Here is a 1,153,433-nt window from a genome sequence, read left to right as displayed (position 1 = left end):
TAAAGAGCTGACCAAACTCCACACCCGAGAAACAAATAACCCAGTGAAGAAATGGGCAGAAAACATGAATAGACACTTCTCTAAAGAAGACATCCAGATGGCCAACAGGCACATGAAAAGATGCTCAACGTCGCTCCTCATCAGGGAAATACAAATCAAAACCACACTCAGATATCACCTCACGCCAGTCAGAGTGGCCAAAATGAACAAATCAGGAGACTATAGATGCTGGAGAGGATGTGGAGAAACGGGATCCCTCTTGCACTGTTGGTGGGAATGCAAATTGGTGCAGCCGCTCTGGAAAACAGTGTGGAGGTTCCTCAGAAAATTAAAAATAGACCTACCCTATGACCCAGCAATAGCACTGCTAGGAATTTACCCAAGGGATACAGGAGTACTGATGCATAGGGGCACTTGTACCCCAATGTTTATAGCAGCACTCTCATCAATAGCCAAATTATGGAAAGAGCCTAAATGTCCATCAACTGATGAATGGATAAAGGAATTGTGTTTTATATACACAATGGAGTACTACGTGGCAATGAGAAAGAATGAAATATGGCCCTTTGTAGCAACGTGGATGGAACTGGAGAATGTGATGCTAAGTGAAATAAGCCATACAGAGAAAGACAGTTACCATATGTTTTCACTCTTATGTGGATCCTGAGAAACTTAACAGAAACCCATGGGGGAGGGGACGGAAAAAAAAGAGGTTAGAGTGGGAGAGAGCCAAAGCATAAGAGACTGTTAAAAACTGAGAACAAACTGAGGGTTGATGGGGGGGTGGGAGGGAGGGGAGGGTGGGTGATGGGTATTGAGGAGGGCACCTTTTGGGGATGAGCACTGGGTGTTGTATGGAAACCGATTTGACAATAAATTTCATATATTGAAGAAAAAAAAAGCAGTACTTGATTTACCTTCAAAAAAAACAAACAACAAAAAGAAAAAAACAAAATCCAGTAATACAGAGATAATATTCAGAGCAAGTTAGTGCATTGCCAAGACTACAAACTCAGTACAGTCAAGGAGGCAGAATCTTAGGCAGGCAATAGGAGCATCAGCTGTAATATTGTCATTTAGAAAATGGGGGTAAAAGGGTGCCTGGGTGGCTTAGTCAGTTTAGTGTCAAACTTCGGCTCAGGTCATGATCTCAGAGTTCATGGGTTCGAGCCCCACATCAGGCTCTGTGCTGACAGCTCAGAGCCTGGAACGTGCTTCAGATCCTGTCTCTCCTTCTGTCTCTGTCACTCCCCTACTCATGCTTTGTCTCTCAAAAATAAATAAACGTTAAAAATTTTTTAAAAATGGAGTAAGAATAGCTATCCCATCTGATACTAAAAATCAAATGTCTATGGCTATGGCCATTTAAGTATTAGTCAGAGGCAGATTTTGCTTCTCATGGATAACTAATGAATTTCAGTGCACATTTATGACTGGCCTTAAGGTATCTTAAGGTGTTGCTTGGATTCTGTCAGTAATGATCAAAGATAGTGATCACAGGTTCAACTCAATTTTCAAGCAAGTGCCTATAATTTCTTTTTTGTACAAGGGAAGAAATAACCAACTCTCTTCAGAAACATGTTTTTATTATATTCAGGTAATCCTGGCTCCTCTAAATCTTATAATCCTCATAATTATCATCTTTTCAATTACTGTGTTTTATATTTCTAGAAAAATAATTTCTCCAACCTTAATCTCAATAAATATAGCAATAGCAGAAAAAATTGTATTTTGTCAGTCCAAAGAAAAATCAACAATGAGCTCAGTTGTATTATGATTAAAAGTTCCATGTACACATATGTATTTTATGGCTACATAGTGCTTCCAAATGCTATATTCCATGTCCCCATATTTTAACTACTGCCAACATAAATATTTTTTTAAATACTGCTAAAGAAATATCATTATCAACCTTACAAAAATAAAAAATTCTTATAAAGGAATGACATAAATATATCGCAACAAACTAGATAACATAGGTGTAATGGACAGATTCCTATCAAGACACAAATATACCAAAACAAAAACAAGTCAAAATAGAAAATCTGAATAGACCTATAGCAAGTAAAGAAATTGTGTTCAGAGTTTTAAAAACTGCCAACAAAGAAAAGTTCAGGTAGATGGCCTGATCTAATGAATTATACCAAAAATTTAAAGAATTGATGCCAACTTTTCAGAAACTCCACAAAAAAATGGAAGAAAAGGAAATAAATTCCTATTCATTCTGTAAGGTCAGTATTATAATACTAGAGCCAGAAAAACAAATCACAAGAAAATTATAGGCTGATATTTCTTTTGAATATAGTCTCAAAAATCAATACAACACTAGCAAACTAAAAATATCAACATATAAAAGGGATTACCCACTCTGACCAAGTGGAATTTATCCCAGTCTTGTAAAGTTGGCTTAACATCCAAAAATGAGGAGCACCTGGGTGGTGCAGTCATTTGAGCACCTGACCCTTGATTTCAGCTCAGGTCATGATCTCAGGATCATTGAATCAAGTCCATTGTAGGGCTCTGTGCTGAGTGTGGAGCCTTCTTAAGATTCTCTCTTCTCTCAAGAAACAACAGATGTTGACAAGAATGCAGAGAAAGGGGAACCCTTTTGCACTGTTGGTGGGAATGCAAACTGGTGCAGCCATTCTAGAAAACAGTATGGAGATTCCTCAAAAAATTAAAAAGAGAACTACCCTATGACCCAGTAATTGCAATTTATCCAAAGGATACAAAATTCTTATTTGAGGGGGCACAGGTACCCCAATATTTATAGCAGCACTATCAACAATAGCTAAATTATGGAAAGGGTCCAAATGTCCATCAACTGATGAATGGATAAAGAAGATGTGGTATATATATATATATATATATATATATATATATATATATATATATGCAATGAAATACTACTCCGTGATGGAAAAGAATGAAATCTTGCCATTTGCAACAATGTGGATGTAACAAGAGTGTATTATGCTAAGTGAAATAATTCAGTCAGAGAAAGACAAATATGATTTCACTCATATGTGGAATTTGAAAAGCACAACAGATGAACATAGAGTAAGGGAAAGAAAAATATAAACATAGAAGGATGCAAACCATAAGAGACTCTTAAATACAGAGAACAAACAGGGTTGCTGGAGGAGAGGTGGGGGGGGGATGGTTAAATGGCTGATGGGCATTAAGGAGGTAATTTTTGGGGATGAGCACTGGGTGCCATATGTAAGAGACGAATCACTGGTTTCTACTCCTGAAGCCAAGACTGCACTGTATGTTAACTAAGTTGAATTTAAATAAAACAAAATTCCTATGAAAATCTCAGTGTAATTGCATAAATTGACAAGCTGATCCTAGAGTTCATATGGAAATATGAGGCACCCAAAATGGCCAAAATTATCTTGAAAAGGGAAGACATAGTTTGGGGGGGTGCACATACTTCATGATATCAGAATTTATAAAGCTGTAGTAATAAAGACAATACAATAAACATAAATCAATGGAATATACTTGTAATTCCAGATATAAATACTTACATCTATGGTAAATTAATTTTGAATAAAGGTACTTAAAATGAAATGGAAAATAGTCTTTAAAAAAATGGTGCAGGACAACAAAATATTCACATTCAAAGGAAAGAAGTTCAAACCCTTCCTCACACCATACACAAAAAATTAACTCAAAAAGGACTATAGATTTAAATGTAAGTACTAAAGCTTATAAAGCTCTTAGAAGAAAATTTAAGTCTGCCTATTGGATTAGCAAAGCTGTTGTAGATATAACAACAAAAGCACAAGATAAATTGAGCATAAAAATTAGTTTACGTACTTCAAAGTCACATTTAAGATACTTCCAAGTGAAAAGACAACTCAAATGGAGACAATACTTTCAAATCATGTCTGATAAGAAATTAACATCTATAATATATAAAGAACTCTTAAAAGTCAATAATAAAAAGATTCTTGTTTTATTATTAGGAGTAAAAAATAAGTGAAAAAGCAGGAGGAGTCAAATGTTTAAATTTGGATTTTAAACTCATTACAATCAATGAAAAGATACAGGGTATATCTAGGAAGTGGGTGGGTGCAAATGTAGGATAGAGGGAAAGGTGCTTAATGCTCAGAAGGTAAAGAAGCAAAAGACCAAAGCAGTCATCCATATGGGTGGTCAAGACACAGGGATATGAATAGAGAGAAGTGTAGTGAACCAGAAACCCAAGTTGTTCAGTGCATAAGTGGAAGCAACAAACAGAATTTTAAGAGAATTCCAGAAAGATGAGGTAGTAGTTCTAACTATCAATATTACATAAATAATTAAGCACTTGGATTTAAATCATTGCTTTGTCATTATTTGATTGTGTAGTCTATGACAAATTATTCAAAATCCCTATTCCTCTTTTTATTTCTTTATTTGTAAAACTGGTAATTATAGCACTTATTTCATAAAGTTATTAGGAGAATTAAATGAAATAATGAATATGAAGTACTTGGCACATACTGCATTCTTAAGACGTGTTAGCTACTTATTGATTAATATGTGATTAATGTATTGATCTAAATAATTTTTGCAATAGAAATTCCTGAACATCGCTTAGGTAGGAAAGGAAAACTAATTGAAAGACTAAGTATTGGACGTTTATTTTGTCTGCTAGCCTCTGAACTTTTTATTGTTGGGCATCTGCCATTGTGTGACTTGTGGTGAGAGGTAGGATTTACCTCTGAAATTAAAAAAAAAATCCCCTCCTCAAGTCTTGGTAACCAGCATGCATATGCAGGCCCTATATTAGGAAATCAGATATATAATCAAATAATCTCACTTGGGGCTTTAATCTGGGTAAGAAAGACAGATTGACAGTTGAGAAACCATTCTAGTGGGTACAGCAACAACATTAGGTGATAGAAGTGTTAGAGGTGGCATCTAGTGTCCACATGCATCTTTTTCAGACTCTTTGTGTGGTTTGGTTGGGCTTATCTTGACAGTCTTCCCAATTTCACTTCCCAATATTTACTTTACTCTCTTGGCTTTATTTACTCACACTGTCTCTATATAAATGGCAGAAAGTATAACCATTGCTCCTTATATCTCCACATTTGTCAATGGGGGCAGTTTAATACTTCCTTCTTTGGTTACAAGACCAAAATTGGGGAAAGACTGTAATTTTCCTAGGTTGTGACAAGGTCCATCCTTTGATTAATTAACTGTAACCATAGTGATGAAGAAAACCAATTGACTTAGATCAGACCAGATATTAAACTCCAGACCAACGAGCACAAAGCCAAGGATGGTGACTGTCTCTAAAAAATACACAGAATGTGCTATAAGAAAGATGGTTAGAATCGGGGGTCAGGGAGAACACAGGGAATAAAAAGAAAAGTGTTAGGAGAGTTAGAAACATCCACTATAATTTAGGTATGTACAAAGAAGCAAGACAATAACATATCTGAGATAGGACTTTGGAAGAGATCTATTAAATAGTTTTTATCACAACTTACGTATCTACACAATGTTTGGGAACACCATATGATCACAGGGTATCAAATAAGTGATGAGAAAGAATGAGGAAGGATGTTAGGAAGGAAGATATTTTTATAGTTTATCTGAGGGCCTAAACTAAGGGAAAATCAATAGAATATAAAGGAAGGGCTAAATTAAAGGCTATTTTTAAAACCATAAGTAAAAACTTGATGGATAATTGATTCAAATTGGTAAAGGTGATTTCAAAGCTGATAACAAATACATTTATAATATTTATCAGAAACTTGTAACATAAATAGAGAATCTGATATTGTATATGTTGGTTTGGGAGGTTCATCTAATGGAGTTTGGGGGAGCAAATGCATAATATTTTTAATAAATTTCTCAAGAATTTCTACGAATACAAAGATTTTACTTTATTATCTCCTGTTTTCATTTCTACTTCTTCAAAAGTATGTAAGTGGAAATATCAATACATGAATTAATATATAAATATATGGCAACATTTCTATTTTACTGACTTTCCTCTGATACATCAGGTAAGTATAACCTATAATTTGGGGAATTCTTGCCTAATGCAAAAAAAATATATTTGAAATAGAACACACTCATTTTTCCAGTGAGCAAGCTGCTACCTGCAGGCAAATTATGCACTTTTAGACATTGCATCAAACAATAAGGCCATGGGAGTAAAGTAATGCTTCTGATACTAAATGTATTCTCATATTCTGTAAAATTGATTTGCCTTTCCAAAGCAGCTGACAACTTGGCAATAGTTTATTTACTGTAAATATCAGGTACTGAGTATATCTCCATGCTACTGACCTTCTATTCAAGATGCCTAGCTTCTTGGGGCACCGGGATGGCTCAGTTGGTAAGTGTCCCACTTCAGCTCAGGTCATGATCTCACAGTTGGTGAGTTCGAGCCCCGCATCGGGCTCTGTACTGACAGCTCGGAGACTGGAGACTGCATCGGATTCTGTGTCTCCCTCTCTGCTCCTCCCCCACTCACACTCTGTCTCTCTCTCAAAAATAAACATTAAAAAAATTTTTAAAAAGTTGCCTACCTTCTTAAGATTCTTACTAGCACTGATAAGAAATCAGAGATATGTGGAGAAATTTTTAGCTTTTTCTATTGAAATACATAGATATAGAAACTACTTAATGCATTTGTTCCCTTTTAGGGAAATATATCTAAAATGATTGCAAACAAGGGTTCAAATAGATTAAAAAGATTTTTAGTATAATTTGTTGTCAAGTTAGCTAACATACAATGTATACAGTGTGCTCTTGGCTTCAGGAGTAGATTCCCATGATCCATCACATATACAACACCCAGTGTTCATCCCAACATGTGCCCTCATCAATGCCCATCACCCATTTTCCCCTCCCCCCCGCTCCTTTCCCATCAACCCTGTTTGTTCTCTGTATTTAATAGTCTCTTATGGCTTGCCTCCCTCTAAGTTTGAAACTATTTTTCCCCTTCCTTCCCCCATGGTCTTCTGTTAAGTTTCTCAAGTTACACATATGGGTGAAATAATATGGTATCTGTCTTTCTCTGACTTATTTTGCTTAGCATAATACCCTCCAGTCCCATCTATGGTGGAGATGGCAAGATTTCATTCTCTCACATTGCCAAGTAGTATTCCACTGTATATATAAACATCCATTCATCAGTTGATGGACATTTGGGCTCTTTCCATGAATGGGCTATCGTTGATAGTGCTGCTATAAACATAGGGGTACATGTGCCCCTCTGAACCAGCACTCCTTTGGATATATTCCTAGTAGTGCTATTGCTGGATCGAAGGGTAATTCTATTTTTAATTATTTGAGGAACCTCCATTCTGTTTTCCAGAGCGGCACCAGGTTGCATTCCCACCAACAGTATAAGAGACTTCCCATTTTTCCACATCCTTGCCAACATCTATTGTTTCCTGAGTTGTTGATTTTAGCTACTCTGACTGGTGTGAGGTGATATGTCATTGTGGTTTTTATTTGTATTTCCCTGATGATGAGGTGTTTTGAGCATCTTTCCATGTGTCTATTGGCCATCTGGATGTCTTTGGAGAAATGTCTATTCATGTCTTCTGCCCATTTCTTCACTGGATTATTTGTTTTTTGAGTGTTGAGTTTGTAAATTCTTGATAGGTTTTGGATACTAACCCTTTATCCAATATGTCATTTACAGATAACTTCTCCCATTCTGTTGGTTGCCTTTTAGTTTTGTTGATTGTTTCCTTTGCCATGCAGAAGATTTTTATCTTGATAAGGTCCCAGTAGTTCATTTTTGCTTTTATTTCCCTTGCCTTTGGGGATGTGTCAAGAAGATTTTGACTTAATAAATAAAGGTTTTGTAATCATGTTTTTAGAATCACTCAAGATATGTCTGTCATATTAGTTTGTAGGGTATGCAGTGATCTGGACTCAGTGACTTGCTTCTAAGGAATATAGTATAGAAAGGGAAAAGTAATAACTATACAGTGAAGAAACCTGAAAAACACTACCTTATCCTAGTTGAATTATGAAAACAACATGATACCCAAATAGAAGTACATTGTATAAGATCCTATAAAATACTTGATTAGTACACTTCAGAAGTGCAAAGTTCTGAGAAACACGGAAAAACTAAAAAAACAAAACAAAACAACCAAACAAAACTGAAGAAACAATGAGAAGGATGATAAAAATACACCAGTCTAGATTGGAGCCTGGAATATGAAAGAAAATATTAATGAAAAAGTTATGAAATATAAATAAAATGTATAGTTAATTAATAGTATTTTCCCTATGTTAATTTCTTAGTTTTGATAAATATAAAACAGTTATATATGATGATAGCTTTGGCAAATTTGGATGAAAAGCATACAGGAACCCTTCATTATCTTTATATTTTCTATAAATCTAAAATTATTTAAATATTTATTAAATATCAAAAACTTTAAATTATTTTTCATATCCTATTTATGTCAGAAAGTGAATGGATAAATAACTGTGTGTGTAACCTCTTCTAGTCCAATTTCAAGTATCAATAATTCCTTTGGGGCAGAAATTCATATAATTCATATAATTAATACACATATGGATTTTAATGACATGCAGTTTGTCATGTGCAGAGCAGTTTCTTTTACATTCTTGCTTATTTTAATATGAGATCCAAATGACAATTCACAAAGACTCAATATGTTTTGTATCTGGAAGAGACCGTGGAGACTGATGTTACACCATGGTATTATGAAGCTCTGGGAAAGATCTTGAGATCTTTTCAATATCACAGTTATCAGGAGTGATAGACAAGAACCCAAATTTCCTGGCTCATGGTGTGGCATTCTTTCCTTTTATGCACTCTAATAAATGTTTGCATAGCTTAGTATTACCCTGTGTTTTTGTGTTTGTTTGTACTTGGTCTGATTTTTTAAAGACCCACACACTTAAATTTTAACTTATATACAGTGTTTCTCAAGTGTGGTACATGGACCCCTAGTGAATACAAACATAGTATAGCATCCTCTAAGTATTTGAGTTTGAAACACTAGATTTTATAATAAATTTTATTAATCAGTAATTATTATTAATTTTTTTAATATTCGACTTACCATTACGAGCTACAGCATATATCCATCATCTTGGGTAATAAATTTGCTAATGAATAAAGTTTATATGCATCTGGGATTCTGATGGATCTCTGGCTGATTGAACCTTACCTACCCATGCATAATGATGAGTTTATATTGTACTCCTATCAAATATTTTCTAAAAATACTTTCTAGAAATAAAAATGAATAAAAGAAGTGTTGATAAATACTAAGTAGTCATTAAGAATAATTTAATATAATTTGAGTATTTAAGGACTTTTATAACCTATAAAAATTATGTTTATTTTAATTCCAGTATAATTAACATATATTATTAGTTTCAGGTGTACAATATCATGATTCAACAACACCATGCTAAGAGCTCATCATGATAGGTACACCCTTAATCCCCTTCACCTATTTTACCCAGCTCCCACCTATCTCTCCTCTGGTAACCATCAATTCTCTATCACTAAGAATCCAGGGTTTTTTAGGAGATTTTCTTTCTTTCTTTTTTTTTTTTGTAGATTTTTGTGTTTTTTATTTAAGTTCCAGTTAGCATACAGTGTGATATTAGTTTCAAGTGTGCAATTCAGTGATTCATCACTCATATATAATACCTGGTGCTCATCACAAGTGTACTCCTTAATCCCCATCACCTATTTAACCTATACCCCCACCCACCTCCCATCTGGTATCATCAGTTTGTTCTATATAGTTAAGAGTCTCCTGTTTGGTTTGCTTCTCTCTCTCTCCTTCCCTCTCTCTTTTCCCCCTCCATGCTCATTTTGTTTCTTAAATTGCACATATGAGTGAAATCATATGGTATTTGTCTTTCTCTGGTTGTCTTATTTGACTTTATATTATACTCTCCAGATCTATCCATGTTGTTGAAAATGGCAAGATTTCATTCTTTTCTATGGCTGAATAACAACTCATTGTGTGTGTGTGTGTGTGTGTATACACACATACACAATGAGTTGTGTGTGTGTATACGCACATACACAATGAGTTGTGTATGTGCGTATACACACACACACACACACACACACACACACACCATCTTCTTTATCCATTCATCTATCAGTGGATACTTGAGTTGTTTCAGTAATTTGGCTAAGGTAAATAATGCTGCAATAAACATATAGCTGCATGTATCTTTTCAAATTAGTGTTTTCATATTCTGTGGGTAAATAGCCAGTAGTGGAATTATTGGATCATATGGTGATTCTGTTTTTAATTTTTTTGAGAAACCTCCATACTGTTTTTCACAGTGGCGGCACCAGTTTGCATTCCCACCAATAGTGTACAAGTGTTTCTGTTTCTCCACATCCTTGCCTACACTTATTTCTTGTATTGTTGACTTTAGCTATTCTAAAGGGTGTGAGATAATATCTCATTGTGATTTTGATTTGGTCTTCCTTGATAATAAGTGATGTTGATCTCTTTTCATGTATCTTTTGGCCATCTATATATCTTCACTGGAGAAATATCTGTTCATGTTTTCTGCCTATTTTTTCAATTGAATTATTTGAGGATTTTTTTTGGTGTTGAGTTATATAAGTTCTTTATGTATCTGGAATACTAACCCTTTCTCACATATGTAATTTGTAAATATCTTCTCCCATTCAATAGGTTGTCTTTTAGTTGTGTTGTTTGTTTCCTTTGTTGTGCAGAAGCTTCTTATTCTGGTGTGGTCCCAAAAATTTATTTTTGCTTTTGTTTTTCTTGCCTCAGGAGGCATATCCAGAAAAAGTATTGTTATGGCCATTATCAGAGAAATTACTGCCTGTGCGTTCCTCTAAGATTTTTATGGTTTTAGGTCTCACTTTTAGGTCCCTAATCCATTTGGAGTTTATTTTTGTGTGGTGTAAGAAAGAGGTCTAGTTTCATTCCTTTGCATGTAGCTATCCAGTTTTCCCAGCACCATTTGTTGAAGAGACGGTCTTTCCCATAGTATATTCCTTCCTTTTTGTTAAAGATTAATTGAGCATATAGTCATGGGTTTATTTCTGCGTTCTCCATTCTGTTCTATTGATCTATGTATCAATTTTTGTGCCAGTACCATATTATCTTCATTACTACAGCTTTGTAGTATATCTTGAAATCTGGAATTGTGATACCTCCAGCTTTGTTGTTTCTCAACATTGCTTTGGCTATTTAGGATTCTTATGTGTTTCCATACAAATTTTAGTAGTATTTGTTCTAGTTGTGTGAAAAGTGTTGTTGGTATTTTGATACAGATTGCACTAAATCTGTAGATTGTTCTGCATAGTATGGACGTTTTAACAGTATTGGTTCTTCCACCTCATTAGCATGGAATATATTCCATTTCCTTGTGTTTTCTTCAATTTCTCTCATCAATGTTTTATAGTTTTTAAATACAGGTCCTTCACCTCCTTGGTTAATTTTATTCTTATGTATTTTCTTTTTGTGAAATTGTAGATGAGACTGCTTCTTAATTTATATTTCTGCTACTGTATTATTAGTGTAAAAATATAACAGGTTATTGTATCCTGTGTCTTTACTGAATTCAGTGTTAAATTCTGGTAGGTTTTTAGTGGGATGTTTAGGGCTTTCTATATATATTATCATGTCATCTGCAAGTAGTAAAAGTTTTATTTCTTGACTACTAATATGGATATCTATTATTTCTTTTTCTTGTCTGATTGCTGTGACTAGGACTTCCAACACTGTTTAATAGAAGGGGTGAGAGTGAACACCCTTCTCTTGTTCCTGATCTTAGAGGAAAATCTTTCATTTTTTTTTTTACCAGTTAGTATGATGTTAGCTGTGGGTTTTTTTTAATTATATTGAGGTATGTTCCCTCCAAACCTCCTATGTTGAGTGGTTTTATTGTGAATGAATGTTGTACTTTGTCAAATACTTTTTTCTTTTTCTGCAACTATTGAGATGATATGGTTTTTGTCCTTTCTTATTAATGTGATATATATCATGTTGGTTAGAGTAGCATTTTTTATTTTTTTAAACATTTATTTATTTTCGAAGAGAGAGACAGAGCACTAGTGAAGGAGGGGCAGAGAAACAGAGAGAGACACAGAATCCAAAGCAGGCTCCAGGATCTGAGTCGTCAGCACACAGTCCGATGTGGGGCTCGAACCCACAAACCATGAGATCATGACCTGAGCCAAAGTGTGACACTTAACTGACTGAGAAACCCAGGCCCCCCTACAGTAGTATTTTTAAAGGCAAATTTTTCTGCAACATATCTACAAACTACAGAATCATATTCAATTAAAAGTTCAAATATTTGCCTGCAGGTCTGTAGTATCTATTTTTTCATTGTTACTGTTGCTGTTTTTTCTTATCATGGATAGAATTTTTTTATTATATGGCTTTCTATATATAATGTATTTCTTGGCTGAATCACACATTGTCAAATTTTAAATAGGGAAACTTTATTTTTTTTAATTTTTTTTAGCGTCTATTTATTTTTGAGACAGAGAGAGACAGAGCATGAATGGGGGAGGATCACAGAGAGAGGGAGACACAGAATCTGAAACAGGCTCCAGGCTCTGAACTGTCAGCACAGAGCCAGACCTGGGGCTCGAACTCACGGACTGTGAGATCATGACCTGAACTGAAGTCAGATGTTTAACCGACTGAGCCACCCAGGCACCCTAAAAAGGGCAACTTCAATAATTATAGGTCATCAGGTTAGTATAAAATCCATGAAAGCAAATCAATGCATGCTATGAAACAAAACTGAAGTTTTGGTATCAGATAACCTGAATGACCTCAAGAGATACTTCATTCTGTTTCAAAGATTCACATCTTTTAGTTCTATTTTGCAGGCGTTTATAATCTAGTTCACCATGTAACATAAAAAGATATTCAAAAATAGTAAACTACTGCCTAACATCCTGTACATAAATTTTGTTACCTACAGAGAAATACAGAATTGAGAAATTCTAAACATACTCATATTTTCTACAGAGAAAGGGCAATGTGAAAGTCTGCATCCATTTACTAAGAAATATGCAGAAAATGAAGCTTCCTTTCCAATTTTCATATGATTTGTGTATAAAAGGAGATGATCTCGATGAAAAAGATAAGGCTAACCTATATTTTACATAAATATGTTCACATTCTCCTAAGGTTTCCCCTCTGAGATTTAATTTAAAAAGAAATATCTATATAGACACTTGTTAAATGTATTCCAATTTGTATGTAAGCATTTTTTCCATGCATACAACAACAATGCAGACAAAAGGATATTTTAAAAAAATCTGAACTATAAAAACAAATACTTTAATAGCAAATACACACAGTCAATAAATGGAATTAATAGGTTAAGTGTAAGAATACAAACTTATAAGTTACTTTTATACCATTAAGAAAATAATAGGAAATTATACTTATTCTGCAATATATTTGAGATGCAAAAAAAAGAAACTTCTTATAGCGAAAGGTTTAGACATTTTCAACAGTTTAATGGTTTAATAATTATCTACATTTCCTATCAGTAATCTTTTAGAAATAATTCCAAAAACTTCTAAGCAATGAAATTCATCCAAAAACTAAATAGGAATAGATAATTGTATTATACTGTCAATAAAATGATTATTTTAATAAAACGTTGTAAGCAAAAACTTAATAATAGAGGAATTTTTTAGAGTGAAAATAATCTTTTATATACATGAAGGCATTAGATATAAACTGACACTGTAATTTCTTAGCAATTAAATGCCACCCAAGGAAATAAAAAGCTATTGGGCAATTGCCTAAATATACCAATTGACTAGGCTGACATACTTAGATGCCTTATGCCTGTTTGCATGAGGCAAAGTAAATGCTACACCAGTAAAATAAGGAATAATTGCATTACTCACACTGCCATATTGCTCATTTAATGTGCAAAGATACTGGTTACAGAACAACAGCATGTTGGAAGAGGCAATCCAGAAAGTTAATTGGGCATGTATGAGGTAGAGAAAATGACATTTGAGGGAAAGTTACAGGATATTTAAGTAACATGTACTCTGAAAATTATAAAACATTGATGGCAGAATTTGAAGTTGACACAAATGAAAAGATATTTCATGTTCATGGATTCATGCTCATGATGCTGGAAAAACTGGACAGCTACATACAAAAGAATGAAACTGGACTACTTTCTTACATCATACAAAACAAAAATAAATGCAAAATGAATTAAAGACCTTAATGTGAGACCTGATACAATAAAACTTCTAGAAGAAAACATAGGCAGTATTTGTTTTTTATATCAGCCCTAGCCACACTTTCCTAGATGTGTTTCTTCGGGCAATGGAAACCAAAGCAAAATTAAACTATTTGGACTACATCAAAATAGAAAGCTTTTGCAAAGAGACTATCAATAAAAGGATAAGGCAACCTAATAAATTGGAAAAGATATTTGCAAAGGAGATATCCAATAATGGATTAATATCTAAATATATAAAGAGTATATACAATTCAACATTAATAAAATCCCATTTAAAAATTATCAGAGGACCTGAATAGACATTTCTCCAAAGAAGATATACAGATGGCCAACAGACACATGAAAAGATGCTAAATGTCAGTAAACATGAGGAAAATGCAAATCAAAACCACAATGAGACATTACCTCATAGTTGCCAGAATGGCTAGTATTAAAAAGAAGAAATAACAAATGTTGGCAAGGAGGTAGAAAAAGAAACCCTCATGCACTGTTGGTATAAATGCAAATGAGTGCAGCAATTGTGGAAAACTGTATGGAGGTTTCTCAAAAAATTAAAAACTAGAATTTCCATATGATCCAGTATTTCCACTACTAGGTATTTACTCAAAGAATACAAAAATACTAATACATTTGGCTATTATTTACAATAGCCAAATTACAGAAGCAACCCATGTCCATTGATAGATGAATGGATTAAGACAACATAGTATGCACATACAATGGAATAATCATAAAAAAATGAAATCCTGACATCTGTAACAACATGAATAGATCTAGAGGATATAGTGCTAAATGAAATAAGTTAAAGATAAATACCATATAATTTCATTCATATATAGAATTTAAGAAACAAAATAAATGAACAAAGAAAAAGGCAAAAAAAAAACAACAACAACAGACTCTTAAATATAGAAACAAAATAGTGGTTGCCAGAAAAGAGTGTCTCAGGGACCAGTGAAATAGATAAAGGGGATTAAGCATACACTTATCATAATAAACACTGCGTAATATATAAAATTGTTGAATCTTTATATTGTACCCTTGAAACTAATATAATACTTTGTTAATTATATAAAAAATAGCTCTAAGCAGTAAAAGTATTATGTTAGTAGAGATAAAGATTTTCATTTCAGATCTATCCCAGTGGGCTTCTAGCTTAACAAAGGTGACCTACATTGGAAATCAATCTGTCAACACACAATAAATAAGACATTTAAGATAAATACAAGCAAGTTTAAATTAATTTGATTTTCAAAAAAAAATTTATTGGCCCTAAAAATTCAATATATTTCCAATATGAATTTAATAAATTCAGTACTTGTATAAATGTCCAAATATTTTATTTTATTATAAAAGTATAATTATGAATATGGTTTAGCTGTTATTTCACTAAATATAGGAAATATTGGTTTTCAAGGCTAATCACATACAAGATGATATTAAATGATGACACAGATTACAAGATACAAGATACTGGTTACAGATACAAGATACTAAAATGATACAAGATTTTGAGAATAAAATGGATAACCAAGGACCTGCATTTTCTGATTCTTCTTCCCATAATCTCATTAAAATAAAAAAGATACTAAGAAAAGAAGAATAACTTTATAGCCATTTCATCCCCCAAATTATGAACCTTAAAATTATGAAGAATTTTAGAAGATATAAAGTGTATGGAATCATAGTGAGGGCAAATTGAAATAGAACTAAAGAATTTACAAACCTATTTATCAAAATACAGAATCTTCAAAATGTTCTTATAATGTTACAGGTATTACTGGATGGTAGAAGGAGAAGGCATAAGTCAGGTGGCTCGGTAATTAGAATATTACTTAAAGGGATATAGAAATTGGTATTTGCCTCCAGGATAAAACAGCAAATAGAGCTTGTAAACCATAGTTAAATAACATTACACTACACAGAGTTGAAAGCATCGTGCACTGATAAAAGGAGAGGTAAGTGTGTAAATGTCTAGGTTTCTCTCCCCATCAATGTACTCATTCAGAGTGCTTGAAATTAGAAGTGTTATCATCAGAAGACACTTCAACAGTGACTTCAGGAAGGTAAAATTAAAGTCCAGGAAAAATGAAGAACAAATCTGCATTACAATCATCACATAGATAAATTACATTGGTGGGGAGAAACCTTGAAATATAAACTATGATAAAACAAATTAAATTTACACCAGAATTTAAAAACAAATCATGACCATCATGAAATTATTTGGAACCAGAGAGACTGAATTGCATCCCCCTCCTTATCCCTGCTTAGGAGAAAATGAAGGGGTGCTCTGTGGAGAGATGATGCCTGCTATTTAAAATAAAGACCTCCTCCTTTTTAAATATTTGGCACATATGTAGTAGCTGTCATTGCTGGTGCTCTGCTCTCATTTGTTTACCTAACTAGTATACAGATCTCCCCGTTGCTCTGTCAGCTGTTGGTAGCTCGTAGCTTAACCTAGTCTCCTGCTTCCTCACTCTGTTTGAGAACATTCCTTTAATAAATCTGGTTTTAGGAAACCTGACCTAAGACAGTATCTATGTGTACCAATTATTTCCTTACATTTGTATGTGGTCTTGTTTTAGAGATGAGGAATCAAGTGATCCCTGTGAACTTGGTATAAAATTATGTATTTGAAGGCAATATATTTGAGTAATTACTCAATATATTTGAGTAATAATTTTAATATTCAATCACACACCCTAAGTGTTAGAACTAATATATAGTAAAAAGTCCAATGAGGGTTTAGCTAGAGAAGGAAATTATTCTCCTAATTTTACCCAGATACCCAAGTCTTTTTTATTCATCTCTAAGTTCAAACATAGTGTCCCATATTTTGTAAAGTAATATTTTCTGAAAATGATAACTAAAACCTACAACACTACCCTGCGTGGGGTTCAAAATAGATAAGGCAGTGCCTGTCATGACAACATTACTTCCATTTCTTCTTATTCTAGTCCTAATATCATGCCCCATAGTAAACCATTTCTATTAAAAATTTAGAATTATGTGAGTTTATGTAGGAGTAGAATCTCTATTATAAAAAGGGAAAGTGAGTTATTTTTCATTTGCATTCATGAAAAAATAATACTATGTTCCCTGCACTGCAGCCTATGTCAGAATATTTTGAGACATCTCTGCTAAAATAGAATATGATTTTTTTTGCTTGAATCTACCTTGATATACACAGTATAAACGTGTGTCTCCCTGCTCTAAGTCTTTCAAGAATCCATTAAAGAAATAAAAGTCCATTAAAGAAAAGGAAAGTGTTTAAGTCATTCAAATACATGACAAAACAGATAAAAGGAGATTAAGTCTAAAGGTGTGATGGTCCAACAATAGATAAAGTAGGGAAAGAGCCCAAATGTCCATTGACTGATGAATGGATAAAGAAGAGGTAGCGCATATATACAATGAAATATTACTTGGCAATCAAAAACAATGAAATCTTGCCATTTGCAACAATGTGGACGGAACTAGAGTGTATTATTCTAAGAAAAATTAGAGAATGACAAATATAATAAGACTTCACTCATATAGGAATTTAAGATACAAAACAGATGAAGATGTGGGAAGGGAAGCAAAGTAATATAAAAACAGGGAGGGGGCAAAATAGACTCCTAAACACAGGGAACAAACTGAGGGTTACTGGAGGGGTGTTGGATGGGGATATGGGCTAAGTGGGCAAAGGGCATTAAGGAAGACACTTGTTGGGATGAGCACTGGGTGTTATATGTAGGGGATGAATCACTGGATTGTATTCTTGAAATCATTGCACTATATGCTAACTAACTTAGATGTATATTTAAAAATAAATAAAAAAATACATACATACATACAAAATAAATGTGTGATGGTCTTTGGCTATTTTTAAAATAAAATTTGTAGTGGGCATGCAAAGGCAAATATATAGTTTTTAAATATGGAAAACTTAGTAAAAAGAGAAAACTTAGATTCTAGGTATAAAGGGACTATGGTGCAAAGGCATGAATGTAAGGCTGACCAAAGGAAACAGACACAGCAAATAAGCATGTATTGCAGATAAAAGACAAGAGACACATAGGCGTCAAATAGATAATAATCAGAGAATATTGACAAGAGCCAATGGAAAATAAGAGATGACTTTGGAAGATTAATATAAGAGATTTTAAGTAATACATTAGTAATTTTAGGCTAGGCAGAGAGGTACAGTGTCTATGTTTAATTATTCCAGATCTTTGTTACTATTTCTGACTTTAAAATGGTAGTATTTTAAATTAAACAAAATGTAGTTTTTTTAAGTTTAAATAAAATGTACCCTATTATACCTTTATTTTTTTAATAGGAATGTTTTGTGCCTTATGAAACACTGATTTGAAGATACACTTGAGTAATTATTTTAAGTCAAGGGCTTTTATTTTATTTTATTTTTTTAAATGTAGAAATATTTAATTTGAAGATGAAATTAGAAAAAAAAGATTACCAACAGAATAAAAAATACTTAGAAGAAAAGTAACCTTATCTTGGAACATATACCTATTAAAAATTTCTTTTTTTTTAATATATGAAATTTATTGTCAAATTGGTTTCCGTACAACACCCAGTGCTCATCCCAAAAGATGCCCTCCTCAATGCCCGTCACCCACTCTCCCCTCCCTCCCACCCCCCATCAACCCTCAGTTAGTCAAGGACTTTTAAACATACATAAAATTATTCTAATGATTTGTGATCTCAAAAGTACTTAATAATGGCTTCCTCCCCTTCTGAGCAGGAATATTAATTTTGTTAAAGAATAGCTTTGCTATGTGTGCACTTACTGGTTTAGTAATCTTAGGGAACAGTTTAGCAAAGTTACTATTAGTTATACTGTTTTTGAAATCAATGATTGTTTTGTAAGAGCCCATATTTTTTTAGAGGAATTACTGAAGATTTTACAAGTCCAAGAAATAACAACCATGAAAAAAACGAGAAAAATATGACTGAATAGAGGATATAAATAGCATTAAAAAATCAGATTGGGCAAGTAAGTTGTCTGTTATTAACATTAGAAAATGGAAAGATGGAACTGGAAAGGTAGGAGAAATACTGAATTGAAGGACAAAACACTATGCTCTTCAACTTGAAAAAATCTGATATTAATTGTAATGTCTAATCATAGAAGGATAAAATATCAATACAAATGGCCATTGCCCCACAGCTTTGCAGTGATGAGTTCTGTAAAGTGACAGCAACAAAGTAAAAAAACCATTTTACCAGTATGACTTAAATAAACAAACAAAAGACTTTAAGGCCATCATTTTGAGAGTGAATCAGCGAATGAAATTATGACGGTGAAACATGGTGAATAGGATGTGAATGGAATAGAAGAAAGAGCATTAAATTAAAATGACTTTTAAAATTGTGCAGGATAAAAATAGTGACAAATACTTGTACTGATAAGCTAAAGCATTTCTGCTTATAGTCTTCTTAGATTGTGTCATTGAAGAGAAGACAAAAAGTGTATTTTTTAGTTAATATTTTTATCAGGAAAAACTGTGTTTTTTTGGCCAAGCTGCAATTTTTCCCTGTGTAGCATAAGATGAACACAATTTGATATGACTTTTCTAAAACATTTAAATTATTATTAAAATGTACAGGACTTGACATTTTATATATGTTTTTGTCTTCTAGGATAATTTTAATTTGTCTCAAGTAGAAGGAAATTAATTCTAAAATGTAATTAAACTAAATGATAGAAATCTACTTCTTTTATTTTTCTCAAAGCATATTCCCTTTAAGTGAACCCAAGTATTTATGTAATTACCCACTTCCATTATGTTACTATTTATATACCTAGTCTCTACATTGAAAAGTATGTGTTTCTGAATGAAAGAAAAAACATAGTAACATGAATCTGTTAGCTCAAAATAGATTTTTCTATTGAAGTGCAATTGGCATATAATATCGTATTAAGTTCAGGTGTACATCACAGTGATTTAACATTACCTTACATTACAAAATGATTCCTATAAGTCTAGTTAACATCTCCCACCATAAAAAGTTATTATTTCAATATTAATGACTGTGTTCTCTATGCTGTACATTAGATCCCTGTGATTTACTATTTTTTATAATGAAGTTCATAACTCTTAATCACCTTTAACTATTTCACCTCCCCCCAAACACTCCCCACTCAGGTAATCAACAGTGTGTTTCCTATATCTATGAGTCTGTTTCTGTTTTGTTGGTTTTGTTTTTTAGATTTTAGACATCAGTGAAATTAACTGGTGTTTGACTTATTTCACCTAGCATACCTCCTAGGTCCATTCATGTTGTTACAAATGACAAGATTTCATTTTTTTATGTCTAGTAATATTATATATATATATGTATATATATATGTGTGTGTGTGTGTGTGTATGATGTATACATATACATATATATATACATATATATACATATATACATATACTTATATATATCTTCTTTATCCATTAATCCGATGATGTACAACTAGATTGTTTCATCTTGACTGTTGTAAATACTGCAACGAACACAGAGTCATATATATCTCTTCAGATTGGTGTTTTTGTTTACTTCAGATAAATATCAAGTAGAATTGTTTTATTGTATGGCATATCTGTTTTTAATTTTTTAAGGAACCTCTACAATGTCTTTGGTACTGGCTGCACCAATTTATATCCCCATTCTTTTCTTCACATCCTAGCCAATTCTTTTTCTTTTTCTTTTTGATAATTGCTAGTATGACAGTTGTGAGATGATACGTCTCTGTGATTTTTATTTGCATTTAGAACATAGTTTAATTTCAGGGAGTACAATACCTCCAGCTTTATTTTTTTTTCTCAAGATTCTTTAGCTATTTGGGATCTTTTGTGCATCCATACATATTATAGGATTATTTGTTCTAGTTTTGTGAAAAATCCCATTGGAATTTTGATAGGAATTGCATGGAATTTGTAGATACTTTGAGTAGTATGAAAATTTTAACAATATTAATTCTTCCAACCCATGAGCATGATATACTTTTCCATTTATTTGTGTCTTCTTCAATTTCTTTTATCAGTGTCTTATAGTTTTCAGAGCACAGGTTTTTCACCTCCTTGATTAAATGTATTCCATAGGTATTTTTATGCAATTGTAAATGGGACTGTTGTCTTAATTTCTCTTTCTGATAGCTCATTATTAGTATATAGGAACAACCAATTTATGTTAACTTTGTGTCCTGCTATTTTACTGAATTTATTTATTCTAATAGTTTTTTAGCGGGTTTTTAAGGGAGATTATATATAGTATCGTGTCTTCTGCAGATAGTGACAGTTTTACTTCTTCTTTTCCAGTGTGGATGTCTTTTATTTCTTTACTAATTGCTATGGATAGAACTTCCAATACTAGGTTGAATGAAAGTGACAAGACATTCCTGTTTTGTTCCTGATCTTACAGGCAAAGCTTTCAGCTTTTTATCACTGAGTACAATGTTGGCTATGGGTTTGTCATGTATGGCCTTTTTATGTCAAGGCACATTCCTTCTAAACCTACTTTGTTGAGAGTTTTATTATAAATGAATGTTGAATTTTGTCAAATGCTTTTTCTGCATCTTTTGAGGTAATCATATGATTTTTATCTTTCATTTTATTAATGTGGTTTATCACATTGACTTTCTGTTGAGACATCTTGGAATCTCTGGAATAAATCCCACTTGCTAAGTGTATGATTCTTTTATTTTATTCTTGAATTTTGTTCGCCAATATTCAGGAGTTTTGCATCTATGTTTATTGAGGATAGTTGCCTCTAAATTTCTTTCTTTCTTTCTTTCTTTTTTTTTTTTTTTTTGTCATATCTTTGTCTGGTTTCAGTATCAGAGCTTTGCTGTCTTAGTAAAATGGATTTAAAAGCCTTTCTTCCCCTTAACTTTTGGAGTAATTTGAGGATAGGTACTAAATCTTCCCTAAATGTGTGGTAGAATTCATCTGTGAAACCATCCAGTCCTGGACTTTGTTTAGGGCGAGTTTTTAAATCACTGTTTTTATTTCATTAATTATAATTGGTATATTCAGATTTCCTATTTCTTCATGATTTAGGCAAAGAAGTTTGTGTGTTTATAGGAATTTACATTTTTCTTTCTTTCTCGTCCAATTTGTTGGTATAATTTCTCGCCCAATTTGTTGGTATAATTCTTTGTAGTAATATCTTATGATTCTTTGTATTTCTATGGTGTCAGTTACAAATTCTCTCTCATTTTGGATTTTATTTATTTGGTCACTCTCACTCACACATGTGCTTTCTCTCTTTCTTAAGTCTATCTAGAGGTTTAATTTTGTTTATCTTGCTTTGAAAAAAACAGCTTTTGTTTTCATAGATTTTTTTTCGATTGTATTTTAAATCTTTATTTCATTTGTTTCTGCTCTGATCTTTTTTAGTTCCTTTTTTCTACTACATTTGAACTTTGTTTATTCTTTTATTTTTATTTTTTTTAATTTTTTTGTTTATTCTTTTAAATTACTTTAGGTATAATGTTGGGTTGTTTATTTGGTATTTTTCATTGTTTCTTGTGGTAGGTCTGTATTGTTATGAACCTCCCTCTTAGAACTGCTTTTGCTGCATCACGTAGATTTTGGACCATTGTGTTTCAATTTTCACTTGTCTCAAGGTATTATTTAATTTCCTTTTATTTCTTCATTGACCCATAGTTGTTTATTTCAGTTTAGTCTTAACATGTTTAGTTTCCATATTTGTGTTTTTTCTAGATTTCTTCTTGTAATAGATTTCTAGTTTCACACAATTGTGGTTGTTAAAGGTATCTGTTATAATTTCAATTTTCTAGAATTTATTGAGACTTATTTTGTTGCCTAATATGTGATCCATCCTGGAGAATGTTCTATGTGTACTTGAAAACGATGTCTATTCTGTTGCTTTTTGATGGAATGTTCTGTATATATTTATCCATCTGGTGTAATGTATCACATAAGGCCAATGTTTCCTTATTGATTTTCTGGATTGACCAGTTTATCATTACATAATGTCTTTATTTGGATTTTTGTGCTTTTTTTTACAGTCTTTGTTTTAAAATTTTTTTAAACGTTTTGAGATAGAGAGAGACAAAGCACGAACGGGGGAGGGTCAGAGAGAGGGAGACAAAGAATCCGAAACAGGCTCCAGGCTCTGAGCTGTCAGCACAGAGCCCAACGCGGGGCTCGAACTCACGGACCGCGAGATCATGACCTGAGCCGAAGTCGGCCGCTTAACCGACTGAGCCACCCAGGCGCCCCCAGTCTTTGTTTTAAAGACTATTTTGTGTGATATGAATATTGTTACTCCACCTTTCTTTTTGTTCCCATATGCATGCAATATTTATTTTCAGTCTGTGTGTGTCTTTGGATCTGAGGTGAGTCACTTACTTGTAGGGAGCATATCCATCCAGGCTCCATATGTCTTTTGATTGGAGCATTTAGTCCATTCATATTTAAAGTAATTATTGATAAATATGCACTTATTGCTATTTTGTTCACTGTTTTATGGTTGTTTTGTAGATCTCTATTCTTTTATTCTTTTCTTGATCTCTTCCGTCATGGTTTGACGGTTGTATTTAGTGTTATTTTTGGGTTCTTTTCTTTTTGTCTATCTACTGTATGTCTTTGCTATTTGGGTGTCATTTAGTTCATCTGTATGGATCTCTATATATACCAGTCTATTTTAAGCTTATAGTTGTTTAAGTTGGAACACATCCTAAAAGCACTACAACTTTTTTTCTCTGCTCACATTTTATGTTTTAGGTGTGTTAGTGTCATCTTTTAATTTTGTGTATGCCTTAACTATTTATCATAGTTGTAGTTGATATTACTATTTTGTCTTTTAATCTCATTCTAAATTTTAAGTGGGTAATTTACTGTCTTTCCTATGTATTTTCCTCTACTAGTTATATTTTTTCTTTCATTAATTTTATTATTTCTAGTTATGGCATTTTCTTTTCCACTTAAAGAAGACTAACATTTCTTTTAAAGCTAGTTTAGTAGTGATAAAATCTGGCTTTTACTTATCTGAGAAACTATCTCACTTTTAATTCTAAATTATAAACTTGCTATGTAGATTACTTTTGGTTGTAAGATTTCCATCTTTAGCATTTTAAATCTATTTTTCTATTCTCTTCTGACATGAAAAGTTTCTACTGAAAAATCAGCCAGGAGTCATAGGGTTTCCCTTTTATGCAACTCTCTTTCTCCTGTTGCCTTTAAGATTTTCTCTTCATCCTTAACTCTTGCCATTTTAAGTATATAATATGGCTTGGAGTTGGATCTTTTAGGGTACATCTTGCCCCTATCAGTGCCTCTTAGACCGGGATGTTTGTTTCTTTCCCCATGTTAATAAAGTTTTCTGTTATTTTTTCAAACAAATTTTCTGCCACTTTCTATCTACTCTTTGTGGAATCCCTGTAATGCAAATGTTAGTATGCTTGGTGTTGTCCTAGAGAACCCTTAACCTTTCCTTATTTTTTTAAATTATTTTTTTTTCCCTGTTCATCTTAGGTGTTTTCCAGTAGCCTGTCTTTCAGACTGATGATTCATCTGCATTTTCTAAGGTGCTGCTGATTCCCTCTAGTGTGTTTTTTTTTCAGTTATTGTATTCTTCAACTCTGATTGGTTCTTTTTATATTTTCAATGTCTTTGTTGAAGTTCTGTCTGAGTTCATTCATTCTCTCAAGTCCAATGAGTACTTTATGATCATTATTTTGAACGTTTTTTTCTTTTTCTGAATGTTCTTTATTTTATTTTTTAATTTACATCCAAGTTAGCATATAGTACAAAGATTATTTCAGGAGTAGATTCCTTAATGTCCCTTGCCCTCTTAGCCCATCCTGCCCCACAACCCCTCCAGTAACCCTCTGTTCTCCATATTTAAAAGTCTCACATTTTGTCTCCCTCCCTTTTTTTATATTATATTTGCTTCCCTTCCCTTAGGTTCATCTGTTTTCTATTTTAAAGTCCTCATATGAGTGAAGTCATATGATATTTGACCTTCTCTGACTAATTTCGCTTAGCATAATACCCTCTAGTCCCATCCATGTAGTTGCAAATGACAAGATTTTATACTTTTTGATTCCTGAGTAATACTCCATTGTGTTTGTGTGTGTGTGTGTGTGTGTGTGTGTGTATATATATATATATATATATATCTCACATCATCTTTATCCATTCATCCATCAATGGACATTTGGGCTCTTTCTATACTTTGGCTATTGTTGATAGTGCCGCTATCAACATTGGGGTGCATGTATCTCTTCGAAACAGCATACCTGTATCCCTTGGATAAATACCTAGTAGTGCAATTGCTGGGTCATAGGGTAGTTCTATTTTGAATTTTTTTGAGGAGCCTCTATACTGTTTTCCAAGGTGGCTGAACTAGCTTGCATTCCCACCAGCAATGCAAAAGAGATCTTCTCTCTCCACATCCTCGCCAACATCTGTTGTTGCCTGAGTTGTTAATGCTAGCCATTCTGACAGCAGTGAGGTGGTATCTCATTGTGGTTTTGATTTGTATTTCACTGATGATGAGTGATGTTGAGCATTTTTTCATGTGTCAGTTGGCCATCTGGATGTCTTTGGAGAATTGTCTATTCATGTCTTTTGCCCATTTCTTCACTGGATTGTTTTTTGGCTGTTGAGTTTGATAAATTCTTTATACATTTTAGATACTAATCCTTTATCTGATATGTCGTTTGCAAACATCTTATCCCACTCTGTCAGTTGCCTTTTAGTTTTTCTGATTGTTTCCTTTCCTGTGCACAAGTTTTTATTTTGATGAGGTACCAATAGTTCATTTTTGCTTTTGTTTCCCTTGCTTCCAGAGACATGTTGAGTAAGAAGTTGCCATGGCCAAGGTCAAAGAGGTTTTTGCCTGCTTTCTCCACTAGGATTTTGATGGCCTCCTCTCTTTCATTTAGATCTTTAATGCATTTGGGGTTTATTTTTCTGTATGGTGTAAGAAAGTGGTCCAGGTTCATTCTTCTGCATTTCTCTGCCCAGTTTTCCCAGCACCACTTGCTAAAGAGACTGTCTTTATTCCATTGGATATTCTTTCCTGCTTTGTCAAAGATTAGTTGGCAAAACATTTGTGGGTCCATTTCTGGGTTCTCTATTCTGTTCCATTGATCTGAGTGTCTGTTTCTGTGCCAGTACCATACTGTATTAATGATTACAGCTTTGTAGTATAGCTTGAAGTCTGGGATTGTGATGCCTCCTGCTTTGGTTTTCTTTTTCAAAATTGCTTTGGCTATTCGGGGTCTTTTCTGCTTGCATACAAATTTTAGGATTATTTGTTTGAGCTCTGTGAAGAATGCTGGTGTTATTTTGATAAGGATTGCATTGAATATGTAGATTGCTTTGGGTAGTATTGACATTTTAGCAATATTTGTTCTTCCTATCCAGGATCATGGAATCTTTTTCCATTTTTTTTTTGTGTGTCTTCTTCCATTTCTTTCATAAGCTTTCTATAGTTTTCAGTGTATAGATTTTTCACCTCTTTGGTTAGATTTATTCCTAGCTATTTTATGGTTTTTGGTGCAATTGTAAATGGGATTGATTCCTTGATTTTTCTTTCTGTTGCTTCATTGTTGGTGTATAGGAATGCAACTGATTTCTTTGCATTGATTTTATATCCTGCAATTTTGTTGAATTCATGAATCAGTGCTAGCAGTTTTTTGGTGGAAGCTTTTGGGTTTTCCATATAAAGTATCATGTCATCTGCAAAGAGTGAAAGTTTGACCACCTTCTGGCCAATTTGGATGCCTTTTATTTCTTTGTGTTGTCTGACAGCTGAGGCTAAGACTTCCAGTATTATGTTGAATAACAGTGGCGAGAGTGGACATCCCTGTCATGTTCCTGACCTTAGGGGGAAAGCTGTCAGTTTTCCCCATTGAGGAGGTTATTAGTATTGGGTCTTTTGTATATGGATTTTATGATCTTGAGGTATGATGTTTCTATCCCTACTTTCTTGAGGGTTTTTATCAAGAAAGGATGCTGTATTTTGTCAAATGATTTCTCTGCATCTATTGAGAGTATCATATGGTTCATGGTCTTTCTTTTATTGATGTGATGGATCACACTGATGTTTTGCAGATATTGAGCCAGCCCTGCATCCCAGGTATAAATTCCACTTGGTCGTGGTGAAAAATTTTTTAATGTATTGTTGGATCCACTTGGCTAATATGTTATTGAGGACTTTTGCATCCATGTTCATTAGGGGAATTGGTATATAGTTCTCCTTTTTAGTGGGGTCTTTGTCTGTTTTGGAATCAATGTAAATCTGGCTTCATAGAAAGAGTTTGGAAGTTTTCCTTCCATTTCTATTTTTTGGAACAGCTTCAAGAGAATAGGTGTTAACTCTTCCTTAAATGTTTGGTAGAATTCTTCTGGAAAGTTATCTGGCCCTGGACTCTTGTGTTTTGGGAGATTTTTGATTACTCATTCTATTTCTGTACTGGTTATGGGTCTGTTCAAATTTTCTATTTCTTCCTGTTTCAGTTTTGGTAGTTTATATGTATCTAGGAATTTGTCCATTTCTTCCAGATTTCCCATTTTATTGGCATATAATTGCTCAAAATATTCTCTTATTATTGTTTTTATTTCTGCTGTGTTGGCTGTGATTCTCCTTTCATTCTTGATTTTATTAATTTTGGTCCTTTCCTTTTTCTTTTTTATCAAAGTGGCTAGTGGTTTATCAATTTTGTGAATTCTTTCAAAGAACCAGCTTCTGGTTTCATTGATCTGTTCAACTGGTTGCTTCGGTTTTGGTAGCATTTATTTCTGCTCTAATCATTCTTATTTCCTGTCTTCGGCTGGTTTTGGTTTTATTTGGTGTTTTTTTTCCAGCTCTTTAAGGTGTATTGTTAGGTTGTGTATCTGAGACCTTTCTTCCTTCTGTAGGAAGGCCTGGATTCCTATATACTTTCCTTCTATGAATGCCTTTGCTGCATCCCAGAGGTTTTGGGTTGTGGTGTTATCATTTTCATTGGCTTCTGTGCACTTTTTAATTTTCTCTTTAACTTCTTGGTTAGCCCATTCATTCTTTAGTAGGATGTTCTTTAGTCTCCAAGTATTTGTTACCTTTCCAAATTTTTTCTCGTGGTTGATTTTGAGTTTCATAGTGTTGTGGTCTGAAAATATGCACACTATGATCTTGTTCTTTCTGTACTTGTTGAAGGCTAATTTGTGTCCCAGTATATGGTCTATTCTGAAGAACATTCCATGTGCACTGGAGAAGAATGTATATTCTGCTGCTTTAGGATGAAATGTTCTGAATATATCTGTTAAGTCCATCTGGGCCAGTGTGTCATTCAAAGCCATTGTTTCCTTGTTGATTTTCTGTTTTTATGATCTGTCCATTGCTGCAAGTGGGGTGTTGAAGTCCCCTACTATTATGGTATTATTATCAATGAGTTTCTTTATGCTTGTGATTAATTGATTTATATATTTGTGTGCTTCCACATTTGGAGGAAAAATGTGTACAATTGTTAGGTCTTCTTGGTGGATAGATCCCTGAATTATGATATAATGCCCTTCTTCTTCTCTTGATACAATCTTTATTTTAAAGTCTAGATTGTCTGATAGAAGTATGGCCACTCCAGCTTTCTTTTGTCGACAATTAGCATGATATATGATTCTCCATCCCCTTAAATTCAATCTGAAGGTGTCTTTAGGTCTAAAGTGGGTCTCTTGTAAATAGCACATATGAATCTTGTTTTCTTATCTATTCTGTTACCCTATGTCTTTTGATTAGAGCATTTAGTCCATTGACGCTTAGAGTGAGTACTGAAAGATATAAATTTATGAATCAGTCCTAGCAGTTTCTTGGTGGAGTTTTTTGGGTTTTCCATATAAAGTGTCATGTCATCTGTAAAGAGTGAAAGTTTGATCTTTTCCTGGCCGATTTGGATGCATTTAATTTCTTTGTGTTGTCTGATGGCTGAGGCTAAGACTTCCAGTATTATGTTGAATAACAGTGGTGAAAGTGGACATCCCTGTCTTGTCCAAACTCTCTCTATGAAGCCAGAATTACATTGATTCCAAAACCAAAGACCCCACTAAAAAGGAGAACTATCTACCAATTCCCCTGATGAACGTGGATGCAAAAATCCTCAACAAGATATTAGCCAAGTGGATCCAACAATACATTAAAAAAAATTTCACCACAACCGAGTGGGATTTATACCTGGGATGCAGGGCTTGTTCAATATCTGCAAAACATCAATGTGATTCATCACATCAATGAAAGAAAAGCCACAAACCGTATGATCCTCTCAATAGATGCAGAGAAAGCATTTGACAAAATACAGCATCCTTTCTTGATAAAAAACACTCAAGAAAGTAGATAGAAGGATCATATCTCAAGATCATAAAAGCCATATATGAAAGACCCAATGCTAATATTATCCTCAATGGGAAAAAACTGAGAGCTTTCCCCCTAAGGTCAGGAACTTTCAACTCTTAATGACTTTGATTGCTTATCTCTGTTAATTTATTTTCCCCCTGAGATTTTGTTTTATTATTTTATTTAAAGCACTTTCCTCTATCTCCTCATTTTCTTTGACTTTCTGTGTTTGTTCATATGAATTTGATGGAACAATGACCTCTCCCAAAGTTGAAGGAGTGGTTTAGTCTAAGAAAATCACCTGTGTTTATGGTATGTGCCTAGAATCTTTGGCTGTCTGATGCTGTGTGGGCTTCAGCCATGTAGTCCCAGGACATTCTGCTCTGGGACCACCCTTACTGGATGGCTGAGGATGGAACAGGTGTGGCCGGGGGTCCCAGGGCACTCTGTGCCAAAGCCCCCTGATGGAATAGCTGGAGCTACAGCAGTCACAGGTATGGAACTCTGCGCAGAGGAATCCTGGTAGGACAGGTGGAGCTAGAGTGAACACGAACCAGGGGTTCCCATGGTGCTTTGTGCTGGAATTGCCCTGGAGCTGCAGTGGACTTGGGCTGGGTGGGTGCTCTTCATTGGTACCACCTTGACAGGACAGCCAGGGCTCAAGCAAACATTTTCCAGAGTGCCTTGGGTGCTCCTCACCAGCTCTGCCTTGGCACAACTGCTAGAACCAGAATGGGCTCATTCTGGGAGTTCTCAGGCACTCTATGCCCGGGTTACCCTAGCTAGATGGGCTGGAACTGGAGCAAGAGCTAGTACATACCAGCCCTCCTAGGGCATTTTATATTACAGCTGTCATACTTAGGCCACCTTGATGAAATGACTGGCTTCAGTGAGCATGGGCTGGGGGTGTCCCAGGTCACACTGTGCTGGCACCACGTTTGTGGGACAGCTAGAACTGGAGCAGTAATGGGGAGTGGGCTGCCTTTGGGGATGGCTAGAGCTGGTGGTGGCTAGGGGCCTAGGGCTTGCTGAAGTGGCCCTAGCAGGCCACCTAGAGAGCCTGGATCCTGCTCTCATCTGTACAATCTAGGTGGAAAGGGAACATGAACATTTTCTTGCCAATGCGTCTGACTCCAGAGAGAGTTGCAGCAGTTCTCCCACAGTTTTGTAGATGCTCTGAGGTTGTAAATGAATTTCCTTTACTTATAATCTAGTGACCCTTTAAACTGCTGGAATTTCTCTGTTTTTTTTTTCTGGGGATGGGGGTGTTCTTTGATGTGCCCCAGGGCTGCATACCCCTCATTAATATCCATCCCTACTGCAGGCCCTAGCATTGGAGGGTGTGGCTCCCATCTTTATCATATGTCCATCTCCCATACACTTCTCTGTTTGATCTTTCTATTTTTATTGTACAGAAGCTATTTAATTAGCCCTTAGTTATTCTTCATGAAGAATCGCTCTGTCTGTAAGTGTAGATGCAGTGGGTCCACAGGAGGAGGTGAGTTAGGGTCTTTCTATACCACCATCTTTGACCACCTCCTCTGTCAAAGCAGAAGATTTCTGTCAGCACGAAGAAAAGGCTGTCTGTAATTTTGCAGTCTTGCCATAAAATGACCACAAAATTTATATTTTGCATAAACTTCATATTTATTGTTTAAACTTTATAAACATTTAGAAGGTTCAGAAATAAGGTTCACAAGGAAACTTCATCAAGAATTAAAAACCTGTTTTTCAACAAAGAGGACCATATACATGTGAATAACTCTGTGTGGTCTGCATACCACTGAGGAAAAGTATCATTGAAACTTCCTTTATCACCTCAACTTTAACAGTTATTTTTTTTTCTAATTTGACAGTTTCAATAAATGTAAAGATGGTCACTGTACATATCCTAAATATGCAACTATAAAGCAGGAATTATGTATGGATTATAAATAATTGAACATTAAAACTTGGGTAAGAAGTCTATCTTGTAGGGACCATCTGATAATATGACCAATAATTTTGTGCATTTGCTCTCATCATTAAAGTCTCTCCACCTTCTCTTTAGGTTCCCAGGGAAGGCAAAAAATGATCACTGGAGAGGAACATAGACTATAAGAACTTAAAAATTGACTTAAAATTTGAAATTTGGTAGCCTGTAAGTTCCAGTCAGATTGTTCATTACATAGTTGGAATAGTTTAGTGTTTTTATATACAATTTTAATATACTTAAGTAAATTAAGTCATTTAACAAAATACTTATTGACTACTTAATTGGATCCAACTTTCTTATAGACATTCGAAGTATTGTGGGGATGAAGATATCTACTGTTACAGAACCTAATAGTCTAGAAGAGAGCAATCAATTTTAACAAATAATTCATCATATGATTTCAGAGAGTAATGAAGAAAATTTAAAAGAATAAGTTACATGGAGAGAAGTATATTAGAAGCTAATTTCAATTGGCTCGTCGGTAGTCTTTTCTGAGGAGATATTTCTAAAACAAGGCCTGGAGAGGCTAGCCATGTGAAGCAACATGGCACTACAGGCCAAGAGAGGGTCAAGGGCAAAGACCCAAATGCATGAATGAACTCATTGTGTTCTTTTAATGAAAAGAAAGACAATAGATTTACAGTATGCTGAGCTAAAGGCACAGTGTTACCAAAGAAAGAGACAAAAGTCGAGAGGGGAACATGTTTGTTTGTTGTTTGTTTTGCTAAAAATCATCTTTAAATGCCTATGAAGTATAGTAGATCTTGTATAAGAATTATTTCATCAGCATATGATTTTTAATCTAGATGTTTGTGACTGTCATCACAGCTTAAATCTTGGACCCACTAAGTCATTTATAAGACTCTTTCCTTCGATTCTTCTTCTCATAAAACAAAAACATCATGTTCAGTCCAGGGATTTTCAGTACTCCAGAAGCTCCATGTGGCCTAAGAACATGATGCCACAATGTTAAGGTAGGGTGAAGAGAAAGCAGCATTACCAAAAGATCACAACACAAGGATGATAACATTATTAAAGTAAATAATATTTACAATTATCATTTTTGAAAACAGCTTCCAAGGTTTGTCACCCTATCTCACTTAGAACATATGGAGTATTTTTCATTGTAAATCTAGTTTATATAGACTCAACAGATAAAAATAACCACGTTAAAATTGTAGTGCATATAGACATATATTTCCCACTTGTGCAAACATTTATAACATTTTCTATCCACCGAGGAGATACATTTAAATCCTTAAACTTATGTCCAAATATATGTATCAACCTATAAATTACATGTTTGTATGTGCCTTTAAATTCTTTAATACATTGAAGAAGTTAAAATTATTATAAATCCTGTACTTAATGTTTTAGATTTAATTTTGTTTCTGCAAATTAAATAATGTAAATTAACATATATCACAAAGAATTGACAATAAGTGCCATGTTCTTTTATTTAAGCTTATTTATTTGAGAGAGAGAGAGAGAAGGAGAAAGCATGCGCAGGGGAGGGGCAGAGAGAGAGAGGGAGAGAGAGAATCCCAAGTAGGCTTCATGCTGTCAGCACAGAGCCTCACACAGGGCTCAAAATCACAAACCATGAGATCATGACCTGAGCCAAAATCAAGAGTCAGATGCTCAACTGACTGAGCCACCCAGGCACCCCTAAGTGCTATGTTCTTAAACACAGGCACAGTCCTTGACATTGTGGAATTTCTAGTAAATTCTTACTAAATCATTCAGCTGGGGAAAAAAAAAAACTAAAAAAAAAAGATCAAGTGAAACTACAATGTCCATATGATATTGAGGCAAATCCCTGGTGACTTGTAGGGGGAACCTTAGTATTTTACATTCTTCTGTGAGAAAACAGTAAGAAGTGGTTTAAAATCATTGGGAATCCTGCCTAGTGGCCTAGCATCCTGGAAATTCACTGGAATTATTTTACTGAACTAGATAAACCCTAAAAAGGCATTTGGAATGGCAAGTCCAGATCCAAAAGCTCATCACAAAGCAACTAAACATGTGCTATTAGAACACACAGTCTACAGAATCAAATGCTTAGGTAGGGCACTCTAACATAGCATTTGTAGATATATGAATTAATTTCATTTTCAAATTATTTAAAATTTTGTTCCATTGGATAATTAATTGAATTTATAAATACATATATTTAGTATGAATAGACATATTAATCAAAAGCAGAATTACTAAGAAACAGCATTTTATAAGCAGATAAGAGTAAATGCTAGTCATGGTTTCAATTTATAATACACAGACATCTTTGCTCTAATTCTAGAAGGACCATTCAGAATGCCATTTGGGGAGCATTAGTGTGAAATACAAAACAGATGAAGAAAACAAAACATCCCAGATATATATATTAGAATATGCCTAATGTTACACCTAATTTAATTTAGAAAACAAAAGTTATGGAGAACTTATACACAAAGGAAAGAGTAATTTGTTGCACAAATCATGTTAAGGCAAAGGTTATCTGTAGGAGTATGTGGGTATTCTGTGAGATGCCATATTTTCCAGAAAATGTACACATTATAATTTATTTAACAACTTTATAGCAATCCAGTATTGTTTACATTAGGCATTTTTAAGAAATATTTTATATACTACTCTTCTTTCAAAATGAACAGAAAAGCAATTAATAATTCGTGCTTAACATCTGCACATATTTCTTTTCCAAGAAATGCATTGTTTAGTGAAAAAACAATATGAAAAAAGCATGTTCTTGTATCATTAAAACAAATTACATAGAATGCCTGGGCATGACTTTCAGTGACTTTTTTATTTCTAGAAGCCCTAGTGGAATATTTTTTCCTTCTCATTTATTACTATAATTAATAATATTTGAAGTGTTTATAAAGTATTTCTCCAGGGGAATACAAAACATGTTAGTATTTTTCATATCTACTCCTTGAAGCAGAAACATTCCTTAATAATTTAAAAAATTAATCATATACAACATATACTTTATTCAAGGTCACTAGGGTGAATTAGTGTTAAAAAACCAGGATTAGAACCAAGCTTTTCCATGAAGTGTCTCTTCATTATACAACCATATGACATTTTCCTCTCATTGAACTCTGTAAAGGAATGTAGCAAATCTTGTGAATGAAAGAATTGGCACTATAATATTGTGACCTTGAAAACATTATTTTACTATCAGAAAAGTAAAGTCAAATCAAACTCTTGTCACATATCAGAGGTTCACTATGAAATATAGAAGTAAAATGAATTGAAAACACTAAATATATTGAAAATGTTTTATCTTAGTTTCTATACCTAGTGCCAATGAGCAGTCAGGCTTTGAATTGGAATCAGTCTAGCAAGAGGGACTACAGGCAGACACAAACCACCACTCTCTTTCCATGTGTTCAATTTCCAGTTAAATCAGGAATTTCTGGTAACACCGAAGGAACAAGAACAATTAATGCAGAAATCAGTCTCTGTTACCTGTATTACTAGTATGAACACTGAAACTGAATTTGTGGGTAGGCAAAGGGAATAATACTGATTCTTAAACTTAATTGTCCCCAGATAAAAAGCAACTAGAGGCTAGATACTAACCTTTTAGTTGATAAATTGAGGCTGAGAAACATGAACAATTGTTCATAAATTGCCGATCATGATCATCAGTATAATTCACAACTGATATATTCAAATAATTTTATGTCTGTTTTTGCCTTTAGCAATTTGTAAATGGCCCATGGAAATTTCTCAAATTATCTGATTGTGCAACCTAAATTAATTTAAAAAAAAACAGGCATGTATGGTTAATTTATTATAGTGTTAACAGCATTAAAGAATTTAAAGTGCTAGTGAAGGGTGAAACATTTTTAATTAGAATGACTTACATGGAAACAACATATAAGTAACAGAGTAAGTTAAAATACAGAATTCTATTGAATCAAAGGAGCTACTCCCATCACAAGTGCTGGTAAAGATATAGTTCTCAGAAGTAAATTTCACAATTAAAACTCAAGGGAATAATTATATTTTTATATCTACCCTAATCTGCAGGATTTTAGACAAATAAGTATAGTAAGAGAATGGCTTGTGAAAAATTAAGTGCAATTAAAGAGTGAAATACATTGCTCTAAACAATTTAGACAACAAAAAAGTAAATTTGCTCCTCTGGTGATCACAAAGTTTCAAAGCACCATAATTTTCAAAGTGCTTTTGTCAGCTGAATCATATGCTTGTCTTTTCATTGTTGAATGAAAAATACATGTCCCCCCAGTTCTCTCTTATCCCATTATTATGTTTTTAGAAATTAGAATCATGTGGATTTCAGATTATAATATCATAATGGAATAGGCATTTGCATTTCTAAATTTGCACTCTCAAAGTTTGAGCAGCTGATCACCATTTGACAAAGCATGCACCATCCCTGATTATTTCACCATAAATCTAATGCCAGGCAAACAGATGTATGAGGCTATTTTGTTGCATAACCAGACATACGTTGTTATAACAGATGACCCACATACACAGTTTTGTTTATATGTAGGACATGCCCTAACCACAGCATTTGCAAATTTTCTATGCACTTACATCAACAAAAGAAATGTTTAAAAAGAAGTTTTACTCATAGCATGGAAAAGGGAAAGAGCTATTGACCTTATAAAATTGCAGTGTCTAGACAATGTCATATTTTTGAGAATGAATTTCCTATATTACAAATTTTACCTAATATTTAAAGAACGTTATATGATACATTGATAGCAAAAATATGTTGTTTGAAATCTCTTCCTATACACACACACACGCGTGTGTGTGTGTGTGTGTGTGTATTTGGGTTGCATAATGAAGTAATTTGAGAAGTTCCCATGAAAAATTCTATGGGGCCACTTATAAATAAATAAAACAAAAACATTACTTAAATTCTTATTTTTAAGTTAATTTTGAGACAGACAGTAAAAGCATAGGAGGGGCAGAGAGAGAGAAGAGAGAATCCCAAGCAAACCCAGCTCTGTCAGTGCAGAATCAGACTTGGAGCTTAATCTCATAAGATCATGAACTGAGCCAAAATAGAGTCAAAGATTTAACCAATTATGCCTGCTGGCCATGCCTAACATTATTTAATTCTTATGATACTTCAAAGATTTTTAAAAATAAGACCACCTGTAAATATCGCTTTTAATACAATTTCAAAAGGAAGGTGCACACAATACTTTCAGTGTGTGTGTGTGTGTGTGTAGTGACAAATTATATTTATTTCTGTATCTTTTGTGTTTTAGTTTCCATTTCCTTTTTTGTTTCTTTTTTCAATATAATTTATTATCAAATTGGCTAACATACGGTGTGTAAGGTGTGCTCCTAGTTTTGGGAGTAAATTCCCATTATTCATCACCTACTTAGAACACCCAGTGCTCATCCCAACAAATGCTCTCCTCAATGTCCATCACCCATTTTCCCATTCCCTCACCCCCCATCCACCCTCAGTTTGTTCTCTGTATTTAAGAGTCTCTTATGGTTTCCCTCCCTCCCTCCCTCTCTGTTTGTAACCATTTTTCCCTTTCCTTCACCCATGTTCTCCTGCTGTTTCTCAAGTTCCACACATGAGTGAAAATATATATCTGTCTTTCTCTGACGTTTTTCACTCAGCGTAATACCCACCAGTTCCATCCACATTGCTGCAAATGGCATGATTTCATTCTTTCTCATTGCCAAGTAGTATTCCATTGTATATATAAACCACACCTTTTTTTATCCATTCATCAGTTGATGGATATTTGGGCTCTTTCCATAATTTGGCTATTGTTGATAGTGCTGCTATTAACATTGGGGTGTTTCATGGGAGTGCCCCTATGAATCAGCACTCCTGTATCCTATGGATAAAGTCCGAGTAGTGCTATTGCTGGGTCCTATGGTAGTTCTATTTTTAATTGTTTGAGGAACCTCCACACATTTTCCAGAGCGGCTGCACCAGTTTGCATTCCCACCAACAGTGCAAGAGGGTACCTGTTTCTCCACATCCACGCCAGCATCTGTTGTTTCCTGGGTTGTTACTTTTAGCCACACTGGCCAGTATGATGTGGTATCTCAGTGTGGTTTCGATTTGTATTTCCTCATAATGAGTGACACTGAACATCTTTTCATGTGTCTGTTGGCCATCTGGATGACTTCTTTGGAAAAGTATCTATTCATGTCTTCTGCCCATTTCTTCAAAGGATTATTTGTTTTTTGGGTGTTGAGTTTGGTAAGTTCTTTATAGATTTTGGTTACTAACCCTTTGTCTGATGTCATTTGCAAATATCCTTCCCATTCCATTGGTTGCCTTTTAGTTTTTCTTTGCAGTGCAGAAGCTTTTTATCTTTATGAGGTCCCAAAAGTTCATTTTTGCTTTTAATTCCCTTGCCTTTGGAGATGTGTTGAGCAAGAAATTGCTGTGGCTGAGGTAACAGCATTTGGGTTATCTGAGATTTGGATGGGTTCCTGTCTCACATGGAGGTCTTTCATTCATTTTCAGTTTATTTTTGTGTATGGTGTAAGAAAATGGTCTAGTTGCATTCTTCTACATGTTGCTGTCTAGCTCTCCCAGCACCATTTGCTAAAGAGACTGTCTTCTTTCCACTGGATACTTTTTCCTGCTTTGTCAAAGATTAGTTGGCCATATATTTGTGGGTCTAATTCTGGGTTCTCTATTCTCTTCTATTCCATTGGTCTATGTGTCTACAGCTTTGTAGTAGAGGCTAAGGTCTGGGATTGTGATCCCTCCCACTTTGGTTTTCTTTTTCAACATTACTTTGGCTATTCAGGGTCTTTTGTGGTTCCATACAAATTTTAAGATTGTTCTAGCTTTGGGAAGAATGTTGGTGCAATTTTAATTAGGATTGCATTGAATGTGTAGATTGCTTTGGATATTATTGACATTTTAATGATATTTATCCTTCCAATCCATGAGCATGGAATGTTTTCCATTTCTTTGTCTCTTCTTCAATTTCTTTCATAAGTTTGTTACAGTTTTCAGCATATAGAGCTTTTATATCTTTGGTTAGGTTTATTCCTACGTATTTTATGGTTCTTGGTGCAATTGGAAATGGGATCAATTTCTTGTTTCTTTTTCTGTTGCTTCATTATTGGTGTATAGAAATGTAACTGATTTCTGTACATTGATTTGTATCCTGTGACTTTGCTGAATTCATGTATCAGTTCTAGCAGCCTTTTAGTTGAGACTTTAGGGTTTTCCATGTAGCGTATCATGTCTTCTGCAAAAAGTGAAAGTTTCAGCTTTTCTTTGCCAATTTTCATGCCTTTTATTTCATTTTGTTGTCTTATTACTGATTCTAGGACTTCCAACTTCAAGTCAAACAACACTGTGAGAGTGGACATCCCTGTCGTGTTCCTGATCTCAGGGTGAAAGCTCTGTTTTTCCCCATTTAGGATGACATTGACTGTGGGCTTTTCATATATGCCTTTTATGATGTTTAGATATGTTCCTTCTATCCTGACTTTCTTGAGGGTTTTTATTATTAAAGGATGCTCTATAAGGGCACCTGGATGGCTCAGTTGGTTAAATGGCCAACCTCAGCTCAGGTCATGATCTTGTAGTCTGTGAGTTTGAGCCTCACGGCCCAGAGCCTGGAGCCTGCTTCAGATTCTGTGTCTTCCTCTCTCTGCCTTTCCCCCACTTGCAGTCTCTCTCTCTTTCTCTCTCTCTCTCTCTCAAAAACAAATAAACATTAAAATTAAAAAATAAAAACATGCTGTATTTTGTCAAGTGTTTTTTTCTGCATCTATTGACAGGATCATATGGTTATTATCCTTTCTTTTATTAATGTAATGTATCACATTGATAGATATGAAATATTGAACCAGCCCTGCAGCCCAGGAATGAGTCCCATTTGATCATGGTGAATAATTCTTTTAATATGCTGTTGAATTCAATTTGCTAGTATCTTATTGATAATTTTTGCATCCTTGTTCATCAGGGATATTGGCCTGTAGTTCTTTTTTGTGCTGTCTCCATCTGGTTTGGGAATCAAGGTAATGCTGGCTTCATAGAATGAGTCTGGAAGTTTTCCTTCCACTTGTATTTTTTGGACAAACTTGAGAGGATAGGAATTAATTCTGTTTTAAATATCTGGTAGAATTCCCTGAGAAGGCATCTGGCCCAGGACTCTTATTTGTTGGGTGATTTTGATAACTGATTCAATTTCTTCATTAGTTATGCATCTGTTCAAATTTTCTATTTTTTCCTCTTTGAGTTTTGGTAGTCTGTGGGTGTCTAGGAATTTTTCCATTTCATCCAGATTGCCCAGTTTGTTGGCATATAATTTTTCATAGTATTCTCTGATAATTGCTTCTATTTCTGAGGGATTGGTTGTGATAAATCCATTTTCATTTGTGAGATTATCTATTTACTTCCTTTCTCTTTTTTTTTTTTTTTTGAGAAGTCTGGGTAGGGGGTTATCCATTTTGCACACTTTTTCAAAAATCCAGCTCTTAGTTTCATTGATCTCTCCTACTGTTTTTTTTTTTTTGATTCTATATTGTTGATGTCTGCTCTGATCATTATTATTTCTCTTCTGCTAGCATTGGGGTTTCTTTGTTGTTCTGCTTCTAGTTCCTTTAGGTGTGCTGTTTGATTTTGTATTTCTTGAGATAGGCCTTGCAATATGTTTTCCTCTTAGGACTGTCTTTGCTGAATCCTGAAGGGTTTGGACAGCCATGTTTTCATTTTCATTTGTTTCTGTATATTTTTTAATTTTTTTTCTTTAATTGCCTGGTTGACCCATTCATTCTTTAGTAGGATGTTTTTTAACCTCCATGCACTTGGAGGTTTTCCAAAAATTTTCCTGTGGTTGATTTCATGTCTCATAACATTGTGATCTGAAAATGTGCACGGTAGGATCTCAATTCTTTTATATTTATAGAGGGTGTTTTGTGACCCAGTATATGATCTTCTTGGAGAATGTTCCATGCGCACTCAAGAAGAATGTGTATTCTGTTGCTTTAGAATGAAAAGTTCTGAGTATACCTTCAAGTCCATCTCGTCCAGTGTATCATTCATGGCCATTGTTTCTTTATTGATTTTCTGTTTTGATTATCCGTCCATTACTGTAGGTGGAGTATTAAAGTTCCCTGCAATTACAACCTTCTTATCAATAAGATTGTTTATGTTTGCGATAATTGTTTTATATATTTGGGTGTCTCCAAATTGGTGCATAAACATTTATTAACCTTAGCTCTTCTTGATGGACAGACCCATAAGTTATGACATAATGCCCTTCTTCATCTCTTTTACAGACTTTCGTTTAAAATCTAGTTTATCTGCTATAATAAGACTACTTCAGGTTTCTTTTGACTTCCAGTAGCATGAAAGATGATTTTCCATCCCCTCACTTTCAATCTGAAGGTGTCCTCAGGTCTAAAATGGGTCTCTTGTGAATAGCAAATAGATGGGTCTTGTTTTTTATCCATTCTGACGCCCTATGTCTTTTGATTGGAGCAGTTAGTCCATCTACATTGTGTTATTATTTAAACACATGGATTTAGAGTCACTGTATTATCTGTAGGTTTCATACTTGTAGTGATGTCTCTGGTCCTTTGTGGTCTTTGCAACATTCCACTCACAGAATACCACTTAGGATCTCTTGTAGGGCTGGTTTAGTTTTTATTTGTCTGGGAATACCTTTATTGCTCCTTCTATTCTGAATGATAGCCTTGCTGGATAACAGATTCTTGGCTGCATATTTTTCCTATTCAGCACATTGAATATTTCCTGCCACTCCTGGCTTGCCAAGTTTCAGTAGATAGGTCTGCTACCACCCTCATGTGTCCACCCTTGCAGGTTAAGGCCTGTTTGTCCCTAGATGCTTTCAGAATTGTCTCTTTATGTTTGTATTTTTCCAGTTTCACTATGATATATCATGCAGAGGATTGATTCAAGTTACGTCTGAAGGGAGTTCTCTGTGACTCCTGGATTTCAATGTCTGTTTCCTTCCCCAGATTGGGGAAGTTCTCAGCTATGATTTGTTCAAGTATACCTTCCACCCCTTTCTCTCTCTTCTTCTTCTGGAACTCCTATGACACATATTATTGCATTTCATTGAATCACTTAGTTCTCTAATTCTCCCCTCATGGTCCAGATTTTTTTCATCTTTTTTCTCAGCTTCATCTTTTCTATAATTTTATGTTCTATTTCACTTATTTTCCCCTCTGCCTCTTCAATCCTTGTTGTCACCACCTCTAGTTTATTTTGTGCCTCCTTTATAGCATTTTTTAATTCATCATGACTATTTTTTAGTTCCTTCATCTCTGCAGCAATAGATTCTCTGCTGTCTTCTATGCTTTTTTTAAGACCAGCAATCAATCTTATGATCATTATACTAAATTATTCTTCATTTATATTGTTTATATGTTTTGATCAATTCTTTAGCTGTCATTTTTCCTGTAATTTCTTTTGAGGAGAATTCTTCTGTTTCATCATTTTGGCTAGTTTTCTGTCCCTGTGTTTTAAAAGCTTGTCATGTGCCCTGCACTTGAGAGCACAACTATATTAAAGAGGGGTCATACACGGTCCAGGGCCTGGTCCTTCAGGAGGTGTTTCTGGAGTGTGTTACTTGCTCTCTGTTGTTGTGACTTTGGTTGCTTCATCTCCCTACTTGTAATGATGTTTTGGACCCTCCACCAGGTCCATTGGTGTACCCCTGGAAAAGAAAAAAAACCAACTGACAGAAAAACAAACCCACTACAGCAAAACAATCGGGTTTGGGCATTGCTGACGGAATAGTTCTTATCCCATACAAAGAGAAATGTGACAGGGGTTGGGAAAAAAAGAAAGGGAGGGGAAGGGAAGGGAAGGGAAGGGAAGGGAAAGGAGGGGAAGGGAAGGGAAGGGAAGGGAAAGAAGGGGAAGGGAAGGGAAGGGAATTGACAAGACATACTCTATGGTTTATCCGGGGGGGGGGGATAAACAAGGATATACAGAACAGGTATAAGGAGAGTAGATTAAATATGTCTGCTTAAACAAACCAACAACCAGAATAACTAGGCTAGAGGAGGGAAGAAATAAGAAGGAAAAAAGGAAGAGAAAAAAAAAAAACGACATACATACATATATATATATGTGCGCGCGTGTGTGTGTGTGTGTGTGTGTGTATGTGTGTATATATATATATATATATATATATATATATAAAATAAGAATTGTTCAACAATTAAATCAGCTCATGCAAAACCACTGGGTGCCTTGGAACCAGGGTGGAAGCACTGGTCTGGAGGAGGGGCTGTCTGGTTCTTCAATGTCAATCCCACTCCAGTAGATAGGCAGTTACCAGGCACGGAGGCATGTGGTTTGGTGTAGGCGGGTCCCACCTCCACTGTGGGCCTGCTGTCCCTTCCCTGAGGCCTCACCTTGTTGGTGATGGGGAGAAAAATGGCAACACCCCAGGTCTCCTCCACAGACCAGGTGTCCCAAAACACTCTGTTCCGCCTGTCCTCACAGTGCTGCAGGCACGAATGAGGCAGTTTTTTCCCCACTCCACAAAATCCCACACCTCCCTGGTGCTTGGCTGGAATTTAAACCCCAATTTCTTAAAGGGTCCCGCTCTGGTTGCCCCAGTTCCAGGAAGAGCCACCCTTCTTCACAGTGCATGTTGGCTGTTTGTCTTGCTCCACTGACTTTTCCACTCCCTAGCACTCAGATGGGATTTAAGCCCGATGTCTTGAAGGGTCTCGCTCCATGTGCCCCAGTACCAGGGGGAGTGCTGTTCCCTGCCACTGATATCCCTGCCTCTGGCTGGCAGATGCAGGCAGTCTTTGTCCTTTGAAAGGTTATATACCTTCCTCCCACAGCCCTCCAGGGAAGGGATTGCTTTCTCCCACTGCAGACTGCACCTCTTAACAAGTTACCAGCCCAGGACTGGCTCCCCTCCTTCCCAGGAGCACAAACTAGGCAGCCGACCCCAGTCTGGAGGAAGCCCTGCTGTTAGAGACTGGATCTTTGTCCATCCCCATTGGTCCATGGTTTTTCTCTTGTCCTGATAAAGTCCTATGCTTGCCCAGCCTCTCTTTCTCTTCCTCTTGTCTCTCTGCAGAAGATGATCCCTCCCCTCCATGCCTACATGGCCCATTTTATCTATCCCAGTTTGCAATCACGCACCTATGGCCTGTAGGTTGTCCCTGTGGGTCCCTAGAGATGTCTTTGTCACTCTGTTGCCTGGACTCTTGGAATTCAAAGTCCTTTAGCCTCAACACTGCTGTGTTTGAAGGACAAGGGAACTTCGGGTCTTCTCGAGCATGTTGGATTTCCGATATTTACAATTTTTATATCCTCTTGTTTTGATGATCCTTTTTTCCTTAAATAATACCATTTTTTTCTCCACAATTTTTCTTTTAATATCTATCATTTCTGATAGAAGTGTTGCTACGCCAGCTTTTTTCACTTCTATTTGCATGGGATATCTTTTCCCATCCCTTCTCTATTAGTCTGTATATGTTGTTAGTTCTGAAGTGAGTCTCCAGTAGGCAACATATAGATCTTTTTTTTTAACCCAGTCACCAGTGTCTTTTTTACTAGACCACTTAGTCCATTTACATTTAAGTAATTATTGATAAGTATGTACTTATTTTCTTAATTGTTTTCTGGATATTTTTATACTTGTCCTCTGTTCCTCTATTATCTTGATCTTTCCTTGTGATTAATGACTTGTGTAATGTTACATTGAATTCTTTTATTTTTTGTATATATTTTTTTAAATATAATTTATTGTCAAATTGGCTAACATACAGTGTATACAGTGTGCTCTTGGTTTTGGGCATAGTTTCCCGTGGTTCATCATTTACATACAACATCCAGTGCTCATCCCAACAAGTGCCCAACTCAATGCCCATCACCCATTTTCCCCTCTCCCCTGCCCCCCTATCAACCCTCAGTTTGTTCTCTGTGTTTAAGACTCTCTTATGGTTTGCCTCCCTCCCTCCCTCTGTTTGTAATTACTTTTTTCCCCTTCCCTTCCCCCATGGTCTTCCATTGTTTCTCAAGTTCCACATATGAGTGAAAATACAGGATATCTATATTTCTCTGACTGACTTATTTCACTCAGCATAATACCCTCCAGATCCATCCCCGTTGCTGCAAATGGCATGGTTTCATTCTTTTTCATTGCCAAGTAGCATTCCGTTGTATATATAAACCACATCTTAATCCAATCATCAGTTGATGGACATTTAGGCTCTTTCCATAATTTGGCTTTTGTTGAAAATGCTTCTATAAGCATTGGGGCACATGTGCCTCTATGAGTCAGCACTCCTGTATCCTTTGGATAAATTCCTAGTAATGCTGTTGCTGGGTCATAGGGTAGATCTATTTTTCATTTTGTGAGGAACCTCCACAGTTTTCCAGAGTGGCTGTACCAGTTTGCATTCCCACCAGCAGTGCAAGACAGTTCCCATTTCTTCGTTTCTGGTTACCTTGATTTCATCAATAATATCCTATGTTCATCATAGTGTATATTAAGTTTATGATCATTTATGTTGAAAATATTCTAAAAGCACTACATTTGTATTCCTCTCATGTCATAGTTTACATATTTTTATTTTGCATATTCTTTGATAATTTTTGTAGACATAATTAATTTTACTACTTTTTTCTCTTAAACCTCATACTGGCTTTGTAAGGCTTTATAAGTGACTGAGCTACTACCTTTACTGTATATTTGCTTTCACCAGTGAAATTTTTCTTTTAATAATATTCTTCTAATTATGGCCTTTACTTTTCCACTTGAAGTCCCCTTAACATTTCTTATAAGGCCTGTTTAGTGGTGATGAACTCTTAGCTTTAGTTTGGGAAACTTTTTGTCTCTTCAATTCTAAATGATAACTTGCCATGCAGAATACTCTTATTGTAAGGTTTTTTGTTTTCCTTTTAGCATTTGGAATATATCATGTCAGTCCCCTCTATTCTGCAAAGTTTCTGTTGAAATATCAGCTGATAATGGGAACTTGGGTGGCTCAATCAGTTAAGCAGCTGACTTTGGCTCAGGTCATGATCTCGCAGTTTGTGGGTTTGAGCCCCGCGTCAGGCTCTATACTGACAGCTTAGAGCCGAGAGCCTGCCTCAGATTCTGTGTCTCCTCTCTCTGCCACTCCCTGTTCACACTCTCTTTCTCTCTCAAAAATAAACATTTTTTTTTTTAAAAAAGAAGTATCAACTGATAGCCTTATGGGATTTCCTTATATGTAACCATTTGCTTTTCTCCTGCTGCTTTTAATACTCTCCTTTTATCTTTTTTTAAAATTTTTTCAATGTTTTTTTTTTTTATTTTTGAGAGAGAGAGAGAGAGATAACAAGTGGGGATCACCAAAGATAGAGGGAAACACAGAATCTGAAGCAGGTTCCAGGCTCTGAGCTGTCAGCACAGAGACAGATGCAGGGCTTAATTCACAAGCTGGAAGATAATGACCAGAGCCAAAGTCAGACACTCAACTGAGCCACCCAGGCAGCTCAACCCTTTATCTTCAATTTTTGTCATTTTAATCATGTGTCTTGCTGTGGCCCACCTTGGATTCATCTTGTTTGGGACTCTCTGTTCATTTCAAACCTATGTCTGTTTCCTTCTCCATGTTAGGAAAGTTTTCAGCTATTATTTCTTTAAATGTGTTTTCCTCCCCTTTTTCTTCTCCTTCTGGGACCCCTATAATGTAAATGTTATTACCATTAATGTTGTTGCAGAGATCCCTTAACCTAACCTTTTTTTTTTTCTTTTTTGCCATTCAGCTTGGTTGCTTTCCACTACCTTTACAGATTGCTGATACATTCTTCTTTTTCCTCTAATCTGCTTTTGATTCTCTCTAGTGTATTTTTATTTCATTTATTTTATTCTTCATCTGTGACTGGGTGTTTTTTATATTTTCTATTTCTTCGTTGAATTTCTCAGATCATCCACTCTTCTCTCAAGTCCTGTAAGTATCTTTATGACCATTACTTTGAACTCTTTATCAGGTAGATGGTTTGTCTCAATTTAAGTTAGCTTCTTCTGGGGGTTTAATTGTTGTTGTTGTTTTAATGTATTCTTCTATCTCTTCGTTTTGTTTAAGTCTTTGTATTTCATATATTAGATAGGTCAGCTATGTCTCATTGTGTCAAAAGTAGTGGCCTTATGAAGTAGGTATTCTGTGGTGCTCAGTAGTGCAACTCCCATCCCCCACTATATGTTACCAGAACTAGGTGTTCCAGTGGTGTCCTCTTTATGGGCTGCATGTGCCCTCCTTTTGTGGATGGGCCAAAACTGTTGTAGTTGCATCAATAGGCAGAGCCTTCCCTCAGCCTGGCTGTCTGCAATGACTATCCATGACTTTTGTTGATGTACTGGCTGAGACGTCCAGTTGCAGCCACTGCAAGCATGCTGGTGAGTGGGGTTATCTCCCCACTCTTTGGGGTAAAATTCACTCTGAAGAATTAGTGGTCCTGACTAAGGGTGTCTGCCATGTGTGGAAGAGTGGGAGCTGCTTTGGAAGGGAACCTACTTAGTAGAATGGATTGGGTGGGGCCAGTCTACAAAAGAATGCCAGTGTAGGGCAACATGCTAGCAAAGTAGACCGAGGATGTCAGACCTGGCTTCTGCTAGTTTCTGGCCAGCCAGGGCAAGAAAAATGGCTCTTTCCAGCACTTCTATTCCCAAAGAAATCTCCTGTAGATCCTATCCTACAATTAGTCAACAAATCTTCATATGCAATTCTGATGCTTTTCAAACTATAGCTTCTGTGCTAAGTCTCAGATTGAGGAATATAGCATGTTGGCCTTTAAAAGGAGATTTCATTCCCTCTGTGTCCCTGAAGTTAAGTATCAAAGATTTTCAAAGCCAGTTTTTATGGGGGCTCATCTGTCTGGTATATGTTCTTAGGGTTAGTGATGGCTTGGGACACAGTTTGATCCCCTTGTTTTCCGTTCCTGTGATATCCCTCCCGGCTGTGGTCACTGCCCAAGATTTTGATGCCTGAGTGCATTTCTGACCCCCCTACCCTTCTTGATGTTGGTTTCTCTTTACATCTTTACCTGTGAAAGATTTGTTCTCTTAGTCTTCAGGTTGTTTTCAGAGTGAGTTGCAATACATTGTAGTTGTTACCTCTGTATCTTTGAGAAGAGGTAAGCTCAGGATCCTCTTACTCTGTCAGTTTTCTGTCTCTCCCTAGCCTTTTGTGTGTGTGAGTTTGTGTATATTGAAACTTGTGACTGATTCTTCTTAACCTAAAAATTTAAATGTTAATCTCATTCAGAAACACCTTCACAGAAGCATCCAGAATAATATTTGGCTGAATATCTGGTCCTGCCATCGCCCAACCGAATTTACACATAAAATTAACCATTAAAATATGTTTACATAATGTGCTATAAATATTGAAAATATGAGACAATGGTTTCTATTTGTACACAAGAATGTAATGGCAGGTTGTGGATATGATTGTAAGCTAAGATGACTTTCTAACTCTGGGCCTACCTCCTCTCCCGTCAGTCCTTTCTGTGGACAAAAGCACCACCTTTAATTCTGCAGGTATTTTGTTTTGTCAACATCTATATGATGCACTAACTCTTCAGTTACCTGTATGTTTGTGGATATGCTGCCCAAATTTTCTGGCCTGAATGGCTTCATTTGTAGGGAGATCATTCCATAAACCCCAAATTCTGTGCTCTTTATAATCTCTAAAGGAAGATGCAGATGTCACCTTTTATTATTATGAGAGCTATTATGGATAGAATATAAAAACCACACTAAAAAGATAATGAATTTTTACTCTGCCTTTACTAATTTATTGCTCATGAGAATAATACTTGGCCAAGTTACTTAATATCTCTATTTCCCATGTACAAAGAGTAGAAGAAAAGAACCTACTTTACAGTGTTAGCATAGAGATTAATTAATGTATATAACAGTTCTAGCACAGGGCCTGACATTTAGTAAAAGGATTGATTATGTAAATATATTTTAATAGGAGACTCTAGGAAGACTGTCTTTTTAACTATAGGTTCCTATCTCCAGAACTTTCTCATTTTAATACACACACACACACACACGTATGAAAATATAGACCCCATAATAATATAAATTGTTTCCTAATGAAACCAAATGAGGAAAAAAAAACAATATTTTTATTTCATTTTCTTTTTAGATGCATGTGAGCTCTCACATAATGTTCCCATTCAATACCACCAATTGTTTTCAAACTTAGAAGATGATGACTAAAGTTTCAGGTTATAATAATATCTCAGCTCTCATAGAATAGTACAGGCTTTGCACATATTTCAAATGTCTTGGTTTCTTGAGCAAACAGATACTAAATCTGTCACTAGACTCGAAATCAAGTCGTCAGCTGTTGGCCCCACTCCAGTATATAATGGAACAAATTCCAGACCTCTCCCAGAGTAATTCTTATTTGCAGTCCAGAGACATAAGGCTGCTGTAGTTAGATGTTAATAAAAGATCTCAATGCAGTAGAGCAAAGTACAGTAGGAGCAAATCTTTTATAAGCCAAATGGGCCAGTGATCTGTCGTCTGGCAGCAGCTATAAGGAGAAAAAGAGAGAATAGAATTATAAAGCGTAGTTATACTTACATATTACAGAAAATATTTTCATATTTTCAGAGGATTTTAGGCAAACTGTAGTTAGATACAATTATAAAGTATACAATATATAAAAATGAAAAAATTGAATTCAAGAATACGGCGAAAACTCTGTTCTCTCAATCCAATTAAGCCAATTTTTCTCTTCTGTAATGAACTTACAACTTCCATCATTTATTATTTCCATTAAAAGAGGAGTCTGATCTCATTAGGTCAACATATAATTTAGAATTTAAGTCTTCTAAATTGAATCCTTATATTACATGTTTACTTAAGCCAGGTGTATGTTGATGTGAGCAATAGCATGTAGAAGATAATAGTCATCATTACTTGAACTAATTCCCCCAGGGTAATTGTACTGGTGACCACATGGTTGAGGTAATGTTTGTGGTTGGCAGTAGCCAGTTAAATTAACTAAATACAATTCTTTTCTAACTTGAACAATTTCACTCAGGATTAAAGTTAATTTTTTTCTATATTAAACTGTTGTATCAGGAAAATACAGATAAAATATCAACCTTCATTAAATTAAAAAAAGCTGCTAAGAAGACAGCCCAAATCTATGTGCATTATCTTAGAAAATGTTTACATATTTTATTTTCATAGTTGTATAGATATGCATAGTCCCAATTTTCTATCTACAAAAACTGACTTTTGTTTAAATTAATATGTATACATATGTATATATATATACATATATATGTGTATATATATATATACTTGGAGTCCTAATGGGCACAAGGTTGTATCACTGTCATTCTCCATAGTGCTTGAATATTTATGGATGGCTCAAATTGTTATTACCCATTCAAAAAGTGCAGATCATTGTTGAAATGATTGATATCTAGGGGGTCTATACCAGGATATTAAACCTATTATCAATGAAAAAATAAGCAGTTAATTATGGAAAGCATGAACAATATGAAGGAATTTGATGTTAAAAAATAATACTTCATAAATGGAAAACACAAACATTAATGTAAAAAAAGAAATATAATCAGGACTGAATTTCTCTTTAAGATCTAGAGCTCAATATATGTTGGTTAACATTAACATATAAACAATAAAGAAATGTAGAGATAAAAATATTTTCTACAGAAATGATATCATGAACTATGGCAGACTAGGGCATTCAAGGAACCAGTCTCTCCACTGAAACAATTAAAAGTGACAAAGACTGACATTTAATTTTTTGGAACTCTATAATATAATCCAAAACTTTCATCAACCAAAGGATTGCTTAATGAAGTAAAGGACAGCTGATTTTTGAAAGAGATTGTTGTCACATTTTGCTCATCTGCCTACCATCTCCCATATATGGCCCAGCATGGTCATGCATGGTAGTCAGTGTTTCTGATGCAGCTTGCTGGTTCCAGAGGGCTAATATGGACCTTGTTGTTAAATACTATCATTGTTCATTTTGATATGCTTGTGGTTCCCTCAGGAACTAGCACAGAGACTGGCGTTTTTTGCCTCCTCCTCCCACCCATTCCAGATTGGAGTGACTTTCCTGGGAGCCACATATGTTGTAACATTTAAAGATACATACTATCCATGCCCACATGGAACAGGAGACAGCAAACAGTAAATGTGGAAGAAAACCTCAAAGATAACTGAACATATATTTAACATGCATGGTTTTATTTACATAAAAAGTTCTTATGAGGTAGGGACTATCTTACATCAAAATCACCTCCATTTGAAGGATGAGGAAGTCAAGGTAAAGAGATTCAATAAATTGCCTAGAGAACTGGAATTTGACCTCATTGACTTTGACCCCAAAACATGTGTTCGTATAAATATTGACATAAACAGTGCACTTCAATGGTTGTTGAGAAAACATTTGTAGGCCAAGAAATAAATGTCAAGCAGGTTGATTCAGAAAAAAACCCAAATTTCGAAAAAGGGATCTCAAAGTATTGTACAATGATCAAAAACAAAAGCCTCACAAGAGAAGCAAAATTTCACCAATATTCAAATAAGAAATTAAGGAAATAATATCTTAATAGCACTTATTTTCTAACATTTTCTATTTATAATTTATAAATTTATAATGTATAAATTTATAAAGTGTTGTTTTATTGAATATAAACACCAGGAGGGCATAGACTATTCTGTTTTGTTCCCTGATATTTCCAAGTGTAAAGAATGCTGATGCCTGGCATATGGTAGACATTACAGTGTAGTCTGGATTGGGTTTAAAATATTGTCTTTGTTCCTGTACAAGGGCTAATATGAAATGTAAAATTATAACCAGGGAAAAAGTGTTTCATATAACAAATGTTAGCACAAGTAAGAAATTTCAAGCAAAATATGAAGTCATCTCTGATTAGAAAGGGCACTCTTAGTTTTTGCCTTGTATTATAAGCTTGAGAAATTGTGAAAGTTATTTTGAATAAAGTGACCAAGTTTAAAGGTTGAGTTTACTCTGCAATATTCAGTTTTTTTTATATATATATATGAAATTTATTGACAAATTGGTTTCCATACAACACCCAGTGCTCATCCCAATATTCAGTTTTTATATGAATCTGAACATCTGGTGTTATATAAATATATACAGTATAGATCATATATAGAATATCAGATAAGACTCTGTTAAATAAAATTATTACCAAAATTAAAGATAGGTCAACTTAGCAAATTTTATAAGATAAATATTAAAGAAAGTTACTAAACATCTGTGATTATATATGATAATAGAATAACTATTCTGAACAATTACATGCAAGCATATAGGCTAACATAGAAAAAATGGATACACTCCTAGAAACACACAGTCTTCCAAGACTCAATCAAAAAGAAAGAAAATCTGAACAGACCAATTATTAGAAAGGAGATTGTATCAGTAATCAAAAACTTTCTAATTAACAAAAATGCAAGACCAGATGGCTTCATTGGTAAAAATACCAAACATTCAAAGAATATCAATTCTATTCAAACTTTTCCAAAAAAATAGGTGACAACACCTTCAAACTCACTTTGCAAGGCCAGCCTTACTCTAATAGTTAAGACAACAATACCCAAAAGAAATTATAGGCCAATATCCTTGAGGAACATAAATGCAAAAATATTCACAAAATATTAACAAACTGAGTTCAATACATTAAAAGGCTCACACATCGTGAAGTAGGATTTATTCCAGTGTTGTAAGGATGGTTCAACATCCATCTATCAATGTGTGTCACCACAGTAATAAAATGAAGAATAAAAAATCTTATGATCATCTCAATAGATGCAGAAAAAGCATAGACAAAATTTAACATCCATTTATAATATTTTAAAAAATCCTCTGAAGTGGGTATAAAATGTATCTCAAAATAAAAAGGCCATATATGATAAACTCACAGCTAATATCACACTCAACAGTACAAAGCTGAAAGCTTTTCCTCTAAGATTAAGAACAGGACAGGTACCTATTCTCATCACTTTTATTCAACATTGTCTTGGAAGTCCCAACCAGAAAATTAGGCAAGAAAAAGAAAGAAAAGTCATAAAAAAATCATAACTGAAGACATAAAACTTTCACTATTTGCATATGATGTATTATATATAAAAAGCTAATTCTAACAACTTTTTTGGTAGCATCTTTAAACAAATTTAGTAAACTTTCAGGATACAAGATTAATATACAAAAATCTGTTGCATTTCTATATACCAGTAATCACAGAAACTAAGAAAATAATTCCATTTATAATTTCATCAAAAATAAAATAATAAACTTAAGGAAGTGAAAAACCTGTTCACTGAAAACTAAGATATTAACAAAAGAAATTTAAAAAAATCAAAAAACACCCCATGTTCATAGACTGGAAGTAATGTTGTTAAAATGTCCATACAACACAAAGTAACCTACCACTTCAGTGCAATCACTGTCCAAACTCCAAAGGCATTCATCAAAGAAAAAGACAAACAATCTTAAATTTGCATGGAACCATAACAGACCCCAAATAGTCAAACAATCTTGAGAAGGAAGAAAAGCTAGAGGCATCACGCTCTCTGATTTCAAAATATATTACAAAGTTACATTAATCGAAACAGTATGGGATTGGCCTAAAAACAGATAAAGAGATTAATGGAACAGAATAGAGAACCCAGAAATAAATCCATGCATATATGGTCAATTGATTTCTGACAAAGGAACAAAGAATATACAATGGAGAAAAGACAGGCTCTCTTTAATTTTTTTTAATTTTAAGTTTTTTAAAGAACATGAGCAGGGGAGAGGGGCAGAGGGGGAGAGAGAGAAACAAGGAGAATCTTAAAGAGTTTCTATGCTCAGTGCAGAGCCTGATGTGGGGTTCAATCCCACAACCCTAGGATCCTGTCTTGAGCCAAAATCCAGACTCAGATGCTCAACTGACTGAGCCACCCAGGCACCCCTTTCCTAAATTAACTTTTTTAAATTTTATTTTAGAGACTTCACCAGCAGGGGTGAGAAGCACAGGAGAGAGAATGAGAATAAGACAGTCTCTTTAATAAATAATGTTGGGAAAACCAGAGAGTCATATTCAAAAGAGTGACACTGGACCACTATCTTACACCACACAAAAAAATTAACTGAAAATTAATTTAAAACCTGAACATAAGACCTGAAACCCTAAAACTGCTAGAAAAAAAAAACAGGTGATAATCTCCTTGACATTGGTCTTGGCAATTATTTTTAGATTTGATACCAAAATCAAAGGCAACAAAAGTAAAAATAAATAAGTGGGATTATATCCCACAAAAACTTCTTTACAGCAAAGTAAACCATCCTCAAAATGAAAAGGCAACATGCTGAATAGCAGAAAACATGCAAATCACATATCAGGTAAGGGCTTAATATCCAAAATATATAAGGAATTTCTACAATAACATAACAAAATAAAAGAACAAAATAATCTGATTAAAATATGGACAGAAGATCTGAATAGACATTTTCCAAAGAAAACAAATAGATAGCCAACAAATAAAGAATATTCAAATGTCTAGTCATCATGGAAATGCAAACCAAAACCACAATGAGATATTACCCACACCTGTTTATGGCTATTATCAAAGAGACAAGAAATAACAAGTGTTTGTAAGGATATGTAGAAAAGGACCTCTGGTGACCTATTTGTGGGAATATAGATAGTTCCAGCCACTATGGAAAACAGTATGGAGTTCCTCAGAGGATTGAAAATAGAACCACCAATGATTCATCAATTCTACTTATGGATTTTTATACAAATAAATACTAAAGCAAAAGATACTGCACACCCATATTCATTGCACCATTGTTTACAGTAGCCAAGGCATGGAAACAACATAAGTGTCTATTGATGGAGGAATGATAAAGAAATTTTGTGTGTGTGTGTGTGCGCAATATTATTCAACCATGAAAAAGAAGGTAATCTTGTCATTTGTCATAAAATAGATGAACCTTGAGGGCATTATGCTAAGTGAAATAAAGAAATAGCATATGATCTCACTTATATGTAGAATCTTAAAACTGAGCTTAGATACAGAAAACAGATTATTGATTCTCAGAGGTGGTAAGCAAGGGGGGACAAAATGTGTGAAAGGGGTTAAAAGTTACAAAATTCCAGTTACAAAATGAATAAGTCATGGGGATGTGACATACAACATGGTGACTATAGATAATAATATTGTACTACATATTTGAAAATCATAAAAGTTGCTAAGAGAGTAAATCTTAAAAGTTCTCACCACAGAAAAAAATGTTTTATCTATGTATGATAACAAATGTTAACTGGAGTTATTGTGGTTATTTTACAGTATATACAGCTACAAATAATATAATGTATGTTAATTCACCTCAATTTAACAAAAAGCCCCCTAACACAGTTGTCATATATATATATATACACATACACACACACACACATATATATATATATACATACACACATATATGTAGACATATAGACATGTAGACATATATATATATAGACATATATATATAGACATGTATATATATATATATATATACATACACACATATATGTAGACATATAGACATGTAGACATATATGTCTGTATGTAAGTATATATTTGCTTTGGGTGTATTATACACATACATATACACATACGCCAGGCACCCCTGAAGTATATTTTTCTTGATGGAATAATACAAATAGAATTTCAAATGGAGAGAACATTGGAATTGATGCTAAGCAGATGTGATAATGTATGGTATATTCAATAAAAGAAAAGTTTTATTATCCAAATTAGCAATATTTAATTCATCCTTTCACCCAATATTTATAGACACCCAAGGAGGTGTGACAGGTCATACCATAGTGACACAATTAAGACAATGCTTCTCCATTTATATCTACTAGTGACTGCTATATATTCCTATGAGTAGAAATGAATTTATTTTCCTAATGTTGATAACCTGTTTTTATTATATATGAAAATACAATTAATAGCTTTATATATTCAAACATTCCACTCTGGAAAAATAATAGTCTGCATAGGCATTCATTTAATTATTCCATTAAAGTGAAAGCATTAAGCATTTAGATACACAGTATGGTCGAAATACAAGCGATCTACAAAAAGAAAAAATATGACTCTTCCTCTCAGAATAAGTTGTTAGTCTCTATGTTGAAGTATTTTTCCAACTGTAAAAACTAATGAACATTCATATTCTACATCATTTGGTTCCTTCTAATTCATCAGGAGCAAAATGGTGGCATTACACAATTTTGCTTTTAACCATACTCTCAAAAGGACCTTTCAAATATAATTGAAAATGTATTCAAAACCTGAAGGCTTAATTTTTGTAAAAAAAAATGGATATACTTAGAGATTTTAACTGAATTAATTTGGTAATAGGAATGAGGTCCATGGCTCTGATATTTAGTAGTTGTGTGAATTTAGGCAAGTTATTAAGCCTCTCTAAGCTCAATTTACCCATTTTAAACAAGGGAAATAATTCCTAACACTCAGGACTGTGGTAAGATTCAGTATGGTGATCATGTACAATCCTCAGACTGAAGCATAACTGCTAGTCTCCACAAATGCCAACTATTATTATTATTTTCTTAGTCTGTTTTTAGCGGAAGATATCTTTCAAATGGTAGTAGTAAGACTTCAATTATTGAAATGGTAATTATATGTCATACTTACAAAACATACTTGCTTTCAAAAATTGACTCTCCAAAGGGCGCCTGGGTGGCGCAGTCAGTTAAGCGTCCGACTTCAGCCAGGTCACGATCTCGCGGTCCGGGAGTTCGAGCCCCGTGTCAGGCTCTGGGCTGATGGCTCAGAGCCTGGAGCCTGTTTCAGATTCTGTGTCTCCCTCTCTCTCTGCCCCTCCCCCATTCATGCTCTGTCTCTCTCTGTCCCAAAAATAAATGTTGAAAAAAAAAATTAAAAAAAAAATTGACTCTCCAAAACATTATTAAAAGCAAAACAATTACTCCATGTACCCACAACCAAGTAAACATGGAGGTTTAAGGAAAATTAAAAAAAAAAAAAAATTAAGGGGCAGTTGTCACCAAGATGGTGAAGTAAGAGACCCATCCTTGGTGTCCCTGGGTGGCTCCATTGGTTAAGTGTCCAACTCTTGATTTCAGCTCAGGTCATGACCTTAAGGTTCATGAGTTCAAGCCCCGTGGCAGGCTCTATGCTGACAGAATGGAGCCTGCTGGAAATTCTTTTTCCCTCTCTGGCCCTCCCCTGCTCATGCTATCTCTCTCAAAACAAATAAATATTAAAAAAAGAGAGAGAGACCTATCCTTCATTTCCCCACAAACATCAATTGTTCCCACGAACATCAATAGTTAGCAATCCATAAACCAAAACAGCTCTGGGAGACATGAGAAATCTACTTTAAAATCTTCAACACAGTGGAACAAAAACCCTAAGAATAACTGCATAAAAAAGTAAGAACTCCTTTATTTTGCCTGAATCATCTCACCCTGAGGCCAGCATAGCTGAGTATAAAGACAGGATTCTTAGGTTTCAAAGAGTGTCTCTCACCTAGAAAGGAAGAATGGGGTTTCCTCAGCCTTTTAGGGCACCACATTTCATGTAAATCTCAGTAAAGCTGAGATTCAGAGATATAGGAACAAGGAAAAAGAAGGTGGGGATACCAGTATCAGCCATGCAGTGGGAGTGACTGTAATTCTCAATGACCTGTTATGCAAAGAACCCCAAAGCTGTCAACACTAAAGGCAGCAATGGTTACCATAACTGGTCCAACACCCCCATACAGAGTTCATGGGGTTTTACCCCACAGGTATTCACATTCCAGACATTAGCCACCTGCATCCCTCCTCCTGCCGGTGATCTACACTTAAAGCCAGCCAAGGCCTCTGTAGCTGTATGAGAGCAAGACTGCAGCCTATACCCCCACATCTTCCCCCTATCACTGTGCTTGGAGCTAGCCTTTCCAGCTGTGTACTTGCATGCCCCTAACCTCATTCATCATTAGCTACTACTGCCGTGTGCATGCTGCTGACAAGATGTTATAGCCATGGAAGTGCATGCTGACAGCCAAATCCCCACAGCCGCTTGTGAGCCTGGATTTGGCCCTTTCCCTAGCTTGCACCTCTGGGCTTGTATACAACTAGCACTCCCAACCATGCACCTGCCCAACTGTAGCCCAAACCCCAACAGTAGCTTTCAGTGCTGTGTGCTCAGGGCCAGATCATGGAGTCACAATAGTAGATGCCAACAGCCAGAGCACCCACAGCTGCTTGTAGGCCAGGCCCTGGTCCTGACTCCTATCCTAGGCCTTTTCCACTGAGTTTACCTGCAGCTAGTCCCTCCAGCTGTGCATATCCCTGGTCCTTTTACTAGTCTCCACTGGTGTGCATGCACCCATGGGGAGACCTTATAGCAATAACAGAACATGCCATTAGCCAGCATCCCTGCAGCTGCTTGTGGTCCTTGCTCTGGTCCAGTCACCTGTCTGTGGTCTGTACTGCTGGGCTTTCAATTAGCCCCTCTTAGCTGTCCAGGTACACCCCACTGGCCTTCTTCCTATCAGTGGCTTCCACTGCTATGTGCACCTAGGATGAGACCCTGCAGCCACAAGAATGCATACAACATCCTGGGCCCCTGCATCTGACCGTGCATTTTTAGTTGGCTCTGGCCCTTGCTGCTGGCTTCAGCCCACACCACTGTGTGTGCATCCACAACTGGCCCCTACCACTATACAGATACCTTCCACTGACCTGTGCAGTTGAGTGTTGTATACACCACCCACTCTGACACTACGACTGCCTGCTGGGCTCTCTAGCCATTAGACCTAGAAGTGCCACCCAGGATCCCAACAGCTCTAGCAGCCACTGAAGATCCCTTACAGTGCTCGCCAAAGACCATGAGGTTGTTGATGTTGTAGACTTCAATGGTCTGAACTAATGATATATCAAGCTCCTCTGGACCTGGAGCCACCACACACCCCTGTACTTGGCATTCTGTACCACTAGGCCTGCTTTCAAAACATGCTCCAGTGTTTCCCTACTATATATGAAGGTATTTCCTTACCAAACTCAGTCCACACTGTCTGGAAGAGGGGACTCCTTCATATGTGCATAAATCTATGCAAGGCTGTATGGATCACAAAGAATCAGAAAAACATGATACCATCAAATCAATGCACACTTCCAGTAAATAACCCCAATGAAATGGAGATACAGGAATTATCTGATGAAGAATTCAAATTGTTCTAAAGATACTCAGAAAGTTACAAGAGAACATAGGTAAATTAATGAAATCAGGAAAACAATACAAAAATTTTTTAATAAAGAGGAAAAAAAACCCCACAAACTGGACCTGAAGAATACAGTGACTGAATTGAAGAATTCAACAGAAAACTTCAACATCATACTGGACCAAGTAGAAATATCTATCAGTGGGTTCAAACACAAATCATTTGAAATTAGCCAGCAGTAGAGCAAAAAGAAAATGAATGAAAGGAAAAGAAGGAAGTCTATGGGACTTACACCATTAAAAGAAGCAATCTAAAAAAGGAAGCAATCTGTATATTTTTAGAGTCCTAGAAAGAGAAGAAAGGGAGAAAGTAGCAAAAAACCTATTTAAAGTAAATAACAGATGAGAGCTTATCAAACTCCTGGAGAGATTTGGATATCCAAGTTCATGAAGCTAGTAACTCCATGATTTCAATCCAAAATGCTCTCCATAAACATCATAATAAAAATCAAAGACATTGGGGAGCCTGGGTGGCTCAGTCAGTTAAGCATCTGACTCTGTTTCAGCTCAGGTCAGTATCTCATGGTTTCGTGAGTTTGAGCCCAGCATCAGGCTCTGTGCTGACAGTGCAGAGCCTGCTTGGGATTCTCTCTCTACCTCCCTCCCTCTCTCTGCCCCTCCCCTGCTCACACTTTCTCTCTCTCAAAATAAACTTAATTTTTTTTTTGAAAAACAAGAGTTTTAAAAACATCAAGAAAAAAACCACTCTCTCACTTAAGGAAACCCCTAGAAAGCTATCAGCAGTTTTCTCAGCACTGACTTTGCCAGCCAACTGAGAATGGGTTGATATATTCAAGTGCTGAAAGAATACTGTCAACCAAGAATATTTTACCCAGGAAAGATGTCCTCCAGATGAAGGCAGATAGACTTTCAAAACTACCATTGAAGGAGTTCAGCAATATATCTACCTCACAAGAAGTGCTGAAAGAAGTCCTTCAAGCTGAAACAAAAGGGCACTAAATAGTAACATGAAAACACATGAAAATATACAACCCATAAGTAAAAATAACTATCTGTGTAGTCAGATATAGAATACTCTAATATCATAATGTGGTGTGTTAACCACTTAAATATAGCTACAATTATTCAATAGATACACAGTATAAAAATATGTAAATTGTGATATCAAAACCATTTTTGTATGCAAAGTTAAGTAGATATGAGCTTAATGTTGACTGTTCTATCAAGAAGTTTTAGGTTAACCACAAAACAAAAACCCTTAGTAAATACAAACATGATAAAAAAAGAACAAAACACAGCTACAGAAAAGCATCAATTTACAAAGAAAGATTGTAACAAATGAACTACAAAATAGCCAAAAAATAATTACAAGATGGAATTAGTAAGTCCTTACCTATTGATAATTACCTTAAATGGTTTAATCCTCTAATCAAAAGACAAAAAGTGTCTGGATTAAACAAAACAAAACAAAAAAAAAAAACAATAACCACTTTATGCTGTCTAAAAGAGACTCATTTCATCTTCAATGACACAGGCTCCAAGTAAAGAAATGGGAAAGTATACTCCATACAAATTGGTATCAAAAGAGCAGGGGATACTATATTAATATTAGAAAAGATAGACTGTAATCTAAAATTTGTAATGAGACATAAGGTCATTATATAATGACAAAGAAGTCAGTTCATCAAAAGGATACAACAACTGTATATGCACCCTACATTGGAACACCTAAATATATTGAGCAAATATTAACAGGTCTGAAGGGAGTAATGGAAAACAGGATGCATCAGTAGGGGACTTCAGTATCCCACTTTCAACAATGGATAGATTGGACAGAAATAAAACATTGGACTTGAACTATAATTTAGGTCAAATGGGCTTAACAGAAATGTACAACACATGCCATCCAACAGCAGAATACATGATCCTTTGTGAACATGAAACATTCTCTAGGTTTGATCATATGTTAGGCCACAAAATAAGTGTTCTCAAATATCAAAGATTGAATCCTATAGCAGATATCTTTTTTTCTCTGATCACCATAATACAAAAGTAAATATCAATAGCAGGGGAAGGCTGGGAAATTCACAAATACATGAAATTAAGCAACACATTCCTGAACAACCAAAGAATCAAGGATATTCAAAAGAGAAAGTTTTTTAAAAATCTAGAAAGAGGAATGTCTGGGTGCCTCAGTTAGTTAAGTGCCCAACTCTTGATTTCAGCTCAGGTCATGATCTCGCCATTTGTGAGATAGAGCCCCATGTCAGCTACTGACAGCTCAGAGGGGATTCTCTCCTGCCCCCTCTCTCTCAAAATACACATTTGAAAAAATCTAGAAAGAAAAAAGATGGACAACGTACCAAAATGCAGCAAGCAGTGCTGAGAGGGAAGTCTATAAAGGCCTCCACTAAGAAAGAAACATCTCAAAAAACAACCAAATTTTACAACCCAAAGAATTAGAAAAACAAGACCAGGCTAAGCCCAAAGTTAGCAGAAGAGTTGAACAGACATTTCTCTAAACAAGACAGACATACAAATGGCCAACAAGCACATTAAAAAATACTCAACATTGCTAATCACTTTATTACTGTTAGCATAGCCATTATGAAAAAGATAAGAGATAATAATTGCTGATGCGGAGAAAAAGGAATCCTTGTGCACTCCTAGTAGGAATGTAAATTGATACAGCCACTATGGAATACAGTATAGAGATTCCTAAAAGATTTTTTTAAAAATAAAAAAAAAAACTAAAAATAGAACTACCATGATAAAACAATCCTACTTTTAGGTATATATCCAAAGAAGATAAAATGATTTCTTGAAGCCATCTGTGTATTCCCATATACATTGCCACATTATTCACCATAGCCAAGGCGTGGAAATTAAAATAAAATAAATAAATTAAAATAAATTAAGCCACTAAAATAAAATATAAAATCATGAAAAATCTGGTTTAGTTTATTTGGTTCAAACAATTTTAAAGACTTTAAAAAAGTAATTAGAGCTTGAATTCCCCCACTAAAACATATCATGTAATTTTAAAATAAGATATGCAAGAACTATCAGTACTATTATTTAATAATATTACTTACATTCTCATCATATTCTATAACATTATGTATGCTTTTATATTAAGAGAGGAAAACTAAAATTTATCATTGTTGGTGGTCTACTCTAAACTATTCTTTTACAGTTCTTGCAACAGAGGTTAAAAAATCAATGTGACATGAAGAACTTAAACATTTGTCTCCTACTGGGCTGTGAAAGAAAGACCTTTGCTATATGTTTATATTTATTTTTATCTCACCCTTTTGAAACTTCTGCTTTTATTTGTTTTATATTGTGAAACTTTTTAAAACAGAGTACATTGATGTAATTCATAAATATGCATACATTTAGAAAGATGAATACTGAAAAAAAATTAACTGATAGGAATGCATGCTTTAAAATTTAAAACTCTGGACTAAATAATTGTACATTTATTTCTAGAAAAAAAATTTTTTTAAAGTGGATGGTTATGTTTTGTTCCCTCTTTATCTCAGTTTTATTGCCATTTTTCTCTAGCTCCCAGCTAAGGTTTATATTCTATACCACAGAGGATTGAGAAAATCTCTTTAGTGGAGAGACCGAGCATTACTTTATTGAGCTATGGTCTACAGTTCAAACAGACTCGTCAAACTTTCGACGTCCCAATCTATAGTTTTAGTATACTTTTTGTTTAGAGACTTCATCCATTTTAGATTAGAAACTAACCTGCATATCTATGTTTTGGTTCAATAACTTACTCTTTGTAGGAAGCAAAGCTGTTTTCAACAAGAGGAGATTCTGCAGAATCAATGCCTTCATCTTTGTTTCTCCAATTTATGAAGAGATATTCAGCAGGTATGTTTAGGCAGAAGGAGGTACAGTGGCATGGAGGCACTCCTATTTCCTCCTAAAATTTTTAAACAAAGAAGATCCACTTTTATTTAGTATTAGGAACTCCATATAAGATTTTGTTTTTTAAAAATGATGTCACCCTAGAAAATGATATAACACTTGCCCTAGTTTTATAAAATAGAGCTTTACCTCAATAGGCAACTCTAACTTGACTCTATATTTATTTTTTTTCTATTTCATATAAGTAATAAATTTTCTAAATTTATATATTATTCTTCATTTAACATTAAAATACTTTATTATACATTCTAAAAAGTGTATTCCCTGAGTTCAAAAATTGTTAATATGTACAAATCTAGCCCACATTTTGGATAGTTTATGTGGAACAAATCTAGCCAAATGTTTACTTGTCTACAGTAAACCTAAACTATTTTCTTATATCCATGGCTGATAACCACAGAAGTAATAAATGCACATAATACATTTCTTCATACAAAAAAAATTAGTATATAATGCTAAATGTTTTTTGAGTGTCATAAATTTATTTTCAAAGTTCTCTAGAAAATGTTTTTTTTTTTTTTTCTTGAACACGATAGGTTTAAATTCAAGGCCAAACATATAGGGTAAATTCTAGAGACAAAAGACATACTTTTCAGTTTTTTTATATCATGAAAATATTAAAATATATCTAATTATCACAGAAATTATCCACCTTCAGAAACTGTTTTCAATATTTATATGTATTTTCTCTGCCTCTTCTTGCTGCTACTGAACATTGGCCACCTCTTCTAAGAGGGAAAACTACATAGCCTTGTGGGACTCCTCTTGTTATCCCCATTTTATACATTAGCAAACTCAGGAAACAAGAATGAGAAGAAGTTCACTAAGAATATAACAACCAGAAACTATAATAACTGATATGATGCAAAGCCAGACTGTCCAGTTCAATGATAAAAATTTTCTATTATAGCAAAATGACTCTTATATTGCTAGTTCAATAAAATGTTTGTATTCGTAAATATCTAGTAGGTATTTTCCTACCTTATACCTACAACTAAATAGTATTTTCAGACAGAAAATAATATTCAGTAAAAATATTACAATGTTTGAAAATATTAGTGGGAAAAAATAAAATATTAGTGGGTGATATGTGTAATTCTGAAGTCTGAGTCACCAGAAAAGATGATAATATTTTATACAGTAAAGGTGTCAGGTTTCTGAAAAATTACACTGGACAATACCAGGCTTATGGATATATTCTACATTTCTCTATTCATTGTCTTTAAAAAATTAATTCTATGAAATATATCATACCTACAAAGAATATACAAAATAAAGATATAATTACAAGAATATCAAGTAAAAAAGACTCAGGCATCTATCATAGAGATTAAGAAATCAAACAATATCTATGAGATATAAATCTATAGATTTATAGATATCTATAAATATCTATATTTATGTTCCATCCTATGAAAATTCTATTTCTCTCCACATAGTTTATTGTTATTCTAAAGATTCTTATTTCTTTGAATTTCTTTTAGGTTTGCCAACTATGTATGTACTCCTAAATAATGGTTTTTATTTATGTATAACTTGGCACTTCTATAAACTGAATATTACTGTATATTTTTTCTAATTCCTTTATTAATTCAACATGACTTTTCTGAGATTAAGACCTGTTCATGTATTGCTGTACTTCACATTATATTCTATTATGCCTTTATTTAATGTTCCCCTCCTAGTAGACATTTACATTGCTTTCATTATATTTGTGATTTAAAACAATGCATTATTTATGTTTCTTAATATATATTTTTCAGAAGTACACCAGGAGATATCTTTAGGTGTACTTTTGAAAAATGTATATCTTTATAAATATATATCGATTATATATCTTTACTTGATATTCTAGAATTTCTAGGTGGTTGGTATGTACATCTCTAAATTTGTCAGTTTTCTAAAGGAATTGTGTCAGTTTATCCTCACATTAGTAGCAGTTGAGCATTCATGTTGTTCCAATATTCATTTAAATTTGGTAATATCAGACTTTTAAACTTTTGTTACTCTTGCAGGTTTATATATTATCTTATTATGACTTTAATTTGAATTTTCCTGACTATTAAAGATATTTAACAGCTTTTCATATATTCACGGGTCATCAATGTTTTATCTACTGTGAAATACCTACTTATGTATGTTTTTTTCTTATTTTCCATTTGCTTCTTTATCCAGTTCTTAATGATTGATTTTTAAAGAAATTCTTATAATATTTTAGATAATAAGCTCTTACCAGACATAAGAGTTGAAAATATCTTCTCACAATTGTCTTATGGTATCCTTCAACAGAAATTCTTATTTCTTACAAACATGTTACTTTCTTTAGTTTTTTTTTTTTCTTGAATTAAAGACTGTCCAGCTTATATGTTTGGTATAATAGTGTGTGATATAAATCTCCATATCCCTCCAAGTGCTCCAGCTTTGTCTAAAAGTTTTGTCACCTCTCTGAAGTTACAAATTAATAAATGTATAAAGTAGATGCCACAGTAATATATTCCTGAGTCATTCCTAATAAATAAATTTCTTACCCTCTTCTCACTAACCTCCTTCTCATAAACTACTGTCACCATTCTCCTTTTCTTCCTTGCTAATATCTTCATGGAATAGTTTATTCTCAGTTCCCTACCGGTCACCATGCTTTTTTTTTTTTTTTAAGCTTATTTATTTTGGTGGGGGGAGGTCAGAGAAGGAGAGACAGAGAATCCTAGGCAGGCTGTGCACCACCAGCACAGACCCTGATGTGGGGCTTGAACTCATGAACCATGAAATCATGACTTGAGCAGAAACCAGGAGTTGCATGCTCAATTGACTGAGCCACCCAGGTGCTCCACCATGCTTTCTTTAAAATCTGAAAGTTTGCTTCAGCTCTCAGTACTTTACTAGGTTTGTAAAACTCACTAATCAACTACTAGAATTTAACAAATATATTAGCCTTTTCTTGGAACCCCAACTTTTTCAGGCACTATTAAGACCTTCCTCCATGGAGGAATCACAGCTTAAGGTGTCCATTATGGGGAGTCTTTCTTCATTGTTCCTGTTTTATCTCTATGTCTTTAAAACTGTCCTGTACCTATATCTCTGGTCCTTTTTCCTCTATTCAAATCTTAGATGTAGTTATTTTGCAGGGATCATTCTTTGTCCTTTTTTTCTCTCATTGAACATTGCAATTTCTTTGGAAATTTTCTTTACTTATTTGATTTCATCTGTCAACTTTTGTGGTTAGATCATATGGAGAAGCTCTTGGCACATACCAAGCCATAAAAAAGTACTTAATAAATAAATGAATAAATATTGAATATATCTATCTCCAGCCCAGACTACCCTCTTTCACTAAAAGCAAACATCTCTATCTTCCCAGTTGAATTTCCAAAAAGATACTACACAAAACTATCAAACTAGTCAACAAACTGAATGTCATAACCCCCTACCTCCTTTTCTCATATCTTAGCTGCTGTAACAATTATTATATTTGGTCACATGAAATCAGAACTTAGAAATCAGTACTAGAACACACTAGTACTCATGGCAGCTATACATTAGACTATTTTATATTAAAATAAATTTATTTAATTCTCCAAAGAGCCCATTATTTAATTTCCTGAACTTCAAGAAAGCTGAAAAAGTAGCCAGCTTGAAAAGTTTTTAACATTCTTTATCAAGGATTAAACACTGGCGTATATGACTCTAGCATATAAATAATTACCATGAAATATTTACATGAATTTACAATTTAACCATTACATTATTTTAATACAATACACTTTATTGCACATATTTTTTACTAAAAGACCAAAACAGGATATAAATATTTTCAACTTTGAGGAGTTGCAACACTTACTCTATATTTTAATAACAGAAAAACATTTTCAAAGTAACCATTTTAAGAGTTTTGTTACAATTTCTCAGTTATTGTAGATGTATTTTTCTAATAGTCTGGAATCAAGAAAAGAGTACTAGAGATAAGCACTTAGTAAATATGTTTATTGAATTGTCTCCTACAAGAAGCGTTCATTCACATTTTCTTTTTTTCTTTACCTACTAAGAAACAATATGTATACAAGCAATTTTCATTAATACACAAAATTACCCCACACATTTAATTAAGATATTCTTTTCCAACAAAAATATTTTTGCAGAAACGAATTTCCTAACAATTATTTTTTGCAGAACTTGTTATTCATCAGCATGTGCAACAATTTATTTTAGAAGCATACTAGTTAGAATTTTTTATTTGGCCTAGAGACCTTCTCAAACATCTTTTATGTGATTAATTCCTATTAATGCAATAGGTCGTTGGATTATCTCTCAGATCAAACATGTTCCTAAATGAAAATTGTTATAAGGTTTTTATTCATCATTTCCACATCATATGATTAACATCCTAAATTTATTCTTATCTCTAGTCTGAACCTTCTTTGATTTCTCAGCTTTGAGTGTACTGTATAACACATAATATGTTCCCAATAAAATTTTAATAATTTAAACTGAAACCACTAAATCTGGCTTTTCTCTTTTCTATGTTTCTAACCTTTCTGGCACATTAACAAAATGAAAGACACAAACATACAATCATCTCTTAGATTCTGAAAAAGAATTGACAAAATTGAACACCTTTCATAATAAAAACTCTCAACAAAGTGACTAATATACCTAATAAAGGTCATATATGAAAACCCACAGCTAATATAATAAAAGTGAAAAACTGAACACTTTTCAGTATGTACACATTGTGACTTTTATTCAACATACTAGAAGTTTTAGCCAAAGCCATAAGGCAAAATAAATTAAAGAAAGAAAGAGAAAGAAAGAAAGAAAGAAAGAAAGAAAGAAAGAAAGGAGAGGAGCTCAGATAGCAGAGTAGTAGGACGACCCTAGGCTTGTCTCATCCCTTTGACACAGCTAGATAAATGTCAAATCATTTGAATACCCAAGAAATCAACCTGAGGACTGACAGAACAAACTGCACAACTAGAGGGAGACAGGAGGCCACATCATGGGAAGTAGGAGGTGTGGAGACGTGGTTTGCAGGAGGAACTGATTGTGGGTGCTTTGGAGGGGAGCGAGCTCTGGACATGGAGCACAGAGGGAATCACACAGGGAAAACACTTCCCCAATGCCACTGACTGGGAAAATGAGAGGGGCTGATTTCTGTGAGTTTTTATAACCAACAGAGCTGAAAAACTGGAGTTTTATAGGTCCACGACATGGTCTTTATAGAGCCCTGAGGGCACTGGAGTGCTCCTGTAGAGAAGGTAGGCAGGTATCCTGAGGGCAGAAGGTGCCACCTGAGGAGCAGCTGAGAAGCGATGGGAGAGAGCTTTTGGAGCACATCTAAAAGAGGTAGCATTGCCTTTCTGGGGACAAAGGAGCTTGCAGGCACGATTTTCCTCCCCAGCCCTTCAGCATAGGTGAAAAGACACCTGGGCACTGGCTCTTTGGTGCACTTTGCTCTAACACCCACACTCCGGCACTGTGGAGTGACTTCCCTTCTGGGTCAAACCTGCATCAATCCCAGTACAGCAAAACCTTTACCCAGAAGACCAGCGGGTACTTGCCATACTAGGTCCCTAAAGTTTGGAGGGACCAAACTGGCCTGGTTCCTCCAGGCCACACAGCTGGCCTGGTTTTTAAAACACAGCTGGCCTGGTTAGGTCAGAGCCTAAAGTCCACTGTGCTCCTCCAGCAGGAAAGTAACCTGGACACAGTGTGAAAATCAACAATCTGAAAAAAAAAAAAAAAACAACAAAAAACAAAAAAACTAGAGTGTTCAAGGGAAATTGCTCTTCTGGGAAGTCTTCTCTGACAGTAGCAAGAAGGAAATCCCCTCCCCAGGGACAAAGGAGCTATCTAGCACCATTTCCCTCCCCTGCCCTCAGCAGAAACTAACTTTAGTAAACATCACAGCACCAAGACTGGCTGCCTAATCTGCTTTCACAAAGCCCTGCCCCTGTGCTCTCAACTGGAACTGCTTTTTGTAAGCAAGTGTGGTGGAGAGCAAGTGCAGTGGTCCCCTCCCCCAGAAGACCAGCACAAACTCCTGCACATACCATGTCTACTACCACAGAGATCTGCAAAGCTTCTGATTCAGTGGAAAAAGCATCAGACTTTATCAAGCAGACCAGAGCACACCTAGTTAAAACTCACCACACTCTGGCCAAGGTCTCAACACTCCCCACTGCAGGCAAAGAGAAATTCTGCGGAGGACTGACCTGAGGGATAGAGCAGCATTAACACAGCAGCAGAGTCCATGCAGCACACACCAGAGACACTTCCCGAAGTGCCCAGCCTTGGACATTATATGTCCTTTTTTTCATAAAGCCATTACTCTTAGCAGGAAACGTAACAAGCCTCTCTAACACACAGAAGAGACCTACACGAAATGCCAAGATGGAGGAATTCATCCCAAAAGAAAAAGACAAGAAAGGGTCATGGCCAGGGATCTAATCAAAACAAATATAAGTATTATGCCTGATCTAGAATTTAAAGCAACAATCATAAGGATACTAGCTGGTCTTGAGAAAAGCATAGATGACATCAGAGATACTCTTACTACAGGCAATAAAAGACTTGAAATCAATCAGACCAAAATAAAAGGGCAATAACTAAGATTCAAAACTGATTGATTGGAGTGACCACAAGAATGGAAGAATCAGAAGAACAAATATGGAATATAGAAGATAGAATTATGGAAAGAAATGAAGCTGGTCAAAAGAGGGGAAGAAAAATCTTGGATCGTGAAAGTAGACTTAGGGAACTCAGTGACTCCATAAAACATAATAACATTTGTATCATAGGAGTCCCAGAAGAGACCAAAAAGGGGGTGGAAGGTTTATTTGAGAACATTCTAGCTGAAATATTCCCTAATCTGGGGAAGGAAATAGCCTTCCAAATCCAAGAGATGGAGAGAACTCCCGTTAAAATCAGCAAAAACAGGCCAACACCAAGACATGCTGTATTTAAATTTGCAAAATAGAGTTAAAGAAAAAGTCTTAAAAGCAGCAAGACAACAGAAGTCCCTAACTTACCAGGAAAGACAAATAAGGTCAGCAGAAAGTCTCTCCAGAAAGGAGTGGCATGATATATCAATGTACAGAATGGGAAAAATCTGCAGCCAAGAATATTCTATCCAACAAGGCTGTCATTCAGAACAGAAGGAGAGAAAAACAGTTTCTCAAACAAAAACTAAAGAAGTTTGTGACCACTAAACCCACCCTGCAAGAAATATTAAAGGTGACTCTTTGGGAAAGAAAGACCAGAAGTGACAACAATTGGAAAAGAACACAGAAAAAATGACAAGTAATAAAATGGCACTAAATTCATGACTATCAGTAATTATTCTGAATGTAAATGGACTAAATGCTCTAATCAAAAGATATAGGGTGTCAGGATGGATTAAATAAAAACACCCATCTGTATGCTGCCTACGAGAGGCTCATTTTAGACCTAAAGACACCTGCAGATTGAAAGTGAGGAGACTGAAAAACATTTACCATGCAAATGGACATCAAAAGAAAGTCCAAGTAACAATACTTATATCAGACAAGCTAGATTTTAACCAAAAACTGTCACAAAAGATGAAGAAGGGTACTATGTCATAATAAAGAATTCTATCCAACAAGATCTAACAACTATAAATATTATGCCACCGAATTGGGAGCATCCAAATATATAAAATAATAACAAACATATAGAAACTCATTTATTATGATAAAATAATAGTAGGGGACCTTAACACCCCACTTTTGGCAATGGACAGATCATCTAAGCATAAAATCAACAAGGAAACAGTGGCTTTGAGCAACACACTGGACCAGATAGACTTAACAGGTATATTCAAGCATTTCATCCTAAGGCAGCAGAATACACATTCTATTCAAGTGCACGTGGGACATTCTCCAGAACAGATCACATACTAGGTTGCAAATCAGGCCTCAACAAGTATAAAATGGTTGAGATAATACCATGAATATCTTTCTGACCACAACGTTATAAGACTTGAAGTCAATGACAAGAAAAAAATTAGATCACAAATACATGGAGGTTAAAGAACATCCTATTAAAGAATGAATGAGTCAACCAAGATATTAAAGAAGAAATCAAAATATACATGGAAACAAATGAAAACAAAAAATACAATGGTCCAAAACCTTTAGAAAGCTTCAAATGTGGTCATAAGAGGGAAGTATATAACACTACAGGCCTATATCAAGAAACAAAAAAAATCTCAAATACGTTGCATATTTGGGATAGAAAAAGAATAAAAAATGAAACCTAAACCCAGCGGAAGAAGGAGAATAATAAAGGTGAGAGAGCAAGGGTGCCTGGGTAGCTCAGTCAGTTAAGCATCTGACTCTTGATTTTGGCTCAGGTCATAATCTTGTGATCTTGAGATTGAGCCCCACATTGGGCTCTGCGTTGAGCATGGAGCTTGCTTGGAATTCTCTCTCCCTCTGCCTCTTTCCTTCACTCGCTCTTGCACATTCTCTCTCTCTCTCTCTCTCTCTCTCTCTCTCTCTCTCAAAATAAATAAACATTTATTAAAAAAAGGTGAGAATATGGTGTAGAATAAAAAACATTAAAAAATAGATCAATGAAACCATGAGTTGACTCTGAAAAATTAACAATAATTACTTAATTAATAATTATGATAAACCTATAGCCAGACTTATAAAAAAAGAAGAGAAAGGAACCAAATAGACAAAATCATGAATGAAAGAGGAGAGATCATAACCAACACCACAAAAATACAAACAATTATAAGAGAATATTATGAAAAATTATATGCCAACAAATTGAGCAATATGGAATAAATGGATAAATTCCTAGAAACATATAAATTACCAAAACTGAAACAGGAAGAAATAGAAAACTTGAACAGACACATAACAAGCAAACAAATTGAATCAAAAATAAAAATTAAAAAATGTCCCAAAATACCAAAGTCCAGGGCCAGATGGCTTCTAGGGAATTCTGCCAAACATTTAAAGAAGAGTTAAAACCTATTCTTCTCAAGTTATTCCATAAAGTAGAAATGGAAGGAAAAGTTCCAAACTCACTCTATGAGGCTAGAATTACCCTGATACTAAAACCAAAGACTCCAACCAAAAAGAGAACTATGGGCCAATATCCCAGATAAACGTAGATGTGAAAATCCTCAACAAAATACATTCAAATTGATCCCACAGTACATTAAAAAAATGTTCACCACAATCAAGTTGGATTTATTCCTGGGTTGTAAGGGTGGTTCAATATTTGCAAATAAATCAACATGATACACTAAAATAAGAAAACAAAAGATAAGATTATATGATCATCTTAATAGATGCAGGAAAACATTTGACAAAGTACACCATTCATTCTTGATAAAAACTCTCAACAAAGTAGGGATAGAGGGAGCATACCTCACCATCATAAAGGCCATATATGAAAAAAACATAGCTAATATCATCCATAATGGGGGAAAACAGATCTTTTCTTCTATGGTCAGGAACAATACAGGGATTTCTACCCTCACCATTACTATTTAACACAGTACTAGAAGTCTTAGCCTCAGCTATCAGAAAACCAAAAGAAATAAGAGGAACTCAACTTGGCAAAGAAGAAGTCAAACTTTCACTATTTGCAGATGACATGATACTCTATGTAGAAAACCCAAAAGACTCCACCAAAAAATTGCCAGAACTAATACATGAATTTAGCAAAGCCACAGGATATAAAATCAAGGTACAGAAATCAGTTTTCAATTGTATACACTGATAATGAAGCTGCAGAAAGAGAAATCAAGAAATCAATCCCATTTACAGTTGCACCAAAAACCTTAAGATACCTAATAAACCTAACAAAAGAGGCAGAAAACCAATACTATGAAAGCTATAAAACACTAATGAAATTGAATACTACACAAAGAAATGGAAAGATATTTCACGTTCATATATTGGAAGAAATATTGTTAAAATATCTTTACTACCCAAAGCAATCTACACATTCAATGCAATCCCTATCAAAATACCACCAGCATTTTTCACAGAGTCAGAACAAAAAATTCTAACATTTATATGGAACCACACAAGACCCTGAATAACCAAAGAAATCTTTAAAAAGAAAAAAAACTGGAGATACAACAATTACAGACTTCAAGTTATATTACAAATTGTAGTAATCAAAACAGTATTGTAGTAACACAAAAATAGATACAATGATCAATGGAACACACTAGAAAACCCAGAAATAAATCCACAATTATATGGTCAATTAATCTTCAACAAAGGAGGAAAGAAGCCAATGAGAAAAAGTCTCTTCAACAAATAGTGTTGGGAAAATTGGACAACTACATGTAAAGAATGAAACAGAACCACTTTCTTACACCATACACAAAAATAAACTCAAAATAGATTGCGGACTGACATGTGAGACTTGAAACCATAAAAATATTAGAAGAAAGCAAAAGCAGTAATTTCTCGGACATTGGCCATCACACTATCTTTCTAGATATGTCTTCTGAATCAAGGAAAACACAGCAAAAATAAACTATAGATGCTACATCCAAACAAAAAGTTTCTGCACAGCAAAGAAAACAACCAACAAAACTAAAATACAACCTACTGAATGGGAGAAGATATTTGCAAATATTATGTCCAATAAAGGGTTAGTATCCAAAATACATAAAGAATTCATAAAACTCAACACCAAAAAAAAAAAAAACACTCCACAAATAATCCAATTTACAAACTAGCAGAAGACATGAACACACATTTCTCTAAAGACTACAGATAACCAACAAGCACATGAAAAGATGCTCAACTTCATAGATCATCAGGGAAATGCAAATCAAAACCACAATGAGCTATCACCTCACTTCAGAATGGCTAAACTCAAGAAATAACTAGTGTTGGAAGGATGTAAAGAAAAAAAAAACTGCACTGTTTGTGGGAGTGCAAACTGATGCAGCCACTGTGGAAAACAGAATGGAGGTTTCTCAAAAAAATTAAAATAGAACTATCCTATTATCTAGTAGTCACATAGGGTACTTATCCAAAAAATACAAAAATGCTAATTTGAAAGGATACATGCAGCACTTTTTTTTATTGTATAATTATTTACAAAGTCTAATTATGGAAGCAACCTAAGTGCCCATCAATAGATGAATGGCTAAAGTAGAAGTGTTATATTTTTTCAGCCATAAAAAAAGAATGCAATCTTTCCACTTGCAATAACATGGATGAATCTGGAGAGTGTGATGCTAAGTGAAATAAGCCAGAGAAAGACAAATACCATATGATTTCACTTATATGTGGAATTTAAGAAACAAAGCAGATTAACCAGGAAAATAAAAAAAAGAAAGAAAGACAAACCAAAAAGCAGACTCTTAACTGTAGAGAACAAACAGATGGTTGCCAGAGGGGAGGTGGGTGGAGGGATGGATGAAATAGGAGGAGGGGATTATGAGTACACTTATCTTGATGAGCACTGAGTGATGTACAGAATTTTTGAATCACGATATTGTACACCTAAAATATAATGCTATATGCTAACTACACTGGAATTCAAATTTTAAAAAATAAATAATAAAAAGATAGCACAGCATACTAGATTTTGTAGGATGCTGACAATAATATTAGGGTAATATTTATAATTTCTTCGTAAAAAACATATCTTAATTCAATTAGCTCAGTTTCTACCTTAAGAAACTTAAAAAAAAGAAGAGATAGTCAACTATACTAAACAGCAAAAATAATAATAATGATCAAAGAGAAAAAATTCTAAAAAATGAAAAATAATAGAAATAATATGGAAATCACAGTGTGCTTTTTTGTGGGAAGAACGAAAACTTAATGAACCTTGGTTCATATCTGAACCAAAAAATAAAAAATGAAACACAAATTATTTCAGGAATAGGAGTGGTGATATTACTACATATTCAATGGATAGTAAATGGAAGGTAAGTACAACTATGCCTATGAAATTAAATCATACAGATGAATGAACAAATGTCTTATAACACAAACATTCAAAGCTCATTCTAGAAAGCTAAACAAAGAAATGACAAAACACTGCTGAAAAAAAATTAAAGATGACCTAAATAAAAATATACACCTCAATGGATTAGAAGATTAGATGGATTACATGGATTAGAAGATTTATTAATATTAAGATATAAATTCTTTCCAAATTTATCTATTGATTCAGTGCATTCCAGTGAAAATGCAAGTAAACTTATTGGTAAAATTTGATAACCTGTTTCTAAAATCCATATGAAATGAAAAGGATTTAGAATAGTCAAAAATTTTTTTGATAAAAAACAAAAAAGTTAAAGCACTAATAGTGATCAAGACAATGTATTGAATTAAAAATGACGAATAAAACAATGAAATATATAAAAGAGCCTAGAAAAAGACCTTCATATTTATACACAACTTATTTCTACAAAGATTCAGAGGTAATTCAGTGAAGGGCTGTCTTTTCAACAAACTTTCCTGAAACAAATACCCAAATCCAAGAATGAATAAATAAATCACCAAATAGTAAAAATAACTCAAAATGGAGCATAGGCCTAACTGTAAAACCTATAAAACTATAAAACTTTTAGAGGAAAACATAGGAGAAATTCTTTGCAAAATTGAGTAGGCAAAAAATTTTTAAATATTACACTGAAAACACCACAAAAGAACAAATTGCTAAATCTGAATTTCTCAAAATTAAAAATTTCTGTTCTTCAGAAGACTAATAAAAGAATGAAATGACGAGCCACATACTAAAAGAAAATATTTTAAAATCAGAAAAAGCACTTCCTGGAAAGTAGCTGGAGAGAAAGAGAAAGAGTGAAAACACTCACAAGGGAGTGAATAAGAAATCTATTTCCGAAAACCACTGACAGGGGGAAAAATCCTAATACCATTAGGATTCTATAAACAGTGGAGTTCAGAGTCAGAAACTCCAGAGCTCAGTACCTGGCTCTGCAATGGTGAGGGAAAAGGGTAAATTCCCACGCAGGCAGCAGAGGCTGAGGGGTCCATGTGCCACATGGGGAGAAGTGGTTTCCCTGCTTGGAGAGCATTTGGTAGAGCCCATACAACCTCCCCACAGGCAAAAGTCCTAGCAGACCCTGGAGAAGTGCCAAATTTGCTGGTATTGGGACAAAGAGGCCAGAGTGTGGTGAAACCTGGCACCAACTGTGTGTTGTGATTTGCCATAATCTCTGAACCTTGGCTGCTGCACGATCACATGAACGATTTCTGGGGCAAGCCAGTACCTGGCCACTGCTCAGTGAGACCCCCGCCTAGAGAGTCAGCAGGGGTCCAAGCCACAGGCTTCTCTTAAGTCAGGGGTTTTGAAACACAGTCCCATCTGAGATAAAACTCTGGAGGGAGGTGCCACCTGGCAGGCTGATGGCTTGGACACGGACAGGGTAGAGGCAGGGAGTGGAATGAAGCCTGAAACAAGGGATGGGTGTTGATTGTGGGTTAGTAAGAGGGCAAAGTTCCTCTGCCAGAGAGTCTAGAAAGCTGGGTGAAGCCATTTCTGCCTCTCCCACACACAATCATACATACTCATGAGCAGTGTGCCACCTATCCACCTCAGTAAGCTAAGCATTGCCACCTAGTGGAGAACGGAGCCATCACACAAAGTCCTGCCCAACTGTACCCTCCAAGCACATCCCCTAGAAGAGGAGCACAAGTCTCTCTGCCTGCTTAGTGTATGGACTATAGAGTGCTTCATAGTTTGAGTTCCAGGGGAACCTGGATATAAATTCACTTTGTTTGCCTTCTGTTAGCTGGTTCATCTATTCGGTTTTTGTTTTTGTTTTTGTTTGTTTAAGTTTTTGTTTTTTGTTTTTGGCTTCTGTCTTTGAATTTTTTTTTCTTTTTGTTTTCCTTCTTTTCTTTTTCTCGGATATAGAAAGAAAAAAATTTATTTTACTTTTTTTAATTTAAAAAAATTACTATGTTTTTAATTAATTTGTAAAATTTTTATTCTATTTCACTTTCTTCATTTTATTCTATTATATACTTTTTTTTATTTTTAAAATTTTTAGAACCTCTCTTTTCCTTCCCTTTTTGTTCTTTTCTTTCCCTGTTTTCTCTATTCTATCAAGTTTGTTTCAAGCAAGCATATCAAAAACACACCTAGGATCTAGCTTACTTTGATTTTGTTGTTTTTAATTCTTAATTTTTATTTTTTTCTTCCTCCAAAATTACAAAACAAAGGAATTTATACCAAATGAAAGAATAGGAAGATATGACAGCCGCAGGAATAACCATAGGATCCTCTCAATAGATGCTGAAAAAGCATTTGACAAAATACAGAATCTTTTCCTGATAAAAACACTCAAGAAAGTAGAAATAAGGATCATACCTCAAGATCACAAAGGCCATATATGAAAGACTCACTGCTAATATCATCTTCAATGGAGAAAAATTCAGAGCTTTCCCTCTAAGGTCAGGAACACGATAAGGATGTCCACTCTCACCACTGTTACTCAACATAGTGTTGGAAGTCCTAGCCTCAACAATCAGACAACACAAAGAAATAAAGGCATCCAAATCAGCAAGGAGGAAGTTAAACTTTCACTCTTCTCAGATGACATAACACTCTATGTGGAAAACCCAAAAGACTCCACCAAAAAACTGCTAGAACTGATCAATGAATTCAGCAAAGTCGCACAATATAAAATCAATGCACAGAAATTGGTTGCATTTCTATACACCAATAATGAAGCAACAGAAAGAGAAATCAAGGAACCAATCCAATTTACAATTGCACCAAAAACCATTAAATACCTAAAAATAAACCTAACCAAAGGGGTGAAAAATCTACACACTGAAAACTATAGAAAGCTTATGAAAGAAATTGAAGAATACACAAAAAAATGGAAAAATAGTCTGTGCTCATGGATTGGAAGAACAAATTTTGTTAAAATGTTGATACTACCAAAACAAATCTACATATTCAATGCAATCCCTATCAAAACGACATCAGCATTCTTTTCAGAGCTAAAACCAACAATCCTTAAATTTGTATGGAACCATAAAAGATGCTGAATAGCCAAAGCAATCCTGAGGAAGAAAACCAAAGCTGGAGGCATTGCAATTCCGGACTTCAAGATGTATCATAAAGGGGTAATCACTAAGACAGTATGGTACTGGCACAAGAACAGATACATAGATCCATGGAACAGAATAGAGAACCCAGAAATGGAACCACAAACTTATAGCCAACTAACCTTTGGCAAAGAAGGAAAGAGTATCCAATGGAAAAAAAGAAAGTCTCTTTAGCAAATGGTGCTGGGAGAAGTGGACAGAAACATACAGAAGAATGAACCTGGACCACTTTCTTACACCATACACAAAATAAACTCAAAATGGATGAAAGACCTAAATGTAAGATAGGAAGCCATCAAAATCCTAGAGGAGAAAACTGACAGCAACCTCTTTGACCTCAGCCACAGCAACTTGTTACTTGACATGTCTCCAGAAGCAAGGGAAACAAAAGCAAGAATAAACTATTGGGGGGCGCCTGGGTGGCGCAGTCGGTTAAGCGTCCGACTTCAGCCAGGTCACGATCTCGCGGTCCGTGAGTTCGAGCCCCGCGTCGGGCTCTGGGCTGATGGCTCAGAGCCTGGAGCCTGTTTCCCATTCTGTGTCTCCCTCTCTCTCTGGCCCTCCCCCGTTCATGCTCTGTCTCTCTCTCTGTCCCAAAAATAAATAAACGTTGAAAAAAAATTTTTTAAAAAAAAGAATAAACTATTGGGACCTCAACAAGATAAAGACCTTTCTGCACTGTAAACAATCAACAAAACTAAAAGGCAAATGACAGAATATGAGAAGATATTTGCAAATGACATATTAAAGTGTTAGTATCCAAAATCTGTAAAGAACTTATTAAACTCGACACCCAAAAAACAAATAATCTAGTGAAGAAATGGGAAGAAGACATGAATAGACATTTTCCCAAAGAAGACATCCAGATGGCTAACACATGAAAAAAACCTCAACTCACTCATTATCAGGGAAATACAAATCAAAATCACAATAGGATACCACCTCACACCTGTCAGAATGGCTAACATTAACAACTCAGGCAACCACAGATGTTGTTGAGGATGTGGAGAAAAAGGAACCCTTTTGCACTGCTGGTAGGAATGCAAACTGGTGCAGCCACTCTGGAAAACAATATGAAGGTTCCTAAATAATTAAAAAATAGAATTACCTTATGACCTAGCAACTGCATGACTAGGATTTATCCAAAGGATACAGGTGTGCTATTTCAAAGGGCCACATGCACCCCAATGTTTATAGTAGCGCTATCAACAATAGCCAAAGTATGAAAAGAGCCCAAATGTCCATCAACTGATGAATGGATAAAGAAGATGTGGTATATATATATACAATGGAATATTACTCGGTAATCAAAAAAAAAAAAAAAGGAAATCTTCCCATTTGCAACAACATGGATGGAACTAGAGTATATTATGCTAAGCAAAGTAAGTCAGTCACAGAAAGACAAATATCATATGACTTCACTCATATTTGGAATTTAAGATACAAAACAGATGAACATAAAGGGGGGGAAGCAAAAATAATATAAAAATAGGGAAGGGGACAAACCATAAGAGAACATAAGGGGACAAAACATAAGAGACTCTTTTTTTTAAATTTTTTTAATGTTTATTTATTTTTGAGACAGAGAGAGACAGAGCATGAGCAGGGAAGGGGCAGAGAGAGAGGGAGACACAGAATGTGAAGCAGGCTCCAGGCTCTGAGCTGTCAGCACAGAGCTCGATGCAGGGCTCGAACTCACGAACTGTGAGATCATGACCTGAGCTGAAGTCAGACGCTTAACTGACTGAGCCACCCAGGCGCCCCCACAAGAGACTCTTAAATACAGAGAACAAACTGAGGGTTGCTGGAGGGGCTTGGGGTGGGGAGATAGGCTAAATGGGTGATGGGCATTAAGGAGGACACGTGTTGGGATGAGCACTGGGTATTTATTATGTGTAAGTGATGAATCACTAAATTCTATTCCTGAAATCATTATTATACTATATGTTAACTAACTTGGATGTAAATTAAAATAATAATAATAATAGTAAATTAAAAATATATATAAAGTCACATAAAATAAAATACAGGGTATCAAACTGAAGTGAAAAAAAAAAGAATTGTCAAACTCAATAACAGGAAATCAACCCAATTTTTAAAATAGACAATATATTTAAACACTTTACCAAAGGTAAAGTTTATATACATATATATATATATATATATATAATATATAAACATATATATGTGTGTGTACATATGTATATATGAAGATGCCCAGCTTATTCATTAGAGAACTAAAAATTACAACCATGAGATACATACTTATTAGAATTGCTAAAATTAAAAAGACAGACCATACCAGTTTTCCAGTTTTGTTAAGAAGGTAAAATAACTCAAATTCTCATACACTTTTGTGGGAATAAGTTATTACAACAAGTTTGGAAACAAATTTCCTGAAATGTTAAACATACATCTATTATATGATGCAACTATTATACTCCTAAGTATTTACCTAAGAGGAAAAAAACCTGTATGTCCATGCAAAGAGCCAAGCACAAGTGTTCATAAGATCTTCACAAAATGGCCAAAGCCAAAATTTCACTGCAAAATGGGCAGCTGCTTCTATTATTCTTTTCTTATCTGTCTTACATCTACAATTACTTTTTACTCTTGAAAGTGATTCTAGATTCTAGAAAATGTAGGATATGTTATCATTTTACATTTATGCTTTCAAATGGTTACTACCCTACACTAACAGAGGTTGAATTTTATGTTCTTTTAATTTTTATTGACTGGAAAAATATACTACATTAAGAAATTGCCTTCAGTTTTTCAAAATACAGTTCAAATATATTTATATATAACTCTTTTTCAACATTCCCTACTTAGTGCCCCTTTGTCTTCCCCCTCCAGTGTTTCCTGTCTTCCAGAAGGATATTAGTTTGTGAAGAGTGAGTAAAGAAGTTGTCTAATGCTTTCAGCTATTTTAATAAAAACTAGCTTTTAAACTTTTTTGTATTTATTACCAGTTGTTGAGTTGTCCCATCTTTTTAGTGTAGTATAATTGCATATCATAGGGGGCATCACTTATTTTAAGGGCAAATGCTAAAATGGAGTGTGTCTGTGGCTGACAATGTAACAGAAATAACAGTGTGAATATTACCTTATACACAGTGCCTGCACTCAACTTTCAAGTGAACTGAAAGAAAAGAGTAAAGATCTATTTTATTAGCTTTGGCTTCTCCCAACAATTTTGTGTTTTATTTTATATAAAATCATAATTTTAGTCAGTATGATGTCCACATTTTGGGGACCAAAGAGTTATTTTAAGGTTTCTAATATGCCTTGTTCTGATTTCTGCCAATTTTGAGCCTTAAGAGTATTAATATGGAAAGGATAAAGAAAGCTGAGAAATGGGGATTGTGTAAAAATTCAGTGTAGTATTGTGTACCTCTATACTGAAATATATGCTTTTTAAAAATTATATGCATGTGTGCATTTACTTATTTTAAGTAAAAAACAAAGCATCTTAAAATTTAAGTTAGTGAAAAGTTACTAGAGTGAATTTATAACTGATGCAGGACACTGTTGATAAGTTGAGAAAAATGTTTCCAATTTTTCCCTTTCTCTTTATTCTATTTATTTCTGCCAAACACACACAAATTAGATCCCTAAGTATATTTAGCAGATTTGTCTTTGATCATAAACTCTGAAAATCTATATAACTTTTCTCTTTGAATTAAAACTAAACTTTGATTGATTGAAGACAGCTAACTAGGTTCATTAGCATTTCAGACAAAGCAGTTTAAATGCCTAAAGTAATCTGTGTTATTCTAAATACTACCACTGAACGTTGCAAAATCACACGTGATGCTAGATTAAGGAATTGCTGTAAGAGTGCTGATTAAATGACAATTTCAAAGAAGATTATCAAAAGCTCTCCTCATTCCCATGTTTAATATTTTTAGGGAAGATATCAAATAGAAAACCAGGCTTATTAATTTTCATTTTTTATTATATGTTTTATACACCATAAGAACTTAGGTCCATTATCATAAAATGCACTGATGTAACTTATACATTTTCTTCCCAAATTCTAATGACTGAAGTAGTCACTTTTTTTGTTTTTACATTTTTCTCAGAATGAATAAAAGACAAAACAAATATAAAGAACATAAAAATTTCTCTGTAATTTATTGATAGTATAATATTATAGATTATCATCTATTAGCCACTTATTGGTCATTGATTCTGCAGCATGCAGTGGAAACAATTTTTCTAGTTAAGTTAAATGAAAATGAAGAGCTAAAAATAAAGCAAATACTTCACACATAAGTCATATTAACTTTAAATGACTTGAAGAAAATAAGCTAAACTAATTTAATATCTGTTTCTTTCCAATATAGAATATATTTCCTCCAATTCTCTTCCCTTGGGATTTAACAGACAGATTTAATACATGGAGCTCTTATTAACAGAACACCATATTATGGCATTGGGAAAACCTGAACATATATTTCCCATAATTTTTCTTTCAGTTGCGACTTAACTTCAGCGAGCTTCACTTTGCACATGAGTCAAAACTGGTTCACATGCATTATCTCTGACAGATTTCTAATGATTTTGATATTGCCCAAAGTTTATTGGCCTATTATTTAGGAGGCTGGTGGTTAGTATCAGAAATACAAGAGGAATAATATAAGTCACAGAAGGGGAGGAGTTGTATAACTCATTCAGTTTAAAAAAATGATCAGATAGCCACAGCTGAGGCTGAGGAAAACTGACTCAATTTATAAATCCTCCTAAGACTATCTTTTACTTCCCCGTATTTATCATTCCCTAAGCCTCATATTCATTAAATACAAAGAGGCTTTATTCATCTAATAGGCATCAGGCCTGCCAATAACTCCAACTTTTTAATAGTAGACCTTCACCTATCACAAAAGATTGTCATAAATTTGTTAGTAAGATAATTTATTCAGAATAATGTATCTCCCAGGTTCTTCATGTTGGAAGTTTTTATTGTAGGTGATGATTTCCAGAATTAGTTAATTTGATGCCCAAATCAAAGAGGCATATTGTTTCCACCTTTATTATTTTCCACTTCAACCCTATTGGCTTGTCTACTCAGTCTGACATGAGCTTTTATTAGATGATGTCTCCTACAGCTCCAGGTATCCTTTCTTAGGCAGCAATATCTAAGGGAAAAGCCATTTCTTCTCATGTATTTCTTTTAATCCCAGAAACAAACCATTCCCAGAAACTTTCAGAGGCTTTCACCTCAGGTTTAACTGGACAAAATTGAGTCCATATAACTTACCTACCAATGTGAGAAGGTGAAGTTTTGGGCACCAAGTTAAGTAATTCTGGATAAAAAATATGTGGTATATGCATAGAATGAAATATTGGCCATAGGAACAAATGAAATCTTGCCATTAATGACAGCACAGATGAACACAGAGGGTATTATGCTAAGTGAAATAAGTTAGAAAAAGACAAATACAATATAATTTCACTTATGAGTAATCTAAGAAACAAAACAAAAAAGCAGAATCAGATGCATAAATATTGAGAACAAATTGGTGTTTGCTAGAGAGGAGGGGAATGAAGGGACAGGCAGAATGAGTGAAGGGGAGTGGGAGATATAGGTTTCCAGTTATGGAATTAATAAGTCATGGAGATAAAAATGTACAGCATAGGGGATATAGTCAATGGTATTGCAAAAGAAATTTATGGTAACAGATAGTAGCTATACTTGTGGTTAGAATCATATAACATATAGAGTTGTTGAATCACTGTGTTGTACACCTGAAACTAATGTAACATTGTGTGTCAACTACACTTCAGTGAAAAAGAATATTTATAGCAGTTTTATTCTAATAGCCCAAATCAGAAACAACACTACACCCTATTAACATGTGAGTGGATGAACAATTTGTAGTATTTTTCGAAAAGGACAAACTAATGTAATAAGTAACAACATGGATGAATCTCAAAAACATTAACCTGTGTGAAAGAAGCTAGATTCAAAAAGCACACCATGTTATTCTACTTATGGAAAATTCTAGGAAAGGCAAAAATTAATTTATAATGACAAAAGAGATCAGATTTGCTTGGGGCTGTGCATGAATTTAACCACAAAGGACTGGAAAGAACTTTGGGGGATAGTGGAAATATTTTATATTTTGACTGCACTGATGATGTATATATCTGTCAAAACCCATTGAAATGCACACTTAAAATTGGCAAATTTATAATTTGTAATAAAGTTCATTTCCAAGAAACTTAATAAACTTAATAAAGTTCATTTCCAAGAAAAATCTATATACTTGTGCTGAAGTTCTATATAACTTTTCAGATGGTACTGTAAGTTGTTTCAATCTTATAACCCTTTGCTGAAGGCTACAATTACTCCAATGTATTGATATTTTCTTATCAAGTCTGAAGCTAGCTACTTCTTAGAGCTCAAGTCATGTGCTCAGTATCTGATTAAATCAAGTACTTTTCTCTTTTATAATAAGTGCTAAGTTTTCAGTCTAGCTAATGGGGTACTCACTGCCTTCCCAAAACCTGCATCATACAGATGCTTTCTCTCAGAAGTAAGTGACATAGACTTAACTGACATAGACTTAAATGAAATATTTTGGCTTAGGAGACATTAAGAAGTTTAAAAACTGGGGGCACCTATATGACTCAGTAGGTTAAGTGTCTGACTCAACTTTGGCTCAGGTTATGATCTCATGTTTCATGGGTTCGAGCCCCGCATCAGACTCTGTGCTGATGGTGCAGAACCTCTTTGAAATTTTCTCTTCTTCTCCCCCTTTCTCTGCCATTCCTTTGCTCACTCTCTCACTTTCTCTGCCTCTCAAAATAAATAAATAAACATTAAAAAAATAAGTTTAAAAAATAAAACCCTGTGATGGATAGAGACACAATAGGCACTCAGGAATGCCTAGAAGTTAGTGAAATTTACAGAGCTCCTTCATCAATGACTGTGTGTGTGTGTGTGTGTGTGTGAGCTGGAGTATTTTTTAGCTGTTGTTGTTGTTTTCTTTCCTGAACTTGAACACTGCAGACTGACTATCTCTGCTTTTTAAGACACATGGCTGCTGAATTTGTCAAAACAAATGGCAAATCTTACTGTCACTGTTATTGAGAGTTAGTATTGATGCTCTCTTTGTAATAACACTCCAACGTTCATAAAGGTTAACTTGTTTCAAGTTAATTCGCTGCTTACTTGCTGATGTAAGTCCCTGGATCCATGGCAGAAAAACTACTGGCCTTGAGGAATAAAGGACCAGAACTTTACCACCCCACAGAGGCCATCAAGTTGGTTTGAAGATGACTTGGCTTTCTAATTAGCCTAGCAAATTTTTTAGCAAAACACTTTTTTCAGGTCACACAAATGATTTTACTCACCTTTCTTTGTGTATTATAGACCTTGACCTCCTTTGTAGAAAGAACAGAGTACTCCTGCACATCACAAAACACAAACTGGACCCCCCTCATACAATCCCCAAGCACTGAGATAACATTTGTAGCTGGCATAAAATCAACAAATGTTGCACTCCCTTTGCTGATTAACTTCACTAAGCCCCTTTAAAAATCCATAGGCCAGGCAGAAAACTCTGAGTTGTTTTTTGGAAAAGAGATCATGTACTTCGCTGGCCTCCACAATAAAGCTCAAATTCCTTTCTAGTCAAAACTGAGCTCTTGAGCATTGTCCTTTCTAGTGACAAGTGGCTGAACTTGGGGTTGGTAACATCTTCAGCCCTAATTGAAAAAAATCTCAAGGAAGGACCTCTGTGGCCTAGCATAATTCACATAACCACCTATGGTCCCATTTACTCTGGCCAGGGACCATGAGGTCTTGACTTATACAGTATCCCCAGTGATAGTTTTGAGGATACCAGGGTTGAAAAATTAAAAAGAGTATGCTACAAAAGAAGTAAAAACTACTGGGGAAACTTTTATATAGGCTCATGGCAATAAGTATATTGCCATATATTAATATTCATCCAAGTAAGCCTTTATTTATCTAGGTAAGACAAAAAAGATGGGCCCCTTATTCAATTTTGCCAAAATAATAGGAAAATATTTATAAACCTATGCTCAGAAAATTACAAGCATAACAATGAAATAATATTTAAATACATTTTACATATTTAATATAAAATTAATATTTCTAAGTAAAATTTTAAAATAAAAACATTCAGATTTTAATCATATTAGAAATGAAATAGTGAACAACATAAAATAAAACTAACAATCTGGGAAAGCTGTAGAGTAAGTAGAAGTATCTGAAGGAAATGTTCCAGTATGAATATTGGATTGGGAAAAATCGAGAGAATTAGGATCCATTTTCAACTAAACCACTGGTTTACTTGTTCTTCCACACTTTCAATCTCTGGCAATGCTTCGTATTCCAAATACTAAAGAACTTGGAGTGCATAATCTTCAGGATCCCTATTATTGAGATGCTGTGGTTGTCCCCATGCCCCATGATACTTTCTTCACACAAGTAAGGTTACAAAATAGAATGTACTCAGAGTTATTTCTGAAGATTCCTACTAATGTGTTGAAACAGGTTAAAAACATAATATTTTGATTAGATATTCTCTTATAAACAGAAAGAGGCAAGATCAAATTTCTATTCTAAAATACTGTTCAAGGTCCACATTACTACAACTTACTTTTCCATATTCCCCACATCACTTACTGTGCTGAGTGATAGATAGATTTGGTCTATCACTATCTAGAGTATAATTCCACACAATTTGAACAATCAAAAAATCCCTCATCAATAAACCTTTATTATTTTTTAATATTCCAGCAATATTTTGGATTGGTTAGATTAAAGGACTTGTATTGTATCACTTAACTAACTTCTGCATACCATTATTCTTTTATTAAGCAATGAATATGAGAAACGTACCTTTATTGGAACTATAATAGCAATATGAAATGTTGAAAAACTTTTGCTAAAAATTGGATAATGTCATTATTTTAAACACTATACCTTTAGGCAAAAAAAAAATCCATTAGAGATATGTTTCTGTAAGTTTTGGGTTTTATTTTTCCCCAAGTATCTCTAAGAAAACATAATACAGGGGTGCTTGGATGGCTCAGTCGGTTAAGCCTCTGACTCTTGATTTGGCTCAGGTCATGATCTCAGTTGTGAGATCAAGCCCCACATCGGGCTCTGCTTGGGCATGGACATGCAGCCTACTTAAGATGCTTTCTCTTTCCGTCTCCCTCTGCCCCTCCACCTCTCAACTCTCCCTCTCTGAAAGAAAGAAAGAAAGAAAGAAAGAAAGAAAGAAAGAAAGAAAAAAGAAGGAAAGAAAGAAAACAAGAAAACATAACCCAAAGAAATTTAAAACAAGTGTGTTTTTTTAGTAGCAATGTGTTTTTGGTATGTTAAATATTCATATCCTTTCTGGAATGTGCAAAGATATAGTAAATATATGCTAACTATATACAAATCATATATTTTGGCATTTATGGAGAAGTTATTTTCTAAACATATATGTAAATTCAAAATATTTTCTGATTCTAATTTAAAGAATGGAAACCCCATAGTTTTAAATAAATGCATTATGAGCTTTATTTTAATTGTACTTTTCAATCTTGATCATATACCAGCTAAAATAAAGCTTATGATTGTATTTTTAAAACACATTAAAGTATAAAGTACCTGTCACTTTAAAATCTTCCATCAAATCCATGAATACAATTCTGATTTCATATATTTAATTCTACATTATATTTGGGTTAAACATAGAGAAAATTATCAACTTTAATATCCATTAATTTATTCTCCGTCACCTAGTATTGGCTTTTGTCATTCAATCTTTACCCAATTATTTCAAACAGAATTCCCCTGAGTTAAGCATTTTTATAAAGAATAGTGATTTTTAAAATAATCAACATTAAAAATACTATTTGTTGACCCTAAATGAATCATTATAGTAGATATCAAATTTTCAATCTGCTTCCCCCAAATGTTTCCAGCATAACATAGCATTTTAAAAAAGATGTCAGAGGAGCACCTGGGTGGCTCAGTCTGTTGAGCGACCGACTTTGCTTCAGGTCATGATCTCACAGTTTGTGAGTTTGAGCCCCGCATTGGGCTCTGTGCTGATGGCTCAGAGCCTGGAACCTGCTTCTGATTCTGTGTCTCCCTCTCTCTCTGCCCCTCCCCCACTCATGCTCCGTCTCTCTCTGTCTCAGAAATAAACATTAAAAAAAAAAAGATGTCAGTGAAAAATCAATAGATCAAAAACTTTGTTTACAAACAACTCCCCAGTAAGCAACTTATAATCGGAAAACACAACAATCTTTAAATGAATGACTAAAGGCAGTATTTCTAACCTGTTACGTTGCTGTTTGAGGGGCATATTCCTCCTACTGGTCTAAGTCAAAAAGTCAGCTCTTAGCTAATATGACTCATTTTCTCATAGTTGGAAGGAAACCTTTTAAATTGCAGGGCAATTTTCTTTGGTAGTTGGTATTTATGGTGTTTACGGATGATACTTTTTTTTTTTTTTTACAGATGGTACTTTAACATTTAATTTTAAATGTTCTGATTACCCAGAAATTACTACTACCTATGAAAAGCAAAGCATAGGGGTGCCTGGGTGGCTCAGTCAGTTAAGCATCCGACTCTTGATTTCAGTTCAGATCATGATCTCACAAGCACACGCATGATTTTTCTCTCAAAATAAGTAAATCAACTTAAAAAAAATAAAAACACAGCATACAAAAGTTCATGTAAATAATTAGATGTTTGGATCAGTGTTCTATGAGACAGGGGTTTAGAGGATAGCACCCTAGTGATTAAGCATGAGTGTTGTAATCGGGGAAAATCGAGGACTCTTTGATCTTCCAATAACCAATAATTTGCATAGCAATTTACATAGCTAAATTGTGAAAATCTTTCTTTGAAGTTGGTAACCAAATACTTGAACAAAATTTTGTTTCCCTATTATATCCAGTTTTACAAGTTAGCAGGTTTGACTGTGTATTTTAAAATATATATACAGAAATATAGTGAGTTAAAGAAATTTGATTCTGTCTTACATAAAGAAAAACTAGAAGGATGTAGTCCAAGGGAAACTCTGTTGAGTAATTAACTCTCTGCTCTATAGCCAAAGGCCTGACTTCCATTCCAAAGATCACTACACAATTCAAGATAAATTCTGAAGATCCAGTCATCAAGTAACAAGTCTACAGGCCAGAAGAAAGAAGTTACAAGTGGAGATACTCCAAGTTGAGCTGTAGAACTTGGTTGAAACCAGCAAAATGTTTCTTATTAATGATAATATAATGACCTACAACATCCCCTAGTACTACAGAATTGATGGTCATACATCTGAAGATTGTTTTCTTTGCAATGATATAAAAATGACAATCTTTATGTATCGAATAATTACAACACAACTTGACTCATTATCTTATGATATCTTGTATTAGAGACTAAAATCTAAACAAAGTCTTTATTTCTTTCATAGCTAAATTGTTTTGGTTGTCTCCCAGTTCATTTGACAAAACGTTATCTTTACCATTATGAAATAAAATGTCTGTGGAATGACTATATCTTGGCTGCCATGTAATGAGCCATTTTGATCTGTAACTTCAAGACTTACCTCTTAACAAAAATTTTCATGTCTTATAAATTATAATATGTAGTTTATATTTTGTGTTTACACACTTGATTTTGGTGGACTAAGATTATTAGTTTGGAACTTTCTTGGAACACTAAAATTAACTCAATCTCAGCAGTAGTGAATTCAGTTCAAATGAAGAGATTTTCATTGTCTACCTTATACTTTTTGTCACCTACAGCAAGTTTATTGTGCCTCCCAAGATGGGTAATGAGATTCTGACACTATTTCTTCTATTTACCTGACATGCCACCATTATTATTAGAAGAAAGAATTTCTGAAATTTCCTTCTTTATTGTGCTTAAATTTTGTTCTATTTGCCCTCAGGTTGTCAGAAATACCTGGAACTTTTGGCCTTTAGATTCTTCATAATGTCTTTCATTTATGGTGAAATTATGAGAATCCTGTGTTTATATTTTTCTTTTCCTTTTTTTAAAATTTATTTTTGACAGAAAGAGTGGGGGGAGGGGAAGAGAGAGAGGGAGACACAGAATCTGAAGAAGGTTCTGAGTTTTCAGATCTCTGAGTTGTCAGCACAGAGGCCTGATGCAGGGCTCGAACTCATGAACCATGAGATCATGATCTGAGCTAAAGTTGGACACTTAACTGACCCACCCAAATGCCCTGCTATGTTTATATTTTTAAATAATCTTTTCAGGTAGGTTTTCAAAATGACATCATTAAACACTTGTGCTTGAGTTTTACCTTGCTGGAAAAACCATATGATCCAGTAATTCTATAATAGTATTTCATGTAAAACAAGAATGAATTTCTCAATTTTATTATCTGATATGTTTATTGACAGAATGTGAAGAAGCTACACTACTTCATTTTTAAATTATTTTCTCATGATATATGTGGATCTATTTCTGGATTCAATACTGTTCATTTGACTTATTTTTCTACTCTTATTCCAAAATCATACCTAAATTGATTATTACAGCTTTATAGTAAGTTTCAACAAGTAGCATATACATCTCAAATTTGTTATTTTTTCGAAATGGCTTTACTACACTAGATCCTTGAATTCTCATATACATTTTAGAATTATCTTATCAATTTCTGTCAAAAAATCTTGCTAGTATTAGTTTTATTTTAAATCCAGTATAGTTAACATAAAGTTTTATGTTAACTTTAGGTATACAATATCGTGATTCAAAAATTCTGTACATCACTCAGTGATCATCATGATAAGTGTACTCTTAATCCCCTTCACCTATTTCACCCTTCCCCCCCACCCCTCCACCCTCTGGTAACTATCAGTTTGTTCTTCAGAGTGGAGTCTGATTTTTTATTTGTATCTTTTTTTTATTTGTTTGTTTTGCTTCTTAAATTCCATATATGAGTGAAATCATATGGCATTTTACTCTGAATGACTTATTTCACTTAGCATTATACTCTCGATCCATCCATGTTGTTGTAAATGGCAAGATTTTATTCTTTTTTGTGGCTGAGTAATATTCCATTGTGTATATATACTACAACTTTATCCATTCATCAGTTGGTGGACATTTGGGCTTCTTCCATAATTTGGCTATTATAAAAATGCTGAAAAAAACATAAGGGTGCATATATCTTTTTGAATAATATTTTCATATTCTTTAGGTAAATATCCAATAGTGGAATTACTGAATTATATGGTAATTCTATTTTTAAGTTTTTGAGGAAACTTCATACTATTTTCCATAATTGCTGTACCAGTTTGCATTCCCACCAACTGTGCAAGAGGGTGTCTTCTCCAAATTCTCACCAACACTTGCTGTTTCTTGTGTTTTTGAGTTGGGCATTATGACAGGTATGAAATGATATCTCATTGTGGTTTTGTTTTGCCTTTCCCTGATAACCAATGATGTTGAGCATCTTTTCATGTGTCTGTTGGCCATCTGTTTGTCTTCTTTGGAAAAATATCTGTTGATGTTTTCTGCTCACTTTTATTTAATTATTTTTTGTTTTGCCTATTTTTAAACTGGATTATTTGGTGTTTTTTGGTGTTGAGTTGTATAACCTATACATTTTGGATAATAACTCTTTATTGGATATGTCATTTGCAAATATATTCTCTCCTTCAGTACATTGTCTTTTAGTTTTGTTAATTTTGATCTCATCCCAATAGTTTGTTTGTGGTTTTTTTCCCCCCAAGCCTGGGGAAATATATCTAGAAAAATTTTGCTATGACAAATGTCAGAGAAATTACTGCCTGTGCTCTTTTCTAGGATATTTATGTTTTCAGGTCTCACATTTGAGTCTGTAATCCTTTTTGAGTTTATTCTTGTGAATGGTGTAAGGAAGTGGTCCTGTCATTCCTTTGCATGTTGGTCTCCATTTTTCCCAACATCATTTGTTGAACAGTCTTTTTCCCATTGCATATTTCTGCCTCCTTTATCAAAGATTAATTGACCATAAATCATGGGTTTATTTCTGGGTTCTATATTCTATTCCATTCATCTAATGTATCTGTTTTTGTTCCAGTACCATACTGGTTTGATTACTGAAGCTTTGCAGTATCTCTTCCTATCTGGGATTATGATACCTCCAGTTTTGTTCTTCTTTTTCAAGACTGCCTCGGTTATTAGGAGTCTTCCATGGTTCCATACAAATTTGAGGATTATTTGTTCCAGTTCTGTGAAAAGTGCTCTTGGTGTTTGGGCAGAAAGTGCATTAAATCTGTAGGTAATTTGGTTCATATAGACATTTTGACAATATTTGTACTTTCAACCCATGAGCATGGCATATCTTTCCATTTGTTTGTGTCATCTTCAATTTAGTTCATCAATATTTTATTCTTTTCAGAGCACAGGTTTTTCACCTTATCAGTTCAGTTTATTCCTAAGCATTTTATTATTTTTAATGCAATTATAGTTGGGATTGTTTTCTTAATTTCTATTTATGATGTTTTATTATTAGTATATAGAAATGCAATGAATTTCTGTACATTGATTTTGTATCCTGTAACTTTACTCAGTTCACTTATCAGCAATCTGTGGGTGGATTGAATTTAAGGTTTTTAATATACATATTGTGTCATCTGCAAATAGTGAAAGTTTAACTTCTTCCTTATGAATTTGGAAGTGTTTCACTTCTTCTTATCTGATAGCTGTCGAGAGGATTTGCACATTAATAAACGTGGTGTAAGTGGACATCCTTGTTTTCATCCTGATTCTAGAGGAAAATATCTCAGTTTTTCCCCATTGAGTATAATGTTAGCTATGGGTTTTTCATACATGGTCTTTACTATGTTAAGGTATGTTCCCTCTAAACATACTTTGTTGAGGGTTATTATCATGAATGGATGTTGTACTTTGTGAAATGCTTTTTCTGCATCCATTAAAATGATCATATGGTTTTTATCCTTTCTCTTACTGATGTGATATATTACAGCTGAATTGCAACTATGTTTTTTAAATGTTTATTCTTGAGAGAGAGAAAGAGAGAGAGAACGAGAGAGAGAACAGGAGCAGAGGAAGGGGAGAGAGAGAGGGAGACAGAATTCAGCAGGCTCCATGCTGTCAGCAGAGAGCCCAACACAGGGCTTGAACTCATTAACTGTGAGATAATGACCTGAGCTGAAATCAAGAGTCTGATGCTTAACCCAGTTGCCCCTGAATTGTAAATATTAAATCACCCCTACAACTCAGGAATAAATCCCAATTGACTGTGGTAAATTATTTTTTTCAATATTGTTAAATATTGTTTATTATTGTTGGATTCGGTTTGCTAGTATTTTGTTGAGAATTTTTGCATCTACATTCATAAGAGATATTGGCCTCTACTATCTATCTCTCTATCTATCTATCTATCTATCTATGTAGTGTCTTTATTTGGTTTGGGTATCAGGGTAATGCTGGCCTCATAGAATGAATTTTGAAACTTTCCTTCTTTCTCTAATATTTGGAATAGTTTGAGAAGAAAGTGTATTAATTCTTTAAATGTTTGGAAGGATTTATTTGTAAAGCCATCTGGCCCTGGACTTTTATTTGTTGGGAGACTTGATTTGATTCAATTTCTTTGCTGGTAATCGGTATGTTCAAATTTTCCATTTCTTCCTGATCTAGTCTGAAAAGATTATGTTTCTTGGAATTTATCCAGATCTTCTAGGTGGTCCAATTTGTTGGCATATAAATTTTTTTAATAATATCCCTCTCTCTCCCTCCCTCCTTTTTCTTTTTTTATATGATTCTGGCTAAGTTGTATCTATTTTGTTGATCTTTTCAAAGAACCAGATTCTGGTGTCATCGATCTATTCTACTGTTTTTTCATTTCCTCTTTTATTTATTTCTGTTGAAATCTTTATTCCTTCTTCTTGTTTGGGGTTTTGTTTTTCTTTTTTCTAGCTCCCTTAGTTGTAAGGTTGGGTTTTTCCTGATATATTTCATGTTTCTTCAGATATGCCTGTATTGTTATAAAATTCCCCCTTGGGGCGCCTGGGTGGCGCAGTCGGTTAAGCGTCCGACTTCAGCCAGGTCACGATCTCGCGGTCCGTGAGTTCGAGCCCCGCGTCGGGCTCTGGGCTGATGGCTCAGAGCCTGGAGCCTGTTTCCGATTCTGTGTCTCCCTCTCTCACTGCCCCTCGCCCGTTCATGCTCTGTCTCTCTCTGTCCCAAAAATAAATAAACGTTGAAAAAAAAAAATTTAAAAAAAAAAAAAAAAAAATTCCCCCTTAAAACAACTTTTGCTGCATCCCAAAGGATATGGACAATTATTTTTTCATTTTCATTTGTTTCCATTTGTTTTTTATTTCTTCCTTGATTTCTTGATAGATCTATTCATTGTCTAGTAGAATGTTACTGAACTCACATGTATTTGTGTTCTTTCCAGATTTTTTTCTGTGTTGATTTTAGTTTCATAGTATTGTGGTCAGAAGAGATGCATGGTATAACTTCCATCTTTATGAAATTGTTGAGACTTGTTTTATGATGTTATATGTGATCTATTCTGGAGAGTGTTCCCTGTGCACTTGAAAAGAATATGTATTCTACTCTTTTAGGATGGCATTTTCTGGATATATCTGTTATATCCATCTGGTCCAGTGTGTAATTCATTGATATAAGTGGAGGCCTCCTATTATTGTACTCCTATCAATTACTTCCTTTATGTTTGTTATTAGCTGCTTTGTGTATTTAGGTGCTTTCATATTGGGTGCATAAATATTTATAATTGTTATACCTTCTAGTTTAATTGCTCCCTTTATAATTATATGGTGTTCTTTGTCTCTTGTTACAGTTTTTGTTTTAAAGTCTATTTTGTCTAATGTAAGTACTGCTACCCGAGCTTTCTTTTCATTCCATTTGCATGATAAATGCTTTTCCATCCCTCCACTTTCAGTCTGCATGTTTCTTTAGGGCAGAAATGTGTCTTTTGTAGGCAGCATATAGATGAGTCTTGATTTTTTATCCATTCTATCACCAGACGTCTTGACTGATGTTTTGTTCATTTACATTCTAAGTATTTATTTATTGGTATGTCCATCCTTTTGCCATTTTGTTACTTTTTTGTGGTTTTTTTGGTAGTTCTCTGTTCCCTTCTGCTCTTGTTCCCTTTCTCCCCTATGTTTAAGGTTTATGATGTCACACTTGACATCTTTCTATTTTGTGAATCTCTTGACTAGTTTTTATAGATATACTTAATTTTTACTGCTTTTGCATCTCCTTTTCTGCTTCTGCTTATGGTCTTTCCTCTCCACTCAGAGTCCCCTTTACCATTTCTTGTAGAGCTCATTTAGTGTTCATGGATTCCTTTAAATTTATTTGTCTAGGAAACTATCTCTCCTTCTTATCTGAAGATAGCCTTGCTGGATAAGTTATTCATGGATGCTTTTTTTTTTCTTTCATCACTTTGAATATGTCATGCTAGTCTTTTCTAGACTGCACAGTTTCTGCTGAAAAATCAGCCAATAGCTTTATGGGTTTCCCTTGTATATAACAGTTTTCTCTTGCTGCTTTTAAAATTCTGTCTTTATTTCTACCTTTTCCCATTTAATTACTACATATTTTGGTGTGGACTTCCTTAGATTGATTTTGTGTGACTCTCTGGGCCTCCTGGATCTATATTTCTGATTCCCTTTCTAGACTTTGTACAATTTTCAGCTATTATTTTATCAAATAAATCTTCTTCTGTCATTATGTCCTTCTATTCCCTGAGAAGCTTTTGTTGGTAGCCCTGCAGTTAGACCAGATATCTGCCCTCAGCCCACTTCTGGGGCCACAGTTGGACTGGTGTGTGTATGTTATCATTCCCTCTTCCTTAGGCAGGTGTCACTTTGGAGTAGTGGTAGACCCTGTCAGGGCTGCTTTCACACTAACTGGTTTGTGACACCACTTTGCCCAGGGCATATTGGAGGTGGCATGGCCACAGCAGAACACAGGGGCAGGGTCACAGTGTTAGCAAGATTTTTGTTGGTCTGCTTTGGGAGGGAACATAGAGGCCTGGCTGGAGGAGGTACAATGCAGGGGTGGGGTACGCTATTAGCAACTTAGGTAGAGAGTGTTGTTACTGTACTGCTTCCTGCAGGTGTCCCGGGGGGGGGGGTGGTGAACAGAGGAAGGAAATAGTGCCCAGCAGCTCCTTTGTTCTTGGAGAAGTTTCCCAAGGATCCCTCCCCATTCAGGGCAAGCTCTGAGATTAGTAAATGACTCTCCTTCCAGGCATTTTTCAAACTGCTACTTCTATGTTGTACCTCAGTAGGGTTGTTTGCTGTGCTGTCTCTTTAAGGGCAGGGACTCCACCCTCCTGGCTATTCTAGACCAGATGCCTGCTGATTTTTTAAAAAATCCCAAGTGTTAAGCCCCACTAATTATTGGGCCCATCTGGTTTCCAAAGCTAAATGTATTGATGTATTGGGATTCAACTTCTCTGTGCAGGTTCCTGCGCCTGGGGTGCCTGGGGTGCCTGGGGTGAGAGTCTGTTTCTTTCCCGTCTATACACCTTCATAGTTCCTCCCTCCAGGATAGTCCCAAGGTTTGTTTAACTTTGGACCACATAGCCATCCTTCTTACCCTCTTTGATGTGGCCTCTTCTCTACATTTAGCTGTGTGGAGTCCGTTCGGCCAGCCTTTGGATAACTTTCTGGGTTATTTACACCGTGTGGGTGTTAGATTCTAGCTGTATCCATGGGATCAGGTGAAGCTTAGGGTCCTTCTACTCTGCCATCTCCCCTGAAACTCTCTTGCTGGTATTTTAAATGTGATAATTATGTTAAATCTATAGATCCTTTTAGATATAATTAAGATTGTAAACATTATTGACCATCCCAATCTATGAAATTGTATTGCAATTTTACTTGTTTATTACTAATGTAGAAATATGAATTTGACATTTATATTGAATATGCATTTTTAAATCATTAAATGAATTTATTAATTGTTTTTAAAAATATTTATGCATCTTTATATACATAAATCATGTTTCTGTGAATAAAAATGGTGTTAAATTTCCTTTTCGAGGTTTATTCCTTTTATTTTATTATGTGTCTTTTTCTTGCCTTCTTGCACTATTGTACTGACTAGGACCTGCAGTACAGTATGCAATAGAAAATATGAAAGTAGACATTGTTGCCTTAGTACGAATCTTGTGGGAAAGCAATCAATAGATCAGAATTAAGTATACTGTTACCTGTGGGAGTTTAGTATGTCTTATCAGATTGTAAAAATTCTTTTCTATATTTTTGAGATATTTTTAAATTAATAATCATAGTTAAATTTTGCCAAATGTTTACTTCCTTGTCTATTGAGGTGGCAATATAGTTTTCCTCTTCATCATTTTAGTGAAGTAAATTATATTGTTTTATTATAGAAGGTTAGACTATCCACTCATTCTTGTGATAAACCACACACAAACACCATTTGTCTGCCATTATCATTCTTTTATAATCTTATAAGTTTGGAGTATCAATGTTAAACTTTTTTCATAAAATAGTCATAAAGTTTCTCTCTTCCTTTATTTTTTAAAGGATTGTTATTATATCATTATTTATCTTTTTGACATTTGGAAAGATTTTTCAATGAAGCAATCTGTTGCTTGAGTTCTCTTTGTGGAAAGAAATTTTTTCTTTTAATTTTGAAATAATTACACATTCACGGAAAGTAGCAAAAATAGTAGGGGGGGTCTCATATACTTTTTAATCTAATTTCCCCCAGTGGATAGAATTTTCATAACTATAATGCAACATAAAAACCAGAAAATTGGAACAATGTGGATATATGGTTCTATGACATTTTATCATATCTGTGTATGTGTACACATATAATGACAATCCTATTTCATTATACAACGTAGAAACCTATTTGATTACCACAAAGATCTCCCCCGTGCTACCCCTTTATTATTACACCTACCCAATTGCTCCCCACCACCATTAATAACCTCTGTAAACCACTAATCTTTCTTGCAACTCTATAATTTTGTTATTTCAATAATATTATGTAAATAGAATCATATAGTATATGACGTTTTCAGATTGACTTTACTTTAATCCACATAATGCCTTTGAGATTATTGAAAATTATTGTATGGATCAGTAGTTTTTTTCTTTTTGTTATTGAGCAGTGTTTCATGCAAGGGAAACAAACAAAGTGAGCCCTTGATTACCCCAAATATTTTCCCAGGGTCAATTCAGGCTATACTGCTCAGAGTAGAAATCCAAAGACTGGAGTCTCACTGAATAGGGGAAATGATATTGGAGTTCAGAGAGGCTGAGGTGGGCAGAATTTGCAGCAAAGCACAAAATCAGCACAGAAGTCATGTCTAGTCTTTGGATGAGTGATGAATGTACATGCCTGATTTAACATTCTCTATGCGTGGAGAAATAAATAGGCAAAAAAATTCCAAGAGTCTACAAATTTCTAATAGTAGTCTGGTTCCCATTACATGGAATGTAGAGATGTCATTATACAGGACATCACATAAAGTTCCAAAAGGGTTACACCTTAGTAAAGTAAAAAGGTAAAATTAGAGCCTGAACAATAGTAATATGAATTCAGATTAACAAACAAAACTAAAACTCAAGCTTTAAAAAGATGAAACTGATTCTCAAAAGGTGTCTTAAAAGTTAAGAGTTTTGGGGTGCCTGGGTGGCTCAGTCAGTTAAGCGTCCGACTTTGGCTCAGGTCATGATCTTGCAGTCCGTGAGTTTGAGCCCCGTGTCAGGCTCTGTGCTGACAGCTCAGAGCCTGGAGCCTGTTCAGATTCTGTGTCTTCCTCTCTCTGACCCTCCCCTGTTCATGCTCTGTGTCTCTCTGTCTCAAAAATAAATACAGGTTAAAAAAAATTAAAAAACAAAAGTTAAGATTTTTGATTCTCAAAAAATTCAAATGTCCTTTTAAAAATACAAAAATAAACCTCTAGTTTTCATATGTAAAAAATTAATACAGAACTCAAATCATATATGAAAGAAACATTACAGCTCATATCAATAGAACATAAAGGACTTTAAGAGAATACTATGAACAAACATACACAAATTTGAAAGACTAGAATAAAAAATTTCCTAGAAACATACAACCTATAAAGCTAAATTATAAAGAAATAAAAAATCTCAATGAACAAATTACTAGAAAGGGAGATTAAATCAATATACAAAAGTCTCCCTACAAACGAAAGTCCAGAATCAGACAGATTCACCAGAGAATTCTAACAGCCACTTAGGAAAATTAATGCTAATCTTTATCAATCTCTTCTAAAAAGAAAAAGAGGAAACCCATTTCAAAAATTGTTTTAAGAGGCCAGCATTACCTTGATACCAAAACCAGATAAGGATATCACAAGAAAAGAAAATACAGGCCAATATCCCTAATGAACACAGAAGCAAAATATTCAACAAAATGTTAGCAAACCTTAAGACTGAAAGCAATCTAAAAATTTAATGCAAAATACCAAGAACATTTTTTATAGAACTGCAACAATTAAAACTTCAAAAAAATTTTTAAATATTTATTTATTTTTGAGAGAGAGTGAGTGTGAATGGGGAAGTGTCATAGGGGGGCAAGACACAGCATCTGAAGAAACTCTGGGCTCTGAACTGTCAGCACAGAGCCTGATGGGGGGCTTGAACTCATGAACCATGAGATCATGACCTGAGCTTAAGTCAGACTGAGCCACCCAAGTGTCCCTATAACTAGAAAAATTAAACCTAAAATTTGTATGAAACAACATGAGCAGGGGTGGCAATAGTTATATCAGACCAAAGATACTTTAAAACAAAGATTGTAACAAGAGACAAAAAAAGGATGCTACATATGGATAAAGGGAATAATCCAAGAAGACATAACATTGTAAATATATATTCACCCCAAATGAGAACACCCAAATACATAAAGCAACTATTAACATACATTAAGAACAAAATTAGTAGTAATACAGTAATAGTAGAGTAATTGAATACCTGACTTACATCAAGGGAAAAATCATCGAAACAGAAAATTAAAAAGGTAACAGAGGTTTTGAATGGCACATTGGACCAGATGGATCTAATATATATATATATATATATATATTCAGAACATTCCATCTGAAAACAGTGGAATACACATTTTCAAGTGCACATGGAATGTTTTCCAGATTAGATCATATGTTAGGCTATAAATATTTTTTAAAACAAAATCTAAAATTTGAAATCACACAAACAACTTTTCCAACCATGATGCTATGAAACTAGAAATCAACCACAAGAAAAAATATGAAAAGAACACAAATACATGAAAGTTCAGTAGCATGCTACTACATAATGAATAGGCCAACCAGGAAATCAAAGAAGAAATTTAAAAATACATGGAGACAAATGAAAATGAATACACTACAGTCCAAAATCTTTGGGATAGAAAAAGCTATTCTAAAAGAGAAGTTTATAGCAATACAGGCCTATTTCAAAAAGCAAGAGAATTCTCAAACAACCTAACCTTACCACTAAAGGAGCTAGAAAAAGGAGAACAAACAAAACCTGAGAGCTTTTCCTCTAAGATCATGATGAAGATGGAGCTATCTTCTCTCGCATTTTTATTCAATACAGTATGGAAAGTCCTAGCCACAGCAAACACACAAGAAAATGAAATAAGAAGAAAATTAAGTAAAACACACAGAAAACACATAAGCATGTTGGTATGGGAGAAGTAAAACTTTCACTATTTGCAAACTAACATGATAGTGTCATGGACCCTAAAGACTCCACCAAAAAACACTAGAACTGATAAATTCAGTAAAGTCACAGGATACAAAATCAATATATAGAAATATGTTGCATTTTTATACCCAAATAATGAAGTAGCTGAAGGAGAAATTAATAAAAAATCCTATTTATAAATGCACCAAAAATAATACAATACTTAGGTATAAACTCAACCAAGAAGATGAAAGACCTGTATTCCAAAAATGATAAAAATTCATGAAATAAATTGAAGACACTACAAGGAGATGGAAAGAAATTCAATGCTCATGATTGGGAGAACAAATATTATTAAAATATACTACCCAGAGTCCGTTAAGCTGCTGAACAGGATCCTGGCTGAGTAGCCTCCCAGAACCCAGCACCCTACAGCCAGGCCAGCCCTCTCAATGGGTCTCTTGCCTTTCCCACTGCCTTTGGTGGCTACAAAAGCAATGCCCCGTATGGCGGCAAGGGTGGTCTGCCAGATGCTGGGGCAGGGACAACAATCTAAAAATCATTATTAGCTTCACACCCAGCATGGAGCCCAATGTGGAGCTTGAACTCATGACCATGAGATCAAGACCTGAGCTGATATCAAGAGTTCTATGCTTAACCCGCTGAGCTACCCAGGCATCCCAAGGGCTCTCTAAGACCCATGGGGACAACCTGGCAGACCACAGGTGCATTACTACCAACGAACTGGGAGAGATAAAATGGCTGCATAGACACAAAGGGGAGGGATCCCCTTCTGTGGATAGACACAGGGAAGAGAAAAAGAAGTTGGGGAAGCATATGACTCTATTTGGACAAGAGAAAAACCTAAGACCAGTACAGAGAAAGATCCAATCTCTAACTGTGGGGCTTTCTCCGGACTGGGGCCAGCTGCCTCGTTTGCACACCTGGGGAGGAGGGGAGCCAGTCCCTGGCTTGGGAACTAGTTCAGAGGTGTAGCCCACAGTGGGAGAAAGTGATCCTTTCCTTTGAGTGCTGTGGGAAAAAGGTATATAACCATTCAAAAGCCAAAGACTGCCTGCTCCAGCCAGCCAGAGACCATATACGGGCAGCACCAAGGAGCACTTTCTCAGAACCCGAGCGCGCTAAGTGGGACCCTTTAAGACATCAGGGTTTATATCCCAGCCCAGCACCAAGGAGGCACGGGAGTCTGTGGATAATGAAAAACTGCCTCATTCACACCCTCAGCACTGAGGGAACACTGCAAGGACACTGCGAGGAACAGAGTGGTTTGAGACACCCAGTCCGTGGAGGAGAGAATGGGGTATCACCATTTTTCTCCCCATCACCAACAAGGTGGGGTCTCTGGGGACAGACAGCACACCGGCAGTGGAGGTGGGACCCACCTACACCAAACCATGCCTCTCAGTGCCTAGTAACTGTAACTGTATATCCACCAGAGATTGACGCTGACCAACCAGACAGCCCCTCCTCCAGACCAGCGCTGTCATTGGTTCCAAGACACCTAGTGGTTTGCATTTTCTAATTTAATACATGGACAATTCTTATTATATACATTTTTTCTTCCTTTTCAACTTCTTATTTCTTCCCTCCTCTCGTCTGGTTATTCTGGTTGTTGGTTTGTTTAAGCAGACATATTTAATCTATTCTCTTTATACCTGGTCTATATCTCCTTCTTTATTTTCCTCACTCTATATCTGAATTAAGACCTATAGTTTCTCTGCCTGGTCAATTTTCTTTTATTTTCTTTCCCCTGCCCTGTTGTTTTGTTGTAGCTGGTGTTTTTAGTGTTTTGTTTTTGTTTTTGTTTTTTGTTTTTCTTTTCCAGGGCTACTTCAATGAACAAATCAAAGCATACCTGGTGGAGGGTCCAAAACATCACTAAAAGTAGGGAAATAAGCAACCAGAATCACAACAAGAGAGACCAAGTAACACACTCCAAAAAACACCTCTTGAAGGGCCAGGCCCTGGGAAGTGTATGACCCCTCTTTAATATAGTAGTGCTCACAGGTTCAGGACACATAACAAGCTATTAAAACAAATACGGGACAGAAAAATAGCCAAAATGACGAAATGAAAGAACACTCCTCAAAAGAAATTCCATGAGGAAGTAACAGCTAAAGAATTGATCAAAACAGACATAAACAATACAACTGAACAAGGATTTAAAATAAAAGTCATAAGATTAATCACGAGGTTTGAAAAAAGCAAAGAAGACAACAGAGAATCTATTGCTGCAGAGATCAAGGAATGAAAAAATAGTCATGAGTTAAAAAATGGCTGTGAGGAGTTTCAAATTAAACTAGAGGTGGTGACAGCAAGGATTGAAGAGGCAAGGGGAGAATAAGTGAAATAGAAGAAAATTATGGAAAAAGATGAAGCTGAGAAAAAGAGAGATAAAAAAAAATTCTAGACTATGAGGGGGGAATTAGAGAACTAAGTGATTCAGTTGACAGAATAATATCTGTATTATAGGAGTTCCAGAAGAAGAGAGAGATAAAGGGGTGGAAGGTTTCTTGAACAATTCATAGCTGAGAACTTCCACAATCTAGGGAAGGAAACAGACATTGAAATCTAGGAGGCACAGAGAACTCCCTTAAGATGTTACTCGAATCAATCCTCTGCACGACATTTCATAGTGAAACTGGCAAAATACAAACATAAAAAGACAATTCTGAAAGCATCTAGGGACAAACGGGCCTTAATCTACAAGGGTTGACACATCATGGTGGTAGCAAACCTATCTACTGAAACTTGGCAAGCCAGAAGGGAGTGGCAGGAAATATTCAAAGTGCTGAATAGGAAAAATATGCAGCCAAGAATCCTTTATCCAGCAAGGCTGTCATTCAGAATTGAAGGAGTGATAAAGGTTTTCCCAGAAAAATAAAAACTGAAGGAATTCATCACCACTAAACCAGCCCTACAAGTGATCCTAAGATGGACACTGCGAGTGGAATGTTGCAAAGACCACAAAGGACCAGAGACATCATTACAAGCATGAAACCTACAGATAACACAATGACTCTAAATCCATATCTTTCAATAATAACACTGAATGTAAATGGACTAAATGCTACAATCAAAACACACAGGGCATCAGAATGGATAAAAAATAAGACCCATCAATTTGCTATCTACAGCAAACCCATTTTAGATCTAAAGACACCTTCAGATTGAAAATGAGGGGATGGAGAACCATCTGTCATGCTACTGGAAGTCAAAAGAAAGCTGGAGCTGCCATACTTGTATCAGACAAATGAGATTTTAAACTAAAGTCTGTAAAAGAGATGAAGAAGGGCATTATATCATAACTTACAGGGTCCTTCCATCAAGGAGAGCTAACATTAATAAATGTTTATGCACCCAATTCGGAGAAACACAAATATATTAAACAATTAATCACAAACATAAGCAATCTTATTGGTAAGAAGGTGATAAATGCAGGGGACTTTAATACTCCACTTACAACAATGGACAGGTCATCAATACAGAAAACCAATAAAGGAACAATGGCCCTGAATGATACGCCAGACCAGATGGACTTGATAGATAATATTTAGAACGTTTCATCCTAAAGCAGCAGAATACACATTCTTCTCGAGTGCACATGGAACATTCTCTAAGATACATCACATACTGGGTCACAAAACAGCCCTCAATAAATATAAAAGAATTAAGATCATACCATGCACATTTTCAGATCACAATGCTTTGAAACTTTAAATCAACCACAGGAGAAAGTTCAGAAAACCTCCAAGAGCTGGAGGTTAAAGAACATCCTACTAAAGAATGAATGGGTCAACCAGGCAATTAAGGAAGAATTTAAAAAAATATATGGAAACAAATGGAAATGAAAACACAACGATCAAAACACTTTGGGATGTAGCAAAGGCAGTTCTAAGAGGAAAATACATTGCAATCTAGGTCTATCTGAAGAAACAAGAAAAATCCCAAATACAAAATCTAACAAGCACACCTAAAGGAATTAGAAGCAGGACAGCAAAGAAACCCCAACACTAGCAGAAGAAGAGAAATAATAAAGATCAGAGCAGAAACAACCAATATAGAATCCAAAAAAGAAAAACAGAACATATCAATGAAACTAAGAGCTGATTTTTTTTGAAAAATAAACAAAATTGATAAACCCCTAGCCAGATTTCTCAAAAAGAAAAGAGGACCCAAATACATAAAATCATGAATGAAATTGTACTTATCACAACCAATCCCTCAGAGATACAAACAATTATCAGAGAATACTATGAAATTATATGCCAAAAAACTGGACAACCTGTAAGAAATGGACAAATTCTTAGACACCCACACACTACAAAAACTCAAACAGGAAGAAATAGAAAATTTGAACAGACCCATAACCAGTGAAGAAATTGAATCAGTTATCAAAAATTTCCCAACAAATAAGAGTCCTGGGCCAGATGGCTACCCAGTTAATACCTATCTTTCTCAAGCTGTTCCAAAAATAGAAACTGAAGGAAAGCTTCTGAACTCATTCTAGGGAGCCAGCATTACCTTGATTCCCAAACCAGACAGAGACCTCTCAAAAAAAAGAATTAGAGGGTAATATCCCTGATTAACATGAATGCAAACATTCTCAACAAGATACTAGCAAATTGAATTCAACAGCATATTAAAAGAATTTTCCACCATTATCATGTGGGATTCATTCCTGGGCTGCAGGGCTGGCTCAATATTTGCAAATCAATCAATGTGATATATCACATTAATAAAAGAAAGGATAAGAACCATATGATCCTGTCAATAGATGAAGAAAAAGCATTTGACAAAATATAGCATTCTTTCTTAACAAAAACTCTCAAGAAAGTCTGGATAGAAGAAACATACCTAAACATCATAAAAGCCATATATGAAAAGCCCACAGCTAATATTATCCTCAATGGGGAAAAACTGAGAGCTTTCCCCCTGAAATCAGGAACATGTCAGGGATGTCCACTCTCACCACTGTTGTTTAACATAGTGTTGGAAGTCCTAGCATCAGCAATCAGACAACAAAATAAAATCAAAGGCATCAAAACTGGCAAAGAAGAAGTTGAGCTTTCACTTCTCACAGATGACATGATACTCTACATGGAAAACCCAAAAGACTCCACCAAAAAGATGCTAGAACTGATACATGAATTCAGCAAAGTCACAGGATACAAAATCAATGTACAGAAATTGGTTCCATTTCTATATACCAATAATGAAGCAACAGAAAGAGAAATCAAGAAATTGATCCCATTGCACCCAGAACCATAAAATACCTGGGAATAAACCTAATCAAAGTTGTAAAATATCTGTATGCTGAAACCTATAGAAAACTTACGAAGGAAATTGAAGAAGACACAAAGAAATGGAAAAACATTCCATGCTCATGGATTGGAAGAATAAATACTATCAAAATGTCAATACTACCCAATGCAATCTATACATGCAATGCAATCCCAATAAAAATTGCACCAGCATTCTTCTCAACGCTAGAACAAACAATCTAAAATTCATATGGAACCACAAAAGACCTCAAATAGCCAAAGTAATATTGAAAAAGAAAACCAAAGTGGGAGACATCACAATCTCAGACTTTAGCCTCTACTACAAGGCTGTAATCATCAGAACAATATGGTATTGGCATAAAAACAGATACATAGACCAATCGAATAGAATAGAGGACCCAGAATTGGACCCACTAATGTATGGCCAACTAATCTTTGACAAAGCAGGAAAGAGCATCCAATGGAAAAGACAGTCTCTTTAACAAATGGTGCTGAGAGAACTGAGCAGCAACATGCAGAAGAATTAAACTAGATCGCTTTCTTACACCATACAAAAAATACTTAAAATGGATGAAAGACCTAAATTTGAGACCATCAAACCCTAGAGGAAAAAGCAGGCAAAAACCTCTTTGACCTCAGCCACAGCAATTTCTTGCTCAACACATCTACAAAAGCAAAGGAATTAAAAGCAAAAATGAGCTATTGGGACCTCATCAAGATAAAAAGCTTATGCACTGCAATGAAAGCAATCAACAAAATTAAAAGGCAACCAATGGAATGGGAAAGATATTTGCATATGACATATCAGATATAGGGTTAGTAACCAAAATCTATAAAGAACTTACCAAACTCAACACCCAAAAGCAAATAATCCAGTGAAGAAATGGGCAGAAGGCATGAATAGACACTTTCCAAAGAAGACATCCAGATGGCCAAGAGACACATGAAAAGATGCTCAATATCACTCATCGTCAGGGAAATAAAAATCAAAGCCACACTGAGATATCACCTCACACTGGTCAGTGTGGCTAAAATTAACAACCCAGGAAACAATAGATGCTCATGAAGATGTGGAGAGACAGAAACCCTCATGCACTGTTGGTGGGAATGCAAACTGGTGCAGCCACTCTGGAAAACAGTGTGGAGGTTTCTCAAAAATTTAAAAAGTAGAATGACCCTATGACCCAGCAATAGCACTCCTGGGAATTTATCCAAAGGTTACAGGAGTGCTGATTCATAGGGGCACATGTACCCCAATGTTTACAGCAGCACTTTCAACAATAACCAAATTATGGAAAGAGCCTAAATGTTCATTAACTGATGAATGGATAAAGAGGATGTGGTTTATATATACAATGGAATACTACCTGGCAATAAGAAAGAATGAAATCATGACATTTGCAACAGCATGGATGGAAGTGGAAGGTATTATGCTAAGTGAAATAAGTCAGAGAAAGATATCATATGTTTTCACTCATATGTGGAACTTGATAAACTTAACAGAAGACCTTGGGGGAAGGCAAAAAATGGTTACAAACAGACAGGGTGAGAGGCAAACCATAAGAGAGTCTTAAATACAGAGAACAGACTGAAGGATGATGGGGGGATGGGAAAGAGGAGAAAATGGGTGATGGAAATTGAGGAGGGCACTTGTTGGGATGAGCACTGGATGTTGTATGTAAGTGATGAACCACAGGAGTCTACCCCCAGAACCAAGAGCACATTGTATGCACTGTATGTTAGCCAATTTGACAATAAATTATATTTAAAAAATAATAAAATAAATAAATAAATGAATAAATAATAAAATAAAATAAAATAAAATATACAAAGTCATCTTCATATTTAGTGCAATCCCTATCAAAATACCAAGATCATTTTCTACAGAATTAGTACAAATAATCCTAAAATTTGTATGGAGCCACAAAAGACTGAATCACTACCTAATCTTGTAAAAGAAGAACAAAACTGGAGGTATCACAATCCCAGATTTCAACATATACCACAAAGCTATAGTAATGAAAATAGTGTGGTACTGGCACAAAACCAACATGTAGATAAATTCAACAGAATTGAGAGACAAGAAATAAACCCATGATTTTATGGCCAAATAATCTATGACAAAGGAGGCAAGATTATGCAATGGGAAAAAGACAGTATCTTTAAGAAATGATACTGGGAATACTGGACAGCCATATTCAGAAGAATTAAACTGGACCACATTCTTGCATGATACACAAAAATAAACTCAAAATGGATTAAAGCCCTAAGTGGGATACCTGAAACCATAAAATTTCTAGAAGAACACATGGGCAGTATTCTCTCTGACATCAGCCATAAAAACATTTTTCTAGATATGCCTCCTTTGGCAAGGAAAACAAAAGCAAAATTAAGTTATTGGGACTATAGCAAAATAAAAGTCTTTTGCATTATGAAGAAAACTATCAAAAAAAAAGACAACCTACCAAATGGGAGAAGATAATTGCAAATGATACATCTGGTAAGAGGTTAATATCCAAAATATATAAGAATTTATACAACTCAACACCCAAAAAACAAATACTCCAATTAAAAAATAGACATGGGACATGAATATTCTCCAAAGACAATTCTCCAAAGACATATAAATGGCCAACAGACACATGAAAAGACATATAAATGGCCAATACTCAATGTCACCATTTACCAGAGAAATGCAAACTAAACCTCACTAATGTCACCTCACAGCCATCAGAATTGTTAAAATCTAAAAGACAACAAAATAAAAAATGTTGGCATGGATGGTGAGGGGGAATCCTTGTGCACTATTGGTGGGAATGTAGGCTGATGTAAGCACTGTGGAAAACAGTATGGAGGTTCCCCCAAAAATTAAAAATAGAATCATATGACCCATCTATTCCACTATCAGTTATTTATACAAAGAAAACACTAACTTGAAAAGATGTATCCACCCCTATATTTATTGAAGCATTAATTACAACAGACAAATTATGGAAGCAAACTAAGTGTCTATTGACAGATGAATAGAGAAAGAAGTGGTGGGTATATGTACAATGGAGTATTACTCAGCCATAAAAAAGAATACAATCTTGATATTTGCAACAACATTGATAGAGTTAGAGGATATAGACTGAATAAGTCTGACAGAGAAAAATAAATACCATGATTTTACTCTTTTGAGGAATTTAAGAAACAAAACAAACAAAGAAAAAAAGACAAGCAAAAAACCAGACTCTTAATTATAGAGAACAAATTGGTGGTTGCTGATGGGAAGGTTTGAAGAGATGGGTGAAATAGGTGAAGAATACACTTACGATGATGAGCATTAAGTAATGTATAGAATTGCTGAATCATTTTATTGTGCACCTAAAAACTAATATAACAATATATGTTAATTATACTTCAATAAAGAAGTTAGCAAATAAAACTCAACAATACATTAAAAAAGGTCATACACAATGATCAAGTAAAAACTATTTCAGAGATATAGGAATGGTTCAACTTCCCAAAATCAATCAGTGGGGTACACCACATTAACAAAATGAAGGATAATAATCATATGGCCATCTCAATAGATACAGAAAAGTCATGGACAATATTCAATATCCATTTATGATAGAAAGTGGTCCTAGGGGGAATATAATAATAATGGCTATAATGACAATCTCACAGCTAACATCACACTCTAAGATTAAGAGAAGGCAAGGATGTATACTTCTGCCTCTTTATTCAACGTAGCATTAGACACCCTAGCCAGAGCATTTAAGCAAGAAAAAAAAAAGACATCCTAATTGGAAAGGTAGAGGTAAAACCATCACTCTTTGCTAAACACGTTATACATCCAAAAACCCACAAGATTTCACTAAAAAAAGTTAGAACTAGTAAATAAATTCATTAAAATGCAGGATACAAAATAAATATACAAAAATATGTTGTGTTTATGCACACCAATACTTATCTATAAGAGATAATATGAAACAATTACACTTACAATTCCATCAAAAATAACAAAATGTCTAGGAATAAATTTAGCTAAGCAGATGAAAGACCTATATGCTATAAATCATAAGACATTAGGGAAAGAAATGGAAGAAGACATGAATAAATAGAAAGATATTCCATATTCATGATTGAAATAATTACTATTGTTAAAATTTCCATATTATATATAAAATGTCCATATAATCTACAGATTCAATGCAGTCCCCATCAAAACACCATCAACATTTTTCACAGAAATAGCATCTGAAATTGTGAGGAACCACAAAATCCTCCAAACAGCAAAATAATTTTGAGAATAAAGACAAAGCAGGATGATCATGCTGCCATATTTCAAACTATATTACAAAGCTGTAATAACCAAAAGAGTATGGTATTGGCATAAAAACAGATGCACAGATCAATAGAACAAAATAGAGACCCCAGATGATGCAAACATGTTTGAGTAATGTACAACAAAGTTGCCATTATACAGTATTTTACACCATACATAAAAATTCACTCAAAATGGATTAAAAACTTGAACATAGGACTTGAAACCATAAAACTCCAAGAAGAAAACAGGTAAGAAGCTACTTGACATCACTCTTGATGATGATTTTTTGGATCTGACATGTAAAGGAAAAACAACAATGGCAAAAATAAACAAGTAAGACTATATCAAAATAAAAAGTTTCTGCACAGCAGAGGAAACAAACAAATTGAAAGGCAATCCAATGAATGGGAGAAAATATTTGAAATCAGGTATTTTATAATGGTTAATATTCAAAAGATATAAAGAACTTACACAACTCAACAGAAAAGAAATAATTCCATTAAAAATGGGTAGAATATTTGAAAGACATTTTTCCAAAGAAAACATATGGCAAACAGACATGTGAAAAGATATTTAAAGTCTCTAATCTTATCAGAGAAGTACAAATCAAAACTACAACAGGATATGACATCACACCTGTTAAAATGGCCTTATTAAAAAGACAACAAATAAGTGTTGACAAAAATGTGGAGAAAAGGGAGCACTTGTGCACTTTTGGTGGAAATGTAAATTACTGCAAGTCACTGTGAAAAAAAGAATGGAATTCCCAAAAATTTTAGAAATGGAACTACCATATGATCCAGCAATTCCATTTATGGGTGTTTGTTTGAAGAAAATGAAAACACTAACTCAAAAAGATGCACAACTCACATGTTAACTGCAACAATACTTACAATAGCCAAGATATGGAAACTATCTAAGTGTCCATCAATATATGAATGGGGGAAAAACGTTTTGAACGTGACACAACTTTTTTTGTATATATACACACACACAGACACATGTATACACACACACACACACACACACTAGAATATTATTTAACCATAAAAAATGAAATATTGCCATTTGTGACACCACAGTTGGAACTTGAGGACATTATGCTTAGTGAGATAAATCAGAAAAAGATAAATGCTCTAGGATTTCACTTCCATGTGTAAACTAGAAAATTAAAACCAGGCTCATAATAGAATGAGCTTATTGGTGGTTGCTAGAGACAGGGGATGGGAGTGAGTAAAATGGGTAAAGGGTTTAAAAAGAAAAAAAAACTTCCAGGTATAAAATAAATTAAGTCATAAGGTTGTTATATAAAGCACAATGTCTATAGTTAATAATACTGTATTGCATATTTGAAAATTGCTAGAAGAGTAAATCCTAAAAGTTCCAGTCACAAGAAAAAATAGTGTACCTCTGTATGGTGATGGATACTAACTAGACTTATTGCAGTGATCATATTACAATATATGCAAATACCAAATTATTATGATTTACATCTAAAACAATTATAATGCTATATGTGAATTATACCTCCATAAAATGTTAACAACAATGTCTGGTATCTAGCCAAAATGTAAGAAGCATAAAAAAGTCAAGAAAATATGATTCATAACTACAGGAAAAACCTATCAATATTAGTAGAAACAAATTATAGAAATGATAAAATTAGCAGATAAGGAGTATAAGACCACTATTATAAACTTTATAAATATGCTCGAGGAGAAATGAACCTGAAAAACAATTAAAAATTATGAGAAAAGGGGTACCTGAGTGGCTCAGTCCATTAAGAATCTGACTCTTGATTTTGGCCCAGGTCATGATCTCATGGTAGGTAGGATTGAGCCCTGCATCCGGGTCTGCATTGTGCAGTGCAGAGCCTGCTTGGGATTCTCTGTCTCCCTATCTCTCTGCCCCTCCCCCACTTGTTCTCAAAGAAATTTTTTTAAATGATTAGAAAACATTCTTAAAAATCAATATCAGACTTGGATTTACAGAACAGACATAGAAGAAAAGACCAGAGACCTTGAAGACATAGCAATGACTTAAAAAATAAAAAGGAAAGACAAAATCGATAGAATAAAGTAACAAATGAAGCAATATTAAGTGGCATAATATACATTTAATTGAAATATGAAAAAGAGGAGTGGGAGAAACAAAAACTTATAGAAACAATGGCAAATATTTTCCAAATTTGATAAAAATGATAAACTCAAAGATCCAAGAAATTCTTATGTATTTAAACAGAAGAAATGTAAAGAAAAACCACACTAAGACACATAATAACCAAATTGTCAAAATCCAACAATAAAGATGAAAATCTCAAAAGAACCATAGGAGAAAAAGATATATACAGAACAATAAAAAAAAATGACAATAGATTCTCATCTAAAATTCTCCTGACCAAGACACAAGGGAAAAAAACCTATGGAGTGTGCACATCCATCCATAGTTAGCAAAAATTTGTTTCAAAAAGCTTAATAAAATCAAGATACTTTTCAGACCAGTAGAAACTCAAAGAATTCATCACTAGGAGGAATAAATTATAAAATATTTTAAAGAAAGTTATTTAGCTAGAGGAATAATTATACGAGGTAAAAACAATTTATGCAAAAGATTACATACTGACCAAAAATAGTACTATGAGCAATTTTTTTACTCAGCTAATATATTTTAAAAATAAGCTTATATTTTATGGGGCGCCTGGGTGGCGCAGTCGGTTAAGCATCCGACTTCAGCCAGGTCATGATCTCGCGGTCCGGGAGTTTGAGCCCCGCGTCAGGCTCTGGGCTGATGGCTCAGAGCCTGGAGCCTGTTTCCGATTCTGTGTCTCCCTCTCTCTCTGCCCCTCCCCCCGTTCATGCTCTGTCTCTCTCTGTCCCAAAAATAAATAAACGTTGAAAAAAAAAATTAAAAAAAAAATAAGCTTATATTTTAATAATAAGTTTAGCATAACATATAGAGTTGGCAAACCAGTATTTTGTACACCTGAAACTAAGGTAATATTCTGTATCAACTGTATTTCAATTAAATACATAATAATCAATAGTGAAGATAAAATGGAATCTTAAACAAAATGAAATTTATCCAAACGAAGACAAGCAAAGAGAGAAGGGGAAACAAAATATAAAATACATGGCAAAATGTTGACTGAAATTAATCATAGTAGTTATATTAATGTAAATTGACTAAACATTACATTAACAGAAAGATATTATCAGGTAGGAAATCTACTTCAAATATAAAGAAACTTTAAAAATAAAAAGATAATAAAAAGTATACAAAAACTAAACATAAGACAACCAGAATGACATCATTCATTTCAGAAATTTACTTTAAGTTAAAGAATATTAACAGTCATAAAGAGAATGTTTCCATAATGATATAATGGTTGTTTTATAAAGAAGACATAATAATTATAAATATGAATGCATGTAATAACAGAGCTATAAAATGTATAAATTATAAATACTATATAACTGAAAGGGGAAATCCAGCAATGAAGAATCATAGTTGGAGGTTTTAATACTCCTCTCTCCATGAGGTAGAGAAAAAGTAGACTTAAAAAAAAATTAAGTAATGAGACCAAAAATTACTTAAAAACCTTATCAACTGACTTGACCTTAGTTACATTTATATAGTACATGTTCCTTTCTAGAGCACATATATTCAACAAGATAGACAGTATTATAATCCATAAAATGAGTGTCAATATATTTAAATGATTTAAATGATATAAAACACAGGCATACCTTGGGGGATATTATGGGTTTGATTCAGACCATCATAAACAAGCAAATATCTCAAAAAAGCAAGTCAAATGATTTTTTGTGTTTTCCCAATGAATATAAGAGCTATTTTCACACTGTATTGCAGTCGAATAAGTGTGAAACTTTATTATGTCTGAAAATACAATGTACATACCTTAATTGAAAATTACTTTATTGCTAAACAATGCTAACCATCATTTGTGCTTTTAGCAAGTCATAGTCTTCATACTGATGGAAGGTTTTGCCTCAATGTTGATGGCTGCTGGCTGATTAGAGTTGAGTTGCTCAAGTTGGGGTGGCTGTGACAATTTATTAAAATAAGACAACAATGTAGTTTGTTGAATTAGTTAACTCTTCCTTTCATGAATGATTCTCTGTAGCATGCAATGCCAATTAATGGTGTTTTATCCATAGTAGAACTTCTCTAAATATTGGAGGCAATCCTCTCAAACCCTGCTTCTATTTTATCAGCTAAGTTTATGTAATATTCTAAATCTTTTATTGTCATGTCAATAATCTTCACAAAATCTTCACCGGGAATAGATTTCATCTCAAGAAACTGCTGTCGTTGCCCATCCATAAATAGGAACTCCTTGTTCATTCAAGTTTTATTATGACATTGCAGCAACTCAGTCCCATTTTCAGGCTCCATGTCTATCTAATTCTAGTTCTCTTGCCATTTATACAACACCTGAGTTACTTCAGTACTGAAGTATTAAATCCCTCACAGTCATCCATGAGGGTTGGAATCAACTTTTTCCAAATTCTTATTAATGTTTATATTTGGACTTCTTCCCATGAAAAACACATGTACTTCTTTTCTTTTCTTTTCTTTTCTTTTCTTTTCTTTTCTTTTCTTTTTTTTTTTTTTTTTGAGAGAGAGAGAGAGAGCACAAGCAGGAAAGAGACAGAGAGAGAAGGAGAGAAAGGATACCAAGCAGGCTCCATGCTGCCAGCACAGAGCCCAACATGGGGCTCGAACCCACAAACCATGAGATCATGACCTGAACTGAAATCAAGAGTCAGATACTTAACCAAATGAGCCACCCAGGCACCCTAAGTCACACACATGTTCTGAATGGTCTCTAGAATGGTGTATCCTTTCTAGAAGTTTTCCAACATGCTTTGCCCAGATCCATCAGAGGAATCATCTATGGCAGCTAGAGCCTTACAATATGTGTTTCTTTTTTTTAAATTTTTTTTAATGTTTATTTTTGAGACAGAGAGAGACAGAGCACGAACGGGGGAGGGGCAGAGAGAGAGGGAGACACAGAATCGGAAGCAGGCTCCAGGCTCTGAGCCATCAGCCCAGAGCCCAACGCGGGGCTCGAACTCACGGACTGCGAGATCCTGACCTGAGCTGAAGTCGGACACTTAACCAACTGAGCCACCCAGGCGCCCCAAAATGTGTTTCTTAAATAATGACTTGAGAGTTGAAATTACCTCTTGATCCATGGCTGCAGAATGAATGTTGTGCTAGCAGGCATGAAAACAACATTCATCTCATTATATCTCTAACAGAGCTCTTGGGTACCAGGTTCATGGTCAATGAACAATAGAATTTTGAAATAAATCTTTTTTTTCTGAGTAGTAGATCTCAATTGTGGGCTTAAAATATTCAGTAAACCATATTGTAAATGGATGTGCTGTCATCCAGACTTTATAGTTCCATTTATTGAGCACAGGCAGAGTAGATTTAGCATAATTCTTAAGAGCCCTACGATTTTCAGAATGGTAAATGATCAGTCTTCAACTTAAAGTCACCAGCCGCATTATCCTCTAACAAGAAAATCAGCCTGTCCCTTGAAGCTCTGAAGCCAGGCAGTGAATTTTCCTCCTTAGCTATGAAAGCCCTAGATGGCATCTCCTTCTAAGGAAAACTGTTTCATCTACATTGAAAATATGTTGTTTAGTGTAGCCATTTTCATTAATTATCTTAACTAGGTCTGGATAACTTACTGCAGCTTCTACATCCGTACTCGCTGCTTCACTTTGAACTTCTGTATTATGGAGATGGATTTTTTTCCTTAAACTTCATGAACAAACCTCTGCCAGTTGCAAACATTTCTTCTACACCTACCTTACCTCTTTCAAGTTTTGTAGAACTGAAGAGAATTACGTTGTTATCTGGATTAGACCATGGCTTTTTTCTTTTTTTAATTTTTTTTTCAATGTTTATTTATTTTTGGGACAGAGAGAGACAGAGCATGAACGGGCGAGGGGCAGAGAGAGAGGGAGACACAGAATCAGAAACAGGCTCCAGGCTCTGAGCCATCAGCCCAGAGCCCGACGCGGGGCTCGAACTCACGGACCGCGAGATCGTGACCTGGCTGAAGTCGGACGCTTAACCGACTGCACCACCCAGGCGCCCCTGGATTAAGCCATGGCTTAAAGGAGTTTTGTGGCTGGTTTGACCTTCTATCCAATCTTCTAAAAGTTTCTTCCTATCAATAAGGCTATTTTGCTTTCTTGTCACTTATTTGTTCACTGGAGTAACACTTTTAATTTACTTCAAGAACTTTTTCTTTGCATTTCCAATTTGGCTAACTGGTGCAAGAGGACTGGCTTTTGGATGACCTTCCTTACTAAGCTTAATTATTTCTAGCTTTGGCTTGAAGTGAGAGATGTGAGACTCATCTTTTCACTTGAACACTGAGAGTCCATTGTAGACTTATTAATGGGCGTAATTCCAATACTGATATGTATCATGGAATAGAGAGGCCCAAAGAGAAGAGAAATCGGGGAAAGGCTGGTCGGTGGAATATTCAGAACACACACATTTATCAACTAAGCTAACTGTCTCATAAGGGTATAGTTGTGGAGCCTCAAAACACAATAATCACATCCAGGATCACCAATTGTAAGTCAGCATAATAAATATAATAATAATGAAAAGTAAACTATTGCATAATTTACCAAAATGTGATACAGAGACACAAAGTGATCAACTACTTTTGGAAAAATGATGCTAATAGACTTGTTTGACACACAGTTGCCATAAACTTCCAATTTTTAAAAAATTAGTATCTTCAAAGCTCAAGAAAGTGAAATAGAATAAAATGAAGTAACCCCGCATTAAAGTATAAATCAAAACCAGAAATATATATGGAAAATATATATGGAAAACAAATATTTGGAATTTAAATAACATACCTCTAAATAATTTGTTTCCAAAAAAGTCTAAGGAAATTTAGAAAATATTTTAAAATAAATTAAAATAAAGATAGAACATATCAAAAGGTGGGTGAATAGTCATGCTTAGAGAGAAATCTATACCAATTAATACTTATATTAAAAAACAAGAAAGCTAAAACTCAATGATCTCAATATCTACCTTGAAAAACTAGAAAAAGAAGAGCAATTATACAAAAAGTGAACAGATGGAAGGAAATAATAAAATAAGGAGCATAAATTAGTGGAATAGAGAAAAATCAATGGAGAAAAATCAATGAAACTGAAAGCTATTTGTTCGAAAAGATTAGTAAAATTGATAAGCTTCTAGACAGTCTTATCAAACATACAAAAGTTTTCCCAGTAGTGTCACATGAATGTAGTTAGTTGACTGAAGGTCATATATGTTATTTGATTTTACATAAATTGACAAGGTAACTTATTAAGTCTATCTTTCATCCAGCATATCACATTTTGTGAAAGAAATGTCAAGAACAGGTTTGAGGAGATATAAAATCCAGCAACAACCAAATAGTTGCTGAAATTGGTGGTTTTGAGCATTACAAACAACAGGTGTTGGGTGGAAATAGTAGTTCTCCCTAGACACATTCAAGCTGGCTGAGTTGCAGATGTATTAGACCTGCTGCATGACTAGTGAGAGCATGAATAATACAAGTGCATGAAAACTGGGTATTGTATGTAAGTGATGAATCACTGAACTCTACTCCTGAGACCAATATTGTACTGTATGTTAACTAATTACATAAATTTAAATTAAAAAAAACAAGTGCATAAAAACTAGAAAGAACAAATATGAGCCCCCAAATAAGAGAATTCAGAGTTTTCTGAATTCTTATTGCACACTATTTGATAGTCTTTTGTGGTAGTATTGCACTTACAGTAAAATAGCTTGTATACAGAACATCACCGTGAGGGGAGAACAATTATTTATTTTATATTTCCCAGAGCATCCATATCTAACAAAGGTTTACAGTTTGTTACTAAAGATTTATTAAACAATGAATCATTATTAGAAGGAAAAAAAGAGAGGTAAGAAGAGAAATAACGAGAACAGGAGAAAGGGAAGGAAGAAAAAAATAGGATAATTTGACAGTTAGTTATCCTCAACAGAAAAGCTCAGGCAAAGCTGGATGTTTCTTTTGATTTGTCATTAAGGTCATAGAAGAAGTGAATGGAATGTTACAAGACTATGGTTCACAAATTGTACTGTGGAAAGCGTTGCTACTTAAAAACTGACCCTTGCAACATTGCCAGTCGACACCTGTGTGTTTTTGGAATATGATGAGATGAAGTTCAAAAAAGGAGAGTAAGCATGTAGGAATATTGATATTAATTGAGTAGGTTAATTTTATGTCTTTTGAATCTAAATATAAAAACTGGGAACCAGGTTCCTGGGTGGCTCAGTCTGTTAAGCGTCCAACTTGATTCTAGCTGAAGTTAAGACCTCACGGTTATTGACATTGAGCCCCATGTGGAGCTCTGCACTGACAGTGCAGAGCCTACTTGGAATTTTTTCTTTCTCCCTCTCTCTCTGCCCCTCCCCCTGCTCTCTCTCTGTCTCTCTCTCTCTCAAAATAAATAAACTTTTAAACAAATTCTGAACTCATATTTTGTATGTCTTTATTTATATTGTATTTTATGAAAGTATCAGTTTATACAAAATAGATTTTTTTCCTGTTATTATAGAAATAATAGTCTCCCCAAAATATTTTGTCCTGTAAGTATTCCATGATAAAATGAGTTCAGGAAATATTTCATTGTATTTTTCTTACATTTTTACAGGGCACTTTGAAAGGTTAAAACCTATAAAAAATAAAGCTGCCTCTTTAGTTTTGTCAACCCATTATTTTTTAAGCCTTTTTGAACTCAGAATTATTTTCATAATAGTACTATTGAGGTCCTGGGGAAAGAGGGCTTTGAGAAAGACACTGAGAATTATATGATATGAGAGCTATGAGGAAGTTGTGACATTTTAATGATCATGTCAAAATGTTAACTTCCAAATTTCTAACCACACTGAAAAAAGTTTCAGTTATTTATGAGAACTCAGTTGATGTGTAATTAACTGGTGATTTTATCAAATTTTCTATTGCCAGAAATCAAGTGATTCTCCTTTCAAACAATAAAGTTGCATATCATATATAGTTAAATTACATGCCATACATTTTGAATGACAAGTGTAAAGTGAAGTAATAGGTTTAAATAATAATCACCTTAAAACTTAAAAATTGAAAATGAAGTTGATGCCTGAATAGCACCAGAGTTTGGAGTGTCTAACACTAATTCATGTGTAACATTTGACTCCCCAAAAATTTAACTGCTAATAGCCTACTGTGGACTGGAATCCTTACCAATAACATAAACAGTCATTTTAACATGTCTTGTGTCTTACTTGTATTAAATACTATATTCTAACAATAAAGTAAGCTAGAGAAAAGTAAATGTTATTAGGAAAATCATAAAGAAGAGAAAATACATTTACAGTACTATACTGTATTTATTGAAAAAAATCCACATATATGTGGATCTGTGTAGTTCAAACCCATGTTGTTCAAGGATCAGCTATAGCTTACTGACTTTTTTTTTCTCTTTTTGAGAGAGAGAAAGAGAGAGAGAGAGCAAGGGAGCATGAATAGGGGAGGGACAGAGAGAGAGGGAGAGAGAGAATCTTACGCAGGCTCCATGCCTAGTGGGGAGCTTGATGTAGCGCTCAATCTCAGGAGATCATGACCTGAGCTGAAATCAAGAGTCAGACGCTTAACCAACTGAGCAATGCAGGTGCCCCAGTTATTGCTTCTTAAATAAATTTTTATCTGGATAATAAGTTTAAAATACAAACTTTCTAGTAATAATCTGTATTCTATCATTTATAATTTAAAATATAATTTTATTTATTCATATTTAAATATTTTATTATATTTTATATTTTAAAATAATTTTAAATAGTCATCACTCAGCTTTCATATGAAATAATTTTTCTAATTTCCTTTGAACAAACCATTTTAAGATCCTTAATACCTACGCTAGCAATAATTAACATCCCTGAGGATAGCATCTTTATTTATTTGATGATTTTTACCCTATATGTTCTGGACAGTTAATCACTAGAAAATCATTTCAATGCCCATTTTTTTTAGATCAAATATATATACAGTTAGAGAAGAATAAATTTAATCAAAGGTATAACATAATCTTCCATAACTTCTGAAACATCCAAAATGTAAAACTATCAGAAATCTTTTTTACCCTCACAATTTTCTTTTCTTTCATGAGATAAACTTTAAAATAAGAGTTATAAAGCCTGTTGGAAAATTGCCAAATACAATTAATTAGCAATGGTAGATGTCACATAATTGAAAACAATATTTTAATTTGACCCACTAACCAAACAAAAATCAGTTTCTTCCTCTCATTTTTTTATTTTATCCATAAGATTATTATCCTTTGTGGAGAGATTTTATTTCTTTTCATATTTGCTTGAATTTGGTAATGGCATTAGAAAAGAGAACTCACTCTCATCATAAAATGTGTTATGTTTATAAAATATTCTGTGGTCATTTATGAATTTGAAGATTCATTAAAGTCAGCTTAGGTTCCTGTATATGATATTCCAATTTCAGAAACAATGACTTATGCCTAAATGGATTAAGCAATCCTGGTAAAATTTGAAATTTGCCCAAGGAAGGGAAAGATTTCAGAAACTTGGGAGTAAAAATAGCTTTAACATTATCAATTCAGTCTTTTGAAGAAGAAAAGGTAAAAATAAGAATTATTCTCCTTACTACCTTCTTTGGCCACCCTTGAAAGAGGATACTGACAAATAGGCAGATGTCTATGTAATATCCAAGTGCAAGAACAAGAAAAAGCAGATACAATTGTTTTCAAATATTTGAAGTGTTAGATTCATCCTATATAGTTATAAATCTAAGACCAATGAATACATACTAAAGAATAGATCCCATGATTTTATTAAATACTGTCAAAGCTCTAATAAATTCTTGAGAATTGGAAGTCTTTTTCACATCATAATAGAAAATGTAACATCTAAGTAAATTGATACCTACAGTCAATCTGGCAACAAATAACTCAAATGTACATTTTATGTTCTTAATTTATTAAAAGCAAAATTTTCTTACAAACCTATAGTGAAAAAAAAAAGAATTTTTGTAACTACTTCCAGTTTTTAAGGAGCTGTTTATTTAAGTCATTATTCTTTGGCCTCTGGATTTGATAGAAGAGATGCTATCAGAGATTTGATATTCTGAAAGACTGATTGACTATAATGTATACATTATTGCTTCATAATTGAAGGAAAGGTTTTTTTTTTTTTCCTTTTCCCTGGGATCCAAATTACCAAAAGGAGTGTTTTCCCCCACTTCTGCAGTAGAAACATAGTTTTGCCTGTGAGAAATACAAGATGTGGATACATTTTTTTTCTTTTTCAAATCTCAGAAAACAAATCCCATTTTATATAATTATGCCATGAGCCACAATTTGCATTAATATGTATTTAGAAACTGTAGGCCATAATGATGACATGTGCAGAATTTGGACTCAGACTTAATCAAATCCTGGTTCCATGAGCCATTAATAAAAGTGTTGAAGTCATATACAATAATTATACATAGAAATTACAAAGTTCATACCAGTTACAGATATTTGACATCTTTATTGACAGTCCTAATATGGAGATCAAGTAAGATAATGTATAACAAAACTGTACAAATCATAGTGTATTATATGAAGTTTTTTGTACTATTGTTTTGCCATTAATATTGCCAATATTTATCAATGTTGTGCTAAAGGCCTTATATGTGCTTATCATTTCAGCACCCTGTTATTTTACACAGAATTTCCATATTATGTGATATATATACATACATATGTAATCTTGTTATCTCTTATATAGAAGAATGCATTTGAGGATTGAGGGCCTGCTTCATTTTAATATTAATTATTTTGCTTTATTTGCATTTCCCATAATTGTATACTGCTGGGCTTGAAATAGAGTTAATTCAATATTAGCTAATGTTTCAATAAAGAATTGTTTTAATTCTTTAATTGTTTTTAATTGTTTTAATAAAGAATAATAAAATATTGAGTATAAAGTATAAGTATGTAAGTATTGAGTATAATGTGACAACTATCAAGTTGATTAACACATCTATCACTTCAAATAGTTACCATGTGTGTGTTTACATGTGTGTGCTGAGAAAGATCTACTTTTAGCAAGTTTCTTGTATACAGTATTATTAACTATAATCACCACTCTGCTCTAATAGAGCCCCAGAAGTTATTCATTTTACAGCTGAAATTTGTACCCTTTGGCAAACATATCCTCAACCCCAACTCTGGGCAACTACTATTCTATTATCTGATTCTGTGAATTTTACTTTTTTTAGATTCTACATATAAATGACCATTTACATATGAGTATTTGTTTTTCTCTGTTTGGTATATTTCACTTAATATAATATCCTCTAGGTTCAATGGAAATGGCAGAATTTCCTTCCTTTTTAACACTGAATAATATTCCATCATATATGACATTGTCTTATCCATTCATTTATCAATGAACGTTTAGGTTGTTTCCATAGCTTGGCTACTGTGAATAATGCTGTAAGGTATATGGGAATACAGACTTTTTTGATACTGATTTCACTTTCTTTGTATATACCCGCAAATGGGATTGTTGGAAATATATGGGAGTTTTATTTTTAATTTCTTGATGAATCTCCATACATTTCCATAATGGCTGTACCCATTTACATTTCCACCAATAGTGTACAAGAGTTTTCTTTTTCAGTGGAGAAGCTTTTTAGTTTAATGCGTTCCCACTTGTTTATTTTTATTTTTGTTGCTTTATGCTTTGGGTGTCAAATTCAATAACTGCCAAAACTAATGTCAAAGAGCTTTTCCCCTATGTTTTCTTCTAGAAGTTTTAGGGCTTCAGGTCTTACATTTTAAGTTTTAATCCATTTTGAGTATGGTATAATCCATTTTTTGTATGGAATAAGGTATTTAATTTCATTCTCTGCACGTGGATATTCAGTTATCCTTGAACAATTTATTGAAGAGACTGTCATTGCTTTATTGGGTATTCTTAGCATCCTTTTCAAAGATTAACTGAATATGAATAGATTTATTTCTGGGTTCTTAATTCTGTTTCCCTGATCTCTATGTGTCTGTTTTTATGCCAGTACCATGCAGTTTTGACTACTATAGCTTTGTAATACTTTGAAAATCAGGAAGTATGATGCCTCCAGTTTTCTTCATGTTTATCAAGATTGTTTTGGCTACTTGAGATTTTGTGTGTGTGTGTGGTTCCATATTAATTTTAGGATTCTTTTCTATTTACATGAAAAATGCCATTTAAATTTTGATAGGAATTGCATTGAATGTGTAGATTGCTTTGGGTCGTGTGAATGTTTTACCAACACTTTCAATCCATGAACACAGAATATTTTCTCATTTGTTTGAGTCTTTCAACTTCTCTCAACAATATTTAAAAATTTTCAGTGAAGAGATCTTTCACATTCTTGGTTAAATCTCTCCCTCAGTATTTTATTATTTTTAGTGCAATTGTAAAAGGGGTTATTTTCCTCATTTCTTTTTTAATTGTTCGTTGTGTATAGAAATGCAACTGATTTTATATATTGATTTTATATCCTGAAACTTTGACAAATTTATTTTCATTTTGACCATTCTTTAGTGGTGCCTTTAGTGTGTTTTATATATAAGAACATATCATCTACAAAAGGAGACAAATTTAACTTCTTCCTTTCTAATTAGATACCTTTTATTTCTTTTCTTGTGAAATTTCTCTGGCTATGACTTCCAAACTTCTATTGAATAGAAATGGTGAAATTAGGCACCTTTGTCTTGTTCTTGATCTTACAGGAAAAACTTTCAGCTTTTTACCATTGATTATTATGTTAGCTGTGGGTTCATCATATATAGAATTTATTATGTTGAGGTACATCCCTTATATACTAATTTGTTTACAGTTTTTATCATGAGTGGATATTGATTTTTGTGAAATGTTTTTTTTCTGTATCTGTTGAGATGACTATATGTTTTTATCCTTTATTCCGTTAATGTGGCACATCATGTTTATTGTTTTGTATATATTTAACCATCCTTGCATCCCAGGGATAAATCCTATTTGATCACTGTGTATGATTCTTTTAATATGCTGTTGAATTTGGTTTAATAGCATTTTGTTGAGAATTGTTTTATCTACGTTCACCAGTGATACTAGCCTGTAATGTCCTTTTTTTTTTTTTTTTTAATACCCTTCTCTGGCTTTCATATGAGGGTAATGCTGGAATGATAAAATGAATTTTTGAGTATTTATACATCTTCAATTTTTTTGGAAAAGTTTGAAAAGGATAGACAAATTTTCTTTAAGTGATTAGGGGAACTCACTCAAGAAGGCAACTTGTTCTGGGTTTTTCTTTGTTGGGAGGTTTTTGATTACTGCTTCAATATTCTTACTCATTACTGGTCTGTTAAGGTTTTCTATTTCTTCATGATTCAGTCATAGAAGGTTGTAGGTTTCTGGGAATGCATCAATATCTTTTAGGTTTTCTAATTTGTTGGCATACAATTGTCATAGTAGTCTCTTATAATCCTTTGTATTTCTGTAGTTTCAGTTACAATATCTCCTCTCTCATTTATCATCCTGTCCTTTTATTTGTTGTAAGTCTTGCTAAAGATCTGTTGATATGTTTATGTTTTCAAGCAACCAACTCTTAATTTTGTTCATCTTTTCTACCATCTTGCTAGTACCTATTTCATATATTTATGCTCTAATTTTTGCATTTCTTCTTCTGCTAAGTTTGGGCTTAGTGTGTTATTCTTTTCTAGATCCTTGGGATGAGTTAGTTTTTTTATTTGAGGTTTTTCATTTTTGTTAATATAGGCATTTATCACTATAAAGTTCATAAATCTGCTTTTTTCTGAATCATAAGATCTGGTATTTGTATTTTTATTTTTGTTTACCTCAAAACTTTGTATTTCCCTTTGGATTTCTTCCTTGATACATTGGTTATTTAGAAGTGTGGTGTTTAATTTGCCCTTATTTATGAATTTTCCTGTTACTGATTTATAGCTTTATACCATAGTGGACAGAGAAGATACTTGTATGATTTCCAACTTAAATTTGTTAAGACTTTTTCTATGGCCCAATATATAGTCTATCTTGCAGGATGTTTGGTATGTACTTGAGAAGAATGTGTAGTCCACTGTGTTGAATAGACTGTTCTGTATATGTCTGATAGGTCCATTTGGTCTGTAGGGTCATTGAAGTCCAATGTTTCCTTACTGATTTTCTGTTGGGAAGATCCAATCATTTATGAAAGTGGGATATTGAAGGTACCTCTTATTGTACTGCAATATATTTCTCTCTTTAGTTCTCATAATGGTTTAATATATTTAGGTGCTTTAATGGTGTATGCATCTATATTTATAATTGTTCTATCCCCTTGATAAATTAATCTATTTATCATTATATAGTTACCTTCTTTGTCTTATTAATTTTGACTGAACTTCTATTTCATTTGATATGTGTAGCCACCCTTGCTCTCTTTTCATTACCATATTCATCCCTTGATTTTCAGCCTATACATGTTCTTAAAGTTTATATGAGTCTCTTGTATTGTTGTAACAAAAAGAAATTGTAACAAAATAATATTGTTATATACTTTTTTTTAATCCATTAATCCAATCTGTGGATTTTAATAGCATGCATGTAACCAGATTTGCCAGTTAGGTGTGGCTCTCCCTAGGTCCCTAGAAAAGCTCAAAACTGGGGGAAAACTAGATAGGCAGCATTAATCCCAGACTGCAGTTTAGAGGGGCTGGAACCAAGTCACAGGGCTGCTTTATAATCTGCATTCAGACCAAAGCCAGCAGTCCTACCTCCAAAGGCTCAGATGAGTGTGTCTCCTTGTGAATTTCTGAGTAGGCAAGACCACTTCAGAACTACAACTGGGTGGGAATAGAGCTGAGTTACAGGCCCATTTCAGAATCTGCAATTGGATTGAACCAAGGTCAGAGGCTTGCCTCAGAGCTTGGATAGGTGTGTCTCCTGCCTGGACTTGGACTGGCAGAACCAGAAGTTAAGAAGGGTTGGAGCTGGGTAACAGGTCAGCTTAGGGTCCACAGCCAAGAACCAGATCTTGGCCTGTTACCCAGGGCATGGGTGAACGGCACCAGTGGCAGGACCAAAGCCAAATGGGGCTGTAGCCTAGTCCACAGAGTGACAGAGCTGTGTCTGTATCTGGGCCTACAGTTAGTGTGTCTGTCACCTGGTCTCCTTCCTCAAAATACTGCCACTTCACTGTTGTCACTGTCTCAAATGTTTTCTAAGTATTTGTCTTGAAGCTTATAATAAAAACTAGAAAAAGTTACAGTGTAATCTAAGCCAATACATAATAAGTTCCAAATGTCTGCAGTTATAATTAATTAGGTTTTAGGGTTATTTTTTAATTTTTTAATGTTTATTTATTTTTGAGACAGAGAGAGACAGACTGCGAGCTGGGAGGGGCAGAGAAAGAGGGAGACACGAATCTGAAGCAGGCTCCAGGCTGTGAGCTGTCAGCACAGAGCCCCATGTCAGGCTCAAACTCACAAACCACGAGATTATGACCTGAGCTGATGTTGGCTACTCAACTGACTGAACCATCCAGGTGCCCTAGTTTTAAGTAAGTAAAATATTCATGGACAAAATGGAACTTTACTCTCTGAATGAAATATTTAGTTTGTATAATGAAATTCCTTTTCTTTTTTATTTCTCATCTTATAGTCTCTTTAGATAACTAAAATTATGTCAGCAGCAGATATAAATTTTAGCCATAAAATCAGATTTTTTTTTGCAAAAAGGTAAATAGATATTTCAAATTTGTGGCTTTAGCAGCCACACAAAGCATTCAAAAAATCTGTGTTCCTTAGATGTGAACAGATTCAAGTAAGCATATGCTTCCCTGAATAGCCCTGCGAGGGAGTCTGGGTCTTCTACTAAAATGGGATTACCATTTGGAGCAGGTGGAGACTGCTATCATTTTAGGCTCCTTTCCTTTCCAGCACCTTTCAGTAATAAGAAATAGGTGAGACCAATATACCTTCCTTATATAAGCGTCTCAATTCTTATTTGAAGGTCCTTGACCAAGTAAGACAAACCATCTTAATATGTGCTCGTTTCTTAGAGAACAACGTCCTTAATCTGCATTTTCAATGAAATGAAAACATCTACTAAAAAATAACCAGCCATCGAGGGAGGGGTCTAAGATGGTGGAGTAGGTAGACCCTGAACTTACCTCCTTCTACGGACATACCAAATCTATACCTACACACAGAGCAATTCCTCCTAAATTAGAACTGGGGGATGATTGAATGCCTTCTGTTTAACAAAGGATACGGGACCACACAGAACAGCAGGAGAGATGGAGACACAGTAACAATAGAAACCCCAACCCAATGCTGGAAATACAGTAGGGAGAGTTATCACTGAGTGTTATCTAGGCAGATTTGCCTGCCTTGAGGCACAGGAAAGGAAAAAAAAAAAGGAGCCAGAGTTTAAAAGGAAACTAAACTATAAGTGAACTAACCCTAAAGCATCCACCAAACAGTTTCATGTTTGACACCTGGAACTCTCTCCAAAGTCAAAAGTGTTGGTGAATATTACTGTTTACATCTCCTCTATACCTTGATAGTACAGATGGAAGCAGGATCTGGTGCTCTAGCTGGTCTGTTGCCTCAGCAAGCCTTGGGTCCCTAGCCTACACTAGCTTCAGCTATCCACCCAAAGAAGCACATCTGTCCACACCCACCTTAGCTGGAGCCATCCCACCAGGCAGCCCAAATGTGGTACACACAAGGACACACCAAAGCCTATGCCAACTACAAATCCAGCCATCTAACCAAAGTTGCTGAGGCCAAAAGCACCCATGACACCCCCGCTGTACCCACTTCTGCTCCAGCTGTCTTGCTAGGGAACTGCTGCACAGAGAGCCCCAGGAGCACCTGGCCAGGTCCTGCCACTCTACCATGGTGCTACCTGTGTGAAGTGCCCCAGAACCCTAATCCCATGTAAGCAAGCCTCAGATGGCCAACTAAATCTACCAGGCATACACAGTCTACACAGGGGATGTTCATACAAAATGCTACTCCTTCAAGACTAGGAGAATACTCATGGAAACAGACACAGAAATCAAACAAAGTGAGAAGACAAGAATATGCTCTAAATAAAAGAACAAAACAAACATCAGAAAAGGAACTAAACAACATGGATATAAGCATTACACCTGATAAAGAGTTCAAAGTAATGTGAAAAAGATGCCCATTGGACTAGAAAGAAAAATGAATAAAATCAGTGAGGACTTCAACAAAAACACAGAAAGCATAAAAAAGAGCCAATCAGTTCTGAATAATACAATAGCTGGAAAAGAAGAATACTCTACAGGGAATCAACAGCAGATTAGAGGATATAGAAGGAAAGATAACCAATCTAGAAGATAGGGTAATGGAAATCACCTAACTGAACAGCAAAATAATAATAAAAATAATAATAATAATAAATGATTTTTTTAAAATATGAAGATAGATTAAGGAACCACTGATAAATAAAGAATACTAACATTTGAACTGTGGGGGTCCCAGAAGGAAGAGATAAAGGGTAGAAAACTTATTTGAGGAAATAACAGCTGAAAACTTCCCTAGCCTTAGGAAAGAAGCAGACAACTGGGTCCAGGAATCACAGAGACACCCAAACAAGATAAATCCAAGGTCTACACAAAAACAAATAGTAATTAAAATGTCAAAATTAAAGGTAAAGGGAGAAATTCAAAAGTAGCAAGAGAAAAGCAACTAAATTGCAAGACCCGTAGCTGATTTTTCAGCAAATTTTTCAGGCCAGAAAGGAGTAAAATGATATATTCAAAGTATTAAAAAGAAAAAATTGCAACCAAGAATACTCTACCCAGCAAAGTCATCGTGCAGAATTGAAGGAGAGAGAGTTCACCAGAAAAAATATAAAGCAGTTTATCACCCCTAAACTGGCCATATAAAAAATATATAAGGGACTTACTGAAATAGAAAAATAAAAGGCCATACCAGAAGAAAATTATGAAAGAAAAATATTTCATGGGTAAAAGCAAACATATAGTAAAGGTAATATATCAATCACTTTAAAAGATAATATGAAGGTTAAAAGACAAAAGTAAAATAAAAAATGTTAAAAATTAGAGAACTTACAAATAAAGAGACTAAAACACATTACGTCATATACATATAACTGAGGCGGGGGAGTAAAAAGGTAGTGCTTTTAGAATGTGTCTGAACTTAAGTGACTATCAACTTAATATAGACTCCTATATTCTTAGGATGTTTTATGTGAACCTCATGGCAACCACAAACCAAAGAGCTTTAGTAGATACACACACAAAAAATAAAATAAATAAAGAGAAAAGAATCCAAGAATAACACTAAAGAAAATTATCAAACCACATAGGAATGGAACAAGAAAAGAATAAAACAAGACAAACCACAAAAACAACCAGGAAACAACAAAATGGCAAGAAGTACATACCTATCAATAATTAGTTTAAATGTAAGTAGTCTATGTTCCAATCAAAAGACATAGGATGACTGAATGGATAAAAAGAAGACCCATCTTTACAACCTACCAGAGACCTAAGTTCAGACATAAAGATACATACAGATTAGAAAATGAAGTGATAAAAAATTATTCCATGCAAATAGAAATGGAATATAAAAGCTGGCAAAGAATTACTTATATCAAACAACATAGATGTTAAAACAAAGATTATAGCGAGAGCCAAAAAAGTGCACTATATAATGATCTAAGTATCAATTCAGTAAGAGGATAAAGCAATTTCAAATATCTATGCACCCAACAGGGCAGTACTTAGATATATAAAGCAAATATTAAGAAACATAAAGGGAGAAAATGACTTTGATACAATAATAGGGGATTTTAACACTCCACTTGTATCAATCAAATGATTCTCCAGACAAAAAATTCAATAAGGAAACATTGACCTTAAATGACACATTAAACCAGATGAACATAACAGATATATACAGAACTTTCCATGCAAAACAGAAGAACCCACATTCTTCTCAAGTACACATGGAACATTCTCTAGGATAGATCACATGTTAATTCACAAAACAAATCTCACCAAATTTAAGAAGACTGAAATCATATCAAGCATAATTCCTTACCACAACAGTATGGAAGAAAGAAAGAAAGAAAGAAAGAAAGAAAGAAAGAAAGAGAACATACACAAATATGTGGAAGTTAAACAATATGTTACTAAATGACTAAAGTGTCAATGAAGAAGGCAAAGAGGAAATCAAAATACTTGGAGAAATATGAAAGTGGAAAAACATTGGCTTAAAATTGGGAGGACACAGGAAAAAAAGTTCTAAGAGGGAAGTTTATAGTGATACACACCTACCTCAAGAGACAAAAAAAGTCAGATAAATAATCTAATTCTAAACCTAAAGGAAGTAGATAAGAACAATCAAAGCCCAAAGCTAATAGAGGAAGGATAATAGTAAAAGTCAGAGTGGAACTAAATGAAATAGAGAAAGAATAAGAGAAAAAAATTCAATGAAACCAAAAACTGCCACTCTAAAGAAAAACAAAATTGGTAAATCTTTACCTAGACTCATGAAGGGAAAAAAATACACAAATAAATAAGGTCAGAAATAAAACAGAAGTAATAACTGACATCACAGAAATACAAAGAATTATAAGAGACTCAAATGAATAATTATATGCCAACAAATTAGACAACCTAAAAGAATGAATAAACTCTTAGAAACATAATTTTCCAAAACTTAGGAAGAAATAGAAAATTTGAATGGATGGGTTACTAGTAATTAAACTGAACTGACAATCAAAAAATTCCCAGCAATCAAAAGTCCAGGCCCACATGGCTTCACAGGTGAATTATACAAAACATTTAAGAAGAACAAGTATCTACCCTTCTCGAATTATTCTTATAATAAAAGAGAAAGGAAAGCTTTCAAACTCATTCTACAAACCCAGTATTACCCTGTTACCAAAGTCAGACAAAGTCACTACAAAAAGAAAATTACCAGCCAATATCTCTACTGATTATAGGCAGTAAAAATCCTCAACAAAATATTAACAAACTAATTTAACAATATATTAAAATGTTCATTCATTATAATCAAGTGGGATTTATTCCAGGATGCAAGGATAGTTCAATAACCACAAATCAGTCAATATGATAAGCCACATTGACAAAATGAATGTTAAAAACCATATGTTCATTTCAATAGATTCAGAAAAAGCATTTGACAAAATACAACATCTATTTATGATTTTAAAAATCTCAACAAGAAACAGACACCTTCTTGTACTGTTGGTGGGAATGCCAACTGGTGCAGCTGCTCTGGAAAACAGTGTGGAGTTTCCTCAAAAAATTAAAAATAGAATTACCCTATGACCAAGAAATACACTACTAGGAATTTATCCAATGGATACAGGAGTGCTGATTCATAGGGGCATATGTACCCCAATGTTTATAACAGCACTATCAATAATAACCAAATTATGGAAAGCCCAAATGTCCATCAACTGATAAATGGAAAAAGAAGACATGGTTTATATATACAATGAAAAACTACTTGGCAATGAGAAAGAATGAAATCTTGCCATTTGCAACAACATGGATGGAACTGGAGCATATTATGCTAAGTGAAGTAAGTCAGTCAGAGAAAGACAGATTTCATATGTTTTCACTCATAGTTGGAACTAGAGAAACTTAACAGAAGACCATGGAGGAAGGGAAGGAGAAAAAATAGTTTCAAACAGAGAGGGAGCCAAACCATAAGAAACTCTTAAATATAGAGAACAAACTGATGGTTAAAGCAAGGTGGGGGGAGAGGGGGAGGGGAAAATGGGTGATGAGCATTGAGGAGGGCACTAGTTGGGATGAACATATGTTGTATATAAGTGATGAATCACGGGAATCTACTCCTGAAGCCAAGAGCACACTGTATACACTGTATGTTAGCTAACTTAACAACAAATTATATAATAAATAAATAAATAAATAACAGAGAATATTGGAGTATGGGGAAAAATTAATAAAATATAATAAAATAAAATAAAATAAAATAAAATAAAATAAAAATCTCAAAGTGGATTTAGAGAAATCATACCTAAGAATAATAAAGGCCAAATATGAGAAACCCACAACTAATATCAGACTCAATAGTGAAAAACTGAAAGCTCCTCCTCTAAATTCAGGAAAAAGACAAGGATGTCCACTTGAGCCACTTTTATTTGACATAATTCCGGAAGTTCCAGCCTCAACAATCAGACAAGATAAAAAAGGCACCCATATTGGTAAATAAGAAGTAAAACTGTCACTATTTGAAGGTTACATAATAAAAAACCTGTTAGAACTAATAAATGAGTTCAGTAAAGTTGGAGGATACAAAATTAACATACAGAAATCCATTGCATTTGTACATTAATAAAATAGCAGAAAAAGAAATTAAGAAAATCTCACTAACAATTGCATCAAAAGGAGGCATAAGTCTTATACTCTGAAACTGTTAAACTTTAAGAAATTGAAGATAACACAAACAAATGGAAAGATATACCATACTCATTGAAGAATATTGTTAAAATATGCATACTTTCCAAAACAACCTACAGATTCAGTGTAACTCTTATGAAAATACCAATGGCATTTTTCATAGAATTAGAGCAAACAAGCCTAAAATTTCTATGGAACTACAAAAGACCCCAAATAGCCAAAGCAATCTTGAGAAAGAAAAAGAAAGGTTGAGGTATTGCAATCCCCAATTTCAAATATATTACAAAGCTATAGTAATGAAAACTATATGGTACTGCTACAAAAATAGACTCATAGATAATTAGAACAGGATAGAGAGCCAAGAAATAAACTTAAACACCTACATGGTTAATTAATCTATGACAAAGGAGGCAAGAATGTACAATAAGGAAAAGATAATCTCTTCAACAAACAGTGCTGGGAAAATTGGACAGTTACATGCATGAGAACAAAATTGGACCACTTTCTTATGTCATAGACAAAAATAAGTTTAAATTGGATTAAAGACCTAAGTTTGAGACCCGAAACCATAAAATTCCTAGAAGAAAACATAGGCAGTAATCTCTTAGATATTAACTTTAGCAATACTTCTGGTATGTCTACTCAGGCAAAGGCAACAAAAGCAAAAATAAACAACTGGAACTATATCAGACTGAAAAGCTTTTGCACAGTAAAGAAAACCATCAACAAAACAAAAAGACAACCTGCTAAATGGGAGAAGATATTTGCAAATGATAACAGATAAAGAATTAATATCCAAAGTATATAAAGAACTCATACAACCCAACACTCAAAAAAAAACTCAAGTAATCTAATTAAAAATGGGCAGAGGACCTGAATAGATATTTTTCCAAAGAAGACATACAGATGACCAACAGACACATGAAAAGACGCTCAACATCGCTTATCAGTGGGGAAATGCAAATCAATACCATAGTGAAATATCACCTCACATCAGTTATAATGGCTAGTGTCAAAAGAAAAGAAATAAGAATTTTTAAAAAAAAAGAAATAAGATTCAGCGATGATGTGGAGAAAAGGGAACCTTCATATGCTGTTGGTAAAATGTAAATTGGTACAGCCACTATGGAAAAGAACATGAAAGCACCACAAAGAATTAAAAATGGAAATACTATATTAATCGGTCATTTTACTGCTGGGTTCTTATCTGAAGAAAATAAAAAAAATAATTCTAAACTATATGTGGACTCCTATGATTATTGCAACATAATTGACAATAGCCAAGATACATTGGTGACCTAAGTGTCTATTGATAGATGAATGGATAAGTCAGGATGTGTATGCATGATGAATTTTACTCAGCCACAAAGAAAAGAATGAACTTTTGCCATTTATGACAATATGGATGGACCTACAGATTATTATGCTAAGTGAAATAAGTCAGAGAAGGACAAATATCACATGATTTTACTTACTTTTTGGATAAAAACAACCAAACAGAAACAGACTAATAAATACAGAGATCAAAACTAGTAGTGGTGGTTGGGATCTGTGAAATAGATGAAGGGTATTAAGAGATGCAAACTTTCAGTTATAAAATAAGTAAGTCATGCTGATGAATATATAGCATAGGAAATATAGTTAGTAATATGTTAATAAGAGTACAGAGTAACAGAGAGTAACTACACTTATCATGGTGAGCATGCCTAATGTGCAGAATTATCAAATCACTATCTTGTAGTCCTGAAACAAACATTGTATATCAATGATACATCAATAAAATAAAAATTAAAAATCATGCAAACAGTATTTAAAAATAAAAAAACAGCCACAGCTAAAATAAAAACTGGAATAGAACTCTGCACAGACAGAAAACATCTTAAATATCTGCTTATTCTTATAACAAAGTGTTCATTTTTTCTTAAGAGGGATGTTAGTAATGCAGATAACTAGTTAGATAAGTTATGGGTTGTCTGTAGCATTTGTCAGTGGCCCCTTTAATGGTCACCGTAGATGAATTCAGTCACATGGCTACAGAACACAACATTAATTTCTGCTGCCTTGAGGGTCAGCTTCAGATAAAGTTATAAAATTGGTAGTTTATCGTTAGCCCCTGTGCATGTAAGTGCCTCTTTTTTCCCTTCCGTTATTCTGGAAGATCTCCCTATTCCTTTCCTATGTACTCTTACACATAATTTTCAGTAACTACTAAAAAGTAAACAAAACAAATAATTTCTGCCAACGTGATCATCGATGAGGCTTATGTTCCTATCCCTTTCAAAGTGTATTTGTTTATTACTTGTAAAATGTAAGTAAAATACTTTTTAAGACTAAAGTCTATTTCTTTCAAATAAATATATTAATAACATTTTTATTATCAATTTCTGAGATTTGAGGAAACAGTTTTGGGCACAAAAACATTCTGAATATGCACAAAACCACACTCCATATTTCTTCTATTCATAAATCAAGGCCTAACTATAAATTGCACTCTATGTCTCCAAACAGACTATTTATAGTTTTAAAAAAATCCAAATTCAGAGGATATGGAATCCCCTAAATGGTAAACATCTTTTAAAATTGGTATCTTTGTGAACAAATTATTTTCCTTTGTAATTTATATTTTGTAATACACACCTCATACAACTGGAGGAGATTAGGGTGACTTACAGACTGAGCTAAGTCCATGAGCTGACGTGAGAAAGGAATGATACCGGGAAATTGACATATGTTAGTGAAGTCCAAGAGGCATTTTGCTTTCAGAGCATTCTGGAAGTGGTTAGCAGAGACTGAGCATAGGACCATCGACTAGACAAAAAGCAGTCTCCTTCCTATCTCTGAAGTAGCTAGAGTACAAAGGAGGAACTTTGGCCTGAAGGGACAGCACTGAAATTAGCTGAGGGATAGAGTATGGACTTGTTCATAAGAAATAAGGTAAAAGCCAAATACTAAGAACTTTGGTCAGAATCAATAGGTTCTAAATTTCCACTCCTGTCCATGATGTAATGCTGGGGAGCCAGATTTACGTTTCAGTCTTAAACAATAATATATAGGACGAATATAGGAAGCAACAGCTTTCAGATATTGGACAAGTAGCACAAGAAAATTGTCCCTGAGAGAAGCTGCAGGGCTTGATGTCTCATGATTCACTAATTTCTGTTCACTTATATGTGTGCTTTAATATATTTATGTTTTATGTTTAAAGTCTGTTGTTTGGTATAGTAATCTCTTTTGTGGTATTTTAGCTGCTGATAGTCCCACCCAGTATATTTTACATCTAATGCAGTGTACTGGGCATCTCTAGAAGTTTAATTTGAGCCTTTCTTCTATCTTCCATATATATTTGTCATGCTTAAGATTTATGCTTCCTTCTTGACATAAGGATATTCATACATATTTAACATCCATGTGTACTAATCCTATCAAGTGTGTTATTCTGGGTCTGTTTTTATTATATATCTTCCTCTTCATTGTGTGTTATATTTTCCTCCTTTCTTGAACGTCTATAGTTTTGTATTGCCTGTCAGACATCGCAATTATTATACTTCTGAGTGATAGACTATTTCATTTTGGAAAAAAATAAGTTGGAGGAATTATAATAACTAATTTTAAGATAATATAAAAGTACAATATTCAACAGAATACAGTATTTGTTTAAAAATAGACACATAGAGGGGCTCCTGGGTGGCTCAGTAGGTTAAGCATCTGACTTCAGTTCAGGTCATGATCTTGTGGTTTGTGAGTTCAAGCCCATCATCAGGTTCTGCGCTCACAGCTGAGAGCCTGAAGCCTGCTTCGTGTTCTGTGTCTCCCTCTCTCTCTACTACTCCCCCACTCGTGCTCTGTCACTCTCTCGCTCAAAAATAAATAAACCTCAAAAAAATAGACATAACAGAAAAATGGGACAAAATCATGAGTCTGAAAATTGATACATAGACAGCTGGTACAATAACTTTTTAAAGGTAGCAAAGACAAATTTTAATAAATTATGTCCAAAAAGGACCATATTATAAGAAAAAGAGGGAAATTGGAAATCTAATGTTAAACAAAGAACCTCAACTCTTTACTTACATATTGTGTAATAATTAACTTCTTATGTATCACAGACTTAATATAAGTGCTAAAACTATTAAACTTCTAAAAGAAAACATGAAAAAACTTGGTGATTTTAGGCAAACATTTCTTTTTTCTTAAATTTTTAAATGTTTATTCATTTTGAGAGAGAGAGAAACAGAGCATGAGTGGAGGAGGGGCAGAGAGAGGGACACACAGAATATAAAGCAGGCCCCAGCCTCTCTACTGTCAGCACAGAGCCTGACGCAGGCCCAAACTCATGAACCACAAGATCATAACCTGGATGCTCAACCAACTGAGCCGCCTAGGTGCCCCTAGGCAAAACATTTCTGATACAATAGTATATATATAAAGCGTAAAAGGAAATTTTATGAACTGATCTTGATCAAAATTAAAAATTTCTGCTCTTCGGGGCACCTGGGTGGCTCAGTCGGTTAAGCGTCCGACTTCAGCCAGGTCACGATCTCGCGGTCCGTGAGTTCGAGCCCCGCGTCAGGCTCTGGGCTGATGGCTCAGAGCTGATGGCTCAGAGCCTGGAGCCTGTTTCCGATTCTGTGTCTCCCTCTCTCTGCCCCTCCCCCGTTCATGCTCTGTCTCTCTCTGTCCCAAAAATAAATAAACGTTGAAAAAAAAAATTAAAAAAAAAATTTCTGCTCTTCAAATGCTAAGTTAATGAAAAATAAAAGTTAAAACATAAAATTAGACAAAATATTTTCAAGACATATCTATCTGATAAACAACTTATATCCTAAATATAAAGAAGGGTTATAACTCAGTTATCAAATGACAGACTAATTTCAAAATGAACAAAAGATTTGAAAAAAAATTCCCAAAGATCTGAGGATGGCAAATATGCAAATGGAGAGAGCTACTCACCATTTGTCATTAGGGAAATACAAATAAAATGCAAATGAGGACTACAATGAAAAGCCACCGTATACCCACCAGAATGCATAAATTTCAAAGCTTGACCATGCAAAGTGCTGACAAAGAGGTGGAGGAACTGAAACTGTCATAGAGGAAATATAATATGTTACAATCCCTTTGAAAAAATTTAATAGTTTCTTTAAACATTACCACATGAGGAAAAGAGTAACTGTGTAGTGCAGGAACCTGACAAACACTGCCTCAGTCATTTGACCAAACTTAACATTTTTAGTGCTAAAGTGAATTGAGAGCATATATCATTGATATGAATATGATGAGAATGGACCTTTAGTGATGTGGTATTTTACCCAAGCCATAGCTCCTGTGTAATCACAAGAAAAACACTAGACAAATCCAAATTAAAAGACATTCTACAAAATACCTGACCAATAAGCCTCAAGACTGTGAAGAACATGAAAAACAAAAAGTCCAAAACACTGTCACATTCTAGAAAAGATTAAGGAGAGTGATAACTAAATGTAATGTGGTAGCCTGTATAGAATTCTGGAACAAAATAAGACATTAGATAAAAACCAAGGAAATTAGAATAAAGCCTTTACTTTAGTAAATAACAACATATATTCCTTTTCTTTCTTTGTGACAAGTGTACCATAGTTATGTATTACATGAGCAATAAAGAAAACTAAATGAAGTGAACACAGGAATCCTCTCTACTTTGTCATATTTTCCAGAAATCTAAACTATTCTAAAATAAAAACTATTAAATAGAAAAGTTAGTATATGACCTAGCATATGACTCCTAGGTAGTTACCCAAGAGAAATAAAAGCATATATCTAAGGAATGCCATTAGGTGAATATTCATAGCATCCTTACTTCCAATAGGCAAAAATTGGAAACAAACCAAATATTAATTTAAAAATGAAATATAAAAATATTGTTTTATGTTTATATAATGGAATACTACTCAGTGATACAAAGGAATGAAACATTCATATACACAACATGAATCCAGAACATGCATTGCATAATTCCATTTTTTAAAAATTCTGGAAAATTCAAAATAATCTATAATGACATCAAACTATTCAGTTTGAACAGGGCATGTCAGATACATTACACAGGGGAAACAACAAAACTTTTCAGGGTGATGCAAATGTTTATTACCTTGATAGTGGTAATGTTTTCATTGATGTATAAATATGTCAAAACTCATCAAACTATATACAATATATGAGCAGATTATATTTCAATTATACCTCCATAAAGCTATGAACAATAAAAGACACAGTAAGTGTTCATTATTTTATCCAGGTCTTTTACACTCATTCTTTGGCCATTTGTGGCAGACTAATGACTCCCCAAATGATATTAAGTCCTGGAAATGTTAATTTATTTGTAAAAGTGTCTTTGCAGATGTTAAGGTCTACTATCTTAAGATGGGAAGTTATCTTATTTTATTATTTTGAGCCCTAAATACAATCATATATACCCATCTGTAAGGGAGGCAGAGGGAAATTTGAGAGAGACAAAAAAAGATGAGGCAATGTGACCATGGAGGCAGACATCTAAATGATGGAGCCTCAGGCAAAGCATGAGAAGCTGAAAGAAACAAGGAACAAAGCATCCACTAGCCTCCAGAGAGAGAGCTTGCCTTGATATAGATTCAGAAACTGATGTTGGAATTCTGGTATCCAGAACTGTGAGAGAATAATTTTCTGTTATTTAAAGCCATCAAGTTTGTGATAATACATTACAGCAGCCACAGGAAACACATATAGTTAAACATTTTCAAAGATTTCGATACGCTTTATGTTCAGAAATGTTTATTTGCTTCTGTTATTTTTTGTTGTGGGTTCTTTTTAAAAAGTCACCTTCCCAGCCTTCTCTTTTGAATTTAAACTTTGAAATTTAAACTATGAAGCCTACTGCCCCACAGTTTTCCCATCTCAGTTGATACCAAATCCGTCGATACAATTACTTATGCCAAAATTTTACCAGCATCCTACGCTCTTCTCTTCTCCTCACAACCAATACCCAGTGTGTAGGGGAATCTAGTTAGCTCTACCTTCAAAGTATAACCACAATCCAACCACATATTACTATATCTACCACTACTATAGATAGAACTATATAACTATAGATAGAACTAGATCTACTGTATCTACTGAAACTAATTCTGGTCTCAGTAGAATTAGTAAAATAACCTCCAGCTTTTCTTTCTTCTATCCTTACTCTTCTCTAGTAAGACAGAAATAATTATTATCTTCTTAAAACATGAGCAAGATCAGGGGCACCTGGGTGGCTCAGTCGGTTAAGCATCCAACTTCAGCTCAGGTCATGATCTCACAGTTTGTGGGTTCAAGCCCCACGTTGGGCTCTGTGCTTACAGCTCAGAGCCTGGAGCCTGCTTCAGATTCTGGGTCTCCCTCTCTCTCCGCCCCTTCCGCACTCATGCTCTGTCTCTCTCTGTGTCAAAAATAAATGAAACATTAAAAAATAAAAAATACAAAACCATGAACAAGATCAAGTCAGTCATTTGCTTAAAATGTTTCTCAATTTCCCTTAAAGTAAAAGCAATGTCTTTAACATGGCTTACCTAGAAGGCCCTATTTGATCTGGCTTTCCTTTCTTTTTTCTAACCTCCTCCCTATTGTTCTTCCATCCTTCCTTTATTAAATCCCAGCCACAATGATCACCTAGCTGAACTAAAATACCCTGCTTGATGCTTTTGCTCTATTTTGTTGTTGTTGTTTTTTAAATTTTTTAAATTTTTTAAATTTTTATTCATTTTTGAGAGACAGAGCATGAGCAGGGGAGGGGCAGAGAGATACAGATTCCAAAGCAGGCTCAAGTCTCCAAGTTGTTGGGGAGACACAGAAACCAAAGCAGGCTTAAGGCTCCAGGCTGTCAGCACAGAGCCCAACACGGGGATAGATCCCACGATCCACGAGATCATGACCTGAGCCAAAGTTGGGCGCTTAACTGACTGAGCCATCCAGGCACTACTCTATTTGTTTTACCTGGAATGCCCTGGGCCTTCATGGAGTTCCAAGTTTGTGCTAAAGTTTCAAATTTACAGTGCAATCTATCCAGACCACTCTATTTAATAAAACAAACATCCCCACAGCTGCCATGCCTTATTCCCCTTACCTTACTCTTCTTGTTATTTTCCCATAACACTTAGAACCTTTTTATAAGTTTCCTAATTTTACTTATTCAGTACATGTATTGCTCATTCTCACTGATACTGGAAGGTAAGATCCTTGAATACAATATTTTTTGGTCTCTTTTTCACTGATGTATCTCAAGTGTGCAGAACAATGAATGCATCAGAATGGGCACTCAAATACTTATTGGATGAGTAACTTAACAAATATGTTAATTACCATTAAAGTTAAACTGGTTTTCTGTAATTTATTCTCCTTTGAATAAAGTATTATGACAAATGAAGGATCTGACAATATTTCTTGAGTGTGAATTTGTAAAAAATTAATTTTCCTATAGTTCTGGTCAATTTATATACAAATGAACAATCTTATTACTGAACACAATGTTATTTGTATGGATGTCACTTCAAATTATGTGAAAGAAGAAAAGATTTTGTTATTCTGTTGTTTGAATATTTGAACCCAAATTCTCTTCAAACTTTCTAAAATATGTCACATTAGCAAAATTGTTCATACTTTCAAGTCGAAGGACTAGAGCAGCAACTTGCTAAACAATAGTGTGAAGATGTGAAACAACCAATAAACTTCCAAAAAGTTTTTCTTCACTAAAGGAAATATCCTAAAATATTGGAAAACCTGCTGACCTCACTTTCTTACACCATTTACAAAAATGAATTCAAAGTGGATTAAGGACCCGAATGTGAGACCGGAAACCACAAAAAATCCAGAAGAAAGCACAGAAAGTAAATAATTTCTCTGATACTGGCCATTGTAATATTTTTCTTGATGTGTCTTCTGAGGCAAGAGAAACAAAGGAAAAATAAGCTATTGGGACTACATCAAAATTAAAAGTTCCTGCACAGAAAAGCAAATAATCAACAAAAAAAAAGGCAACCGACAGAATGGCAGAAGATATTTACAAATGACACATCACATGGACATCTATAAAGAACTTGTAAAACTCAACACACAAAAACAAACCATTCAGTTAAGAAATGGGCAGAAGACATGAATAGACATTTTTCCAAAGAAGACACACAGATGACTAATGAACACATGAAAGATGCTCAACACCACTCATCATCAGGGAGATACAAATCAAAACCATGATGAGATACCAACTCACACCTGTCAGAATGGCTAAAAATAACAGTATAGGAAACAACAGATGTTGGCAAGGATGCTTACACTTTTGGTGGGAATAAAAACTGGTACAGCCACTCCAAAAAACAGTAAGGAGGTTACTCAAAAGGTAAAAATAGAACTACTCTAAACCAGCAATTGCACTGCTAGGCATTTACCCAAAGGATACAAAAATATTGACTAAAAAGAATACAAGCACCCTGGTATTTATAACAGCATTACCAACAATAGCCATATTATAAAAAGAGCCAAAACATCCATGGACTGATGAATGGATAAATAAGATGTGGTGTATATATCTATTATGGAATATTTTTCAGCCATCAAAAAGAACAAAATCTTGCCATTTGCAGCAACATAGATCGAGCTAGACTGTATTATGATAAAATAAGTCAGAGAAAGACAAATACCTGATGGTTTCACTCATGTGGAATTTAAGAAACAAAACAGATGAACACAGGGGGAGGGAAACAAAAGAGAGGGAAGAAAACCATAAGAGACTTTTAACTATAGAGAATAAACTAAGGGTTCCTGGAGAGGAGATGGACATTAAGGAGGGCACTGGTTGTGATAAGCAGTGGGTGTTAACTGTAAGTGATGAATCACTAAATTCTACTCTTGAAATCAATATTACACTATATGTTAATTAACTAGGATTTAAATAAAAACTTAATATATATATATATATATATATATACATATATAAAGAACTTATATAAATAAACACCAAAAAATAATCCAATTAAAAAATGGGCAGAAGACATAAACATACATTTCTCTAAAGACAGATGGTCAATAACACATGGAAAGATTCTTAACAATACTAATCTTCATGGGAAAGCAAATTAAAAACACAGTAAGATATCACCTCACACCTGTCAGAATGGCTAAAATAAAAAACACAAGAAACAATAGGTGTTGGCACGATATGGAGAAAACGGAACTCTCGTGCACTGTTGGTGGGAATGCAAACTGGTGCAACCACTGTGGAAAACAAGTATAGAGTTTCCTCAAAAAGTTAAAAATAGAGGGGCACCTGGGTGGCTCAGTCAGTTAAGTGTTCGACTTTGGCTCAGGTCATGATCTCATGGTTTGTGAGTTGGAGCCCTGCATCAGGCTCTGTGCTGACAGCTCAGATTTTGTGTCTCCTTTGCTCTCTGCCCCTCCCCCATGCATTCTCTCTCTCTCTCTCTCTCTCTCTCTCTCTCTCTCTCCCTCTCTCTCAAAAATAAACATTTATTTTTTTTTAAAAAGTTAAAAATAGAATTACCATTGCCCTACTGAGTATTTACCCAAAGAATACAAAAACACTAATTCAGAAAATATATGCAGCCCTATGTTTAGGCAGCATTAATTACAATAGCCAAATTCTGGAAGCATTCCAAGTATCCATCAATAGATGAATGGCTAAAGAAGATGTGATGCACACACACACACACACACACACACTGAAACATTTCTTGGCCATAAAAAAATAATGAAATTTTGCCATTTGCAACAACATAGATGGATCTAGATAGTATAATGCTAAGTGAAAAAAGTTAATCATAGAAAGAAAAATACAATATGATTTAACTCATATGTGGCATTTAAAAAACAAATGAACAAAGAAGAAAAGAGACAAACCTACAACAGACTCTTAACTCTAGAGATCAAACTGATGGTTACCAGAGGAAGGTCAGTGGAGGAATGGATGAAGTAAGTGATGGAGATTAAGACTACACTTATGACGATGAGCACTGAGTAACCTATAGAATTGCTGAATCACTATATTGTACCCCTGAAGCTAATATAACACTATAGGTTAACTACACTGGAATTAACATAAAATAAAAATTTTTAATTAAAAAAATAAAATAAAGGAAATCTGCTGACCTCTTAAACAATTGCATGACCACTTAGTTGACACAAATACAGACTGAAATTTAAACTCCCCCAGGGAGAACTATTGGAATTAAATAGCAAGTGTATTTTCATGACAGTGAGAAATTGTTCTCAACATTCTGACAAGTATATTTGGAACAAAGACAGAAGAACACAGTACAGTGCACTTCAAAGTTTTATAGTAATTCAATATGAAATTACTAGGCATTTATAAATATTATTCTGCTTGTGAACTAACAGACCTAATTAAAAGTTGTGGGACTGAATAACATGCTACTTTCCATTGAGTTTTTATATTTTAGGTTTTCATATACAATTCATAAGGTATTTTTTAAAAATGTTTCAAAAAGGACTATGGAGGCATTATAATCCTTTATAAGTCAGGTTGCTATCACTGGAAATTCCAGGCTACAAAAGTTTCCTCAAGGTTTTGGACTGGAAATATAAATCATATTTTTACTTCCTTCTGTACTGCATAGTACCTATATGGAGCCAAATACATAGTTGATACTTAATAAATATTTATTAAATAATGAAAGAGTAATGATAGTTACCTTGACATATAACTGAATTTCTTAACCTTAATAATACCTTGCATGAATTCTTGAAAAATGAGATTTTTTTTTTCCAAATAGCTGCTTTTTAAGTGCCTATTGCTTTAGGGCAGTTCTACTTAAGCTACCATTCACATCAGCACACTGATTAATCCCATTAACACTCCATCTATCCTTTTGCTGAAATGGTATTTCTCTTTTATCAAACATATAAAGGCAATTACAGTAAATGGCTCTATCCATTTATATCAGTGATTTTACACATTGTTCAAACCGTATTAAATAAGGTGCCATCTCAATATTTAACATTTCAATAAATTTTAGGACAAATAGACTTACTGTAACTTGAAAGTAGAGGTGAAATCTCTTGATATTTAATCTTCAATGTCTTTTTCCTAAGAATGAGAGTTATAAAAAAAAATGATAAACATTGTTTAGTGCTGGATTGAGCCATATGCACCAAAACTTCATATTTTTCCTGGAATCTCAGAATAAAAACTTATTGGAAATAAAGCCATTGCATATGTAATTATTTCAGTTAACATGAGGTTTCTACTGGAGTAAGGTGGGCCCTTACCAATATGACTGCTGTCTGCTATCGTTCTAAGGGGAAAAAAGACACAAAGACACATGCACAATGGAGACAACTATGTGAAGACAGAGGGAGTGTGGAGTGATGCATCTACAAGCCAAAAAAAAAGAGCAAGAATTGCCTGCAACTACCAGAAGGTAGGATGAGACAAGTAATCATCCTCCTCTAAAGCTTCAGAAAGTGACAGCACCTTCATTCTGGACTTCCAGCCTCCAGAACCAAGAGAATAAATTTCCTTTGTTCTAAACAAACCCAGTTTGTGGTACTTTGTTAGGGAAACCCCAGGAGACTAACACACTTAGTTTTTGCTTAATCAATTTATGTGCAATATAAAAATCTATAATTTACGTGGCCAATTCTACACCCCCTTCTACAATCCCCAAGTCAATGAGAAACTGGATGTTTTAACACTTTCTATTTCAAGAAACATGGCATACATTTTGGAAATGTCTGTGACTACATTTCAGTGATTAGTCACTTCAAATCTGTGACACTAAGGAAATTTATTTTATTTAGGAAAACAGGTATATCTTTAAATGTTTATATAGAAATACTTCCATATAAGAATATTCATATATATAAAACAATTCAAATTTTAATTAAAAAATATTTGAAAAACTTTTCCTTTTAGCATTTACTAGTCACAGAGACTGAGACACTCTGAAGGTAATGAACTGTCAATAAGTGGCTTAAAAATTGAAAATTCCAATTCTGGATTTAGGGTTTTAATGCAATATTTTACACAATAGGCTCTTATGTTAAGAAGTGGGCATATATCTGTACACTATTTTCATATTTTTCCAATATTTATTTCATCCTTCCCCAAATAATGCAGTCATCCCACCTATAAGTCACTTTCCTCCCCTCAAAAACTATGTTTCAGCCTAGACAGCTAGCTTTGAAAAAATGGGTAAAATATGTTGCCAGACATTATCCTAGTCATGAAAATGTCTTTTTTAATATACTCACTCCATAAAAATAGAGAGAAAATGAATTCTACTTTAATAAGATAAACTGGTTGTGTGTGTGTGTGTGTGTTTAAGAAACACTGAACAAAAGAGTTTGCTCTCTGCTCTGAACAGAACAGAAATATTGATTTTCCATCACTCAATCCAGAAGATCCAACAGTGCTGGAGAATTTATAGGCCATAGAGGGGAAACTAGATGATTATAGCTATACTACAACTTGCATTGTGTTAACTAATAATTACTAATTTCCCAGCATTACCTCTAGTTATGCAGGAAATCATGTTTTTATTGTCCTTCCTTAGCTAATAACTAGGTATTTTGAAATGATCTGTGTTTTGTACATTAAAAAATCATCTATGTGTCCTTATGTTTATTTTTGTCCTATCAATACACATCTCTGCTACTTCTCAAAGTCTGGACAAAAGAGGCAGTACAATATGCTAAGAAATATGATGAGAGAGTGAATTAGTGAGGACTGGAACTAGAATCCCTGTGGGCTTAAAGACGAAAAACATCCAGGTTGTCATCTTATAGTAATTTTTCCTTTTTATATTTTATCCATGGATAGTATTCATCCAGTACTCCAAAAAGTTTAAAAAACTTTATTATAGTGTTTAAAAAACACTATAATACATTATTTCTGTTCACAATCTTATATCCTTAACTCATTTTTAAGCAATTTTAAATCAGGTTGAATAACAAGTTATACTTAGCTACATATTTGGTTGTTCGTATTTGGCACAATGACTTTAGACAAGTAGTGAGGAACTCAGAGTCACATAATTCATGCTTTTCTAGTTTATCTCTGATTGATTATGACTTGTACTTTTCTTGGATCTCTTTTAAAATAACACTGAAATTAAACTAATGCTGTGTACAATTCCTTCCCTTAGGATACTATCTATAACCAGAACAAAAAACATTGAGCTGGATTAAGATTTTATTTTAGGTACGAAATTGAAATTAGATATAAGTTAAGTAATATATGAGAAAGTGCTATGTGTAAAATTATAGAGTGGTATTTTAGAATTCCCCTGGAAAGCCATCCGGCCCTGGACTCTTGTTTGTTGGGAGAGTTTTGATTACTAATTCAATTTCTTTACTGGTTATGGGTTTGTTCAAATTTTCTATTTCTTCATAAGGTGCTAACTGTAAAAGTTCATTTTAGTAATGATTTCAAATACAAAATACATTAAACCTGTAATTAAAAAAATATTCTTTGGAATGTGTTGGTTTATCAGCAATTTTCAGGATCTGATATTCATAACCATTAATTAATGAGTTTGTTGATATATGTTATAATTGTCAAATTAATAAAACCTTGTCTATTAAATATGTATGTGCTTTTCTAAACTTTATTTTAGTTGATGCAAAACACTTCATTGGATATACTCTTGGTAAAGCCTACTAGAATCTGAAGCAATTCTTTCTACAGAAATGTTTGCTTTTGTTTTTAATCTTGAACCAATACCTCTCCTGTACAATAGAACTTAAGTCTCTACATATTAAGAAAATTTTACAGAGGAAATTTGTTAAGTGGTAATATAGTATTCTGTATTTTGATTCTGTTGCTATTAAACACATATTTGCTTTAACAGTGCCTTTCTTTTATGCTGGACTCATAGAATAAATATAGGTTGAAGTTTTTACCTAGTGAAAAGTCACACTTCTCCTAATACAATTGTCTCTATATAGTGCAAGTGTACCTCAGTCTAGGAGTCTTAAAACTCAGTGACTTGAGGGAGGGGCCAAGATGGAGAGCAGCATGGAAGGTTTTTTTGCCTCTCTCTTTCCTGAAATGCAGCTAGATCAACACCAAACCATCTTGCACACCTAGGAAACTTACCTGAGGATTAGCACAATAATCTGCACAACCTGAACCACAGAACTCGGCAGGTACGTGGCACGGAGAGGTGAATTGGGAGTGAGAAAAGCCGTGGAGAGAGAAAAGAGAGAGGGCGGAGAGCACAGGAAAAGCACTCCCCATTGAAAGCAGCTGGAGAGAAAGAGAGTGGAAACACATGCAAAGGGACTGAATGAAAAAGGGAGAAAGGAGAGGGTTTAAATTCCATTAAGATTCTAAATAACAGGGGAGCACAGCTCAGTACCTGGTGGTGCTCTGCTGGGAAGGGCGAATCTGTAGGAGCAGACAGCAAGGTCTGAAGTGTCCCCAGGCCACATGGGGAGTGGCAGTTACCCTTCGCCACAGGCAAAGGTCCCAGCAGACCCCCGGAGAAGAGCCACTTTCACTGGTGTTGAAACAAGGACATTAAGGGTGAAGCCTCGTGCCAGATGTGTGTCATGATTTACCATAATCTCTGAAACAATGCTGCTACACAATCACACAACTTTTTAGGGGTGGGTTGGCACCCGACCTGCAGTCTCTGGGCATCCACAGCAGCAGAGTCACAGGAACATTCCTGGGGGCAGACAAGCACCCAGCCACTGCTCAGCGAGACCCTCCCCCAGGAGGGTCTGAGTGGGTCAAAGCTGCAGAGCCCTCAGAAGAGAGGGGTTTGGAAACACAATCCCATGTGAGATAAAACTCAGGAAGAAGGTGCCACCTGGCAGGCTGATAGCTTGGTCAGAGACAGTTTGGTAGCAGGAAATGGACGGAAGTTGGAGACAAAGGAGGGTTGCTTGATTGCCGGTCTTCAAGAGCACAGAGTTCTGATACCAGGGAGGAAGTAGTTGGTGACGCCATTTCACTTCTCCGGCCCAAGAGCATACACCACAAAGGATCCACCGCAGTGAGCTAAGCAATGCCATCTAGTGGAGAATAGAGCCGTTACACCAAGCCCTGCCCAACTGAGCGGACTGCACTCTAGATGAGCACCATGAGTCTCTCCACCTGCTTAGTTTACGAACTATAAAGTGCTTCACAGTTTGACTCCTAGGGGAAACTGGATGTAATTTCAATCATATTTCATTCTCTTCACTGGTCTATCTAATCAACTTTTTTCTTTTTCTTTCCTTTTCTTATTATTGAATACAGAAAGAGAAAAAATTATTTTTACTTTCTGTTTATATAAAAAAAGATTTTTCTTTAATTTTTTCTACTCTATTTTTTACTTTTTTGTAATTTTTTTCAATTTTACTTTACTTTCATCATTTCATTTCATCCTATTTTGTTGCATTCATTTTTTTAATTTGCAAACATTTTCCCTTACTCCCCCCCATTTTTTTCTTTTTGTTTCTTTCCCTTTTTTTTCTCTATTCTGTCAAGCTTCTTTCAACAACCAGACCAAAACACACCCAGGATCTAGCATCCTTTACTTGATTTTTTTGTGTTGTTTTTAATTTTTTAAATTTTTACTATTTTTTTATTTTATTAAGTATATTTTTCCCTTCAAATGAAATGAAGGAATTCATCCTAAAAGAAAGAATAGGAAGAAATGACAGTCAGGGCTTACTCAACACAGACACAAGCAGGATATCTGGACAAGAATATAGAATCATGATAATAAAAATACTAGCTGGGGTTGAGAAAAGCATAGAATCCTTTTCTGCAGAGTTAAAACAAGAAAAATCTAGTCAGGACAAAATTAAAAATGCTATAACTGTGATGCAATCTTGAATGGATACTATGGAAGTAAGGATGGATGTAGCAGAGCAGTAAAGCAGATATAGAGGACAAACTTATGGAGAATAATGAAGCAGGAAAAAAGAGGGAACCTAAGGCAAAAGAGCTTGATATAAGAATTAGAGAACTCAGTGACTCAGTAAAAGGGAATAACATCTGAATCATAGAGGTCTCAGAAAAGGAAGAGAGAACAAGGGGTAGAAGGGTTATGTGAGCAAATCATAGCTGAAAACTTTCCTAACCTGGGGAAAGACACAGACATCAAAATTCAGAAAGTACAGAGAACCTCCATTAGATTCAACAAAAACAGACCATCAACAAGGTAAATATCATAGTCAAATCCACAAAAGACACAAGCCCACGAGGAAAGGATCATGAAAGCAACCAAGGGAAAAAAAAAAAGTCCTTAACCTACAAGGGAAGACAGATCAGGTTCTCAGCAGACCTGTCCACAGAAACTTGGCAGCCAGAAAGGAATGGCAGGATATATTCAATGTGCTACATCAGAAAAATATGCAGCTAAGAATTCTTTATCCAGCAAGGCTGTCATTCAAAATAAAAGGAGAGAGAAAAAGTTTCCCAGACAAACAGAAATTAAAGGAGTTCATGACTACTAAACCAGCAATGCAAGAAATTTTAAGTGGGACTCTCTGAGAGGAGAAAAGATGAAACAAAGCAAAAAGACCAAAAACAACAATGACTAGAAAGTACCAGAGAATGCCACCAGAAATACCAACTCTACAGGCAACAAAATGGCAATAAATTCATATATTTCAGTGCTCACTCTAAATATCAATGGACTAAATGCTCCAAATCAAAAGATGTAGGGTAACAGAATGCATAAGAAAACAAAATCCATCTATATGCTCTTGACAAGAGACCCATTTTAGACCTAAAGACACCTTCAGATTGAAAGTAAGGGGATGGAGAACCATCTATCATACTAATGGTTGCCAAAAGAAAGCTGGAGTAGCCATACTTAGATCAGACAATCTAGATTTTAAAATAAAGACTGTAACAAGAGATAAAGAAGAGCATTATATCATAATTTAGGGGTCTATCCACCAAGAAGATCTAACTATTGTAAAATTTATGCTCCCAAAGTGGAAGCACATAAATATGTAAATCAATTAATCACAAACATAAATAAACTCATTGATAATAATACCACGACAGTAGGAAACTTCACTACCCCACTTACAGCAATAGACATATCATTTAAACAGAAAATCAATATGGGGCGCCTGGGTGGCGCAGTCGGTTAAGCGTCCGACTTCAGCCAGGTCATGATCTCGCGGTCCGTGAGTGCGAGCCCCGCGTCGGGCTCTGGGCTGATGGCTCGGAGCCTGGAGCCTGTTTCCGATTCTGTGTCTCCCTCTCTCTCTGCCCCTCCCCCGTTCATGCTCTGTCTCTCTCTGTCCCAAAAATAAATAAACGTTGAAAAAAAAATTTAAATAAAAAAAAAAAACAAACAGAAAATCAATAAGGAAACAAAGGCTTCGAATGGCACACTGGACCAGATGGACTTAACAGATATATTCAGAAAATTTCATCATAAAACAGCATCATACACATTGTTCTCGACTGCACATGGAAAATTCTCCAGAATAGATCACATACTGGGACACAAATCAGCCCTCAACAAGTACAGAAAGATGGAGATCATACCGTGCCTATTTCAGACCACAACACTATGTAACTCGAAATCAACTACAAGAAAAAATTTGGAAAGACAACAAATACTTGGAGACTAAAGAACATCCAACTGAAGAATGAATGGGCTAACTAAGAAAGTAAAGAGTAAATTAAAAAGTATGTGGAAGCCAATGAAAATGAAAACACAACCCAAAACCTCTGGTGTGCAGCAAAGACATCATAAGAGGGAAGTAGATAGTAACCAAGGCCTTCCTAAATAAGGAAGAAAGATCTCAGATACAGAACCTAACCTTACACCTTAAAGAGCTGGGAAAAGAACAGTAAATAAAACCAAAACCAGAATAAGAGGGGAAATAATAAAGATTAGAGCAGAAATCAATGCTATCAACAACAACAACAACAACAACAACAAAACAGTAGAACAGATCCATGAAACCAGGAGCTGGTTCTTTGAAAGAATTAACAAAACCGATAAACTCCTAGCCAATTTAATCAAAAAGAAAATGGAAAGGACACAAATAAATAAAATCAAGAATTAAAGAGAGGAGATCAGAAACAACACTGCATAAATAAAAACAATAATAAGAGAATGTTAGGAGCAATTATATGCCAATAAATTGGGCAATCTGGAAGAAATGGACAAATTCCTAGAAATATATAAATGACCAAAACTGAAACAGGAAGAAATAGAAAATTTGAACAGATCCATAACCAGTAAAGAAATCAAATTAAAATAAAAAATCTGCCAACAAACAAGAGTCCAGAGTTGGGATGGCTTTCCAGGGGAATTCTACCAAACATATAAAGAAGAGTAAACACCTATTCTTTTGAAGCTGTTACAAAAAATAGAAAGAGAAGGAAAACTTCCATACTCATTCTATGAAGCCAGCATTACCTTGATTCCAAAACCAGATAAAGATCACAATAAAAGGAGAAATACAGATCAATTTCCCTGATGAACAAGGACGCAAAAATCCGAAACAAGATATTAGCCAATTGGATCCAAAAATGCATTTAAAGAATATTCACCACAACCAAGTGGGTTTATACCTGGGATTCAGGGCTGGTTCAATGTCTGCAAAAAAATCAGTGTGATACATCACACCAATGAAAGAAAGGACAAGAACCATATGGTCCTCTCAATAGATGCAGAGAAAGCATTTGACAAAATATAACATCCTTTCTTGAAAAAAAACCCTCAAGAAAGTAGGGATAGAAGGATCATATCTCAAGATAACAAAGGCCATATATGAAAGACCCAGCACTCATATCATCCTCAATGGGGAAAAACTGAGAGCTTTCCTCCTAAGGTCAGGAACATGACAGGAACATGACAGGAATGTCCACTGCCGCCACCTTTATTCAACATAGTATTGGAAGTCCTAGCCTCAGCAATCAGACAACACAAAGGAATAAAAGGAATCAGCAAGGAGGAAATCAAACTTTCACTCTTTGCAGATGACATGATACTCTACATGGAAAACCCAAAAGCTTCTACCAAATAACTGCTAGAACTGACTCATGAATTCAGCAAAGTCGGAGGATATAAAATAAATGCACATAAATTTGTTGCATTCCTATACACCAATAATGAAGCAACAAAAAGAGAAATCAAGGAATCTATCCCATTTACAATTACACCAAAAACCATAAAATACCTAGGATAAACCCAACCAAAGAGGTAAAAAATCCACACACTGAAAACTATAGAAAGCTTGTAAAAGAAATTGAAGAAGACACAAAAAGATGGAAAAACATTACATGCCCATGGCTTGGAAGAACAAATATTGTTAAAATGTTTATACTACCCAAAGTAATCTACATATTCAATGCAAACCCTATCAAAATAACACCAGCATTCTTCACAGAGCTAGAACAAACAATCCTAAAAGTTGTATGGAACCAGAAAAGACCCTGAATAGTCAAAGTAATCCTGAAAAAGAAAACCAAAGCTGGAGGTATCACAATCCCAGACTTCAAGCTATGCTACAAAGCTATAACTATCAAGACAGTATGGTACTGGCGCAAGAACAGACACTCAGATCAAGGGAACAGAATAGAGAGCCCAGAAATGGACCCACAAACGTATGGCCAACTAATCTTTGAAAAAAGCAGGAAAGAATATCCAATGGAATAAAGACAGTCTCTTTAGCAAATGGTGGGAGAACTGGTCAGCGACATGTGGCAAAATGAACCTGGACCACTTTCTTACACCATACACAAAAATAAACTCAAAACGGATGAAAGACCTAAACATAAGACAGGTAGTCATCATAATCCTAGAGAAGAAAGCAGGTAAAAACCTCTTTGACCTCAGTTGCAGCAACTTCTTACTCAACACATCTCTGGAGGCAAGGGAAACAAAAGCAAAAATGAATTAGTGGGACCTCATCAAAATGAAAAACTTCTGACAGCAAAGGAAATGATCAGAAAAACTAAAAGGCAACCGGCGGAATGGGAGAAGATATTTGCAAAGGTCATATCAGATAGAGGGTTAATATCCAAGATCTATAAAGAACTTATCAAACTCAACACCCAAAAAACAAATAATCCAGTGAAGAAATGGGCAAAAGACATGAATAGACACTTCTTCAAAGAATACATCCAGATGGCTAATAGACACATGAGAAAATGCTCAACATCACCCATCATATGGGAAATACAAATCAAAAGCATAATGAATTACCACCTCACACCAGTCAGAAGGGCTAAACTGAACAACTCAGACAGCAACAGATGTTGGCAAAGATGCAGAGAGAGAGGATCTCTTTTACACCACTGGTGGGAATGCAAACTGGTGCAGCCACTCTGAAAAACAGTGTGGAGTTCCTCAAAAAATTAAAAATAGAACTACCCTACAAGCCAGCAATGGCACTGCTAGGTATGTGTCCAAGAAACACAAGTGTGCTGTGTTGAAGGGGCACATGTACCCCAATGTTTATAGAAGTGCTATCAACGATAGCCAAAATATGAAAAGAGCCCAGATGTCCATCAACAGATGAATGGATAAAGAAGATGTGGTATATATACAATGGAGTATTACTTGGCAATCAAAAAAAAAAAAGAAATCTTGCCATTTGCAACTATGTGGAAGGAACTAGAGGGTATTATGCTAAGGGAAATTAGTTAGACAGGGAAAGACCAATATCACGTGATTTCACTCATATGTGGAATTTAAGATCCAAACAGATGCACGTAATGGAAGAAAAGCAAAAATTATATAAAAACAAGGAGGGCAAGAAAACATAAGAGACTCTTAAATACAATGAACAAACTGAGGGTTGCTGGAGAAGTGTTGGGTGGTGGTATTGGCCAAATGGATGAGGTGCATTAAGGAAGACACTTGTTTGGATGAACAATAGGGTTATACATAGGGGACAAATCACTGGAATCTACTCCTGAAATCATTGCACTATATGCTAACTTGCATGTGAATTAAAAAATAAAAATAATAAATAAATAAATAAATAAATAAATAATTGTTTTAAATTGGTGACATATATATTATATATAATATGACAATACATTTCTAACCATTTCCAGTTGTTCATAACTTTAGAATACAAAAGGATAGTATATTATTGAAGAAATACCCAATTATGTTATAACTGGAAGTCCCAAACATATTATTTACTTATCCATGTGGTTTCTAAAAGATGTAAATATACTTTCAGTAGCCATGGTCAGTGCTAGAGTAACCATGAGAAGTTCGATTATTCCATTTTAAGTAAGGAATCTTCAAAGGATGTTTCAGGAGATAAACTTTATGTGTTTAAAATTTTAGCCTTTGAAGGAGACTTGATCCCTGTCCTTGGAAAGGATAACACAGTATTTTGTAAAGTGTGCAGTAAAATTTCTCTTGATTTAACAGATCATTTTTTGCCTCAAACAGTCCATGAATTAACTCTTTTAGAATACTCATCATGTTTGTTTAGATAGAATCAAACTCAATAGATTATTTTTTGGCAATGGTAAACATAAAGCAAGCAACTATCATAAAATTAGAAACTTCCAGGCAATAGTTTTAAAATTTTAAGAAAAATATATTTATGCAAATTTGATTACTAAAGAACATGTTTTAAGTGCATATATATATTTACTTCAAGACCATACAATTTAGGACTTAATTAGGACATAATTAGATTCAGTTTGTTTGCAGGTTTATTTGATAGAAAACTCAGTGTTATAAACTTTTTTAGTTTTCACAAACTAAGAGATTTGACTATTTAGTAAGAAGCTGGGATTCCTTCAAGGAAAAAGTAGTCTCTAGAACAAGCCCATTTTTATACATTAGGTTCTAGCCATTAATCTCCTACAAAGCTGACTGTAGCAATTCTCATTAGATTTCCTCCCTATCCCATGGACTTGATAATTTGCAAAGGTTAAATTGAATCACAATCCCTTGCCCATAGTTTCATCCAATCTACTCTTTTTCTGTCATAACAGTGCTTTTCCAACTAATTAGGTCATTACTCTGCTTCCTATTTTTAATTTGTGGATAATATTCTGCCTTTCCTTGGCAAGTTACACCTGTTTCCCATTATCAATGCCTTCTCTCCCTATACCTAGAGTAATATTACCTCCACTGGCTGACCCAGAATCCTCCATGGATTTCTTACCTGATGTCAACTCTATAATTAGACATAGACTTACTGTATACCTTTATACTTGCTCTTACTCTACATTTTAAATATCAGTGCTTATACCTCAGAACTCTAAAGTTGCTTTGCATTGGACCAATGACATCCCTACCGAATTTTCATTTACCAGGGCTTGTCCAACATAGTGCTGACATAAGATCTGCAAGATCTTGAATGAGAGGCTATTCTTATGGCTGTGTATAAATTGATATTTCTTTAAATTTATCTGTCATTAACGTTGATCATAAACCAACTCTACCTATTGTATCAGGAACTTTGCAGGAGAATGATTTTTTTATTAATATTGTGTTCCCAGAAATGCCTACTACAGGGGTTATAAACATTCAAACCAGCAAAATATAGAAAGTGACTACTGTATGTTAGATGTCTGGGGAGCTGTCCTATGGAGTGAGACTACTGGGTGGATACAGGAGTCTATTAAATTGTTAAGGTTCTTAATCATATGACAATGTAACAATAAGCAATAGGGAACTACATAAAGATTTTTAAAATATATGAATAATGTCACAGAGTTTATGATTTAGAAATTATCTGTGAAGAATGGATTGGAAATGGAAGAAGGAAATAGAAGAGGCTCTTGGAGAAAAGGCTGGAAAACACCTAAGAAGGTTGACAATAATAGATGACCACTTTTATAGACCAAGACCAACAGACAGGGATTAACAGAAAATCATAAGTATAGGGATGACTATGTCACTAAATCACAGATTTGAAAAATCAACTTAATTTGGACTTCCTAAATATGTTTCCTGAGGCTACTGATTGTTTCCTTGCCTTAATTAGAATTAGTTTACAAAGAAGAATATGGCTGAATTTGCAGGTGGGAGGAGACAGTAACTCTAGTTCTAGCAAGAGAGGACTGGGAAGGGCAATGAACCAGGCAGAGGCTAACAAATTTTATCTTTAAATGCAGAAGAATATAAAAGGTGGAAAAGATGTAAGGGTGAGAAATTATGATGGAAACAGTCTATCATATAATTGTTTTGATATTCTGTTGAATTTAAAATATTCTAAGACTTTCAGTTAAAGGGCTAGTGGAAAATTGACATCTTGAATATGGAACCTTGAATAAAAGTGTGGATTAGAGACAATGTGTCACTAATACAACAGAGAATTTCAAGAAGAGAGAGGCACCATTATCTCTTGAGCTGGAAAGATTAAATAAGATGAATACTGAAAATATGCCACTGATTTGGCAATTAGGAGGTCATTAGTGATCTTAAATGCTATTTCAATGATGTGCTAGGGTAGATAGTAGACTGCATTGAATAATGGTAAGTGATGAAGTGGATATAGTTGACTCATTCAAGTAGTTTGGCAATGAACACATAGAAAATAGTTTTATACCTGCTTCCCCAAAGAAATAAAGTTTGCAGATTTTTTAAACTGTCTTTTAAACTTAGGAAACTCAAGAAAGTTAATGTGCTAATATAAAAAGTAAGTGAAAAGCAGTTTATTTTCACATTTAATGAGCTTGGAAGTTGCCCCTCTATCATAAGAAAAAGTAAAAAGCTGAACAGACAAAAATCAGCAACTCTTCTTGCAACAATAAGACAGGGAAGGACACAGGGCAAACCACTGAACCCCACAAAACTGGAGAGACAAGCAAATACAAGGAGTTGTGGCTTGCCAGAGCAGAGACTCATGAGACCACTGTGGAATTCAGTGGTATTGCAGGAAAACCTGAACTGTAATTGACAAAGTGCTGGAGATTCAGTATGGACAATGCTTGAGAGTTAAAAAAAAAAAAAAAAAAAAAAGCAAACAAGCAACAACAACAACAACAACAAAATTCGAGAATCCAGTCATATGGTTGCTCTATAATACTGAGATATACTTTCAGGAGGTCAACCAGATTCCTGCAGCATATGTTAGATTTAAAAAATTCCCTCATTCTTCTAGCAGGAGGAGGGGGAAAGGAATCATTTTGAAATATGCCAGAGCACTATGTTCTTGACAAACCTATTCTCAATGGAAACTAGTTAACCAGAGCCTAACCTGTTGGGGTATTATCAGAATCTAACTGACCTGTGGAAAGGAAATACCCAACTTCAGCCAGTTCTAGTCATCTCACTCACCTAAGTGGGAAGGAAAAAACTGAGAAACACTTGTGAAGTTTACAAACCAGAGGCATAGGACACTAAAAGACTGAAACCATAATAGAGAACTAAGGAATGCTTCACCTCTCTTCACATCTCACATCTACATTACTAGAGACCCACTTATAACAATTCCTTTCACCCACTAGATCATGTCTGGCTATCAAGAAAAAATGACAAGGCATACCAAAAGGCAAAAAAAAAATTAAAAGACAGAACAATTATCAGAATGAGACATGGCAGGGATGCTGTGCTGGGTTTGATCCACAAACACTCGGGTGGCGGATGACCGATTACTCACAGAAAGGAGAGGGCGAGGGGGCCAAGTGGTGATGGCCCCGAGAAAAACTCATCTCCAGTTTTTATTGAGGATCTTATCAGTACATTTCAAGGGGTTCAGAGGAAAGGAATGTGTGGTTTCATATACAGGAACGAAGCACCCTCATAGATTATCAGGGGAACAATACAATCAGGGTAGTGATGCACAGGCATACATGACAGGGGCAGTGTATATGTCATAGGAAGGGGATTGTTTTACTACCTTAAATTAAGCATTTACATAGGGGGAAAACATGCTGATCCACAGGCAAGTTCAGGCTGTCTTCAGTCTTGACATTTCAAAGGAGACCTGGTTTTCCTGATCTGTTTTGCTGCTTCTCAACCAAAACATTTCTTTCTTAAATCTCAGCCAGCCAAGCTCTATGAGCTCCCACAATGTTGGAATTTAAAACCACTATGATTAATATGCTAAAGGCTCTAAAGGAGAAAGTAGACAGCATGTAAGAACAGATTTACAATGTAAGCAGAGAGATGAAAATCCCAAAGGTGGAGGGGGGACTGTTGGAGAGAAAGAAAACACTATAACCTAACAACAACAACAAAAAAATGCCTTTGATAGATCCATTAGTAGACTGGACACACCTGAAGAAAGAATCTCTAAAGTAGAGAACAGATCATTAGAATCCTTGAAAATTAAAAATCAAAGAGAACAAAAAATAGAAAAAAAAAAAGAAGAAAAGAATATCCAGGGACTATGGGACAACTAATAAAGATGTAGTATACATGGATGTGAATGCCAAAGGAGAAGAGATAATGAAGCAATTATGACTGAGAATTTTCCCAAACAAACGTCCAACACCAAATCTCAGACTCAGGAATCTCAAAGAACACCAAGCAGGATAAATACAAAAACCCTGTACTGAGGTATCTCATCTTTAAACTATATAAAATCAAAAATAAAGAAAATTCTTGAAAGAGGCCAGAGGGAAAAAAATACCTTACCTGTGTAGGAACAAAGATAAGAATTACACCTGACTTTTCCTCGGAAACCAAACAAGCAAGAAAAGAGTAAAGTGAAATATTTAAAGTCTTGAAAGAAAAAAAATAAGAACACCAACCTAGTATTATGTCCCCTGTAAAATTATACTTCAAAATGAAGAAGAAACAAAAACTTTCTCAAACAAAAATTGAGGGACTTTATTCCCAGTAGATCTGCCTTGCAAGAAACAGAAGTTCTTCAGAGAAATAATATATAATAATGATACAGATCAAAAACTTACATTTTAATAAAGAACATTGAAGAAGGAATAAGTAAAGGTAAATTAAAAACTTGTATTTTTCTTATTCATAATTGAACAAGAAAGTATTCAAAACAATAATAGCAACATTTTTATCAGGTATGCTTATATATGTATCTTGTATATTTGTGTTTACTAACAGGCTTATGCATGTTCACACATAAGTGAAATGAATGATAGCAATTACACAAGAGATAGGAGACAGGAATTAGGATCATTTTGTTATTATAAGAGACTCAAACTACACATGAAGTGGTACAATGTTATTTAAAAGGCAACTTGGATTAGTTGTAAATCTATACTGCAAATTCTAAGGCAACCACTAAAAAAACATTTAAGAAATACAAGAGGCAAAACCGATATGCTAAGAAAGAAGAAAAAATTGAATCATTTAAAACATTCAATTAAAACCAGAACAGGTAGAAAAAATAGCAGAAGACAAAAATAGTAACAAAGAACAAAAGCACCAAAAGGAAAGCACTAATAAATATGGTACATATTAACCCAGCTATATCAGTAATCACGCTGAATGTCAGTGGTTTAAATGCACCAATTAAAAGACAGGGATAGAGTGGATCAGAAATACCCCAACTATATGTTATTTACAAAAAAATAATAATTTAAATATAAAAGCCCATATAGAGTAAAGTAAATAAATTGAGAAAAACATATCATGCTAACATTATTCAAAAGAAAACAGGAGTAGCTTTATTAATTTCAGACAGAGCAGACCTCAAAGTAAAGAAAGTTATCAGGAATAATGTAGGGCATTACGAAATGATAAAGACGTTAATTCTCCAAGAAGATATAATAATTTTTAACATGTAAACACCTAACAGCAGAGCATCAAATAATGTGACAAAAATACTAATAGAACCACAAAGATAAATAGATGAATGAACAATCATAGATGGAGACTTCAACACCTCTCTATCAGAAATGGATAGATCCAGCAGGCAGAAAACCAGTAAGCACATAATTGCACTCAACATCACCATCAATTAACTGGATTGAATTGACATCTATAGACTATTTTATCCCAGAAAAGCAGAATACACATTCTTTTGAAGCTCTCATGAAATATTCAAAATAGACCACAGACTGAAATATTCATTAACAAATTTAAAATAATATAAATCCTATAATGCCTGTTCTCAGACCACAATGGAATTACTAGAAATCAATAGCAGAATGTTAAATGGAAAATCTCCAAACACATAAGGATTACACGGTATAATTCTAAAAACAAATGAATTGAAGAAGAAATCCCAAGTTAAATTTTAAAATGTTTTTAACTAAATGAAAATGAAAACAACTTATCAAAATGTGTGGAATGTAGTGAATACAGGACTTAGAGGAAAATGTATAGGATTGAATGCAAATATTAGAAGTGAACTTCTAAAATCAATATTTTACTTTTACACCTTAGGAAACTAGAAAATGAAAGGCAAAGAAACAATAAGCATTAAAATAGAAATCAATGAAATTGAAAACAGGAAATCAATAGAGAGAAATCAACAAAACCAAGAGCTAGTTCTTTGAAAAGATCAATAAAATCAGTAAGCCTCTATCCAGGTTAAATAAGAAAGAAAAAAGAGAAAACACAAATTAGCAATATCCAAAATGAAAGAGAAAACAACTGAAAACTCCATGGAAATTAAAAGAACAGAAAAGGAATACTATGAACAACTCTATGCCCACAGATTTGGTACCCTAAGTAAAACAGACCAATTTCTTAAAAAAACCAAAACTGCCAAAACTCAGAAAAGAATAGATGATCTTAATAGTCCTGTATATGTTAAAGAATTTAATCAATAATTAAAACCCTTTTAAAAGAGAAAGTACCATCCACTGATGGGTTCACTAATTCCACCAAATATTTAAGGAAGAATTGTACCAATTCTCTACATAATCTTTTTTGAAGATAGAAACTGAGGGAATGCTTCCTAACCCAATTTTTGAGGCCAGCATTACCTTCTATGAAAACTAGATAAAGATAAGAAAACTATATACCAATATCTCATGATTATAGAAAAAAATCTCAAGAAAATATTAGCAAATCAAATCTCAGCAAGTATAAAAACAATTATGCACCATGGCCAAGAGGGACTTATCTCAGATACGCAAGACTGGTTTCACATGAGAAAGCAATTAATGTAACTCATAATATTAACAGACTAAAAAAGAAAACTTATATGACTCTATCATTGGATGCAGGAAAGTCATTTGACAATATCCATCACAGAGCTTTCATGACAAAAGCTCTCAGGATACTCAAAATAGAGGGGAACCTCCTTGAATTGATAAAGCATATCTACAAAACCCTACAGCTAACATTATATTTAATGGTGAGAAATTGAAGATTTCCCAGTAAGATCAGGAACAAAACAAGAACATCCCCTCTCACCACTCCTTTTCAACGTCATACTGTAAGTCCTTGTTAATGCAATAAGACATTAAAAGGAATTAGAAAAGGAATTAAAAGGAATACAAAGTGGGAAAAAAGACATAAAGCGGTTTTTGTTCACAGAAGACATGAACATCTACAGAAAAATCTAAAAGAAAAAAACAGCTAAAACTGAGGAGACATTATAGCAAGGTTTCAGGAAACAAGGTTAATATACAGGAGTTAACTGCTTTCCTATTTACCAGCAATTAATAAGTGAAATGTGAAAATAGAAGCAAAATACAACTTACAATTGCATCGAAAAACCTGAAGTACCTAGGCATAAATCTACCAACATATGTAGAGAGCTATGCAAAGAAAATTACGAAACTCTGGTGAATGAAATCAAAGAACTGAATAAATGGAGAGAAAAATCCATGTTTGTGGATTGGAAGACCATATATTGTCAAGATATCGGTTCCTCCCAACTTAATCTATAGATTCAATGTAATCCCAATTAAATCACAGCAAGCCAGTTGGTGGTTATAAGCAAACTGATCCAGAAGTTTATGATGAGAGGCAAAAGACCCAGAATAGCCAACACAATATTGAGGAAGCACGGAATTGGAAGACTGACACCACCTGACTTCAAGGTTTAGTATAAACTACAGCAATAGAGTTATTATGGTATTGGTGAAATACCATATCAGTGGAATCCAGAAATGGACCTCGATAAGCATAGTCAACTGATCTTTGACAAGAAGCAGAAACGAAACAATAAAAATAGTCTCTTCTACAAATGGTGCTAGAACAACTGGACATCCACATGCAAGAAAATAAGTCTAGACATACATCTTTGACCCTTCATAAAAATTATCTGTAAGTAGATCAGAGATATAGATGTAAAAGGCAAACTATAAAAATCCTAGAAAATAACAGGAGAAAGTGTAGATAATATTGGGTATGGTGATGCCTTTTTAGATATAAAACTAAAGACACAACCCATGAAGAAACAATTAATAATATGGACTTGATTAATTAAAAACTTCTGCTCTGTGAATAATGACACCAAGATAATTAACAGACAAACCACATAGTGGAAGAAAATATTTCCAGAGACACATTTGATGAAAACTGTTATCCAAAAATACAAAGACCTTTTAAAGAACTCAATAATAAGAAAACAAATAACCCAAATACAAAATGAGCCAAAGACCTTAGCAGATACCAAAAAAACATTTTTGGGTGGCAAATAAGCATACACAAATTGTTCCACATAATATGTTTTTAGGGAAATAAAAATTAAAACAATGACATACCACTGTACATTTTAGTAGAATGGCAAAAATTCAGAACACTGACAATACCAAAACAGGGAAGCAATTAAAATGTCCTCCAGTAGGTGAATGGATAAAGAAAATAACACATCCAGACAATGGAATATTAATAAGAACTAAAAAGAAATGAACTATCAAGTCATGAAAATACATGAAGGAAACTTCAATTTATATTACCAAGTGAAGGAAATCAAGATGACAATTCTATATACTGTATTTTAGCTATACAACTTTTTACACTAGGGAAACATGGAGACAGTAAAAAGATCAGTGGTTTCCTGAAGTTATGGGTGAGATAATAAATAAATAATAATAACAACAACAACAATAATAATAATAATAATAGGTGGAGCACAGAGGCTTGTTATATAGCAGAGAAAATACTCTATGATTATATAATGGTGGATATATATCCTTACACATAGTCCAAATCCACAGAATATACAAACCTAGAATAAATCCTAGGGTAAACTATGGACTTGAGTCAGTGCAGGTTCCTGGTAAAAAATGTACCATTATGGTGAATGATGTTAATAATGTCTATGCAGGTATGGAGACAGGAAGTATATGGGACATCACTATACGTCCCTCTGAATTTTGTTGTAAGTCTACAATTGGTCTTAAAAAATAAAGGCTTATTTAGAAAAATAGTGAAAAAATGAGACTAAAGAAAATCAAAATATAATGGGCAAGGTTTAAAATGTAGGAGAGAAAAATCAAGAGTACAGAAGATACCTATACATTGTAGGTGGGGATACAAACTGGTACAATTTTTCAAAAAAGAAATTATCAATAAGAATCAGAAATATGTTCTTAACCGATGTAGAAATCATGAAATTTATATTATACTATACTAAGTAAATTTTATATGTTATAGGATTCTCTCATAAATATATAATCAGATATGATAAAAGAAATATATATATATAAACATATATGTATACTCATTTTGCAAATGTTGATAAATTGGTAACAATTTAAGAGTGTCATAATTAAATAAGTATATATGTAGTATATAAATATATATGGTGTAATAAGTATATATCAGAAGAAAGAAAAGATGGTGGTGCAGTAGAAGGTCTCTAGCCTCCCCTTATCCTATGAATACAACTAGATAACTACCAAAATTATCCTAAATACCCCCAAAGTCTATGTGAAGACTTTCAGAACAAACTCCACAACTAAAGGTAGAGAAGAGGCCACATAGAAGAAGATAGGAAGTGCAGAGATGTGGTTTGAGAGAGAAATCGATCATGGCCACTGTGTGGGAAAGGACTCATGGTCACAGAGACGTGCAGGAAACATACTAGCACACAGGGGATCACACAGGGAAGACATTCCCCATAGAAATTGGGTTGTAAAGCAAGAGTGGCTGAATTTCATGAGTTCTTGCAACCAGTGGGGCTTAAAGCCTGGAATTCTAAAGGTTGCTGAGTGTGGCTCAGGAAGAGTCCAAAGGCATTGTGACTACTCTAGGAGAGAAGGTAGTGCAAACATGCCACAGACATATAGTGTGGAAACAACAATATGAAAAGCACCTGAGGTAAAAAGTGGGAGGTTATTTTCTCATCTTGGAGCATGTCCTGGAGAGGCAGCATTCATGGAGAGACACCTCTAGGAACATAGAAACTGGCAGGTGCCATTTCCCTCCCCTGCCCCTCAGTGTAAACACAGGACCATCTGTGGGAAACAGTGCAGCACTGATACTCATTACCTAATTTGCTTACAGCAAGCCCTGTCCCCTCTTCCCAGTCACACTTGCCTCAGTCTCAGTGCAGTGCGCACCCTCCCACAGAAGACTGGCCCAAATCCCTGCTCACACCACATCTCCAATCCAGGAGTTTAGTAGTAAGTTGCAGCGCCAATGGCAAGAAGCCTCATTTCACAAGCAGACCAGTGCACACCTAGTTAAAACTCACCACATTCATGGGGCACCTGGTGGCTCAGTTAGTGAAGCATCCAACTTTGGCTCAGGTCATGATCTCATGGTTCGTGAGTTTGAGCCCCATGTTGGGCTCTGTGCTGACAGTACAGAGCCTGGAACCTGCTTTGAATTCTGTATCTCCAGCTTTCTCTGCCCCTCTCCTGCTTGTTCTCTCTCTCTCTCTCTCTCTCTCTCTCTCTCTCTCTCAAAAATAAGTAAACATTTTTAAAAAATTTTTAAAAACTCACCACATTCAGGCCAGGGACCAAACACTGCCCACAACTGGCAAAGAGAGTCTCAGCATACAAGTAACCTGAAAGAAAAAATGGCCAGGACCTCAATAGCAGAGCAGCAGCAGGCCCTAGGGAAGAGGGACACTACACTGTAGGACTTCTGTTTCATAAGGCCATTACCCTCATGAACAGGAGAAATAGCCGACTTTCCTAACACACAGAAGCAGGCATAGAGACTTAGAAAAAATTAAAGACAAAGGAATTTTTCCCAGATAAAAGAATAGGACAAGGACAATGCCAGATATCTAAAGGAAACAAATATAAGTAAAATTCCTAACAGAGAATTTAAAGTAATGATCATAAAGATACTTGCTGGACTTGAAAAAAGAGTGAAAGACATGAGTGAGACAAATAACACAAAGATGAGGTATAAAATAGCATAGAAAAGGGCTCAATAAACAAACTAAGAAATACACTAAGTGAAATGATCAGTAGGCTGGAAGAAGCAGAATGAATTAATGACCTGGAAGACAGAGTAATGAAAAGATGGGGCACCTGGATAGCTCAGTTGGTTAAGTGTCCGACTTTGGCTCAGGTCATGATCTCACAGTTCTTGAGTTTGAGACCCTAATCAGACTCTGTGCTGACAGCTCAGAGCCTGGAGCCTGCTTGAATTCTGTGTGTGTGTGTGTGTGTGTGTGTGTGTGTGTGTGTCTGCCCCTTCCCTGCTCATGCGCTCTCTCTCTCTCTCTCTCAAAAATAAACAAACATTTAAAAAAATTTAAAAGACACAGTGATGGAAAGAAATAAAGCTAAACAAAAGAAAGAAAAAAGAACTATAAAAAAGGATTAGACTTAGAGAACTCAGTAACTTCATCAAACATGATAACATATATAATACAAGAGTTCCAAAAGAAAAAAAGAGAAGAAGGAAAGAAAATTTACTTGAAGAAAAAAATTGCAGCATTTCCCAAATCTAGAGAAGGAAACAAATATCCAGACAACTGCAAACAAAATCAACAAAAGCAGAGCCACACCTAGACATACAGTAATTAAAATGGCAAAATATAACAATAAAGGAAAAATTTTTAAAGCAAAACCACAAAAGAAGACAGATACATAAAATGGAAACCCCTTAAGGTTATCAGGGTACTTTTTAGCAGAAACTTTCCAAGCCAGAAAAGATGGGCATAACATATTCAAAGTGCTAAATGGGAAAAAAATCTGCAGCCAAGAATAATCTATCCAGCAAGACTATCATTCAGAATAGAAGGAGAAATAAAGAGTGTCCCGGACAAAAAAAACTAAAGGAGTTCATGACCAATAAACTAGCTCTGCAAGAAATACTAAAGGGCAATCTGTGTGCTGAGAGACCAAAAGTGACAGTATGAAGGCAGAAAATGCAAAAACAGTAACAATGAGTAATTTTGGGAAAGTGTAAATCAAGTAACTCACAAAATAGAAGGATGTAAAATATGACACCATATATGTAATATGTGGGGAGGAGAGGAGTAAATAATGGATTCAAACTGAAATGAACAACAACTTAACATAGACTGCCATATACAGAAGATGGTATATACAAACTTAATGGTAGCCACAAATCAAAAAACACTAATAAACATGCAAACAATAAAGAGAAAGAAATCCAAATATATCAATAAAAAAACCCATAAAAACATGAAAGAGTGAAAGACAAGAAAGGAGCAGCAAAAATCTTGAGAAACAACTACAAAACAGGTAATAAAATGGCAATATCTATCTATAATTACTTTGAATGTAAATACACTAAACATTATAATCAAAAGACATATAGTGAAAGAATGAATAAAAAACAAAACCCATCTATATGCTGCCTACAAGAGACTCATTTTACATCTAAAGACACCTGCAGATTGAAAGTGAGGGAATGGTTAAGCATGTATCATGTAAATGGATGTCAAAAGAAAGCCAGAGTAGCAATACTTATATTGGACAAAATAGACCTTAAAACAAAGACTGTAACAAGAGACAAAGAGGGATAGTATATAATAAAGGACAATCCAACAAGAAGATATAACCATAGCAAATATTTATGCACCCAACATGGTAGTACCCAAAAACATAAAAGAGTTAATAACAAACATAAAGGAACTGATCAATAATAATACAATAATAGTAGGGGACTTCAACACCTTACTGACATCAAGAGACAGATCATCCAAACAGAAAAACAATAAGGACACAACGGCTTTGAATGACACACTGGACCAGATGGAGTTAACAGTTATATTCAGAACATTCTATCCTAAAACAGCAGAATATACATTCTTTTCAAGTGCACATGGGACATTCTGCAGAATAGATGACATATTAGACCTTAAAACGAGCCTCAACAATTTCAAAAATATTGAGACCATATACCATGCATCTTTTCTGACCACAACACTATGAAACTAGAAGTCAACCACCAGAAAAGGTCTGGAAACATCATAAATGCATAGAGGTTAAATAGCATGCTACTAAACAATGAATGGGTCATTTAGGAAATAAAATAAGAAATAAAAAAGTTCATGGAATATAGTGAAAATGAAAACGCAATGGTCCAAAACCTTTGGGATGCAGAGAAATTTTCTTGGAGAAGAAATAAGAAATAAGAAATTTTCTTGGAGAAGAAAAAAATGATAACAAAACTAAAAAAGACAGATCAATAAAACCAGATTATCAATGGAATAGATAGCCTCTAGACAAACTTATGAAGTAAAAAAGAGAAATGACTCAAATAAAATTACAAATAACAAAAATAACAACCACCATCACAGAAATACAAACAATTATAAAAGAATACTGTGAAAAACTATATGCCAACAAATTGGACAGCCTAGAAGAAATAGAAAAATTCCTCAAAACATAACCAATGAAACTGAAACAGGAAGAAATAGAAAATGTGAAGAAACTGATTACCACCAAAGAAATTGAATCAGTAATTTAAAAACTCCCAACAAAGAAAAGTCTAGGGCCAGATGGCTTTATAGATGATTTCTACCAAACATTTAAGAAAGAGCTAATGCCTATTCTCAAACTATTCCAAAAAGATAGAAAAGGAAAACCTCCAATTCATTCCATGAGGACAACATTATACAGACTCCAAAAACAGATAAAGACAGCACCAAAAAAGAAAACTACAGGCCAATACCTCTAATGAATATACATCCAAAAATTCTTAAAAAATTAGCAAACTGAATCCAACAATGCATTCAAAAAATCATTCACCATGATCAAGTCGACTTATTCCTGGATTGCAAGTGCAGTTCAATGTTCACAAATCAATTAATGTGATATTTCTCTCACATCAGTAAGAGAAAGGATAAAACCATATGATAATTTCAATAGGTGCAGAAAAAGCATTAGACAAGGTACAACATTAATTCATGCTTAAAATCCTCAACAAAGTAGGTTTATAGGTAACATATCTCAATGTAATAAATTCCATTTATGAAAATACACAGCTAACATCATTCTCAATGGGGAAAAACTGAGACCTCTTCCCCTAAGGTCAGGAATAAGACAAGGATGCCACTCTCACCACTTTTATTCAAAATAGTACTGGAAGTCGTAGCCACAGGAGGCAGACAAGAAGTAATAAAAGGCATCCAAGTCAGTAAAGAAGAAGCAAAACTTTCAATATTTGCAGACGACATGGTATAATATATGAAAAACCCTAAAGACCCCACCCAGAAACTACTAGAATGTATAAATGAATTCAGTAAAGTCACAGAATACAAAATCAATATACAGAAATCTGTTGCATTCCTATATACTAATAATGAAGCAGAAGAAAAATAAATTAAGAAAACAATTCCATTTATAATTGCATCAAAAATAATAAAGGGATAAATCTAATCAAAGAGGCAGAAGACCTGTCCTCTGAAAACTTAAATGCTGATGAAAGAAATTAAAGGTAACACAAAGAAATGGAAAGATATTCCTTGCTCATGGAATGGAAGAACAAATATCAAAATGTCTATAGTATCCAAAGCAATCTGTATATCCAATGCAACCCCTATCAAAACACAAGCAGCAGTTTTCACAGACCTAGAACAAATAATCCTAAAATTTGTATGGAAACACAAAGGATCCTGAATAGCCATAGCACTCCTGTAAAAGAAGAACAAAACTGGAGGTATCACAATCCCAGATTTCAAGATACACTACACAACTCTAGTAATGAAAACAGCATGGTGCTGACACAAAAATAGACACATACACAATGGAACAGAATAAAGAGCACAGAAATAAAACATGGTTATATGGTCAATTAATATTCTAAGAAGGAGGCACAAATATGCAATGGGAAAAAGACCATCTCTTTGACAAATGGTGTTTGGAAAACTGGACAGCTACATGGAAAAGAAGCATACTGGACGATTTTATTACCGCATTCACAAAATAAACTCAAAATGGATTAAAGACCTAAATGTGATACCTGAAACCATAAAAGCCCTAGAAGAAAGCACAGGCAGTAATTTCTGACATTAACCATAGCAACCCTTTTTAGACATGTCTTCTGAGGCAAGGAATACAAAAGTAAAAATAAACTATTGGGACTACATCATAATAAAAAGCTTCTGTGTAGCTAAGGGAAAAATCAACAAAACTAAAAGGCAACCTACTGAATGTGAGAAGATTTTTGCAAATAATATATCTGATACAGGACAAGCACCCAAAAAATATAAAGAAGTTATGTAATTTATATAATCCCAAAACAAATAATCCAGTTTTAAAAAAAAAAAGGCAGAAGACATGAACAGACTGCTCTAAAGAAAACCTACAGATGGCCAACAGATACATGAAAGTATGCTCAATGTCACAAACCATGAGGGTAATGCAAATCAAAACTGCAATGAGATATCACTTCATACCTGTTAGAATGACTAAAATCAAAAGCACAGTAAACAAGTTTTGGCAAGTATGTGGATTAAAGGAATACTCGTGAATTGTTGGTGGTAATGGAAACTGGTGCAGCAACTGTGGAAAACAGTATTGAGGTTCCTCAGAAAATAATAAATAGAATTAACATATGATCCAATAATTCCACTATGGGGTATTCACCCAAAGAATATGGAAATACTAATTTGAAGATATATGCACACCTGTGTTTACTGCAGCATTATTTACAATAATATGAAAGCAGCCCAAGCATCCATCAATAAATGGATAAAGAAATATATACATATAACTGAGCCATAATAAAACTGAAATCTTGCCATTTACAACAACATAAATGGATCTGGAGAGTTTAATGCTAAGTAAAATAAATCAGTCAGTGAAAGACAAATACCATATGATTTCACTCATATGTGGAATTTAAGAAACATAACACAGGAATGAAGAAAAAAGAGACAAACCAAAAAAAACAGGCTCAAGTATAAAAGAACAAATTAATGGTTACCAGAGGGGAGGTGGGGGGGGGGTGAAATTGGTGAAGGGGATTAAGAGTACACTTGTCTTGAGCACTGAGTAATGCATAGAATTGCTGAATCACTGTATTATGTATCTGGAACTAACATACCACTGTACCCTAATTCTACTGGAATCAAAATATTTTAAAAATCAATATACAAAAAAATCTATGCAAAAAATATACAAAAAAAAGCTGGAAGTTTGGTATAATTTTAAAAACATAAATAAAAAGTAGAATATAAAATTCTAGAGGGCTATTTCTATAATTTTGTAAAAGGGAAATATTTAGAATAATTATAACCATGCAGATGATTTACAAATGCAACTATGACTGGAAAGCAACATATCAGAATTATTACACTGAATCAACCTGGGAGTAGTAAGTGAATAAAATGTGCATTTGATTTTGAAAGGATTACTTTGGATGTAGCATGGATAGAGCTTAAAAAGATATAACCACACACACAAATAGAATAGTTAAGAGGCTATTACACAAATATTGGAGGTTGCTAGGAACAGTATGCTGGTCGTGAAAATGGAGAAAAGTGGAAAGATCCTCAAAATATTTGAAAGTTAAATCAGTGGGATTTTAAGTGGGGGTGAGTGAGTTCAGGCTGTCAATTTCAACTCATAAGCATTTTTCTCCCTTGAATAACAAGAACATTGGAGCCAGTAGTGATTGCTTCCCCCCGCGCCACCCACCTTTTTTACCCCATGTGTCTTACTTAAGCACTCAGCATTGGTCAAAATGTTTGCCACGTTGTCCATGGTAGGACTTGAGGACAGCACCTCTTCAATATCTGCTTTTCTTCTCCATCAGTCTCACTGGCTTTTCTCTTGCTGAACTTATAAATATTGCAGTTTTTATTATCATAATGCTAAGCCTCCCTCTTTTTATGCAATACACTCTAATCAACAGCTTTAAAAGTTTTTGACTGTGGTTGAATGTAAAAACTAAATTTTGCATTGTGACTTAGCATACATGTATGATTTATATTAAATTGAAACAAAAGTATTTTTGAAATGTTTACCTGAACTATGTGCAATGCTGATATTTTGCATTTTGTACTATTTTATTTCATTGTTTTCAAACGAAGTTTTGATTCCTCTAAATTTATTCATGGACCACAAAGAGGTCTTTGCCCATGATTCCATATCACTATTTGACACGTGCTTATCCACAACAATGACTTCAGTTTTATCTATTAGCTGATTAAACACATATGAATCTATTGTAAAAATCTCTTTTCAAAATACAAAATCATAAACTCTTTTTTTAACTACCCTGGAACATTTTTAATTATCCTAAAACATACATTTCAAACTCAAAGTGACTGAAATTGAGCCTATGAAATTTCCCTTCAGATCTACTCCACCTCCAGAAATTCTTATCTGTGAAAATGCAGTAACATATACACATTGTGCAAGCCAGGAACTGAGGTACATTCTTATGGCATCTCTCTCACTCTTCTCTATATGCAACCAATCTCCAGTCCCTGTCCATTCTATTTAATATTTCTGAAGTCATGTTCAAGAAGGATATCCACTGAAGATAACTTTAGCCCTATAAATTTTCTCTGAATTACTGCTATGATATCTTGTCTTCTTGATTAGACCAGAGCAATCTCTTTACCATACCACATCTAGACGCATTTTTTGAAACGTAAAATATTTCTGGTGTTTTCCCATTTTTATAAGACTTAAATAGTTCCATATTCCTAGTAGAATTTCATTAAAATGGGTATAATACCCTTTGTGATCCTATATATATATATTTGTCTTTCCTGACACTTACACTTTGCCTTAAATTATTCTTCCATCCATGGCAGAATTCTAAAGATGTTAATGTCTCACTTAAAATGCTATGTCTTCCAATCCTCAAATACTGATCCTTTAGATTTAGGGTAAAAGCAACTGGTTTTATTTTTTTTTTTTAATTTTTTTTTCAACGTTTATTTATTTTTGGGACAGAGAGAGACAGAGCATGAACGGGGGAGGGGTAGAGAGAGAGGGAGACACAGAATCGGAAACAGGCTCCAGGCTCTGAGCCATCAGCCCAGAGCCTGACGCGGGGCTCGAACTCACGGACCGCGAGATCGTGACCTGGCTGAAGTCGGACGCTTAACCGACTGCGCCACCCAGGCGCCCCAAAAGCAACTGGTTTTAAAAGACTTTCCCATTCCCTGTAGAGTGGGTGAGAGATAATTCTAAAAGTTGCCATCTTGCACTTAATTTCTAACATAAAATTAATAATATAGAAAATTAATTGCTTGTTTAATCATCTCTTACTTAATACATAGGCCCACTGAAGTAAGGGATATTTCTTGTTCATCACTGAAACTTCAGTACATGACAATGAATTGCTGGCACAAAAAGAAGAAAACAATCTTTAAAAGTTTGATGATTGAGGGGTGCCTGGGTGGCTCAGTTGGTTGGGTGTCTGACTTGAGCTCAGGTCATGATCTCACAGAACATGAGTTTGAGCCCCACCTCAGGCTCCGTGCTGACAGCTCAGAGCCTGGAGCCTGCTTCGGACTCTGTGTCTCCTTCTCTTTCTGCCCCACCCCCCCCGGCCATACTCTGTCTCTCTGAAAAATAAATAAACATTAAAAAAAATGTAAGGTTTGATGATTGAATGAATTAACACATATTCAAATTTACGATACAGATGGAATCAGTGCCTACCTTTTTTCCCTACTTTTCATTAAAATACTCATGATGGAGTGATTCAGTATGGCGTCTAATTGAAATATCATTTAGATACCCACTTACACAATCAAAGGATGCAAAAACAGGGAAATATATGTACATTAAGTATGTATATATAGAGGTATATAGCTATACTCACACATATAATAAAATTGATCAGTTCATATAAGATACAGTGCAAATGAGATTGCATTTTAAAAAATAATAAGAACACCAGAGGTCAGCTCACAAAAGATTATGTACATGAAAATAAAGATAGAATTTACTATAATCATAGAACATTACCCCATCTGAGAGGGCACATATTGGAGGGTGGGTCAAGCATCCATATTAAAGACATCATGTTCTTTCTTAATTTTGGTTATTGTGGTTTTCAGTTATAGAATTTCTATTTGGTTCTTATTATACTCTAATTATCTGAAAATCTCAATGTTGCTTGTATTTCATTGTGCATATTAAGCACAATTATTTTAATGTCTTTCTGAAAACTTCATTATCTGGCTCCCCTGTGGTTCTGTTTCAATTATCTATTGTTTGCTATGGTTTAGAATCACATTGCCTTATCTCTTGATGTGTCTGGTTAGTTTTGATTGAGTGGTGGCTATTGTACATAAAAATTGCAGAAATAATTTCAGGCCTTGGATAATGTTATTTTCTTTCACAGAGAACTTGCTTTGCATTTGCCAGGTGCCTGGGGAGAATCAATCTGAGGAAAATACAATCCAATTCAGGGATTCAGATGATCTTAAATTGAGCTATAGTCTCTGTTAGATTATTTTTACTTCTGATTTATCCTTACTCGTAGGGTGCAACTTCTGTCTCCACTCACAGAAAGTATGTTCATTCACATATATTACTTTACAGGTATTAAACTTTAATAACATCTGACCACTAGTAATTTGGGATTGTCAGAACTGTTCCCCAAATTTTCAGATTGTCAGTACAGTCCCTTTCAAAATGGACAAACGTCTCCAGAGTAAAAGACCCAAATGATGTGTTCATGTCCCTGGGTCTCTAACATCTCCTAGATTTTGATCCAGTATTTCTTCACTATCTTGATATCTTCCCATACTTTCATGCAGCTATGGCCATAGTCTAAGTCTTGGTTTAGATCTATATTTATGCCACTTTGTCACTTGCTCTGAGAAAATGAGTAGTCTACTTATTATAGTTAACCAATACTTGGAATACAGTTACCAATACAAGGTATTGTATATACCACTTGTATATACCAATACAAGGTATTACAGTTAACCAATACAAGGAACAGTAATCCTTGATCTAAACTTAAGTAAAATTTTCCTATGGACATCCTCTAAGAATTGAGTTGACTCTACTTTCCTATAGAGCATCTTTACATTTGCTTTTACCAGATGCTTCTTGACTTGGGATATATTTTCATCTTAACTTCTCAGCTTGGGGCTTTCTGTCTCACTCAGATAAATTTGCAATCTAAACATATTTAAGATTTAGGCTCTTGGTTACAAATCCATAGGTAAAATATTTTTTTCTGACCTAGAGTCTAAACAGAAATATAGAAAAGTCTTACTTCTCTACCAGTGGTAAATTCCTACTGTTTTAAGGTTTTGGTTCCCTTCCATTACCTTCTATACAACCAAACAAGGTCTTGTTTTGTCTCTCAAAGATGTTATAAACCAAACTCCTTAGATATCAAACTGAAAACCCTCTGGAATGGCCTTAGGATCACTTTAGGTATTCAACCACTCATATTTTGATTTCACCTATTATTATTATTTGTTTTTAGACTCAGAGTTTTGTTTAGTTTCTGGGATGCTCAAGTGGTCACTTAAAAATACATGAGATAAATTTTATTCAGAGTCTATCTATATTTTGTAACAGCAGCCTTTTCATATTAATTTGTCTGATTCATTGTTAGAACTAGAAGTCTATTAAAAATGTTTATGTATAATACTAGTTTTAGTATAAAATAGAAGTCAACTGTTAATATGAATAGACACAAAGAACCACAAGTTAAAAAAAATCAAAATAGCACTGAAATATCAGAACATAAGACAACAGTCTTTCAATGAGAAATCATATTGAAAAGTTAATATTGATCAATGGATGCTATGACTGATCAACAATATTAACAGGGTCAAACATGAAACCTGTTATAATAGATTGACCCCAACTCTCTTAAGATTCGCCACTATAAAATCTTAGAGTTTATCAATTTAGAAACTTCATATTCATTCTTTTGTGGAAATTTCTGAGAGGAGTCCATTATTCTGCCCCCTAATCCCACACTGTTGCTGCTAGTTCTCACACTATCCAATTATCATAGGTACATTTATCCCTCCATCCATTTAGAGGGACATCTCCAGGGTTTTTACTAACCCATCACTAAGTAAGCCTATCAGACAAGTTCTCTTTTTCTTTAGTTTCTCAGAATAAAAAGGTGGTATTAGAAGTGAAGTCTGAGAGTGTCCTTGACACTGTCTACTTAAATTGTGGTGTTTTAATGCATTCCTCCTGATCAGAGAAGGACCAATTGCATTTTATTATACAGGAATACATTTTTCTCCACAGAGATAACCAGTCAATGGGAGCAGGAAAAAGTTTCTTCTTAGCCACTAAAGTTTTTTTATGCAAATGCTGTTAAGTCATGAGAATTTGTTGTTGTTTGTGTATATACATCTAGGCAGTACAGTTGTAAACTACAAAGAAGGACTCTGCCCATGCCCATCTAAGCATTAACATGAATGCAAAATAATTCATATCTCTCTGTTAGTAAACATCAATCTTATATAGAACCACTCTAATTTAAGATGAATAAATCATTACCAATAACAGAGAAAAGGAGAGAACATTCTGTAATGTAATAATAAAAAGGGAGAATTTCTTTAAAGATTGACAGACAAATTATACATTTTTAAGTTTTTTTCTAGGAAGCTAAATATTTGGAATGCATCTACTTTGTACAGCTATAATACAAATACAAGATGTAGCTGCTGTGAAACATGAGATTAAAGATTAGATTAAATGACAATGGACTGAGTGACTCAAGGTACAGAAGTAAAAAAGGATTCCAATAAAGACAGAAAACAAAATAAAAACTATCTAAAATATTAGAATAAAATTCCCCAGTAAGAGTCCCTAGAAAGGAGATTCAACATTGCAGAGAAATGAGTGACAAAAGCTTCCTCAGAATCCAGAGAAAATGAAATATAGATGAAAGTAAAATAGATGATAAATAAGAAGGGCTGAGAATGGAGACCCAACCCATAATTTATAGGTACTGCTGGGGAAGACAGGCAAACAAACAGAAGTAATGAGCATGAGTATAATCATTAAACACACACACACACACACACACACACACGCGCACACACACACTGTTCCTGTGAAAGAAAATCTGTCTGCAGATCTTTTTGCTCTTAATATTATGAGAGAGAAACAAATTTAACCCATGATTAAATGATAGGTTTACATAAAAATAGAGATGTCTTAGGAGTGACTAATTGGATTAAGATTCCAACTCTTGATTTTGGCTCAGGTCATAATCTCATGGTTTTTGAGATCAAGACCCACACCAGGCTCTAAGCTGACAGAAGGAAGCCTGCTTGGTATTCTCTCCCTCTCTCTCTGCCCCTCACCCCACACTCTCTCAAAATAAATATATAAGCTTTAAATAAAATAAATAGAAATGCCATTAGTATATTTTTAAATAGAAAAAAGATCTCTTTATCATGGAAAATATGCATACTTAATTCATTGATAAGGAAAATTAAAATAGAATTTCAAACCTTAGCTAACATGTGTATTATATGTCTCATTGTTTTCTAAGCACTTTGTAGTTATCAATTCTTATTAAGGTTACATACAAAGCTGACCCTTGAACAACATGGGTTTGAACTCCATGAGTCTATTTAAATGAGTATTTATTTTTTATTCTAATTCAGTATACTTAATATACAGTGTTATATTAGTTTCAGGTGTGCAATATAGTAATTCAACAATTCTATGCCTTACTCAGTGCTCATCATGATAAATGTACTCTTAATTTATCTATTAAGATACCTATGTCACCCATTTCCCCCACCCACCTTTCCTCTGGTAACCACCAGTTTGTTCTTAAGAGTCTGTTTTTTGGTTTGGGTCTTTTTTTTTGTTGTTTCTTTGTTTTATTTCTTAAAATCCACATATGAGTTAAATCATATGTTATCTGTCTTTCTTGGACTAATTTTACTTAGCACTTAGCATTATACTCTCTACATCCATCCATGCTGCTGTACATGGTAAGATTTATTCCTTTTTTATGGCTCAGTAATATTCCATTGTATATAAATATCACTTCTTATCTATTTATGCATCAGTGGATACTGGGGCTGCTTCCATAATTTGGCTACTGTAAATAATGCTGCAGTAAACAAAGTGGTACATATATCCTTTTGAACTAGCATTTTGTATTCTTTACGTAAATAGTCAGTGATTGAATACTGGATCATATAGTAATTCTATTTTTAATTTTTTGAGGAATGTCCATACTGTTTTTCACAGAGGCTGCACCAGTTTCCATTGCCACCAATAGTGCACAAGGGTTCCTTTTAATTCATATCCTCACCACACTTGTTTCTTTCATTTTTTTTATTTTAGCCATTCTGATAGGTATGAGGTGATATCTCATTGTGGTTTTAATTGCGTTTCCCTAATCATGAGTGATACTGAGCATCTTTTGATGTGTCTGTTGGCTATCTGTATGTCTTTTTTAGAGAAATGTCTGTTTGTTCATGCCTCCTGCCATTTTTAACTTGGATTATTTGATTTTTGTGGTATTGTAGAAGTTCTTTATATATTTTGGATGCTAACACTTTATTGGATATGTCACTTGCAAATATGTTCTCTCATTCAGTGGCTGTCTTTTAGTTTTATGATTCTTTCCTTTGCTATGCAGAAGTATTTTTTGTTATGATGTTGTCCCAATAGTTTATTTTTGCTTTTGTTTCCTTTGCCTCAGAATACATATCTAACAACAGGTTGCTATGGTCAATGTCAGAGAAATTACTGCCTGTGTTTTCTTCTAGGATTTTTATGTTTCAGGTCTCACATTTAGGTCTTTAATCCACTTTGACTTTATTTTTGTGAATGGTGTCGTAAAGTTGTCCAGTATGCTTCTTTTGCATGTAGCTGTCCAGATTTCCAAACACCACTTGTTGAAGAGATGGTCTTTTTCCCATTGCATATTCTTGCCTCTTTTGTTAAAGATTAAAATTGACCATACAATCATGGGTTTATTTTTGGGCTTTCTATCCTGTTCCATTAATCTGTGTGTGTATTTTGTACCAGCACCATGTTGTTTTCATTACTACAGCTTTGTAGTATTTGTTGAAATCAGGGATTGTGATACCTCCAGTTTTGTTCTTTTTCAAGATTACTTTGGCTATTTGGGGTCTCTTGTGTTTCCATACAAATTTTAGGATTATTTTAGGATAATTTTAGGATTATTTTAGATCTGTGAAAAATGCTGTTGGCATTTTGATAGGGATTGCATTAAATCTGTAGATTACTTTGGGTAGGGGGACATTTAACAATATTTGTTTTTCCAATCCATGAGCATGGAGTATCTTTCTATTTGTTTGTGTCATCTTCGATTTCTGTCATCAATGTTTTATAGTTTTCAGAATACAGGTCTTTAACCTGCTTGGTTAAGATTATTCTTGGAGCACCTGGGTGGCTCAGTTGGTTGAGCGTCCGACTTCAGCTCGGGTCATGATCTCACAGTCTGTGAGTTTGAGCCCCGCGTCGGGCTCTGTGCTGACAGCTCAGAGCCTGGGGCCTGTTTCAGGTTCTGTGTCTTCCTCTCTCTCTGACCCTCCCCCGTTCATGCTCTGTCTCTCTCTGTCTCAAAAATAAATAAAACGTTAAAAAAATTTTTTTAAAAAGATTATTCTTGGGTATTTTATTATTTTTGGTGAAATTATAAATGGGATTTCTTTCTTAATTTCTCCTTCTGCTTCTTCATTATTAGTGTGTAGAAATTCAATGGAGTTCTCTATTGATTTTGTATCCTGAAACCTTACTGAATCCATTAATCAGTTCTACTAGTTTCTTGGTGGAATACTATCTTTATGGTTTTCTATATACACTATATATCATTTGAGAATAGTTAAAATTTTACTTCTTCCTTACCAATGCTTTTTATTGTTTTTTTTTCTTGTCAGATTGACATGGCTATGACTTCCATTACCCTGTTGAACAAAAATGGTGAGAGTGGATATTCCTGTCTGCTCTTGATCTTGGAGGAAAAGCTCTCAATTTTTCCCCATTGAGAATAATGTTAGCTGTGGGTTTTTCACATATGGTCTTTATCACATTGAGATATGTTCCTTGTAAATCTACTTTGTTGACAGTTTTTATTATGAATGAATGTTGTACTTTGTCAAATGCTTTTTCTGCATCTACTGAAATAATCACATAGTTTTTATCTTTCTCTTGTTGATGTGATATATCACATTGATAGATTTTTCAGTATTGAACCACTTGTGCATCCCAGTGAATTTTTTTAAGAGAGAGAGCATGAGCAGGGGAGAGATGCAGAGAGAGAGAGAGAGAGAGAGAGAGAGAGAGAGAATCTCAAGCAGGTTCCATGGTTGGCACAGAACCCAGTGCTGGGCTTAATCCAATGGTTCTGGGAGCTGAAATTAAAAGTCCCATGGGCAATGAACTGAGCCACTCAGGTATCCCATGGTGAATAGTTTTTTTAAGATAAACTCAGATTTGGTTTGCTACTATTTTGTTAAGGATTTTTGCATCTAAATTTAGGGATAGTGGCCTGTAGTTCTCTTGTTTGTAGTGTCTTTTTCTGGTTTTGGAATCAGAGTAATGCTGGCCTGATAGAATAAATTTGGAAGCTTTCCTTCATCTTCTATTTTTTGGACTAGTTTGTGAAGAATAGGTTTTAAATGCTTAATTTTTTAAATGAAAGTATTGGAAATATTTGAAGTTTCGTAACAATGTAAAAAAACCTGACAGATGTACTAATAGACTAGAAATACTGAGAAATTTAAGAAAAAGGTATGTCATGAATGTATATTGTACATAAATACTAGTCTATTTTATCATTTATTTTCCTGAAACATACACAAATCCATTACAAAAAGTTAAAATATATCAAAACTTATGCACACAAACACAAACTGTACACGGCACCACTTGCAGTCAAGAGAAATATAAACAAACACCCAGTATTAAATAACTGCATAAAATTAACTGTAGTACATAGTGTACTACTATAATAATTCCATAGCTACATCTTGTTGCTATTACAGTAAGCTCAAGTGTTGCAAGTTTCTGCTTAAAACACCGTGTGATGCTAATCATTTCCATGTGAGCAGTTCATCTCCTCCACAAATTGCATGTCACAGTAAAAAGTTATCTCTCCTGGTTCTTGTGTATTTTTCATCACATTTAGTGCAATGCCTTAAAACTTGGAAAATACCATGAGACCCATACAAAGCATCACTAGTTATGTTGGAAGTGCTCCCACGAAATAGAGAAAAGTCATGTCACTACAAGAAAAAGCTGAATTGCTTCTTATGTACTGTAGACTGAAGTCTGTCACTGTGGTTGCCCACCATTTCAAGATAAATGAATCCAGCATAAGGACAACTGTATAAAACAAAAAGAAAATTTATGAAGCCATCATTGGATCTACACCAGCAGGCCTGAAAACCTTGCACTTTTTTCAAAATACATTTTTATGTCATATTTAAAAAAGCAGAGTTTATGTAAGCACAAGACTGTTATAAGAAAGACATACCTATAGATTCTAAATGATTCAAAAAAAAAGAAAGAAAGAAAGATGAAGGTAAAAGATCTAAACTGCAGAACTGAATGCCAACAAAGGATGTTTTGATAATTTTAGAAAGAGGGTTGGCTTTAAAAAAAGTCAAAATAACACAAGAAGCAACTTCTGCCCACCAAGAGGCAACAGATGTTAGTTCCCAGACACCATTAAGAAAATCATTGAGAAGAAAGGATATGTCTGCCTAAACAATTTTTAATGCAGATAAAAGTGCACTATTCTGGAAATAAAATGCCACAAAGAACATTTATTAGTAAGAAAAAGCAGCAAGCACCAAGATTTAAGGCAGTAAGGGATAGGCTAACTCCACTGAAAAGTGCAAATGTGATGAAGTTTATGATTAGGACTGCCCTTATCTATAAAGTTGCTAACCTCCAGTCTTGAAAGGAAAAGATAAATACCACCTGCCAGTGTTTGGTTGTACAAGGCCTGAACAATAAAAACACTTTTTCTGAGTTGGTTCCATCAGTGCTTTGTCCTTGAAGTCAGGAAGTACTTTGTCATTAAGGGACTGTCTTTGGAACTTCTTTTGACATTGAGCAGTGTCCCTGGCCACCCAGAACCCCATGAGTTTAATATCAAAGGTACCAACGTGGCCTCCTTGCCAACAAACACAAGGTCTCTAATTCAGTCTATAAACTAGGGAGTCATAAGGACTTTTAATTCTCATTAGACATGGTATTCTATGGAAAGGAAGATCAATGCTACGAAGGAACCCTGATGGAGAAAACATTGTGAAAGTCAGGAAAGATTATACCATCACAGATACCATCATTGTTATAGAAAAAGCCATAATAGCCATTACACCTAAAACAAGAAATTCCTACTGGAGAAAATCTGTGTCTAGATATTGTACATGATTTCACAGGATTTACAACAGAGTCAATCAGGGAAATCATGAAAGAGATTGTGTATATGTCAAAAAAAAAGTTAGGGGGTGAGGGTTTCAAGATATTGATCTTGAAGAAAGTCAAGAGCTAAAAGATACCATACCAGAGGAATTAACCGAAGACAACTTGCTGGAGTTGAGTGCTTTTGAGCCAATGCCAGATGATGGATGAAGAAGAAGACCTAGAAGTGGTGTCAGAAAACAAATTAATATTATTCAAGCAGAAGGTTCTGATTATTTAAGCCTTATGAGGTGAACCATTCTATGGGACAGACACTGAAACTAAAGCAAACAGCAAAAGAATTGGTATTGTACAGAAATATTTTAGAGAAATGAAAAAGCAAAAAAGCCAGATAGAAATTACAATGTTTTTTTTTTTCAGAAAGTTACACAGAGTGTGTCTTCCTTTCCTGCCTGCCCTTCCACCTCCTTTATGACTTCAGTCTCTGTGCTCCTGCCACTCCTGAGACAGTAAAACCAACCCCTCCTTTTCTTCCTCCTCAACCTATGAGGAGGTCAATGTGAAGATGCCAAGGATGAAGACCTTTATGATGATCCACTTGCAAGTAATGAACAGTAATTTTCCTACGGATTCGTCATGTGGAATCATGGCAGAACTTTTATGGAAGTGGGTAGCCTATCCTTATGTAGGCATACTTAATATGAAAGTATAGTATATTCACCTTCTTACCATTTTATAACTTTGCTTTCAAAGAATTACCTTATACAGTTTGTCTGTCATGTAACTAGAGAATCTGCCTATCTGACTCCCAACACAGTCGAGTGATTTGTTTAATGTAATAACGTTTCCAACACTGTATTATGAATATGACTAGTACTACATGCCATAAAACTTTTTTAACAATTCATGTATTAGGCTAGACTACCGTGATGCAAGAATATTGATTATGCTAAGGTATAATAAAGCAATTATATTCCTGTTTCTTCATTATCAATGCATGAGTCATTATGCCTGAAAATAAATACGAATTTCTTTTTCACATTACATTTTCATTTTTGGTGTCTGTTTTTAGTAATACATATAACATCTACAGTGCTTTATATCCTATAACACAATATTCATATAGGTACTGACAATGTATCTTATAACCAGATTATGTAAATTTAGTTTTGATCAATACAATACAGTATTATAAGTGTATTTTCTCTTCCTTATGAGTTCTTAATATTTTATTTTCTCTAGATTGCTTTATTGTAAGAATACAGTATATAGTACATGTAACATACATAGTATGTATCAGTTGACTATGTTATTGGTAAGGCTTATCGTCAATGATAGCTATTAATAGTTAAGTTTTGGGGGAGTCAAAAGTTGTATGTGGATTTTACACTGTCCAATATGTTTGCATTCTTATTCCCTGAAGTGTTCAAGAGTCAGCTATAATTTTATTTCTCACAAGAACCCTACAAAGTGGGTGTTATTATTCCCTTATTGTACAGAAATGGATTAACTAAGTATCCATTTTCACACAGCCAGGAAGCCAGAATTGGAAGTAAGCAAAATATTTCCAGAAACTGTGTACTTAATTACTGTTGTATATCATCTAAATTTTTTAAATATGTTGAGATATATATAAAATAAATTTTAATGACAAGATAGTAAAACGAATATGTTTGTTTAAAGAGTAAACAAAAAAAAGATTTTAGTTTCCTAATAAGCAGACCCAGATTGAGATAAATATATAGGTAGATAAATATATATATAATAGATAGATAGATGATATAGATATAGATATAGATATAGATATAGATATAGATATAAATGATATAGATATAGGTATAGGTATAGATATAAAACTTCCCCAAGGGATACAGGAGTACTGATGCATAGGGGCACTTGTACCCCAATGTTCATAGCAGCACTCTCAACAATAGCCAAATTATGGAAAGAGCCTAAATGTCCATCAACTGATGAATGGATAAAGAAATTGTGGTTTATATACACAATGGAATACTACATGGCAATGAGAAAAAATGAAATATGGCCTTTTGTAGCAACGTGGATGGAACTGGAGAGTGTGATGCTAAGTGAAATAAGCCATACAGAGAAAGACAGATACCATATGGTTTCACTCTTATGTGGATCCTGAGAAACTTAACAGGAACCCATGGGGGAGGGGAAGGAAAAAAAAAAAAAAAAAAAAAAAAGGACGTTAGAGTGGGAGAGAGCCAAAGCATAAGAGACTGTTAAAAACTGAGAACAAACTGAGGGTTGATGGGGGGTGGGAGGCAGGGGCGGGTGGGTGATGGGTATTGAGGAGGGCACCTTTTGGGATGAGCACTGGGTGTTGTATGGAAACCAATTTGTCAATAAACTTCATATAAAAAAAAATGCAAAAAAAAATAAAAATAAAAATAAAACTTCCTATTTATATTTTAGTAAGGTCTCTTATCTTCTAAAGCAAAAATATAACTCGGCATATGAAATTTATTGGCATATTAATAATGTATTCATTCTTCACAATGCTTTATCACTTGTCTTTCAAAGAATTATTTTACCATACTTAATGTCTCTCGTGTAATTGGAAAATCTGCATATCAGCCTACCATCACAGGTAAGTGATTTTTAATGTGATGATGTTACATTTTTTAATGTTTATTTATTTTTGAGAGAGAGAGAGTGTGTGTGTACGGGGCAGGGGCAGAGAGAGAGGGAGACAGAGGATCTGAAGAGGGCTCTGTGCTAGGAGTGGAGAGCCCAACGCAGGGCTTCAACCCATGAACTGTGAGATCATGATCTGAGCGGAAATCAAGAGTCAGACGCTGAACCAACTGAGCCACCAAGGCGCCTCCTTTTTAAGTCTATAGTTATGACTTGTTTACATCTTGGTCACAACATGGAGAGAGCTTTTTAGTGGATGGAGTCAGAACTAGAAAATGAAGTGAAAGATGGAGAGCCCTGGAGTCCCAAGGCTGCTTTTGAAACACTGGATTCTGTCATATGTGAAATCAGTTGCGTCTTTGTACTTCCAAATTGATACATTTAAAATGTAACATAGTTGGGCACCTGAGTGGCTCAGTTGGTTAAGCATCTGACTTCAGCTCAGGTCATGATTTCACAGTCGTGGGATCAAGTAGGCTCTGTGCTGATAGCTGGAGCCTGCTTGAGATTCTCTCTCTCTCTCTCTCTCTCTCTCTCTCTCTCAATAAATATATAAACATTAAAAAAATATTAGTAATGAGTGGTTCACAGAGAAAGAAATGACTCTGACTGGCCCACCTACAGCTACAAATACTTTTCTGAACCAATCACTATCCTGGTGTGTGGGAATCACAGAGCCATCCCTGTGGCAGCGAAGATAGACTATACAGTAAGCCCCACAAGTAAAGCAGGAAGCTTTCACAAAGGGAAGGAAAGAACAGCAAACAGAAACAGTAAAAGATGTCCACAACTGCTCATAAGTACCAAAATGGTATAAAAGTTTTTAAATAGAAATAATGAGCAAAACTCATGAAAAAATAAAGTAAAATTGGAATATTAACATGAGAAAGGAATTCAAATAAAAAGCACAAATGTTAGTAACATTTATTCCGATGAAGGTTAAATTTATAATGAAAACATAAACTGTATAGGCCTCGGTTAAATAATATAGCAAGAAATATAGACTGGACTATTTAAAAAAATGGATAGAAATGCAATTAGAATGTAAAAACTAGGGGTGCCTGGGTAGCTCAGTCAGTTAAGTATCCAATTTTGGCTCAGGTCACAATTTCAAGGTTCTTGAGTTTGAGATCCATATCCGACTCTGTGCTGACAGTATGGAGCCTGTTTGGGATTCTCTCTCTCTCTCCCTTTCTCTTTCCACCCCTCCCCCACTTGTGCACACTATCTCTCTCTCGGGGGCTCTCAAAATAAATAAATACTTAAAAAAATAAAAGAATGTAAAAACTAAAAACACAGTAGTCACTTTATGGCACATCATGTACAAACATAAAGACCAGGAGGATTGTATAAAATAAACAATAAGGAAACATGTTAATATGTATTTTGAGCTTCTTTACCTAACATACAATATATGTTTTTAATTTTCCATAAGACATTTTTAGAAATTGGTCATAACCTGAAACACACAAAAGCAGTCTCCAAATTTCCAAAACAAATTTTACTGGCTAGAATTACACATTAATGACAAATATTTACATTTGAAAAGTTTCAAACACTTGAAAATGTAAAAATCCTCCCAAATTAATTAGTGGGCAAAATAAGATACTAAGGTTACTTCTAACTCCTGGTTTCTAGGCTTTGATGGTTTGAAAAATAGTCATATAGGTATATTAAGTGAATAAGGCACATTATTTTTAAATTAAGTGAAAGCATTGTTTATTCATGTTTAAAACTGATGGCCAAATCAGTAGATAAAAATGTTAAACAATTGTTTTAAACTTAATCTACTCTAATGAACTTAATTGTGCATTTTTAAAGCTCCAACTCATTTTATTCCATATCATGACTTCCAATATGTAAAATAACCTACTTCTTCATATTTAGCTTTTTCAAAAAAATTGATGTTCATTAAAAAGTATCATGTGTAATGAAAAGGTCAGTAAAGCTTGATTCAAAAGGATGTATTCATTAGGACTATATTCTAATTGAATTTTATGGTAACAACATAAAAATGGAAAAATTTTTATCTTACCCTATTTCTAACTTTAACACACTTAAGTTAATCTTTACTCTTAGATACTGATACTATTTTTCTCTCAGATAGCTCTAACTTCCTAAATACACTTAATTTCCCAAATGAATTTGACAAACTCTGTAACTACTAGAGGGCAGTAAAGTCTTTTATATGCCCAGGAGATTACCAGTACAATTAGTCCCTTGGGAAACCACATGGGGTAAGTGTATGATGCAACTTGCAGCTTTATTTATGCTTAGTAGTAAAATCTATTCAAGGAATCAATTTGGTTCTAATATTTGCACTTTAAACAAAACCCAATCACTTGATCCACCCAATCAATAAACACTAATTAGCAAGCCAACCATTGTAATTAGGTTACAAATTATTTAAAGTAGTGTATTCCTTTTTAAGTATCAGATATTAACTCTCTTCCTGTGACACTCTACTCAAATTGTTTTAGGACTTTCTTTGAAATGGTCATTGGAAAGTAAACAATTGCCTCATTTAAGATGACATGACAAATATTTACTATAAAATTATGTATCTAGAAAACTTTTTAACATTTAATTACTCATGGGAGAGAAATACCAAAAATAGAATTTTAGTGCTCTGAGGAATATATGTAAAAAAGATTTAGTTGCCTAGCAACAACACCCCCCCCCAAAAAAAAATAGAAGAGGAGAAACTTTGTATACTGTTTAGCTATTTTTTTTAAATGTTATTCCTGTCGTGCAGCGTATTAGATCAGCGTGCCTTGTGAACAGGATTTTAACAGTCAGGAGATGTGACTGTGTTTAAGATTCCTTTTTCCAGTCACTAGTTCATTGTCAGCGGCAGCTACAGAGCAGCTTTATGTGCATTCAGAGACCGCCAGGAAATTAGTTCTGCATGACTGAGTCAGCACTGTAGCTCAGAGAACGGAGATCACCCATTTCCTTAAGCAATTGTTTATTCCTTGTTGTGATAACAATATTAAATATTATAATTCCTGTGAAAAAAATAGTTACTCCATTATAAATCATGTACAAACCAAGTCACCCCTAAAAAAGTGACCCACACTATAGACCTAAGGTTTAAATGTAATTTGCTGGGCTTTTCTTTGCTTTTTGTTGCATTCCAAAGTGCTTGATAGCTGTTGATAGCTTATTTAGTGTCTTCAAACCTTCTTCTAAACTACATGAGGCAATGAAGTAAAATGTCAGTGAAATAAATTCAGAGAAAATGAACATTTAGAACAAGCAGTAGCTAAAATTAAATTGATCTTTAAAATTAAGACAAATGTTTTTGTTTCTATGGTTTTCAAAGAAAAAAATAGCATGGCATTAAAATTTTCCTCTCTGTACTAATTAGTCAGTAGGCTATATCCCAGAGTAAGTTCACTTCTCCCACTGTGCTTCACTACTAGCCCATTCCTGTCCACATGTACCCTGCACATTCCCAAATCACTCATTTTTGTCCGCTCTGTAACAATGCAAGATAAAATATTCCTATACTCAGTCCTGTGGATTAGATCCTATTTCCAGATGAAACTCCAATTTATGTATCTAAATGCTTTTGCATATTCTTTGAGATTGAGAAGGATTCTTTTTCCCGTTACCACACACAATACATGCAAATGAAAGCCTGCAAATAGTTTTAGGGCTTTTAAACTACATTTCTTAATCCCATATCAAAATATTATATATATATATATTAAATATATGTAATATGTATATATAATATATATTACATATAATACACATATAATATATAACATATAATATGTATATATGTGTAATTATATTCTACATAATATATATACTTATAATATATATATAACCCCAAAATATTATACACTTCTGCTTGTGCACGCACATGACTTTGAATTTGGATAAAATATCCTTGCTTGAACCCAAAGGTGTAGCTCATTTAGAATTTAAGGCCTAAGAGTTTTCTGGGGGGGAATTTCTAGGTATTGTAAAGCAGGATTCCTATTTTAGCTTCCTCAGTGTACACTAAATATATATTTATGTTTCTTTTTAGAATTTCAACAAAATTATTAGCTGTCACTTTTCAGACCTAGGAAACTAGTCTGAAACTATAATCTAGAAAATGGCCAAGAAATTCAATTCAACAGAAACTTATTAAGCACTTACTCAATGGCTAGAACTTTGCAATGGTAAAAATACAGAAGTGCATGACACAATTCTTATCCTGAACCTTGTTCCTTTAACAACATGAAAGATACCAATTTTCCCATCTGTCATAATTTTTAGTTGAAAAATATAAGAACATGTCAAGCAAAACCAATTTGAAAAATTTTGTAATAGCATAAAGAATAGAACAGACTTCTGCATAACCATATTTTTCAAATTGATGCAATTCCATCTTTTTTTATTTTTTTTTTAGTCAAGTTCTATTTTATGATGGAACAACAGGTTCCTAAATCAGGGGAATCAAGAGATGTAATATTGATTTTGCCTAGTCATGAGTACTCACAAGTAACGGGGAATATGGTTTACTGCAAACTGTTTGCTCTAATGTTAGAAATAAAGTACTTTAAGAAATAAATTTTAAATAATATATGAGCCCAAGGAAGAGAGAAAAATCCTGGTAAGACCAGTTGTTTAATTTGAGCTTGATAAGTGACAAAGTTGCACGAAGCTACTGGGTAGCAATCACAAGACAAGTTGCAGCCAATACCCAACTAATGAACTGGAAGAGATTAGTGAGTAACAATCAAAATCAGAAAAGGAGATATGGTTATGTAAAAAGAAGTAAAATTCAGAGCCAATAGAGTTTTGCAATTTGTGCCACTTGGTAAAGAGCTGAGTCCTAATTTTTGGTTCATGCTCTGAGAGCATCTAAAGGACGCCCCCTGAATATATCAGAAATGAAGTTAAATTTTGAACAACTAAAGGACATCACAATTCACTTAGTGAAAAATATTACACTTTTTCAAAAATATTAGGGCCAGGCCACAAAAGAATGCAAAAAAAAAAATACCTGACAAGTCAAATTACCCAAGTTTGTAATGATAGTGTTGGGATGTGCAAAAAGAAATGATACCATCAAGCTTATTCCACATTTTACCTAGAATACCTGCTTATACATATAAAGCCTGAATGTGAAGGTAGGAAGGGAATACTTCTGATATTCTTTAACTCCTAACACATGCACAGTGGTGATCTACAAATGTCATCAGGGATGTCCTTAGTAGGTATGCAGGTCATGTCCTGCATGAGGACACTTGTCTGAGGTGGTGATTGTGGGCTGAAATCCGCCTTTATTCTGCTCTTGAAGGTATAGGTCCTGGCACTGGGCTAGATCAGTCTGGAAAGAAAGGGTACCTTTTTTAGACCTATTTTGTTTCACTCTATGATCAGGGAGGATGGCAAAAGCCTGTGCTCACTGGTAAAAATTTTTCTATTCACTTGTGTTTTCTTGACCCCCTCCTGCCATTATGTAATAAACAGATATTAGCACATTGTACTAAGATAATTTTTTTGGTATTTATTATAAGAAGAGGCATTGATACATAATCTGTCCTTTCATAACTTGTTCAATTTTATATTTTTTACACTGAAATTATTTTTAAAAATTTTTAAAGCAAAACCTGTTTAGGTAGCTCTAACATAATAATTTATCCATAAAAATAATTGTTTTTTTCTAATAATAAAAAGTTGGTTCTACTTTATATCTTTAATAGATATGAAAATAAATACTTTTATTTTTACTTTGTTTTAAAGTTAATATTTTATTTGTTTAAAAAAAACTAGTCAAATTGTAAGAATGAGGATTTCCATATTAGCTACAAAGTTTTATTTTCTGGGGAAGACTTGCGTAAGTCTTAGAAAAGGGAAAGAAAAATATCAATTAATGCATATGCAATGTAATGCAGTGTTATTTCATATCACCAACCAGTTGATGTACTGAATAGAGGCATTATGCTAAGAACTGCTCACAATTTCAACTTTAAAATGGCTCTAAGCTCATTAGAAACTGACAATCTGTTGTCATAAGTAATCTCTGCAAGGCAACTGTGTGACAAGACTTGCAAACATATTTACTTCCAAAAACATAATCCAAATTCTAAGATTTTAGAGCTCTGCCTGACAATGTAAAGATTCTAGGGATAATAAGATGGGAATTTTATTGAAAGAAAGGTAAAATAATGGGTCAGGGTGTCTGCAGCAAGTGGAGGTTGATTAAGAGTTGGATTATTAAAGAAATAAGAGACCATAAAAGATGGAAAAATAAAGAGAAAAAGTATCTTCACCTACAGGAGTGGACCCAGAAAAAGCCCCCTTTTCTCACTTGAGTGCTATCTTAACTTAATTGTGTTTCATCTCTAGTCATTACTCTCCACCAACATCTGTTACAAGAAAGCTCAGCAGATAATGATGACTTACAATTCTATCCTGATCTTTTGCTATGCTTTGGTTGTTAACAAAAATACAACCCATACTTAGAGACTCACTCATGTACCTCTTGTCTCTCTAGGAGTGAGAATTGTTAATAAGATAATCCCTTGTTAGGTGGTACTCCCTGATTCCTACCACAGTCATTCTAGTCTTCTGATGACTTCTTTTAGAGAATGGGATCAGGAAGTTCACAAAAGATAGTGAAAGCAATGAAAATTCAGTGACCAAGCTCAAATGTGCTCAGATCTCCAGGAAACTTACTATCTGTAGGAGCCTATGTTTTGGCCCAGAATCATTCCTATGGCCATTTGAGTTTATTACAATATTGCACAATGCAACAACTGCTACATAGTAACGACACATGCATTTCATTTACAGCAAAGGGAACACATAACACCTTCGGAGAACATACACAAATACAGCAAGTAGAAAATGAGCACAATATTGAAGTTATGAAAAAGGAAGGACGCCTTCATCTCTGACTCCAAAAAAGAAAATAAGGAATATACTGATGTTACTACGCTTATTCATGAAAGAAAAAACTAAATGGACATTTGTCATTGAAAGTATGTTGGACGTGTTTGGAAGTATTGTTTGAATTTGGTTACATAGAAATCAGTGGATTCAGTTATATAATTTGCATATCTGTAGGATTACACTTTTCGTAGATCAGCTATGTAATGGGGTGCTTCATGGGTGGATATTTACTTGCTTGATTTATATTTGTAAAGATCTACTGTTATTCCAAATTAGAGATTTGGTTTTACAGATGTGTAATCGTGGAAGTCAATACAATAGTATTAAACAAATGAAGTGAGACTTGCAATAGACCTTCAAGTGTATAAGATTCTTAAAGTTTTTTGGTAACCATCTCCATTTTGAAAGACCATATCTCATATAGTTTGTTCATATTTTTTAGAACTAAAAATACTAACAGAATCATATATTACCCAGTTATTTTGCTGTCCATTAGGTTCCTAGATGTTCAAAATAAAAAATTTTTCTTCCCCTAGCAGATTCTTAATACTCCATCTGGAAATTCTTGTAAGTTTTCATCCACTATCTGACTGAACTGTAGAAATAATCCCTTGTTTTGTCTTTGGTAGGTGCAATAATGGACATGTGATAGACTCATAACCCTTGAAGGTAATGGTGTGAAACTGCTCCAAAACTGGCTAGAGAAATAGAGACCCCACTTCAGCTCTGATCTCTTGATGGTTGCAAATCATATACTTTCCCTATCAGAGTGAAACAGACCCGCAAAGAATATTCCTTAGTTTTTACTCTAAGGAAAATTTTGAAATATATTTAAACAGTAACTTTCTAGCCAAATAAATATTTTTGCATGCAAAACTGCTCAAATCTAAATAATGAATGATCATGAGCACATCAGAATTTTTATTCGAATCATAAAACTTATAATAGCAATAGCTTACCTAACTCTCTCTCTCTCTCTCTCTCTCTCTCTCTCTCTCTCTAAATCTCACTAAGCACTATGCAATGTGTTTTACATATATTTCAAGGCCCTGCCAGATAAGCCAGCAAGGTTGGTGTCCCTATTGTATCTCTATTTTAGATACATATAAAATTACTATCTTGCTAAGTAGCTTGCTCAGATTCAGTCAGAGTATATGTATGCTCCATCTTGAGGAAACCTTATTTTTTGAATTGCATAGTGACTTCATATCATATTTTTGCCTTAGTTGAAATTTTATAGAGTTTAAAGTAAGTCTGATTGTTAGCATGGACTGATTCTTAGAAAACAATAATAAATTGCTGTCATTCGGTCACAAAATTCTTAGATATATGAACATTTGAATCATTTTTCCTTTGTGAGAGGTTAGTTGAAGAAAACTTATATGGCAGATTCCAGTGTATGTTGTCTGCATATCCAGGGAAAATCTGATTTCTTTCTCACCCTAGCAATTATAACTTAATGTTTTATTTTCAAGTTATTATATCCAATAACTGCTACATTTCTTGTTTTCAAACAGCCACATTTCACTTTTAACTATTTGTTTTCTAAGGGCCATGCAGGAAGTTACAATATCTGTGATCTAACTACTTTTTCACTCTCTCATGAGATGGACTGAAGGAACACATATACATCAAAAAACTGCCAACCAACAGAACATAAGAGTAGTATTTTTCTATATGCCAGAAAGATTTCAAGTGAGTGAAGATATTATAGTGCATCTCTATTTTCTTAGAGGCACTCTCATTTATCCTCATAACACTAACCTTTACAGAGTTAAAAATATGAAGGCATTGAAAAAATATTGGAATGAATGATAAAAAAGATGATTTAGAAAGCCCTTTGGAGAAACAAAATTTTATACTGTGCATAAGAAACAGAAATATGAATTGAAAAGTGGAGAGGGCCGTGAATAAGTCTACAGAAGAATAGGTGCACGAGACAAAATAAAAACTCTTGGAAGTGGATAAATTATTAGGAAGAGCTTTCATAGCACATCTCCAACTCCACATAAAGATCCCCCCCCCAAAAAAGTGGAGAAAAAGACTCATGAGATATTGTTGGGATACCTAAGGACCCTTTGTATGAAACCTGTATTTTTTGGCTATTAATTTCAGCTATGTCAGGAGAATAAGCAACTCAAAATTTTGAATCAGAAACATTTAGGGAATAAATTATATAATAATAAATTGTTTCTATGTATAATGGTTAAAAGGGCCTGTTTTTGAGTGACACAAATATGGGTTTGAATCTTGGTAACACTCTTAAATTACTTAAGCCTTCTGAACCCAGTTTTCTTATCTTAACATGGAAGCAATAACATTTACCTCATGAATGATGTTACAGATTGAATAATTAACTAGAAAATGCCAAGGGAATTATCGCACAAAAGAATAATGAAGAGCAAAGCTAGCATCCCACACCATCTTGGCTCCATGTGGCACAGCCAATCCATCCTTTTTTCAATATTTTTCTCCCTTGTGAAGTCCTATGATAAGACATCAACTGTGATTCATGCTGCCTTCTCATGAGGACTTCATGGGCAACCAGTATCCATGAATATGCACAGATTGACTAAAAGTAGGTAGGGGAGAGGTTTTGGAGAGAATAAGTAGGCCTGATAGACCGGTCATTTGTAGCTATTTGGCACCCAGAGAAATCTACTAACATGACATGCAATGATGGCACAAGTAGGTGGCCAAAGGGAGTGAAGCAAAGGTGCCAGACAAGAGTTTTGAGACACTGCTGAGTGGATAACTTGGTGAAAAGTTGAGGAGCTATAGTAGAAGTGAAGGCAGAACAGGAAGGATTGTCACAAGTAGTCTGAAATTTTAGAAATAAATCTAGGAATGAACATTTTATTTTTACGGTTAAATATATAGCAACACTGCAATTACAAAACTATATATAACACTACCCCCCTCCAAAAATGGATATTGTTTGTTGTGGGGATTTATTAGCAAAGACTATGGTGCCGGACAAATGTCCATCATTGCTCCCATTCCAAAAAAATGGAATATATTCATATATGAATTATTTCTACACTCAGAACAAGGTCATCCACATCTATAGTTACAGACACCAGAGCATAAAAATGACAAGTTGGGCAGAAATGAAAAAATGTATATACAGGAGAATAAAAGTTAAATTATAATTTTAAAAGGGAGAGAAGTGAAAACAGAAATTCTGCATTAAAACTAAAGTGGTTATTTAAGAGACTTGAGTGACCCATCATTTCTATAATATTACTGTAAAGATGAATTTTCATCTCAGCAACACAACTTGGAACTCTTTATCCTGCTTTAGACTATGCAAAATTATGAAGTGAACAAACCGACTTTTCACTCCAACTTAGAGTCTTCACCTTCATCTGGGTAATCAGTGTTTTTACTTCCTACCAAAGTTTCTAATCAGTATTGAAAACCACCTAAAATGTCACTTCTTATAATCTTTAAATTAAGTAACAGAAATCAAAGTCTGTTTTAGGTCAAGTTCCCTAGAAGAGCCTGAAACAGAGATTTTTACACCTGTGATGTATAGAAGGCTTATTCTCAGAAACAGTCGGTGAGAGAGTGAATGGTGCTGCATCAGGAAAGGGGAGACGTGAAGGAAGGATGTAGTTTTGGTGGAAGTCTAGTCTCAGCCTGATCCCATGGGAGCTCTAGAATATAAATTGCATTACAGAGTCTTTCCCATGAGGCAAGGGCTTTTGTAGCCTAGTGCCAGTCAGTCATTTTCTGGCCTCCCAGTGAGTGAGGCAGCTCCAAAAACTAAAGGGAATGCCCCAGGGAAGGCTGCTGAAAGTTAAACTCTGACCAAAGCCTGCAGCTGCATTAAAAAGGATCTGCAGGAATCTGGGTGAGAATCCAATAGTGTCAGCTAGAGCCATTACCAAAATAATCTTAAAAATTATCAAAAGTGATTCTTTTAAAATTAAAATGAAATAATTTTTGTGTGGCTTAGAAAGGGAGGGGCAATGGGTGAGGGGAAAGAAGCAGGTTTTCAGTATCCTTAACGTTATCTTTCCAGGTTCTAACCTTGACTTCTCAATAGTATGACTTGACACTGTTTGATAAACATTTGGTAATCCAAGCAAAGACAAGGGGTCTAGTCTTCAGATTTTCTGGCTTATCTGGCCCTTGTCTATGTGAATTATTTTTCAGGTTTCTGCACATAGACATAGATGTTATATCTTTTAATAGTACATATTATTCTTGAATCTTCTAACTATCCTGAAGAATATGTGGGGCAAGTATTTATTATTATTTTACAAACACACAAACCAAGATCTAGGAAAGCTATTGTGTAATGGTATTCACACAAGCCCCACATGGAAATTCCAAAACCTGAAGCCAGATCCTTGCATTGTAATTAATTCAATACTCTTCTTGCATTTCTACAACCTCCATTTCAAAGATGTTTCAACTTTCCAAACCAAGTATTTTTTAAGAAACTTCTGTTGTCTAAATATGTCAAAAACTGATCCTTTTAGCAGAGAGAGTTAAGATGGTGGAGTAGTAGGGGCACCCTGAGCTTGTCTTGTCCATCGAACATAACTACATAGGCATCAAATCATTTTGAACGCCTAGGAAATCCATATGAGATTTCAGAGAACAATCTGCATAATTAGAGAGAGAGAATGCAGCAGGTACAAGATGCAGAGATGAGAATTGGGGGAGAGAAACACCACAGGGCCACAGAGGGGAGCGAGCCCTTTTCATGTAGAGAGGACAAAGAGAGAAAGAAAGAAGGGGAGAGAGGGTATTCACCGGGTTCCTGCAATAAAAGCACTACCCCAAAACCATTGACTGGAGAATCTAGAGAAACTATCACAAGTTTTTACAAACAGTGAAGCTCAAATTCTGAGGTTTTAGAAGTCCATGACATTCACTGGAGTCAAGCCAGACAGGCAGTGGTGCTCCTGTGGAAAAGGAGGTTGCAGCTGACAGCGTGGTGTAGGGATCCCCTGGGTTGCACTTAGAGAGAACATCACCCTTCTTGTGGTACATTTGGAAGAAAGTATATTGCCTCTCCAAGGACAAAAGACCTGGTGGGGTCATTGAGCAGCCCCTCGACAACAAGAGATGGAAGCATGCCCAGAGGGCAGATAACCTTGTCTCAACTTTTCTCTGTGCCTCAACTTAAACTCCAAGTACCTTCAAGACTGTGCAACTGCTTTTCTGGGACAACATGGCACCAGACACAGCACTGCAAGCCTCTCTGGAGATGGGGAACAGGTCCACATTGTGCAGGGTCCTTTAAGATTTGGAGCTTTGAATCCCAGCTGTGCACCAGAGATACAACACAGGAGAACTGTGGTGTCAGGCAGGTTGAGGGGAGGAATCTGATGGAAGCCTGGGACACAAGAGGGGAGATTGTTTGCTTTTCTATGAGGGTTTTGCAAACAGCAACAGTGCAAACTCCCCGTCCCGGGGAGGAGAGAGTGGAGTGATGCCATCTTCCCCCACCCACCAGCACAGTGAGAGTTCAGTGAGCAACATAGCGCCCCAGTGAAGGCTCAAACAGCTTACACCAAACCACCTGCACCCTTCAGGGGCATCTTTACCAGGGAGGTTTGACTGTAAGCTAGCACAGAGGATCTCTCTCCCAAAGGATCAGCACAGGCCCCCTGCATTCACCAAGTCCACTAATCATAGAGTGGTCCAAAACATCAACTTCAGTTCTGGTAGAAATAGGCCCAGGCTTTCCTTTTTTTCCCCTTAGAATCAAGCTTATGGATTTTTTTTTTGTTTTTTTTTTTTCTTTTCATTTTCTTTTCTGTTTTTTTTTAGATCCATCTTCTTTTTTTCTTTCTTTTTCTTTGGAATCAGGCTTTTATACTTTTTTGTTTGTCTGTTATGTTGTTTTGTTCCTTTTTCTCTTACTGGGATCAAGCTATTTTTTTAATCAGGCTTATTTTAACAAATGTATCAAAGCATACCTAGTTAAAAAGGTCAAACACTCCCCACTGCAAACAAGGAGAAACTCTGCAGAACACTGACCTGTGGAAAGAACAGCCAAAACCCAACAGCAGATTCACATAGCATACACCAAAAACACTTCCTGAAGTGCCAGGCCCTGCACAGTGTATCACCTCTTATTGTTTTTTCCTTTATAAGTTTTATGTATTTATTTGAGAAAGGAGGGATGGGCAGAGAAAGACTTCCAAGAGACTTCCCAACGTGGGGAACTCATGAACCATGAGATCAAGACTTGAGCCAAAACCAAAAGTAAGTAAAACCAACCAACTGAGCCACCTAGGCACTCCTGACTTCTTCTTAATATAGCTATTATTCTCAGGAGCAAGGAACATGATAAGGCTTCATAAGATGCAAAAGACAGAAACCTAGACAAAATGATAAATGGAGGAATTCTCCCCAGAAGAATGATCAAGAAGAAATCACAGCCAGGGGTGTACTCAAAAGACATATAAGCAATATATCAGTACAAGAATTTATAACTACAGTCATAAAAATACTACCCGAGCTTGAATAAAGCATAAAAAACAACAGAGAAACCCTTGCTGCAGAGATAAAAGATCTAAAAATGAATTAGGCTAAAACAAAAAATTTTGTAACTGAGATGCAAAACTGACTGGATGTAATCACAGTGAGGATGGAGGAGCAGAGTAATGAATAGGTGATATAGAAAATGAAATTATGGAAAATAATGAAATTGAAGAGTGAAAGAAAACTATTAGATCATGAATGTACACTTGGGTAACTCAGTTATTCCATTAAGCGAAACAATATCCATATCATAGGAGTCCCAGAAGAAGAAGAGCAGGAAAAAGGTGCAGAAGGCTTATTTGAATAAATTATAGCTGAACATCCCTAATATGGGGAAGGAAACAGGCATTCAAGTCCAAAAGGCACAGATAACTCACCTCAAAATCAACAAAAACAGGTCAACACCAAGACATGAGATGGTGAAACTGGGAAAATACAAGGATAGAGAGAATTCCGAAAGCACTAGGGATAAAAGTCCTTAACCTGCAAGGGTACACATATAGGTTTAGCAACAGACCTGTCCAAAGAAACTTGGCAGGCCAGAAGGGAGAGGCATGATATATTCAATGTGCTAAATGGGAAAAATATGCAGCCAAGAATCGTATATCCAACAAAGATGTCATACAGAATAAAAGGAGAGATAAAGAATTTTTAGTGAAAACTAAAAGGAGTTTGAAACCATCAAACAAGCCCTGCAAGAAATATTAAAGGGGGCTTTTACAGCAGGAAAGAGAGACCAAATGCAACAAATACTAGAAAGGAATACAGACAATCTGCAGGAACAGTGACTTTACATGAAATACAATGGCATCAAATTCAGATCCCTCCCTAATCACTCTGAATGTAATTGGACTAAATGCTCCAATCAAAATACATAGGGAATCAGAATGGATATTTTAAAAAAAAGGCAAGACCCATCTCTTGCCTACAGGAGACTCTTTTTAGACCTAAAGACACCTGCAGATTGAAAGTGATGAACATCTATCAGGTTCAGGGATTCCAGAAGAAAGCTGGAGTATCCATGCTTATGCCAGACAAACTAGCTTTTAAACCAAAGACTGTAACAAGACATGAAAAGGGCATTAAATTACAATTAAGGGGTCTATACATCAAAAATATCTTGGGGTGCCTGAGTGGCTCAGTTGGTTGATCATTCAATTTTGGCTCAGGTCATGATCTTGCAGTCTCTGAGTTTGAGCCCCATATCCGGTTCTGTTCTGACAGCTCAGAGCCTGGAGCCTGCTTCAAATTCTGTGACTCCCCATCTCTCTGCCCCTCCCCTGCCACTTTCTCTCTAAGAAATAAATAAACATTATATATATATATATATATATATATATATATATATATATATGGGGCACCTGGGTGGCTCAGTCAGATGAGCATCTTTCTCTTTCTCTCTAATAAATAAACATTATATATATATATATGGGGCACCTGGGTGGCTCAGTCAGTTGAGCATCAGACTTCGGCTCAGGTCATGATCTCACAGTTCGTGAGTTCCAGTCCCAACTCTGTGCTGACAGCTCAGAGCCTGGAGCTGCTTTGGATTCTGTGTCTCCCTCTCTTCCTGCCCCTCCCCTGCTCTCTTCTCTCTCTCTCAAAAATAAATAAATGATAAAAAAATTTTAAAAAGAAGATCTAACAACTATAAATATTTATGCCCCCAACTGGAGAGAGCACTTAAATATATACATCATTAAAAATAGAAAAAGAAACTCATTAATAATAATACAATAATAGTAGGGGACTTTACCATCCCACTTACATCAATGGACAGATCATCTAGGCAGAAAATCAATAAGGAAGCAAGGCTTTGAAAGATACACTAGACAAGATGGATTTAAAAGATACCTTCAGAACATCTCATCCTAAAGCAGCAGAATATACATTCTTCTCAAGTGCACATTGAACATTCTCCAAAATAGATCACATACTGGGTCACAAATCAGGCCTCAACAAGTACAAAAAAACTGAGATCATACAATGCATATTTTTGGACCACAACACTATGAAACTTGAAGTCAACTAATGGAAAAAAATGGAAACACCACAAATACATGGAAAATAAAGAACATCTCATGAAAGAATGAATGGCTTAACCAGGAAATTAAAGAGGAAAGAAAAAATTACATGGAAGCAAATGAAAATGAAAACAAGACAGTCTAAAACTTTTGCGATGCACCAACACCAGTCCTAAGAAATAAGTATGTAGGAATACAGGTCTTCCTCAAGAAGCAAGAAAAGTCTCACATACACAACCTAAGTTCACGCCTAAAGGATCTGGAAAATTAATAGCAAATAAAGCCTAAAGCCAGCTGAAAAAGGGAAATAATAAATATTAGAGAAGAAATAAATGATATAGGATTTAAAAGAAACCAGAACAACAGATCAATGATACTAGGAGCTCATTATTTGAAAGAATGAATAAAATTGATAACCCCCTAGCCAGACTTATCAAAAAGGAAAGAGAGGATGCAAATAGATAAAACCATGAATGAAAGAGGAGAGATCTCAACCAACTCCACAGAAATACAAAAAATTATAATAGAATACTATGAAAAGTTATATGAAACAAATTGGGCAACCTGAAAGAAATGGATAAATTACTAGAAACATACAACCTACCAAAACTGAAACTTGAAGAAATAGAAAATGTGAACTGATCCATAATCAACAAAAGTCTGGACAAAAGTCCAGAGCCAGATGGCTTCCCAGGGGAATTCTACCAAACATTTAAAGAAGAGTTAATACTCATACTTCTCGAACTGTTCCAAAAACTAGAAGTAGAAACAACTTCCAAACGCATTCCATGTGTCCAGCATTACCCTGATTCCAAAACCAGTCAAAGATCCCACCAAAAAGGGTAATTACAGACCAATACTCCTGATGAATATGGATGCAAGGCTCTCAACAAGATTCTAGCAAATCGGCTCCCACAGTACCTTAATAGAATTATTCACCACAATTAAGTGGGATTATTTCTAGGCTTCAGAGGTGGCTCAATATTTGCAAACCAATCAATGTGTTACATGACATAATGAAAGGAAGGTTAACCATAATATCCTTTTAATAGATGCAAAAAAACCATTTTGACAACATATAGTATTCTTTCTTGATATAAACCTTCAAGAAAGTAGGGATAGAAGGAACATACCTCAATATCATAAAGGCCGTATATGAAAGACTCACAGCTAATATCATCCACAATGGGGAAAGTTGGAGAGCTTTTCCCCCAAGGTCAGGAAAGTGACAAGGATGTCAACTCTAAACACTGTTGTTCAACATAGTACTGGAAGTACTGGAAGTCCTAGCTTCATAAATCAGAAAACAAAAAATAATAAATAAATAAATAAATAAATAAATAAATAAATAGACAGATAGATAGATAAAAGGCATCCAAATTGTCAAGAAGTCAAACCTTCACTATTTGCAGATGACATGATACTCCATGTAGAAAACCAGAAAATCTCCACCAAAAAATTACAAAAACTGATACATGAATTTAACAAAGTCACAGAATATAAAATCAATGTACAGAAATCAGTTGCATTTCTATACACCAATACTAAAGCAGCAGAAAAAGAAATCAAAGAATTGATCCCATTTACAATTCCACCAAAAACTATAAGATACCAAGAAATAAATCTAACCAAAAAGGAAAAGATCTATACTCTGAAAATTATAGATCACTTATGAAAGAAATTGAAGAGGACACAAAGAAATGGAAAAACATTCCACGCTCATGGATTGGAAAAGCATATATTTTTAAAATGTTGATAGACCCAAAGCAAACTGCACATTCAGTGCAATCCCTACCAAAATAGCACCACCATTTTTCACAGAGCCAGAACAAACAATCCTAAAATTTGTATGGAACCAGAAAAGACCCAGAACAGTCAAAGTAATGTTGAAAAGAAAACCAAAGCTAGAGGCATCACAATTCCCAACTTCAAACTATATCCCAAAGCTGTAATCATCAGGAAAGTATGATGATGGCACAAAAACAGACGCATAGATCAATGGAACAGAATAGAGACCCCAGAAATAGACCCACAGCTATATGGTCAACTCATCCTTAACAAAGTAGGAAAGAATATCCAAGGGAACAAAGACAGTCGCTTCAACAAATGGTGTCAGGAAAATTGGACAGAAGAATGCATCTGGAAGACTTTATTAAACAATAACAAAAATAAATTCAAAAAGGATGAAGACCTAAATGTGAGATATGAAATTGTCAAAATCCTAGAGGAGAATACAGTCAACAACTTCTTTGACCCCAGCTAGATCAACTTCTTAACTGCATGCGTTATCAAAGGTAAGGGAAGCAAAAGCAAAAATGAACTATTGGGATTTCATCACAATAAAAACCTCCTGCACAGCAAAAGGAATAATCAGCAAAACTAAAAGCAACCTATTTAATGGCAGAAGATATTTGCAAGTGACATATGGTATGGATAAAAGGGCTAGTATCCAAAATCTATAAAGAACTTATTAAACTCAACTCCCCAAAAATAAATAATCCACTTAAGAAATGGGGAGAAGAAATGAGTAGACATTTTTCCAAAGAAGACATACAAATGGCTAACAGACACATGAAAAATGCTCAACATTACTCATCATCAGGGAAATGGAAATCAAAACCATGATGAGATACCGTATCACACCTGTCAGAATGGATAAAATTAACAACTCAGGAATCAACAGATGTTGGTATGGATGCGGAGAAAGAGGAAAATACTTACACTGTTAATGAGAATACAAACTGGTGCAAACACTCTGGAAAACAGTATGAGTTTCCTCAAAAAGTTAAAAATAGAACTACTCTATGAGTTAGCAATTGCACTACTAGGTATTTACCCAAAGGATATAAAAATATTGATTCGAAGGGGCACATGCACACCGATGTTTATAGCAATACTATCAACAACAAAAGCCAAACTATAGAAAGAGTCCAAATGCTCATCAACTGACAAATGAATAAATATATGGTAACAATATATACAATGGAATATTACTCAGCCATAAAAACAAGGAAATCTTGCCATTTGCAATGACATGGATGGAATTAGAGTGTGTTATGCTAAGTGAAATAAGTCAGTCAGAGAGACAAATATCATATTATTTTACTCATATGTGGAATGTTTTTTAAATTTTTAATGTTTACTTATTTTCAGAGAGTGAAAGAGAGAGAGAGAGAGCACCAGCAGAGGAAGGGCAGAGAGAGAGGGAGACACAAAATCTGAAGCAGGCTCTAGGCTCTGAGCTGTCAGCACAGAGCCCGAGGTAGAGCTCAAATTCATGAACCACGAGATCATGACCTGAGCTGAAGTTGCTTAACCAACTGAGCCACCCAGGCACCCTTCATATGTGGAATTTAAGAAACAAAACAGATGAACACAGGATAAGGGAAGGAAAAATAAAATAAGATAAAAACTGACAGAGAGGCAAACCATAAGGGACTCTTAACAATAGAAAACAAATCGAGGGTTGCTGGAGGGGAGTTGGTTGGGGCATGGGTTAAATGGGTGATGGGAATTAAGGAGGGCACTTGTTGTAATGAGCACTGGGAGTTATATGTAAGTGATGAATCACTAAATTCTATTCCTGAAATGAATTTTTAAAAATAATGATTGTTTTAAATAACACCTAGATAACTCTAGATAGATAACTGTAGTGAAATAAAAAGACAAAGTACCTAGAATCAAATCAACATTTAAAATCTGCATTTATTATTTGTTATCTACATGACCATTAGTTAATGCTCAGCTTTAGTTTTTCCACTGAAAAATTAGAGGTAGAAATAACATCTACACCCTAAGGTTGGTTGAAGTATATTGGCAAGAGATAAAATACTTGCATATTGTAAAATACTATAAGGTACTATCATTATCATCAACATTATATGCAAAAGACTAGATATTCTTGTCAGACACAGTTATTTCCAGATAACCATTACACCGAGCCTTTAGATCTTGCATTATTCAGAACATTTTAAGATTCAAGATAATAATACTCCAGATCTAGGTTTATCATCAGACAATGTCTTGTTCATCTTAGTTATAGCCAAACAGGACTCTTCTTTCATCATCTGGGGCTTAAGGCCACTTTAATGCCACTTAACCCACTGAGACTCAAAGTATGTGCTGAACTTTCTTGATGAATTTTCCTCCTTATTTATTTATTTATTTATTTATTGAGGTAAGTGCATCATTTGCTGCCTAACGAGCATAGTTTGGTGGTGCCATTTAACTCCATTTTTTCTGAAGAAAATGTTCACATTCTGCTGTTTCATTTTTCCTGTGACCTCAATTAAAACTGAAAATAGAACTCATAACCATAGTTTTTGGTCATAAAGTATGGATATCTATAAGAATTTTTCTTCAAATCAAAGCAATAAATTTTGAGGTTTTTAAAATGCAAACACCACCATATTTGCAATGCAAGCCTATTATAAATTATTTTCCCCCATGATAGTGAGTTAGAGGTTTTAAAAACTAGATTAGATAGTGCGACATTTCTGCCCTTAATCTCTCCACCAGCAGCTCTAGAGATTAGTAAATAGTTATTCCAGCATTCTGAACTGTTTCTAATCATTATCACAAGCCCTTATTGGCTCTAAATATCCTTAAGTGTGGTAACATATTTAAAATACAGAAATATAGGGGCGCCTGGGTGGCGCAGTCGGTTAAGCGTCAGACTTCAGCCAGGTCACGATCTCGCGGTCCGTGAGTTCGAGCCCCGCGTCAGGCTCTGGGCGGATGGCTCGGAGCCTGGAGCCTGTTTCCGATTCTGTGTCTCCCTCTCTCTCTGCCCCTCCCCCGTTCATGCTCTGTCTCTCTCTGTCCCAAAAATAAATAAAAACGTTGAAAAAAAATTAAAAAAAAATACAGAAATATAGGGGTGCCTGGGTGGCAGTCAGTCAAGCAACCAACTCTTGATTTCAGCTCAGGTCATGATCTCATGGTTCGTGAGTTTGAGCCCCACACCGGCTGTACACTGTCAGCAGAGTCTGCTTCAGATCTTCTGTCTTCCTCTCTCTCTGCCCCTTCCCCACTGGCGCTCTCTCTCTCTCTCTCTCTCTCTCAAAAATAAACAAACATTAAAAGATAATAATATAATAGAATACAGAAATATATTTTGACAAATTGTCCTATTCATAAAGTATTTGAATTCAAACACAGTATTAAAAAGTAATCTAAAGCAATCAATCTCAAATTATTTTAACCAAAATAAAATGTACGTTTTGGCTTAAAGAAAGTAACTAGAATAGTCAAATATCTGAATATAATAAAATTGATAGTAGAGGAAATATTTTACCCCCACATATATAAAAATAGCCATTTGAAATGGACATAATCTCTCTATTGTTTCCCTATTTGTCTGAAGCGGACTCAACAGTGGGTGGCTGTGTAATAATGTAAATGACTAAAGATGGCTTAAGTGCCTGCCATCTTAAATGTTATGATTGATAATTCAAACTGCAGTGTAACACATCACTCAGCTTTAGTGAAACAGAGACACAGAGAGAGAGATGGAGAAACAGAGCAGGACACACACACACACACACACACACACACACACACAGAAGGAGATGTGCAGGCAGACACCGAGACATAGGCTCCCATGCACATTCTCACACACATGGCAGAGAGAGACACACAGAGAGAGAGAGAGGGAGACAGAGACTTTCAATGAGATCAAATAATCTTTTTGTCATAATATTTTAGTCACTTGAATTTCTGCTGGAATAATTCTAAATATTGCAGCAAAGAGACTAATTCTGTGCAGGATAACTCTGTAAGAACTTTTAAATATTTCAAGTTGATGCTTAGAATCTAGCTTTTATCTGCCCTCCTCATCCATACTCGAGGAGATGATTTAAGAGTGCATTTATATTAGTTTGTTAAATCCTAAGAACAACACAAAGATATCCTAGTGATCTTAGAATCTCCTCTTCTGCTACTAGTTTTTCAGGCTTCCATGATTATCGTATCTTGAGGGGAAGAATATTACTTCCCCTATAGCCTAAACTAAGTCCTTTGTTTTAGTTTGAAATCAGCAAACACAAAACAAGAATTCTATATGAGATTAGGCTTATACTGGTATAGTAGCATTTTTTTAAGTATCATGTCAAACCATAAGATAAAAAATAGTACATTAGGTCAAGCAGAGAATTTTCCTCTCTATCCAATTATTTGCAGTGCAGACTCTTATCAACCTATAGTCACAGAATAGGGTAATTATTCTTTTTTTTTTCTAACATGCGATGATCACACATTCAGGTGTATTTTGGACTTGCTAAAGTCCAAATTGACTCTTAATAAGGACAGTATACTAGAACAACTATTTAATGATGTAGTTGTTTCCATCATCAAGACATGCTATTAAACCTATAAAATCCCTAGTGGATATTTCTAATTGGTTTGCAGGTCTCAAATGAATACCATTGTATATTTTGATTATTTCCATAAATCAGTAGAAAGAAAAGTTTCAAATGAGGTGACAAGTATTAACTCCTCTAGTTTCCTGGAATAAAATAACCTAAACATTAATTCTTCTAAATTAAAAGCTAAATGAATATGAATATAATGGCATCACAGGTGGAATACCTAGACAGGAAGAGACAAGCTTCTTGGTACTCAGTTATTTTCTATGGGTCCAATAAATTATTACTAACATTCCCCCATCCTAATCTCTTTCAATCAGTGTTTATCCAATAAAGGAAAATTTTCTTATCTATTAATGGATATTGTATATTCTGGGAGGTAATCCCCCCTTTACTTAGGCAATAATACTACTATTCATACAAATGGCACATGAAAGTTAAAAAGAATATTTTCACTACAGTGTGCTCAACATGGACATACCACTCCATTTTGTTCAGACTTCTATTTGGAGAAATGCACTTTCATGTCAATTATAAACCCATGCTTTATCTTCCAATGGGAGATCAAATCCCACACCCAGAAAGTGTATCTCAATTGGCTTTGGGCAACGCATTTTCCACCATGAAGTTTGGAGACTTATGTTACATTTGTAATATTGTTTGTGTCTTTTTAAAACATAGATTATAAACATTTTGACAGATCATGGCTTCGTTGACAATTCTACCAAACAGAATAACTCAATTCCTCTTTTTTTTTTATTAATTCCTCATATTTAAGTCTCCATTCTGTTTTATAAAATCTATAAGATAATCACCTATTCAGAGTCATTTAAGGATTGCATTTATACCACATTTTGTTATTGAAACATCAAAGGAGTTATCTCTTACTTGGTGGTTCTTGATCAATCATTAAGTTTCAATGTATATCACACAGTTGATATAGGGGTTTGTTAGTTTCCCTTTTTACTTTTTTAAGTTTTTTTTTCTTTTTTTTTTTTTTGGAGAAAGAGAGAGAGGGAGTGGAAGAGAGAGACAGAAGAAAAGAGAGAATCTCACGCAGGTTCCACACTGTTAGCACAGAGCCCAATGCAGCACTTGAACCCACGAACCATGAGATCATGACCTGAGCTTAAATCAAGAGTTGGACACTTAACTGACTAAGCCACCCAAGTGCCCCAATTTTCTCTTAGTTTTTTAAAATTTATTTATTACATTCTATCCGTTGTTCTTCTTCAAATTCTCTGCATCGGCAAACATTTAATCTTATGTCTACATGTGGTTTTTCAAAACATGGATTATTGTTTTGTATGTTTGTATTTTTAATTTTCATAAAGACTAGTGTGTTATATAGTTAATTCTCAGATTTTTCACGAAGCACTATGTTTTTAAGATTTGCCTATGTTCCCACCTGGACTTCAAATCAGTTGCTTCTAACTGTAGTACAATATGGCATGCACATTTATTATTTATTCCTGTGTAATGGACATGCAAAATGCTTCCAACTTCTCACTTCTACAAATAACTTCCTGAAAGTAACAGACACATACATAATTCCCTATGGATCTGTATAAAAGTTAATCTGGGACTTATATTGAGGAAGGCAATCTACAGTTCCACCAGAGACACCTCACCATTCTCGAATCCAATACAATCACCAATTCTTCCCACTTTGGGTTAGGTTAAGAGAGGTATAGTGCAATCATAAGGTTTTTTAAAGTTTTTATTTAAATTCCAGTTAGTTAACATACAGTGTAATATTAGTTTCAGGTATAAAATATAGTGATTCAACACTTCCATACAACACCCAGTGCTCATCACAAGTACCTTAATCTTCATCACTTATTGACCCCATTCCAAATTACTCAAATTACCATAAACTTGGCAGATTTGACAGCACAAATCTATTACTTTACCTTTCTGGAGGTCAGAACTCTGACAGATGTCTTACTGAGCTACAATCAAGTCATCATCAGGACTGTGAGCAGGGCTGAATTCCTTTTTAAAGGCTTTTGATAGGTATGTTTCCTTACCTTTTCTAGCTTCTAGAGGCTACCTACATTCCTTGGTCCGTGGTCCCCCTTCCACTATTTTCAAAGCCCACAAAGGTGAATAGAGTTCTTGTCACATGCAATCACTCCAACCTCCTTCAGAGTCACATCTTCTCTGATTTGGCTGCCTCCTTCTTCCACTTTCAAGTACCCTTCTGCTGCATTGGGCAAATGTGATAATTGAAGCTAATCTTTCCATTGCAAATTCATCTGATGAGCATCCTTAATTCCACTATAGCCTAAAATATTCATGGGGTCTGGGGATTAGGACATGGGCATCTTTGGGATGTCATTATTCTGACTATCATACCTGTTACATACCTGAAGCTGATATTTCACAGAGTTTATAGCATGTGCTGCAAAATATTGTTGATCCCCATCAATATTCATTAATTCAGCAAGTTTTATTTTAGACTATTACATGATGAGTACTTGATATGCAGCACAAAGCAAAATAAACATGTTATTTTCCCACCCTCTTGAATCTATTGCCTACAACAATTCTCTGCTAAAACAAAACAAAACAAAACAAAACAAAACAAAACAACAAAATTGTATAAATGATTAATTATTGACTGATTATTCTCTCTGGTATATATCTTTGTGTTTAACTTCAAAGAATGCCTGATATTAAGTTTATAATTGGTAAATAGTATTTAAAGCAAATCTTTTTTACCAAACTATATTTCTCCATTTAACTGAGAATACAAACTACGAATAGTAAAAGTTTTTTCTCTATGTGTCAACCAAGAAGATCAAAAGATACCTGATAGATTATAAATGGACACTATATTTTGTTAGAAATGCTACATCTCCTTGATCTCTCTGAATTCTCTTTTAGATTCTTAAGCTTTAGCACTTCTTTTAGTAAATTGGAAATAAACTGTAAAATTTAGTACTTGGAAACAACCTGTAGTCTCGTTCTGAAATTTAAAGGTAGCATTTAATTTCATTCAACTATGAGTTTCCACAGAGATCCCTTTCCTCATTACAATACAAATAAATGACAAATTCTTTCAATGAAGCTTCTAAACTAAGAATTTGTTTTAATATATGTAGGCTATTAGACTAGGTAGTTAGGGGACAAAGATAAATATAACAAAAATAATTTAAATTGCTTCAAAATGAAAGGGTATGGGGTGCCTGTGGCTCAGTCAGTTAAGCCTCTGACTGTGGCTTAGATCATGATCTCAGTTCATGAGTTCAAGCCCCACATTGGGCTTTGTGCTGAAAGCTCAGAGCCTGGAGCCTGCTTTGGATTCTGTGTCTCCCTCTCTCTCTACTCCTCTCTGACTCATGCTCTGTCACTCAAAAACAAACATTAAAAAAAAATGGAAGGGTATATTATTAGGTAGCTATTATATATACAACCACGAAATCTCAATGACATACAAAAACAAGTATTTATTTCTCATATGAGGATCAATTTTAAGCTATGATTCCAGATGGGCTGGCTCCTCACAGTCTATCCATCTCTGGTCTACTTAATATGTTTTCAAGCAGAGGCCTGAAATGAAGGGACAGCAACTACCTAGGGGATGCTCTTCTCATGGCAATGACAGAAAAACAAGATGCAAGCCCCACTGTGTATGCACATTCCAAATTTTGCTTGCATCATGACTGCTATAATCCATTGGTCACAGCAAATCACATGGTCAAACCCAGAGTCAAGGGCTATATTCAACCTATCCTGGACCAAAAGGACTCATGGCCAAATCCAACATATGTTGAAACAGGACCACATTCCACCTAAAGGGGGAGTAGGAGAAAAGTAAATAGTGAAAAAAAAACTATTAACGATTTTGAAACAAATACTCAGAAACATCATTCTTACATGTTTTATTAGGCATAGGGAAATGAAAACATGTATTTATCCCTGGAAATATATAAGGTCTGTGACATCATTCTTTAACATAAGATAAGGAACTTCTTGATTATTCAGAATTCCTTGTTTAAATGTGTTTGATTGCCAAAACAAAATATCATAAACTGAAATTACTGGATTATATGATGTATTTTTTTTAATTATTTGAGGAACATCTATATTGTCTTCCAGTGTCTGCACCACTTTGCATTCCCAGCAATTGGGCATGAGAGTTCCTCCGCATCATTGCCAACATTTGTTATCTTGAGTGTTTGTTTTTTTGTGTTTTTTCTCAAATCTTTATTTAAATTCCAAGTAAAGTTAACATATAGTGTAATATTGTTTTCTGGAGTGGAATTTAGTGATTCATCTCTTACATATAATACCCTGTGCTCAACAGAACAAGTACCCTTCCTAATACCCTTTCACCCATTTGGCCCACCCCCCACCCACCTCCCTCCATCAACCCTCAGTTTGCTCTCTATTATAAAGAGTCTCTTAAGGTCTGTTTCCCTCTCTCTCTTTTTCCCCCTTCCCATATGTTCATCTGTTTTCTTTCTTAAATTCCACATATGAATGAAATCATATGGTATTTGTCTTTCTCCTACTGACATCTTTCACTTAGCATAATACACTCTAGCTCCCACCATGTAGTTGCAAATGGCAAGATTTCATTCCTTTTGATGGCTGAGTAATATTTCATCGTAAATATATACCACATCTTCTTTATCCATTAATCAGCCAATGGACATTTGGTCTCTTTCCATACTTCGGCTATTATTGAGATGCTGCTATCAACAGCAGGGTACATGTGTCCCTTGAACTCTGTATTTTTGTATCCTTTGGGTAAATACCTAGTAGTGCAATTCCTGGTTCATAGGGTAGTTCTATTTTTAATTTTTTGAGGAACCTCATACTGTTTTCCAGAATGGCTGCACTAGTTTGCATTCCCACCAAAAGTGTAAGAGGGTTCCTCTTTCTCTGCATCATCACCAACACCTGTTGTTTCTTGTGTTGTTAATTTTAGCCAGTCTGACAGCTGTGAGGTAGTATCTGATCATGGTTTTGATTTGTATTTCCCTGATGATGAGTAATGTTGAACATTTTTTTCATGTGTCTGTTAGCCATCTTGATGTCTTCTTTGGAAAAATGTCTACTCTTCTGTCCATTCCTTTTTAATGTTTATTTATTTTTGAGAGACAGAGAGACAAAGTGTGAGCATCGGAGGGGCAGAAAGAGAGGGAGACACAGAATCCGAGGCAGGCTCCAGGCTCTGAGCTGTCAGCATGGAGCCTGACACGAGGCTCAAACCCACGAAGAGCAAGATCATGACTTGAGCTGAAGTCGGACGCTTAACCGGCTGAGCCACCCAGGCGCCCCTATTCTGTCCATTTCTTAACTGGATTATTTATTTTTGAACTGTTGAGTGTGGTAAGTTCTTTATACATTTTGGATACTAGCCCTTTATCCATCCAATAGGTCATTTTCAAATAACTTCTGCCATACTTTATGTTGCCTTTTAGTTTTGCTGATTGTTTCCTTCACTCTGCAGAAGGTTTTTTTTTTATTTTTTTTTTAAATTTTTTTTTCAACGTTTTTATTTATTTTTGGGACAGAGAGAGACAGAGCATGAACGGGGGAGGGGCAGAGAGAGAGGGAGACACAGAATCGGAAACAGGCTCCAGGCTCCGAGCCATCAGCCCAGAGCCTGACGCGGGGCTCGAACTCATGGACCGCGAAATCGTGACCTGGCTGAAGTCGGACGCTCAACCGACTGCGCCACCCAGGCGCCCCTCTGCAGAAGGTTTTTATCTTAATGAAGCTCCAATATTTCATTTTTGCTTTTTCTTCCCTTGCTTCTGGTGACATGTCTGGTAAGAAGTTGCTTTGGCCAAGATCAAAGAGATTGCTGCCTGTGTTCTCCTGCAGGAGAGTTCTTGAGAGTTTTTATCAAGAAAGGATGCTATATGTTGTTAAATGATTTTTCTGTATCTGTTGAGAGAATCATATGGTTCTTATCCTTTCTTTATTAATGTGGTGTATCAGATTGATTGCTTTGCTAATATTGAACAAACCCTGCAGCCTAGGAGTAATCCCACTTGATTGTGGTCAATAATTCTTTTAATGTACTGTGGTATTCGATTTGCTACTATCTTGTTCAGAATATTTGCATTCATGTTCATCAGGAATACTGGCCTGTAATTTTTCTTTTTAGTGAGATCTTTGTTTGCTTTTGGAATCAAAGTAATACTGGACACATAGAATGAGTTTGGGAGTTTTCCTTCCATTTCCACTTTTTGAAACAGTTTGAGAAGTATAGGTATTAGCTCTTCTTTAAATGTTTGGTAGAATTCCCCTGGGAAGGCATCTGGCCATGGACTTTTGTTTTTTTTGGGGAGATTTTTGATTACTGCTTCAATCTGTTTGCTGGTTATGGGTCTGTTTAAATTTTCTAATTCTTTCAGTGTTGGTAATTTATGTGTTTCTAGAAATTTTTCCATTTCTTCCAGATTGCCCCATTTGTTGAATATAATTTTTCATAATATTCTCTTATAATTGTATTTCTATGGTGTTGGTTGTTATGTCTCCTCTTTCATTCATGATTTTATTTATTTACTTGCTTTCTCTTTTCTTTTTGATACATCTGGCTAGGGGGTTGTCAATTTTATTAATGTTTTCAAAGAACCAGCTCCTAGTTTTGTTGATCTGTTCTGATTTTTTTGTTTCTATATTGTTTACTTATTCTCTAATCTTTCTTATTTCCCTTATTCTGCTGGCTTTAGGCTTTATTTGCTTTTCCTTTTCTAGCTCCTTTAGGTTTAAGGTTACGTTGCAGATTTGAGACTTTTGTTGCTTCTTGAGGAAGACCTGTATTCTCTTTCTTCTTAGGACTGGCTTTGCTGCATCTAAAGTTTTGGACTGTTATGTTTTCATTTTCATTTACTTACATGTACTTTCTTAGTTTTTCTTTAATTTCCTGGCTAAACCATTCATTCTTTAGTAGGATGTTCTTTAACCTCCATGTATTTGTGATCTTTCCAAAATTTTTCTTGTGGGTTGACTTCAAGTTTCATGGTGTTGTGGTCTGAAGATAGGCATGGTGTGATCTCAATTTTTACATACTTGCTGAGGGTGATTTGCAACCTGCTATGTGACCTAGTCTGGAGAATGTTCCATGTGCACTAAAGAAGAATGTTTAATTCTGCTGCTTCAGGATGAAATGTTCTGAATATATCTGTTAAGTCCATCTAGCCCAGTGTGTCATTCAAAGCCGTCGTTTCCTGGTTGATTTTTTGCTTAGCTGATCTGTCCATTGATGTAAATGCGATGTTATTGTATTATTATCAGTGAGTTTCTTTCTGTTTGTTATTAATGATTTATATTTGGGTGCTCCCTTCCAGTTGGGGGCATAAATATTTACAATTGTTAGATCTTATTGATGGATAGACCACTTAATTTTAATTTAATGCCCTTTTTCATGTCCTGTCATCATCTTTGGTTTAAAATCTAGTTTGTTTGCATAAGCATGGATACTCCGGTTTTCTTCTGGAATCCCTTTGCATGCTAGATGGTTCTCCACCCCCTCACTTTCAATCTGCAGGCGTCTTTAGGCCTATAATGAGTCTATCATAGGCAGCATATTGATGGGTCTTTTTTTATCCATTCTGATACCTTTTGTCCTTTGATTGGAGTATTTAGTCGCTTTACATTCATAGTGATTATTGATAAATATGAATTTAATGCTTTTGTGTTGCCTATAGAGTTGGTATTTCTTGTGATTCTCTCTATTCTTTTCTAGTCTTTGTTGCTTTTGGTCCTTTTTTCCCCACTCAAAGAGTCTCCTTTAGTATTTCATGTATGGAAGGTTTAGTGGTCATCAACCCCTTTAGTATTTGTTTGTCTGAGAAACGATTTCTTTTATTCTGAATGACAGCATTTCTGGATAAAGTTTTCTTACCTGCATATTTTTTCCCATTCAGCACATTGAATATATAATGCCACTACCTCCTGGCTTGCCAACTTTCTGTGTACAGTTTTTCTGCAAACCTGATGTCTTTTCTTTTAGGTTAAAGACTTTTCTCCCCAGCTGCTTTCATGATTCTTTCCTTGTCGTGTATTTTGTGATTTTGATGATGATATATTTTGTTGATGGCCAGCTTTTATTGAATTTAATAGGAATTCTCTTTGCTTCTTGGAATTTGACATCTGTTTCCTTTCTCTAGATTAGGAAAATTTTCAGCTACAATTTTCTCAAATAAACTTTCTGCCCCTTTTTCTCTCTCTTCATCTTCTGGGACTCCTATGATATGAATGTTATTATGCTTTAAAGGGTCATTGAGTTCCCTATGTCTACATTTATGATCAATCAATACCTTTCACTCTTCTTTTCAGCTTCATTATTTTCCTTAATTTTATCTTCTATATCACTGATTTGCTTCTCTGCTTTAAACATCCTCTTTGTCATGGCATCCATTTGGTTTAACATCTCGGTTATAGTTTTTTAATTTTAGCCTATTTTATAGTTCTCTTATCTCTACAATAAGGGATTCTTTAGTGTCTTCTATGTTTCTTTTTCAAGACCAGCTACTATCCTTATAGTTGTTGTTTTAAATTCTAGTTCAGACATGTTACTTATATCTGTATTGATTAAATCCATGGCCATTACTTCTTTCTATTCTTTTATTCAGGGTGGATTCCTCCATTTTGTCATATTGTCAAGATCAAAATAAAAAGGAAACTACATCCTAGGTATGTCTTGGGCTGCTTTTTAAATGAAGCCATGTATATATAATAAAAACATTCCCTTTTCTGTATCATAAGAAGAAAAAAAAAGAAAGCTAGATCCTATTTTCCCTAGTGCTGAAGCTTTGAAGTACTCTATGATTAGTAGACTTTGTGTGCATAAGGGGTTTGTACTGGTCTTCTTGGGGTGGGGCCTGTTGCACTGATTCTCAGGACTGACTTGCCTAATGGAGATGCACCTACAGGTCACGGGGCAGCATGACTTGGTATAAGTGGCTCTGGCCTCCACTGGTTGGCACTGTTTTGCTCACTAAAGTGTGTCAGTGCTGATGGGGAGGGCAAAAACGGCATCACCCCACTCTCTCTTTCCAGGATGTTGGAGTTTGTGCCCATGACTCTTCAGGAAGCCCTCACAGAAAAGCAAGCAATCACCTCTCTTGTGTGCCCAGCTTCCACCATATCCTTGCCTTCATCCTGCTTACATCTGAGCTGTCTGCTTGCCAGGTGGCACAGCACTCTTGTGTTTTATCTCAGGCATGGGCTGGGTTTCAAAACTCCAAATTTTAGAGATCCATCCACATGGCACGCTCCACACTGATCCTCTGGTAGAGGATCTCACTGTGCTGTGGCTGGAGCCATGCTGTCCCAGAAATTAGTTGTGTAATCATGCAGCCGTTCATAGTTTATGGTAAAGTGCAGCAGAAAGCCAGTACCAAGGTTCACTGCCCTCTGCAAGCATCCTCATTTCTATGTTAATGAACGGGGCAACTCAATGGTACCCACTGGGTCTTTTGCCCCCAGAGAAGCCACGCCGCCTCTCCCCAATTCACTCTTAGAAGAACTGCTTCTCCCCATACAAGCCAGGGGATCTTCAGACGACACTGACAGCTCCCAGGTCTTCACTCTCTTTCCTCCCTGGAGCATCATTAAGCCTGCTAGGTGTGACCCTAGTGATGGGGCAGACCTCTGAAATGTCAGAGTCTGTGCTCTGCAGTTTATAAAAGCTTGCAGTATTCATTCCCTCTCCTTTACCTAGTCAATGGTTTGGGGGAAGTGTTTTTCTTGTACAATTTCCCATGTGCACTTTCACTCTCTCTCTCTTTCTTTCTCTCTTGCTCTTCTCTCTGCGATCAGGGTTCCCTCCCCATTGCAGCACCCACAGGTTTTCTTATCCCAAATCAACTCTCAGCGGCTCCTACCTTCCATGATGTGGCAGTTTGTTCACCTGTAGTTATGCATTTTTGCTAAGTTCTCAAATCGATTTCTTGGGTATTCAGAGTGATTTGATGTTTATCTAGCTGTGTTTGAGAGACAAGGCAGGCCTAGAGTCTCCCTATTCCTCCACCACCTTAAGTCCTCCTCCTTTATGTTTTTAATTTTACCCAAAGAAAACAAAACACTAATTTGAAAAGATATATGCACCCCTATATTTATTGAAGCATTATTTATAATAGCCAATATATGGAATCAGCCCAAATGGCTATCCATAGATGAATGGATAAAGAAGATGTGATAAACAGGAACACCTGACTGGTTCAATCAGTAAAGCATACCATTCTTGATTTCAGGGTTTTAAGTTCAAAGCCCATGTTGGATGTAGAGATTACTTAAAAATAAAAATATTTGTAAAAAGGAAGATGTGGGGCATCTGTGTGGCTCACTCCGTTAAGCATCAGACTATTGGTTTTGGTTCAGATCATTATCTCACAGTTTGTGAGTTAGAGCTCCATACCAGGATCTATGCTGCCAGTGTGGAGCCTGCTTAGGATTCTCTCTCCCTCTTTCTCTGCCCCTCTTCCACTCACTCTCTCTGTCTCTATCTCAAAAATAAATAAACTTAAAAAATTTTTAAAAAGGAAGATGTGATATACAGATATAGATATATAATGGAATATTACTCAGCCATTAAAAAGAATGAAATCTTGTCATTTGCAACATAGATGGACTTAGAGAATATAATGCCAAGTGCAATAAATCAGTCAGAGAAAGACAAACACTATATGATTTTACCCATATGCAGATTTTAAGACACAAAACCAATACAAAAGAAGAAGAAAGAAACTAAAAAATGGACTCTTAAAATCAGAGAACTGATGGTTGCAGAAAGAAGGTGGTTAGGGGATGGGTGAAATAGATCAATACACTTGTATTGATCACTGAGTGATGTATAGAATTGCTGTATCATATTGTACATCTGAAACTAATATAACACTGTGTGTTAATTATACTTCAATTTAAAAAAGAGTGAAAAATTATGTGTCATAAGCTGGGTTGCTTAAACAACAGAAATTTATTTTCTCACAGTTCTGCAGCCTAGAAGTCTGAGAACAGAACCCAGAATGGCCAGGTTCTGGTGAGGGGTCTCTCCCTGCTTTGCAGATGGCTATTTTCTTGCTGTGTTCTCACATGAAGGAGAAAACCAAGCTCTGGTTTCCTTCTCTCCTTATAAGGACACTAATTTGATTATGAGGAGCCCAAGGTCATTACTTCATCCAAATCTAGTTATTCTCAGGGTGCCTGGGTGGCTCAGTAGATTAAGTGTCTGACATTGGCTCAGGTCATGATCTCATGGTTCGTGGGTTCGAGCCCCACATCGGGCTTTTTGCTGACAGCTCAGAGCCTGAAGCGTGCTTCGGACTCTGTGTCTCCCTCTCCCTCTGCTCCTCCCCCACTCATGCTCTGTCTCTCTATCTCTCTCTCTCTCTCAAAAATAAACATTAAAAAAATTTAACCTAGTTATTCTCAAAGGCTTCATTCAAAATACTGTCACATTGGGGTTAGGGATTCAAAATATAAATCTGGTGGAGGGGAATATAAATATGGTGGAGGGGACACAAACATTCAGTCTATAGCAATCCCTTAGAGAAATCTAGAGAAATAGGTATCCCCTGCTTTCCAAAAGTTGATATTAGGCCATTCCACTGTTAAGAAATATTTTCATTAGTTTTTTGCTAGCAAAAATAAATATGCAGAAGATTTTCACCTATCTGAAAAAAAAAAGTTACCATACTAATGTAGGTCTTTTGTAAAAGCAAAATGTCATAATGAAGAAAACTGTACTTAAGAAAACTACGTATGCCTTACTCCTTTGACCCAGCAATCCCACTTCTAACCATTTATCCATGGAAATATATCTCTACCTATGGTATGAAAAGTCACAACAGAAGATTATTTATTGTGGCATTATTTGTGTTACCAATATTGGAAATAATCTCAATGCCTACACATAGCTAATTAATTAAATAAACTGATATTCATGCAACCAGGTACTATGTAGGTAGATGTTTTAAAAAAGAATGAGTAATAGTCCATTGTATGTGTGTGTATATATCACATCTTTTTTAATCTATTTATAAAAAAGAAAGCAAGGACATGGATGGAGATAGAAAGTATTATGCTAAGCAAAAGAAGTCAGTCAAGGAAAGACAAATACCGTATGATTTCACTCATATGTGAAATTTAAGAAACAAAACAGATAAATATAGGGGGGAAAGAGAGAAGAGAGGGGCAAACCAGAAAACAGACTCTTAACTCTAAAGAACAAACTGAGGGTTACAGGAAGGTGGGGGCAATGGGTTAAATGGGTGATGGGTATTAAGGAGGGCACTTACTGTGATGAGCACTGGGTTTTTTATGTAAGTAATGAATCACTAAACTCTACCCCTGAAGCTAACATTATCCTATATGTGAACTAACTGGAATTTAAATAAAAACTTGAAAAAGGAAAACAAAGAATGAGCAAGAGCTCTATGAAGTGATGTAGAATGATATCCAGGATACATCACTAATTTTTAAAAAAAAACAAATTCAAAAAAGTTTACATGACATGTTACTTTTTGTGTAACAAAGAAGGAGAAATTAGATTATATGTGCACATTTGCTTAATTTTGAAAAAGGAAATACAGGAAGGATAAATCAGAAATTAGTGTAATCGGTTATGATGTAGGCAGTTTGTGAGAATGAAATGGAAGGGACGGGAAAAAGAATGAAATATCTTTGATTCATTCATTATATAGTGAATTTTTAACCATGTTGAAATTTTATATGTTAAAAACATTAAATCAACAAAGAATTTGGGTAAAAGGGTAAACATTTAAAATGTAATAGAAACAAAGCCAAATAAACCTAACTACATATAAATTGACATCATACATAGAAGTAACTTTGTACACAAGTACAGATTTTTTTCAATTTTCAATGGGGTTACATCCTGATAAACCCATTGTAAATTGAAGATTCATTTAGTATACCTAGCCTACTGCATATCACCGTTTAGCACAACCTACCTTAAATGTGCTCAGAACATTTACATTAGCCTACAGTTGGGAAAAATAATCTAACACAAAGCCTATTTTATAATAAAGTGTTGAATAATTAATGTAATTTATTGAGTGCTATAATGAAAGTGAAAAACAGAGGATTGTATGGACACAGAATGGTTCTAATTGTATTGGTTGTTTACCCTTATGGTCACATGCCTGACTGGGAGTTGTGGGTCACTGCTGCTGAACCCCATCATGAAAAATATCTCACTGTATGTTACTAACTTTGGAAGAGTTCAAAACTGAAAATTCAACATGAAGCTCCTATTGAATATATATTGTTTTTGCAGCATCATTATGTTGAAAACTTGTAAGTTTAACCATCATAAGTCAGGTACCATCTGTAATGTGCACAAATACTTTTGGCCACATTTCTCTTACTATACAAGTTTAAGGAAACTAGTCTAAGGGCAAAATGAACTACAGAAATATTTGAACCATACTTAGTGAGTGGGCAGTTGTGTTTTAATTCTAAAACCACTTTGTAAAGAAACTAGAGTGAACGAATAAATATATAATATTGTTTAGAAAAAAAGGTTCTCAATATGAAAGAGAGATATAAAAATGAAAAGTAGTAAGGAGAGAAAGAACACAGTAAATGGCCTTGGACTTGGAAATATCAACATGAATAATGACTTTGCCCACTCTGATCACTAAAATGGTATATAAGTAATGATATGTCAATAGCAATAAACACATTTAGTGCTCATATTTTGCTCATGAAATGCCTTTCACCAAAAAAGGGGTGTAGGGACAGAGAAGAATTACTGGATCAATGGCAGATTTCAGGACTGGGTTGTGAAAACTGCAAGGTAAGGTAAGCCTGGAATAACTTGTTGCTATGAAAAGAGTAAGGAAGTACTCAAAACTTGAAGAGGATATATCACAAGATAGAAGCTAGTTTGGAAGTGTTTCTGTTTGGAATACTTCGAGCATCAAAAATAATAATGTCAGTAATGGAGTATCACACACCAAATGTGTGTGTGTGTGTGTGTGTGTGTGTGTTGAGTTTTCAGAGATACTCAAAAAATACAATGGAGGGGTAAGAAGAAGCTGTTCTTTTTAAAAAATTTTTGTAAATGTTTATTTATTTTTGAGAGACAAAGAGACAGAGCATCAGTGTGGGAGAGGCAGAGAGAGAGGAAGGCACAGAATCTGAAGCAGGCTCCAGGCTCCGAGCCATCAGCACAGAGCCCGATGTGGGGCTTGAACCCATGAACCATGAGATCATGATCTGAGCCAAAGTCAGATGCTTAACTGACTGAGCCACTCAGGTACCCTGAGAAGCTGTTTTTTTACAGAAAAATGATGAAAATTAGAAGAAATGACAGATTAAAATCACCTTTAGAAACATTAAAATAATAAATGATATAGAAAGGAGTCACCAGTTGATACTAAAACCATTAGGTGAATGATTGTTGGGAAATAGGATATTCACATCATTTCAAAGATTTAATATTAATATATAACTTATTAATTAAAAGGAGAAAAAGATACCTTAGCAATGGAAAAATCTGTCAGACACCTCAATCAAGCCTTTGAAATTAAAACTTCTAATAATAGAACCTCCTGACCTTATGTGCCTCCTGCTGTGATCTACTGAAAAGAACACATTACCTATTTAATGTTATTTCCAGAGAATATTTAATCTGAATATCATAAGGTATTCATTAGACAAATTCATATTGAGAGACATTCTGTAAAACAGTTTGTCTGTTGTGTGTGTGTTTTTTTTAATACCAACATCATGAAAGGCACAAAAGGAAAGGAATGGCTCTTCTAGATAAAAAGAGTTTTTACAACTAAACTCAGTGCTTTAAATTGCCTTAAATTCTGGATATTTTTTAATTATTAGAAATATGGAATTATTAAAAAATAGAATATATGTTAGATTTCTGTATCTCTGTTTAATATTTTCTTCTGGCAATGAGGTGATATTATATGACTATCCTATCATTATTAAGCATTGTATATTACATATAATATAATATTTATAAATAACTGAAGTCTTAATAATGTCTGCATGTGGTCAATAAAAGGCATTTATTTAGGCTCTATTATATACTAAGTCAATAATTGCCACAAGGGAATTTGGTAGCATGTGAAAACCTCTATGCTTGAAAGTTAAGAAATTAGCTCATCAGGAAACAACAGGTAATAATATAGATAATATTTTAAAATGTCAAAATCCATGGTACAAATCAGTGCTTCTTAAAAACCATTATATACCTGGGGTGCTTGGGTGGCTCAGTCGGTTAAGCGTCCGACTTCAGCCCAGGTCATGATCCTGTCATTTGTGGGTTGGAGCCCTGCGTCAGGCTCTGTGCTGACAGCTCGGAACCTGGAGCCTGCTTCGGATTCTGTGTGTGTGCGTGTCTTTCTCTGTCCCTCCCCTGCTTGCACTCTGTCTCTCTGTCTCCAAAAACTAAATAAATATTAAAACAATTTTTATGTATCTATGAATCACCAAAAATCTTATTAAAATGCAGCCTCCGATTAGTTAGGTCTAGAATGGGATCTGAGGTCTCTAATAAACTCTGGTCTTTGGATCACAATTTAAGAAGTGAGTATACACTGTAAGAGCTATAGAAGACAGAAAGCATTAAGAATTAGAGAAATTAAGAGAAATAAATTTTGATATCTTAACTCTTTATCAAGAAATGAAGGGTGAAGAAAAATAAAGTTGTTTATAATAGCACTATTCATTTGTTCACTCCTTACCCTGGGTATTTTCTCAGCATCTAGCATATAAAAGACAGTGTGCAACAGTGAGGGCAGTGTTTGGATCATTTAACATAAAGTTTCTTATATAGAGGAGGAGCTCAGTGAATATATTTGCTAAACTCATTTTAATTTATGGGTAGAAAAGACCCTGAAAAAAGAATTATAGAGAGAAATTATCATGATCATGATGAAGTTGTGGGTTGGTAAAATAAGTAGTCCTAGGGCGCCTGGGTGGCTCAGTCGGTTAAGGAGCCGACTTCGGCTCAGGTCACGATCTTGCGGTCCGTGAGTTCGAGCCCCGTGTCGAGCTCTGTGCTGACCGCTCAGAGCCTGGAGCCTGTTTCGGATTCTGTGTCTCCCTCTCTCTCTGACCCTCCCCCGTTCATGCTCTGTCTCTCTCTGTCTCAAAAATAAATAAACGTTAAAAAAAAAATAAGTAGTCCTGACTCAAGAGACGCATAACTGTACCCGGATGATACGGTGAAGAAATATTATGGATCATCTTAAAAGACCAGCAAAAAAGGGTACATTTGATATAGTTAAAATTTCCTGAATAGGAAAATGACGTTCTAAAACTAATGTTTTACAACAATTACTTTGGCAACAAAAAGTACTCTTGATTGGAGAAGGGCAACGTGGAAGCCAGTTGAAAGCTGTTGCATAATCCGAAGCAATCATTTCTCCTTCTAATTTCTCAATCTTCTCCTGACTTCAATCATTTACCTTGCCATTTTCTCTTTTGTCTATATCATAAGTTCCGGAAACAAAGTTATTCTAACTCCAGGACAGTAGGGCATTGGTAAATGTGAGAACCTGGTTATCTTTTAATTTCCCATGTCAAAGTTCTTATATTCGCAAGTGAGTTTTTTTAACCTTTAAGAAGATTTCTTTTCAAGTTGACTTTTAGAAAACTTTATCTAAGCTAAGGCACTATGTTAATCATTTTAATCTAGTTCTTTCTTGAATCATTGATAAACTTTAATTAGGTAGACAATTATTGATGTTAGCTTGCTAGGCACAAACATTTAAAAGTCTCCGTGTACTACATTTAAAACTATTAGTAAATATTCACATGCATATTGTGAATAATTTCTCTCTGTCCATGCCTTTCATTTTCATTTTCTTACTGCTATCTTTTGATAAATAAAATTTATCATTTTTTTATGAATGATGATCCACTTTTCATCTATATCTAATAAACTTGAAAGTTGCCTAGAAAAGTTCGGAAAATAAATGAAAAAGATGAAATTTTAATTACCAGATAAAAACTATATTATAAAGTTAAACAATTTAAACACGTTGGTTTCTCCAAGAGATTCAAGAATATATAAATATTTAGAAACAGAAATGTAGCATTTTAGATATTTCAGGATCCACACACAGTCCTGGAAATAAGTAATAAGGAATATTAGTTATTTATTACTATATAACAAATTATCACAAATTTGGCACTTTAAAAAACACAAATAAATTATTTCATAGTTTCTACGAGTGAAGAGGCTGGGTACGTGTTATTGGGTTCTGTGTTCAGGATTTCCAAAAAGCTAACTCAAACTGTAGCCTGCTGCATTAACTATCTTACTGTTAATGGCCATCTTCCGAGTTCACTGGTTGTTGTAGAATTCAATGCCTTGCAGTTACTGGACTGAGGTTGTTCAGTTGTTGTTCCTGATATATGGTCCTCTTCACAAGATGGCAAATTGTTAACTCAAGGACAATAGGATAATATTTCTCTTCTTTGAGTCTTTCTGCCTTCTTCTACTTCTCACCTCTAGACTTTTTCAAAGGGCTCACTTGAGTCACAAACATCCAGAATGATCTTTTTGATTAACTTAATTGATTAGGAACCCTAATTATGGCCACAAAATACCATCACCTGCTTATGACCTACCATAATCATTGGAGTACTTTCTCATCATATTCATAGAGCTCACTCACAATCAAGGGTTGGGATTGTATAGGACATGTATATGAGGAAGCTGTGTGGGGAGGAGGGGAAATCAAATAATTAAAGAGTTAGAAGAAAATAATGGTGAATATTTAGTCCACCTTATTCTGGGGGGAAAAAAAGGAAAAATCATTTAAAAAGAGGACAATGTATTTGTTTACAAAATACTTCTTAATTATCTTAATTTAAATGATAAAAATATTTTTACATTTATCATCTAAATTGTTCATATGCAAATATCCCTAAGAAAAATAATTTCAATGGGAAAATGGAATGATTATATGTATAAGAATCTTAAAACATCAGACAAGCCCATATTCATATTGATTTAATTCTGCTATATTCTGTGCTAAATACATGCTATCAATTAATATCCACAAGAGTTTGTGATGAGATAATATTATACCAGCTATGAATTGAATTGTGTCCCCTCCAAAAAGGTATGTTGGAGTTCTAACCCCCCAGTACTTCAGAATGTACACTTGTTTGGAGATAGTGTCTTTATATAGTTAATCAAGCTAAAATTAAATCATTAGAGTGGGCCTTAATCCAATGTGACCAGTAGACTTATAAAAAGGGGAAATTTGACACAGATACACACACACACACACACACACACACACACACACACATACACACACACAGAAGATGTGAATAGACACAGTGAAAACAACCATCTATAAACCAAAGAGAGAGGTTTCAAACAGATCCTTCCCTCTTGGCCCCTTGAAAGGAACCAATTCTGTTGGCATCTAGATTTCAAATTTCTAGACTTCCAAACTATAAGAAGATAAACTTCTGTTTGTAAGCTAACCATTTGTAGTGTTTTGCCACAACACTCATAGCAAATAAATAAGATACCTTTTATGCATAAAGCAAAATGATGCCTTAGATTAATCAACTTGTCCAAGGGAATACATCCAATGATACCAGAGCTTGTTCTCAAACTCAGCTTTCTGTGATGAAGGCCATGTCCTCAACCATTCTACTACACTAAAGATATATAAAGAGTCAATGCATGAAAATAGTTCTACATAGAAAACAAAAGAAACAGTACTTAAATAAGCAATATATCTTGATGAGGGAACATAAGGCAGGCTGAAGTCAAAGTACAAGCTGGCACCCCTCCCAACTCCCAGGTGGGATATGTGTAATATTCCTCAGACACTCCTCACTACCCAAAAACAAGGGAAAAGAAAGAAACAAATGGTTAACTGATGGAGGTCACAGTCATGTAGGACATTAGTCTACATTGGTTTACAAATGTCTTGGTAAATTACAAGAAAAAGGCAATCTTATCAATAGCCTAATATCCAGAAACCTGTAGACTCAGTTTCCTGGAGCCTCAACATCACCCCTCCATAGTGATATGGGGAACAAAGGCAAGAAGAAAATGGCAGGTAAAATTAAATTTCCATGTAACCTGCTGCCCATTGACAGCTACTTGAGACTGGCAGGAACTCCCTATTGTCTTACTCTTAATGCTTTGCTAGAGGGAAAAACAACATTAGCTTGACAATAGCTTGGACTCAAGTACCCTATTAGTCTTCTTTAGTATATGAAAATCTCTTTGAAAATTTCCCCTTGAATTTACCTCCCCCAACTCCCAAGTCTATAACCAGTCTCTCCACAGGGTCCAGGGAAGCTCTTCCTGACCATGGGTCCTATCCCTGTGCTTTAATAAAATCACCTTTTTGCACCAAAGTATTCTTTCTTGGCCATTGGCTATGGACACCACCCCACCATCACCCCAAAACTTCATTATATCTTACTTGCTTATCAATACAAAAATATTTTTAATAATAAGTACTGCAGTGGGAGATGGTTTACTGAGTTTCTCACTCTTGCCTGTTGTTATTTGGTGTGTGAATTAACACAAACTCATTCATGAACTTTGATGACTTGGCAAAATAAATATACAGACATTCTTAAAAATTGTTATCATTTTTACTAATAAATAATTTATCCACAATTTAATTAGAAATGTTATCCACAATTTAATTAGAATTGCAGAAAGTTTGATCCTTACAATATGTCTTATAGTACAAAAATATTAGAAACATTCAAAATGATGAATAGGAGAATGTTTAAATAGACTATAAAACTTTCATATGATGGATTTTACATAGTCATTAAAAGTAATGATGGAAAAAAAGTGATGATTAATAAAATGTTTTTTAAACATTTTTAAAAGTTTTTGTTGAAAAGTTTCAAATATCATGGCAAAGATTGAGAAAGGGACATCAGCAAGAAGGCAGAATAAGAGTTTTCTATGGACATCCCACCACCAGGGCATCAATTTTAACAATCACCACAGATGATACATGGGAGTCCAGGAATCTAGCAAAGTAGTTCTAGCATATCATTAGAGCAAAATTTGAGAATTTATACATTGAATAGAGTAAGAATAGTTTCAGTTTACCCACATCATGTCATCCAAGGTAGCAGAGCTAAGTGCCAGGAGGGATTTTTCCCTGCCCATGATTTTTCTCATGGGTAAAAAATGAGACTGAGTGTATGGCCAGCTTCCTCACCTGTGCAGGATGTTGCCCACAGGCCTACATATTCCTCATCCCACCCAGAATACTGAGATGACCTACAAAGATAAGTCTCAAGGCTCCCATGCTTACACCACTCATCCACAATCCTCTACCCCATCATGGCCAGATCCCAGCATATACTTCTACAGACAGAAAGTATGAGCCCTTGCAGTCGACTATCAAGTAAACACAGAAAGCTTCCCAATTCTGTGGGATTGAGAAAAGATGCACAAACTTGAGGACTTCAAGGAACTCTCCTGGGGAAAACAAATGGAAGGTTTTCACACTCATTTGTTTAACAGGATTGAGGGAAAGCATACAATAGTAAAAATCACCCCCCATACAAGAGGAAACAAGAAGTACAGAGAAAGCACAGCCATAGAAAATGTCTGAAAATGCCTAAGAATCCCTAACTAAACTAACTGGTGAAAATATTTCTCCCCTAAGCCAGTCAGTAAAATTTGAAGGAAATGAATGATTCTTCAAATGTAAAGAGAACAATGCAAAACTTCAACAAATATTAAAAACCAAGGAAATATGGTACCACCAAAGGAACAAAATAATTTTCAGGTAATTAACACACAAAAATTGGAGATCTACTAATTGCCTGACAAAGAATTCAAAATAATTGTTTTAGGGGCACCTGGGTGGCTCAGTCAGTTAAGTGTCTGACTGAGGCTCAGGTCATGATCTCACAGTTCATGAGATCAAGCCCCTCATCAGGCTTTGTTCTGACAGCTCAGAGCCGGGACCCTACTTCAGATTCTGTATCTTCCTCTCTCTCTGCCCCTCCCCCATTCGTGTTTTGTCTCTCTCTGTCTCTCAAATATAAATAAAACTATTAATTTTTTTAAAACCTAAAATAAGAGGTGTTGGAAGATGGCGGCGTAGGAGGACGCTGGGCTCACCGCGCGTCCTGCTGATCACTTAGATTCCACCTACACCTGCTTAAATAACCCAGAAAACCGCCAGACGATTAGCAGAACGGAGTCTCCAGAGCCAAGCGCAGACGAGAGGCCCACAGAAGAGGGTAGGAAGGGCGGTGAGGCGGTGCACGCTCCACGGACTGGCGGGAGGGAGCCGGGGCGGAGGGGCGGCTCGCCAGCCAAGCAGAGCCCCCGAGTCCCGCTGGCAAAAGCGGAGGGGCCTGACGGACTATGTTCCGACAGCAAGCGCGACTTAGCATCTGGGAGGTCATAAGTTAACAGCTCTGCTCAGAAAGCGGGAAGGCTGGAGGACAAAGGGAGGGAGAGCTGCGGAGCCCCCGGACGACAGAGCTCAGTTTGGCGGGGAACAAAGGCGCTCGCCAGCGCCATCTCCCCCGCCCATCCCCCAGCCAAAATCCCAAAGGGAACCGGTTCCGGCCAGGGAAATTGCTTGCTCCGCGCAAACACCCAACTCTGTGCTTCTGCGGAGCCAAACCTCCTGCAGCGGATCTGACTCCCTCCGGCTGCCACAGGGCCCCTCCTGAAGTGGATCACCTAAGGAGAAGCGAGCTAAGCCTGCCCCCCCTGCCGCCGTGCACCTTGCCTTCTCACCCCAGCTAATACGCCAGATCCCCAGCATCACAAGCCTGGCAGTGTGCAAGTAGCCCAGACGGGCCACGCCACCCCACAGTGAATCCCGCCCCTAGGAGAGGGGAAGAGAAGGCACACACCAGTCTGACTGTGGCCCCAGCGGTGGGCTGGGGGCAGACATCAGGACTGACTGCGGCCCCGCCCACCAACTCCAGTTATACACCACAGCACAGGGGAAGTGCCCTGCAGGTCCTCACCACACCAGGGACTATCCAAAATGACCAAGCGGAAGAATTCCCCTCAGAAGAATCTCCAGGAAATAACAACAGCTAATGAGCTGATCAAAAAGGATTTAAATAATATAACAGAAAGTGAATTTAGAATAATAGTCATAAAATTAATCGCGGGGCTTGAAAACAGTATACAGGACAGCAGAGAATCTCTTGCTACAGAGATCAAGGGACTAAGGAACAGTCACGAGGAGCTGAAAAACGCTTTAAATGAAATGCAAAACAAAATGCAAACCACCACGGCTCGGATGGAAGAGGCAGAGGAGAGAATAGGTGAACTAGAAGATAAAGTTATGGAAAAAGAGGAAGCTGAGAAAAAGAGAGATAAAAAAATCCAGGAGTATGAGGGGAAAATTAGAGAACTAAGTGATACACTAAAAAGAAATAATATACGCATAATTGGTATCCCAGAGGAGGAAGAAAGAGGGAAAGGTGCTGAAGGGGTACTTGAAGAAATAATAGCTGAGAACTTCCCTGAACTGGGGAAGGAAAAAGGCATTGAAATCCAAGAGGCACAGAGAACTCCCTTCAGACGTAACTTGAATCGATCTTCTGCACGCCATATCATAGTGAAACTGGCAAAATACAAGGATAAAGAGAAAATTCTGAAAGCAGCAAGGGGTAAACGTGCCCTCACATATAAAGGGAGACCTATAAGACTTGTGACTGATCTCTCTTTTGAAACTTGGCAGGCCAGAAAGAATTGGCACGAGATTTTCAGGGTGCTAGACAGCAAAAATATGCAGCCGAGAATCCTTTATCCAGCAAGTCTGTCATTTAGAATAGAAGGAGAGATAAAGGTCTTCCCAAACAAACAAAAACTGAAGGAATTTGTCACCACTAAACCAGCCCTACAAGAGATCCTAAGGGGGATCCTGTGAGACAAAGTACCAGAGACATCGCTACAAGCATGAAACCTACAGACATCACAATGACTCTAAACCCATATCTTTCTATAATAACACTGAATGTAAATGGACTAAATGTGCCAAACAAAATACATAGGGTATCAGAATGGATAAAAAAACAAGACCCATCTATTTGCTGTCTACAAGAGACTCATTTTAGACCTGAGGACACCTTTAGATTGAGAGTGAGGGGATGGAGAACTATTTATCATGCTACTGGAAGCCAAAAGAAAGCTGGAGTAGCCATACTTATATCAGACAAACTAGACTTTAAATTAAAGGCTGTAACAAGAGATGAAGAAGGACATTATATAATAGTTACAGGGTCTATCCATCAGGAAGAGCTAACAATTATAAATGTCTATGCGCCGAATACCGGAGCCCCCAAATATATAAAACAATTACTCATAAACAGAAGCAACCTTATTGATAAGAATGTGGTAATTGCTGGGGACTTTAACACCCCACTTACAGAAATGGATAGATCATCTAGACACACGGTCAATAAAGAAACAAGGGCCCTGAATGAGACATTGGATCAGATGGACTTGACAGATATATTTAGAACTCTGCATCCCAAAGCAACAGAATATACTTTCTTCTCGAGTGCACATGGAACATTCTCCAAGATAGATCATATACTGGGTCACAAAACAGCCCTTCATAAGTTTACAAGAATTGAAATTATACCATGCATACTTTCAGACCACAATGCTATGAAGCTTGAAATCAACCACAGGAAAAAGTCTGGAAAACCTCCAAAAGCATGGAGGTTAAAGAACACCCTACTAACGAATGAGTGGGTCAACCAGGCAATTAGAGAAGAAATCAAAAAATATATGGAAACAAACGAAAATGAAAATACAACAATCCAAACGCTTTGGGACGCAGCGAAGGCAGTCCTGAGAGGAAAATACATTGCAATCCAGGCCTATCTCAAGAAACAAGAAAAATCCCAAATACAAAATCTAACAGCACACCTAAAGGAAATAGAAGCAGAACAGCAAAGGCAGCCTAAACCCAGCAGAAGAAGAGAAATAATAAAGATCAGAGCAGAAATAAACAATATAGAATCTAAAAAAACTGTAGAGCAGATCAACGAAACCAAGAGTTGGTTTTTTGAAAAAATAAACAAAATTGACAAACCGCTAGCCAGGCTTCTCAAAAAGAAAAGGGAGATGACCCAAATAGATAAAATCATGAATGAAAATGGAATGATTACAACCAATCCCTCAGAGATACAAACAATTATCAGGGAATACTATGAAAAATTATATGCCAACAAATTGGACAACCTGGAAGAAATGGACAAATTCCTGAACACCCACACTCTTCCAAAACTCAATCAGGAGGAAATAGAAAGCTTGAACAGACCCATAACCAGTGAAGAAATTGAATCGGTTATCAAAAATCTCCCAACAAATAAGAGTCCAGGACCAGATGGCTTCCCAGGGGAGTTCTACCAGACGTTTAAAGCAGAGATAATACCTATCCTTCTCAAGCTATTCCAAGAAATAGAAAGGGAAGGAAAACTTCCAGACTCATTCTATGAAGCCAGTTTTACTTTGATTCCTAAACCAGACAGAGACCCAGTAAAAAAAGAGAACTACAGGCCAATATCCCTGATGAATATGGATGCCAAAATTCTCAGTAAGATACTAGCAAATTGAATTCAACAGCATATAAAAAGAATTATTCACCATGATCAAGTGGGATTCATTCCTGGGATGCAGGGCTGGTTCAACATTCGCAAATCAATCAACGTGATACATCACATTAACAAAAAAAAAGAGAAGAACCATATGATCCTGTCAATCGATGCAGAAAAGGCCTTTGACAAAATCCAGCACCCTTTCTTAATAAAAACCCTTGAGAAAGTCGGGATAGAAGGAACATACTCAAAGATCATAAAAGCCATTTATGAAAAGCCCACAGCTAACATCATCCTCAACGGGGAAAAACTGAGAGCTTTTTCCCTGAGATCAGGAACACGACAGGGATGCCCACTCTCACCGCTGTTGTTTAACATAGTGCTGGAAGTTCTAGCATCAGCAATCAGACAACAAAAGGAAATCAAAGGCATCAAAATTGGCAAAGATGAAGTCAAGCTTTCGCTTTTTGCAGATGACATGATATTATACATGGAAAATCCGATAGACTCCACCAAAAGTCTGCTAAAACTGATACATGAATTCAGCAAAGTCGCAGGATACAAAATCAATGTACAGAAATCAGTTGCATTCTTATACACTAACAATGAAGCAACAGAAAGACAAATAAAGAAAATGATCCCATTCACAATTGCACCAAGAAGCATAAAATACCTAGGAATAAATCTAACCAAAGATGTAAAGGATCTGTATGCTGAAAACTATAGAAAGCTTATGAAGGTAATTGAAGAAGATTTAAAGAAATGGAAAGACATTCCCTGCTCATGGATTGGAAAAATAAATATTGTCAAAATGTCAATACTACCCAAAGCTATCTACACATTCAATGCAATCCCAATCAAAATTGCACCAGCATTCTTCTCAAAATTAGAACAAGCAATCCTAAAATTCATATGGAACCACAAAAGGCCCCGAATAGCCAAAGGAATTCTGAAGAAGAAGACCAAAGCAGGAGGCATCACAATCCCAGACTTCAGCCTCTACTACAAAGCTGTAATCATCAAGACAGCATGGTATTGGCACAAAAACAGACGCACAGACCAATGGAATAGAATAGATACCCCAGAACTAGACCCACAAACGTATGGCCAACTCATCTTTGACAAAGCAGGAAAGAACATCCAATGGAAAAAAGACAGCCTCTTTAACAAATGGTGCTGGGAGAACTGGACAGCAACATGCAGAAGGTTGAAACTAGACCACTTTCTCACACCATTTACAAAAATAAACTCAAAATGGATAAAGGACCTAAATGTGAGACAGGAAACCATCAAAACCTTAGAGGAGAAAGCAGGAAAAGACCTCTCTGACCTCAGCCGTAGCAATCTCTTACTCGACACATCCCCAAAGGCAAGGGAATTAAAAGCAAAAGTGAATTACTGGGACCTTATGAAGATAAAAAGCTTCTGCACAGCAAAGGAAACAACCAACAAAACTAAAAGGCAACCAACGGAATGGGAAAAGATATTTGCAAATGACATATCGGACAAAGGGCTAGTATCTAAAATCTATAAAGAGCTCACCAAACTCCACACCCGAAAAACAAATAACCCAGTGAAGAAATGGGCAGAAAACATGAATAGACACTTCTCTAAAGAAGACATCCAGATGGCCAACAGGCACATGAAAAGATGTTCAGCATCGCTCCTTATCAGGGAAATACAAATCAAAACCACACTCAGGTATCACCTCACGCCACTCAGAGTGGCCAAAATGAACAAATCAGGAGACTATAGATGCTGGCGAGGATGTGGAGAAACGGGAACCCTCTTGCACTGTTGGTGGGAATGCAAATTGGTGCAGCCGCTCTGGAAAGCAGTGTGGAGGTTCCTCAGAAAATTAAAAATAGACCTACCCTATGACCCAGCAATAGCACTGCTAGGAATTTATCCAAGGGATACAGGAGTACTGATGCATAGGGGCACTTGTACCCCAATGTTCATAGCAGCACTCTCAACAATAGCCAAATTATGGAAAGAGCCTAAATGTCCATCAACTGATGAATGGATAAAGAAATTGTGGTTTATATACACAATGGAATACTACGTGGCAATGAGAAAAAATGAAATATGGCCTTTTGTAGCAACGTGGATGGAACTGGAGAGTGTGATGCTAAGTGAAATAAGCCATACAGAGAAAGACAGATACCATATGGTTTCACTCTTATGTGGATCCTGAGAAACTTAACAGGAACCCATGGGGGAGGGGAAGGAAAAAAAAAAAAGAGGTTAGAATGGGAGAGAGCCAAAGCATAAGAGACTGTTACAAACTGAGAACAAACTGAGGGTTGATGGGGGGTGGGAGGGAGGGGAGGGTGGGTGATGGGTATTGAGGAGGGCACCTTTTGGGATGAGCACTGGGTGTTGTATGGAAACCAATTTGTCAATAAATTTCATATAAAAAAACCCTAAAATAATAGTTTTTAAGATCAGTGAGCTTCAAGAGGACAAAGGCAACTCAATAAATTTAGAAAAATAATACATAAACAATGAGTTTCAACAGAGAGATAGAAATCATAAAAAATAACCAAACAGAAATTCTAGAGCTAAAGAATTAGTGTAACTAATACAAAATGCAATAGATAATCATAGAAAACTTTATCAGGCAGAAGAAAGAATATGTAGACTCAATGACAGATTATTTGAAATAATCCATTCAAAGGAGAAAAAAGTGAAGAACTACATGAGTTATGCGAACAAGCAAGTGAACAATATACACATTATGAGAGTCCCAGGAGGAGGAGAGAGAGAGAGAGAGAGAGAGAAAAGGGGGCAGAAAACTCATTTAAGAAAATGATGGCTGAGAAGACTCCTGGGGAAGAGGACAGAGTAGGAGGATCCTAAGCTCACTCATCCCATAGATACAACTAGATAATACCCACATTAGTATAAATAACCCAGAAAATGAAGATTGGCAGAACAGACTCTCCACAGCTAAATGTAGAGAAGAAGCCACATTGAATAGGGTAGGAAAGGTGACATACAGTTGGGAGCACAACAGACCTATGTGACTATCCATGGGAGGGAGGAATGCCACAGGCACAGAGAGGACAGAGGAGCAGACGCACCCAAGCCAGACACCGCAGACAGAAGCGACCTGCACAGGGAAAATGAATCCCAACAATGTTTGGCTTTGAAAACCAGAACAGCCCAACAGCCAGCCCAACTTTAATAATCAGCAGTTCCATGGGGCACCTGGGTGGCTCAGTCGGTTGAGCGTCCAACTTCGACTCAGGTCATGATCTCACTGGGTTTGTGAGTTCGAGCCCCACATAGGGCTCTGTGCTGACAGCTCAGAGCCTGGAGCCTGTTTCAGATTCTATGTCTCCTTCTCTCTCTGACCCTCCCCATTCATGCTCTGTCTCTCTCTGTCCCCAAAATAAATAAACTTTAAAAAAAATAAAAATAAAAATTAGCAGTTCCAGCTCTGGGAGAGCCAGGAGATATTAGTCCCAGCCCTTAAAGAGACAGCTGTATCAGTCTCATTGAGAAACAGCATAGAAGCAACAGATTGAAAGAACACCCAGGGTACACTAGAAAGACATTTATTTACTAATTTCAGAGCATATGCCCGAAGGGCAGGGATCTTTGAGAAACATCTCCAAGAACAAAAGAGTTGGTTTTGGCAGATACCATTTCCCTCCCCCCAGCCCCCAGCCTAGATACACAGACAACTTCTGGAACCAGCTCAGGACAACACTCTCCACCTAGCTAACTAACCATTTGTGCCACACCCTCATGCTTCTGCACATCAGCCCTGTACAACCCAGCAGGCCTCCCCAGGAGTTTTGGGCCACTGTAGCTCTCCTCCCAGTGACCTTCACAGATCAGGCTGGCACTGAGTGCCCACCCCTGCATTTTACTATGGACCCACTCCCTGCAAACCAACAGGTCTCTGCAGGATTTTTCCAGACATCTGCAAGTCCTCTTCCATAGCAGACCAGCAGAGACCCTGCCAGCACTACACACCCTGCCCCTATGTTCTCCTGCAGACCTGCCCACTCCAATATGTTCTTGGAGTATTGGACACATCCAAAGCTGTGCCACAAGGTTGGCAGTGTACAAACAGCCCTGACAGGAGTCAACACCACTCCAAAGTGACCCCTTCCCTGGAGAGGAGAAGATAACCACACTTACCAGTGCAACTGCTGCATCACCAATGGGCTGGGGTCAGACAACTGGCCCACCAAGGAAAGATGCTCAGGGGAGAACGCAGGGAAAGTGCCCTGGAACTCAGTGCTACTGCATTTCTGGCAAATGCCCAGTCTGACTCAACTCAAGCCCAAGGAGGCCCAAGACAGGCCCACTAATACACAGGGAAAAATCCTGCCCACAACAAGCAGAGGGTCATTGCAGATGATGGGACTGAGGGAAAGAAGCAGCCCAGCCACAATAGCAGGCTACACACAAAAACATAAGACATCCCTGAAGGGTCAATTTCTGGTGAACAGGGGATATTGCACTGCAGGGCACTACAGGACCCGTTTGTTGTAAGACCACTACTTTCAAGTGCAGGAGATGTAGAAGTCTTTATTACCACATAGAAACAGACACATAGAATTACACAAAATGAGGAGACACAAAAATATGTCCCAAACGAAAGAACAGGACAAACCACAGAAAAGACACAAATGAAATGGAAATAAGTAATATGCCTGATAAATAACTTAAAACAATGGATATAAAGATCCTCACTGGACCTGAGAAAAGAGTGGAGAACCTTAGTGAGACCCTTAACAAAGAGATAGAAAATATAAAAAAAAGAAAGAAAACAAATCACATATAAAAACTAAGTGACTGAAATTAAAAATGTGCTAGATGGAATAAATAATAGATAAGAAAAGAAAAACAAAAGAATGGATCTGAAGAGGACAAGGGGCTGAATTTCATGAGTTGTAACAACCAGCAGGACTTAAAATCTATAATTAAAAAAAAATCAATGGGCTCTTCTCTGGGAGAGTCAGAGGAGACGGAGTCCCTTTCTTTAAAGAGCACAACAAACAGCCAGTGGAGATACAGCATAGGGGCAGCAATTTGAAAGGCACCTGGGGCATATGGGAGGGAGAGTTATTTACTAATCTCAGAGTTTCCCATTTGGAAAGAAATTGCTGGGTAACTCCTCCAGGAAAAAGGAACTGAGAAGCACCATTTCCCTCTTTCATAGTCCTCCTGCCCTCCAGCTTAAACACAGGGCCATCTGTGGGACTGAATACCTAACTTGCTAGCACTGCCCCTCTGCTGTCCATGCTGTGCTTTTGCCAATACACCCCTTTGGACAACCTGTCTCAGTTCAGGCACTGCAGGGCCCCTCTGCAGAGGAACCATGGTACAAATCTTGCTAGCATTACCACCACACTGCACCATACCCATCAATTCCCCCAGCTCTGCTTCTCTAATATACTATTGACCAAGAGTCCATACTGGTCCATGCCATAGGCCTGGCAGTGCGCAAGGAGACCCTACAGCGTTCATATCCACTCCAAAGTGACTCTTGTCCTGGAGAGAGGGAAGGATAACTACACATACCAGTCCAACTGCTCCATCAGCAGTGGGCTGGGGACAGACAACTGGTATGACTACAGGTCCTTCCCACTAAGGAAAGCTACTCAGGGGAAAACACAGGGAAAGTTTTCTGCAGTTTAGTGCTACTGCATTTCTGGCAAATACCTGGTCTGACTCAACTCAAGCCCAAGTTACCCTAGACTGACCAATTAACATCACAGGGAACAAATCCTACCAGAAAAGGCAAAGAGAGCCATTGAAGATGACTGGACTGAGGGAAAAAGCAGGTCAGCCATAATACCAGGGCACATGGACCACACATAGGAGGCACCCCTGAAGGGCCAGGTTCTGATGACCAGGGTACGGTGTACTACAGGGCACTATAGGCTCCTTTTGTCATATGACCACTACTTTTAAGTGCAGGAGATGTCTTTCCTACCACATAGAAAGAGACCTATAGAGTTACACAAGATGAGACATAGAAATATGTCCCAAATGAAAGAATAACACAAAATCACAGCAAAGACATAAGTGAAACGGAGGTAAGTAATATGCCTGATAGAGAATTTAAAGTAATGGTGATAAAGACACTGGACTTGACAAAAAAGTGGAGGTCATTAGTAATATCCTTAATAATAAAATAAAGAAAAACCAATCAGAGACGAAGAACACAATAAATAAAAATATACTACATGGAATAAGTAGTAGACTGGACGAAGTAGAAGAAAAAAAATCAGTGACCTGGAGGATGAGCAATGGAAAGAAATCAATCTGAGGAGGTGAGAGGAAAAAAATATGAAAAATGTGACTCCACTTAGGGAAAGCAGCAACACCATGAAGTGTAATAACATTTACATTGTAGGGATCCCAGATGGAGAAGAAAGAGAAAAGGGGGCAGAAAATTTATTTGATGAAATAATAGCTGAAGATTTCCTGAATCTGGGGAAGGAAACAAAAATCCAGATCCAGGAGACAGAGATCCCCCAACAAAATCAAGCAGAGGAGGTTCACACCAAAACGCCTAGTAATAAAGATGTGAAAAGTAGTGATAGCAACAGAATTTTAAAAGCAGCAGTTACATATAAGGGAAAAGAAAAGAAAAGAAAAGAAAGCAGTTACATATAAGGGAAATCTCATAAGGCTATGACCAGATTTTTCAGCAGAAATTTTGCAGGCCAGAAGGAAGTGATATATATATATTCAAAGTGATGAAAGAAAAAAAACATGGCAGCAAAGAATATCCTATCCAGCAAATACTCTATTGATTCAAACTAGAAGGAGAGATAAAGAGTTTCCCAGACAAACAAAAGTTAAAGGAATTCATGATCACTAAACTAGACCTACAGAAATGTTAAAGTGGACTACTTGAGTTGAAAGACTTTAAACAATAGTAATGAAAGAAGGAGGCACAAAGTAGTACAAACATGTATATCTGTAAAATCAGTCAAGGGACTCTCAAAATAAAAGAATGCAAAGTATGATACCATATACCTAAAACATGGAAAGGAGAGGAGTAAAAAACAGGTTCAAACTTAAGTGACCATCAACTTAATATAGATGCCTATATACAGAAGATGTTATATACAAACCTAATTGTAGCCACAAATCAACAACCAATAATATATATGCAAATATAAAGAAAAAGGAGTCTAAATATGTCACTATAGAAAGCCAATTGTTGATAAGAAAGGAGAGAAACATAAAGACCAAAAACTACAAAAGAAACTATAAAACAAGTGACAAAATGACAATAAGTTCATAACTATCAACAATTACTTTGCATGTAAATGGACTAAACATCCCAATCAAAAGACATAGGGTGACAAAATGGACTTAAAAAAAGGCAAGACCCACCTATATGTTACCTACAAGAGACTCATTTCAAACCTAAAGTCACATGAAGATTGAAAGTGAAGGAATGGAGAAGCATTTATCAGGCAAATGTATGTAAAAAGAAATCTGGGGTAGCACCACTTATATTGGACAAAACAGACTTAACAACAGACAAGGAAGGATGTAATATAATCATAAAGAGGACAATCCAACAAGAAGATGCAACAATTGTGAAAACTTAAACACTCAACGTGGTGGCTTAAATACCTAAATACTTATAGGTGTTAGTAACAAACATAAAGAAAGTAATCAATAGTAATACAGTAATAGTAGAGGAATTTATCATCCTGCTTATATATCAACAGACAGATCATCCAAACAGAAAATCAATAAGGAAGTAGTGGCTTTGAATGACATATTGGATCAGATGGATTTAACAGATCTATTAAGAACATCCCATCCTAAAACAGCAGAATATACATTCTTTACAAGTGCACACAGAACATTGTCCACAAAAGATCACATGTTGGGCCACAAGTCTCAACAAGTCTCAACAAGTTCAAAAATAATGAAACCATCCTATGCATATTTTCTGACCACAATGCTATGAAACTAGAAATCAATCACAAGAAAAAATCTGGAAACAGCACAAATACATGGAAGTTAGATAACATGCTACTAAACAATAAATGGGTCAATCACAAAAGAGGAAATCAAAAAATACATGGAGATAGGGGCACCTATATGGCACAGCTGGTTAAGCGTCTGACTCTTGGTTTTGGCTCAGGTCATGATATCATGGTTCATGAGTTCAAGCCCTGCATCAGGCTCTGTGCTGACAGTGCAGAGCCTGCTTGTGATTCTCTCTCTTGTTCTCTCTCTCTCTCTCTCTCTCTGCCCCTCCCTGGCTCTCTGTCTCAAAATAAAGAAATAAACTAATACATGGAGATAAATGAAAATGAACACACAATAGTCCAGTATTTTGGGGATGCAGAAAAAAGTGGTTCTAAGAGGAAAGTTTATAGCAATACAGCCTACATCAAGAAGCAAGAAAAATTTCAAAAAAATAACCTAACCTTACACATAAAGAACTAGAAAAAAAAAGAACAAACAAAGATCAATGAAACCAGGAGCTGGCTCATTGAAAAGATCAATAAAATTGATAAACCTTTAGCCAGACTTGTCAAAAAAAAAAAGTAAAAGGGTAAAATATACAAAAGCAGAAGTGAAAGAAGAGAAAAAACAACTGACACAACAGAAATATAAAAGATTATAAGATAGTACTATGAAAAATTATATGCTAACAAATTGAACAACCTAGAAGAAATGGACAAATTACTAGAAACACAACCTTCCAAAACTGAACCAGGAAGAAGTACAAAATGTGAACATTCTGTCCAATAAGGTTGCATCAGTAATTAAAAACCTCACAACAAAGAAAAGTCCAAGAGCAGATGGCTTCACAAGTAAATTCTAACAAACACTTAGAGAGGAATTAAAACATATTTTCAAACTATTCCAAAACAACAATATAAGAAGTAAAACTTCCAAATTTATTCTATGAGGCCTGCATTCCTTGATACTCAAACTGGATAATAACACTACAAAAAAAAAAGAGAGAGAGAAAAATGGGCCAATATCTCTCATGAACATAGATGTAAAAATCCTCAAAAAATATTAGCAAACCAAATCCAACATTACATTAAAAATCATCAAGGCACCTGTGTGGTTCAGTCAGTTAAGCATCTGACTCTGGCTCAGGTCATGATCCTGTGGTTTGTGGATTCGAGCCCCACATTGGCCTCTGTGCTGAAAGCTCAGAGCCTTGAGCCTGCTTCAGAATCTGTGTCTCCCTCGCTTTCTGCCCCTCCCCCACTAATGCTATGTCTCTCTCAAAAATAAACACTAAAAATTTTTTAAAAACTTCACCACAATAAAGTGAGATTTGCTCTTAAGATGCCAGACAGGGTGGTTCAATATTTGTAAATCAATCACGGTGATAGTTCACATCAATAAGAAAAAGCATAAAAGGCATATGATCATTTCATAAGGTGCAGAAAAGGCTTTTGATAAAGGACATTCGTTCATGATAAAAAAAAACCCTCAACAAAGTAGGTTTACAAGGAACATACCTCAACATAATGAAGGCCATATATGAAAAACCCACAGATAACATCATACTCAATGAGAAAAAACTGAGAGCTTTCCCTCTAAGATCAGGAACAGGTCAAGGATGTCCACTCTCATGACTTTTATTCACCATAGTCCTGAAGTCCTAGTCACAGAAATCAGACATAAAAAATGAATAAAAAGCATCCAAATGGGTAAAAGAAGAATAAAATTTCACTATTTGCAAATAACATGATACTATTTGTAGAAAACACTTAAACATTGCAAGAAAAAAAACAACTGCTAGAGCTGATCAAATGAACTCTGTAATGTTGCAGGATACAAAAATCAATCTACAGAAATCTGTTGCATTTCTACACACTATTAATAAAGCATCAGGAGAAATTAAGAAAAGAATCTCATTTATAACTATACCAAAAATAATAAAATATCTAGGAATAAACTTAAGCAAGAAGGTGAAAGACTTGTATTCTAAAAACTATAAAGCATTGATAAAAAGAAACTGAAGATTACAAAAACAAATAGAAAGATATTCCATGCTTATGGACTGGAAGAACCAAATATCCATACTACACAAAGAAATCTACAGATTTAATGCAATTTCTATCAAAATATCAACATCATTTTTCACACAATTAGAATAAAAATCCTGACATTCGGGAGAGTTAAGATGGCAGAGAGGCATGGAGACCTCGAGTTTGTCTAGTCCCTGAAACACAGCTAGATCAGCACCAAACAATTTTGAACACCTAGGAAACTGACCTGAGGATTAACACAACAATCTGCCATAATTTAAGCCACAGAACTCAGCAGGTACATGGTGCGGAGAGGTGAACTGGGGGAGAGAAAAGTCACAGTAGGCAGGGAGCTGTTATACAGAGAGAGGACAGAGAAAGAGAAAGGGTGAGATTGCAGTGTAGCGGGATCATGAAAGAAAAGCACCCCTCCCCCACAAAGTAGCTAGAGAGAAAGAGAGAGCAAAAGTGAAAAAACTTTCAGGGGACAGAACAAGAAATCTGTTTCCTCAAACCACTGACTGGAAGAAAGGAGAGGGTTTCAATACCACCAAGATTCTATAAACAGTGGAGCGCACAGTCTGAAGTTTCAGAGCTCAGTGACTGGTGGTGCTCTGGTGAGGAAGTAGGGTGAATCCCCAGAAGCAGACAGCAGGGTCTCAGAGGTCCATGTGACAAGGGGAGAAGTGGTTCCCCTTCTTGGAGTGCATTTGGTAGAGGTCATAGGCTTCCCCACAGGCAAAGGTCCCAGCGGACCCCAGAGAGCAGCCATATTTGCTGTTATTGGAACGAAGATGCCAGAGAGCGGTGAAACCTGGCTCTGCTTGTGTTGTGTGTTGTGGTTTGCCATAACCTCTGAACCTCTGCCACTATGTGATTGCATGAACATTTTCTGGGGCAAGCTGGCACCCAGCCATTGCTCTGTGAGACCCTTCCCCAGAGAGTCTGGGGTTGTGAAACACAATCCATCTGAGATAAAACTCTGGAGGGAGGTGCCGCCTGGCAGGTGGACAGCTTGGACATGGACATGGTAGAGATGGTGAGTGAATAGAGGCCTGAGACAAAGGAGGAGTGCTTGATCGTGGGTCAGGGAGAGTGCAAATTTCCTATGACAAAGACTCAGAAGCTAGATGAAGTCATTTCCACCTCTCATGAGCACCACACTGATCCACCCCAGTAAGATAAGTAGTGTCACCTAGTGGAGAACGGAGCCATTACACCAAGCCCTGCCCAACTGCACCCTACAAGCACATCCCCTATAAGACCAACACAAGTCAACCCACCTGCTTGGTATCCAAGCTATAGAAAGCTTCACAGTTTCAGTTCAAGGGGAAGCTGGATATAACTTCATTCAGGTTTCATTGTTTGCTGGTTCACTTATTAGTTCATCTTCTTCACTTCTGTTTTTGTTTAAACTGTTTTTTTTCTTTCTTTCTTTTCTCCCTCATTCTTGGATACAGAAAGAGAAAAATTTGTTTTTATGTTTTTACTTTATTTTTTATTTTTAAAATTTTTAATTCTATTTAATTTTATTTATTTCATTTTATTCTATTTTATTATATATATATATTTTTAATTTTAAAATTTTTCTTACCTTTTTTTTCCCTTTCCCCCCTCCTTTTTCTCTGTCAAACTCCTTTCAACAAGCTGACCAAAACACACCTAGGATCTAGCTTCTTTATTTGATTTTGTGTTTTGTTTTTAATTTTTTTAATTTTTATTCTTTATTATTTTTTCTGCCTACAAAATGAAAAATGAAGGAATTCACCCCAAAAGAAAAAACAGGAAGAAGTGAAAGCCTGGGGCTTAATCAACACAGACATAAGCAAGATGCCTGCACTAGCATTTAGAACCATGATAATAAGAATACTAACTGGGGTTGAAAAAAGGATCAAGGAAATAAAATCTAGTCAGGATGAAATTAAAAATGCTATAACCTAAATGCAATGTTGAATGGATGCCATGACAGCAAGGATGGATGAAGCAGAAAAGCAAATCAGCAATTTAGAAGATAAAATTATGGAAAATAATGAAACAGAAAAAAAAGAGGAAAACAAAGGCAAAAGATCATGATACAAGACTTAGAGAACTAATTGACTTATAAAAAGGAATAGCATATGAATCATAGGAGTCCCAGAAGGTGAAGAGAGAGAAAAAGGGAAGAAGGTTTATGTGAGCAAATTATAGTGGAAAACTTTCCTAATCTGGGGAAGGACACAGACTTTCAAATCCAAGAAGCATAGAGAACTCCCATTATATTCAACAAAACTCAATTACCAACAGGCATATCATAATCAAATTCACAAAATATGCAGACAAGGAAAGAATTACAAAAGCTTCAAGGAAAAAAATCCTTAACCTATAAGGGAAGACAGACCAGGTTTGCAGCAGACCTATCCACAGAAAATTTGCAGGACAGAAAGGAATGGCAGGATATATTCAACATGCTAAACGGGAAACATATGCCACAAAGAATTATTTATCTAGCAAGGCTGTCATTTTAAAAAGAAGGAGAGTTAAAGTTTCCCAGACAAACAAAGACTAAAGGAATTCCTGACCACTAAACCAGCACTACAAGTAATTTTAAGGGGGAATCCTTTGAGTTGAGAAAAGACAAAGCAAAACGAAAAGACCAAAAGCAACAAAGACTACAAAGGACCAGAGAGCATCATCAGAAACAACAATGCAACAGGCAACACAATGGCGCTAAATTCATATCTTTTAGTACTCACTCTAAATGTCAATGGACTAAATGCTCCAATCAAGAGACATAGGGTATTAGAATGGATAAGAAAACAAGACCCACCTATATGTTGCTTACAAGAGACTCATTTTAGACCTAAACACACCTGTACATTGAAAGTAAAGGGATGGAGAACAATCTGTCATGTTAATGGTCATCAAAAGAAAGTTGGTGTAGCCATACTTATATCACACAATCTATTTTTTAAAATAAAGACTGTAACAAGAGGAGCACATGGATGGTTCAGTCAGTTGAGCATCAGACTTCAGCTCAGGTCATGATCTCATGGTTCATGAGTTCCAGCCCCACATTGGGCTCACTGCTTTCAGCCTGTCAGCACGGAGCCCACTTCAGATCCTCTCTCCCCCTCTCTCTGCCCCTCCCCTGCTTGTGCTTTCCTAAAAATAAATAAATATTTAAAAAAGAAAAAAAATACTGTAACAAGAGATGAAGAAGGACATTATATCATAATTAAGGGGTCTATCTACCAAGATCTACAATTATAACTATAGATTATAACTATTGTTGTTAGATAACTAACAATTATAACTATTAGAATGATGAAAGATCTAAATGTAAGACAAGAAGCCATCCAAATCCTAGAGGATAAAACAGACAACAACCTCTTTGACCTCAGCCACAGCAACTTCTTACTTGACATGTCTCCAGAGACAAGGGAAGCAAAAGCAAAAATGAACTACTGGGACCTCATCAAGATAAAAAGTTTCTGCACAGTGAAAGAACAATCAGCAAAACTAAAAGGCAACTGACAGAATGGGAGAAATTTGCAAATGACATATCAGATAAAGGGTTAGTATCCAAAATCTATAACGAACTTATCAAACTTAACACCCAAAAAACAAATAATCTAGTGAAGAAATGGGCAGAAGACATAAATACACACTTTCCCCAAGAAGATACCCAGAACAGACACATGAAAATGCTCAACCTCACTCATCATCAGGGAAATACAAATCAAAACCACAGTGAGATACCACCTCACACCTGTTAGAATGACTAACATTAATAACTCAGGAAACGACAGATGTTGGTGAGGATATGAAGAGAGAGGATCTCTTTTGCACTGCTGGTGGGAATGCAAACTGGTGCAGCTATTCTGGAAAACCTATGGAGGTTCCTCAAAAAATTAAAAATTAAAAATTAAAATAGAACTACCCTACAACCCATCAGTTGCACTACTAGGTATTTATCCAAAGGATACAGGAGTGCTGTTTTAAAGAAGCACATGTACCCCAATGTTTATAGCAGTGCTGTTGGCAATAGCCAAACTATGGAAAGAGCCCAATGTCTACTGACTGATGAATGGGAAAATAAGTGGTAATATAGATATAAAAATACATAATAAATATATATATAGGTAAATGTATTTATATATATGTATATGTGTGTGTATATATACATGAATATTACTCAGCCATCAAAAAGAATGAAATCTTGCCATTTGCAACAACATGGATGGAACTAGAATGTATTATACTAAGCTAAATAAGTCAGCTAGAGAAAGGCAAATACCACATGATTTCATTCATGTAGAATTTAAGATACAAAACAGATGAACATAAAGGAAGGGACAAGGAAGCAAAAATAATATAAAAACAGAGAGGGAGGCAAACCATATGAGAACAAAGAACAAACCGAGAGTTGCTGGCTGGTGTTGGGTGGGGGGATGGGCTAAAGGGGTGAGCAGAATTAAGGAGGACACTTGTTTGGATGAGCACACTTATATGTAAGTGATGAATCGACAAATTTTATTCTGAAATTATTATTACACTATATGTTAACTAACTTGGATTTTAACAAAAGAAAAGAAAGAAAGAGGAAAAAAAAACAAATAATCCTAATATTTGTATGGAATCACAAAAGACATCTGAATAGTCAAAGCAGTCTAGGAAAGGAAAAATGAAACTGGAGGTATCACAGTCCCAAATATCAAGATATACTACAAGCTGTAGCAATGAAAACAGTTATGGTACTGTCAGAAAAATAGATCAATAGGACAGAATAGAGGCCAGAAATAAACTCACAATTATATGGTCAATTAATATTTGGAAAAGGGGGCAAGTATATGCAATGGGAAAGAGTTTCTTCAACAAATGGTTTTGGGAAAACTGAAAAAAAGAATAAAATTGGACTACTTTCTTAAACCATACACAAAAATAAACTCAAAATTGATTGAGGATCTAAATATGAGACCTGAAACCATAAAAATCCTAGAGGAGAGCACAGGCAGTAATTTCTCTGTTATTGACCAAAGAAACATTTTTCTAGATATGTCCCCTGAGGCAAGAGAAATAAAAGCAGAAATTAATTATTGAGGCTACAGCCAAATAAAAATCTTCTGCACAGAAAAAAACAACAAAAAACAAAAAAACCATCAACAAAACGAATAGACAACACACTCAATGGGAGAAGATACTTGCAAATGGGATATCTGATAAAGAGTTGGTATGCAAAATATATAACAAATTTATACAACTCAACACCCCCCCAAAAAAACCAAATAATTCAATTTAAAAATGAGCAGAAGACATGAACAGACATTTCTCGAAAGAAACATACAGATGGCCAGCACACACATGAAAAGATGTTCAACATCAACCAACACCTGGGAAATGAAAATCAAAATACAATGAGATATCACCTCACATCTGTCAGAATGGCTAAAATCAAAAATACAGTAAACAACAGGTATTGGCGAGAATATGGAGAAAAAGGAACTCTTATGTACTGTTTGTGGAAATGCAAACTTGTACAGGCACTGTGAAAAACAGTAGGGAATTTCCTTAAATACTAAATAGAGAATTACTATATGATGTAGTAATCCACTACTGGGTATTTATCCAAAGAGTATGAAAACATTAGTTCACAAAGATATGTGCACCCCTATGTTTATTGAAGCATTATTTACAATAGCCAAATTATGGAAGCAAACAATGTGCCTTTCTATAGGTGAATGGAAAAAGAAATGGTATATATATATATTCAATTGCCTCTTACTCAGCCATAAGAAAGAATATCCCAGACAAACAAAAGCCGAGGGGTTTGTCACCACTAGACCTACCTTACAAAGTTGCTAAAGGGAATTCTTCAAGGTGAAATAAAAGGGCACTAGTTTCATGAAAATGTGAAAACATAAAATTCACTAGTAAAAGTAAATGTATGTTGAAAATAGATCCCTCTAATGATGTAATGGTAGTATCTAAACTCTAAACTCTTGGCTAAAGGTTAAAAGGTAAAAGTATTACCAATAATTATAGTTACATTAATTTCTTAATTGATGCATAATATAAACCTATAAATGTGACATCAACACCAAAATGGAATAGGGTAAGTAAAACAGTAGAGATTTTGTATACAATTAAAATGAAATAATATTATCTTAAAATAAACTACTATAACTATAAGATGCTTTATGTAGGCCTCATTGTGACCACAAAGAAAAAGCTAATAGTAGATTTACAAGTAGAAAAAAGTCAACACACACCACTATAGAAAATTATCAAATCACAAAGAAAGGCAGCAAAAGAGGAAAAAAGAAACTAAAAAACAACTAGAAAACAATTAACAAGAGAGCAGTAGGAAGTCCTTATCTTTCAATAATGCTTTAAATTTAAATGCATTAAATTCTCCAAAAACAACAACAGCAACAACAGTGACTGGGGCATCTGAGTGGCTCAGTCAGTTGAGCATCTGGCTCTTGATTTCGGCTCAGGTCATGATCTCAGGGTCGTGGGACAGATCCCTGTGTGGGCTCCATGCTGAGTGTAGAGCCCACTTAGGATTCTCTATCTCCCTCTCCCCCTCTCCCCCACTCAAATGCTCTCTCTCTCTTTCTAAAGAAAAAAAATTAAGTGACTGAATGACATGTAAAATAAATAAATAAATAAATAACATGATCCAACAGTATGCTGCCTACAAGAAACTTATTTTAGCTTTAAGAACACACAAACTGAAAGTGAAGAGATGGAAAAAGATATTCCATGCAAATGGAAACCAAAAGAGGGCAGCTGTAACTACTTATATCAAACTGAATAAACTTTGAGTTTAAAGCTCTAACAAGACACACATAAGGTCATTATACAATAAAGGGTTTAATTCACCAAGAGGATATAACAATTATAAATACATGTGTACCCTACACTGAAACACTTAAATATATTAAAGATCATTAATATTTATGAAGGAAGAAATAGACAACAATGTAATCATAGTAGGGGACTTCAATACGTCATATTCAACAATTGATAGATAATCTAGACAGAAAATCAATTAGGAAACATTGGACTTGAATTATTCTTTTAAAAAAACTTTTTTACATTTATTTATTTTTGAGAGACAGAGTGAGACAGAGCATGAGTGGAGGAGGGTCAGAGAGAGGAGACACAGAATCTGAAGCAGGCTTCAGGCTCTGAGCAAGCGTTCAGCACAGAGCCCAATGCGGGGCTCGAACCCACGAACAGTAAAATTATGACCTGAGTCAAAGTCAGACACTTAACCGACAGAGTCACCCAGGAGCCCTGGACCTGAATTATTATTTAGAACAAATGGACTTAACAGACAAATACAAAATATCGCATTCAACAACAGAAAAATACACATTTTTCTCAAGTGAACACAAAACATTCTCCAGGACAGACCATGTTAGGTCACAAAACAAATCTTAATAAATTTAAGAAGATTGAATTCAGATCTTGCATCTTTTCCAACCACACTGATATAAAACTAGGCATTTCTATACCTAATGATGATGTGTCAGAATGAGAAATTAAGAAAACGATCTCCTTTACAATAGCATTAAAACCAATAAAATACTGACTAATAAATTTGACCAATGAGCTGCAAGACCTGTACACTGAAAATTATCAAACATTAAGGAAGACAATTGAAGAAGACATTAATAAATTGAAAGATAGCCCATATTCATGTATTGAAAGAATTAAAATTGTTAAAATGTCTGTACTACCTAAAAGGATCTACAAATTCAATGCAATTCCTATGAAAATTCCAAAGATACATTTTTACAGAAATAGAAAAGGGAATCCTAAAATTCACATGCAACCAAATAGTCAAAACAATCTTGAGAAAGGATAAAGCTGGAGGCATCACACTTCTTGACTTCAAACTATATTATAAAGCTATAGTAATCAAAGCATTATGGTACTAGTATAAAAACAAAATGATATAGTCAAATTTAGCAAATGTTAAATTTTGCAACCTATTTCAGATTATTTTACAAAGAAATAAAATTTAACAGATGCAGTTTTAAAACACTTTTACCACTATCCTTTCTTCTTTACTCCTTATCCAAGTTAACCCCTATCTTGAAACTTTTTTGTTTGTTTTCTTATGTGTTTTTTTCTTATTATTCTATGATTACTATATGATTTTTAATTTTTTTAAAGTTTACATAAATGGTTTCATACAGTAGCATTAGTTTTCCCTTGATTTAAAAAACCATGCTAAAAATGTTATATACGTGATGACACAATTGTGTATACATACTTAAATGGACTTATGCACATCAACAATGTGGATAATTTTAAATACAAATTTTATTTTATTTTATTTTTTTTATTTATTTATTTTTTTTTAAATTTTTTTTTTCAACGTTTATTTATTTTTGGTACAGAGAGAGACAGAGCATGAACGGGGGAGGGGCAGAGAGAGAGGGAGACACAGAATCGGAAACAGGCTCCAGGCTCTGAGCCATCAGCCCAGAGCCTGACGCGGGGCTCGAACTCACGGACCGCGAGATCGTGACCTGGCTGAAGTCGGATGCTTAACCGACTGCGCCACCCAGGCGCCCCTAAATACAAATTTTATTGTGTTATGAGTATTTTCTTCATCAAGCTATTAACATTTTTAAAAAATGCTATATTCCTTATGAAATTATATATATATATATATATATATATATATAATTGCATATTTACATGTAATCTGTAGGTGTCTTTAAGTCTAAAATGAGTCTTGTAGCAGCATATTAATGAGTCTTGCTTTTTTATCCATTCTGACACCCTATGTCTTTTGATTAAAGCATTTAGTCCATTTACATCCAAAGTAATTGTTGACAGATATGTATTTGTTGCCATTTTATTAGTTGTTGTTTCTGAAGATTTTCTCTGATCTTTTCTTGTCTCTGTCACTTTTGCTCTTTGCACTCAAAGAGTGCAAATAATTTCATATGCAAATAATGTGTATAATTTCATAAGAAGCATTCATAAATCAATGAAAATATATAAGCTGAGAGACTTATTCAACTATTAGTATTATGTAGGTGAGAGTGGGGTCTAAAACTTTTAGTCTCTACAAAGTGTTTAATATATAAGCCAAAGTTATTTAAACATGTATGCAATCTGTATGGACATATGTTAGATCATAATTCATTTGAAGGAAAAAATTAAAATAAAGCACATTAGTCCACTAGAGATATAAAAAATTACAAAGAAAGAAAATATCAGCATAAATATAAAGAAGCAAAGGATGAACATAAAATAAAATTTATGTTCAGGAAAAAATGACACTGAAATACCTGACCTTTGTTAATAAGGCAGTAAAATTCTTTGAAATTGTCAAGCCATGAACAGAGATTGGAATAATAAAGTAAAATGTGCTTAATTATCATGGTATTTGTTAAAATGACATAGTGAGTCCTATGATAAAAACTCAGATGACTATTAGTAAAGTAAAACCTACAGCAATGACCAAGGACAGCTTCAAGAACTCAAGAAGTCCAGAAAGCAGCTATTAGAGCAGAGGACATGTCCTGGAAATCCTGGATATTTTTATTTGTTTCTTTGTAACCTCAAATTTGGTTCATATAGTTCCCACTGACTTTATATTTCATCAACAATCCCTCTCACCTAAACTTTCTTCTTTGTTCCTGAGTTTTGGCTTCCAAAACATTGCATATTTCTATGGCAAAAATTGATCAACCTTGTACTGCTGCTTCTCAGGATTGATATACAGGCTATGAAACATAATGCCTCATGCTTTAATTTTACTTGTAGATTTCAGGTAATTAAGTAGTTGTACACCGAAAGGGCATCGATACAATCATATCAAATAAAAATAGACTGTAAGGCTTTTCAGCATTGGAATAGGTGTTTGCTGCTAATATTTATGTGATGATAAAGAGAAAATAACCCTGGACTTAGATTCAAAAGATTTCAATTTGCTTTTGAGTGATTCTATTTGTGCATTGGATTAGACATATTAATATGGAATATTAGTCAAACTTTCTGCATTTCAGTTTAGGTACTTATTTAAAAAAATTAATATTTACTTATTTTTGACAGAAAAAGAGAGAGAGTGGGGGAGAGACAGAGAGAGAGGGAGACACAGAATCTGAAGCAGGTTTCAGGCTCCAAGCTATAAGCACAGAGCCCAACATGTGGCTCCAACCAACGAACTACAAGATCATGACCTGAGCTGCAAAGTCAAATGCTTAACCTACTAAACCAGTCAGGCGCCCCTCAGTTTAGACATTTGTAACAGGGTTGGACAAACTTCTCTAAAGAATCAGATAGTAAATATTTTAGGTTTTCTGAGTTATACTTCTCTTTCAGGAACACTTAACTCTGCCCTTGTACTCCAAAGAAGCCATAAATAATACATAAATGACTGACATGGCTGTGATCCAATAAAATTTTATTTACACAAGCAAGTCGTTGGCCAGATTTAGCCCAGAGGCCATTGTTTGCCAAATCCAGACCTATGAAGCAGGCAGAATAACGCCAGTCCTAGCTCTTTCACAGGTTTGATATAAGTGATCAAATACACCACAATGGACTCCTTTGTAAACTATAAATTGCTATTCTCTTGCATGATGTTATTATTGGTAATTTTTTATAAACTTAGAATTCATGCTGTGAGATATTTTTATGTTAAAATATAATATGATCTTTCAATACCACAGCAAATAATTTCATTCACATCCATGAACAATTTGATTATAAAATCTGCTCTATATTATTGAAATACAAAATCCTAGAATTTTAAATATATCTTTATGTGTAAAATTTTGATTCTTCATCTATGAAAAGTGTATGGCATAAAAACACTGCTATATTTTATTTGATTAATGAACATATATGAAAATGTAGGATTAAATTATAAAGGCAAATAATATTGATGATACCAAATTAAAAGTATATAACATGACACACTTTTTTATGGTGCTACCTTAAAAAGATAGAATATTCGGAACTGGATTTCCATCAAGAGTCCTAAGAGATGATGCTATACATTTAAATAGATTTTAATTCATTCTAAATTATAATTGAAATACAAAGCACATGAGATGACCACATTAAAGAGTCGTTGTTGAGCAAGACGGAGCTTGATGGCAGTTTTGCTGTCTGCTTGGGAATGCTGAGCAGAGACAATGGCACTTCTGCTAGGAAATCTGGAAGAGCACATTTTATGGACATCTCTGAGGAGCAATTAAATTAACTGAATTCAATTAAAAATTGGCTTGATATCAAGAGGATATGAACTTAGCCAGGAGAATAGAGATATGTAATAATTTTTTTTTAACCCTAGACTTTGAGGTAAGAGGTAGAGCATTGCACTGATTCTTTCAGATGCTATCTAGAATGAGATTTTGTTGTTACTATGATTGCAAATCATGTTAATAAGCAAGGATCTTTAGGGATTATTTCCAGGTCACTATTTCAAAGGCTACACTAAGGAACTGAGTATGAACCTAGTCAAAGTATTTAGTTAGAAATCTCTTAGACACCAGTGAAATTATTCTGATTACAATTTGTTTGACAGAAGCTGGATATGTCTTAAATTGCCTATGTGATATGTTGAAAGCCACATATACTTTTGTAAGTCAATCATTTTGATCTAGTTTATTATCATGATTTATGTATTTTTTCTGCTTTACTGCTCCCTGTATTAGCCTCATCAAAGAGCGTGCATGTGCGCGTGCGCGCGCGCGCGCACACACACACACACACACACACACACACACACACACACAAAACCATAATCTATGAAGACTTTGCCAAGAAGATTGTCATTCTATTATAAACATCTAAGTGAGTAGATTAAAAGGATTGCGGATTATCCATTTTTCTTAAATTGTTTAAACATTTTTTTATTTTATTTTTTGAGAGACAGAACGTTAGCAGGGGAGGGGCAGAGAAAGAGGGAGACACAGAATCCAAAGCAGGCTCCAGGCTCTGAGCAGTCAGCAGAGCCAGATGCTGGGCTCAAACCCACAAACGCAAAATGGTGAACTGGGCTGCAGTTGGACGCTTAACTGACTGAGCCACCCATGTGCCCAGGATTATCTATTTTTCTAATGCAAATTTTACTACTAAATAATGGTTTGGACACCGAGGACTATCAAAGGGAGAGTATGTGTCTCTTCCTAGGCATTTTTATATTTATCTATTAAATACATGCTAATATTTGACTTTGATTTGTGGACTGAGTAGAAAGGCTTGCTTATAGTGTAGACAATAATAAACTATATGATTTAATAATATATATTAAATATTATTAAAATAATATAGATGATAAATTATTATAATTCATTTCTGGATATATTAAATATATATTATGTATAGAAAAATGGTGTTGAGTTACCACTAAGACTGCAGCAACAAAATACATTTTTCACTACAGTTTGCCATGTGCTGTTTACTGTGCTAAGCATTTTAGTTGCAATTTTCCACTTACCGCATCACAACAACTTTATGAAACAGGTATTATTACTATCTCCATATATTTGAGGAACTGGGGATAATAATCAGTACTTAACACTCCTTACTATTAATGAACAAGTCTATAAGGTGAACATTATTTTCCTCATTTTACTGATAAAAAAAATAGATTCAGAAGTTAAGAAACTCAAATAGGTGGTAGTATTACAAATTAAACCCAGTATTCTTATTTCAGAATTAGCTCCCTTAGCCAATACAATACGCAAAATATAATTATCAATATCAGTATCATAGTTAATAACAATTTAGCTATATAAGACTGAAATTATTTTTACAGCTGGTACTGGAACATTGCTTGGGAAGGAAATAATCTTTTTTTGGAAAAACACATTGGTGAGCTGCTTGGAGGTAAGATTTGAATACATGGGTACGGGGAAGTGATTGCAAACAAGATAATTTTTCAGTCATTGTTTCTGGAAAGGAGGAAAAAAAAGATGGAAGAGGAAGATGGCTACATAATTAAAAGGATTTTTTTAATACAAATGTCTAATGTATAATGTCAGATTATGTATTGCGTAGTTTGTAATATAATGACTCCACAGATGTGAAATTAGGGTTTTAAAGCATTCTTATTAAGACTTGGGAGACAGAAAAGACTTCCAATAACATCAGAATGATCTATCTATCTATCTATCTACTCTACCTAATTTACTAAGCAGATTGCCTACATTGACTGGCTCATTTTCATTACTAGGGGGTGCATTCAAATATTTCCTTATCATATATAGGTTTCGAATTTTTTTAAATCTTATCTGGTAACAGTATCTCTCATATAATTTTACAACTGAACAGGTTGAGAAAAGATGGAAATGAAATACCTGTGTTAAAAAGAAAGTAAATTAAAATACTAAAACTGTCAAATATAAGATGTAGGAATTTGATTAAAATTTAGATTTGTTAAATCTAAAATCTTGTTCCATTCCATATTCCAAAGGACATGAGGAGAATATACAAAGAATTAAAACTTATTTTGATACATTATACCAGATCTGATACACTTTGCAGGTCTCAACATCAATTTTCTTTACATAATGGGCGAGATAACCTGATTCTAAAAGTCTTATTGAATTTCAATGGAATTCTAAGATTTTGTGAACTCCATGGGTATTGATACGAGAATTTGATACCTTGGCTACACAGTGATTATTTCTGAAAGCTCAGAAGTGTAAGAAGAATTGCCTGACCATTTGTATAATGTTCTCTTCAAAAATTTCCATGAGTCCTTTTCTAATTTTGCATTAAAGTAATTGATAAACTTAACAATTTTAAAAAAAATAGAAATATTGGTTATTGTATCAGACTCTTAGACCTAATAATTGCTTGGAAAGAGTAATGTAATTTAGTAGCACATAATAAGGACCACAAAAACACCACTTAATACCTTTTAAAAGTGTCAATAACTAATAACAGCCAGAATTTAATATTAAATTAATATTATTATTTATTTAATTTATTAAATATAAACTCCTATGAATTGTTTTCAATGATTATTTCAATCTGTTTTTTACTGTAAACACATGGCAGAAATTTAATTTTCCAATTACTACAGTTTTATTATGGAAGCATTCAATTATACTACCAAAGGCATATTCTTTGAGTGTTTTTCAGGAGGTTATGAGTAATTTGACATTAGCTAGAAATGTTCATCTCAGAATAAAACTTTACATTCAAAGTTTCTTATAGCAAAGTTTTTAATCACATGGATTGAAAAACATAAAAATTAGTAACATATCTTGGATCCATTCTTGTGCAACCCTTGAAAATAAGATAATCATTAAATAATCAAAGATGAAAAATAAGTTTAAAGATTATAGTACCACTTTCTTAGATGCAGGAAAATTTAAACAGATATTTTGATAGTTTACTATTTCTTCCATTTTCACAGAAATAAGACTAAATTTAAGTTTAAAATGCCAACATTGTTCCTGAAAATTTTGATTATATAAAAAAATTTGATTATATAAAATTATTCAACATAATTAGGAATATATCTGCATGTGCATTACGTCACTAATAAATACATGCTATAGTCACAAATAAAATTTACAAATTTAGGTATATTTACTGCTTAAAAACATAATTCATACCTTATCATGTCAGTAATTTTTTGAAATGAATTTACATATGTTTAGAATTTACTGATAATCAGACTCCAAAGATTATGACCTAAATGTTACTATCTCTAGAAAACTGTTTAATATAAATATTTTTCTATAGAAAGTTTTTTGTTTGTTTGTTTGTATTTTTTGGCTCTTCATGGAAGGAAAAAAATATATAACCAAATAAGCTTAAATAATTATATCTTAGCAGTTAAACCATAACATAGTGTAGGTAGGTATATTAGCTCTTTTGAACTTTTCTCTGCAGACTTCTAGGAATATTTGATTGGTCAAAACTTTCCTTTGCCTTGACAGCAGGAAAGGCAAAACGGATTTGTACTCATCCTTATATCCCGAGTGCTTGGCTCATATTTATTACATAAATATGCTTGTAGAAGTGCCAAGAGTTACCATTCACCGAGGTCCTTCTCATTTTTTTCCATCATATTTGGCACTTCTCATGTTACGCCTAATCTTCTGGACAATGATATAAAGTAAGTGGTATTGACTTAATAACTAATTTTTCAAAATATTAAGTCTGGGTGGCTCAGTCAGTTAAGCATCTGACTCTTGATTTTGGCTCAGGTCATGATCTCACTGTTCCTGGGTTTGAGCCCCACATCGGGCTCTGTTCTGTCAGTGCAGAGCCTGCTTGGGTTTCTCTCTCTCTCTCTCTCTCTCTCTGCCCCTCCTCTGCTCATATACATACTCTCTCTCAAAGTAAATAAACTTGAAAAATTTTTAAAAAATAAAATACTGAGACTCAGATGTGAAGTGATTTGTCCATGTCTACCCAGTCATTAGGAGGCCAAGTCAGAATTCAAACTTTAGTCTGTCTCAAAATCTATGCTGCAGCACTAATACATTTTGGTTATCTTTGTACTGTGGGCCATGATAACCTTTGAATTATTTACAATACTTCATATTTGCTGTTGGAACAAAGATACAACAAACATTCTTCTTAAATAGATGCATTAATAAATTTTACTGGTTCTATGAATAGCCCTCTTTTACTTCCACGAATTTCCTCCAAAATTTTAATTAATTAATTTCAAAGTGCACCCATCAAAACTGTCAGCAGTTAAAGATGTTCAATATCTCTAAGCCTAGATAAGACAGGTCACCAGCATTAGTTCACATTGTGTGAAAGTTGCCCACTCTCAGCAGCTATAATGCCAGTCCCAGTGCAGAAAGATAAATAATTATCAAGCAAGAGAAGATAATGCTATATATTTTGTGTTGATGCGATCTAATACAATAATAACATGTACTCTGGAGAATTAGATGAATAACTATGTCACTCAGGAATTAAGGTAAAAAATATCAAAATAAAAATCATTTTGGGAATGGTAAGCCTTGACCATAAAAACCTAGCTTCTTATCTCAGCTCTGCCATTGCCCAGCTAGGTAACATTGGATAATTCACTGTTGATGCCTGTGTCTCAGTATCCTTATTTGTATAATGAGGACCTTGAACTACACCATTCTCTTCCAAACTTGTCTGATCATAACAATCACTTGTGGTCATGGTTACAAATATAGCTTGGAAAGCCAAGAGAATCAGAATCATTGAGGAATGGTCTCAGGAGTGTGTGTTTCAATGAACATCACCGTTGCCAATGATGACGGGGCAAGTTTCAGAAACGTAGGAGTGAAGTGTTTCTAGTGTTGCTTACAGTTACGAAGATCTGTAATTCTATTTTATAATTCTGTGACAAAGTTTTATGTGGAAAATGTAGAGTAAATAAAGCAAATGATTTATCATTGCCAATATTTGTGCTTAATCTAGATTTTTTCCAGTTTATAAGTTACTTTCTTGAAGAAAATAAAATGTAGCTTCATTTATATTCTGTTGTTACTGGAGACTCTAAATGAGAACCCTGAGAAGAATGAAATTTTGAGTAAAAGAAAGTTGCATGTGTGAAGCATGAAATTCTTCATATGTTTAATGTCTTTGTTTATTCAGAAGGTAATCATTGTTCAGTTAGGATGCTTCATTTTTAGCTACAGGGAAACTAAGCTGGTACGGATCTGCATTTTTATATCTTAATGGTAGATTAACATTAAGTTTTTACTAGTTCTCATTCAGTTTGATTCAAAAGAGGCACAGAGGGAAAAGATTAATATAAGCCCCTCCTGCTTCCTATAAATAAACAATTTTCTCTTTCCTGTAAGGAAAATATGAAGATACATTGAGATAACTGATATCAAATTAGCAGTTTGTTTTTCTAAGTCACTCAATCATTTCTTTATAGTTGTAAGGATTACAATGTCACCTAAGTATTGTGACTACAATCTGGATAGCATCAACTCCAAAGCAATACAGGGATGCAGAGAAATTGTTTCAGATGTTGACACCGAAAGAGTCAATTAAGGTTGTTAGGAGGCTTTAAAAAAAAAGAATATTGTGAGAATTGTTTACCAATTTTTCCCTTAGTAGAGCAACTAAGATCATGGAAAGACTGTCGATATGAAAATGCCAAATTTGCCAGAGATTTAACCTCCATAGCAAAATTAAAAGATAACTTATTTTTTAAATGGCTTCTATATAAATTGGAACTGTCAAATTCTTCATGATATTAAAAATCAGGATATATAAAGATAGTTTATCAAATTGCTTTCCAAACAACTTTGAAGGTTTTTTTATAGATCATCTTATCTTTAAGGAAATATATTTTTAAATTATTTAAAAAAAAATCACCCAAAATGGATAATCTACATAACTCCTCTTAATTAAGGCCAAAATTCTGAGAGACAGTCAGTTGCATCACTAGGAACCCTCAAATTTAGTTAAAATTTTGTAAGGACAAAGATTAAAAACAAAGATGCCCACATAAATAAAGATAAAACAAAAAGGTTTAAATATGTAATAATAACAGTAAGTGTGAAAAGAACTTTATGTTCATGGCACAGAGTGTTTAATGATAAAGAAGACAGAGGGAAAGCAACTTTATTCAATTCCTATTTTGATCTCATCTTCTACCAAAAAAGAATGATCCTTCACCTTGAAAGTATGGTCCAGTGATGTTTGAGAGAAATGATACTCGAGAATCCTATCAAGAAAATAGTAAAAGGAATCTTAGATTCTTTATGTCAAATGTCCTGGTCTAGAAAAATTGCATCAGCGTATATGTAAGGAAAGTATAAAAGTTCTTATGAGACCATTTTCAATGATTTTTGGAAAATCTTGGAAAGGAAGTGGGCACAGGGAAGACGCAGTACTAGATGGTAGATATTGACTTTATTTTAAAAGGGAGATAGAACTTATTTCTAGAAATCATAGTTTAATGAATTCAATACTGATCCCTAGAAAAATTATTGAAGAAATCATTTAATAGGTGGTTTGTGAATATATAAAAAACAAAATGGTCATAAATAGAACCAGCTTGGATATACTAAGCTCTGCTAGGGACATTACAAGAGAAGAATGTTATAGACATAATACATATGCTTCTTATTCCAAAATATTTGGCATAATCTGGCATATTCCTGTTAAGGGAGGATTAGCATAGGCTGCTACTCTCTCTCTCTCTCTGTCACTCTCTCTCACACACACAAATAAAGATTCAATTGTATGTATGTATAAATAAATAATAACTAACTAAATCCATCTAAGTACTGTGATTGACTGTCACTTCAGCATGAGCCAGCAGTATGCAGATTCACTACTAGATGCCCTTATCCAAATCCAGTCATTTTTCCTATATCTAACCACTGATGAATTTTATTGATTTTGCCTCTAACTGTCTTTTGGATACTCTTTCTCCATTTTCACTAATGCCATAATTCTCACTTACATAGCCTCCTAATTTGTTTCTTCACATCCATTCTGACTGTCGTCAAATCATTCCTCATACTGAAGTGAGAATGAACTGTTGAAAATGTAAGTCTGAGTGGGGCGCCTTGGTGTCTCAGCTGGTTAAGCATCAGCTCAGGTTGTGATCTCACAGTTTGTGGGCTGGAGACTCGCATCTGGCTGTCTGTTGTCAGTGCAGATCCCATTTTGGATCCTCTGTTCCCCTCTCTCTCTGCCCCTCCTCCACTTGTGCTCTCTCTCAAAAATAAACATTTAAAAAACCACATAAATCTTAGTGACTTACTTCTTTGTGTGCAATCCTTTAATCAATACTGCTATTGAGATAAAGACTCACTGATTTTCATCCTAATCTTTACCAACAAATTCATCAATTGCCACTGACCCTTTCATTCTTTTCATTCCGCTCAGCTTTTCTTTCTTTTTCTAGAAGGTGTGCTGCTTCCTCCTGCCTCAGTATCTTTGCGTTCTCTATTCCCCTTGCCTAGAATGATTGCTAATCTCTTATTGTCCTGAAGATCTCTGCTCATATGTCACTTCTTAGCTAAACGTTCTCTGCCCTCTCACAGCAAGTTTCCTATTTCGCTTCTCCCACCACATACCTTCCGCACCTCTCATAACATCATATCTTTATCCTCTGAGACATCTGACACATTTGCAGTTATAATTAAGTAGTGGCTAGCTGTTAATTTAGCTATCGCTACCAATAGAGGCAATCATCACAAGGGCAGGGATTATTCCTATTATTACTCTCTCAAATGTCTTACAATATGTCTTATATGGAGTATGTCCTTAGTAATTGTGTGTTAAATACATCAGTGATTAGTTCATTTCTGGGAGTTAAAAGCCTTTTGTTTGCATCCTTGTAACTACAGAGTTTGGCCAAGTAGATAGATATTCAATGAATGTTTATTCATTTGAAGTGAACAAATAGATTTTTTTTTGGTATGTACACTGGAAAGTTAAAGTATAGAATACTTTCAACAATTAAGGCAACAAAGGACTGTGACAAACTGAGGCAAACTCAGTGGAAAACAGATATAAAGACTGGAGATTCTGGAGATCATGTCACATGAGAAATGTCTGAAGGAAATAAGGTGTTTGGTCCAGAAAAGAGAGGATTCCAGCTGGGTTGTGATATAAATATATGTTACACAGCTATTAAAATATATATGACACAAGTGGGCATAATTAATATTAAAATGTGGAATTTATCATGTTGCAAGTTTCAACCAACTCCTTCACTAAATATCTATTAAGCACTTCCAATGTGCCTTGCACGATTTAGGCAAGGTTATATAGTAATGAAGTTATAGACCAACGAGGAAAGCAAATAAAGAGCAATTAAAAATTAAAAATTAGCAAGTACTATAAAACAGACAAATAATTATCTTGAAAGAGAATATAAGAGAAACGGCCATAGATTGGTGGTTTAAAAAAGAAAGCTTCCTTAGAGAATTTTCAAAATGTAATCTGAGGAATGAGAAAAGGACAGCCAATAAAAATTATCCCAATAGCAGGAGAAGGGAAGTCTATTCCTTGCATAGGTTGGTTTCAAGGAAGGAAAAAAATTGCTGTCTTTCAGACACAGAAAGAAGATTAATGTAGCTTGAGCATCATAAGTAAGCAGAAGGGTGATTCGGGATGAAAGGGAAAAAGGAATCAGATGATGTAGGACATTGCAAGCCATGATTAAGGGATTGGATTTATTATATGTGCTGTGAGTAATAACCAGGGTTTCAAAAAATGAAACAAAAACATTTTCAAAATTTTTGAAAGGACACATTTTTTGCCTTGAGCAAAACTGATTGGAAGTAAATTAACAAAGAATATTTGATACCAGGTAGGAGGTTATTACATTGGGCTAGGCAAAAACCACAGATTTTAGAAAAGAAAGACTGTGATGAAAAAGAAAAGAATGTTTGATTTGAGATATATATGTTTGAGGTGTGTTATCGGTTTAATTGTGCCACCCCCCAATTCATATGTTGTCTCTCTACCTTTAGTATATCAGAATGTGATTGTGGAGTTAAAGTCTTTAAAAATTTTTTTTAATGTTTATTTATTTTTGAGACAGAGCATGAGTAGGGGAGGGTCAGAGCATGAGCAGGGGAGAGTCAGAGAGAGAGGAAGACACAGAATCTGAAGTAGGATCCAGGCTCTGAGCTGTCAGCACAGAGCCCGACACGGGGCTCGAACTCACAGACTGAAAGATCATGACCTCAGCCGAAGTCAGATGCTTAACCAACTGAGCCACCCAGGCACCCCAGAGTTAAAGTCTTTAAAAAGGTAATTAAGTTAAAATGAGGTGTGGCCCCCAATCCAATCTGACTGATGATGTCCTTATTAAAAAAATGGAGATTGGGACATACAGAGACACCAGAGGTAGAACAGGCATAGTGGGACCACCATGAGAAAAAATAGCAAGAGTGTGGCCATCTGCACAGAGAGAATCAGTCATTCTGTCATGTTGATCTTAGGCGTGCAGTCTCCAGAACTGTGAGAAAATAAATGTCTGTTGTTTAAGCTGCCCAGGCTGTGATATTTTGTCATGGTGGCCCTAGCAAACGAATACAAAGTGGAACAGACAACACTTATGAAAGGATTGAATGTGGGAGTGATTAAAAAAAAAATGAGGCAGCAAGCAAAATTCCCATGTTTGCAGTATAAATAACTGTGTGGAGAATGGTGCTATTTCCTGTGATGGGAAGACTAAGGAAGAATACATTTCTCTGGAATAGTCAGTTTTGTTTTGATTACTTAAAATCTGAGATGACTATGAGACATTTTTAGTAGAGATATCAATTAGACAATTGACTACATAGGAATCTAGAGGATCAAAAGAGATTTCCTAGCTAAATAAGTATATGTGTGTGTGCCTGTGTGTTTGTATGTAAGAATGCATGCACATATACATTCATTTTATTATTCATTTATATATTTATGTATTTATTTTTAATTTAACTCCAGTATAGCTAATATAGAGTTATATCGTTTCAGGTGTACAATATAGTGATTCAACAATTCTATGCATTACTCAGTGCTCGTCATGATAAGTATACTCTTTAATCCCCTTCAGTGAATCCCCCTACCTATCTCCATTCTGGTAATTTGTTCTCCAGAGTTAAGAGTCTGTTTTTTGGTTTGTCTTTTTTTTCCTTTGTTCATTTGTATTGTTTCTTAAATTCCATACATGAGTGAAATTATATGGTATTTGTCTTCCTCTGACTTATTTCACTTAGCATTATACTCTCTAGCGCCATTCATGTCATTGCAAATGGCAAGATCTCATTCCTTTTTATGGCTGAATAATATTCCATTTCCAAAGAAGACATAACAGATGGCCAACAGACACATGAAAAGGGGCTCAACATTACTCATCAGGAAAATGCAAATAAAAACTACAATGAGATATATCACCTCCCAACTGTCAGATTGGCTAAAATAAACACACACACACACACACACACACACACACACACACGAAACAACTAGTGTTGGCAAATATGTGGAGAAAACAAATTCTTCTGCACTGTTGGTAACAAAACCAACTAGTGCATCCACTGTGGAAAACACTGTGGAGGATCTTCAAAAAATTAAAAATAGAACTACCATATGATCCAGTAAATACTAATTCAAATAGATATATTTGAAATCACTAATTCAAATAGATATATTCATCCTTATGTTTATTTTACGGCAGCATTATTTACAATTGCAAAATTATGGAAGCAACCCAAGTGTTCATGGATAGATGAATGAATAAAGATGTGGTATATATATATATATATATATATATATATACACACCATATATATATGTGATATGTATATATATATATACACACCATGTATATATGTGGTATATATATACACACCACATATATATATACCACATATATATATTATATATAATGTGTGTATAACATATACATTATATATATAATGGAATATTACTTACTCATATATACATTCTTCTAGTAACATATGGTATTAGAGGATGTATTAGATCACCAAGGGAGAGATGGGAGAGAAATTAGGGAATTAGATCTAACATTTATCTCTAAGTAACTGGCATTTCATATAGAAGAAAACCAGCAGGAGACTGGGAAGTCAGTGCTAGGAAGGTATGATAAAACAGAAATCAAGATGGAAAGAGTGGCTTTAAAAATGTAAGGCATAACAAGCAAAATAGTGCTAAAAGTTGGAGTAAAATGAAAAAAAATTATCTATCAACTTGGTAACATAAAAGCCTTTAGTGACCTTGTTCAGAAACTTTTCAGTGGAACACTGAGGGTGGAAGCCAAATTAGAATGAATTGAGAAATGAGAAGGAAGTGAGGAAACAAAGTGAAGTGATAGGCTGCTTTTTGAAGATTAGTTATGAAGAGGAAATGACAAATAGGGAATGTTATTAAAATTGTTTTAGGATGGCCACAGTGCTTTAAAATACCTTTTAAATACCATATTGATAAAAATGATCCAGAAGAGAGGGAAAAATTTTCATTGTGCAAGAGAATCAATAGAAATAAGACCTGAGATACTTATACATGGGGATGGCTTTTCAGATATGAGCAGTATCTCCTTAGAGGATAGAAGAAAGGAGAAAATGGGAGAAGGCACAGGTTTAATGAATTTATTATGTAAGATGAGGGAGTTCCCATATGATCACATCTGTTTTATCAATGAAGAATAAAGAAAGCTATCAGAATTGAAGAATTGGAGGAAAGCTTTAAATATCAAGTAAAAATTATAAAATATTCATAGGGTATAATAGGAGAGTGAGCTTATAATTGAAAGTTTTGAGTTACAGCCTGTGTGGTGAGACCATTTGAACCTGGTGATTATGAATGCATAGGGTGATTATGAATGCATCAGATTACCTAAGGGTGTGAATTTCTTCACCACTGTTCTGTTTCATGGGTGCTGGCTCAGAGACAGTATGCGTGGTAATTCAGCCATGAAAATGTGAAGAGAAAGCTGAAGGTTATAAGTAAATTATTTTAATAATGGGCATGGAATCCATGGGGGTATGCATTAGTTATCTATTGTTGTATAACAAATTATCCCTAAACTTAGCAATGGGAAATGTAAATATTTGGTATCATATAGTTCCTATAGATCAGGAAGCCAGGAGCAGCTTAGCTGAGTGGTTCTCATTCAAGGTGTCTCCAAAGCTACTCCCAAGGTATTGGCCAGGAGATCTCAGACTTGACTGGGGAAACTTCTACTTCTGAGTTCACTCACATAGCTATTGTCAGGTCTTGGAAGATGTGCTTCTAATCAAACTCCCATGGGTTTGGTTGTCTCTGTAAGGCTGTCTCACAGCAGGACAAGTGGCATATCTCAGAGTGAGTGCTATTTGGAGAGTGAAAGATGGAGGACAGTCATTTCATACCCTACACTTGGTAGTGACATCCTATCACTGCTGCCTACTCCCTGGAAGCAAGTTTCTAAATCTAGCTCACACTCAAGGGGAGATGGTTATACAAAGGCATGAATGACAGGAAGTAGGGATCACTGGGGGACATGTGAGAGGCTGCCTGCTACAGGGTAAGAGGAGGGAAGAAAAGGTAGGAGAAGAAATTAGTTGGAATGGATTAAAGATCTGAATATTGTGGGGCGCCTGGGTGGCGCAGTCGGTTAAGCGTCCGACTTCAGCCAGGTCACGATCTCACGGTCCGGGAGTTCGAGCCCCGCGTCAGGCTCTGGGCTGATGGCTCAGAGCCTGGAGCCTGTTTCCGATTCTGTGTCTCCCTCTCTCTCTGCCCCTCCCCCGTTCATGCTCTGTCTCTCTCTGTCCCAAAAATAAATAAACGTTGAAAAAAAAAAAAAAAGATCTGAATATTGTGGAAGACTTGGCTCCTTATGGTTATCAAGAAGGTGAGTTTACAAAAGTAGAAGATTGTATGTACAAAATCGAAACAATACTGGAAGTGGAACAGTCATTATTTATGATCTCTTTAGTTGAAGACTAAAGGAAAATGTGGCTGAGTTGGTATAAAAGAAAATACAGAAACGGAACTGAAAAGACAGTGTGACATATAAGCCATCTACATGGATGCTGAAAACATGAGAAGACTAGAAATTGGATGGAGAGGGAAGCTTAGCCAGCAGCTAAAGGACTGTATGAATAAAAAGTAAAATTTGAAGTCATTAAAAAGATAGCAAGGAGGAAGAGGTGAGGCTGCCAAAGGGAAATTACATAACCTCTAAGGAAAAAAAAAAGGTATTAAAGTGAGATTAGAAGTAAATATTTGAACCCAGCAATGGAGATCAAGGACACTGATCCCATCTACCCATAATCCCTAGTTAATCAGAGTGTGGAAGAAGCATGCATGTAACTGGCTTCCTCTTGGCATGGTTGCAAGAGATGCCATGTCTTCACAAAAATAGTAGGTTTCAGTCAACAGAAGGTACAAAAAGAACATTCTGCATAAAGGTGTGTTGGAATAGAAGAGCAAGGAGATCTAGATGGCAAAGAGGGAGAATCTGGCAGAAAGAAAAAGAGTGGGTCAGAAGTGGTAAGGAACAGAGCTGGAGAGACACAAGAGTTCAGAAATAATAGGTAATCAACTGACCTTAATCTCTGGTGTTGATTAAGGTCAACAGATATGCTGGTACTCACAACTTTAGTTCTTGTCATCAGTTTTAGTAGGGTTGGAACGCAATCTGAGGAAAAAAAATGATCACAGTGAGGGAAGAATAAGAATGTAATGGGTTGTCTTTCCACTGGCAGATGACAGCAAGGAAGGAAGGGCAAAGCTGGTAAAACTATAGAGATCTTACAAATTATGGTAGAGTAGAGCATTTCCAATATTTGGAACAATTTTGATTCTTCCTAGCCTAGGATTTTGTTGCATTTTTCTCTCATTGCTTCCATGTCTTGTGAGATACCTTGTTTAATTTAGAAAATATCAAGAAGAACCATAGAAAGTCCTTGGTCATGCTCTTCCTTTCCTATGAGGAAAATGAAGTCCAGAGAGTGCACAGCTTCTTGTCTATAACTGTCTATATAACCAGTGTCAGCTTCAGGGGTAAAAATGAAGAATCTTTATTTATGGTTCATTTGAAATCCTAAAAATTAAAGATAATAGCATAAACATAGCAACTTTATACAAAAAAGTAGATAAAAATAACTGACAAGGAAAGAATTTGGGGTAAATTCCTATTTAACTGCAAACATGTATTTTGAGCTTTTAAAGTCCCTATTTTCCAAGATACTTCTATAACACACAAATGTGACATTATGTGGTACCTACCCATGGCATTTCTTGAATCACAAATGAAGCCTTTGGAATTGATGGTCAAAAACTTTTTAACAATGTGAGTGTTTTACATGTGTCATAGTAGAGGAAAAGAATGGTAAAAATGGAAACTTGATACAAATGAGTTCTTTGATAAAAAGTACTCTGGCTATGCCTGGCATGGGGCAAGTTTGGACTAACCAGCCCAGGATAACCATCAGTTCATGTATCCGTTTGCTCTACTATACCCTTCTACTTTTTAGTACTTTTGTTATGTATTTTCTATTTGGGGGATGCCCAATTAGAAGGGGATGCCTTTTTTTTTTTTAGATAGAAAACCGAGAAGAATCAGCTTAGTTCCTGAGAAACTTCATTATTTAATAAGAAGAAAGAAGAAGAGGAGGAAGAGGAGGAGGAGAAAGAATGAGAAGTTCTTTCAGTTCATAGTAAATATGCTAATTTTAAGTGTAAAGTAAGTACTTACCCATTTAATCATGTAATATTTTGATCATTTTATTAACACAAAATAAAGCATTAGTTGATTAGAGTAAATAATAAGGTAGTTAAGGTTCATATTTCTGAAGTTGTTACATTAATTTCCTTTTATTGTGAAATTAGTTGTCAAAAATCTGTGTGTGTGTGCATGTGTGTGTGTGTTGGAGACATTAAGTATTGAAAAGTTAGAACATATTGAAAAAGAATAATCGATAAACTTATTTATGCTTCTTAAAGCCTTACTGAAGAAAAGTTATAAAACTTAAAAGTGGTAATATAGTAATACCACAAGGAGCATGAGAGAAAGGCATGACGGGGAAGAAAGCCCTTTCTAAAACTAGGTAAGCATATTCAAAACATATTCTTATCATTTCAGTCTGAGAATTATGCAGGTGATACTGAAGTTTAAGAAAGGATCCTGGAGGATGGGATTCTTTTTTTTCAAAGGTAGAAGAACTAAACAGTAAAAAAATAAAGGCAATATAAGTAAAAGAGAGATACATTATACTTAGAAATCTCATTTCCCTGAAGTAATCTTTAAAAACATATAAATAATAGAAAAGATAAATTTGAAAGACTTTACATGCCTGGGCCAATTTAAAATACAAGTTTATATTTTGATGTGTTAATACTGGCTTTTCAATTGTCCTTTCAAAAGTTGAGAAGGAAACTTAAGTGAAAATTAGTTTATACAATTAATCTGGTAGTTTTGGGGTGAGAACACTTCATACTAAAGAGAAATATAAAGGAGTATAGTGAAACCATCCTCCCAAATACATATATAATAATGGAAATATATGTGAACATATTATATACATGTGTGTATGTGTGCACTTACATATAATACATGCTTATATATACACATGTACATGAAACATGTGTGTTAAATATGGATCTGTTTGTATCCATACAGACATACACAGATACACACAGGGATTGGTGAGAAGCAAATGAAGGCTGATAATTACAATGTGAAATGGTGATTTTTTAAAATGCATTAAAGCATAAAAACAAACCAATCTCAATAGGGAGGAAAGGACACAGAGAGCCTAGTGTGTAAACTGCCGCTCTTTTCATTGTTGGGTCAATGTGTCAACGGTGCTTTCACATGGAACATAGTGCAGACGTGAATCAGGACGGCTCTTCCTTGGTCTGCCTTTGGAATTGTGCTGTTGTTAGGTCCATAGACCAGATTCTCCATATAGGGTTCTTTTTGTGATTCTTGATTATGACCCCCTGAGGAAGTCAGACCAGCCTGGGGTTACTGGAGATGGTGTCTTGCTTGGCATATTTATCATCCGCAAATCATCTGCTATAAATATACCTCAGCGGGATCATCATCAGGCTGGCTCAGTAGCCTGCAATTTATGAAGGTTATGGGAAACAGTGTGAAGGGTGAAGTGCTTTATTAAGGGTGGCTTTCTCCCTGACCCAGTCCCGTGTTCTACTTGAATGTAAATGACCCTGGGAATGAGTGCTCCTTTCCATCTAGGATTAAGTCTTTTAAAATTATCCCTTTCAGCTATTATTCTCATGTCACTATATCATGACTTCAAGATTTTCTAAGAAACATCAGAATCACAGTGTTCAAAGATAATGTGAGAAATTACTAGGTGCAAGATAGACATAGATCTAAAACTCACATTGTTTTCTTTTTATGTACAAATCATGCAAAACATTCTCCTTTTTTTTTCCATTTTTTAAACATGTCATTAATCTCTATTTTTGCTTCTCATAACAGAACTGACCAAAATGTCTTGCAACTATCATAATTATAATCTCTATGGAAGTTGAAATAAAGGAAATGTAATTCTTTGTATTACTGAATGTTTTTAAAAGAAAACGTGTTTGCTTAAGACACAATGTTTAGGATTACGCCCTAGACATAAACCTTATTTTCCTTTCACCTTCCCTTAAATGAATAAAAAATATTGTAATGAACCAAAAATTACACAAAACCAAAATGCCACAAAGGCTGCTCTCTCAGCCAGTGAATGTTCCTGGAACATGGTTAAAGCTTGTTGGATGGGGAATGATTAACTGTTTCCCTTACAGGATGTTATTCTGAACACTTGTCCTAGAAGAGAAAGCCTTGAAGAGGGTCACCCTATTAATATGTATTAAGAAGTAAAGGGCCAATTTTAATATTTCAAGCAACTCCAGTGAATAAAATATCATTGGCACCTTTCTATTTTCACTATAGTCCTATTTTAAAATAATGTTATTGGCGCTCCATTTGCCCCAGGGGAGAGGAACAACAAGAGGAAGAAAAATGCAGAAAGAGTACAGAGAGAAGATGATGGAAATTTGTTTTATTCAACTTCACCTGCCGCTCAAGCCACTCACCCTTAGGAAGACTCAGACACTTCATAGGAATTACCCATTCTAGTCTCCCCCACCGAATCACCACACTATTTTGCCACTTGTTTTGCAAACTACCAACTGCGTTTACAAGTAGAAACATAATCAGTAGGCGAATGACCTTTTGCAGCATTGTATCTGAAGCTAGTTCATCAAACACTTGTCAGCCAACCGTCCAGCGGGCCAAATAAATAAAGGTGGGGAGTGGTGGAAATTTATCCTTTTTGTTGCTGCTAAATCGAGAATCCGGTAGCTTTTCCTCCCCCTTTCCCTCGTTTTTTTTTTTTTTTTTCGTTTTTTTTTCTACCACTGTCCACAAACCTGTTACTAGGGAAACTTAAAGAAGAATCAGACACATTAAGAAAACAAAAGTTAAGACCCCCCCAAAACCATGATCCCATTGCCATGCAGAAAGCAATGCAAGATGCCCAACCTCGGTCGCCGCACCGCGGTCCTGACAAAGCCTGTATCTAGCCAGAACAAACAAGATGTTAATTGCAGCCTCGCTGAGAAAAACTAGTATTGTTCCAGCCGGAGACACGCAGCATTTCGGGAACTGAGATGTGCCCCGTCCGCTGAGGACTGGATCAATTCATCTGAACCCCCGCGATGAAACGACAGCTCTTCGGCTGCGACAGGTCCGCGCTGAAAGAAAGACAGAGACGATCAAGTCCAGTATTTACTTCCCAACACTCAGAGTCGCCTTCCAATCCTCCGCAACCCCCTAGCTTCGCCTCCCAGTGAGTTTCCCTTACAGTTGGTCGCCGCCAGCCCCAGCGGTGGGAACTGAGGGCGCAAAAACCTCCCAGACGCAGAAAATACCGCTTTCGGGACGTGCTTGGTTTTGAGTAGCCGTGACGTGCAGGCTTACCGCGGCCCTGGCTGGAGCACCGCGGAGCCCCCCTCCCGCCCGCTTGTCTCCCGCCCTCCCGCCGGGCCTCCCTCCTTTCCCACCCCGCCGCTTCCCTCCTCTTCTCTCACGCACACCCACCCGCGCCCCCGGGAGGCAAGAACTACGGGAAGGCACAGCGGCCGCGTAGCGCTCGTCGAGCCTCTGGCCGGCCGCCTGGCGCACCGTATCGGTGCTGGCGCCGGGCGCGGGGCGCGGGGCGCGCGGCGCCCGGGGACGCGCGCGCGCAAGAGCACGAGGGAGTTGGCGCGCACGCGCACCCCGGGGACGCGCACCCCCTCCTTGGCGCGCGCTCCGGGGAGAGCGAGCGCCGCGCGCCGGCGCGCACACCCGAGACAGAGCTTTACTATCTCTCTTCCTCTCGCGCCCCTCCTCGCTGGGCATTCAAACAGCTTTCCGACATCACCAGCCAAGGATTTTTTTCCCCCCTCTCCTTAGTCGCGGTCCGTCCATCAGTACCTGCGGGGGGAGGGGGAGGAGGAGGAGGAGGGAGGAAAGCGGAAAGAGGAAAGAGCATAAGCTTGAGCCTTCCGATCCGACTACGAATACTCCTGTAATAAACCCACCGCCCCAACAAATCTGCCTTAGCAGCCGCTGCTGCCGCCGGTCACTTCTCGTCTCAGCGCTTTCTTTGCTTCTTGGCTCATCGGTTTGTTGGGGGTAGATTTGATAAAAACAAATCCTTGCTTTTAAGCCACTTGCATATTTTTGTTTCTTTAGAGTCTCTCTACGGGGGGCTCCCCCCTCCCTCGGTTGGAGGTTGGATTCAGTTGGCTACGGCGTCAGGCTCCGGGGTCCTGGGGGCTTTTTTTCTCCCACCCCTCCCCTCTTTGATTTTTCTCCCCCATCTTTTGCTTCTCTTAAGTGTGCATTTAAAAAAAAATAAAATAAATCCTGATTTTTGAAGCTGAGCCGGGGAAAATGGGCAACGGTGATTGGGACCGAAGGGGAGTCTCTCCGTCACTGTTGCTGGGACGCGTGCCTGTGCTGGTGTCTTAGAGCAAGAGCCTCCCTGAGCTTTCGGAGTGGAAGGTAAGGAAGGGGGTCCAGGGGTCACCTTCCCTCTGCCAGGGGTCGCCACCGAGGAGCTTTCGTCTAGGTGTTTGCGGAGGGAGGACAAGGAAAGGAAAGGCTGTTGCTGGCAGATGGAGGGGCTACGACCAAACCCGACTGTCTGCATTTACTTAAACGCCGCAGTTGAAAAGTTAGAGAAGTCTGTTTTTCAAGAGATGTGCATGGTCGGAAGGAACAGGCAAGGAGACCTAGAAAAACTGACGGTTGTGTGTGATTGGGGTGATTTTATGAGGAGAAATTTTTAGGTTAGAAGGAAGTTAAGATAAGGGGAGGCAGTGGGTCTTCTATTGGGGAAAAAATTTAGTGGAGTGATGGCGCCGTCTATGTTCGGCTAAACTAAAGTGTCACCCAGAAAATCAGTTTGGAGAATAGCTAAACTAAATGCCGGTTTGCTTCTTAGCAGGACACAAATAAATAAATAAATACAGTATCCTTGAGGTCTTGGTAGCCATCCCTTAGACACCCCCACCCCATTCTTTCTTTCTTAAAAAAGGGAAATACAATTGTTTGAACTGGCCCTGCAGTCGGGGACGGGGGTGGGGGGGGGCGGCAGAGTTCAGTGATTCATTTTTGATTCTTTAGTATAAAACAAGGCTCTGTACACCAAGGCTTAAGGATTAAAATAAAGAGCATTATATTGAGGGGGCTCTCTTGAGCAAGCTTGAAAGTGAAATCAGAGCTATTTCCTCACTCTTTCTAATCCTTGATGAGCACAGCAATGCAGACATGCACTGTCAAATAAATGGAAGCAAAAGTACTGGATTTCATTAGGAAAAGAAATACGACCTCTTTTTGAGTTACCGATTATAAAATGAAGCCCCTTTCATGGATGGAATTCCTAATTTAGACACTTATTGTCACATTGGCTCTCAACGCCTACACTCTATCCTGAAGAACACTGCGCAGACCTGCATTGCCTGCAAAGTGCAACAGCAAAAAAAAGAGGAAATTATTTCCAGAATTTCCTGCAACTTTCCCAATTTTTTAACCTTTACGTGCTCATTGGCTTTATTTTCTCAAAAAGAAAATGCATTATTCATTGAGCTATATGCTTGAAACGGAGAACACTGTTTTGATAGTCCCAGCAGTTCTGATGTTATTTTAAACTGCTGCTATATAGAGATTTAGAGTTGGGGCTGTTTTCTCCTATATCAAGACATAGAATTTGAATTATGATCTGGAAAATGCAGATCTATCTTCAGGGACTTCGGTCACTGGTATTTGTGTGCATGCGTTGGTGTGTGTTATGCAATGGGAAGGAAGAGGGTTTTATCCTTTGGTTCCGAGAGGACCCAGGCAAAGACACGAAAACTCTTAACTGTCTATATGTCTGTATGTCTGTCTCTGTTTACAGAACAGTGGAAGAGACTGCAGCCTAAAGACTTTTATAATTAACTTGGCATCACTTTTCTCAGCTCAAAGGCTAAACAAAAAAAAGCAGTGTCATTTATTCTAAGAAATAACTTCTTAAAGGTTAAAGCTGAAAAAAATTCAAGTTATTTTTGGATAACAACTTACAGAGGTAAATATAACCAGGATTACTTTATTATGCAAGGCCAGGTTAAAAAAACATAAAGAAAAGGAGCTTTGGAGCTGTTGTTGGAAAGGGAGCAATTCAGTAACTGAAATCTGCTAGGAAAGAAAATGCTAATGTCTTTTATCTACCATGTATAAATCTTAAATTACAGTAACTAGAGTTAAATCTTAAATAACTCTAGATAAAATAGCCCTAATTAAAAAAAAAAAATTAAAAGGCTGAAGCCAGCTGTGGTTCTGGGATTTTTCACCGACATCGCCTTTGGATACAGATACTAATACAGTGATCCACTTTATGTATCCCAAGAGGGCATGTCACATTGAAATGACTGTCTTAAATCTTGGTTCTCAGAGGTGATGTTGAACAACAAGTCTTCCCTATGTATCTACCCATCTATGCCCTTTCTCAGATAATGGGCTTAAAATTCTATTAATCCAAATGAATGTTGGTGTTTTTGCACAGGAATTCCCATCAGTTCACACGATGGTCCCTGCAAAGACAAGTATGGGTATTTGGGAGATGATGTTTCATCTGCAACAAATTATCATTTGTGCTTTTAAAATTGTGGCCATCCTTTATCAAAATTGCTTTTCATATTCAAGGTAAAAGAAGTAATGTGATGACAGCTGTTCCCAGATTATCAGATTAGATTGTGTGTGATGATGTTTTCTTTGGGCCGACTGAGGGAGAGAAAAGGTTGTATAGGTTGGTTAAAAAGATTTCAAAAATTAAAAACTTAGGTTATGATATTATTTAAAAGGTATGTTTTCCTCCTCTTTCAATAGAATCATAATGTACTGGGAGGAAATCCTGGTAGATAAATTACAGCATTCCTGTTAATAATCTATTAAATATTATTTTTAAAGTGAATGTAGAAAATTTGGTCATTGTGAATGACCACGTGAGGGCGCTGTTCACACAGCCACCGATAATTTCCTAGCATTATAAAATAAAAAATTACCTGCCCTTCTTTTAAAAAGGGTTTTTTACTGAAATCTTGAAAACAGCTGGCTGTAATATTGGAAGGAGTTTCTTTCTTCAATGCGTGTAGACTCCTACTTGCATTTTACTTTCATTGCCATTTTTACAGGCCAAATGACATAGGATGAAGGCTGTTCGTAACCTGCTGATTTATATATTTTCCACCTATCTCCTGGTTATGTTTGGATTTAATGCTGCCCAAGACTTCTGGTGTTCAACTTTGGTGAAGGGAGTCATTTATGGATCGTATTCTGTAAGTGAAATGTTTCCCAAAAACTTTACAAACTGCACTTGGACGCTGGAAAATCCAGATCCAACCAAATATAGCATTTACCTGAAATTTTCCAAAAAGGACCTTAGCTGCTCTAACTTTTCCCTCTTGGCTTATCAGTTTGATCATTTTTCCCATGAAAAAATAAAGGATCTTTTAAGAAAGAATCATTCTATAATGCAACTCTGCGATTCCAAGAATGCTTTCGTTTTTCTACAATATGATAAAAATTTTATTCAGATACGTCGGGTGTTTCCAACTGATTTCCCAGGATTACAGAAAAAAGGGGAAGAAGATCAGAAATCTTTTTTTGAGTTTTTGGTATTGAACAAGGTGAGCCCAAGCCAGTTTGGTTGCCATGTATTATGCACTTGGTTGGAGAGCTGCTTAAAATCAGAAAATGGGAGAACAGAATCATGTGGGATCATGTATACAAAATGCACCTGCCCTCAGCATTTGGGAGAGTGGGGGATCGACGACCAGTCGCTGGTTTTGTTAAATAACGTGGTGTTACCCCTGAATGAGCAGACCGAGGGCTGCCTGACCCAGGAGCTGCAAACCACCCAGGTCTGCAATCTTACCAGGGAGGCCAAGCGACCGCCCAAAGAAGGTAAGTGCCCAGCAGAGAGGGAGAGATGGGAGGGAGGGGCGTTTGGAGATGGCATTAAGATGTGATGTTTCAACACACAGGCTTAATCATTGCTCTTTAACTCTATCATCTTTGGAGTCATTTGGTTTGTGATCTTCACTAATATAGGTCTCTTAAGCTAATTTTGGGTTTCAAGATTTTTGAGACAGGGTGGTGAGGATGGGATAGCTCTCATCAATATGCCCTGGTAGTGTGTCTGGAATATTCAGGAGGAAAGAGAGGCAAAAACGTGGGGCCAGTTAGCCCTGGAGGTTGTTGAGGGGGGAGGTTCTTTATTGGCTGCAGCCTCTTGGGGAGACCAAGATATATACTCGCGCTCTCTCACGCACACACCTGTGAAATGAATTTGTAGGATTTCTACCTTTTGCTAGAGCCCTGCAAAAAAGTAACCTTCACTTCCTCTAGCCTTTGCCCTGTCTCACTGTCTCAAGCAGGACCCCTTTAGTTGCACTGCCCTAAGTTGGGGAAGCAGGACAAAATGGTGACACAAATTCAATAGCAAGTCTGTTTGGACCAAATGACTTTCTGACACCTGAAGACAAGGGTATCCCCCTCCCCCACAGGCCCGATATTAAAAAAAGAAAATGCATTGCACAATACATCCTGTGTGCTTGCTCTTTCGTGGGTCAAGGAAACCCCACTGGAAGCGCAAACTCTGGGGTCTCCTGGCTGTGAAGTCACTTGGAGGCAAGGGTGAAGGGCAGAATTAAAACACATGCTGATCCTGTAAAACATGATAGCCCTCTTGTGTGATTTTTTTTTTTTTTTTTTTGCTCTTCTGGGTCCCCTCTTGGTATACATGAGGAGAGTGGGAGCGTGTCAGAGATGAGCTAGATGGAAAAAATAGTGCAACGGAAATGCAGAGGAAAAAGAGAAAGTACAGGAGTGATTTTCAGCTTTCACCCAATCCCCAGTGGGGGAGCTACCGGAGGATTTCAGATTGTGGATTATGTTTAATAACGCAAGAAAGCGGACATATTTTGAGAAAATGACTTTTCCTGTTTGGAAGGTTAACGGATGTGTTCCATTCGTTTGAGGACAGGCTGATACATATTCGCTCTCACTCTCTGATCCTGCAACTAGAGAGTGTGTTGATTTTTTATGCAGGAAATGTTTTCTGATCTCCACAAAGATCCCTGTCTGTGGAAAGGGACAGCCAAGCTCCAGTCCCTCTTTCCTCCCCCTCCCCCAACAGAAGTTGTCTTTGTGGCCAATATAAAATTGACACGTTGTTGGAGAATTTTCTTTAAGAGTAGCCAAGGCTTTGTAAGGGGGGAGGAGGGAGGGAAAGAGAGAAGGGTTTAACTAGCTAAATGCAATTTCTCTGCTGAAAGCAATTTGGGGGCTGGGGATTTATGGAGGAGCAGTGGTACAAGGGGAAAAGATGTGTTAGAAAATAAATGCAGACTAATGGCAATGAGAGAGGGTTGAAAACCTTTAAGATTTCTACAGGTCAGTGTTTCACTAACAGCTGTGGCTGAAGAAAACAAAGTGGTTTTAAATTACAGGAGTTCTTTTCTCTAGTAAAAATCCCAGAGAAGCACTTGCAACTGCAGGGATGGTATTTAACACCATTTAAAACTAATTAGTGTCCCCTAGAATAAGAAGCTACAGTACACACACAAAATGTGATGCTACAAGCTGGCTAATAAGACAATTATCACCAGAAACTAGTATTTGTTTTATTGTTGTTTTAATATAATCCAGAGAATCTGATTTTTCAATGGTTAAATTCCTATCTTGAAACTGACTGCTGATGACAAATGGAAAGTGAAGCCAGTTTTGCAGGCTTTTTTTGGTTAATGTCAGCAAGTGACACAAAGTTGTGTGCACATTAAGCATGATTTTGAGAGATTTTGCTGGTCATGATCATGAGATATGAGTTGAGACAGTGCCGGGATTTATAGAAGTTGGACAAGATAGCCATTTGTTCTGTAAATGAGTAAGAATATGAGTGATTTTAGACATTCGATGTATAAATCATGTGGGAGCACATCTATTTCTTTGGGCTAATTAGCTGGCAAAATGAGAAAGGAATAGCTCCACAGACAAATAAGTGATTGTGTTAAAATTATCATGTTAATAAAACTGAACTAGCAAAAGTTTATATAATAGGCGAATATATGCTGTATCAGTAAAATTGCACAGCCTGTATTCTCTTTATTCTAAATTTGTGTTCTTTAATTGTTTAGGTATTCTGAGTCAGAAAGGTAAGGATAAGTAATTCCTGATGACATAATTGTAGCTGATGCATTTATAAGTAATTCTTATAAAATATATACGGCACTCCTTACCTCATTCAAAGAAGCCCTTTTTGGCTATGCTGTGTTGTAGGAAAGGAATGTGAAAATCTGCAGACTCTTAATTTAGTAAAATTTATACAAATTGTATTAAATCTTAAATATTTTATATAAATGATATATAAAATCTTAGAATTATTTAATATCATTTCAAGTAAATTGCCACTTCATGATATTCACAAGGTTAGAGGTTAGCAATTACATATAGTTGTGCTACTCATGTCTAGTTTTATTCCAAAATGTCTTTGCTTTACTTAGTAACATGTAATCCCAGCCTTTGAAATGAGGTTTTAAAAATTCTACTTAGATTTTCTATTAATGTATGATTTCCATTTTCTATAGAAAAGACTGTCCTGTAAGTCATCAAAGGAATAAATACAAAATTATTCTCCACAGTGTTTTACTTCTCTTTTATTCACTGTAATAAATACTGAAAACCTTGAGTAGAAATCTCTTCCACATTCATTGCATCATAGAAATGGCGCACATTGGACAGAAGAGTCTTTACATGCAGTAGATGCAGTTCTAGGTTGTTTAGTGTGGTGCTGATGGGGATGGTAATGGAGTACCAAATGCTCAATGTTTTGAATGCATCCATTGAAATCACAAAATCATATCTAGTTAGTATTGAGGGAACTATAGGCTCACAGGACTGGAATGTTGATTTTGTTGACATTGGATTTCTACTAAAATGTTTGTTAATAATACACTCACGTACTGAAGAATTTCATAGCCAGAAAACAGCAAGAAGAAAACTATCTCTGTTTTTAGTGACACCAACAATTACAAATGTTATTGTGATTACATTATAGAAGTGAATAATTGGATTGATGCTTTATTAACGTGTTAAATATTAGTACATTTAGGTCTCTTTTAAGATCACGTTTGATATATTTGAGGGTGATAGGTGATTATAAAAACTTAGTTGCCATTCCCCAATTTTTATATGAAAATTTGAAAACAAAGTAAATCAATAAAATGAAGCCTTTAAAAAATAATGATGTCTTACTTTAGGCAATATAAAAAAAACTGTCTATATATAATGTATATAACCTTTTGTAAAGGAAACTCAAGTGACATTGCTGTTTACCTGGTTTTCAGATACTGGCATTTATTCATGAGGTCTTTACTATGTTTTATAGTATATATATAATATATATACACACACACACACACACACACACACCATAGATGATTCTGGACCTCAGAGCTAAAATAGAAAATAGATGTGATATAGGATACTACTTCATACTATGTCACCTAAAATAAGCAATTAAAACAGTTTTGGCGGAAAAATTCTCCACCAGTGTATCTAAATAACATAATAAGCCTTAATGGAACCTTTGTTTCCTACTTACATCAATGGTGCTACTTATGGGAAGGGAAATTGGGATCTCTGTATAGATTCCAGGAAATCTGAACACACATACTCATTTGTCTCTCCACTCTGCTGTGCTAATCCTTGATATTCTGTCACTCAAGGGAAGTCTCACTATGTGACTGTGTAAAGTCTAGCCTGGGTTGTGTCTCTAGAGCAATTTGTGTCTCTAGCAGTGTAAGTGTTCTCGTTTCTTTCTACTTTTGCTCTTTTTGTCCTTATTACTGTTCAGCTACCTTTCACCTTCCTCTTTATTGTACTTGGATCTTACTTCCTTTTAAATGACTGCCATGATCCCACACTCTGTGAGAATGTAGAAAGGCATATTGAGTCTGTTGTTCCTTGAACACACAGAGCCTGAAAGTTTGCTCTGCCCCTTGGCTGCATCCCATCATACTTTGCATGTGCTGTACTTCTGTTCTAGCATTTATCATATTACAGTGTATTTTCCGCTTGTATTTCCATGTCCCACCACTAGATTTGGGAATGCTGCAAGCATAAAGACTGGGTCTTCAGTTGTCAATGACAGTCTTCTTTCTTTTTTTAATTTTTATTTTTGAGAGAGAGAGAGAGAGAGAGAGAGAGAACAAGAAGGGAAGGGGTATAGAGAGAGGGAGACACAGAATCCTTGAGCTGTCAGCACAGAGCCTGTTGCGGGGTTTGAACCCACGAACTGTGAGATCATGACCTGAGCCCAAGTCGGATGCTTAACTGACTGTGCCACCAAGGTGCCCCTCTATGACAGTCTTAATAGAGCTTCAGTAAATATTGGTTGAAATGAATGTTAAAGGAACAGCAACAAAAAGATCTCAATAGGAAAGATAGTAATACTTTGATTACCATCAAAAGAATAAAAATACATCGTTTGGAGAAAGTGGCCACCTTTTGCTTCTTGTATGTTTAGGGTAAGATGGCTACCTTTTATATAATTTCCAATTCCATTAATGAATTATTTATATCAGCTTCTGATCTCAAAATATTATTTAATAACATTTTTAAAAACAACTAAACAATGGAATCATTAAGAAATACTCTTAATTATATATATGTGTAAATATATATTAAAAGATTCATGATCCATATAACTTTCTTTACATGACTATCTACAAAAGAAAATTGGCCAGTTTCTATCTGTTAAACTGTCTTCATTTCTCTCTATGTTCTTTCTTCTGGCTCTTGCATTACTGCTACAGTAATGACATTTCCCAAATCCTTTCTTGCACAGTTTGAAGACAAACACGCAACATCTTTCCAAGAAAGATGAAAAGAGTATTTGCATGTCAAGTTTAGTGCTTCTTGTTATTTACTCCTGTTTAATAATCTGTAAATGTAGTAATAGTAGAATACTACTAAAATTGTAGGCCTGATTAAGTAAAGTGCCATAATTCTTACTTCTGCCATTTTAGAATCTTGACAATTTAGGAAGTAGCTCATACATATAATATTTAATGAAAGAAAATTCCATTATATGGCAACATATTTTTTGTAGACAAATTCAAATATTAACATGAAAATTTGTGTCTGTACACATATGTCCCATTCATTCACACATTTGCCAAGATGTATGTTTCAGTGGGTTTTTTGATAGCTGTAGATAAATGTACTGTAGGTTAGTTTTCTTCCAATATAGACAAGGGAATTTTACTTTACTTAGAGTTCAGCTTTATGCACTACTTTGACTTCATTTCCCAATAGAAGCAATTTTATTGTTAAACTGAATGCTTTTATAAAATATAGCATTGTTTAGAATCACTCTGGTATATATTATCTAAAGCCATCTGGCCATTGGGTCTGAAATCATTGTTCATTCAAAACTAAATTTTTCTTACTTTCTCAAAATAACATTGCTGGGTTTTAAATTTTTTTTAATGTCTGTTTTTGAGAGAGAGAGAACCAGCAGCAGAGGGGCAGAGAGAGAGGGAGACACAGAATCAGAAGCAGGCTCCAAGCTCTGAGCTGTCAGCACAGAGCCCCATGTGGGGCTCAAACCCATGAACTGTGAGATCATGACCTGAGCTGAAGTCGGGCTCTCAACCAACTGAGCCACCCAGGTGCCCTAATTAAAATCCTGAATTAGAGAGAGCTGAGTTTGAATCTTTTCTTCTACATTTTAACTGTATTACTCTGTATTACTACTTTCCCCTTCTCAGATTAGGTTAGTCATGCTTATTTTTCAAGGTACAGGAGAACAGGAAATGACATCATGTATTGAATTTTAAAAACCTAATAAAATTAATGGCTTGGAATATTTTAGTTCCTGTCAGCCCTGTGGAAGTTTCTTCCCAAATCAATTAACTAATAAAAATCAGAGAGGTATGCAATTTTTCTAAGTATATCACTTCATTGAAATGAAGGGTATATTTTAGTGTAAGGTACACTTGAGACCCTAGAGTGACTCAGCTGCCTTGGAGCATCTGACAAGTGACTGAGCTTGACTCATCAATCTTCTGTAGTAGAGTGTTGAATTAAATGAGACTGCACATGTAAAAACACTTTAGTCCATTGCTCAAGTTACATTAGGCCCTCCATTCAGTTTTTGAATATCTTTTTTATTCTTATCTTTTGGCTATAAATGATAGAGAATTGATAATAAATAATGAAACAGATTGCCATTTAATTATTTGAACTTGTTTAGGAATTTAGGGCATTTAACAAAGGATCATTAAGCATCTTGAATGTATGTCTATTTTGTATTAGTTACAGAAAAGGTAGCATCTCAGTACCTATGTGTTGATGGAGGCATGACTAATACATCAAATAGATCAAACTAGTGGTGTGTGAGTCATCCTAAGCCTAGGAAGATGTCCTTTGGATATCATTGCTGATAGCCTGCAAATCCATTTAAATTAAACAGTTTCATGATTATTTTGCTCTTTGCTGTGTTATGCAAAATTAAGTTCATGTTTTAAAATGTATGCTGAACAGAAATTATCTTGAAATATTAGTCCATATTAAACCATTTGGAAAAAAGTAGGACTATTTTGTATTTTTTTCCACTGGATTATGATCACATACCAGTAAATTCCAGGTTTTTCCCCCAAAGGCTTGTATACTGAGATATTGAGAAGAAAACAAAATTCTTTAGTACTTATTTAAAGATTCTGATATTTTCTTAAAGGAAAATTACAAAATGTCATCTATAAGACTTCATAAAATACTAAGTGCTCTGTGTTCAATTATCTTTCAACTATCATTCAGGAATTTTGCTCACTTGCAGAGAATAACCTAGCTATCTATCTGCTAAAGGTTAGTAAGTAATGTATTTCTACTGTACACAGTATAATAAATAACATTCACGATGAATACATTAATATGGAGCTGTTTCTCTCAAAATTAATTAGGTAAATAGGAGTCTTTTCTGAAATCTGATGCTTGCTGATAAAGCATTTTGTCCATAGCCACATCCGTCCCCATCACATAATCATTAATGCTTAGAACATGTTATAAAATATTAAGGTAAAATGGTTATTGTTTGGTTTCTACCATGTTAAATGAAATAATTTACCTGGATATTATCAAATTATTTTTCCTAGATAATAAGTTTCATTGGGGAGAGTTGTTTGGGAAAACAGAACAAATATATGCATGGAAAAGACATTAGAACACTGACAGAACCAGATTATAATACAGTTGACCTTTGAATACCAAGGGATTTGAGGACACAGTTGAAAATCTGCGTTATAACTTTTGACTCTCCCAAAACTTAGCTACTAATAGTCTGTTATTCACAGGAAGCCTTACCGATTACATAAACAGTTGTCTTACACATTGTGTGTGTGTGTGTGTGTGTGTATGTGTATGTATTGTGTGTATGTGTGTATATGTATATGTGTGTGTATATATATATATATATACACGCTATATTCTTACATAAACAATCGATTAACATGTTTTGTTTATGTATATGTATATATATGTGTCTATATATATATACACATACTATATTCTGAAAGCAAGCTAGAATATGCTATATTCTTACATAAACAATCGATTAACATGTTTTGTTTATGTATATGTATATATATATGTGTCTATATATATATACACATACTATATTATGAAAGCAAGCTAGAAAAAAGAAAATGTTATTCAAGAAAATCATGAGAGAATACATTTATAATACTGTAATATATTTATATAAATATCTGTACATAAGTGGACTCGTACAATTCAAGCCCATGTTGTTCAAGGGTCGGCTGATTTAGAATGCAACTTAAATGTGCTTAAGCAGAATAAAAAGCATTAAAATAGTTGGGGAATCAACCAGAGAAGGCTACATTGATGAAATTACTTTTTAGCAATAAATATGTTAAGGTGATAGAAATATCACAGAAATATTATCTTGCCTGGGTAATTTATACTGGGTGGGTATTATAAAGTTTTTCTTTCATGATATTTCTGCTGTTCCTCCCTTTTAAGGTAATTTTTAAACTTCTGATAATTTTTAAACATTAATTTCTATGCTTGCATATCTAAACAATAATTTGTTCTCTAATAAACATTATTAAAGAGAAGCTTTACTTACATATCACTCCTCAGAAAATAAGTAAAGCATTATAATAAGCAATTTATAAATTTAAAGAAGATAGTAACACGTAACATTGAGAAAGTGCTTTCCAGTTTGCCAAGCTCTGTTGCATATATTATTTTATTTGGGGAGTAATTGTGTGAAGCACATATTCTTTGCCCCATTGATATGTGTTGGTATATAGAACACCTTAAAGAATGGTTTTTCGTTCTCTAAAAATCTTAATACAAATTGGTTCAAATGAAAAACTAGAGAATTTCTGAGCTATGGGTTTTCTCAGTGTTTCTGGAGTACTTGAATGTGAATCACAAATTCTCAGATATATGAGGGACTTTAGGCATTATATAGTCCCAATCTTAACCTGATTAATGGATTCCCAATCTGCAAACATATTATGGGAACATTATTTCAGCTGAACTTAAATCTTCTTGGAATATACATTTAATATCATTTCTATAACATAACAGAGGCATGGTCACTTAGGACTGTTTGATAGTTCTACTGTTTTTTTTTTTTTTTTTTATCTTTTATCCAGCCAGGACAATAATCAGAGTATACTTCGCTATACTACTTAATACAGAGTAGTGTTTGCAAATTAAAGCTTTCATTCATTAGTTTTTTGTTCTATTTGGTATATATTATGTAAACAATGTGTTGATCTCAAAAAATGATTTTCAGTCTAAGCTCATTACGTTAAAGAGCAGTGTGTTTAAAGTTGAGTCTGTCTGGATTTACCAAGATGATTTAGCAATATCTATCTTGGATTTTCATTTCATTATCATTTTCTAGGGAAATCTGTGTTTTTTGTTTGTTTGTTTGTTTTTAAGAAATAGCCTATCTTACATTTTTAGTTATTTATGCTACATTGAGAAATAGTGTTGAGGGTAGGAAAAGAGAGAGGGTAGCATTCCCTCTTCCCGTTGAAAGTCACAGCTTCAGTCAGGCTTACCCTTTGAGCTCTGGCAGCCACTCTCTCTTCTCAGCCTTTTAGCCTGTGGTGTAGTAATGGCTCCCCGCTGTTTCTACCCCTGAGTGCTATACTCCCTCTCTCTCTGGTTTCTCCAAGCACTATCCATGCCTTACTGTCTTTGCAAATTACCTTAATTAAGGACACTATCTGTTTCTTACTGGAACTCTGACTAGTATAGGGGTGTATAATTTTAGTGGTGGAGTGATTTCTGATTTCTTAAAAAAATTTTTTTTAATGTTTTTATTTATTTTTGAAGGAGAGAGACACAGAGCATGAGCAGGGGAGAAGCAGAGAGAGAGGGAGACACAGAATTTGAAGAGGCCCCACGCTCTAAGCTGTCAGCACAGAGCCCGATGCGGGGCTCGAACTCACACACTTTGAGATCATGACCTTAGCTGAAGTCAGGCACGACTGAGCCACCCAGGCGCCCCAGTGATTTCTGATTTCTTATGAGATTGGTTAGAAACCAACATTTTAAGTTTCGATCCTTTATTTATTCACTCGTTAATTAACTAATTCAATCCTTTTATTGTGCTAAAGATCTTACATAATTATTAGCCTTTTTGTAGATTAGCTTATAGACCAGCCCAAGTAAACAGGGAAATACGTAATAAAAAGAATTTAAACAATTGAGGGGCTCCTGGGTAGCTCAGTCGGTTAAGCATCCAACTCTTGGTTTCAGCTCAGGTCATGATGTTGCAGTTCATGAGTTTGAGCTCCACATCAGGCTCTGTGCTAACAGAATGGAGCCTGCTTGGGATTCTCTCTCTCCTTCTCTCTCTGCCCCTCCCCTGATCATACATACTCTCTCTCTCTCTCTCAAAATAAATACATTTAAAAGAATATAGGTATTAAAAAAAGAAGTGAGTTAATGAAAACTAAAATCAGTTGGCCATATTTTTTTTAGCTTAGTTTAAATGGCATTTTTTACACTTAAATTTAGGCTCCATTGAATTTAGGCTCTCGAAATGTTTTTATATATTTACTTGTTGGTTTGTTGATTGCTTAGCTAATTCTTAAACTACATAATATATATACATTCATATACATCCTGTATGCATTTTCAGTGTTGATGTGACTTGAGAATATTTAAACTGGCCTGAATATTCAAAAAAGTTTTGTGAATTGATAATTGAAAACAAGTAACTTCAGAGCTCCCATATAAAACTTAAAAAATACTGACAGATTAAGATTTTGCTCTAATTTTATATCATTATGATGTAAATGGAAATGGAAATGGTGGAAAATGTAAAATGAAAATAGAATTTCAGTTGCTAACTAATCCAAGTTTCATTTTGCCTATTGATTTCATTATCCCTCTCAAAGCAAACCAAGAAGAAAACACACAAAAAGCATTTTTTTCTTTCTTTGTTTCATTACAAAAAATGGATTGAGGCAGCTAAGTTTGCCCTTGTAGTCTCATCTAAGAATTATAGTTTTTTACTTTTACTCTGTGTTAGTCTTTTTGTTGCCTTTCACGTCAAAGAAGGATCCCAAGAGGGGAAAAAAGAAGTAATTTCCAAAAATTATGTGCCAACAATTATGTTGAAACAGAGCTTTATGATTTTTCTGAATAAATAATACATAACGAATATTTATTGTATACTGGATGCTTTTGGAAATGTTTCTTCTTTTGTAGCTGTTCATAATAATTGTAATGTGAAAAAGGGCACCTTGGGAAGAGAAAAATCTGTTTACTTTATGTAATCTTTCTACATAAATCTGGCAAACTTTCAAAGATATGCTTCTGCCCTGTAGGCTGAGAAATTTGAATTTACTTTGGCTTCTCAGAGAGGTCAGCTTTCTTTATAGATATGTCAGGCTGTGGTCAGCTCTCTTTGGCTGGCCTTGGTTTTTGTAACTTATAGGGCAAACAGTATGTATTTTTTAATACATGTGCCTGAGAAATTAATCAAGCACACTGACTTTTTTTTTTAATTTCTCAGTAGGCTTTACTTTCAAATATGATGAAGTAAATAGCTGCAAAGCTTCATTGTCCATTTGCATAACAGAGAACATTTTAATCCTTTTGTGTAATATATTAAAATTTTTAAAATTTAAGAAATTTTAAAAACCTATGGCTTTTTTCTGTTTTAGTGATTCCCTGGAATTTTCTGATGACCATGTTTTGGTGTTCAACTGGTGATAAGGGCATAAATGAGTTCCAGGCATAATAAATATGTGTGCTTGCCTCTGGCCTCTGCATCAGGAGACCACAGAAACCACAGAAATGAAACAGAGAGAGTTTGGAAGCAGAATAGAAAGAAGTTGATCCACCAAGTAGTAAGAACTGATAAAGGTGAAAGAAACAAGTACATGTAGTCTGTGAATTAATACAACCTTTTTTTTCCCCCTAGAACTGGAACATTTTTTCTAAATAAAAGCCAATATATAAAAATGATTTAAAAAAATGGAGCTGTTTTGTTTGAAGTGGACAGGAGGCCTAGAACCCTGCCTAATCAGTCTCCTTTCTTTCTGTGTTGGCCCCAGAAGCAATTCTGCTTTAAAAACGCACTATAGAACTATAAATTTTAGAAGTCTCTATGTAGAACCACATGTGAGAAATTAATGGTAGAAACTTTCTTCCTCCGAGAAACTAAAATTTTTAGTGTTTTGGTCACTAAGAATGTGTAAGAGCTATCATTTTTTTTTACTGAATTTTGCTTAAAACAAAATTTATAATTTGTCTAGGATCCATATGTCTATGGCCCATTTATCTGTGCTTAATTTTTCTCCATCCCCTGCTGTTCCCTTTCAACCTGGTAAAGTTTGCCTGGGCCAAACCAAACCTCAGGCAGGCCCTCAGCCTATTCCCTCATGCCTTTTAGACATCTTTGATGCTTTGTGCGGAGTGTCTTATAAATGGACTCTGTTATTTTTCTGCCATGTCTCATCCAATCTGATGGTCATTTGCTCAATCTTCTGCCAGCTGTTAGTGTCTCTGCCTTTGCTTTGCAGAGACCTTGGTGTAATAAAGCCATGCTGTGTTTGACTAAAGGTGAGATTCCCCACCCTTTCTCTTCTTTCTGTCACACTCTTTGTATGATGCCTTTTTAGTGCCTATCATGTAAACATTCTTTTCAGAGTTTCTCTGGAATCAGTTAGTCCTGTGGCTCCAAGTAGGACCTCAGGATGAATGCCACAGTTCTTCATTTTTCCTTCTGGTCATCCGGATTCCAAACCTCTTCTATTGAAGGTTCCCAACCCTCCTGCAAATTTGCTTATTCCAACTATGCATGCCTCTTGCTCACATTCTAGTTTGCCTAGATAAAAATGGATATTATTTTAAAATTCTTTTGTATCTTTAACTTTAATTGATAAGTATTCAGAAGCCCCAATTTTAAATCTGTATCAGTGTAATACATTTGGTGCTATTCATTCTGACACTCTTATTGTTTTGTGAATCCCTAAATAGTTCAGTTGCAAACTCTAACTTCTTGGAATAAACTAAAGATACTGGGATAGTGAAAATTATTTTGAGTTCCTTTGATTGTTCACATATAATGGATATCCATAACTGAAAATAGCTTATATTAAAATTTTTTTTAAAAATTTCTTTTAATGTTTATTTATTTTTGAGAGAGAGAGAGAGAGAGTGCACACTAGCAGAGGAGGGGCAGACAGAGAGGGAGACACAGAATCTGAAGCAGGCTCCAGGCCCTGAGCTGTCAGCTTGGAGCCTGATGTGGGGCTTGAATTCACAAAATATGAGATCATGACCTGAACTGAAGTCAGACACTTAACCGACTGAGCCACCCAGGTGCCCTGAAAACAGCTTATTAAAACAACCAGTTTATTAGCTTTGACATTCTATAGATATGAGTGGATAATTGAAATGTTATTAAGGCTCTTCATAATTCCAGCCTTCTACCGTTCTGGGCACATAAGGAATCATGTTTCTGGCCCACTTGTGGTTGGGTGAAAAAGGGCACAAAAGTCTCTTTACTTCTGGCATGGAGACCTGTACTTAGAGAGAAGAGGCACCCTTGTCATCATCCTGATTCCTTGACTGTCTAAAATGAGAGGAGGCCCCTGCCTTTGCCCTTGCTGATCTGTGATTGTCGTGAAGCACAAGCAAGGAAGAACTTTTTTGTTATGAGACACTGGGAACTTGGGGTTTGTCTTTGTTACTACAGCCTAAGATAACATATATAACTGATGCAATGTCCAGTTAGAGAGGATAGGGGAATAGTTGTGCTGATTGGTGTTGCTAAAAGGTAATTAGGCACATTGGTGACATATGTTGTAATTCAAATGTAATGACATGGTGGCCATGTCTGTCAGTGATATTTTGAGAGGAAGAACTCACCTGCACATTCCACAATGTACCCTGGGCAGCTGTATTTGAATTTATTGCTGGTAACAATATGGAATTCATTTTAGGTATTACTTATCAATATGTTACTGTTTTAGCCTAATTTAACCTAATTATGTGTTAGCCTAATTAAAATTAATACTAAAATAACTCCAATAATTGTAAATTTATAAGAGACCATTCTTTCAGTATTCATCTGAAAAGTTGTTAGGTTTGGGGTGCCTGGGTGGTTGAGTTGGTTGCTCAGTTGAGTTGGTTGGATTTTGGCTCAGGTCATGCATGATCTCATGGTTCTTGATTCGAGCCCCACATCGGGCTCCGTGCTGACAGTATGGAGTCTGCTTGGGATTCTCTCTCTATCCCTGTGTCCCTTCCCCACTCTCTCTCAAAATAAATAAACGTAAAAAAAAGTCATTTAGAAAAAAATTAAAAGTTCTTAGGTTTTTTTTTACATTTTCAAACATACCCAGATTGAAGAGGGTATTGTGGTCTTTTGCTGAGTCATAATTATCACAGAACTAAGTAGAAAGAATTCATGTTAGCATGGTAGTTCTTGCTGAAAAGTAAAACTTGTCCTGCTGTCTGCCCCTTCCCTTCTTTTTCCCTTCCTCCCTGTTTTTCTCTTCCTCCTATGTTACTTTTATTTTTTCAGATACATAAACTATGATTTATATATGTTGATCTAGATACGTCACTGCAATAATTTGCACAGACTCTGCTATCGATATATGTGTTGGTGTTTTCGGTAAAAACAAATATTTCTGTGGTAGTTGATAGGGAGCTTGTAATCACTTAGTAAGCACGGCTTCATTAATCTTAACAATTTTCTTGCGAGTTTAATTACGGAGCAATAATTAACCTTTCCTTTGGGTAGGTGGGTTTTGTCACATTGAGAAGTATTCTTACAGGAGACAGGAGAGGAAAAGTAGGCTGCTGTGAGTTCCCTAGTGGGGAGTGAAGAGTTCTTCCCAGTATTAGTGTGCACAGGCAAGTTTTGCTCTACTGCTCTGCTGTGCCTTACATTATTTTTCTGGCTTTTCCATTCTCAAGAAGTTTGGATTATGGTATGCTCATTAATTATAAGAGACGCACTTCAGGATTCAAAGAGGGGTATAGAAGCCATTGAGCAACTGAGAAATTAAAACAGAAGCAAAACAAAAGCTTTCTGTTTTCTTTTTTTCAATCATATATTATGCTGTGAAGAAAATCCAGGGATGAAGTGAATTGTCCATTCACTTCTCACATGTCTACGTTGATATGTAGCACACACACATACACGTACTCACTTATATATGAATTTATGATATTAAGTGATCACATGGCATTAAATGATCACAAGCATTGTATATATTATATTTGAAAAGGTAAACATTTTTCAGTAGTTTGAGAATATATTGCCCCTTCAGCTACATTTACTAACTAAATATGTACTGAAAATAAATCTAGCTACATTGACTCATATGAAGATCAATGGAATGATAAGAAATAAAAATGCCTTTTTCAGGGACACCTGGGTGGCTCAGTCGGTTAGGTGTCCAGACTCTTGATTTTGGTTCAGATCATGGTCTCACAGTTAGTAAGATAGAGCCCTGCATCAGGCTCTGTGCTATTAGCACAGATTCTCTCTCTTCTTCCTGTCTCTGCCCTTTGCCCGCACGTACAAGTGCACACTCTGTCTCAAATAAACAAATAAACTTAAAAAAATTCTTAAAAAAATACCTTTGCAATGGAAGCTTTAAACTTTAATCTGTTCAAAAACCCAGTTGGAGTGTTTTTAATAAATACATTCAGAGCAGTATTCTGTGGATCTTGGATATCAGAAATTAAAGTTTTACTTAGGATTTAAGAGTAAATGATTTGCCAAGCAGGTTTATAAAGTTAAAAACAAATGTCAAATTCAAAAGTAAATGATTTCCTTTTACATTTCTGAAAATTCACGTGCATCATGTTATAACAAATTAATATTCTTTTAAATTCTCTTTACTCAGTTTTTATTTTCTTCCTCTGTGACTTTGTTACCTACTAGGTCCCGCCCATCCTACAACCATAAATTCAGTTTCAAATTTTAGGTATTTCCTCATAGAAGGTAATTTCATAGTGGTTGGGTCAGACCTCCTGACCCATTTTCTCTGCTTTTGACTTTGTTGTCCTGAGAATATTACATACTTCTCTCACCCTCGGTTTCTTTGTCTGTGAAGAGATGATTATTATGGCGAGATGACTGAGCGCTTGAATGAGGTAATTAATGTAAAATACTGAGCATGATATTTGGACTGTGTAGTAGTGACTCAGTAAATGTTAACTTGCATTAATTGGACAGTTTCGGAACCCTTTACTGCATTAGGTTTCTTTAATACAACAAATAAAATTTTATTCATGATAAAAAGTAATCAATTTATTTCATTGACCTCAAGAAATGAAAATGCCTTCTGGATCATTTAGTCTCTAGAAATGTACAGTGTCTTTAATCCTTTATTCCCTCTGAATACTCATGTTCCTGAGAAAAACAGTCTGAGTTAAGCTACCATGTCTCTTTTCCTTTACTCCTCATTTTAAAAATGAACCACTTTGTTCACAACATCATCACTTTTCCTTTTAACATGGACCGGTCAGTGATATTTACAGATTGTCTGACAAAGGGTAATTCCTCAACTGACTTTTTCCTAAAGACCCGATCCACATTAATCAGAAAGCAGTGTTGATTTTTGTCCTCCTAAGCAACTTCATCTTCTGGATATTTTCCTGAAAATATTTATATCCCTTTCGTTTAGTCCTTTCTCTATAATATTATGGTTTAAATGAATTTGCATTTTATTGGTAAGTCAAGTTGAAGTCTATATTCTGATTTCTCTCTAAGGATTGATATACACATTAAAATGAAACAAAGTATAATTTGTCTTGGCCTGCTGCGAATCCCTTTTTCCTTCTAAGCAGTCTTAGATCTCCTGGAAAAATGCCTTACTTGTTGCTTGCTTTTTAAACATTTGTTTTAAGGCCCAATATAAGAACATATCAATGAAATAGAAATCCAGACTATATATTTCAAAGATCATACTTTTTTTTACTTCCAGTTTTATCAAACTTTTACTTTTGCCATTACAAATGAGAATTAACAATGTGACATTAGATTTTCTAGAGTTCTTTGTGTCTGACGAGCACTTAGATCAGAAGACTAACTGCCTTCTGGAGGAGATTTGCCATTACTGTCTGAGTAACTTCAGACAAGTCATGTCACCTCTAGGGAGAGCCTCAGTTTTCTTGCATGTAAGAATGAAAATGGCTGTCTGAAACTCCCAGGATTGCATGGAGAGTAAAACTACTCTACATGAAGGCCATTTAGAAAAGGGGCAGCAGCCTCCAAAAATGTTGTTATTACTGTCAGCAGTAACTTGTAAAACTGAATAGGTCTATCAGTTTAGTTCATTGACATGTACATATGTGAAATAATGGTTCTGTCCTATGATGATAAATATCACAAATTGTTGGATAGATTGTTGGGCTTGATATTTTTAGGTACGATTGTGATATTCCATCCTTGGGAAAATGCTCTATTCCTTTGGTTTTTCTTTTCTCTTCTCTTCTCTTCTCTTCTCTTCTCTTCTCTTCTCTTCTTTTCTTTTCTTCTTTCTTTTTTCCTGTATCAGTGGAAGCAATAATAAGTTTCAGCTTCACCTTCAAACATTTCAGTTTGATTCCCTGCCCTGCATTCCGCTAGCTTTATGACCTTTGGCAGTTTGCTCATGTTTGCGAACCACATTTTGGGCATCTGTAAAATAGACATCATCTCTATGCTATTTTTTTAAATGTAGTCTGTACAGAAAACAATATTAGGACTAAGGGGTGAATAGAGTGGGAGTGGTTATTCTCTTAATTCAGCTTAAGTAATTGAAAGCAGTAAGTTTTAGATTGCCCAAAGTAAATTAAAGTATGACTTCAGTTGTATTCAGCTCTAGCTTTCCTCATCTGTAAATGAAAGTTAGAAATACAGTGAATCATTTCATAGTAAGATTCCACTCTTATGTCAATCAGAGAAACAATCTGAAAATAAACACATCTTTTCTTCCCTTCTGTTTCTTTGTAAAGTCAAGTGTTAGCATTAGAGGAGAATGAATACAGATAAATGCTGGCCAAAAAGAAACTGGGATAAATTAGAATCTTACAGAACTACTTTATTTTCCTCTAGGGGGCAAAGGCTACATATAAATAAGGGTTTCTGTGCCATATCAAGTTGTGAAAAACTAAATGTATTAATCTTGAAGGAATACAAATTAGGTAAAATTTGCATCATGTAAAATATGGAAACATGTTAATAGAGCTTATTTATTTCATGGAGTGTTTTTGTATCTGTTCTAAAAGACTACAGATTGGAATTTATCCTTTATAGGTCATAGGTGGGTATGTTTCAGAGGACCAATGAATTCTAGCAGCCAGCCGTGCAATAGTTCTATGGGATTACTCATCAGATTTAGTAGGTAAAATGCCTGCAGGTTACTTTCTACTTAGAATAATTCATCAACTTATGAGGAGTTTTGACAAAACTAACACTTGGTAAACACTTTTTAAAAACACTCAGTGTTGTGCTTTTCACCAAATATAGCAGAATTAATAGGTGGAACGATATTCAGATTTTTTAAGAGAAACTTTGCCTAATTTGACTTGTATCAGCCTAAATATTTATTTTGACTTACAGCTTTCTACAACTGGCATAGAACAATTTAACCCCTAATGTTATAAACTTTTCTGTTAACCTAATATTGGTGGGGAATGGCTACTTTAGAAATCCATTAATAGAAATTTACCACAGATGGTGGATATTGCTGTGAGCAATTGTATAAGGAAGTCACTTAGCAAGGGAGGCTGAGTGATAAGGCCCAGTATCACATTGAGAAGGGGAAGAGCTGAATTTGAGTCCTCTTAATCCTAACACTATACCACCACTCTGTAAAGGTAAATTCAGTCTAATATTTTCCAGTAATTCAAATGGTGCTTAACTCATGCAATCCTTTGTAACTGCAAGATGGTTTAAAGGAGTGTAAAGGTTTATTTTAAACTCTCCAAAATACATTTCCTTATGTGTACTTAGTGCTGTTAATGCTCCTTCCAACTCTTAGTCTTTCCAAACTGTAGCCTGTGTGTATGTAGATCCTCACTAATAAAGGAGCTTTCTTCTTTAACCAAGTCCATTACTCAAGACCTCTTCAATCTAATCTCTCCCAGGGAATTTCCAAGTGATTAAAACAGGAGTATTGATTTTGACCTGCTCTGAGACATACAATGCTTATAAAATACTTTTTATTACTCATAAATACACATTTTTTGAATCTTTATGTTTGCAATTAATGTAAATATTCATTTTGATTAGAATTTAGTCTGCTTTTAATATTTTCTTGCATAAAAATATGAATTTCTTAGGTTTCAAGTGTATAGGTGGTAAAGACTTTGGTTTAATTACCTTGAACTTCACTTAGCACCACATTAACACAATGAGGTGCTTAATCTTTACTGTAATTACCATCATAGAAGATCAAAATAAAATTAGAATTACAATGATCTTTTCTTGTTTAAGTTAATGATTTTAAGTTGGTAAGATGCCATTTACATTAGATAAAAATAGTTTATAGTTACATTAAGCATCTCTAATACTGGAAAATACAGCATACTTATTAAAAGAAACAGAGGTGAAAAGTTCATTCCCTACTTCAGGGAATATTTTGTTTAATCTTTGTCTTTAAATTAATTTTGATAAGTTCTTTTTGATTCTCAACTTTTATTTGCTTGGGCATTAAAATGAATACTGTTCTATTGGGAAAAAGAATAAATCCTGATCTGTTCTTACTAAATCATTCTTCGGAATTTTCTTACTTGTGATAACACTCAAGTCCTGAATCAAATCAAGCTGATGCCAGCTTTTCTTTTTGAATGATAGGGATTCAATGTTTTGGAGATGTAAGGCTTTCTTGAGAGGAAGTAATCAAAACAAAATGCTTTTTCTTCATAAAAAGAACAGCTATTCCATTTATTCTAAGGAGGAATTCAGTGACGTTCTTTAGGTCAACGTCAGTCATAAAACAAAAAGAGGAAAAGATAACTGAAAAATAATTATCTGAAAAGGGGATGTATATTAGAAGATTTAGGATTTAGTTCCATTTTCTCTTCATTTATTTTATATATTCTTGAATTCCTTTCACACTTGTATGTGCTAGGAGAACATATTCTTCAATAAATAGAATTTTAGTTTGTGTTTCCTAATGATTCTTGTACATATTATATTTTTATTACAACACAAATATATCTCATGCTCTGTCAGCCACAATAATTATTTTACACTTTATAGTTTTTAAAGGTATTGTATTTGAATTATTGCAGAATTTTTATACCATGCTAATTTTGTAGCAGAACTTTAGGTACACGATTGAAAATATTCTAGCATTTGCGTAATTTAACAGATTAAGAAGAAGAATTTAGAAAAACATTACTGGGCAATTCACTTGTTTTGAACATCTGGTTAACAGCTGGAATAATGAAAGTTAACACAGCAGTAACCATCTTTTACGCTGATCCCCCATGCACACACAAACACTAGGAAGGATTAACTACTATTAATTCTTGCTTTCTTTTGCTATAAGGATTTGCTTAAAAAAGGAAAAGAAGGTTTGAGAATTCTTAATTGTACAATAGCAGCTGGAATTTATATGCAAAATGTGAATAACACTGATTAAAATCACATTTCATTAATATTTCATCAATATAAATTGAAAAAGCAACCTACCTCTTGACAGTTGACACAGATATTTATTATAGAATTTCTTTGTAATTCATATAAACACATTTTAGGCAATAAATAGCATTACAATAATAGTGTCATATTTATACAGTGTTAATGTTGACTTGATAAAGACTGGGCACACACCTTTTAAGATGTTTAATGTATTTGTTAGATCAAAAATTTCGTATATGCAATATATAAGTATCTATAATATATTTTAATACTGCAAGTTTTTACCTTTTTAAATGAACCTTTTTTTATGTACTAATTATTCTATTTCCATTTAGAATGTTGATAACTTTGGGATGCTTTCAGTTAAAAATGTTAAGTGAGCTTGCCTGCTCATATACCAGTGAAAAAGTTGATTTTCTAATTTAACTTAAAAAATAAATAATCATTTTATCAGAAATAAGTGCAAAACATCAGAACTTGAGGTAGTGAATTATCCTTTCAAGTTCCTCAAAATCACTCAAATGGATACCCCTCCCTTTGAAATTTTACTCCCATATATCTAAATTTCTAGCCATATGTAAGGCATTGTTAATTGAGTGAAACAAAGATAAAAATGAAATTTGTGTTAAGTAAAATGTAATGTCTCATCTCTAACTAAAAGCTTCAGTAGCATAGCAAGATATATTGTTTTATAGTTACTCTTACAGTAATTCTAGTTTTTAAGCCCTTGTCAAGGAATAGGATTGAGTTTACCATGTGCTTCTTCTCGTTAGCAAATAGTTAACTTAGTTTGTGGCATACAATGGTTGTAGAGGCAAATACATGATTTACAGGAGATAAGGTCAATAATTTGTTGAAAGCAAATCATGATTCTTGGTGTTTTCTATTTTTGACTGAGATTCTTTTGCAAAAGTTAAATCATATGAAGATGAAGTTTGTATATAATAGTTCACATATATGTAACTATTAGCATATACATAGTACCTCAGGGTTCTGTAGTATCCTAAGTTCAACTATTTTATATACCAAAATGTTTGCTTTAGAACTTTATTTTCCAAGAAGTGTCTTTAGGTATGGTATGGTATGACATGAGTTAGAAATGGTAAACAGGTTGCATACATTAAGTTCTTGGCCTTGAAATTAGAATCTTGCAATAGAAATAATGAATATATTTGACATACACCCAAAGTGAGAAGAGTATTTAAGATTTTTCCAATTATTGGGAGAAGCAAAAACTATAGGTGGTCAAAAATAAAAGATCAGTATGGCCATGGCCATTAGAATTTAGATGGGCTTTCAAAGATTGAGAAGAAATTAATTTACGTGAAGGAAATAGCTCTAACAGAGGTTACAGAAGGAAATGTTTATGGACTCTTGTAGAGATTGGATTTATAAGAAGTATGGGTGCACAAGGACTTAGGTGGGACAGAGAGAGTTCTTTATTTAGGCTAGGCACTTTGGACTTTTATCTGAGGGCAGTGGGAAACTTTAGAAGGAATTTGATGATGGCATGGTGGAAGGCAGGCAAGAAGTTATCAGGAAGGAGTAGAGGTTGAATGAAGTGTAAGCTAGTGGAACTAGCCTATCTGGGAAGGGATATAGGGCAATAGACATCTTGAGAGGACTAGTTTTGGGGCTTATGCTGTAATCTGGAGGTAATGTGGCTAAAACAGTAGTAATTGGAAAGCAATGATGAAAAGCATTGTGATCACTCCAAGATATTTAAAATAGCATGAGGTGATAAATTTTCAAATGAAGCACCACAAGGGAAAAAGAAAAGGTCTGAGTTAGGATGATTGTGGTTTGGGCCCAAGATAGGAATTTGCAAAGAGGAGCTGGTTCAAGTTGAGTCAAGTATGGTTCAGAAAAGAGGAGTCTGATGGTTTGGCAGAAAATTCAATTGGCAATGTCCTGTGAACAAGCAAACAAACTTTTTCATATTATAGCTCTGTCACTTAATAGCTATGGGACTTGCTACATAAATAATTAAATAAGTGTAAGGAGCTTAGAATAGTTCTTTTAATGTAATGAGTGCTTTATAATTTTGGAGAAAAAATAGTAAATAATTGGAGAAAGTAGCCCAAGTTCATTTTCAGAAGAAAAATTTGTTCCATATAATGAAGAATGACAATAACCAAGGAATGAGATTGAAATCCACAGGACAGGCCAAGATCATTGGGAGCCTTCAAGAGTACTCAGGTGGTGAGAGGTAACAACAGGATCCTGAGGCTTAACAGTCTTTGGTGAGGATTTTAAAGCTGTTGTCATAGGACATATATCTTGGAAGTTGTATTTTTTTCCCAAAGCGTTGTAAAATCTAATGTTGGAAGTCAAAATAGTGCTGTGTAAGGCAGGAAAAAAGCCAAGAATAGTAAAAATATAAAAATGATTTATATGTTGTTATATATGTTACATATAATGTTAGAATATAAAATTTACTCATTATAGAAAATTTACATCATAATGTATGTAAAAATATCATTTTTAGTCTTGTCAAAAATCTTACATATTTACATTAATGTAAATGGAATTCAAAGGAATCATGAAAATAGTGCTTATTGTCTTTCTTTATTGACTCTTATTTCACCTATTAACTATAAGATCACTATTCTAGAACTAATCACTTGTAGGAAAAATTGAAAAGAGAAAAAATTAATCACTGAAATTTTGGGAATTGATATTATTTATATCATGAAAAAAGTTTCCTTTCTTTTCAGATATGATATAATCTTGTTTGTCAAATAGACAATATTCATTATATCCATTTCATCAGCTTTTAACAAGTTATACAAAACAATAAAAACTAAAATAGATAAAAATGTTTTAAACAACTTTTATTTTCTTTTAACTTGCCTCTGTTATCCCAATTTATTTTTCAAATTTTCATAAGTAGGAAGATTATTTAGCTTTTTAACAGAATTTTGATGATTTTTTTTGTAAAAAATAGATTATAGTTTGTGAATATCTACATAGAACTTTACCATTTCTCCATCAGTTTTATTTTGAAAAGGTGTTGGAACTCATATGTGGAATGTGAGAAATTTAACAGAAGACCATGGGGGAAGAGAAGGGGAAAAAAAATAGTTACAGAGAGGGAGGCAAATCATGAGACTCTTAAATACAGAGAACAAACTGAGTGTTTGAAGGTATGTGGTGGGGGTGGGGAGAATGAATGATGGGCATTGGGGATGGCACTTGTTGGATGGGTACTGGGTGTTGTATATAAGTGATGAATCATGGGACTCTACTCCCGAAGCCAAGAGCACACTGTATGTTAGCACACTGAACATACACTGTATGTTAGTTAATTTGACAATAAATTATATTTAAAAATACATAAATAAATACAAGTTTAAAATTTAAAAAATAAAAATAAAATGAAAAACTGCTGGAAGTAGATTTGGAATCAAATTTTGGGATCAAATTTCTTTCTTATTAGAATTTTAAAATGTATGCTTTACCAAAAATTTGCCTAATGAATTATGCAGAAACACAAATCACATTTTAATATTTGGAAAAAAAATGATATATTTATGAGTCACTTTAGGAATTTTTTAACTTGAGGTTGATAGGATTAAATTGCCATCCAAGCCCATGCAACCAGTTTTGTGCCTTTTAAGTTGCCTGTGTTTGCTCAGATTTGCCATTAATATCCATATATGTTCTGCTTGTAGAAGGAAGTGCTTGTAGGAATTCAGAGTTATGAAAGAAACGTTTTGGCTTTAAAGAAAATAGGATTCAGAATTGCCTACTTGAAATTTTTGCCATCATTCTTTGTAAGTCATTAATGGCTTTGAATAGAAATACTTTTAAAATAGAAATTCTGCAGCTATCAATGAGCAAATTGCCTTGATTTCAACATGAATTAAATATGAAGAGCTGAACAGAGTATTTGGCCCTTCACAATTTCTTCTTCATCTAGAAACTTCATTATCAAATATGTGAAAGCCAAAGATGATTAAAATATTTTAGTATACTACAGATGTGTTCCTTAGAGTTAACATTATCTATAAATTACAAGTAGCCTAACCAAAACATCCGCAGTGTGGCAGTTTCTGTGCAATTTAATTTTCAGTAAAAGCATTAGAGTCAATAGGAAAATCACCCGGTCAGCAAAAGGAATGTAGAAATTTCATTCATGGGATAAAAGGATTATTTTAAAATGGAGCACAATATGCTGAATTGTATTTGTCATTTTGGTAATGATCACCATTGTTATTTGTCCTAACTTATTTCCCCTGTGCTCTATATTTATAAAATAGAATAATCACATTTTTTCATAATTTACAATATTTGTTACTGCATAAAGCTGATGGGCTATCATTCTCAAAATGTGTATTTTTTGAGTAATATGAGAATGTTTGAGGTATGTTTGATATTTAGGACAAAATATCTATCCTAATTGGTTCCATGTTGTTCTGCCTAAATGAGAAAGCTGAGGACAAGAGGTTCAGCGTGTTGCTCAAGGACTCCCTGTAGCAGAATGGTGGTCTGCTCAGAGGCAGTTATCTCCAGAGCATGTGCCTTTCACCACTGCATTGCCTGCCTCCAAAGATTTGTTAAAAAACTATGTAGAAGAGGGCATGTGAGAGAGTATTTTGGGGTGAAGACGGTGTGGTTGCTAGTGAATAAGTTGGAAGAGCTTCCTCACATTCCTACTATATCTCTTTAAAAATTTCTTTCTGGTCGTTGTCCGGGGGCACATCTCTTAGTTTTTGGTGTTCACGTGCCTAGTTGTGGATCAGATTAGATCCTTTAAGTCAAGGGATAACTTCCCTTCCACTTTCACCAGATAGGTATCACATCTGCCCTCTCTACTGACCAGGATACTTTAGGGAACTCTCTGTCCTGTGTGTGGGGTGAGGAATGAAATACCCCTTTCTACCAACACTTTACATGGTATTCCTGAGTTCCCTGTAGTTGGTATTTAGAGGGTTATGGTGGTTTCATTTCATTGCTGAAAACGAGAGTTAGTATTTCCCTTTATATTTGTTTGATGTGCCCTTTGGGTTTCAAGGATTGAGAAAGGTTAAGAAAGATGCTGATCCTCTGCAGTCTTTAACTGCAGTCCAAAATATTGTTCTCAAAAGCACTTTCTCAAAAGCATATTAATATTATAAGACCTTAGTATAACTTATATACCTCTGAGGATAAAAACATAACAGTATCTATTGCACAGAGCTATGTTGAAGTTTAAGGAAGCAGACAAACATGTGCAAAGTGTTTAACCAAGTACCACATACCATAATAATGATCTGATAGTGTTTGGCTGTCATGAACATATTATCATCATATAGCTGGAGCTTTGGCCTGGGGTGGGGTGGGCAAATATCAAATATATTTTTTTGTTTGGATTTCACCTTAAATTTTGAATGAATTCAAATTAAGAACTCTATAAATACTTTATTCTTAATGTAATACTTGGTGAAATAATTCCAGTAATTTATATTTAATATTTAAAGTGGAATTTACTATCAGAATATTCATGGAGTGAGCTTTGACATTATGATAAGCTGCAGTAATATTGATATAAATTTATATCACAGAAGCATCAATATTTTAGTGTCTAATTTCTGTGTTCCAGAATTTAGCAAGGCAGCATGATTCTTAGAAGTTTAATGTCAAAAGATAAATAAACATATTCTTAGGTTTGATACAGTGTCATTTAATTACTTATGGATGTATCCAGCCCAGCTGGAATATACTCAGAGGTTTTATTTACCCCTGACCTTAGATGAGATGCTTACTTTCTGTGAGTCTCATGTTTTGCGTTATTAAAATATCTCACAGATAAGTTCTAGAACCATAAGCGAGCAGATCTGGAGAAATGTTTTGATGTATCAGCATAGTGTTTAAAGCATTTTTACTTTAAGTGCTTTCAGTCAGGGCATGCGGTCACCAGTTCTCTTCACATTCTGCCACTCAGTATTAGCTTAGAAGCAGCTGTTTCATACATTTATGTGAGGTGTGTGACCACCGAAGGAATTGGGATTTTTGACTTCTAGACTTATATCTCTTAAGTCTCTTCCAGGTTTAAAGTTTTTGTGTATCCATGAGACTGTTCCTCTTTAGTAGAGAGTTGAAAAACCACTTGTCCCATCCATTATATTCTTCAGTGGATACCTGTAACTGTCTTATTCCCCTTGCAAGGAGCGACTGTTTCTGTTTTGATCACAGGTCTCAGAGAATAAGATACTGTGTTTTTTTTTAAACACTTGATACTTTTCAGTCTGTAAAGAAATTTCAAGAAAAAATATGTATTATTAATTCATTATTAAGAAAGTAGCAAATTTAGATTTTATTATATATTCTCAATTTTGTCATTTGCTATTTTCATTTTATTATATAGCATAAGCTGTTTTCATTTCCTCTTAGAATAATTTTTGAACACTTAACTTACTTTGAACTTGATAAACATGATTGAATGACTACTCCCCAAAAAAGTAATGATGAATAAAAGATCTTGACATGAAAGTTACAGAATTTTAGTAGGCTAATGATCAAGATAATGAGGTAATTTAAAGGGAAGTGGCCTGGACTCTGAGAAAAAGATATTAGATCCAAGTTAATATTATTTTTACTGTTTTACAAATATCAAGTTGACTGACTACTGTCAACAGGTCTGCTTGGACCTTTTAGAGCTGTGGTTCAGTGGCTCTAATGGATTATTGTATTGTCATACTGCTTTATAACCAATGACAGGCCTTCGTATACAATTGGTCCTATTTTTTCTTTCCTCAGGGAGAAAAGTAATATAACTGATATATGAGGAGCAAACTTGGTCTCATTAGCTGAGAACAGCTTATAGTCTTAGAATGACTCATTACTTAAAAGGAGGGCTTTGAAAAAGCTTCAATGTGATTATCTGCTCCTAGTGCATTAATACTAAAAATTTACTACTATGAATTTTTAAGCAAAACACATCAAACTACATGGTGATTTCACATGCTTACAAAACTGGATTTACGTGTGAAAATATGAATTCATAAGTCATTCTGTGCTTAAAGTCATCAGTGCTATATCCTCTGTTTAAACGAAGGATTATAACAGACTCATAAAATAAACTTTAGAAAACTTGTCAATATGAATTTATATCATAGAACCTTAGAGAGTCAGCCAAACAATTCTTAGAATTAATATGTGTTCCAGATAAATATTTAAATCAATATGATAAAAATTGTATTCACAATGGCTATAATAGCAAAATTTTATGACTATAGCTACAGAAAACCTTAGTAAAAGTTTTTTAGGAATATTTGAAAAAAAGTACAACACTTTGGTAAAGAATACAATTTTTTAATGTAGAGACATATTTTCTTAGAGATATATGTATGGATTATAAATATGTCAGTTTTTCAAAGTCAAATTATCATTTCAGTGAATTTTTTAATGGAAAGTTTTGAAGTTTTTATTCTAATAGTTTTTACACTAAGACCTCTGAGGGGAACTCAATTATTAAGTGATTATAAAACTATAAGTAAAGGTATCAGTATTTACCCAAGAAATAACATATCAGTGAGATTTAATTTAAAGCCCTAGGAACCCTAGGATAAATTGGAAGTTAGTATTTGATAAGGCAAATATCATAAACAAATACAGATGGAATTAAGTATTCAACCCACAGAATTGGAGGTCTGTTTAGAAAACTACAACTCAAGTTTAAATTTCTTCTTCTAAATCTTATGCTAAAAGGGAAAAATAAACGTCTGGATTGGTAAAATGCGTTGTGTTAAATATGAATGTATAATTTTAAAATTTGGAAGAAAATATTGACATTTAAATAATTTAAATAATTTCAGGATATTTAGCCGTAGGGGAAAAAAATAGATGAAAATGCAAATGAAATACTACCAAAAAATAAAAAAAGGAAATGACAATACATATCAGACAATGTTATAATTAAATTTAAAAGCCAAATTCCAAATGGGAAAAATATTTACAAAAAAAATTCCAATAGTAGATTGATGTCCTTACTGCATAAACAGCTTTTATAAATCAAATCTCTGCTTTTCACTGTGCTTGGAAAGCAATATTTTAAAATAATAATGATTTAACCACAAGAGAAGTAATGAAAGAATAAAGGATATGAGTAGAAAGCAAATCAAAAAATAAATTGTGAATGACCTCTATATTAGGATACTGAACATCATTGGTAATGAAATACAACTCAAACAGCAGTTAGAATGCCTGATTACACTATCAGTTTTTTAATCTATCAAATCAGAAAAATTTTAAGAGGATAATTGTGATAACAAGAGTGAAATCATGGGTGCCTTTTGTTAGAATACAGTTGGTAGAAAAAAACATGTAAAAAGAAATAATGCAATATATACATATACCAAGAGCTTTAAACCAATAATTCTGCATCCTGAGAATACAACTGAATTTTCAGAACAATCTTTATGTACTGTTTTTGCATAATTTTTATATGTGTCAGTGCTTGGGAAGATTCCATGTGCCTGATAAGAAGTAAATGATTAATTCAGTTATGATATGTTTTTATGAAATGAGTATTGAAATTCATGGTTTTGAATATTTAATGACAGACATGACCATGATGTAATGTTAAGTTAAAAAAATGTGAATATATAAGCCAAAGTTTGGTTTTAAATTATGCATTTATCTGTAGACCACATAGAAGCACAGCTACATGTTAATAGTGTTAACTCTAGTAGGACTGTGGGTTGGTTTCATTTGCTTCCTAATGTTGGTTTCTAATATTTTTTGCAGTGAGTATAAGGAACATATAGGAAAGTACTATATAATCATATTAAAGCTTTCCAATCTCAGAAGGTATTATTTATTGCTGAAATGTATTATAATAAAAATGCAAAGTCAAAGTAACAAACCACAGAAATCGTAGCCATTTAAGCGCAAAAGGCTTGATAGGATTAGGTTGTCACACATTTGAAGAGCACTGCAGAGCAGCCTTCATGTAGCTGCTCTCCTTTGATGTCCTGACTGGGGCTGGCGTATCTAAGGTGGCTTTACTCACAACAGCTGGGTACCTTGGCTCTTCTCCACGTGACCTCAATCTCTGGTAAACTAGGTTGGATTTCTTTGCAGAGTGGTGTCTCAGGAAGAGCAATAGCAGAAGCTCCAAGGCTTCCTTGTGCCTACTATTCCAAACTGCATGTTGTTATTTCTACTATATTTTCTTTGTCAAAATAAATAACAAGGCCAGCCGAGCTTCAAAAGGTGGGGAAATAGACACTTGATGGGGAGAGCTGCAAGATATTGTTGCCACGTTTCAATCAACTATACTGTGTCATTGGCTTTGGCCAATGGGACATTGAGAAATGCTTGCAATTAAAACTAGCCTCCTGGAAACTGAAAGTCCATAGGACAGAGGACCCAGCATTTTAGGTATCCCAGTTGTACCCAGCCATCCTTGCCATCCCAGCTATGTTCCCATATATGTGATCACCCAGCCTGAGCTGAAGATCAGAAGAATCACCTGGATAATCCACATAATCAAATTACAGTGGGTTTAAGTCACTAAGTACTGTGTAACATAAACTGATGATTCCCTTTGCTACAATTCAGAGAACAGGGAATTACCAGATCAGTATTGGCTCAAAACTGTGCAGCCACTGTTAGAGGCAAAAACTGAAGCCCTATCTTCTGACAACCATCATTAATGAACCAATGCCATGATAGACAAAATGCTTTCATGGGCATCCTTATGGCAAAGATCATCTCTCTTCCAAATCTTACAGGATGGTGTCTAATAAGTTGAAACTAAATTATATCAAGAACTCTACTTACAAGAAAGTCTGAGTACTCCAAAATCATTAGTACAGGAACTTATATTATGAAGGTATGTATTGTGATTTATAAAATATGTATTTCGTCTTCTACACCATTCTTGGCACAGAGATTCAAAAGCCCTTGGGATTTCCTATACACTTATATCTTTTTTTGTCAATGAAGTGACTTTTGGAAAGCCTTTAGGTAACCCAAGGAGGGGGGCTGCTTGCCAGGTGAGCCAATTATGTGATTAGTGGGTTAAAACTTTAATTACACGCCCCCCTCCACAACCTCAGGGGAGCAGAGGAGGGCTGGAGGCAACAGCCAATGATTTAATCAGCCATGCCTGTATAATGAAGCCTTCCTAAAAGTCCAAAAGGACAGGATTCAGAGAGCTTTCAGGTTGATGAACATGTGGAGGTGCTGGTAGATTGGTGTGTCTGTAGAAGATACAGAAACCCTGCTTCCCATAGCTTGTCCTATGCTTTTCTTCCATCTTGCTGTTCCTGAGTTATATCCTTTCATAATAAACCAGTAATCTAGTATGTGAAAAGTTTCTGAGTTCTGTGAGCTGCTCTAGCAAATTATCAAACCTGAGATGGGGGTCTTGGTAACCTCTGATTTATAACCAGTTAGTCAGAAGTACAGATAGCAACCTGGGCTTGTGATTGGCATCTCAAATTTGTGTCTGGGGGCAGTCTTATGGGACTGAACCCTTAACCTGTGGGATTTGATGCTGTCTCTGGGTTAACAGTGTTAGAATTGAGTCAAATTGTAAGACACCTAGCTGGTGTCCCAAGAATTGCTTGTTGGTATGGGGGAACCCCCCACCCCTCCCACTCCGTTGGAATTGGTAGCAGAAGCTATTAGGTGTAATCTGCCATATCTACCACAGTATGCATATGTTCTTTTTTTCCTTTTGTAATTGTTTTCACTTTTATGAATTTTAAAACTATAATTTTCTATACAGTTTGATAAATATATCAACACTCATTATTGTTTTGATATAGAAAAGCCTGTAATATGTCTTTATTTTGTTTTTAAAGTTTATTTATTTTGAGAGAGGGAAAGCGTGTGCGCACATGTGCATGAGCAGGGGAGGGGCAAAGAGAGAGGGAAAGACAGAATCCCAAGCAGGCTCAGAGCCATCAGCGCAGAGCCTGATGTGGGGCTTGAACCCACAAATCACGATCATGACCTGAGCTAAGATCAAGAGTGGGCCACCCATGTGCCCCTGTAATCTGTCTTTAAATTCATGATTGATTAACTCAAATACCAAACAACATTGTGCTTATTCTCTAGGGCCAAAGTTCCCTGCAATTTTCTTAAGTTTGAAATGCTGAGAAAGGCTCATTTTTACTCACTCTATCCCCGTTGTCTGCCTAGCTAACTATTGCCAGATTCCTTTATATACCTGAGGGCACACATATAAGCTACTCCTTCTACTAGGATCTCTAGTCCCTTCTTCCTACTTCCAAAGTATAATTAACTTATACTCATCCTCCCGTTCCCAGCCTAAATATCACTTTCTGAGGGAGACTTTCATTTACTCTCTGAACTTTGTCTGGGTCTCCTGTTGTAGGGTTGCATAATACTGTATCTTTTTTCCCTATGAGATGGTGGAAAAGGGAAGGTACATTAATTTTAGAAGAGAAATACCTACCAAAGGGGCTAGCACTAAGAAAATATTTAATAAAATTTAGCTAAATGAATGGATAAGGCCTGTTTGTATTCTGAGGAGTTTGAACCTTCCTATCTGCCTTTGTCAGTGAAAGCCTCTGCTGCCTAGTGTACAAGGACATGGGGTTTCTGAGTTGAGCTTGCCTTGGAATGGGGTCATTGCCTGTGCTTTAGAGAATGTGATGGTTAATAGTATGTGTCAACTTGGCTAGCCAGTGACAGCCAGTTTTTGGTCAAAACACCTGCCTTGATGTTGCTGTGAAGGTGTTTTTTTAGAGGTGATTAATATTGAAATCACAGATTACTTTCCATAATGTGATTGGGCCTCATCCCATCAGTTTAGGCTTTCCGAGAGAAGCTTGAAGTCTCCTGAAGAAGGGATTCCGCCTCCAGATCATCTTCAGAATGGAGATGCAGCATCCATTCTTCCTGGTTGTCCAGCCAGACATGCCCTGCACGTTTCACACTTGCCACCTCCACAGTCCCATGAATTGATTCCTTAAACTGCATCTCTCAGTGTCTCTTGCTCTCTTCTTCTGCACACACACCCATCCTACTAGTTCTGTTTTTCTGGAGAACCCTGGATAATACAGAGAGAGCAAGTGGAAAGAAGCAAGGGGACCCTTGCTTGGATTTCTACTTACTATTAGCTATTTTAATCCTCATAGAAACCCTGGGAAGTGAGTTTACTTATTACCATTTAACAGAAGAAAAACTCAGTCCCAAAGAAGGGAAGATGTGCAGCAGTATACAGCAAGAAGCCGTCCTGAGAATGCAGCCATATGTGTCCGTCTTCAGACACTACTAATCTCAGATTATCTTGCTGCCTGCCCTCCCAGAGAGGAATTGACTATGGACCCTTGATTAGCCAGAGAGGGCAGCTGACCTGAAAGAAGAGTGGCTCTGGAATAGAAGAGGGCAAAGGATAAACTCTTAAATGTTACTGGGACCCTAACGTGACTCACTTGGGTTTTACTAACAGACTTTTGCCTGTTACTGCCCTGGATTTCAGAGATGACAAAACATTTTCTATACCTTTATTATTTTTTTTCACCCATTGGTGAACCTGGGAAAGGTTTTTTTCTTTTTCTTTTTTTTCCCTTGCTTTCAAATTTATTGTCTCATTCCTCTGAAGCAGGTCCCACATCTGATATTTCATTTCAGCTGGCCTACAACAAATCTTTACACTTCAAATGTAGGGTGTTTAGGAGCTTTCTACCTCCTGTTCTACTCTGCCTTTAGTAGGAACAATTGTCTGAAGAGTTGCCAGCATCCAAGTAGCCTTGGGGAAGGAAATGTAAGATAACTGGACTCTTCATACTCTAAAATAAGGGACACACTTCAAAGCTCAAAGACAAAGTTATTTCTTTTTTTTTTTTAATTTTTTTTTCAACGTTTATTTATTTTTGGGACAGAGAGAGACAGAGCATGAACGGGCGAGGGGCAGAGAGAGAGGGAGACACAGAATCGGAAACAGGCTCCAGGCTCTGAGCCATCAGCCCAGAGCCCGACGCGGGGCTCGAACTCACGGGCCGCGAGATCGTGACCTGGCTGAAGTCGGACGCTTAACCGACTGCGCCACCCAGGCGCCCCAAGACAAAGTTATTTCTAAACATCTCCATTATCTTGATGTTTCCTGGAAAGCATCTTCTATCTATTTTTGGAACCATTGACTATCATGACCATAAGACACCTACCAGAGGCAGACTCTCTTAGGATGTCTGGGGGTTGGCATCTTATTTATATATAGAAGAGAAGGGTTTTCTGATATGAATGGGCTTTCTTTGATTTTTGTTTGGAATTCTGTAAAATATTTTATTTTATTTTATTTCATTTTATTTTATTTTAGCATTGTTTAATGTTTATTTTTGAGAGAGAGAGAGAGCAAGAGCAAGTGTGAGCAGGGGAGGAGGAGAAAGAGAGGGAGACACAGAATCTGAAGTAGGCCACAGGCTCAAAGCTGTCAGCACAGAGCCTGACATGGGGCTCAAACCCATGAACCGTGAGACCATGACCTGAGCCAAGGTCAGACGCTTAACCAATTGAGCCACCCAGATGCCCTATTCTGTCACAAAATTTAGATGAAAATATGCAGTAGGTGCAGAATAACATGATTATAAAAGCAGAATAATTTTAGAAGATGAGAGACATTGTAAGATTTGGTAGAAAGGACTGGTTTTTTTTCCCACTGAAATAGAAATAAAAAAACAATGGCTATAAATTAAGAACTACCATTATACAAATATGTACAAATAAATACTTGGTGTCACAGAGGGAACTCAAGTAAAAATCTTATTTTTGTATTTTTGAGAAGCTTACCATCTATTAGGAATGAAAAAGCAAATACAAAGGACTAGCATTTAAATGCATCTTGAGAGAGCTATGATCGCAATGCAGCTCTTGGTTTATTGCACAAGGGGAAAAATGCTTTCAAGGTTTGGTGGTGTATGAAAGACCTTGAAGGACACCTGTGATTTCAGCGTATTTAGTTAAGAGAAACTTCTGGGTGGTGGTACAGCTGTTCAAGGGAACAGAGGTACAAAGAACAGAAGGGAGAAGAGAACTTCATTCATTGGCACCAGACATGAAAATAGTAGCTCAGGTGAGGAACCAATGCCAGAATGAAGTAAAAAAGGCAACATTAAAAGCCAAGTATTTTTAGTTTCAAAAAACATATGCTTTACCAAAACTGTTGGTTAGAGCAGAGGAACATTCTCAGGGTTCATAGGATTATTTAGGTTTTGCCCGGGGCAGAAAGTATGGGTCAAGAATAAGAGAGAAGGAAATTTAGTTTGAAATGAACATCTTGGACTCTGTGTAAGAAGATGTCCTCATTCTGGTTAATTTTGCAAATGTTAAAATTTAATATATATCTCAGACCTAACTTTAATGCTGTTTAGTTGTAAGCAATTGATATTGTCAGGTAAAACTTCTGAACCCATGGTTAGGAGATGCTGGGGTAGCCAGAGTAACATAACCTCCATCCTCCGTAGTCTGGACCATTGACATTCCCTCTTCCAAGCTTACATCTTAAAGCTGGTAGTGACTTCAGAAAAGAAGAGGAAATAATAGATGTGAATAATTAATAAAATATTGCTATGAAATTTGAGTTCAGGCTTAAGACAAATAACCAAAATAAAGTATAATGAATGAAATAGGTACACAAAAGATTTAAGGTAAGAGATAGAAAAGAAAAAGAAAAAGAAAATTTGTAATCGGACTTAGAATCTGAAATACAGGGGCGCCTGGGTGGCGCAGTCGGTTAAGCGTCCGACTTCAGCCAGGTCACGATCTCACGGTCCGTGAGTTCGAGCCCCGCGTCAGGCTCTGGGCTGATGGCTCAGAGCCTGGAGCCTGTTTCCGATTCTGTGTCTCCCTCTCTCTCTGCCCCTCGCCCGTTCATGCTCTGTCTCTCTCTGTCCCAAAAATAAATAAACGTTGAAAAAAAAAATTTTTATAAAAAAAAAAAAAAAGAATCTGAAATACAGTATTTAGAGGCTGCCTGGCTGGCTGAGTCTGTAGAGCATGGGACTCTTGTCTCAGGGTTGAGTTCAAGCCCCAGGTTGGGAATAGAGCTTACTCAAAAAAAAAACAAAAAAACAAAAAAAACCATATATATATATATATGTATATATATATATATATATATATACACATACACACACACACACACACACACACATATACAGTATTGGGAGCTAAGAAATAAAGTTAAAAGTTAAAAATTAAAAAAAAAATCAAAGTGAAGTAAAAGGCCAAAACATGCATATAAGGTGGGGAGAGTGAAACAATGCATAGGAAAAATTGAAAACCTAGCTGAAGTGAGATTAGGAACAGAAAGAAACATCAGGAGAAAAGGGATAGAGACAAAGAGAAACTCTGCAGAGATACCAGCGTGGTGGGCTTTCCAGACAGCAACTTCTCTGGTGTATTTTCTCCTAAAGGCACACCCAGACACCTTCCTTGTGGAAAGGCTCTTAGTGACCTAGCCCTTACCTTGTACCCATTTCTTTCTAGAGGAGGAACTTTAGGTGAGGTCTTCATCACTTTGTTATTTGAAACCTTCTGTAACCACCCAAACCCAAAATAAGTAGTAATTAAAGAACCTGTTGTTTTATAAGTCAGCGCTTCTCTTTGATGATTTTCTTTATTTTTCTGGATTCATCCTAATTTAAAACTTAATGTAAAGAATTGTAAAAAGGTGCATTCTCTTTGCCAACTCACCATTTTGTTTTCCACTGGCCAAAACATGTTTATTTTCTTTCTCCCATTTTAGCATTTGTATGAAAATACTTTGTACATATTTATTCAAAATATTTTGACCTAAATAGTACACTCCTTTAAAATTATTTTCCAACATTTTGTTGTTTGTTCCCTAAATGAAAGTGTGCCATTTTTATGGACGGTGTTATTTTCTAGAATGCTAATGCTGTAATGAAACTGTAATAAAACTAACTCATAGCCAAAGAACTGCTGTTTAAGCACCTACCTATGTTGTGAATCTCTTTCAGGCTATATTATTATGCACTTGCTTTTGTTTTCTATTTCTGTAGTCTTCCATTCCCAGCTAGACCATAAAATCCCCCAGGACAGGGACAGTACCTTCCCACTTTTATGTCCTCCATAGCTCTTGGTATAGCGCTGAGTACAACGTGCTTTTTAATGTATGTGCGTTGAATTAATGATACAGTGCTTATGAGCTAATAACTTGAAACATGTGACATCTTTAAATTACTAAGGATTTTGAGTTTAGTAAACCTGCACTTAAATCGAAATAGCTTCCTCAAAAGGACAAGTTTTTTCTAAATTCTGATAGTTCCTAATTCAGTTTGCAAAAGTGATGTAGTTACTCAGAAGCCAAGCATTTCAGAATATTGTTTATTCAAATTGCATTTTGCTCTTTAATTCTAGAAATCTTAAATAAGTCCTATTTAGGGCACATCTTTTCTTGCTGGCAAAGAGTATACGTAAAGGGTATACATTAAGTTTTGGCAAGAATGCTTACTTTATATTAGCAAGGCTCTGTTGTTTCTTTTATTCAGATATTTGTATTGCTTAAAAGTCTAACAACAAACCAAAGCAGTGTGTGTATTAATTACATGAAATTGAAAGTTTATTTTTTGATGCTGCATACAGATTTGTTAAATAATAAAAGATGTGCTGTCCTCAGTGCGTTTCTCCTGGCTTTGATTCTGTACAAATCTTTAATAACTCTCAGTTTTCTTAAGAATTATTTTTTTAAGTTATTTTCTTCTTGTATGTACAGGCTCTCAGAATCTTTTTCATGGGACGCTGCTACTTTTTACTTTTTATGCCTTTTTCCTCAACTTGAATATTTCAAGGGAATTTACTAATATAAATGGTTACATAAGAAGATGTATCCAGGGACACCTGGGTGGCTCAGTGGGTTGAGCAACCGACTTCAGCTCAGGTCATGATCTCGCGGTTCGTGGGTTTGAGCCCCACGTCGAGCTCTGTGATGACACCTCAGAGCCTGGAGCCTGCTTCCATTCTGTGTCTCCTTCTCTGTCTGCCCCTCCCCTACTTGTGCTCTGTCTCTTCTCTAAATTAAATAAACATTAAAAAAATTTTTTTTAAAGATGCATCCAAAGAGTTTTCCTTTTCCTTATTCACTTACATAACAATTAAAAGAAAATGTGATCATGAGGTATAATACTGAAAAAAAATATTGATAATCTATCCATTAATAAAACAATCATAGAAAATGGCATCTTGTCTCCTTAGATCATGCTGAATCAAAAAAAGGACCAAAGTATATTTGCTCCTGAATGATCTTTGCTTTTTATTTTCTTCACCAATTTCTTTCTTTTTCTTTCTTTCTTTCTTTCTTTCTTTCTTTCTTTCTTTCTTTCTTTCTTTCTTTCTTTCTTTCTTTCTTTCTTTCTTCCTTTCTTTCTTTCTTAACATTTATTCATTTTTGAGAGTGAGAGAGACAGAGCCTGAGCAGGGGAGGGGCAGAGAGAGAGGGAGACAGAATCCAAAGCAGGCTCCAGGCTCTGAGCTGTCAGCACAGGGCCCGACGCAGGGCTCGAACTCATGGATTGCGAGATTATGACCCGAGCCAAAGTCAGATGCTCACCCGACTGAGCCACCCAGGCGCCCCTTTTCTTCACCAATTTCAAACATACTCTGTTATTTACATGTAGGTAGAAGCTTTAGAATACAGGCCAGGGCTCTGCCCATAGTGTATTTTGTTTGCCTGCCAGTGTTTCAAAAATCAAGTTAACTTCACATACAGCTCTGGATTATTAATTTTTCTGGAAAAAAAATCAAAAGATTCAAAAACACTAGATAAGCATTCCCACAATGATTTGCCTAGAGCCTGGAGCCTGTATTCCCTTTAGAGGGGCCATATTCCCCTCCATTGCATAACAAGCCCACCACTGTCCGTAGTAGAACCTGTAGGCATGGCCACTCTGCATCCCCTGTGATCCCTGCTGTAGAACATATAAAAGTACATAGAAAAGTATATAGAATAAAGTATATAGAATATAGAAATATATAAATAGTATAAAGTATATATGATTATATAAATAATATAAAGTATATAGAATTCTATAAAGTATATAGAATAAAACTGTAGTTTAAAACAGGAAGGGTTGAATTCATTTGGACTATGAGTGTGCCTAGAGGAACAGTAAGTGGAGTAAAAGAAAATTAGGGAATATATCCAGGGTCAGACCATTATTTTAAGAATTCTTGCCTGTTGGATCTAACAAGTTTTGATTCTATCCTTTGTATGAATTTCTCATTATTATGATTTTTAATATGCAAGATTATTAGTATTGTAAAAATTTTAACACTCTATTAATTCCAATATTCAATTAAAATCTATAATTGGCAAATTAAAATGATAATGTTAATAACAAAATCAAAGGAAAATTATAATAAAAAAAATTTCAAAAGGCTATTATTTCCAGTTTTCTGGTGACTTACTTGACAGGTGTTTTGGTGTTAGGCATACAAATGCAAGTAATAGCTTTTCTCAACTCCATTTCTTTTAAATTTATATCTCAGTGTAATTCATTATTTAGAGTTTTACATTTCCTTTGAACCTTCCTTAAATATTTATCCCGGGATTCTTTAATTTTCAAATTGTAGAGGAGGCATTTGTATAAAATTAAATATTTGTTAGATTACTATAAAAATATTCAAGTCTAGACAAAAAAATCCCTGAGATTGATAGTAGAGTAGTTTGGGTAACATTTGCTGTTGAAACAAATTCCAGAGTTTTAGTGGCTGAACACATAAAATTTTATTTTTTGCTCATGTAACACTTCATGAAGGAGTTCTTGGTTTGTGGGTGTCTTTCCTTCAGGAGGTGATACTGGGATTCAGATTTCTTCCTTACAGCTCTGCATCCTCTAGGGATATGGTACTTCTTGCATCCAACCAGAGAAAGGGGAAAGCTTGCAGAGAAGGCACACCTGTGTCTTATGGACTAGAATTGCCACTTGTGCTCACATTGTTATTGGCAAAAATTAGTCAACCCTATCTTCCAGCATTAATGAATCCTTCCATTTGAAAGCTAAGTCTGTACTGGTTACAGTGGCTCTGATAATTAAGGAGTCAACATTTTCAGTAGAGAAACTAGTAAACAAACAAAAAAAAAACTTCAGGATACATACAAAAGCCATCATCAAAACACTTAAAGAAATGCTATAACAAATAATGAAAAATAATCTTGGTAGGTATATTGTTGTCAAATAAGTATAGAAGAAGGAAAACAGAATGAAACAAAGAGAAAAATCTCTTCATGTAGCTGCTGGCATTGGTATATTTTCTTTGTATACATATCTGTTCAGGTCCTTAGCACATTTTTTAATTTGGTTATTGATTGATTGCTATTGAATTGAGTTCCTTATATATTTTGGATATTGAGTCCTTATCAGATGCATAGTTTGCAAATATTTTCTCCCATTTTTTTTTTTTTTTTGCTTGCCTTTTCACTCTGTTGATTGTTTCCTTTGGTGTGCTTATTAGTTTGAGTCAATCTCACTTGTCTGTTTTTGCTTTTGTTGCCTGTGCTTTAGGTGTCATATCTAAAATAGGCATTGCCCACACCAATGCTAAGAAGCTTTCCCCTGTTTTCTTCTATTGGTTTTCAGTTTCAGATCTTAACGTTTAAGTCTTTAATCCATTTTGAGTTGATTTTTTTATGTATGGTGTGAGATAAGGGTCCAGTTTCTTTTCTTTTTTTTTTTTTTTTTTTTTTTGCATGTGGTTATCCGGTTTTCCCAACATTATTTATTGAAGGATCTATCCTTTTCCCATTGTTTATTCTTGGCACCCTTGTCAAGATCCATTGACTGTAGATGTGTGTTATTTTTTATTCTCTCTTTCCCATTGGTCAATATATCTGTCTTTATGCCAGTACCATACTGGTTTCTTTACTATAACTTTGTAATGTATTTTGAAATCAGGAGTACAGTGCTTCCAGCTCTGTTCTTCCTTAACATTGTTTGGGCTATTCTGGATCTTTTGTGGCTCCATCTGAATTTTGACATTGTTTTTTTCTGTTTCTGTAAAGAATGCCATTGAGATTTTGACAGGGATTACATTGAATATGTAGAGCACTGTATGTAGTATGGACATTTTAACAATATTCTTTCAATTCATGAACATGGAATATCTTTGCATTTATTTATGTTTTTTTTAAATTTCCTTCATTAATGTTTTATAATTTTCAGTATATAAGTCATTCAGCTCTTTGGTTAAGTTTCTTCCTAAGTACTTTAAACTTTTTATTTGCTAATGTGATTGGAATTTTTTTCTCTTAATTTCCATTTCAGATACTTCGTTAGTGAGGATGTAGAGAAAAGGAAACCCTTGTACACTGTTGGTGGGAATGTAAATTGGTACAGCCATTATGGAAAACTACTTGGAAGTTCTTCAAAAAATAAATAAATAAAATAGAACTACCACATGATCCAACAATACCACTTGTGGGATTGTTGAAATTAGTATCTTTGAGATATCCATTGTTTCCGAAACAACCGAAATGTCTTTGGCAGATCACGGATAAGAAAATGTGGACTGTATACACAATGAATATTATTATGAGTATTATATATTCCTTCTTAAAAAAGAAGGAAATCTTGCCATTTGTGACAGCATGGGTGAACCTTGAGGACAGTATGTTAAATTAAATAAGCTAGACACAGAAAGACAAATACTATGTGATCTCACTTATGTGTGGGATCTGAAAAAGTGGAATTAATAAAAGCAGAGAGCAGAATGCTGGGAAGTGTGGGGAATGCTGGCAGTTGTTGCTTAAAGAGTACAAAGTTTCAGTTATATAGGATGAATAAGTTCTGGAGATTTAATGTACAGAATGGTAACTATAGTTAATATGGTATTATATACTTGAAATTTGCTATGAGATTGATCTTACATGGTCTTATTATACACAAAAATTGTAACTATGTGAAGTGATGGATATTTTAATTAGCTTGATTGTGGTAGTCATTTCACAACATATACATATATATTAAATCATGACATTGTATGCTTTATATACAATCTTTATTTGTTGATTTTACCTCAATAAAGCTGGGGGAAAAAAGGAAAAACAATAACCTAGAGAACAGAAAAAAAAAGAAGGGGGAAAGGGAGAGGCAGTAAAAATAGGCTTATAGAAACTAAGCTAAAGGGGAGAATGGGAGAACAAAAGAGCCCAACAGTGGACAGGGTGCAGAAAGGAAGGTTTTGAAATATGTGTGGAGGGCAAGTGAAGCTATGTTCTTTGGTAGTGGGCTGTAAAGCATTCTGGACTCTTAGTGTATTTGAAATGTGGTAGAGGTGGTTAAGCCTCCTGAGAGTGCTTCAGCTGCTTTAATCCTAAACCCTTCAAGGCTCTACTCTGAATGGACTATCTAGAGCAACTCAACAGGGTAGAAATTAATCTCTAAGCCTAGGGATCAGGAACCAGAAGAACTAAATGAAATCATTTGCAATTGGACTCATGGTTAGGTCACTGATCCTCTGAAGTATACATTCATATACCTTTTAACAGGTAAATAACAACAATGACAACAGTAACAGCATTATATATGTTACTATATGTATGTAACATATATATATATATATATATATAATACATGTTATATAATTATAATTATAATATAATATATATACATGAATGACTTGGAAATTAAACCAAATGCTGCTAAATTTACTTCCTATTTCAAAATTGTGGGATTGTAGGGTTACTCTCAGGGGCCTCAGACCTATTACACCATAACTTACACAGAGTGTAAGAGATCAGTTTATCAATTATAATGGAAAATAGCATAGAGGTTAAGAGTGATTTCAACAGGATATTTTTAAGTCATCTAAAAGGAAAGAGACCCAAGGCTATGAGATAAATGCTTCTGTTTTCTTATCATATTTTGCAGCCCTTTTTGCTTACCTGTAATAATTGCAATAAGTTGAATATCCTTTGAAATCTCTAAACTAGTCCATTGAAGAGTGCTATTTCTGTCTTTCCTATTTTCTTACTCTATTATCCAATTAAGGTTCAGTTCTCAAATTATGTGACATTATTATTTTATCAGAAGTATATGTTATCTGGGTGATGGAGGTGGAAACATATTAGGACATTTTTACAACTACTGTTTTTTTTGTTTGTTTGTTTGTTTTGTTTTATGTTTTCTTTTTTCTAAGACAAAATCTCTTCAGTGAATTATGTCACTATTCTAAAACATTAAACATCCCAAATCTGTTGATATGCAATAAATTGAAATTAAAATCTTTCTTTTAATGAGGTTGAATTTATAGCCATTCAACCCTTTTAACATTTGGATATTTAGATGGAGGAAATAAGTTTCTGATTAGGCTAAAGTAGTCATAGTGGTTGGTACTAAAGATTCCTCAGTTTATCAGAGGATATTTTCAAGCTGCTTTGAGCATTGATTTATTTAATTAAGAAAAATTCTCATCTTGGTGATCTGATTTTTGAGATATAGTAAAAACCATAATGATAATAATCTCATGTAATTGGCAGACATTCTCTTCATAGTATCTGAAATCTCCTAATCACCCCACAGTTTGGGGGTAATGTTGTTTCCATAATTCTTAAGGAAAAACTGAGTCATTCCAGAATAAGTGACTTCCTAAATTAATGCAGGTGGATCTGGAGTTAGAACCAAGAATTGTCTGTACCTAGAACCTAAATTTTCCCAGTGATACCACTCTAATTCCTAGTCTCAAAACAATAGTCACATTGCAAATGAGTTCATTATTGGGTGGGTAAAATAGTGACATTAACTAAAAAGGAAGTATCTATGATATATTTGGTATGCAAAATTCTAAAAACAAAGAAATGTGTTTCCAAAGAACTTTTTTGGAGAGAATAAGTTAAGTGCAATCTCTTGGCACATAAGTGAGAAAATTCCAATTTCTTGGAACATTTATATAGGTGGAAAAACACATTTCATGACTGCTACGTTTATAACCACAGAATCAAAGACTGTCAGAAAAGAAAACAACTCTGCATTTTCTCTATTATTATTTTTTAAATAAATTTCCACGTTGAGTTACTGTTCACTCTATTAGTCTGGGTTCTCCAGAGAAACAGAACCAATATAATATATAATATAATATATGAATTTTATATAGAATAAGGAATTGGCTCGTGCAGTTCTGGAAGTTGAGAAGGCCAAGCATCTGGAGTCAGCAAGGAGGAGAGCAGATGGTGTAAGTTCCAGTTGGAGTCTGAGTCCAAGAGCAGGAGGGGAAAATGTCCAAGTTTAGAGACAGTAAGGCAGAGAGAAAAAATTCTCTCTTGCTCTGCTGTTTTTTTTTTGTTTTGTTTTGTTTTGTTTTGTTTTTTTAATTTAGGCTTTCCATGGATTGGATGAAGCCCACTAACATTGGAGAAGGCAATCTGCTTCACTTATTCTACTGATTCAAATGTTACTCTCATCCAGAAATACCTTCACAGACACACCCAGAGCAACGTTTAACTAAGTATCTGGGCACCCTGTGACCCAGTCAAATCGACACATAAAATTAACTATCAAAATTTCTAGAAAAATTTGCATCAGTACTTGTCTTTGAGTCATTGTTAACCTAATATGGTTATAGAACTATATTAAACATTAAAATGTGTCATAACTATAATTAGCCATCTAGTTTTCAAAGCAAATAAAGGATGGATTGCTGTATATCTATCACCACTTTTACTTAAAGAATGATTTTCTTTCTCAAAATTTATTATTTTTCTTTGTTTTTTTTCTTTTTAAACCACAAATCCAAGATCAGAGAATTCATTATAGAAGTACACTAGATTCAGATTGGCCTTATAGCCAAGTAAATAATAGTAATTATAACACAACAATAACAACAGCAACAACAACAACAATAATCAGGCCATGATCAAACTAGGCACATATACTTTTTCTCCCCATAGTCTTCTTTCTTTTTTTTTCCCCAAGTTTTTATTTAAATTCCAGTTATTTAAGTACAGTGTGATATTAGTTTCAGGTGTAGATATGAGTTATTCATCATTTACATACAACACCCAGTACTCATCACAAGTGCCTTCCTTAATCCCCATCACCCATTTAACCCTACATGCTCCAAACCCCCACCCCTCCAGCAACCCTCAATTTGTTCTCTGTAATTAAAAGTCTGTTTTCTGGTTTGACTCTCTGTCTCTCTTTTCTTCCCCCATATTCATCTGACGAGTACCATATTTTTAAGCTGGTCCTAGGAAGCTATGTATTTACCCTGTCTAGTATTACAGCTGGATTGAAGTGTTGGTTCTAGGTGAGGAAGAAATAGGTGCTAGTAATATAAAAAGCTAGAGGAGGCTAGCAGGTCAAATACTAGGAGGTTACTGGTCAGTCAAGCAAGGGAAGTTGCATTGTTAGGGCTTACCATGAAACCAAGGATTTAGGGAAGAAATCACTGGACATTGTGGTTGGGAACCAGTGGCAAATGGTATCTTTCTGTTCAACACTTAACAGGTAAATCTGTTTCCTGAACCCATTATGGGTCACATATACCCTTACTGACCTTTTATCATCTTAACAAGAATCACTTGAAAGTGATTAATTCAAAAACTTTGAAGATAAAGAAGTACTTCAAGTGTGCCATTCATGAAGTCTGTTTTACTTGAAGTCATTTTATCTTATTTTGTTTCACCCGCAACTCGGGAATATCCTTGAAGACAAAAGCTGTTATTATATAAATGATGACAATAATCAGGGTGGCTTGAAGACAGAAATTAAACTTAAGAAAATAAATTTAGAAAAATAACTTTAATGTTTTATTTACATTGATAACTTTCTTTCAGCTGTGCAATGTACTACCTAATTGGCAGAAAAAAAAAGTTTAGAAACTCACTTCCTATCATGTATCAGAAGTATTAATGAGTTATTAGTAATAAACATTTATAATAGTAAACAGTTATAAACTATAATAAACAATATAATAATACACAATTAGAATCTCTCAAGAAATTTATGTATGTGGTCTTAGTGACAGTGGGACTTTTATCATAAAAAGCAAAGGAAGAAATCCTAACAAAATAGTTGCATATATTTGATCCCACAAATTAAAATTGTTGGAGTATACCAGTCACCTTAAGTGGAATAAATGACAGATGACACATAAGTAGTTGACTCAGTGGTTTCTAAAAATCAAATATGTGACATTAGAGAGACAGAGTTCGAGCAGGGGAGGGACAGAGAGAGAGGGAGAGGGAGACACCGAATCCAAAGAAGCAGTTTCCAGAGAGACAGAGTTCGAGCAGGGGAGGGACAGAGAGAGAGAGGGAGAGGGAGACACAGAATCCAAAGAAGCAGTTTCCAGGTTCTGAGCTGTTAGCACAAGAGCCCGAAGCGAGGCTGGAACTCACCATCTGTGAAATCATGATCTGAGCTGAAGTCTGCTTAATTGAGCCACCCAGCTGCCCCATAAATATCTTTAAATAAAAATACCCAAAGCTGATTAGAATAAGTCTTAAGCTACACATTGCTGAAATCATGCAAACTGCTTTACCTGTACATTTTTAAATGAGTTGGTTCACAGTTCTTCTCTCTGTAATTTATCTTAAAAAATAATCTGAGTTATTAATGTTTTTATGATGGTGGTATTTATAATATACTGCTTTGGAAACCAAGTTCCCAAACATTGGGCAATAATTAAATTATGATATACCATAAGGCAATATACAGCCATCAAAAAGGTGATTTCAAAAACTTTTATTGACATGGAGATTTGTTTGCATCATTGTTATTAAGTTTTAAAAAGCAGAATAACAGGGGACTCTGGGTCGCTCAATTGGTTGAGGTTCTGACTCTGATTTCGACTCAGGTCATAATCCCAGGGTCATTGGATCAAACCCCATGTAGGGCTCCATTCTGAACATTGAGCCTGCTTAATATTCTTTCTTTCTCTCCTTCTGATCCTCTCCCCTGCTTGCACTCCCTCTCTGATAGATAGATAGATAAAATTTTTAAAGAATAAAAAGCAGAATAACAAAAATATATCTGTATTAGACCAACATAGTGATTACTTTAGACTGTGGAATTATGAGTAATTTTTCTTTTACATGTTTTATGTTTATAAAGTTTTCTACAGTGACTCTGAATTACTTCATATTAAGTAAATGTTTGTAGTAAGGCTATTGAGAGGGTTACTGGATTCAAGATTAATTTTGTGGCCTGGAAGCTGGAGTTATATTTATATTCAGGGCTTTTGGTTTCCATTTAGAGTGAGATTTGGCCCCAACTGAGGGTCATGAGCAGAGGAGTGATATTATCTATCCTATGTTTATAAACACTTTCCAGAATTTACCTTTAAGGTAATATTTTTCTGTTTGTGAAAACATTTGTCTTCTACAAGGCAGAGCTAATGCAATGACCTGTATGTAGTAGGCAGGTACAGAACTGGGTAAGGGTGCCAGGTGTACATGTAAGGGAATGCCTACACTGTACAAGTGGTGAGGATACCAATACAGTGTTTGGAGGGGAAATCTGCTTCCCAGCTCTGAATGATTGCTGTTATTTGGAAATGAGACAAGCATTACCTGATCACACGTATTACCAAGAAAAGCTAAAAATTAGATTTTCAGATGAATTAAAATTTTTGCAACATGTGGCAATACAGATGTGGAATTAAGTCCAGTTCTGGACTGTTAGTTTTAACTCTTTATCTTGTTATCATTCACAGTGTCTTGCAATTGTTTGTAATGTTACAGTATCATTTCTTGATAGCCCTCATGTCTGCCCTCCAGTTTTCTCTGTCACTCTGGCTTTAATCTACTTCCTTTATCTACCTGTCTTATTTATTGATATGGTTTGTTCCTGAGCCCCTACACAATGCCTTTCCTTACTGTTTGCTTCTTACTTTTAATTCCACTGCATTATTTGTTGCAGTTCACATTAAATCAGTTAAATAAAAAAGAAGAAATTTCATTTTTTTACAATAATGTTGTTAGCTCAGAGGCAAGAAAAAAAAAGGTGTAAAAAAGACGTATTTTTTAGACCCTCAACAACCTGAAATACAGAATATGGCCATTTCTTAAGATGTGATCTTATATTTCATAATAGGGTCATCGAAATCTGAATTGAGATGTCTGGCCTACTTTTAATTAGGCCCTTTCTTTTAATATAGCCTTTATTAAGAGGGACTTGATTTCCTTTGGGAGAAAAATGAGAGCAATATGATATAAATTACAATAATGAGAGATTCTAATGTGAATATAGGGAAATTTTCCAGAAAAAAATTGAGGATGTGTTTACAATAGACAAGAGACCAGTTATACATAAATAGTTATTTTTTGGAGTAGAGCTGATGCCATATACCATATAGTCATATAGTTTTAATTTTAGGCTAATATTTATCATTAAAATCACCATAAAATTCTCTTTTTAATAATTGTTTTTTTAAAATAGAAGACTATAATTTTAAAAATAAAGAGTATACTTCAAAAATATAGAAGTATGGAACGAAGGAATGTTGGACTTGGTTACCCAATCATAGGCTGGGATGACATGTTGGACAAATGGGATGAAAATATGTGAAGAAAGAGACCATGTTTTACTCTTTCACTCCACTTGAACACAAATGTTCACACCCATCAGTGAAAGACTAAACAGAAACTGACCTCGGATGAAAGACCTTCACATACTTGAATATTGAATGTCTCTGGTCTGAAAGTTGGATTTGTATTTTTGGGAATCCCATTAATTGAACACCCCTGCATAGGTAGGCAGTGTCCAGTCAACTTATTCAGTGCTTTACTTCTACAAAAGTTAAGGAGTAAACTTCCAGTATTAAGAATCCAAATACAAGGGTGAGAAGGGAACTCAGAGGACATGAAGAATTTCAGAGACAAAAGAAAATGTCAAAACCATAAATTATTATTTTGAAAGAAATAAAATAATATATTGCATCTCTGAAACAAAATGAGAAATATAAAAAAAATTCAAGAAACAAGAAATAACTCTTAGGAATTAAAAATATGAGAAGCAAATAAAATTTCAGTATATAAAGTAGAAATATGAAGGTAAAGGTGATAGAAAGTAGAAAAAGTATAAAGATAGGCAGTGAGAAAAAATAATGAAAAATGCATAGAATCAATAAGATGTAATATCTGATAGCAGTTCCAAAAATAGAAAGGTAGCATGGTCAAAAAAAGTGAATAATTAATTTTTTTTAGACATGAAGAGTAAAGGACATGGTATTCAGATTTGGTCTCAATTTCCTGGCACACTAAATTTTGGGGGGTGTAGATGACAGGCATATCATTATTCACATTCCTGAACTTTGTGAATAAAGGAAAGATCTTAACAGTTCCCAGAAAAACAGGTAGCACATAGGCAAGTAGGGATACTAGGGACTTACGGCGTCATTTCATGAAGACATTGTAAGCTAGGTATAAAATAAATTCCTTAAAGTTTTCAGGTAATGATTTTTTGTTGAGAATTCTATACCTAGCCAAATAATAATCCAATATAAAAGTTGACTATAGACACCCTCAGTTCAAAACATTGCAAAAATTCCCCCCCCCCCAGTATTCTTTCTCACAAAGCATCTAAGTGGTATAAAGTGATGTGTAAACCATCACCAGAGGAAGATGTGAGATCCAGAAAACAGAGAATTCAGGGAGAGATAAAGAGACTTTCCAGACTAATGAAAAAGGGTGGTGCTATATGGTAATCTGTATCACAAGCCTAGCAAGCAGCCAACCAAGAAAGAAACCCCTAGAAGGGATGGCTCCAAGAGAAAAAGAATACCTTAGATATTGGAACAAACCTAAACTGTACAGAATTCCAACTTGAAATTTTGAGACCTAGCTCAAATGTAATTTTCCTCAACCCAGAAACAAATTAATAAACCCTCATCTTTTGCATGTATTTACTAATTCATTATAGTTGCCCCTATAACATTGGATGACTTTAGAGTGCTTCTTTGTGTGCACACCTAATCCTCAGGATTCTAAGTCAGTAGAAATAGAAGTTTCATTTTATTTATCCTGACATCTGCAAGATATCTGGCCACTACTATATCTGGTATCATAGGTCTTAAAATTTGGCTACATGTTGGAGAGTATGTATTTGGAAAGTCTTTGGCTGTAATTCCAACTTCAGAAAATGTTTTCCTGTGAAATATTTAAATAGAGCTCATTTTATATTCAGTAAACTAATTATAATAGCAAACTCTTTAATATAAGGCAGATTCTATCTTATGGTGGTGACTCAAAATTGAAAATGTTAATAGTTTTCAAGTAGCATATATGTAGTATATGTATATATAAGATATATATGTATAATATAGGTATGTGTATATGGATAAAACTTTCCAAAGAAAAACATGTGATGTAAAATTTAAATGTCTTTAACTAGTAGTCCGTAAGTACTACTACTGATAGAATCTTATTTTTCTCTGAATCCAAGTTGATATTCAGGATCTTTTTCATGTATTTAGACTTATAGAAATTTTGCCATATGTATATGGCATGATATAATGCATATGTTACTGTGTATAAGCATATATGTAACCCCAAACTACTAAAAGTCATTGAATGTCCGTAATATTTCAGAAAGTATATACTTTTTTAAAATCATTTTTTAATTTTTAGAAATAGCTTTTTTGGATGAAGTTATATCCTCCTGAGAACTGGAATCTTTTTAATGAAAGGATATATTACCTGTGGTTCTTATATAAACTACAAATAACTCCTGAAAATTGGGACTGAATAAATAAACAAACTTAGTGTGTGATAGGTACAAATTGGATACTTGGAGAGTACAAGAATTGAGATGTAATTAAAGATACATTAAAAGTAGAAGAGGATAAATTTAAAGTTGTTACTCAGATATATAAGAATTGCTATGTACAAGGTGGAAATGTAACATTTCTGTGCCCCTAATTATAAGGATAAAGAACTTTTAAAAAAAAATTTTGTAAAACGATTATTGTGGAAGATTGTAGGAATTTTTCTTCTCTAGGTCTTTGAATGTAACATATATTTTCAACCATGTATGTTTGTGAAAAGTAGTGCTTAAGCACAAGTGAGCTAGATAAATTCTTGTCAAAGAAAACAAACAGTAATTATACGTTGTTTCTATATTGTTGATGAAAGTCTGCACATTATTACCCAGCATTCATTTATTGATTCATGAGTAATTAACACATACTGTATTGTGTAATTATTGTATACCACTTCCCATGAATCTTATTTTTCGGAGAAGATGTTGACTACGTAACTTACACGAATCACTACACAAGGAGCAATTTCAATAAATTCTGGGAGGGAAGAAGAGAGTGTTGTGAAAATGAAAATGTAATTTGCTTGATTTTTGTGTAGAGAACACCTGGAAGTTCTCAAGCTCATTTTTTACCTGTACTAGCATTTATAAAGTGGCTTTTTTGAGGTACATTGTTCACTAAGGTATACTTAAGTTCTAGTGTAAGAACAGTGTAAATTTTCACCATTCCTGCCAAATACATGCAGATAGAAATATATCCTTATCTCTATTTGGCCCTTGGGGAAATTGAGTCAAGGGGAGATTGAGTAACTTGTCAAGGAAAATTAAGTTGTGAAAGCTGGAGCTCTTAACATCTGGGCACTATTCACAGGACCAAGTTGCCAGGCTTGGTTTACAGAGAGAGAAAGAACCTAAGAAATCCAACTCCAACCTCATCATTTTGCAGATGATAAAATTTAGATCAACGAACTCTCCTAGTCTCAGAAAAGTACAGTAGCTGAACTAGTACACAGGTGACTTGATTCAAAACTTTATGTTGTCTTTACTCCTTGACCTTATGCTCTGATCAATAAGGTTAACTTTATTTTTTTGTCTTTTTAAGATTTTATTTTTTAAGTAATTTCTATATCCAACATGGGGCTTGAATTTACAACCCTGAGATTAAAAGTTGCACGATCCACTGACTGAGCCAGCCAGGTGCTCTAGTAAGGTTAACTTTAGCTTAAGTCTAAGTTTTAAAAGTTTTACTTGCTCTGTAAGATATTCCATACTCTAAGAGGTTATGATTTTCTCTTGACTTACTTATGCTTAATTGGGTCGAATACTTGATATTCACCAAAACATGAAAGATCTCAAAAAGGTAAAATCCCAAAGATATTCAGTCTGAGTCATGATTTTATCTTTCTCCTCAGGCTGGAATTTCTGTTGGAGAGAAAGAGAGCACACACAACCTCACCTTTTCCAATTTGTTCTTTCCAAAATGTCAAGATATTTCATACTCACTTAAGTTTATAGCTTATATTATCCATTCCACTGATTTTTATGCAATCACATGCTTCACGGTATGATTATAGCAATACATCTTATGTTTCTGTCTTGATTTTCTATGAAAGGCCTATCCTAAATTTATGTCCCTAATAACTCCCAATAAAGACAATTATATGGTGGGTGTTTATATAGACAGGATGCACTGGATATATGCATTCTGTGTTTAACTTTTTAAAAAACTTTTTCTCTAAGTATTATGTATCCATTCTTTAAGAATTTTAAAAACATAATTGTTATCACTCATCTGAGTTTTATATTACTTTTTTTTTAAGAGAGAGAAAAAATAAAGCAAGCAGGGGAGGGTCAGAGAGAGAAGGAGAGAGAGAGTCTCAAGCAGGCTCCACGCTCAGCACAGAGCTCAATGCAGGGCCCAATCTCACGACTATGAGATCATGACCTGAGTCCAAACCAAGAGTCGAATGCTGGATGCTTAACCAACTGAGCCACCCAGGCACCCCTACATTCTTTTATTAACATCCTGTCGTTAGTTGTGGGTTAGACACTAGTGCAAGGAAATATATACTACTTCCTCTTAACAAAAATATGTATTTGTTAATATTAGGGCTAATGTCAATCTAGTTGGCAATCTCTACCTGACCAATAGCAGGGAAAAACAACAAGGAAAAAGACAGGTTTTATGGGATCTGAAACCCTAATCAATTTTTTTTTTTAATTTTTTTTTTCAACGTTTATTTATTTTGGGACAGAAAGAGACAGAGCATGAATGGGGGAGGGGCAGAGAGAGAGGGAGACACAGAATGGGAAACAGCCTCCAGGCTCTGAGCCATCAGCCCAGAGCCTGACGCGGGGCTTGAACTCACGGACCGCGAGATCGTGACCTGGCTGAAGTCGGACGCTTAACCGACTGCGCCACCCAGGCGCCCCTACCCTAATCAATTTTAAAGTCCCTTTTAAAAAGAAAGAATGCAAAAATATAGGTATAAATAGAATATTTAAGACAAGCATCATAAGAAGATGCAAATTTTAAAAACTGATAACTATCACAAACATTATGAAATATAAAACACTTTCTTAAAAATGTTAGTAATTAAATGACTGAGATAGCTCTTTAAAAATTTTTTTCCTAAAATTTTGACTGCATACTTTTTGTTTGTTTGTTTTTGGAGAGAGAGCATGAGTTGGGGAGAGAGGCAGAGGTAATGAGAGAGAGAATCCCAAGCAGACTCCATGCTCAGCACAGAGCCCAACATGGGGCTTGATCTCATGATTGGGAGATCATGACCTGAGCTGAAATTAAGAGTTGGATACTTAACTGGCTGAGCCACCCAGGCATTCCTGACTGCATACTTTTTAATCACTTCTTCATAAGACATCAATTTTATATTTTTTTCCCTAAGAAAGAAAGTTAATTCAGTCTTCTCTCTGGCATGTATTTTATTACTGATAGTTGAGATGACTACATACAGCTTTGCACAAAAACATATTTGCTGTTTGTGGTACTTCCATAGGTTTTTGTGCTCTAAAAACTCATGTGTTCTGATATATTCTATTTCATACAATCCTAAACTGTAAGAGAGAAGAGAGAGAGTATGGTATGTTTATTAAATAAACACAGCAGAGAACTTCTGTTTTGACTAGGCATTGATGAGAACCAAATCTCTACTTTGAGTTTTATGTAGGCCTGATGAGTGGAATAATTTCCCACAGAACTCATTTCATGCTCTGTACGTAGTTTTTTCTCCTGTACATAGTTTTTTCTCCTCCCCTACCATATACTTCCACTGCTGGGCATGGTAGGAGATGTTCTTATTGTGATAAAACCTTCTTGTCACAAAGCTGTAAATTGATCAGTAGGAGGGCTCCAGGAATCCATTCTTACCTTGGGAAGGATAGCAATAATGGATTGATTATATATGGAAATGACTATGCCTCCATAAACAGATCCCACAAAACCCAAACTAAATGGATTTATAACTCACCTTTACCATATAGCCTGATCTCCAATTGCCCATAGACATTGTGTTGACACACAACAGAGAGGACAATGTGATAAGAGATAAACTTGTCATGGAAAGAGACAATGGTCTTTATTGATTGCAATAGAAATATTTTATGTATGTAGATTTTACAAAAATAAATTACCATATAAACAATTGCTTGGTTCTCTCACAGAGCCATACTAGATTCCAGAAAATGAGGGGCCCCTGAAGTTTAAGATTCTCTGAGTTCATTGCACTGAACCTCTGGCCTTAGAAAGCTTAGAATCAAATTTGCAATCCACCTTTATCAGTAGAAGGAACTGATTTGAATATATTTCTGAAATCTAATATTTTCTCTGGTATTTAATTCTTCCATTAATGATTTCCCATTGTCATGACTGTTGCTTATTTTATTTTGTCCCAATGTATATATATGTTTTTTGTATTGGAGTCCCAGCAAACACCTTCCAGGTGTTTCCGTGAGGAAAGTTTAAGGAAGGGCTTATTTGCAGAAATGTGGGTCAAAGTTCAGGTAAGTCCCAGGGACTAGCAACAGTGGGAAGTTGTCTACTACCCCAAGGCTGACAGGGAAAATGGAGGAATTTGAACTTTGAAACCTGAAAGAGCAGTGGACTAAGCAAGCCCCCAGTCCCAAACACCTGAGGACTCCTGGAGGTGCCTCCCAACTGGCGGCTGCAAATAGGTAGCTAATCGGGAAGGGCCGCTGGGTGCTGTCGTTCGCAGGAACAAAGCAGAGCAGATGATGTGTACAGAGGGGTAACAAACCAAGATGAACCAGCACATGTTCCATATACCCTTAAAATAAGATTTGGAATTATGTAGATGACTATTTGATTACCTGGATACATGCTTGTATGAATTTCTAACATTATGAGAAATCTCCTTACCACTAATTAAAACTCCATAAAAAAGAAAGGAAAAGTGCTGTAAGGGTTTTGTTTGGTTGGTTTTATTGCTTGTTCTGTTTTTTGATAATGGGGGCTAAAGGAAACAGAACGATTAGAAAAAGTCTATATAGTGCTGTAAAATCCTATAGTTATGTAGTACTTAGGGATTTATTGCTAAACATGTTTGTGAAGGGTACATGTTGTCAAAGGGGGCTGAGTTGTAGTTTAAGCACAAAACAAATTATCTTGCAAACAAAAGTTCAGAAATTTCCTTGCCTCCAGTATTCACAGCCTGCCAACAGCATTTGCCTGCCTCCTCACCATGTTATTTTGCCATTCCTGATCGTTATAGTTAAACCCCTTGTAACGATAGCCCCTGACTTCCCAGAATACTCCTTAGACTTCTTGGCATAGTTCCTGTCCGGTGTGTCTGTGGGAACAACGTATGAGGGTGTGACAATACAGCCCTTCTCAGTGAGTGAGAGGTGGCGTTTCCCTTCTTCCCTGGAGTTCTTGGATGCTGCAATCTGAAATGAAGTAGGTGATTAACAAGGCTACAAATGGTAGCCTTTACGTGCTACTGAGCTGATAGGAGTAACCGGCAGGACTGACTGGTGTTTGCAGGGGGGGTGGGGGGGGGAAGGTCTGTCCTTAAAACTATGGGGAAATATCACCATGTCCCTTTGTTAGTTTCTGTGGTTTTGAGGCAGGAAAGCACAACTTAACATATGTTGAGGGGCTACCAATTTTCTCCCCTCAAAATTCAAATTGCAAAAAGAATAACTCCTTTCTGTGTGATATAATACTAGGTTTATTCCTGTCAGGATGAATGTTTCTGCCCATTGGTATGCTCTCCATAAACAGGGTCAAATTCCTTTATATTTTAAGTATACATAAAAGTTAAGAAGAAAAGTTTACATTTCTAACCCTAGAATAATTCTAGTTTATCTATTTTCATGAGGTTATGGATAGAAGGTAGAATTTTGATTTAGAAAAGCTTGGCTTTGATTCATTTTACTAGTTCTGTGAAATTCAGCTTAACCTGGAAGTCTGCCTTTCCTCATTCATAATATGAGGTGGAAAAACAGCTACCTCATATAAGGAATAAATACATGTACATGGGTTAAATTAATTATAACTTGGTATCTAGCATATGGTTGGCACCCCAAATGTTAACAGTTACCTTCTTTCATCTTTTCTCCATGCTTTATTGTTTTATGTTTATTTTCTTACTTACTTTATACACAACCTACACTGGATTAGATTTTTCTGAAGGAAGGGAAGAAATTATTCAAAGAAGTTTTTAAAAATGCAAATAATCTTATAAAATGACTAGGACATTTTCGAGACAACTAGTTACCTTATCCAACAATGCCATATAATTTTACACATTTTAAGGATTTCATAAATGTTTGCCAAAAATACTTTCACTGATTTTATTTCATTTGTTATTCAGACGTTAGGATAAAGTAGATTAAAATACATACAGGTTTACGTAGAATCACATGCCCATTTTAGTTCTTGGGGCATCAGTCAGGTATTTGATTGACTATTAACAAAACTGAATGAGTTTTATAGGATACATGACTTTTTTCCTTAATTAACTGCCTGAATTCTGGTAGACCTAGTTAGTGGTAGGTTTCTCATCATGTTTTCTTTTTTCTTTCTCAAAATAGCTGCTGAGTTGGTAAGAGTGCTAAGTCGCAGCTGCATGAACATACCAGAACCTTGAAACAAAGACCTGGCATTTGGTCGATTGATGGATGAGTGTGCAGTGTCTGAGTTTTATCCCTCTCAGGGAAATTCTAAAACTGATGTGACTGTGGCTAGCAACAACTTACACACACTGTTGGAAGCTTCTTTATTACCAAGTGTGTCAATTAGTGGACTCCCAGATTGAAGACATTTAAATGTATTTAAATTTATAATTTGTTATGCACCCACCTAAGTGCAAATTATTTCAAATGCATTGATTCTTTAATTGCCACTCTCTTATCCAACACTTTTAGGTACAATGGCAGTCATTGCAAAGACATTAATTTAATTCATATTTTCAAATCATTAAAATAAAATTGTAGGTCTACATTTCAAATGCAGATTATTTCAGTACATAACTAGTTACAATAGGTATTAATGTTGACAACTAAATAATAATAGTAAATACTTCAAGTGCCAATTTCTGTTCCTACTCTGCTTGAGAGTACTGTACTAAACCTTAATTTAAGGAACCATGATTTATAAATATCTAAATAAATTTAGCTTCCATTTAAAAAAATACACATCTGGATTGCTTATAAATTTTATTCATTTTTTAAAAAAAATTTGTTTGTTTATTTTTAAGAGTGAGAGAGACAGAGTGTGATCGGGGAGGGGCAGAGAGAGAGGGAGACACAGAATCCAAAGAAGGCTCCAAGCTCCAAGATGTCAGCACAGAGCCGGATGCAGGCTCAAACTCACGAAACGTGAGATCGTGACCTGAGTCAAAGTCGGACATGCAACTGACTGAGCCACCCAGGCGCCCCATGGATTGCTTATAAATTTTAAATGCATTCTTTTCCTAACGGATACTGATGAATTCAATGAAAGAAGCTAGATCTTAATTCACAAACGTATCTTTAGTGTATAGTGGATTGACAAAAGAATGACTCTATTTGCACAATTATACAACTGTGTATACACACATTCATATACACAAAATCTATGGTAAATTAATTTCAATATTTAGAGCATATTATATGTATGAAAGAAAGAAGATTTAATATCTATTGCTAAAAATAATTTCAAATATATCCCTAGGAAATTTAAAACAGGATACACATTTTCTAACATTTGAAGTAACTGCAAAATCTCTTGAAATCAGTTTTTAGAGTCCATTAACTTTGATGTCATTTAAAAGGCTGTTTACATATGGAATAACTACTTTGATTATTCTCTAGGAAGTTAATTTGGTGTTTAAAGCAATGAAATCTGCTTCTTCCACAAAAATTGTAAATGGAAAACAAAGAACAGTAGTATAGCAAGCCGAGATACTGAAAAAATAGATGTAACTCAAAGCACATGTGCTCCTGTTTCCCACTCTCTCTCCTTCCTTCCTTCCTTCCTTCCCTCCCTTTCTTTCTTTCTTTCTTTCTTTCTTTCTTTCTTTCTTTCTTTCTTTCCTGTTTTAAGAAGTGAGACAATACTTTTAAATACTGCCTATGTTACACCATTTCTGCACCTTGGTGAAAGAGAAAGGAAGGAAGGAAGGAAGGAAGGAAGGAAGGAAGGAAGGAAGAAAGAAAGTAGAAAAGAAAAGAAAAAGAAAAAGAAAAAGAAAAAGAAAAAGAAAAGTAAAATATACCAGGGGTTACTTAAACCTGTGCTCTAGCTACCCAAAAGCCCATGAAATACTCATTCACCAGCAGTGGTCCTTAACTAATAGTAAAATCAAACCAGCAAGGGAAGCCTTAGGGATATTTTGAAGTGGTTGTTTGAGACTAATATTGTCTGTTGGAGGTCGTTGAACATTTCATTGCTGTGTTGTGTTAGTACAGTTTTGAAATTGATAAAATTTTGAAACTCAATATCATTGTTTTAAAGTTTGCCTTTTGACTCTCCTACTTTGAGCTGTGGGAAAATGATTTTTCCTACTGCAAAGGGGGTTGTGAAGAGAAATTAAAGTGGTAGCTATTAGTGTAGAGAGAGTTGCCTCCTTAAAAATGCCCATAATGAAATAATGTTTTCAAAAGAGCTCTTAAAGTCACACACGTAAAAACATACACTGGACTTCTATGACTATTTGGCTCTATAGAATCAACTTAAGGAAGCACAGAAGCTGAAAATAGACAGCATGCTCAATTTAAGGGTAACTGTGAGCTTAAGGAAAGAAATAATAGTGGGAAAATGCTTAAAGTCAAATTTTTCCTAATAAAAATCTCTACTCTGGCAAGTTCAATGGATGATACAGTTCATTGACCACATTTTTCTCAATATGTCCCTATAATTCCAGCTGCAGGTTTTAGGCTTATGAAAATTAATTGCACAACAAAGAGAGTGAATAAAATGAATTGTCAGACTTGGGATATGGCCATCTATTGAAACATACCCAAGTGTATCATGAATCTAGTGAAGAGAACATTGCATTGCCATATATTTTAGACATGGTTTTCCACATGTAAGAAATTTCAAATTATTGAAAATATATTACTAGAACCTTCTATGTTATGTAACATACCAGTTAACTGGAACGTGGCATATCACTTTTCTCTGATTCCTTAGGAAGAATTTTAGAATTGCTTACAAGTAAGTAATGCATGTCTTATATTCTTAGTGTTTTTTTTTCTCTCATGTGAACTGGTCTTTCATTTCCATGCATATTTATGGCTATGAATTACCAAAACATTTTTTTTCATCCTGAACTTATGATATCAGCAGGACTGGATGTTCTATACTAATTGACAAATTAGATGGATATTAATCACCAGGAACACATGGCATCTACCCCTAAATTTGGAAAGTACTCAAAAGTATCATTTGCAGATTTGGGATTGTCGACAAAATGGACAGTTTTTCTTTGCACAAGGCATGATGCCAGGGACTTGGTGAATTGACATATTGAACCCTATTTATAAGAAAGTATAAAGGATATGAATATCATTCCCTAACTTATGTGGTAGGGCATATATATCCATTTGGAGTCATCATCCATTAAAATGGGATAAACCTGACATCAGTGAATTTCTGATATGACCTTTCTCCCTCAGTTGCTTGAGATTTATCCAAGTTCAGGGGAAAATAATACCAAAGCGTTGTCATGGAAGTGGGGAAGGGGAAAATACGTGTGGGAGAGCTAATTCATCTTGTTTTCAAGTTCTCTGCCTAGGCACAAAGGTGTCTGCTGAGATGTCCATCATCCCATATGGCCCTCAATTATTTTTCCTATAGGTAACTTGAGAGGCATTCTCTTAAGGTCTGGTGCTCTCTCCCTTTTCATGATTGACAATAATTTTGTTGTTTCCAGGCTACCTTGGGGGAAGGAAATAGGTACTTTGTGCTTTCCAAAATCCCAACACCTGCTCACTCCCCCTATCTCTGGATTCTATCTTGTAACCACTCTCTCCTTGCTTCCCAGGCCAGCGTTCCTGTCTCTGGAGAAACTTCAGTCTATTAAACTTCATTCTTCTAGGGGCACCTGGGTGGCTCCGTCAGTTAAGCATCTGACTTTGGCTCAGGTCATGAACTCGCCATTCTGGAGTTCAAGCCCACGTTGGGCTCTGTGCTGACAACTCAGAGCCTGGAGCCTGTTTCAGATTCTGTGTCTCCCTCTCTGCCCCTTCCCCACTTTCACTTTGTCTCTCTCTCTCTCTCTCAAAAATAAACATTTAAAAAAATTAAAAAAAAACAACAACTTCATTCTTCTAAACTGGGTTTATGTCCTGGACTCCTCTCTATATCCCTATGAGTTTAGGCTTTTAGAAACCAAAGTCAGGAATACTCCTTTTTTTCTGTGTTGGGCTATTTTATATCTCTTGTTATGAGGCAATAGACACAGTGTAGCCTACTCTCAGTGCTGTCCAATAAAACCTGTTGTGATGAAGGAAATATTCTATATCTATGTTATTCAATATGGTAGCTATTAGCCACATGCACTTAGAATGTAGCTAGTGTGACTGATAAACTGAAGTTTTATTTTTATTTAGTTTTAACTAATTTAAATTTAAGTTGCCCCATGTGGCTAATGGCTACTGTATTGGATAGCATGAGTAGCTGCTTGGAAGTAGAAAAATGACAAAGGGGAGAAATATGAGGCTTTTAAAAAATGACTATAGTTACAAAATATGAAGTCCTAAAATCATATCTGGGAAGTACCATATGGCATGTTGAATTTGAATTTTATTCATTGTAACTGAGATTGCCTGCAAGAAAAAAAAGTTTTAACTTTCAGTGAAAGATTTCTTCTGGGTAAATTTTCAGTCTTTCATGAGAACTCTCACCTTCTCTTTCCAAGATGGCATCAGGATGTAAAAGAAAGCCCATGGATATGTCTTCTGGTAATGGGGAAGGGACTGCTTGATTGCACACCATTCTCTGGGTCTCTTTTGGCCTGCTAAAGACTGAGGTTTGTTTGGCAGTTATGATATTTTGGCAATGGCTTAACCCCTGTATTATAGTCCATTATATATAGGACTCCTGGTCTGTTCTTCATGACTCTTGCTGTGGGTGTCCTCTCCCATTTTGACCATAAGGTTGAGAAGATGGCTCTGTCATATAGTACAGATGAATATCTCTGAGAGTCCAGATAGTTTCTGCATAATTTATCAGTGCTTTGGATTCTGTAGATGCAAAATAGCTGTCTATGCTATATAAAATGTAGTAGGGAGAAGGAGCCAAATGCTCAGATATTCTTGGATTCTCCATTTACACATCTGGAATTTCTGTTGTGGATTTTCTCAGCCCCTTGCTGTATTTAGCTGAGGCCCAAAGTGGTAGTTTCTTTTCAGATTCTGTTTATCTGAGTCTCCCCTACGTCCCCTCTGAAGGCTTTCCATTCCTCTTCCTGCCTGGGCAGAACTGCTCTCAAATCCTGTTATCAGTGGTTTACAGTAAGCTTTTATGATCCAAATTATCCAATCTTACATTGAAATATTTAAAAGGAACTTTTAGAATTTCTCATTTTCTCTTTAAGCAAAGCCTGGCTTTTATGATTATTGTGTCACTTTGGAATCAGTTGCCTATCTTTGAAGTTAAAAAGTAAATACTGATTTTTCCCTGCATTAAAAATACAAAGGATATATGCAATAGTATTAATAATGCCGTCTATGAGTTTGAGGTTTTAAATTTTTTATACTTTGCCGTGCTCTTGAAAATTGATATTTGTCACTTTTTTTATCCTAACAAAATAAAATCTAAATGGGGAAATTATGAATTTTCACACAACTCATTTAAAGTAAAATACAAATCGCAACTGAATTAATGAAAGTGGATAAAGAAACTCTTGGATATGTTATATTGCTCTGGCAGAGCAAAAACTCCTCATGAACTTCTTTTAAAGACATTTAAATTTATAAGATAACAAGAGTAAAATATTTCATATTATATGGAAAATTCTGATTATAAACATCTAGGTAATTTTTGTCCTAATGATGGTGAGTAATTAATGAACAGTTTCCAATCTGACTCCAAATAGTTGAACATTGAATTGTTTTAGAGATCATAAAGTGGATAGGTCCCTTAGTCTAGAAAATTTGCCATTATTTGTATATTATAGAAGATCTATATGAAGCAAAGTTAGTCAAATTATAGTTAACATTGCTTGTAAAATTGCTCTAAAGAAAGCCTGGAAAGCCCCAGATCCTTTTGATTAATCAAAGGGATCTTTCATTCTCCTGTTAAGTGATTCCATTGTGTAAATCTCTTGTAGTGTGGTTCTTCTTACTCTTGGATAATTATCACCTCTTCTCTTTAGTTGGATTACTTAGTAGGAGAAAAATAAAAAGACCTGAGGTGACCACAAAGAATACCATGAAGTTACTCTGATTGAGGGATGGATCAAACCTTGAGATCAAATGTTCAACCATGATTTTATGTTAAAAAAATACAGCATTAATATTTCTATCTCAAAATTAACAACAGTCTTTTTTGATGGGAGCATCATTATTGAGTTATACTGATAAAGGCAAATTTCGTAAAATCACTTCCATTTTAATTAACAAGTTTCTTCATGGTTCATTTTAGAATGGGCCTTTGAAAAAAGGATTCAGATATTTTTGAAGTTAGAAATTTTGACATATGGTCTGCTTTTGATCATCTTTTATTGATACCCTTGTTTATCCTAATCTAAGTGGCAGCTGACTTTTTCTCTTTAAGCATGTGAACTACCATTCAATTACATTATTTGTTCTTTTAAAAGCACATGAAATACCTTTCCATTCTGGTTTGCTTTGTTCTCTCATGTATTTTTGTTTAGAAGGCTAAGTCCTTTATAATAACATTCTTTCATGTTGATTATATATATTGTTTCGTTAATCTTTTTTTTTCTCTTTAGTTTTTTGAGCAGTTTTAGGTTTACAACAAAACTGAGAGGGAGGCACAGAGATTTCTTATTAACCCACTGCACCTATAGATGCATAGCCTCCCCCATTGTCAACATCCCCCACAAGACTGATGCATTTGTTATGATTAATGAGCCTATATTGACACATCATAATCACCCAATGTACTTCGTTTACATTGCATTTCATTCTTGGTGCTGTACATTCTATGGGTTTAGACAAGTGTACGATGACATGTATCCATCATTATGGTATCATAGAGAATATTTTTACTGGCTTAAAAATCTTCTCGGGCACCTGGGTGGCGCAGTCGGTTAAGCGTCTGACTTCAGCCAGGTCACGATCTCGCGGTCCGTGAGTTCGAGCCCCGCGTCAGGCTCTGGGCTGATGGCTCGGAGCCTGGAGCCTGTTTCCGATTCTGTGTCTCCCTCTCTCTCTGCCCCTCCCCCGTTCATGCTCTGTCTCTCTCTGTCCCAAAAATAAATAAAAAACGTTGAAAAAAAAAAGAAAAAAAAATCTTCTGCCTATCCCTTCCTTCCCCTACCAGTGCTGGCAACCACTGACCTTTCTAGTGTCTTCATAGTTTGTTCCTTTGCCAGATGTTGTACAGTTAGTCATACAGTATGTAGCTTTGTCATATTGGCATCTTTCACTTAATGCATTTAAGTTTTATCCATGTCTTTTCATGTCATCATAGCTCATTTCTTTTTAGTGCTGAATAATATTACATTACCTGGATGTACCACACTTTACTCACCCACTAAAGGATATCTTGGTTGCTTCCGAGTTTGGGCATTTATGAGTAAAGCTGCTGTAAACATCTGTGTGCAGGTTTTTATGGGGACTTAAGTTTTCAACATCTTTCAGTAAGTACCAAGGAATACAGTTGTTGGATTGTGTAGTAAGAGTATGTTTAGTTTCATAAGAAACTGCCAAATTGTGTTCTAAAGTTGCTGAGCCATTACATTCCTAGCAGCAATGAATCAAAATTCCTGTTGCATTACATCCTCATCAGTATTTGGTGTTGTGAGTGTTCTGGATTTTGGCCATTCTAGTAGGTGCATACTGGTTATTTTATTAATAATTTCAGTCATTCTAATAGAATGATTTAGAGTTTTGTTTCAGTGTAATGGTGTTCACTGTTAAGAAATTAAGGATTCCATCATCCCCTGTCTTTCTTGTCTTCTATTCAGTGAAAAATACTGTACAGCACTGTTACTCATTCTTTTTTTTTAAATATTTATTTATTTTTGAAGGAGAGAGAGAGACAGTGTGAGTGGGGGAGGGGCGGAGAGAGAGGGAGACACAGAATCCGAAGCAGGCTCCAGACCCTGAGCTGTCAGCACAGAGCCTGACGTGGACTTGAACTCGCAAACCGCGAGATCATGACCTGAGCCGAAGTCGGACGCTCAACCGACTGTGTTACTCATTCTTGTAGTGGGCAATGCCATTGCTTGCCACCTGTCATTTAATCTTTAACATTTGGTAAGACAAACACCTTTCAGAATTTTCCATATTTCCCTAATTCCTAGACACATGACTAGTTCTTTCCTATTGAATATTTTCAAAGGCCATATAATTTGCAGTCAGAGAAACTTGAGGTTGAATTCTGGCTCCACCAATTAATATTCAAATATTGTGCAGATTATTTATAATGTGAACTTGAATTTATTTTTCTTTATCTGTAAAATTGGATTAATAATATAATACCTATTCTTCAGGGTTATTACAAAGATCAAGTGCATATTTGGGATTATAGATAGACATGGGTATAGATATATATTGATATAGATTATTAAGCATAAAATAGTGTAGCTATTATAAAATATCATGATTGCAATTTGTGTTGGATTTGTAACTAACAAATGGATTAAAAATTACATTTTAATTTTACTTAATTGTCTTCTAATTTAGAACAGTTTCGAATTGAGTGCTTTTTATTTGACTGGTAGTGAGAAAAACTGGGAAAGGTCAGCAAAACAAAGAAAAGCAAGTCTTAGAGAAAGTTTAAATGAGGCAGTAATCATTTATGAATATGAAAAATTGTAACACAAAAAAATAGAAACCAATGAAAAAAGACCAAAAAGAGCTTAAATTGCACCATGAAGAACTGAAATGAGTTTTTCACAAGAAATAGAAAACTTCCATTCATAGATAAAATTGTCTATTAATTGCTCTATTTTGTTAGTTTATTTAATCATCTTAGCTCATTTGCTTCATTTATTTCATTCATTTTTTCAGTCTTCTCGTTTATTTCATCTGACAGCATTGTTGTACCACATGGCAGACATAAATAATCATTCTTACCTTTCTGAGGAATAGTGATGGGCACAGGGGTATTAACAAAACTCTGGAAATAGAGAGAAATGGGATGAAAATACGTTTGAGAGAGGATGGTAGGAAAGAAAATAGGAGGGGTATTTTGGGTTTGGGTAAGGTTCAGTAGATGTAATCTGCATTTATCACGTCCAGGTAAAACAAAGCAAGAAGGACACAGGTAAACGGCATAGGATCAAAGATATTGTCTCAGACCTGTTGAGTCAGAATCTTGTGTAGATAGGTCTGAACACATGTTATATATGCAAAGCTTTCTAGGGGATTCTGATGTTTATCTAGTGCTCTTTGTACTTCAACAAAAGAATCTCTAACTTTTCAGTATTCTTTTTCTTCCCAGAAAAAAAATTAATAAATACAAAATAATTGTTTTAAAAAGAAGCATTTATTTATAATAAAACATTTCCTTACACACTACATGTTTTGGACCACAAATCCTGAAAAGTTGAGTCTTATAACATGAAGAAACGTAAGTTTTCCCATATTTAAAAGCAACTAGGGAAAGTTATTTGAATGAACGGTTTATAATTTGCAAATACTTCAGGCTAATAAATCTTTTTAGATGGTATATCTGCTTGTATAAATTACTGCTATATAGAGAAAAAAATAATGATACAAATGAGATAATTCTAAGAGTAAATCCAATCAATTTGTTTCTAGGAATTTTCAGAAATCAGTATTTCAAAAACTTTTATAAAACCAGATGGATATTCTTGAGATGTAATGATTCATTTTGAATACTGACATAAGGGAATGAACTTCAGAGTTTGATAAGAGTTTCAATATTTGGGATAATTTTATTAGAAGCTGAAAATGTTGGGACGCCTGGGTGGCTCAGTTAGTTGAGCCTCCGACTTCGGCTCAGGTCATGATCTCACGGTCTGTGGGTTCGAGCCCTGCGTCAGGCTCTGTGCTGACAGCTCAGAGCCTGGAGCCTGCTTCAGATTCTTTGTCTCCCTCTCTCTCTGACCCTCCCCCATTCATGCTCTGTCTCTCTCTGTCTCAAAAATAAATAAACATTAAACAAAAAATTAAAAAAAAAAAAAAGAAAATGTATTGTCTGCAGTAGCTGGTGGTGTTAAATCATATTTGTTTTTTTTTAATGTTTATTTATTTTTGAGAGATAGAGAGTACGAGCAGGGGAAGGAAACAGATAGGGGGAGACACAGAATCTGAAGCAGGCTCTATGCTCTGAGCTGTCAGCATAGAATTCAATGTGGAGCTTGAACCCAAGAACTGCAAGATCATGGCCTAAGCCGAAGTTGGACGTTCAACCAACTGAGCCACCCAGGCACCCCAGATTACATTTGTTTCTAATCAGAAAATCTCTTAACATCCCAAAAGTTCCTTTCAATTAAATGGGCATCTTTCATTTGGAGACCCAAATCAGATCTGCTGGCATGGACACAATCACAAAAATAATACAAACCCCATAAATCAGCTTTAGACTGAAAAAGCCCATCAGCACCCAGAGCAGTTTTAGCAGGACAGCGTGACCAAGAGGATGCTTATTATGACCAGCGGTCCAGTGGCCTCCTACCCTGTGCCCAGCTTTACACTGTCTTCCTAGATCTGGGACATGGAAAAATAGGAGACACCTGAATCCCCCTCTGCAGAGGGAGGTGGAGTCAGCATTTCCAGCAGAGGGCAGTCTTCAGCACTTGCACATGTGAGGTGCCTCTTGTTTTTAAAGGCATCTCCACTCTTAACTCTGTGACTCACATTGTTCCTTTATCCCTTAATGGGAAAGATGTCCACTAGCCATTAATAGGAAATCTGTAAAATGCACAAATTCATACATACACAAACAAACCATGGATTAGAGGAGATGAAAAGGTAAAAGAAAGAGCAAATAAACATGGTATGATTACCATAATGTAGTCAGATATTTATATAAAGAACACAAAGGCCTATACAGCTGTGTGGGTCAGAGAGCGGGGACAAAGCATGGTCCTGAATGTGGGCTTTAATGTGGAGATGCAGCAAAAGTTCAAATACAAAATAATTGTGCTTAAGGCAAATTTCAATAGGCCTTTCATAAATATTCCACCAAATAGTAAAACTTTGAATTGTGAGTAACTTGTTCTGTGAGTGTTCTGCAAGACTAGCAAACTGCAAGACTAATACATTTTAACCTGATAAACGAGCAATGTCTTGCAATACGAGTAGTTTGTGATGCCGAATGTCGCATGATCACAACAGAGCCAATGGTTCTTGAAATTCTCTTTGGTATACAAATCCTTTGGATTACAAGCATGTTTCCTGAATGAATTAATGTTCGCAAACCAAGGTTTTACTGTACTTCTTAAAGGCAAACAATACATGGTTTTTTTTCCTCAACTAGATCTATTTTCAAAACACTTGTTTTTTCCTTACTGCAGTCAATATAAAAAGAGATTAAAAAGAAAGTGTGTGCTGAGTTGGATTCAATTTAGTGTTTCCCAATCATAGGAAAGTATAAAAGAGATTTGGTGTAATTTTTCTTCTGTAACTTCTGCCATTGAAACCAATGAATTACAGTCAGTGTTACTTTGTTTTTAATGTGTTTGTTTTTTTCCCCATCCAACAACATCTAAATAGTTTCAGTGTAAGAAAAACAAATAGAAAAACCTTTTATAAATCAATTGTTGGGGCACCTGGGTGGCTCAGTCGGTTAAGCGTCCGACTTCAGCTCAGGTCACGATCTCGCGGTCCGTGAGTTCGAGCCCCGCATCGGGTTCTGGGCTGATGGCTCGGAGCCTGGAGCCTGCTTCAGATTCTGTGTCTCCCTCTCTCTCTGCCCCTCCCACGTTCATGCTCTGTCTCTCTCTGCCTCAAAAATAAATAAACGTTAAAAAAAATAAAAAAAAAATTAAAAAAAATAAATCGTTAGTTATCATGGAATTGGGGAACATTTGTATCTTTTCCTTCTTCAGAACTACAAGAAATAGTTCTAACATCTTTTAAATTTAGTCCAGGTATTCTATAGATCAGATCACAGAAAGGTGTAGGTATCCTAATTGATACCTTCCATTATACTGAAGAAGCATGAAAAGCATTTCGAAATAATTGGAATAACCAATGGAATTTACCATTATGAAACTGTCATTTATTTTTGTCGGTAAGAGAATGGCCTCTGAGACAAATTTTACGGTGCTGAAAGGGGACAATATATTAAAAATAAGAAATCAGTTCTGCTACTTGGATATTTCACAGCCAATAACTGTAAGGTAATTTTAGATTAATGCTTTGGTCAAGGTTGACAAATAAACATGAATTTCTGTTAGTTCCCTCCAGCCTTTCGAACAACAGTCATCCATCTTCACTCAGAAGTTATTCCCTACCTGGCCCAAATGAGGACCCACAGTCATACTCAGTAAAGGGCTCCAGGCTGAATTGGCACGTGAGATGAAACCTATTCACCGTCCTCATATTAATATATATGTGTGTATATATGCATATATATACACACACACACACATATAATAAAATAGTTTAATCAGAGAAGAAAAACCTTTTGTATGCAAGGTGCTTGTGAATATGATTTTAGCTCTGCCTCATCTCAAATTAAGAGAATATCTCCTCGAAACTTGCTTATATTATTTAATGATCTCATTTTTACCACATGTTGGTTCAGAACCCTTGATTGACAGCTTGCAAAACAACAGGTTCATTTTTCTCCTGTGCTTTCAAAGCCATTTGAATTGGCTGTTCATTATCATTGCTCTGCCTCAAAAAAGGAAATCAGAAGTTTCCCAGATCAAATGCCACAGACACATAGCAACAGGACAATCCTCCTTTTTCACATTTATTGTCCCAATGTCTTTAAAGATAGAAATAGTGCTTATAAACACTTGAGGTCTTTATTTTGTGTTAATTTTTTTCTGAACTATAGGAAGCAAAAGAGGCTAGGGAAAATTGATTTCTGGTTTGACAAGATTGATAGTCTTAGAGTCTGTAACATTTAATTTTGGATATAGTCTTTAAGTGAATGTATTCAATCCATCAAATTATATTTCAACTTCATGATGATTTGAATGTTGATGAGGTAGTGTGCAGTCCCTCTGCTCCACAGAATAGAGCAGGAACAGCCCAGGAAGGGATCTGAGGCTAAGAAAGAAAACCAGTGAACTGCTTTCTGCCAGATGTTGGACTCTCTTAATATTACAATCTCATTAATAAGAATGAGAATAAGAATATATAAAGCTCATATGAAGCTGAGATAATCTATAATCAGCCAAGATAAAAGAACCAATAAATATCTAATAGTAATATTTTGGTCTTTTGGAACCACTCAGAATGGTTTCTGTTTTCCTAATTGGACTCTGGCTGATGCACTTGACTGAATTATAAAACATGTGGGATTTACTTTTATTTTCTGGATACATTTATATGTGATTAGAACCTGCCATTTGTATCACTTTTGGCCATTATTTCACAGAGTATTGAAAATAGACCTGTGATTTTGAAATATTTTAAACTTGGGGTCTTAGCAATATTATTGAACACGTTTTTTAGGTAGCCATGAGGTTTTTATTTATTTACTTAAAACATTTTTAACATTTTTGATTCATTTTTGAGAGACAGAGACAGAGTACAGGTGGGGGAGGGGCAGAGACACAGGGAGAGACAGAATTTGAAGCAGGCTTCAAGTTCGGAGCTGTCAGCACAGAGCCCAATGCAGGGCTCTAACTCAGGAACCATGAGATTATGAGCTAAAGTCAGATGCTTAACTGAATGAGCTAGCCACGTGCCCCAGTAGCCATAAGGTTTTTAAAAATAATCCAAAGAACTGAATAAATGCAGTAAGCAGTTATATTTACAATTCAGTATTGTCAGTTATTTTTAAATGTATAAAAAATAATTTGGATTGATGATTGGTTAGAAAGATTAATAATGGATAGATATTTAGAAGATAAGTATAGTAAAATATTAATAGTAGAATCAAGGTACTAGCTATGAAATTGTTTACTAGAAGTTTCTTTCAGCTTCGCTATAGGTTTGAAAATGTTCCAAATAAAATTTTGAAAAAATATACAATTTTATGGATTCTAAAACAATTTTTTTGACATTCAAAATGAATGATTCAGAGTTCTTAATATTTTTGCTCTTCCTGATTTGGTATAAATTAACAAGAAAACAAGCTTAAATACAATTTAAATAGTCTCTCCCATAAACTATCATTATTGTGTATCATCCAAAGACTATAACTTCAAAATTTTAGGAGCATCATCTTATAGTCATGAGGGCCAGAATCAGACATGAAATGTAAAAAATATTATTATTATTCACTTTACTAATTTCCTAAAATAAATTATGATTATAATTAGGAACCTTTCCTATTGCAAAGATTTAATTGACATTTTAACAAAATGCCTAAAATATTAAATACAAGGAGCCTCATGCATTGAGATTAGTATATTGTCCTTGAAATACTCTATTAAAGGAGGCCTTTGCATGAAGCTTATAAGTAGAGTATCATCAATATACAAGTCCCTAATACCTGTTAATAATCTATTTGATCATTTATATTTTTCCATTGAGTAGCATTTCATTATTTTCGGTGTAAATTATTATAAAGCACTGTCTGCATTTACTTTTTTTAAGTTGGCATACAATTGACATATGACATTGTGTAAATTTAAAGTGTGCAACGTATTGATTTGATCCATTTATATTGCAATATGGTTGCCATTGTAGGGTTAACTAATACCTCTTTAGTGTCACGTGATTATCAACTCTTCTAGTGGTGGGAACTCTAAAGATCTAGTCAGTTAGCAAGGTTAATGTTAATAATATATGTTATATATATATAATGTTAATAATGTATATATTATATATATATAACAGTTATATATATATATTCCTCCATTCATATTCATCCATTGATAGATTCGTTTTTTTCCATCCATTGACTATGGTGAGTTGGATTTCATTTCCTTTGGATACCTGGAAGTGGGATTGCTGGATCATGTGGCATTTCTATTTCCAAAATCTATAAAGAACTCACCAAACTCTACACCCAAAAAACCAATAATCCAGTGAAGAAATGGGCAGAAGACATGAATATACACTTTTCCAAAGAGGACATCCAGATAGCCAACAGACACATGAAAAGATGTTCAATGTCACTCATCATCAGGGAAATACAAATCAAAACTACAATGAGATATCACCTCACACCAGTCAGAGTGGCTAAAATGAACAAATCGGGAGACTATAGGTGCTGGAGAGGATGTGGAGAAACGGGAACCCTCTTGCACTGCTGGTGTGAAGGCAAACTGGTGCAGCTGCTCTGGAAAATAGTATGGAGGTTCCTCAAAAAAAATTAAAAATAGAGCAATTTTTAATTTTTTTTGAGGAACCTCCACACTGCTCTCTATATGTAGGATTTAATTTAAATGTATTCCAAGGTTTTTTTTGTATAAGATATAAGAAAGAGATTGCCTGAAATATTGAGGTGAACATAGTATTATTGAAGCATCAGGGTTATTAACCTCATATATATTTTTGTTGTTGTAAAAGTGTTTGCTCTGTTTTTAGATTTGGGGCATTTAGAGAATAATGCCAACCTGATTATCATTCTCAAGTGAGCTTTCAAGAGTTCATTAAAAGTGAGGAAGAGAACAGCATGCTCTAGGAAGCAGCTATTTTTAACAGCACCAAATTTGAATTCACCTACTTTAAAGCTTTTCATTGTTTTTACAAAATATTTCTATCAATAATTTTTAGATTACAAGTCTGGTGAGGTCATAGTTTGTAGTCTCATATCGCAATGATCTGACATTTTTGCCTCCTGACAGAATTAATGAAAAACAAATTATTTCACCTAAAGAGCAGTCTAAATAGAGAAGCTGAGTGTACAGGTTTGCTCTAAACAAACAAGCAAAAAACCAAAGTGTCCAATTTATTTGGGAGCCCACAAGTATGTATACTTAGTGCATTGAATTGATAAATGGCTGCCAAGTATTTTTGCCATTTGAAAATGTAACTTTATTAAAAGTGAAAGTTTAAAATTCCACTAAAAAATAAAATCCTATAACATAAGGTACAATCTGGTTTTAAATATAAGTGAAAAAAAATTAGAAAAAAGCCCACCAGGCCTTGAAAAATATTACATCTGCTTAGTTAATTTAGCTATATCATAAACAATATGTTTTTAAATGTATGTACAACTCTAAATATATTAGTATAAATTAAAGAAACACTGGAAAAATATTTTTACGACCACAAATGCATTTAAGAATTCTTACTAGACAAAATAATGCTACATGTTGACCTATCCTGTCTGGAATAGTTTACAGATCTCTCGGATATTGTTTACCTTATCTAGAATGTTCTTGGTCCAGCAACTCTTCACTCTTTGGTACCAGCTTAGCTGTACCACTTCCCTATACGTGAAGACTGGCTTAGTTCTGTTACCACCACTCCAAGCACATTTCTCTTATAACACTAACTACTATGTTTACTTGTATATTTACCAGAATCCAGGATCAAATTGGACAGGGATTGATTTGTCTAATGCTCATTTATTGCTGTTTGCGGCCTCCCATGTTCAATGAATTGGCATAGGTGACTTATTCGCTGAAGCCCTCCTCTCTAAGGATCATTCTAACATAAATCAGCATTTCAGTGGTCTTGATAGGGAGCAGACTAATTTCAAGGACTCCTCTTCTTAATTTTTTCATAATGTGTGTGTTTATTTGAAGAATCATGATGGAATCAATCTAGGCTAATTATTCTAGATCTCTGTGTCAGCCAGATGGATATATTGAAGGTTTCCATTGAAGAACATTTAATGAAGCGGCTATTTAGAGGTGTGGGCAAAGGTTCTGACTACCAGCCTAAGATTGGAAGCACTCAAGGACTAGCATTAAAGAAAAATAGCTGGATAGCAGTTGAAATGGTGAAATAAGTTTTTGAGGAGTAATTGCAATAAAGGAAGTAAGACCTCAGTATAGAACTGGGCTCCATTTAGAATGCAGCATGGAATTTGTAGCTAAGAAGCAAGGTGGCTGTCAGTGGATGGAAAATTACTGAGAGGGAGAAGGGATACTTAGCTAATCTGACTCAACAAGATTTTTGCTGAAGGTAGGCTAGGGTTATCAGATATCACCTGGGGCACCTGGCATGAGGAATTTGATCAGATATTAAGGTGATCAGGGTTGAGGGGTTCTCTGTAAACTGAGATGCAGGAAAATTGGCCAATGCAAAAATAGACACCAAAGTCCAGAGGCTAAGGCCTAGTTGAGAAGAGGGTTCAGAGGAGTCTGACTACAGTTTGATTAGGGAGACAATCTCTCACTAGCAACAGTGAAGCTGTTACTACCCCTAGACCCTAAGGAGCAAAAGGAAGGCACATTATAGGAACTAGGACTTACAAAGTGCAGCCATTACTAAAATTGTGACCCAGTAAGGAGGGAGCTGGACATAGGGAGGATTGGGTAGTGAAGATTAAATACCCCAATTGATCAACCAACAGGAGATCGGTAAGCAAGGAAGTCCAAGTGTATAGGTTAATCTCTTGGACATAGAGCAAAGCAGAGGAGGGTAAATGGAGACTGTGGGGATCAATGGAAAATAATCAGCACATGGCCTAACTGGCAGGTACCCTTAGACAACTTATTCATTTTCTCTTTTCTCATAAATAAAATGAGGGTTGATGGGGGGTGGGGGGGGAGGGGAGGGTGGGTGATGGGTATTGAGGAGGGCACCTTTTGGGATGAGCACTGGGTGTTGTATGGAAACCAATTTGACAATAAACTTCATATATTGAAAAAAAAATGTGAACACTAAAACCTAATTCCTAAGTGCTAGATTAAAAGAAAGAAAAGATGTAAGCCATATTACACTACATTAGTATATTAGTCCCCATCATTTCCTTATTCCTGGTGTTTTGGGTATGAACCAAAACAATTACATCTCTCAGGTTCTAAACTTTGAGCTTTCTTCTGATTTGAGAGTTAATTATAAATTGAATATATCAAGAATGAGCTGAAGAAGTAAAAGATACGGCAATGTCGTTAAAATGAAAACATTTACCTTGGTGGATGTAAAATTTTGTTATACCTAGCCTACAAGGAAGAAAAGCTTGCAAGTAATAGAGGTGATTGTATGTGTACAGCAGATATGTATATCTCTATGTTTGTGTGGCAGAAGTGTTTGAATATATGCTGTGAGCAAGATTGGCTATGATCATATTTTGGCTCTGCTGCTTACTGGCTTTATGACCTTGGGCAAATTACTTAGTATCTCTGTGCTTAATTTTCACATCTATGTAATGGGGATAACAATATTATTTGTTGTAGGATAATACGAGATATATAACTTAAGGCCTGAGAACATGTAATAAGTGTTAATATTACAACAGGTATATGTAATTTTTAATGCATATATAGTGTTATATCCACCCATAATTTCAATTGTATTTATAGTTGTTTTGAGCAAAGGATTTGCTTACAGTGACTATACCAGTGACAAAAAGCTTATCTGTTTGTTTCTGTATACCTTATTTGACCTGATCATCTATTAGATTTTATTATAACTTGTCTTGAAATAAAGCCCAAATAGAGTTCAAATCACATCTTCTTGAATTGATCATGTTCTGTAGATATTTTCCTTCCTAGTACAATGTCTGCATTATATGTGTATAACTTAAGAAACTCTTTTAATTAAATATTTTCTGTTAGAATGAGGTAAAATCATTTGTGTATCTGTGCATATGTGTGTATGTGTTGTGTATTTGGAATAGAAAATATTTCAAATATATGTATAATTTATTATAACAAATCATACTCAGTGAAAACACAAATGAGTTTATTTTTACCCATGTATCAGTTGCTTCCAATTTGAGTGTTCAATTAATATAATCCAATCAAACGAGCTAAAGATTAAAATATAATTTCATGTGTGAGCTGAATTGAGTAATTACACTTATAAATTATTAAGAAATAATCTTTGTTCTCATTCAAAATAAGTTCATCAGGTCATTATAATCATATTAACTAGTACAGTAAATGGAAGAATAAAATGAATTATTCTTAGGTGAATTATTTTTAGGAAGAACGCCAGCACTGTAAGACTATAAGAGACTAGTTACTCTGACCCTCCCACCCTCAACCCCACCTTCACCCTGATTAGAGAATGGGCCTTCCCAGGGCTTGAGGAGGAATGGCCACAGGTAGGGCTGACACAGTGTAGGACAACCAGATTAAGTCAATTATGTGTGGAGATAACAGGAAAGTTAGAAAGCCTCAGGGGCAAAGAATCTGTGCAAGTGGAGAGGTGTGCAGAGATGCTGGAAAGTCAAGTCACACAGAGAAGCAGAGGCAAAGAACCAACGCAGCCTTGGAGATTGAGCAAGGACCAAAGAGACAAAGAATATTTGGAGATTTTCTAGTTAGTTTGAGGCCAGTGGTACCTTCTCTACTGGAGATCCATGAGATTTTTATGCAAATATTCAAGGCTGATTTATGTTTCCTGTCCTGAGGTACATTTCATTACCTGGCATCCTTACTCTAACAGAATTAAAGAGTAAGGGAGCCATCTCTCTGTTTCTTTCTCTCTGACAGAGAGACAGAGACAGAGAAATAAAATCCAAGCTAGATTATATTCATTTTTCTCCTTCTGATTATACAAGAAATTAAAACATTTTCATGGGCCCCTAAGTCATGTGCCTCCTGTGCCCAGTGGCAAAGTCCACCCTGACCTGAGCTGTCCAGTATATTCCTATCCCCTGTTCTCCTTTCCCTACCAAAGTAAATGACATTCTTTAAGAGATTTCTAAAGGGCTCAGTTCATGGACACATACAATCTATAAAATTAACAGAAGTTTGGATCATCTTACACTGTTGGGTCTTTAAAACACACAAACTAAAGATACTTCTAATTAAAGTGGTCTAGAATTTAAAAGATCTCAACCCTGACATCTGCTGAATATTAAAAAAAATATTTTGAATTATTTCAAGAATGGCTAATTAAGAACAAGATAATGACTTGCTGTTGATATATATCAGATTTGAAGCTTCATTGGATTTAATTTTTTAAACAGTTTTGTCTTACGGAAAATTAAGTGAATATTTCATACTTGCAAATGATATCTTATGAACTTCTGAAAGTGAACCTTTTTTTTAGAGTTTGATTAATGTCAATCCCTATTTCCAATCTGTATCTAATGTCATTTTCCTGCTTACTAGCATTGAAATCAGAAAAAAAAAATCATTATAACTCACTGGTTGACACATACACTGGGGTTCTGATGAAAGGAAATGCATTTCACATGCACTCTCTTAGCAAGGATTTGTTTAAAATGTGGGTTGTTCTACTTTAAAGCTCAATGCTCTGGACATTTTGAACCTTTTGCTTCATTAACTGCATTCATTCTAAAATACCTTTCAATTTAAAACAGGAGATAATTGTAATACCTTGAAGCAAATGAGATGTTATTGCAATAATTAAATCCAAAATGAGATGCAGATACTTTAGACCTGCCGCTGTTTCAGCTAGTTAATAGCGAATAACATTTCCATTGGTCACACTGATTTCTTTCTTTTCCAGTTGAGATGGAGTACTGCATACTAATCGCATTCTAATGTGTTTTACAAGAGGTAAAGTGTGTATTAAGCTCTATCACACTATTTTAAGTTAATTTAACTTCACAAAAATTATAACAATTATATGACAAGATGCTCTCATCCCGTACAAATATGCATCACATTTAAGAAAATAATTTCACATAACAATAAGTTTCCTTGAAAACCAAGTGCATGTTTTTCCATTAACGAAACTTTGGTAGAATCAGGGGGCTTTTTATCAGTTCTCTCAAGCTTCAGAAACTTTCAGTGTTTAAGATATGCCTCAGCATTTCAGCTGGAGGTGCAGTGCTTGTTGACATGGTAGGACATGTGGATGGCTATGGAAGAGGAGAGAGCAGCTGTTTTCTTCAAATAGTGTGATTTGGGGGGTGCGGGAGCGAGAGGAATATCATTTCTGTCAAGGACACAACTATATTAAAATATTAAACTGGGATACATTATTTGTGTCAAACTACATACGCAAAGGGAAGTTTCTGTTTATAGAAATGACCTAGATATATGATATCTCTTAAAGAACTACTTCAGGTAGATGGATTTCTTTTCTGGTGAAGATTATTATGCTCTTTGGTATCAGAAACTGCAAATCACTGTTTTTCCTGCCCTTCATTTTTGTCCTTAATTATGCTGTTCCTTATTGCTTTTCTCTTTCTTTTGTCTTAAATTTTACTTTTAAATAATAATAATAATAATAATAATAATAACAACAACGTGTATTAACACATACTGAACACTCACTGAGTGCTGGACACTGTGCTTAATGCTTTGAAAGATTACTGTACTTAATCCTCACAATAAACATATAAAATGGATGATCCTATCTATATTATAAACAAAAATAAAGGTGTAAGTAGTGTGTTTTAAAAAGTATTTTGAATATATCTTTTAATCTACGCTCTTACCAGAAGAACGAAGGAAGCCTGGAAGCCATTTTCTTCCCCTGATTTTCTTCGAATGTTGTTAAATGCTTCTATTCCAAAGCTGGTGCTGTGGGCTTCTGTTTTCTTGCCCTCTCGTTCGCCACGCTTGCACCTGTACTGCCACATATTTTATTCTGGGTGGTCCTCAGTATTTTATTCCTGCCTTTACTTTTGTATTGAGTTTGGCATTTTTCAATGACTAGTGCCTTATGTTATTTGGGTTTATCTGATCCCTCTCCTGGTTGCTGATGTGCTTTTGCTGAGTGTTTAAAGAAGAACCAGCTTCTGTTTCCTACATCTACACTATTTTTATAATATTTCTGTTTTAAGGGAGAACCTTCTCCCCTCCTGCCATAAGGAGCTTGAGTGGGTTGATGGAAAACAGTACTAGTACCAGACCCTGGCCCTGAAAGCGTGCATCTCTAGTGACCTTCCTCAAGGTAATTCCTTTGCAGAAATCACTCATGATTAAAGGGTCGAGCTGGCTCCTACTCTTGTTTCAGAGCCTTAGACTTGGGGATAACTATATGTCCAGCGTTTCTCGTCATTTCCTTACGTTAGGTTCAGCAGGGCTACATGAAAATTGAACTCCTTAACTTGTGCATGGGTAGTTTTACATCTTTCTGAGAGCTTGTATCCCACAACAATTTTTTTGCGGGGGGAGAACCCTTTCCTTCCTTCTCCCTTTCCATTTCTTGAACTAACTAAATAAAGGACTTTGGTGGGGGAAAGAAAACTATGCCATTTTCCCATTCCCATTATCCCCTTTCACCCCTCAAACTGCTCTGACTTGAACCGCAGTAAATCTCCATATATGTCTCTGTATTCTTTGTTTTTCTACCCAGGTCAGTCTCTTCATCGTCATGCAATGAGGGCAATTGTTGCTATCTTTGTCTTTCCAGATCCCAGATCCACAACTCAAGACCTTATTTTTTTCCTCCTGTTAAGTGTGACCTGCTTGTATTCCTCTCTCTCTCTCTCTCTCTCTCTCTCTCTCTCTCTCTTTCTCTCTCTCTCTCCTTTCCCCTTTAGAATGCTGTTTAACTATAATTTCTAATCCCTCTTTTACAATACAGCTTTTAAAAACAGCACATAAAATAATTTCTGATTTGTATGAGTTTTTATGGTTAGTTCAAAACAATTTACAAAATTAGCAAATAATGACAGTTATGGAAATGCCAGTCCTCTGAAGGTTTAATTCAAAATGAAATGGGAGCTAAATGTGCTTCTCATATTCCCTGAGAGTGCCTCTTGACTTTCTGCATGGGTGTTCCTCTGCCAGCCTCTGGTTTTTATCTGGGTCTTAACCAGCCCAGCAAAACAGTAAGATTTTTAGCTCCAGGAAGAGTGGGGTTGAGGTGGCTCCTGGGTCAGCTGTTAGCCCACCTTGGCCTGAGAGTGCTTGCTGGCCCACTTTTCATTCTCTGTAGCCACTCTAATTGATTAATACACACTCATGGCTTCAATCACCATCAATTTATATCTGCATAGTTACTCATCACATGACCCAAAGAAACATGTTTCTTGCCCCTAGTAGGCTAAACCTAATTAGCATGAAAATGTTTTGTGAGCTAAGCACTGTGAAAATACCTTACCTACCTAGGATGAGGTAGGCTTTTAGGGAAACATAATTTGTTGGGAAGGCATAATTGTAATTTGACTGTACCTTAAAGATTCTATCTGTTCTTGGCTTGAAATATGCTATGGAAACAAAGACAACTTGAGGGTGAGTATTCTTAAAAAGTAAGAATCAAAACTCGAAAAATAATGTCTGAGGCCCAAAATATTATTAATAAATTTATTGACTTCCAAAGTACACTAAAATTTTTATGAAACAGAAGTTGAGCAGAGGCTTAATTTATGTGTGGAACATCATTATTTTGCAACTTATCTGAGTTCAGCAGAGATAAAAATCCTTTAATAAATAAAGAGGCAGCAGTTTTTGGTGACTATGAATAAGAAGGCAAAAGGCATAGATATATTAGCAATTTTGGTCTTGATTTACACCACAGGCATTTCAATAGCTACTATTTCAATTTCATTTTTATTTTTTTTTATTTTTGCATTTTAATAGCTTTGCTTCTAATACTAGAATGCAAATATGATTTTTTGCCTGTGGCATGTTTTATTCCTACCTCATAAAAATCACTAGGAATTTACATTCTGATAATATACCCTACACTTTTCAGAAATAGGGAGTAGAAGGAATGTAGGGATAAAAGCGAGAAGGTAAGAAAAGGAATCTTGGGAAAATGAGGGCAGAGATAAAGACAAAGAAATAGAAACATAGGAAGAAGGATTAGGAAAAAGGAGACCCAGAGAGAGACAAGAAAAAACATTGAAAACCATGAAAGAGAAGTTCAGTAAATTATGGATTTGGATATTTGAATGGATTTTGTTTTGTTTTCTCCCATTTACTTTGATAATAAACATTCTTGACTTCTATCACTACTATTTGGAATGCTCACTATGTAATTAAGAACACTTCTTTCTTCCATGGATGTAGCTTGCCAGCTCTAATTTTCAGACTTCAAAATTTTAATGTTTTTAAAACAAATCTGATTGAATATGGATGATTTTGCTAATGAGTGAAATTAATTTTTGTATAAATTTATTTTGGAACTGTACAGATTTTGGTCAATTTATTACATGTTCTTAAATACCTCTTGACATTCAAACACTGGCAGAAAATCTTTTTTGTTTCGTTTTGTTTTTGATTTGGGATTATTAGGGCTTCCTTGTGCTAAAATAGTTGAAGGTTATACTTTGAATCCGCAGATATTTTATATTTCTCAGTCTTTTCTTTCAAATCAAACTTAGTTTATGGTCTAATTAGGGATACATATGATAGGAACAACAATAAAATGACACCTTGATAGAACAAAAAGGCTCAATAAAAAGGTAAACGGATTAGACACTTATCCATAATTTTCAATTTTTGTGAGCAAATCATTCAAAGGATGTTGTTCTGAATCAGATAATCAGAGTCCACCGTTTGCCTGCCTGCTCCCACTGTAAACACTGCCTAACTCATATTTGAAAGATTCCAATTTCCTTTTCACTTGTATCCAGGAGTTCATGTTTTTAAATGCCTAGGTATATTTTGTATGGTAATAAAATCATTCTAGAGCAATTTTGTCCAGTAGGTCTTGACCTCTGTTCTGTTTCTGCCTTTCAGTCTTTCTAACTGTCCATTGCTTTCTGAATCAAATAGAAAATTTTAACCCCACCTTAATGTTTTCATTTGCTTTGCCAACTTTGCTTCTACTTTCATTTCCCACTGTGATTCTTTCATGTCTACCCTCTTGTTAACAGATTGCCTTCTTTTTACCCCTATGTGATAACTTCCCATCTAGTATCTTTTCTCCAGACTGAACACTCTTAGAGTAACAAAAGGCAGCTAGCTCCTCTTTTGGTTACTCACATAGCTTCTCTACTTTTTTTCTTTTTTTTTTTTTGGTAATGTGTAAGAGAGATGGGGTAAGTAAAGTTCAGGCATGAAGTCCTTGAGGAGATGAGAGAGAATGGCATCTAGTTCACCAGGGAAAAGGTCAGGCCGCAGGGACATATCTTTCCATTTTTAAGTCCAAGTTAGAATTGAATTTTTATTTCTAGAAATTTGAAATATCTCTTACCCCAGGATGATTTATCTATGTGTATTTATATATATAGTTAATAATAAATACTGTGTAATTGTTATATATGTATTAGTAAGTTTATTATAAAATTTATAATGATCACTTAATTAAAATAACATATTATTAATTATATGTATTATTATATATTATTATACATTTAAAATATAAATAGTATATATTTTCACAGAAGTATCATTATGGAGTAATTTTTATTAATTTAAAGTGGTAAATATTTGCTAACTGATGTTTTAAAATAGTGTTTTCTTTGGCTACATACAATCTAAACACGATGTACATATGTTCTTATGTATAAAATGTAAACAGTTCCTTGGGAATTTCTGTAAAAAAATTGCTGCCTTGGTGGTTTTAATTTGTACTTCAGACACTAATTTCTAATATCTTTTGAATTAAAACATTATATGTTATTTTCAAAATTTATTGACCATTTATCACTGTAGTCTTTGGATAATCTAGGCAACATTTTTCATTTCAAAAGATAAGAACATTTAAAAGAAAACCTGTCCACACAATTAAGAAGTTATTTAATTATGCAAAGGGTTTTTATGTCAAGACATTATTGTATATATTATGGTTTTCATTCTCTTCAAGTCGTATGGCATTATTGACAGTGTTTACAAAAGTTTTATCACCACATGGTGGTAATAGGATGGCTGGTGCACAGGTGTGCGACTAACTACACTGAGGTTCAGTTGTTTATTTTACCTCATGGATAATATGGGAAAAATGATGAAAAATATTGGCAAAGTAGGAAAACACAGCTTGGTTGAATGTTCTGTGTACCACAATATTATTGGCATGTTGAAAAACTGTTTTGAAGGTGTGTCAATTTAAAATGTACATGTAATCAGGATGAAGAGGAGAATACTGAAAAGTTTATAAAAAGGCAGGCTTGTAAGGGTGTAAATATTATAGCTTGTTTAGGAATAACAAAGAGTCATTCAAAGAGATGGGGAAATATGAAAATATTATGGAGGTTTTTTTTTTGAGTTGTAAATAGCTCCTATTATGATGCAGTGAAGGTTTGAAATATATAGACTTTGGAACTAGATCTGAATTTTCTTTTTTCTAATACTCCCAGCTTTGTAATCTTTGGAAAGCAAATTCTCAGAGATTAAGTATTCTCATCTGTAAAATGAAGTTAACACGACCCACGTCGCATTCTAGGTTTTAAGGAAAATCAAATGAGTTGATGCATACAAAGTATGTTAGCAATGCACACTCAGTAGTGGTTATCTTTATCATCATTATAGTTTTGCATTAAATCATTGTCTTTTGTTTCTTACAAAATATCAAGACTCTGAGCCGTTTCTTGCATGGCAAAGGGCAGGCACTAGAGAGAAACTATAGTCCATTAAGAAAATAATTGCAGAGTACTTTAACATTAATAATGATTATAGTTCTATACATTGTTATTGCAGGAGAGACTCGAATGGATTACCAGGAGGTGTAATAGTTTCTATAAGCCTATAGTTGGTAGTTCTCCAGATTCTTTAGCACACATGTGCTCTTTATTTTTACCTTGCTTCCATACCCCTTCTATGTAGGGGTTTATAAAGAACAAGTTTACTGATGTTTATCAAGCACCAATTGTCTGTGAGATCTTTTCACTTACTTTTTCTTGGTTACTTCCCACAATAATGTTTTTTAGTTGGCAATTTTAGATCCTTTTAAATAAATGGACTGCTGGGATTGGAGAAGGTAGTGAGTTTCCCCCAGTCATAGGACTAATAAGTGGTGTACCTGTCCTGGAACTCATTCTCATTGCATAGCCCATTCTTCCACTAATCTTGCATGCTGTTTCAAAGATTACTTTTTATCCATCCTTCTAAATTTATAAAAGGAAGAGAAGAAATGACTTAGTAAGTATGTGGGTAGTTAGTGTACTTTGTTTCAAGCATTCCTCTTGGTGCTTTACATATATCATGTTAAACCTCACCAGGACAGCTCTCAACCTTTTGATGTATCCATGAGGACACTATTGGCTACAATTAGCAGAAAATTGTGTAATAAAAAAATGGAAGCTTGTTTATATAACAGTATGTCCAAAAGTAAGAAGAGTGGCTATCAGGTTGACAACCTGTAGGATCACCTATTCTTTACGGCACGTTTTTGTTGAGGAGGACTGACAGTTTGGGATTTAGACCATTATGAGTTCCAGCCAAGTCCCAACCTCCCAACAAGACTGGTATTATCGAGATTAAAAAAAATAATAATAAACTGAGGTTCAGCTAGGTCAAAAGAACTGTTCATGGTTACACAAATCATAATTGGTAATCTTGGCATCCAAATCCAGGTTTTTCTCATTTTCAAATCTGTGCTTTTTCTGGGGAACATACCACCATTCCTCCATTTGCTTTGGGAATACCTGCAGTTGATCTATCCATCTGCTTCCATTAATGTACAGAGTATATTTTTCACTTGCTCATTTTCTGTATATATATATGTATATGTATATATACAATATATATATACACGTATATATGTATATATATGTATGTATATATATGTGTGTGTATGTGTGTGTATATACACACATGTCATTTTATGTGAAGATATATAAAATATTATATAGATATATTAATATATATTGTTATAGGGAGAGTATGAATATAAATTATGTAGTATAATCTAGTTGACTAGATTTGAAATATTATTATCCTACCTGATCTGCTGCAACTTCTTAATATGTCCATGTTCGTCATGAAAGAACCCTGAAGATAATAAAAATATGAAGTTGTGGAGCTAGTTATGCTGGTCCTATAATGCAAATTGTTTTTCTACATTTATTTTTCAGTGGTAAAATTTTTATCACAGTTTAGTTTTGCTTTCTTTTCTAGAGGTACAGTGGAGCCAACTCATACCAGCTCACAGAGCTAGCATTTTTTTCCCCAAGTACACATTCAGTGACATCCCATTGGTAGCTTGAAAATCACTCATGGTAGGAGTATCTATACCACAGAAATTAGCAAATACTACATATTAGAGCTTCCTCTTTCCTTCCTTACCCATCTTCTGTCTTCTGCTGGCCTAGGAGAAACTTTTTCAAACTCATCACTGCTTTTAACTCTTACACTAGGAAGTCTGCTGAAGTATTTGAAAGGTTTGTGAAGAGTGCATCTAAGCAAAATATTTTACCCTCCTGTTCTCTAGAGATAAGCTCTGACTTTTGCAAGTTATTTACTTTCTCTGAGCCTGTAAACTTAAGATTTAAATATTTTTCTTTATTGTAGGATTTATTAATTTTCTCATGCTCTTTATTTCCATGAGGAGACCTTGTGATAGAGCTGGCTTCATTTCTCTCTTAGGTGCTTATCTTTCTACATAGGATATTCAGCAGTTTTCAAGTTCTACCCAAGAATGTTTTGTTTGAAAAGGCCCTCTTTAAAAAAAAAAACTGCCACTATATTTTATAACATATTTATAGATAAATTGCTTCAATTCGCCTTGAACAACCTTTCAATAAAGGACAATCTTAAAGGGAAATTTTTATTTCTGCCATATCAACAGTTTTAAATGTTAAGTATGCACAGCTCTTAAGAAAGTCCTTATAGCAATAGATCTGTACATAATTCATAGCATTTTATACTAATTTGAAATTTGGAGTCCCTGTTATAGATGCTATTATTGCCAACTCACATTATACTCAATAAAAGCCTTCACATTAAAAAATGATATATTTTGGAATGCCACATCGTAAAAAATTCTGGTCTACAAATATCTTAGATTTCCAAAATGATGAAAATAAAGGTTATTTTATGGAAAGTCTTTCTGAATCGGTAAGATAAATAATGAGTTTTAGTATAGATAGGTGAAGTGCAAAGTAATGCAGTTAGGAAAAAGTGATTCTCTTAGCATTCCACTTAGGTCTAAGAGAGGTCTTGTACTGGGAAAGGACTGAAAACATCCAGTTTTTTTTTTGTTTGTTTTTGTCTTTTTAAGAGAAATTGATACATTTCTATTGATTAGAGAGGTCTTCACATCACTAGCCATATTTAATGAGGATATTAGAAGTAGTCTAATTTTTTCCTCATGATTTTATGAATTAATAAAGTCAACATGTCTATCTGCCGTGTCATAGAAACTTCATTGCTATGTCTCAAGAAGAAGTATGGAGAATTGCATTGGACCGATGATTTGATCAAGAAAATGTGAAGTGAGGGATGGATGTGAGTGAAAGTAATTGTAAGGAGTTATATATTTCATTCCATTCCAGAGGCCTGGAAAGAAGGAATAATTAAAGTATAAAAATTCCTCAGTGGAATGGTGTGATGAACATTGGCTCATTCAGTGAATTGAAATAAGTTAGAATGAGGAGGAACTTCCTACAACCACTTGAATCTGTGAGCAGTAAACTTTGGGAAATTTTTACTTAAAGAGAGGATAAGGGCAGCAAACAGCGCCAATAAAACTTCTAAGACAATTCAGCCTGTCTTAAATGTTTAACTTGTTTTAAATGTTAATAGTGTCTAAAATGATTAAGGAAATGTATTTAGAGATAGTTGAACCATGTATGTCACTGGTTCTCAAGTGTTCATGTTCCTCAGAATCACAGCAACACTTGCTCAAGATGGATATTTCTAAGCAGCACCACAGATCTGAAATGGAATTTCTGGTGATTAGGACCCAGGAATCTAAATTTTAACAGACACCAGATGATGCATCTGAGTATGGGCCACTTCAGGAAATCCTACCTTCCATTGGTGTTTGGAAAGTACATCCTAGTATAGTTTTTGAAAAAATGATTGTCTCCTGCTAATATATGTTCTGGTGCCTCTGTCAGCTCCAGTTACAATGATTTACCACCGACTCACTGAACAAGTCCTATGCTGTTTAAGCCTTTTGCCTTTTCTCAAGTTGTTCCTTCTTGCAGACATTCCCTTCTCTCTGTATTTACTTATTAAGGTCATATTCATCTTTCAAGACCCCTTCACTTTCCCTCCTCTGGGTAATTTTCCCCAGTTCACTCAGTCAAAATCTCTCTCTCAACCCTGTGTTTCCATAAGGCATTGAACATATTATTGCATTTATCATAGTGTATCTTGCATTTACATAGAGTCCTTTACCTATCGTGTAAGTGCTTATCTATCAACTAGAGCAGAGGTTGGCAAATTATGGTCTGTGGACAAATTCAAGCCCACGGCCAGCCCACAGCCTATGTGGGAACATAGCCATGTTCATTCAGTTAAACATTGTTTAAGATGGCTTCTGTGCTATAACAGCTGAATTGAGTGGTGGGAGCAGGGACAAATGGTTCTCAACACCTAAGATATTGACCATCTGGTTCTTTACAGTTTGCCAATCCCTGAATTAGAATGTGTGCCGTATTAATATGTGCTAATTATGTATTAGCATTTAATAGAATACTTTGTGGGGATTTGGTATCCTGTAAGTTATATAAAATAATTGGTGAAATAATGAAGGAATAGTTGGGAAATATATGTTTAGTATGCTAATAAAGGTAATATAAATTCTTCCCCCATTCTTGCCTTTGAGTCCCTGTTTTTTTTTTTTTTATGTTTATTTGTTTTTGAGAGAGACAGAGACAGAGTGCATGTGGGGAGGGGTGGAGAGAGAGACACACACAGAATCCGAAGCAGTCTCCAGGCTCTGAGCTGTCAGCACAGAGCCTGACATGGGTCTCGAACTCCTGAACCATGAGATCATGACCTCAGCCGAAGTCAGACGCTTAACCCACTGAGGCACCCAGGCACCCATGAGTCATGTTTTTGATATTATGCAGTTCTCCAGTAGAACTTTCTGAGATGATGGAAAGTGTTCTCCATCTATGCTGTCTAGTGCAGTAATGGCCACTAGGCCACATGGGTGTTGAGCACTTGACATGTAACTTGTGTGACCAGATAAATGAATTTTAATTTAATTTGAATTAATATAAAATTAATTAAAGTATAATAACCAGTAGATACCATATTGGACAATTTAGATAGAGAAAAAAATAGATTTATAAATTATTCCACCTAAAGACAAATAGCATGCAATGAGAGTGAGATGGGAGAAAGAGAAAAAAATCATTTAATAAAATCTGGAAGAGCTCTGATGCCTCTGTTTTGTTAATAGTTATGCATTGGAAAGATATGTAATCCCTGGTCATATTTTGGCTAAGCACTCTAAGGTTTGAATATAAAAAATTAGAATTCAATTACAAAAGTTAGACTAAAATCTTTATAGCTATAAGCTCTTCGGTTTCCAATTTTTTTCTCATGATCTTTCTGTATTTGCATTGATAAACTGGCATCAATTCAAAGAGTAAATGGTACCGATATACAAGTAAGTGAAAAATGAAAAATGTATAAATTCTACATGTGGGGTGGTTTGCGTATGCTGACTTTGGGTATGGAGTAGCCCTAAGGGACAGACAGAAGGGAGGGAGAATCTGGCTTTGGGCTTGGAATGCATTATCACTGGTAGTGAAGAAATGGAGGACTTTGTGTTTCCCCAATTATTTGTATAGTTAACATTGCTCCACTTGTGAACTTTAATTAAGCTTCTTGTGCATATGCACATATTTGACAAGGATGTCACAGCTGTGGACAAGTGCAAATTCAAGGAATTGATTGTGAATTGGTGTGTTTAAGCCTATACACCTGCTTTGGGGCAGAGACAAGAGACTTATCTAGCATATGATGAAATAGAGTAGGGGGTGGTTGGGAAGTTGTTTCTGGTGTTACCTTGCAGAATCTGAGAGCAATAAAACACACATCGAATAATTTGTTTCACGGACTTCTTAGAATTGTCCTGTCAACCAGTGTAGACAAAGCCCAGATTAGCAAGATGATAAGTACCTTTTTCTTTGTGGTGGTCATTTTAGTGTCTTAAGTAGTTATTTTAATGTGGTGTTCAAGCTTTCTTAGAATTTTTTGCTCTTTAAAATGGATGATACATCCACCTAAATTATCAAATTATCACCTCAATCTTAGTATATCTATAGCAATACATGTAATTTCTTTATATAAATATTATTTATGATAGAGAGAGGGATATTATACACATACATATATACATATATATATACGTATATATATATATATATATATATATATATATATATATACACACACACATATATATACACACACACACACACACACACACACATATGTATACATAGATATCTTGTGTATATATTTAAAATAAAGTACTCTGGTCTCCTCTGAATTGCCTAAGCAGAACAGAGGAAGGAGAGAATGTGTTTTTTTAAATAATTAATTAATTAATTTACTTTGGCAAAAAATATTTTAAGACCATATTTCCTGAAGAGATAGCAACTTCTAATATTAGGTGAATTCTTCCTCTTCCAATGCAAAGATCTTTAAATTGGGGAGGGGAGAAAAAGGACAACTGAATAAATTTTAGAAGTGTAGAGTATACATCTCTTTAACTTACGGTATTTAATTTGTTGATATAACTACACAGTAGAATTTTTTCAAATATTTTTCTTTGCTCCCATTTATGAAATTGCTTTCTTCATTCTTTGCATGTGCATTTGTACAGCTGTTACTACATCATCACCAGGGTTGTTTTTTTGAGTTATATAATGCAGGCTTACAATATTATCACTTCCTACCAAATTATTTGAAATGCAGCACTTTTTAAATCTGTGTGTGATTTTATTCTAAGCCCCGAGTATTCACTTCCATAAAGCAAGGATTTAAAACATTGATCCTGAGGTTCATTGGTGCCAGAAAACATTATTGCTATTTAAAAGGTGAGGTTATACTGCCTTGAATATGAATGAATTTGTGTTAAAATTTTTTCCCTCTTTTTAAACAATCATCTATCAGATGACTTCTATACATCCCAAACCATCATTGCTTGAGGTAATTTCAGGCTGATGTATAGTCCCAAATAGCACTTTATTTTGAAAAATAAAATGATGAGATATTGCCCCTAATATGAGGCACTATGTGAGGGCTAAAATATAAATCAACTCTTTGTTTCCCAGGGGATACTTTTAGGGAGTGACCCCATCTTGTCTATCTACATTTAATTGTTAAATATGGTCTACATTAATTGTTAAATTGTTTAGACATGAGGCTAAGAAAGCAAACAAAAATGGCAAGGAAAGAATTTATAAGTTCCAGGGAGAAAAATGTGTGCAACTAAAGGCTTCTGAAGGCATGGTGCTCTCTGGATGGCAACTCTGGGGCCTTCCAAGTCTTCCATATGGCAGCAGTCTTTTGGTGAATTTTTTCCTGTGGACACAGCTGTATTCAAATAACAATGTTTGTGGATATTAAACATTCTGTCATGTAATCAACTTATGTTGTTCTGATTTTATGCTCAGCTGGCAAACTTCTGATAATTCAGCTTCCCATGTAGTTTTCTTGTGAGAAGATAATGTGAAGATTTGACTTGTGAAAAGATAACATGTTACATGGAGTAACATGGTAGACCCCATATGGATGGTTAGACCCTATTTTTGCCTCCATGACTTTCTCTTTTGTCTGTTTTTCCAAAGTTGAGCAGCAGTCCGTTAACAGGTGTTTTATTTTTTGAATTTTATGTATTTTTCTTGAGAGAGAAAGAGAGCACGAGTGGGGGGGGGGCAGAGGGAGAGGGAGGGAGAGAAAATTCCAAACAGGTCCTGCAATGTCAGTGCAGAGCCCCACGTGGGGCTCGAATGCACAAACCATGAGGTCATGCATGACCTGAGCTAAAATCAAGAGTTGGACTCTTAACCAACTGAGCCACTCAGGCACCCCTAACAGGTGCTTTCGGTCTTCAAATGTTAATATATTCAGTGAAGTTACAGCCAAGGTCTGCCAATCTGCTAAACATTTGAATCCATTAAGATGACTTTTTATGACTTCTATCTTATCTGTTAGTTGACAGTTTGACAGTTTAACTCTCCAGAGAGTAGTCTTATTTTCCACTTGGACTAGGAATTTGTAATCCTTGATGAGGAGTGATTGTAAATTGTGTTCTCTTTCACATAAAAAAATTGTGGAACTTACCTATAAGAAAGTCAGATGATGTTGCTATTGTTTAAGTTCACTCAGGAGCAGGGAGAGTGATCACATTCCATCAGTACTTATGAACTGGATATACCTTAGAACTAAGACACATATAATTGTAGGATTGCTGAGATAAACTACAACATATACTCTTAAATATTAACACTCATTTTTTTATATATGAAATTTATTGACAAATTGGTTTCTATACAACACCCAGTGCTCATCCCAAAAGGTGCCCTCCTCAATACCCATCACTCACCCTCCCCTCCCTCCCACCCCCCATCATTAACACTCATTTTTTAAAGAAACATTTATTAAATTCCTACTATGTTCTAGTTGAGGTGTTATGTGATGAATATATAAATAAATAAAAACCAAGTTGCTCCCCATCTATAGCAGTGGTTCTCAACTAGAGATTATTTGGATATGTTTGGAGAGATGATTGGACATCAGATCTCAAAGGAGGTACTGACTTCTAGTGTCATACCATTAAGGGATGTTGTTAAACATTCCACAATACACAGGACAGCCCTCCATATCAAAGAAATATCCAGTCTAGTTGTGCTGAGGTTGAGAAAACTTGACCTATATGTTAAAACAAATGTAAATAATTTTTTTTTGCATGACATGATAGTGTTTCTAGTAGAGGTAGATACGGCATATTAGGGGAGCAGCCATATTGGAAATGTTTTTATCCAATTGACATATTTTTAAAAAGTTTATTTATTTATTTTGAGAGAGAAAGAGAGCTTGACAGTCAGGGGAGGGTCAGAGACAGAGGGAGAGGGAGAATCCCAAGCAGGCTTCACGCTGTCAGCCCACAGACCATGAGATCATGACCTGAGCTGAAATCAAGAGTCGGACGCTTAATTGACTGAGTCATCCAGGCACCCTCACTGATATTTTTCAATACATTGTTTATAACATACTGCTCCAGGAAATGTTGAAGTCTCTGCAAGTATTTTCAAAAATCATATAGATGTCATGTTATCACATTAAGAAGTCCAGATTCCATACACTGATTCCTTTTAGCTTTTATTGCACAGATTCCAAATTCCTGACTAGAAACAGATTTTAACTGTAGCATAGAGAATATGAAATTAATTTAGAGGTTCACTGGACTTTTATTGACTTTTGGGAATAATCAAAATATAGGTCAACTATAGGTTAGTTGTCTAAATCTCAATAGTTTATTGTCCTATTGTCTGAGGTATCTAACTTAATAAAGTCTTGCTTGTGGTAAAAATAAAATTTTCTACTTTCCGTATACTAGCAGCACCTTTTAAAATAATAATAAATCCACTCCATAAACAAAAAATCCCCACAAAATTATATTTGAAGTAAGCAAAAATAGATAAGTACCATAAAATTTTAATCTGAAATTTGATTTTAATTTAATTTCAATCTGCCAAAATAAGAGAATTGACTACTGAATTTGTGCATCCTCTAGATTTATGATCTTGGCATATCCAGGCTAATGCATGTAACAAATAAGCACACATAAATAAGAGTGGATTGTCTGTAAAAAACTCATGTTGCTTGATGAATTCTGAGGAAGAGCCTTTCTCCTTCTTCTCTATTTCTTTAAGTTCTGTTGTTAGGAAAAAAAATCCAAGAGCCATTTACTTAATTTATCAAGAAAGTTCCTTTTTTTTTCATTTTTTAAACATTCATTTTTAAGAATGAGAGAGACAGAGCATGAATGGGGGAGGGGCAGAGAGAGTGGGAGACACAGAATGAGAAGCAGGCTTCAAGCTCTGAGCTGTTAGCAGAGTCCCATGTAGGGCTGAACTCATGGACTGTGAGATCATGACCTGACGCTTAACCGACTGAGCCACTCAGGCGCCCCAACGGTGTCATCAAGAAAATTCTTAAGCAGTTTGTTAGGCATGAGGAATAGAAACAAGAACAAGACATGGTCTGTACACTTAACAGAAATATAATTACAAACAATATAACAAAAGCACCCATATAGCCACCATATATACCAGAATTTCCAATGCTCTCTCTTTTTTTTAAGTTTATTCATTTATTATTTCTGAGAGAGAGAGAGAGACAGCACACAAGCAGGGGAGGGGCAGAGAGAGAGGGAGACACAGAATCAGAAACAGGCTCTAGGCTCTGAGCCAACAGCACAGAGCCCGTCCTAGGGCTTGTACCCACGAGCTATGAGATCATGACCTGAGCCAAAGTCGGATGCTCAACCGACTGAGCCACTCGGGTGCCCTTTTCCAATGCTGTCTTAATGCGTAATGATTTGACCTATAGTCTCCATGAATATATTTATATTTGTCAGACCTGTGGCTGTGCTACTGGGAGCCAGAGAATTGTGCTGTCAATCACCGTTAGGAGCAAAAGACATCTTCATAGATTAGGAAGGGGTTGGGATATTCTAGGCAGAAGAAATGAGACATTCAAGAGCACTGCAGTATGAATATGCATCACAGGTTTCACAGAAGAGTATATCTGTGCCTCTGAGGCAAAGATTGGGTTTCACTTTAGAATTTAAAGGATGCTGTAGGATATATTGAAAATTTTAGGGCTTATTCCGTATGCAATTTAGATTCCTAAGTTTTTAAAGAAATGGGAATGATGATCAGAGTTTTGCTTTAGAAAGACAATTCAGACAGAAGTTCATTTGATGGATTAGATAGAAGAAAAATAGAATGATGGAAGTTAATTAGGGGGCTACTGTGGTAGACTCTATGCCAGAGATCTGAACTAAGCCAGAAGGTGATATTACCCAGAAGGGTATGGTTTTCAACAGTGTTTACACCACAAATTGAATGGAATTGGTGGCCAATTGGATGTCAGAAGTAAGAAAAAAACAAGAACATGAGAGTGGTGTGATGGTTCTAGCCTGGGTGACATGGAGAATGTAGACTACGAAATTATAAGGATGGCTTTTAGTTGCCTGTGTCACATTTAGGGAGCAGGTGGGAAGACCAATCTGATTTTAGGGGAGAAAATAGATTAGGAGAGCAGGATTTAAGAATTATTAGCCACTACAGATGTTGGTTCCAATTCTGAGAGGGAGTGAGGCTGAATGAGCACAGGGCACAGAGTGAAAAAGGGGACAGTTGACAGAAGTTAAAGGGGACAGTTGAGGAAAGGAGCCAAGAGTCTGAAATTAATTAAGTTGATTAAAGAAATACACATTCTGGGAAAGTGTTGTCATAATAGTCAAGAAGGAAACAGAGGAAGGCTGGAGGATTAACAGCAGTGTTAAAATTGGCAGAAGATCTAAGAAAGAAAGACTATGAAAGAATTCTGCCTATCCATTTGGCAACTAGGAAACTACGAATAATATTGACTATAATTTTTTCTATAACATTTGTGGTTAAAAGCTAGAGTGTGGGGTTAGGGTAAATGCTGGAGGGTTGTTGTGTATTTGATTAGTTCTGGCAAAGATTATTTATCAAACATCGTATGCTATCAAACATTATATTTTCTTCCATGACTTTTTTTTTATCATCCTAGAGAACTTGTTTACATCCAAAGGTATGTACACCCACATAAAAAAAAAAAAAAAGAAGAGGGATATGGAAAAGGACTTTATCAATTATTTTACCTACCTATTCAATTTAGGGAGAAGAAAATTAGAATAAAAAAGGTTAAGTGTCTGGGGCGCCTGGGTGGCTCAGTGGGTTAATCATCTGACTCTTGATCTCGGCTCGGGTCATGATCTCATAGTTTGTGAGATCAAGCCCCACATTGGACTCCACGCTGACAGCGTGGAGCCTGCTTAGGTTTCTCTCTCTCTCTCTCTCTCTCTCTCTCTCTCTCTCTCCCTCTCTCTCTCTGCCCCTCCCCAGCTCTCTCTGTCTCTCTCAAAATATAAATAAACTTAAAAAAAAAAAAAGTTGAGTCTCTTGCCCAATATGTGCACATAATAAGTTATAAACCTGAATCTGGGATTGCTCTGCTGATTCCTGGTCTGCTGAATTATCCATTACTCTGTGAACAGAAAGATAGAGGTCATTTCTGTGCAGAGAAAAACAAATGAGCTATGTCATTGAAGAAATGTTCTGCATGGTTTGCTGCCATCTGTCTTCAAGCTCGATCTGGACTCCCAGGAATTGAAACTGCTGAGCTGCATTTACACGGACCATGTGACAGGGCGTGGAAAATCTTTTTTTTGTGTGGAGTTTGGTTATTTCCATATATGGAATATGGCAGATACAAAATGTGTAGGACAAGATTAAGACCTAGAGCTATGGAGTTTTTGAGGACTGACTTTGATTTCCTGTTATGTAAGATTCTGGACCTTTATGTCGTCTTGTTAGACTTGCTGTGTTTTATGTGTGTTAAAACTCTGTTGGAGTAAAATGATAAACATTGATTTCAAAGGGAAAAATGATAAAGCATACAGAGCACTAGGAAGGAAGTCAGGTAACCTGGAATTTACCCCAAGTGGGATTGATACGTTGTGCCTCTGGATACTTCGCTCTTTCTGAGCCTCAGTTTTTTATTGGACTTGGTCAGGGTTTGAAATTGGAGGTCTTTTGGAGTCCCTTGAAGACTTGTTTGGTCAAGCCCCCATAGCTTTTGGAATTTTAATGTTCTCAACCAGAAATGCTTCTTCTATGATACCTTAAGTCCTCTTGTAATATGCCATGACCTCTGTAAGCATTTGGGTTTATGTCTAGGTCTCTTTCAGTTTGGCCATTCAGTGATTCTATAATAGAAAAAATCAGAGTTAGCAGCTTCGTGGAGCCAAGTTTTCAAAGTATTAATTTACTGTGTTGAACCTGTCAAAACAAATGTACTGAAGCTATATCTATGCAACAGCAACAACAACAACAACAAAAACAAATGTAAACCTAGAACGGTTTTCCTGGCTTCTTATTTGTTGCTTATGATGACATAGTTGCAAACTCCTGGGAAAAAAAAAAAGTAACCTTTAGGTTAAAGAAATGTGTATCATTGAATGTAATTAAGGTAATTCAAAGATTATCAGAGGAATTGCACTAAGATGTGATCAATAGGATGTTCTTTCTTAGTTGATTGTGTTTAAACAGCCTTTCCAAATTACTTTCAATACCCTTCTGTAAACTCTGCAGAAAAAGCAAAAGCAGTATACATGGAAATCTGTGATGGTATACTGTAATTGAATTCACTCTTTCCAAAAGTCACCTTTTCGACTAAGGCACGCTTTTCATTATAAGGAGTCACTACAATTCTATATTTTCTTTCACTGGGACTTTCTCAATTTAATACTAAAGGGCTCATAATATTTGTTTTATATATGGAACATTGGGACTTTATATTCTATAGAGACATTCCTTGAAAATCCAAATGTCACATGAAAAACTAGAAAGTTGGTGCTAGGAATTATTTGTGTGAATTCACTTACATGTACTTCATCCAGCCAGTTGACAACAGGTCTATCTGAGTGATAAAATGGTTGTCATCTCAGTCAGATGACAAAAAGCAATTCTCTAGAATCCAACTGAACTCCTTCACCAAAGAGGACTGCTGAACTTTTAATAGTTTTTGAAAATGAAATAATCAGGCATTTGTTTGTCAGAAGCTTAATATAAATTTATTTTGTCTGATTTTATCTGGGCATTTTTATTGAATTTTACTTGATTTAATTTTTCTGACTTTCTACGAGAATGGCTTTTTCCTTGTAAGTTTCATTCAAATTGACATTTTGATGGTTTAACACATTAATGAAATTCCTAGAAGATAGGCTATGTTCTTTGAAAAATAAAATATTGACAGAGAACACTAAAGGGACATTTTAAAGTACATTTTTATTTCCTTTTCAGCTTGATAACATATTTGCTGCTGCTTGGTAGTTCCCTAAGCCATACTTTCTACTACATGTCCAGATGATATTTGACAATGTTGCAGTACATCTTTCTGAATCTAGATTTATGTATGCAGATTGAGTTCTTGGCAATCTGTGAATACCACACAACCCTCATCTCCCAGTCTAGCAATATGGGACCAAAAAAAAAAAAAATCCTTTCTGAAACCATGAAGGGATCTTTTCCACAACCACTGAATCTTCCAGACCACACAGAGTCTAATTAGGTGCATGAAGTATTTTATTTTACAAAAAAAATCCCAGATGTGTACATATAAATACTTTCATAGTATGTATGTGCCAGGCACTCTTCTAAATATATATTTATCTATATATAGATGCATCTATATATATGTAACTATATCTATGTCTACATATTTCATTTAATGTGTCTTAGGTAGCATCCCTATAATATAGGGACCATTGTTAGCCCTATTTTACAGATGAGGAAATTGAGGCACAAAGTCACAAAGCCAGCAAGAGAAGGCAGAGCCAAGGCATAACAAGATAGCTTGCCCCCCCCAACTTGCTAAACCTAATCTAACCAATAAACAGTGCCGTGTAGCTCTAACATAAATAGGCAAAATAGTATGTAGGAGGGTATTTCTCGGCCAGACAGTATAATTATCAGAAATTCTTACTCAAGCCACAATTCTGCAATGTATTATTTTTTCTCATTAAGAAGACATACATAAGCTCTTTCCCTTTCCATTAGTGAGCAACAGAATAAGCCACTCTGATATAGGCAAGAAATTCAGAGAATGTAAGCAAGGAATCAAAACATTAAAGTAGTAAGTAAATTGAGAAAATTTTTTGCTTTGTAATCAAGTAAAAACAAAACAAAACAGGGTGGTACTGGTCTATCCACAGGAGTTCTTGTCCCTCTGCCTGGTTTCCCTGCTCTGAGCCCATGCTTTTAGATGGCAGAGCTGCTGTGAAAGCTCTTCTTGTTAGCTTTGCTGGTGTCACAGATGCTAAGTCTAGATGTCAAGGCCTGGAGGAGAACTTTTGAATAAGTAATCAGGAAAATACAGAGTCCCCTTTGGAAAGTGTAACCCTGAACTTAAAATCCTTCTAAATGCTCAGGTTGTCATAAAAAGTATTATCTAAGTATCAAAATGTTTCTGTTATTAATTATAAACATTATTTATCCTAATATTTTATTAACCGTGATTATACTAAGGAAGTGATATGCCACCTGATCTTGTGATTATACTAAGGAAGTGATATGCCATCTGATCTTTCATCCCAATAACAGAGATCAGAGTGCCCTATCTCGTGTTGTAGAGCATGATGGAAACTGGATAGAAGGCCAGAGCAGGAGGAAACCAAACGACCAGTATGCAGCAGACCCTGGAAGGATTTCTCTGGCTCTTATAGATCTATAGCCTGAATTTTGTATGGGCTTTTTGTGCTCGAGGGCAGGCAGCTAAGGGCACTGAGCCAGGCTGGGGTCATGAAGAATCCCTGAGAATCTCTTTCCCATGCTAACTACTTACAGAATCAGAGCCAAAGTTTCAATTATTGTTGTGTGGTTGTTGCAATTACTGTTGCTATTATGGTGGCACTTTTCAGAACAGTTAACATCAGTGCTGTGCTGAGGGAAGCACAGTCAGATAATGGCTTTTCTCCTTGCTTTATTGATTCTCCATTTACAAATACACATTTTTTTCCCTATATTCTTACAGTATGGATCTACTTTTAGAAGCCAAAAATCTATTGTGCCAAGTTATAAACTGGTAAAGCACTGTTCTCAGCTCTGGGAATACAAAGATGAATAAGAAACTGCTTTTGCCTTGAGTTTACAATCTAGTAGCAAAAGAATGTTTGAAAAATAAGGCAATTGGTATTTGAAAATAAGGCCGCATTTTATTCCATTTGTTTATTTGTCTGTCTCTATGATTAAATAGTGAGATATGGGAAAATGGGCCAGTGTCCTATTCATCTTTATATGTCCAGTGCCTGCACATTTACAAGTCTTTCCAAAACTAAATCAGGTGAACATCTAAGTTCCTATGTTCAGTTAAATGTACAGTAAATTCATATTTAAATTTTTAGTGAATTGTTAGCCATAAGTAATCATGTGACCTCACACAAGTCTTTTTAGTTCTCTAAACTAGACCCATTCATCATAAGAGGCCAGTGTACCGTACCATCATAAGACAGAAAATGAAGTTAATTCCTTAAAAGAGTTAACTTCCTATTCATGTATAATATCTGCAGTGCTACACAGAATCTACACACCATTATGTCTCTTTCCTCTAGAAATTTACATTTTAAGATGGGATTATGACACCCAGCAAAGATCCAAATATAGATGATGGTTCAGGCACTGTGGACCTAGAAGAAAGAATTAGAAAATACAGACGCATAAATATTAAATGATCCACATGGAAGAAATTTCACATGCAATTGACTCTTAGCTATTAAAGGATTATGGATTATAAAGTTATCTTTTATTCTCCCCAGTTTACTTCTTGCTTTTGGCCACTATTTGGCTTACCATTGTAGCGGGTGAGCAGGAAACAAGGAGGTAAAACTCAAAAGTCAATTCCATATATTTCAACAACTCAGTTATAAAGAGAAGTAGTAGCAGAAGAAGCTAAAACTAATGGTTTAAATGAAACTTTTAAATTATATTCGCTTTCATTGATGTGTAAGCATTCTTGTTTTCAGTTAGTCATAAATCTGTAGGTAGCATTTACTCCAGATGTTAATCTACAGATTGAGACAGTGCACTGCTCTCTAGCACTGCTGCTTGCTTTGATATCATTCGTAGCCCTCCGGGTTATGTAGAAAGAAGAAAAAAAATCTTTATTCAGAAAAGCACGGAAAAACTTCTTTGGGGAGAAAACAAGAAGGAATTCATGATCTTTCTGAACTACAGCCAAATAACGAGTAAGTCAAATGCGTTGTTTCAGCAAGTTACTACAGGTCTATTATATGTTGTATTTTTCTTATCAAAAATAAATTTAACTGCATTGGGGTTTGATTTAAATTATTTCTATTTAAAATATTTTTTAAAGTTTATTTATTTATTTTTGAGAGCGCGAAAGAGCACAAGTAGGGAAGGGGCAGAGAGAGAGGGGGAGACACAGGATCTAAAGTAGGCTCCCGGCTTTGAGCTGTCAGCACAGAGCCTGATGGGGGGCTCAAACTCACGAACTGTGAGATCATGACCTGAGCTGAAGTTAGGCACTTAACCAATTGAGCCACCCAGGTGGCCCTGATTTAAATTATTTCTACTTGAGTTTTTTACAGGAATATCAATGCTGCTTTGATGCAATACCGTAAACCAAAATATAGCTATACTTCAGTGCATACCTTAGGCTCTCTTTCAAGATGTCAAAATGAGTACTACAGGCCAAGTCACACAAAAAAGCTATTGAAAAAAAAAAGCTTAAATTATTAATCTGTGACATTAGGATATCATCTACAATGCTGACACTTATGTTAGAAAGCTCCAAGGTTAGAACATAAATGTTTTGAAAGACCCTATCCTTCAAATAAATACATTTTGTACTTTCTAGTACAGCTTATAAATATACAAACTCATAATTTTATAGACATTTTAGATTACTGAGATTTTAGCTACAAACATAGTTTATAACATACACTGACATATGCCTAAACCAAATTATTTTTAATTGCAGTAAAACAATGAATCACATTATCTTAATTACTTTTACGATGTAAAATTATATTTAATTTCAGGGATGAGGAAGAAATTAGATATATTTGGATATTACAAATTTATAGACATGTGGATTAAATTATTGTTATGTATCAAAATTTATCACTGTTTATAAATTTAATGGGCTTAATTACATTAAATAATTATTCCTTAACAATTTAAATACATGTATTTACATGTATGTGTGTGTAGATAGATAGATACCTACATACATATATCGATTCAATGTTTTCAGGTTGCTTTTCTAAGATTTTGTTGTTTAATGAAGTGAAAATACATGACTTGTACCTACATGGGTATATTTAGCTTATCTACTCATGAACGTACTATATTGTTATAAATCAACTTAATTTTATCATTCCTTATAATAGTCAAATAATTGCTTATTATTGGTCATTTGAAAACAATTTTCTAGTCTTAGAATTTTGTTCAGTTCAATTATTCGAAACATTTTAATGTTAACTATTTTTGAAAGAAAGTTCTTTTCTAGTTATAAAAGCTATAACTCGAATTTCAGAAATAAATAAAGAAGATAAAAGCCCATGCTCTCATATGCCCATTTATAAAATTGTGGTGTGGCACCAGGGAGATGATGAGTAACATAGGAACCAAGGAGAGGTCTGAAGAATTGGAAAGCAAGAAGTTCAGGATAACTTTGCAGAGTGGTCCGCTGAGGAAGAGTAGGAAGCAGGTTGAAGGGCAGGAGATCTGTGTGGGGAAAGCGGACTGTGAGATTCCACTTTCACTGTATATCACATTTTTTGTGAAATCTGGGGCTCCCGCCCATAGATTTGGATTCACATGGTTTGTGGTGAGTCCTAGTGGGTATTACTTGAAAACCCCAGATATTTTTCATATGCATCAGGGCTAAGAAAAATCATTCATGGCTTTCAAATTTTGGAGAGCATCAAAATCATCTGCAAAGCTGGTTAAAACACAGATTACTGGACCTCACCCCAGAGTTTCTGATTCAGTCGGGCTGTGGCTGTACCTAGATTTCGCATTTCTTTTTTGTTTTTTAAGTTTATTTCTTTATTTTGACAGAGACGGGGGAGGGGGAAGGGAGAGGGAGAGGGACAGAGATACAGAGACAAAGAGAGACAGAGAGGAAGAGCAGGAGTGAGGGAGTGGCAGAGGGGGAGAGACAGAATCCCAAGCAGGCTCCGCACCATTGACTCAGAGCCAGGGCAGGGCTCAAACCCATGAACCATGAGATCGTGACCTGAGCTGAGATCAAGAGTAGGACACTTAACCTACTGAGCCACCCAAGTGCCCCAATTTTGCATTTCTCATATCATCTCAGGTTATGATGATGCTGTTGATCTGGGGACCCTACTCTGAGAATCACTACCCACTGTCCCATGAGAATTTTGGTTTTAAGATGTAAGAGTGATGTTCAGTAATTAGGGTACTTTCTCAAATCCTTCATAAAAGAAGTTAGTATCATAAATAGATATGTAAACACACACTTGAAAATAAAACAAAGTTTATAGAAATGTTTTTGTGCTACAAAGTAGTTAAGAGGAAGAATGGGATATGCAAAAGGAACTATTAATGATGCCATGTATCAGAGAAATATAAAATATGTAGGGATATAAAAGATATCTCCTCCACGTCCTCAAGACAGAGTGATTTTGAGCATTTCACTTTTGATCATTCCTTTTCTATTTTCCCTTTTTGAGCACTGCAAACCTACAAATTCTCCTCTGTCATTTCTTACTGTCTGTTCTTAACTAGGCATTCACATTCAAAAATTCGCATTTTGCCCCTTTATCTTGACTGGACGTTATCCATGCTGGGGATATCTTTTGGCAAAGGTAACACTTGGTGGTATTTTAGCTTATCAAGAAGACCAAGGAATTAAAGGATATGGAGTTCTGTGGGTTTTGAAAACCCGAGGGACAGAGGATGAAAATACTGTGGTGAGTGATAGGAAATTATTCCTCTTACCATAGCAATGTGGGTTAAGGTTTGGGCATGAGTGGAATGAGAAAATAGAAGAAAACATTGAATGAAACTGTGAAAAGTTTCAAGTTCACGAAACTTTTAAAAGGCCATACATATTGCATATTAAAAATAAACTCAGCGTGATGTTAATGTAGAAGAAAAACAGATTCTGTAAGAACATTGAGAAGTATCCTGAATACTGGAGGATGGTAATGCAAATGGGTAGAGGTGCATATAACCAGATTACAGGAATGTTCAAGGCTTTAAAAGGGGGCTCCTAAGCCATCTAGCCAGATAGTGTGTCTGTCTTGCAGAGACAACGGGAAGAGTGAAGAGACTGGACTGCCATTTTAACAAAACATTTGAAAAAAGGTCAATTCTTAAATTTGAAAGAGTTTATAGGAATTTGGTATAGGAAAATCTGGGTTTTGGTTCTGAGTAGGTCTGTTTAAGGAAATTTTGAGGGTCAGTTTATCTTGCCACCTGCGAGAGCTCCTACTTCTGCTAGGAAGTTCAGCACTTGAATGAGCAGAATGAAGTGATAAAAATACAGAGATCACACAAGGGCAATACTAGTTGTGAAAATGACCAATACTGCTACAGAGATCCAAGAGAAATTTCAAAAATTGTGAGAGATTATATCACTGGCCATGTCACTCCTAATCCAATATCATTAGTTTCCCATTGCAAATAAAAAATAAAGATTAAAGAAGTAAATCTTCATAACTCCACCCTGATCTTCTTCAGCTCCTACCTCATTCACCATTCTGTATCAAGCCATCTGGGACTCATTTCAGTTTCTAAGAATTTATCTTGACCTTTCCTTCCTCATGGTCTTTGTTGTCTGCACCTTTAATACTATCCACTTCACCTCTCTCTTGAACCCTCTTTAGCTAGGGCCACTGGTTACAAGCTCCATGAACACCTCCTTTATAACACTTCCCATACCTGTGATTATTTACTCAGTGTCTTTTCCCCTTCTAGCCTGCTGTCTCCAAGAAGCAGTTGAGTCTGTATTATTCACTGCTCTTTATGGCATGTCTATTACATACATAGCATATGATAAAAAATATATTAGTTGAATGAATGATCAAGTTTGAGAATCAAATTTTAGAATTAAGGTGATTAATTAAAATATGGAAAATAGATAGTTGAATCTCAGACATGTCTGACATGAAAAATAGGCTTACCCCAGTTTCTGAAAGCCTGTTCAGTGCTCAGAATTTATGACTTTTCTGTGATGGAGGATAAAATGATAATTTGATGGAATATGAGGGGAATCAAACTGCATTACCTTTACAAGCTGTGTAAATATATATAGTAGAGAAAAAAACAAAATATAGTGTTAGAAATTAGTGATAGAAAACATATCTATTACTTTTATTGAACAGATATTTGGAAAATACCAAGGAGGTTGTGATGATTTTACAGTATAATTGTGCCTCTATTAAAATACATTGGAAACTAAAGATTTGTCTAATGAAATTAATTACAAATTTTGGATCTTTGTACCATGCTCAGTATTGAGATTATAACAGAATAAGAAGGGGTAAATTTTACCTCCAAGCTTATTCCCTGGAAGGGTTCTAACCTGGAAAGTAGGCCCTATCACCGTGCCTTTCATGAAACTGTTATTCAGTGGACGCTTACAGCATTAGACTGATTTAATTTATAGAGAAAAAGAACTAGAGGTTGCATAAGCCCATATTAGAGCCAAATTCTTAAAACCTACTTTTTTTCCCCCAAATTTCTGTCTTAAAACAGATGAATGCTTCAGTTTTGGTGAAACATTTTGAGTGAACGATTTGCAACCCACATAACAGAGCAACCACTCAGTTCTCCTCTTCTCCCCAAAAGTATTTTATTACAATTGTTCTCTCTGAATTTTGCATTTTGGGTAGAAAGATGTGACTTTAAATAGCTTATCAATGTTTTATGGTGAAATAGACCCATTTAAATTTGAAATTATTATTATGGTAATAACAAGGATTAAGGATTACTAGAATCATTATTATCCTTTTTTTTAAAGTTTATTTGTTTTGAGAGACAGAGAGAAAGAGGGAGAGAGTAAGCACAAGTTGTGGAGGGGCAGAGACAGAATGAGAGGGAGAGAATCCTAAGCAGGCCTCATGCTCAGTCATGCTTAGCACGGAGCCCAATGTGGGGCTTGAATTCACTGTGAGATCGTGACTTGAGCTGAGATCAAGAGTCAGATGCTTAACTGAGTGAGCCATCCAGGTGCCTCACATTATTATTCTTCTTATCAGAGTAATAAGAAGTTGAAATATAATTTCTGAAAAACTTAACCATATAAATAAAGGTGAATATATCTATGAAAATAAAAATATATGGAACTGTAGTAGTTTGAACCCCCCTCATCTGCAGTTGCTGATATCAATTGGTAGCAAGGCTGTTGCCTCACAATTTGAGTGGCTCTACTAATTGGATCTTATTGAATGCATATATATTACTCTTCTGTGTAAATACTAATAAGATTAATTTAATACTGACCCTAAAATAAAGACCTCTGGATGGATAAATACCAGGGAGGGGCTGGGACAGGGAAGACTTGAAAAGTCCTCAAAATAAGACCAGGATGCTTTGTAGAGGGCCTGTGCACTTAGGTGACTAAGGAAGAATAAAGATTGAATTGTGTAAAAATAAAAGGCTGGATATCAGATAAATCATTTTAATTGTTTAGTTAATATTGCATCTTTGAATTCATTTACATTCCTAAGGGGAATGGTCAAATTTTTGAAAATTACTGTTGTAGTCAATTTTATTAGTATTTTAATACTAATAGTAATTGTAATTTTTTTAGTATTACTATTAAAGAAGTCCCAACACTCAGAGGCACCCATTGCTAATAGTTGTTATGTTTTCTGTCAGTCTGCCTCTTTCTTTTAAAAGCATTCTTGTGTTATTCATGTTTTATTACTCCAGGCCTTTCAATAGGAATATTCTTCCTTAATACAATATAATAAGCATTTTCCTATATAATAGGAAATCTTACACATGATTATGATACATGGTAGTCTGTGAACAAATAATAATTTGTTTAATATTTTAAAAAATTGGTCATTTTTTTAACACTTCAGTGTAAATGTGATAATGAGTATCTTCATTCTTGAGGCTTTATGTGTGCCTGGATTATTATTGCTTATAACTGAAATTACTGTATGAAGAGTTATGAATACTCTTGTAAGTGTAAGAGTTGTAGCAAATAATTTTCCCTCCACCAGGAGCCAGCTCCCCATAACCCTCAGAGCATTGAATAGAGTATTTTGTAATATGTTATTTACTAGGGAAAAATATAAAAATATTATTTTTCATTTATTTAATTAAAAGTGATGTAGCACATTTTCCACATATTTAAAAGTCATTTATTGTTTCTCAGTGAAATTTCTATTATTATTTGTTTATAAATCTCCATTTTAAATATAAGGTGCTGTGTCTTAATAATAAGTCTTTAGATCCTTAGGGTTGGCGTCAGCATTTGAAATCAGGTATTCAGTGTTGTAAAATACAAGTTCTTGCTACTTTCTGCGTATGCAATATGGATGTTACTGCTGGCACTAGATGGAAGGCAGGAGTGGGAGGATTGCAGAGATCCATGGTAGGAAACTGAGGTCCCTGAAATAAGAGGATTCAAACACAGATTGTCCTCCTTTGATGATCTAGTAGTAATTTCAGTGGTCAGTAATCAGCTCAGCTTACTATAAAGAAAGACTCTTTCAAAGAAACATCAAATTGGAAATCTCCAAAATGTTTAACGAATGCTTCCTATGAGCCAGGCACTACTTTAGAAGTTAGTGGTAAAAATAGTACACATTCATCAATTACTTCTATAATCTGCAGGTGGATGGAGAAAAATAAAAGAGAAAAGGGACAGTGTAGCTGGAGAGAATGGAATAAAGTTCTAATAGAGTGCTCACTATGGCCTCACTAAGAAAGTGCTATGTGAGCAGGGATCTGAACGAAAACGAAAACAAAAACAAAAACAAAAAATGAGCAGCCATGCAGTTATTTTGGAGTAAACAGTTCCCATGAGGAGAGATAGTAAATGGAAAGATATAAAACAAGAGCATTGCTGTCAATTTAGAGGAAGAGCAGCCGGCCACTTTGACTTGTACAAACTGAGCAGATGAAGTCTGAGTGGTAAGGAGAGGACCAGAGCTTGTATCATCGCACAGGCCATTGTGAGAACTTTGGCTCTCAGAGTGAGATGGGGAATCATCAGAGGGTTTTGTGTAGCAGTGTCACATTTTCTGTCAAATATTTTAAGTGGATCACCTTGGCCCCTAGGCTGAGAACAGTTGGAGAACAACAGTGGAAGCTGGGAGACCACTTAGGAGGGACACAGTTAGAAGGCTATTCCCATAACCCAGGATAAAAATGACAGTGTGCCTGAGCCGAATGAAGGTAGTAACTGTGGTAGTAGGGAGAAGGCCGTGGAGGTGGTGACAAGTTATTAGAATCTGGCTATGTTTTGAGGGAAGAGCCAACAGGATTTCATGAATGTTTAGACATGGAGTATGAAGGTTGGAGAGTATTCAACAAGGCTGATTCTGAGTTTTTGGCCTGAGCAGCTATAAGAATGGAGTTGCTGTTGGGGCGCCTGGGTGGCGCAGTCGGTTAAGCGTCCGACTTCAGCCAGGTCACGATCTCGCGGTCCGGGAGTTCGAGCCCCGCGTCGGGCTCTGGGCTGATGGCTCGGAGCCTGGAGCCTGTTTCCGATTCTGTGTCTCCCTCTCTCTCTGCCCCTCCCCCGTTCATGCTCTGTCTCTCTCTGTCCCAAAAATAAATAAACGTTGAAAAAAAAAATTTAAAAAAAAAAAAAAGAATGGAGTTGCTGTTTACTAAGATGAGACAGACCATGGGAGAAGCAGGGTTTTTTTTTTTAATGTTTATTTATTTTGAGAGAAAGAGACAGAGACAGAGAGAGAGAGAGAGAGAAGAGGAGGGGCAGAGAGAGAGGAAGAATCCCAAGCAGTCTCCACACTCAGAGAGAACCCGACATGGGCTCGATCTCATGACCATGAGATCACAACTTAAGCTGATGTCAAGAGTCAAATGCTTAACCAACTGAGCCACCCAGGTGCCACAAGTTTTGCAGTATTGATTTGATTAATTTGATTTGGCTTATAATAAACCTGAGATTTGTAGTTCACATTCAAATAAAGGCATCATATATGCTAGTCTGGAGTTCAAGAGAGATCCAAGTTGAGACAAAAATATGGAAGTTATCAGTGGATACTTAAAAGTAATAAAATTGTATGATCTTACCAGAAAGTGGTTGTAGATAGAGATCTGAAAACTATAACCTGAAGAGGTCTGGTTACTCCAACATTAACCTTTTGAGACATGAAGAGGATATAGCAGACTGAATGGACTAATGGGCATGAGCAAATGTTTCAAATTCTGCTGTCAGGCAAGTAATGAGGACAGATCACTAACTGATGACTTAACAACATGGTGGTCATTGATGATCCTGCTGAGAGTTCTTCACTTCTGTACAGTTTAAAAGGGCAGAAATCTGCATGACATAAATGGATTAGGTTTAAGGGTGAATAGGAAGAGAGTGATCGGAAGCAATAAATAAAGGCACCTCTTCCTAGGAACTTTATTGGAAAGCGGAGCAGACAAATGAATTGGTTATTGGCAGGGTATGTTTTATAGGTCAGGTGGTAGTTTTATTTGGATTTGTTTTTAAAATGAGAGAAAGTTTAACATGCTTTAATATGCTGATGATAATTAAACTGAAGAGAGGAAAATTTCACGACATAAGGAGCCAAGAGGATAAAAGCCTGCCTTTATGTAGGTGAGAGAGGGATGGGTTGTGGTGCACAATTGGAGTACCTTTCTTCAGACAGAAGGGAGATGAAAGAAACCAGAGTCTTAGGTATGGATACAGATAGATGGTACATATGCAGATCAGAGCACTTGGAAAATCTTTTCTGCTTGCTTATATCTGGTAGTTATAAACTCAGCTGTGAGTGGGGATGGGTGGTGTTGAAGGTCAAGAAAGAAAGGAGAGATGGAATCGTTGGCCAGGAAAGTGAATTTTCCTTTTTTTTTTAAATTTTTTTTTCAACGTTTTTTATTTATTTTTGGGACAGAGAGAGACAGAGCATGAACGGGGGAGGGGCAGAGAGAGAGGGAGACACAGAATCGGAAACAGGCTCCAGGCTCTGAGCCATCAGCCCAGAGCCTGACGTGGGGCTCGAACTCCCGGACCGCGAGATCGTGACCTGGCTGAAGTCGGACGCTTAACTGACTGCGCCACCCAGGCGCCCCGAATTTTCCTTTCTTAACTCTGACTTAGTTTTTAAAAATCTATAGTACTGGCATACAATTTACATAATGTTTACATATTAAATACTAGGTTGATGATTAATAGACATTAAGCCATTTCATGTAGTTCACTGTAGTTTAAGCTATCAGTAGTCCTTTACTTTCATGATCTCACCTGGTTGGTTATAACTAACTTTCTTTGCTTTTGTTCAACTTTCTGTATTGCAAAAAAAGATTGTAGCTTGTTAAGGAAGCTGTTCATTTGGAATTTTCAAGTAGAAAACAGTATTCATCCATACAGCCAAAACCAATAGTAGATTAATGCCACTTATGGGCTTACTTTTTATTATTGTGCTTCACTTTATTGTGTTTTGCAAATATTGTGTGTTTTACAAACTGAAGGTCTGTGGCAACCCTGCATTAAGCAAATCTATCCGTGTCATTTTTCCAGCAGCATCTGCTCACTTTGTGTCTCTCTATCACATTTTGGTGATTCTCTCAATATTTCAAATTTTTTTCATAAATATTATATTTGTTATGATCTGTGATTCGTGATCTTTGATGTTACTATCGTAATTGTTTTGGGGCACCATGAACGGCAGCCATATGAGACGGCGAACTCACTTGATCAGTGTTCTGTGAGCTCCACTGTCTGTCTGTTCCTCATTTCTCCCTCTCTTATGGCCTCCCTGTTCCCTGACACAAAACAATACTGCAATTAGGTCGATAACCTACAAAGGCCTCTAAATGTTCAAGTGAAAGGAAGAGTGCACATCTCTCATTTCAAATCAAAAGCTGGAAATGATTAAGCTCAGGTGTGTCGAAAGCCGAGCTAGCCTGAAAGCTAAGTATCCTGCATCAAACCTTAAGCCAAGTTGGCGAATGCAAAAGAGGAGTTCTTGAGGGAAATGAGAAATGCTACTACTCCACTGAGCACAGGAATAATAAGGAAATGAAATAGATTTGTTGCTGATATGGAAAAAGTTTTAGTGGTCTGGATAGAAGATGAAACCAGCTACGACATTCCCTTAAGCCAAAGCCTAATATAGAGCAGGGCCCTAACTCTCTTTAATTCTGTGAAGTCTGAGAAAGGTGAGGCAGATTCGGAAGAAAACTGTGAAGCAAGCCTAAGTTGGATCATGAAGTTTAAGGAAAGAAGCTGTCTCCATGACATCATAGTGCAAGATGATGCAGCAAGTGCTAATGTAGATGCTGCAGCAAGTTATCCAGAAGATCGCTAAACAACAGATTTTCAATGTAGACAAAATAGCCTTCTATTGTAAGAAGATGCCATCTACGACTTACATAGCTAGAAAGGAGAAGACAGTGTCTGGCTTCAAAGCTTCAAATGACAAGCTGACTCTCTTGCTAGGGGCTAATGCAGCTGGTGAAGTTAAGTTGAAGCCCGTGTTCATTTGCCATTCTAAAAACTGTAGGGCCCTTAGGAGTTAGGCTAAATCTACTCTTCTCAGGCTGTATAAATGGAATAACAATACCTGAGTGACAGCACCTATCTCTACAAACATAGTATACTAAATATTTTAAGCCAAATGTTGAGAACTACTGCTCAGAAAAAAAAAGGATTCCTTTCAAAGTATGACTGCACATAACAATGCACCTGGTCCCCCAAGGGCTCTGATGGAGATGTACAATGGAATTAATGTTTTCATGCCTGTTAACACAACAACCATTCTGCAGCCGTGGATCAGGGGGTGATTTTCCTTCAAGTCTAATTATTTAAGGTATATATTTTGTAAGGCTTTAGCTGCCACAGATAGTGCTTCCTCTGACGGATCTGGGCAAAATCAATTGAAAATCTTCTGGAAAGGATTCAGCATTCTAGATGCCATTAAGAACATGAGTGTTTCATGGGAAGAGCTTCAAATATCAACGCGAGCAGGAGTTTAGAAGTTGATTCCAGCCTTCATGGATGACTTGAGGTGTTCCAGACGTCAGTGGAGGAAGTAAACACAGATGTGGAAATAGCAAGAGAGCCAGAATTAGAAGCAGAGCCTGAAGACATGACTGAATGACTGCAATCTCATGATCAATCTTGAACAGATGAGGAGTTGCTTCTCATGGATGAGCAAAGAAAGTGGTTTCTTGAGATGGAAACTACTCCTGGAGAAGATGCTGTGAAGATTGTTGAAATGACAACAAAGGATTTAGAATATTGCATAAACTTAGTTGATAAAGCTGTGACAGAGTTTAGAGAATTGACTACAATTTGGAAAGAAGTTCTGTGGGTAAAATGCTATCAAATGACATTGCATGCTACAGAGAAATGCTTGTAAAATGAAGAGTTAATTGACAAGGCTAACTTCAGTGTTGTCTTATTTTAAGAAATTGCTACAGCCCCCACCTTCATCAGTCAGTGGCCATCAACTTCCAGGCAACACCTCCCACCACCAAAAAGATTATGAATCGCTGAAATTCATGATGGTTAACATTTTCTTAGCAATAAAAATTTTTGAAATTAAAGGGGCGCCTGGGTGGCTCAGTCGGTTGGGCGGCCGACTTCGGCTCAGGTCACGATCTCACGGTCTGTGAGTTCGAGCCCCGTGTCCGGCTCTGGGCTGATGGCTCGGAGCCTGGAGCCTTCTTCCGATTCTGTGTCTCCCTCTTTCTCTGCCCCTCCCCCGTTCATGCTCTGTCTCTCTCTGTCTCAAAAATAAATAAACGTTAAAAAAAATTAAAAAAAAAAAAGAAATTAAGAACATTGTTTTTTCAATGCTATTGCATACTCAACAGACTACGGTATAGTATAAACCTAACTTTTATATGTACTGAGAAACCAAAAAATTTATTTGACTTACTTTATTGCAATATTTGCTTTATTTCAGCATTCTGGAACCTAACCCACAATGTCTGTGAGGTATGCCTGTATTCAAATGTAGTAGATCTACACAAAGCATTCAGGTACCTATATTTTATCAGTTACTGTGCATTGATGAGGCCAATATAATGTTTTCTGCATGACTTGTTTTCTGTTAATCAATAAAGAATTCCTTTCAAAACAAATTTTAGTGAGTGAAAGTCTTTGCTACTTATAGTAATACATAGTGGTATGTGTTTGAGCCAGCTTTTCTTTTTTTAAAAAAAATTGTTTTGCATTTATTTATTTTTGAGAGACAGAGAGAGATAGAGCATAAGTGGGAGAGGGGCAGAGAGAGAAGGAGACACAGAATCCGAAGCAGGCTCTAGGCTCTGAGGTGTCAGCACAGAGCCCGACTCGGGGCTCGAACCCACAAACCGCAAGATCATGACCTGAGCCAAAGTCGGATGCTCAACCGACTGAGCCACCCAGGCACGCTGAGCCAGCTTTTCAAAGGGCTCTGGGTATACTAATTCATTAAGTGATTACTAGAAAATGAATAACAAAAAAACAAAACAAAATAGATAAGTAAAACACCTTTTAGAAAAGCTTAACTTGTATTATTAACTTCAGGTGGGGATAGCAGAAGGGTGGGTTTAGAATTGGATACAGTGTTTTAAAAACATTCAAGTTGGCCAGTGAAAGTGTATCCTAAATTTCTTGGGAACCATGGCATTACATGAGCCACAGTATCAGTGGTAATTTTTACGTGTACTTTTTTTTTTTTAAAAACGTGTAAGCAATAGTTGCAAAGTTATATTTTCACATATTATGTTCTAAGACATAATATTTACTTGTATCCATATGTTTTGGAAAACTGGCTTCATTGTATTCAGAAAGACATCAGTAATTTTTATAGAATTTAAATTGGAATACAATCTTTCTTTCATTTCTATTCCCATAAAAAGATTGAGTTTGTGGGAACTGAAACATAACCCGAGAGGCTGTTAGAAGCCAAGTAAATCCTTCATACAACCCCACCTGTGCTGTCGTGCAAATGATGATGCATCTTAGCTGAGGGAATTAGCAAATTGATCTGGATTATTACTATCTATCTATCTATCTATATAGATATATATGTATTTTGGTTTTCTCAGAAATACTGTTTTTAGCTACATCTGACAGATTATGAAACTGAGGCAGAAAAGACAAAATAACCTCCCCAACCTCCCCAAGTTGGTATAGTTGAAAGAGAACAGAGAAAAAGGGTAGTTCTTGTTTAATGGGTATAGATTTTCAGCAGGTGGTGTCGCTCTTATTTGAACACAAGCAGCCTAGCTTTCTTTACCCCTAGGTCGTACTGGCTTTTCCATCCAAATACATGGAAAGGTAATCCAATATCACACTGGCTTATTGAGGGAGCATGTTGAATTCATGTTCTTAATTCCTTAGATCCTAAAAATGTTTATTTCTGATGAAATGTTCTTTTACATATTCTTTTCTATCTTCCATTTTTACACTCTTTTCCATATAATATTTTAGCTAAGTTGAAAATTCTCCAGTCATCATTTAGAAGTGATTATGTTCCATTAGTAAGAAGGGGAACATGAGAACATTCATAAAAATTTTGAACCCAGATTTCTTCATCAAAAGTCCAATTTAAAAAGCTGATTATGCATGTATCTTACATGAAGAATTTAGCCTAAAAATGAAGAAAGCAACAAGCAATACTTCCTCTGAAATAAGAGTTGTAAGAGTCAGTGATGTCTTTTCACAGGCTACCGTTGCCTTGCAACTGACTTGTGGAGAAATCCTGGGAAATAAATTGCTTGTGTGTTATTTTTTCAGTCTTATCATAAATCATTGCTAATGAGGAGCTTCTTCATGATGTAAAATAGTTTAAATTCAGCATACATTGTAGATTTTCCAAATTCTAATTAAACATACTCTTTATGTACTATATAGCAACATCAATGTCTGAATGAAGATTCAAGGCTTTCCAATAACAGGTGATACACATTTGAAAATAAATCTGACTTTTTCCTACTTTCCCTGGATTTTCTCTCTGGCAAAGGAGAAAGAGAAAATAAAAACACCATCTCTACCGTTCATTCTCAGAAATATGGTTTTCTTTGAAAAATAAGTTGGTATAGTTGAAAGAGAACAGAGAAAAAGGGTAGTTCTTGTTTAATGGGTATAGATTTTCAGAATTCAAAGATGAAATTGTTCTAGAGATGTTTCACACCAGTATGAATATATTTGATACTACTAACTGGACACTTGAAAATAGTTAAGACGGTAAATGTTATGTGTATCTTCACTACAATAAAAGGTATTTTAAACAGTCAGTATGTATCCATCCATCCTTCTACAGGATTTTTGTGCATCACATACATATATATCATATATATACATATATATCTCGTATATACATGTATATAATATATATATATATATACATATATTTGTCCATGTGTGTTTAGAAATGGATTTAGAACATACCTATTAATAATATAAACCTGTTTTTTCCCCAGTGAGGTCTTATTATTTATTTTGTGTCCCTAGCTGGCCTTTTGCATTTCGCAATATAACACAGCTCTTCTATTCTTTTTTTTATAGTTTGTAGTACAGGTGATGTTGCTGATAATGTCACAGTTATTGACAGCACAGCATTGGTCAGTCACTGCCGTTCTTCTACTGATGGACCTTTTTATTATAAAAAGTGCTACAGTGAACAACTGTACAAACTTTCTCACAGATATATTCCTGTAATTGGAATTCACAATCACAGATATGTATACTTATATTTTTCTGTGTCTTTTTATTTTTTTTTATTTTTAAAAAAAATATTTTTTTCAACGTTTATTTATTTTGGGGACAGAGAGAGACCGAGCATGAACGGGGGAGGGGCAGAGAGAGAGGGAGACACAGAATCGGAAACAGGCTCCAGACTCTGAGCCATCAGCCCAGAGCCCGACGCGAGGCTCAAACTCACGGACCGCGAGATCGTGACCTGGCTGAAGTCGGACGCTTAACCGACTGCGCCACCCAGGCGCCCCATCTGTGTCTTTTTTTTTTTTTTTTAAATTAGTCCTGCAAATTAACCTTCATAAAACTTGAGAATGTCCTTTCTGGTATTGCCTTGCCAGCACTGGATAATATCAATTTAATTTATCTAAAAAATTAACAATATGTGCTAATGTAATTTTAATGCGTTGTATTATTGTTTTAATTTACCTTTATTTGATTACTAGTGAGATAATTTTTTCCTATGTTTATTAGTGATTTGTATTTTTTCTGAATACCTCTTGTTCATATCCCTAGATAACTGCTCCCTTTTTATTATGATTATTTATGTATTTTTATTTTTTAACTTTATTAATTTATATTGAGAGGAAGCAGGCAGAGAGAGAGAGAAAATCCCAATCAGGCTCCGTGCTGTCAGTGCCGAGCGCAATGCGGGGTTGGATCCCACAGACCGTGAGATCATGACCTGAATCAAAATCAAGAGTCAGATGTTCAACCTACTGAGGCAACCAGGCACCCCTGCCTCTTCTTATTGATTTATAAGAACCAATTTGACAATAAACTTTATATATTGAAAAAAAAAACCCTTTCTGTAACTTTGTTAAGGAAGTATCTGACTATAGGAATGGTTATATTTAAAAAAAAAATTAATGATTACTTATTTTTGACAGAGAGAGAGAGAGAGAGAGAGAGAGAGAGAGAGCATGAGCAGGGGAGGGGCAGAGAGAGAGGGAGACACAGAATCCAAAGCAGGCTCCAGGCTTGGAGCTGTCAGCACAGAGCCTGAAGTGGGGCTCAAACTCACAGACCAGGAGATTACGACCTCAGCTGAAAGTTGGACACTCAACTGACTGAGCCACCCAGGTGCCCCTAGAAATGGTTATATTTTTTATATAATCAGATAGATGAATAGATCTCAGTCCACAGTGCTTTGTGACATGAATGCTTTCTCGGCGGCCCTCTAGCACTCTTTCTGGTTGTAGAAGTATTCTTTTTCACTCTTCCTTTCTAGTAGAGCATTTTATTATTTATCCTTGGCTTTCTCTCTTTTATTTGTTCATCTTTTCTTTTAAAGGTTTTTCCAGACTCTCCAAAAGCATTCATTTGATTTGTTTTGCAATTTTTTGACTCTCTAACCCTTTTAAGCTAACATTTACATTTTATTTAGTACTCGTTGAAGACAATTTGATTTTCATATACTTTAATATTTCACTCTATGTTCTTGGTCCCAGAGTCCATTTTTTCCCCCTACTGTATTGTTGAATTGGCTGTTTTTGGGTGGTTGTATCTTTTGGACAGAATATATCTGTCAAAAAAACAACAGGCTTAAAGTCATCTTATTGCTTCCGTGACTCACTACCTTGTTAAGGCTGCATATACTAGTGATGGTTTACATGATATAAATTAAATAAATGGTTTATGCACTGTGAATTAAATTATATACTCACATATAATATGTAAATTTATTTATATATATGTGTATATATATTTATATATATATATATATATTTGAAAAAATGCTTTGGGTATGAAAATAGTCTATCTGAATTAAGGCTCTGGTTGTGTGGACAGAAAAATAGGCTCATGTAAATATGACGCTCAGCATTGCTTCTCAGAGAGCAGTGAATCATCCGTACATGTATGGGGAGCAGCAAAAACAGTGAAATCACTCAAAGGCAAACATTTATATAACATTCATATTCATGGCAGAATTTGTGGTAATGGACCCATTGATTAAGAACTCCTTGTTGTGGGAGATAACATTTTTAAAAAGAAGGGTTATTAAAACTGCCAGATTCCATTGCGTAATAAACAAGATTATTGTCCACAAACCCAGGGAAGCTGAAACAGAGCACTTTAAACCTAGACCTTTTTTTGGTATCACTTTCTGAATCTCTACCCTGATGGGCTGTTGAAGTAACACTGGAGTAGCACACTTCTTAAGAATTCTAAACAAGGCTCAGGCTTAAGAGATTTTGGTCTTGGGGTCTAAAAACATAACTAAAGGACCTGGTACAGAAACCCTAAAGACTTCATTTTTCTGAACCATGTCAGCAGAATCGAGCTTTCTTGAGAGAAACCATTTTCTTTTTTTTTTTTTTTAATGTTTATTTATTTTTGAGAGAGACAGAGACAGAGCATGAGCAGGGGAGGGGCAGAGAGAGGGAGACAGAATCTGAAACGCTCCAGGCTCTGAGCTGTCAGCCCAGAGCCTAATGTGGGGCTCAAACTCACATACTGTGAGATACGACGTGAGCCTAAGTCAGATGCTCAACTGACTGAGCCACCCAAGGGCCTGGAGAAATCATTTTCAACAGGCACAGACCATAAGAAAAAGCTTGAAACTGATTGATAACTAACAGAATGATTGCTAGAAAACACCTTTCTGTCAGCACTGAGTACTTGCTGGATAAATATATATATATATATATATATATATATATATATATATATATATATATATATATGTTTTAAACAGAACATTTAAATCTAATCACTAATGAAATGTAAGTACTAAATAAAATAAAAGAATCATCATTATTTATTCCCCATGCTTGAGAATTCAGTCCTCCCCTTTATTTCTCTTCCAAATACTAATTTTAGTTTTTTTTTTTAAGTGACTGTCATTGGATTAAACTTAAGCCTTTAGAAAATAGAAGCTTCTGCTACATGCTTTTCTTTAAACACAGCCTCTAGTGAATTCAATCTTTTGACATTATTTGGCTTTCCAATCCAGTGAGAAGTAACTTTATTTTAAATAAAGGAGGAAGTCTACTTACCCTTATGGAAAAAAAATCGTTGTAGTGGTCTGCAGTCAGATGGCATGCCTTTTAATCAATTTTTCTTTTTATCCATTAGAACCTATAGAATCCTTTCTCACGCAGCAGAGGGAATCTTCTAGAATTGACTCAGAATCTGAATATACCATTTCCATATACTTCAGCATATCTCAGAAATGTACATAGAATCATTTCAATAAATTGCATTTGCAAATTGGTATTCATCATGGAGTAGAGAAGAAGGTTGATATGAAAGTGTGAAATGGGAGAACTTTATGGGAGGTTATGAAACCTAGAAATAGAATTATCTAGTTGAGTTTCTTGGCAACCGAATGCCTGCAGCCTTTGTATTACCATTTGTCAGAATTTGTCACTAGCGACATTACTGTTTCATGGGTAATATTGCATGTAAATGAGTCCCATATTGTAATGTTGAATAGAAGTGGTCAAATAACTGCATCACGATTAAGTGCTATGTCAGCATTAATCTGTCCAGTGACACTGGTTGTTAGGAAAAAAGTGTTGTTACATTTCACAAGTCACCATGGTTTAATCACTGTGGTTACCTATTCTAACATTTTCATAGCAGCAATTGTGAAATAATTGCAAGATACCCAAAAAAAGGACTCTGGTACTTGGAGTCAAAAACCGTGACCACTGACAAATAAATTGGAATGGTATATTGGGCAGCATGTCTACACATCTGTAAGGATACCGGGAGACATATAGAACCCTGTATATGACACAAGCTTCTGAAGCACAATCTGAATCAATAAAAACTTAGATTGTTTATAATAACAGAGGAGATAACTATTGTAGTGTACTTGAATTCTTGGATAATTGGTGACCCATGTACAACATCTGTATGCAAATCAGGATATTCAATTAATGAGCACCTACCTAGTGTCCATACTGGATAATTGAAAACAAATTCCATTAAAATTTCAGCATTAGAAATTAGAAAACTGTATTAGAAAACTGGGGTTATTAAAAGTCAGCAATCAACATTGCTGCCTGAAACATCAGTATCCACATATTTTATGGTTAAGAAAAAGTTTTGCTTTAAAAGGTGGCAATCTTTAGAATATTTTATACTTAAGTTAGTGTTAAAGCAAGGGTCTTTCATTAAACATTGCAATTTCTTGTAATCGCTGAATTGTTATAAAAGCTTTTGTAGGTTTCTGAACTACACAACACTGGGCACATGGTTTCAATCTATGTGACTAGGGGGTAGGATGGATTTGCGGAAGACGGTAAGTCAAAATGAGTCATATGCATTATTGGCTTCACGAGAACAGTGTTTTTGTATTCCTATTCTTTTTTTAGTGTTTTTTTTTACATTCATTTATTTTTGAGAGAGAGAGAGAGAGAGTGTGAGCAGGGGAGGGGCAGAGAGAGAGGAAGACACAGAATCAGAAGCAGGCTTCAGGCTCTGAGCTGTCAGCTCAGAGCCCAACGCGGGGATTGAACCCACGAAGAATGGGATCATGACCTGAGCTGAAGTCAGACGCTTAACTGACTGAGCCACCCAGGTGCCCCATTTTTTTAAATGTTTTTTTTTTTACATTTATTTATTTTTGAGAGAGAGAGACAGAGCGTGAGCCGGGGAGGGGAAGAGAGAAAGGGAGACACAGAATCGGATTGTATTCCTATTCTTTACAGCCCATGAATAAATGAATCCATAAATTAGAATACATTAGCCCTTATTTTTCCACATTATCAAATGTAGTTTTTCTATGTATTTGCACTGAAGCAAAATATTAACAAGAAATTGGTCAATTAGTTTTTAATTTTATCTTGCTTACAACTTGGTTCAAAACATTTTTTTCTTTCTGGCATTTATCAACAGTTTCTTTATTCTTCAAGCCTTCCATTCATCTCTGCCTTTTTAAAAAAAATTTTTAATGTTTATTTATTTTTGAGAGAGAGAGAGAGAGGGAGAGAAAGAAAGAGAGCATGAGCGGGGAAGGAGCAGAGAGGGAGACAGAATCCAAAGCTGGCTCCAGGCTCTAAGCTGTCAGCACAGAGCCCGACGTGGGCCTCAAACTCACAAACTGTGAAATCATGACTTGAGCTGAAGTCAGATGCTTGACAGGCTGAGCCACCCAGGAGCCCCATCTCTGCCTTATTTTTAACAACCTCTTTTGCTGTGCGTTTTAAAACCTACCATTGACCAGCAGATGGAGTGGGGGTAGAGGCTGGGCTGAGGAGAGAGGTATGGGTTGGTGGAAGATGTGTGTAATATGGGTCAGAAAAGCAATACACTTTTAAAGCATTTAACTGAAATGTTGCAGCTATCAGACATCAGCCTTTAATACCCAAATTTAGCTACTTGTCTAAATTGCATATGCCTAACTTCAAGAAGTATGTACATTCCTGTTTCCATGTATTTTTGAGAGTCCCAAGGAGCTCTTAATTTTCTGACTCATCTGCCCTAAGTTGCTCAGACTGTTGTCCCACTTTGCTGAGGGTTGTTTCTTGTCCCTCAAGTGCAGCTTCCCTCCCCTAGTATGGCTCTTCTCCACTTGACAAGTTGCCCTTCTAAGCCTGTCACTCAGAGCATGGCTAAATCCAAGATTGACTATCTCCCAGTACTTACTGAAAATGCCAGACACAGGTAAGAATGACTACAACTCAGTTTTAGATGTAACTGCTTTCAGGCTCCATAAGACAAAATGTGGTCCCTTGTTGAGCAAGGGTCCCTTGCTTTGCCTTCAACCATGTTTCATAGGCCAGTTTAACTCCCCTCAATAAGGCTGTCCTTAACCAGGTCACTCCCAAACAGTTTATGAGCACCTATCCCCACCCTATCCCACTGCCCTTAATATGCCAAAGCTTAGCAGAGGAAAGCAAGTTTGCACCTCATTTCCCTTTTGCCCAGTCACAGCCAGCCCTCATATTCAAATAAAATGAAATAAAATAAAACGGCAGACTTGTAAGTTCATGGAGACAGGAAGAAACCTATCTAAAAATATATCATTATGCAAAATGGTTGTCTCCTAGGTATTATAACACATTTACATAACCAAAAAGCTTATTAAATTTTCTCCCATATCAAGGAAGCATTTTGCACTCAAATAATTCAAAATGCAACCTGTAGAGAAATAAGAAAAGCTGATGGTTTAAAAAGGAAAACAGAAATATATCCTATCTTTATTCCCTCATCTGTAGCCATTGTCAAAATTGGGAGTCCATTCACTGCTAGAAAATCCCATTTCATATGTAGAGAGAACATAAATGGAAGAAGACATACCTCAATTACTTTAAGTATTAAGTACATATGATTATTTATAGAGGACAAACTTTGTGTGTGACACTATTGTAAATCCTCTGTCTACAATAACATAAAGTGCCCTGAGGATGTAATGTAGTAATATGAATGACTGGGTACTAATTATATATTTCCTGTAATTCTGTGTTAATTCAATTCAATTATCATTAGCTGACTATCCCACATTAGCCTGTACCAGATACTGTTGAAAATACAGACATTTATAACAAAGGTTCTAGCTTTTCAGAAATCTATGATTTAATTTTAAGGGTAAAAATTTGTGCATGAAAATTTGAAGTGATAAAGCAAGTAATATATAAATAAATTGCAAGGCAATGCATTATAAGTATTATAAGAAATTAAAATTGGGATATGGAATCAGCTCACTAAGAGATTTTAAGAATTGGTGTAGCCCTAAAAAAGTAATAGCTTTTCAGTTATGGTAGAATATTCCTGAAATATGAAGGCATGAATTGGCAAGTCTCAGAAATATATAGACTAAATAAAGGAAATATGTGAAATGAGAATATGGACCCAGCTGATGGACACTCCTGAGTGTCAAACTGAGCTTTTTCAGTTAAGTTCAACAAGCAACATTTAAGTTCTTACTGCAGAGGGTGTAGGCACGTACATTACACGTTTGATTCTTTTGGGTTGATAAAGTCACGTTTTAGTGAGTAAACCTGGTATAGACTTGCAAAATATTTTGATGACGGGAGAAATTGGGAGCAAATTAACTTCAAAGATTCAGGTAGGCCTTGGGCCATAAGAGAATGGAGTTGGCTTTGGAAATCTTTAAGGAGCTTCTGATGGAAAGTCAAGTAATTTTATTCAGTTTTAGCAGAGTTAGTGTTTGAAGTAGGACACAAGAAACAGAGGTACCTGTGGAAGATGTGAACAGGGTGAGCCTGAATAGATGACAACACATCATCAGCATTTTCATCCGGAACAGTTACTATGGAAAAGGCACCACCTTAGGTGGTGAGGATTGAGTGAAGCATAATACACTATACATTAATTATGGGAGAACAGAATTTGTACACAAAAATGTCAATGACAGTGTAAGGCTAGTATAGTGAAAGTAAAGAAAAATCATTTTCCTAACCTGGTACATTTTAAAAATGGTATGCAATTGACAAAAATAAATAGCCTGGTGCTGGTTGGAGGGGCTCATGAATCCATGCAATGGCCTGAAAAATTTGGTTTGAGGTCTTGGAAGGGTACCAACTTGGAAAGTTTTGCTAGACTATTAGAGATGCAATTTTCAAAAAGCTCAAGGTCATTTTAAAGTGGGATTTAAAAATAAACTGGATGTTATATGTAAGCAATGAATCACTAAATTCTGCTCCTGAAACCAATATTACACTATATGTTAACTAACTAGAATTTAAATAAAAACTTGAAAAAAAAAAGAAATTAAATCACCTTAAATAGAAGGACTTTGGGAATCAGAAAGGCTATATTATTTGTTTGAGGTAACAGCTGAAAATACGAAGTGAGTATAAATCCAGGGGAAATGTGAGTTCTATAAAAGAACAAGTCCCTGGGGGAAAATCTTAGTGTCATATTGTGGTTTGGGTCACTCATTTTGTTAGGAAGCAAGTTTAACTTTTCTCTGGAAGTCAAAGATTAAAGCAAAGGATAAACAATTTATAAAGTGCTTTCAAGTACAATGTGTATTTGATCCTCTTGTTAATCGTGAGATATGCAGGATAGACAGTGTTATCCCCATGTTGGATTAGTAAAATTAGACTTCCATTGGTCTGTGAACACTTTCCCTCTCTGCCAGCCCTCTGGTTAGAGAAGGATCTTGAACACCAGGAAGTGAGAAGGGCAGAGAATTTGGATAAAGGTTATCATCAAATGTAATGTAGAGGCCTGAGGCCTTCCTCTCTCCCATTCACTCCCATCACAGGCTGCATTCATACTACTATACTACTCACAGCTCTGTGCCTGTGCTGTGGGCTCTGAAAGCAAGCACTGTGTTTTATTTGTATTATTTCCTTCTCAGCATTTAACATAACACCTGATAGGAGATCAGTAAATTTTTATTGTATCTCACTATCTGCGAAGTATTGTTCCAGGAGAATTGAGGAGTAAGAAGTGTATAAAATAGAAAATATGGTTCCTGAGCTCAGAAATCTCATAATCTAAATCTAGAGGAAAATCTCTTCATTTAATATTAGAATGCTTACATGTGGGGTGTTACTTGTGAGAGGAGAATAAGGAAGCTGAGGGAAATTTGAAAAACCACCATTTGAGAATTTGTAGATGTGAACATGGATGGTCTCATTGAGATGCAGAGCAGAAAATTGAGGACTGAGTCCTGAGTCCATGTGATCATGGAAGGAGACATGGGGTGACATCATGACAAGAGCAGCCATCCAAACAGGCAGAGTATTGAAGGTATGGAAGAAAAACTAGACAAGTTGACTCTAATGGTGTCAAACAGGAAGAGAATCCTTGGAGCATGGGATATGTACATGTCTGCCTGTATGAGTTTGTGTGAGTGAGTGTGGCTGCATGTGTTTGTGGTTAAACAGATCTATAAACATTTTTGCATTTGACACAAATGAGTGGGAGCAGAAGCCAGTTTGTAGGCACTAAGGAGAGAAGAACTGAGAGTCTTGGAATGTCTACGTAAATGAGCGGTAGGATCAAGTACATGTTGATGGTAGAGGATGATCTTTCATCCAGGTTATTTATAGATATGATTATCTTTAAATTTTTTTTTTGTTTTGTTTTCAACGTTTATTTATTTTTGGGACAGAGAGAGACAGAGCATGAACGGGGGAGGGGCAGAGAGAGAGGGAGACACAGAATCGGAAACAGGCTCCAGGCTCTGAGCCATCAGCCCAGAGCCTGACGCGGGGCTCGAACTCACGGACCGCGAGATCGTGACCTGGCTGAAGTCGGACGCTTAACCGACTGCGCCACCCAGGCGCCCCTATAGATATGATTATCTTAAAAGATATAAAGGAAGGAGACAGACAAATAAGACAAAATATATGCTGCCGTTGATAAGGATAGGTTAAAGTCCACCTCAGGAGGAGGAGACACTGGCCAGGTGTCTAGGAAGTTTTGGCCTGGCTACGCAGAATGGGATGGCTCCATTTTTTGACATTTGAAAGAAGGATAAGAGAGAGGATAGGATAAGGATACAATAAAGAATGTATCTACTGATTGAAGTAGAGAGCAGCTCTAGGAAGGAGCTAATGATAGATTCGATGGTCTATCTGGATTTTTCTTGGAGAATTAGATGGTGGGGTTGCCTGCCAAAGATGAGGTGGATGTAGACCTGAAAGAAAGAAAGTTCAGTTGAGAAGAGCCATGCTGGGGGAGTTGATCATGAAAGATGAAAAAAAGATAATGGGAGTTTGAAGGGAGCAGAGATCAGCCCAGGGAAAATTGAACACTCAGTATTTGAAGGAAGGAGGGAAGAAAAACACAAGGGGGGAAAGATTCAAAATCTTTATGATAGAGAAGAGAAGAGCAGGAACTAAGTGCTTTGTTTGTTAGGCAGTGGAAAGGTTGCAGGAAGGGGAAATATTTTTCTGAAGAATTTACTCAGAACGTTTGCCTTATAACATTGCATCAAAGACTTTCTATTTTCTGATAAACAGTGTTTTGTTGTTTTGTGTCAACCCTCAGAGGGAGACATGCTCCATTTATTTAGCTTTCCACTAAAATAAAATTTTTTTAAAAAATAAGCACTTTAAAGGAAGATGATTCTCAGGTAGAGGAAAACCCTTCTGCCTTTTTCCAAGTCCTTTTAGAAAGAGCTTTTAGAAAACATTGATATATGTGTTCTCTAAGTCTAGAGTTCCGATTAATGGGCATGTTGGCATGTTTCCGCTTCCTTCACCTGCTGGCTAACTCAGCTCTGGGAAATCTCTTCAGGTCAAATTAAGGGTAGAGGACAGAGTACTAATGCCCCAGGAGATGGCTGTATATAACTTCCATTTAAATGCCACCAATGAAAAAATTGCCTTGGTATAATTTAAAACATTTGGTTAAGGAGAGAGTTACTCTATAATTAAATAACACTGCTTCCTTCCTATCCACCCCATGGGTATGAGAGTTAAGAACTAAAACAATTTAATAAGATAATATTTCAAGTGCATACAGTACTTCCCTTTCCATATGCAGAGCACTTTAAATCCAAGGGGAATGGTGTGTGCAGAGCAATATAGAAAGCTAGGCTTGTGGAAGAAAGGGATTGCCTAAATAAATACACAAAGTAGCAAAAGCAAAGTCTCCTTGTTTTCAAAATCTGTTTGATAGAATGGCCATGGCTTATTTTCCTGTAGTGCAGGTGCTCACTTTACTGCAGGCCATATTCAGTACCCCCCAAAAAAAAATCACTGAGGATATACACAGGCTTCCTGTGCTACACAGAGACCAGATGGGAGCTTGGGGTTGTTTCGTTTATCATATGGCCTCTAATGTTGGAGGAAGTTGCCTCAAGGAACAGAGATTGTTTAATTCCAAAACCCTTGGTATTCTAATAGTTGCAAATATACTGTTTCTGCACAGAACACATTTTTACGTTCATGGAGTGATTAAAATTGTTTGGGTATAGTTTTTATCATAGTGTGATGATGGGCATTTAATTACATAACATGTGCCTTCCATTGGTGAAATATCATGGGGCATTCAGCCAAGTTCATGGGATTGTTACCAACTTCATCTCTCATGTCTATAGCTTGCCTTAATATCCCCAAATGGCTGTTGTGTAACTTCTGGTTCTTCTCACACCTTTACACTCTCTTCTTCACACTCCCAGGTTCCTACTGTCTGGGAAGTTAGAAACCGTTTGTTGAGGATTACTTCAGCTTCTTTCCAGTTTGGCCATCTGTATAGTGTATATAGTCATCCCTCCCTTTCTTTGTTCTTTATCAAAGAAGTATGCAACCTCTTTCAGGCATAATCTCTTTTGACCAGAACCCTGCCCTGGCCTTAATAAGAGTCCTGTTTCTCCACCTGCCCAGATGTGTGAGTATTTTCTCTCCTGATTTCCCCATTGCTGTGTTTTCTTCACCTCTCTCAACTTTATATGAACTCTTCATCTGCTTGCACTTTGAAAAAAAAGATTGACTTCATTCTTGGACATTGCCTTTTTCTAAGCAGAGCCTCTGAATTTAGTGCCTGAATCTTGGCAGTTTCCTTATCTCCACCCAATTGCTGTAACTAATTCTTAGTCTAATATTCATTCTCCATTTATTTGAAAATAAAATGCCTTTAGTTTCTAAATCTGTGGCTTTGGCCAACTTAATTATCAGGGCTTTAATCACACACAGTTTCATTTCCCCAGTGCTGTGCCCCTTCATTTTCCCATACGCTCCTGAAATTTCCTTCTCACCTTACAGCTTTCTCTGCAAGCCCTGAAGATGCTTGAGACTCTCCTGTTGTCATAAGGAAAAGAGAAAAAAATAAAATAATCTTATTTTAATATTTTTCCTCCTTCAAAATGACACCCTGTCACTCCTTATCTCCCTAAAAACTCCTGGAGGCTTACCACCAATGTTTCAGTCCCTAGAAGTCTGCCTTTCATGGTTATTACTTAGGGACCATTGACATATCAATGACCTCTAAAGTGATTGATTTTAGCATATGTTTTTAGTGTTTATACCCTTGTTACTTGATTCTACTTGAAGCTTTGACAGAAACTCCTCATTATATCCTCTGATGTTTAGAATGTGTGCCCCTTTTCCATCACTAATGGGACTCACCCTGGGCACATGCACCTTGATGTTTATAGCAGCATTATCAACAACAGCCAAATTATGGAAAGAGCCTAAAGGTCCATGAACTGAGGAATGAATAAAGAAGACATGGTATATATATACACAATGGAGTATTAGTCATGAAAAAGAATGAGATCTTGCCATTTGCAATGATGTGGATTTAGCTACAGTGTATTTATGCTAAGTGAGATAAGTCAGTCAGAGAAAGACAAATACCATATTATTTCACTCATACATGGATTTAAGAAACAAAACAGATGAGCATAGGGGAAGGAAAAAAAAGAGGCAGGCAAAACATAAGAGATTCCTAACTATAGAGAACAAATTGGAAGTTGCAGGAGGGGAGGTGGGTGGGAGGATGGGGGTGATGAGTATTAAGGAGGGCACTTGTTGTGATGAGCACTGTTATATGTAAGTGATGAATCACTGAATTCTACTCCTGAAACCAATGTTACACTATATGTTAGCTAATTAGAATTTAAATAAAAACTTGAAACATAAAGAAAAAAAAAATATATATGGGCTGTGGAGCCTTACAGACCTATTGTCCCATTCTGGCCTCTGATACTGGGTGACCGACCTTACGAGAACTATTTAATTCTTTCAACGCTCATTTATTCATCTTTGGGATAAATCTGTCCTCACAGATTTGCTGTTAGCATTAGGGGTAAAGGAACCAAAAAAAAAAGGTTAGTGATAATATATCAAGTCTTAGCAAGTTAATGAACTCAGTAAGGAGTTACTGCTACACCAGTTCCTGACCACTAACTCTTCTGTTACCATCATTGTCACCACCGTCATTGCCATCACCATCACTGTATAACAGTTATCATCACCATCATCATCATCACCTTAATTATCAGCCATCAAGGTTCTCTTTTGTCAGGTTTTCACTCATTTATTCCTTTTTTGACACATCTGCTGCCATCATTAGTGACACAACAACTCTCATAGTGTTGAACATAGCTTCATTGTATCACTTTCTTCCAGTAGTAACCCATTTCTTAGTACTGTGTCAATTCTTTTATCTGTGATTTGTTCTACCTTCTAAAATATTATCCTATACACCTCATGTGTAAGCCCAAAGGATTTCACACGCTTTCAGTTTTATACACTTTAATTTTTGTTGTCCAGTCAGTACAAAATGTTATTTGCCTATGCTTCCTACACATGCACTCCAGCTGAATTACTGTCTCCTTCTTAAAACAGTTTTACATCCCTCATTTAGGAATGAATAATTAAATATTCCTCCTGCTATGTTTATTCAGAACTTTTTACAGCTTTATGGCATATATGTTACTCTGCTTTGTAGTATAATGAGCTGTTTATGCGTGTACTTGACCACCTTTCTCCCAGTCCTGAAAGCTGCTGAGGGAAACTGCATTGCTCCATTTAGTTTTGAATTACAGCCAGCTTTATCCCTCAAACAGGGTGATTTCTGAGACTGACAGTTTTACATATACCTGCCTGCAAATATTTTATGCACATGATTTCAAGGGTATTTAAATATAGGAAGTGTCCAGAATATGAAATTCTGGGCCATGGACTCTTGTGGGCTTGAAGAACCTGCAGGATTATCCCGTTAGAAGAGGCACCCATGATAAAATATCATAAAACAGGCAACCTGCCTTGACAATTTACTTACCTGCTGAGAAAATAATAGATACTGAATTATAGAAAATCTGGATAATTTAAACATATGTTATTTAATGGCTTGTGGCCTGCTTATTGTTATGTAGAGTGCATAGTTATTCACAGCCAATAAAAAAACTTTCATTTTTCTATACATTTGAGGAAAATGAAAAGAAAATATAACTGTCAATAATCTAAAATATTTAAATTAATTTGCTATTCATTTATGAGTAAATAAAATTTACCTATTACTGTGATTTTTTTTGTTTTAGTTATTTTATTCACTTCTTGAAAGATAATGCACATACCCTTACCTAACAAGCCTTATCTTTACCTTACATGTCCTAATTTTATATAAAATGGCTCTCATGAAATCTTTAGATCAAATTGATTCTTTTGTTCCCAAGATGTTTCTAAAAAAGTATTTCCTTAATGTTTTATTCCTTAAACACAATACAACTTAAATATAGAATGTTTCTTATATTAATGAAAATCCTCTCAATATGTAAAAAATAACTTTTCTTTCCAGAAAAATCAAAGAAATTAGGTCAACTGAGAGATGAAAAATGAGGGCTATCGTTAAAGAAAATGAATGTTAATAGCACAAATTATTTCATTACATTATTTTATGTTATAAAATTTAACCTAAAAAATCATAAATTTTTATTCATTAACTAAAATCATGTCTTAATTGTTTGAAATTATTTCTTTTTCTTCAGTTTGGGTACTATCCTATACCTTTGGTTTCATCTAGTCAAAGTGTTTTTATTGGAAAATTATATTTAATGACATAATTTGCTAGCTAGGGCATTATTTTTTATTAAATCTTGATTAAAAGCAAAATATATGTTTTATTAGTGTACTAATAATTTTAATCTTGATTAAAAGCAATTCAGTGCATTTGAGCGTCATATGATGTATATGAATAGCATCTCATTATATAAGTCATTTATTGGTTGAAAATCACCCAGTTCTTTATGTCATCAAAGTTGAAGGGAAAATTTGGTATTTGAGTTATCTCTGAGAATGGCAGTTACACACACACACACACACACACACACACACACACGTACACATATCTCAAGGACATTTCTCCCCTAGGGGTGGTTGTCATATGCTTTAGTAATGAAGATTAAATTCCTACTAGTTAGTTTGGATAGGCCTTTTCCTAACAGAGAAGCTAAAATATATTAAAAGCTAATTAGGAATGTATCGGAGGTTAATTTTCCATGTTAATAAACCTTATTAAAATAAGTAATTCAGAAAGTATCAAAAGATTGTTTTGGGCAGAACTAAATATAATGATGCTACCAAGTATTGTTTCCTAAAAATAAAGTAGAAGCTAGAAAAAGCAAGTCAAGGGAAAAACTCAAGTCCAGCTCATCTTACTTTTGTCAGAAGGAAAACAACAAACATAATGTCCACACAACTCTATTAAATAGTGGCTGCTGGCAAAGGATCTGTGAAGTAGCAGCTGTCCATGCAGGTGGACTGCATCCCTTTTAGAATTCTAGCTAGAAAAAATCATGCCATTTGCCAGGATAAATTTTCCCTCAGCAAAATGTAACTGGGTATGAATTCTAGCTAGATTCAATGTCCAATTACTGAGCCTACCACAGGACATTAGAATAGCAGCATGTCCAGTTCTCTGAATAAATGTGTCAGCTGCATCCAACGTGCAATTTAGATATATGGCATATAGTAGGAACCAAGAGGAAATATTCAAATACTATAATTTTTCTTTTTGCCAAACTTACTATTTCTAAAATATATTAGCATCCTTTTGAATCTTGCCTTCTAGCTAAATAGCTTGGGTTATTTCCATGCTGGAAAAATAGAGTTGATTCCAAGGACACCCTTTCCTCCTGCCTCCTACAGTGGGTGTTCTCACGCCTCCTTGGTGATCCTATGGGACAGAGCAGCTGCTGCAGCAGCGAACAGCAGTATAGTTCCTGCACTCCCGGTTCAGCTCACGTGCCCTGTCAGGGCAGTGTAGCCTGTCCTCCCCATCGCCACTTGAGAGACAGCAGGGAGAGGAGAAACCAGAGGCAGGCAGTGCCCTAAATATTCTCAGACAAGATGCTTTATTTACATATTTGTACAAGTTCCCTAAACGTTTTCTTTGTTGGTTTCCCTCTTTTGACTCTGCACAGGTTTGCAGTTAGTAACTTCTTGTGGGCAGTCTCTGGCATGCCTAGTTAGTCTCAGACCTGAATATCTGCTGGTATTTCTTCCTATACATGCCTGTGTAGCACAGGTTGTACTTTAGTATCCTTGGCAGCTGAGTTCTGTACCTGTGTGGTCTTTGCTTGGTTTTCTCCCACGATCCGCATTCTAGAGAAGCCATTCATTTTCTGTCCTTCATATAGACTATAGTCGGTGCTGTACTGGCCTATTTTCTCATTGCTCTCTTGTTTAGGTTCTGTTACTGTTTGAGGGGAGTGCAAACTTGTTTTTCCTCAGATTAAGTATTTTAAATCTGAAAATGCTAATGTATTTTACTGCCAGATTTTTTGCTCATCAGTGTACTTTTTTGTCTTCCAAAATCATTGAAAATGGAAAATATTCTTATGATGCCAATTAGATAATGCGTGTGTCAAGTTTGCATATATCAGGGAGGTATTGTACATGACCATTACATTGCCTGATATTTTTACATAAGAATGACAGATTTTTTGGGGCGCCTGGGTGGCTCAGTCAGTTGAGCGACCGACTTCGACTCAGGTCATGATCTCACTGGGTTTGTGAGTTCGAGCCCCGAGTTGGGCTCTGTGCTACCAGCTCAGAGCCTGGAGCCTGCTTCTGATTCTGTGTCTCCCTCTCTCTCTGACCCTCCCCCACTCATGCTCTGTCTCTCTCTGCCTCAGAAATAAATAAACATTAAAAAAATTAAAAAAAAAGAATGACAGATTTTCATTGTTATTCATATAGTGACTTAATCATGAAACCACTTAATAATTTAATTTAATTTAATTTAATTTAATTTAATTTAATTTTGAGAGAGGTGCAAGTGGATGGGGGAGGGGCAGGGAGAGAGGGAGAGAGAGAATCTTTTTTTTTTTTAATTTTTTTTAATGTTTATTTATTTTTGAGAGAGACAGAGACGGAGTGTGAACAGGGGAGGGGCAGAGAGAGGGAGACACAGAATCCGAAACAGGCTCCAGGCTCTGAGCTGTCAGCACAGAGCCCAACGCGGGGCTCGAACTCACAAGCCATGAGATCATGACCTGAGCCAAAGTCGGACACTTAACCGACTGAGCCACCCAGGTGCCCCAAAGGAGAGAGAGAATCTTAAGCAGGGGCCATGACACTGAGAGGAGTTTCATGATATACACGCACACACATGCTTATTTAAGTGTGAAATACCATTTTAACTGTTGTGTTTTAATCATCCAAAAGAATAAACTATTCTCATTTTATTTATTTGATGTCCTGTTGGTAGACATTTATATTGCTCATTGATTTGTCCTTCTACAAATATGTTAGCATGAACATTTTCTTAACCTCTCTTTTAACACATATTGAAGGATTTCTTCCTTCTAGTGAAATTACTGGATGCTATGGAATATACATTTTATTTTATTTTTTTTTATATATGAAATTTATTGACAAATTGGTTTCCATACAACACCCAGTGCTCATCCCAAAAGGTGCCCTCCTCAATACCCATCACTCACCCTCCCCTCCCTCCCACCCCCCATCAACCCTCAGTTTGTTCTCAGTTTTTAACAGTCTCTTATGCTTTGGCTCTCTCCCACTCTAACGTCTTTTTTTTTTTCCCCTTCCCCTCCCTCATGGTCTTCTGTTAAGTTTCTCAGGATCCACATAAGAGTGAAAATATATGGTATCTGTCTTTCTCTGTATGGCTTATTTCACTTAGCATCACACTCTCCAGTTCCAGCCACGTTGCTACAAAAGGCCATATTTCATTTTTTCTCATTGCCACGTAGTATTCCATTGTGTATATAAACCACAATTTCTTTATCCATTCATCAGTTGATGGACATTTAGGCTCTTTCCATAATTTGGCTATTGTTGAGAGTGCTGCTACGAACATTGGGGTACAAGTGCCCCTATGCATCAGTACTCCTGTATCCCTTGGGTAGATTCCTAGCAGTGCTATTGCTGGGTCATAGGGTAGGTCTATTTTTAATTTTCTGAGGAACCTCCACACTGCTTTCCAGAGCGGCTGCACCAATTTGCATTCCCACCAACAGTGCAAGAGGGTTCCCGTTTCTCCACATCCTCTCCAGCATCTATAGTCTCCTGATTTGTTCATTTTGGCCACTCTGACTGGCGTGAGGTGATACCTGTGGAATATACATTTTAAATATTAACTAGATGTTATTAGAAATGATATCAGATATTCATATATTGTTTTTGACTTTAATGAAAATGTATCTGAACATTGACTGTTAATCTCACTTTAGATTTGTTTGTTTTGGAAGAGGAGATACTTCTTTCTTCAGTTGAGGAAGTTACTCTTTTTTTTTTTAATTTTTTAAATGTTTATTTATTTTTGAGAGAGAGAGAGAGAGAGAGAGAGAGAGAGAGAGAGAGACGAGACAGAACACGAGTAGGGGAGGGGCAGAGAGAGAGGGAGACACAGAATCTGAAGCAGGCTCCAGGCTCGGAGCCATCAGCACAGAGCCTGATGCAGGGCCCCAACTCACAAACCATGAGATCATGGCCTGAGCCGAAGTCAGAAGCCTAACCGACTGAGCCACCCAGGCACCCCAGAAGTTATTCTTTTTTTAAAAAAGTTAATATTTTTAGACACAAACAGGCATTGGCTTTATAAAATTTGTCGCCCAATTGTCCTCTCATATGATTCTTACAATCAGTATTTAACACTAATGCAAAATCTTTTTTTCCACAAGATCTTCTAGTTCTATTGAATGAAGTTGTGGAGCAAGTAAAAGATAAAATGGTTTAAGTGGGTGAAGGGCATTAAGGAGGGAACTTTTTGGGATGACCACTGGGTGTCATATGTAAGAAATGAATCATTGGGTATACTACTCCTGAAGCTAAGACTACACTGTATGTTAACGAACTTGAATTTAAATAAATAAAAATAAATAATTAATTAAAAAAATAAAAAATAGAAATGCCGTTTGACCCAGGAATTCTGCTGAATAGTTCAAAAAGATATATGTACATCCCTATGTTTATTTCAGTGTTATTTACTATATAGCAAGCTATGGGAGCAACTCAAGTGTCCACTGATAGGTGAATAAAGATGTGGTATATGTTTATAATGGAATATTACTCAGCCATAAAAAAGGAATGAATTGTGCCATTTGTGACCACAGGGATTGGCCTGGAGGATATAATGCTAAGTGAAATAAGTCAGACAAAGACAAGTTTCAATTCTATGTGAAACCTAAAGAACAAGACAAATGAGGAAACAGAACGGAAAGAGACTCAGAAGACAAAGAACAAATTGATGGTTGTGGGGGATGGAGAGGGATGGGGATAGATTAAATAATGGAGGGGATTAAGAGGTACGGATTTCCAGTTATATAATTAATAAGTCATAGAATGAAAAGTACATGTTGCATGGTGACAGATGGTAACTACAGTTAGCATGGTGAGCATTGTGCCATGTATAGAACAGTCAAATCACAATATTGTACACCTGAAACTAATATAGCATTGTATGTCAACTATACTTCAGTAATACAATTTTTTTATTTAAAAAATTTTTTTTAATGTTTTATTTATTTTTAAGACAGAGGGAGACAGAGCATGAGTGGGGATGGGGCAGAGAGAGAGACACAGAATCTGAAGCAGGCTCCAGGCTCTGAGCTGTCAGCACAGAGCCCAATGCAGGGCTCGAACTCACAAACTGTGAGATCATGACCTGGGCCGAAGTCAGATGCTCAACCAACTGAGCCACACAGGCGCCCCAGTAATACAATTTAAAAAAAAATCTGTTCTTTAAAATTTTGTTCCATTCTTTGCTTTAATAACATTATTCTTGTATCACCAAAATGTTCTTCCAGTAATTCCTCATTACATTTTGATTAGAATTGAATTCATTGACTAATTTAGGTCAATTAACATCTAAATATTTCAGCATGTTACATTGCTTCATTTATTCATGTCTTTTTTTTTATGTCTTTCAATATAAATGTGTAATTTCATTTGCAAAATGTTTCACATTTTGGTAAGCTTTATTCCAGTGTATTTTATAAAATTTTATTCCTCAGTTTTTCTTGCTAAAATTTATATTCAATTACTGCTGTTTAATAGAATGTTATTAAATTTAACGTGCTGACCTTTTATCCAGCAACTTTTTGAACTCTCATTATTCTAATAGTTCATCTATAGATTCTCTGGGTTCACATCATGATCATAAATACCTATTTTCTGCAAAATCTGTTAATTTTGACTCTGCTTTATGAATCCCATACCCTTTCGTTACTTTTAAAACCTTTCTGCTCTGGGCCACCTAGCTGGCTCAATTGGTTAAGTGTCTGACTTTGGCTGAGTTTGAGCTCCACGTTGGGCTCTGTGCTGATAGGCCAGAGCCTGGATCCTGCTTCTGATTCTGAGTCTCCATCTCTCTCTCTGCCCCTCTCCCCCTTCCTCTCTGTCTCTCTCTCAAAAATAAATAAACATTTTAAAAAAATTTAAAAACAAAAACCTTTCTGGCCTAAGAGGGCTTCTAGCATAATGTTGAAAAGCAGAAGTAATAGTAGTTATTCATGCATTGGTTCTCATGGAATGCTTATAAATTTATACCATTAAAAGATGATATTTATTTTAGATTTGTCTGTTTGGGGAAGATGGAAAACTATTTTTAATAGATTAAAGAAGTTACTTTCTACTCTTATTTTTTATATTCTTTGTAATCATGAGTAGGCATTGAAGTTTATCAAATATGTTTTTACATCTACTGACATTGATCATATTTTCTGTCCTTTATGTGATTAAATTGCATTGGTAGGTTTTCTAAATATGGACCGTCATTGCAAAAACCCTTCTTGTCTGTGATATATAAATATTTTAAATATACAACTAGAGCAGAAGGTTGGGTTAATTATGCTCCATAGTTCACAGTGTGTTATCATTACTGATCCCTGCAAGGTTCTTGTCTTTAATTCATTTTTATTTATAAGTTTGACAAGCTTATAATTTTATTTACATCGTATGCTTTGTATACTCCTAAGATCAAGGTTATACATGTTTCATAAAATTGGATACCTTTGGATTTTTTTCTATACTATTAGTGTATAAGGATTATCCATTTGTTGTAATTATGAAAAAAAAAATCCCTGTCAATCCTTCTGGACTAGGTACTTGTTTTTATTCCTTGGTCAATTCTGATCATTTATATATTTTCTTATATGCTTACACATTTCTTGAAAAGTATTGTTTCTTTTAGGTTTTCAAATCTAGTGACATATTTTAATCACAACTTCTATATTTTATTTTATTTTATTTTATTTTATTTTATTTTATTTTATTTTATTTTATTTTATTAAGTTTATTTATTTTGAGAAAGAGAGTGAGAGTGCAAGCAGGGGAGAGGCAGAGAGGGAGAAAGAGAATCCCAAGCAGTGCTGACAGTGCTGAGTCCCATGCAGGGCTCAAACTCATGTACAGTGAGATCATGACCTGAGCTGAAACCAAGAGTCAGACACTTAACCACTTGAGACCCCCAAGCGCCCCACAACTTCTATATTTTAAAATCATGAATTTATATGTCATTATCTCTGTTTTACATTTTTATGTTACGTGAGCTTTTATTTTGTTTGTTCAGTCTTGCCAGATATTTTGGGGATTCTTTTAAAAAAAAAACAGGAAACTACTTTAATTGACCATATCAATCATGTTTTTTATTTGTTAGTTTCTGTCTCATCTATTTACTTTTTTCTCTTCATTGTTTCCTCTACATTTCTTGTGTTTATTATGCTTTTCTTTTTTAGCTTATTCCATTGAAAGCTCAGATTATTTATTTTCAATTTTTCCATTATTTTTTTGAGGAACATTTTTTAGAGGTACTGGACTAGCTGCTTCCTACATAGTGTGAGCTTTTAAAAGGACCATCCACATACTAATCATTATTTTATAGAGACTATGCCAATTTATACATATAATAGCTCCACATATGAAACCACATGGTTTTTGATACCACATCGTTCCTAGATCTGGAATTATAGATCTTATAAGAAATTTGCAGTGTAATGAACAAATATAATATGTTATTATTACATTAATGTGACTGCCAAGTTTTCTTAGGTAAGGCTAGTTTGAACATAATTTTATGTTTACTTGATTAATGTTTTCTTGATGGTTTTAAAAACTGTTTCTCTTACAGACTATTGTTAACAAGTACATGAAGTGATTCCAATCAGTAGTCATTACATTTTTTAACATTTCCTGTCCCATTCCTCTTTACGTACTTCATAGTCACAAGTCGTACTTGAATGGTCTATTTTTTTTCAATAATTATTTTTTTTTTATTTTGGGGAGAGAGAGATGGAGAGAGGGAACGTGTGGGGACATGAGGAGAGAGAGAGAGAATTATATATATACATATTATATATATGTGTTTGTGTATATATATATATATGTTTATTTAGAGAGAGAGAGAGAGAGAGAGAGAGAGAGAGAGAGCGAGAGAGAGCAGGGGAGGGGCAGAGAGAGGGGGAGAGAGAGTCTTAACCAGGCTCTTACACCCAGCATGGATCCTGGACTCAGAGCCCATCTCCCCACTGTGAGATCATGATCTGAGCTGAAATCAAGAGTCAGATGTTCAAACAACTAAGCCACCCAGGGGCCCCTTGAACAATCTTCAAAAGAGATGTATCTTTATAAAAAAAAATGTTACAGCTTATTCATGATGCAAATATATCCTATCTGCTAATGATAAATACACAATTCAACTACTGATGTAGAATCAACTCAAAGACATCTGATTAAAGGAAAAAATAACCCATTTGTAATGCACTGGTTTATAACACATGGTTCCCAAGATAAACTGTATCAACACACTCTTCTTCAGGTTTCTCACATATATTTTGACTACACATGGTCATATTTCCTAATGCCAGGTGAAGTACATTCTCTCTGTATTATTTATTTTCTCTGTGACTCTAAACTGTCTTTAAAATAGAAACTTTTTGGGGCGCCTGGGTGGCGCAGTCGGTTGGGCGTCCGACTTCAGCCAGGTCACGATCTCGCGGTCCGTGAGTTCGAGCCCCGCGTCGGGCTCTGGGCTGATGGCTCAGAGCCTGGAGCCTGTTTCCAATTCTGTGTCTCCCTCTCTCTCTGCCCCTCCCCCGTTCATGCTCTGTCTCTCTCTGTCCCAAAAATAAATAAACGTTGAAAAAAAAAATAGAAACTTTTTTAAAGGCTTATTTTTAGCTCTTTAGGTGTATGTTTCTAAAGCATCAGTTATTTGTTTTAGTATCTACGCATCATTGATGTAGAAATAATCAGAGTATGTCAGCCCATTTTTCACATTTTATGAATTAGACTAAATAACATTACAATACTGACTTAATTGCAGTTAAATCAGGAAGTTGCCACTAAAGAGATTTCATGGGCAAAGTTGTACACAATTGCTCCCTTTAAAATAATGGTGTAATATAACTTTTTGCAGAAAAACAAGTGGGTTTTTTTAATTAAAAATTTTAAACTTATATATTTATACTGACAAATTTATTATAAAAATAAATGGCTGTTTTATTTTATATGTGAAAATATTGTAGGTGTTGACAATAAAGAAAAAGAAATAAAATTGCAAAATTTTAGTAAATACAGCAGTTCCATCATGAAGCATATAACATGAAACAAAAGAAAAAGTATTAAAATGTTTTGCTTATTATATTTTAGGATTTCTACCTCACACTAAATTATTTTTCTAGAGATAACAATTGAATTTATTCTAGAATATTTCAAATTAGTTTTATTTTATGTAAATATCCTTTATGTGAAAGAAGGTAAAGAGATGTGTTTTCATTGTCAACACTTAAAAAGCTTCATCTAATTAAACTAAAAACGAATATATAAAACACACATGCCAGTTTTTTGTCTCCATTCTAAATGAAAGCATTTGTATGTAAATACAGTAAAATAACATAATATGTTCCATAAATAAGCTTACAGAAGATATTTCAAGCCTATATTAAGAACTCTAGAATAAAAGTTCGTAATTCATTTCTATTGATAAAAATTTTAATCTAATATAATCACAGCATTATTGTTTTGGGGAATATTAAATGTTCAAAATTAAGTTTCTTTAAATTTATTTTGCTGTATTTAGGAAATGAAACTGTGACAAAAATTTTGAAATTGTATTTATTAAAAAGTTCAAGAGAATTGTAGCTATCACTTAGGTAAGAACTTATTTCTAAACTTTTTCTCCTCGTACTCAAGAGAGATGAAACTGAGAATGCACCATTGAAAGAATGCCCTAAATTTTTAATGATTTCCTATTGAAATTAACTGAAGCTCAATCATTAAAAACATGGCATGACATCTCTTTATGCTTTCAATATTTTGAATTACTCTGGCTGTTGTTCATTTTCAACTGACAATCACTGTCTTTATCATCTAATAGAATGAGAAAAAGAAATCTGCATGCTTTGTTTTCTGCTGTTTTATACACAAACCTCAGTAATTGGATTCTGAGACTCCATGCTCATTTTTATCCCAGGGCTCTTATTGATAATTTGGCCAGTGAAACAGGCACTCTGGAAGGAATATATTAAGGGAACAACAACACTGTCTGATAAGTGTTTGCCAGAATCACTGATGTCGTAATTTTAGTAATGAATATCTCTGTCTTTGAGGTATGAAGTTGAGAATATGTAGACCCTTTTCTCATCCATCCCTGTATGTATTATCTGTTGCCTTTTTGCCTCCTATTAACATCTGCAATGTATTGTGTGCCTAAAAAAAAGGAAAAAATAACCAAAATGAACTAAAGTTTTTTCATAAAATAGTTGGTAGTCTTTGATATATTTTTACTTGATCCATAACCCTAACATCATACCCGCAAGCAATTTAGATGAAATAATTAATTTTCTGCCCACATGGGAACTTGTTACCAAACTGGGCTGGAGGTTATTTGCAAGGAGGACTTCCGTTCTGTTCTTCCTGTCATGAAGATATACCTTCATTGTGTTTCTAAAAGAACACATAAAGGTTTGACCTCAATTTTGAGACTGTAATGTAACATTATTCTGTAGATCTCATTTTATTATAATTAGATGAGTGTTTATCAAATATTATCAACCTGTTAACTATAAATAAGAGGAAGCTGAAGTTCCAAGAAGCTGAGGTTAGAAGTAGGGCTGGTGCTGGAACCCATATGTTGTGATCCCTGAGAATGGGCATGGGGTAGTGGCTTCATGGGGAGAGCTGAGTTCTTCCTGTGGTCAGACACACCTGGCTTCAAATCCTTGATTCATTGCTTTGTGACATTGGGGAATTCATTCCGTCAGCAATTATTTGTGTAAGAGTTCCTTATTAGGCACTAAAAAGTTAGTTACTCCTTCTGAGCTCCCTATTAGCATTCATCTAAATTTAGAGATGGGTTATGTACAGTGTGACTAGCCAGCATGGATGGTCAGTAAATGCAATTTCTGTCTCGTGGTCCACAAACACTAAAGTTTCTTTTACATTGATCAAGTGAAGAGTACAGCCATTAGTGGATCATGGTGAATTATCTTAATGTTTCATTTATATTTTTATTATATAAACTTTTACTTTGAAATGTTTCAGTTTTCATATATCAGATTTTGGTGACTTCAAACACAAAGTAATTGAGCACAGATTTTTTTTCCTTAAGGAGTTGAAAAGTGAGCAGTAATAAAAATCAAATATCCAATATATGCACATATTTAAAAAAATTTTTAATGTTCATTTATTTTTGAGAGAGAGAGAGTAAGGGAGGGGCAGAGAGAGGGGGAGACACAGAATCCAAAGCACGCTTCATCCAGGCTTTGAGCTGCAGCACAGAGCCCCAAATGGGGCTTGAACTCACAGACCGTGAGATCATGACCTGAGCTGAAGCTGGACACTCAACCGTCTGAGCCACCCAGGTGCCCCTATAATTTGATTTGATTCACCATTTTCTGAACATCTCTAATGTGTCAGAGACCACGCTGCATTCTAAAGGGGATATATAAAAGACATGTGACTATGCTTATATACAGATTACATTCTAATTGAAAATATTTAAATGTGCGTATCTGATTGTATTTTAAAGGCTAATGTGATAGCAGTTCTATTCATCCACTTCTCCAATAAATATTGTTTTGGTTCTTAATCTGAGTCTAGGTTCTGAGAATACAGCAGTAAATGAAACAAAGCCTCTCTACTCAGTGAGCTTACATTCTAACAAGGAAAGGCAGACAATAAACAAGCATGTTAATAATATTGTAGTTTCAGTTGCCCTGTAGAAAAATACAGCAGCATAAAGAGATTTAGAATGGCATGTCCTGGGCGTGCTAGGCTAGAAAGGATGGGTGAGGAAGGAGTTCTCTGATCACCTTGACTCCTATTGGCAAGGGATGTGAGAGATTGTAGCACAGAAAAAAATAAGTAGAATTTGAGGGAAAAGAGGTTATTTTCCAGGCACAGTTGATCAGACTGTATGGGTTTTGAGTCTTGATAGAGGAGTGTGGCCTTCAAAGAGAGTGGGAAGCCCTTACCAGCTCTGTTTATTGCTTGTTTCTATTTATAAGCAGAGGACTACTATGAGGAGAGTTGTACTTAGGGATGGAATATTGCTCCACGGGTACTTTGTGGGAGGAATTGGAATAGCAGAGAACCCAGCTCAGGTAAACCGGTTAAGAAGTGATAGCAACTCCCTAGGTAAGTGAGTAGTGAGGTTGTAATGGAGAAAACTGATGTGAATCATTGCAGAAGCAAAACTGAAAATGTTCACAGCCTAATGTGTGTGCAAGAAGAGGTAGATGGTAGGAATAAAGGCTGGGAGAACTGGAGTTTCTTCTGAAGTTTTGAACCAGGGTGAGTGAAGGCATGGTGAAGCCGTTAAGGCAGATACGGACGGTGGATAGAGGAGCATGTTTTGGGAGTTTTTAGATTTAGTAATTTTAGATTTGAGCTTTTGAGGTAATGATAGAGCTCTCTATTTGAGATATCCAGGAATCCTGTGCAACTATGGGCCAAATTTTAAAAGAAATTGTGAAATTCAAGGTGCAGATTTGGGAATGAAGATGTTCAGCATAAAAAAAAAAGCCTATCTGGAACATATGATTTTTAAAAATTCCAGGAATTAATTATCATATTAGTAATCAGTTCTGAGAGATCTTTACGTCTGTCACTTGCATTAATGGGAAAAGTAAGATACTTAAACTGAATAAAAATAAAATACAAAAATAAAAATGCAATTCAATAGTGTTGGCAAAAATAGCCATATGCAACTTAGTAATTATAAACACTATATAAGTAGTTGCTTATAGGATGTTAAAAGTTTTTCATTCATTGTCTCAATTTTTTTCTCAACAACAGTCTGTAGATTCAATATTACCATTATTCTTATGTAACAGAGAAGGAGGTTGAGGTTTAAAGACACGATGTAGATTTCCTGAAGTTACCCAGTTTGTATCTGGCAGAATCAGGACTCAAGTCTGGCTCCTCCTACTACTGTGTAGCATTGCCACTCCCACCACCAAAACGCAGATTCTGTCTTGTGCCTGTGCTGGACTCACAGAATTGATACTGTTCTAAACACTCCCAGCTCAGAATCTAGAGACACCAGTGAAACTGATACCACCTCTTTGTACTGCTGTGCGGTTCATGAACCTTGACAAAACCCACTATTAGTGCACAGTGAGGTCATTTGTGTTCACTAATGCATCCCTTCATTCAACACACATTGACCTCTGCTGTGCTTTGGGCGCTGGATTAATTCTAGAGATCAAAAAATGAGGGAAAGTGAATCCTTTCCTCACTTGCTTGGCATTCAGTGAAAGGTACAGTAAACAGGCAGGCAGCTGTGAATAGTTTGTGAAAACTTATGTTATGAGAAGTCTGTGGCACTAGGAGAACTCGGGAAGAGCATGTGGGTTCAGGGAAGACTAAAGTGATGTCTAAACTAAAACCAGAAGTGTGAGCTGGGATGAATTGGGTTCGCTGAAGAGGCAGCAAAGCATGAAGATCCAGATGTGAGGTAGAGGAGGAAAGAAAGGCTGTGGAAAGGCCTACTGAGAGATATGTGTTTTGAAACTTAAATGGTAAGGGGAGTGGTTCGCATGTAAACTCCAAGAGGTATAGTGGGGAACACAATGGAAAGCCTTGATATCATCTAAACTGCACGTAAAACCATAAAATTATATTCAGAGCATTATCTTTAAAGAAGACAGAGTGATGCCTAATACATGTCAGGTTTTTATCATTTTTTAAGTTTATAAACCTTATTACTAAGTTTTAATTTTTATGGACCTTGGGCGAACTAAGGATTTCCTGAATGAGTGAGGTAGCCCTGTGTTTCTTTATATGATAATCTGTTAAGTCACAGGTTCCAAGAAAGGGGCAGAGAAGTAGTGTACAGGGTAGGGTAAGAGTTGGATTCAATAATTCTGATAAACTATTTCTGTGCACTTTGGAGCCTTCTCAGGTGGAATAATGCTGGGTTTCCACTTCGCCTTCTTTTCTTTTTGGGGGGTACAACATCTCTGAAGTTTTAGGTGAATTTATTTTAATATAGGTCTCCTCAGGATTGCTTCCAGGAATATATGAGTTTAGCTCTAACAACCCCCAAATTAAAGTCGATTAATCCCCCTCCCATTTTTTTAATACTTATACACATTTTCAGATATTTTAATTACAGAGAAAGATTATGGGCACTGGGCATGCAGTGGCATGCAGCCTTTTTATGTTTATTACTATTTTTTACTGACACTTCTGTTCAGGAAAAGGTAGTGGTTCAGTAACATTTGTTTCTGAGAAACATTTCTCAAGATTGGAAATACAATAGGAGGCCTAGAAATTCATCCCAGTTGGCCCCCAAAATGTGTTATTTTGAAACAAGTAGAAATTACAATAGTAACATTTTGTCAATGAGTCTATTTATCACAGCAGCAAACACCTTTCTTGCAAAAACCTGTCAGGATTCAACAAATATATTCCAGACAGGAAGCAAAATCCTGCTCTATAAATGTGCCCTTATCCTGTAAGGTTTTAAGAGGAGGAGTTCTGGAAGAGAATAAGGCAAGAGGCATTTTCAGTTGTTTAAGAGAGTAACTGAGCAAAAGACATAGGAGTTCTAGGAATGGGGAGAGGCTCATGATTACTGCCTTGCCTCTAATGTAGGAATAAGAGGGGCGCCTGGGTGGCTCATTTGGTTAAGCATCTGACTTCGGCTCAGGTCATAATCTCGCGGTTTGTGGATTTGAGCCCACATCACACTCTGTGCTGACAGTTCAGAACCTGGAGCCTGCTTCGGATTCTGTGTCTACCTCTTTCTCTGCCCACCCCCCCCCCCCGCCCCGCTTGTGCTCGCTCTCTCAAAAATAAACATTAAAAAAAAAAAGGAATAAAGTAGGAATAAGAAACTTTCTTTGTGAGGGTTAATTAAGTCACATAAACCCTTACTTACATATCTTTCACAGCTAATTGCTCGTGGCAGGGAGAGTGGGGGGGATGTGTTAGTTTCTTTTCCTGAACCCACTTCAACTCCAGCCTGCGGTTGTCAGTGGCTCCATCCAGATGACCTGGGGTGGGGCTGGGTGGGGGCGGGCAGTGATCAGCAGGAGTCCAAATGAGTAAGGGACCAGGCAGGGGAAGCTAGTGCTGTCTTGCATTTCCTTGACTTGAGAGAACACTACCTGTTGCCCCAGGAGGCTGGAATGTGCTGCCTCTGTGCATCTGGTGACATTTATAGGCCCCAGGTCTCCCTGCAAGTCACTGAGATGGCTTTGGGGAGTGAAAGCCAGACAGTGTTTTCTTTTAGGGAGAAGACAGTAGGACTAAAATAGGAACTTCAACTCCTTTGTGCAAATATCCAAAAGACAGCATCTAACCAGGAAAAAATTGATGGCATACTCTTTAACAGTAGCCCCCAAGTCTTCTACTTACCCTTCATGTCCAAGGTTTAATGAATTAATGTTTATGAAACACTCAGAACAATGGCTGTCATAGAGTGGGAACTATGTAACTGTTTCAAATAAAATAAAAATAAGGAATACAAGGCTTCTTCAAGATTTCAACAATACATAAAAACAGTTATACTCCATTTTGTGCCTTATATCTTATCTTACGTGCCCTAGCGACAACCTTCTCCACTTCGGCCACCACCAGTTGGGACCTAACCATGAGAACCTTTCTCTCTTCTGTCCCACAGTTCATTTTGAATCCAGGCAACCTAGATGACAAAAGAGTTTTTCATTTACTTTTCATTTGTTTCTACTAAAGAAATACCTAGCTGATTTATTATAAAAACAGTTTATCCATAGAGTATTTATTGAATAATATATTGTTGTTTTGAGTGGTATTATAAGTAAAAATTTGGAAGTCAGTGTTGAATTGGGCTGCGTCACTCCAGCATGCTTTAATGTGGCCAAGTATTTTTCTTACGTGCATTAGTGTATACAGAGTGCATATTCAATGATGATCTGGAGATTGAAGCAAACACGGACTCATTGTTCTTCTGATAGCTTCTGTTTATACCACTCCCCCATTTAGTGGCCATTTCACTGCTTAATAGTACTTCAGTTTTAGTTGGATGCAAAAAAATAGGGGGGTAAGGGACTGAGACTTGACATTTTATTCCTGATTGGAAACTCTATTAAGAGCCTTAGTGCCAAAAGTCATGCAAAGAAAAAATTGCTTGCAAAATTAAGTCAGTCATGCTCTTCTTAACCCTCAGCGATAGACAACTGAAGAAGGATTACATATAATGATCTTTAAAAGTGGGATATAGTTTCACCTGCCTGGAGTGGCTAAAAAATAGACCAGGAACTTGAAGACTGGGCATGGATGCAGCAGTTGACCTCTCTGGCTTTCTTTCAAGTCCCTTGATTCCATAATTTGAATGCATAATTTCACATGCATTTATTCAGAAATATGTGCACCCAGACTACTTTCTGCTAAATGCAGACTCCCACTCTTAAACATTGGAGAGAGAAGCCTGTTAGCTGACATTTGCATAGGATGGCAACGTGTGGGAGAGAGAACTGCCAATCATTTCTGCCAACATCATTCTCAAGGGGAGTCTAAACGAAGCTAGCATGGTCCAATTAAAAGAAGCAATTATGAATAATGGAAAGTAAACAAATCTAAGAAAAATGATAGTGCCGGTTATAGTGGGTACTCACAATGAAAGGCTGTAGTCTTAAGTGTCACCTTTGTTTCTAAAGCTATTAATCTACTTTGATTTTCTTGCAGGTTTTCATATGAAATAATAAAAAAGAAATTGTTAATCTTCGTTTCATAACTAAGTAAAATTCACAATAGTGGAACAATTAAAAACCTCTTTACAGAGCTTTAATTAGGTCAAATTTCTACTTGGCCTTTGGGTTAGGAAAAATATATAAAGTATTACATTGTGACCCATTTAGCTGCTTGATTATAGAAAATATTGCAAAACAGACTAGTGGACCTACATAATTTTTCCTAAGGTTAAATATAATATGTGAAATCTGTTTTTGTGCTGTAATACAATCCAACTATTACAAAAAGTAGACTTTGATAAGCTGCATCTTTATGCCTTGCCGTATGTGCAGGGGAAATTGAACCTTGCATTGTAATGGCTTGTAAGTGTGTTTTCTTATCTCTGAAAGCATAGTGGTATTTTTACCACACAAACAAACTTTGTGTTAAATTAATTGACCCTCATTCACTTGCACAGTGATGCAATTAACAAATAGCTGCAGACATCAACATTTTGATTGCATTTCCGAAATACAAAAAAAATATCCCTGCCTCCAAGTTCTGGCTGGAATGTAGAAATAATGTTTTTCCAAGTTATTTTCCTTTTCTGAATATCTCTATGGTTGGGTCGTGCAAGATAAATGTATGTTAGACAGCCAAAGTACAAACTCATAGTACCCCCCAGTGATAACCAGAATGATCAGTGATAAAAGGCACAGGAGCAAGGGGAAAATGTCTTTGGACACATGGAAAATGGTAGCAAGTGGCTGAAAAAGAAACTCAAGACTTTTTAATACTGAAAAATTGCTAATGGTACCAAAGTGAATAAGGAGCAGAATAAGGAATAGAGGTGAATTAATTGATCTCTTCAGGAGCTAAGAAAACCACTAAAGGTAAGAATGATATGCTAATATATATCTATGGAAGAGATTTTGAACCATCTCTTAAAGGTGTTTACAGCTGACTCCCAATGGAGAGGAGGTGATGATCCAGAAGCCTCGTGCAGAAATGTACACAGTCCGCTTGAAAAATTCTAAATCGAAAGCTGAAGCTAAATTTTGATTTAGCTGATGTCAGGAGCATGCTGAAAAATGCTCTCTTGATAAGCAAGGTAAAGCAAAATCATCCTGATCTAGTAAGCTAGCACATGCTTAAAGTGGTGAAGCAACAAAGCCTGTTGATGTCAGTTTCAGTAGTTACAAGGCTCCAAGTGTGAGTTTACCCATTCCTGTCTGTGGAACTGGCCATTTAGCCCATCATGGCCATCACATCAGGCATCCTGAAGTAGATGCTATTTCATTAGCATCACTTACTGCCAGCAAATGACATAGTCTTGGAGCAGAGCCGAGCTACTGGCATGAGAGTTGTGCTAGTGATTCTGGGCTGGATTTCCCCAGGGAATGTGTGACAGCTACCTAGTCTAGTGTTTGGTGAGAGGTGCTATGAGAGACAGATGGAAAAGCTTCATATTCCACATGTTGTTGGGCAAAACTAGGTCTTCTTCAATCCCTTTATTACTACAGAAAGACAATTCCTTGTAGCTTGTTCATGCATGTGCATGCATTCTAACTTAATTCTACCAGCAATGCCTTGTCATGCCCACTTTCCAAATGAAAAACTTGAGGCAATTTGCAGCTATGAAGCAGAGGTATATTTAGAATACTAACCACATGCAGATAGTGACTGTATCCACAGACTTGAACACGTTCTATGTTTTGTGGGTTTGTTTTCAACTCTTGCAGTGTCACGTAGCAGAGCTTAGGTTAGTCATCAAAATATTTTTAATTCAGGCAGTTTCAATTGTTTGCTTTTTTATTTTTGCAGAACAGTTGTGATGAGTTTGTACAAAACACCTACATATCATTTCTTACTAACCCAACCTGCATATTTATCAGTTTTTCCCATTGCAGAAAATACCAGAATTACATACTTCTATATCCAAAATACTACCAACCACCTCCCCCCTTTTTTTTCCGTCCTGATGCGGGACTGCCATCTGGTGGAACAGGAAGGCACTTCTGGATTGGACCTAACCAAAATTGTATAATCATGGTTTCTCTTTTAGGTTTCCAACGATTCAGCATAGCAAATGGGAACCCTGATTCTGGTCTCAAATGGAAATAAGGTTGCAGTGAAGAAAGGAGGCAATGATGATTATTACAGCAGCTGAAAGTCTCAGAGCTACACTGATTATAATGGGTTGTGAATTAGCAAGAAGAGATCACTGAATTTTATTAGTCAAGATTTAAAAAAAAAACGTGTGTGTGTGTATTTACAAACAATGTATACATATACGTGCATTTTAAATACATATACATCATGTGTACATGTATGTGTGTGTGTATGTGTGCGTGTATGTGTGTGTATCAGACAAGGTAAGGAAAAAATTGCAACAGAAACAAAGTGGCCCTAAAAGTTAGAGCAGAGATGGTAGAGCCACCTTTCTCCCCTTACATTCCCCAAAATATGTACACCTCATGTTCATTCTCTAGAGCCCCTAACAGGGTCACACACTGCCGATGAGACACTGCCTGGGCAATATTGGGTCTCTGAAGATCTAGAAGATTCAGTGATTGCTGTGCTGCAGCTCTATTACTCTTAGGGATAATGTCTTCTTTGCAGAAGACTTACTCTGACCAACCATGAAATACTGCTGGAGGAAATATTTATCGGTATTTGACATACTGTTCTTGAAGTAAAATTAGTGTGAATTATCAGTGGGAAGAAAGCAGAGTTGGTGCCCAGGTATTTTTCTGAATAATATGTCTACCTCTGTCTTCCTAGTTTTCAGGAAGAGGGCTTCTCATGTGCCAAAAACTGTGCCAAATTCATCTAAACTCATCACAGACATTAAAAATAACTTACTTTATTTTTTATATGAGGCACAGAGAGGCTAAGAACTTCCTCAGTCAGACAGCATTCATTTATGTCACAGATGGTGCTTTCCCCACAACTCTTTACATATGAAGGAGGAAATAAGAGGGAGAGTCTACTGACTTTTTACTTTCCCGACTTCTTATTCTGTGCCTGTGACAGAAGTAACATTTTTGAAGGAGATAAAGTCCCAGGGTAGACACTTTCCTAGCCTAGAGAGCAGTTTTCTTTTGAGTATGTTTGCTTCTTTGAAAAGAATGTCTTTGAAGTTGACAAATTCTGTTGTCTGAAAGAAAAGAATGTATGCATGTTTTTCATCTGGAGGAAAGTCGAAATGGTTGTGTGAAATTACATAACTAGACTCACTGTTAGAGCTGGGGTTGAGGTATCATCCTGAATAACTGCAGGGATCCCTAGACTCAGGGTGGAATCCATCCCTACAATATCTGCAAGTCCGATCTCAAACATCTGCAGAATTAAGAATGGGACTATTCTCTTTGTCCAGATGTTTCTTCTGTTCGTAATACTCAAACTATACACATAAACCTAGAGGTAAATATCATGAGGAACCGATCAGAGCCTCTTGTTTGACTGATAGGTATATGGTCTGTTTGTCATTTTGAAAAGTGAGCTGTGGAGGATTTAGTGACTTGTTGTCCTTGGATGTTCCTGGGGGATGACTGAACCTCAAGCAGAGGAGTTTAAATTACTTGAAACCCGTGGACAAGTGAAAGATGGATCAGAAAAGAGGATAGAACATCAGATGATAAAAGACATCAGAAGGGAAATATGACAACATATTCAATGCATAATGGCTTGACAGTACATGTTTGTGGAGTGATTTAAAAAATGCATAAGTGTATTAGTTATATAGCAGAGTAAGAACTGCATTTCTAATTTCATGCAAAAAGTTATTTTAAGACTTCAAATTTTGCACTTCAACTTTTTAATGGATTTTTTTCTGCTGTATTATACATCCTCTTGACATTCTAAGCACAGTATTTTTTAAAATTATTTTGAAATAGTTTTGGATTCACAAGAAGTTGCAAAAATAGTACAGAAGAGTTCCTAGCTTCCCCCAATGATAAAATCTTATATAACCAGAATACATTATCAAAACAAGGAAAGTGACTTGGTTCACTACTAACTACAGACCTTGTTTGTATTTCACCATTAAGCAGTTTCTTCCAAAACGGTATTTAACATGTCTTAGGTTTTACTTGCAGTATTGATTATTTTATTGTGATTAATAATTTTGTCTTAATTATCTTATTAATTTATTTAATATCAGATAGCTGCTCTGTAATATGTATTCAGAACTCAAAAATTTACTTGAAAGTTGGAATTCTTTTTTTTTTTTTTTTTTTATTTATTTATTTTTGGGACAGAGAGAGACAGAGCATGAACGGGGGAGGGGCAGAGAGAGAGGGAGACACAGAATCGGAAACAGGCTCCAGGCTCCGAGCCATCAGCCCAGAGCCTGACGCGGGGCTCGAACTCCCGGACCGCGAGATCGTGACCTGGCTGAAGTCGGACGCTTAACCGACTGCGCCACCCAGGCGCCCCGAAAGTTGGAATTCTTAAGCAAAACCTTGCTATCTGCATTTGTATTTTGCTTTTGTTTTTATTTGTGTTGTTCTCAAGTAAATGGGTAATATAACCTGCCATTGCATGAATTCTTGTGGAGTTTAATATGGTTGCTCATCTGCAAAGTTAAGACTTGCAGCAAAGTCTCAGGTAGCTGTCATCCAAGTGGTTCCTTGTCTGCAGTAAAATCATAATTTTCACTGTTTCTATCAGTATCTTCTGACTTACGAGCTTATAAATTTCTGCTCTGCCAAACTCAGTTATCTTTTAGACTTTGTCCTTCTCTTTATTCAACCATGTAAGTTACAGGCATGGTGTCACTGGAAGACATCGGTATCGCTTAGAACATCACTATTATAGATCAGTGAAATTAAGTTGCTCCTTTTCAATTGAAAATATTAAGAACAAAATGTTATATTTGTGCAACATTTTATAGTTTCAAAATACTGACATGTCCATTATTTTCCTTGATCCCATGCATCAACCCTATGAAATAGGCAGGGTTTTTTATCTCCTCTTAAACTTTGTGGGTCACGAGAACTAAAGATCAGATGCAAAAGAGAGAGAGAGAGAGAGAGAGAGAGAGAGAGAGAGAGAGAGAAAATCCTGGATTTAGCCAGGAAGACGTATTTGTGCCAGATAAATCAATAGAGGGAATTTAATATGGTCATTAGGATTAGATAGAACAGCTGAATGAACAAGTAGAGGAAAGTGAAGCAATCCTAAGGTTAATAATCCCCACATGCTGTCTCCATGCCTAATGCTGGAGGGACAGAGAAGAGGCGCTGTTGCTGAATCCTAGGAAACAGTGGCACCTTGTTAGACCAGTGCTACCCATTGGCCAAACTTCACTGGAAGCATAATGGCAAGGAAGCCAGGGAAACAGTTTTACACCCACAGGTGTTACAAGCAACAGAAGAGAGGTGTCAGGAATTTATCTGAGAGCCAGTGTATTAAATAGTGTTGTGCTGGGCATACTCATTTTTAATAGAAATACTACGTGATGGCACGTTGCTGAGCACAAAGGATAAAGATGAAATGGACTGTATCTCTGCTGTGAAGAAATTTTCGGTTTTATAAGGGAAGACCTTCATGTAAACAATGACCACTATCATTGTTACTGCTGCTCTCATATTTGCTACCATGTAACATTTATTGAGTACTACTTCTATGCCAGGAACTCAATTATTTCAGAATAGTTTCTCATTTAACTCTTTGAATTAAGCTTATTATCACTCCCATTTTACAGATAATAAAATTGAGACTTTAAGAGGTCAAGGGTCACAAGGCCGAATAGCCAAGAGTCTGATACAGACTTTCCAACTCTAAAATCCATGCTCCTTTCCCTGCTCTGTGTTGCTTCCTTAGGTATAACAAGTGTTCAAAGTTCTAGGATTACTTCTATATCTAGGACATAGTGTAAGTACAAAAGAAGAAGTGACCAATTTGCCCAGGGGGCAGAGGAGACTTAGAAGAGACTATACACTCAAACGAACTTGCGGTAAGAGTGAGGGTTCTTCAGGTGAACCAAAAGGCGATCACAGAGTAGAGCACAGCAGCAGTATCAATACTGTATAACGTTTTCTAAGAGTCTGGTAAATATGGCTACAGGTAGGTAATATAGAACTATTAGTGCACAGTTTGAGAGGAGGAATTATGAAAAGAGAACAGTCAAGGGAAATAAGAATCATGGCAGGAGACATGTCATACTCTGGAGACACTTCATACAAAAGAAAGTGAGCAATTGTTGATGATTGTGTGGTGGGAGAGTCCTAGCCGGTTTTACTTTAGGAATACTACCCTGCCTGCAGAGTTAGATGGCTACTATGATATGTTTGCATAGCACACGGTCACTGTTTAGGACACTGAGTGAATATTAGGAGGATGCCCTAAAAAAATGAACTTGAGTTGAAATGTTATCCTAATAAAGTAGAAGTGCCACCAGCTCCATCCAACCACTTAGCATTTTTTCTCAACTTCTCAATTATTGAAAATCGATGTTCTGGAAAGAGGTTGGTGATATCTGAGCAGACTTCAGCTATAAATGCTTCATTGGGCCCTTTATTAATTTACTTTAAAATTAAAGGCATCTGTTTATATACACAATGGAATACTACGTGGCAATGAGAAAAAATGAAATATGGCCTTTTGTAGCAACGTGGATGGAACTGGAGAGTGTGATGCTAAGTGAAATAAGCCATACAGAGAAAGACAGATACCATATGGTTTCACTCTTATGTGGATCCTGAGAAACTTAACAGGAACCCATGGGGGAGGGGAAGGAAAAAAAAAAAAAAAAAAAAAGGACGTTAGAGTGGGAGAGAGCCAAAGCATAAGAGACTGTTAAAAACTGAGAACAAACTGAGGGTTGATGGGGGGTGGGAGGGAGGGGCGGGTGGGTGATGGGTATTGAGGAGGGCACCTTTTGGGATGAGCACTGGGTGTTGTATGGAAACCAATTTGTCAATAAACTTCATATAAAAAAAAAATAAATAAAATTAAAGGCATCTGAATAAATGTAGTTACATAGCTTTACACTTTACCATAAAACTTTCCCATATATTTTCTCATATAATCCTCAAATCATTGTATGAGTCTAGTAGCATAGCTGTATTTGCTACAATTTGAAGATGATGGAAGTGAAGAGCAGCAAGGTGAAACTTTTGCCACAGATCTACTAAATAGCAGAGCCAAGACCATCAACTGCCCTATTTGTTCAATCCAGTGTTACTTTTGCGTATTTTCATGGTTTTCTTGGTAAGTCAAATTATCTCTTGTTACTCTGTCATAGTTATGCTATGTCTATATTTAAAGGAATTAAACTACCTTATAACAATTTTTCTGTATATTGTGTTTTCCTTTCATATCCACATACCATTTATTATTTCTCAGTAATAGACTTTGTGATAGATTTAATTTTTTTCCACTGGCAATAGTCTACCTCTCAGAAATGTCACCTGTCAAGTATATCAATTCCTTCAGTAAACAGAAAGCTATTTAATACTTTTATATGAGCTTTAAACTTAGCTTCACCTGGTTTTCCATTATGTTGCAAGGTGCTTTAGAGGTAGAAATGCACTTTTGGTCTGCTCACTAACAGGTGAAAAATTATTTTCCTGCCTTCTTCGATTTTACTTTCTTGTCAGCACTCACTTGAGTTATACATCATCTGCATTAAATGGGGCTGGCTTTGTCTCAACAGCGCAGAAAGAATTCTTAATATTGGAATAGTCCATGTCCTTTTCTTGTTCTCTTTTCCTTCACAGAGTTTAGTAGTGTTCATTTTATTCACTTGAATGTCAACATTCTCTAGGTTACTGTCATGTTTTGTAATTAAAGCAGTCTAGATGGATGGAGTTGAGTAGAGAAGTGGCTGAATTTAATTATGGTTAATAAGCATATGACAAGGGGATGAAATACCATCTGATTCTCATAGAGCTTCATCACCACTGTTTATTTAATAAAAAATTTAGTATTGAAGATGGGGGTGGGGAGAGGGGAAAATGGGTGATGGGTACTGAGGAGGGCACTTGTTGGGATGAGCACTGGGTGTTGTGTGTAAGCGATGAACCACATGAATCTACCCCCAAAACCAAGAGCACACTGCAATGCACTGTATTTTAGCCAGTTTGATAATAAATTATATTAAAAAAAGAACTTATATTCGAAATTGCCTTGCACCTGATAAAAGAAAAAAACAGAAATCCTTAAATGACAATGTAGTTTCATTAGTATTATCTTCTAACTTGTCAATAGGCTTATTTCAGAGGAAAGAGTTAAAATTGTCAGTATCATGATTCTAAAATGAATATTCATTTATGTCTTTCCACACTGTGGTCATGTGCATGTATATACAGTGATTCATGAATGTGCAGGTAATGAATAGAAAATGTTGCTTTAAAAAGAGTAAAGGGATTATGAATATATGTGTGTGTATGAAATACAAATACATGCCATATTAGTATGATGAATATGGACAATACAAAATGTTAAAGAAGTTAGTTGATGATGATTTTTCTTTCTTTTTTTCCTCCTTTGGTTGCTTTAGTTTCTATGGAAATTGACTATTTCAGAAAATTCAGTTTCCTACTGGGAAAAATTGAATGCTGGGCAGTGTACAGACACTGCAGATTCTCAAGTTAGAAGATTTGGGCTTTACATCTAGCTCTGCGATTAGCTAGCTGGCTGGTTTTGAATGAGGAAACTATGCCTCATTGTCCACATGTGTAAGACTGTGATCATGTCTTCCCAATCTGAAGTGGTTTCTCGAAGATAAATTAAAATATAGCCCAAAAGAGGTTTCGATGAACAAGGTAAAAATATTATTCAAATTATGTGTTGGAAATGATTCTTTTATGTTTAAATCAGGTAAATTAGAAGTCAGTTAAATGTGACAATATACCTTTGTAGCCAAGCCAAGAATATTAACATTATGTTCATGAACAAATTTGTGTGATGGTTTGGAAGGCCCAGAAGGACAAGTTCTAGGAATGAAATCAGAGTCCATACTCTGAAAGATCAAAGCGGGTTTGGACAAGTGGTCAACAAGAGCAGGATTAGTATAACCAGAGAAATAATCTTTGTAAAGAAAGAATTTGGTAAAAAGAGGAATATTGCTTTCCTCCCTTTATCACCTCTAGGCCCTAGAATCTTGGCTAGAAGTGTTATATAAGGTGTTCCAGGGGCGCCTGGGTGTCTCAGTCGGTTAAGCGTCCGACTTAGGCTCGGGTCATGATCTCGTGTTTCATGAGTTCAAGCCCTGCATCGGGCTCTGTGCTGACAGCTCAAAGCCTGGAGCCTGCTTCGGATTCTGTGTCTCCCCCCTCTCTCTGTCCCTCCCCTGCTTGGGCTCTCTATGTCTCTCAAAAAAAGAATAAATGTTAAAAAAATTTTTTAAAGTGTTCCTGAATCAGGTGTTTCTAAAGATTATTTTACAAAAAAATATTTTAAATGTCTGTGTAATGGTGAAAGTGATCGACTTCATTCCAGTCTCAGTAATTGATGCGGGAGTACAGCTTATTGTTTGTGAACCTGTGTGTGTCTTCCTCTCTGAGGAGATAGCACAGAGTAACCTATGAGCAGGAGAGATGAATTCTGGTTCATTGAGTATCCTTACCAGTGACTAGCAGTGCTCCTGTCCTGAAAACTAGAATGCCCAGTCTCGTTTCAGGGCTCTTATTGCTAAGTTATGGGAGGTGTCTAGCTTCTTTTTAAGTGGTCTTTAAATTCTGAGTGAGGCCTTGCTTTTCTTTCCCTGTGATCCAGAGTGACGGTTGCCCTGTGGTTCTACAGCCCTCCATCTCTGTGACCTGAATTGTGTCACGTCTGTGTCTGTGCTGTCCTGGCAGCTTTATTTGCTCTGCACAATCAACGTTTCCTCTCACTGTCAAGAGCCCTGGCATTTTAAACCCCTTTTGGCAGAAGCAGTTTAAGCTTGGAAACTGCACTGTAAATATATCTCTTGTTGGGCAGAAACAAGGATACTCTGATGATGCTATTTTCCATCAATAGTCACCAACAACCGCTCGCCCTTACTCCCACCCCTTACCCTTGCAGTAGCTCAGATGCAGCACTCCTTGCTCTCTGCTCTCCTTTTATGCATCCATGGCATTTAGGAGGACAGGTCAGATTTTCAAATGGTCTACACGAAGCTCCAAGACCACCAGTGTGGGGAGGAGAGAAACAAAAGTGAAAATACCTCCCTGTATAGTCCATTATAAGGGTCCCCACAGGCTCTCAGCTGAGGTTACCGCTGTCATCCTGTTCTAGTGTACTTCTTCCTCTCATCCTCTCCCTCTGTTTAGGCCCAGGACAGCTCCAAAAAAGCCCTTTTTCTGATCTTAAAATGTTAATACAGGAATTTCGCATAGAATACTCTTACATTAATAACTAGGATACTTAGCACCCCAGATAGAAGTGTTTACATTTAGAAGCCTAAGAAAACACCTAGACTTACCCCATGTGTGTAAGACCTATATCACTGAAACGAGCCAACAAAATAATCCCTGCACAAATACAGTTCTTTACCTCCCCGAAGCACATTTCCAGCCATTTTAGATAGCTGCTTCTTTTCATTTATTCGTTTCTGTTCCCTCATTTCTTGTTATCAAGCATTCAGGATTATTCCTGCTGTTTTTTTCTATTTTCTTTAAAATATTTGGCTTAATGGTTCAGTTGAGGATCTTTAATAAGCCCAAGGCAAGACTTTATGGATACTTACTTATAACTAAGTAGAGGGAGACAGCACAGGTGTTTGTGCAATGGGTCTTCTAGGCCTTTTTCATATCCTGGTAATATGCTGCTGAGGCACTCCACCCTTGTGGATTGATAGCTGGATTTTGATCTTTAAAATTTACTATATCTTTTGATTTGTTTGTGTGTGTGTCTGTGTGCACGCACGCACGCATTATATACAATATCTATAGCCATGGATTATCCCTTTATCTGCATAAGACAGTATGAATTACTTTCTTACCTCTATGCATGCATTTGTTCTTAGGACATTCATAATTTTCTTCAAGGTTATACTCTGTCTTTTAAATTTTTAATTGGATAAAATTATCACCCTATTTACAAATTAGTTTATGTTAGGTACCATCTCATTCATCATTGATAATCCTTCCTATTTTAAATCTGGTAACTATGTACAGTTAGTGTTACTTAACCGCCCTACCATCCATGACAGAGTGAGCCTTTCCACTTCTGCTTTCTCAAGATGCATGTAAAGCTGTCTCATTAGGACTCTAAGTATTAAAAATTGCCTGTGCAATTTGGGACTTGTATGTGAGAAGCAGTATTTCAGCTTAAATATCTTGTTTCTTACTTTCTACAATATAACCAAACCAACATTGGGACTCCTAGATGGTAAAATTGCTTATGTATATTAGCAAATTTTATGTATCCTTTAAATTTGGAAATGACTCAAAGCTATAGCCAAAGCATATGTGGCTATCAAGATATAATCCCTTAAGGGAGAGCCATGTGACGTTAACTTATCTTAATATTTTGATAATGTGTGTGCACATGTGTCTGTGTTATTTCATACTAATCCATAAATATAGATTAATAAAATATTAGATTTATTAAAGCTGTGGAATCAGTTTGAAATGCAAGCCAATTCATTTTATTCTTCTATAAAACGAGATGCAATGCAGGGAAGAAATTTATGCTGTGGTAATAGCTGCAGCATATTGAGCTCATATCATGTATCACTTTATATGTTCATCTACTTAATATTCACAACAACCCTATAAAGCAAGCACTATTATTATTTTCACTTTACATATAAGGTGAGGCCTGAAGAAATGAAGTAGTTTACTCAAGATGTGGCAATTAGCATGTCTACAACCTGGTGGTCTATTTTGGTGGCTTTATTTCCTTTGTAGTTTTGAAGGACGTAAGTACTACAGTGATGTACCATATCCCTGTTAGGGATGCAACTCAGTAAGAGGCTGAACCAAGGATTGGAAGCTCTTCTCCAACCATTAATCCTCTCTGAGAGGTCTGTGTGCAGAAAGGATCACAAAGGTATTGGAGTTCTGTCGCTTAAATCTGGCTTGATCTTGTCCTCTATATGTCTGTTAACTGTGCTCAGATAATTTAAAAATTTTAATATTGGGCACTATTGGAGTCCTAAGATAGCAGAATATCATATTTCCTCCTTCAATTCACATGGATCAACAAGACTGTTCATGATTTCCTAGGAAGTTCTATGATTTTTTTTAATAAAATCTGTTATTCCTTTTTTTTATATTTATTTATTTTGAGAAAAAGAGAGAGAGAGAGAGCAAGCAGGGGAGGGTTGGGGTAGGGAGAGAAAGGGAGAGGGAGAGATAGAGAGAGAAAGAAACCCAAGCAGGCTCCTCACCGTCAGCACAGAGTCAGATGCGCCACTTAAACTAATGACTTGAGCCAAAAGTTAGACACTTAACCAACTGAGCCACCCAAGTGCCCCTAAATTCTGTTATTCTTAATTATTTTTGCTAATTTTGAGAATATGTAATTTATTGACTAAAGCCATAGGTACATAAGTGGAGCCCAGTAATGAGAATTTTTGGTAATATGTTCATGAAAGTGAAAGTGAATGCACGTATAGTATTTAAAACTCCAGGCCCCCTGAACTGTCAGGTGTGTTCAGTGATATCATCTATTAGCTGTTCTTTCATGCGTATGCCATTGGAAACTCGTCACTTTAACAATCACAGATCTTAAGTCCTGTAATCAGCCAATGGCATTTCAAAAGAAGACAGATGAAAATAGGAAGTTAAAGTTATCTTTTATAAACTATGGGGAAATTATTGTAGAGAGAAAAAAATATATCTTGAAATAAAGTATATAGTATAGAAAAGCACAGAGGTCCAAAACAAAGAAGATATTTTCTTTCCAAACAAAGATTGGTAAGACATGCAAGAAGCTAAAAGTTGCTATGAAAAACAGGAGCAATTATATATGTCTTCTTAAAATAATCAGATGCAAAGATACAGTGATAAAAATGCAAATCGTAAAATACTCTTAGCCAGCTAGAGGTCAAATCAATGTTTTTCCTCAAATCAAAACATCAGAATTTTTCCTCAGTCAAGTTTTAATTTTTAAAGGTTGAATATTTATGGGGAATCTAAAAGCTGAAATTATTACAAGTCCTTGGAAAAAGGTTAAGATTTAAGTATTAGGTAAACATCAGATGTTCATGAATGAACTTGAAGGTGTCCATGAACACCTTGAATTAAAATGCAAAGCATTCTGAAGGGAAATTTTTCATCAAATTTCCAACAGAGTCCAAAAATTCTTAATAATTATTTTCATAGAGCAGTATTTTTCTTTGTCTTTTCGTTTTTAAAAACCTATCCATGAAGTAGACAGGCTCATAGGCTTTATACTTAATGTGTGTTAATGGCTTTATATAAAGTCATAGAATGTTAGATTCATAGAATTTCAGGCTCCGTCCTCATGAATCTCTTCTGGTTTTGCTGCCAAGTAAATGATAAGCCTGTGCTTAAGAATCACTGGTGTGAAAGTGTAAAAAGAAGCTTTGGAGCCAAGGAGATTTGAGTTCAAAGCTTCCTCTGCTACTTGGTCAGGTTTCATAAGCTTCTTGAATCTTACTGTTCTTCACTTGTAATAATGATAATTATATATCATAGGGTTGTAGTGGATTAAATGATGAAATACATATATATATACATATATATATAAGATATACATGACATATACATGTCATATACCATTTGGCATCTAGGTAGAACTCCCTGTTAGTCCAAGATATTTTATTCTGTGTTTTACCACCTATTAGAATATTCTTCTATATACTATATTATTGAATAGAATCTGTCTAGATATCATTTTCCTTCAGTTTTTTTGAAGGCTTGTATTCATACAAATCTAAACCCTATTTTGCCTGACAACACCTCCATTCTTTGTATTCTCATTATCTTTGCCATTCTTTTGAGAATTATTCATCTGTTTTATACCAGAGTGTCTATAGTCATTCTGCTGCTAGCCTTTCCAAGTGAATTCTGAGAATTTCCTATTTTGTCTGAAAGTTTTGGTTAAGCACTTGCTGAATGCAGATATTCTGGGAATATGTTTGGCCCATCTTTGAGGTTCACTGCTTAGGACTCAGGTTGTCTTGGTGACAGTTCTACGATTAGGACACAAATTCAGGAAACTGAAATGAAATGTTTGCTTCTGTAACTTCTGATACAATCAGTCCAGGGAATGCCTTTGCCCATTCATAACAATTTAAGCACAATTCTTTCTGTAAGTGAAATAAAATAGGGTGAGTTGCCAGAAACTAGGGTGAGATTTCTTAGGTACCTATTTGTAGGTAGCCTCTGTAGAGGAAAAATAGTTAGAAGAAAAAGAAAAAAAATATGTAATACTGTATCTGTGCTATATATCCTGCTTTGTAAAATTAAGAGAAGAGAATCTCACAGGTGATGATAAAAGCTGTTTGAAAAATATTTCCAGAGACATAAAGAATATCTGTTTCCCTAATTTCCTTAGGATTTGTTTGGGAGAAAACATTCTATGACTGGAATGTCTACTTCTCTTTACCTCAAGGCCTATCTAGCAGCTGAAGTAAGCCAGCATGTACAAATGAATGAGCCATGAAGATACCCCTTATATTTATCGTTTCTGTACTTATCTCTTCTACACATCTGCATTAAGTGTCTAGTATCAGTCAAACATCATGATGGAAGCATCTGGTACATAGAGGAGAAGAACCACATGACTCCTACTCTCTCACTGTCTAATAAGAGGAGACAGACATATGAACAAATAAGTTGTGGACAACAAATTGTGTGCAGAGATGTTCAGTGCTTCCTGAGGCTATATAACGGAAAGCTTTCTAGGAGTCTTATCAGGTGAAGAGCTGGGCCAGAGTAGGACATTTCAAGCACAAAAAGCTATACTTACAGAATTGAAGAGAGATACCTGCACACACTGACACCTATAAGCCATCAGGTCCCACTGGAGAGTAGGGCTCTTGGTCCTTAGGAGTCATTTCCCCATTTTACAGAAGTGAGAATGGAGGTTCAAAATAGTTAAGGGCTTGTCGTAGAGGCTCCTATTTAATAAACTAAAACACTGACCTGGGCTGAAGGCTTCCTGCTCCTGATCTACCAAATGCTTCTGCTTGCTTTGGCTATCTAAAGACAAGGAATCCTTCCTTTCATCAAGACCTGCTCCTGAGATTTGTATTTGAGTTTTCCTTCATTCATTTATGCTTTCACCTCTGTTGGACAGTAAACATTAAACAGGGAAGCTGAGGGGTGCCTGGGTGGCTCAGTTGGTTAAGCGTCTGACTTTGGCTCAGGTCATGATCTTGTGGTTTGTGAATTCGAGCCCTGTGTCGGGCTCTGTGCTGACAGTTCAGAGCCTGGAGCCTGCTTTGGATTCTGTGTCTCCCTCTCTCTGCTCCTCCCCACTCGTGCTCTGTCTCCCTCTCTCTCAAGAATAAACATCAAATTATTTAAAAAAAATTTTTTTTTCAACGTTTATTTATTTTTGGGACAGAGAGAGACAGAGCATGAACGGGGGAGGGGCAGAGAGAGAGGGAGTCACAGAGTCGGAAACAGGCTCCAGGCTCTGAGCCATCAGCCCAGAGCCCGACGCGGGGCTCGAACTCACGGACCGCGAGATCGTGACCTGGCTGAAGTCGGACACTTAACCGACTGCGCCACCCAGGCGCCCCTCAAATTATTTTTAAAACAGGGAAACTGAAATCAATGTAATATATTTGCTTCCTTAGTAAATCATATAAAATCATTTCAGGTTGACTGGTTCTAACTAGTCACCAATGAATATACCTATGTGCCTTTTCTATTCTTACCATGCTTTCCTTTTTCCTACTTGTACTTTCTTATTGTGATGTTCCCATTGTTCTGATTTCTAGTGTGAAGCAATTCTCTACAAGATGCACTTTAAAGTTAAAGAACATCTTCCTGTTATGCCCTCCTCAGTGACAGACTTACTTTGCAAGTCCAGGGATGGGAGGTTTAAATAAAATTTAAAATAAACTCGTTAAAATGGATGGTTTATTGAAAAACAACTATACATAAGTTTATGGAAGTGTATTTTCGAGTTCAGCAAATATTCATGTATTCACAAGCCTTCTGTGCTTCAAGTCTGTTCTAGGTCTTCATCTAGAGGATTAGAAGATGAATAAAACATTGTGCTCACCTCTATAGGGCTCTCAGATTAGTAGGGGAGGCAAACATTTAAGGTAATGATTTGAACACCGAATACAGAATGCAATCATGGAAGCACATTTAAAATACAGAGATGGAACTGAAGAAAGAGCAACTCTGTCTAGAGACTAAGGATAAGTTTCCTGGAGAAACAAACCTCAAAATTGTATTTGAAAAGCTGCAGGGAGTTTTCTAGGAGGAACAAGATAGTGGGAATGGGATATTCAAAGTAGAAAGAATATTCTGTGCAAAGACGTTCATGGGCGAAAGCTTTAGACACCCACCTGACTGCTTAGATGTCCCTCTGGGCTGTGGGAAGGCTACAGAGGGGTTAGAGCTAGGAAGATAATTGAACAGACTCACATAATAGAAAAAAAATGAATACTTTTTCATTTTAAAGAATATAGTGATGGTATAAAGGGAGGGGAAAGGAGTGCAAATTTAGGAAAGAAGACTAGTGAGGAAATTGTTACAGAATCCAAAAATAGGTGATAAAATATTAAAACAGAAACACACAAATTTAGTGCCATAGAGAATAGAGGAGAAAATTATTTAGGAGGGGGAAATCTTACTAGAAACTAGTGGCTCATTGGATTTGAGTAGTGAGGAAGACAGGCCAAAATTACTTGTAGGTTTTGTGCCTTGGAGGAAGAATAAGAAGTGGTACCACCTACCAAGACAGGGAATGTACTATTGTACAAAAATACAATATAATGTAATAAATATAATAAATGTGATATGATATGATACAATATAATGTAATATTCAATTCCAGGTAGTCATAACATTTATAGAGAAAACTAAAGCAGAGAAGCAAATAAAGGGAGGTCTTACACTGACAGTGCTATTTTAGATAAGATATCACCTCTGAGAAGGTGGTATTTAATTGGAGAAATGAATGAAGCAGACACCTGCACGAAGATCTAGAAGAACATTTTAAGCAGAGTGAACATTGACTACAAACACTGTGAAATAGAAATGGTTTTGGCATGGAATGGAGAGAGTCAAAGTGGGGAAGTGGGGTCAGAAATGAGTTTCAGAGAGATAGGAAGTGACCTTGCAGTAGAGAAGAGTTTGGATTTTCGCCATTTGAAATGGAAATCCTGAAGAGTTTGACCATCAGAGTGACAAGCTCTGATTTGTATCTTTAAAAGGTCATCCTGGCTGCTGGGCATAGAGAATTAAATGCAAGAGGCAAGAGTAGATACAGAGAGACTAGTGAAAAAGGTACATCAGCACTGTAGGAGGGAAATCATGGTGTCTTGGACTAGGGGGATGGTGAGAAATTGAGAAGTGTGTATTTTGATATATGGATATACGGATGGATTCAATTCAATGTGTGGAAAAAGAAGATCAAGGAGGAATACTAGATTTTTGGCCTGAGCCGTTAAGGTGTGGGAACAGCAAAGTTGTGGGGGAATACGGAGGAGGGAAAATTGAGTTCGTTTTTGGATATGTTTAGCTTGTGATGCCTTTTGGACATTTGGTTGGGTGGGTGGTTGCATATCTTCCTGTGGAGTTAGGAAAGAGTTCCAACTGGAGATAACATGGGAATCCTCAGCATACCTGCCATTGAGATCACCTAGATTAGAGGAGGACAGAGGATGAAAATGGGCAGAAAAGCATGAGCCTGGAGGCATACTACATAATCAGGATCAGGAGGACACTAGCAAGGGGAGTGTGAAGAAACAGGAAGAGATTTGGGGAATCTTAGCCATGAATTTCAGTGATAAACATTTTAGCAGGAAGAGGGTATGGACCAACAATGTCAATTGCTATTGACATGTCAGAGAAGTTAAACACTGTTAATGCAGAGTTTTAAAAACTAACATGATTCTTCCATTTTTTATTAAAGATTTTGTTTTTAATTTTTAGAGAGAGAAAGTGCGACCAGGGGACAAGGGCAGAAGGAGAAGGAGAGAGAATACTAGGCAGGCTCCATGCTTAGCGCAGAGTCTGATGTAGAGCTCAATCCCATGACTCTGGGATCATGACCTGAAACAAAATCAAGAGAGAGGCTCAACTGACTGAGCCACCCAGGTGCCCCGTCAGGGTTCCGTCTTTGTACTAGCTCAAAAATTATGAGTTAAGACTAGTTTATATGAAATTATTGTACAAAAGGAAGAATATCATTGCAGGTGCAAGTAGCTGTCATGGGAGCATAAGAGGTATGTCTAAATGGGAGAAGGGGGAGGGAAGAATGAGCAGCTGACTTTAGAGCCAGACATGCCTTTGGCCAAGTAGGATTGCTTATATCCCACAAACTGTTTAATATAAATACTTTATTCTGAGACGGAAGCAAAAAGGATTGTGTGCTGCAGATGAGATCATAATCAAATTTAATTTCAGTTTTGTCTAGCTCCATTGGTCCATGTTTATAGACATAATTAATATATATAGCATTAATTTAATTATTTTTCTTGCTTGTTTCCCATGTGTATAATGGAAAAAACTTGGTCTGTTCCTCTGCCCTGTGTTATTTCCAGGAGTTCCCAGGGCCTGTGTTCATCGAATGTTCTGTTCTTAACAGAAATGTTTCTCTCCCCTGCTTAGTGTCATGCTTTATTCTTAGAGGCTGTAAGCATCACTCTCCTTCAGATTGGGATTTCAAACAGATTTCAAAATCAGAAGAAAGAGAGTTTTTATCCTATCCCTTCCATTTTTGGCCTCCCCAATAATTATTAACCAAGAGCACAGTGTTCACCCTTTCTTTGTTAAGCTGAAGAAGGATACTCACATGGAATACATAAATCCACTCCTCTCCAGTCTGTCCCATTAGGTTGACAAATATGTCCAGACATGTCTGAACCACAGCAGAGGACACAGCCTATGATTAAGTTGGACCTTTTGACACATAGATTATGGGATTTACCAGAGATTGAAAGCACACAATAATGAAACAGATTTTAAAAAATGAAGAGTATTTTAGAGCCTCAGGCAAGGAAAGGAGATAATCCAACTCCTTTATTTCTTCCACTCGAAGAAATTGAAATCAAATAAATTTAACCGATACATCTAAGGACACAAAGCTCAATTTTGTAGAACTCAGACATGTACCCAAGTCTCCAAATCTCGGACTATTTTTCTTTCCAATAAAGTAAGATACACACACACACACACACACACACACACACACATACAGAAATGCCATGGTAACTGAATATTGAATACGGTTTAAGTCCATTGAGTAGTTAGATTAATTTTACTATACTCTTGGAAACAAGAGGACTATTTGAGATGGGAAGCAAACATGGCAATGTGTGGATGTGTCATATTATGGATGCAGACAGAAAAGTAGGACGCTTGGTTAATTTCTCTTTGTGTTACAAATTGCAAATTGTATTCACTTGTAATGTGGTAGTTTTGACCACATATGCTTAGAGGATGGGGAACTCAGTAAATGTTAACAAGGAATGTAACATCTTAATATTCAATTTCTGAATGTTCATGAATCTTGTGGAGAAAATCATAGTATAACAAAAAAGCTCATAGTGATGTGTATTTACTGAAACAACTGGTCAACTGAAATGAAAATCTCTAATTGAACTAATTATTTGATTAATGAACCAACTTACTCAGTTAAACCTATGGTTTGTGTAAAGTATGTTAGTTTTCAGAATTGGTGTTAATGGATGAGAATTAGATTTTCTAGGTAGATGGTTACATAAATACAGTCTCTATCAATCCAGTCTGGGTTTCACATTCCCACCACAGACTTTACCTTTTAAAATCTTCTGTTTAATTCAATCCCCTTGTTAAAAGCCTTTTCCTTTATTTTCCAAAGAATGAATTTCAAGCTTCTTTATGTGGCAGTCAGGGTCCTCTCCATCTATCTACCTCAATTTTGTCTCTCTAGTGCTGTCTCTTATTCTCTTTTCTAGCCATAATCTTTTCCCCTTCTTTTTAATATTCTATCATATACCTTTTATTGGACAACTGTCCCCAAATTATTTTGCCCATAAATATGACAGACTTAATCACCTCTAGGCCTTTATGTTTATCTCCCTTATTGAAATGCCCTTGTCATCTTTCTTTACTCATTGAAATCCTATGACTTCTTCAAAGACACAGATCAAATGTCAACCTACCTGAGAATCCAGCAACTACGTATTGACTCCAATAGAGCTCATGGTCTCTGTATTCATAGGACCTTCCAGGGTACTCAATTGTCCCTTTTCCTATCCAGAATGCCATAGTTCATTCATTCCCCAAAGCAGCCAATTCAAATCTCACTACTTTTTTCAACCCTTAAATGCTACTACTGTACTGCTCACTCAACTAACTCAATGAAACCAGTTGCTGGGTGTGAACTCTACCAGATTATACCCTTCAACCTCCAAATATATCCGTGTCCTCACTTCTCTCTCTCCCAAAAAGCAGTGTCACCTTCCAAATCTTACACCTGTGTTCTCAGTTGCTTTCCTTTCCTCACCTGGGATTTTGCCATATTTCTCTCTCATACCTTTGATATCCTCTTTTCCACTGTCTCCTTCCTGTCATCTTACACTTCGATTGTTTTGCTCTTGTTCATTTTAAACAACAGTGTTTTTCAATATTTCTGCCTCTCTTTCAAACAATTGCCACATGGCTCATTGTTTGTTTTTTATTTAATGAGCAAGTGTATGAAAATGTTAGTTGATACACATGAATTTACTTTTGTTTATTCTTCAATTCCATGCATTCAAGTTTTAACTTCCATTGCACTACTGAGATGGTTCTGAAGTCCAAATAAATGTTCTTCATCTCCATTCTCAGTTTCTTCACTGTTCTCCAGTACCACTGAGTACTTGTTCTTTCGTGAAATATGACGTTTGGATTTAAGGGTATGGGTCTTCCAGTAATCTCTCCTATATATATTTTTTTTTTTACTTTTTTTCCTTGTCTGTTAGGAGCTCAAGTTCTATTTGGACAGATCATACCCTTCATGAAATCACGTCAGTGGCTTTCCATTACATGCATAACAAACTTCATGGCCTGTCCCAGTCTTCATACAACATAACTTTAATATAACTTTTTTAGCAGAGACACCAGAAGGCCTCCAAAATATCACATACATTCATACCTTCAGGCCTTGGATTATGCTGTTGCTTTCTGTCTAGAATGCTGTTCACACTTTGCAACTTGAGAAAGTCATGCATATCTTGGAAATCATCTCCCAAATGTCATTCCTACTGTGTCACTTGCTTCCTCTGATTATTACATGGAAAATTAGTAACTGCCTCTGTGTTGCCTTTAGGACTATTTATGTGCATTAAAGTTTTGCAGTAATAGTACATCATATATTGACAGTATTTTGAAAACTTTTTTTCTGTTTTCCACTGCACTATTTCCTCAATTAGGTTAGGGTCTACATTAATTTTTGCGCTCACTGTGCTTAGCACAGTGTAAGTGATCACTAAGTATTGATTTATCTGATGATAGTCTTTCCTTCATCAAAGCTGTTGGTGAGGGAAATTCTATAATATTCCTTCATATGACATTCATATAGAAGCAATTAATGAAAGAAATTGAATTAAAAATAGTTTCTCTGCAATTTAAATGGTGATTTGCAGTAATTAGGGGGAATTATTTATTATCATAATTATTGCAACAAAATTAAATATTTTAAATCAATATTTTAAAGTACAATATTTCTCAATGTTTATTTTGCATGGTAGATCATTCCCAATTCAATTAGTACTAACTGTAGCTCTTGTTTTTTCATCTTTAATAATTTTTAATCTTTGACTTTTCTCTGATTTCTCATTCTGTTTTAGTGGGTAGACCATGATTCTGAAAAAGTGCCATCTTAAAATGAGTCTATACTCTGAATGCACACTCTACAAAATAGAATGTGAACATTTTGTAAATTCTTCATCTCCCCAAAACATTGATCACTTATTTAATAGCTTGTTTCTTTTCTCAGTCTATTTTACTTTATTTATGTTATTGAACTCCATCCTGTTAACGAATGTAATTGAATGGTTAAGAAAGCCTCATATGGGCGCTGGAGGGAGGCCGAGATGGCTGATGAGATCACCAAGGCTCACGTCACCTGGCCTGATGGCGACACGATCTTCTGGAAAGATCATTCACAAGGAAATCCCAGGCAAAATCATTTTTGAAGATGACCAGTGTCTTGCTTTCCATGACATTTCCCCTCAAGCACCAACACATTTTCTGGTGATACCCAAGAAACATATATCCCAGATTTCTGTAGCAGAAGATGATGATGAAAGTCTTCTTGGACATTTAATGATTGTTGGCAAAAAATGTGCTGCTGATCTGGGCCTAAAGAAGGGTTATCGAATGGTGATGAATGAAGGTTCAGAAGGGGGACAGTCTGTCTATCATGTTCATCTCCATGTTCTTGGAGGTCGGCAGATGAATTGGCCTCCTGGTTAAGCATGTTTTAGGGATAATTTTCCCTTCTCTAGGCAATGGTCAATATTTGCAAGTTCCAATATGTTAAATAGTATATTTGTTTTTACCTGTGTATGGAGAGATTGAGGGAATAATTTTAAAAGCCCATACATAATGAAAGATAATGTTTCATGGTTAAGAAAGAAAGAAAGAAAGAAAGAAAGAAAGAAAGAAAAAGAAAAAACCTCACGTGGAGCAAATTCCATCTTATTTTACACTAACCCATGAAAGAACTTCCCCTTCCACAAGGGATATTCTGGAATTCTCATTCACTGAAGGCCTTGAGACCAGAAATAAAAGTTCATATTATCTGTGGCCATTGAACTATCGGGGGGTGGGGGGAGGGGGTGTATGGAGCCCATCTTCACCAACCAGATCATACTGTTCAGTTGGCAGGGACTGTCTTATGTGACTGAATAAGGAACTTCTGTGCCAGATCTTACCACAGTGCCTGTATATCACAGACGTTTGTAAATGAAGGAATGATGGCCATGGTGTTTATTTTCCACACTTAAACTCATATTTCCTGTGTAGTTGTAGAATTCTTTTGTCTCTATCTCTTTTTTTTGTTGTTGTTGTTGTTTATTTATTTATTTTGAGAGAGAAAGAGAGCATAAGCAAGGAGGGGAAGAAAGACGGGTCGGGGAGAGAGCCAAGCAGGCTCTGCACTGTCAGCATGGATCCCAACACGGGGCTTGAACTCACAAACTATGAGATCGTGACCTGAGCCGAAGTCAAGAGTGGGATGCTTAACCTACTGAGCCACCCAGGTGTCCCATGTAGGTTTAGGATTCTAAGAGTGTTTGCAAATTCCATGTTTATGATTGATACATTTAAGGTATTAAGGTTTAGATGAATTACTTTTTAATTCCTGGAATTTGCTTTTTTCCTTTTAAAAATATACAGACATCATGCCATTGTCTATAAGCAAATATAAATAAGACATCCAGCTGATTACACTTGTTAACTTTTAATCTAAAAAGTTAGGCTCATGTAGTCACAGCCCACATTCTACTTTTATAGTCAGTCAGGCACTTACCCATTTACCAGATGTTCAGAAATAAATACCTACTGAATGTGTGAACTCCAGGACAGGCTTTTCATATTTATAGATTATGATTTTGGATGTACACACCTGAGCTCATACTTTTTTTTTCAAACAACTTTATAATAGTATTAACATTTAAAATGTTAAAAAAAACCCTCATAATTCTAGAATCTAGTACTTTTGGCATCAGTGTTCTATGTTCCATTCCAGATAACTTTTATAACACAAAGTTGGAATCTTAGCAGATATACAATTTTGTGTATTCACATATTGCCAAACAGAATTGTTTATGTTGCTAAAATATTTAAAATTTTTATTTTAATTGCAATTATTATAGTCTAGAGATTTGTTATTCTAACATTTACACAATACTCTCATTATTGTTTACTTACAAAATACTCATGTTTATTGTAGAGATATAAATCAACAAGCAGCCTGAAGTAAAAAAGGAAAAGTACTTACAATTCCATTTCCCAGAGACAATAACTGTTACTACATTAGAATATATCTTGAAAATTTTAAATATCTAGCTGTCTTCCTTTCTAACTGTACAAACATGTGCATGTAAATCTGTTATGTGTATTTTTTAAATATGGCCATATAATACAAAATAAGAATATAAAAATTATAATCAGAAATTTTATAATAGTACATTTTGACCAATCTTCACATCTGTAAGTCAGAGTTATCTACATAATATTTCCTGTTTGGAATATATAATAGTTTTTTTTTTCAACGTTTATTTATTTTTGGGACAGAGAGAGACAGAGCATGAACGGGGGAGGGGCAGAGAGAGAGGGAGACACAGAATCGGAAACAGGCTCCAGGCTCTGAGCCATCAGCCCAGAGCCTGACGCGGGGCTCGAACTCACGGTCCGCGAGATCGTGACCTGGCTGAAGTCGGACGCTTAACCGACTGTGCCACCCAGGCGCCCCTGGAATATATAATAGTTTTAAAGTAGTCTCTGTTATTGCACTTTTATAATATATTTAATTCATTGCATAATATGGTGACCATCTATATCATTATGCAGTTGTCTTTGTAATTACTCAGAATAAACTTTTAAAACGATGTTAAATGTATGCTTATTTTTAATGCTTTGATATTTATTGACAGGAAACATCAAGAAAGGTTTATACAGAGTTCTATTCTAACATCAATGATATAACACAAGTTAGCCTTTTTGACCTTTTTTTAGAATAAAACACCATTTCAGGTGTTTAATTTAGTGATTCAACACTTACATACAACAGCCAGTGCTCATCACAAGTGCCCTCCTTAGTACCCATCACCTATTTAACCCATCCCCCACCCAACTCCCCTCTGGTAACCATCAGTTTGTTCCCTGTACTTAAAGAATCTATTTCTTGGTTTGCCTCTTTCTTTTTTCCCCTATGTTCATCTGTTTTGTTTCTTAAATTCCATACATGAGTGAAATCATATAGCATTTGTCTTTATATGACTTACTTGGCTTAACATAGTGCCCTCTAGATTCATCCATGTCATTGAAAATGGCAAGATTACATTCTTTACTATGACTGAGTAATATTGTATATTATAGATATAGATATTGATATAGATGATATAGATATAGATATATGCATGCCACATCTTCTTTATCCATTCATCAGTTGATGGACATTTGGTCTCTTCCTATAATTTGGCTATTGTAGATAATGCTGCTATGAACATTGGGATGCATGTGCCCCTTCTAATTAATATTTTTGTATCCTTTGGGTAAATACCTAGTAGTGCATTTGCTGGGTCATAGGGTAGTTCTATTTTAACTTTTTGAGGAACCTCCATACTGTTTTCCAGGGTGACTGCTCCAGTTTGCATTCCCACCAACAGTGCAAGAGAGTTCCCCTTTCTCCACATGCTCACCAACACCTCTTGTTTCTTGTGTTGTTGATTTTAGCATTTTGACAGGTATGAGATGATATCTCAATAGAAAAACTCTTTAGCTTGAGTTGCTGAATTTGCTTAAACATGTTATAAAATACATCAAATAAAACTTACTTTTGGGTATAAACAATGAGATAATGGTTACATTGAAAATGTTTCTTTCATATCACATTGAAATAGTTATAAACTTGCCTTAGCCTGACGGTCAGTGATATATTCTGTTTGTCACTTGATCATAAATTTCAAAATAAAAATAGAGACAGTGTGATAATGATGCACAGGCAGCAGCATCCCCATTACCAGTATCTCATAGACAGAGTTCTTTCAGATTACAGCATTTAAAAATGTTTATGTAGATTTCACTTAAGTTCAGAAATCTGTGAAACATTAAGAAAATCAACTAGAGGTTTTTTTGTTTTGTTCTGTTTTTGTTTTTGTTTTATTCTAGGAGATACTCTGCCACTCTGTAACTGGAAACACTGAAATAGCTCAGTGGTTAAACTTGTCATTAGCTAATAGTTCAGTTGCGTGGACTGAGAGCTATGAAAACATTTATTTATTTATTTATTTTTATTTATTTATTTTTAATTTTTTTTTCAACGTTTATTTATTTTTCGGATAGAGAGAGACAGAGCATGAACGGGGGAGGGGCAGAGAGAGAGAGGGAGACACAGAATCGGAAACAGGCTCCAGGCTCCGAGCCATCAGCCCAGAGCCTGACGCGGGGCTCGAACTCACGGACCGCGAAATCGTGACCTGGCTGAAGTCAGACGCTTAGCCGACTGCGCCACCCAGGCGCCCCAAAAACATTTATTAAGTATGCTACTTCCCATTTGCTTTTCCTTGACTTCAGTATCTAGTCACAATAACTTTTTTGTGCTTTTAAGAAAGCTCTAAAATATTTGTAAAATTAGTTCAATAAGAGTATTTCAAGGTCAGATGGATCTAATTTCCTTTTTATCCCTGCAAAAATAGAGCCAAATAAAATTAAATCAGGCTCCGTGGATTCCAGTATGGTAGTTTCTGACCTGACATTTAGTGGTGTCAAAAGGGAGAAGTGCCTGTTTTGGTGATATTATTCATCACCTTGTCAGCTGGATCCAAAGTAAGGGATTTGGCTTCTAGTTCAGATAATGTCATTGGAACAGTTCTCTCGGTCCCACAGGCTTGTTACCAATATACTCTGGTGAGAGAAAAATACCACACATTTCAAGACCTTTCATTTGCTACTCCTAACTAGCATATACATTTAAGATTTTTTCAGTGCTAGTTCATTTTCAGTACGATGCAGATTGTATCTTTTTTATTCTCCAAATAGTCCTTATTTTGCATATAAGTACTAAATGCTATGAATGGATAAAATGGAATATCAAGTTAGACTTCAGCTGTAATAATTATATGTGTCATAGTATCTCTCAGCATGCATTAACATCCATGAGATACTATACAAGATAACTCATATGAAGTACATGCCATATTTATTCAATGGAGAATATCATCTGGAAGGAAGAGGAGAAAGGGAAGGATGTAACAGAGGAGATGAGAAGGAGACAAAGGAGAGAAAAAATATGAATGTTTAGTGAATAAAAGAAGGTCCTCACATAGGTAGCTGTTATCAGAGAATTAACTACAGCAGCATTTTTCCATGTGTGATGCAAAGACAACCTGGAATAAGTAACATTGTGTGCTTGCTAAAAGTTGAACTTCCCCTATGTTACTCCATACCTGCTAAGTCTGATTCCCTTGAGATGAGGCTCAAGGATCTGTATTTTTCATGAGCACCAGAAATGATCTTGTACCAATGATGTTTGAAATCTGTTGAATTAAACTGTAAAGTTAATTGAAAATTCTGACCTGTGGCCTGATTGAAAAAATTGTATTGGCTTAGAAAACCTATTAATATATTATGGCTTGTCATTAAGCATTAAGAAGAGTATAGAACACAGAACACTCTAAGAAAATAAACTTTTTATGGGGAACACACTGGAAAGCAGAAGTTCCTAAGGATTTATTCACCCTGTTCTGTTCACTACTTTTGGAAAGTACATCCTTAAAACGCCAGCAACATAATTTTAGGATATGATGAATTTTTACTTACAGAGTGATTTTATTTCAAGAGAATCTACATGATGAGTGTAATTAATGTTTAAGTAACACAATAATTAAGCTGTATACGTATAGCCTCTCTCTGAATTACTGAAACATAAAAATTGTTTTAAGAATTTGAATACCAACACTGTTTGCATGCCAACATATTTGCTATAAATCTTTTGATGTTAAAACATATTTTGTTCAGGCAAATATTGTAAATACAATCCGAATAATAGATGATGGTGCTTGATCATTGTTAATAGTGATTTTCCTTAAATTAAAAAATACTTTTGGGGTCATATTTTAATTATGACTTCTGAGAGTATAATCCTATTTCTCTATTTATATAATTTAAATAAATTTTCTTACTTAGGGAAAGAAATTAACATAAAAAAGCAAGAGATGAATTCCCAGTCTCAAAGGTCAAATGCTAATTTTGGATATTCTTCATTTAAAAAAAATATTACCAATATCAGTGTTGAAAATATTGATTATTAATGAAAAAACACATTTCCTATGGACCTCTTTTTGACAAGTACATTTTAATCTGTATTAAAAACATATTAATCTCTGCCTCTTTTTCCCTCTAATGTTTGAAGTTGAATTGCAACACGAGGATATTATGCAAATCAAGACAATTCTTTTCAAAGCTTTGAAAATTTAATGTCAAAAAATACATATTTTAGCATATATTATTTAGTGAAAAGTTCATTTTTATTTTTTCTGCAAAAGTGCTCTAAGCCTTGGAGTAAGAGAATTTCGTGGGTCCCTGGTTATACCATATGTTTTAGAAGTTTTAGCTTCCTCATGGGTATCCAAGGATGTTAATATTTGACTGTTTTCTAGCATTGAATCAATTTCATTTTCATTCTGTTATTATAGTTATTATCTTATGTAGGAGCATAAATTGAAAATCATTCCAAAGATCAATGATCGACAACCATCTTACTTAAGCTGTGTTGGGAAACTGATTCCTGTGAGAAGTAAGACTGAAGTCTGGAAAAATCAGTTGATTTTCTCAGACACTTTGATTCAGAGAAAATCAAATGATTTTTCTAGACTTCAGCTTTCTCCTTTGAGAAGAAGTGGTCCAATTGGGGTAGATGATTTTGAATGTTTTTGCAGGTGGCACAACATACACAAGGTGAGAAGACAAAAATGTGTGGTGATGAGATAGACAATGATTAGATCACAATGAAATTAGGTGAATGGATATTAAGAAATGATAATTAAGTAAATATGAAAAAGTCTAAATATGAAACATGCTTAGGACAGAAATAAAATAGGTAGAGTGATAACAATAAAAAACAAAGGAATTATGAAAGTATCTTTAAAAGTATAAGGAAATAATGTCTCAGTCAGTTGTGTCCAACTCTTGATTTCGGCTCAGGTCATGATCCCAGGGTCATGGGACCAAGCCCCATGTTGGGCTCCAACGTCCATGTTGGGCTCTGTGCTGAGCGTGAAACCTACTTAAGATTCTCTCTCTCTCTCTCTCTCTCTCTCTCTCTCTCTCTTTCTCTCTCTCTCTCTCTCTCTCTGCCCCTCTTCCCCACTTGTGCTCGCTGTCTCTCAAAAAATAAAAAATAAAAAGTATAAGGAAATAGATTCTGGTAAAAGGATCAGGTAAAAAAGAAAGAATAGTAGTACTTTCCACTAAACTTGTATGTGAGTAGTTAGAAAGCACATTAATAAAATGATATTTTAAAATGTGCTTTTTTAGCACATCTGCTTTAGGAATTTTAAGTATGTTTTGAAAATTTTTTAACAAAAATAACAATGTGACTTCATTTTGTAGTTTTTTACCCTTTTCTTTTTATGAGGACTATTTTAAATATAAAGATATCTTCCAAATTGATAAAAAACAAATATCTCCATTTAACCTCACATGGCCAATAGATATATAATGCATGAATATACTACTCTACCTTAATATCAACTTGACAGTTATATCTACTTCCGTTCTTTTGAACTGTGCTCTTTTATTTATATAATAGCAATTTGGGATAATTTTAATTCTAGCCTCTTGCATTTGCTGTGTATTGGAAACCTGTTGAGTTTTTTACATCTGTATGTGAACAGACAAATTACCTAAGTTCATATATGGCATAAATCTATATGAAATGGACCTGACTAGGGTTTGTATTTCCTGTTTATCATTATTATTGTTGTTATCATTATTGTTAGCGTTGGACTTTTCAGCATGCCACATCAGTTCATTTTTTTAAACAGTTGCTTATGGAGCATCAGAATGGACAAGGCACTTTCCTGTATGCTATGGCATAAATGTGATATAATGTAGATATAGAGAGAGATAGAGGATGGTAGATAAATAGACACATAAAAAACTGATATAGGGGGGCGCCTGGGTGGCGCAGTCGGTTAAGCGTCCGACTTCAGCCAGGTCACGATCTCGCGGTCCGTGAGTTCGAGCCCCGCGTCAGGCTCTGGGCTGATGGCTCGGAGCCTGGAGCCTGTTTCCGATTCTGTGTCTCCCTCTCTCTCTGCCCCTCCCCCGTTCATGCTCTGTCTCTCTCTGTCCCAAAAATAAATAAACATTGAAAAAAAAAATTTAAAAAAAAAAAAAAAAAAAAAAACTGATATAGGGGCACCTGGGTGGCTCAGTCGGTTAAGCGTCCGACTTCGGCTCAGGTCATGATCTCGCAGTCCATGGGTTCGAGCCCCGCATCGGGCTCTGTGTTGACAGCTCAAAGCCTGGAGCCTGTTTCAGATTCTGTGGCTCCCTCTTTCTCTTACCCTCCCTGGTTCATGCTCTCTCTCTCTGTCTCAAAAATAAAATAAATGTTAAAAAAATTTAAAAAATAAACTGATATAATATTAATTATATAAATGTTATTTGAGTCATTGAGTCAGTGAATATGAATTTAGTTAGGAAGAGATAATATTTAGTTGTAGTAGATAAAGATTATAATGGGGAAGTTAGAATTGTTTCGCTAGTGCTTTTATGGATTGTAAGATTTGAACATGTGCCAAGAGGTGCAGAGGGAAAGACATGAATGAAAGTATGAGTTTACAATGTGTAAAGTATTTTGGGGGGACACTGAATAAATTAGTAGACTAACCTAGATATTGCAGAAACCTTATATGAGTAGTGGTGTATACTACCATATAATTGGTTGGGACCCAATTATTAAGATTCTTAAATACCAGACAAGTAGACTTTGAAATTTTTCCTGTGGGTAGCAGAAAGCTTATAGATAATAGAAACATTTACATTATTAAATATGCTTGAGAGTAGCATCTGCCTTAATTCTTATTTCTGATTTAACTGTTAAAAAAGAACATGTACTTTGTAAACATGTGTTTCAGACAGTTTAAATACTTTTGTATATTAGATTATTTTATTAATTTCCAATGGGAGTAGAAGAATTTCAAGTACTTTGATAGTACTTTATAGATAATAGTAGCACTGTCATAGTTCTTTTTCCTTTGTGTCTTGCCTAATGTGACCAGTTCCTTTGGGAATGATTATACACATCAGTGTGGCCTGTATAATACGTTAAGGCTTATCCTCATTGCAGTCATTTATTAGGTGCTTAATTGTGAATGTTGCTCCCACCAGGCGATGTACAAAGATTGCTATATAGGGGTTCTTTAAGAATTGAGTCCAAGGAATCTAATTGCTCTTAGCTCCTCAATATAGAACACCACTTTTGTATTCACTGGGCTAAATTGTGCTTGGTGTAGTGTCAGCTAAATATACTAAATAGCCACAGTTATACATAGGCTTCCAAACATAACAGATACTCAACCTGACAATACCATGTAATAGCAGAGATGTAAACTCACATTAACTTAGAGCATGCAGGAACCAGACAGTGAAAAGAATTTGACTTGCCATGAATAATGGAATGTTTTATTTTTTTCACAACTGTTATCCTGTCCTTCAGGCCCTTTGGCTCAGATGCTTTGAGTGTTCAATACAGAGTTTGAGTTAGAACTTAAATTTCAGTTCTTAATCTTTTCCCCTGTTTATGGTGTTCACAAACTAAATACTGAATCTGGGCACATGGGCCTTATTTAGTTGTAAATCTTTATATCAGGTAATTATAGCATTGGTCTAATTAGCCAGCAGGCTAAATTTGTCAAAGTAAACTGAACTTGCCTAAAATTTATGAAAGAAGTAAAAGAGAATTCTGTGTAATTTTATTGATATAGGAGATCCTTCTTATCAACTTCCCAAAGAGAATATTTAGTTTCTTTGTATTTATTAATCCAGAAATACTCTTAGTACTGAACGTTTATCTTTCAAGATACCTACATATGACTAATTTGATTATCAAGAATACATATATATGTGTGTATATAGTCCCTGTTTGAGATAGTAGGTCCATGAAAACTCTTGAATTGTGAAATTCAGCCAAAGAGGAAAACACTCATGGGCCTTAAACACATTTTGTGTATATAATTGCAAAAAATAGACATAGGTTAAAGATATACAACCAAGAATCTTCCACAAAATCTTAATATTTGCATTGCTTTACATATTTCCTAAAATGATGTAATAATTTGGTTGATATATGTTATGCTATATTCTGACTTTCAAAAATATAATGCACAATATTTGTCATACTCAAATTGATATATTCATTCACCACACTCTTAAAATCATTTTATATACTGTGTTTTAGAACAGAATTAAGCTTTTCAGCTGTAAAATGTTATCCTCCTCAGAATAAAGAACTTCTAAAATCTTTTGTAGTTTCTCTGAAATAATAATGGCCCACCATGTCATAATTTTAGGCTATAAAAGTGCTTTGGAACAAAATATTTTAAAAATAGGATATGGTAACAGGAGAAAATTACCTTTTGACATTATAGTTTATCTAATACAATTAAGTCTTTAAAATAGGATCCATTCATGTTTTTCAGCTTCCTTTTCTATTTATTGGAGCATGTGTGCTTTGGTTTTAATCTGATTGTGATAAAACTGTATATTCTGAAAGAAAATATTTGATAGTATAGGCAGATATAGGGAGGAAGCCTTCCAGCATCTTTTCTTCTGTTTTTAGCTCTGAAAGGTCTCAGAGAAATCAAACAAGGATCCATCCTTGGACAAAATGAATAAAATCAGAGATCAAATAAAATTACAGACAGTGAACAAAAGCTTCCACTTGAAAGTACACAACATTAGTTGGTATTATATAAGGGGAAAATAATGTTATTTCATTGATTTTAAATTTGAAAACTAAATTAAATTGACTTTGAATAACTAATTTAGGTACTCTTTAATATCCCAAGATGTGTTAAATCTGAAATAAACCTAGAAATATTTAGTTTAGAACAAATAGTCAGTGATTATTGAAATAAAAGTTACGATTATTTATTATCATGAAAACTATTAAGAATCTGTATTGTTATGACACTGTTAAAGGAAGAGTTATTAGAAAACATAACAGTATTAATATCTAATTATATAAAATTGATTTGTAATTAGCTCTACAGGAGTGCAAAAATAATACCTGCTGTATTAATGACAACCAGATTAAAGAGGAAAGCTTTTTTCTCCTTGCTCTAATTAGTTTGGTTTACGCATTCTTATTTATGAAATAAATGTATTATTTATTTTCCTCTAAATGTTTATGGCTCTCAAGCTACCTTTTCTACTTCATGAAAGGTTCAGTTGTGTTGTCATTACTTTGCCTTAAAATTATTAATGTAATCACACAAAGGGTATGGCAAATGAGAGAAAGAAAGGGGAAAAAAAAAAAAAAAACAGACCCAACCCTAAACCAGTGTGTGAATTATTTGTAAATGTTGTTTGGTGCTCCCTTTCTTTATTCCCTTTAATTGTGTACCTCAGTCCCCTTTCAGTGTTTTGAGCCTTCAGGGTGACTGGCTGTATTAGCACCCTCACCTCCACTACACCCAGCCCTCTCTCCTCAGCCCAGACCTGAGCTTTCACTTCTCATGACTCCAGTACCTCACCTAAACTCAGCTCTGTTGAATACCATTCCATATGTCTTTCTAAATTTCCTGTTGGCAGCTCACTATTCTGATGTGAAACTGCTAAATGCCATCCTCTCAAATATTATTTGGGAAGTATGTAGAGGAAATTTCCTAACCCAAAGAGACTTGTTAAGATAAGCCTTGGCTTTAATCTTCTCAACACCCAAGATCTTCTAAAATACGTATTTGGATTCCATATCTTCCTTCCCTGCTGGACTAAAATTTCTGAGTGTAGAACATCTGTTTTATGCACCTTTGTGTTCCTTCGAGGCTGATCCAGTAACATTGCCATGTGCTTGGCCACTGTTGGTATTTTATAAATATTTGTTGAATAAAAGAGTGGAAGAAAAACTCAGTAGCTAGTATTAGTATCTCAATATTTCAGTAACTTGATACAAAGTTTATTCAGTTATTACTGAATTATTATTATTATTAAGTTATTATTCAGTTATTAATAAACACAGTTTATTCAGCTTTGAGGTATTTAATGGTCAAAAGGTACTTTTTCCATTTGTCCTTCTATGTGTGAAATGTGTGATTTTGTATTTCACATTCCTTCCTTATAAGGCATTAGTTTTATTATCCTAGCTAGCTCCCCCATCCTCCCCACATCTGAATACTCTTTTCCAGCTGGTACTCCTGTACAGTATAAAAAGTATGTTGTAGAACTGCTTCTAGAATGCTTGAAGAGTACTTGTAAGTTAAAGCATTACAAACATTGTGTTTAAATAATACATAGTTGACATGCCCAGCAACATCCAAAATACTTCTGTAAAATGGGCCTTCTAATAATCCTTAAGATAGTTATAAGTTTTAGTAAAAGTGTTTGTATGGTAACTGGGATAGTGCCAGCTTCCATGGTAGGCCCTAAATAAATTGTAGCTATGCTTATATTTCATGCTGATTTTCAAGAGAAATGCATTTGCGAGTAGCAGAGAGGCAATTAAAAGAATAATTATGATACATGTAGGAAAGTTATATGGGAGAACTTTGAGAAAAAAAATGTGGTTTCACAATTTTTGTTGCCATGTGCCTGTTCATTACTGTAAAATAACTGTTGTGCTGGTAGTTTAAATGTTTAGTGTCATGATATGTCTCTTTGGCTGGAGTTAAGGAGGTTAGAAAAGAAAATGAGTCACGGAATTATTCTCTCCCTCTCTCTTTTTCTTTTCTAAAGTAGCCAAACTGAGGGAATAGAACAGCTTTTTGCATCTGGGACCAATTCCTTCTCCTTTGCTGTTACATGAGAGAGAAGCTCACAGACCAGAGACTTCAGAGGAGAAAAAAATGCAGAGTAAATGCATGGCCCTCAGCCTTCTCCATCTGCATACTCTTTGCAATCTGGGTGGAAACAAGCACTGACTTGTTTAGATGCAGTTTAGGAATTAGAGGCAGTTTATTGGCTCATCCCTGTAGTGTCACCACACCTTCATGTAGAACCTGAAGCCCCGCGCCCCTTCCTTTAATGAGGATTGAAGGAGCCTGGACTGGGACTGATGAACATCCAACGGTATGAATGGCCCACAGCAGATCCTCAAGTCCCTCCTGACTCCTCTTTCCTTTCCCAGAGCCCTGCCCAAGCCGTTGTGCTGTGTGAAAGCGCTGATGGAGAACTTCAACGACGTGCAACACAAGAGAGGAATATTTTAACTTAGACTCATTGGCACAACTAGTGTGAAAGCTTTACTGGAAAAGACGAAAAGGTTCAAGTCTTTGCTATGTCCCACCAGCTATGTAAATCTCGGTCCCTCAAAACTTTTTTGAATCTCATTTTTCTCCCATAGAAATATAGATTTAATTATTTGTCACTTGCAGCTCTAATTATCTGCTGTTCCATAATGAACTATCAAGTCTTCTTATCCTCAGGCAGATAGACCCAAGAAATGTTATGATATTTTGCTAATACAAAAAATTGAAGTACAGAAAATTCAAGGACAAGAAAGCCTCTCCATTCTTTATTTAATCTTCAAACTTTCTCTTTCAAATTCTTAAAGAAAACCAACTCTCTGAGGAGAGATACATTTCAAAGAAATCTACAGTGTTTCTATGAAAGATTGATAAGTGCATGTTTCAGTATATAAAACATTTGAACTTAGAAGGAACAGTGCTCATGGCAGATGCTTCTTTATCGAGAAATTTCACAGCTGTCATCTGTTGTAGCAATGATGATTGAATGAGTGGAATATTGTTTATTCCACTAAGGAAATTATCCAGCCTTCAGTATATAAAGACTTCTTTCATTTTTCTCACCTTTATATCTGAAAGCAATGGAACACACCCATCTTTACTTGTAACCAGCTGCTTTTTACTGGTGAGATGTGCTCTCCCTGACACGCACCCCCTTATAAATCCGGCTTTCACCCGTTTCCCTCCATTAAACTACTCATCCCCATTGCAACGACCATCTAACTGCCTGACCATTTTTCACCTCTCTTCTCCCCAATCTCTGTACTATATGGTGCTTTCTCTGCCCTTCTTCCGCTCTACATGCTTCTTTGAACTCCTTTGCACTGTCTTGCACGTACCCTCCATTCTTTGCCTTCGTGATTAGCCTGCTTTCTTGTGTATACAACCAGATTGCACCCTCAGAAGATGGCTCTTTATATTAACTGTCCTTGGTGTATTCATTCACTCTTATAAATTGAATTTAGTTAGCACCTCTAGGGCCGTGACTCCCAAATCTCTACACGTAGTGCTGACATCGTCCATATATTTCCAGCTGCTGTTAGCTATTTCTGCCTGAGGTACCATTGGGCCCCTCAAAGTCTCAAGTCCCAAGGCAAAAGTCACTGTTTGCCCATGGAGATTTATTTCTTCTTTCTTTTTCTGTTAATAGACATCGGCTTTGAAATTATAAAGCAAAATTTTACTTTCTCATTCCCTTTTGCTTCTTGTTTGTTTTGTGCTATAGAGTTTTCCTTCATGAGGGCATCTTTTGGGATGAGCACTGGGTGTTGTATGGAAACCAATTTGACAATAAATTTCATATATTAAAAAAAAGAAAAAAGAGAATTTTCCTTCATGACTTTTTTTCAAAGTCACTATGTTCTTTTTTCCCTACTGTCACCATCCAACTTTTATTACCTTTATGTTAGCCTGAGCTATTGGAATACTCTTAGAGTTGGCTCCGCCTCATATCTTTTCTTATCCCAATCCATCTACATCTCTTCTAGGATAGAGTTATTAAATATTCATATTGATTGTGTAATTTTTCTTCAAAATACTTTCCTTTGCCTTCTGCATTCACCTAGAATTTAAGGCCTTACACAGAAAAGCTGATCTAACTAACTCCCAACATTCACCCTTCTGTTAATTTAATTTAACCCAATCAATTGTAGCACGACTATACACCTCTCTATATCTTGCTCATGTTTTTCTTTATGAATCTCTTCCTTCATTCCCATTACAATAGTTTATTAAAATAATTCTCCCTTTTTTCCTTCATTCCCCATTCCTCCCTTCCCTCCTCCCTTCCTTCCTTTCCTTTTTTTTCTCCTCCCTATTTTTTAAATTCATTTGCTTATCCTTTTATTTCCTCATATGTACACCTATTTGACGAAAAAAGATTGAGCACTTATTTCATTGTGTGCCTGGCATAATTTTGGATGTAGAGAATAGAATGTTAGAGTAAAACAAAGACCATACATGCCCTGTTATTATCTCTTACAGTTGAGACAAAGACATAGATGATGACCAAATAGTCACCTCCATTGTGGTCAGTACTGAAAAAATGCAGTACAGTAGAATGTGGAGCTGTCCTTTAGAGGCTGCTCTCTTGTTCCAGTCTCCCATCAAATGTCACCTTCTTCAGGAATCCCTTTCCAATTACTTGGCCAGGATATAAATTTTTTTTATGCCCATAAGAGCACAAACTTCATTAAGACAAGGATTTTTTTTTCATTTTTGGTTTAGTTTTTATATTCTAAGCACCTTAAGAAGAAGTAATAGTGAATGCTTTATAAATATTAATCAAATGAATAGATGATTGAAGCTTTTAGTTCTTTGTTTTTACCTTGTCTTAGGGCACTTATATTACCATGCTTGATGCAACATTTATTTGTACATTGATTTTTATCCTCCTTTTGTCTATAAGCACCCAAAAGGGACATATTTTACTTATATTTTTACTTATATATATTTACTTATATATATATTTTACTTATATATATTTACTTATATTTCTAATCTGTCCCAATGTACAATACTCTGAAGTGTTTATTGAATTGACTAAACACTATTCATTCAAAACTATCTTAATTAGGTGTCCCTGGGTGGTCAGTCAGTGAAGCATCTGACTTTGGGTCAGGTTGTGGTCTTATGGTTTGTGAGTTCCGAGCTGTGCATCGGGCTCTCTGCTGTCAGTGCAGAGCCTATTTTGGATCATCTGTCCCCCTTTCTCTCTTTGCCCCTCCCTTACTCATTCTCTCTCTCAAAAATAAGCATTAAAAATGATCTTTATTATTTTTTTATTATTTAGATACAAATATTAGTCAAATAATCTTGCCATGTATTGATAGTGGTCTCATTTTGCCATCTGATAACATATTTTTCAGTGGCATGACTTAACGGCCTGACCCATTTATTCATTTCTAAAAATTATACATGTTGAGTGAAATGGACCATGCGTATAATCTGCATCTTATGTTTTAAAAATATTTACAAAATCCAGCATAGCATCATATAAGCTGAAAGGGCTAGGAAAATAATTACTAATATTAATAAACTCAAATGACAGCAAAACCTCATCATTTTATTTCAACTTTTGTTGCATGAGTGAAGTTATTTATAAATTCCTGGCATTTATTAAGAAACAAAAGAATTTAGTTCCATGATGCAATTGGATATTTGAAAAAGCTGCAGATAATGCCAATATTATGTATGCATCTGACACTGTTCTTGAGACAGATATTAATCCATTTAATATTTTACAACAACCATCGGAAACGGCACTGTTACTCTTCACGTTTATAGATGGAGAACCTGAAGCACCCAAGAGTTTATGTAAATTGTCTAACATCAGAGAGCTAGTGAATTCAGTAATTCTGATTCCAAATTCTGTGCCCTGAAGACTGTTGCTGATATACTAGCTCTCCTAGATATGTATGTGCCTGTGACATGAGAAAAAGGAATGCTGAAGACATTTAGAAAATAAAGAGAAGAGAAACTAATCTCAAGTATGTTCCTAAATATGTTAAATGCAACTTACTAGACAGCTTCTTATGTAACCAATCCCATCATCCCCAAAGTGATAAATAATGAAATTAAGAAGAAGGCATAAAAAGAGGAAATTAAGGGAGAAATGAAATAATTATTTATAACTTGATACACACTATTTTAGAATTATCTGAACACAATGATCAAAAGTAGCCTGGTGAGATCTTTTTGATATTAGAGAATGTAGCTCCTTTTTGACTGTTTCCTTCTTTTCTCATATTTTGTTCCATTTGAAATATCCGTTATTTAATATATATGAGATGCATTGTCTTAATAAGAGCAGTTTAAAAGCTTTCTCCAAATAGAGTTATTGTGTCATCTGAAGGCTGATATTCCTATTGTTTTTCTTATAAAAATTCAAAAGCTGCCATTCAGGGTCCATCTGATGTCTATTTGAACCACCAGATCTCATCCTGAAGGAATAATTCATCATGCAGACTTAAAAAAAAATGTTTCTTGCATAAAGTTTCAGTTTCAGAGCCTTGGACTATACCTTAAGAAACTCTATAGTGATCTTCAGATGTAAGAATTGTCATCCAACCATTTTATGAGACATTTCATTTTAGACTCTGGTTAAATGGGTCTCTGGTGATTATAGTTAGTGACTGTTGGAAGAGGCTATGCCGCCACTAAGTAAGGAGTCTTTGGAAGTATCGTTTCCTTTTATATCCTACAAGAAAGCTTTAGGCACAAATATAATTGCTACTGTCCAGTAATTTATAGTAACTGAAGAGATCCTCCACAGCAGCAAAGGCAGGCAAGTTTTGTTTATTCACATGGTGGAGTATTATGTAGCCAGTAAAAGGCGCTATCATGTTAGTTGAGAGGCTGACAACACAAAATTCTAGAGTCAATAAGATCATGATTCTGAAAAGTTGTGCACAGGAAGAAAATAGAGCAAATCAAGTATGGATACTTTGTATGTTTAGTTTTTTTTTTTTAATTTTGAGTGAGAAATTGTTGCTTTATAATAAAAAAAAATGGATTTACTTCAAAATGTTATAGCAAGTTCTCCCATCTTACTCTTTACTAGTTTACAGGTTAGATACAGAGAAAGATAAGTAGATACCAATATTCTATGATTTATTTAATAGTGGAAATACTTATTACAGTAATGCAGAAGAAAATATGTTTTCCTTTCTGTGCTCTTGTCCTTGTTTTTTTTTTTTTTCTTGAGACACTTATAATAAATAATGATGAGCATTTTTTTTTCCTGTCATGGAAATGTCTAGTTGTACATGGGAAGATTTTCTTACTACTACTCATATTTTGGTTAGTCTTTATACAAAACTGTTCAGGCGTGGTATGGTCTGTTAGATGATGCACATAGAAGTCTGAAAGATATTTGGAATATGTGAGTCATGTTATGATATAGGAAATAGAACCTAGTTGCTTTACAAAACTAAGTAATCCTTACCTCTTGCATAACAATCTTTCTCACACTTAGAAGTTTCTTCAGTGAGTTCTGTTAGTGGTAAGCTCTCTTAGGTTTCAAATAAAAATGTCAGTAATTTCTTCATTCCTGTATGATCATTTACTTAGATATTCGATTCTATGTTATTTTTCCCTTAAAACTAAATATTTTTACTCCATGACCCTCTGAGTCCTGTTGTTTCTGTGTTGTCTAACGGTTATTCCTTTATAGTATTTTTTTCTGACAGCTTTTAATATTCTTCAAATTGTCCTGGTGTGAAGTTTTACTGCTGGGTGCCTAGCTGTGGAATCTATGTATTTGTCTGACTGTGGTAGGTTATGCCTACTACATCTGAGATCTTTCATCAGTTATGAGAAATTTGTATCCTTTTTTACCTTGAACATGCCGGGTCCTGCATTGTATCATTTTTCCCACTGTGAAATCTCCTGTTAGAGCTAGGTGGAACTTATATATTCTCCACATCTCTTACACTTTCTTTTGTATTTCCATTTCTTTATATTTCTGTGAAGAATTTTGAGCCATTCTTCAGTTCTATCTTCTAAGTCATTTACTTTCATATTGTGATTAATCTATCATTTTATACCGTCTTTTGCATCTTTATTTTCAATGACTATGTTTTTTTCTTTCTATAACTTTCTTTAAAATCACCTTTATGGGGCACCTGGTGGCTCGGTTGGTTGAGTGTTCTACTTCAGCTCGGGTCATGAGTTTGAGACCCGCATCAGACTCTCCAGTGACAGCTCAGAGCCTGGGGCCTCCCTCTCTCTCTGCCCCTCCCCCACTCACGCTCGCTCTCTCTCTCTCTCTCTCTCTCTCTCCCCCCCATCTGTCAAAAATAAATAAACATTAAAATAAGTAAACAAATCACCTTTATTGAGTATAATTTACATAAAATAAACTTAACTAATTTAAAGTGTACAATTCACTAGATTTTGATATGTATATACAGTCATGCAAACACTACTCTCATGGAGCACATTTCTGTCAGTTCTTTTTGCTTTACTGTCCAATATTTCTCATCTTTTTTGATAGGATATTATTTCTTTCACATATGTTTGTTCATTATTTGTATTTTTAGCTATTTAAATGTGTTTATCTTATGATACGCATCCAGTTACTTTTATAATGTGAACCTCTTGTGGTCTAATTATGATTTAATTTTTGGTTTGGTTTGTTTTTGATAAATTATGCCTATGGTAGTTTTGCTTCTTGTGTGCTTAATAAATGTGCACTGTGAGTGCATATTTTTGCACATTTTCATCTGATGATGAAATGACCTTTATTGTATGTTCTTTAAGGGAAGATTTGCATTTGCTTTTCCTAGATGTTCCACAGGTATCCAAGACTACTTAAAAGTTTTGTTGCGTGGCATTTCACATTTAAACAGAATTTTCCTACATGTAAGGGAATACATACATATATACATAATATGTCATATGCAAATAAAACATGATAATGAAATTAATACATTTATTCTGTCCCCATAGATTAAGAAACAGAACTTCATATTAACACTTCTTACAATAATTTCTTAGGACCTAACTATGTGTTCTGGTCAGTTTTTTCCCTGATTTTTGTGCCAGCAAAATTTTCTTATGCGGAAACTATTCATTTATATATTCAGCACATAGCTACTGGATGCCCATTATGTGCCAGATACAATCCTAAGTACTAGGAACACAGAACTGGCAAACCAGAGAAAATCCTCTGCCCTTAAAGAGTTCACATTCTAGTGGAAACAGGACAATAGTTTAAAAGAGTAACTAACACATAGTAATTCTGATTGTGATAAATGCTTTGGAGGGAAAAAAACAATTAAGGAAAGAGTGTAGATAGTGTTAGTGAGGGCAAGAATCATACTTTGAAAAAGGGAATCAAGGAAGGCCTCTCTGTGAAGAAAAACCTGAAGTTGAGGAAGTGAGTAGTGAAGTTATATGGAAGAATAGTCGAGGTAGAGGGAACAGTAAAAACAAAAGCCCTAAAGTGGAAGGATATGCACAAGGAAAGCAAGGGAGTCAATGTGGCTGGAACCAAGCAATTATGGAGACACAGGTGAACTCAGAGCTGTAACAGCAGCCAGACCGTGCAGACACTGGAAGAAATTTGGCTACGGTTAAAAATGGAACTGGGAGCTTTCGGAGTGCTTTGAGAAGATAAGTGATGTCATCTGATTTGTTTTTAAAGGGATCTACCTGGTTGCTGTTTTGAGATATACTGGAATTGCTCAAAGATAAAGCAGGAAGAACTTCCAGGAGGCTATTGTCGTTACCCAGATGACAGTGGTGGTGGTTTGATCAGAAGTGACACAAGTGGAGGTGGTGATATGTAGACAGATTCTAGATATCTGTTTAAGGTACAACCAACAGGATTTGTTGATGGACTGGTTGTGGGCTGTGAAAGAGAAGAGTCAAGAATGTTTTTGGTCTGAACAATTGCAAGGATGGATTTACCTACCATTAGCTACCATAGGGAAGATAATAGGATAAGCAGAATTTGGAGAGGAAGGTCAGTTTTGGAGATGTTAGGCTGGAGATGCCTATAAGACATCCTAGTGGAAATTTCAGATAGAGCAGTAGCTCAGGATAGAGGTCAGGACTGGAGCTATATATTTAGGTGGCATCAATATATAGATTCTGTGTAAAGCTCTGACATTGGATGAGCTCCTTAATGTGGTATGGCTATAAAAGTATGGCTATGTTTGATTCTGGGAGATGAAGAGAAACCAGAAAAGTGGATTGAAATTGAGCAGACAATTGAGCAGGAAAACCAGGTGAGTGTAGTATCCTAGAAGTGAGTACAGCGATGGAGTGATCAAGAGAACTAAGTGATGTGGACAGCATCACACCGAGGACTATAAGTTAACCATAGGATTTGTCATTTGGTGGACAAGTTTGAGGCTAATTGGAGTGAGTTCAAGAGAGAATGAGAAGAAAGAGAAGTGATTCCTTTTTTTTAGCAAAACAAGAAAATGGGGCCATAGCTAGGAAGAAAAGTTGGGATGGAAGAGGGTATTTTTTAGACGGTGAAAATAATAGCATGTTTGTAGAGGGGGAAAATGCTGATACAGGAAAGAAAAGGGAAACTCCTGGGGCTTTGCTCTGAAATGGATGTGAAGGCATGGATCTAATGCAGCATAAGTGGAGTTGCTGGCCTTTGCTAAGTGCCCAGAGTCACTTGGGTTTAAAAAGGATGTTTGTTTTAAGCTGTTTCGTGGGTGGGTTTTCTTTTCTTATATAGTCTACAAGATTGTCAGAAAAGTCCATATATTTTTACAAATGTAATGCATCCTCTTTGTCAGTGTAGCAAAAGTGCCCCACGTGGTCCAGCCACAATGGCCTTTCGTTTCTGAAAGTATCATGCTTCCCTTTACCCAGAACCTTTGCACGTGTTGTTACACTTGCCTTCAAGGGCACCCACTCTGTGGTTTCATTCAGACCTTCAAAGCACTTCGCGCAGATATAACTTCGTCACTTTTTACCATTAGGATTTAATCAGTCTTTACCATTAGGCTTTAATGGTGTGAGCCTGGGTCCGTATCTCTTAAATATAGAGAGTACACAGGATACTGTGTAGCCAACAATGACATTCATCATTTATGGATTGACAAGCATATTATGAAATGAATATATTTTATTCCAAAAATGTACTCAATTTATAATTATATGATACAAAGTAAATAACTCAGGTGCTTTCGTTATTCAGTTTGTCTGCCTAGGTGGTATATAGATTAAGTAGATAACTGTAATTAGTCTGTGCTGTCTAGATAATATAGTTTAGTGAGAAAAATGTAATCCCCCTAAAGCAGCAAGTAGTTTACATTGGAAGAAGATTTTCTAGCACTATGTTCAAAAGAAAAGAATGATTCATACAGAAAATGGTATTTAGCCATCCAAAACTAAGCTTAAATTTAACAACTTTTAATTGTGCTTCTACAATTTAGAGACAGCACTACCTCCAATGTATATAATATTTACTCACTAAAATAAAATGTTCACTGGTCTCTAGAAACATGTTTTTAGCAGGGCATGTTGATGTTGAGTTTGAAGTTTGGGCAGTACTATGGCAGCAAAGGGTTTGGAAATCAAATGTAAACAAAATAAAACTGAATCAGTGGCTCCATGTAGATTCAAATGCATATACAATCAAGAAAATGAGGTTTAAATATGTGTGGCTAAAATATTTTATTGACACTCAAAAATCAAAAGACTTTCAATAATAATTAAAACCTAGTAGCATAAACTATTGCATCAAATGAGGAAGCAAATAAAATGAGTGTTTGGTCCTAACTCTTGCTACTTCTGTGATTAGCAAAGTTTGGGAAATACAGACCTCGATTCTGAAATGAAGGAGGGATACTGCAGACCACATCATTTTACATGTGCCCACTGGATGACGAGATTACAAGAGAGCAATGGAAATTGCAAGTATGAAGTTCTACAGAAAGACATTGCCTACTATTACCCTATAATTTTTAAAGTTTCCATCAATAAATGTGCAGCCTCAAGGTCCATATTATCCCTTTTGTTGATGTCCCAAGTAGCTCATAGTTCAGGTAGAACAGACCAGGTTTTATGGACCTTTCAAATAACTGTTACAAGGTCATTGCTGCCGTACCAAAATAAAATTTAGTCCTAACAGTTTCTGTCATAAAAGGAGTGGAGAATTTTATGATACAAAGTCAAGGGAATGAAGGAATTAAGGTGGGATGATGAATTGTATAAAGATGCTTGGATCTTTAATGTAATACTCTATGTTATTTTAGCATTAATAGAAGCAAGAAAAGAAAACATATATTCTGCAACTTGGAACAATATAGAATTAATTTAGTATTTTAGAAATAATTTATGTTTTTTTCAAAGATGTGGTAATTTTGGCAAGTTGAGTGTTGTGGTGCATTAGGCGCCAGGTTTAATTCTTTGACTTATTTCGGCTCAAAGTGAAGAGCATCAAAATTCCAAAATCACCTTGCTTATTTGTCACATCTTGTTGGAAGTTAATAAACTGAGAGTATGAGAAAATATCAATTATTTAGCGTGATCTTAATAGGGCTGTATTAATATCAAATATCCTATTTTTGTTGAATATAAAACAGGAAAAACTTTTATTGACAAATATATTTAGTAACTTCAGGTACTCCTTTCTTAGGATCTGCATTTGAATTGAAGGGTAATCAAAAGAGCTTACTCAAAAGTCAGATGATTCAGGTTAATTGTTATTAATTTTCTATATTCATATTTAAATGACTGTCACATAACAGAAGTCCTATTTTGCACATTGTTTAAAATAGAAAATAATGTTCTGAATGGAAATTTACTACTGTTAGAAGATGAAATGAGGTCATCTCATATGAGATCTAACATAATGAGAAGAATGAGTATTTGAAAAGCTACCTCTGCTTTTCAGACCTATGGAGTTTAAAAAATTATCAGTGAGTAGAATTATACCTTGTTTAAGAGAAGGAAGAAACAGCTAAGATCTTACTATCACAGCAGATGTAATAAGAGCTCTCTAAACTCCCACCTTCAAACAAAATAGTGGTAGATAAGGCTTGTTTTAAAGAAAATCTCGATTTCTTGTGAGTCATAAGTACTTCCATAATCAGAGCCAGCTAACAGTATCTATTAACAAGTGTTATTTTTGACATTTTCAGATGTATGATGGTATAGCAACTGAAAATACCTTGCTCTTTACTGTCGCATGGACCAAAAAAAAATGCTAGATAAAAATGAAAAAAAAAAATCAAAGTAAGCAAAGATTCATATTCAGAATTGGAATTTATAATGCAAACCAGCTTCTCCTCTAATCTAATCTTTTGGTTCAAGCTACAAATTCGTTGTCTAAAGGAACTTCTGGCATACTTCTCTTGGGTACATGTTATTTACTTTAACAGATGTAGCATTAATGTCTTTCAGTTTAAATGAAAACAACTGGTATGTTAAAATTTAAAAAAGTAAAGTGAGTTCCCTTCCTGAATTATCTTAATTTCATTGACAATTCTTGTGCCCAGGTGGCCAGAAATTACATATGTAAAAATACCACAGAACTGAAAATGTCAGTTTGGGCAGAATGACTTTCCTTGACAGGAAAGGCATATTAGAGAGGGGCACTTTTGAAAACGTTGTAAAGACACAGTAGGAACAATGGTGATGAACTAGGTATGAATATGAACAGGACAATGGAATACTACGTGGCAATGAGAAAAAATGAAATATGGCCTTTTGTAGCAACGTGGATGGAACTGGAGAGTGTTAAGTGAAATAAGTCATACAGAGAAAGACAGATACCATATGGTTTCACTCTTATGTGGATCCTGAGAAACTTAACAGAAGACCATGGGGGAGGGGAAGGGGAAAAAAAAAGTTGGAGAGGGGAGGCAAACCATAAGAGACTCTTAAAAACTGATAATAGGGGATCCTGGGTGGCTCAGTCGGCTAAGCGTCCGACTTCAGCTCAGGTCATGATCTCGTGGTTTGCGAGTTCGAGCCCCGCCTCTGGCTCTGCGCTGACAGCTCAGAGCCTGGAGCCTGCTTCAGATTCTGTGTCTCCCTTTCCCTCTGCTCCTCCCCTGCTCATTCTCTGACTCTATCTTTCAATAATAAACATTAAAAAAAATTACAAACTGAGAATAAACTGAGGGTTGATGGGGGGGTGGGAGGGAGAGGAAAGTGAGTGATGGGCATTGAGGAAGGCACCTGTTGGGATGAGCACTGGGTGTTGTATGGAAACCAATTTGAAAATAAATTTCATATTAAAAAAATAAAAAAATGAAAATAGGTAAAATTAAGAAAAAAAAAAGGACAAAGATACCAAAGATGACCACAAGGTTTCTTTCTCATTTACTCAATGGAAAAATGATGAATGTTAAAGAAGACAGAAGGAAAGACTGGTTTTTAAAATGTTTGAATATGCTGAATTTGAAGCATTCCAGACTTTTATGGAATATTTAGGTGCAAGGTTATTCAGCAGTTGAAAAAAATGAGTATAGAACTCAAGAGGGAAAACTGGGGTGTGTTTATTAGATTACTGAAAACTGATTTTCTGTCTATGGGATATGCAGGTCTATCTTCTTAAGGTTTCAGAGTCATTGAATACAGATAGTATTGAATAGAGCAGTGGATGAGAGATCTCTTAGGCAGAGCCTGTGAGCTGAGGCAAGAAGACAGTCAAATGTGAAACACTGAGAAAAACATTAGCTGAGAAAGTCATCCGAGACCTAAGAAGAGAATACGGAGAAAAAGGTAGACTTGAAAGTCAAGGGGGAAATCATTTTAAGAAGAAATAAATAGTCAAAAGGATCAGCTTGTTCAGGAAACCAAATGAAAAGAAAAATAAGTTGTGCCCTAAAGTTTGGGGAAATTAGTTATCTTAATTATATCCTAAATTACATTTTCTCACCTCAAATGGAATGCCTATCCACCCATCGTTAGAGTGCCAAACTCTCAGACCACACATAAATTTTAACTCCCACCCTATTTAACTCTTTTGACTCACCCCACAGTGTTCTGAGCCCGAATGCACTTACGAGACTTACAGAGTCAATGATGACATTGCTAACAGGATTATTGGCAATAATTAAGTATGAACTTAGCAGCTACCTATTTTTTCAAAGTTCTAATATTAAGGAATTTAAATCAGAATATTTCATTTTAATTGCCTATATATTAAGACATATATTCTAAGTTGGACTTTGTATCCAAAGTATACAGAATCTACTAGGATTGAACAAAATTAACATTAAAATCCCTAAGGTTATTTGACTTAAATAAAATTGTTAAAAATCCCAAAATATTCTGAAAATATTTTATTTTTTATTTTTTTATCAAGTATAATCAATATACTGTGTTATATTAGTTTCAGGTGTACAATATAATTATTCAACAATTCTATACTTCTCTCAGTGCTCATCAAGATAAATGTGCTCTTAATACCATTTTTCTGTTTCACTCATTCCCTGCACTTCCCCTCTGACAACCACCAGTTTGTTCGCTATATTTGAGAGTAAGTTTGTTGTCTCTTCTTTTCTTTGTTCATTTCTTTTGTTTCTTAAATTCCACATGAGTGAAATGATATGATATTTGTCTTTCTCTGATTTATTTCAGTAGGCATTATATACCTTAGGTCCATCCATGTTGCAGGAGGCAAGATTTCATTCTTTTTTTTATGCCTAATTAATATTCCATTGTATGAATACAGTATATTTTCTTTTTCCACTCATCTACTGATGGGACACTTGGGTTGCTTCCATATTTTGGTCATTGTAAATAGTGTTGCAATAGACATAGAGGTGCATATATCTTTTCAAATTAGTATTTTCATTTTCTTCTTTTTCAAGTACCCAGTAGTGGAATTACTGTATCATATGGTAATTCCATTTTTAATTTTTTTGAGAACCTCATAATGTTCTCCACAGTGGCTGCACCAGTTTCATTCCCACCTACAATGCACAAAGATTCCTTTTTCTCCACATCCTCCTCAACACTTATTTCTTGTTTTTTTTTTTTTTTTTTTTTTAGCCATCCTGACAGGTGTAAAGTAATATCTCATCGTGTATTTAATTTGCATTTCTCTGATGATTAGTGATGTTAGGTATATTTTCATGTGTCTGTTGGCCATCAGTATGTCTTCTTTGGAAAAATGTATATTCAGATCGTCTGTAATTTTTAATCAGATTATTTGGGTTTTTGGTATTGAATTCTATCAGTCCTTTATTTATTTTGGATATTAACCCCTTATTGGATATATCATTTGTGGATATGTTCTCCCATTTATTAATTTGCCTTTTCGTTTTGTTGATGGTTTCTTTTGCTGTGCAAAGCTTTTTATTTGGTATAGTCCCAATAGGTTCATTTTGATTTTGTTTCCCTTGCCTGAGGAGACATATCTAAAGAAATGTTTCTAGGGCCAATGTCAAAGAAATTACTGCCTATGTTTTCTTCTAGGAATTTTATGGTTTCAGGACTCACATTTAGGGCTTTAATCTATTTTGAGTTTATTTTTGTGTATGATGTAAGAAAGTGGTCCAGTTTCATTCTTTTGCACATAGTTGTCCAGTTTCCCAACAATAGTTATTGAAGAGACTGTGTTTTTCCATTGTGTATTCTTGTCTATTTTTTCATAGGTTAATTGACCATGAAAATGTGGGTTTATTTCTGGACTCTATTCTGTTCTATTGATCTGTGTGTCTGTTTTTGTGTCAGTACCATACTGTTTTGATTACTACAGCTTTTGGTATCTCTTGAAATATGAGATTGTGACACCTCTGGTTTGTTTGTTATTTTTTTAAGACTGCTTTGGCTATTCAGTGTATTTTGTAACTCCATACAAATTGTAGGATAATTTTTTTCTAGTTCTGTGAAAAATGCTGTTGGTATTTTGATAGGGATGGTGTTCAATCTGTAGTGTGGTTATTTCAAATAATATTTGTTTTTCCAAACCATGATGATGGGATATGTTCCCATTTGTTTGTGTTGTTTTCAAGTTCTTTTTTTTTTTTAATTTTTTTATGATTTATTTATTTTTGAGGGAGAGAGACAGTGTGGGCAGGGAAGGGACAGAGAGAGAGGGAGACACAGAATCCAAAGACATGCTCCAGGCTCTGAGCTAGCTGTCAGCACAAAGCCCGATGCGGGACTCAAACCCACAAACTGTGAGATCATGACATGAGCCAAAGTCAGACACTTAACTGGCACCCCATACCTTCAAGTTCTTTCAACAATTTATAGTTTTCAGAATACAAATCTTTCACCTCCTTGGTTAAGTTTATTCCCCTTTTTGGTGCAATTGTAAATGAGAGTTTTCTTCATTTCTCTTTCTGCTACTTCATTATTAGTGTACAAAAACACAACTGATTTATATATATTAATATTCTATTCTGTGACCTTACTGAATTTATTTATCAGTTCTAATAGTTTTGTGATGGAGCCTTTATTTCTATATATGGTATCATGCCATTTGCAAATAGTGAATTTACTTCTTCCTTACTGACTTGGATGCCTTTTATTTATTTTTTCTTGTCTGATTGCTGTGGCTAGGACTTGGAGCCAGTACTGTGTTGAACAAAAGTGATGAGAGTGGACATCCCTGTCTTGTTCCTCATCTTAGAGGAAAAGCTTTCAGTTTTTTATCATTGAGTATGATGTCATCTGTGGGTTTTTCATTTATGGCTTTTATTATGTTGACATATGTTCTCTCTAAGCCTACTTTGAGGTTTTGTTTTTTTTTTTTATTAAGAATGGATATTATACTTTGTCCAATGCTTTTTCTACATCTATTGGTAATGATCATATGGTTTTATTCTGTCTCTTGTTAATGTGATGTATCACATTGATTGATCTGTGACTGTTTAAGCACTTTACATCCTTGGAACAATCCCACTTGCTTGTGGTGAATGATTTTTTTAATGTATTGTTGGATTCAGTTTGCTAATATTTTGTTGAGAAATTTTGCATCTATGTTCATCAGAGATATTGGCCAGTAATTATCTTTTTCTGTAGTATCTTTTCCTGGTTTGGTTATCAGGGTAATGCTGGCCTCATAGAATGGATTTGGAAGATCTCATTCTTCTTTTATATATTTTTTTTTGGAATAATTTGAGAAGCATAGTTATTAGCTCTTCTTTAAATCGGTAGAATTCACTCATGAAGCCATCTGATCCTGGACTTTTCTTTGTTGGGAGCTTTTTGATTACTGATTCATTTTCATTTTGGGTAATCAGTCTGTTCAAATTTTCCATTTCTTTCTGCTTTAGTTTCGGTAGGTTATATGTTTCTAGGAACTTATCCATTTTTTCTAAGGGGTCCAATTTGTTGGCATATAATTTTTCAGAATACTATCTTACAATTATTTGTATTTCTGTGGTGTTGATTGTTATTTTCCTCCATTTCTGATACTACTTGTTTGAGTCCTCTCTTTTCTATTTTTAATGAGTTTGGCTAACAGTTTCTCAATTCTGCTCTTTTCAAAGAGTCAGCTCCTAATTTCCTTGATTTATTCTATTATTTTTTTTTTGTCTCTGTTTCATTTATTTCTGCTCTAATCTTTATGATTTCCTTCCTTCTAATGGCTTTGGGCTTTATTTGTTCTTTAGCTCTTTTAGGTGTAAAACTAGACTTTTTATTTGAAGTATTTTCTGCTTCTTGAAAAGCTATAATCTTCCCTCTTAGAACCACTTTTGCTACATACTAAAGATTTTGGACTGGTTTGTTCTTATTTTCATTTGTCTCCATGTATTTTTTGATTTCCCCTTGGATTTCTTGGTTGACCCATTCATTGTTTAGTAGCATGTTCTTTAACCTCCATGTATTTGTGTTCCTTTCAGATTTTTTCTTGTAATTGATTTCTAGTTGTATACCATTGTGTTTGGAAAATATGCATGATATGATTTCAGTCTTTTTGAATTTATTGAAACTTGTTTTGTAACTAAATATGTGGTCAATTCTGGAGACTATTCCATGTGCATTTGGAAAGATTGTGTATTCTACTACTTTAGATGGAATATTCTGAATATATCTGTTAGATCTTTTGATTAGAGCAATTCATCCATTTGCATTTAAAGTAGTTATTGATGGCTATGTATTTATTGCCATTTTGTTACTTTGTTTCACAGTTGTTTTTTTTTTTTGTAGTTCTTCTCTGTCACTTTCTTCTCTTGCTCTTTTTTTTTCCTTATGGTATGTTGGCTGTTTTTAGTGGTATGCTTGTATTTCTTTCTCTTTATTTTTTGTACATACATTACAGGTTTTTGATTTGTGGTTACCATTAGGCTCATATATAATATCTTATGCATATAGCAGTCTATATTAAGTTGATGATTGCTTAAATTTGAACCCATTATAAAAGCACTAAATTTTGACTGTCCCCATGTTTTATGTGCATGCTGTCATATTCTAAATCCTTTTATTTTGTGAATCCCTTCACTGATTTTTATAGATATAATTGATTTTACTGTTTTGTGCTTTAACCTCCATACTGGTTTAGTACTTGATTAATCTATTACTTTTATTATGTTTATTTTTACTTGTGAAATTTTTTCCTTTCCTAATTTCTCACTCCTGCTTATGGCCTTTTCACTCAAATAATTTCCTTGTAAGGCTGGTTTAGTGGAGATTAATTCCATTAACTTTTGTTTAGGAAACTCTTTATATCTCCTTCTATCCTACATGATAGCCTTGCTGGATAGAATATTCTTGGTTGCAGGATTTTTCCTTTCAGAATTTGAAATATATCATGTCACTGCCTTCTGGCCTGCAAAATTTCTGCTGAAAAATCAGCTGATAGCCTTATGGGTTTCTCTTGTGTATAATTGTTTTGTTTCTCCTTCCTGCTTTTAAAATTCTCTCTTTATCACTACTTTTTGTAATTTTAAATATTAGGTGTCTTGATGTGAACCTTCTTGGGTTGATTTTGTTGGGGGCTCTCTGTGCCTCTTGGATCTGAACGTCTGTTTCCTTCCCCAGGTTAGGGAAGTTTTCAGCTATTATTTCTTCAAACAAATTTTCTGCCCCATTTTGTCTCTCTTCTTCTGGGATCTTTATAATGTGAGTGATATTAACTTTATGATTTCACTGAGTTGCCTTATCCTATTCTCAGTTTTTATTACCCTTTTTTTCTTTTTGCTGTTCTGCTTAGTTGCTTTCCATTACTATTTTCCAGCTCACTGATCTGTTCTTCTGCAAACCCCTGATCTAGTTTTGATTCTCTCCAGTATATTTTTAATTTCTGTTACTGAGTTCTTCATGTCTGATTCATTCTTTTTTTTATATTTTCCATCTCTTTATGGCGTTACTTTGGATCCTTTATCAGCCATATTGTTTATCTCCATTTCATTTAGCTCTTTTGCTGTGGTTTTGTCCTGTTCTTTCATTTGGGACATATTTCTCTGTCCCTCATTTAATGTCTCTGTATTTGTTTCTATATTTTAGGAAGTCAGTTATGTCTCCTGATCTTGAAAATAGTGGCCTTATGAAGAAGTTGTCCTGTGGTGCCCTGTAGCACAACACCCTCTGTTCACTAGAATCTAATGCTTCGTCGGTATTTCCTATGTGGATGTGTGCCTTATTGTTGTAGCTTAGCCTCATTTGCCTTCAATTCAGTTGGCTGCAATGACCCATTCTGCCTGTTATCAGCTGGGTTTAGCACCTGAGCTGGTAAGGAGCCAGTGTGGGGCTGCTGTGGGCTTGTATTTGAATGGTATTAGCAGTCAGTCCAGATGCGTGCCCCTAGCCTGTTAACTGGGCTGCTGGGGCTGCAGTTGAATTGGTGTGTGTGGTTATTTTCCCCTCTTCCCAGTGCAGATATCACTTTGGTGTGGCGCCAGCCCCTGCTGGGACTGCTTGCAGGATAAGACCAAGCAGGAGCCAGTTTAGAAGGACTCTGGCCATGGGGGGCATGTTGAGTGGGGTGGATCCATAGGAGAACACAAAGGTGGGGTGCACCATGTTAGCAAGGTACCTGGAGAGTGTTTGTGTTCCTTCCCCCCAAGTGTTTAGCTATCTAGGCTCTGCAGGGGAGTGAGAAATGGCACCAGCCAGCTCTTTTGTTCTTAGAGAAGTTTCCTAAAGCTCCCTGCCTCTTCAACACATGCTCTGAGATTAGTAAATAAATCTCCTTCATGTATATCCCAGGCACTTTTCAAACTGCTGCTCCAGCGCTATATCTCGGGGGGGGGTGTTGCTTGCTCTGCTGTCTCTTTGAAGGTGGGGAGTCAGTTTCCTATGGCCCTCCCAGCCCTTCCAGCTCTCCCAGAGGTAAGTCTGCTGATTTTTTAAAGTACCTGGAGCTAAGCCCCATTAGTTGTAAAAATGCACAAAGTGAAGTCCCACTGATTTTCAAAGCCAAATGTTATGGAGACTTGTCTTGCCAGGGCATGTCCCCCGTGTCTGGGATGCCTGGTGTGAGTTCTGCTTCCCTCCCTTCTGTGTGTTTGTGGTGTCCCTCTCAGTTGTTGGTAGTCTTGCTGGGAGCTTGGTTTCTGACTGCATCTCTTCCCCTCCTCCCCTTTGAATGTGGCCTCCTGTCTTGATTAACTGTGGAATGCCTGTTGTGGCAGTCTCTGGAGCATGTTCTGGGTTGGATGCACTAATGTGACTGTTATCTAGGTGTGTCTGTGGGACCAGGTGAGCTTAGGATTCTCCTACTCTGTCATCTTCACCAGCAGTCCTGGAAAGTATTTTAAAATAATTATGAAACACTTAAATCTAGCTAAATTACTAAAATAACTATTTACATGATTAAAGTATAATGCCGATTATGTTTGCATTTATTCTAAGGTCTATATCATTATAGTCTCAGTAAAGACATTTATCTTTTTTTTAACTTTGTTTTATAATTGTTTTATTAGCCATTTTACCTCTTCAGCTAAACTCTTATTTTACCTGGTGAGAGGACTCATGTCTGACTCATTCCTGAGTTTCTCATATTGCTTTGCTTCCAGGCCTAAGTCCAAAATTGAGATGCAGTAAATATTTTCTCAATGTATCATATCAACACAAATGATATACCACGTATCTGGTTTGATGAGATTAATTTGGGGTCCTGCCTCAATAACAGCTAACACTGTATTTTACAGTTCTTTAAATTATTTTGTTTGATCTAATTTTCTCATGTCTTTGGCTGATTATTAGATTGGTTAGAGTAACGTGATTTACTAAGGGTTTGAATTTTGTGTGGGAATTTTAGCTGTCTTTCTCAGAGCCACAAATTCACTCTTAGCCTCGGACACATTTGCAACTATGCAATATTGGTTTAAATGAAGGAGCAGTAGGTAGACCAAAGTGGGAAAATCATTTCAAATCCATTTATATCCCTGGAAAATGAGAACAAAGTACATAATCTATTCTGTCTGGATCAGTAAGACGTTTATTCTTAAGGGAAAGCACATTTTTGTCCTGCCCTGAGATCTGAATCTGCTGTATTGATGACCTCCAATATTGACCTGTTAGGTTCTGCCCACCAGTGTACCTTCCTATGTGCTTTTACGAGCAGAGTGCTCAGAAATATAATCAGCCCACACTTAAGGAATATAAGCCTGTCTCAGGAGGACTTTTAAAAGACATATTTGTTTCTAAAGCTTATGATTTTAAACCAAAATAGCCATTCTTATTCTCTATAGGAAAGAGCATATGTAGGCAATTTAAAAATCTAACATACCCTACTGTGTCTTTTCTTAAATATTTATTTATTTTGAGAGAGAGAAAGCACAAGCAGGGGCAGGGCAGAAAGAGAGAGAGGGAGAAAGAGAATCCCTGGCAGGCTCCATGCTCAGCATGAATGGAGCCCATGAAAGGCCTTGATCCCATGACTGTGAGATCATGACCTGAGCCAACATCAAGAGTGGATGCTTAACTGACTGAACCACCCAGGAGTCCAATTCCCTACTGTTTCTTGATTCAGTTTTATATTTGTAGCTATTTATGTTGAATTATTTTGAGAAAATTATTTTATAAATGGAACAAATTACTAGATAGGATGCAATTTTTTTCATTAAAAATGAATTTAAAACAAACTAAACAATTAGTGAATATGAGAGAGCAGAGATTGAAAATATTATAGTTATTTACTTTATACTGTAACTCGTACTATAAAGACCTTTCAGTGTCAAAGGAGCACAGTGTATCAGTCATTCAGTTCATGGCTTTGGTCAAGTCTATACTCAAAATCTAATTGTTGAAATAAAGTGCTATTACACTGTTTGTATTTTAAAGTGGTTAAAAGAAAAAAAGTCTCATCATTTTAATGAGGTTAAGTATTCTTATGTTTTAGGATAAAAAGGTATTAAAATTCAGTATTCTCATTATTTTCCTATTTTCCTGAGATCAGTGTGTAAATTAGCTAAATATTATTCAACTTACTAAAACAATAGAAATTCATTAATATTACTGCAAATTTATTTAAAATAGATAACTTTTCTCAACATTTAGTCTTCTAAAAGCAGTTAAGAATTTACAAATGATTTAACTCCAGAATTACTGGGAAAAAAATTCATATTCACTGTCCCCCAAAATTAAGGCAAGTATTTTTCTGGAATTAGAAAATATAATAAAAGAAAATGTCAATCTGTTTGCTAGGATAACCAAACCACATCTTTCCCTTTATACAAGAAGGTGAGCCCCATGCAGACAAGGATTTTGTTTGCTTCGATCCCTGCAATATCCTCAGCACCTATAGCAGTGCTTATATATACAAGTAATTGATATGAATTGTTAAATGAATTAAACGTGAATCTGATAGGTGAGCAACTCCTATTTATAAATCAACATAATTGTGCTATAAAAGGAAAAAAAAAAGTAAAGTCAGACTACAGAGTAAACTGTTTGGTGTCATTTTGCACAACTCTGGTCAATATTCTACTCTATACAATACCCAAAGCCATGTGCCATTACAAGAGTATCATGAGGTACTCTTCTGCTCTAATTCTTAGTATATAGACATCAAAATTTGGACCAAATGAAGGTATGTGTGGATGAGCCCAAAGCTAGTATAAAACCATCATAGATAGATAGATAGATGTATAAATATATGTATATATGACTATATATAGTTGAACTGAATTCAGAGTTTTAGAACAAAGCAACTTAAAACAAACAAACAAACAAACTACTTAGTATGGAAAACTAGGAATCTGGAAGATGGCAGCCAACTTGAAATTCTCCAGGAGAAAACTTCAACCCAATATTTCAGCAGTCATTTATATCCTGAGTTAGGTTTTCTGAATTTATTCATGGGTGTTCCATCTGTTTAGTGTGGAGAGAGCCTATAAAAACATGTTTATAGGTGTCCTCTAACTCCAATCTGGTGAGTCTCTAAAGCAAGAAAGTACTATGCCCGAATTCACCAGGGTATGTGAAATACTGTTTATAAAATAAAGTTCAAGATTTTATTTTGAAGAATCTGGGTCAGACCTCTAGCCTTTAAGTTTTGGACAGATCAGGCATAATTATGTTTTCTCAAACTAAAAATTACTACTGAGTTAAACTGAAAATATATGAGTTGAGAAAACCAAAATTTGGGTCATCTAATAATTATTGAACTTATTTATTTATATAATGTCAACCCTTAAAATATTTGACATGCCCTATTAGAGAATTATAAGAGATTATAATTAATAACATTTAAAATACAATTAAAAACAATTAAAATTACTGTCAACTCCTAAAAGAAAATACAGGCAGTAATCTCTTGGACATTGGACTTGGCAGTATTTTCTGTATATGTCTCCTCAGAAACAGGAAACAAAACCAAAAATAAACTATTGGGATCACACCAAAATAAAGCACTTTTACATAGCAAAGGAAACCATCAACAAAATGAAAAGGCAGCCTACTAAATGGAAAAAGATATTTGCAAATGAAAAATCTGATAGGGGGCTAATATCCAAAATATATAAAAATTTCTCCAACTCAACACCAAAAACCAAAATAATCTGATTAAAAAATGGGCAGAGGACCTGAATAGACATTTTTTCCAAAGAAGACATACAGATAGAAGACAGAAGAAAATAATGCTCAATGTTACTAATCATCAGGGAATGCAAATCAAAACTACAATGAGATACCACCTCACACCTGTCAAAATGACTAGGATCAAAAAGACAAGAAATACAGGTGTTGACCAGGATATAGAGAAAAGGGAACCCTTGTACATAGTTTCTGGGAATGTAAACTGGTGCAACTATGATGGGAAACAGTATGGATGTTCCTGAAAAAATTAGAACAGAAATACTGTATGATCCAGCAATTTCATGTGTGGTTATTTACCCAAAGAAAACAAAACACTAATTTGAGAGAAGAAAGAAAGAAAGAAAGAAAGAAAGAAAGAAAGAAAGAAAGAGGGAGGGAGGAAGGAAGGAAGGAAGGAAAGAAGGAAGGAAGGAAAGAAGGAAGGAAGGAAGGAAGGAAGGAAGGAAGGAAGGAAGGAAGGAAGGAGGAAGGAAGGAAGGAAGGAAGGAAGGAAGGAAGGAAGGAAGGAAGAAAAGATATGTACCGCTAGGCTTATTGCAGCATTATTTGGTATAGCCGAGATATGGAAACAACCTAAATGTATGTGTGTGTATATATAGTGGAATTTTCATCAGCCATAAAAAAGGAATGAGGGTACCTGGGTGTCTCAGTCAGTTCAGTGTTTGACTCTTGAATTTGATTTTGGTTCAGGTCATGATCCCAGGGTCATGGGATAGAGCCCCATGTCAGGCTCTGTGCTGAGTGTGGAACCTGCTTAAGATTCTCTCTCTTCTTCTGCACCTCTCCCCTGCTCATGCTCTCTCTCTCTCTCTCTTTCTTAAAAAAAATTTTTTTTTTGGGGCGCCTGGGTGGCTCAGTCGGTTAAGCGTCCGACTTCGGCTCAGGTCACGATCTCGCGGTCCGGGAGTTCGAGCCCCGCGTCGGGCTCTGGGCTGAGTGCTCAGAGCCTGGAGCCTGTTTCAGATTCTGTGTCTCCCTCTCTCTCTGACCCTCCCCCATTCATGCTCTGTCTCTCTCTGTCTCAAAAATAAATAAACGTTAAAAAAAATTAAAAAAAAATTTTTTTTTAATTTAAAAAAAAGGAGTAAGGTCTTGCCATTTGTGACAACATGGATGGACCTAGAGGGTATTCTCTAAGAATATAGAGAAAGACAAGTACCATATGATTTCATTTATATGTGGAATGTGAAAAAATAAAGTAAGCAAACAAACAAAAGCAGAAACAAACTCATAAATACAGAGAACAAACTGGTGGTTCCCTCAGAGGAGGGTGGTGGAGGGTGGATGAAATAGATTAAGGGAATTAAGAGGTACAAATTGTAGTTATAAAATTAATAAGTTATGGGGACAAAAATATGGCACAGATAGTCCATAATATTGTAATAACAAGATGGTAACTATACTTGTCTTGGTGAGCATTACATAATGTATATAATTGTCTAATTATTATGTTCTACACCTGAAATAAATATAATACTGTATGTCAACTATACTTCAATAATAAAATTTTTAAAAAATTGTCAACATCAGAACACTAAACTCTGACCTTATACAGTCGGACTTCAAGATAAGGTGTTTGTTTTAGTCTGCTAAAATAAAAAGATGTTATTATTTTTAAAAATTTATTTATTTATTTATTTATTTATTTATTTATTTATTTATTTATTTTTAGAGAGAGAGTGTGCAAGAGCACACGAGCAGGGGAAGGGCAGAAGGAGAAGGAGAAAGAGAGAATCCCAAGCAGGTTCCACTGACTCGGGGCTCGAACTTATGAACCATGAGATCATGATCTCAAACTAGTAGATGGATGCTTAACTGGCTGACCCATCCAGGCACCCCAGGAAATATTATTTTAAACACTTTCCATGTATCTACCTACTGCTTTCTAATGCATAGACCTTGCCAGACAGCACAGAGAGACCAACAATTTGGTCACCATGGACTGATGCAATTTTCCTGATTTAGCCTGAATTTATAACACTGGCACATTTGAAGAGGTTGATCTTCTGTGATTAGAAATGGCCATTCTTTCTGTAGAGTTTATATTTAGGTGAAATGTATGCAAATGATGTGTGGTGTGTCCTTGCTCTTATTTTTATAAGCAAGTGTGTATTATGTTTCTTTTTCAGTTATCTAAAAAAATAACTATCCTAAATGTAAGTGAAAATAGTCTAGATGAATTATTAAGGAACCAAACCACATCCCAAACCCATATGAATGTGACGAATGATCCTATTATTTTTTTTTTCTTTGTCATTTTTACTCTGGCTTTTCCAGCTCAAATTGCATCTCTTGTTCATGCATTAGAGAAGTCACAACTTATATAATGTCTTAGATTTCAAGGAGTCTGTTTATAGTTTCTTGTCTGTTTTACAACATGAGTTTTCTACTATAGATTTTTTATCTGCCTTTATTTTTCATGTCATTCTCTCTCTCCTTTTTTTTTTTTGTGCCTTTTAAAATTATTTTTGGTTTTGGTTTTGGTTAAAATCAGTTTTCTTCCTGAGTACTGTTCATCATTCAGTGGAGGTTATCTTTTTCTGGGCCAGCAATTTTGTAAGTACAACATGGGTAGATGAGCTGGTAAGGTATTAGTTTATTGCTGCTGTGACTGGACCTTCTTAGGCCTCCACCCTGCAAGGAGACCACCTCTTCTCTTGGCTAACAGCTTCCCGGGCTAGCAGTGAATCATGCATTGCATTTCACCATTCCTGGGCATTGCATGTTACTTTTCTGTAATGCACAGCTCACGTGTTCTCCAAACACAAAGGTGACATGCTGAATGGCTAAGTTGTATCTGAGAGCCTGTGAACGTATGTTTTCTCATCTGGCTCCACCCTCTCTGCAGCCCTTTAATGAGACACTCACCTGCCCAAACACCTGGATCTTGTCTTTCCAGACAAGGGACACTGGCTGGGCACAGAAAGTTATATGCTGCCTGAGAGCTGCAGTGCAATGGGTTCACTTTTTTTTTCTTTTCTGGACCAGATCCAATTTTCACTCTTTTGGCAGCCTGTCTTCCTAGATCATGGGTCAGGATTGTGGCCATTTTCTAGTTTTCACCCAAGATGTGTTTTTCTTTCCTGTTTTTGCATTTGGTTGGTTTCAGAAGGAAGAATCAGGCTGGGACAGCCTAACTTCAGTATCTTAAACTGGAAGTTTCAGCATTTAAACATGGTCAGTGTCCTTTGAAATTCTGATGAGCTTCTTGCTGCAGATACTGATAGATGTTTAATCTACCACGGAAGAAATGATTTGTTCCAGTTTGTTGTGAACAACAATGCATAATTTCTTACCTTAACTTCAGGTACCTTATTTTAAGAGTAAAATGTCTGTGAAAGAAGATATGTGGAGTGAGGGTAAAAGAAGTCATATGTGAAAATATGGTGCACGTGAGTTCAGACATCATTTTCATTTGATTGTGAATTCAGATTATCAAAAGTCCATACATCTTCAAAAAAGTAACCTCCCTTTTGAGGATCCTAATTTAAAGAAATTGAAAAACTGTTTAGCTTTACCCTTCTGCAGTTCTCCACTCACCCATCAAACTACACTGACCTTCCCCACCAGCTCTTCCCTACTCAAAAACCTTTGTGGAAAGAAATGCATTATTTCATAGAACCATAATCCATTTACCGCAAAACCCAGGAAGTGGATGAAAAATGAAACAACTGAAGAGCTTTTCTCTGTATATAACTAACTTGCTTACTATCTTCCTGGGGTGCAGGAATTGATTTAAGAATTTTGATTCTTAGGACTGGTCTTTTTGATGCTTGCTACACCATGAGACAGGTGTGAATATAAGAGTAAATAAAGACGGTAGTAATTCATACTATGACAATAACCACAAATATGTGTAAAAGTCAATAATAGTTGATATATTTTGCATTAAAATGAACTTTTACACAATAAATTTATTTTGAAATTGGCATTAACTAGAAATAATGATATTTGTCCAGCTATTCAAATATTCTTACAAAAATATGGTGAAATTAATCTGTAATTTGTGTGGCATAAGGTAGATAAATGCAGGAATTTCTGTAAGGTGCATGTCCTTTGAAGAAAAAAGGTTGTCAGTAAAAAGTGTTGTTTGCTCTTTTTGAAGATTTCACATATGATGGAGACATATCACTCAGGGATAGTTTATGGCCCTAGCCTGCAAAATAGATATGGGCTTAAAGATAGCCTTTCCAAGATGGGATTATAGTCTTCTCACTTGAAAAATTGGTTTGATGACCCAGGGGTCTATTGCATGGCTTGTGAAGGTCTGGTTTCCCTCTGAGTGGATTTATCATTTAGAGAGCTACCTATGTACTTGGACTCCCACTTACTCTCTTCAAAGAGAATGCTGCTGTCTGAGGATTTAACCAGATTTTAAAGCTGTTTGTAGTAGCAACTACAGAACGGTATCTCAGACTGAGCTGTAGGAGAGCAAATCAAAACTAACTTCCATGGCTCTTCTGATAATCATTGCCTTGACTCTGGATCTTAAAATTTCAACATGTAAGTTTTACTTTCATGTGACAAAAAATAATCAGAGGGAAAAAGCAGTATTCAGAAAAAAAAAAAAAACACATAAGGGAAATATCAGCCTGGAAAATGATAGGTAAGGAATGCCAGAAACTCTACAGTAGTTTCCAGGATGCCAGAATCTGGCTTTAGAAACCCATCAGGAGATGTTTGCAGTAAAGGGCTTTACAGAACCTTCATGCATTATTAGGGCTCATTTCCCAAAGTCTCCTTAAAACCAAAGAATTAGCATTGGCTCTGTCCACGATAGTTTTCCTTTCAGAACAGATCAGAAGGACTCCCCAAACTGACTAGATGTGCTGCTGTAACCCTGGCTCCCCTCCTCTGTGGCTCATGTATTAACCACAACATTTGCAGAAATACAACTCTTGGGAGCATATGCAGCAATTTGCCTCATTTTCTTTTGTCCCTTTTAACAGCAAACAATAACAAAACCAACAAATTTCCCTTCCTGAGATGAACTGGCTTTACTTCATTTCTCCTTTTCTTTCCTTATTCCACAATTACCCCCTTTGCAAAATATTACCAATTTAGATTGGATGTAACAGTAAGTAATAATATATGTCTTTTATTTGGTAAATAGTTTCATTAGTAAAATTAAAATTACTGTGGCATAACCAAATGAGATAATGGAAAGAACATCAGTGTAAGTAGGACTCAGGATCCTAAGTTCAGAGTTCTAGATCCCCATCTGCTTTATGCGAGTGGCTTTACTTCTCCTTGCCTGGTATGCTGATTTGCAAAGTGGATATGCTGTCTCAGCTTATACAAAGGGATGTTTTGCAGATTATCTCCTCTCTCTGTGTGTTTATTTTTTCATGCTGCTTTATTCCAAAATCTGTTTGAAGTATCATACAGAGGTATATAAAATATGAACAAATAGGTAAAACAAAATTAAGTCAAGGCATAGAGTAGACTGTGAGGCTAAATTGACTCTCAGTTCCTAGAAATCAAAGAAAAACTGAAATGGGTACAGGATATGAAATTCTGTCTCTCCACCTTGCTGTGACTAGTCATGAACAGAGTTGTTCAAATATGAAATTTGGTCTTCATTTGCGTGCTACTATAAATATGCAAGTACCTCTTCTATCATCTTCTCAGCAATTTCAACACCATCTAGCTTCTCACAAAGTCAGGTTAAGTTATATTATTCTGCTGTCCTACTGTAGTGTCATAGCACATTTTAGTCAAAGTTTATCTGAAACCATGAACTACAGAATGTACAGCTTCTTATATGATGACTTGATTATGTAGAATGTTAAAAGTCAGCACCATTGTAAAAGGTCAAGTTTACCATTTCAATGTGAACAGTCCTTATTGTCCTGGAAACATTTGCTCTGTCATTCTTTCAAGTACCTAGGAATAAGACTTCTTGATGAACTAACTTTAGATAGATGCTACCTTCTAGGGGGATAGTTCCAATGTCCTCTTGGTGATTTGGACTTTATTTATAGCCTTATAATCCTGCTCCCCACTGACCACTGTTAATGCATATGAAACGAAAAGGTATAACTAAAGTATAAAAGCTGTGTTAAAAGGAACTAGGAGAGGGTTACATTTGTAAAAGAAAAGAAGAAAAACAGGAAAAAAATGTTAAGAACTTGAAGTATACAACTGAGAAATTAAGTCCAAAAAATATATCAACATAAAATAGTTTTTAAAAATCTGAGAGTTTTAAATGAGGAAGAGTGAAAATTTATTAAACATATTGTAAAATTAAGTAACAAATCACTAAATAAAAATGAAAAAAAGTTTATAAATTGAAGGGATTAGAACATTTAAAACATAAAGAATTATGGAGCAATAACTATTATAAACAACAAAAATAAAAAGAGCCATAAAGAGAGGTGTTAAAAAACAAAATTAAACTGAATAAACTTGAAAGATCATATTAATTTTATTCAATGATTCATGAACTGGAAAGGCAGCATCTCGTCTAGCAGGTAGAAAGGAGCTCCACAGAGCTGTACATGGTAGGAAATTTAATTGGCAGAAGGGGGCAGGGACCAGGAAAGAGCAGAGCAGGAGTCTCTCTGGTGGATTACCCCACCAGTGCTGACCAGGAAACTCCAGACTTCGGGTTTAAGATTATATTCCTGGGAGAGGTTGAAACTGCATTTAGGTTAGGTATTAAGTCTTGATTTGCTGATACGGAGTTTAGCACAAGTGACTCGATTTTGGGCCTATTTTCTCTCTCGCTTTCTTCTTTCTTTTTCTTTTTTTTTTTTTTTTTCATTTTTTTTTAACAGAGGTAAGAATAAAAGCATAAATCTTCTATGTTAGATATTCAGTCCAAAGCTCTATTCACTTTACTTTGCACTATGGTAAATACTATATAAATAAAAGACAATTTATTATTCCTGTTAACAACAGCAGCGATATAAACTTATAAAAAGCAGAGGCAGGGGCGTCTTGGTGGCGCAGTCGGTTAAATGTCCTACTCTTGATTTCTGCTGAGGTCATGATCTCACAGATTATGATTGAGCCCCACGATGAGCTCTGTGCTGACAGCATGGAGCCTGCTTAGAATTCTGTCTCCCTCTCTTTCTGCCCCTCCCTCACCTCTCTCTCTCTCAAAAATAAATATTTAAAAAAAAATAAAAAAGAAGTAATAAGAAGAGGGAAAAATGCTAATCTTCACTCTTAAGAAATACTAACTAGGAAGACAGGTAGAAACTCAAGTTTTAAATATTTTCATTTAAATTTGGCTTTACCTATGAATATGTTGACTCTTGTGAGTAAAATAGTATTTTTATAAACTATTATTTACATGAACAAAGAGTGACAGTTGTTTTGCATTGATCTAAGAAATTAACTGCCAAATATTTGTATTTTTAAAGGGTCTTTTCTTTATCTGCCTCATGACATTTTTCCACCATGTTTTATGTAATTTTACTAAAATATGTTTATTTTTTTTATATTTTACTAAATCTCAATGTCAAAATCAATAGGAAAAGAGAAATTCTGTAATGTAAGCCATATTCTTATTTGTTTTGCCAAAATTGGTTTTGCCTTAAAAGTTGTTATTCTCTCAATGATCAATCCTCTCGACATTTAATAAAACTTAACCATTTCACATATACTAACATTTAACCCATTTCCCAAGTTGATAATATCAATCAGTGACCTGTCCGTTGACTTTTTTTTAACTTGTTTTATTTTTTATTTTTTAAATAGACATCGAAATTAGTTAGCATATAGTGCAACAATGATTTCAGGAGTAGATTCCTTAGTGCTCCTTACCCATTTAGCCTATCCCCCCTCCCACAACCCCTTCCGTAACCCTCAGTTTGTTCTCCATATTTATGAGTCTCTTCTGTTTTGTCCCCCTCCCTATTTTTATATTATTTTTATGTGTACTCATTTTTTCAAATTCTCAAATGATTTCCTTCCACCCTCCTTTTTTTCTTCTCTAATCTGTCAAACCACTTTCAACACCCAGACCATTGACTTTTGGACACAGACAGCTCAATTCCTAACCCAATTTTTGATGTTTCTTCCTAGTGAAGAAAAAGGCCAAATCTGAACTTTACTAGAGGAAGACAGATTGCTCTCCAGGGTTGCTTATTTATTTATTTATTTATTTGAAATGTTAATGCTCACTCAGATTGTGGTGAGTGAAACATTTGAGTTGTTTATGAGGAAGGTTTTTTTTTTTTTTTTTTAAATTTTTTTTTTTCAACGTTTTTTTATTTATTTTTGGGACAGAGAGAGACAGAGCATGAACAGGGGAGGGGCAGAGAGAGAGGGAGACACAGAATCGGAAACAGGCTCCAGGCTCCGAGCCATCAGCCCAGAGCCTGACGCGGGGCTCGAACTCACGGACCGCGAGATCGTGACCTGGCTGAAGTCGGACGCTTAACCGACTGCGCCACCCAGGCGCCCCATATGAGGAAGGTTTTTAAAATAATTAATGTTTGCTTTGATCTTTGTGTGAGAAGTTCTTGAATCATGGAAAAGAGCTACTAGAAAACATCACTGTAGTTAAATTAAATCTTTCCAAGTGGGAATATTTTATATTTTATTAGCATCATTTCTAAATCTGTGTCTGGGGATTTTGCAGGAGAATCCAAAGAATGACCAGAATCAGTGACTGACATCTAAATTAAAAAGGTTGAATGAAAATTAAAATGATCTTTTAGTTAAGAAAGGAAATATCAAGGGATGAATAACTAAACTGTATACGCGTATGTGTTAAACATACAAATTATCCAAATCAAACCCGTGAATAATCTTCAATTAGGACTCAGCTCTTGAAAATTAGAATATTAAGCTTTTTGTACACATTTGCTTCCAGTTTCAAAGAAGAAATATTTCATTGTTTTTAGCAAAATTAATTATATGATTAAATGAATACAAGTAATACTAAAAATTTAAGATGAAAAATTAAACTCTAAGAATATAAAATGACCATTTTTACTGTTAGCTGAACACTATCCCATATGTCTCTTATGCACCAGTTCCCTTCTGTCTGTGCAGAAACACCTAAAACTGTGGACATATGGGTGGGTAGATGGACAGATAAATACATGGAAATAATGTATAATATGAGAATCATAGTATAGATGCATTTCTAAATTAAAAACTCAAGTTAGGTTTTATTTAAATTTCATCAAAGAAAAATAAATGACATGAAAATGAAAAAAATTGCACCAAGTAAATGATTCTTCAATGTAATATAATACTTCTTAAATATGCCTCTAAGGTTAAGGGTTGGGGGAGTGGACAAGGGAGGAAAGGAGAAAAAAGGCAAAAGAGAAAAGGACAGGCCAGGATAGAGAAAAAATATAAATTTTTTTTAAGATAGAGTCATTTTTCAAAACCACCCATTTCAATTCTAACTCCATTGACTCCCTCTTGAAAAAGATGAATATATTAACACTCTCATATCTTCTCATTTTAGTAAGGCACATTATTATTCTTCCCTTGCCCATGTTTACGACATCTATATTCTGTTCTGTAACCTCAGATCCCATGGTATTTCATTAACAGTTCTGTAAGTAACTAGTTTTAGTGTGCCTCTCCAGTTCCTTTAGCAGGGATTCTCAATTCCTGCGTTTATTTTCATTTCTCTCTTAATTGGATGAATTAATCATTTACTTGTTGCCATTTGTTTGTTTCTTTTTTATTTTCTCAAGAAGGGCTTCTGGGCATTGCAATATCTTAACTTGTTCCTGTTTGAGAATACCTGCCTATTGCCTTTATACATTAACGACATCTTGACTGATTGTGGAGCTGTTGGGCTATACTATTGTTATCCTAGAACATTGGGGGTTTATTAATTATAAAAGGGACTGAATGTTGGAAATTTCTGCTCCTAGCCTAATGTTTTCCATCCTATTAAGTGATTTTTTTTTGAGGGGAAGGATAAAGGGGTCTGGAGAGTTCAGTAGGTTGACTAGACCATGTCCTGGCTTTGACTGTTCTGTAGTAAATTTATTTGAAACACACTGTATCTTCAATGTTTAGATTCAGCGTATTTTTTTAAGTGAGGGAATTAAAGATTCAAATGCACCTTCTCTTACGTTTGTTGAGCCCTGTACTTCACAGACATAACTTATTTTTATGCTGGATTCCTTTCATCTTGTTTCTATATTTTGTTCCAATCATTTTAGTCCCTTATATTAAAAAAAAAAACTTTCACTATATAAACCTCAGTGTTTCCTGTCTCCTTATTTGATTTTTAGTCAATTTTTTTCTGCTGTTTCTTAATTATGTACTGTTTTGACCCTCTTTCTTTCTTTCCTTCCTTGCATCCTTCTCAGTATAGTTAACACACAATGTTACATTAATTTCAGATACACAACATTGTGATTTGACAATTATATACATTATGCTGTGTTCATCACAATTGTAGCTACCAACTCTCGCTGTGCAATAGTATTACAACATCACTGACTACATTGCCAGTGTTGTGCCTTTTATTTCTGTGACTTATTCATTCTGTAACTGGAAGCCTGTATCTCCTACTCCCTTTCACCCATTTTGCCCATATCCCCATGCCTTTTCCTCTGGTAACTGTCAGTTTGTTCTATGTACTTATGTCTGATTCTACTTTCTAATACTCTGTGTTTTCATTTGTTTCTTTATATTACTCATGAGTGAAATCATACGGTATTTGTCCTTCTCAGTCTAACTTAATTCACTTAGCACAATACTAGGACAACGAAGAATACCTAACTGGGTTATCATTCAGCTTTGGAAAGAGATAAAGAGTCCCCTAGACAAACAAAAGTTAGAGTTAGACAAACAAAAAACCGTGAAACCAGCCTTAACAAGAAATGTTAAAAGGATTTCTTCGAGTGGAAAAGAAATGGCCCATAATTAGATGTAAGAAAATTACAAATAAAGAGATGTAAAATATGACAACATACACATAAAACACTGAGAAGGGAGTAAAAAATAAAAAGAAAGTAAGTTTTTTTAATAATGTGTTTGAACTTAAATGACCATCAACTTAATATGTACTATTATAAACTCAGTTTCTATTCTTACGCCTGTGATAGCCATTTTAATCTCATGTATTTGTTTCTTCTCATCTTTGAGCTAATTTTTGCAGAATGCACATTCTCAATTTTATTTTATATATCATGAAATAATTGTGAGGAATTCTACTTTGTTCCACAAGTTACTTTTCTTCTACCTTAAATATTTGGTCTTTCTTTCTTTACTTGTATTGGCAATTCCAAAGAGATGTTCTATCTGCTCTGAGAAAATATAGTTGACATATATATAAAGAGTAAACATATAGTTTACTCTCTTCCCACTGTCTCTGAAACCAGTTAGTTGTTCTCTAAAAGCTGCAGACTGAGGGCTGTGCATTTGGTTTTCTATACATTTTTATCTATAGCATGAGGTAATGGCAGAACGAGTAGAAGGAAAAGACTAGGCTGAGGTGGCACAGAGTCATTGTTAGTTGTTTTTTGTTTTTTTCCATCTGAAATTTTGTCACCTGCTCATTTCTGGATTCACTCCTTTTAACTTTAGGGTTGGGGGTATGTATGATTTCTGAAGAGGTAACCATGGAACTTTGAATCAGCCCTCCAATTTATTTCATAGCTCCAGAATCTTCATTTTTGCTCTTTTTACTAATATGGATGCCCATTCAGTTTACTTCAACACATATTAAACAGCATTAGTGAGGACAATCAAGATTTGTGATTCTGCAGGGTAGACTGTGGAGGCAAAATTAGATGCCAGTAGTACTGATCTCAACAATACCACATCCGGGAGCATGTGCCTGGTCAATGGTTTGTCTGTTTGTCTGTCTCTCCCCCTCCTCTTTCCCTCTTTGTTCCCCTACTTCTTTCTTTTTCTAAGTCTGCCTCTGAGCATCTCTCTCTCCCTGTCTTGCTTGCTAGTTTTTGAAAATTATTGTATTATGTTAGCTTATTTCCTTGTCTGGATACCATTGGTAATTTTTTATATGACTATTTGTTGTTCATTTTATTAGGTATCAATGGAGAAAATTCTTATAGTATAAAGATATTTTAGCCATCTTAATCCAGAAGTCCTTATTTAGCATCTAAACTTCTGCAAATACATTGTCAAATGATTTTTCAAACACCATCTATAATCTTCAATGATCGTTTTATTTCTGAGAAAATTATGGTACACGAACTGTGGCATTTTTAAAATATCTTGCATTAAGAAAAACAATTGTCATTAATGACAAAATTTATCATAATGTACTGGCATCGTCCTTAAGTATAACCCTGCTTTTATTCCCCTGATGATTTCAGGTAGGTAAATGACTTTTGAAGAGTTTCAGCATGATAAATAGAAGTTGCATTAAACATATGATTTTCATGGAGACATTTTATTCTCTTTTTCTGATATTGTTGACTGATCCATAAATGCATTAGCTATAAATTTAAATTGTGCAATGAGTCAAGTTTTCTTATATGAGCAAGGTACAAACACATGTTCAAAATCTCTTTAAAAATTATTCATTTCAACATTGATTATTATAACCTAATGTAGTAAGTTTTTAAGTCCTTACACTTTAATCCAGTGGTTACTGTGCGACTTCCTAAATTGACAGTTTATATTTCTTTAAAAAAAATAATAAGAGATTAAAAATAATGTATCAAATGCCAGGTACTTATAGATAGGTTCTAATCATAAGGGCCCAGATTTATGTAGTTATTTTGTTGTACTCTTGAACTCTTATTAAAAATTTCATATTTGTACTTTACATCTCTTAGTTTTAATTATTAAGGGCTCCACAGATAAAAGCATTTTTGTAAAGAGATTCCAGAGTCTTTAAGTAGCTAAATTAGATACATTAAATACATTAAGTGAAACTAATATAGGAAAATAAAAGAAATAAGGTAATAGATCTGTGATTAAAATGCCCAAATTATCTATATAATTAGTAGAAAACTGAATTAGTATGTACCTAATAACTTGCATATCTTTAAAGACTATAGAGAAACACTTTAGTTATTGTCAAAAAGTTAATAAAGGCCAGGATTTCTTTCAGAGGTAAATAAGTGCCTTTTGGCTTCATTAAACATTTGATATAGAAGAGATCCACCTTTCAGGATCCCAACCAATATCATCAGTCACACCTTTTTAATAGTGTCCTTCTAACAACGACAACAAAAAATTCTACGTAAGCAAGATTTCTTGTGTGTTTTTTTTTTCAGTTTTAAGCATACATGTTTCTTTATATAAAATCACGTAGATTCCAATGCTGTGCACTGTAACAATGCAGGCTGTCAAAGACTGGAGAACTAATTTAGCTGGAGATGAATTAATGCCATCCTCATCTCACATTAATTTTGTTAGAATTGTGTCTCAAGTAGAAAATATTGGCTCTGAGGCTGGAATAATGAGTTACTTCTTTAGGCTCAATGGACTCAAATGCCAGGAATGGAAACCACGTCACCTTTGTGACTGGAATACTCCATGATGAGCTATGTGTATTGCTCAGCCAGCAGAAATATGTTCAATGCAGAGTTGATCAGTTGGGCCAAATCTGTTATTTAAATTCATCCGTGTAATAATGTATAGTTTGTATTTGTATTGTATACATTCGGCGGCCCAGATACTTTTTTTTTTCTGATGGAACTGTTATTCATTAGTGTATATAATTTATTTTTACCCATGGGTAAACTCTTAATCTTTTATGCAATCCTGACAAGGCAAAGCAGAACAAATTATGATATATTATTGTACAATAGTATCTGACAGAAATTGCCCAGAGTAAATATAAAGAAAAATTCACTGGGGAGAAAAACAATTAGCTTATGTTATAATTGAGTGGAGATTTCCTAATCTGTATTGTTTCCAAAAGATTTTAAAGCCTGATATTTAATAATAATATTTTGTAATAAATGAACATTTTCGTTCTTTTTTTTTTTGGCAAAACACTTAACGGTGTCTTCCATTCTGTAGTGATTGTTATCTTTCTAAGTTAAAAAAAACAGTTTGTTATTGGAGAAAATATGAAATCTAAAATGCTCCTAGACAGAGAAAAGACATGTGGACAATGAGGAAAACAACTAAAATCTTAAATATCTCTGTTAATATTTTGAGTAAGAAACATAATTATTAAGGACTTGCTTTGTGAAGCATAGCTCTGTAAGGCGTGCAACACCCCTTATCTGCTCCACCTGGGAATATTCTCAGCATTTGCCACCTTGAGATCTATCTGTTTCAAATATCTTCATTGAACACTAACTGAAGAGGTTCTTCTCATGTGGACTTGCAAAACACAGCCTAAATGATGTGAGAATGACTGAAATCACACATGGAATATAATGTTTACGATTTATTAGATACTTCACTGAAACATGAATAAGAATAAGATAGATAACAAGTATTATGACTCTGATGTTTCCTTCCAATCTCAGAACCACAGAAGTGCAGAAATCCTTAACCACATTTGTGCAAAGGGAATTTTCTTCAAGCATGTATTCTGCAGACTTCTTATTATTCATCCTAGTTCTTAATTCTGCACCACCTGCTCATTTCTGGCTGTTTGTTTTGTAGTGATCTATATAAGAATGGCTACTTCCTCCTATCAAAACATATTCTAAAGGTTTTCTGTCTTTGCTTAATCAAAGGTTCTGTGTGCACAGACTTTGTCTACCGTCAGTCACTCTGTAGCAGTTATTGTTTCCTTTTCTTGTGCAATCTCTGCAGATCTCTGGCCTTGGCTGCTAGTTTTCTGGAAATAGGTTTTCTCTATTTAGTTTACATCTTTGCAAGTTCAAGAGCTCAGCCTTTCGAGTTGCGCTGGGTGATACAAAGAGGTGATCAGCCTGTATGACATTGTCCTTGTCCTGGCAAAGGGTTTGGCTATGGAGAAATGATCTGCCTGTGCCAGCATTTTCAGATTTAGAGACTGAATTGCCAGATCTTTTCCACTGGATATTAAACTTTATTCTCTTCAACTCGGAGGCTTAGGCACACTCATTTCTGAGTTTTTGTTGCTTTGCCTTTCTGATTGGAATTTGACCCAGTTTCTGCCCTCCTTTGCACCCCTCCCATCCCGCCCTAGCTGCAGAGCTCAAGGTCTCTCTTAGCTGTGTCTTCATCTCTCCTTCAGGGCAGGACTATTCATGAAGAATATCCCAACTCTTGCTGGACCCTGCTCCTACACGTAGCTTCTCCCTTCTCATTTTCTCTGCCTAAGGAGCTAAACCTAGGGAGGACAGCTTTGGTCAAGAAGGAAACTACTTCCAAACTTATTTTGACATAAAAGAACATCCTCTGTGCCTCAAGTCTTTTGCTGTGCACTGCTGTTATTAAATATAACCTTAATAGAATTTTAAGTGTTCTGTTTTAACTCTTTAATGCTTGCCTCAAACTAGACATAAACTTTGAATATTTTTTGAACATACTGCCAAAGTTATTATGGACTAAACTTTTTAAAGACAAACACTCGAATTTTAAATATTTATAAATAGCAAGCTTAGTTTTAATTTGTAGTGTCTCCAAATAGTTCTATGTCCATTGTTGGTATGAGAGTCTACCACAATATGATATTTGTTATCCATACAATTAATTTTAATACTTTAGGTAAAACAAAACAAAACTAACAGCATTTGTAATTACTAGTTAAGCATCTTGATATTATTCATGAATTCTTAAATGTATCATGCTAAAAGTATACCTTTTTTTCCTCAGATATTATAGATTGACATCGTGAGATGTCAGACATTCTGTTTTTCAGTATGTACCATTATTAAACAAAATAATTCTGTAGGAGTGTGTTAGATGATTACAAACCCTACTCTGCAAAATGCAATAGAAAATAACATTTTAATTCATAGACTTCATTGTATTGCCAAATACTGAGTGTACTGAATTAGTAACAATTCCACAGTGTTTATGCAAATGAGTAACATAGCCATTTAGAGCCCTTACCTTCATAGTAGAATGAGAAACCTTTAAGTTGCCATGAGAAATAAAGTTGGCTTTTTTAAAAAACTTTTTTTTAATGTTTATTCATTTTTGAGAGAGTGATGAGCATGAGAGGGGAAGGAGCAGAGAGAGAGTGAGACACAGAATCCAAAGCAAGCTCCAGGCTCTGAGCTGTCAGCACAGAGCCTGACGAGGGGCTTGAACCCACCAACCGTGAGATCATGACCTGAGCCATAGTCAGACGCTTAAGTGACTGAGCCACCCAGGTGCCCCAGAAATAAAGTTTTTAAAGATTAAAACAAAACAAAACAAAACAAAACCCTGTAGCTATTATTGACAAAATGAAAGGCGAAGATATTGGCATTTATTGAGTAGCTAATATGGGCCAATTATTCTCAAACTTTGGACTCAGAACTACTCTGCATGTTTAAATATTACTAAGGATCCCCCCAATTTTTTTGTTTATGTTGGTTATATTCACTAATTAAAATAAAACTGAGAACATAAAAAAATACATATTAATCCATTTAACAATAAAGATGCTAAATTTATGACATTTTAAGAAATAAAATCTTTTATGAAAAATAACTGTACTTTCCAAAAAACACCAAAAAATTATGGGACGAGTGGCATTGTTTTGTTTTGTTTTGCAAATATCTTTAATGTCTGCGTATATGGAAGATAGTTGGATATCCACATGTTTGCATTCAGTATGTATGCAATTTTTACTAAGACTATGATGATACATGCTATATATGTAATATCTAGTCTTTGTATAGTCTTGTTATATTACACATAGTCTTATAAGTCTTTGAAGAGACTATGTATGTGTCGATATGTTATTTTGACTATATAGAAGAAGAAAATCAAGCCTAACAGGTAGTTCAAAAAGAAAGGAGTCTTTTAATACCCTTTTCAATAACTGTAGGGATTATTTCATACTGCCTTAAAATTCAGTGTTGCACAGCTATTATATCAAAATCCATTAGTCTGTTTTGCACTTCAGATGGATCTTTTACCTGTGCATGATTTTGACCTCATGGACCCGTGAAAATGTCTTGGATGTCCCAGGGAATTCCTGGAATTTGAGAACCGCTGTGCTAGTCCTTGTTTTTGCAAAAGAAAAACGCGATATTAAATAAATCCTATTATCCTCTGTTTGCAGATTATGAATCTCACTCAAGTACCGTGAATACCTGGACTTTGTATTTCAGTTGTCTTGGGTTTGCAACCCAATTCCACCACTTAGAAGCTGTCTAAAATATTCCGGGTACTCCTGAGGATACCCAGCCATGCAAATATACAAATATGTAGTGTTTCCTTTTCAAAGAGATCACATCAAAAAATCAACTCCCCTCTGTTTCCTTATTAGCAAGTTACTCTATTTTTATTGAACACCATCTTAGGTGGTAATTAACTCAGGATAATTTTTAGACATATGGACTCATGAATACAAAATTTTTTAATTTAACTCCAGATTATGCCATTTTCTTTCAGTGTGACTTTCAGATTCCTCATGTACTTTATAAAGTTGCGAGAGTTAAATAAGGTAATATGTATTAAGTACTTAGAACAGTGTCTGGCATATTATAAAGCTAGACTACTATGTGCTAATTTTTTAAACTATTATTCGCATTATCATAATCTACCCTGTAGTCGTTGGCCACTCGTGCTGTCTCAGAAGTGTCCTGCCCAGGTTCCCAACCCCAGAGAATTTATTTTGAGCTTTCTAATTTATCCTGTGGCCTACCCTGCACACCCACCATTAGGTTTGAGGAGAAGGGTAAGGGACTCTCACCCCAGAAATACTTTTTCTTGGAGGAATGGGGACCCACTAGGACACCTTCCAGATAAATGTCTTCACAAACCTCCACTTCACATTCTAACCATCTTAAATATCCTTGATTAATCCAAAAGTTAGGACATTGGTTTTCAACAATTTCTTGGGGATATGTCTAAAATCTATCTTGGGGCTATGTCTCTTACTTATTTTGGTATCTGCTCTCTATCCTATAGACATCATGAATGAAATAAAAACAGGAAGTGTCCCATACTAATATTCCATTACACAAATAATAATAATGCAAGAGAAAGGAGAAAGGAATGAAGATACTTTGTGCTTACTGTACATCAATCAGCGTTAACTATTTACAAACATCTTCACAGGGAATCTGTGAAAAAGATACTATCCCATTTTACAGAGGTGCAGTTAAGGCACCAAAGATCAGAGAGACTGAGTAACTTATTGCAAATCACAAAAAGTATCAGAATGTGACAGTGTCTGCCAAGCTACCTTAGCTAAGTTTGCCTGCTTTTATGTATTAAATTTCCCTTCCCTCGTTTTCTTTACCTTTGTTCTGACTCTTAGTTTTATAGGTTGATATGTATAAAACATTGTTCATGAAACAGCAGTCCCTGTCCTCATCCTCTTTCCATTAAGGCTATCACTTCTGCTTTTTTGGATGATTCATATACCATTTACTTTCATGTCTTTACATGACGTGATTGTATTACTTCCCCTTGAAACGAAATGATTCTTAGAAATGATTTGTTAACTTTCTACTCCAGAAGATCGGGACTGGCACCACTTCTTTCCCTGACCCTAATACACACATGCATCCTTCCAATCTTCTTTACTAGGACTGGGCCGTACTTTTGGTGTAGATACCCAGAATTTACGTTATTATGACTATGTAAATGCTGTTCACATTTATGATTAGTTTTACTTTTATATACTACTTTTTTGGTTTCCTTGTAGATTAATGATTATTATATTTTCAGTCCCTTCATTTTGTACATACTTACCACCATTTCAATCCCCAAATGTTTACCAGTTATCCAAATTGTCCTACAAGACATTCTATAAGAGGTGTGCAAATTAAGGAATGGTTCTCTTTCATTAATTTTCACATTCTATTTCCCACCTATTTGGATTTTCAGAGACAGTTTAAGTGATAATAAATCCAAATTCATCACTGTTGATGAAAGAAATGATCAGATATATTCCTTTAAGAAAAATGTTAATAAAAATTCTCATTCTAAGTATCAAAAGTTAGTTGTTATTAAATTTATTATAATATGAATATATATAATATATAATATAATATATAATATAATAAAAAATTATATTTATAAAGTAATATACTCTATAATGTTTCTCATTGCATCTTGACTAGAGCAAGTTTGAGATAATCTGGAATATTTTAGCAAGTAAGACAAATCATAATTTCAGGGTAAAATGAATACATCTATTAAAATGACTATGAATCCTAGTCACTGATAGTCTGTAAAATTTATAGTACTCTTAAGTGAAATACACCCAATTTACATTCTCACCCATTAAAAAAATTGTATCTCTAAATACATAGAAATTGTTTATTGGCGAATGCACTTAAGAATATAAAATTAAACTCTCAACTATCTAGCTGATCTACAGAATGGATTGTCTGGAAACCTGAGTTTTCCAAATACCTGGTTATTATTGCCTGTAAACATAGAAACTAGCTTAAGTCATCCACACCAAAACTGCATCACATTCAACCCTGCCTTCCTTAAAAGATCACAACCTGTTTGAAAGCTCATAGTGAACTTTAGTTACTATTCCAGTGGTACTTGTAGGGTAAAATGATGAGTGAATGGCATGTGCCTTATACTGAATCTTTCTAGATCTTTATGCTGTTTGTATTGTCTCTTTTTCTTAGAGCCCCTTTCAAGTAACCAAAGCTCATCATAATTGTGTTTTCCTTTATCATCTCTTCTACTTTCTTATATTGGTTACTACTTTTTGACTGTGGGCTTTATACCATATAATAAAAATTATTTATTTAGGGTAAACATTGATATGTAGATATGAAGCATTTTTCATATTTGTGTGAACAAAGTGCACCAAACTTAGTGCATAAAGTTATAGTATTTATTTAGGCTGCCTGGAAATATTATATATATTATACATGTAATATATATACTTTAAAGTTTATTTTATTTATTTTGAGAGAGAGAGCATGCACTTGCACATGCATGGGAGGGGAAGAAGGGACAGAGAGAGAGAGAGGGAGAGAGCGAATCCCAAGCAGGCTCTGAGCTGTCAGCACACAAAGCTTGACATCGTGACCTGAGCGGAAATCAAGAGTTGGACACTTAACTGACTAAGCCACCCAGGCACCCCTATATTTATTACTTAATTCCTAGATATAACTGTATCTATGTAGAATTAAGCTTGCCATACAAGTGATGTAATAGCAACTGCTAGTTGCTGATTGTCCCCTGTATATCCTCTCCTACAATAACAAAACTTTCACTCTCAGTTGGGGCCATGGAAGCCAGGAAGAAGCAGCTATGTGACTTAGTTCTGGGCAATGAGATGGAGCGAAAGTGTGCTATTTTTAGCATGCAGCCTTAAAAGAAGTAGTGTGGACTTTCTGCTCCTCTCTCCATGTCGCTGCTCGGCACTCAGAACTCCTTAGACTGGGGGAGAGTAAGAGTCACACTCGAGAGATGGTAGAGCAGAGAGCTGACAATGAAGCCACTGAACTAAGAGCAAAATAAACTACTTCTCTTTGGTTCAGCCACTGTTATTTGGAGTCTATGTTATGTTTCTGCTCATTAATCCTAATTAGCATTAGTGAATAGCTAATTGTGTGCAGACAGCATCTTCTCTACTCGGTCCTGGCCAGTTCGTTTGTTTTGTGAGCCTTCGGTTTCAGTTAAAACCTTGGTACTTTTTATTTAAATCCCATGTACTCAGGCCCTGAGGTTTGAAACGTTAGTTTTCTGAAGATAGTTGATTGTCTTGAGGTTATTAATTTGAAAGGCAATAAAAAAGCAAGCAGTCCCTGAATGCGGTGTTGATTAATGTAGGACTTGTACTCTCAGTCTTTGTACGCTCTGACTCCAACTGAAACATGAAACAGTATATCCTAAATTCTCTTTATTTTGGCCTATTAAAGAATTTGAAAGAATGATGAACTTGATTGTCTTCTATTCTGGTGACTAAATCTTGGTCTGCAAAGTTAATTGTACCTCTGGTTTCATCTACCTTTTCTCCAAATGTACGCTCAAAAAATAAAATAAAAACGGGGCACCTGGGTGGCTGTCGGTTAAGCGTCCGACTTTGGCTCAGGTCATCATCTCACTGTTTGTGAGTTCAAGCCCCACATTGGGCTCTGTGCTTACAGCTCAGAGACTGGAGCCTGCTTCAGATTCTGTGTCTCCTCTTCTCTCTGCCCCTTCCCTGCTCATGCTCTGTCTCTGTCTGTCTCTCAATAATAAATAAATCTTAAAAATTAAAAAAAAATAAAATAAAAACACTAACACTAACCTCAGTCTTGGTGTAGCCCCACCTTATTGAGGAGTTTAACTCAGCAAGAGGTTTAAATATAAAATAGCTTTTTTTCCTTTAATCTTTCAATTGTCTTCAGACCCTTTCCTATCCTGTAACAGTGTTTTGAGTACGTTGCTCAGTTTTTCTGTGAATTTTAATTATTAAAATCCCAGTTCAGAGGTGCCTTAGCTCAGTCAGTTAAGCATCTGACTCTTGATTTTGGCTCAAATCATGATCTCACAGTTTGTGCGATTGAGCCGCATGTTGGGCTCTGAGCTGACAGTGTGGAGCCCGATTGGGATTCTCTCTCTTCCATTCTCTCTCTCTGCTCCTCCCCTTCTCATGCTCTCTCTCTCTCTGTCTTTCTCAAAATAAGTAACGTGAAGAAAAAATTTAAAAACCCAATTCACGTAAAAATTTTATTTCAAATCTAATCAAACTGTTATTTTCTCCTGTTTCCCAAGCACAGACTTGACCATAGTGGGGACCACAGATCATTTTATACATAATAATACAGCTTTTAAATCAAAACACAAAATTGGCTTCAGTAATTATATAGTAGTTTCACAACACACATTTAAAGTGAACATTTATTTCCCTTGATCCCCAAATGCCTATTTTTAAGAAAGTATAAAATGCTGCTGTTTTTAGGATTTATTTTGGAAAATCTAGTTAAGGGAATTGTCATAACCTCGATAACTATCATTATCGTTCTCTGAGATGTTTTGAATAAATATTATGATACACATTTGTGCACTATTTCTGTGTAGGCATATGCCAGATGTGTGATGACATGTAGCCTTGCAGTACAATAATACAAACTCCTGGAAGGGTACTAACTGGGAAGTATTTTACATACTGAATATATAAGCCTGGAGACAAGACTTGCATGTGTGTGTGTGTGTGTGTGTGTGTGTGTGTGTGTATGGTGAAACTTCATCTCAGTATCTCATTTAGCTGCAAAATTTGATGCTTTGGTTTTGCTGATGCCCTCTCAATGCACAATGAATACTTTCCAGAAGATCTCAATGAAACTAATGAGTTTAACCTCAAAGATTTTATCCTTCTCAGCAGTCAACTGGAAGCTAAAGTACATCAGAGAGAAACTAATTACAAGATGCTTGCATTTCAATTATTCTGCATTTATCATCACAATTACTAATTCCGTTTATCTTTCACTTGCTAAATATGGGAAATGAAAAACAAAGACCGCAAATTCATAATCCCTTCAGAAATGTAAATAGTTGATATACACAGTTCTTTGTATATTTATCATTTTAACTATGGCTAAAACTATAGTTAAAATTACTTAGATTTTCTGCATTAAGAATTCAAGGGATATCTTTAGTGGTTTTCAGTGTGCCGAATGTGTGGTTCAAATTTAGAGTGACAATTATATCTATAAAAGCTTAAATTTTCTAGACTAGAAAAGCTGGGAGAGAAACCATACAAGAAAATCAAAGATCAATTTGTGATTTTTGATGCAAAGAATAAAAACTGTCAGTAAAATCTAGTAAACAGTATTTGTATAGTCAATCAGAACATTGAATTCACAAATATGACATAAAAGCAAAAGTAATATAAAGAAAATGAGAAAACAGGGGCGCCTGGGTGGCTCAGTTTGTTGGGCGTCTGGCTTCAGCTCAGGTCATGGTCTCATGGTCTGTGGGTTCGAGCCCCATGTGGGGCTCTGTGCTGACAGCTCAGAGCCTGGACCCTGTTTGGGATTCTGTGTCTCCTTCTTTCTTTGTTCCTCCCCTGCTTGCAGTCTGTCTCTCTCATTTTCTCTCAAAAATAAAGATAAAAAAAAAGAAAATGAGAAAACAATTCATGTTTCAATTTATTTAGAGTTCTGAAATCACTCTTCCACATGGAAAATCATAAATCCAACTTTATGTAAGGGATATATACATGCATAGCTTTGAATAAAAGGCAGAATTCTTGTGCTGTGGAAGGCAAACCCATCTCCTTAATATGGTTAGCCACATGGTTTTCACTGTATGTCCTGGGTTTAAAACCAGTGGCATCATTTCCTTAAGTTTACCCTGAGGAATGGCTGTTAAATATATGGCCACTTGTTTTTTATAGATGAGATTTAGAGCATTGGCTCTGGAAGAAGTCGTAGAGCTCATCTGGTTGAGGAATCACCTACTGGTGGCTCATAGGAAGCAATCAACCACAGTTGTACTTGGCCTATTTAGCATTTAAAACATTTGAAAATTTCATGGAGAAATCTTGATTCTCAGCTTGCTTTGAAAATACGTTGGGCTTGTCGGGGCGCCTGGGTGGCGCAGTCGGTTAAGCCTCCGACTTCAGCCAGGTCACGATCTCGCGGTCTGTGAGTTCGAGCCCCGCATCGGGCTCTGGGCTGATGGCTCAGAGCCTGGAGCCTGTTTCCGATTCTGTGTCTCCCTCTCTCTCTGCCCCTCCCCCGTTCATGCTCTGTCTCTCTCTGTCCCAGAAATAAATAAACGTTGAAAAAAAAAAAAAATTTAAAAAAAAAAAAAAAAAAAAAAGAAAATACGTTGGGCTTGTCTAGCCATAAGTGAAGCTGAGTTAACAACTAGTCTCTTTAGAAGAAGCACATTTCCTCCAGGTCTCCTCAGATTCCATCATGCCTGTTGTCTTACCAATGGTATGCTCCACTATTTAGTACCTGTGTGACCTCCAAAGACATTTGAGTTTTCAACCCCTGATCTAGCCCATCCTTCACAGGTAAAAACATTGAGATCTCATTGATCTCCTGAGTTTTCTGAACAATAAAATGCAATGAGTAAGATTGGCATCTCTAGAATTAGTCTGCATGGGTTCAAATCCTAACTCAGCAAGTTATCAGGTCTGTGACTTTGAGCAAGTTATTGAACATTTCTGGGCCTTAGTTTCCTCATATCTAAAGTGGGGGGGGGGAGGGAATAGTACCTGCCTCGTTGTATTTTGTGAGGCTAGATCTAGTAATTATAGTAAATATATGTGGTTTTCTTACAATGGGGCCTAACAAATTTTATACTCTAAGTGTTTGATATTGTTATTAAACCACTCTGTCAAAGTCAAGTCCCAGAGTAGCCTGCTCAGAATATAAATCCATGTGTGGCCAGACACCCAATTCAGGCACTGCTCATATAGCCCTATCCATTTAATTTTTACTTTTTGTCCATCCTATCCCACCTCTTACTATTCGAGGGAATGTTTAGGCAGCATTGGTGTTTGAGATATTCCACTACTTTTGGACAATGTGATCTTGAATATGAGAAAAGTACTAATGTTGGTGGAAAAGCCAGTCCCAACATATAAAAGATAAAGAACAAAAGTGATCAAGAAGAATTAAGTATTGATTAATTAATTAAGACATTTATGACTTCTACCTTCTGTTGTCAGTTTCAAGGAGGAGGAAGAATTTCCTTTTATCTCATTTTTATTTAATAAGTGCATAATTTATGTTAATAGTTTGAAAAGCCAGAAACAGATCACTCACTGGCTAGGGAAATGGGATGGAGTAGGAAGATTTACATCTCTTCTCTTTCAAAATACTCTTTAACTTGGTTAGATGAATTTAAATTGTCTTTTTTAGAATTGTATTGATTGCATTGGTGGAAAAAAGGTCTTTTTATTTTTCTGACTGTGCATACAATCATTTTCACACTCAATAAAGAATAACTACATGTAATTTTGAACAGATATTTATAGTGTAACATAAGTATTTTTTCTTGTTGAAAGAGTTGTTTGTGGCAGAGTTTTAAAACATGTGGTCCCAAGTGTCCTTTTCCTCTATTGTGTATTTGGGGTTGACTTGACTTCTGAACATCAGTGTGGAGGTTCTGTTCCTCTATAAGAAAGCTGTTCACATGCATTGGTGTCTTCTCTGGCAAAATAGCTTAGAAGTCCTTCATGTAAAGGGAAAATTTTTGTATTCAAAAGATATATATTGGACGTACGTCATACTCATGAACATGTGGGACCTCCATTACCCTCCAGTCAAATTGAATTAGTTTTATTATCCTAGAATCAAGAGAGAACATTTTTTAATATTTCATTGGAGTTATGGCTATTCCTTCTTTCCATTGGATCTCTTTCTTTTTTTTTTTTAATTTTTTTTTCAACGTTTTTTATTTATTTTTGGGACAGAGAGAGACAGAGCATGAACGGGGGAGGGGCAGAGAGAGAGGGAGACACAGAATCGGAAACAGGCTCCAGGCTCTGAGCCATCAGCCCAGAGCCTGACGCGGGGCTTGAACTCACGGTCCGCGAGATCGTGACCTGGCTGAAGTCGGACGCTTAACCGACTGCGCCCCCCAGGCGCCCCCCATTGGATCTCTTTCTTAATAAGATCATCTCTGCTGCTTAAACTTGTGCTAAGGTTTTATAGATTAGTAAATTTATAATCTACAGATTAAATTATTTTCACTGATTATAAGTGATTTTTATGATTTTAATTAAATTTTATAAATTATTTTTTTCTTGCTATAGTTTTCATATAAGTAAAATGTGTAAATACCCATATGTGTAAGGCTCTGACATTTGAATAGTGTTTAGAAAGCTTACTATATTTCAGTTAAAGCAATATTTGCAATATTTGTAAGTCAATGATTTTTGTCAAGTTGCAGGAAATAAGAACCTCTTTGAAGATAAGTCTGTGCCAGCCTTAGGTAGCATTTGTTTGCCTGTGGAAGTACTTTGTAATGACTTAGCCACCTGTTATTTATTTTATATATTTCAATAGCTTGGTTGTTACTGATAGGATAAAAAGAAAGAAAGTATGGGGAAAGTGAAGATAATTGTTAGGAATATATGATTTGAACAGAAGAAACACTTATGAAAATGATTTTTAGCAGGAAATATAGGAAAAGAAAAAAGGTAATAGAAGAGAAATTAATTTGTTGGAGTATCTGGTTTTATATTTTTAAAACTTCATTTTTCTTTAATTCCTTTAAGTTATAGCATTATTATACTCCCCAGATTAGGCTTTGCTAGTGCTTGGTGTATGGTACATAATGTACCAAAAAGATTGATCAAATGCCTTTAGGAATGAATACTTGAGTAATCTTGTGATTTATTTTACCTTATCATTTCAATTAAGAGTATAATTCTTGAAATATCATGCCCATAAAATCCATAGCACAAGCTAGTTTTATGGTTTATGTGGCTATATTTGCTCTTAAGTGTAACCCAAAATACAACTTGAAATGGACTTTTTAGTGTTTAGCTTCTCTGAACAGGAAAGACATGGTGGTTTTCTGTTGATAACCTATTTGGAGACCATTTGACAAGTTCTAGGGTATCAGAATTTTCACATATTGTTGTTTGAGCAAGCTCAAACATTCTAGAATCTTTATATGTGTGTATATGTGTGTGTGTTATTATATATATATATATGTAATAAATTATAAGTGTGATTTTTCATATATATATATATATATATGTAATATATTATAATTACACACACAGGTGTCCCCTGCTATTTGAAAGCAGTTTTTTTCTATGCAACGTTTCATGAGCCAAAATAAAGTGAAGAAGCAATTAACATTAATTTATATGGAAAAATATTTGAGTGTTCCCAGACCCCCAAAATAACCTCTCTCAGTCTTTTCTGATACCTTAGGACATATATTGGTTTTGTATGCACACAATAAATGGAGATTCAGCACACGGCTGCTTGATGCTGAGATGCTGAGTGTACTTCCCGTGGAAGGAGCTTGGCAGGGCCACTCTTGCTTCTCTGGGTGCACGCTGCCTGTAGAATGGCTCACTGCAAAACAAGCACTGAATGTTAATTTTGATTTTCACCTTTTTTGTAAAAGTGAAAATCTTCTTTGGATTTCCTTCAGTTAGTGAAAACAGGTACTAATGTAGGTCTTTTGTAAAGTAAAAGGATGTAATGTGAACTTTCAAAAAGCAGGGGATAGCTATATACATAGCTCTGTGTGTGTGTGTGTAAATACACACACACACACACACACGACATGCACACACACATACACCTCTAAATAAAGGGGTTTGGAACAACATGCATTGAATATTTGGGTGTTTAGACTCATAAATGCATTTACAAAATGGCTACACACTGATCCTTCTCCAATTTCCACAAACTCAAGGCCATATGTGTTCCTCTATGTCCTTAGCTACTGGAAAGATGCTGACTTTTGGAAAATATCACTACTGAAAAATCAAAAGAACTGAGATAGCAATTTATAAATTAAAAGTTTGCAGTTTCTAAAATTCTGACAAATAATTCAACATGTCTTAAAATATATAGTATTAATATGTGGTGTGATAAATGGATTAGCTTTGTATAATCTGAATCAGTCTCAGCGAAGAAAATGATGAAAATCATTTCTTTTTTTGTATTTATTTATTTAAATCCAAATTTATATTTTTTTCAGGAATAGGATTTAGTGATTCATCACTTACATATAACACCCAGTGTTCATCCCAACCAACATCCTCCTTAAGGCCCCTCACCCCTTTAGACCTTCCCCCCACCCAACATCCTGCCAGTGACGCTCAGTTTGTTCTCTATATTTAAGAGTCTCTTATGGTTTGTCTCCTTCTCTGTTTTTATATTATTTTTGCTTCCCTTCCCTTATGTTCATCTATTTTGTATCTTAAATTCCACATGTGAGTGAAATCATATGATATTTGTCTTTCTCTGACTAACTTATTTCACTTAGCATAATACACTCTAGTTCCATCCACATTGCTGCAAAGGCAAGATTTCACTTTTTTTGATCACCAAGTAATATTCCATTAAATATATATAGCTTGTCATCTTTATCCATTCATCAGTTGATGGACATTTGGGTTTTTTTCCATACTTTGGCTACAGTTGATAGTGCTGCTATAAATATTGGGATGCATGTGCCCCTTCAAATCAGCATTTTTGTATTTTTTGGATAAATACCTAGTAGTGCAATTGCTGGGTCATAGAGTAGTTCTATTTTTAATTTTTTGAGGAAATTCTATACTGTTTTCCAGAGTAGCTGTACTAGTTTGCACTTCCGCCAGCAGTGCAAAAGGGATCCTCTTTCTGTTTCCTCACCAACATCTGTTGTTGCCTGAGTTGTTAATTTTAGCCACTCTGACAGGTGTGAGGTAGTATATCATAGTGGGTTTGATTTGTATTTCCCTGATGATGAGTGATGTTGGGCATTTTTTCATGTGTCTGTTTGCCATCTAGTAGTCTTCTTTGGACAAGTGTCTATTCATGTCTTCTGTCCATTTCTTCACTGAATTGTTTTCTGGGTGTTGAGTTTGATAAATTCTTTAAGGATTTTGGATACTAACCCTTCATCTGACATGTCATTTGCAAGAATCTTCTTCCATTGTCAGTTGCCTTTTAGTTTTGCTGATTGTTTCCCTCCCTGTGCAGAAGTTTTTATCTTGATGAGGTCCCAAAAGTTCATGTTTGCTTTTGTTTCCCTTACCTCCAGAGACATGTCAGGTAAGAATTTGCTGCAGCCAAGGTCAAAATAGTTGTTGCCTGGGGTGTCTAGTTGGCTCAGTCAATTGGGTGTGCAACTTCGGCTCAGGTCATGATCTCGTGGCTCGTGAATTCGACCCCCTGTCAGACTCTGTGCTGACAGCTCAGAGTCTGGAGCCTGCTTTGGATTCTGTGTCTCCCTCTCTCTCTCTGCCCTTCCCCAACTCATGCTGTATCTTTCTCTCCTTCAAAATAAATAAACATTAAGAAAAAATTTTAAAAAGGGGCACCTGGGTTGCTCAGTCAGCTAAGCATCCGACTTCGGCTCAGGTCATGATCTCACGGTTCATGGGTTCAAGCCCACATCGGGCTCTGTGCTGACAGCTCAGAGCCTGGAGCCTGCTTCAGATTCTATGTCTTCCTCTCTCTCTGTCTGCCCCTCCCCCACTCATGCTCGCTCTCTCTCTCTCTCTCTCTCTCTCTGCCTCAAAATTAAATAAACATTTAAAAAAATTTAAGAAAAAAAAAAAAGGTTGTTGCCTATTTTCTCCTCTAAGATTTTGATGACTTCCGTCTTATGTTTAGGTCTTTCATCCATTTTGAGTTTATTTTTGTGAATGGTTTAAGAAAGTGGTCCAGATTCACTTTTCTGCATGTCACTGTCCAGTTTTCCCAGCACCATTTGCTGAAGGGACTCTTTTTTCCATTGGATATTCTTCCCTGCTTTGTCAAAGATTAGTTGGCCTTATATTTGTGGGTCCATTTCTGGATTCTCCATTCTGTTCCATGGATCTAAGGTCTGTTCTTGTGCCAGAACCATACTCTCTTGATGATTACACCTTTGTAATACATCTTGAAGTCTGGGATTGTTATGCCTCCAGTTTTGGTATTCTTTTTCAGGTTTGCTTTGGCTATTTGGGGTCTTTTCTGGTTCCATACAAATTTAAGAATTGTTTATTCTAGCTCTGTGAAGAATGCTGGTGTTATTTTGATAGGGATTATCAAATAATCCCTATAGGGTGTTATTTTGATAGGCACTGAATAAGTAGATTTCTTTGGGTCATATCAACATTTTAACAATATTTGTCTTCCAATCCATGAGTATGGGATGTTTTTCCATTATGTTTTTTGTATTGTTTTCAATTTCTTTCATAAGCTTTCTATAGTTTTCAGTTTATAGATTTTTCACCTCTTTGGTTAGGCTTATTCTTGGGTATTTTATGGTTTTTGGTACACTTGCAAGTGGGATTGATTCTTTGATTTCTCTTTCTGCTACTCCATTATTGGTGTTTAGAAATGAAACCAGTTTCTATACATTGATTTTATATTCTGCAACTTTACTGAATTCATCTATTAGTTCTAGCAGTTTTTTGGTGTAGTCTTTTGGCTTTTCCATATAGAGTATCATGTCTGAGAAGGGTGAAAGTTTGACTCCCTCCTTGCTGATTTGCATGGCTTTTATTTCTTTTTGTTGTCTGATTTCTGAGGCTAGGACTTCTGCACTTTGTTGAGTAACAGTGGTGATAGTGGACATCCTTGTCATTTTCCTGACCTTAAGGGGGAAAGCTCTTAGTTTTTCCCCATTGAGGATGATATTAGCAGTGGGTCTTTCGTATATGACCTCTATGATCTTGAGGTATGATCTTTCTATCTGTACTTGTCAAGAAATGATGCTGTATTTTGTCAAAGGCTTTCTCCGTATCTATTGAGAGGCTCGTGTTGTTCTTATCCTTTCTTTTATTAATGTAATGTATCACATTGATTTGTGGATATTGAACCAGTCCTGCATCCCAGGAATAAATGCCACTTGATCGTGGTGAATAATTCTTTTATGTACTGTTGGATCCGGATCTAGTATCTTGTTGAGAATTTTTGCATCCATGTTCCTCAGGGAAATTGGTCTATAGTTCTCCTTTTTAGTGGGGTGTTGTTCTGGTTTTGGAATCGATGTAATGCTAGCTTTACAGTGAGTTTGGAAGTTTTCCTTCTGTTTCAATGTTTTGAACAGCTCAAAAGAATAGGTGTTTACTCTTCTTTAAATGTTTGGTAGAATTCCCCTGAAAAGCCATCTGGCCCTAGACTCTTGTTTCTTGGGAGATTTTGATTACTGACTCAATTTCTTTACTGGTTATGGGTGTGTTCAAATTTTCAATTTTTCCTGTTTCAGTGTTGGTAGTTTATATGTTTCTAGGAATTTGTCCATTTCTTCCAGATTGCCCAATTTATTGGCATATAATTACCAATTATAATATTCTCTTATTATTGTTTTCATTTCTGCTGTGTGGGTTGTGATCTCTCCTCTTTCATTCTTGATTTTATTTATTTGGGTCCTTTCCTTTTCTTTTTGATCAATCTGGCCAGGGGTTTATAATTTTGTTAATTCTTTCAAAGAACCAGCTGCTGGTTTTATTGATATATTCTACTGTTTTTTTTGTTTTTTTGGTTTTGTTTTTTTATATCATTGATTTCTGCTCTAACTTTTATTATTTCCCTTCTTTTACTGTTTTTGGGCTTTATCTGCTATCCTTTATTCCAGGTTTTTTTTTAATGTTTATTTATTATTTTTGACAGAGACAAAGCATGAGTGGGGGAGGGGCAGAGAGAGAGGGAGACACAGAATCCGAAGCAGGCTCCAGGCTCTGAGCTGTCAGCACAGAGCCCAATGCGGGGCTTGAACTCACAAATTGTGAGATCATGACCTGAGCCAAAGTCGGTTGCTCAACTGACTGAGCCACCCAGGCGCCCTCCCCCCTTTTTTTAAATGTTTATTTATTATTTTCCAGATCTTTTAGGTATAAGGTTAGCTTGTGTATTTGAGACATTTCTTTCTTCTTAGGAAGGCCTGAATTGCTATATACTTCCCTCTTATGACTGTATTTGCTGGATCCCAGAGGTTTTGGGTTGTTGTGTTTTCATTTTCATTGGCCTGCATATACTTTTTAATTGCCTCTTTAATTTCTTAGTCAACCCATTATTTCCTTAGTAGGATGTTCTTTAATCTCCAAGTATTCATGGTCTTTCCAAATTTTTTTCTTGTGTTTGATTTAGAGTTTCAAAGCATTATAATCTGAAAATACACAAGGTATGATCTCAATCTTTTTTGTACTTGTTGAGGGATGATCTGTGACCCAGTGTGTGATATATTCTGGAGAATGTTCCATGTCTATTTGAAACGAATATGTATTCTACTGCTTTAGGATGAAATATTCTGAATATATCAGCTGAGTCCATCTGGTCCAGTGTGTCATTCAAAGCCATTGTTTCCTGATTGATTTTCTGCTTACATGATCTGTCCATTGCTGTGAGTGGGTGTTGAAGTCCCCTTCTCTTAAGGTATTATTAGCAACGGGTTTCTTTATGTTTGTGATTAATTGATGTATATATTTGGGTCCTCCCCAATGTAGGTTCGGAGCATAAATATTGACAATTGTTAATCTTCTTGGTGGATATACCCCTTAATTATGATATAACATCTTCTTCATCTCTTGTTACAGTCTTTATTTTAAAATCTAATTTGTCTGCTCTAAGTATGGCTACACCAGCTTTCTTTCAATGACCATTAGCATAATAGATGATTCTCCATCCCCTTACTTTCAATCTACAGGTGTCTTTAGGTCTAAAATGAATGTCTTGTAAGCAGCATATATAGGGATCTTGTTTTCTTATCCATTCTGATACCCTGTGTCTCTTGATTGGAGCATTTAGTCCATTGACACTTAGAGGGAATACTGAAAGATATGAATTTAGTGCCATTGTGTTACCTATTGAGTTGCTATTTCTGATAATGCTCTCTGTTTTTTTCTAGTCTTTGTTGCTTTTGGTCTTTTTTGTTTTGCTTTGTCTTGTCTCCACTCACAAACTCCTTTAGTTTTTGTTTGGGAAGTTCTTCATCTTTCCTTCAGTTTTGAATGACAGCCTTGCTGGATAAAGAATTCTTAGCTGCATATTTTTCCCACTTAGCACGTTGAATATATCCTGCCACTCCTTTCTGGCCCGCAGAGTTTCTGTGGATAGGTCTGCTGTGAACCTGATCTGTCGTCCCTAATAGGTGAAGGACTTTTTTCCCTTGCTATTTTCATAATTCTTTCCTTGTCTGTGTATTTTCTGAATTTGACTATGATATGCCCTGGTGATGGTCAGTTTCTGTTTAATCTAATGGGAGTTCTCTGTGCTTCTTTGAGTTTGATGTCTGTGTCCTTCCCCAGATTAAGAAAGTCTTCTATTATAATTTGCTCACATAAACCTTCTGCCCTTTTTTCTCTCTCTTCATCTTCTGGGACTCCTATGATTCAGATGTTATTCCTTTTTTGATAATTCACTGAGTTCTCTATGTCATTTATTGTGCTCTTTTGCCTTTGTTTCTCTCTTTTTGTCTGCTTCATTAGTCTCCACAATTTTGTCATCTAAATCACTGATTTGCTTTCCTTCACCATCCTTGCCCTCATGGCATCTATTTGAGATTGCATCTTGGATATAGCATTTTTAATTTCATCTTGACTGGATTTTATTTCTTTTATCTCTGCAGAAAGGGATTCTATGCCTTTTCAACCCCAGCTAGTATTCCTATTATCATGGTTCTACATTCTAGTTCAGGCATCTTGCTTATATCTGTGTTAAGCACCAGATTGTCACTTCTTCCTGTTTTTTCTTTTGGGGTGAATTCCTTCATTTTGCGTTTTTTAGGCAGAAAAAATAATAAAGTAAAGAATAAAAATTAAAAAATTAAAAACAAAACAAAACAAAAAATAAAATAAAGGAATATAGATCCTAGATGTGTTTTGGTTGCCTTTTGAAAGAAGCTTGATAGAATGAGAAAAAGGGGAAAGAAAAATAGTTAAGAAAAAAAATTTTAAAATTTATATAGTAAAATAAAATAAAATGAAATAAAATGAAATAGAATTTAAAAAATTTAAATACAAAAATAAAAATAAAATTTTCTCTTTCTGTATCCAAAAATGAAGAAGAAAAGGAAAAAAGAAAAAAGAAACAATTTATGAAAAACAGAAACAAATAAAATGAACAAATAAATGAACGAGCAAGCAGAATGAAACCGAATGAAGTTACACCCGGTTTCCCCAGATACGAAACTATGAAGTCTCCTATAGTCCATACCCTAAGTAGGTGCAGTGACTTGTACTGGTTTTCTAGGGGATGTGCTTGGAGGGTGCAGGTAGGCAGGACTCGGTGTAACGGCTCCATTTCCACCAGGTGGTGCTGCTTAGCTTACTGGGGTGGATCAGTGTGGTGCCTGTGCATGAGAGAGGTGGAAATGGCTTCACCCAGCTCCCTAGTTTCTGGCACAAGAATTTTGCATTCTCACCAACCTATGATCAAGCACCCATTCTTTGCCTCAGGCCTCCATCAATTCCCCATCTCTACCCCGTCTGTGTCCAAGCTGTCTGCCTGCCAGGTGGCACCTCCTTCCAAGATGGGGTTGTGTTCCAAAGCCCCATGCTTCAGAGACTCCTGTGGCTTAGGCCCACTCTGACTCTGTGGGAGAGGGTCTCACTGAGCAATGGCCAGGTGCCAACCTCCTCCAGAGAATGTTCATGTGATCACAGCGGCAGAGGTTCAGAGATTATGGAAAACCACAACACACAGCTGGCACCAGGTTTCATCTGACTCTGGCATCTTTGAAAGTACCAGCAAATGTGGCTGCTCTCAGGGATCTGCTGGGGAGGCTGTATGGGCTCTACTGAATGCTCTCCAAGCAGGGGAACTTCTTCTCCCCGTGTTGCACACGGATCCCTCAGACCCCACTGCCTGCTTCTGGGATTCATCCTGCTCCTGCTTCCTCTCCAGAGCACCACCACGCTACAAGCTTCGAAACTTCAGACTCTGTGCTTCACTGTTTATAGAATCCTGGTGATATTTAAATCCTCTCCTTTCTTCCCATCAGTGGTTTTGAGGAACAGATTTCTTGTTCAGTCCCCCACTAGTGTTTTCACTCTTTCTCTCCCTTTCTCTCCAGCTACTTTTGGGGGGGTAGCTTTTCTTGCATGATCCTGGTACGCTGCACTCTTCCTCTTTCCCTTTTTCTGCCCTCTCTCCACACAAACGGCTTCCTACCTTCCATGGTTTCTCACTCTCCCATTTCACCTCTCTGTACCACATTCCTGCTGAGTTCTGTGGCTTAAGCTACGCAGATTATTGTGTTAATCCTCAGATCAATTTCCTAGGAATTCAAAATAGTTTGGTGCTGATTGGCTGCATTTTCGGGACGAGATAAGCTCAGGGTCTCCATGTTGTTCTGCCATCTTTTTTTAAACTTTTTTTTTTTTAACATTTATTCATTTTTGAGAGACAGAGAGGGACAGACTGTGAGTGGGGGAGGGACAAAGAGAGAGAGAGGGAGACAGAATCCGAAGCAGGCTCCAGGCTCTGAGCTGTCAGCACACAGCCCAAAGCAGGGCTCAAACGCAGGAACTGAGATCATGACCTGAGGTGAAGTCGGATGCCTAACCGACCAAGTCACCCAGGCGCCCCTGCTCCACCATCTAATTCCTCCCTAATGAAAATCATTTCTAAACAGTAGGTGAACATATTCTGGTTTTAGGTTTGGCTACTTTCTATAAGATTGTAGTTTGGTTTACAGCCTTGTTTCATGTATTTCATCCCTTCAGTTGTTATTTTTAATAATGTAAAAGTTGTAATGCATAAGATTCAACCTTAAACTATTGACTATGAATTTCAACAGTGAAAAGTATAAGATACCATTACAACATCTAAGGTTCATCACCAAGAAGCAATATTAATAAAATATTCACTCTTGGGGAGGGGAATGAGAAGAAAGAAATTTTAATAACTTCACTGTACTAGGAATTTGTATTAAATATTCAAAAAGCTGATATTACATTTCTCTAAAGGTAATTCGATATGTTTTGAAGGACATTTTTATTTTATATCTTAGCATATATTCTTTCTTTATTTCAAATTAGTTAACATAACTCAGAAAATTCTAAATATTAAATGAAAACCCTAAAATTATATTGGTTGTTAAATAGCATAATTACAATGATTTAATATTAAACATCTCTGGATGTTAATATTCCACACATCATGGTATGTACCGACTCTGCAATTTGACTTTTAGCTTTGCTGGTTACATATATTTCTTGTGTCATGTGACATAGTTGATAGTGTTAGGATTTTCCAATATGATGGGATAATATTCCCTATAATAAATGCTATCATTAAAAGTGTGTTTTTGGCAAGCATAAAAATGTATGATTTCACATAAATACTACTGTAACTGTTTTTTTAAAACATAACCTTCTGGGAAATAACATGTTATGCTCTCATGATTTATTATTCCATTTCCAGGTAACACCTCAAGTTTCTAGGCTTAACTCTTATGACTATAAATTCTACAAAAGTATGAATTATGAACTATAGACTCTTCAATATACTTTTTAAAATTGCTACCTCAAGGAGCATTTAGTCTGGATAACACCCTGCCTGGCCTCTTAGAAAGCTAATAATAAATAAAATTTTCTGTTTCCTGAATTAGCTTTATAGGAATCAATATGTTAAGCTTCATCTTTAGGCAAATTTGAAAATGATTTTTGTATATTTTAAACAAAAGCCATATAATTTTAGGAAGATTGAGTAGGCCAATATTAATATTTTAGTAACTCAAATGGATAGCACCAGATCCTAGCAGAATTCCATGTATGAAATTCAAATAAATTAATTATTTAAATAACTAATTAATTATTAACATTGGATGACTGTGTATTAAATAACTATTAGGGAATTTCATGGAATTTGCTACTAAAATGTTCAATCAATTAGTCCATATATGAATGTGTCCTTATAACTTTGTGGTCATGATTCACATAATACCCTTTTTTGGTGTTTGCTCTTCAGAAATTTGAATTTAAAGAGTCGTAAGCAAAGTATGATTATGGCTGAACAATGTACAGTGTGGAGAACAAGTGTAAGCTAAAAGCAGGCTTGATCCCATTATGCCTAATATTGCCAGCGCAAAGCCATATATTAGGATAAATGCTCCTGATGCACATGGTAGGCATTTTCTGTTCCTTTAGAGCCTTGATGACAACTCACTTCAAGAATCGGTGGGAGTAGACATGAAGTATTTTCTTTTATTCTTTCTTTTTTCTCCAAGATGAAACTGTAAAGAGGACATCGGGTCTTAGCTCTCTTTCTTCTTGATACTTACTTCAATCAGCAATTTGCTGGGGATAAACGGGAAGCCTGAAAGTGAGCTATTGCACAGAAAGCAGGTAGTTCCCCCAAGCTGATAACATGGTCAAAGGATCACATCTAGCAAAAAATGTACATGGAAACCACACTGAGATATCACCTTACGCCAATCAGAGTGTAAAATGAACAAATCATGAGACTATAGATGCTGGAGAGGACATGGAGAAACGGGAACCCTCTTGCACTGTTAGTGGGAATGCAAATTGGTGCAGCCACTCTGGAAAACAGTGTGGAGGTTCCTCAAAAAATTAAAAATAGATCTACCCTATGACCCAGCAATAGGACTGCTAGGAATTTACCCACGGGATACAGGAGTGCTGATACATAGGGGCACTTGTACCCCAGTGTTTATAGCAGCACTTCCAACAATAGCCAAATTATGAAAAGATCCTAACTGTCCATCAACTGTTGAATGGGGTAAAGAAGTTGTGGTTTATATATGCAATGGAATACTACTTGGCAATGAGAAAGAATGAAATATGGCCTTTTGTAGCAACGTGGATGGAACTGGAGAGTGTTATGCTAAGTGAAATAAGTCATACAAAGACAGACAGATACCATATGCTTTCACTCTTATGTGGATCCTGAGAAACTTAACAGAAGACCATGGGGGAGGGGAAGGGAAAAAAAAGTTAGGGAGAGAGGCAAACCATAAGAGACTCTTAAAAACTGAGAACAGGGGCGCCTGGGTGGCGCAGTCGGTTAAGCGTCCGACTTCAGCCAGGTCACGATCTCGCGGTCCGTGAGTTCGAGCCCCGCGTCGGGCTTTGGGCTGATGGCTCAGAGCCTGGAGCCTGTTTCCGATTCTGTGTCTCCCTCTCTCTCTGCCCCTCCCCCGTTCATGCTCTGTCTCTCTCTGTCCCAAAAATAAATAAACGTTGAAAAAAAAAATTTAAAAAAAAAAAAAACTGAGAACAAACTGAGGGTTGATGGGGGTGGGAGGGAGGGGAACGTGGATGATGGGCATTGAGGAGGGCATCTGTTGTGATGAGCACTGGGTGTTGTATGGAAACCAATTTGACAATAAATTTCATAGTAACAACAAAAAAAAAGAAATGTAAGAAATAGCTTGATTCAATTAATCCTCTTCCTGACATATGCCTGTCATTTATTAAGATTTTATTTTGTTTCAATTGTGCTGCCACAGCGTTTCTATGGGGATACAGGTATTATTATTGCCATTTTAAGGATTAAGAAAATTGAGTGTCTTACCTGACATATACAAAAAGGTTGGATTTGAGTCCATGCCTACTGGACTCTAAAGTATTGAGTATTTTAGATATTAACAATGTTGATCTTGTTTTAATCACATTAAAAAACACAAACAAATGACTTCATTTCAAGTAAATGGTTTTGGTGTTAAGAAGTGAACATTTTCCTTTAGACATTTATTATACAAGCAGTTTTAAATTTTTTTGTGTTTTTTTTTAATTCATGGAAAGAATGAGAAAATGCAAGCTTGTTAATGCGTACCAACGTCACTAACAAAATTACAAATCTATAACCTGTATGTTGAAATTAACTTGCTAATGTTTCCTAATCAATTCTGAAGCATAAACTAGAATGAAGTTTAATCCACGTTATCTTGGATACAAACTTTAAAATTTTTATATTTGAAATATTTCCATTCATACCTAATTTCATAAACAACTATATACTCTTAATTTTTAAATGTAAAAGATTCATTTATTCATTCAGTAAATAAATATGTATTGAATGCACCCAGGCATTGAGCTTAGAGGTTGAATGAACCAGGGGTACCTGGGTGGCTCAGTCTGTTAAAACTCTGACTTCACCTTAGGGCATGATGTCACAGTTTGTGGGTTCAATCCCCATGATGGGCTCTGCTCTGGCAGCTCAGAGCCTGGAGCATACCTCAGATTCAGTGTCTCCCTCTGTCTCTGCCCCTCCCCTACTTGCACTCTGTCTCTGTCTCTCTCTCATAAATTAATTAATTAATTAATTAAAAAATTAAAAAAAAAAAGAAGTTAAATGCACCAGATAGTCTCTGCCTTCAAGGAACTTCCTGTCTGGTGATTACCATACACATTCACCAAGATAAATTACAGCTAGACAGGTATCAAACTGATGGGGCACCTGGGTGGCTCAGTTGGTTAAGCATCCTACAGTTGATTTTGGCTCTGGTGATGATCTCATGCTCCAAGACCGAGTCAGGCTCTTCACTGTGCATGGAGCCTGCTTAAGATTCTCTCTCTTTCCTTCTCTGTACCCCCTCCCCCTAAAAAAAAAAAAAAAGACATCAAACTGAAAGGTGTCCTGCTATTTTGTGAGGGGCTCTCAACATAAACTCTCTTCGTGGGCTCTGCAGGACCTTCTTTGTGAGTTCTGAAACTGAACTGTAGGATCTGTCTGCCAATAGATGACCAGGCTTTGATAAACATACCCATCTTAACTAAACTCACAAAAAAGGATATAAAAATCAAAGCTGTATTTTACCGATTTCTGGAAGGTAATGACTTCGTAGGAAGTTCTTGGGACTTGAAATTTTTCCTAGAAGTTTTAGTAAATATATAATCATAGCGAAGGGATTTAGATGATATCAACAGATGGATAACTAAATTCTCTCCCCGGTAATTAGCTCCAGTCTCTTCCTAGAATACTTATCAGTTGGCCAAAATACTTACATTTTCCAAATATTGTTAGTCTTCATAGACAGTGATGAATAGACACTGAAAAATGTTTATTGCGAACTTTTTTCGCTTTTGCATTTAATGTAATTTAATTGGAAGTTTATATATTTAATTTTTTCCAGTTTATTGAGATATAATTGACATATAGAATTGTGTAAGTTTAAGAATACTGTATTATATTGTGCATTCTTCTTATGGGTTACTAAAAGCACCATTACAAAAACATTGAGTAAGTTAACAGTTACATTTCAGTATTGTCTTTTTCTGGATATACTCAAATCATCTCAATTAGACCTGTCTTTAGCAGAATATTTGCAGACTGAGTGTATTCACTGTTTTTGCACGTGGCTAAGTTTGCCTTTTATTGATGGTTTTAACTAATTTGCATGAATGGCTTTTACTGACCTTTTCTCAAAATTGGAACTATCAGTTTGTATCCAGCCCATAATGAGTTGACAAAAATGGATCCCATGTGACTGTATCTTAGTCTGAAATGTTTAATCAGCAAAAATATTTCAAATCTTTTAATTTTTCACTGGCCTATAAAACATATTTTTAAAATTTGTATTAGTCATAGTAGTGTTAGTATTATGTTTGTACATATTTAAGTCATTCTTCGTTTACTTTCCTTTGCTAAGGTCACAGATAAAATATTATTAATAATTTAATAGTTGACATTTACCCTCAGAAAAATTCATATAGGTAGGTGTATATGTAAATAAACATTTGGATATGATGAGAAAATTGGATTTTTGTGTATCTTCAGGTACTCTTTTTTCTAGACATTATTAGTCTGTATCCAACTGTAACCTTTAGATGGCAGCATTTGAGAACAGTTATATATAGAAAGTAGCCACCATTTAGAAAAAAACATGTGAAGAATAATAATAAGTATGTTCAAAAGAAACAATTTAGTATTTATCATACTTTTTACTTAGATTCAAAACAATCCCCTATCAAGCCATAACACAGTGTAATAATTTGGTACATTAAAAAGTACCTACCTATAAAAACCCCATCATGTTTTTCACTGATGTTTATTCACTGCTTATGCTTTATTAAAGGCAGAGGTACTTGCAAATGGATATTCCCAAGAGGACTTCTTCCTCAGAATATCCCCAGTTTTAATGAATCTTGGCTAATTAATCATATCTGAAAATCCCTTCTGAAGTTACTGAAGATAAAAAAGACATTTTCCTGCTTGCAATTCATTCATTTAAAAATATTTTACAGTGGTGTATATAGTAAGCAATAAAAGGGGAAAATACAGTTTAAAACTAATTTATACCAAGGAGTCTGGTAAATAATACATCTTAGTTGCTAACTAAAAGAATCATTGCAAAAGGAAAATTTTGTTGCATAATTGACAACTCAGTTGATCTGATCTATAATTCTAATCCTTGTTTTCTTTTTCAAAAATTTGGGTCAAGTAATTTTATTTTATTATTCAAGCACATCAAGATTAGGTCATTCATGACTAACGTCACTAAAGGATAAAATAATGACTAGAATCTGTGGTATTTAGTTGAATTTTTGTATTTAATTTTTATAGAGAATCATGTCAGCTTTCTCAGAATGACTATAATTCTTTTTGGTATATAATTTTTTATTGTATTTAAACCCAAAATTTATTTGACTTTCCTCTATTTAGGTTTTGATATATTCAAGAAAACCTTTCAGGGTAACTTTTTTTTAAGTTCATTTGTATTTATTTTGAGACAGTGATAGAGAGCAAGCAGGGGAGGGGCAGAGCGAGAGAGAGACAGAATCCCAAGTAGGCTCCGCACTATCAGTGCAGGGCCCAATGTGGGGCTGGAACTCACAAACCCTGAGATTGTGACCTGAACCAAACTCAAGACTCAAATGCTTAACCCACTAAGCCACCCAGGTGCCCCTTAGGATAACTTTTTATATAATAATTCTTTTTCCTTTCATCTTTGTGTTTATTAGAAAATGTTCTAATATTTTTATCCTGATTTAAGTTCAGAAGATTTTATTAAAAGATTATTTCATTATTATAGGGATATAAAATTTCATTAAAAGCCAAGTTTATATATAGCTGATCCAGAAGATTAAATAATATCTATGTTTATTTTGTCTGTCTAAAAAAGTAAATAATTTTGTGGAGGGTAAAGTGTTTGTAGTGATGTACATTGATTGTTGGCAAAATTATAAAAAAAAATCTCCACCTAGTAATTATCTAAAAAATTATAGACATAATCCAAGTTATAGAAAATGCTTCATGTTTTTAGTGTTCACTTCTGTACTACTTATATTAATCAAAATTTGGATGGTACCTAAAGATACAAACACGGGAGAATGGATAATCTGTTAATTTATATCATGAGATGTATGGTGTCTTGAGGATGCAGAATATGAAAGTATATGTACTTCTTGACTACTTCAGCTTTTATAGAGATTCTTTCATTTACATGAGTTACTCAAAATGGTTTAAACAAGAGAAAGGATTTATTCCCTCAATTAACTGAAATTTCCTGGGGCTTGAATGACAGTATCCAGGGGCTCAAACAGTAAGATCAGAAATCTGACTCTTCTTCTCTCCCCTTTGTTTTCCTTTCAGCTGGCTTCGTTCTCAGTAAATCTCTTCCAGCAAAGGTGTCCACTACTCCTGACAGGCATCCTTGGCAGTAAAAGCGTATATGTGTGTCTTTCCAGTGATCTTAGTGAAAGTTCCAGGGAGGGCTTCATTGTCTCAACCTGAGTTACATTTTCATCTCTGAGATTATCATCATGAGGAAGTATGCTCTGATTGGATGTGCCGGCTCCCAGATCTCCTTTAAGAGGAGAACAGAGTTGGGCGCCTGGTGGCTCAGTTGATTACGCCTGGGGCTTTTGACTTTGGCACAGGTCATTTTCTCAGAGTTTGTGAGTTCAAGCCCTGCATCTGGCTCTGCACTGACAGTGTGGAGCCTACTTGAGATTCTCTCTCTCTCCCTCACTTTTCCCCTCCCCTGCTTGTGCTCTCATTCTCTCTCAAAATAAATCAAGTCGTAAAAGAGAGAGAGAGAGAGAGAGAGAGAGAGAGAGAGAAGAACAGGAGAGAGAGAGAGAGAGAGAGAGAGAGAGAGAGAGAGAGAAGAACAGGATTAGCATTAGCTTCATCCAAACTACATGAACTAAAAAGCAGGAGTAAATGTGGTTCTGGAGAATCTTTACTAGAAGTTACTAGATGTGTATGTTAGCATTGGGGGGGAAGGGGGAGGGAATATATATATTAATATGCAAGAGAACCAAAATAATAGATATCTAACACAGGACCTATAAAAATTAAAAGAGACTATTTTATACCTTGAGAGAGAGAAAAAAATAGAAGCAGAGAAAGAGAGAGGAGAGTGACAGAAGTAAAAATAAGGTGGGTGTAGTAACTGTTCTTGAATCTCACTGGGATCGCCAGTACATAATCAAATATTGATGACTAAAGCCAGTGACAGAAGCAAGCCAATTAACTGAAATCAAACATAAAGTACAATGCAAATTTTTGCATATAACATTATATTAATAAAAATTCTAAAGTTGTTATTCTGCTATCTTTGAAAGTTTTATAATGAAACCTTTGTAACATTTATCAACTGTATCTGTTGGTATAATAAAAGGCATAGCGGAACCACAAAAGGCCCCGAATAGCCAAAGGAATTTTGAAGAAGACTAAAGCAGGAGGCATCATAATCCCAGACTTTAGCCTCTACTACAAAGCTGTAATCATCAAGACAGCATGGTATTGGCACAAAAACAGACACATAGACCAATGGAATAGAATAGAAACCCCAGAACTAGACCCACAAACGTATGGCCAACTAATCTTTGACAAAGCAGGAAAGAATATCCAATGGAAAAAAGACAGTCTCTTTAACAAATGGTGCTGGGAGAACTGGACAGCAGCATGCAGAAGAGTGAAACTAGACCACTTTCTCACACCATTCACAAAAATAAACTAAAATGGATAAAGGACCTGAATGTGAGACAGGAAACCATCAAAATCCTAGAGGAGAAAGCAGGAAAAGACCTCTCTGACCTCAGCCGTAGGTCAGAGTTCTTACTTGACACATCCCCAAAGGCAAGGGAATTAAAAGCAAAAATGAACTACTGGGACATTATGAAGATAAAAAGGTTCTGCACAGCAAAGGAAACAACCAACAAAACTAAAAGGCAACCAATGGAATGGGAAAAGATATTTGCAAATGACATATCGGACAAAGGGCTAGTATCCAAAATCTGTAAAGAGCTCACCAAACTTCACACCCGAAAAACAAATAACCCAGTGAAGAAATGGGCAGAAAACATGAATAGACACTTCTCTAAAGAAGACATCCGGATGGCCAACAGGCACGTGAAAAGATGTTCAGTGTCGCTCCTCATCAGGGAAATACAAATCAAAACCACACTCAGATATCACCTCATGCCACTCAGAGTGGCCAAAATGAACAAATCAGGAGACTATAGATGCTGGAGAGGATGTGGAGAAACGGGAACCCTCTTGCACTGTTGGTGGGAATGCAAATTGGTGCAGCCACTCTGGAAAGCAGTGTGGAGGTTCCTCAGAAAATTAAAAATAGACCTACCCTATGACCCAGCAATAGCACTGCTAGGAATTTACCCAAGGGATACAGGAGTACTGATGCATAGGGGCACTTGTACCCCAATGTTTATAGCAGCACTCTCAACAATAGCCAAATTATGGAAAGAGCCTAAATGTCCATCAATTGATGAATAGATAAAGAAATTGTGGTTTATATACACAATGGAGTACTACGTGGCAATGAGAAAGAATGAAATATGACCCTTGGTAGCAACATGGATGGAACTGGAGAGTGTAATGCTAAGTGAAATAAGCCATGCAGAGAAAGACAGATACCATATGGTTTCACTCTTATGTGGATCCTGAGAAACTTAACAGAAACCCATGGGGGAGGGGAAGGGAAAAAAAAAAAAAGAGGTTAGAGTGGGAGAGAGCCAAAGCATAAGAGACTCTTAAAAACTGAGAACAAACTGAGGGTTGATGGGGGTGGGAGGGAGGGGAGGGTGGCTGATGGGTATTGAGGAGGGCACCTTTTGGGATGAACACTGGGTGTTGTATGGAAACCGATTTGACAATAAACTTCATATATTGAAAAAATAAATAAATAAAAATAAAAGGCATAGCTCAGAATTTTTTTCAAATATAGGTTATATAAGAATTCTATGCAAATATATTGCTGTAAAGGGAAATGATGGCAGAATCAAATAACATCTAAATTAGGGTAATTTAAGGTAGAATATTTAAATTTGCTCTGGATCTACTTTAATTGTAATTGCTATAGAGCCACAATGTTTGCTATAAAACTGTTTCCTATTCAGCAAGATGAGGATACAATAATACACTCCTATTTTAAAGATTGAGATGTGATATCAGAACAGAAACTCACACACTGAGCGTTTTCACTTAATGGTTATGATGTAAATAAAACTTCTGTGAGAAAGACTATTGAAGTTATTAGAGCTACCTTCTAATAATTTAAAGGACAAAAAACTAAATGTTATATATATATATGTATATATATGTATACATGTATATGTATACATGTATAATACATGTATACATGTATTATATATATGTACATATATATAACATTTAGTTGTCATTATATATGTATATATATGTGTACATATATGTGTATATATATATATATATAAAATAACAGAATAATATTAGGATTCAGTATATTTTTTTTCTTTTCCCTTTTTAACTTTACATCCCATGACTTGTTTATTTTATAACTAGAAGTCTGTACCTCTTAATCCCCTTCACCTATTTCACCCATTCTCCCATCCTTCTCTCTTCAGGCAACCACCAGTTTGTTCTCTGGATTTATGAGTCTGTTTGGTTTGCTTTGTTAATTGGTTTGTTTGTTTTTTAGATGTAATATATAAGTGAAATCATATGGTATTTGTCTTTGCCTGATTTATTTCACTTAGCATAATATGCTCTAGATCCACCCATGTTGTCTCAAATAGCAAGATCTCTTCCTTTTTTATGGCTGAGTAATATTCCATTGTGTGTATACACTACATCTTCTTTATCCGTTCACCTATCAATGTACACTAGGTTGCTTTTATATCTTGGCTATTGTAAATAAGGCTGCAGTGAACGTAAGGATCCATATATCTTTTTGAAATAGTGGTTTTATTTTCTTTGGATAAATATCCAGAAGTGGAATTGCTAGATCATACATCAGTTGTATTTTATAATGTTTTGAGAAAACTACATACTGTTTTCCATAGTGGCTACACCAATTTACATTCCCACCAACAGTGCACAAGTGTTCTTTTTTTTCTATATCCTTGCCAATACTTGTTATTTCTAGCATTTTTGATACTAATCTTTCTGACTGGTATGAGGTGATTCATCATTGTGGTTTTGATATGCACTTCTCTGATGATTAGTGACGTTGAGCATCTTTTCATGTGTCCGTTGGCCATCTGTATGTCTTCTTTGGAAGAATATTTGTTCAGGTCTTATGCCCATATTTTAATCAGAATGTCTTTTGGGTATTGAGTTATATAAGTTTTTTTATATACTTTGGATATTAGCCCTTTATTGGATATGTCATTTGCAAATATTTTCTCCCATTCAGTAGTTTGCCTTTTCATTTTGTTGATAGTTTTCTTTGCTGTGGTGAAGCTCTTTAGTTTGATGTAGTTTCATTTGTTTATTTTTGTTTTTTGTTGCCCTTACCTGAGCACACAGAGCCGAAAAAATATTGCTAAGGCTGATATCCAAAAATTTACTGCCTATGCTTTCTTTTAGGAGTTTCATGGTTTCAGATCTTACATTTAGGTCTTTAATCCATTTTGAGTTTGTTTTTGTATTTATTTTTTTAAGAAAGTGGTCTAGCTTCATTCTCTGACATGTAGCTGTCCAGTTTTTCTAGCACCATTTATTGAAAAGACTATCTTTTCCTCACTATATATTCTTGTCTCCTTTGTCATAGATTAATTGATCATTTAAGTGTGTGCTTATTTCTGGCCCCTCTATTTTGTTCCATTGATTTATGTGTCTGTTTTGTGCTAATACAGTACTATTTTGATTACTATAGCTTTGTAGTATAGTTTGAAATCAGAGTGTCTGATACCTTCAGTTTTGTTCTTTCTGAAGATTGCTTTGGCTATTTGAGGTCCTTTGTGGTTCCATAACAATTTTAGGATTCTTGGCACCTGGGTGGCTCAGTCAGTTAAGTATTTGAGTTAAGCTTAGGTCATGATTTCACAGTTCATGACTTTGAGCCCTGTGTCAGACTCTGTGCTGACAGCTCAGAGCCTGGACCCCCCCTCCAGATTCTGTGTCTCCTTCTCTCTGTGCCCCTCACCCACTCACACTCTGTTCTCTCTCTCCCTCTCTCTCAAAAATAAATAAACATTAAAAAAATTAAAAATTAGGATTCTTTGTTCTAGTTCTGTAAAAAATGCCATTGGTATTTTGATAAGGATTGCATTGGATCTGTAGATTGCTTTGGGTAGCATGGATATTTTAACAATATTAATTCTTTCCATTCATAAACATGGTATATCTTTCCATTTATTATGTTGTCTTCAATTTCTTTTATCAGTATCTTATATTTTTCATGGTCCAGGTCTTTCACTTTCTTGGTTAAGTTTGTTCCTGGGTATCTTATTCTTTTTAGTACAGTTGTAAATGGGATTGTTTTCTGAATTTCTCTTTATGGTAGTTTGTTATTGATGTATAGAAACACAGCAGTTTTCTGTGTATTAATTTTGTATCCTGCAACTTTAATGAATTTATTTATTAGTTTTAATAGAATTTTTTGGTGGAGTCCATAGGGTTTTCTTTATTTAACATCATGTCATCTATATATAGTGACAGTTTTACTTCTTCCTTACCAATATGGATATCTTTTATTTCTTTTTCTTGTCTGATTCCTGTGGCTAGAACTTCCAGTCTTATGTTGAATAAAAGTGGTGAGAGTAGACATCTCAATCTTGTTCTTGAACTTAGCAGCAAAACTTTCAGCTTTTCACCTTTGAGTATGATGTGAACTGCAGGTTTGACATATATCCTCTTTACTATGTTGAAGTATGTTCCCTTTATACCCACTTTGTTGAGAGTTTTTATCATAAATGAATGTTTAATTTTGTCAAATGCTTTTTCTGTACTTTTTAGATGATTTTTATCCTTCATTTTATTAAGGTAGTGTATCACATTGATTGACTCAGCATATTCTTTAAAATATAAACCTATAAGGACTTTTTTAGACACATCTAAATTAAAACCCTTAGTTTTCATCTTATAATTGACTCATTTAGAATAAAATCAACATTAAACTGTGACAGATGGGGTGGAGGAGTTGGGAGGAGGAGAAGGAGGGAGGGGGAGAGAGAGAATGTCATGGAAACACAACTAGGTGGATGTTCCTCTTTCTCAATGACCTTGTCATTCAATACTTGCTTCTTTGTGATTATATTTATTTTTCTATGTCTAAGAGTCTACTATATACAAATTTAAAATCGTCTCATATGAAAACATTTGGTTTTCTGTAGTATCTTTTGTATATAGGTACTGAAAATATCAGCAGAATGAGATAATTAATCAACATTTCAATATGCATATTTTCTGAGTTCAATCTGTGATTAGACCTTGACACAAATTTTAGCTCATGCATTATCTAGGTCATTTGGGGGCATCAGTTGATCTTTATGTTCAATAAACTTTGGGACAAATGAACCAAAGCAGACACGGAGGCTTTTCATACTCTTTCCAAGGGCATTTTGTACTCAAAGAATGTGTGTATGGCAGCCTAACACATTGTTAATTACAAACCAATTTCAATAAAATGAAACTGTATGTGTTGTAACACCTTTATAATAGTAACTAGGTATGATCAGACTGCTGAAATCTGTATAAATCAGGGAGATTTCTAAATCAGGGGACATTGCTATATTATTAGAAGGTTAGGTATGCCAAAGATGCTGACTTTTGACTTCCAGATTAGCACAGTCACTGCCTAGGGATGAGGGGATGGTATGGTGGGGTACTAGCTGATAGCTCAATATCATGTGATGTTAAGTATCAGCTTCCTCATCTGATAATAACTCCTACAGTTAATGTGAAGCATGGCAATAAGTTGTAGTGTCAGAGAGAGTTTGCATCATCTGTTCCACGTGAATAGTGTTCTGTTTTCTATACAATTACATAATGTTATCACTTTAACAAAGGACATGCAAGTCAAAATGTTACCTAAAGTGTAAAAATTCTTACGCAGCGAAAGCTTCTGTTGCATTAAAATATATTTTTTGCTGCCTCATTGTCCTAAGCATCTTTTTCCACTCCATCTAATAACACTTATATTTCAAGCTTGCCAGGTATACTGTGAATACTGAGGAAACCATAAAGTTCTTCTACTTCACACTACAGTATAAATAATTACCAAGTCAGTTCTTCTCCAAAGGGTTTGTACTTCATAAGGAATAATTTTAAAGGAGGCACCAGAGAGGACTTTGCAGTTCAAATGCAGGGTGAGACATTTTTTAATGGAGAACCAACAGGAAAAAGAAAATCAAATCATACCCCAAAACAAATTAATATAGTTTATTCATATGCTTATTCATTCTATAAATATGGGCTGCCTATAATATTCTAGGCACTGTTGTTGATTTTTTATTTTTTATCATAAAAATGTAGTTCTTACCTTTAAAAAAGACTAAGGATTATAAAGCTAACACTGTATTAGTTTTGTGAGACCTTAAAAAATGAGAAAAACAGAAAAAGATATCTTTTGTGGTTTTTAATTTTTGTTTCCTAATTGGACTTTTATTTACTGGAAACTATGAGCAGAAGTAATTTTTCTTTTTTCACTGGGGAAGTGCCACATACTAGGAGGGCTAATAGGATGCCACTCTATTGCAAGGTGACTCGTTCTGGGGCAAAGAGCTTAGTAATATGACAGCCCGATTTTTGAACTAATATTCTTTCTAAAATTATTTAAAAGAAATACTAAAAAGTATAGGTTCAATATTTTTACATAGTTAGGGTCAAATCCACAATTTGGGGCTGATATGTTACAAATCCTGCTTCTTTGCATCTTTCTCCATGTTGCAGGGTAATGTCTCTCGAAAGCCAATGTATTTGTTATGTGCCTCCTGTACTTGTCAGCCTTCAATATCTGCCTCTTGTTCTCAGGACAGACTTACTGATGTGTGCTGCCACTCTCTTTATAATTTCATCCATGGCTGTTCCTCCAGCCTCATCAGAGATCTTTTCCTCTCTATTCTTATATCCTGTTATTTTACATTTTTTTAATGTAACAAAGCATGGGATCTTTTTTTATTAGGCACCCCGCCTTTACCTGCTGACATTCTTCTCATTTAGCAGGGCTCACTTTGTCTTAATGTCTTCCTTCAAAAGGCTTTCCTGACTCTGTAATCATTCACCACCCCCCCCCACAACATCTCTTGGCACCCTCTTTTCAAGTATCAGAGCACCTAGCACACATTATTACAGTTACTTTATTACTTACTGTCAAGCAGTTAACTCCATGAGGGCGAGGACTGTGTTTGCTTTGTCTAGTGCTTAGCACAATGCTGGCCCATAGTAGATGTTCAGTTATTTTATGTTGAATGTGTGAAATATGTTCAATTTGCTATATACAGTTGACTCTTGAGCAACTGGTCCACTTATACATGGATCTTTAAAAAATAATTCATGCTGTTCTATAACTGTATTTTCTCAATAATATTTTCTTTTCTCTACCTTATTATAAGAATACAGTATGTAACACATATGTGTTAATTGACTGTTTATGTTATTAGTAAGGCTTCTGGTCAACATCAGGCTTCTAGCATTCAACTTTTTGGGGAGTCAAAAAGTAATATATGAATAAACAATTTTTAAAGTTATACATGGATTTTCATGTGCAGGGGAGGGGGGGCAAGTGCTCCTAACTACCTACATTGTTCCAGGGTCAACTGTATTTCCTGAGTGAGCATTGGTGTATAAGGCACTATTCTGTGCAACATGAATATGACTAAGACATATTCTTTCTCTTCATGTAGCATTCCATTTAGTATGTGTAGGCACATGGGGATAAGTCATAACACAAATCCTATTATAAGGGAATATTAAAGGAGCCGAAGAGAGTCCGTCATAAATGATTATGGGGATTTAGTCTCAGGGATCAGAGGTCATGGAATCTCTTGGAGAGCAGAGTTCATTGTGGAACATTTTGATTAGTGTTTTGGAAGGTAAGCTCTTTCTTTGAATAGGTAGCTTTTAATTAGCTTTTTTGATAAATGAATAAAACATGGCTTTGTTTCCTTTATGCTTGTGTTTTAGTATAAGATGGAAAAAAACGATTATCATATTCATAGGTTCATACTGAGTTCAACAAAATACTTGATGTATATTTAAGTATTATTGTAATTATGGCTTTTATTTTGTCAGGCAAGTTACATCCAGATTTTGTGTATGCAGGTCTGTGATTATAATAATCCATTTCTAATTGCTTGTGTGAAATCTATAACTCCTTTTTTGTACATTTTTGTATCCTCCTAGGTGTTGGTAAACTGTATTCATTAGCAATATTCAATGTTGCTTTAAGATTATTTGACTTTGACTTAGAAATGTTACATTCCCATTCATTTCATGAATATTCCTCTAATGCTTTTTCTAAACCTGGAACATATATGGATCTTATATCCACAGAAAATTATGGATATTATCAATAATTGCTCTATTACCACAAGGAAAAATATATATTTAGACTGTAGAGTCTCAAGGTATTTCAAAAGATCTTTTGAAGCAGTGATTCAATATTGGTAATATATGTATTTTGCATACAAATAATAGTTATTATACTTTCATGTATAACATTTAAGCCACAGGATCTGAAGTTCTCATTTCCTGTTGGGAGTTTTCCATGTAAATGTAGTTCTTTAATCTGAAAAGCTATAAATTTCCATTTTATTACATTAAGCATACAGTGGAATGATAATATTTTGGTGTGATTTTTAAAAAAAGGTCTTAAAAGAAGGCTATGCCTCCTTCACATTGCATCATCTTCTTCTATTCTGTGATAATAGCCTATATAAATGTCTCTGTGAAATTTACTTGAAATTTACTCTGTGGATGGGATCACTCTCTTTCTTTTTAGTGGCCTATAGACTCCTCCCTTAGCCAGTGACAAAACCTCACCTATAGTAGTTTATACTTCTTCCTTGCTCTTACTATAAATAAGTTTATACACCTAAAAAAGCGTTGTGGATTAATGTGATACAAAAGAGGCTCCTAACGTTTATTTCCCTGGAAGATCAATTCTGTAAGCACACAGTCCCATCTGCTGCCACTTCTATTACAAGTTTTGTAAGTCAGATGTGAGGAACCAGCTTGCAGACCAAGAAAATGTTCATGATGGCAAGTTTGTCCTTCTAAGGTGCTCTGTGAAGCTGCTCATATAGAAAGGCACATCAGAAGAATTAATTTTAAGTATTTTATTATCCTTACTTCTTAATTGACCATATTATAATTTTTATTTTTCTTATCTTTCTTTTAGGTAAATGATTAAAAGAAAGATCAATCCTCTTCTTTTCAAAGTACTAAAATTAAAAAAAGAAATTAGCTATTTAAATGTATTTTTCTAACCTACTTACTAAGCTGATTTTGTGAAGAACCATCATATTATACCAATGGAAATACTGGGGCAAGATAGCTTTAAAAGTATAGACATTTATTTAATTAAAATGAGACTTAGTGAGGGGCGCCTGGGTGGCGCAGTCGGTTAAGCGTCTGACTTCAGCTCAGGTCATGATCTCACAGTCTGTGAGTTCGAGCCCCGTGTCGGGCTCTGTGCTGACAGCTCAGAGCCTGGAGCCTGCTTCAGATTCTGTGTCTCCCTCTCTCTCTGCCCCTCCCCCGTTCATGCTCTGTCTCTCTCTGTCCCAAAAATAAATAAACATTGAAAAAAAAAATTAAAAAAAAAAAATGAGACTTAGTGAGACTTGATCTCAAACAAGAAGTCAGGCATATTGCCTAGATTGGTGTTCTGTCAATGAATATTTGTTTAATCATATATTATGAATAAAAATGGAAGAATTCAAAGAGAATTTGACTGGAATGCGAAGTGCTCAATTTTAGTCCCTACCTCTGTCTCTCACTACAGGAGGGACCCAGGCTCCCCCTCCACCTCTAAAATGAGATCACTGCTTTGGTTTCCAGCATTTCCAAAGTTCATCTAAATTTAAAATAGGTTTCATTTTTGGAATCAATGTGAACTTTTCTATATTATTTCATTTATTCAACTTATTCAAATGCCTTCTAACTACTTTCTTTATGCCAGGCACCTTGCTAGGCACAGAGATGGAACAGTTCCTGTGCCGTGGGGCTCAGGGTCTAAGAGGAGACAAACATTACATAATCACACAAATAAGTAGCCAAGTAGAAATTGTGGTAAGTGCTGCAAAGACATTGTGGAGGGTGTCAGGGGAGACAATAATAGAATAAACCTAAGTGAGATTGTGAGTTGGGACTCATCTCTCTGAGAGCCAGAGCTTGAAGCCTAAGCCTGAAGAGTGAGGAAGCTGTAGCCAGGTAAAAAGTGTAGCGGAACCCAGTGTTCTAGGTGGAAGAAAGAGTTCATAGAAAAGCCCTGAGGTGTGAAATTGCCCGCGGGTCCAGTACTTGGTCTGAGATGAAGTTGGAGAGAGGGCAGAATGTACATCGTGGGAAGCCTGAGGCAAGCATGGGGCTTTCTTCTTAAATATGATAAATATCTGAGAGCGACAGAGATTGAGAGAGAGGGGTAGGTGTGGAAGAAAGGTGTGTGCAATGCAACAAAGATAAGATTCTAGCTGGGCAGGAGGTTTGGCTTTTTTCCCCCTTTGTTTATTTTATAAAGATTTGCCTTTTTTCAAAAGTCTGGGTTCTCAAAGAAATAATTTCAGGCAAGAGTACACATGAAATTTAAGCATCTGAAAATGTTACTTAAAAGGTTTCATGTACCTCCTAGGAGTACTCATACCCCAGCTTAAAAATTACTGATATAAAACACGATGCCTGATTTCAGAGAGTTTGTATTCCAATTGGATAGAAAAGATATGACCATATGAAAAGTTAATTAATCATAAAATATTTAAATAACAGTTTAGGACAATAATAGAGGATCTATATAATAAGCAAAGCATGTAAAATTTCATAATCAATTAAGTAGACACTGACTTGTCAGAAGCCCATGATGCTCATGGAATTCTTTGGTGATCTTGAAAAACTGACAGAATTTGAATGATTTGAAAGGAGGGTTTATGACATCTCAGGACTAACAGTAGTGGAGTTTATAGAAAGGAAAAAGTGGGGTGATGTATTTCCCATTTGGTGGAATAATCAGAAGTCAGACAATTTGACTGTAAAGAATATGGAATGCCAGACTTCAGAATTTGTACTTTATTAGAGAAGCCATAAGACCCACTGTAGACTTTGGAGTAAGGGAAAGTTAGAATCAAAATGACATATAGAATATATCTACAGAGAGCCTTAGCAAAGAGATTGGAAAGAAGAAATGGTCATCAAATTTAGAAGTCTAGAGTGAGAATCCTGTCCTAAGTCAATAAAGGGCTGGAGTGATGGAGTGATGGATGTGAAAATAGGGAGGGAGAAGTATTTTTGAGAGATCAAATGAAAGTTCAAAAAAAAAAAAAGAAGAAAAGACAAGACAAGACTGGGTAATTGAGTATGAAACTATAGGAAAAGCAAGGAGTCCTAGAAAGTAGAAATTTGCGTTTATAAATTTAAAGAATAGTTTCTATGACTATTTAATCAACTAGAATGTTTGAGGAACTATATTTCATTAAATTAATAACATTTTCTGGTAAAATATACAGCTTACACACCAACTGGAAATACTGTCTGTTCTTAGCCTACATTTCACTTGCTTGTTGTGATGGTAGATGAGAGCATCTGTATCTCTACTGTTGTCAAATCCTGATATTTTCACCTGATAGTATACCACACTGGTGTTTACCTTATTTGACATTATTTACTCACCCCTCTCACTATCTCATAAACTGGGAAATACAATAATCAATACTTGTTGGCCATACTTCATTAATGTGACTCCCCACGTAGTTGTCTTCCAATAGATGCAGTTTGGGCAATGATGACCATGTGTAACTGTTTCTATAACTTCTCTCTGCCCAGAAAGTAAACGTATAACACTTATTAGAAATATGGACTATCTCACATATATTCTCTCCATTCTCTTTTTTCAGTAATAGCTTTCAAAAATCGTAGTTTGATCTAACCAAAATTCATTTCCAAGCAATGAATTATAGTTTTTTTTTAATATATGAAATTTATTGTCAAATTGGTTTCCATACAACACCCAGTGCTCATCCCAAAAGGTGCCCTCCTCAATACCCATCACCCACCCTCCCCTCCCTCCCACCCCCCTTCAACCCTCAGTTTGTTCTCAGTTTTTAACAGTCTCTTATGCTTTGGCTCTCTCCCACTCTAACCTCTTTTTTTTTTTTTTCTTCCCCTCCCCCATGGGTTCCTGTTGAGTTTCTCAGGATCCACATAAGAGTGAAACCATATGGTATCTGTCTTTCTCTGTATGGTTTATTTCACTTAGCATCACACTCTCCAGTTCCATCCACGTTGCTACAAAAGGCCATATTTCATTTTTTCTCATTGCCACGTAGTATTCCATTGTGTATATAAACCACAATTTCTTTATCCATTCATCAGTTGATGGACATTTAGGCTCTTTCCATAATTTGGCTATTGTTGAGAGTGCTGCTATGAACATTGGGGTACAAGTGCCCCTATGCATCAGTACTCCTGTATCCCTTGGATAAATTCCTAGCAGTGCTATTGCTGGGTCATAGGGTAGGTCTATTTTTAATTTTCTGAGGAACCTCCACACTGCTTTCCAGAGCGGCTGCACCAATTTGCATTCCCACCAACAGTGCAAGAGGGTTCCCGTTTCTCCACATCCTCGCCAGCATCTATAGTCTCCTGATTTGTTCATTTTGGCCACTCTGACTGGCGTGAGGTGATACCTGAGTGTGGTTTTGATTTGTATTTCCCTGATGAGGAGCGACACTGAACATCTTTTCATGTGCCTGTTGGCCATCTGGATGTCTTCTTTAGAGAAGTGTCTATTCATGTTTTCTGCCCATTTCTTCACTGGGTTATTTGTTTTTCGGGTGTGGAGTTTGGTGAGCTCTTTATAGATTTTAGATACTAGCCCTTTGTCCGATATGTCATTTGCAAATATCTTTTCCCATTCCGTTGGTTGCCTTTTAGTTTTGTTGGTTGTTTCCTTTGCTGTGCAGAAGCTTTTTATCTTCATAAGGTCCCAGTAATTCACTTTTGCTTTTAATTCCCTTGCCTTTGGGGATGTGTCAAGTAAGAACTCTGACCTACGGCTGAGGTCAGAGAGGTCTTTTCCTGCTTTCTCCTCTAAGGTTTTGATGGTTTCCTGTCTCACATTCAGGTCCTTTATCCATTTTAGTTTATTTTTGTGAATGGTGTGAGAAAGTGGTCTAGTTTCACTCTTCTGCATGTTGCTGTCCAGTTCTCCCAGCACCATTTGTTAAAGAGACTGTCTTTTTTCCATTGGATGTTCTTTCCTGTTTTGTCAAAGATGAGTTGGCCATACGTTTGTGGGTCTAGTTCTGGGGTTTCTATTCTATTCCATTGGTCTATGTGTCTGTTTTTGTGCCAATACCATGCTGTCTTGATGATGACAGCTTTGTAGTAGAGGCTAAGGTCTGGGATTGTGATGCCTCCTGCTTTGGTCTTCTTCTTTAAAATTCCTTTGGCTATTCGGGGCCTTTTGTGGTTCCATATGAATTTTAGGATTGCTTGTTTTAGTTTCGAGAAGAATGCTGGTGCAATTTTGATTGGGATTGCATTGAATGTGTAGATAGCTTTGGGTAGTATTGACATTTTGACAATATTTATTCTTCCAATCCATGAGCAGGGAATGTCTTTCCATTTCTTTAAATCTTCTTCAAATACCTTCATAAGTTTTCTATAGTTTTCAGCATACAGATCTTTTACATCTTTGGTTCGATTTATTCCTAGGTATTTTATGCTTCTTGGTGCAATTGCGAATGGGGTCAGTTTCTTTATTTGTCTTTCTGTTGCTTCATTCTTAGTGTATAAGAATGCAACTGATTTCTGTACATTTATTTTTTATCCTGCAACTTTGCTGAATTCATGTATCAGTTCTAGCAGATTTTTGGTGTAGTCTATAGGATTTTCCATGTATAATATCATGTCATCTGCAAAAAGCGAAAGCTTGACTTCATCTTTGCCAATTTTGATGCCTTTGATTTCCTTTTGTTGTCTGATTGCTGATGCTAGAACTTTCAGCACTATGTTAAACAACAGCGGTCAGAGCGGGCATCCCTGTCGTGTTCCTGATCTCAGGGAAAAAGCTCTCAGTTTTTCCCCATTGAGGATGATGTTAGCTGTGGGCTTTTCATAAATGGCTTTTATGATCCTTAAGTATTTTCCTTCTATCCCAACTTTCTCAAGGGTTTTTATTAAGAAAGGGTGCTGGATTTTGTCAAAGGTCTTTTCTGCATCGATTGACAGGATCATATGGTTCTTCTCTTTTTTTTTGTTAATGTGATGGATCACGTTGATTGATTTGCGAATGTTGAACCAGCCCTGCATCCCAGGAATGAATCCCACTCGGTCATGGTGAATAATTCTTTTTATATGCCGTTGAATTCGATTTGCTACTATCTTGTTGAGAATTTTTGCATCCATATTCATCAGGGATATTGGCCTGTAGTTCTCTTTTTTTACTGGGTCTCTGTCTGGGTTAGGAATCAAAGTAATACTGGCTTCATAGAATGAGTCTGGAAGTTTTCCTTCCCCTTCTATTTCTTGGAATAGCTTGAGAAGGATAGGTATTATCTCTGCTTTAAACGTCTGGTAGAACTCCCCTGGGAAGCCATCTGGTCCTGGACTCTTATTTGTTGGGAGATTTTTGATAACCGATTCAATTTCTTCGCTGGTTATGGGTCTGCTCAAGCTTTCTATTTCCTCCTGATTGAGTTTTGGAAGAGTGTGGGTGTTCAGGAATTTGTCCATTTCTTCCAGGTTGTCCAATTTGTTGGCATATAATTTTTCATAGTATTCCCTGATAATTGTTTGTATCTCTGAGGGATTGGTTGTAATAATTCCATTTTCACTCATGATTTTATCTATTTGGGTCATCTCCCTTTTCTTTTTGAGAAGCCTGGCTAGAGGTTTGTCAATTTTGTTTATTTTTTCAAAAAACCAACTCTTGGTTTCGTTGATCTGCTCTACAGTTTTTTTAGATTCTATATTGTTTATTTCTGCTCTGATCTTTATTATTTCTCTTCTTCTGCTGGGTTTAGGCTGCCTTTGCTGTTCTGCTTCTATTTCCTTTAGGTGTGCTGTTAGATTTTGTATTTGGGATTTTTCTTGTTTCTTGAGATAGGCCTGGATGGCAATGTATTTTCCTCTCAGGACTGGCTTCGCTGCATCCCAAAGCGTTTGGTTTGTTGTATTTTCATTTTCGTTTGTTTCCATATATTTTTAAATTTCTTCTCTAATTGCCTGGTTGACCCACTCATTCGTTAGTAGGGTGTTCTTTAACCTCTGTGCTTTGGGAGGTTTTCCAGACTTTTTCCTGTGGTTGATTTCAAGCTTCATAGCATTGTGGTCTGAAAGTATGCATGGTATAATTTCAATAATGAATTATAGTTTAATAAACTGCCTACATTCAAAATATCTTGTTTATTATCAGAAAATTTTCAAAGTGCTTTTTAAAATAAATAGTTTAATAAAATTAATCCAAATTAAGAAAACCGATGAGGCACCAGGGTGGCTCAGTTGGTTGAGCATCCAACTTTGGCTCAGGTCATGATCTCACGGTTTGTGAGTTCGAGCCCCTCATTGGGCTCGCTGCTGTCAGTGCAGAGCCTGCTTCAGATCTTCTGTGCACCTCTCTCTCTGCCCCTCCCTGACTCATGTTTGCTCTCTCAAAAATAAATAAAACATTAAAAACAATCTTTAAAAAAATAAAACTTAACAAAAAAGATTAGAATTAAAATCAACCATAATCATACCATCCAGAGATAACTACTGTTAATATGTTAGCATATATTCCCCCCCAGCTTATTTCTTCTGCATATACCTAAAATATAACTTTTGTTAAAGAAATGTGATTCATATTTTATATAATGAAAATATCATTCTATATATACTGTTGTATGATATGCTTTTCTCAATTCATAATTAGTTTTAATGTCTTTTCAATGAAGGACTGTAATCAACATCATCCCTATAAGCTCTTTGAAATTTCATTTCAGTAACTTTCTTGTTTTGTACGTTTAGATGGTTTTTAGTGTTTTCTGCTATAAATATAGTTGTAAAAATTTGCATTGTCACATATATAGAGATACAGGATATTTTATTATAAAACTGTTTTAATATATATACACACATATACATATACATATGCATCTATATACGTGTTTGTGCATATTCACACACTTGTCTGATTATTTCTTTAGTGATATTATTTCTAAAAGTGAAATTTTGGGGCCTAAATCTGTGCAGTTTTAAGACTTGCCACGCATAATTTCAAACTGTCTTATTTCCCCAAGAGAATATGCAAATATCCATTTCCTCAACAATAAATCAATAATCAATCTACTAGAGAGAACATATATATCTTAGTGTTTTAATTTCCATTTGGAGAGTGAACTATAGGTGAACATTGTAGTCTTGTATTATTGCTCATTTATATTTTTTCTGTTTGACCTGCCTCTTCATATTCTTTGCCCATTTTCCATAAGTGTTCAAATCAATTTCTTAAATATTCTTTTATGATCATCAACCAACACAACCAGTTTTAAAAGATTATTAAAATAATTAGATTTATTATATCTGTCCTTACATTGCAAAATAATTTTCTGTGCCATGGCAAAAAAACAAGATAGTAAACAGCTGATATTGTTCAACATTAATAATTTAATGCTAATTTTTATAGTAATTTAGTGCTATTTTACTAAATTCTTTATTCAATATCTGTTTTAATTAAAATTATTCAAGTAGTGACATTTACTAACATTATCTTATATGAGTTATTTTTATTTTATGAGAACTATCTTCATAAAAACACCTAAATATATCAAAAGGCTATATCTTATAAAAGTTAAAAAGTTGAGTGGGAGCCCTACACCACCATTGAGGGTGAACCATATAATCACCAATATATGAACAGGCAGCATATTGCAGAAAATTTCAAAGTTCGTTTGCATGAATAATCATAAAAATTAAAATCTCCACTCACACATCTGATAAGCAAAAGGGGGTGAGTTTTTACACTTTTCATATTGATACTTTTTCCCCAGTGTTGTGTTTACTGCTTGCCAAAACAGTGCCTTTCAGTTTCTGACAGAAACTCTTACTTAAGAGTAAGAAAATTTAGTCTTCTCATAACTAGAGTTTAGGTGGAAATTTAGGGATATAGGAACAAGTTGAGATTCACTGTGGAAGATCAGGTTATGATGGTGCTCATGGATCAGTCAGGTGAGAGCAAGGCAGACAGGGAAGGGTAAGAAGAAAATACTGCAAAGCATACATAACCACATTTCTCAAGTATTCACAGGAAATCAATGACAAAAGTACCTTATTAATGCAGTTAATAATCCTTTATGTATTAATAAGTAGAGATGTGGTAATAGTATTAAATGATTTATTCCACAATTAACAATTTGTTTATGAACATAAATCTCCTATATGATTATGGAAGAGGTAGACCTCATCAGTCTTTGTGCATTTGATCACACAGACTTGAATTGTCAAATATGACAAATTACTTTGGTCTCATTATTTATTTAATTGATGCTTATTTGTCAGGTGTGAGACACATTTTGAGAATTGAATACGTGACAAAGAACAAAGCTCCTGCCCTCCCCTTACATTATAATTTGGAAATTGATAACAACCAGTTATAGAATGTAATAGGGTTAATGATATTAACCCATTAATTAATTCTTATTATTCTATGGATGGTCAGTGATGATTACTTTGAGGGAATGGTGTTTGAGCAAAGTCCTGGGAGAATTCTAGAGGTACCTGGAGGAAAGAGCACTTAAAGCTGAAGGAACAGCAAATGGGGTGGCCCTCAGACAAGCATATGCTTGGATTTTAGCATGTTCAAATATTATTTGGAAACTTTAGATTACTTCCTCATTTTCTTATTGAATTAATGTTTCTAGGATTGTATTATGTAATTGTAGCTGTAGGTGAATTAATAGTAACATCAAATACATTAATTGGTCCAAATGGATAGAAAATAGGAAATATAAAAATTATGTTCACTAAGGGATTTGCTTTTAGACACATTGAGTTTTTAATTTTATTTTTAATGTTAGAAATGACTCACACATAAAGGTTGATTGATGTAGATGTCAGAGGAAAGACTCAATTAGGATAGGTATAATATTTGGACAAAAATATAATTTGTTAGTATATAAATTTTAGCAAAAGTATTTTATTGGTGCGACTAATAACCTGTAATCACTAAATGCATTAACATCGTTCTGCTTATCCAAATATTGAAGCTGAGATCCTATTTCAGTTCAGCATCTTGACCTCCTTGATTTAAGTTATAACTAAATATAAATAGATAAATAAATAAAAAATAAATAAATAAATAAGCAGTAGCATCTTAGAACAATAACTCTTCTAAAAGTTATATCCACATCTGGTTCTGGGATTTTTATTGATGGCTAATCAAGCTGAGATTATGAGATTATTAGGTGCCCATTACAGTGGGCACCTAATGAAACCAGTTATATGACATCTACACTTTAGACTCTATACTGTTTGTTTCTTCAGACTGAGATCAAATAATTATTCCTGACATCTAAGTGAATAACAATGGCCATGGAACATGGAACTTATCAATAGCACTTGCAGATTAATCCAAAATTATGGGATATAATTTCCATATTCCTTTGTCTTTACATATATTTTTGTATATATAGTTATGTATGAACAGTATTAAATTTATATATAGATATGCATAGTAATAAGTATTGTTGGGAAACTCTATAGATGACCTTCAACTAATTATGAATTTTGAAATATTTCAAGTGGTTTCTACAAATGTATATGCAAATAAAATACTTCAATAATATTTTCTGTACAATTTATGATTTAAATGAAATCATTTTTTTCTTGAAATTCCTTCATTCAATAAAATCCTAAGGAAACAGTAATGCAATTAGTTAATCAAGATGTCAGCTTATCTGTTCTTCATTGTGTTGCCACCCATCAAGAGAACTGTGCTAAGAATCCAAGAGCAAATCATGACTTTTACATTCTCAGGCATTCATCTTGGACTAAACTGAGAATTGAAATCTTGGCAGAGGTTGACTTACAGGTAGGTACAATCACTTGAAAATTTCACACATGATGTTCAATTTATCCTTAGCAAATACTTTTGCCCTGACGAAACAGAACATTTTATGCTTCTTTTTACAGGTAAGAACAATCCAACTGAGTGACTCAAAAGTGACTGAAGACTTCAATTCTCACTCCCAAACTTTTTTAAAGGAACATTGTTATACTAGAAAAATCTTTACAAAGACATTTGACTTATTTTGATACCTAGATAAATCAAGGCAGGATATTTTTTTACAGCCACAATAAAATCTGTAATGAATTGAGGGATGTTGTATATTCTATTTAATTCACTTAAATAACTATACTAGGTTGCTTCCTGGGAGATAAATATTTATAGGCTATTCTTAAATCTAATAACAACTTCAGAGGGCAAAAAGCATTTATGATGGATCTTAAATAAGGAAAGTTTAGACAATCATAAATGGGGTGAGGTGAGGGTGAAATACATAGGACGTTTCTGGAACAGCAAACAAGCTATGAAAAAAAACAAAAACTGTAGAATTAGAAATCCAACATTATTTTTTATGGCAGTACTGGGAAAACAGTATGTTTCTTTGAGCAACATGTATCTTTGAAGAGCTTGGTTAAAACTTTAGTTTAAGATTAATCTACCAATGCTGATTTGGAATGAAATTTATCAGGAAAATTATAACTATAGCCTAGGCAAGAATCAATTAAGAAATATTGGAATTAAAAGCATGTAAGAGGCATTATGAAAGTAGATTATTTATGATTTAGAACTTAGTAAACACCTTCCTGAATGGGAAAGAAGGAGTACAGATGACTTGAAGTTGGTGGCTAAGAGATTAGTAGCACCACAATGAAAAAATAGGATGAGTTAATGGTCTCAGGGAAAAAAACAGTACATTTATGAACATGGTGAAATTAAGTTGCTCTGTGAAGTTGAAGGCTGCCAGAAAGCTGTGTCTTGAACAGAAGAAGAGAAAAGGGAAGAGCTGATGAGGACGGAGGCATAGAAGAAATCATAGAAATGGAAGAGTCAGGAATATGAAAAATGACAATGAGGAAGCCAAGGGTAAACTTAGGTGGAGGAGCTGAAGATATGGATGATGTTCCAGAGCAGAAAACCTGAGAAAATGTCCCTGTACTAATGAAAGTGTTCTCTCTCTGTGCTGTCCAATATGATGACCAGCAAGCACATATGATTATTGAGGAGCCTAATCTTGCTTAATTTTAATAAACTTAAATTTGTATAGTCATATGTGGCTGGTGGCTACTGAATGGATAAGTACCATTATAGAGACTTAAAATATTTGTCTTGCTACAGTCACTTTTCCACTCAGCCACCAAGTGACATTCCTGAAATATAAATTAGAACATGTCCTTCCCCTGCTTAAAATTCTCCAGTGGCCCTTCAGTGTCTGGGAGTAACATCCAAACTACTGAATCATGGCTGAATAAGGTGTCTCCAATTTCACTGTCCCTGACCAAAGCCCTAGCCACAACAGCCAAGTTCCCCAAATAGGCTGATGATTTTCCAGGTCAAGGCCTTTGTCCTTGTTTCTCCAATGCTTCATGCTATTTCCTTCTGCTTTTTACAGTACCCACTTCCTTTTGGTCTTTCACGTCTCCATTCAACTGTCATTCCTCAGGTCTTCCTTGAGCTCCTTATCTACGTTAGCCAGATTGCCCCTATTATTTTCCAACCTAACACTCAATTTACTCTTTTTATGCCACTGATCATAATTTGTACTCATTTATTTATTTGTTCCCTCAGCCTCCCTGCTGGATTGTAAATTTCCAAAGGGCAGGGATCATGTGTCTTATAGTTCCTAAACCTATCAGAGTGCCTGGCATATAGTATGTGTGCAGTAATTACTGGTTAAGTATTGATAAAATATCAAAACAAAACAAAAGACTGCCTGATGATGAAAGAATATGTGATTACTAAACAGAAGTTTCCATAAATAATTTTTTGTTGTTAAATGAATACATTTCAGTGAATACTCAGCAAAGTTTACACAGATGGGTAAAATATATACCTTGAAAAGTCCACTTAAGCAGAAGAAATTAAACTAATATCAGTTGAAAAATACAGTATTTAATGGGGAAGGAATTTGCATAACTTTTAAAGCCTCAAGTCTAGAATTCCTTGCCTCTCTAGTTCTTTTTTTTTCCAATATATGAAATTTATTGTCAAATTGGTTTCCATATAACACCCAGTGCTCATCCCAAAAGGTGCCCTACTCAATACCCATCACCCACCCTCTCCTCCCTCCCACCCCCCATTAATCCTCAGTTTGTTCTCAGTTTAGCCTCTCTAGTTCTACCCAGCTTCTTCCTACCCTAGGGGAAGATTGTGTTTCTTAGCTACTCCTCTAATGCCTGCTTCTGATTTATCCTTTGAACTTTTATGACCCTTGAAAGCACCAGAAACTTTTTGTTCAGGGTATTTTCTGGAGTTTTCAATAATAATGGAAGGCTGACACTACTGTTATTAACTATGTAGAAAACAAAATAAAATAAAACCTGTGATTCTCAAACTGGCAGTTTATTAAAGAAAATGAAAGGATCTGTTATTGCTTGAAAATTCTTGAGAAATAAGGACAATTCATCACCCAGGAAAACAGTTGTGTACTTTCATTGTATGAAATAAAGCAGCTGGCCTGTTGAACTGCTTCCATTAGTTAAGTAACCAGGAAATAATACTTTCAATAAAATTTTATTTCACTAGGAATGAAACTGATGGTGCAACATTTTTAGATTTTTAAAATAAAAGACCTGTGTCTAAGCTATGTCTTTTAAAAGTTAAACCTAAAAAGAATTACATATGCAAAAATCAGTATTTTTCCTTAGGATTTAAAATGAGGGCTCCTGTCTATTGACAATGAAAAACCGAAACCCTATCTCCAGGGCAACCAGGCGATTGTTTTTTCAGTGTTATGCTTCCATTCGACTGTTATCAATGTCTTAAAAATAAAAATTGAAAAAAGCAGAAAGAAAAGAAAAGAAAAAGGAAAGTGAAGAAAGGAAGAAAGAACATAGTATAAATAAATAGCTTGTATGAAATGGGCAACTTTTTACCTCCAAAGTATGAGTTGAATAAATGCTTAATCTATTTCCAAATATAAGTTAAAAATTAAATTCCATGTATTTAATTTTTTTATGCTAATGTATAGTCTTTATGAATATTAAGGGTCTGGGAAATAAAGATGGATTCTAAGAATAGATTCTAACTTTAACTTTATTTGAATACTTTTAGATCTTCCTTCATCTGAGACTTAGTCCCATATCCAAATGGGTGACTACAGGAATCAGTTAGAAAAGCATAAAATTTATTAAATGGGTACAGATAATATAAGTATAGATAACATATGTATTTTAATGGTATTTTAATAATATAAAATTAAGCTTTGATTATTAAAACAAATAGTCCCCAAAATTGTAGATAATCCCCGATTATCTACAATACTATCTACAATAGTCCCCAAATTGTAGATAATCTTATGAATAATCGTATAAAATATCTTTTCTTTTGAAATATTTTTTCTAATTCCTTCATCTTCTTATTGAGTTAATACAGTCACCCCTTGACCCTTTACTTCGCAGGCTGTGTCTTTTAAATTAGAAAATCATAAAACTTCCCCACATGGAAATACTGAACTTTCTGGCTAAAGTCCCAAATTAAAGAGTGAAAGGAAAATGGGTCTTTGTTTTAGCAATATTAATGATAACGTGGGGCATAAAAATGGGACATTTTGTTTGAGCTATGGAAGGTTTTCCTGATATAAACGTGGTATTTCCAGAATGTCTATTCTGGGAAAGGATTCTCATATTATGTGAGTTACAAAGTTCATATCATTAATATGTTGCTAAACTATGCTTCCTAAGGTAGAGAATTTGAGAAAATTAAAAGCAGAAGACTCTCAAATGGTGAAAATTACAGCATGAGTCCTCAAAAGACTATGTGTTTCCTTTATTTGCTTCCCTTGCCCAAAGGGAGATGTTAGAAAGTAGATAATTACCTTGTGAACTCATGTTGTATACACAGACGGATTGGTTAGTATGAAAAGAAATTGCATTAATGGCCTGTGAAATGCAGATGAAGTAATTATTTAGATAGCTCCGTCAAAACACTAACTCATTCTGATCTCACAAATTTAAATGAGTCAAAGGAACATGTGGTGTGCCCCAGTAATTTTGACATAAACATTTCACTTCAAATCATAAGAGTTAAGATACAAGCTTAATTTGTTACTTCAAATAACAATTAATCCACTTGCTATGTGAATTAACATATTTTTATGTCAGTATTCCATGAGTGTAGTCAGACAAAATTCCATTTATCATTTGGTAATCCCTAACCAACTTTATGTTATGAAAAGCATCACTTTTGGAAAAAACAAAAATAAAAACCTCATTGATGTCAAAATCAAGTTCTCCTAGCTAAAAGGAGTTAGTGGAAAAAATAATTGGAGTGGTATTATATATATATGTGTGTGTATATATATATATGTATATGAAAAAATAATTGGGGTGGTATTATATATGCGTTGTGTGTGTGTGTGTATATATATATATATGATAAAAAGAGTCAGAGTAATAATTTATACAAACAAAATACATGATTATTTTTTATTAAAAGAAATTGTGAACCTGAGGGCAAAAGGAAAAACTATATATATATATATATATATATATATATATATATATATATAGGGGTTCTAGAATGCAACCAAGAGGGTAAAATTGAACAAATTGGTCTGTGCACCACTCTACAGCTCTGTTGTGTATTCTGTCGGAGGGGAGGTTGTATGCTCTTACTTAAGAAGAATAAACTGATTCTCCCTCACGTGAAAATATTTCATATTTTAAAACATGGTCATAAAGAATCTCTCTGTCTTGAAATTTGATATTGATAAAAGATTAATATATTTACACTGTACATCTGTTATTCAGATTAATGCTTCCTAGTGTTTTCTGGCGATTAAAGCCACCAAGAAATTTGTTAAAAATACAAAAAAACATCACGACCCACAGCAGATCAATGAAATCTAAATGCCTAGGGGTGGGGGGACCTGGGAATTTAAGTGATATCATTTTTCTGTTGAATGGTCATTAATTTATATATATGTGTGTGTGTATATATATATGTATACACACACATACACACACACACACATATATATATATGTATGTATATATATATTTAAGTGTTTATTTTTGAGACAGAGAGAGATAGAGCATGAATGGGGGAGGGTCAGAGAGAGAGGGAGACACAGAATCCGAAACAGGCTCCAGGCTCTAAGCTGTCAGCACAGAGCCTGATATGAGGCTCAAACTCATGAACCACGAGTCAAAAGTCGGACACTTAACTGACTGAGCCACCCAGACAACCCCTCAATTTATATATTTTTGAAGAAACAGTTTATGTTAGTAACAGATCTCATCTGCACTAGTAGACAAGAAAAGGATATAAAGAATCAGAGTAATAATTTATACAAACAAAATACATGATTATTAGTTATTAAAATAAATTATGGACCTGAGGGCAAGAGGCAAAACAAATAGCGATGTTATATCTTTTTGTGGACAACAATTCCATATGAAGAACTTAAAGTTCTGATATAAGGACAATAGTCAAAAACAAAGTTAGTACAATATTTTTGTGGATTTAAAAGATTAATGGAACTGGAAGCCTCCCTTAACAGGAACATATACGATTAATGATGAACAGGTGAAGGGTAGATATTCAAGTACAAGTAATGCTTGAAAGTTATACTTCTCTTATAACATGTTGACCTGACAGCTAATAATCACATACAGTTTTGAAAAAATATATAAAAGAATTGGAGAGTTTATAATAGTTTCTGAATGTCCTCTATGTCCTGATACATACTATGCAGAGGGAAGACCTGATGAAAAATTCCAAATTACCTTGGGACAGAGAGTGCCATGAAAGGATGTGATTATTTCTGTTTTCCCTGATTATCCTACAGTTGTTCTTAGCTAGTAAAAAAAAAAAAAAAAAAAAAAAAAAAGAGACAGAGAGAGACAGAGACAGAAATGACTATTTTGTAATGAAAATTTTAAAGTAATGTAGTAAGCAGAAAATATTGAGAAGAATTTTGCTTTAGCCAAGAACCAGTTCTTCTCTTTTTAATTGACTATAACTTCTCCAAACTATTACCTTACTGCCTTAATTAATCATACTTGCAAAGATAAAATCTCATAGGTGTGTGAGTTTCATAGACACAACCCTGTTTCTTGCATAGCAAACACAAAGTATGTGGGAAAGGAGAAATTCATTTAAGAGGAATCAGGATGGAGATGGGGATTTAAGAATTTTAAAGGGAAGTGATATTTAAAATTGTCACCTCATCCAATTTTATCATCAGACATAAAAATTCCTGTCTATTGGCTAGGCACCTTGGTTCTTGTCACCCTCAATAACATTCTTGCTAAGGAAACTGGTTTCTAACACTTGATTTATGGAATCAGAACCTATAGCTTTAAACAAACAAAGCAAAACACTACTTCTGTTATCTGAAAATCAGTAAATCTCTTGGTCTCCTGGCCACACCCAACAACCACTCCAGGAAGCTCTTTTATGTTACAAGATCAGCCTTAGATTTTTCCCCCCAGTTTTATTGAAGTATTAGACTTTAATCTTAGCCCTGCTTTACCTATGCTGAGACACCTTTAGCCATAAGCCAACCAATTGATCTAAATTGGTGTGTGGAGCTAGTGGGAGGGTGGTTATATCCTGGGAAAAGGATTGCAGAAAGAAGAGATGGAGATAATTTTATTGTGAAACAACACCAGATTTAGTAGGTCTACTGCAAGAAATATAAAGAAATACATTGTAGCAAAACTGCAGAGTATTTGCTTTCAGACAGAAGTTATTTCTGGCACTGTTTTAAAAGTGGAAATAGAGCATGACTCCTCACCTCTTAGATGCAGACTGTACATAATGAGTTCCTGCCAAAGAATACACCATGGACAGGGGAAAGCATAACCTTACTGTGGAGAAACCAGTGAAACACTACCTCAGACAGGTGATCAAGGTCAACAACAACAAGTTGGTAACATCTACCCTTGATATGATGTGATGAGAAAGGCTTTTACCTCTGTGACCTTCCTTCTCAAATTCCACAACTCCAGTCTAATAATAAAGAAAATAGCAGGTAAACTCCAACTGAGGGACATTCTACAAAAGACCTAACCACTACTCTTCACAACTGTTAATATCATCAAAAAAGGAAATTCTTACAAACTATTACAGCCAAGAGGAGCCTTAGGAAACATGGTGACTAAATCTAAGGTGGTATCCTGGCTGGGATTCTAGAACAGAAAAAGACATTAAAATCTAAGGAAATCTGAAAGATACGGACTTTGGCTACTAATAATGTAACAGCATTGGTTCATTAGTGGTGACAAATGTAGCATAGTAAATTAAAAAAAAAAAATTAGGTTTTTCATTTTAATTCCAGTATAGTTAGCATTCAGTGGTATATACATTATTATATACAATGTTATATTTGTACAATATAATGATGCAACAATTCTATAATTACTCAGTGCTTATCATAGTAAGTGTATTCTTTAATCCCCATCACCTATTTCACCTATCCCTTTAACCACCTCTCCTCTGGTAACCATCAGTTTGTTCTCAGATTCTGTTTCTGGTTTGTCTCTCTCTCTCTCTCTCTCTCTCTCTCTTTTCTTTGTTTTGTTACTTAAATTCCACATGAGTGAAATCATATTGTATTTGTCTTTCTTTGACAGACTTATTTCACTTAGCATCATACTCTCAAGCTCCATCCATGTTGTTGCAAATGAAGGATTTCATTCTTTTTTATGGCTGAATAATATTCCATATATCCATCACTCCTTTATCCATTCATCTATTGATGGACCCTTGGGCTGCTTCCATAATTTGGCTATTGTAAATAATGCTGCAATAGACACAGGGACACATATGTACTTTCAAATCAGTGTTTTTATATTCTTTGGGTAAATACCCAGTAGTGTGATTACTGGATAATAGGATAGTTCTATTTTTAGTATTTTGAGGAACCTCCATACCGTTTTCCACAGTGACTGCACCAGTTTGCATTCCTGTCAGCAGTATATGAGGGTTCCTTTTTCTCTACATCTTTGCCAACACTTGTTGTTTCTTGTGTTTTTGATTTTAGCCATTTTGACAGTTGTGAGGTTATATCTCATTGTAGCTTTGATTTGTATTTCCCTGATGATAAGTGTTGTTAAACATCTTTTCATGTGTCTGTTGGCCATCTGTATGTCTTCTTTGGAGAAATGTCTGTTCATGTCTTCTGCCCATTTTTAATTGGATTATTTGTTTTTTAGGTGTTGAGTTGTATACGTTCTTTATATATTTTGGATACTGACCCTTTATCAGCTATGTCATTTGCAAATATCTTCTCCTATTCAGTAAGTTGTCTTTCAGTTTTGTTGTTGTTTCCTTTGCTGTGCAGAAGCTGTTTATCTTGATGTAGTCCGTATAGTTTATTTTTGCTTTTGTTTCTCTTTCCTCAAGAGATGTATCTAGAAAGATGTTGCTACAGCCAATTTCGAAAAATTACTGACTGTGTTCTCTTCCAGGATTTTTATGCTTTCAGGTCTCACATTTAGGTCTTTAATACATTTTGAGATTATTTTTGTGTATGGTGTATGAAATTGTCCAGCTTAGGAAACTGAGTGTGGGCTGTGTGGAAACTCTAAGTGCTAATTGTCCAACTTTTCTGTAAATCCAAGACTAAAATAAAAAGTTGATTTTTTAAAAACTAGTGCACACCTACCTACAACTTGATATTAAAAACTTTTTGTGGGGCTCCTGGGTGGCTTGGTCGGTTAAGCGTCCGACTTCGCTCAGGTCATGATCTCGCGGTCCATGAGTTTGAGCCCCGCGTCGGGCTCTGTGCTGACAGCTCAGAGCCTGGAGCCTGTTTCAGATTCTGTGTCTCCCTCTCTCTGACCCTCCCCCGTTCATGCTCTGTCTCTCTCTGTCTCAAAAATAAATAAACGTTAAAAAAAAAATTTAAAAAAAAACTTTTTGAAAAAAAATTGTGACAGATGAAACTATTCCTCAGTTAAAGCTTCTGCCATTCTTATATAATTATGATGATATTTATATACCAAACTGTAGGCTAAATTGAATACAAGTTTAAATATAAAAAAATAAATATAGCAATAATAAGACTAAATATGACTCTGCTAAGTATTTTTCTAAGGTTTAATGTGTCAGAAAGAAAAAAATATTTATAAATTTTGGTATATAAATGTCTTTTAAACCTTTGCCTAAACAATGGGAAACATTTTATAACACAATTAAAACTTAATATATATATATATTATATATATATAAAGAAATCCAATGAAATAATATTTTTAAATGTTTTTAAATGTTTATTTATATTTGAGAAAGATAGGGAGGGGCAGAGAGAGACTGAGACAGAATCTGAAGCAGGCTCCTGGCTCTGAGCTGTCAGCACAGAGCCCGTAATGGGGCTTGAACCTCCAGCCATGAGATCATGACCTGAGCTGATGTCAGATGCTTAACTGACTGAGCCACCCAGGAGCCCTGAATTAATATTTTAAAATCAAGAGTTCAACAGATAACTAAGAATAACATATATATATATATATGTGTGTGTGTGTGTGTATGTTATATATGAAATATATATGAAATATATATATATATTTCATGTGTTATTATATATATGATATATATATCTTGTGTTTTATGTATATATATATAAATTTAAAAATGTATATAATTAATAAGAGGGCAGTGAAGTGAATGTACTCACATATTATTGGTACCAGTGAAAAAATTAAATAGCAGTGTGAAAATAATAACTAAAAGTCATAATAATAATAATAATTTTTATCTTATTATCCAGTTTTTGAGCATTGTCTTAAGTGTATTTCTTATCCCTGCATAACCAGAAGTGCAGGTTTACAGAGTTTCATTGCTTGTGTCTAAATGTTTGGCTAGATTGTCAGGGACTTGGGAAAGACATGATGGGAAAATTGGTCAAAAGAGGGTCTGCATAAGACATATTTGGATAGACTTCTCCAGATAGGCAACTAGTTTGAAGATACAGTAAAACCTTGGATCATGAGTAACTTGTTCTGCGAGTGTTCTGCAAGATGAGCAAACATTTCTAATACATTTTAAGTTGATAAGAGAGTGATGTCTTGCAGTACGAATAGTACCTGATGCCGGACTTGTGTCACATGATCACAAATGAGTCAGTGTTCTTGAAATTCACTTTGATATACAAGTGCTTTGGATTACAAGCATGTTTCTGGAATGAATTATGCTTGCAAACCAAGGTTTTACTGTATTTGTATCTCATTTGAATACTCACTAAAGGGTGACTTCAACAGAGAATGATTTTAATAAACAAGAAGATAAGATGACTCATTCTATGGGATTCAGTCAGTTTCTTTCCCCCACCAACCACTCCTATCATTGCCTAATGGGCTCATGAACAAAGTGACCATGGTGACAAGGATAGAGGTTATGCATGGGCTCAGTAAATGAACTTCTAACTCATAGACAACAGTCTGGCTACTTCCAATGCTGAATGTCCAGTCTACTAGCAATAGAGCCTAACACTGTGTCTATGATGTGCCATTATTCTCTAAGAGATTGAACCAATTGGACTACTTCCATTATGGAAAGGACAGTACTTATTCTAACTAAAATAGATACTTATTCTGGATATGAATTTCCCTTCCTTCCCTACAATGGTTCTGCCAAAACTATCATCTATGGGTTTATACAATGTCTAATCCACTATAAAGAACATCACTTCTAACATAGGAATTTATTCCCCAGTAAATAGAGTATGTTGTTTTTACCATGCTCATGGAATTTTTAGTCTATGCATCCTACATGCCCCAAGTCTGTATTAGTTATCTATTTCTGGATAACAAATTACCCTAAAACTTAGCAGCTTAAAATAACAAACATTTTTTAAAATTTTTTTTTAATCTTTATTTTTGAGAGAGATAGAGACAGAGTGCAAGCCGGGGAGGAAGAGTGAGAGAGGGAGATACAGAATCTAAAGCATGCTCCAGGCTCTGAGCTGTCAGCATAGAGCCTGATGTGGGGCTCAAACTTAAGAACCATGAGATCATGACATGGGTTGAAGTGAGATACTTACCTGACTGAGCCACCCAGGCTCAAATAACAAACATTTATTATGTCACTGTTTCTGGTGGTCAGAATGTGGCTCCCATCTTAGCTGTGGTTCAAAGTCTCTCATGAGGTTGCATTTGGGTAGAACATAGTCTCATCTGAAGACTCATCTGGTGATGGTAGTGGGGAGGGTGGTTCTGCTTCCAGGCTTACTCATGTGGCTATTTGAAGACTTGGTTTATTACCACATGGGCCTCTCCATAGACCCTCAGGAAATGGTGGCTGGCTTCCTCCAGAGCAAGTGATCCATGAGAATGTGAGTGCACACTCAGTAGAAGAATCCATAGCCTTTTTCTGTCCCAGTCTTGGAAGTGACATCCCTCTACATCTACCATAGTCTATTTGGAGGCATAAATACAAGGGACTACACAGGGGTGTGAATGCCATGAGGTGGAGGTTATTGAGAGTCATTTTAAGTGCTGTTTGACACTCCAAGTAAATAAAAATTTGTTAAAACTGTAGATCTCATATTTAGATCTCATGTTAAATGTTCATGTTACAATAAAGATTTTGAAAAGAGAGAAATATATTTTAAAAATATTCTTTTTATCATGACTTATAATACTGCTGTGAAATTTTAACAACTTAAATGCCAAGCAATTGAGCAACAAATTAATACATTAAAGTACAAGTTTAAAAAAAAATACTTAAATAATCATGTACACTGCATAGTATAATGGAAGACTTATAAAATGATCTTAAACAGAAAAGCAGAAAACAAAATTATCCAAATATATGTAAGGACAAAGCTTGGAAAGGAAGTCACAAAAGCAAAACAAGGGACACTTGGCTGGCTCAGTAGGTAGAGCAAGATATTCTTAATCTCACTGTCATGAGTTCAAGCCCCACATTGGGCATAGAGCCTACATAAAAAAAAAAAAGTCAAAACAATATGTCAAGTTAGATTAGTAATATTATGGTTAAGGGTTAAGGGTTTTGTTTTTCAAAAAATGGTTAATATTGTTAAAGATATTTTACATATTTTAAATGAGAGAAATTGTACTATATTGGTAATGTTTGTATTAATTTTTTACTCTTTATCTGTAAGAAACATTATTTATAATATATAAATTCATGTTAGGAAGTGTTTTAAAATATGCATGACTCAGAGTATGGATGACTCACTGCACATCTTTTATCATTCATGGCATTAGGTTTCTAGTAACATCATTCTGGTGTGTATAGAATCCACAGTTTTGTACCATGTGTTTTCTTATCTATATTCTGAAACCAGCCTACACATAATTAGGCATTATTCATACTGCCAGCTCTTATTCAAAATGGCAGGTACAGCCATACATATTTTATTATTTTATCCACTGAAGACTATGTCTATTATCCCACCAAAAAATGTGCTAACAGAAAGTGGGTTTGTTCCTTGCAACCTTTCGAGGACACTAAACCAAACCATCTGTAGTAATGTTTTTTTTCTGCTTGGGAAATGATTGTTAACATATGGCAGTGTCAAATGACTTTAATTTATCTTTCATTAAGCAAGAAACAGCATGTCATCTCTTCAGTAGCCTGGAGATTGTTTGCCTTTTTCATTATGAATCACTAATCAAAAGTATTGCCCACTACTTTTCCCCATGTGATACCAGAAATTTTCAGAAATTCAGACTCGAAAGAAATAGCCACATCATTCCCAAAGCCAGGGGAGTGTTGTGCAGGTGAAGAGTGAATTTTCACAGTGGTCTCTTACTATGAGAATCCCTCTGTTGGTCACAGTTCCCTAATATTCATCTTTTAAATAATCAGCTTACTGTAGGTGCTAGCAAAACCACAGCCACCTCGTTTACAACTGCCTGTAAGAGACAGAGTCTTCTATGATATTTACTTAGACTTATAAGGATTAGGACCTTTCTGAATTTTCCTGTACTTGACTGATATTTTTTTGTAATCCATTGACTTTTACAAAAACTGTTCAGTGCCAATTTTTAAATTTTTATTAACCTAGATGATACATGAATACACCCACGTTCATTGTAAAAACCCCAAAAGAGTACAAGAGTACATACTTTTCTACTTCCCCCATCACACTTTCCTACAAAGAGATAGCTGATATTAACAGTTGGTTAATGTGATTCTTCTGAGACATTTTCTGTGTGTGCATCCACACAGACCTACAGACACAAACACACCCACCCACCCACACACATACCCACACACACACCCACACACACACACACTTTTAAATGAAGATCTGAATAACTGGAATCCGCTGTAAGTTATCTGAGACTTTATTCACGTGACAGTGTGCCTTCGAGTTCCTTCCAAGCCAATAAATACTGCTGAACATAAATCTGCTTCTTACTTTATATCTTGCAAAATATTGTGTATTTTGTCTGTATCCTAGTTTATTTAGTTATTGCTTATTGATAAACATTTAAGGTGTTTCCTTGGAAATACTTTCAACCATGGACATCCAGAGACCCTCTGTTTTGACATCCTGTTTTTCACATCTCTCCCTGTTTAAAATACTGAAACTAATCCCCAATGTCATTCCTTCTCCAAACACCTAACCTAATGAAGTTCTATTGTGATTTCTATCACTTCAGCAGTGTTAGGACTATTATGAATGTCAATCTTTCTTCCCTCTCAATTTAAAGTGAGGCATGTTTATAAAACTGATGATGTTATGTGGGAACTGAATTTTACTCCATTTATAAAGATGGATATGACCACTGTTTTTAGACCACCAATATGAGACACCTTATATTAATGCCATCATAATGAAGAAAATGAATGTTTAGGTCATTGAGACTGTCTCTCATATTTTATATTATCTGGCCAATGTGTAGTGTCATTATGCAAGAATTATATCTTTATTAATAGTCCCAAATAGGTCCAAAATATTGTTGTGGTTTATTAGAACTCTATTCCTAAAGACAAAAAAAAAACAGACATTTAGGATACATATATAAGGGTTTTGTGGTTAGTCTTTGGATTTACTTTGTTAATGCTACTCTTATCCTTTCTCCACCTCATGTGAACTCCACAAAGCCTGTTCTGAGATTGTAGCTTTAAGAGTAATTAGTAAGTTAACCCCGTTCCTCACTATATGGCATCTCTCCATTTCCTGTCCATAAGAATTGAGCAAAAACACTCTGTATTGTAGACTAAAACTATAAGGCTACTTGTGAATAGATGTATTTTGCAGCAAAATAGGCTGTGATCTCTTTTAATCACAATGGCATTGAGAACTCTAGCAGGCTTCCCTTTCTGCTTGGTTGGCCAAGCAGACAATTACAGGTGTCCCACTTCAGAGACTACCTGCTGCAGGCTGGTGCATGACCTCCATCTTCAACCTCATCATTCCACAGCACTGAGCAGAAATCGTGATCACCCCCATGTCTCCTTGCTTCACAGCAGTTCTTTGATTGTCTTCAAACTGTAAATGAGTTTTGCAAATTAGGTTAAAAAGTTTCCCAAATATTCAAACTCTAGTCTCCCCTCTGGCTATTGTCCCAATTTACTCCTTTCTTTTCAGCTACAGAATGAATGAACTTGACCACAGCCTCCTTAAATACATGAATTTAGTTTCCCTCCCCATATTTTAGAGAAACTGCTAAACACCATTTTTTAAAAAATGCTCCCTTCCTGATTTTTAGAAATATTACATAACCATTGTGGGTAACCTACAAAAGACAATGAATTATGAAGACACACAAAATTTATTTATAATCTCACAAAAATAAACTGTGGGCCTGTGTTTTTTTCTTTTTAGTTTTTTCTTCTTTTATTGTGCTTCTAAATGTAGCAAGAATATTTGCCTTTGCCATTAAGATTTCTTTGAAAATAGTTTTCAAGTGTTGCATTAACTTCATTAGTTACTAGTTCTTTAATTTTTAATTGTTTGTTATTACAGGTGACTCTGTAATAAACATTTGGTCATACATGTTTGATCACGTCTCTACTATTTTTAATCAGATATATTCAGGAAAGAATTGCCAAGTCAAAGGATATTGACAATTGTAAAGTTCCTAGTAAAAGTTGCCAAAATGCTAAAAGCAAAGTTTTGAGATAGTTTAGATTCCAATAGCATTCTTTGAGCACTCATTTCATTATGCTCTCAAAAGTATTGTCTAACTTTTAACTTTTGCTAATCTAGTAGATTAAAATAATTATTCTCATTGTAGTTCATCTTATTTGGGTTGCTAGTGGAGTGAGTCTGCTTACTAGTTATTATCATTTTTTTGGTCTGTTAATTGTGTGCACAGGTAACATTGCCATAAATATCTTCTGTTCTTTTTCAATCTTAGATTATATTTATGATGTTTGTGATACGTGAAATCTTGTACTACATACAGTACATCTCTCACAGTAAAGCCTATCGCATCTGTGAATATTTGCCTGTGTTATCACCATCTCTTTCTCTCCATCTCTTTTTCCTTCCTCTTTCCTTCACTCCATTTGTCCTCTTCCTACCACTTCACTGTGAGACATTAGGCAAGTTTTTCATCTTTCTAAACTTCAAAGGAACATAAAAAGTAAACAAAGGATAATTGTAAGGAGTAAATAAGATAATAATTTGAAGCACCAGGCACAGTGTCTGACATATTCAATAATTCTGATTAAGATTTGTAGTTTTGCTTCAAATGGCTTTTGAATATTTAGTGTTAAATTAATTGTTTGTTTCACACTTTGTTTTTAGTATGCTTTTAAAAATTATAATTTACTGTTGATGTCACAAACCATTAATGTAAGTACTTTTTATCACATATTCAGGCATAATGAACTCTTATTAATTCCACCAGTTATAAAATTGGTCTTTCTAGGGGCGCCTGGGTGGCGCAGTCGGTTAAGCATCCGACTTCAGCCAGGTCACGATCTCGCGGTCCGTGAGTTCGAGCCCCGCGTCGGGCTCTGGGCTGATGGCTCAGAGCCTGGAGCCTGTTTCCGATTCTGTGTCTCCCTCTCTCTCTGCCCCTCCCCCGTTCATGCTCTGTCTCTCTCTGTCCCAAAAATAAATAAACGTTGAAAAAAAAAAATTTTTAAAAAAATAAAAAAATTGGTCTTTCTAGCTAAATAATTCTGTTGTCTACAAATATGGACAATTTGTTTCTTTTCCCATTATCGTCTGTTGTATAAATGCTTTGGGTCTAACTGTATTGAATCTACTTCCAAACCAGTATGAAATAATTATTGTTTTTATGAGCATCCTTGTTTTGTGCTTTTACTTATGAGGATGTCTGTAGAGTTTCATTACCAAGTATGATAAGACTATTGATTGAGACTTGTTTTTCCTAATTATATTAAGGATTACTAGTTTTAAAATAATTTTAATTAGGAAAAGTTGGCAAATTTAATGCTTCTCCTGTTCTATTAAAATGTATTTTTCTCAAAAACTTCCTGATATTAATACATATTTAACTCCTCAAATACCCTACTTAGTTGTGAGAGATATTTTTTTCCTTTCATGCACTATTAATTTTTATTTAGGATTGTCATATTGCTAGTATTTTATTTAGGATTATCATATAAATTGTTTTGCTTCATGGTCTTTAATTTTAACCATTTTTGTCATTATTTTGCTATCCCTGGGTTTTCCCAATTTTATAAAACAAATTAGATAGATTTTCATCATTTTCAAGTCCTAGAACATTTTGTATGTATCAGAAAATAAGTTAGTTATAAAAGTTTAAGAGTAAACCTCACCCCAATGTATATGAATATGGTCCTTATTTGCATATTATTCTTAAACAACTTTTTTGTGTTCTTGGTTTATTGGACAACCAAATTTCTCCTGCTTCTTAAATTATTATTTTTTTCTGAAAATTATTAATTTCAAATTAATCCTAATAGTATTCGTAAATAAAATACTATTCTCTTTAATATTAAATCAATGAATTATGTAGTTATTTATTGTCCTTTGAATTTTACATATATTTTTATTTCCTCATTGGGTTTGGTAGAGTCTCAAACAGACACATGTATTGGATTTACCAATCAATGATCAATTCTAAGGCTTTTCTGTTTCTAATCAATTTACTTTATTTTTATCTTTTTGGAAATTATTTGTTTCTTGTGGGTCAGCAATGACTACCTAATCTCCAAATCTCCTGACCTGAATCCCCAAAAGCATTCCCTCTATTCATTGAATGTTTTCAGCTGGATTTCTCTGATGAAACACTCTCCCGAAATACACCTAGTTTTTCTGGCTACTTTGTTTCTCTTCATCTTACTTCAAAGTTGTGCTTTCCTCTTCCCACCCCAATTTGTGGGCTTTCTCCAAAAGCAGCTCATGGTCCTCATTTACCTTGTAAACCTCACCTAAATTCCTATCACAGTAAAAAGTCGGTAAAACTGTGTCCTCATATCCACTTTCTCAGCCTGTCTGCTAACATTTCCATTAAGAAGTTTCACTCTCACCTTCAACTCAAAGCAGAGCCATAAACTTTTCATAAGTAATTCCATTTGTGACTTGTTGATTGATGACAGAGTGTAACATTTCTGTTGCTTCTAAATCTCTTTATCTTTAAATCCTGAAGGTTTCCAAATCCTTGTCCCCTTTCCTTAGCTGCAGATACTAATCCACTCCTGTATTTGCAGTTGACATGGGCTCATAAAAGCGTTTCCCACTGCTGCTCTCTCCTCTTTATCTGACAGCACCTGAACTAGCAAGCAAGCCTGGTGATTTAAATGAATGTCCGATCAGGAAATGTTTTATTTTCCCCTAAATTTACCAGTGATTCCCTAAGAACCTCCTCTTTTTCTTCTTTTGGAAAAAAAATTGTCAATATTCTTACCTTGGGATGACTCTCAATGGTCAAAGTTGCCTTTCTGTCGCTAGGAGACACTGGAGATTTTAATTCAGTAAATTTGTCCTCAACAGTGAAATCTTTGCACTAGTTAACTCGTGGCACAAGTTCTCAAGGGGGCATCATAACATATTATGACATATGCCACTCCCCCCAAATGAGTCTAAAACAGAAAACACTGGTAGTAAGAATTTTTTGGTAGTGGAGTAAGGATGCACATATTTTTTTCTGTAATGAGTTTGAATTACTTTTATATGGGTGAAGGATACCCTACCTTTGTGCATTTACTTTTAGTATTGTAAAAGAGAGAACATTGGCTTTGAACACAGACATACCTAATTTTCAATTTCAGCTTTTTTATTTCTAGTGTAACTGGATATTTTTACATTATCCTTCATTTCCTCACCTCTCCATAGGATGATGAAGTAAGAATTTTTATTTCACACATAAATAAATGAGGTAGTGAATTTCTTCTACCAAAGGGTAGTGACACAGTAGGTGCTGAAGAAATGTTGGTATCCTCACTTAAGCGCAAAAGAAAGGATTTATTGACATACATGAGATTCTGAGTTGAAGTTCATAAGATCACTTTATGTTAATTCTGTTAATGTATTTGTTCATATCACTTACTGGCTGGTCTCAGGGTGGGATTTAAATGCTTTTCCACGTAATCTTCTGCTTAAAGCCTGGAGATTGTTTTTTATAGAATCAGTGTGAGATTTGGAAGGCAAAACCTGGGGTCAAGAGACAGCAAACCTATCTTTGTTTAGATGTCTAAGTCACTAAATATAGTGAGACACTGTGGATGCTAACATAGGATCTCTCCATCCATAAGGGAGGCTGCAAAAGAAGGAGATTTAAAACTTAAAATGTTCATTCAGTAGAGTTATCAAAACTGATTCAGCAATGTCCAAAAAGTTATGAGAGAACTGATGGAGCATTTCTACTTAATCTGGACATTTAACTTCACTAATTTCAATGGTGTTCGCAAAAAAGGAAAGGTTTATGGCTAGTAATTACTTTTTTAGCTGGTGATCTCTTTTCATTTGCAAATTATTTCTGGGAAAGTTTGAACATTGGCTTTTTGGAAGATGACTTTATTTGCTACACAAAGGTCATTCTTAAATGTCAAACATCATTTGGTAGTTGTTCGTGTTTCATTTTTTAATGTTTGCAAGGATATTTTTTCCAGGCTTGTTTTTGAGGTCAACCTAGTGTTTTGAGGTAGTGGGAAATTCTGGTTCTCTGAAATCATAGGGTTTGAGGAAAACATAGAGCACTGTTACACAGACAAATTAAATTCTTGTGTGATTCAGTTGTGACCTTTATGAGTAATTAACAGATTGCTTGTCTGGTAAAGGAGTTCAGTTCTTTCTCAGCCATTTACTGAGAAGAATTGAGTACTGTTGTGAGAATTTTATCCTTTTATTAGAATTAGACTCAGAAAACCTTTCCAGTCTATAGAGGACATGAAAATTCATGCCTTTTCAGTTTCAGTAACTTAAGGATTGAATATATAAATTTCTCTTAAGGATTGAATATATAAATGTCCTCCAGAGTGAATCTAATGTGGCCTGGTACTCATACTTTTAAATCCTTCATTCAAAATATAAATGCATCTTCTTATTTATGCTCAATAAAGGAAATTTTAGTAGAAGCAAAATTAAAAAGACATCTGTTGCCGAGGGTGAAAACATCAGGGAAGAAGCAGTGTGATACATTACTCACCATTAATGTATTTCCATTATATCCAACCTCATTTAATGACCCTGTAAGATTTTGCTCTTTTTTAGAGCATCTTAATATCAATTTGCATTGTGAGGCTCTTAATTTAGGATATTTTTCTTCCCATGGAGTATCAAGGAAAACCTACAAAGCAGTTGGAAGGGACTCGCAGCTGAGATTATAAAAACTGTGAGCATGTGTTAGTCTGATTCTATATTCTACCATGGTTAACACCATAAAACCACATATTCCAATTTAGGGAAGTAAACCATGCAAAGTGCAAGGAGATAAAATTAATTTTAAAGTTGAAAAAGATTCTCGTGGTCCTATTAACTATATGGCCTTACATGTGAGAAAATGGTTTAAGCAACAATTAGATGTGATTTTTTTTGAGTCCCAGACCCAACACATCTTAGCTGTAAAATGTTGGACAAATGTCACAACCTCTTAAAACCTCATACTTTGTGTATCCAAAATGGGTCTAATAATAGAACCTAACTCATAAGAAAGATAGCACCTAATTATAGTGTCTAACTCATTGGAAAGAATTTTAGCAACATGACAGAATGAGCTGATATGAATGGATCTCAGATCTGCTAAAAACTCATGAAAAGTCTGGATAAAATGTCAAGACAGAAAAATAAACCAAACTAAAAGAAAGAGAAATGTATAGGTGTCCATAAAAGACACCTGCAATGATAAAAGATAAAAGACAAAATATTAAGGGTGAGCTGTGGGATGTTAACTATTTTGCACAGTTATGAGTTCTAAATGGCTAAGAATTAGGATTTCAGTGCTACTGCATAGAGAGGAGAGTGTCCTTGGCCTGTGTAGGTTTGGGGAACTAAATCAATCCAACTACACAAAGCCTGGAGCCTCAAAGACTACCCTTTGTTTAAAAGGAGTTGTAGGGAAATTTCTTTCAATGGCTCTGGGAAGCAGTGGAAAGGAAGCTTGCCTTCATTCAGAAGGTAAAAATGAATCCTCCCCGCCCCCCCAAAAAAAAGAAACAAATACTAGCATATACCACGTGAGGGTAAGGTATGAATTTATACATTTATATATTTTTGATGTAGCAACCGAAAACCCAGAAAGTTACTGCTATGGAAGGGCATTTTTACACTGAGGCCTGATAGCAGTTTCACAGCGGGGAAAGTACTATGCAAGATGAACCCTCCATAGAAATAAGATGAAATAAAATAAAACAAAATGAACTATCGGAGAAAACAAAGACTATGGAAGAGAATCTGTGTACACGACACAAGGAGCACACTAAGAGCTAGGGAAAAAAAATAATCTTTAAGTAAATCGTAAAAGATATGTTTAAAGTGATTTTTAAAAAGAATAGAAATAATAAATAATAATAAAGAGTAAAGAAAAATAAAGAAAATAAATATAGAACAGCATGGAAGAAAATAAATTTGGAAAAACTAGAATTATCAAAAATAAAACGCAGTCACTAAAATTAAAAATTCATTACATTGCTTAGACACTAACTTGGGCATGATCGAGGAAAATGCTTGTGAATTGAAAGATAAATCTGAGGAATGCAGTGAATAAGATTAAGAACATGATGTCATTAAATAAAAATAATGTCTCCCCTTTCTCTTTTTCTCTTTTTCTTCTTTCTCCCTTCCAAAACATTTTTCAGTCACTTAACGAGGTACAATATACAGTGATGGGCAAGACAGACAAGACTGCTGTTCTTTTTTTTTAATTTTTTTTAACATTTATTTATTTTTGAGACAGAGAGAGAGCATGAACAGGGAAGGGTCAGAGAAAGAGGGAGACACAGAATCTGAAACAGGCTCCAGGCTCTGAGCTGTCAGCACAGAGCCTGACGCGGGGCTTGAACCCACGGACCGCGAGATCATGACCTGAGCCGAAGTCGGACGCTTAACCGACTGAGCCACCCAGGCTCCCCAGGACTGCTGTTCTTATGAAGGTCACATTTTAGTGGGTTTATGGATACTGTTATTAAACAAATAACAACAACAAAAATAAAACTGATATTGATATATCCTGTGCAGAGAATTAAAATCAGGCCTTAGACAATAACTATATACATACTTTGTATGTGGTGCCTCTTGAAGAAAGTAAAAGTTTAGCTTAGATAAAGATGACAAGAATAAGTCAGCCATGAAAATATCAGAAGAGTTTCCCAGGTAAAGAAATCAATTAACGCAAAGAAGAAATGAGCCATGTGTTTTTAAGAAACTAAAAGAAGGCCAGTTTGGCTAGCATATAGTGAGTAATGGGGAGAAGGATATGAGATGATGCTGGAGATGTAGGCTGTGACCAATTGTACAGGGCTTTTCAAGAGCAAGGATAAAGAATATGAATTTCATTCTAAGAATTGGGGAAACATAAAAGGACTTTAAGAAGAGGATTTACGTAATGTGCTTTACCTTTTAAAGGATCTATCTGCTATGTGGAGAATGGATTGTAAGCAGGAGAAATGATGGGAGGGGTGGAGGGGTAGACACATAGGAGACTGCAATGATCCAAGTGCCAGAGGTAGTGGGGTTTGGAGGAGAGTGGTGGGATAGAGAGAGAAAGACATTGACATATTTGGAACATGCTGTGGATGGAGATATGACAGGAGTTGAAAATTGAGAGAATATGGGATTCAGGGAAAGAGAAGTATCATAGACTCTAGGATTCAGGGATAGATCCATGTACGAATTATCTCTACAATATTCATTAGTCACACAGCCACTGCTTAAGCATTTCCTGCGATCCAAAGTCTGGTATTTTGTATGGCTACTCATTCTTTTTATGCATCCCAACTTGCTAGAAGGTCCTTCCTATGGATTTGAGTTCTTAATAGGCAACATAGTAATTTATTTATAATTCTTCTGCCACGTGACAAATTTCCAAATAATCAAAGAAAAGTACCATTTCTTCTTTTATCCAAGCTAAATATTCTCAGGCTTTTTTTTTTTTATTTAATAAGAATCTATTTGTATGGCACTTATAACACTTGTAAGTCTATACTGAAGTTTGATTGTTTTAAGTTGTCCATAGCGTTCCTATTAGATCTGATTCTCTGAAGTGCCTTATCATTGGGACCTCAAATTTTTATTTCCGAAATAAGCCTGACACTAAACTATAATTTTTGAGATCATTCACCTTCTGAGAACTCTTCTTTCCACATATTTTACTTTACCAGTGTTCCTCTTTTTATTTTTTATTATTATTTTTAATGTTTATTTATTTTTGAGAGACAGAGAAAGAGAAAGAGGCAGAATGTGAGCAGGGGCGGGAGAAGGGCAAAGAGAGAGGAAGACAGAATCCAAAGCAGGCTCCAGACCCTGAGGTTTCAACACAGAGCTGCACGTGGGGCTCGAACTCACCAGCCATGAGATGATAACCTGAGCTGAAGTTGGATGCTTAACCAACTGAACCACCCAGGCTCCCCAGTATTCCTCCTTTTAGAATAATGACAACCACAGCTAAGTGCTAAGTAGTCCAAAAGTTCTGAATTCCATGCTTTAAAAAACGCAACCAAAGCTTAAATTAGGATTTGTCACAACTGTTTTACCACGTTGACTCATCACACTTCATAGTCATCAAAAAACCCGTATATCCATTTAAAATAAATTGTTAAGTCAGGTGTATCCCAGCTGGGAACATACACTCTGATACAAACTTCTGACAAAGGAATAATATATGGAATACATAGATTTAAAGAGAGATTATAATTACCTGGAAAATAGCAGCTAAAATATTAAAAAATAAATAAAAACTGCAATGCAAAAGAGACCTAATTTTCCCTACAGAGAAGCAAAATCTTAATTGTTTCTCCCACGTAAGTCTTGGTGGGAAAATTCAGTAGAACTAGGTAATCAGAGCTAGTGTTACCTGGGAACATTGTGATGAAGGAGGAGGAAAACCCCCACATGGAAATAGGGAAGGATTTAGCATGTAAGAGATGCCATCTTTAACCTCGTTTGCCTATTCTTGGCCACTTGGCCACCAGCCCCATAGAAACCTAGTCCTATGATAATGAGTAAACAACTTTAGACCCCTTGATAAATTATGTTAGGATTAACATATGGTGCAAAAAGTACAAACTCAGCAGAAGGACTATGTTTAATTGACATTACCAATATGAGCTTCCCAGAGACCAGTTTAAGAATGTCAACTCATAATCCTGGAGTTGTCATCAACATGCTCCCGAACTCTCCAGCCTTCTAACAACTCTCTTTATTATAAATTTTAAACAAGCCCTTGGCTTGTTCTGCCACATAATTTAGAACTAGAAATTTAATATCTCCCTAATATTCTTGGGATTCTTTGAGGGATGGATTATGTGTATTTCTGATATATTTTCCTATCCACTCTTATGTTTATTTTAGCTGTATTATCAACCATTGCTTTGTAGTTTGTTTCTGGGGCCATTATTTCTATTCTGTCCCTTGCAAATCTCAACATGAAATTAATCTTCTTTTTTCTTTCACCATTTTCTTTGAAATATCTCTAACACAGGTTAAGTAAGCTTTTAATAAAAGCTGGCTCGAGTGGGGAGGGAGTGTATTTTACCCCAGCTTAGTACATACATTAAACCTTAATATCACTGCTATTAAAACTGCTGCTGATAGTCCTTCCTTAAGGAATTTCTGATTTCTCCTCTAGTCTCTTCCACACTTATGGATAGTTCTCTTTATTCCTCTCCCAAGATTTGTTAATTTCAACTCCCCTCCTTTTTCTTTGGTCCCCAGTAAGCCTCACCTTTTGTACTTGGCAGCTTCAGTAAATTTCAAATTATTACTTTCTTGTTATGTTATTCAACTTTCTAGATCTGGCCCTAGGGCCTGTTTTTACATTACCAAACTGGCCTATCAAGATATTTTGATAAGCTGAAGACAGTTTTCTGCATTATTTCTGGTCAGCTTTTAGTTTTATTTTGCTATTTATTTATTCATGAACTATTTATTTGAGCACTGTATTGTTTATTAAAGATAAATTTGAAATGCATAGCTAGGAGCAGCTCTCATAAGGGAAATGATTAGCTTATTTTCATAAATGCTAACTTTGCCAGCAAAGTATCTAGGTGATGTAGTATACATGGCCTGGAAGATGTAGATCAGCCCATGGGAGTAGTTGTTTGCCTAAAAGTGATACTTTAGTCTAGGAAAGGTTGGAACTTCTAAGGGAAAGAATATTGAGGCAGGAGCTGTGGGAAAATTCACATTAGGGAATGAAGCGTAACTAAGGTAACGAAGGAGGCAGAAAAGCAGTCAGGAGGAGGAAGAAGTTCAAATTGTCAGCTTTGAAAGCCAAGGGAGGTGAGCATTTTAAGAAAAGTTGTGGGATACGGGAGGGTGGGAGGGTGTCAAATGCTGAAGGAATCAAGATGAATGTGACAGTTTTTAAGAGGCAGCTGACTTTCAAGAGAGCAGTTTCATTCAAGGAAGGAGGTTGAAGTCAGATTGCCTGACATAGTTGGGTGAGTGGGAAGTGAGGAATTAGAGGGGACTCTTTGGAAAGGTTTCTATAAGTAGGAAAGAGAAGTGGTCAGAGAATGAAATGTGTTGTGCACTTCCTCTTTAAAATCAGGGGTTCATGGGTACCTGGGTGGCTCAGTTGGTTAAGTGTCCGACTTCAACTCAGGTCCTGATCTCACGGTTCATGAGTTCGAGCCCCCCATTGGGCTCTGTGCTGATAGCTCCAGAGCCTGGAGCCTGCTTTGGATTCTGTGTCTCCCTCTCTCTGTGTGTTCCTCCCCTGCTTGTGCTCTCTCTCTCTCTCTCTCTCTCTCTCTCTCTCTCTCTCTCTCTCAAAAATAAATAAAGATTTAAAAAATAAAATAAATCAGGGGCTCAATTTTCCCAGAGAAAGTTCTCAGTGAATATGTAGGGGATTGAGATGGAAGCATAGTGTAGCTTGCATAGCTCCCATACTCCAAAACGAACATGGAAGAAAACCAAGAAGAGGGAATGTTGGCTCAGGAGAAAACACATTCCTTCAGGGCACTTAGCTAAAGTACCAGTCCTTGCATTGAAAGCAAACATGGAGTACCAAGCAAACTGAATGGAAAAGACCAATGTCTAGACATATACTGGTAAAATTTCAGAACTCTGAGGATAAAAATAAAAAATGCTGGAACAGCTTCCAGAAAGAAAAGCAGATTCTCTTACCAAAAGACATCTTAGAGGCAATACCGGATCCCAGGATTCAGTGTGAAAGGTATCTTCAAAGTTTAGTGAGAAAAAAAAAAAAACAAAAAAACAAAAAAAACCTTCTTGACCTTAAATTTCTAGGCCTAGCAAAACCAAAATTCAAGTGTGAGGGCAAGATAAATCAATTTTAGATACTTCTTTGTTATAAGATATACTGGAACAAAATTAAAAACCAAATTCATATATTGAAGCCTTAACCCCTAATGTAATGGTGTTTGGAGACAGGGCCTTTGGGAGATTTTTAGGTTTAGATGAGGCCTTGAGGGTGGGGACTTCATGATGACATTATTGCCTTTGTAAGAAGAGACACCAGAGAGCTTATTTTTTCCCCCGCAACGTGAGGACACAACAAGAAGGTTCCTATCTATAAGCCAGGAAGAGAGCCCTGTGAGTCTAGCCATGCTGGCACATTGACCTTGGAGCTCAACTTCTAGAACTGTGAAAAATGAATTTATCTTGTTTAAGAAAAATAAGTCAAAGAAAGGAAATCTACAAACAAAATTAATGATCCAGTCTAAATTATTGAAGCACAGTGCATAAATATAGCAGCTGGGAAATAAATGACATATGAGTATCAAAGCAGAGGACAACAGACAGCACACCCAAATTCTTGTCTTTGTTTGGGAAAGAATACAGATACTGATTCACTAAAGATATTGATATATTTGGAAATATTTTTATGTACATGCGACAAAATTTATATAGAATGCTTGAATAATTGAAGTAAGGTATCTATCTAGAGGAGAAAAACATTCCTATTGATCCAAAAATATTAGGAAAGCAGAAAAATGAAAAAATAAGGTACTTGCTTAAGAGAAACTCTAATATAGACGGAATAAATAATTTTAACATTTTAATAAATTTAACAATAAATGTCAGTGGGTTTAATTTTCTATTAAAAGGAAGAGGCTCAGATGGGATTTTTTAAAATTCAACTATATATGTTATGTACAATATACACACTTAAAACCCATTAGAATGTAATAAGTGCCTATTTAATGTTTGTTGAATTACCTGAATTAATTTATTCCCAAATACCTTTGGAAACATATAATCTGAAAAAAAATGCCTTTCCAGTATAGATGCTAGCTAGAGCATAGATGTATATGCTTAAATAAATATTAGGCAAGCTGGGACGTCATATACAAGGTAACCTCAGTTTAGTGCTCAGACATGGATTAAGTTAACTGTTCAACATTGCTTGACTAAAGAAAATATTTAGAAGCAACTACCACTCTGTCTTACGTAGACTCCAGTGCATGTGTATCTGTGTACAGACCCATTAATTAACCTTTGGTCAGGTCCTCTAGGCCTCTTTGTCTGCTGAGAGATAATCCATATGTTCATGGGCCAACTTCTGACCTGAGAAAAAACCCATAATTTTAGAGCTTAAAAAGACCTTAGAAATCATGTTCCTAGAATCCCCTTTTGCAAGAAGAGCAAAGAGGCCAAGAAAACTTAAGGTTTGAAGCTCTGAAATAAGAGGTGCACATGTTGGTTGCCCATTTATTGCCTACCCTCTATGTTCAGCTTTAGCCTGCATTTTAGTTAAAATGGTCTTAATTGTTTTTAGGTATGTGAGCCACTGCTTTGAAAAGGCTAAACACTAGTTTTCTCTGTAGAATGCCATTTGGGCTTCAGTAGTAATAATAACTTATGGAAACAAGTTTGAATATATGTTCATTAATTTTAAAGATAATTAATATCCTAGGAAAATATTAAAAATATTTTCTATGTATCTTTTTGCCTGAGAAATAAGCTAAAATATTAAGGGAGTAGTTAAGATGGAATTATAGTTATTTTTAGAAAATATTATAAACACTATATGCATGTCTTAGTAGAATCATTTTCATTATGAAAGTTAGTTTTGATGTTTCTTTCAGAAGATATGTATACGATACTGCTTTAAACTAAAAAGTTCTATAATAACTGTAGACATACATCAGTAGGTAAATTGTAAAACATGACCAGAGGCATTTATTGTGATATTTATAGATTCTCAAAAAAAATTCTGTATGAACATAATAGATAAGTAAAATAGTATAAAAGACGAACGTGCTGGGGTGCTTGGGTGGCTCAGTCAGGTGGGTGTCTGACTTCAGCTCAGGACATAATCTCACCATTCATGGGTTCAAGCCCCACACCAGGCTCTGTGCTGACAGCTCAGAGCCTGGAGCCTGCTTCGGATTCTGTGTCTCCCTCTCTCTCTGCCCCTCCCCCACTCTCTCTCTGTCTCTCCCTCTCTCTGTCTCTCTCTCAAAAATAAATAAAATAAACATCAAAAGAAAAAAAGACGAAAGTACTTCTCTTTTATCTCCAGGTAAACCTTTAGTAAACCTTGAGACCTTGCAACTCAGTTGAATATAAATGTGATAAGGATTTGTCAGAATTATCTGGATGCCAGTGCCTTATGAAAAAAATCAGGCATTTCAGAGATTACCCATTGTTCATGTGTTGAAATGTTTTGGCCAAGCAACCACTTATCTAACCTTTTAATTTCCATTTCGGTATAGAATGCACTCATTATTTTTATGGACTATCTTTTTAAATTATTTCTTTTGGTAAATATGCATACAGTGATATTGCTTTAAGTTAAATTTTTTCTATACTATACTGTGATAGTAAATGAGAATGAGCTTAGGCAAGTTGAAAAGTACCATATGAATATGAGCTTTAATTTAAAAACCATAGAGGAATCATTTTTTAAAAAAATCAAAATAAATACATGATAGAGCATATGTAATATAATATGCATAATGTAATATATACAAAAGTTAACATCCATCAAAAATACCATGCTAAAAAGTATCACCTTTTTAAAGCATATACTTCCTTATAAAACACTTTTCCTGTAAACTTTTGAGGCACTGAAAATTGCTCTAGTTACCAATAATTTGAACTCAGTGGCCCAGAGATGTACTCAGCATGCAGTAAGTTGGGACTGGTCAGGGTTCTGTGTATGGTTCTGATTCTTTATCTAGTGGGAGTACCCCCATCCACCTTCTCACCCAAGCTTATGAGCTGCCAGTGAGCTATCCCTCAGACACCCACCCCCACCAACCCAATCACAAATAGTCTTAAATGAACAATCGCAATAGCTTCCTAATATACTGCCCTATATTGTTTCCCCATAGTCTGCTCTCCGTTCTTCAGTTAATCTCTCTAAAGTTCAAATCACACCATAATTCCTTGATCATTGTTTCTTAGTCCCCTTCAAAGGTTTCACATTTAATAAGATAGAGATACATTCCAGGGTTCTTAGGCATAAGAGAGGTTTCTGATTCCCTCCCCACCAATCCTTTCAGGAATATCTCTTACCCCTCCTCTTCATACTTTATCTTCTGTTAATAATGACAACTTGTGGTACTAAACCCTGAATATCCCACTGCCTCAATTCCATATCCCCTGCCACACATTTCTTAAGTTCTTAGATCACTATTGGAGCCTATCATTTTCCCTTCAAAAGAATCTGGCCTCTCATCACTAGATGACTCATCCATTTTTGTCCTGCCAGGGAAGCCTGAAAGAAAAGTCTTCTGTCATTTCCAAAGCAGCAACCCCCTCCATTTGGAAATTCCTATGGAATCTACTTTGCCCACAGGGATCACTCTGCAAGTCAGAAAGTTGGACAGAAACACAACCAAGCCCTGTTCTTGTTAGGAAAATATAGGATATCCAGGGAAGATTTAGTTTACTTTTTTTTTAGATTTTTTAAGATCTTAGGGGGCTGCTTTAGCAATAGAATTGTTCAGAGCCTATAGTGTAAGAGTTTTAGTCGTCTGTCAGAAATGCTAAAAGCTTATAGTAAAGCGTCTTACTTTGCCCTGATGTGCTAGTGTGCTAAATTAAATTCGGACATAGATCAACAAGACACCCAGCTACTAGTTTACTCTTAGAAGTCGAATTGCATTCATCATTTATGTGCTTCTGCATTTATGTTCCTCATTACCAACAAAAAAAAACATTTTTCAAGCAAACCATTACGGCTAGTTTATAAAAAGTCAATAGTTATCTCAAAAAGAGATTAAGTCATAAAATGCAATTGGCTAATGTATAAGAAATATTAACAAATAATTCCTACATGATTACACACATTGATGATTTCTAACATGGAATGGTGTATCCAATTTACTAACCTTTTGCCGAAGGATGACAGAAGAAGAATAAAAATAATGATTTAAGGGTTTTCACCCTAAATGTTCTGGAATTATTCTAAATAAGATGTTTTATTATATACTTTTCAGATACATATTTGAGGACATCTTAAAAAATCCATCATTAAATGTAAATATTTCAAAGTTTCTACTTTGAACAAAAATCAATTAAAGTGTAACATCATTGTTAAAGAATATGTGCACTAAATATACTTGATAATTGCTTCTACAAAAGATTTTATGTTTCATAACTTAATAACTTAATTGAAAACTGAAAACTCCTGAGCATTTAAAATTTCTCTATAAACGTACTACCAGTATGCCTTTTGACCAATTTTCTGTTTTGTCCGTTTTTAGAAGTGACACAAAAGTACCCATCTCCTTAACAGAGTTATGTCCAACTATCTAATAAAATTAATTCCTGTAGGGGTATTTTGAAAAGCAAGATTCTACTTTGTTATTAGAAGAAATAGTGTCTTGGTCCCTATAACCAGGTATCTAACTATGGCAATGGAACCAAGTAATAATTTGAAGGAAAGAATTTCAATTATCCTCTTAAATTTTAAAGATGTATTTCTCTGATTTCTAATATTTCTTAATATGTCTTAATTTATTTTATTTTAAATACATCTTAATATTAATTATTAATTTTCTCAAAAATTATTTTAAATAGTTCCTGATATTTGTTTTTTTATCCAACTCTTATTCTTAAGTTCTTTGGAAGTTGTCTTCTATCCACATTGCTATTCCCTGTTTGATTCTGGGGGAAAATAAATTTAGTAAAATTATAATAGTATTTTTAACCGGTGACATTCAGAATGTCAACTAATGATGTCTAATTTTAAAATTCCTTGTTTCTAACAGTTCATCCCAGTTCTAGAAACGTCTTTGATACTGTAGACTTTTCCCCAACATTTCTATCTTTCATAAAGCACCTGACTATATAGGCACTCAAATGGTTGAGTGAGAAAATACAATATTTAAGTCTGATCAAAAGTTAAAAAAACATTTTTTTAAAAACCTCAGAAAACAGAATGATATCCTAATGACTGATAATCTGAGCTGCTCTTCACTATCTGAATACCTCCCAGCTATAATATGCATAAAGAATGTGCATGCAAAATAGTTGTACCGACTCTATTTCCAGTAAGTATGGAAATGAATGAACACATTTAATAATATGTTTCTGAAAACATACGAACTAAGAATGCATTAAATAGAATTATCTTATTTCAGAAAATGTCTGTTCCTTCTTAACAGAATTTGTCTATACCACCATAATCCAGTCAGATGATAGAATCTTTATTCTGCCAACAAGTTATACATTTAATATCCTTACTTGTTATGATGACAAATGAAATGTCACTTCAAATGTCCAGTTGCATGGCTTAAAAGATGTATTTTTTCTTTTGAAACATGTTAGCAAGTCATTCTAGTTAAGAGTGATATATTATTTAGGAAGTTAATCTAATAAGTGGGTTTTGAGTGGAGCTTACTATTTTGATTAAAATAAATAATTTTACATATTTGAAAGGTTCGAGCCATGTTTAGTGGATTTCCTAGGGATATGAGCTTCAGAATATTAGAGACTACTTTTAACTTGCCTTTGTAACTTTAGTGCCTAACACGTAAGTAATTAAAAAATGGTTATTAATAAAAATTAACCATTGTTTTTAAGGCATTAAGTTTTGTTTTAGGTCAGTGAGATTTAAGTGTCTTTTTAAAACAGTAACATTGCAATTATTTAAATAAGAACCTGAATGTATTTATGGATAATATTCCTTGCTGACAAAAGAAATACTGAACTTCATGATCATACATAACTAATTTGCAAGTACTTCATGAAGAATTTTACTTTTTTCCCATCGGACTGTTCACCAAGCAGGTTAAATAAAGGATTCCAGACATCTAGAAACTCGCATTTTAAAGACACAACTCTTCATATGAAATGTATTTATAAGATAAATAATGAACCCCAGCTATGTGTAAATCAGGAGGTGATTTCAAAACTCATAAGTCATTTTTCCTTCTCACAGGTTTATAATCTAGTAGGAAGAATTCAATATGAAAATTAAGATGAAAGTCCATTATTGATACAAAATAAAATAGAAGTTTAAAAGACAGAGGCCACTTATTAGTTGATTAAGAAATAGTTCATGGAGGTAGCGCCTTTGGGGTTGAACTTGGTGAAGGGTTTTACCTCAGGCATGGACAGAAGAACAGATATTTCATATGGAGGAAGATGATAGAAATGATGCAGTGGTGTGACGATTTCCATGACAAAAAATGGTGCACTTTGATCATAGAATGTAAGTAAGAGATAACTTTGAGAGTTTGTTGAGAAGCAGTGATGGCCTGGGCTAGGGTGGTTTCTGTAGAAATTCTAAGAAAAGTTAGCTAGCAAGTGAAGTTACTATTAATATTGCAAAATAGATTGCAGTGATAACTTATCAGCTAATCTAACTCTCTGCTTGCCTGCACACTGACAAACACATGATAAAATAGCAAATGGTGTGTGTTTTCACTTCTTGATGACTTCAACTTCACATTGTTATAATCCTTGATTTCCAGGAAAAAAACTTCACAACTGACAACTGACTATCAAGAGGCAGTTTTCAAATCTATTTGCTTCTTCATGATCTACTTATATATTTCTGGATGGGAAAAGAGAAGACATAAAAGTATTCTTAACGAATTTTCAAAACTGTTCTTTCATGTAGCTTTGAGTATATCTTACTTTCAGACACTCCTGCTTTTTATCAAGAAGCACATTGAAAGATTGTATGAGAAAATGTGCCTAAATATGAAAGTCATCTCCAGTCATTTGAGTTTTATACATGCATACAGTTATTTACCTACCACTTCATTGATACCATCAATATAAAGATATAGGAAATAACCCTGTTTTTCATAAACCATGTACCATATATACATACACAATATTATGCTGTACATTACTTCATTTGATTTCATAACTTGCTTTCCATCGCTTATACAAAGCAAATCATCTTTTTATTTGTTTATGCTATTTTCCTTGTGTAACTAATGTAGTATGTTATCTTTGCCAACTCAGAATCATATGAGTATAAATCAATAACCCATGAAGAACTTTTATTATTCAGAGAGCCTAATATGATAAAGGTTTACCTCAACCCACATTCACCACATAAGAAAATAATAGCAAAATTAATAGCCTAATTTTTTTCTAAGTTTGAATGATCCAACTGGCCTTTATTTTCACTAGAAGTGAAGAAAGTAAAATCATCACAAAAGAGGACACGAATGTTTTGAAAATATCCCTTTGTGAAATATGGATGGACCCATAACATTTGTTGTTAAATCTTACCATTGACAACAACCCTAAAATAAAGATTTCTTTGGCGCATAAACATTGGCAAAAGAAATTCACTTGGTTAGATAATAGTTTAAGTGATTCACTTACAAATTCAGATTCTTTTAGGTCTGAAACAAGAGATCTAGAACATTCAAAAAATACCACCATAGTGTTGTTTTTCCACCTGAGAAAAAGAAATAAATTGTGAGTATGTCTTCTATCTTATAGGGAATTTAGTTATATCAAGCCCTCATATTAGTTTTCACTTTTTAGAAGTTATTTTTCAGATAAATTATATTGACAGAAATAATAAAAAATTTCAATTGAAACTTTTAGTTACAGAAAAATATATAGTCACGTTCATAGATGATTGAATAATTTCTTTTCAAATACTGTGGTCCATTATTAAGTATCCCAATGTTAAGTATCAGCACTAATGCTCACACAACATTGATTATTGATGATGAGTAGAATTGAGCAAAAGTGACAACAGTGAGGAATACTGAAATTTAATTTGTGTTATACTCATGTTTGAGATATTTAATTCACATTCCAGCTAACAATATGAGATAGTTCACATAAATGCGAACACCTCTTTTTAAAGATGAGTACTTGTGTTCAAAGTCCAGAAAGAATTAAAAATTTAACATGACACTTTAAAAATCATTCCAGCAGTGTCCACCAACATAACTCAGAACTGCAGATTTCAAGATTATAGTCCCTGTAACACATAGACTATTTTTTTCTCAGAAAATAGAGTGTAGGCTCTTTTAATGCTGCCACTGAGTTGAAGAATTTCTTCTACTAGAACAGGTAATAAAGTTACTTACTAACAGAAGTTGTTTAAAAAAAAAAGAAGTTGTAGTTATGAAAAATTTCTTTTCTATCCTTTGCCCAGTGCCAAAACTACCTTAGTGTGACAATTAGAGCCTGCAGCTTATTTATGCATACATAAACTCTGACTTAAATGTTCTAAGTGTAGACACACACACACACACACAGAAGGTAAAATATACTGTTAATAAAAATTACTACTGAATTTCCTTTGCTGTTTCAGACTCAGAAAATTTTCAATTACATATAATATTTTAAAATACTGGGTAGTACATAAGAGTCCAGATACAAACTTTCTAAGTAGTCAGTTTCCCAAATCATTAAATGACATGTGATAGACATGTCTTATTAGCATAATGAAACATAGCTGATGCAGCACATCCTGCATAAATGAATGCAATGAGAGGATGTTGGCAGCAATGGAAAATAATGATGGATTTTACAAGATTAAGCCAACTGACATTTTATGAAAATTTCCATTTCCTGCCTTGGATTTTATCTAAACTGACAAAAACAAACACACATTTAGATTTCTCAGATTTCTCATGGGATGTACTCTTGGGTAGAATATCGGGAAAGAATTTCTGACAAATTAATCTGTCAAGTGCCATACTTTAATAATTATGTGGGGATTTGCCGGGATGGACAAAAACATGTGCTAGTCTTTTCTCTTCCCATAAAATTTAAAAACTTAATAGAATTAGTGCTTACAGAATACAGTGTTCAATTATACAAAGTGAGTTGTAATATTTTAACAGAAGATTAAAGATTGATAGGAGAAGGTAAAATTAAACATTCCCAAATTTTGACATTGGTTCTGGCACTATCATTAGAACATATTATACTCAATCATCTTTGTCATGTATTAAAGTTCTGGTCTTAAGGGCCCAACAATTGTCTTAATGTAACAGAAACACCATGATTGCCTGCCCCTCACCCTTCAGGAATCCCCTTCCCCTACACACTTCTCTAAGCCAGAATCAACAACTCTTCCATAAATTAGGCATTTGTTTCATTAAAATTATTTTACAATAACTGTACTAGAAGGATGGAACTCTTGCAGAATTCCAAGCATATGAATTTTTCAAAAATATATTATGGAGTCTATCTTTTGTTCAACTTATTTTTTCTTTCCCCATTGTCACTGACTTAGGGCCAGATTTTTTTTTTTTTTTTTTTTTTGCTTTTCCTAGGAGGTACAACATTAAAGGATTAAATCACAGAAACCTGGAGTCATCCATTTCTTTTAAACATAACTTTTAAAAGAAAAAACACGGTCTTACATGTGGTTAGAAAAGGGATGAACAACTATTTGGGGCAGGGCAGGAGAGAATGAGAATTACTTCAACCACCACATATCCATGAGCTTTTAAGGACACCAAGGCCAACCTCATCTTTGGAAAAACACTATATTAAGTGAATGCTTACCTTAGGAAAGCTAGGTTAAGGATTATTTATTCCTCAAGAAAAGTGCTGAAAAACTTGTGGGGTGATTACTATTCAGCAAAGCAGCATCTGTTATACAGTCAGGATTCTGTCTCTGAAAAACAACAGTTAACACTGTGGTTGTATTTTTTCCGATGTATTGCTTGAAAACATGATCAGAAAAGAGTACACTATTTGTTAATTAAGCTGACTTAAAACCTGATGTGTCATTCTATTGACTGTTATTATTGTTTCTTGAAAAATTGTTCTTGTTTATAGATTTTTTTTTACTTGAGTTTAGAAATATTCCAAGTAGATCAGCCTAGCAAATTTAGAATTGTAAATTTAATCAGTAACTTCTAGGTATGTGTAGGAACATATTGCATGAGACAGTAATGTAATTTGTGAGAAATGTCTACACACAAGCTTTCATATACCTTTATTCTGTCTTTAGAATTTGGAATGATGGGAGATCATACAATTAAAAGTCAGCGACCTCGATCTGTTCATGAAAAAAGGGTCCCTCAGGAACAAGCTGATGCTGCTAAATTTATGGCACAAACTGGTAATACGTTAGTTACATTTTTCTATTTATTGTTGTTAATTTAATGAAACCACTGCATGTTTTCATAATCTTTTGCTGCACATTTGTCAGTTTTTGGAGCTGATATTTTTTTGAGCCATTTTTTTTTTGTCACCAGTTAAAGTCCATAAATGAAGTAGCTGTGAGTTGAAAAGTGCACAAAAGTATGTGTAAGATTTATTTTGCTTTTAGTATGGGACATTTAAGATTTACATGTTATTATTTACCTATGTTAGTTAACTACTTAAATGTACCATTAAACTTTTAAAGAACTCAACAAAGTTATTTCATCAATAATTGATTGTTATAGGACTTTTCAGAATTAGAATTTAAATAGGAGTTTAAATGATGAAATTTAATTTAACAATAAGATGTTGGATTTTTTAAATGCCATACTTCATATAAATATTAATTATTAAAATGTATGGAAATTAGAAAATTTTTTTCAGATTTTTTTTATTTGAAAAGAAGGTTTTGTTATAGAAGCTAAATAATAAAAAGTTGACAATCTTTATTAGTAAGCCATAATATACTCCAAATAATTAAATATCAACAAAGATCACTTTCCGGTTTGTAAAATTTTTAATTCTAAACTCATTAGATTTTTTGCAAATACCTCCCTAAAAAAAAGAAAAACATATATATATATATACACAAGTAAATGCATTCATATGTTGGTTCATCATAATAAATGGGCTATAATTCCTTCTGTTTACATTGCATGTAGTACATTCTTAGATGAAAATGTATTTAAAATGTGTTATAAACATTTTCAGCTTTCACTTTTATTTCAGGAAATTGCAAACTAACAATCTTATCTATGTCTTTATAAAGTTTTATTCATTCCAATCTGGATCATCTGTTTTACCATTAATACAGAAGTTTCAAGTACTTGATCAGCTTTTTGACATGACATTGATTTTGATGAAATTCTCCTGAAGAATGAATATTTCCTTTAGTTTATATTTTCTTAAGATATATATTCTGAACACTAGATTTGAATCTACAACTTAAAAATGCAAATATTCTTAATGGATTGTGCTCTTTGGTAATTGGTGAGTAATTGGAGAGTTTAACACCTTATTACAAGTAGGTCAAAGAATTCTTCAGAACAAGAAGAGTGTTTACAATAAATTCTACATTAAGGACATATTTTTAGCTTTTTAAATATACACGTTGAGCTAGATCCTGAAATGAACAAAACTTGCTTATCTGGATTGCTTTTGGTGCAGCTTCTTATTTAACAAAAGGTGACATATGTTTACTATTTGCTTGTACAGGTCCGAAAGTGCATTGCCAGGGTCAGGTAAATTTTCAAATTATTAAATGTATTTTTCTCCCTTACATGGAGCAAAATAGTCTCAGCCACTGACCAGAGATTAGGGAATATTTGACTTTACATAGAGGCATAGAACATGATCTAACTACTCAGCCTCCTTCAGATGCCATCTCACCCGGGGCATTGCTGCAAAATTAGAGACTTTCTTCGTTTTTGCAAAAGAGGCCGCAGTCATTGGCTTCCTGAAATTACTTAAAAGTGGGGTCATTTGGAAGTGAAATGGAGAGCCATAGTTTTAAATTTCCTGTAATGTAGTAAAATTTGCTAATGCGTAAATATTATGCAGTTTGGCCAGGGCATTTTATATAAATTCAGTTTTTGGATTTGCCTATGACATCAACCAAGAAAATTCAGTTTTCGACCAAAACCTTTTTTACAAATTCAAATCACAAGGAACATTATGTTTACTTAGTCAGAAATTACTAAATTCTGTTTTCATTTACTGGTTCTTTTACAAGCATTGTTTTGTATCTAAAACATATTAACACATGATTTGGTAAAGTAGATGAAACACTTATTAAATAGATCCACAAGGAGCATTAAAACCATTTCCTTATATTGTTAACGATGATTCAGAAAAGGCAATGAACTCCAAAATTAAAGTTCTGAAAATATTGATTGTTCTTAAATATTTATTGTTTTATTTTAAACCAGAAATAGTATAGGTAAATATAAATACACATATAATGCTTTAAATTGAAATTACTACAATACTGATAGAAGACTGGAAAACTGCATTATTTTAAATGGTTTTTAAAATATGTAATGTGATATGAAGCAATTATAAAGTTAAGAGAGGAGCTGTTTATTTTCCTGAGATATTTTCTAAGTTATACTTCCTTTAGGTGTTAAGGTAGTTAGTCTGAATAAATACAAGTGTCACACAATCAAATCTCACAAAAATTAAGTTTTTTCTATAAAACTTTTCTATTTGTCTTTCAAACCAGGAGATTTGTGTTACATATAAACAATCATAGACATTTGCTAACATTAATGTGAGAATGAAGAAAAATGCAATAGAGGTAAAACTGAATGATGAAAGACAATATAATATGTATTTTATATTAGTCATGAGAGAAAACAAAGCAAAACCTATAAGCCTTTAGAATTAAGAATTCTTTCTCAAAATGAATAACCTGGCTTCTTCAACCAGTATGATTAGTATACCCTGTATCTGAAAAGCTTGCTTTCTATAAAGTAATAACATGAATGGAAATCGTTTTTAAAGGGGTAACGTTTGGGAAAATAGCATTACTGATCAAGATAACTTGATCATTTTGGTCAGTCCAATAATTGAGATAGACTAGTTTAAATATAAATGAACAATGCTCAAATAGCCTAGGACACAATTTATGTGTATCGCAATATATATTTCATTTCAATTTAATTCAATCTAAATTAAATTCCAATAAGATAGCTTATGACAATTTAATTTTACTTACTGATGCTTTTTAACATCATAGTCATCCAATGATCTTATAAACATGTTTAGAAAAGTGGTCCTGTATTCCAGTGGCGGAGATAACGTATATTAGAAATATATATTATAGCATGTTATCTAAAAGAGAAGTATAACATTAAAAATGTTTCTAGTATGATTTTAACATACTAGAAAATTTTATATTAATATTTTGTTTATAATTTGAAATACACTCTTATACATTATCTCATTTAAACCTCACAAATACATTTTGAGGTAGATGTATTACTCATTTTATTGAGAGGTTCAGAGAAATAAAGTGACTTTCTCAAGGTCACGGAGCTAATATTCAATAGCTTTCCATCAAACAGACCTTCTGACTTTAATTACAGTGCTTTTCCAGTCCCCTTTTATATTTTGTGTCAGGATAAAGAGCCTTAATAGTGCCTTAGATACTGAAGCGTTCTACATGGTGTTTAATGTGCCTTCTCTGCTACAAGGAACCAGATTAGTTTGTGCTATCTCCAAAGATACACATATTAAAAATAGTGTACTCTGTATTATACTTTACTATTTTAATGTCATTGAGTTTAAAAGTGTATATATACGCATACTTTTCTTTTAAGTATATGAGCTATTTCTTACAGGGATCCAATATGCCTCATTAGAACAGGCTTCACACTTTTTGTAGTAAAGAAGTGGCAGCATGGAAATCGTATCTATTTAGTGGAAATGTCACTTGAAACTATGCCATTTGAGATATAATGAGGTCATTTTGGTAGGTAGGCTGGTAATTGAGTGGCAAAATTTGATTCATAATTTGAAAGCCAATATACACTTTATTCATTTATTTATTTTGCTTTCGATCAACAAAATGAATCATCAATTTGAGTGAGTGAAGAAGGCCAGTTCTTAGCACTGATTATCAATTTCTTATGATCTACACATCACTGCTTAGACTGTTCAACATCATTATAGTATACATTCAGAAGGAACCTCGATTTTTAAATATTTGTACAGAAATACATTTAAAAGTAGATCTTGATCCTGATTCATTGTTCAATTTAATAAAAAATATTTTTAATGCCATAATAACAGTGCAAGGGTAAGAGAAGGACTGCTTTTGTGGAAAAACATAACTAATTTTATTCATAACCTTTATCATTTTATTTATAGAATTCACTGTTCAAGGTTTCCTAGCTTTTAATTAATAACATACAACCATAATATTTATACTTCACTTACTGTCATCACAACACATATTGAATTATCAAAAGAAAAAGCTTTGCATTATGTTTTTCCTAACTTTACATTAAAAAGTTTCATTGCTAAAAATATATGTTCATATATACATATATGTGTGGATATTTTTTAACTATTGCCATATTGTTGGGGTCTAGAATAATGATTTTTTATCTTCAGACTATTCTTTAATGTAAAAGAGAATATTATGAGGCATGTCTTTAAATATTATTCAAACGGTCATCCAATAACATTTTTAAGAAGTAGTTACAATATAAACTGGTGATGGCAAAAAAGACTAAAATAATCAAGCGTAATTAATCTATAGAGTATTTTCAGGACAAACACTGATCCAACACCAAAAATAAGTCCTATTTAATGTAATATGTCATCCCAGTTAACCACTGTCTGTGCCCTTATTATATATATCTAGTCATAAATGCATTAAGATCTATGCCTCTGGGTGCATAATGCAGATCAATGTAAGACAAATCTTCATAATAGTGCTACCCAAAGTGTGGTTGGTGGACCTGTGTTTATCTGCGAACTAGTTTTTATGGGCCTATGTGGAAATAAGAAGCATATACCAGGATGTAAATTCAACTACATTATCAAACACACGTTTAATTTCAGCTGACTTTTTTGTTTGTTTGTTTGGAAAAAAAGAAATTCTCAGTGAAGAAATCAGCAAGTTGAGTTACATTCTGGTTCAGCCTCCTTCTGTCCTGAAGTACCAGTCTATGGACCCGCTGTCTTGAGTAGCACTGCAAGTAATTTCTAAATCATTTACTAACCCTTCAAAAAAAATAATAAAGATGGACAAATAGATTATCATATTCTATTTTTTAATTATATTCCAAAGGCAAATTCTAAACAGAACTTATGAAGTATAAATTGTTCCTTTGTTTATGTAATCAGTGATACAAAGTGTTCAGAAACACTTCAACCATAAACCTTTCCCACAACTAAATAATTAAATAGCTCCCACTAGCAGGTAAATGCCCCAATTTCGTATTTGGGGAAAAGCAACTGCAAGTTTTCAAATCAGTATTAAGAATCTATCCTGAACATGATATCAGAATAGAATCAAAAGCCCACTGTGATGGACTTAGAAATTCTTGACTTTAAGTCCTTTGGGACATGACTTTAGATAATAATGCAAACTAGACATAATTTTAGTGTGATGCTTACTCTAAGAAAAGTAATTAATTCGGACACTCCTTGGCTTTTTAGGGCCCTATGTTGAATAAATTAATAGAAATCCCAGAGAAATTTTCCTTCATTTTGAGTAAAACTCACTCTTCTACTCTAGATCATGAGGAAAATTGCAAGCAGAAGGCTTTTAAACAAATTATCACAAGATAAATAGCTGTCACAGGATGAAAAAAGTAAGAATAGCACTGGGAATAAATTATAAATAAGTGTCAGTGTTTAACAAAATAAAAATTAGATACTCCCAGACTCCCAGGGCCCCACCTCATCCAGCATTAGAAAGACTATGCAATAAAAGATTAGGTAAGAATACATCAATATATTGCTGCTCACCAAAGCCAGAGTAAGTTTAGCAATACATTTTGCTCCCTCTCCCATCCAAAGTACAAAGCTTTAGATTGGCCTGAAGAGAATTGCTTCAGCAACCATTCTTGTTGTAAAATGCTGACTGGTCCCTTCACAGTGTCCACGGCACAGTGTCTTTGTGAAGAGTAGCTTTGCTAAAAAGGTAATAGCAAACTTGGACCTTGCATCAGTGTAATATGTATCTCTCTTTAAATTTATTTTGCTCTGAAATGTTTTCTTGTACCTTTTGATGTAATGTCATATTTTTACATTTAAATTATTCTTTCATGTCATAGTATCAGTTTGGTATGATGCTTAGTGAATGAATATTCAAAACGGTATTTCATGTTTATTTGTTGTCTTGCACACAGGTGAATCTGGTGTGGAAGAGTGGTCCCAGTGGAGCACATGCTCAGTTACTTGTGGTCAAGGGTCGCAGGTGCGAACCAGAACTTGTGTATCACCTTACGGGACACACTGCAGCGGCCCATTAAGAGAATCAAGGGTTTGCAATAACACTGCCCTCTGTCCAGGTAGTGTTAGCAGCAACTACAACTGTGGATGTTATTGAATTGTGTCATGCTACGCATTTGGAAAGATTTGTTATTTTCATATGAACTGGGTATAGACATTTTAATTAGAGTGGATAAGTTTAATTCTTATTCAACTGTGAAATTTTGTTATATAAGTGATTATTTCTGCTTTCAGAGCAGTCAGAAAATTGCGTAAGTGACTCCCCTACCCACTGCAGCTAGAAGCTTGAAATTTATCTATCTGCTTCTAATAATATTTTAAGATTACAATATCTTTCCTTATTTTAGGTGGTCAAAATGTCCAGTTGAATGTTTGAGGAAAGTGTGACTTACAGGCATACTGGAAATGTGATCTGTACCCATTACTAAAGGCAGTGGTTGATATAGTCTTTAAAGCTGGCAGTTGTTTTCCTATCACTTATCTGACCCTATCAGAGAACATAGTTCCCCTGACCAAAGGAATTCCTGCTCATTTCTTTGACTCAGTTGGTTGTCCTCATCAGAGCCATCCACTGCATTGTAAACTTTGAAGTCATTAATGGAGGAAAAAATCTTCAATGCTAAATGGTGCACAGCATGGTAGCTTACCCACGTAGGGTGAGATTTTCCATGTTACATCAACATTTTGTTCTCATTTGAGGCCTACATGCATATCACAGGCATTTTGCCTTCTCAAATTACTGGCTTTCACCTAAAAATAAGTACTAAAAGGAATTTGGGCTTTCTTTCAAGAAGTCCAAAGCACATGATACTGCGAATCTCCAGGTTTATATTTTTGCTCAAGTATTTGGTGGAGGGGTGATAAAACCATCAACCACTGCAGTTGACCCTAGACTTGCATTCACAGCCTTTCCATAGGCCCCCAAAGGGGGTGGGCATAAAGAAAGGAACTGGTTCTGCAGCAGCTGTTCAGCTGTAAAAATTTTCTGATGAATTCCGTTTCCAGAGATGGCTGATTTTGCAGTTGCTAAAGGCAAGAGTAGAGAGTGGGTGGCATGGGGGAAGGGCAGAGATAATCCTAATTTCCCAGCTGAATAAGCAAGGGCAACCCATTAAAAGACAGTCTGGAGGAGTTATTGTTTAATGGGTACAGGGGGTTTGATTTGCAAACTGAGTAAGTTCTGAAGATCTGTTTTACAACAATGGGGATATATTTAACAGCACTGAATCGTACACTTAAAAATAGTTTGGATGATAAATTTTCTGTTATGTATTTTTTTATCACAATAAAAGGAAAGACAATCTGGAAGAAACAAAAGGGAAAAGAAGTGGTGGGCAGAATGTGGAGGAGAGGGCACACTGAGTTGGGAAATCCTCTATAATGAAATTAGGAGATTCAAAGCAGCAGATGAAGGTCGAAGTTAAAGCTAAACAGGGCAGAGAACTATGAGGAAGAGAAGACTGAATTAACAGGAAACAGCAATAACTCCCACTGAAAACAAGAGAAATCAATGAGAGTCAGTGGGAATTAAACTAGATGAGAAGGAACATCAAGTGACAAGAAAATTCAGAGGGGAAAATGCTTACGGAGGTCACAGAAGGGGATGTCAATGACAGAAGATGACAAAAACGGGCTAGTGAGCAAAGACTCTAGGTCTGTTAGTCAAAAGAAGGAAAACCTCCAAGAGCTGGAGGTTTTAGGAATTACAAAATTTCTAAATTTTATACATAAAATGACCTCATGAGTAAATGTTTGTGGATTTTCAGCTGGGTGTGGGTAGAGTATATTGTCTCACACTTAAAGCCCACCCCTACTTACAGTATTTATGTTAAGCATTCTAGGATCAAGTTTCCTTTCCTGAGCAATGAGAAAATTGTCAATAGAGAATTAAGCTGTGCTTGATATATACATTTATCTTGTCAGCATCCCTTGGAAAAGTGAAGTTCCCTTCAGTATGCAAGGATGGAGTCTAATGGCAAATGGATGCCCAAGTGGAAGTCTGAGAGGGTGCTAAAGTGTTCTCCACAATTCTCCATTCAGTGCTTACTCTCCAGCCACTCATTATGCAATTCATGTGGTTGACATATGGAAATCTCCATCCTTCTGCCAGACACTGCTGATTAATTCCTTTGCTGGGCAAGGAGAGCATCTGTAGTGGGATCAGAGTGCTCTTCCTTTCACTCTGTATCTGATGTTTATAGAACACTGAATAATATTCTGATTATAATGTTTTTCCTCAATTTCTTAAACCTCCTACCATTATTCCTACTGAAGAAATACATACTAATTATTAGTTCCCCTCTTCACCTTCATATACTATAGGTTTGTCTTTCTAAATTTGGTTAAATAGGACTGATGATAAGAAATAATGTATCTTGTAACCATTGTTTTAGTTCAGATGTCAAATTTAAGAGAATAGAGAGTTTTGTTGATTTCTTTTTAATTTTCTAAAACTGAACAATAATTTAGCAACTTCATTATTTTAAAAATGTAGAATAAGTATTTCACTATAGGAAATTGGAATATCTTTTAGATGGTTACTGTATTTGTTATGAAATATTTTGTGTTAAATATTTTGTTCAGTCACTTGCCATGCTGCTAAATATGTACCTTTTTTTACATAATATATCTTGAAAACAGTAACCAAAAGTAAATTTAAAAACTTAAATAGCACATAACCAGTGTAAATATCTTTCTAAAATAATGCTTTAAATTTTCAAGAAGAAAATTAGCTCAGAAATCAATAACCCAGTTGTCACACTGTGGATATTCAAGTGTGTTTGGCATTTAATTAATGAAAATGACACAAGGATGAAATGAATGTCAAAGCCACTTTCCATAAAATATATTTAATGATAGAATTTGAGCTCATATTTATTTGCACTACTAAAGCCTAATCAATAGTGTTATAAATTAGTTGCCTTTCACACATATTATTCTAATTTCAAAAGGGTTTTCTTAATTAAATTACATGATAATGTGTTACTTCTAATATGGATCCTAAGACATCCAGCTTTTTGCAAATTGTTGCTTTGACATTATAGTCTCTTCAAAAATTCTTTTTAGTTAGAGCAGAAAATGATGTAGGTAAACAGACAATAAATTGAGAAAGTAGAGAGCTACATTGAATTGTGAATTCACTGTCCTGGTTTCTGACTTATAGTTTTATGATCTCTTCCAGGGTTTCTCAACCTCGGTACTATTGACATTTTGACATGGATAAATCTTTGTTGTGGGAGGCTGTCCTGAGCATTCTTGGATGCCAGTAGCATCCCTCCTTGCCCTGAGCTGTGACAATCAAAAATTTCTCTGGACATTGCCAAATGTCCTCTGAGGGGCAAAATTGCCTCTGGTTGAGAACCACTTGGTCTACTCTCTATGTTTTCTAATCCTTTAGAAGTTTATTTGGGCTAAGGAATGGTTCTGATTATTTTGTTTTTTTGTAAATGTCACAGTATCCACATCTATATATTTCTTAAGAAAAAAAAGGAGTTTTATTATACATCCCAATGTAAATTATAAGGTAATTTGTACACTTATTTCAAAATCTAGTAGTAATATAATTTGTATATGGTATATTCCTCATTTCATCTTTAGATGATACAGCATAGGCATGTGATAATATAGCTAATGTCTAAGTAAAGAAGAAAACTCTAAAAATGGATTAATTTGACTTAATTTATGAGGCACATTTTTCAAATGGACTAGATTATTTACAGATTTTCATTCTTTATTGAAAGGTAAAAGAATCTATATAACAATTTGCCACTAAAATAAAAATATCTTTATTCTTTAACATAAATTTTATAAATAGCATCTATAAAATCATAATATATCTGTTATAATTTCCTAATTCAATAATATCTAAAATTATTAATAATTTTGTTTCCCCTTCAAATGAAAAAAAATATTTTTTGATTTTTTAAAATGATGAAGGAGTCATGAAATTTCACCATGGGACAATAAAGAGTGTTAAAAAGTAGGGAGTGACATACTTTTCAAAGGATTCCAGCTTTATGATTTAATCAAGATTAATTAACATTTCTTTGAGATTAATAGAGAAAAATCTGCCAATTTAGCAGCTTTTTTTTTTCAGGGTTTGTTCAATGAATACAGAGAAGTATGATTTGATTGAGGAGAAAATTAACAGAACTATCAATATGAATACAATATAGTCTTTTAACACTATATAGACAATAGAGGAAGAGAAGGTTGTTTTTAAATGGTGAAATATTGGTAATTAAAAATAAATGCAAAAATTAATTAAAGATATATGTTTTATATGGCAAAATACATTTGTATGCAATATTTAAAAAATATTTTGCTATCATTGATCATATATACCTATATATAAATATATGGATATGTGTATTTTTTTCTTGGAGTTAAATACAAACTCATTATTTATTCTTATACCAATGGATACATGGTAGCTTTGGTTTTCCAAACTTAAATGAGAAAGTTTTCCAGCAACTTTCACAGAAACTTGAAGAATTTTTCAGAGAGTATTACTCAAATTTGGGTGCTTCAATGTTTGAATATATTTTCACAACCAGTTAGGGCAACTCAGTAGCATAGATAGAAGAGAATGGGTGGCTCATAAGTAAAGTATCATATATGTGTTTTTAAAGTAACAATTTGGTCAACATACACATGCAAAAGATTCTAGATATGCTATATTTACTCGCATAACACCTCTGACACTTTATATGGATTCTGCTTACCCCTACCAATGTTGAGAAGAAAGTGAACATCTTTTTATCATCCATTATAAATTTCTATTCCCCTTCCTTATTCTAGTGGGTGTCATACCAAACATCTATGCTCATAAATTTGTAAGAGCATGGTAGGACCAACCTCAAGACAGGAGCTTTTGAACCAAAGAGCACATTTTGCCCAGCTTCTTTTTATTTGTATTATCCACAGAGTGTTTATTTATATTACCTTACTATTCCTTACTATCCCAAATATTAAAAATTGAGAGGAGATTGGTTATTTGACTGTGGCAAAGAAAGGATCTAAACTTTGAACTCTAATGGACTTTATGCAAAAGGCGTCAATATTTGTTCACAGTGGCTATTATGGAGGAGCACAGATTATGTTAATATTTATGATTAGTTTGAATTCATTGTAATGGCATAGTTGAAGTATTGGTACTTGTATTAGATACTTGTATTTTCTAAATGTGATGTTAAAAAGCTATTTAAAATATGTACCATTAATTTCTCATATTTTCATTTTTTGACACCATCAAGGTCATTAATACTGAAATTTTATAATTGTTGGAAGAATTAAGTTGGCCCTTACATATTTAAATGCAAACTTAACTCTAGAAGATCATATCTGGTATAAGAAATTTAGTTTTCTATACTACCTTATAAGTTTATATTACATTTATTTAAAAATAATTCATGACTATTCTACCATGAAGGAGAGAGGTGCATTTCCATTAAAAAAGAAAATATTTAAAGTTTATGACATAAATAACTGTTCAAGTACAGAAAAATGCATACAATTTTGCATTTTTTAATGAATTTTTGAATTACCCTTTGCATTTATTTTGGCAAATAAGAATGTTAACTCAGCTGAACTTTTAAAATATTTTCATACTTGTCTATTAGATGATTTTTTTCTTAATAATTAAGAAAAAAATCATTATGACTTTATCTCTTTGCTTTTGTTGTTGAAGCTTCTTTGCTTTATTACAGTACATGGAGTTTGGGAGGAGTGGTCACCATGGAGTTTATGTTCATTTACATGTGGTCGAGGCCAAAGAACAAGAACAAGGTCGTGCACACCTCCTCAGTATGGAGGAAGGCCGTGTGAAGGACCTGAAACACATCATAAGCCTTGTAATATTGCTCTGTGTCCAGGTGAGCGTATTCTGCATTTAGTGAACTTTGTATTTGTGTATTTTGTATATGGGTCCTGGTACACATATGAAATATTAAAAGTACAACCTTTATTCAGTCACATTGGAAAATGTGTCCTTTGGTTACCGTCTCTTGCTTAAAGCTGGGTACTTTCCTTGATTCTATCATATGCAATGGTTTATAGTATTTCCTCGACTGAGTACCAAAGCTCACTTTTATTAGGTTTCTATAGATATGTATATTAATTTTTTCCACTAAGATTTTATCTGTACTTGGTTTCCCCCTGGGAAAATTATAAGGAGTCCCAAAGACTTGAGATTGGCTATTGCCTTGATACTATAACTGGAGAGACTGTTTTAGAGGCATTCCTTCTGATGTTATTGTCTCACACTCATTCAATTAAGGAGTAGGGGCGCACCACTGATATGTATAGAAATGATAGATACTTGCTAGGAAATCAGACTTTATAGATTCACTGCTAGATGCATAAGATGGTTAGCTCATAAATGACATATAGCTTCATGTGATTATGAAGACTACATAGTCTGTTCATACAGTATATTTCTTATCTTAAATTTTTCTTTAGTTTAAAATATTCCAATGCTATTTTACCTGAATTTGATAGTTTCACCCATTATTACAGAGAGAAGTCTTTATAATTCTGTTGTATATTTATTATCTGTTATGTAACTACAAAATAAAAAAAGACTGGTCTTCAGTTCAAGGAGCTTGCAACTTATGACAGAAAATACACACAAAGAAATGATAGGATCTCCCAGGACTAGCCAAGGCATATCTTACAGAGATAGACATGAGTAGCAAATGGCAAAGGCTAAGAAGAATGGCAAAGACCAATATAAATATTCATCTTTTCTTTGGGAGACTTCTTCATTGGGCCATTCAGCATGTGAGCAACATAGCTGGGATCCCGTTAATGTGCTCCAAACATATTATCTATCTCACATTCAGTCCCATTTGTGCTTTCAGTTCCCCAAGGTATTATCCTATGTCATGAAGCAATGATTTAGTTCCTCTGGAAATTTTAAGTATGTAAAACATCTTGAACTGTGAAAAGCCACCCAAAATATAGATATGCAAGTCATTTAACAAGCTTACTTGTTCCCTTTGACTTCAGAGAAGACGTCTAGATTCCTATATCACAATATACATTTAAAGATATAGTCGTTATATTTACTCCTAGAATTTTATGAATTCTGTGAATTAATATAACTTATATAATTCAATATTCATGTAATTATGAATATCGGGGAGTCAAAATTATGATTCCTTATCTGCAAATCACCCCCAGAAAAAATACTTATGAAATGTTATGTTCTGTTATTTCTGTGTCTCTATAAACATACAGACAAGCATATGGACACATACAAATATATTTATGTACTGTTTTTTTCCTGAAGATTTGAGCCAGCTTATACAAATTTTAGGTATTTTTTTTAACTGCTAAGCTATGATATTTACACAAAGTCAATTATAGTTCATTGTTATTTGTCCATGGAATGTGAAAAATAGGTAATGTGGGGAAATGAAAATTAATAGTTAACTATAGATTCTTTTTTAATATATTAGTTTTTATTACATCTTTTACCTCAGCTAATCCCAGAGGTATAAAGAAAAAAGACACTGATCAGTTAAAATGTTATTAACTATGTTTCTTGTAGTCTACTTTCCATGAGCTTTTCTAGGAGTAAAATGTTTGGGGGTCAGTAAATAGGGATGCTAAGTGGTGAGAATTCAGATAAGAAAACTCATATTATTCTAAGTTGATACAGTTGTTGCTTCATCACTGAGTAGTAAACAAATGTTTTCAAGCTAGTTGTGTTTTAGCAGCATCACTCTGTCATTGGAATCACTTTAAGGCCATTAAAATTAGGTCTTTCTTTTGTGAAGGTCTTTAAATTTTGGAAGGTATGTTTGTATTATTTGTAAATCTGGCCTAGCTCATATTCTCTTATACGTGAGCATTATGGATCCATATTGGGTACTTAATAAATTTATTATGTGTTGTTTCTGATTCCTATTATTTCCATTCTTAAACTTAGTTATATCTTAAAAGATGTAAAACTCATACCATGTTGTATCCCAGTTTCCCTACTATTTCAAAGGGAATTCTAATGGCTATTATTTAAAAAAAGATTTTATACTTTACTGAACATTTTGACATTATGTCTTTGAAATATGTAGGATTTATTTGGTGCAAAAATTTGGAATTCTCCTTAGAACTGTCTTATAGCTAAACTCAGGTGCCTTCATTATATATAAAAGCATCATCATGTGTCAACAAGATGCAAGACACTACTGAGAAGAAGAATCTCAAGAAATTTGCAATCTCTTCAGAGGATACAGACATAAGCATTTGAAAGTTGAATGCAGTTCTGAAAAACACATATAAATACTCAACCTCAATGAAAGGTGATAATTTGAGAACTCAGTGATTTCAAACTATATTTCTAGTAGCCATCCAACCTGAGATCCTAGAGACACCATCTTAAGGTATAAGGCTGTGATAGGTCGTGTATCAGTAATGAAGAAAGTGAGCCAAGACCGACCCTTGGTTCCCCTTGGCTAGGCCAATTGTCAGGTGAAGACCAGAAGAGAACAGAAGAAACAATTGAAACAACAAATTGGGTCTCCACTCACCACCTTTCCAAGATCTGACCATGTGTCTTAGGGTAATGGGCAGTGATATTTTAGTTTTGGATCATGTCATATCAGCATTCCAGCATCATGTTTTTAAGAAATACATATAACCACTATAATGAAGTGGATACTATGATGTGTGTTGATCACATCAAATAATGAATTATGTTTTACTTTGCAAATTTTTTATATCAGCTTCAAAGGAGATGATATCCTATTTTCACCAGGTACTTTCCTTAGTCAATGTCCACCTTTCTCTCACTTCTTTTGAGGTGAGGGAAAGCTGTCTGCCTGGAATTCATATAGGGAGAGAAGAAAGAAAGGAAAAGGTAGATATGATATATCCTAGTGTGAGTTATCAGTTACTAATTTGTGTACCATGTCTAAGAACAGATACTGGTGGTGGAGGGAGGTGGGCAAGAGGCATAGAGCAACTAAAGGGATTCACTATGACTCATTCATTGGCTATAAAATAATGTGACCCCTTTTCCCTCCTTTTCTCATCTATTCTAATAATTAAATGTGATCTATGGAAGGGTGTGTGTATGTATGTGTATGTCTGTCTTTTGCTCTATTTTTCTTATCTCATAAAACTTAGAACTTCTGGCAATCTAACCCATGTTTTTTTTTTCTTTTCTCTGAATTTTCATTGCAATCCCTAATTGAGCATCAAATTCAGTATAGTACTAATTAGTGTATACAAGGAAATTTGTTTTCATTGCCTGTTTATCTCTTTGTGCAACTTTGTACCAGCCATATCTAATACATTTCTATTGCATGGATTTTCTTGATATAGACATATCCAAATTTTTAGTTCTCATCCCCCCTAAAAATTATATGGCATCTTCTGGGTCTATTTAATAATACATAGATGTAGTGTAGTGGAACTTGGACTTTCACAAGAGAACACATATTTAAATTTAGGTATCACCTTTTAATATCTGTGTTACTCCCCTGATTATTAGTCTCTTCTTCTATAAGACAGGAACAATAGTATACCCACTTCACAAGACTGTGAGAGGACCTTGTGTGATGCTGTAAAGGAACCAACTTGGTAGACAGCAGATGGTGTACAAGTATCAGTTATTATTCTGTCAGTGCCCTATATATAGTCAAAGTCCATTTGTATGACACTTGTACTTGAACAAGTTTAATTTGTTACTCTTGGTACTAAGGAAAAATTAATATAGGGAACTGTGGACATCTCAGGAGGAGTTAGAAAGACTTACTAAGAGTTTGGGCTTGTTTGGGATGATTTCAAGGAAGGTTTTAGGAAGTGGGACTTCGCTCTGGATTTAAAACTGTCAGGAATGGGGGAGAATTCTATTATTAGGTACCTTAATAAATAATCCAGGAGGAGGGAAAACTTGCTGTAATTGGTGAAGAAGTGGTAGTCAGTCATATTAGCTGAGAGAAGAGAATGTCTAGAACTTTGTGGGTTGCACTGTGACCATGTTTCATTTTATCTCACTTTATCACAGTCTCAGAATGACCTTGTCTACTGTTAATGTTCTTTGTACTGGTTTTAGATTCACAGACTTGCTATGAGCACCAAGAAAGCTGATAACAGCACTGAGTCTAGCTATAAGTGTCAGACCAGTGTCTGGATATCACCTTGATGGTGATTCCTCCTCTAGTGTGATTTAATCACTTTACATGCTTCTGTTTTTAATGTTTTTGATTTTTTATTATTATTCAAATGGAGAAAGATAAGTGTTAGACTTGATGGAATGTTCACCTTTCTTAGGTAGGCTCTCCACTAAAATTATATAGATGTGTGTACCCAAAATAAAATTAGAACCTTCTCCAAAGTTAAGTTTTTTATGGAAAAATAAAATCTTAAATTCTTAGTCCAAAGCCTCAAGGTTAATAGTGATTTTCTTTATACTATGCTACTTTGGAGTAATAGTTAAAATATTTCCCTCTGTCAGTAGTTGAAGATGTCAAGTCTGGTCTTCTTTGTTTCAGTTGTGACAATTCTCATTCTGATATAATTTGTATAGTAAAGTGCAAATAATAAAGAGAATGGGGATAATAATTGAGTGATAGATTGAAGACTAAAAGAAATGAAAGAATTATTGACAAATTAGTTTTCATTTATAGGCTGAAATATATATAAGTACATATGAATTAAATGATTCAGTGGCAACCACAGTGGTCTGGAATTCATAAGACATGGATTAAGATTCAGTCCCAATCTTTAATTACAAGTATTTACTTAAGCAATGTATTCATCTTCTGTGTCTCTCAATTTTCTCATTTGTAAAATGGAGCCAGCATTCATTATTCTGCTATATTAGAGGATTGTTAAATGATTAAAATTAGGTGACAGAATCTTGAAAAGTATAAAACAATATAAAGTGGAGGATATTTATCATGATTTTTATGATAATATTACTTTAAAAGTAAAGGATTTAGAAGAAATGGGTGAAATAAATTCAGAACATTATGATAGTTTTTGTTTCTTATGGACAGCCTTAATCATAGACTCAAAGTTTATAGAGGAGGACTTTACATTTTCCCTTCTACTCTTCAAGGTTTTCCAGCTGGTTTAAGAATTAAAAACTCAAAGTTTTATTACATGTACACAGAGGCCCAATAATGAAATCGAGTCCTAAAGAAATGACCAAGGCAGGAAGTTTCTATACTTCTTAGACAGAGACAATAAATCTGTGAGGAATTGACAGGACAATGAAAATTTAAGTTTGGGAGCTTCAGTCAATAAGGAATTCTAAATAGAATTTGGGCTGGGGTAGTAAATTAGAAAAAAGTAACAAAGAATTATTTATCTAGCCTTCTAGGCTCTAAACTCCCTATTTCTGGTAGTAAGGAATGTATCTTTACCTCCTAGTATAGAGAGGATACCTCTCACATGGGAGATTTACTTCATGCTTTCTGGAGACAAGGGGAGAGGCATAGTATTCTTTTTTTAAGTAACTTTTATTTAAAATAATCAACATACCAAAGTGGCATATTTTGAGGTGACCTGACCTTGGCCCATACAGATTACTTCTGCCTGGTTTGTACTAGGGAGAAGTACATGTATAAGGGCTCAAGCCAGTCTGTGGGGCTGGGCTGTGTCACACTGGTTGGTCAGTCCTGCATTTAAGAAATGCATTCCTGTGAATCCAGAACCTCCCAGAGAGATCCTGTCAGGTTGTATTTTTCAGATATATTCATAGTCTTTTGCAAACTGTAAGAAGAATGAAAGAATCACCCAAGGATAAGTCCTCAGGAACACAGCTAGACCCAAGTATGTGTGTTATCTAGAGCAAGAGGCTTCAGTATCCTGTTGACCTAAAGTTTGATTCCTCAGCATCTATGAATCTATGAGAGGGTCATCTGCCCACAGTCCCTCTGCAGGGAATCCTTTCAGTGAGGGCAATCAGTGGGAAGATGCTAAACATTTGTCTGACCTTGGTTCAAAAGTCCCTGGTTGTCTCTGCATGAGAATGTTATAATTTGTAGTTCAAATGCTATCTCATTAACCTGTTTTTTAATTAATTTACATTTTTTGTCTTCTTAACCTTCTAGTCTGTTGTATGGCTGTTGTATTCATTTTGTGTCATTTCAAATTTTTAGCATTACTCTAGTGATCTTTCAGTATTAGCTTATGAGACTGTTAAAAATTGTGTCTTTATTAATCCTGGCTTGCCTTCTTTTGTTATTTAATTTTTTTCTCATGTAAACTTTCTCTTAACTTACTTCCCAACTATTTGTTTATTCTTGTTGACCTTACCATGATAACTTGCTTCTATTTTTAATTTTAATTTTTTAAATGATACTTCATTTTGTTTTTTCCCTTTTTGTTATTTATTTGAAAATAGCAAATGGGAACCAAGTTTATGCTCTCTAGCATATGCCCAAAGCAAGAGGTTGGCTTGTGACATTTCAGTCTTATACACTCTAGGGGTCTTTCCAGTTCCCTAGGTAACTCCCAACTCAATAAAAATTGGAGTTTTCCAAATTTACCATTACTAAATCTTATACCACAAGATAGAATTCTTCTCCCCAAATATAGATAGCTTCATTAATCAGCAATAATCAACCCCAAACAGTTGCCAAAATGATAGTTTTATTATCCAAAATAGTCATGACTTTATCTTGTGGTTATTGTTCTCCAACCTATTGTAATTGTCAGCAGTTATTGGTAAGGATGTGAAAATATAGTGAAACACGGTATTTTCATTAAAATGTATCACAGAATTTAATTTGGCCTCCGTATGTGGGAGACAGGATTTTCTTCCAGGTGAACACAATAGCAACTCTCTATATATGGCAGGAGGAAGTTCATATAACAAAGTAAACCCCAGGAATCTAGCAATTTAGACTTTGCAATTTTAATTATTCTGGGTCCAGAAAATCTAGTAATGTATCACATTGCTGAAGCGAAACTTTAACTGTCCCCAGGGTGACATTGTTGTATAAGGAAGCACACTGCATGATGGTAAGACAGGCTGATCTCTCAGCACTCTCCCAGCTTCAAAACACAGCCTTATTATTCTCTATTCTTAGTCACCTTTGTAGGATAGCTCATAAAATAATAGGCAATTGGAGTTTCTAAATTGAAAAATAACACTACAAAAAAATGAACTGCAAATGCTTATGATGGAAATGAAGAGAAATGGAAAAAGCCTAAGAAGGTGTTCTTAACTGAGCTACATATTATAGAAGAAATTACGTAATTTAATGCAATATTTACCAAACAGTGTTCCAAAAAAAGAAAAGAGAGGAGGGATGATTACATTTCAAGTACTTTTGGGAGGCCTAATTTTAAACAGGGTTAATGTGATATAGGACCCCCTGCATTATGACTATAATGGTATCACAAATTCAACATATTCAAAATAGACATTTTGATATCAGGGCTATATACCCCCTGATGTGTTTGAATCCTAGTCTAATACAGTTCAGCGTAAGGGTCCACCATTTACCTGTTTCAGTAAGCCAGAAATCTGAAAGTCGACCAGGATTCTCTGTTTTACTATGCTCCACTGCCAACCTATCAGCTGTACATCTAGACAGCACCACAAACAAGTTCATCCACTTCTTTCTGCCTCGACTGATGGCACTATAATCTAAGCTACTGTCACCTCTGTCTGGGCTACAGCATAGTCCCCTACTATCTCACAAGACTGAAGCTTGCCCTGTACAATCCATTATCATCACAACTCCAAAATTAAATATTAAGGTATAAATTACATCACATCACTTCTCTAGTTTCAAATCCTCTCATGGCTTCTGATATGACCTGGTCACAAGGACTGGAGGGCCCTGTGGATTTGGCTTCTGCACACTGTTGAGCCCATCTCCTGCCACTCCCCCCCTTTTTGTGATCCCCAGAAGCCCCTGCCTTTTCTCTTTTCTGGAATACACAAAATTTTCTTGGCCTCAGGACTTTGTACCTGTGTAAAGATTTTCACAGATCTTCACATTTCCGGCTCTTGTTAATGACTCAGGACTCAGCTCTAATATGTGGGTTTTTGTTTTGTTTTGTTTTGTTTTTCTGAGAGGCATGGCTGAGCATACCCTAACACGTTGTCCTCTTTCATCACATTGTCTTTATGACACTTCTGGCTAAAACTCTCTTGTTCATTCATTTATTTACTTGTTTATCATCTGTCTTCACTCCCCTCTCAGACTATATGTTCTGTGAGAAGACAGCTTGGTGGGTCTTTATCACTACAGTTTTCCCAGAGTCTAGCAGTGTCACAGTGTACTTTCTTTGTTCCTTTACCTATGAGTGAATTAGAGGACTCCAGGAAGAGGTTTGGAGTGTTTACATTTTCTCTAATTATTGAGACCTCTTTTCTGACCGAATAAGATGTTAATCATCGTTCAGTAGGAACACAATTTTAGAAAGAAAACTTTGAAGTATTTTCAAGTTTGTGGATTTGCAGTGCTTCTGGAGTGTATCTCTTAAAAATACTGGAAGTCTGTGGTATACAGGGGCAGGTGGGTGGTGGGGAAAAGGGCTGGTTTTCTCTGCTGCCTCCATACTCACCCAAGCGGAAAGGAAACCTGAATGTAGGGATGAAAGATTCCCAGTAAAGCATCCGATAAAAAAAAAAAGGCAGCCACTTCATTTCTTGTAGTACTTAGATAAGTGGTTATAAAAATAAATATAAAATAAATCATATGGTGAATGGTTTTTATTTTTAAATATCTTGACATTTATACCTAAAATATAATACATATGTCCTTCTTAGAAATGGCTAAATGTCAGGGCGCCTGGGTGGCTCAGTCGGTTGGGCGGTCAACTTCGGCTCAGGTCATGATCTTGCTGTCCGTGAGTTCCAGCCCTGCGTCGGGCTCTGTGCTGACAGCTCAGAGCCTGGAGTCTGTCTCAGATTCTGTGTCTTGCTCTCTCTGACCCTCCCCCATTCATCCTCTGTCTCTCTCTCTCTGTCTCAAAAAAAATAAATAAATAAACGTTAAAAAAAATTTTAAAAAATGGCTAAATGTCTAACACAAAACTCTTAATTTCCACCTCTCAAAATCCTCAACTTTTTCCCAATTTGGTAAAATAACTCTACCATTTCCTGAAAGGTCTTGAGTCTGATGTCCCTAAAAAGAACACAATTAAATGATTTTTTTTAATTTAAGGGTATCAAACTGAAAAAAAAATTAAATAAAGCAATGTCCCACACTTGGCACTAAAAGAAATTCTTTCATGTGTATGTCTGTTGTCTGATGCTTTAAACTAAATTGACGTATCTCTGGTTCTAACTTCTCAATTTTCCATTTTCCCAATAAATTTGACTTAACATTCCAAAGGAATATTGGGTTTTCCTCTTTTTTCTCAGTCACTTTGTCAAATCAGGTCTTTCATAATGGTGCAGATAATGTTCAGTAAAAGGAACTAGTTTTCAGTGTGAAAACATCCACTTGATATGACTTCAGTTTCATTGCTATTTCTTTTCTGTAACTAACTTTATGAGCAAAACTGTACCTATCTAAAATATATGTTTTGTTGATGTGTTTGGTTGTGTTGAACCTCAAAAAGTCCCTCAAAAGTTTAATGTTAACCCATTCTTGAACTTCAACCAAAACAGAATGTGTACATTGGCAGAAAGGACTGAATGACTAATACTACAAATGTATGAATTTAAAATGTTTTTATTTACTTACTTACTTACTTACTTACTTACTTTATTTATTTATTTATTTATTTATTTATTTATTTACTAATGGTGGTGCAAAGTCTTCTTTTAGGAAAACCCTATTGAGCAAAACACTTCACAAATATTCTCATTTTTCCTAATCTCAGCAAGGTCTTTTCTTATTTCTCACCGATAATACAACACCCTGCCAAATTATCTTCTCTCTGATTTCCACCTTTGATTTGCTCATACCTGACTCCACATCTTCTTAGCTGGAAAGACTTATCCTCTCTTCTTTGCCAGTGAGTCTGTAACTGTTACATTCATTTAAAAAATAAAGATAACTACAAGTTTACCTCAAACCAGAATTCTCAAGGACATCACATACTCCTTTATTCTAGTCACTCAGCTTTCAGTCAGGTTGAAATCCTCTAATTTGTCTTTGTTTATGTGTTGCTTTCTGAATATTGTCACAAATTTGAATACCTGTACATTCTTTTCCCAAAAGATGATAAGGTGCAGATACAAATCTTATTTTTGTAAACTCTTCTAGGAATGCCTAGTATAGTGAGAGCTCATAATGCAAGCTCAAGAGATACTATCTTTGAAAAGCAAACTTCTGAAGTGAGAAATGCACTCATCTTTAAAGCCAAAATAGAGAGGAAATGGGTAATTTATAACATTCCATTGATTCACTAGCCTTTTCTTTTTTTGTCTGGCAAATGGACTACATAGCCAGTAGGATTGTATCAGATACTTCTAATGAAGTGAAAGGCTAAAATTACATGAATGGGATGATTAAATTGGTATTTCATGATTTTTAATCTCACAAGGGGTTTAAAAAAAAGGACGTTAGAGTGGGAGAGAGCCAAAGCATAAGAGACTGTTAAAAACTGAGAACAAACTGAGGGTTGATGGGGGGTGGGAGGGAGGGGAGGGTGGGTGATGGATATTGAGGAGGGCACCTTTTGGGATGAGCACTGGGTGTTGTATGGAAACCAATTTGTCAATAAATTTCATATATATATAAAAAAAAAAGTACAGGTAGATACCTATTAAATAATCTTCTTTTTTAATAGCTACCTGCAAGGCCTGAAATTAGGTTGACAATACTTACTCATATTCTGCCAGTCTTTTTTGTTTGTTTGGATGGGTGGATGAGTTTTCACCGCAGTATTATCTTACGTTGGAGTTTTGGATTTATGGTGAATTCTCTCTCACTGCAATGAAACTAAGAACCGTGGAATGATATGGAGAAAAAAGCAGACAGTCATATACCAGTGCATTTATAATACTTATATTCTAGTTTATGCATTCTAAATTGGATAAATATTTTTGCCTGATTCCTTTGCTCACTTGTATTTTATGGTCTATAGGATTATGCCTTTGTGGGTACTGTCTCCTTTGTCTGAATTATCCAGATCTCACCATATCAATCTAACATAATTATCCCTAAGTAGATGTGATAATTTACTTTATGTGCCATGTTAAGATGTTACTGCTTTTAACCTTTTATTTATGTATTCGTGTGCATAATGTGATTCTTCTACTAAATTACAATTTTTTTGAGGGTAGGATTCCTATTCTTTTATTTCCCTATTTCTCGTAACATCTGTCATGTTATTTCTCATTCTTCAAGGCTTGCCTGAAACTTCACTTTGTCAAAGAAGACTCCTCAGGCCCTGCAAACTCTTACAGTGTCTTGAAATTATCCTTTGAGACAATGCTATATAATTAGTTTATTTAGCTTTTAGTTAGTTGTTTCGTTCCTTCTTTAAAACATGAGCTCTATGAGTTATTGGTCAGGATTTATTTTATTCACTGTTCTGTGTACTCATCTCCTAGCTCGAGATCTCTCATTGTTGAGTAATCAATAAATATTTTTGAAGCAATAGTGGCTCAAAAGAGAAACTGGATACATAGAAGGAAATAGAAATGAGAAAATAAGGTAATAATAGTTTGGGGGGGTAATAATAAAATCTAATGCCAATGTGACTTTCCATTGTATTCACTTAGAGTTTCCTGGTTGAGATTCATCTCCAAGGTTAATTTTAATTTATACTTTCTGGACAGCTTTCTCTATTGGACCATCTCCTTACACTGTCTCTCTTTCTGCTTTGGCAGTCGATGGGCAGTGGCAAGAGTGGAGTTCATGGAGTCAGTGCTCAGTGACATGCTCGAATGGGACCCAGCAGAGAAGCCGGCAGTGTACTGCAGCAGCTCATGGGGGCTCTGAATGCAGAGGGCCATGGGCAGAAAGCAGAGAGTGCTATAACCCTGAGTGTACAGGTGAGGCCTGATCACTACATTTAAAGAATGTCTGCCATTTATAAAATGTGGCAGGACCGTGCCAGACAATCATGGGACAATTAGATGATTCTGTATTTCTGGTAAATGATACCACTTGTACCAGAGCTAATTCTACTGTATGCCATACTCATGAAGCAACAAAATTCTGGAGATTCTTAGATTAAATACAAATTAAGTTGATGAAGTTTAGCACTGAACTTGTCCTTTTTACAAGTTTCAATGTCCATTTGAAGATTCTGACAAATTTATATAAACTTATGTCAATCACAGTGCTCTATATTTGACTAGCAAGCCAAATATTTGAATACAGCTTGTTTGTTGTGGTAGCTTAATAAAAAATGAACAGACAGTAATGGTCCTCAGATTTCAAAATTCTTAAAACAGTTTCAGTAGGCTACTGCCATTGACCATGATGCATTTCTTTCAGCCAATGGTCAGTGGAATCAGTGGGGTCATTGGAGCGGATGTTCCAAGTCCTGTGATGGCGGCTGGGAAAGGCGAATAAGGACTTGTCAGGGTGCAGCAATAACAGGACAGCAATGTGAAGGAACAGGTGAAGAAGTGAGAAGATGCAGTGAGCAACGATGTCCTGGTGAGAATGAACTGAGTTTATCCCAATGGAAATATTTTGTTACCTTAAAAAAAAGGATTAAAAATATTGTCATTAAGGGCAATAATTGCTCAATTGAAGGATTGCTAATGATAAGTGGCAGTTTACTTGTTTCTGTAATGTATGTATGAGGTTTCCTCTGTTTATGTGTCATAGACTGTTGCCTCCATGAGTTTTTTAATTATTTGCTGTAATATCACATTGAAAAATGTGATTATACAAAGGAAGCCCAATTGAACAATAACATGGCTAGACAGGATTTAAATTAGTTTGGGGTACTATATTTTTCACTATGTTCTTGAAGTATTTGTTGACTGAGAACACAAAACCAGTTGCCTTAGATTATTTATGATAGAAGTAGAAAGACATAAGTGTTAGATAGCTGAGTGAGAAAATAAAGAGATGATGTTTGAAATTCAGAAACTTTTAAATTTCTCTGTTAATCCATCCCCATGTAGGACTTTGGGCATCCCCATTAACTTGCCCTGGTTGTCCCATTTTCTGCTAGGAGGAATGCATTTTAAAATGAAAACATAAGGTCTTAATTAGTAGTGAAAGAATGGAAATGTTACCACATTAAAGGATTTTACAAATAAGGATAGAAAAAAATGAAAAGTCAACAATTGCCCAGATTACTGATCATATATTTTAATAGACCATTTTTACAACAAAGACTCCTTCCTAATTGTGCATACATTACATAAAATATTATTGACATACTGAGGACTCAATAAATAATTGAAAATTAGGATTTTAGAATGATACCATAGACAAAATTATTATAAACATACTAAAAAGATGACAGGATGAAATTTTTAAGTTTCATAGCTGTATATAAAGGAAGTGCTGAAAACTTAAAAGAATTTGAAGACCCTATTAGAGGCACTTTCTGCTAGTAATGCCTTGTGGGCAAGCTAGCTTATCTCTCTGGCTATCTAGTTCCAATAGGTGTGGAGAGTTCAGCTGTTTAAGGTTCCTTTTCAGTTCAGAAAGCAATGGATTTCCAAATGTGACTGCATCAGTTTGGGGAAAAAACAAACAAACAAGGCATTCTAAGAGATATCCATGAGTCAAAGCTTTGTTTTTCTCCATAGTTAGAATTCTAAAGACTTCTCACAGTTCAACACTAATACCAATAGAAACTGGGTTCTAAGAGTAACAATATGTCAGTAGGATTTTTTAGAGCTTAGAAAAGATCTAAAATTATCTTTGTTAATTCTTAAGACCACCTGAATTCAGAATGATAAGTGATAACCACCAAGTAGAATTTTATTAGGGATACCTATACAAGATTAGTAATGTGAAATTCCACCTGTGCTCCATAAGAATTAAGAAACATTAAACAAAACACTTATTTGCCCAAAAAGAAATTTCACTAGAACAGTAAGACGTGATTAAATAACACCCTTTTAATATTTGAAGTTATCTAAACTATTGTGAATATGCCAAGGATCTTAACCGGCCATTTAAAACCGTCTTTCATCTGCATATGTACAGTTAAAAATGTTGTTGCTGCAATCACATTTACAAAGATTGCCACCTGCTGTTTGAAAAACATTTTACATATCTATTTACAAAAAAGATAGTATACCTTATACACTAGGTTTGTCTGCTGGCTTCATGATTTAAGGCAGGTTGAAAAGTTATTATATAAAATTATAGTATTTTATATTTTATAGATATGTGTGTATATGTGCACACACACGTATATGGTATTAACCTTAGCATTTTCATTTTACTCTTTTCAATAATGTAATTTGAAATCTCTTGAAATTACCTCCAAGTGTATAAATAATGTTTCCTTAAAGAAATTTTTTTTAATGTTTATTTGTTTTTGAGGGCAGAGAGGGGCAGAGAGAGAGAGAGAATATGCTGTCAGTGCAAAGTCTGACCTATGGCTCAAACCCACGAACCATGAGATCGTGAAGTGAGCCGAGATCCCAGGTCAACTGACTGAGCCACCTAGGTGCCGCAATAATGTTTTCTAATTAAAATGAAGTATTGAAATCAGCTAACTAATTCACAAATTAGTGGTTATACAGGGGTAAAATAAATGAATATATGAGCGAGGCTTTTGAAAGTATCTTAAACTGGTACCTTTATACAAATCAGTTATACCTCAAAAATTATATATGACTTAATTTCAAATATACCTCTGCATCTGTATAGAGTGTTTTTATCAAAATAAAGGAAGATTTCCTTTCTATTTATCCTTTGTCTGTTCTACGTGCAATCCCCTCATTCCCACATTATTTTGTCAAGAGAGCAGGATTGTAAATAAATAACTAAGTTTTCCATAGTGGATTTGATTTCTATATTGGCATTCCAACTCTGCACAGTCGCTTCCCTATGGTCAATATACATTATTTTTGTGTCCAGCATACTGGACTCTAAGAGTAATGATCTGTTAGCAGGGTTTTTTAGAGCTTAAAAAAGATCTAAAGTTAGTTTTGTTAATTCTTGAGGCCATATGAATTCAAAATGATAAGAAGCACTCCTGATTTCCACCATTATATTGCTCCAAAATTAAATATTAACAATATAAATTGAGAAAACTTTCATATTTTCTCAACAGTTACTAAGGCATTTTTTTTCTTTTTGTCAATGACAAAGCCTTAACAAATGTTTCTTGTAAAACAATGTGTTTTTTTCTACTATTATTTTTACTACTGTTTATCTTTAATTTTTCTTCAGATTGCTGGAAATTACTAGTATTCATTTTTATGCTTCAGTTAATTTGGATGCAAAACAAATTAATCAAGTTTGCCAAGAGACCCTCTGTTGTCAGGAAGTAGAAGTATAATGTACGCACATCTTTGTCTGGATAATTAATGAAAATAATGATTAATCATCTGGATTTAATCAAAAGCTGTTATGATGTCTACTAAAAATGGAAAATGAAAAATATTTTCCCAAAGAGAATACGATTTTTTTTTACTAGTAAATACATAAAATACACGTATTAAAAAGAGCATCACGGGGCACCTGGGTGGCTCAGTCGGTTAAGCATCCGACTTGGCTTAGGTCATGATCTCATGGTTCGTGAGTTCGAGCCCCGTGTCAGGCTCTGTGCTGACAGCTCAGAACCTATAACCTGCTTTGGATTCTGTGTCTCCTTCTCTCTCTGCCCCTTCCCCCCCGTGCTCTCTCTCTCTCTCTCAAAAATAAATAAACATTAAAAAAAATTAAAAAGAGCATCATTACCAAAAATAAGATGTTTTTGTCTTCATAAGGAAAGAGACTTAGAGGGATGAAAAAATTACATAGGTATATTTTAAATACTGTTAGCTGAGGAATAGAGTAGCTACAGAGTGACAATTAAGTTGGTTAATTTTTAAATTGGTCCAATTCACCAACTAGTGATTTCATTGATCTTAATCTCATTGTACATCCCCAGACTTTGAGGGTTAAAACAGTTGAAAGGTAATAGCTTCTCTGATTTTTTATTGCTACAATATGAAAACTATTTTTAGCTTTTGTGTTTTTCCCCAATATTTTCGATATTTCTGGTTAATATCATTCCGAAGGCAGATGTTACTGATGTTACTGGTGGATTGGCCTATGTAAACTTTCAGGCTTCCTGGGGACCTCCTTGCTCCGTTCCCAGGGGAGGGGATGGCTATTTCTAGGTCCAGTTCTTAGATCTATTATTCTTTAGTCATTAAGGGTAATGCTAGTTGGGATCTACCATTCACAGGTAGAAGTTATACTTTATTTGTTCATAAAATGCTCTTTTTTGGAGTTACCAGTGTTTTGTCTGCAAGTGATGAGTGAAGCCCATAGGTTGAATGTGCTGAGAAAAACTTGGGAAATATGTACACAGTACATTTATGTACTGTGGTCTAATAACTTAGATCAGAGATGTAGCAATTATTGTGATATTTAACTCTAAGTATTCATACCAAAGGAAGTCAGCAGTAATGTTTGTAATCCCAAACTTGTATTGAACATTGTAATGCATTCGTATTAGAATTTATGCCCCCGCCTGGTTGGCTCAGTCCTTTGAGCATCCGACGTTGGCTAAGTTCATGATCTCACAGTCTGTGAGTTGGAGCCCTGCATTGGGCTCTGTGCTGACAGCTCAGAGCCTGGAGCCTGCTTTGGATTCTGTGTCTCCCTCTCTCTCTGCCCCTCCCCCGCTCATGCTCTGTCTCTCTCTCTCTCTCTCTCTCTCTCTCTGTCAAAAATAAATAAACATTAAAAAAATTTATGCCCTGTAATACCGTAACTATAAGCCCCCTCCCCACTTAGGAGAAATGCCATTCTGCAAACGACTGTTCCTTATCTTTGTAACATTGCTGTCCAATGGGATTATGTCTTCTCTAGAGACAAGAGAGACTTTCATTTGCTTTCTAAGTGATTTTCTTTTAATTCAGCTTTGGTGGGAAGAAGGAATCACAAAGTTTGCTTACTCTAAGCTTTCTGACTTCTTTGAGTGCCTTTCCTCATTATCCAGTCTTGTGTTTTCAAATTTTAGCAGATCTAAGTATCATCCAGAGAGCTTGTTAAAACACAGATTCCTGGGTCCCTGGGTAACTCAGTCAGTTAAGCAGCTGACTTTGGCTCAGGTCATGATCTCTCAGTTTCTGGGTTCAAGCCCCACATTGAGCTCTGTGCTGACAGCTCAGAGCCTGAAGCCTGCTTCAGATTCTGTCTCCTTCTCTTTATGCCCCTCCCCCACTCGTCTGTCTCTGTCTCTGTCTCAAAAATAAATAAACATTAAAAAGATAATACTAAAAACAAAACACAGTTTCCTAAGCCTAACTTCCAGAGAATCAGATTCAGTAGGTATAATATGGGCCTGTGAATCTGCATTTCTAACAAACTCTCAAGTGATATCGATGATACTGCAGATTACCCTTTGCAGATTACCCAAACACTGCCTGTAGCAAAAATAAGTAAATAATAAATAAATAAATAAATAAATAAATAAATAAATAAATATTAGATGATAAAATTACCATAAAGTGGAAAACAGTCTTCTGCCTCAGCTACACTGGTCAAAATTGAGATATCTCTTGAACAAGACTGTAGAATTTTATTTTGTTTATATCACTTCCTAAATGATGAGGGGATGGTTCCTGTAATCAATTAATACAGGCAATCCATTTCAAATCTCCCTAGCCAACTCATTCTTCAACCAAAATAAGATCTCTTTATAGTTGTCACTTAAAAAATAGGGCTATTAACTAATCCCTGTGGACAAAAAAGGACGATTTAGTCATTTTTTGACTTTCAGTTCTCCAATTGCTATTGTTCCTGTTTCATGGGGAGCAGAAGAAACAACTTGATATAAAGTTATTTGAACACATTTGCTATAAAGCTGTGCACTTCCAGGACACAGATCTGTAATGCTGCCATCCCAGCAGCTCTCTTCCTGTGCAGAAGTTCATTTTCTTTAATGTTTTTATTTTATTTTTTTACATTTATTTATTTTTGAGAAACAGAGTGAGACAAAGCATTAGTGGGGGAGGGGCAGAGAGAGAAGGAGACACAGAATCTGAAGCAGGCTCCAGGCTCTGAGCAAGCGGTCAGCACAGAGCCTGATGCGGGGCTTGAACCTACAAACTGAGATCATGACCTGAACCGAAGTCGGACGCTCAACCGACTGAGCCACCCAGGTGCCCCAGGAGTTCATTTTCACTGCCTCTTATCCTTCAAGGTTATTAGCTACTATATAATATATGCACAGGTATATAGTATGTGGGTGGGGGACAAGTATCAGAGAGCAGGACGAGGTCTTGGCTCACATTGACTTATTCTTTACTCAGTTCCAGTTTGGAGGAGTGTTGAATCAATCACTATCACCACATTTATCTTTGTTAGTGACAAGTTTAACAAGTTAGCCTTCTACATTGTGTGGACCACCGCATTTTTAAAGCTAAACGTAATCATGATTAGAAACCCAAATATGTGAGGTAAAATTTACATTTCTAAAGAGAAAAAATATATACTTCTCTGTATTGAAATATTCACATACGAATTGGCACCTACTCTCCCTTTTCATTCCAAACCACAAGGGTAATCACTAACAGTGTATTTAACACTATTTAACACCCCTACTCCATTAGAGTTTTTATTATTTTCTACCAAATGCTATGTGTATATCCTATAAGGAATTATATTAATACCTGTTCAGTTTCCAACATTTAAGGCAAATGTCTGCACAGAAGATTTTTGGACACAGCAATGTTGCACCCAAGTGTGCACTTACCTAAAAAAAAAAAACACTGAGTTCAGTGTTGACAGTAGGTGGCACTAAGTATTGACTTCTTTCATCTCAGTGTTCTATTTGTTCTTGCCAAGTCACCTCAGATACATTCTAAAAAGCAGGGAAATAAATTAGAACTTGAAGATACTCCATAGGCAAGAGAGATCACCTATTGCTTAATAAATATCTAAGAAAGTATCCAATCCTCCTGAAAAACATGGGTTTTATTACCTACTCCAGTCTGCAGTTCTGCAACAAATCAGCTAAATTTTATAGGCAGAATTAAAAAAGAACCACTGGGGTCTAAAATAATCAATGTGTATACCAGATAGTACCATGTATCCATTATTCAAACCTGTTGCTATGGAGAAAATTATTGTCATAATCTGTCTTATCAGGTTGCTCATCAGATGAGACTTTGGGAAAACTCTCATAGCTTCTGTCACGGTAGAAACCTAAAAAGCAATTTACTGTAATCCTATATTCTCCTACATTGTCCAATTTAGGACTATCTGGCAATATGTTGATCATTCTCAAACTGAAACAGAAATTTTAAGCAACACTTTTTACTATGTTTTTGTTTCTTCCTTTCATCCCACATTGTTTTTATAGTAAAAGTAAATGTATATTAGGAACCACTTAATTATTTCTAGATTAATAAAATTCAAGCAATTAGTAAAACTGCTCTTTGGGTTCAATGTTTACTAAGACACTGAACCTTAATTAGTCCTTGACATTTCTCATCCACTCCTTATATGTGCTGATTTGGGAATGACCCTACGATAGATCATCCATCGTGCTCCTGGTGCTCTTTGGTTGCTCTCTCTCTTCAGCTATCACTTGTGAGAAGCACCCACAAATTTGCATCTCTATGCCTAATTTGTTGCAAATACCTGACAGACCTTTCCAATTGGGGTATCAAATCATTCTCCGTGTCAGCAGGAGAACGTTTTTGTCTGACCACCAAATCCTTCTTGTCATCTGAAGTACTTTTTTGTAAGTTTATTTATTTAATAATTTTGATAGTGATGGGGGAGGGGCAGAGAGAGAAGGGGAGAGAATACCAAGCAGGCTCCACACTGAGAGTGGGGAGCCTGCTGCGGGGCTCAAACCCATGAATCGCGAGATCATGACCTGCACTGAAATCAAGAGTCAGATGCTAAAGCAACTGAGCCACCCAGGCACCCCTCATCTAAAGTAATTTCTACTTCTTACCTTTCCTAGTGATGGATTCCATTTCCATCAAATCTTTCCTCAGTGGGCCTGCTTTCTGTTTCCCTGAACACTGCCTACTAGTAGGAAGGAGCATTGTGGATAAAGTGCCCCGGCAGGGGAGTCAAAGTCTGGCTTTGGGCCTCAGTGTCCTCATATGTAAAATGGGGCTAATGATATGTGTCTCAGGGGATTGTGTCAAGTATGAAATGATACAATGCTATAGGTAATTAGAATTATTAAATAGCATTCCAGGCCCTCTTTCTCCATTACCCATATTACTACAACAATCACCTTTTCTAAACTCTTCCACACAAGTTCATCTGATTATTCTCCCCTTTTCATGACCTTAGTCATGTGACTCACTTGCTAAAAAACAAACAAAAAAAAAAGCTGTGGCTACTCATTACTTGCCCAGTTCAGTGCTTATTGGAATCCCTGGTAATATAGTATCTCAATCTATCAGTTTATTAGCTTTCCAAGGTCATCACCATCTACTCATTTATAGGTTGTAACATATACATAACATAACAGATCTAGTACCTGGTTCCTGGGTGTGGGGACACATATTCTCTCCTTACTCTTACTTATTCACCTGGGCTCCTATAGGGTCCCTGTTCCCCTTCTTCTTTACCTGCTGTTACTCCATGGGAATATCTTGGGCGTCCAATCCATCAAAAGTTGTCTACTTCTTTAATCATTCTTATTTCTTCTACAATTGTATGAGTGCTTTCTTCTTTGAATCTCTATAGGCTTGCTTTGTGCTTCCCTTACTATATATTATTATTATATTGTATTATTATATATGTTATTATATCTCTTAGCTAGAATTCCAGATCATTTACAAATGAATTATCTATATTATCTATATCTATAGAATTATCTGTTTTCAGATTCCCAAATCCCCTCCTCTGCTTTGAACCTAGTTGAATGTAGGCCATTAAACATATGCCCCTTTGAAGTTTTCATTCCATATCATAAACATTGTTACTGAACTGTATAAAGTATACTGTATAAAGTAAAATATGCAATTCAAAATACAACAATTTGTATAAAGGCATCTGAATAAAAAATTCAAAATGACTATGATCATAACGCCTTACCTTTTATAATCATTTTACTCTTTCAAAATTCTGTTAGTTTACCTAAGTAGAATTTGTTTTTTTTTTTTAATTTTTTTTTTTAACGTTTATTTATTTTTGGGACAGAGAGAGACAGAGCATGAACGGGGGAGGGGCAGAGAGAGAGGGAGACACAGAATCGGAAACAGGCTCCAGGCTCCGAGCCATCAGCCCAGAGCCTGACGCGGGGCTCGAACTCACGGACCGCGAGATCGTGACCTGGCTGAAGTCGGACGCTTAACCGACTGCGCCACCCAGGCGCCCCTAGAATTTGAATAGTAGAGTTTGTGGCATGAGACTTCCTTCTTTAGAAATAAATCATTGAGATGTTAGAATTAAGAGAAATATGTGTATTCATAGCAAGTTATTCAATTTCTCCCAATCTCAGCCCTGCTAATACTTTTAGGTCAGAGCTCCTCAAGGCAGTCCCATAGCCACCTGTCAGGCTAGGATTGGTCCCAGATATACTCAAATAGGGATTCCTAAGGCCTCAGGGCAGCTGACAGGAGGAGGCTGTGGCGGGCAGTCTCTAGCCTAGCCTAGAGTAGCCTTGCCCATTACCCTAGTGTGCCTCCAAATGTTTTCATTTTCTACATGTGCAACGACCAGGAAAAAGCTATGAAGCACCGTTATCAACAGTTCCTAAGATCATATAAAAAGGCAAGTAAATGCAATTCTCTAGCTGGAAACATCGAGCATACCCCAATATAAAACTTTGCCTCACTTAAAGCTAGTAAATAGTTACTTAGAATTAATCCTTTCGATTAAAGTTAGCTCTCTTTTTATTATTATTAGTAATCTTGTTAACAGGTTCAAACTAGAGTGACCTTGTCCACTAAGTTGAAATAGAGGACTAAAACTAAGTTAATCATATTTTTTCCTAGGTATGTATGTATAAACACTGTCTAGTCCTTGAACAGGCAGTGCAACATGCACTGTCTGCTCATGAATTTCAAGCTTGCACTTTGCTGGGACGCCTGACAAACTCTTGATCTCAGGTTGGAAGTTTGAGTTGAACGTTGGATTTAGAGATTACTTAAAAGTAAAATCTTTAAAATAATAAATGAAATAAAGAGTGCAGTTTGCTACCTTCAGGATTTAGAGATACACGTTTTTCAAAATATTTAAATACCTTGTTTACCACTACAACAGATGCTTGGAGACAGTGTAAGATTCCCAGAGAATGGACTGAGAGACTTGTTTGATTGACATAGGTCTACCTACCACCTCCTTGCCTAGTGATTTCTCTATGCCTTGGTTTCCTCGCGTTTAAAAAGAGAGTAATAAGTTTATCTACCTCATTCTTATGATGAGAATGAAATGAATTAAAAATGTAATGCACTTAGAAGAGTGCCTAAGTCACAATGATATGTACATATTGCTGTTGTAATTGTATGTTCTTTCAACTCGACACTGATAAAAACCATTTCTGTGTGAGGAATGCTTTTACAAAACACATTTGATAAATGCCTTTCTTTTTCCCTCAGACCTTAGCAGCACCATGAATTCTTCACTTGAGTGGGTTCCCTTGCTGAAATGAGTGCTGTAAACTGTGTGAGCACAGGGACCGGATCTATCTCATTCACCTCTGCTCCCCAGCATGGGGAATTCTCAAAACATAAGAATTAATGAATTGCCAGCAAGTGAAATTTGAAATTGGGGTCATGTATAGTACATGTTTTTTCTTTTTCTTTTCTTTCTTTTTTTCCCCCTGCATGCCAACTCTACAGTGTAGAATCAATTTCTCTTTAATGCTGAAATTCTAGCATAGGGGTGAAAACTAATTTTCCACATCAAATTGATTTAAGCCCTGTATAATTTTGCTATTTTTAAGAGACAGAAAATCAGTTTGAATAGACAGATTAACAGCTAATCACTAGGTAATTGCTACCTTGTTTTAAGACAGCATGCTAACTACATACTTGTGACTTCAAGTACAGTTGTATCTTACAAATGGGTTTGTATATCTTTGCACTAGTCATAGCAGGCGGTGGGATCTTTCAGCTGATGAACAGAGTTGCTGTTCCATTTTGCTAAGGCATAAAAAACAAGAATCCTTCATATGGCCCTACAATAATGTTTTTATTTTGAGCACAGAGAGTTATGTGTACTAATTATGTATTTTCTTTTCTAAAAAAAAAAGTTTATTTATTTATTTTGAAACACAGAGAGAGAGAGAGAGAGAGCGCAGGGGAGGGGCAGAGAGAGGGAGAAAATCCCAAGCAGGCTCCGCACTTGCAGGCTTGATCCCATGAACCGCAAGATCGTGACCTGAACCGAAATCAAGAGTCAGATGCTTAAGCTTAACCAGCCGAGTCACCCAGGTACCCCTATGTATAATTCACAAAATATGCATAGGTAGCATTAGACAGGAAAACAAAACTTAACACAAATCTCTCTCTTTCGCTTATGTTTTTCTCCTGAACTTTAGTTTCATACACCAAATGCCTTTGTGACAATATCAAATGTGCTCAGATATATCAAACTCAGAACTGTTTTCAGCATCTTCTCTCCCAAGCCCTGTCTTCCTCGTGTGCTCTAACTGACGCTGTAGCACAGCAGGTACTCTTCCTGGAGACCTGAGTTTCATCTTTCATTTCTCTTACTTCCTCACCTCCTACACCCAGCCACGTTGCTGAGACCATCCTACCTCTTAGATAGATTTTTGAATCCACCTACTTCCAGTTGCCATTTCCTGTGATGCCACACCCCTTCCCTGATTATTGCGCTTAGGTTGTCACAGGCCCTCCTGCCTTCAGTCTCACCTTCCTTCAGTCCATTCCCCAAACTGCATGTATAGCATTCAGAACACAATAACAAAGTTGCCTTGCCCTTAAGTTCAAACTCCTAGTTTATCTTATTATTTATCACCCCTCTCCCTCTAATAATTACTCACTTCTACTCATCTCCAACTTTATACTCTAGCCATTCTGAAATGCTGGATACAACAAGGTTCTCCTTGCCCCCTGGGTCTTCCGACCTGTGGTTCCCAAGGCACACTTTTCCTTTCCTCATTGGCCAACTCTTACTTATCCTTTACACTTCAACTTGGACATCACTTCTGGAAGTTTTCCACTGACATACTCTCCCCCATAGTACTCCTAGAGGAGCCAGAACTTCTCAGATCATAGTGGACATTCTGCTGTATTATAATTTCTCCACTTATTATCTCCCTCACCATCTTGGGAGTTGAGAGACCCTGACTATTCTTGTTCATTCTTTTTATGTGCGGCATTTTACAAGGGGATTGGGACATTATGAGTGTTCAGTAAATATCTGTAGAATTAATGAATTCCATAATGGGCACTGAGGAGAGTTCAGAAATTTTCCTACTACTGGGGGCTTCATAAACCTAAGATGGAAGAAAATAAATTTTTATTAATACCTAGGCTGTTATGCTCTTGGTATGACCATAAATACACCTATTTTCTGAACTAAACTTTTTAAAGATACTGTCTTCAAAGAATGCCAAATCACCTTTGAGAAAATATTTAAAGCAGGGGCACCTGGGAGACTCAGTCAGTTAGAATCTGACTTCAGCTCAGATCATGATCTCACGGTTTGTGTGTTCAAGCCCTGCATCAGGCTCCGTGCTGACAGCGGAGAGCCTAGGGCCTGCTTCAGATTCTGTCTCCCTCTCTGTCTGCGTCTCCCCCATTCAAACTCTATCTCTGTCACTCAAATATAAATATTTTTAAAAAATTAAAAAAGAGGGGCGCCTGGGTGGCTCAGTGGTTAAGCGTCCAACTTTGGCTCAGGTCATGATCTCACAGTTTTGTGGGTTTGAGCCCCGTGTTGGGCTCTGTGCTGACAGCTCAGAGGCTGGAGCCTGCTTCGGAATCTGTGTCTCCCTCTCTCTCTGCCCCTCCCCTGCTCATGCTCTGTCTCTCTGTCTCAAAAATAAATAAAACATTAAATTTTTTTTAATTAAAAAAGAATATTTACAGCAGATGTGGGATTTGACACTACTACTAAAAGGCTGAAAATCCTGCAAATTTGCAAATCTGTCATCTTCCTTTCTTATTATTTGTGTACTGTGTTTCCATCTACAAGGAGCACAGTGTCTCCAAGGCTTTATAAATTTATGGTGGAGAAAAGCAAAGTTTGTTGACCTTTCTAGGTTTAAAAATAACTGATTTTGTTTGTTTGTTTGTTTGTTTTCGTTTTTTTGGTTTGGTTGAAGTAGACCATACCGATTGTCTTAAGTAAATGAGTATTAGTAATTGAGGGCTGTGGTTGAAAAAAAAAAGTTAATCAGCTTCTTTCTGAACTAGTTAGGATATATATAGAACACACTGGGGGATTCTGGACTGGGTCCCATGGACTCTTACCAAGTCAGACACAGCCCTATAAAGTCAACTTTTGTCAATACCCAGCACCCTGGAAACCCAGTTTGGCTAATTTTTAGGAAAACTGTATAGCTAACTCCCTCTCTTACTTTTCCTAAATGAACATTCCTACTTACTGCTGGTCTACTTTTACATACACACACACACACACACACTGTCCTCAGTAATTTGTAGAATCATCCTCGTTTTCTGTCATCTTAACTACTGAGGTATGGAAACAACAGATCTTTTGAAAGTATTTGGTAATTTTGGCTTAAAATATATGTGTGTGTTCATAGGTATCTACCTATCATTTGCGAGATTTGTAAGTACTCTGTGCCCTAGGAATGAAACAAAACAGAAAAATTATTGTCTTCATGATGCACACACTCTAGCAGGAGAAGGCAATAAATAAATAAACAAGCAAACAAAACAATAATAATAACAACACTGTAAAATAAGAAAGCTAGGGGAAAAAACGTAGAAGTTATAAGGAACAAGCCTTTGGGGGAAGAGTAAAACAAAGGAATGCTTAAGAGTGTTTGAGAGGAGTCAGGAAATCCCGGAGAAGGTAAGATTTCAGTAAAGGTTAAAGGCAGTGAAGACACAAACCATGCAGGCATTTGGGGAGCAGAGGTAGGGATATCTAGAAAGAAAGGGCAAGTGTACAAGCTCTGAGGTAGGAGCCTTCCAGGAGTACTGGAGAAGGAAGCTTCAAAGGGGTCAGTGTAGCTGAGGGGGGTGGGGGGCTGAAGGTGGAGAGGGTGTGAGCTGAGGTAAGAGGCTAGATTGAAGAGCCTTGTAGCTGAGGTTTGTTTTATCACTAAACGTCGTATTTCCTGAGAGAGAAGAAATTTTATTTTTCCCAAGTATTATACCTTTAAAAAAAGATGAATCGCTGACCCATATTCCCCAGCTGACAGTTACTACTTCTGCCCACCTTAATTTTGAACCTCTTCGGTTTCAGCAGAGTCCAGTAAACATTTCACCCTGTTGGCCCACCCCTGCCATCTAGTGGTTAACGCTTGCAATTACCAGAGTTTCTGACCACACAGAAGACCGTGGGGGAAGGGCTAAGGGAAGGAGGTTAATTTTTGGCAGAATAACAATAGAAAAGAAACAATAGAAAAGAAAAGCTTTCTGAAACCACAACAGGGGGATGAAGAAGTCTAGGGTGCAGATTGCTCCTTCATTGGTTTGTGTCAAGATTAAATCAGAAAGAAAGCCTGAATGCTATTGCACCCCATTTTATGAAATGTATTTCAAATTTCATCAATGGAACTAAAGAAAATTGGAGTTCAAAACATTGAAAAACAGAAAAAAAGTACAAGTGAAGTGAAAATGAAAGGTTACAAATGAAGAGTTAATGAGGAAGATAATGAACAGAAGTTGGGTGTACAGATGGAACAAAAAATAGTAATTAAGTGTAATGGTATTATTAGATTAATTACTGCTATATCTTTATTAAAAATAGACTAGTTGTTTTACACAGAATTCAGTTGTGTAATAAACTATGCATGATGTAGTTTGTCAGTTTTAACATTTATTATGATTTTCCTCTTTTTCATATTTCTGTAGTAGTTTTGGTTGACATTTACAGAAACACAGGAGAGTGTGACCTGGTGTAGAATATTTGGAAGATGACAGTTAATTCTGTGTGGCTGATGCATAGGAGAATAAATATGAACGATAACTGAAATGCTAACTTAGAGCTTGCTAGAAGGGTTTGTTGGTTTTTTTTTTTCTTTTTTTGTTTTTGTTTTTGTTTTATCACAGAAAGCATAGTTATCTTTATCCTGTCAGTACTGGAGAACCATGGAAAGGTTTTAAGCAGCAAGTTATGGAATTAAGCTTCATTTTGGAGATTACTTTGTTAATGTGGCATGAAAATTGGATTAAAGGTAGAAGATACTAGGGAATAAATAGTTCCACTTAATATCCAGTTCTTTAGCGCAGAAAGCAGGCATCATCCTTAACTCCTTAGTCCCTCATTCCCCCATAATTTTGTATACTACTTTCTGAATTTATCTTGTATCCACCTTTTCTTCATCTTTAGTCCAAACATCCTACCTAAAGCTACTGTCACTTCAATGCTGAAGCACTGCGTTAGCCTCTTCAGTTGTCTTGTCCCACCTACTGCTCTCCCATCTCTTTTACCCAGGGAAAGCAAACTGATCTTCTTAAAATTAAAAATTGGATCATGATCTTTTGTTAAACCGTTCTGTGGCTGCCTGTGAGACCCTGCAGGCACCATTGTTAGCCTGTCCACCAGCCCGTCACTCCACACTCCTGAAATTGTTCCCTCCAGCTCCACTGGAGGCAGGGGGGCTGAGGCTAGCCTGGCCTTTTCCTAGGATCCAAGAACAGGATTTGCTAGAGTCGGGCTTGGGAGTGGTGGTGATGAATACAGGTGGAGTCACCATAAACCAAAAACACAAAATAATAATTTTTTTTAAATGTCACAAAAACATGGTATAACTCAGGTGGAAATAGGGACAGCCCCCTACAAGGGGTCCCTCCTCCAATACTGCAAGAATAGAAGTAACAGAAAAATAAATTAAGGGAAGCAGCCATTACCACCAGCCAAGCACATGCAACCACCCACTTCCACACTGATCATGGAGGTTAGCAAGCTGGGAACCACTTTGTCCATTTTGTCCAATCCCCACCCCAGGAAGAGCAGAAGTTTCTGGCCCTGCTACCCCAGATAAAGAAAGCATTGTTTCAAGATCAAAAAGTCTCAAATTGTATTCTTCCCCACTAATAATTATAATGTATCCTAATAAGCTCATAAATTCTGAAGTAGAATCGGGATCAGTAGATTATGATTAGCATGGATTAAATAGTATATTGTCCTCAAAGGAAGACATTTCTCCCAGGAAGTGGCACTCATGAATATATTAGGTACTTATTATTTTTGGTCCTTATTTATTTATTAAAGGTATGTATATAATCATATATTGATTCATTTATTTATTCAATTTGGAGCGACTTCTGTGTGCCAAATTATTAGGTACAAGATACGGAGATGAGAAGACAACAAGATCCCAGGAAAACAGTGAACACAAATATGTGAAAATATAAACGGGTTGCTGTGTGAAAAGCACAATAGTAGGTGTGTCTAGAGAAAGGACTAGTATGTTCTTTTTAGGAGCACGGTGTGAGGTTTAATACAAAACACAGTACAGATAGACTTCACAAATCCTTTGGCTTTCTATTAAGTTATTTCTGGTATACATCTGTTATTCTTGAAATACCTTTTGAGTTTCTCATCTCAGTGATTCAATTGAGTTTTTGAAAATTATAAGGCCAAAAGATCAAATCAGTTTATTTTTACATGATGTAGTATGATTGACATTATTGCCCTTGTATGAAGAATAAAAAGTTATATATTTTTGCCCTGTATGTTTATTTCCTCTTAACACTTAGAGTTAGTAATTCTAATATGGCTTTCAGTTTATTGGAAATCATTTTATTTCACAACATTTCAAAACATCATGAATATTGGAAAGATTTTTGATTTATGTGTTTGAATGTAATGTTCAATTTATAAGCAAATTCAAACGACTTTTAAAAAAGTCTGAACAGTAAGCACCTTCAAAAGAAAGCACATTTTTGTGAAGATTTTGTAGATAATGAAATGAAACCTGGTGGTTTTTTTCCTTTATGAAGACACTGCTAACATTTCAGTAAATGATATACTTTAAGGAAAATGAAAGAACTCTGCAGATAGAGAGATGCATTTGAGGACTGTTTATTGCCAATATTTAGAAAAATAAACACTGCTGGCATTCAGTTCCGTCTGTTTTAAATTGCAGCACCTTATGAAATATGCCCAGAGGATTACCTGATGTCGATGGTGTGGAAAAGGACCCCGGCAGGCGACTTGGCATTCAATCAGTGCCCACTGAATGCCACAGGTAAAGTACGAATGACCCACCCAAATCCAAATGATGATTGCCCTCTAAGAACAGCATGCTATGTTTGCATATAAAGTCATGCTTTTGTCCTATATCCATAAATAAATCTGTGCAATAAGCAATGAAACAATCTTAGTAAAGTGCTTCATAAATGGAGCCAATGAACAGACCTAGAAATTATTGCTGGTGCAATGGTTTCTCAGTGGCATTAACATGCACTTTAAAGATAATCAGCGTAACATTTTCATATGCATGTTTTCTAAGCAAGAAAACGTACAAACCCAATTCTTCAGCCTGCCTCCCAATTATGTGGTGCCTTCTAGCATCTCTGTTATAAAGCTTCTCTCTGTTCTTTGTGACGCACAGGCACCACTAGCAGACGCTGCTCTCTCAGTCTTCATGGAGTGGCCTTCTGGGAACAGCCGAGCTTTGCAAGATGCATATCCAATGAGTACAGACACTTGCAGCATTCAGTAGGTGCAAAGCCAGCTTTAGTACTTGCTCTGTTTATTTTTTCCTAATGATCACTGTGTGAGAATTTAACCTTCTGCTTTATAATCAAATCAGCCAAAATCTCTGAAAAAATGCCTGAAGGAAAAAGTGATGTGACAGAAAGCTCATTTTTATAAGTCACTGCTAAACTGTTTTGTTCCTAGGGTTTGGGTTTTTGGGGATCCTGCTATTTACATGAAGGAATTCCTTGTCTAATGGGGACAAGGCCTGAACAAAATTCGTTATTCAGTTTCACCTGGAAGAATTAAACTGTATGTTAAAATTAGCACAAGTCTGTGTTAAATCATATCTAAGACATTGCAAAATACTGTTTATTTCTAAATTATATTTCTTAGTAGTCGGGAAATGATAAGCTGTTCATTTAGGTATCAAATTTCTCACTGCATTTTGACAGTAAGACATTGAAAAAATGATAGTGTTACTGCACCAGAGAAAATTAATTACTTGCAAAAGATTAAGTGGACCAAATTTTTCAAAAATTGCCCCTCTGTTCCCACACATCACTGAATTTCTCACAAACTATGATGTATGAATATTTTGAGCACAGTTAAATTTTGCTTGGTGTTTTAGAAGTGCAAGTCATTGTCATTATTGGAGACTGTTGTCATTTCATCCTGACAATCAAGAGGAACTCTATCAATGAATAAATATTGTGGAGTTTAGAACAAATATGATCATGAGCCAGCTGGAAAGTTGGACATTGACAGGGATGATATTTAGTTAAGAACTTACAAGTTTTGTTGTGCTTATGTTTTCTTTCATTTTTTTTACTGTCACTCAAAACTATGCATAATTCTTTTTTAAAAAATCTCAAGAAGATTCTTGCTTGTGGATGGAAATTCGGTTCATGCAATAATAACTCCTATTGATGAAGTAAATGTGTTTAGTTCTCAAAAAAAAACAAAAAAAAATCACATTAAAAAATCTGAAAACGAAATACTAATATGTTTACTTACCAAATCAGTAGTAGTAATTGAATTGATGATTATTTACCATTTAGAGCCTTATTCCTGTTATCTGTGTATCTATCTATCTATCTATCTATCTATTCCTGTCATATCTATAGATATAGATATAGATAGGAGAGTTACATACAAGTACTGACATACATGTCAATATATGCTGGTTACATACAAATACCTAGATTTAAAAATATATATTTCAGTTCAGCTCATGATCTCACAGTTTGTGGGACTGAACCCCGCATCCGACCCTGTGCTGACAGTGCAGACCCTATCTGGGATTCTCTTTCCCGCTCTCTCCGCCCACTACCCCCTTGCCTGCTTACTCTCTCTCTCTCTCTCTCAAAAATAAATAAGTAAACATTAAAAAAAAAAGATTAACCAAAAATTTCCTTATGAATTTAATTTTAATGAATTTTATTTTTCCCTAATTTTAGACATTTGATTTTGTTTACTTAATCTTAATAATATCCACAATCAATTCTTGTTAATCCATAGTAATGAATGGGAGTAATTGCAGGGATTAAATAAATCATAAGTCAATCCTTATGAATTTGTTAATAAGTAGTATCACTTTTTTGCAGAAAATTTTTACTTCCTAAATTCAGTGTTTTGTATACTAATATTTAATGAGTTTGCATTTCATCTGATAATGGAGAGAAACAGAAACACTGTGTGAAATACAAGAATTGATCTTGAACTGTGAATTCCATAGAAATCATTCAGTCAATAATTTCACAACCAGTTGTATATGCCTTGGTTGACTTGCATACATAAATCAGATGCGTGATATTATAGAATAAAAAGCAATCTCAGTATACTCAGCTCCTACAAAGTCCCAGACACTCAGCCTGGACACTTTGATAAACCAACTCCAGTGCTCACAAGAATCTGCAAGGTGAATATCCCTGCCTCGGTTTGCATACAAAGTACTGAAAATCTACAAGGGAGCAATCCAGTTTTACGAGGCAAAGAGTGAAAGTTGTGTCCAGCTACAGTTGTTCCAAAACTTAACCTCTTTTCTGGAGGCCATGCCACCTCCTGAGCTTTTGATTTGAAATCATCTGCCCTTAGATTCTGGTACTGAAGACATAATTTTTGGGTGGTGTGTTTTTGGAAAAGTCATGTAATCTCAAATCTTGGCTTTGCAAAAAGAAGTTGGTAGCATCATTTTAACATCTCTGGAAGTTTCAAGGGAGAGCAGAAGACATACTATACATATTGAATCTTATGAATTGTAAAAGAACTTTGTAACCATAAGGTATTAATATCTACATGTACAGAGTATACATTGAGTTAAAATATTATCTCAAAAAGAGTAAAATTTTAAGGGGCACCTGGGTTAAGTGTCTGAGTTAGGCTCAGGTCATGATCTCACAATCTGTGAGTTCGAGCCCGGCATCGGGCTCTGTGCTAACAGCTCAGAGCCTGGAGCCTGCTTCAGATTCTGTGTCTCCCTCTCTCTGTCCCTCTCCTGCTCACACTCTGTCTCTCAAACATAAAGAACATTAAAAAAATTGTTTAAAAAAAAGTAAAATTTTAGAACTCAACCTATTATTAATGTGAACTACACATGTGGAAAAATAATACAGATGGAGGAATAGATAGGTAGATAGATTAATAGAGGGATGGGAGTATAAAACTGATGTCACATGGATTTTTGCACATGAATTATGTTTATATACCTATACAAAAATATACACACACTTACACATGCATATATATACACACATCTAGTATTTGCCTACGGATCATGATCTTTTCCTTTACATGTTTAGGGAAGTATAGGACCAATCTGTGCCTTAAATAATGCTTACCTAACCCATCAAATTCATCATGTGTACTCTAAAAAGTCAATTGGAGGTGGAAATGAAACCAACTTCCCTTCATACTCTTATTCCTATTGCTTCCCGTGCTTTGTCTGAGTAGCAAAGCTAGATAGTGCTTGTGATATAGAACAGTTCTGATTCCCACAGACTCTAAAATCACTTTGAAGACTCTGCATCTTCTCCTTTAGTAGAATTTATTATTTCACAATGTAATTGTTCTGTTTTCTTTGAAGGATTTCATTCTTTGCCCCCTCTATAATCGGAAAGCTCATTAAAATGTTAATTGTTACCTACTATGGAGAATTATTTTAAATAGGTAGATCTCCGTTTTCCAACTCTTTTACATATGGATTACAATACATGTACATACCCACATAGATTACAATATTTTAAATACCCATTTTGCAAAATTACAGTGATAAACCAAGTTTGTAATGACTTTTTATCATTAATAAACATTAGATGAGTTTTTTCTATGAACTCTCATAATTATAAGCCAGTGGAGGTAGACAGAATGGGTTGGTTAAACAGTTTGATATATAAAATCACTAATCCATCACGTTGAACATTTAGTTTGAACTCTTTGAGGACAGAGGCCATGTGAGTTTTTTTTTTATCTTTGTTTCTCTAGTGACTAACACAGTACTAAGCATACACTAGCATATACTAAGCATATATTAGATATTCCATAGACACTTATAAAGAATGTCTCTGCCACTTTTCTAATCAGTGGGAACATACTGGCAGCTGGAGGGTTCTCAGGTGATACACCAGGCTTAATGTTCATGAATTTTAACCACATGAAATTAATAAGTATTATCCTTAATGTGCAATTTTCCTAGCCCCAAAATATCTAGAAATGTGGAGTGATTGATGACATTATTTTATGAAATTATTTGGCCATTGCAGAATTTCAATAAGCTAATAGTCATGAATTTGTTTGAAACCTTATAAGCTCTATAATTAAACATGATCCAACTGTTATTTATTAAAATACAAACCACAAACAAATGCACACAATTTTTAAAAATTGAGGAGAGAAGAATAAAGTGTAGTAGGATTCTTGAAATTTTGATATTTTCTCACTTGTTAATATTTCCATTCATATTCTGGGATATTTTCTGAATTTTGTACCAAACAAAGTAGAAATAATTTTACAACCTGTTGAGAATTGGGCACAGGAGTCAGGCAAATTGAGAAAACATTTTCTTGTTACTCATAAAGCTCTTTCAAGAAGAAGGATGAATATTGTGGGCAAAGAGGGCCAGCCTCTCCCTGTGTGAAATAGATCACCCTGTATCTAGTACACCTGGGCAATCACAGACAACTTCTTCCTACCTCAGTCATCTCTCTCTCTTTTTAATTCTCTCCCTCCCTCTGTCTCTTTTACACACATACAAATACATGCTCACACAGGCAGGCACACACACACACACTCCTATGCTTGAAGTGACAGAACTAGTAGGATATATACTCTCTGCATGTAGAGAGTTCTAAAGCAAAAGTTGAACCACGCATACCAATGCCTTTTCTTAAATTCATCCAGTATATGTCATTACTCTTTCCCTGGAGAGGAGTGAGTGATGGGATTGAAAAAGATCAAAGATAGATATTACTCTAATAGAAGTCCTTCCATATGGACATATGTAGAATTAGGTATAAATGTTACCTTTTAAGTCATTGTACCTTAACACCTCTGTTTCTATTTTTCAAACCTTCATTTAACACACAAATAGGAGTACCTGGGTGGCTCAGCCTGTTAAGCATCTGACTTCAGCTCAAGTCATGATTTCACAGTTTGGGAGTTCAAGCCCCACGTCGGGCTCTGTGCTGACAGCTCAGAGCCTGGAGCCTGCTTTGGATTCTGTGTTTCCCCTCTCTCTCTGCTCCTCTCCTGCTCCTGCTCTCTCTCTCTCTCTCTCTCTCTCTCTCTCTCTCAAAAATTAATAAACATTAAAAAATTTGAAAAAAAAACATGTGGAAGTAAGATTAATAATCTAAGTCATTGAAAAGTTGACTGTGGAAAGGGCTGTCAGGGAGTTTGAATCCTGATATTAAGACTTTGTTTCTCCTGTTTTTGTCTACTTTTATGGGTGGTGTATTAAGACAGAGAGATAAAAATAGACATATCTTTCTTCAGGGGAAACTTGAGGGGAAAGGGTAGAGTCAGAGAGGGAAAGAGACCAAGAGGGACAAAGGCAGAGAGAACTCAGGATCTGAGTTCAACCTCGTAATTTTGCAGTATTTAACAGGTGGTCTTGAATAAAATTATGAGTTCACTGAGTGTTCAGCAAATGGTAATAATTCACATTTATTGAATGCTATCTACCCTAAAGGATCTGATGGGGGAAAAAAATAGAAGTAATATGTTAACTAAATATTGATGTTCTAAGAAATTCATATCTCAAAGTTGACAGTATATTTCAAGGAGAAGATAATGAATATCTTAGACTTTACATCCCATAGACTTTACATCCCATAGTTCTAACTATTCAACTCTGATGATTAACACAAGAACAGTCATTGACAGTAAGTAAACATGACAATGTTCCAGTAAAACTTTATATGAAACTGGGCAGTGGGCTGGATTTGGCCCACAGGCGAGAATTCACTAACTTCTGGATTAGAATATATATTTTTTAAATTGTCTTTGTTTATTTGTTTTGTCTTGTTTTTTAATATTTCAAGTCTTTTAGAATTTTCCATCAAAGTCTATTTTGTCCTTTTTTTCTCCTCTGTTGTCTTAAACACTTTAACCACAGTCATTTTAAATTACTTATCAGTGAAATCTAATATTTGGAGAATCTGTGAATGGACTTATTTTATCAGTCACATCATCTGGCATATCTACTAATCTTTTGTTACATATCAGACATTGTGTAAAACACATATAGGGGCTTTAGACAATGTTGATGTCCACCAAAAAGCATTCCCCCTTTTCTGTTAATTCAAATACAGTGAGGAGCTGATAATTCAGTGCAATCAAGATTTGAGCTGGGTTAAGGATGATTTGCCGTTTTAGTAAAACTATCTCTGCTTAGTCCTCCTTCCTCCACTGTGTGTCTTAAAGGCTTTGGATAAAGATCCTATTTTGCCTATCCCATCAACCCTTAGAAACTGTAGAATATTCAGTTCTTTCCTTCAAAGGTACCAGCTCAGTGTTCCAGATTTCTGTCCAAGCAACTTCAAATTTGTTTCTAAATACATACTTACAAGGAAGAAGAAAATTTCACTCTGCATTTTAGAAGTTTTCATCTTAATTTCTCAGCTTCCTACATATTTCAAAACTTCAGCCAATGTCTCATGAAGAAAAATTCTTTTTTTTTTTTCAACGTTTATTTATTTTTGGGACAGAGAGAGACAGAGCATGAACGGGAGAGGGGCAGAGAGAGAGGGAGACACAGAATCGGAAACAGGCTCCAGGCTCTGAGCCATCAGCCCAGAGCCCGACGTGGGGCTCGAACTCACGGACCGTGAGATCGTGACCTGGCTGAAGTCGGACGCTTAACCGACTGCGCCACCCAGGCGCCCCTAATGAAGAAAAATTCTAGTAAGGTTTTTAGGGACCATCAGTTTTCCAGTACACTTCTCTAGCCCTGGGCAACTGAAAAACATTAGTTTCTCTTTCGTCACTAGAAGTCTTCTTCCAGGATTATACCTGCCCTTCACTTCTTGCCTGCCCCCCTTCAAATGACTAAAATTGTTGGGTACCATAGAAAGGATCTCCTTTTTCTGGAAATTTAGTTATTTTATCCATAGCTCTCTGATGCTCTAAAGAGTATGATTTTTGTAATTTGTGTGGATTTTTCTAGTTTTAGTGGCAAAAGCATTAGCTTTAGAGGAATTACTATACTAAACAAATACATTTCAATTGTATTATAAAACAGTCTTAAATACATATAACAGTGTTTCCTAGGGAAATTTAAGGGTGTCTGTTATACAGGTATATAATGAAATACTTCTCAAGTTACACTTTACTTCATTTTTTTAAAACTCACAATCTATTACTGATTATAACTATAAAAGCCAAGGAGGCTTTTAAGATTCTCCCAGATTATGGATTTCGTGTGACTTGGAGAAGAAATGTTAGGGTCAGTTTTGGCCATGGAAATTCACTGACTTGAAACTTCATCATAGGATAATTTAGTAGAATGTACTTTATATAGAATTAGGCTACTGTCAAATGAAAAATCTTATAAAGGAAAGTGTACTCTATTATTCAGTCATTCATCTATCAATTCAACTACCCATTAACTTACTCTACAAATATCTTCTGACCTTTAACTATATGCAACAGAGTGCAGGGACCTGAGGATACATCTTGAATGTGACATACACAAATACAAGTAAAGTAGACAGGAAAAGATATAAGATAATTACAAATTGTGATATGTTGAAGGAAATTAACAAAGTACCAACATAGGAAATAAAGTTTGGGGACTGCTTTAGATAAAAAAGTCAGAGAGGTCTCCATGAGGAAATGATTTTAATAGCTTTAAATAGCTGTGGCCTGAAAAATGAGGTGAATTTAGGCATTAAAGACTTGAGTGTCTTTAATTAAAGAATGAGTGTCCCAGAGAATAAGAGTACACTCCATTTGAGGGTCTAGCATCTGGAAAAACTTTGAAGTCTTTAAGGAAGTGAAAGATGATCTAGTGGGCAGAGGTAGTGAGCAATAACAGAATGTCATGAGATAAAGTTGGAGAAGTTGATAGGGAAAAAATAATTCTGTGCCTTAAAGACCTTTGCTTGGAGTTTGGCTTTTATTCTAAATGCAATGGGAAGCCATTGACAGTAAGGAGTGATGTGATTCAATATAATTGAAGAGTGTTATATGGTGTTCTATGGAGAGCAGACTATAGGGTAGCAGGATTGGAAGCTGTCAAGCCCGCTGTAGTAATCCAGATGAGAGATGATGTCATCCTTCATTAAAGCTGAATGAGCAGATTTGGGTGATGGTAAAGTCATTTTCTGAAATGAGGAAGGCAGGACAATAGAGAATAGTTTGAGGCAGGTGTGTTTAGGGGTTGCCAAAGGTTGTCTTGTACTAAGGTTTGAAATAAAGAACTTAGAGTACAGCTAGCTAGTCAGTTTAGTTGTGATGTTTCTTCAACACAGTTGAGCTACTTGGATGCAGGTGCAGAGAAGGCATTTGGTAGAGCCAAAATGTTTTCTGAAGACCAAAAGTATCAGCAGCACCTGGGCACTTGTTAGAAGTATAGAATCTCAAACCCCATTCCAGACCAAGTTAATCAGAATCTGCATTTTGAAAAGTTCCCTCTGTGATTCATATGTGCATCAAAGTTTAAGGAGCACAGTGGCAGAAGAATGCAAAGAAGTTAAATGGAAAATGATGTAAAAAATGTAAAATGTAAAGAAAGTAATGTTTTGGTGGGTGACTACAAAGAGATTAAATGATTGCTAGCCAGTTCCATAGCATCACAAGGCATAACCATATCAGGTGATACCTAATTTTCCTTTTCTGGGCACATGGGAGGATTGTGTTACTTCACCCCTTGAACTTAGGTGTGAACTGTGACTAGAATACATCAATTGGTTGTGTATGGAAGTGGTCTTTGTCATGTCAGGCCTGAGAATGTCATTGCCAATGCAAAATCTTTCAACCTCCACCACCCCAAGACCCTCAATGACTATGATGAATACAGCCTTCCTGGTTCCTGTGTTGCATATGTGGTGTGAGTGAGAAATAATTTTTTGCTGTTTTTAGGCACTAATATTTTAAAGTTGTTTGTTATCACAGCATAACATATCCCATTCTGACTGATGCAATACTACAAGGATTAGGAGATTTAAGTGATGGAAATATAATTGAAAAAGCCATAGAGAAATATTAAGTTAGGTAATTCTCTGTCTCTCATTGAGGAGGTTCCTGAAAAATTTTGGTCCCAGTGTGTTGATTATTATCTGCTTTGAATTCATAGAACATGCTCTATCTAGTTCTGTCCCCTAGCTCAGAATATTAATAAGAATTTCTAGATATGTTGTTAAGAAATCCAATCTACCCATGTCTCTTGCTCAGGAACTGTACTTTTGACTAAGTCTAGCCAAAAGCTCTGCAATTAAAGCTAATTCTAGTTTAGTTTTGTTTTGTTTTGTTTTTACTGTTAGGTAAATTTACTATGCTCTCATTCTTATTTTAGAAATTTACAAGTTAGCATAGTGTATACCTAACTCACTTTTCTTCATCAGTTTTCTTCATGATTTAGTTTATTCTAATAACAGTAAATTGGAATCCTGAAATTCATGGCATCCTGTCTCTCATTTCAGGAATTCCTAAGGCAAGAAATTGGGATACCAAATACCCTTTGGCCAAAGTATTTTCATCCCAGCTTCTGTGCAACACACACACACATACACACACACACACACACACACACACACACACACACACACATATATTATGTAATTATATATTATATATTTAGTTACATATAATTATGTAATTATATATTATAATTTAGGCAGGAGGCTTCTTTTCAAATTTGAACTCCTAGCCATAGGACAACTCTGGCTTGTGTTTTTATATTAAGCTTTTTATATTAACTCTAGGGAAAATTAAGAACCATTGGTATAGTAGAACAAAAGGTGTGCTTTCTTTTCCGTACAGGATGATCTCTTTTTCATGAGATAGATCTATAAATAATTTAATATCATCGTCTAATGAATGACTTTGGTCTTAGAAAATGATAGTTATGAACTGAAACAAAGACATATATTTAGATTATTTTTTATGAAAAGAAGTTTCTCATATAATTATCTTTTAATTGAAGCCACTTAGAGCTGTGAGAACCTTTAATGTAACTTACAGATGGACTGTAGGAGTTGATGCTGAAAATAATATATAAATATATGATGTTTAAAGTGTGTCATTTGCACAAAGTGACTACGATAAATCTTTTTTTAAGATTCACACAATAGAGACAACTGTGGCTGGCAGTAGGAGGCATAAAGTGAAAAGAATAAGGTTATTTCAGAAACACACCTACTCTTTAAAATATGACCCTCATGATATCTGTCTATATAAAGAACAAGAACTATAAAAAGCAATTATTTTTGGACTTCAGTGTTTTTTTTTCCTTTCACTGTCGATCTTGTCAACAGTATTAAATGTGAATGACACAGAAACTTTTAAGACTTGCCCTTTGGAGCAAAGATCCTCATAGAGTGCTGCAGTGTGAGCAGAGTAAATTACTAATAATTATATTTTTAAAGGAAATATTAAAATTATAAACCTTTCTGAACTACTTCAGTGACAAAATTAAGAGAATTAGAAAATATAGGCCAAGGGAAATAGAATCCTTGACTTATCCATGGTGGACTTTTTCCCTCCACTTGTATAGCACTACTTACAAAACCTTTTATAGATATTGGTAAATGACTTTAGGAACATTTACACAGTACATTCCAAAATAATGACCACTACTCAAATAACTGGCAGTACCTCAACAGTCTGGCAAGTTGCTTCAAGTCTCTTCCTTCTCATATTCTTTTTCATGTGAAAAAGATTTAGTGTCTCCTTAAACATGGTTGAGAATGATTTTTAAATATTTAAGTATTTTGACAGTTTCTAAAAAAAGCACATATAAAACCTGAGTTAAGCATGTAGTAGTTAAGAGTAGGAACTCTGAAATCTACTTCCTGAGCTTAAATCTCAGTATAATTCAAGAGCCAAACAATCCTGGGGATGCAGTTCACTACGCTAAGTCAATAGTCTTTTATCCGTAAAGTTTGAATAATTATGGCACTCCAACATTTTAAGACTCAAAGGAGGTAATTCACGCAAAAACGCTTTGTCCCATGCTTGCCATATAATAGTCTTTCAATAAATGCTTTATCACTGTTGCAATTGTTGTTATTCTGTTTTAAAAGGTAGTAGTTATATAACTATAACTATAGATATTTAAAACTTCTGAAATCTTTTGCCTATTTATATTAATTGGATATCTTTTAAAAGATAATTATGTCAGGAAATGTAGAAGTTCCCCATTATTACATATTCCATTGTATTGAATAATCAGAACTGCTATGTTTTTACCTTGTCAACCAGTGAAGTTGATAGTTACAAAAGGGAAAATCCTCCTGTAATTTCAATTTAATGTAGCACACCCTTTGAGAAGTTACCTTTGTGTGCCAGGCAAGAAGCAAGAAATTACAGGGGACACATAGATGAATAAGAAACTGCAAGCCCTTTAGGTGTTTATGGTCTGGTATAATAGATAAGAACACAAACACTAATATTATATGATAAAGCAAGATTACTTCTATGAGGCTTGAAAGCAGAGATCATATCATGATTGCAGTTATCTGAAAAGAATTCAGGAAGGAGAAAGGAAAAATAACAATTTTACAAAAGGATTTGGGGAGAACATTTGAAGTTATAGAAGAGCCTGAGTCAGGGAGCAAAGGCAGGATCCATGGACTTTCTTTTAGAAATGGTGAGTAGTTCAGTCTCATTAGTGTTAGGAACCTGCAGCACTAGTGGAACAGTAGGAAGACCAAACTAACACTTCATAGATCGTACTGAGTTTTGTATAAACTATAAGCAAGAATGTATTTGCAAATATTGCATTGTATCTGGGCTCAAAAGAAAGATGGGGAAATCCTTAGATACCAGAAGTTTAGAAAAGAAAAGTCAAACTAGAGCTCTACAGGAGAGTTGATGATTCAATGACCTATAAGTATTTCAGATTATATGTGAGTCCCAGGTGCTGGAGGCTAAGATTCTAAAGCCCTCTTGGAGATACTGATACAACCCCCTGCACACAAGCAGTGATGCTATACCTATCCCCTTGCAGTGACCTGGCACTATTTTGACTGCTCTGGCCTCACAGACTAGAAAAACTGTAGGTCTAGGATGTGTCTAAGAAATATTTAGTTTATACAAGGTTTTAGAAGTAAGAGGAAACAAATCACTTTTCACAAACTGAAATTTCTAGTCTGAGCTATAAACAGAAGGAATTAATATGAAAATTAGCATAAAATGGTTCAGCATCATTGAATTGCCTCAGACCACCACCCTAAAAGAAACATACTCAAAACTAGTTTGTAACAACTCTTTCACAAAGAAGCAACTTGGGCTCCCAAACAATAAATGCATCTCACTGAATATGAGTTGACAATAATGAGAAATATCACTGGGAGAATCAGCAAATCAGGACCATTAGCAATGAAAGTAAAGAAGTAAAAATAGTAGAAAATATAGAAGAACAGATAACTTTGTTTAAACTAATTTAAGAGATTAAAAAAAAAGAACAGAAAACACAGTTAAGGAATGGAAGAAAATGAAAAAGATTAAATAGAACTTCTATAAGTGGAAAATATTGTCATTAAAATTACAGAAGAGACTAGGCAACTAGACACAATTGAAGAAAGAATTAGTAATCTGGAATTTAGACCCAGAAAAAGGTCACTCAGAAGCCAAAACAGATAATGAAAAATATAAAAGAGAACTTAGAAAAATAAATAATAGAATGAGAAAGTTTAGTGTGCACTTAATAGAAATGTATATAATGTAATAGAAATAAATTCCAGAATGAAAACACAAAAAGTTATGGGAGAGGCGGCATTCTATGAGTTAGCTTATAAAAATTTTTTAAAGTTGAAGGCTGATAAGATACTCAGATTGAAAAAAGTCATGAATAAATAAAAGCAAATCCAAATAAATATAATCCGCATTATACTAAGACAAAAAGAAAAAATTTAAAGCTACCACCCACACAAAAATAGTGGTAATTTACAAAAGATCAGCACACAAAAATAGTGGTAATTTACAAAAGATCAACTATTTAAATGACAAGAGACTTTGCACTTGCAACAAATAGGGCACTAAAATCACGTTATGAAAATGCTATGGGGAAAATCAAAACATCCTTATCTAAAAGATCTATTGAAAGTGAATACAACTTTAAAAAAAGTAAGACTAAGATTGAATTACCATTCACAGAACCCTACCAAAATACTCATGTAAAGATTAGAAAACAAGGAAAATACACTCTGAAGAGGCTAATTCAAGAAACAATGGTTAAGAAGCAATTGTGAATAAATAGACTGGTTAAAAAGTATTACTAGTTTAAAAAATCAATAATAATAATAATAATAATAATAATAATAAATAGTAATTTGAGGAATCCAAAAGCAAAGTGGATTAAATTACTAAGCACCAATAGAAATGAAATATTAAGACTTGAAAAAATCACTAACAATAGAAATAATGGGAGAATAGTGTTGGGATGGATACAATAAGATAAAGAGATAAAATATTAGAATTATAGGTTAGGGTTTGGATGGCCTTGCAAGTCGAACAATGTTGAATGTATTTGATTTTGTTTGTGTTTTGAGCAGAGAGGTGACATGTTCAAGATGAGAAAGTAGGATAGGTTAGCATGGGGAGACTGAGTGATATAAGTTGGGAGACTATTGTAATGAGTGTGATGGGAAGTACTGAAGATCTGGACCAGCATGAATCTCTTGCCTATAGGTAAAAAGGATGGATATGAGGGACGCCTGGATGGCTCAGTTGGTTAAGCTTCCAACTTTGTCTGGGGTCACGATCTCCTGGTTCATGAGTTGGAGCCCCACGTCGGGCTCTGTGCTGACAGTTCAGAGTCTGGAGCCTGCTTCGGGTTCTTTGTCTCCCTCTCTCTCTCTCTGCCCCTCCCCTGTTCATACTCTGTCTCTCTCTGTCTCAAAAATAAACACTAAAAATTTTTTTTAAAAGAAGGATGGATATGAGAAACAATACATAGTATTTAGAGGACTTAGAAATTGAAGATGGGAAGATAAGAAGGGATAGCAGTCCCTGACTATATATTTTTATATTCTATCTTTGTATTAATCCATCATAACAACCATGTAATGACATTTGCTTCTTTTCACAGACAAATCCAATAATCCTCAGGAAGTGACAAATAATTTGTTCACTGGCCTATGTAGTAAATAGTAGAACCACAATTTAAATCCAGGTTTTATGACTCCAGCTATTCTTTAAACTTAATATACTAGTAAGATTTCCAGAGACAATGCTTAGTAGGTAATTGTTGAGTTTAACGTGTAACTCAAAGAGTTGTGCGTTTCAAGTCAGATTTGAGACTTCTGATTTTGATTTTGAAGAGAAACACAAAGAAGACATAATTGAAAGGAAAGTAGCAGTATTTAAATAAGGTATGCTATGTCAGGCTATATTTTTGAGAGAGGAAAAGATTGAGGAGGATTGGATGGAATCCAGAATCATAGAGATAACCATAGTGTTCAGTCATAAAATCATAGAGATAAAAACAAAAGAGGAGGTGGAGTGCAAATAAAGGACAGTTTTAAATACAGAACAAGTAAGGTGAGCAAACCCAATCTGAACTCTACTGCTTCATGATCCAGGAAAGAGAAAAACAGTCCAGCAGATAAACATGGATTGGTTAATCTAGAAATAGATAGCAAAAGAGGCGGCAGAAGGTAAGGAGAGACACTTCCACAGTGCACTTGTATTGTGAAAGGAAGATCAAGAACTTGGAATTGTTTTTCAACTAAATATGTTCTGAATGGAAATCTGCCTTATCTGAACATTCTTTATACCCTTTATAAATGCTACCAACAGTCTACACTCACGTATACAAATATTACAAGGTATTATGTGCCGGGTGCTTTTCACTGACAATGCCAGGAAGGATACTAATTAGTGCCAATTGTGAGAGCTGGTGGTATGATTTGGGCACCTGTCTGCAAAGAGCTGGACTGAGAACAATTCATTCTACATAAGCCTGCTAAGCAGCTGTCAGATGGCAATGACGTTAATTTACTACCGACTTTTGCTGCATTTGATGCTGACCCAGACATGAAAGACTGCCTTCCCTATCTCTGATTAGTTGAACCATCCATTACCTTCTGTACTATTTTTATTGCAAATAGAATACATGTCTAAATGTTGTATTCCTAAAATTTAAGTCAGTGTTATGATTTTTTTGTTTGAATGGAAGGATATGTTAGATGTGTACCAGTAAAATCTCTCACAGACATAGGTCGGGGTTGCCAAAATAATAGACACAGAGCTGATCTGAAGTAGTTAGATGATGTTTACCTTGGCAACCGTTGCTACATTCTATTCCTAATGGAGAACATTCAAGTCCTCTGCAGCTTTGAGTATCACAGCTGTGATTTGCACTGCCAGTACAAAACTGAAGACTGAGTTTTATGACTTTTTTTTTTTAGGTAGACCCTATTAATTTCATTTCTCTTCACAATTTTCCTCACACTCTACCTATTTAACAGGACACTTTTCAGGCCAGAAACTGCACTGTTTCTTTAAGTCAAAAAAAATTGGTTTATTTCATGCTATTTGATACCAATGTTTTCTATGTTTTCAGTGTTTTCCATGTTGATAAACAAACTAGGACAGCTTTCAAGTGTGCCTAACTTAATCCTCTGATCTAACAGAAACGTAAAAGGAAATTAACTTATTCATTCCTTTAATTCATTTGCTCAATATACTGAGTTAAGTCCTCTAGGCGCAGGAAATATAACACTAAAAAAATAGACAACACCTCTTTCTTCATAAGGCTTATATTCTAATGGAAAAGGCAGGAAAACAAATAAGCCAAGAGATAGATGTACAATGGCTGGTAAGCTTGAGCACAGTGAAGAAGGGTAAGTTGGCTGAGAATAAGAGGGAAACTATTTTACGTGGAAAGTCAGGTAAAACTTCTCTGAGGAAATGACAACAAACAAACACCACGCGCCCACACACGCACGCACACACACACGCACGCTCAAAACATATGTGGTTCTCTGTGGGGAGACTATTCCAGGCCAAAGGTACAGCAAGTTCAAAGGCGCTGAGGCAGACATTTACTTAATATTGTTGAGGAAACTGAAAAATACCAGAGTGATTAGAGCACAGTGAAGAAGGGGAAAATGTTGAAAGCCTCCAGGGCTTTCACATAGGGCACACAGACTGATGAAACAAGCTTTCCTGTTTGAAGTAACTTGTGCTATCTTAGGCTTGTGTGGGTTCATTTGAAGTTAGTAAATAAATAAATAAATAAAAAGAAATTTTAACTCTTAGATATATTTTCAAATCTTAAAAGAGACATGGTAAACTGAGTCTTTATTGGATCAAATTACATAAATAATAAGTTGAAATGTTTAAATAAAAATCTAGGCAGCTCTGGTTCCAAAGGCCCTTCCAGTATATTACAACCCGAAGGTACAGTTAGGACATCATAACTGAATGCACTCTTAACAAACTTTCACTGTAATATATTCTAAGACTGTAAATAAGGCACGGAACCTACCCTCAAGGTCCAGAAAGACTAGTGAGGCAGAAAGACATATAGGCAACTTATTATAATTCAGTGTGATACGAGCGATATATGTGTAAGATAAGAGAGCACAGAGAATGCTGTGCCTCTGTTTAGAAATTTAGAAGAGCCAGGAATAAATCTTAGTGGTGTATAAACATAGGTTAGTGTAAGGGAAGAGAGTGGAATATCCATTGCAAAAATAGGAAGTATGAAACACATGACCTGAACAGAAAATTGCAAGTAGTTATCAATGACAGGACTAGAGTTCAACCTGGTGGTACACATCTTCTTGACAAGCCAGCTGCCTTCTACTCTGAGGGTCAGTGGCCCACGCTGTGTCTGTACCATGGTTAAATATGTTAATGTCACTCCACAGCAAGGCACTTGGAGATTTAAGAGATATGCAAGGGCTAGATCATTGGTTGATGGCTGCCACTGAGGGAAGATGGGGAGAGTAATGAAAGATTAAAAGAGGAAGAAATAAAATGCCTAAATATGTTTTTTACCATAACACAGCGTAAATAGAGTATGTCTCTGGAGATATTTATTTTATCAAAATACTTTTAGACAAAGTATTAGAGCCTAAAGAAAAGGTTCTGAAGTGTCAAGATGATTTGTTACATACTTTTTTTTAGAAAATTCATAACTTTTGGATTAGTTCAGATTGATTGCATACTTTAAAACATTTGTTGGCATATATCTTAATGGGAAATTGATAATTATAGTTATTATGTATTAACCTTTCTATTTCAATACTTTCTGGTGTGTTCTTTATTATTTCATACCCTTTTGATAATTTAATTTTATCACAAATGTAGCAATAGGATGATAAAGATTGACCTTTTTATAAACAAGTAAAAGTATAATAGATCATTGCTATCTCTTTACCCTTTCTTACTGTGCCATTTTTCCACATTGTAAGATGCTATTCTTCCCTTGAACTGTGAGATAAACAAATATGAAAATTGGTGGCATATTTCCCTAGCCATCAATTTAAGCCTTGCCTCTTACTAGTTCATTCTGCTGCTGAAGATCCAGCTGAGAGATTTTTTTTTGGTTGTTTTATTATTATCTATCTATTTATTTAGATTTTTATTCTGAAGGAGAGAGTGCAAGCAGGGGAGGGGTAGAGAGAGAGAGGGAAGGAAAAAGAATCCCAAGCAGGATCAGCACTGTCAGCACAGAGGCTGATGTGGGGCTCATTCCCACAAACTGTGACATCATGGCCTGAGCTGATATCAAGAGTTGGACCCTTAACTGACTGAGCCACCCAGATGGCCCTGTTTATTTATTTTAAAAATAAAGCTAAAGTAATCTAGCTTCCATCCATGTCACTGAACATCTCTAAAGTTTAGAGACAACTTCTTAAGCTAAAATGTCCTCATTGAAACTTTTTTTAGTTTCATTTAGCATTATTTCATTCAGCATTATACTCTCTTGATCCATCCAGGTTGTCACTGATGGCAAGATTTAATTCTTCTTTATGACTAATAGTCCATTGTATAAATATACCACATCTTCTTGATCTGTTCATCTATCAGTGGACGTGGGATGCTTCCATAATTTGGCTATTGAAAATAATGTTGCAATAAACATAGAGATGCATATATCTTTTTGAATAATAGTGTTTTCATATTCTTTGGGTAAATCTCCAGTAGTGGAATTACTGATCATAGGGTATTTCTATTTTAATTTTTTTTGAGCACACTCCACACTATTGTCCACAGTGGCTGCAGCAGTTTGCATTCCCACCAACAGTGCACCAGTGTTCTTCTTTCTCCACATCCTCACCAGTACTTGTTTCTTGTATTTTTGATTTTAGCCATTCTGACAGCGTGAGGTGATATCTCATTGTGGTTTTGATTTGCATTTCCCTGATGATTAGTGATGTTGGTATCTTTTCATGGTATGTTGGCCATATATATGTAAGTCTTGAATGTCTGCTCATGCCTTCAGCCCATTTTTAATTGGGTTGTTAGTGGTTTTTTTGTTGTTTAGCTGCTTAAATTCTTTCACCCTTTATCAGATATGTCATTTGCAAATATCTTCTCCCATTCACTAGATTGTATATTAATTAGTATTAATTAGTACATTATTAGTTTGTTTCCTTTGCTGTGCAGAAGTTGTTGGGGGTTGTTTGTTTGTTTGTTTGTTGGTATAGTCCCAATAGTTTATTTTTGATTTTGTTTCCCTTGCTTCAAGAAACATATGTAGAAAAAAGTTGCTACATCTGATGTCAGAGAAATTCCTGCCTTTGATCTCTTCTATGATCTTTATGGTTTCAGGTATCACATTTAGGTCTTTAATGCATTTTGAGTTCATTTTTGTGTATGGTATAAGAAAGTATCCCCATTTCATTCTTTTGCATGTAGCTGTCCAGTTTTCCCAGCACCATTTTTGAAGAGGCTGTCTTTTCCTCATTGCATATTCTTGCCTCTTTTGTCAAAGAGTAATCATGAGTTTATTCTGGACTCTCTATTCTGTTCCATTGATCTATGTGTCTGTTTTTGTTCCAGTACCATACTGTTTTGATTACTAAAGCTTTGTACTGTATCTTGAAATCTGGGAACGTGATACCTCCGATTTTGTTCTTCTGTTTCAAGATTGCTTTGGCTATTTGTGGTTACATAAAAAGTTTAGGATTATTTGTTCTAGTCTCTGAAAAAAATCATGTTGGTATGTTGATAGGGATTGCATTAAATGTGTAGATTGCTTGGGTAATATAGACATTTTAACAATATTGGTTCTTCCAGTCCGTGAGTATGGAATATCTTTCCATTTGTTTTATAGTTTTCAGACGATAGGTTTTTTACCTCCTTGGTGAAGTTTATTCCTAGGTATTTTATTATTTTTGGTGCAATTGTAAATGGGATTCTTTCTTAGGTTCTCTTTCTGCCCCTTCATTATTAGTGTATAGAAATGTAGTGCATTTCTGTATATTGATTATGTATCCTGTGACCTCACTGAATTCAGTTCTAGTAGTTTTTGTTGGAGTCTTTAGGGTTTTCTATATGTAGTATCATGTCATCTGCAAACAGTGAAAGTTTTACCTCTTTCTTACCAATTTTTATGCCTTTTATTTCTTTTTTCTTGTCTGATTCCCGTGATTAGGACTTCCAGTATTATGTTGAATAAAAGTGGTGAGAGTGAATATCCTTGTCTTGTTCCTAACCTTAGAGGAAAAGCTCTAAATTATTTACCATTAAGTATGATGTTAGCTGTGGGTTTCTCGTATATGGCCTTTATTATTTTGAGGTATGTCCCCTTAAACATACGTAGTTGTGGGTTTTTATCATGAATGAATGTTGTACTTTGTTAAAAGCTATTTCTGCATCCATTGAGATGATCATACATTTTTTTCCTTTATTTTATTGATGTGATTTATCAATATCAATCAATGTGATGTTGATTGATTTGTGAATACTGAGCCACGTGTGCATCCCTGGACTAAATCCCACTTGATCCCACTTGAACCACTTGAATTATTCTTTTTAATGTATTGTTGTATTTGGCCAGTTAATGTTTTGTTGAGAATTTTTGCATCTATGTCCATCAGAGATAATGACCCATAGTTCTCTTTTTTTGCGGTGTCTTTATTTGGTTTCAGTATTAGACTAATTCCAGCCTCATAGAATGAATTTGGAAGCTTTCCTACCTCTTCCATTGTTTTGGAATAGTTTGAAAACAATAGGTATTAACTCTTCTTTAAATATTTGATAGCATTCACCTGTAAAGTCATCTGGTTCAGGACTTGTGTTTGTTTGAGTTTCATTGCTGGTAATTGCTCTGTTCAAATTTTCTATTTCTTCTTGATTCAGTTTTAGGAGTTTATATGTTTCTATGAATTTATCTATTTCTTCTAGGTTGTCCAATTTGTTGACATATAATTTCTGTAATATTCTCTTATAATCCTTTGTGTTTCTATGATGTCAGTTTTTATTTCTCCTCTTTCATTTATGATTTTATTAAGTTCTCTCTTTTTTTTTAATGAGTATGCTGAAAAGTTTATCAATTTTGTTGATCTTTCCAAGAACAAGCTCCTAGTGTCATTGATTTGTTCTATTTTTTTTCCTCTTTTAAGTTTCTAGTTTGTTTATTTCCACTCTAATCTTTATTATTTCCTTCTTTCTTCTGGGTTGGGGTTTTGTTTGTTCTTTTTTTTTTTTTTCAAGATTCATTAGGTGTAAAGTTAGATTGTTTAATTGAGCTTTTTCTTGCTTCTTGAGGCCTGTATTGCTTTAAACTTTCCTCCTAGACCTGATTTTGGACCATTTTGTTTTCATTTTCATTGTCTCCATCTTTTTTTTTCCTCCTCTTTGGTTTCTTGGTTGGCCCATTCATTGTTTAGTAGCATGTTATTTAACCTGTATTTGTGTTTCTTCAGATTTTTCTTGTGGTTGATTCCTATTTCTATAGCATTGTGATCAGAAAAGATGCATGGTATGACTTTGATCTTTTTTAATTTGTTGAGACTTGTTTTGTGACCTAATAGGTAATCTCTTTTGGAATGTTCCATGTGCATGTGACTGTATATTCTGCTGTTTTAGGATGGAATGTTCTGAATATATCTGTTAGGTCAATCAGGTCCAATGTATCATTACAAGCCACTGTTTCCTTGTTGATCTTCTGCTTGGATAATCTGTCCATTGATGCAAGAGGATATTAAAGTCCCCTACTTTTATTGTATTATTATCAATTATTTCCTTTATATGATTTTAGCTGCTTTATGTATTTTGGTGTTTCTATGTGGAGTACAATATTTACAATTATTATATATATATTCTTGTTGAACTATTCCCTTTATCATTATATAGTGTTCTTCTTTGTCTCTTGTTACAGTCTTTGTTTAAAGTCTATTTTCTCTGACATAAATATTGCTACCCTGGCTTTCTTTTCAATGCCGTTTGCAGAAAAAATGTTTTTCCATTCTTTCACATTCAATCTGCATGTGTCTTTATGTCTGAAATTAACCTCTTATTGGAAGCATATATATGGACCTTGCTTTTTTTTATCCATTCCATCACCCTATGTCTTTTGATTGGAGCATTTAGTCCATTTTCATTCAAAGTGATTATTGACAGGTGTGTACTTATTGCCATTTTGTTACTTGTTTTATAGTTGTTTATGTAGTTCTTTTCTGTTCTCTCTAGCTCCTTTCTCTTAGAGTTGGATAGCTTTCTCTAGCGATATACTTGGATTCCTTTCTTTTTTACATATTTATTACTGGTTTTTGATTTGTGGTTACCATTAGGTTTGTATATAGCATCTTCTACATATAGCAGTTTCTGTTAAGTGAACTTAAGTTAACTTAAATTTGAACTAATTCTTTACTCCTCTTCCTCTGTTTTATGTGCATGATGTCATACTTTATATCCTTTTATTTTGTGAATCCCTTGAGTTATTTTTATAGATATATTTATTTTGGCTGCTTTTATATTTCCTACTTTTCTTTTTTTTTTTTTTTTTTCAACGTTTATTTATTTTTGGGACAGAGAGAGACAGAGCATGAACGGGGGAGGGGCAGAGAGAGAGGGAGACACAGAATCGGAAACAGGCTCCAGGCTCTGAGCCATCAGCCCAGAGCCTGACGCGGGGCTCGAACTCCCGGACCGCGAGATCGTGACCTGGCTGAAGTCGGACGCTTAACCGACTGCGCCACCCAGGCGCCCCTATTTCCTACTTTTCTTACTGCTCCTTATGGTCTTTTATTTCCACTCAAAGTCCCCTTTAACATTTCATGTTGTTTTGGTTGCATGGTCATGAATACCTTTAACTTCTGTTTGTCTGGAAAACTTTTTATCTCTCCTTCTATTCTGATTGACAGGTTTTATGGATGGCATATTCTTGGCTGCTGGTTTGTTTTGTTTTGTTTTGTTTTGTTTGTTTTTTGGGTTTTTTTTCTTCAGCACCTTGGTATATCATGCATTCCCTTCTGGCCTACAAACTTTCTGCTGAAAAGTCAGCGTATAACCTTATGATGTTTCCCTTGTATGTAACTTTTCGTTTCTCTTGCTGCTTTTAAAATTCTCTCTTTATCACTACTTTTTGCCATTTTAATTACTATGTGTCTTGGTGTGGACCTCCATGGGTTGATTTTGTTGGGGAGTCTCTGTACCCCATGGATCTAGATTTTGGTTACCTTCCCCAGATTTGGGAAGTTTTCAGCTATTATTTTTTCAAATAAATATTCTGCCTCCATTTCCTCTCTCTTTTCCTTCTGGGATCCCTATAATGTGAATGTTATTATGCTTGATGATGTGACTGAGTTCCCTAAGTTTATTTTCATTTTTTTTTCTCTTTCCTATTCAGTCTTTCTCCTCCAGGTCACTAATCCATTCTTCTGCTTCCTCTAGTCTACTATTTATTCCATCTTTTGTATTTTTTTTATTTCATTACTGAGTTCTTCATCTCTGATTGGTTCTTTTTTATGTTTTCTGTTTCTTTGTTAAGGATCTCAATGAGATTCTCCACTCTTTTCTCAAGTCCCATGAGTAACTTTATGACCATTACTTTAAATTGTCTATCAGCATATTCCTTATCTCCATTTCATTTAGGTCTCTTGCTATGATTCTGTCCTGTTATTTCTTTTGAGACATATTTCCCTATCTCTTCATTTTCTCTAACTCTCTGTGTCTGTTTCTATGTACTGGGAAAGTTAACTACTTCTGTTCTTTGAAAGTAGTGGCCTATGTATAAGAGGTCATATTACAAGGTCCCCTGTTCACCAGAACTTGGTGCTTCAGGTGTATCTCCTATATGTGTTGTGTGCATCCTACTGTTGTAGTTGAGCCACTTTTGCCTCAGTCCCATAGTCTGCAATGGCTCTCTTGCCTGTTGTGGGCAGGGTTTGATCCCTGTGTTGTTAGTTGACCACTCTGAGACTGCCTTGGGCTTAAGTTGATTCAGGCCAGGCATTTGCCAGAGATGCAGTAGTACCAAAATAAAGGAGAATGTGGGAGGAGGCATGTGGTGCCAGCAAGGTTCAAATGGGAGGGAACCTACAGCTGCTGGGGACCAAGGCAGGCTGGGTTGGAGGGGGTACATGTGCAGAAGTGCACAGGTGGAATGCCTGGTCTCAGGAAGGTTTGTGTGGTTCTGCTATGGGAGGAGAGCTGGACTGGAGTCCTGGCTAGAGGTAGAGTGTCTGCAAGAGAATGCATTGGCATGGTGCACTGTTAGCAAGTTGGGCAGTGAGTGTTGTTGGCCTGGAGCTGTTTCCTAAAGGTGGCTGTATACTTATGCTGGAAGGCATGGGAGGGAAATGGAGCATTCCAGCTCCTTTGTTCCTGGAGAAGTCTACCAATTATCTCTACCCCTCCAGCACAAGCTCTGAGGTTAGTATACAAATTTTCCTCCCGTAAACCCCAGGTGTTTTTCAGACTGCTGCTTCTCTGCTGTATCTCTGCGGGGCTGTTTGTTGTGTTGTCTCTTTAAGGGAAGGAATTCAGTTTCCTCTCACCCTCCTGGCTCTCCTACTTATTTACAGTTCCAAGTTTTAAGCACTGCTGATTGTAAGAACTCACGAAATTCAATATTTGGCCTTCTGGTTTTCAAAGCCAAATGTTATGGGGATTTATCTTCCCTGTGCATGCTCCCTGGTATGACAGTCTCTTCTCCCTCTTCTTCAACTGCAGCTCCTTTCCTCCCATGTACAGTCCTGTGTCTTGATCTTTCCCATCCTCTTTGATGTAGCCTCTTCTCTACATTTAGCTGTGGAAAGTTTGTTCTGCCAGTGTTTGGGTCATTTTCTGGGTTATTTACACTGATGTGGGTGTTAGCTAGTTGTATCCAAATGACAAGGTGAACTTAGGGCCTTCCTACTCCACCATCTTACCTGGAAGTTTGAAAAATGGATGTTTTGAACTGTTTATGATCTCCTGTCTTTGATCACACCTTGCTGAACTATCTCACTTGTTTATCACATGCAAAAGTATCTTTTATTTTTACTTCTGTTAAAAAATCAAATTAATACAGACTTTCCCCAATGCATTCTAATGTGTGTTCTGAGTACTAGAAAAGGCAAGTCTGTCACGCCTGCCAAAGTGTATACATTTGTTAGGTTTTTTCATGCCAGATACTTATCCATCTGAGTGTGGGATACACAAAATTTACAGTGTTGAAATCCTCCCAACTACTGCAATGCTATTTTAAAGTTGACTCTGCAATTTTAAATAAATTTGTTTGGTGAAAATACGTAAATTAATAGTAATGAAGATTCTGATGTTCATTCTGTTCTTTTGACCATCACAGATCAAAGAACACCTTGCTAAGGGGCAAAGAATGCTGGCAGGTGATGGAATGTCCCAGGTGACCAAGACACTGTTGGATTTAACTCAGAGGAAAAATTTCTATGCAGGCGATCTTCTGATGTCTGTGGAAATTCTCAGAAATGTGACAGACACATTTAAAAGGGCAAGTTACATCCCTGCATCTGATGGAGTCCAGGTAAGAGAGACAATCCCCTGAAGGAAAAGACTAGTGAAGATGGTCTCAGGTTTTGGCCCTGAGAAGCCAGCGCTGCAGCTACTTTGGAGACATTCTGGCCTGCAGGGAGAGAGTGCTTACTGCTGCAGGAGACATATTCAGGTTGTGCTTAGTGTGAGCTCTGGAAATGACCTCAATTCCCTTAGTCATTGTATACCTCAGTGTCCTCAACCATAAAATGCACATAATACACCTCAAGGAGATACTGAATGAGAATGTGTGTAAAGTGGTTTGAGCCCTAAGATAAAAGGCACTATAGCAAATCCAAGGTTGTATCATGGATATTTTATTCCCACATTTAATATCACCATCTTGCCATAGGAGACTATTAAAAGTACATTAAGCGTAATGAAAGCACATTAACTATAACATGCAAAGAAGACACAGTTTAAGTTTTGTTTGGGGTTTTGCCATTAGAGGGAGGAAGGCCATATTTAATTTTGTGGAACCATGGCCTGAAAATCTCAAGCAAACAGAGAATTGTTCTGGATAGGAAAATAAAAATTCAATAACTCCTCACAGCATGTTTTTCTTGTCATGGAAGACTTCTAGAGCAACATCGTTTATTTCCATAATAAAGTTTAAGTACTCACCCAATTTCGGTATTGCCTTTGCCATTAAAACAAAGCTCGTTGAATGGCAAACAAAGCACATTTAATGCAGCTCCTGTTTGCATTTCAGATTAACTCTTTTTGTGCTATAGGCTAAAATATACTCCTGCCAAGAATGCTGAGTTGATTTCTGCATTTCCAGCATAATGTTCTTCCTGTATCTCCGCATAAAGTTCATTAAAATAAAAGTTTGGCAAAACTCCCGGATTAGGTAGTTTTCTTTCAGCCTCCTCTTCATTTGGGAATTTTATTTGCATTTCACTTGGGGAATGCAGAGTGTGTTTTTTGTTTTGTTTTGTTGGTTGGTTTTGTTTTGCTTTGTTTTGTTTTAACCAGCTATTTAGGGAAAGAGGAAAAGAAGAGTTTTTGAAATCATGGAATCGTTATAAATGATATTGATGCCCTGATTTGTATAGAGGTACATGTTTTACTTAAATTATATGCATATATTGCTGAAAGTAACTGCCATGAGAATTATTGGTGCTTCGTTTTATATTATATCACCAGCATCCAGGAATACAGTTTTAATTGTAAAAATATGTGGGATGGAAGATTACCGTCCATCATTTGAGCATTTCAAACACTTCTTTTTTAATAAAGAATGAAACAGTTTTCCAATTTTACAAAATTAATAAAGTAAGCCAAGTAGGTCTTTTCCCTGTAGTTGTGAAATACTTCTATCCATTAGAGTTTACATTAAAAAATGTCTGAAGACCTTGACGCAAAATAGAAGTTGTAATTTCAAAAAACTTCAGACACTTATGTTCATAACTGAAACATCAGGCAAATGCTGAACCAAATAATCTCTAGGGCCTCCTTTAACCTTCAAAGAGTGTAGGGCTTTAAGATTTTTTTTAGATGCTGAAACTGAAGGAATTAAGATTACCAGGTTATATTGGGAACATATTTCGATTGAGCTACTCATTAGAATGCATTGACTCAATGAACAATGAGTTTAACCAGAAGCTTAGTCATGGACATTAGCTGGCTTGACTTAAATAGAGCAGTTTGGCTGATTATTTTGTTGTCATTTTGGCATAGCCAGAAATAAGTCCCTCCATTTCCATCCCACGCTCTCATTAATCCTCGACATTACACAAAATTCTCAGCACATTGGTGTCCTAGTCATCCCTTCACAAACAGGAACTGCATTTTTCTATTTCATTGTCTTTACTTGTGTCTTTTCAGACCCCTGGAATGCCCTCCTCTTCTGGAATTCCTTCTTCTTCCATCTCTGTCTGCCAAAATCCTAGCCCAGATCTAGCAAGTCTTTCTGCATGCCACACCAGCAAGCCACAAACTCCATCTGAAAATGATCTTTCTCTTTTCTGATATCTCAGACAGTTTTGCACCTCTTTTATTCTACTTTTCACCATTTTGTAGAAATCCTTTATACATACTTATTGTCTTTGCTTGATTATAATCTCTGGTTTATAGCCTTACTCAACATCACCTGTACCTTACTTTAAACTTCAGTCTCTGAAACAGCCCTTCTGTTTCCAATGGCTCTGGGCATTTCTGATTGGGTAGCACCTCAGATTAATATGGCAAAACTAAACTTATCTTGAATTGCAAGTGTTCTTGCATATTCTACTTTTCTTTGTAGACTTAGCAGTCTTTACACTGGAATTGAAATGTTATCTTGACTTTTCCTTCTTTTCCTTTTTTATAGGTGTGCCTACACAGTGTCTCTTCTAACCATTCCTTCCTCTCTTTTCCCACTTCTGCTATCCTAATTTAGCCATTAATTATCTCAGCCTGTGTTATTTCCATGGTGTTTTTCCTTTCATTCTCCCTCAGATCTTTAACTACATCTCTGTTCATCTTGTATGTAACAGTCCTATTGGTTACCCTAAGACAGCTCTGATTATGTCACTCCTTAGATCAGAAACTTTCATCAGAGCTCAAAGGCCTCCTGAATGACAACCCAAAGTCTTTATGTTGTCTTCCTGTACAATCCACAATATGTTAGTTACCTATGTTTATAGCCAAATGCATGGTTTACTCTTCCTCTTCACAGACTTTTGCCAAATGAACCACTTCCCGCTTCTTTAATGCACTGTATGTTCTTAGCCCTTGATCTTTGGCTCTTCTGGGCTTTCAGACTGGATTGGTCTGTCCCAGTTGTCTAAAGTAATTTTTTGGTACTCTGGGCCTCTGAATTCTCATAGCACTTTCTTTCCTGCATCTCTTTATATCTAATATTATAACTCACTACTCACTACTAAATCTTGAAAAAGACATTTTCCTGATCCATCTTTGGATCTAAGCTGAGCTCCAGAACACCCCCCTCCTCAAACAAGATTTCACATAGAATCTTAACAATGAAATTAGTGCTTACACAGGTAATACATGTTTTTTTTTCTCATCTTTTTTTAAACTGGGAAGTGAGCAAAGACCAAAGAAAGATTAACCAAAACTATTTAAAGAAAATACATTCTTTTCAATGTAGTTATGAGCAAGACATTTTAGTTAAAATGCCTAGTAATGCTGGATTCACCACAAGATTGATTTGATGCATTGATGAGCATGAGATAGAGTAGCTACAACCTGTTAGAGTTGGGGAAACAGCAAAGTGTGTTTGTATGTTTTGGAATTATAAAGCATGGTAGTAGTTTTATTTTTGGACACTGGTAGAAAAAGATATTCCAAAAGTCTTTTCCCTCCAGACGTTCTTTTCCGAACCCTGGTGCTTTGCCATATCTCTGTCTCACTATGTTCATCCTCTATGTAGTTTATCCTTCCTGCTTCCAATTCTGATGCAAGTTTCTTCCAGATCCAGCTCAAAACTCCCTTCCACTCGAAAGTCTTCTCATCAAATCCCAAGCATAATTCAAATTTTTTCCTAATTGTTTGGCCTCTTGAAACCTTGTAAATATCTCTGCTTATAGTATATCTCTCACATAACATTGTAACAGCTCTCATAATATTCTATTTATTTGTTTCCAGTGCTTTTTTTCAGCAGTAGAGTTTAAGCTTGTTGAAAGACTATTATGTCTTGAAGCATAGTAGAGGTTCCAATATTTGTTGACGGAATTAATAAGGGAATAACATAATAATATTAGGGAAATTTACATTGTTCACACACACAGACACACACACACACAGACACACACACACATACAACTCAGAACATCCAATTTAGAGAGAGAAAGAAAAAGAGTGGAAAGCATGTCCATTAACTTATTTTTTAGCCCCTGGGAAAATTTGTAGTGAGTCTCATTCTATCAGTAGAGGATTGAGTTTGCAATGCACACACTGGAACTTTAAGGCTTGGCAGAATTAAATCAGTCATATACAAGTTAAAATTCCAGCTTGTCTAATAACTATCTTGGTGTCTTCAAACACATAACTTAATATTTCTCTACCTCATTTATTCATATCAAAATAAGAAATAAAGAAGAAATAGTAGTATGGTCTAATCTCATTATTCATGGCAGTTATATAAAGTTGCATAAAACACTGAATTAATGAATAATGAACGATTTACTCCTATGGAAAATACAGGATGAAATTCCTTTGAGAATCTGTTTATACCATTTTCACCAACCAGTTAATGCATGACCTTGTTTTATGTGTGTTACTGTTAAAAGACATAATTTTTTAAATGCTTGTTTATTTTTGAGAGAGAGGGAGATAGAAACAGAGAGAGAGGGGGAGAGGTAGAGGTGGGGGGGACAGAAGAGGATCTGAATGAAGCAGGCTCTGAGCTGACAGCAGAGAGCCCAATATGGGGCTCAAACTCCTGAACTGCCAAGCTCATGACCTGAGCCAAAGTCAAATGCTTAACTGAACCGCCCAGACACCCTAAAAGACATAATTTTTAATTATTAACCATTAACATTGAACTCACAGCTAAGAAACTATAACTCATGTGAGAAAAAGTTTTCCTAATACGTACATTTTCTCTCTAAGGCACATGATGGTCTTCTTGAGTTTAGGAATACTAGATAGTCCTTCAGCACCGTGCTGGGGAACATTTCAAACCATGAAATCGCCAACAAAAAGCATTAAAAACAATGAAACAAACAAACAAAACCAACCTGGGGATTAAATTGGCCATAAAAAGGAACTTGTTTGTAGTATGTGGACTGAAACAAAAAGTCAGAGCATTGCTATGTTTGACCTCAGCTGGTTACATGTGCATTGGGTGACCCAAATTTTTCCCACTCTCTACATGTCTGTGAATGACCATAAAAGAACTATGAGTTTTGATTTTGGGGTTACGAATAAATTTTAGCAAGTAGTTGATTTGCAAATATGGAATCCATGAAAAAAGAAGATTGACAGTAACTGTTTTCCAGGGTTGTTGTGAAGCTTATCAATAATACAGGTTAAATACATAATAATCTGTGCAAAAAAATATTTGTAAATTTTCTGGCAGATTACATAGGTACTCCATAATTCCATTATTTCTAGTATTATAACTCTTAACATAAAAGTAAAAGATGGGCCTTGTTCTCAAGCCACTTACAATATCATGGAATGGGGAAAAAAAAACCTTATGAATGAGAGTAGCCTATAGTGATGAAGAAGAGAGATATAAGTATAGTATGTTTCATTTCTAGAAGTTCTAGAAACATAGAGATCTGGAGTGCAGCAGTAAGAAGATAATTTGCGGGAGATTTAGGACTTGAAATAGAATTGGAGAAATAAGCTTAGCACAGAGACAGTCATCAAACTGTGTAAACAAAGGCATAGAAACGGCATGAGTGTGGCACGTTCAAAAGATCAAGGTTTCTAGAAAACAGGTTGTATGTTGGAAAATGCAGATCATAAGGACAGAAGAGTCAAGGCCAGAGAAGGGTTTGGACTTGATTCTTTATAAGTGATATTTTTGAAAAGATGATCTGGCAGAGGTAGATAAGGTGAATTAGTGAACAGAGGAAGATTGGGGGAAAGAACCCCATGGAGAGGCTACAGCAGTGATCTAGAGGTGAGGAAAAAAGAAAATGTGCTTTAATGACAGTGGGTCAGAAAAGGATGAGTAATCTTTTAATGGAAAGAAAGGGAGGCCCTTGAGATAATTTATATTTGGGGAATAAAGAAGGAAAATGTTGGAAAGAATGGAGGCATCCACAAAAACGCATCATGTGTTGCGTCCCTCAAACTCACTGAAAGCATGGAATGATCTCTATCCAGGCATCTGTTTCCTAACAAAACTTCTGTTGATCTAAATTAGTGTTTTGCAAATTCTTTTGACTGTGACCCACCGTGGGATACACAGTTCATTTCCGTATATAATTGAAAACCGGAGTTTTACAAAATAATATTTACCTTTAGTGTGTGTGATACACTCAGGAATTTTCTGTTCTTTTTTCTTTTTTGTTATGAAAAGTTGGTCACAACCTTCTATCAGGTCACCACTTAATGTCTGAAAGTCACTTGTTTATCTAACACATCCCCTAGGCTTCAGAAATGTATTTCCCAAACATTGAGATGAAACAGAGAGCTCAAACCTCAGCTTCCAGTCTCTTTCTTAAATGCAAACCATATTCTAAATACAATTTTCAGAGTTAAGTGACCAAGGAATTAAATGGAAAGTAGAGTTAGTGATTTCAGATTAGTCAAACATCTTCTCTTCTAAAACTCTTGATGAGCAAACATGTATGCTACACTGTGGGCCTGCTTCATGCTGCCCATCAACAGTGGCAGGTCACCCAGTGAGATCTTGGGCATTGCTTCTCCCATGGTTTCAGTGTGAGACACTTTTACCTTTTGCATACAAAAGACTAGATTGATAAATGTGGAAGCAACTATTACTATGATAATATAATACTATCATGTACTGATAAGCCTCATCTGTGCAAATAATCAAATTCTTTTGACTAAATAATATCCAGCAAGGACTCTTAGGGTTGAAATCATGACACAGCTTTAGCATTCAAGGCACAACCTGGTGCCTTGAAATCCTTTGCTCAAAGAACTCTGTGCAATCATAAATATTAATAGTTTCCTTGAACATAAGTAGGGGAGTTAGGGAAGGCATTGGAGTGTGATGATTAAGAGTGCCTGCCCTGGAGGCAGAATCCTGGACCTCAGGTCACAGCCCTGACACTTACAAGCTATAGGATGCTAGACAAGTTATTTGACCTCTCTATGACTTAATTTTCTCTTCCATCAAATGGGGTAATATCACCTACCTCATAGTTAAATTATATATGTAAAACTTACGTAGTACATGGCACATAGTAAAAGCTCAAGGAATGTAGCTCCCTTTATTATCTGAGAAGGTGAAATTCTGATGGAGCAAAAACCTGAAGTATCTCTGGATCACAGGTATGGGTTGCCAGTACACCTGTGTACTTTGGTCTCTCTCTTGCAAAGAAAGGAAGGTCAGATGTTTCTCGTGGCACCACCTAGGAAGTATGGGTACTTTTTAATCACTTATCACAGAGGAGAAGGGCAGAGAATGTGTCAAGGAAAATAGTAGGAGTCAGAAATGAAGCATTAGTCCTTAAAGTCGACATTGCAAGGCCATTTGAAAAGATAGAGAGCAGGTGGATGTAGAAAGTGGCTTTCATCAATAACCAGGATTTCTAGCTCAGTGGGAACCAAGTTGTGAACAGGACCACAACTGCCAGCTGACAATCACTCCAAGTCATAAACGGCTACTATTTTCAATGCTTAACAGCCTGAGAGGATTTCCTATGGTGCATGGCAAAGGGAGCCCTGTAGAACTAACAGCTCTTTCTAGGTAGTATTTAAACCCTGCCCTTATTATAAAGGTGAAAATAAGAAATTCAACACCAAATAATTTCCTTAAATGGGTGAGATATTAAGCAACAACTCTTGCTTCACAAGTCAATGTGATTAAATCCCACCAAGAACAAACTTTAGAAGGTGGCTGCTGGCTGAGGGAAACTCACCATCTCCACAGGAGAGTGCAAAGTCTGTGCAACAATCAGGTGGGAAGAGGAAGGGAGGCAAAGAAGTTTCCAGAGTATGTGTAGTACTGCCTACCAATTAGTAAATGCCATGTAATGAGATAAATGATTCCGGTTGGGTTTCAAAAACGCAATAAAACATCTGATAAATAGTTTTATCCCATCAGAATTTCTCATTATTTCCCTCGCAGTTAATACTGAGATTTGCATTAGCACAAGGTACAGGCATTTTCCTATTGTGATTCCTTTTATTACCAAAGATTTTTCTTTTAAAAAATTATTGGGGAACGTATTAGTTTGCTAGGGCTGCCATAACAAATACCACAGACTGGGGGACTTAAGTAATAGAACTTTATTTTCTTACAGTTCGTAGATTGGAAATCCAAGATCAAGCGGTTGGCATGTTTGGTTTCTCCTGAGGCCTGTCTCCTCAACTTGCATATTGCTGCCTTCTCACTGTGACCTCACAGAGCCTTTTCCTCTGTGTGTGCAGGCTGCTAATATCTCTGTGTGTCCTGATTTCCTCTTCTTATAAGGACTTTCATCAGATTGGATTAAGGTCCACCCTAACAACCTCATTATAACTTAATTACCTCTTGAAATGTTCCGTCTCTAAATATAGAGACATTCTGAGACACTGCTGGGGGTTAGAGCTTCAACATACAGATCTGGGGTGGACATGATCAGCCCATAATGGGGAATCTTGACAGACTCTGAGAATTTCCCTTTAGCAGAGGCATGTGCCAGGATCTTACACCGGGACAGAACCTACTGTGGCGGCCACCTATAGAGTTGCCAGGGATAAACTCAGGATATGTGCATGCATCTTACACACACTGGTCCTTTGATGTATCAGCCAGGCCTGCCCAAATTTGGGCTTCTTAAGAAGCAGCCCCTGTCTGGATCTGAGGATGATTTCACCACAGAGTTATATTTGTATAATTTTGGCTGCTCTACCAGACTACCGCTGGTTAATAATACTTAGCATATTTTATCATATTTGTATCACTAACTTTTTCACCTTTCCTATTTATAAAGGTTATTTATTTATTTGGTGGGGGGTAGTGGCAGAGAGAGAGAGAGAGAGAGAGAGACAGGAAGAGAGAGAAGAGAGAGAGAACCTGACAGCACAGAGCCCAATACAGGGCTCCGTCCCAGGAACCGCAAGATCATGACCTGAGCTGAAACCACGAGTCATATGCTTAACCAACTGAGGCACCCAGGAGCCCCTCACCTTTCCTTTTTAAACAAGGATCATAGAGTAGTGCCAATCTCATGCCTGAAAGCACTGAAATTTGGATGGATTCTTTCCCCTTAGCCTCCCCCATCCACTGCACCTCAAAGCATCCCCTCCCTTCTACCTCTTGCTAGAGCACTTGATCCTAAACTTGGCCCAGAAAGACTGGTAGCATTGTGTAAAAAATTGCCCATCCAAGCTATTCAGAAACTCCACAGGCCAAACTGTTTTACATCATGGCAGAGCAACGAGATTAGTGTGAAAGACAGCCAGTGTTCCTGGAACAATGTTCTGATGTAGTTTTCAAAATGAGTCAGAGTTTCTGTGAGATGTGTGACTTAAAGAAGAAAAAAAAAACAACAAAGGCATTCTTTAAGATTTTGGCTTTTTTCCCCCCCTGAAACTCGTGAACATTAAGGGATATTTCTTCAGGAACCTGCTGTTGTATTCCTCTAGATCTGGCAGATTGCAGCGGTCATGCTGGGAGAGTCCAGCTCTGCTGGCAGGAGGAGCCTTCTGATCACAGCTTGCCAAGTCAGGTCACCCAGACTGCTGTGGATCCCACGACTGACCTGTTGACCTTGACACCCTAATCCTTTTGTCCCCCGTTCATCCCCTGGCTTTCCAGTGGCTCAGTTTCTTATCTCATATTCCCTATATATTTTGGTCCCAGAAACTGCCAGGGGGCATCCTGGTTAGAATCTCCTGCCTTCCTGAAACCTTGATAGTTTCTCATTGCCAGTGGCCAGTTGATGTGCTGCTTAGGTAAATATTCTAGATAAAAGATTTAAACCACAGTATCATGACTCTTTAGTTGTGTTATTTTATTAGTTGTGTTATTTTGTCTGTTTACCTGTTATAAAAAATAGTTAATATTCTCTTTAAGGGTTGTTTAGTTTTTTAAAAAATACATTATGACAAACTGGAGATTATTTGTATAATGATGTTACTCAGTTTCATTTCTGTATGCTTTTTTGAATAGAAGACTAAGAAGTAGAGGAAGTTGGACATGTTATCCACGCCTTCACCTATAATCTGGGTGTGTTCATGGTTTTGTATATCCCACATGCATATGTCACTGGCTACGTGCATAGAGGCTGAAAAAATACATGAGATGTACTGTGCTACACCTTGAACCCTCTTTGGATTTTTACCCTTATTAAATGTTTCATCTGTCTTCTCTAGATTAATCTCCCCAGTAGAGTATCTTCTTTCTGAATTTATTTGATTCTGTCATCTTTTACTCTTGCTTCTCTTCCTACCTCCTTATCTCTCATCCTTCTTACTTAATTCCTCTTCCTTTCTAGTCTGTCACCAGTGTTTTAACCTTGACTTCTTCCCCTTCCACTCTATTCCTAGTTATCTTTTCTTATTTTTTTTTTATTCCCAAAAGCCTCCAGTTTTCAACTAGGACTAATGATTCACAAATATTTACCTTTTAAGTTTCCAACTTGTAGTTAAAACAGCCTGCTGGTCCTCTTCTTGTAGATACATTATAGACTCTTCATACCCAAACTGAACAAAATGAAGCTGACTGTCTTCTTTTGCAACACTGCCATTTCTTCTTTGGTATTTAGCGTGGCTAACTGCATCATCATTCTAAATTGCCTGAGCTGGGAGCCAAAGACTGATCTTTGATACTGTACTTTCCCTCTTGTGCTATCTGTCACCATGTAATATTGCTTCCCTAACCCAAGCTACCATCATCTCTGCCTCAATAAGCAAGACAGACTACTTTTTGACCTCCTTATTTTCCTTCTCACTCTTCGGCACTTTGTTTTCCACTCAGCAGCCAAAGTCACATTTTTTTTATTTCTCATGAAACTCATGTCATATAACTAGAGCCTGGAATCAGGGTCCCACTTTATCAGACCTTTTGCCTATCTTTTCCATTCTGTGTTAATATTCTCCCTCCTACACCCCATCCAACACCCCCCCCCCCCCCGTTTAAGACTACTCCAGTTTGTAATGGCTTTTTGTTTATTAAAACTTACCTGGACTGTCCCCTCTACCCAGGGCAGCTGTACTTTCTCTTCCCATTTTTTCTTGGGACTCTCTTCCTCAGGTCTTCCCATGGTGACCTCCTTCTTAACATTCTGTTGTTCTCTGCTTAAACGTCACCTCATTAGAAAGGTGTTTCCTGCTGAACATTCAACCCAAAGCAGCCTTGCATAAACACGCACACACCCCTCCCCCGCCCAGGCACTCTCTATTCCCATAAACCATTTTATTTTTATATCACCACCTGAAATCATCTTGTTTATTTATTTATTTATTGGCTTCCACTACCCACTACAGTGTAAGCTCCATGAGAGTAGGAACCTTCATATGCCTTGCTTACTGTGGTATTCTAAGCACTTAGAACACAGCCAGGTATATAGTAGGTGTTCAATAAAAAAATAAGTAGATGCATTCATGTTTCTCAAGTATTTTCCATGTCTTCCCTCACTGTTCCTTTCTCATATCTACTTTAGATCTTCATGATTGCTCTTTTGGGCTTCGAAAAAGCTACCTGCTGATGTTCCTTTCCCTAATCTTCTTCCTTGCCAAAGCCCCCTGTGCTTTGCTGCCTGGGTTATATTTTTATAACTCTTTATGCCGTTCTTTTGCTGAACAAAGCAGCACTTTTATGACCAAATGCATTCTTCCAGGGGTGGGATAGTAGCAGCTGTAGCAGGAGGGAGGGTTTGCTCTGTTTACCAAAGAGTGATATGTATTTTTGGAAGGGTAGGCTTCTTCATTGGTTGTTGCTGAATTTAAACCTGAGGACCAGGGTCAAATATCGACAGCTGCTTCCTCTCCATTAATTAGGCCCCACAACTTCTAAAAAGTATATATCTGTGCTTATGATGGTCCCATGACTTCAGTATGCATTTTAAATGGGAAGAGTTTGATCCCATATTTATTCAAGATAACCAGTTTTTTTAACTGTAAAAATAAGTGTCATATCTCCTTCCCTGGACATGGTGAGGATGCTCCTTGCATCGATTTATGACAGAGGAGGGTGATGAAATGGAAAGGAGGCAGAGAATTAGGTAGGGACCATTTATGTTGTTTTTTTTTTAATTCTTTCAATGCCTAGCCCATTGTCTTATACACAGTAGGCACACAGTCAACCAATTTGAAATATTTGAGTATTAACATTTTTTATGCTTATGCTGTGCACTGGGGCATAAGAGTGAACAAAATAGAAATAATCCCAACTGTATTATAGGCTGGTAGAGGAAAAAGCTCTCAACTGATCATCATGCAAGTACATCATAATTAAAAATGGTGATATACTTGAGAACAAAACTACAAGTGCAACTATAAGTCAGCATATTTGTGGGTGGGTGCTATACAACCAGATGACTGCCTGCATTACTATCCTCTCTTTTATGGTAAGGTGAAGTGCAGTTGTCCACCATTGTGTCAATGCATAGCAGTTTTGCTGAGTCACTCATGCATGGATGTAGAAGTGGAGAGGAGCCAGAGTCTCATACAAATTCACCCCGTATTGAGGAAAACCTACTGTCAGGACACAGAACAAGAGCCCCTTAGATAACCATTCCTTTTACATCATACTTTTATGGTTGGTTTCTTTTATGAACTGGTTGTTTCTTTTGTCCATGGATTTTTTGCCAAGTTTGAATGATGAAGATATTGGTAAATGAAAAATAAAAATGTTCACTGATTAAAATCAGGAAAAAAAGATGCAGATCTTGTAGTGTAGTGGTAGTGGTGGTGATCTGATAGGCCCTCTTATACGAATGCAGAAGTGAAGGACAAGAAAGAGTTATTCAAGTGAAGAACAGGAAATAGAGCAGGCAAAGAAAGGGAACAGCATTATATAGGTCCAGAGGCTAAACAGAAAAGAGTTTGGGATACATGAAGACATCTGATGAACCTAGACTATAGAGTCTGTGAGGCAGGATAGCTTAAGGTAGAGTTAGAGCCATTAGAAGAGACTAGATCATACATGGCTTTGCAGCTCTCCAGATTAGGGAATCAATGGCCTATCCTGTTCTGTGCATCTTTATCCTAAAGTCTTGTCCCTGCCTCCTTGTTTAGCCTGTAAACCTTTTTATGGTCCTCCTATGTTTCTAGTCAGGACCATCGTGATTTCTTAAAACTTTCAGTTCTGCATTATTAAATATATTCCTTAGGGCTTGTATTTGTCTCTCAGTGCCCAACCATTTTGCTGATGGGTTAAGAGGAGGAGAACACATTTCCTGGAGCTCAGATATCTCAGATCACTAGCTTTATCTATAATTCTGTTCCCACATGGAATTCAGCAAAACTTAAATGCTCAGATGTGCTTCAGTTTATTTATAGAAAATTTTATATGGTATGTGAGATATTTGTCAAGCAGAAGCCAATAAGATGTAAAACAAATAATTATTTACCACTTTCCATAAAATAGAGTAATCTTTTAGTCTCCTAGGCCAAATCTAGGACTTGCACTTTGATTTTTTTTTAATTTTTAATTTTTTTTAATGGTTATTTTTGACAGAGACAGACAGAGCATGAGCAGGGGAGGGGCAGAGAGAGAGGGAGACACAGAATCTGAAGCAGGCTTCAGGCTCTGAGCTGTCAGCACAGAGCCGTACATGGGGCTTGAACCCACAGACTGGGTGAGATCATGACCTCAGCTGAAGTCGGACGCTCAACCGACTGAGCCACCCTGGCGCCCCTAGGACTTGCACTTTGAATGTGGCAGAAACATTTATGGCTTCTGTTTATAACAGACATTTACTGCACTGATTTTCGTAATACATCCTGCAAGGAATATGTGAAAAGTTATGTCCCCTGACCTTTGTGTCCAACAAACATTTGCACAATGCCTCTCACACAGTAGGTGTCCAATAATAACAATACTGACACCCACCACTGCCCCCGCGAGCAGAGCAGAGCATATCTCTTAGGAAGGAGAGTTTTCTCCAGAACAAACGATAGGCCCTGAAGTTAGTGATGAATAATCTCTGTGTTCTATATACTGCTTGGAGAGAAAGAGGCTATAAAAGAGAGAAGAGAGCGCCAGTGGTTGTGAAAGTCTATAGCAGCATTATAGGTGCATATTCACCATAATGTGGCCATAAATCCAAATCATGCCACCGGTCATAAAAAAGATAACATGAAGGGAATAAAATCATAAAGGCACCATATATTGAGCACTTACCATGTGTCAGATACTGTGCTAAGAATTAGCTCTAAGCTTCACAATGGCTCTGGCAGGCAGCTATTATCCTCTCTATCTTATGTGTAAGGGAAAGAAAGCAGATGGGCCACGTGAGCCTACAACCACACAGTTAATAAATGTTGGGAAAGTTTTAAACCTGGTCTGCCCAGTTCACACTCCAAACTTCGATTCGACCAAGGACACTTAATTTTTCAGAACAGTCTAGGCCATAGAGATCAGGGCTGATAAAAACAAAACAAAACAAAACACAAACCTACTGTTAGATGCCAACTCAGGAGCTCACGTAATGACCTGACCTGTAAATCCCCAAAAGAGAGAGATTACCAGAATTAGCAGATTTCCTAAAGAACTCGAGTGACTAGTGCATCTGCTGCCATGGAAGTTGCTTCATACTTTTTTCAAAAATTCAATCAAGTGGCCTAAAATGTTATGAATCCCCTTTTCAAAAAATACTGTTATGTTTGATTCTGCTGTGTTCTATCAGTCTGATCTTTGAGCAAATGTCAAAGTGAATTGGTAGATTAGAGCAGGGTCAGCTCAAAGGAATGATGCCCGAGCCTTGTTAGAGAAGCTGACATGTAGTGGCTGTGTGACTTCATTATTTCCTTTAAGCTAGGACTTTATTAAATACCTGCCAAGGACAAGGCATTGTATGTGCTAAGGACACACTGGCACATAAGAAAGACAATCTGCCTGTAAGCGCCCTCCTCTCCCTCCTTGGATTTTCAGGCTTAGCTCACTGTGCCCTGCATGGTCTCACAAGGGATCATTTCCAGTCCAATTGACTGGGAGATAGAAGGAGAACTTCATTCTGTACTACTTTTCCACCCTGATTTAGCAAAGTCTAATTTATTGCCTTGGAAGGTGATACAAAAACATTTCTTATACTCTCTGTTTGTTTAGTTGAATGTATGTTTTGGTAATTTGTGTTTTTTATATATGCCCTTTGACAATTTAGGAAAAAAGATTGAACTCTAAGTTGATCACTTTGATCCAGGAATCGTGTGTGCTCACTGGCTATCATGTACAGCCCAGAGTCACTGACCCACTATCAGTAAAACATGCTTTGTGAAATGTTTTCTCAGAAATGGAGATGCATTTGCACAAATTGCTTCCCGTTCTTTTGGTGTCTCTTGTTAGCAGCAGCATGCATTTGTGTGAAAGCTGGCAGGGGTCAGGACACAGACTGTGGTCATGGACCTCAGCACAGCTAACTGGCATGTACAGGGATGAAATCTGCAACTTTTGCCTCATTAGCACCATGTCCCCTACTGAGTTAACCAGCCATAGGCAATTGGAGAACTCGGAAGGTTAATTCTCTCTGCCCATAGGTAGAGTTACAGCTCAATGGACTAAGCCCTTAAAATGTTATCACTCCAACCAGGAAATTTTAAGTGGAAAAAATGGCTGGTAGTACAAAAAGGTTAAACGAATTGAAAACAGGTCTAAAGCAGACTTCCAGTTTTCTCAAGAGTTGCATAAAATATTCTGTAACTTTTGCAGAGGTTATGACTTGAAACATGTTTCAACCATGTGATTACCAGGAACTATTAAAATAAATAGCACAAATAAGGCATTTAAATATAGATACTCACAGCTTCAAAACACAAGAGAAGAGGAAATGAAGCAGCTTTGTTTTTCTTACAAAAACACCCAGGTGACTTTATTTGGAATTTGAATAAATACCTCTTTATTCAAATAGAGAGGAAGGCTGCTAAGTCTAAAAAAAATGTCGATTATTTCCCCCTCAAGGGAGTCCTGCCCTGAGCTGATGTATCAGTATGAGGCAGTGCTCCTGCTAAATTACATACAAAGCAGGCATAAGAGATGGGCTCTGAAGACACAGCCAAGGGACCACTGTCCGTGTAGCTTAAGATAAATGTCATGGCTTGGCTTTGTACTTCTAAGGTTCCTGTGACCCCAAGTCACTATTCATTTTCAACAGGCGCTCTGGTCTTCTCTCCTGGCTCCTGTGTTCGGAAGACACAGTGCATGTGGGAGGACAGGGAGGTCTCTCTCTGCGAGAGATCCCTCACGTGTGAAATGGGCACTAATATCGATGAACTGAACAGAGCCCTGGTCTCTGCCCTTGTTTAGGAGAGAAATAAAAAGTGAGTGCCCAAATGTCCTCTCTGCACAGAAAGGGAAAACCACAAACTCACTGGGGGTACAGCTAGACAAGGGAAAGCCAGTAGGTCTTCAGCAGTTAGGCCAGAAAGGTGATGGCAAGAATTTGGCGCTTGAATAGGAATGTGCTATGGTGTCTTCCAATTCTTCCATTTTGGCTTGCTGGCAAAATGTAGCATAAAGAATAATTATTTGAAATAGCTAGGATTTCTTGAGCACTTACTGTGTGCAATCTGCTAGGTACTTGGAAAAGTCCATGTGATCTTTGCAGTACGTAGTGATAAAAGCCAAAGAAAAATAGCCCGGAATGGCAAGGCCGGATCCAAATGAGGAAGCCTGTCACACAATTCAGCCTTGCCCACAGTCTGTGTCTTCACTACAGTGTTCTTCAAAACAGCAGTGGAACTAGCAATCATGGTTCACAGTTAACTGGATAACTTGTAACTAGACACGCACAGGGATTTTCACGCCGAAGGAAGAAAACTTATTTGTGAGGAATAATTATCTGATGGTATGACAGAATACAATATAAATACTGTAATGGAAGAAATAATTATAGGTAAACATAAGTAATTTACCTATTCTGTTGTCTTCTGAGGTATATATGCGAAGTTACATAGAAATCCCAGAAGTATGGTGCTGAGAAATGGCCCTCCGAGCTCTTCTAGAATATGTTAAGGTCATGAAACAATACGGCAAAGTGTGTACATCCTTACCACATAATCAGTTCGAGTGGTTGCTTTTGAAAAGTGTATTCTCTCATGTAACATTAAATCCTTTATCTAATTTAATTTGCAGAACTTCTTTCAAATAGTTAGCAACCTTCTAGATGAAGAAAACAAGGAAAAATGGGAGGATGCACAACAGGTAAGATTGGAGCTGTTTCAAAACCTAAAACAGAGTTGGCTAAAGAAAGCTTTAAAAATATGTGAAGAGGGCCGCCTGGGTGGCTCAGTTGTTGGGCGACCCACTTTGGCTCAGGTCATGATCTCACAGTTTGTGAGTTCGAGCCCCGCGTCAGACTCTGTGCTGACAGCTCAGAGCCTGGAGCCTACTTCACCTTCTGTGTCTCTGTTCTCTCTACCCCTCCCTTGCTCACGTTCTGAGTCTCTCTGTCTCTCAATAATAAATAAACATTAAATTTTTTTTTAAATATGTGAAGAAACTAATGGTTTTCTGTTCCCAGAACATAAAAGGAGACTTTGATTAGACACTTAGAAGTCATCCTAGGTTGTGTTATACTAATTTTAGAGAAAATAAGTGATCTCTTCTATCCTAACAATTAATGGAATGAGTATTATGAATGTGAAAACACTGGACAGGTTTGAGTAATTTGTAACGTTGAGGCATCAGTACATAATAACTATATGCCTTACCAACCATAGTCTGTCCTATCTACAGACTATGGGAGAAAGAGCAAATCCAAAAGCACATATTACAAACCAAACTGGGGGGTATTGACAAGGAAAATCATTTACATTTACATAGCACTATGTAGAGTCTGGATCAGACATGCAGATGTGCATTTGGATTCAAAGCCAAGAGTTGTAAAAATGAGTTATCATAAGAGAATTTGTATTCTGCTTTTTTTCTCTTTCTGCCATGCATGATCAGTGTAGCAAGTGACCCTATTGATTTAATTAGTGTTTTAAAATGCCTTTCAAAGCCATTTGTGCTATACTGATTTATGTGTGGTTAATAACACTTTTTTTCTAAATTACAAAAATAAGTGGGTTAGAGGTTAAGAAAGGGAAAATAAACATGTTTTTAAAAATACTGTGGAGATTTAATTTGACTATTTGAATTCTTTAAGTTTTCTGATTGACTTTTGCTAACTCCAAGAGAACAATGTGATCTTGAAAATAAGAATATTTACTGAGATTCAAGTGAGCCATCTATCCCTTTCTCCCCTTATAATCATCTTCTGGGCCTTCAGGAGCAAAGCATGCCCTTTATTCCTGTATGATAGGGACTCTAAAAATAGTCCAGTGTGGGTCTAGCTCATTATCAGGTACAAATTCTGTGCTTCTGGCCATAGGAAAAAAAAAAGATCACTCCTTAGTTTAAGACCCTGAATTTATCTTTTTCTGCTAGTTTGAATTATATATTTGTCCTTGGCTTTCTTCTAGAGGAGAGCCTCATTCACTCACTGTAAGGAAATAGTGTCTTTCCCTAGAATACAGCTGCAGAGACTAAGCACATCCTTCCAGAATGCTGGAGACTATTAATTATGGCTATATTTAGAACAAATATATAATACCCTTTTAAAAACAAGACTGCAATTCATTGGATCACATTATTTATTGTGAGGTCCCGACTTGAACAAATAATGAATGGTAGCACAACTTCTCTTCAATGGAAAATCCTGAATCCATAATCCATCTATTTACTTGTGATTTTGAGTTAGCTATGTCCTTATTTTTAAATTCTTCAGTAGTGATACTCTTTAATGACTTTTTAAAGGTAACTATTTGAAGCTTAAAAAAAAAAAACAACTATTTTGTAGCTTTTACTAAAAGGTATTCCTTCAAATGCAGCCACGTGGGAAATGAGACTCCAGGTTGGTGGCACAAAGGTTGGACTCCATTTGTCACACATAGTTCATCTCAAATTTACCTGGTAATTGGGGTGACCACTTGCTAGTTAACTGGCTTTATCCAAAGAAAGAAAAAATAAACTTTTTCTATCTTCATGAAGGTAGTTTTACAACTTAGAGCAAGGTGCCTCTGAAGTTACATTTACATAGAAACTGAGACAGAGGCCCTGTCTTATTTGTTATCACCTCTGTCTCTCTCTGAAAGACATCCCTGGGTCTTTAAGCTAGTAAGAGTCTATTTAGCTTTTTAAAAACATTTAAATACATTTCAAAGAGACAGAGAAAGAATTTATCAATTATTAGTTTTCAAAAGCAAATGCTTTAAGAAAGCGAATGAAAGATGTGGGGCTGGGAGAGGGAGTCTCTCATTCTCAGCAGGGAGAATTAAGCTTCTTATTTTAAATTTGTGCTTACCCTTACATGACACACACTCATATACACCTACACAAAAATAGTAGAAAAAATATAGTAGTAGCAGAAAGCTTGGAGCTGATGGAAATTTCATGCAGATTTTTGGAATGATGATGATGAACTCTTAGAATTCATATTTAATGATTGGAAACTAGTTGAGAAAGAACATCTCACCCCAAATGTTTCCAATATTAAAAAATTTACAAGTATCTATGCCACAGATTTCTAAGTGTCATAGCCATTGTTCTTGTCTTCAAATATATGTGGGTGACTATACTATGCACCCTCAGTATCTGCATTTTAGCTGGGCACAGTCGACTTTACACACCACACCTGCTATTCGCCCTGCCCAATGTGTCTTCCTCCTACTCTGGTCCCCTTCTAGCTCTGACTGTATGTTTCTCTGCTAATCAGACTGTCTCTTACCCTTCTGCACTAGGCTTTGCAAAGATAAAGCCACTACAACTCTAATCCACTTAATTTTTTCATGCTTAGAAGTGGCAGTGGTACTGAATGGCTAAAAGAAATGAACCTAACTTCAAAAGACTTTTCTGCTCTAATGTGGTTATATAATGCAGGCTGACTTTATAAGCATTAGGGGTTACGCATACTAACAGTCATATGACCTTTTTTTAAATGGCCTTCACTTCCTACACATTATGAACTATTTCCAGAATCAGATTGTTTAGGAGAAAAACTCCTCTGTTTGCAATGCGTGAGGTGGCATGGTGTTGGGTTTGCTTTGTATATATACAAGGGAAACACCAACAGTAGCACTATTATCATGATCCTGAAATTATTGCTAACATTGCTATTCATATCATGGCTATGACAGCTTTGGAAGTGAATGCCCCTCCCAAGACTGAATGAACTTAATAGTTTGTAAATATCTTCACAATGACAATAATAATTGTGTTTTCTTCCAATGTCCATCATATAGGTGCTAAGTAAAAAAAGGCAAAAAGCCTCAAGATTTCAGTGTTTGTTCTATGTCATAATTAGGTAAGGAAAAGATCCCATCAAAAGTAAGGACAGACAATTTCCAAGTATACAATCTGTTAGATATTTTTAATTTCCTTAGACTTATGGGAGATTAATCACTGCATCATATCACCGTCGAAGCTCTTGCCGTGTGACACCTGGTATCATTCTCAGCCCGTGGTTCAAAAACACAACTGTTGCCAGGTGCAGAATTTTCTTCAAGTAAAACAGAGTTCATTTATGACCTCATTATGTAGTTTTTGTTATTCCCGTTACATATTCTACTATATAGACTTTTTATTCCTTCTAACCCTTGCTTATTTTTGTAGATTTATCCTGGCTCTATAGAATTAATGCAGGTGATTGAAGATTTTATACACATTGTTGGAATGGGGATGATGGACTTTCAGAATTCATACTTAATGACTGGAAATGTAGGTAAGAAATAAGATTGTTTCCCAAAATCTTACTGAAATAAAAAAAATTGCAAGTATCTGAGCCATACATTCTAAGTGTAATATCCATTGCTCATATCTTCAGGTATATGTAAGTAATGTGTTATGGATACTTGGTGTATGATTTTTAGATAGACCCCAACTGCATATACATTATACACAGATGGACACACATTTGCATGGGTTCATATATAGCGTTTACCTTGTGTTTATCTGTACATGTATACATAAAGGAGATTATGTATCCTTTTCTTCCATTTGCCAAATATTCATTGCTATCCAACCTAATGTTGAAAATACATAATACATACTGTGTGTTTTGTTAAAAAAGTGAGTCTTCGTAATCTTCATACGTTGTTGATGAGGATGCCAGGCTACTTTTTAGCTAGCTGTCCCAATGAAGTAGTGAATCAGCATGGGTTGTGGAATACCTATAAGGATCAAGGTCATGGTGCTGTTGGTGCTGCTGCAGTTTTCCTGAGTAACTTCTGGGACACAGTAGATCTCTCAGGTCCCTCTGTAGTGGATTCTGTGATGCCAGAGAAGTGAAGACATATTTCTTCCTTTAGTTGCTTTTAAATTGTCTCTAATAGGGAAGAATTACACAGAGAAGCAAAACCTGCACACACTTTCATGGTGTAACAATTACTTTGAGCCAACAGCAGTTATGTTAACCAAATGGCAGATCACTCTCTATAGTGAAAAAACAAAAAAACGGCAAGAGCAAAGAAACAGTATTCTTAAATATTGTACACATTGAGTTGATATAGGTTTACAGTTTTCTCATTTCTTTAAAGCTTCTTCTCATAATATTGCTGTGATTCAGACTTTCTGTCATTTGTCATGCTTTAGTAGTCTTCACATAAAGACCACTGAGATGTAGATAATTATGTGTTTAAATAAACATATCTTACCTCAGATTCTTATTCATGGTATATTTAATTTTTAGTTTCTGGATCAGGAAGATACCTAACTTGGTAGAGGGATTAACTAGGGGAGTACAACTAGTACAGGTCACACAAACACACACATATATATAAGATACATGTATCATTCATATATATATATATATATATATATATACATTCATATATATATATATATATATATATATATATATATATATGAATAAGGATTTTGCTGGTTTACTTTACACTTGATTTCTTCTGAAGGTACTTTAGCCCTATAGGGACTTGTATGATCCTAAGATATTTTCCATCAGGATAACCTCAAATTGTAGTGGATAATAGCTAATTACTGGTAATATTATTTAGTTGAGGAAGGCCTATGCAATTCCTTAAAGGAGCCATTTCCATGCCCATATGCCATCTTCATGCAGTGTAAGGCCTTACGGTTAGATTATGTCTTAATACGCTTTCTGAGTCAGTTTGAGGGCCCAGATTTATCATCTGAGTAGGGGTTTAGCAGCTTGTGCTGGCTCAGAAATGGAGTGAACTGTCCCTTGCTCTAAGCAATGAGTGATGAGAAGAAAAAGGGACCAAAAATAGTATGTTTGTTGTAGGATAAATTCAGAAATCGGAAAAAGTCCAAATTAAATGTCTATTCCAAAAGTGGCTGAACAAAGAGAGGAAAGATCAGCTCTGCAGGAAAAGGGATAGTGTATCGGGCTCTGGGTTTTTGGGCACATAGAAGGAAGAACTAGAGAGATTCTGGAGATGCTGGTCATTCAAGGTGGAGCCATTCTCCAAAGAGATTCCTGACTTCTGTGGCAAGGGGGACCCGTGAAGTCTGCTCTGGCAAATTAGCCCATTCGCAAAGTCATTTACAAGAAAAACTAAGCGGAAAACACACAGAGGTATTGTTTCTTTAATTCTTTTTTTGTAAATGTTAACATCTAATTCTTAAAGGCATTGCTCGTTAAAAGTATCAGATTGATACATGGCATTTGTTCAGTTTGGAAAAACCTATAATAGAAGCAATGCCAATCTCAGAGTCTAGTAAACTTAAATTCAGACTTAAAGGACACTGAATAACAGAATGAAATTTTTTATAGTACTAGTATAATTGACTATGGAGATTAAATGATTTATGAACACTTACTACTCTTTTAAAATTTTTTTTTAATGTTTATCCATCTTTGAGAGAGAGGGAGAGACAGAGCATGAGCAGGGGAGGGGCAGAGAGAGAGAGAGGAAGACACAGAATTCAAAGCAGGCTCCAGGCTCTGAACTGTCAGCACAGAGCCCGACACAGGGCTCAAACCTAGGAACCGCTAGATCATGACCCTCAGGTCATGACCCGAAGCCAGACGCTCAGCCGACTGAGCCACCTAGGCGCCCCTAACACTTACTCCTTACCTGTCTTTTGACTTACCAAAATTACATATTTGAAAACTTTGTGTATTATTTTTTGCATTAAGATTCTGTTATGTAGGTTTGGCTACTTCCTTTACCATCACTAAACTTTAAGAAGTGTCTTAAGCATAGTAACCCAAAGCAATTAAGTACTGCAAATAAAGCCAGTATTGTCCTATACTGTCTTTAATCTTGTATAAGAACAGTATGATTTGGCCTTCTGGTCATTTATGTGGAATTAATTACATTTTTTTAAAAAGGTTATATTCTGTATAACATTATTATACTAGCTAAAAGAGATCTTATTTATTATTGATTTCCTCCCAATACTAGCCCAGAGACTGTCTTATTGTAGTTTGATGACTAGAAGGTTATTCTCAATAATATTTTGGAATTTTTCCAAAGTGTATGCATATATTACTCAGGTTCTCCAGAAAAACAGAGCCCCTAAGATACAAGTAGGTATACAGAAAGAGATTTATTTTGGAGATATTGGCTTATACAATTATGGAGGCTGAGAAGACCCGCCACCTGTTGTCTGAAAGCTGGATGCCAGGAAAGCTGATTAGGTAGTTCCAGTCCAAACCTGAAAGTCCAAGAACCAGGAGCACCATTGTGCCAGGGCAGGAGAAGATGGATGCCTCTCCTCAAGAAAGAGCATTCATCCTTTGCCTTTTTTGTTCTATTCAGCTCTCAGTGGATCACATGATGCCTGCCTGCATTGGTGAGGCAGATCTTCTTTACTCAGTCTACTGATTCAAATGCTAATCTCTTCCAGTAATACCCTCATAGATACATCCTGAAATAATGTTCTGCCAGTTATCTGGGCATCCGTTATTAATACATAAAATGAACCATCACAATCCACAAGTATCAAATTGGATAATATAGATAATAGTTACTTATTCTATATGTTCTTCATGTTATCCAATTTGATGCTAATATATATAAAATATGATGTCTTATATATCCAATGATTTGGAGAAGGACACACATAGAGAATAATTTACAGTAGCAAAGTGTGAAATGTATGAGTTGTCATTCATTTGTCTTACATCCTAAGTCCAAAAATTAATTACCCAACATGGAGCTCATTATAGTGAGCATACGCACACGTACACACATATTCAATGCACATACACACTCTTGTGTGTGCACATATAAATGCACATGTACCCACAGCTTGTGAGTAATAAATAGAGAATAGGTAACTAAGAAAGGTTGCTTATTCCTTAGGGCCATTTTCTTCAAGGTATATTGGATTAGGACTACTTAAAGAACCATAAGAGATCATCATATCTTTTAAAGAGATTATTTTTTTTTCCATAAAGCCCACATACATAGCCACCTCACTTTTCTGGGATATAGATACATTCCTGAAGAGAGACAGAGTTGAAAAGCCAAAAATAAATATCATAAAGACCATACAGTGTAATAAGAGAGTCTCAGAACCTTGCTGATAGCCTATTGTATTTAAACTTTGAATATAGTTTCAGAATTCTGTTTTCTGGTTCCCAGGTTAGGTAAAATGAGTTGGAAGCAGAGACAGTGCTATTAGAGGCACATACGTAGTAAATATAAAAGCTGAAAGGCTGAAATAATAAAGACAAAGCTGTACTAAAAGAATATAGCAGAGTATGGAACCTGTCATATAGGAACAAACTCTTTCCTCCCCTTTGAGAACATTAGTTTGAAAACTTAGTGTAATAATTTATGTCTAAAATCATGGCCTTTATTCATCAAGATAAAAGTGCCTATAATCTGGTTAAGATAGAAAGAAAATGGGTGACATTTCTTGGAAAGATTTTCTTCAAAATTAGTTCTAATGAAAAATTTTGAAGTTTCTTTTTCCTGAAAAATGTCCCTATCTATATCAGTTGTTGATAAATGAAATTCTATTATATGGTAAAAATCCATGAACATTTTGGTATAAATGCATGCATGTTTATTTTTGGAGGGAGCAGGTCCATAGCTTTGATCAGTTTATCAAAAGACTTATCATCTTAAAAGTTTAATACAAAGCTTGAAAAATATATTCTATGAACAAAGATGTTAAACAAGCTAATATACTTATAAAATAATTGAGCTTAAATAGAATATTTATTTGTCATATTCACATATGAATGTGACATTCAAAATAGACATAATTATAATAAGTGAAAGTTAATGAACACTTACTAGTAGCTTATATAATTATATAATGAATATATGAATGAATAAATATGAAAAATCGATATGGTGCACAGATATTCCAATTAGCAATAGGTCTTTTGTTGCAAAACTGTATTCTAAATGGTCTAAATATGCTGTATAGGTATAGGTTTTTGTTTCAGTAAAAGACAAGTTGTCTATGTATTTTTAAAAATATGATTGTTGTCAATTAGATCAGAGGGACTATATCTTAATATTATCCAATAGGAGTTAAAGTTAGTTTTCTTCAACAAAAATATTCTTTGAAGAGTTGTTTAAACATACTTTTTGTTTTTCCTCTGTAAATATTTTCTCTTCAATCCCTTGCAGTTCAGTGTTTCCCTGATCACTTCCCTGAAACTTCTTTTCAGAAAAGCTTTCTGGAAACTCCCAATCGCCAAATTAAATCCCCTCCCATATTTCAACCTTCATCTCCTCTGTGCCTTGCTAACCACTCTTTCTTGAAACTGTTCATTCTTTTACCATTTTTATGTTTGTTAGAGTATAAAATAGAATCAAAGGATTGCTATCATCAGACTCATGATTCATAAATATTTAGATTTTTTGGAGGCAGTAACATAAAACAAAGAAGGTGAAGCACTGAAAGGGGGGGGGGAAGTACATTATTTGAGGGCTAGCTATTTGCTGTTCCAAAGGCAGAATAGAATGTATGAGATATGGGGCGCCTGGGTGGCTCAGTAGGTTAGAATCTGACTCTTGATTTCAGCTCAGTTCATGATCTCACATAATTAGAGCCATGGGGCATGTGCATGGATTTCCATCGTTCTGAAAACTTGTCTAAACCTTTAGCAAAGTGTTTTATAGGTTTATTATTATTATTATTATTATTATTATTATTATTATTATGCTTTTAGCCATCAATTTTCCACAATAACTTCAGGTAGCATTTATATTTACTTTATGTGTTGGTAAGAATAAACTATTCTTTAGAAGCTAATTGTTTTAGTTTTGGACTTAGAACTTGAATTGTATAGGGGCACCTGGGGTGGCTCAGTTGGTTAAGCATCGGACTTCAGCTCAGGTCATGATCTTGCAGTTCACGAGTTCAAGCAGCTCATCGGGCTCTGTGCTGACAGCTCAGAGCCTGGAGCCTGCTTTGGATTCTGTGTCTTTGTCTCTCTCTGCCCCTTGCCCGCTCATTCTCTCTCTCTCTCTCTCTCTCTCTCTCTCTCTCTCTCAAAAATAAATAAGCATTTAGAAAAATTCAAAAAGAAAGAACTTGAATTGTACTCATCAAATTGAATTCAAGGAAGATCAGTGATGTGTTGCATAGTCCTAGCCCACTGATTCTATTTGTTAAAATCAAAAGAAAATTACCTCTTAGTATCAGAAAAACCTTTCCTGTTTATAAATTACTAATCTTCTGGCCTACAAAGGGATTGCAGCTTCATTGTGGACATAAAAGAATTACATAAATAAATAAAATACACTTTGGTATGCATCATACAAAACAAATGCACAGAGATCCCTTATAAGAGATGTTGTTCTCTTTTAAGGATCTAGAAAACTCAGAGAAGGAAGCATTTAGTGTAGATTTTGAAGAATGACTGGATTGTTGAGAGTTCAACATGAAAAGAGTGAGTGGAAGGAGATGCTTCCATTCCAGAACAGTCTTTTAGCAAAAATAGTATAGAGTTGTCAGAGTTGAGATTGTACTTAGCAGATAAGTGGTTTATGTTGATAAAAACACATATGCATGGAAGTAAAGAAAAATGAAATAAAACTGGAGAAGCATGCGGAGACATGGTGTAGGATAGTTCTAAATTCTAAAGACAACAGGGAGCTAACCAAAGCTTAAACTGATGAGAACTATGCTTGGTAAGACATTATGTTAGAGCAGAAATAGGATTATTCTTTGACTGAGAAAAACTTTAAACATGAAAATTGGAATGCCTTTTACAATCCATGCAAGAGATAATGAAGACTTGAGTTAGTGGTAGTGAGAATAGAAACAAAATCATGGTTATGAATTGAGACTCTGAGGTACAAATGATAATATTTCATACCTTAAGGTGTCAGAAAGAAAGGAGTAATTGAGATTATATTTATCCAACAGATATTTGAGTGCCTTTCACATACTAGTGTATAGATGCAGGTGTAACCCTCAAGTGAAAAAATGAAATGTCGCCTTGGGCTTTAGTAGAGAAGTCAAATTTATGGTATGCATGTGAAAATAAACTGCATAAAAGTAACAGCTGAAGCCATAAAACTTTCTTTCAACTATCAAGACAGTAGTAAGAAAGGAAAGATATAAGGTGATGCCTTTATTAAAAACAAAAAACTTATAACTACATGTGTTTACATGTAGTTACATGTGGATACTGAAAAATTTATTACGAGATATCAAATAATTATGTACACCTGAAGCTACTACAATGTTTTATGTCAATTATATATCAATTAAAGTTCCCTGTATATGGCTATGGAGTGCCCCCTAAGATAAATTATTACCTGAAAAAACAAGTATTTACACTAGTAACCAGATTAAGAAATATATTTTGCGTTCAAATAAAATTTAGATGTTATACTAGAAGGTTGATGTAAGTTATAGAACAAAAATAAATGCTGAGGAAAAAAAGCATAATCATAGCAGGTGTCAGAGTAAGAATAGTCAGAGGTAGTAGGTACAAAGAGTCCCAGATAGGGCAGAATAAGATCAGTGACCTGTAATTAGTAGAAGAGAGAATATTTCAAAATGAACTCCAGTTGGTATCAATTGCTAATCAAGATCAGAGTATTAAGAGTTAAGAAAAATCTCATGTGATCGCTGATGATATAACTTAAAAGTTTTCCAGGAAAAGTGCAGACACAATGAACAGGCTCTAAATTTCTGAACTCTTTAGCTGCTTTCAATGGATTACAACCTTGGCATTTTGATACAATTATCTCCAAGGATTTACTTGGCATAGATGAATGTTGAGACACCCACTAACTACTGTCTCACAACTGTTCCTTAGGAACTATTCAAAGTTGACAGTATTAGATAAAAAGGGAGTATTTTTAGGCTAATAATATTTCAAAATAAAGAATGTTCTAATTATTAGCTGTAAGGAATTTCAAAAGTTGCCCCTATATACAAACCCTAAGAGATATGAGTCTGGAGAGTATAGTTTCAGTTCTTTCCCAGTAATCCAGTAAGGCTAGTGTCTTGAAAACATTAAAGTTAAGACATTTTTCTTTGCCAAGCTAAATATCACTGTCTATTCTTGGTTTAGAAACATGAAATACTGGGCTTTTCAGAATGAACATTCATACTTGATATTTTCTGAAATTGAATCCAAATTCAATCTGAAGAGTGGCATAATACAATTGTGACATCTCTTTTCTCTCCGCAATGCTGTCTCATCAACATCACATCTATGTTATTTCTTACACTCACTGGTAAATTTAATCATTTCTTTGGTAGAATATCTTATATTCAGTTGAAAAACCAACCTTCAATCTGACGATGAATTACAAAATAAAGTGGCTTCCCATTTCTAGCCTTATTTTTCTTGCCATTACTGCTTGGGTTTGTGGTTCATACATCTCCATCGCTTGTTTAACTTTCTTTCTTTAAAAATCAGACATTTGCAGTCAGTTGACACCAAGCCTGAGGAACACACAATTCACCATCTTTTTTTGCTTGTTATCTGTAGCACCTGATGTTGGTTCAGTCTGCTAGACTTGAGTCTGAAAGCGTCAGATTCTACCTCGCCTTCTTTCTGGCTTTTTATCGCTCTTTCTTGCTAGACACGTGAAGCAAGTAGTGTGTTTTTATGTAGATCACAAAGGAAAAACTAAAAATACTTGGCTTTTTTTTTCACCTCTTTTTGTCTTTTCTTTTTAAAATGGTACTAGCATACTGGCTCCCTTGAGAAAATAAATAGTTCAAACACTGTTTTGAACTATGACTTGGAATGATATGCAGCACTGTGTGTTCTTTGATTACTTCTCATTTAATAGAAATTATCTGAGAGTATTTCCTATGATCTGTTTATTCTGAATGGCTGGGAATGGAAGCGCTGGGGAGGTTATTGAGACAGGCCATATCAGACCCCTCTAGTATCAAGCAGGACATACTGCTTAAGGGCTCCTTTCCACCCAACTGAGAACTCTATTTTAGGTGCTTCCTAGTGTCATTATAATAGACTGCTAATGATTCACAGATTTATTTGGCTTAAGGGGTCTTAGACATCTATTCAACAAATACATGCCATGTTCTGTTCTATGTTCTGAGAATTTCTCAGGGAACAAATCAGACAACACTCTTGCTCTCATGAAACTTATGTTTTATAGCAGAGACAGATGTCAGACAAGTACCATCTAACATGCCCAGTGGTTATAAGTGATATGAAAAGAAATACAGTAATCCATTATGTTAAAGGGATAGAGCATGAAGAGAAGAGAGTCATTTTAGGCAGGATGCTCAGAGAAGACCTCTAATCAAAGTAGCGATATTTGAATATAGACCTGAATGCCTTGAGAGCATGAAACACGGTGATATGTGGGGTCAAAACATTTCAAGCAGAACAAGTACAAGGTATTCATGTATCCTTGTGCCTGATATGTTAGAGGCATTAAAGGAGCTGGTGGTGGAGTGGCTGAGTGGGGTGCAGGAGAGGAAATGAAGTCAGGAAAGGAGTGGAGAGCCAGCTTGTGGAAGGCATATGAATATAGGTCTTAATGAGATGAAAAACCATTGAAAGATGTGGACAGAAACATGACCTGATCATTCTAACTATGGAGTGGAAACACATAGACCAGGGGTGCCTGAGTGGCTTAGTCAGTTGAGCATCTGACTCTTGATTTCAGCTCAGGTCATGATCTCAAGGTTCATGGAATCAATCCTTGTGTTGAGTTCTGTGCTGACAGTGCAGAGCCTGCTAGGGATTCTCTCTCTTCCTCTCTCTCTCTCTCTCTCTGTCCCTCCTCTCTCTCTCTCTCTCTCTCTCTCTCTCTCTCTCTCTCAAAATACTACTACTACTACTACTACTAATAATAATAATGATAATAAAACAAACTAACAGACCATAGTAGGATAGGACTGGATATAAAGAGGCTTTTATTGGGCACTTATTGCAGTGGGCCAGATGAGAGAGCTCAGTGGCTTAGACTGGATGCTAGTGGAAATAGTGACAAGAGATCAGATGCTGGAGGTATTTTAAAGCCTGATCTTAGAGAATGTACTAATGGTTAGAAACAGGATGTGAAAGGAGGAGAGGGTTCAAGAAAATGTCTCCACTACATTTCCAAGAACTCAGCTACAAAAATAAAACAGATTTATGTTTAAATCTGTATCCTATAAAGAAAAGTCAAAACCTACTCTGGCAACCATTTAAATGTCTCCAAAGTTTAGAGACATTTAAGCTTGTCTTGGTTTATTTATTTTTTCTCTTCTTATTCTTTTTAAAATTTTTATTAGGGTGTAATTGACATATAACATTGTATTAACTTCAGTGTACACACTAGTGATTTGATAATTGTATATGTTATGAGATGATAATACAATAAGTCTAGTTAATATTTATCAGCACAGTTACAAATTTTTTCTTGGAATGAGAACTTTTAGGATCTACTTTTAGCAACTTTCAAATATATAATACACTATTGTTAACTATAGTCATGACACTGTTTATGTTTTATATATTCTTGTTTTTGAGTCCGACACATATCCTTGCTCCTGGAGTTTAAGAAATTTTACCCTGTGAAGCTATCAGTCTTCTGTCCTCATACCACCCCTTGAATCCCTGGACAGAAGCTAGAATGAAATTGTTCCTTAAAGTGTCTTTTTAAAGCTATAACTCAGATTGAGCTGCCAGTTATCAAATGAAATAAATTCTACTCTCCCTATCATTTTTGTGTTTCTTCTTCTCTCTATAAAGTCATGGAAGCTCAAGAATGGAAGAATGTTTAGGGGTCAACCAAGTCCAGCCATAAACTTGTCAGCTCCATTCTACATAAAGTATTGTTTAAGGTTTGTTTTTTTTTCTTTTTATTAGTAAAAGTGTTTTTTAATAAAAAATAAAGTATCCAGGTAGAAATGTCTCTGAAAAGCACCTTTGTCTCAACAACTTAAAAAAATGTTATTTTCAGTAGTACTAGTACCTTGGTTACAACCCTGGACTGTGACATAGAAAATAGACATCATATCATGGTGTTGCATGTTATCAGTAGGCCTGTGTTCTTTTAGGACATAACTGCAGTGAATATCTTTACATAATATTTTAGGCTTATCTAATCTGTTTTATACAGCCTACTTAAGGACATAATTATTGATGTAGTCATTAAATAATGATTATTGTCCTTAAAAATCTTGAACTTAGAAAGCATTGTTAATAGCCATTATTTTTCATTTCCAGTAACCCAGATGCCCTAAACTTTCTCCCCATTATTCCTGTATTATGTCAGCTCCTAAGCCTCATTCTAACTACTGCTCTGCTGTGAATTTCTCATTTCATCTCCAGATCTTTATCAGCTTTTGCTTCTTATCCCAGTTTAAATACAGATGAGAAAGAATAGGGTCTACATGTTGTTACTTTAGAAAGCCTTTTTTCTTACTTTCTTACATATATATTACTTGAATATATATTCTAATTAAAATTCCCTAGTATCAGACAGTGGCTGTTATTCTAAGGAACTCTTTACAGAAGTACCATTTGAGTACAATATGTACAAAAATGTCTTTGTTTTATCTCCTTTTATTCCTCAGGCTTTCCAAAAAAAATATTTGGTAAGGTATCCCTTGCATTAATTATATAGCACTTCCCAAATTAATGCTTTCACAAATATTCATGGTACTATTTACTCCTAACAACCTTGCTGCCACAATGCTAAGGGCACCCACACAATTTTTCCTACATCAGTGCTTTCCATTCAGAGTCAGTGCATTTTTATCCCTTTGCATCTTTGTAATTGAAAGTTAAAGATTCGTTTCATTATCTTGCTCAGCCAACCACACTCTAACCTACTTCTTTATATAAAGAACTTCACTGTAGTTTTGATATGACTCTGGGGAAATCTTACTCATGTATTCTGTATTTTTATGTCAAGGTAAAATGACTCCTGACCTTTATTATCTTTTGTAGTGATATTTTTCATATATATCTACTTTATTAGGAATTTAAAAATTGTTTTCTGGCTAATTACACATTTTTAAAGGATATATGATTATACCTTAAATGAATCTTTTATGACATTTCTAAGCCAGTGAAAATTTTTTGAACCTGTTACTCATTCAGTCTCCATTCTTTCAGTAACTGTCTAGTGAGAATGTCTAGATAAAGACCAACTCTTTGGCTCTAAGGCATATCATTTCTTTTGGATTTTATATTTACTGGGAAAATCCTCATGATCTGAGGAAAACTAATAAGGTCACATGAATTTCAGATGGAAATATACAACATAGAATGCACAGTACTTCTCAGCAGTACTGGTAGATGAATAGGAAAAGGAGATGAAATATTGACTCCTCCCTACCTATGTATACTTATGAGAAAGAGTTCAAAGCCTCAAGGATGAAATACACGTAACACAGATGGTGAAGATACATACTTTTATGATAAATCTTGGTATATTATTGGCCATGGTTTGTGAAAGCTGTCCTGAATGGAGATACACAATTTCAAAATTTAAGACTTCTGGTGAGAATATAGATTGAGAATTCATGGGTTTCTCACAGGTTGACACATAAACCTAACCACAAACATTTTGGGTTTGAGTTTTCTTTAATTATTCCCTATAAAGAACATGAGTTTTTGCAAAGAAGTTGTTTGTGGATTCTGTATCCTAGGGAAGCTATGAAGAGGAGTTTTGTGTAAAGGAATCAGTGCCTTGCCTCAGTTCAAGAGACCCAGAAAAAAACTCCAACTAGGGAAAGGCTTTTCGAGATGGGATTAACACAAGGGCCACATGGCTCCCTAGCTCCCTGGAGAATGCTGTATGTAAAACATGTTTGGATGATAAATCTTCGCAGTGTGACTGCATTCTTCTGTTAGAAGTTAATTCCTTCAGAATCTGGTAGGCACTCGCAGGCCAGAATAGAAACATAAAATTTAAAGCCAATGAAAATCAAAACTTGAATGTTATAATACCTCTAGTCTCCATTGCTTTATGCAATAAGGATTTGATATTGCTAAAATTAGCATACTGATGCCTTCTTTCTGGTTTTGCTATTCAACTGAATTAGAAGGATGTGGCTGCGAATTTGTGTGAGTACAAAAAACAATTCCATTTTAACTGTCACTATGGCAATAACTGCTTTTCTCTATGGCAATAGTAGTCTGCCTCTGTAACAATAACTAGTGAAGAGAAAAGAGGCACCAATTCCCTTTTAACAAGTTTTATTTTTTTCTACTCTTATGGTTTCACTTTTTCAAAAGTCTTATTTTATTTGGTTATACCAGGAATTCTGTGCTAAATGATTCCCCTTCTCGATTGCTTCTTTTGCTAAAGAGTAAACTTATTTAAGTTCTCATCTGAATCTGACACCTGAAAAATATGACTCATATTAAACACTGGTGACTTGATGTCAATGCTAACAGGGATCCAATTTTGTATCTAGGAAAATATACTGGCTTTGGAGCTAGATTTGGCTGCAAACCTTGACTAAACCACAACAAACGGACCTTCTGCAAGTTATTTCATCTCTGAATCCCTCAGTAGGCTCCTTTCTAAAGTGTAGATAATAATATCTTCCCTAAAGTGTTATTGTAAATATTAAACATAACATATATTTAGCACCTGGCATGTACTAGGCCCTTGGTAATTGGTAGTGAACAAATACAGGGCGAAATATGGGCTCTGCACCTTACTGGGTGTGTGGGCATGTCCCTCCACCTCCAGTAGCCACAGACTGTCCCTCTAGGGAACTGCTGAAGTTCTTACCTACATTTAATACCCTGTGTTTCTGTTTGTTTTTTCTAATCTCACTAGTATTTCTCAAAGCAGACCAGGATCCCAGACTTCTAGGCAGATAATATAATTAAACCTAAAAATATATTTGTGCTTCGCCTATTTTAAAATGAGTTTCTTACCCACTTGTCTTTGTAGTGTGATGATTCAAAAGACCCAACAAACATTTCAATAGTATTTGCACTTCTCTATCTTAAGAAGCTACTCTTCTCTTCCTTGTTCTTATTAGTCATTAGTCAGATCCAGTTAACACACAGGAATCTTTTCTGCTTTACTTTTATAATGTCTTCTCCTTAACATGTAATACATCACCTGTAGTCTACAAAACTGCATCAATTATCCCTATAGATGCGTCAAATAATTCTGTAGCAGAATTATATACTCTGAATTTACAAGTGAATTATTCTCTTTGTCATTAGAATATTGGCTTCTGAACAGTCAAAACTATTTTTCTGCTTTTCTTACCTACTTAAATATTTCATATGAAGAGTTTTAACTTTAGAAATAGAACTACTTATGTGGCTAGTTCAATGTGTTTTCTTCAATATGATCTTCTGATTTGGTTTGTGGCATGTGAATTTGAGAGAGCAGGTGTGAGTGGGTGTGGTTGTGTGTGTATATTCTAAAATATTTGTCAGTGTTCAAATCTGATATGCAGTTGCTTTAGACACTATTAAAATTTATACTCTGGGCTTAGGGGAAAAGTAGTGTTGTTGTTTGTTTTGTTTTGTTTTGTTTTGTTTTGCTTTGCTTTAAGTTAGATCAAAGTATGAAGATGCTTTTTAATAGAAGTTAAACTAAATTGAGTACCCAATAGTAACAAGCTTTAAAGAATATATAACTATATACAGGATAATATTTTATTTAAGGTTTAGCTAATAACTACAAAATAGAATGTTATAGTTGTAGGGACTAAATAATTCATAAGGGAATAGTTTATATTGGATAATTGGTATATATCCATATATATATTCTGAAATCAAAGCCTGATACATTGAAATAGGGCTCTAAAATGCAGTAGGAATATAGAAGGATATTAATTTAGACAAAGATGCTAAAACATTTTCTTTGCCACTACAAAATGTTTTAATAATTAACTTCAACACCCACTTGGGCTACTTTATTACTTTTTGGAATATGAACTTTCCTCCTTTTGAAGAATCTGTCTTTGTTATTTGGTAGCATTAATCATTACCTCTCTTTTTTCTAGATAGTCTCCTTTTACTTTCCCCAAACTCTTTGCCCAATTAATTAACTTTGCCTAACTCCTTCCTTTTTAAAAGTTTTTTCTAAAATATAATAATATTCTTACTAATTAAGGTAACCTCTAATGTCTTTAAAATTATTCTAAAAATCCATAATATTTCAAAAATATCATAGCATATTAGAAATATGGAATATAATTATTTACTTTTTAAATTTCTTAAAAGTAAATATATTGTGTAGTATAATTTCAACCACATAGATGAAAGAAAATTGTAACTGATATGCCTTTTTAAACTACATGTAAGTTATAGTGAAATAGAGCACTCAGTTTAATCCCAGAGTGTGTATTTTTATGTGTTTGCGCATGCATGTGTATGGAGAGGAGGTGTAAATTATTGTTTAGGGATTTTTTGTTTTGTTTGTTTGTTATTTGGTTTTAAGATCGAAAGACCAAAAATGTTTTCTGAACTTACAGGAAAGAAATGATGTTTACAAATATAGAGCTCATGTAAGACCTTTTTTCCACCAGTCATTCTTTAGTTTGTTTAGTTTAGATTGTGAACTCATGAATCTTTACTATCATGCCATTAGGACTAAAGAATATTTTTGCAACACAATGATCCAAAACTAGTCTGTAAAATGGGATTGACTGTACTTAGTTCAGAGTGTGTCAAGGGGCCAAGGGAGGTAACACACTATTGCTGGCACTTAACTGCTCAGTAGATGGTCTCTTGTTACTGCTATTTGTTCCTCCTTTTTCTTCAAAAAATTAAATTTGGTTAGGCACACATGTCTAACCTCAGTTCTTATTTTGAAAAAGGCATAAGGCTCATGGTTTCCTTTTGGTAAGATGAAGTGGCCAAAATTCTACAAACAACTTGAAATCACCTCTTTGTTCTTATATTATTTTAGAGTCATGTGCTAAACCTTGCCCAGTACCCCCTCCCCAGTTAAAATTAGTCTTTGTTCTTCATTTCTTCTTTCATTATATCAAATCAATAGTTATTAAGTGCCTGCCAAATACCAGTTATCCTCTGGGCACAAAAAGATGAGCCAAATATATCTGGTTTTTGTCCTTATGGAGGTTACATTCTAGTAGGGAAGATATTAAGTTTTTTTTTAATTGTATTTTTTAAAATTTATATCCAAATTAGTTAACATATAGTGCAACAATGATTTCAGGAGTGGACTCCTTAGTGCCACTTACCCATTTAGCCCATCCCCCCTCCCACAACCCCTCCAGTAACCCTCTGTTTGTTCTCCATATTTATGAGTCTCTTCTGTTTTGTCCCCCTCCCTGTTTTTATATTATTTTTGTTTCCCTTCCCTTATGTTCATCTATTTGGTCTCTTAAAGTCCTCATATGAGTGAAGTCAGAGATATTAGGTTTTTAAATATAAAACTTATTAGATAAATGGGGCATCTGGATGGCTCAGTCAGTTAAGCATCTGACTCTTCATTCAGCTCAGGTCATGATCTCATGGTTCAGGAGTTTGAGCCCCTCATCAGGCTCTGTGCTGGCAGTGCAGAGCCTGCTTGAGATTCTCTCTCCCTCTTTCTCTGTCCCTCCCTGCTCTCTCTGTCTCTCAAAATAAATAAATAAGTTTATTTTTTTAAATCTTATTAGATGAATGAAGATATAATTTATATTATTATATAAGGAAAAGTGGAAAAGAAAAACTTTTAAAACCAAAATGCATATAGATAAATAAATAAATTCGTAGATGTATTTAAGTTGTGGTAAATGATATGAATAGAGACTAACCAAGATTTCCAACTTAGATATGGGGGTAGTAGTTGCTCAGTGCTAGAAAGTTCTTCTTGGCATTCAGCCAAGACTTGATGTTGAATAACAATTAACCAAGGGAGGGGTTGGTATGAAATGAAAGAATGCAACTGTGATTGGAGAGTAGTTGTAAATGGGACAAGTCATGCAATAACATTGAAGAGAAAGTCAAATACCAGGTCATGGAGACCCTGGAGAGATTTTGTATTTTATACAAGTGTAATGGGAACTCCCTGGGGAGTAAAATGATTCAACTCTGCTTCAGAAATACTCTCACTGCAGTGTGTAAAGTGGCACAAGAATGAGCAATGAATATAGTGACTTTTTTAATTTAAAGACTTGATGGATTATTGTGTAGCAGTCAAAGTAGAGATAGTTGAGATGAAAAGACAACTTTAAGATGTGTTTTGGAAGAGAAACAGCAAGCACAATGATGAAGGAGATTCTGGGGATGAAAATATGAACACGTCAAGGATAACTTCCCATTTTCTGTCTTGGGGAAAGGGTGGGGTGGAGGTCCCCTTTATAGATATGGGGAAGACTACATACTGAAAGCATATTTATATGCTGGCTGAGTAGAAATCAAGAGTTAAGCTTCAGATATGCTACATTTAAGATTCCTGAAGACAGTGAATTGAATAGTTCAGTAGACAGGTTTGGAGTTCAGAGGAAACGTTCTTATTACCTATTTGGCTCATATTTAAGATATTTATGTGAAATAAATGTCTTATTGTAATCTCTTGTAATCTCTTGTCTCCCTTGTAATCTCTTTCTGTGTCAGGATTTTGTCTTTTCTTAATTTTGGATCTTCTATCATATTTTACCCAAGGCAGAGAATGGTTGAGATAAAGGATAAAAGGGAATTGACATATATTGTGTCTTACTATGTACAGGGAATGAACCAACTGCCTTCAACTAATCCTCCTGAAAGGCTATTGATTTTTACAGATGGTCAAACTGAAGAGCAATTAAATATCATGCCAAAGATCACAAAGTAATTGGAAAACTAGATCTTTTTTTTTGTCTCCAGGGCACAAAGTGATCACATTGTACCCTATTTCCTTGTGTTGAGTCTTTGGTAGACCTTATTCATTAAAAATAAAATTAAATTCATTAAAAATAAAAAATATGTGAGGACTTGTGTCAGACCTACTGTATGTTAGGATCCTTTCATACAATGATAAATAGAGAAAATACCTTTTCTTTTTGAGCTTATAATCTAATATAAAAAAACAGACAAGAAACAAGTCTACATGATCTAGACAATTTTTAACTGTGAGCAGGGCCATACAGAAAATAAACAGGATGATATAATAGAGAGCAATGGCAAGGAAGGGGTGGTGGTGAATTTCTTTAGCTAGGGCAGTTAAAACAGACCAAGTTAGCAGAGACTCAAGGATAAGAATAGAAAATAATGTTCTCGTTAGAAAGGAAAAGCCCTGTGGTGGAAAAGAAAAGACCTGTACCACTTGATCTGGGTCAGTAAACAAGCAGCCATGTATAATGTGACTGCAGAGAGAGAAGCCAACCCATGCAGGGCCTTGTAGGCTATTGTATAAGATTTAGATTTTATTCCAAAAACACTGGCAAGCCATTGAATTATTTCAAGAAAGGGAACAACATGATCTGATTTATATTTTTTAAAAGATAACTCTGGTTTCTGAGAGAATAAATTCAGGGGAAAAGAATAGAACCAAGAAGGCCAGTTAGGCAACTCTTGAATTCATTTGGGTTAGAGATTCTGGTGGTTTCTAGAGGGTATTGGAATGAAGATGGAGGGAAGGGTAGGGTTTTAAGACATGTTCTAGCTCTAGAAATAATACTGAGAGCATGTGTTAATGGATGTCATAGGAGGCAAAGGAAAACCATAAGTAAAGATGACCTTTAGGTTTTTGGTTTAAACATTTGAATAAATGGTGGCACCTTCTATTAAGGTGAGTGACACTGGGGAAGACAGTGGTTTGGTGGTAGGAAATCAAGAGTTCTGCCCAATAAACATTTGTTGAATTAAAAAAAATACAATACTGATCACAGAAGACAATTAAACATGATTAAACATCATGTTTTCTTGCATGACCATTCATTTATGAATTGTGTATGGCTGCTTTCATATAGTACCAGCAGAATTGGGTAATTGCCTAATGGCCCACAAAGCTGACAATATTACTGTTGAGCCTTTTATAGAAAAAGTTTACCAACCTCTACAATAGATCGTGTCCTGAAACTAATCTTAGAGTATTGTTTCCATTTTGTTTTAAAACCAAACCAATGGCTCTTCTCCATAATCTTTATAAAACCTTTGACCCCTCATAAAGCCATTTTCTCCTTATTAAAATGCATCTCTCCATTCTTAAGTTAGTTCATGATTGCAATTTTCTTCTCTCTCTCCACTGATTTTTGGTGTCTTTTTTTTTTTAACTTTATGTATTTATTTTGAAAGGGTTAAGGGAGGGGCAGAGAGGGGGGAGAGAGAGAATCCCCAGCAGGCTCCATGCTCTATACTGAGCCTGATGAGGGGCTTGATATCTCAACCAGAAGATCATGACTTGAGCGGGAATCAATAATAGGGCGCTTAACTGACTGAGCCACCCAGGCACCCCATAATTTTTGATGTCTTTCTATGTTTATTTCTCTTTACCCCCTAAAGTGAGCCTTTCCTAAACTACATTTCTCAGCTTTTTTTTCCTGTTATCTTCTTAATATCTGCATAACTCACCATTTCACTTCTTGTGGATGTTGGCAAAAATGCCAGCTTACCAAAGAAGTTTTCATTATTTAGTAAACCTTCTCAACCTCACTCATTATCTATCATATCATTTATCATTACTGACATTCTGGCTAGTTATATTTGTTCCTTGTCTTTATCCACCCCCCCCCACACACACACACACCAATCCCAGATATCATGCCAGTCCCTTGAGGGCAAAGACTTTGACTTTTTTGTTCACCGGTTTATTTTCAGTGCCCATAACTGTGCCTGGCATGTAATAGGTGCTCAATTAATATTTGCTGAATAAATGAATCTGCTCATTATATTCTCTCTTTAGAAGGACTTATCCATGTCCACATTGTCAATTATTATTTCTAATTAGAAGGCATCTAATTATATCTTCAAATTCTAAATTTGATCATGCTCTAGATCCCTTAGCCTACAATATCTTATTTTGCTTTTTCTCCTATTTCTCTGCCTAAACCTTTCTGTCCTATTAGAAATGTAATTATATCTCTAGGACATATTAAGTTTCCTTGCTTCATGCCTTTAAAGCCTCATGTCATTCCTCCTACCCAGATGCTACTGTTCTGATATGTATGAAACATTACACACCTTTTGCAGGCTCTAGATTCGCAGAGCATAGGCAGTTTCCTCTTCCCTTTGCCATACTTAACTGTCAAACCACAGCCCAGACTGTACCTCTTCAACGAAGCTTTCTTTAGCCAAGCGTGTTCCATCTCATCCTTTATTTCTTTTATGCCACCTCTCTCAATCTAGCATTATCTGAATTGTTTGTTCCCTTACTAATTGCATGTATTCCCCACTGTGAGCTCTTTAAAAGCAAAGACTTTGTGTCTCTTGTTCACTTGCTAAATACTCAGTATCAAAATAGTGCTTAGAATATTTTCAGGGCTCAATAGAGATTTGTTGGATGAATGAATTTCCAGAATGAATTTCTCGGTCTACAATGATCTCTTTTCCCTTTTCACCTCTTAGCACTGTCTGTTGCTATTACTTTTCTGGGAATGGATGAGTCACTATCTTGGGAAGTCCTTGAATTGTTGGCTTTAGTTGTTTGCTGCCTGCATTGGTGCCTAATTCCTAGTAGGTCCTTGTCTAATTCTTCACTAGTAATACTGAAAGTCCCTTAAATGTCAAAACTTTCTTATTATACACACACATGCATATGTGTGTATATAAAGAGAAAGAAGTTAATAATGTTGCATGTACAAAATATTTCTCTCTTCCTCTCTCTCTCTCTCTCTCTCTCTCTCTCTGTCTCAATACTGAGTTCATTATCATCTGATGATCCTTCCTCTGAAGGAATTCTGTTCTTAATTTAACTGGTTGGGAGAAGAGGGAAAACTTCTTTCCTAAAAAATTTTCTATATTGATTTGTTTTTACTATTCAGGTATACATACGAGAATGATTAACCATATCACATTTTATTTTTCATTCGTGTTAGGAGTAAAATCATGAACTACTTCTGTAGAGAAGATGAACATTTTTTTAAATGACTGTTTCTGTAAGACTGTAAAACACTCATTCATACTCTTTTTGAAAACTAAAAGAAAAATGGTGGAATCAGCTCAAATATCCCCACTATATTCAGTGTAGTACTGAAAAAAAAGGTGGGAAGAACATGTAATAGATAACAGAATAAGTACAGAAACTCATGTGTTTTTTAGAATGTGTTTCTCTTTAAAGGTAAATTGTAATATTTAAAAATAGCTCTTCAGCATATGTCCAGAACAGATGTAGGCATACTTTTTCCGCAAAGGGCCAAACAGTAAATATTTTAGGATTGTGGACCATACAGTGTTCAGTGCAGCTATTCAACCCTGCCATTGTTGCATGGAAGCAACCCTGGACTGTAAGTACATGAATGGCTGTGGCTGTATTCCAAGACTTCATTTGTGGACACTGAAATTTGAATTTCATGTAATTTTCACATGCCAAGAAATATTATTATTCTTTTGAATTTTTTCAATTATTTAAAAATGTGAAAACCATTTTTAGCTTGCAAACCATGCAAAAAATAACTAATAGGACAGATTTGGCCTGTGGGCTATAATTTGCCAATTCCTGGTTGAGACAATTTAGCTTTAATGAGAGTCACATGTAGGCTATGGATGTACCATGTGCATAGGCATGATTACATGTTAGGGAAGTAGGGGTGACCTGAGAGCAAGCCACGGGAGTCCTCCATGGAGAACACTAAAATCTGGCAAAAGTACTGTGAGCAGGAATAAGAATGTGCCCTGCTGTGCAGAGTCTCCCAGGCTTGGATACAAAGCAGCCAATGGATAAAAAACAGAGTCTGAAGCTAATGATTCAAAAGTAATTTGCAAGTTTTTTTTTTAATTTTGATGCTGGAAAGGAATATGCAAAATGGTTAAGTATTTAAAGTTTCATTATACATAGTAAGTCATTAAAAAGTAACAAGTTGAAAACAGTATGCTCAATATGCCATATAGGTCCTTTTTTGACTGCCCGTCTAGTTTGTCTACTTTTAAAAAAAATCAGAGGATCCTACTTTTTCTCTTAAAAAGAAAAATCTGTAAATTCCTAAAGAGAAGAGTATTTCTCATCTAAATCTCTGTGTGCTGGTCCTGGGACGTAGGGATGCTTCACTCTAGTGGTGATGGCGGGATAGAACTGATAGGTGCTGTCAGAGCACTGGGTCCTTTCAGATGCCCCTGCCTAGTGGTTCCATTTCCTGGGAAGTCATGGCTGCACGCCACTTTCTAGCAAACCTGTTCTTTCTCTTGGGCTCTCAGCATTCCAATCTTGGCATTTTGGGAAAAGAGACAGAGTAAATGGGGGAGACAGGGTAATGAGAAAAACAACCAAAACTGGCTGTTTGATTGTCTGTTTCCTGTAAACCACTCACAGGAATGTGATTTTTCATGGAGATGTTAGAACGTAAAGATATGCTGGACAAATTAAAGTACGTGTCTATTTGCCCTTTTGATATCACCATTCTTCAGTAGTATCTAGTTTTGATCTCTTGCTGGACACGTGAGAATAGCTTCATTTCCTCTCATTGAATTATTATGTCTGTCTTTTATATTTAGTGCAAAAATATTACAGTAAGACAAAGTAAATTTGCTGCTGATTTGTTAGGTAAAATCAAACTGCACCACACAGTGCAAAATCATATACTTCTGAGTAGGCAAACTGAGAATTGAATCACAATGTTACCACTTTAACAGAGTCTACTTCCTCATTTGTAAATGAATGTAGGGATAATAACAATGAGGATACTGATAATAATGACACCTCCTAGGGTTGCTTTAAATATTAAATAAGGGTTGTTTTAACTATTAAATAAGATATCACGTGTAAAGCACTTGCCTAAGTGCTGTGCTAAGAACAGTGCCTAGCACAGAGAAGATATTTGATATATACTTGTTGAATAGATTAAGGAATGTCTAACAAATGCCAAGGTCATGGCAACTATTCAGTAAATGTCAGCTGTCCTTCCTTTCCCTCCCAAATGCCCTCAGTATTTTATAAAGCACTCAGCATTTCTATATAAATATAAAAACCATGACTTTTTAAGCTGCTAAATGCCAACAGATAACACTACATGTAGGCTTTGCTCAGCCCCTCTGTGCTTGCATTAGGTACACAAACAAAACTAATTGTTGCTTTCTAACACAATGATGCAGTGCATACTTCCTTCCCTGCCATATTTTTCGTATGGGACATCAAAACTGTGGAGTGACTATCTAGTAATACTGAGTGATGTTTTCCACAAGAAAATCCATTTTGATAACTAGCCAATTTCCTCATATTGATGAGTCAAGACCCAATTTGTAAGTTGTTCCCTCTGAATCAACATGAAAAATGATGCAAATTTTAAATATTTTGGAAACGTCAATATCCCTTTTAAGGCATCTCTTAAACTTCTTTTTCTGTATCCATCTACACTTTTGTTTATGATAAGGTTCCCTTGTTTGGGAGTTTCCGCTACTCACTTATACGATGTGAATTGCTGCACTAAGTTAGGTCATTGCATAAGGGTAGTGCTTTTGAAGTTCTCTTTGCAGACTGTGGCCTTGGCTGCAATGGCAATACTGAATCTGTCACCTAGGATGCAGTAAGTTTCTTTTCCAACTGAGATTTTTAACCTGGCTGACTTTGTGTGGCCGAATAACCAGAGAACCCAACCTCTTCCCTCTGGAAGATTCTATTGGAAAAGGAAAGGGAGAGGGACAGAAGGATGGAGACAGAGATAGAGATGGAGGGAGACAAGGAGAGAGACATAGAGGTGGGGAGAGAGAGAAGGAGAAGCAGCAGCAGGAGGGAGGAGGAGAATGAGGAGGCGGGCAGGAGAGGGAGAGAGGGAGGGAAGGAAGGAAAGAGAATGAGTAAGAAGGAACCTTAGCTCCCTAGGTGACGCATTTAAGTACTAAAGGATGAGCTCTATTTTAAGTATAATCCCTACCTTTGGTTAAATGCAATCCCTACCTTTGGATAACCAACATAAACTTTTAAATACATAATCTCATGCCAAAGTCACTGAAGCACAATCAAAAAAGAATGTCTTTTGGGCACTTGGGTGGCTCGGTCAGTTAAGCCTCTGACGTCGGCTCAGGTCATGATCTCACGGTTCGTGAGTTCGAGCCCCACATCGGGCTCTGTGATGACAGCTCGGAGCCTGGAGCCTGCTTTGGATTCTGTGTGTGTGTCTCTCTCTCTTTGCTCCTCCCATGCTTATGCTCTGTTTCTCTGTCTCTCAATAATAAATAAATGTTTAAAAATTTTTAAAAATAATAGCTAACACTTACACAGCATTACCCACATACTGTTCTAGGCATCTGACTTACCTCTTGACATATAGTAACTAGTTTCATCTTCCAGCATCTCAGTGAGGTGGATAATATTATTCCCATATTACAGAAGAAAAAATTGAGGCACAAAGAAGTTAGGCAATGCCCAGTGTTGCACAATTTATAAGATGAACATGAAATTTATCTTCTAAAAGGAGCCTTTTGGGAGTGGTAGGGTATGCTTTCCATAATTACACAAAATAGGAAAGAGAAACTGCGACTGGCCCAGAAAAACAAACAAACAAACAAATAAACAAGATATTATACTCTAAAATATTAGGATTTGAATCCCAGGCCAGATTCAGAGTCCAGACTTAAGCCATCTGGAAAACTATGGGTTTTCCCTGTTAGCCCTCATTTGCCCATTTTCTCATCCCTCCAGCATTCATCGGTGTACTTTGGCTCTCTAGTCTTTTCCTTTTACATGCCTCCATTCTTGTCCATGATGCAACTGCTGCATCATATTAACTAACCCGAGCTTTTGTATGTGGGCCATTCACATTACCTGACATGACATTACATGACAGAGTTGCCATTCTCCAGAACCTCAATTAGGGCAAAATGCTAAAACCTCATGATTTTCCTCAGGGACAAGGTTCAAAGCTCCACCCTGCTTTGATGAACCAAAAGCAAAACAAAAACAAACAAAAAAACCGACCTTGTGCTTTTAGAGTCTGCAAGGATTCCTTATGCTTTCTCATGAGGAGGAATTTTATGCTGCATATCCAAACTCAAAATGAAAGTTTTAAAATTGGAAAATGAAAGTGCAGCTGGTTTTGCTGCAAGGTTTATCAGTGATGAGTCACCTATTTTTATTGCATAAGAAATCAAATCTAGTGCTGTAATGAAAACACGATACAGTGAATTTAGGATAATTCTTGGAGCATTCGAGATGTGCCTATTTGTTCAGGGACACTGTGTCCTTTGTGGTTTCTTCTAAGCACTTTAATCTTCTGTAAGAAAGGCATTTTCTCAGTTTTTGAGGAAAGATGCTCTATTATCTAACCACCCACAATGACTGGTTTTAATGCAGCAATTACTGCAGAAACAGAGTGTAGACTATGCACTTATGCTTTGCATTTATGTTCCTTTGTCAGCACTGGACACATATTTGTATAAACTTGGCATAGTTTAAAGCATTCACTTTTAATCCTACCTCTTTGGTATTCACTTAACATCTGAGCTTTCCAGTTCCCTAAAGACTGCATCTGAGTTTTACCTAAAGGTTTTGGACATTCAAACTCAGTGAAGGAGGGAAGAGATTGAGGATTGGATTGGTCCAAGTGTCTGGTACAGGGACTGAAAGAAGGAGGAAATAAAAGTCATCTTTGAACTATTTTTGCTATATGGAAATGGGTTTTCTTGTTAATCATGTCAGGATCATGAAGAACCACAGTGTCATCTAAGGCATCTTCCTAGGTAGCTTTAAGGTAAAGATGTAATATTATATTTTGTATTTTAAAGAACGTGTATACACTGATAATTTGAAGACTAACATTTGAATCTCATCAGCCTATGAAGTCATATCCTTTTTTATAATGCATTTATTGAAAATATAATCTTACTTTAAGAATTACATTTCTACTAAAATCAATGAATAAGTGTTTGTTTTCATGTACTCCCTGTGCTCAAGACTGCAATTTAAAGGACTTCTTGCACAAATTAAAAGCTGATCCTAATTGATTTTTATATTTGTTTAATCTAGACTGTGTTCAAAAGTACAATATAACCTATACAGTCATAATTCAATAGCCAGTGTACCATTGATTGAAGAATGAGTGCATTTCATAATATGAGATGCATGCACGTTTAATTCTATCATTTTTGTATATTTAGGGACATGCCATTAGACTAGAGCTTATTCAGGATAAAGTGATAGAGTTGGTAAAGAATGTGCTTCCTTCATTTGTTACTGCTTCTTTTTGGTCATTTGTTTTTTGTTTTCTATCCAAGGAATATAGTAACAGAGGAATTATTAGACTTCAGGGTTCAACAATTTATCTCTTATTTATTTTCCCTTATAACAGAAACCAATTGTGTGACAGTCAGAAACATCTTCATTTCTTTTCATCAATTTTTAGAGCAAAGAGGTGAAATAAATTTCCTCTAAATATCAAGAAAACCAAAGTGAGAGCCAAGGAATTTGGTAGTAAATGAATTTAATTTTGCAGATTAAATAAAACTTATAGGACCCTCAAGAAAGAATGTGCTACCAATTTGCTGACCTGTCCATCTAATTGCAGTGGAGGATTTGGACCTTTAAGGACATGTGAACTGGGTTATTTATGGACAACAAAGACTATATTGTTTGAAAAATTAAAGAAAGCAGAATAATTATAGCTGTTATTCAAAACCAGCATGTAACATCCATAACTAATTTATGTGTTACCCAGCACCCTCTTTCTTTCAACATTTAGTGGCAAAATCCTTTTTTAAGCTTATTATGTCAAATTACAGGCCAAATGAAATTTCATCCTATGCTGATAATGGATGTCTATAATAGCCGAAAGAGCTTTAGTAAAGTACGATAATACATAACCATTTCAATTTGGAACTAAGCCAGTGTTGCAATATATTTATACAACTAATATTGTTAAATTTCTAATTTTCATTCTCTCGATTTGAATTACAAGTTTCTTCAGAATGAAATCCACTTATGAGGAGCTGAATGGTTTCTTACTTTAGCTTACTATTGTAATGGCTGCTATAGTTTTTTTTCATTATCTATTTAAATCCTCCATGAGATACCTGAAACTTTCATGTAGAACAAGTATGAACCTCTGTAAAAGTTGTACAAATTACATTTCTTAATTGAAAATGTATATAATCAATAGGTACTTAAGTATTTATAATTTTATTATGTATGTATATATGTATATATGTGTGCATATATAATTGTTAGATATAATAAAAAAAATTCAGGCATTACCAAACATATCATTCATGACTTTTTTCAATATATATTAAAATACTTATTGCAAGTAAAGACACAATTCTACACTCCAAGTATCCATTTATTACTTTCAATTATGGAGGGGGCTGTTTTAAAAAGTTTGTGTTATTAATCTACTTGATAAATATTTTTGCATATTACACTGTCTCTGTGGTTATAGCATTACTGGTGCTTTATTCGTTGGATTATGACAGTTCTGTCTTCAAGAGTAATATGCCTTTGTTTTCCATGCCTTCATGGTACCCCATTTAATCCATGAAAAATTTCTTTCAAAGATGACATTCACATGTAAATGCAGAAAATTTGTTCCGAGAACAAAGTTCAGATATAAACACAAATTTCAGTCTGTGAATCAAATGTGTTAATCAAAATGCTTAGCAAAAAACACAGTATGAACTTATAACCATTGGAATGGAAGTCAACTCTGAACAACCGCGTGGCAGTACATGCTGCTCTCAGAATACACCCCATTGACCATGTGTATGATTCCTGGGGAAAGCAATAGAAATCTAAATTGATAAGTAAAAGAATTGGCAACCTTAATGATTATTGTCTAATATTAGGAAATAAGTCTGTTTTGTAGCTCTAATAAATATAATTTGGCTCAAAACTTTTTGAATATATTGCAAGGTGTAATTTGATCAATTTTGATTCCACTGAAAGATCTTAGTTAACATTATTACTTCTTTTCTAATAGTGGCTAGCATTCAGAAGCTTCCTGCAGCATCTGTTCTAACAGACATCAACTTCCCAATGAAAGGACGAAAGGGAATGGTTGACTGGGCAAGAAACTCAGAAGATAGGGTAGTCATTCCAAAAAGCATTTTTACTCCTGTATCATCAAAAGGTAAATATGTGACATAATTTGAGCTTTGAACAAAACATTTCTAATAAGGTTATTTAATAGTACACTAGATACAAATCTGCTTATGTTAAACAACTTAGTCTGCAATCATGGGTCTAATTTTGTAAATACAGAAGACTTACACATAGTCTTTAAATCTGAATTTACTGGTGGAAAGGACCTATTAAAATGGAAAAATGCAAATTATAGATCTGCCCTTGACATAATTAAGTCTCAGTAATGTCAGTTTTATCCCAATGTAAAGCATGTGGCATAATATTTTAATTTGAGGTATGGAAACATACCACTTTCTACAGTCATTTTTAATTTTGCTTTGGTTTGTAGTTATTATTTTGGTATGTAAAGGCAAATTTAAGAAAAAATTAAGTTTCAAGAACATCTTCAAAAGCCTCTAAAATTAATGGCTACTTTCAACAGTGACGTTGTAGTCTTGATTTTTACCTTGGAGATCTTGACCATATATCTTAAACTCCAAAAGAAAGTTGTCTCTGAAGCTCCTTAGCTGCACCTACAGCTGCCTCTGGTCTCAGCCTGGTGAAGAAAGGTTACTTCATAAGACACAAAGCCACTGAAAACACATCTTTTAGAGCTACCATTAATATGTATGGTGTGTGGGCTTATCTGTCCCATGCATGGTTAAGAAAACATTTCTTCTACTCGGCTTTGCATCAGCAAGTACTGGAATCCCCTAGTAATGAGCAGATTAAAGTTTTATAAGACAGTATTTTTCTTGTCGTTTCACTAATATTTTTAATTTCATTCTTTCTAGAATTAGATGAATCATCGGTATTTGTTCTTGGAGCAGTCCTATACAAAAACTTAGATCTAATTTTGCCCACTTTGAGGTAAGCTACGAAGTAATAAGCTGTTACAATCTTTGTAAATTATTCCAAAAATGTGATTATAGCCCATTCTATGAAAATAGTCAAACAAGCTTTGTTAATACAAAGAGCCTTTTCTTAAATTAAATAGAAAATACCAATTTAATGAACAGCTTATTAGCATATTATGCACTTCAAAACAACTAGAAAAGACAATTTTGGTCTCTGATTATAGCCCTGCAATTCTTTTATAACTAATCATGACTTGCCTTAAGACTGAGGGAAAAAAATAAGAAGAAGAAAAAATTGAAGTCTCTGTAATAGAATGGGTCGTTTTAAAATTAATCTGTCTTCTCTCTTTATTTGCACTTAATGGTACTGTTCATCAGCATTACATGAAATTAAAGGAGTGCCATGATGACTGGGAATGCATGCTTTGTTCTTCATTTGCACAAGATCTCAATTTGCTTCTAAATAAATATTCAATTATAGCTACATTAAGAAAAAATGCTGTTGTTCAATTAGAGAACTATTTTTGGAAGAAATCCATTGATTTCTTTCCTCCCAGACACTAAAGGAAACAATTACACATAGCAATTCTACCAACATTAATTTATTTGCTCTATTGTCTTAACTACTTTACCTGATCTCACAGAAAACATCATTCACGCCTACTTGGGTAGTGATGCTATCACTCAGGATGACCCATTTCTTTCATTTCACCCCATCTCCTTCAGGAGGTCTGAGACCAATCGTTTGTTTTTTTGTTTTGTTTTGTTTTTTGTTTTGTTTTGTTTTGTTTTGTTTTTAGTTCAACACAACAGTGAGTTGTGAGCTCTTACTCACACCCTCATGAATAAAGCTTCCACTTTTTAGGGAAGAAAGACTGAATTATCTGTACAGTTATACCTGGGGCATAACAAATAACATTGTAAATAAACACAATTAGAGTTCAGTCCAACAGAAAAAAGCCTTGCAAGGAAGCAACTAAGTTTTCTGCAGCGGCAGTGACTAATTATGATTCTTTGGGAGAAATCTTTCCATGTGCAGCAAATTATTAGTATGTTACTTGGTGAGTCATGGAGTGACCCTCTAGATGCAATGCAGGTTCACATTCAACCAGAAAGACAACTCTGAGAAGTGTAGTTTTAACTCCTTTTTCTCTGGATGGAATTTGGGCATTCTGAATTTGAATCAGTCCGTATTTGCGTTTGTTCTACCAATAACAGATTTCAAAACAAATAAGTTTTCTCTCAACTTTTCCACTGGTTTGATTAAAACCATTGGTATGCAGGATTACAGATAAAATGGATTTCTGGTTACATTGCCTCTAATTCTGTGTATGATGTTCATTTGAAAAGAAATGTGGTAAAGTTAAACGTACCCAGATACTCAAAGTTAGACCCTCATTTCTATAAGGAGTTCATTTGTATGAAGCTAATCTTTCAACAACTCTAGACTAGACACTAACTTGGAATCAGATGACTTGGGTTTTAAATTTAATTTCACATAACAAGAAATTTTTAAACTTGCCCCGGTCACTCAGCAAGTGCCTTCCTTTAGTTCAGCTGTAAAATAGAAGCACCTTAATAAATAAATAAATAAATAAATAAATAAATAAATAAATAATAAATAAACAAAATATAAGCAGCGTGATGTGCAATATCCACCCTATTTGCTGCTAGTGATATAGTGAATGCAAGTAAAATATTCAACATAAAATGCTTTAGATAGTGAGTTACTTTTTTTCCTACAGAACTAACAAAGTTAGATTGTATTATGATTAATCATGTTTTGTATAATACCATGGAACTCACTCACTTAAATAAAGCCAGGTTATTCCATACTTCTTAAATTTATGGTCAAGGGAATTGAAATTTTATTCAGGGTAGACTACTGGGTATTTTAATGAGTGATTTAATGGATAAAGCAGGGAATTGTCCAGAGCAGTGACTCCTGTAATACCATCTGTGAAGCAAACGGATTTAGATTAATTTGGGGGCAAATCATTGAATTTTTAATATGTAAATTGGGAAGTTGAACTCAAAGGTTCTTTCTGATTTCAAAATTTCCTTGTCTTTATTGTAGTAAAATTGTAGAATTGTGCAGTTCTGATATATTCTTTAAAGTCCTCAACAACCTTTATATAAGAACTCTGAATATGTATACCTATTCAGAGTTTCTATGTATAAAGTAATTAGGTAAATGACCAAAGGAAAACAATATTCACATTTAGATTCATTGACAAGAAATAATGATAATGGAACATGCAGGATTAAATGTTTAAGTACTATTTGAAGGTGAAACATTAGCATTTACTTCTCGTTTTCTTTTATTTTGTACAGTAAAATGTAACCATGAAGCATTCTCAGGCATGCTTTTTTTCCTTTCAAAAAACTATTTCAGAAAGTTGAGTTAGTAACTGTACAATTATAGATCTGCTAAGTAAGAATAAGCCTTTTAAACGACAAGAGTTATGTCTTTGTTTCAAGTCACTGAACAAACATTTACTAAGCTGCAACCCAGCTAACCTTACTGATCTGAATTCTTTTACATCTACTTTACTGTTGAAACTCCAGAACAATGCTTAATAAGTAACAAAGGTCCCAGAAATGTTTACTGGAATAATTAATTGTCTTATCTGATAGAATATTCTACATAAGCCATTTTTAAAATAATTAGGTACATAGACATTTAGGGTATATACCGTACAACTATTTTAGGAGCAGAGGAATAAAAAATATATATCTTGTTGTTTTACTGTATAAATTGTACTATGTGAATTGAACCCAATAGGAAAGGGAATATTTTATTTATTTATTTTTTGTTAAAGCTTATTTATTTTTGAAAGAGAGAGAATGAGTGGGGGAAGGGCAGAGAGAGAGAGAATGACACAGAGAGAGAATCCCAAATAGGCTCCACACTCCACACTGAGCCTGACATGGGGCTCTATCCCACCACTGTGAGATCATGCCCTGAGCTGAAGTCAAGACTCTAACACTTAACCTACTAAGCCACCCAGATGCCGCAGGAAAGGAAATGTCTTCTTATTCATCATGAAAAAAATACTCAAATTTGCTCTTTATGTTTAGTCATCATTTACCAAATTTTCATGACACATTTTCCTGAGTGATCATTTTACTAATTATCTGTTGAAACTTTAAAAACCGCATTTCCTATACACAGAATAATGTTAGGCTTGCTGTTAAGTTTCCAGAAATTTTATATCTTGATATAATCATTTTCAAAACAATACTTTGCATAATTTCTCTCATGGGGACTAGGAAGGAGAACTTGATGTAATGTTTTGAATAGATATGATTTAGAAATTTTCCTTCACACACAGGCAGAAATAACTTTGCATCTTGACTCTTTTATTTAGAGATTTATTTTCTTCTCTTGCCCTAATATGCATTCAACTATTCTTCAAGCTATAATTTTTATTTTGCTGTTGGATTGTCTTCCTTTTACAATTAAGTAGATTCAGATTGTCCCTTCAACTGAAAGAATGTGCTCTACTCAAGTCTAAGCTAAATATGTGCTATTCTCAGCCTTCTACTTTTTATCCCTCTTTAGAATAGTTTTCTATGGTTAAAAAGCATAGAACCAGGATAGTAGTGCTACAAGGCCCTTTAACGGTTCATACCATCTAGAATTCCAATTCTACACATGAGAAACTAAGGTCCTTATTAGTTCAGTAACCTGTCCAAGATTATATGCCCAATAGGTGACTGACTTCACATCTTCTCTACCCAAACCAGGACTCTTCCACTGTCTTGCTGCTTCTATGATGCTTGTATTGATTCATTTGAGCAGTACAAACTGTGTACCTCTATGTTAGTGTGAATACATATTGCTGTTCTGCAGAAAATCTTGTGAAGTCAAGGAAGAGGTGACCATGTATGAACAGACTCAAGGATACTTGAGAGTCAACTTGGTCACTCCGAACCAAGCTACTGACACCAAGGCGAGAGCCTGTTACTCTTCCCAGCCCCTCATGACCATTTTGGGGCCTGATAGATGAAAGCTGGCCAGCAGAGGACAGATGGTCTTTTGGGAGAGGCAAGGCCACCCACACACATGCCTCATTCCCTGTGTGTGGAAACTAAAAACCACTCACAGCCTGGCAAGTTCCCAAGCTGCTGGTGAGGATTTTTAACTGAAACAACCTTTTAGTGGGATGATTTGGCAATCTCAAGAGGCTTTAAAGATGCATTGTCATTGAAGCAGCCACTTCTAGGAATTTATGTTACTGAAATTATTTCTAAGGAAGAAAAAGTGTATCCAATCATATATTCAAGCTAGAGTTTAAGAAACAGTTGTAAATAATCCATTTTCTGATTATTTAATAGTCAGGTTCTGGTTTTATAGGAATTCACAATACTTTTTTTTTTAATTTTTTTTTTCAACGTTTATTTATTTTTGGGACAGAGAGAGACAGAGCATGAACGGGGGAGGGGCAGAGAGAGAGGGAGACACAGAATCGGAAACAGGCTCCAGGCTCTGAGCCATCAGCCCAGAGCCCGACGCGGGGCTCGAACTCACGGACCGCGAGATCGTGACCTGGCTGAAGTCGGACGCTTAACCGACTGCGCCACCCAGGCGCCCCCACAATACTTTTTAATGTAGGAGTGATATGTAGTTTTCCTGTAGGACATGTGAAAAATATAGCCTGTTTAAAAAGAAGAGCATTTTAATGTAGCTATTAATATTCACGACATTGTAAAGGATCCAATTAAAATTATATGCAAATTCCACTATAGTTTAAAATGCCAGGGAAAATAAAGATGAACCAAAAGCAACAATGTTCTCATAAGCCACTAGTGATTTGAAAATTATCTTTCAAAAAGGAAAAAAAATATTTTTCAATAATGCAAAATCACATGAATGTGATGTCAAGTGCACCAGCCTGATAAAGATAAATGATGCTGAATTTTTTTCATATTTAGAAAATGGAACTCATTTGAGTTCATATATTATAGGAATTAAAAGCAAATGGGAAAAGCAATTGAACTAAATTATATTAGAAATAATCAAAACATGAAAAACATAATTACTTTTAAACCAATACATCCTGAAGGCAATCAACCTGAAATTGTTGAGTTCTCTTAAGAGCACCTGTTCTTCAGTTTCAGGACCTAAACTTTTAATCTTGCTTCTTCATTCTGAGTTTGCAATGACATATTGTAGTTTTGTGATATCCTGTATCGTTTTATAATATCCTATTGTGAAAACACTAGAAATTAAAATCATCTATGGAAGTAACAAATTTGCATGACTAATATTAATGAATATTATTATGCATTCAGTATATGATTTACAAAACTCTGAATTTAATTTGGACACACCTTTTGAAAGTGAATTTAAATCCCTGATCACTTAGCTTCTTTGTAGTTTTAGGTGTTACATCCCTTAGTAAACCTACTTTGAAATTGTAATTAGTTTTAAAGCTCTAAGTTAGCCGAATCCTACTTTTTAGCAGCCATCAGCTGATTTTAGTTTGAAAAGCAAATATATTTAGCTTAATGATTTCAATGAAGTCCTCAGTTCCTACAATATGTGAAATCATCTACTTTGGTTTGGTTTTATTTAAATTGAGGGGCTTTTTGAAATAATTATGAAAACTCTCACTTTAGAAGCTATATGAACTATAATTCTAAAAATGGAAAAAGACTACAGTAATTTTAATATTTTTATTAAACCATTAACATATTTTCACTGTACCTTATCTGATTACACTTTATTTGCACAATTACTTTCACAGTCCCCTCCACTGATGTTTTTTTGTAATACTGCATTGCATTTTTTCGTGTGATAAAAAACAGGTAACATGAAATTTACCATTTTAACCATTTCTAAATACACAGAATAGTAGTATTAACTATATGCACCTTATTGTACAAAAAATCTCTAGAACTTTTTCATCTTGCAAAATGGAAACTGTATATCTTTGCTTTAATTTTTTTTTTTAACATTTATTGATTTTTGAGACAGAGAGAGACAGATCATGAACGGGGGAGGGTCAGAGAGAGGGAGACACAGAATCTGAAACAGGCTCCAGGCTCTGAGCTGTCAGCACAGAGCCCGATGCGGGGCTCAAACCCACGGACCGTGAGATCATGACCTGAGCCGAAGTCGGCCACTTAACCGACTGAGCCACCCAGGCGCCCCGGAAACTGTATATCTTTGAACAGCAACATCCTTTTCTTTTCACCTCCTCCCAGCCTCTCAAAACTTTCTGTTTCTAAACCTTTGACTACTTCAGCTTCCTCATATAAATGGAATCATGCATTACTTTTTTGTGTGACTGACTGATTTCACTTAGCATGATGTTTTCAAAGCTCATCTTTTTTGGAGCATACAACAGAACTTCCTTCTTTTTTAAGGTTGGATGATCTACTGTCTGTATATACCATATTTTATCTATGATCTATCAGTAGGTATTTATGATGCATCTGCCTCTTGGCTATAATGAATAGTGCTTCAATAAACATGGGTATGCAAATATCTCTTTGAGATTCTGTTTTCATGTTTTTTTGGATGTATATCCAGAAATGAGATTTCTGCATCATATGCTAATTATATTTTTGATTTTTTGAATAATCTCCATACTGTTTTCCAAAGCAACATTCCCACCAGTAGTGCACAAGGTTTTCAATACCTTTACAACCTTGCCAACACTTGCTATTTTCTGGGTTTTTTATTGTTTTGTTTTGGTTTGTTTGTTTGTATAGTAGCCATCCTAACAGATATAAAATGATATCTCATTGTGGTTTTGATTTGCATTTCCCTGATTATTAGTGATGTTAAACATCTTTTCATATACTTACTGGCCATCTCTATATCTTTGGAGAGATATCTATTTAAGTCTTTTGTCCATTTTTTAATCCTATTGTTTGTTTTCGTTGTTGAGTTTTAGGATTTCTTTATATATTCTCAGTATTAACCCTTTGACAGATATATGGCTTATAAATATTCTTTCTTATCCCACAGATTACCTTTTCACTCTGTTGATTGTTTGCTGCATAGAAATGTTTAAGTGTGATGTAGTACCATTTGTCTAGTTTAGCTTTTGCTACCTATACTTTTGGTGTCATATCAAAGAAATCTTTGCCAGATTCAGTGTCATGAAGATTTTCCCCTGTGTTTTTTCTAGGAGTTTTGTAGCTTCAGGTCTTACGTTTAGATCTTTAATCTATTTTGAGTCAATTTTGTTCATACGGTGCAATGTAAGAGTCCAACTTCATTCTTTTACATGTGGATATCAAGTTTTCCCAGCCACATTTGTTGAAGAGATTATCTTTTCCCCATTGTGTAATCTTGGCACCATTATCAAAGATAATTTGAGCCTATATGAGAGGGTTTATATCTGGGATCCCTATTCAATTCAGTTGGTCTATGTGTCTATCATTTGTCTTTATTCCAGTACCGTACTATTTTGGCTTGCTGTAGCTTTGTAATATGTTTTCAAATCAGGAAATATGAAGCCCCTTGCTATGTTTTACTTTCTAAAGATTGTTTTGACTATTCAGGGTTTTTTGAGAATCCATATGAATTTTAGGATTTTTTTTTCTATTTCTTTTTTTAAAAAGTGTCATTGGGATTTTTGATAGTAATTGCAGTGATCTGTACATTGCTTTTGGTAGTACAGACATTTTAACAATATTAAGTCTTCCAATTTGTGAACATGGATTGTCTTCCCATATTTGTGTGTCTTCTTTGACTTTTCTCAGTAAGTTTTTTGTTTGTTTTTGTTTTTGTTTTTGTTTTTGTTTTTGTTCTTGTTCTTGTTTTTGTTTTGTTTTGTTTTGTTTTGTTCTGTTTTGTTTTTGGCTTTCAGTGTAGAAGTCTTTCACTTCTGGGGCACCTGGGTAGCTCAGTGGATTAAGTGTCTGACTTCGGCTCAGGTCATGATGTCATGTTTGGTGGGTTCAAGCCTCATGTCAGGCACGGAGCTCTCAGCACAGAGCCTGAAGCCTGCTTTGAATTCTGTGTCTCCCTCTCTCTCTAACCCTCCCCCACACATGCTCTGTCTCTCTCTCTCTTCCTCTCAAAAATAACTAAATATCATAAAAAATTGTTTTTAAAACAAAGTCTTTCACTTCCTTGATTAAGTTAATTCCTAAGTATTTTATTCTTTTTGATTCTATTATAAATGGATTTGTCTTATTAGTTTACTTTTTAGATTATTTGTTACTGTGTATAAATGCAACTGATTTTTGAGTGTTATTGTTGTATTCTGTACCTTTGCTAAATTTGTGTATGAGTTCTGACAGGTCTTTTTGTGGAATCTTTAGGGTTTTCTACATATAGGATCATTTCACGTATGAACAGAGATAATTTTGCTTCTTTCTTTCCATTTGATGGCCTTATATTTCTCTTTCTTTCCTAACTGCTTTCATTAGGAATTCAATACTATGTTGAATAGAAGTGGCAATAGAGGGCATCCTTGCTGTGTTCCTGATCTAACAGTGAAAACTTTCAGTTTTTCACTATTGAGTATAATGTTAGCTGTGGGATTTTCATATACGGCCTTTACTGTGTTGAGATACATTCCTTCCATGCCTAATTTGTTGAGAGCTTTCATCCTGAAAGAGTGAATTTTTTTCAAATACTGTTTCTGCATCAAGATAATCATGTTGTTTTTGTCCTTTGTTTTGTTCATGTGTTACATCACCTCGATTTTCATATGTTGACCATCCTTGCATCCCAAAATAATTCCCACTTGATCATGTTGTATGATCTTTTTAATGTGTTGTTGAATTTGGTCTGCTGGTATTTTAGTTAGATTTTTTTTTGGCATGACTATTCATGAGGAATGTTGGCCTGTAGTTTTGATTTCTTACAGTATCTTTTTCTGATATTGATAGGAGGGTGTCACAAAATGAGTTTGGAAGTATTTCCTCCTCTTCAGTGTTTCAGAAAGTTTGAGAAGAATTGATGTTAATTCTTCTTTATGTGTTTGGTGGAATCCTTCAGTGAAGCCATTTGTTCTTGAGCTTTTCTTTGTTGGGAGGTTTTTGATTACAGAATCAATCTCTACTAGTTATAGGATAGGTCTGTTTCAATTTTTAAAATTTCTTCATGAATCAGTCTTGGTAGGTTGTATATATATATATAGGAATTTATCCATTTCTTCTAAGCTATCCAGTATTGGCATGTAATTGTTTTAGTATTCTCCTGTAATCCTTTTTTATTTCTGTGGTATCAATTGTACTGTCTCCTCTCTTCACTTCTGGTTTTGTTATTTAAGTTTTCTCTTTTTTTTTTTTTTTAATTTTTTTTTCAACGTTTATTTATTTTTGGGACAGAGAGAGACAGAGCATGAACGGGGGAGAGGCAGAGAGAGAGGGAGACACAGAATCGGAAACAGGCTCCAGGCTCTGAGCCATCAGCCCAGACCCCGACGCGGGGCTCGAACTCACGGACCGCGAGATCGTGACCTGGCTGAAGTCAGACGCTTAACCGACTGCGCCACCCAGGCGCCCCTAAGTTTTCTCTTTTTTATTAGTCTAGTTGAGAATTTGTCAGTTTTGTTGATTTTTTGCAAATAACTAACTCTTAGTTTGGTTGATATTTTCTATTGTTTTTCTATTCTCTATATTTCATTTGTTTCTGTTTTAATCTTAATTATTCACCTCTTTCTGCTAACTTTGGTTTTAGTTTATTGTTGGTTTTTATTTCCTAGTTCTGTGAGTTTTAAAATTATGTTGTTGATTTGAAAACTTTCTTCTTTTTATTTTCATTTTTTTAAGTTTATTTATTTATTTTGAGAGACAGCAAGTGTGAGTGGGGGGAGGCACAGAGAGAGAGGAAGAGAGAGAGTCTCAAGCAGGCTCTGCAATGTCAGCGCATAGCCAATTTTGGGTCTGGAACTCACCAACTGAGATCATGACTTGAGCCCAGATCAAGAGCCAAATGCTTATCCAATTGAGCCACTCAGGAATCCCGTTTCTCTTCTTTTTAAATGGAGACATTTACCCATGTATTTTTCTGTCTTGGTAGGGCTTTTGCTGCGTCTCATTAGTTTGGTTATATTGTGTTTTCATTTTCATTTGTCTCAAGATATTTTTAATTTCCCAGTGACCTATCATTTGGTCCAGTAATTGTTCAAGTGTGTTTTACTTAATTCCACATATTTGTGAATTTTCCAGTTTTTCTTTTGCCTTTGATTTCTAGTTTCATTCCACTGTGGTCAGAAAAGATACTTAGTATGATTTGAGTTGTTTTACATTTCTTAAGACACTTTTTGTGGCAGCTGTGATTTATCCTAGAGAATCTCTATATACACTTGAAAAAAATATTTCTGCTGTTGTTGGAGAGGGAATTCTTTATATGGCTGTTAGGTACAGAAGTCTATAGTGTTCAAATCTTCTGTTTCTTATTGAAACACTATCTGGTTGATTTATCCATTATTAAAGTCACGCATTGAATTGAAATCTGTTATTGTGTAACTGTCTGTTTTTCCTTTCCATTCTGTCAATATTTGCTTCATATATTTGGGTGCTCTGCTGTTAGGTACGTATATGTTTATAATTATTATATCTTCCTGGTGAATTGGTCCAGTTATTATTATATAATGTTCTTCTTTGTCTCATAGTGTTGAAGTTAAAGTCTATTTTGTCCAATACAAATATGGCCGTCTCTGCTTTTGGTTACCATGTATGTGACCATCATTTTCCATCTTTCACTTTCAGCCTGTGTATGTCCTTATACCTAAAGTGAGTCTCTTGTAAACAGCTGTGTTCCTTTTATACTCATGTTTTTACTCTCTTTAAGATATGGTTCATATACATGAAGCCCCTTAAGCCTTTGTAATAACTATGAAAAATAACTTGAGTCTCCTTTGAATGAATAACTCTATACATTTTTTAATGTTTTAGATACCAACTAGCACAAACCTCAAAAATAGAAAAGAACTTTATTACTTTAGTCATGAAATCCATTTGGCTGTAAGATCTGCTTTCCTAGCAGTGAATACAAATGTGTACCAGCCAGGAAGCATTAGTAGATCACAAAGCCTGACATGGTACATAAAGAGCCAACTATTCACTTATGCAAATTAGAATAAATTGATGGAATAAATTAAAGATAATTTCATACACCGTACACTTTTTAAAGAGGGAGTCATTGCATAATGTAATTTGCTTCTTTTTCCTTCATTATGCATTTTAACACCATGGTATTGGTATTATGTTTTAATCCAACTTGGCCAAAAGTTTGATATTTTTGTTTACTATGTGTTTATTTAATATGATATTCTAATCTGTGTTAGCACTAAAATGTGCAAAGCATAAATGCAAATGAGGATATATGATGGCTAGATACAAATCTTGCCCTCATTGAACTTATAAGGAGACATACGTATCATTAATTGATGTTGTGGTAGTGATAGTTACATGTTAGTAGGGCAAGGTGGGGGAGGGAACTCACATAAATGTGATAAGAACATCCATCTGCATAATTATATTGGCATGCATCCATTCCCAATTGGATTCTAAATCACACACACACACACACACACACATACACACACACTTAAGAAAAGTCATAAGGCAGACTCTGTCCTCTAGGACCTCGTCCACCAGGCCAGTTGAGAAGCTGATAAACCTGACACAAAGTAACATGTAACATACCCTACAAAAGGCTGCTTATCTTACCTACTTTGCTTTCCATACCCCAGTTTCCCAGGGCCAAAATTCCCACATGCCCAAACACAGAAAGAGAACTTCATAAATATCTTGACAAAATTCTAAATTCCTATTTAGAATACCCACATCTGAATTTTCCAGTAAACTATCCACTTATGCAACTTTTAAAATAATACAAAATATCTGTATGCTATCAAATTTAACTAACATTTATTAATTAAAATTAGCAGCTGAGTTAAATTAACATTGGTTTTATTTATAGCAGAGAAATAGGATTATAAACAGAACCAGTGTCACTTCATAGCTTTGTTAATTCAACCTATTCTCATTTGATCCCCCAAACACTTTTACTCATGGAGAAACAGGGAACAATAAGTTTGTAAAGGGAACTTGGCATTTAGAGCTTACTTTCATATCACTCCCAGTGCAACTTACCTTCAATTAGTATTCAGTGAAATAAAGGACGGTTAACCAGCCCTCTCTGTTTGCAACTACCTTCCCCTAAGAAATATAAAGACACATTTACACTGTGTTGTTTCTTACTATTTACTGTTAGGCTGGATACCATGAAGCTTCCTGAGTGTTTAAGAATTTGCTACCTGGGGGCTCCTGGGTGGCTCTGTAGGTTGGGGATCCCACTTTGGTTCAGGTCATGATCTCGCAGCTCATGGGTTTGAGCCCCGCTTCGGGCTCTCTGCTGTCAGCATGGAGCCCACTTCAGATCCTCTGGCCCCCTCTCTCCACCCCTCCCCTACTCATGTGCTTGCTCGCTCTCTCTCAAAAAAAAAAAAATAAAGACATTTAAAACTTTGAAAAGAAAGAGTTTATTTGACATTACTAGATACATTAAAGATGGATTTAAAAATGTTATCCAACTCAGGGTGCCTGGGTGGCTCAGTCAGTTAAGCTTCTAACTTCAGCTCAGGTCATGAGGTCATGATCTCATGGTTTGTGAGTTCGAGCACTGCATGAGGCTGTGTGCTGACAGCTCAGAGCCTGGAGCCTGCTTCACATTCTGTGTTTCCCTCTCTGTCTCTGCCCTTCCCCCACTCATGCTCTGTCTCTCAAAAATAAATAAACATTAAATTTTTTTTAAATGTTATCCAACTCAAAATATACTTATAGTTACTCTACTACTAAATATAGTAAACTCCACACAATGACATATTAGCATTCTTTTCTGGTGAAATATCATGGAAAAGACCATTCCATTAGAGAAGACATTTTCACAAATAATGTGAGGTTCAACATTTTTGTACAATATTACAACTATATGATTTTGATGATACAGTCGTTTTGGAAAATAGTGTAGCAATAACACAAAATTAAACACGCTTTTGCCACATGATCAAGCAATTCCACTCTTAGATATTTACCTGAGACATATGAAAATAGATGTCTATGCAGAAAGTATGTATGCCAACTATTCATAATAGCCAAATATGAATAGTACTATTCATAGATACTAAAAATTAGAAGTAACCCACAGGTTGCTTACTTTTATTGATGAATAGATCACAAACTGTTATATCCACATCATGGAATAGTACTCTGCTATAAAGAGAAATGAAATGGATGAATCTCAGAAACATAATGCTAAGTGAATTAACTCAAACACAATAGTCGATGTACCGTATGATTCTATTTAAGTGAAATTCTAGAAAAGACGTGATTATAGTGACAGCATGTTCATGGTTGCCTGGAGCCTTGGGGGCAAGAAGGGATAAGATGCAAAGAGGCTCACGGAAGCCGTTCAGGGTGAGGAATCAGTGGTGAGGCTTGCATAGTAGTATACAATTACTAAAAGAGATGGGGTGCCTGGGTGGCTCAGTTGTTTAAACAAGTACTAACAGCATTAAACTGCCCCCTTAAAAGTGGCAAATTTTATTATCTGCAAATAATGCCTTAAACAAGAAAGAAGAAGGAATAATATTAAATGAATTCATCTTACATACGTGTTACGAATTCCACAGAATAGTGCATGTTCTATGAAAGAACATGCTCTGTAGTTTATTTCAAATCAAAAAGGGATGGAAAGATATATATATATATATAGCTAAAAGTACAATAAAACTTTAAATCTGTAACAGGTAGTGTGTGGCATTTTATACATGTTGTATAAAAACTTGTATGTACAAGAAAGAGTTGGCTCATGGTTATGGATAATTTTTGTAGGTTGCAAATATGTTTAAAACTCCTTTGTTAGTGAACTGTAATTGTTAAGGTATTTCAAAAGATGAATATATTCCTTACTTTGAGCATATTGAGCTAAAGAAGTGTCCTGTAAGTCTCTATTGCTGAAATGAATGATGGTCAATGATTAGCAACAGCATTTATTTATATTTAAACTCTACTTGCTCTCATGCTAAACCACATTCTAATCATTCATCGTAATGTATTTTGAGACAGTCCAAAAAACGCTAAGATAGCACTTTACAAGAAGAATATTTGGTCTCCTGGAGAACAAAACCGTTAAGTCCACCTGAGATAAATGGATTATATTCATTTAAAGATTGCCTGAAGGTTTGAATTCACAATCCATCTCTCTTGCAGGTGAATCAGATTTAAGTAGTCGAAAGCTTGTAAGTGCTGTTGCTTTTTCATCTTTCCTGCATCTAAAATGGTAACAGTCAGCAATAGCTTTTTCCCCTCATAGTTTCCTAGTTCCAGGTAGGGTTTGTTTATAACAAAAAATGAACTGTAGCTTTCCATAAGTAGTATTTAGTATCACACTTTAAATCCGTTTGCCCATTGTTTCTCTGTTCTCCTTAGGATGCATTAGGATATATTTCCTTACTTAACATGCATCCAAACATGTATGGAGCAGTGAGAGTTCATATTTGTTATTGATCCATTCTCCTTTTAATCACAATTACTCTGTTTCAGAAACTACACTGTCGTTAATTCCAAAATCATCGTGGTCACAATAAGGCCTGAACCCAAAACAACTGATTCATTCCTGGAGATAGAACTAGCTCATTTGGCTAATGTAAGTATTATCCATGTGACGTCGACTTGCTTATAGAACTTACCTTTAAAGATAAGTTAGCAGTCACACATTTGATAATATCAGAACACATTTTCTGGACTTTTTAGAGTTGTAAATGGAGTAACTTGTTATGAAGATTATATTATATAGAAACAAAATGTCAGATTATCCTATGCTTTTGTCCATAATAAAACTCTCTTCAGTTTATCCATGATAACAATTATTAAATTGTTTATCCACATACACATCTTTTTTGGGCTTTGAGCTAATCAGCGGAGGAGACCCAATGAATAAGAACCTGTCTCAAGTGTGGTGGGGAAAGACTGCCATGTAACTACATAGATTTAAGATGCATGCAGTAATTGAAGTTATAAACATAATACAAAGAGGAGTGATTAACTTCAGGTACCCTAGAGCAGGAGAATGGGTGGGATGGCATTTAAAAGTGCTAGGTCAAAGAACAGAGTAGGCGTCTTATAACTAGTTGGGTGCTTCAGTAATCTAAATCTAAATCTCCCATTCCAGAATGACAAGAACCCTTTCCTGAATCTATCTAACTGCAACTGAAATTCTTTTAATCTTTTTTCAGTCCTCCTGTAGAAATTTAAAATATCTACTGATCCTTTATACATTCACTTTACATGCTTAAATCCTTGATGAGTGGAGACAAGGAAGGTGATTCCTACTAAGGTTCTCCTAATTATGCTTTTATACTTCCTGTATTAAAGTGAGCCACTCTCTTATGTTCTATGTACACAGGTTTGGTTTTTTGTTTTTTGTTTTTGTTCTTTTGTTTTTTGGGTTGTTTTTTTTTTTTTTTGGTTTAATTCCTTGCAAAGTTCCTGGGAAGTTTACCTTTACATACAAATAACAGAAACACAAAGTGTCATTTTTCCCAAATCTAGAAATTTAATGAATGACATAATGGAATTTATATTCACATCAATTGGTTTACAAAACTTATGTATTGTCTCCTGTTTTATAACTTCTTGTTTCCAAAAAGAAAATCAATCTTGGTTTTATAAAAAATGACAGTTATCTTCCCTGTAAACCACTTTTTACTAACATGCTTCAGGCTTCCTAGATTGTTTAGCGAAAATCTCAAATCTCTTAGCAATAGCTCTTAAACATCACAACTAATACTTAAACTATTGGGTCTTCTACTTTTGCCAAAATATGACCATACTGGTTCTATTTAATTTCAAGAATATGTTTTATTTCTATAAAACCTACCTTTGTACACCTAAGACTAATCTTACCTCTACCTAATCTCATCACTGCATTGAAAACTGGCAATTCCTTTAAATATTGCTTTTGAATAAGGAATTTATTTTTTGTAGGTTCAAAATTTGTTGAAAAACTATTTACTTAGGTGTTTGCTTTTATTGTTTATTAGGGTAATGTCTATCCAGTTATAAACATTGGTGAAAAAATAGTAAGAGATCCTAGTTCCCTGAATTGCTTACTAAAAAAGCAGTACAATGTCTGAGTATATATCATGTTTCTTGTGGAGAAAACACTTATGTAAATTAACTTTTACAATACTTTCCTAAATAAAGTCATTATTGAGAATTTTAAAAATACATTAATTAAATGACTTTTTTTCATAAATTGAAGAAAGAGTAACCTCCAAAATAGCATTGATGAAACAGTCTCACTATTTCAATTCAGTAAAACTATTTGAAATGAACAGAGATATAAGCTTTGAGTCAAACTTCTCTCCTGGGGGTTTATTTTGTCAGCCGAATTACAAAGGAGATAAACCATGTACAGAAAATAACTTTGGGGGCGCCTGGGTGGCGCAGTCGGTTAAGCGTCCGACTTCAGCCAGGTCACGATCTCGCGGTCCGTGAGTTCGAGCCCCGCGTCGGGCTCTGGGCTGATGGCTCAGAGCCTGGAGCCTGTTTCCGATTCTGTCTCCCTCTCTCTCTGCCCCTCCCCCGTTCATGCTCTGTCTCTCTCTGTCCCAAAAATAAATAAATGTTGAAAAAAAAATTTATAAAAAAGAAAATAACTTTGTACATATGAAAACCCAAGTATATAGTCAATACACTTTATTAAGCACCAGCTAGACACTGGGGTGACAATGAAAGTCAGGATATAAGAATGGTGAAATAATTATCACAAGTCACTTAGAACTAAATCTGTCTTTCATAATTTTGAGTGAATGAGTTGACCAGATTTTCAAAACAATACAGTCTCCACTCTAGAAGATCTCCATTTAAGGGAATATAGACAAATCTGTTGAAAAGGGGGACTGAGGGGCACCTGGGTGGCGCAGTCGGTTAAGCGGCCGACTTCAGCCAGGTCACGATCTCGCGGTCCGTGAGTTCGAGCCCCGCGTCAGGCTCTGGGCTGATGGCTCGGAGCCTGGAGCCTGTTTCCGATTCTGTGTCTCCCTCTCTCTCTGCCCCTCCCCCGTTCATGCTCTGTCTCTCTCTGTCCCAAAAAAAATAAATAAACATTGAAAAAAAATTTTTTAAAAAAAAGAAAAGGGGGACTGAGAGAAGATGAGAGGAAGAAGAAAAGCTTACACTGGAGAAGAAAATGGCACCAAGTATTCTAACTCACTTCTATTATCCCCTTGCTTGCAGTGCCCACCTGTATTCAGAGGCCACCCCAATTAACCACCACACAATGAAGCCTCTCTGGATGGCTGGATTCCTCACTTCTTCCCTTATTTTATAAATACCTTTCACACTTTTTCCATACAATACATACAGTCCTTCATACTCTCCTGGTTTGAATTTCTAATGCTTGTTGTATTCATCTTACCATCCAAATTAGAGTTTGTAAAGTACTGTTCATTGAGGGAAAGAATATATAACAGATTTGTTGAGTATCTTAGTATTTATTACCAGTCTTATATAGTTTATATACTGATTTTAGTTTGTTTCCATTGAAGAGATAATCAAAGAGCCTATACTGAAATGTAATAGTCTTCACTAATGTGAATACATCATAAACATGAAAATAGAAATTAATTAGAAAACCTGAAATTTTAATATAACTCTGTACATAGATGTAGATTATCATTGTTACTGCCTTCAAAATTGAACTATTTTAGATATATTTTTAATATCAAGTCTACTTTCATGTATTTACTTCTATCAAAAGTATGTGCTGTACTTTCCTGAGCTCAGAAAACAGTAATGACTTGCAAAGTATATCTGTTTCATATGCCATGTAGAAGAAAAATGAAGAATGGGAATTAATAGTTATAGTGAGCCTAGGGAAAAGCCTGTTAACATTTTCCAAACTAAATGTATTCTTTTAAAAAGCTTTTTAACAAATAGCGTTTAAAGTATGTTAAATATAATAAGGCCCTTGGGAACTGTAGGAATAGAATATGGAATCTTGAAATTCCAAATTGTATTTAGCAAAGCCAATTGCAGTTTTATCCAGCTCATAAATCATTAATGACTAAGATGCTATTCTTAGTTCAGTTTGGGGGAGCCTATGGCTTTATTGTGATGACCTATAGAGTCAGAGTTTATGGTCCTTCATGTTTAGGTATAGCAATCACTTGCTTTTTAAAAAATATCAAAGTTGCTTTCCCAGAAAAAGAATTTTATTTTTAGTGTTACTTAAGGTTTCTTCAGGATGACATTTATGCTCATTAATATTATTAGATTATCTGATATATAAGGAAAGTTACTAATTTTATTGAAAATAATTATTGAGACCTGAACGAATATAATAGAATGACCCTAAATGCGAGTGCACACATATACACACACACATGTACAGACACCCACTGTTTGGATGCCTTGGATCTGACAGATCTAAGCTGCTATGACTTTCTAAGGTGGATAGCAACTCCACCTTTAAAGATGAGTTAGAAGAGTAAGTAAGTGCATACATTTTAGTTATCTCATGCTCTATCAACTTTGTTACTCTGAAAATGAATTCTTTTTCCAAATGATAAGAGTTTTAGGTTGTTCCATTTTGGAGAGGCAGTTTGGGCTATGCTTGCCTGCAGTCTCTGTGGTCTTGCCTTTCTTTTTATTTCTTCCTCTGAGTAAAAACTTTAATGATCTAGTTAGCATGATACTGCTGTCTTTCAGAACTGAGAAAAATCCATGAGGTTTATTTGTAGTTCTCAAATTGGTCATATTCACAAAAGAATCTCATGGGAATTTGGGCTTGTGGGTTTTGTTGTTTTGTTTTCTTTGCCATATTTGCTTGCATACTAATAGGATCAGCTAACAATTAAGGAGTTTGTTTTATGTGTATAAACTAAAGTTAATCATGAGCCATGACCTTTGTAAATCATAGCTGCAAACACAATGGAAGACTATAATGAATATGTTTGTTACCATTAGATAAGCATGAGAAACAATGAGAAGAAATTTGAAACCCTCATCAGTGGGTATTTTTGAAAATATCAAAGGCTGATAAAAACCTAAGGAATTAAAAATCACTTGACAAAGCTTAAGGAAGTCCAGTCTATAAATCTATAATTTCTGCAAAGGGGTGTTTGTATGCCTTTATGTTTTGAATCACTTTTCTACCCTACCTTTTGTCCATTTGAAAGAAATTTCTGATTTTTTTTCTGCTTAAAGATCTGGGTAATTTTTATGGAAGAGTCTTGAAATGCTGACTAGACAGACAGATTGATGGCTCTGTCACCAGCTGAAATTGAGATAGAATTTGTTCCCGAGCTACAGTTAGTATGGTGTTTTGTTTTGTTTTGCTTTGGTTTTTTTTTTGTTTGTTTTTTTGGGGTGTGTGTGTGTGTGTGTGTTTTCTTGATTATATCCTAAATTCCTCAGTTTGAGTAAGCACCCTTTCCACTTACATTTCAAATTCAGTTTATTTTGATTCATAATACATAGTCAACATTTTTCAAAAAGATTTTAGAATAATTCTGCTATTTTTGGAGCAGTGGTGAGCAAATCTTTTTAGTTAGGAGTCAGGTAGCAAATATTTTAGACATGTGAGCTATAATGACCTCTGTCCCATTTACTTAGTTCTGCTGTTGGAGCATGAAAGGAGCCAGACAATATCTAAACAAATGAGTGTGGCTCCGCAATGAAATTTTATTTACAAAAATAGGTGGCAGGCCAGATTTGGATTCTGGGCTATAGAGTTAGTCAATCCCTATATAGTAAACAGAATCATGCCCCCTCCCAAAATGCCCATGTCCTAACCTCCAGAACCAGTTATGTTACATGTCAAAAGAGATTTTGCATATGTGAATAAAGGTAAGGACATTGAGATGGGGAAATTATCTTGGATTATCTGGGTAGGTCTAATTTATCACATGAACCATTAAAAGTGGTTTTCCCTATGGCTATGGTCAGAAATGCAGCATACTAAAAACTCAACTACCATTACTGACTTTGACAATGAATGAAGAGGGCCTCAAGCCAATGGGTACAGGCAGCCTGTAAAAGCTGAATACAACCTCTGGTTGCTAACCAGGAAGGAAATGTAGACCTCAGTCTTTCAACTGCAAGGAACTAATTCTACTGAAACCTGAATGAACCTGAGCATGGATTTATCCTTAGATCCTCCAGGAAGTAGTGATATCATGCCAATACTTTGATCTCAGCCTTGAGAATCTCTTGAGTAGAGACCCAGCTGAGCTCATCAGACTTCTGACCTATAGAAACTGTGGGATAATGAATTTATGTTATTCTATGCTGCTGTTTATGGTAATTTGTTACAATAGCAATAGAAAACTAATATCCCTGCATTGGAACATTGCAAAATTAATTTTAGATTATGAAGAAAATGTATATGTAAACATTAAGAGTGCCATTTTGAATCAGATATAATGCAATACTGATGATACATTATTCAATAAGAATTAATTAGCAACCAGAGATTAAATTTTGTCCTGCTGATTATTATTCCAGCACCTTAGCAACCTGATGAAAGGAATCACCAGATAGTGAGAATGGCCACTGTAAAGTGGTGGTGGGATATTAGAGAAAATCGGAGGATGCTACGAGCAGCACCACCTAGGCCCCACCACAGAAAGGGCCTTGTGGAACCAAGTGCTGGATGTCAGGGGCAACTCTGGCATGTGCAGATATGTTGTGCTTTTGAAGCAATTTAGCAAAACTTCTCTGCTGGCAGCTGATAGACTGGAGTAGTGCAAACACTTCTGGTGCCTTTGCCTCTGCTACATTCAATCCCATAGAAGTTTTATTAAGATATCTTCTTGGCTATAAAAGGAAAAGACTTCAACTGTATGTTTTACCTGTATGAAATCTAGTTATTTAACCATTTTTATTAAAGTTATTTGCCACTCCAACTCATAAGAAATACTTGGAGAGTTTCTGCTCCTAGGAAACCCATGTGTTTGTTGAGAGGTGCACCAGGCTCCTGCGCAGCCATTGTTGGAAATGATATAATCATGTGATCATATAAGGGTAAGACACTCTAAGACATCTACATGAAGAATACACATAAAAATAATCCCTGATAGCGATTCTACTTTTTACTGTTTCCCATATGTCAAATAGGCAGTATTCATTGGGAAATAATGTACATTCAGGTTAGTGATACATCTCAGAAATTAGGGAAGCAAGCTGTTATCACATCCACAAAAATAGTGTCATCTGGTTAATGTGGGCTAGTGAGTAACCATATAGCAGAAGCTGGATTAAATATATGCTATTTCTTTATGTTCCAATTAAATAGCTGCCAACTCCTCAAGAAGAGCTATGCAACATGGATGTGACTCATCCTGATAAAACAATATTCTGCATTTCTCACTTCAGTGGTCTTTATATCAGTCTGCCTTAGCTACAGCCAGCTCCTTCTTTTCCATATTGACTTGTTCTCAATGTGATGCTTTCTGTAGAACCCTCATAAATCTATTCAAAAATTCCTTTATCTCCATGATCATATTAAGTAAGAACACAGTATTGCATTTGTAATGATGCTCTTTAGACTTCAGGTATATGTCAGCTACCCTTTCAAAAAAAAAAAAAAGGAAAAAAAGAAGAAGAAGAAAAAAGTGTTAGACCCAATTTAGTTCTTTTTAAGTATCCTTTAAAAATATGGAAATATGGAATAGTACTTACCATAACCTTGGAAAAAAGATTTGGAGAGCATTCAACAGATTACCTTCTGCAGTTGAGTTTCATACACTGTTTTCAACTGTATCATATCCTTGGGTGGTATATTACACTTTTAGGTACTATGAAGCTGTTTATATGTTAAAAGAAATACTCTCACTGATCAGATTTTAGGGGCATTTCATAGATTTGACTATGGAAATATTACATACACTAAGATCTTACCCACTCCCTTCCACCATGCATTCCTGAGACTTTATTTAATGTGTCTTTTCTCAAATAGTGGTAGAATTATACACAGATTATAAATGAGTCTTTTGTGGGTCAAGTCAATCATATAAGAAATGTTCTTAAGGAATTCCCAAAATCTTTTTGTGCAGTGATATATAATAGCTACAATTATGCTTTAGTGGGGAAAGAAAGGGAAGATAAGCTTAGCAAAACCCAGGTCTTTTTAATGCAATGCCTTTATGTCCAAAATATTGAAAATTAAAGAGAGTGTAGTGTCCGCTGAACAGTCTTTCTCCCATCTACATTCAAGAAGTCAATGTGCAATGCTCTAGAAGATGTGACAGAGACAGTCATTCTGGAACATCTGAGTCAGAAAATTGGAAATGCTGAGATAGTTATGATGAAGTCACTGCCCTTCTTCATGCCCTTAATGCTTCGTCTGTTCACTTGCTTTGCTTCAATAGACAAAAGGATATATTTTTAAATATATTTTTAAGTTTAAATATTTTAACAGGAGTATGAAAGGTACCAGAAAGTTAAGACGTTTCTAGATATGGAAGTTGCTATGACATATGAGCACTAAGCATTTGAAAGTTTAAAAAAAAAAAGGGTAAATAAACCATATGATTTCTGCTGTGTGCATCTTGAGCAGTACTTCTTCAAATTTGATGTGGATAGAAACTATGGTGGGTGGAGGGAGTAATAATTACAGTGCATATTCCTCGGTATAGCCCCAATCTCAGAACTTGTGGAGACAACTAATCTACATTTTAAATAATACCCCAGTTGATTCTGGAGTAGGTCTGGAGAAAACACTTGGAAAACACTAAGATAGCAAGAGTGTAATAAACATAGTGTGTGAATTGAATTTATTCAGAACTTAAATTAGGAAAAATTAGAGAAACTTGGTTTTCATTCATTTTTATTGTGACTTTTATCTTTTCTGTGATCAACTTCCTTCAGATCTCTGCTCAGATATCATCTTATTGGTGAAGGCTTCCCAATATATAAAATTGCAACTCATTCACTTTCCAGACTTCCCTGTCATTGTGATTTACTTTCTCATCATAGCACAGATTACCATCTAGCATTTTATGTATTTATGTGTTTATTTGTCTCTCTCCCTGCCCCTTTCACTATAGTTAAGTCTATGAGGCAAGAAATTTGCTCAATGCTGTATCCTCAGTACCTGGAATGTAACAGGGGTTTACTAAGTGACTTTTACATGAATGACTAAATGAAGTTTACCATAGTAAGAGTAATTTACCACAGTGAGATGTATTTAAAGTGTTCTGTAGGGAAAGAAAAAGACTTGAAATAGAGTTTTGAAAGAAGAAAAGGAATTATTTTATGAATGTCATTCATGAATCACTGAGGTGTACATCTAGAAAGGATGTTCCAATCCCTTATTATAGAAAATTAAAAAAAGAAAGTTATGCAGCCAAAGGAAAAGAGAGAACCACCCATAGAAATAAATTTACAAAGCCAGTGCTATATTATACTGTTAAATGGGTATATTGGTTTCGTTGATGTGGAAAAAGGGAGAGAGGTAAAAGTAAAAGTAAAAAAAAAGGCAAAGACTATTAAAGACACTTGAAAGTAGTATGTAGAGTACCTATGGTAATTAGGAAATTTGAGTCATGGTACATTTTTAAAATGCTTAAATGTAGGTGAGTAGAAATATTTAACTTGAGTTTAACTATTCTATTTTGACTGGGATCAAGAGAGACAGTTTTTTTTCTGTTGCTATCTGTTTCTTTATTTGTTTGCTTGTTTGTTTTACCAAAAATGTGGTTTTCAAGAAGATAGTATATTTCCAAAAGTTTTCAAAAACGTGAAGTTTTAATATTTTAAGTGTCAATGATATTAACAGTTTTGAAAATGAATTTTCTTACATACATTTATCTCATATGCCTGGGAATTTTTTTGTTTCCTTAGCTTAGTGCATTTCTTAAATCTACATCCACCGGCTAGTGTATAGCTCAACTCTTTTCCCCTTGTTTCTGTCATCACATTTGTTACTCTCTGTTGGGCTCACCATTTCCTGTTATTGACTTCCTGTAAATTCCTCATAACAGATCTTGTAGCAGAGTACCTTTGGGAAAAGTATCTAAAAATTATAACAAACATTTTATAAGTGATTTCTCAGCAGAACTTTTTAGCCAGTTTTTTTTTTCATGTTTAGTATTCATTTGTCATTGATATTTGCCTTATGTTTCCCATCACACATTCTTTTTCCTTTAAGCAACTGGTCTATCCAGATACTAAGATTCCTCTGATTTGTTTGTTCTGCTTATTTTTCTAAACTTCAAATGTTTAAATAATTGACCACAGCTCACAGACCTCCATATTGGTAACTGCACTAGAACTCACAGAGGGCAGTGTCTGTCTGTCGTGTAGGTTCCAGAATGTAGAGTGAAGCACAAGAGTGAGTAGTGCATTTTGGAACCTTTAATAATCCTCACGTGGATGCTTTTTAAATTTTCACAAGGACAAAAAGAAAGAGCAGTATGAGATAAGATCCAAGAGATGAGAGGTGAAGAAGGTAGAGGATAAAATGAAGGGTTAACAATGGCATGGATTAAGAGTAGAACAGACATTTCTCACCTTTACATTTTTATCTGAAAGTAGAAATAAGTTTCTTTAGGAGAGTAAAAAAGAGATATTCAAACAATTATATTAATATTATATTTCTTTTCTAATATTATTTTTCTTTTGTTGTAAACTATTAGGAACACTAAATATGAAATATTAATCCTATAGTCAGTATCCTGTAATGGTTTAACTTTATCTAACCCATATATTACTAAAAGAAGTGAACTAGATTTAGAAGAACCATTATCTGTGGTTCTTCTAAAGACGATTATCTCTGGTTCTTCTAAAGGTGAATGTATCACCTTTCTATAATAATTTCTATATTAATTAAATATATACTCATATCCTTCATTGTAATATTTCAAGGATAATTTATTTTCTATAACGTGCTCTGAGTTCTTTGAACAAATCCCAGATAAATACACCATAACTTTATGATACAACATTGTAGCTATGCTAAGGATTTCTTAGAAAGTCACAAATTGAATGAAAATTTAACCTAAAACCAGATAGTATCTCGTAAGACCAAGGAAGAAAACAATTTTAAAAATAAAGGAAAAATAAAGGAAGAACAAGAAAAAGAAAACAATTCAAAGCACCACTCCCTTCTGTGACCCTCCCCAGATCTATGCCTCCTGTAGAACCACATTAAAGATACACTTAGTCCATAAAACTTGATCTAACACAAGCCATGATGCCCCTCATTTGTCCCTTAAACAGTATATTATGACTAGTAACACTTATAAAAACATATCTATTTATGGCTATATAAACATTCCACATGTGTGTTTCTCATCAACTGCTATAAGACTGTAACTTTTTTCAGGGAAGGAAGTGTTTTTGTTCTAACAGCATAGTTTATAGGTATGAACATTTGATAAGAAGTAAGATACCTTGGCTAATGTGGCCTTTGAGGAATTTTTGGAGAATGGTAATGGTGCTAAAATATTGGAGTTAGTCAAATGTTATAATTAAAAGAAAAAATAAAATTGGGGTGGATTACAAAAATTTTAGAATCACCATTTAAAATTTTTATTTCTAGTGAAATTCTAGAACGGACCCAGAAAACAGCACTTAGAAAGGGAACGTTTCACAAAGAGCCTGCCTAGACTTTTGAAGACAGTGATTATCTACATGTAAGACAAGACTGAGGGCTGGGAGCTGGCTGTTATGGGGGAGAATGTCCACCTGTGGAATGGAGCCAGTAGCGTGTTTCAGGACTGTAACTTTTATCTGCCTTGGCCTAGTCATCATTTTTATTAATGACTTGGTTGGATGAGGTCATAGATACCATGTTTGTCTCTTAATCCTCTAATGATTAAAAGTTTTGAAGCAATAGTGAATGTGTGGGATGTCAAAATCAGGATTCAGAATGTCTCTCCTAAGAGACTTCAATGTATATGTAATCAAGCTGAGGAAGAGACTACAAATATATCTGATGTAGTCTTAGTCTGCATTATTAAGAATGTGGCACCTAAAGGAGATGGAAAGAGCACCACTTTGTTCTATACAGGTAGGTTCTATACATGGATAGTTGCCCTAAGTGCGCTTTAAACGTGTGCTCCAAGATATGAGTGATGTGGGGAATGAGAGAACTTGAAATCCACGGAGTATGTTTAATAGAGAAGACTCTTCAGGGATATAATAGCATTTGTAGCTATCTAAAGATATCATGTAAAGGAATAATTATTAGGCTAGTTTCAAAAGGGCAAAATAAAGCCCAATGAATCTGACAAACAGAAGGAAAACATTTCAACAGTTAGTACTCTTCAAAACAGAAACCACTACCCAAGGTAATCCAGTGCGGAGAATATTCTTTGTATCATCCTGAAGGTCATGGTAGCCACTCATACATATATAAATATTGAACCAATAAAAATTTGACATTTTTTTACATAGTTTCATTAGACGTGATCTATACAAAAGTGATCTGTGGATTAAGAAGATATTGCAAAACATGACATATAAACTTGTCAAATTCCTATGTTGTACACCCAAAACCAATGTAACCTTGTCTGTGAACTATTAAAAAAAAGAAACACTTTGCCGTGGTCTAGATGTGGTCATGTCTGCATTTTTTCTGGATTTCAAAAGAATGAGGTGGTCTTTAAGAGATAACAATAGCTCTACTGAGACTTTACCACTTTTACATCTTAAATTAGGCTTATAGGAAGGAAATGATTAAACTTTATTTCTTTCCAAATTCGAAAGAACATCCCATTTTATGCTTCCATCTCCATCTCACTCAATAGGTATAATTATTATAATTAAGGAGACATGCATAGGGACTATTAAATAGTGGATCTGGTTTAGTTCATGCTAATTGTGAACTACACCCCAAGAGGGCAGCCATGAATGACTTGGTAGGGGAAAGGGGGTGTGGGGCAGAGAAGTTTGCGTATCAAATACAAATTTGTACCTAAAATCTCTTTTAATGGCACTCACATTCTTTGTACTTTAAGGGAAAACCAACTCAAAGAATGCTGTGAGGGGCATCAATTTTTATTTCATTCATCGTCATCATTATTGAATAAAATGTTCCTTTTTAAAAGATACAGCCATACCTAATAAACCCACTTTTAGGGGAAAAAAAGCTATTGCAAGCCAACACACTCTCTAGAAATGGACAATTAATGTTACTATCTCTTGCCCCTAGGAAGGTGACCAACTAGAGAGTAATGAGGATCAGTGGTGTTTTGTACATGTGCATAATACAAATGTTTCATCATGATTTAAATTGTGTAGATACTTTGGTCTTCCTAAAGGAAATAATCCAGGAATTAATATTTTACAGGTAAAAGGATGAAATAGAAATCATTGAAATATAGACCTTGAGCTATATGAGAGCTTCACTTTCAATTTTCAAAATAACTAAACATAGGTTATGACATTTGTGGTAAATGTATTGTCTTCATGAAGAGAATTTCATAAAATGCATCACCAAGTCTATGAGAAAAAGCATACAAATTTTTTATGCAAGGAAAAAAATAGAGGTGGAATCTTAAGAGTTTCATACTGCAAGATAAGAAACCCACCATTCTGTTTGCATTTCACATAAAACTTACATTTTTGTTGTGTGTATTCATGATACATTTATTCTTTTTCTGCTTATTTTTAGGGTACTTTGAATCCCTATTGTGTATTGTGGGATGACTCAAAAACGTAAGTGACAGATGTTTTCTTATATTACTTTGGATTATATATTCAAAGCACATTAAGTTATTTCAGTTGCCTGCTAGTCAACAGGAAAATGATAAGTTAGTGGGATGTGTGTTACACTCAGAAAACATTTTGCTTTTTGAATCTGCAGGACAAGATGATGAATGTGTTTGTGTGTGATGATGCCATCAGATTATGTCCCAAGATAGGATTGCATTACCTAATATGTAAGACACATTGCTATGCAAATCCCATGAGGATTTTTTAGAAGCTCTAATATTTTAAAGTCGTAGGAGCTCAAATAATATTTCAACATCTTGCCCTAGTACTCCAGCTTAGCATTGGACACTAAAATAGCAATCTCTATGATCATTAAACCACTATATTATTTGCATGACCTTGAATCTATTATCAGAGTAATGTAATATTTATATGGCCCTTCCAGATTATTTTATTATAAAAACATTGAGTGACATTTAATTGTCTTATTCACCTATTTAATGAATTCATGAAGACAAAAGAAAACAATTGTAATAAATGAGGATTAATAATTCTTCAATGATTCCTTTCTGTAAGTAATTGCAATATATCTGGTCAAAATCATCTTAATCTCATCAGTGATTCTGTAAGATTTTAAGGAAGGACTCAAAGAGCAGAAATGTCCTGATTAAGTTTTAATTAGACTCTTATGTTTTACATATTTATGTACATTTATTTCCAGATTATACAATGTTTTGTTTTGTTTTGTTTTTTGTTTTGTTTTGTTTTGCATGAAAGGGAGATAAATGTCAATTAATCCCATAGAGCTAATAGCTCTATGTTGATGCTGTTAGTTAGGGCACCACATTGTTGAGTACTAGGTATTCTAAGATTTTTCCCGGTGTTCTTCACCCCATATCTGATCTACATCTGAGGTTTTATTATGTTACTTGCCTCTCACAAGTTATTGGAGGGTCTGGGAGAAGGGCATGATTAGAATTTCTAGGTAAAGAGCAAACCTACTGGAAATGTGGTTATTTTTAGGGAATGGATGCAATTTAAATTACAGTATTTATGTGGATAGTTAATAAGTGACATTGGGCATATTATTTGCTATAGATTCTGATATTCTAGGGATTCTCTTCTCGCAAGAACCCTAGTGCCATAAAAAGAACCCAACTTGCCCTGGTGATAACATCAGGTGGATATCCTCACTGATGTCATAATTTTTTTCTTTTTGAAATCCAATACAGAAGTCCATGGTAGGAAAATTCTTGCAAGATTTGCTCTTTACCAATAGCCAGAAAAGACTCTAGTAGTATATTCTAAGGCACTGTTTAGTATGTTGTATAGCCAAAGAAAGAATGAAACACCACAAAAATCTAATCAAATGGTTTCTACTTAAGAAAAATATACCATCTTAAACTCCAGTTTATAGCTACTTGCATATCTTCATGAATAATAACCAACCTGGATTTAGTTTTATTATCTTTTTAGTGGGTAGAACATGCTTCAGTGTCAATCCAAAAAGGGGAAGTGTTAGTTATTCTGAAAGACCTTTGGGACTGTTCAATGAATACTATGAGAAGAAACAGCATTCTCCTATTGTGTGACTCTTTTGGTTTTCTTTCACAGAATGTCTAAGGTTTTAAGTTTAATTTATAAATATATTAGTGTTTGAGGTCAGCATTAGTCTTAGGAGTCAATCACACTCTTTCTCCAACATCTGCTAAAACATGACTCTTATCTGTCACACAAAAAAACAAACAAACAAACAAAAACATATTTTAGCCTTACAAAATTCAACTGTTAAGTTGTCCTTGAAGAAAACTATCCAGTCAGAGGTGTGGTTAGCTGCCTTTCAAAGTAGATTACCTGAAGAGATCAGTGCAGTGCATGTTTCTTTGATGTACTTGAAAAGTAATCAAAACTGACAGAACTTCTGTCCCATCACCCTCTTACCAGAGTGTTTTATCATTAAATTGTTTTTCTGGGTGAGTTTTAAACAATGAAGGTTAAGACAACTGTATTTATTTTCTTCACAGCTGATTTATTTTTATCATGTTCATATATATACACAATAGTTTTACCAATGCAATGATTTCAAATCTAAGTATAAGTGCTCTAAGTATAGTTAGTTATGAAGGGATAAGGCTACTACGTTTTATATAGAAATGAGTTGACTTAAATGATTTTTTCAAGATTGCAGTAATAAAGTTGAAATTAGACGTTGTCGTTTGGGGCTCCTGAGTGGCTCAGGTGGTTGAGCATCCAACTTTTGATCATGGCTCAGGTCTTAATCTCAGGGGCTTAAACTCAGGGTTGTGAGTTCAGACCCCATCGTAGGACTCTGTGCTGGGTGTGAAGCCTACTTTAAAAAAAATTGTCTTTTAATTTTGGTTTATGTTATCAGATTGTCTTACCTTTTTCATTAAGGTATAATTGATATATAACATTATATTTGTCTCAGGTATACATAATGATTTGATATTTGTTTGTATTACAAAATGATCACCACAAGTCCAGTTAATAACCATAACCACATATAGTTGTATTTTTTTTCCTGTGATGAGAATTTTAATGATTTATTCTCTTAGCAACATTCAAATATGCAACAACATCTATAGTCACCATGCTGTACATTTTATCGCCATGACTTGTTTATTGTATAACTAGAAGTTTCTACCTTTTGACCCCCTTCAGTCATTTTGCCCACCCTTTATCCCCCTCCCCTCTTGCCTTACTTTTAATTTTTTTAATTATTTTTTTAAATTTTTTTAATGTTTATTTATTCTTGAGGGAGAGAGAGACAGAGTGTGAGTGGAGGAGGGGCAGAGAGAGAGGGAGACACAGAATCCAAAGCAGGCTCCAGGCTCTGAGCTGTCAGCACAGAGCCCAACAAGGGGCTCGAACTCATGAGCCGTGAGATCATGACCGGAGCTGAAGTCAGATGCCTGACTGAGCCACCCAGGCACCCCTTAAATTAATTTTTAATTGCAAAATTAATGCCTGAGTATCTTTTAGGTATAAAACTTTAAAACATAATTGCTTAGGCAGAAGTCCCAATTAATCACCTTAATCAACTTGGGTGTCTATATCTACCCATCTCCCCAAGGTCACTTCTATTTATATTTTGTTATGTATAATTCCAGGTATCCACTTATGCTTTGACGTATGTATGCAGCCATAGAAATTAATACGATTTTTACATAAATATTATCACACAGTATGTAACACTGGCATCCTCAATTTTTAAATCCATAATACGTTGTGGAAATTTTAAAACTTTACTACATATGTTACACTTCTTGTACGTGCTGCATTGTATAAATATATCATAATTGATCTATTATCCCTAATATTGATGGCATTGAGGTGATTTTAAATTTATTTTGTTAAATGAACTGTGCTTCTGTGTATCTCCTTGTACATCCCTTCTTGAAGTTGTTTCTGACCATCCAGTCCAGAGTGTTGCACTGTTCTTCTCTTTATAGCGCCCTATTTTGTATTCATCACAGCATACATTCCTACTTTAGTATTTATTTTTATTTCTCTTTGTCTGTCTCCCTGACTAGAAAGTAAGTGCCATGAGAGAGATACTTTTTCTTATTCACTACTGCATCCTTAATGCCTAGGACATCTGCACGTAGCATATATTCAACAAGTTCTTCAATTGATTAGTTTTGTATAAGAATAAATGTTCAAATATTTCTCAGCTACAGTTTCTCTTTGAGAATTATTTCCATGTATGTTCCATCTTATTAGTGACATACAGCTCTAGCAATTATTAGACCTAATATTGGAAGTTTGAAGGGAGAATACTTCAGCTTGGTACAATACTGAGGTCTGTTATAAACAATCCATTTTATTTCTCATGATAATCTGTTACCCTGATAATCCCAAGCAAAGATATTTTTATTTTAGTCTGATTGGTCACAATAGTTTTAGACAATTTTAAAACATATTTTTATCTTGCTTTGGATAACTAATTAACAGGATGCAGAAAATGTTTCATTATGGATGACCCATGAAATAAATTGAAAGTACTTTCTCACTTCAGAAATAGGCTTTTTTGGTTAGAAGTGTTTCTTTTTAAATGTTTAAATGTTTTCTTTTAATATAGCTTATAAAGCTATACTTAGGGCAATAATTTGCACATCCTTTGGGATACTCTAAATTTGGATTTTGAGTGTTAGATCATGTGTGGTGACTACATTCCCTAGAAAAACCCTAATCCTTTCTTTTAATTAACCTGTGGTCTTTCTCTATGGTTCTTAGTAGCACCATCTGATGCTATCAGGTCTGTCTGTGAAAGATCAAGTTTGTTTTCAGAAAATGTTTCCAGAATGTCAATTGCATAAATTTTAATTATAATTTCTTAACTATTGCTAAGCAGTTTTATCAATCCATTTATAACTTTTATGCCTACTTTGTGATTGAAAACAAATCATATATATATGACATATATATATATATGATTTAATTTTTAAGTAATCTCATATACATATGTATATATATATCTCATATATATATATAAAATTTAATTTTAAGCCCCACATGGGGCTTGAACCTATAACCCTGCCATCAAGAGTTGCATGCTCTACTGACTGAGCCAGCCAGGTGCCCAAAAACAAAAACTTTTAATGGTCTTTCCTACATTTCAAATTGATTTATTACAGTTGGGAGTAGCAGTAGTCACATTTTGATTGAGACTGATACTGGCTTGTTTTATCTCAAAGTTAAGTAATTGAATTGAAGTGATTCCTCTCCTTTGCTTCTATTATCCTTATTTCTTCATACCCAGAATTTTTTCCTCTCTTTTGTCATTTATATTGGAAGTCACCATTTCATCTACCTGGCAATATGATTCCTAAAAAAAAAATAAAACGAACACTTTGGCCTCATGCCATCACTCTAGAGGGGTTGCCATCATTTTCTTTGCTCTTCAGGGGACTGACAAATTCATGCCATTATGGAGACATGATGTTATAACTTTAGGGACATACACTTTAAGAAAGATCTGTTAGCTTTGAGATATTCAAAACAATTATGCAGAGCATTACTATAATTGGGTAACCAAACTTTCCCCTCCAAGTGATAACCAGATCATAAAGCTCTTTTATAAGACTCTATTCACACTGCGTTAGACTTGGCAAATTGATATGGAGAGAACTTAGTATTTTCATGATTATTAGAAAGGAGCGAAAAAGAGCAAGGGAGAGATCTTGTTGGAGGCTTAATTTATATTAGTTAAGAAACAAAACAGAAAAAGAACAGCTATGCCAATCAGTAATATGATTTTATTTTTAAGTAATCTCTACACCCAACATGGGGCTCAAACCTACAACCCTGCCATCAAGAGTCTCATGCAAGAGTAATATGATGGTCCTATTGTTTTAGGGGACATATAGAAGTATCCTTTACACACCTACACTTACCTAACTGAAGTCTTTTCTTGAATAGCAGTGAAAAAAGGAACTCTGTATTTAAAATATTCAGCATACATATAGCCATGATTCCAGTAGATCTGTTTTTAGAATTTCTTAGTAATTCAATTAACCAGACATAGGATTTTAAAACTATTTAACTTCAAGAAATGTTATTAATTTAATTGCATAGATTGGTCTGCTTAAAACTTGTTAGACTGCAAGTACATCATGGTAGTCAATACTTTGGAAATAAATTACATGATTATATTACAAACATATGGTGTTCAGTCTTCCAAATTAACATTATTATGTGTAACTCCTTGTATACCAATATATGTCTTAGGTATCAGTATGTTCATTTTTACTGGATAGTCTCTAAGGTTGTGTTTGCTCTTCTGTAGTGAATGGTAAGAAATAATTATTTCTGATTGGCATTTAGTATAGTTTTATCTCAGTTGGTATATTCAGAGCCCAAATGGACCCAAGGCAGATGCAATTAAGTTAAATTTTTGGTGTTTGTATCTAAGATGTCAAGATTCCATGGAATTTCCCATTATTCATTCAGGCTCAATGATCAATTCTCAAATAGTATAAAACTATGTTATTATGCTTTATTTCCTTTCATTATACTCACACTAACAGAAATGAGAACATTAGACTTTCACATTATCAAAATACTGGTCCTTGTAAATTAAAATTTACCTAGTCTCCAGTAATTTAAATAGTCATACCCAAATTTATAATAGTTGTTTGTTTTCAGTTTTATAACTGATAAAATTTTGCTTTTGTTTGCAAAACAACCATGTTCTTTTAAAAGTACTACAAAAAGCAATTAAAAAACCTAATCATTTGAGAAAATAGCAATAAAATAAAGAGTCATTGGTAGGAAACTACATGGAGTTTTCTTTACTTTTTTTTCTTAGACTGTACATTACTTTTTGAAAATTTCTTATATCTGCAATTGTGTATTTCCTTATAAATTCATTATAATTCAGAATGACCTTGTTTCAGCTTACTTCAGAATTTTTTTTCTTTTTCATCCTTTAAAATGTTTTAAATTTTCTTTGGATGTTTTGAATTCCATCACAGATTTTATGGTATTGAATTTAGTTTCCTGAAGGTATAATTTTGGCTTTGTTAGTGGATAAATTATCCCTTTTTAACTTATATAGTCTATATATGTACCTCTAGTATTATTACCAACCCATTATGTCCATGAGTGTGGGCAATAAAGTTCAAGAAACATTGCATTATGCCTTCATCAATATTCTGAGAGCTGATATTGGGAGTAAAATGGAACCACGTGTTTTTTATATCCATGTTTTGATCCTCTAAAGTATGAGTTAGAAAACTAATAACCTCTAGGCTAGGACAAAGGCAGACTGATATCTGTTTCTATAAATAAAGTTTTATTGGAACACATCTCACCTATTTGTTTACAAATTGTTTGTGGCTGCTTTTATCCTACAACCATTTCTGTTGAATCATTGTAGCAGAAACCATATGGCCCGCAAATTTTAAAATATTTACTGTCTGGTTCTTTAAAAAATTTGTTAACACCTACCCAAAACAATGTTTTCCAGCATTTTCCATGTCTTGGCATACATAGAAAATAATTTTAAAGCACATAGGGGTAAATGAATGAAAAATCTTTGCAAGCAGAAACAAAGTAGGCTGCCCAAGAGTAGAGAGAATCAATAACTATTAGTTATGAAAAATTCTCAATCATAATTTTTTCAAATATATACTCACCTATACAATCTGTCTCACCTTCATGCAGACCTCTGAAGAATGTTGTTTCCTATTCATCTGGTATCATGAACTCTCTTCCAGATTTTCTGCTTTTCTTCTTCCCTCTCAGTGATATATTTTGGTTAACCTAACCTTCAATTCAGTATTTCTCTCTTCACTTTTTTTTCTAACTATTTAATTATGTGTAGAGTTTTTATTTAAGTTGTCTTTTTTTTTCATTTCTAGAGTTTTCATTTGAGAATTAAAAAAAAAATCTAGATTGCTTTGTAGAGTTTCATATTTATGCAGGTGTTTTATTTATTTTAACTTAGTAAGCACAATTGTTTTATAATCTATGATTGATAATTCCTATGTTTGAAATTTTTGTGGGTCTGTTTTTGCTCCTTTTTTTCCCTCTGAATTCTCACTCATAGTACCTTGTATCCTAGTGTGCTAGGTTATGTCATGCTTATTGTCCTTAAAATATTATTCGTGAGGATTCTTTGATGCCTAGGATAAAGATATGTTCTGCCAAAGACAATTTGTATTTGCCTCTTCTGACCACCTGGCGATACTACCCCCGCACCAAGAACCCTTAAACTAAATTCAGTCTAGAGGTTACCTGGATTGCCCAGGTGATGTTTTCCCAAACTGCAAATCCACATTAGGGCTGAGACACTGTCACATTTTTTTTTATTTTAGTATTTCTAGCAGTATTCAAATGGGAGAACTACACTGGAAAAAAAAAAAGCTTATTGCTAAAAATAGGAAATCTAAAGCAACATCTTCTCACACCTGTTATACCTGAACAGCTCACCATTTCTCATAGCATATCTGTTGAGAAGCATTGCTCTACTATACTTTTTATCTATACCTTTGATAACTCTTATGTTTTCTGCCTTATATTATAGCAATTTGATATTCCTTTTTAGATTTAAATGCCTTGGTAACTGAAGTATGTCACATTTATCTTTGTAATTTCTGCTATGCTTAGCAAAGAAATTTGCATATAGTTAGAGCTCTGTAAATTCATTAATTCGCATAACACATATTTCTTGAGAACCTAATATTTGTTCTTCCATTCAAGGTACCTGGCACATATATTAGTGAACAGACACAAATACCTGATTTATGGAATTTAGATGTAGAAGGAGTGCAGGGAGGGTCACAAGAACATAAATATAATAGGTAAATAAATTATATAGTGTATTATTAAAAAGTAAAAATTCATGGCAGGGTGGTTGATGAAGATAGAATAGAGAATGCCATTTAATTCAGCTGATTTATTTGTATTCCTTTGATTCCTTATCACAAGATAAGATCCCATTCATTTATACAATATTGACTTATCAAGTCCCCAAAATGTGCAAGGTATCAGTCACTTCAGTATCCATCTCCGTTTTCTCATGTTTGACCAAGTGCTTTCCTATGCTACCTAACTGTTACATTTGATGAGAAGTTCTCTTCCCATTATAGTTAGCTTTCCTGAAGCGTTTCATCCTCCATATTCATCTATATTCTGACTGTGGTCTAAATGTCTGTCTGTCTGGCCCCACAGTAGTTACTATGTCAACTATCCAATTAAATTGTATAATGCCTGAGAAATGGTAGACATAAACTATGAAAGTTAAATATTTTCTGAAACTGAAACAGCTAAAACTTCTAGCCTAAAGATGTTCATATTATATAAAAAGAAAAGGGGTTTTAAATCAAAAAGCCATGTCTGTTGATTAAAAAGAAAAAAAAAACCTAAAGGGGCAGTCTATTCATTAATATTAATTTTCTACATGGTATTAGAATTCAGAAATGAAAACTTCTTGACCTTATTCATAGATATTTCTAAATCTAAAATTTTACCAATGATATTTAAGCTTCCAATTTTTAAATTTTTTAATGTTTATTTACTTTTGAGAGAGAGACAGAGTGTGAGCAGGGGAGGAGCAGAGAGAGAGGGAGACACAGAATCTGAAGCAGGCCCCAGGCTCTGAGCTAGCAGCACAGAGCCTGATGTGGGGCTTGAACCCACAAACTGCGAGGTCATGACTTGAGCCGAAGTTGGACGCTCAACCAGTGAGCCACCCAGGCACCCCAAGCTTCCAATTTTGTATAGATAATTATTTACAAGGTGAATAATAATCTGGAAAGTCCACAGTTTTTGAAAGGATAATATTGTTCAATATTTCTCTTCATAGTTCAATGAAAATACTACAAGAACTAAGAGCTTTCAGTTTGTCAGTAAAGTTGTCTGCTTATTTAAGGATATGAAACTGAAAATTAGCTTCAACTTTTTAATCAGTAATACAGAAAGAAAATGTGATAATAAAAGTAATTACAACATATCCAATTACTCTAAAATCTATAAATCTTAAAGTCAAAATGGGCATAATATTGCATGTGATGGGCATAAAGATCAACAGAAAAAAACAGCTCTAACAAACTTGGCCTAGTGACTAAAACATGGCAGATGTTTTACAAAATATCTTCCCGTGCCTGAATAATGGCCTTATGTATCTGGAAAAGTAATTTATCTTGTATTAAAATATTTTAATACATATAAATGTATTATTCTTTGTGACAGTAAAACATCATCATAGATTAATTAGCACTAATTTTTCCATCTAAACACATTAAATAATGGTGCTTCCTGCTATCAATGGTATCCTAAAATCTGTGATGCACAGGTACTATTATCCTGGATATTTGGCATTCTTTAATTCTCAAAGAAAATTTGGTGGAAAAGTAATTTTTTAAGGTTTAAAATACCTGGAGAAGGATTATTAGTATGCACAGAAAAAAAAATTACCTGGACAAAGAATGGCCAAAAGATGCTGACCAAGAGACTCCTACGTGCCACAGGAAGCTCTCATCAGGATTTATGCACAATCTACACCTTGCCCCACAGACCCTTCTTCTACCCCCTCATCCTCTAAAGGCATTGAGGTTAGTTTTCAAAAAACTAAATGTTTTAAAAATCAATAAAATCAAAACTGGGAATTCATCCAACACTTCTCACCATTTTTATACTGTTCTTAGGGGCCCTGGGATGATCCAAGAGACCTTTTTGCCAGGATTTTTTAAATTATATTGTTAAAATATTAATGGGTATAGTATTAATAGGAGCAACCTGGAGCTGACTGGTAAGGATATGCCCTTGTTGCACCTCTCTTAATTTGCTAATGTCTATAGTTCTATTTCAGAAAAGCTCCAGGTTTGAATTGCTGAGGTACATATTAGATAATTTTAGAACTATACTTTTTCAGTTCTTTGAATGACTCAGGCTAAAAACTTCCTCTACTTATATATACTATAAACAACAGACTGGAAAATTTCCTTAATATGTAATTGGCTATTTCATCCTCTTATTTTATGCCTCAGAACTGTCCACTTATACCATAGTTAATAACTATTTTACAGCTTTGGCGTTAGAAACATTCAGTAATTAAAGGTAGCAAATGTTGGCTCTCCTTAGACACTGTTAACCAAGCAATTCACTCTGTATTTGTAAATATCTCTTAAACCCTTAATAATATTATTTTACATATTATTTAAAATATAGATTTCAATGAGCATTAGTAAACTTGAGGACAATGTGAAAAACTTATTTTAAGGTTTAGTAATAAATACATAGGCTATAGATTTAACTGTGGAGGCCATTGAGGAAAAGCAATAGGATAAAAATGGATATAGTAGTAGTAGTAATGATTCTGATTAAAAAAATTAAACCTACTCTTTAATCATTGTATTAGTTTGATATAATGGATATATACCATTTTACTTGAGAAGTATAAATCAAGTAGCAACTATAACAACCATATCTTACAAATTATATTTGGAGTCAAACTGAGTTCTTATTGCAGATGACGTTATTTTGCAAAGATTGAAAACAAGAGAAGTCATTTTAAAATACGTATAAATGTGGTTTATAAAGAAGTAAGTTGGAAATCTGCACTTAAAAAGATCGATATCTTCAGTATAAAACTAAAGCACTATATTGCCAATACATAACATACAAAAAATTGTCTAGCTATTCTCTCTGCTTTCTACAAGCAGCACTTTTAGTATGTACTGGTATGATTATGTGACTGCTTTTCTAATGCTATTTTAGAACTGGGCTTTGGTAAGCATTGGGCAAGTTTATTTGCCCTGAATTTTTGCCAGCATCATAAGCTGATGGAGAGGGGGAAGAGGGAAATGGGAGTAGCACTGAAGATACTCTTCCAATAGAGCCTATTTGGAATCAATGATTTGTAATCATCCCAAGTATCACAGTGGCAGCTACCCAGGAATGGGCTATGTGTGGATGTCTATGTGCTTGAAATATACACTCAACTAAATAAATTCTGAAATTTTATTAACCCAACAAGATCCCTCCCCAGCCCAAAAGGACTGCTTGGGTCTGCAAGGAGTACTTTCCACACAACCCGAGCTATTGTATTAGAAACATAATTGTAACAATGTGCCACTGCATCTCAGAACTCAGTCCGACAAAAGTACTGCTCACAAGTCTGCAACCACTCAGCTTCTTTTTGGAATCATACACATATATGGATCCTTTACAGCTTATAACCTAAGCCTAGACTAAAACTGAAGCCAGAGAGCAGACCTAGACCCCATCTGTATCTGCTACATACAAAGGGGATCTCATTTATTTTCTTTAATTTTTGTCACCTTCAAGTCTCAGGACAAGGTAGCTGAGACTTAGAAGATAGAAAGTGTAACATCCCTGTCCCAAACTCACTGCCCTCCACCTCTCCTACATTAGAAGCATGTGGAAGATAGGGCATCTGGTTATCCAAACAGCTTTGCATATTGAACTGATGCTGGGAAATCAAAAGAAATTATGCAAAAGGTATAGATAGAGAAAACTGGAAAATAACCTAGAGACACTAGCCTGTGCTGCAGCTAAAAGAAATACAACACCTTTGTTTGGAATGACCTCAGGCCATCCATGAGTCTATGTCACAGATGAGCAGCAATCCTTTGAATAATCACTGGAACTAAAAGACATGTATGCCTCAGCTCAATGTAGGTCCTATGCTGATAGGTTTTCTCAGCCTGATCTGAGTATAGATCACAAGTGGCTGAAATGTAAGATCCCCTTCAAAAAGTAAGGACAGGAAAGTATATCTTCTGCAGTTTCAGGCAAAACTTAATAGATTGTGTTGGATGTCATTGGTTTTCTCAGGGAGGCTCTCCTCATCCCTGGATTTCTGTGAATCCCTTTGCTGTCTGACTCCATTTCTGCTTTCCCAGCACCTAACACAGTTCCTGGAACAGTGTAGGTATTTAAGAAATATTTACTGAAATAAAATTGAAAGCAGTGTTCTATTTTACAGTAAATTTATACGGGTCCTTGTCTATATAGATACGTCACACAAAAATAGTAAGTTTTGTGGACATATATAAAAAATAAATTACTATTTCAGCGTTAATAGGTCATTTAGTGCAATGTAAACCATACAGCAATCTTAGGTGTTCCTGAAAGTTAAAATGTTCTTGTTCTTTTTCCCTTCAAGAGAAAAGTAAGTTCTTTTTGCCACAGAAAATATAAAATGATTCAGTGTTCATGGGAGGAATTCATAATTCAGGCTCTTATTTTCACACTGCCTTTCAAAACACCTACGCCACCCAGAATAATAATGTGCTAAGCTGCATTGGCTGCAGAGTATTTTAATAAAAGAAGGAAATTATTTTCGTAATTACTGATAAGTTCTTAATTTGTTCTGCTAAAGGGTAAATCAACCACAGTTGGTGAAAGAAGCAATTCTTGTATGTTGATATTACAGGTTTAGAAAAGGAGGCTTACAGTTGTCTTGAAATGCTAAGGAGTGATAATTTCATTTTGAGGAGATAAAGGGTTAATTAGTGGAAATTCTTTGAAGTACTGAAGAGCAAGTATTGTATTGCTTTCTGATATTTAAAGCTCTCAGTAAAGTCATTTACATAGTTCTACTATTATTGAAAGTAGACAATAGTATTTTTTTATTAAATAGTGTTGTAGGATGTCAGCGGGACAGGAATCAGTTCAAACTGTAATTAAACTTGTCAAAAACTATTAACACAAGATATTTATTGAGACTTACCCTGAACATAGGTATAATCATTAACTTTATAAAGGTGTACTTTTTTTTCTGATATATGTCAATTAGATAGTCAATAATTATATATTAAAGGCGTATGTGTTGAATGAATGAACAAATAAGTGAACATTTACATCATTTCTTCTTCAGAGCTATTCTCCCCCTTGTAGTATACCTGGAATCATGAGGAACTCTTCTGAGCCCCTATTGTTAGGGTTAAGCAAATTAACGATTTACTGACACCTCATTTATGCAGCATTATTAGAGAGTGAGTGTTCCTGGTAAAGGAATTTACAGTTAAGTGAGGAACCAGTTTCCAATCCTACTCATTTAATCAAAATCCTCCTTAGATGTACTGTACCTCCTACATCTGCCTCACGGCTATGGTCCAGGCTGAGATAGTGTTGCTGCCCTAGTGACTCTCTCTCCCCCAAGTGGTAGCATCTCTCAACCTTGGCACTATACAATGTTTAGCAGCATCACTGGCCTCCACCCACTAGTCACCAATGGCACTCCACTCCCCCTTAGCTGTGGTGAGTAAAAATGTCTCCAGATATTGCCATATGTCCCCAAGGATGAGGAGGGCAAAATCATTCCTGGGTAAGAACCACTAATATAGAGCTACTTACCAAAAAATGCAGATTTTCACTCCAATTTCAATCTACCGAATCACAAACTCTGGGGTCTATGTAAGAACACTGTTTTTTACCAGATTAAACTTCCTAAGTGGGTGTAACAGACAGTAAGTTTGAGAACCATTATTCAAGTGCTCTCACTACATTTCATTTTCTAGACTTCTGTTACCTAGGTGCAAAGCCAAATACCCAAATTGAGTCTATCGACTTTATTCTACATATACTTCTGAACCCTTGTTAGATCTCTCCTCCAGGCAAGTTTATGGACTATGAAATCATGAATATCCTCAGTACTTCTGGGTCCTTGGCTTTGTTGGGCCTGTTAGGAAGTCTTGTCACCATGAAATTTGACTGTAATGTGTCCTATACTTATCAAAGTGACAGGGGATATCCTGGACAAACTATTCTTTGGCCAGAAGTATACTGCAACCATGTCTTCCAATACTTACGAATTTCTTAGACTAATCAAATAAAATGGTAACCATGGTGGATGGGGCATAACATTCATTCATTCATTCATTCATTCATTCATTCATTCACTACATGATTCAGTTATTTATTTCATACATTCATGCATTCATTTATTCAGGAACTATTCATTGGGTACCTACGACATGTCAAGTACTTATTAAGTACCGGAGGATACAAATAGTGAGCAAGACTGGCAGTCTTTAGGGGAAAATGTTAGAGATGTAACCACAAAGTCAAATAAAGCCTGACAACCACTTGAGGATTAAAACCACACTGTTCATTAGCAGAGGGCTATAACTGAGCTAGCTAGGGGCGGTTAATTAGCAACTTATCTATGAAGCAAAAGAAATAGTACCCTAATTTTCTGGAAAAGATAATTTAGTACCTAATGTTTGGTTTGGTCACAATTAATATCGTAGGGGAAATTAGCTTAACAGTACTATAAACGTGTTTCATATATTCTTATATACTAGCGAGAAGAAATTTTTATGAAATTTAATTAAGTTAACATAATAGTTTAATTTTAGACATAAAAGGATGTTAAAAAATAGCCTTTCAGGGGCGTCTGGGTGGCTCAGTCCATTAAGTATCTGACTTAGTGAAGGTCATGATCTCATAGTTCATGGGTTCAAGCCCCACATCAGGCTCTGTGCTGACAGCTCAGAGCCTGGAGCCTGGTTCGAATTATGTGTCTCCCGCTCTCTCTGTCCCTCCCCTGCTCACTCTCTGTCTCTCTCTCAAAATAAATAAACATTAAAAAATATTTAAAAATTTTTAATTGCCTTTCATATCTTCCATTAATTTTAAATAATAAATCATTGTGTTAAAAGTTTAGAGTATTTTTGGAGATTTTTGGACAGGTCTAGAAAAATGTGAAAAAGAAATAACTTTTACTCATGGTTAAGTTTCTGTCTGGAGCCAATTTCCCTCTAAGCAGACTGTGGGCATGGCCTAGGATTCCTCTTTGTCTAGCTTCTCTCAGGACTTCAAAGTACTAGCAGTTATACCCTCTCCTTCAAAGTACTAGCAGTTACACCCTCTCCTCCTGTTTCTTTATTTTTGCCCTCCCCACAGGCTTTTTCTCCTTGGCTGGTAAGATCCTCAAGTCCCATTCACCTTAAAAATGAATTCCTATATAAATTCTGTAACTATCCTTACAGACTTGAGTTTTATGTCCTATTCTGTCTTTTGTCAAGATTGATGACTTGTCTTAATGAGCTCCAGAAACATCCAGCACCTTTTTATTGGTTCCAATGTTTATTCTGGAAAGAAAGAGAAACATTAGAGCTGACCCCATATCTTATATGCTTCTTGAATGGTTTATTTGAAGTAACATTTCTAATGAACTTCTCATGGGGTTGCTTCTTTTACCAACTAGATTATAAATGTCTGAGGGGTAGAATTTTATTTACCTCTGCATCCACCTCTAACCCCACGCGAAACTCATATACATTTTTGTTCACAGTAAATGATCAAAAAAATACCTTGGAAATTTGATTTGTTGATGATGCTGATAACCAACATGTATGAAATAAGTTTGGTGTGCAAGTCACTGTTTTGGGCACTGAGAAGCTACAAATTAATAAACACAGACCCATCCCTCGAGAACTTACAATCGGTAAAAACAGAGAAGTGAACATGTGGGTACAGTTGATAAGCAAATGAGTGCATATAAAACAGAACCTGTTGGACTAGGGGATCCAGGGATGATCTCTCAGATGAGATGGTGCCTGGGTTGATTCCTGAAGGTATTAGCCCATTAAATAGACAGGGGAATGTTGGTAGGGGATTGGGGATCAGGGGAAAGAAGTTTCCAAAACAGAGTAAGCAGTGTGTTATGACAGTAGGAAGGTGTTAGAGTGACTATTTTGCTGAGAACTGCTTGTACCCTAAGCTCAGGTTGGGCACCCCAGGAATGAAAGGTAGTCAGGGCCAGAGAGGGAAGAGCTATGTTTGCCTTGCTAGGGAATTTGGACTTTTCTTAAAAAATATGGAAAGCCACAAAAATTGTTTAAACCAGAGAAATGTACAAGGAAACACATTTTTAAATAATTTAGATAGTAATGGAGAAAAGACACTGAACGAGAGGGGTTCCGACTGCAGGCAGGAGGCTTCTCCAGAGGCTTCTACAGGAATCCAGGTCAGTGAGTCAGCAGTTTGGACAGTGGAAATGGGATGAAGAGATGTGGACAGATTTGTGAGGTGTCTATGAGCTAAAACCAACAGAGTTTGGCCAGTTGGTCAACTTGATGTAGGGCAGAGAGAGGGAGAAGTGTCAAGAATGACTCACAGGTAGGCCCAGGCAGAGGGTCTATGCAATGCCCTATATATGTGGACTCTTCCTCTATTTTGGAAGGAAATTTTGATGATTCTCTCATGCTCTGACCTAATAATCGTTGAAATGATTAAAGATGGTAATTCTTCTTCTCAATACTATCCATTTATTAGTTGTTACTGCTTACTAACAAAAGGTGCTGGTAGTGATGTTTATTAAGCCAAACTACTTTCTGATTGAGCACAAACAGTAGACTGATTAATATTTAGCATTTGGATACATACATACAAATTAAATTGGCACCCAGAGAGCAAAGATTGAATTATTCAGATTATATTGAAATTTATATGTCATTCTGGGTTTGTTAACTGTGGTTATCAGATGTTTGCTCTCATTATTCCATCAAATACACTTTCTTTCTCATGTATCATTCAAATATTCATGGTTGATTATCTGTATAGAACACAAAATTAAAGTTTTTAAATTGATTGGTTTATATAAAATAAAAAATCTAAATCTCTAACCAGATATTGTGGCTTAAGGGCCATATTTGGATACCTTCCCATTAGCTGAGTAACCAGCAATGCCTAGATCGATCCTATCTAAGGTGAAAAACTTATTTAGAGCATTTTAAGATGCAAGTCTCAGCACACTTTCAAGAGGGCTTAAAATAATGCAGATCACAAGCTACCTCTGACCGAAGCAACATGAAGAAAACCAAAGCTGTGGACCTATTAGAAGGCATCAGTGTGCCCTTTGTGTTTAAAGACTTTGTTAAGCGCCGGCATGCTTCATAACTCACTCCCTCTTGGGTGTGATTCCTTTGTTCTAAATAGCTCAAGTCAGAATTAATAAACCCAGTATGTTTGAATGGCCTTATGATTTTCTGAAGGCTCCTTTTTTCACATATGGCACCTACTATGTCAGCAGGCTGTTCTAACATTCAAGAAGAATCTGGATTAAATAACAATAAGTAGAAGAGCCATCGATTTACTGGATTGGTTTTGCAATTCCTAATTGTTTTAAAATAGCAATAAGGGGGCACCTGGGTAGCTCAGTCAATTAAGTGTCTGACTCTGGCTCATGTCATGATCTCACAGTTCATGGGTTTGAGCCCCACATCGCGCTCTGTGCTGACAGCTCCAAGCCTGGAGCCTACTTCAGATTCTGTGTCTCCCTCTCTCTCTCTGCCCCACTCTTGCTTGTGTTCTCTCTCTCTCTCTCTCTCTCTCTCAAAAATAAATAAATACACATTTTAAAAATTAAAAATAAATTAAAAAATAAACTAGCAATAAGAATGCGAAAATGTGATCATGGGAGGCTTTCAACGGAGAAGAGCTAAGGATTTTGTCAAGGAGCCTGCCCAGATGGACAGAACCTCAGGAAGCATGGTTGACAGCAGTTTATACATTGAGAAGGGATAGTAAATTTGTTCAAAGACACATGAAAACCAACATAATTAGTGAAATAATGGTAATTAGGATAGTAAGGCAAGGAAGACTGGTTAGTGAAAGCCCAGGCTAAGAAAATTGGGTTTAGCGTAAGATTTTTCAGTTTGCCTACGTGTTTTAATAGCTTGGTCTGTCTGGAAGAAGTGCAGTGCTTTGGGATTTTTTTTTTTTTTTTTACTTTTTAGTCTATGAGTTCTGGACATATGAAAGACATTTATTTACATCACAAAGCAATCACGAAGTGGTTCCTGGAACTAGGCAAACTGAGACTCTTGTTGCAATTTATTGCTTCAATATCACAGAATGGTATCTCAAACACACACACACACACACACACACACACACACGGGCTTGTCTGTAGTGTTATATTGCATATTGTTTTTTTTTCTTTCTATATGTCCTATATCACACTAGTTTTGATTATTTCTTTGTTAATATTGCATACACACAGGATAGATATAAATAATGAACATTATCTAATATAAAGATCAGGGCACCTAGAACATCTGTAAAGACTAAAGAACACAAACTAAAATCAGCATTGTATTCATTGTTCTCTCTCAGATTTTTCTGTGACTCACATTGCATTTTTTAGTGGAGCTTTCCATTTCTTTCTAAAACATTTTAAATATCCAGTTGAAGTGTTTCTAACATGACAAAGTCCAGAAGTCCCTTTAGGACATAAATGAATATTTTAAGTTTCCAAATTTTTCACTACGAGCTGTTACAGTCAAAAGTTTAAAATTCACTTTACCATTTTTATGTGATGATGCCTTACATCAGGATGTAAAACCAACCCAAGTCTCAAAGCTATGACAGCTTGCTTCATTTAAAGACAATTGTATTTTGCTCAAGAAAGAGGATTTCTTCCCTTTTCTTTTCCATCATCTGTTAAATGCATCATTTATTATATGCATCTGTTATGCACATCCAGATTTTCCCTGAAAGTAAGGGAAGTATTAGCAATTATGTTAATTTGATGCTGCTAAATAAAATACTTATAAATAAAAAAACCCTCTGAATATTAGCTCTCGCACTGCCTTATTTTAAAAAATACATAAGCTGTTAGCTTTTCAAACTTAAAATCTGATATTTTTCTAAGCCCAAGCCATATAATTTTGCTTTGGCTTAACTTTGTTCTTAACTTTCTTCTTTCTAAAAATCAGCTTAGGTCATTTCTGTGCATGACCCCGCACTCAGCGGCTACCAGGTTTTAAAAGTCATTGGCACACCCTGCTCAAATACATTAAATCTCAGCTTCACCACGAAGCCGGCAATATCTTTCTGACCTCCATAAGTGCCTCATTTAATCTCAGGGAACAGTTCAAGCACACAGAGGTTTTCTTCTCCTGTGTTTTAACCACGCTACACAGTACATTTCAAATGGAATGTTTAGTGAATCTCAAGGTCTCTCAGGAATCCAAATGGAATTTGCATTGAATCTGAAAGAAAGTGAAATCACATTCTCTCTGTGAGTTAGCTATTTGAATTCCTGCTGTATATAAATATTAGAAGCTGACCCAGGTGTCCCCTAATGTTAGAGTTAAAGAGGACACTAAGAAAGCGATTTCACTTTAAAAGCTATAACTGGCAATGAGAGTAAAACATTACATTCTGTTTCATTTTATCTTTGGGAATGTTTAATAATTTTTAAAGATAGGTCATGTTGATGCCACTTACTACATTATGAGATTAGAGTATCTGTGATTCAGCTTAAGCTATATACGATGATGACCAGCTTAATAATACAGATGAATCTGTGGATTTAAACATTCCACATGAGAGGCGCCTGGGTGGCTCAGTTGGTTAAGTGTCTGACTTTGGTTCAGGTCATGATCTCACCATTCGTGAGTTCCAGCCCCACATAGGGCCCTGTGCTGAAAGCTCAGAGCCTGGAGTCTGCTTAGAACTCTGTCTCCCTCTCTCTCTGCTCCTCCCCTGCTCATGCTCTCTCTCTCTCTCTCTCTCTCTCTCTCTCTGTCTCTCTCCTTCACAAATAAATAAAAACATTTTAAAAAAATTAAACATTCCAAATGAATGACAATATTTACTAAATGAACAACTTTAAGCTAGATGACTTCACTTAAAGAAAGTACTTTTTAAAAAATAATTACTAGATCATGGATGAATTAATTAAACTTTTGCTGAGACTACATTGTATTGTGGGGATCTCAAACTGTTAAATGAGAAACATTTCCTGCATCAATGTAGTATACCTGACCAATCACATCTGTGGGCTTAAGATAATTTTTCTCAATAGATTTGACTTTTTCTCTACATTAGCAAGAACAACTCTAAGTTCCAAAGCCATCTCTAACATCACCACATGCTTTTCTTCAGGCTTCATATTGGAGCCGTTTCATTACAAAATGATGATTTTTTTATATATACTGTAGGCTGCTGCAGATGTTGGAAAAATCTGGATATACCAAGCACTTTGGAGATTCCCTAAAATTATTTTAATATTCAAATATATTCACCATAGCTAAAAAATAATAGTCTTTCCTTAAAATACCCTGGGAAATAGATAAAAAATTTTAATTTTTATGAGTTATTTTAAATGAAATAGTTGCCATAATCCGTATAAAAAAGGTAAAAGTATAATTATTTTAGCATTAAAACCAGATATTCTGTGGCCTCATTTATACAGTTGGATTTAGATCATTTTGGTAAAATGGATTATTTTCTTGAGTTTCCAGTGACTGATTTCTATCTTAAGTAAACTGCCCCAACTTTATCAGTTATTTATCTTACTTCACATGCACACACACACACACACACACACACACACACACACAAACACAAACACACACACACTCACATAAAACTTTCAAGTAGGAGCATAGACTACGTGGGTTTTGCTACTTTGAGTACAAGCATCACAGCTAAAACCAACCACCTAATGCAAGTATTATTAACTTTGGTCTCCATGAGGACAGCAAAAGAAGTTTTTGAGAATGAATGAAGCCACACTAGGAGATATATACTCATAATTACTATGTATTAACTTGGGATATTATGGGCTACCAACAAATGGTTATCAACTTCTTATTTTACTAGAAAAAATCCAAATAAAATGGTACATTAGCATCATAAGAACATTACCGAAAAGACACTTTTCACATAGTAACTTTTAAGAATGTAATTAAAAATTATAAAGTACATTTACTTATGATGAAAAGTCACTAAGTTGTGTTTTTTTTTTCTCATTATATTTCATCTCAGTGAAAACTTCATCAGTGCCAGTGCTCTAAGAACTAGTGTTTGGAAATCTTTTAATTAACTTAAATATCTACATCTATAAAAATATGGTGTGTGCAGCTTTGATATCAGTATCAGGTTCCTGCAAGTGGTTCACAACTGAGGGTGACGTTGCATCTCAGAGGACATCCAGCATTTTCTGCAGATATTTTTGGTTGTCACGACAGGGCTGTGGGTGCCACTGGCCTCTGGTGGGTAGAGGACAGGAATGCTACTAAACAACGTACAATTCACAGGACAGTCCTCCACAACAAGAATTATCCAGTCTAAAACGTCAGTAGTGACGAGATTGTGAACCCTTTTTAAAGTTTAACCCCTTTAAGGAACTGGTGAAACCATGTAGTCAAATTGCCTAAGAGTAAAGTTTCTCTTCTGATTGAGCCTAACTTCCTCTGCTTTCAGAGTCTATTAAAACCTATGCCTGGTGCTGATTTCCTTACATATGGCAATTTTGTATTATAAGGACTCCTACCATGCTATTATTAGCAGAAAGTCCCTCTTTTTTGCTTATGAATTAGTGCAGAGTTCCTTTTAAATAAAACTTTCATTCATAGTATCCTAGGGAGCATAGTATCCTATTGCTTCTTTCCAATATGTTCCACAAAAGGATGGCCTTCCTATGTGATACTTGTTACTTCTAGGTCTTTATTCATTAATTCTACCCAAAATATATACACCCTGCATACATTTGTGTTTACCAAATGGGAGTCTGAGGTGAAAATTCATTGCCTTCATTCCTGCGAGGCAGAAATGTGGCCTCCATCACCAGTACAATGCAATTCTGTACATGGGTGACATGGTCCCAAAGCTGATTCTGCTTAACCATTCCTTGCCTGGTATCACATAAGCTGAACTAAGCAAATCAGGCTTAATGAGATCACTTGTAGGGATTTACATGTGGAAAATGCAATATTTTTAACTTGTTTTCTTATGGAAATATTTGTGACTTTTGCATAAATATCCATAAATATCCACAAGGTAGGAAACAGTGGAGTAATTCCAAATGTAGAAAATACTCTTAAAGTCAATTTTGTAAGCCTTATTATTAGATTTAGACATAGCAGTCATTTCTACCTGAGCAAATTAAGTAATTGTATTTCCCATGAAAAACAACTCCTACTCGTCTCCCTCCAGATATTATTTTCACTTTTATTAAAGATGCCCATTTGCAGAGAAATATGTGTAACTGTGTTTGCCTCTGTTGGGGTGCAGAGTTCCCCATAAATCATTCTGTGTACATCTATAATTGTTAAATATATCTCAGATATTAACTTTTAATCTTCCTTACTTCTTGGTTTCAATTGCTTTTGTCCTTTACATTCTGTGAAACACACATATTATTCACGATTTACCTGGAGGGTTGTAACTGGATGCAGAACAACTAAAAAATAAAAACCAAAAAAACATTTGTCCCAATCCATAAATGTTCACTGAGAATATAGTGTCTTCAAAATAACACCCAAAAAGTTATTTATGCGCTGAGGCGCGGGTAACCTTCAACAAACACTGTGTATTTTATGCTTCTGTTTATTCTGTTGTACAATTGAGAGGTACATCCAATTTAGTGCAGTGTATACCGGGTTCTTTATACCCAGAGCAATAACCAGAGAGACAGTGCTATTCACAGCTATGAATTTCAGCATCTAGCATAAAAGATGAAAACCGCATGCTTCTCTAGACTTATTTTTTTCTTAGATCCCTAATAAAAGTTGCTTTTGTTTTCGGAGATAGAAAGAATGAAAGGTAAAATCTAAATTCCCCCATTTTTTAATTAGTAACCAAGAAGTACTTACTCAAATAGAACAGTTGACTTTCTCCTGTATTAAATGCTTGAGACTGTATACACCAATGGGAACATAGCAGACCTATCTTCAGTCATTTACTGGCTTCTAATTTCAAATAAGGTAAGGCCCTGATACTGTTCCAGTTGCTAGAACTTCTTCAAAAGATACCTTAAAAATCTGTATAATAATTACAGAAAGATAATAACTGTTAAATGTTTGGCCTTTAAAGGCCTTTAACTTCAAGTTCCTTCCTAGAAAAAGTATAGATTTAATGAAAGCAAGAAAAGAAAAAAAATGAGGAAAGAGGGAAGAAAGGAAGGAGGCATTGTGGAGACCACTGATAAATGCTGTTATGATTCAGGAAACAGGAGACAGAGCATTTCCTAAATTTCAAAATAAGTTTTCATTTCCTGTATTGTGTCCAGATTAAGGGCAGCTTGGATCTGAAACCACTTTTTAGTGGTTTCCATGATGTCTAACTCCCCTCAAGTAAGCTAAAAATGCTTGCAGTGAAAAACTGCTTAAATTAATAGTTTGGTTCACTATGGGGTAATGCATATGGCATGTATGGATTGTTGCCCTTTAAAGCTGTGTATTACATGGATTTTTGCCTAAAATTTTTCTTGAAACAATTTTATCTCTGTTCTGACTTCGAAGGATTTGGTGAGAACTGAAGATCTTTAGGGCTATAAATGTGAATGTCAGATACAGGCAGTATCATGTATATGCACCACAGAGCAGTGGGAAGAAGAAAATATAGGACTGAGTTGACTAGGCCCTGAATTATTTGGTTTTCATTTGCCATTTATATCTTTCTTATAAAAGTAGACTGTAAAAGAAATAGATTTTAACTTGTATTTACCATACTATACAGAAAAAATTTATATGACACTTCCTATGTGCAGGGTACAAATAAATATATAAACACACTGAATCTCAAAAAACCCTATAAGACAGTATCATACCCATTTTACACAATAGAAAATGAAGTGCAAAGAAGTAAAAAAAAACTTGTCCAATATCACTAAGCTAGTGAGGGTACAATGGGATTTGAACCTAGACAGACTACTACAGCCTGAATACTCTATTGCCTCCTAATACAGTATATTAAGAATCTGTATTTTTAAAATATTTAAATACAAAATTTGCATAATCAGTCAGTTTGAAGCCTTCACATTAGAATGATTTTAATTTGCTATGGTGAACTAGGTAAAGTGATACCAAATAACAGAGAAAAATGAAATTTTTATCGAGGGTTAAATAAGTCAGTATGGTGAGAATAAGCCTGCAAAGATATTTCAAATATATGTATTTTTGTTCATGTTTAATGTTTTTAATGTGCATATGAAACTCCTTTCAAGAAGCACCAACTTATTTCTGTAATGTGTTTTAGCTTTTAAGACGCAGCCATCTAAATGCATGATGTTAGGGACGAGCGATGTCTGGCCTTGTGACTGAGGCCTCTGTCCCTGGGCTAACAGGGAGCCGAGGCATTTATGTCACCATGAGTATAAGGTGATGTTGAGGCATGGATCAGTGAACAGCAGGGCCACAGAGGCATACCAGTGGAACCCAAATGGAAAATAGAGCTTCAGTAATTCTGTACTGATTACTTGGTAGAAAAGAGTATACCTGGTGCCACATCTGATTTATGGAACAGATTGGACTTGTAATGAGAGTCCAGATATAACTGACCTCTTTCAAAGGAAGTTGTAACCTTTTATATATATATATATATGCTTCATGTGTGGGCTCATGAATAAATTATCATGGATGCTTTTCGTTTTATTCTGGAGCTCATTCTTATGTTGAGATTTATTCAAACAGGTCCATAAGAATAGACAACCACAGAATCCAAAGTATAGTTCATTTCATTCTTTTACTGTTATTATCCTACTGAATTTTTTCTGTTAAAAAGAAAAAAAAAGGCATTGTGTTATATTGTGTATTTGTTCTCATGACAACAGTTCCAACAGGAAAAATATGCTTTGAATGAACTCATTTCCATGGTATTCTCAAAATGAAAATTTCAAACTGCTCAGATGTTGTCCTCAAAAAACTAACAAATAAAAAAATCTGCTGACCTCTGTAAGGAATAGGGCATAACCCGTGTTGGGCCACGTGCATATGAAATTAAGCTATATTGAACTTTAGAGTCCAAATGTTTCTGGTATGCTGAAAGTCTGTTTCATTCAGCCAAAAGAAATGGGTCATAACTATTAAATTGTTACAGTATTTTCTGGAATGAAATTTAGAAATTTATCATACCAGTATATCAAGAGAAGCTAATTTTCGTTGAGCAAAGTAGGTACTGAAAAAGCTATTTTATGTAACTCCATTTAGATGACTACATTAAACAAGTTATTTTTATAGATTCGATCACACACGTCATAACTAGAGTGTACCAATTGTCAAGCAAGTGAAATGTCCTTGTCTTCTGTCTCCATAACCATATTTTCTTAATCTGTTGGTTAAAGGGGAAAAAAAGCCTCATTGAGCAATAAACTTTTGGATATTTATTAATTGTGACTAATCTATGGCTTTCATCCAGTTTTTAAAAATCTTTGATCATCTCTTAAAATGGCCCACACAGTTTAAACCATCTTTCCTTATAGTTACCTTATCGTTAGTTCTATCCTGTAGTGAACTGTATAAGTAGTGAGGAAGGGTGATTGCATGGCTCCTTTTTGATCTGCACTCAGAAAAGCTCTCTTTGTTATCTATATACGCAAGCGAGCTGGCACAGAATATTCCTATAAAGTAGCATACATTAAGGCAGAAGCATTTGTGTTAAAAATTATCAGGTGGTGACAGTGGGAGAATTTATAGACAAACTAATTAACAATCTCAAGGCTTTCATGGGTGCTGACATTAATATTTAAATTATACATGAATATGCCAGGCACTGAATAATAATATGTTATGAAGCTGGAATTTTTGTTTGTATCCTAGATTCCCTGAAACTTCATATTTTAATTTGTTAAAGGTTCAGGACAGAGCATAAATTCCGCTTGTTAAATTTTAGTTTGGGATTTTTTGTTTGTTTAATTCAATTTCTTACAGGCTTTTGATGAAAATATATATATATACACGTAATAAAATTATTGTGTGAAAAATGTCTGCCCTTTTCTTTAATATGATAAAGAAAAACATGTGAAAAATACTAGCCAACCACATTTGTGTTAAAGAACCAAAGAATAATGCTCAAAACATATTTTCAGTAAAAAACCTAGTTGCTCAGTAATCTAATATTTCATTGTTTTATCTTCCCATTTTTCTGGTAATTCACTTTTGTGGAAATTTCCAGGAAAAACTCATATTTAAACAAGTCATTTGTGGCCTGCAAAAAAGAAATTTAAACAAATACGTGCATTCTCTTTTACTATTTCATTGTCTACTAATTTCATCTAGAAGATATTTTTCTTTTGTTAATACCTTCATATCGGGAGACTCCAAATAAAAATCAACATATGAGTTTTTTATAGTTCTGATAACATTTGGAAAATGAACTTGCTCTAATGTTGTGGTTTATACGAAATGACTTAAGAATTGATCCTCAAGTAAGTGAAGTAGAAAGTCAATACTAATGGTAGTAGTAAGTGATATAGGAATGGATATATGGTGGATATAATTTGTGCACCAACCAACTCTGGATTGCAAGAAATGTCCCATCATTTGTTTTTCTCAAAATTAAATGTCACCTGATTCAGACTGAATCCCCTGGATTCCCTCTGAGTCCCCTGGAAAATCAGTCTACCATTATTATACTACTCTTCTCTTTCTCCCAGCCTGCCCTCCTGTTGATCTGAGTCTCTAAAGGTCTCAGGGATCTACTGAGGACACATGGGGACTTCTACTGGTATTGACTTCACTTTGGCTACCAGAGATAAGTAGCAGTGCCTCTACTACTTCTTTTGCCCTCTGGGCATGGACATCCTTCCAGTGCTTGATTTGGACACACCGACATACCATGCAGCCCTTTCCCTGACTTCTTGCCCTCTTCTAGCAGTGTTGTGAGCCAGTACGCCTTAAGCCTATGAAACCCTCCGCCTCCTTCTTATTCTTGAGGAATCTCTCTTACTGTATAGTCCAGGCTCAGTGTCATCACTTTCTCTTATCCCTGCCCTCATTCCCAGACTCATTTTACTAGACCTACTATTCTTTCTCAGTGAGTTTAGACTTTTATAAAAGAAAAATTATTTAATATGCAAAATAACCCTTATGGTAGAGGTATTTTATGGGTGAGAAAACTGAGGATGGGAGAACAAGACAGGTTGAGTAACATGTCCAAGATCACCCAGCTGGTTGGTGGCAGAACTATGATTTGGACACAGTCCAGCACTAGGGAGATCTGGTGACCTTGTTGAATGGAGAAAGAAAAAATACAAGAACAAGAAATAAATCAACATCTCAGCAAATTATTGTGTTTTATCAGGATTCCTCAACCTCAACACTAGTGACACTTTGGGTTGGATAATTCTTTTTTGTGCAAGACTCTTCTATGGCACTGTAGGATGTTTATCAACATTGTTAGTCTATACCCACTAAACGCCAGTAACACCTTAATCGTGACAATAAAAAGGATCTCTAGTCATTGCCAAATGTTCCCTGGGAGGCAAAATCACCCTCAATTGAGAACCACTGCTCTAGATGTATGCATATACAATTAATTATGACATCAATATACACTTCCATGTGTTGACTATGGGTCAATTTAGTATAACATCCTTTTAATCTCTAATTGCAAGCCTATCATGATAAAGTGTTGTTAGGGTAAAACAGGTCACCCCAGGATACTAGTTTGTTGTAACACTGTGAATTTCCATCTTCTAGCTCTCAGATCTGCATATCTGTTCCATGCCACAGCTACTAAATAATCTAAGGTTGGCTTTATCCTTCATGAGCCTCCCAACCTATGCTGGTTTTCCTTGCAAAATTGTAGATTGGTTTGCAGAAAATTATGTACCTCATATACTTTTTATTTCCTGACTAAAAAGTTGATTTTTCCTAGTTGCTAGATATACTATAGAATCAATTAATAAATACAGAATGAGGGGCGCCTGGGTGGCTCAGTGAGTTAAGCATCCGACTCTTGATTTCAGCTCAGGTCACGATCTTGTGGCTCGGTTCAGTTCATAGGATCGAGCTTAGCATGGGGCTCTGCACTGACAGTGTGAAGCCTGCTTGGGATTCTCTTTCCCTCTCTCTCTCTGCCTTTTCCCCACTCATGGGCGCACTTTCCCTCCCTCTCTTTCAACATAAATAAATACGCTTAAAATAAACAAACAGAAATAAGTGACCTTCATCTAGAAAGTATGGAAATAGTCATATTAAAAAAGTAAACACAGATTATCATGATCCCATTAAGAAATGTACTTTTCCAAAAGCTTTTTTTTTCTTGATCAGACTACCTAAACCAAAGACATCTGCAAAAGTTCAATATTGTGTCAAAAAACAATAATGACCTAAGAATAGGACTTTTAAATAATGGTCAAAGTTGATATTTTTTTACTTTTTAAACATTTTTAAACATTATTTACATTCACATTTTTACATTTTTTTAAGTTTATTTACTTAGAGAGAGAGAGCATGCTGCAGGCACATGAGTGGGGGAGGGGCAGAGAGAGAGAGAGAGAGAGAGAGAGAGAGAGGACCCCAAGCAGGCTCCACACTGCCCCATTGCAGGGCTCAAACCCACAAACTGTGAGATCATGACCTGAGCCGAAATCATTTAACTGGACGCTTAACTGACTGAGCCACCCAGGTGCCCTGTCACCTTTTTACATTTTTTACACTATTTTACCACTATTGCTATTACTTGACTGAGGTATCCCTGTCCAGCCATGCACTTCCAAACATGGTTGTAAAGAAGTGTAAATGACATTTGACGAATGGTGGTGCGTAGCCTGACAGGCCTAGATTGAAGTTGTAGTTCTGCCACATACTACTTTTATCGGGTCTTATTTTTTTTCGTCCTAACCAGCACTAAAAAGGTGAGAAAATGTGTTTGTTGTTCCTCCTCCCCCCCAAGAGAACACATATCACCTTTTGAAGAATATCCAAGTGAGTAAAAGTTTTTGTTTCCCAGCCAACTTATTTCAGTTATCCTCACTGGTCAAAGCCATTTGTTTGCCAGGAGAATTCAATGGATTCAGCAATTTTCCAGAAGCTTTAGTAGTATTCTATATTGTAAAGCGAGAAAAGACACTTTCCTTGAGGGACTTATATTGTAAAGGGCTGTGCTTCTGGGATAGCATTCATCATGAGTTGTTCATTCCTGCCTGCACTATTTGGTTGTGTAGAGATGACCAGTGTGCTAGTGGCCATGTGAAAGACAAACCAGATGTCTAAATAACTGAAGGCAGATCACCTCAGGACTTAAATATGCTTAGAGTCTTCCACTAGGGGAGCATCACAATGTAGCTGTGGATTCTGCACAAATTCAGTATGGAAAACTCCCTATCAGAAAAAAACAAAATGGAAGTAATTTTGATCCAATCACATTAGCTCACTTGAACAAAGTCCAGCCCACTTCTCTAGGCTTTCAAAATTTGTATCACTTCATCAAGGATCTTCACGCCACTATTATACATAAATCTGTTCAATAATTATCCTCATCAAAGAATTTCTAAATAAATCTCTGATGTTCTTTCTAAATAGCAAAACAATGGAGGCTATGACTAATCTTGGTTAACCTTCTGTAAGAAAATTACATGGTGTGTGTAAGTGTGCTTTTCTTATTGATTAGACTTTTTTAAAGAGCAAAAGCCTTAAATACATTCCTGCCATATAAGCCACAGATTCTAAAATCCAGGTTTCCTAAAATCGGTATTTCTTTTTTAGTACAATTGAATGTATATATAAAGATCAGTTTCAAACATACATTGCTGTAAGAAAGTCATTTGTTTAATAACTACTTATTGTTTTTAATATGTGCCAAACGTTTTACAAGGCTTTGGGAATAAAAGGTTTTTGTTTCTTATACTCCCTCTTAGATTGCAGCTTTCTCATTGTGAGAAATCAACCAAGAGTAGGTGGATTATTAACAGTCACAAAATACACTAATACTTATTTATTGTTTTTTTTTAATATCACTGAGCTAAAAAGTGACAGCCAAGGAAGAAAGAGCTATCTCAATTAGTAAGTTGGAGTAAGTTGGATAAGGATTGGCATTTCTAGCTTCAGGTCACCTTATTTTGCCACTTCTCTGGTAGAATTTTAGTTAAATAAGAGAAATGATGATTATTGCACATACTGCACTTGTCACACGGCATCTATTGAGTAGAATGTCCATTCCTAATATTCATCTTCACCATCATCTTGAGTCCTCAATCTATATATCTTCCCGTCCTTTTTAGAGTCTTCCCCCCATCTCTCCGGCACTCTTTTCCTGACTTGTTCACTTTTTTCTGCGTTGCTAGACAATTCAAAGTTGGAAGGTTCTGATGCTGCTGCTCTCACAGAGGTCTGTGCAGGAGGGTTCCTAAATAAGAAGTTGCTAATCAATCTCTAGATGGCAAGGAATGGATAAAGGACTGTCCCCAACAATGTCAAAAAGTCTCCACTGAAAGAATGTACCATGGATGTAGTTGGTTTTCCTGCTGATAACAGCACCATGGATACACTTGGAGAAAGTTCCAAATCCAGTCATTTCTTTTTATAATCTTTGGTAAATTCCCTCCTGTAAAAGATGGTTGCTAGTGAAAAATTAACTCCTTTTAGGAGGGACTATAAATGATAAACTTGGCCAAGAGACTTCTTCTAAACACTGCAATCTCTCCACTCCTTGAGATTAAGTACAGAAAAATGCCTATTTACCTAAGCTACTAGATCAACATGGTCTAGGCAAGTGTATGGTATTTAAAATCAAATGAACTTGAGTTCTAACATCAGTTTCATCTGTAACTGGTAAGCTTCTTGTTTTCTTGAATTTTATCTCTGAAATTAGGATAATAATGACTCTACAGTGGATTTGGGGGAGATATAATTCAAGTATCATATGCAGACAGCTAACCACTTCAAGCTTACAGTGTCGAGATGAGAAAGACATACACTAAACAAGTTGTGTGTGTGTGTGTGTGTGTGTGTGTGTGTGTGATGTCAAATTGTGGTAAGGGCTAGGATATTAAATAACAAGATGCTATAAGAGAGAAGAGTGGAGTAGAGGTCAAAATTAGTTTGGCAAATCCAAGAAGGCCTTTTTAAGGAAATAAAATCAAACTGAGGTCTGAATGACAGATAAGAATCATCCTGGAAGAAACTTGGAGGAATCCTGGAAGGCCTTCAGACAGGTGCCCTCAAGGGTTTGAAATGCCAGTGGTGTGGTAGGGATGGGGGATGATGGGAAATAAATTGTGCCTCATTTTAAGACCAATTATATAACTTATATTTTGAGCTGGGAAACCCAATGAAGAGTAAATGTGGTGGGGAGGGGACTTTACTGATTATTATGGAGGAAGAGTAAGCTAAACAGGGACTGTCTTGGGCACACAGGACTGCTCGGGACCTTACTGTTTGGCCATGTCAGAGAGTTTGGATTTTGTTCCAGTGCAATGGAGGCCACTGGTGGCATTCAGTTTGAGGGTGACATTTTCTGATTTATATTTTAATATAAACAACCCACTGTAGTGGCCCCTAAGACCACTGCGATTGTCATATTTCTCTTAGTATAAATAAAACAAAGTCAGTTTGATGACATATTTTAGCTAAGGCTGGATTTCTTTTGAAATTATATATCATTAATGAAATAAATGGGGAAGAGGAAGTGTCTCTTGTACATTGAAGAAGGATGTAGAAATTCTTTTACTGTTGTTTAGTATTTGAATATGCTTCCAAAATCAGTAGCAGTGAGAGTTATAAAGCCAATACTGTCTGCCAGCTTTATCCATCTTGGCCCCTCATTTTCTTTGTTCCTTTATACCTCAATATGTGGTTGTACTAGGCCTCATGTAACTCAACAACAGTAAATAATAATAATAAGTAATATTGATTATTAGGAATCATGCTATGAGCCTCACATTCACTGTCTTATTTAATTCTCAAATTAGGTAGGTACTATTTGCCACATTTTATAGGTGAGAAAATAGAGCTTTATAGGGGTTAGGTGACTTGTCCAACTTTACATAAGTAGCAAGTGAAGAGTTGAAATTCATCCCCGGTTATCTGATAGCAGAGTCCCTGTTCCAACTCTACACTGGGGGTGGCAGGTCAGTGACTATTCAGAACTCTGTTTTGGTGATTCAGTGGGGGTGAAAGGGATAAGATTAACTACCATTTTCTGGACTCAGTGTAGCAAGTCTAGTTTCTAAGGCAAATTGATGTGCAAACAGTGTTATGAGAGCTTTCGCTACCCTAAGGTGTCATTGTCACTATTGTTAATAGCCAATAGCCATAATATTTTCAAAATAGAAATGACTCAGCGATACCAGGAGTGCCTTCTTTTTTTTCTTTAACCAGATGAATCATTGCTATATTTTTGAATCTGTAGTACAAAGCCTGGAATGTTCCCACACTTAATATAAGATTAAAATATTCCATGTATTGAGTTAAAGATGGAAGAAGGCCATATTTTGGACATAATATGCCTAACAGTAGTGGGCAATTATGATTGCCTAGTCACTCTTACTTTGCTGAAAAAAGAATTTAAAACAGGTATCATCATTCAGATATGAAATTGCTGTAGAAAAACAGATCTTGCTATAAAGTTTAAAAGTCTCTTGTGTAGATGAAATCTCATTGATTGTTGTAAAATTTATTTTGATAATGACTATGTAATCAAGTCTTTAACATTTCTCCTGAAACCTGTGTCATCCTTTTCTTTTCCCTTTTTCTGATTAAAATGGTAGCAGATAAGAAATTATTTTTAAAATTAACAATAATTTTAAGAACCCATTTATTTTGTATAATAACACAAAGCCCATCAAAAATGATAAAGTATAAACAATTAGTACATAATTTCTAGACCGTTAATAGTACCAAGGGTATATAAAGGAAGCAGGAACATTAACAACCTTCGGAATATTGATATTTGTTATCTTCGGTTTACATATGGTGAACATTTTGAAATCTCATTCTTCAGATTCTCAGTGGAATATGCATGATTAGACTTCCTATTTGTGGAAATGTTCAACTACACAAAAGTAGAACACATGTAGGAAGTTTTTTTTGAAAAAATAAAACATATATTATTCATTATTCAGAATATCAAGTTGATTTTTTTTTCTGATTTAGTTTTTAATGAGACAATGATATGGTATAAAGATTTTTTTTTTATGAATATATAGGATGCTCCTCACATAGAAACGTTATGAGAATCATATCTTGCTTAAGCACATCAGAATCATTTAGGGATCTTCGAATAGACTGAGGTTGAAATATATTAAGTGGTGTTTTGCTGCCCTGCATATATTTCCATGCCTCCTGGGAAGAATCACACAGCTGTCCTTAGGAAAACTCATTCTTCCATATAAAGCCATGTGTTTTGTGTAAATTTGACCTCCTTCCTACCAAAGCAATGGGATATGTTGACTGGCCTAAATCATGGCTACTGAATAGGTTTGGAGTAGACATATGATCTAAGGCTGTCCAATAAAACCACACTACATGGCTTTTCCTAGAACAACAAATCTCCCTTTTTTTGTGGCTTGAATAAAATAATACATAGCCCTAGTCTCTGCCTGTAGCCATCTTATAACCTTGGGGAGCTAGCATTAATATAAAACTATAATGTAGGGAACCAACATGGAAAACAGGAAAAATAAAATCATATCCCTGGTGTTGTGGAGCTTCTGACTCAAGTCACATCCTAACTTAGCACTAACGCAACATGTTTGTCTAATTGTTTAGTCAGTTTAAGTTGAGTTTTCAGTGACATGAAAGCAAGGAAATTGTAATTGTTGCAATAAACTCCTTTTTAATGAAAAATGTCATTTCAGTTCAGACTTGTGAAAAGCAGAAGAAACAAAACAATTTAGCACTTATGAATCATTGGGTTCAAAAGTCCTTCTATGGTGATATTAATAGAAAGTATGAAAGAATTATTTTCCAGTTGAGTGGCATATTTGGTATGTTGAGGTATGGGTCATTTTCAGTAGACATGAAGTCATCAGTTATAGTTCTAATGGTTTGGAATCCTTTCCTGGGCAGAAATTATGCAGTCATTTGGGGCCAAGAATCTCTTGATTGCAAATGGAATCTGTGATATTTAGGGAATACGGTAAGCCACTATAACAAACAGACCTAAAAATCCAGGGGTTCAAACAAGGAAGAAGTTTCCTTTTATATTAATAGTTCATGGGTGGGCAGACAGACCAAGAAAGGTAGGTGGTCATCTGAGTACCTCCTGACCCATTTGGCTGATGGTACTACTTTATGATCCTTTGCTTTCATCTGTGGATCAAAGGCAGATGACCCACCAGTAACTTTTTCCCAGACAGCAAAAATGGGAAAATAGTTGGAGAAAACATTTTCCATTATAAAATGTGATTTGGTGTGTGTTCATATTGCTTCCACTCAAATCCCATGGACCAAAACTTAGTCAAAACCACATATCCTACAAGGTTTCAATAAAAGTGGGAGAAATGTAGTCTCTAAAACTCTTTAGGATGCTATAGAGATAAGAGCGTTGGGGAAAATTTAAGCATGCACTACAAGCATATTTCTCCATATTCTCCTTATACATATATGTATCTATATACCCATATCTACATGTACATTATACTATGTATGTTTTACACATAACATACACATGCACACATGCGCATATGCATCCTTTCCAGTTATTCTCCAGAGAAATATTATTTCTAATTCTTATGTGACTTTACAAATTATAGAAATTCAAGTTTAAAAAATAGTTATAATTACTAACCACAATAGAATGCTTAATTTCAGTTCCTTTATAATTGTAAGTAAATTAAGTGAGAAAGTAAATTTTCATTTCAATAGATTGTAAATAATTATATGAAATGACTAAATATATTAACATCTTACCTAAATTCAGAAATTTATATTATTTGTTACATTTTCCTGGCATGAAAATATGAGGGATAAACTTATGTGATTGAGACGATTAGTCAATTATTTTGCCTCTGGGAAGTGATTTATTCAAATAAATATGTTGTGAACAGCAGTGGGCATTATTTTTATCCTTATGACGTTTCCTAATGTTTTTTGCAGTATCAAATAATTGAATGACTATTACTTTAGTTCTGATTTAGACATTAATCATATCACCTGAATCAACCTGTGTGGTGAGTTTATACAGCCTGAGGGCTCTCTTTCAAGTGCATATTAAAACAGATTTGCGTGACTTGATCTCTTGTCTCCCAGTGTAATACTAGTGTACAAGCCGTGTAGAATATCATTTGGGGAGGAAGATTGGAGTGTCACCATAGCATTTCAGCATGGCTTCTGTCTTATTTTTTTTAAAGCCACTACTCCCTGAGTAATCACCGTGTGCTAACCTAACTGCTTCACTTTTGATCCTTAGAACAGTGGTTAGGTAAGTGCTATTATCACCGTTTTACAGATAGGAAGCCTGCAGTACAGAGAGAGCCTTTTTTTTTTTATCTCTATTGAGGAAATAAGTACAGGTCCTGATGGAGTGGTAAGGAGAGGATTGACTGGGAGGAGCTGTGAGGAGCTGCTCAGGAAAAGGCAGAATTGGGTCTTAGGCACTGCTGCTGAGACAGCTCCTGGCAGTTCCCAGAGGAAGCCTGATCTCGTGGGATCTCGGGAATTCTACAGGAATAGCAGGGGAGTCCTGGGATGAGAAACACCTGGGTTTCCCAGGTGCCAAAGATTCCTTCACCCACATTCTCATCCTTCATAAGGAGTCTGCCTCATGCCATCTAGCTAGCAAAACCCAGTCCTCACGAATGAAGTTTGGGAATTCAGGTAAGAGTTGATGTTTCAGTCTTTTTTTTTTCCCTTAGCAACTTTCAAATGCACAATTACCAAATAGAGTCACTATGTTCTACATTACATCCCATGACTTATTTTACAATTGGAAGTTTGTACATTTTGATCCCCTTCGCCCATTTAGCCCACCCCTCATCCCCACCTATAGCAACCACCAGTCTGTTGTCCGTATCTGTGAGTTCATTTTTGTTTGTTTTAGATTCCTAAGTTAGATCATTTGGTATTTGTCTTCCTCTGACTTATTTCACTTAAAATAATGCCTTACAAGTTCTCTGTATGTTTGTGAATGGCAAGATTTCATTCTTTTATGGCTAAAAAAAAAAAACCATTCCATTGTGTGTGGTGGGTGGGGATATCTTCTTTATCCATTCATCCATTGATGGACACTTAGGTTGTTTCCATATGTTGGCTATTGTGAATTACACTGCAGTTAATGTGGGGGAACATATATCTTTTTGAGTTAGTACTTTGATTTTCTTCAGATAATTATCCAAATTGGAATTGCTGGATCATGTGGTAGTTGTGTTTTTCAGTTTTGAGGGGAGCCTCCACTGTATTCTATAGTGGTTGTACCAATTTACGTTCCCACCGAAAATGCCCAAAAGTTGCCTTTTCTCCACATTTTACCAACACTTTTTATTTCTTGTCTTTTTTTTCTCATTCTAGTAGGTGTGAGGTGATATCTCATTGTGGTTTTGATTTGCATGTGGTTTTGATTTGCATGTGGTTTTGATTTGCATGTGGTTTTGATTTGCATGTGGTTTTGATTTGCATGTGGTTTTGATTTACATTTCCCTGATGCCTAATGGTTATGAGTATCTTTTCATGTACCTGTTGGCCATCTGTATATCTTCTTTGCTTCAGATCCTCTGTGCATTTTTTATTTTTTTTATTTTTTCTCTCTGCATTTTTTAAAATAAGATTTGTGTGTGTTATTGAGTTGTATGCTTTCTTTATATATTTTGCATATTAACTCCTTATCAGATATTTGATTTGCAAATATTTTTCACACATTCCATATATTGCCTATCCATTTTGTTGAAGGTTCCCTTTACTGTACTGCAACTTTTTAGTTTGATGTAGTCCCACTTGTTTAGTTTGCTTCTGTTTTCTTTGCTTTTAGTATCAGATCCAAAAATTATTGCCGAGACCTATGTCAAGGAGCTTAATGCCTGTGTTTTCTCCTAGGAGTTTTATGGTTTCAGATCTTATATTCAAGTCTTTTTAACCCATTTTGAGTTTATTTTTTGTTTATGGTAAGGTAATGGTCCAGTTTCATTCTTTTCCATGTGGTTGTCCAGTTTTCCCAATGCCATTCATTGAACAGACTGTCTTCCCCATCATGTATCCTTAGCTCCTTTGTTGTAAATTAATTAACCATATATGTGTGGATTTATTTCTGGCCTCTCTATTCTATTCCATTAAGTATACATTCCATATGTATCTGTTTTTATGCCAACACCATATTCTTTTGAATTTGGGTAAGGGGGTAGTTCTCAGTATCCAGGTTAAGAGTTAATTTGCAATTTTGAGTCCAAAATCCATATAGCAGGCCATCACGTTGGACTCTTGGCCAGGATTTCTGTGTTTCAATCTTGAAGCAGAATTCCTTGTTCACCAGGAAACCTCAGCTTTCTTTCTTAAGGCCTTTAGCCTAATGAATGAGGACCACCCACATTATGGAGGGCAACCTGCTTAAAGACAGCTGGTGGTAATATTAATCAAATCTACAAAACACTCTCACAGCAACATCTAGACTAGTAATTGACCAAACAACTGGGGACCATAGCCTAGCTGGACTGACACATAAAATTAGCCATCATGGTTAGTTTTAAAATAACGCCTCACACACACCTACTTTCACCCCTATATCTACTTTTAGGCATTAAGGACACAAAACTAAAACTAAATTAGAGAAACTGCATTTAGACTTCCTGCATTTGGATAGAATTATTGGGCCTGAAAGTTATTGGGCACAACAGTTATTTTTGAAGATCCAGATGAGCCTCAAAGTTGCAATAAATAAAATTTTCTTTGGCCATACCCATGTAAGCCTTAGGAGGGATCAGGAAAATAAGGGATTGTGGATGCTTATTTCCACCCATTACAGTGAAAACTGAAGACAATTTCTTGCCTTAAGGAGGTAGTAAGAAGGTGGAGTTTCTGAAAGCTATAGTATTAAACAAGGGTTGTGACTTGTTTTAAGGTTAAAACACTGCTAGAGTGAGATGAAGGTGTATGGTTTTCAGAAGAAAACTTTCATTAACAAAAGAACTGTCCTTGGCAGGTGGCTTGTTGCCTGGGGCAGAGCTTTGTGAAAGCATATTACAGCAGTAGGCGTGCTGAGCTTACTAATGTGCCTCCCTTTTATGCATCCTTCATTAGTGCCGGTCAGGGGGCACCAAACAATGCAAGAGGGGCCATTGACTGGTGGGCCTTGTGCAGCCTCTTTCTAGTTGCCCCTTCCCTCCAGTTGAGCCATGCTGACTTCAGAAGTCAAAACAGTGGGGATACTTCCAAATATTTTTGTTTCTCTACTCCAACTATTTTTTTATTATGAAAACAATATGTATTTCCCAAATAAAATGTGGAAAAATGTAGAGACAAAAAGTATGTATAATCCTGCCATTTATGCTTGTGCACATTCTTAAACCTTTTAATTTAGCATGAATGTTAATGTGGAACTGGCTATGGGTATAAGTAGAATATAGTTATAAAAAAGGGTTTATGCTTACATTCTGTTTCATTTTTTGTATCATTAACAGAGCTCCGTGTCAATAGATTTATTTCTCCAAGTGTTAGTGAGGCTGCCCAGAATCCCATTATATTTATATTTTCTACTAATGCTGAAGTATATAATCCCCTGATAAAGAATAAAGTATGTTATTCCACTGGAACACAAAATCCAGAGGGTTTTTTAGTTCTCAGGCTACCAGACATATATTTTTCCCTGTCTTTAAGCAGGAGGAAATACAAAAAGATATACTGGTACATTCTAAATCATCACCCTCTAATAAGTAGTATCACAGCCATATTACAGTAAGCCAAACTCTTGCAGGCAATAGGTAATAACTTCAGGAGTAAACATTAGTTTAAAATTTAATTATCTCAACAAGTTCAGAAATAAGAGTGAATCATGGACAGCTTATTTTTAAAATTTTTCATCATCTTGAGCTTTAAGGTAGCAGGCTCCAAACCCAAGACAAATTTTCAGTGCCTTCTAACTATTGTCTTATCTTTTTGTGTCTGAGTATGATGTGTTTTATTGAATTAGATTAAAAATTAAGTTTGGGAGTTTATTATGCAGTGGTCTCCAAGGAGCATACTTTCTCTTCACTACTGCCTGTTTTAGGTATTGCTGATACCCACAGTGCAAAGTTGTCTCATTCATTTCTAGAATGACTATCTTAAAATGTGGAGGTACACGCAACAATATTGTCTGATTGCAACATTTTCCTTCTGTAGTTTTCTGACCCTTCTACCAATAAATGCATTTCACAACCAAAACAACAACAGTGTAATTAACAATTTTAGGCCCAGATCTATGTGATATAGCAAGAATTACTTTGAACAGGTAGGCAGGGGCCCCTGGAGTCTAGCTATGGCTCTATCATCAATTGAATTGAGAAAGTAGCTGGCTCCCACTTTATCATCTGTAAAATGAGAAGGTTGAATACAATGAGCCCTGAGATCCTTCCAGAAATGGTATAATTCTATACGTACTATACTATTCGTACACCCCTGTGGAGATCAGAAGCTTCTTTTAACTTGTGCATTGATGACTGAGTACCAGGCTTAGGATTCTGTACTGGTCAGACTCAAATGGCTGAAAAACAATTCATTAATACATGGTATTAAGTGGCTTTATTGAATTGACTGAGCTGATGTCTAGAAGGGACCCCGAAGCCTCAACCCAGAATGTGGCCAGCACCTAGTTAAGAGATGTTTCTGCTGTAATCCAGAAGCTGCATAGGAGAGAGAATGTTTTAGGACCCCCATCTGCACAGCTTGGCCCCCTGCTGCATTTCTTATTTACCTCAGTTCTGAAATCAGTCCTCAGTTAAGTGCATGTAGTTGAAACCTGAGTTGCATTCCGAACCCTAGCTGCAAGGGCCTCCAGAACTGGTCATATTTTAGTTTTCCAGCCTCTGCAGTAGAGGGCATCACATTACAGTGAAGACTGGAATAGATGTTGAAAAGAGTCAGATCGTCGTACCAGATGTCAGGTATCTGATTGGTACCAGAAATCCACAGGCCACTGTTTTATCAAAAGAGTATGCCTTTATGTCTCAGTAATATACTTATTTTAAATGGGAATATGTTACTGTATAAAGTTTTGAAAGTGATTATTTAATAACTAATAACCAAATGGGTCTATCCATAATTAAATTGCTTTTTTGGTAATAATATTCTAAATATCATGATTTTTTCCTTCAAGTGAAGAGTGTATGATAAATATGCCCTAAAAGAATATAATAGGCATTAAGTTATAATTTTGGTCATATTTTATTCTATTCAGAAAGAATTAGAGCTGCTATTGTAATGGATACATACTGGTATTTTGCATTGCAGATTTCTCAAAGCTGACATTTGTTATTAATAGGGGTTTGAGTCCACATGCCTTTCTGCCAGTTAATCACTGCCATAAAAATTTCTGATTTACATTGAAGTCAGCAATTATTGATAACTGTATTTTCTGTATCTATCTGAGCTAAAAAGTTGTTTCAGAGAGAATATTGATGAGTTTCTGATTATAAAATCAGATCTTTAGCATGGATTTATCAGACTGATGAAACGCTATTCATTCGTTTATTCATTCAGCAAATATTTATCTGTGCCTACTGTGTGTGAGGCAATAGTAGGGATTTGGAGTACATCAGTAAGCAAAACAGACAAAGATTCCTGTCCTCTTGGAACATATAATTCTAAAATATGTAGACAAACAATAAACAAGAAACATAAGCAAATTATAGAAGTTAATAAATTCTACAAAGAAACACACAGAAAGTAGAATAAGGTGATATGGCTGGGGATTGTGATGAGATGTGGTCAGCATAGCCCTCATTGAGATGGAGAAAATGAGAAAGTTTATTCATGTGATCACCTGGAAAAAGAATTTCAGCCGGAAGGGAGAGCTGGGGTAAAAGGCATGAAGTAGGAGAGTGCCAGGCTTTCCGAAAGGAAAAACAAGGAGGATAGTGTGCCTAAAGTGCAGTGAGGGAGAAGCTTGGAGAGCTCCATGTTCTATAGGGCCTTATACTATTATAAGGACTTGGGATATGGCTCTGAGGACATGATTCATTTCAGGCTTTTGAGCAGAAGAGTGATATAATCTTACATTTTAAAATGTGGTAGCTACTGTGTTCCCAACAGGCTGTGGTTCAGGAAGGGTATGAGCAGGGAGGTCAAATGAGAGTTTATTGCAGTGATCTGGGTGAGAGATGATGGTGTCTGTATCAGGATGGTACCAGTAGAGGTTGTAAGAAGTGGTCAGATTCTGGATACGGTTTGAAAGATTAGATTAGAGTATGTAGGAAATGACTTCAAGACTGACTTCAAAGACTTTGGTGTGAGCCGTGGAAGAATGGAGTTGCCATTAAGTGAAATGGAGAAAACCACACATGAATTAGACTTGTGGGATAGGAACAGGAGTTCCGAGTCATTTCATTAAAGGTTAGGAGATAAGTATTTGTATACTGCAGTGTTTCTCAATGTATGGTTCCTGAACTAGATCATCAGCATCACCTGGGAACATGTTAAAAATGCAGACTCTTGAGCCCCATCCTAGACCTTCTCAATAAGCAGTCTGTCCTTTAGCCATTCTTCCAGGTGATTTTAATGCATGCCCAAGTTTGAGAAACATTGTATATTGTCTCCAAGAAACCAGAACCAGGGATCACTTTTTCAGAATGGAAACAATGGGTTTTGAAGTTAGAAGACCTGGATTAAATCCTGACTGACCTGGGCAAGGTGGTCCTTCTACCTGAGCCTTAACTTCTGTACCTTTAAAAGGTAGATAAGGATATGTGGGTCACCAAATTGATATGAGGAACGAGATAAAACAATGTAGGTTACTAACCTTATACAAATAAAGCACCTTGCAAGTACTGAGGATGGGAGACAGAAGGCTGGAGATGAGGGGCAGAGAGGTGTCATTGAATTTGCCTGTTTTTTTTTCCTAATAGCTTCTTGCTTTCAAGAAGAAATAATAATTACAATTGATCTTCTGTAAGAGTATCTTCCAGAGTTTTTCTTGAAATTCTTCTAGATGTTTAAAACACAGGTAATAAAGATGACTACTTGGCAAATAGATTGATGATACTACTTGTGTGATTCAGGAGGCAGAATGGCTGAATTTAATAATTTAGTTACCCTACTTGAGTATAGAAATGAGAAGTGTATATTTTTTTTTACTAAAAAAGAGAAAAAATCTTTTTCCATACGCATTTTCTTCTCTAAGTGTATGCATTTATCATTTTACATCTGTTTATATTTGGCTTGCAATCTTTAGGTTTGTTTTTCTACTTTTCTACAAAGTAGGGTATGAGGTTTATGAATTTTACAAAAGTCTGCAGATAATTTAAAAATAAAAGGTATAGTCTTGGAACCACTTTTCCAGGAAAACTCATTATTCTTTCATTTGTTACAAGTAAAGATACTCAAGCTATTTGCTAATACCAAGTCTATGTGGTGGGAAAGCAAAGTTTTAAGGTTTAAAGGACTTGTTACATGACATGAATTTTTACATTTGAGGTCACTGACATTTTGGTTTCTTTGTTTGTTTGGTTTTTTTATTAAAACATTTCAAACATGTTGGAAACCAGCTTATTTCTGTCATATTGATTTTCAGACAAAAGTGCCACCTACTAGTTACACTTATCACTTTTCTGTGTTTCTGATTGAGGAGCTATTATGGTGTACATAGAAATGAAGAATAAATTTTCAGAATATGGACTAAACCTCACTGGTCTGAGAAATTACAAATTAACGACCATTATGTATTTTCATACATTGAATAGAGAGTGAAGGTAATATATACAGGATTAAATAATGGAGTTTTAAAAACTTGCTTTTATGTAAGTACAACTTTAGTCAATCCTTGTATGCCTGTTTAGGAAAATTTTACTTTGTGTCTCTGAAATTTTCTAATAATAATATTGCAGATTGTTCAGCATTCATTCAGCAAGTACATGTTGAGCATCTCCTATGTGCCTGGCACTGTTCTGGATGCTTGTGATAGTAAACTTAACAGACACATCCACACCCTCCTGTAAATGATACTCCAGTGGATGGAGGCAGATAATAAGATCAACAAATTATTAGAATATGCTACATATGCTATATAATAAATAATATGGAGAAAGAGGAAATGGGAAAAGGATATTAATGATGGGGAGGTGAGTGAAAGGCAATTTTAGATAGAGTGCCTAGGGAAGGAATCACTGAGAAGGCAACATTTGAGTCTCGACCTCATGGGTGTGAGAGAGTAGGCCATGTAGATATTTGGGGAAGAGAGTTGTGAGAAGAGGGACTGCAAAGGTCCAGAGTTGGAGCAGGTACGGGAGCAACAAGGTGGCCAATGTTACCAGAGTGAGGTGACAGTGAGACTTAAGCAATGAAATGAGAACAACAAGATATAAAAATAGAGAACCTTGTGGGCCTCTGTAAAGGCTGAATTACTTGGAGTGAAATAGAAACCCCTGGAGAGTTCTAGCACAAGGGCATACATGATTTGGTTTCCATCCAAAGGTCTCTTCCTTTTGCATTGTAATTTGATTGAGAAATTACCTAGAAATAAACTTCTAGGATTAAATCATCTCTCCTATAAACTTTGGAGTCACCATTGAACTCAACCATGCAGGATTGCATGTGACTGATTTTTGCTCTTTGGTAGATGATAATTTCAAACCTCTATAATGTTGAGCTTTTCTCACGGTCTTTGTGTTATACATAGTTTGTGTCCAGGGAGTAGTTTTATCTCCTTTTTCCAAAGTTGGTCTCATATAGCTAAAGATTCTTTTCTTCCTGCAACTCAATGAAAATTTCTTCTATTTCTTTGATTATTTCCTCTTCTTTACTATCTCTTTTTTTGTAACAGTCCTGTAAGATGGATGATGGACTTTCTGGATCTCCCCATGTCTCATAACTTTTCTTTCTATAAGTTTTACATATTTATCTTTTTCCATACTATTGACTCCAGAGTTAGAATTGTGTAATTGCTCCTTGCTTGTTCTGTGACCTTGGGCCCGTTGCTCCATTTCCAGGTTGTCTGTGATTCTTCATCTATAAAATGAGGATAGTAGTAATAATAACACCTACATTATAGAAATGTTGTGTGGTGTTAGTGACTTCATATGGGCTGATAAATTTTTAGCTATTTATCTTGCAGGTTGCTAATTTAGTATTCAGGATCTTCATTCTATTATTTAGCAATTCCTACGATTTCTTTTTTTAATTTAAGGCAATTATAACTTCAGTTTCCAAGGATGTTTTCTTTTTGACTCATTCTTTCTACATAGCAGCATATTCTTTTTCTCATGTATGCAGTGTGCTACTAAGTCTCCCTGAGGAAGACAATGAGAAAAAAAGTGTTAAGTTATTTTCTTCTCCAAATTATTGCCATTTCCTCTAGAGTCTGTCATTCTATTTCCTGATTTTTTTTTTCTTTTTTCTGTTGGTTTTCTTCAAATGCCTTGGGAAGTTCAGTTGCCAGTCCATATTAATGGATGAAAGATGTGGGATTTTTGTCTTGTCTTTGTACATAGATAGCTGACAGGGAGGAATCCTATCTATAATGGAAGTCTTTTTCTCCTCCAGCACCCACCTTTGGGTGGAAAGGCTCACTGTAGGGTCTGCATCACCAGGAGACGGTGGAGATAGACAGGCTTCTTAGGATTCACAGGCAGACCAGACAATTGCCAACTTAATGCCCCTATTAGAAGGTGCTATCTTTCCTTGTGCATGTGCTTCTTCCATTTAATTTATGGAAGTCCAGACTCCCAGTTAGCCTCCACTCTAAGTCTTTCTTTAGCTTTAAAACCATACTAAGAACTCTCTCCAAACAGATCAGTTACTTCTTTGGAGACTTCTTAACTCGATTGCTTTGTATGTATCTACAGAGGAAGAGGGGAGCTAATTAGTCAACAATTGTTTGTTTCATTTCTTCAAGACTCAAAGTTCTCTAGTACTTCTTTAAAACCACAATGCTTACCTCTCTGTTGAAAGCAGTTTTGTTGGCTCTGGTTTCTCTTTTAGTCTAATTCCATCTGCATCCATATTCTCAAAATTTCTACTTTCCCCTTGGGTCTTGTCTCAAGAATACAGTTTATGTCCTTTCAGTGAATTGGGTAAGCAGCAAAGAGATGAAGAAGCTTGTACTCTGCCCACTTGACCTGTGGGCCAGGTCAAGTCCACATCAATTAATTTGTACTCCCTGTGATTTTTGCCTCAGCAACTGATTCTGAATATGGGGTAGAAGTCTAAGGCCTAACATAATAGTCTGCCACAAAAAAAGAGGTGTGTATCATCAAGAACTTCCCTTCCTCCTTTTCCCTTAGAGTGTGACCCTTTCAACTGTAAAATGAGTATGCTGGATTACTGGAGAGGGATCTCCAAGCAGCTTAAGCCCTTCCACTCTTAAATCAAAGAATCTTGTTCTATTCCCCTTAGTTCAGACTTTATTCTTCCCAGGTTGAATATGAGATGTAATAGATGTCCTGGAGTTTGCTGCCAGGAAGATAGAAGTCTTTAGGGAAGCGAGATTGAGATGGAGTCTGAAGAGAAGAACAAAAGTGAGCCACATTAGTCTTCCCTGTTCCACCCATGGGTATATGTATTGGACATGTCTTCCTAGCACATTTCAAGATTTCAACTAGCAAGGAGAATTAGCTTCCAGTTCGCTGGCTAAAAGTTACCTTGCTGTTGGACCTTTTAATCCACTCCCATAATATCATGAAAGGACTGTAGTGAGATTAAAGAGTGGGAAAATAAAGTAGAAAATGTCAAAAATTCCCCTTCCCACAGTTTCCTGAAAAGTCAAAAGGAAGATTATGGGAATTACATAATTTTTTTTCTTGCTGTTTCTTCCTGTGTGGTAGGAATTCTGTAATTTTTTTATTGGCCTAGAGATGACCGATGACCGATGACTGATGATGTTATTGTGGACTTCCTAAATATAATCATCTAAGACCTAAATATAGTTATCACATGGACTGATCAAGTCACCTATGATATGCCCCAAACCATCTGCCCAATACTTCTAAAAACTGAAAGGAAAGTTGGAAACTGAGATGCCTCTTCCATTCTCAATCCTAAAACCTGAAGCCCAGAAATGATATTAATACATTCATTACAAGCCCACCAAGACACATCTTATTACTTCTATTTAGACTTCCAAACCAGGTCTTAACATATTTTAGGTCATCAATAATAATAATTGATTCAGCACTAGGGGAAAAGGGTAACACAGCATTTATGGGATACTTTCCTGCTTAACATCCTCATATTAATTACTGTTTGCATATGGGTTGACTTATGAATTTGAAGTGAATCAAACTTTCTATTTTTTGCCTTTGTATTTGAATATTTGTCATCAAAGATGGTATTCCTAAGTTGTAATTTCCAAACTGGATTTTTTTTTGCCATCTGTTGTATGAAAAACAATATACAGCACCCTATGTAAATGTTTTTGGTTCAAAATTACATGGTTCTTTCCGTCATGACAGTTCCTGAGCTGTGTTTTCTCTTTTTATTAGTCTATTTCTGATCTCTGACTTCTGTTAAAATTGGTCCTGTACAGGTCAATGTGACCCATAAACTACACAAAATTGTTTTTGAGGTTTGAAGCCTTAAGATTAGATACTGTCTAAATCTGCCATAAAGATTGGCCTTGTGCTTTTTGTTCCACACATAGTAATTACTGCCTTCATAATAATATTCAAGTCTCGATAGGCTATGTTGCTTTAAAAATACCAAGAGAAAAAAACTCTAACCACCTGGTGTTTTCTTTTTTTTTTTTTTTTCTTTTTGGCAATTAAACTGATACCTACTCCCAAGGGAAACTTCCATAATTTTTATTTTCTTTCTAGCCTACAAGAAATGACTGCTGTTGTAAATTTATGTTGCTTATGTGGTTCCTGGTTTCTTCTATTTGAACATAAGTATGACTAGCATCATCCATATTAGAAAACTTTCTCCGAAATCTTAAAATATATGCAGTCAGCCAATGTGACACTTTCTTCAACCATCAAGTGAGGGTGATGGTTTGTTTATTTCTAGGTTTGAAACCATAAACTTGGCTTATAATCCAGTTTCTACCCAATCGCTCAGTAATTTGGGACCTATCATAGCGTTTTTGTGCCTGTCTTTCTTCTGTTATAAAAGCGAGATTATAATATCAACCACTCAAAATATATTAAGTACAATGTACAAAAAAAGCTGGATCATTGTAGTATTCAGAAAACTTAACCTTCCTTCTTATCTTTGTCCTGCAGAAATCCAGTTTTATTCCAGAATGGATCAATTTCTTATTTAGACCTCTTTTTCCAAACCTCTTATTCAAACCTTTCTTCCAAAAACTCTTGACACTGAGAACACTTAGAATCAGCTTTTCCCAACTTCTAAATGTTAAACTTTTGCCACCTGTGTTTTCCAGTGCCTGGGAATTTGTGTGACACAGGGCCCACAGAGCAAAGTTAGAGCCAAGATATTGGTGTCCCTTCTGGTGTGGCGTTTGGTTCCAGAGGCCTTTGAGTGTCTCCTTCATACAAACCCACTAAAGAAATAACAGAGCTGTCTCCCTATAGAGAAAGGAAATCAAATGCTAAGAATTAGCATAATGTGTTCGCATAAGGACAGAGTCTCCATTAAAAAAAAAAATGTAGTTATCTACATTTTCTCACTGGAAAGAGAGTTAAGCTATACCAACTGTATGAAAGGTACAAGCTGATTGTGAACTGTGTACGCTTACTATCGGTATTTAAGACCCCTTTACTTACACTCACTATAACCTGTTCATGAGAAAAAGTATCTAAGAGCTATCCCTTTATTTGAAAGTCAAATGTATTTCTGTAAATTTACCACATCAATTTTACTTAAAGACTTAATTCCCCAAAGCCAAAATGACAAAATCCACAGCTTAGAGTCATTTATTAAAATTTGAAGCCTCCGTTTAAACGAAGACAGCTGTTAGGGGATCCTGTGGTCCGTGATTCGAAGACAATTATTTATTCTGCCGTAATATTGATCATTTAAAAGTTTCCTTCTTTGCCTTTAATATATAGTAACTGTAATCATTGAATGCTTTCTGAAGTCTTTTTCTGCCATTTGGCAAATCACATAGTAGATATAAACCTACTCCAACCCCAAAGGAAAAACAGGAGGGGTAGAAGCTCCAAGGATCATTGATCTAGGCTTGAAGCCAAGCAATCTATTTTTAGTACTTTCTCAACAAGCCACACAATAAAAATGTAAATGCAATGGTGCTACTTTCTTCTCACACCGTTTTTCAGTGTATAAGTTTGACATTGTTTAAATTGTTGATTTTCATACTATCTTCAGGGAATTTGTTACTCCAGTTTTGGGACCTTCCTGTACCCATTAAACATTAATCATAATTTTTGTTTCTTACAGTTTTACAATACCTGACCTTTATATATAAAAAAAAAAAAATCTCAGGATCAACCTGAAAATGTCTTCCTTTTCTAGTTGCTGAATTTGTACTCAGTCAACTGGGTCTCATCGAAATCTTTTATTGAGATATAATCCACATGTAACATTGTGTAAGTTTAAATTGTGCAGCCTGTTGATTTGCTACACTTACATACATTACGTACACTTACATTTGCTACACTTACCCTCTTAGCTTTAGCTAACAACTCCATTGTGTCCCATAATTACCATTTATTTTCTGTAGTAAGAACATTTAAGATCTGGTCTCTTAGCAACTTTTAAGTATGTAATAGAGTATCATTATCTATAATAATACTGTGTATAGAGCCCCCACGCTATTCATAACCTAACTGGAAGTTTGTTCTCTTTGACCAATATTATCTAATTTCCCCCATCCTCCAGCCCTGGTAACCATGATTCTACTGTTTCTTTAACCTTGGCTTTTTTTTACATTCCAATATAAGCACTAATATATTGTATTTGTTTTTTGCTTTCTGACTTATTTCACTTAGCATTATGTACACAAGGACCACCCATGTCGTCACAAGTAACGATTTTGTTCCTTCTCATGACTGAATAACATTCTGATATACAAATATGTTTCGTTGCACTTCACACACATTGTATTTTGTACAAATTTAAGGTTTGTGGCAACTCTGCATGGAACAAGTTTATAAATGCCATTTTTCCAATAGCATTTACTCACTTTGTGTTTCTGTGTCACGTTTTTGGTAATGCTTATGATATTTCAAGCTTAATTGTTATTTTGTTATGGTGATTTGTGATCAGTGATTATGATTTGCTGAAAGCTCAAGTGATGGTAGGATTTTTTTAGCAATAAAGTATTTTTTAATTAAGAACACTGGAGATTTTTAGACATTGTTGCACTTTTTTAGGTATAATGCTATAATATGAACATAAATTTTTTATGTACTGGGAAACCAAAAAATTAATTGAACTCACTTTATTGCAATATTTGCTTTATAGCGATGGCTGGGAACATTTAGAAGTATGCTGGTATACTATATCTTCTTTATCCATTCTTCCATTGACACTCGGGTTGTTTCCATACCTTGGTTATTGTGAATAATGCTACGATGAATGTGGAGACCAGCTTATGAATTATTTTCCCATGTAGCACTCATTTTAGTCAGCCTCTTCTTAGGTCAGTGATTTACCCTGCTGAAACACCACTGGATGATAAATTCCCTGTGAACATGGAGCTATATTTGAATCATCTGTGTATTTAGAGACTAACCCAGTGCCTTGAGCATATAATAATAGCACATAAAATGCTGACTGTATGTCATACTCTGCTCTATACTCTTTACATATATTAATTTATTTCATCTTTACAGTTTAAGGGTATTACTATTACCGTCATTTTATAGTTGAGTTAATCTGAAATTAAGCTGAAATGCAGAGGTGCTCTGGCCAAACCCACACAACTAGTATGTGAGGTAGCAAAGATCTGAGCCCAGGCAGCTCTTAAATCCTAATTTCTACTGTCTACTAGTGGAGGATAGGAATTTAGCTCCTGTGGAACCTAGCAGAACTTATAAAAATTGTAGATGATACAGATGGGGTGAGAAAAGAAGGGTGAAAGAGAAAATGATAAAGAAGTTGGAGAGTAGCACTGAGGAAATAGGGAATAAGAAACAATGAAGAGGAAAATTAGCCCAAATGAAGGAATTCATGGAGAAAAGAATTAAAAGAGCCTGCTTAGGAAAAGAAAAGGGGGGGGGGATGGCAGGACATTGAAAGAAGAGGGTATAAAATAGGAAAAGTCTGAGAAAACATTATCAGTGGGCTGGAAAGAGTATCACAAATTGGAAATGTAAAATTAAAAAAGTTTTATTCTTAAATATTTATGTACTTGCTCTTAATGCTTCCCAGATTACACTCACTGGAATCTCTCAGCCTCTCGATCTTGGTCCCATGTGAATCTATAGCAGATACCAGCTCAGGTCAAATCCTAGGACAATCCTTTCACTGAACTGCAGCTGTCGATGGTCTTTTACTATTCATGGAGTCTTTACATTTGACAGAATCAAAAAAAGAGAAATTTATACTAAGAATGTTTGATGGCACAGAAATACATGATTAGTCCTCATCTTAAATGCCTTTTCCATGTTCTGTCTTGTTATGTTTTCCCTTCCCAGTAAATAATCTGTAATTGTTTTTAATTTTTTTTTAACATTTGTTTGTTATTGAAAGACAGAGACAGAACGTGAGCAGGAGAGGGGCAGAGAGAGAGTGGGAGACACAGAATCCAAAGCAGGCTTCAGGCTCTGAGCTGTCAGCACAGAGCCCAACGTGGGGCTCCAACTCCCAAACTGCGAGATCATGACCTGAGCCAACCAACTGAGCCACTCAGGCGCCCCTCTACTATAACATTTTTAACCAGTTTTTGTAGAGATTGGTTGGTCAGAAAGATGGCGGGAAAGAGTTATCATTCTTTTTTTTATTTATTTATTTATTGAAAGAGAGATTGGGAGAGGGGCAGAGAGAGAGGGAGAGAGAATCCCAAGCAGACTCCATGCTGACAGAACAGAGCCCGAGGTAGGACTCCATCTCATGAACAGTGAGATCATGACCTGAGCTGAAACCAAGAGTCAGATGCTTGACTGAGTCACCCAGGCGCCCCCTTAGTTTTCATTATTTTTGTGCATTGCCTTGACCAACTAACAAGCCCAATTCACAACTTCATATGATTTGTAAATCATACTTGTAAAACATTTTTTTCTTAGATGCCCCATATCACTCATCAACTCTAATATCCTTCCAAGGGAAGAGAAGGTGCTATTATGAATTCCATACATTTGCAAGTGTCCCACCACCCCAGATTCCTTTTTCTTCCTTTGTCTTTCTTTTGGAATATGTGAGGCTTTGCAATTCCCATTCCTCCCTTCTCTAGTTTCAGAAGTTCTTTTAATGATTACCTATTATTTTTAAATTGTAAGCTTGATTTAACAGAGTCTAATGTGGGTCTGGGTATCAGCTTTTTTCCTGAACAATACACAGATTTGAAACACTTTAACTCTTGTCATTATGCACTCTTGCCTTATCCATTACTGTTTCCAAAACCTTTAGATCTACCTTGAGTTTATACTTCCCAAATTTATTCATTGTTATCTCAGTTTCAAATATCTGTGCTTGTTAAATTTTATCTCCATATGATTAGCAAATTCTTTGCCCATGATTTCTTTCTATATTCCACTATTTCCTACTGTATCAGTTTGCCTCTGCCTGAGAATTTAATAGTTCTTCCATCCAGCAAATCCTACTAGAAACCCTTCTAAGTCTGTTTCTGTTCTTATTCATTATGCAATATTAAATGATCTGGAACATAGACTTTTTTTTTGCTTATTTCCTCCCAGTTTTTAATTATACTTTTTTTTTTTTACAAAAAGTGTCCAGATGAGAATTAAGAACCATTAAACAGAAAGATGTTCTGAAAAGAAGCCATGAATTTCAAGTGTTGAAAGATAGCCTCTAATTATTTCAAGATTAAAACCTAATATAAATTAGCTCAAAATTAGAAAAAGTGAATGTTTAACTCAGAAGCCTTTCAGTATAAGACATTTAATTAGACATCATGGAATTGTCATGGAGGTCAAATAGTAGAGTACTGTGAGCTAATATTGGAAATTATCTTTAAAACAGAGGAAGGAGATGACACTGAAAATTCTCATTATGTCTAACACCGCACGATGTTGGGGGAAGTAGTTTTAAGTTTGAATACAAGTCCATAGTGGATAATTACAACATGTATACATGTTGTCTTCACAGTTGAAGCACAGGATTCAAATGGGACTATTTGCAATTGTCACTCGTGCATGTGCGCTAAATACCCACTTTCCCTGTATACAATTCCCCCCCAGTGTCCCCTCTTTTGCTGTCACCACTTGTGCTGTCTACTGTTCTCTATCAGTTCAACTAATCTTCACTGCAGACTCAGTGAAGGGTAGGGTCAAGTCCCATTTTTCTCCTGAAAACTTTTCTTCTTCAGCCTCACTTCCTATAGCTTTTAGAGCACTGAGTATTTACTTTGGCCACCATATACTACATTGTTGTCAGATAACTGACATACTGGAGACGAGGGATCATGCCCTTTGCTTCTCTGTAACCACACGGCACTTGGCGTGTCATGTTACACATGTGATCCTTAATTACATTTTTTTCCGACAGTAGTAAAAACTAGTCAGCTCAGAAGAAGGTAGACAGGAGGATACTAGTCAATCAAAAAGATCATTTCTGTCTCCAGGAGACTAATAAAGTAAGTTCTTGAGTTGAGGAGACTTACATACATATATACCCGAAATAAATTGAGAGTAATTTGAAGACCATACATGAGCCCATGGGCAATAAGGAAATACAAGCTAGGTTTGAACACTGGAAGAACAACCTCTCCATAGAATACACTTAGTCAGAAAATCCTGACTACTTAGGTTTTAATGTGTATATTTTCTAAATGTAAACTTCACCTTTGCATACAAGCAATCCCTGTTGATACTGTTATTTTTTTGTTTTATGGAAAGCTCCTCTTTTTTCATAGTATTTTCTGAGGAGCATAAATTTCAATATATTGAGAAATTCATTTAAGAGGCACATTGAAATACTCCCTACTGACACGAGGGACCATTTACCACATAGATGTTGAAATAAGCTTTTTGAATTCCAAATAAGTAACAGAGCTGCTTATGCTAAGCAGTGACCTTTGTTGTCCATTGTAGACTTCTTATCTTCTGTTTGCTTCCAGAAGTAGCCTAACAGATGCAAGTAGTATTCAGCAAAAATCACAAGTATATTTTATTTGGTAACAATTTGAATGCATTATATCAAGCCTGTTTAAGTAAAGAGTTTTCAGATTTTCACCTAGTGACATTGATTTCAATAGGGTGCATAAAAATGTCCTCTATAAGCTAATGCCAACAAAAATGTAGTTATCTTTTTTTTAAAAAAATGTTAATTCAACAGAATAAAGTAGTCATATTAAGAAGGAGAAAGGCTATACATGAATGAATTTTTACACATAAATTTTGTGAGTACAGAAAAACATGGCATTTATATTTTCTATGTCATTGTTTTAAGAAATTCTTGCTTAAAAAAGCCAGCAAGTTAAAGTACATAATTACTAGAAATTTGCAATCTCTTGTGTCTAAATGATACCAAAGGACCAATTTTGACTCTGACTTGGAAAATTCCACAACTCGTGTTCTTGACTTACGATTATCAAAAGTCTGCCAGAGGATAAAAAGGTCCATAATAAACAGGAAAAGACACTACAGGGACAATTAGGAGAAGAAGAAAAAATGCCAAATGTTGAATTTGGAAAAGCCATAACAGGTTAGTCTGTGGCAATAAACCGAACGTAAAACAGAAAATGTTCTTTCTACAAGAGATTCCCTGTGTAATTGAAGTGAAATACAAGAAAAGTACCAACTTTGATTTAGTCTTACTGAGGAAGGAGGAAAATTATGAGAAGCAAAATTAAATAATAGTTTGTCATAGTTCCTTCGTAGCATATTTTTTAATCAAAGGAAATAGTTTCAGAAACATGCCCTTAGTTAGCATGAATATATATATACATGTACAAGTATGTATACATATTTAAATTGGTGTAGAAATATATAAACATGTGTCTATGTGTATACAAATTATGTACATATATGTATATATATACATATATATACATACATACGTATATATACGTGTGTGTGTGTGTATATATATATAGTTAAATAAGGGGCAAACTTAGATTATTAATAATTATTAGAACATAGAGGCACCTGGGAGGCTCAGTTGGTTAAGTGTCTGACTTCAGCTCAGGTCATGATCTCGCGGTCCATGAGTTCGAGCCCCGTGTTGGGCTCTGTGCTGACAGCTCAGAGCCTGGATCCTGCTTCAGATTCTGTCTCCCTCTCTTTCTGCCCCTCCCCCACTTGCATTCTGTCTGTCTCTCTGTCTCAAAAACCAAATAAACATTTAAAAACATTGTCTTTAAATATTATAACATAGGTAATGTCATCCTGAGTAAAACATTGTTTTTTTTTCCTTCCCATATTCTATAATACAAGTATCATAAAATAATTTCTAGGAAAAAAAATAATCTATGATAACCTCAAAAAATTTTGGAATATATAGCTAACATCTATTTTTCTCTATGAATGTATCATGTACAAATACAAATAAGTCCTGTTTTATGTGTTACTCAGCCCATACTAAATGCTACCAAGGCTTTTTGGTATAGAATTATACATCCTACTATATTGAAGAGTAATTATTTTGATTTATTATTTGAAATTCTTATCTACTTCTATAGGTCTATAAATCTGGAATTCCACAAACAAGTACATTTTCTTCTAAAAATTCCCTTCATGATTGTATTTCTTTTGGTTATTTTCTACCTACTATCCTTTTATTCCCCATCTTCAAAGTGAAGAATTCTTTTTTTTCTTCTGTCTTTAACCTATTTTCTTTGATCATTTTAGTTCCTCTTGGAAATGTCTTCATTTCCCTTAGCCAGACTACATTTAGAACCCAGAACTTCAAGTAACAGCCTATTTTGTTTTTATATATAGTTATGGAAGAATATTCCTCTACTTTGAAAAATGTTCTTTGTGGCACTTTATTGTTGCATAAATACATAATCTACTATGACTAGGTAATATCTTCTTTTGGGCCAATGATTTCATTGAGTAAAAAGCAGATTTAAATCCCTCACTGTTGGTGTCCTTTTAAAAAATTTTTTTTTTCCAATAAAAAATGTTTCCCTTCCCTACACCACCATGTAGTAGTGTTTCTTTTTCATAAGGTTTTTCTGAGCCTCAAACGTGAAATAAAAATAGATAAGCCAGTGTGCTCCCTTACACTCCTCCATTCCGTGAGTGTCAGGTGCAGAATGCAGAAGTTCATAAATGCCTGCACTCTCCCCTTGTCACTATACAGACTTGTTTTTTTCTCTCCAACAACTATGTTAGCCTTTGCCCAATAGGGTATATTCAGTGATTTTTTTCTTAATCTTTTGCTGAAGAGCTTACCAATTCATAATATATTAAAATTGACCTATGAAAATACATTTCCTATGGGGATTCTAAATGAACTAGCCTATATTATAAATTAAAAACAAATCTCCGTGGCTTAAAAGAGCATTTTCTCAAATTATAGTACTCACTATATTAGTTATAGTATGCTAGTGTCTATCAGAAATAGTTCCTTAGGGGTGCCTGGGTGGTTCAGTCGGTTAAGCGTCTGACTCTTGATTTCAGCTTAGGTCCTGATCTCCTGGTTTGTAAGATTGAGCCCCGCATCCAGCTCCACGCTGTCAACACAAAGACTGCTTGGGATTCTCTCTCTCCCTCTCTGTCTCTGCCCCTACCTTGCTCTTGCTCATGTGTGCTCTCCTCTCTCTCTCTCTCTCTCTTTCTCTCTCTCTCTCTCTCTCTCTCTTTCTCTTTCTCTCTATCTCAAATAAACTTAAACATAGTTCCTTAACAATGGCTCAAACACAATAGCGATCTTTCCCTTCCTCATGCTGACAGAACATGAGATAGATGATATAGCTAGGGAGGCTGGCAAGATGGCCTTCTCCAAGCTGTCATTCAGCAATCCACCTGATGGACATGTTTCTATCCTCAACATGTATTCAGAGGTTGCTTTGGGGTCAAGTCTATTCCATAGAACAGAAAGTAGAGATTAACATGGAAGAATAATTATGGGAGGTTTTAATGACCCAGGCCTAGAAATGACTCCTATTACTTCTGTGTACATCCTGTTGATTAAAAGTATATCCTGTTTAATTAAAAACAAACAAATACATAATTACCATACCTCACTACAAGGAAAAAGCCTGGAATATATGGTGTGCTGTGTTCCCAGGAAGAAGGAGGAAGAAGCTTTTAGGAGACTAGCTGGCTGTCACTATCACATCTACTTTACTCAGCAATATATCTTAGAACCTGGAAAGCTGTTGTAGAAGACAGTACCTACCAGCAGTTTGTAGTTAACTATTTCAGGATCTTTAGTGTGCCTAAAGTATATTCAGGAGCCAATTTCCAGAGTCATTTTGAGGCTCAAACATAGCTATATAATAGTTCTGATCTGATACTACCATTCTATCATTACAGGTTACTGATAAACTTACTCAGTGGCAGCCCGTGTTCCAGTGTTCACAAAATGTGCCAAAATTAGAGTGAGATTTAAAACAAAACTTAATGACCCCAAACCTCCATATACTCATTAACATGTTATTTGATTCTTTCCTAAGTTCTTTTGTTGGAGAAAGGAGACTGACCCAGTGATACTGTTTGATGGTTAAAATGAGTTATCAGATACAGAATTATCTTTTTATTGGAGGTTGCTAGTTTTTCTTCCTTGAATTCCAAGTTAATGTTATTTACAATATTAACTCTATAAAGTGATAAGTTAATGAATTATAGTAAGGAATAAGAATATTCCATTGTAAAGTTGCCATTAAGACTAAAAGGGGAGGGGCACCTGTGTGACTCAGTCAGTTGAGCATCTCACTCTTGATTGGCTGAGGTCATGATCTCATGGTTCCTGAGATTAAGCCCCATGCAGTATAGAGCCCACTTGGAATTCTCTGTCTGTCTGTCTGTCTCTCTCACTCTCCCTGCCCTACTTGTGCTCTCAAAACAAAAAATAAGCAGTAAAAAAAATACTAAAAGGGGAGAACTTCACATCATAATTTAAATAACTAAGGAAAGCAAAGGTTATAAGAAGAAAAATGTTCGTGTGAGAAACATTACCTTATGCCTATCAAGACTCCAAAGGAAAACAGAATTTTATTTTAAAATTAACTAGTGCATGGCCTTATTCAGAATAAGCAGATCTTGATTTGTGAGTTTCCTTGAAGCCAAAGAATTTCTGTTTGAAACTGACCAATGGCTGTTTGAGAACAGCTGAAAAATGGCTGGACATGAGACAACTGGCAGCCATGTCTGTGGGGCGGGGGAGAAAGCAGTGCCTAGCCAAGTCCTATCACTCAACATGTAGTGACCCAGCTGTTTTGGAATGGTTTAACCCCCTTTTCATGCTTTTTCACCTCACCCTTTCCCAGTACCAGATACCTGGTGACACTGGATAGCCCTGGGCTTCCCTATGGTATAGTGCTTTACAGGACATGCCCTTCTAGCCTGGGACCATACAGCTCACGTTTACTCAGCCATTCACCTCCTGTGCTTGTCAGCCCTCATCTAGCCTGGCAACAGCCTTACAATGAATTGTTCCTACAGGCAATCAAATGCCAACAAATGCCTGTGTGACTCAGCAATATTAGGATGGGTTCTTTAGTTCCCTATTAGTCTAAAAAGGAACTGCTGCTATAGGAATTTCAGGTATTCTGCATTCAGACGTTATTGTGGGTGTATCTTCATTGTCCCTGAAATTATGACCTGTATCTGTTGGATAAGGTTCCATTTTATGTGACAAACTGGTTTTGTTTGTACATTACTATACATTTCATTAAATGCAGCGAAATTATCTACATAAAATATGTAGAAATATGTAGAGAAAGAGATAACAATAGCTAACATTTTTTACTATTATGTGCCATTCACTTATGTTACGTGAACTAATCCTCCCCAAAATTGTTTCTGGATTTTTATTCTTGTTTTACAAATGAGGAGGTAAGTTTAAGTTATATTCGTTGAACAAGCCCACCAGAGACCATGCAGGTCTATCTGGGGCCAGTGCTCAGGGTGTTTAGTAACAACAAGTTTATCTTGACTTCAAATATATATTTTTCACCTTGAGTCTCAATATGAAGTGAACCCACTGGAAAAAATTATGTTTTGAAGGAAATTCAGAGATCACTTTATCTAAAGCAATTATTATACTGAGATCCATAGAAATAAAATGCCCCCATTTCAAAGCAGCTTAATTGTTGAGCACCACAGCACAGACTAGACCTGAAATCAATATCCATGTCTCTATCACATGTTGCCTCCTGCAACCATAGCCTAGATGATTCATTGAATGTGCCATTTTAGAAACTGATCTCTGTCAAAACTTGTCAAAAGCTTTTAGCAACTTGGCATCTTGGATGCAAGCATAGCATCTTGGAAAATGTATAAAGACTCTAAACTTAATAGCAACATACTAGTTGGCAGTATTATATCATTTAGTTTGTGCTCAGAATTCAAGAGTCTCTAGTGCCTGATATATAAGATTAGAGTGGAACAATTCATGAAAATTGTAGTTGGACTCAGCCTTTCAAGAAGAGCACAGAGGAAAAACAAACAAAATGCAATCTTATTTGATCACATCCCAGATTAGAACATGCACATACTCCCACACAGGGACCCACTGAGAGAGAAACTCTCAACAGAGGCCCCCGCAGACATGAGGAGACATTCACACCGAGAAACAAAATTGCTGCTCATCTGCCTTTGTTGTCAAGAGCCAGAGAAATAACCAGCTTTACTCCAACTCCAAAGTAATCAGTGGGTTGCCTATGAGTATTAATAGGATGCTGCTGACCCACTATGAATGTGGCCTATTCTCTGAGCAATCCTTTTTTCTGTCCGTAGTGATTGACTTGTGCAAGTCTGTCCTTCTGGCCAAGGGCATGCATTTTCAAGACAGCTGGTCAGGGTTTGGGATGTATTCTGCAGCTGTGATAGGGCGAGGGTACAAGCCCACAAAGGGAAGAACTCCTCCAATTTAATTACCTTGAGGCCTTAACCAACTGAGCTAAATGGCCATAGAGCACTTTCCTATGAAGTCCTGCCTATCTATGCATATATACTCCTATCCAACTGTAGACAAATACATTTTGCATATGCAAATCACAGAGGACCATTGTATGTCCCCTAAACCAATTTTTGAGACCACTTTAAGTTAATCCCCAAAGAAAAAATGTGAGCACAGATCAATTTAACCACTTGAAATCTTTGTGAAACATGTTCTGTTTAAAGATATCCAATAAATGAAATACTTGGCAAAAGCAAGATCAAAGCGTAATGTTAGAGAAGTCTATTTTCCCCCAACACTTTTGTTAATTCGATTGTTCAGCTTAGGGTCACTGATCTGAAACTCATCAATACCAATCTCCAGTCTCCTTGAAGCTAAGACACATTTCTTCCTGAACCTGTGAAGCTTTGAGACTGCTTCTGTTATTGAGTTAGGATTTAGCTTCACATTCCAACCCTGCTTCTTACTAACTACATATGGGAAAATCCTAATTGTTCTGTGCTTTGATTGCCTCATTTTAAAATGAAGTACTTAACACTTGTTCATTACTCAGGTACCCCAATTTCTCAATTTCTAAAATTTTACAAAATACTTTTCCCTTCCTATGCTGTCAGTCAGCAAAGTTTCCTCCAGACTATTCACCCAGGGTAAAAACCCACCTCTGTATATTACCTTCAAGATTCTACACGAATTTCTTCCTTCCTGTTACCTTCTCCTACTGGATTTCCTACTGCTCTCCCCTTTGTTCTCCATTTCACTCTGCTCTTTGCTTTGCTTCACATCAGCCACCCTCAGAATAGTCTTTGCACTTCCTAGAATGCTTTTTTTCTGGAGATATGGGAGATTTGCTTTCTCATTTCTGTTTACTCAAGTATCCCCTTCTCAAGGAGGAATTCTCTGGCCACTCTAATGACTCGTCAACCCCCTGCCCCCACACTGCTCTTCCTGTCTCCCTTCCCCCACTTTATTTATTCTCCTCAGCATTTACTGGCCAAATACTATATTATTTTACCTATTCATCCTGCTTATTACTTGTTCCTGCTCCTATGCAAGCCCCATTGAGGGAGAGATTTCTATCTTTTATATTATTTTATATTACACCTAAACAGTGCCTCGTACAGAGTAGATGCTCACTGTTTGAATGAATGAATGAATGAATGAGTGAAACTAATCTTTTTCTTAAAATCCTGCCTAGGGACTCCTGTCTATATATTTCTAATACCGTGAGTGGTTTGGTTAGTTGGTTTGTATTATCTGAAAAGGCCCAACCAAATATCACTAATACATTTTAATTCTGTTTTTTAAAGCCGGTATTTTGGGGTGACAAAAAAATTATCTTATTTCTTTTCGAGCTCTGACTCTGACTTTGTCAAAAATACATACATTATTCCATACTTATCCCTCAAAATGGATATCTCTCAAGTAGCCACTGTTTCTTGTAGCTTCCACAGCATCTAAAGACATATCTTGAAAAGACAGTGTTTAAATTCCAGTCCCAAATGTGACTCTCCTTAATGCAAATTGAGTGTGAATTTATTAGAAACCATTAGGGGGATAAATGTTCCCCTATTATGTAAATCTGTATCTTTAATCTGAAATGTGGAAAGCGAATTGCTTTCCAGAATATCTAATCTGTGATTCTGTAATTAGATGAGCAGGTGGTTAATTACAGGTGCTGTTAGTGACTTGCCCCTCATCACAAGAACACAAATAGCTAATTCTATGTGTCCCAAGTCACTCATAGGGGCAGTTGTGTTGGCTTCACAGTTTTTAAATCCACAAGTGTGTTAAGTGCCTGAATTCATAAGCAGAACTGGGTATGTGTTTTTGTTTTGTAAGTTATCAAAGTTAACCCTTCAGAACTGACACACATTTAAGAACTTGTTTAGTGACACATTTATATTGATTTTTATATAGTATTTTACAACAGTATTTGGTCATCTAAGAAGCTAGTGGAGCAAGTAGAGAAATTGTGTTCATCTACATTTTTTAAATAACTCTACTGTAATAGTATGTGAAGTCCTTAACCAATAACACGTATCGGTAGAAGTGAATTCTGTATAAAGTATCCTCTCAGATATTAAAAAAAAAAACTGTCTCTATAATGTAGGAAACTGAATACAACCACATAAAGAGTTGGATTTTCAGTTCTAAAGTCTGTTAAAAAGCAGAAAATATTTATAGAAGACCGAAGAAGCATAGCATGGAGACAGATTGACTCATGGCAGGACACAAAGGAGAACATTTATAAAGTTGTCCTGAAAGATTCACCCTTCCCCTATATCTGAACACATGACTTTGAGATCCAGGAATTATATCACAGTCTTTTTCAATCTTAATAATTCTAAAGACCTAAAGACTCACAAACAGATGGAATAACAAGTTGGGGCAGGGAGGAGCCGGGGAGCCCAGGAAGCACTGTAGAAGAATAGGTTGAAAAAGTAAATGGAGAGAACAACAAAGGATGACCAAATTTGACACCTTGATTTCCATAATGTTGTAATTGTTTTTGACAGAAATGGGATGCTCTTTTTATATTTACAGTATAACACTATAGCTTCAACCTAAAGAAGAGTTAGTCAAGCTTAATGTCATGGCTATATAAAAATGTGGGAAATTTCAAATGAAATGCATCAGATAAAGATCATTGAGGTATCACAGACTCCCCACCCCCCCAAAAGTTTAACAGTGGATTTGTTAAGAATAACTTAAATTACATTAAAGACAATAGTGGAAGTAGGTCTTACATAATTTTAATAAAACAAAATGAGCTGTAATGAGGTAATAATGAACCTGATTCCTGGAGCCACATATCAGAACTGATCTCTGGTGATTTTTATAGTCACCTTTTATACATGCACTTCCTTTGCCCGCAGTTCTTTGCTTATTCATTGTCTCCATAGTAGATCAATGTCAGGGTTTAAGGACAGCCCCTACTTTTCATGTGATGATGAGAGACCTGCATTTTTAATGTAAAATTGCAGTAAAAGATGTGAATTGACTCTTTGGATCTGGAATCTACCTTCCTTTTTTCCACCAGAATATTTTTTCTTTTGATGGTTCTCCAACACCTCATTAGATAAAGGGCAAGCTCCTCAATGTGACTGATGAGGCCCTCCATGATCCAGCCCCATCTCCCATTGTTCTGTTTTCTCCTGCACTTCTGTCTTGTCATGTCAAGTAGTCATCCATTTGTACTTTTCCCCACTCACCACACTATTCACACCTTACTTCATGCTGCTCCATCTGCCTAGAGTTCTCTTCATACACTTCATCTCTGCCTGGCCAGTTAAGGCCACACTTCAGGCCCACTTTCTGTTTTCCCAAAGCACCCTTCACTTACCACTTAACACAGTACATAGCACATGGTTGTGAGCTTCTGTTAGTGTCCGTCTACAAGTTGCAGGTCTACAGGTTGAAGACTTACCCCTTCAATTGAATTTCCTCATTGCCTAGACATAATCTAGCTCACATTACATGCTCATTACATGTTGAGCTGAACCAAATAGTACTAGTATCTGCCACAATATAGCCATCTATCCCTCCATCTATTTATTCACACCACAGGTATTGGATTTCATTGTGTTTACCAAGGCCGCTGCTACCTCTGAGATCACATATATTCTTTATAAGTAAAAAAATGATCAGCTTAAAATCTTAAAATTGCAGTAGTTTTGACAGGTGAAAAGTGATGAAAAGAACAAGAACATTGAAAATACATTCTTGCATGCATCTGATTATTTAAGTAGCCCTGAAACTCTCAATCGCCTTTACAACTACAGGTTTCCCTCTCTATCAGAAAGTCTGCTTTACACCACTGCACTTTCCTGAAAGACCTACAATAGTAATTACTTCTGTTAACTGAAGGAAATCTGAAAAGGATTTTTACTTTCATAAAATGATAGTTGCTTCTTTGATTTACACCATTCAGTTTACAAAAGGCTTCATAGAAATGATCTACTTTTGGATAGTGGTTGAGGTGTGGTGCAGAAACTATATTCTAAAATCTAAGACCTGACTTAAGTTGGATTTGAGAACTAATTTTAATTAACACTCTCAAGATAACCAGCTTCCTTCCAGGAGGCCTGAGTTCACAAGTGAGAGCAGACACGAGGTTTCCTCAAGTCATTGAGGAATTAGCACAGCAAAGTGGTAAAAGATGCCCAATCTGGAACCAAATGCCCTGATTTTCATATCCCACCTAGCACTTTATTAGCAATGTAACTAGAGGCCAGGTGCCTAATTTCACTGAGCCTCTGTTTCCTCATCTGTAAGCAGAGATGATAATAATCACCCACTTCCTAGAGTTGGTGTGATAATTGCATGACTTAGTATTCATAAAGTATTAAGAACAACATTTGATAAGTATTATAAAATGGCTGTTAAAAATATAAAAGAGTAGGCCACTTGAGCAAGGAAATGTCAAATATTCCAAGCACCAAATAACAAAGACCAGGGGTAGAGGCATGGGCATAGTTCTGTGGGGAGCTTTTGTGTTCTGGTAGAGCACTTGAGGGAGGGCCTTGCAGTAGGGGGATGATGGATAATATACATTGCTTAAAGAAAATACTTGTAGGGGTGATATTTCTTTTCTTTTTTTTAAATCTTTTTAATCTTTTATTTTTGAGAGACACACACACACACACACACACACACACACACACACACACACACACAGTGTGAGCAGGGGAGCGACAGAGAGAGAGGGAGAGACAGAATTCAAAGCAGGCTCTAAGCTCTGAGCTGTCAGCACAGAGCCTGACGTGGGCTCAAACTCAAGAACCATGAGATCATGACCTGAGGTGAAGTTGGACACTTGAATGACTGAGCCACCTGGGTGCCCCGAAGGGGTGCTATTTCTGAGAGCATCCATAATTTTCCTCCCAAACAGCAATATCCTTTTTTTTTTTTTTTGGTTGAGCTCATATCTCCCAACAAAAAATCAAATGTTACACATATTCTTTCCCAGACTTCACTTCTGGGCTTGGCCATCTGATTCTGGCTAAGTACCAGAGGGCAACATGTGTGTGTATAACAGAGGATGAGGAAGGGCAAGCTTCTGGTAACAAATGACCTCTTTTATTAAATTAAAAAAAAATTATCCCAAAAAGATTCCATTTCCCTCTCCATGATTTTAGGTATTTCCATGATGTTTGTAATGATGACAATCAACTTGTGATAATGAGGAAAAGTCGAAGTGTATTACAGAAAGCCTAGAACTCTGTAGTTATTGAGCTACTAAATTCCTGAACCACAGAACTACCTATATCTGGAGTTATTTTTAAGTGCAATTTGTTAATAAATTCTTCTTGTGTAGGCCTGTTTGGGCTGCTGTTTTGTTACTTGGGGTAGAATCATCCTGTCTGATGCACTTTCTGAAATCATTCACTTTCCAACAAATAGTAATTAATTTCTTTAATGCCATCTCTTGCTTAATCTTAGTATTCAAATAGAATATATATATGGATCAAAATAACATTTATGATGCTTTTCTTATTATTTCCTTCCATGATCCCTCCCTACTGTATTGTAAACAATTTGAGGTCAGGGATTTATTTTTTTGCCTGTTCCCCACCCTTCCACAACAGTGATGAAGTTCCTCGGGCACCAAATGAAGCCAACTAATGTTTATTGAATTGTATTGAATAGCTTTGGATAATTGAATCTTCCTTCCCGCATCTCTTATAGCTCTAATTTCATATAATCTAAGGTGATTACACTTAGAATGAAAAATATATATTACATTATTAATTTTCTCACCCTCAGCTAAAGTTCAAAGAAAGCAATACAAAAAAAAAAAAAAAGAAAGAAAAAGCCTGAGCAATCTCAGAATTAATGCAAATAGATAAGTATTGCTCTAATTGAAAGACAATCTGGCTAAGAATTATGCTTCACTCAAATTAAATGTAGCCTCATAGAAATTGAAAAAGAAACATAAAATTTATTTTGAATATGTATTATTGATAAACTTTTTTTAATGACCCTGCTCAGGGGAGGATATTATGGGGGAATAAATGGCCCTTCTCATAAGTCTTTCAGCATTGCTGAAGTGTTGTGATAGCTTTCTCTGAAAACTGCTTGAAGACATTATTTTTTTCATTTGCTTCCATTCAGCTTTTTCTCATCTACTTCAAAGTGAACATAAGAGCACTTTCCAGAGTGGGCTAGTCTTCTCCCAACTCCAAAGTAAAGAATACAGTAATGTGGACTATAATTTCATTTGATTATCACAATTTTTCAATCTTTTTGATCTAAATAAGATAGAATCGAACTTCCAGTTCTAGTTGGGTTTTTTTTTTTTTTTTTACATCATTATTATATCTTCTCTCGGGTTCCAAACCCCCTCCTCTCTGCTAAGTCTTGTAAAATTATTCTCAGATTTACTCAGGTGCAGAACATGGAGAGAGTAGGTCTATAGTCTAATGTCTGAAATTTCAAGATGTCCTTTGGATTCCTGTGTAGAATTTGCAATGCAGACACACGTAAGTAACTGGACCTCAGCTCCCTCTAATGCATCTCCTTTCATTGCTTCTGAAATTCCTTCCATACACTGACCTAGCATCCTTACCCACTTTTAAGTTTTATGTCCTAATACATCTTTGATGATTAAATAGAATTTAGAGATTCCAGACTGAAATGAATGGCCTTCCCTTATATTCCATCAGCATTTTTAACCATGGTCATCATATTATGTATGGGCTATAATTGTTTGATTTTTTTTTCTTATTTTCCTACCTCAAGTCTTTTTTTTTTTTCAAAAAAAATTTTTAATGTTTATTTTTGAGAGAGAGAGAGAGAGAGAGAGAGACAGTGTAAGCGGGGGAGGGGCAGAGAAAGGGAGACACAGAATTCGGAGCAGGCTCCAGCCTCCCAGCCATCAGCACAGAGCCTGATGCAGTGTTCAAACTCACCAACCATGAGATCATAACCTGAGCCAAAGTCGAATGCTTAGCCGACTGAGCTACCCAAGCGCCCCCCTACCTCAAGTCTTAATAGAGTTGATTATAGTTAACAGACTGTTCAAAAAACATAGATTAAAACCCTGTTATATGCCAGGTACCTGTAATGGAAAGATGAATATAAATGGGTCCTGGCTCAATAGGCTCTTGGTTTAGTTGGGGAGAGAATTGAACAAGCAGACAAACCAGGTCTAAGGTTTAGCTGGTTGCCAAGCATATAGTATATGTGTGTTTATATATACTTAAAGTTTAAGAAGGAAAGGAAGGCATGAGAAAGGGCTATCGTTGAGTATATGCATTTATTCCAGGAATCCTAAGGATTTTATCTATATTCATTCTCTCAGCAATCCCATCTGGTCTCATGGTTTTAAGTATTGTGTATTAACTGACTCCCAGATTTACATCTCTAGTACCAACTGCTCCTCTGAATTTCTGTGTATCTGATTTCCACTTGGACATCTCCATTTACATAACTAATACACTTCACAGCCTTAACACTCCAACCCCAAATTCTTGAACTTTCTTCCCAAACCTACATTTTACACATTCTTTATCTCAGTAAAAGACAACTCCATCCTTTTAGTTTCTCACACCAAAAAAAGTTGACTCTTTTTCTTCCACACTCCATATCAGATACTTTAATAAAGACTGCCAGCTCTGTCTTTAAAATGTATCCAGAATTTAATCATTTCTTAGCACTTCCATTGTTATTATCGTGGCCCAAGCTTCCATGATTACTGGTCTAGACCTTAGGTTATTGAAATAGACCAGTTAAAGTAGTTAGAAACCTGTCTCCTTCTACCCTTGCCAATACAGTCTAATTCTCCACACATCAGCCAAAGTGATCTGCTAAACTACAAATTAAGCCATGACATTCTTTGTATTCAACATCTTTCAGGGATTTCCCATCCCATGCAGAGCAAACTCCAAATTCTTGACAATGGGTTATAAGGCTATTCTTGATATCTCTGTTCCTTTCTCTCTATGGCTTCATCTCCTACTACCTGTTCTTTAACTCAATCCAATACAACTGCACTGGTCTCCTTAGTGTTTCCCAACATGACAAACACTTTCCCACCTCAGGACCTTTGCACTTGCTTTTATCTAGTTGTGGTATTCTACTGCAAACTGCCTTCTTGGTCTACATCAGGAATTTGTTCCAATGTTATCCTTTAGCATGAGACTCTCTAACTATTATATTTCACATCAGAACACACCTCTTCCACAACTACCAGATTTTCTATACACGTTCTGTGTTATTATATATTATTTCCTCATTATCATCTAGAATAATTATTTGTTTTCAAGTGTTTTTTATGCTGTCTCCCCTAACCCCCAAATAGAATATAAGCTCCAAAGCAATAATTTTTGTCTGCTGGTTTGTTTATTTTTTCTTCCAGTGCTAAATTTAAACTATCTGGAATGCTTTAAAGCATATAACAAGCTTTCAATAAACATGAAGAATGAGCATGTATATTTTCCAGAGAGTCAGGGACAACTTCATAAAGGCAGTTACCTCTGAACTTAGTTTGATGGAAGAGGCCTTGAGATTTGAGAGGGCAGACAGAGTTCAAGAGCTGCAGTCTGTATATACTGGAAAGTACTGTGACCCGTTGGCTCAATGTGCAAACTCTGCAGTCAGACTCATGCCAAATCTTGATTCTAACAGTTCTCCATGTGATCTGAAGCAAGTTACTTTATCTTTCTGAAACTTGTTTTTCTTAGTTTTAAAATAATGATGATAATACTATAGATTTCATAGGGTTTGGGTAGCAAGTTTTCATGTGATATTATACAGATAGTGGCTTGATATGCTGTGTACCCTCAACAAGTGATAGCTATCATTACTGTCCTGATTATCATAAATGAGATAATATATGAAGTGAGCATAGTTTTCAGTAGCTAATAAGCCAGTCGGTGGCTTCTAAAACCTTTTCAGCTGCAACGGCTGCTGCTGAAATTGGTTGGAATGGAAAATTCTTAGGGATCAGTGACTCAAGATGAGGGAACAGAGGTTTATTTTTAAAAAAAAAAGTCATATAATGGGCCTTGTAGGCTTAACTAAGTGCTTTAGACATTCTTCTATAAGATAATGATTCTCAAATTTGAACATGCATCAGCATCATCTGAAGATTTGTTAAAACCCTGATTGCTGGGCCCTACCCCCAAAGTTTCTGGTTCACTATGTCTGGAGTAAATCCTCATAATTTGCATTCTTATCAAGTTCCCAGGATATTCATTATCTATGGCTGCATAGCAATCCCAAAACTAACTGGCTTAAAACAACATTTATTTATTTTTTAAAAAATGTTTGTTTATTTTTGAGAGAGAAACAGAGTACTAGTAGGGGAAGGTCAGAGAGAGAGAGAGGGAGACACAGAATCCAAAGCAGGTTTCAGGCTCCAAGCTGTCAGCACAGAGCTGGACATGGGGCTCAAATTCACAGACCATGAGATCATGACATGAGGTGAAGTTGGACACTTGACCAACTGAGCCACCCAGGCACCCCTAAACAGCATTTATTTTAAAACAGTTTTTGTGGGTCAAGAATCCAGGTGAAGATTGCAATCAGGCCTTTGGTCTCATTTGAGAGCTTAACTGAAGGAGGAGCTGCTCCTAAGGTTACTCATGAGGTTATTAGAAAGATTGTATTATTCAGGCTGTTGGACTAAGGGCCTCAGTTCCTTGCTGGCTTTTAGCTGAAGACCTCCCTCAGTCTTTTGCTATGTAGACACTTCACAGGGGAACTCACAATATGGCAGCTGGCTTCCCTCAGAGATAGCAAGCAAGAGAGAGCCCTCAAAATAAAAGCCACAGTCTCTTTGTAACCTAAGTTTGGAAGTGACATCCCATTATATCTGCCATATTCTGTTTGGTACAAGTGAGTCACTAAATCCACCCCACGCTCACCGGAAGAGAACTACACAAGGGTGTCAATTCTAGGAGACAGGAATCAGTGGTGGCTAAGGTGATATGATGGCGCTGGTTTGGGGACTATAATCAGAGAACCATTGCCTTAAAGAACGTTAAGCAAGTGAGTGCCATGAATGGATCCAACTGGAGAGGTGCTGGAAATGAAGGTGAGACTACTTAGGAAGCTATTCCAGTAATCTACGTGACCCAAACGTTTAGACAATTAATATTCTTGTATGTTTTGAAAATCAATAGTCTTATTTAATCAATATATTTAACAATCATACCTCCAAATTTTGGTCTAAACTTCCTCCATAAATGAAATATTTGAAAATAGCTGTCAAAGTTTATAAAAAGATCTGGGTGGAGTTAAATTCCATTAAGGGCTTCAGTACAATCTTGTCCTTTTATTTGCCTTTGAGTATGTATTTAAATCAAGAGCAGCTTCAGCCTAGACCATTAGGAAAGGTACTTTGGGCTTGGTCACTAACACATCCCGAGATGAAGGCAATTGATGGTTCTAGATATAGAAGTATGGACATTCAAACAAACCTCTCTCTCTCTCTCTCTCTCTCTCTCTCTCTCTCTCTCTCTCTCTCCCCCCCCCTCCCCCCTCATTCTCTCTGAAAGCTTAGACTACACTGCAAATTAATAATAAATACAATCAAGGACATAACTGTTAAAATTGCTGGGAAAATCAACATAAAAATGGGCCAGTATTCCATAAAATGAAGAGAAAATTAACTTAAAAGTAGAAGTAAATGGTTTTAAAAGTGTGGGAAATTGTACAGCACGAGTAAACTTGAATGTTATTTTTAGAATTCTTTTTGCATAGGAATACATGATGCTGTAATTATATTTTTTTTTCTAAAGCTTGACAGTCTGGTTGAGACTGTGCACCAAGAAACTGTCTGGTTCACTGGGGCACGCAGCCTGCTTGACCCTATCAGCCATTCCCACCCGGACTCTGGGAGTGGGTGACATCCAGTTTCAAAAGCAGATTTTGTATTCTTTTGCCATGGCAGCAGAGGGCAGTTTAGCCTCTCTGGCTAGGGATTCTGTTCCTTTAGCCTGCTTTTATGTCTGAAGTCAATTCACTTGCTCCAGCCTGCTCTCAACTTCCTGGTTATTGATTTTGGCTGACATTTAGTTCAACATGTTATCAATTCTCTTAATCATTTCAAAAAGAGAGAAGGGAGCAAAGATGTCCTACCCATTACCCAGCACATCAGCCCAAGATTGCTTTAGGTTATTCATTCCACAGACAGGGGCTCTATTATAAATAAGTGTTTTCCTTTACACTACTTTAGCCATAGCAATAGTAATAGAAAAGTCAGTTCATGTATCTATACATGTATCAGAGACCTGGTTCTTTATTTTAATCAAACAATTTTTTTCTATCTCTACTGCAATCAGGTGCCTCCCCACCCAACCCATATTACCATGAGATAAATAATAAATGCTCAGCAAGGTACAAGTGGACTGGATTTTTTTTAAAATTCTTTTTTTCAACGTTTATTTATTTTTGGGACAGAGAGAGACAGAGCATGAACGGGGGAGGGGCAGAGAGAGAGGGAGATACAGAATCGGAAGCAGGCTCCAGGCTCTGAGCCATCAGCCCAGAGCCCGACACGGGGCTCGAACTCACGGACCGCGAGATCGTGACCTGGCTGAAGTCGGACGCTTAACCGACTGCGCCACCCAGGTGCCCCACAAGTGGACTGGATTTTGAAGAAGCTAAATATTACTTGGAAAATTAGCAAGTAAAACCATGCAAACTATATGAGAAAACTTAAAAGGCAGAAACAAGTTGCATTTTTAGTTTGGCCTTACAAATGCTAATCAGTTCAGTTAGGGAATCATAACAAACTGCTCTGGAGTGACCCAAAGCCCATTTGAAATAGGATGGGCAGGCAGATATCTGTCACCAAAATCACCTGAGGATAGAGGAAGGAGCTTGTTGAATTGTATTATGTAACCTTTTCATTAAATTAGTAAGAATATTGCAGTACTTGAGTAAGAAAAGAAGTACGTAAGCTGAAAAGTATTACATTATTTAAACTGTTTCTAGTGTCAACCATGACTTTCTCCTAAGTTCTAGGTCAGTATTTCTAACTCCCTGTTGAGACAACTTCCAGGTATGAGCCTGTTCCTTCTTCATTATTCCCTGCCTCTTAAAGGCAAAATTTTCCATGTTATTACATCTTTGAAGGTAGAGATAATGTCTAATTCAGCTTTGTATCCTCAGTATTTTTCTCTAAAGTATAAAGGAGGCAGGGAGATATATCTAGCAATTAAAATGATTCCCTGAAGAAATAAATTTATTATTTTATAATTGTTTTGTAAACTTTAAGTTAGCATAAGATTTGTCTCACAAAGCAGGATCTTGTCCTTAAAAGATAAAAAGACCAGCATTAGCACCATCTTGGAAGCCTATATAGATATGTTTATTATCAGGACAGATAATCACTCAGAATAAGTCATGAGGCCAGGATAAATTAAAATATTTATTCTATTTGATAGGCATTAATCGAGTACTTCTTGTGGGCGAGTTACTATTAGAAGATAGATGAATAAAACATAGTTCTTGAACTCTGGAAATTTTTTAAAGGGAGGCCTAGCACTAATCACAATTATAATTAGATAATTTTCCACTGTCTGTTTCCTCTATTCCTTTCAAAGCTCTGTAAGGGCTAGGATTTTCTATTTCTGGTAGCTAGCACAGTTCCTGGCACATATTGGACATGGCACAAATCCTTATAGAAAGAACTAGTCATTTTAATACTGAGTAGAGGGTGGTCATCCTTTCCTCTCTACACCCCTGTCCCTCCTCCCTCAAGGGAGACCATCAACAGGCTCTTCAGGTATCACTCCAGATCTCTCCCAGGCAGCCATCTTCTACACTGCCACTAGAGGGACCTTTCCAAAACCAAGCCTGATTGTGCTTAAAATCCTTACTGTCCTCTCCAACCAGTAACTGGTTCTTCACTTTGGGGATAGAGAGCCTTTTAAAACTGATAAAAGCCGTGGAACATTTTCCCACTTAAAATGCATTCAGAAAATCAAGGGACATCTGGGTGGCTCAGTTGGTTAAGTATCCACCTTCCGCTGAGGTCATGGTCTCACGGCTGGTGGGTTTGAGCCCTGTATCAGACTCCATGCTGATAGCTCAGAACCTGGAGCCTGCTTTGGATCCTATGTATCCTTCTTTCTCTGGCCCTCCCCCACTCATGCTCTGCCTCTCTCTGTCTCTGTCTCTCTCTCCCTCTCCCTCTCTCCCCACCCCTCAAAAGTAAACATTAAAAAAAAATTTTAATGCATTTACAAAATCTTGCACTTAATTTCTAGATGTTTATAGTCTTCCTGAAGCCCATTTCCTAAGCCCAACAGAGCTCTAAGAACTGTAATTTAAGAATCCCAGGATACAATACAAACTGTTTATTAGGACACAAGATCTTTGTCATCTCTGTGTCCTCTTCTGGCACTGCACTCTCCCCAACATCCATACCCCCAAGCTATCCCTACACACCAGCTGTACCAGTTTGGTCTACTTCCCCAAATACACCATGTTCTTCTGGACTCCCTGTATCTTCCTGGAGTTGGTGTTCTCATCTCATAACCCCATCCCTTGTCTGCTTAGTGAATCTTATCCTTCAAACACCAACTCATATTCTACTTCTTCCAGAAACCTCTTCCAACATTAATAAAAGGCATCTTTTATTTCTTTGGGCTGCCTCTAGTCTTTCTTGTATACTTACAGGGTTGCTAATCTAACTAACTCTAGAAATAGTACTACTAATAATAATGGCTAGTACTCTGAGCTTACAATTACATGAGGCACTGTTCTCACCATTTATATGTATAACATAATTTAAATCTCACAAAAATTCTATGAAGTAAGTGTTATTTTTATCTATATTTTATAGTCAAAAAAGCCAAGGTACAAAGAGGCTAAGTTTAATTCATTGAGTCAAGAAACTCATCTTAAACATGCTTATTAAAATGTGTTGTAGTAGGGGCGCCTGGGTGGCGCAGTCGGTTAAGCGTCCGACTTCAGCCAGGTCACGATCTCGCGGTCCGTGAGTTCGAGCCCCGCGTCGGGCTCTGGGCTGATGGCTCAGAGCCTGGAGCCTGTTTCCGATTCTGTGTCTCCCTCTCTCTCTGCCCCTCCCCCGTTCATGCTCTGTCTCTCTCTGTCCCAAAAATAAATAAACGTTGAAAAAAAAAATTAAAAAAAAATGTGTTGTAGTAAAATGCAGTATTAAAAATATCAGCAAATTGCTGAAACAATACTTATAATAGCTGCCATTTGCTGATAGGGGAGTACTCTCACTGTGTACTTGGAATTTTGCCTTACATTATCACTAATACTCACCATACTTTGGCAAAACAGGTGTTAGTTTGCACTTTTAACAATAGAGGAAGTACATCCTCTATTTAATCCCTTGACAGGTTGCTTTGTATGTAATCTGAAAATACAGGAGGGAAGCCATGGGAAGATTTCTTGGAGGGGCCAGTCTATGGGTGAAGATAATGAAACCTGAGTTTGGGCAGGTTCTGTAGCCTGGAGAAAGTGTGCAATGCATTGTAGGCATGTAAAATAGAGGATATCACTTAGTCTTTCAGAAACCCCCACAATGAGGACCGTGGTATAGTCACATAGTCTCACCCTATAGATCACATGGTCTCACTCCGAGTTTTGTAGATTTGCAAACTTGAAAAATTAGTGCTTCTGGGGGTCATTAATTTTTAGAAGATTGATTCAATTTAAACATAATCACTAGAAACCAATGTATAAAAAATAAAATGCTTTAGTAATTCACAATCCATTCACTGATGAGTACATCCATTCCTTGTTGTCCTATCTGTGTGAGAAGTTACATCATAATTAAAAATATTGCCAGGAACACAGAGATCAGAACTGTGGGAGTTGGTGAGACTTAATTTTCCAAAAAATACTGAGTATTTCTATATGCCACTCATGCGCTGAGGGACATAACAGTGATCAAAAAAGACCAAGGTTCCATGCTCACAGATATTAACTACTAGTGTTACATCATTAGGTTCTGTAATCCTATCCTTCCATCTACATTATAGGGGCAACCCCATTACGTGCTAATAGTGATTACAAGGAACTCTCTTTTGAGCAGGACAGACAACTCCCCATGTTTGCTCCTTGACTGTTCCTTCCCTATTGATCCTCTGTCATTGATAAAAAATCTATTTTAGATTTAAGAAATTTTTTCTTGAGTGATGTTCATTCTAATGATTAGATTATTTTCAAGTCTTGGTCTGATGACCTTCCATCCCTGGGAGAAGATTGCATATTTTCTCTGTTCTGGTGCATGTTGACTTGGTTGAACTCTGAGAACAGGAGGTCTTCCTTCTCTCTTCCCAAGTTTTTGGCACTTCATTGCTGGGTTTCTGCATCACCTATAGATATCAGGTTGTGTAGAAGTATGCTTCTGTACTTGCAAATTGGCAAATACATACTTGTCTATAGAGAAAATTGGTTGAAAATGTAGCTTGGAGCCAAATCAGGAGGATTTTGAGGAGAAGGAACTTTATTCTTTATTTGGTAGAAAATCATCTCAGGTTTTAAAACAAGAAGTTATATAATCAGGGGCGCCTGGGTGGCTCAGTCGGTTAAGCGGCCAACTTCGGCTCAGGTCATGATCTTGCAGTCCATGAGTTCGAGCCCCACATCAGGCTCTGTGCTGACAGCTCGGGGCCTGGAGCCTGTTTCAGATACTGTGTCTTCTTCTCTCTGACCCTCCCCCATTCACGCTCTGTCTCTCTCTGTCTCAAAAATAAATAAACGTTCAAAAAAAATTAAAAAAAAAAGTGATATAATCAGATATGTGTTTTTAGAAGGTACAAACTTCTGGACAAAAAATTCAGACCAGCAAAAAGCTTTCTTTTGTAAAGCTGACCATAATTTCAATTTGATGCCTCCATTCTTCTAGTTTATACAATTTAATCCCATTTGGTTTAGGATCTTCCACTGCTTCTCCCTATATATCCTTGCCAAATATCTAAATTCAGTTGATTTGGCTTTTCCTGGGATTTTTTTTCTCACACCAATTCTAAATAACATTTCCCTGGCTAGAAGGATAATACATTTTCCCAGATATGTTTGTGAATATAAGAACAGAAGGAACCTGTGCCATATTCCCTGAAGAGGGTCCAAAACAAAAGCCAACCCCAAAATTTTCTGCTTTTCAGTAGGGTAGAGAAACTGCACCATGGAAATGGCTGGTCAGCCTATATGACAGCTGGACAAAGGGCCTAAGTCAGCCCCATTGAGTTCTTAGTTGCTGGTATAAGGGGCAGGGGTTCCTAGCATTAAAGGGGCTAATGTTCTTATGCAACCTCAGTAAGTTTCTCAGAGCAATAGAATTTTTCCTGTGTGCCCAACAGGAATGGAGAAGCAGCTGAGAGAGAGTTAGATAAATCTAAAGAGTGGCCTTGCAGTCTGGAGTGAGAGACAATGCATGATCTGCTCATACTGAGAGATTAAGTCACTGGATCCTGGATGAAGAATTAAGATTCATATTAGAAATTAAATTTTAGAAAATTAAAGAAATTTACACATCTTTTATACCTAACTACTTGGTCTGAAATTCTGTCCAGCTACATAGTTTCGAATCTAAAAATTGAGTCTGTGACTATCAAGGTAAGTTGCTTAATTAATCGAAGGTTATAGAAGGCTACCAAGTAGGTGAGAAAGGGAAAATGCGGAGTTCAATTTCATCAGTTAAAAAGCAGCTTCAGGCTAATACAACTGTGGTTACCTGAATAATTAAACATGAAATTAAAAGCAGAGTTCTGGGGGTGCCTGGGTAGCTCAGTCTGTTGAGCGTCAACTTCGGCTCAGGTCATGATCTCACTGCTCATGAGTTCAAGCCCCGCATCGGGCTCTGTGCTGACAGCTCACAGCCTGGAGCCTGCTTCAGATTCTGTGTATCCCTCTCTCTGCCCCTCCCCTGCTTATGCTCTTGCGCTCGCTCTCACTCTCTCTCTCTCAAATATAAAATAAAACATAATTTTTTTTAAAAAAAAGCAGAGTTCTGGCATGAGAAAACAAAATCTATGGAGAAGCAACAAAGTTAATTGACTAGTTAATGTAGGAGTATAGTAATTACCCAAATACTATCGGAGTACCCAAGTTATGATGTTGTTGGAGAACCAAAAGTTAAAGTAAGGAGAATATTCTTCAATTGAGTAATATTCTATAAAAGTAATCCCTTAACCAATTAAAACACTCTATACACAATTCACAGTAGCATTTTTCCCCACCAGTCCAAAGCCTTTTATTAGTCCCTCACTGATTGTGACTCATAAAATATCCAACTTAGAATTCAATTGCAAACTGAAATTTCAAATTTTACAAGGTCCAATCTCATGAAGTATCTGTAAGTAATGGAGCATTACACACATTATACCAGAATTATTGACAGAATGCCATTTTGTCCTATCTTAATTTTTTGTTGAAAAATCCGCATTTAATTCAGTCCACAATTGTTATGAGTTAATGCACAGTTGAATTATAAACTAAATTTATTAAAAACAAAATAAACATATTATAAACTTTTTTTTTACTTTAAGAAAACATCTCAGTTGAATATGTTATTATTTTGTAATAATGGAAATTATTGGAAATAATTAGTGGAAATTTGGAAATGTGATATGTTTTAAAGGGATTCACTTTTACTTTCAACTGACTTTTTCTAATAATGTAATGAGTATCTGCTGTAATAAATAGAGCAGATGGAAGTGTGTACAGGCAAAAAGATAGTTCCTCTGTCGCCATCCTGTCTAGAGGACAAATATACTTTAAAAGGGAATAAGTAGTGATGGTAGAGAATACAAGATTGGATTGATGGATGGATTGAAAAACAAATGTCCACTTACAATAAATTCTCATTTACAGTTTTACAAATGACTTTTGAAAATGCAACTTATTTAAAAATATGTGGCCCACACATGGCAAGTATGAGCATGCATTCTATGCTCAATATAAAGTTAGAGTTTGCTTACCTAGCCTTTTTTTCTTTGCCTGCTTCTCTTATTTAAATTTATGTTGCACAATGCTGTAAGCTATCTCAGAAAAGTAAGTATTAAGTGTGGTCTAAATTAAATACAATAGGTATTGAGGATCTCTTGAGAGGTCTTCAAGTTGAATGTGCTGAAGATGATAGTTTTGACCGTAAATATAAACAAGATCTTCTAGGGAAAAACTAAACAAGGGTAGTATTCTGTAACTATTAGTTTCCAATTTAAGAGCTTGGGAAGATTCAATCTAGTCTAATGCAGTGGCTTATGAACTTTTTCCTGGGAACTGTGTCCTGGTTAGATGTTAGTTTAAACCTGACCTTGAATCAGATTATCATGCTTAGCTTCTGCTAGGTCTTAGCACACTTAGGGTCCTTGGCTACCTAAGTGCAGAAAAATTTAAAATTGGGTAAAAGGCTCCCTGGTGTGCTTTTGAAACCTAATAATTCTACCAGGAGGTCAACTGAAGAAGATCATTCAGGCTTCAGGAAGCACTGCAATTTCTAAGTACCATTAATGAGGGGGGAAGTTGACCTTAAGGAGAAACTATGGATGGATTTTCTTTACCTCTGTTCTCAAGGGACCCCAGAATGCTGAAATGTCATGAACATTTTACTACTGTTTTAGACCAGATTGCTTTGAGAGACTCAAAAGTAATTTTCCAAGTTTTTATGGTGAGGTCAAGTCTAAGATGTTTTCCTTTGAACCATTTTCAGTTCAAGTGTATGTGGGTGGGGAGGGGAAAACAACAACAACATTTTTTTAAAAAGTCCCTGGATCTAGATTCTTTGAATGATGTGGGTTCTCAACTGCATACTTTTAGCTTTCAAAGGAAGTGTTCTTTTTCTTTATGCTACACAATTGGTATTTCATCACTTTCAAAAGACCTCTGGGCTCTTGCTTTTTCTGCAGCACTCTCTCTAATTCCTCAACCTTTCTTCCAGAATAGGCCTATCTGTCCCTTTTGTTTCTCACAGCAGCACCATTTATTCTCTCATCCACAGATATTTTGTTAAACTCCTATCACAGCCAAGGGATTAAGGGAAGATACAAAGATTCAGAAGCAAAACCTCTGCCCGGAAAAGAAAACATGAAGTCTATAGAGGTGCTAAAACATATAAACAGTTCACTGTAATATAAAGCAAAGGGTGTTCTCTGCCATAAATCAGGAAGAGTTGTATGGTAGTCAGAGAAGGGGAAGATGTGACTTCCAATTAGGAATCATGGTAAGGCTAAGTGGCTCCTGGTAGATTTTCCAGTTTTCTTGCAGGTCTCCTGTATCCAACCTGTACGTGGAACATGGACTGTTACATCTTGCTTCTGTCAAGAACTATGAAGAATCTGAGATTTCCCCCCTACTTGCAGTCTATTCAGTTAGCCTGCTCGTTTCATGGTTGCTGGTAGACAACATGAGACTCCTGGAACAGAGACCGAGGACAGTTTATTATTCAATGCAAAAAAAGGAGCCACATCATGAGCATTTTTCTGTGCCAGCTCCTCAAGCTCCATTTCACACAGGTTAACACAAAGAGAGCAGGACAATACCAGTACTAACGGTGGGTTGCGAATGAACCCTGAGCTTAGGAAACTTTAATCTTTTATAATGAATGAGGGGAACTCCTCTCCCTTGTTCCAAAGGAGTATATTATCTGTATCTTGGCACAGATTCCAGAAAAAAATGTCAATCAGTGACTTGGCTCCCAAGACGTGGAAAAATGTGACAGACCTGTGAATAATTATCCCCAACAACTTCCAGATTCTTCTTTCTGCTTAGAATGCCATCTTTTTAAGCTTTGTTTTATTAACAATCTATCTACAAAGGCCATTTAAGACAATTTGCCTTGGAATGTAGCCAGAAAGTGTCTCCCTTTTTTGAATGTCCATAGCACTGTTTGTGTATCTCTTCTATTTATCTTATTCCATTTTTAAACATTTTTTTAAATGTTTATTTATTTTTGACAGAGAGAGAGAGAGAGACAGAGCGTGAACAGGGGAGGGGCAGAGAGAGAGGGAGACACAGAATCTGAAACAGGCTCCAGGCTCAGAGCTGTCAGCACAGAGCCCGACGCGTGGCTCGAACTCACAGACCGCCGGATCATGACCTGGGCTGAAGTCGGACGCTCAACCGACTGAGCCACCCAGGCGCCCCTCCATTTTTAACTATAATACTTTAGTCGCTATGTTTTCTATAGTCAAAAACATTCATAATTTCTTGGTTTTTAGGGATAATCTTACTTGGCATTGTGTTTCCATTACTATCTGGAGAATATATACAATAAATAATTAAACTCTATATCATCTAGTGATTCAATTAGAGGACTTCCATGGAAGTTGTTCATCACAGAAACTAGCTCATGAGATTTCCTAACCTCAGTAATTTTGTCTTAGGAATATGAAAAGAATCAAGTATTTGGCAGCAAGCAAGGACTGAAAATGAAAAGCTCTACACAGACACACGTGAAGCAGGAGGGATCTTAAAGTGACACGTGTAGAACAGAGTTATAAGTAATTCAGAATCATGAGTAACCGTAAGCCCTGACATAGAGAAAAGTTGCAGAGTAATGTTTAAAGAAGAAGCTAATAGTGGGAAGATAAGCATAGGATTGCATACAGAAGCAGAAATCTACCTAAGGAATCCTAAGCTAAGATCCTACTGCTGAGGAACCTCGCTGCCTTGGAATCAGAACCATTGACCTTTGAGTTATCATTTCAGTAATGCTCTTAGTTCCTCATTATTTGGTTCCTCCCACTTGACCTGGGACTCTTGGCCATGAGTCATATCCCCTTATTCTTTCAAAACCACCATTATGCCCCCAATTATTTCAGACAAGCAGAGTGAGTCACTGTCCCTTTCAATCGAAAATACCTAGCAGGGGTGCCTGGGTTGTTCAGTGGGTTTAGCATCCTACTGTTGATTTTGGCTCAGGTCATGATCTCACAGTTCAGGAGATTGACCCCTCCATTGGGCTCTGTGCTGACAGTGTGGAGCCTGCTTGGGATTCTCTTTCTCCCTTTCTCTCTGCCCTCCCAAACCCACTTGCTTTCTCTCTGCCCCTCCCCAACTTGCATGTGTGTGTGTGTGTTTGTGTGTGTGTGTGCGTGCACACACACTCTCTAAATAAACTTTAAATTTTAAAAAAAATAGAGTCTACCAAAGAAATGAATTGTATAGAACAAACCAGTAGTGTTCTTTTGGTGAATGTTTAACAACAGACTCTTAGGAAGAAAGAGGCCTAATTGGCAGCATTTGCCAATTTTGATGGCATAAATTACTCCTACCATGACTTATTTCAAGCTATCAACATGTTTCAGGAAATGCAGAATTGGGAAATACATGACCGATTCTGAGACTGTATAAACTGACTCCAGCCCAACACTGGATTAAAAATTAAACTTAAGCATGCAGATCTTGTTCTTTTTTTAATCTTTCCTTATAAAAGTCAGTAACAATTTCTGAGCTATTACTTTAAAATTCTGATATTACTGGGGGTGCCCATCCAGCTCAGTCAGCAAATCCTGCAACTCTTGATCTCGGGGTCATGAGTTTGAGCCCCATGTTGGTCTTAAAGCTTATTTTTTAAAAATCTTACATTTCTGTTACATGATTGTTACCCCCCCTCCTATCCCATTATGTTATGCCTGTTAAGTTATAGGACATTTTAACTTCCTTGTATCTTTTGAAGGATATATATTATTTTTTGTTTATATTTTCCTCTCACCATATGCACTATATTTTTGCCACAGTTTTGGTTTTGAAATCACTTAGTGCATTTTGAATTGCTACATTATAAAAACTGCTTGACTTACTTTCAAATTGAACGACTTCAAATGAAATGGGAAAACCTATAAGTACTTCAGAGCCTTAAAACTGTCCTGCACTATATGTGGTGATTTGAAATTATTGTGGTACTTTCCTTTTGGTTATAAGTACTTCTCTTTGTAAGTAGTAGGAACTCTGAACTTACAAAGTAGAAAATAATTTAAAATTATTGGAGTGCTTCAGGTTTTTAGGAGAGCTTCATTCTTTCAAATTGGAATTCCAATTTGTGAAGTGCTTCAGTAATTTTAAATTGCTGAATACTGTAGAACCAAGATTCTGGTACAGAGCTCCTTACCAAAGTACTTATAATACATTAAAAATCATTCAGCAAATTCTAAGAGGACACAGCCAGATTACTAATCTATTTTTCCCCTCCATCTACAATTAAGACCTTAAATGATGTATGTGAAAAATAAAAGTAGATCCATATTTTAATCATAACTATCAACTCCTAGCTTTACGTTTGATTCCGCTATGATGAAGATTTTGTATGAGACTTTCTGAAACACTATGGACTTGAAAAGATGTGAATGAAGATAACTTTCATAGGTCTGAATAAGCTTGCTTTTATGGAAAACACTCTAATATTATTTCTTGTGCCTTATGGATCTGAACAACACAAATTGTGACCTTAATCTTCTGTGTATTATGGTAACAGTCACTATGAAATTAATTAGCACAGCAGTATTATTCCAGTTGAAATGAAAATAAATTTACAAAAACTAGTGTACTAACCCCAGAAAATGTTAATATGTAGGCAAAATAGTAAACCTCTTTTTTTAATCTTCATAAATCAAATAACAAGTGAGGCTGGTGGCCATGACATTTTATGTTCATCCATAAAAAAATGGATTCAACAATTTCAAAGTACTTCCACCTCCTTATAGCCTTAGCAAATCATGACTGAAGGCAGTGACTCTTGTAGGTCTATCCATTACAAAGAAACGGGTCCCTGTCCATTGGCTTCTAATGCCATTTCCATCACTTGGTACATATGTTTCTCAAGTGCTATAAGAAAAAAATGAATGCAACAGTTTGCCTTTTCTCCTGTGACTTGGAAAAAAATGGAGATGTAAATTTTCTTCCCTCCAGACTAAATAAAAAACAGCTATCACCACCAACAGCTACTATGACCATCAGCAAAGATTGTAACAAATAAAAAAAAAAAAAGGCAGAATCATCACTGATCCATGTATGTACATTAGTTGTACGTAGAGTTTTGTAACTTTCTGTCACATATAGAATTTGCTATCCTAAGATATGTATGAACTCCAAGGTAGCATTATTTCTATTTTTGAAATTATAAACTGGTTTGGCATTATCACCTTACCAGAAGAATATGACCTTTTAAAATATTTCATCTCGGGGCGCCTGGGTGGCGCAGTCGGTTAAGCGTCCGACTTCAGCCAGGTCACGATCTCGCGGTCTGTGAGTTCGAGCCCCGCGTCGGGCTCTGGGCTGATGGCTCAGAGCCTGGAGCCTGTTTCCGATTCTGTGTCTCCCTCTCTCTCTGCCCCTCCCCCGTTCATGCTCTGTCTCTCTCTGTCCCAAAAATAAATAAACGTTGAAAAAAAAATTTTTTTTAAATATTTCATCTCATATTGATTTCTTTAAAAAAAAAGTGCACACAGATCTATGAAAAGGATAAAAGATACTTTCATATGAACCCTCCTAATAGAAGGGAAAATGTTCTGAAAAAGTTCCTCATTATCCTAAATTCACTGTTTTCATGGAACATGTTTGTTGGGGTGGAAATTATATGTCCTAAGACTTACTTGACAGTTACTTGAGAAGCCATCTTTTAAAATGTCTGATTTAAAATGTTCTCTGTATGACGGTGTTTGTTTTAATTAAAGCACAAGAAGCCACCCAGGCACATACAGGGAATTAGACTTATTGAAGAGTTAATATCCTTAAGTTATTTTATTTTTTAATAGTACTTAAATTATTTTATGACCTAAAATGGGATGAGCCAGTTACAGGAAATACTTTAACATATGGAAAGTTACACATACAGAAGAACACAGGCAGTAAGTGTGCCTTTACTTGTAATGCCATTTAGGAAGCTAGGTTTAATGAAAATTCAAAAACCTACAATTGTACTATATATATATATATATATATATATATATATATATATATGGTACAGTTGTACTATATATATACAGTACAATTGTAGGTTTTTGAATTTTATATATATATATAATATGTATATATTATATACATAAGTATACATATGTATACAATATATATATAATGTATACATATATATGTATATCATACTCTAACTCTAATATTGATAAAGTGCAGGTGGCCTATCCAGAACAGGGAAATAGAGCATGAAAACTCGTCTTAATAGATTTACAGACTTTCAATCGCTGATATAGTAAAAGGTTTGACTGTAGCTCCTTTAGCCACAGGACTGCTAGCAGAGTGTATAAACCCTTCCACATCTTTCATGAACTAAAACTACTCTCTAACCAAAGCACCAGATTAGACCAGATCCAGGAACATTTTCAGCACAGAACAGAACATGGCATATTGGTGCAAGTACCAGGGTATTCTTTCTTAGAATTTCTGCTTTCATTTTATCTGTCACTATTCACACTGTATGCTCTCTGAATAGCAAAATGCTTTCTGAACTTTTAAAGGACCTCACTCATTTTTATCACTTCTTTTACAAGGAGCATATGTTGATCTCATTTCAGGAGGCTCTATTTAGGTTTCTATTCATGTAATTGAAGGAAATAAAATATGTGTATGTGCCTTATCTCTCAAAGGCAGAGCCTACTTATCATTGCCTTTTAAGTTGCAAAGAATTCAAGATGACTTCTGTGTGCTCTGAGAAGCAATTAGCATATTGTGGATTCCCAAATGTTAAATGACAGCCTTATACAAGAATCTGGCATCTGATGCATTGTGAATTTATATTTCCAATAAAATATCCGTGTGTTAAGAAGTCTCTTTTTAAGTAGCAAACACATCAAGTCAGAGTAGGCCAAAAGGACCAAAGTGATGAAACTGAGCAAAAGAAGGGAAATCAGAATTCTAGGTTTTAAAATACGCATGGTAACTGTGTGTGTGTGTGTGTGTGTGTGTGTGAGAGTGTGTGTGTGTGTGTGTGTGTGTGTGTGTGTGTGTGTGTGTACGTTTTTAAAAAAAACCATGCTGTGCTATGACAAATTGCTTTGGCTTCTAATTCCATGTATACTGATAGCAAGATTTTTTAAAGAAGGTATGAAGCTGAATTGATTTGTCAATGTCCAGGTTCAGCTATGAGATAACAATAATTATGATGGTAAAAGTGATATGTGAAATGTGATTTTTTTCCCTGAAATTATAAGGGAGGAATCAAAATCAACACTTATTTCTTCACAGTATTTGTACTGCTTTGTGTTTTGCAATATATGTGCCTATATGAGGAGCAGGGGATGGGATAGGGAGTAAGATTAAGAGAAAATGAAATAATTTTTGCTTTTAAAAATTTTCATTTAAATAACAATTTTAAAACTGAAAAAAAGGTAGCATATTTACTCATGTTAGATCTGAAGCCCTATAGGTCAGAAGATTTTTTACCTGATATGAGACTTAGGGCAATAAACAGCTGCTATCATTTCTCTGAGAAGGCCTGGTGATCCACTAAAATTACAAGAGAACATCTGTATCATGATGGTTTCTGACAGAACTAATGGACAATAACCTGTATTAGATCAGGTCTTTATTGAATGATATTTTTATCTTTAAAGGGAAATTATGTAATTCGGGTAACATTCAAACTCAGGCAGTAATGTACCATCAATAATAATTTCGTGTAGCACTATTCATGTTATGACTTACATCCCCTTTGAAGTTGTTACCTGATCAGTTTTGTTTCCTGGAGCTTAGCCAATTTAAAAGCAGAATGGAAATTAGTTACTTTAGTTTCAACAAAAATCAAAGAAGGACATTGTCTAGGTAGATGTTCTACATACAAGGACTTTCAAAAGCCCGCCTTTCTATGAAGCTTCCACAGCTTCTGACAAAGCTGGCTCTTGAAAAGAGATTGCAGGCACAGTGGATATGAAAGGGAGTAGCCGCTAGAGATACTGAATGAGCCAGCATTGGCTGGTCACCAAGTTCTTCTTGCCCAGAGTCCTGAAATCAGCAAAAGTAAAAGAACCCAGAGGCTGTCAACGTCCCTTTAATTTGGGGTCATTTGGAAAGTGAATTCTTTTATGGCTTGTCCAAGTGATGACTAAATTGCTGGTAAACTAAAGATACTGGTTCTTTGCAGAAATCATGTTGAGATGTGATTTCTTTTGTAAGAGGACTCTTTCTCAAGTATCTACTCAGATAGCCAATAATGGGATCAATATCACCTTGATCTAGATGTGGTTAGAGAACGGCATGAGATTATCATTTTAATAAAACTACAAGGTTGTTTTCTAGGGTTTTTTGTTTGTTGGTTTTTAATTTTTACCCTCATAGAAAAAGGAATATTCTCCATGAAATGCCTTTTACTCTGAGAATTATTAGCCAAGAAATATTTGAAGGGCAGTTTTTCTGGGTCTCCCTCCTGGAGTCTCTTTTTATTGGGTATATGATTCATGACTTTTCACAACAGATACATTTTTTGGACATTGTGTGTCCATGGCTTTAATATTTAAAAACATAAAACTCATTTTAAATATCTGGGTGTCTGAGTTTAATCATTTTCTAATTTGTTTTTGTTTAATTACAACAGACACATGTCTTTTGGATGTGCATGTCTGGATAAATCATCTGTCTCCATTTATCTTTATTGGACTGCACAAATAATTGAAATTGAGTTATAAATGCCTCTTCATATGTAGTAAAATTAAGTGTGTACAGTAAGATAAAATAAAGATACTACCTCAAATGCTCTCTGCTATTTTACACTTCAAATGTTGATTTTTAAACTTAATAGAACAAGAAGTATTTTCATGTTCTTCCTGCACATAATCACTTTGTGAAATGATATCCATTAAAAGTAGCATCATTTCTTCTAGAACACTAGGGGCACCTGGGTGGCTCAGTTGGTTAAGCGTCCAACTTTGGCTCAGGTCATGATGTCAGGGTTTGTGAGTTTGAGCCCTGAGTCAGGCTCCGTGCTGACAGCTTAGATTCTAGGTCTCCCTCTCTCTGCCCCTCTCCTGCTTGTTCATGCTCTCTCTCTCTCTCTCTCTCTCTCTCTCTCCCTTCCAAAAATTTTAAAAATATATATTTAAAATAAACATTGGAAAGTAGATTAACAGTTTGGGAATAACACATGAATGTCAGAAACTGCCAAATTTATCAGTAACCTATCTTCTCTAGTGGAGTCAGAATTGAGATGGGTATGGTTCATCAGTATTTTCCCCCTTACTTCTGGGTCAGTTCCTTTGGGAACTATTCACCTAAGAAATGATTATCAGTTTAAGAATATTTTGATGTTTGCATTTACACCAGCACTTTCTGTACTTAGAGTTCCTACTATTGTTTGTCCACAGTGGTGCTGTTTCATTTTAAAGACTTTGCATCAGCAATGAAAGATTTCAGAATTTACTATTGACTCAGCACAAGAAAAGGCATAAACATCTTTTATTGCTTTATTAGGAATATTATTAATGTGACTGCAACCAGAGTTAACACATATTAATATTCACATTCATTTTTGTGGAAAAGAATTCTGTCTGGTAAAAATACCATTTAGTTCAATGACTCTCCTCAGGGAATCTCTCAGAATTATAAATAGGCACATCTATTATAATTTAAGCCAATTTCTGCTAAAGTGAGTCAGCAGTTGACTTTAGATTGTTCATCAATAAAAGTCTAGTCTCTTTACTTTGTAAGTTACATACAGCCTATTGCATCTTATTTACTAATAGCATCTAATCTTACTTTAGGAAAGAGAGGTCCCTTGCAGAATATAACCACAATAATATCTTAAATTTGTATGATGCTATAGCGTTTATAAAATGCTTTTATATACTGAATTCCATCTGATTCTGTCAACAAATATTGCTTCCTCCTTGGAAGTGAAATAGCCTCCAAATATGAAGAATCTTAGTTGAGATTACACAGTTAGTGGTGCTGAATCTGAGACTGGAAGCCCTGGCTCCTTACTCAGAGGTCAATGTCTTTTCCACACCACCTTGCTGCAACAACATGCACTCATAGGAACTCATAAGAAACTGGAAGGAAAGCAGCAACGTGCACTCATAGGAACTGTGAGTGGCTATGTCTTTACATCTAGAGGAGGGAATTTAAAAACTAGGTTGAGGGAGTAGTGAGGGAAGGACAACTTGGCAGGCAAGATCCTGAGATGATCTAACAGTCCTTAGCTTCAGTCTTGTGGATTTTGGCTTATCAGTTCTCTGTCATTGACAGTATAAAATGGTTCTAAAGCTTGCAGTCTTTCAGTGGTTTATTTCTCAATTGCTTTGTGTGTGTGGTACTGCTCTCTTCTTATGATATCTTGGTTCTATTTTGAAAAACTTACCTATATTTTACTTCAGTCTTCTATTAAACAAGGAGGGCTGACTATGTTCCACATTAAAGTAGGTAGGAGGGATCCAACAATGAACAAGACAAACCCATTCCCAGCCCACTAGAGCTTTTATCTACATATATTTATCAGCGTTTTTCACTGCCGACTACATTTTGCTACAAACTCAGTTAATTTGGGGAGGAAACATATACTTGGTTATTATTTTCCTGAAATTTATATGGGAAAATTGATATTGATGGGCATTCTTTTTCTTATGCTTCAATATGGTGAGTTCAAACCATCAAGTTACCTTAAACTAGATTGCTTTTTGCTTTTAAATCAAAGCTTAAATTTACTTCCTGAGATTCTTGTGTAAAGTACTCTGCCAGTTTTTCCCCAAGCTGCCTGCCCCTATCTTCCACATTCATCCCACCCAATCCACGGCCAATTTCACCCTCCAGATCCTGTCATGTCTTCCTCTGACTCAGCATTCTGTCTTCGGGTGGCTTCCCTCTTCTCAGAGATTAGGCTGGCAGGCTGTGAGGTAACCTCATGGCTATGTTGCAGGTACGTGCTGCCATAAAACACCTGAAACAAAAACTATGTTTTGTGATTTTTGGGGGCCTTGTCTGCATTTGTTGCCTTGATGAGAAAGAATTTTAGGAAAAGAAATACGTCCATTAGTGGGTACAGGTGTGCTTCATTCAGTGTCTACTTTTTCTCAGGCCTCTCTTCCCAGCTCAGTCTTCTACACAATCAGGAAAGGGGGAGAGGGAGAGAGAGAGAGAGGGTGAGAGAGAGACAGAGAGACAGAGACAGAGAGACAGAGACAGAGAGAGAGGCTGAGGATGAAGAGAAATCAATTTAGTTCACCTTTCCTGACTGTGACACCATATTAGAAGAGCACACTGCAGAGGCAGCATCATGCAGTAGTAAGAACACAGCGTGTGTAGTTAAAACACCTGAGCTCTGCCACTGAGTAGGTGTGTGACCTTTGCAAAGCCACTTCAGCCTCTGAATCTTTCTTTTCTCACCTCCAAAGGAAAATAATAACCTACTTTGAATATGTCATAGGATTGTTCTATGAATTAGCAGACAAAAAGTGCTATGTGAACTCTGAAGTAGGGCATAAATTAAGATGACATTATTTTAGGACTTGAACCATGGGAAGCCCATGTCAAGTCTTAGAGGGGGAAAAAAATAGAGCCAGCAAAAGAGATAAAGTTCTAGTTTATCCCATTCCCTGATCCATTGTACTCCTTTTCCTTTCTCCAGGTACCATTTTATCCCTTGTCTGTCTTCCCCATCCACTATATTCATTTTACTTTTCCTAATATTTCCTTCTCCCTTTCTCATCCTCATCACTTCTCTCTGTAAACCTGTAAACTAGTAAGTTCCATTTTGGAATTTCTCTTTCTTATTTTTCCATTTACCTCAGGAGTTGCCATAAACTTCTAAAACAAAATAAATTTGGATTCATTTTAATTTTTTTAAATGTAAGTTGTATGACAGATGGTGAAGGAAGTGGAAAGGAAGCTTACTCAAAATCAAAGAGCAGTGGGATATAGCCTCTCCAAATAGATGGAAACTGAGAGTGTATGCAGTTTTACTTAACCGTGCCTTATGCAGCAGTTAGTACAGTGTTCTGTCCCCCACAGGGAACTCTTCTATGTTGGGTAATGATGATCCTGGCTGGGCTATACCATTGCTGAGAAGGCTTTTTTCTTTGGGGCTGGATGCTAAAACTTGATCCTCTTCAGGTTTTCCAGAAGATCGGCAGAATTTTTTGATGCCTCTCTGGTTCCTTCTTGATAAGGGCATAGTTTGGCAGCTCAAGGGAAATTGGTGAATTAGTGCTGAGTTCCAGTCTCTGTTGCCAAAAACAGTTTTTGATTGTATGAGAATAAACCTGGATGTGAGATGTATTGGCTTTTAGACCCAGTTCTGCTGTTTATGAGTCAGGTGATCGTGATTGAATCACTTAACCTCTTAACCTTGTTAGAGAGATTTTGGTGCTCAAAAATAGAGGTTTATACGACTAAAGCCTATAGTGCCTGATGTTTGAGTGGAGCTTCTGGGTCTACACTGCCTGGGTTTGAGACTACCTCTATGCTTATCGACTGTTTGGCCTTGGGCATTTAGTATCTCTCAGCTCATTTCATAACAAAGTATAGTAATAGTACAAGGTTATGAGATTTTAATGTGCTAATACATGTAAAGTGCTGAGAGCAGTGTCTGGCAGTTGGCATGTACTCAGTAAATATTAGCTGCTAATGTTTTCCATTTACTATGTGGACAAATGGCTGGATTTCATAGTCAGAAATGGGGGTGTGTTTGCAGTTGGCAAACAAATTGGGCCCACTGTGTTTGAGCAGTAGTTGAACTAGAGAGACAGATACCCCAAATGTCTTAGAAGGTAAGGGACAGGCCTTCCCATGTGTACCTACTTTTCACTGGATCCTTGTTGGAAAGATTGGACTTGAATCCTTTCAGTACTCAGAGTTTCATGAATGGAAATACTTCAGAGCTGCACAAATGGCAGAAACTGTTCTCCGAAGTATGAGAGACTGGCTGGATCTTTCTTCATAGAGCATGAAACAATTGAAAGGTCTGATTTTACCCATTATTCTCTTACTGTTTTTCCCACACCTTCTCCTTGCCTCCTGTTAGGAAGGTCAGGTTTTTATTTTAGTTTTAAATTTGAAGAAACCAGTACACAAAAAGGTTTTATACATACAGGGCCAGAAAAGACTAGGCTGACCAGAGTACTAGCTGTCTTCAGTCCCTTTCTCTCTCCCCTGGCCTACACTGTCTTTCTAAACATCAATTGAAATAAACTCATTTTTAAATTTATGCTTCACCAAAGCATAAATATGTCACAAGGTCTTATTTATCTTTTGAAATTTGGAGTTTAATGAACAACTATTGATTTCAAAGGAAAATGAATATTCTATTAGTAAAAGTTGTATACTGCCCAGGGAATCTCAAATTACTTCTAAACAGAAGTCTCCATTCATTGTATGATGTGTATAATATATTACACAAGTGCATAACCTCATAAACTTTTGCATAACAAAAATCATTTCCCTTGCCAATTTTACGTGAATTAAAGCTCAAACTAGAGTTCCGTGTAATAATAGATCCATCATGTTGGTCTTCATAAAATGGCAGGTCAACCTTATTGCATTAGCTTGTTAGGGCTGTAGTAACAAAATACCACAGGTGGGTTGGCTTAAACAACAGACAGTTATTTTCTCACAGTTCTGGAGGCTGGAAGTCCAAGATCAGGTGTAAACAGATTTGGTTTCTCCGGAGGCCTCTCTCCCTTGGCTAGTAAACAGCCGCCTTCTCACTGTGTCCTCACCTGGCCTTTTCTGTGTGCAAGCCCACATCCAGTATCTCTTCCTCTTCTTACAATGATGCCAGTCCTATTGGATTATGACCACACCCTAAGGGCCTGATTTTAACTTAATCAACTCTTTATTTATTTAAAAAAAATTTTTTTAACATTTGTTTATTTTTGAGAGAGAGAGAGAGAGAGACAGAGTACAAAGAGGAGAGGGAGACACAATCCGAAGCAGTCTCCAGGCTCTGAGATGTCAGCATAGAGCCGGCCGTGAGGCTTGAACTCACAAATTACGAAATCATGACCTGAGCCAGTCAGTCACTTAACCGACTGAGCCACCCGGGTGCCCCTTAATCAGCTCTTTTAAAGGCTTTCTCTTCAAGTAGGGTCATATTCTGAGACACTAGGGTTTGCAACCTCAACATATGAATTTGGAAGGTCAAGAATAAACCCATAACATTTACATAATGGAAGAGCAGAGCAAAAAAGGTCTCTGCTGTTAATTTGCTTTGTTTTTTATTTAAAAAGAGACTTTAAAAAAATTTTAATTAAAATAAAAATGGAAAAAATAAAGACTTAATTGGATTTATTGTGGTGATCATTTCACAATATATACATACAAATATCGAATTATTACATTGTGCATCCGAAACTAAGATGTTATATGTCAGTTATACCTCAATAAAAAATTAGTTAAAGTAAGTTGTGTTTAGGGGCTCAGTGGGTTAAGCGTCAGACTCTTGACGCTTAAGTCAAGGTCGCTCAGCTCAGGTCATGATCTTGTAGGTCCTGAGTTTGATCCCCGCATTGGGCTCCACGCTCATGGTGTGGAACCTGCTTGGGATTCTGTCTCTCCTCCTCTCTACCCCTCCCCTGCTTGTGCTCTTTTCCTCTTTCTCAAAATAAATAAATAAACATAATTTTTTTTTAAAGTGTGGTTACAGAAGGTCGACATACTATTTTATATGTCTAGATATATCCCTAGAAGAAAAAGCAAGTAATGTGCATAAGGATAAGAGCTTCTCTACTGAATAGTTAAAACATAATATAAAGGGATTGATTATTTAATTCTTAAACAATCATTATGCACCAAGCTCTGTTCTAAGTACTTCACAAATGTGAGCACATGTAATCTCCAGTACATCCATATGCTGTTACATTCAACTTACCCCTCTAATCCAGTCTCTGATCTTATCACTGTCTGGCTCAAAACTGTTCAATAACAACTTTCTATACACAGTAAAATCCAATGCTTTTATCTTGGCATAGAAGAAACACCCTTCAGTGTCTGCATACCAGGCATGGGGAATTCTTTGCAACAAGCTAAATTCTCTCCTACATTTTTGCCCTTACACAGGCTATCCATTCTGCCTTTTGCTATTTAAAAAAGAGGGAGAGTAGGAGAGACATTTCCTTGGTTTATCTATCGCAAAATGTTGTTTGCCATCCAACAAAAGGCAGTGAGGCATAGTGGAAGAGGCACAGCCTTTTGGATCAGACAGATCTGAAGTTGGATGCATTATTGCCAGTTAGTTACTTTTACCTCTCAGAGCTCCAGTATCTCCTTACAACATGGAAGCAATACCACCACCCTGTCAGGTGATTGTGAGAATTAGACATAATTGCACTTTGCACTCTGCCAACCATATCTATACATGTATATGTGGTGTCTAATAGTGCTTATCATTATGTTATTAATCATAATACTACATACACTGCTGTTCCTTGAGGGTAAGACAGAGATTAAAGGTAAAAATTCTGGCAGATGTTTGTCTACATTGAACTTTGATTGTTCAACTTAATATTCCATTTTCATATTCAGTAGTGTTAATATTCAGATAGTTTATTTGCCATTTTCTCAGATCAAAATATTTTAGCATTTTTATTTTTTTAATGTATGTATTTTACACATGGTAATTGTTTCTAATGTTGCATATATGTACATTATATTCAGTAAGTAGATTTATGTTTGGTCTGAATTTGAAAGCAAAGTGCCTATTTTTTAAACCACTCTGTTGAGGTATTATACCACTGGATGTATTTGGAGATTAGTATAAACTTATTATCACCACAATCTATGCCATAATCATATCTGTCACCTGCAAAATTTCCTCCCACCCCTATTTATTATGTTTTTGTGTATGATAAGAATACTTAACATAGATCTACCTTATTTCTTTATTTTCAACATTTATTTACTTTTCAGAGAGAGAGGGAGGGAGGGAGGGAGGGAGAGACCAGTGGGGAGGGGAGGAGAGGGACACAGAGGATCCGAAGCAGGCTCCACACTGTCAACTCAGAGTCTGATGCCAAGTTCTGACTCATGAAATCAAGAGTTGGTGGCTTAACCTACTGAGCAACCCAGGTGCCCCTAGATCTACCTTCTTACGACCATTATTCTAAAGATGATTTTTTTTACACTGTTGGATTTTTCAGTTACCCACTTACACACTTAGTAAAAAACTCTAATAAAATATTGACTCATTTCAGGATTTCAAAATAAGAAAACGTACACAAACACATATAAATCCTTGAGCATGCTATTTCATGGAAAAAGGAATAAATAGAGCATATCAGATATGTTCATATTTATTCTTGATATGCTCATATCGAGATAAGTTAAATCTGCACTGACTATTAAAACTTTATATTTCTACTCACCTGTTCTAAATATGGGACTGCTGGTCCCTTCTGTCATCTAACTTTTCACAACGGAGGCACAGAAAAACTGGAGCCAGGTGTATATTAAGCCCTCCTATTACAAATACTATTGAGTATAGTTTTATTGATATGGGTATGATGTCAACCAAAGGTAAGAGGCTAGGCAATTTAAAGGCCAGGGTGGAAATAATCTGAAATTAAAAAAGAGTTAATAAAGTACTTTGAAAAAGATTTAATGTCAGGTGCATAAAGCTTCCCCCCTTTCATACACATACATCCATTCCATCTTCCTTTATTTGATTCAAACTTACTTCCCTTGAGGCTCCTGGTTGGCTCAGTCCCTTTAGCATCTGACCCTTGATTTCAAGCTCGTGAGTTCACCCCCCCCCCCATCGGGCTCTGTACTGACAGTGTGGACCTGCTTGGGATTCTCTTTTCTTCTCTCTCTGCCTCTATCCTGCTCTTGCTCACGTGTTCTCTCTCTCTCTCTCTCTCTCTCTCTCTCTCTCTCTCTCAGAATAAATAAATAAACTTAAAAAAAAAAACTTCCTTTGATTCTCTAGCACCCTTGCCCCTCCCTAGTCATTGCTTTGTTTTTTCATACCATTTGACTCTTTTGTGTTATATGAATAATTGTAAGTTCATCAGGTAGATAGTATTTTCTGTTTCTGTGCTTCTGAACCTCTTAACAGTGGTATTCACTTTATTAACTCATTGCCATCTGACATAACAAATATTAATTTTATATCCATCTTTCCCGTCAGAATATAAACTCTGTGAGAGGAAGACTTTGTCAGTTTTATTTATAATTATATCCCAGAATCTAGCTCTCCTAGGAAAAAAACTAAATTCTCAACCACTTGCAACAAGACAAGTATCATTCAGGGCACTGGAAATAGAGATGAATGAGTCTGACAAAGCCCTGCTCTCATGAGTTTATATTCTAGAGTAGACAAATGGGAATGAACACACACAATGGCATCAGTTAGGATAAGTGGTAGAAAGGAAAACAGTATGAAAGGATGGAGAATAGGGTAATGGTGGAATGGCGTTTTAGATAAAGTGATGAGGAAGGATTCTGGACTTTGAAAGGAATGACTTTGAACAGATAGCTGAATGAACTGAGCATCTGAGGACTGGGGAGGTCAAGTCATTCTGCAAAGGTAGAAATAGCTACAAACGCTCTGAAGCTGGAATAAATTTGGCATTTTTAACAGAAAAAAAGGGAAATAATGGAGCACAGAGGAAAGTTGTATCAGGTAAGTCTGGGGTGATTAACAGGGGCCAAGTCCTGTAGGGCCTTACAGTCATCTGGAAGGTGTTTGGATTTTATTTTGAGTATGCTGTGAATCCACTGAATTAATGTCTAAATGAGTAAGTGAGTCAGTGATACCCAAATATTCTGTAATCCAAGTACACTTACTTACGATCAATTAACTGATTATTTGGTATAATATCATTTTATACATACTAATCACACCATCTAGCAAGATCCAAAAGACATCTGGTCATATTAATCTAGATCGATATGAATCCAGCTCAAGGGCTGGGCTCATTGGAGCAAATGCTGATGACCGTAGAGCAACAGAATGTGTGACCAAATACAGATCCATTACTTGGTGCCACCAAAGCAGACCAAGGGTACAAGTGGAGGTCAAGCTGAAATGTGCTGATAGATGATGCCCTTCCCAACAGCTATGGGTATGTCAGTAAATATCTCTAGAGGGGATGGACTTACTCACTTCGAAAACTTTATTTCCCTCACTTTTCTTTTTCATTGCTCAGCACATCTCTGCCAACACTCCTATAGGTGCCACATTACTATTCGAGTAGAAAAGCTTTTTCAATAGACCAGTGGCTTTCCCTATATTTTAGCTGAAAGGGACTATGCACAGAGGTTAACCACACAGGCTCTCGAATTAGACTGTTTTTTTTGTGTGTGTCTGTTTTGTTTTGTTGTTGTTTTTAAAGCCAGCTGGGTGATCTTGGGCAAGTTAAATTGCCATGGTATGTTTTCCATGTTGGTAAGATGGAGACAATAATAATAATCTCCATAACATTATTGTGAGAAGTAAATGAGATAATTCACTTAAAGCACTAAATAGAGTTCCTAGTATGTGATAATTGTTCAAGAAACATTAACTTCTCTTATTATAACCCAGGAAAAGATAGAATTTTCCCTGACATTCAGCCTTACCAAGATTACTTCAAGTTTCTAAAAGCTAAGTTTGGATTAGCCTCTTTTCAAGAGAAGAAAGGCACATCCTGTTCTAACTTGCAGTGGTTCAGGACAAAACATTACTGTGAGAGAAGCCATGAACATTCTTAGAAATAGTACACATGACTTGGAGGTGAGGTGGAATTAGAGATCATGAGGGCTAAACCCAAAATGCCTGGCCTTTGTCCCTAGCTCAGCTATATACTTTACAGATGATCTTGTGAAGGTTTTTTGAGCTCTGTATTCTTTATGGTCTTGGCTGCAATATGAGGGTAATAATAATATCTCTCTTGCATTGCAAGATTTTTATATGAATTAAAAGTGATCATGTACATAAATGTCTTTTGAAATCTATATAATCCTAACCAAATGTTAGGGGGTTTTTTTGTATATTACAGTTCTTGAGCTCTCAATGTAGATCAAAACAGTGTTTCTTGAGATGAAAGGCACACAGGTCTGGCACTTATTTCCTAAAGCAGAAGTGAAATATTGTTTTATGTTTAGATTGCTACACCTTGGTGTCAGCGGCTTTCTGGTTTAGGTATACTTTTTTTTTTTAAGCAGAAATGAATTTTTAATTAGAAAAATAGAGAAAACTCTATTGGATCTGGTACTCTCATGTTCAAGGTATTGGTTTATAACATGAAGTTTAAAGAAACCAAGAGGGAGAAACCAAAAGGTAAGAATGGTACTTGCATTTCATAAAAACAAGCAATTTTGGAAATAACTTGAAGAAAATCTCTAGATACCCTATCCTTGACATTAGTTTGGCAAGCATATAGCACAGATGTGGCAGAGAGAACATTACGGCTAATTTTATAACATCAATCTGTTGTCATCAGTATACAAATGAAATTAAACCCACATTGACAGATCAAATTACTAAAAAGAGCGATGTATGAATTAGAAAGGAGCAAAGACCTGAGCACACAAGCCCTGATGACACCTGAGACTAAATGTTGAGTATCAAGGTCTAAGCCACCAACAGGGTGTTGTCTATATGCAACATGCAGTTTTTATTTGACTGAAGATTGTGACCAAAGTTAGAATGTTTCTGTTCAAAACAGACATCTAAGCATCTGTAGAAAAGCAAGTGGCCTTTATGACCCGAGGAAAGCAGCTGGTGAGATCTGTGAAGCCTCTGCAAGTTTCTGTAGCTGCATTTCCTTGGAGACCTGCATGGCTTTAACAAGTGACACATCACCACTTGCTGTAGACTAAAACAGAAATCTGCAAGCAGGTGGTTTTTGGAAAACTAGAAGAAGCCAACTCCTAGATCCCCAAAGTGGAATTTTAAAAGCAGTCGGAAATAAAAGAAGAAATGGAAGAGAAGTTTTTTCTAAGCCAAAGCTGGAATCCATTGTGCAGTTTCAAAAGGGAAGTTTGAGCATGTTTTGCTGTGGGTATTGATGCACTAAAGACATACAAAAAAACAAAAAACAAAAAAACCAAAACACATTGATTTAAATAACATAAGATGACAAATACGCTTCACAGAACATATGATTCCATAGCTTTATCATAGAAATCACCACTCATGTTCCATTCTGTCTGTCCTCCTAGGACCTTATTCCATAAAATACTTTCTATTTCTCTATTTCTTCAGGCACTTCCATCCAGATTCTTTCCCTCTGAAGAAATGAACAACCAATAATACCATCATTATTTCTCCCTTATCTTAAAATATTTTTCTGGTTCTCTTGAACTAACACTTCATTTCTTAAAATGTTTTACTAAAATATCTTCACAGGATGGTTTACACTTGCTGCCTCCTCATGCTTCCCACCCTGGCTGAATCTGGCTTCTTCCTCTGGCTCCTCAGAGTCTCCAGGACCTTGTCTCAGATGTTTGTTTCTCGACCTCTCTCTGTAACATTTGGCACTATTGAGTACTTACTCTGTTTTGAAATTCTCTACCATTTTTTCCAACCTCCTCTTTTTGTGTATATTTTTCTTGCCTCGTTCTTCTTATTTTCTCTGACTCCTCCATCCTTCTCATTTTATCTTATTTCTCCTTTTTTGTGTGTGTCCTAACTTCTAAAAATGATCAATTCCCTAAAGTTATTTCTTTGGCCTCCTTCTCTTCTATACAGTTATCCTTTATTGACTTAAAATATCAGGAGTAGATACTTTGATCTGCCTTGCATGCCTGTGTTCTTAACCTCATCATTGTCAGCATCGCCACTCTCTTGTCCATTCCAGAATTATAACTACACAGTACCATTCACATTAGGTCCATCTTACCCTGTGTCTCTCTTTCTGCAAGACTTTTTGTATACTAGAGTTCCCACCTGGACCCTACTCTTTCCTGAACAGACCACTTCAGCCACCTTCAGAATATTCCTGCCACTCTTTAACCCAACCTGTCATTTCAGCAAACACCAGTGTCTTTTATTATCCACCCTTTGGGATTTGAAATTACACAAATAAGGTTTCCAGAAATATGGCATCACCATGCTAGTTCTGTCCTACAGCTCTTTGTCTTCTGAATTATGTTCAAAGTGTACCAGTGGCATATGATTCCTCCTTGCCAGCTTGCTTTGCAAGTGTGATTTGTAGTCCTTTATGAGTGTTCTTCTATGTATCAGAAGTTGAACTTGGATTTGTCTTGAGGATATATTGCTTCTATTCACAGATGTCTAATCTAGTGAGGCTGTGTTTTAGTTATAAATATTCTAATGTTGATAGGCAAGTTGTCTTATGAAAGTAATGTTTTAGGTTCCCATTTCGCTTTTTAATATTAAGAATAATTCTGAGGTTGAGCTAATGTCTAGTTGAAACTTTCTGTGATATCTATGACAGATTCCAAAAACCTCTCTACTTTTCCATATGCTGAAAGGGATCCTTACTCTTTTCTCTTGGATCTAAGGCATGGATGTTTAACCAAGTGCATTTTCCCACTTATCATAAATTCTGTAACATTCCAATCTGCACTTTCCATTCCATTTGTTACTAAGACAGATAGATAGACTCTCCCTCTGCTTGTCTCAAAATCATCCTATCAGCCATAGTTTACACCTGCACTATTAATAGACCTTCTCATAGACTTGAAAGTATCCTTCTATATACCCAAAATAATACAGTGAAGTTTCCTAATGTGGTTTTCAGGTAATGTTTAGAACCAAGTTAGTCTCCAACTAATATTTGAAGGTTGAGTGTACAGGTAGCTGAATTTTTATAAACCCCATCTCTTTCAACCACTGAATTAAGAAATGCTGGGTATGAGAACAGAGGGCATTTGAGAAATCTGATTCTTTATTGGCAGCCACCAGAAATAAGAACCTACTTGCTTCAGCTTCATTGGTTAAAAAAGTGAGAAAGTCCACAGAAGTCTGAAGAGTTGCCAGAAGAAAGCCTTTCTCTGGCAGAACATGTAAAATGGGATCAAATGCTTTAACAGGATGTTGGAGTTACATGACCTTCAATGATAATAGCCAAGTAATAAATTAGTCTTCCCAGCTGCTAGCACATAATCATAACAGCAAATATTATGTGAAAATTAACACCATGACAGATAGTAATCATGGTAACATAATATATTGATCACAACTGCTAAAGGAGATAGTAAAGGTGCCTGAAAAACCTCAGGTAATAATAAAAACATTTCATAAAAAAACTACTTGTAAAATTAGCACAGCATTACGCAAAGAGGTTGTGAAAACAGTTTAAGATCACACCTTAATCCTAGAAAGTACAAAGTCATTATCTGGTACATCAGCTTGTTATTGCCATAGGTTTATTGTCATTATTTTTGAGCAACTACACTTTGTTATCTACATCATTCATTAGCAAAAGAGGCATTATCAGGATCTTGGCTTTCGGGTCAAAAAATGGCAGAGCCCTTTTTCTTGTCCTCTTTCTGTTTCTTTTGATTTTCTTTCCTCATCCCTTTCTTTTACTCATAGGTAATTATACTAAGATTGCATACCTGTTAAGAATTATTGGAGCTAGTAGAAGTCAGGTCATTGTCCTTTAAAATCTCCCAATGTTGTCCCATCATCTACAGTATAAAGACCATTCTTGAAAATGTGTCCCTTATATTCCTTCAGTAACTGGCCCCTGGCCATCTCTCCAGCCGCAATGTTTCCTACTTCCCACCTTATCCATTATTCTCTGCAGCACCTATCTACCCTCATCTCTCATTACATCTTTCTTCTAAACTAACATTTTGATATGGTCATGTGTAAGTCACACAAACTGAGTATCCTATGCCATTCTGAAGACCTGGAAATCCCTTTTAGTGGGGTGCATCATTTGCAATGTCATGGTTTAATTTTCTTCAATTCACTTTGTCTGTAAATAATTCAGTGATCTCTTTAAGTAGAGAGGCCAAGATAGTTGCCACTAGCTTTATATATATTTCACCTCTAATTTTTCATGTAAAAAGTTTCTCAGTTGTCCTTATAATAGTTAACTGTCCTGATAAGAGAAGCGAATTTGCCATGTATTTCTTTAACTTTCTCAAGACTGTACCCTGTACACATTCAGTTTTCAATAAATGGTATTGACTCAACTGGCTGGATGACCAGTGGTGTGCTAAGAATAAGCACTAACCTTTATTTTGGACTCATTAACTTAAACTTGAGACTCACCCTGGCTTTCAAGCCTACACATTCTGTGTGAACTAGAAACGCCCAGAGCCCTCAAAATGATTTTCCCTCCCCGTGAGGCAAAAGTGTTTCATTAGACATATTTTTTTTAGTTGACACTTAGATCATAATTCTTTTTTTTCTGCAACAATAATGAAAATGATTAAATTCTTACTTACAAAAAAAAAAAAAAACACCAAACAAATCCAAAGTATGTAAAGACCTGAAAAAAACCATTCATACAAAATTGAGGCGTATGGATAGCTATGAGATAGCTGAATGTCTTATGTGTTCCTTGCTCTTGAATTCAGTTTTCTAAGGATGATGATAAGATCTGGGTTCATAAAATTCATCTGTTTGGCTGTTTTTTTTTCCCTATCCCTAGTTCTTTATTTATTTTTCTTTATTTTTTTAGCAAAGCAACTCAGTAATCACAAGACTCCATTTTAAGTTGCCACAATTAGTTTTTTCTCATTGAGAAGGTCCTTTAACCTTTCTGATCCCTAGTTTCCAGGATGGTAAAATTGTGAAATTTTATAAATTATCACCAATTTCTTTTATACCTCTGATACTAATGGACAAAAAACACCTGAAAGTAGATAGTAGGTTTTGTGCACTTAACAGAGTTTTCAATTTCTAAAAATTATGGTGTACTTATTAATATGTTCCTAATGTAATATTCAGTAAAATCTAGTATAATAAAGCTAGGGTCACTACATATTAAGTTAACATTTTTTCATATTACATACTGTTATATTTTTTTTTCATTTAAAACATGGCGCAAGCAAATGCTAAATAATTTGTAAAATTCTTAACATATAGCAAACCCAGACAGAAATAAGCCTCTTTAAATCAGGATCATGTAGGTGGAATGAAATATTGCTTAGTGCTCTTACCATCGAAATATTGACTCAAATAAGTAGCTAATGTCCACTCAATACGAGAATTAAATAGGAATTTAATTCCTATCATCTGGGGCCCTTGTTGTTGCCTCATTTATCTACCTGCTAAGATGTTAGGAGAATTTCACAGCTTGCTAGGAGGAAGAGACTCTTCCTACCTAGGTTCTTATGTAAAATAAATCTTCTCGATAAGATAATGCTGGTCCCATGTATTTGAGACTGACACTCCCACCATTATTCTTCCCTTTTTCAATAAAAAAGAACCCCTTTCATTTTTGGCTGAAACATAATCTTCTGGTTTAGAAACAAACTGAAATCCCTACATATCCCAGCCTTCCTTTCGGCTAAATCTGGCCAAGCTCTAGTCAGTGAGACCCAAACAGAAATACGCTGACTTTCAGGAAGTATCCTTAAGGAAAGGAAGAAAGTTCTCTTTCTATTTATTTCTTCATACTGGATGGAATGGAGGCGATCTGCCAGAAGCTGGATAAGTTTGTGATGATATTGGTGCTTGAACTACAGGTCACATGATAATAAAAGAGAAGGAACCTGGGTCCCTGACACAATTGAGGATCATACCAGTACTGGGACACCTTATTTCAGATTTTATGTGGAAGAGAATATTGTCTGGAGTTTTCTGCCAAGCCTAGTCCTGTAAACCCATAATATTTTCTTTTAATCCATCTAGTGTCAGGTGCTGCCTAGCATTGTACTTGCATTTATATAATTTATAACAACTCTGTCAGGTAGGCAGTATCATAAAATACATAAAAACTGAACTAAAAGAGGCCAGCTTGCCCAGGTAGAAACCCCAGCCTTCTGTCACTGCCCATACCCTTGCCTTCCTCTGCTTTATATTATATAGTTATTTACTGGTTTATATTATCTGCTTCCCACCCAAATGTATAAGCAGGAATGTGGTTTTGTTCACAGAATCCTCAGCTGGGCCTGGAACAATATTTGTTGAATACATGAGTAGATGGCTCAAAACCCATATCTTACACACCAAGTTATATTGCTCTCCACTTTCATGACTAATTCTTTGTGGGTTACAACTAGGCTACGTGTATTTTACATATTAGAAATGACATAATCTGGAGAAATATATGCAGAAAAGCAAAGAAACTTAAGGATATATTTTATTTAGTGGAATGATTTTTATTCTTAAATATAAAAGGAAGCTTAATATTTTCTGGTGTCTATAAATCCTCATGTAGGAGTATAATTAATTTCCAGGATTGACATAGAGAATTTGCAAGAAATCAAATAAGATTGCAGTAATCACACTTAAAACAGTAAAGCATCTGAAAAAGCATCAAAACTCATTCTACTTGTTGCTGATAACTCATTTGCCCGGGAAATGTGCTTGGTGATGGCCTTTTCCAATATTGCCCTCTAATTAGCTCTGCTGAATTGGTGAAAACATAAATCACATGCAGCTACATTTGAAAAATTAAAGTGAGTGCAAGAGTTTATTTAGCCTGAAGTGGGAGAAGCCCAAGACTTTATATTTAAGAGTAATTGAGACCACACTAGTTTGAGTTTCCATTTTATGTGGAGTACTGAATTTTTCAAAAAATGACCTAACAAGAAAGCTAATTTACAGCATTCTCAAAATGAATTTAAGGCTAAAGGTGATTATCTATTGTATATTTTTCATAAAAGTTTTATTTTAGAAAGAAAAAAACACTCCCCAGTAGAAACTGAAATATGCCCTTTTATTCCTCCAGACTAATGAACATTCTCAAAATTGAACTCCTTGACTGTACTGTTCCTTCCTTGATTTGGTGGGCAGAATATTTGAAATATTTAATTGGCTATTTATTCCTATTTCAAATCCCATTGCATACAATGAAACTATTGGTTTGATAAGAAAACTTAATGTGTTAGAAAAGAAGAATGGGCAATGTTTGATTAAAGGTCTTTGTGTGTAACCTTTATCAGCAAGTCTGAACCAGTTTTTCATCATGCTGATTTTAGAACTTTCTAGTTGATCTGTGGGCCTGAGCTGCCTCTTTGCAGCAGTAGATAGGTGGTGGGAGGTAGCAGACATTATTTTAGTTTTAAATTTATAAAGCAGTGAGAGGGAAATATGATATCATCTTGTATAACAAAGCTGATGCATAGCTTGACAAAAGTGTTTCTGTAATATGATCAAATAATGTTTCTGTTTAACCCACTAATCTAATGAGATACCCGAGTGGGTAAAAGCTGTAGATAAGGTCTTCATTTCACAGAGAAGTCACTTTGTTTTGTGATAAATGCAAATACTTAGCACAAAATTAAAGTTCGTGCACATGAACAAATTCGGCTGTTAATGTCTTACTCTCCCATTCCCCCTCAAAAAGCTTTCAGGTGGACATAATCTTCTTCTGTATAGATTTATTAATTCTAGGAATGAGAAAAGTCCAACAAATAGGAGAGTTAATTTGCTGTTAACTTTTACACAGCATTTACTTCATAGGTATCATGTCCTGGTTCCCAGGGAGCTTTGTTCCAAAAATCATAAATGTGAATGAGAGATAGGTGTGTGTTGCTTCAACAAACATTGTCTGACAATTATGAAATAGTTGTGCATGATTTAGGATTATTGCTGTATTTTGTTTTTAGAAATTAACATTTATCATATATTGGCTTTTGGATAAGGAAATCCTCACGCAGAACCTTTTGTGGCCACACAGCATAGTCCCTTAGTTTTAATAACTTTTTTGGAACTTTTTTCACAATTGTCATGGGGCTTAATTTAGATTCCATCCATAGCAAAAATGCAGGACATTATAACATGTACTTTGCTTGATACACTCCTGGCTTTTCATTCCTGCCTCACTTTTTCATATCTATGTTTGCTTAATATTATTTTATTTCTTATTATATACATTTAAACATTACCTTAAATCTTTCTATAACCATAAAAGTAAAGCAAGATTGTATAGACAGATGGATCAATAAATAGATCAATAGAGAGAATATAATACAGCCTTGATCCTTTTAAAATTTTTGAAGTTTGTAGTCCATTTGCTTAATATTTACCATCCTATATGTTTAAAACTATTGTGGTTCCAAGTAGAATACTATAGTCGCTGACATTGAGGACCTGAAAATTGAGTAGGGGTGAAAGAGACCCCTGTAATCAACCACTGTACAATATGCTATTTGCTCTAAATAAATATAAAGAATGATGTCAGAACACAAAAAGCTGGAACGCCCAGCAGCCTGGAGGCATGATACTATCAGGGAAGGTTTCGAGGAGGACATGGTAGTTGACCTGAACTAGTGAAGGAAGAACATCCCATGCAGCAGGGCAAAAGAAGGAGGAGGGACATTAGCCAAGGCACAGAGACATGAGTATGCATGATGAATTTAAAAATCTTCAATTCTCCTTTTGTCCCAGTTGTCAATGGAGAATGGTATTGCACTGGCGTGTCAGCCTAATAATAAAAGACCATATATGGGACCTGATAGAGGGTCTCAGGAGCCCCTGAATATTGCAGTCTTTGCTGCTTGACTAGGGTACAGAATAAAGCATCCTCTATCCCTGATGATTCAGATCTATTTTATTTGACTGGTGGTCAGAAGACTGCCTTTATATTTTTGCACCAAACATTATATTCAAGAGTTCAACTATATTTGTGGAAAGAAATTCTGGCAAAGGTCAACCTAAAAAGTGCCTAAAATAACAACCAGACTGGTGATGTTAGCTGTACAGACTTGATTCCCCAAATCTGCTAAGGTTCAAAATTAAGATGAACACTCTCCAGTGGAACCATAGGGAGGTGACTTTCAAGTATACTGGTGTCTAGAAGGAAATAAGTTTTCTATCCCTATAAGAGGTCCCTCAGCGTATCATCCATGTCTTAATTTTTTTTAAAAAGTGCATATCCTCAGAAGAAAATACATCTCCTCAAAAGATACTTCTTAATTACAAATGGGAAAAGTGGGGAAATCTACCAGATGCAGTTTAACCGAGTGATGAGTCAATATTACCAGGAATAAGAGCTAAGCATATCCTTTATCTCCTAACACAATGTACCAAGAAAGGCAAAGAAAGAGAACTGTCCCACAGTGAAGATGGAGGGAACATGAAAACTCTATCCTTTGCAGGATTCTGGATGGGATGCTGGATCACAAAAGGGACATTAGAGGTACAATTGGTGAATCTTGAATAAGGTTTATAGATTATTTAATAGTATATGCTAATGGTAATTATACTGTAGTTATGTCAGATTACCATGGTGGAGACAGCTGGGTAAGGATATACAGGAATTCTGTGTACTATTTTTGCAACATTTTTATGTCTAAAATTATTTCAAAATGTTAAGAAAGAGAACATATAAATTATGATTCTTCCCATTTCCATTTCTTCTTAGTCTTATTTTTTTAAAAAAAGCTAACAAAATGAACATAAACATAAATATAAACCTGTTTAATTCAACCTTTCATCTTTCAAAATGTTTATTGCTTTCAAAAGTTATTTTTTTTTCAAGAATATATTAACCGAACTCAAGCTTTTTTGCTTAAAGAGTGTAAGACCAACAAGACCACTAATGTAGCCTATCCCCACAATTCTCATGAGAGACATTTTATAGACTTCAGTGGGAGAGGGAAATTTCCAGAATGAGTAGTGGTCTTGTCTATCCTCTCATAGTAATGTTCTTAGGGCTGATTTAAAGACCTCCTCCCACCATTAAAACAAAATTTCTCTCATTTCTTGTTCGAGGGGGAGGAGTATGTCTTTCACACAATGAAATATACTTCTTAGGTCCTGATAATCCTTAAGCAGAACGTTGCTAGCCCTTTAATTCCTTACAGTTGACCTAGATTGTTACAATGAATTCAAATCTCCTGAATTGATTTAGCTGCCTTGGCTAGTTTTGCGAATGCAAATTTTCAAAATTTCTACTGGCATAGGAAACTATAATCTAAATAAATGTGTATTCCCCCCACTTCATATTTTTAGGCTGCTTCTAAATACTGACCTCATCTTAAATATTTATAAAGGTTTCAGCATCCGAGAATCTTTTTCATCTCCCCCAAAATCTAGTAAATGTCTGACAATAGTAGGCACTTTATTAACAGGATGGATGGAAGGCCCTAAGCTAAAGAATTTGCTTGATTGAGAGGCTCTAATGGGTCTAAACAGAACTGCTTTCCATCTCCAAAGACTGCTGCCTGGGGTCATTTGCATTTGAATACCTAGAGTTAGTGAGAAAATTTGCTTAAGACTGACTCAAGATCAAGGTTCCTATTGAGAAGCTAAGTAATTTGAAGGGCTTTTAACACCTTGTTAAAGGTAGAGTCACAAATAGGGCCTTGCTGGGATTATCAGTGGGTGTTCCCTGTGCTGTCCACACAGACAAAGGAAAGCACAAATGTAAGTAAGGCTGAGCCAACTCCATGCAGTTAATATGGTAAGACTGAATAATAGTCCAGAACCATGGAGTCTACTGTGGGAGACCAGAGGAAGGAGAGAACATTGGAACATTGGAACATTGGAATTTAGAACCCCCTGAGCAAGGCCACTGCAAGTATGCGTGAAATGAAGCCCCATGGCTATCAGTTCTGCAGAAACAGAAATGTAGCCTAGAGAAACCTAGAAAAGTCCTATGAAGTCCCAAGACTGTGTCTGCTTGAAAAGAATAACTAGAAACACCCCACCTATTTGTTGTAGAGCAACACTGATCAGAACCTGATGGTCTTCAGTGGATGGTATTGGCTGTCAATCAGCAGAGGAACTGGATGCCTGTGGGTTTGGAGCTGAAGAGGGCACAGAACCACCAGCCTCACTTCCACCTGTAGCCTATCTTGTCCTGAAACCATGAAGTTGCAGTTAAAACTTAAAATGCAACTGATTGAATTTAAATACCAAGTTTGGTTTTGGGGCACCTGGGTGACTGAAATGTTCAACTTTGGCTCAGGTCATGATCTCGCAGTTCATGGGTTCAAGCCCGGCGTCGTGGGGCTCTGTGCTGACAGCTCAGAGCCTGGAGCCTGCTTCACATTCTGTGTCTGCCTCTCTCTGCCCCTCCCCCACTCGGGCTCTATCTCAAAAATGAAGCATTAAAAAAAGTTTTTTTAAAAGCTCAAGTTCGTTTTAGTCAATGATTTATGAATCAGGCAGCATCCCATTTAGCAAATAGATAGGAGCTCTGAGGAATGATACAATCTGGAAGACATCTGTAGACAGAAAATAGGGAGGGACAAGGAAAGTGTGGATTGTATCAGGAAGGTCACCATCCTTCAGGGAACAAACAGGGTTTTATCAAGTGTATTACATCACTAATGCTGACCAGGAAATTCCAGACTGACTGGTTAAGATTATATTCCTGGAGGAGATTAAATTTGCAATTAGGTTAGATATTAAGTCTCCTTTGGTGATGTGGCCTTAGCACAAGTTATTCCACTATGGACCTGTTATCTCTTTTTTAGCAGGGCTTATTGAGGAAAAAGGAAAAAGACACTCAAAGGGGCATGATTCTAATTCCCAGAACAGTAGGGGTACTTAAATAACCTTGCCTCCTTTTAGCTGTTCTGTTTCCAGTCTGACTGAATAACTTTGAAAAGAGTATACCTTCAGCTTCTCTGAGTCTTGGGTGAGTGGTGTAAATGCCTCCTCAAGAAGGGGTCTCACTAAAGATTCCTCTGAAGACAACAGCAGTGTGGTCCTTATTAGCACAGAGGAGCCCTCTGGAGGCATGGCAGTAGTTACTGAGAAGGGAGAGGGCTTATTAGTACTGCACTGAAGTCCAGGTCTGAGATCAGGACTGGCCTCTTTACCTCAAGTCTCTAAAAACCATCTGCACAATGATTGCAATTAAACTTGGGGGGGGGGGGGGGAGGGGGGGAGTTGATTTTTATGAAGCAATAGGCACCACACAGAAAACTGGCAAAACCTGGCCTTGAGCATCTGTTTTTCCTGTCCCTTATTCCTGAGTGTTGCAGTCATAAATTTTCTATAGTTGAGTAACATGGTTGATAAGGAAGGCTGTGTGATACAGCAGGAATGCGGTGTTTTGTTCAAGGTGTCCTGGCTACAGGGGAAAGGAAGCAGTATGTCACCCACTGTCCCATGGGCTATGGCATACCTCAGCTCTGGTCCCACAGGGCCTTCGATTTAGCTGAAGGATGCAGCAGGAGATGGATGATTTGATGTTAGCATATTTTCTCCTTTGTGCTGCTAAGATGATTAAAGACCCCTATTTGGTTCTCTTCACAGCCCCCTTGGCTGCCAAGTGGAAGAGTTCTCTGTCCTTGAGTCCTTCCTGAGGTGTATCTAAGAGTAAGATTTGAATATGCAGAATTAAGAGTAATGTGGCCATAGCCTTCCCCTACCTCTATCCCTCTGAAGCCAGCTAGATATTTAACTAAAAAAAACAAACAAACAAACAAACAAAGAAAAGAATATGATGTTGGTGATGGGGAATTTGCTTCATAGTATCTGACTCTTACATAGGGACACAAGACCCTCTAATATCCATATTTTTGGGTGTGTTTAACATTAATGTATTTGGGTGGGCACATAAAAACCTCATCTCCAATTGATAAAAAGATCAAGGCCTTTTAAGTCTTACATTGTAAAACAAAACAGTCATTGCTCTATTGATATGAAAACTTTGGTCCAAAGTGGCTCATAAGTACTTGTAGTTGAATTTTTGAATGCCTTAATGCCATTACTGAGTCTGGTACCAAAAAAAGCTATTTATATTTTTAAAACACCCCAGTCTTAGAATCCATTAGTGATATTTTCCCCATTTCTGTCAGGATTCTATATAAACTGCAGCCCTGGTCAGTCCCAGTGGAGATGTATAAACAGGAATCACTTCAGTCTATACTTTGACTCTCTGGAAAGAAAGTAGAAAAAAAGAGCAACTGAGTAACAGTGAATGATAGTCTTTTCTGTCCTGTCATACAAGATTTGAAAGAAAACATAATAAGAATATGAATAAATGAATTACTGTAAGGATAATCTGTACTCAGAACTTAAACGAAATTGTACACAACTACTGGAATATAGACAGGGGACTCCAAAAGCAAGTTCTTCCTCTTCTTCCTCTCTTTTTGTGCTGGACTTTGCTATAAAGGCAATACATTCTTTATGTAGAATCTATTGCCTTTATAGGAGTCTTTGTTTGGCAAGCCTGGTAGTAAAAGGAACCTAAGAAGTGAAGAGAGCTCAGAAGGGGGAAAGAAGTAGCACTCACTAGGAGAAGTTGTAGCCACTGAGAATTTGTGGGGTCACTCACAATGGATTTTCTGAACATCTACTTATTTCTTCAGTATTTTCCCAAAGCAGCACTTAGTTCATGAAATATCCTCACTCTCACTTGGAGGTGCCATGGGTTTCTATCAGCATTTGTCTCACCCATTAAAAGGTCCAGAAGCCACGTTGGTAATATAAAACTACTGCCCCAGAATGTAGTTAGGATACTTCCCAGGACTGTTGTTGAACCTGTTTGTCCCTGGGAATGGCCACAGTTAAATGCTAGAACACTCAAGATACACTTAATGGCCTGAACCAGAGAGGTATGAACATACCTAACTTGTTTCTTTGTGTTAAAATTGCAAAGTTGGAAATTGTGCAAAATAAGTTTTATGTACCACTCTGAGAATAACCAATCTTCATACCAGTCTTCTCAAATTTATCCTCAATAAGAAAATTTCTTATTTCCCGGGGGTTTTCTATGTATTCTAGATAGTTGGCTACGAAACTGGGTTATTTATACTGTGGAACATTATGTTGATGTCCGCTTCTCTTTAGAGAACTTGGAGTCCTCTTCTCTACATGAAATTTACTTCAGTAGCAGATAACATGTAACAACTATTCATAAAATTTATCTACCAAATATTGCAGACATATCTATGTTTTCACTTTTTTATATATACGCTTGACTATGGTTAAGAGAGAAACACGATAACTGAAGGATACAGTGAACACAACTACAGTCTGCAATCTTTGCTAAAAGATTATGTAACGCATAGGTAAAGGTGCATGATGTCCTTGGTTTTTATGACTGAATCAGTAAGCAAAATTTGAAGTGGTGGTTGAACTACTTCACTATCTATGTGGATTGTTAATGTTCACATCTGTAAAGAGAACTTGAGCTATGCTGTCTTGTCACCAAGAAATAAATGTCAAAATTCCCAGAGATTCTGCAGCCTTTACCTAATAAGAATAATAATATAACATATATTGTGCTATACATATAATGTACATTATAGTAATGGGTCTGAAGCCATCAGAAATGAGATATGAAGATGGGAGAAGCAGCCAGGGTTTTATATTAGTGATGCTATATTAATTATGACAGAGAAGATTTTTCTATTATAAGCTTCATTTTTAAGATGCTTGAAACTTTCCCACAGGAATTTCTCTCATGACAGGTTTTTTTTTCTTTTTCTTTCTCTCTCTCTCTCTCTCTCTCTCTTTTTTGTCCTACTAATGAAAATAAGGAGATTGGTTTTTAATGTTTTTGAAAGATTTTATCTGGGAATAAAAGTGTTTTTCTATCCATTAGAACAGTTTTAAGGTACTTTACTTTCTGAATCCTCAAAACAAATAGCTTTTTAATGACCTTCAAACTTGTCTCCAATGAAGAAGTTTAGTGCCTTTGGTGTATTAGGCAGTTTGATTTGCAAATAATTAAATTACAAGCATTACCCAATGCTTCCTCCGCAAATTATTATGTCCCCAAATAGCAGTTAGCCCACTGCACCTTACAAATGAGGGGAACTTGCAATTAGTCAGTCAGTTACTGAAAATTAGCCATTCCTAGAATGTAAGTGCTGTGGGTACAGTTTTGTATGTGCTGAAAAAGAAACTAGAGCTGAAAATTAGTTGTTGGGCACTGACATGACACAGTCAAATATAAGTGAGCTCTGCTAACAAAGGAGAGAGCAGTATCAAGCTAAAATAGTGGCCTATATGATCTACTTTTTGTTTAAAATCTCACTAAGACAGAATCACCTCATTCTCTGAGCTCAACAGATTGAGATCCACTCAGGAGACACAAGGTTGAGATCCAAAACTGGAAAGGCCTTGACTGCTCATTAAAATGTTAATTATGCCGTGGAGGGTTCAATGCTGTCCTTCAACCATGAATTTTCACTGCTTGCCTTATTAATGTAGAAAGTAACCATAGTTCCAGAGGAGCAGCGGCATGATAGGAAGATAGAATGCACATTTATTTAAATGTACAGCAACACGTTATTTCTTTACATGCCAGACTTTTGAGAAATGGGCTCATGTACTTCTTCCCCTTTGTCACCACAGCACTAGCCACACCCCTACAGTTTCTAATTGTGTTCGACGTTTCTGGAATTTTCTTAATTGGGATGGAAATGGACAAGCTTATATTTGTCTCCACTATCTGAGGGCAGAGACTATAAATTCATAGAATATATTCTGCCCTTTCAAATTTTTTCATGAGAATTTAAAAATCAACTTAAGCATTAAGCATCATTAAGCATTGCACTTTAAAAAGTCATGTTACATAATTCACTTATAGACATTCCTGCTTCTTTATTATCCTTTTTGCATGTGCTACCATTGAGGATTTAAGCACAGGCTATCCTTGCTTTTCCATTGCTACTCTGAGATCAAATTGCCATGTAGTCAAGAGTGTACAGCTTGGCAAATCAGTGGTATGAGATGTTCAGGAGTCTTAGAACGATGCTTTCTCTGTGAACCTGTGTCAACTGTAGCACCCACTCTACCCTCACTTACCTAACATCTTTTTGCTGTGTGGGGAGTGGGTAACTTATGCCATCTGACAAAAGAGATCTGTCTTCAAGATCCCTAAAAGCCAGAAGTTTGTAGAAATCACTACATTTTTCTCATTTCGTATATTATTACTCTTGACCTATACTTATCAGAGCATTTATTATAAATAGTCCTAATATCCAAAGAAAGTACTTTGAATGGAAGGTTTTCACTGATAATTTCATGGTAATGGTAGTGTTTGGGAGATAGAAAGATTACATCCTTTGCATTTCATGTCAGAATATGACATGGATTCCTTCCCTGGTAATGGATACTTTTCTTCTTCATATTTCACTAGCCTACCAGTGATGTAAAATTTGATTTAGCTGTTGGCCATGTGGTTATATGATCCCAAAGGTTTAGTAATCTGGGGTTCTGTTTCTAGTTCTTAAAATCCTTATAGTAACAACAAAAAAAGTTCATGGTGAAAATCAATTCATACTATCTCTTTCTTCTTCATAGAGGACATTAGTTACTTTGTTAGTTTTAACTTTGGTTCTTCTGAACATGGACTTTGGCATTCCCCTCTTAAACCTGGAAATGTTATGATGCCACCATAAGAGATAATGTTTCGTGGATAATCTTGTTCATGTTACTTGACTCTTCTGACATGGTCTCTTGTTAATAAAATGGTATATGTGATCATCACAATATATTGCATTTATTTAGGAATGTTAACTTTAGATATACGATTTTCATTCCCATTAACAATGCCTAGTCCATATAACCACTAAATAAATAGTTGTATAAGATATCCATTATCTTCAGTTTTATCAACACAGTATCTCTATAAGATAGGTAGAACATGCACCTGTCAAATTTTATAAATGAAGACACTGAGTGCCAGAGTAGGTTAGGATTTCTCCCAGATAATAGTACTCTGCTGTGGTGCAGCTGAAACCAGAAGCCAAGTTTCCCAGTGCCATATCTGTGACTTAAAAAAACAACAACAAAAACAGAAACTATCTGTAGGATAAAGATACTTGTTTTCCCATAGATTCTATAGATAATGTTTAAAGGGGAGCAAAATTGGCAAGCTCTTTTGAAACTAGTCACAAGCAAATTCAAGGTATAATTTTAATTAGAAGGGAAAAAAACCTGATGGAAAGTTATTCTAATATTTACTGAAGCCATTACTATGAATTTGATTTGGTGCGTATACTTATCTGTGTCATCACATAGGTACAAAATGTTTGCAGCATGGCTTTTATTGAATGAGCTTTTTCACTTTAAACACTGTAATGCTGGGATATTGATTAGTTTTTAAAGAATTCAATAGTTGCAAATGAATGATATTGTAACAGTGCAAAGTTACTTGAATAAATATAAGACTATGAACCACCTGGTTTTGAACAGATTATTTTCTTAGTTTATATTTTAATTGAATCCAGCTTTTCACATACAGGCCACTTTATTTCATTTCTGTTTGTATATGGTAATACTTTGTTCTACCACTCCAATCATTTCCATATCCTTTCTACTTATAACCATGTTCCCAAATTGTACATAATATACTGAGGGAGTGAGCAGAGAAACATTGCCCTAATACTCCAGATTCCCTTTGTCAGAGTTCTAAGAATATTATGTCATCCAAATAGTCATTTAAACCATATACATCTCCAACGATCCCTGATTTTTGTATTTTCTATGTAAGCAATGATGAATCATATTTTTGGTTGTATGATTAACTCAAAATTTAAAATTTCTATTTTTTGAGACTAATAACTCTGACATCAAAATCGCATATTCCCAGCTTTATCCCAGAAACAAAGCATCAGGATTTTGAGTGAATTAAACTTCACCTTCTAATTGATGTCTTAGTTTCACATCTCAGTAGTAGTAAGTTGTTGAGATCTATCCTTCTTTTGGGTTAACATTACAGACATATGCTCAAATTTTTAACTTAGAAAACAGCTAACCTGTGACCCAGTGCCAGAAGTATGACTAGATCACTTTACAGCCAAGCCACATCATAATTATAATTTCAAATGGAATGGGGGAAAAAAGTTGTATAATACAAATAGCTGCCTAAGACGCTTACTCAGTAATTTTGCTGTTGAATGTTTTTGTGCCAGAGTTTTAGCCGACAGAAAATTTTTGTGAATCATTGGTGTACCTTTTAGAGTGTTTTAGGAAATGCTTTTGACAAATAATGTTTTAAACAGTATAGTGATTTGATTTAGAGGTATTAAGAACTATGGAAGAATTCACAACTCTAATAATTTCTTCCCAAGGTATTGTCAGGGAGGAAGACTTTCCTCTGCCCTTCAGAGTCTTTTATTTGGACTAAGAATCAAATTGACATGAGACAGATTAGCAGGAGAAAATCAAATGTAATTTCTTCTGTACGGGAAATCCACACAGAATTCCAAAGGCAGTCAGGCAAAATGAGGTATATGTGTAATCCTGAACCTAGGAGAAAGGGGGTAGGAGTCTGTGTTCCTCAAAGGGAAAGAACACACTTCACAGGAAGATGTAAAACAGTAATGCAAACAAATGTTTGCTGGGCTAAGCAGAAACAATGGGACATAGATGACTGTGAGATTTTAATTCTCAAAATACTGTCACCTTTTCTGAGCACTGTCCCTGCATGTTCTTAACTCTGGTTGTGTACTCTTTGTATCTACCCCTCACTGAGAAAACAGAGGAAGGGGAATCTGCTTTTAAGTCTTGCAGACTTGGGTTCAATTCCTGGTACAGCCCCTTACCAGCTGGGCAGCCTTACTATAGCCATAATTTCTTGGCTTCATTTATTTCTTTTAAACATATAACAATAAAGCCAAAGACAGGCAGTCCAGGGCTTGCATGGTTATTATACAGATTGAGGTATCTAGGCAACTTCCAACTCTAGGCTCTTACATCTCTAGGATCTTCATGATTCTAGATGGATGCATTGGGTCCATTTGTCTCAATATTCCTATCTGGGAAAATAACAACAATAACTACCTTGACATTTAGATTTAGGATTAAAAAATATATAAAGTATCTACCATAGGACCTATCAATGAGTTACACACTCTATAAATGTTAGCTGTTATTTTTATTACCATGATTATTATATTTGCCTATTGGCTAATTAATGATGGCAGCTAGCATATTTTAACCTTTAATTATTAATAAATCATGGTGAGGATATTTATACATATTTATAACCCAGTAGATTGGCCTTCTTAGTGTTATTTCTTCCCATACTTTTTTCTACTCTTACTATTTCCAATTTTAAAAACAACAACAGGGACACCTTGGTGGTTCAGTCAAACATCTGACTTTAGCTCAGGTCATGATCTTGTGGTTCCTGAGATCAAGCCCCATGTCGGGCTCTGTGCTGACAGCTCAGAGCCTGGAGCCTGCTTCAGATTCTGTCTCCCTCTCTCTGCCCCTCCCCCACTCACACTCTGTTTCTCTCTCTCTCTCTCAAAAATAAACATTGAAAAAAATTAAATACAACAAAAAAGATAATAGTTTTCCCATTTAATCAGTTTTGTTTTTGTTTTTGTTTTGCTATTGAGTTATAAGAGCTCCTTGTGTATTTTGGATTTTAACCTCTTATCAGATCAATGGTTAGCAAATATTTTCTCCCATTCCATAGGTTGCCTTTTCACTCTGACATTTGTTTCCTTTATTGTGCAGAAGGCTTTTAGTTTGATATAATCCACTTGTCTACTTTTGCTTTTGTTGCTTTTGGGAATGTACTTTGGGAATGATCATTGCCAGCGGCAAGGGGGTGGGGTGGGGAGGAAATGGAGAGTTTCTATTTAACAGGTGTTAAATTTCAGTTATGCAAGATGAATAAGTTCTAGAAATCTGATGTACAACATTGGTTGTATGGTGCATTTAAAAAATTAAGAAGATAGGGCACCTGTGTGGCTCAGTCAGTTAAGCATCCACCTCTTGGTTTCAGCTCAGGTCATGATCTCTGGGTTCATGAGTTCAAGCCCCACATCAGGTTCTGTGCTGAAAGTGTAGACCCTGCTTGGGATTCTCTCTCTTCCTCTCCCTGCCCCTCCCCTGCTTGTGTTGCCTCTATCTCTCTCAAAATAAATACAATTTTTAAAAAACTTTAAAAAATTAAGTAGATCTCATTTTAAATATTCTTACTACAATTTGAAAAGTAAGTAAGTAAGTAAAATAAAAACTAATACTGGCAATAAAGCTGGTGCTACCATTCTTGTAAATGATGTTCAGTGACCCCTAAAGGGCAACATGTTCATGGTTTTAATGTGTATTTTATGACAAAGAGGCACTACACCTGCAAGATAATTTCCATTGAAGCCCTCAAGCCCCAAAAGACAAAGTGCAAATCTAATATAGCCACAAAATAACCTAGCTTAGCATCTGCATCATATTAGATACTGAATAAATATTTGTTAAATAAACAAATGAATTAATGATGTAGGAAAGTCCAGCTTTCTATATCAGGTCAAAATCAATACCAGGTATTTACTCAACAAATATTTATTGAGCATCTATTATGTGTCAGCCACTCTTTTAAGATCTGGGACTACTGAAATTAATTAACATAACAATATCCCTGTTCTCAAGAAGCTTACATTCCAGTAAGAAAAGACAGGTCAAAAACAAATGAGTCAAAAAATACATACATAATACATTAGATGTGATAAGTGCTGTGGGCACCAACAGATCAGGGTAAAGACAAAGGGCATATGGAAAAATATTGAATAATGTATCAATTATTATATAGCAAACCTCCTCAAATCTCAGTGGCTTAAAACAGCAACCTTTTAGTTGCTCATAATTATATGACTCGGCTTGTTAGGTTGAGTTCAACTGGTTGGTTCTTCTGCTATCATAGGGGGTGGCCCAGGTGAGCTTCGCTGAGTATGAGACAGCACCAAGTACCAGACATGTGAATGAGACTATATTAGGTCAGCCAACCACAGGCTGAACCAACAAAACTGCAGTTTCATGAATGACACCAGATAAAACCATCAGAAGGATTGTCTCATCATGAGACTGCAGTTCTCTCTGGGAGTTCAGCCTGTGGTTGACTGGTCCAATATAGTCTCACTCACATGTCTGGTAGTTGGTGCTGTCTCTCATACTCAGCGAAGCTCACCTGGGCTATCCCTCATGATAGCAGAATTTCAAAATGATGAGAGTAGAAACTATGAGATCTCTTGAGTCCTAAGCTCAGAAGTCACAAATCATTTCCAGTGCATTCTTCTGGTTAAATCAAGTCACAGGGCTTACCAAGATTAAAGGAAGAGGAAATAGACTGTACCTTTTGATGGAAAGAGTTATATAGAACTCATGGCCATTTTTAACCTACTATAGATAGGGAGTTACTATCTTATAGTGGAAAGTCAATAATGACGTCTCTGGTGGGATGACATAGTGCAGAGACCTACATGATATGAGGGAGTAAGCAATGTAACATCCTTGAGGAGTGCATTCTGGGCCAAGGGAATTCCCATCAAAAAATGCCAAGGTGGGACAACAAAAAGCTCAGTGTGCTTGGAAGTCATGGGCAGAGGCAAGTGTGTTATGAGATGAAGGTAGAGAAGCAATGACAGACCATATAGTATAGGTCCTTATAAACCATTGTAAGGTGTTTGTCTTTTAGTCCAATTGAGATCAGAAGAACCACTGACAGAGTTTTGAACAGAGTGACAAGAGTTGAAAAATGTTTCAAAAGGATCTCTCCAGCTGCCATGTTGAAATTGAACTTCAGGTTATGTGGCAAAAATGGGAACAAGGAACCCAGTGATGAGATTTACCCAGGCAAGAGACAATGGTAGCTTAGAATAAAAGGGTAGAACTGATAGCATTTTCTAGAATAAGTTGTAATAAGGCAGAAAACATATACTGGATTGTGTGCAGTCTTCCCATCCAGATTGTCAGCTTCTCTAAGAAAGAAATTATATTAATTTTTTAATGTGTCTTTAGCATTTCAAAAGCACATTAAATACTTATTGACTGATACGCGAAGACTCCAGTCTTGCTGCTGGATTGAAAATAATCACTACATCATGCTGAACCTTTCAGAGTTCATCATCAAATGATGTTTGAAGACCAAAAACAAATAGATGGGCCTGTTAAGATCCATTGATACTCTTCAGATTACATTTCTACTATGTGCTGAAGAACAGCATACGAATTAGAACTGAAACAATTTGTCTGGATCCAGCAGTATTAGTCATTTCTTGAATGCAAATAATCATTAAATTAACTAAACAAACATCATTTAGTCCCTACTAAGTGAAAAGCAGTATGGCAGAGATTCAAAGGCAAACAAGATACAATTCTCAAAAACACTAATATTCTAGTATGGCATAAAGAGTATTAATTTTATAATTGAAGAAAGTGAGGTAAATTTATCACCTAATATTCTGGTGTTGGATAGAAAGCATTAGTAGACACACAGGATTGTGGGGAGGATCTAAATATAGAGTGTTCCTGGAACTACTTCATTTCTCTATAACAAATTAGAAATCTAGTATTTTGGTAGAGGCATTACTATTGATTCCAGGCCTAGTATGATGGATGATAAGTGCTCTTTCTGGTGGTAGCAAAGTACCTGCTTCTAAATTTCATCCTAGTGAATGAAGTATATATGCTTTATGTGGGTGTTAATCTTTATTTATTGTGATACACACACACAAACACACACACACTAGTATATAATATTATGTACAGACATCATTATGATTGACATAAAATAATTTTGAATAACAATTGAATCATAATACAGAGAATATTTTTAGAAGGAAAAAGAACTTACAACGGTTACCCATTATTGTGTTCTCAGAATTTGCAATTTAATTTTTTTAATGTTTATTTTAGAGAGAGAGAGAGAGAGCAAACAAGGGAGGGGCAGAGAAAGAGAGGGAGATACAGAATCCGAAACAGGGTCCAGGCTCTGGGATGTCAGCGCAGAGCTGGACGTGGGGCTTGAACCCACGAACTGTGAGATCATGACCTGAGCTGAAGTCGGATGCTTAACCAACTGAGCCACCCAGGCGCCCCTCAGAATTTGCAATTTAACTTTTACTGTATCACCCAAACAGTAAATGATCTCACTAAAGAGATATTAGAAGTTTCACATAATGAAAAATTGGTATAAAATCAATGTTTTTCTTTAATGTATCATAGGATATATTACTTAAATATAGGTTATAAACCATAGAGTATGACAATCTATCTACCTTTTGCTAACTTTCTCCATTGATAACTCAGTTTGTTAAAACTGTGACAGTAGTGCAACAATGCTTGCAAGTGTAAATATGCATGACATTCTTATAACTTCATAGGACATGTTACATTCTGTTCTAAAACAGATTGCAATTAAAATTTAGCATTGAAAACCTCTAGTATGGAAGTGAGAAACCCAACTTTGCCTCTCAGTCTGACTTAAAACAAGTTTCCTAAATTCACTGTACTTTACTTGTCTTATAAAACTAAGTGGTTGGGATAGATCAGTGACTCTCAACCCTGGGTGCACACTTGAATCATCTGGGGAGCATTAGAAAAGTAATAATGCCCAGGGCCCACCCTAGAGCTTAATTTTTAAAGGACTCCAGATTAATGGAATCAAGTGTAGAAAACCAATGGGCTAGATGATCATTAAGGTTACTTTTGCCAAAACTTTCTAATTTTATATTCATTGTGTTTTGACATAGTAACAATTGCTAGAGATAACAATATTTTCAGTTTTTGTATGGCCTAAAAAGTAGAAATTACTCTCAAATACTGTTTCAACACAAAATTGAGAATATTTTCTCATTTGTACTTCAAAATTTTCTGTTCTATGGGAGTAATTTACACCAAGAGCCATATATACATCATTTATTTGGGTGTAACATATACATTAAAATAGTACAGGGGCACCTGGGTGGCTCAGTCAGTTAAGCATCCCACTCTTGATATCAGCTCAGGTCATGATCTCACAGTTCATGAGAATGAGCCCCGTGTCAGGGCACTTTCAGTGTAGAGCCTGCTTGGATTCTCTCTCTCTCTCTCTCTCTCTCTCTCCCTCCCTCCCTCACTCACTCTCTCTCTTTCCTCCCCCTCTTCTCTCTCTCTCTCTCTCTCTCTCTCTGCTCTCTTTCTTTCCAAATAATTTTTAAAAATAAATAAAAAATTAAAAAATACAGATTCAACTAATTTTTAGATATTAATGACCATTATGATGGGAAACAATTGCTTTCTTTCAGTACACATTCATTGTAAAAATAGTATACTCAGAGGTTGTGTGTAGATTTTTTTGAATTGTCGTTGTATCTATGTTGATTTTGGAGAAATGGAGTATTAATATCCTAAAAGATAATAAATCTCCTAAAGTGTATAACTTATTCATAATAAATACTTTATGCATTGATTTATTATGAAACAGAATAGACAGTTTTATAAAAGAATGATTCAAGTGAAATGCCTGGTTGTATTGATACGTTAAAAGGTAAAAGTTTCATTTCGTGCAATGTGTCACTAAGTTTTTTCTATCAGGTTTTACTAAGCAACTTTGTCACAGGGAACAGATAATTTTTTCTGTAATCTTAAGTACTAATGAAGAGTCACATGTTATATTGTTTAAAACTCCCATGAAATCAAGAACCCAATGATATACTCAGATCCAAAAAGAAACCAGATAGATTGTTCGGAAATTTGGGAAAGGTCTCAAATAAATATTAAGCTAGAAAGTAATGGATTTTGTGTCTCATATTTTCACAGAATTCTGTGCTTGTGGGTATGTACGTTTGAATACTTTGTCCAGGCAGACTCTTCTTTTAGCCAGCCTAATAATAGGAAGACTGAGAAGAGGTACAGATGACAGCTAACAGCTAACATGGGTGAATGTAGGTGTAACCAACAAAGAATGTGCTGGCTGTATGGAATTTCTGCAGGCCTAGTTATTTTTGAAAGCTATTTGAAATAAATTTTAATGCCCAGAAAAGACATTGTTAAAAGGAAATATTTGATTTTCAGTATAATATGTATATCTGTATCATCATTCTATGTTCACTTCTGACATCATCAGTCTGTTTTCCTTATTATATCTTTACTGTTCATACATATTTTGTTGTATTTGTTTGCCTTATTGATGGAAACCTGGAGTTAGTAACTAAAAACAATTCACAGATAAACCATTAATCATAACATGCAAACCTATGACATTGGAAGGATAATATGACTGCTGGAATAGTCCACATGTTTGAAAATCTTGTTCTTTGCAGACTGGGGAAGTATTTTGCTTCACATTAGCTCTACCAAATATCAGTTTGCTTTACAAGTTCTCCCTGAAATCAATCAGACACATGTACCATGCTTTCAAAGAATTTTGTATAGTAGGAATAAGCTATGAAATGTTTGAAAATACAAATGACACATACTATAGGTTTTGTAATAATAATGACATGTATGCTTGTATTTAAAAACTAATTTATAAGAGTTTATATGGTTTTAAAATATCAAGAGGTTTTATGAAATAATATAAAGTATAGTATGAGAATGGCATCATGTTTTTTTGCTCAGCTTCTACCAAATGTAGAAGTTGGGTAATTGCCTCTGACCTTTCAGTATCTTCTCCACTACTCATCTCCAAATCCTGATGTTCTCCTATCAGATGCATTATTTTGTATTTTATACCTTGTTTTAAACCAGGAAGTGCACATTATACTATACTCAGTCACTCATGTTATTATTAGTTTAATCACATAAAGTCAACAAAGGGAAAATAATTACAAAGGAATGTAGGGACATAGGCTAGGTTGTAGCCTCAGGAAGGTGCACATGAAGAGGGGAACCATGAGATTTGAAGCATTTCATGCTTGGGGTGGAGTGAGACTGGTGTCACTTACTTTCCAATTTTGCCTGAGGCTGGGCTAGGTCAGCAATGCAATCATTGTACAAACAAAACAGACTAAATTGACCTACTTTTCTTAAGATGTCATATAAAATTTACATGATCTTCGGAGTCTAGAAGCATTGTATTGAACATAGGCTTTATATCTGACAGCCAAAATTTAGTGATGCTAATATTTTCTTGAGTAAACAAACTTTCATTACCTGGATATAAATATATAACTGTCTCATATGAGGTCTTATTTACAGTAAAGTTTTTCCTTATTAAGACTTTGTTTTATTTGTCATAGCTACATAATGTGAAAAGTTTAAGTACTAGACTCCATCTTGAAAGCACAGATATAGCATTAAAGTAGAGCAGCCATCCAGGCTGAATAATGCAGAGGTTATGTTTTAAAACACGTCAGATTCCCTTAACTATATCTTTCTTCTTTAAACTTTAATCAACTAAGATAAATGTTTTTCATTTGGCCTTAACTGTTTGTCTCAAGAAGATAGAAGACAGATAGTTAATGAAATAAATTGAAGTGCTGCTATGGTTAGGAAGAACTGAAATTTAATACTGTTGCAGTTGGTTGAAGGTATAACTGATATATATTTTTAAATTTGTCATGGCTGCATGACATCATGAGAAAGAAAAGAGACCTCCTAATTTTGAATTGGTAATACTTAAAATTCTTTGGCTGAACTTAGGTAAATATTTTATGTAGTCCTCTTCAAATGCAGTGTAGTCCTTCTTAAAAGAATTTGTAATTAAGAGTATTTTGAGTCATGAATATTAATGATACAAAAATCACAAATACTAGAAACATTGCTTCTAGATACCAAAAAGCATAGTGTGAATTATATTCTGTAGCTCATCTTGGAGGTTCAACTGTCACAGAAAAGCCTCTCTCATTGAAATCTCTCAGAAATATACTGCATACATATTTAACCCAATAGCTTTAGGCATTCAAGGATAGAGTAGGTGAAATCAAAAGTATCCTATCAAAATTATGTGTTATTTCTTCAAATTTTAGAGTAGTTTTTAACACAGATAATAACGTGGTTTGAAATTAAAACACACACATACACAGGTTTGCTAGTTAGAGAGTTTCCATACCTGGGGGAGGGGAGGTGAAAATTGGTGCATTCAGTATATAACACGTGTAATGGTAATAAAGTTGATTGGTCGAACTCTGTAGCTTTTTTTTTCTTTTTCTTTTCTTCCTCTTCCTGTAGAGTAGCTCAGTTGGGGGTGGAAGGGTTCTCCCCCCATCTTATCCCCCTACTAAGAAAGCGTAGGTTGATACCATTTTTATTGTTCTGCTGGGGTGGGAAATAAACCATATGCTTTAGAATTTTGAATGACTAGACCAAAGGCAAAATTGAAGCAGGCCCTCTTTCCCCCTTCCTACCGGACTTTGGGGTATGGTTATTCTTCCAAATGTTTTAGCAGACTTGGTGTTAGCTTAGTGTTTCTACTCCAGGGCAGAGAGGCAGGTCAGGGGAAGAAATGTCAAGGGTTTCAGAGGCGTGTTGGGCTGAATGAAGTGTGGAGTGGGAAGCTTATGTCTGAAACCTACCCCTCCCCTGGATACCAGGCAAAGGCAATGAGAGTCGTAACCAGCTGATGCCGCTGCTGCTGCTTCCCGTTTCCAGGGTGAAATTTTCACAGCAGCTAATTCTAAAGGGAGGAAAAATCCCTAACCAGCAAAGGAAAAGATCCTATCACCCAACCCAAGCTATATAACCTTTTAGGCAGGCTTTTCAGAGAAATCCGCATTTTAAAATCCAGCGTTCACGATCCAAAAATACGGACGAGAATCAGAGCTGGTATGAAAATCTGAAAAGCCTCTTTACACTCTGAGTGTTTGAAACGATCCGATGAGCATAGGAAGTGGCTGCCAACGCTCTGGCGGCTGCTCGTGCTGCCACCGCCGCTGCTGTTCCTCGCAGAGGGCTGGACAGAGCTAGTCCCGGTTTCAGCACCTCCGGCGCTGGACAGCTCTTCTGCACGCTCCTGCTTGCTTTTTCCAAACACTCTCGCTTTGCATTACTGGAGATGCATCTAAATTACGTTCTGTTCAACAACAAGTAGATTTTTTTTTTCCTGACGGGAATTACAGTAGACGATTCTCTCAATTAAACTGCATTTTCTTCTTTACGGATTTGGCCGTCAGGCGTATTTATCCCGATCTCCCCCCCACCCCCCCTTTGCAGGAACGAGTCTTTGGGAACGTGGTCCACCCAGGGATGTAAAACTGTGCTTACCGATGCATCCCATACGAAATGCTTATGTGATCGTCTCTCTACCTTCGCCATTTTGGCTCAGCAACCTAGAGAAATAGTAAGTAACAAAGGGAAAACAAGGCTTTAATGCAAAGGCAGGGACATTGTGGCGAGGGTTTCTCCAGGGAACTGCATTTTAAAAGGGGAAATGGAAAATGTTGCAGGGTGGCAAAATTGGGTTCGTCTCCTCCTTAGCTTCAGTAGCTTGGTAAAATGAATTCTAGTTGGTGTGTTATAACTAAATACTATTCAATTTTATGTCTTCTAACTTGAAATTTCTGCAGTATAGTTTTGAGGATGTACTCCATCATATTACTAATATGCTGCAAACTTTCAAATAAAAATAATTGCCAACTTAACCTTTATTTTGGAACTGAAAAGCTGGTCTGGGGAATTTGTGAGAATACTGTTGGTAATAGAATGAAGACCCCAGACACTATAAGCCAAACATATTGCATATCTGCATTGGGTATTTTCAGTACAGGTTTTCTGGGGGTGTCCTTGGATATTTATTTTTAAAAAAACAAATGAAGTTTTCATGAAAGCACAGACTGCCTGAAACTGTAAAATCATTCCTTAAAAGTGTATAGGCTTGTAAAAAACTAGTTTCTGAAATAGACAGCTGCATAAACTATCTAAAAGAAAAATAATATCCTCATAAAACACAGTTTGAAGATTATTTCAAAAATTGAAATATTGAAAATAACTATTTAGATGAATGTGACTTTCTGTCTAAATTTGGCCTAAATATGCCTCACTCTTCTTACTTATTTTGATGACAGAAATACATAATATAATTTAATGTGCATACCTAAGGTTTGGAATACACTTGATCTTAAAGTGTATTTCTTCAAACTTCCAGTATTAAAAATAAGAAAAACAATAGATTTCATTAGTTAGTATCATGTTAGTGTCTAAAGAAAGAAACCTCTCAAATCAGTGACTGCTTATAATCTTTATATATGTTTCAAAATATATAAGGCTTATTTGTCAAGGTCATGTATTTCAGGGACTGATACTGGCATTATGAAAATCATCTCTGCATATTTCGTTAGAAATATAGAAAAAAAACCCACAAAATATGTTTTAAGTTCCTGATTTTGAAATCTGATTTTCTTCTATATCCTTAGAGGCCAAGCAAGTGAAATTAAATAAGAGAATACTTGACTTAGAACAAAGTTGTCAAAAGTCAGAAAGTTTGAACAATTTTCAATATCTAGGCACCAGATTGGGGAAGCAATGAGTTATAAATGAGAAGATCAAAGTAAATTTTACCCAAAAACATACTGTGAAATAACTGAACTATAGTTGTTGAATAAAAATGAATGCTGCTTCAAATTTCAGCTAGAGAAAATTTAACATGTGAATATTCACCATAGTTTTAGTTTTAGTAATTTGTTGTAGAAAACCATAGTGGGTAGTATGCCATAATCAAGCATTTAAAACTCTCAGGCCTTTATTACTTCACAGTGGGAGAGAGGGGGGAGCTAGAATTAGTCATTTTAGAGGTTGAGAATATATGAACTGAGTGGTTACTGGGTAATTATCTGGTAACTATAACAACTCTATCGGCTGTTTTTGAGTAGGATAGGGTAGTTTTGCTGAGTTTAGAAGTTATTTCAATTTATGAAAACGTTATCTCTCCTTTTTTTGTTTCTTTTGTTTAATTTACAGATCATGGAATCCTCTGGTACACCTTCAGTTACCCTAATAGTAGGCAGTGGCCTTTCTTGCTTGGCCTTGATCACCCTCGCAGTTGTCTATGCAGCATTATGGAGGTATGTAATCAATTAATGCACTTGCACTGGAATGCTCTGTTACTCAGATTAAACCTGGCAATATGATCATCATTATGTCTCCTTTTTAATTTACTGAAAGAAGTATTTTTAGAGCAGAGTTATTGCAGTGATTGAGCCATAATAAATGAGCTTAATAATAAATAAATAAATTAATTACTTAAATAAATAAAATAATAATAACAGTTCTTACTAAATTTCTTCTCTGTATTTGCCTATGATGAGAAAATAAACAGAACAGACACACTTTCCTTCCCAATTCAAATGATGGTAGCTTTCAACAAGTTGCTTATCCTCAAACATGGTATCCGTAATACCCCAAGTTTAGTCTATGTTTGTTTCTATTTATCTCAATTGCCATTGAGCTTTAGAGTTTAATTGGTACAGCCAAAGTAATATCTCTGTTATATAAATATGTTCTCCAAATTCTTAAGTTTTAAGTTTTAAACTTAAGAATTTAAGCACATGCTTTCATTATATCCCAGACAATGAGTAAATCTTCTGTATTATTAATACACAAATACCACAATGCTATAGGAAAGTCTTGTGGTTGAATGTTTCCAAAAAGTCATATTTTGGCAAACTGATTACAAGTGAAAAATACATAAACAAGGGCATGTAATTGAAAAACTTTGTTCTACAGTATTTGAAATTGCATCTGCTTGATAGTGCATGGAAATTTAGTATTTCTCTAAGATGTGTTCTATTAATAAAAATTAGACCTGTGTATTTTAGACATTATATTATATCTGTTCACATATTGGTAAACTGTACCTAACCAAATGGCCAAACTTCCAAATGGATTTAAAAATATTAAGTGTGAGACATTTTTATATCCATCTTGATTATTAAAAAATGTCCCCAAATTGGTTGTTATATTAGTAACTAGATAATTGTATATTATTTCCTGAAAACTTGTAATATTAAAATTGCACAAGTAGCTAGTCCTTGTGGTTTACTGTTACTTAAGAACAATTCAGTTGAAAAAGTAATTATAATTTAATAAAGAAATGTCATTTCATTCAACATCCTTTCAAAAAACTAATTGTTGTCCATCATATTTTATATTCTTTTGAGGATAAGAATTAATTTTCCAGGATATTAAATTGTCAGAGATACTAAAATTTTCATGCTTCAAGCAAAATATGTACACATTCTTGCTCCATTGGCATAGGTACATAATAGAGGTTCTGCCTTCCTGTGGAGGAGTTATCTGGTAGTAAAACACTGACAGAGTGAGACCATCTGATAAAATATGGCCAGTCCCATGGAATGGCCTAGGCACGGCGTTGTAGACAATAGAACCCAGGCTTCATTGGTCAGTCAAGCAGACATTGCCCTGGTAATACAAGAACAAAATGCACAAAGGCTGGGAAAAAGACACCTTTGTCTTCCACAATTACCTAAATGGCACTTTTCAGAAAATGAGGCAGTGTTTAAGGGCCAGGACGTTAGGTAATCACAACTGCGTCATAATTCATACTCACTGAAGTATTTAGAACTAAGTTCCATTTCTCAATACTTAGGGTTCAGTCACCAATTCCACCTTCTTTTCTCCTCTCAATACTTATAGTCAAACTAGCAAAACCACTGCCAGTATAAATGATATATAAGGAAATACAGGATTAATTAGTCTGTAATAAAGTTTTCTTTAATCCAGAAAATCCAGAGAAATCACCTATGAGTTTTCTAAGAATTACTCAAACACCTGAAAGGATCTATTAAAACTTGATGTGAAATTGAGAAATTTAGAAGACAGTACTAAGAAACAACATAAATTTCAATTCCTAAAATTTAGTTGCTAATCAACTCATTCTCTACGAATAGAATGATTGAAATAATATTAATAGATTTATAGAAGTTTCAAGATTCATAAATTATTGAGTGAATCTTGTAGTGTGACAAATTTAATGAATTTTTTTTTTAATTTTTTTTTTCAACGTTTATTTTTTTTGGGACAGAGAGAGACAGAGCATGAACGGGGGAGGGGCAGAGAGAGAGGGAGACACAGAATCAGAAACAGGCTCCAGGCTCTGAGCCATCAGCCCAGAGCCTGACGCGGGGCTCGAACTCACGGACTGTGAGATCGTGACCTGGCTGAAGTCGGACGCTTAACCGACTGCGCCACCCAGGCGCCCCTAATGAATTTTATAAACATTAAATTTACCTTACATTACTGGATGGTATTACTGTATGGTAATACTCATGTGTTTTTTTTCTAATTAAAAAGTATAAATTTTTAAATTTTCCAATGATTTGCAAGATGTATGAACATCAGAATTATTTTAAATATGATAGTATTTTGAAAATTGGTATCCCTTATAGTTCATTAGAAATGTTCATCAAAAAGTTAATACACTAAGTTATGTTCTCTTCATTTACAAATATGTTCTGTAGAGTTATATTATTACATCTAAGAACACCTGAGCATATCTTTTTAATCCGTGTATTGAAATGATGCATTTACAAATTTTGTTTAAAACCCCAAATATGTTTATAAAAAGTTTTGGAAGTTGAGACATTTTATAGAAATTTTTAAAGCAATAATGTGACTCAGTATTGATGAATAACAGAAACATCTGAAGACTCTTCATGGTGGTCAGTCTGGGTCTTTTATCACCATGATTTTCCTATTTACAGAGCAAATGATATCACTGAAACCCTTTTAATAATGTCATCTGTGTGCTTATGTTGTCATGAAAGCCATTTACATATAAAGGGTCAATTTTTTGCAGCCCTTAAACTTTATGTGTTATATCTCCCACTCACGAAAGAAGAAACAACTTAATATTTGATGATGTCTTTAGCTTCCCAGTGTGTGGTTTATTATATTTTTAGATAGTGATGATGCAGGGACAAGGTTAAGCAACTCTTGAGGACATTTTGTATTGAGAATTGTCCTAGGTTATTCCTATTTGGGTTTGTTTTATGAAGAAAGGAAATTTTTTCATACTGAAAAATTGCTTTTTGTATTTTATTGTTACTTCTGTTTTCGTTTTGCTTTCTCTTCTGAAATATATGATGGAATGTGAGGCTTCTGCCTAAATATTCCTCAAAGACAGAGATAGAGAAGGAACTTTGATAGATTTTACTTTCCAAAGAGTGCCTCCAGATCTCTGGCACCCCCATCTGACACTGCACAGGAAAGCCCACACCTGCTGTGGAGAGTGATTCCATGTTCTAATACAAATTGAACAGTCTCAAACATACAGCAAGTACAAGTATGTCTTTTTGTTACTGTCACTCAGTAATTTACTGTAAGGTACAGTAGAGCAAAATAACTGTTACCCTTTCAGGGTAAGCAGCTGGTAGAACATGTGATTCTCATCCGTTTTCTCTGTGGCTTACATTCTTGGGTGCGTGTAAAAATTATATAACAGATTGTATATAAACATTCCTTCATAAGGGTAAAACATGGCAGACACCAAGTAATTTTCCAGCCTGGTGGTGAATTATCATTTGTGGATTGGACTAGTTTTTGGAGATGAAGATTAAGTTTTTTGGTTTTTTTGCTTTGTTTTATTTTGTTTTGGTTTGGTTTTGGTTTTGGTTTTGGTTTTTGTTTGCTTTTGGAACAATTAGAAAAGAAAAATATAAAGAGTAGAAGATGACATAAAAATATTTGAGTGTATGAAATGGTAGATGAGTGTTCATGGTTTCATGAAAGTAATGGCTGCTTTCTAGAAACAAAGGAATACTTGAGAATCTATGTGGGATTTTTTTCCTTTTGGTTCTCAGATTTTCTATTGATTTTATAGGATAATAAGCATATTATATATACATATAAATAATGGTAATTATACTAATTGATATATTTCCAAGAAATTTTATATTTTTAGTAAAAAATTATATTGATAACAGATGTACCACTTAGACTCTGTTAGAAATGCCATGTTGTCTACACTAATGTCTAAAGAAAAAAAATTATTCTAAAGGACTCTAGGACATGCCATGTCACTATAAAATTGGGTTTCTAAGAATAATCTTTATTAAAAAAAGTTTTTCATATATTTTATTCTATGAAGGATATATTTTAGTGTTTCGTTTCTGGATGAATTTCACCAATTTGCATAATTCATAATTCTTCATCTTCTGAATTTTAAAGTTGAACACTCTCTCTCTTTCTGGCTAGGTACATACGCTCTGAGAGGTCTATAATTCTAATTAACTTCTGCCTGTCTATCATCTCATCCAACATCCTCATACTGGTTGGACAGACTCAGACACATAATAAGGTATGACTGGTAATTATTCTGATTCTATATGTGTGTTTATGTTTTGACATAAAAGTTGATTATTAAAAATCTAAACATTCTAGATAAAATGGAGAACTTCTGATAAAAATTATTTTTAAAAACAAAATTATTTCATTGCTTACTAAATAAAAGTATTGCCTAATCTAGACTAGAAATACATTCCCTTGGCTTAATTTCCTGGGGATTGAGAGGCTGTTTATAATAGTAAAAATATGTTTGTTAAGTATTATATCAAAGCTCTGTGAGTTCAAAGCCTTGGAACATCAAAAGCACAAATTTTGATTCATTATCCTAATTGCAAATAGAATTGCCCCTGTTTTGGTCTACTTTATTAACACACTGATTCCTAAAAGCCAACTATAAAATGCTTACAAGTATAACGTAGAACATGAACATCTACCCAAAAATTATCTATTGCAATAATTGAAGACAGTATTAGCTAAAAACACTAGATTTTATGCTTTTCAAAAAGCTTTACTTAACCAAAAAGCACTGATACTTAACCACCATTGCAGTTCTTTAGGTGAACAGTTACTTTCAGCAGAATGTAAAAGTATAGGTCCTATTTACAAGAACTGACTTGAATTGAATGATCATGTTTTTTTCCAGACATGACTGTCAGCTCTCTTTACTAAACTACTCTGAATGCATTGCAAGAAACCCATATAGCAATCTTTAATTTACCCCAATCTCAAAGGAATTCTGGTAAACATTGCTTTGATAATATTTGTTGATTAATCCAGGCCTGTTGTTTTTTTCAGCTTTTTTATTGTCAAGTGCTAAAGCCAGTTATTGAACTTTTTTAGAAGCTATAATTAAAAAAAAAATCTAATACACTTTTCAGCATGTCTTTTTTGATAGATCAGATTTTTGTAGGACAGGTATCAATGTGAAGAATTATAGCCGGTCTATTTTGCTAATCTCCGCTCCTAAAACTGCTGATTCCCACCAAAGAATCCAAAGAATCTGATTTTGGATTTGGGTAGGTAGGACCTAGGAAGTTCTTTAGGTGATTCCGATAGGATTTCTTCTTGAACCATATTGGTCTAGGCCAGGGGGAGAACCCAAGGGGGAATCACTAACCCTGAAGGCCAAAACAAAAACAGTTAACAACCCAATAAAGGGCCCTGTGGAAGTGAAAAAGTACTTTCATGTACTTGAATGTTTAGTTTTTCTCCTATTTAGGACTATAACATGAATTAAAACAAACAAACAAACATATATAAGAATATGAAAAGGGAAAACAAGAAGAAAGGATAAAGACCAAAGGTGAGGAAGATGCCAGACGGAATTAGGAGAAGAGAAAGAAATGTACAAAATAGCCAACATCGGAGAAAGTGGGTGTAAACACTGGTACAAGCTGGAAAGGAGAGGAAAAGTGAAGGGAAGTAAGGAGAGATGGAGAAAAGATGGAACTGTAAACCCTAAAGAATTACTAAATTACTCATCTCACCCTTACCTTCTTGACTGTTTACCTGGGCAGGGCTTCACATCCCTTAGAAATGCTCATTTACTTGTTAATACCTATTTACAATTCTTTGTCCTTGAGACTCGAGGTAGAAAAGCAGAGCTTTTCCTCTGAAATAGGAATTATTTATTGGGTTGGGAATCAGAAAAAGTCAAGCTGTGGTAGCTTAAGCCCATAGTTTGAAGTTTTTGGTTTTGTTTTGTTTTGTTTTCACCCAAGCCCCCCTTTGCTCTATCATTGTTTACCCTCTTAACACTCATTAGAATTTGGAAAACTACCGGATCTTCAATACAAAATGTGCTTTTAAAACTGTTTCGTGCTGTATGGCAAAGTTTTTACAAGTGCTGAGCCCAATGTTTAAATGGTAGACTTTTTCGCAAAGTTTACTACATATTACAGTGATGATTGTCTAAATCATTCCTATCCAATAGTAATATAATGTAAGCCACAAATGCAAGTTATGTATATAATTATAATATTAGCCAGCTTAAAAAAGCAACAAGAATTACTTTTAATAATTAATTTTAAAAATATATTTAACTTAGTATATCCAACAGATGGCCATTTCAACATATAATTAACATTTTTGGGTCTTAATACAATATTTTGTAATAATTTTTAAGTCTTTGGAATTTGATGTGTATTTTATACTCATAATACATCTCAGTTCAGACTAGCTGCATTTCAAGTACTCAGCAGATATATGCAGCCAGTGACTACCATATTGTGTAGGTCTAAATGGTAATAATATTCAGAAACTAGTCTAGAAATTACATGATTCTTGCCCATTTTGCCTTTCCCAGCTTTTCAGTGTCCTTGTTTTTTGATAGAGATGTCTTTTTGATATTTACAAATATTAGGAACATCAAAGGCAGGATAAGACAAGTCTAGTTTTACTTTTCATTTCTGATTATAAAGAATGGCTGGTATGGGCTTAAAAAACAATAGTCGCCTCAGGTAATTAACTACAGAGTAGATTCCATGTGGTTTTGGGATCATGGTAGTTTTGTTCCAGATAGCCTATGCTAATTTTTGCTGCCACAGTTACGCTTGTGGGGAGGAGGGTTTGGTAGGTGGTAGTAATGGTGAAGAAAATGAGAAAGTACTGGTTTTCTCTTATGCTATGTTAACTTTGCTTTACTGCCCTCTGAGTAGATGATTCTGCAAGCCTAGAACAATTCACTAATGCATTGTGACTAGAAGGGAAAAATGTAAACAATGGAATTTTGTTTTAGCCATTCTTAACAATACCAAGTTTCTGAGGAAAATAATATATTTTATCATGTGCTAATTAAATTAAATTGATCCTACTTCATTGATCCTATTACATTTTTAAAAGGTAATATATTGATCAGTGGCTACAGCATTTTATTTAGGTTGTGTGTAGGACCCCATTGCTGCAATGGGCATTTTGTAATTGATCAGGTTCCTATCTTTGACTTCCTTGGTCAGTTTTGATTGATGCTTTAATATTCTTCATTTGGAAAAATGGAAACACGTGAGAGTTTCTTGATGAACAAGTTATTTGGTGCTGCCTCTGAGAGTTGTCATGGCCAGTTTGTGTGAAAACTGCTATTTGGTGCTGATCCAGAATAGTTTTGCAGTGTCATACTGGGGTCTTTCTCTGAACTGCTTGTTGAAATATGATAGACTCAGTTGTGTCACTACTGAGTATTTCTTTTGAGTTGGGATAGAAACAAACTGAAATAATTCATTATTTAAAGTATGATGTATTCAAATCTTTAAGCTATAGAGTCAATTATTAGAAGCAAAGTAAGGAATCAAATGTAATTTCTTATATCTCTTAAAATACATTTATACAATTTAGTGATAACTCACTTCATTATAGTTCATTATATTTCACTTTCTCATAAGGGGTCATTGCCTTCTAATATCTTTGTGTAATTTCAACCAGGATGTTCGTACATCCCTGAAATGTTACTGTTTGTGAAGAATTTCCTTTGTACCCTAAAGTAGGCAATTTTTTTTTTTTGCACCATGTAGACTCTTTTTGGTCCTACTGTTTTGCAGAAAACAAAGATTATTTTGGAAACATATATTCAGAATATGGTTTTCTTAATCACAAAATATATACCTGCTTCTTTCTAAAAGACTTTGAAATGATGTATGATATTAAAGACTTCGTGGAATTCTTTTTAAAAAGTGATAAAAGCCAAGTTTAGCAAAACTTTTTTTTTTCTTGGTTAGACAACAGTAGCCATCCAAGAACTTTAAAATGCTAAGAGATAGCTTCTTTCCCACAACCTCACTACCAGGTTATACTGAAAGTAAGTCAAGTCCAGATTCTATCATATAGTTAGATATTTTTTAGATAATTGTTTTAGCAAATCAGGAACAAACCTGTTCTATAAGCTCAGTGAAAATCCTAGGGCCTTGTTGTTTTAGGTACTTTGACCACACTTTGTGTGCAGCATTCACTTGAGGTAGACATAGGAACAGTCTAGAAGCAGTCTTTTGTGCTCTTGAGTCAGCATCATTCAATCAGAAATCCTCCTAATCCAATGTCCGGACACAGAATGATTGGGGATAAAACTGTGGGCCCCATCTCTAAAATATGCTGGATATAGGCCTCCATGAAATCTTTCATATAGTCACATCAAGAGTAAGAAGTGTTTGTTTAACCATGTTAGCTAATCCACATATTCTCAAGCCTTTATTTTCATCAGAGGGAGCCAATGAACACACCCGCAGTAGTGATTAACCACACACTAGTTCATCAATAAAGACGAGCCTTTTATATTCAAGTTGATGAGTCAAGTATTGATTATGGGCAAATCTACCTAGATCAGAAGGACTTGGAGTTGCCATCTCTGGAGTATGGCCGTTTTGAATGTAATGCCAGCTGACCACTCTGTTGTATGCATTTCTGGACAGCTCCTAGAATTAAAGGTTGCACTAATTGGCACATATATAGCATCATACTGAGAATACCAAAGTGTTATAAAATAAATTACAGGCATCCTAAAAAGACATCCTAAAAGATAAGTATTTTGAAAAGTTGTAGTCAATTGTGAGACGGCAAAGTTAGACACTAACTTTAGTCTTAAGAGACCTAGCAGAAGTTCTCATTGATCTATCAAGGGACGCTTCCCAAATTATTTCATATGTGTAAACATTTCCTTAGCACTATTCAGGAGAATTCATCTCATGTTTCTTTATACATGGACCATTGAATTATGTAATGGGCTTTGTCTTTTAATTCAGTCTTGCACAAAATACCAAAATTCTCTGTGTTGGAGCACTCTTTAAAAGAGTCACATACTCTAAGAAGTTTTATTTCTTCATCTTGTGCTTATTTACCTTTTATAAAATGTTGCTTTTGTTCTGTGGTTTGTATAGACATAATTAGTAAAGATATAGACCAAACTAGAAGGCAGTGGCCATTCTAATGGAAGATGTTTTTGTGTTGTAAGGATTGTTACTTTTAGAAATAAAATATTTAAAAGAAAAGGAAATAAATCTTGAATTTGAATACCTGTAATTGGGTGAAGCATCCTCTAATGCACCTATTTCTTCCATGACTTTCTTCTGCTAGAGATCCAGATTCTTCCCCCATTTACTTACATGTCTGGCTCTGAATGTGTATGTGTTCAATTTCTGAGAAGAAATATTGAATATGTGTCTTGAGTCACCCATTCTGTCCCTCCTGGGACCTTCTGAAATGGTCTGCCTATCTTCTTGAGACTCAGTGCTCTATCTGCTTCCCTGGAGATCTGCATCTCTCAGGTGGTGATAGTTGAACATGCATTTTAAGCCAGATGGGTCTGAGCATCCTAAGCCTGCCACTTCCCAGTTATATGATCTTGAGTATCATATTCAGCCTCTCTATACCTTAGCTTCATGTTAATGCCTCCCTTATAGAGGTGTCATCAAGGTTATATGAGGGTAGTACCCATGAAGCACTCGAAAAGCACTCCTTAAACAGTAGCTGCAATTATGGTGATGATGATCATGATGATTCTCAGATGTACATCTGATTTAGTGTTCTCTTCGGAGCTTCAGACTTCCTCTTGTCCAATTCTGCTCACCACTAAATTCACCATTTGTGTCCCTGCCCCACAACCCAACACATTATATATAAATTGAATGTATTTTCTGTAGGCTCCAACCCAGTTACATATACTGGGACTCTGAGAGTTAGCCTTAATGTCTCCTCCTCCCTCATGTAGTAAATCCAATAAGTCTCCCCCTTGTGCCAGTTGCACCCTTCACATGCTTCTCAAGGCCAGCTTTCTGCCTTTGTCAGGTGGTAGTCATCTTCACTGGTCTACCACTTCCAGCATTGTTAAGCACACTCTCTACCTTGTAGCCCAAGTGATAGAGCTAAAATTCAAATCTGACCACCACTTCACTTCTCTGTGCATTTATTGCTATCTCATCTCTTTACAGAAGTTATTTTCAAACTGTTCAGACATAAGCAGTGACAAATGTTTTATTTATCTACGAAGGTTCCTATTCACTAATTTTCTTACATTAGTATACTGGGGCTCAGAAATAAATTTTGTTGAGAAAGAGTTCTGTAGCTTATAAAACTTGAGAAACCTTAAACATGACCTATGCTGACCTCTCCATTCTTGTTCTATTCTGCTGACTTTTATCATACCAGCAACATCAAACTGCTTAAGGTTTGTCAAAATTATTCATCAAAATTAGGATTTCTTGTTCCTTGCTTACTCTTCAGCCTGGAGCATTGTTACTCTCCTCCACCCACCTGATTTTCCAAATGTCTTTATCTGGCTCATTCTCTGATACAGCCCAATCCTTACCTGCTGCTGTAGGAAGCCCTTCCCTATCTTCCACTCCTAGGTACACCAGCTCTGGGGCTCCATGATTTCCAGTGCATACTCACAATCTTGTATTATATTACCTGTTTCTGGCCAGACTATACTCTTTTTAGGGCAGGGCTAGGTTACATTTATTCTTAAATTTATTGCCAACATGTTGTCTGAGTACATTAAGCATGTAATATTTATTGGATGAATGAATAAATACATTTATTTGAATCCATCATTTGGGCCTATACCTCTGAAGCTAGTAACTGTAGTTAGTTTTATAAGGATTAGGGTTTCCCACTCTACACAGAATCTAAGCCAATATGGTGACAAATAGTATTTTCCTAGGGCCTTTTCTAAGCTCTAAGTGATTGATGGCATATTTGAAGGTGATCTGGTTCCTGGGTTTTAGTGAAAGAGACTCTGAAACCTAGCAACTGTGCAACTTCTCACTTGATAAGTTGTGTAAAATAATGTTCATAATCTTCAAAAGAAATGTGCTTATTCATAATTCCTCTCATAGAACTCATTTCCTGCCAATAATATCCCAAATGCATGTTTATTATGTCTCAAATGTGTGTGTGATCCTAATGGCTGAAGCTAAAGCTTCCTATTTAGATTTATTAAAATCTAATTTATTGACTTGCTATGATGTTTGTAAAAGGATTTGAATGTAATAAGCTTATGTGTGATTCATTTGAGTCCATTTTGAGGTATCTTACTAGCTCTGACAAGGTTCTTTTGGATGCCTGAAAATCTTTATCTAACCAGAGAACAGAATGGTTGGATAATTTCCTGGTTTTTCCCAAGCTCCTAGCGATGAAGGATTATTTTGTTCACAATGTGACAATGCGCTTTAACCTTCTTATCGCCTGATTATACATTTCTAGTTTTGTATGTTAGGAGTCAAAGATCACGTTATCAAAGTCAATTTCAAAATAGGGCAAAAGATCAATATGAAGGATCAGTTTGAAACAAGCAAAGAATATGAAAGTGAAACTATTTAACAAGAGGAGTTCTCAAATGGTTTGAGATATCAGGAGCCAGATAACCATGAGGACCAGTTTATACATTCACTGTGTGTTCTTAGGTCAAACTCCAAAGCTGGGCAAAAGTCCCAGAGTGAGCATCAATTCAGCAGAGAGAAGTAGATCATAAGTCTCAGGCTTGAATGCTGGTAGTTGCTTTGGAGATGCCAGGCATAATTTGATTACCTTCTGTTCGTTCATCCTCAAGCAGCAGAACTCTTCTCCAGGCAATGTAAAGAGACTCCTTGATGTGACTGATTCCTAGTCTCCATCCTTGCCACCCCCACTTTAGACTTGGTCTTCATGATTTCTCAGTTGGACTACTATAACATTCTTCTGACACAGGACTGCTCATTTAGCTTTTATTTGTGGTAGCTCATCCTTCATATTACTGTGAAAAATAAATGTAAATAAAAAGTAAATGCCCAATTATGCCATTCCCCAGCTTTGAACTCTACGGTGGGTCTGTAGGACTCATGAGATTTAACTGCATTTTTTAAAATTGTTTTAAAGTTTATTTTTAAGACAGAGAGAGACAGAGTGTGAGTGGGGGAGGGGCAGAGAGAGAGGGAGATGCAGAATCTGAAACAGGCTCCAGGCTTTGAGCTGTCAGCACAGATCCTGATGCAGGGCTTGAACCGACGAACTGTGAGATCATGACCTGAGCCAAAGTCAGATGCTTAACCGAATGAGCCACCCAGGCACCCCTGATTAACTGCATTTTCTGAACATCAGCCACATTCAGAGATATCTCTAGTACATAAACTAACTTCATGGGAAATAAAAGGGCATTCCTTTTGAGTAGATGAGTTATGAACATACCTTTCTCTTTCCAGGCTAAGATAGCCTCTATCAGAGATTTTTGGTCTCCCATTTCTTCTCTCTCCTGGGGGAAAGGAAGTTGTCTCTGTGCTTTCCAGGGTATCCCATGTCCACTGGAGCCACTCTTGCCCTGTGCCTCTGTACTTACTTTTACGTTGCCTAATAAACTCCTACCACCTTTTAGGTGTTGGCTTTTATGACTCATCTTAGTGAAGTCCAGCAGCACTCCTTTCTGCTTCCATAAAACATGGTATATACCTCTGTTGTGAGCACCAATCACATTATGCTTACTATTAACTTTCTGATCAACTTTGCCCACTGTACTGTGATTCTCAAGGGTGGTATTTTTCTCTTGTTTGTAGGCCTTAAAACCACTATACTAGTACTTGCTTTATACATGCTATAGATGTAATAAATGTTGAATGAATGAATGAGTGAGTGAATGAATGAATGAATGAAGCAAGTTCTGGCTGTTAGATGAGGCTCTGTTATATTATCAGGAGTATAGCCACTTCTACATTAGAATTTTTTTTTTCAACGTTTATTTATTTTTGGGACAGAGAGAGACAGAGCATGAACGGGGAGGGTCAGAGAGAGAGGGAGGCACAGAATCGGAAACAGGCTCCAGGCTCCGAGCCATCAGCCCAGAGCCTGACGCGGGGCTCGAACTCCCGGACCGCGAGATCGTGACCTGGCAGAAGTCGGACGCTTAACCGACTGCGCCACCCAGGCGCCCCAAGCCACTTCTACATTAGGACTCTATTTGAAATGATTGCAACCTAGGTCAATTTTTGTGTGTGTTAATATTGTTGTTTTATGATGAGAGAAAGGAGTTGAGTAGAAGACTAAAGACTATAGAACACTTTTAAGACCTTCCTTTGATGAGAGATGATTGAGTTGAATCAGATTTTATCTTTATGCAGGAATATCTGAAAGAGAATTTGAGAAGTTAAGTTATTCTCAAAGAATCTTACAAAAAGGTTGAAGATTATCTGTTTTTCTCCCCTAGAATCAAACCTCACCCTCCCTCTTAGTACATAATATGATCTGGTCAGAAGTTTGGCTAATGTCAACAGGGGAACCATATTGTATAATTAGAGCTGATAATGTTTATGAATTCTGAATACACTGTAAAGTATTGAAGTGCTTAAAAAACCCACATAAAATGAATTATTTTAAATTATATTCTCACAGAAGTCAAAGGCCCTTGAGATAAGATTATAATAGAGTTTTCAGTGACCCATTATACTAACTTTGAGGCTATATGTCTCTAGGGTGAATATGGGATGAAGAGAGGAAGATTGAGGTTATCACTAAAGATCATTGACCAAGGCAAAATTTGTCTCAGTGTGAGATTGGAACAGAGTAAAGAGTACAGGAAAGAACTCCTTTCACAAATACTTCAGAATCTAATTCAGGGGCTGCCAAGATTGGGGGCAAAGGCCCACATAGTGAAGATTTTAGGCTTTGTGGGTTCTACCGTCTCTGTCACAAGTACTTAATTCTGCTGTTGTAGCTCAAAAGCCATCCTGGACATAAAAAAATGCATGTGGTTGGATTTAAATAGAAGAAGTATAATGTAAGGTAAGGCCAGGCCATTTTTAGGCTGATGCTTTTATGTAAAAATGACCTTCAGTTCTGAAGTGTCTACCCAAGGTTTAGTCTGTGTAGCCTGCAGGACTGGAACAGGGGAACTTTGGCAGTTTCTGAAAAGGCTTCTGCAGAGATAAAAAGGAATGAAAAGTACTTTGAATTCTTTCGAGCAAGAACTAAACACAGAATTTCTTCACATATGGTGACTATTAGTTACCAGTATATAAAAATTAAAATAAAATGAATCAAATCAGTCTCGACCAAGCAGGACATTTTATGAAGTGAAGAAGCTAAAAGCAAGTAACAGATGCCCAATGCAGGAGACAACAAAGCTGGCTCTCTTTGTAGAAGAAAAATTTCTTAAAGTTCAGCCATAAATGTTAAAACCCCTATTAAAGAAAGTCTGTCATCTGACAGTCTTGGGCAGAAAAGTAACATCTGACACAGAAAATAGGGATGGCAGAGTCCAGCTAATTCTTCATTAAGGTCACCCATAGAACAGAGTCATACACACACACACACACACACACACACACACACACACATACACACGTGTATGTGTGTGTGTGTGTGTGTGTGTGTGTGTGTATATACACGTGTGTGTGTGTGTGTGTGTGTATGTATATATATGTATATATATATATAAATTTTTAACCTCTCAGCCTCTGGTTCTCACTCTATCCTAAAAACTAGATTTACTATGTATATTATATCATAAGCATTGCTATAGTAAACTTTGGAACTAAAGCACAAACACTTATTCCTATTACCAGAAAAACATAAGCATGTTTGAAGATGTAACTCTGGTTTTCACTTCTTTTGTGATGTTAGTCACTTAATTCTAAACTTTAAGCCTTGAAAAAAGAACTAGGCGTATAACTGAGTTGAGTCTAGGTCTTAACCATGAAATTTAAGATGTATGAAATTCAAAGTGAGTAAATTAAGGCAACCCTAGGTTGCTAGTGTACTGAATCAAAGATTAAGATTTCAGTTGTAATGTAAAGAAGAAATGATTAACTGTAACAGGAGAAATACAATGATAAATCTTAATTCATGAATATTCATGATGAGAGCTTGTGTTTGTGTTTTGTGTTAAACTACTATACACATAGTTTTTATATATCCCTATAGATGTGTCTTTGGTGGATGATAACATTATATGTACATGATTAGGACTACAAGGGATTTTGAATGAATCTTCTCTGTGTCTATTTTACATTCTTATTGTTAATTAAATTTTATTTGTATTTCAAAGTGTTTTTCCTAATGGACAGGAATGCTATATATTGCTTTTATAAAATATGAATTAATTCTAATTTTCTGATTTTTTTCCTCCTATATTTATTCTTGTTTCTTTCTGTTAGAAATAATATCCCCTATTTCATTTGAGAAGCTTTTGTTACATATTTTCCTAACTTTCAAAATAAAGTTACAAAGTGAATCCTCTATACCTAAGAAAGGGCACCCTTCATAGAAATGGAATAGGTAATCTGTTATCTACTACTATATAACAAATCACCTCAAGCTTAGTGACTTAAAAATAAATATTTATAATCCTATTGTCTATGAGTCAGGAATTTGGGAGTGATCTCCCTGGGCAGTTCTCTCTCAGTATCTCTCAGGAGGCTGCAGTCCAGAGGTCAGATCACCGTCATCTGAAGACTTGATTTGATTGGGGCTGGAGGATCTGTGTTAGGTGGCTCATCCTTCCAGGTGTAATGGGAGCTTCACTTATTCTAAACAAGGATTTTTAAGCTTTACCATTTACTGGCTATGTACCGTTTGTCAAGTTACTTAACCATTCTCTACACACCAGCTTAGTGATCTTTTTAAATTGTAAATCAGATCATGACACTTGTCTGCTTAAAACCCTTCAGTTAAAGTAAGTGAAGCTTCTCGTATAATTGGAATGAAATCCAAAACCCATAACATGGCCCACAAGCTTCTAAATGGCCTGGCCTCTAAGTACTTCTCCTACCTCGTCACCTCATATTCATTACTTTTCCTATTGCTGTATTCATGTCATGCTGGCCTTCCACTAGAACTGTACAAGTACCTGATAAGCCATCAGCCAGGGGACCATATGTCTGGTTTGTGCCTCTTGTCCTGGTGCAGTTATTAGCAAGGCCACTGACAAAAATATCCCACCAATTATATGCTTTACCTAGCATACAATGTTTCCCCTGCCTTAAGACTCTCACATATTCCTCCCTCTGCCACAGTTAGTCTTCTTTCATTCTTCTTAGGTTAGCCTAGTTAACTTACACACGTCCTTTTCAGAGACGACTTCACTGAAAGCCTGTTCCCCCAAATCAAAACACTGTAAAAGTTTTTTTTTCATTATTCTTTCTCAAGGAACCCAGTATTTTCTTTCTAACCATTGCTTTAATTTGTCATCTTTTTTTTTATTTAAGTTCAGAAGGGAAGGAATATTTTCTACTTGATATATATTACATACCTAGTGCCTAGCACAGTGCCTGGCATGCAGCAAGCACTCATTAATATTTTTCAATGAATGAAGGAAATGTCTAATATTCTTTTGTGATTGTTCTTTTCTAATGTAGCAGTGGGGAGGTGATGTCATGAGGATCAAGTAAAATCCCACCTAGGGCATGGTAAACTGGCACACAATAAACTTTTAATTGAGGTAAAATTTACATACAGTGAAATGCACAGTGAATCATGTGACAAGTTTGACCAACACATACCTATGTAGCCAATACCAGAGCCAAAATACAGATTACCATCACCCTAGAAAGTTATCTCTGCCCTCCCCCAGATACCCCTGCCCCCCATTGGCAATCATTGCTCTGATTTCTGTCCTCATACATCAGTTTTTGCCTGTTTAGGGATTTCATATGAATGGAATAATAGGAATACCTTTTGCTCTGGCTTTTTTCATTCAGCAACTATATCGTGTGTTACATCGCCAAGTATTATTCCATTGTATGGATATACCACACTTTGTTGACCCATCTTCCGAGTGGTAGATCTTTGGATTGCTTTCAATTTTTTTGTTGTTATAAATAAAGCTGCTTTCAACGTTGGGGTGTTTGGGTGGCTCAGTCAGTTAAGTGTCTGACTTTGGCTTAGGTCATGATCTTGCGGTTTGTGGGTTCGAGCCCATGTCAGGTTCTGTGCTGACAGCATAGAGCCTGGAGCCTGCTTCAGATTCTGTGTCTCCTTCTCTCTCTGCCCCTCCCCTGCTCATGCTCTGTGTTTCTCTGTTTCTCAAAAATAAAGAAATGTAAAAAAAAGTTTAAACTTCATATATAAGTTTTTGTATGATCATACGTTTTTACTTCTCTTGGATAAATACCTAGGAGTAGAATTGCTGGGTTAAAGGCAAGTTAGAGTATTTTTAACTTTGAAAAAAAAAACAAAAAACTAAACAGATTTCCAAAATTATTGTACTGTCTTATACACTAACCAGCAATCTTTGTGATAGTTCAGTGTCCCATATCCTTGCCAACATTTTAATTTACATTTTCCTAATAGCTAATAAGGCTTTGCATCTTTTCATGTGCTTATTGGCCATTTTATGTTCATTGTTGGGAAGTCTAAGTTCAAGTCTTTCCTCCCTTAATAAATAGGATTGTTTGTCTTTTTATTACTGCTTTGTAAGGGGTTTTAAAAATGCATTCTGGATATAAATCTTTTGTTACATATATTGTTTTTCATATATATGACATATAAACCTACAATATAATTTTCTCTCCATCTGTGGCTTAACTTTGCATTTTATTAATGGCATCTTTTCCTGAGTAGAAGCTTTTAATTTTGTGAAGCCTATTTTATCATATTTTTTCTTTTATTTGTGTTTTTGTGAGTTCTCTAGAAGAGACCTTTGCTTACTCTGTAAAGTCATGAAGATATTCTATATTTTTGCTTTCTCTGTAAGGTCATGAAGATATTTTATATCATCTTTTATATAGATCTTTGATATATTAGTTATCTTTTGTGTATGACATAGGGATTGGGGTTCATTTTATTTCATATGGATATCTAATTGTTGTGGCACCATTTGTTGAAAAGACTTGTTTCCCCCATTAAATTGCTTTAGTACCTTTGAAAAAAATTATGTCTAGAAATCAGAAAATTTGAATTCTCTAACTTCATTCTTTTTCAAGATTTTTTTTTTTTTGTCTTCTCTAGATCCTTTGTTGAGATCCTTTTGTCTAGAACTTTTATCTGCTTTCAATAACTGTTAAGTTAGTGCCAGTGGGTATGGCTTGGCTTCATGAAAAAAAAAAACCATAAAAATTTTATGACCAATTGGATAAGGTTACTGAGAAAGAAGGGGACATTACTAATTTCAATGTTCCTTTGGGCTATGACATAATGCTCATGTTTTAAGTTGAAGAAAAACTGGAAGAGAATCAGTCCATGGGGTAATCTATATCCTTCTCTAAGGAAAATATTCTAATCCAAGCTAATCTAATCCAAAATAATCTAATCCTTCCCCTTTGTTGTCCTTCAATCATTCACTCTTTTGGGGCTTTTTACTTGATTACTTCCAAAAGATATTTTCTTGAAAAGTGGAACTTTTTTTAATGCTATATATATACCTATCAAAACATATATAATTACAGACTAAATGGATTTTCTTTATATTTCTTGAGTTTGTTAATAAGCAGATGAGAAAAAAATTGTGTCTAAGATCAAAAGTTCATTGGGGCGCCTGGGTGGCGCAGTCGGTTAAGCGTCCGACTTCAGCCAGGTCACGATCTCGCGGTCCGTGAGTTCGAGCCCCGCGTCGGGCTCTGGGCTGATGGCTCGGAGCCTGGAGCCTGTTTCCGATTCTGTGTCTCCCTCTCTCTCTGCCCCTCCCCCGTTCATGCTCTGTCTCTCTCTGTCCCAAAAATAAATAAACGTGGAAAAAAAAAAAATTTAAAAAAAAAAAAAAAGTTCATGGCCCACATTCTCCTCAGGCATGTAGACATGTCTCTTTATGTCCTTTATGACTAGGTACACACAATAAAAGTATTTGCAGAGAGTTAGAAAGTAAGCAGCTATATCCCCTCACCAGGAAATCAGATATTGGTGGCACATTTCTTACATGGGAGCAAAGTATTTCTGGAAATAAGGGGTGGGGGAGGTGGGAAAGAACATGAGGAACAGAATTTATGTCAAGCAAACCACCACTGACTTCACTTCCAGTGAATGAGAACAAGTTTAAAGCCCATCAGTGAATATTCTGTCTAGAAGCCACTTATGTTTTAAATTTCACTGACAAGGTTTAACTATATATACACACACACACACACACACACACACACACACAAACATACACACACACACACACACACACATATATGCACCGTATTCTTGTCTGGCTTCCTTTAAATTGTCCAACATCCAAATATCTGAAAATAGCCACTCTTTTGCCTATTAATGCAAACATTGTGAATATTGCTATTCAGAAGGTAAAATAAGACATTTACTCATGTGCCATTAAATAGACCCTGGTCCTTTTTACTAAAAAAGTAATAGCATGGGAGGATTATTTTTTTTTCAAATACCAGGAATGACCCTGTTGTATATAAATTGTGTTTTAATATTAGAAAGCTTTTCTATTTTACCCCAGGAGGCTATTTCAGTGATATAGAAACATGAGTATGAAGCATAACTATTTCCATTACTATCTTTTTTTTTCTTTTAGTTTCTATCCTGTCAAGAAAAAGAGATTCATTTATTGATCATTAAATCATAAAGTTATAAATCTTATAGTTATTTCCAGGACTTACTTTGTTGAGTGTCTTTCCTTATTCAACAAGGACTGATTTTTTTCTTTTTCTGAAATGTGTTTGTATTCTATCCTCTATCTATTTGCATCCCTGCAAATCCTGCATCCATCAGTCCTCTCATTTGGCTTCATTAACTATTGGTTGTAAGTAAAAAGTGCCATCTGAAGTAAACAAAATACTGTTTACCCATTTCCAATGCTAGGAAGTGGTGGTAAGCTCAATTGAAAACAAATGGCAAAAATGAAATACACAGATGGGGTAAAAGTTCATTATTTCCATTTTGTCTGCTGACATTGTTCAAGATTTAGTTGACTGGTCTACGTTAGGGCCTCAAAAGGAGATGGTGTGGATTTTGTGAGAGAAGTGCATTTTCCGTATACATTCTCCCCTGGATACCGACTCGTAATTTTTTTTGGTGATAATAGAGCTTAGCTATGCACATCAAGGGAAAACTAGATTGTTCAGAGTATCATGTAGGGTGGCTCATCGCAGTATCTTTAATGCTTGTTGGCAGACCTATCTATTTGTAAAGATGTGGTTGTAATTCTATAGTGGAGATATTGGAATATCAACTTCCCCAATCTCATGGCCAGCTATGAAGAGGATCCTTGTTAAGCTTCCAAAGCCCATTTGCTGGGAAAAAAGGGGAATTTGAACAAAATCTCTGTAGCTAGCAATATAAAGAATATGCTTAAGCTCCACTTTTCGGAAATGGAATTGTATTCACAGAGAAGTATTTTTAAAAGAGATAATATTTCTGCTAGTAGGGAGAATTCTAAGATCAGTAAAGGAATTCTTGGGGATGAGAGGAAAGCTAGCAGTTTTCATGGTTAGGAATAATGTTGATGGAAGGGAGCTGATTTTCTTACTTTTAAAAATCCCATCCTGCCATGATTATTTCTTTCTCTTTGGAACTTGAAGGGGGACATGAGTAATATGGAATATTGGTGTCTTTTTTGTAAATTACTGGTAAAAGGAGTAACTTGGCAGCATAAGAAATGTCTGCATATTGAATCCACATGTATATAGAAGTGAAAAACAGTTGGAGATAGTGCTGAATATGAAAATATTAACTTTAATGCATTTAACAAAGAGAAAATTACCAAATCATTAAAGAAGTGAACTACCTTTATATGTCAAAATGTTAGCCCCCACAACCACTTTTTCTTTCCCTTTTTTTTTTTTCCAAGAGCCAGCCAGGAACGCAAATGCTGCCAAGTCTTAACCCCTCTCTACTCTTTTGACCTCTGTGTTTTTTTCTTTTATTTTTCTTTTAATTTTTTTTAATGTTTGTTTATTTTTGGAGAGAGAAAGATAGAATGTGAGTGGGGGAGGTACAGAGAGAGAAGGAGACACAGAATACCAAGCAGGCTCTGAGCTGTCAGCACAGAGTCCAACGCGGTGCTCGAATTCACGAACCATGAGATCATGACCTGAGCCAGATGCCCCTCCACAACCATTTTTCTAAAGACTAAATGGTGTATAGTCCAGGGCCCAGAGTAGGAATTATAAATTGTTATAATAGGGTAAACACTTAAAACAAGATGACTTATGAGGTGCATGGGTGGCTCAGTTGGTCAAGTATCTCACGTCAGCTCAGGTCATGATCTCACGGTTCGTGGGTTTGACCTCCGCATCAGGCTGTGTGCTGACCACTTAAAGCCTAGAGCCTGCTTCAGATGTTGTGTCTCCTTCTCTCTTTGCCCCTCCCTAGCTTGCGTTCTGTCTCTCAAAAATTAATAAATGTTAAAAAAAAGATGACTTATAAAGGAAAATATATTAAGAACAAAAGTACATATATTGGGAAACTATACTAAGACAATAGTGGTTCTAAACCAGGGTGAAGGAGACAGGCTCTAAATAGAGCCCCATGGAGAGTTTTCAATCTACATTCCCCACACCCCCTCCAAATTCCATGCCCTCGGAAATTGCATGACTAGATTGAAAATACTCCACAAGTGATTCTGATAGGTATCCTGGTTCAGAATCACTGATATTGGAGCTTGCAATAGAAAATGGAAAGGTGAAGAAATAGAAGGCTGAAGTGTGACAGTCAGTACTTCTCCTGTGTTAGTCTATTCCATGTAATCTTCTACTTACCTCAGCTTTACTGTATGTCAAATAAGGATAAGAATATACCACAGCAATGTTAGGAAGATTAATATGAAACTCTTTGACCTTCCTGGAGAAAAGCACAAGATATTAAGAGAAAGAAATCCAGCAAAGCCAAAAATATCATATCATTTCAAATTTGCCTAATAAGAAAATGACTCAGTACAGTGTAAATTAATGCAAGTTCTTAGCTCCAAGCAGATGAGATTCAAAAAGAGCTGGGCCTACATGGGGAATAATTTTAAGTAATAGATAACTTACAAGTCTTCGATAACTAGCCTTGTTGTAGCCAATTTGTCAGCCCTCTGACGCACGTCTTTAATGGTTTTTCCTGCGCCTGTGTTCAAGAACATCTGGTTAGATTTAACCTTGTAAAGTTTAAAAAAGAACACATTCATTGTTTTTCCCCCTACTTGTCTATTTGCAACAGTACCATAGAGTATTATCCAGCAAATATTATATATACACATATTATATTAATGGAATCGGATTTAAAGAGGCCCTGAGTATAGTGAGAATAAAAGTAAATAATGGAATTCTTTCAGCTGGGTTTCTGTTTTCCTTGTAGGTTACAATAAATGATCGTACAAAATTATTATTAGAAACTGGAGAAAAGGTTAACTAGAAGCCAAAAAATATCGTTTAACTCAAATTCACATGACTAAACATCATCTCTTCCATAGGGATGCCTTGTATAAAGTCTTTTTACTTCATACACAAAACTGTATGTGTGTACGTGTGTGTTTTAATGTGTATGATGTGGTTTGTGCTCAGTTACAGATTTTTTTTTATAATTCTCCTGTGATAGGCTAGAAGATGTGAGAGTGGGACATACTGAGAGTCAAACTGAATTTTTTTTAAATGTATCCTGTCTTGTTAACGCACAGTAGACCAGATAGCTTCTGAGAAAAATATTTTGTGTCTGTTTTTGTACAGTGAAGCTATATACTCCCATACATCTCACCAGGCTCTCGTATTCCTATCTTCCTGAAATCAGTAATTCATACACACATAAATCATAGTCCCTGCATTACAAGTGCATTTACCTTGGGAGGAGAGCAGCATTCTTCAGTGGGAACAGAAATAAATCCATTAACTTTGTCTCAATATTAGAATTTCCTTCTGGATACTATTTCAGAGTCAACCTGGCTTAGCACAAACATTCCCTGTCTCAAGTCCTAACCCTGTCACTAAACTGAAGAAGATCTTGAGTAAGCCATTAGCCTTTTCAGCATCAATTTTCTTAGCATCAAAATGCAAATATATGTAAATATGTTTGGTGGAAGTTTGATGGCTAAGGTGGAACAAGGGAAGTGTTGGACTCTACTGGGAGGGCTTAAAGGAAAACCTTCTTTAATTTCATTATACCTTTGAGTCTAGGATTCTGTTCCAGAACAAAAAAAAATAGATTTTCATTCCTTGTCCAGTATTTTTATTGTGATTTCCTTAAATTCCATCTTAGACTGGCATTTGTTTTATTCATATATTCAAATTTTCCTGAGCCCTGTATTAAAATGTAGACATTAAAAATAGCTATTGTGTTTTCTCCCTATAATTTAGTGATGATACATCAGCATATCAAAGATGTGAATTATTTTGTTTATTATACATCTGAACCAGTCTAAACTGTATTTAGGAACAGTATCTTTCGGAAAATGGACCAAATCTGCCCTGAGTCTCTCACACAAAAATCCTTCCTAATGGTAATTGTCAGTAAATATAGTGAACAACAAAATTGTGTCTAAAGTCATAGCAGTTTATTTGCTTTTTGGTGATTTTACCATCATCTTCACATTCTTTTACAACAGGCTTTTGTATTTGAATAATTATATGCAGTTGCACTACTGAATAGAAAATTGTCACCAGAAAAAAAACACTTTACAAGGAAAATGGTAGCAGCAAGGCTAATCTATAGCTGTGGCCTCTCTTAATGAGTGTTGCTGGGAAACTTTTCAGAACCCTGCAGGGAAATGCATGCTTTTGTAAGAAAAAGGTCTCAAGCTGTTAGAACTGATAGACTTTCAGAAATGCCTTAAATTCAGCTTGTAATAGATTTGTAGGTTTTATGAGCGGAATGAAAAAACTTCTTTAAGATGTTCATTTGGAATCAAAGTTGTTCTAGAATAAAAACTATTAATGTAGAGAACTGAAAATAAGTTTGACCCTAAAATACAGATTGAATGGTTGCAGAATATAATAGATCATTATATAAATAAGCTAATTTCTATATGTTTATTACACCTATTAGAAAATTGTAGAGCTTAGTAAAATCATTCAAGTGTTTTATTCAAGAACCCTTTTTATTCTTTGATCCAAGTGTCATGTAGAATAAAAAAGCTCTAAATGAATAAGCATATACATATATATACACATATATATACACATATATATACACACACACATACACACATATATATATGGATTCATGTTTCATGGGATGGAATTATCTTTCAAGCTTCTATATACAGTAGCATCTAATATTGAATCATTCATGGTAACTCTTTGGTTTAGGCTAGGTAACATTTCTTTCAACCAACCAAACTGAAAATTATTAATGAAGGCCAAAGCATTTTTATATTTTTGAGTAAAGGAAAATTCAACAGTATATACCCGAATATGACCAGAATTGGAAGAACCTAAGGCTAGCTGAGAATTCCATATGTACATTAGTATTTATTTTTTTAATGCTGGAATAAGCGTAGTATGTAGCCTGTTATATGAAATAGTGTAGGTCAATTTAGAGGGTCCATCTTTATTAACAGGTTATAAGCATTTATAGTCAGTGTCAGCATGCCTTGCCTGTAATGCATTCTATATCTCCTAGGAATACATGGATAATGGGGGAGTTTCTTTTTTGGGGGGAAAAAGTAGTATAATATACCACAAAAGACCAAGACTAATCAACTCTTTCTGGTCATTAACTCAATATACTTTGGATAAGATCCAAGACACAATGTCCTCTATCAAATGTTGGCTTCTGCTATGGAAGACAATACTTATTTAGAGATACCATTGTGGTTCACAGAGATCCTACCTTAAAGAAACAAGGATAATTTTATTTGCCTGTTTATTCTTGACTCTTCATTTTATTTTATTTTTAAAATAAACAATATAAATTTTGGCAAGTTAGAAACTAGAAGTCCTTCTGTAGAAAATATAGGCAGACTTGAAAGTATGTGAGAGACCAGTACTTTTGAGGAGTTTTTATTTTTTCTTTACCCATGTTCCCCTTGATCCTATTAATATCAGTCCTTAACTTACACAAATGGCTTTGTTAGTGGGTGGCTAGAACCATGGGGATGATACATTATTTTCAGTTACTTTTAATTGTGTTTCAAAAGAATCTACCATTTATTGGCAGTTCCTCAATTTTTCTTATCAACTTCCTATGAAAATTCCAACAGTGGAGTTTTGTTTAATTCTTATTATTTTGAGAGAGAGAGAGAGAAAGAGAGAGACAGAGCATGAGCAGGGAAAGGGCAGAGAGAGAGGGAGGTACAGAATCCGAGGCAGGCTCCAGGCTCTGAGCTGTCAGCCCAGAGCCTGACGCGGGACTTGAACTCACCAGCCATGAGATCATGACCTGAACCAAAGTCGAACACTTAACTGTCCCCTCCAACAATGGAGTTTTAAATGTAATATTGTATCAGACTTCACACATAGTGTTTTCTGAATACAGATGTCCAGTTTCTCTAGAAGGGAGTCATTTTGGATTTGGTCAACTGGGAAAGTTTCAGGAAGTATTATGAATCTATTTATTGAAAAATAAAGGCTAAAGTTAGGGTTAATTGTCTCATTTATCATTAGTGAAAAAAAATAGCTGTCAGGAAACTACAAACATCACTCTACTGACTTTCTTCAGTTCACTGACTGTCAGGCAAGGAAATGAAGCAACTCTCTTTACATACTAATGTGTGCAGAACCATGGCTGACATCAGTGAATGTTCTTTATGCAAGCACTGATGCCCACAGGGAATACAAATCCCCATTCTCCATCATCTGCTATATTTAAGACATATAACTGGTTATGCTTCAGAAAAATCTCTCAAATTTTTTTTTGAAAGATCATGATGGTGAGAAGGGAGATTTATGCATGTGATGGCATCTAAATGACTATTGCATTTGACACAAGGAAGTTGGATGACTTATGAGTGGTGCACTGTTTCTCTTAAGCAGCATTCACATTTTGTAACAGCACAGTGTTGGAGGGTACCCTCTGGAAGCAGCTACAATCTAGCAGTGACACACGGGTCATATTTGCCTCATGTGTGAGACTGTGTGTGATAACTCTGTGTTTAGAAATTGAAGTGAAATTTTGGAGCACCTGGGTAGCTCAGTTGGTTAAGTGTCTGACTTTGGCTCAGGTCATGATCTCAAGATTCCTGGGTCCGAGCCCTGTGTCCGGGCTCTGTGCTGACAGCTCAGAGCCTGGAGGCTACTTTGGATTCCGTGTCTCCCTCTCTCTGCCCCTCCCCTGCTCATATTCTCTCTCTCTCTCTCTCTCTCTCTCTCTCTCTCTCTCTCTCTCTCTCTCTCACACACACACACACACACACACACACACACATTAAAAAAGAAATTGAAGCTAAAATTTTAAACAGCTAACCTCAAATTTTCAAGCCTGTTTTTAAATGTGGGGAGATCAGTTGTCTTTTTTTTTTTTATTAATTGGAGAAGGCTTCTAAGTAAGTGAAATTTCAGGCAGATTAAATGCTAAGGGAGATGGATGTGATGTCCTGTAGGAATTCATATAACGTCTTAGTGATTAAATTCATTCAAGACCCTTTACAAATGGAAAATGCAGGAAACTGAGACATACGTAGTTGATCAAAGGAAAGAATTGGCAACAGAAGCAGAAGAAAAACTCAGCTTGGCTGGTTATTTGATGCCCAGGTGGACTTTATTTAGATATCTTCTGTGTTAATGAAGTATTCCTCCTTCCCCCCCCCTTTCTGCGCATGCATACACACGCGCGCACACACACACACACACACACACACACACACACGTCTCTTGGCATGCAGTTTCAGCTCCAGAGTCAAAACTGTAAAAGCCTGCAAGAGCAATATCCTTGGACACAGAACTACACTCCTCTATGGAGATGGGGACATATATTACAATCCTTATTCACTGCTTTTCCCCCCTTTTTTTTTTAACCAAATCAAAGACAAACACTGTGGGAAAACTATATCCAATTAAGATTTCTTGAAAAAGCCAATTTACAAAGTGAGGAGGAATCTCTCTAGGGAAATTTATTTTACTTGAAGTACAAAAGTTAAATACAAATAGGGTATCTGTGATCTATAGGCTAAGGAGATTTACACCTAGAAACCAACCATGGCTATTTCAAGCCCAGTAGGGCTTTGCTTTCATGTGCTAAAAACTCTCAGTGTGATGAGTCTTAACTTGAACTGCCAGTCTTAAAAATCTATTCTTTCTTCTGGCTTTATTACTGTATCTTCTTAACTATATCTTTCATCCTTTTTGTTTTCTGTGTGTCTTTGTTCTAAGACCATCTTTCTCCCTAGACAAGCAAGTTCTTCTTTTTCTCCCTTTTCTTTTGGATTGATGCAATAACTTGAGTATTTTGCTACAAAAGTCACATCAGTGCTGCCTGCACTGTCTCACTATCCTGCTTGAACTCCTACTTGCATTACCACCCTGGGTCTTCTCACAAATGTGCCTAGTGATGGCACTCATCCAGACTCACACTGCACATACTCCCCAAGCTATCCTGCAGGACACAATATAACAGCAGTGAATTCCTAGGAAAATATTTACCTGTTTTTTTTTTATGTATACTTTTGAAAAGCGGGAGGGAAAGAGAGAGAGAGAGAGACAGAGACAGAAACAGAAACCAAAGCAGGTTTCAGAGTCTGAGATGTCAGCACAGAGACTGACACAGTGCTTGAACTCCTGGACTGTGAGATCAATACCTGAGTGGAAGTTGGACTCTTAATCTTCTGACCTACCCAGGAGCCCCAGAAATATCTACTTGTTTCTAAACTAGCTGTCCTATAGTATTCTCATGGTCTTGTTCATTTTTTGTATTGATGCATTAAATTTCTGGAAAGCCTGGATTATTGTTCAAGAACACATTCCTGTTGGTTTATCTCCTAGTAAGATCACTATCTAAAATATAATTAGGGGCGCCTGGGTGGCTCAGTGGGTTAAGCGTCCGACTTCAGCTCAGGTCATGATCTCGCGGTTCGTGAGTTCGAGCCCCGCGTCGGTCTCTGTGCTGATGGCTCAGAGCCTGGAGCCTGTTTCAGATTCTGTGTCTCCCTCTTTCTCTGACCCTCCCCTGTTCATGCTCTGTCTCTCTCTGTCTCAAAAATAAATAAACGTTAACAAAAAATTTAAAAAAATATATAATTAGTCTTTTTACTGCCTCACTTTCTCCCTGTTTTTTCTATCTCTTACTGAAGTCCAGGTAACAGCCTTTCAGCAGGAACAAATAAACTTGAACATCGATTGCCTTATACAGTGGTTCTCAACCTGGCTGCTCATCAGAATCACCCAGAAAGTTTTTAGAGCTGGGAGTCCTGGGACTTAAACTGTGAAATCAACTCAATTAGAACCTCTGAGGGTTGAGCTCAGGAAACTAGAGTTGTAAACAAAGCGTCACAAGTGATGCACAGCCAGGATTCAGTCACATAGTTTATAATAGAGCGTGTAAGGTGACGGGTGATTGATAAGGTGGAGCTGTCATTGTCCATAGAGCAAATATAAATATCTCTATGTAGTGTCTCCCCACCTCCACAAGAAAACTTTTCAGAGTGTGTGGCCAAAATTTCTTTCACATTTGATTCTTACAACAGCCTTATGGACCTTATTATTATCCCTCATTTTCCAGATGGGGAAACTGCCTAACATTATATGCCTTTCTTAAAAAGTACATCTCTTGGGGTAAATGGGTAGCTCAGTTGGTTAAGCGTCCGACTTCAGCTCAGGTCATGATCTCGCGGTCTTTGAGTTCAAGCCCCGCGTTGGGCTCTGTGCTGACAGCTCAGAGCCTGGAGCCTGCTTCGGATTCTATCTCCCTCTCTCCCTGCCCCTCCCCTGCTTGTTCATTCTCTCTCTCTCTATCTCTCTACCCCTCTGTGTGTCTCTAAAAATAAACACTTTAAAAAAGAATATCTCTAAATTTGATTAAAATTTAACTTTATTATGAAAATATCTCTAAATGAAACTAATTTAGATGAAAATTATTAAGTTACATTCCAAAAATGAAATAATTTTGATCCAACTTTTTAAAAAATCCAAAATACTACTTCTGTATTTGAATACCTAAAAACCTTGAGGTTATTAATTTTTGAAAAGGAAATTGTTCCTGAAAAAAAAAATGCTCCCAGCCATTTTCCCCAAATGCTGTCTCCTCATATGTCCTGAAGCACATTTCAATTAGCTTAACCCAAATCTATGATAGACTGAGGTAAGTGAATTGCCCTCTTTTTTTGAAAAACCAGCTCATCTACAAAAGACAAATGACTCCTTCAAGGCAAATGTAGTTTGTTTTTCTCAGTCCTTGCTCTTTTCCATGGTCCATTATTGACATTCTTTTTGTGGAGCAGAGTTGAGGGGGGTCTCAATCAGAACTTGGGCCCCCCTTATTTACTTTCTTAATAACTGAAAAAAATTACAGAAATATTTCAAATTATTTGAATCCTTTCAGAAATTATATTAAGATAAAGGACAGTTTTTAGAAGCTTTCTTTTAGATTTTGAGTAAAGGACAGTGTTTTCATGTCAATAGGGTTTGTTAAAATTTTTCTGCTTGATAATTTCAAAAAGGAGGAAAAAAGAAAAGGAAAATATGGTTCAGGGCTACTGACATGAAATGTTTACTGAATAGTTGAAGGTAATAATTAGATACTTGTGTATGTATTTTCAAAGGACTTTGTAGGGTGTTAATCGTCTCTTGTCAACAGTAATGGGTAAAAAACAAAATCTGAACGTGTTTGTATGTTTGCTTGGTTTTTAATTCAAGGATATCTATTTTAGTTTTTTAGTATTTATGTATACTTTGAGATAGCGAGGGGAGCAGCCCAAAGTCTCTGGAAGCATTAGTTAGATGTAGATAGAAAGTGTTCCCTTGAGGCCCAGTGCACATTACTTTCTCTAGAGATGTTGGCACAAAAGGCTAATCTCTGTCTACCAAAGATTTATGATGACAGATAGAACATAGGAGTCATTTGTGTTTGTCTGGGTATTAATCTGTTCACCAGTTCAATGTTACATTTTAACAATATAACCAATAATAATCTTTTCCTATTAGACTATTTTAAAAAGCCACATTATATATAATATATATAATTTGATATAGCAATATACTTTTATGTAGAAGCTACTTGAAGCTTACAAAGTATTGCTATAATAAAATAAGCATTATCTAAAACTGAATTGAAAATTGATTGTAGTTCCATTTAATTTTCAGTGAGATTTAAATTAAGCAATGTGCAACTAGGTTTGAGACTCCTGTTATCCTGGCATAAGTGTGTGATGTTGACTGGCCACTGGGCAGTAAATCCATTGGTGATGTTGTCATCATTCACTTTGACAACTATAAAATCTTAAGTGAGCCCTGAAAATCATGGCATGAGGGTAATAACTGTTTTAAATGTTTATTTATTATTTTTGAGAGAGAAAGAGAGAGTGAGTGTCCCAAGCAGGCTTCACACCATCAGTGCAGAGCCGGTAGTGGAACTCGAACTCACAAACCGTGGGTTCAAAACCTGAGCCGAAATCAAGAGTGAGACCCTTAACTGACTGAGCCACCCAGGCGCCCCAATGTTACTTTTGTATGATGGCTCATTTATCAATAAATTCTGATTTGTTATAGTTGTGTTTCTGATTTATATTAAAATACTCATGAATGTAGAATACATATATTTGCAAACCAGAAAGCATACTCAACTCAAAGATATTTTTATTCACAATTTGTAAAATACGATGATTTGAAGATTTTTTTACTAACTTTAAAAAAGCACTTAGAATGCTTTTTGCAATTATATGTGTGTATTACTTTCCACTTCATAATTTTATTGAATGTAATAATCAGACAGGGGCACCTGAGTGGCTCAATCAGGTAAGCATCCGACTTCAGCTCAGGTCATGATCTCACAGTTCATGAGTTCAAGCCCCACTTCAAGCTCTGTGCTGACAGCTCAGAGCCTAGAGCCTGCTTCAGATTCTGTGTCTCCCTCTCTCTCTGCCTCTCCCCCGCTCACACTCTGTCTCACTCTCTCTCTCTCAAAAATAAACAGTAAAAAAAAAATTTTTTTAAGTTTAAAAACAATAGTAATCAGACAATAAGGATTTGAACAGTATACTGATTATATTTGGATATGTAACTGCAGAGATTTGTCATATAATTTTTCTGATATTTTTATAATGTACAGTTATAATTTTAATAAATGTTTATAATGTGCAATTATAGACATAATTTCCAACTTCATAATAGAATTATATAAAAACTAAGGAGGAGCACCTGGGTGGCTCTGTCGGTTAAGTGTCTGGTTTCGACTCAGTTCATGATCCCACAGTCCGTGTCGGTTCTGTGCTGACAGCTCAGGGCCTGAAGCCTGCTTTGGATTCTCTCTCTCTCTCTCTCTGTCTCTGTCTCTCTCTCTGAAAAATAAGTAAAACATTAATAAAAAAAATTTTTAAAGCTAAGGAATGATTATATCTTATTTTCCTGAGCAGTATTATTGAACTGAGTACTCTCAAAGAGACTAGTTCTTTTGGATATGTAGGAAGTCCGTTCCAATGTATTACATTAAACAGTTATGACATTATATCCAGTTGAATTTATTACTGTTCCTATTAAACTTCTCTCTAAGCAATCACCATTTTGACAAGATGACCCCACTAACATTTTAAGGTAGCTGGAGGAGCTGATTTGCTTTCAGCCTTCCAAGGTACTAGGGGTGTCCACACACAGAAGTATTGACACATCCTGTCTTGTGGGCCTTTGCCCTTTATTCCTCAGGCTTCCAGACCCCTTGTTCTCAGCTTGGGAGCATTTCTGTGGATAGAAACTTCATATTGATTTTCTGAGCAATCAATAGAGTAATTTAACTCTGCTCGTCTGTCATATTAGATTCCTCTGTTCATTAGAGAAAAGCCTCATTTCACCTCACCTTTAGCAGTACTTTCCCTGTGTCACCCACTCCTAAAATGGGCCAGCAAGGACTGAGGGCAAGCTAGTTAATAGAACACTTTACAGGGAGTAGAAAGGCTAACATGATGCTCTGGGCCTTGAAGCTCTCTGGGCCTTGATGTTGTCCTTGTTAAAGTAAGATGAACAATGTGATCATGGAAGTCCTTTCTGGTTCAGATATTTCAAATGCACAGTTTAGACTGATGCTCCCATTGCTTGAAATCATTATCATACATATTTTCATGATACCCAATGTTTATTGAGCATTTACTTTCTGCAACACGTTATACCAAGTGTGTCATATAAACCATCATTCTTATTCCACAAACAACTCATTAAAATAGGGTTGTTTATTTCCCCCACTTTAGAAATAAGGAGGCTGAAACCTCCATATGTTAAATATCTTGCCCAAGGTCGTACAGCTGGTATAAGGCAGAACCAAGTATTGAACTTAGGTTTGTCTAATTCTAGTAATAATACTCTTAACTATGGCAGAATAAAGAATATAGAGGTTTTTACTAAAATGTAAAGAAAATGATGTATTAAAAATTGTCTTTGTTGAATAAAGGTATTCCTTGAGATTTCATTTGAAGAGGATAAAAATATTAAAAAGCTCTGTCATTTAAAAATGTTCTAGTGTAAAAAAATTACTTTCAAGTGATAAGTTTTCCTGTCATTTGAACTAAGCTGATATGCACATTTTGACAAAGTAGTTTATGCTTATAATTGTGCATTCAAAATTATAATTCAGTTGGTTCTCGTAATCAGAATTTGAATTGCATAAATGTGTATCTATCAAATTTTTGTATTTCTTTAGATAGCATTAGCCTTGATATTTTTAAGAGTCAGTATGAGCACTAAATTATTTACATTCCAAACCAAATCAAGGAATATCATGACTGGTGTGCTCACAGAAATAATCATTTTGTAGTATCATATGGTTTTAAAGGTAAGGACTCAGAAGTAGGTCAAGAAGTAAAATTTATTACTCTAATGTCATTTTTTAGCATACTAAAAAATGTCTTGGTACTTTAGACTTATTAAATAGGATTGCCTATAGACCTTCCTTTTGAATTTTAGAAAAAAATGTTGTGGAAGCTACGTTATACTTCACTGTCCTATAGACTTCTTTTACCAAATATGAGGAGCATTTGTAGTCCTAATGCACTAGTAAAGACTGTAAAATTAAAGATTTGAGGGCACATTTGTTAATTAAGATCATTTGCTATAAAACAAAGATATAAAGTAGAATGTTTCTCATCTTTATACCTTGGCTCATTAACGTGGCATGCATGGGGATGGCAGTTTTTGGAGTTTGTCATGGGTTTGTTACACTTAATGATCATGGTTCTTCCATTATGGCTGACATTTTCATGTTAGACTTCCAGCGGTGAACTCTTGTCGGATATGGGTTTTAGATCACTCGGCTTTCCATGATTAGAGCTTTTGGTACATAATGTCAAGTACATTCATCAGTTAAATGAATTAATTGTAAATGAGCATACTGTTGTTAACACAGCAACAAGAAGAAAGGCTGTCACAGAGAGAAGCCTTGGGATTTGGAATACTTCCTCTGCTCTTTGTAAACATCCACTCTTGCTTGGCCGGTGTCCCTTGAGTAAACTTTAGAGGGTTTGGTTTCAAGAAGTAGGCTTTTGGGCATGACTAAAATGAAATGAAAAATATTTTTAACACTAAGATGTGTCACTCTGTAAGGCTTCAATACTAAGAAAAGAAAATAAGGTTATATATTATTTTGAAAGAATCTTTAAGAATAATAAAATTATTCTCTTAAGAACAGATTATACATGTATTGCTGAGGAGGAAATTAAAGCGTGTAGAGATTCAGTTGATCCAACTCGAATCTATTTGTTGACTTAATTGACTCAATCAAATTTTAGTAACAATTTAAGCTGTAAGCTGTAATCATATTATAAATCACCAGGGAAAAAGGGGCTAGGATCTCAAATTCTCCTCATGCCTCACTGGTTAGCAATGGCACCTTCCTCACATTCACTTGATACCGTACACAGAATAAGTCAGTGATGTGTATAAACTTAAGTTGATTTTCTATATATCTTTATTTTTGTTTTTATACTGTTTCTATAGTATATATGACAAGTAATATTTTGCCATAGAAACATTTACGTGAGATAGACATTTTTCAGGCGATTCAGTAAGAGGTAACATGATAATTTTCTCTTCATTGACCTTAGATCAGATTACAGTATTCTCCTTCAAATAATCAGTTATCATGAAGATACATAATTTGCATTAAGTTAGGGAAGCTACACATTGGTGTCATTAATGAACGAATTTTCCAGTGTTGTTCTAGGGAAAACTAACTAGAACAGCATCCTTTACCCATAGGTGGGATCAAATGTCAGAATATGTAAATATGAAATAAAACTGAATAATAAGGAAAGGGGATGACAGTTAAGATGGTGGTTTGATTTGGGTTACCACAAGTTGACAGAGTCTAGGAGATTGATTGGCAGAAGACCAGATAGCTATATATGAATATTTTCAAGGTTCTATCTTTGGTGTTGGGTGGTTGAGTGATGGTACCTTATAATATTAATACATCATGAATAAATGGATCAGTGAATGAAAACAGAAAGCCATGTGTAGATATATCACTGATGAGAGTTTCATAGACCAGTGATTAAGATTATTCCAATATTTGTACACTGGAGGTCCAAAAACAAAAACTTTTTTAAATGCGCTCACCCAGATTCATTTTCTGTTTACAGTATTTTGGATACTGTGTAAATCAAAAATGCATCAAACTTCTTTTAATTATGTAGCACCTTATTCTGAATTTTAATTTTCTCTTTAAAGCCAAAATGCTATGTAAAATATATCTAACTTGTTTCAAGTCAGAAATGTAGAATTTCTCCCTCTCTTCCCCACCCCTCTCTCGCTGCCTCTCCCTCTCTCCCCCTCTCCCCTGACTGTCTCTCTGTCCACTTACTCTAGGGCTCCTCAGCTCTGTCACTTACACTTGAAAGCTCATGCAGACACAAACACACATCCTTCCAATAACAGGATGAAATAACTCAGATTTCAGGCTAACCAGGAAGACTTTTCGTTTCAGCTTTGTTATGTGGTTTTTGTGTTCTTATATACAAGTTCATTCTTGGGGTGCCTGGGTGGCTCAGTTGGTTAAGCATCCAACTTCAGCTCAGGTCACCATCTCCTGGTTCATGGGTTTGATCCCCGTTTGGGGCCCTGTGCTGACAGCTCAGAGCCTGGAGCCTACTTCTGACTCTGTGTCTCCCTCTCTGTCTGCCCCTCCACCACTCACGTTCTGTGTCCTTTTCTCTCTCAAAAATAAATAAAACATTAAAAAATAGGAATTCATTCTTGACTTAGTAAGGATGGCATATTAAGAACATCTGGATCTTTCCTAGCTCATTAACAAAATTGCAGTGTACAAGGCATCAATTCTTAGTGTTGCATATACCACACATCTGTACTTACTCAAAAGTAAAAGGTAGCTCACATACAAAAAAATTCCAAGTAAATTAAGAATAAAAGTAAGAATATAAAAGAAATTTTAAAAATGATGTAAAACAAAAAAATAAACAGGTATACACATGCATGTGCATGTGCACACCCACACCCACACCCACCCACACACACACACACACACACAGCCTGACCAATGGAAAGGTGTAGGAAAATTTGTTCAAAAAAAAAAAACCGTGTTCAAAATAGTTGTAAGAATTCCCATCTGGATTTGAAATATGTTCTGAGGTTTGTTGTTGTAGCTCTCTTTTATTTCAGGTGCTAGGGGCACAGAGACAAATGGGTTTCAGTCCCTGCCCTGGAGGCAACAGGCAGGTCAGCAGATAATTAGGACACAGTGTGGTTATTGTTTAGCTCAAGAGACAAGACAGGAAGGAATGCTGCACAGCAAAGGTGAGAATTCAAAGGGGAAATTAGGGAAAGCTCCACAGAGAGCATGGAATTGGAAAGAGAGTTGATCTATAGATAGGAAATCATTTTATTTCCATGCCAACAAGAGATACAGAATGAGTGGACAGGGACTAGCATGACAGTGTGATTACGACACTGAGCATACCTCGAAAGGAAGGAGGGAAGCTGGAAGTGGACTGAGATGGGCCTCAAGTGGCAGGGTAGTGATGTTGGGAGAGAACAGCACTCACACAAAGTTGGCTGCAATGTGCAGGATGGAGTAGAATGAGGGTAGACTAGAAACAGGGAAGCAAAGTGCAAATCTGTTACAGGCAGGTAAGAGATGAGCCTACAAGTAGAGCAGCCATAAAGGCATTGAGGACCTTAGGGGACAGAGGAAGAGAAAAGATTTGACATGAGACCAGCACTCTCACCTGTTTTTCTGCATCTAATAAGAAGATCTGGGCCCCCAATAAATAATTTTTAAGTCATTCCATATGCCTGATATTTCCCCTCTGTGCTAGAGTCTTGATAACTATTTGCTTTATTACCATTTTTAAAATAATTATTCTCCATAAAAATTTACTTTGTGAGTGGTAATCAAGTTGGGCTCTGCTAATTGAAGTTCACATTTGCATATGGGAATGTATGCAAATCTAGTTATCATATTCAGTTTTCTTAAAAGGACAAATAGGCTACTGAGAAGAGTGGTTTTATTGGCTACATACAGCATGACTTTTTTTTTGAAAAGTAAATGCATACAATTTAGAAAAAGGAGAACTTAGTTCCATGTGGTCTATATTATAACTTGGAAATCCTTTATGTTGGCTGTTTGTAGAACTCAAGAATTTAAAAATAGGACAGGTGTGTAGGAGATAGAATCAAACAGAGGATGGGCTTAGGAATTATAAGAATTAAAAGAATCCTCCCCTTGGTTTTGGTTATTTTCTTTATAGCTCCATTTTTGGAATGTTTACATGCTGAACACTTAAAAATAATGTGGTCGCTTTCAACTTTCTTTGTGTGACTCTATAAAACCACTAATGCTGAGGAAAAACCAACAAGGCAGCCTTGAGTAATTGTGGAATGCTCATAAAGACTTCCAATGCAATGTGTTTCTGCTGGTGATGGAGGGGAGGGCCTGTAGTCTATTGAAATTTATCTCTTTATCGTATAAACTATGATTATGGAAGAGAATGTGTTACTGGATAGATTCTTATTAGTCACCAGCCACCTAAAATAGATAATGCATTAAATTGAAATAGAAAAGGCAGCCTGGAAACTAAGCTGTATGTGTTGGAATTGGCGTGGAGGTGTGGTAGTGGTAGATGTCTTCAGGAGGTGGGGTAAAAATGTAAATAGAGACATCCTGGGTCAACAAATCTCTATTTAAGCCTATGAGGAGCTGAGATGGACATTTTGAACAAAACAAGTTCAAGATGAAAAGATTATCCATACACTGAAGTGTTTGCAGTTCCAAGTTGCATTTTAAAATGTCTGAGAAGAAAAAAACAAAAATCATTGTTGGCTCTGCTGATACACAAACCTTTCACCTCTGGGTAAACTCTTAGGTTCTAAGCCAAACCAATTTTGTGAGTTTTACCCTTCAATTCCCAGGTCACACACAGCTAAACATTTTTACCTGACTTGCAGTGTTCATGCCAAGAAACAAAGAACTGTAGAGCTCATTAGAGAAGCAGTGTGCAGCTGTGTGGGAAATCACATGTGCTGAGAAAGGGGTTGCCTGTCATGTTGGTAGTTGTGGGTTTTTTTTTCTATTCTAGCCAAAATAGAGAGTTAAATCCGGTTGGACAGATGAGGCTGTGCTCTGAAAGAAGTCAATCTGGCAACAAAAGGTGCTCAAAATCCTTCTTATGTCTTGTCTTTGAATTTGCTACTTACTGAAGGAGGGTCTGCACAGAGCAGGGATAAAACATCAACACGATCCTTGGCCAAGAACAGAAACCAAGTCATAGAAATATACCAATGTACTGGTCATGCTTCTCATCCCATCCTATTTGCATTTAGCATTCTTCATTTGGTGGACTAAACAATTAGCTATTACCTAGTCCCCATTGGTTTAGAGAAGATTTGTTTTTCTTGACCGGAAAAGATAGAGGAAAAAATTTTCAAGTAAACAGTTTGGGATATCAGGGATTTAAAAAGAGGGAGCTTCACAGTTCTACAGTGCAGGCTTGGAGTGCCAAGAGTGTTGAGATCTAATGTTACCTCTTCCAGAATCCCACACACCACTACGCTGAATATGGTGAATTCCTTATGCACAATCTCAAAATTGTTTCAGAACTTCAGTTGTCATTACTCTATGGTTTCCTTTTCCATCTTTATTTCAACTGAAATTCTTTAGGAAAGAATGCTTATGAGTCTGACTTAGGTTTTCTAAAAATGGAAAGAAAAATAGGAAGGGAGGGAAAAGGGGAGGAAGAAATATTAGTGTTTAGTAATTATAATAACTTGTTGGCCTAGAAATCCCAACTATATTCTCTATGTAAGGCTTTTTGTTTTCTAACTTTTTTTTACATGGGGAGGGAAGATAATAACTGAGATGATGTTATGTATGATCCAGATACCACGTGAAACATATTAAAATCTTTTCCTATAAAATACATGAAACAATCCATTCATGCATTACTTTTTAAAAAAAGTTTTTAATGTTTATTTTTGAGAGAGACAGAGTGCAAACAGGGGAAGGGCACAGAGAGAGGGAGACACAGAATCTGAAGCTGACTCCAGGCTCTGAGCTGTCAGCACATGACTTGGGGCTCGAAATCATGAACTCTGAGGTCACAGAGTCGTGAGATCACAAACCTGAGTGGAAGTCAGACGCTTACTGAGCCAACCAGGTATGCCCCCCACCATTACTTTTTGATATATTTTGGTTAAAGAAGACCCTTAAAATAAAAATCATGTATGATGCTCAGGGCTAGATGTAATTCTACAAAATTCATAGACCTACAGATATTTTCTCAGTACATGTGATTATATGACAATACTTATTTATGTTGATATCTAAGTATTCAGAGGTTAATGGAATAATTTCTTTTGAGTTTCAAGGGCCAATACTTTCTTGAGGAAAGGAGAATCATTCGGGGTGCCTCGGTGGCTCAGTCAGTTGAGCATCCAACTCTTAATTTCAGCTCAGGTCACGATCTCACAGTTTGTGACTTTGAGCCCTTACATTGGGCTCTGTGCTGACAGTTCAGAGCCTGCTTGGGATTCCCTCTCTGTCAATATAAATAAATAAACTGAAAAGGAAAAAAAAAAGGAGAAGTCTTCAAAAAATAAGAAAGCAACATATTCAAATATATATGCCGTAGGGTTCTCTTCAGTGTCATTTCACTAAATCCAAGAAAGCCCTAGCCATTCTTCCTTTTCACTTTAATCGCAGCATCCCTGTGGTAGTTAAGTATTAATTGTGGTCCTTTGCATGATGTTAAATGTTATTAAGTAACAAAATTTTACTTCTTTCAAATTTGGCGTAAACACTGGGCTGGCTTTCCCTTAAGGTAAAAAATATCAACAGGATTGTAAAAAAAAAAATATATATATATATATATATATATATATATATATATATATATAAAATAATAACTTACAGTCAGGATTCTCCTGGATTTCTATAGCATCTGGTATTTACCCTATTTCTATGAAATATCTTCATTTATGTTTAGGGAAAGGGAATGGACATCATTAAGAAGAGGAAAATTAGAACCATTTTAATTATGGTCACAAAATGACACTAAATATCAAGATATTAACAAAGAGGCAAATGGAAGAGAAGAAATTAAAATAAGCAGTCTTATGAATTCAGACTGCGGTCAGGGGACACTGAAATGAGTTTTGAAAAAGAAGCAAATAAACAACCTCTCAAGCATAAGTCATTCCAAATCAGAATCAAACTAAAATAAAAAGTACCCCAGGGCAGATGAGGAAACAGGAAGTCCCTATATGAGAAAAATGGTCAAGTAAATTCCTGTCAAACTTTGTTTCCTCAATAAACATATATAATGTTATGTGAAGCACTTCTAGTTTTACTCTGTCTTCTTCTGGGGCCCAGGAGGGGCATCCCAAAGTCTTTTCATCAGCCACCAGAGGAGGATCTAGGGAGAAAGAATTACTTCTGAGAAGGAGTAAATTGACAAGATGCAGATGGTGTGAATTAGCTTCTCCCACTGCTTTCCCCTCATAGTTTGTCAGCCTTAGGACCTTGCAGCCTCACGGAGACTACTTATTTGTAGGGTACTTGAGGAACACAGAAATGTTACTACAGTCTTAAACCCCTACTCACCTAAAAATGGATTTTTGGAACACTGTTCTACACCAGTCACTGTTTCTTTTGTGAGTAGAGTGGCGCATTATCCTCCGTTTTATAAGATCCAGCATAAACATATCTAATACAGTGGTAAAAATAAGGCACCAGATTGTGTAATCATAGGGCTTGCGCAGCTCAAGAAGGAGCTGTGGGTTTTAGAGTAAGCATTGCTGAAGGACTTCAAAGGGTTTTGCGGCTGTCCCTTCATAAATTTGCCACAATGTCAGGTTCAGGTAGCATCATTAGCAGCATTTTAGACTTGTGATCTGCTAACGATTTCCATAGAGCAAAAGCTCTCCTCACTCCCAATTATCATCATCATTGCCATCACCATCATCAAGAAATGGAAGAAATCATGGTTAAGAACATGGGCCCAGGAGTATGGCTTCCTGGCTTACACCACTTGCTCTGAGTCCTTGGGAAAGTTATTTTGTCACTCTGGCTTTAGTTTCAGAATCTGTAAAATGGAGGCAATAATAGTAATCCCTTCATAGCATTGTTGTAAGTAATAGAGAAAATACAAGTGAAGTGCTTAGAACAGTATCTGCCACATAGCAAGAATTTGGTGGATGTTAATTATTACTGTTGTTGCCATTTAATTATTGCATGATATACCAAGAATAATGTTCTACCCTTGGAAAGAATTGTGCTACATTGTGCATACAAGGTGTCTATTTTTTTTAATTGTTTTAAATTTGAGTATAGTTGACACCAGGGTGTCTCATTTCTTAATGATGCTTTAGGAACACATCTTTGAGGGGAAAGAAGATGTCTCTTCAAAGAATAGGGTTTTGAGATACAAAACTCATAACCACATTCACAGAATTCCAATGTTAATTGTTCTATAGAGACAGAGTGGGGGTAAAAAATGGCTGGCTGGTCTTCTATATAGTGTGGCATCCTGGGAAAAACAATTCAATCTATACAGTAAAAGTATTTATACATTATGATTGGTTGTTTTATGAGAAATCAAGAAAGTCTTTACTATAACTTTTTCCTTGTTTCACCAAGGCACTTAAAAAATAATCATCATATGTTTTTATTTAGTGAACCCTGATAAATTCTTTTTTTTTTTTTTAAATTTTTTTTTTCAACGTTTATTTATTTTTGGGACAGCGAGAGACAGAGCATGAACGGGCGAGGGGCAGAGAGAGAGGGAGACACAGAATCGGAAACAGGCTCCAGGCTCTGAGCCATCAGCCCAGAGCCTGACGCGGGGCTCGAACTCACGGACCGCGAGATCGTGACCTGGCTGAAGTCGGACGCTTAACCGACTGCGCCACCCAGGCGCCCCGAACCCTGATAAATTCTTGATGATACATTGCAGTAGTATATTAGTGATGAATTCATTTGGTATAACAATTGAGATATTAGAATTCCCCTATTGTCTCATGAATGTTTTCTATTCATTGTTTGATACCTTGTATCTCTCTTCACCTTGCCCAATTTGTTTTTTGCCAAAGAACATTGACAGCTAATTATAAGCAAAAAGTCAACAAATTCTATATTAACCCTCCTGCATCTGTGGCTCTTTTGTATTTACAGGTTTACAAAAAATTAGTAAACATTTATTCATTGCTGTAAGAAACAAATCAGTGTCCTGGTGAAAATCATGGGCTCCACGTTCAACTTCTTATGTCTTTCCTTTCCCACTCTGATTTGGCCTCAGTTTCCTCTTCTATCAGATGGGAGTAGCAATACTGTCTGTCTTAGAGGGTTATTTGAGGATTAAAGATGATAGGAAAGATAAAAAACATAGCAGTCCCTGGCATAGAGAAAAGTGCTCACTATATTTAAACTATCATTACTATCACATTTAGATATGATTCAGAGATAAAGAACTTCATGGAATTCTTGGAAAAGAAAAAGAAGGATTTTTTAATGTTCCAATCTTCACAGTCCTATAGCAAGAATTCTATTCCAAAGATTCATGTATTACTCCTCTTCCTTTTTCCCTCTGTATCTCACTTTGCAGTGTAAAAAATATGTATATGTAAAAATACATTATATATAATGTAGATATTATAGCATTTATTTATCTAGCTGTTTGTTAAATGTTTTCTTGCCTACATTTAAAAATTGACTGGGGGCACCTGGGTGGCTCAGTCGGTTAAGTGTCCAACTTCAGCTCAGGTCGTGATCTCACAGTTCATGAGTTCAAGCCCTGTGTTGGGCTCTGTGCTGACAGCTCAGAGCCTGGAGCCTGCTTCAGATTCTGTGTCTCCCTCTTTCTCTCCCCCTCCCCTGCTCATGCTCATGCTCTGTCTCTGTCTGTCTCTCTCAAAAATAAACAAATATTATGAAAAAAAAAACTTAAAAGTTGACTCTGATTCTGACCTTATCATGTATTAAATACTTTTGTATATCCCAGAAAGACTTAATATTGAAATTTTTGAGAAATATGTTTCATCCTGGCCTTACCAATTTCAAAGTTAAAACCATAAACAATTCAATTAAAATATGGACCTTTTCTGGCCAAATAGTAAAATCTTGATGTCTTTCCAGCCCTTTTAAGAAGAGATGTTAACTTATTCCTGTTGGTTCACAAACTGGCCCCGTACACAAAGGACAAGGAGAAAACAAAGAAGGAGGTGGATTACTCCAGACTGGTACATGGCAGGTTTAATAAGTGAGGAAAGTTACTTGCAAGGCTTGTTTTGTGGCCACAAGACAAGTAGATCCCCTCACATACCTGCCAGAATCTTAAAAGTTTATATAGCAGCCTTAACTGGGTTCAGTCATGCATACCTTCCATATGGTCTCAATACCACATTTCTATTTCAAGACTGTTTCCTAGGGCATCTTCTGGGAGCAGGGAAGGCAAATGGAGCCCACATTCCAGCAACAGGGGAGGGAGAGAGGAGCTTCTGATTGCTGGAGTCCAGCTCACTGGCCAACTGCAGTCATGGCCTCTCGATGACCTACCCCAACATTTTCTTTTTCATAACTTGCTATTACAATCTTTTATGTCCCCTTTTTTTGCAATGTGGGTCATTGCACTTTTTTTTTTTTTTTTTTTTTTTTTTTTTTTTACTAGCATAAAGGTGGCTCCTTTGGTGGTCATCTGGCTACATTGAAGGCAGATGCCAAAGCAACAGTACAGGTACATGCAAGAGAAAACACAGATTAAAGCAATGATTCCCAAAACGAGTAACAATTCTTTTCGCTAAGAGCCCCATGATCCAAACCATCGATTTACTAAGTTTCCTAAGCTGGGGGTCAGATCACTTAGGGCATTTACTTGTGTCCTTATATGATTTAATAAAGATGATACGTTAACAGATGACACAGATGACTTCTTGAGAGGCAGTGACAATTTCTAAGGCCGTTTTACTTTGAAAGGCAGCTATACTCCTTAGAATATTTCAGGCCTCAGTAAAAACAGGCTTTGCTGGCTATTGTTTAAGACTTGTTTGGTGGGTTTAGTGAGGGCTTCTATGTGTGTTCTAACATCCTCCAGGCCATGGAGAGAACAAAGACAGTGCCCCCAAATCATACCAGTAGAATTTGCAGCTTTAGGAATTTGACCTGATTGTGCATGCCATATGTGTTTACCAGGGGAGGCAGCACTGTCAGGAGCGAGAAGATGGATTCACAGTAGAATATGGCAGACCAGAATTCCCACCTTCTCTTCTCTTTCAGTGGTGTGTGTTCCATTCCAGGTGCTGTGTATTTCAGTAGATCTGACTTACAGGAGGACAACAAGATCCTAGTGGGGAATGAGTAGATCCCCTTCACTCAGGGGTGTGAAATAACTCATCCACCCTGGTGGGACATCTCATTGCAAATGCCAGTAGGTAGTGCCTTTCACAGGTGTGATGGGGCTTGGTGGTCTCAACAGCACAGCATGTTAATCCACGTTGAAGGTCAAGGCAATGGCTATTTCCCTTGACTTCTGTACCTTTATGGCATTGGGTGCCTCGGCTGGGGTCTCCAGTGTAGCATGTAGGGCAATAGGACTTGCTGGCTGATCATTCAAATGTAAGAAATCCCGGGGCAGTACTTTAGTCCACCCAGCCAAGTAGTTTTACCTGTTAGTAATTTAATCTGCTGTTTTAATACTCGGTTTTCTTTTTTTTTTTTTTTTACCAACCCTGTTTGTGGGTTATAGGGGAGATGGAACCTCCATTTAATGTCACGTGGTTTTGTTTTGTTTTGTCCAGTCTTGCATATCATGACTTTTGAAACATGACCTTTGATCACTGTGTACTTGATAAGGGTATTTATACATGGTACTCAGGTTCTTTAGTTTCTTAATGGTTACAGCCTGCTTTGTATGGTGACAGGGGAAACGCTGGGTTATGCTAGACAGTGTTCACTCAAACTAGGGTGTATTTAGACCCTCACTAACAGGGAAGGGGCCGGTATAATCCATTTGCCAATCCTTTACCAGTTGAAAACTTTGGCAAGTGGCCCCAAAGTCCTTTGGCAGTTGCCTTGGACATAGTTTAGAATGCACAGGACACACTGGTACTGCATTAACCAAGTCACTAAATTTAAAGGAGAGTTTGGCATCATTGGCAATATGCCATCTCATCCAGGGGCAACAGTGGCCACGCTTCATAAGCACCCAATCTGTAATATAGGCACACCCAATCAAAGGAGATTTTTTGGTTTCCCAGTGCATATAAAAGTTAGGTTTACACTATAGCATAGTCTATTAAGTGTACAATAGCATTATGTCTAAAAAAACAATGTACATACCTTAATTAAAAAATATCTTATTGCCAAAAAAAAAAAAAAGGTAACCATTCTTCTGAGCCTTCAGTGGGTGGTAATCTTTTTGCTGGTGGAGGTTCTTGTATCAATGTTGATGGCTGCTAACTGATCAGGGTAGTGGTTGCTGTGGCAATTTCTTAAAATAAGACAGTTTCTTGCATCGACTGACCCATCTTTCATGAATGATTTTTCTGTAGCATGCGATGCTGTTTGATAGCATTTCATCTATAATGGACCTTCTTTCAAAATTGGAGTCAGTCCTCTCAAACCCTGCTACTGCTTTATCAACAAAGTTTATGTAGCATTCTAAATCCCTTGTCATTTCAACTGTCTTCACAGCATCTTCATCAGGAATAGATTCCATGTCAAGAATCCACTTTCTTTGTACATCCGTAAGAAGTAACTCCTCATCTGTTCAGGTTTGATCATGAGACTGCAGCCATTCAGGCCAACTTCAGGCTCCACTTCTAGTTCTCTTGCTGTTTCCACCACATCTGCAGTTATTTCCTACACGGAAGTCTTGAACCTTCAATTTGTAAAAAACCAATCAATCAAACAAACAAAAAAACACAGTATCTATGAAGTGCAATAAAACAAGTTCTGACTATATCTACCGAAGGGCCAGTCTCTTGCAAAGGCTTGTACCGAGGCTAGTGCAGCAGCTTCCTGATGACCAGGGGTGCCAGTTCCTCATAAGCAGGGATGTGGAAAGCCATGAGGACTGCCTCAGGCTCTCGCAAGCAAATATTCCCCACAGATATTGAGCCTGCCCCTTGACTCTGCCCAAGCTATAGGTTAATTCCTGTAGAATGACCCAACTTTCAGTGCAAAGGATTACCCTGAGCCATCGCCAGCCAAACTGTTCAGGATCCAGCCCATTGGCTGCTGCAGTTTGTTCCTTCCTGAGGAGCTCCGTCTGGATGAGCGCTGTATACACAGTTGGGAACTGTTGCTCTGTGAGGGTATGTGGGTTTCTCTGTGAAGGCTCTGAGGTTTCTGCCCGCTTCCAGAGCTAGGACCAAAATCCTAGTGGTACTTTCTTGTTCTCTTCTTTATCATAGTTCTGGACCCGTATTTTCTGGAGTCACAGACACATCTACCTGAAATGGTAGCCTTGCTTAAGAGATGCCCAGAGTTTTATATGCATTTCCAGTATTTTTGCCTTCTCAAAGGTGGCTTGCTATTCTGATTCTCTGTCCCACATGTGCCCTTTTTAAAAAAAAAACTTTTTTAATGTTTATTTATTTTGAGAGAGAGAGAGTGCAGGGGAGGGGCAGAGAGAGAGAGAGAGAGAGAGAGAGAGACATAATCTGAAGTAGACTCCAGGCTCTGAGCTGTCAGCACAGAGTCTGACATGGGGCTCGAACCCATGAACTCTGAGATCATGACCTGAGCCGAAGTTGGATGCTTAACTGACTGAGACACCCAGGCGCCCCATCCACAAGTGCCCTTTCTTTACCAGGCAGAGTGAGGATGGAGGTATTGTGCCAGGTAAGGAATGAAAGTCCTCCCAAACCCCAAATACCTACAAAGGGTGTTTCTCTTGCATATTTTAAGGGTTGAGTAGGGTTGGATCTTGTTAACCACAGTATCAAGATAACACTTGCCTTTCCTGACCAAATGACTTCCCCAAACTTTATGGTGGTGCCTGAACCTTCAATTGTCTGTGGATTCACTGCCCATAGTATCCCTCACAGATATTCCAGCAAAGCCTGCAGAGTGTCCTGCAGCAGAGGCAAGTCTTCACATGTTAACATTGTATCATCAATGCAGTGAGCCTATTTTATTGAGGGGAGGAGAACAGGGACAAGTCTTGGGTTATCATCTCGTGTAATTAATTCTGATTCAGGTCAGTGGTATAATCTTAGTTAGCAGACACCTGTATTTGCCAGTACTGTCCATGAATCTTGAAGATGAAGCACCTTTATAGGAACACTTTTGCAAAAGGATCAGAGTAAAACAATGACTGTCTGATAAGAGGTCATTATAGTGCAAGTGATAAGGGAATTTAGTTATTTCTGTGACATGCATTTTAAAATATATCAGGACATGTCAGATTCTTAGATTCCGATAAATAGCCCATAAAAAAGGTTTAGAGCGTCACTTCTTGATGTTTCCAGTGAAACTTAACATATACAAAAAACTACATAGTTGTAAAAAAAAAAAAAACTCAGCTCTTTTAATAGAAAAGACTTAGTTTTCTTAAGTAATCAAAAACTTGATAGAGGTAGAACACAGAATTGTTTTCCAGGCAGATTAAAGGTAAAGAAAAACCTTTGGTTACTATTTTTTAATAAGAGAAGACCAATAATGTAAAAACAAAAACAAAAACTTTGTCCTTTTTTTTTTTAAGTTTATTTACTTATTTTGAGAGACACAGAGACTGCGAATGGGAGAGAGAGAGAGAGAGAGAGAGAGAGAGAGAGAGAGAGAGAATCCCAAGCAGGCTACACATTGTCAGTTCAGAGCCCTATGGCAGGGCTTGAACTCACAAACAGCAAGATCATGACCTGAGCCAAATCCAAGAGTCAAATGCTTAACTGACTGAGCACCCAGGCACCCCTAAGAAAACTCAGTCCTCTTCACTGAAATAAAACCAAATTCTAATTTTGTACTACTATACCTTTGATATTAAAATTCTTTTTTTTAACTTAAGTCCATTTTAATCTTAGCTTAACTACATATAAATTCTCATTATTACTTTTTCACAAACTTATAATTTTCTATATCCATTCAGCTTTTGTTCTCTCTCTCTCTTTTTTTAATCCGGAGCAGTCTTTTTCTTTTTTTTTTTTTTTTTTTTTTTATTATTTATTTTTGGGACAGAGGGAGACAGAGCATGAACGGGGGAGGGGTAGAGAGAGAGGGAGACACAGAATCGGAAACAGGCTCCAGGCTCCGAGCCATCCGCCCAGAGCCTGACGCGGGGCTCGAACTCACGGACCACGAGATCGTGACCTGGCTGAAGTCGGACACTTAACCGACTGCGCCACCCAGGCACCCCAGGAGCAGTCTTTTTCAACTCTGCCTCAGGCATGATCTCAAAGTTGGTGAGTTCAGCGTTGCATCAGGCTCTGTGCTGACAGCTCAGAGCCTGGAACCTGCTTCAGATTCTGTGTCTCCCTCTCTCTGCCCCTCCCCCACTCATTCTCTCTCTCTCTCTCTCTCTCTCTCTCTCTCTCTCTCTCTCCCCCTCTCTCTTTCTCTCAAAAATTAATATACTTAAAAAGAATTTTTAATGAAACATGTCCTTCGTATCTTTCCTTATTGCCCTGCACCCCCCAAAGACATTATTTTCCTTAACTACTCTTTGTATACAGTCACTTTCTTTCATCCTTATTATTTCTAGCAGTTTTGTAAAAATAAAACAAAAACCCTTCTACAAATCAATTTTCACAATACTCTCTGGAGGTAGAAATCACATGCACAGAACATATTCATAGACATATATAAACACACTGACAGACACAGACCCATAGCTTTTTTTGGAAAACTGTAGCCCTTAATGAGTAACCTTGTAGAGGCCGTGGATTGGATTTGGGGTTAAGAGAGCTTTCTCTAGCAGTCTGTATTTTAAAAGCCTCTTTCCCCCTCCTTCTTTTTCCTTCAGTTCGTGTGGGCAGTGTTTGGATTATCTCCTGGTGTGCTTAGATTTTAAAAACGTGATAAGATTTATAACTTCAAGGGAGGAGAAAGAAGTTAAGTTTTCTCCTAGGGATTTCGGGGTGTATTTTTCTATTAGAAGTTTAGGGTAATTATTATATCAAGTTTTCCTTTGTTTTAGGGGTTGGACAGCATGGGGCACTCTGTCCATTTCCTCATCAAATCACCATAACACTATCCTCTTCATTCTCATCATTTTTTTTTTTCCCTCAGGAATTTCACCTTTTATCGTCCAATCAGGCTGTCACAAGCATTTGGACCATAATCTGAGACAACTTGGTCTTTCCTAAGTTTGCCAAATGACATGCTAAGGTCTCTAATTTCTTATCCTGCTCTCCCCCCATGTCTGCTATCCCTGAAGCCAGGACAGTAGTGGACATTTTTGTCTCAGCTCTTCTTCCAGATTTCTAACTTGAGCTTCAGCCTAGAGTTGGGCATCTGTGTGCAGTCTAACTGCCCACAGCAGAGGCCAGCCCACTGTGGCAACAGTGCATTTCTCTTCTTTGCTGCAATACACAATGCAAAGTTCCTCAAACAAGCACATTAGCCCAGCCTGCGTTTTCGGGGCATCCCCATATTTACATGGCAGTCCACAAGCATCTAACATATGCTCCCTCCCCCCACATAGAGGTCCATGGCCAACGTGGGATTTCCCTCATGGATGCTTCTTTCCCAGCATTCATTTCTTCCATCCCTTGGCTGGTTCAACAGCGGTTGGTTCCCATACTGGCCCCATAAACAGAGGGCAAGGAGAGATGGAAGGGAGATGCAGACCAATTCACATTGCTAGGTGGCAAGTTTAATGAGCAAGGGAACTTCTGAAGCTTGTTTTGGGCAGCTGCAAGACATGTAGATCTCTGCATCTGCCCATCTTCACTGCATTCAGTCATGTATACTGTCCAGATGTCTCAACACCACATTTCTATCTCTTGAGTCAGCGTGAGAACGGGGAAGACAGGTGGAGCACCCAACCTAAGGACAGGAGAGGAAGTGAGAAGCCCCTGATTGCTAGGGTCAGTTCACAGGTCACCTGGTGGTCATGTCCTTTTGATGACCCTCGCAACATTTCCTTTGCCTAGAAATCAAGGAAGGAGCAAATGGGAAAATAGGAAAGTCATGTTCTTGTGCATCAAACTGAAACCATTTTTGCATTTCATCTTTTTATACTAGGCAGCCACTCTACACCCCCCCCCCCCTTGTATCTTGTCTCTCCAACAAAACCTCCAAGGAGAAAAAAAAACTGTATTAGCGAAAAGCGTCTTACTGCTTTCCGCTGCTGTAGTTATCGGCTTCCCACAGTTGTGGGGCATCTGTGCTCCTGGTTCCTGGATGGGCTCCACAGTGATCATCAGGAGATACATTTGACAGAGGAGAGCTGACTCTTGTTAGGAGCCAGGAAGAAGGCAAAACAGTGGGACTTTAAAAAATCTATGTTTCTGGTTTTCACTTTTGCCCTCTCTTCTGCCGTATGCAGAAAAATATTCTTCATTATAACAGAAGAGCAGGGCCAGATCGCCTGTGGATCTCACTGGACAAAGCCACAAAATATTTCCTATTGTGGCTAACAATTCTTGAAGCTTTCCCTGATCTCACCAGGTAGCATTGCCCCACCTCCCATTTGTATCTCCACCCCGGTTTGGAACCAGTGTCAATGTTGTGTATTTATCTTTAGGCTGTGTCTTCCTGTTATGACTATGATCAAAGACCCTGGCCTCCGCCTGCGGACTTTGAATCCTGGCTCCATCACTTCTTAGCTATGTGACATTGGGCATGTGTTTTAACCTCTCTGTGTCCCAGTTACCTTACATATGTAATAAGAAAAATAATACCTTCCTCACATTAATGTTGCGAACATTAAATGAGTTAATATGTGTAAAGCACTTGAAGAGTGCCTGGTATGCATTAAGTGCCAACCAAAGCTTTGCTTCACTTTCTTGGGGGCAGAAAACAGGTTTTAACCAATGCCTCCAATCCCAAGAAGCAGGTTTAATGACTGGCACATAATGAGTATTTAATCTAGTTCTCAAAGACTAAGGTATCCATTGGCTCCAAGGGACAAACACCTGAGGCAGATTTCAATGGCAAAAGAAAATTGTATATTCCTATGACTACAAAAAACACAAAATGTATAAGAAACATAATAGAAAAAAGAAAAAGGAAAAACAAAAAACCCAAGTTCTCTGTAACAGGAAACAGAATCTCAGTGGGATCTCCTTTCTATCAAACTAAAATGTCCTAGTAACCAGTTTTTCAGAATCCCCTCCTGAAAATCCAGCAGCAGGCCAATTAATTAGTATGAAAGCTTAGTCAAAAGGACAATGCTACCTGGAGAACTAAGCAATTCAGTCAGCCTCGCAGCATTTAATTAAGCCACAGACCAAGGAACAACTTTGTTTGGTAATTTAGAGCATACATTTCCACTGGAGCGTGTTTTCTGATTCAGGTCTTCTATATGGCTGTTTTTCTGCTGGTCAGATGTGTTCTGAAACAGAGGCAAATACAGCATGCTCTGCCCACACAGTGGGTCCAACAGGGTATACTACCAGGCTCTTGCACATATTTATTAGGGAGTTTGAGCCTATTTTCAGTCACAAATAGTGATTCATAGAACATTAGCACTTTTACTCACTTTCCAGGAAACATTCAGTAGAATAAATGGGAAGCTAGAGGAAGGATCCCTTGGGTAATGTGAGAGAGCCTTACCCAATTTGGCAGCCAGTAGGTCTGTTTTGCTGCTTGTGGAATCCTCACATAGAAGAGCTGCACCCTAGGGTGGCCCAAGTTGCTGGCTCAGTAGGTTAAGTGTCAGACTCCTGATTTTGGCTCAGGTCAAGATCTCATAGTTCCTGAGTTCGAGCGCTCCGTGGGTCTCCACACTGACAATGTGGAGCCTGCTTGGGATTCTGGCTCCCTCTCTCTCTGCTCCTCCCCCATTCATTCTCTCTTTCTCTCATACATACATACATACATACATACATACATACACTTTAAAAAAAAAAAGAGGGGCGCCTGGGTGGCGCAGTCGGTTAAGCGTCCGACTTCAGCCAGGTCACGATCTTGCGGTCCGTGAGTTCGAGCCCCGCGTCGGGCTCTGGGCTGATGGCTCAGAGCCTGGAGCCTGTTTCCGATTCTGTGTCTCCCTCTCTCTCTGCCCCTCCCCCGTTCATGCTCTCTCTCTGTCCCAAAAATAAATAAAAAACGTTGAAAAAAAAAAAAAAGAGCTGCACTTAGTATAGAGCAGATGCCCTTCTTTGCCAACCCTAGAGGCCTGACACCCGTGGATGGGGAGGGTCCATGCCCCTGCAGAGGGTTTTCTGCGCCTGCCTTCGTACCTCAGCCTGTAACCAGGTGCCGCTAGATAGGAATCCCACACGGTGCTGCCAGAACTAGTCTGGATCAGAGCACAGCCAGTCCTGCCAAGGTCCAGAAGGAGTAGATAAGTGAGGCCATTGAGAAGGGCTCATTTTCAAAGGATCCACTTTTAAGCAAATACAAAAGCCTTACTCTGTGTTGGGTACCAAGTGAACTACACAATGGATAGCTATAACAAAGAATGAAATTTATTAAATTTGGTGCAGCATATCCAATTCCTGGAGGAAGAGGTAAATTCCCTGGTGACAGGCTAAACTAGCTTCCTTAAGAATTTATTGGCATCCCAATTCAGATGTGTCCAGGGGAGGGGGAAAGAGTAAAGCGTCAGTAGGGGGATCTCCCATAGTCCGCTGACTAGCGTGCAAGGCTCACAAAGAGAAAAGTGTGGCTCACATTGTGCTTCCGCCAAAAGGTTCTCCCTATGTACCGGGAGCTTAAGTTGGAAATTGGTCCTTTCTCAATCCTCCAAAGAGTGTTGCTTCTACCTCCTACCCAGTTTTCTCGAGAGAAAGAGTGCCAAATGATTCTCATTTGGCAAAGGAAATGAAAATCAGGATGGGAACATCTGATTTAAAAAGTGGCTTACATGGAAACCCACCCACTGTTTTGAGAAGCCATAAGACGCTCAGTATTTATTCCCAGAACCAAATGATGAGAGGGGCTTTGTGAGACTAAAAGGATAATAGATGCCAAAATAAAAGAGCAATAAAAAATGTCCCAACCAATATATAGCCACAAGTTCACTAAACTTAAAAAGAGAGAGGGAGAGAGACTTAATGCCATGAAAAGTCTAAATTACTTTTGTAAAAAGCAAATTGAAATGCACTTAGGCCCCCATGTAAGTAATATAATTTTTCAGAATTTGATTTTTTTTTAATCTCATTTTCAAAAAGCACTTAAAAAGCGTCAGTCAGAATTACGGTAGAGTTTGTTGCTTGGGGTTTTATTTTGTTTTTTGTTTTTTTTCTCATAGAGGACTGATGGGAGGGTGGAAAATATGAAAAATCATTAATAATGGGATTGTTGAGGTTTAAACTGACTAATATTTATTGGGTGAACATAAGCTACGTAGAACTAAATCTGATTCTGTGGGATAGGAGCTTAGCAAGTAAGTTCTTTATATTAATATTTTTCAATCACTATGTTAGGTACTAGGTAAGAGAGAGAAAAATGGGAATAGAAAAATCTCTGTCCTTATTTAGCTTAAAATACAGAAGTGAAGTCATTTTAGCATTCAAAGCACTATACGATACAGGAGAGGTAATAAGTTCAGGTAAAATTCTGTGAGAGCACGGGGAGGGATATAAGTGTAGATCAAGTGTGTCTGAACAAAGGATACATGGATAGAAAAATAAATAGAGATGGACTAATGGAGGAAGCAAACATGCACAGGAAAAAAAACAAGGCAAGAGCAGAGGGATTGTTAGCAGTCCAATGGCTGCTCCAAAGACAGGATGTCAGAAGTAGGATGGAGGGAGATGAGCTGGGAAAATAAATGGAATTTTAGGAAATTGCTAGGGGTACTGGGAGATATAGTAGAAGATACTTGTTTTTCTTTTGTTTTGTAACAGGGTAGGGACACAATTAGAAAATGCTTTGAGCAAGAGATTAGATTGTAATGAAAATCAAGTAAGACTAATGTATCAATGATACCCCAGACAACAGCTAAGCCCAAGGGCCTAGAGCAATTTCATGCTTCACCCTTTTTCTCAGGGGTGGGAGAGGGAGCAGCCTGCCATCCATCTGATTGTATAACAGTCGCCATGTTTTTTGGAGAGGTCATCATGCTCCTGGTCACGTGGGAGGCTTTGCTTCTTCTTCCCCCTAGGGAAGACCTCCCAGAGAAGCTGGACATTGTTTTGAAGCTATATTCAAATCATGGCTGTGTGAACTTGGGCAAGTTACCTGACTTCTTTATACCTCAGTTTTCTTGTGAAGAAAGGTTAGCACGTTGTTTGGCATATGGTGAAAAGGCAATAGCTAGTAGCTATGATTACAAATAGGAATTAGAGCATGGTAAATTCACTCTGGGTTCATGATTTTTTTTTTCAGTAAACCAGTGTGTATTGTACTTCATTTGATATACAAACAAAGATATTCACAGATATCTAAGGAAGTCTCACCACAAGTAGGTAAGGCATTCACATTTTAAATGTTGGCTTAGACCAACTAAGCATGTTCAGTCAAGGTGGCATCACCTACAAGACTGAGCTTTGCACATATCCCCCCATTAAAATGCAGCAACATGAGATACTTACTCTAGTCTGTAAGCCTTTCCCTGGGAAAAACAAAAACAAAAACAAACAAACAAACAAATACAACAAAACAAAACCAAAAAACAGCAATGATTCATGAGCTGCTGGCTTATTCCACAAAAGGGGGTGTGGAATGATGCCTATTTCTTTTACGCAAAATTACTTTTGCTACTGTTATATGTAGGTGTTGAAGAAGCTCTGATCCCATTGTTCTTAAGATTTGTATTTGGGGGCACCTTGGTGGCTCAGGTCACGATCCCACGGTTTGTGGGTTTGAGCCTTGTGTTGGGCTCTATGCTGACAGCTCAGAGCCTGGAGCCTGCTTCATATTCTGTGTTCCCCCTCTCTCTCTGCCCATCCCCCACTCATGCTCTGTCTCTCAAAAATAAAAAAGTAAACATTAAAAAAAAAACACCTTTAGATTTATATTTGGAGGCTTGTCAGAAGCAAAGCAAAACTGAGCATCTATCACCATGCATCTTACCTGGCATTGCTGGCCTGCAGCCGAATCCCTGAGATTTTCTCAGTTGTCCCCCATCCTCCTGCCTACCTTTCATCACTTCTCTCTGGCACACTGCCTTTATGCGTATACTTTGCACGTAGTCATCCCATTTTTTCCCCTCCATTTGTAGTCCAGCTCTCCTCTGGACTCTACTGGGCAATGAAAATAATTGATCCCTGTTGTGTTCTTGGTAAAGGTCAGAGAATAGAATTATATCAGCTGACTTGACCTGCTTGACTGTGAGTCTCGTAATTCCCACACTGGCAAGTTGAGAGGGGTGTGAACTGTCAGAATTAAGACTGTAAGCTTGGCCAGGCACTCAACAAAGACCCAATAGGCATCACATAAAATTGGGCATGAAGCCCTGGTTATTGCTTTTCAACATCTGGCCCCTTCTCTGAATCTTTCTGAAAGGAATATAATTGCAAATTGAAGTAGGACTTTTTTTTCTATTGACATTGTATATATTGCTCTCAACAATAACTTGGGTTTATTTAGATTTATATGAACATTGCCACTTGACCTGACAATTGACTAAAGGAGCTTCCTGAAATGTCTAGTCACACGTATATAACCAGCTATTTATGTTTCTGATTTATCTTCTTTGTTAAAAATATGGAGAGAACTAAAAAAGAAAAGTTCGTTATAATAGCTTATAGTAGGTACAGAATACCAGCAAGGAGGATTGAGAACTGTAAGAAAAACACAAAGAAAAGAAAGGTTAAGATTTAACAAATGAAGTTGGCAAGAAATTGCTGAGAAATAGCATTAAGAATACAGTTATTGATTAAAAAAGAAAAAAATGATGGGGCGCCTGGGTGGCTCCGTCGGTTGAGTGTCTGACTTCGTCTCAGGTCATGATATCACAGTTCCTGACTTCAAGCCCTGCGTCGGGCTCTGTGCTGGCAGCTCAGAGACTGGAGCCTGCTTTGGATTCTGTGTCTCATCCTGCTCGTGCTTTGTCTTTCTCTGTCTCTCAAAAATAAATAAATGTAAAAAAAATAATGAAAAAATGATTAAAGTTGACAATTAAAAAGAAAACACAAAACACCTTTGGGGAATAGTAAGATACCCAAAGAAAGCTTTAGAATTTATGAGTTCTTACTTTGTGTTTGTTTGCTCAAGAGGCATAAATGTGTAAATAATCCAGTGGGATTGAGATAGTGGTACTAGTTCCCAGTATTAAGAAGTCTGGAGAAGAAATTCTGCCGAAGAAAACAGACATGACTTTGCTCCTATACAGAGTGGTTAGGAATGAAAACATAAACCAGCCTTTGAGCCTGACTCTTGATAAGTTCATTTGTAGTCCAGTCCCCTGTCTCTCCAAAGCTGCCTTCCTGCAGCAGCCTCACAGTTGCCTCTTCTTGCAAGCCATCCTCCACCCTATTCACAGTCTTCTTAAAATAGTACTTTCTTGTAATGGTGCCCTCCTCAATAATTTTACTCGTACTTCGAGATTCTGCATAATGTCTCGACACCTTACTCCTGTCTGGCTTTAGCTCAGACTCTTACCCACTGACCTATTTGAGTCTGGCTTCTCTTTTTTCTTACCTGTTACCTCTGGGTACACCAACATAGGTCTCTACCTAGGTTTAGGTAAAAGAAGATACTTCATTAAATGCTTCCTCAATTAAAGGAAGCAAAGCGATCGTTCCTCTGCCTCCCTAAATGGCTTCTGCCCAGTGTGGTATCTCACTTCTGAAATTTGGGCCCACCTGGGACCTTGGCCCACTCTTGTTCCACCTCCATTTCTAAAAACTCAGGCTGCTAAAAACAAAAACAAAAGCAAATAAGGATAAATAAATAAATAAGAAATGATCTGCCTAGGGAAAGGCTGGTATTGGCTAACTTTTCTTGACAGTCTTCGTCCTTAATCACTCTTCTTTTTTCTTGTTCTAGACACCTTTTAGAAATATTGCCTTCACTTCTAAATCTTGTGTTTTCCCATGTCTCTTTAACATTTGCTTACTCTTTCTCCCTCGCATGATTTGCCCCTTCCTCCCCTTCTCTTAATCCTTTTCTTTAATGTCCTCCTCTAGAGGCTCCTCTGGAGCCTCTTGCTTCCTGCTTGCAAGTGCTCATTCTGACAGCATTGCAGGAGCTCTGAGCTGCAGAGGAAGTGCTATTTACCTGTCCCTTTTTAATTGTCTTATCACCAACAGCTGGGAGTGCCAGACATCCCAGGTGCAGCGAGATCAGGCTGTCAAATGAGGCTAGAACGGGCAGCAAGTCCACAGATCTGAAGGAAGCCCTGCCAAACAGATGACTCTGGGTCCAAATAGAGAATGCAGCTGTTGCCATCACAAATATTAGACCAGGGAGAAGCTGTATTGAAGTGTTTTACAAACCAGAAACCTGCATAAATACTATGTGTAAAAAGCTCCCAGGTTTAAATCCATAGTGAAACCCATCTAGCTCTTGGTTTGGGCACAGCCTTTTGTAAGGAAAGAGACTCAAACTTCTAGCTCTTAAAAAGAAACAGGTGGTAGGGGGCACCCAGGTGGCTCAGTTGGTTGAGGTCATGATCACACAGTTCATGAGTTCAAGCCCCACGTAGGGTTCTCTTCTGTCAGCATGAGCCCGCTTCAGATCCTGTTTCCCCTTTCTGTTCCTCCCCCACTCATGCCCTCTCTCTCTCAAAAATAAATAAACATTAAAAAAAAAAAAGAAAAGAAAAGAAACAGGAGGTAGAATCAAGTTTTTGTAAAATCTTCACATTCTTTCCAGGAATTAAATTACTACATCATACCTGTGCTATTAAAGATGTGGCATGTTTGTGACCAACCACCTCTCTAATGAGATTAATGTTAGCATGACAACATACTGCTGGTTTTCTTTAACCTAATATTTCCCAAGCCCATGTAAGGCACAGAGTTCTTTTTTTTTTTTTTAATATGAAATTTATTGTCGAATTGGTTTCCATGCAGTACCCAGTGCTCATCCCAACAGGTGCCCTTCTCAATGCCCATCACCCACTTTCCCCTCCCTCCCACCCCCCATCAACCCTCAGTTTATCCTCAGTTTTTAAGAGTCTTCTATGGCTTGCCTCCCTCCCTGTCTAACTTTTTTTTTTCCTTCCCCTCCCCCATGGTCTTCTGTTAAGTTTCTCAGGATCCACATAAGAGTGAAAACATATGGTATCTGTCTTTCTCTGTATGACTTATTTCACTTAGCATAACACTCTCCAGTTCCATCCACGTTGCTGCAAAGGGCCATATTTCATTCTTTCTCATTGCCACGTAGTACTCCATTGTGTATATAAACCACAATTTCTTTATCCATTCATCAGTTGATGGACATTTCGGCTCTTTCCATAATTTGGCTATTGTTGAGAGTGCTGCTATAAACATTGGGGTATAAGTGCCCCTATGCATCAGTACTCCTGTATCCCTTGGGTAAATTCCTAGCAGTGCTATTGCTGGGTCATAGGGTAGGTCTATTTTTAATTTTTTGAGGAACCTCCACACTGCTTTCCAGAGCGGCTGCACCAATTTGCATTCCCACCAACAGTGCAAGAGGGTTCCCGTTTCTCCACATCCTCTCCAGCATCTATAGTCTCCTGATTTGTTCATTTTAGCCACTCTGATTGGTGTGAGGTGATATCTGAGTGTGGTTTAGATTTGTATTTTCCTGATGAGGAGTGACATTGAGCATCTTTTCATGTGCCTGTTGGCCATCTGGATGTCTCCTTTAGAGAAGTGTCTATTCATGTTTTCTGCCCAATTCTTCACTGGATTCTTTGTTTTTCGGGTGTAGAGTTTGGGGAGTTCTTTATAGATTTTGGATACTAGCCCTTTGTCTGATATGTCATTTGCAAATATCTTTTCCCATTCCATCGGTTGCCTTTTAGGTTTGTTGATTGTTTCCTTTGCAGTGCAGAAGCTTTTTATCTTGATGAAGTCCAATTGTTCATTTTTGCTTTTAATTCTCTTGCCTTTGGAGATGTGTCAAGTAAGAAATTGCTATGGCTGAGGTCAGAGAGGTTTTTTTCCTGCTCTCTTGTCTAGGGTTTTGATGGTTTCCTGTCTCACATTCAGGTCCTTTATCCATTTTGAGTTTGTTTTTGTGAATGGTGTAAGAAAGTAGTCTAGTTTCACTCTTTTGCATGTTGCTGTCCAGTTCTCCCAGCAGCATTTGTTAAAGAGGCTGTCTTTTTTCCACTGGATATTCTTTCCTGCTTTGTCAAAGATTAGTTGGCCATACTTTTGTGGGTCCAATTCTGGAGTCTCTGTTCTATTCCATTGGTCTGTGTGTCTGTTATAGTGCCAAAACCATGCTGTCTTGATGATTAGAGCTTTGTAGTACAGACTAAAGTCTGGGATTGTGATGGTAAGGCATAGAGTTCTACAGGGTATGTTGAACCATTTCCTACTGAACAGCCATTTCAAGGCTTGCAGCATTAGATACCCTATATTCACAAGATAGAATATTTTATGCCTATATTTTGTTCAGAAGAGATGAACATAAGTTTTTCTAAAGAAAAACTGAAGGTAGCTTGAAGGTGATAGTTTTTTTTTGAGTATGTGTGTGTGCAATGTATATAGTGTCCATGTGTCCATGTTTTACCTCTCCCCTTCAAGGTTATGCTGCCTGTTTTTTAATTTCTGAGGGTACTTTGTGCCTGTATTAACATTTACCCTCAAAGTAGAGAATGACAACTAAGTGAGAAGAGGTGGCCAAACCCCTTCAGTGCCCAAGTGAATTAAGGTTTCCTCTGGGTTGAGGGAATGACGGGAAAGCTTTTAACATGTGGATTCTGGTTTAAAAATAAAATAAATTATGTCAGCATTCAACACCATTTCTCATAGAAGAAACTATTGTAGTAAGGAAAGGAAAACAGAGCCTGTTATGTAGCAAGCATTAGGCCAGGTACCTTCACAAATGTTGATATATTGAAACTTCACAACAACCCAGGGACAGTGTAATTGTCCCCGTTTTTTGTTTTTGTTTTTGTTTTTGTTTTTGTTTTTTTACTTTTGAGAAAACTGAGGCTCATGAAGGCCTAGTGACAGAGGTAATATAAATATACGGTAGAGCCAAGATTTAAGCCCAGCTGCCCTGGACTCCAAATCCAATACTCTGTTTCATTATACACACCTCTTTGAATACAAACTAACATCAGTTTCTTCTCTAATAAACCAAATCCTTCTTATGGACAAAAGTGATTTGTATGATTGCCTAAATTTCTATTTGAATCTTTTCTATAATTGAGAAATTCCAGTTAATATATGTTACCTCCAGGAGTCTCAATGTGGTAATTCTTGTTTTCTACTGCTCAGAGAAGGTAACTTTAAAACCTGGAGGAACTTTCAGGAACTTGCTTTAAGAAGGGGGAGAGGTAGGGATTTGAATGCTCTGTGCAGTCTGTTATTTGGGTGGCTGAAACACTGTAGCAATAAAACTTGGTTTCTGACAATACTTTTTATATTGCAATTTAAACTGTTTTCTTTCTTTCAAGTTCATTGCTTAGGCTTCCCTAGCAACTGAAATGAATATTCACTCAGATCTTTTTACATTGTTACATCTTGATAGATTGGTTTAAGGTTCAACAATCCAATGGCAATTGCTGCAGATATGTCTTCCCCAAGAGAGTCATTAGCTTTAAACACTGGTATACTTTCTGGATAAGTGTTTGGTTTTAGCTCTCCCAGTGTAGTTGTTTATTTATTTGTTTTTAATTAAAGACCTTACCTTCAGGTCTAGTGCACAATTTCTGCTGATAATAATGGCACCTCTATATGTGGAATGGTAAAAAGATAATTTCTGTCAAGTTTTCTTTTTTTAGAGAGGCAGACTCTTTATGTTTATTTACTTTGAGAGAGAGAGAGAGAGAGAGAGAGCACATGAGCAGGGGAGGAGCAGAGAGAGAGAGAGAGGGAGACAGAGCATCTCAAATGGGCTCTGTGGTGACAGCAGAGAACCAGATGTAGGGCTTGAACTCAGGAACTGTGAGATCATGACCTAAGTCTAAGTTGGATGCCTAAGTGACTGAGCCACTCAGGTGTCCCTGTCAAGTTTTCTTCATATGTCAAAGTAGCATTATTGTTACAGAGTCAACTGTCATTCAAAGGAAGAGTCCCTGTTTGTACTTCAGACTTCCTTCTTTATGACATTCTCTATATATTCACAACCTCTACCCCTCAAAGTGAAATGTTTCCATCTTATGTTTATTTCCCTTTTTTGTGGTCTATTTGCAACCCCTCAGCCTTTAAATAAAAGGATAGAAGAGGCAGTTAGCTAATGAAATACTAAAATAACTGGAGAGGTGTGCCTGGTTGACTCAGTCAGTAGAGCATGTGACTCTTGATCTTGGGGTTGTGAGTTCAAGCCCCATGTTGGGCATAGAGTTTACTTAAAAAGCAAAACAAAACAAAACAAAAACAAAAAAACACTGGAGAGGAGGGCCCCCCGGCTTAGAGCCTGCATGCGCTCCAACACAACAGGGTGATTCTCTTTGCAGCCACATCTCTTTCATGTCCAGCCCACTCAATTATATGGCCCTGTTTTCTGCCTCAGTGACACTTGCATGCATGTGGCACCAAAGAGAGCTTCAGCTAGGTTGTGCAGCTATGACAGACCAGGCCTTGTGGCATTTGATTGGTGACAAATGAAGGTGTGCTTTTCTGTCCCCATAAACCTCGTCGCCAGGCATTCACCTCAGCTACAAACAGGAGCATGAGCTTTCTGAGCCGGGAGAGCAGTTTCTCTGGCTCCCAGGTGTGCCTTTCCATCGTGTCCATCACTGGCTAATTGCACCGAGTCCTCTGCCTCTCGTTTGCCGACATGTCACCGTGGGCAGCTGCGGTGAAATGTGACTATGCATGGCACAGCCATTCAGGAATCACCTTTTTGTCTTTGGGGTGCATGCAGCCCCTAAGCTGTGAGGAAAGATGCCCATTAAAAAAAAAACAACAACTAAGAAACCTTAGATTTTCTTAGTTTACTTTCATCCGTGACCGATGCGTACATACTTCAGGACCACAATGGTGGCAGGTCTGGCCGAGAGTAAATTATGTCAGTTCCAGTTGCTAAACTCAGAGAATTAATTGTGCTGAATATGATTGGGGTGAAAGGAGAGTGGTGGTGAAGAGTTGAGTCATCCTCATTATTAGTGTAAGTGAGTGATTATAGACCCTTCCCCAGGAGAAAAATCAGACCGTAACTGGCCCCTGAAATATAAAGTAGAATCCTGAAGCAGCCTGGCACAAGATCTGTGCTTTGTAGCTAAAAATAGCAAGGTTAATTACAGACGGGAGTGACAGCAACAGGAAGCAGCCAGCGCAACCAGCAGAAGTTGCTGCAGCCTCAGTCCTGAAGTCATTAGTAACAAGAGCTGATGGTGGAGTTGTCAAAGCATTAACCCTTGAGGGCTGGAGGTAGGGGAGGATGAGAGGGAAGAGAGAGACACACACAGGCACCACTGGAACCGAAGGTCCCTTGTGGTTTCAATTCAAGTTCTCCTTGTACTGCAGTACTGAAGGCTAACTGCTTATTTACCTGAGTCAGATTCTAAGTCTTCAATTATATTTGTCGACATACGACTAAGGCTCCTTACATTCAAAATGTGTGATATTCAAACATACTTATGCAGTTCTATCTCATTGTTATTCTTTGGCAAGCCTTAAACGCTATAATAAAAGCAGAGTCTTTATTTCAAACAAATAAGTAAATGAATGTCATAGTAAAAATCTAAAACCCTAGATAATGAGTTTTCTAGCCATAAGAGCCTACATTATAGAACAGTGCCTCAGGAAAAATCTTATGAATCTACTTAAGAAAATACTAATATTTTTTTTAAATATGTTAAAGTTTAAGCTAATATGAAAGTATCTAAAACAAGAACATAAGATTGACCTTTACTTAAAAGAAGTCTTCTAAACGTCTAGTATTTTTTTCTTATGATGAGTCTAAGCCAAAGTTTATTATCTTTACCAGAAGGATATCTGATATTCCATTTATGTTCAGCTTTTGATTTTAGTCATATCTGATCATATAGACAGAAAAATATTGGCAAAAGCATTAAGATGAGCAGTGAGGAATAAAATATTTAACACTGGAAATGGGTTTCTAAAGGAGGCTTTATCATCCTCTTCTTAATGTTTCTTGCATTAATTTTTGTAAGAATGTCTTCATATGCTTTTCTGGAAAATAGAAATGAGGGCTATTTGAGCCCTGTGGTTTTGTGCCCTCCTTCAGATAAGCCTCAGCATTTCATCAATGCTTACCTGTTATTACTGTGATTATTATCGTCATGGTTATTATTAAGCACTACTTGAAGCCTCTGGTTGATGACAGACATGTGCGAGAGTATTTACACCTGTGAATTATAACTTGTAACTAAATAGATTGATACTATTTTCCCTATTTGGAATAAGTGAGAACCAGGCTACAGGAGCATTAGTATTTCACTGAAAGATTTACAATAACCATTAATGAACAGCATAACTAGGATTCCAGTGTAGAAATCCATGGGTTTCCCCCAAATTCCCTGCTGCTTCTTATTTAAGTGTTTCTTAATTACTATTATGAATCCCAACCTCCTTAATACCATTAACATTAAGTAACTGCATTGTTTTCAAGATTCAGAATGGAGTTACCCATAACAATATTTTCTGTGTTCCTTGACCTGAAGTGCAGTTTACAGAAGCCGTCCTACTTTGTATATATTGTGGTTTCCTTCGATGAGTAAGCCTATATAGTGCAGCCCCTAACCTCATGGCAAACATTTTCTAGAGATAGTGGGATGATTAATCTTTGTTAAGTATGGTGAGAGGGTGCAAATTATCCCCCAGATCACCCCAGTTCTTTGTCCCTTATTTAGAAAGCAATTGATAAATAAGACAAAGATAGGCACAGTATGTATTCTTTTCTCTGAGTTTCTAAACCAGGTACAGCAGTCCCCTCCCCCATCCTTGAGGGGCACATTCCAAGACCCCCAGTGGATGCCTGAAACTGTGGCAAGTGAAACCACAGATAGGGGAGGACTACAGTAATTCACAACAGAATGCATTAGTTTATTTATTTGTTTTGCGTGACATCCTCTATCTGTCTGCTCGTATTTCTCTTCCTGGCCCCTTTCACTGCTCTGCTCTGTTCCAATTCCTAGGGAATTATATATGTCTCACTCCACTGCCTTCAGGTTTCTGGACTGGCTCTGCCAGTGGGGTGCTGTGGAGGAGGACTAGAGAGAGGAGGTGGTGAGAAGTCAGAGTGCCTCTCTACTGACAGTAACTACGCCTCTTTGTGATTCTGGCTCCTGTTCGACTGTCCCATGACCCACTCACCAGCTCCCCACAATGAGTCCAGCCCCCACTGGAAAATCTAGCAGTTGGGCTTTGTCCAGCCCGTCCCATTTGTAGGACCCAGGGTGAGGGTACAAAATGAGGCCCACATATCTATGTCCAATATTTAGAAGTTCTACATCAGGGGCACCTGGGTAGCTCAGTCGGTTAGGTGTTGACTCTTGATTTTGGCTCAGGTCATGATCTCACGGGTTCATGAGTTTGAGCCCCATATCAGGCTCTGTGCTGACAGGGTGGAGCCTGCTTTAGATTCTCTTTCTCTCCCTCTCTCCCTCTCTCCCTCTCTTTCTCTCTCTCTCCACCCCTTTCCCCACCCGTGTGAGCACTTCTGCTCTCTTGTGTGCTCTCTCTCTCTCAAAATAAATAAACTTTAATAATAAATAAATAAATATTATATATATTTAATAAAATTATACTTGAATACAGATGGTTAAAGTATTTTCCATTTTGACAAATATACCTTCATAATGACAAATTAAAAGAAAAAATCACTTGTTTGGAAATCCACAGGATAGATTCCCATACTCTTTTACTCATTCCACACCTAAAGCTTGGCTACTCATCTAGCTATCAGTCCTTTCTCTTCCCACTGACTAGGTGCTATGAGAATCCTATGACTCCAGCCAGTCTAGACCAAGAATTCTCTGCCCAGGATGTCCTCAATCCCACAGACTTGTTGGTGTTGAATCTTCAAGTTCCTCAAAGGAAACTGAAGTTAGAAGGCCATGTTCACATTTAGAACTCTCAGACTCTCAAGCCTCAGGCTTGTGGCCCACCCCACTTCTCTTTTTTGGCTCCTTTCCATACTGTAAAGAGCTGAGTGCATTTGCTTGGACGCTCTAGGCCACACCTAAGCTTTAACTGCCACTACCACCTGCCACTTCTTGAAGATACCTGCTTCATTTTGGCCTCCTCTTGGCTCTAGAGATCTGTGTTGCCCGCAAGAGGATAGACCTAGGGGAAAGGTCCATTTAGGCCCTGCGGATAGACTTCTTCCACTTGGGTAGGGAAAGCCAAAGACTTTTATACCCAGAGTGTAGTCTGGTAGTCTGGAAGGAGTCAGGACATGGAGTCTGGGTATATATGTCCTCTTGACTCAGAGGTTTATTTTCCCTGGAAGGAAAGTTCCTCCCAGCTAGGAAGGAACAAGGTGGAGCCCTCTAAAGTGGAGAACCCAGAGCAGGGTTTCATCTTGTCTGGGTCTCAGGTTACCACCAAGTTTGAAGCCCCCTGAAGATGGTGGTGATGGCATCTTCCTACTATTGCTAATCTCTGGGTCACATTTCTTTCCCCTCAGCTCTTCTCTCCCTTATTTAACCAATTCTGTGTTAAATTTACTCTTCTTGAAATACCTGAAAAGTTTCTGTTTTCCTGGCTGCACCCTGATTGACATAGCTCGTTTAAAATCGTTTCTAAAAGCATTGGATTGCAGTGCACAATTGGTCATTCTATGTATTCATCTGAACTAAAGAGAATAAGCCATTTCAAAGATAGATTCAGAGGTATAAAATGTTTTCTGAAAATCTAAATCTTTTTCTAACACATGCACATTTCAGAAGTCATATTTCAAAAGGCATTGTATATTTAGCTGTACCTAAATTTGCATGTGGAGTTACAAGGTAAATAGGACAGATGGAGAAAAATAGAAGTGGAATATTTCAACACGCCAAACAGAGGGACAGGAAAGTGATAGTGATTTGAGTAAATGCTGTCTCTTACCTAATATAGAGCCTTTGATGGCAAGCTGCAGCCTTTGGATTCTCTACAATCCGCTTCGACACTTCCCACATTGAATCTTTTTCACGTGTCATTCTACTAGGGCAGTGCAGTGCTAGCTCTTAAAATAAGACTTACACATATGGTACTTATATAATGAAGATAAAACCTGTGCAGTGGGACTGGAAATGTTCACATTTGGTCTCTTGATAATGCTTCAGGAGAGATACTGCCTGGGTTACATAATGATTCAGTTCCTACGTTAGTCGTTTTCTTATTCCTGGAAGGCACAAGAATTTGACATATATCTGACTTCTGATCTTTGCCCCCTTCCTTTTTCAAAATTTTTTTTATTAACAAATAAGATTTTTTATTAACAAACATTTTTTTATTATATTTTGGTGCTAAAACTTAGGCTCCATTCTGTAACACCTTGTCCAATTCATCACTGAAAATATAATTGCTGAGAAAGATCAAGAATCTGTTTGGTAATATTCTGTCACTCCTGGCTTCTGAGCTTTTGCTTGTAACTCTCTGCAGCAGACCTACTTTGACTGACCCGGCAGGCAGTGCCAAGATTTGGCAATGGGGGGAAGAAGGAAAGTAATCAACTTTACTGCCTGATGTTACTAAAAACTGCAGCCAATTTTCAATTATCTATGTCAGTAGATGCAAGGATCTTTGAAATCAAGATCCAATCTATAAATAACAAAGCAACAACAGAAACAAAACAATGGAGCTTCATTTGATCAATGGTTGCAGTCTTCTCCTGTGTTTGTCAGCCAGGATTTCTGCCTATCATTGTATTGGCTTCCAACTGAGAAGCAGATTAAGCCTTAGGTCAGAATTGTGGCTACTGGGGCTGGATTAAAGAACTTCATTTTTAGGTAATCCCACTTCCCTGCCCCCTTCCCTAACCCTCAAACTGAGCTTCCTTTCTGGAACAATGCAGGAAGAGCAGCTGGAGAACCTGAGGCTACTCGCCAGAGGACCCAATCTAGTGCATTGATGAGAGAGTGGGCAGTGTTCCAAAGGCTGAGAAAAAGGTCATACTACCCGGAGCAATAGTGTTTTGCTCCTTTAACCACCCAATATAGAGAGGCAAGAGTGAGGGTGACTGCAGGTGTCCCTGTGGTAACTCTGCCATCCAGGAGAAGATGCTTTCTCACGCAAACACCCATGTGGGGAACACAGTAGCCCCTACCACTTGCACCTGAACTATTAGAGATGTGCAGTATTCCACCTTTAAAAAAAATATTTTAAATGTTTTATTTATTTTTGAGAGAGAGAGCACAAGGGAAGGAGGGGCAGAGAGAGAGGGGGACAGAGGATCTAAAGTGTGCTCCATGCTGCTGACAACAGAGAGCCTGATGTGGGGCTTGAATTCACAACCATGAGATCATGACCTGAGCCGAGATCAGTGGACACTCAACCAACTGAGCCATCGAGGTGCCCCCACCTTTATTTTTGACAGTAGCTACCATTCTTAATGGAATCAAAGGAAGAAAGTCAGTAATCTGCAAACTGTATAATCAACCACAGTGCCACAAAGGGCTGATTGTTTAAATGCATTGCCTTCAATTGTTTGTTCTGTTCCAAATGTTGGCATAGTCTCCTCATTCACATTTGGGGCCAGACTGGAATGTGTCTATGATTCAGAAAATCTTGTTGACATCTTGGGGGAAAATCTGAGAATAGATTTCCTACCTGATATACTAGTAGCATCCTATGTACATATGTAAAACGGTTTATAATGTTTTATAGCTAGCCTGAGTAGTCGCGTTACCCTCACCACTTCTGTGGGCATTTAAGCCAAACAACAAATTGTACTTTGTTGGTGACTCCCACCACATATGGAACCTTTTGTCATAATATCCATACGAACTCAATTGACGGATGGCCAAAGGGAGATAGAGTTATTATTGTTAACAGCGGTAGTAAGTACAATCAACAGAATTGCACTAAAAATTTCAAGGAATTAAATAGATGCATGAAGGTTAATCATGGCAAGTTAACAGTATGGATGGTTATTTTCTATAATAAGTTACAAACAAGAGACTCAGCAGTGTTTCCAGTCTCATCATGATTTATTCACTTAGGTTATCTTTGCTTGCTTATCCCACTTTTCCCATCTCCCAAGTGCACATTTTGGGACATGGCAATATTTATCAAGAGTTAATATGAATCTATGTCTTCCTTAAAAATAGAGCCCCACACATGTCAGATAATTATGAGACGGAGTATCTTTCAGCTCAAGTAACGTTCCAGTGCGGGAGGCAATGAAAACGTATTATCTGAAAATTACTCCATACAAAGAAAATAGTCATGTTCTCACTTGAGTTCTTCAGAAACAGATGGCCACTCTCTTAGTAATAAAAATAATTCTCCCAACTTACCAAGCTTTTATTTCAAAATATATTCACTTGAATTATGTCATGTTATCCTCATACCATTCCTGTGAGGGAGATAGCGACTAAGACATGATGCATGATGGAGACCTCAGCAGAAAAGTCTGAACCCAGCCTCTGAACTTGTCTTCACCTTCAAGGGAATCTCAAGGCTCATAATGCTAGGATTATGATTGATCCACTTATAGACATTGTGCTTTCTGAAAATCTGCTACCGCCTTTTTCAAAGATTAAGGATATCAACAGGGTAAAATCACAGTTTGGCTATATCATTGGCTTCTATTGTAGTCTTGCCACATTGAAGCAGCATTTAGCCTGACTCTTATCTTTCTCAGACTTTCACTCAGGAATAAATGCAGCATAACTGATGGACAACTGCATCAATGGCATCAGCAGTGGAAACTCCAAGACTTTGGTCTGCAACCGTTGGTGCTCTGGATTTTGCTGTGATGTTGATAGTGGAGGTCACAGTTGTTTCAAATGGAGATTGTTTGTCAGTGTATCAAGTCCACAGAACCAATACATGCCAACTCAAGAAATACTAGGGAAATCCCACTCTGTAATTACTTCCTGCTTTGCATGAATTCTATTACAGACCACTTACTTATAAAAGCTTAAGGAAACTTGTACCTCAAGAAAAGCTACCTAAAGTACTCTCATTTCCTATCATTAAGATCTGAGGAGGAGGAGATAGCTCTGAACTTTTCTCCCTCAGCAGTCAGGTTACTAAAGCTGGTATGAAGGGAGGGAGAATGTCGGTTTTCAGGGGCTTAAATGAGAGGAGAACAAAAGATTCCCCAAAAATGGTTCACGAATTGTACAAGATGAACTCAGAAAGAAAGGCATCGGTTGGTAATGAGGAATACCTTAAAATAGGATAAGCAACCAAGCAAATGAACACTAAAAAGGTACTATTTTGGGTTGTACTCCAAATATAAATTTTAGTTTTGTTTTGATGTATGATTTTAGTGAGGAAAAGATATTCAAAATCAAATTCTGTCAAATTTCTTTTTTTTACATGTATCATTTGTGTTGTTAATTTTTTCCTTTACATTAAAAGAGTAGAAAGAACTTGGCCTTGCTGAGAAAAAAAAATAGTTTGAATTCCTATTCTTCCTTTTACTGAGTATATTTACTTTTGTTACTTGGCTTCTTGGAGTTTCTGTGTCCTCACACCATTCAGTAGTTATTGTGAGAGTCAGATAGGATCACACACGTAGGTACTTAGTGGCACTAAGCTTCCTCCTCTTGTAAAAGAAAATTTGTACTGCACGCTTGTTAAAGAACACTTTTTTTTTAACTTGAGGGAGGGAGGGAGGGGGGGAGAGAGAAAGAGCGAGAGGAAGAAAGCGTGAGCCAGGGAAAAAGGCAAAGGGAGAGACAGAGAAGATCTCAAGCAGGCTCCTTGCTCAGTGAGGAGCCCAGCGCCTCAATCCCATGACCCTGGGATCATGACCTGAACCAAAATCAAGAGTTGGACACTCAACCTACTGAGTCACCCAAGCACCGTGATGGACTTTTTATTGCAATGAGGAGAAAGACAATTGCAATAGGGCAAAGCGATTGAACTCAACTCTGCCAAAACAAAAAGAGGGACAATTATTTAAGCTGTAGGGTCAGGTAATGGAAAGTACTGGAGGGTGATGGAGGAAGGTTGGTCAATGTGATTAGGCTTACCCAAATTCAGTTCCTACCCTCTTACAGAGACTGGGAGACAGGGGCACCATTATCTTGATGATTACATTTCAAAGAGATGGTTTCCACATTCTTAAGAAAGATGTTCCTGAACTCTAGGTTTACATCTCAAAGTGGCCAAGAAAAAGTTTATAATTCCAAGTTTTCCAAAGAGAACACTCTAAGGAAAGGGAGGTGGGCCTGTAGGTAGAAAGAAGGCTGTGTGAAGTTTAGTTAGGTCACCTTTCTTACTAGTTACATCCTGCCATTTGTAACACTCAACATGTTCCTTCTTACAAAGTTGTGGCCTGTATTCAGTCCCCCTCATACCATCTGATACCTTTGGAGTCCATCTCGTCTCAAGCTCTGTGTTTTGTGCTCATTTTCACCCTAAGTCTTCTCTCCTACACAACAATAGACATTATTTTTTTGAATTTCATGTGATGCTAACCTATTTCTGAAGCACCTTTTGTTTAATGAGAAGCCTGGGAAAAAAGGTTTTTATATATATATTTTTTTATTTTTGTAAGTGTTTATTTACTTTTGAGAGAGAGAGGGAGGGAGGGAGCAGAGGAGAGGCAGAGAGAGAGAGGGAGACACAGAATCTGAAGCAGGCTCCAGGCTCTGAGCTGTCAGCACAGAGCCCAACGCAGGGCTTGAACTCACAAACCACGAGATCATGACCTGAGCTGAAGTCAGACACTTAACCGACCGAGCCACGCAGGTGCCCTAGTGGCTTTTATATTTTAAGAGTTTTGGGTTTGGTTTAGTCCTAAAATAGAACCCTATCATCAGCTTAATAATAATGGTCTCCATGAATTACAATTCCCCTCTCAACGGTACTTTCCTTGACCTCAGAGTGTTTTCCCTGCTCTGCAAATGCTCTCACAACTGTGCCTCTGCTATGGGCCCACCTTACACTTTTATCTGCTTTTGACTTTTCTTTCTGTTTTGTTCTTCTTTTAATAATATTCTAAGCAAAAAATTTCCACCAAATCATAAGTTAAAGGAAACAAACAAATGAGGTTTATGCTTATTTTCTAATTTCCAAGTTGAGCCAAAATTTTAACACCCTTGGTTTATAACTGAATAGCGAACCAAGTTGAACATTTTAAACCTTGGGTTGTTGATGTTGTAGGTTTTCTCCCTAAAAAATTACAGCTTTTGAATAATTAAATCATTATGGAAAAATCCCATTTATTTTCTCCAGATGTCAAATCACAACAGAAAAATAACATGCACAAACCCTGAACGTATTAAACAAGTTCAAACCCTAATTCAAGGACTTCAAAGACTTGTTAAAAAAAAAAAAAAAGAGAGAGAGAAAGACTTTAAAAGAAGAAGTTAAAATGTTCTCTTCTCTCCTGAATAATATGTTGCTTAGACTTTTTTCCTATTAGCAGTGGGAGTATGGTAAAAATAGCTACTGGATGTTAATAACAATGAAACTAGATATCTTAGATGCTGCAACTTTTTGTCATCTTTATATTTGAACTATATTGATTTGGAATCTTAGCTACATTAAACTCAAGTAAAAGTCACCTTTTGCTGTTTTGGTAGTTATATTTTGTCAGTCTTTGTATGTCAAAGGTATGTGTCCGGTTGTTTCTTGTGTTTCATTTTTGCCATACTGAATGCAGCAGTTAGCTATATAGAAGTTGGTAATGAATTATATTCTTAATTCCCACTGATTCCTCCTGACTTCAGAAGCATAACATTTCTTTATTTTTCTCAGTTTATCTGCCTCTAGATAGGGCAGTTATTTCTATGAAAATTTTCAATTTTGAAGGTATGTACTAGTCTTTCTATTTCTTTTAATTTTTTAGAAATTTTATTTGAGACAGAGAGAATGAGAGAGGAGCAGAGAGAAAGAGAGAGAATCTCAAGCGGGTTCCATGCTCAGTGCAGAGCCCAATGAGGGAGTTGATCCCATGACCCTGGGATCATGACCTGAGCTGAATTCAAGAATGGGATGCTCAACCAACTGAGCTACCCAGGTGCCCCAGTCTTTCTATTTTCAAAAATGGTTTGCAAATGAAGGATTCTAGCTAATAGCATCTTTTAGTCTCCAAATCTGTTGTGGATCATGTTTAAATTTGTAGTTTTCAAATATTTAAAAGGGAGTATGGAGTCCTATAGGAATATGGACTGAGGAGTTCAGTGAGTCTGACTTTGAATCCCAGAATAGCTCATTACATTTTTTGGGATTTTAATCTTGTGGCTTCATCTACTGGAGCTTCATTTTCCTTATCTGTATATGGTAACAATAATAACAAATGGTAATACTTTCTAAAAGCACTTTTGTAAAGGTGGAGTAATGTAGCTAACCACTTAGTGTAGTACCTGGCACATGGTAGCCACTCAAATCAAAACAAAAGAAAAAAAAAATAAAATAAAACAAGTTTTAACGTTCCTCAAAAATACAATTTTCCTAAATTATATTTATCCTGAATATATTTGATCCTAAGACAAAGGAACATCATTTAATCCTTCTCTGATTATTAATCACAAGATGTTCAAATTGTGACAGAGTTCCACAAGCCATTATTACAGTGATTATTGTTATTTTCACAAAGTTTCCTTTCAGGTTAATAGAGATTGGTAGAACATGAGTTCTGATGGAACTGACCAGAATTGTGAGATTGTCTTTCATTTATAGTAAGTTGCTGCCCTTCTTCTATGAACAAAATGCTTCTAACTCACTTTAATTGTTTTTTTAGGACTAAGGTCAGATTAATATCTTTCTGCACAGAAGTTCCTTCACAATTATTCTGGGGCCAATTAAGATTAGTGCGTCAGAGGGGAGCTTGGGTGGCTCATTGGTTAGGCGTCCGACTTCGGTACAAGTCATGATTTCATCGTTCGTGGGTTTGAGCTCTGCATCAGGCTCAGTGCTGACAGCTTAGAGCCTGCAGCCTGCTTTGGATCTTTTGTCTCCCTCTCTCTCTGCCCCTCCCCAACTTGTGCTCTCTCTCTCTCTCAAAATAAATAAACATTAAAGAAGTTTTAAAAAACGATTAGTATGTCAGAATTTGTAATGGGAAGGATGGGACAGGACAAACAGTGAAACTAACATAGGCACCAGACCCATGGCCATGGTCATATTTATCGAGTTCTAACTAAATAGGCCACTCAGCCTTAGGCTCATATAAATAATCAACATGGGGCTATTTCTTTGACCACAGAGCTCTCTTCTACTCTTCAAGCCCTTGTATCTTTTATCATTGTAGTCTTTTATCATTGATTCTAAATATATGTTCATGTTAGGGTGAGGATTAGTAAATTACTATGCATTTTCTTTTATACCATAGAAAGTCAGTGTTTGTCAATGAATCATCTAGAACTATGATAATACTATTTATATAAGCCTGATGGTGTCTTGATGTATTATCCAATGCATAATTTATTTTTAAAAGCAAGGTCAGTAATATTTATCTTTTGTTTGTCCTTTATCTAAAGCCTCTAGTCTCTATCATGTATAGAATATAACATGTTGCCTCTTTTTACTCATGGAAAAAATAAGAACATCATTTCACTTATGGATTCATTGATAACCCATATGCTAGACAAAGTAACATATAGAGAGGTGAACTGGAAATAGACCTTCTTTAGGAAGCTTACATTCAAGGAGATAAGCCAGGCATATCAATAACCATAAATATAACAGTGCAAAGACAGAAGGTGCTCATTCATCCAGTATAATTCACTCACTCATTCACTCATTAATTCAGCAACTGCGTGTTTCTATTTTTTAACACAGGTCAGGCTCAGTACTCAATTTTGGGGTTATAATACTGGCAACCACAAAATTCGAGCAAATAGAAACTCTCTCCTTGATACTTTAATCCTAATGTATATGTGGTGGGGGGGACTGTAGAGACAGACAATTAAGCTATGATAATTAAGTGTGAAACGAGCTGATGGTGCTTATCCAGGAGGATAGGGACCAGTGGAATATATGAGGGTATATCACAGACTTTGGAGGTCAAACAAGATTTCCCAGAGATTATAGCTTCTTACAATAGCCCCTATCACACTACACTGCAGTTTGTGGTTTACATGACTGAAACCTTCTCCTTCTTCTCACTCTTTATTTCTTTCCCAAGACACTGTATTAGTTATATTTGTAAAAATAGCCTTTTTTGTCACCAACAACTTTCTTGCTTTCCCAACTATGCTTATACCCTAGTTTCAAAGTTGAGTATGAATTACAGCTACATTGAATTCTCAGTAATGACTCCTTTTTATTTACTTTGTACTTGAGTCTAAAAATTTATCTTGATGTCATTATCCTTTATAAAGTTATGATATTAAAAATTGGTCCTATTGCAACTGATTTTAAAACGTAGCTAAATTTCCTATGGATTTCAGAATCACACTTGTGCCAAGTGCTACAATTTAAACAAAGCTAAAAGACGTCTCCATTCTTGAGTGATCCACATTAAAAATAAGTCAAGTTTAAAAAAAAAGTGAGGTATCAAAATTTCTGGGTTTTTAATAATTTGGATATTGATATATTTCGAGTCCTGACAACATCCTATTTAAGAGTTAAGTGGATGTTACCTTATAACCGTATCTCCTAAGTTGTTCTTTTAAACCTTTCCCAGACACTTTTGGAAGTTGACCTACTTCTGCCTTTATTTACTGAAACAGGTAGAGATATTTTTCCTCATGAGCGTCTCTATTTCTGGGTTCAAGAGCTGTACTAAAAGATGCCAGAAGGATCACAGACTTAATTGTTCTAATTCATTACAGGCCAAGTGAACATCCTAGCAGAATAACTTGGGGTGAGGGGTGGATGTGGTCTTGCTGATGAAGGAATAATTGGGGTGTGTGGCTGGCACTTTTGACACTCTTTTTTTTGCCACAAGGTTCTCAACCCCAAATAAGGTTGTGAGGTGGTCCGATCCATGTTACAAATTAAATTTTAAACTCAACTGTAAATTCTGATGGATATATCACACTTAAGACAATATGAAGCCCAGGATGGGGCGCCTGGGTGGCTCAGTTGGTTAAGCGTCTGAATCTTGATTTCAGCTCAGGTCATGATCTCATGGTTGTGAGATCAAGCTCCACATCAGGCTCTGTGCTGGGTGTGGAGACTGCTTGGGATTCTCTGTGTGTCACTCCCTCTGCCTCTCTCTCAAATAAAATAAAATGTAATTAAAAAAAATATGAAGCCCAGGAACCTGGGCCTGCACCAGCTACAAAGGCAGGAAGGAGCAAGGTGAGAATTTTGTTTAATGAGAAGTTTTTTAGATGTCTAGGATCTGTTCCAGTATAATAATTTTAGATGATATTGGTCATTTCCAACTCAGATCCACTAAGACCATTTGGTGTGAAGGAAACTAAATGAGAAATGGAATAAATCAAAAGACATGACTTTGGGTTCTTGCTGTGCTCCTGCTGTGTGACCTTGGGAAAGTCTGAATTTCACTGGGCATGTTTTGTTCATGCATAAAATAAAAAATATAGTAATTATACCTACTTTTCCTGTTATGTATAAAGATCACGTGAGATAGCAAGTATTAAAGTTCTATGTAAAACTTACCATACTTCACAGATACCATTTATTGCTAAGTGAAGGGGGTTTAGTGGAGTTGAGGATTATATGGTTCAGAGACTATTAAATGAAGTGTGAATATTTGGACTCATTTCAGAGCTTGGAAAATAAGTATAATTTATTCCAGTTGGTTCACAGGTCACATTTATTTAAACACAGTATATAATACTTTGTCAAGAGAGAGCATAATAATATATGTCTGTCTTTTATGTATTGATACCAAGTGTAACATTTAGGCTTAATTTTGGCTCTGAATTATGGAAAAAAAACTAAACAATATTTTAATTTTTTAATGCTTATTTGTCTTGAGAGAGAGAGAGACAGAGTATGAGCAAGGGAGGGAAAGAGGGGGGGGGGACACAGAATCTGAAGCAGGCTCCAGGCTCTGAGCTGTCTGCACAGAGCCTGACATGGGGCTCGAACCCAGGAAGCACAAGATCATGACCCAAGTCAAAGTCAGACACTCAACCAACTGAGCCAACCAGGTGCCCCAACAAGATTTTAAAAATGGTAAAATCTTATTTCTTGCTCACCTAAGTGTAGACAGTTCCCTGGTCATTAGGGACCCTGACTTTTTTCTGCCGAACTAAACTTGTAGTTTCCACCTCATGTCCAAGATGGCTGTTCCAGCTCCAGCCATCATGTAAACGTTCCATCTCATAACAAACAGGAAAAAGGGAAACATGAAAAAGATACTTTCCAAAGTTTTCCATACTATTCTTGTTAATCTTCTCTTGGTAATAATTTAATCATACGACCTTAAAAGAAAGGATGGGAAATTCAGTTTTTATTCTGGGTCCCCACGTGCCCAGATATTACTTCTTTTTTTAAGGTTGTGTTATGTGGGCAAGGAGCGAGCAAGTATTGGGCAATCTAGGCATCTCTACAACAATGATGAAGAATTTCTCATACTTAATTACATGAAGCAATAGCATGTATAGTCAGATCAAAACCTCCTTTGAAATCATTACTAACAGAGCTATTTTCTTAATTTTTTAATCCAACAAATATTTACAGGATAAAATTTGCATGCTAGGTATTCCACTGGACTTAAAAAAGGAAAACAAACCTGACCCTAACCAACTTTAATCTATGAAATAAGCATAAGAGTAGGAATTTCCAACAGATAATAGGATAATACAAGAGAAAGTGATTTTGAATTCACGGAGGAAAAAAAGATGTATTATTCTGAGATACAATCATTATGTGCTATAGTCATGCATTAAATGGGATCCTAGAAACCTGAAAGAATGTGTACTCCTCTCAAAGTGCTTCATTTACTACAAGAGAGTATTTCATGCATTGAGAGGCTGTAATTGAGAACTGAACATGAATCATAATCTGATTCCTTTCACAAATATACATTTGGCATATTCATATTGAACTGAATGATATAAATAAGTAGGTACTTGGAAAAGACAGATATTATTTATATAATATTAGCTTGATTTGAAATGATTCAGTTGTTTATAAAGTACTGTATTTGGTTCATTTGAATCAAGTCGATTCTTAACAAAGCTCTCTTCCTTGCGGAATCCTGGCATTAAGACATTGTGGTCAAAGTAGGAGGACAGGTTGCTGGATGTAATTGGATTCTCTTTCTTCTCTCTTTTTTGCTCCAATACTAACTTTGACTACTGCCACGCCTCTCCTCAGAAGGCAAAAATGTATGGAGAAAAATAGAAAGAGGCAAGGTTGGAGGTGGGGTGAGAGGAACAGTTTTCACCCTCTTAAAATGAGGAGAATGAAATTACAGCTCTCTAGAGAAGCCTGGGAACACATTTCAACTTCTTCTCCACCCCTCCTCACCCTCTCCCCGCCAACCTTGGGCCTAGATCTTTCTTTCTCTCTCTACACTACTGTTATGCTTGTGGGTAAGAATGGAGGGAGTTTCTCAGCTCATCCACATTACTTTAAACTGTATAATTTAAAGTCATGATATAAGAATAGAAGACTATACTTAAAATATTTGGTAAAATCTATTTTGGACATAATGGTCTTTGGGATTTTGCTTCTATTTTCCTCTTGACACTTTTTTCTGTTTTGGTTGTAATAAAAATTTTACATATGATAAGAGGAAACGGTATAAAGGATGACATGTTGTACTAAATCAAAGGAGCTTAATAATAAAGCTAGGGATCAACCAAGAAACCATGTGATCCAGCTGTCACCATTTCTAAACAAAGTTCGAGGTCTCAATTAGACTCTGGATTTAAAAGTAAATTATACTAATAAAATTTAGTTCTATTTTATATTGATAAAATAAATTTCAGGAATCTTTTATTAAAAATAAAGTCAGTTTAAAATATCCTTATCTTCTTGACTTTACTCATTCCAGTAATCCATTTTAAACACATTCATATGTCATAATTGCTTACAAATGTGTTTTTGTGCTTATATAATTTTTATGTTTTTGTGTAAAATGTTTAAACTTTGATTCAGGATTTGATACAGGATTTTTCATACACTGAGTACTCAGTAAATATTTTGACCCTAAATTCCTCAGTGACAATACCTGTTAAGACATGGTAAAGAAAAAAGATCACGTTGGATTTGACTGGACTAAGCTGTTCTTTTCCAATAAATGTTTTCCAAAAAGGTATTTATAGGAATTGCTTATAAAAGTAATGATACTAGAAATAGTTTGTTTTGCCATCTGTCATTTTTGTCCAATCTGGATTATAGTGTTCTGACCATAGTCATCTGTCCCACCTGCTGAGAAACTGAGCATCTAGCCTGGCAGGGTTCTAAACTTTCAAAGGTAATTGTTTATTAAAAGATAGGTAGCAGTTTGAGACACTTCTTCAGTCTTGCTTCAGAATAAGGGATTTGCTACAATGTGATTTCAGCATTTCCCAACCAATAGACTGAAATCTTGATTTGTTTTTGGAGTAGCTTCCATTGTTTCCATAGAGTGGGTTTGTCTTCTTAGGCAGAGTGTGTCATGAGTAGTCAAAGGGGGAAGAAAATAGAACCATATACTAGATATCCATTACAACAAGAACCCAGAGAAAACGCCTCACAGAAAAATAGCAAAACCAGTATTTCTTTATTTTTTTCACGGGACTAGAATTTGTGATTTCCGAGGTGGATGGAGGTTTGTACTATAGGTCTCTGGTTTTGAGCTGTTAATATGAATGATTACTCAGCTCAATGGACCCTTCAGTGCTGCCTGGAAATTCCATGTTACCAGGTTTTCCAATTCTCAACAAAAAGAATTTCCTGTGTGTTCAAATGTACCCAAACCACTGATTGCCCTCCAACATTTTTAACTTTAACAATGGACTCAACTCCTACTCCAAAGAGAATTTGGTAGCCATCATGTTACCTTCCCACCACAAAGTATGCTACCTTATCTACATTTTCACCTAATATTTGTTACTTCCTACATGTGTTAAGTCAAGAGAGGACTTTCTTCTTATCAAAGGCCAGTTCTTCTCATGTGCTTCAGGTTTTATTTTTATCACATATCTTCTGTACTTGATGCAATTGGTTCTCTCTCCTGATTCATACTTTCTTTACTTGACTCTTAACATTTAAACATACTTTAGTATTTCTCATTGTAAAAGTAATATCCTTTTGTAATGATTATAAAAATACTTATAACTATGACTCATATTTATTATTTGTATATGCCAGATATATTCTAAGATCTTTCTTTCATTGTAGAGGGGAGATAGTGGTAACATCTTGCCGTACTTAGCTCAGGAGCTTCACTTGATTCTTGCCAAAGGAGATAGGACCAATAGAAGGGTGGTCTCTTCACAGAAATCTCCCTCTGTCACTAATAGCTCATGAGGGAGTGAGTGATGGCCCCATCTAGGGCCAAGAAAATAGAGAGGTCAGTGGAGTCAATACACAAAATGAGAAGCTAGCTTAAGAGAGAGGGTGAAAAGTTCATTTTTAAATATGCTGGGTTTGAAATATCTGGGGTTGCATGGCTCAGAGATAAGCAATTAGGGATTTGAAAGGTAAGCACAAATGGAACTATTCAATCTCAGGATTTACATTTTTGTTTTGGAGTAGAAGTTCTTTGAGATCCTAAATTATCATGTCCAGCGTCCTGTAACTCTAGCCCAGTGATCACATCTAGCACAATTCAACTGTTGTGGTTGTTCAGCATTAGGTATTTCTCCTCAGGTATCTGGAGAAATCCAGAGGATAGGATCAGATGATAATCTGCCTTCTACCAGAATAACATCAAGGCCAGCATTACTCTGTTTTTGCTCCGTTCCACCCCCCCGCACTGTTCATCGGTAGCTATTGGATTCTTTTTCCATAGCAGGTTCTATAAAGAAGTCTACCAGTTCTAATGACATTCTAAATTAAAATATAGCATAGCAGAGGGCTCCATTTTCATTGCTCTTTCCAGAATTTTAGGAACTAGCTAAGACTAGATATGTTACTATAATGGGTTGAAAATTTGCATAAATAGTCATTATTGTTTGATACTTTTTAGAGCCTAGTGAGAACTAATCGCTTTACATTTATTATATGTAATTTTAAGGTAATCCTATGTAGTACTTTCACTCTTATTGGACAGATGAAAGACTTCAAGGCTGTGAGAAGTAAATAATTTTTGCAAGGTCACACATTTGGTAACTTCCATTGCAAGGAGTCAGTCTGTGATGGTTCAAATTGCTGATTGTGAATCCTGACTGCACATTAGAATCACCTGGAGAGCTTTAGCAATTCTAATGCTCAAACTGCACCCTAGACTGATGAACAGATCAGATCTTAGGGGAGAACTCTAATAGATACACATTTTTTAGAGCTCCCCAGGTGATACCACTGTGCAACCATGGTTGAGAAATACTAGCCTGCTTCTAAAGTCTAGGACCTTTTCATAATATGCTGCCTCTGAATCAAAAACTGTTTTCATTTCATTGAAATAATCTTGTGACACCAAGTCTAACTGTTGATTAAACTTGATAAATAGAATAATCAAATGTCTTCTTGATATTAAAGCATTAACTTCCCTTTACCTTTCAATTCCTCAAAGAAATATTTTGTCTAGAAACCCCAGCAACAGAGCTACAGAGTTTTGTTTGTTCTGCGTCATACAAGTTTAAGGCAACTTAATGTTTCCATTGCTATTCTTCCTTTCTGAGTGACTATATATGGTGCTTAATTACACCAGAGGATATAAGTCCACTGACACTTGATTTTCTCTTCAGTTATAGAACACAGTGTAAATCAGTTCCTAGAGGTATCTTAGAGCTTATAATACATTTTAAAGTTTCTAAATTATTAGTAAAGCTTTAGTTGAACTCTTGGCCTTATTTAGCAAGTGCCTTAATTATATTTCATTTTGAATAAAATTGTTATTTTCTAAGCCTGGAGATAACAGTGTATAATGAAGCATCTGCTGTGTACGATGTACAAATGTTTGGATTCCCAAAGGACACATTTCAAAGACTCAGATTTTCCTGTTATGTGTGACAAACTTTCCAAGGTCTTCAAAATATGAACATGTTTTCTGCAAGATACATATTTTTGACATCTGTGAAACAGATTTTTATCTCTATTGACTTCTATCTAGCATTTCTTTCTTTTTAATAGTACTAGCAAATAAGGATTGTTATTGTTTGAGGTACTCCCATTTAGCAACTATTTGTGTTTCTTCATTTATTAACTATTTCATATCATACATGACTTTGTATTAGCAATTCTGTTTTTCAATTTTTTTTTTAAAAAAAGAAAGGTGGCTCAGAGAGATAATAATGTTTCCTTATCATAGTTTTGTGCCACAGTTTTTGAGCAAATATTGCAACTTTTTAATGAAAAACCAAGAGTTTTCAAGATTAAACTAAAGCCTATCATATTTCTTCTACCTATATTTTGCATTATATCCAAGAGGAAAAATTTACAGGCTAAATATTGGGGTCTACGAGAGATATTTGTCAGTTGTCTACAAATGACATTGCTGTTGATCTTGCATGTCACAGCAGCTAGGGGATGAAGGGGGTTGAATGAAGTGACATTAACAGAAAGCTCTGATTAAAGTCTTAATATAATAAAACCTTTAATTTAATTTTATGAAATGATGGAGCTTATGGTCACAATGCACACTGGTTTTAACGATCCGTCTCATTGGGATTGAGGTGCTCTATCCACATACCTCAAAGTACATTTGCACATGTGTTGATGGAATCCATGTAACCAAAACTATGCTTTTAAATGGTGCATTCTTCTGTTGGTGGTGATTTGGGAAAAAAAAGACTAATAATTTAATATGGTTTTTGCTTCTATATAATAACATCTATTTATTACCATCTATATATGGCTATTTCAAAAAGATTTGCACTGGCTTGAAATTATACTATATATATAGTATATAGTATAGTATAACCATATAAATATAAACATCAGCAAAATCAGGGCCCTTCACAGCAAAGGACAACATGTTGTAATGGAAAGAGGGCATGCTGCTTCATTTGCTTCCTGTGTATCTTCAGTTAAGTTATTTAATCTCTCTGAGCTTCTTTTCCTAATTTATAAAATATTTACCTTGAAGCACTGTTGCAAAATTGATGTTTAAGGCAGAGTAGTAACTTGATAAGTTAGTTTTTTGTCATCCTTTAAAACATAATCTCAAACATTTTCAATTATGTTTGTTTTGCCAAATAAAAATCAACCCATGTATTTGACTAAGCTTTTAATTATGACCTTATTATTAACAGTATTTTTTATTGAGTGCTTACTAGATGTGAAGTTATATGTTATCTTTGTGCAAGCCATTTTTACCTGTTACCTTACTTCACTCTTACAGTAATTTTAAGCCTATAAAAACCACTTTTTTTGAAAAATGTGAATAGGCAGTTATTAGTGCAGCCTTTAAAAAACTGTCTTTGAGGGGCGCCTGGGTGGCTCAGTCAGTTAAGCGTTCGACTTCAGCTCAGGTCACGATCTCGCGGTCCGTGAGTTCGAGCCCCGCGTCGAGCTCTGGGCTGATGGCTCAGAGCCTGGAGCCTGCTTCCGATTCTGTGTCTCCCTCTCTCTCTGCCCCTCCCCCGTTCATGCTCTGTCTCTCTCTGTCTCAAAACTAAATAAACGTTAAAAAAAATTAAAAAAAAAAACTGTCTTTGAAATCACTGTGGTGATACACCAGAGTTTCTTCCCATGGCATCATTCACATGTAAGGAGTTACAGGTGCATCTCAGACTTTTATTCTTTTATTCTTGTACATGTTTTATTCAATATAAATAGCAAGGCATACGTATTTATAATTTACTTTTTTCCAGTTTTATTAATAAATAACATACATCACTGTATAAATTTAAGCCATTCAGCATAATTGGTTTACATATATTGTGAAGTGGATTACAACAGGTTCAGCCAACATCCATCTGCTCATATAGATACAATAAAAAGAAAAGAAAAAACAAGAAAAAATATTTCTCTTTATGATGAGAACTCAAGATTTACTCTCAACTTTCACATATGTCATACAGTAGTGTTGACTATAGTCATCATGTTGTCTGGTTATTTATTCTAGACAAATTAGTGTGTGAGTGGAGAAAATTATCTAAATAATTCAAATAAGAATTGCTTCATATGAAAGAATGATTTGTTTGTCTAAGATTGTTAAATGTTGCAGTAATTTTGGTAATTCTTGATTTCTCCATAAATACTGTAATTAAAGTATGCAGATATTGATACTGTTTGAGAGTTTCTAAATATTCTCCTTAAGTGCTTCATCTCAAAATTCTATTTTCCATATTTCTAGCAAAAGCAAGATTTTCTGAATTTTATATTCCATGGAATTTTTTAACATATATCTCATCAAAAGCATTTTCTCTTTTGTTTTTTGAAATATTTACATAATTGTTGCCTACAATTGGTTATTTTTAAATGCTAACACTCTTTGATTTATTTGAAGGTTGGGAATAAGGTAAACATAGTATTTTGTTCTTAGAATCCTTGAAAGTCTGCCAAATGAAAAGAATAGTTATATTTTACACTTTAAAAGGTTCATCCCAGTAATAATGTAATAATATTTTTGTAGTTGGACTTAAGGAATCATTAAGATTTGAAATAAATTAGTAAAACAGATGTCTTTGATAAACTAAATAAGAAATAGGAAACATAGATAAGCAAACTTAGAAGTAAAAAATAGTATTAAAATTTATGAGAACATTATATACAACTGTATAGTAAAACATTGGAAAATATAAATGAAATGGATAATTTTCTGGGAAAATATAAGTTGCCAAAATTAATTCTAGAAGACATGAATAGCTCAGTTAGACTTTTAATTAGATAGTATTCATGATATTGTAGAATTTTAGAGCTAGGGAAATCTTTAAATATCATAGAGGAAAAATCTCATAACATGTGAGAATGTTAAGGTCCAAAGTATTGGGGGCAAACTAAGAAACTTCTATTTATTAGATTTGGAAATTAGAAAGCCATGGGTGATTCCTGTAAGCAAGAAATTTAGGGGAGATGCTAGATAGACAAAAAATGTGTACGTTGGTAGTAAAGAAGTTGATGGTTAGCTTAGCCCTTCAAGAAATTTGACCACGATTGGAAAGAAAGAGAACAACCCAATGAGAATCAGTGTGAATAAACCAATAAAAGAAGGCTGAATGGTTGGTTGGGTGCGTGAGTGGATAAAGATAGATTTCAACAGATTTGTAGGCTAAGAGATTATGTATATAGGAACATGGGAACTAACTAAAGGAGGAGAGTATACAGTTAACCAAATATAGGATCCAGAGTGTTTGCTATGTATCAAGCTTATATGTATAATGACCTTTAATCTTTACAACAGCCTTATGAGGTAGATGCTATTATCATGCTCATTTTTATAATGAGGAGAGAGAGGCAAGGAGATTTTAAGTAACAAACAGTAAATGCAGCCGTGAGGGTATGAACCCACAGTGTGACTCCAGGGACCTGTCTCAGTTCTCTTGTACCATCTCCTGGAAGGGGAGGGTTCTACTTTGGAAAGGAGAAAGGAATAGATGAAATTAAGGGAGAAATTTCAAAGTAAGGAGCACAGGGAATATGAAGATCTCAACAATATGGGTAGCCTGTACCTCATCAGTAATGTTGAAGGCAAGGTTATCTGATTTTAGACTAAGGAGGAAAATGAGGGGATAAAAATGATTTTGAAGATTAGACTATGGGTGTGCAAAAAATATTGTTAGAAAGCAAAGTGAGGTGGTTAAGGAAGTACACAAGACCTGGAGGTGGAAACCATGTTTTAACTCCTCCTCCTCACTGATCAATCATGAGACATTGGACAAGTTACTTAGTCTCTCCAAACCTTCATGTGCAAAACAGGGATGATAATCATCTGACTACATATTATTCTGTTTTATATCATTAGGAAAACCCTCTATGCTTTTTTCTTAATTTTAGACTTTTTGGACTATTTCTTTGTATTTGGTTTTCTCTATGACTTAGAGTTGACTTATTTTGATAAATAAATAAATAAATAAATAAATAAATAAATAAATAAAATTAAGATCTGATGGGAACTGCATTTTGGGAAAGAATAACATTTATATGACGTTGAGTCTCCAATTCATGTGCATAATATATTTTCCATTTACTTATGTCTTGTTTTGTATCCTTTAGTTAAATGTTATAATTACCTACATGAAGCTCTTGCACATATTTGTTAAATGTTTTTGAGTCGCTTTATAGTTTATATTGTCATTACAAATAGGACCTATTCTTTTATCTGATAATCTTTCCCTAGTGATTTTGTTTTATAGGTGCAATTTCTTTTCACAGTTTCTGAAGAACTTAGACTTTTTTGAAATTTTTATTTTTCTGTTACCTCTATTGTCTCTCCTTAGTACCCTATTTTTTTCTTTCCTTGACCTTTTTTTTTCCATGTTGGAAGATTTTCTCAATTATCTGTGTGTTCATATATAAAAGCAAGGCCCTAAAAAGTGACTTGAAGTTCTATATAGACAGATGGACTTATTGAAAGGTAGATTTCACCCTGATAGGAAGGAAGGAAGGAAGGAAGGAAGGAAGGAAGGAAGGAAGGAAGGAAGGAAGGGAGGAAGGGAGGTTGGGAGGGAGGAAAGAAGGAAAGAAAGGAGAAAGAAACTTAGATTTCACAGTGTGCTCCTCTTGGATGAGCCAGCAATGAAGATTCCTCCCCCTCTCTGGGGGTGAATTTTAATCTCTGACTTGGCATTCTGGGAGCAGAAGTAAGGGAAAAATGAGAGGAGAGTGCTTATTGTTTAATATTTACACTTGTATCTGCCTTGTACACCTACCTGTTAATGAGACTGATGCTTATGTTCTGAACCCAACCCATTCAATTTTCCAGCGACTTAACCTCCTTGTGACAGTGCTGGACTGCATTAAATTGGGGAGGAAACACAGAATTTCAGCTATTTTGTATATAGATTTTTCAACCAACCTCTCTCTTTTTCAGCCCCATGCAAACCTGGGTCCTCCTTCTGTTTCCAAATATTATAACCTTTAGAAGGCCTGCAGAGTGAATTGGGTCCATTACTATCAATATTTCCTTCACCACCTCCCACACTCTATAAGCACTTAGGCTACAACATTCTCTTCCACTGTAAGTCAGTTATGCCATCTTCCCTCAACATCTGAATTTGCGAACATCTTGAGTTCACTGTTGTCTACTGTCTATTCTTTATCCTGTGGCTTAAACACTTGGTCATTCTAACATGGTTTGAGAGGGAGAAGAGAGATAAAGTTGTCATAATTAATTAGAATTTTGTATTACATTTTCCAATGGATATTGTTAATGTATAGAAAAATTAATTTTGTATATTGATCTCAGTGTACAGGAAATGTAATTATTGTATATTTACCTTGTATCTAGCTACTTTTTTGGTTCTTCTTATTATTTCTAATAGTTTAAAAATAGATCCTCTTGAGTTTCCTAATAAGGAGATATATTTCTTTTTATTTTTTTAGTTTTCACTTAAATTCCAGTTAACATACAAGGAGTATTAGTTTCAGGTGTACAGCTTAGTGATTCAACACTTACATACAACACCCAGTGCTCATCACAAGTGCATTACTTAATTCCTATCACCTATTTAACCCATCTCCCCACCCACTTCCCCTCTGGTAACCATCACCTTGTTCTCTATAGCTTAGAGTCTGTTTTTTGGTTTGCGTTTCTCGCTTTTTTCCCCTAAGATCATTTGTTTTGTTTCTTAAATTCCAGATATGAGTGAAATCACATGGGATTTGGCTTTCTTTGACTGATTTATTTCACTTAGTATATTACTCTCTAGCTCCATCCATATCTTTGCAAATGCCAAGATTTCATTCTTCTTTATGGCTGAGTAATAATCCATTATGTGTCTAATGTATATATACCACATCTTCTTTATCCATTCATTAATCAATGGATATTTGGCTGTTCCCATAATTTGGCTATTATAGATAATGCTACTATAAACATCAGGGTGCATGTATTCCTTTGAATAAGTATTTTTGTTTTCAGTAAGGAGATATATTTCTACAATGATGACAGTATTGTCTTTTCCTTTCCTATTGCTTTTTCTTGTATTGTTTTGGTGAGGACCATCTGTGCAATTTAGAATAGTAGAGGTCATGGTGGACCTACTTTTTTTTTATTCATTATTGATGGGGATTCTTCTAATATTTCACTGTTAAATATGTTTTTTGTCATAAGTTTTGGAGAGATAATCTTTATTAAGAATGTTCTCTATTCATAATTTGCAATCAAGATTTTTTAAGTGACAATTGGGTTTTGAATTTTAACAAGTTCTCTCCCATATTTTGATATGATCACATTTTTTTCTTTAATCTGCTATTATAATAAATACATTATATGGAGGTCACTTTTAATGTAAAATCATCCTGCATTACTGGACATACTCTTACTTGATAATGATTTATTACGCTTTTACTATACTTCTGGGTTTGATCTTTTACTTAATACTTCCTCATTTATGTAGATAAATTAAAGTGGCTTACAGTTTTCTTGTTCTTTTTGGTGTCAGTGTTATGCAAACCTTATAAAATGAATCAATCTTTTAGTATTTTTCTTTTTCCTGGAAATGTCTTATTAACTGGTGATTATATGTTCCTTAAGATTGGGAGAATTTGCTTGTAAATCTTTCTGAAGTTTTTGTCATTTTTGGAGGATTATTTCCTTTATTACCTTTTAATTTTATCCAAAATTATTTTTTATCTCTCATGCCAATTTTGATTGTTTTTCTAGAAGAATGTCCATTTTATATAGGTTTCAATTTCATGTGTATATAGTACATATTCTTCTATGATACTTTTAATAACTTTTTTGATTTCTAATGTTATTTGTCTCCTCTCCATCTTTTAAAAAGGTCACAATTGCCAAAGGTTTACCTATTTTATTGGCCTTTTAAATTATCCTCAGTTTTATTAACTTCAGGTTATTTAGGTTAGGTTAACTTTATTGTATATTTTATTTACACTTTATTAATTTCTGGTTTTGTCTGTATTACATTTCTTCTGATTTCTTTAAGTAGCCTATTAATTTTCATTTTCTATTATTTTTCTATGTAAGGCTTTAATAATCCTGAGTACTATCATAGCAAAATTTCACAAATTTTGATGTAAATATATATTGCCTAGTTTTTCAGTTCTAAATAGTTTATAATTTATGTTTTAATTTCTCTTTAATTCATGAACTATTTAAAAGCTTTTACCCTAAGAGGTACAGTATTATAATTTTTAGTTTTTGATTTATAATTTTATCATATTGCTGTTTGCAAAAAATGCCCTGCAATAAACTTCCTCAAATTTATTTTATTTTACTTTCTTAGGAGTAGTTAACTTCTGTATTTTGTATGTTAAAGAGCTGCACATGCTCTGTTTCTTACATATAGTAATTAATCAAAGAAAGGTTAATCACTTTTATTGTTATTATAATATTCCATGTTATCATTTTCTTCACTTTTCCTGTGACTCTGTGTATCTGTATATAACTGTTACTATTTATTTATTTATTTATTTATTTATTTATTTACATTCCAGTTAGTTAACATACAGTGTAATCGTTTCAGGTGTAGAATTTAGTGATTCATTGTTTCCATACAACACCCAGGGCTTATCACAACAGTGCCCTCCTTAATCCTCATCACCTGTTTAACCCATCATCCCACCTCCCATCTGGTAACTATCAGTTTGTTCTCTAGAGTTAAGAGTCTATTTCTTGGTTTGCCTCTCTTCCCCCACCACCAAGTTTGTTCTGTTTCTTAAATTCCACATATTAGTGAAATCACATGGTATTTGTCTTTCTCTGACTGACTTATTTCAATTAGCATAATACTCTCTAGTTCCATCCATGTCCTTGAAAATGGCAAGATTTCATTCTTTTTTATGGCTGAATACTATTCCATGGTGTGTGTGTGTGTGTGTGTGTGTGTGTGTGTGTGTGTGTACCCCACATCTTTCCATTAATCATACGATGGGCATTTGGGATCCAGGAATTGTGCTACAAGGCTTTTACCCAAATGATACAAAAATACTAATTTGAAGGGATACATGCACCCTGATATTTATAACAGCATTAATCAACAATAGCCAAATTATGGAAAGAGCCCAAATTTCCTGTGACTTTATGAAAGCTGTATGCTGTCTTTCATTATAAACCTAGTTTGACAGTTTTTCTTGTAGTTTTCTCTGTTTTTGTTTCACACACTTTGAAAAATAATTCTTATTTTCACAGAGATGTGTTCTTTGGAAACTTCTTTATCACCTACTCCTTTTATCAGCATGAAAAGTCCTTCATCTCTTTTAATGCTTTTTTTCAGTATTAACATTGTGACATCTGATTTTTGCATGTTAGCATTTGCTTGATATAGCTCTTTTTATCTTTTTATTCCCAGTCTTCCTGTGTCATCAGGTTTGAGCTATGTCTCTTGTAAATAAATTACTAGATTTTGATTTTTTTTATCCTATATGAAAGTTCTTAACTTTTGGGTGCCTGGGTATATCAGTCAGTTCAGTGTTTGAGTCTTGATTTTGGCTCAGGTCATCATGATCCCAGGGTTGTGGGATTGAACCCTACATCGGGCTCTGTGCTGGGTGTGGAGCCTGCTTAAGATTCTCTCTCCCTGCCCCTGCCCCTCTACCCTACTCAAACGTTCTCCTTCTGAAATAAAATTTTTAAAAAAGTCCATAACTTTTAGCTAATGAATTTAAAACATTCCCATTTCTATAATTTCATATATGTTTGGAACTATTTTTGTTATTTTTTTATTTATCATATTTTCTAGTTTGTTTTTGTTCTTTTTCCTGCCTTTTATTAGGCTGATAATTTTTTTTCTTAGTTCTATTTTTCCTCTACTATTTTATAAATATATTATTTGTTTGTACCTCTTTGTGGTTACCTTAACATTGTTAATATACATGTTCAAGCGTATTTTTCTAACATCTCGAGTCAATTAGTATCTCTAATATTCCTGAGAACAAAAAAAAGGCTTAGCATACTTTCATTTTCCCCCAATCTCTTGCAACTTTTATTTCTCTCACCTTTTAACCCTCATTACTATCATTTTGAATTTTATATACATGTGGCCATATTTTTAAAATTAAAATATATTTAAGCTTTTAAATAAACATTTTTTTAGACTTAATGTATTTCATCACTCTCTTTGCTGCCCATTACTTCTTTTATCCTATTCCCTCCTCCTGGATTTCTTCTTATTATTGGCTTATGTTGTCTACCAGTTCTCTCAGAGAGAATCCTGAAGTAGTAAACTTCAAGGTTCCTTTAATTATAAAAATATATTTATTTCTGCCTCTCACTTGAATAATAGTTTTGCTGGGTGTAGAAATCTATCTTCAAAGTTATTTTCCCTTATAATGCTGAAGGTATTATTCTACTTGTCTTCTTGTATCCTGGGTTGTTCACAAGGAGTCTGATGCCAACTTGATTATTTCTTTGTAAGTAATTTTTCTTTTGATTCTGACACCTTTTTAAGATTTTCTCTTTATCGTTGATCTTCACAAATTTCATCACACTGTAACTAGGGGTGTGTGTGTGTGTGTGTGTGTGTTATCTTCAATTTATCCTTTAGACCAGAGGATCTTTGAAGTTCTGAGAAGTTTTTCCATAATATTTCTTTAAATGCTGCCTTTCCTTGAAATTGTCTCTATTTTTTCCTTCTGAACGTAGTTTCAAACAGATGTTAGAACTGTGTGTCATCTGTGTCATCTTACTCCCCTATTTCCATGTCTTCATCTCTGCTCCTTATGTGTAGCTTTGAGCTGGGGTATCCTTCTGTCTGGCATCATCTGCTCATTTTTTAGATATTTCTCACAATCTCTACCACAGTTTATACTTCTTTTCTTTAATTTTATGAAATCTTTTCTATTATCCCTAAGGATTTGGGGTGAATAATATACATGAGGGTGACAGGTATGAACAGTGCTCAGTTTGCCAATTTAAATACCTTTTCAAGTTTTGTAATATTTGTCAACCACACTCAGCACATGTAAAGGACCAAATTGAGATTTGGCAAGGCAGGTGTAGCAGAAGAATTGGATGATGAACTTGAGGTGCTAGTGAGTCTCAGGTTTGGAATGGCAAGCTGTCAAGACTCACTTATTGTGGGAGTCAAAAGTAGACACACAGGTGAATAAGGAGAGGCTGTAAGACTGGAGGTCATGACAGTGAGTCCAGTAGTAGGAAAATTGAACAGATGACAGTATATAAATCTGCTTATAGAAAAATAGAACCAGAGTGAGATTTCTAAGTGTAAAAGTCTCTAGTACTGAGGGGATCCAAGAGATGGTCAATGTGGGATATAGGTTATGTGGAAAAAGGAAATCAAGGAATCCTGAACCCTGAATATTAGAAAGGCTACTCATGTGGAAACTGAGATGACACATGTGGAAAATAGTTTATTTGAAAATTGCTATTATAAAAGTTGTATATTAAAAAGACAGTTTATCGAATCTATCAGAAAAATCGTGTGTCTCATGTGCAATGTCTGAGTTTATAGTGATTCTTCATATGATGAAGAAAAATTAGCTCTCTTTATTTTCAGATTTTGTTGTACTCTTCACATAAGATAAGTTTTGTGACTTTAGACCACTTTTTCCATATATATACATTCTTTGGGTTGAGACAGCTTTCCTTCATAGAGCAGTTTCTAGACATATATGAATATTCATCTCATTATAGTAGAATGCGATTGCTCATAAAAATGGGTCTTAGTTCTCTAGTTACTACACATTTTCCACACATACTGTGGCCATATTCTTGTCTAGAGAGACATGAATTATTGAGATAAATGTCAGTAGCCCCAAATGGCATCCATTTCAATTTGTATTAGAATTAAAGTGTGTAACAGAGAGTCCCAAAGCAACAAACATAATATAGAAAGAGCAAATTAAAAGTCTCTGTATTGACACATTGAGCATTTTATTATTTCTTATAAAATCTCAGTGCATCTAGTACTTAGCATTTAATATTGCAATATTTTTACATTGTTTTATACAACCTTATATTGATAGTTTAAAATGGGGAAGGAATAATTTTGCTAGCACATACAATTGAGATGGGACCAACTGGTGGAAGGAAATGACAGGTGAATTAGAAAGTGTAACTATGGGTATTAAATGGAAGAGTTATCTTTGAAATTCAGATTGGGATCAGGAACCGTAGATCAGGAGTGAACAAAAGTAGTCAGCCTGCAGATATTTAAACCCTTACCTGGAAGAAAAGTCTCAATGTCTCAAGTATAGAAGGAATCACAGTTGGTTCAAGTGACTACATTATGCCTGAAATAGGAGTAAAGGTGTGAGGAAAGGGTTCTAGAAATCCATGACTTTATCATACTGAGAATTGTCATCTTTGTGAGGATAAACATAAGTAACCTAGGATTTTTAAGTGCTACATGAAATAAGGAATCACATGCTGAAAACCAACTGGTAACACCTTAGTACTGTTTTTAAAATAATGATGACTATGGTCATAATCAGTTGATGCACTTGCTATATGCTTAGCATGGTGCTACTCAGCTTCTGTACATTATCTCTCAACATTTAAAACAACCTCGAGAGATAAGCATGGTGAAGTTCTTTTTATAGGATTAAAAGAACTGAAAAGCTGAATTAACATCTGGTGAATTTCAAGAGAATAAACAAATAATAGGAATAATTTGGGCCAAAAATTTAAAAGACATTTGGCTTTAACAGTGTATTGGGTGGAGGTGGGAAGATGAGAGTTGTATTTTTATTTCTCTGTTAATGAGGTTTTTTTATGATTGTTTTTCTACTTCTGTGCTTTGCTCTTTTCAGTTTTGGGGAATAGCAAGACAGACTGACAGAGGAAGTTTAGTTAGTTACTAAATTTAGTTTAGTTACTGATTCTGATTTATGAAGACTTGCATTTTAACAAGATTTACACAAAGACATTATACTAGTAGTGAAATAAGGAGCAGCTTCTACCAAAATTCAGCTGCTCACCTTCGCAGATGAGTCACGAGTAACTAATGGTTGGCACATTCAGAATGATTAACTTGTGTAAAGTAAAATATCTATGAAATCATGGCTGTGTACTGCCAGTGACTCGATTAACTTTTCAAAATGACTTGATTACATACAACACATTGTAATGCAATAATAAAGAACAATGTATTAAGTACTTAAAAATACTTATGTTATTTTTGCACTAGGCTATTAACCAAATCTCATTTTATACTTTTCTACCTTGAACATCACACTTGTATAAAAGCAATTTTTCCTTTTGGATGGCTGTTGGGTTGTAATCTTAACATCAACACAGATAAAATAACAAAGAATTATCAGATAAAATGGAAGGATCAAGAACGTAGCCAAAAGAGTTATGCAAGATGTCTGTAACTTAAATTAAACTGAAGATAGGACCATTCCCATAATTACATTTCAAGAAAAAAAAATTCCAAGTAAAGTAGTAATTGTAATCTCCCTTGGGTTTTAATTTACATTCAGCCTTCTCCTCATAAAAAATTGAACATGCAAATGGAATTAGGACATATCTTTTTTTCTATCATACATATCATATGCAGCATAAAGACTGCAGGGTTTCTAATTTCTGTAAATAATTACTCTGTCACACAGGAGAGGTAGATATTTGAAATAAAAGCAATGAGTTGAAGATGAACAGTCCTCTGGAGGACACAAGATTACCCCCCCCCCCACCCCCCCCCCACTATATTCAGTGTGAGTCTTTTTTGTTTCCACAGAGCATCTGTACAACCACCACTGCATTTTTGCACTTTTTCTTCCTGGCTTCGTTCTGTTGGGTTTTAACTGAGGCGTGGCAGTCCTATATGGCTGTGACTGGAAAAATTAGGACCCGGCTTATAAGGAAACGTTTTTTGTGCCTTGGATGGGGTAAGCATATTAATATGCCCTTTCATGCTCTTGTTGTTAAAATGACTTTGAACACATATAATGAAGCAATAGGGTGTGATTATCCCCAACCTACTTTTTTTTGTCCAATTTGATAAATGGAAGTGGAAATACATGAAGCTGGTCATTTTTGAACATTCTTTGAGCATTTGGAACTTTAAGAAGGAGTAAATATTGGATGACCACATAGCCATTCAGTTAAGCAGTGATGTAAGAAGAAGCCTAGGATAGCTACAGGCAGTACAGCAAAGTGTTCTCTGCTAATACATTCTGAAAATGCAAAATGTCTTACAGTGTTCAGGGCTCAAAACAGGTGCTAGTCACATATTCCCCACAAGAAAACTTTGAGAAGTCCATTCCAAGAGAGCTCAAAACAATTAAGGACTACAGCTGTCCATCACAGGAAGAAAGTCCACTTAGAGACTGAATGAAACCTTGTGACTAGTGTGTGGGGTCCTCAAAGGAAAAACAGAATTGTTGACAGACTGAGAATTAATTCGTTGTTTGCTTTTCTTTATTAGGAAAAGTTTCTGTCAAATTGCCTTACGAAATGGGCATCTTGAAGATCCATGCATTTCATAAGGCCCATTCTAATGTTTAATTAGAATTAATTAGTTTAATTAGAATTAATTAGTTACTTTAAAGAAACTAGTTTCAGAAAACCTCAGGATTTTGTCATTTTTGCCTTTGAGTTCTGAAAGACTTGAACTAAAAAAAATGGGGAATTTTGGACCAAATATACAACAGATACCTAATAGACCAGAAGACTGGAGAATAGGATGCTTGATGGAGGCTGATAAATTACAAATAAGCGGACTTATTACAATAACAGAATAATTCATACTGGAAAAAGTAGGATTAATATATTAGGGCTCTTTACACAGGCAAATGGGAGAATGTATTCTACTTGCACTTTCATAAAACTTTTGTCTGAATTTCATGACAAAGACCTCCTAAAGTTAAATTGGTACTGAATCAGGGGACACTTTTGTCGTGAATCAGTGCCATAGATCCAAGAAATATAGAATGCAGGTAAGTGACTTTACCTAAGTATAAAAAGTGGCAGTTTTCAAGAATGGTAACTACCTCATTTTGTGTCATTACTAAAGATCTTGAGGAGAGGGCTCACAGCTGGTCTCCAAGTTTACAGATAATGTTAAACTACTCTGAATAGCAAAATAGCTAAGGCAATGGTGCTAGACTATCAAGAATTCTGGGAGGTGGCAGATTAGTGGCATGTGAATTTCTATACAGCAAAGTGCAATGTAATAAATTTGGGAAAATAATTTGTATTTACAATACAAATAAATACAATACAATACAATACAATACAATACAATACAATACAATAAATTGTACAGGTTGAAGACTATTAATGCTTTAGCTATGACCCAGAAGAGAATTTTTTTCTAATGAACTTGATGTAATCAGTCAAAAAGTCAGCTATATATATCCGTGTGTGTGTGTGTGTGTGTGTGTGTGTGTGTACGGGGGTGGGAGAGGCCCATATTTGTTTAAAAATATTATGTGTCCCTCTGAGATGCCCTTCATATTTTTTGTCATTAAACCTCATGAAGGAATGTGGTGTCACTTGAAAAGACTCACAGAAGAGAATAGCAGGAAGGAGGGGAAATGATAGGAAGAAAGAAGGTAGGTGGAGGGGACTCAAGAAGGTGATTAGATGATGGATTTTCAACCTGAAAAGGCAAACATCACCTTCCTGAAAAGAAGACATGACCACAATTTTTGTTAAATAATTAAACAGCATGGATTAGACTGAGCTCTGTTCACCAAAACACAGGGGCATTCCTTTGAACTTGAGTAAGGAGAGCATGATTCAGACAAACATAAACTAAAAGCTGTTAGGTCAGAATTGGCACAGGTATGTGGGTAATTGAATTCCAAAATGGACTGAGCAATGTGTGGAGTGATACCTACCGAGAAGTGCATGAAGCGAAACTGGCATATATTTTCTGACCTTCATTCAGGATTGCTAAAAGGATTATGACCAAGAAGCCCCAAAATTAATTCCTTAGGGCCCTTAATTTGGCCCTACACTCTTGTTATTATAAGTAAATCATAAAGAAAGAATTACATGAATGCTTTACTTTTTTCTGTCTTATAATAAGTACAACTTGATATGAATCAATATGGGGCCACCTGAAATGTTCCACTTCTGTGATATTCTATCACAGCAGAACATCCATTTTTTGCCTTTCTGATTTTATAACTATAAATTTTCTTTATAACAGTGTAAACCCCTAGGGAAAAATAACTTAAAAGATATACTAAATCTCTGTTATTAGTTTCCTTTAAACCCATGTCAAATGTGGTGGTAACCTAGCAACATTAGAGAAGTGCACTGAGTTAAAAACCCAGCTGTCGCTCTCATATTTTTGTACTTGAAAGAAATTTTGTAATGGAAACATACTTTATGAAGGAATTCATCCAAATGTAGTTGCTTCGATGTAAGCATTTTGAGTCTGTCCTAGCTTTTCTTGAGCCAGAGTGCACAGTGGTTACAGCTGAACATGAAGTCTGACCATGTTTTTCTTGCAGGTTTACCAGCATTAGTAGTGGCCACATCAGTAGGCTTCACAAGGACGAAAGGATATGGCACTGATCACTAGTAAGTCCATCCACAGTGATAAATCATGTTTATAATTAAGTAAATCATCATCTATGCTCCATTAGTCTTGGTTGGCACTGCTGATGCCTTGCATTTTGTCACTGAGTCATTAACAATGGTAGAAATCACATTAGTGAGGAATGATATAAGGTAGCTGAAATGCGCAGAGGTTAGGAAGTAAATGGTGAAGCCCTGTTCAGAATCCTTGTTTCAATTTCACATTTCTTCATAAGGACAATGAATTTGATTTTTAAAATATTTCAATATTTACTTTGTGTGTTTAATCTCAAATGCATTTGTTTAGATCTGAATAAATCTTGATGTTTACCTTTTAGAATATGATCCTGATGTGAGCTTCTAATTTCACTGATGATAATGTATATTAGTATCAACCAAGTTGTGAAAGATCAGCTCAAGTTTTGTTGCCGTGTTAGGGTAATACTGAAACGTAAGGATCAGGGGGATCAGTAAATTACACATTAGAAAATGCCTAGGCTGTGGGAGAAATTAGAGGGAAGAAAGAGGGTGAGGTATCAGCCCATCCTTATCACAGCTGTAACACTGATAAATTCAAGAGAGATTTTATAAATAAAGTTTATATTGAAATATTTAAAATTTAAAACAATGCACTTTCATATTTTATTTCATCTGCTCTCTCAAGGTGAGGAGGCAGTTGAGAAGTGGAGAAAAAGATGGGCGCATCTTCTTACAAGTATAAATTTTTAAAGTGAGATTTTCTGTTTGTCTTCAGGTTTGAGATGGGAATTAGTGCTAATTAGTCCTTCTAGTGGGCTCATCCAAATGGAGACTGTGAGAAGAGACATCATTCCACCTGCCCAACAAAAGGACATTTCCAAAGAATTTAAAGAACTCATGTCATTAGAGCACTTGTTTTTCTTCTGCCATCTATGTTATAAACACACAAACAAACAAAACTCCCTGATAGCGTATGTTGTAGTGTAGTGCTTACTACAGCACTATTACCTTTAAGCCATTACCTTTTACAGGAGTATGACTTTCGGTATAAATCCAGTATTTGAAAGGCACTGTGTTGGAGATATAGCAAGAGGTAGGAATTATGGATGATATGGTTCCAACTTTCAAAGAGTTTGTGATTGAAACCGAGTACAATATAATGAGTAGTATGTCAGTTTAAAGATTAACTCACAAAAATACAGTAGAAAACCAGTGGCAGTCTCAGAGACACCAAACTACAGTGTTCTATCAAACTAAAGGCTTTTTGCCCAGGTGTTTTATTTTAAAACGTAGATATTAAATTATCAACCCCAAAGTAGGAAAGTAGAATTTTATCTGTTCACTGTTATGGCAAGGAGAAATAACTAAATGCAGACTTTGAATACCCACATACACACACATTTGTTTTAGGTATATATCGATACATGCATTGCTGTGTGTGTGTGTGTGTGTGTGTGTGTGTGTGTGTGTATAACTACTAGATTAAAATTTTTAATTAAGATAAAATTTATGCAGAGCAGCATTCACACTGTTAAGTGTGTAGTTCTGTGAGTTTTAACAAATGCCTAAGTCAGGTAACCACCACCACAACCAATATAGAAAAAGTGTGTCCTTAGAACCAATATACAACAGTTATTGTTAATTGTTAATTTTGGAGGCAGCATGATGATTCTGTGGACCTAGAAGTAATACTGACAGGGTCAAATGTCAAAAGCAGATGCAAGAAGTAGTAGGTGTGACTCATTGCATCAGCAGAGATAAAACATCTCCTGGTGTTTTCCTACATTCCTTATATTTCCTTATATTCCTAGACCATGCACATGCAGATGGGCCACCTTGCAAAGCCTCCAGTGCCAAGCCCCATGCCTTCTTCATGCCTCTCTACTGTGAGAGAATAAGTGTTCTTACCTAAATGGGTTACCATGTCAATATCAGTACAAACCTGCATTTCCTGGTGAATTTAGTAATTGAAATAAACACAGCCACACTTATTTTTATTCAAAAGCTTATCTTTACTGAATTTTGTTAGTAGTCTGGGGCAAAAGTAAAATCAGAACAAAAAACAAGCGCACAAAATATAGATTATTTGTTCCTTTCAATGATGGCTTTTAAACCAATTTTTCCCAATATCTCAATGGCCTCAAGGAAGAACACATAAATGGCATACGCAAGACTCTAAAAGCATGCTGTTCTTGCTTGAAAGAGCGTTTGAAAATTTTCATAATGGATACAGAGCACCATTTTACAAAACTTATGTGATAGTCACCTTTGTACTAAAAGTCAATATAAAAATCTCACTGGAAGAGTAATTTGTCTAAAATGTTTTAACTGCCTGAAAGTAAGGCCTTATGATAAAAGTTTCTTTTCTGCGAAAGGTGTATAGTGTTTCTCACGCATCAAATGCTCTCATTTTCGCTTTTTCCACCTCTTCCATGCATTTCTGCTTAATTACAAACCTTCAAAATGGGCCCAAATTTGAATGCTAAGTAATTTGTATCACACTTCAATGGTTTAGCACTTATCACTAATTTCTGTTAGTTTTTATCTGATGTTGTTTTTAGCTGCTGGCTCTCTCTTGAAGGAGGACTACTCTACGCTTTTGTTGGACCTGCAGCTGCTGTTGTCCTGGTAAAACATCAAAATCTACTCGTTCTGTTTTCTTATCAAAGACTACTTGGCTTCAATTACAGTGACAATTTTTGTGTTCACTGTAAAGAAACTTTAACGTAGAATGTATTATTACTTCATTATTAATTACTACTTAAATTTGAATACCAACTGCTCTTTAGTCCTTTAGTACTCTAAAATACTCTTACTTTGAAGACTGAAGAATATTGAACATGCAAGTGTGGGATTTCTCTTACAGTAATTTCACATTTATGAAGAAGTTTGAGTAAGTTTCAACCGATTCTTCATTGTTAATGTACACAATCAATTATCATTTCACTTTACACCATTCTGTGCGATCTCCATCGTTGTTAAGATCGCTTAATCTTAGTAACTGCTGCTGCTACCAAATGTCAACAAGAAAACTTATGTCCATGTGTCAGAGTTTCCTAACCTCAGTGCACAGATTTTGGATAACATATTTCTTTGTTATGGGGCTGTCCTGTATATGTCAGGATGTTTAACAGCATCCCTGGCCTCTACCTACTAGATAGATACCAGTAGTATCCTCAGGTTGGTAAAAATCAAAGCTGTCTCCAGACATTTCCCAATATTCCCTGTGGGCAAAAATCACCCCCGAGTTGAGAACCCCTGCCATATTTTGTGCATAAGGATTTAAATTTTTTTCTTTTTAGAATCACTAAATAATTCCTTTACATATTTAATTATGGGAACATGGAATTTGCTACCAATTTACCTTTCGTTCTCTCACTTTGATATTCTAGATTACAATACAAATCTTTCTTGTCTAATAAATCTTTAAATGAAAATGTAAGGGGGAAAATGGTCTGAATTAAATACAAAGATCCACATCACTGTGCAATTAGAGTTCTAATTGGAGAACTACCCTTTGGTTTCTTGAACAATTCATTGCATATATGGAAGCTAGCAATATCTTTATTAATAACTCTATATGATTTTTTCTTTCTTTAACATTTGCTCTCCATCCTCTAAACTGTAGCAAGGAGCAGAAACTGTCCATGATTCACAAGACAAAATCTAGGCATCAGTCTTAGAGAAGAGCATAGGGAGATGGAAGCTATTAGGCACATTTTTGTCTGCTGCATCGAATTCTTATTTAATCAATTGAATTATTTCCCTAAGGTACCAAGTTAATATACATATAACCCTAAAATGGAGAAACAAAGAGTATATGTATAATTGAAAAACCAAAGTATGGTCTTTGGAGTAGTGATGGATTCCCTCATGATTAAATTGTAGATTAATAGAATCCATGGAATACACTTTTTTCTCCTAGTTCATATAATGAGAAATGTGAAGATGAGTAAGTCTTTCTCTTGATTAAATGGCATCTTGTCAGAAAGCTATGAAGAGTGACACTTCCTAATAAGTCCCTACCTATCAGTTGCTTTGGATCTTCCTTATACCAGCAGTTAAACAGATTTCAGCTTTATATTTCATCTGGCCAATGTTCTGGGAAAAAGGAATTTTTCTTTTTTCTTAACCAGTCATCCTGTTTAATTTAAAACAGACTTTTGTGAACCACTAGTTTCAATGTAAAGGCTTCATCATTTGCACTGGGGGACGCACCAAGATTCCATTGATCATGGAGGGTAAGGGGCAGGAAGGCAAAAAGAAAATATTTTTCCTTGATTATCTTGGTCTCAGCGTTGGACTGGATTCCTTTGTCAGGAAGTGCTGGTAGGTTAGAGAACTGTGGGCGCTCATCATAATAAGTTGCTACAAATAGACCACAGCCATCTCTACAGCTTTTTACAATTTTACTTGAGAGAGAAAAATATGTGTGATTTCATTTCAGATGTATTATGCGCAAAGATCTTTTAAGTGAGAGTAAGAGAGTCTTAGAAAATGCTGAGAAGTGTTCAATAGAGCACATTTTAAGAGTTGATGTTAGTATCCATCTCCTAAAGGATGCTGGTGAGTTGAATAGGCTTTCTCTTTTGTCTAGAAAAGCATGGTACATCAAAATGCTCCCCCAACCCATAAGAGAGATAGCTACACAGTATGAGGAATTTAGACATTCTTTTCTCACTTCTGGGGACAATGACAAATTCTTAGCACCTTTGGCTGCCAGGGCTCAATCTAGTCTCACACTGTGAGACTGAAAATCTTTTGATTCTCATAGGGTAAAACTCATTTAGACAATTGATTTTAATCAGGGGTGACTTAGAATGCCAGACTCACATATTATGGCACTGTTTAAAAGGTAGACAATTGAATGTTAATCTCCTCAGTGTTAACTGCAAAGCATGGAAATTTAATGTACTTAACGTACTTTAAAACTTTAAGGTTAACACACCATTGTTAAATTGTTCTCCTTTATGCACTTATAAAATATTTGACAAGTGCTTTCTCTCACTACTGTTGTGAGTTTATAATTCTGAAATGGTTATAAATTAATCAAAGAGGGTTTTCAGGAGAAACAGGGACCTAATTTCCTTCAATATCATTGAAAGGTCAACCTTTGTTTCTGTTTGACAGGTCAACATGGTGATTGGCATTTTGGTATTTAATAAACTTGTTTCCAGAGATGGGATCCTAGATAAAAAGCTCAAACACAGAGCCGGGTAAGCTGCAATTGGTGGATTTTGTAGGTTCCTTACCAGTGAATCCCATACTCCAATTCCAGATCATCATTGACTGCATTTTAACTGTGCCTTGAATTTTGTTCCTGATGAACCGATGTGTCCGGTAGAATCTGCCATTCAGATTTTTTTTTCAATGTGCTATTCTTAAGTAATGCAACTAATATCTAAAAATAATTTTTAAGACCATTAGAAAGTCTGGGTTTGTTTGTGTGTATTGCTCGTTTGTAAGATAAGAAGATTAGATGTTAAGGCTGGAGTGAAAATACTTGTTCTTTGTTTGTTTGTTTGTTTCAAGTTTTATTTAAATTCCAATTAGCTAATCTATAGTGTAATATTGGTTTCAGGAGTACAATTTAGTGATTCATCACTTACATACAACAGAGTGATCATCACAATAAGTGCCCTCCTTAATGCCCATCACCCATTTGGCCCATCCCCTGCTGACCTCCATTAAACCTCAGTTTGTTTTCTATAGCTAATAGTCTCTTATGGTTTGTCTCCCTCCTTCTCTTTTTTCTTCCTTCCCCTATGTTCATCTGTGTTGTTTCTTAAATTCCATATATGAGTGAAATCATATGGTACTTGTCTTTCTCTGACTTGCCTCACTTAGCTTAATTCTCTATAGCTCCATCCATGTTGTTGAAATGGCAAGACCATTCTTTTTTATGGCTGAGTAATATTCCACTGTGTGTGTGTGTACACCACATCTTCTTTATTCATTCATCAATTGATAGACATTTGGGCTCTTTCCATAATTTGGCTATTGTTGATAATGCTGCTATAAACATTAGGGTATAAAAATACTTGTCCTTAGTTGAACATTTTCAAAGTCCCCCTAGTTTGCATCACAATGGACAGGAGGGTAGATCAAACATAATGTTGATATGTGACACAATGGAATCGAGACAAGTAATTCCTACTAGGGCAAAAATACTAGATTCTCTTTGATTAATTGTATATATCAGAAAATTTCTTCATATGAAACAATCACTAATGAAACAGTATTCTTGTCATATATTTTCATTTTTTATGATGTTTTGACTATGAATTGCTAGGAAGAGTTATTTTTAATTTTCATTTGCATATTTTAACCACTTATAAAATTTAGGAAAGCATCTCCTTTAATTTTAGTGTTACTATGATACCACCACATTTAATGACTAATAACATTCCATAAGCAGATTGATACCAGCCTTTTAAGGTTACATAGTCACCTCATCTTACAAATTTGTAGAAATCTAAAGGAAATCTTAATGCTTTTGAATTTTCTTGTGTATATTTTCTTATAAAAAGTTTATAGCTTTCTCCTTTCTATTTAGCTGTACTTTCATTCAAAACTTACCCTACAATTGTTATTTCTTTACTAATTTATAGTACTATTTAATAGTCATAGTATTTGATCACTGAGCAGTGAGAATTTTAAGTCCTTTATGTTTATAATCTATGCAATGACTTCTAAGATAACCAAGGTATGTTTTCCCCTAGTAAAAGACTCGGTTTAATGCTTATATAAAATATAAATATAAATATAAATATAAATATAAATATAAATATAAATATAAATATAAATATAAAAATTTGATACCATTAATATCAAACATTAGAACTGCAGTGATGTAACAAAACATCACTGGAGGTTCCCTTCAAAGGGGGGCCATTACGTCAGAGGAGTCTCCATAGACTTTTCACTTCAGATGAGTCTCTATAGTATCTTTAACCAGCTAAACCTGAACCTGCACAGACACTGCTTTCTGTACCACTTGAACTTGAAGCTTTCACACTATTATTCTGCCATGTATGGTTGGACTTGGAGCAATAGCTTCAGTATTTCTGCCCAGATTAATTATATAAAAATAAATTGACCGTACTGAGTATGGTGCATGGAAACTCACTTCTGCCACTAGTGGCATGCACACGCGTGTATTATTAATTGGAGGCGTGGGGGTTAGTGGTTAGGAGAAAGCTTTGAGGTAAAAAAATGTTTTTAAATAAAGCCATGCGCAGTATCTAGCTCTGTAGTTTACTAGCTGTGTGTGTCTTTCGGCATGTTATTTCATTTTTCTGGGGTTCGGTCTTCATACCTGCAAAATGGGGATAATCATTTTTGCTTCATAATAGAGTATATGAAATATAATGTGTATAAAGGATTCATTAGAGTAGCAAATAGCAAGTACTCATTCAACCAATTGTGGCTATTTTTATGATGAGTTAAGTGAAGAAAAAACCCTGATTTCTATCAATCAAGCATCTATGCTTCCACCACTGATGACCTTGAGGTCAAAAGAAAAAAAAAGAGATGAGATCATCAGAATGAGTATAAAGCTAAGGATTTATTACATTTGCAGTTAGTATTTTTTTCTCATTTAATCATTTTATATGTAATATCCAGTTTGATTCACATAGCTCTTTGTAAGAGAAAACATATGTTTAAGAGAAATGACAGCTTTGTCATGTTATGAATTTAGAAATTATCCACTTTAATCTACACATTAATTTTAAAACGTCTACTTATAAAAATAGTATTAGAAGTTACATCTGTTTTACTGGCAAAATCGAGCCAGTGTTTTTCTGGTTCAAAAGCCACTATTGAAGAAATCAAAATGTTAATATGTGTATAAAAAAGCAGAATGTTGATTACTGTTCAAAGCAGAAAAGAATTATCAACAAGTTAATAACTCTAGGTGTTAAGAAAGTCTTTCTATAATATAAAATGCAATTTATGCCAAAGTACGTATAGATTGAAATTTGCTATTTCAAAATGTTATTGAAGGAACTTTTTTAGAAAATATAAGTGATAAGCAGCCTCCAGGTGGCTCAGTGGGTTTAGAGTCCGACTTGGCTCAGGTCACGATCTCACAGTTCGAGAGTTTGAGCCCCTCACTGGGCTCTGTGCTAACAGCTCCAAGCCTGGAGCTGGAGCCTGCTTTAGATTCTGGGTCTCCCTCTCTCTCTGCCCCTCCCCTGCTCTTACTCTGTGTCTCTTTCTCTCAAAAATAAATAAACATTAAAAAATACTTCAAAGATATATGTATCTATAAGTGTTTGAAGCTACTTTCACTTCACAGAGAATCAGTGAAGGCAATCATAAAGACTTCAGTGAACAATCAATAATCAGAATTAACTATGGAAACGTTGAGTAGGAAGTTAATTAACTTAACAGTTGATGCCCCTAATTGTAAATATTGACCATTTCAGATTGAAAAAAAATATATATCATGTTTATGACTTGATATGTTTATGAAACATTGTTTATTATTTAGACTCAAATATGTTCCTCTTCCCATTTTTTCTTTGTTTCCTCCATTTTATAATTAATTATTATAAACTAACCAAGCATAGTTTATGCTCAATAACTATTTATAAAGGAATGAGTGAATGAGTATTTAAAAATACAGTGTCTTGACAAGTTTATTAATACCCAAATTATATTAAGTTTTTCTAACATGTAAAATATAGTTACCCAAAAGGGATTGATTGTAATTAACACATCCTATATAAAAAAAATTGGAAATAATGAAAAGACAAAATGGCATGTGTCTTCTTAGAACATCTCAAGCAAAATATTTCACTTTTTTTTTCCCTTTTTCTTCAATGGGACTTTCTTATCTACTGTTTTAAACTGGTTTTATCTCATCCACATAAGTTAAGGAAACTACCAGGATCTTGTACAAATATCATGAGATTTTTTCCAAAGGGAAAGGGTAATATTTTCTTTTCAGGTAATTTACATGGTATCAACAATAAACCAATTGGACAAATTTTTTTTCTAAGCAAAAGAAAAACAAAATTGGGAAGGGAAACTTGTAGACCTCAAGACCCTGCACGAGTAGACAGCATAATCTGGGTGAAATGACTGTGTTGCTGCCCTGGTGAATATGGTAACATTTGAACTTATGGGAAATTCAATTTTTTTAACCGTTGACACTTTTTATTTTATACATGTATAATTTCCCCTGTAACAAAGAAACAAGATTTTATTTCCATTGCAGCAACCCTGTTCTGCATTTAGACTATGTGTTCTTCATACTGTATTAATTTCTGTAGTGGTCATACAAACTAGGGGAAAATATTCTATCTCCTTGGATAACGTATCTTTCCTCTGCTCCATATACATCTAATAGTCAAATTCCAAAAGTGCCCAACCAGTTATCATCAAGTGTAGCTTTCAACAATTAGTCCTGACTGAAGGAAGTATGTATAGCCTTTTAGTCACAATCAATCTCAACTAAAGAGAAATAAGCATTTCAAATACTGACTTCAGATTTATTTTCAGGAAAGTCCATACTTAGAACAAATTAGTTTTTCTCAAAGCTAAAATATTTGTGCCATGTACTAAAATTAATTTTTAGTCACCTTTGGCTTTTCAATCTTGTTTTAGAGCCTAGAGACAAAGAGTCCTTAAATTGAGAAAGCCACATTTGTATTTAAAGCACAGATACCCAATAGCATATCTTCTCTGATAAAGGAAACAATAAATAAGTCATGTCTTTTTAATATTAATCTGATGGAACTTAACAAGATTGAAGACACTAAAATATATAGTTAGGGCAATTATGTGAATTCCTGCTTTTCATCAGAATAACCTATGGAGCTTTAAAAAACACAAATGCCTGCACCCTATTAAATTGGAGTCTTTGGGGTCTATCTATCTAGATATCTATCTAGATATATATCTATCTCTATCTCTATCTATCTATATAGACGGATAGAGATAGATAGAGATAGAGATAGATATATAGATATCTCTATAGATATATGTATCTGATGATCTATAGATAGATATATAGATAGGTATATCTGATGTGCAGTTACTGTGGAGAATACTGGTATAGGTACTCCTTTGGGAGTAGTTTCAAACACATTAGCATGCCTGTTGAGGCACTCATGATCCAAACTGAATAGACTATTGCTTACTTATTGTGAAAAGTTTGGGCACATGTGCCAGTACATAAGTCTTGGGTTGAATCAGTAAAATGAATAATTTAGTATCATAATTTCCCACCCTCACATCTAACTCTAAAAGCTTTGATTTTTCTCATGAGGTCTACTGATCAATCTACTTAATAGCTTTCAGATTTATTATCTCATCCAAGCACTGTTCACAAATGAGTGCACTTCTTTAAAACAAACCAGACATTCTGAATTATGACCATCTTAAGATGTTTCTCTGTACTGCCACTTTTATTAACACATGTCCACTAAATATTATTTTGGAAAAACCTACTAGGAAAACATTTTATTTTATTATTTTATTTTATTTTATTTTATTTATTTTTATTTATTTTTATTGTTCTCATGTACTTTAATTATAAATATTATAGGTCACCTATGGTTTGCTGTAGGTATATTTTATTTTATTTTTTGTCAAATTGGCTTCTATACAACCCAGTGCTCATCTCAACAATTGCTGTCCTCAATGCCTGTCACTCATTTTCCCCTCTTCCCCACTCCCCATTCACCCTCAGTTTGTTTTCTGTATTTAAGAGTCTCTTGTGGTTTGCCTCCCTCCGTCTTTGTTTGTAACTATTTTTCTCCCTTCCCTTCCCCCATGGGCTTAAGTTTCTCAAGATCCACATATGTGTGAAAACATGTGATATCTGTCCTTCTCTGACTGACGTATTTCACTCAGCATAATACCTTCCAGTTCCAGCCACGTTGCTGCAAATGAAATGATTTCATTCTTTTTCATTGCCAAGTAGTATTCCATTGTATATATAAACCACATCTTGTTTATCCATTCATCATACCAAATAGCATATCTTCTCTGATAAAGGAAACAATAAACAAGTCATGTCTTTTCAATATTAATCTGATGGAACTTAACAAGATTGAAGACACTCAAATATATAGTTAGGGCAATTATGTGAATTAGTGAAAAAAGTTGATGGAGTTTAACCTCTTTCCATAATTTGTCTATTATTGAAAGTGCTGCTATAAACATTGGGGTACATGTGCCCCTATGCATCAGCACTGCTGTATCGCTTGGGTAAATTCCTAGTAGTACTATTGTTGGGTCATAGGGTAGTTCTAGTTTTAATTTTTTGAGGAACCTTCACACTGGGAAAACATATATTTTAAACATTAACTGCACAAGAGAATTGACGAGAGAAGTATACCATGGAAAATTATTTCAAGATGTTTTGATTTTAAATCAAGTAATTTCTTTTTGGTGTTTCATAAGAAAGTTATATTTTAATAAACCAGTAATTTTCAAGGGATTATTTTCTAAAGTAAAATGTGTGTAAGGTTTTTTTGTATAGCGTGACTTTGCTTCTATGATATAGTAGATTGAATCTGAATAATTTGTATCTGAATTTACATCTGAATTTGTATCTGAAAAATCCTCCAGACTAGAATAGACCATTTAAATGCTGTTAGGTTGGAGTCTATGAAAAAATGTTCAGAAAGAATATTTTGAACTTAATGTTAAATGTGTTTTATTAAAGCATTCAACTGTCACCCCTCTTATTATAAACTAATATTTCATCAAATTTCATCAGCTCCTATATTCAGATCATCCTAAAATATAGATAATACATTGATGGCTGTGAGAAATTTCAAAATAATGAATTTGTTGAGATGAAGGCTACATCTTCCACAAATGATTAAAGACCTAAAATATATATCTTCCTATATCGGGCTTCTGAGATACATGTTTACATTTCAGAAGGTTTTAATTGGTATGATGTCCCTTCTGCAAATGACAATGAAAATCTTTGAAGCTAGGAGTCCTAAGGTGTCTGATAATTAGAGGTCTGAATAAAGGGTTTTCACCGTATGTCTACACAAACACATGCTTATGTTTAACTCAGTGTATTGGACAGTTTTGATCTGTAGATACAAGGGCCATTTATGGTGTAATTGATGGGTATATGCTTTGCATGCAACAAAGGCCCATCTTACTGAAAGGTATAATGTTACAAAAATAATGTGTGGTGTTAATTGCGTCTTTAAAACAACCTAGAGCATTCATCTTTGATAAATAAACTTTTCTGCATGAAATCGTATTAAAAGCTAACTTGCAGCAGCAACGTTTTTTTTGGTGACAATTCAATATTTTGTTCTTTTTGTGGGTGTTCTGTTTGTTTGCAGTCAGATGAGTGAGCCTCATAGCGGTTTGACGCTCAAATGTGCCAAGTGTGGAGTAGTTTCAACAACAGCTTTGTCAGCCACCACCGCCAGTAACGCCATGTTAGTCCCAATCATTTACATCTTCTTGTTACAAATCTTTTACAGTGCATGTGAGAAAATGCTATTGTGGAAAAAAAAATCACGTTTGCTAATATTGGAGCTAAGACGATACTTAAATATTTATAATTGGCAACTGCTTTTAAAACTGTTGTGGGATTGTCTATAAAAAAATAAATAAAACTATCCAATGTTATCTGCTTTATGGTTTCCAAGTTAATGGTCTTGGTGCCACATACAAGAATGCTTTGGTGAACGGGGGTTTGGTTACTGCCTGGGGCGTGACACGCAGCTACGTAATGTTGCTTTCTCTGTCTCTCAACAGGGCGTCCCTCTGGAGTTCTTGTGTGGTGTTGCCCCTTCTGGCTCTGACATGGATGTCTGCGGTTCTGGCCATGACAGACAAACGCTCCATATTGTTTCAGATACTTTTTGCCGTGTTTGATTCATTGCAAGGTTTTGTGATAGTCATGGTCCACTGCATTCTTCGGAGAGAGGTAAGAAAGAGAATTCCTCTGGCAGAGAGGCAGGATGGTTAGACGATTAATTTCGTTGTTAACAAATATGATCTTTTATATTAATATCTTCAGATTAAAATCATTTCCCCTAAAGACAGTCATTTGAAAGTTAAAACTAAAGGGAAGCTCTAAGGCAAAGTTCAAGCAGGCTCCTTGGACTCTGAAAGTGACAGTTAAAACAGATGGGACCATGCAAGAGAAGACGCTGCCCGGGTGCCAAGAATCAGGGAGAGTAGATTCAGGAGAGGTCATAGGCGGAGACGAGTCTGTTAGAGACACTGGTGGATAAGACGCGGTGGGGTGGCATATTTTTAAGAGGGATAGTTCATAAACATAATACAGTGATATTTCCTACACCCACTCCCAAACCCATGTTTCTTTCTATACAGCATATCCCCATTCCTTCATACTTTACTAATTTCATTTTAGATAGAAAATGTTGAAGATTAATGGGCAGTTCTTGTGTCTCTATACTAAATTAAGTTAAGGTTGCTAAAGATGAATGATTTTGAGATGGATATTTATTCTCAGAAAATACCAAAAATGTGCCCAGTCAAGCAGGGATAGGCAGTAATTGTCCTCAGGAACTCTAGATCTATAATCACAGCCTTTCTCCAGGTCATGGTTGAGGTTTATTGTCAGCAGTGAAGAAAACCAGTCCTGCTTCATGAGTTGAGATGCCAACCTGCACCAAATCCACTGAGAGCAGTGATAGATGTCAGACGTGATTTGTTTAGGGAGAAAATATTGTTTTCCAACCAGTGCAAAAATTATGCTGAGTGCTTGAAAGCACTGACACAGTATTTATGAGGTTTATGAGTCATTTTAGTGTTTACTCTGGGGATGGTGGCGACTAAAACACAATGACACAGTGCCATGCGAGTAATTTTGAGAAAATGGTCCACACTGTCATTTTGCATTATCCAGCTTGTTTGAGAACTTTATTATGATGTACACATTGCAAAAATACTCATGTGCATATGAATACATGCCACATGGTTTTTACAGTGATGTGTAAGGTAACCAAAGGTTTTTACCTGATTAACCAGATGGGGAGAACAGTATTTCTGAGCTACTTCGGTAAAGTACAGATGTCAGCAATAAACCCATACATGTGTATTCTAAGAACATTATAGGGTGAAGAGTGACTTCACATTGTAAAGGGGGCAGTATATCATCATTTCAAAAATCTGATTTAGCAGAGTGCCGGGGTGGCTCAGTCAGTTAAGCATCCAACTTTGGCTCAGCTCATGATCTCACCATTCATGAGTTCAAGCCACACAATGGGCTCTGTGCTTACAGCTCAGAGCCTGGAGCCTGCTTCAGATTCTGGGTATCCCTCTCTCTCTCTCTGCCCCTTTTCCATTCACTCTCTGTCTCTCCTTCAAAAATAAAAATTAAAAAAAAATAAATAAAATCTGATTTAGCTTACAGTTACCAAGCCTTGTAATTCCTTCACCACTAATGTCTACCTGGAATATCAAGATTAAAAATCTTTCAAGTATTCAATTCTTTATAGACCAAAATTAAGTAAAAGTTAAAAAGAAATTGTATAATTTAGGGCTATGATATTCTTGAACTATAGCTATCTTGTGGGTCTTCTGTGTTAATATTATCTATAATATGTTTATGTAACAAAATTTGTTCTAAGTGAATGGATGCATGATACCTTTTTGATTGACAATTAAGACTGAACATTTGTGGGCTTTAAGCAAGATACATAATATATCCACACACAGTTTTCAGAAGATGTTAACACTTGAGGTGTTGAAGAGGAGAAAAGTGTCCCATCTCTAAGTAAGCCTCTCTTTTTCTTCAGAAATAAGCTTTTCAGATAGCCCTAGGCTATGATAAAAATATTCAGGTTTTAAAGTGACATATCTTGATGGCTTATTATCAGATTTTTGCTCCTTACATGAAGAAAAATATTTTATTTGGCACAAAAATTTATTTCCATCAGAACTTTTTTCATACTTGCTAATTGAACTAATAACTGTCAAAAAGATTATTTATGGGGAATTAAATCAAATCATATAAGTGCTTCTGTTAAAATAGATGTCTGTAAATATATGTTTTCTGTTTTCGCGGGGAGTAAAAATATGAATATTGGCCCCATTATTATTGCATTTTCAATAATTCAGATTGAATAATTTTATAGCTGGTAAATTAATAGCAGAGTCTCAGAACTCTTCATTCTAACACTGAAACGAACAATGACATATCCATTATTTTTTCATTGACCCTTAAGAATACCCTGTAACAGTGCTATAAGAACACAGAGCAGATTTCCATTATAGGGCAAGTCTTTTTCAGAATTTCTCAAAGGAAATTTTTACGGAAAAACCAAAAGAACCTTGTTTAAATGGGCTTTGCAAATCCCAAAGACCACATCATTGGAGGCCTCATGGGGTTCAGAGAAACTCTTTTTGACCTTCTAACTTCATATTACCTAACACCAGCAACAGGTGTGTGTCGTACCACCTGTGAATGCACCACACTAACATTGGCCACAGTCTAAGAGAATAGGAGCATCTTCCCATATCCTCATGTCTCCTGTGAACAGAAGTGCCATAAAAATACACTGGAGCAAATGGACTAGCTACCTACCTGTAAAATACCGGGTAATGACTCCTATCAACAACTTGATTATCCCATAGGAGATTTTAGAAATATGATTTTACCTCTACTGCTTTTTTCCACTTCAAACTATTTTTCACAATAATCCAAGACAATTTGTATGGATTTTATTTATTAAAAATGTATAAGCAATATAAGAAATATTTCCTTCGATTTAGAGGGAGACTGGATACAGGTATACTTATTTTTATTTCTATGTATTTTTGACACGCAGTAACATAATTTGGTCATTTGTAGTCTTTATTGATTCTTCCAATATGAATTCAAAAGTCTTTTCCCATATTTACTTTTGCAATCTTCCTGTGAAGGAGGCGGGTGTACGCAGGGGAGGAATATAGCCTTGCAGTTTAAGAAGGAGAAAAGAAACGAAACCATATAACTGGCATTTTAAATGTGATGTATATGGGGCTTGATTTATTCTAAATGTGCCTTTGCTTTTAGTGGATCCAATTTTAAAACCAAATCATTTCAAGTCAGAAGGGAAGGGAGAAATGCTCACTTTGGTGCTGTCAATTATATTCCACATTAAAAAAAAAAGCAAATTGATTATTTGCATAACAATTTGTTGTGACCTTCAGAGTCGACATCTTAATATGTAAATTTTGTAAAATTTGTATTCCTGAAAATACAGTTTCTTTTTCTGGAGCAACTTTCTCTATTGAATTGCTTTAGTAGATGCCTCTGACAAATGAGAAAACAAAAAGGGGGAATAAGAAGAAAAAACATTAAACCAAATGATTTATCACACATTACTTTCAGCAACAAAAACTAGGTCTTGGAAGCTAATATGTATAATACCTCATAAGACAGAATCTAATAGAATAAATATAGTTGCTTCCTTCATTTATTCGTCATTTCATGATTGGAATTCATTTGCATTAAGCACATAACGACATCTACTATTTACTATTCTCCACATTGCTATGGAAATTCAAACCACACAAGTTATGAAACCTTTGAAATAGTTACTGTTGCTAGGAAACCACTTTCTTAGTGCCTGCACATTCTTCTAATCTCTCCTGTCTCTGGCTGTGCCTGGCTCTAAGACAATCTTACAGCTTAATGTCAGAGGGGGAAAATAACAAGATTGTGATACAAAATAAGCTACAATAAAACCTTTTCACTAAATGGAAGGAAAAGGCAAGTACTTAAATAGATAATTTTGTTGTATCAGTATGTGAGGGTCCTGTGGCTGCTCTGTAGTGGAAAGAGAAGGGCCAAGCTCCTCTTTTCTCTTCCTCCAGCACTGGCAGGAGGTCTAGGCTGCACCAGATGAGGTCCCAGAATCTTCATCCAACCCACAAAGTGATTTTGTAATAAAATGCTTAAAATAAACATGAACAGCTTTTTCTTTATTTTTTTCCCTCATTCTCTCTTTCTCTCATTCCCCTCTACCTTTTTTTTTTCTTCCATTTCCAGTTGGTCTATTTCCATAAAGGATACAGATAAACAAAATGATTTACAATCACATGGCAGTGAATATATGAAACAGACAAGCATCCTTACCTATCTCATCTAAAACCAATATTCTCCCAAACCATTAAAAAAATAAATGAAGCCAATAGTGGTGAAATAACTAGATAGCAATTTGAAAAGCAGTCGTATTGCATATAATATAGTTCAGATGGAGAGTTGCATGAATCTCCAAGCCTGACCATATACAGGGAAACTACGTGTGACTCCTTATTATAGAAGCGTGTATCTGTGCACTCCCTTACTGAAAGACAGCAAGAGTTTCAGTTAGTCTTTGGAGATGAGGGAGTGGGTGATAGGAGACTTCAAAACATAATGGGGTCCTGAGAGGGAAAATGGGGTTAGAGGATTAAGGGAGTGAAAATTTCAAGTAAGGGAAGATGGGGAGAGATTACTAGGCATGTGGTTTCCATGGAATGCACCTATGGTGAATATAGAGTGGTCGTCTCTGGGACCATCTGGGGTACATGGAGGAATAAAGCAAGTGATGTGTTCCTAGACACTTGAGTGATTTAAAAAAAATTGGTTGTAACTGTAACACCAAGAGAAAGGCAATACTTACATTTGAGGTCATAGCATTGATTGATATTTTAGAGCTTTCCCATGGGGGTGTTCAGTGGCCATGGTAAGAAGCCACTGTGTGTCATGTCATGAAGAAGCTCAGTAGATTTTATAAAGTTAGTGAGTGGTCCAGGATGGGAGGGTCAGGGTACTACTGATCCTAAGATTTTCAGCTTGCTCAGAAGGACAAAGATTTAACAAGGAAGTACGTTGCTAAGAGCCTTGTCTTTGTCACGCTGAATTGAAGGTTCAGGAAGAAAAACATTTAAAGATTATTTTGTTTTGTTTTCTGGGAATAGGAGATTAGCTCATGGTACTGCAATAAAACTGGATTTTATCAGGGGCACCTGGTGGCTCAGTTGGTTAAGCGCCCGACTTCGGCTCAGGTCATGATTTTGTGGTCCGTGAGTTCGAGCCCCACGTCAGGTTCTGTGCTGACAGCTCAGAGCCTGGAGCCTGCTTCAGATTCTGTACCTCCAGCTCTCTGCCCCTCCCCTGCTGGTGCGCTCACTCTCTCTCTCTCAAAAATAAATGTTAAAAAAAATTAAAAAACAAAACAAAACTGAATTTTATCAGAACAGAGAATAGAAAGCACAAAGACTGCCTTTAAATAGGAACATGGATGGGACATAAACAAGGAGGATAAGCTCATATTACTGTATACTTATTTCCAGAAATCAGCTCATTCCACTTTTTAGGCAAGGGAATGTATAAATCCTACCTCTCCTTCCAGAGTAGGCTTTCCTGACTTGAGCATACTTGCAATTATATTATGAATATTCACATCAGTCTGAATCTGCACTTTTCGTTCTCCAAGCCCATGCAGAGATCTAGGAGTTTAACAAGAGCACGAAATCAGATGAGTAAAATGGCATCAGTGAACAAATTGAAACACAGAGTTCATGGCAGAGATTGCCAAACTCAGGCATGTCTGCTAGGCGGTACCCAACCATGTCTTGCTTTACCTAAAATTCTTCTGAGTATCTGGCCAAGTGGATAGGCAAATCCCACTTCCCACTCCTGCCACTTCCCTGGGGAACATAACTCTGCAACATTGTTAAACTGGTGGCAGGAAGTCAAGTATGTCTGGAATAGAGGCTTGAAATAAATGGAAGTGTGGAGGTCATGAAAGGATTTTAGGTCCTGCCTCAAAGTGGATGGCAAGAGGCTCAAATGAAGTATCTTCTGTGAAGGTAGGGGTGTTGGATCTGACACACAGCTTCCTCCCCCCTCTTCTCATTCACATGCCAAAGAAATGCTGTTCCGTTTTTCAGATCACATATGTGACTTGCCCTCTAGGGAAGCTTGTGCTGTGCCGAAAACTGATACCAAAAAAGCTAAAAAATCTAGTTTTGAGAGTAAGTGATCCTTTAGCTGTTAAAAGATTACAGTAGGAAGTCATCAGGACTGAAATTTAGGACTGAAGTCCCTATTTTCCTTCTATGTATAGCAAACAACAAACCATTTTTTATTCCCTTTGTTCTCAGAGAATTCAGGTAATACTTTCATAACGTGAACAGTTGGTTGGCGTAATACACATGAAATTGAGAAGAACCTTATTGGTTAATCTAATGATTAAATTACATGGAATTTAATATGATTAAAAAGAGCTGAGTCATTTGTTTAATATGAATCAATAATAAACATCAGATTCAGAAAAAAAAATACAGAGTACATAAAAACTCCCTCCTCCCCTAAGCTACCACACTCAAATAATTATAAAAATGTAACTCAATTTCTTTTCTTGTCTTAAAATGATCTCCGGAGTAGGAAATGAGGAATAACTGGAGGTAAAACTGTCTTCTTAAAAGGTAGAGATTTGGGGTCTGAGCTGCTTGGTAGCTAAATACAGAGCCCATTTCAAACAGAGCAGCTCTTTCCTGTGCGGCTTCTCTGAATTGCAACGCTGCCAGACACCGCTCGGTGCTCTTCCCCAGCAATCTCTAAATCTGGCACCAGCTTTCACAGTGACACTCTGCCAACTGCCTTCAGAGTGAGGACCAACCGAGAGGCTCTCAGCTTGCTGCTCCTGAGAGGAAGCAGATCGCTCTCCTGTGGGGGACGAGGGAAGTGAGACACACCCCTGCACACTTCTTTGAATTCATGTCTCACCCAGGAATGCGTCCACAATAAATGGGCGTATAGCTTTGCAGGAGTTTTTAGAGCAGCCCCCAGCTGGAGCCAGCCGGGACGACTCTGGTGGTGCCTCTGGTAGATACTTTCAGAAGACAGCCTCCATAGCATATTCTTTTTACCTCATCTTGTTTTTGAAGATGTTTCTTGGTATGCTTTTTTCATTCCACAACATGACATCAGATTTCCTTAAAGTGCCCTATATATTCCAAGGCTATTTACATACCTGTTCTTTGCTACTCCCCCGATATTTTTTAACCCTCTGTCTGGCTGTCACTTATGGCGAAAGACCCATTGCAGAGTATTATAAAGAGAGGACATTTTGGAGACTAGATTTTAATTGTGCCAGAATAAGGCAAGTGTTTAATTACTCATGGCAAGTTTACTTAAAAATTATATTTACTTGTCTTATGTAAGTTTAAAAAATGATAACATTGCAAGATGTGAGAGTTACATAAAAATTTTTAATTAAGTTGTTGCCTAAAATAAGTGGCTTGTTCCCAACAAAAAGTAATAAGTTAGGCGAAAGAGCTTAAATAATAAATCTATGAATCTTCTAACAATTTTTTTTCTTCAGTCTTAATCACAAGCCAAGAAACACCAAGACTGTTATTGTCCAGCACTGTAAATATGACAGTTGGCACAGAAGAGTTCAATATCAGGTTGGAATAGGCTGATAGAGATTCTGTCTTTGTTTTTTGTGCTTCCTTCTTATCCAGAATTAATACTATTTCTTGTGGTCTTGCTTTTTAAACAATTCCAGTTGTTCCCCAACAGTTCAATTCACATTGATTCACCAAAGATAAAAGTCATTTTGTTTACTTGATGGAAAATTCAATTAATTATCAAAACGTTTCCAAATAGCTGCAGATACATTTCCCAGCTACTGTCTTGCCTAAAACACCCTTTTCTGTGACATGGAATATGCATTATGAAATCTAGCCTAATCATTCTTCCCTGACAGTGTTAGACAAATATTTAAGGCTAATTCATCTAGATCGCCTGAATGCACTTTTAAAATTTTGTAAAAATCGAACAGAGCATTTGGAATCGAGGTGAATTTCTCCTGCAGAGCTTTCTGAATTAGAAGTAACCGAAGCCCTAAAAGTGTCAGAGAGTCTAGCACTTAAATTACGGCATTTATATGATCACTAAAATGACTTTGAATTTACTGGAGAATTTTTATGTTTTTCTGTTTTATATTTCTTCTGAATAGCATTGACTGATTCACAAAGCTGACATCATTCTCCAGAGTAGAAATGCCCTTAATCCATTGTCATATTTGGGAACTGGGGAATTTAAAGTATTGATTTTGTATGTGTATGTTATGAAAAAGAGTAAGATTTCTTCTGTATCTCCTTCACACGATCAGATAGTGGATTTTGAAGAGAACCTTACAGAAGTTGCTTTTCCATATTTCATTGTCAGACAAAAATATCCTTGGCAGCTACACTCTGAAGGTCTGAAAATAGAGAGTGGTTAGTCGGTACCAGTTCAATCACTGTTGGTATTACCAAGTGCCACTCTCATATGTTATATATGCCAGTATTTAGAAATAGATTTGAAAAAAAAATCTTCATGTGACAAGCTCCTGGAAGGCAATATTTTGAACATATTACTTATCTACCTTTATAAATTGTGTTTCTTTAACAGTTGCCTTTGGCACAAACAGAAAATTAGCGTGTACCTATTTTTCTGACAAATATACTTTCTTAGTGTTTTCTCCCAATGCAGATTTCTGTGTAGCAAACAGTGATCGTCTGGCAAACACTAGACACATTACCAATTTTTTTTATTATTAGTGTGTCACTCTAGGACCTACAGATATTACTTCTTAATCTAAAAAGGAGGAGCCTGAAAACATTTGCATCCAAAGAATCTAACTTTGTCCATGTCATGTCTCTTTCAAGGGAGAAGCTGTACGACTTAGTTCTCAATATTTATCCAATTCTTCAGGAAAAGATGATGAGAGTAGATTTCACTGAGCCTATGCTTATACCAATGTGTTTTAAAGACCAAAGAAGAAATTATCTTGCTCAATTATATCAGGGAACTTCTCATCCTTTTTTTCCAGTAAATCTCAGATTAAAAGATATCAGAATCATAGGATGGAAAAGAGGTCGAAGAGCACTGAGTTCATCCTCCACTCCCTAAATTCATGGCAAGAGTGATCACATCACCAGGATTAGAACCTAAGGTGGAAAAAAAGAAGTAGACAAGGTCTCATCATATATACTGGTTGGCCAGGAGTCTGCAGTGGTGGCTAAACTTATGTCACTTTCCAAATCTTTCAGTAATGCCAATCTTTTCAGTTGCTGAAAACAACTTAATAGGCTCAGTTTTCTTCTGGCCAACATGTATACTATGCACACCTCACAGTGAAACAGTGACAGGATATTTTATGCCAGTGCTTCTCAAAAGTAAAGATCATTATGTGTTCACTTTCGTCGTCTGTATGATGGCGCTACTGTCACACAGAGGATATGTGACATCATCTCTGCTTTGTTTTTTAATCCAACGAAACAGATTAGAATAAACTAGAGGGAGAATATCAATACTGTGAAGCCAAAACAACAAAATATGAACAAAATGACCTTGCCATTGACTTGGATAAGAAGCAACTGCGATAATGTCTATCAATAGCTTGTTAGGAGCCTAATGAGCCACAGGAAGTGGAAAAAAGACCTGTTGATGCAAAGGCATCATATGATCAGAATAACTCTCAATTGATTTGTGTGTTTCTTCTTCATCCATTCATGTTTACTCGTTTAATAAAGGATTTAATGTTCACATTTCCTTGTGGTATGTGTTTCTTGATTCAGAATCCAATTGTGAATGGGTGTTAAGGAAGTTTGGCTTTGCTAAGTGATCTTCTTCTTCTTCTTCTTTTTCTTCTTCTTCTTCTTAAACAACCAGAGACAAGGTGTTTTTGTTATCTTTCTGTTTCACTGTGTTTTCTTTTTACACCAGGGTGCATAGTACTTGAAGGGAGATAAGAAATCATTTCCCCAGTAGGATCCCTTACATGAGACATAATGGGAAAATCCCAAATCAATTCCAGTTGAAGATCATTGAGTAATCTCATTTTCACAATGTTTAAAGCTATTATGAAGATTATGCCACACCAAATAGTAAATCCCCCTTGAAAGACACACACATTGTTTGTAACAGTGAAAATAAAATCTCCCCACTGGCAAGAATTGCTGTTCAGCCAGACACAGCCATTGTGATAACTGAGGACTTCCCAGCGCTTCCCTCTATAGATTATGGCAAGTGATCAATTTCCTTAGCATAAAGTCCAGGTATACCAGTATATATTTTAAGAAGTAAACAAAATGGGTATTAGATCATAAAACAATGATAACTGCTTTCTCAGTTGATTGCCAATATAGACAGTATCTTGTCATTGCCAAGAGAGAAGGAAATTGATGTTTCTCCCTCACCCCCACAGGTTCAGGATGCATTTAGATGCCGATTGAGAAACTGTCAAGATCCAATCAATGCTGATTCTTCAAGTTCTTTTCCTAATGGGCATGCTCAAATAATGGTGAGCTTTTATTTTTCTTCTGATGGTTGATTAAGTCATGATTTGTGAAGGGCATAAACAAATTTTGAGTGACTTTGGCTTTAGTTCATTAACAGACTGAGAGATACCAGATAACCATTCTCTCTGGATTGCTTAGGAGGAGAGGATCTGTTATTGGCCCCTTGGTGCCTTGAGTATAGGGTCTCCATGCAACATCAGAGTACTCTCATCCATGCACAAAATTAGGGATAACAGTTTGTCCACAGGAATATGTTTGTTTACAGATCAGAATACTGTGGACCTTCACTTCTGGTCTTAAAGCACTGGTTCTCGACCTTGTTTGTGTATTAGAATCCACACTCCAGATCAATGAAATCAGAATCTCTGGAGTGGGACCTACATATCAGTGGTTCCAATATGCAGCCTAACATTAGAACCACTGCCCTAAAATAGAAGAGGGTAGCCACAATTCCACTAAAAGGGCTGTCATTATACATGGGCTCCAACTATTGAGATTAAGGGGTACTTTAGGCGTCGGCACTTTGATATCTTTTAGAAATAAGATTTAAACTATGATTTGTTAAAATCAGGGCTTAGAGATTTCTTTTACAATATATTTAATTTATTATGAATGTTTTGGGATTAGGCAACATAAAATAGTGTAAGCTATATACTAGTAGCTAAGACTTGAGAAGGAATAATCAATTCTGTGTTAAAAACAAATATTGAAATTTCTAATTTAAAATATTAAAAAAATTCTAAATAATATCATCCAGTATATGACCAGAAGAGCTTGATTAATTTGGGCTAATTTAATTTTACCATTTAAAAAAAGTACATTATTTATTTAAAATAAAAGTTTTAGGAAAATACGGAGATGAAACTGAACCCTAGCAGGTTGTAGACCAGCTTAGTATTGTTGAATCTTCCACTTTAGTTCCTAAACCTAAAAGTCTTTTGTTGATTTGAATGAAAATGGATCATGAGAAGAGCCTAGTTTGACTACTAGGGTTTGACAAAGCTGTACTATAAGATACTATATTATAAACAATATATTCAAAGTGAATACTTTGAGAATACAAAAAACATGTATTTAAGTATGTTTGTAATAGTGCGATTCTTTTTTTTATTGTGGTTTAAGGAATTGCCTTGAAATTCTATCCTTTTGTATATGGTGCAGTCTCCTGACTGAAGATGACAGTGGGTATTGTATTGCTTTATTAAAATTGTATGCCATTTTTCCACTGCTTTTATTCAGCATTCGGTCTCTAGGGAGTAGTCTTGAACACAATTTGATTATTCCTTGAGAATTTTTTTTTTGCGCAAAATAATAATCTAGTGCTGCCTAGTCGGATATCTGTAAACTTCAGTTAATCTAGTTAGTAAAAGTCGCTTGAGGTCTTCATCAAATGATGATTCTATACCTTATTATTTCTTGTTACAGACAGACTTTGAAAAGGATGTAGACATTGCTTGTCGATCAGGTAAGAATATTTGGATTTTGAAAATATCATTAGGGATGTTAAATCATTTTTATGATTTTTATTTTAAAGAAAATGCTGCAGTTTACATACCACATATTACTGTGGATGAATAGAGAATCTTCCAAAGGGAAACATTTCAGTAGCAGAATGTGGTGGAGAGGGAGGGGTGGGGGGTGAAGGGCGAATGAAGATTGAGAAACTAAGAATTAGGAAGCACAGCAACAGGAGAAAAGCATTGACTTAGAGACCTAACACTTCCATTCCACTGCTTACTGGTTGTCAGATGTAAGGCCAGGTTAGCCTCTTTGTGCCTCAGTTCTATCATCTGTGAAATACGGGTTGTTGCAAGAATCAAATACATTGTGTGTGTTTGTGTGGATCATACTGCTGCTATTGTTATATTCTTAGCAAGGCCCAGAACAAACCATGCAGCAGTCTCTGCCTTAGAGCGCTAGGGTCCGTCCCATGGACATGGTCTCTGACGGCTATCCTCAGCCTGTGGCTAAACCCTCACCAGAAGTAGATGATTCAAGAGTTTCAAAGGAAACTACTTGTTTAATTTTTTGGATAATTCCAGTTGTTGCAAAAGTTTCTTTATATTGGGATATATAACATACCTTATTTTACCTTGTATTCATTGAGTTTAGTGCTGCTCTCTAGAATAAGACTGGATATCTACTTCATCTAAATATCTGGATGTTTAAAAGCAAATACTATTTAGTCCAATCCAAATCCTTTTTCTCCAGACAAAACAAACCATGTTTCCTCATTCATTCCTCATAGCATTCCTCACCGGCAAGCATGGTCCCCCACATAGGCTCCAATTTGTCAATAATTTTTAAATTATGGTGCCCAAATGTACACACTTGTTCAACATTTCTCATAGTTGGCTCTTTGCTTATATTAATGTTACCTACATTTGCATATTATTTCATAGCAACTGGTATATTACTACTGTCAACTTGTCATGTAAACCTCAAAGACTTTTTATAGTAGTTGTCACAACTTTACCAGTATAGGATTATATAAAGGCTCTGGGTTTTTTTCCCTTGAAGAAAAATCTGGCCTTGCATTTATCTCTGTTTGCTAGTTTCAGGTTAGCGTTCTATCCATTTGAAATTTTTTGGCCGTTGAAAGTTTGATAAGAATATTTTCTGAACGTTTATTCAAACTGTCAATTAAAAAGTTGGATGGGAGAAGAGTATAGATCCCTGCTGTGTTCAGTAGGGCACCTCCCACCTACCCCACACTGACTCCCTTTAAGTATATTTTTCAGACTCAACTGATAAACATTAAACATCTATGCAGGCTCAGAGATTACAGAGTTGTTATAATCACAAGAATATGAGAGACTAAGTTCATACTCTCATTTCTTTTTTTAAATGCTTATTTAGCTATTTATGAGAGGCAGGGGATGGGCAGAGAGAGAAGGAGAGAGCATCCCAAGCAGACTCTGCACTGTCAGCACAGAGCTAGACGTGGGGCTCAAACTCATGAACCGTGAGACCATGACCTAAGCCAAAATCAAGAATCAGATGCCTAACCAGCTGAGCCACCCAGGTGCCCCCATATTCTCAGTTCTGAATTTACTGAAAATACTCAATGTAGAATATGGTACTAGCAGAGCAGAATAACTGTCATAACTTGGGAGCACATAGTGGGCCTGGGGATAGGGTATTAGGAATCATTCTTTCTTGTTTAATATCTAACAAAATATTGCTAAGAAACAATCTTACTGGTGTTTGGATTTCTAAGTCTACCATTTCTGTTTTTGGAAAATTGATAAAACATTCTCCTTTGCTCCATCCGCCTCCATAATTTCTCAAAGATCACTAGCCATGGTGCCAGGTTCCACATCTGTGTTCCAAGATGGGACATGATCTGTCAGGGGTCCAGAAGCCCGAGTTTATTTAAAATAATTAAGTATTCATTGGTTTCCTATTTTCCTACCTTTAGTTTAGTTTTCTTTCAGTCTCTTTTGGTGTACTCTTCACAGTTCTCCTTGACAGAGAATCAAAATAGGAACAATTAGTTTTGCCCAGACCAGCAGTGTTAGCATCATCTGGGAACTTGTTAGAATTGCAGACTTTAGGCCCTACCCCAGACCTACTGGGTGCTGGGGTACAGTAATCAGTGTTCTCACAAGCCATCCAGGAAATCTGATGTATGCTGAAGTTGCAAAACCACCGTGTTAGACCATCCTCTCCAAGCTGTGATCTCATTCATCAGTATTCATCCTGCTCTTTTGTTAAATTACCCCTTAGCTCCAGACTTCATTGCATTCTGGGATTTAGTATTCCTACCATTATTTTATTGGAAAATATTTTTGTAACGTTTTCATTTTTGTCTGGGCCCTTTTTAACTGAGCTCATCGGGAACTTTCCTCTGAGTTTTTCTAGAGGTTTGTGTTCATGTACAAATAGATTTAATTTTAAAGTTTCAATTCATGGACTCTGAGTAATCTTTCTCTAAGTTATGTTGAAATTCACTTTCCCAAAAGGTAGAATATATATCTGATAATGCAAAATATTTAGGTGCTTTTTGTTTTGTTGTGCCGTGTTTGGGTTTTGCCTTTCACAACTTAGTTAATTTCTCGTCAAAGTCCTATCCCTTCAACATCATGTCTGTATGTGTAGGTGGTATGCATTTGTTTATGTTTCTCCAAAATTTGGATATCTATTTTAAGTAAGTCTAAGAGGAAGACCTATCTTTCATATCAAGTAGACACTATTTCATAAGAAGAATTATCTTTCCCCAAATATTTAAGATATATAATTTTTCAGTAAAGATAGCTGTGTCATTTGATAAAAATGTGGTGAGTAGAACTACAAATGGTATTAACTGATACAAAACTAAATGTAGCTTGTACAAATACAGATCATAAAATCAGTATTCAGTACCAAAGTTTCACTTATAGTTTACAATATATTCATAAAAGTATAAAATTATCTGTATGTCCTTAATGTCAAAAGACATGTGCCTGTAACTGCCTTTAAATTGTATTTCTATAAATTTTGGATTAATTTTTACATATAGTTAAGATTAAAAATTTAGAGATTTTTTTAAAAGTATTTTATTTAGAATGTCATTAACTCTATTAATTTAACATACTTTGCCCATTAATGTTTTTATGCAAATTGTTCCTAGCAACCACAGTTTATCACTGATCTATTAAGAGGTTTAGAAATAACTTTTTAAAACTAAATGATTCTACCTTTTTATATAATAAATACAAAAAGTTACAACCAAATTGTGGATTAATAAAAAATATATAGGGGCGCCTGGGTGGCTCAATCAGTTGAGCGTCTGACTTCGGCTCAGGTCATGATCTCCCTGTTCGTGAGTTCGAGCCATGATCTCCCTGTTCGTGAGTTCGAGCCCCGCATCGGGCTCAGTGCTGACAGCATAGAGCCTGGAGCCTGCTTCGAATTCTGTGTCTCCCTCTCTCTCTGCTCCTCCCCCGCTCATGCTCTGTTTCTCTCTCTCTCTCTCTCTCTCTCTCTTTCAAAAAAAAAAACATTAAAAAAATATATAGATGTAAGTTTAACTTGATTTTTAGTGTCTGAAACAGAGACCTAATACAATAATTATATACAGTATTTCAAAAGGTAAAAGAGATTACATGAATGATGCTTTTTTTTTGAATGATGCATATTTTGCAGTAATTTTGAAGGCTTCTTTATAGTGGGGAAAGACGTTCATGATCTGTTTTCAACCTCTGCTTTAATGCATAATTATGATGCTATTTGAAAATTGGATAACAATGGGTAAAATTCAGTATATCTGAAACTTTTCATGAGGAAACAACAAACCAAATATTTTGTAGTTATCTATGCCTAATGACATTTTCATTGACAATTGTTCTGCTTTGTACATAGAACAGCATTTGTGTTCTGTGTGCTTTCAATGCCAAAATTACCAAGAATATTTTTTTAGAATTTCATTCTTTCCTACCTCAAAACTGACAGTCGTTTACAACTAAGCATGCTTCAAGTCATTCTGCTGCTATTACTCATAATATATGACTTTCTTCTTATATAGAAACAAAAGAAAAAAAACTAAAATATATTTCAATCAGAAATTCTGAACCTTTTGTTGGTTTATTTTGGCTTGGTTAGGTTTCATTTTTCCCCTCTCTTAGTACAAGTTAGCATGCATTTTTAATTTTTCTAAGTCATTATTTTTCAAGCTTAAAATTGAATAGAGTTGTCAGAGACTCATACAGTTTTTCCTGCTTAAAGTCAGTGGCAATTTTAATACCCCCTCAAGGGCATTTGAGCATATGGATTGATCTTGTAAAGGAATTCTTTTTTTCCCACATGGAACTGAAGATGATAAATACTTTTGAACCCTGTATCTACCTTGACCATATGGACTTCATAGATAAATGCTCATTAATTTTCAACATGCATAATTTTAGAGGAATTTTTGATGCAGTAGGATGAAATTCTCATTGATTACCTCTCTCAAGAAGTATTTTAATGAATAGAACTTGCAGAATTCTTTAGGGGAAAAGCCTTGAGAAAAAGTCAAATTCATGTGAACATATCCATAATTTCATAAAACTCTTTGCAGTAGATTGATGGAGAAACTTCCATGGTAATCTGCCTTTTCCCAGAAAAGCTATGCAAACTTGTGTAAGAATAGGGTACTGAGATTTTTGAAAGTCCATTAATCAACTTTCCGATATGTTTTAGTTATGGACTACCTATCAGAATCAATGAAGAGTGGTTGAGTAATCTGGACCATCTACAAACAATAGATACACAGTTTTTTAAATATTGTTTTTTTGTTTACTAAGGAAATTATTTAGTAGAGAGATAGCAAAATACAGCAGTGAAAAAATAAAAACACATTGTCTTTTCTGAATTTTTATATCCTAACTTATAGTTCTTCACAAGGATATTGGTCCTTGCCGAGCAGCAACAATAACAGGAACACTCTCTAGGATTTCTCTAAATGATGATGAAGAAGAAAAGGGAACAAACCCTGAAGGGCTAAGCTATTCAACACTGCCTGGAAACGTCATTTCCAAAGTCATTATCCAGCAACCCACGGGTATGCACATGCCCATGAGTATGAATGAGCTGGGCAATCAGTGTTTGAAAAAAGAGAACAGTGAATTGCGAAGAACTGTGTACTTATGTACGGATGACAATTTGAGAGGAGCTGATATGGATATAGTCCATCCTCAAGAAAGAATGATGGAAAGTGACTATATTGTGATGCCCAGAAGTTCTGTAAATACCCAGCCATCAATGAAAGAGGAAAGCAAAATGAATATTGGTATGGAAACCTTGCCACATGAAAGGTTATTGCACTACAAAGTGAATCCTGAATTCAACATGAATCCCCCTGTAATGGACCAGTTCAATATGAACTTAGATCAACACCTTGCACCCCAGGAACATATGCAGAATTTGCCCTTTGAGCCTCGCACAGCTGTGAAGAATTTCATGGCCTCTGAGTTGGATGATAATGCAGGACTATCAAGAAGTGAAACTGGGTCAACGATATCAATGAGTTCATTAGAGGTAAGCAACAGAATAAACCTTTCCTTGATATTTTAAACAGTTGATATTTGATAAATTGATTCATGTGACACTGGATTGAGTCACATGAAAAGAGTCATATTACCTCTTACAGTTATGTATCACACAAATATTTTAGGCATGTTGGGATTAAGATTCTAGACATTTTTTTTTCCAGTAGTACATCAGAATGCCCTTTCTCAAGATCACGTTTTAAAAAAGGAGTCCTCTAGGGGTGCCTGGGTGGCTCAGTTGGTTAAGTGTCTGACTTCACCTCAGGTCATGATCTCACAGTTTGTGAGTTCAAGCCCCGTGTTGGGCTCTGGGCTGACAGCTCAGAGCCTGGAGCCTGCTTCAGATTCTGTGTCTCCTTCTTTCTTTGCCCCTCCCCAACTTGTGCTCTGTCTCTCTGTCTCTCAAAAAATAAATAAATGTAAGAAAATTTTTTTAAAAGGAGTCCTCTATAATTAAAAGGATAACTATCAGTCATAATTCTTTCAGAATGGGAACCAAGTAGAGCACTCAATAGAAAAAATAGAAGATCCTCCTGATGTTTGTCAGGTACTGGAGATCCTTCTGGTGGTTGAAGTAGTTCCTGGATGGCATTACAAACTCAAACCAAAATCTGGGTTTTCTGTATAAGAGCATCCATTAGAAATACCAAAATTGGAATGTTTCTGTGGGGTCTTCCATTACACTAATTATAAACTCTATTATTATGTTAGGTCAATATCTTTCAGAGTAAATGTTGTGATCTTAGCTCCTGCATAATGATGACCACTAAAACTTTTCATCTTAAATTGTGAACTCTCAGGAGGGATGTACATTGATCAGGTTAAGAGTCAGGACTCTCAGGTCCAACCACATGGCTTTTATAAAAAAAGCATATTCCCCTCAGCTTCTTTTTTGCTCATAAAGTAAAGTACAGAGTAGTCAACTGTTAGCAGTATCATTCATAATTTATTTCAGTTAATCAAATAAGATCTAAGGAATGTGTCTTGCTTTTTTATGACATGCATCATATCACTGTTTTATAAGTGACTTTTATATCTTGTTTCTTGAAATTTTGCTGTAAACTACATGTATTCTATTACATATGTTCAGTATACAATGCTGATCTATTACATATGTTCAACATATAATGCAATACATGCATTCTTTTGTATGTCTTACCAATTGTTTTAATATTCTAGATCATTTCATAAGACACTAGTTAGAGAAAGATACTAGAACTGGTTGCTTCCCCTTTCCATCAGATATATGATGAGCACTGTATGTTCTAGTGTTCAAAAGTGCCCAGAGACAATTATACATCCCTACTCCTCACAAAGCCATTCCTTCTACTACATCAACATGAAGAGAGATCCTGTAAGGCTAGAGTAACTTCGTGAGTGGTATGATTTTGAGATTTTTTTCCCCAACTGGACCAAGGAACTTCTAGACTAAAATGGGAAAGTGAATGGGATCAGAATAAATCCCTAGATTCTAGATCAACCTTAAATACAATGGGGTTTCTGAGAAGAACCATCCCTTAGAACCAAAAGAACAGGGGCAGTGAGGCCAAATTAACTCTAGAGTGGCAGGAGCTCCCACTAGACAAAAGTGTTCCATCTTTCTCAACTAACAGAACAGCTACTATTTCTCAGTGTCTAACTGGTATCCCAGAGACTAGCATTACTACAGTAATGACTACATAAGCACAAGCTACATAATGTTTATATAAAATCACAAAAGTTTCAAAACGATTTTCTGTGAGTGTGCATATAATAATATAACATCCTAAGTAATCAAAATTCTGATGTACTACTTGAAAATCATAATGATCGTATGGAGTCTTCTATATGGAATGGCTCTTTAAATTGTGCTACAGGGGTTAGAATGGAATTATATTAAAATATTTTGCTTATTATAAAAATGCTTTACATCTAAAGCCTAAAAACCCTTCCAGGTTTGAGATTGTACAGGTTGTGTGTGCTTGAACAATAGACTGAATTTCCAAGTGCTGCTTTGTTCGGTTTGTAATTTTTCCAAATCTCCATATCCTTATTACTAACTATAAGCATCATATATAACTGCAATTCAGCCAAAAGATCTACATTTAAATGACTTCGAGATCACAAGGCTTACATCTTGAAAAGGAAGAAAATTCAGGATTCAGAATGAAAATTCAGGTCCTCATTTTCATTCTTTAAGAGAATTTAATAGTAATTGCTTATGGGTGACCATTTTAGGAGACAGCTGAAAGAGAATATATAGATGTGGGAATGAATAATAAAAATTAGCATTTATATAGCATCTTTCATTAGTAGATCCTCAAATCACCTTAAAAACATGAATTAATTAATCTTCACAACACCTCTGTGCAATGGATAAGTTGTTATAATCCTTGAAGTAAAGTCATTTATTCAAGGTTACAGAGCAAGTGCATAGCACATCTAGGAAAAGAATCTTTCTGTCCTGATCAATTTTATGCTGTCTAAAAGAGACAGTAATGTGTCTGGACATTAGCAGGAGAGCAACTTTAAAGTTAGTTTTAACCCTTAACAGACACATGGTCTTATGGTGAATAAAGACATGAAATGGATCAAGTATAGGTATACAGAACTAGCAAATTTTGGAGACAGGACTGTGGGCCATGCAGATAAAGTCAGTGGTGCTTTCCTTATTAGCAGAGTGATGCAATGTCAGGTCGAGTTATCAGTTCTGCTGGACTGTATCTGTAGGGACAACTAGTGGGGGAGATGATGTCCTGACATTAGAGAAAAAGCCAAAAGGTGACTGGAGTATCTACATAATGAGGGGGTCAATAGTTCAACTTGAGTCGTCTCCCCCTCTGCGTGAGAAGGAAGATGGCAGCCACAGGAACATCCAGCTTGGGAAGCTGGATCAGCAGAAGATGGCCAGGTGCATCAGGATCCTTCCAAGGATATAATAAAAATGATGTTCATATTAATTCGGGAAGTTTCCTCCAGAGGGGTGGGTATTCACAAATTGCCATGGTGAGAAGTGGGGTGGAGTGGGAAAAAGAGAAGGTAAAAGCTGTCAGTTGTAGCACAGGATGTGATATTCATAAGAAAAAGAGAAGGCAAAGGAAAAACAAGATTTGAAGGAGAGGAAAAGAAAGCCAAGGAGTGGGTGTGTGTGTGTGTGTGTGTGTGTGTGTGTGTGTGGAAGTGTTTACTCAAATAAGCAGGAGGCAACAAAGAAAGAGGGAGGCTCCCCAACCCTGAAGGCAGTGCTAGCAGAAAAGGTTCCAGCCTCCAGGGGACTTTGTTTAGCTAACCCCCAATTATTTATTGGGTATAAAAAAATTTGATAAATGCATGAACTTTCCTTTTCTACTGCCTAGTATTACCTTCTTTTTCTTTCAATGTGTGGTCTTCCATCTTCTAAACTATATAAGCAATTCTGAACATTTTCGTTTCTAAAAGATTTAGTTTCCACAATGATGGGGTAATTACAATTTTCTTACAGTAGAAATCCTCACAATGGCTCCAGACCTCCATGTCCTCAAAGTGCTTTAAGGTTAAGAAGAATAAAATTGTCATTAGCACTTAAGTCATTCACCTTCAATAACTGAGAAAACAATGTGTTAATATTTGGTGTGTACATAAAGCAAATAACCACTAGGTGCTATGGAGCAGGTGGGGGGAAAATGGAGGTATCCTAGTTCTCAAGCCATTTTGAGGACTATGAAACATAGTTTAAATTTTGGATTGCGATTCTATTTTTTTTTTTTTTTTGAAAAAAATCTAGAGATACCATTGTAAGAATACAGGTCAGTATTTGGTTTGAATCTTTGGAACAGGGGTATTTATTCCACAGCCTATAGCTGTTAGATTTAAATAGGAAACATTTCCTCACTCAAAAAATTTCCCAGTTTCTAAGCATGTCCTGGGCTTATTTGGCACATGGTCCCCTGCATCACTAAGAGTTGATGCTGATTCCTGTGCCTCTGGCTGACAGAGAAGATTGGCCACTAAGAAGCACTGGGGAGAGATTGGAGGTGGGCAGAAGAGAGAAATCCAGTATATTTCTCCCTCACTTTTTCTGCTTTAAGCAGCACCTTGTGTCTATTTAGCTGCTGTTCCCTAAGGCTTCCAGCTTCTTCCAGGTGCCTCAGCCCCTGGGCTTAGGTCACAAGGTCATCTCCCTTTGTCCAGCCTTAGGGGATAGTCTCTTCTGCTAATCTCTGGGTTACTTCATGATCCTGTATGTGGCTTCTCAGCTCCACCATCACTTGAATTCTTATGGAACAATTTGCTCAGATGTAAATACATTAAGTGGTCCCTCTCATTCTCCTGAAAGACTTTGCCTTGGTTTTTCTTATTCATGAAGAAACTTTTAATGACTAATCAGAGTTAGGTAGTAGATTATGAAATGGTTTTATCAAAAGTAGAAAGTTTGCTACTCGAACTTTTCTGACCACGTTGGAGTGAACTTAACTATATATCTGAAAATCCCTCTCAATTTATAAATGGGTATGAAGGGACACCATTCTAGGCTAAATTTTTATACTCCGGTTTTCCTCTGGACATGAATTGTAGAGCTTTCACTATAATGGTTTTTAAAGGTAAAACATTTTAGCTATAATGTCACATTACAGTTGCCTCCCTTAGAGCTACTGTGTGGATCAAATTAGATAATGGATGTGAAAAACCTTTGAAAATTGTAAGCACTTCAGATGTAAGGTTGTGTTATTATTATATCATTACCATTATATCTTGAATTTCTGTGAAGAAGCTTGAATGCTGTGCTAAATCGATATTTAGGATTTTAGACAAAATATTACGGCCTTACTTGGGAGCTGGGAGACTGTCACTAGCAGAAAACATTATAGAACTGACCATTGTACAAAAGCTGCGTTTTCTTTTTTACATTTTTTTCTCACATAGCTGTGGTGGAAGGGCGCCTCGCCCTTCTTTAGTGTTTTGTTTTTGCTCCTCTATTAGGAAATTTTGTTTATGCACACATACAAACAAAACTGGCTGAAATATGTCATTTTTCAATATTTATTATCCTCAAGGTTTTTTTTCACAGATGTTTTCAATGGATTTGGTATCGAAGCTTTCTCCTTGAATGTGTCCATTGCTCGCTCTGCAATAAAAGTTTTAATGGCCCTCGTATTGCCATTTATTAGTCAGTGCAATTTATCCCTTGCAGTGAATTTTCTAGTGTCTTGTCCAGTTTAATTTGAAGTGACACAAACAATGAATTATTCCCTTTGAGAAATTATTCATCATTCTAGAGGATTTAGATATGAAGAGATGCCTTTAATGCATATACTTGCTAAGTATTCCTCTGTGTAGCCTCATACTCTTGTGCATTTTCTTACTCTTAAGTCATCCTGAAATTTTTTCCCTTCTATTACTGATAAGCCTGCATTCCCCTAAATTGTCTTGATCCTTTTGGCTGTCAATTAATCCATTCATAATGGTTTTCTTTGTGTAGTCTGCCTGCTTATCTAAATTCTCCCAAAGAATGAGAAAAACAACAACAAAACAAAAATAAGAAACAAGTCCAATTATTTTGGACTTGTTTAGCTGCCATAGTGTACCTCCTTCAATTATTCATCCATAATTTTGTGAATTATTGTGCCAGGCCCTTTTGTAGATGCTGCGGACATAAAAGTGATCAAAGCAGATGTGGTAAATTTCCCTGTGGTAAATATACCCTATGGAATAGATAGATAACTGTTAATAAATGGATACTCTAAAAGAGTGTGCTGGGCTGGGGAAGAACCATGGAATGTGAGGGAGAGACTTCTTTTGATAAAGTGGCCTGAGCTTTCTGAAGGGTTATGTAGGGTGAAGCTAAGAAGGAGCGTGGCCTATGTGGATCTGGAGGGTGAGGAGATGTTTCAGGCAAAACAAGCTGCAGTGCAGGGGTCCTGAGATAGGAAAGAGCTTGGGATACTTTCACAGGATTAGGAGACCTGCAGAACAAGGGGTGAGCTCCATAAGATGTCGCTGGCATAGGAAAAAGAAACCAGATTTTTCAGAGCCTTGTATAAACAACGGAAGCAAGCAAAAACTGTTGAGTGAAAGATTGTCATGATCGTTTCTCCATCCATCCATCCATCCCTTTGATGATTTGGGAAAGAGAATTAGGATCCAGTAATATTAGGAGAGGGAGTAGAGCAGAAAGCCTGAGGACAGTTAGGGAGGTACTGAAGTTACCCAGACAGGAGAGGAGAATGTCTTTGACTATAGAGGTGAAAGTGAAGATGGAGAAGAGTAGGTAGATCGAGAGAATTCAGAGGTTGAATAGATAGCACTTGCTGGTGGATGTGATGTGCAGGATGAGAGATGTGGGGAACAAAGCATGACTCCTAAGTCTCTGACTTGCCCAGCTAGATAGCTGACATTTTCTGTGATTGGACAGACATGAAGAGGAAAGGGGTGTTTGGAACTTAAAGGATGGAATTTGCCAGCATGGAATGAATGCTACTATCGAGGAGAGAAGATGAGAAAAAAGAGAACTCAGGAACTCAACACTTAGAAGGCAGGGTGATAAGGAAGAGCCAGCAAAGAACACTTGAGAATGAGCCACAGCAAACAAGGCGAGAGAAGGCGGGGGGTGGGGGTGGGGGGGAGGAAAAGCTAAAATGATGTGTTTTAATGAGGAAATGATTAAATTTCAAAAGCTTCTGAGAGTCCAGCAAGATAAGGACAGAAGGTTGACCTTGGAAATTGACCAGATGGAGCTCATCAGAGACCTTGACAAGAAGCATTTTAATGGAGTGTTGAGGACAGAATACAAGTTAGGATGAGTTCTAAGTGGAAAATTAGGAAAAGGAAACCACATAGAAGAACTGAAGAGATTTTTTTTATCACCTACTGTGACAAAAAGGATTATTTATATCAAGTTATTTGAGAAGTTGGGGATCTAGAGACAGAGGGATTTATATCTTCATAAAATATTTTAATACCAACCTGGCTTATTTATTTTATTTTTTTAGCATTTATTTATTTTTGGGAGAGAGAGAGAGAGAGAGAGAGAGAAAGACAGAATGTGAGCAGGAGAGGGGCAGAGAGAGAGGAAGACACAGAATCTGAAGCAGGCTCCAGGCTCTGAGCTGTCAGCACAGAGCCTGATGCAGGGCTCAAACTCACAAACCATGAGATCATGACTTGAGCCCAAGTCAGATGCTTAAGTGACTGAGCCGCTCAGGCGCCCCCTCCCTGGCTTATTTTAAACTTGTATGTACCAATTCTGCAGTTGTCAACTTAATCAGAAAAAAATTATCATGACCTGATCACTTTTATTGATTCTCATTTTTTAAAAATATAACCACTATTTGTAACCACTTTCATACCTTACAATAACTTCCCAGCAAGCTCAGAGGGACATTTGAATAAACATGTAAGTCCATCACAGTTTCTACAAACCAGTGCTTTGAAATACTTTCCAATATACTGCCTGTATACCAAGGGTAACAGAATTCAACACTCTGGTTCTTGCATTATACCACGATTTCTCAGTACCAGATACCTCAAAATAAACTGGATTTTGCATTGGGAGACACATCATGGAAGTGGAGGTTGGCTACTGTTTGTGACTGTATCATTGGTCATGAAGTAGCCTGTATTACAATGGTCTTTAAGTTACTGTAATCATCACAAATTATAATGCCATTAGTTCTTTTCTCAAATAAGTATCATATTGATGCTTTTTCTCTTTTAAAATATAATTGACAAAAGTTTCTCTGCTTGACCTTACTTTATGGCTGGAAAGCATTTCTGTCCCACTGCTGTCAGCCTTGGATTGACTGGGTCCTCAAATGTTATTCTTGCTGAATTCTAGTAACAGTCAGCAAACTATAACAGGCATCCTGGCTATAAAATATTACCACCCTTACCACTGAACAAGTAGTAAGAGACAGTGGACAAAATGCAGGGTTTGGAGTCAGAAGACCTGAGTGTGAATCCCAGCTCATTTGCTTACTACCCAGGTGAAGTGAGCAAGTCATTTTAACTACTCTGGGACTCAGTTTTCCTAATTCATAGAATAGATATAAAAAAAAAAAAATACTTTCCTGACCATACCACAGGGCAGTTACCATGTTCAAATGTGAAAGTACTTTATAAACTATAAAAGGTTGGAACACTTGGTCAGTTTTTGGGGATATGAATTAGATGTCACAAATTTTAACTTCCCTTGGGCTCTGAAAATCTACCACGTTTTTCCCATTCTCTAATTTTTAAGTCTTCACTGCTCACCCCCCACCCCCACCATCTTTAGGCTCTTTTGATTAAAATCTGTTTGCTTCATTTATTTCTTAGCCTAATCCTTTGAGGCTGCTAGTTCTGCTCTACCTTTATGTTAGAATTTAATTTTAATAAAATTAGAAGAGAGAGAAATCTATTCGTAGGAATATATCCATTTTCTTTTTTCATATTTCATGTCAACATAGGTGCATAGGTGACATCTGTCGGAAGCAGAATCTATTTCTGGTGGTCTTCTAGGTTCCCATCTTTTGTTCTTGTTCCTAAAATATGTGACATGTGTCCATCAGCATGTCCTGTCCTTAGGCTACACAGCTTTGCATTCAGCAACAACACAACATACTGCTGTTGCAACCTTTGGCAAAGAGACAACGCCAGCAGTAGAAAGGCCTCTTCTTATTCTGCTAGCTAGCTGAACCTTCTCATAAGATCTCACTAGTTAATTTTCAAATGGAACTCAAAGCTCATGACAAACGTTCTAGCTGCTTAAAACTGTTTCCATGCTTGCATGTTGCTGCATGAATGAAAGAATCTTGCTTAACATATACTTACAAAAATGTCCTGCAGAGTCACAGTGCCAAGAAGGCGAAGCATTCAAGAGCAGAATGGAAACACTGACATGTAGAACAGATATTGCAGCAAAGTGCAGCGCGCTACGTTGGAGCCTGATTTTTTTTTTACAACACAGATAACAATAGTGGTGGGAGATGGCAAAGGAGGCCTGGGTTAAATGCCTTCCTACACACTTTTCTCCTTGCAGTATGTCACCAGGGCTAGGCCACAGTGACACTAGAGACAAGAACTGAAGTGACATACATCAACGTGCAGCCTTCATTTAATAAAGCAGTGTCTTCAGGGGTACCTAGGTAGCTCAGGTAATGATCTCATGGTTCATGGGTTGGAGCCCCTCATTGGGCTCTGTGCTGATAGCTCAGAGCCTGGAGCCTGCTTCAGTTCCTGTGCCTCACCCCCAGTCACACTCTGTCGCTGTCTCTCAAAAATGAACAAACATTAAAAAAATTTTAATAAAGCAATCCTCTTCTCAATGCTCTCCTTGATCATACTTGAAGACTGGATTCCACGATCCAGCTCCACTCTAATCAAATAATTTCAAACTTTTTCAACTTTTTACCAAAATCTTTCTTTTAGTATATCTTTTTTGTCTAGTGAAGCATGCTTTGGGGAGGTGGTTATATAGGGAGGTTCTGGTTCTATGTTACATTGTAACTCTAGCTGTAGAAATGTGGGCATATTTGTCAATAAACTACATTAGTGCCTGTCTCTACTATTTAGCAGTTACAAGAATCTCTCGACTATATGATTAGGGTTCCCTGTTAGATTATTGAACTTAAGATAAGTATTGGGATAGCAGAAGAGAAAAATATGAAAGATATTTGCCTAAAGGTTTACATATTCAACTGTTTAAATATTGTTTTTAATATTTATTTTTTTGTCCCCAGTTCATCAAAAAAAAAATTCATAGCACAAACAAAACTCTGGAGTGTATGGGTGGCTTGTTCAGTTAAGCATCTGACTCTTGGTTTCAGTTCACATCATAATCACACGGTTCGTGAGTTTGAGCCCCACACTGGGCTCCGTGCTGGCAGTGTGGAGCCTGCTTGAGATTCTCTTCTCCCTTTCCCTCTGCCCCTCCCCCTCTCACTCTTCTCTCAAAATAAATAAACTTAAAAAAAAAACTCATATTGGAAACTTGTTCTCTAAATATCTTGAGGACGCTTTCTATATTTACCAGATATCTCCTTCTATACCAAATCCCTCTTGGCACATGCTAAGCATACCTTCCCTACACTAATATTCATAGAATCACATTAATTTCATTTCATTCATTTCATTTCCTGATTTTATCAGGCCTACTGTCTTGTTTTATTAATACATATTGATCTATAACTAGATTCAGGAACTGTTTGACAAAGTCAGAGACATAGAAGAACACTGAGATAATGGACATCTACACTTGTATATCACTGGGGTGTGGACTATTTTTTTTTTTTTACTAAATTATAATAAATACGTCAGTTCCTAAGAACTAGCAGTTAGGACTTTCTTATCATGGAGAACCATCAAATATCAAAAAAATTGTGGGTGAGACATACAGAACTTTGGGAGTCAGAAGGCCAGAGAGAGTTTGATAGAAATGAAGACTGAGATAGGCTGGTGGGAAGTCTTGAGAGATGTATATGATGTTTTCCTATATAGCTTTTACTCCTTTGTGTCTCTAAAATAAAAATTATAGTTTTGCTGTTACAGACCTCAAGTCTGCTTTAAGATTGAAAGTTTTGTGAGAATTCACATTTAAAAAAATTCTCCTTGCTGAAAAAGTTAAGAGATCAGGATGAGAAATATTCTGTATTTTTATATTCTTCAATTTTAATGGAAGTTCAAAGTAAAAATGAAATCATATGGATGAAAGAATTTGAAATCATAAAAATTCCCACATTCTAATGTGAAGGAAATACTTGTAATACAAAGGTAACAAGATATTTTATTGAAAATAATAATTTTATCTAATTTGAATGACTAAACATAACTTTATGTTGGTTTTTCTTCTTTTTAAAAAATCTAACAGAGAAGAAAATCACGATATTCAGACCTTGACTTTGAGGTAAGTTTCTATGGATTTTTAAAATAATTTTAATTGCTTTGATTCAAAATTGACATACAACTCAACATATTGTTCTGCACTCTGTAGGGCCTCTACTCTTTAAAAATTAAATAAGTCAAACATTTTTAATTAAAATCCATATTGTAAAACTAGTAGAAAAAAATTTTAACTTCTAATTGCCTTAGATGTATGCTAAACTGAGATTTTCCAGACATGGAATCCATTTTATAAATACTAAGATAAATGGGCAATTTATGGTGAGGATTTAATTAGATCAATTCAGTTTGTTGTGAGGTAAGAATGTTGGTTTCTTTGTTTTTCATATTTACAACAGTTACATTGGTTTCACCTCAGTGACTACCTGAAGAGAGCCTGTAAGAATGCTTTGGCTGGTTAGCTAGGCTTTCTCTGGGACTTGCCTTGTGTACTGATTCCTCTTATTCAGGTTCTCTGCGCTACATTCCAGATTCTTTTTTTCAATAGCAAGTGTTGGTTCAGTGTGCTCCTATGTTCAGTAAATGCCTTTTTGCAGATATAAACAAGATGAAGATGTTCATTTTCCAATTTGCATTGAATTTATATTGATGTTGTAATATCGATGCTAGAAATTACTGAAATCATACCATTTGAGCAGCTTATGCTAAGCACAAAATTAATGATGTTTGAGCATCACATAAAAGGCACTTATGCATCTTGATAATTAGATATGATTCATAGCCTGCTGACATAATTGGATATAATACATTATAAATTTCTCCAGCATATTTGTACTGTGTTGATGCTTACATAGAACTCGATACTCTTAGCTGGTATTCCTAAAATTATGGAAACCTCTCGGAATATGGGAACTCCTAAATCGTTTTGTTGATGGAGATGATGTTGTAGCTCAGCAATAATACATCAGGTATCAAAAGTGAGACTTAGCAGTTTTTATTTACTGCAATGGTAAACAGGCTCTGGTTTTACCTTGAAGAGAGTCCTTAAAGAATTGGTCTTTTTTAGGAAATTTTTAGAGTTCAAGAAACAAAGTAATGATGACCTGGCTTCAATGATTATATGCCAAATTTCCTACTGATGTGTCTCAGTTGTAGCAGCCTGGCATGGGATAATAAACGTCATTATATCTTGTTTCAGGCTACAAAGAAAAAAACATTCAGCAATCTTCAGTTTTAGATTTCCTACCGCCTTTTAAGGGACATTTTTTCCCCTTTTTCTTTAGTTAACCCAAAATTGAAGATCATTGTGTATACATTTTTTGTCCTTAAAGCACTAAGTTATGTTAGTACAAAGGAAAGGAGATGGAAATTAACCCACAAGGCGTCAGTGACAAAATATAGTAAAAACCTAGATCTACAATTAGGCCTCAGTGCAACCAACCAAAGCTATGTAATCACAAGCTCTGAAAAGAAATCTAATCATATTGTGTCACTTGGAGCATTAGAAAACCTATTCCTTTTTCATAGATTCTCTGTGGCAACTGGTAGAAGATTACTTAAGCTGATGCTTTTTTCCTGCTGCTTAGTATCCCAATGTATAGCCATGGTATTATCATAACATTTGCTGATAATGGAAGGATGTTGCAACACAACAACCCTAGATAGCTCTTCAATTGCTGTAGTTATTGCATGATTGTGAGAAGTGTAAAATTTGAGGGTGGGGTGGGGCATTTTGAGATAGTACATTTTCTTTGCAAACCTTTTAGTGCCACTCCCCTTAGTCTATGTGCAATTACGGTTATGTGGCAGATATCTCAGAAATGGTGTTCAGAAAAATTACTCCTGGATTTAAATGCTGATGTATTTTAGTATGATATATTTGTACTTTGTGGATGGTCCTTAATGAAGAACCTCACTTGCCTCCCTCCCTTTTAATTCAGGCTTGATAAATTTTGTTTATTATCAAACTACTTGATAGTCCCCCAACTCCCACCCCATAAGCCTTCCCTTCCCACACAGTGGCCAACTTAGGCATTTTTGTCACTGGCAAGCAGATTTGCCTCCTAGGCTCCTGAAAATATCTTCCCTTTAGGCCTCATACACTCCGCAGAGTCTATACACAATAACAATATTCTCTTAACTCATAAATCATTGCCTGGTAAGTGTTATACGTGGGGAAAAGCCCTTTCATGTTGCCAGTCTCCAAGACAACACTGTATTTTTTTTAATAAATAGAGCAAAGTGTTGATTAGCCAAAATGGTTTAACATCCATTCTTACTTTCAGGAAAGGATACAGAGAATACTGTAGTGATATTCCTTTGTTCTGTGACCAAACCCCTTATTGGATTTGCATTCCCAGCTCCAAGCAGAGATCTGGTATATAGTGTCAAACTTAAAAATTAAACAACAAAGGTTATCAAGCAGCACGGAAGTTTATTTGGGAATTGCAATTCAGGACATGCAAGCCTGGAGAGGAGAAAAGAAGTTGGGAGGTACTGTTTTGAACAACAGTTCACTAGAGGAAAATAAGAGAGTTCCAAGGGGTGGCACCTTCACACTGGCTGCAGGAAAGGACAGCTTGCTGCTGCTGGGCCCAGGGGAAATATTCCTTCTGTTGAAACACACAAGTTGTAACTACTGGTAGTATATGAGAGAGCTCCCCACTCAGGAATTCCAACCCCATTCCTTTGTTTATTTTCACATCTCTCCCTTTGGCCAAGATCTTAGCCTTAAAAAAAAATTGTTCTAAATTCCAGAGTTTGCTCCCCTTAGCAATGTCCTGGGAGATATAGGTGGAGGTTTTATTTTTCCAGGCCAATGCCAGGGTAAAGGAAACAAGGGGAAAAAGAAAGACTATGTTTAAAGTATGAAGTCTTGATCCAGGGTCTTGAGTGGAAGCAGTCTGCTTTGATGTCAGCTGCTTCTCTTGCAAATCTCCAGGGTTTGTACAGGACAAGATGTTTAGCTGTGTATGTATATCCCATTATTGAGCCCCTGAAGTCTGGCTATCATTTGGGTAATGAGGAAGACCTGGGATAGTTTCTTTCAAGGAGGATAAAGGGCAGTCTTTGTTCTTATTCATTCCAAATCAGAAGCATGGGAAAAAAATCAGACATGTTAGAGTCATAGCCAGATATTTGAGAAAACCAGAATTTAGGATCTAGAACAGTTTATTAACAGGATTAGAATCTAATATAGACAAAAGTGCAAACATAATTTTTCTTTCTATACTTACCCTTTTTTTTCTTACCAAAGATAATCACAGCAAAACTAATTTGTTTGCATTACATTTGGCCTATTTCCACAAGCGTAGAAGCACCTTGTAAGCAAGGTGCCAGGGTGATTTTTCTGAGGAGCTTTATTGGCTCCATAAAGTCAGCCTTTGTTTCTTAAAAACTGTCCTGTCAAATCTGAGACTATGCACATCTCTCTCAAAATAATACAATCAGAGCCTTGGTAAAATAGCCAATATTTCCAATTGTTATTACAAGGAGAACAGATTCTCATTGAATTTATGCAAATAACTAACTGCATTGCCATGTGATCCAAATTCTGAAGGGACCAGGTAGGGAGGAAAAGTAGATATTTCATCTTTGTTTACCAAGTTATATTTTATCAAATTGCTGTATTTCATAGATAATTTTAAAAAGAAGAAGGTGTCCTTTTAATGTTGAAAACAAAACAGTAAAGGACCAACAATGTGTCAAAACTAGAAGTCATAAAAATTATAATCATCCTCCTCAGTTCATTCTCTCATGTTATTCTTGTTCCGCTTGAATCCAGTTTTTTCATTAGTTCTGGAAATTTGTACCCAGTTCAATTTTATGATCTCAAAGTTATCAGAAGCCTGCACTTTTTCTGAGCTCTTTCTGAGTCTCTTTGAAGACAAATCACTTCTGTAGGTCCACTTTTGTAAAAGCATTAGAGTAAAATTGTAACTCCCTGAAAATGACAAGACTTAAAATGCCCATTATTAAAGATCTGATGCAAGTTCATTATAATGGAATTGACAAGAAAATTTGGTTTTCTGTATAAGATTTTAAGATAACTGGAATTATGACTGATAACATTATACCAAGATACCAGATTTTCAGAAATTTCGTATAATTTCTATAATACTTATATTAATCACATTCACCTGCATCACATGACCTAAGATGGTTTATCATCACTTATTTTAAAATGTTTCTCATGTAATTTAATATACCAAATAAGCCTAATCGGTTTAACCTCTCTCTTTTTATAGGGAGAAACAACAAATGTATTGAGATCTGTGTTAGGGACCTCTTAGAAAACTCAAAGTTAGTTCGAGGTCAAAAAGACTATTTAGAATTGGATTTTGGGAAGTTTGTCAAAAATATCAAAAGGTTTTAAAACACTTGGTTAAATACGATCATAAGTCTATGAAACAATACTTAGTTATCCATTTAACCATGGTAACAATGGAAGATGTTAAAAGGCAAATATAGAAAGTCACATTGCTCTGAGTAAAAACTTACATACTCAAAGACTTGATGAAGACAGCAAATACATAAAATTATTTTAACGAAACAATCCTTTTTTTTAAAAGCCAGATTAAAAAAAATTTTTTAACATTTATTTATTTTTGAGACAGAGAGAGACAGAGCATGAACGGGGGAGGGGCAGAGAGAGGGAGACACAGAATCTGAAACAGGCTCCAGTCCCTGAGCTGTCAGCACAGAGCCCGACGCGGGGCTCGAACTCACGGACCGCGAGATCATGACCTGAGCCGAAGTCGGACTCTCAACCGACTGAGCCACGCAGGCACCCCTAAAAGCCAGATTACTTTAAAAGATAAAGGAAACCTTTTTACAATCTGTTATTAAAAGCAGACCAGTATTCCAAGAAAAATTTGTCTTTTTATCAAAGAAAAAATAAGGTTTAATTTTTACATAAATACCCTATTAATATTAAAGCTTGTTTTTGAAACCCTTATAAAAAATTTTATCTAGCTTGATCATACATAAAAATTTTTCCCAAGATTTCATTTTTATAGACCTTCTACAACTTTCTATGTCTATCTTAGTCTGTCCCTTCTATTTCCCTCAACAAAAATGTATCTCCACCTCATACTTTTTCTTTTTTTTCCTCATACCTTTCTAACCAAAAAACATACCCTCCTTTCTTTGTATACAGAGTTGTTTCCCTTATTATTTCTAGTAGCTTTAATTACATATGTTAACTAGAATTGTTAACACTTAGAAACCTTAACTAGAATCCTTAACCCTTAGGAACCTTATTTTTTAGTGAAAACTAAGCAAGCAAGCAATTATGAACTTTTACATTAGCACGTAGGTTGGTGATTTCATGAATACAACTCAAAATTTCTAGAAACATATGCTCCTTCATAGTACAGTTTTTCAGTGTGGCACAAAGCATGTTCATTTATAGACCCAAATATCTTTTTGTCTCTCTGTAAAAAGAAACCAAAATTGGATAAACCTATGTTCAGTAATTTTTCCATTTTCTATCTTATTTAGAAATGATGGCGATATTCAATGAGTACCTATCATTTATTTTAACTTTAGCAAAACTAAAGTTTCAGGTAACCAAAATGTATTAGTGAAACTAAAAAGTTTACTTAAAACCTTTTTATCCTACTTAAATTTATTTTAATTTACTTGTTCTTAACAATTATGTTTAGATTACCCAAAAAAACTTAATGAGACATTAGACGACTAGCCATCAGCCTAAGCTATTTTCTTGCTCACAAATTTTGTAAAAGAAATAACATGAACTTACTGCACTTTTAGTAAACCTAGGTAGAACAAAAGTTTTATATTTAATGGTGAGAACTCCAAGGACACACATTTTAATTGAACCAACAAGCTAAAAATAGCTTTTATACCCAATATTTCTACAAATCATGTGAACCTGAAAAACATTTGAGTTGGTGTCTATTTCTGAGAAATAGGTACATACATAGGTATGTACATAATAATAAATAATAATAAATAGGTACATACGTATTTCTGAGAAATAGGTACATACATAGACATTCATAAACACATAGATAAATGCAAAAAGAGACCTTAGAAGATACTTTAAGGTGTTTTTGTTTTTTTAATTCACTAATCTCAGAAGGTAATCCATTCATAAACAATTTTAAGGATTCTCCCTGGGTTTAGTAAATTCTTTAATTATGACCCATAGTTTGGTAGATAAGGAAGTAGGGGGTATAGAGGATGTGGGAGTGGTATGGGAAGGAAAGAGGAAGCTGGTACTAGATAGAGACAAGGAGGACAGAGAAGGGAAAAGGTGACCTCAGAAGCCCTTGTCTCTACTTTGAATTGTTTGTTTCTCTTGGTTAATTTAGAAATCTTATTTTGCAAAGAGGTGATTTTAGACTCTTGGATATGTTTGGAAAACTCCACACACCAATTAAAATAGGCATCCTATTTAGTCTGTTTAATTTTAGAGCTGTTGTGGAAAAACAAGTTTCTGGTTGTGGAAAAACAAGTTTGGTGAGGTCAACAGTTCTCCACAGTGGCTACTGGAGTTCTAAATTATCTTTGGTTAAGTTGGTCCATTTGGTTAAGAATGTACATGAGGAACAGCCATAGTTTTGAACACAAAACTGCCAGGGTCCCAGAAAGAAGACCCTCTGGAAAGTATTTAGATTCCATACTTTAAAACCAGAGGTTCAGCAAAAAAATGGGTAGCCACTAAAAGGCTGATACCTTCAAGAATAAAATCATAGAGCTCAACCAAAAGGAGGCTTGTCTCTGACAAGAGGCCTACCAAACCAAAAGGAAAAAGATGACTCAGAGAGAATGCAAGAGGCTGAAGTGGGTACCATACACCATGCCTGGCGTTGTTAGTTCCTCAGGGGTTCATCTTCAGATTCCACTTCTGACACCATGTAATGTCAACCTTAAAAATCAAACAACAAAGATTACTGAGTAGCAAATGAGTTTATTTGGGAATAGTAAAGGAATTGGAGTTTGGGACATGCAAACTATGGTGAACAATAAGCAAGTCTTGATAACAGAGTGGGAGAGCATCTTTTTATGGGGGAAAAAGAGTTTGAAGTGGTGGCAGCTTCTCATTGACTGCAGGTCTGGGCAGCTTGCTGTTGACAGCCTGAGAGGAAATCTTTCTTCTTTCTGCTGGGTATGCAGACTGTGATGAGTCATGGTGTATGAGAACTCTCCCTTCATGGATTCCTCACTCCATTTTGAATGAAGATTCCTTTATTCATTTTCACAGTAGTAGATATTCAATAAATTACTATGGAAAGAATGATATAAAATCGAAATTAGTCTAGTTTTCTTTAATAGTTATCAAACTCTATATCTGATTTGGAGCAGAGACCAGTATAGAAAATGGACTATGGAGTAAACAAAGACAGCCATACTGGACTTCAAGGATATTTACATGATATACAGTTCAAGGAGATGAATGGTAGTTGGCTAAAGGCTAAAGTATGGAATGCTCAAGAAACCAGAAGCATATTATAATTCACTGAAACATGAGGTCTATGGATAAAAAGAGAAATTAAGAAACCATATAGTAAAGAGCTTGCACCCAAAGCGAAGAATTTTTATCTAATTTATTACTAAAAGCTGCTAAAGTGTTCTGTTCTATTGTGTTCTGTTTGTTTTTTAGTGAGGAATGACTTGCCCTGATCTGGAATTCAGAAAGATGACTATGGCAGTAATAGGAAGGAAAGCGTGGAGTAGGGTGAATGGAGAAGTTGAGATACAAATTATTAAGTGACCAGTCCAGGCAAGAAAAATGAGGTGGTAGTAAAAGAAAGGAATGAAGGGACATGGCAGAGTCCAGATCTGGGGAATTTGGTCCTTAACTGAAAATAGGGGATCAGAAAAAAGAGGACCCTGCAAGTCTGAGCCTGAGTTTCCGTAGTAACATTGACAGGTCTAGGAAAAGCAACCAGACATCTAGTTAAGCCAAGTTGCATTTTAATACCTTGGGGATTAAGGTGCCTAATAAGATGGTAAATCAGAAATATCAGGCAGGTAGTTTAAATTGTCTGTCTTGAGTTGAGGGCAAATCTCAAGGAATGATTAGGAATGCAGTTACAAATATCTCAACTGCAATAGACAATATTATCCATTCCATGTTACATATAAAATGGATGGAGAGGTATTTATTTTTATCTTCCCTTCTAAAAACATGAGGATCAACATTGACACATTCTTCCATGGAACCATGTAGCCTCTTAAAAACACCTTAGAATGTTCCTTTGAATTTCCTAATGAACTCCACACATCCAGTAAACCTATGCTTCTCAAACTGGGGAGAAGTCATGGTGAGCAGAGAGCACAAGAAGGCATCAGTCCAGGATAATCATGGCCCATCGTTGTGGGGACTTGAATTTTTAGATTTTGGGGAACATAAGTAAGATAAAATATTTTATATTAATTTTATATTGTTAACACAACTAAGCTATGGCACAGAAGATAAAAATTATATTATGTTCTAAATATAAAGCATTTCAATTTCCTTTGTCACTGATCCCCTGCAGTAAGTGCACTCTGTTAGGCAATCAGTACACTCTGAGAGGAAATGTTTGAGCAACCCAGTCCTTTGCTACATCCATATTTTCTATAATACTAAAATAAACTGTTGCAAGTATCTGCAGCCAAGTATATCCTTGAGTGACAGTGACAAAATAAAAAATGATATAGACCTTACTCAGTTCTTTTTTAGATCCCTTGTCTAATTTAAGTCCTGAATATTTATTTATTCAAAGAGAAACATGCTTGAAACATAACTAGATGCTAGTAATGTCAAGCATTCCATGGGGCTCCAGGTTCTGTCTTAGGGATACTCTGGGGCTCTGGCCAGAGGAAGGTATATAAATCATTCCCTTTTCACAACACAACTTCAAGAATCAAGATTAATTCCTGCAGTGTATGTTGCTTCCTTAACATTAGTTTTCATTTACTTCAGACTGGTATTCAACAGCCCACTCTGTATTGAGGATTCCTATGCAATGCAAAAAAGAAGAAAAATAACCCTAGGAGTATACTAGTAAATATGGACAATGACAGTATAGATGTCTATATTCCTAAGGCTAGAAAAGGTAATTTAGGCAAAGTAGTGTCTAAATTCTGTAGCACATGATTTCCAGGCCCCTTACTCTAAAGTTTATAGTTGAGAGATTCTCCAACTTTTTCTAACAATCTGTTTCTAAAATTCTGCATATAGAAATGCCTATCTTATCTGTAGTTTAGACTTAGTGATTCACACTTCTGAATTTAGAAAAGAAAACCTCCAAGTAGTTTGTTTCAAACCCACCTGCAGGCCCTTTATTTCCACTTGTATGGAAAATAAGAGATCACAACAGCATCAGAATGAGCAGACAGGGTTTCCATCGGGGCCAATGAAAGAAGTCTTCTCTTCAGCAGGGGGACCTCAACTGGAAGGAGAGAAGGAAAGATTTATGATAGATAGCCTTCTATGTTACAAGCACCTTCCCTGGCCTGTATACCTATGCCGTCACAGTAATTTCATTTATCCTGTGGACATTTCTTGAGCACCTACTAAATATCAAACACTGTGTTAGGTGTCAGGGATACAAAGATAAATGTCCACAAGGTGTTCAGAGACAAGATATGGAGATCAGCCCTTTAAAACATAGTTGCGGTACTTTACGGGACAGTTGCAGGGTGATCAATATCCAGTTTATGGACTTACTACAGAAAGCACCGAACCTACCCTTGTTTGTTTCACCTGCTTTTCCATCTGAATAGGGCATAATCACAAATTTGAGTAATCTAAAGGAGGGTGCTCCCTGAATATGGAATGTTTCTAAACAGCACACAAAAAGAATTTACTTTGGATTCAAAATGCGTTCCAGCTGTCTCACCACTGATGCAAGCTTGGGAGCTTTACTTAGCCTACCTGAACTTCAGTCTCCTCCTAATCAACAAAGGGTGATAATGACTACTACCTTCCTGGTTATTGTGAGGATTGAGAAAGGTAATAATGGCTACCATTTCTTACGTGGCTCTAACCTGTGTCCTCCAGTGATAAATGATTTATATCCCTTTTTAACTCTTCAGAACAACCCTATAAGGTTATTCTGACTACTAAAACTGGAGCTACAAGGAGGTGGCATTTTGTGCTTCAGACCACACAATTTGAAAGTGATAGAACTGAGATCTAAATTCAAGTGTGTCCAGGCCCAGAGCTGTTAGATTTGACATGTCCCAAGTATTTATTCTAGAAGAGAGCCTGAGATAGGGTAGAGGTTGAAAACATACAGGTTTGTTCACACCCTGATTTTTTTGCCTAATGTCTACAATTTCATAAAGGCACTTTACAACCTATCACTTTTTCTTTTATATAAACAATTAAGGCAGCCTCCCTTGAGTTACCAAGACATAAAATAAAATATAAGAGTTTTATGAAATAAGCTATTTCAGGAGATACTTTTGTGCAGTTAGGTTGCTGGTCCTCTCAGGATGGGGGTTCATACACAGCTTCAAAACATGTCATAATAACCTGAGTGCGAGAGAGCATTACCTAGCATTTCTCTTTACTGCAAAAGATACCTATGTTATTTGGCAGGTATTTTAACTAAAGCAACCTGAATTTTATATATAGTGTCAATTAGAATATGTTTTTTTATTTAAAAAGAAAATCTACATGTGGTGTAGTTTTATCATCTTCACAATGTTTTTAGAAAATTGAGTTTTTCACAGAAATCAATTTCTTTGGGACACAAGATGTGTTTGGGTCACAAAAGAACAAAAAAAGTGAACAGACACTTAAGGTGAGTAAAATCCAAAAGTAGCCATTAAAATGGACCAGTAGGATTTATTGTATAGAAACTTCTAATTAGGTGGTTAAGACCATCAAAGGCATGTGTGCTGCAGATAAATAATTATTCAGACAAATAAATAAGGGGAAACCCTTATTATTTATGGAAACTAAAACCACAGCATGTTTTTATCCCAAAACATTGCTGGGTTGGAAACTCTCCAATATTCACCGTGATACTGGCTTTCATATCAATGGAAGCTTCCCCACTACAAAAGCTGAAAGGTGTACTTAAGTCAGTGAACAAGAAGGAATCATGCATGGAAATCAAACTGAGCCCATGACAGATATGTAAGCTCTTGATTGGCAGCTCTTATGTGGTACTACTGTCAGAACCATCAGGCCATCATTGGTATGGTGATTTCTGGCTGTGCCAAGGTGACAATTTCAAATTAGAATTGAGGCATGAGGATGTGTTTGCAATTAATGTATCTAGGTAGGAAGGGGCCCAGATTTCAGCATCCAAATTTTTCTTTCCATCATTCTATGTAGAACATTGCAAATGTTTCTTGGTTATATAAAATTTGAGTCCACCATATATATTTGTGAGTATGTTCTAGCAACATAGCTCCTCAAAATAAAATCCGCTCAGTTCAGAATCAGCTGTGGCCTATTCAGTCAATAGGATTATAAAAAGTCCTATCAATTAACATATCCTAATTGCCATGGGATATATTTAACACTTTGCTTCATTAAACATGCTTTATCCAATAGAAATAGTTGGTTGCGAGAGACATAGAGCGACTTTGACTAACAGAAGAGAGCTTTGTTGGAAGGATATGGATGAACTGACTTAGCCAGCAGACATTAAGGGACCTCCACTGACATTTCCACCACCATGACAAAGCATAACTCCCTGGTGCAAAGTTGGGTCTCTCATGATGAAAGGTAAATGGAGACTGCACAGACAAAATCATCATAGGCCCACCTTAAAATGAGGAAGCTGTGCCAATAACATCAATTACTACAAGAAAATGTGTTTCTCGTCTTTGGAAAACAACAATCTCACTGAGGAAAGGGCATAGGATTAAAAATTATACTAGAAATTCTATGAATTTTATAAAATGGAAGAGAGAACAAACAAGATGCAAGAATAACTGATTTGAGAATTTTCAACTTAAAAAAAGAGTATGTAAAAATTTGGGAATCTGCCTCCCTTGCATTTATTTTAGCGAATTCCCCTATCACTTACTCTCATAGCCACACCATTTGTTTTACTTATCTCAGTTCTAAAATAACATGTATTTGAGTTCTTATGTGATTAATGCCTATGTCCTCCATTACATACCTCAAGCTGTAAGAGGGGAGAGACTGTACCGGATTTTGCGCACCATTGTTACTTCAGCATCTAGCACAATCTGTGGTGCTCATGAATATGTATTAACTGACAGAACAAAGTATCTTTAGAGAAATGTCAGTAGCGTGACTTTAGTCCTACTGCACCCTAGCAGAAAATAGCTACATGGTAAGATTCATTATTATGAAAAACGCTATTTGTAGTGTTAGAGCCACAGTTAATATTCTGATGACTATAGTTTTGTTTTAAAGGTATTCCCTTGTAACACAAATCAGCATTTTAATCAGTGTCTTAGGCCCTGGTACTGCAAGGGAATATTTGAGTCCCCAGGGATAGAATGTATTTCATTATGTTTGCCAGTTTACGTGGTCCTCAAAATCCCTCCACTGAATTGCTTACGCAAATCCTCCCTCTCATAAATCTCCATCAGCCATTGCTAGTCAAATTATGTTTTCCTGGTGTTTCTCTGTAAATCCTGCAAATCTGTTTCCTGTACTCTCCCCAAAACTGATGGGAAGTTAATCACTCTGTAATTGCTTGCTATGTTTCATGTCCTCATCATGAGTAATGTTGCCATGTTCTCATCCTCAACCACCTGATTTGTCAACAGCCAACTCCTAGAACTAAGAGGAGCAACGATGAAAATAATTCGGTTAGAGCAAGACTTAAAATGTCGGAATTCTCTCATAAAAGTAGGCTAGTGAAAATAGAACAAATTAGCTAAACAAAGTATTGCCTAACACAGATTCATTAAATATAGGAAATTAAATTTGGCATAACAGAATAAGACTTTTTCAAGTATGTTAAAGATTTAATTTGCATTTCTCTTTTGCCTTTTTTTTTCTCAAGGAGATAGTGTTCTCTACAAGTGTCTTTTTAGAAGAAAACCAGGCATTATAGATCTTCCCCCAAAGATATATTTCTTTTCCTTTTGAAAATATTTGGTAATTAAAACAATAAACCACATGTTCAAATCATAGCTGAAGCATGAATATCATACACCTCCAAAACCCACATGAGCAAATGGTGAGTTATGAAGCACATGCTTTACAATACTATAAAATCTTACACAAACATGGAGTCACAATCTTGGAAAATCACTGAAATATTGACTTTTAACTTTTAAAACCAAAATTGAAGAAGGCATTTTCTCCCTTAAAATAACACTTGTAAATACAGGGGATTTATTATCTCCTCTGTAAGCTGCGCTGTAATAGAAAAAGATTCAGTGAATGATACTTACCCTGAGGTCATTTTTATTTAGGACTCTATTTGTTGAGTTACGATGAAGTTGGGAGACAAGGATGTAACCAGGGATGAAGAGTATTAAGATATTTGTATCAGTGATTTGAGAAGCTCATCAGCTACACAATTTATGCTCTGAGTCCTTTCATTAAAATTCCGTACCATCTCGTGAACAAATATATGAAACCTATGGGTCAGATTTTCCTTCTGCAAAGCTCAATCATTATTCAAGGAAAGTGTAAGATTTTAGGTTTCACATATATTTCAGACACTTTAGTGCTTTGAGTCAGCCTTAAAAGGCAGTGCCTGGGAGTTTGCTCCCCCTTTAGTACAGCCGGCTAGGATTTTAGTGTTTATGGAAATAAAACATAAAAAAAAGTAATATTTCCCATGACAAACATTGAGAGACTTGGGTGCTTTACAAGTCCAAATTTTTAAACATTTTTTTATATTATAATTTTTTGTAAAACAGCTTTAACTTTGAGTGATGAAAATCTTACAGAGGAATGACTGCTACATTTTTAATGCACCCACAAGAGAAAACTATGTTTTTGGTAATCTTGTAAGTGGAAATAAAGCCAATTCTTCATGTTTAAGAAGTGCTGAGTAGGAAACAAGGATTGGCTGCAACTCATTTGCATTTTTGGTGTCTTTGGGGACTTCCTGGTTCCTGCCAAACTTGATTTTCCTTATTAGTTAAAGTGAACATCTTAAAGCTCGTTTTAAAATGTATAAATCAAATTAGAAATGAGAATGATTCTGTTCTCTTTTGCAGAAGGTCATGCATACAAGGAAGAGGCATATGGAACTCTTTCAGGAGCTGAATCAGAAATTTCAAACTTTGGACAGATTTCGGGATATACCAAATACAAGCAGTATGGTGAGTACACTTTGCCTCATCAGTGCCCGGCACCACACTGATGATGTGGCATGCCAGCTCTTATCCTTGCCCTCCAGGAGCTTTTAATTGTCTTGTGAACCCAAAAGTGGCATACACGGGGAAAAAAAAATAATGTTCCGAACTGTATTTGGAATTAGGAATGATACTCTTTAAACGTTTTTATTCATATTTTAAACATTTTCATTTATAAGCTTTAATTGGAATTAGTTATACATCAAAAATGTGTTAGGTTCACCTGGTGCTTTTTTCATCATTAAAAGTCAGTTAATTCATATACTCAAATAGTTTTTCCATTTTCATTTGAATGTCTGGCATTTTAAGGTCATAAAATGTGTGTGTATACACACATAAACTGTGTATATATATTCATATATATACATATATATGAATATACACTGTTACCTGAAACAAAGTATTAGGGTTTGTCTCCAGGAGATTCACTTGTTTTATGACAAGAATTTTGAGAAACACATCAACATTGGAGACTTTGATTGTTGACTGAACCATTTTCTTCTCATTCATCTGCACTACTACAATCTGAGTATTAGGAATTCATCAAATGGTATTTTGCAGTTACCATGTGCATGGCACAGTCATAGCTCCAGAAAAGGCTATGTAATTATTTGTGAGAGCACTGGATGGGGAGTCCAGAAATCAGTATACCAGTGAAAAGCTCAACCAAGAACTATCTGATCTTGAGCAAGTGACCCAGCTCAATTTTTCCTACATTAAACATAGAAATAAATAATTAATTAATGCCTTCTTTGGTTCTCATAACACTTTCCAAAGCAGCTAAGAAGCTGAGAATCAGTTCTACCTGACTGCCATTTGACTCCACTGTTCCTCACTCCAAAAATAATGCTTTTGCTCTGCCTTACACACTTTGCAGCCCTCCCCCTCCTCCCAAAATATATATGGTGTATATAAATCACTCTAAGAGATGTGGTGTTTGATCACCTTCTAACTCTAGTGAGTCTTGTATATGTGTGTTATGAATCTAAGTCCTAGCTTCCTGATTAGTAACATCAGCTTATGACAACAAGAATTTACATACTTTTATTTTTCTTGTATTCCTCTCAGTACTGGTACAATGCTGGTCATGGTAATTTATCAGTACATAGCTGCTCTTAATTTATTGAATGTTTCTGATAGTTCCATCTGTGTTTGTTAAATGAAGATTATAAGAAATACAATAGACCTTAACTCTTAATTAGTCTGTAAATAATTAACATTTATATCAACCTATTTTTCCTCCATACAGCAAGAACCATGCATTATTTGTTATCATCAACACAATCCTGGGCATATAGAAGACACCTATATGTAATGAGTGGTTCTTTCTTATCTACTCTTCCTAATATTGGGCCGTCAGTTTTTAGTTTGCCAGGCAAATGAGAATTGCACCCTTGAGATTAGACCTAAACACATTAGCTACTCATTTTGGAATATTGAAAGCTAACGTTGAAATAAATTGAAGAAACGTCATTTGTTTAAAAAAAGGAGAGGGTTATGTTTACAAATCTGAAGGCCTTATGCAACAGCTACAGCTGGCTGACTGCTATAATATGATTGTAATTTCCCCTAGTTGTATGGTCTGGGTATTAAATCATTAATGGCACAAATATCTGTATCTCAGTTTCCTGACAACCAAAATAGCCTACTAATTACACTACATCCCTGCAGCAGCACGCCTTTTCTAGAAAAGATTTATAAATATTTATCATTTGGGAGGTTAGGAGTGGGAAGGATAGAGTTGTCATTGCTGCTTGACTATTGTCCTAAATATCTGAGAACAGAAGAAAAAAAGAGTTCCTTATTCAGTTTTGATTAATAATGAACATGTGAGTGAGTTCATTATCCTTAATTCAGTCATAATTCGTGTGGCACATTGCTAATGAAAAATTGCATAATTGGATACAGAAAGACATTTTCAAAACAAAAAATCTCAAAGTCTTTTCCTTTTTTTTTTCTGGCTACTAACTCACAACACCTGCCTAGCACTGCAAATGATGGTAATTATGTAGAATTTGGGGAATCAAAGGGAACCCAAAAGACCATTTAGTCCATTTCCCTGCTTCCAGGCAGGACAACATCTAAATCACACTACAAAGAAAAGGCGGTGTTAAAAGAATTCTCTTATTTTGAGTGTGTCTCACAAACTATTCACCAGTAAGATCTCTTTCCCCCAAGGAACTTCTCCAAATTCTTGCTTTTTTAAAATATAGAATAAATATATTCTCTTTCCCTTGTCCCCAGAATTGGTAGGTTGGAAGAAGGAAGGAAAGAAAGAAGAGAGAAAGGGAAGGAGGAAAAGAGAAATGGACGGATGAAGGAAGGGAGGGACTTGCCCAGAAGTGACAGCTAGTCTGCTCCTGGACCCATGAACTATGGAAAATTCTCAGGTGGCCCTGATGTGGTCCAGCTGGCCCTGAATTCTCATATTCAGCTAACATTCCATTTCTGTGTATACAGCCAAAGACCAAAATTAGCATTGTTGGAAGCTTCATGTATGTTGGCTTATATTGAGTTTATAATTTTTTTATTGGGGGACAATTAACAGCATTAGTTTCAGGCATACAACATAATGGTTTGATATTTGTATATATGCAAAATGGTCAACCAGTTGATCTAGTTTCCTCCTATCAGCATATAAAGGTATGAAATATACAATATTGTTGACTATTGTCACCATTCTGTATATTACATCTCCATGACTTATTTCTTAGAAGTGTGTACCTTTTGACCTCCTTTTCCCATTTCAACTTTCTCCCAAACCCCCTCCCCACTGGTAACCAAGCTATTCTTTTAATTTATTAGTTTTGTTTCTTCATTTTTTTATTGTACATATAAGCAAAATCATATGGTATTTGTCTGTCTGACTTATTGCATAAGCATAATGACCTCTAGTCTATACATGTTGTCACAAAAGGCAAAATTTCATTCTCTATGAGTAGTATTTCACTGTGTCTGTGTGTGTGTATGTGTGTGTATATATATACATCTTCTTTATCCATTTGTCCATAAATTGTACACTTGGGATGTTTTCCATATCTTGGCTATGTAAATAATGTTGCAATGAACATAAGGGTGCAAAATGTCTTTTCAAATCAGTATTCTCATTTTCTTCAGATAAAGACCCAGAAGTGGAATTGCTGGATCATATGATGGTTCTATTTTTAGCTTAGGATCCTCCACAGTGTTTTCCATAGTGGCTATACCAATTGACATTGCCACCAACAGTGCACAAGCTTTCCTTTTTCTCCACATTCTTGCCAACATTTTATATTTCTTGTGTTTTTGATAATAGCCATTTTCACAAGCATGAGATACCTCATTGTGGTTTTGGTTTGCATTTCCCTGCTGATTAGTGATGTTGAGCACCTCACCTATTATTCATCTGTATATTCTTTAGAAAAACATGTATTCAGAACCTATGCCCATTTTTTTGCTGTTGTTGTTATTCAGTGTATGAGTCCTTTATATATTTTGGATGTTAATACCTCATCATATGTATTATTTGCAAATATCTTCTCCCATTCAGTTAATTTTGTATTTAGTTGACGGTTTCCTTTTCTGTGCAGAACCTTTTTATTTTGATGTAGTACCATTTGTTTATTTTTTCCACTTCGTACCATTGCCTTTAGAGTCAGATCCAAAAAAAAAAAAAAAAAAATGTTGCCAAGACCTGTGTCAAAGAGCTTTCTGCCAATGTTTTCGTCTTGGAGTTTTATGTTTTTTAATCTTATTTTCCAAGTTTTTAATTCATCTTGAGTTAATTTTTATATATGGTAGAAGACAGTAGTCCAATTTACTTATTTCACATGCCTCTGTCCAGTTCTTTCAACACCATTTCTTGAAGAGACTGTCCTTCCCCCCATTGTCTATTCCTGCCTCTTTTGTTGTAAATTAATTGAACATATAGGCATGGATTTATTTCAGAGCTCTTTATTCTGTTCCATTAATCTATATGTCTGTTTTTATGCCAATACTATACTGTTTTGCTTACTATAGCTTTGCTATATAGTTTGAAATCAGGGAACATGAGGGCTCCAGCTTTGTTCTTTTTACTCCAGATTGCTTTAGCTATTTAGGATCTTTTGTAGTTCCATATAAATTTTAGAATTGTTCTATTTCTGTGAAAAATGTCATTGCTCTTTTGTTAGGGATTATATCAAATCTATAGATTGTTTTGGGTAATATGACATTTGCACAATATTAATTCTTCCAGTCCATGAGCATGGCATATCTTTCCATTTATTTGTGTCTTCTACAATATCTCTCATCAATTTCTTATAGTTTTCACTTTGTAAGTCTTTTACCTCTTACCCCTATTTATTCCTAGATACTTTATTCTTTTTGGTGGAGTTGTAAATTGAATTGTTTTCTTGATTTCTCTAATAGTTTGTTGCTAGAGTACAAGAACACAAAACATTTTTGTGTATTGATTTTGTATCCTGCCACTTTACTGAATTTGTTGGTTGTAAGTTTTTTGGTGGATTCTTTATGGTTTTTTTTTTTGTTTTGTTTCGATTTTAATTTTTTTTTTTTAAATTTTTTTTTCAACGTTTATTTATTTTGGGGACAGAGAGAGACAGAGCATGAACGGGGGAGGGGCAGAGAGAGAGGGAGACACAGAATCGGAAACAGGCTCCAGGCTCTGAGCCATCAGCCCAGAGCCCGACGCGGGGCTCGAACTCACAGACCGCGAGATCGTGACCTGGCTGAAGTCGGACGCTTAACCGACTGCGCCACCCAGGCGCCCCAATTTTTTTTTTTTTTAGAAAGAGGGCACTAGTAGGGAAGGGGCAGAGAGAGAGGGAGACAGAGGATCCCAAGTATGCTCAGCACAGAGTGCAGTGAGCCTGATGCAGGGCTGGAACTCAAAAACTGTGAGATCATGACCTGAGTCAAAGTCGGGCGCTCAACTGACTGAGCCACCAGGCACCTCTTTACAGTTTTTTACTCATAATTTTATGTTTTTTTTCCAATGTGGATGTTATTTATTTCCTTTTCTTACCTAATTGCTTCAGCTAGGACTTCTAATAGTGTATTGAATAAAAGTGGCAAGAGTGGGCATCTTTGTCTTGTCTTGATCTTAGAGGAAAAGCTGTTAGCTTTTCACCACCAAGTGTAATGTTGGCTGTGGGTTTGACATATATAGCCTTTATTATGTTGTGGTATATTCATTCTATAACCACTTTGTTAAGAGTTTTTATTATGAAATGATGTTGAATTTTTTAGGTGTTTTTTTCTGCATCCATTGAAGTGATTATATAATTTTTATCCTTCATTTCATTAATGTGGTGTATAACATTGTTTGATTTGCAGACATTGAACCATCTGTGTCTCTGGAATAAAGTACACTTGATCATGGTATATGAATGATCTTTTTAATGTATTGCTGAAAATTCATATCGCTAATATTTTGTTGAGGGTTTTTACATCTGTGTTCATCAGGGATAATAGCCTGTAATTTCCTTTTATGTGGCATCCTTTTCTAGTTTTGGTATCAGGGTAATACTGGCCTCATGAGTTTGGAAGTGCTCCTTCTTTTTCAATTTTTTGGAAGAGTTTGAGAAGGATTGGTATTAAATCTTCTTTGATTACTTGATAGAATTTACCAGTAAAGCCATCTGGTCCTGGACTTTTGTTTGTTGGGAGGTTTTTGATTACTGATTCAATCTCCTTGTTAGTAATCAGTCTATTCATTTTCTATTTCTTCATGATTCAGTCTTGGAAAATTGTCTGTTTCTAGGAATTTTTTCATTTATTTTAGGCTGTCCAATTTTGTTACATTTGTTATGTCCAATTTGGCATATAATTGTTCATAGTAATCTCTTATGATCTTTTTTTATATTAGTTATAACATCTCCTCTTTTATTTCTGATTTTATTTATTAGAACCCTTTCTCTTTTTTTCTTAGAACAAGCTCTTTGTTTCATTGGTTTTACTATTGTCTTTTTTTAATCTCTATTTCATTTATTTACACTCTGATCTTTATTTCCTTCTTTCTGCTAACTTTGGGCTTTGTTCTTTTTCTAATTCCTTAAGGTGTAAAGTTAGAATGTTTGAGATATTTCTTGTTTCTTGAGGTAGGTCTGTATCCCTGTGAACTTCACTCTTAGAACTGCATTTACTGTATCACATAAATTATGTTTTATTTTAATTTTTGTCTCAAGGTATTTTATTTCTTTGATGTTATTTTTGTGACTGATTTTCCGTTTCATACAATTGTGTTCTAAAAAGATGATTTCGGTCTTCTTAAATTTATTGAGACTTGTTTTGTGGCCTAACAAATAACCTATCCTGGAGAATGTTCCATGAGCACTTGAGAAGAATGGGTATTCTGCATGTATCTATTAAATCCATCTTTAATGGGTCATTTGAGGCTGATATTTGACTTTCTTTCTGCATGATCTATCATAAATATAAGTGAGGTGTTATAGTCCCCTAGTATAATTGTATCTATCAATTTCTCCCTTTAGGTCTGTGGTAATATATGCTTTATTTATTTACATGCTTCTAGGTTGGGTGCATAGATACAAATTTATATCTTCTTTTGGATTGACCCCTTTATCATTATGTAATGCCCATTGTGTTTTATTAGTCTTTGTTTTAAAGTTGATTTTGTCTGACTTAAGTATAGCTACCACAGTTTTTTCGTGGTTTCCATTTGCGTGAAACTTTTTTCATCCCTTCACTTTTAGCCTGTGTGTCCTTAAAACAGAGGTGAGTCTCTTATAGGCAGCATAAATGTGTCTTGTTTTTTTATCCATTCAGCCACTCTGTCTTTTGGTGGAAGAATTTAGTCTATTTACATTTAAAGTCATTACAGATAGGTATGTACTTAATTGCCATTTTATAATTTGTTTTCTGCCTGTGTTTATAGTTCTTCTCTGTTCCCTTTGTCTTCTCTTGCTCCCTTCCCTTGGGTTTGATGCTTGTCTTTAATTTTATGTATCTACTATAGGTTTTAGCTTTGTTGTTACCATGAGACTTACACGTATCAGCCTATATATGTGCCAGTCTACATTAATAGCAAGTTAAGTTTGCACACATTCTAAAATTCTACATTTTAACTGCCTCCCCCGACATTTGATGTTTTTGATGTTACATTTCACATTTGTGTGTGTATGTATTCCATAACTAATTGCTGTAGCCATTATTTTTACTATTTTTGTATTCTTGGTTAGGATTTTTGCTTTCAGCACTTTGAAATGTTGTTTCACTTGATGTTGTCCTATAGGTCCCTTAAGCTATCTTCACTTTTTTATTTTTTATGTGTGGTTGTCTGTTTGGTTGAGTTCTACTGCTGGATACAGTAGCTCTTCACAACTAAAGCAGCATGGGCCTCAGACCTAAAGGGTGTCCACACATTTGTGAACAATGGCAAGAACCACAGTACAATTGGGAATACCGTGGGAGGCCAGAGGAGATGAATAAGAAAGCCAACCTTATTATTACCCAGTAATAGAACCTCTCAGAAATTCAATCAGTCATATATTGGCAATAATACAGTGAAATTAGAGTCTAGACATTGTGACAAAGTCCTAAACTCATCATTTTAGTTCATGGATTCATGGTGCTTGATCTTCAAAATATAAATGGAAAATCGCATCTGTTCCAAACATAATGAAATCCCTGTTTTCAAAGCAAATGAGCAAATACCTTGATACCTTGAATTTTTTTAGGACTGAACTAATTGAACTTTGTCAAACTAAGGATTCCCAGAAAGCTCCTTTAAGACACAGCCTTTGTCTAAGATGGATAAATCCTTGCTGTGGCTTGATTCAGCAGAATTCACATCAGTGAACCTTTCAATCAGTGATTGATTATTCAGGTCACTGTAGTGCCCTGAAATGTTCAACCATTCCCTGTTGCCTACAAAGTAAATTCCAAATTGAGTGCCCTGGAATACATTGTCCCTTATGATCTGGCTTTCAGTTCACCTTCTACCTAGTTATTCTGTTCTTTTTCATTCCAACTAAAATAAATTGTTCTCAGAGTGGTCCTATTTGCATGTTCTGTGGATTTTTACTTCTCAGTATGCATGCCTGTTCAGCCACCCAACCTCCAATCACACGTCTTTATGACCAAGCTCATCCTTCTATGACAATTCTAATGTCACTTTTCTCAGAAAGGTTTATATGCTTTCCATAAAAGGAAGCCTTATCTCCACCCTTATCTGCCCTCCTTCCACACTTTTCCTAGATTATAGACACAGATATAACTATATATTTTATACCTTCATTTAACTATAAACACCTTATGGTAAGTATTATTATATATAGTAACCATTTATTAAATACTGGGTGTTATGCTAGGCCCCTTAACTTTTTTGTTTTTGCAACCCCACTATATAGGTAATCTGCACATGTGGCCAATTCCTTTGGCCCACAATACAAAGTATATCTCTGTTCTGCCAACGTTAAAGTTGAGGTTCATGGAAACCAAGTCAATTACTCAGAATTACCTTCATATGAAACAGAACAACTGGAATTTGGATCGGCGCATGTCAGGCTTTAAATCTTATGCTTCCTAGTGAGCCATGTTGGTTTTCCATCTTTATTCTCCCTAGTGTCTAATATGATGCCCAGCACAGAGCAGCTGATAAATATTAGTTGAAGGGAGCAAGGAAGGAGGGGGAAGGGAAGAGTTACAAGACTATACAGTTCATAATACTTTAGGATAATAGACTAAATCAGAATTAATCCCGTGCACATATCCTAAAGGTTAAAATTTTATCATGTCTTAACAAGTAGCTATTTTCTTGTATGTCCTTATGATTAAGGCTAATAAGTGTTAAAAACTATCTAATGTATTGAAGGGTATAATTTAATTTCTAGTTATGATAAATATTTCTATAGTTTTTCTCTTCTGTTGATCTATACTTGAGAATGTTTTTTAATATAGTCAGGGGAACCCAGATAATCATTCCAGTACCTGTTTTATGTTCCCCCTGCTAATTAATTACAGTCAGTTGAAGGCTAGAATTTAGGGTAGAAGGGGGAGGAATAAAGGACACATTCAACAATTATAGCTGGTTAAGTGTTGTAGTCTAACTTGGTCTAAAGAGAATTCAGTCATGATTTCCTTCTTGTTCTTTGATGTTATTCAGCTTAGTCTATCACATTCAAATTCCCTCATTTTACAGAAATATTTAAATAACACTATGTAAAATAAGTTCACTGCTAAATCTTAGCAAAATATCAGGCTATAGAAACTTTGAATAATGTCTATTCATATTTATTGAGCCCCTACAACATGGAAGGTCTGAGTGGAGTCATAATTAAGCAGATCTTAAATCTTAGGTACTAAGAGGGTGTGTACTATGAAACATAATGAAGGCTGGCCTGTGGACATTATTTAAAACCCCTTATATTGCTGGATATATTTTCCAAAAATCTGTACTCTTTGTTTTTTTTTTTTTAATTTTTTTTTCAATGTTTATTTATTTTTGGGACAGAGAGAGACAGAGCATGAACGGGGGAGGGGCAGAGAGAGGGAGACACAGAATCTGAAGCAGGCTCCAGGCTCTGAGCCATCAGCCCAGAGCCTGATGCGGGGCTCGAACTCACGGACCGCGAGGTCGTGACCTGGCTGAAGTCGGACGCTTAACCGACTGCGCCACCCAGGCGCCCCAAATCTATACTCTTTGAAGGGAAGAATGATTTTTGCTAAATTAGTGTGCTACCCAAATATATAGAAAGTTGTGGGGAACTTACAGCAGGGAAGAAAATAGATTACACAAGGGACACAGTAGCATTTTAATATTCTAAAAAAGGATAATTTCTTGAATTTGGATCTGTATGTAACTAAGCAAAGTTAATGAAATTCAGTTATGGCCAGTTTGGGGACTGTTTTTCGTATTACATAATATGCCCCATTACATATCCTCAAATTTTGTTTATCTCACCAAAGCTTCAGCCAAAATACTTAATTTTTCTACATCTAAATGTTTATTTATTTTGAGATAAAGAGGAAGAGAGAGAATCCCAAGCAGGCTCCGTGCTGATAGCACAGAGCCCTATATGGGGCCTGATCCCATGAACCGTGAGATCATGACCTGAGCCAAAATCAAAAGTTGGACGCTAAACCAACTGAGCCACCCAGGCACCCCAAATTTTCTACATTTAGTCTTAACACTAACGCTTCTTCCTACCTGAGTATAGAGCTATACTGACATCTCACAAGACACTGAAAACAAACGATCATCTACTTTTCCTTCCAAAAATGATTCCATTCCTTTGATTAGTGGAAAATTTTAGAATAACATAAAGAAGGTGTTCATCAGTTTGTTCAATGAAAGAAAACTAAAGTCAAAACCATTTCCTGCAGCTGGCCACAATTTCAAATCATCTCTGAATCATATAAACTGGATTAAGGTCACAAGCATGCTGTCTTCCTGGGAACTTCAACAAGTGGCAATCCTTGTCATCAGATAAATGACTTTCCTCTCCTCTCTTCTCAACAGGAAAACCCAGCACCAAACAAGAATCCATGGGACACTTTCAAAAACCCCAGTGAATACCAACATTACACCACAATCAATGTCTTAGATACAGAGGCAAAGGACGCTTTGGAACTGAGGCCAGCAGAGTGGGAGAAGTGTCTGAATTTGCCTCTGGACGTGCAGGAGGGTGACTTTCAAACAGAAGTTTAACAAAGTCAAAATGGACTGAGGTGGACATAAAAAAATTTCTTGCACTGACACTTAAGACTTGGGAAGCCTGACATTTCTATCTGGACAGTGTGACTATGCTCTGTCAGGACCTTCATGTGCCAAGTGTCAGTGGTGTTTGCGTGTGGGAACTTCTCACTAGTGAGGCTAGTGGAGAGAGGACCAGGTGTACAGTTCTGACCATCCTGTGTTGTAAGTACCCGTGGAATGGATTTGTAAGGTAATCTTTATAGATAAACCTCAAGCAACGATTCATGTTGTGACCGCTTCATATGGTTTAGTTTTCAAAAAACTTCACCATGAAGCACAATGTATATATTTATGCAGTTTTTAAAGTTTATAACAGTCTGTTTGGCCATTACTACACTTTTTACTTTATAATATAAAAGCAAAGTTTTTGTCATTAAATGAATGTTTGTTGAGCTACATTCTTCATTGCTTTAAATGCAATAAAGTAATAATCTCACTTTTATATGAATAATATATTTCACATCTTTATTATTGCAGTTTTCTCTAGAAAGCTCTGAGTAGCTTTCTCTGCTGCAACTGTGTATAAAATATTTAAAATGTTGTATGGTGTAAATAAACTTTTGTCTACATATCAGTTTTTTAGTGCATTTTATTTTGGATTTGTTGAACAGAAATTTACATCTTTATAAATTTTTTTTTCAATACAGATACTGAAAATGTATTCACAGTTTTAATAGCATACCGTTATTACTCCTTTGAGGCTAATGATTTCTCAAATGTAATAGTAGGTTTGTATAGTGCTTCTGTATTTTCTACTCAAACATCCTTTGGAACAATGTACCATGTAAATGGGGCTTGTCAGAAATCTGCCATCATACTCTTACCTAAATATTATGTTTTTTTTCTATATTTTTGTGGCAAAAAGACAACTACTGGTAGGACACAGTACGTTGCCATACAAAACATAATGCAGGGAAAATGTTTATTAGAAGTAATGAAGTCCATTGCATGTTTCACAAAAGAAACTACTTGTACGATAGTTCTTCATAGCATACACAAAAAATGAATTTATTCAGGACTTTAAAAAAATCTTACCTGTATATTCTCTAGTGGAAGGAAAAGGGGTGTGGATGTGTTTGGTAGACGCTTTATCTCTGGTTTGAAAAGTGGGAAGTCTGAGGTGAGCTGACTACAAAAGGGCCCCCAGTGTCCTCTGTTGTGGAAAGCCACACCGGTGATGTCTCCTGCTTTCTCAAAGTCTCATGAAAGGAAACATGGCACAAAGGATTTCAGCAATTTTGCCATCCTTTTAACGGATGATGAGATTGTGACTTCCAGGCTGAGGAACTATAGGGAGTGGAAAGGAGATCGGGGTCTTCAAACTTCCGAGAATGTTTATTTAGATTAGTTTGTCGTTAAACCTAAGCTGCATGGTCTTCTGTGGTCTGTCAGAAACCCAAGTGAGCTGGCTCCGGCTACCCATGACCTGGGGGACCCGGCCCTGAAGGCCATGAGTCCAGGCAGAGACAAAGGTGCTTCAACACTCAAGTGCACCACTAAGCTAGAGCCTTAAAAATGCCCAGCTCAGGCTGAATTCCTGTCAGATACTTATAATGTTCTCAATGTAAAGATGTTAAAAATATATTTTTAACCATATTTTAAAAAATAAAAGCAACATCAGAATATAACATAAGGAGTGATTTTTCTATAGAATAAACTTCATGCCAATTATAATGTAATTGTAATATTAAATGCTTATTAAATTTATAAGATGACTTTCTGGTGATAGAAATATTTAGTCAATTTCTCATTCTCTTCCTATATTCATGTGTCTATAAATACACATATATATATATATATATACATATATGTATATGTACAGACCTATGTGTAGGTGTAGATATACATATGTGTACTCAGGCTTAGCTCCATCTCAGTGACCCATTGAGTGAATGAAAACCATGTAGGCAGTTTCCCATTTCAAACTGTAAGATCTTGATTGGAAAAAACCCTTAATAAGCATATATTTGAAAACATAAATTCTGTGTTTAAAAAACAAATTCAATATATTAGACTAATATTTCTTGTAAAGCTACAACAGTCACTGCCATAAAATGAAATCTTATATTTTTTTCACTTCTATTTTTCTCCAGTTCTAGTAACTCAATATCACTGTATGAAAATTAACCAGAAATTGCATACTTGAAAATGTAAGGGTAACTTATTTGTTACTCTAAGAGAGATGCCAAGTTGTAGTGGTGCTTTTTGTTTGTTTTTTAATCTAGAAGGGAAAAAGTACAGGCAGGTCAATAAGTATCAAGTAATCTTAATTTTAAGGAAGCTCTCTTTTGAGTCTACTCCTTCTAAGTTTCCACTGCACACGCACATCCGCGTCCTCTGCCAAAACTGCCTCGCAGCTGTCCCCTTAGACAGCCCTGGGCCATTCCCTCTGAGTCCTGAGCCCACTGTACTCTTGACCTGCCAAGATCTTTGGGCCCTTGGAGAGGTAGCTCTTCCCCTTCCCCCACATCCACATTTTTTCTATGCTTCAAGGTACACCTCATATTTCATCTTCGTGAAAGTTCTCATGATTCTCCAAGCTAAAAATAATTTCTCCTGTTAACTCTTATGGCAATGCTTCTGTACCTCTCTTAGAACTTTTAAAGAAACTTCTACCTTGTTATTTAAACACATTTCTGATATCCTCTGGTGGACTGTAAGTGCCTAGAGGGCAGGATTCATGTCTGATCCATTTTTGTATCTCTTAAGGGACCCAGCACAATAATGTTCACACAATAAATGTCTGTTGAATTGTTGGCGGAGTTTATTTTAGCATTGCTTCCAGTCATGCATTCACAGCAAGTTGCTCATCCAAAAGTGTTTACTGAATAACTATGACATGTTTGCCTCTATGCTAGATGGAAGAATATAGGGCCTCTGTTTTAGGTAGCTCACAATCTACTAAAGATGGAAAATACAAATGTGAAAGTAAAAATATTTCAATATTAAAAGCTCTTATTACCCTATACTGTCTTTTTGCCCTTAAGATTGTCACATGAAGATGGAATTAATTATTCTATAGAAACAGACTCAGAAGAGGTTAAGCAACATAAGATCACCATAAGTAAATAACACACATAGTGTTAGAGCCCACATCCTCTTTCTTCTACTCTGGAGTCATTCTCATGGTACCATGAAGTTTCTACTCTTCCTCCTAGATTATTAAGTCCCCAAATCAAATAACCACAAATTCCATGGAGACGTTCTTCAGGCTGGTAGTAGAGGCATAAAACAGAAAACATGCATCATCAGCTGCCATGGGGGTGGTGAGGCCAGTAGCTAATTGTAGCAGAAAAGCATGGCTAAGTAAAATAGCAGGCGATCTTAAATAGATTTGGTTCTATAGTCCATTGTGTGGTTCTATTGCACCCACTTTACCTTGCAAATCCTCTTCAAATGTAGTTGTTGTTTCACTAGTTTGGTGATTACTTGCACATATGCAACAGGAGACAGAAGAGAGAGGCCAACCTGAACTTTCAGGCTGGCTTCAGAGAACTCTCTAAAAACATACAGTCACAATTTTAAAAAGTTGAAGTCAATAAACCACTGCCTCAGAAAATTTAGATTGTAAATTTTAAATCATTCTCAGCTTCTTGGAAAATGTTACAAGTTTTAGTTTTTTCAAGTTACCTATGTCAAAATCAATTAAATTCTATAAATTAATATTACTTCACTGAAGAATATGAAAACAAATATATCTTCAGCATGTCAGTCTGCACAAAATTTTCTAGGATGACAAAATCATCTTCCCCTAAACACTTCTGTAGTTAAATCCATAACTGGGCTGGCAACAACAGAAGTGAGAATCACAGAATGTAGAGATAGAAGAAATTTGGTTAGTCAATGAAAATGGCAATTATATTCAGGTGTCAAGAAGCAAATTGAGACTTAGGTAAGGAGAAATTTCATTTGTAAAGACTATTGCAATATGGAGAACACTCCAACTGTAAAATCTAGGAGCATCTCAGATGCCAGGCAGAAAGGACTCTTCTTTTACAGGGAAGAGTCAACAAGACTAGAAAGAACCAGATGTGGAAGAAGGGTGAGCAGATGGTGTGATCAGGTAGTTGAACAAGAAGTGTCTTTCTCTGTGGCCAGCCGACTCTGGGGGGGATTGTTCTACCTTCCAGTGCTTGGCTAGTCTTCCAGTACATATTTAAACTCAAGGATGGGCCAGAGTTTAGGGGCCTGTGGAAAGCAAGACACCTAACTGAAGTTTGGTCAAGTTAAGTTAGCAAGTAGTTTGTTCAGACTGGTCAGTGGGAACAAACGATTGCCCTAGTAATTTCTGAGACAACGAATAGCAATTTGGAGGGTCTGTTTCTGACTTTGTCACAAGTATACAGGGGATTCATCTGAAAGTCTTATCGAATGACAGAAGGGTGGATCTTTGCAGTAAGTTGTTTCACAGAACATGAAAGGCTACGGGGACTTCCTGACTATTGCTGTTTTCCAAGCGCATAGGGCTCAGGTAAAGTTCAACACTGTCATAGGGGAAGAAACTAAGCCCACTGGAATGAAAAGACTTTCAAAAATTAATGTTCAGCTAGTAGTGATTAATAAAGGATTTTCTCATATTAGACAATAGCTATGGCTCTTTAAACAAAAATAATTCCAAAGTCAAAATGGTAAATATTACCAACTAGGGAAGAACACCTAATTTTCTTTAATCTCAGCTTACCAACAATCTCTTGATTTGGACTCCTGCTTGTACATTTATACCATATGACTTTCTAGTCTGAGAGGCCAGTGGTCTAGAGTGAAGCAGCCTGTCTAAAGTTTAGTTAAGCTAAGGGGAATATTTAGGCCTTCTTGATCATAGGTAAACTAACAGATCAACACCTGAAAACCAGCTAAATTGATAAGACTCATCTATGAGTTTCATCCACTAAAGTCACCTCGAAACACCTAGCCAGATACACCTAGCATTTCTTAGTGTTACATAAAGACAAGCAATTCATGGTGAAAATGATTCTTCTGATAGCAACCACCTATGTAAAAGGCCTTAAAGCCTTTTGAGGGGTGTCTGTGAGTACAACTTACTCCTCACCAAAACCATGAAACTCCAGTAAGAGGGGCCAGCTTGCTTTTAATAAGCAATTTTCTTTTTCTATTTTTTAAAAATATTTACTTATTTTTGTGAAAACACAAGTAGAGGAGGGACAAAGAGGGGGACAGAGGATCTGAAGCAGGATCCAGGCTGACAATCTGACAGCAGCATGCCCTATGTGAGGCTTGAACTCACAAACTACAAGATCATGACCTGAGTCAAAATCAGATGGTTAACCTACTGAGCTACCCAGGTGCCCCTTAATAAGTAATTTTCAACCAAAGAGAAGAGTCACAAAGATCTGAATTGAAGGTCAGCATTCCAATCCTATTCTTTTAACTAGTTCAGAGTTTTGTCAACTTTCCAGATGAATGCCTAGCATTATCTAGTACCTCCTTTTCTCTCAAATCTAGAATTTCATTTCTAAAATTCCTAGGGTATTTTATACAGATTGGAAGATAATTTTATGTAGTAAGTATGCTGTGCTTTATCCTGAAGTAGATTCAAGGTGTTTATAAAATATATACAGTATTTAATCAACAGATACTTATTTAGAACCAGTTGCTCTCTACATACTGTATTAGGAAGTGGTGATTCAACAGTGAACAAAATGTGGTCCCTGTTTCAAGGGACTTAGCATCTCGGGGGACACACAGACCAACAAATAGAATAACAATAACTTGATGTATTTATAATAAAAAGAAAGAAGAGCACGTAATGGGAACATTTGGAAAAGACACTGATTATATATATAAATAATATGAGCAAAGACAATCAAAGTGACACAGAGACTAATTTAGTACCTCAAATGTATGCCTCAAGGTCCTAGACTGCTGTCTGGAGCTGTGCCAAGTGATGGCTCTGAGCTACCCAGTGACTAATGTACACATGGAAACTTCAGTTAGTTATGTAGTTCACAGTGTTCCTAAGATAAAAACCTGCATTTCCCCTACAGAAGCAGAAGACCAACCAAGAAGTGCCTCTCATAAAACATGCTGAATTACATATTAAATTCTTTATCAATAACCTCTTTATAAATCCTCTGAGCTCTATAAAGGTGATTCTTATGTTCTTTCCTAAAGAGAAATGTGATGGTTAATTTTTGTCTCAACTTGACTAGACCACAGTATCTAGATAGTGGTCAAACACCAATCTAGGTGTCACTGTGAAGTATTTTTCAAGTGAGATTAACATTTAACTAGACAGACTTTGAGTAAAGCAGATTACCCTCCATAATGTGGGTGAGCCTCACAAAATCAGTTAATGGTCTTAAGAGAAAAAGACTGAGGTCCCCCAAGTAAAAAGAAATTCTTCCCCCAAACAGTCTTCAGACTAGGGCTGCAAATATCCACTCTTCCATGGGTCTCCAGCTGCCAGCCTGCCTTCCAGATTTAGACTTGCCAGGCCCACAAGTAATGACTCAATTTCTTCAAATAAATCTATGTTCACATACACACACACATACATACACACATCCTATTGGTTCTGCTTCTTTGGAGAATCCTAATACAAGTAGATACTTAACGCCCAAATACAATCACTGAAAACAGTTTTTCACAGAGTCAAAAAACTGTGCTACAAGTACAAAGTTATCCCATGATATGGCTGAATAAAAGAGAGAACATTCTACTTCAAGAAATTATCCATAAATATAATTTCTCAAAACAGAGGTTTGGGTAATACTTTCAAGCTTTCTTAGTGCTTATGAAACTTTACAACTATTTATAAATATCCATTTAAGCCAGCAAATCAACCTTTAAAGCAAGTTCTGTCATTATTTCCATTTTACAAATAAAGAAACTGAGGTCCATAATTTTGCCAATATCACAAATGGCAAAGCCACGATTCATCCTCACAGTTTAGCCCCAGAGTTGAAGCTCCAAATAATTCTGCTGAAAATTGAATCACTTTTCGACAGCATGAAGTTCAAGGTCAAACTTGCTGGCAAGTATTTGGGGTGAATTAAGGGCAGAATTAAGGGTAGGATGAAGGAGATATGGATGGATATCCAGAAGACCACTCCCCCTGACACAAAATAGTACAAATAGTACAAGGAAGAACCACCAAGAACTTCCTCAAAACACAGACTTAGGTTTGGTTCAACACAAGGGCATATGAAAGACTGAGATCCCAAAGTTCTACACCATAGAACATCAAAATAATAACTTATGCTTAGAGAATATTGTCATCAGATTATTGAACCACATTATGTTCATTAATTTTTTTTTTAGTTTGGTATGTATGGAAAATCTAACTTGGAAGTGATTTAATTTTCAGTGAATCTTGTAGGATAAACTACAATTGAAACATAACCCAAGGTAACAAATTAGTATTAATTACTCAATTATATATTTACTAAAAATTGTAATTAGGGCTTTGAAATTGTGCATTTAAAGTCATGCTTGCAGATAATGATCACACCAGAGGGTGAGAGATCACTTACGGCCATATTATCTCATGAGCATAAAGTCATATTCAGAGTGGGTACTACAGGAGATTATTTACATCTTTCTGTTCTATAAGTTGGGGAAGAGGGATGGTAAGATAGTTCATCAAGAAGTAGTCTCAAGTCATTAATGTGAAGAAGGAGCTAGGACACAGCCTGGTTTTTTCCCACTGTAAATTCTCTGACCCTTGGAAAGTCAATTACCACAAACTGGTCTCAAGATAAAATTAAGACATATGTTATGTATAAACATCATCATCCAGGGTATCATAAAGGTAAAAACAAAACAAAAAAAGCTACAGATAGCCTTAGGATTTATGTTTTTATCTCCTCATACAGTTCCCATCAAAGTAAAACAGAGCATAATAATCATCAAAGGAAGATTAGCTGTATCCAAAGCTTACTAGAATTCTCTCAAATGTTGGCCCAAGAAGACCAGACTTGTGATTTTTCCCTGTAGCAAACTGTCTTAAATTTTGGACAAAATTTCTAGCAATTAATATTTCCAATTTTGAGAGGAGTAGCATGTTGTTCTTAAAAATTTATGCCAATAACTTTCTTCAGCATTAACCCAGGGCAGGCTTAATAATTGTAATGATACAAATATCAAATTGGCCAGAAATGTTTACAGATATAGTTTCATATCATTACAGATTTATAATGCATAGTTGTCATTGGAATTATATAAGCAAATTAATTTGAATGGCTTTAGATATATTTCAGTACAAGCTCTGACCATGTAATATCTTTAATATCTCATGTCTGAGCCTGAGTGGTAGGTGGTGGGGATTGTCCAGGGCTTTTTTGTGGTAGCTCCTCACCAATTTTCCCTTTCATGGGAATAGAGGGAAATTGAACACTGGAAGAAAGTGGTGAGAACTTTTGCTGCCTAAACTTCCCAGTGACCCATGGATCAGAAAAGCGGAATCAAGAATGGAGCAAATTTGGGGCACCTAGGTGGCTCAGTCAGTCAGATTTCGTCTCAGGTCATGATCTCACAGTTTGTGAGATCAAGCCCCGCATTGGGCTCTGCACTGACAGTGCGGAGCCTGTTTGGGATTCTCTCTCTCCCTTTCTCTCTGCTCCTTTCTATGCTCCTGTTCTCTCTTTCTCTCTCAAAATAAATAAATAAAGATTTTAAAAAAAGTGAAGCAAGTTCATGGCAGAGCCTCCTCCTTCTTCAGAGTCCAGTCATCTCATCACTTCAGATGACAGATTCAGCTGCCACCTTTTCCAAAAATCACTCTGATCAAATGACCTCCACCAGGAACAAACCTCCACCATGAAGCTGTTCCACTGAGGACTTTTCTTTACTCTGTGTCATGATTTTGGAATGTAGCCAGCTTTCTGGCAACTATCCATTTCCTTTTCACTTCCAGAGTTCCTTAGATCCAAACTCCAGACAGATAAGCCACATCAAATGGCCCGTTTGATGGGAGACTTTAGATAGAACACTTTATTTGCACGATTTCATTTTTGGTCATTCATCAGACAGGTGATAACTGGACCCACTTTTCCTCATGGAGAGGTACAAGGCTAAAGCATGCCATTTGCCATGCTTTATATTGAAACTCTCCAGTTAACTATCAGCCCTGCACTTTTACCACTCTGGGTCCTCATTTACTGGGAAGCTCATTTGCCAGACTACCTTAAAGAAGGAAACACGAGAGGGTGCATATGAAACTATACCAAGACTGATTGACTTAGGTGGAGTGGTGCTTGGGATGGGACACCAGCTGCAGGGTGGGTCAAGTCCTTTTCTTTTGCCACAGAAAGGCACAGAGGAAGAGTCAAAAACAATCTCTATCACTGCCAAGTTTGGCAACAAACTAGAGGGCACTTTGTAGGAATTCATTCTATGGACTCCTAAACAGGGACCAGGCATTTATCATCAGCACAGTTTGACTGAGTAGATCGTTTATTTAATGGAAAACTTTATTAGGCTTTTAAAAATACTTGAATTGTGATTAGGGGTGTGGTCTTTTTTCTTAATCTTTTTTTATGAAGGTGTCAAAAGAGAATCATACCCTAGAGATTGTTTTTTATATATTTTTAAAAATAATAATTCTCTAAGTGCTTTTGTGGAATAGCCAAGAAGTTGTTAATAACCACATTGGATTCAGATTTCTGAAGAGCCCAAGCAGAGACCCTCTGCCTATATGTTTACCCAACATGTTTTCTGGGACATCTCAGAGCTGAGGTTGCACATCTTTTCTGTTAACATCGACATTATGACAACCATGTGTTTATATAGCCGGATGCTAGCCCTTGTCCACAATTTCAAATGCTTCACTTCACCACAGCTGTGCAGAGACCTCCCCGACCCTCTTTTAATTAGTATAATTAACTTCCAAAGTTATAATTCTAGCATGGTAGTTATTTTTCAGAATTTATCATTTTGACACTCAAAAAGAAAATTCTTTGAAAATTATTTTATTGTGAGAAGAAATCTTGCTTCCTTTATGCATCTAAGGAAAGCTAGTAGGCATTGACAGGCATCTGCCTAGCCCTACATCATTTTCCTGCAAAACTGTATATGCTCATCTACCCTCTGGTCAAGCAAGGTCTGCCCCAGAAACAGTTGCTATGTTGAGGGTGAAGGAGGCTGAGCAATCCATTCTACTTCTTACTCACAACCACATATACACAAATTAAAATCATTTAGAAATGATTCCCTTTCTCCTGTCAGGTGATACTTACATAAGCCTTACATAAGTTTCAAATTTCTACATATCAAAGTTTTTCTGCTGTTGAAAAAAATTATAAAAGTGGAAAAGAAGCATTCAAAAATATAGAGAATGAATATCAATTTACTACTCTGCATGATGATCACTGTTTTTCAGCAATAAATGGATTAAAGACATGACCATTTATTTTTAGCAGCTGGTGGATGGGGGTGAAAGAGAAAGAGAGGCAGAGGGAGGGAAGAAGGAGGGAGTATGAGAATGAGAACTGACAGCTAAACTGGGAGAAATATAAAAGGCATATGTAAAAGCACGTTGGGGACAAGGAAACAAATGTGTGCTTCTCTGCTAGCCAAAAGCATGTAAGACTCATGGGGATTACAAAGCATCTACTCCTTGGGTAAAACACTGTGCAAAAAGACAGGCCAAGAAGCATTTTAAGTACACTGAATGGCCAAGCATGGTAGGCATTGTAAGGGAAAGAAAAGTAGATAGGTAATGGAGGTGCAGATGAGATATGGAGAGACCAACAGGGTTATTCAGCTATAGAGTACTTTGTAAAAACTGGTTTCCAGGAGGTTTCCAGCTGTGTTCCAGTTGCTGCCATGAACAATGAATAAAGCTTAATTTCTTTTCCAATACAGATTTTTTACCTATCTGTCTGGGGAAAATTGGATCTCTAGTAAATGGTTTAAATCATGAGGGAAATATATTTAGGGTACCACATAAATATTGTATCTAGAGAAACTAATGCTGTTTTTTAATCTGCTTGAAGTCCATTTTTATATTTTGCCAAAGGACTGATAAATGATTAAGATTCTTTATCTTCCAGAGTTCATTCAGCTTCAGCTATTGACTGGTGGTAAAAACAAATGCCAACTATTCTCAGAGGCCCAAAGGAACAAATGTTCTGATTACTTATGGTTAAGAGACGAAAATCTGTTGGATAAGAAAATGTGGCAGAGGAGAAGAAAGTAAGAATAGGGAAAGTGGGGGGGGGGCATTTGTTCATGGACATAATTATTTTTATAGGTGTGTAGGAAGTGGGACAGCAAATTAGGACAGCTAATAACTTTACTAACAGAAGGAGAGAGTGTTGAATATGATGTCTTGAGGTCTACTCTAACTTAAAGAGTCTGTGATTCCAATGTAAGATTTTGACCCAGAAAATTTAGAATACTGGGATTAGTCATATTAGCAAAATATATGAAGATAATATTGGGAAAATATATGTCAGTGAAGAAGCCATGTGATTCTGTATTCCATGGCAGAATTCCCTAGAACATGAATCCTTCTTCATGGATGCTACCTTATTACTAAAGTGATATAAAAGTGTTCCATGCTTTTGTGTGAAGGGAGAAATTCATGGCTTGTTTTACAGTTTGATTAAGAAGGCCTTTGAAAATTGACAACATTTTTTGCTTTTACAACATTTTAGCAAATTGGTTTTGTTAAATTTATTTGATTATAGTTGACATACAATGTTATATTAGCTTCAGGTACACAACTTTGTGATTAGACAAGTTTATACACCATGCTATGTTCACCACAAGTATAGCTACCATCTGTCCCATTGTATACACCACATCAACAAAACAAAAGGCAAAAATCATATAATAATCTCAGTAGATGTATAAAAGTCATTTGACAGGATTCAATATCTACTCATGATAACAACTCTTAAAGTGGGGATAGAGGAAACATACCTCAACATAATAAAGGCCATATGAAAAACCAACAGCTAACCTCATAATGGTGACAAACAGAGCTTTTCTTCTAAGATCAAGAACAAGACAAAGGTATCTACTCTCATCACATTTATTCAACATAGTACTGGATGTCCTAGCCACAGGATTCAAAACAAGAAAAAGAAATAAGAGGCATCTGTAATGGTAAAAAGGGGTTAAACTGTCACTATTTGTAGACAATGTGATACCATACATAGAAAATCCTAAAGACTCCACTAAAAAACTACCAGAAGTAATAAACGAACTAAGTAAAGTTGTAGGATACAAAGTTAGTGCCCAGAAATCAGTAACATTTCTATACACTAATAATGAATTAGCAAAAACAGAAATTAAGAAAATGATCCCATTTATAATTGCACCAAAAAGAATGAAATACCTAGGAATAAACATAACCAAAGAAGTGAAGGACCTATACTCTGAAAATTACAAAACACTGATAAAAGAAACTGAAGGTGACACATATGGAAAAATATTCTTTGCTCATGGATTGAAGAATTAATATTGTTAAGATGTGCATATCACCCAAAGCAATCTATAGATTCAATGCAATCTCTATCAAAATACCAACAACATTTTTTCACAAAACTAGAATAATGCTGAACCCACAGAAAAACCTGAATAGCCAAGCAATCCTGAGAAAGAAGAATAAAGCTGAAGGTATCACAATACCAGATTTCAAGATATACTGCAAAGTTGTAGTAATAAAAACAGTATGGTACAGGCAGAAAAACATACACATAGATCCATGGAACAAAACAGAAAGCCCAGAAATAAACCCATGATTATATAGTCAATTAATCTATGACAAAGAAGACAAATTTTTGTTTCTATTAAGAAAAGAAAAGAAAAGAAAAGAAAAGAAAAGAAAAGAAAAGAAAAGAAAAGAAAAGAAAAGAAAAGTTAGGTTAGCACTTTCTGTCCATCATTGCACACCACATCACAGAAAACAGGATGGAGTCCATTGATGTTTTGGTAACAAAACCTAGTTGTATAATATGATAGGAAATGTCATATGAAAATGCTTTCTTTCTCCAGGGAGTGTACAGTAAGATTCACCTGGCCCAGTATAAATACCCACAAGCAACAATAATTTACTCTTTTTTTCTGAGAATAAAGAAATCTTTTTCTTTTCTCACTAGGATAACAAAAGCTATTAAGAACTAAGTTATTAAAAAATAGATTATCAGCTCAGAGACTCATTTCCTGATATAATCAGTAAAACTAAAAGGGTATTTTGGGATGTCAATGAGGAAGTGAGATATATCACTAATATTAGTTAGTAACAAGGTACACAAATCCTTACAAGGTGTAGTCACTGATTTACTCTGCCTTATTTATAGAAGTTCTCTTCTCCATTTGATTCCCAGCTGAATCTGGCTTCTCAAATAAGGTTTTCTAACTTAAAGTAATAGTGTTCAGTAAATGGTTATTTTTCCCCTAAAGTCAGCTCCTGGTGAATTGAGCCCTGCCTAACCTGACTTTCTCCTCTCCAGACCTTTGACGCTCAGTAGGGTCATAGCAGCAATCTCCAAACCTTTCCTGATCCTGAGCGTGAGCCTTACTTTGCCTACCACACTATGTCAAGAGCACTCTAGAAAAGCATTTCCAGTGCAATGATTAACCCCAGGTTCCCCCCACAGAATGGAACATTTGCAAAATATGCAGCAATTCCCTGTTTTGTTGACCTCAGAGTTTGATCTATTATTTCTAAAAGAAACACAAGGATCACTTAGTCCTTAGAAAAAGAACATTGTACAAAAAGAAAAATCTGCCAATGTTTATTTGAAAATACATCTATAAGCAGGTGTACTGGACCTTGAACTGCTACAGAAATGTGGAAAATTCCCTTCAGTTCTTTATTGTCTCAATGAAGGCTGGTGATTACATTTATAAACATTATCTAACTAGGTAATAATAATTATTAAGATAGCTTCAATCTCACTCCTTCCATGTAAAAAACATGCCACTTTATCTGCAGTCTAGACCTTTCTGGAACACTTCAAAAGATTTTCAGGTAATGGATTTTTTAAACCATAAGTGAATGTTTTAAGTTTACATAAAGGACAGGTATTTGAATGATTTAAATTGTTAAGATAGAGCAGGGCTTGTTGTATTCAGATACTCTGCCTAATGTCACTGTCAACAGCACTGAGTATGTAAGAATACATAACCATTATCACAAAGCAATTTAGTTCTCTGACAAAACATTTAAGGAATATTTGCCCTTTATAAAATGTGGTCTTCATCTGGCAAGTTGCTTTTCATCAAATGATTGAAGTTAGAGTTTCATAGATACTGTTTGACCACAATTTTATGACCAGTGTGGGCCCAAATTTAATTCTCCAATTTCCAAAAGAAAACCAACATGTTAATTAAATATTCAAAATGCTAGCTTCAAGAACAAAACTTTCCCTGGCATACACCCAAGTTCCCCTTATCATCACTCAAGTATTTAAAAAAATAAGAAAGAAAACATGCTGACAAGAAAATTATTTCTGAATTATCATGTACTACAGAAAGATATTTTAAAAAAAAACAATTAAAGGATAATTAAAGGTTAAAGAACATTCTGGCAAATTTGTTCACGTTCCTGCTTTGCTTTAGCTTTGGAGTCAACACACACCTGTCCTAGGTATTTGATCCATATGAAGCCGTATAGAATGCTTGGAGCTGTGGTTGCCAAAAGTGATGGGGACTTTGCTCAATTCACAAACTATTTTCAGGTTTCTTAGCAATCAAAAAGTTCTTCTTATGGCTAAAGAACCTTAAAGTACTCTTTCTTTTGTGTATCATCAAGAGAGCCAACATGTCTTGTACGAAGTTCTTAGGGGGTAGAAACAAGGGCTGCAGGGCTATGAAGAGGGAACAGCCATCCCTACGTATCCTGCAGCTCAGTGGGTCCCAAATTTCTCTTGTGCTCAAGACTTCTATACATTCTTTTTTTTTAATGTTTATTTATTTTTGAGAGAGACAGAGACGGAGCATGAGCAGGGGAGGGGCAGAGAGAGAGGGAGACACAGAATCCAAAGCAGGCTCCAGGTTCTGAGCCATCAGCACAGAGCCTGATGCAGGGCTCGAACCCACGAGCTGTGAGATCATGACCTGAGCTGAAATTGGATGCTTAACCAACTGAGCCACCCAGACACCCCAAGATTTCTATACATTCTTAAAAATTACTGTCTACCCCCAAATTTTCTTTATAAAAATATTTAAAATATACAAATATGGAAATGTAAGGTCCTCATTTTAAATTTTATTCATTTATTTTAAAATGGCAAGATTACACCCATAACCTATTAACATAAATAATATATTTTAGGAATAAATCTATTTTTTAAAACCAAATAAATTTTAGTGAGAAGAATAGCACTTTTATATTTTTTACAGATACTTGAATGCATGGCTGAATAGAAGTTGGATTCTCATATCTGTTTCTGTATTTAATGTACTGTGGGATGTTGTTTGGGTTGAAAATATGAAGAAAACCAAGTTCCACACACATATGTGATTGGAAAAGGGAGTAGTCTTTTGATAATTTTTTTTAGATAGTTCGGGTAGTCTTTGATACTACCAAAAGGCAGCAACTGGATTATCTTAAAAGTTAGTTGCTGGGGTGCCTGGGTGGCTCAGTGAGTTAAGGGTCCAACTTTTGATTTCAACTCAGGTCATGATCTCATCATTCATGTGATAGATCTCTCATTGAGCTTTGTGCTGACAGCATGGAGCCTGCTTGGAATTCTTTTTCTCCCCCTCTCTCTGCCCCTCCCCCACTCACACACACTCTCTTCTCTCTTAAAATAAGTATTTTTTTAAAAAAAAAGTTAGTTGCAATGTCAAATTTGAAACCATATTAATAAATTTTTCATATTCTTTTACATTAAAATATATTGATCTATCCTATACTTTGAATGGATCTTGTACTCAGCATAATTTTGTAACATCACACTTTGATCATTTGGAAAATATTGGTTGAGTTATGCAAATCTTCTAAATGTTAAAACACTTTATTTATAAAATTTCAAAAAAACACATTCATGCATCTCAATATCCCCCAATCTTATCAGAAATGTCTTTAAGTGTTGGGAAGCTATGAAGCTCATGGTGGCAGACACAAGTCTTCCAAAATTCTAATTTCATTTAAAAACTCAAATGTTATCATTGGCAGCAAATACTGTCAGTTGGTTTCCTTGAAGTGACCAACTCACTTTGTTCAGTTTCAAGAAAGTTTCTCCTAAATGCCCAAGGGGACTGCATATTTGTAATTTATTCTTTCAAGTAAATATATTGCTCCATGAAACACGTAGCTCGTTCATTTATAACTCTATTGCAAAGTGGCTTTTCCTGAGACAACCATCATGCTTCAGTAGATAGCAGAGGCACTTTACCTGTATTTCCTATTTCATCACATACAGTACTAAAAATTACTTGTACTCAAGGGTTGAGATTTAATACAATTAACAATTTTTACTGATTCATTAATGCTCTTCTTCTGTGAAACTGGATTTGTGCTGTGCTTTGTTTTTGTTTTTGTTGTTTTTCTACTGAGAATGCTTTGTGGCTAAGAATAACACAGTGACTTTTAGTAAAGTTCGATGTCACTGCTTTTATTTGCACTAAAAATCACCAGAAGTTTTACCACTATTTTTAAAACACCATTTTACAAACAAGAAACAAGAAAAAGAAATAAGAGGCATTTGTAATGGTCAAAAGAGTTTAAACTGTCACTATTTGCAGACAATGTGATACTACACATAGAAAATCCTAAAGACTCCATTAAAAAACTACTAGAAGTAATAAATGAACTAAGTTAAGTTGCAGGATACTACAAAGTTGCAGTAAAGTTAATACCCAGAAATGAGTAACATTTCTATACACCATTTTACAATACCATTAATGTGAAAATATCAAGTGTCTTGGTATTATTGTGAAAGCTGTTTTGAATTGGTGGACCTAAGGACCCTCAGGGTCCAGACACCACACATTGAGAACCATGGAGGTAGCAAAACCTCCACAGAAATCAAAAGATAAAGAGAAAGTATACTATACATATCAACTGTGACTAGTATTTACATGGTTATAATAATGGAGTCATTGATTTTGATATAAATAAAATTACAATGTAACTATATTAGGAAAAGGAGGGGGTGAAATGTGTGTTGATGGTGGGTAAGGTGAGGTGAAAGAGTTAAACCAGGTCATTGAAAATGGGAAGAAATTATCTCTTAAAAACAAAAAAATCATGGGTGCTGGGTGGCTCAGTCACTTAAGCGTTCAACTCGATTTCAGGTCAGGTCATAATTTCACAGTTTGTGAAACCCCACATGGGGCTCTGGGCTGACAGTGTGAAGCCTGCTTGGGATATTCTCTCTCTCTCTCTCTCTCTCTCTCTCTCTCTCTCTCTCTCTCTCTCCCCCTCTCTCTCTCCCACCCCTCCCCCCGCATGCCCACACTCTCTCTCTCTTTCTTAAACAAATATTCTAAAAAAGTATTATATAATACTAGTATTTTACAAAATATGCTTAAGAGAAACTACTACAAAAGTTCTAAGTTGTAAGTTGTTCTGACCCACAGTGTTCTACGTGGTTTACTCTTTCCTTAACTACCTATTCTCATCTCTTCCTCTACTTTTGCTGACACTGTTTCCGCCATACCAGCTTCCTAGGTTTCCTAGTGCACACCGGTCATTGCTGCCTACTTCTTTGTTCTGTGCTCTCTGGTCTGCCTGGACCACAATCTGCCCAGATATCTGCACACCTTAATGTCTCATTCTCTCAGGTCTTTCTCAATAAAGCCTTTAGAATTTTGTCTGCAACTCCTACCCATGCTCAGGATTCCCTTTCCTGTACTCTATTTTCTCCCCCACAGCCCCTACCACATCAAACATACTAAATAATATACTTATTTATGATATGATTTTTTTGTCTGTGCCTCCCCAGTCTGATAGAAGTCTATGTGGATGGGGATGTTGGTCTATTTTATTCACTAATGCATCCCAAGCATCTAGAGCAGTGTGTGGCATATAAAGTTGCTTAATACATATGGGCTGAATATATGCTTGAATGAAGAATAGGAAATAGGCATAACAGGTAAGAGTCTGCTATTTCTCATAGGAAGCCTTACAGAATCATTTCACTTTTCAACTTGTGTACATATAACTTTAATAAACATAAAATACAGACCCAGAATAGCCAAAGCAATCTTGAGAAAGAACAACAAAGCTGGAGGCATCACACCCCTGGCTGTCAAACTATACTACAAAGCTATCATAATCAAAACAGTATGGTACTGGCACAAAAATAGACACATAAATCAAAAGAACAGAATAGAGAGCTGAGAAATAAACCTATATTTATATGGCCAATTAATCTATGACAAAGAAGGGAAGAATATACAATGGAGAAGAGACAGTTCCTTTAATAAATGGTGCTGGGAAAACTGGACAGCTACATGCAAAAGAATGAAACCTGGCCATTTTCTCATATCATACACATCTACTTGACCAAGTGTTCTTGTTCAGGAAAAATCCTACACAAACCATCTTAAGCAGTTCTGATAGCTGAGTCCTAGGGGAAGTCAGTGATAACAGGACCCATTCTTCTCACCCTCCTTAGGCCCTGAGAATGTGTTTCCAGCAGCTCCTGGCCCAGTAAGATCCTAGCTCCCTCCTAGAATAAAGCTTTAAAAAATGGAGGGCAAGGAAAGGCAAAATGACCAGTCTCAGACCCATACTTGTTTTAATAGAGGGAGACAGATACTAAAAATGTCATACTTCGAAGGTGACAAAGTAAAGATCAATACCAAGGGGAGACAATGGCACAGAAAGTGAAGACTAGTGATGAAAACAAGTGTAAATATCTAGTGGCGGGTGCTTTCCTGTTTTAATATAAGGGAAAGACTTTGAGAATAGGGAGCAAAATGGGAAACAAAGGACACAGAGACGGCACAAAAAAACTTCACAGTTTGGCTTAGAGTCAGCTCTGTTACCATCAACTGCATGTGGACAAGTAAAAACTGCAGCCAATATGCTGTTGCCCACAGATACACACAAAGCCCAGTCCAAATACGTCTGCCAATGCTGCCTCACCAGGTTTAGGAGATTTGCTTTAACCTCACCCATGCCCTAAAGGACTTAACCTTAAAGTTGACTGACTGACCCATTCAGTCAACAAATAGTCATTGTCTCCTGTGTGCCCAGAACTTCTCTGAGAGTCAGAGACACAATGGTGAAAACATATATGTCCCCAGACCTTGTGGAGCTTTCAGTCTTGTGGTGAAGACTGCTGTTAATCAGAAATTCCTAAAATAAAAAGTGCTATGAAGAAAAGAAGTGCTAGTACACAGTGCCATGAGAGCACAGAAGAGGAGGTTCTGACCTGGTTGCAAACTTCAAGAGCACATCTGTAAATAGTAATAATTGAGCATCAATATTCTGAGGAGGCATTACATGTTACATGGGTGAAAAACAGAAGGTGGAGAGATCAGCATGTGTCAAGTCCTTCTGGTGAAAGGGTAAGACAGAGAATGAAGTGTTCAAATAAGCCATGTGCTGAAGAATGCACAAGAGTTTGAGGCTTAGCAATGGCAACACCAAATGGAGCATTGTAGATTTTTCTATGGAATTCTTTAGCCCAAGAAAAAATGAGGAACTCTGAAGTGTTTTAAACAAGGGCATGATGTGTTCTGATCTACCTTTTGAAAACATTACTCTGGACAGAACTGGAGAGTGAATGGGGGCGGGGGGTGGGGATAGTTGGGAAAGACAAATTAGGATATGGCAAAGTAGGTGAAAGGTGACAGTCATCTGAGATAAGATGGTGGCCAAAAAGAGGGAGAGAAGTGATTGGATTTAATTTTTACTTAGTAAAATCAGAAGAACTTAGATTGGGTGGGGTATCTGGAGGGAGGAAAAGAAAGGTATCAAAAATGGTCACTGATGTCTAGAGTCTGCAACCAGATGGGTAGTAGTGACAATCTCTGAATACACAATACCTGAAGAAAGTCTTAGGGTGGATAAAAGAAGGAGAGGCTAGAGTCTATGAATTTCATCTGGGGCTTATTAAATTTGAAATGGCTTCAGGATATTCAACAGAAGATGTCATAGGGAGATGAGTAGTCAGTCTACAAATGAGAAGAGTTATCTGCACTGGAGAAATACATGTGTGAACAATCTGCCCATAGGTATCAACTGACCTTATAGAGTAGATGTCACCTTCAAGAGAGCAGAGTCAGGAGATAAGACCTACCAACTGTGACCTCTAACATAATAATAAAGGGGCAGAAGAAGGGGAGCCCTAATAGTGTTAGAGGCAAAACAACCAAAAAGGAAGGAGAAATAGTGTGGTGCTGGGAAGGGCCATCCCACCCTGCATATCTTTTCCATGTAGGAATGAAGGTTCATGGGAGGCACAGGAGAACCCACAAGTGTGATTTTGAAAGTTGCTCTTCTCTCATGACTTGTTCTCTAGTGTTTACCAAATCCTAACAGGAATTATTTCCTCTCAAAGACCACAGATCATCAACAACTTAATATAAAAATCAAGAGACTCTTGCTCACTTCCAATATCCCTGACTCATGAAAGACTGACTGAATAGTGTTGAGGAAATCAGAGACTGACCTATCCAAGAACATCCTGTGATGAGGTAAGAAGTAGTTATGAAGCTGGGCAGCTTATGGAAAAAAGTATGATTGTTTAAAAAAAAATTACCCTCAAGTTCAGGAGAGCAAGGCTGCTTAAAATCAATCCTGAATAAATAGCATCCCTTATAAGTAGAATATGAATTCAGGAAAGACAATATGGCAAAGATAGCTGGTTTTCCCTTCCAGAAATCTATTCTTCTTCTCTTTCTTAAACAAAGCCTAGATTTTTAATTGATCATAGTGTTATCCTGTTAAAGGACTACAATTTCCCAGCCGCTCTTGCAGCTGTGTGTGGCTATGTGATGTACATAGAAGTACTGTATTTTACGGGACTTCTAAAAGCTCTGTTTAAAAGAAAAGATTGCCCTACCTATTCCATCCTTCTGGCTGTAATGGAAATGTGAAGGCTGTAACTGACAACCATCATGGGCTGTAAAAACAAACACTAAACACAAAGGAGAAGCAAGAGAGAAGGTAGATGGGTCCCTGATGATTCTTGAACCACAATAAGAGTCCTTGCCTGCCACTAAGCTCCTTTCCCTTGTGAGAAATATGAATGTCTTGATGGGTTAAGCATTGTTTTGGTGGGCTTCTAGTATAGGCAACTGGACCTAGTCCTAACAGCCTAAAGTGATGACCTGAGAAAAAGGTAAAATCTATATGAGACTTTAAAGGTGAGGAGAGGTGACAGAAATCAGTAGGTTAGCAGAATAATGTTTTAAAAGAACATTAAACAGATTCAAAGAAAGACTCCATTCTCTGTAAAATTAATCAGCTTTGGAGTGTGAAATTTAATATAGGTAGATCAAAGAACTTCTGTGTTACATATCCTTTTAAATTTGTTTTTCATAGTTTTTGAACTTATTTTCCCATAACATTTCCTGTTCCACAGCATAGAGTTGAGATTGCTTCTAAGATTAATAAAAAAAAATCTGAATTTAAATTTCACAAGAGGGGCAAGGAGGTGATGATAGAGCACCCAGCCCTTTAAGTGGACACAAGCCTCAGGGAACAGATGAATGGTATGTAGAAATGCTGAAGAATAAGCAGCAGTGAACTCAGAGCCTCTCCGTGTATTCACTGAGGGATAACAGAGCCTGGGAAATGTGCCAGGGGTGAGATGGGCAAACATCCCAGGAATTCCAAAAACTATAGATCAGTGAGCTTAACATCAGTCTCCAGCGGAAGTCTAGAATAGATTATCAAATGAATGGCCTATGAGCATTTTGGGAAAAAAGGAGTAGAATTGATAATCTCAACTACCAGAGTAAAATTTCCTTCTAACTCTCGTCTGCCAGTTCTTGTCTTCCTTATGTATTGTTGTTTCCCAGGAGACTATCGTCAAGTCTCTGCTGGCTCCACATCTGTCTATCTGCAGGATAGCTCATATACATTCATGGCTCTAACTACAACTATTCATGGGGAGCCAACAAGTCAGTGAAACCCCAGAAGTAGAAGAGGTTGTGAAGCATTTTAATACAATTACACAGGAAGCATTATAGTGTGTAAATAGCAGGCCAGTGGGGGTAACTGTTTCTCATTTGGACACAACAGGGAAGTTAATCTGCCTGTGGAAAAAAAAGAAAGAATACTTTCTTAATTCTCTACTCACTATTTCTCACCTCTTCTTTCTTCCTCCCCTTGGAATGGAATACAGAGAACACAAGGACAAAACAAAGAAGAGATAGTCAAGTTGAAGGCGCAGGGAGCAGACCAATTACACAGGAAAAGAAGAAATTTCAGGATTAATGACTGAGAGCATATATTGAGTATAAAGCATGAAATAAGGAACCTCTGAGCACCATCATAATGGTTGTGTGCTAAATGTGAAGTGTGAGTGATTACACATGAATTTCTTGGTGGCACTTTCTGGTATGGTACAAAAACAGCAAGTAACATAGAATAAGACAAGAGAACCTGGAAGAAAATAATTTTCACCACCTCTCACTAAAGATTTTTACCATTTCATACTGTAAAAGATCCAGTCTTGGATGTGACTGAGTGCCGCTACTTATTATTTAGCGACTTCCCATGACTCAATTGAACTTAACTGTATTCATTTCTAATTTTCTAGTGTAAATTCTTTTATTTTCAACTCATTCTTCTATTGTCTTCTTAAAATCCTGAAGAAGGACCGCCTGTTGGTGTTGTTATAGGTGAAGACATCTGGATAATGTAGACCCCTCTTGATAAGTGTAGTTAAGATTCTGTTGCCAAGAGTTAGCAAGTCACGTAAATAGCACGGGTTCCAGAACTTTGCCTTTATAATAATCAATCTACATGCCTCAGAGTTACCAGAATCCCTCTCTGCCCATGTACGCTTCCTCCTTTCCATCAGCCACCAAAGTCCTATTGATATCACCTCCAAAATTCTCCTGTATCAGTCAATTCTATTACTTCTTTCCTCTCTGCCACCTCCCTAGTTCAGTCTCCTATCCATTCTTGTCTGCCGTTATCTTTCTAAAACAAAAATCTAATCATTTCACAGCCATACTTTAGAAAACCTTGTATGGTTCCAATCTGCCAACTGGATGAAGGCCAGCTCTTTAATAAAGCTTTCAAAGCCCTTAAGAATTGAGATCTACTTTTCTAGCTGCATTATCTCCAACCCTCTCACTTCCTCTTTCTCTTCTTCCCTTCCTCTTTTCACACACACACACACACACACACACACACACACACACGTCTATATTCTAATCACCACAGGGGCACCTGGGTGGCTCAATCGGTTGAGCGTCCGACTTCAGCTCACGTCCTGATCCCACGGTCTGTGGGTTCAAGCCCCGCGTTGGGCTCTGTGTTGACAGCTCAGAGCCTGGAGCCTGCCTTCGATTCTATGTCTCCCTCTCTCTCTGACCCTCCCCCATTCATGCTCTGTCTCTCTCTGTCTCAAAAATAAATAAACATTAAAACAAATTAATCACCAAAGGCTAAGTTTTCTAAATATAAACAAAAAACCTTTACCCCCTCAGAGCCATATCACAATCACAAGGCTTTCCCTCTGGGGCTGGAATTACTGTATTACTGTTTTCATAAACACCACCAACACCAATTATAATGCTACTGATTCTCAGGCCCAGCTCAAATATGACTACCTGTGATAAGTCTTCCCTAATTCTTGAAGGCCAAAATTGGTACTTGTCTCCTTTGGGTTTCCCTAACAATTTGGCTGCAATGCTGGCTCATTTTTTTCTTTTTTCTTTTGTTTTTTGTTCTCAGGGCCTTCAATGTACCAGGACTGTTCAGAGCCCAGGAGATTCAGAACTGGAAGAAATAATACAGGTCCAAGGCCAGGCCATTTGGTAAGGGTATTAATGGTTGGACAGAACACTCCAGGAGTATCTCTCAGAAGACGAGGAGTAGCATGGGGTAAGGGAGGGGTATGGAGGTGGGATGGTGGGAGAAAGAGAGAAAGCATTTCCACTGGCTTGGTTCTTTGGCCTTTGTTCATCATATTCAATATTTCATCAGTGGCTTTGACAAAGAGAAGGCACATCAAATAGCTCAGCAGATGACACAATACAGGGCAAATGCTTAAGATAATAAAACACAGAATGTGAATAAAATATGCAGCAGGCGATTTCCAAGCTAACCCAATGGAATACACAGGGATAATTTGAACGTATGCACTTTATGTTCAAAACACTGCACAAGAACAAGTGTTAAAGGAAGAGAGGGGGCAGATTAAATACTGACTCATGTCAACTGGGTTTACTTGAATAAAATATCCAGTATTTACTGACCATAGATTTTGTTCCAAGTATAGTGATAAATACTTTATTTGCAGTGTCATTTTTTAGTTCACAGCAACACTATTATCATCCTCATTTTACAGATTAGGAAACTGAGGCCCAGAATATTTAGTTAAGTCCATATAGATAGAAATGATGGACCAGATTTGAAACCAAGCCATCTGACTTTGAGGCTTCACAATCACTAGGCAAGGCTATTTAGCATGAGCAATGCTAAGCCAGTTTTAGGATATGACTAATGTATTTTTTTATTTTTTTAATGTTTATTTATTTTGGAGAGACAGAGACAGAGTGTGAGTGGGGGAGGGGCAGAGAGAGAGAGAGAGACAGACAGACAGACAGACAGAATCTGAAGCAGGCTCCAGGCTCTGAGCTGTGAGCACAGAGCCCAATGCAGGGCTCAAACTCATGAGATCATGAGCCTGAGATCATGACCTGAGCTTAAGTCCAACCCTTAACTGACTGACCCATCCACCCAGCCAGGTGCCCCAGGATATGACTAATTTAAATAGCAAATACAATACTGGGTTGTAGTAATAGGAATATATTGTCCATATCAGAGGAGGTAATTTTCAACTGTAGCCAATTGCTCAGTAATCAACCTAAGCATGGAATGCTGAATTTACTTTTGGAACTACATTTTGAAAAGAACATGGGCAAACAGAAAGCACTCAGGGGAAGACAGTTAGGAACATAGAGGTCCTGACATTTAGATATTTGACTTAAAGTCTGAAGCTCTGTAGATAGCCTAGAAAAAATAAAACCCATAAGACATATATTAGTTTTCTACAGCTGTTTAAAAAGAACCAATCACACAAAAAGGGATTATATTTATTTTGCATTGCTATAAGAGGAAAAAATCAGGACCAAAGAAGAAGCATCTTTTGACTCAGTATAATGAAACACAATTATAGTATTGAGAGTTGTGAGCAAATAGTTCTCTTCACAAACAAGGAAGCTCCCTATGGTAGAAGTATCCAAGGGGAATCTAGTTGAGACAGGCAAGGTAATATAGACAGCTTCTGTATCATGTGGGAAGGTTAAATCAAATCACCTCTAAATTCCAGCCTACTCTACCTACTCGAAGGTTTGCTTTTCTCAAGCCTAATTTGAAAGTACTATACTTAAATAGAATGATGCATATCAGGATTTTATATAGGGCTGGCAACAAGCAGATACTCAACAGTTATGCCTTCAGTGGTGTAGTTGTACGTATTGATGTTCAGAGACTTTCTATGGTCAACATGATGTGTTGATCTGTTTCTGTAAATAAGAATGTGGTTATTTTAAGAAATAGTCCCAAAATTCTTTGATATTCCTCTGGTTGAGAGGTGGGGTCTCTGTCCCTACCCCCGGAAATTGTACAGGCTTGTGCATACTTCAATCAATACTGTACAGCCGGGGTGAAGCTATGCAACATCTGAGGCAGGGTCTTACAAAGTAATGTAAGTTTTTGCTTGTTTTCTAGGATGCTTGTGCTTAGAGCCCTGAGCCATCACATCAGTTGGACCAAGCTGAAGCCACCATGTTGTGAGAAAACCAAGCCACGTGGAGAGGCCATATTGTCACCACACTGATTGCTAATTTTGGTCTTTGAGTCACCCAGCCAGGACATGTGAGTGAAGGAAACTCCAGATGAGTCAGTGCCTGGCTATCGAATAGTCTCCAACCTGAGTCCTCCCAGCTGAGGTTCTAGACATCATGGAACAGAGCCAAGCCATCACTGTTATGTCCTATCCAATTTCCTGAGCTGCAGAATCTCTGACCATAATTAAATGATGGTGGTTTCATAATAATAACCAAGACAGGGTAACATTTCACATATAAACAAAATTTCTAATCTATGTGGGGGAAAAATCAGTTACTACAGTAGAGTGTGTATGAAAGAAAGGTCATAGCTACTTGTAGTCCAGAGGCACTGATAGAATAGGAGCAAGTATTCTACAATGACATTTGGTTAATACACACCTTTTTATGCTCAAGAAAATCTACCTTAAGGTAGCCCCTAGTAGGAGGACTGTACCGGGATATTTAAAACAACATTATTCTGGGGTGCCTGGGTGGCTCAGTCAGTTAAGTGTCTGCCTTTGGCTCAGGTCATGATCTCACAATAGTGAGTTTGAGCCCCACATCAGGCTGTATGCTGACAGCTCAGAGCCTGGAGCCTGTTCCGGATTCTGTGTCTCCATCTCTCTCTGCCCCTCCCCCACTCGCTCGTGTGTGTGTGTGTGTGTGTGTGTGTGTGTGTGTGTGTGTGTGTGCGCGCGCGCGCGCGCGCTCTCTCTCTCTCAAAAATAAATAAATATTTAAAAAATAAATAAGTAAAACAACATTATCCATTTATTCATTTGACATTGATTGACCTTGTGATTTTATCGAGGGAAACCTGGATATTGCAAGAAATGAATGTGAGTTAGTTTGTGTAGTAAGCCCCTATCCTATATTAAAACTGCCCAAAGCTATTCCTAAAACCAGGGACAGACATTAGGATATTCTTTTATTCTCTCTTATAGAGTTTCAACTACATAATAACTTTGAGTGCTTTTGGAAAATTATACATTATGTGCAATTCTTAAAAAGACATGTGAATAGTTTGCAATTTCTAATTAGCTTTTACCTTTTTATATCTAGGTATAATATTATCCTCTTGTTAAATAAGATATATGGTGCCACAATACAGGCAGGGCTTGCTTTCTTTACATCAACAAGTTAAAGCAAAATGTGATTGTAGAGAAAAAAAAGCCAGGCCCCTCAATGCTGCTGGCTCTTGTGGGCCAAGGCATGAAACATAATGTAACCAAAGATGAAAAGTCCCCTCTGGTCTCCTGTCCTGTGGACAGTCTGTCTCTAACAAGAAACCATCGATTGCCTTTTATGCATACCTGGTGGTGAATGGTAGGAATTGATAGAACACCAAAAACAAGTGTTTATGGAACACCTATTGTGTGCCATCATGTGGTAGGTACTATGGTGGTTATGAAAGTCTAGGACTCAGGATCTTTCAGAAATGGGTTGGGCACAAAACACAATTACAGAATCCTGATAGACATACTCATTTATTTCATTCTTATGAAGCATATTCTAAGTTAGAAACTCCAGGGATAAAAAGAATAAGACAAAGCCCCTACCCATAAGAGGCTTGCATTATAGTCTAAGAGACAGATGTATTATCACATAAAGCATCACATTATAACAAGGCAAGTGCTCTAGCAGAGAAATGAACCAACCATCATGGGACAGTGAGAACACAGGACAACTTTGCTGAGAAGGTGAAAAGAGCACCTACAGAGAAATCTTGAATGAGTTTTTCAGGTAGATTAGATAGAAGGGGAAAGGACACAAACATATAAGCCAGGGGTCTGGGGGTTTCTGTGGTAGAAGAGAGAAGGTTATGTCAAGCAAACTCTAGCAGTACTGTAGGAAACAAAGAATGAAGAGGCAAAGTTCAGTCCTGCTCTTTTTCCTCTATAGCAGTATAAGAAATGGAAAAGTCAATGGATATAGAAAAAGGCTTCATAGACTAGGTGGAACCTAACCTACACCTTTTTTTTTTTTTTTAATTTTTTTTTTCAACGTTTATTTATTTTTGGGACAGAGAGAGACAGAGCATGAACGGGCGAGGGGCAGAGAGAGAGGGAGACACAGAATCGGAAGCAGGCTCCAGGCTCTGAGCCATCAGCCCAGAGCCTGACGCGGGGCTCGAACTCACGGACCGCGAGATCGTGACCTGGCTGAAGTCGGACGCTTAACCGACTGCGCCACCCAGGCGCCCCTAACCTACACCTTTTTAAAGTGAGTAAGTTTGATGGGTTGATAAAAAATGGAGACGGTCATTCCAGGAAGGAAAATGATAAGAATAAAAGCATAGACGAGAAGGAGGTGGCCCATACTTAGAAGAGTAGAAGTCAGGAGGCTTGCTTCGATTATACAGAAGAACACAAGAAATTGCACAGAAGTGGGAGCAAAATGAGCTATTTAGTGAGCTGGTCACAGAGTGGCAACCTCACTGTCAATTATAAACTTGTAAAATAGCCAACATCAATATTTCAAAGATAGTTTAGACAATACAAAATACCCTTACTTCACTTTCTTTTCTTCATTTTTGGGGGCAAAAGGAATATATATTTTTCTTAATGGAGGAGGAGAAAATACAGCTGCTTAATATCTACCAATCACTATGTCAAGACATATTACCAAGTATTATCTCATTTAATTCTCAAAGCAGTCCAACAGTGTTGTTATTAGAATCCCCATATTAATGATCTGGAATCTGAGGAAACCCAGAGGTTAACCAATCAGTCACAAGGTCAAGATATTAGACCAAATCTGTGTGGCTTCAAAACCTTCATTTTAAGAAAGAGGATGAGATGAAGGCTGAGAACAACAGAAGAGATACCAGTACCTAGCCTCCATGATTTAGTCAAGTTTTAGACCAACGTGCCTTAGATCATGACTATTTTAAAGTTCACCTTGTTAATATTAAACACAAATGGAACAAACCATGCACAAACATTATATTCTCTTCAGTCTCCTGGTGCCGCTATTAAGATGAGCTGTACTGGTCAGCCATATGGTGCAGGATAAGAAGAAAGGACAAACCCAGGATGATAAGGGCTCATTTGAGTTCATCTCTGAACTCAATAAGCTTCCTGACTTGAGACACTTAGTGTTATTTTGTGTAGGCAATTGTCAGAGGGTTTGCCTTAGGATGAAGATATCTAAAATGATCAAATCTGAGATGACTGAGGCAAAAATAGACAAACCAGAACAAAATAGACCATCCGAATAGGAGACCAGATGGCTGAATGGAGTCCTTTTCTCAAGGGTGACATGCATATTCGGTACTGTTACTGTGCAAGTTCATAAGTAACTCACACATTCCCCCTTAACCCTTCTACAGGTTGTGTGCCATATTTACTTAGGAGGCTCCATAGTTGAACCTTCCTTTCAGAAATATTTGGTAAACAGAAGCCAGATCCATTTGCTATAATTAAAAACCAAACTGATTATATTTGAACCATCTCCTTTTTGACCTAGTTCAGGAAACCATTCATAAAATCTGTGTATTCTCTTAAACCATCAACTTCCTGGCAACTAAGTTAGTCATCACTTTTCTTTAGTAAATATCTCAGCTGTTTCCATGGAAGTTGTTATGTGGAAGCCATCATCATCCAAGGCAGACACACACTGTCCTCCCAAATCGAGTATTTATTCTATGGATTCTTGCATAAATACTCTTTGTATTAAGAGATGACACAAGTCCTGTAGCTCCACTTCATTAATATTTGTTTCATTATTTTACTGGAGGATGAAATAGACTTAAAAGAAGATAATTATATTACTGGCTTTGGGGCAAAGAGAGGAAGAAAGATCAGTATTACATTTGCTACTTCCTAATCCCCTAACTCTTCTCACAACTTCAAAAGATAATTGCCTGTAATTCATAAAGTTCATGTGTTAATTTAGTTAAGACCCTAGAAACACACATAAGACCCAAGGAAGACCTAGGGACACCATCTATAATCTTTTCCTTAACAGGATTATTAAAGACAAGATGATTCTGAAGATGCTGTGCTAAAGTGATAGGATTTTTTTTTCAGTTTGCATGTCTGTACAAAGCAGAAATAAAATATTTGATAGTATTGGTACTAAGCAATATGTGTTTTAGCATTTTTTTATTAGAGGAGTAAAACATGCTTGTGATTTTTTTAGAAGACCCAAGAGTTTATGGTAAACAGCAAAATATTCCTCCCTACCCTATCTTCCAATGTACTCTAAACATTTTCTCCAGAAATGACTTCTATAAAAGCAGTTCACACACACACACATACACACACACACACACACACACACACACACATTACATACATATTTACTCTGGGGTTTTCTTTATATTATCTTCTTTAAATTTTGTCTGCATAATAATATATCTTGGATATATTTCGAACAAAAATTTTCATCCACATTATTTATAATGGTTCCCCAGCACTCCATTTTATAGCTGTACGATAATTTTATCACTAGTATCCTATTAATAGACGTTTAAGTTACCAGGTTTTTGCTCTTATAGTCAATATTGCATTGAGAGTCCTTAACCCTACATGTTTCATATGTCAGGAGCCTATTCTAAGATAAATTCCTACTAGTGGAATTTCTGTCAGAAGGTATACATATTTTTAAACTATGTTCACTGGGTATGTGCTGTATATCCATGAGGGTAAAAGTATTAATTTCTAGATGAAATTTATAGAAAAATATGAATTTATTTTTATTTGAAATGAGAAGTTATAATTGATGATTTTCCTCCAAAATATGACAGATCTGTAAATGAACTCTTTCTTTTCCTTTGAAACAAGAGGTCAATTCCTGGCTTCCACATTTCACAAAAGGATGTCCAGGCAACAATAGGACTTTGAATTTCTTTTAAAAAGATACATTTCAAACAGTGTTTCATGTTTACATATTTCACAAACTCCATAAAATAAATAGTATCTGTGAAACAGTGTAGAAAAGAATCCTTCATAGGAATTAATTATTTGGACCATAAGAAAAAATAAAATCTTGTCCCCCATGGAGGAAAACTTGAACTGTTGAATCAGACTATTGGGGCTGCTTGGCAATTTGAGCACAACACATAACAAGTATGACTGCACATAAAACAGTACAGAAACATGGAGCTCCACCTGCTCAAATATTCAAAAGTCATTTCATGGTTGTTATATGCTAAGACAAATTTTCTCAGACATGCCTAGTCATGCATGCCTTAGACATGCCTCTCAGCCAAAATAAACTGCAATTCAATATAAATTGGAAAGCCAAAACCCGCAGTAGGTCCATTTTCTATCTTGTTCTTTTTCACTCATTTTTCTACTTCCTTCAATCTCTAGATTCGCTCTCTCAACATAGGCATTTTCCTAAGAAAGATTTCTAACTATCTTATATATATTATATATGTATTTGTTCTTTAAATGTTACTAGTAATCATCCTCCCTAGCGGTGGGGGGGGGGGCGGAGGGGTGTTGTCTCACGGTCAGAATTGCTAAGCAGGACGGTACAGACAGCGTGTGATGGCTCCCTTGTCAATCTCAGTGGGCATGAGCAGTCGCTGGAGCTTGCAGTATCAGTTGCTAGGCAACCTGTTCATCTGCTGAGCCTGATATTTCAATTCGGCAGCAGTAAACGTCTGTATGTTATGGCCTTTCCAAACTACCTTCATTACATAATATCTACCATTATAATAAAGGGGCTCCAAATGTTGAGGGGTGTGAGGTAGCAAGGAAAATCAGTGCAGCTGTGGCACTGAGATAATGTCAAACTAGACTTTCTGCATATAAAAAGTATAAAATGATGACAGGTTTAACACTCAGTCCTTCCTGGCGGAGCACTGAAAAAGCATCCTGCTGGGCTATTTACTTGATGGTATCGAATCAAATCTTGTTATCATTCTAGAAAAGTTTCTAACTGCCATTCTAATGAAGGTAAAGCAGCAATGGCCTAGAGAAATAAGAATATTAATGTTCTGTATATAATAAATGAGGCTAGTCTATCTAGCCAAGTATTTGTCCAAAGGACAATTCTTGGGAACTGACTTTCATGGAACTACACTTACGTCTGAAAAGCAGCAGTTATGTAAGTATTTCAGGTTGCCAATCTTGCTAAAACATTTTCCTAAGTAAATGTCTGAGTTTCTAGTAAACTCATTAGAAATAATTTCAAATAGCCATTCTCTACCCTTGAGTTTATTTTAGAATAATTATTGTAATAAGATGGATCAAAGCACAGTTTTGTTCACTCATCCACTGTGTTGAAGTTCTCCCTAATTATAAAACAGAAGTATACTAATTAAAATATGGGTTTGGCAATCAAAACACCCAGTAATACCATCTTTTAAAAAAAATTTTAAATTTTTATTTATTTTTGAGAGAGAGAGAAAGAGCAAGAGTGGGAGAGGGGCAGAGAGAGAGACACACACAGAATCGGAAGCAGGCTCCAGGCTCTGAGCTATCAGCACAGAGCCTGATGTGGGGCTTGAACTCATGACCACATGATCAGGGGCTGGAACTCACAACCACAAGATCATGACCTGAGCCGAAGTCAGATACTTAATGACTGACCCACCCAGGCACCCCTGCCCCCAAGTAACACCCTCTAAAAGAAGAGAGAAAGTTATTTTTCTCTCACATAACAGTTTGGCATAAAAGTCCAGAGCTGATACAGTTGTTTCTATTGCCACCTTCAACTTGTAGTTTCTATCTCATGGTCTAAAATGCATTCTAGCCAATTAGAAGGCTAAAAAGAAAGTGCACAAAAACTCCTTCCCTTCAAGAGAACAACTGATAATTGCACTTACTGCCTCTGCCTACATTCCCGGGGACAGAACCTGGTCACACCTAACTGCAAGGGAGACTGGAGAATGTGGTTATTAATTGAGAAGACAGGTGTCTATCCAGCTAAAACTCAGGGTAGCTATTATAAAGGGAAAGCAGAAGTGTGGATATTCAGGGACAACTAACTGTCCTTGCTATTAAAAAAAAAAAAAAGGCAATCCTCAGCAATGTTGTACGGAGGACTAATAGAATTATCTTAAACTGTAAAAAAAAAAACAAAAACAAAAAACAAAAAAACAAAATATTTGTATAAGTTACAATAATATCCCAGGAATGGAAGTAGACAAAGAAAATAACTAAAAACAAAACAAAACAAAACAAAACAAAACAAAAAACAACTCAGTTTACTCCTTAACTCACTTCTTTCAGGGCTGGAAGAGAATGGGCCCGGGGATCAAAATGCAATTCACAGATGACAGATATGTCAATTCTCTTGATTTTAATGATGGTTTTCACCTGTGAATACCAAGGAGGTTCAGAATGAGCCTCCCTGAAATGTATCACTTTGGCATATGGTTTATTTTGAGCTGAAGAAGGCAAGTAAGGCCCAAAACATTCAGGAAGAGCTTTTTATCTCCCCCCTTAACTGCCTCAAAGAATTTAGATAGAGGGCCTGGTCCAGAAAAAAAGCTACCACCAGAGTAGCTATAACGACACAGAATACAGGCTAGGTGTGGTAAGTTGGGGGAGCTTGTGGGGCCTGTTTGTTCAAATTCCTCTCTGCATCTTATTGTCTCTCTGAGACATGACAAACATTTGTTTCCCAAACATCTCCTCTTTTCATCTCGCTGTGAATTGTCTTCCTTTCTTTGAAGCCCACGCCCCCCACCCCCTAACCCCCACCAACCTCCACTCCTTCATAAGCCTCAACTCTCTATTTTTGAGCTTCTCATGTCTTTGTGTATAAACGATATTAAATTTTATTTTCTCCTATTAATGTCAACTTACTTAACATACCAGCCAAAAAAACCTAGAAGGGTAAAGGAAATTTTTTTCCTCTCCTATAATACATATATCAAAACTTAACCTATTGTACACTTTAAATATGTGCAGTTTGGGGTGCCTGGGTGGCTCAGTCAGTTAAGCGTCTGACTTCAGTTCAGGTCATGATTTCCTAGTTTGTGAGTTCAAGCCCTGTGTTGGGTTCTGTGCTGACAGTGTGGAGCCTGCTTGGGATTCTCTCTTTCCCTCTCTCTTTGCCCTGTCCCACTTGTGCCCTCTCTCCCTCTCTCCCTCCCACCCTCCCTCCCTCCCTCTCTCTCTCTTTATCTGTCTGTCTCTCTCAAAATAAGTAAACTTTAAAAAATTTTATTAAAAAATATGTGCAGTTTGTTGTATGCCACTTTTGCTAGAATAAAGTTGTTTTTTATAAAAAGAGCATAAGGGGTGCCTGGGTGGCTCAGTCAGTTGAGCGTCTAACTTTGGCTCAGGTCATGATCTCATGGTTCATGAGTTCAAGCCCTTCATCAAGCTCTCTGCTGACAGCTCAGAGCCTGGTGCCTATTTTGGATTCTGTGTCTCCCTCTCTCTCTCCGACCCTCCCCCGCTCATGCTCTGTCTCTGTCTCTCTCTCAAAAATAAATAAACACTAAAAAAATTTTTTTAAATAGCATAAAATGTGAACAAAAACACATTTAAATAAATGTCATGCCTTTCCTTTGGAAAATAGGTGCCAAGAAGGTTAAACCTAAGGAATTCAAGGTGATGTTTTCATCAGTATAACTCTCCAGTGAAACAGAAAAACCACAGATGTGACCCTTTGCTAATACAAAGTATATGGGGAAAAACAGGATAGCGTTAATTGGAAATGGATTACAGAGAACACTTGAGCAAAACTAGATTTGTTCAGCAAGTTGATGTATACATATGTTCATGATCTCTCCTGAGTCCTCAACATGAGAGACCACCACACTCAGATCAGGGTCATGGTAACTGTGATAAAGTATAAGAAGAACAGTTTCTGAAGAAAAAAAAAAGCCAGGAAAATATGCTTTCTTTTGGAGCAAGAGTCAGAACCCCCAGGCAGCAGACAATTGGGAAAAGAAAAAAAAAAAAAAAACAGAGTGAAGAAAATGTGCCTTATTTTTCTATGAAGACAAATAGTAGAAGGGGAGAGAGCAAGGGGACTAACACCTTCCTGTTTGTGGCAACTCACATTGACAAGACATGTGCGTAAAGGGTTGCAAACTTACAGATCCCTTTGTCTGTCATCTACACTTGCCTAGTCTCAGTCATCCTTAGTCTCGTCTTTATATATCTCGTATTCACTGATTCATTAAAAAATTTGAGTACTGACTTTGTATGTACTACTTTGCTAAGTGGTGGGGATGGAGGGTTGGATAGATAAATAAATTCAACCCTAACAAAGAACTCGCAATATAGAAAAGAAATAAGCAGAAATAAAATCTGTGCAGCACAGCTTAACCATTAAAGTCTGAATTTTGCTATGCTGTTGCAAAAATATAAATACTACATATTTTAAGCAAGCCCAGAAGAAATAAGTAGCAGAAAAGTCACAGAAGACTGCTTTCTGTCCTAGAACCAGAATTCCTTTCTTTTGCACATCATCAGGAGTTATTTTTCACCTGTATTTTAGAATATCAAACTGGGCGGGCTTGGCCTCTGCATATCCTTGGCATCTTCTCTTGCCATGATATGATAATATATAAATAGAAGAAGACAGATTGAAGAGTAGAGAGGCATGCATAAATTTCAAAAGTAAAATAAAAGCTAAAACCTTTATATTAGAGCCAGAAGAGTAGTGAGATTTTATGTTAAGGAATGATCTGTAGCAAGTGTTTTATTTTACATTTCACATTACTGTTTTTCATGTTGTGTTATCTTTCATCTTACATTAATAAACAGATCTGAAATATGATTTACTATTTTAGATGACTTGCCCATAATAGCACCACACCTTTTCAAATAGAGCTCTATGTTTTTTGTTTGTTAGTTTGTTTTTCAGAAGAGCTAAGAAATTTGCCCTCAGAGATGAGCTCAGGCTTGACATTCTTTGCTTCCTAGTTGGGTGACACATTTTAGATCCGTTACATTTGGATGGAAGATGAACATGTGGGCCTATAAAATGTAGTAGAGGCAAGCTGAATACACACAGAATGTCTAAATGGCAATGGTGACAATGCCAGGTGAAAGCAGTCTTACATCATTCCAGTCAATATATAACAAGCCCAGGATTTCATAATGTTAATTAGCTAAATTAATTTATGCAGACAGAAAGGGTGATTCATAATTTTAATTTTGCATACCTTCTTATCCTTGGTACATTTTCCATGTCATCCAAAATTCCCTATACTCTCTATAAACCATCATCGACCTAGTGCTTTCAACATCTTTGTAACCGGTTGACCTTTTTATTTTCATTTTAATATTTCCATTGAATCAACAGTACATATTTAGAATAGTTTGGCTTTGCAGAGCATTCACCGTAGGATGGAGGAAATTTTTACACCCTAACAGCATTTTCCTGATTAAGTAAGGCAACTGAATTATAAAGTAGTAACTGTGCTTCTGGAAGCAGACAGGAAGATCTGATGTTCACAGGTACTACCTATGCTCTGTCCTTCATAACCAGAAACCTAACTGGAGTGCCAACTTTCTCTAAATTATCAGTGCTGCCGTGGAAAATTTGAGTGCTCAAGGAGTAAACACATTTTTCAAAGGCAAAAACAAGTCTTCATCCCATCTATCAAAACCTCATCTTCACTACTGATACTGAGTTTTCAAAGAAGTTAAATATAAAGAAAAACTAATAACATAAGACTTCAATGCAGCACTGATACCTCCACTTACAAGTTTTCTAAGAATTGATGATGACCATCTTAATTTGAAACAAGAAGTAAATCTTTTCCCTCCCTTTGATCCATGGGTGTTATCCCAAAAAACAGCTGTGGATTCGAAAACGAAAAAATAATGCCTACGGTTGCTATTTTGCAAATTCTATAATCTTGAATATGTTACATATTGATTACTGTGGAGTCTTTCTTCACAAAGCTGCAGGTTTTCGAGTGTTGTGGAACCAAGGGAAACCATTACTGTGGGCCCCTGTGGGCACACTGGAGGCAACCATTGAGGGTGACACCCTGTTCCTCTAATTCAGGTTCTGCCCCTGGGGAGCTAATCTCAGCCTGGGGTGGTTATTACAGTTAAAAGTTTATTTGCATGGGGACTTGCAAAGGAAGTCTTTCAAGTCAAAAGAAATAAACTAAAATGATAGTTTAGGATTTATGTTTTAGGAATGTTTGCTAGATATACCTCAATTAAATCACAGAGATCTTGCTTAATATCCAAAGTATAGAAGAAAACATATTAACTGAAATTACATATGCCCATGAGAAAACAGTGTGGTCAAATAATTTCTAAAAGCATAAATCATATTTTGGCAAATTCTGTGGTTTTTTTTTTTAGTTTTATTTTTAATGTTTATTTTTGAGAGAAAGAGAGAAAACAGGCAGGTGAGGGCAGAGAGAGAGGGAGACACAGAATCTGAGAGAGAGGAAGACACAGAATCTGAAGCAGGCTCCAGGCTTGTAACTGTCAGCACAGAGCGAGCCCATGAACCACGAGATCATGACCTGAGCTGAAGTCAGACACTTAACCAACTGAGTCACCCAGGTGCCCCAACAAATTCTGTGTTTCAATGTTGCTAACATCCTGCACATTATAGATTCACATAAATTACTAAACATTTTTTATTGCTTATAACTTATAACTTCTGTGTCATAAGCTTCAAGGCATTGGGACTTCAATAGAGAACAAAACAGATATGGTCTTCCAGACAATTCTGGAAGTGGTACAAAGACTAGTGGGAAGACTAGTGGGAAGGAGCATAAAATTCCAAAGGAAAAGTGCCAGAAAGAGGCCTGAAGAAACGGGGCCGGAAGGAAATGTAGGTTAATTCATCAAATGAAATGACCCCCAGGTTACCCCCAGGCACTATAATATTCTCGCTAAATCTTCACCACCCTGTTCCTGACCCCAATTTTCACATATATAGGAGTTTTAAGTTGCACAACAGATGTTTCTTAAAGCACACACACAATGTGTCTCACTCAACAGCAATACTATTGGAGCATAGTCCAGTTAAATAATAATAAATAACAACAATACATCCAGAGTCCTTAATCTACTGCAGCAACATTTGTCAAGCAAAATGATTGCATGTTTTACTGCCTGGTCTAGTAAAAGTGTCACTTTCATGAAGCATTACATATTATATCATAAAGATTAGAAATTGAAAGTCCTTTATAAGTCATGTCATCTTACCTCACTCAAATGGGGTGGCGGCCCTAGGAATTTTTCAGTGTGCTAAGCTACCAAGCAGGAGTGCAGTAGAGAGCTTGCACACAATTCACTCTTAGCTTATAGGCCCCAAGAACCAAAAATTCAAAAACTCCCTTTATCCTTGTTTTAAGTTGATAAAGATTGGTCATTAGGGGGAAAAAATATCTCCTTCCTTATGGAATGGGGGATGAAGGCATCAAAATACCCAGGGTTCCCTGTTGCCAATTTTGTCTAGCTCTGCAAACAGGGGAAGTTAAAGTTGTAATCTCCCGTGTATCCCCAGAGTCAACCAGCTTTTTCTGAAGCCCAAGAGTCTTGCCAGGGGAACAGGATGGCTGTTTAAAGACAGCCCAGCCCAGCCCAGCCAAATGGCTACCATCAGCAGAGTGAACATACAAGAATAAGGATCAGGAGAAGGTTGGCAAGTTAGTCCGGCACAAGAGCTGACTTCATGCTTGTTGTCCTAGCATAATTATTACTAGTGTCTCCTCTCACTTTGCAAGGATTCCTACATTGGAAAATAAATTACATAGGTCCCTTATAACTAGAAGACAGAAAGCTGGCGACCTCACCCATATCACCAGGCCTTGATACATCCACAAAATGGGTATTCAGTTATAACAGCATATCCAAAGGGTCTTGCTTCTGATGGAACATTTAAGTGAAGCCTGCTTTTGTATTTCCATTGTGGGCAATGCAGATTTCTTGTGCAATAGAGAGATGGTGGTCATTTTCTTTTAAATTTATTTTTAATGTTTATTTATTTTTGAGAGAGAGAGAGAGAGAGAGAGCACACACAAGCAGGGGAAGGGCAGAGAGAGAGGGAGACACAGAATCCAGAGCAGGCTCCAGGCTCTGAGCTGTCAGCTCAGAGCCCAATGCAGGGCTTGAACTCACAAACCATGAGATCATGACCTGAGCCGAAGTCGGACGCCTAACCGACTGAGCCACCCAGGTACCCCAGTGGTCATTTTCATAAGAACCATTTGCTAGCATGAAGACCAGCCATACCTTCAATTCTCAGTGTATTTCTGTCTACTAGAGAATGTAAGCTCTTTGAGGACAGATGCCTTGGATGTTCTGTTCGTCATACCTAAAACAACCCATGGCATAGGACAGGTGCTCAATAAATACTTCCTAAATGAATAATTCAAGAAATCAACAGTGTCTTTCAGGACTCCTTAGCAGACCACATTACATGGAAATATCAAAAGAAACTACATTTCTTTACATGGTTATCGCTCTTTCATTCTAACACCCAATTGACCATGTTGCCATTTTAACTTCAAGAAATCAAAAATCCTTTCTTCTGGTCCTTTTTTTCTGAGTCTCTGGTAGGGCTTTGTCTAGAAACCATGAAACTTCAAAGAGCTAATTCATTACAACAATAACATTATTGTAAAGAGAAGTTGCAAAGAGAAGTTGCCTAGAACTAAATGTGAAAACCATAGCTTGCCCTTCCCCTGTGTTTAGTCACTTGTTAGAACTAACAAAAATCTTTTTCTAGATGGGCAAGAAATAAGGTAACAAAATAAAACATGTTAGTGATGCTCATTTATTTTTATTTACAAAGATTCAGGTTTATTATCTCCGAAAATTGCAGAGCTGTGACCTTCAATACTAAATGTATTTTACTTTAGAAAAAATGGAAATTCAAATCAGAACATAGTTTATTTAGCTAGATGTTGGTGTCTTCTTTTCCTTTTCAAAGTTTATGTGCCATTCATTTTCCCACTGTGTTCATCCCATACAATTCCTCTAAGGATGGTGCTTCTCAACAAAAGGCATTTTTCACTTAGACTGTTTTTTCCAGAATTAAAAAAATGTCTGGAGGATCATAGAAAGACCTAGTATAGGTCTTAACTACACATAACAATGAATATTTACAAAAACTATAGATCATGGTCAAGGTCAGCAGAGTCTGTCCTTTAAACACACCCCTCCTCTACAATTCTCCTGCCAGAAACACAATGTACCGTCTTTTGTAGCATTCTGGCCCCCAAAGACTGGGATGGACACCAGCAGAGGAAAGAGAATATCAGTTTAGAATATTTAGTTTCCCTGTGACAGAAAGCCAGCTGGAACTAAGAAAATCAGATAAACTAATAAATTCTCAGAATCTAAGGAACGGCCGAACTGTTCCTGGCAAACTCTGGCAAAGGCAGATACATGGGGCCTCAGAAACACTTGAGATGAGACTCTCAATGGAGACCTAAGGACACTGACTCTGTATCTAACCCTTCTTTTATAAAACTTGTTGGCTTCGTTCTCCTTCCTCACTACCAAGGGGTTTTCTCCACGTGGAAAGGAAACATGACATTGTTGTCGGGGAAATGGATTACTCTGACTGCATGCACATTATTTACGTACACATACAACCAACCCTCTGGGTATTTCGATAAATCTTATCTATAAGGATGGCAGACCAGAGAGAGAATGTAGCTATAGTTGTCAAAGAAATAGTAGTCACTCATAGGAGAGAAGGGGGGGTGTTTGCTGTTTTGTAGGTTTGCACAGTGACCTTTTTTTCCCCCTTATCAAGGTTTTAGAGTAACTTTGTCTGATATTGACGTTCTTTGAGATGGTTTATGTCCAGAAATAGAACAACAGGGTCCAGTTGTGAGAGTCAGACTAGTGTGCAATAAGCAAGGCCTAGCTGTGAATGTTTTTGGATATCAGAGGCTACTCTTTTGTTTTTTGTTTTTTGTTTTTTTTTTTTTTCTCAAGGCTTTGATAACCAGGCAATCAGCAGAGATTTTGACAGTCACTAATGGTTGGGAAATAGCTAGACCACAGAGGACAGAGTTTTGCATAACTAATGAGTAAATGGCATATATAAACTTACAAAAAATTGGCCTTCAAGGGAAAGATTGGCCTTGAAGGAAAAAGAGAAAACTAATGGCTTGAAAATATCCAGAGGCAGATGGATAGGAGACAGTGGAATAGGATTTAATAAACACAGAAAGTACCCAAGGGAGTGAGAGGATATGAAATAAAGAATTCACTCCTTATTCTAGGATGGACATGAAGAACATGATGAATAAAAGCAGAAATTTTGAAATAAAAAAGAAAGTTTTAAAATAGATTGTTTGGTAGTTCTCAACATTATATGACACTCTGCTTGATAATGGTTATCTATCCATAGGTATAAGATTAAAACATAATATTGATATTCTAATAATTCAATATTTAGACAAGATTGATTCCTTTTACTGCTTCTTCTAAAATGGTATCTGAAGTATTACATTTTAGGAAGAAAATTTATTTCTTCTTTGTCCCATTGTGCCAAAAATCCTACTATGCTACTATTTCAATGCTTTAATCGATAAAATTTTCATCTGATTTTATAGATTTAATGAGATTCAGAGAATCTCAAATTCCAAGTATTCAAATTCCAAATAATTTCATATTAATCCTTTGTATAAGCTTATAAGTAAGTGTTGTTCAGTGTCCTCAAACATGAGCTATGAGCTAGAAAAGAAACAGAAACAGATGAAGATTATAACATGACTTGACACAGATCCACTTAATTGCCATTAAGTCAGATTTCCTATATTCTTTATCAAATTACCACCACATTTGTGCTAACATGAGATAGGAGATGTTAAATCAAGCAGATTTTCTGCTTTGCTAGTGGCTACAGATATAGATCAGATTTGACATCACATACACTTTAAGTTAATTTGACCAGATTATAGATGTTGCATAGTAATGGACATTACTCAAATCTAAAAATCTAGTGTTTATTACTGAGAATTCAGCCCAGTAGAGATTTTAAAACTTGCTTGACTCCATTAATTCTAAGCTTTAATTCCTGTCTTGCTTTTTAAATCTCTTAACTCTCCTGGGTAGAAATGGAGCCTTTAAAATTTGAACAGAATGTTGAGACTTTGAAAGGTAAGGTCTAAATTTCCTCAACCCAAAGAGTTTTATTAATTCAAGCTTTGAAAACCTCAAACCTACCTAATATCAAAGAACAAATTAGTCTTATAATTTTAACTGTGGCATCTTCTATTTGTGTCTCATGACGGAGTTGATCATTAAATAAAGCAATAATGACCAATTACTATGGGGAAAAGAAAAAACATTTTGATTTCTGAAAATATATTAAAAAATCAGTTATAATTTCATACTGCTCTCAACAGGAATCTAAAAAATCCCAAATGAAAATGTAGTATGACTAATATTTCCTAAAGTAGACTGTAAGACCTCATTTGAAGACCATGGATTTGATAAGGTTTGCTTTATTTCACAGAGATCCCAGGGCACAACCAAATCAAAGGATTAAGATATCTCTTATTCTGACTTAGCCTCTAAATAAAACTAGTTTTACCACACTGCCAACATCTAAGACAATCTCACAAATTTAAAACTGTTGTGACCTTTCCTAGCAGTTTTCTTCCTTAAAATTCTTACTTTAATTTTAGTTCAATGTTAATTTAAGCTAACCAGATTAAATTTACTGGAGTCTGAGAAGGCTAATTTTAATTAACTAATCCAAGGAAAGGAACTATAGCTGTGCGGAGATTTCTGCATGGCTCATGTGGGTCATTGTCTCAGTACACAACAGCGTGAGATATACGAATAACTGTCTTGCTTTCAGAGCAATGGTTTAAAAAATCACTGACATTAGTTGAATAGAATATTGCCTTGAAGGGCACAGATGTATCAAGAAAAAAAAAAGGACAAAAACAAAAAATCCTACAAATTGGAATTTAGGTAAGGAGAGATGGTATTTGAAAGGATTATTTCAAGAGGGGAAAAGAGACTTGCAATAGGAAGGGCACTCTAACTCTAAGATGGGAAGCCTCTCAAAATTACACAGAAGGGGACTTTTCTTTTATAGGAGGAATAAATAGGATTAGATAGAGCCTGACATAGGGAAGAGGGGGAAAGGAGAGTGGTGGGGGGTGGGGGAGATGGATGGGGGTGCGGTGATAGAACAGTAGATTAGAGAACTTTTACCCTGAGGTGAGCCTATTCATAGGAGAAGCAGTTTGCGGATTCAGGTTGAGGGTGGGCCAAAGTTCAGGCTTCTCAGGGAAGGAGAGAAGTTTAACTAAACTTTGATCAAATCAGATGAATGGGTGTTTTGTTCCGATTGATTAGTGGAGACAAAACAGTTTAGCTAATCATTTATGAGGCAAAGACTGGGAATTTAGAGGGCCTTTATCTGGCCTTGTCAGAGGTAAACAAAGGAGGTATTCCTGAGTCTTAATCTAATTCATAGAGGGAATGGTGATACTTTCCATTAGCAGTTTTCCCAAACTAAAAAGGGTGGGGCATTTCTTAACCATAGTTACTTTCCATAATCCCGGGGTTTGGGTAAAATTCAAAATTGTTGGTATACAGATAATCAGGGTTGGGTTTTTTGTGTGTTTGTTTTTATTGATTTTTTTTTAATTTTTTTAATCTTTATTCACTTTTGAGAGACAGAGCATGAGCAGGGAGGGGCATAGAGAAAGGGGGGACACAGAATCTGAAGCAGGCTCCAGGCTCTGAGCTGTCAGCACAGAGCCCAAGGCGGGGCTGGAAGCCACAAACCGTGAGATCCTGACCTGAGCCGAAGTGGGACGCTCAACCGACTGAGCCAGCCAGGTGCCCCTTGAATTTTTCTTCGTTGTATGTGAGGCAACAAAAATTTCACAGAAGCTTCTCTTACTCGGTGATGGGCAGAATTCTAAGCTGGCTCCCAAAATTCCTGATTCTTGTTGTACATACTTTGTATAATACACCCCTCTACCATGAGCATGAGCACGACTATTAATAGAATGGGATATCATACCCTTGATGATGTTAAGTTATATTCGAAAGAGATTTTACAGATGTAATTAAGGTCTATAATCAGCCTCTTCTCTTCAGCAGAAAGAATGCAGAAAACCTTTCCATCAAACATATTTTAACATAAATCTGTCCACTAAAGAGATCCCTATCCATTTGCCTACTCTTCAAGGACTAGGCAGCACAACATAGGTACTCAGTTGGTGCTATAAGATATCCAATTGCAACTAGAAAATTGAAAACAAAATAAATTTGCTTTACCCAGCATTGAAGAGTTCCACCTTGAATTGTCATTGGGCCACATGTACTGTTGAACTTCATTTACAAAATGAGTGAGATATGTTTAAGTTCTTGAGCATGGAGTTACCAAAAATGGGACATAAAGGGAGCTAGCTGGGTAGGGCACAGCTGGTTGAGTGTAGGTTCTTCAAAACCTTCTTCTCAGGCTGTGTGTCTCTAGGCAAGTTCTGAATTTCTCTGTGCTTCCCATTCTCCATTTGCAAAGTAGGAACAATGATACTATACTCTCATGAGGTTATAAGAATAAATGAGATATTGTATTTCAAGGTATACTACAAAGCTATAGTAATCAATACAGTATAGTCCTGAAACAAAAATAGCCACATAGATCAATAGAATAGGATGGAAAGACCAGAAATAAACCCATGGTCAATTAATCTATGACAAAGGAGGCAAGAATATACAAATGAGGGAAAGACAATCTCTTTAATAAATGGTGCTGGGAAAACTGGATAGCCACATACAAGAGAGTGAAACTCAACCACTTTCTCACACCATACACAAAATAAACTCAAAATAGATTAAAGATAGGAGGTCTGAAACCATAAAAGTCCTAGGACAAGACCTGAGCAGGAACTCTTGGACACTGCATTTAGCAGGATTTTAAGGGATCAGTCTCCTCAGACAAGGGAAACAATAACAAAAAGAAACAATTGGGAGTATGCCAAAATAAAAAGCTTATGCACAGCAAAGGAAACAAGCAACAAAACAAAAAGGCAACCTACTGAATGGGTAAAAATATTTGTAAATGATCTATCTAATAAGGGGTTAATATCCAAAATATATAAAGAACTGATACAATTCAACACCAAAATAACCCAAAAAATCCGTTAAAAAAATGGGCAGAGAACCTGGGTAGACATTTTTGCGAAGTCATACAGATGGCCAATAGACAAATGAAAATGTGTTCAACATCACTCATCATCAGGGAAATGCAAGTCAAAACCACAATGAGACATCCTCTCATACCTGACAGCGTGGCTAATATCAAAAAGAAAAGAAATAACAAGTGTTGGTGAGGATGCGAAGAAAATAGAACCCTTGCACACCATTAGTGGGAATGTAAATTGTGCAGCCACTATGGAAAATAGTATGGAGTTTCCTTAAAAAGTTAAAAATGGAAATACCCTCCAAGATTTCCATTACTGGGTATTTAGAAAAACAAAAACGCTAATTTGAAAAGATATGTGCACCCCTATGTTCACTACAGCATCATTTACAATAGCCAAGGTATGGAAGCAACCTAAGCGTCTATCAATAGATGGAGGGATAAAGACGATGTGGTGTATAACACACAAAGGGATATTTACTTAGCCATAAAGAGAATGAGATCGTGCCATTTGCAGCAACATGGAGGGACGTGGAGGCTTTATTCTAAGTGAAATAAGTTAGACAGTGAAAAACAAATACCATATGATTTCACATATATGTGGAATCTAAAATAACAACAATAGCAAACAAGCCACCAACAACAACAATAACAAATGGACAAACAAAACCAGGAACAGACTCATATATCCAGAGAGCAAACTGGTGGCTTCCAGAAGGGAGGGGTCAGGAGATGGATGAAATAGGTGAAGGGGAATAAGTATAAACTTTCAGTTATAAAATAAATAAGTCATAGAGATGAAAAATATAGCCAATAGTACCATATTATCATCATATGGTAACATATGTTAATTACATTTATTGTGGTGAGCATTGCACAATGGAAAGCATTGTCTAATCACTATGTTGTACATCTGAAACAAATACACTATTTTAGGTCAACTATACTTCAATAAAATTTTTAAAAAATAAAAAATAATTTTAAAAAGAATAAGTGAGAAATTGCTTTGTGCTTTCTATTAAATTTTCTGCCTTGACTTGAAAGTGTCCTTTGTTTAAAATTTCTGAAGTCTTGTTACTGTTTTTGCTGGTGGTGGTCTTGGTTGTTTTGATTGGTTACTTTTGGAGTTTTGTTTTTTAATTCCAGTAGAGTTGTAAAGAAAAAAGATTCACTTTTTCTTTATATTCACTTCCAAAATGGAAAGGGCACCCTTTGTTTAGAGGCAATAATGAGACAACCAAAGAATTTCCCAGGTTGCTGAGGAGACTTACATTCTGAGGTAAAAAACAGAACAAGTCTTACACCAGAACAGACTAGATTTGGGTAGATTTGAATACCTTGGCTGTTAAGGCAAAGTAGACATAATTGCTCTTATAACTGCAATTTTGATTGACTTGAGTACAAAATAAATTTGAAGAAAAGTTATCCCATAAAGACCAGAAAAATATTTACCCTTAAATTCTATTCTTTGCCAATAATGCTATTCTTTTTCCTGGGGCGGGGGGGGGGGGAGGTTAAAGAGTAACCTAGGGAAGCCTTTTCAAGTGAATTTGTGGTTCTGACTTGGTTTTCATTGGCTATATTAGCTTTGCTGTTCAATTTAAAAAGTTACCTGTCCATTCAGTCTTCGAATACACATAGGAGCAATTGTATCAATGTTAAATAATAGAAAAATGTTTGTATTTGAGCTTTGGTGTTAAATTATAGCCACCACCAGCTGGTCCTTGCTTTGCCATCAAAAGCCTAGGAAACACTGCTTACTTATTTAATCAGAAAACAAAAAAAAATTAGTGAAAAGAGAGTTTGGAGATTAAAAATGGCCAGTACCACATATGTTCTTTGGCTATCCAGATGTGTGAGGGAAAAACACAACAGAGGGACAAAGGAGGAGGAGAAAAGAAGCAAGGACCTATTCCTTTGGAGTTTTTCTGTTTTAGCTATGTAGCACCCTTGCTCCTCCTAATCAGAACACTTTTTCGGGGCTTAACCTGAGAGAGTATTCTTAAATCATAATCTCCATTTGCACTTAGGACGCATCTATGCTTATGTACTACATCTGATTAAAAAAAGGGAGTCTAATGTTACTTCATAAGCAATGGAAATATTTATGGGCTTTGTTGTCAAAGCCTATTTGCATGTCTGTGTGACAATAAGCATGATATTCTGGCCACAGAGGCTCCAATCCCAGGCATTTCATTCCAGCGTTTTCTTGCCACAGATGAGATATGGGTGTAGGCATGGAAAATAATTTATTGGGGATGACAAAATCCTGATCACAGCTTATAAAGTCCAGGTTTATTGTCTACGCAGGGAACTTTGGTTATTATTATTTTGCAATTTTAGAGTACTTTATAATTGAATTTCAGATTAAAATCCTTGTGGAAATGATTCATCATCTTACTGAACAAAATTTCTGTTTTGTTTTTCTTTTCTTTCTTACAGTTTTTCAGTTTTCACCTACCTATATTTTATTACATTACCCATTGCTATAAAGTAATGCTCCCAGTTCATTTTTCAGCTGTTTCATTAACTTGATATTTACTCCTTATTCAGATTCCCTAATAAAAATGCTAATTATGATCATATCTAATAGTGACTGCTGAGGCACCCCACCAGCTCCTTCCTACCTCCAACTGGACCTACTCACATTTATCATCAGGGTTTGATTTGTCAGCCAGATTGCAATATTCCCAACTGCTCTTCTTCAAGCCTGCTAAACCCAGTTTGGGAAATAAATCCAATTCACAAGATACTCTATCAATTATTCTAGCAAACCTCAGAAGCAGAGCCACAGTCTGCTTATTTACTAATGCAATACCATTGGGAAAGAATAAAAACTGAAGATTAAATCAAATTTATTCCTACCTAACTGTTCTCATAATCACTTTACTTATTGCTCTTATATGTACACATTTTTCTATGATCATCTCTCCTCATATGGAAGTTTACATGCTTCCCTATCTTTCATAAGCTGCCATTAGCAATTCCGTGCTGCACAGAATTCTTGCCTTTCATAATCTCTAGTCCTGGAGATTCACAAATACGTGTTAAAACAAGGATCTGATCCATTGACACTATTTTAATATTCTTGATCATTTTATTATTTTTCTAAAAGCTGTTTTGACAAATTCTTACATATTCTAAAATATAAAAAAATGTTTTTGTTAACTGATTTAATGAGCATAACCCACTTTTTAAAAGTCTTCATGTTCACTACACAATCTTTGCCTTATTAGAAACTTTTTTCTTTCAAATTTTATGTTAGTCATCCAGAGATTATGCTATTCATTTCTTTTTTTAAAATATGTTCTATTTTTCTGGATATTTAGACCCCTGGAAAAGAACTCATTGTGCCACAAAGGAAATAAAACCATGGGAAAATTTTAATGTAATTGGCTTAAATAATGAGGGGCCCTTGTGGAATATTTTTGCCTTGTTGAAATTGGAGTGTGTCTACTTTTCTTATGATGTTCAGAACCGCTCCACCAACTTTTCCAACTTTCCTTATCTCCCTCTGATACCCAGAGACAAACAATTCTTTTCTAACCCTACAATTGTGCCAAGAGACTCACTCTGAATGTCAGTTTTGGTCCACATCAGCTGTATGTATCGTCTCTATTAATACAACTGTGTCTTTTGGATTGTAGTACCATAAAAAATGATTTGTTGTTTCACCCACATTTACACATAAAGTAGTTTGGATGAGTTTTGATGCCAAAAGTTGAGAAGCTCTGGTTTCCCCCAGAGAACTTTGTCTCCTCTTATCTACATTTTGAGGACATAATTCTAATCTAGTACCAACCATTCTCACTTTGCAAGAATTCTAGTTAGCACAGCTCAGTTAAATAATGCCCTTATTATCTAAATAAATATTTAACTGTGCTGTTGAAATTTCAGTTACCATGTTATAACAACTGTGAGCACAAACAAAGGTAAATAACAGATGTGCTTCATGATCAGTGGCCAATCACATCACTTCTTTCAAAGTCTGTCGATGATATCCCCATGCAGTTCACTCATAAAAAAGCACCTGCTTGTTTATTCCCCTTGTTTCCCAGTTTTAAATCTATGTGACTTATTACAAAAGTGGATAATCAAAGAGGGAAATGGCCCATATAAAGGAAAGTGCAGCAAAGAAAACAAAGTAACACCGGGAAAGAGATTTGAATGGAACTCAAATGGAGTCTTGGCTGACTGTGGGGAGGTTGACACTTATCACCATTGGTGAGGCTTCAAAGTAGCCAGAGGACACAGGGAAGGTGAAGTGGAAGCTGTTGACATACATGAGGAAAGTAGCTGTGAGAAAAAGGACAATCGTGTGCCAGAGGAAGTGACTCTGGCGAAAACCTCCTTCTAAAGGAATTCTTGGAGGTATTTCACAACATTCAAAGAGCAAAGGATAAAATATTGAAAGCTGATCCAAACTCAGAAAGGAGTATGACAACTGGCCAACACAAGAGAGGATGCTCAATTTGTATTATAATTTACATGACAACAAGGAGGCAATCACTGCTTAAACTACCCTTGATAATTTTTTTACAAATAAATGAAACACTGGGGCGCCTGGGTGGCGCAGTCGGTTAAGCGTCCGACTTCAGCCAGGTCACGATCTCGCGGTTCGTGAGTTCGAGCCCCGCGTCAGGCTCTGGGCTGATGGCTCAGAGCCTGGAGCCTGTTTCCGATTCTGTGTCTCCCTCTCTCTCTGCCCCTCCCCCGTTCATGCTCTGTCTCTCTCTGTCCGAAAAATAAATAAACGTTGAAAAAAAAAATTATAAAAAAAAAAAACAAATAAATGAAACACTTTAATTATTAATGTTTCTAATATTTTAAATAGCACCATTAAATAGGAGTTTTAATATTTAAAGGCATTTTCCTATATACTTAAAACAATAAAAGAGCTTTTTAATGGTTTGGCAACAATTTCTAGTGGTCACAGATCATAAATGTTTTCATTTATTAGTAAGATCACAATGCATGGTTTCAGCTTACACAACCATTCAATGTTCCTACACTACTGTGCAAAGACTACCTGTAACAACAACAACAACAACAACAAATTTAATACAAATTGCTAAAAGGGGACTGTGGTTTCCTTCTAGAGGTTTATTTCCAAACCTGGGAGAGAGGAAAGAAGTTTACTCATTCACTGGGCTTTGATTACAATATAACAACTCAACTTTAATATTTCAGTCTCCTAGAGCATATTCCCAGTTTAATTCTCCACATTTTTCCCCAGAAGCTTAATCTAAATGCTGCGCAGGTTCTGATTTTCTTCCTTCCTGTACACAACTCAAGTAGCTTACACTTCTGGTAACAAAGTTGTGTATTGTTCTCACATGAGTGCAGATGTCTACATCACCCAGGAAACCAAAGATGCGATTCTAAAAGGAGCTCTCCAGGGCGTACAATTGACTGAGTTGCATTGGATGCCGATGCTAAATTGCACTGAGAGGTCTATGTACACATGTTTGAGTCCAATCATGGCTGTGGAAAGACTAGAAGAGCTTTAGCCAACTTGAGGGTAAAAAGAGCTCACAGGGAGCTGGTGGAATATTTTTCTCAAATTTGCAGATTGTCTAAATTAAACTTGCCAAAGTATGAACACAGATTGTCTCTTGTTTATTCAGACTCATAATGGCCCCAAAGAGCAAGTGATTGCCAAAGGGACAGAGTGACTAGAACAGAACATGAAGTTCCTATCCTACGATACTTTTTATTCCAAAGGATGTTATTTGGACTCTCAGATACATTTGCTCCTACTGTCAACATTATACATGGTGGACATGCCAGCACACAGAAACCTATTTAGCCCAAAGTGCAACTCAACTGTGGGGCTAATTGTTACATTGGTATTTTTCTAAGGGGTATTTATTTATTTAACATGCTTATGACAGGGAATATACCCAGAACATAGGAACAGTATATAAAATCTACAGAAACTAACTTTAACTTGCATCATTTTGATTAGGGAACCCAAGATAAACAATTTAAAAATATCATTTATAATTCCATCACCCATTGATAACTGTTTACTATTTTGATGCATATTATCTGAGATTTGTTTCTGTTCAAACACATAGGCATATGAATACGTGTAATGCCATTTTTTAGCAAAAGCATAATACCACTATGCATTTCAAACCTGCTTTCCTTCACTTAACATATTGCAGATATCTTGGCAAGAAATATATATCTAGAATGTAATTGTTAATGGCTTTACTCATTAAATAAGTATAACTTGATGGATGTCTTTATTTTGGGCAATTAGATTGCTTCTTTTTGCATTATAAATATACATATATGTGTATTATTGAATATCTGTCTTCACATACTTGTTTCCTTTGGATAAATTTTCTACAATGAAAATGTTAAGTCAAAGAGAATGCCATATTTAGTGATTTTTATACATAATGTCACAAAATGCCTTCTAGAAAAGTTGTATTAGCTCGCATCCTAGCCACAGAGTATGTTTGCCCAGTTGCCCACATTGCTGTCAATCTATTTTGTAAACTATATAAACTTGCCGTTCTGATAAGCAAAAAATGTCATCTCCTTTGTTTTCAGTTGCATCTCTTCCTCCTTCTGAGACTGAATATTTTATACGTTTCTTCACCATATGTATTTCATCATTCACAAGGGTTTTTCTTTTTTTACTTTTGCCAAGTTTTCTATTAGAACTTTGATTCTATTAATTGGTAAATTTAGATTAAAAATGGTAACACATATGTTAAAGATCCTTTTCTTGTTTGTATTTTAATTTGGGGGATATTAATTTTACAATAAAACTATCGAGGTGGAGGCCATCCTCAATATGGCACCAATGTACAAACTATATTTTAAAAAGAGAAAAATATGTAAACTATTGGTACTATATCAAAGTAAAATCTTCTGCCCAGCAAAGGAAATAATCAACAAAACTAAAAGACACTCTATGAAATGGAAGAAGATATTTGCAAATGATATATGTGATAAAGAATTAGTATCCAAAATATATAAAGAACTTATAAAACTCAATACCCAAAAATGAATAATACAATTTAAAATGGCAGAAGACATGGACAATTTCCCAAAGAAGATATACAGATGGCCAACAGATATACGAAAAGATGCTCAACATAATTTATCATTAGGGAAATGTGAGTCAAAACCACAATGAGATATCACCTCACACCTATAAGAATGGCTAAAATAAAAAACACAAGACACAACCAGTGTTGGGAGATGTGGAGGAAAAGGAACCCTCATGCACTCTTAGTGGGAATGCAAACTGGTGCAGTCAATGTGGAAAACAGTATGGAGGATTTTCAAAAAGTTGAAAATAGTTTCAAAAAAAGAACTACCCCACAATCCAAAAATTGTATCACTGGGTATTTACCCAAAGAATATAAAAACACTAACTCAAAGGGATACATGCATCACTATGTTTATGGCAACATTATTTACAAGAACCAAATTATGGAAGCAGCCCAAGTATCTAGTGTTCATATACTGCTGAGTGGATAAAGTTGATGTGGTATATGTGTTTGTGTGTGTGTGTGTGTGTGTGTGTGTGTGTACATGCAATGGAATAGTATTCAGCTATAAAAAAAAGAATGAAATCTTGTCATTTGCAACATGGTCAGAGCTAAAGAGTTATAATGCTAAGTGAAATAAGTCAGAGAAAGACAAATAACATGATTTCACTCATTTGTGTAATTTAAGAAAAAAACAAATGAGCAAAATAGGGAAAGGAGAGAGAGGGAGAAGGAGAGGAACCAAGAAACAGAATCTTAATTATAGAGAACTGATGGTAACCAGAGGGAAGAGTGGGGGATGGGTGAAATAGGTGAGAGGGATTAAGGAGTGCACTTGTGATGAGCACCGGAACTGTGCTGTACGGAACTGTTGTGATGTACGGAACTGTTGAATCACTATGTTGTGATGTACGGAACTGTTGAATCACTATGTTGTACACCTGAAACTAATGTAATGCTATGTTAACTAACTGGAATTAAAATAAAAACTTCAAAAAAAGAAAACTTTTATGAAATGAAAAATAATGGAAATATTACTTATATTTGAAAATATGTTATGGCTTCACTTTAAATACTTTAATATTTTGATATAAAAATTACATATTTTTTACACATAAATCATATTGCCTGCAAAATGTCAGGGAAAGTCTAATTTTTTTCCCTTCTCAAACAGTTTTTCCTATACTGTTTATTAATAACATACAGTTAAGTTGTTTCAGATATTTTTTAGGTCTAGGATTGTCACTTAAATTTTTTAGACTTTCTCTATTTTTCTTTTTTGAGAGAGAAAGAGGGCACAAGTGAGTGAGAGTTAGAGAGAGGAAGAGGGAGAGAGAGAAAGAGAAAGAGAGAGAGAGAAAAACAGGGCTCACCTGAAGGGGGGGCTCATCAGAAGCGGGGCTTGAACTCACAAACCATGAGATCATGACCTGAGCCAAAGTGAAGTGCTTAAAGACTGAGCCACACAGGCACTTTGAAAATTTTTTATTTTCTTCCTACTATTTCTATCTTTTCCTGTAGATTCCTTAAGATATTAGCCATAGCTATTTTAATTTATTTTTAGGTTTATTTATTTATTTTGAGAGAGGGAGAGAGAGAATCCCAAGCAGTCTCCATGCTCAGTGCAGAGCCCAACATAGAGCTTGATCTCACAAACCATGAGAGCATGACCTGAGCCAAGATCAAGAGTCAGACGCTTAACCCACTGAGCCACCCAGGCACTCAACCATAGTTATGTTAAAATCAGTGTCAGCTAATTTCATCATCTAAATGATCTCTTCTGGGGTCACCTGGGTGGCTTAGTCAGTTAAGCACCTGACTTCGGCTCAGGTCATGATCTCATAGTCTGTGGGTTCGAGCCCCGCATCAGGCTCTGTGCTGACAGCTCAGAGCCTGGAGCCTGCTTCAGATTCTGTGTCTCCCTCTCTTTCTGCCCCTCCCCTGCTCACACTCTGTCTGTCTCTCAAAAACAAATAAATGTAAAAAAAAAAAAACCCAAAAACTAAAAAATAAATGATCTGTTCTGTCTCTATTAATTGTATTTTTCTCTTGACTATGAATTATTCTGTTTCTTCATATGCATAGATTTATTCTATTGTATACTAAACATTGCAAATAATACACTGTAGAACTTTTTAGCCACTGCTATCTTGAGTGGCTTTTTAAGCCACTGCTTTTTTTTTTTTTTAATTTTTTTTTTCAACATTTATTTATCTTTGGGACAGAGAGAGACAGAGCATGAACGGGCGAGGGGCAGAGAGAGAGGGAGACACAGAATCGGAAACAGGCTTCAGGCTCTGAGCCATCAGCCCAGAGCCTGACGCGGGGCTCGAACTCACGGACCGCGAGATCGTGACCTGGCTGAAGTCGGACGCTTAACCAACTGCGCCACCCAGGCGCCCCTAAGCCACTGCTTTTTAAGTCACAGCTACCTCCTGCGCCATTGAATGCAACTGCATATAGTACAACTTACTACAGTATGTTTGTTTGGCTTTGTTTAAAGAAGCTATTCCATTCTTTTGATCTATTCTTCCCCCACTTGAATTCCAGTACAAAACTCTGTTATTTTCCTTTGAAGAGTATTGAGTTTTGTTCCAACAAACAATTAAATTAGTGGAGGATCATTTTGAGGGTGTGGAGGTGTGCTTTCAGTCTTTGTGAAAGCAGGTGCATTTCACTTTGCCCTTACACTTGAGACATGGTTCTTACTCATAAGCTATGACCCTCCAGGTTCCATGGACAGTCTGAGGTCTTTTCCAAACACCATTAAATCAGTAGGAATCAAACTGCAAACTCTATCTTCCCAGCATCCAGGCAGCTGCTAAAAATCTCTATGCAGCTTTTCTCTGGAACAGGTAGGGAAAGATAGGGCCAAGTGGTGGTAGGGCCTGAGATGGGTAGAGTCTTGTTCCACACACATGCAGTCCAAGAATAAGCCAAGGATTTGATTTCATACACATATTTTAGGGTTCCCTCTTGTGTCTCCTTTATGGGATTTCCTCTAATTTTTAATAAAAATTCTTCTTTGTGTAATAATTTCAGGAGAGACGGGGCACCAGGGTGCCTCAGTCAGTTAAGCATCCGACTTTGGCTCAGGTCATGATCCTGTGGTTCATGAGTTTGAGCCCTGTGATGGGCTCTGTGCTGACAGCTCAGAGCCTGGGTCCTGCTTCAGAGTCTGTGTCTCCCCCTCTCTCTACCCCTCCCCTGCTCATGCACTGTCTCTCTCTGTCTCTCCGTCGACAGAGATAAGTGTTATAAATAAATAAGCGTTAAAAAAATTAAAAATAATTTCCGGAGAGGTAAGCAGATAAAATGCTTTGACCTGCTCATCTGCAAATGTATTTCTTATCCCTCCAATGAACAACAGCTTTCCAGGGAGTATAGTCTTCCTACCATAACTGTGTTGACATTTCTTCCTCATCTTCTGGTATTTAGTTTTGCAGAAGTAGGACAACTGATTTTTGACTTTTATAAGGTTTTCTGATGGATATTTATTTAGTTTTTAAATTTTTTTAATGTTTATTTTTGAGAGAGAGAGAGAGAGAGAGAGAGAGAGAGAGAGTCAGTGGGTTAGGGGCAGAGAGAGAGGGAGACACAGAATCCAAAGTAAGCTCCAAGTGGTGAGGTGTCAGCACAGAGCCCAATGCAGGGCTCAAACTCACGAATCATGAGATCATGACCTGAGCCAAAGTCCAACGCTCAACCAACTGAGCCACCCAGGTGCCCCTCTGATTGGATATTTAAGGAGGTCCCCTTTTTTTTTTCGAAATTTAATTTACAGTAGAATATATTAATTTTTATTAATTTTGCTTGGTATTTTATGGACCTATTTATCATAAAGATAAGTCTTTTTTAAGCTTTCAGAAATAATAAGTGTGTATTTGTTTTTAAATTTTCTTTTGAAGTTAGTTTTTTATTTTTTCATTTGTGGCAGTGTTTCCCAAAATTCCCATATCGTTAAAATCACTTAGTGTTCTTATTTTGAAAAATAGATATACCAAAGTACAAATCCCAACATACTGGACTAGCATCTTTGAGGAGGGGGCACAGGAAGCAGAAATTTTACAGAAGTGTTCAGAAAGCTGTTACATTCAAGCACATTTGGGAAACATTTTTAAACAGTTCTTTTTTTAATGTTTATTCATTTTTTAATAATAACTTCAGGATTAGAATTTAGTGATTCATCACCTACACATACCACCCAGTGCTTATCCCAACAAAGTGTCCTCCTTAATGCTCCTTGCCCATTTAGCCCATCCCCCCCCCACCCAACACCCAGCCAGCAACCCTCAGTTTGTTTTCTGTATTTAAGAATCTTTTATGATTTTTCTCCCTCTCTGTTTTCATATTACTTTTGCTTTGCCAAATATGATTTTCTAAATCTATTGTCCATGCTGTTTATATCCTATTCATTTACTTTCTTCCCCCTGTGTTATCTGATAGAAAAACAACTCAAGAAACTGGATCCTGCCCCAGTTTTCTGTGGTATCTAATGTAGTCCAATGACTCAATTGTTTTTTTTCAAATTCAGTAATCATGAGTTACCAGAAATAAAGCTTTCCTAGTTTCCAATTCTATTTACATAAATGCAAGATCACCTTGAATCTTGTTGAGTGGACACATTTGATTTTTTTTAATTATCATTTTTCTTGAATAAGTCAGTTCCATAGGGACCATTTTGTCTGATTTGTCTTTTCCCTTTGAACTACTAAATCATCTCATGTACACATTGATTTTGTTATATTTACAAATCCAGAGAGATGGACTTCTCCACTGTTAGAGAGGATATATTTGTGACTTTACGCAAACCAAAGAGGAAAAGAGAAACATTGAAACTTTCTATAATTTGCCTGTGTACTATGGTGATTATTCAATGCAAAAACTAGCAAGTACACTTAACACTGACTTGTAATGGCTCTTCCTTTGAGGAGAAGGGCTGAATCCCCAGATAGCTTAGAGATGGCCTACAAATATTATCAAGAAAATATCCTTTATTGGGGATGGAAGGAAACAGAAGGACCAAAACGTCTCAATTTACACCTTCTGATTCATTTTAATTTTTGAAACATATGAAAGTACTGTTCATTTAAAAAATGAATGAAGCTAAGGTAAAATCATATGCAAAATTTAAAGATAGAAGGTAGAAGGTAGAAGCAGTGAGGGCAGCCTCACCAAAAGTGTTTTTTTTTTTTAAATAATGAAAATTATCTTCTTTAGCAATGGAACTGAGTGATCACTCAATTCTAGTTTGTTTAGGATTTTTAACCACAAATCAGCTTTTAAATAAGAGTCTCTGAAAATTTCTTTGGAATCTTCTCTAATATGTTAGCGCTTTATTAAAGTAACTATGCCAATTCATACTTGCACTGGTCTATTAAGAAGCCATTTAGGTTTCAGAAAAGCAACAAGGTTCGGCAAAGGATAATCAGAGATCTTGATCAATACACTTAGAACAAGTATACCAATTTCTAGTCCCATGTTTCCTAAAGAAAGACCTTTAATATATATATATTTTATTATCACCCAGGCCAAGTTTCACACATCATGATGGAATTTTCAAGTAGTCATATATATTCTTAAAAAACAACCTTCCCCAGATGGTAGAGTGAAATACTGCTACATAAAGTCCCATCTTGCTTCTAAACTGTATAAATTAAAGGAATATTGATCTTAAAATACTAGTACAGTAAATAATTGGAGCTTTAGCTTGCACTACCACAGGCATTGTTAGAAGTTTTGTCTTCATAATGCTTCTCCCAAGCAAGCATTTAAATAGTCAAACCATTAGCTCTTTATAAAGATCAACTTTGTCAACTTATTGACAGATTTCCTCAAGCACACATCTCTTTCTTAAGTCTGATTACTTGCTGTGGCATAGTGATGACAAAATGCACCATATTATCTGAACACTCATTTAAAGTAGCTATAAACACCTGCCTACAAGATGAATTCAGGTGCAAAGTGGGAGCAATCTTCTTACCATCTCTTAGTTAGCACACTAGTCTGAAGTCAAAAACTGAGTGTTCATTGGAGAAATGGCAGGGCATGAATTCACTGATATTAACTGCCCTGATACCAACACCACCAACATTTTTCCTCTTTGACAAATTGAAAACAGTCTTCATTTTATAGCAGACTGCTTAAGAAGATGATATTTTAAGCAAAAAAGTTGCAACATGGGCATTAGAATTCTGCAGGAGAAAAAGTGATAGCTACTCTTATGAAAATGTTTACAGATTTAAGTTGAAATCACTTATTAGTGAAAATAATAGGAATATATTGAAGAATATAAGGTGTGAGCATTATTTCACATTAACTGGCATGAAGAAAAAATAGTTCTTTTGGTGATGGAAGCTTTCTTGAACCTTCTTTTTAATTTTGCTGTTTGTTTGTTTGTTTGTTTGTTTGTTTAGAAAAAGCATTGGACTGGAAATGAGACCAAACAAGTTGCCCTGCAAGGTGTCTGGCACATAGCAAGTCAGTAAATGTTCATTTAATCAAAATCAGAATTGAGTTCCGAATCTGTCACTTACCACTTTGTGATCTTGGATATTCTGCTTCTCTATCAACAGCTTTCTCATCTAATATAACAGTATATTCCTACAGAATAATATGTTACAGCATACATAAACATTTGAATTGTTTGAATTACTATCTGCTTCACTTAAAAATTACTGTCTTCTTTTGAGATATCAGAACCATGCTGGAACAAGCCCAATATTCAACTATTTGCTTTAATTTACATGCTTGTGTGGACAAAACATTAACATAATTGATAGGAATCCACCATTTGGCATTATATAGATGGACTAAAAACAAGCTGAATTCTGCAATTTTCTATTTATTCCAGTGATCTCAAGCTCTAGCAACAAAGCATTTCCACATGTCAATTCAGCCTGCCTTGTACTTGAGCAGAATATTAGAAGTAGAATGGGGGCTTATCTTTCTACTAGGGTATAGCTCTCCCTGGGGTGGGTTCTCTGCATTCCATACACACAAAGTTGAGCCTCTCTTCTTTATCCAGTGCTCCCTCATTGTTCGCCTTGTTTTTCTGAGTATTTTCCAGATCCCATCCACTGTTGCAATCAGTACCTACCCTGAGCCCTAGTTTTCTTGATTGGTGTTCTTATGTCCTGCCTAGTTCTTACTAGTACCCTCCTAGCAAAATTCAGACTCAATTCTCTCTACTCACCTCCCCCTACTCTATATCCAGTCTCTCAAAGGCACTGGCTGGAGACTTGATTTAGCCTGAACCAACCTTCTGAGACATATATCATCATCACCTGCCTATTAATTGATCCAGTAATTCTTCCAAACTCACTTTCAGCTGTTGGTCTTGTGTCCTATCTCACTGTAAAATCGAAACAATTAGAAAAGCACTTCCAGATCCCAACCTGCATCTATAACCTATATGCTCTGCCTTCGTTCTTATTACTAGAGATGAACTATGCCTATATCCATCTAAAACCAAGCCATCCACATGAATACTGGATTCCATCTCTTCTTTACTACTCAAGGACATCTCTCTAGCAATTCTCTTCTGTCTCTATTACATTAAGACATCTTATCTGCTAGTATATTAATATATAAATGCCTGGTTATTTCTCCTATATCTAAAAAAAAAAAGTTTCTTTTACTGCTGCCAGGAAGCACTATATCGCTATGCCTTCCTAGAGCAAATTGCCTTAAGAGTATTGTCTACACTGTCTCCATTTGCCTTCTTCCCATTCTTTCTTAAACTATTAAATGTATCTGTGATGCTCATCTTCACCAAAACTATTCTTGTCTACATCACATATAATATCCACACTGCCAATTATTTCTCAGTCCTCATCCTCCTTTGCCTATGGATGGCATTTTGTAGGGGTAAGCTCTCTCCTCCTTGATACACTTGGCAACTGTACTCTTTCAGTGTAAGAGTCATCCTTCATCTGGGCTGAGAAAAATCCAGGAAATCCCTTGACACTCCTTCAAAATATATCCAGGATCTGAAAACACCTACCGCCACCATTGCTAATACCCAGTTGGAGCCATCATCATCTTCTAACTGGTCTTCCTGTTTCCAACCTTGCCACATTACAACCTCTTTTCAATCTATCAGCTAAAGCAATCTCTTTAAAATGCATGTCATTTACATTTACAGGTCTCTCGTTCAAAATCTTCCAATGGCTTCCAGGCTCATTCAAATAAAACCAAAGTATCTAAAATCACTTACAAGGACCTACATGATATGATCGCCAATCCACTCCCCTCATTTGTTCTGCTAGAGGACACAGGCCTTGTTGTTTTCTCAAACATATGGCCAGAAGAACCCCTCTGCCTTTAAGGTACTGTCCCCTTCTTACTGCTCATTTATGCCTCCAAATTTTCTGTGGGTGTATCTGCCTGGAGGAACCTAAAGATGTAGAGAACCCCAGCTGCAAGGGAGTATCAAAGTGTAATTTGTACCAGACTATTTCTGTAATATAAGAAGGCCATATAGAAGAGGGAGGAAATGCTGCTGAGTAGGCCAATCTAGTTTAAATGTCACAGCAATGAATAACTAGAATTTAGTGGGGAGAAAAGGTACTGGAAATCATAATTGACTTTGCATCAATGAACGAAAACAAAGAGGCTGTCTTTGTATATGAAATCAACAAAATAGCATACTTAACCTTGAAAACAATAGCATTAATTATACATGATAATTTGAATATTATAACAGACATATCTTATGTAAACTATACAGCAGAATGCCAGATTTAATAGGTCCTCCATAAATACATACACGGTCTCATTGTCACCATTTACAGAAGTGATATATAAAATTTCCATTTCAAAATCTGACAGAATTTTAAGAACCTTCTCCAGGGCAATTTTTAAATAAATGTGCTTACTTCTGGTATGAAACAGAGAGATTCATAATGACTGGCTCAATACCACAGGCACAACAGTAGATAAATTCCAAGAACTTGGTATCTCTATTTATAAGAACAGTTTGATTCTGCTTTAAGTAAGACACTGTGGTTATTTGAAATAAAACACCAGAAGAGCATATAAATGAAAGTGGGCAACACATATGAGTCACTTCCTCATGGCAAGTTTTATAGTTCAACAATTCTGAAATCCAACAGTAACATCGAAGTACTGACTTGGTATTACTTTCTGCTATTGCTGCATTTCTTCCACACCACCACTCCAGGCCTTTCAGATTCTATTCAATCACTAATGAAACTGCCAACCCAGCTCAAAAATGCTTAACCATTGGATTATTTCCAGGATTTTTGTGGCACTTTTCTTGGAAATAGGTTTGCTACTGTATTCAATTTCTCCTACACGTTCCAGACCATCATCATTCACAACGCTCTACTTCAGATTTCAAATATTCTTTTTCCTGGGACTATCCACTGTTTCCTGTGGGATAGGATGGCAGCTCCTTTTGCTGTACTTTCTTACTAAATGCTATAACTTTACTAAATGTTGTAAGTTTTATAGCTTCCTAAACATAGTTAATCGAATGAGTACATATTGGTATTGAGAATGGGGTAATGAAGAAGATTGCTTTGATGGCTTCACTGAAGAAGATAGCATGCAAATAGCATGAATTCTTCATCTCAAGATTGGCTTCAGTCTAACTACTAATGCTCCAAGGAGCTTTCGCTACATTTTTACCTTGTGATAGTAGTGGCTGCTTGTTTTTTTTTTATTTTTTAAATATGAAATTTATTGTCAAATTGGTTTCCATACAACGCCCAGTGCTCATCCCAAAAGATGCCCTCTTCAGTGCCCATCACCTCCCCTCCCCTGCCTCCCACCCCCCATCAACCCTCAGTTTGTTCTCAGTTTTTAAGAGTCTCTTATAGTTTGGCTCTCTTCCTAACTTTTTTTTTCCTTCCCCTCACCCATGGTCTTCTGTTAAGTTTCTCAGGATCCACATAAGAGTGAAAACATATGGTATCTGTCTTTCTCTGTGTGACTTATTTCATTTAGCATAACACTCTCCAGTTCCATCCACGTTGCTACAAAAAGCCATATTTCATTCTTTCTCATTAAGTGGCTGCTTGTTGTTAAAGAAAGTGACAAATATTATGCTTTTACTAAATGAGGAGAATATTTTTTATAATAAGAGATGCAAATAGTAATAATTTTTGTCATAAATTATGAATATATAAAACATAACACTGCACCTTAATGTCTTAGCGCTAATTAGCAGTACAGCATCTAGGAGATGGAGGAACCCCAGTCGGGACATCAGTCTTTGCCTGAATGTAACTTACAATTTATTGTGGGAGACAAACTGTAATCAAATAATAACATAAATGAATACAAGGTACTTCAAAGTAACATGCTTATAATTGGGGGCTTTCACTGAGTAAGATTAGTGAGGGAAATTTCAAGTAAAATTTGATCTTGGATACAAAAAAACAGTTGGAATTAATCAGGTATAAAGGGAAGGTAAGAGGAGTCTAGGCAGAAGATAAAGCAAATGAAAATCTGTTGGTGTGGGAAGAGCATAGGAATTACTAGACACTGAGAAAAGGCCAGTGTGCATGTAGAGAAAGGGGGCACAGGTGAAGGGGCCAGACTATGCAATGGCTTATTAAAGAGATTGGTTTTTATCCTAAGAAAAACTGGGAGATTGTTTGAAGATTTGTATGTAGTTGGGTGACAGTTGAATTAAAAAACAAACATGATGGCTGTAGCAAGGGGAAATAAAGTTCAGAAAGGCACGGAGAAAAAGTCAAACATAAACACTGCTGTTAATACTGAAATTTAAATAGAGAGAAGATGTGGACAAAATAAGACATTTAATACTTTCTAAACTATGCTTCATGAAATGCAAATACAAAATGTCCTCAGGTTAAGGGGTCCAATAACTTTGGGAAATGTTGATTATTCCCTCTCTTGGAGATCTGCAGAAAACGTAACTTATTAAAGGCTAATGCTGTGAAATAATACAGCTAGAAAACAAAGCTTATTTAACTTTGTGAAACCCATAATAGCTTAACTGTATCTAATCTTAAAACTTACTGCACACAAACTACCGATAGAGACTATCTCCTTAAAAGGCACAGAACTAGATTTTAGTAGATGGCTCTAAATTTTCACATTGCTATTATAGAGAAATATTTTCTCCTTAACTTTTAAAGAATATTAGAGAAGAACAAGAATTTAAATTATTAGACTATCGCAACTACAGAAACATGAAATAATTCTGGAAGTATTAAAAATAGTGAACAGGTTTACACTTAAGGAGCTATTGTGGGGGAAAAAGTAATTTAAAATATACACATTTTAAAATGATAAAAATTATTAGATACCTCTAAAAAATATTAAATGGAAGTTTGAGCAGTAGTGAGGCTCCAAGCTGTCCTTGATGATCCATGCCTCCTACTATTTATACCCTTGTTTAGTACTCTCCCATGCTGAATCATGGTACTGTTGACCAATTAAATGTAGTGAGAGTGACTGAATTTCAAGGATAGGTTATAAAAAAAAAAGACTATAAGTCCCACTTTGGGTGTTTGGGTTCCTGGATTGCTCATTCTGTGTGAAGTCAGCCACTATGCCATTAGGATGTTCAAACTACCCATTGAAGAGACCCCGGTGGAAGGAGCTGAGGTCTCTGAGACCAATAGCCACCATTAAATCACCAGCCAGCTTACAGTTGGAGTGAGCCACCTTACAGCAGATCCTCCAGCCTAAGTCATGCTTTGAGATGACCATAGCTGTTGGAGAGACCCTAAGGGAGAACTGCCTGGTTGAGTCCTTAGTAAATCCCTGGCTTAAGACACAATGAAAGATAATACAAGATTGTGATTTCAAACCACTAAATTTGGGGGGATTTGAAAAAAGCCATAGGCAACTAACATATAGAGTTCTTTTAGAAAATGTGCTGAATGATACTTTGTCAAGCACTGTACATTGCCAATTTAGCATTAAAGTTTGTAAAGGCATTTTATTTGCCTTCCAAATTAGGTTATACTATGCTCTTCAGAAAGACACTCCAAGGATATCACCTGCTAATCTGCAGGGAGAAAAAAATTAAGATTTTGTGATATGACATCCCAGATACTAATGTATAACCCTTCTTTAGTGAAGACAAATTGTCACAGAAGTAGGTCTTTAAGACTATCAAATCTTGAATAGGCCAAGCCTTCTCTGGTGATGAATATGACATAAAGGCTTTGAAAACTGTGTTAGCCACCGTGAATGAAGTGAAAAATTTCACAAGGTGAAGAGAATGAATCTCACACTTTGCAAGGTCTTTCCCTTAATAGCATCCACCAAATTCTTTCCACTCCTATTTTCTATATAGACTACTCAATTAGGGATAATAGGGGCCTGAGAAAGAATATAATTAATTTCCACAATCCTAACACTTCACTTTATCTCAACCTCGTTCCTCACTGTTCACCTTATGTTTCTAACAGAGAAAAAAGGATCTTGGATTTTTTTTTCTTTCTCTTTCTTCCCCACTCCCAACCATTTGAGTAGGTCTTATTTGAGTAAGAGCATTGCTCCAAATCAGAGACACTTGGAGGAAAATGTGAAAGAGCTACGGACAATCTATAAGTAAAATGAACCATTGGATAAGTAAGATTTGACTACTTAACTTTTCGATATATTCAGTTTTACTTATTTTAAAAATAGCCCAGAAACAGACCCACACAGATATAGTCAAATGATCTTTGACAGAAAAGTAAAGGCAACTCAATGGAGAAGGGAGAGTCTTTTCAACAAACGATGCTGGAATAACTAGACACCATATTGAAAAAAAGAAGAACAGTTTAAACACAGTCTTTATACCTTTCACAAGAATCATATCAAAAGGGATTATAGACCTAAACGTAAAGTGCAAAATCCTAAAACATCTAGAAGAAAACATAGGAGAAATTCTAGGTGTTCTTAGGCTTGGCATATCTAAAAGCATATCCATGAAAGAAAATTGTTGCCTTTCATTAAAATTAAAAACGTCTGCTCTGAGAAAGACACTACTAAGAGAATGAAGACAAGCCCTAGACCTGGTGATAATGTAGGCAAAATATGTATCTGATAAAAGACTTGTATTCAAAACATACAAAGACTCCACACTTAACAACAAGAATACAGGAAACCCAATCAGAAAATGGGCAAGAGATCTGGACACCTCACTATGGAGAATATACAGATAACAAATAAGCACATGCAAATACACTTAATATCACTTGTTATTTGAGAATTGCAAATTATACAACAACAATGACTATATCACGACATACTTATTAGAATGGCTAATCCAAAAACCTGACAGTAACAAATACACAGTTACATATTTATTCTTATTTTTTTCTTTTCAAATTTTATTTAAATTCTAATTATTTAAAATGCAGTGTAATATTGGTTTGAGGAGCAGAATTCACTGATTCATTACTTACATACAACACCCAATGCTCAATGCCCTCCTTAATACCCATCACCCATCTGGCCCATTCCCCACCCACTTCCCTCCATCAACCCTCAGTTTGTTCTCTACTGTTAAGAGTCTCTTATGGTTTGTTTCCTTCTCCTTTTCTCCCCTCCCATAAGTTCATCTGTTTTATTTCTTAAATTACACATGAATGAAATCATATGGTATTTGCTTTGTTCAAAGAAGTGAAACATTTAGAAGGAGGTGAAGTGGAAGCTTGGTCATAAAGTCCATTTTTCTCTAAAACTAAAAAAATTCTTTGTATCTAAGGAACAAAAGCAGATATGGAATGTACTTGGTTATAGTGCTGGGTAGAACACACACACACACACACACACACACACACACACACACACTTTCTGTCTATCTGATGTGGAAAGTAGAGATTGGGCAATATATTTTGAAGCAAAAGTAGCAAATAGATACTGCTGAACCACAAAAAAACAAACATTCTCAGATCTTCTAATGCCAAAACTGTCAGAAGGCTACAGGGCTAACCCTTCAGAACATAAGATGTGACAATAAAAATTATGTGGTTGTGTGAAATGGTCAAATTAGCATAAAATCATTTATGGGTCTCCTCTTCCTTCCCTTCTAAGGCATCATCTTCACTCAGGTTTCCCTGGGTCCTTTATTTCCCAAATTAGGACTAATGGATGAAGAAAATGGAATGTCAGTAGGCCACTTTAGATTTTAAAAAGACATGGAAAACTAGATGATAAAATTAAGAATTTCTATTCATCAAAAAATACTAATAAGAATACAAAGGCAGCACATGGAGTGGAAAAGATATTCATTATAGTATATCTTAAAAATTCTATCCTCATGCTCATTTTGGTCACACACTAAAATTGGAACAATACAGAGAAGATTAGCATGACCCCTGTGCAAGGATGACACACAAATTCATAAAGCATTCCATATTTTTGAAAGTTTCTAAGGGAGTAAATCTTAAAAGTTCTCATCACAAGAAAAAATAAAATTCTGTAACTATGCGTGGTGATGAATGTTTAAAAAAAACTATCATTAATATATAAAAACCTTTATAGATCAATAGGAAAAGAACACACAAATCCAGTACAAAATGGGCAAAAATTGCTGAACAAATACTTTACAAAAGAGGATATCCAAAAAAACCAATGAAGATATGAGTTCAACTTCATCAATCATCACAGAAAGGTAAGTTAAAACCACAAAGAGATGTCACTACACACCTATCATAATCAAGAAAAGGAAAACAGGGGCACCTGGGTGGCTCAGTTGGTTAAGTGCCTCACTTCAGCTCAGGTCAAGATCTCACAGTGGGCAGGTTCAAGCCCCACATCAGGCTTGCGCTGAGAGCTCAGAGACGAGCCTGCTTCGGTTTCTGTGTCTCCCTCTCTCTCTACCCCTCCCCTGCTTGTGCTCTGTGTCCCTCTCTCTCTCTAAACAATAAGTAAACATTAAAAAAAAGAAAAGGAAAACAATGGGAAATAGGTGTTAGTGAGGATATAGAGCAATCAGAATGCTCATATACTACTGTTAGAAGATTAGTACAACCACTTTGTAAAACTGGCAGTATCTGTTAAAGCTGCCTATGCTGAGAGCAAGGAGTTAAAACAACTGAGTTTTCATGCAATCACTACACCAAGAAAACATCCTTGAGAGAAGGGCTCCTGGGTCATCCAGTCTAATCTTCTTCATAAATGGACTTATAGATAAATAGACTAATGATATTTGCTAGGAAGAAGTGACCTTATCTCTGAAATGCCCTTGTCAGGAAGTCCTGGTTAAGGATTACCTATAGAAAAAGAACCCAGGGCATCTAAGAAATGACCCTCTGGAGAATTTCACCTAAGCTACACAGCTCTCTGGCTTCACAATTTAAATGCTTCTGCTGTGTGAAGTGACTTTGCAGATGTAACATAGAGATCTTATCTATTATTTTGAGCCATATGTTGGACAAACAAAGACAGGTCCTGAGAAACTACTCTTGTTGTCCTAAACCTCTCTCTGCTCTCTCTGAAATTGTCAATTGCCTTCAAATTGAAATTATTTAATAAAGTTTGCTAAGGGATAAGATCTCTGTAATTCATGTGGGTCTGATTTGATAATTCCATCCTGTGTATTAGCTTATACGATTAGACCAAATAATCCCAATCATGGGTGAATGTCAAACAGAAATCATTCCTGTGTTCAGCTAAGAATAAGAACTGTTATATTCATTACAGCACTATTTTTAATGGCTACAAACTGGAAAATATCTAAATGCTCATAAAGAAGAATTGACAAATTGTGGTATTTTCACACAATGGAATTCTATTCAGCAATTTATCACTTCAACTACATGAATTAGTTTGGATGCAACTCAGAAACATAATGTTGCTTGAATTAATCCATACTAAAGGGTATGGTATGTTTCTAAAAGAACAAAAACAGGCAAAATTAATCTAAACTTTAAAAAGTCATGTAATATTATTGTTGGGGGCAGGTAATACCAAAGGAGAGCAAGAGAGGACTTTTGTTTCTTGATCTAGGTGTTGGTAAGTTAAGTTTGTAACAACTTATTGAGCTATACCCTTATGATATGTGAACTAGAGAATACAGGACTCACTGGTGGGAGGAATGCCCATAAATGGGTCTTTGAGAGATAAGATGGATAATAAAAGTTTTTAGGAAGTTTCACTGGATATTTATCATAGATTTGTGCCGTTGCTCCCTCTTCAAGAAACTTCTGAAGAGATTTATACAACTTTCGATAGTTTTTAAAGCCAAATTATTTTTCTATTCAGTATGACAAAATGTGGAGATGAGTGATGACATGGGTACAACAGCATAGAATTATCACTGAAAAGTAAAAAAAAAAAAAAAAAAAAAAAAAAAAAAAAAAAAAACTGAAAAACAGATATAAGTGAAAAACACATTAGATATAGCAGGTCACCTAATTGTTGATATTTGTAATCTTTGGTATTTTGGTTTTAAGAAAATATTCTTGAATAGTTTTTTTAAATTTTTTTTTCAACGTTTATTTATTTTTGGGACAGAGAGAGACAGAGCATGAACGGGGGAGGGGCAGAGAGAGAGGGAGACACAGAATCGGAAGCAGGCTCCAGGCTCTGAGCCATCAGCCCAGAGCCTGACGCGGGGCTCGAACTCACGGACCATGAGATCGTGACCTGGCTGAAGTCGGACGCTTAACCGACTGCGCCAACCAGGCGCCCCTTGAATAGTTTTAATAAAAGTTGATACTGTCAGGGGCGCCTGGGTGGCGCAGTCGGTTGAGCGTCCGACTTCAGCCAGGTCACGATCTCGCGGTCCGTGAGTTCGAGCCCCGCGTCGGGCTCTGGGCTGATGGCTCGGAGCCTGGAGCCTGTTTCCGATTCTGTGTCTCCCTCTCTCTCTGCCCCTCCCCCGTTCATGCTCTGTCTCTCTCTGTCCCAAAAATAAATAAACGTTGAAAAAAAAAAAAATTTAAAAAAAAAAAAAAAAAAAGTTGATACTGTCATATTTTATTCTGTATTGTTAGCAGAATACTCAACTTTAATTTTTAGTGTCTCCTAAGAATCTTCAAACATAACTCATACACTAATAATTCCAAATATATATTCCTACTTTCTGTAATAATGACAATGGTGATGATGATGGTAATAATCGTAGCAACAAATATGCCCTAAACCCTAATCTATGAGATATGTGGCTAAACCCTCTAATACAAGGGTTCTTAATTCAGAGTTCAATAAAATTTAGGAATTCATAAATTTGAATGGGAATTACATATGTATTTTCACTAAATTTTAACTGAAATTTAGCAATTCTTTCAATAGAAATTTAGCATTTCCTTCGGTGTAAATCACAAATGTTTTCATCATACATTATGCCTACAACTGATCTCTTGAAATAATGGTTTGTACTCATCACTGTATTGAAATTGTGTTATTATACTCATCATCAGATCTTGTTTTTAATGTGTAAAGAATTACATATATTATTATATCATATGATCTTTAATAATTGGATAACTCTATTTCAAAATGATTGGCTGGTTTCTACTATAATTCTGTATATCTTTTTTTTTTGATTGGATAAAAATGTTATTTTCAATTGCACCAATGGGTTCCATAGCAATAAACAGTTAAGAACCCTTAAAATATCTCACTTAATTCATACTACCTTATGTTATTAGTATTTTCATACTCATGTTAGAGTTAAAGGAAATGAAGCAGGGAAAGTTGAAGGATGTTCCCAAATTCACAAGATCTGAAAATCCCAGGGCTAGAATTAAAACCCAGATCATCTGGTTTCAGAGACTGTCCTTTCAACCACTGGCCTATGTAGCCTGTTAGAAATTTAAATTCTAGCATAGTGGCTTTCTAACTGTTGTTTACAGAAGTTGTTTGTATATGCCTTGGAGTATGTCATGAGAAGCAGGAGAGGCCAAACCTCAGGCAGAGTAGCCCTTTGTTGGTAACTTAGTGTTCAACTTAAAATTTTGTACTTAAGCAATTATTAGCATACATAAGGGAAAAATCAGTAGCAATGCAAATATAGGAGGGGACTTTAACACTCCATTTACATCAATGGATAGATCATTCAGACAGAAAATCAATAAGGCAACAGTGGCTTTGAATGATATGTTGGACCAGATGGATCTAACATATATTCAGAATATTCTACCCCAAAACAGTAGAATACATATTTTTTCAATATGTATTGAAAACATCGAATATTATCCAGAAGAGGTCACATGTTCAGCCACAAAACAAGTCTCAAAAATTCAAAAAGATTGAAATCATGTAATGCATCTTTTCCAAACACAATGGTGTGAAACTACCAATCAATCACAAGAAAAAATCTGGAAAGAACACCATTACATGGAGGTATATAACATGTTACTAAACAATAAATGGGTAAGCCAAGAAATCAAAGAGGAAATTTAAAAAATACATGAAAAAAATGAAAATGAAAACACAATGGTCCAAAATCTTTGGGATGCATCAGGCTGTTTGAAATGGGAAGTTTACAGTAATACAGATCTACCCCAAGAAGCAAGAATAATCTCATATAAACAACCTAATATTACAGCAAAATGAACTAGAAAAGGAAGAACAAACAAAACCACAAACCAGTAGATGAAAGGAAGTAATAAAGATTAGAGCACAAATAAATACAATAGAGACTAAAAAAGCCAATAGAACACATCAATGAAACCCAGAGCTTGTTCTTTGAAAATATCAACAAAGTTAATAAACCTTTGGCCAGACTCATCTAAAAAAGAGAGAGAGAGGAGGAGAAATGATTCAAATAAATAAAATTATAAATGAAAAAGGAGAAATAACAATGACACAACAGAAATACAAAGGATAATAAGAAAATATAATAAAAAATTATATGCTAACAAATTAGGCAACCAAGAAGAAATGGATAAATTCCTAGAAACATATAGCCTGCCAAAACTAAGGCAAAAAGAAATAGGAAATTTAAACAGACCAATTACTAGCAATGGAATTGAATCAGTAATCAAAAAATTCCCCAAAAACCCCACAAAAGTCCAGGGCCAGACAGTTTCATAGGTGAATGTTACCAAACATATAAAGAAGAGTTAATGCCTGTTCTTCTCAAACTATTCCAAAAAAATAGAAGAGGACAGAAAGTTTCCAAATCCATTATACAAGGCCAGCAATACCCTGACACCAAAACAAGACAAATACATTACCAAAAAAAAAAACCTACAGGCCAATATTTCTCATGAACATAGATGCAAAATTCCTCAACAAAATATGAGCAAACTCAATCCAACAATACATTAAAAAAAAGCATTCACCATGATGGAATGGTGGGACTTATTCTAGGGATGTAAGGGGGTTCAATATTTCAAATCAAACAACATGATACATCACATTAACTAGACAAAGGATAGAAACCAATGAGTAGTTCAGTGGATGCAGAAAAATCATTTGACAAAGTAAAACATCTATTCAGGATAAAAAAACTCTCTCGACAAAGTAGAATTAGAGGGAACATACTTCAACATAATAAAGACCATCTATGAAAAACCCACCTAACATCATCCTCAGTGGTGAAAAACTGACAACTTTTCCCCTAAGATCTCAAACAAGACAAAGATGTCCAATCTCACAGCTTTTATTAGAAGTCCTAGCCACAGCAGCCAGACAAGAAAAAAGAAATAAAATGCATCCAAGGAGGAAGTAAAACTTTCACTACTTACACATGACATGATACTATATATAGAAAACAATAAAGACCCCACCAAAAACTACTAGAACTGATAAATGAATTCAGTAAGGTCAAAGGATACAAAGTTAATTTGTTGTATTTCTATACACTAATATACAGCAATTTGTTGCATTTCTATACACTAATAATGAAGTAAGCAGAAAGGGAAACTAAGAAGACAATCCCAATGACAACTACACCAACAAGAATAAAATACCTAGGAATAAATTGAACCAAGGAGGTGAAAGACCTGTACTCTGAAAACTTTAAAACATTAATGAAACAGTTGGAGATGACACAAACAAATGGAAAGATATCTGATGTCCATGGATCAGAAGAACAAATGTTGTTGTAATATCCATACTACCAAAAGCAATCTACAGGTTTAATGCAATCTCTATCAAAATACCAACACCAACTTTCATAGATCTAGAACAAATAATCCTAAAATTTGTATGGAACCACAAAAGACCCTGAGTAGCCAAACAATCCTGAAAAAGAAGAACATAACTGAAAGTAACACAATCCCAGATTTCCAGATACACCACAGAGCTGTAGTAACCAAAACAGTATAGTACCGGCACGAGGTAGACACAGAGATCAGTGGAACAGAATAGACAGCGCAGAAACAAACCCACAATTATATGGTCAAACTAACCTTTGACGAGTGAATCAAGAATATGCAATGGGGATAAGACAGTCTCTTCAACAAATAGTTTTGGGAAAATTGGACAGCTACATGCAAAAGAATGAATCTGGACCACTTTCTTACACCATACACAAAAATAAACGCCAAATGGATTAAAATCCTAAATGTGAGACCTAAAATCATAAAAATCCTAGAAGAGAGCACAGACAGTAACTTCTCTGACACTGGATGTGGCAACAACATTGTTCTAGATATGTTTCCTTTAACAAGGGAAACAAAAGCAAAAATAAACTATTGGAACTACTTCAAAATAAAAAGTTTCTGCACAGCAAAGGAAACCATCAACAAAACTATAAGACAACTTACAGAATGGGAGAAGATATTTGCAAAGGACATATCCAATAAAGGATTAATATCCTAAATATATAAAGAATATGTAAAACTCAACACCTCAAAAATGAATAATCCAACTGAAGAATGGACAGAAGTCATGAATGGACATTTTTCCAGAGAAGACACACAGATGGTTGACAGATACATGAAAGGTGCTCAATGTCACTCATAATCAGGGAAATACAAATCAAAACCACAATGAGATATCACCTCATAGCTGTCAGAATGGCTAAAATCAAAAGCACAAGAAACAAAAGGGTTGATGAGGACTGGAGGGAAACAAAAGGAACCCTTCTATACTCTTAGTGGAAATACAAACTGGTACAGCTACTGTGGAAAGCAGTGTAGAGTTCTTCAAATACTTAAAAATCAAATTACCACATTATTCATTAATTCTACTAAAGTATTTACCCAAATAAAATGAAAATACTTATTTGAAAAGATATATGTCCCCTTATGTTTATTGCAGCATTATTTACAATAGGCAAATTATAGAAGCAGCCAAGCATCCCTTGATAGATGAATGGATAAGGAAGATGTGACATATATACACAACAAAATATTACTGAGCCATAAAAAAGAATGAAGTCTTGCCATTTGCAACAACATGGATGGATCCAGAGGACATAATGATAAATGAAATAAGTCAGAGAAGCACAAATACCATATGATTTCACTCATATGTGGAATTGAAGAAAGAAAACAAATGAACAAAGACCGGAAACTAGTATAATACTGCAACTGTATAACTGTATAACTCTCAACTCTGCTGTGAACCAAAACTGTTCTGAGAAAAATAAAGTTTTAAAAAATAAAACACAAAATAAAATAGAATTTTTCTTTTGAAACATATCTTTTAGTACCAAAAACGTTCTAAATTGTTGCCTTAAAATAACATAAAATATACAAACCAAACTTTTAAAAATCAGTTATCACAGAGATATTTTTATTACCAGACAATTCAGTCAGCATCTCAGTCTCAATCTAAGAACCAACTAGGTTTTTCAAATCTGATGGACTATCTTCAGTCTTGACTCTTCAAAGTCAACTACAGAACAGAAAGATTCCCAGTACTTCCCAAGATTGCACCCACCTCATCCTACCCTCAGGTCATGACCTTACATTAATCCATAATTTTTAAAAGACTTTCGATGAGCTGTGGTCTTGGCTATGCTGAAAATATCTGATAACTTACTGAGTGCTAGACTTGAATGTAGTATATGTTTAATACGCAGTCACTCCACCTCATTTTTATCTTATTTTCATTATTAAATTAAGTTGCCTGGCTTGATGATTTTGTCTAAGATTTCTGTGAGTCTCATGGAACAATTTCAAGATTATACATTAGGCAGAGTTTTAGCTTCAAGAAATATACACACAAAAAAAGCATTGGATTTTTACTTTCAGGGATATTATTTAGGTTCAGAAGGAGTAGAGGTGGGTTAGGAAAGAAGCCTTTTTAAGATTCATTCCTTTTGTGATGGGTCAAAAGGATGTATAGAGACTAAGTCAGAACTGAGAAAAGCAGTTCATCCTGTCCTGTTTCTGCCATTAAATGTATCAGAGTGACCAAAAAGATGTCATTCAGCACTATTAACTTCCCCAGGAAGTATTAAATAGATCTTTGAATGTCATATCTCAGTACACCAGGATATAAAGAAATGAATGAAACATAACTTAGGAAACAGATGCTGCTGGATGAGTGAGAGAATATGATAAAATCAGAGGAAGACAGAATCACAGTCATGGACCACATTTGCCCCAAAATCTCATGAGTAAAATAGAGTATCTCTGATACTGGATTTCTTACAATTGCAACAAGTAGAAAAGGTTTTTTTAAATCTCTGCCTCACCAGAGGCTTACATTTCAGATGAAGATCTCATTACCTTGTAATCTATCCTCTCCACCCCTATTCCCTACAAAACAACACCAAGAGAATATAAATGATCTACATGTAGTACTGTGCACTTTATTTGGCACTTTAAGCACAGATTAATCTTCATAAACCACACAGATGGTTATTACATAAACAAAAACAGTATATGCAGATTTGATTACCCTTGCCTCCACTTTCTTTTATTGATTACCTCTGATCAATTATTACCAACCTTAAATGGATAAACTGTTCTCTATGTGCCACATAAAAATATCAGATAAATATCAAAGAAGAGACACAATTTAAGCAAACATCCGAGTCACAGAGAAAAGTCCAATAAGTGTTATAGGCATGAGTGATGGACACAGGGGAAAGGCAGGGCCGGGGGCAGAATTGCAGTAATGAGACAGGGAAGCAAAAACCAAGCTGCTAAAGGGAACATGGTACAGCAGTTCATGACTCAAAAGAATAATACCTCAGGCGTCCCTGTAACATAATCAACATCCTGACCTCCTTATGATCTATCTAACCATCTCAACATCAAAAAATTTCCAGCTGTATCTTTCCACTTTCATCTTTCACCAGCATGTTCTCAACCCCAAATTGTCACAGAAGGAAATACACAAAACCTCTTTCTTGAAATGAAACCTCTTTATTTGTTGTGATAACTCCAGAGCCAAAAATAGTGCCAGGCACACAGTGCCTGTGTTGATGAGGCACACAGTGCCTCAATATCTGTGTTGAATGAATGATTTATGACTCACTCAAGCATCCATATAGTATGTGCATCCTACAGTCAATCATATGCAAATCTATTTTAAATGGAGATATGAATAGGGTAGCTTATGTGGATGACGATGTTAACAATACCTTTCATGGGGGGACTTACAATCTAGATGGAGGGAAGTATATTCCTATAACAAGGTAAACCATGCAACTCAGCATGTGATATCTGTTGTAATAAATAGTATGCCCTTTATATATTTATAGGAGAAAAACATCACAAATAGATACATCTAGGGAGGAAATCTTTATGAAAAGAATAATAATAGCAACAGTTATTCAGTTTTTAAGCAAGCACTTAACGTATATTATCTAATTCAAAACATTTTTAACTACCTTATAGAGTATGTATTCTTAGTATGTCCATTACACTGTTGAGAAAGTTAGGGGTCAGGTAAGTGAAGGAGATTTCCTCATGTCACATAGCTGGCAAATGTGGACCTGCCCCTGGAGCCCATGCTTTTAATGACTATGCTGTACATAAAGGAGTATAGACATATTTTTATTATTATTAATAATGATGATAGGTTCTAATATATATTGAGTGCTTCCCCATGTGTAAGGTCCTGCACTTAATGCTTTACATAGATTATTTAATCCACATAATTTTACAAGACAGGCTCAATCATGATTTCCACTTACTAGAGGAAGCAACTGAGAGTTAGAAAAGTTCAGTAATCTGCCCAAGTTTCATAGGCAGTGATGAAACCAGGTACTAGGTGAGCCAGACTACCTCGAGAGCCTACACACCTAACCACTATACAATAGAGACCAGTCTTTTGTGGTAGGCAGCTTTAGAGATTAAACTGTGAAGGGGCAAAGAATATAGTACTATGTGAGCAGTTAAACCAAATGTATTTTCTATCCCTTTAAAGAAATGTGAACTCTCTGAAACTTCTGTTTGAATGGATACTGTCCCCTGAAATTGAAAGAAAATGATTTTCAGCTGTTCAACAGAGATCTATTTGATATGGATTAATTATGGTAAAGAGATTGTCACTGTATATAGGTCTGAAATCTGGTCCAGGGCAGTAAGCACAAGTTTCTTCATAGAGTAATTGTAAGGTACATGTCAGCTAAAGAAATAAATGTTCCTCTCATGACATGTACAAGCACAGTCATATCAAAAATAAGATATTACAGTGAGGAGACCAAATTACACTGATCAGCATAGAAAGTGCATTAAAAGGTTTTGCTCTTGTGTAGTATGTCTTTTACCATTGATAAAATCACTAACTCACAAAGCCTCTCTCCCTCGTTTGCCTCATCTGTCAATGAAGATAATAATACCTACGCCTCAGAGTTGATGCTAGGATTTAAATGAGATAATATTTCTTAGGTGCTTCATATAGTACCTGGCACAGAGCAAACACCTGTAAATGGTATGTACCAATATGCATAATTGATATTATTATAATCCAGCACAATCATTAGTGATAATAATCCTATCATCAATCATCATGCACATCACAAAAACAAGAGGTCCTACCATTTGAGGGAAGAAAGGCAGAAGAAAATGATTCCAATGGAATAGAGGGAATCACAGGCAGTATAAAGAGGTAAGAGAATAAAGGAATTTAATTCAGAAGAAAAGAAACAATCACCAGTTAAAAACAGTGTGAGATTTGGCCCATGGAAGGTAAATATGCACCTTGTGAAAGATTATTAGGATACACTATTTAATGGAATATTCAGACACCAGCTGCGGATTCTTACTGCCACTCATGCAAGGAAGAACTAAATCATGATGGTGGGGAAGGATGTGCTGGTGTAGGGACAAGAGGTAAATGTACTTTATGCTCAATATTGCTGTTAATTTAAAACTACTAAAAAATACAAAGAGTCCAGATATTCAGATGTTATGCAAACCTTATTGGAGGATATATGTTTTTTTTTTGTTTTTTTTTTTGGTTTTTTTTTTTGTTTTTTTAGCAGAGATGGTCAGGATTTTCTAAAAAAGATCAGGTGGTGCACCAAACAGCATTTAAAATCTTAGTATGTTCTTCCTCCTACCCACTATATATTCTAAAAAGTAATTTCTGATTTTGTATGATCTTTATCTGTTTATTTAATGGAATCTTATGCCTTTTAGATTTTGCAAGTGTTCTTTTGAAGTATATTCTTATAGGTCTTCCCATCTATTTTGGAAATTTTCAGACACTGATGCCTCAATATCTCAACACATCAATAAAGGATTACATATTATACCATAGTAGCTGCAACTCTCAGTCTCTCCCATTAATTACTTGGTTTTATATGTACAGTGATCTGAGCTACAAGAAAAGTTTCTCCCAGATGCCTCTATCCATGTTATGAGGATGAACCCAAACTGTCCCAGAGATTTTGACAAAACTCATAAAGCCCATATTTTGATTTTTCAGCCTCATCTTTCAAGATTGATGTGAAAGCAAAGAATTCTTGGTTCCTCCAGATAATAATATTGTATCTATCTCCTCTGTGAATCAGTAGCAATGGTTTAAGATAAGGGCTCCATAAGTCTTGTCAAACTCTCTAAGACAGTTTGGGTCCATTTCAATAATGAGGGAATGAGAATATCTTGGAAGGAATGTAGAACATAGGTCTCCAGTCTTCAAAGACCTGACTAGCAAACAACAGTTGGGGGCACAAATAAAGCTTTTCAAGTCTACTTGATGCAGAAAAAGCACTTGGAAAAGTAAACACCCATTCACAATAAACACCTTCAACAAGGTAGGTTTACAGGGAACATACCCTAATAAAGGTGATATATGAGGCGACCTGGGTGGCTGAGTTGGTTAAGCAACCGACTCTTGATTTCCACTCAGGTCATGTTATCAATCGTGAGACTAAACCCCACGTTGGGCTCTGCACTAGGCATGGAGCCTGCTTAAGATCCTCTCTCCTTCACCCCTCTCCCCACTCACAGTGTCTCTCTCTTTCTCTCTCTCTTTCTCAAAAAAAAAATGATCACCTAACATCATCCTTGGTGGTGAAAAACTGAGTTTTTACCAGTTTTTACCAGGGCCAGGAATAAGACAAGGATGTCCATTCTCACAACTTTTATTCAACATAATACTAGAAGTCCTAGCCACAGCAGCCAGACAAGAAGAAAAAAAAAATAAAGACACCCAAATTGGTAAGGAGGAAGTAAAACTTTCACTACTTACACATGACACGATACTATATACAGAAAACACTAAAGATCCCACCAAAAACTACTAGAACTGATAAATGAATTCAGTAAGGTCAAAGGATACAAAATTAATATACAGCAATTTGTTGCATTTCTATACACTAATAATGAAGTAAGCAGAAAGGGAAACTAAGAAGACAATCCCAATGACAACTACACCAACAAGAATAAAATACCTAGGAATAAATTGAACCAAGGAGGTGAAAGACCTGTACTCTGAAAACTTTAAAACATTAATGAAACAGTTGGAGATGACACAAACAAATGGAAAGATATCTGATGTCCATGGATCAGAAGAACAAATGTTGTTGTAATATCCATACTACCAAAAGCAATCTACAGGTTTAATGCAATCTCTATCAAAATACCAACACCAACTTTCATAGATCTAGAACAAATAATCCTAAAATTTGTATGGAACCACAAAAGACCCTGAGTAGCCAAACAATCTTGAAAAAGAAGAACATAACTGAAAGTAACACAATCCCAGATTTCCAGATACACCACAGAGCTGTAGTAACCAAAACAGTATAGTACCGGCACGAGGTAGACACAGAGATCAGTGGAACAGAATAGACAGCACAGAAACAAACCCACAATTATATGGTCAAACTAACCTTTGACGAGTGAATCAAGAATATGCAATGGGGATAAGACAGTCTCTTCAACAAATAGTTTTGGGAAAATTAGCTACATGCAACACCACTCATCATCAGAGAAATGCAATCAAACCGCCAGGAGATATCACCTCACACCTGTATGAATGGCTAAAATAAAAAAACACAAGAGTTTTTGAAGATGTGGAGAAAAAGGAATCTTGTGCACTGTTGGTAGAAATCCAACTGATGCAGCCTCTGTATAAAACAGTATAGAGGTTCCTGAAAAACTTAAAAATAGAATTGCTATATGATCTAGTAATCCACTAGTGTGTATTTAGCCAAATGATATGAAAACAGTATTTTGAAAAGATATATGCACTCCTATGTTTATTGCAGTATTCTTTACAATAGCCTAATGATGGATTCAACCCAAATGTCCATTAACAGATGAATGGGTAAAGAAGATGTGGGGTGTGTGTGTGTGTGTGTGTGTGTGTGTGCGCGCGCGCGCGCAATGGATATTTCTCAGCAATAAAAAATAATGAAATCTTGCCATTTTCAACACCATGGATGGCTGTAGAGAGTAGAATGCTAAAGTGAAATAAGTCAGTCAAAGAAAGGCAAATACTGTATGATTTCACTCATATGAGCAATTTAAGAAACAAAACAAATGATCAAGATAATAGGAGACACAAAAAACAGACTCAACTATAGGGAGATGAGTGGGAGATGGGTAAAATAGGTGATGGGGATTAAGGAATGCACTTATCATGATAACCACTGAGTAATACATAGAATTGTTGAATCACTATATTGTATACCTGGAACTAATACAATACTGAATGCTAGCTATACTGGAATTTTAAAAAATTCAGGTGAAAATTCAGCAGATTAAAAAAAAATAATTAAGATAAAGTCCTAATAATAACTTCAAATAATCAATTGCTTGGATGCAGAATGGAAAAGGAATGGTTTGATAGCAGCTGATATGAAAAAGCTCTATGATGTTGGCACAATCACACTAGGATCTCACAAGAATAGCACAACCACCACAAATCTGATGCAACCATATTATAGAAATATTATATATTAATAAGGAAAGACCAAACAGCCTCATTATTTTTTTATGCTAGGCAGATACTAAAGAGTCAGATTCAATTCTAGTTTACCCCACTTGAATGGCTTGGCTATTCATATTGGCTACTATACCAGAATAGTAGGCTGCACAACCCAAGGAAAATGCTGAAGAAAGGAGATCTGTTTAAACTTGGACAATACTCAGGTGAGTAAAGAGCATATGCAATGCATTTTACTTGTTGAATAACAGTTATATGGAATTAGGAGTTGAAGCTTTCTTCAGGGAAAAAGTAGAATCAATGGATGAAAATTAGGTTAGTAGTTATGTTCAATGATTAGGCTGCCTCAAGATATAGTCTCACTGAGTATATGCAGCAGCTTTAGGGACTATAGGTTATTTTGTGGGGTTTCTTTTCAAGTTTTTTTTACTGTCTTCCTGAAAGGTTATTTATCCCTGCCCTTTGCAGTGCAGTTTCTCCCTACATGGTTCCCTGATTCATGTTGTGTTTGGCCATGTGAAGGGCTTTGGTCAGTGAACTTGAGGAAGTAGGATGCACACCAGTATTTCTCAAATTTTAATGTGTCTATGAATTACTTGAAGATCTTGTTAAAATAAAGGTTCATATATAGTATGTGTAGTGGGGCCCTGAGATACTGTATTTTTAATAAAGTCCCCAAGTGCTGTTGAAATTGCTGTTCATCAGACTAAACCTTGAGTAGCAAGGTTTTATGAAGCATCTAAGCTCTAAGAGGCTTTCTGAGTTTCCTTCATCTCTTTTGCTTTTTCTTTTTGCCACAAAACCAGCATGTCCTAAATTTGGGCTACTCCTGAATCCTCGGTCCTCAAATGACATATGCAGCAGAGTCACAGCCACCAAAATTTAAATAAATATGAAATATGTATTTGGGGATAATTTGTTACTATAGAGAGGCTAAGATTCATCTGTGAGTGATCACTTTGAGGGCATTCTCAAGAAGGGAATAAATCTGGACCTAATTAATTCCATGTGTCTTTACAAATACAGATTTTAGGGTCATGTTTGTGCCCACCATCCCTAGACTATAGTCTAGGGCACCATAGACTATATGCACCAATAATCAGCAAATTAGTAAAATGCTGAGGTTGGTTGACACATCTACTACTGTCTTCAATCTCATATCCAGGTGACAAATCTGCACATGTGAAGGCTTCTTAGCCTTCTGGTCAAAAGTGAGAAGTTACCCATCCTGTGGCAAAAGCCATTAAACATTCATTGTCACAGGGGTCTAGATTTTACAGAAGCAACATAGGTATGAGGTTGAGATGGTGACTATGGGACTTTACTGGTGCTGAGAGTCTTACAAGTTATTGTGTTGAGTAAACAAGAAAACTGGCTGAACAAGAGGAAAGTACACTTTCCTCGAGGAAGCCTGAAAGGAAAACTCCCCTCATTCAGCTCTTCTAAACCAGCTGACATACACACTCATGAGATTATAACTTTGGCAGCACAGAGGAAGAAGTGTTGCCAATTTCATAGTCAAACCATCGAATTATTGTTGTTTTATCTTAATTAAACTTATTATTATAACACTGCACTAAGTGCAGCTATCCTGTCTCTCTAATATTCCCAGGAGTGCTGGACAAGGCAACATGATAGCCCAGCAATATTCCATGAAATTAATTATGTAGGGAAATATGCTATATTGTACTCTAATGTAGATGCTTTTCTTGAACTTACTCTTTGGATTTTATGGTTAGTTTTTAAAATGGTTGGAGCAATAGTAATACCTTTTTAAGAAAACAAATCCCTGAATGAAGTCTCCAAATGGAATCTACTGATTCAATGTTTAATAATATTAATAATGAAATCACCTGATTCATGAACTTTAGTAAGTGATCACCATTTATCACAGCCTTGTAAAATATCTTCAATTTTATTTATTTTGAGAGAGACAGAGACAAAACATGTGCATGCATGCACACACGTGGGGAAGGAAGAGAGAGAGGGAGACACAATATCAAGCAGACCCCTTGCCATCGATGCAGAGCCCATCATGGGGCTTGAACTCATGAACCATGAGAAAATGACCTGAATCAAGATCAAGGGTTGGGCATTCAACCGACTGAACCACCCAGGCGCCCTGCCTTGTGAAATATCTTATTGCTAAACAAAAACTTATTGTTAACATTTCTCTTGTTCTATTTTACCAACTCTAGAATTTTGCAACATATTAATTACATATATGGCTAAGTAGCAATATTGCTGAATGATTATGACCCATGTATCATAGAACCTGAAAAAAAATCACCTTTTCAACCTGAAATATAACAATATACATTTTTAAATGCTCTAGAAGAGCATATCCTACAAGTGTGTATGTAAATTGTTAAATTTTCTCATTAAGACAGGTTTTCACTTTACCATGAACATAACTTTGTGCATGCTGGTAATGAGCAATTCATTTACATCAGTAGTGACATTACCTGTTTTATCATCCAAATGAATTTCACATTTCTAGAGCAAGTTTCTCTCCCAAAGCTAAAGATGTTTCCCATGCATCATGTCATAAATGGAGAAAGACTATGAGGTACTTAGCAGTAACCATCATCATCAAACTATACTCAGGAAAATCAAAGCTAGAGGTAGGTACAGGTGGTTAAGCTAGATGAACACCACTATGACTGACGAAGTGCTTTATTATGAAATTAATGTTACAGTTAGTTCTAAGCTTCATTTGTCTTTTTATTTCTTTGTGGGTTTTTTTGTTTGCTTGTTTGACTTGTTGGTGTTTCTTTAATTAGAACTTCCAGTCTTAGTTGTACAATAGCTTCTCAAGGGAATATGAAGGAGAATCCTAAATTTCCTGTACATCCTAGATAATGACTCACCATTTGACTTTGAACTAAAGTTCATGACAACACAATTCTCTTCTTGGTCAAGACTACTGCTCCATAGGAAAATAATATTTATTTACTTCTCTAGAGAGCTACAAATTTTACTTAATGCTTCTAAAGAGCTTTTGACCTCCTTGAGCATTTACTAGCCTTTGTATAATGACGTCTATTTTTGGTTTGGTCATATTTTTAAAATTACTTTCCTGGCAGTGTTACAATAAGATGTTAGGCAAGTTAAAATTAAAAGACGACTCGATTTAATGTTAGACTACATTACATTACACATAAGAAATGGATGCCCTGTAACCTTCAACAAAGATATAACAGAAACCTAAGAACTCCAACAACTTGAAAAAGTACTATGACTGTCTCCTTGGCGTTTCTATAAAGCGTTGCTCTCTGTGACCTGGATTTTATCATTACCAAAACAACAAATGCATTCCAACATATTTTTAAATGTAGATGCTGTGACTGTTAAACAAAATCTGTCATGATTTTTACTCTTCAATTCAAATATTACTGCTTCCCCATAAGAAGATAAGAATAGGGAACAATTTCTTACCCTCCAGTCTATGATATGGACATGTTTATGAAGCTAACGCCTCAAAATTTAAACCCATCATTTTAAAGCGTTGGTTTCTCTGATATTCTGCCTACCTTAGCTTTTTTTACCGCAAAGTCAATCTGCCTCAAGTAATTTTCTCTTTTATAGCTAGACTTCTATCTCTATCTTTTTAATGTTTTGTTTTCCTAAACAGTTTTTCCCTTATCTCCTCCTAAACATTATGGAGAACAACTACAAACTGATATTACAAATGAGAACCACAGCTTTAATTCTAAATATAGGTATTTATATAAATGATACAAAAATCAATAGAAAACAATTCTGTTGCCTATTTCAACTAGATCATATCTGCAATTTACTAGTCTCAATCTGCAAGTTATGTATGTTCAGGGTTTTCATTATGCTTTCTTTGAAGTTATGTTTAATTATGAAATATATTAAATATACAGAAAAGACAGAAGACCATAAGAGAAATAATATTATGTATTCACTTCCTGAAGCCAGAAAATATTAACATTCTACCATAATTTACCAATTTGATTTTATCATTTCCCCTGAGAGGTAGCCACCATTTTGACATTGTTATTATAGCCTTTCCACCCACATTTTCACATACATACAATGTCCATAAACACTATAGAGCGGAGGTTGGCAAACTACAGTCTGTGTACCAAATCTAGACATGGCCTATTCTACATGGCCCAAGGGTCAGAATAATTTTTGTATTTTAAAGGATTGGAGAAAAAAGAGGCATGTATGCAATGGAGACTACATTTGGCCTATAAAGCCTAAAATATTTATTGTTTGGCCCTTTACAGAAAAGTTTACTTACCCTTCATATGGAGTATGCTTTGTGTGTATTAAAAATTTATATGAATAATATCGTATTAAATAAGTCTTTTGCAACTTCCTTTTTTTTAAGTCACCATTGTTTTTGAAAATTATCAATGTGGCTACCTATAGATAGAATTCATCCTCTTACATTGCTGCATAGTTAAAATACCACTAAAATCACCACAATTTATTTTATAATACCCCTACTGATAGACATTTATGTTGTGCCCAATTTGGGATCATTAAAGATATGTCTGAAATAGATCTCAGCATACACGTCTCCTTGTACACATGTGCAGTGCAAGATCTCCTCCACTGTATGTACTTTGAAGTAGCATTGCATGCTATAAGGTATGCACATCTTCAGCTTTGCTCAAGAACAGATTTGTTATTCAAAATAGTTTTGCTGATTACTTTCTCACCAGCAATGTATGATAGTTCTCATTTCCCCACATCCTTGACAATATTTGGTATTATCATACCTGTTTGTTTTGTCAGTAGTATCTCCTTGTTATTTTACATGCATTTTCCTGATTACCAGTGTACCAGTAATAATTTACTGACTCTTATCTCCAAATCCACCCTTTAGTGTCCTGCTCTGTGATACTAAAGATGTACCCTATAAATATTTGTCCTTTTACATTAGGTTCTGCCAGTAGAGGTCACTGGGTGGAGTGTTAAGCCATACTGAGAGGGAGGGGCATCTCTTCCTCAATACAGTGTGCTTTTCCTGTTCAGTACAGCAGCTGGCAAATTAACATGCCTGAGACCTGGTAGCATAAACTCACCTCAGTGGCCTCCATGGTCTGACTTCAGCCTACCCATGCCCTCTGGCAAGCTTCTCAGCCACCTGCCTGGTTGCTCAAATGAATCAGTTCCAAGTCCATGTCTTCTGGTAAGTTTTTTCCCATTGGCAGCTTAAGGAGAGAAGGAAGGCAGAGTATTTTCAGTACTTAATTCCTTTCCCATTTATTCTCCCTCAGCTTAGAGATAATCACTGCTTTCTGCCTTGGCAACTTCTGTACCACTAGAGTTCTTTTTAGTTTCTTTTATAGTTAACCATTCTTTACTAGTTTATTTTTTATGTTAAAATTTCTCTCTTCAAAACTGTTATGATTCGTGTTTCCTGAATGGATCCCAATTGGTGAATGGATCCCTAACTGGTGAGGTTGAACATATTTTTGTATGTTTATTAGCCATTCAGCTTTCTGCTCTTAATCATAGGTAGGTAGGGAAGTAGGTAGCGAGAGATACACACACACAAAGAGAAAGAGGTTGAGAAAGACAGAGAGAGAGAGATGTGCTTCTTTTCTTGGGAGGGGTAGGTATTATTTATGTGTTTTGGATATCAATCCTTTGTCAGATCTATGGTTTGCAAGTATTTTTTCCAAATCTGTGATTTATCTTCACATTCAATGATATCTTTAAAAAAATTTTTTTAATGTTTCTTTATTTTTGAGAGAGAGAGAGAGAGAGAGAGAGAGAGAGACAGAGCATGAGCAGGGGAGAGTCACAGAGAGAGGGAGACACAGAATCCAAAGCAGGCTCCAGGCTCTGAGCTGTCAGCAGAGAGCCTGATTCAGGGCTAGAACTCAAGAACTGCGAGATCATGACCTGAGCGGAAGTGTATGGTTAACCTACTGAGTTAGGCGTCCCTCAATGGTATCTTTTAACCTAGAGAAATTGATCAGTATTTTCATTCATGGTTTGTGCATTTTGTTTCTTATTTAAGAAACTCTTCATTATGCTGATATCATAAAGGTTGGTTCCTATTTTTCTCATGGAAGTTGTAGAATTTTGCTTTTTTATATCTTTAATATACCTGAGATTTTTGTGTAAAGTACAGGTTGAGAGTATTATTTTCCTTTTTTCCATATAATGATTTTTGTCTCAGCACCATAATTTGAATAGTTATCCTTTCTCCACTAATTTATAGTGCAAACTCATCCTTTAATAAGTTATTACAAAAATGGGCCTAATCTTAGATTTCTAAATTCTGTTCAGTTTGGTCTGTTTATCTAATCTGGTACTAATATCTACTGTTCTAATTATGATGACTTTATAGGTTTTGAAATCTGGTAGGATGAATAAACATTCTTCTATCTCCTCTTCTTCATTTCCTTTAAAATTGTCTTGGCTATTCTTTGCCTTTCACTCCCCCATCCAAATGTAGAATAACTTTATCGGGTTCCAAGAAAGTACTTCTAAGATTTATTAGAATAGAATTGAACTGATTAATTAAATTAGGCAAAATAGAAACAGTTACAATGTTGAGTCTTTCCACACACAACATGTAGTTGTTTTCTCCATTTATTTAGATCTATCTTCAGTAAAGATTTAAAATTATCTCCAAAATAGACCTGGATGACTTTGTTACATTTATTGCTAGATACTGTGAAAGTAATTAAACAAGGAGACCACTATACTGAGGTGATTCTAATGCTTTGGTAGCCTACATAATAACCAAAACCTAAGCCAGAGAGAACGAAACTTAAACTTAACCAAATAAGTCTTTCCCAAATAAGAGCACTGCTTAAGTTACAGCCAATCAAATAATTTCCTTGCTTGGCTTCTGTATCATCTATGTAAAATATAAACTCTCCCCTCACTCCTGTTGGTGGAGCTCTCCTAACCACTTCTGGTTGGGCAATTCCAATCCAAGTATGCTCAAATAAACTTTTGAAAAGGTTAATGTGCCTCAATTTATTTAAAAATTTTTTTCAATTTATGTATTTTGAGAGAGGGGGGGAGAAAGCAAGCAGGGGAGGAGCAGAGGAAGAGGGAAAGAGAGAATCCCAAGCAGGCTCCACACTATCATCACAGAGCCCGAGGCAGGGCTCCATCTCACAAATTGTGAGATCATGACCTGAGCCGAAACCAAGAATCGGCCGCTTAACTGACTGAGCCACCCAGGTGCCCCAACTTCAGTTTATCTTTTAAAATACCATATATGTTTTTTGCTATATTGAATAAGCTTTAAAAATGACATATTCTAATTGTTTTTTCCCCACTTAATTTTTCTGTAATGATTTTTGCAATCAGCAAACTTGATCTCATATCTCAGTTCTAATAGTTTGTAGCTGCTCTTAGATTTTCTCTGCAGTTAATCACATCATCTGTGACATTTTGCTTTACATTTTGTTTCACATGGAAGAGTGGAACATTCCTAAAAATTAAAGTATTAATCATCAACATGGAATTCACTTTAAGAAAATATTCATCTTAGTTTAATGTCTCTAAAAAGAAGTTTCCTCCAAAAACGAAGTTTAGCAGCATTGAGAGCCCTCGTGTGGAAGCAAGTCAAGTAAATCCTCACTTACATTTTTTTTCTTAAACCAGATCAGTGCAGATATCAGCTGATTTAATCACCCTTGTCAACTTTTAGTTAGGCTGACAATTTCTGAAGCTTAATTTACCTGTGTTTTAAAAGAGTAGCAAGTTTCTGTGGCATTAGCTATGTATCTTTAATCAAAATTACAGAAAGAAAATACTTTCTTTTCCCTTATTTATCAGTCTCTATTAATTTATATCTAATGACAAGTAAATAAAGATTTCATAGAAGACCATCTAGACCAAAACAAAAAACAAAAAACAAAAACAAAAGAATAGAAAGGATCAATAAACACATAAAAATTGGCTTCACTAGTAATAAAAAATGGAAATTGAAATATTGTTTTTTCTCATGTAAAATAGTTATAAGTGTTAGTGTTGGTTTGTTTTTTTAAGCAGTAAGCAGACTAAAGAGGATTTTTTATATTGTTTGGGTTTGAGGGAAAGGGAACACTCAGATCTCCCTTTTGAGGTGTTAGTTGGTGAGCAAGTGAGCAATATTTACAAAAAGTCTTTAATTTATGAATGTCACTTGATTCCCTCTATACCTTTATTTTAAAGAAGGAACCAGATCTGTGGTAAACATGGAGATAAAAAGATGTTGGTTGTGGTGTTATATTTATAATGACAAAAATAACATTATCTAACAAGAAGCAATTTGTTAAATTGTGATACATTCATATGACAAAATACTGTCTAACCATTTAAAATCATACCATAAAAGACTATTTTATGAACTAGAAATAATTTTCCTAAAATGTCACTAAAGTTTAAAAAATTATTTGCATAATATAATCTTAATTTGAATCAAGCTGTATATCCATAAGAATAAGCATTATATGTGTATAAATTTAATCTTCACAACAATTCTATGAAAAATGCTATTAGTATCATCATTTTAGAGATGAAGAAGCCAAAAAACATGGAGATTAGTAATTTGCTCAATATTAGTATATGGCAAAGCTGGACACACGCATGTGCGTGATCATACACACACACGTTTATGTCAGAAAATAACAGATCTCTACCCAGTAAGAGTATGGATCATTTTTGTTCTCCTATTTTGCATGTTTTTTATTCTCTAAATTTCCCCCAAATGAGCTGTTATTAATAAATCTAATAAATGATATAACTATAAAGGTGAATATTAATGTTTATTGTGAGAGCTGAAGGAAACATATGCACTTAATCATACATAATGCAAAGTCATATTAATCTTTCTCATATATATTTTTTGTACCAAGTTCCGGAAACTTAGCCCAGCCTCTGTGATTTATATTTTACTATGAATATTGTTTCTGTGAAAACAAAAACAAAAAATAGTAAACCATTTCAATGCAGTAGCTTTATTCTCACTGTCAATTACATTTAATGTTGGGGGAGGGGGATTTCCCACCCCTCACACCCTTGGAAATAACTGATGTCAGGCTATAGCTCTGCCTGCGTTCTCATTACCCTTAGCCAGAAAGCAATAGATTCTGTAAGGAAAAATATTGCCCCATTAAACAAAGTGTCATCATTGAAGAGCAATCATTCTTTTTTATTTTTCCTGTGAGGTTATCTTAATAACTCACTCATAACAGTTATCTCCCAGGAAACATCTAGTTCATAGAGTACGACTGTTAAACAATATGAGTCTGGTCCAAATAGCCCAGGATGAATGTTTCCAACCATGAAGGGTCTGTATTTATTAAACATCTGTATGATGCAAAGACCACTGAAAGCTAGTGCCTACCATCGGTGAAAAACCAATTTATTGCTTTTTCAGTGCTTTTAACTCCTCCATATGCAACTTGTCACATTAGAAGTGATCTCTGATCACACCAAAGGAAACCAAGTAAAACCTAATTGGCAAACCCAAATTTGATTTGTGAAACTGAAAATTTGCAGGAAATAATGCGTAACTGGCATTTTAGACAACCATTATTTTAATATCACTGGACTCTAATTCTCTAATGAGGTGAATCTATTATATTGCCTTTCCTCCAACATGGAATTGGCAGGAGAATTTCTGAAGAGTTACCATGAAATCTTTGCAAAACATAGATAGATACTTGTTGTTATAGAGACTCCACACTCATACACATGCATATGTGCATATCTAATGCAACACTAACTCAAGTGATCAGGGCCCAAAACTACACTGTTGGTCTTACATTTATTGCTTTCTCCTTAATTAGCATTTATTATAATATATATTAGATGTATTGACAGAATTACCATTGAGGTGAAATATCAATGTGTATCATTCAGTGTAGAACAAAAAAAATGCTTTTGGAAACATTTCCCCAAACTTGGTACTTCAGAAACCTTGAGCATGGGGCTCAGTGCACAAAGTTTGAAATAATTCATACTGGAGACCAGCACTTCTAAACTTACTGTACTTTATTTTTTCAGTCCAAGACTAGTTTTTCATTGATAAACCATTTTTCAAGAAAAGATTGAAGATCACGCAAAGGAAAATAAATATCTAGTTGTTTACCAATCACCTGATTTAGGGTGGCTATTTATATTTTCCAAAGGAAAGTTTCACTTGCCTTTCTTGCAGATGTTAGGATTAAGATTTGCTTTAGTTATCACAGTATAGTCATCATCTATTGTTGTGTAACTAATCACCCCAAAATATAGTGGCTTAAAACAACAAAATGTTATTATCTCACAGTTTCTGTAGATCAGGAAAACAGATGTAGTTTAGTTGTGTCTCCTACTTCAGGGTCTCTCACAGGCTGCAAAATCAGGGTGCTGGCTCACTGAGGGCAAGAATCCACTTCCACGCTTATTTTTATGGTTGATTGTAGGAATTAATTCCTGTGAGTTGTTGGACTGTGGGCCTTCCTAGCTAGCTGTTGGCCAGAGGCCACCCTTGGTTTTGTTCCACATGAGCCTCTTCCACAATAGCTTACTTCATCAAAGTGAGAAAGCCAAGAATGCAAGAGAGAATCTTCTAGCCAAGGAGAACACCCTACCAAGGTGAGAGTCAGAGTCTTCGGTAACTCAATTGTGGGAGTGACATCCCATCACTTTTAATACACTGTCTTAGAAACAAGTTACTGTGTCCAGCACAGACTTGAGAAGAAGGGATTACACAAAGGCATGAATACTATCTTAGAAGTCAATCCCCCACATGCAATTATTAATTGTGAGTTAAAACAGGCTCAGACTGAGAAGTATTACAAACCAAATCCTTATTTATTTTATGTCTATATTTAAAGTAATTTTCATCTGAAGTTAACGATTCCAAGATATCAAACACACACACACACACACACACACACACACACAGAGAGAGAGAGAGAGAGAGAGAGAGAGAGAGAGAGAGAGTAGAAAGAGAAAGAGATTAGCTTGGAATTTAGAGTTCCAAGATAAAATCACAGTAAAGCATAGAATTTCTTTAAAATATCTTTAAGTGATGCTTAGAAAGAGAAAAAAGCCACCTGACTTTGATAACTGCTTCCCTCTGCCCAACTAGGCAGCTTCATCAAATGGCTCAGGGGGCATAGTCACACTGGGATTCATCTCCACCGCTGCTGGATCATTACTGCTTCCCCAATTCTGTGCTTTGATTTAAGAGGATAGGAGACAACTCCATGAAAGGGGTGAGGTGTGAGAGAGTGTGTGGGTTAGTCTTTTTGCAGCCAATCCTGGAGAGCTTTTGTCTTTTCTCCCTGTGGGAGGAACAGGCTCCTTGTTTATTTGTTTTTCAGTCTGTTGCTTATAGTCAAAATCTGATAACCTTCCTTTCACAGATATGGATCCAAATATTCTCAGTCAAGAGTGTGGGGTTGATTTGGTTTTGTTTTGGAAATCCAAAGCACATTAAAGAGGTTTGTTTTTTTCATAATTGTGTCTGCTTTGAATTCAAAAAAATCCATTTTGGACTTTAAATTACTTTTTTTGTTCTGGTATCTATGGGCCCTTACTTGTAGCAAAGGTCACTCAATAGGCAAGGACATAAGAAAAAAATAGGGTCAGAGAATTTTTTAGTTATTAGTTCAAAATAATAATTTAATACATAGATCTAGGTTTGAGATATAAGATCATTTTTTAACTCCCCAAATGATTCCAAATCACAGTCATATTTGAGACCCCTGATTTTCAGCATCTATTTTATGGCTATTATAGTGAGTAGCCATTTGAGTTCAAATAAGTGCCACTACCTAAGTAACACTGGGCAGGTCATTGCTTTAAATCCTAGTTTTCTCATCTATAAGATGAGAATATTTTATGTAAGTTCTATGTTTATTATTAGGAATGAATAAAATAATAAATATAAAAATCTTACCTCAGTCACTGGAACATTGTAAATAGATAGTAAAGATGAAGTTTGCAAATAATTATAACCATATATTAGAACATAATAGGGCAACTGGGTGGCTCAGTTGCACTTCTGGCTTCTGCTCAGGTCATTATCTCATGGCTCGTGAGGTCCAGCCCTGCATTGGGCTCTATGCTGACAGCTCTGAACATGGAAACCTGCTTAGGATTCTGTGTCTCCTTCTCTCTCTGCCCCTCTCCCACTCATGATCTGTCTCTCTCTCAAATAAATAAACATTAAAAAAAAGAGAACATAATATAAATTAATTATTTGTCACTGGTGATTCTACTTAAGGTACATAATATATCCCTGACAATCCTCCAGGATTATTTTGAGCATACATTCTTGGATTATTTGAGGCTCTATGTTACAGGCCTATTGAAATTATTTAAGTACAGGTGACCTTTAAACAATGTAAAGGTTAGGAGCACCAACCTCCCTACACAGATAAAAATCTGCATATGAGTTTTGATTCTACAAAATCTTAACTATTAATAGCCTACTGTTGACCAAAAGCATTACCAACAACATAAATTGTCAATTAACACATATTTTGTATATTATCTATATTATATACTCTATTCTTACAGTGAAGTAATCTAGAGAAAAGAGAAAAACATTATTAAGAAAATCATAAAAGAAAATATATTTACAGTACTACACTGTATTTATTGAAAGAAATCCACATAGAAGTATGCCAACACTGTTCAAAACCATGTTGTTCAAGGATCAACTGTACTACATAAATAAAAAGCATATTTTTCTTTTATTCATTCATCCATTTAAGCACTGTTCTGGGCACTGGGGATACAGCAGTGAGCAAGACATACAAGGCCCCTGACCCTAGAGAGTTTGTACTCTGGAGAGACAGAAAATAAACAAAAAAGAATTTATAATGTGATGCCAGTTAGTGGTTATTTTTATGAAAAAGTAAAGCTGGGAGGAGAGTAAGACAACTGTAAATTTGAGGGGTGGAGTATTTAGTGTACTTAAATGAGGAAGAAAATTCTCTCAGTAAAGGTAATAGTTGAGCAGATATCTAAGGAAATAAGAGAGTAAGTGATGGAAAATTCTTGGGGGAAAAAAGTATCCCAAATAAGGGCACACAGGAGAAACAGCCCTGAGGAACACTGTGAACATATTCAAAGAGCAACAGGGAGACAATGTAGGCTACAGTTACACCAAGCAAAAGCAGAAGATGGTGAATGGCGAGACCAGAGAGTGAGCAGGGACCAAGAATCTTACAAGATAGGTACTTGGGTCTTGTTTCTTTCACTTAGCACAATGTTTTCAAGGTTCATCCATATTGCAACATAAATCAGAATTCTGATGTACATTTTTAAAAAGCCCATTCTTGTTACTATGGTATAAACCCATAATAAGGGAGCAAAGGGGGAAACAGAACAAAGAGAGAGAATGCTGTACCCTGATGAGAGATAATAGAGACTTCATCCAAGATGATAGCTGAGAAGGGACCAGATTCATGATTAATCTATCTAGATTGATCTAGAAAGATTTACCTATGTGTTTGTATATAGAGAGAGATATGTATTTCTACTATGTGTAAATGTGGGTGTGTGACTTGAATAGCCAACCATGGTACATCTGGGCCAGGCTGTTGGCAAAGCTAGGATTGATTTTCAGTGATATTCTACTTCGGCTGCTGTCCCAGCTTCCAGCTCTCAAACTTCACATACCTTCAAGCATCGGCCAGAGTCCATGAAACAAGTTGTAATGATAATTTTAAAATGCTGTCAGTGAGAGCGTTTACCTTGGGAAAATGTGGAACCTCCCTAGATGACTGACAGTACTCAATTGGATGTTTAATTCAGGTTTGTTTAAAACATCAGTCTTGGGAGGAGCCAAGATGGCAGAATAGCATGGAAGTTTTTTTGTGTCTCATGTCCATGAAATACAGCCAGATCAACACTAAACCATCCTGCACACCTAGAAAACTGATCTGAGGATTAACACAACAATCTGCACAATCTGAACCACAGAACTCAGCAGGTACACGGCATGGAGAGGTGAACTGGGGGAGAGAGAAGCCACAGAGGGCAGGGAGATGTTTTTGCTTGTGGAGAGAGAATGGAGATAGAGGGGGTAGGGTGAGAATACAGGAAAAGCAGCTGGAGAAAAAGTGGAAAAGTGGAAACAGCCACAGGGACTGAACTAAAAAGGGAGAAAGGAGAGGGTTTAAATTCCATTAAGACTCTATAAACAGGGGGAGTTCAGAGCCTGAAACTCTGCAGCTTAATACCTGGTGGTGCTCTGGTGAGAAGGGCGAATCCCCAGGAGCTGAATGAAGTCCAAGGGTCTTCAGGCCACAAGGGGAGACGCAGTTCCCCTGCTGGGAGGACATCGGTAGAGGCAGTGTGACCCACTCCCCACAGGCAAAAGCCCCAGGGGACCCAGGAGAACAACCACATTTGCTGCTGCTGGAAAAATTTCCTTGGGGGGGAGCCTGGTGCCAGATGTGTGTTGTGATTTTCCATAATCCCTGAAACACTGCTGTTTTCTCTGGGGTGGACTGGTGAGTTCAAGTTTCACATGAATTTCTCTGGGGCAGACTGGCACCCAGCCACAGTCTCTGGGCATCAGCAGCAGCACGGTCTTGCGAGCATTCCTGGGTATGGCTGGCAATCAGCCATTGCTCAGTGAGACCCTCCCGCTGAGGGGCAGAACAGGTCAAAGCTGCAGTCCCTCAGAAATAAGGGGTAAGGAAACACAGCCGCATCTGAGATAGAAATCAGGAAGGATGTGCTGCCTGGGACTTGGTCACAGACAGTATAAAAGCCGGGAGTGGATGGAAGCCAAAGACAAAGGACAGGTGCACGATTGCTAATAGGGAAGAACAGAGTTCTGATACTAGAGACTAGGTAGCTGGGTATATGCCATTTTCATCCCTCCCACGCATGCACATACACACCTACAAGCGCCACAACAATCCACCCAGTGAGCTAAGCAGCTCCATCTAGTGGAGATTGGAACGGTGACACTAAGCCCCTCCAGCTGGGCCAGACTCACTCTTCAGATCACAAATGTCCCTGCCTGCTTAGATTACGGACTATAGAGCAATTCATAGTTTGACTCCTAGGGGAAAATGAAATAATTTCAATCGTATTTCAGTCTGTTCACTGGTAAATCTATTCAATTTTCGGTTTTTTTTTTCTATTTTTTGTTTCTTTTCTTTTTCTTGAATACAGAAAGAAAAAAACATTTTTATTTTCAATTTTTTATTAAAAATATTTCTCTTTAATTTTTTCTACTGTATTGTTTATTTTGTGTAATTTTTTTTCAAATTCTATTTTACTTCCATCATTTCATCTTATTCTATTTCAGTGTATTCATTTTTTCAAATTTTCAAATGATTACTTTTTTTTCTTTCTTTCCCTTTTTTCTCTAATCAAGTCGCTTTCAACACCCACCAAAACACACCTAGGATCTAGCATCATTTATATGATTTGTGTGTGTGTGTGTTGTTTTTAATTTCTTAATTTTAATTTTTTAATTTTAATATTTTTAATTTTATTTTTTTACCTCATTAATTCATTTTCTCCCTTCAAAATGATGAAACGAAGGAATTCACCCCAAAAGGAAGAGCAAGAAGAAACGACAGTCAGGGTCTTAACCAACACAGATACAGGCAAAATGTCTGAACAAGAATTTAGAATCATGATAATAAGAATACTAGCTGGAGTCAAAGATAGATTAGAATCCCTTTCTGCCAAGATAAAAGAAGTAAAAAATAGCCAGAATGAAACTTAAAATGCTATAACTAAGCTGCAATCACGGATGGATGCAGCAGCAGCAAGGATGGATGAGGCAGAACAGAGAATCAGCAATATAGAAGACAAACTTATAGAGAAAAATCAAACAGAAAAAAAGAGGGAAACTAAGGCAAAAGAGCATGATTTAAGAATTAGAGAAATCAGTGACTCATTAAAAAGGAGCAACATCAGAATCATAGAGGTCCCAGAAGAGGGAGAGAGAGAAAAAGGGGTAGAAGTGTTATGTGAGCAGCTCATAACAGAAAACTTTCCTAACCTAGGGAAAGACACATACATCAAAATCCAGGAAGCACAGAGGACTCCCACTAGATTCAATAAAAACCAACAATCAACAAGGCATATCATAGTCAGATTCACAAAATACTCAGGCAAGGAAAGAATCATGAAAGTGGCAAGGGGAAAAAAGTCCTTATCCTACAAGGGAAGACAAATCAGGTTTGCAGCAGACCTATCCACAGAAACTTGGCAGCCAGAAGGAGTGGCAGTAATATTCTATGTACTGAACCAGAAAAATATGCAGTCAAGAATTTTTCATCCAGCAAGGCTGTGATTCAAAATAGGAGAGGTTAAAATTTTCCCAAACAAAAATTAAAGGATTTCATGACCACTAAACCAGCCCTGCAAGAAATTTTAAGGGGGACTCTGTGAGGGGAGAAAAGATGAAAAAATACATACATACATACATACATACATACATACATACCAAAAGCAACAAAGACTAGAAAGGACCAGAGAACACACCAGAAACTCCAACTCTATAAGAAACATAATGACAATAAATTCATATCTTTAAGTACTCTAAATGTCAATGCACTCAATGCTCCAATCAAAAGACATAAGGTAACAGAATGGATAAGAAAACAAGATCCATCTATATGCTGTTTACAAGACACCTTCATATTGAAAGTGAGGGGATGGAGAACCATCTATCATGCTAATGGTCAACAAAAGAAAGCTGGAATAGCCATACTCATATCAGACAATCTAGACTTTAAAATAAAGACTGTAACAAGAGATGAAGAAGGGCATTATTTCATAATTAAGGAGTCTATCCACCAACAAGACGTAACAATTAATAAACATTTATGCTCCAAATGTGAGAGCACCCAAATATATGTCAATTAATCAAAAACATAAATAAACTCATTGATAATAATACTGTAATAGTAGGGGACTTCAACACCCACTTACAACAATGGACAGATCATCTAATCAGAAAATCAATGAGGAAAAAATGGTTTTGTATGACACACTGGATCAGATGGACTTAACTGATATATTCAGAACATTTCATCCTAAAGCAGAGGAATATACATTCTTCTCCAGTGCACATGGAACCTTCTCCAGAATAGACCACATACTGGGACACATCAGCCCTCAACAAGTACAAAAAGATCGAGATCATACTGTGAATATTTTCAGATCTTGCTATGTAACTTGAAATCAACCACAAGAAAAAATTTGGAAAGGTAACAAATACTTGGAGACTGAAGAACATCCTACTAAAGAATGAATGGGCTAACCAAGAAGTTAAAGAGGAAATTAAAAAGTATATGGAAGCCAATAAAAATGATAACACCACAACCCAAAATCTCTGGGATGTAGCAAAGGCAGTCATAAGAGGAAAGTATATAGCAATCCAGGCCTTCCTGAAGAAGGAAGAAAGGTCTCAGATACACAACCTAACCTTACACTTTAAAGAGCTGGAAAAAGAACAGCAAATAAAACCCCAAAACAGCAGAAGACAGTAAATAATAAAGATTAGAGCAAAAACTAATGCTATCGAAACCAAAAATACAGATCAATGAAACCATAAGCTGGTTCTTTGAAAGAATTAACAAAATGGATAAACCATTAGCCAGTTTGATCAAAAAGAAAAAGGAAAGGACTCAAATAAATGAAATCAAGAATGAAAGAGGAGAGGTCACAACCAACACAGCAGAAATAAAAACAGTAATAAGAGAATACTATCAGCAATTATACACCAATAAAATGGGCAATCTGAAAGAAACAGACAAATTCCTAGAAACATATAAACTACCAAAACTGAAACAGAAAGAAATAGAAAACTTGAACAGACCTATAACCAGTACAGAAATCGAATGAATAATCAAAAATCTCCCAAAAAACAACAGTCCAGGGTCAACGGCTTTCCAGGGGAATTCTACCAAACATTTAAGGAAGAGTTAACACCTGTTCTCTTGAAGCTGTTCCAAAAAAATAGAAATGGAAGGAAAACTTCCAAACTCTATGAAGCCAGCGTTACCTTGATTCCAAAGCCAGACAAAGACCCCACTACAAAGGAGAACTGTAGACAAATTTTCCTGATGAACATGGATGCAAAAATCCTCATCAAGTCAACTGGATCCAACAATACATTAAAAAAGTTATTCATCATGACCCAGTGGGATTTATGCCTGGGATGCAGGGCTGGTTCAATATCCGCAAAACAATCAGTGTGATTCATCACATCAATAAAAGAAAGGACAAGAACCATATGATCCTCTCAATAGATGCAGAGAAAGCATTTGACAAAATACAGCATCCTTTCTTGATAAAAACCCTCAAGAAAGTAGGGATAGAAGGATCATACCTCAAGATCATAAAAGCCATGTATGAATGACCCAATGCTAATATCATCCTCAATGGGGAAAAACTGGGAGCTTTCCCCCTAAGGTCAGGAACAAGACAGGGATGTCCACTCTCGCCACTGTTATTCAACATAATATTGGAAGTCTTAGGCTCAGCCATCAGACAACACAAAGAAATAAATAAAAGGCATCCAAATCATCCAGGAGGAGATCAAACTTTCACCCTTCGCAGATGACATGATATTTTATATGGAAAACCCAAAAGATTCCACCAAAATACTGCTAGAACTGATCCATGAATTCAGCAAAGTTGCAGGATATAAAATCAGTGCACAGAAATTGGTTGTGTTCCTATGCACCAACAAGGAAGCAACATAAAGAGAAATCAAGAAAGTGATCCCATTTACAATTACACCAAAACCATAAAATACGTAGGAAGAAATCTAACCAAAGAGGTGAAAAATCTATAGACTGAAAACTATAGAAAGCTTTTGAAAGAAATGGAAAAAGACACAAAAAAAGGGAAAAATATTCCTTGCTCCTGGATAGGAAGAACAAATATTGCTAAAATGTTGACACTACCTAAAACAATCTACATATTCAATGCAATCCCTATAAATATAACACCAGCATTCTTCACAGAGCTAGAACAAATAAACCTATAATTGGAAAACAGGAGCCAGAAAAGACCCTGAATAGCCAAAATGATCTTGAAAAAGAAAACCAAAGCAGGAGGTATCACAATTCTAGACTTCAAGCTGAACTACAAAGCTGTAATCACCAAGACAGTATGGTACTTAGCACAAAAACAGACACTGAGATCAATGGAACAGAATAGAGAACCCTGAAATGGACCCACAAACATATGGCCAACTAGTCTTTGACAAAGCAGGAAAGAGTATCCAATGGAATAAAGAAAGTGGTGCTGGAAAAACCAGACAGAAACATGCAGAAGAATGAACCTGGACCACTTTCTTACACCATACACAAAAATAAATTCAAAATTGATGAAAGACCTCAATGTAAGACAGGAAGCCATCAAACTCCTTGAGGAGAAAGCAGGCAAAACCTCTTTGATCTTGGCTGCAGCAACTTCTTACTCAACACGTCTCCAGAGGCAAGGGAAACAAAAGTAAAAATGAACTATTGGAACCTCATCAAAATAAAAATCTTCTGCAGCGCAAAGGAAACAATTGGCAAAACTAAAAGGCAACCTACAGAATGGGAGAAGATATTTGCAAATGACATATCAGATAAAGGGTTAGTATCTTGGGGCGCCTGGGTGGCGCAGTCGGTTAAGCGTCCGACTTCAGCCAGGTCACGATCTCGCGGTCCGTGAGTTCGAGCCCCGCGTCAGGCTCTGGGCTGATGGCTCGGAGCCTGGAGCCTGTTTCCGATTCTGTGTCTCCCTCTCTCTCTGCCCCTCCCCCGTTCATGCTCAAGTATCTAAAATCTATAAAGAACTTCTCAAACTCAACACCCAAAAAACAATCCAGTGAAGAAATGGGAAAAAGACATGAATAGACACTTCTCCAAAGAAGACATCCAGATGGCCAACCAACACATGAAAAAATGCACAACATCATTCATCATCAGGGAAATAAAAATCAAAACCACAATGAGATACCATTTCACACCTATCAGAATGGCTAACATTAACAACTCAGGCAACAACAGATGTTGGTAAGGATGGGGAGAAAGAGGATCTCTTTTGCACTGCTGGTGGGAATGCATGCTGGTGCAACCACTCTAGACAATAGTGTGGAGGTTCCTCAAAAAACTAAAAATAGAACTACCCTATGACCCAGCAATTACACAACTATGTATTTATCCAAGGGACATAGGTATGCTGTTTCAAAGGGGCACATGCATCCCAATGTTTATAGCAGCACTATCAACAATAGCCAAAGTATGAAAAGAGCCCAAATGTTCATTGACAGATGAATGGATAAAGAAGAAGATGTATATATATATACAATGGAGTATTACTCAGCAATCAAAAAGAATGAAATCTTGCCATTTGCAACTATATGGGTGGAAATAGAGGGTATTATGCTAAGTGAAATTAGTCAGAGAAAGACAAGTATCATATGACTTAACTCATGAGGACTTTAAGACATAGAACAGATGAACATAAGGGAAGGGAAGCAAAAAAATAATATAAAAACAGGGAGGGGGATAAAACATAAGAGGCTCTTAAATATGGAGAACAAACAGAGGGTTACTAGATGGATTATGGGAGGGGGGATGGGCTAAATGGGTAAAGGGCATTAGGAAATCTACTCCTGAAATCATTGTTGCACTATTTGCTAACTAAGTTGGATATAAATTAAAAAATCAAAATAAATTTTTTTAATTATGGAAAACAAAAAACAACAAAACAAAACATCAGTCTCATCTCTTTATTTATACAGAATTTATGGCACAAACCCTTCTCTGCTCACCTCTCAATGAGTATTTCTTGATTACCAAAGTTAAAAATTATGAGACACAGGGCACCTGGGTGGCTCAGTCGGTTGAGCGTCCGACTTGGGCTCAGGTCATGATCTCATGGTTCATGAGTTTGAGCCTCGCGTTGGGCTGTGTGTAGACAGCTCGGAGCCTGGAGCCCACTTTGGATTCTGTGTCTCCCTCTCTTTCTCTGCCCCTCCCCAGCTTTCACTCTGTCTCTCCCTCTCTCAAAAATAAATAAACATTAAAAAAAATTATAAGACATGGTATAGTTCTTTACCTTTAATCTAGCTTGGGGTCTAAGATATACACACATAAAGTAATGAGAAAATAAGATAAATTTAAAACTAAATCTGGAACATAGAATTATAAGTCAGCAGATTCTCCATTAAAATGTTAAAATACCAGTGTGTTACAATCAGTTGTTAATGTCATTTAAAGCTATCTCCATTGTGACATATTGTATTTTCCAAAGATGCCTGTAACAATACCTCCTATCTCACATCCTGTTCTAGAATGTTGCCACACACTAACAAGAAATAGCATTTATGTTCCTTACTCTTAAACCTGGGTAAGTTTTTGAGACTGCCTAACCAACAGACTAGGGAAGATCAATATTAAGTGACTTCTGAGGCAAGGGCATAAAAATGCCATGTGCTTTTTGCCTTGTTTTCTTGGGATACTTGTTTTTGGAAACCAGTTATCACCTGTGTGAAAGCCCAGGCAGCTCAGGGAGAGGCTCACATGGAAAGGACTAACACCTTTGTCTCCATGCTCTGGCTGAGCTAGCAGCCAGCATCAATTTGCCAGCCATGTGTGGAAGCCATCTAGGAAGCAGACCTTCCAGACCCCCATTGAATCACCCTCTTCTGTCACCAAGTGAGCTCATTCCACTAAGCCATGCCCAAATTGCAGATATGTGAGCAAAATTAAATCATTGTTTTAAGCCATTAAATTTTGGCTGGCTTGTTTCTCAGCAATAGATAAATTAAATACCTCCTAACACCAAACCTCACTTTCGCTGGTATTCAGCTAGGCTTTCTTAAACAGGAAGAAAGGGATGGGGTTACAGTAAAACTCTGGAAAATGAACATATGCCACTATCTGTTTTAATTAAGCCCAACTGCACAAAGAGAAATTATTACCAGTGTGTCAATAGCTACTCAATGCATTTAAATAATTTTATAAAGACTATGCAACAAAATGAGTCTGTAGATCCAGAAAACACTCCTATATAGTTTTGCCAAGATCTGTGCATGCCCAGTGGGCATAGGTCTTGAATGTTAACAACATCCATCTTGGTGAACACATGGAATAGATTTTTTTATGCTGTAAGTTTAAAGTAGGGGAAAATGAATCAGAGTTGGGGTCGTCAGGAGGACATCCTCAAGGATGTGAAACTTGGACTGCATGTTGAAGGAAGGGTTGTTTCATTTGAAGAGTCGAGGTGGAGTATACCAAGTGTGGGAAATACTATGTAGACACAGATGCCACATAGTGGGATACAGGTTCAAGGTCTTTTCTAGACCAACTCGTCTAGAAGAGAGAAGAAACCTTAAGAGGGAGTAAATGAAGAGAGGAAGCCAGATTGCTTACAAAGGCTAAAATGTAAAATCCTTTAACTCAGGTTTTAGATCTGAATGGCAGTTTTAGTAATTGCTGTCAATTTGCCTGTTGTATTTATATGCATTAATTAGGAATCCAAATAAATCTCTTTATTCATGGATTTTCCTTCTTTGCCTCCGAGATGTACAAAGGCACACTTTTTCTTAAAAAGAAGTTAACTATTTTTCTCAAACAACCCCTCAAAATTTAAAAAGCATATATTAGTTTTATGTCTCTAAAGTGAATTCAATATTTCTGTAATAGGAAGAGTCTAATGGTTTAAATTGAGTTCTCAGTCATCTCAGTCTTTCCTGTTAATCCTAATAACTTAATTAAGAAGTATTGACAGCCATATGCATCAGCTGCTAGGCAGTTTCAAAACTGCAGGAGGAGGGACGCCTGGGTGGCGCAGTCGGTTAAGCGTCCGACTTCAGCCAGGTCACGATCTCGCGGTCCGCGAGTTCGAGCCCCGCGTCAGGCTCTGGGCTGATGGCTCCGAGCCTGGAGCCTGTTTCCGATTCTGTGTCTCCCTCTCTCTCTGCCCCTCCCCCGTTCATGCTCTGTCTCTCTCTGTCCCAAAAATAAATAAACGTTGAAAAAAAATTAAAAAAAAAAAAACTGCAGGAGGATAGCCCCAGTTTTGGTCACACCCAGCTGACTTCTGTCCCCCCACCCCAATTCAGAATCCTACACCAAGTGTCCAGTTAGACCTTCCCATGCTTTAGCATTTACACATTCATTCATTTTTGCACTAATATGTTCTAGGCACTCTTCCAGTTAGTAATGTCTGTGATGAAGTCTCTGAAACAATGATTTGTTAGTCCCTGGGAACAGATATCAATTTTCAAGGTCCTCGAGGTAATGTGATAAGTAGTTCCCCTCTTGCTGTTCAAATTCTGAACCCAATAAGATCAATATGTTATAGGTCAAAATATTACCCAAATATATCTCAATTGAAGGAAGTAGTTGATGTCTGTAGACCATGAATTTCTTAATACTGAACTCCAGAAATCAACACATGTACCTAGTATTGGACCAGAGTTTTGCTTAATACATGGTGTATCACATCCCCAAATTTGGCAGAGCCTCTCTGGAGGAACAGAATAGAGTGTAGCAGAATGGAGTGTAGCAAAGGGAACAGAAGGGGTAGAGCTAAATGTGCTCAGTTTCTCTCTCCAGACTCCCAAACTGGGTAATAGTATTGAGAGGTCTGAAGTCATATTGCTAGAGAATTGCTTGCACATAGAACAGGAGTAGTCAAATTATGGCTCATGGGGACCAATCTTGGTCCATCACGGTCCATCACGTGTTTTTGTAGAGCCTAAAAGCTAAAACTAGCTTTTACATTTTTAACGGTTAAAAATATCAAAGAAGAAAAACAATTTGGGATACATAAACATTATATGAAGTTTAAATTTCAGTGTCTGTAAATAAAATTTTATTAAAATACAGCCAAGCCCATTCGCTTACATATTGTCTATGGCTGCTGTCACACTACAGGGACAGAATGGAGTCATTGTGACAGGGACTGTATGGGACATACAGCTTAAAATATTTTGCTGTTTGGCTTTTTGCAGAAAAAGTTTGCTGATCCCTGACAAAAAAGGAAAAAGCTGGGTTGGGGAAGAAAAATCTCCTTGGGATTTTTCCTAGAGATGGAATCTCCTTCTATGTGTCTATCTTTGTTTGATATGAGACCAACATTCCCTCAGTCACCCTGGTCAAAACCTGGCAGGCATTTTAAGACTAACATTAAGCCCCTTATCTAATTAATCATCATCTGTTTTCTGTTTATTTTTCTTTTAAAATGCCTTTAAAATTTTTCCTGTTTACTGCCCTAGCTTCACCATTTCACATCAGAATCCCTACAAAACTTTTCCAGCTAGACATCTTAATTCCATCTCCATTGTCTTTTAGAATTGAAAGTAACTTTAGAGTTTCTGTTCAATCCTCTCATTATCAAAATGAGGGAATTGTTACTCTGTGAGGCAAAAAAAGTTCTCAAATTTGCAAATCTAATTTGTTATTGGCTAGGATTGGACCCAAGATCTCCCAAATAGTAGCTCAGTGGTCCTTCTGCCATGGCATGCTCTTTCCTCACATTGCCCTTCACATGAAATTTTCAGACTCTTATTGATAAAAGTCACATTTATAATCTAGGCCAGGAATCAGAAAACTACAGTACATGGCCACATTTTACTCTCAATCTGCTTTGTGTCAATCAGGACTTATTAGAACACATCCATCATCCTTATTATCTATGGCTGCTTTTGTACCACTGCCTACATCAGAGTCAAGTAGTTATGCCAAAGACTATATGGCTCAAAAAGCCTAAAATATTTATTATGTAGTCCTTCACAGAAAAAAATTTTGCAGAGCCCTGATCTAGACTCAAAGTGTTCTACCTTTTTCCTCATCACTTACTGTGGCACTGATGGCTAGTTGTTCCCCATAGCCATTCTTACTTTCTCTAGCAATAAAACCACTCTTTTTTTTTTTCAGCTGAACACATGACCTGTGTGTTTAGCCTGAAGTGAACACTACATGTCTCAGCTTCCCCTGAATGTTGGTGTAAGCAAAGGAATCCATGAGAATCCATTGGACTTGTGTATGCAACTTCCAGGAAACAATCCTTAAAGGAAAGAAGTATCTTTAAAGGAAGGAACATGCCCTTCTCTTCCCTTTGCCTCCTCCTTTCTAGCTAGAATGATGCCAGGAAAACTGGGAAAGCCAACATGTGCTGTAAGATGATTTTGGACATGGAGTCCATATATAGCAGACCAACACAATGGAAAGATACTGGGTTCTTGACATCAAAGTGTTTCCACTATCCTTAGACCACATACCTCTGGATTTTTACATGAATGAGAAACACAGTTCTATGTCAAACAAGATCCTCCATTAATTAGGATTTGTCTGTCACTTGTGATTCATCCTAGGTGATGTGCTTTCCAATAGGAATTTTTTTTTCAGAGAAGCTAGTACCTTTATAACTTGCTGAATTGGCTATGATTATTCCCACACCTCCATTCTTTTGCTAACGCTGCTAGCTCATGCTGGACTGCCCACTCTCTCCTCCTCCATTGACCACATTTTACAAATTATTCAAGGCAATTAAAGTTCTATCCATATCCTGAGGCATGCTTTTTTTCACGACTTAAAATTAAGTGCAATATATTCAAACAACTAAGATAGTATATACTGTATTACATTCTTTGAATCATGTGTTTTGAACCATTATACTAAAGGAGAATGTAGACTTTTAAAGGATTAGGATTATTTAGTTTTACTTTTATTTCCAGGTTTCGCACACTGTATACAACCACAAAATACCTGATGGATTTATTTGAATAAATTTGGGCAAAAGTGAGCCACACTTACTCATGAGATCATAGGTTCTCATCCTTTAAACTCAGAATGTCTTCTGATACCTGAATCATAATGTGTAAGCCCAGCCAAAGAAAGATCTGTCCCAGGGCAAGTCAAACAAAACTGCATATGATGGGCATTTAGGCAAAGAGTTATGTGCTACCTAAGAAAGCCATCATGAGACAATGCACATTACCATTATGTATGATAAATTGGACAGATATGCTGTGCTCTCACTGAAATAAATGGGTCTAATTCCACTTTTAGTTTTTGCCTTTATTATTTATTAGATGCTTTGAGGCCCCAGAAGTTATACTACCATACCTTCTGCCTAAGTAATAGCACCTTAGACAGATATATTTAAACTAAGAAACAAAAAGTTTATCAGATAATGTTTATACTTGTCCCAGTTCACGAAGCAAACAGAAACGTACTAGCTTGTCAAGGACTCCAATGTCAGAACTCAAATGTTACCTGAACCAACATCCAGGCAGTGTGCTCCCTGTGGAACTGCAGACGGTAGACTAAATCTTTAACCACAAGGTATGGGGCCATTTATGTAAACCCAGCCTACAGTTCTTAAGCGGGGATATGTTGTCTGTCTGTTCACATTAGAGTACAGCAGAGCTCTTAGAACTTTCTTACAAATGAATTGATTCCAGCATCAGCCAAAAGCCTACCTACAGATAAGTGTCAGGAGCGGCTGAAAGGAAAATTGAATGAGAACTTCATTTTTTGAGTGCATGAAAGTTGCTGGCTCCCAATTCTTTGCACTTAGCATTTGAGGTAGCTCTCTGGCCAAACTCCCCTGGGGGGGCAGACAGTTGCCTATCAACAGAGGGGAGTGAGATAACGGAAGAGGCAGAAACTTGTCAGATGGCATGGGAACAGTGTCTCTCAAATCTTTTGTTTGTTTTTGTTAAAGTGTTCCTATCCATCTCCCCAAAGACTCACTCTTCCAATTTTGCTGAACACTTTGTTCATCTTCTTGATTTCTTTGTCAGTTGTTGTTACTTTTTTGAAGTGCTTGTCAGAAATTTTCTTTTTCTTCAGAAGAATATGTCATTAAGTTATAACTGTTTGCATGGCTACCATCAGCCTTGGTTTGAGGCAGAAATCTTACTTTCTCCCCCTCTTTCAGGCCCTCAGCCAAGCTCAGCCTGCCTTGAGGAAAGCCACAGCTTCCAGATGCTTCATTCTTAGACCTCAACCCTAAGTTAACTATGAAAATAGGAACAAAATGCACTGACTTTTCTTTTAACATGACCACCCTTCATAGGTGTACTTAGATCTCCTCTACATTTCTGCCCCATCTACTCCAAGATACTTTATTACAGTCCATTTTCCCTTATTTCTTCTCCCTGTCTTCTTCAGAGCCTACTCCAATCAGTGAAATTTATCTTAGTCACTGTAAACACTCTTCTCTCCTTCATGAGCCCTCCCTTAACTGATTATGTTGGGGAAACAGAATTAAAAACAAAATCTTCTCCCAACACAGAAATCCTCTCCACAAAGGTAGTAGAGAGAGAAAACACTTTTATTATTGGCTAAACATAAAATTAGCATGTGATGTGCATCACAAGCAGTCTGCTGGGGGGAGGGGATTGCAAAGACAAAACAAAATCTCACCCTTTCATAAAGCTAAGCAGACATAACCCATTCTGTGTATGTTTTCAAGATAAATAACTAGTCGTTAAATAAGAGGACTTGATAGCACTATTTATCACACCCAGTTTCTCCTAACTTTACTTGATAGTTGGAGAGGCCCTCCGAGTGAGGTAATTGGCTTTAACCAGAGAAAAAACAAGCCTTTCATATTTTTATGACAGGAAGCCGTTTTGTAACTTGGAGCAAGGCACCCACCAAAGTTAGGCTTTGACCTCCCACGGAAACTGAGAGACAGGGGTGCTATCTCCCTTGATGTTTACATTTCAAAGAACTGACTCCTGGGTCCTTGAGAAAAACATCCCTACAAATGGCCTATGCAGTTTTCAAAAGGATTTATAAAATTTTAAAGAGAGGAGAAAGAACATACAATTATGAGTTTTTTAAAGTAAATGCTCTAAGGAAAGGGATGGGGATCTTCCCTTATTTTCTACAGGGAGAATCAGGCCTCTTATTTTTAATTTGTGTTTATCCTTGCAATTATACTTTAGCTTTAATTTCCTTGTTCTACCTACTGTAATCATGTGAAATGAAGAAGGAGAGGTTTGGAGGCCACTTATGGGAAAGCTCAAAACAGGAGGTTGTAGAAAGAAATACGGGAGAAAGGAAGCACAGACCTTGCTCTGAGGTAGGCAAACAATATGTTTTTGAATGCAGTTCAGAAACATTCATTGACTGTCACTCAGAGGTGAAATGTTTGGTGGGATTCCTGAACCCCACCCCAGACGTTCACATTCAGTAAGTTTTAGGAACTTAGTTGAGGTCCAGAACATATAATTAAAAAGAAACTTTCCCAAATGATTATGAGTGCAGCCAGATTTAGGAACCATGGATTTGAGGCATGACAGTGTGGGTGTCTCTCTCATTTTCCAAGTCAGTCCTTCAGAGTTTGCCCTAAGATCTTGGAGAAAAGGAGATAGAAATAAATAAAATACATAATACAAGTGGTTTATTAACAAATAAATAAATAATAAGAGGCCACCCCATTTGAAATTTTTTCTTAATGGAAATAAAAACTCTTCTCCTGCCATAGAAAAGAGCTGATTTTTTTAGATTGCACATGTAAGTGATATCATACAGTATTTGTAGAGATGGAGAGTAGCATGGTGGTTACCAGGGGATGGGAGTGCGGGAGTAGGCAGAATTTGGGAGATGTTGTTCAAAAGATACAAACTTGTAGTTAGAGGATGAATAAGTTCCAAGGATCTGATGCTTGGCACTGATTATAGTTAACTGTACTGTGCCATACACTTCAAAGTTGCTAAGAAACTAGATCTCAAATGTTCTCACCACAGAAAAGAAATGACAATTGTGGGACATGATGGAGGTTTGGGCTAAATGCTATGGTGGCAATCATATTGCAATACACAAATGTATTAAATCAACACATTATACACCTTAAACTTACACAGTTATATGTCAGTTCTATCTCAATAATAATAAATAATAATAATAATAATAAAAGAAAGAGCTGATGATGCACATGGTTCTTCCTTTCCTCCTACCTATGTTATGGGGTTTGAGAGTTGGACACCAGGCAGGGCCTGGGTTTTAGGGGAGGCAAGCAGAGATATGAACCACAGGAGTCTGTAAGAGTCACAAGGAGACGATGGGAAAGATTTGAGTGGGAAGGGGACATCCGGGGATCTCTAGGTAAAGACTCAAGTTAGCCTGCCATTATCCTTAACCTCATCCTCCTCATTGTCTTCTTCCATATTCTTAGGTTTATAGATGAAAAGCCAAAGATGAGCACACCATTTCTGCTGACAGGTGACTGACAGCAATAATTAAGCACAAAGTTTGGTTGACGGTTGGGTTTTCTGAATAGCATTTGTACCCTTGGGGATGATAAAATATGAATTTCTCAGCACCTGCAGATAAACTGGAAAGCCTACAAAAGATGTTTTCAAGATTTGCTGGTAGGGAGGCAGCACTGTTCAGAAGCAGTGTTCTGTCTAAAGAACAGATGGTCTAAAAGTAGTCAGTCTTGAGCACAATGGGGATGGGTGGAGAGAAGGGAGGGTAAGATAAAAGTGCATGGGGATATTTTTATAAAGCAGTATGATTTGATAAATAGCTAAGGGGGAAATCAAAGAGATGTGATGTCTAGTCTAATAAAAGGATTTAAGATGCAAGATGGCCTGGGATCAGAGATAAAATAAAACATAAATGCTTTTGGAGCAGACTACAGGTAAAATGAATCCTTAATAACCCTACATACCAAGCAGAAATATATCCAAAACTGTAAAATTGGTGTAAATACCAGCTTATATCACTTTAGCAATGAAAGTGAAAGGAATGATAGTAACTCCTATTCTCAAACGAAATTCAGCCTCACCTGATAATTACTAGGATCTCAGTTTCTCAAATAATGGCATCACATTGAGTAAATGGACTACTGAAAATGTGCTTGTGAAGAACGTTGTAAGAAAAAAATGTCACTTGTTGAGTACCTATTGTGCGCCCAGCAGGATACAAAGTATCTCACGTACATTATCTAAGAAATGCTCAAAGTAGTCCTAAGAATTAGGTATTAATGCCTGAGTGGCTCAGTCAGTTAAGCAACTGACTCTTGATTTCAGCTCAGGTCATGATCTCACAGTTCATGAGTTCCAGCCCTGCATCAGGCTCACACACTGACAGTGCAGATCGTGCTTTGGATTCTCTCTCTCCCTCTCTGCCCCTCCCCCACTTGCTTGTGCATGTGCACTCTCTCTCTCAAAATAAATAAACTTAAAAAGAAAGAATTAGGTATTGCTTATATTTTATTTACATGGAGCCAGAGTTTCTGAGAAATAAATTGCCCAAATTACACAACTAGGGAATGGTGGAAACAATCCAAACTGAGACTGCTGGACACAAAGCCCTTCACATTTTTACTCTGGTTGTGAGCATAGACTCTGTGGATTGTTTCCTATAGGCTTCTACCTATAACTCAACTGAAAAAAGTCATTAGACAGGGGTTCTTGGGTGGCTCAGTCGGTTAGGCTTCCGACTTCATGGTTTGTGAGTTCGAGCCCCACATCTGGCTCTCTGCAGACAGCTCAGAGTCTGGAGCCTGTTTCAGATTCTGTGTCTCCCCCTTTCTCTTCCCCTCCCCCACTATGCTCTGTCTCTCTCCATTTCTCAAAAATGAATAAATGTTAAAAAAAAAAAAGAGTCATGAGACAGAGGAACTCTCTGGTTAGTCCTTTTTTCATTCAACATGCAATCGCTGGATGAATTTAATCAACAAATTAACTGCAAAAAGGCAATCTCTTATTCTAATTTCCAACTTTTTACTCACTCAACAGTCTCTAAGTTTTTTCTATAATGTTTTCCTATCAGTACAAAATTTTGATCATATACTACCAATATATGTATAATTATTTATAATTTTACTAATATATTAACATATTGCATACTTTATAATACTTATTCAAAGATAGAAAAATTTTAAATGAGAATAAACAAATATTTTCAATATAATATTTCCAATACCTTTATTTATGAACATTGCCAAAACATGTTGAGTGCAATGTGATTGAATCCTCTGCTCTAATTTTGAAAATCTTAATATTTTGTTATACATTAATTAGATTCTAGGTCAGTTTCTAAGTTAAGTTTATTTTGATATTTATGTGAGACATTGTCATTTGATCATGGCAGTCTTTGAAAGCAAATACTCAACTAGTATATATGCATTTTCCCTGATTTTAATCAATTGTCCTTGAAAATTCACCAGACAGTGTTGCTTGTTTTTATTTTTAACAAGTGGATTCAAATAAACAATAAATATAGAACATTTTAAAAGAGTGTAGAGAATTCTATCTCTAAGTTTCTTAAATGTACGTGTGCACACACACACGTTTGTGTGTGTCTATATACAACCTTTTATCAATGGCACACTTCTTGCTGAAATGATTATAAGATTTCCAAATACCCATTTTCAATATATTCTTTCTGTAATACAAAAGGCAGTTATTTTCTCACTCAATGTAAAACTTGGGTGTGAATAATTGTGAATGTATTTGGCGGATCCTGTCAAATCTGAGCAGATGATCATTACTTTTAACATGGAATATGGCTGACATAGAGAAGTGTCAGCTCTAACACTTTTATTGTGCTGTACATGCACTTACAATATTGATATAATTTTTAAAAATTTAAGTTTATTTATTTTGAGAGAGGGACAGAACAAGCACGTGTGGTGGGAGGGGCAGAGAGAGAGAAAAAAAGAGAGAGGGAGGGAGAAAGAGAATCCCAAGCAGGTCCCACACTGTCAGCACTGATGGAGGGCTCAAACTCATGGACTGAGATCATGACCTGAGCCAAAGTCAGATGCTTGACTTGACTGAGCTACCCAGGTGCCCCAGTATGGATATAATTTTTAAACTACAATTCCCATATTGGTATTTAAGCCTCTTTCCCATTTCCTAAAGTATATTTAGATAAAGCAATAATAAATTCTGTTAATAATGTCACTGTGTGGCAGGGCCCTGATTAGACACATGAGGATTTCACCATCTACTCACCCTCAGTGCAGAACTAAACTCTTTGTGCAGGAAACATCACTTACAGTGCATAATAAATCCTGGTACAGAACCCAGAGCCACAGCCAGTGTATATCTTAAAGGTGACACTTATTAAAGCTTAATTCCTTTCTTTAAAAATTAAAAGTAAATACAAATGGAAGTTTTCATATTTTCTTCATATACCACAGTGAGAGCCCACAGCCCTCTCTGGAGACTGCTATAGTGGACGGCTCTAGATGCCTTGCCAAACCCCAGAACAACTTATATAAAACAGAACTCCTCTCCCTTATTTTCTGCTAAAACCCAAAATGGATCCCTTTCCTGTGTTCCAACCATTAAATATTAAAAGAAAAACGTCAGCAATCAAGAAAAATCTGTTAAGTATTTACTAGGTGCCAGGCAAGACAATGTAAATTAATACTAAAATATTGATATCCTTAATCTCTATAAACTGATATCCTTATCTCTACTTCTATAAACTGATAAGGTGACAATTTCCTATGAATGTATTAAAAAGATTTGATTTGATTAGTAATCAAATTAGCACAACTCTGTGAAAAAGAGAGAGACCACTTTTTCTTAAGGAACTTATATACATTAAATGGACATATGTTGTATTAGTGACAAAGGGAATGTCCTTGTTGGAAGACCATTTGACCAAATTTACTAAGAATTTTAGAAATGTTTATGCCACTCTAAACTATGATTAACAATGTAATTTCCATATATTTATTATAAAGAAAAAAAATCATAGGAGTGCGTGGGTGGCTCATTCGGTTGATCACCTGACTTCAGCTCAGGTCATGACCTCACAGTTCATGCGTTCAAACTCCACATCTGACTTTGCACTGACAGCACAGAGCCTGCTTCAAAGTTTCTGTTTCTTTCTCTCTCTGCCCATTCCCTGCTCATGATCTCTCTCTCTCTCTCTCTGTCTCAAAAATAAGTAAACATTAAAAAAGATTTTAAAGAAATAATCACAGATATATAGAAAGATTGATTAAAAATTTTTAAGAGGGGTGCCTGGGTGGCTCAGTCGGTTGAGGGTCTGATTTCGGCTCAGGTCATGATCTTGTGGTCTGTGAGTTCCAGCCCTACGATGGGCTCTATGCTGACAGCTCAGAGCCTGGAGCCTGCTTTGGATTCTGTGACTCCCTCTCTCTCTGCACCTCCCCGACTCTCACTCCTTGTCTCTCTCTCTCTCCCTCTCTCTGCCCCTCCCCCACTCATACTCTGTCTCTCTGCCAAAAATAAATAAACATTAATTTTTTTTTTAATTTAAGAAATTTGTGAAGTTGGAGACAATTTGAATATCCAACAATTCGGGATTAAGTAAATCAATTGCAGTGGATTCAAAAACTGGACAACTATGTGATTATTAAAATCAGATTCTGGCAGAATATTTAATGATATGTGGAAATGTTCATGATATACTTGTGAATGTAAAAAAGGCAGGTATAAAAGAGTATAAAGATCTCAATTTTGTAATAACAAACTAAAAAATAAGAATGGAAGGAAAAACATTTTTAACAATGCATGTATCTAGGTAATGGGGTTACAACTGGTTACTACTTAATTTTTTTTCAATATATGAAATTTATTGTCAAATTGGTTTCCATACAACACCCAGTGCTCATCCCAAAAGGTGCCCTCCTCAATACCCATCACCCATGGGTATGGACATTTAGGCTCTTTCCATAATTTGGCTATTGTTGAGAGTGCTGCTATAAACATTGGGGTACAAGTGCCCCTATGCATCAGTACTTCTGTATCCCTTGGGTGAATTCGTAGCAGTGCTATTGCTGGGTCATAGGGTACATCTATTTTTAATTTTTTGAGGAACCTCCACACTGTTTTCCAGATGAGGAGCGACGTTGAGCATCTTTTCATGTGCCTGTTGGCCATCCGGATGTCTTCTTTAGAGAAGTGTCTATTCATGTTTTCTGCCCATTTCTTCACTGGACTGTTTGTTTTTCGGGTGTGGAGTTTGGTGAGCTCTTTATACATTTTGGATATAAGCCCTTTGTCTGATATCTCATTTGCAAATATCTTTTCCCATTCCGTTGGTTGCCTTTTAGTTTTGTTGGTTGTTTCCTTTTCTGTGCAGAAGCTTTTTATCTTCATAAGGTCCCAGTAGTTCATTTTTGCTTTTAATTCCCTTGCCTTTGGGGATGTGTCAAGTGAGAAATTGCTATGGCTGAGGTCAGAGAGGTCTTTTCCTGCTTTTTCCTCTAGGGTTTTGATGGTTTCCTGTCTCACATTCAGGTCCTTTATCCATTTTGAGTTTATTTTTGTGAATGGTGTCAGAAAGTGGTCTAGTTTCAACCTTCTGCATGTTGCTGTCCAGTTCTCCCAGCATCATTTTTAAAGGGACTGTCTTTTTTCCATTGGATATTCTTTCCTGCTTTGTCAAAAATTAGTTGGCCATACTTTTGTGGCTCTAGTTCTAGGGTTTCTATTCTATTCCATTGGTCTGTGTGTCTGTTTTTGTGCCAAAACCATGCTGTCTTGATGATTACAGCTTTGTAGTAGAGGCTAAAGCCTGGGATTGTGATGCTTCCTGCTTTGGTCTTCTTCTTCAAAATTACTTTGGCTATTCGGGGCCTTTTGTGGTTCCATATGAATTTTAGGATTGCTTGTTCTAGTTTCGAGAAGAATGCTGGTGCAATTTTGATTGGGATTGCATTGAATGTGTAGATAGCTTTGGGTGGTTTTGACATTTTGACAATATTTATTCTTCCAATCCATGAGCATGGAATGTTTTTACATTTCTTTGTATCTTCTTCAATTACCTTCATAAGCTTTCTATAGTTTTCAGCATACAGATCTTTTACATCTTTGGTTAGATTTATCCCTAGGTATTTTATGCTTCTTGGTGCAATTGTGAATGGGATCAGTTTCTTTATTTGTCTTTCTGTTGCTCCATTATTAGTGTATAAGAATGCAACTGATTTCTGTACATTGATTTTGTATCCTGCAACTTTGCTGAATTCATGTATCAGTTCTAGCAGACTTGGTGGAGTCTATCGGATTTTCCATGTATAATATCATGTCATCTGCAAAAAGCGAAAGCTTGACTTCATCTTTGCCAATTTTGATGCCTTTGATTTCCTTTTGTTGTCTGATTGCTGATGCTAGACTTCCAACACTATGTTAAACAACAGCGGTGAGAGTGGGCATCCCTGTCGTGTTCCTGATCTCAGGGAAAAAGCTCTCAGTTTTTCCCCATTGAGGATGATGTTAGCTGTGGGCTTTTCATAAATGGCTTTTATGATGTTTAAGTATGTTCCTTCTATCCCGACTTTCTCAAGGGTTTTTATTAAGAAAGGGTGCTGGATTTTGTCAAAGGCCTTTTCTGCATCGATTGACAGGATCATATGGTTCTTCTCTTTTTTTTTGTTAATGTGATGTATCACGTTGATTGATTTGCGAATGTTGAACCAGCCCTGCATCCCAGGAATGAATCCCACTTGATCATGGTGAATAATCCTTTTTCTATGCTGTTGAATTCGATTTGCTAGTATCTTGTTGAGAATTTTTGCATCCATATTCATCAGGGATATTGGCCTGGACATTCTCTTTTTTTACTGGGTCTCTGTCTGGTTTAGGAATCAAAGTAATACTGGCTTCATAGAATGAGTCTGGAAGTTTTCCTTCCCTTTCTATTTCTTGGAATAGCTTGAGAAGGATAGGTATTATCTCTGCTTTAAACATCTGGTAGAACTCCCCTGGGAAGCCATCTGGTCCTGGACTCTTATTTGTTGGGAGATTTTTGATAACTGATTCAATTTCTTTGCTGGTTATGGGTCTGTTCAAGCTTTCTATTTCACCTGATTGAGTTTTGGAAGCATGTGGGTGTTTACGAATTTGTCCATTTCTTCCAGGTTGTCCAGCTTGTTGGCATATAATTTTTCATAGTATTCCCTAATAATTGCTTGTATCTCTGAGTGATTGGTTGTAATAATTCCATTTTCATTCGTGATTTTATCTATTTGGGTCATCTCCCTTTTCTTTTTGAGAAGCCTGGCTAGAGGTTTGTCAATTTTGTTTATTTTTTCAAAAAACCAAGTCTTGGTTTCGTTGATCTGCTCTACAGTTTTTTTAGATTCTATATTGTTTATTTCTGCTCTGACCTTTATTATTTCTCTTCTTCTGCTGGGTTTAGGCTGCCTTTGCTGTTCTTCTATTTCCTTTAGGTGTGCTGTTAGATTTTGTATTTGGGATTTTTCTTGTTTCTTGAGATAGGCCTGGATGGAAATGTATTTTCCTCTCAGGACTGCTTTTGCTGCATCCCAAAGCGTTTGGATTGTTGTATTTTCATTTTCGTTTGTTTCCATATATTTTTTAATTTCTTCTCTAATTGCCTGGTTGACACACTCATTCGTTAGTACGGTGTTCTTTAACCTCCATGCTTCTGGAGGTTTTCCAGACTTTTTCCTGTGGTTGATTTCAAGCTTCATCGCATTGTGATCTGAAAGTATGCATGGTATGATCACAATTCTTGTATACTTATGAAGGGCTGTTTTGTGACCCAGTATGTGATCTGTCTTGGAGAATGTTCCATGTGCACTTGAGAAGAAAGGATATTCTGTTGCTTTGGGATGCAGAGTTCTAAATATATCTGTCAAGTCCATCTGATCCAATGTATCATTTAGGACCCTTGTTTCTTTATTGACCGTGTGTCTAGATGATCTATCCATTTCTGTGAGTGGAGTGTTAAAGTCCCCTGCAATTACCACATTCTTATCAATAAGGTTGCTTATGTTTGTGAGTAATTGTTTTATATATTTGGGGGCTCCTGTATTCGGTGCATAGACATTTATAATTGTTAGCTCTTCCTGATGGATAGACCCTATGATTATTATATAATCTCCTTCTTCATCTCTTGTTACAGCCTTTAATTTAAATTCTAGTTTGTCTTGATATAAGTATGGCTACTCCAGCTTTCTTTTGACTTCCAGTGGCATGATAAATAGTTCTCCATCCCCTCAGTCTCAATCTGAAGGTGTCCTCAGAACTAAAATGAGTCTCTTGTAGACAGCAAATAGATGGATCTTGTTTTTTCATCCATTCTGATACCCTATGTCTTTTGGTTGGCGCATTTAGTCCATTTACATTCAGTGTTATTATAGAAAGATATGGGTTTAGAGTCATTGTGATGTCCATAGGTTTCATGCTTATAGCGATGTCTCTGGTACTTTGTCTCACAGAATCCCCCTTAGGATCTCTTGTAGGGCTGGTTCAGTGGTGACAAATTCCTTCAGTTTTTCTTTGGGAAGATCTTTATCTCTCCTTCTATTCTAAATGACAGACTTGCTGGATAAAGGATTCTCGGCTGCATATTTTTTCTGTTCATCACATTGAAGATCTCCTGCCATGCCTTTCTGGCCTACCAAGTTTCAGTAGAGAGATCGGTCACGAGTCTTATAGGTCTCCCTTTATATGTTAGAGCACGTTTATCCCTAGCTGCTTTCAGAATTTTCTCTTTATCCTTGTATTTTGCCAGTTTCACTATGATATGTCATGCAGAAGATCAATTCAAGTTACATCTGAAAGGAGTTCTCTGTGCCTCTTGGATTTCAATGCCTTTTTCCTTCCCCAGATCAGGGAAGTTCTCAGCTATTATTTCTTCAAGTATACCTTCAGCACCTTTCCCTCCCTCTTCCTCCTCTGGAATACCAATTATGCGTAGATTATTTCTCTTTAGTGCATCACTTAGTTCTCTAATTTTCCTCTCATACTCCTGGATTTTTTTGTCTCTCTTTTTCTCAGCTTCTTCTTTTTCCATAATTTTATCTTCTAGTTCACCTATTCTCTCCTCTGCCTCTTCAATCCTAGCCGTGGTTGTCTCCATTTTATTTTGTAGCTCATTAATAGCATTCTTTAGCTCCTCCTGGCTGTTCCTTAGTCCCTCGATCTCTGTAGCAAGAGATTCTCTGCTGTCCTTTATACTGTTTTCAAGCCCAGTGATTAATTTTATGACTATTATTCTAAATTTACTTTCTGTTATATTGTTTAAATCGGTTTTGATCAGTTCGTTAGCTGTCGTTATTTCCTGGACGTTTTTTTGAGGGGAATTCTTCCGTTTGGTCATTTTGGATAGTTCCTGGAGTGGTGCAGAACTGCAGGGCACTTCCCCTGTGCTATCTTGAATAACTCCCGTTGGTGGGTGGGGCCGCAGTCAGACCTGATGTCTGCCCCCAGCCCACCGTTGGGGCCACAGTCAGACTGGTGTGTGCCTTCTCTTTCCCTCTCCTAGGGGCGGGATTCACTGTGGGGTGGCGTGGCCCGTCTGGGCTACTTGCACACTGCCAGGCTTGTGGTGCTGGGGATCTGGCGTGTTAGCTGGGGTGGATAGGCAAGGTGCATGGGGGCAGGAGGGGCAGGCTCAGCTCTCTTCTTCTTTCATGAACCACTTCAGGAGGGGCCCTGCGGCAGCGGGAAGGAGTGAGACCCGCTGCCGGAGGGGTGGCTCCGCAGAAGCACAGCGTTCGGTGTTTGCGCAGTGCAAGTAAGTTCCCTGGCAGGAACTGGTTCCCTTTGGGATTTTGGCTGGGGGATGGGCGAAGGAGATGGCGCTGGCGAGTGCCTTTGTTCCCCGCCAAGCTGCACTCTGTTGTCTGGGGCTCAACAACTCTCCCTCCCATTGTCTTCCAGCCCTCCCGCTCTCCGAGCAGAGCTGTTAACTTATAACCTTCCAGATGTTAAGTCCCACTTGTGTCCGATCACACTCAGTCTGGCCCCTCCACTTTTGCAAGCCGGACTTGGGGGCTCTGCTTGGCCGGTGGGCTGCCCCTCTGCCCCGGCTCCCTCCCACCAGTCCGTGGAGCACGCACGGCCTCTCCACCCTTCCTACCCTCTTCTGTGGGCCTCTCGTCTGCACTTGGCTCCAGAGACTCTGTTCTGCTAGTCTTCTGGTGGTTTTCTGGGTTATTTAGGCAGGTGTAGGTGGAATCTAAGTGATCAGCAGGACTCGCCGTGAGCCCAGCGTCCTCCTACTCCACCATCTTCCCCAGGTCTGTCTCAGAGGTGGCCACTGCTCTAGACTACTTAATTTTTTATACTCTTTTATATTTAAAAAATGTCCATAGAGGGGCGCCTGAGTGGCTCAGTCGGTTGAGAGTCCGACTTCGGCTCAGGTCACGATCTCACGGTTCGTGAGTTCAAGCCCCGCCTCGGGCTCTGGGCTGATGGCTCAGAGCCTGGAGCTTGCTTCTGATCCTGTGTCTCCCTCTCTCTCTGCCCCTCCCCCATTCATGCTCTGTCTCTCTCTGTCTCAAAAATAAATAAACATTAAAAAAATTTAAAAAAAATGTCCATAGAGTATAGAATGTGTATATATATATACACATATATATGTGTATGTCTGCCTATGTGTACACATCTATTCACAGTAGGCATTTTTAAAAATATGAAATGTATTTGAATTTTCTATGATACACAGCCCCCCAAAATCTTGTATATACGTGTATTATGAGACAAGATTTGGCTGTGTATCATAGATAATCCAAATAGGTGGCCTAAGGAAGACAAATTGTTATTTCTCTCACTTAACAGAGGTCTAGAGGAAGGGTGTCTAGAATTGGTCTGGCAGCTCCAGAGTTATCAACGACCTAGCTTCCTCATAACCTTCCCACTCTACCAGTAGAACATAGCTTCCTTTCTAAGGTAACTTTATAGCCAATTTTATCTGCATTCCAGGCAGGAAAAAGAAGGAAAAAGCGTAGATAAAAGGCACATGTTCTACCAATTCAGGCCACTTTGAGGAGTCTTCCTAAGAAGCCATACTCAAAAACTTTGATGACCGCCATTATCTGCAACCTGGAAACAGGGGATGCTACCTGCTGCTTGGAGTAAACTCCAGGTTTGTTTCTAAGGAAGTAGAAAAGAATGACATTGAGTAGGCAATTAGCAGGCTCTGCTACACTTAGAGTAATAAAACTGCCTTAATTTTTTTTTATGTTTATTTTTAAGTGAGACAGAACTTGAGTGGAGGAGGGGCAGAGAGAGAGAGGGAGACACAGAATCTGAAGCAGGCTCCAGGCTCTGAGCTGTCAGCACAGAGCCTGACGTGGGTCTCCAACTTGTGAACCACAAGAACATGATGTGAACCTAAGTCAGACACTTAACCAACTGAGCCACCCAAAAGCCCCTTCTGGCTGTAATTTTTTTTTTAAAGAATGGTGGTGGCAGAGCAACAAAAAAGAATCTATATAAGAGGAAAAGAATGGAAGAGAAAATAGGAGATGAAAATTAAAAAATTAAGAATCACAGAAATCAAAGAAGATTGTTCTGGTGCCTATAAGGGGGAAAGTGCTCAATGAAGGATTCAACTATCAGCATTTTAAAGTTTTAAATATTTCTTGTACCACTTTCTAAAAATAAACTCAAGGGAAAATGAATTGAAAAAGAGAAAGAAAAATATGATGGACTATAATCCTGATATGCCATTCACTCTTCTTTATCTCTTTCCAGGATTCCCAGGAGTTAAAGTGAATCTTTGGAACACAGTAGATACTGGCAATTAGAGTCTGATTCTTCTGCTTCTCCCTGTGTAAGACAGGGAAGGCTAGAATTTCTACAATGTATCTCAAATAGATCAGTGCTATCTGTTCTCTTACTCCATGGTGTCAATATCTCAATATAATACTTGCCATTAAATAAAAGTCTGTATTCATGTGGATTTGCTACATAAATATGAATACTAATAATACTTAAATATATATTCAATTTTAAAAGATACATATTTTAAATATATATAAATATATAATGCTTTCTAGACATTATAAGCCATTTTTCACAATAAATCTCATGGGTATATTATGCAATTATCAAGGCAAAAGAATCTGAAATTCATTTTGAAGTTAAACTCTGTATCATGCATATGATTTTAGAAAACTTGGAGCACAGGGAGCAACAAAAAGCCTTAAAGCTAAATAAACACAAAGGATTATCCTGTCTTGTCCAGTTATATAGCTAAAGAAGTCACAAGAAAACACAAGAACTTCCCATGTAAATTGTAAATTAGCTAATTATAAGACTTTAGCATTTCAGAATAAACATGATGCTCAAAAAATCCAAAGATAATTTGATGCCTAGTTTTAAATGAAACTACAATGTTTATTCTAAAGAAAAAAATTATAAGATGCTTAAAATCAGGGCTCCTGGGTGGCTTAGTCAGTTAAAGCATCCAACTCTGGATTTTGGCTCAGGTCACCATCTCTCAATTCATGAGGTTGAATCCCACATTGGGCTCTGCACTGATAGAACAGAGCCTGCTTGGGATTTTCTCTCTCCTTCTCTCTTTGCCTCCTCCCTGCTCTTTCTTTTTATCTCTCTCAAATACGAAGGAAGGAAGGAAGGAAGGAAGGAAGGAAGGAAGGAAGGAAGGAAGGAAGGAAGATGCTCAAAATTAAAGCATGCAGGTCTTCTGTCTCTTCAGAACCAAAGTTGAATTTATTATCATGACATTACTTTCCATGCCATCCCAATGATTGGGTTTTTTTCCTTTCCTTTTTTTATTTGAGAAGTGCAAGATTATGTATGTATTTGCAGAAAGCCTATTTTGCAAAGGAAACATAGGAATAAAATAACTACTGACATATTCCATGATCAAGAGGATCTCTATGCTGTTCCCTTAAAAGTTACAGCTCCTTCCTGTTCTAAGCTGTCAGATCTATTGTCAGAAACCCATCCCTACCAAACACAGAACTATCTTTATTTAATTTCCCCACTTAATGTCAGTAGTAAATTTGATTAAGGCAAGATAATACCATTTTCAAAGAAAAGTTAGAAGATCATTGAAAAGCTACTAAATTACACCATGGAATCTTTAATTTATTATTGCCTTATATTCTACTGACTCATTTATCCGTGGCACCAAAATGCTCCTAAATTCTGAATAATTCTCACCTGATTGTTTAGAATCATGCAATCAATCAGCATTTATCAGAAGCCTTTAGGCATATTGTGCAAGAGTGGGTTTCTACTAAGATATTTGTCTATAAATATAGTTCCTGACCTTTGGAAACTTCCTTTGTAAAAATAAGAGTTTGTTAAAATTTTTTAAAAATTTACTAGCTGCCTATTGTGTATTATTCCTTGCCATGCATCGTACTAAATGTGTCACAACAACCCAGCCAAGTAGGCATAATTACTATCCTCATTCTGTAAAGGAAGAAACTGAGGCCCAGAGCAGTAAAGTAATGGGCCCAAGATAACAAAACTAATAGTGATAACAATTTCAAACATGACTCTAAAATCAACACTGCCCCAGGCATACAGTGGAGCATATAGGGCCAAATCACCTAAATTATGCATCAACATAACACAACTATGGTACATTTAAGACATGATGTTTATATAAATTTGCAGCATAAATATGAATATGCTTTATAGATATATACAAAAAGAAAAACCAAAAACCCTTTAAACTGAAATAAGTCCACATTGTTTAACTTCACTGAATCAAAAGCAGTGTGTTTTTAGGGGTAATTGAATAATATGGGGAGTGATGATAGAAGCAGTTCCTTGATTGTCAACTCTCTGGCTCTGAAACCCAAGTCTCAAATCTAAAATACAAGACCTTTCCCTCCCAAATGATGCAACTAGTCATGTAGAGTTTTCCAACCTAAATTTCCCTCCCAAAATTTGTAAAAATTAAAAGTAATCCTCTTTCTTTACTATGATACAGCTAGATATGACAATACCAACTATTAATGCAAGAAGGCCTTTGCTTCCTCTAGTCACCTAATACTGGACTAACTTTCCTACACCTAGAAATGAAATTCCTTAGGAATATATTCCTTGCCTAGCTAACTCTTGTCTCCTGGGTATCACTAAGTGAATCCTGGCTGTCTCTACTGAATGTACCACAATCTGCCTTACTGAGTAGTTAGCATTAATCATAGAATAAATGTCAAGGAAGACATGTAAGAGCATAGTTGTCAGCTGTCATGGGATTGACTATATTCTCCTGGATCTTAGAGCAGCTTTACCCAACATAACAATGTTCAGGATACAAAATATAGCAACTAAACTGTACTCTATACTTTAAAACCATAAAATTCATCACTAATATAAAAAATTCATCTACTTAAATATCATCCATCAATTGTCTCCAAAACAATTTCCAACATAAAAACAAAGGGCAAAATATAGTCTGCAGTCTGAATTTATGGCTTGTTCATACCATAAGACAGAAATGTACCCTGACAAGTTCTTTGAATTGTCAGTTTATGATACTGCTGAGCCTTTCAAGTGATTTATCTTCTGGGTATAAGGCCAATATTTGCATTTTGACTCATTTTTATAGCCACATAACTGGATTGTCATGACCCAGAATCCAGCATACTGGTATAATAATAAAGTCTTGCAATCTTGTAAACATTTTATTTCTGTTCCTTCAGAACAACTAAAGGGTGTTAATTCTACAACCTTCCTTTGTACAGTTCAGGTCACACATACTGCATTAGAATACCAAAGTAAATGAAATATTTTAGAGTTTAGGTATCAGAGGTATCAAAATACTGTATTGACTAGGTTTATTGGCTTTGTTCATTATATTATTTATTTTTCTGGGTAAGGATTAATATTTCTGTTTAAACAAGCACAATTAAAAAACCAACTTGTAACTGTCAGCTTGCACCAAAAGATTATGATTTAAGATGAAAAGAAGCTGATTTCATAATTTTTGATTTATCTATTTCTACTTCAAAATATTTAATGGCTATTGTTTCACTAGTTTGCAACACGGCCAATGCCTGGATATTTTTAGAGTTATTGTATGCAAAACTATGTGCACTTTATAGCTTCTTTTGATGTTATAATCATTGTATTTTATGATAATATATAGAAAGGATTTTAATATGAATATAAATTCACTTATTTTAGATTTAATGAAGATCAGCTTTCTAATCTATATTTACTAATTCTGTCTTTCACTAGAATCTTTTTTTGTAAGTTTATTTATTTATGTTGACAGAGAGAGAGAGAGAGAGAATGGGAAAGGGGCAGATAGAGAGGGAGGAAGAGAGAATCCCAAGCAGGCTCCATACTGTCTGCACAGAGCTCCATGCAGGGCTCGAATTCACAAACCATGAGATCATGACTTGAGCCAAAATCAAGAGTCAGACACTTAACCAACTGAGCTACCCAGGCACCCCTCACTGATTCTAAATTCTTCAACAACATGGGAATTGAAATAGTTTCTTTAATCTGCCTAATGGTTTATGGAGGAAACTTAGTGGGATAAAGGAAAAAGGCATAGGTTTTAGATTTAAATAGACCTTGAGGAAAGGAAGGAGGAAGGAAGGAAGGAAGAAAGGAAGGGGAGGAGGGAGGGAGGAAGACATACATAGAATATTTTGTCATTATTCTATGGGTTCTATTCCTTCTTATATCTCTATGATAAATCTTTGATTTATTCTTTTGATTTTAAACATAGTTATTTTAACATTATTTTATAATGCTGTTATTTCCTGTTCTTTGAGAAAAAATTCTTCCTCTCTTGGTGGTGGATTTTTGTTGTGTGCTTTTGGGATCTTGCATGTGAGCTCCTCTTTAACAGATGCACATTCCTGAGTATAGAGAATTCCTAATGACCAGTTTTATTCTGTTTTAAAATTGATGTAAAACAAAAAAACATAGAGAAAGATTCAGAATGTTTCCAGCATCCTTGTGGCCCTATCAGCCAATACCCCCTGAGCTATATAGTATACCTATATACTAGTTAATTACCTTGATATAGTTAAATAGTATGTTAGTATGTTTCCAATTTTGTTCTTTTTTGGAAAGATTGCCTTTCCTATTCTAGGTCCTTTGAATTTCCACCTAAATTTTAGAATCAGCTTGTCAATTTCCACTAAAAAATTGTTAGGATTGTGATTGTGATTGAATTGAATATACAAATAAATATGTGGAGAATTGGCTCTTTACCAATATTAAAGTTTTAATTCATGAGCATGGTAAATCATTCCATTTATTTGGCTTTCCTTAATTTCTATCAGCCATACTCTGTAGTGTTTCATGCACTTACACTACATTTATTTTTATCTATATAATTTTTAGTATTATTGTAAATAATACTGCTTTTAATTGAATTTTTAACTGTTTCTTATAAATACAAATATGCTTATGGTTGTATATTGACCTTATATCCAGCAACCTACTAACTTCATTGTTTCTAATATTTGCAGTTTTTAAGAGATTTTCTATGAATATAATGTCAATGTGAATAATGTGACAGTTTTCTTTCTACCTTTCTAGTCATTATACCTTTTTTTTCTTAATTTAGTGAACTTCTGATATAAATTTTAAGTAGAAGTGGTGAGAGGAACATTTTTGTCTTATTCCCAACTTCAGGGGAAAGAATTCAATATTTCGCCATTAAGTATGTTGCTTGCTTTAGGTTTTTACAGATAGCCTTTATAAAATTCAAAAAGTTGTCCTTTATTCCTAGTTTTCTAAGAATTTTTATTATAGACATTTATTGAACTTTAGGAAAAATTTGTTGTATCTATTGAGATGATATTATTTTTATCCTTTAATCTATTAATGTGGTCAACTCTACTTATTGTTTTTTTTTTTTAAAAACTATTAAATTAGACTTGCATTCCTGGAATAAATCTATAGGGTAAAATTTAAAATTAGCTGTGATCATGCTTCTGTGGAATTCCCTATTTCCAGACAGTTTTTTACATTACTATCTCAGCTTGAGGTTATGGTACTATGATAGTCCAAATGAGAAGCTATGTATAGTAATCTAGGATTCTTCCATAGGTAGATTAGTGAGTAATGTAATGGATTTATATTATTCTGATTATGACTTACTTCTCTAAACAGAGGTAAGGAGATTAAAAAAAAAGAAAGCAAATAAAAAAGTAGCCAAAATACATTTATATGTCCTTAAAATTTGTGGATTTTTACACAGTAGTGTTCCTTAGGCTTTGACTTAGTCTGATGACATTGATAAATAAGTAAATGAACAAAGTTAGGAAAAGAGTTATAGGCAGGAGTAATGAAAGAGTATAGGCAGGGAACAAGGAGTAATGAAAGCAGATCAAGGCAAGAGTACAGCTGTCTGTGGCCCTCTTGTGGAGAGATCAGGAGACAAACCTTCCATAGCTTCTGGGAATGGGCCTCACATTATTGTGTAGTACAACAGTGAATGTTTGTAATGATGATCCTAAATCACCTACAAAACATTAAGTTATATTTAGTTTGTTCTAATTAAGAAGATGAAAGTATTTTTTTCAAAATATTTTATGTAAAATGGTTGACACTCCGAGTCTGATAAAGAGGCAAACCTATAGTTATATATAAAATTATATATACAATATATAAAGTTATATGTAGCTGTGTACAATATATAAAGTTATAAATGTATGTATATATTATATATATAAGTATTATATACAGTTTTATAGTTGTACAGACAAGTTCAGCTATCTAGGATTCAGTCTCTCGGTCTTCTTATAACTGAAGTCAGACTTTCCTATGACCATGAACTCATTCTTTGACACTGTTTTGTTTTGTTTTTTTGTCACTGTTTTTTTTAAAAACAGAAAATGCAATGCACTCACACTCGTTAAGAAGTTTCACCTAGCAAACAATTTCGATGATGGTTTAATTAAACAACAGCTGTCATAATGGCAGTGATTTACCTGTTCTTCCATTTTTGCATCCATAAAATAATTTCCTTTCACCCAAGATGTACTGAGGAGTGATTAGTGTTTTTAAAAACAATTCGAAGGTATAAAAGTTTACTCCAAAATGCCAATCGTGATTATTATTATAATAGCCAAAAGGCAAGACGAACGATGCAATGATTCTAATTGGTGATTTAATATAGATGTCTTCAACCGTTTGTAAAAGGGATAAAGAAAAAAATCTTTTGGGTCCAACTGCAGAAGCAAAGGCAGCAAATGAAAAACTGATAAAGGCTAAAGTTTTGCATTAGAGAATCCTACTTAGATTCTCTCACCTTTTGCGTGGCAGAACATAACCTTCAAAACCCATTAAGCCAGCTGTCTTCAAATATATCCTGAAATTTCCACAAAACTCTAAGTAAAATTAAGGTAGGTACTAGAGCCTACTCTAGAGTAAAATCTAGAATTTACATGACTTGAGCTATCAAAGATGGCAAATTTAACTTCATGGGAAATATATTTGCTTTTGTATCCTGGATACCTCACATCCACAGAATAGATATATGCGATGCTATGTATGTCCATATAAATATGTCACATAACAAGTATATGTTAATAACTTCCAAATTTACATCTATAATTCAGACATCTCTTCTGAACTCCAGACTCACATGTTAATTTGTATCTCCAATTTGATGTGAGAATAGGCATCTCAAACTTCATGTATTTATAGAATAGTGCCTCTAAATCTCAGACCCCCAACTTCTTTCCCATGTGTCCTCCACATCCCCATAGATGCTATCAGCATTCACCTAGTTGTTCAAACCTGAGGATTGTTTTTGATTCCTCCTTCTTTGTCATCTCTCATATCTAATTTACCTGCAAGCTCTATCAACTCAAATACAAAAGTATCTTGATTCCATTCACTTCTCTTCATCTCAGCTGACACTGCTATAATGAAATCTACCATCACCTCTTGCCTAAATTATTATATCTTATCTGTGTATAATCCTGTCTACTTTGCTCCATCCATTTTCAATACAATCATCAAAACAATCTTATAAAAATGTACATCTCACCACATCACAGTTCTGATAAAAACTCTCCAATGACTTCCTCTTTCACATAGAATAAAATAAAATAATTTCATATGGCCTACAAGATTGCATGCTCTGGCCCTGTCCCATGGCTCACTGCTCTTCTCTTTGCACCTCACATTCCAGCCACATGGGCCCTCTGTAACTTCTCAAACACACTAAAATCTTTCCTCCCTTAAGATCATTACAAAGGCTTTTTCTACTTGGAATGCTCTTTACCCCTATTGCCAGCTTCTCTGATTTCATGTCTAATCTCAAATATCACTTCCTCAGGGAAACCTCTGTTAACATTATGCTCTCTAAACTGGTTTTCTCACTCCCCTCTCCATTTCCTGACCCTCTCTTACTGTACACTATGATCTCCTCTTCATAGAGTATTGTTCTATCTCCAGAATGGTTTGTGAAGTCTTTACTTGTTTGCTTTTTTTTTCTTTTTTAATCCTCTCCAAACTACAAGCTCCATAAGAACTGGAACCATCACTATTTTGTTAACCATTGTAAATACCACAAGTGGTTCATTTTTAAAATGGACTAATCTCTGGTGGTCAAAATCATGGAGAGCAAGCAAGTGTTGGAATGCTGAAGAAGGTGTGTTTATGGAAAGTGGAGATTCTTCAGTTAAACTTGCTTCTCATTGCACTTAGTTCAGAGACCTGTTCCTGGGGAAATGAACAGTGGGAAGCTAGACAGGGCTGCTGGAATGCTTTCTAACCAGGTTGAATGTTCACCATATGTGAAGCCTTCTCTTTACTATCTGTGTTGTATCTCTTCTCAATTAGCAAAAAGCTAGTTCTTCTTCCTTTACTGCTGCAAAAATTATCTTCCTCCTCAAAGTATTTCAGTGGTGCTCTATCTTGCCTTGCCAAAGAGTCTGGGTGTCCACATCACTGTCCCCAGCCCGCCTACCTATATCACCTCCATCACATTCCCCACCTGTTACCAGCATATTAATCAAGAAATACCACTCATTTTCCCTTCTGTCTCTCTCCTTCTATAGATGCTTTATAGGACAGTTTATGCTATTTCAAAAACCTAGAACAAGCTCCCATCTGCCATCTGTTAAACCATCATTTCTCCTTCATTAAAAATCTTTCTTAAACGCAAGTTCATTTCACAAAATTAAGAGTCTAGAAAGAAGTGTCTCACATTTACATGTATGTGTCTGGCAATGTACTTCATGTCTACCTTGGTTTTAATAAGAAAAAAGAAGATAAAAAATAAATTTTAAAATAGGAAAGCAGACTTACAGCATTCATATATTTTAAATACATGTGACCATATTTATTCAGACACATATTCTATTTGTGACATGCTGCAATGTTGCAAAATGACAGGCACCAGAACTGTGCTTCCCTTCGACACACTGCTTATCATACTGGGGAGACACAGTTAAACACACGTGTTATCATAACTGTGCTAATGTACAAATTATAGATACATATAAAGTTTCAGAAAAGTTTCAGATTTTTTTTAAATTTTTTTTTTCAACGTTTATTTATTTTTGGGACAGAGAGAGACAGAGCATGAACGGGGGAGGGGCAGAGAGAGAGGGAGACACAGAATCGGAAGCAGGCTCCAGGCTCTGAGCCATCAGCCCAGAGCCCGACGCGGGGCTCGAACTCACGGACCGCGAGATCGTGACCTGGCTGAAGTCGGACGCTTAACCAACTGCGCCACCCAGGCGCCCCCAGATTTTTTTTAAATATAGCCACTATGTCAAGTAATATCAAGTTGGCCAATTAAAAGCTCGCCTATGCCTAAAGTATTAAACAGTTCATGTTCTTGATTAGGCTGTCTTTACCAATGTGGGATAAAGAAATTTGACTCCCAGTGGGGGTACAATATGAGTGTTGGGCTGGAAAAATGGATGACTTCACCATGTATCCTCAATTCTTTGAGCCTTAAACCAAACACTACCTAATTCTGGAAATCACTGGCTAGAAGCAGGACCACATCTTAAAAAGTGGGTATTGATATGAGTTCTGGGTTCTTTAAGAATTCAATACTTGGAGGAGTTGGCCAGATGAGAGCCGGCAGTAATTCCCTTGTACTTATATAGGCTTAATGTTGATCTCCTTATTTTAAAAGCAATTTGAAGAATTTGAAAAAGACCCTGGGAAAGGCATGCCAAAATTATGGTGATAATATTAAAATTATGCCAAAATTAGGATGATAATATAGCCTATGAAGAAACAATAAAGTATTTGGGTGTTTTTAATTTGCAGAAATGAAGGTAATGGGATGATGACTACTTAAAAAAGCAGCTAATTTTTACATAAAGGGTACTTCCTAGCTTTTTCCCTAGTATAAGGGCTTTATTATGTGGGAAAATGGCTTTAAATTGTTACTGAGATTTATACTAGGAAAAGAGAGTTCTGTTTGATAGACATTAGTCTATCAGTCGGTTAAGCATCAGACTCTTGATTTCAGCTGAGGTCATGATCTCACAGTTCATTGGATAGAAACCCTCATGGAATTCTCTCTTTCCCTCTCTCTCTGCTACTCCTCCACTTGCACACACACAATCTCTCTCAAAATAAACATTAAAAAAATAATAGCAATTGTGTATCAATAGTAAAATACTATTTTAAGGCAGTAAATTTTACTATTAGAAATCTCTATGATGTAATGAGAAAGCAAGATGTGAAACCGAGGCAATAAAAAAGTAAGCAACTTTTCTGTGATTATAGGTTAATTTAAAAAAAGCACATCTCTTCCTCATTCTTCTCTCCTCCATAATTCTGAAGGTCAATGCTGACACAATACACATTCCAGGAGTGAGGAGGTAGGAGCAGGTATCACTAAATTTAAACTCTGGGAAAGTTTAAAGATGGAGAACTTCATAAATTGAACATGTCACAAATATTGTATGCTGAAGAATTGGCATTAATTAGACACAGAGGTGTCCTCATTTCCAATTTGTAGTACCATTCAAGAGTGATGGGGTCACCCCTATATCATGGGTTTAAATTCTACTATCCTCTGTCTGGTTCTGACATTTTCCTTCCCCATAAAGTGCATGATGGCTCAGTTCCAATCTGACCTTTATCTTTCCAAAAATGGCACACCCAAAATAATATCTGCATTAGCAACAGGAAGTCCTGAGCTTGACCTTTACCTATCACAGGAAGGAGATCGTGTTATAATAGTGCTCTTTGCAAAACCATTGCACTTGATAAACTTTTCATTCACAAAAAAAATGTTACTTCAGGCTAAGTCATTAAGAATTATAAAGAGCTCATAAAATCTAAATAAAGACTGTCAGCAAGTAAACATGTGCAATTATGCCACATTACCAAAAATTTCACCCTATTTGTGGCAGATATTTTACAATTATAATCAGGATGGGTAAAATAAACACAAATGCATTTATCTAGTTAAGTTTTTCAATTTTTCTGATCTTCAGTTTTTCCTTTTGGGAATTTATGTTACAGCTTATTTCTGAGAACTTTCCAATTAAAAAATTTAAGAAGGCTCAATTCAGTGAGTTCCTTTTGATTCACATGAGTCCACAGAGCATAAAATGCCTTCTCTGTTAGTACTCCTTTAACTGTTCTTTCTGATTGCTTTTAGCCAGAAAAGTTTATTCAGGAAACTTATCTGTAATACAAACATTGAAACAACCCAAACAACACAATCCACAAACATGCCCTGTCACCATTACTAACTCTCAACATCAAGATGCCCATCCTGGAGAAAGAAGAGGGGACAGAAAAATATGAAGCAAAAGAAGATTATCCCTATTTGACTCAAGATTTCTAACAATGTTTGGAAGAGTAAGAGGATGACTAAGAAGGGAAATGTTGAAAATATAGTTATACACATTATATATGACATATCTGAAATTTAAAAAAAGAAAAAAATATTTGATTATCTACAAATTTTTAGACATCTAATTTTGTTAAAAAATACAAATAATTGATGGAATCTAGTTGCTTTTTAAACTTTTTTAACGTTTATTTATTTTTGTGAGAGAGACAGGGCGTGAGTGGGAGAAGGGCAGAGAGAGAGGGAGACATGGAAGTTGAAGCAGGCTCCAGGCTCTGGGTGTCAGCACAGACACATGACATGGGGCTCAAATTCACAGACCATGAGATCATGACCTGAGCGGAAGTCAGATGCTTAACCAACTGGGCCACCCAGGTGCCCCTCACATTTCCTTTTAAATGAAACTATGAAGTCAGTGGCTAAAAGGTAATCTCAGATTTTGCTAACTTACCTCAAGTTTTTTGCAAAAATTGGACATACTTTTCTTTTATAACAATTTCAAAATTGCAATTTAAAAGATAAAGCTTGACTAATCACCTAGATTGCCAGAGAGTTAAAATATCCTAAGGATGGCTACTGTTTGTGTGTGTGTGTGTGTGTGTGTGTGTGTGTGTGTATGCAAGGATATGAGAAAAGGGAGACTGTACGCACTATTAATGGGAATGTAAATTGGTGCAGCCATTATGGAAAACAATACAGAGGTTTGTTAAACAAACTAAAAATAGAACTACCATATAATACAGCAGTGCCTTTTCTGGTACATACCCAAAGTAAATGAAACCAGTATCTAAAAGAGACATTTGTGCTCTCATTTTATTTTCAGTATTATTCGTAATAGCCAAGATATAGGAACAATCTAAGTGCCCATAAGTTGATGAATGGATAAAGAAATTATGGTTTATATGTACAAAATAGAATATTATTCAGCTTTTAAAAGGGAGATCCTGCCATTGCAACAACATGGATAAACCTGGAGGACATTATGCTAAGTGAAATGAATCATACAGAAAGAAAAAAACTTGCATTGTCTCACTTGCATACGGTATCTTAAAAAGTTGAGTACATAAAAGCAGAGAGAGTGGAACAGTGGTTACCAGGGCAGGGAGTTTAGGGAAATGGGGAAATGTTGGTCAAAATGTACAAGGTTGGAAATTTGCCAACAGGATAGATTTCAGGTGCTTTTACCACAAACACAAAAAAGTTAACTATGTAAGGAGAAGATATGTTAGGTAGCTTGATTATAATAATTTCATTATGCATATAAAATCATTGTGTGGGACTCGACAGGAAGATGGCGGCGTAGGAGGACGCTGGGCTCACCGCGCGTCCCGCTGATCACTTAGATTCCACCTACACCTGCCTAAATAACCCAGAAAACCGCCAGAGGATTAGCAGAACGGAGTCACCGGACCCAAGTGCAGACAAGAGGCCCACGGAAGAGGGTAGGAAGGGCGGCGAGGCGGTGCGCGCTCCACGGACTGGCGGGAGGGAGCCGGGGCGGAGGGGCGGCTCGCCAGCCAAGCAGAGCCCCCTAGTCCGGCTTGCAATAGCGGAGGGGCCTGATGGACTGTGTTCCCACAGCAAGCACGACTTAGCGTCTGGGAGGTCATAAGTTAACAGCTCTGCTCGGAAAGCGGGAAGGCTGGAGGACAAAGGGAGGGTGAGCTGCGGAGCCCCCGGACGACAGAGCTCAGTTTGGCGGGGAACAAAGGCGCTCGCCAGCGCCATCTCCCCCGCCCATCCCCCAGCCAAAATCCCAAAGGGAACCGGTTCCTGCCAGGGAAATTGCTCGCTCTGCGCAAACACCCAACTCTGTGCTTCTGCGGAGCCAAACCTCCGGCAGCGGATCTGACTCCCTCCGGCTGCCACAGGGCCCCTCCTGAAGTGGATCACCTAAGGAGAAGCGAGCTAAGCCTGCCCCCCCTGCCGCCGTGCACCTTGCCTACCCACCCCAGCTAATACGCCAGATCCCCAGCACCACAAGCCTGGCAGTGTGCAAGTAGCCCAGACGGGCCACACCACCCCACAGGGAATCCTGCCCCTAGGAGTGGGGAAGAGAACGCACACACCAGTCTGACTGTGGCCCCAGCGGTGGGCTGGGGGCAGACATCAGGACTGACTGCGGCCCCGCCCACCAACTCCAGTTATACACCACAGCACAGGGGAAGTGCCCTGCAGGTCCTCACCACACCAGGGACTATCCAAAATGACCAAGCGGAAGAATTCCCCTCAGAAGAATCTCCAGGAAATAACAACAGCTAATGAGCTGATCAAAAAGGATTTAAACAATATAACAGAAAGTGAATTTAGAATAATAGTCATAAAATTAATCGCTGGGCTTGAAAACAGTATACAGGACAGCAGAGAATCTCTTGCTACAGAGATCAAGGGACTAAGGAACAGTCACAAGGAGCTGAAAAACGCTTTAAAGGAAATGCAAAACAAAATGCAAACCACCACGGCTCGGATGGAAGAGGCAGAGGAGAGAATAGGTGAACTAGAAGATAAACTTATGGAAAAAGAGGAAGCTGAGAAAAAGAGAGATAAAAAAAATCCAGGAGTATGAGGGGAAAATTAGAGAACTAAGTGATACACTAAAGAAATAATATACGCATAATTGGTATCCCAGAGGAGGAAGAGAGAGGGAAAGGTGCTGAAGGGGTACTTGAAGAAATCATAGCTGAGAACTTCCCTGAACTGGGGAAGGAAAAAGGCATTGAAATCCAAGAGGCACAGAGAACTCCCCTCAGACGTAACTTGAATCGATCTTCTGCACAACATATCATAGTGAAACTGGCAAAATACAAGGATAAAGAGAAAATTCTGAAAGCAGCAAGGGGTAAACGTGCCCTCACATATAAAGGGAGACCTATAAGACTCGTGACTGATCTCTCTTTTGAAACTTGGCAGGCCAGAAAGACTTGGCACGAGATTTTCAGTGTGCTAGACAGAAAAAATATGCAGCCGAGAATCCTTTATCCAGCAAGTCTGTCATTTAGAATAGAAGGAGAGATAAAGGTCTTCCCAAACAAACAAAAACTGAAGGAATTTGTCACCACTAAACCAGCCCTACAAGAGATCCTAAGGGGGACCCTGTGAGACAAAGTACCAGAGACATCACTACAAGCATAAAACATACAGACATCACAATGACTCTAAACCCATATCTTTCTATAATAACACTGAATGTAAATGGATTAAATGCGCCAACCAAAAGACATAGGGTATCAGAATGGATAAAAAAACAAGACCCATCTATTTGCTGTCTACAAGAGACTCATTTTAGACCTGAGGACACCTGTAGATTGAGAGTGAGGGGATGGAGAACTATTTATCATGCTACTGGAAGCCAAAAGAAAGCTGGAGTAGCCATACTTATATCAGACAAACTAGACTTTAAATTAAAGGCTGTAACAAGAGATGAAGAAGGACATTATATAATAGTTACAGGGTCTATCCATCAGGAAGAGCTAACAATTATAAATGTCTATGCGCCGAACACCGGAGCCCATAAATATATAAAACAATTACTCATAAACATAAGCAACCTTATTGATAAGAATGTGGTAATTGCTGGGGACTTTAACACCCCACTTACAGAAATGGATAGATCATCTAGACACACGGTCAATAAAGAAACAAGGGCCCTGAATGAGACATTGGATCAGATGGACTTGACAGATATATTTAGAACTCTGCATCCCAAAGCAACAGAATATACTTGCTTCTCGAGTGCACATGGAACATTCTCCAAGATAGATCATATACTGGGTCACAAAACAGCCCTTCATAAGTTTACAAGAATTGAAATTATACCATGCATACTTTCAGACCACAATGCTATGAAGCTTGAAATCAACCACAGGAAAAAGTCTGGAAAACCTCCAAAAGCATGGAGGTTAAAGAACACCCTACTAAAGAATGAGTGGGTCAACCAGGCAATTAGAGAAGAAATCCAAAAATATATGGAAACAAACGAAAATGAAAATACAACAATCCAAACGCTTTGGGACGCAGAGAAGGCAGTCCTGAGAGGAAAATACATTGCAATCCAGGCCTATCTCAAGAAACAAGAAAAATTCCAAATACAAAATCTAACAGCACACCTAAAGGAAATAGAAGCAGAACAGCAAAGGCAGCCTAAACCCAGCAGAAGAAGAGAAATAATAAAGATCAGAGCAGAAATAAACAATATAGAATCTAAAAAAACTGTAGAGCAGATCAACGAAACCAAGAGTTGGTTTTTTGAAAAAATAAACAAAATTGACAAATCTCTAGCCAGGCTTCTCAAAAAGAAAAGGGAGATGACCCAAATAGATCAAATCATGAATGAAAATGGAATGATTACAACCAATCCCTCAGAGATACAAACAATTATCAGGGAATACTATGAAAAATTATATGCCAACAAATTGGACAACCTGGAAGAAATGGACAAATTCCTGAACACCCACACTCTTCCAAAACTCAATCAGGAGGAAATAGAAAGCTTGAACAGACCCATAACCAGCGAAGAAATTGAATCGGTTATCAAAAATCTCCCAACAAATAAGAGTCCAGGACCAGATGGCTTCCCAGGGGAGTTCTACCAGATGTTTAAAGCAGAGATAATACCTATCCTTCTCAAGCTATTCCAAGAAATAGAAAGGGAAGGAAAACTTCCAGACTCATTCTAGGAAGCCAGTATTACTTTGATTCCTAAACCAGACAGAGACCCAGTAAAAAAAGAGAACTACAGGCCAATATCCCTGATGAATATGGATGCAAAAATTCTCAATAAGATACTAGCAAATCGAATTCAACAGCATATAAAAAGAATTATTCACCATGATCAAGTGGGATTCATTCCTGGGATGCAGGGCTGGTTCAACATTCGCAAATCAATCAACGTGATACATCACATTAACAAAAAAAAAGAGAAGAACCATATGATCCTGTCAATCGATGCAGAAAAGGCCTTTGACAAAATCCAGCACCCTTTCTTAATAAAAACCCTTGAGAAAGTCGGGATAGAAGGAACATACTTAAACATCATAAAAGCCATTTATGAAAAGCCCACAGCTAACATCATCCTCAATGGGGAAAAACTGAGAGCTTTTTCCCTGAGATCAGGAACACGACAGGGATGCCCACTCTCACCGCTGTTGTTTAACATAGTGTTGGAAGTCTAGCATCAGCAATCAGACAACAAAAGGAAATCAAAGGCATCAAAATTGGCAAAGATGAAGTCAAGCTTTCGCTTTTTGCAGATGACATGATATTATACATGGAAAATCCGATAGACTCCACCAAAAGTCTGCTAGAACTGATACATGAATTCAGCAAAGTTGCAGGATACAAAATCAATGTACAGAAATCAGTTGCATTCTTATACACTAACAATGAAGCAACAGAAAGACAAATAAAGAAAATGATCCCATTCACAATTGCACCAAGAAGCATAAAATACCTAGGAAAAAATCTAACCAAATATGTAAAGGATCTGTATGCTGAAAACTATAGAAAGCTTATGAAGGTAATTGAAGAAGATTTAAAGAAATGGAAAGACATTCCCTGCTCATGGATTGGAAAAATAAATATTGTCAAAATGTCAATACTACCCAAAGCTATCTACACATTCAATGCAATCCCAATCAAAATTGCACCAGCATTCTTCTCGAAATTAGAACAAGCAATCCTAAAATTCATATGGAACCACAAAAGGCCCCGAATAGCCAAAGGAATTTTGAAGAAGAAGACCAAAGTAGGAGGCATCACAATCCCAGACTTTAGCCTCTACTACAAAGCTGTCATCATCAAGACAGCATGGTATTGGCACAAAAACAGACACACAGACCAATGGAATAGAATAGAAACCCCAGAACTAGACCCACAAACGTATGGCCAACTCATCTTTGACAAAGCAGGAAAGAACATCCAATGGAAAAAAGACAGCCTCTTTAACAAATGGTGCTGGGAGAACTGGACAGCAACATGCAGAAGGTTGAAACTAGACCACTTTCTCACACCATTTACAAAAATAAACTCAAAATGGATAAAGGACCTAAATGTGAGACAGGAAACCATCAGAACCTTAGAGGAGAAAGCAGGAAAAGACCTCTCTGACCTCAGCCATAGCAATTTCTCACTCGACACATCCCCAAAGGCAAGGGAATTAAAAGCAAAAGTGAATTACTGGGACCTTATGAAGATAAAAAGCTTCTGCACAGCAAAGGAAACAACCAACAAAACTAAAAGGCAACCAACGGAATGGGAAAAGATATTTGCAAATGACATATCGGACAAAGGGCTAGTATCTAAAATCTATAAAGAGCTCACCAAACTCCACACCCGAAAAACAAATAACCCAGTGAAGAAATGGGCAGAAAACATGAATAGACACTTCTCTAAAGAAGACATCCAGATGGCCAACAGGCACATGAAAAGATGTTCAGCGTCGCTCCTTATCAGGGAAATACAAATCAAAACCACACTCAGGTATCACCTCACGCCAGTCAGAGTGGCCAAAATGAACAAATCAGGAAACTATAGATGCTGGAGAGGATGTGGAGAAACGGGAACCCTCTTGCACTGTTGGTGGGAATGCAAATTGGTGCAGCCGCTCTGGAAAGCAGTGTGGAGGTTCCTCAGAAAATCAAAAATAGACCTACCCTATGACCCAGCAATAGCACTGCTAGGAATTTATCCAAGGGATACAGGAGTACTGATGCATAGGGGCACTTGTATCCCAATGTTCATAGCAGCACTCTCAACAATAGCCAAATTATGGAAAGAGCCTAAATGTCCATCAACTGATGAATGGATAAAGAAATTGTGGTATATATACACAATGGAATACTACGTGGCAATGAGAAAAAATGAAATATGGCCCTTTGTAGCAACGTGGATGGAACTGGAGAGTGTAATGCTAAGTGAAATAAGTCATACAGAGAAAGACAGATACCATATGGTTTCACTCTTATGTGGATCCTGAGAAACTTAAGAGGAACCCATGGGGGAGGGGAAGGAAAAAAAAAAAAAAAGGTTAGAGTGGGAGAGAGCCAAAGCATAAGAGACTGTTAAAAACTGAGAACAAACTGAGGGTTGATGGGGGGTGGGAGGGAGGGGAGGGTGGGTGATGGGTATTGAGGAGGGCACCTTTTGGGATGAGCACTGGGTGTTGTATGGAAACCAATTTGTTCAATAAATTTCATATATATAAAATAAAAAAAAAATCGTGTGTACAGCTTAAATATATACAATTTTTATTTTTTATTTTTATTCAAGTATAATTAACATACAGTGTTATAAGAGTTTCAGGTGTACAATATAATGATTCAACAATTCTATACATTACTCAGTGCTCATGGAGGTTAAGTGTAGTCTTTATTCCATTCAACTGTTTCATGAATCCCTCCACATACCTCCCCTTTGGCAAAGACCAAAATTCTCTACATTTAAGAGTCTGGCTTTTTGTTTGTCTTTTTCTTTATTCCTTTGTTTTATTTCTTAAATTTCACGTATGAGTGAAATCATATGGTATTTCTCTTTCTCTGACTTAGGTCCATCCATGTTGTTGCAAAAGGTAAGATTTCTTTCTCTTTTATGGCTGAGTAATATTCCATTGTAGGTGTTATGTGTATATATAATTATTGTTATAATACAATTATAATTATATTTAATTAACTATAACAATAATTATATTACATATATATCTTCTTAATCCATTTAACCCTTGATGGATACTTGGTTTGCTTTCTGTATCTTAACTATTGTAAATAACGCTTGGCGATTAACAAATAATATAAATATATGGATGTGTATATCTCTTTGAGTTAGTTTTGTCATTTTCTTTGGGTAAAACCCAGTTAGTGGAATTACAAAATCATATAGTAATTCTATTTTAAATATTTTGAGGAACTGTTTTCCACAATAGCTGTACCAGCTTGCATTTCCACCAAACAGTGCGCAAGCGATCCTTTGTCTCCATATCCTTGTCAGTACTTGTTATTTCTTGACTTTTTATTTTAGCTATTCTGACAGGTGTGAGGTGATATCTCATTGTGGTTTTGATTTGCATTTCTCTGGTAATTAGTGATATTAGGCATCTTTTCATGTGTCTGTTGGCCATCTGTATATTTTCTTTGGAAAAATGTCTATTCCTGTCCTCTGCCTATTTTTAATTGGACTATTTGTTTTCTGGTTGAGTTGTATAAGTTCTTTATATATTTCAGATATTAAACCCTTATTGAATACATCATTTGCAAATTTCTTCTTCCTTTCAATATGCTGTCTTTTTGTTTTGTTCATTGTTTTCTTTGCTGTGCAAAAGTTTCTTATTTTTGGTATAGTCCCAATGGTTAAATTTTCCTTTTGTTTCCCTTGCCAAAGGAAACATCTATAGAAAAATGTTTCTATGGTTGTGTCAAAGACATCACTGCCTTTGTTTTCTTCTAGAAATTTATGGCTTCAGGTCTCAAATTTAGATCTTTATCCATTTTGAGTTTATTTTTTGTGTATGGTATAAGAAATTGGTCCAGTTTCACTCTTTTGCATGTAGCTGTCCAGTTTTCCCAAACCATTTGTTGAAGATATTATCTTTTTCCCATTGGATATTTTTGCCTCCTTTGCTATAGATTAATTGACCATAAAAGTGCAAGTTTATTTCTGGGCTCTCTATTCTGTTCCATTTGTTTATATATCTATTTGTGTGTCAGTACCATACTGTTTTGATTACTATAGCTGTGTAACATATCTTGAAATCTTGGATTGTAATACTTCTGGCTTTATTCTTTGCTTTTCCTAGTCAGGTTCTTATGTAGTTCCATACAAATTTTAGGATTATTTGTTCTAGGTATGATAAAAAAAAAATACTGTTGATATTTTGTTAAGGGTTGCATTAAATCTGTAGTTTGCTTTGGGTAGTATGGACATTTTTTTAAACAGTATTTGCTCTCCCAATCCATGAGCATGGAATATCTTTCCATTTGTTTTTGTCTTCTTCAATTTTTTCATCATCGTCTTATACTTTTTGGAGTACGGGTCTTTTACCTCCTTGGTTAAGTTTATTCCTAGGTATTTTATTGTTTTTTGTGCAATTGTAAATAGGGTCATTCTCTTAATTTTTTTCTTTTCTTACTTCATTACTGGTGTAGAGACATGAAACAGACCTCTTTTTTTAAGATTTTATTTTTAAGTAATCTCTACACTCAACAAGAGCTCAAACTCACAACCCTGAGGTCAAGAGTCACATGCTCTACCAACTGAGCAGCCAGGCACCCTGCAACAGACTTCTGTATATTAATTTTGTATCCTGCAACTTTAGTGAATTCACTTATCAATTTTAGTATTTTGGTGGAGTCTTTAGAGTTTTCTATTATATAATACTATGTCATGTGTAAATAGTGACAGTTTTACTTCTTTCTTACCAATTTGGATGGCTCCTACTTCTTTTTCTTGTCTGATTGCTGTGGCTAGGGTTTCCAGTATTATGCTGTTCAAAAGAGATGAGAGTGGATGTCCTTATCTTGTTCCCGAGCTTAGAGGAAAAGCCCTCAGTTTTTCGTCACTGAATCTGATGTTAGCCGTGGTATTTTTACATATGGTTTTACTATGTTAAAATATATTCCCTCTAAATCTATTTTGTCTAGAATTTTTATCATGAATGGTTGTTGTACCTGTCCAATGCTTTTTATGCATCTATTAAAATCCTATGGTTTTTACCCTTTCTCCTGTTAATGCGATATTATGTTGATTGATTTGTGAATATTGAACCAACATCTCTGGAATAATTCCCATTTGATCATGGTGAATGATTTTTTTTAATGTATTGTTGAATTTGGTTTGCTAATATTTTATTGAGGGCTTTTGCATATATGTTCATCAGAGATATTGGCTTATAGTTTTCTTTTTTGTTGTGTCCTTATCTGGTTTTGGTATCATATGGGTAAATCTGGCCTCATAGAATGAATTTGGAAGCTTTCCTTCTTTTGTTTTTTGGAATAGTTTGAGAAGAATAGGTATTAACTATTCTTTAAATGTTTGGTAGCATCCACTTGTGAAGCAACCTGGTCCTGGACTTTTGTTGGGAGTTTTCAGATTATTGATTAAATTTCATTGTTAGTAATTAAGCTGTTCAAATTTTCTATTTCTTCTTGATTTAGTTTTGGAAGGTTATATGTTTCTAGGAATGTATGTATTTCCTCTAGGTTATCTAATTTTCCTCTAGGTTATCTAATTTTTTGGCATATAATTTATAATACTCTTATAATCCTTTGTATTTCTGTAGTGTTATTATTACTCCTCTCACATTTCTAATTTTATTCATTTCAATCTTCCCTCCCTCCCTGTCTTTTGTTTTTAATGAGTCTGACTAAAGGTCAGTTTTATTGGTCCTTTCCAAAAACCAGCTCCTGGTTTTATTGATCTGTTCTATAGGGTTTTTTTAGTCCCTATTTCATTTATTTCTGCTCTAATCTGTATTATTTCCTTTGGGCTTGGAATTATTTTTCTACTTGGCTTTGGGCTTTCTTTGTTCTTTTTTTCCCTGGATCCTTTAGGTGTAAGTTTAGGTTGTGCATTTGAGATGTTTCTTGGACTACTGTGCTTTTGTTTTCATTTATCTCCATGTATTTTTGGATTTCCTCTTTGATTTCTTGACTGACTGGTTCATGTTTTTTAGCATGTTACTTAACCTCCATGTATTGGTGTTCTTTCCAGGTTTTTTCTTGTGGTTGATTGCTATACTAGTTTCATGCTATTGTTGTCAGAAAAGATGTATATAATTTCATCTTTTTGAATTTGAGACTTGTTTTGTGGCCTAACATATGCTCTCTTCTGGAGAATGTTCCAGGTGCACTTGAAAAGAAGTGTTCTGCTCTTTTGGGATGGAATGTTCTGAATACATCTGTTAGATCCTTCTGATCCAATGTTTCCTTGTTGACTTTCTGTTTGGATGATCTATTCATTGATGTAAGTGGGGAGTTAAAATCCCCTACTGTTGTTGCATAACTATTAATTTCTTCCTTATGTTTGTTAGTACTTGCTTTATATATATGGGTGCTTTCATGTTGGGTGTATAAATATTTACAATTGTTACATCTTTTTGCTGGATTGCTCCCTTTATGATTATGTCCTTGTTTCTTGCTATAATCTTTGTTTTAATGTCTATTTTATACAATATACATATTGCTACTCCAGCTTTCTTCTCACTTTCTTTTTCAGGATAAAGGTTTTTCATTTCTTCACTTCCAATCTGCATGGGTCTTTAGGTCTGAAAGGAGTTTCTTATAGACAGCATATAGATGGGTCTTGTTTTGTTTTTTCATTTTTTTTGTTTTATTCCATATAGTCATCCTATATCTTTTAATTTAGTCCATTTACATTCAAAGTAATTATTGATAGGTATGTACTTATTGCTATTTTATTACTTATTTTACAGTGGCTTGTTTTTGTTTCTGTTTTTTTTTTGGGGGGTTGTTTGTTCTGTAGTTTTCTGTTCCTTTCCACTCTTGCTCTCTTCCCATGTGATTTGATGGCTCTCTTAATGATATCCTTGGATTTTGTTACACTTTGTTTTTTAACAGCTATTACAGGGTTTTGATTTGTGGTTACCATTAAGTTTATAAATAATATTCCATGCATATAGCAGCCTGTATTAAGTTGATGGTCACTTAAGTTTGAACCCATTCTCAAAGCACTAAAATTTTACCCTCCCCTCCACCTTTTATGTATATGATATATACTTTATATGCTTCATTTCTGAATCCCTTGATTGACTTTTACAGATACAATTAACTTTAATGTTTTTGTTCTTAACCTATGTACTAGTTTTACAAGTGATTAATCTACTTTTATTATGTTTATATATAACTGTGAATTTTTTTTCCTTACCTAATTTTCTTATTCCTGATTATTACCTTTTCTTTTGACTCAGAGAATTCCCTTTAATGTTTCTTTTAAGGCTGACCTAATGGTGATAAATTCCTTTAACTTCCACTTGTCTGGGAAACTCTTTATCTCTTCTTTTATCCTGAAAAGATATCCTTTATATCTTTCTGGATATAGTATTCTTGGTTGCAGGTTTTTTCCTTTCTACAATTTTTATTTTAAAAAAATATGAATAAATAATATGTAAAGTATTCTTAAAATATAAAAGAATACTCTAATATTCACTTCTAATTTATGAATATCAACATTCAAATACTCCCACATAATTTACTTTTAAAACAAAGTTTAGGCAGATTATTTTGAATCATCAATTTTCATAAAGGAGAACTATGAACATCTAAAATTAGTGGTGTAAACAAGTTAGGGACAAAGAGGAAACGGACGATATATGGAGATAAGACTCCATATTATTTAGAATTCTTGGTGGCAAATAACAGAAGCCATCAAAATAGCCAGAGCACAAAAGACATATTTGGCACAAATAACTAAGAAATCCTTGACCCATCTCAGGCATGATAGAATTCAAGTACAATATTGTCACATATCTATTTCTACCCTCTGATTTCCCCCACTTATGTTTTATTCCTGGAAGATTCAATCATATGGTAGCAAAGGTGATCCCCAGAAGCTCTAGTATTAGAGCTAAGAAGCCCAGAAAAAAGAAATAGCAATACTCTTTCCGCTGGGATCCATGTAACTCCATACCAATGCTGTGTCCATCCTTGAGCCAATCACTTTGCCCAGAATTATGAGATACACTGACTGATTAGCCCGGGGCTGTATGTTCCTTCTATTTCAATGAAGGTGAGGCTGGTGTTGAACTCTCACCATAATGACAAGGATTTAAGAATTAGTAGCTCTTAAAAGGAACAGATATAGAATAGACCATTTCTTTCCCTTCATCCCTAATACCTTCAACACGTACACAAATAGTATGCTACAGATTCAAAGTACATTTCATTCTTCTACTTGCCTGTTGTTACCCTGAATCTATCTTTCCCTCCCTCTCTCCCTTTCTTCCTTCCTTTTGTTCCTCTTCCTTCTCTCTTCAAAATAATGCATGTATACATATTAAAAGGCAAATACTACTGTGAGGTTATAACAAAAAACACCAGTGTTTGTCCTATCCTTCCTCACCAAATATTTCCACCACCAAAAGATAGTAATTTTAATATTTTCTATTAAATATTTTCTTTTATTCTGTTTAGTATATCATTTTTGAGAATATATCAATTGGGACCCTACTCAGATGTACATCTGTAAGTCTTTTATGCCACCAAACATACATTTTACTTACCCATTCTGACAATACAGTTATATCATAAATTTTTATTAAGTCAATATATATTTTTAACAAAACTGTGATTATATATACATTGTTATACCTAACCTATATAGTGTACTATGCTTATATTTCCTTTTTTGTAACATTTACTTTCCATATACTAATTCCTAGTGTTTATACTTATGTGGGTTTTTGTTCTTGTTACTGATGCTTATTTGTTTGCTTGCTTAGTTTTTTGTATCCATCATAATTTATTTAAAAATTCTCCTAAAAAAACTCTCCAATTCATCTCAGTGTAAACACACCAGGTATTTTCTACTAATTCATTCTGATCTTTAGGGGGGACTTACCTCAGGTAGTCCCTTACCCTCCTGCTGTCATCTAGACTTGTCCAGCCTTGCTGTCCAACTGAAGTCCTGGCACCTACCTTCTTTATGCTTGGTATTTCCTTTGCCTATTTCCTTTGTTAGGATCCTATGTTCTCTGGATCTCATATCTTTCTGTTTTATTATTTACTCTCTCATTTGGGTTGAGCACTTCCTCCAGTATTCTCCCAAGAAAATATATAGACGATAACTATTTTGAGACCCTGCATATATAAAAACATTTTTCTCTGTCGGTACTCACATTGGACTGATGGTTTGTGAAGCAGAAAGTTGTACTGGCAGTCAGAAAGTTGTATTGTCAAGAAGTTGTATTGGCAGGCCTTGGAAACACTCAAATATTATTTGTTGCTGATCTCTTCTGTTTCATTTATTTTTATTTCCCTGCCTAGAGCCTTTATTAAATTCTAGACCTCCTGGATGGATCCTCTGATTTTTAAAAATATGTTCTCTTCTATTTTCCACTGCTTTTGTTCCTACTTTCAGAAAAAGGTCTTCAATGTTCTACATATATTAATTTTGTTATATTGCTGCTACCATATTTTTGACCTCTCTTATTCCATTTGTCCCTTTTTCTACAATTACCTTTTTCTTTTTTAAGCAACTCTTCTATGATCCTTCTGTGGATAGTACAGAACTTGTTGATGTATCCATCTGTCCTACATTGTTTCTGGAGTTTATTTCACAAGTTCTGTTTTTCTGATTGTTTTCTCTTGGTCTCTGCTTGTCATGTAAGAGACTTTTCTCAAATGTCTTGATGACCCTTTATTTTTCTTTAACTTACAGAGTGAGGAACTAAGGGGCTAATTGGAATCCCTTAGACTTATTTACCATTAATTTCACTATAATCAGATATGAACTTAGCCATTTCATTGAGGGAAGCCCAATTATAAGAAACTGTAGATATTTTCTCTTGGGATAAAGAGATTCCAAAGAGAACTTTACAATCTCTTCCCTGGAGGAAGATGGATACAGAAACCCTGGTTTGTGGGAGTTGAAGAAGGAAAGAATTTTGGTGGGAATGGGGTTGTCTTATCATTCAACACATACACTTTCACTTACTCTTCAAGTTTTTAGTACAGTTACTCATCTCTCCCATCAGATGTGCTTTCTGTCCTTTAATCCAGAGCCTCTCTGGGTTACCTGCTTAGAGAATAAGCCTTCTGTTTTTATCTGGGATGCTGCATACTTGTGTGAGGTGGCAGAGGTAACCTGAGGAGTATAATGGCTCTTAGTACAAATTTTCAACAATATTTCCTGTTTTCAACTCCACTCTTCACCCCCAACCTTCATATGTATGTGGGGTCTTCAGTTGTTAAGAATGAGGAAAGATCTGGGATAATAGTAATGCCTTTGTTACATGTTTTTATTATTTAAGAAAAGAATTGTTTACCAAATTGCTTTCCCCAGTATATCAGTTTGCTAGGGCTGCTGTAAAAAC

General features: G+C 35.8%; 1 protein-coding gene and 2 pseudogenes across 1 annotated transcript; all 3 read left to right on the top strand.

Moving 5' to 3' along the window:
• The first annotated feature begins 274,456 nt into the window (after nucleotides 1-274,456).
• Nucleotides 274,457-1,006,806, top strand: ADGRB3 (adhesion G protein-coupled receptor B3). The gene is made up of 30 exons (XM_047102403.1): nucleotides 274,457-275,213; nucleotides 575,119-575,229; nucleotides 581,177-581,338; nucleotides 586,988-587,152; nucleotides 599,038-599,202; nucleotides 599,651-599,815; nucleotides 616,524-616,625; nucleotides 616,992-617,098; nucleotides 641,490-641,684; nucleotides 658,563-658,631; nucleotides 662,082-662,190; nucleotides 689,820-689,969; nucleotides 690,757-690,832; nucleotides 705,346-705,448; nucleotides 718,427-718,470; nucleotides 842,575-842,701; nucleotides 844,318-844,421; nucleotides 848,572-848,674; nucleotides 938,039-938,189; nucleotides 940,767-940,836; nucleotides 943,374-943,440; nucleotides 945,943-946,028; nucleotides 953,142-953,240; nucleotides 953,563-953,734; nucleotides 964,011-964,106; nucleotides 965,530-965,569; nucleotides 970,460-971,103; nucleotides 981,916-981,951; nucleotides 996,018-996,122; nucleotides 1,006,618-1,006,806. Exons 1-30 carry the CDS (start codon nucleotides 274,457-274,459, stop codon nucleotides 1,006,804-1,006,806), a joined length of 4,569 nt encoding a protein of 1,522 aa, XP_046958359.1.
• Nucleotides 441,551-441,995, top strand: LOC124528659 (adenosine 5'-monophosphoramidase HINT1-like; annotated as a pseudogene).
• A 66,236-nt stretch (nucleotides 1,006,807-1,073,042) lies between the features above and the next one.
• On the top strand, nucleotides 1,073,043-1,073,143 carry LOC124529435 (uncharacterized; annotated as a pseudogene).
• The last annotated feature ends 80,290 nt before the right edge of the window (nucleotides 1,073,144-1,153,433 follow it).

This window comes from Lynx rufus, unplaced genomic scaffold (genome assembly GCF_022079265.1).
Source record: "Lynx rufus isolate CCGP_SWC_20201006 ecotype Redwood Valley unplaced genomic scaffold, mLynRuf1.p SCAF_6, whole genome shotgun sequence".
Taxonomy (NCBI): Eukaryota; Metazoa; Chordata; class Mammalia; order Carnivora; family Felidae; genus Lynx; species Lynx rufus.
The sequence above is the reverse complement of the archived record's forward strand: the minus strand, read 5'-3'. Positions and strand labels throughout refer to the sequence as shown.

Bases quoted from the DNA above. Each gene is read 5' to 3' on its own strand.
- ADGRB3 (XM_047102403.1), top strand. From the start codon at position 274,457: ATGAAGGCTGTTCGTAACCTGCTGATTTATATATTTTCCACCTATCTC. The intron at 587,153-599,037 runs GTGAGCGTATTC...CTGCTTTGGCAG, and splicing joins TAATATTGCTCTGTGTCCAG to TCGATGGGCAGTGGCAAGAG. The intron at 641,685-658,562 runs GTAAGAGAGACA...TTTAATTTGCAG, and splicing joins CTGCATCTGATGGAGTCCAG to AACTTCTTTCAAATAGTTAG.